The following is a 1153433-nucleotide window of genomic DNA, read 5'->3' as shown; positions in this document are numbered from 1 at the left end:
TGGCTGCCTCCTGTGGCCAAAGGTTTCAGCTCCTGACAGGTAGCCCTCTCCATATAGCCCTTTCTCTCATTGGGTCCTGGTAACAACCCTTCTCTTGCCTCTTGAGCTAGGAGTGGGTAGTGGTGCTCTCTATATTAATACTATTCCTTATGGTTTTCCTATACTACGCCCACACTTCTGTGAGTCATTTAAGAAATGTGTAGTAGCTACTATTCTCAGTGTTCTGCTCATAACCCTTGGTGTTCTGGTTGACTTCTAACTGCCTGTACCTGCATCCTGTGCCTGTGAACTTTTTCCTAGAACCTTGGAAGGCTGCCTCACCCATAATTGTGGCAGGCCAGAAGTGCTGGGGAATTACATTCCTCAACGTTGAGCAGATCTCAACCAATGACTCTCCAGGGTTGGTGAATAAATACCCCAGCTCCCTCATCCCTGGGTGGGATCTTTGTAAAGCATGTGTTTCCTAACATTTTACAGAGTTTTCCTGTGTAATTAAACTACCATCAATTAACTATATCATTGCATCTGTATCACTGTATAAGTTAACCTGCATAGGAAACTACCCTCAGTTACAGAGACTTAAAATAATAACTGTTTGATGTGCTCATGGTTCTGTGGATCAGCAGTTTTCATTGGGCTTAGCTGAGCAGTTCTACTGAGCTCATCTGGGATCACCCTTCTGGCTGTAGTCACTTGGAGAATAAAGTAGTAGCAAGTTTCTCATGGGGCCCCCAGCTGGAATGACTCATTTCTGCTCCACATGATCTCATCCTCCAGGAGGCTGGCGTGGGCTTCTTTACAATGCTTCTTCCTCAGAGCATTTCCAAGAAGGCAAGAGAAGAAATAGCAAGATCTCTTGAGGCCTAGTCCCAACATCACTTCCACTGTGTTCTGTTGGTCAAACCAAGTCGTAAGGCCAGCCCAGATTCAAGGGATGGGGAAATAGACTCCACTTCTTGATCCAGTTGCTCCTAAAAATTTGTGACCGTTTTCAATTTACGATACCCACTAGGATAGTGGCCTTCTCTTCTCTATCATACCCTCATTTCCCTGCTAGTGTCCTCTTCGCCTCCCAAGTAAACATTTGCACTAAAATTCTTGTCTAAGTGAACCCAACCTAAGACAAAACCCTCCTAAAATTATCTTAAGTATTTCATTTATTTATTGCTGATACAGAATGTTATTAAATATCATTATGTAATTTAACTCAAGGCTAAATTAGAATTAGATCCATGACATCACTATCTCACTAATTTTTTTAGATTCAACAATATACCAGGGGCTTGAAAAAGGCACAGAGTGGCCAAAATCCAGAAAACTGACGATAATAAATGCTGAGGAAGATGCGGAGCAACAGGAACTCTCACTGCTGGTAGGAATGCAAAATGACACAGCCACTTTGGAAGACAATTTGGTGGTCTCTTACAAAACCAAACATGCTCTTACCATACAATCCAGTAATTGTGCTTCTTGGTTTATTTACCCAAAGGAGCAGAAAACCTATGTCCACACAAAAATCTGCACATGGATGTTTATAGCAACTTCATTACTGCCAAAACTTGGAAGCGACCAAGATGCCCTTCGGTAGGTGTATGTATAAGTAAATTATGGAATCCAGACAATGGAATATTGTTCAGTGCTAAAAAGAAATGAGCTATCAAACCATGGAAAGACATGGAGGAAGCTTAAATGCATATAGCTAAGTGAAAGAAGCCAATTTGAAAAGGCTACATACATACTGTATGATTCCAACTATATGACATTCTGAAAAAGGCAAAACTATGGAGACAGTAAAAAGATTGGTGGTTGCCAGGAGCTGAGGGGGAAGCAGGGATGAATAGATGGAACGCAGGATTTTTAGGCCAGTGAAAGTACTCTGTATGATACTATAATGGTGGATTCATGTCATTACACATTTATCCAAACCCATAGAATGTACACCACCAAGAATGAACTCTAATGTAAAGTATGGACTTTGGGTGATAATGATGTATCAATGTAGGCTCATCAGTTGTAACAAATGTACCACTCCAAAAGAGGATGTTGATAATGGGGGAGGCTATGCATGTGTGGGGGCAGGCTGTATATGGGAAATCGCTGTACTTTCCACTCAACTTTGCTATAAACCTAAAACTTCTCTAATAAATAAAGTTCATTAAAAGTGAAAAAAAATGAACAGGGTTTTAGAGATTCCCATATAATGCTGTCCCTAAGAGGTGAAAGTGTCTCATTATGAAAAACATTACTAATGCTCACAAATATTTCTTGTTATCCTTCCCTTCCGTTCACACAAGAGTGTGATGCTCCCCGTCCTTGAAGTTGAACGTGGCCATGTGACTTACTTCGGCCAATGAAATATGAGTGGAAGTGGGACAGATTATGTGTGCTTGCCTTGAGAAAGAGAGCACAAAAGGATTTAAAACCCAATACTCTGTAGCTTCTCATTATTTTCCTGGGAACCTAGAAGAGTAAGTACTTGGGCTGCAACTCAGTGGGAGATCCTGAGGGATAACGCTCGTCTTGCGGAAGCCTGGGTGGTTTAGGTGTGGCTGATGTCTTCCTGCTAAAGGAGCTCTTGGGGAATTTGGTACCACAAGTACATTTAAAACTGGAGTGAATCAATAGTCAGGATCAAACGTTCCTGTGAATCTCTCCTGGAGTCGAAACTCAATTGCAAGAACAATGTATTTCAGAACGTATGTGGTGGTTTCTAGGGGCAATCAACCAAATATTGAAATTAGGGCTGTCCAAGAAACTTCTAGATGAAAAACCATCTAGATTAAATGTCTTTTTTATTTCTTTTTTCTTTTTTTTTTTTTTTTTTGGTGAGGAAGATCAGCCCTGAGCTAACATCCGTGCTAATCCTCCTCTTTTTGCTGAGGAAGACCGGCTCTGAGCTAACATCTATTGCTAATCCTCCTCCTTTTTTTTCCCCAAAGCCCCAGTAGATAGCTGTATGTCATAGTTGCACATCCTTCTAGTTGCTGTATGTGGGACGTGGCCTCAGCATGGCCAGAGAAGTGGTGCGTTGGTGCGCACCTGGGATCCGAACCCGGGCCACCAGTAGTGGAGTGCGCGCACTTAACTGCTAAGCCATGGGGCCGGCCCCAGATTAAATGTCTTTTAGTCCAAATTTTTATTAGGTTTGGATTTACTCCTCAAAATTCCTGCAGGCAAGAATTTTATTATATCCCACAAATAGCCCATCTCCACAGTAGGTAGTTCTGAGAGATGAATTCATTTTTATTTTTGCCGTCCTCCTGCCCTCTGGGGGCATACAAAACAAAGGTAGGACTTCTTCACCTAGAGAGACATCTCAATATTTGACGGCAGTGATCACGAACAGCCTCCTCATTACACGTCTTCCTTTCTCACCTCAGGCTTCTCATTGCCTATAAATGTTCATTATGCCCATTAGTTACAAATTATATTATTTTTCCAATGATCAATTTATGTAAATAATACAATAACATATTTTTGTAAAACTTTAAACAATAGAGGCATATCTAGAGTAAAATGCTAAAATTTCCTTTTATAACCTCTACCCCCTACTTCCCATGTTTCTCTTCAGAGGTAAATATTTTTTAACAGTTTGGTGTATATCTCTCCAGATTTTATTCCATACATTTACGTTCTATACGTGCATATACAAACACAGAATGTTGTAGTTTGTTCCTGTTTTTACATAAATGGAATTGTAGTATGGGTTTTATGTTTTAATTCATTGATACATTTCATTCATTGATACATTGAACACGAGTTTTACAGATGTTGCTATAGCAGAACTTATAGAGAAACCTCATCCTATTTAATGGCTGCAAAAGTATTCTGTAGCACGAATACATCATAATTTATTTAACCTTCCCCTCTGGGTAACCAGTTAAGTGCTTTTCGGTTTTTCACCATTGTAAACAATGCAAAAATTAACATCTTTGCATGTACATCTTTGTGCATATGTTCAGATATTTCTTATAAGATAGATTCCTAGTAGTAGAATTGATTATTAGAATGATATAGAAACCTAACTTTTTAGTCTATCTTAGCGTCCTTTTATTATTGCTACAGGCTTTATGCTGTGCTAATTTGCAAACCCGTAAAGAGCACAAACAATCGTCCATTTTCACACGACACCATGTCTTAGCCTAAGGTGACTGATACAGATCATGGTAGTAGGAGCAAGTTGCTACCAGTACAACAGAACATAAGTTATATGGCGTTGGCCTCAAGGCCAGGCAGTGGTGAGTGACGTGCTGGTAACCCACGTCATGCAGCGGGGAAACGTGTCAGACTGCTTCCCTGATAACTTGCAAAGCAGATAATATACCAGATGAGCTGAATGACTTGAGGCGAAGAGACTGGGAAGCAGAATGCTAGTAGCAAGTCTTGGTTGTTATTGGCTGCATTTGACAAGGCACTGGAATAAAGAGATGACGTCTTAAAAGAATTGCCAGCTTGAAGAGATTAGAGGGTCTAGAGTCTAGAAATTCCAGGATTGCAAACTGAAAGATACAACTATTCCTCGTCTCCAATCCTTTGAACAACAAAAAACAATTAATATTTAGCCTCGTCCAGTAGCAATGAGCAACTTAACACCCTGAGGCAAGGCACTAAAAAGGACCCAACATCATTTATGCAGCATTTCTGTAAAAATGCATAAACTGAATGTAACCATGACTAAACAATCAGACAAACCCAGACCGATAAATATTCAACAAAACGACTGACCCATGCTCTTTAAAAATATTAATGTCATTAAAGACAAAGAAAGGACACTAAAGACATATGGCAATTAAGTACAATCTGTGATCCTGGATTAGAAAAATAAAGAGCCTTGTTGGGGTAATTGGATAAATTTAAACATGGAGTGTATATTAGATAAGAATATTATATCAGTGTTAAGCTATCTGAATTTGATTATTATACCATTGTTATGTAAAGTATGTCCTCTTTACGTGCTGTAATAGTTAAGAGTATAACATCATCACTGCGACTTACTCTCTTCAATGGTTCAGCATCAGTGATGCGTGTGTGAATGCGTGTGCTGCGTGTGTCTAAAGCTAGCAGGCAAGGAAGAAAAATCTAAAAGAGAGAGAGAGAATGTGAATGATGCAAAGCATTAATAATTGGTGAATCTTGGGAAAGGATATAAGGGAATTTCTGATATTATTCTTACTACCTCTGTGCAAATCTGAAATTTTTCAAAAGAAAGGTTAAAAAATTACTAAACCTTGGAATAAGGTCACAATATCTTAGACCTGACACTTTGTTAAACCTCTGAATGAGGTAGCACCTGATAAATTATTAGGTTGGGCATAATGACTTAATGATGTGAGAATAAGGGTGTGGTTCTTCCAGAAAAGTTCAGTGCACTTAAGCTATCCATCTCTCAAAAATAATTTGGGGTGTCACTATTGGCATATGGAGCTGACTAGGATCAAATAGACAAAAATCCAACTAAGTTTTTAGTGAGTGTTACTGTCATGGAACCATCAGCCTTGACTAAGAAAAGCTGACTGATCAAAACCTGGAACAACCATCACCACCAACCCTCCATGAGCAGGAAGCAGGTGGAAAAAGATGCTCAGCCTCCAAAGAGGGCTTATTCCTCAATGCTCTCTTCAGCTGTGATCAAGGAGAATAATGGGAAAACAAGGGCCTCCAGAGGACAGAGCTAAGAGGCTTAGAGGACAATGTTTCCCACCCCAGAATAGGAAGTCCTTGCAATCTTTGCACAGTATGATCTCAGAACTGCTATGGAAGACTGACTGCTGTGGGCCTTACTCTTTCTGACTGTGGGTGTTCATGGTGTTTATCCTGTCCTTGTCTCAGCACTGTCTGCTGAGTGTTGGATGCATAGTGTGTCCTATCACTGCACAACTCTCAGTCAAGAGAAACCACTAGAGAAAAAAATACGAGGAGATTCTGAACTTGGAGCCTAATATAGTGATGGCACGGGAGTTTGAGGTTGTTTCTCTCGGGAAAGGGGTGATGAGTGAATTTTGCGTGAGAAGGGGAGAAGATGAGTTTGCTGGGTTGTATTATCTTGAAGATATTTGCAGAGTCTCCTTGCAAGAAAATTATATATCCAGCCTATTGATGTCAGGCTTTGCCATTTGACTTCCTTTGGTAAGTGAAATACGAGCATAAGTGATACATGCTGTTTCTGAATGGAAATTTTAGCAGCCATCATCCACTTTTTCCACTCTCTCTTCCCCCTCCTCTGTAAGACCACAATTTCCAAGGCTGAAGTTGCTCCATCAGTCTGAGCTGAAGTGCATAAAGAAGACATGGGCCATTCCCCAGCCAAATCATGGCAGATACGTAATTTGAGAAAGAAATAAACTTTAGAGATTGTAAAACAGAGATTTTGAGGTTGCTCCTTATCACTGAATAACTTAGCCTAGGCTGATTGATACAGGAATGACGATAGTTAAAGCATGCTAATATCTTCAGCTTATGAATTTTACATATAGATTAATGTTAGACTTTATTAATTATTCATAGTATATTCTTAAGGATAACTGTTAAAAATAGAAGTAAAATATATAACATCCATTGCAGGAAGAAAAGTAAGAAATAAAATCATAATCAAATTAAAAATAAAGGCAAGAAAAAGGGAAAAAATGATAAAATAAAAATATGAGAAATAGAAAGAACAAAGTGGTAGAAAATGTCCAAATATATCAATATAACAATAATAATGATAAATATAATGGACTAAACCCACCATTTAAAAGGCAAAGACTATCAGGCTGGATTAAATTAAATAAAATTCAATGCTGTTTACAAACAGCACACCTAAAAGATAAAGACAGAGAAAATTTGAAAATAAAAGGATAAAAATAGTATACCAGACAATAATAAACCAAAAGAAAGTTGTGGTAATTGCATGTAATACAGACGTTAGTCAGACAAAATAGACTTTAAGCCAAAGGCATTACTGGGGATAGAGAGATTACCTATATAGTGATAAAAGTTTTAATTCACAAGAATACATAACAGTTCTTAACATGTATGTACCTAATAATGTAGCCTCAAAAATAGAAAGCAAAGATTGATAAAAATACACTTCCTAAGTACTCTTGGGTCAAAGAAGAAATAAAAATGGAAACTTAAAAATGCCTAAAACTGAATGACAATTAAAATACTACATATCAATATGTGGAATAGAGTAACAGCTGTGTTTTGAGGCAAATTTATGACCTAAAATGTCAATTTTTGGAAAGAAGAAAGGATAAAAATTAACAAAGCATAAACTTATGAAATCAGGGGAAAAAACTGAATAAATGAAAAGAAAGTAAGTAAAATAGAAAGGATCACCAAAGCCAAAAGTTGGTTCATTGAGAAATCTAATAAAATTAATATAATTCTGGTAATAATGACCAAGAAAACACAGGAAAGGTACAAACAAATAATACTAGGAATAAAAAAAAGTTATGTTCAAAAGATTAAAAAAATGAAATTTGCACCAATAAACTGAAATCTTGGATAAAATGTGCAGATTCTAAAAAAAAAAAAAATTAACTTAAAAAAACTGAAACCAAGAAGAAATAGAAAGACTGGTAGTTCCTAACGCACTACAGAAATACAATTGGTAGTTAACTTACCACAAAGAGAATACCAGACCCAGATGTTTTCCAAGCAAGTCCCAACTTTTTAAGGAAAGATTGTTCCAACTTTATACAAACCATTATAGAGAATTGACAAAGATGGAATATTCCCAATTCATTCTGTGATGTTAGTGTAATACTGTTACCCTGCAAAAAAGAATAGCATTTAAAAGAAGCACTATAAGCAGTTTTATACATAAATATAGATGCAAAAATTCTAAACAAAATACCAGCAAACTGAATTCAGCAACACAGAAAAAGATATAATGAGAGAGTTGGGGTCATTCCAGTAATTTAAGTGATTTCACATTGGAAAAATCTACACATGTAAATGCAGAAAGAATAACACAATTAGAAAACTACCACTGTGCAACTTGTAATGAAGTAATGGGTTTCAGCAATGATCATCGATAGATATGAAAACCATTAGGTGAAAGATTGATGGGAAGCTTATAATGGCAGGATGAGGCTAACACCATCTGGACCCATGATCGATCTTAGCTTGACTTAAAGTGAGACAATAGGATGGAACAGGAGGTTCGTGGCACCACCTGGGGAGTATTCTTTACAAAACTGAGCCTGGACCTAGAACCTTTACCAGTTGACAGAGAGAAAAGTTAGATGACAACACACAGAAGCAATCAGCCAGATCCCTGACCTCGTTTCTACAAGACAGTGACAGAAAGAAAAGAAAGGAATATTTTTATAGAATTAAAAAAAAGCAGCAAAACAAAACAAAAATTTCCTTCATGCACATTCTGAAATATTTATTGGGGAAGCGGCATGACTTCTGCATTAGCATACCTATAGTGTGGGTAGGAATGAATGTTGAGGAGAGGGAATAATTGAAACAAGACTAACAAGATATTGATACTGGTTGTCATTGAATGGTGAATACACGGTGGTTCATTATAGCATACTACTTTCATACATATTTGGAAATTTTCATGATAAAAAGTAAAAGAAAATTAATGTAATTAATTAGAGAAACAGATTAAATAAGGGGAAAAATAAAAATGTGATTACCTCGATAGACACCATAAACATTTACCAAAAGTCAACATCCAAGCATGCTAAAAAAAAATCCTTAGCACACTAGGAATAAAAAGGATACTTTTTACACCTGTTAAAGGATTTCTATTTTAAAAAATAGAACTATACCAAAATATCCTACTTAATGCTAAAATGTTAGTAATCTCCTTTAAATAGGAACAAGATAAGGATCCCCACTATCACCACTTCTATTCAAAGTTTTATTGTATGTCCTAGTTAGGACAAAAGACGTACTGACAACATACATACCCATGTGTACAATCAAACATACAGATGGATAAATGAATAGATTTTAAATTAAGGCATACGTAAGGAATTGGAAAGTAGGAAAGAACACTGTCATTATTTAGAAATCATGATTGTCTACATATAAAATTCCAAATAATCAGTAGATAAATTGTCAGAATTGATACAAGGAAGTTTATCAAAATAACCAAAAGATCAATATATAAAAAGTCATTGCAGACTCTATAGACCACAACAATTTAAAAACGTGATTTTAGGGGCCAGTCTAGTGGTGTAGTGGTCAAGTTCGCACACTCCGCTTCAGTGGCCCAGGGTTCGCAGCTTCAAATCCCAGGCGCAGACCTACAAACAGCTCATCAAGCCATGCTGTGGCAGCGTCCCACATACAAAATAGAGGAAGATGGGCATGGATGTCAGCTCAGCGACAATCTTCCTCAAACAAAAAGAGGAAAATTGGCAACAGATGCTAGCTCAGCATCAATCTTCCTCACACACACACACAAATATACTAAAAAATAAATAAAAGTATGATTTTAAAATATCCCTTGTAGGGGCCAGCCTGGTGGCATAGTGGTTAAGTTTGCACGCTCTGCTCTGGTGGCTGGAGATTCGAAGGTTTGGATCCCGGGCGCAGACCTACGCACTGCTTATCAAGCCATGCTGTGGCAGGCGTCCCACATATAAAATAGAGGAAGATGGGCACAGATGTTAGCCCAAACCAGTCTTCCTCAGCAAAACGAAGAGGATTGGCAGCAGATGTTAGCTCAGGGCTAAACTTCCTCACCAAAAAATAAATAAATACAATATAATCTGTAATAGCAATATATACATATATATCTCCTAGGAATAAATTTAATAAGACATATGCAAGACTTGTATGAATATATTTATTAAATTCTACTGAAAGATATTAAAAACGACCATGTTCCTATCCCATCTTCATGGATACAAAATTTTGAAATAAAAAAGATGTCAATTCTCCCCAAATTAATCTATAGATTTAATGCAATTACAGTCTAAATATCAGTAGCATTCTTTCAGGAACTTGTTAAGCTGATTTTACAAGTATTCAGACCCAGGAATTAACCCTGAGTAAAGAGAATAAAGTAGGGGAAGTTGCCATACCAGATAAAAGACCTATAAAGCTACTGTCATGTGATGCGGGCACAGGGATGCAGAAATTGACCATCAGACATAATAGTGAAACCAGAAACAAAGGCACATCCAGGGTAATTTGATACATATCTGAGGTACATTGCAGATAACCAAGGAAATGATGGAATAGTCAACCAATGGTTCTGGAACAATTGATTATCCGTGGGAAAAAAATGAAGCTGGATTCCAATCTTATCTGATGCACAAAAATCAATTTCCATTGGATTTAAGTCTAAAATGTAAAACACTCAAGAGAAAATAGAGGCAAATATTTTTACGATCTTAGGATAGGGAAGAGCTGTTTAAACAAGAAACTAAAACATAAAAATAGTTTAATATAGTAGTAGTAGTAGTTTAATAGTTTAATAGTTTTAAAATAGCTCATACATTCAACTGCATTAATGTTAAGATATTAATATTTATCAAAAGATATCATAGTCAGAGTTAAAAGTAAGTAACAAAAGGGAAAACTATATTTGCCACATATAAAACCTGAATGCCTAACCAGAACAGAGAATCCTATAAAGGAATTCGAAAAGGATAAATAAACCCAACAGAGAGGGACTTCTCCAACTTGCATGAATGTACAAATCTCTTGGGAACCTGGTTTAACTTGAGCTGACTCTGGGGTGGGGTCTGAGACTCTGCATGTCTAACAAGCTCCCAGGAGGTGCTGATGCAGCTCGTCTGCAGTCAACACTTTCAATGGCAAGGCAATATTTTGGCAGAAGACCTGAACAAGACTTTCATCAAAAAGGAATCACAAGTGGCCAGTTTAAAAAAAAAAAAATGAAATGGTGCTCAATTTCACTAGAATCGGGAGAACGATATTGCAAAAGTTGAAAATTCTGACAATTCTAAGTGTTGATAGGGATATGAATTAACAGAAACTCATACACTGGCAGTAGAAGTTAGTTTTTGTTTAATTAGTAAGGCACTTTGTTTATAGAACTATTAAATTGTTGTATACTCATAGGATATTATACAGCCGTGAAATGAATTACAGGTGCATGGAACAACATGGGTAAATTTTAAAATACAATTTTTAGTGGGAAAAACAAATCACAGAAGACCACAAAATTAGGTAACTTGAAAGAAAAATAAATAATATATTGCTTGGGACGTGTATATATGAGATAATGCTATTTTAGAAAGAAAAGAAATTGTTTATAAAAATTTAGAATTATGGTTAGTTCTAGGGAAGAGGCACAGACAAGATATACAGAAGGAGCATATGGTTCTGGAAATATTCTCATTTTGTATGCTGTTTCATGATTTCACAGATATTCCAGTAATTACTACATTTCATAACATATGCATGTTACATATGTAACTTTGCATGTGTCACATACTTATAATAACAAAATATTTATATAACATTATAAATATAAAGTTTTACTTTATATACAGACACAAAAATATTTACATTTGTATGAGTTGGTGTGTGTGCCCATCTTTAGCAACTATCTAAAATTATTTAAAGTTAAAAGATTTCAAGAAACATATTTACCTAATCTTATAGAGATTTAGATTAAAACACTTTTACATACTCCTAAGAAGATATAGTTACACAATACTACATAGATAAACGTAGAGATTTATTTTCATAAACATTTAGTCCAGAGACCTATATCTTATCCTCAAAGAGTTAGAAACAGAAAAGGAAATTGACATGTGACACTGTATAATTGTATATAGATACTGATATGTTTGCACATTCTTAGAGATAACAGATACTATACATACACAAATACAAATGTATCTACAAATATATATACTAATAAATTTATATAATCCTGAACTAGATACACAGATGCATTTGCATAATTTTAAACAAGTTCCATATTCAGACACATTTGCGTAATCCTAATATATGTATTTATACATAATCCCATACAGATATAGATGGGAGCTCTATTGACATAATACTATAGGAATAGTGACCCACAGACATTTTAATGATCCTTAAAGGAACAGAAGCTAGTACTTTAAATAATACCACAATGAGACAGGTAATTAATGCTAAACATGTAACGTTATAGGTACTAATTGACACACATGATCTTATAAAGATATACTTACATACTCTAAACAGATACAGCTACAGATAGATCAATATTTTTGTAATACTAAGCAAACACCCATACACTCGCTAGTCATGTGTTAGTGTTCTATAGGTCAAGCTACATAATGTGGTATAGATAGATATAAAATTCATTACATAGTTTGGTACAGAATCAGAGACAGAAATATTGGGATCACCCTCTAAAGACATGGATATATTTACATAATCTTAACAAAATACCATTTTTTATAATCTATTTTGTAAACAATCAATTTGAATAATCCTTTATGAAGCTACAGGTATATTTACATAATCTATTATAGGAGTAGACTCATGTATATATGTCTATATATTCCTGTATAGATAGATGTGCATTAACACAAGTCCATACATACAAATCTGTGAATTTCTACGCAGATATATTTACAAACTACTAGATATTAAAATATCTAGAAATGAATTTTCATAATTTTATGATGCAAAAGACAGATACATTTATATACGTACCTATGTATATGTGAATGTATATATATATGTGTTCCTGCACACGTATAGATTTACATAGTTAAATATATACTTAAGCATGATCTTAAGCAAATGTGGAATCAAAATACTATTCTGGTATAGATTAAAAATTCAATTAATAATCTTTTATAGTCAGGAAATCTATATTCAAAAAGTCCATGGAGCTACAGCAATAAAATCTTATATATAATTGTATAGAAAATGGATCATAATCTCATTCAGATCCAGATTTGGATTCAGATTTATGCCCTCAATCCTATCCAGATCCAAGTCCCCTACCTCATACAGAGGTACATCTCTAACACCATTCCCATCTACAACCACAACCAGAACCCCAACCTCAGCTCTTCCCCGACTTTATGTGTGGATCCAATCTCAACTTCATCCACTCACTTGTGTACGTATACACCCAATTATACCCAGAATCTGATCATATATTATTACTCCTATACAAATCAATATCTTCCTATTCCTATATACAGAGATACATGTATGTTTGGTCTTCTATGTACAATACATAAACATACGTGTATTTAATCATATGCATACATATGCCTGTCCTTAATTACAAAAACACACTCACACACACACCATATTCTGAATACAAATACGTACATATACTTAGGCCCATATATACTTAATTTACTATAACAATACTTAAGCCTATCAACTTGCTCAATCCTATATCATGGTTGTGTACATACACATAATTCTATTCATATACACGAACACACATATACAGTCTTTTGTTTGGAGGGAGTTATTGTTTGTTTTGCAATAATTGAATAGCATCATATATTTTCCTGCTTTGTTTTCTTATCTAAAAATACTTTGTGGATAGTTTTCCAACCTACTGGTATGCATTTAATTCATTCTTTTGATGGGCATTACTTTTCTTGCTCATTTTTGCCGCAAGTAACAATGCTGTAAGAAATATCTATGTGTATAGATTCTTATACACTGCTGCTTTTGTTTCTAGAGAAAATTTTCCCAGGAGTGAATTTCTGGGTCAAAAGCTATACGTTACTTTAATAGACGTTGTCAGATTGCTTTCCAAAAAAGATGAACAGTTTACCTTGCCACCAGCAATGTATGAAGGTACCCTTTCCCTAGGTCTCTACCAGCAGCAGTAATTGATCTTTTTATTCCTTTTTACTAATCTATGAGAATGTAGTGCTATTTCATTATGTTAATTTAATGTTCATTTCTCTGACTACCAGTGAATTTGAGCAACTTTTCTTACTTTTCCAGCCATTTGGAGTTGTTGTACTGCGAATTATCGGTGTATACACTTGGTTCACTTTTATTTCGGATTATTCCACACTTTATTCTCAATTTGCAGGAGTACTTTCTATGTAATAAATAGTAACTTTACGTCTGTCATATGGATTCCAATTACTTTACCTAGATCTATAATTTATTTGTTGACTGATGTAAGGTATCTTTTGCCTTATAAAAGTGCTTAATTTTTAGACATTTATGTTCATGTTTAACCCTTGGATGCCCACTCTTGATGAAGACCTCTCCACCCTTAGATTGCATTTGGAATCTCATACATTTTCTTGGAATATTTTTATTGTTTCAACAGTTTTGTTAACTCATCTGTCTGGAATTTACTTTTGAATATGGCATAAGATGGACATCCATTTTCACTTTCTTTCAGATATTTAGCCAATTATTGTACCACCCTTCTGCCTCTTAACTGGTAGGTGAGCTTTGTCATATGTTAAGTTCCCATCCGTATGCTCATCTAATGTGCATTCAGCTTCATTGCACTCTTACTCTTTTACCATATTGATCAGATCATATTGGCTTGAGGGTATGTTTTGAGATGGTGTAAGACTATTTCCCTTTGCTGTTCTTTTTCCTATAATTTTTAGCTCTATTTACACGTTTATTTTTCCATACGAACTTTAAGATCCTTTATTCAATTTAATAAAACTTCCAGTTAGGATTCTAATTATAATTGCATTTTAAGTTACAGACTAAATTTTGGGAAAATTGACATCTTATTATTAAATCTCCCTATCTATGCTCATTTATTTAGATATATTTTTGTTTTTCAATTAATCTATAGTTTCCTTCAGCTAGATCCTCTACCTTTCTTATTAAATTTATTCCTAAGAATTTTGTACTTTGTTACCACTTTACATGGAATATTTCTCTCATTTACATTTCTAGGTGCTTATTACTAAATGAGAGACAAGCTACTTGTCTTACATTCAACCATACAACTTATACAACTTTATCATTCATTCTAATAGTGTTTGCATGCCTTGTATTTTGTAGATCTAATTATATCACCACCAAGAGATAATTTTATCCCTTCTTTTCCAATGTTAAATGCCAATTATTTCATTTTCTGTTATTATTTCATTGGCTAAAATTTTCACAACAATGTCAAATAATAATAGTGACTATGGGCATTGTTGTCTAATTCTCAATTATACTGAAGTTGTTTTAATTTTTTACCATTTAGAAAACATTTCATATTTGTTTTGGGTAAACAGTCTTTATCATATTTAAACAATTTCTTCGATTTCTATTTAACTCAGAATTTTGTTAAGGAGAATAGAGGAAACTAATAAATTTTGTCAAATGTCTTTTCAGTGTCTAATATGATGATCATAAGGGTTATCTCTTTTAAGTTACTAACGTAACAAACAATGTGGATGCGTTTCCTGATATTGAATTACCCTTGCATCCTGTAGTAAACCTCACTTAGTCATAGTGTGTCCTTCTTTTGAGAAATTGCAAAATTCTGTTTGAAAATATTTAATTCAAATTTATGCAACTATTGCTGTGAGAGTGGTCTACAGATTTCGCTTTTTGTACTATTTTTAAAAGTCAGGTTTTAGTATTGAAAGAAAGCAGGCTTGAATAAATGATTTTGGAGTTTTTCCGTGTTTGTGTATAAATTGTGATTCTTAACATTAGCTGCATATCAGCATCACGCAGCGAACTTAAAAAAAAAAATCCTAATGCCCAGGCCACGCCCTAACCCCTTCACAGAACTCTGGAGGCGAGACCCAGGCACCAGCAGTCTTTAAGGCCCCACAGGTAACTCCGATCTGCAGCCAAGCTTGAGAAGCACTGGTCTGTGCTCTGAGAGAGTTTAAATAATATTGGAACAATCTGTCCAGGTAAAACCACGGTAAGATTCAGCTTGGAACCCATACAGTTGTGTGGTCTTTTACAATGGTGAATCTTTAATTGCTTTTCCAGTCTTTTATATGATATATGATGTTTCATACTTCTCTTAGAGTCCATGTTGCTGAATTTGTTTTGCTGAAAAACCATCTATTTCCTCTAGGTTTTAAATTTGTTGCTGAGTCTGATACAGTATTAAAATTACCCTGTTTCTGAGTTCTTGTCTCTTTTTTAATTATTATTTTTAATTGTGATAAAATACACATAACATAAAATCTTCCATTTCATCCATTTTTAGGTGTATAGTTCAGGGGCAGTAAGTGCATTGACATTGTTGTGAAGCATCACCACCATCCGTCTCCAGAATTCTTTTCATTTTGGAAACTGAAAGTCTATACTTATTAAACAATGACTTCTCATTTCTCCCTTCCCCCAGCCCCCAGCAACCACCATTCTATCTCTGTCTTTATGACCTTAACTACTCTCGGTACCTCATGTAAGTGGAATCAGATAGTGTTTGTCTATTTGTGACTGGCTTATTTTGCTCAGCATAAAGTCCTCAAGTTTCATCCCAGTTGTAGCATGTATTGGCATTTCCTTCCTTTTTAAGGCAGAATAATATTCCATTTTATTATTTGTACAACATTTTGTTTACCCATTCATCCATCAATGGACACTTGGGTTGCTTCTACCTTTTGGCTATCTTGAATAAAGCTGCTTTAAACACTTATTTTTTTTTTTTCAGTTCCTTATCTCATCTATATTCTTTTCTCTTTCTTTTTCCCTTGATCCAGCTCACAACAGTCTTTTCAAGGAAAGAATCAAAATCTATTTATCGTATTCTTCTACCTTAATAGTGTCAGATTATATCTTTATTAATCACCACTTTTAATTTTCCTTTATTTGACTTTTAATTAATTTCTTGTGTCATATTTTTAGTTCTTTTGTGTTAATCCCTATAATTTAATAATAGAAATATTAAGGCAATCTCTTGCCCTTCGAGTTCAGCTATGACTACATCTCATAGGTTTCACTATGTTGAGATAGTTTATAATTTCTCTTTTAATTTTTCTTTGACTTAAGTGTTGTTTCAAAATTTGTTTCTTATTAATTATCTCAAACAGTGCCAATCAATGAACACATTTCCAGAATTAGTCCTATGGTCTCATGTATGATCCTAAGTAAGGTTCTGAGTATGATCCTACCCTGTGCCCAGAGGCAGAGCAATGGAAATATCTGTCAGAGAGCACCTGTTGGAGGAGGTCCTCAAGAGGACGTGACCGCCAGTTGACCCGTCAATTGGACCCAGGCAATCAGATGCTCCTTGCCTGTCCTTGGAATGTACGTTCCCCACACTGTTCCCATACTAGGAGACACTTCAAGGATACAGCTTTGAGAGAGCAATGTGTTATTGAGGCCATCTGGACTATGTGACTGAACGGTCAAGGCCTCTGTATAAACTTTTAAGATTTGGTGGGTGAGTATGGAGATCTACTCGTCTTGCAGCTGCCCAAGACAAGCCTCATATGTAAGTTCCCTTGCTTATTAAACCTTCTTCCTACCAATCTGAAGTGGTCTGCCTCTTTCTGTGGTCTCTCCTTGCCCTCCGTGTATTTCACCCAGTTGCAAGCCAATAGCACCAGTGACTACCAAAACATTTTTACTTTTTCTGTCTGCTAGATCTGTCTAAAACGGAGAGATGTCAAAATGTCTAATTAAAATCATATTTTGATGAGGCTTTCTTTGCATTTGAAAGAGATTTTACTTTATGAATTTACTTGCTGTATTATTTGGTGCTATATTGTTTATCTGCTTTTTTGGGGAAGGGAGATTAAGACTAGTAACTTCAAAACTTGTGCTTCATCGTTATTCTATATACCCATTATCTTGTTTAATGCTTTTAGCCTAAGCTCAATCTAGTTTGATGTTATTATTTCAACCTCTACTCTTTTTTTGTTTGTATTTGCCCTGGCATCTCTTTTGCACCCTTTTATTTTAAATCTTTCTTTACAACTTTGTATTAAATGTGTTTCTTAAATATGGCATATAGCTGTAATTTTAAAAATCACAATCTATATCTATTTTAATGAAAGAATTCAACCTGCTCAGATTTATTGCAATTACTGAGCTATTTGGTTTTATTCCTTCTACCTGCCTATATGTTACTCATTTTACATAAGCGTATTTTCCTTTATTCTTTTACTTATATTTGTAGGTTTGATCAAATAACTATTGATTCCAATATTTTTACGTTTTTAATTTGGAACATGTGCCATATTTTCCATTACATTATTCATTATCTTTTCTTTCTCAGCCTTTCATAATCACGTTTATGACTTTACTATTAAAACTGAAGTTTTAAACTTTTTAGAAATGATGGCACTGTATTCGTGGGTTAAAGACAAAATGATATTCATAGATTATTACATGTTCAATATTTATTGAGCACCTACTATGTGCTAGATAATTCTGAGGTGCTGGAGAGACTTTAGTGGACAAGAAAGATAAAAGTTCTGCCCATGCTACTGTTTCCAACTGAATGAAGGTAGTGCCATTCACTGAGAGGGAGGGCAGTGGGGAAGCTCATCAGCACACAAATGATATTTATCAAGTCCAGAACTCAATATTGGTAGTAATAGCTAATATTCATAGAGCACTGAGCTATATTCCATTATTCTAGGGTTTTTTTTATGTATTAACTCAATTCATCTTCACAGCAGTTCTTTGAAGTAGGTACCATTACTATTTCTTTAGAAACTCGAGGCACAGAGAAATGTAAGTGTCTTGTAGTTGCACAGCTGTTAAGTGACAGAGTTGGGGTTCTGTTCAAGGCCCATTAGATCCAGATCCCACACCCAGACCATTGTTCACTCAGACTCTCTGGATCAGGTTGTCAAGAGAGTTTGTGAAGATAGAGGAAAGAGTTCTGCAGACAGACCTCTGGGACACAGCAACATTCAGAGTTGGGAGGAGGTGCAGGAACCAGCTATGGAGGCTGAAAAAACATGTCTATTGAGTAGAAGGAAAATCAGGAAACTAGTATCTGGGAAAGTAAGCAAAGTTAATGTTTCAAGGAGGTGAGGTATAGTCAGACATTAATGTAATATAAATGAACAAAAATCCAAGTAGAATTGATCAATAAAATCAAAGTTTCTAAAAGAGATAAAATAGGCAAATTCTGGTAAATCTGATCTTTTAAAGCTAGAGAAAACACAAGTATGCAACATTAAAAATAAAGAGGATGGGGGCCAGCCCCGTGGCCTGGTGGTTAAGTTCAGCATGCTCTGCTTCAGCAGCCCGAGTTCAGTTCCCGGGCGCGGACCTACACCACTTGTTGCCGGCTGTGCTGTGGTGGTGACCCACAGACAAAACAGAGGAAGATTGGTAATGTTAGCTCAGGGCAAATCTTCCTCAAGCAAAAAGAGGAAGATTGGCAACAGATGTTAGCTCAGGGCGAATCTTCCCCAGCAAAAATAAAAATAAAATAAAGAGGATTATATATCTACTGCCGGCTGTGCTGTGGTGGTGACCCACAGACAAAACAGAGGAAGATTGGTAATGTTAGCTCAGGGCAAATCTTCCTCAAGCAAAAAGAGGAAGATTGGCAACAGATGTTAGCTCAGGGCGAATCTTCCTCAGCAAAAATAAAAATAAAATAAAGAGGATTATATATCTACTGATACCAAGAATATTTAAATATTATATGAGAACATTACCCTCAAACTTATGAAATACATTTGAAAATATAGATAAATTTAACTAATTCCCAGGAATAGATTAATTACCAAAATCAACTCAGGAAGAACTGAAAAACTTAAATAGACCCAAATGGTACAAAAAATTGAAAAGCTACTAACATATCTCTTCCAAAAGCTACCAAAAGATCTACTCAAATCATTTTACAGAAGAATTTTACTAGGTCTTCAGGGAGGAGAAAATTCTGTTTTTAAGAATTTTCTTAATTAAGAATTAATAAATACAAAAAACTTCCCAGTTCATCATATGAAATCAGCTTTACCAGATATGCAAAACAGAACAAGATAGAATCAAAAACTAAAAATAAAATGAGAGACATATGTCATTTTTTGAAAATAGATGCAAATATCACAAATAAAAAATTAATTAGCATTTGAGTCCAGTCATGTATTAAAATGAATACTACTTCACAACCAAGCTTGATTTATCCCAGGAGGGCAAGGGTGTTTCAACTTCAGGAAATATATCGAAGGTTTTATGACATTAACAGATTAAAGGAGAGAAATCATACCTCCATCTCAATAGACAGTGAAGAAAAGTATTTGAACTAGTTTCTGCTTAGAAAAAAAATACCAGCAAAAAAAATCACCTTAGTAAACTAGACATAGTGGAAAACTTCAATAACCTAGTAAGCAATGTTGCAGAAAAGATGTTTTAGGTAAGTGTTAGAAATCTCCAGATCAGCAGCCTTAAACAATAAGGAAGAGGTCTCAAGGTAAAGAGCCTCCGGGCATGGTTAGTCAGGCAGCTTAAGATCATCAAGGATGCAGTTTCTCTCCACAGTTCCCTCCGCTGTCTCATGGTACCGGCATTCTCCTTGCTAGCTCACCTCACAGTCACAACATTATCTGCAAAAGTAGCAATGTGCCCTGGAAAAAAGACTATTTTCTTCTGCTGTCTATAAACAGGGAAGTTTTTCTAGAAGCCCTCCAAAAGACGTTTGTCTCATTAGCCAGAATTTCATCACAAGCTCATTCATGAACTAATCACTGGTAATGGGAGTGAGATTACAAAGAAAACAGGGCCATGTGGAGGAGTACGAGCTACCCAAACAAAATAGAAATTTTATTAAAAAGGAATAAGGATGTTAGGGAACCAGCAGTGTCTGTTAGAGATTTCTATCCAAAACTTGAAATAAATAGCATATTTGATGCATAATTAAATGATGGAAAAGTAGAGGCGCCCCTCTTAAAGTGAGGAAGAAGATGATGATGATTATTATTCAGCACTGTATTAGAGATCCTAACAATTTATTCAATATTATTCAAGTGCCTACTATGCACCCGGTATGGTATCGAGTTTAAGGAATATGATAAGCAAATCTCAGAATTTGCTCTCCAGTAGAAAAGAAAGACGAAAACCAAATAAACACAAAATGACTGCAAGTTATTCTAAAGGTTGTGAGGAAACCAAACAGAAGGCTGAGACAGAGAAGAAGAGGTGCTTCTCAGAGAGATCAGGAAAGTCTTCATTGAAAGACATTTAAGCTGAGACCTAAGCACTAGAAGGATCCTTCCTTCTGTGGAAGAGTGGAGCAAATGTTGCAGGTTGGGGAAAATGCACAAGCAAAGGCCCAGAGGCCATAAAGAGTTGTGGTATTAGAATTGAAAGATTAACGTGGCTGAAACACAGCGAGCAAGGAGATATCAGAGAAATTGGCAAAGACTGAAAGGGACCAGATCACACGTGGCCTATGTGTCTTACCAGAGTTTGGATTCTAAGTGTATTAGACCGTCATTAAAAAACTAAGCAGAGGAATGACATGACACAATCTGCAATTTAGGAAAGTCACTTCTGCCACTCTTTGGAGTTGGGATTGAGGGACACAGTAGACATGGGGATACCAGATGGAGGCAGTTGCAAGTCACTCAGATGAGACAGGAGGGTGGTTGTTACCGGCTGGATTGTGTTCCCTCCCCCTAGATTCACAGGTTGAAGTCCTAAACCCCAGGACCTCAGAACATGACTATATTCAGAGATAGGGTCTTTAAAGAGGTAGTTAAGACAAAATGAGGTCATTAGGGTGAGCCCTAATTCCGTATAACTAGTATACTTACCAGAAGAGGAAATTTAGACAGAGACACACACAGAGGGCAGAGGAAGACACAGGGAGAAGACGGCCGGGAACGAGCCAAGGAGAGAGGCCTGGAACAGATCCCTCCCTACAGCCCTCAGAGGGAAGCACCCCGCTGATACCCTCAGCTCAGACTTCTAGCCTCCAGGACTGTGAGAAAATACTTTTCTGTTGTTTAAGCCCCTAGTCTGTGGTACTTTATTATGGCAGCCCCAGGAAACGAATACAGTGCTCTAGACCAAGACTGAGACAGCAGAAATGTGGAAACAAGCCAAATCCACATACCTTTTGGATGAAGAATCACAGACGTACTGATGGATTATCAGATGCAATCATGTAATAAAATAAGAGGAATAAATATTGAAAAAGAAGAGACGAATGGTCATAGTTGCTGGTACCACAGTTGCTGCCCTAGAGCCTAATCGAGGGCTGTGAGAGAGCCGGGCTTCCGAGAACAGTTACTGTGAGGAATGGCGTTTGACTTTTTTAGCCATCTCAGTTTAATGTTTTCTATTTACCAATTAGAAGACCCAGGATCAGCAGCACAGATGCCTTTAAATACCTACGGGGCTGTCACGGGCATCAGGAATTTGACTTGCTTTATGAGGCTTCAGACGGTGAACAAGGAAAATGGTAGAAATTACAGGGTGGCTCCAAAAAAAAAGTTACAAGGAAAATTACCCAACAAAAGAGCTTCTTTGGTAACAAGCCTCCTGTCCCTGAAAGTATTTAACCAAATGCCGAGGGACACAGCGATGCTGCTTTTTAAAGGGAGAGGGACTCTTCTCTGAAAAGGAGTTGAGACTAGATGATCTCTCAGGTCCCTTCCAGTTCTGATGCAGTGATTCCGGGAAACGCAGTGTTTTGTTATTGTAACTTGGTAGCTTATGTAATACTTTGTGGATTTTAAATGCTGACACAGGAAAACATCTCCTGGGCGTGGCTATCTGTGCCGTGTTGGTGAATGTCATCTAAATACACCTTACTGAAGACACTCCCTAATTACCGAATCTATCAAATCTATTTTCTTGCTATGGTCATTTTCTTGTAGTTGGTTGTGTGCCAAGCACGTAGATCATCTTACTTTATTCTAGGTCAACCAATAGAGAAGCGAAATATCCTTTGAATCATTATTAACATTTATCAAATGTTCAGTTTCTTTCCAGCAACATTCCCCACATATGTTTCCATTTTCTATTTAGACTCAAATTACTCTATGGCTGCTTTGTTCCCAGATTTCATTGCAGAACAAAGTAGTCTCAAAGAGCATGTGAAATTGCTCCACACCTAGCATCCTGTAAAAGTTTGGTATGGGCTGTGGTTCATGAGCTAGTCAACATTTCTAAAATCCTTCCAGACTTGTCTCGCAGTATTTCTTGCCAGGAAATTGCTTGATCACTAGATACCTGATGTTTGTTATTAGTAAAAATAAGCTTTCTTAGAGTTGGAGTGTGTGTGTGTGTTTTCAGTTAAGGTTAGTTTTTTTTTTTTCAGTTTTAAGATATTTACAAAGCATTCTTTACATTGCCCATAAAAATGCAAAATAAAGTTTTCCTCCTGACATTCTGCATAAGCTTGTAAAAGAAATGTTGCAGCCACATGAACAGCTTGCAACTCCATTCTGCAATTATGCTTTGCAATAATTCTGCAAGTCATGGGCCAAGAAAGGATTATGAGCTGATCTTCGATGCTCTGACACTTCAGCTTGGAAAAGCAGTTGCCCAAGTGCCAATTTGCAAAATCCCAACCCAGCTCAAGCCATACAGTGAGCACTTTGAAAGGGAAACAGATTTCAGTGACCATATGTGCAATTATTATTCATCCTCATGATGATGGAATAAAGAATTGTGTTGGCCTGTCTGGACCCTAATGCGCTGAAGCCAGGACAGGCTGATTCCACTTACCCCTCATGCAGAAGCTTGTCCCGCCTGCCCCAGAATCTAGATCCAGAATGACTCTAAGAAGGGAGGGGGTACTATTAGACCTTAGGCCAGGATCACAACGTAAACTTTGTGTCACCCAGTTGGAGACACATGACCATTTACTTGGACAGTGTGGCCTTAGCTCACTTCCTTATTACTCCTTCCACCTGAAACTCTTGGCTTTCATCTGACCACATTTAATCCTGTCTCCTTAAACTTCTGCCACATTCCTCTGTGACAGAATTACATACTACCTGTGTCTCCTAGTTCTTTTCTTGAGACAAGAACCAGATGGAAAGTTCGCATTGGTTTCACACCAGGTGTTTACAATAACATAAACCGATGAACCAAATTAAGGGACTTATGGTTACTCCTGCTTACCAAATCCAGCTAAAAATCATCTCCTCTGCTTTCCTCTTTGTCTAATCTTGGGTTAAAAGACAATAAGGCACCGTAATTCTTCAGTTATCATAGCTCTTCACTCCTGATGACCCAACCATATTCCCAAATTGCCCCCAGATCTCCACAGGCATCCTCCAGTGTGTTGTATAACCACTGAAACATCTCTGATTCTGGTCCACCCACATTTCAGAGTGGACACTTAACAAAGCAAATCCTGGGCAAGATCTGGCTCCAGCTGTAAGCACAGCTGTGTGGTCTTATGCAAATGGGACACTATCCAAACTCAACAAAGTTCAGAATCCCTGATTTGAAGGAAAAAATCAGGTCACACGAACCAAGAAATTCACCCTCCAACCACTTTCCACAGCAGGTAATTTCTTTTTTTTGTTTTTTGTTTTTTTTTTCTTTGTTTTTGTTTCTTTTCTTCTCTTTTTTACTTTTTTTTATTGAGGTAACATTGGTTTATAACATCATGTATATTTCAGGTGTACATCATTGTATTTCAGCTTCTCTATATACACTACACATTGTGTTCACTACCAAAAGTCTAGCTGCCATCTCTCGCCGTACATATGTCCCCCTTTATCCCTTTCCCTTCCGCCCCACCCCCCTTTCCCTCTGGTAACCACTAATCTTTTCTCTGTGTCCGTGTGTTTGTTTGTTGCTGTTATTGTTGTTGTTTTATCTTTCACGTACTAGTGAAATCATAGTGTTTGGCTTTCTTTATCTGACTTATTTTGTTTAACATAAGACCCTCAAGGTCCATCCATGTTGTCACAAGTGGCAAGATTTCATCTTTTTTATAGCAGAGTAGTATTCCATTGTGTATATATACCATTTCTTCTTTATCCATTCATCCATTATTGGGCACTTAAGTTGTTTCCAAATCTTGGCTATTGTGAATAATGCTGCAATGAACATAGGGGTGCATAGATCTTTACAAATTAGTGTTTTCATGTTCTTTAGGTAAATACCCAGAAGTGGAATAGCTGGATCATATGGTAGTTCTATTTTTAATTTTTTGAGGGATCTCCATACTGTCTTCTATAGTGGCTGCACCAGGTTACATTCCCACCAACAGTGTACAAGGGTTCCTTTTTCTCCACATCCTCTCCAACACTTGTTATTTATTGTCTTTTTAATGATAGCCATTCTGATGGGTGTGAGGTGATATCTCATTGTGGTTTTGATTTGCATTTCCGTGGTAATTAGTGATGTTGAACATCTTTTCGTGTGCCTGTCGTCCATCTGTATATCCTCTTTGGAAAAATGACTATTCAGATCCTCTGCCCGTATTTTAATCAGGTTGTTAGTTTTTTTGTTGTTGAGATGTATGAGTTTTTTGTATATTTTGGATATTAACCCCATATCAGATATATGATTTGCAAATATCTTCACCCAATTGGTAGGTTGTCTTTTTGTTTTGTTGATGGCTTTTTTTGCTCTGCAGAAGCTTTTTAGTTCGATATAGTCCCATTTGTTTATTTTTTCTTTTATTTCCCTTGCCTGAGGAGACATATTCAAAAAGATACTATTAAGAAGGATGTCAAAGAGTGTACTACCTATGTTTTCTTCTATGAGCTTTACGGTTTCAGGTCTTACATTCAAGTCTTTAATCCATTTTGAGTTATTTTTTGTGTAAGGTGTAAGATAATGGTCTACTTTCATTCTTTTGCATATGGCTGTCCAGTTTTCCCAAAACCACTTATTGAAGAGACTTTCCTTTCTCCACTGTGTGTTCTTGGCTCGCTTGTTGAAGATTAGCTGTCCACAGATGTGTGGGTTTATTTCTGGACTCTTGATTCTGTTCCATTGATCTGTGTGTCTGTTTTTGTGCCAGTACCATGCTGTTTTGATTACTACAGCTTTGTAGTATACTTTGACATCAGTAGGTAATTTGTTACAATTTTAGAAGCATAGATACCTGTAGCACAGCTGCCATAAATGTCTTCTCTTCCACAATATCTATTTATTTCCCGCTGACTGACATGACCTAACCACTCATTTGTTCATGCATTTGCTCAATCAGCAAACATTTACTGAGCCTGTACCACATCCCAAGCATTGTCCTAAGGAAATACAGATACTAAGATGAAAAGGAGGCAGAGTTTGCCTTGATGCACTATCTGGCTTCCAGGAAGCTTCCAAATTAGCTAATCGTCTATTGGAATCATTTCCAATCACATTCAGTGATCTCCATGCCTCATCTGAATGAGAAGTACAGATTCCCATGGAGGAAAGTTGTGGAAGGTGCTCCTCGAGGGGCGCTGCGGCAGACTGCTGCAGGGAAGGCACAGGAACACACGCTGGCTCCAGAGCAGGTCATTCTCCTCACAGACCTACTGTCACTTAATGAAGGTGTGGGTTTCAGAGATAATGTTCTAAAGCTTTAAAAAGGTCTTCTCAGGAGCTCTGCTACTAGACAGGAGCCCTGGCAAACAGTGGGACCGAGAGGAACGGCGCAGCCTGAGAGTTGAGTCTTTTTCATATCTCAAAACACTGAGAGTAAGAAATGACAACAATGACATATGCATTCATTTTTGTTTAATATAGTTCCTTCTTTTAAATTAGAAATAAAACATTTGCATTCTATTCTATGCTTATAAAATTGAGAGAGATATTTCCGTAAAGGACAAAAATGCTATGAACACTGCAGCGCTAAGATGAATTGCTACCTAAATCTGATGTACTTACCTAACACACTTACTTCTGCCCTTTGCACGACCCCCCACTCCCTTTAGTCTCTCCCTCAATCCTTTCCCCCACCACCATGTCTTGATTTGTTTAACATAGGAATTGGCACAATATGGCCCTGGCCCTATGCCTGGTTTTGCACAGTCTGCAAGCTAAGATCTAAATGGTTGGGTTGGGGGAGGGAGGAAAGAAGACTATTTTGTGATACGTGATAATTACGTGAAATTTAAATTGGAGTGCCATAGATAATAGTCAACAAATGGGTACAGCTGTATTCTGATAAAACTTTATTTATTGGCTGCTTTTGCGCCAGGACGGCTGAGTTGAGTAGCTGTGAAAGAGACCGTGTGGCTCTCACAGCCTAAACTGTGGACTGTCTGGCCCTTTACAGGAAAAGTTTGCTGACTCCTCATTTATCAACTTTATTTTTTGTCTTGTGTTTGATCTCACATGTTGGCTCTGTTTGTGTCTCTAGCCAGGTCTGTTTTACTTATCTGGCCACAAAATGCGTTCATTCAGCACTTTTTCTGCCTCCCTGAGCAGTGAACTTGCACATCCAGCTATACTTTCTTGCAGCCAGTTGGCTGAGCCATGGCACTGCTGGCCCAGCCCTTCCTTGCTTGCCTCACCTACCCAAGCTGTGGGCTTTTTCTTGTCTTGGTGGCTCTCACTGAAGGTATGCTCCATTACTTTATCTTGGCTACACTCTTTTTCCCTCTAGAGCTCTGCTGTATAGTCTTTTCATAGTCTTCTCTGCAAAAGCTTAGTGGGCTTGATCCCAGGGACCCTTGGCTCCCGTGTCCTCTTTTCTCACCTTCCAGGAGGCTCACCCAAATGGAGACACATGGCCATTTCCTTTGACGGTGTGACTTTAACTCATCTCCTCATTGGCCTTCCACCTGAAACTCTTGCCTTCAGCCAGAAATTCTAGGGGCTCCAAACATCTTTTCCTTTCTCTAAATATTTTAACACCACTAGTCAAAACAAAACTGTTTTTAGTTGGTGCAGGTTTTTTCTTACGGTAAACTATTTGGAAGTTTTTGTCACAGTAGTTCTATTAAAGCCACATGGTTAAGACACATCTATGACTAATGTTGTCAACATTCCTCCTGTCCCTCAAATTGGTTTTTGTAAACAATTTTTAATTTTCCATGGAAATGGATGAGACAGGAGGGTGCAGAGGACATGAATCAGAGCAATCTACTGATAATGCTTCCTGCACCTCGTTACGCGGCTCCAGGACTGAGCAAAAGCTTCAACTCTATGCGTTACTTCCTTTTCTCCTTGTGCCTACACACTCTGTATAAACAGAGGTATTAACAAACCGTGAAAGACTCAGGTGCAATTGCAGAAGTAGGAAGAGTAGGAGTGAGAGACCCTGATAATCTTTCAGGAAATACTGAGACTCTGTATTTGAGATGGCGGGATTACAAGAAGTGTGCCACATTCTCAAGAAGGTTTGCTGAGTTGCAATGCTCTTTCTTACTTTTGCAATATTTAAAGAACATGAAACAATTTATTATTTTAACCCTCTTAAAGCCAAATGTGAATATAAATATGGCCCTGAATTATCAAGACCCTCTCTGGTCATTAGACGGTCATTAATTCTAGTCCTAGTTATATCAATAGAAGATTAACATGTTTGGATGTCAGTGTGTTAGGACTGATACTCCTGAATGAACTGGGCAGGACATTCTCCCCTCACAAGAGAGCAATGAGAAACTGAAACCTTAGCAAAGTCAAGGGTAGGGCATGGACAGCCAGACTACAAGAACTTCTCATCTGCGCATGTACCACATGCAAATTCTATTGGAATCCTGCTCTCTTGAATGGTTTGCTGTATTGTCAACTCTGAGAATGCCAGACATACCATCAGTAATTCCTGGGCATTCCTGAGCCTGTGGGATTCTCTTCTGGGAGAAAGATGCCATTGAACTGTGAGAGGTGATGCTGTGACATCTCCGGACACCCCTGGTCCTTGCAGACACCTGTGTCCGTGCACACATTATAGCTTTCACGCAAAAATCTACAACTGGGGACCTGGAAGTCCCCTGGATCCAGCCTTTCCACTGGTTATAAAAACCTAAATTGTGTTCCTTTTCCAAATGACCATCCATACACTGATGGGGATCATTAGCTCTGAAAGAAACTATGAGCTCAGTATAAGGAAAATATGACTAACAGAGCTCTGTATCTACAATCTTCAAATGAATCCAACTCTTCCCCCAAAAGAGGTAAAATGGAGAGAGAATCATTAAAAATTAAGAGAAAGAAAGAGAAAAAAGTCTATGTAATGTCAATCTAGATTGTGTTCAACTGCAAATAATAGTAACTTAACAAATAAGGGTTTATTGTTCTTGCATAATAAGTAGTCCTATTTGGCAATCAATGTCCCGGGCACCGTCTCTCTGTCCACTCCACTACCTTTAGCATGTGCTTTCATTTCTAATGCATTTTGCCTCATGGTCAAAAGAAGGCTGCTCCGACTCCAGCCTCAATACTGTGTTCCAGGCAGGAAAATAAAACAATGAAGAGAACAACAAAAACAAAATGAAAAGAAAAAGAAGAAAACTAAAACATTTACCAGAAACCTTTAGCTGACTCCTGCTTATATCTCATTGTTGAGAATTCTATCACCTCACCATCCCCAGCTTCAATGTAAATTGGAAAAATGAGGTTTTTAGCCAGATGTATCACAAAATTGGCATTCTGTTAGTAAGGAAGAAAGGGAGAGTGGAAATTGGGTAGACAACTAGAGGTGTCTGCCATATATGTATAATTTCCAATGGAGAGCTCACAGACGTGTTTATCTATAGCTATTATGCAGGGATTCTGATCACAGAGTGTCTGTTTCCATGTGACATCAAACATCCAGCTATATTAAAACCATCTGAAGTATATTCACATTCAACAGATGTTTGGCACGTTTGGACCCCAGTCTGCATGTGCTGATTTTAACCCAGCCGTCCTTAAAACAATAGTTCTCCAGGTTACTGAATTAAAATGAAGACAAGGCTTACCATATATTAGAACCAGTGAATTGTGCCAAAACGTGGAAAGAATACACGGAACAATGTGTAAAGTAAAACAAATGATTTTGCTTTATGTGTGATACAGTAAATTGTTCGGAACTAGGCACCAAAGCTGCAATTCCTGCAAGCAGAAGGTTGTTCATTAATTATTTTTGACACCCAGGCTCAGCCACGCTTGCCCACCTCTACACAGCTTGAGATTCTAAACTGCCAACTATTCAGGAAAGGGGTTTAGATCCATATGGAAGCTGACTGAAAATCCAGTTTTCTCCAAGGATAAGATTTGGCTGACTAGATTTGCTGTGCCTTTCAAAAAATTATTTTATTCTTTTACGTCCAGATTTAGTTGAGACCCTGGAATTCTGATTGTATCTGAAGTGCATGCAACTGGCATTCATTTCCAGCTACTGGGTCAAACACCACCACTGCCTGCTACCTTTCCTTCTATGAGAACAGAAGTGAATACATTCAGATGAAATGAAATGTTTTTACGGGCCTGGGAGAAGGAAACCAACTTTTATTGAATACCTACCATGAACTAAACCCTGTGCTAAACTCTGCATATTTGCAAAGTAAAATGATACTTTAGTTTCTGAGCCCTCTGGGAAGGGAAATTTTTCAAGACAAGGTCGGCTCTGCTTAAAAATTCCAAATCAAGCCTGGGAAGTTGAGTTGCACTACAACCCAGCTGAACAGAACTTCTATATTATCTTCTTGATTAAAAGAGGCCAACATCATCCAACAAGCTCTGTGGGCAGCCCAGCTCAGTGTCTTCCCTCTGGGCCTTTCTGTTTCCTCCCTCCTAGTGAATTTCATGAAGCTTCTTCTCCAATTCCTCTACTGATCCAGACTGGAAAGATAGTATATGTTGTCTTGTTGACAGATTACAGTTCCATGTATGTGTGTGGGGGGAAGGGCGTCAACTTAATTCCATTTTTTTAACTGCTTTTATCCATAATTGTGGAATAAAAGCTTTGCCCTCATTTTAAATTCTCGACCCTAAAGGCACCTAGATCAGAAAGTTTGACCAGTAAGTTCTATAAAACTTCCTAGGTACAGAAAACTCCTATGTAATATAAGGTGTTTCAGAGCACATAAAAGAATAGAAAACTCCTCAATTTATTTTACTTGCCTAGCAAAACCCTTATAACAAAACCAGACAAGAATAACCAAAAAGGAAGATTGTAAACCACTTTACTTATGACTACAAACGTTCTAAATAAAATGTTATCAAATCAAATTCAGCAGCAAGCTAAAATAATGTTGCAACCAAATGCATCCCCCAGAATACAGGAATGATTCAGAATTAGGAAATCTAGTAATATAATTTAAATGTAAATTTACACATGAGAATTACGTAATATTTCTTCTCTTTGGAGCAGAAGACAAGAGTAACAGAAAGTTCATTGCCCAGCTGGGAAACTTGAGAAGGGAAGGACAGGATGAAGAAGCCAAGTTGCTGATTTCATTTTTCACCCATGTTGGCAATATTTTAAAAAATCGATACTATCCAACGTCGTCAAGGGTGTGGGAAATGGGTACCTTCGTACTCTAATGAGGAGGGCACATTGGTACAGGCTTCACAAAGGGCAATTTAGCAGCTATCTATCAAAGTGTAAAATATATGTACCCTATTGACCCAGAAATTCAACTGGAGAATCTATCCTAAAAATATATTTGCATATGTGTATAAAGATTCCCCATTTCTGTATTGGGGAAAACTAGAAGAAAACGAAATGTCCAGCAATAAAGAAACTAGGATATAAATATTGATGCATTCATAACATGGAATACTCTACAGACACTAAAAAGAAAGAAGTGGATTTATATGAATTGGCAATGGGACATCTGAGACATTTCATTAAGTGATTCAGAAGTTGCAGAGCGGTAAGTATAAATAATGGTCCCAATTCACTAAATAAAACCTCTCCTTGAGAGTGTGTATACACAGACACACACACCCACGTTAGACTTTACTCATGATGACCTCTGGATACTGCAGTGGGATTCATTGAGAGTGTAGGGTATAAATGGGAACTTTCACATTTTACATCTGTATTGATTGAATTGTATTGCCAAAAGTATGTATTACCACTGCAATGTCAAATAAAACAATACAAATGAGTGCAATACGAATTTCAGGTCAGAGGGAAGGAACTGTTTTTGGAAGTTTTGCCCCTTCGTCTCCACCTCCCCCTAGACAGGCTAACAGAAAGGGGTGTCAGAAACACGTGCTTCAGTGTCACTTGGGGAAGGAGACTCTGCCTTCAGGAAAACCAACCAGAGTCAAAATGTCACAATTAAACCCCTTCTGTTTTCTATAGACAATAATAAATAGTTTAGCTCCTTCTCAGATACCCCAGTAGAAAAAGTGAGTGCGTAGGGAAAGCCCTCTGTTTGAGAAAGAGCACGGAACAGGAGGTTCCCAGAGACCTAATCTTGCCAGAGCCTTGGAGGCCTCCTCCAGAGATGTAGGCTTCCCTCCACCACCTCAGCCCACTGGAAAACGGGCCCTCGACACGAACTGAGTGGCCTTTCCTGAGTCCTTGGCTGCCAAGTTCAGGTGTGTCCTTGAGTGTACCTCGTGACCTTAGCCAATAGATCCAAAGCCAGAAAAAACCATGTGAGTGCCCCAGGGAAACCAGTAATTTGTCACCCTTCAGAAATAACGTTCCTTAAATATTTGTTTGACATCCATATATTTAGAGTCTGAGTCCTGCGGGGGAAGGTGGAGGCGTCTGTGGACGGCTGGCAATAAGCAAGCTTTTCTCGTTCTTCTAGTAATTGCGCTCTGACTGCAAAGCTGCACGGGCCACTCAGCAAAACAGAAGCCCTTCAGTAGCTCAGATTTCTCTCCTTATACGACCATGAATTAACTTGCTTCTGAAGATTCTAACCCCGAATCTAAGTGGCTCATGATACAGTCCTTCCAACCGCACTGTGCTCTCCTTGAGTGAGCTCCGGCAAATACCGTTTTCTCCACCTTTGTCACCTGTTTCCCTGGTTCCATTAGTTTTCCATTGCTGCATAACAAATCACCACAAACTCTGAAGCTTAAAACAACACGCATTTACTAACTCATAGTTTCCTATAGGTTAGAAATCCAGGCACAGTAACCAGATGCTCTTCTTCGAGGCCTCTCCAGGCGGTAAGCCAGGTGTCAGGTGGCACTGGTGTCTCATCAGAGGCTGGACAGGGGAAGATCCCCCTCAAAGCCCCTCAGGTTGTTGGTAGAATTCATCTCATGGTTGTGGGCCTGAGGTCACTGATTTCCCGCTGGCTGTTGGCCGTGGTGTCTCTCGTGTCCTAGAGGCTGCTTGCAGTTCTTTGCCATGTGCCCCTCTCAGCCCTTCTCACAACGTGGCAGCTTACTTATTCAGAGACAGCAATGGAGGGTCGCTCTTGTGTATATGTGCACACACACACACACGCACACACACTGTAGCATGATGAAAGGTATGACATCTTCTCACTTTTACCATATTCTATTGGTTTAAGGCAAGTCACGGGTCCCATCCACACTCAAGGGGAGATGATTATAGACTTGAACATAAACCCTTCAGTAACTGGGCCACCCTAGGGTCTATCTGCCACAGTTGTGTGGTTTGGGTACCCCTTATAGATCAGTGTCCTAGGAACCAATTGATTGGTCTTCTGTTTAATCTAGCTCTGGAGGGGTAACAAAAGTCAGGACTAAATTATTCTCTCTCCCTAAATTCACAACTTCTTCTTTCATTCCTTAGAAGATTAATGTGTTCACTTAAAAACGAGAACGGATTTTCAAGTTTTACATAATTTAAGTGTTTTAGTAAAGACAAGTATTTGAGCATTCTTTCTTGACCTTTGCTTCTGAGCAATCGCTGTCAATATGAATCTAAAAGTCCACTCAGCTCTGCTTTTCCCAGTTTCCATTGAAGGGTGGAACTCATTCACCTCAATGCATCTGATACCATTGTAAATGAAATCTCTGGAAATGCAGCCATTAGGCCTCCACGTAACTTAAAATCACAGGCTGCAAAGTATCAGGCTTCAATTTAAAGAAATAATGGCTACAAAAAACAATCCTGATAGTGATCCCTAGAGAAATGAATGAGTGTGCACCCTTGATATTGGCACCTTCTCAAGAGAAGAATGTTTTTAAATGAGAAGGCAGGATGACTAATGTTTCCATGGTAAAAAGATCATTTCTTTTCATAGAAATAAAAAAGCCACTTGGCTCACACCAAAGATCAGGAGATTGAAATTGAAGAAAACAAAATGAATAAACATGGAAAGGATATCTGGTGTCAAAAAAGAATAAACCTGTTCCCCAAATCACAAATACCCTCAAATATAGAAACATGAGAACTTAAGGGACAAATCTTATTTACCCAAAGGAGATAAAGCCTCAGTAGGGGGAGCTAACAGGAGGCCCATTAACGTAGCATAGCAGAGACCTCATTGCTGTGCCATTTTTCACGTCTTTGGAGTGGTAGCCTAAAACAGGTGGTGGCATTGCTCCCTCCTCTCACTGCGGCATTGGCCTCCATCCCCACCCCTTGGATTCCAGGAGGGAGTGCCACGGTCAATAGCTCTGTTTGCCCACATCAGTCCACTCCCTAAGGTCACTCATGGCATTGACCTTGCCTTAACTGGCTGCCTGAAGCCCTTGCCTCTCCCAGTTCCAAAGAGATTTTTTTGGTAGTTCTGATGGAGACAATTCCACTCCACGTTTGTTGAACTATAGTCTGACTGGAATTTCTTGAAGGATTGGAGGAAGTACCAATTACGAAATTCCTCAAAGTGTCTGTACTGTTGTTGTGGAACTCTTTCCTGTTTTTCAACTTTTATATAGATTTTTCACTCCTTTATACTTTGGTTATTTCAGTGGGAAAATGAGAGGATAGGGAATTAAAGAATAGTTCAAATCACCATCCTGAAGTGGATGCTGCAGATTCTTTTCACATCGACACCCTATTTTTAACTGTTTATTCTCGAATGAGGAAAGGAAAGGTCTATCCTTGACAGCTATTTGCCCAGAAATCATGTAGAAGATACTTAGTGGGTGACTCCACGCTTCCCTGGCTACTGTGAGCATCCCAGATGCTGCAGTCTGAAGCGCGGGCGTGGGCCCTGGCTCAGGGAGGACTTTTGCCTCCAAGGAGCCTCGCTTCAGTGTGTGCTAAAGGGCAGCTTTCTATCCTGGAAAGCTGGCACGTCTGCTCACCCTCACCTCCATGCCAGGAGTGTGGTGTGGTCATGTTGAGTCTCCTTCCCAGGGCCGCTGCTGCCCAGTTGAGTATGTGTCCCGCCATGCTCGAGAGGCAAGGTGTCAGTTCCATCAGCTGGTGGCTCTCGAGGCACAGCACTTACAGTTCTATGCAATGATCCAAAAGACCCCCTACTCCTGTTCCCATATGTGCCAACCCACAAAGAGGGTCCTTCAGGTTGGTAAAGACATGATTCATACTGAAGAGAGAAGACTGTTAAACTTTTTCACAACAATATTGGTTTAAAAATTGAAAAATTGTTAGGAGAAGAAGAAAAAATAGAAACGTAATTATAGTGCATTACTTAAATGTACCAATCTCAGTTTATGGGAACAAGTAGGCAAAAATAAACAAAAAAAAAGAAGTAGGAAGAACTTAAACAATACAATTACTAAAGTAGAATAAATATACAGATAAAAACCTACATTTTTAAAACAGACAACATACATTCTATCATATCCAGGAGGTGCTTAAAGATTTTGTTTTGATCACAAAATATATTTTAATACATTTAAGAAGCAGAAATAATAGATATCGCATTATTTGAAAAAAGTAATAAATAGATGCTGTTAGTGAAAAAAAAATTGGACAAAAAATAACTCTGCAATCATTTGCAAATTGAAAAATTCTATTAAATAGGTATTACCATTTTTTTTCTGATTTCTGGGAACCCATCAGATGTAAGATGAACCACTTGTTTAATAGCATAGTTTTTAGGATTTTTAAGACAAGCTAGCTAACTGTGCTTATTCTCGCATTTTATGTAGATTCGGGTCAGAAATTGATGTTAAATACTTTTTTAAAGTTTACATAAAAACTGACATTCAATTTAAATTGTTGCCAAATACACATAACATAAAATTTACCATTTTAATTATTTTTAAGTGTAGAGTTGGTTGTGTTAAGTACATTTACATTGTTATGCAACCAGTCTCCAGAACCCTTTTTATTCTGCAAAACTGAAAGTCCATACCCATTAAACAATAACTCTCCATTCCCCCCAGTCCCCGGCAATCACCACTCTACTTTCTGTCTAAACAATAGCTCTAGGTACCTCGTATATGTGGAATCATACAATATTTGTCCTTTTTTGATTGGCTTATTTCACTTAGCATACTGTCCTCAAAGTTCATCCACGTGATGTTAAATACATTTTGAGAATGTCTTGCAATGGTTGTTTTTCTTATATTATCTATTATTATAAATTTATTAATATGTTTCCTAACAATCCAACTTCCATTTGTGGATTACTCTCTTCTTGGTCACCACGTTCTTTCAATACTTTCCTAAATTCAGTAAGGCTGTATGGAACACGTATGAACGTTATGAATTTGCTTAGCGATAGGTCTCATTTAGTGGTTATCTTTGGAAGGCAGTTCTGCTCACCTCTATGTCACCAGCCTTTTGGTTGTTGTCTTTGTTAGGTATTGGTGTCAAAGTTTGGTTTGCTTCATAACTGGGCAGATGTCCATAGTTTTTAATATCCTGGAACAGGTAATTCATTTTGTATAATCTCTTCCTAAGACGTGTGTTACCCTTTTCCTGATTTATTTCTAATTTTGTCTCTATTAATTCCTTTATTGTCTTTCCTCATGACTGTTTTATTATTCTTTTGTTTTTCTAGAGTTTATTTTCCTTGCGTTGTGATAGACAATGAAAGCATTTCAGGTTACTTTTTTTTTTTCTGATTATAGATTCAGTACTCTTCCATAGATTTTCATATGGACTGCTCTCATTTTCATAATTGTTTATTAACGTATATTGGATTTCCCCCTTAACTTATCATAACTCCTTGATCTTAAAAGGGCCATTTTCTCATAGTTTAACATTTTCAAAATTGGTTTGTGACTTAAATAAAAAAGACCCAGAGCAAATCTGAAGCAATAAGTTAACATCTGTTCAATCTAACTGGTGGATGCATAGGTTCTGTTAAATAATTCTTTGTGTGTGTTTATATATTCAGAATGTCTTATAATTAAAATAATTTAAGTACATGCTTAAAAAAATAGGCTAAAGTGAGGTATGGAAGAAAGTAGAGAAGGAAGAAAAAAACCCATCTGCTCCAATCTATTCTTTTCACTGATGATGAAACTGAGGTCATTTAGAGGAAATTATTGGTCACAGAGCTTGAGCATTTTCAGCGAGTAACTCTAGGGACAAGCTGTCTGTGGAGCACATCCTCTGAAATGAATGGACACAGAGAGAAGAAAGAGGGTAGGATCTGGGGCTGAGACGAGCCACCAGGTCCAGTGCTCTTCACAGAAGAATAAACACCCCCAGTGTGTTCTTCAAATTGGTACAAAAATCTAAAAATAGCTCCTTAGCAGCCTTCCCATGGTGTCTAGAATACCCACCATTATTCATTTCTTTGTACTAAAACATTGCAAAATTCTAGGGGACTAATCTCCTGGGAAAGTTAACATCTTAACCTGGTATCACTTTTAAAACCTTGGCCTCAGTTTATTCACTGGATATGATTGCCGGTCATCTTTCAGGATCCTGATGAGATAGGACACAGAAAGGTTAACTTTTGAGGGAGTAATAATGGATAGGAAAAGTCCACTGCACGTGAGGCCACACACGCACAAGGTCTGCTCACAGGACTGACTGCCACGTGGGAGGGAAAGACGAGCAGGCCATTCACGCCAGGAATTAGCCATGTCACATGGTTCCCGAGTCTGGGACCAGGCCAGGGTTGAGGGCACACCCCCTCCATGGTCAGATTTCACTGTACACAGTGCATGTGACCAGTCTTGATATGTCTCTAGGCCGTTGTTCCTTTCTCCAAATCTGTACAAAACCCCTGCTGGACAAATGACATTTGTTGACTTTTAAAATATCAGAGCTGGAAGAAGCATTTACAAAGTAAATCTGTCATGAACTGCCTCACTGAAATGATATCTAAATGGCTTTGCTAATTTAATTTCTGCAAATTAATGACAGAGAGACTATAAAATAGTAAACAGTTTTTACTTAAAATTATAATTGTTTTAACTTGCTAAAGTCTTGATTTAATTTTATTGCTTCTTTTGCAACAGTAGAAATGAAAAATAAACATGATCAGAGATGTATATTTCCAAAATGTCAAAATATTAAAATGATGAGTCAATGAAAACTTTATAAAAAGTAGTCTAATGCAGCTGGCATTTTGTTCTGGGTGTTTAGCAGCAGAATTCTTTTATTCAGATGAAGTCTTTTAGGCAAGCTGGTATGTAAAACAGTAAAGGACAGAGCTTCACTAGTTAGAGGTGGAGTTGGGGACCCAGAGGCAGCTCATCTGGGCCCTGTATCAGTCAGCTTTTGCTGCAGTAGTGCTGTATAACAAGCAACCCCACAGTCTTTGTGTTTTACAACCACAAATATCTATTTCTTGCTCACAGGTCTGCGGGATGGCTCTCAGGGCTCTGTTCCAAGTTGAAGGATAGGTTTAGATTTTTTCTCAACGTATGTTCTCATTGCAGGACCAGACTGAAGGAGCACTTCTTACCTAGAACTTGATGTGCTCATGGCAGAGAGCAGGTGCAAGAGGTTAAAGTGGAAATGTGAGATATTTCTTAGAGTCTCTGCTCAGACTGGCACACTGTCACTTCATCACAAATTCCACTGGATAAAGCAAATCATATGGCCATCCCCAACATCAGTGGAGTGAGGAAGTAAACTCCTCCTATGGAAAGAGGGGTAGAGCATTTGCTGAGCTAAAATATTATCTACCTTCTATGGTCTGAATGTTGGTGTCTCCCTAAAATTCATATGCTAGAACCCAACTCCCAACGTGATGGTATTTGGAGGTGGGGCTTTAGGAGGTGATTAGATCATGAGGGTGGAGCCCTCATGAATGGGATTAGTGCCCTTATAAAAGAGGCTCCAAAGAGCTCCCTTGCCCCTTCTGCCATGTAAGGACACAGCTAAAGTCTATAACCCTCAAGAGGGCCCTCACCCAAGCATGCTGGCACCCTGATCTCAGGTTTGCAGCCTCCAGAAATGTAAGAAATCAATTTCTGTTGTTTATTAGCTACCCAATTTGTGGTATTTTGTTATAGCAGCAAAAACAGACTAAGACATCACCATTGACTTCTTTCCCTCTTCCCCACCTGCGGGCCTTCAATCATCCTCATAGGACCCTAAGATACTACAAAGTAGAGTTTGAAAATCAATGCTCAAACCCAACTCTCTTCTTTCACAGACAGGGAGATGAGGTCAGGGACTGTTCAGGCAGAGCGGCAGCACCACAGTCGGTCGTATCTAGAACCAGAACACAGTTTTGCTAACTCGTTATCAATCCACCAGAAGATAGTTCCTCTCCCCTAAATGACAATACTCCAAACTGATTAAATATGTCTTTTACATATTTAAAATTTTGAGACTTTAGGCAAAACTTATAACCACAGAGAATGCAGTGAGACTACTAATTAACTTGTACCTGGAGGAGATTGAGCCCACTAATTCATATCCTCTGATGTCATCAATGTCAAAAGCATCTTGGCACAGGTTTGCTGCCAACCCCAATCACTGGACTTGGTCTAAGGCCCCTGAGGATGGAAGACGGGATAAAATTCGGAGGAAACAGAGGGTTTTGTTGTACTTGTCACTGATTTTTGTTTTGTGTTTTCAAATTTGTTTGTTTGTTTGAATCTAGGACATTTTCCTGATCAACATGAAGAGCCCATCATGTAGCCGCCCTACAAAAACTACATGTAATTCCCAACAAACTCAAGAAGAGCCATAGACAAATACAGTGGAAGGACACAACAGCCAGTTTTGTGTTTTTAAAGATTGCCAAAAAGATGTTTTTCCTTATGCAGTTAGAAAACACTTCCAGAAGATTCCCAAACTTTTCTTTCTACTACTGAAGGTCTTCACACCAGCCTGCGGATTTTAGAGCAATGGGCTTTCTTAAATCCATAGCCCTTTCTTTTAGAAATGGGAGTACTAAAAGATCAGTATTCCTTATAAATTGGCAAAAGACTTAAGCAAGGCTTTCGCCCCTTCCCTGTTAAACAGCAGAGAGCAGCAGTCCCAGACTTGCTTAATTCTTAAGAAATGAGCTTCTGTGTTGGATGGAGAACTTCAGCTGCTGACGACTGATTGTTCTTTAGTGCTTGGGGCCACAGCTGCTGACGACTGATTGTTCTTTAGTGCTTGGGGCCCACGGCCCATCTGAGGATGCTGACACTGGTGCATTCTTCCTTCTCTAGAGGTAGATGGCACCGCCGTCGCCCTCCTGACCTGATGGTCCTGTGGTTGAAGATCTTGCAAGGAGTGAAGAGAGAAGCCTTTGCCAGAGTGGAAGTGTGTATCTCCCTCCGAGAAACTAGAGGGAAGGGAGGGTAGGGAAAAGAGCTGATAGCAAAGGCAGGCCCAGAACCAGCGACTCTCCTGCTGTCTGAAGTCTTCATCCCATCTTCCCAGAATGCGAGATGAACAGGGAAAGAACTTCAACTTCTAGAACGGTGGCCCAACATTCTTCTGAGAAGCTTTCACTGCCATTAAACCAACGCTGACCCACAAGCAATCCAGTTTATGACCTAGCTGAATCTCTGTTCATGAAAAAACAAATCTTAATGATCTGCATCAAGACAACCAAGGAGAACGTTCTAATGCCTGCGTGTTCGTGAACCTTTTACATCCCTTAAATTTCGTGTGCCCAAGAACTGGACTAAACATAAATTATTGAGTGAAACATCAGCTTTGTTTCAGAATTAACTTGGGAACCCCATTTCATCTCTGTGGCTCTTCCAATGGAAAGTTTAATAATTATAATCCAATGTTCCCTTTGAGATCAGACTGTAGTATTGTAGATCTAAAAGTTGATGTAAGAATAGCATAGACTTAGTTTAATGGATAATTGAAATCAAAGACAAAAGAAGTTTTTCTTAGGGTAGGCAGAATTCTGATATGACCCCCAAGATTTCTGCCCCCTGGTGTACGTGCACTGTTTAAGACTCTTCTCTCGAGTGTGGGTGGAACTGTGAATATGATCGATTTCATTTTTGTATTAGGTTATTTAGGAGTTTTTCAGATATCATTAAGATCCCTAGTCAGTTGACTTTAAGTTAATCAAAAGGGAGATTATCCTTGGTGGGCCTGACCTAATCAGGTGAGTCCTTAAAAGAAATGGGAGATTCAAAGCAAGAGAGATTCTCAGACTGGCCTTGAAGAAGTACACTACCATGTTGTAGATAGGGCCACACAGCAGAGAACAGCAGGCTTTCTCAAGGAGCTGAGGGCCTCAGTTCTATAACCACAAGGAAATGAATTTTGCCAACAACCTGAATGAGCCTGGAAGATGAGACTGCAGCCCTGGCCAAGATCTGTGGAGACCCTGAGCAGTGGACCCAGCTAACCCACGACATACTCCTGACCCACAGGCTGTGCAATAATAAATTTGTATTGTTTTCAGCATCCAAGTTTATATTAATTTGTTACTGTGTAGAAAACTAACACACTTAGATGAAACATTGACCCCTGCCAAGGCTGGACCTAGAAAAATCTCTTTATTCACAGTTTAGTTTCCTTCTGGCTATTGCTATGCTGAAAGACCCCAGCTACACTCCAAGAGCACAAGCCAAAATCGGAACTCCCAGGGGAGCTCAGAACCCTTGAGAAGGAGTCCACCAAGCAGAGTCACTACACTCAGCTGAGACGCCCCCAGCCAGACCCAAGAGGGGTTTATAGCTTTATGCTCCTAAGTGCAGGGCAGAAACCACAAGCTGACAGCCCCCGGGGCCCCACACATCCTGCAGGGTGGTTTGCTTAGTGCTTAAGAAAACCTGGAATTTACTACCAATATGTAAAAATTCAAAAGATTTTACAGAGAAACTAGAATATCTGGCTTTTCTTGAGTATTTCGAAGATATGACAGCATTGGGCCCATGGGGGCTGAGCAGCAGTGCCCTTTTCCAATGGGGCAGCCAGGGCAGTCCCCACGGCTCCAAACTGTCCTGCGCCTGGGCCGTTGCACTCAGTAGCTGTAAACCCCACGTCTCGGAAGATGGCTGGTTGGCACCGTGGGGACCATGTCCCTGCAGGGAACGGTTGGCAGCCCAACATGGAGAATGAAGTGAGGGTCTCCGGTACGTGGGCAGGGTCGTCGGCCTCTCTTCCGGCCACGCTGTGGTGTCCTGGCCCCAGCCCCGTCCTGCTCTGGCAGGGGGCACAGCAGAGGAAAAGGAGCAGAAGAGGGGGCGTCGGCGTTTCAGAGCAGGTTATTAAGGCGCAGAAAAATGAGCGGCTGCAGCCGAGCCTGGCTGGGGGCTGAACAAAGAACAAACTGCTGCTGACTCCCGCCCGGGCTCGAGGCTTGCCAGTCGCCGGGGATGAAGAGGGCAGGCTGCGCCCCCCACATCTGCTCCCTTCATTTCCAGCCGGGCAGCTCTCAGCAGCGGCGCCCGGAGCTGCGCGCCAGGCGGAAACCCCGAGGTCCCTGCGAGCCGCCGAGCAGAGCGCGGAGGCAGAGCGGAGAGACAGGCTTCTCCGGTGGGGGCACGCGGCATCCTCCGCACCAGGCGGGGGACAGGCTGCTTTTCCCCGCCGAGCATTCCCGAGCCGGGCAGCCTCTCCGCATCCTGCTCCGCACGGCCGGGAGGAGCTCCTGGGAGCCGGGCTGACCGGCATCCAGGGTGCATTGATAAACAGGCAACCTTTGTTCTTGGCTCACTTGTGCTCACATGCTCCAAATGGCCTTTTCTCGGTCCTCACTGCCCGCGTCAGCGCGGGGAAAGAGGTGGGCATCCGTCCAGCCCCCGGGCGCCGCGGGGTGGAGGCGGAGGCGGCCCCAGAGGCTCCGGCTGGTGCAGGCAGCAGAAACCATCCCGCTCGGCTTCCCGGGAGGGTCAGGTAAGTAAGGAGGAGACGCAGGCCTGGATGCCGCATCGCCTGCTGTCCCGGGAGCCCTTCCCCAAAGCTCACAGCGGCTGGAGAGAGAAGGCCAGCCGGCCCCAGCTCCTAACCCAATCTGGGTCTGCTCACTCCGTCAGCAGCAAATATGTCCTCTATGTTTCACCACGTCATTAGAAGCAATTGATGTTTGGGGGCAGATTAAAAGGGTGTAAGTGGGGGAGAAGTGCCTCCTTGCTAGGCAAAGATGCCCATCCCTGCTCTGAGGAAACAGCCCCCCCAGTGCTACTCATGCAATTAGAGTTAACGATGGCCTTCTGTTCTTACCCTATGGCCTCGCCCTCAGGCGTGTCTGAGAGGCCCCAGTTTGGGTTTATACCCAGGGCAGCTTCATCCTGTAGGCATTTTGGCCCAGAGCCCAGGCCCTCATCTGAAGGGGTGCCCCCAGCTCTGATGTGAACCATCTCTGACTCTGCAGGTCACTTCTCAGAACCTAGCCTCCCCCAGATCGCCAATACAGGCCATACTTTTGGTCTTCTGTCACAGTCTCAGTCACATTCAACAGCCAGCAGTCTCCTAGGTCTTATTAATGTGGGAGGGCACAGAACCAAGCCATTGTCCTAAACCGAAGTAAGTGCCAGAATGGACAGTCCGGCCTGGACATCAGCAAGGAAGAAAGCCTTCCTTTGGGTAAGAAAATGCATATGAAAGCAACGTTTAAACTGTAAAGCGCAATACAAATTCCAAACATAGTAATTAGTAGTATTACTTCTTCAGTGCTGGAACCAAAAATGTAAATTATGCATTCTCCGGCTACTTTGGAGCTTACAGTCATATGTACTTTGCACTCATTTGCATCAGGCTTTTACTGTCTTATTTATGCTTGAGATCAGCTCATTAGAAGACAGTGACATTTGTCTTAGAGTGGCAGAGGGGGCACCAGACACGAGAGAGCAGCTTGCACAGTTTTGCTGCTCGCCTCTGGACATCCAGGAGCAGTATGAGGCTTCTGGTGCCTCCCAGGGGCCAACCTATTTCCTGGACAGCCTTGGACAGGCTCACCCCCTGTGCTGGGAGAGAGGTCCTCTCCTGGGCTTTTTCACTGGCAAGTTCTCTGATTCCCATTCAGAAGCTTTGCCTTTTCAATGTGCACAGCAGCAAAGAGTAATTGACAGAGAAGCACCTTAAATGTGCTCCTCCCTGGCTCAGGGGACTGCAGATGCCGCCACCAGGCCACCTGTCATCCCCATACCTCCTCAGGTGACTGATTTCCTTTCCTAGGTGCCAGTGTGACATAAATCCCTCCACACTATTTCTCTTTTCTGATCCGAGACTCCCTTTGTGATGGCTGAATGGACAGACACAGCTCACATGAACCAGTGGTTGAGAGCTTTACACTTCAGGGGAAAGAAATTCTTTGACAAAACTGCTTTTCTGAAGCTCTCCGAATAGGAGAGTCCAACTTGGAATGGCGGGTCAGGACGTGTGTACAAAGCTCGACAGAGAAGCTGACATTCATTTCTTAAAAATTATCCCCTTTCTCCTGTTTCCTCCTTTAAAATGAAAAGTACTGCCAGAAAAATTTCTTCTCTCGGGGACATACAAAATATCTCTTCACTGAGGCCCACTTCACTCTTGATTCACTCAGCAAACACCTTGATTGATTTCCTTGATTAGGGGTAAGAACTCACTGTGAGTGAGGTACTGCTTTCGTATGCCAGTACAATTGGAAAGCACCATCCAGGGACTGGGTGATCAGCAGGGGAATGAACTGTGGCCGATGCTCAAGTCCACAAGACCTGTGTGACTTGTGATTTGGCACCTCAAATAGTCACATGGTTTGGAATGATTGTTTTTTTCAGTGTTGAACAATAAGATGATTATTTCATGTTATTAAAAGTCAGTTTCAAGTGCTTTTTTTTTTTTTTTAAATAAACAGAGAACCTGGGAAGGAATACAAATTCCTTCCTGGAAAACCTGTATCCCTTCCTGCCCTCCCTCCACCCCTGATAAATAACATGAGCATGCAGCGATTTGCCAACAGCAGCCCAGGCAGGAGGCACAACATCTGATACCGAGACGCTGGAGAGACAGTGGAAAGCAAGTTGGCTGCCTGCCAGCCCTCAGACTCCAGATTTTTGCTGACAAGGCTGTCAATAAATGGGCGGATAGCATCAGCTCTGCTGGCAAAAGAGTTCAGTTAATCCAACACGGGACATTATCTCAAATTCATAGGGCACTGGGCCGAGCCCTTTGTTGGGCCATTAAAATCATTCCTTGATGGAGAAGGGAGAGCGGGACTAGGAAATCAGGAGGCACTGGCTTCATTTAATGAGATTAACTGAGCCTCCCGCAACTGGCAGCCCGAGTAAGATTAGCCCTGTGACCACGGAAGAGATGGGGGAGGGAGGGGCATCTCATTCACACATCGCATTTTATGCCATTTAAACACAAGATCCAATCCTCAGTAGCAGAGCATGACCCTGCAAGGAGAACTTGACCTGAAATAAACACTCACGAGAAAGGATCTGCATATCCCCTTTGCAAGCATATGCCTTTGCTCCCAAGAGCTGTCTGCAAGTAGGTGAGATCAATGCAATGAAAAGCCAATCTGGGCTCCATGTCCTATCAAGCCCAGAAATGGTACCAGGAACCCTCAGAGACGTTCTCTGGCAGTGACTTGGGGACAACACCCTCTCCAGTAGGAGAGGACCATTAAAACCATTTAGAATAGACTCTCGCAGCCGTTGCAACGTAATCTAAAGAGCAGCAGGCTGTGATGGATCTGCAGTGACACCTGAAGCAGGTCATTCAAACAATTTGTTTCCCATCTGTAAGTTGGGAATGGTAACAAAACGCTCAGCTGTTGGAAGTAATAAATGAGATAATGCCACACATCTGCAGAGCATTTTAGAGTGACGAAGTGCTTATGCATGTTTTAAGACAGCAGTCCTCAGTGGGGATGACTGTGCCCTCCAGATGACATCTGGCGATGTCTGGAGACACTGCTGGCATCTAGCGGGCAGAGACCAGGGGTGCTGTGAACATCCCACAAGACAGGCCCCAATAACAAAGACTTATTCAGCCCGAAATGTTAACAGTGCCCAGGTTGAGGAACCCTGCATTAGGATGATGTGAGTGAAAGTCCTTCCTATACCTTGAAAATGGGAAAAAAGAAACAGTGGCTAGCAGGGTGTGGAGAGAGAAACCCCGATATTTGTTCTTAGTGTCTCCAATCGACTTACTTTCAGTGTCACTGTTCCAAATGTTATTTGCTATTTTTAACGCTTCACTAAATGGCCAGTTTCCAGCTATTCTTGTAAATCAGGTTTGAATAACGAAATATCGCATCTCTAAAAGGTTTTTTAGTTTAGTTTCTCATTGTCAGCTGAGAATATACATCTGCCCAATAACAAGGCCTATAAACAGTGTTATAGAAGCAAGCTTTAAAATTGGCAATTGGAGGGGCCGGCCCCGTGGCCCAGCGGTTGAGCTCACGTGCTCCACTTTGGTGGCCTGGGTTCATGGATTTGGTTCCCAGGTGCAGACCTACACCACTCATCGGCCATGCTGTGGTGGCGATCCATATACAAAATAGAGGAAGATTGTCACAGATGTTAGCTCAGGGCTAATCTTCCTCTGCAAAAATAATAAATAAAATAAAATAAAATAAAATAAAATAAAATAAGCAATTGGAATCTGAGATGTAAACAGGATTTGGGGGGTTAAAAGGAAATTAAAGTGATTTCAGAGTTTATGGGGTTGGTGGTTTGGGATGTAGCTATAGATGTGGTGTCTTTGCCGCTTCCCCTCTTGAGTTTAAATTGCTTTGGACAAACAGGAAAGGAAGGATCACCCACCCCCAGTTTTAAAGGTGCAGCTACCACGTTTTAGGCATCAGTCAGGTGACCCTCTGGCCTGCCTGTCTCTCCGTCAGTGAGACAGGCTGGATTGTGTCCCCCCAAATTCACATCTTGAAGTCCTAGTCTCTGAATGTGACCTTATTTGGGAATAGGGTTATTATTAGGGAATTAGGCAATTCGTTAAGATGAGGTCATACTGGAGTAGTTTGTGTCCAAATCCAAGATGACTGGTGTCCTTAATAAAAAGGGGAAATTTAGACACACACAGAGATCAGAGTGATGCATGTACTAGCTAAAGAATGCCAAAGATGGCCAGCAAAATGCCAGAAGCTGGGAAAGAGACATGGAACAGATTCTTTCGCACAGCCCTCGGAAAGAACCAACCCTGCCGACACCTGGAAGGCTTCTAGCTTTCAGAACTATGAGACAATAAATTTCTGTTAAAGCCACCCAATTTGTGATGCTTTGTTATAGCAGCCCTAACAAACTAACACAGTTGGGTAGATTGGGATTGAGGTAATGGCAAGGGAGACGATCGTTCTTACTAGAATCATCCTCCACCCCTCCTGGCCCCACCCAGTTGATCCTAAAGAGTATGTACCTATCTGTTCCACTTGGGCAGCTGAAGCCTCCACTGCCCCAACAGGTAAAAGGAAAGAAGCTAGGCAGCACATCAAAATTTCTCATTTTGCTATGCCCCGGGCAAGGTTTCCAAGAATATCTGCTACAAAACCAAGTGGCAAACTCCTTCGTAAAAATATCACGACATAGTTGGGGGTTGGGGTTTGGCTGCTTACCTTGGTTCCTTCTACTCCATATCTTGGGAGCCTGGGGTTTCTATACGCCTCACAGGTAGGGGTGTTTACCTTTGTGCCCACCCCTGGCTGCACACTAGCTGCATCTGGGAACTTAAAAAAACCACACACGCACACCAGTGTCTGGGGCCCCAACCCAGAATCTCTGGTCAGGAGTGCTCAAGCATTGTGTACAGGTGATCCTAACACACAGCCAGAGTGGAGACCACTGGACCGGAAGGAAGGGCAGGGCGGACTTCAAGGAGACACCTGCTAGACAGGGATGAGGACCAATCACGTGATTCCTGCAGGACTTTGTAGCCATGCATGGAGTAGGCAATGAGGAGACCCTGAAGGATTTTAAGTCAGCGAGGACTGCAGTCAGATTTCCATTTTAGAAAATTATTTTAGCAGTGATAAGGAGGAAGTTTTGGAAAGAGAAGGTAAGGAAGGCATGAAGATCAGTCAGAGACTATTGCAGTGGTCCAGGTGAGCGGTGGCTGGGATCTTAAGGGAAGCAGTGGAAATGAGTTGTTATCAGTGTGGATTTAAAGGATATGTAAGTGATAGCATTGACAGGACTTTTGACAAATTAGATCTGAGCATTGAGAAGGAGGGAGGAGTCAAAAGTGAAGCCCAGTGTTTCTTGCCTGAGAACTGGGTGTATGGTGCTGACATGAATGGAATAGGGAGCCCAGAAGGAGCCCCATGTGAGTACTGTGCCAGACATGCTGGGACTGAGGGGTCCAGGAGGAGGCTGGAACTATTCCGGTCTGGAGCTTGGACGGGCACGGTAGGGTGAGTTGTACTTTTGGAAGTTGTCACTGTTTCTTGAGAATGGATTGAGAAAGAAAAGGCCATGGACAAAACCCTGGGGACCACCAAGATTTAAAGAGAATGACAGTAAGAGGAGGCTAACAGGAGGAAAGGATGTCACACAGGTGACAAGAGAAGAGACAATTTCAAGAAAGAGGGGAGGGTTAACAGTGTCAAAGGCAGCAGAGAACTTAAGTAAGGTAAGTGTGGGAAGAGGCCAGCGGATTTGGAAATTTAGCAAAAGAGTTTCAGTGGATCAGTGGGGAGGAGAAGCCAGGAAAGGAAGGACTGAGGAGCAGCTGGGAGGTGGGGAAGTGCAGATGGGGAAGAACTATTGTTGTAGTTATAACATACCTAATACCTGCATAAAGGGTTCTTTTAAATTGGAGTAACATACACATAAAATTCACCATTTTAACCATCTTAAAGTATACAAATCAGTGGTATTTAGTACATTCACAATGCACGTACTACAACGTACACTGCCATCACCACTAGTTCCAGAACTAAAATAAACTTCCCAACAAACTTGCAGCCCCCAAAATAAACTTCAGATCCATTAAGCAGTTGCTCCCAATCCACCCCCCCGCCCCTGGCCCCTGGCTACACTAATCTGCTTTCTGTTTCTGTGGCTTTGCCTGTTTTTAACATTTCATATCAGTGGACTCATACAATATATGGCCTTTGGTGCCTGACTTCTTTTCCTTAGCATAAGAGCTTCTCGTGTTTTCAATGTTCATCCATGTTGTAACATGGATCCATGCTTCATTCCTTTTTTATGGATGATTAAATTTCCATTTTATGGAAATAATGCATTTTGTTTATGCATTCATAAATTTGTGGGTATTTGGATTGTTTTGCATAAAGTTTTAGGGTTTACAAATCATTATCTCAACCTGGGTTAGTCCAGGTCCTCTGAGAGGCAGACGCCAAAACAGGATTAAATGCACAAGGGTTTTATTAGTTAAACCACCTATAAGAGAAAATGAAGAAGGAACAGGGTAAGGTTGGGAAACCATGATGCAATTCTGACCCAAGTGAAAGAGAGAGGGAGAGAAGGTTGGGTGGAGGTGTCCTAGGCACCAGGCAGTCTAAGGGAGACTTGGCAAGGTCATTAGAGAATCTGCAAGCCAAAGTCAGAAGTTAAAGGAACCCTGAGTCTCCTATGAAGGAGACTCCTATGGCCTGCCTGCAGAGCTCACTCACCAGCTGAGAGCAACCTGTAGGAAGTGAGGCCTGGGCGCAGACACAGCAATGGACTTCCGAGCCCAGCAGGTGAGGCCCTGGGCTGTTCAATTCCCTGTAGTTGATATGCAGTACATTCTATGTCTATGCAGGACATTCTCACAGCTACCACATAATCCTCAGACTATGAAATGAGTGTTATTATTATTACTATCCATAATTTAGAGCTCAAGAAAATTGAATCATAGAGAGTGTCTAGCCCAATAGCAATCAGCCAGTAAGTGGTAGAGCTAGTTATTAAACTTAGATTTTCTAACAAATCTCTGTTTTTCCCAAAACATCTTCAAAACATTTCTAGAATCTGATCCTTCATCTCTATTCTCAATTCAGTTGCCATTTTGAAGTCCTCTTAACTTATCTTCTGGACCATAGCCTCTGAATAATCTCCTACCCTCACTGCTTTCCAAGCTAATCTCTACACTAATACCATCGCTGTTTTTTGAAACTCACAAGTGATCATGCACTTCCCTGCTTAGAACCCTTTGATGGGTCTCTTCTCTTATAAAATAAAACCTAACTCCCTGACAGGACTTGCAAGACTGTCAGGACTCATCCCCTCCTCCCTGTTCTAACACTGTAAACTCATCAGCTGCCTCTCCGTATGCTCCACCATGCTCCTTACCCCTGGCTGCGTGAAACCGCTCTCTGTCCCTTAGATGTCCCTCACTCTCTCAGACCTCTTGCCTTATGCTCTCTCTGCTGCTCATAAGTCCCTTCTCCATCTCTTCCATCTTAGAATTTCTACTCATCCTTCAAGACACAGCTTCTCTGATCTTCAAGTCAGAATTGATACTCCTCTAGAACTTTCCACAAATGTGATGAAGCACCTGTAAAGCTGCGTTGTAATTAATTGGCTAGCTTTTTGTCCCCAAGACTGTGGATTCCTTGAGGGCTGAGACTGAGTCTGATTCACCTTCACTTTCCCTGTGCCAAACACAGCTCCTGGCACACAGTAGCTGCTAAATCAATGTTTATAGTCCACACAATTAAATCAATGAAAACCTTTCACTAATCAAAGCTTTTCAGTGGGGAGAACCGCACTATTTCTTACCTGAACTTGGTGGTGAAAGCCAGTGTACTTAAGCCTGTAATGGGAGAAGGGCGGTGGAGCGCCATGTCATCAAGGGCTAGGCATCTACCAACAGCTTCCCACTTTCCTCTCCAGGAATCATAAGTCTTTACTTGGCTGTTTGGAGTATACGAACAAAGGAAGTATTTTTCTTCAATCACTCATGACACATTTAAAAATGAAAAAGAGCAAGTCCCCCTAATATCTCTTTAATTCCTACTGTAGTAGCCCGAGGGAATGGATGCCTGATTCTGAGTCTTCTTGTACGAAAAGAACAATGCTTAAAACATGCAAATGTCAGAAGAGGACAAGGCTTGTGGCGCTGTTTGATCTCTGGAAAGGAACTATTAACAGGAACAAGTTCTATTAACTTCACATCAAAGTAGACTGCAGTCCTCCTTTTCAACAGCAATTAAAATGGTCATTTCATGGTTTGTTTAGGTGGATAGAGCCCAACTCTATTTTTTAAAAAAAGAAATTTGATCTTACAGAGAATTCTGGCAGGAATATTAAACTCCTCTCCCCACTTCCTTTCCACACTAGAGTAGAAAATACCTTTCATCCCTCTGGTGTGCAGTCTCGAGTCTCCTGTGTGGGTGAAGCCTGCGCAGGTATGCGTGCAGTGCTGGTGCAGTTGGGCGAGGATAAACGTGTGAGTTGGAGAAGCAGTCTATATGTCAGCTCTGACCCGGCCTTGCTTGGAGTAAGCAGTCATGGCGGTGTAACTCTTCTTAAATATCTTACTCCCGACTACAGATGTGCCGTGGATGCCAAGCACAGAGAGGGCAAAGACCGGCTAACCTACGGTCAGAAAGAGAAGGAACTGGGAGTAGGAAGCAGGGCCCAGACTGAGCTTCAGATGGCCCACCACATGCCGGTCCACCTCCTTCCAACCGTTTCCTGTTCTCACAAGTCACAGCCAGAGGAGGATCCTGGACAACCGGAAGGGCCCGCCCCAGGGCACTTCACACGCCTCTGGGACTGGAAAAGCAGAGGTGCCCATTGTGTGGCTTCTCAGGAAAGCCACAGGAAGCCCCTGCAGGACCTCTCGTTGGCTCCCGGCTGTTTCAAACCTCCTGCCCGAGCTGGGGGCTCTGTCCCCGGGCTTTCACTGCTTCACTTCCACTTTTTCCCCTTTAAACAGATATATTGACATCCGCCTCTGGGAGCTGCTTCAGTCCGAGGCAGCACTCCACCAGTGGCGAGCTGCGGGGCCGTGAAGAACCCCGTGGTGACCTTCTGAGGGTTCTCAGCTTCCTCATAAAGTGACACTCAGGGCCCTCGAGGTTGGAGCACTCGAAAGTGCATCTTTACATGGGGAGCAGTAGCCCTGCCACAGGCCCACATGCTCCTCGTGCATCTCATCTCCTCCTTGTGGGGCTCTGCTCCCCCATTCTGGCTGTCACGTTCAAACATGGTTTCCCCTATTTGAGCCTGGACACAGCCCTCTCTCCTTTCTCTTTATCACAGATACCTGGAGTTTCCAAAGGGGCTGTTCAGACACCAAGAGAGAATAAATGAGGACAAACCCGGATGATGCGATAGTAACGACCACTACCACTTATGAGTATGTCGTGCCCACCAGGGGCTCCACCCTCCCTGTGCATTGCCTCATCCATCTGCTCTGCAGCCACTTGGAGCAGATGCCATCCCCATTTTACCCGTGATGGGACTGGGAGATGTTAAGTACTGGACTGGCCAGCAGCCCCTCCTTTCTTCTCAGAACGACATCCACCTTCTTTGGGGCAGCCTCTCTCCCTCTCCCCTCGAGCATGCAGTATGATGTGGCACGGGGTAATGGTTAAAAGCATGACTTTGGATCAGAATTGCCTGGATTCTAATCCCAACTCCACAACTGGCTAACTGTGTGACCTGGGATAAGTCACTTAACCTCTCTGTGCCTTAGTTTTCTTATCCCTAGAATAGTGATGAACTTAAAAAGTACCTACCTCATGGATTACCTTCTAGTGTTGTGAGGAGGAGTAAAGGAGTTAGTTAATATGAGTAAGTGTTGGGGAGATTCACCGCCACAGAGTAAATGCTGTAAGTTTGGTTATTGTTACTCTGGAGGGGCGCCTGTCGCAGCACCTACCTCCTTGGCCACAACTGGACTCATGTGGCTGATTAGGGTCTACCTTTGGGTTTTCCTCGGTGGACCTGGGCAAGGAGACTTGGTTCCTTGCAGCTGGCATCGTTCTGAGGTGTGTGGTGCAGGGGCTTGTTGCCCGCTGGGCTAAGTGGTTTTGACAGAACAAAGCCAAACGGAGGAGAGGAACTTGGAGAAAAGGATTCCCAGCAACCTCAGAGTTTCTACTTCTAGGCGTCCCTGACATCCAGCAGTACCCGGAGCTTCATCCCACCCCACCCCACCCCGTCTCCTCTGGAAGTCTAACACCCATTATCAGTAATGTAAAAAGTAGCATTTTAATGTATTCAGGATGAAAATGGCCCTGTTGTAATAGCTGTTACTCATAGCATAACAAAACCCTGATTCCAGACACTGCCACACAGATATATGATGTGCACATATTTTCTCCTATTCTACAGGTTGCCTTTTCATTTTGGTGATGGTTTCTTTTCCTGTGCAGAAGCTTTTTAGCTTGTTGTAGTCCCGCTTGTTGATTTTTACTTTTGTCGCTTGTGTGTAAGGGGTTAATATCCAAAATATATAAAGAACTCATACAACTCAATAACAAAAACACAAACAATCCAATTAAAAAATGGGCAGAAGAACTGCATAGGCATTTCTCCAAAGAACACATACAAATGGCCCACAAGTATGGAAAGCTGCTCAACATCACTAATCATCAGAGAAATGCAAATTAGAACCACAATGAGATATCTCCTCACACCTGTTAGAATGGGTGTCATCAGGAAGACAAGAGACAACAAATGTTGGCAAGGATGTGGACCTAACACTACAGTGGTAATCATATTGCAGTATGTAGATATATCAGATCAGCATGTTGTACACTTAACACAATATGTCAATTATATCTCAATTTTTTTTTGCTGGAGAGTATTCCAAGCTTTTTCAGTTTTTTTATTTTTATTGTGGTAACATTGTTTATAACAATATATAAATTTTGGGTGCACATCATTGTATTTCAATTTTGGTGTAGATTACATCATGTTAACCATCCAAAGACTAATTACAATCCATCACCAAACACATGTGCGTAATCATCCCTTTCATCCTCCTCTCTCCCCACTTCCCCTCTGGTAACCACCAATCCAATCTCTGCCTCTATGTGTTTGTTTGTTGTTGTTTTTATCATCTGTTTATGAGTGAGATCATATGATATTTGACCTTCTCCCTCTGACTTATTTCACTTTGCATAATACCCTCAATGCCCATCCATGTTGTCACAAATGGCCAGATTTCATCCTTTTTTATGGCTGAGTAGTATTCCATTGTGTATATATACCACAGCTTCTTTATCCATTCATCCATTGATGGGCACTTAGGTTGTTTCCAAGTCTTGGCTATCGTGAATAATGCTGCAATGAACACAGGGGTGCATGTGTCTTTACACATTCCTGTGTTCACATTCTTTAGATAAATACCCAGCAGTGGAATAGCTGGATCATATGGTAGTTCTATCGTTGATTTTTTGAGGAATCTCCATACTGTTTTCCATAGTGGCTGCACCAGTTTGTACTCCCACCAGCAGTATATGAGAGTTCCCTTCTCTCCACATCCTCTCCAACACTTATTATTTCCTGTCTTGTTAATTATAGCCATTCTGACGGGCATGAGGTGATAGCTCATTGTAGTCTTGAATTGCATTTCCCTGATAATTAGTGATGTTGAAAATCTTTTCATGTGCCTGTTGGCCATCTGTATATCTTCTTTGGAGTAATGTCTGTTCAGGTCTTTTGCCCATTTTTTAATCGGGTTGTTATTTATTTTGTTGTTGAGATGTACGAGTTCTTTATATATTTTGGATATTAACTCCTTATCAGACATGTGGTTTGCAAATATCTTCTCCCAATTGTTAGGTTGTCTTTTCGTTTTGTTGATGGTTTCCTTTGCTGTGCAGAAGCTTTTTAGTTTGATATAGTCCCATTTGTTTATTTTTTCTATTGTTTCCCTTGCCCGGTCAGACATGGTGCTTGAAAATATGCTGCTAAGACCAATGTCAAAGAGCATACTGCTTATGTTTTCTTCTAGAAGTTTCACAGTTTCAGATCTTAAATTCAAGTCTTTAATCCATTTTGAGTTCATTTTTGTGTATGGTGTAAGATAATGGTCTACTTTCATTCTTTTGCATGTGGCTGTCCAGTTTTCCCAGCACATTTTTTGAAGAGACTTTCCTTTCTCCATTGTATGTTCTTGGCTCCCTTGTCGAAAAATTAGCTGTGCATAGATGTGTGGATTTATTTCTGGGCTCTCGATTCTATTCCATTGATCTGTGTGTCTGTTTTTGTGCCAGTACCATGCTGTTTTGGTTACTATAGCTTTGTAGTATATTTTGAAATCAGAGAGTGTGATACCTCCAGCTTTGTTCTTTTTTCTCAGAATCCCTTTGGCTATTTGGGGTCTTCTGTTGTTCCATATAAATTTTAGGATTCTTTGTTCTATTTCTGTGAGAAATGTCATTTGAACTTTGATAGGGATTGCATTGAATCTATAGATTGCTTTGGGAAGTAGGGACATTTTAACTATGTTAATTCTTCCAATCCAAGAGCACAGAATATCTTTCCATTTCTTTGTGTCTTCTTCTATTTCTTTCAACAATGTTTTATAGTTTTCAGTGTACAGCTCTTTCACCTCTTTGGTTAAGTTTATTCCTGGGTATTTTGTTCTTTTTGTTGCAATGGTAAATAGGATTGTAATATTAATTTCTCTTTCTACTACTTCATTGTTAATGTATAGAAATGCCACTGATTTTTGTATATTGATTTTGTATCCTGCAATTTTATCTTATTCATTTACTATTTCTAAAAGTTTTCTGGTGGATTCTTTAGGGTTTTCTATATATAAAATCATGTCATCTGCAAATAGTGACCGTTTCACTTCTTCCTTTCCAATTTGGATCCCTTTTATTTCTTTTTCTTGCCTGATTGCTCTGGCTAGGACTTCCAATACTATGTTAAATAAGAGTGGTGAAAGTGGGCATCCTTGTCTGGTTCCTGTTCTTGGAGGGATTGCTTTCAGTTTTTCACCATTGAGAATGGTATTAGCTGTGGGTTTGTCATATATGGCGTTTATTATGTTGAGGTACTTTCCTTCTATCCTCATTTTGTTCAGAGCTTTTATCATAAATGGATGCTGTATCTTGTCAAATGCTTTCTCTGCATCTATTGAGATGATCATGTGATTATTATTCATTTTATTAACGTGGTATATCACGTTGATGGATTTGCGGATGTTGAACCATCCCTGCATCCCTGGAATAAATCCCACCTGATCATGGTGTATGATCTTTTTATAATGTATTGTTGTATTTGATTTGCTAATGTTCTGTTGAGGATTTTTGCATCAATGGTCATCAGTGATATTGGCCTGTAATTTTCTTTTTTTGTGTTGTCCTTGTCTGGTTTTGGTATCATGGTAATGTTGGCTTTGTAGAATGAATTAGGAAGCTTCCCCTCCTCTTCAATTTTTGGAAGAGTTTGAGAAGGATAGGTATTAAGTTTTCTTTGGATGTTTGTTAGAATTCACCAGGGATGCCATCTGGTCCTGGACTGTCATTTTTTGGGAGGTTTTTGATTACTGTTTCGATCTCCTTAGTAGTCATTCGTCCATTCAAATTGTCTATTTTTTCTTGTTTCAGTTTTGGAAGGTTGTATAATTCTAAGAATTTATCCATTTCCTCCAGCAATCTTCTAGATTATCTCTTATAATCTTTTGTATTTCTGAGGTGTCCATTGTAATTTATCCTCTTTCATTTCTGATTTTATTTATTTGAGCCTTTCCTCTTTTTTTCTTGTTGACTCTAGCTAAAGACTTGCCAATTTTGTTTACCTTTTCAAAGAACTAGCTCTTATTTTCATTGATTTTTTCTATTTTTTTTAGTCTCTTTTTCACTTATTTCTGCTCTGATTTTTATTATTTCCTTCCTTCTATTAATTTTGGGCTTTGTTTGTTCTTTTTTTTCCAGTTCCTTTAGGTGCACTGCTATATTTTTTATTTGAGATTTTCCTGTTTGTTGAGGTTGGCCTGTATCGCTATAAACTTTCCTCTTAGAACCTCTTTTGCTGTATCCCATAATTTTGGCATGTTGTATTTTCATTTTCATTTGTCTACAGTTATTTTTTGATTTCTCCATTGGTTTCTTTTTTTTTTTTTTTATAATTTTATTTATTTATTTATTTTTCCCCCAAAGCCCCAGTAGATAGTTGTATGTCATAGTTGCACATCCTTCTAGTTGCTGTATGTGGGACGCAGCCTCAGCTTGGCCGGAGAAGCGGTGCGTCGGTGCACACCCGGGACCCGAACCCGGGCTGCCGGCAGCGGAGCGCGCGCACTTAACCACTAAGCCATGGGGCCGGCCCTCTCCATTGGTTTCTTCATTGACCCAATCATTGTTCAGTAACATTTTGTTTAATCTCCACATATTTGTGGCTTTTCCAATTTTCTTCCTGTCGTGGATTTCTGCTTTCATACCACTGTGGTCCAAAAAGATGTTTGCCATTATTTCCATCTTCTTAAATATTGAGACTTGTTTTGTGGCCTAATATGTGCTCATCCTGGAGAATGCTCCATGAGCATTTGAAGAGAATGTGTATTTTCCGGTTTTTGGATGGAATGTTCTGTATATATCTACGAAGTCCGTCTAGTCTAATGTGTCATCTAAGGCCAATGTTTCCTTATTGATCTTCTGTTTGGATTGGTGTAAGTGGAGTGTTAAAGTCCCCTGCTATTATAGTATTGCTGTCTATTTCTCCTTTTACGTCTGTTAATCACTGCTTTATATATTTAGGTGCTCCTATGTTGCGTGCATAGATATTTACAAGTGTTATATCTTCTTGTTTGATTGTTCTCTTGATCATTATGTAGTGCCCTTCTTTATCTCTTGTTATAGTTTTTGTTTTAAAGTCTATTTTGTCTGATACGAGTATTGCTACCCCAGCTTTCTTTTCATTGCCATTGGCATGGAGTATCTTTTTCCATCCCTTCACTTTCAGTTTTTGAGTGTCTTTAGGTCTGAAGTGTCTTTCTTATATGCAGCATATATATGGGTCTCACTTTTTTATCCAATTGGCCACCCTATGCCTTTTGATTGGAGCATTTAGTCCATTGACATTTAAAGTAGCCACTGATAAGAATGTACTTATTGCCATTTACTTTTTTTCTGGGTGTTTTATTTCTTCTCTGTTCTTTTCTTCTTCTCTTGTTCTTTTCTCCCATGGTTTGATGGCTTTCTTTAGTATTATGGATGGGTTCCTTCTCTTAATTTTTTGTGTTTTTATTATAGGCTCCTGGGTTGTGATTACCATGTGGTTCATATATAATAATGTCCGTATATAGCAATCTATATTAAGTTGATGGTTTCTTTAGTTTGACCTCTTTCTAAAAGCTCTACTCTTTTACTCTCCTCTTCACACCTTTTATGTTTTTGATATCATATCTAACCTCTTTTTTGTGCTTGTTTATCTGTTACCCTCTTATCGTGGAAACAGATAACTTTAGTACTTTTATATTTTGTCCTTCATGTTAGCTCTGTAGGTGGTTGATCTGCTACCTTTGTTGTATATTTGCCTTTGCCAGTGATTTTATTGCTTTTTTTTTTTTTTTTGATAATTTTCTTATTCCTATTTGTGGTCTTCTCTTTTCCACTTCAATAAGTCCCTTTAGCATTTATTGTAAAGTTGGCTTCTTGGTGATAAACTCCTTTAGTTTTTCCTTGTCTGTGAACTCTTTCTCTTTCCTTCCATTCTAAATGATATCCTTGCTGGGTAGAGTATTCTCAGCTGTAGGTTTTTTCCTTTCAGCACTTTAAATATATTGTGCCACTTCCTTCCAGCCTGTAAGGTTTCTGCTGAGAAATCAGCTGATAGTCTTATGGGGTTTCCATTGTATGTAACTTGTTGCCTTTCTCTTGCAGCTTTTAGGATTCTCTCCTTATCTTTAATGGTTGACATTTTAATTATAATGTGTCTTGGTGTGGGCCTCCTTAGGTTTATCTTGTTTGGTGCTCTCTGTGCTTCCTGTACCTGAAAGTCTGTTTCCTTCCTTAGGTTAGGAAAGTTTTCAGCTATTATTTCTTCAAATAGATTCTCTGCCCCTTTGTCTCTCTCTTCTCCTTCTTGGACACCTATAACATGGATGTTAGTGCACTTGATGTTGTCCCAGATGTTCCTTAGACTGTCTTCATTCTTTTTAATTCTCTTTTCTTTTATCTGTTCAGCTTGGGTGATTTCCTCTAGTCTTTTCATCCAGCTCACTGATCTGTTCTTCTGTATCATCTACTCTGCTACCGAGTCCCTCTAGTGAATTTTTCATTTCCAGCATTGTATTCTTCATTTCTGATTGGTTCTTTTTTTATATTTTCCAATTCTTTGTTGACATTCTCACTGAGTTCATCCATTCTTCTCCCAAGATCAGTGAGCATCCTTATGACTCTGTTTGAACCCTCTGTTGGGTAGATTGCTCATTTCTGTTTCATTTAGTTCATTTTCTGGAGTTTTGTCCTGTTCCCTTACTTGGAATGTGTTCCTTTGCCCCCTCATTTTGCCTCTTTCCCTGTGCTTTTGTCTATGTATTAGGTATGTCAGCTGCATCTCCCATTCTTGGAGAGGGGGCCTTATGTAAGAGATGCCATACGAGGCCCAGCAGTGTGCTTCCCTCTCCTCACCAGTTCCAGGAGTGTCCCCTGTGTGGGCTAAATGTGTCCTTTTATGGCAGGGTTGCTCTTGCTGCAGGTGCCAGGGGAGGCTAGGCTGTCCTCCTGGCCGGCTGGTTGTAATGCTCAGCTGTGTGTGGCTGCTATGGTCTTTCAGTCACTTTATCAGGCCTGGGGAGCCCCAGCTTAGTTGGCTGCAAGCTCTAATAGCACATTCCTGTTGCAGTTTTTCTGTTAAGTGAGTAGGCCCCAGCATGGCTGGTTGCTAGGCTCAGGGTGTTACAATTGCTATAGGCCTCCAGCCTGCAATGCTGTTGTCAGCTTTCTCAGGTTTGGAGCTGAATGGGGCTGGCCCCAGGCATGGGAGCACCCAGTTGTTTCAGGCTTTGGAAGATGAGGCCAATCCCCTATGTGGCTGTTTGAGAAACACAAGTCTACTGCAGCTGACAGGCCCCACCGCCCATGGGGCCACACACTCTGTCAACACAGTCCTGCCCCGTGTGCACACCCCGACCCACTGAAGCGGACCCAGTCGCCCCACTGCAGAGGCCCCACAAACTCCACCAATGCAAGCCCATCCCTCACGCACACTCTGCCCCAAAGAGGTGGACCCACTTGCCTGGTTACAGGGGTTCCAGGCACCCAGCCTATGTGGGCCCACAAGTTGCCCAAGGGCTTGCTGTTGTGTGGGGCCAGTCCCTAGGGCAGGCTGCCTGCCCTGGCTGAGCTGGATTAAATCTGTGCTCTAGTGGGTGTGGCAGACCCTAGGCTAACAGGCCAGGGGAAGAACTCCAATGGTGTCTGCCAGAGTCTGTGTCAGCACGCCTGTACTAGGTCACAGTAATGGCTGCTGCCAGTGCATCAGTCCCTGGAGAGGTCTCACCTCTCACTGAGATGCACATACAGCCTATGAGGTGGGTCTCTTTTCACCAAAGGACTGTGCACCTTTCTTTCTGGTGATTTTAGGTTGCTCCCCGAAATGGGTGAATTTGTGTGTGGGCCCTTTAAAAGCAGGCTTTTCTTTCTCCTATATCCGATAGCTTTTCTGGCAGTATTCCCCGTTGTAGTTAATAGCCAGCAAAGCCAGGTATTATGACACTTGTCTCAGTTGTGGTGAGTTCTAAAGCTGCTTATTGTGGTAATGCTCCCCCACTCAGCTCCCCCACTCCTCCAGGGAAGGCTTCTCCAGGAAGACCTTAAGGTTGTTCCTGGCCATGATGCACCACAGCTGGAAGGTGGCTTTTTTCTCTCCATAAAGGAATTTCTGCCTCTTCCACCTCCATCAGCACCATCCCTTTTGGTGGGGGTTCTTTTGTCCAGTTTTCAGTCCTCTCTTAGGGGTAATTGTTCCAAAAGTAGTTGTAAATTTGTTGTGTCCATGGGAGGAGGTGAGTTCAGAGTCTGCCTACACTGCCATCTTGACACCATCCCCTCTCAATTTTTTTAAAGACACTCTAACACAACACTCAGAGGAGTGTTACACACCCAGAGTACCTCAATTCATTCTTTAATGGTATCCCTGAGCCAACACTCCCCAGTTCCAGCACCTGTTTCTCAGAGTCCTCTGTGCTCTAGCTCTATAATGTAGATGGTTTCACTTGGCCATTTGGGCCAGCTATTTGGATGTCACTCTAGACTATTTTATTACTACCAATTCTACAATGTCAACTTCATATCCCAGCCAGTTAGTAATCAGCTGGGTCTCTAACCTTTGTCAGTGACATTCTTAAAGGAAGGGAGGGCAGTGGACCTGGGTAAGGAGGACTAGTGGCATCATGCTTGGTGTTTTTCAGGAAAAACATGGTTGGGGATGTGAAGCTTCATGAAAACTGGTGGACTTCAGTTCCTTGCAAATGCCTGGGATACAACTGAGTCTTTCTTTGGCAAAGAAAATATTAAGCAAGTTCACACTTAACTCATACTTAGTCCTGGGGGAAAAGTCTATAAAACGTTCAGCTCTCAATAGTTACTGTGGAGCCTCTACTACTAGGGAAAAAAAAAGTTAATCCGTCTTTCTCTTTGCATATGGGTTTCTAAATGAGCTAAGATACACAGAAGAATTAGAAAAGCAGCTAAATCCTTGACTCCATAATGGCCTCAGTCATTATACCATGTGCCCTGTCAGTCTCTATGTTTCTGTGCCTCTTGTAGATGTGTTTGTTTATATTAGTCTTGGAATGACGCGTCCTCGCTCTACCACTAAGGGGTAAAGCCCGGGACAAATTCAGGGTTTGGGAACATCATTTAGCCTTTCCTTCTTCTTAGGTCCACAGAGTTCAACCCATGCAGTGGGGAAAGCATGTGATTAGATGTCATGAGACACCATTGCTTCTAACTCAGCTCTGCCTTGTGCTTGCCATGTGACCTTGGACAAATCACTGCCCTCGACCAACCTAGATTTTCTCACCTCCAAAATAGGAATAATAACCCCTGCCCAGCCCGTTGAGTTAGAAGGATCTGGTGGACTAATGTATGCACAAGTACATGTGCATTATGGGTATGGGACACCATCATCATCATCATCATTCTTACTTACTCTTGGCCATGGTGTAGGCTATCCTAGTAAGTGAGATGGATCTAAAGTAAAGTTTCTCAACCTGGGCACTGTTGACATTCTAGGTGTTTTGGGGTCCTGTCCTGTGCATCATACGATGTTTAGCAGCATCCCTGGCCAAAATGCCTATAGCACCTTTTTCCAGTTGTGACAACCAAAAATGTCTCCAGACATTTCCTGACGTCCCTTAGGGGTAACATCACCCCTGATTGAGAACCACTAGTCTAAAGGGCAAGCACTTTCTTTCCATGAGGTGAAAGAGGGAGAGAGGAAAGAGTCGAGCTCTTTGGACAGCATGGTAACTGCTTTCCTCTGAATATATGAATAGACACCAGAAGAGATATCAGTGCCTGAATCTCATTGCTTCCAGAGCATCCTTTTGCTCCTTTTCTCAAACAGTCTTGCTCTGTCTTAGTCATCATCAGCCCAGTAACCTATGACTCCAGGTGTCTCTCACAGGAAGTCCACCTTGTTTAACATCAACCCCACTGCCCTTTGCATAGAGACTGCACCATCCACTTTAACCTCTGGTGATCTTCCCAGCAACCAGAACCAGGAATCTGAGTATATTGTAGAGGGACTTCTGGCTCTTGGCAATGCCTTGGGCAACTCTAGTAACCACTCAGCTGGGAAAGACACAATCCAGAGGGTAATCAGGGAAACCCACCTTCCACCTTCATAATGCCACCAAGTGGTTACCACCCTCCCCCAAAGCCACCTGGGGGAAACCCAAACCTGACCACTGTGAGTGCTCTCTGATATTGTGTCTTGCTTGGTTCTCTTCCAATAGATGGGTGCCCTCTAAAAGACCCCAACCATCTCTTTGCCTCTGAGAGTCTTATCAGTTGTGCTCCATCTGGTCTAGATTCCTAAACGTGATGCTGCAGAGTTGCCCTCCCCACAGCCACCACAACCACCTGGCCCAGGCTGCAGATGCCGAGTGCCTCTTGTTCCAGCCCCAGGAATTTTTGCCTAACCTCCCTCCTGGCCCTGGTCCCGAAGCCCCACACCCTTCCCTATGCCCTTGCCAAGGAGGGGAAATAGGAGCTCTACAACACTTTAAGGAGAACAAAGGATTTGAAAGATTCAGGTACCTAGAGACACAATTGCACCCCTCAACACATCAGCTAGCTTCATTTTTCTGTATTCCCAACTAATCCTTGTCTATGTACAAACGTAGCTTGCATGCTTATTAAGGTATAAATATAATTATTTGTCCTGCTTTTTCATAGTTAATGTCACATCATAAGCATTTTCCATTTTGCTTTAAAAATTACCATTTTAATGACCACTAAGCTTCCATAGAGTAGTCATGAAATTCTTTACTTAACTGTTTTTCTAAGATTTCATCTTTTTCCTTTTTTCCTATTAAAGTTAATTTTGCGGTCAACATTCAACATCTTCCAGAATTCAGAATTTTTTCTTCTAGAATTATTTCTTTGGGATAAACTCCCAGAAATAGGATGAGAGTTCAAGGATATATATGTTAATATGACTTTGATATAGATTGCCAATTGATTACCTAAAGGGTTGTCCCAATGACCCTGACATGAACAATGTTGGTGTAATTTTTTATCACAGCCATGCCATTATTTTTCCTTTTTCAATGGTATCATACTGTTTATCATTGTTTTCACTTGCATCTCTTTGATTACTCTTGAAGACAACATTTTTCCTATGTGACTTTTGCAGTTCTACCAAAGAGAAGGGACAGAGGAAGGGATTTCTGTCCCAAGTTCTACTACAAACCACTCAAAATTCCATACCAAATATGTAACTGTTCTGTCAGAATCCTTCCTTGGCCTCACCGCTATCTGTATATTTTGTGGTGGTTGTTTTGCTGTCTTTCTCTGACCTCATCCTCCCAAGCAACACCAACCTGCTGACATCCCCATTCATCCAGAGAACCTCAAATTCCTCATGATTTTATTATCAGAACAACTCGGCTCTGCCCGAACCCACAAAGGCTCAAACACCCCAAACGCCTTCAGGAATAAGACTCAGCAAACACAGAAGGCAGTTAGCAACAGCATTTGTGGGTCAGCTTACGGACCCCTGGGCTGCACCCTTCACAACTAGGCACCATCACTCATACTTCTGCACTAATAGAGGGCTGTCGAAAGAATGCTGGGGAAGAAAATTTTCTTTATCTCATTGTAAACCTCCAACCACTGAAGATAGTCTGTGTATATCTCTTCCTCATGCACCTAAAGAACCACATGGAGAATCTGTACCATGCTCCTGATAGATTTGATAATGTTTCCCTACTTCTAGATGTAATAAAAATAACAACAATAACAATAATGGCTGACACTTCTATAGCTCATATTATATGTCAGGGACTGCTCTGTTTCATGTTTATTAACTCACTTAATAAACTAGATATACTGTATAATAATATATTGAATAATATAATTGTATTATATAAAATAATATAACATTAAATAATAAAAATATTTATAATAAACTAAATAAACTCACTAAAAGTACATGAGTCAAGTATGATAATTATGCCCAGTTTGCAGGTGAGGAAACTGAGGCACAAAGAGCGCTTGGAGCTGGAGTCTACTGACAGCACTCTGCTGTGTGTTGTGTGAGCCACTGATGCCTCAAAGGCTGGAGAGGGAGGAGCATGTGGGAGCCGAGCAGTCCCTCCCGTTCCTTGTTCCGTCCACACACAGACGCTCTGGTCAGCTCCTCACGCAGGGCTGTTCAGAAAGGACACATGTTCATAACCACGCTGGGCTTGGGCCCTCTCCCATTTTCAGATACAGGTTTGTAGAAACACACTAATGTCCTATTTCTCTGCGTTGGCTAATGTTAAGGTCAGAGCAAATGTGGCTGGATAATGGATCTTAGTCAATACTGCACAGCAGTCACGTTCCTAATGCCTCTTTAAAAATCAATCCCATTGGCATTAATAGAATGTTCTCATTAAAAATATATGAGACCTGCTGAGTAGCATATGAATGGAAAATGAACATTATGAAATGAAGTCAGCAACTGTGCTGAGTCTATCCTTTACTGACTTCTGTTTTTCTCCAAATTCTTCAGGTCCTCACTCTGATTATTGCTAATTAATTACTAATTATTAGTGCAGAACTGGCACATCACTATCTGAATGACAGCACCTTATACAAGAATGGACAGTAGCCTTGGAGCGGAGTCTCAGCTATGCCAACTGGGGCAGGTCCCTTAACATCTCTGAGCCTCATGCCTCTCCTCTATAAGATGCTGGTGATTAAAAATCTCCTAACTGCCACCCCGGTCTCCATGAGACCCAGACGAGGACATGGATGTCCACCCTCCACCTCCACCCTCACTAACTCTGGGATTGTTGCAAGTGACATACCTGTGTGAGCCCTAGTTTCCTTGACAGTCAAATGTGGATGACATTCATGGGGTTGATAAGGAGAAACAGGAAGGGACAGATCCTGATGAACTTCACAAACCAGAGCGTGCAATGCATGCATAACAGATGGCCCCTGCCTCCCAAATTAAAAATAATTACATAAGTAAAAGTTATTTTAATTATTTATAATTAAAATTAAAAATAACATTTTTTACAAATTAAATTTTACGATGAAAATTAAAAATAACTTTTTACAAATTAAAAATAATAACTAAGGAAAGAATGGAGATCCTTTCTGTTCTCATGGTGTATCATTTTTTTTCATCCCAAAGGTGATGTGCCGACAGCCCAAATCATCCTTCCTTCCCCCATAGAGAGACTCTGGCGAGGCCTGCTATTTGCGCCCAAGGTGACACAGAGGAGGAACCACCTCATGAATGTTCAACCACAATGATCAAATATTATTGCAGTTTAATAAACTGCAATGTGAGTGTACTGTACAGGCTTATGTTGGCTTATACATAAACCAGGGCCATCCAAGTGAGGATGAGCCATGACATTTTGCACCCTCCAGAAAGCAGAAATTTATTGGGAGATGGGGGAGGAGTAACACCTGTGAAAGACAATGATCCTGTGAAAGAAGCCAGACTGGGCTGGGAAAGCCCGAGGCTGCCATGCAGATCTGACAAAATCTCTGCCAATCCAATGGGGAGCTCTGGGGCAGATTGCCCAAGGAGCCCTGCATTGGCAGAAATGACCAGGCCTTAGTACCCACGCCATGCTCAGTCATTGGCTAGGGGCTGCCCAGGAAGAGTGTGTTCTTGGCTAGATTGCTGCAGCTGGAGGCCATCAGCAAACTACTCACCTCACAGGAGAACAACAAGTCCTCTCTTGGAGAGTGAATGATGCTCCGCTAACCCCGAAGATGTCCACATCCTGATCCCCAGAATATGTGAATGTATTACCTTACATGGCAAAAGGGACTTTGCAGATCTGAGTTAAGAATCTTGAGTTGGGGAGATTATTCTGATTATCCAAATGGGCCCAACGTAATCACAAGGGTCCTTATAAGAGGACGACAGGAAGGTCAGAGTCAAAGAAGGTGTAATGATGGAAGCAGAGGTCAGAAAGAGAGAGAGAGAGAGAGAGAGAGCTGAAGATGCTATGTTGATGCTGCCTTTGATAATGGAAGAAGAGGCCATGAGCCAAAGAAGGCAGGTGGCCTCTAGAAACTGGAAAGACGGGGAAATGGATTCTCCTCTTAGGCTTCCAGAAGAAGCCCAGCCTTGCAACTGTAAGATAATAAATCTGTGTTGTTTTAAACCACTAAATTGGTGTTAATTTGCTGCAGCAGCCATAGGATACTAAAACAGAGGAATATCCAATAGGGCATCTCCATGGCTGCCATATTGCCTGGGACAGCAGATGCACCTCAGGCTCTGCACGGATACTGGGTGAGGAAGTTGCATAAGAGAAGGAAGCATTAAATGTTCCTCCTCTTGAGGCACAGAAATCAGTCCAACCCTGAACACTGCTGGGTACACACCTCCAAGAATCTGGCAGCTCTATAGACATTAGACAGAACCCATACCCAAAGTTGGTACTGGGCCTTCTTGATGCAGGTATTTTGACAGGCCTGGTGATGGACCTGGTGCTGAGCTGGAGGGCCCACCTTGCACAGACCAGTGCCTGGCACACAGTAGGCATTAATCACTATCCAACAAGGACAGAGGGAGAGAGCAAAGAGATGTTTCTCAGGAATTTTGGTCCTAAAATCCCAGGGACTCTGTGGCCTAAGTTTCCTACTTAAAGTTCTTCCACAGATATTGTCCAAATTCTATTTAATTTCTATTAATTTGGTTCCTGAACTCAACCCCTGAACATATGCCCCAAACCTGAATTCCTTGTGTCCCTTTCCAAAACTTCAACTCTAAATATAGCCCCTAGAGCTTTCCTAGTCACCATACGACTAGTTGGGCCCTTCCATATGGTCCCTCTTTTTGTTTAACTCTCCCTACCTGCTTCTCCCTGTCTGTTTGTTGAACTACCTGTGGGCTCCATGTGGCCTGCCCATGGAAGCCACCTCCCAGCCCTGAGACTGTAATTCCTGGTTAGTGGAGCTAGCAGCTACAAGAAGCTAAAGAGCATTTGAACACAGAGAATCCCATTTCTTCTGACAAAAAGAGCATCATTGTTGACCTTGAAATGATCTGACTCCAGGAATGACTGCTGGATCAGCAAGAATGCAGAAGGATTCAAAGAGGAAGAGGTGAAGGGGGAAATCCGAGGCTGTACATTCATGGAATTAGACAACTGGGTGGAATGATGGCAAGAATGGCTGCTGGAAAGAATGAAGGCCTTTTTTGGGATGGGGACACATGTCAAAGCCTGTTTATGACTGAAAGGGAAAGACCTGGACATAGGGAGCTGAAAAGAGAGAGGAGAGCAGGAGATCATGAGAACTGACTCTGTCACAGGAACAAGAGCTTGAGGAGATGGGAAAGAACGATGGAAAATCTCTCGAGAAGTATGGCAGCCAGGGTTGCTAGGGAGAGTGCCCTGGGGTTTCTCACTTGTCTCTCACAGTGTGAGTGTCATCCCAGGGGGCTGGAGACTTCAGTGAGCTTTAGAAGAGCCCTCTGGTAGTTAATGTCTACTAAAGCTGTGCTTCTCAAACTTTCCTGTTAACCGAGATTCTGATTCATAAATCTGGGGTAGAGCTTGAGATTCGGCATTTCTAACAAACACCCAGATGCTGGTGCTGCTGGATGTGGATTGAGTAAGAAATAATTAGTGTTTCAAATGTGGCTCTGACTGAAAGAGCAAAACCAGGCCCCTCTAGCTAGGCCTAAGGGTACAGATTTAGAAAGTTAATTGTGTATCCTCTTCCTTCCCTGGAACATGCAAGGCCCCTCTTCGTTCATCTGCTCTCATACATAGTTGGGGAGGGTCTCCTTTTTGTTCTTTATCACAAAGGAATAAGAATTCCATGTCTACTTTTCTTCTCGTTTTGTAATAGTTCTGTATCAATGTTTTAGTCAGGGTTCCCCAGAGAAACAGAACCAAGAGGATGTGCATATAAATATATGTATACATATATTTATAGATATATCTACATCTTTCTATATATAGAGAGAGAGAGAGAGTAGAGAGTGTGTGAGAGAGAGATTTATTTAAAAAAATTAGCTCATGAAATTGTGGTGACTGGCAAGTCTGAAATCTACAGTGTAGGCCAGCAGGCTGGAAATTCTAGCAAGAGTTACGTTGCAGTCTTGAGTGCAAACACAGTCTGGAGGCAGAATTCCTTTCTCTTCAGGACACCTAGGTCTTTTCTCTAAAGGCTTCCAACTAATTGAGTGAGGATTACCCACATGGAGGGTTAACTGCTTTACTCAACGTATACCAATTTCAGTGTTAATCATGTCAAAAAAAATGCCTTCACAGCAACGTCTAGACTGGTGCTTGACCAAAGAACTGGGCACCATAACCTAACCAAGTTGACACGTAAAATAAATAATCACAATCAGTAATCCGTTGCTATGTATTAAACCACCCCAAAACTGTGTGGCTTAAAACAATCATTTATTGGCTCACAAGTCTGTGGATCTGCTTTTTGATCTAGATTTAGCAGGACGATACTTCTCATCCTGCCCTGGGCTGACTCATGTGGCTGAAGGCAGCTGGAAGGTTGGCTGGGAACAGATGGTCGCAGGTGAACTCACTCACATGTCTGGTGGTTGGTCAGGACAATGGAAGCAACTGGACCCAGTGTCTCCAGATCTAGCATGCTAACTCAGGATTCTTCAAATGGCAGTGGCATCAAGAGAGGGCAAGCCCCAAAGCACAGCATTTTTTAAGCTTTTGCTGTGTCATAATGGCTAATGTCCCACTGGCCAAAATATGTCAAGGGATGCCCATCTTCAAGGGGTGGAGAGAAGGACTCCACCTCTTAATGAGAGGAACAACACAGTCACAATGCAAAGGGCTGGGGGGAATTTGTGTATATTTTGGAAGCTAACGTGGTTGTCCTTCCTTCCTGTGGATGCATGATTTTTGACCTCCTTCTCGCTCACCATCCAAGATGTCTGCTCCCCTCCTTTCTAACTCCACTAGAAGAATATGTGCATGTCTATTTCCCCACAAACTTACCAACACTGGTTATTAGGATTGTTTTTCATTTCTACTTTGGTAAACAATTGTTTTCATTTTTATTACTAGCAAGGGAATTCTTTCTTTCTTAAGTTTATTGGCCATTAGTGATCTCCTTCCATAGAGTTTTATAGTTTCCTTCTTGTGAGTCTTATACATTTGCCAAGTAAGTTATTATAAAGTGATATTCATGAATAAGATTGGACTCTAGTTGTGTGTGTTTACTTGTGTGTTTGTGTGTGTGTGTGTGTAATTTCCTTGTCAGGATTGGTACCAGAGTAATCTTAGATTTGCAAAATGCATTAATTCATTTATTCATTCGTTCTGTGTGTGTATATGCACACAGGTAAACAAATAGAGCCTATGTTAAATAGGTAAGTGCAATAGATGAAATAAAGCAGGACAGGGCTATGGGAAATGCTGGGAAGGGAATCATTATTTTATGTGGAGTGGTTAAGGAAGTGCTCACTGAGAAGGAGACACAAGCTAAGACCTTCCGGAATGGAAGGTGTACTCTGCGCAGTTATATGGGGGCAGTGCTATAGGCACAGGGGCCCTGAAGTGGGCTTGTGACCCTGGTGTTCGAGGAACAGGAAGATGGCCATTCTGGCTGGAGCAGCGTGAACTAGCAGGAGAGCAGTCAGAGAGGACGCCAGAGACATAGTGAGAGGCCAGATCACGTGGGGCCTGCTGTCCCAGGCAATATGGCAGCCATGGAGATGCCCTATTGGATATTCCTCTTCGGGATCAAGTCAGTAAAATAAATTATGGTGATGCTACTTTCTGATAAGATCAGTGATGATATTAACGAGTGTGATTTTTTGATTTTGTGTAATGAAGTATGTCAACCTTTGGGAGATCTGCATAACTCAATGAATCAGTGTTTTCCAAACTACCAATGTGTGACATTACAAAATTATGGATAAAAGATTTATTCAAAGAAAAAGATACACCAATGATTTTAATGGAACAGGGTACAGAAAGTTCATTGATATGATTTCAAATTCCACATAGCAAACAACCTTTAAGAAATTACCTCTTGCTGAGTTTTGGTATAGTTTCAAAGAAGAATATCCACAACTGCCTGAAAAAGCTATTAAAATACTCCTCCCATTTCCAACTGCCTATCTGTGTGAGGTCAGATTTTCTTCACATACTTGAACCAAGACAACACGTGGCAACAGATGAATGCTGAATGGGATGTAAGCATCAAACAGTCTTCTAACAAGCCAGACATGAAAGAGACTTGCACAAAATGTAAAACAATACCCCTCTCCTTACTAATATTTTGTTTTGGAAAATGTAGCTATTTTTTATAAAAATTATATTATTTATGGTAACATGTAATGGTACATTGTGTTTATTTTGAAATAATTTAGTAAAATATTTTAAAATTGCTCAGTCTTAATTTATAATAGGTAAATATCAATAGTTGTAACACATAAGCAAAATTTCTTTAAAGTCCTCAGTAATGTTCAAAAGTGTAACAGGGTCCTGAAACCAAAAATTTTGAGAAAGGAAGAGTAGAAAAGAGAAATTTTCTCTTTTCAATTTTAAACCACATTATAATATAAAAGCAACAGTGTGTTGGCAGCAATAGAAAACATATTTATTAACATAATTAATAACCACATATTTTTTCTAGACTATGTATACACATGCAGTGAATGATAAAAGTAGCATTTCAAATTGGGGGTAGAGGGAAAGATTATTTAATAAATGGAAAATATAAGATTATATTTCCACATGATTCTATTTTTAAAATATATTTATTTCTCTATATGTTCCCTAACCTCAAAATATAATTTACAGACCGCCTAAATGTTTAATTTTTTTTTAAATGAAAACAATGATCAGCAAATATAGAGAATTTTTTTTACAATCTTGGGATAATCATACCACCAAGATAAATACAATGAAAAAATAATAAATATAGCGTGGGATTTAACATTTTCTTTACAATTAAAAGTCTCATAAAATGTTATAAGACAAATAAAATAATGGGAAAATATTTGTAATATATTTTAGGAAGGATTGATATGCTTAACATATAAGGAGCTGTCACTAATTAATAAGCAAAAAGAAAATCATTCCAAGAGAATAAGGGGCAAATGGTGTAATTCACAAAATAATTTATTCAAAAATCTAAAAAACACATGGAAAAATTTTTTCTCATTAGAGAAAAAGAAACAGAACATTTAAAATAAAATACCATTTTCTGTTGATTGCATTAACAGAGACTCTTAATACCTAGTTCGGAGTATAGTGTGACCACTGCGTATAGTCTAAAGATACTGAAGAGAGATGAAACTGACTTCTCAGAGAAGGCGCGATTCTCCAGTCTCTCCTCCCCTCCCACCACAACCAAGACGGCCATGCGGTCCAGACAGTGTGGTCACAATACTGCGGAGTCTCTGTTAGCTTGGCTCACTGAATGACTGAGTAGAGCAGAGCCCCTGCCAACCTGTGTTGGAAAAGTATAAACTAGGAATAAATCTTTGTTTTATTAAACCACTGAGAATCCAGAGTTAATTTATTGCTGCAGTAAAACTTAGCTAACATGAGTAATATGCTATTTTTTAAATAAAATCAGGAGTGTATGAGAGTGTGTGCGTGCACATGCTATGCATATGTGCTTAGTAAAATATGTGGAAAATTATATTCTAAACTTTAAATTGTGGCCTTCTCTGGGTGATATATTTTCATAATTATAATTTTATTCTGTATTTTTTCCCCAAACTTTCTACAATAAATGTGTATTACTTTCACAATCAGAAATATTGAAGCTGTCTCCATTTTGGAAAATAAAAAGCACATTGATAACGTCTCAGGGGGGAATTATCATGGTCATTTGAGGGTTTATGTCTACTCACATTCAGCTGTTATTAGGGGAAGACAATAATCCTCTAGTCCGAGTTTCTCAGTAAGCAAGCATATCATGTTTGTAAGTGTGTTTTCCTTTCGGACTAGTACTGAGAGGGGCTAGCATGGAAATGAAATATAAGATTGCCAAAGCGGGTGGATGTCAGGTTGGACAGGCCCTTGAATACCAGGCGACAGATGGTACGACCTTGAAGGGGAGAAAGGAGAAGGGCATTGAAGGAAACCTTCAAACCAAGTGACCCAGCATGCCCTGACTTTACTCCAACAGAATATCCCAAGGAAACTAGCATAGCTCCTGGAAAAGACCGTCTAAATCCGTGAAATCAGCCACATAAGTTAGGGTTCTCTTTGTTCACAGACTGTTATTCATTCTGTGATAGAGTTAAAAAAAAAAAAAAGTCATGTGTTTTTCAGGATAGAGAATAAAAGCAGAGCCTCTGAGGCCACTCCGTGGAGAGTACCGCAGCGCGCCCTCGCCTGCGCCTGTGTGCCACTGCCCCTACCTCAGCCTCCACCACCGTCGCTTTGCTCACAGCTACTCAAGGCCAAGGTGGGAAGAGCCGAGGAAGCAAGGTCATGGTAGAACCAGAGCCAGGAGACGTTCCAAGACACAAGACAAAGACTGGGTCTGAGAGAGGGGCTCTGAGATAAGGCTGTGTGCCGTTTTCATCTGACTCTCCCCCATGGACTAATAGTTTCAGATTTTTGGAATCTTCAGAATTTCCCAAAATGTTAACTGTCCATGCTAGCTTCCATTTTCCTATGGACGTAAGCAATCAAATACATATCTGAGGGACTTTGTAGGAGCAAGGGGCTGAGGTGACAATAGCTCACTGTGCCAATTACTAAGTTATCATGCTCAGCTCCAAACCCATCCCTCTGTGCTTGTCTTCATGATGCCAGAGTGAGGACTCTGCAAACCACATTTCTGCTCTGCCAGCTGCGTCCTGTTAGCTCTGGCAGTTGGGATGCTAGAGGGAGACTGGGAGGCAGGAGGAGGGAGCAGAGTTGACAAATAAGATACAGGACAGCCAAATATATTTGAATTTCAGTTAGACAACAGATAATTTTTTAGTGTAAGTGTGTCCCAAATATTGCATGAGATATACTTATACTAAAAAATTACGTTTTGTCAATCTGAGATTTAAATTTAACTGGGCATCCTGAATTTTTATTTTCTGAATCTGACAACCCTCAGGAAGAGAAGTCTGCATTAATCCATGTTCCTGACAATGGCACCCCCGATTCTCTTCTTCACCCCAGTAGCCACAGTTTGTTCTGGGAGAAGCAATGGAATCCAGTGGGCAGTTTGTCCAACATGTGTTCACAGAACCAGCCTCCTTCCACACCCTCAGTGATGCCAGCACCAACTGGCCAACATCCCCTCCTCAGAAGTCTGAGCCCCAGCACCATGGCCCCTCCTCCAAGTTCAGAGACATTGGCCCCAGCCAGACAGTGCCCCCTTCACAGAAATCAAATTTCAACTTCTTCCCTCTGTCTCCTTAGCCTTAGAGATGGTAATTGCTTCCTACAGTTGCTACATTTTAATACATGAGTATTTTCTTTTGGCCTTTTCAGTTCTTTAATAACTAATGAGAAAGGCTTTACATTAAATTTTGTCTGTTAAAATAACTGATGTGATTTTCTTTGGACGGGGCTTGCCTGATATACCCACTCTTGTAGCTAATCCGGGGGCGGGAGTAGAAAGCAGCAGGGGAAAACTGAGCGGTGGCATAGCTGTAAAGTAGAGAAAACAAGTAGGTTGGTTGTCTGTACTCAACAAGGAGTGGGAGGATAGGCTGCAAGAGAACCGGCCCTGGAAGAAATGGGCTCTAGGGGTCAGCGTGCAGCAAGTCCATAGACTTGCCTGAGGAGAGAGTGAGAATGACTATGTGCCAGGGGCTGCTATCAAAGTAAAAAGAAGTTGATACTAGAAAGTAGCAAGGGATTAAACCAAGATGTGGACATGAAAGTGAATGGCAAGAACTAGGAGCACAGAGTGATGGTGCACAAGACCAATGGCCCCGATGTGGCACCGGAGAGCATGTAAGAGTCAGCTCTGCCCCTTTCCTGCAGAAGCCCGGGCAGCCGGCAGGGACGAGATCTCCGTCAGAGCCACCCAGAGGGAGCCGAAGTTCCATGGAAGTGAGAGGGGAGTAGGCACAACTAAGGAAAGCATTCAAGACATGTAGAAGTGTCCCTGCCGTGGGTCAGGGCCCGGGAAGGAGCAGGTGCTAGAGCGGGCAGCATGTGTGCATAATGGAGACCGTGCTGAATCAGACTGGGTGGGCAGGAGGGAGCAGGGAATGAAGGAAGCTCTGGGAGGCCCACGGTAGGGCACACAGGAGAGGAACGGGGACCTCCCAAGTAGAAGGTCTATGTGGTACCTGGCAGTAGAGTGTTGCTGCAGATTCCTTCCCTATGTCTTGGGTTTTCAAAGGCCAATGTCTCCTCCCCCAAAATGTACAGTGGCAACAGGAAAACCAGCTCTGTTACCCCTTACCCCCAGAGTCAGTAAGAGTTACTGCCTCTAACCGTTGGCAAGTGATCATTAGCTCTCCTGCTGGCAGAAGGCAGCACCCTTACAAGGAGCTGTGTTAGTTTCTTATTGCTGCTGTAACAAACTACCACAAATCAGTGGCTTAAGACAAATTTATCGTCTTGTAGTTCTGGACGTCAGAAGTCCAAAATGGCTCTCACTGCTCCAAAATCAAAGTGTCAGCAGGCCTGCATTCCTTCTGGAAGATCTGGGGAACAATCTGCTTTCTTGCCTCTTCCAACTTCTAGAGGCTGCCCCAACTTTGGCTCATGACCTGCGTCACTCTGACCTCTGCTTCTGTCATCATATCTTCTCAGACTCTCCTGCTTCCCTGGTTCACTTACAAGCATGCTTGTGATTTGGGATCTCCCAGATAATCGAGGTTAATCTCCCCATCTCAAGATTTTGTAATCTTAATCACATCTGCAAAGTCCTTTTTGCAACATAAGGGAACATAATCACAGGTTCCAGGAATTAGAATGTGAACAACATTGGGACCATCATTCTGCCCACCATAGGGGCCAGTGTGTACCAGTCCCTTTGACTGTTGAAGTGGATGGGGGTAGTTCACTTGCTCATGGTCCTTATAATGACTCCACAGTGTGAGGCAGCAGTCATCTGTGGGCCATCTTGGGCTCCAGCAGGAGGGACATGAGGAGGAATGTGGAAAAGCTGGCTCAGCTCTCCTTCCCAACATGCTTGGGACAAGTCATATGAACAAGAATGGCATGGGGGTGTCTATCCCCATGCAACAAATTTCCATGACCCACTGTACTGGAAAAGTCCATGTTTAGCCTTTAACCCTAGGGACTCAAGGTGAGTAGCAGATGGAAGGGAAGGTGACAGGCGGCAGGACTAGGGGAGGTGCAGGGAGAGGTGCTGTGTAGAGACCCCTCTCTAGCATTTCACTTCTGCCCAGGGGTGTTGCTGCCGCCAGAGCACTCACCAGATCTCCTGCCCCAAAGGCCAGACCTCATCCCACAGAGAACCAACCAGGACAGGAGTCAACTGGCAATACCATACCCATAGAAGTTTTATTTGTGACTTAGCAGCCAGGACTTCTGTTTCAGAACACCTGCCAAGTTGGCCAGCAAGAGAGGTTTTCTGAATATGCTAGGCTAGAAAAACAACCTCATTTTGCTCACATGACCCCTTGCCTGACAGGTTTAAAGAGCACCAGAAGTTAATTATTTGAACCCTAATTTCCCAACCGACTAATAAAGGAACAGAGACATTAGTTAGCAGTTCCTGTGCAAAGAGGCCTGGAAGACAAACCCCTGCCCAGGCCAAGCATGTCCTGGCCACCATTTCCATCCTCCCAAGGCATGCCACCATATCATCCATGGTGAGCCTTCCAGGCATATGGCTCAGGGGGCATGTAAACAGTTCCATAAGCAAAAAAGTATATAAAATGGCAAAGTTGTTACCTTCTTTCATAACACATCTTTGGCTTCCTGGTAGGTGTCTTTTTTCACTCACAGTAGGCCCTCCCAATATTTCTGTTATCTTTATCTGTTATCATCACTCCCCTAATTTCCAAACGAAGAAGTGGTCTCAAAGGGGTTAAGTGACTCAGTAAACATTTACTGAACTTTATGAGCTGGCCCTGTGTTTGTCTCTGGGAGCGTTGTAAAGATGGACAAGGAGTAGTTCCTGCCCCACGGGACTGACAGCCAGGGAGAATTACGGATGCAAATAGTGACAATATGAAAATGAAAGCATTCCACATGCAAATGGTGACAGCTACAGTTCAGGGGGTTGGGGGAAATATCACTCTCAGACGGGAGTAAAGAGAATGTTTCCTAGAGAAGGTAGAGCCTGTGCTGAGCTCAGAGGAAAGCAGAGATGGAAGGCAGACTGAAGGGGTAGACACAGCATGCAACACGCAACTCATAAGGAGCAGTAGAAAGAAGGAAGGAATCAAACGAAATAGAGCACGTGGCTCTTGCTTTCAGGAGCTTGCAGTCTTAAACGCACATGTATGAAAATAAAGCCATGGAACAGTGGCAGGTGGGAAGTGTTTGGATCTGGGTTTTGAAGGAGGTAAGTGAGGGTTTGTCTTATTTATGGGCAAGTTGGCAGCCTGACCCCAATTCCAGGGAAGTTCCAAAATCTGTGAATGGGCAATGGCTCTAAGACCCAGAAGGCTGGCAGGTGCCTCAGGGCTCCCTTACGATGAAGCTGTCCCACTGACTCAGAGATAAGAAGAGTCGCTAAGTGTCCAACCTCATGTCATCTGATGGACCCAGTGGCAAATGCCATGCTTGGCTTGCTCCACGTTTATTCCAACCCCCTTTGGTGTGTCTTCCCAGACTACGGAGGCTGGAGAGCTGAAACCAATCCCCAGACCCCTTGTAGCCAGAGTTCCACATGTATGTCCCCCTGAGCAGACACACACCAGGGCTAGAGCTGATCTGGAAACCAAACTAAGTAGGAGCAAGAAGGAGGGGTGAGCGGGCAGGAGGAGCAGGGAGGCAGCAGTTCTGCTGATGGGGTTGTAACCAGGAGTCCCAGGGAAGGGGGTCTGGTGGGGCTTTCAGTGAGAGCAGGAACGGCAGCACCCCTGGCAGCCCAGTGCTGCAGTGTGGCTTCAGGACTCTCTCCTGGACATGAGGTCTCGAGTCTGTTCCTTAGGCCCTTCCAATATTCAGTAAACCATATACTACCATGAGATTTAACTCTTTCTGCTTAAACTAGCAAGAGTAGATTCTGCTTTTTGTAACAGAATCCTGACTCATATAGGAGCTAGGACTGTTTCCTATTAGCAAAAGGGCATGCCCAGTGTGGTTACCTGAGATCTCAAAGCAAGGCCCCCAAAGATGTCCACACCCTAATCCTCAGAACCTGCGAATATGCTCCCTTACGTGGCAAAGGGGCATTTGCAGATTAAGTTAAGGATCTTAAAATGGGGAGCTTATCCTGGATTATCCACCAGGGTACCCAGTATAATCACAAGTGTCCTGGTAAGAGGACACAGGAGGGTCAGAATCAGAGAAGGAGATGTGACAACGGAAGCAGAGGTCAGAGTGACGCAGGGGCACACCTCCAGAGGCAGGTGGCCTCTGGAAGATGGAGAAGACAAGGAAATGGATTCTCCCCTGAAGCCTCCAGAAGGCCCCCAGCCCTGCTGACACCTTGATTTTAGCCCCATAAGACTCATGTCAAACCTCACCAGAACGATAAGATAAAAAATTTGTACTGCTTTAAGCCACTACATTTGTGGTAATTTGTTACAGCAGTGACAGGAAAATGATAAAGGTGGCAACAGGGGACTGCCCTGTGGCTCCCAAGAAAAGCCACCATCCCCTGTGTATTCGTTTCCTAGGGCTGCCAAACCCATTACCACAAACTGAGTGGCTTAAAACAATTTGTTCTCGCACAGTTCTGGAGGGCAGACGTTTGAAATCCAGGCGTCGGCAGAGCGGTGCTCCCTTTGGAGGCTCAAGGTGGGGTCTGTTCCCTGTCTCTCCCGGCTTTTGGGGGGCGTCAGCATTCCTTGGTTTATGAGTGCATCCCTCCAATTTCTACCTCTGTGGTCATAGTCCTATCTCCTCTTTTCTGCGTCTTCTCTGCCTCTTCTCTGTGTGTCTGTCTCAAAACTCCCTCTGCCTCTCTTGTAAGGCGGGATACCTTATAGGGATACGTGGGATTACGTTCAGGGCCCACCTGATAACCCAGGATAAGCGCCTCCTCCCAAGATCTTTAATTTAATGACACCTGTTGCCATATAAGGTACTAGTCACAGGTTCCGGGGTTAGGACATGAACACGTCCTTCTGGGGGCCACCACTCCCCCTGGCACAGGGCAGGCTCCCGGGAGCTAGGAGAGGGCAGCTGGTCGACATGGAGGTGGGCCGAGGCCCTGAGAGGCCTGGCTCTGAGGACTGCTTCAAGGACGGCCCCAGCTTCTGGAACCATCTGGAGCTCCTCTCGTTGGTCCTCCAGCCACGCCCCGCTGAGGAAGGGCAGCAGAGTGCAGGAAAGAAAAGTAAGATTTTGGCACAGGATGAGCAGGGCCTGGGGTATCCTGGGCCCGTCTGAAACCTGCGGCTACGTCTCCTCCTGAAATCCTGAGAAATCCTCTTAATTCGTATTCAGGGCCTCTTGGGAATCCAGCAGGGACTCCCCACAGGATGCTCAAGAACTCCTAAGACAGAACAGTCAGCAAAAGACCCAAAAAAACTGGATGGAGGTGAGTAAGTGATGTTTTCTCTCTGAAACCAAATTCTAGGTGCAATAAAAAGACGTTAGCAGATTAGTGGATGCGAGGGTCAAAGAGAAGTGGGGAATGACTGTTTGATGGGTACTGGGTTTCCTTTTGGGCTGATAAAAATGTACTGGAACTAGAAAGTGGTGGTGGTTGCACAGCATTGCGAACGTACTAAATGTCACTAAAATGGACACTTCAAAACGGTTAAAATGATCCATTTTAATTTGTGTGTATTTTATCACAATAAAAGAAAAAAAATACTCTGGGGGCTGGCCCAGTGGCCTAGTGGGTAGGTTCCCGTGCTCCGCTTCCGCAGCCCGGGGTTCACAGGTTTGGATCCCGGGCACAGACCCACGTACCGCTTATCAAGCCATGCTGTGGCAGGTGTCCCACAAATAAGATACAGAAAGATGGCATATGTGTTAGCCCAGGGCCAATTTTCCTCAGGAAAAAGAGGAGGATTGGCAACAGATGTTAGCTCAGGGTTGATCTTCCTCACCAAAAAAAAAAAAGAAAGAAAGAAAAGAAATACTTTGCCCCTTGTGGCTGAGTTGGAGAAATAAAGACAAACCATCTGGACATCCTGCATCCCTCTCGACACCCCTCAGAAGTGAGACTGTGCTTAGCATCCCCTGATCCGTCCCAGAGGGAGGAGCAGCCGCCCTGGCCCAGCCTCAGGCTCGGTGCTGGAATCTGGGGCGGGTGCAGCTGGCTGAGGCTGCCCAGACCTCGCGCTGTCACCAGGGGCTGCCCTTGACAAGGACCCACTGCTCAATTTGAGGGAGCAACACTGAGTCCAAGAGGCTCTTGGACTGTGCATGCTCCCATAATCCCAGCCCACCTCTGTTCACAAGCGTGCGCTGAAAGGAATCAGAAAAGACAGGTAACTGGAGGACAGAGACTGCTGGAGCTCACTCTGGACAAGAGAAGAGAGAACGTGTCTGTGGCTCCCCTTCCCCTACAGAGACGTCTGTGGGTGGGGCGTCCTCCCACAGAGCTGTCCTTCTCTTGCTGGTTCTTTGTGCAACTGAGGGGGTTTCCAGGGCAGACGGCTGTGCCCTGTGGTGCTGGGTCAGCAGGACAAGGTCCACGATGGTCCTCACCGTGACAACTCGGGAGCTTAGGAGGTGCCAGGCTTCCATCCTCAAGTACCTAAGGGCTGTGTCCAGTGTGTCACACACATAGAAAGTTCCAGAATCAGACAGTGTGACTCCAGAGACTGTGCTCTGAACCATTGCAGGACGATAAGATACAGGAAGATAAAATATTTGCACATTATGTTGCCTTTAGGGAAAAAAAGCCTTTGCTCTTTTGTCCTTCACATGGGTTTAGACTATAGAGCTACTGTTTGTCATGGGTAACGCGTATGCAGGTATGAGAGCGCGGCGTGAGGGAACACATCTTCATGTTGCACCAGTGGAGAGCAAACCAGACTTAGAGTGCCAAAGCCCGAGCTGGACTGTCATGCCGAAGTCCCTAGGGTGCTGTTCTGGGATCTAAAATGAACCCCGCTCTGGGCCATGTTAGGCTGTGGAGGATTGTGCTCTGGGGTTTAGTGGAGAAGGGCTGATGGAGGGAGACACCAAGCCTGGGAGATGGGTGGAGGGAGGGGAGAAAGGGGCCTGAGACAGGGAAACTGGTTAGGAACTCGGAGGTGCCCACCAGGGGACTGCCACAAAAAGAATATTTTTCCTTTTTCTTCAGATTCTGGGAACAGTCACTTTTTGAATTTCTTATTAAAGTCTAACATCCTTACAGAAAATCATAAATCACGAATCATATGTGTACATATGCACAAATCATGAGCATGTAGCTCGATGAACTTACATAAACTAAACACATTTATACAGGCAGAGCCCAGCCCAGGATACTGAACACGGCCAGCACTTCAGACCCACCTTCGCGTCCCTTCCCAGTCACTATCCCTCCCACAAAGGGAACCGTTGTCTCGAACTCCACACCGAAGAGCAGTCTGGTCACATTCTGAGCTACACACAAATAGAATCACAGTGTAAATGCTCTTTCGTGTCTGGCTTCTTTGGCTTGACAATATTTTTGTAAGTTTCATCCATATTGTTGCACATGGTTTAGTTTTAGTTTATTTATTCTTGTTACAGTATAGTGTCTATTTCATTCTGTGTATATATCTATCCATTCTACTATTGATGGACATTTGGATATTTTCTACCTTGGGGCTATTATAAAGACTGCTGCTATGAACATTCTTATACAAGTATTTTGGTGAACTTTGCATGTATTTTTAAAAATTGTAGTTTAGTATCTAGTTTTAAGTGTGTTTTTCCTCCAACTACACTTAACTGCCTCATCTCCAAACCTATAGAACAGTCTCTTACACATACATATATATTAAGTTCAAAATCTGAAAACAGAAATGAAATAAAAATAAAATCCCAAATGCCCATCAACAGTAGAACAGATAAGTACATGTTGGCATAGTCACCAAATGCAATACGATATTGTATTACAGGGTGGTGGGGAGTTAAGGGATGGGAAAATAAAGAGAATAAAACTTTATCACCCCTTCATTACTCCTTCCCTGAGATGATCGTGGCTGGGGCCACATCACATTCAGGTCATCTGGTAGGTAGACAGTTGCTGATGGCAGTCTCTGTGTATTGGCGAAGATGATGAAGGTCCCAGTAAGCACAAGAAAATCCAAGTCCAGCATAGAGTCATACAGGGGTCAACCTTGCCTCCCTCAGAGTTGAACTGCCTGCATTCTTTTCTCCTTCATCCTGATTTTGTGTTTTTGTAATGCAATTTTCTCTTCTGATGCAAACTATGACATACGCTGCTGAGGAAATGTTCTCTGAGATAAGTAGAGACCCATTTTCAGGAGTAGAGTTAGAATGAGATAATCATGAGAAAACTTAAGAGAACATATGCATATGAGTGAAGAGGGAGAAGAGAGAGAGACAGAGAAAGAGAGAGACAGAGAGAGAGAGAGAGACTACCCAAATAAATAGTTATCAGATCTTGAAAATGAGATTTCTACAGTTGTCTCCAATTCCATAGGAAAGAGTGATTTGTGTTCCCCATAAGATGTTCTGGGCCTGCCGTCCACTGACCGTATTACTTGAGAGGTTCTGGGAGGAAAACACCTGGTTTGCATTTACCAGCCTCTCCTCTGTTCAGTTTATGAATTAGGGAAACTCATGAGTCTCTTGAAAGAATTCTGCTATATAAATGAGACTTCTGTTTCCAAATCAAAAGCTGGGAGAGAAAGCCTGTAAGGTTTGAAAAGCGAAAGCTGAAAACTGCTCTCTGAGCACCTCTTAGCTCTATGAAAACACACATTAATATTGATGCCTTTTCAATAAACATTTTTGAACAAAAGTCTTTTCCCAAAGGAAGTAAGCCAAATTGCTTCGTTTCAGATAATTTTCCATATTTTCTCTGAAGTTTCCATAACTTGCTTCCATCCATCTTGAGAAGAAAATTTAAAAATTGTTTTCTAGGACTAAGTCTCAACAAACGCTTCCACTTTGAAACAGCTACTGAGACTGTCAGCATGGAGCCTACAGTGAGGTTTCTCCGGGTTTTTACAAAGATCAATTTCGCCTTGCGAGATCCTACACATTCCTCAGGGAGCACTTCTCACCAGGGCTGCTGCTCCTTTTCCTTTCCGGGGAAGACGAATGATTGACTGCAAAAAACTTTCTCCTCTTTGCCACTGGCTGGGTAGGAAGTTCTGAAAGTCAGACTAAATTGATTATTTTCCAATTTAACTGGTGTGTTTTTGTGTGTTTGTTTTTAATCTGTTTCCCAGGCACCTCGCCTGAGATTTTCCCAGCGTGCTCCATTCTATATGAACTTTTGACAGTGAGCTGTGGAGTCTGTCAGAGCCCGGAACAGAGAATGAACAGCCCTGCACGCGGACAGTGGGGCAACAAGCTGGAGCTGCAGAAGCTGCCTGGTCCTTGCTGCCCTGAAGATAAAGTGTGAACACACAAACCAGAAGGAAATAACAGCCCAGGTGTGACTGGAGCCACGTGATGTTAGAAATGGAATAAACATGAATACCACTGCGACATTATAACAGTGTCGTCTAGAATTCACGAGTCTATTGAGTGCAGACCCAAACTGAAAGTTACCATTTGCACCAAAAAGAGTAGGAAAAATAACCTTCTTTCCATCATAATAGCACAGAAAGAATATAGGCAGCTGAGGAAAATATACACAGGCATAGCAAGGATCGAAAACTGCAGGCGCACACATTCGCTCATTGATACAGCAAAAATGTTGAGTGCCTACCCTATGCCAGGCACGGCAGTAAGCACTAGAGATACAGCGGAGAACAAAGGAAATCAAGTCCTGCCCTTGTGGAGCCTACAGGATGGTGGGAAGACACATAATAAGTGTAATGAAAAGCCAAACAAGCAGGTTTGCGGGGGATGCAAGGTTGGATGGAGGAGTCAATGAAGGCCTTTCTGAGGAAGTGATGTTTGAGAGGATCTAAGTGATGCGAGGGCGTGAGGAACTAATTTGGGAGAAGATCATCCCTGACAGGAAACAGCAACCAAAGGCCCCCTGGCAGAAATAAGCAAGATCCAGAATCAGTTTAGGATGTGCACATGAGTACCTGAAAAATACTGAAACAAGAAATTAAAAGAAATTTTGTCCAGACGAAAGGCAAAGTAACTATTTTAGCCACATCTCACTGGATGTTTTAATCAGTTTTTTAGTTGGTAGGAACTGTATGTGGATACTGGAACCCAATCCAGCCAGTGGAACATGCTGACAGGCAGCAGAAGGAGCGGGGCATACCTCATTTAGGGGGACCAACTTTTCTTCACTTAACAGGTGATCAACTCATCCTGATTTTCCTGGGACCCTCCGGGTTTTAAAACTGAAACTCTCGCATCCCAGGAAACCCCTCAGGCCTGAGCAAACCTACTTAAAGAAGAGTATTAGCTCATGAAGTTTACGAAAATATTCTGCAATATAAGGAAAAGACGAAAGCAGTCAAAGGAAGAGAATGATTTTGAAAAATATTTGTAAGAAGAAACAGAATTTCCTTTAGAAAGTATCTGGCTTGCTATTCTTAAAGAATTTTTTTAAAAAGAGAAATACTACATACGAATGTAGAAATTATTCTTAAAACAAAAAATATACTGCAAAAATATTAACTTAAAAACCATAATACAGATTTTAAATCCCAAGTTGTATGAATGAAGACAAAGAATTGGGGTAAGGAATGATTAATTTTGGGATTCAGTATTTTTTTCCAATCAAAATACTGGGTCAGGATTTGTTAGGGGGAGGCAGAGAAACAGCCTTGAGAATTTACTATAAAATTTCTCTGAAAGAAAAACTCCATTTAAAAAGCCAATATTCGGGAGGAGTGACGTCAGCATCATGGCGGAGTGAGCTTTCCCGTGAACTCTTCCCCCGACAAGATACAACAAAAGCAACAGCCACAGACCAACAACGGAATCCCAGACACTGAAAACCAGAGCGGAGGGATCCACACTGGCGCACATCTGAGAGCGGAACATGCTGGGCCCCCGGAGGAAGTGGGGAGGGGTAAGGGGAACTCCGCTCCCTCCCCATCAGATCAGCGATCCCGGTCCGCGCGGCTCCCAGAGAGGGGGGAGGGACGGCCCTCGGCGGGGAAACCGTGGCTCTTCGGACTCTCTCACCCGGTGGGAAACTCCTGCACAGGGGACTCAGAGGAGCCACAGGGCTACCATCAACATCTGAGCACCCCAGAGAGCGGATAAAGAGGGGCAAACGAGAAGCCCCCCACGTCAGGGACCCAGAGGGCAAAAGAGAGAGCTCCCCCCTCCCCGCAACCCAGAGTCTGCAGCTCGACCAGACCAGACCTAGCATTCCGAGGCAGACCTGATCAAATGACTGGACCCGTGGATCACAGCGGGGGGAAAAAAAAACAAAACTGTGGATCGCAGCAGAAAAACCGGGGCAGAGCGCAAGGGGCTTAGACTACACAGCCCTTTACCACCAGACAGTGGCAACAGGTGGAAATTGCAACCAGAGACTTCCAGGATGAGGAAAAACAAAACCAACACAGGAACCACAATGCAAAAATATATGAAATCACCAGACCAGAAACAAAATGACAAGCACCCAGAAATCAACCCCAAAGACACAGAAATCCATAAACTAAATGACAGAGATTTCAAAATAGCTATCATAAAAACACTCAACGAAATACGAGACAACACAGACAAACAATTCAATGAGATTAGGAGTTTCTTCACAAAAGAGATTGAAATCATAAAGAAAAACCAATCAGTGCTGATGGAGATGAAGAACACAATGGAGGAGATAAAGGAGAATCTGGAATCTTTAAAGAACAGAGCTGACAATATGGAGGAAAGAATTAGTACTTTAGAGGATAGGAATACAGATATACTCCAGATGGAAGAAGAGAGAGAACTAAGACTAAAAAGAAATGAAGAAAGACTCTGAGAAATATCTGACTCTATTAGAAAATGTAACATAAGAATTATAGGTATTCCTGAGGGAGAGGCGAGGGAAAGAGGAACAGAGAGCCTATTCAAGGAAATAATAGCTGAAAATTTCCCAAATCTGGGGAAGGAGCAGGAAATACCAGTAAGCGAAGCCAACAGGACACCTATATACATTAACAGACAAAGGCCTTCACCACGACACCTAGTGGTAAGGCTAGCCAGGGTCAACGACAAAGAAACAATATTAAGGGCAGCTAGACAAAAACAAAAAATAACGTACAAAGGAACTCCCATCAGGCTCTCAGCGGATTTCTCAACAGAAACTTTTCAGGCTAGAAGAGACTGGAATGATATATTCAAAATACTGAAAGACAAAAACTTTCAGCCAAGAATACTCTATCCAGCAAAAATATCCTTCAAATATGATGGAGAAATAGTAACTCTCCCAGATAAACAAAAGCTAAGGGAGTTCATGGCCACGAGACCCCCACTACAAGAAATACTCAAGAAGGCCCTCAGGCCTGAAAAAAGAAGAGAAAGGGAACACAAAGCTTGGAGTAAGGAGAAAAGTAGGTAGACAAAATCAGAGAAATAGTAGATCTTTACCGGAATAGGTTAGCAACCACTTAAATACTAAACTCAAAGATCAAAGGAAGAAATTCACCAAAAATAAATTTAACCTCATCACTGTAAACACACAGCCACAACACAAGATAGAATAAGGTATAACAAGAGCAACTTAGAAGGGGAAGAGGAAAGTGACTGAATTGACTTAGTATAAGGAAATAGGAGGCTATCAGATAATGGACTATCTCATACACAAGATTTTTGCCCAAACCTCAAGGTAACCACTAAACAAATAATCAAAGCAAAACCACATATGATAAACAAAGAGAAAACTAGAAGAATCATAAGACAGAACAACCAAACTGAATTGGCAGTCCAAAACAAATGGGACAAGAAACAAAGGAAATGCAAAAGAACCAGAAAATAAGTGACAAAACAGCAACATTAAGCCCTCATATATCAATAATTACCCTAAATGTAAATGGATTGAACTCTCCAATCAAAAGATACAGAGTGGCAGGATGGATTAAAAAGCAAGACCCAACAATATGCTGCCTCCAGGAAACACATCTCAGCTCTAAAGACAAGCACAGGCTCAGAGTGAAAGGATGGAAGATAATACTCCAAGCTAATGGCAAACAAAAGAAAGCAGGTGTTGCCATACTCATATCAGACAAAGTAGACTTCAAGATAAAACAGGTTAAGAAAGACAAAGAAGGGAAATATATAATGATAAAAGGGACACTCCATCAAGAAGACATATCACTTATAAATATATATGCACCCAACATAGGAGCACCAATGTACATAAAGCAACTATTAACAAACCTAAAAGGAGAAATCAACAACAACACAATAATAGTAGGGGATCTTAACACCCCACTTACAGCAATGGATAGATCATCCAGACAAAAAGTTAATAAAGAAATATTAAACTTAAATGAAAAACTGGACGAGATGGACCTAGTAGACATATACAGAGCACTCCATCCAAAAACAGCTGACTACACATTCTTCTCAAGCGCACATGGAACATTCTCTAGGATAGACCATATGTTGGGAAACAAAGCAAGCCTCAATAAATTTAAGAAGATTGAAATCATAACAAGCATCTTTTCAGACCATAAGGCTATGAAACTGGAAATGAACCATGAAAAAAAACTGGGAAAGTGACAAAAATGTGGAGATTAAACAACATGTTACTGAGCAACCAATGGATCGTTGATGAAATTAAAGGAGAAATCAAAAACCATCTGGAAACAAACGAAAATGATAACATGCCATATCAAACGATATGGGATGCAGCAAAAGCGGTCCTGAGAGGGAAACTCATAGCGATACAAGCCCACCTTAACAAACAAGAAAAAGCCCTCATAGGCAACCTTAAATTACACCTAACAGAACTAGAAAACGAAGAACAAACAAAGCCCAAAGCCAGCAGAAGGAGAGAAATAATAAAAATCAGAGCAGAAATAAATGATATTGAGACCAAAAAAACAGTAGAAAGGATTAATGAAACAAAGAGTTGGTTCTTCGAGAAGATAAACAAAATTGACAAACCCTTAGCCAGGCTTACTAAGAAAAAAAGAGAAAAGGCTCAAGTAAATAAAATTAGAAACGAAAGAGGAGAAATTACAACAGATACCATGGAAATACAGAGGCTTATAAGAGAATACTATGAGAAATTATATGCCAACAAATTGGACAATCTCGAAGAAATGGATAAATTCTTAGACTTATACAACCTCCCAAAATTGAACCAAGAAGAAATGGAGAATCTGAATAGACCAATAACAAGTAAAGAGATTGAAATAGTAATCAAAAACCTCCCAAAAAATAAAAGTCCAGGACCAGATGGCTTCTCCAGTGAATTTTACCAAACATTCAAAGAAGATTTAATAACCATCCTCCTCAAACTATTCCAAAAAATAGAGGAAGATGGAACACTTCCTAAATCATTCTATGAGGCCAACATCACCCTGATACCAAAACCAGACAAAGACAATACAAAGAAAGAAAATTACAGGCCAATATCGCTGATGAACATTGATGCAAAAATCCTCAACAAAATATTGGCAAACCGAATACAACAATACATTAAAAAGATCATACACCATGATCAAGTGGGATTTATACCAGAGACGCAGGGATGGTTCAACATCCGCAAATCAATCAACGTGATACATCACATCAACAAAACAAAGAATAAAAACCACATGATCGTCTCAATAGACGCAGAGAAGGCATTTGACAAGATACAACATCCATTTATGATAAAAACTCTCAATAAAATGGGAATAGAAGGAAAGTACCTCAACATAATAAAGGCCATATATGACAAACCCACAGCTAACATCATACTCAACGGGGAAAGACTGAAAGCCATTCCTTTGAGAACAGGAACGAGGCAGGGCTGCCCACTCTCACCACTCCTGTTCAACATAGTACTGGAGGTTTTGGCCAGAGCAATTAGGCAAGAAAAAGGAATAAAAGGAATCCAAATAGGTAACGAAGAAGTGAAACTCTCACTATTTGCAGATGACATGATTGTATATATAGAAAACCCTAAAGAATCTGTTGGAAAACTATTAGAAACAATCAACAACTACAGCAAAGTTGCAGGGTACTAAGTCAATCTACAAAAATCAGTTGCATTTCTGTATGCTAATAATGAACTAACAGAAAGAGAGCTCAAAAAGATAATACCATTTACAATTGCATCAAAAAGAATAAAATACCTAGGAATAAATCTTACCAAGGAGGTGAAGGACCTATACAATGAGAACTACAAGACATTATTGAGGGAAATCCATGATGACATAAAGAAATGGAAAGATATCCCATGCATGTGGATTGGAAGAATAAACATAGTTAAAATGTCTATATTACCTAAAGCAATCTACAGATTCAATGCAATCCCAATCAGAATCCCAATGACATTCTTCACAGAAATAGAAAAAAGAATACTAAAATTTATATGGGGCAACAAAAGACCCCGAATAGCTAAAGAAATCCTAAAGAAAAAGAACAAAGCAGGAGGCATCACAATTCCTGACTTCAAAACATACTACAAAGCAATAGGAATCAAAACAGCATGGTACTGGTACAAAAACAGACACACAGATCAATGGAACAGAATTGAAAGCCCAGAAATAAAACCACACATATACGGACAGCTAATTTTCGACAAAGGTGCTAAGAACATGCAATGGAGAAAGGAAAGTCTCTTCAATAAATGGTGTTGGGAAAACTGGACAGCCACATGCAAAAGAATGAAAGTGGACCATGTGCTATCGCCATTCACAAAAATTAACTCAAAATGGATCAAAGACCTGAAGGTGAGACCTGAAACTATAAAACTCATAGAAGAAAATATAGGCAACACACTATTTGACATTGGTTTTAAAGGAATCTTTTCGGATGACATGCCTACCCAGACTAGGGAAACTAAAGAAAAAATAAACAAGTGGGACTTTATCAGATTAAAGAGCTTTTATAAGACAAATGAAACCATAATCAAGATGAACAAACAATCAACCAGCTGGGAGAGAATATTTGCAAAACATACATCTGACAAGGGGTTGATCTCCATAATATATAAAGAACTCACAGAGTTGAACAACAAAAAAACAAACAACCCGATCAAAAAATGGGCAGAGGAAATGAACAGACGCTTCTCCAAGGAAGATATACAGATGGCCAATAGGCACATGAAAAGATGCTCAACATCACTAATCATCAGGGAAATGCAAACCAAAACAACACTAAGATACCACCTCACGCCCTTTGGAATGGCTATAATCACCAAGACAAAAAACAACAAATGTTGGAGAGGATGTGGAGAAACAGGAACCCTCATACACAGCTGGTGGGAATGCAAATTGGTGCAGCCTCTATGGAAAACGGTATGGAGATTCCTCAAAGAATTAAAAATAGAGATGCCCTATGATCCAGCCATCCCACTACTGGGAATCTATCCAATGCACCTGAAATCAACAATCCAAAGAGGCTCATGCACCCCTATGTTCATTGCAGCATTATTCACCATAGCCAAGAAGTGGAAGCAACCTAAGCGTCCCTCGACTGACGATTGGATTAAGAAAATGTGGTATATATATACAATGGAATACTACTCAGCCATAAAAAAAGACAAAATCGTCCCATTTGCAACAACATGGATGGGCCTGGAGCGTATTATGTTAAGTGAAATAAGCCAGAAAGAGAAAGACAAACACTGTATGATCTCACTCATATGTGGAATATAAACCAACACATGGACAGAGAAAACTGGACTGTGGTTACCAGGGCAGTGGGGGTGGGGGGTGGGCACAAGGGGTGAAGGGAGTCATATATGTGGTGATGGACAAACAAAAATGTACAACCCAAAATTTCACAATGTTAGAAACCATTAAAACATCAATTAAAAAAAAAAAAAGCCAATATTCGGGGGGGAGGGAGTAAAAAAAGGTTGGAACTTGCTTTCCTAAATAACAAAACATACTAAAAGCAATATTGTACTGACTTGATAAAAGCAATGGCATCAAATAAAAGGCTTAGAAATGATTATGAGTAGATATAACAATTTAATATAAAAGTAAATAGATTATTTAATAAAGTGTGGGGGGAAAATTGGCTAAATATGTGGTGAGAGAAGAGAGTTAGATTCCCTATCTCACGCCCTACATGAAATAAAGTTTAAGTCATTCAATACTGAGAAAAATGTAAAAAAATTAAGAGAAAGTGAATATACAAGATAATACAAGCAGACATACATAAGCTCAAACTGAAGGGATGGAAAAAGATATTCCATGCAAATGAAAAACATAAGAGAGCAAAGGTAGGTATAGTTATATCAGAAAATAGACTTTAAGTAAAAAACTACAACAAGAGGGGCCGGCCCGGTGGCTCAGCGGTTAACTGCAGTCGTTCCGCTTTGGTGGCCCGGGGTTCGCAGGTTCAGTTCCCGGGCACACATGGACGCACCACTTGCCAAGCCGTGCTGTGGCAGCATCCCATATAAAGTAGAGGAAGATGGGCACAGATGTTAGCCCAGGGCCACTCTTCCTCAGCAAGAAGAGGAGGATAGGCGTCAGATGTTAGCTCAGGGCTGAACTTCCTCACAAAAACAATAAAAAAAACTACAATAAGAGATAAAGAAGGTCATTATATAATAATAAAGGGGCCAATTCATCAAGAGGATATAACAATTGTATATACATATATATATGTATGTATGCACCCAGCATCAGAGCACCTAAGTATATTAAGCAAATACCGACAGATCTGAAGGGAAAAAAAAACAACCATACAATAATAATTGGACATTTCAATATTCCACTTTTTTTTTTTTTGTGAGGAAGATCAGCCCTGAGCTAACATCCATGCCAATCTTCCTCTTTTTGCTGAGGAAGACTGGCCCTGGGCTAACATCCATGCCCATCTTCCTCTACTTTATATGGGATGCCGCCACAGCATGGCTTGACAAGCGCTGCATTGGTGCACGCCCAGGATCTGAACCTGTGAACCCCAGGCCGCCAAAGCCCAGCGCAGCACTTAACTGCTGTGCCACCGGGCCGGTTGCACAATACTCCACTTTTAACAATGGATAGTTCATCCAAACGAAAAATCAATAAGGAAACATTGGACTTAGGAACTAGACTTTAGACCAAATAGACCCAACAGACATATACAAAACATTCCATCCAACAGCAGCAGAATACACGTTCTTCTCAACCGCACACAGAACATTCTCCAGGATAGATCATATTTTAAGTCATAAAACAAGTGTTAGCAAATTTAAAGAGATTGAAATCATACCAAGTATCTTTTCAAACCACAATGGTATGAAACTAGAAATCAATAACAGGAGGAAAACTGGAAAAGTCACAAATATGTGGAAATTAAACAACATTCTCTTGACCAACCAATGGGTCAAAGAAGAAATAAAAAATATCTTGAAACAAGTGAAAATGGAAACAATATTTCAAAACTTCTGGAATGAAGCAAAAGCAATTCTAAGAGGGAAGTTTATAACAATAAACACCTACATTAGGAAAGAAGAAACATCACAAATAGACAACCTAACTTTACACCCCAAGGAACTAGAAAAAGAAGAACAAAGTCCAAAGTTAGCAGAAGGAAGGAAATAACATATATCGGAGCAGATATAAATGAAATAGAGACCAGAAAAACAATAGAAAATGTCAACAAAACTAAGAGCTGGTTTTTTAAAAAGATAAACAAAATTGGTAAACCCTTAGCTAGACTAACTAAGAAAAAAAGAGAGAAGACTCAAATACATAAAATCAAAATGAAAGAGGAGACATTACAACTGATACAACAGAAATTCAAAGGACCGTAAGAGACCACTGTGAACAATTAAACACCAACAAACTGGGTAAGCTAGAAGAAATGGATAAATTCTTAGAAATATACAACCTACCAGACTGAATCATGGAAAAATAGAAAATTTGAACAGACCAATAATGGGTGAGGAGGTTGAAACAGTAATCAAAACCTCCCAACAAAGAAAAGCCCAGAACCAGATGGCTTCATTGGTGAATTGTATCAAATATTTAAAGAAGAATTAACATCAATCCTTCTCAAACTCTTCCAAAAAACTAAAGAAGAGAGAATATTCCCAAACTCATTTTATGAGGCCAGCATTACCCTGATACCAAGGCCAGATAAGGATACTACAAGAAAAGAAAACTACAGGCCAATATCCCTGATGAACATAGATGCTAAAATTCTCAACAAAATACTAGCAAACCAAATTCGACAGTACACTAAAAGGATCATACATCATGATCAAGTGAGATTTATCCCTGGGATGCAAGGATGGTTCAACATCACAAATCAATGTGTGATATACCACACTAATAAAATGAAAGATAAAAATCATATTATTATATCAATAGATGCAGAAAAAGCATTTGACAAAAATTCAACCTTTTCATGAGAAAAACTCACAACAAGTTGAATATAGAAGGAATGTACCTTAACATAATAAAGGGAATATATGTCAAACCCACAGCTAACATTGTGCTTTAACAGTGAAATGTTGAAAGCTTTCCTGCTAAAATTGGGAACAAAACAAGGGTGCCCACTGTCACCACTCCTATTCAACCCGGTACCAGAAGCCCTAGCTAGAGCAGTCAGGCAAGAAAAAGGAATAAAAGGCATCCAAATCAGAAAGGAAGCAAAATCGTCTCTGTTTGCAGATGATACTATCTTATATAGAGAAAAACTCTAAAGATTCCCCAAAAAACTATTAGAACTAATAACTGAATTCAGTAAAGCTACAGGAAACAAAAATCAACATACAAAAGTCAGTTGTGCTTCTATACACTAAAAATGAAGTATCTGAAAAAGAAATAGAGAAAACAACCCCATTTACAACAGCATGCAAAACATAAAATATTTGGAATAAGTTTAACCAAAGAGGTGAAAGATCTTATACACCAAAAATTATAAGACATTGATGAAAAAGTTGAAGATACAAATAAATGGAAAGATATTCTGTGTTCATGGATTGGAAGAATTAACATTGCTAAAATGTCCATACTATCCAAAACCATCTATAGAATCAGTGCAATCCCTACCAAAATTCCAATGACACTTTTCAGAGAAACAGAAAAAACAGGCCTAAAATTCATATGGAACAAAAAAAAGACCCTGAATAGCCAGAGCAATCCTAAAAAGGAAGAACAAAGCTGGAAGCATCACAATTCCTGATTTAAAACTTTATTAAAAAGCTATAGCTATAGTAATCAAATCAGCAGGACACTGGCATAAAAATAGACATACAGACTAATGGAACAGAATCAAGGCCAAGAAATAAACTCAGGCATATACAGTCTACTAATATTTGACAAGGTAGCCAAGAAGACTCAATGGAGAAAGAATAGCCTTTTCCATAAATGGTACTGGGAAAACTGGATAACCACATGCAAAAGAGTGAAATTGGACTCCCTATCTTACACAACTCACAAAGATTAACTCGAAATGGATGAAAGATTTAAATGTAAGATCCAAAACTGTAAACCTACTAGAAGAAAAGATAGGGGGAAATCTCCTCGACTTTGGTTTTGGCAAAGATTTTATGGATATGACACCAAATGCACAAGTAACAAAAGCAAAAATCACCAAGTGGAACTACATCAAAGTAAAAAAGCCTCTGCATAGCAAAAGAACCAATCAGCAAAATAAAAAGGCAACTTACATAATGGGAGAAAATATTTGCAAGCCATTTATCTGATAAGGGGTTAATATCCAAAATACATGGAGAACTCATACAACTCAATAGCAAAAATACCCCAAACAATCCGATTAAAAACTGGGTGAAGGACTTGAATAGACCTTTTTCCAAAGAACAGACACAGATGGCCAACAGGTACATGAAAAGATGCTCAACATCACTAATCATCAGCGAAATGCAAATCAAAACTATGAGGAGATATCTCCTCATACCTGTTAGAATGGCTATTTTCAAAAAGATAAAAGACAACACGTGTGTCAAGGTTGTAGAGAAAGGGAACCCTTGTGAACTGTTGGTGGAAATGTAACTCAGTATAGCCACAATGGAAAACAACATGGAGGTTCCTCAAAATATTAAACATAGAACTACCTTATGGTCCAGCAATCCCACTTCTGGGTATATATCCAAAGGTAATGAAATCATTCTCTCAAAGAGTATCTTCACCCTCATGTTCACTGCAGCATTGCTCACAGAAGCCAAGACGTGGAAACAACCTAAGTGTCCTCAATAGATGAATGGATAAAGAATATGCAGTATACAGCGGACTATTATTCAGTCATAAAAAAAGAAATCCTGCTATTTGGAACAACATGGATGGACCTTGAGGGCATTATGCTAAGTGAAATAAGTCAGACAGAGAAAGACAAATATTGTATGTTCTCACTTATACGCAGAATCTAAAAAGCCGAACTCATAGAAACAGAGAGTAGAATGGTGATTCCTAGGGGCTGAGGGTGTGAGGGAAATGGGGAGACATTGGTCAAAGGATAGAAACTCCCAACTACAAGATGAATAAGTTCTGGGGATCTAATGGACAGCATGGTGACTATAATTAACAGTACTGTATTATTTTCTTGAAAGTTGTTGAAAGTAGACCTTAAAACTTATCACTACCAAAAAAAAAGAAGAAACGATAATTGTATGAGGGGATGGAAGTGTTAAATAACCTTATTGTAGTGGTCATTTTGCAATATATACATATATCAAATCATCACACTGTACATCTTAAACTTACATGTTGTATATCAATAATATCTTAATAAAGCTGGAAAAGAAAAGAAAATACAAGCCAATACTGACTTGATCTCAGAGTGAGGAAAACCACTGTAAACACGCAAACTACAGAGCAAATCAGAAAGGAGAAGTTGTTCAGATCCAATCTCATTCAAATTCAAATCTTGCTCATCAACATATATCGTTAACACATTGAAAAGTAAGTGAAAAACTGGGGAAAAAGGTTTGCAACTATGTGGCCATAGGTTAATATCTTTAATATATGAGGAACTCTCACTTATCAACTGGAGAATATCAAAACTACAATTAAAAGATTGACAAAAGGGGCCAGCCCAGTGGCGTAGTGGTTAAGTTCGCTCGCTCTGCTTCAGTGGCCCGGGGTTCACAGGTTTGAATCCTGGGCACAGACCGACTGCTCATCAAGCCACGCTGTGGCAACATCCCACATACAAAATAAAGGAAGATGGGCAGAGATGGTAGCTCAGAGCCAATCTTCCTCAGCAAAAAGAGGAAGATTGGCAACAGATGTTAGCTCAGGGTGACTCTGCCTCACCAAAAAAAAAAAAAAAAAAAAGGATTGACAAAGGAGACATGCCGATAATTCATAATAAAACAAAAATGGCCCAAAGCATTTTTAAGTGTCCCACCTTGCTAGCATTCAAATAAATACAAATTAAAACAATAATAAACTATTTTAAGCTACCAAATTAGAATTTTAAAAAATTGTATTCCTCAGTGCTGATAAGGATATAGGAAAATTATCTTTTCCATGTTGCCTTTTTGGCAATATATATCAAGACTCTAGAAGAAAATTGTATCATTTTGTCTCCCAGTTCCACTTTTAGAAACTTAACCTATGAAAATAAAAATATATTGTTACAAAATTTAGTATAAAAGGACATTTGATGTTGCAACATTGATAAAAATAGAAATAACTATATATGCATAGAAAATTGGCTCAATAAGAATATACCAAGTGCCATAATGATTATTTTTGGAAGGTGGGATTGAAGGTGGATTTTTCATTTTGTTCTATTTTATTTTATTCTTTGTTCTGTTATCCGTTTCCCAGTTTTTCTTCTATTAAAGTCTACTATTTATGAAAAAAAAAATCAACAAATATCTTTTCAAAAAAATATTGGCCTGTACTCACACAGTCCAAGTAAGAAACGGGTTTGCACCACCCTGCTCTGAACAAGGCTAGCTGAAAAAGTCTAACTAATCACAAATGACAGGTAGTTTTGTTGACTGGAGGGTGTTCAGTTTGTGGGGAGTTGTAGTAGATAAGGGAAGACGCCCCATTTGGTACATTTGCCATATGGCAGGCATAAATCTCAGGTTGATGGGGATTTTGCAGAGAAGTTATTAAACGAGATGGGAATTTGGAAATAATGGAAAAGGATTTGAAGAATGAAGAGGGATTGGTGCAAGTAAGGAATGCCTCCTAAATATGTCATGAAAACTGTTGCAGAGTAAAGGTCAGAAGAAATATGTGAAGCATCTGGAGCTAAGGAGCTCCAGTCCGGGACCAGAGAGGCTAGCCTAACCAGTCACTGGGATTTCCTCAGCCCCAAGAACAGGTTTGTCTCCCTTGCAAAGAACCATGACTTTTTGTTCATGGGACGAATACTCTGGTGATGTTGAACACTTAGAAACTCCATCTTGGGCCGGCCCCGTGGCTTAGCGGTTAAGTGCGCGCGCTCCGCTGCTGGCGGCCCGGTTCGGATCCCGGGCGCGCACCCACGCACCGCTTCTCCGGCCATGCTGAGGCCGCGTCCCACATACAGCAACTAGAAGGATGTGCAACTATGACATACAACTATCTACTGGGGCTTTGGGGGAAAAAATAAATAAAATAAAGTTATAGAAACTCCATCTTACTTTAAGTTTGATAGTTAATTACTCCAAGGCAAGCAACCTCAACTCCCAATGATAACACAAACAAAGCTCATGGTTTTCACTCAAGGTGAGTGGTAAACAAAGAAAAGATAAATATTTGAACAATTCTTGAAAGGAAAAAAATGGAACAATGAAGAAAATGAAAGGAAAGAAAGGAGGGAAGGAGAGAGGGAGGAAGAAAGGAAGGAGGAAGGAAAAGAGAGAAGGGAGGGAGGAAGATAGGAGAAAGAGAAGAAACATAATACTGTTAATAAAATTTTTAAAAAGCCATTGGAGAGAGGAGAAAGTACTATATTTAGAGTCAATGGAAATGGGCCCAGGCCCTGGTTCCGGCCTTTGTCTGCCCTTAAGGAAAATCCCTTAATCTCTCTGGATCCCGATATCTCCTCCCACAAGACAGGTAGGGTAGCAGGTAGGCTCTATAGGCTGTACTGTAGAGGAAAGCTTTAGAATAAATTGCAACAGGGCTTAATGGTAATGATAATTCCTTATTTTTGTCTCACTGTAAGCAGATCAGTTTCATACACAGGCTTTCATTTGAACGGGAGGTGGACTTGGTAGAAAAATTATACCACAGTCTTCCTCTCTCAACCACACCTTGGTGATGTCACAGCCAAAAAATAGAATTTTAAGTTAGGGAGTGATCATATGTGCCAAATACCACCAAGAGGGCTGGAAATTGCCTATGGCTTTAGCAACAATAATGACATTGATGACCTTGGTAGTGATTGCTTTAGTGGGTGGTGAGAGCAGAAGACACATTTCAGTAGACTCAGGCATAAGTGGGAATTTGGAAATGAAAAAATGAGGACAGAGCGTGTGAGCCACACTTTCCAGCAGTAAAAGTTACAAAACACAGCTGTACGTGTTGGAGTGGTAGCTCCAGGTTCATCTGGAGGTGATTGCCGCTCTCTTGTAATTTGTTTTCAGGTAAGAGGGACTAGCACATGATCATGGACCACAGAGAAGATGGCGGTAGATATGGAGAAATTGAAGGTTAGAAACACGGGAGGGGATGGGGTCCTTGGAAATAGAGAAGTGGCTGGTATATAAGTCACAGATGGAAGGGAAAAGATCACCTCACAGCTGAGCTAGAAGGGAAAGGTGAATGTGGAAGGAGAAGAGAACAGAGAGTGGAGTGGGATCTTGCTGATTGTCTCTCAAGTAGAAGATGAAGCCGTCCACTGCGAGTGCACAAAAAGGAGGGAAACCCAGAGCAGGGTGGTGACGGTTTGCAGCAGCTGCCAGTGGTGATGTGAAAAGGACGTGACCAGGTTTGCATAAAAGTCTCGCAAAGCAGATGCCTATAGGTTTCAGTGATTTTTCTCTATTGTTGCTTAGCTACACATGTGTACAGTTGAGAGGTGGATGATTCAAGACTGAATCAAACAGGATGGATGTTATAGAAGGACAAAGGGCAGCAAGGACTTAGGAGGTGAGCAACAGGGTTTGGAGAATGATGTTCTTCCTGGTTCAGGCTGGCTGGGGAAGGAATGAGGCCAGGAGTGGTATGATATTAAGGGAAGTGAGAAGAAGTGATGAAACAATCATTTTAGTTTGCATGTGGCCAAAGAGCAGATTTTTAGAAACTGTAACTTGCAAAATGAGACTGAAGCATGTGGAAATGAAGAGAAAGAGTGTGGTCAGAGGGGAGGGATGGAATTTTAAGATTCAAACTCTTTGAGTTTCCTGTGGTCATATAATGATAGCAGTAAACAGTCAGGCTAAGTGGGTTAAGTTTCTATTCACAAATCTCTAAACTCATAATAAACTTCCAGTCTATCGCCAGCCCCCAACCATGTGTACCCACAACAAACCACAGTCCATAATAACGGAAGGGCCGTTATCAGAGTGAGAAGCAAGACAATCAACACTTCACCCCACACTGCAGATTATCCTCAGAAGTCTCAACCATTGATCTTGTTGGTTCTTGATAAGCCAATTGGCTCCAACATCAGCATTTTAAATCCTGTTTTTGAGTCAAAGCTCTCCTGACATCTCAGTGCCAGAAGCCAAAGTGCCCTATCCGTAGTCCAACAGTGACGCACACAGCTCACAACAGCATCCATGGATTCTGCTCGGAAATGGGAAGAATAAGACAACAGAACTTAGTGTCTTAAACACAAAAGGGGACTACAAATTGTCCCAAGGTCGAGCACAAAGGTCTAGAGGAGTCACTAGGAATGTAGGCTATTATTGAGCGATACGCCACTAGGCAGGGAAATAGTGGGGGTAAGAAATGCAGACAAAATTGCTCAGATGAGTTTGAAATATCCTTGAAGCAGCATGCTGGGCACACCCCAATTCTATTGAGGACCCACGAACTGAAATTTAGAAATAGAATAATTCTGGATGATCTCAGGGTGCAAAGCAGCCAAGGCTGAGGGTTATTAAGTAAGGAGGTAAAGGTCACTGGAAATGAGAAGGTCGCCGAGCTCTAAAATGTGTAAGTGATGTGTTATCCAGAGGGGTGAGTTTCCCCAGGATTATGACGGGGTTTGGAGTGAATACTAGAATCTTAGATTAATGTTATGGCTAGTAAATAATGGCACCAAGGAATGGTGTGGGCTTCGTGTGAAAATGGATCTTTGCTCAGTATTTGAAAGAAATAGTGGGGCACCGTGACAAAGCAACCTTCTCCACCAGCTCCGCTACTTAGAGTGTGGACAGAAGAGCAGCCCCCATTTGAGAGGCTACCTTGGGTGAGAAAGTAATATTCTTAGTGTGGATCCAAACTTTCTGAAGGCAAAAGATGGAGTAAGCATTTGGTGAGGAAGCTGGAATTTTAGTAGAATATGTCCAGAGGGTGTGAGGTGTATGACTGGAAGGCTCCATAGTGAAAAGTCAAGGCAGGAAGCCCTGAGAAGCAGGAACAGGAGAGGAGGGAAAAGGTGACCCAGGGGGCTCAGATTTTGGATGGTGACCAGGAATGCATGGCATTAGCAAGCCTCATGGTTATGAGAAGATCGGTGATTAAAATTTTACTTTGAAAGGACCTGAACTTCTGTGAACCATTCTCCAGGTGCTCAAAAAGTATTAATTAGGCTAATTTTCTCATCGAGACATTTACAATAGTCTCTTAGCTAATTTTTTTAAATCTCCAGTTGTAACCTCTGCCCAAGTCCAGCCTTCATACTCCGACTAGAATTATCTTTCTAAAATATGGATCAAGGACCTATCACTCCCCTGTTTGGAATACTTCATCAGCTCCCCATCATATTAACGAAAAAGTATGAAAACTTTAAACATATCATTTAAAGCCTGGCACTGTCTAGCCCCATCCTATCTACCAGCCCACCCCTCCTCCATCCCATTCATGCCCATCACACTGGGCTACCTACCACGGGGTGAGGTGGAACATGGATGAGAGTTCAGGCTCCAAGGCCAGTTTTCATGTGTGGGAACCCCAGTTTCATGACATATACTGACTGTGCGACCTTATCTGTTACTTACCCTCTCTTAGCCCTTCCCACATTCTTAAAATGGGATGGTAATGACATCCACCTCTGAAGGTTGTTATGAGGATTACATGAGTTAATACAGGCAAAGCTCTTAGATCACCGTCTTGCACTGAGCATATGCCCAATAAATGTTAGTGATTACAGAACAGTGTTCACACTTCCGTGATGCTACACCCTCATCCCTCCCCTTGAAATGTTCTTTCCACCTTTCACATCTCAAAATCCTTGACTTCTACCAATTATCAGCTCAAACACCACCACTTCTTTGAAGTTTTTACAGCTTTTTCCTTTTCCTATTGTCCAAGTTAAAATTAATCACTGACTTTGTGCTCCCATGAGATTTATCCAGACCCAGTTAGAGCAATAATAGGACTTACTTATATTAACTGCTTAATGTGGCTTTGCCTAGTGCAAACCAAGAGTGGGGTCCCCCTCCAGTAAGGGCCACAGACAAATTCGAGCTCCACAGTCTTTGATACACAAGTAATGAAAAGGAGGTGTACATTCTAAGCGGAAATAAGAAAGTATCATTTACTATGCTTTCAAGGAAAAAAGAAATGTTTTTCTGGCCGTCCCTTGTCCAATTACTATCTTATTCACCTCTACGCCCCAAGTGTTTAAACACAGGGTTAGCACTTAGTGAATGCTCAGTAAGGCCTTCTGGCTCAAGCGGAATGGAATGGAGCAAGAATGGATGGAATTAAATACAGCTACGTTTCAGGGACACAGAGGTATCCACCACCCAGATCCCTCACTTTATCACAAGCTTTAATTATTCTGACGGAAAACTCTAAACTGAATCACTAATAATACAAACAACATGCATTTTAATGAGCAACAGAAAACTTATAATGTCCCACTGCACTAGCCAGCAATATGTCTCTTTCCTTGCCAGTAATAATTTCAATGGGGAAAGTATCCACAAGTATTTCTAGCTCCCTTTAATGTTATTAAAAGTGCTAGTGTAACCTAGCAACCGCCAAGATTCAGATATTAAAACAGACACTTTATAACATATTTCAGTACTTTGCCATCCATTTAGTGTAAACATCTACATTCTAATATTACCCATTTCTTATTTATAAGGATAATTTTAGGCCATTTTCCCCATTATCTTTTTCAGGAGCCCTCTCCCTCCCTTCTCCCTCTGCTCAATGTTTTGACTGATCTACTCAGAAGTGGGGTGAGAGGAAGAACAAGTTAGTTAAAAAAAAACGTAAGCGGCTGGCCTGGTGGCGTAGCGGTTAAGTGCGTTCTGCTGCCGCCACTTGGAGTTTGCAGGTTTGGATCCCGGGCGCGCACCGACGCACCGCTAGTCAAGCCATGCTGTGGCGGCGTCCCATATAAAGTGGAGGAAGATGGGCACGGACGTTAGCGTGGGGCCAATCTTCCTTGGCAAAAAGAGGAGGATTGGCAACGGATGTTAGCTCAGGACTAATCTTCCTCAAAAAAAAAAAAAAGTAAGAAATAAAATCGTGCCTTATGGGACAGAGCAGGTGGTGTGAAAGTATACTTGACCAAGTCCAACAGTACGACTTGGACTTCCTCTTTTTAAACCCAGACAGGCTGCTTTATTAGCAATGGAAAGACATCATTTAGGTTGAAAATCTATTGCATCATTATGTAAAGAGTCGCAGAGGCCCTGGTGATAAATGCCTTAGGTCAATTTATATTTCAGTCTGGGGATCTTTCATCTAACTGAACCATAAGGCCATGAACAACAGAATTCTAGGATTGGAGACTAAGAAGAGTCTTGGGAGTTATCTCCGCCACACTCTCGCATATTTTTGACAAGTGCCCACCCATCCTGATTCAATGCTTTGGCAACATAGACCTCACAGGCAGGGTTTGCTAGACTGAGCTCTACACTGAAGGTGGGTGAGGACCTAGAAGGCCCCATCCCTATGAAAAGCTTGGCTGTGCATGAAAGAAAGGACATTGAGCAGACAGTCAAGGCACAGGGCAAGTCAAACAAGATCCTTCTTAACCCCCCACTCATATGGTAGCATCTGTGGACTTTTATGGTGAACGAAGATGGAAAGATTTCTGGTCCTAAAGAAAGAACACGCATTAAGAGGGTGCAAATCCTGGAAGATGCAAAACAGGAGGGAATATAGTCAACAAGGTTCACATAGGCTGAAAAGAATTTAAAAATCTCTTTCTAGGCATTCAAAGGAAAGGAACATGGCTGTTAGAATTTTATTTATTATAAACTCAGTAAAGTTGCAGGATACAAAATCAATATAAAAAATCAGTTGCATTCCTACATACTAATAATGAACAATCAGAAAGAGAAATTAAGAAAACGATCCCATTTAAAATTCTATCAAAAAGAATAAAATACCTATGAATAAATTTAACCAAGGAGGTGAAAGACCTGTACACTGGAAACTATAAACATTGTTGAAAGAAATTGCAGAAGACACAAATTAATGGAAAGATATTCTATGCTTATGGATTGGAAGAATTAATATTGTTAAAGTGTTCATACTACCCAAAGCGATCTACAGATTCAATGAAATACCTACCAAAATTCCAATGGCACTTTCCACAGAAATAGAACAAATAATCCTAAAATTTGTATGGAACCACAAAAGACCCCGAATAGCCAAAGCAATCTTGAGAGAGAAGAACAAAGTTGGAGGTATCACAATTTCTGATTTCAAACTATATTACAAAGCTATACTAATCCAAACAGTGTGGTACTGGCATAAAAATGACACATAGATCAATAAAACAAAATAGAGATCCCAGAAATAAAGCTACCCATATTTAAAAAAAAAAAAAAAAAAGAAAGGAACATAAAATAATTGGAGATGGAGATACATTTCTAAAAATATATTTTTTCATTTACTTGACTTCGATTAAACTATTCTGCTCTGCCAAGTACCGTCCTAGGCACTGGGGTTAAAACATAATTCCCTGTGTCTAGTAGCAAAGAGAAGTTCAGAAATGAAAAATCACAGTTGCAATGAGAAGATAAACAAGACAATGAAAGCAAGCAATCAGGAGGAGGGAGATGGTTCATCCCTGCCTCTGTCAGGGTGATTTCCAAGGGGAAGTGGCATATAATCCTGATAAGGAGGAAAGATATAGATGTTATCAGTAAATAGGTTTCAGTGTTTTCTAGCCTCAGTTTTTCTTTGCAATTGAGAAGGATAAAACTAAGGACCAACATGTAAACTTAAATAAACGAGTAAGAGCTAAAAGTGTGTTGTGGTCACTAAAGCAATCAGACAGCCTCTCCTGCATCTTCTGCATCAGAATAGAGTAACTTACTCCATTCTGGAGACCATATTTTAAGAGCATATACTGATAAATGATAGATTCCAGAAGAAAATGAGCAGATGGAAGGATTCGAGGACATGTCATGCGAGGAGTGTCTCAAAAGGTATTGGAGAGTTCAGGTTGGAGCAAAGGGGATGGAGATGATCCTTGATCATTGCTAAGTACAGATATGAACTCTTCCCACTGTGGGGGAAGAGGGAGAATCCCCCTCTGCCCTTTCCCTTAAGGTTCTTATGGCTGGCCAAATAATTAACAAGACAGGTTAACAGGAGAAAATAAATCCAAGTTTAATAACATGTATACATGGGAGAAACCAGAGACACTGCATTTCTCAACACAATAGCAGAAATTCTCGTCTTAAATACCATCTTCAGCTAAAGACAAAGGAGGATGTTGGGGGTGGGGGGAGTCAGTTACAGAGATTACCTCTAAAGCACAGTAAACAAGAGTAAGGTTGTTACGCAGATTTAAGGGCTCACTTTCCACATTGATAAGTTTGTAGAAATGAGGTCATCCCCCCTCTTCTCAATACAGAGAGGGAGATACCTTTACAAATGGAGACTTCCCTTATAAATGTAAATGTTCGTCTGGCAACTCCTCGCAGGGCCATCCAGAGAATGTGGCCAGAGAGACAGAACTTCCTATAAGATGGGCTTGTTGGTGCCTTTCCTATTGTAACATCTATTTTACATTATATTACAGCCATCAGATAGAAGATCTGTTCCAGGAAGGAGTTACTATGTCAAATTCTTTAGGCAGGTAATGGGGGAGGTCAAATGTCCTCAGAGAAAACAACCAAGGTAAAGAGATATATTTCAGGGTGGCCAAATCTTGATCTCCCACACCACAAACCATCCAGTGATACATTGGTGTGGAGATGGCAGCATCAATTATCCATCTCCAGGTTTCTTGGCACTGGTTTCCCAAATCAAGTCATGGGACAACTGTCTCTACCACCCCCGCCCCTGCATGAACCTTAGCGCCTGGCCATGGACCAGGTAAAGGTCTCAGAATAAATTCATTTAAATACATTTAAGAGTTCCATGCTTTGCTACCTTCCTCTCACCCCTTTAGTCTGTACCTCCTTCTTCAAACCCTTCATTCTATCCTGATTAGCAGGCTCCGTGTGGTCCTTGGGCTGGAGGAGAAGATGGACAAAGAGCGGGAGGAGCAGCTGGGTTGAAAGCGAGAAGATGGCAGAGAGAGCGTGGTTTCAAGACTACCTCCAGAATGCAGAAAGCCATTTGGCTACCCCCTCACTCTCTTCCCTGCCCCCTGCCTCATGACTAAAAAACAAATGGGACCCTGACTGTTTCCTGAAAAAATGCTGCCTGCCAAGCCTAGCACCATCTGTCATATGCTCCAAGGTTAGTCCCACTCTGCTAACAATATTGGCTCATGTCCTGGGTAGTAGGTGTTGTCTGAATACCTAGGCTATGTGCGAGAGGGCAGTGAGAGGGAGGCAGGACAAAATGGGTTTTCACTGAGGCTAAAGACGGGGTAGATAATTCATATTGGATGCAGCAGAAGCCATCATAAACCAGTGGGGTGGAATAGAGAACGATCTCACATCTGTTGAGGAAACGCAATGGTCGGTCAACAGAGACAGCCAGCAAGGAGGCAGAATTGAGGGCCTAGAGCTTGACAGTAATAGTTGGCACTGAGTTCAGGGAGATTGTGAAGTGACTGTTGCAAAGGCCTGGGAGGGTTTGCAGCTTCTCTTCACAACCTGTGGTGTATCCGCTTCAATTACAGAGCCAGAGGCAGGGCAAGTCATTAGTATGCACCTGAGAAGCCAGGAGTCATTCTCCCTGACATATCACATCACCCCCATTCAACGTCTCCTAACAATATCTTACAGAAAAGATACAGACAATATGTGTAAATGTAAGTCCTCCTGCCACACACTTTTACTGCTGTGGCTGTCACCAGTAGCTGCAAACAGATCAGAGAAATGAATTCTGGAAGGGTTTGAAAAAATTTAGCTGAGGGAGCCTGATCCTCAGCAGAGGATCAACAGCAGTGTTTCCTGTTGGACTTACAAACCAGTGGGTTTATTGTGACCTGTAATATGAAACCCGTTGTAAGTGATGTTGGGGAACTAGGATACATCCAGAAGAGAGCAATTGAAAGGGTGAGGAACATGTGAAGATCCTGGAAATACGAACTTAACCTTCTCTAAACCAGAATTCCCTGGAGCAGTGGTTCTCAAACTATTTGAGCCTGAATCAGAGTAGCCTGAAGAGTTTGTTAAACCACTGATTGCCAACCCCACCCTCAGAGTTTCTGATTGGTTGGCCTAGGGGTGGGTCTGAGAATGAGCATTTCTAATGAGTTACTAGGTGCTGCTGAAGCTGCTGCTCCTAGCATAATCGGCTGGCCTCGAACATCTACTGCACTAGAAATATAGTTTCTCCAGAAGGCAGAGCTGGGACTATCGTAATATGTCACTTTCAGTTCCCCTGAGACAAAGAAAGATAAGTGTGCAAGCAGAGTGGTAGGGGAGTAGGGAAGTGAGACAAGGAAGGGAAGGAACCAATGAAGAGAACACGATGAGGCTGTGACCACCGAGGGTATCTACATCTTCAGCTTGCTGGAGAACTCTGGGAAACAACAGGAAATGCATGCCCCAGCATTACCCCTCTTTGGGAGGGGTCCAGGGAGAGTATTCCGCAGTGACTCCCATCAACCATTAATTGAGGGCTGCTCCTGAGAATGTTATTTCCTCGGCACTTCCATCCTGCCATGTCGGGGTGCTGGCAGACACTGCAAAGGCAAAGTCTGACAGGACACGGGCAAGATGCCGACAGCGTGGGCTACTCTCAGAGCTGGGAGAAGACAGACATAAGCACAATGGACAGGGCTTCTACCGTTTGCACTCTTCCACCATCCCCTGACCTGTGTCAAGAGCCTAAGTGTTCTCTTGAGCAGAAACTGGGTGACCGTTATGTCAACAAGACACTGCGTTGGGTCAAACATCTGGAGGGGATCTGGATTGTATTCTTGGATGATAGATGACTATTAGAGGGTTAAAGGAACACTGAGGCTGTTTTTAGGGAGAGAGGCATCCACAATCGCCCTCCTCCCACTGCCCTCATCCTGTAGAAGTTCCTGCCTAAAACCTCCCCCAAGCTGCTTTTCTACTCCCGTGTTACTGTGTTAGCGTAGACCCTGATCAGTTCTCACCTGTAACTATAGCATCAGCATGCTAACTTCCAGATCGTGTCCCTCTCCTGCTTCGACGACTCCTAGTCTGTCTTGATAAAATCCTTAGCATGATATTTCACATTCCTCTTGATCAAATCACTCTCTCCATCTCCAACCTCACATCATCCTTCACTCCCATAGGAAGCCGAAGCTATAACATGTTGGACTGCTTAACATTCTACAAGTAAAACACCCTTTACACTTAGGAGTCTGCAAATTCTGTTCTCTCCACCTAGAATATCCATCCTCACCTTACCCACCTGCAACTATCTACCCTCCAGGAATTCAAAGGTTCGGAACAACTTGCCTGATATTGCTCTATTTCATAGGCTAAGACCCCAATTTTTAAGCACCTATTATCTTAAGTGCTTAATTGCTTTGCTTTTCACAGGTCTGGTGGCATGGAACACTGTTTTATCGTTCCTTAGTGACATTGCCACCTAGCGACTCTGCTAGGTAAAAACTCTCCCTGGCTGCCAGGCTCCTCTGCCCTGTCACATGAGCTGGTCCAGCTGGTGGTTAACAACTGGCGGCTGCAGCAGCCATATTGGTGACTGCTGACTTCATGCAGACAGCCCAGCTTTCCTTGTTCGCTTCTATTTTTGTTAGTGGAGGAGGGAAAATAGCATCATTGGTGTTTTATAATTGGAAACATGACCTATGTATTCTTGGCTGCCCCAACCTTTCCTAGTAGGGGAAAAAAAGTGAAATTTAATTTCAGAAACAATAGCTTTTCTAATCTGTGTACTCAGCATTAATGCCTCCAGGTTAATTAAGGACAATGAAATGTGGTTGATTGAAAACAATGTGGGAAGAGGCAGAGAAGTTAGATTCCAGAAGTACAAAGCTTCGGAGAGGAAATTAAAGAATAGGATCCATGCCTACAGCAGTCACGGGAGTTTTAAATAGCTGAATCTACTTAACTTGAAATTTAAGTCTTCTGAACACAGCCTTGGGAAAGAGAAGTTTCTGTGGGGCCTGGGAAGCCAACGCAGCCATTCTAATCTGGCCCTGGAGAGATGAAAATCCTAGCCACCGCCTGCTTCAGGCGACCATAAGCAGGTAACAGCGTACAAGCGGGAAGGACCCAGACTTCCAGCTTCTGTATGCCACTGGATTGGAGAAATCAGAGTCCCCAGGTAGGTGAGATCCTTTGACTCCTTGTCCTTCCTCCTCTGTCTTCTGTTCCTATCTTGATGTTATTGTCTCAAAGGTCTCTTGATACCTCATCGTCTCCTCCCATTTGTCTCCAGTGTAGATGCTCAGCCCTACCCAATCCCTGAGCCAGTGACACTCTGGCCCACACCCGAAGATGGAGTTGGACCCAGCCCAGATCGCAGTGCCCCTGGCATGAGCTCCTGCTGCTGGGAATGCACCAAGCCAAAACTTTCCTCCAGGGCCCCTGTGTGCCTGAGTGGGATCAGCCTGCTTCCTGCCATTGTCCCTGGTCAGGCTGGAGCCGGTCCAGAACCAGTCAGATGCACGATCCTCTGCCAGTCTCTGGCTAAGCAAGTCACCGAGGCAGACGGGGCCGGACCTCGCCACCAAGAATACCATGCTGGGAAGGTTCACAGAAGCAGCCACTTAACTCTCTTTGCAACAGCTTCCTTCTGTAATTCTCAGGGGGTCTAGTTCCAGCTCTGTGACGTACTAACTCAGAAACCTCAGAAATGTTTCCGGGTTTGCTCTCTCTTCAGTGAAGTGGACACAAGGACTTCTGCATCTGCCTATACAATTCTCCACTCCGCTGTTCCCCAGCCCACAGGGTGGACGCGTGACCAAGAGCAGGCTTATCATGCGCTGTATTCCTGGACAACATGACCCAAAATAAGCCAATTCAGGACATTTACAAATAGGAGACAATTGGCTAGTTCTTTCTCTTTACCTGTGGATTGAAAATTCTAAGGATTATAGACACATGGCTGTTGATGACCATTTTCTCAGCCACATGGAGAAAGATGAGTGAAGATGAGGGCCAGCTCAAACAAAGCAGAGAAACAGGAGATGGAAAATGATTCTTGATCCCCTCTTTTTCATTTCAAAGACCTATCCATAAACTTCCTAGATACTTCCCAATAAACCCTCTCCCCCACCACCACCATCCAATTTTTTATTTTTGGCTAAGTCAGTTTGAGGTAGATTTTTATTGCTTGAATCTGAAAGTGTCCTGAGTCATAGAATAACTCCTTGCTCATCCTTGCTCCTTCTGTGCCCGCAACCCATGCCTTGATTTCCTTCATGGCACAAGACCTCCATTGTTTGGACTTTCTGCCAGCCTTGATGTGCCTGGGGTTCCTCCAAGTCTTTTAGGTTTCCTTGGCCCTCGTGACAGATGTCAAACACACTCACACTCCCAATATATACAGTCCAGGGGCCGTATCCAGTTGTACTGTCTTTATTTGGGAGCACAGTTTCCAAGCATGCAGGAAAATGGAAGGATGAAGTCACACCAGCCAAGGAAAGGTAAGCCGTAATTGCCAGAGAGAAATGAAGTCACATTTCCAATATGTGCCTCAACCCAACATAGACCTCCAGAAAACAAATGTCCCCTGCTCCAATTCCCTTAGACTAATTAACTTTATCAATCCCAAATAAACTCTGGAAATATTTAGGTGAACTAACCTTCTGTCTGCCCACCCTAAGGAAAGTGGCGGAGGTACATTATGTGCGCGCATTGTTCACACCAGCTATTAAATCCCACGACCTCTGTTTTTTGAAAGCTCCTAATGCCATAGGATATGAGAGGATCATGCAGTTTTAAAACTCTAAATAAAATCTCAAATACAATAATTTCACACCTTAATTATTCCATGAATAACCACATCCAGTTTAAATGTGTTATTTGCCAAATTCACAATGACGAAGGAAAATGCCCCTAGTGAATAATCTTTTATAAAACAGCCCTGGAAAAATCTTAGTGCTTTTTGGAGCACAACGTACAAAATGCAACTTTATTTTTCCATTTTTCCTCAGGTTTCAAGTGGCAGAAGCAATCTGACAGGCTTATAGGCTCAGTATGTAGGTCACTGGCACATTTGTGTGTCCTCGCAAGAATCGTTTTCCATGGGATTCTTGCTCAGGGAGTGAACATATCTAAAATTGAAACTCTCTTTGGTGAGGCTGGGATTCAAGTGGGAAAAAATAGACAGCAGTTCCCAAGCTGCGCTAACAATATTGGTTCCATTTCAAAGTGTGTTTGATGTGATGAAAATTACAGAGATGAACACCTGAGTTCCCAAAGCATCAAACAGACAAAACTGTATTTGGAAAAAAATCGTGGTGTTATTTACAGTTTACATATGCTCTTTCTAGATTTATGCCCAAAGGCATCTTGTCATTTACTGTGGCCAATGCCTCTTGGTGACGTTTTTCTGTAATTATTTCCATGCGTTTTCCCAGAAGCAGCTGCTCTCAGATGGTGACGCCCAAGAAGAGAATTGTAGAGGCTGTATATCCAGAAAGCCATAGAATCTGAGTTTTCAAAATGAGAAGTGACAAAAGCCAAGTTGGGGCATGGAATGATTTTCCCAGTTCTATATTTAGAAATACACTCATCTAAGTCCTGAGGCCGAGACAGAAACTGCGTTTGCATTTGCCTGGATTCTTCCCTCTGCTGCCATCCAACAGAGGGTTAATTAGACGAATTTCACTGCACATCCTCCGAATGAACAGGTTGTCCTAACATAGTCTATGAAGGAGGCTGAGACTGCCCACCTTATGTGCTGTGTGTCTTCAGGCTGGTCTGTATCACTGCCCCTACCTGGGGGGAAGTGACCAGGAACCATGGCAGCGCTAATCTTGAGGAGGAGCTCAAGGCCTTACCTCCCTCCCCTTCACACCCTCGTTATAGAAGAGCAGCCATCAGCGCCAAGGATTCAGTTGTCTCCAGGTACTAACAGTCGGTGAAGCTAAGAATAAAGACATTACGGTCTACCTCTGCAGAGCCATCTCGGTCTGCTCTCCTGATCTGACCACCTCACACACCTCTTCCCCTCTCCCTCTCTGCTGCAAGGCAATGTTTACACAGGACTTGGAATGCACCCCTGCCCCATTATTAGGATCCAGGTGGAGCCTAGAGAGATGGAATCGACGTGGTGACTGAATTCAGTCCTTTGCTTTCCTTTGGACTCCATCTCTAACCTAGTGAGTGGCAAGATGAGAGGAGAGCCTGGGGAAATGCTCACAGGGCATCTTTCTTGTCTCCAGTGTAGGCCCGAAGTTAGAGGAGCACAGGAGAACGTGTGGCTCCCATATGCTTCAGCCCCATTCACCTCAGTAGGTTGAATCCCAGGCGGTTATGATGTGCCATCTTCCGCGCAATCTGTTCCCAGAGGCCTGGCTGGACTACAGATGGTCAGGATCATGCACGTCCGCTTCCCAGGATCTCAACCTCTCTCCCAGTCATGTACTCATTTACTCAACAAAACTTTACTGGGCCCTTTGGCAAGGGCTGGGGAAATAAAGGCTATCAAGCTGCAATTTTGATGCAAGAAAGCACACAGCACGGTGCAGACAGAGTTGTGTGAACACATACTTACCTTCCAGGGTGATCTATGCAAGCCCTATCACAAGACATGCCAAATAATGAGGTAGCCCATGGTCAGCTGTTCCTGGTGACCGAGGAAGACTCTAGGGTGGATCGAGTGGTGAGCTGGAGTGCACAGCATGGGCAAAGCAAGAGAGGAGGTTCCTGGCAGAAGGAGCAGTAAATAAAAATACACTGGGCAGGAAAGAAATAGCAGGGTTTTTTCAGGGAACAGTTTTTGGGTATTTCAGTATGGCTAGAGAACAGGCCTCAGTAGAAGAAAAGAGGAGTAGGTAAAAGAGACAGGCCTGGGCCTTATCGTGGAGGTCCTCATGCTATTCACTCATTCCTCTATTCATTCAACAAGTATCTATTGAACACATTCCCAGTGCCGGCACTCCTCTAGGCACTCGGGATTGAAGAAAGCACACAGCGCCTGATTTCATGCAGCTTACATTCCAGTGAGGAGACACAAGCAAACAAACAAACAAATTAGCAGATAAGATTAGTACTGGGAAAGCCTTAGGGCTGGAGAAGGAAGCAGGAGGAGGTGAAGGATGCTATTTACTCAGGGTGCTCAGGATGGCAGTTGGGCAGAGAGCTGGAGGAGGTGAAAAGGGGGCTGGGGAGCAGGCCTGATTAGCATCATCAGCACTGCAGCTTGCCGTTCACAGATCTCAGCTGAGCCTCAACACCACCGAGCCGTGTCCTCACGGGTCCCTGGTCAGTCGCCTGACCCATGCTCCACAACAGTCCTTCTAGACCTTTCCCAATCTTGTGAGCTCTGTACTGACTGATCTAACCTTGCTTGCAGCAGACGACATTACTTCCTGCAGCATCACAGGGTGATAAGAGGCCACTGGACACAGCTCCACCTTCTGTCCCACAGCCACAAACACGCACGCCTGTGTGCGCCCAGCTCGCAGTCAACTCGCCAAAAGCCAGCGTGTTGAAATTCAGTCACTGATTCACCAATTTGATGAAGACAATGACCAAGTAATCTGCTAAATTTACCACACTCCCTTATTTATCAAAAACGTTCTTAACCAGTTTAACCATGACAATGAATAGCTTCAAGAATGTTCAATCTTTATTATCAATAATGAAATATAATTTTCTAAATATTTCATTATCAGAAACCAAAACTTCCGCATTTGATGTAAGAATTTCTCAGTTAATACTGACGTTTTAGAATCAATTTTGAAATCCTCTTTAATGTCTTCTTGTTGTTGTTTTCACAAATCTGGTAGCATTTTTAGAATTTTTAATCCTTTTTTCACAATTTCACATTTATACCTAATAGATATGAAATTTGAGGTACAGATATACAGTCCACAACAGTAATTTCTTTGAGAATTCTCATTCCCTTTCTCCTGATTTGAATGGCTTTAACATTTCATGTCTAGTTTTTCTGCAAACTATTAACAAGTCAACACATCTAAACTGTTCCTTATTAGAAATGAAAATTTTAACATTTTAGCAATATGTTTTAAGTTAATTCTGATTTCTTTAGCATTCTTTAATTTAGTTTATCTTTATTTTTTATTTTTTTTAAAGATTTTATTTATTTATTTTCCCCCCAAAGCCCCAGTAGATAGTTGTATGTCATAACTGCACATCCTTCTAGTTGCTCTATGTGGGACGTGGCCTCAGCATGGCTGGAGAAGCAGTGTGTCGGTTCATGCCCCGGATCCGAACCTGAGCCGCCAGCAGCAGAGCGCACGCACCTAACCGCTAAGCCATGGGGCCGGCCCGAATTTAGTTTATCTTTAAAAACTTAACTGCCAGAAATATATACAAGGCTTATTTGAGGAATTAACAAAACAATACTTAGGCTGGAAGGCTTTTAAAAATAGAAAACTGCATTCAAAAGTATCAGAAAGAAATCAGAAGTAACAAAGAAGATTTTATCACATTTACAATACAGAAGTTTGAGTTATAGAAAAATAATACTTTATAGAGGAATGTTCATTTATAGTGATTTCTCTTTGGCCAACCTTTTAGAATTTTAGAATTTGCTTGCCGGTTTCTCAGGTGGCAGAACAACTTTAGATTAGTTCATAATTAGAAAATCTTATTATGTAATCAGTAACCCAAAATGAACATTTCTGCCAAAGCTATTAAAACAGTCACATTAAAGCTTTTAAACTGCAAAGCTACAATTGATAAATATGATAAATTTAATGAGTTTGTTATTTGATGAATTGAATTTTGACTTAATTGGGTTTTTGAGAATTAACTTTTGGCCATTTGCCTGATTTTGAAAGAGTCAGTCCCTCTCACCCTGGGGATTGTGTCTCCGCAGACGACCCCATGGGCAGCTGGTCTCCAGGCCGGCTGTGTTCTTACCTGTCTCCTCCTACTAGCACTTCCAAGTAGACCACACATCGTGGCCAAATCCGTGGCCTTCTTTAGGAGCTGTCACTTCAGCCTCCTTCGTGAGATAGGATGTGACTGGGATCACGAGCTGTACCGACACCTTAGCTGCAATGGAGTTCACTCCTGTTAATCCTCCCATGTGTCACTCTGCTAGGATCAGGACCTCTCCTTTCTGTCAGCTTATAATGCAGAAAGGACGCCTCTGGATTTCTATGGAAGCACTGACTTCTATTTTTAAGTGAGTCACAGACCCAGAGGCCGTCCCATTCCTATTGAGTGCCTAATGCTCTTGATACCTAAATCCTAGCATTCTTGCTTTGAGCAAAATTGTTCTCCATTTTACTGTGAGCATGTTATCCAAATTTGGAAAAGGAAAACCTGAGGATTTCCCTCAAATTCTAAAATCTTTCTCTGCCACTAGTCTAGGAGAATGACAACAAAGGATAGAGAAAAAGGCACTAAACTAAGAGTCAGGAGACTGAGCTCCAACCAGGATGCCACTCCCTGGGTGACACCAAGCACAATTTCCCTCTCAGAACCTCACTTCTGGCCACTGTACCATTAGGGGTGGGGGCTAAATGGTCTCTGCAGCCTCTCTTGGTTTAACTCTCTGCAATCCTATTATATGTAGAGCTACTTATAAAGCTATTATACATAGAGTTCACTTTCCTGAACCATTGGCAAACCACTTTTCTTACTTTTTACGCTTCCTGTATTAAGATTTCAGGCTAATTAACAAAGATGTCTATCCCAGAAAAGCCACACTTCCAGAACCGAGATAGCAAAGCCAGAGGAGAAGGTGTCAGCCATCCTGGGTCTAGTAAGGCTCCATCCCAGACTCCTGTCTGTCAAAAAAATCACCCCCTGTGTGCTTTGTCTTCTCCTTTTATAAAACAGCGAAGATTATAGTTATCTTCTGTATTAGAAAAGGAATATATGTTTACCAAGATACTAAAATATTTTAAAGTCGAAGTCGTCATTCTGTCTTTACATAGCAGGGTGTCCCAAACTCAGGACTATGGCATCTGGGGCTGGATAATTCTTTGTTTTGGGGAGCTGTCCTGTGCATTGTGACCTGTTTAGCAGCATCCCTGGTCTATACCAACTAGATGCCAAATAACACCCCTTCTCACCCCCGCAGTTGTGATAACCAAAAATGTTTCCAGATGTTGTCAAATGTCCCCTGGGGGCAAAATCGACCCCACTTGTGAACGATTGTTATATGGTGAATCTACAATACAAATCTAAAATTCAGATAAATGATTTAGTAGATAGTGTTTGTGATTTACATATGTCAATGTCACTTGATGTCTGGAGGTTAAGAATTTTCAGGCCGGAGAACAGCACATGGATGCAGACTGAGAGCAGACTTAGGAAGGAGAAGAAACGCTTTGAATCTTACTTCCCAATGTACCAGCTGAGTGATCTTGGGCAGGCAACATAACTTATCTGAGCTTCCATTTCCTCAACTACAGGATGGAGTTGTTGGGAGAATTCAATGTGATGACTTAGGGACTTAATGAAGCAGGTGTTCCATAATGGTACCTTTTGTTATCACAGCGACATGGATTGACAAAGTTTGATGTTACCACTCAGCTCTGCTAGAACTTTTATTGAATAAAATTCATTGAGCACCTATTGTGTGTACACCAAATACTATGCGGAGTGCCAAAGATACAGAAAGGAACCACACAAATCGCTTTCCTCAAGTTGCTCACCCATTATTGGAGGAGGCCAGGGAGTCAGTAGTTCCAATGCAATAGAGTCAGTGTGATAACAGATACATGTGGAATACTCTGGTCCAGAGACTGAGGAGTATCTAACATTGCCCTGTAAAGATTCAGAGTCTCTTTGGGCGTCACAAATGTGAACACAAGTGATCTATACAGTATGCTTTGTACTGTAGCAGAGATACATCAGGGAGAAGCTAACATTGCCTAGAAGAATCAGAGAATGCTTTTCAGAGGATGTAATATGTGATGTAGTATGGCCTTTAAGAATAACCTGTTTAGAGATTACATTAAAAGTTATTTAGATTCATTGAAAATGTAAAGAAAGATGCGCAAACATGTCCATCAATGACAGAGTTTGATTATTAGACCCCTAGGACTGTGGAGTAGCATGGAGAGTTTCTTGATCACTGCACAGACTTTCTCTGTCCCAGGGTGTCTGGGTCTGAGACGTACTCTGGCATCATAGAGAACTGAGAAGGTGACATAGCACTGTTAGGACAATGATCAGAGCTTAAGTGATCAACCTTTTCAGGGTTCACATAGTATTTAGATGTTCTCAAGAAACAAGATTATATTGCATTGAACTGCCACTTTCCAATATAGAGTACCCATATTGGGCAAAGTTGGTGTCAAGTCACCTCAAAGATAGTTGGTCTTCCTCACGCCCCACCCACTGCCTTTAGCAGTGCACTGATCTCTGGTACAATCAGCTGTGGCCAGCACGACTGGGCTGGTTTCAGTCAAGGCATTAGGCACAAGCCATGGTAATAAATGAAATAAAGATATGCTTCAGGTCACTGTATGGCAGATACTTTGAAGTATAATGGCCTAACTAGCATATAAACCTATATCTGTGTATTAGTTTGTAACACATTACCTGTGTAATAAATTACCACAAAATGGATGGATTAGAAAAACAGAAATTTATTCTCTCACAGTTCCAGAGGTCCAGAATTCCACTATCAAGGTATCAATGGGCCATTTTCTCTCCAATGGCTCTAGGAAAGAACCCTTCTTTGATTCTTCCTAGCTTCTGGTGGCTCCTGGAAACCAGTGGCATTCTTTGGCTACTATAGCTACATCACTCCTAACTCTGCCTCCATCTTCACATTGCCATCTTCCCTGTGTCTCTGTGTGTCTGCGCCTCTTCTTGTAAGAACACTAGCCATTAGCTTTAGGGCCCACTAGAACCCAGTATGATCTCATCTCAATCTTTAAACAAATTATATCTGCAAAGACTCTATTTGCAAATGAGGTCGCATCCTGCAGTTCAGGGTAGATATGAATTTTTGGAGGACACTATTTAACTCACTACAAGCCGTAGAGTTATTAGATTTTGCTCTCCAATTTAAAAAATCAACCTTTGATGCAAGTGTGAATTTATTTTAAAAAGCTGATGATATATTTCAAAAGAAAAAAATTAAATAAGCTGCTTTGATGAGTCAAGGGAGGAAGTCTTCAAAGTCATGTACGTGAATCTGGAAAAGTCACGGTTAATCTCAGCCTTAAGGGCGAGGCAAATTTCCAAAGGGAAATGTAGGTGGAACTAGATCATTTTGCAAAGAGGGAGCCAAATCAGCCAATGGGTAAAAGCAGATTTAGACATCCAGGAAATATGAGATAAGCAAGAAAACCGTACTTGAGAATGGGCCCTTGGCTAGGCAGAAAAGAAAGCTTTCTACATGAGTTTTTTTTTTAAAAAATATTACCATCCTTTGTAGATTTGTACATTACGAATATCTTCTTCAAAGTTGTGAACTGTATTTTAACTTTTATTTTAGTGTCTTCCATTAACATTAAATGTTAATACAGTAGAAAGTTTCAATCTTTTTCTTTATTGTTTGTGCTTTCTTTAGCTTAGTTAAGAAATTCTTTCTAACTCCAATATCAAAAATATTTTTCTGTATTTTATTTTAAAATTTTTTTTATATGCTTAGGTCTTTAATTCGCCCTATAACTGATTCCTTTGCGGCCTGAGGTAGGGACCTAATTTTATTAATTTAGAGACATTGACATTGTAAACATGAATACGGCATGACTCTCTCTTTAAAGTCATCCTTTTTTAGCTTATAGAACAGTTGTATAACAGTTTTTCATCACATGTGGACAAGAAGATATACAAGAATGTTCATTGCAATATTTTTCAGAATAGTAAATGAAATGTCCCTGAAGAAGAAAATGGATAAATAACTTTCAGTGTATTTATAGGCAGTGAAAATAACTGAACTGGAGCCACACATATCAGCAAGGGATATCTGAAAATTATTGTGTTGAGAGAAAATAAAAAGTTCCCGAGTGATATTTTTTGAAACCATTTAATATGAGTAACAGCATAAAATGCACAAAACAATTCCATATGCTTAATATGTAGTAATAGCATAAAAACACTCATGGGAATGATGGACACTTTGTTATGAAGCGATCGCTGGGTAGCAAAAAAAGGCATGGAATCCAGTTGGGGTACAGAGGGGTATCTCGGCATCAGTTCCATGTGCAACGTCTTCATTTCAAAACAAAACCAAACCCTGAGATGATGCGGTGTGACGTTACAGAAATGAGCAGTACAGAACTGGATGGAGCTGGCTGGGACAGAACTGAGTTTGGAGGACTCAGGCATTTGTTCTAGTATTGTCTAAGCAGTGATTTTCAAACTTTTGACTGTGATCCACAGTAAGAAAGAAAATATTTCCGTTGTGTCCCAGAACACACACACGTGCGTGCACACACACGGAGAACTGAAAGCAAAGTTTCCTGATAAACTATTTATGCTTACTAAATTGATGCACTCTGATATTTTCCATTCTGCTTTATTCTATTTCTTTTCTAAACAAATGTTACCTGCAGTTTGAAAACCACTGGTTCATAGTTTTGCGTGGTTGAAATATTTTACAATTAAAAAGATATCAATATTGGCGAATATTTTAACTGGACCAAAGCACTGATGTATCTGGAAGCATTACTGATAACGCAGCCACAAAATTTAAAGCATGCTCGAGTCACAAGAAAACAGTGATGTGCAATGGTTTTCAAACTACATGTAGCCCTGGAATCCTTTTGACAAATTAGATGTTCATCAGATGCAAAGAAAGGGGGAAATATGACAAGCTAAATAACAGCACCAGACTCTTCCTCAGGGAGAGAATTGTTGTTCTTGGAAAACTTCTTTTGATGTTTTTTTGATGCATGCCTAGAGTGAAAGGTGAGCCTCTCGGAGGCCTGGCTCCAAGCTTTGGGGGCAGAGAGAGATGGCCCTGCACAACTGAAGGGAGAGAATTTGGAACTGCCAGGGAAGTCCTGCAAGGATGGAGTGAGGCGCAGGGTTGGGAAGGCGACAAGGAGCTGGCAGAGATGGCAAAGGATTGTAAGTGGAAGATGCATCCCTTCTCCAGAACCATCCTCCAGAAAAGTCGGTTTAGCTCATGGATGTCTGGCATACAGGAACATTTTGTTTTGTAGAAACCAAAGGGACTGTTTCATATCATTGTGACATGGTGTGACAGAGTAGCCCATGAGAACTTCAAAACCCAAGAGACAAAGGAGGCCGAAGGAACTTTGACCTCCCTTGGGTTGAACATAAATCAGGAGGAAGATTTGGATTCTCACCGGGTGTCAGAGTGAGGGATCCAGTACATTTCCGCTAGATCTCCAAGCGCAGGGAAGCTCATGGATGGATACTGGGTCATGACAGCATTTCAGTGCATAAACAGGTCAACACCAGGCTGTCCCAAGGAAGAGGGCAGGCTGAGGGAAATGGGGGGAGTGAGGGAACAGAACAGGGACTGATCAAGTGGAGCTTTGGCCCTCAGCCTCCCTCCAGTCCTCCCCCAGCAAATGAGGGACCTCTGGGAAAAGAAGGGCTCTGGGAAACACAGTGTGCAGCCCATTTTACAGATTAGGAAACAGACTCCCAGAGCAGTAAAGTTCCCCACCCAAGGTGTCCCAGTTAAGACAGCAGTCTGGTCTCCTGGCCACCCAGTTCATACTCTGTCCATGACCGTGCAGCACCCGTTGATGTGAATTGCTTCACCAGATTGATGAGGTAGAACCAATAGGATCAGAGCCTTGAGAGAATTCAAACATAGATAATTTAATTTGGGCGTGGGTATGAGGGAGTTAGAAATGGAAAAAGAGTACGAAATAGGATGTCCTACAGGAAGAAACTGGATGAGATTAGGGACAAGAAAAAAAGACAGGTAGGTAAGTCAGCTTCTTAAGAACTGACATAGCGTTGACACGCCTGCAGGAAAAGGATGGTAGGAACTGCCAGGCCAGGCCCGAGGCCCCTGTAGGGCTTTTGGACAAATCACCTCCTCTCAGCCTCTCTGTGCCTCCTAATGAGCCCATGGGAGGATTTACGGTTGCTAAAGAAACCGCTGGAACAGGTCAAAAGATATATTTGGTGTCAAGACACCAACAATTTGCCTCAGTTTAATTTCTACCCTGTGCCTTCCTGCCTATTTTTATCAGGGCACATGATAAATCCTCTCACGGAGAGAGCGAAGCCGAGACCGTTGCTTCTACGCTCTTCCTTGACTTCTTCCCTCCAAGTGACTAAAATGCGAGCAGGGTGTGGAATTGACAGTCCAGGCAGTACAGTCTTCATTCTGTTCTCTTATTTTGGTTTTTTTCCAAACTCTGGAGCTCCGAAGGTTAAAATGGGCTTCAGTTACCTTGGCTTAAAGAGAAGAGCTGGAAACACCAGCAGGGAAGCTGAGTACAGTGTTTTCATGACAAAGTTTCTCTATTCTTCAAAGAATATGTCTCCCGCTTACTGTTATAGGTGGTAAAAGCCAGACCTGAATCAACATTTTTCTAAAAACAGGGGTCACACTTTCAGAGTCAGGGCCCAAATTCAAATTCAAGGCATCTCTAGATACGAAAGATTTGTCCCGTTTGCCCCATCCACATGACAAAAACATTCTGCCTGTCCTAAGTGCCCACAAGAGTGGCTGGTCCACCTTGCCTCTTTACAGGCAGATCAACTCGGAACAGCATTGAAATGGCCTGTCATTGCGTTCTGAGATCCTCCGCCCTTGGAAACCATTGAAACACATCTTAAGTGTCTGTTAGAATCAGCTGGGGGAGTGAGAAGAATCAGCTGCATCAGTCAAAGGCTCGTCTTCTGAGCCTTTCTGTTGAGAGTGCTCGACAACTCACCAGCTCCTGGTACCCCAGCCTCCATCCAGGATTCTGAGCAGGCAAAGATGTCTACGGAAACACATTTTCTGGGGGAACACTGGTTTCCCACAGAACCTCCATGTCCTCTGTGTGTCTGCCTAAGGTGAGGCACAGTGCCTGAACTGAAAGAACCGAGCTCTTGTTGCTGCTGTTTTCCTTCTCAGGGGTCGGTATTGGTGTGGTAATACTAGCAGTAACCACAGCAGGCTTCCCTACCTTGCTTTTCCTTTCAGGGCTTTTTTTTTTTTATATCTAAAAGCCAACAGAGATTTGTTGCAGCAGAGAGGTATGACACGGAGTTCCCTAGTGACATCTACAAGTCCTGAGGTCTCTGCCCAGCTGCCATCCGTGCTGTGAGCATGGATATGTCGCTCTTCGTCTCTCCATGCTTCCATACCTGATCATGGGATGATCTTGCCTTCCCCTCACATGACAGCATCAAGCAAAACGAAGTGTGTGTGGCTTTCACAGCTCACTACAATGTGTAAGCATCGCTGATTCTCCACATCGTCACAGAAATCCTCCTCTGACCGAAACCAAGGAAAAGGTGCCTGATGGCTCCATTATTAGACAGAGCTGTCCAAATCCTGGATCCTCAGAATCCATGGGTTCAATTAATGGTGCTTATTTCATGCCATTATTTTTGGGTGGTTTGCTATGTGGCAATAGATAATTGGGATACTGACTACATAAAATTATTTTTTAAGTATCCCAAAACTCTGTACACTAAAAAAACACCATGCTAACAACTGGACTTTTTCTCTAGAGAAAAGAGACACAATATATTTTTATTTATTTCCATTTGGTGATTTTTTGGTTTCTATACTTTTTATTGTGCAATCCAATCTTTCTCCAAAATTTGAAGTTATCACCTTTATCGCATAGTAAAATCTTTCACATACGTTTGGATGTATTTCTAGATTTTTTAATTCTTTTTGATTTCTTTGTCATATACTCTTTTGATAGAACCACACTGTCAAATTATTATCTCTTTAAAATATATGTTAATAACTGGTAGAGAAAGTTCTCCATCATTATCCCTTTTCACAATATTTTTTATCTTCTTACTAGTTCATTTTTTCAGATGAACTTTTTAATTGTGTAACAGAATTCACAAAATTTAGCTTTGAGATTTCCATGGGTGATGTGGTGAATTTATGGATTTATCTGGGAGATATTGACATATTTACAGTGTAAAGTCTTCCCAAATGTTCATCATTTCTTCCAATTAATGAGTAATTATTTTATGTTCTTCATTGAAGTTTTATAATTTTCTTTAAATAAATGCAGCATATTTATTGTTAAATTTATTCCTACGTATATTTTTTATTGTTGCTCTTTTGAATGAAAATTTCTGCTTTATATTTTAATACATTTTCAGTTTATTTGCTTGGGTCTTCCCAGAGATAAAAAGTATCATCTACAAATAATAATTTTGCCTTTACCTCTTCAATATCTCTGTCCCTTCTTACTTTTGTACTTCCCTAGCAAAACTATTCATAATAATATTGAATAACAGTGTTGCTAGTGACATTTTTTCACTAGCATTTACGAAATGTCACTATGCTTACTATGTGCTAAACTCTGCGAAGCAGTTTACGTACTGTTATGGACTGAATGTTTGTGTGCCCCCAGAATCATACGCTGAAATCCTAACTCCAATGTGATGGTGTTAGGAAGTGGGATCTTTGGGAGGTGGTTAGGTCATGAGGGTGGAGCCCTAATTAATGAGTCTTAATGTTCTTATAAGAGAGATCCCTGAGAGTTCTCTCACTCCTTCCACCCTGTGGGGACACAGTGAGAAGATGGCCATCCACGAACCAGGAATCAGATTCTCACCAAAATCTGTTGGCATCTTGTTCTTGGACTTTCCAGGCCCCAGAACCATGAGAAATAAATATTTGTTGTTTGAGCCCCTGAATCTATGGTATTTTTGTTATAGCAGCCTGAAGGAGCTAAGACACATACCTTTATTTATCCTTCAAAATAACCTTATGAGGCAGGAGAAGATATTTAACCTCATATTCTCAGTTTCCCCATCTGCAAAATGGGAATAATAGCATACCTACCCCAAAGGGTTTTTGTAGAGATTAAATGTCTATGAGACGGTTCAATTCCTTAACACAGCAAGCTTCTGTTATGATAGCTATTATCTCAACATTATGACTGTTACTATTTTATCATCTTTTTACAGGTGGAAAAAAAACGAGACTTGGAGAAATTGAGGTCCATACAGCTAGTAAGTGCTGGAATTGGGACTTGGGCCCTTATATATTTAATTCCCAAATCTATGTTTCGTCTCTTATTTTTTCTCACTTTGATGGAAATTTTCTAGTGTTTCAGTGTTAAGCATGGTAGGCAAGTTACCTTTCAACTTCTAGTCAATGAAAATATTTTGAGAATTTGTTACCTAATTTTTATCAGTGGCACTTCAGGCTATTAAGATGATCATATAGTTTTTCTCTTCTAATCTACTAACAAAATTAGTTTTATGGATAGATTTCCTAAAGTTGAACCATCCTTGCATTTCTGAAATAAACTCTAGCAGCAATGGTCATGTGATTCTGTTAATATAGTGGTGGAAAACTACATTTAATTCATTCACATTGATTTATTTTCCAACGTGGGACAAGTCCCTCCTCTTCTTATTTTTAGATTTTAAAATACTTTAAGTGTGTCTCTCAGAAACAGCATAGAATTGAATTCCATTTTTTTTTTTTTTTTTTTTGTGAGGAGATCAGCCCTGAGCTAACATCCGCCAATCCTCCTCTTTTTTTTGCTGAGGAAAACGGCCCTGGGCTAACATCTGTGCCCATCTTCCTCCACTTTATATGGGACGCCGCCACAGTATGGCTTGCCAAACAGTGTGTCGGTGCACGCCCGGGATCCGAACCAGCGAACCCCGGGCCGCCGCAGTGGAGCGCACGCACTTAACCGCTTGCGCCACCGGGCCGGCCCCTGAATTTCATTTTTGATTGATTTAAGATACTTTATATTTTAACAGGAGTATTCAACTCAATTACATTTTGTTTCATAACTAATATAGGTGGCCTTACTTCTGTCATCCATATTTTATTACATTGGGCTTGTTGTTTCCTATGCCATATTTTTCACTGAACTTTTCCTCATGTGGCAATTTAGAAATAAGTCCTAAAACTTTACAAGTGCTTATATTTCAGTTTTTTCAATATACTTACTATAGTGTGATATATATTAATTATGACCATGAAAGCTGAAGAAATTAGTACATTTATAATATTTTTCATAATTCCTCACCAAATCTTTCCTGATTCTAAACATTCTAATTGGATTTTTTACCCAGCTTCTTGATGACAAACTGTTTTGCTATATCATAAATCTTTTCTTTGAAAAATTACCTGTGGCATTTATATTCTTTTATAACAAGACTTACAACCATTATTTAGATTTAATTCATCTTTAAAATATTTTCAGGCTTTCATCTTTTCATTTTATGCCATGACTTCTCCATGCTTGAGTTCTTTTTTTGATTTATCACACAATTGCCTGGTGTATATCTTCAAGTAAAGATTTTGGGGAAGTATTCAGGGGCAGTATATTTTCTAAGAGCTGGCAAATGCAAATCTGACAATGTCTTTCTTTTGCCTATACTCATAAACCATAAATTTATCTGTGAATAGAATTTTTGGATCACATTTTAAACTTAGAAGTCTACTGACCTCACCTCTCTGCTTTTTGTCATTGACTTATGCCCCCCTCTCACTTTATCTACATCCTTGCTATAGCATTTCCTACATTGTATGGTGGTGTATCTCTTTGTATAACACCATGCTTCTAGACAATGAGCTCTCAAGGACTGTGATCCTAAGTTATTGATCTTTGATTCACCAAGATGTATCACCATACCCAGCACATGGTAGGTTCTAAACCTAATTAAAGGTTACTTTAATTAAGGAATATGCAAATTAATGAGCTTCACAAATATAATGTTGTGCGTAAATATAAGAGCAAGACCATCATCAAAGGCTCTTCAGTATATATGAAATCATAAAATTATGTTTAAAAGCCTTTCTATTAGAGATAATATTATTTTAATTCTGTTTATTGATTAGTTGATTTTGCAGGTAAGACTATGGCTGAAGCTAAAGGTAGAGTCTAGAACAGGAAACTTCTTCCTCCTAGGGCTTTGTGGGTAAAGGTTGTGACTTCTCAATTAGAGAATCGATAATCAGGAGTGACCATTTAATGCGGATAAATTAATTAGATATGGAAATAGCCCAGAAGAGAAGCAACCATAGGAGAAAGCTGACATCCCATTACAATGTATTCAATCACCAGGCAAGACTCAGATGTCCTAAGCACAGCAGAGGACACGGAGAGCATGTATCAGGGCAGCCATGCGTCTTTTCTAAAACAGCATACGAGCTACAGGCAAGTTCCAGAGTCTGACAAAACTAAGCACAAATGCCGACTAACTAGTGTGGGATTGTAACATGTATCAGGAACTGACCCTCAGTTTCCTCAAATGTAAAACTGTAATAACGCAACCTATCTCTTAGGATAGACTCTTAGGAGTCTTATTAGAATGAACTAGGATAAGATATTCAAAGGAATTAGCACAGTACCTGAAAAATTGTAATTGCACAATTAATCTGAATTCCATTCCCTTTTCACATATGCACGGGTTTTAAATATGGACACAGACTAATGAGGAATTCAAGTTTAGGAATTTGTCCAATAGTCATTATAAGTATATTGCATGGCCATTTATCACTAATACCTATTCAGTGAGTAGCAAGTCATCATGTGTTTAGGACTTGGCAGAGTGCCATAAAATTGTAGATATTTAGTAGAACTACTTTTTAAAATAACATCTTTACTGTTTAGTTTATTAGCTATGTAGGAAGAATTCCTTACATCAGAGTGGCATTTTAAAAGCAGAGGCCCTGGAATCCAAAGACAGAGCTGTGCTTCAAATTCAGTAAAGTCGATTTGAGAACAAACATTCAGCTGCCCCCTTTCCAAACTCATTATTATAACAAGAACAACAACAACAAAATCAGATAAAATGTTCTTTCAGGGTTAGAAAATGTGAAATAAGGGGAGAAACCTTATTTTTATGCAAATAACATCCATATAACTTCCTGAAGGAAAACTAATTATTAAAGAAGTACCCCATCTGACAAAGAAATGTATCAAATAAAGAATGCCAAGGAAGAGAAGTCAAGATGGTGGCATAGGTGGACTCCGAACTCACCTCCTCCCCTGGACACAGCCGATTTACAACTACTCTTGGAAAAACTACCCCTGAGAGAGAACTGAAAACTGGATAAGAGGAACCCCTACAACAAATGACAATCCCAGTGGAAGAGGCAGAAATTCCCTTGTGGAGAGAAAAAAATACCACCTTCACAAGCCGCAGGGCTTCATGGCTGCCCAGGAGCAACCCAAAGGTATGCAGCCTTCACTGGAGGAGTGGGGGACCTGAGCCGGGGAGCAGTCCTGTTGTAGGCATTTTTTGGTCCCAGCACAACCTAGACGAGTGTCATAACATCTGACTTTGCTCGCTACTAACAACATTGGGGAATACCCCCAGAAAAGGTGGTTCACAAAGAAATTAAAGCCAGCTCTTAAAGGGCCCATACACAAATTCACCCATTTTGAAAAGCATCCTAAAATCACCAGAAAGAAAGGTGCACAGTCCTTTGGTGAAAAGAGACTCACCTGATAGGCTCTGTGTGCATCTCAGTGAGAGGTGAGACCTCTCCAGGGACTGGGACATTGGTGGCAGCCATTGTTGTGACCTGATGTGGGTGTGCTGACACAGATGCTGGCAGACGCCATTGGAGTTCTCCCTGTGGCCAGCTAGCTCAGGGTCTGCCCCACCCACTAGAGCACTGATTTAATCCAGCTCAGCCAAGGAAAGCAACCCACCCTAGGCCCTGGCCCCACTCAACAACAAGCCCTCGCGCAACTTTGTGGGCCTGCTAAGCAAGCTGCCTGGATTCTCTTCAGCCTGGCCAGTGGGTACACCTCTGTGGGGCAGGGCATGCACAAGGAGTGGGTGGAGAGTGTGGGGCATTGGTGGACTGAGTGGGGCTCCTGCCTTGGAGCAACTGGGTCCACTTCAGGGGGTTGGGGTGCACACACGGGGCAGAACTGTGTTGACTGTGTGTGTGGCCCTGTGGGCATTGGGGCTTGTCAGCTGCAGAAGACCTGTGCTTCTCAAAGAGCCACATAGAGGATTGGCCCCACCTTCCAAAGCCTGAAGCAATTGGGTGCTCCCGTGCCTGGGGCCAGCCCCATACAGCTGCAATCTTCAGAGAGCTGACAAAAGTCTTATAGGCTGGAAGTTTATAGCAATTGTAAGCCCCTGAGCCTAACAACCAGCCATGCTGGGGGCCTACTCACTTAATAGAAAAACTGCAACAGGAATGTGCTATTACACCTTGCAGCCAACTGTGCTGGGGCTCCCCACACCCAATAAAGTGACTGAAGGGCCCACAACAACTACATGCAGCTGAGCATTACAACCAGCTGACCAGGGGGACAACAGCCTCCCTGGGCACCTACAGCAAGAGCAACCCTGGCACAACAGAAGGACACAGATAGCCCACATAGGGGTCACTCCTGGAAGATTTGGAACTGGTGGTAAGAGGGAAGCATGCTGCTGGACCTCATAAGGCATCACTTATATAAGGTCACCTCTCCAAGATCAGGGGACATACCTGACCTACATAATACATAGACAAAAGCACAGGGAGAGAGGCAAAATGAGGTGGCAAAGGGATACATTCCAAGTAAGGGAACAGGACAAAACCCCAGAAAAGGAACTAAATGAAACAGAAATGAGCAATCTACCCAACAGAGGGTTCAAACAGAGTCATAAGGATGCTCAATGATCTTGGGAGAAGAATGGATGAACTCAGTGAGAAAGTCAACAAAGAAATGGAAGATATAAAAAAGAACCAGTCAGAAATGAAGAATACAATACTGGAAATGAAAAATTCACCAGAGGGACTCAATAGCAGAGTAGAGGATACAGAAGAATGGATCAGCGAGCTGAACGAAAAACTAGAGGAAATCACCCAAGCTGAACAGATAAAAGAAAAAAGAATTTAAAAGACTGAGGACAGTCTAAGGGACCTCTGGGACAACATCAAGCATACATCCATGTTATAGGTGTTCCAGAAGGAGAAGAGAGAGACAAAGGGACAGAGAATCTATTTGAAGAAATAACAGCTGAAAACTTTCCTACCTAAGGAAGGAAACAGAGATCCAGGTACAGGAAGCACAGAGAGCACCAAACAAGATAAACCTAAAGAGGCCCACACCCAGACACATCATAATTAAAATGTCCAGAATTAAAGATAAAGAGAGAATCCTAAAAGCCGCAAGAGAAAGACAACAAGTTACATACAAAGAAAACGTCATAAGGCTATCAGCTGACTTCTCAGGAGAAATCTTACAGGCTAGAAGAGAGTGGCACAATATATATAAAGTGCTGAAAGGAAAAAACCTATAGCGAAGAATACTCTAGCCGGCAAGGATATCATTCAGAATGGAAGGAGAGATAAAGAGTTTCCCGGACAAGCAAAAATTAAAGGAGTTTATCACCAAGAAACCAATCCTACAAGAAATGCCAAAGGAACTTATTTAAGGGGGAAAGAGAAGAAAACAAATAGGAAAAACTATCTACTTCCATGATAAGAGGGTAACGGATACAAAGGCACAAAAAAGAGGTTAGATACGATATCAAAAAACATAAAATGTGGGAGGAAGAGAGTAAAAGAGTAGAGCTTTCAGATAGAGGTCAAACTAAAGAGACCATCAACTTAATATAGAATGCTATATACGTAGGTTACTGTAAATGAACCCCATGGTACTCACAAACCAGAACCCTATAATAAATACATAAAAAACTAAGAGAAAGGAACACAAACATAATGCTAAAGAAAGCCATCCACCACAAGGGAAGAGAACAAGAGAGGAAGAAAGGAACAGAGAACTACTAAAACACCCAGAAAAAAAGTGAAAAATGGCAGTAAGTACATACTTATCAATAGCTACTTTAAACGTCAATGGACTAAATGCTCCAATTAAAAGGCATAGGGTGGCTGATTAGATAAAAAAACAAGACCCATATATATGCTGCATACAAGAGACACACTTCAGACCTAAAGACACTCACAAACTAAAGTGAAGGGATGGAAAAAGATACTCTATGCAAATGGCAATGAAAAGAAAGCTGGGGTAGCAATACTCATATCAGACAAAATAGACTTTAAAAAAAAAACTGCAACAAGAGACAAAGAAGGGCACTACATACCGTTCAAGGGAACAATCCAACAAGAGGATATAACAATCATAAATATCTATGCAGTCAACGTAAGAGCATCTAAATATATAAAGCAATGATTAACAGACATAAAAGGAGAAATAGATAGTAACATAATAATAGTAGGGAACTTTAACACTCCACTTACACCAATGGATAGATCATCCAAACAGAAAATCAATAAGGAAAGATTGGACTTAAATGACACACTAGAAGAGATGGACATAGACATATATAGAACATTCCATCCGAAAACCAAAGAATACACATTCTTTTCAGATGCACATGGAACATTCTCCAGGATTGATCACATATTAGGCCACAAGATAAGTCTCCATAAATTTAAGAAGATTGAAGTAATACCAAGCATCTTTTCTGACCACAACGGTATGAAACTAGAAATCAACTATAGGAAGAAAAACAGAAAGGCCACAAATATGTGGAGATTAAACAAAATGCTACTGAACAACAATTGGGTCAATGAAGAAATCAAAGGAGGAATCAAAAAATACCTGGAGACAAATGAAAATGAAAAGACAACATGCCAGAATTTATGGGATACAGCAAAAGCAGTTCTAAGAGGGAAGTTTATAGCAATGCAGGACTATCTCAACAAACAAGAAAAATATCAAATAAACAATCTAATAGTGCACCTAAAGAAACTGGAAAAAGAAGAACAAAGGCCAAAATCAGTAGAAGAAGGGAAATAATAAAAATCAGGGCAAAAATAAATGAAAAAGAGATGTAAACAAAAATAGAAAAAATTAATGAAACCAAGAGCTGTTTCTTTGAAAGATAAACAAAATTGTCAAGCCTTTAGCTAGACTCACCAAGAAAAAAAGAGAGAAGCCTCAAATAAGTAAAATAAGAAATGAAAGAGGAGAAATTACAACAGACACCTCAGAAATACAAAAGATTATAAGAGAATACTACCAAAAGCTATATGCCAATAAATTGGATAATCTAGAAGAAATGGATAAATTCTTAGACTGATATAACCTTCCAAAACTGAGTCAAGAAGAAATAGAGAATTTGAATGGACCAATCACCAGTAAGGAGATTGAAACAGTAATCAAAAACTTTCCCAAAAATAAAAGTCCAGGACCAGACGGCTTCCCTGGTGAATTCTACCAAACATTCAAAGGAAACTTAATATCTATCCTTCTCAAACTTTTCCAAAAAATTGAAGAGGAGGGGAAGCTTTCTAACTCATTGTACAAAGCCAACATTACCATGATACCAAAACCAGACAAGGACAACACAAAAAGAGAAAATTACAGGCCAATATCACTGATGAACATCGATGCAAAAAACCTCAACAAAATACTTGCAAATCGCATACAATACATTAAAAAGATCATACACCATGATCAGGTGGGATTTATTCCAGAGATGCAGGGATGGTTCAATATCTGCAAATCAATCAATGTGATACACCACATTAATCAAATGAAGAATAAAAATCACACGATCATCTCAATAGATGCGGAGAAAGCATTTGACAAGATACAGCATACACTTATGATAAAAACTCTGAATAAAATGGGTATAGAAGGAAAGCACCTCAACATAATAAAGGCCATATATGACAAACCCACAGCTAATATCATCCTCAATGGCAAAAAGCTGAAAGCTATCCCTCTAAGAAAGGAACCAGACAAGGATGCCCACTTTCACCACTCCTGTTTAACATAGTATTGGAAGTCCTAGCCAGAGCAATCAGGCAACAAAAAGAAATAAAAGGGATCCAAATTGGAAAGGAAGACGTGAAACTGTCACTATTTGCAGATGACACGATTTTATATATAGATAACCCTAAAGAATCCACCAAAAAACTTTTAGAAATAATAAATGAATATGGTAAAGTTGCCGGATACAAACAATCTGTTGCATTTCTATACACTAACAACAAAGCAGCAGGAAAAGAAGTTAAGAATACAATCCCACTTACAATTGCAACAAAAAGAATAAAATATCTAGGAATGAACTTAACCCAAGAGGTGAAAGATCTACACACTGAAAACTATAAAACATTGCTGAAAGAAATTGAAAAAGACACAAAGAAATGGAAAGACATTCCATGCTCTTGGATTGGAAAAATTAACATAGTTAAAATGTCCATTCTTCCTAAAGCAATCTATAGATTCCATGCAATTCCTATCAAAGTTCCAGCAACATTTTTCACAGAAATAGAACAAAGAATCTTAAAATTATATGGAACAACAAAAGACCCTGAATAGCCAAAGGGATCCTGAGAAAACAGAACAAAGCTGGAGGTATCACAGTCCCTGACTTCAAAATATACTACAAAGCTATAGTAAAAAAAACAGCATGGGACTGGCACAAAAACAGACACACAGGTCAATGGAACAGAATCGAGAGCTCAGAAATAAACCCACACATCTATGGATAGCTAATTTTCAACAAAGGAGCAAAGAACATACCATTTGTTGAAAATCACTTCAACAAGTGGTGTTGGGAAAACTGGACAGCCACATGCAAAAGAATGAAAGTAGACCATTATCTTACACCATACACAAAAATTAACTCAAAATGGATTAAAGACTTGAATATAAGACCTGAAACCATGAAACTTCTAGAAGAAAACAGGAAGTACGCTCTCCGACATCAGTCTTAGCAACATATTTCAAGTACCATGTCTGACCGCACAAGAGAAACAATAGAAAAAATAAACAAATGGGAATACATCAAACTAAAGAGCTTCTGCACAGCAAAGGAAACCATCAACAAAATGAAAAGACAACCTAACAATTGGGAGAAGATATTTGCAAACCATATATCTGGTAATGGGCTAATCTCCAAAATATATAAAGAATTCATACATCTCAACAACAAAAAAACTAACAACCCAATTGAAAAATGGGCAAAATACCTGAACAGACATTTCTCCAATGAAGATATACAGATGGCCAACAGCACATGAGAAGATGTTCAAAATCACTATCAGGGAAATGCAAACCAAAACTACAATGAGATATCACCTCATGCCCTTCAGAATGGCTATAATTAACCACACAAAAGAAACAACAAGTGTTGGAGAGGATGTGGAGAGAAGGGAAATCTCATACACTGCTGGTGGGAGTGCAAACTGGTGCAGCCACTATGGAAAACAGTACGGAGATTCCTCAAAAATTGAGAATAGAACTACCATACGATCCAGCTATTCCACTGCTGGGTATTTATCCAAAGAACATGAAAACACCAATGCATAAAGATACACGCACCCCTGTGTTCATTGCAGCGTTATTCACAATAGCCAAGATGTGGAAGCAACCTAGGTGCCCATCAGGGGATGAATGGATGAAGAAGATGTGGTATATATACACAACAAAATACAACTCTGCCATAAGAAATGATGAAATCTTGCCATTTGTGACAACATGGATGGACATTGACGGTATTACGCTAAGCGAAATAAGTCAGAGGGAAAGGTCAAATACCGTATGATCTCACTCATAAGTAGAAGATAAAAACAACAACAAACAAACGCATAGAGACAGAGATTGGATTGGTGGTTACCAGAGGGGAAGGGGGGAGGGAGGAGGGTGTAAGGAATGATTATGCACATGTGTGTGGTGATGGACTGTAATTAGTATTCGGGTGGTGAACATGATGTAATCTATACAGAAATAGAAGTGTAATGATGTACACATGAAATTTATACAATGTTATAAACCAATGTTACCACAAAAGAAAAAAAAAAAAGAAATGCCAAAGTGGAGAGGATATTGTTCACCAGCAATGGTGATGAGCAAATAAGTCAGAAAGACTTAGAGTGATGTCTAAATAATTGATACTATTACTAGAAAACTTAATACAAATGTCAAAGGGCATTCTTAGAAAAAGACTTCATCATGTAAATATCAATAATATTTATTGGATTTATTTAATTATTTAACTTAATATTAATTATAAATATATTGGCTAATAGAAAGTCTTAGATATTTCTGCACAAAAAAACATACAAACAAACAACAGAAAAAAAAAACAGATATGCAAAGGGAAGGGATGAAGTTAAAGCATGATAAGTTTCTCCCCAATAGAGCAATAAATCCTGTTTCATTCTTGCTTTTGGTAGAAAAATACGGTTCAATATATTTTTATCTTTAACTAGAGTAGAATAAAAAAAATAGTATATATATTTTCTAAAATACCAGAAGGAAAAAAGATGAATAAAATTTTAACAAAAGACCAGCGTTATGAGGTAGGGCAAGCAATAATGAAGAAAAAAATCAAGGAAGCAAAAATACAAAGTGTGAAACAATTAAAATTGGGCACATATATTACCACAATAAATACGAAAGTATTAAATGCAATTAAAAAGCCAAAGTCTCTAACATTGAATCAAATAATAAAGTTCAATGTTGGTGTTTGGAAGAGACATGTCTTATTTAAAATAGTGTATTTAAGATAAAAAATGAAAGGATGAGTGAATAGGTACCAAGGAAAATTTAAAAGAATAGCAATATTATCAGACTAAGAAAAGTTCTAAACAAATAACATTTCATTATGATAAAAGTAAATCCACAAAGAATTCATAACAACCAAGAAATTTTATGCTTTGTATAATTATCATGAAAGCCAATGTATTAGAAATAAAAGGAAAAGTTGACAGAACCATGATCACAGTGTAAGAGTTTAATCCACATCTCTTGTGTTTGAAAGATCAAGATGATCAAAATTATACGATGATATAGAATATTCTGATAATAAAATTTTTCAATTTGTTGTTGCTAGTGCCCTCGAGTGGATTCCGACTCCCAGTGACGCTGTGTACCGCAGAGCAGAACCCTGCCCAGTCTTTGTGCACCACCCTCTCACCTTCCAGGGCTATATCAGACAATGCTCTGCTGCTATTCACAGGGTTTTCATGGCTAGTTTTTTCAGAAGTGGGTGGCCAGGTCCTTCCTCCTAGTCCGTCTAGTCTGGAAGCTCCACTGAAAGCTGTCCACCATGGGTGACCCTGCTGGTGTTTGAAATCCCAATGGCATAGCTTTCAGCGTCACAGCAACATGCAGCCATCACAGTATGACAACCCACAGATGCTGGTGTGGTTCCCTGACCCGAAGTGAACCCCAGGCGAGTTGCTAACAGCACTGAATCTTAACCACTAGACCATGAGGGCTGGGAAACTTCTTCAATAGCCACAAAATTTTACATTTTGTAATTCAAACACAGAATACATATTCTTCTCAAATATTTCTATAGTATTTACAAAAATTAATTTCATATCAGAGCACAAACACTCAACAATTTCAAAATTAGAAATTGCATGTTACATTCTTTTGAGACAATTCAAAAAATATCCTTTTGAACAAAAAAAGTTGAGAACAAAAGCTTTTCCAAAGAAATCCAAACACTCGGGAATTTTTAAACACTTTAAAAAATAACATTGATATTAGAGAGGAGATAATGGTCTCCACTCTGAGACAAACTTTTTTATAATCACACAAACACACCTTATGTGCCAGAAGCCCCGGCTGGGACCATCCTGTTTACACACTCTCCCTGGGAAATAGATGGTAGACGCCCTCTCCTCCGAGCACCCCATCACTGCTGGGCTCCCTGAGACCCCCTCCCTGCGTGCCGGGGACTGGGGTCCTGGGGCGAGAAGTCAAAGGACATGTTTTCTTCTCAACACCTGTTGATTTAACTTTGACATTTTCCCCCTCCCCCAATTCACAGTCTATTTATTTTGGAAGCTTGGCTTTTTTTTGTATTCTTTCAAAACTCTTGTTTAGACCCTCCAACCGAAGAGTAACTTTTATTTTCTGTCTTTCCTGTGGTATCCTTTCCTGAGGCTGTGTGCCTTAAATGCCGTAGCCATGGATAGGCTGAATCCAGGAAGGGTGAGGGTAAGAGGAAATTTTAGTGAAAATCTAGACAAAATGACAATATAAAATACAATTTTCATTCTGCAATATGAGTATAATCTTGATTTAAAAAAAAAAACTTGACCCAATATGTCACACACACACGAAAACTAGGGCAATCTCACTTAAGAATATGGATGTAAATTTTTAAATAAAATATCAACAAATAAAATCCAGAAGTCTATTAAAAAATAGCATAAGATTTGCCACAAGCTGGCAAGATGTTGATAATTGTTGAAGCTAGGCATAAGGGTTCACTATATTCTATAGAGAAAAGAGTGCTAACAACAAAAAACCTTTCCCATAGTAAAATGATTTTTTAAACAAACTTGCATACATGTCAAGCTAGAATTTATTCCATTGCATTAAAAAATGGTTCAATATAAAGAACCAATGGTTCATCAAATCAAAGAGAGGAAAAGAAAAGATATTTAATATTATTAAACATCCATTCCTGAAAGAGCTCTTAGTCAACTAGGAGAAACGTGATATTTTGTTGAAATAATAAAAAAATATTTACAACTAGCAGAGAACACCATATTTACAAATAGTGGCAAGAACTTATATAGGATTTATTACACGCCAGTCTCTATTCAAGTACTTTACGTATATGAATGCATTTAATTTTCTCAACAGCTCCATGAGGAACATATTGTTACAAGCCCCACTTTACAGGCGCTGGAACCAAGAACAGAGAGGTTAAGCAACTTGCCCAAGTTCACTCAGCTAATCAGTAGAGGTGCTGGGATTGGAATAGACGTCATTTGGCTCCAGAGTCCATCTCTCCACCACTGCCATGGCACCTCCTGTATTACGCTCATCTCTGGTGAAACTCAAGAGAATTTATCGTTAGCATCAGGACCACGTGTATGTTACCCACAATCATCACAGCTATTTAATATTGACCTGAAATAAATATTGACCTAGTAACTAAATAACGTGAGAAAAAAGAATGAAGAAGAAATGTATAAATATTAGAAAGAATCTGACCAAATTACCATTATTTGAAAATAAAATATAATTTCATTAGGAAATTCAGGATAATCAATTGGAGAATTATTAGAACAAATAAGCAAATATGAAATAAATAGTACATCAAAGAAAGTTTTCCTATATTTCAGAAATACTAGTTAGAAAGCATAATGAAAAATAGATTCCCTTTGGAATAGCAAGAAAAAATCTAAAATGATTAGAAATAAATATAACATATATGCTGTGCATAAATGAAGAAAACCACAGATTTTTATTAAATAACATAAAATAAGACTTGAAAAAGTTGACATATGCCTTATTCCTGGATGTGAAGTTTCCATATTGCAAAGATGTCAATTTCCCAAAATTAATTTATAAAATCAATACAATTCCAATTACAATCTCAATGCTATGGACTAAACCATGTCCTCCCTCAACCTCCAAAATTCATATGTTGAAGCCCTAACCCCAAAGGTGATGGTATTTGGCGACTGGCTTTTAAGACACAATTAAAGTTAAATGAGGTCATGAGGGAGGGGCCCTAATAGGATAGGATTGGTGTCCTTATAAGAAGAGGAGGTTATCTCTCTCTCTGTCTCTCTCTCTCTCGCTTTCTTTTTCTCTGACATGAGAGAACACAGCAAGAAGGCAGTTGTCTGCAAGCCAAGAAGAGGGTCCTTACCAGAACCTACCATGCTGGCACCTTGATCTTGGACTTCTAGCTTCCAGAACTGCGAGAAAATAGATGTCTGTGTTTCAGCCACTCAGTCCATGATATTTTGTTATGGCAGCCTGAGCTAATATACCCAGTAAGATTTTTCATGTAAATATTTAATAAAATTGTTCTAAAGTTCATCCAAAAGACTAAACTCTTAAGACTTATATTCTAGAAAATTATCGTTTGGCAACTCTCATGGTAATAATTGATTCAGGCAAGAGTCATCAATGGATGCTAAAACTAGCGGGTGAAAGTTTGATGAGTAATAGCATATTTATAGAATTTCAAAGGATTTCCCCACATGATACTTATTAATTACAGAGGGAAAATAATAACTTAACAGTGAAGAAACCTGGCAGACACCACCTTCACTAAGTTATCCAAGTTACCATCACTAGTAATAGGACAAATAGATCTGATGTGTCTCCTGACATGATGCACTGAGAAGAATACGTCACTTCTGTGATATTCCTGCCCCAAAACTGCATAATCTGCGTCTAATTGTAAGGAAACATCAGGCAAATCCAAATTGAGAGACCTTCTGCAAAATAACTGGCCTGCATCTTTCAAGAAGTCAAATTCATGAAAGACATGGAAAGATTTAGAAATTATTCAAAAAATAAAGGAAACCAAAGAGATATGACATCTGAATGCAATGCATGATCTGAGATTTTCTTTTGCTACAAAAGACATTATTGGGCAATTGGTAAAGTCTGAACAAGGTCTGTGGATTAGCTACTAGGATTGTATCAGTGTTGCTTTCCTGATTTGGATCATTGTACTGTAGTTACATAAGAGGCTTTCCTTATTTTTAGGAAATACACACTAGCGTACTCAGAGGAAAAGGGACTTCATGCCTGCAACTTACTCTCAAACAGTTAAGAAGAAAAATACGTGTGTGTGTGTGTGTGTGTGTGTGTCTGTGTGTGTGTGAAAGAGAGAGATAATAATAAAGTAAATGTGGTAAAATGTTAAAATTTAGAGAATCTGGTGAAGGATGTATGGGACTTTTTATGCTATTCTTGCATCTTTCTGTAAATCTGAAAATATGTCAAAATGCAAAGTTTAAGATAAGGGTTGCATCCCAAAGATGACTTTAGCTCCAAGTTTTGAGGGGAACACATCACTGTTGTCCTGATCCTCAGATAAAAAACTACTCTTAGAATAAAAAACTTCTGTAAATGCATATGTCCACACATGTCTACAAATTTGGATATATACAAACGTGTAATACCTAAATTATGGACAAAATAAAACAAGCAGAAGAAAATCTAGGATAGGAATTTAGGTTGGTTAAAACCTCCTTCTGTGTTTCCATCCTGGAGGCCAGGGGAGAGAAGCCATCTTCAGTCAACTGGTAGCAGAGTATCCTCTTTGCAAATTTGGTTCTTTGGGGAAGGAAGGGGATTAAGAAATAAGCTTCTTCAAGGATGAAACCTAAATTTTACAACATGGCAGCACATACCATTAAAGATACTGCAGAAGTGATATGACCTTCCTTGTGTCGTCTAGACAGAAATTCTACTTGAGGCTTCGTTAAGTTTCTTCTGAAGATTCTGGTACCTGAAAGGAGACAAAAACACTCCCCCTCCGGGGAAAACTGATGAGGACGTGCTTCCTGTCATCGATGGTTAAAAATTGCCTGCCAGAGCTCCACAGAGCAGGTGACGGGAACTCTGCTCCCTGCTTGAATGTAGTCCCCAAAATGTATGGAGTCCAGGATAGAGCAGGCAGACGTCTTCTAAGCCTTCCCAGAAGCTAAGAAGGAATGCTCACACCCCCAGAAACCCCGCATAGCCAGACACACTCAGTGCTCCTAAATGAGACAAGTAGAAGTGTTCTTTTGTTTGGGTTGAAACCAACGCTGGAAATCATCTTGCATCATACCTATATCTAGGCTCCAATACAGTGAGGGAGACACTACAACACAAACCCAAACAGTTCTAGGTGAGGAGAGGGTAAACCAGGTTGAACTCACTAAAAATCACGCATGGCCCAGCCTAACAGAGACTCCAAGACAAGGACTGAGTCCAGGTGGTATATTTTGAAAATGATCTGGGGAACAAGAGTAGGGGACTGAGGGGCAGCTAATAAGGTAGGAGAAATGCCAACCAAAGGGGCTCATTGAGCTGGTCACTGCTGTGGGCAATAGGGGTGAGTCCCACTGGGACCCTCTGAGGAGCTATACAAATGCCCCTCAGAATCTACTCAAGACATGGAAGAAGGAAGTTTTAATCATGACCATCCATCCCACACTGATCAAAGATTATCTGGAAGGTGTTGACTCCCTCATTCTCCCAGTTTTGTGCATGCATCAGAGAGTTGCGCAGACTCCTGCAGGCACCCAATGACGCTCGGAGCAGAAAGCATGAGCTATGCAGGGCCACTTAGGAGAGAGGCCGCCAGCTACACCTGAATGTGGCTGGTTGCTGCAGCAACACCTGAACAAAATGGCAGGCTGAAGGCTGTGAGAGGGGTTCCAAAAGATGTTCAATAAGATAGAAACTCCGTGCGAGGAAAAATCCCAGACAATGAGGGAGACACAGCAGGAGCACAGAAATAATCTGTTGTTTTAATTATATTTATTTAATTTAAGAAATATTTAATGAGCATTTACTACGTGCAAAACGCTCTGCCATGTCCTTCGAGATAAGCAGGATAATGCTGAGATGAAGACGACAAGAACCTAGCCCTCTGCAATCGCAGTATCCACTAAGAATAATCGTACTTTCTCTCACGAGTCCCACGTTGCTTGAAAAGCATTCTTGAATACCTTGTGCTAAATGGATTACTATAAAGTGGACCTTATTTTTCCACAGAAACCATGTTATAATCCTTCATTTTATCCTGTATAAAGATTTGACTTCAAACACATATCTTTGATCAAAAAAATATGTGAAAGAAGTAAAAATGCAAGAAGACTAAACCTTTAGAACTTGGTTTAAATTATAAAAGTAAACTCTGAGTCCTATAAAATAGGCCTCATTATGTGCTGTGCACCATCTAAATGAGTGTACCGTACAGTACTCTGTGGTGGGACAGCGTGGGCACTGGAATCATCCAGCCAGAATTCCAACCTGGATCTGAAAGTCCATGGACTTAGTAAGTCATTGCCCCTCCATCAATTCTGGCTCAAACTCACATCCTTCTAGAACCTTCCTCTGTACATGACTTTCTACATCCTTTGAACTCTTCCAACATTTACCAGGATTTACCTCTGATTTTTAGCATTTCATGTCTTTCTATCTTGTTCTATTATTTCAAAGTTTCTTGTTGAAGGTTTCTCCTCCAAAAATGAAATAAAATCACCAAGTTTTGAAGATATCTTTAGCCTCAATGAAGTCAGAGGGTCAGACAGATAATGAAAAGTAAGTGTGTGTATGTGTGTGGGTGTGTTTGCCCAAGAAGAAGGCTCAGAAACTAAGATTCGATCCCTGGAATCACAAACCCTCAAGGTATCAGGATTAGAAAGGACTTTAAAACTGACTCATGAATTCTTTTGGTCACGTTCACACCAAGGGGTATTTAGATTATGCCTAAATACATGCACCATGGGGAGCCATTAATAATGAAAATAGATAGAATTCATTAAGCCCTTATGGGCCCTGCGTTGCACTAAGCCCTTTGCACACATTTAACCCTAAAGAGGGAGACACTATGATTTCCCTTTTATAGGAACAGGAAGCAAGGCCAAAGAGGTTAAGAAACTTGTCCAAGATCACATTGCTGGTCAAGTAGAAGATCCAGAGCCTTCTGTATGTTCATTGTATGACAAACTTCACCAAGACTCTCTCTGACCGTTCTTCACAGCTCAGCTCCTTGGGGCTCCACAGGGCACATCATTCGCCAAAGGTCTGCAGACTCCACAGGGGACAGGAGGCTCCTGGACACTGGAGGAGGACAGATTATAGAGGAACTTCAGTTTGGGGGAAATTGAAGCTTTAGATAGATAAAGAAAATCCAAAAAATGTGTATTGAGAACGAAAAGGGCAGTAGGAGAGGGAGATGTGTCAATCTGGGAGTGAGCGTTAAAAGGAGAGGCTCCCCTCTGAGGAGGGTAAGGCTGGTGCCGAGGTAAAGCACCCAGGAATTCTGCAAACAGAGCCAGTAGTGCAAGCACATGTGAATAGTTTTTAAGTCATTGGAATGTGCCTAGGAATCATAGGAAAAAGACCCCAATTTCTCAGAAAATCAAGACTTAGGAGAAAAATGATAATAAACTGGAAGCATGCTATGGTGTGAGAAGCACAAGTGTTGATGTCAGATAGACCCATTTATTGCCTGTGCAAGCTGGGCAAATAATTAACCTCTCTGAACCTCAGTTTCTTCATCTATAAAATGAGAATAACAATAGTTACTGCAGAGCATATAAGGATCAAATAGTTAATATATGTAAAATGTTTAGCACATAGTAGGCACCTAGTATATTAATTCTTTTCCTTCATTCTTCCTAGGAAGAAAGAATAGGATCTCCAAACACCTCAAGGAGGACAGTAAGAGAGGGCCAGTCATCAGAAGGGGAAAGAAATTAGTAAAGTGTAGAGGAAAGCAATTAATTATTTAAACCATGTCAAGTTACCAGGGCAGCAATAGGCCTCCAGCTGGAGCATGTGGCGGGCAAAGGCCACAGGGGCTGACCAAGCATCTAGCCCAGCATCCAAGTCCTCCTCTCCCTGATGAGAGGACCATGGGTTGACCAGTTCTCTCCTCTGCCCGCCCACTCCTGGCCATTTGCTCCTGGAGACCTCCTACTTGCTGCTTGGTTTTGTTCTGCATATTCTTTGTTTTGTTTTCAATCAGATCCCATCTAGCCCAGAACCTTCAGCTACCAATGAAGTCTTGGTTGTGGCTCGTGATCATGGCTATCAGAACTGGAGTGGCCTCATTATTTAGATAGGGAAACTGAGGCCCTGAAAGGAGGAGGGGCTAGCCAGAGGCCATAGAGACAGTGAGGAGCAAAATCAGGAAGAGACACAGACATCTGACTTCCAGTCTCTCCCCAGGACACCAGGTAACTTTGAAGGACAAAGTCCATGCTTCCCATCGATAACAAGAGTAGGAATAGAGAAAAATTATCTAGGAAAATGACAGCAGGATTCCTCTCGCCTAGCCTCTGACTGACACCTGGAGAGAGGCAGACATATATCACACACGCATGTACACGCTCTAAGCTCTCCAATACTATACGCCCATTGGGCAGGGACTCTGTTATTCATCATGGTTCTCTTACAGCCAATACAGCCTCGAGTGTAATGCTGTCAGGTGCTCAGAAAATGTTGGTTGACATATATTGGGCTTCCTGTTTCAGTTTTGGGGAATATGTTCTGGCTCTTTCAGATTAACTTCAAACCAAGAAGTTCCTTCCTCTTTCAAGAGAACAAAGAAAGACACATAAAAAAGATGAACAGCAAACAGAAAAACATATAGAAATTGCAAAGACAACAAGGTGGATACTTTATTCATTAAATATTTGTTCAGCACTCTGCAGTGGAGCAGTGTTACTCGAGGTGTGGTCCACAGACCAGCAGCATCAGCATTTCTGGGAACTTGTTAAAAATGCAAACTTCAGGGCCTCACTACAGACCTCTTGAATCCTAATCTCTCATGAGTAAGCCCGGGAATCTGTACTTTAACAGCTCTCTGAGGGATTCTTATGCATGCCAAAGTTTGAGAGCACTGCAGTGAAGGACATAAAGGAGTATTTGGAAAGAACTCTACCGAAAATCTAGCCAACAGAAGGAAAGGCCCAACTGAGCCAAGAGAATGACTGCGAAAAGGTTGGCTTGGCTCAGATCCTCACCACAATTTTTCTTCTGCGTACTTAGTAGCCTGGGAGGGGTACTGGGCATCCTCTTTCCTGCACCTCTACCCCAATAAAAAGATAAAAACAAAGAGTGGGAATTGTCATGCCTTGAAAATTGCCTCCTATGGCAGGTTTTTTTTAATTAGGTCGGTTATGTCTTGTGAATTCATTTTCTATTATTTTGAAATGAGATTGATCCAACCATTCTGTAAGCAGAATGTTAAATGCAACAAATGTGGATGTTCTGATAAATTGTGGTCAGTGGACCCTGCCTTCTGTGTCTGCATGGTCGTCATAGTACCAAACCACCCCAGCAAATCATCAGCAAATTGCTCAAGTCAGAGGCAAGTACAAGATGCAATGGATGCATCAATATATCATGAGATCTGTTTGTACCAAGTGAGAAACCCAGTCATCACTAAGCCTTTAAAATGGTCTTTAATTCTGCTAAAAGGAATAGGCATGGCTAATAGCATTTCCAATTCAGGTAATTGTTACAATTTGCCAGTTATAAATCACTATCCTAGAGTATAAAAATAGTCATTAAAAAGCTTCCAGGTTTAAAACAAAAACAAGTGCTCTATGTGTGAATGGATGGGATGACTACAAAAGTCAACTCAGAGGCAAAACAAGATTGCATTACTGTGGAAGAAACAAATAGAGGCAGCCTGAACTTGTACTTGTTGTGATAATGGAGGCACATGGTCACTCTTGGTGAAATGATACTTTTGTGTTCCTAGAGTTGGACTTTGCAATGAATTGGGACGGGGTTAAGCAATTTTTTAAAAAGCTTCAATGAAGCCTCTACTATTCTAAGGGGTATAGCAGTTATGAAATTGCGATTGTTGATTATCCTGCAGAAGGCGTATTATTTAGCCTTTCCAGAACAGGGGGTGTGGGAAGGAAACGTGGACGGACGTGAATTACAGACCCTCAGTGCTTGAAGTAGCCTCATCTCACCTGGCTCAACTCTTCACTTTATAAATAAGGTGACTGTGGTGGCTCGCCCAAGGTCGTAAGGTGTGAAAGTGAGAAAGCCATGACTTCCACCCATCCGGGTTTAGACTTTCCCATTAGTATCTCCATAGTGACAGGTTATACACTTGAAATTTTTAATTTCAGGGTCAGAGCACACTGCTGCCTTATATTTTCAGCATCACCAGTTGCCCAAAAGACAATTTTCCACATAAATGAATCTAACCCTTTTCAAGTACCAGACTTCAACACACTTTGGGGATGAAAATATTTCTAAAATAAATTAATCTCCCCCACCACCTTCCAAAACAGAGAATACTGACCATAGATTTCGGTAGGCAGAGCAACGGCCCCCCAAAATTGTCTATATCCTAATGTGTCAATGTTCCCTTATAGGGCAAAAAGGCACTTTGCAGATGTGATTAAATTAAGGATCTTGAGATAGGAGATTATCCTGAATTATCTGAGAGGACCCTAAATATAATCACAAGTGTCCCTATAAGAGGGAAGCAGGAGTGTCTGAGTAAGAGAAGGAGATGGGATGACATGACAACAGAAGTAGAGGATGGAGTGATGTGGGACAGAGTATCTCTACAGGAAATTCTGTTTAAACTGAGACTTAAAAGATGGAGAGAAATTTACTAGGCAAAGAGGAAAGTTGCAGGGAAAATCATTAAAGGCAGAGGAAATAGGATGTGAAAAGGCCCAATCTTTGGAAAGTGTGGGACTAATTCAAGAAACTGAAAGCTGATGCCCAATATGGCTGACCTGGAAAGAAGAGGTCTGCCGAAACAGTGGGGCCAGGGCGTGCACGGCCTTACAGGACAAACCGCGGATGATGCACTTCATTCTAAGGGCAATGGAAAACCAGCGGAGGGGATTAGACCAGAGAGTCTTACTAACAGGTTCGCATGTTGAAGTGGTCAGATTTACTGTGGTAAAGGAGAGAGCGAAGGGAAGACAGGAGTGGAAGTGGGTAATCTATCCAGAAGAGTGATAACGGTGGCTTACTTAAGTAAGGGTGATGACAGTGGGGACGGAAATAAGGGGACAGATTTGAATGATCTTTAGACAACATAATCGACAGAGCTGTGACTGATCAGATGTGGAGAGTGGAAGAGGAAGTGGAATCGAGGAGGCCTCTAAGGCTCCTGGTGTAAACAACTAAACAGAAAGTGGTGCCATTCAAATAAAGAAACACGGCGAGACAAGAAGTTTGGTCCTTTGTGTGTGTGTTTCAGGGGGTACGGTAAGAACAGCTTTGGAAGAACTGCATTTAAAACTTCAACGTCCATCAGAAAGGTAATGGATAAAGAAGTTATGATACAGCTTTACAATGGAATACTCTGCAGCATTTATAAAGAAGGAACTACATGAAAAGATAAGGAATATTCTCCAGCTATATAGTTAAATGAAAAAAGCAAAGTACGGAACAGAGTGTAGAGTGTGCTACCATTTGATTTTTTAAAAATGTGTGTGTGTGTACTTGTTCACTTATATAAGCATAGAAACAGAAGAATATAAAAGAAACTAGTAACAGCGGCTGTATCTAGGGGAGATATTGGAGGATCCAGGTGAGAGGAAGACCTAACTTTTGTGTAATAGTATAATTTTGTGCTACTTGAGTGTTTTAACATGCACATGTATTGCCCATTTATTTAAACTGAATTTCAAATAAGTACCTAAATAGATGTAAAATGTATATATTCCTAAAAGAATGGAAGGCATGAGATGATGCCAGAAAAACAAACAAAAGACAAAGGAGTGACAATATCAGACAAATGAGAATTCCTGGCAAAAACTTTTAACAGGAGAAACCAGGTTATTTTGTGCTGAAGAAAGATGTCATGCAGAATTAATATATAATTATCTTGAACCTTTATGTACCAAATATCATACCATAAGCATATAGAATTTTAAAAAATATGAAGATAAATTGGCAAAACTAAAATCACAAAGGGAGATCTAAATATACTTCTTTTATTCAGATATAGAATAAAACCACAGAAAATAAAGAAATTGAATATTAAAATTTGAAGTTTTATTTATAAAAAATAATAAACTTTGTAAGTTACAGTTTGTGCATCCCTTTCCAATAAATGTGGAACATTTACCAAAAAAATTATCTTCTAGGGCAAAATGAAAACTACAATAAATTCCCCAATGTAGAAACTATACAAGGATTCATTCTCTTCTCATAATGCAGCAAAATTAGCAATTAATATTTGGAAAGCAACCACTTGGAAATTTAAAAACCATCTCTGAGAGAAACCTAAATTGCAATTACATGTTGTTTAGAAAATAACAGCAGTGACACAGTGAAAATATTACATATCAAAACCAGTGGGGTGTGACTAAAGTTGTACGCAGAATATCATAATGCTTTCATTATTTAAAAGAAAGAAATAATAACAAAATGAATAAACCTAGATCAAACTCAAAATGCTAAATGAAAGCAAGAAACTAAGGCAACATTTACCAAATTGTTTTTTATGAAATATGAGTGAATTCCTGTGTTGATATGCAACAAACACACACACACACATACACGTTAAAGAGGGAAGGAGACATTCTATCCTTACATAGTTGGTGAAACTTTTAATAACATACCCTCTGTTGGTTAATCACCAATATACGTTAGCATATTGAAGCTCTGAAAATTTTTACATTTAAACGAGAGACTGTGTAACTTTGTATAACTTCGTTTACTAGCACAATTATGAAGGTATAAATTGGGATAATTTTTATGGAGATAAATTTGTTAATACATATCTAAAGACTTAAAATTTAATTGATGATTTGACTTCTGGGTAAATATTCTAAAGAAATAATCCTGGAGATGTGCAAACACACCTAGCTGAAAGGATTTTCACAAGAATTATTTTAATGGTGGAAATTGGAAAACTTGAAATGTGAAACAACGGGAGATCAACGACTGATTTCTGGAGCAGTCATACTGTAGCAATCTATGTACCCATTTAAATTCACGTTGAGGACACATTTATGGTTAGGTGGGGAAAGCAGCTCATAAACACAATGCATAGAGTTCCATTTTTGTAAAATGCCTTGGCTACTTTAAAAAATAAAATCTCCATGAAAAAGATTCAGAGATTTCCAAGTACAGTCATCTTTGATATTAGGAGAACTAGTTTCCAGTTCTAACTCTATTTAGTTGCATGAATCTAGAAACATTACTTTTCCCTCTGGACCTGTCTTCTCATCTGACAGGGCTGATTTAAATTATCTTTTCCAGGTCTAAAATACTATGATTCTTTTATTCTATGCATTCAAAATGATAAACTCATCTTAGGTCCACAGTGTAAATTCAGATCTATGTACTTATATTTTGTGAGTGACTATTTTGTGCAAATCACTATTGTAGAAACAAGATCAAAGGCTCTGAAGTGATTCTCCTAACTCTAATAAATATTGATAATCAACTTACGGTAAACCAATTTTCATCTTACAGCAAAGGCAGAAAGCAAAGAAGGCTAATCCATTAAACCACCTACGCTTTAAGAAATTTTATTTTGCAGATAAAGCCAAGACAAAACTGGTTATTTCACATCATAGTTTTTTTTTTTTTATTGATGTTTTAATGGTTTCTAACATTGTGAAATTTTGGGTTGTACATTTTTGTTTGTCCATCACCACATATATGACTCCCTTCACCCCTTGTGCCCACCCCCCACCCCCACTGCCCGGGTAACCACAGTCCAGTTTTCTCTGTCCATGTGTTGGTTTATATTCCACATATGAGTGAGATCATACAGTGTTTGTCTTCTCTTTCTGGCTTATTTCACTTAACATAATACGCTCCAGGCCCATCCATGTTGTTGCAAATGGGACGATTTTGTCTTTTTTTATGGCTGAGTAGTATTTCATTGTATATACATACCACATTTTCTTAATCCAAGCGTCAGTCGAGGGACACCTAGGTTGCTTCCACTTCTTGGCTATGGTGAATAATGCTGCGATGAACACAGGGGTGCATAAGCCTCTTTGGATTGTTGATTTCAGTTGCGTTGGATAGATTCCCAGTAGTGGGATGGCTGGATCATAGGGCATCTCTATTTTTAATTCTTTGAGGAATCTCCATACCGTTTTCCATAGAGGCTGCACCAATTTGCATTCCCACCAGCTGTGTATGAGGGTTCCTGTTTCTCCACATCCTCTCCAACATTTGTTGTTTTTTGTCTTGGTGATTATAGCCATTCCAAAGGGCGTGAGGTGGTATCTTAGTGTTGTTTTGGTTTGCATTTCCCTGATGATTAGTGATGTTGAGCATCTTTTCATGTGCCTATTGGCCATCTGTATATCTTCCTTGGAGAAGCGTCTGTTCATTTCCTCTGCCCATTTTTTGATCGGGTTGTTTGTTTTTTTGTTGTTCAACTCTGTGAGTTCTTTATATATTATGGAGATCAACCCCTTGTCAGATGTATGTTTTGCAAATATTCTCTCCCAGCTGGTTGATTGTTTGTTCATCTTGATTATGGTTTCATTTGTCTTATAAAAGCTCTTTAATCTGATAAAGTCCCACTTGTTTATTTTTTCTTTAGTTTCCCTAATCTGGGTAGGCATGTCATCCGAAAAGATTCCTTTAAAACCAATGTCAAATAGTGTGTTGCCTATATTTTCTTCTATGAGTTTTATAGTTTCAGGTCTCACCTTCAGGTCTTTGATCCATTTTGAGTTAATTTTTGTGAATGGCGATAGCACATGGTCCACTTTCATTCTTTTGCATGTGGCTGTCCAGTTTTCCCAACACCATTTATTGAAGAGACTTTCCTTTCTCCATTGCATGTTCTTAGCACCTTTGTCGAAAATTAGCTGTCCGTATATGTGTGGTTTTATTTCTGGGCTTTCAATTCTGTTCCATTGATCTGTGTGTCTGTTTTTGTACCAGTACCATGCTGTTTTGATTCCTATTGCTTTGTAGTATGTTTTGAAGTCAGGAATTGTGATGCCTCCTGCTTTGTTCTTTTTCTTTAGGATTTCTTTAGCTATTCGGGGTCTTTTGTTGCCCCATATAAATTTTAGTATTCTTTTTTCTATTTCTGTGAAGAATGTCATTGGGATTCTGATTGGGATTGCATTGAATCTGTGGATTGCTTTAGGTAATATAGACATTTTAACTATGTTTATTCTTCCAATCCACGTGCATGGGATACCTTTCCATTTCTTTATGTCATCGTGGATTTCCCTCAATAATGTCTTGTAGTTCTCATTGTATAGGTCCTTCACCTCCTTGGTAAGATTTATTCCTAGGTATTTTATTCTTTTTGATGCAATTGTAAATGGTATTATCTTTTTGACCTCTCTTTCTGTTAGTTCATTATTAGCATACAGAAATGCAACTGATTTTTGTAGATTGATTTTGTACCCTGCAACTTTGCTGTAGTTGTTGATTGTTTCTAACAGTTTTCCAACAGATTCTTTAGGGTTTTCTATATATACAATCATGTCATCTGCAAATAGTGAGAGTTTCACTTCTTCGTTACCTATTTGGATTCCTTTTATTCCTTTTTCTTGCCTAATTGCTCTGGCCAGAACCTCCAGTACCATGTTGAACAGGAGTGGTGAGAGTGGGCAGCCCTGCCTCGTTCCTGTTCTCAGAGGAATGGCTTTCAGTCTTTCCCCGTTGAGTATGATGTTAGCTGTGGGTTTGTCATATATGGCCTTTATTATGTTGAGGTACTTTCCTTCTATTCCCATTTTATTGAGAGTTTTTATCATAAATGGATGTTGTATCTTGTCAAATGCCTTCTCTGAGTCTATTGAGACGATCATGTGGTTTTTATTCTTTGTTTTGTTGATGTGATGTATCACGTTGATTGATTTGCGGATGTTGAACCATCCCTGCGTCTCTGGTATAAATCCCACTTGATCATGGTGTATGATCTTTTTAATATATTGTTGTATTTGGTTTGCCAATATTTTGTTGAGGATTTTTGCATCAATGTTCATCAGCGATATTGGCCTGTAATTTTCTTTCTTTGTATTGTCTTTGTCTGGTTTTGGTATCAGGGTGATGTTGGCCTCATAGAATGATTCAGGAAGTGTTCCATCTTCCTCTATTTTTTGGAATAGTTTGAGGAGGATGGGTATTAAATCTTCTTTGAATGTTTGGTAAAATTCACTGGAGAAGCCATCTGGTCCTGGACTTTTATTTTTTGGGAGGTTTTTGATTACTATTTCAATCTCTTTACTTGTTATTGGTCTATTCAGATTCTCCATTTCTTCTTGGTTCAATTTTGGGAGGTTGTATAAGTCTAAGAATTTATCCATTTCTTCGAGATTGTCCAATTTGTTGGCATATAATTTCTCATAGTATTCTCTTATAATCCTCTATATCTCCATGGTATCCGTTGTAATTTCTCCTCTTTCATTTCTAATTTTATTTACTTGAGCCTTTTCTCTTTTTTTCTTAGTAAGCCTGGCTAAGGGTTTGTCTATTTTGTTTATCTTCTCGAAGAACCAACTCTTTGTTTCATTAATCCTTTCTACTGTTTTTTTGGTCTCAATATCATTTATTTCTGCTCTGATTTTTATTATTTCTCTCCTTCTGCTGGCTTTGGGCTTTGTTTGTTCTTCGTTTTCTAGTTCTGTTAGGTGTAATTTAAGGTTGCCTATGAGGGCTTTTTCTTGTTTGTTAAGGTGGGCTTGTATCGCTATGAGTTTCCCTCTCAGGACCGCTTTTGCTGCATCCCATATCGTTTGATATGGCATGTTATCATTTTCGTTTGTTTCCAGATGGTTTTTGATTTCTCCTTTAATTTCATCAACGATCCATTGGTTGCTCAGTAACATGTTGTTTAATCTCCACATTTTTGTCACTTTCCCAGTTTTTTTTCATGGTTCATTTCCAGTTTCATAGCCTTATGGTCTGAAAAGATGCTTGTTATGATTTCAATCTTCTTAAATTTATTGAGGCTTGCTTTGTTTCCCAACATATGGTCTATCCTAGAGAATGTTCCATGTGCGCTTGAGAAGAATGTGTAGTCAGCTGTTTTTGGATGGAGTGCTCTGTATATGTCTACTAGGTCCATCTCGTCCAGTTTTTCATTTAAGTTTAATATTTCTTTATTAACTTTTTGTCTGGATGATCTATCCATTGCTGTAAGTGGGGTGTTAAGATCCCCTACTATTATTGTGTTGTTGTTGATTTCTCCTTTTAGGTTTGTTAATAGTTGCTTTATGTACATTGGTGCTCCTATGTTGGGTGCATATATATTTATAAGTGATATGTCTTCTTGATGGAGTGTCCCTTTTATCATTATATATTTCCCTTCTTTGTCTTTCTTAACCTGTTTTATCTTGAAGTCTACTTTGTCTGATATGAGTATGGCAACACCTGCTTTCTTTTGTTTGCCATTAGCTTGGAGTATTATCTTCCATCCTTTCACTCTGAGCCTGTGCTTGTCTTTAGAGCTGAGATGTGTTTCCTGGAGGCAGCATATTGTTGGGTCTTGCTTTTTAATCCATCCTGCCACTCTGTATCTTTTGATTGGAGAGTTCAATCCATTTACATTTAGGGTAATTATTGATATATGAGGGCTTAATGTTGCTGTTTTGTCACTTATTTTCTGGTTCTTTTGCATTTCCTTTGTTTCTTGTCCCATTTGTTTTGGACTGCCAATTCAGTTTGGTTGTTCTGTCTTATGATTCTTCTAGTTTTCTCTTTGTTTATCATATGTGGTTTTGCTTTGATTATTTGTTTAGTGGTTACCTTGAGGTTTGGGCAAAAATCTTGTGTATGAGATAGTCCATTATCTGATAGCCTCCTATTTCCTTATACTAAGTCAATTCAGTCACTTTCCTCTTCCCCTTCTAAGTTGCTCTTGTTATACCTTATTCTATCTTGTGTTGTGGCTGTGTGTTTACAGTGATGAGGTTAAATTTATTTTTGGTGAATTTCTTCCTTTGATCTTTGAGTTTAGTATTTAAGTGGTTGCTAACCTATTCCGGTAAAGATCTACTATTTCTCTGATTTTGTCTACCTACTTTTCTCCTTACTCCAAGCTTTGTGTTCCCTTTCTCTTCTTTTTCAGGCCTGAGGGCCTTCTTGAGTATTTCTTGTAGTGGGGGTCTCGTGGCCATGAACTCCCTTAGCTTTTGTTTATCTGGGAGAGTTACTATTTCTCCATCATATTTGAAGGATATTTTTGCTGGATAGAGTATTCTTGGCTGAAAGTTTTTGTCTTTCAGTATTTTGAATATATCATTCCAGTCTCTTCTAGCCTGAAAAGTTTCTGTTGAGAAATCCGCTGAGAGCCTGATGGGAGTTCCTTTGTACGTTATTTTTTGTTTTTGTCTAGCTGCCCTTAATATTGTTTCTTTGTCGTTGACCCTGGCTAGCCTTACCACTAGGTGTCGTGGTGAAGGCCTTTGTCTGTTAATGTATATAGGTGTCCTGTTGGCTTCGCTTACTGGTATTTCCTGCTCCTTTCCCAGATTTGGGAAATTTTCAGCTATTATTTCCTTGAATAGGCTCTCTGTTCCTCTTTCCCTCTCTTCTCCCTTAGGAATACCTATAATTCTTATGTTACATTTTCTAATAGAGTCAGATATTTCTCAGAGTCTTTCTTCATTTCTTTTTAGTCTTAGTTCTCTCTCTTCTTCCATCTGGAGTATATCTGTATTCCTATCCTCTAAAGTACTAATTCTTTCCTCCATATTGTCAGCTCTGTTCTTTAAAGATTCCAGATTCTCCTTTATCTCCTCCATTGTGTTCTTCATCTCCATCAGCACTGATTGGTTTTTCTTTATGATTTCAATCTCTTTTGTGAAGAAACTCCTAATCTCATTGAATTGTTTGTCTGTGTTGTCTCGTATTTCGTTGAGTGTTTTTATGATAGCTATTTTGAAATCTCTGTCATTTAGTTTATGGATTTCTGTGTCTTCGGGGTTGATTTCTGGGTGCTTGTCATTTTGTTTCTGGTCTGGTGATTTCATATATTTTTGCATTGTGGTTCCTGTGTTGGTTTTGTTTTTCCTCATCCTGGAAGTCTCTGGTTGCCATTTCCACCTGTTGCCACTGTCTGGTGGTAAAGGGCTGTGTAGTCTAAGCCCCCTGCGCTCTGCCCCAGTTTTTCTGCTGCGATCCGCAGTGTTGTTTTTTCGTTTTTTTCCCCACTGCGATTCACGGGTCCAGTCCAGTTTGTTCAGGTCTGCCTCAGATCGCTAGGTCTGGTCGAGCTGCAGACTCCGGGTTGCGGGGAGGGGGGAGCTCTCTCTTCTGCCCTCTGGGTCCCTGATGTGGGAGGCTTCTCGTTTGCCCCTCTTTATCCGCTCTCTGGGGTGCTCAGATGTTGATGGTAGCCCTGTGGCTCCTCTGAGTCCCCTGTGCGGGAGTTTCCCACTGGCTGAGAGAGTCCGAAGAGCCACGGTTTCCCCGCCGATGGCCGCCCCTCCCCCCTCTCTGGGAGCCGCGCAGACCGGGATGGCTGATCTGATGGGGAGGGAGCGGAGTTCGCCTTACCTCTCCCCACTTCCTCGGGGGCCCAGCACGTTCCGCTCTCAGATGTGCGCCAGTGTGGATCCCTCCGCTCTAGCTTTTCACTGTCTGGGATTCCGTTGTTGGTCTGTGGCTGTTGCTTTTGTTGTATCTTGTGGGGGAAGAATTCACGGGAAAGCTCACTCCGCCATGATGCTGACGTCACTTCAACCTCACATCATAGTTTTAATAGCTCTGTTTGTTCCATTCCTCAACTTTCAGGTTGTTTTAATTCAGCCAACATCTAATTATTGCAGCTTTCCAAGGTACACGGTATGTTAATGTAGTGATCTATGCAGTTATTTTTTCCCTTCAAAGATGATTTCTTATCATTCTCTAATAATAGGCACTTCTAGACTTTTAATTAAAGCTCCTAAGATGCAAAACATATTTTGATCCTTTGCTCTATTTTATTCTATTCCTTTCTTTTTTTTGTTTTTTCCTTACTTCTTAGCTCAAAATTCAATTTTTAGTTTCCAGGTCTCAACCTAACACTCCACAGTGAGTAGATAATTTGCCCTTAACTTTTAAGTGCAAGGTAAACTACACCACCTTTCAGGCAGTGGAGATGTTATTTCCTCCAGGCTGGCCAGCTACTTGTGGGAACTGGAGTCAGGAGGCCTGGGTCCAGCCCCCACCTTCCAGTATGTGACTCTGTACAAGTCACTTCCCATCCCGGGTCTCCAGTTTCTCATTCGTTATATAACACAACAGGGAGGTGGAGAGGGAGGGAGCTTGTTCCAGGGATTGCAAGCTGGAAATGCCTTCAAGAGCCAAGCAGATGACACAGTGAATGAAGTGGCCAGGTGGGCACTGAGGCAAAATAGAACAGTTCATTTCTCATCTTCAGGGAGCAGCCATGACTCAGTTTCAGCCAGAAATCCAATGTTGTGTCTGATTTTTTTCCCAGGAACACTAGAAATGTGGAGTTTTATGTGAAATCTCCCAATTATGAAATGTTGACCATTAAGTCCATATTTTAACATGGTGCAGCCAGACAAAAATGTCTACAGCCCAAATTCATTCTACAGGACAACAGTTTGCCACTTCTAATCTGGAAGAACATAAGGCCCATTCTAGTGAAAAGATTCTATCACTGTGGACTGGTCTACAGTTCATTCATGCACACAGTGGTACACCTTTCATCACCATCAGTAACAAACACGCATGAAGCACCTACTGTGAAGAGAACATACTCTTGTCACTGGAGATGTGACACAAGCATACGCCTCCTTCAAAGCCATAACGGACTTGGATACCAGGGAACATTCGTCTTTTAAGTGCAATTTGCATGTCTCCTCCTTTCTAAAGACTTCTCTGACTCTATCCCCCACCATGACCCAACCCAAAGCAGAAGAAATGCCTCTCTTTTTCTCTTTCAGAACTTATCGTACCTTCTTATAATTATTTATTTCAGTGTCCACCATTCTCAATAGGCTGTGAGCTCACTGAGGGCAAGAACATGCCTTTTTCTTTTAGTACCTCCAGAATCTAATTTAGAGCTGTTACACTCTTTGCAAACAAGTAAACTGGCCCGGTGGGAGTGCAGAACACATGGTCTGGGTTGGGTACCCAATATGTGGAGTTTCCACAGAGAAATGCAGAGTTCAGAGGAAGATCCATCCCTTGAGCTGGAAAAAGAAAGAGTAGTTTTGTGGAAGAGACGGAGCTAAGCAGAGAACACCCCTCATACTGAGTCCGTAAGAGCTGATGAGCGAAGGGAAGAAGGGCTTTCCTCTCCCTGGGTCTGTACTCCCCAGTCAGAGTTTGGCATGACCAATATCATGTGGTAGGTATGACCAAGATACAACCGGAGCCTGCTTTTCCTCAAAATATAGGAACATTGTTATGGAACCTCAAATTCTAAGGCTTATGGAAAATCTAAAACACTCTAAAATACTCCTGTGAAAGCTCAGGGGGCTCCTAGGCTCGGGACTCCCTCCACCTCTGGGTTTTGGCTTCATGTATGCTGTCTGTGTTTGTCACCACATGGACCCAGACATGACACGGGCTGCTCCTCTAATTTCCACACACCCCCACACGTGATCACAGCTGCTTCACACAAGGCCTGAGTCAACGTGGCAAAGGTTACTAAGGATTTGTGAAGGAGACAGATGAAGTGCTCACATGACAGCATCAGGAGCAACTCAGCTTTACCTCCTTCCCTGAAACGTTCTGCTGTCCTGCAGCCAGTCAAGTCCACGTGTACACAAAAGCCATGTCCACCTCCCACGATGTTCCCTGCTGCACAGGTAGTTAGCCCAGCTCCACTCACGGAGCCTCCCTCTCCCCACTTTCTTTATTCTTCTCTCAACACACACCAATCCTCCCCACCCCGCAGAATGAGCATCCAAAAAATTTCAATTCTCTCTTCTTGCCTCTGCTCCCTTTTGTGGTTTGAGCCACTGCCAGCTCCCATGTAGTCTCTCCCCCTCATCCCAGGGGCTCATCACAGACTTTCTAAACAAAGGCAGCTTCCTCTTCAGGAAGAATTCTGCTGCCTGCAGCCCTTCACACTGAGTTACAGAACCCACGGGAAATCTGACTACTGGCCCAGGCAAGAGCCCACCAAGGGTATGGTCAACACAGTCATCTCATGAAGTTCAGGATGTCAAAGTTAGGACTGAGTTTACTGGACAACATGGTAGAGAACTCCAAATTACAGAAATCAAGGTCTTTTTCTTCAGTTTTCCTGAGATATTTGGAAGTGTGACCATGAGGCTATGAAATCATCTCTTTTCTACTTTCTGTTAGTTTTCTTGAGACCAGTTTGAGAGAAGGAGAATGAGGTTTCCTGAGACTGATTCAAAGAAGGGAAGACTTGAGGGAATTTAGAACGAATTTGGCTTTCCTTTTTGCTTTTCTATGAGAATGAAAATAACATCTAAAAATCTCATTATTAGGCATTGGCTGATCAGAAAATCATCCCCTTAGCCTCAGGCCCAAAAATGACCTGAGTGGCAGCCCCAGCAGGGTGGGGGCAGGGGTGAGGGGCCTCACTAAAAGGAATGGTTCCCTTTGCACTTAACAGTGAACAAAGGCTCTTTGCTCTGGGGCCTCCATTTAAACATAAACTTCTGCATTAGCCACTCCAATTTGTTTTTGTTTTAATCCACTTTCTAAGCTAATGTAGTGTTTTCAATATGATTCCACAGTGTCTTGGCACAGGAAAGACCGTGATGTCATATTTGAACTATTCATTATGACTCTAATATGTGAGGGGAAATGGCCAATTCTTTTCTGGCTCCGTGTGTGATGGCAGTATGAACATTATCTATCCAGTTAAGAGTAAATCAAGATGAAAAAGACCTATAATTTCCCAAAGAGGGCTGCAGGAGACAGCCCACATAAATTAGGAGTTGCTTACTTGGAGGATACATAAACTTGGTAATTATTTTTAGGAGTAGATAACTGTGATCAAATTAAAGGGCTCTATTGATAGAAAATAGGGAAAGAGAAAAAAACAATAAGGAAATTGAATACATCTCAGGAATTTTGATTCCCATATTTATTCTCAGAAGTGAGGGAGGAGAGAGGAGAGGAGCCAGAGGAACAGAGAAGCAAGGATATCTTCCAAGGGGCTCTTTCACAAATGGACCTCTAGAGTCACAGACAGTTAGTTCTGGAAGAAACTGAGGCCCAGAGATGGGAGGTGACTTGGCCGAATCTCTCGAGTGAGCTATGCCAGAACGAGGATGAGGAAGCCTGTCTCCTAGTCTTCAGTCTAGTGGTCAACTGTTTACCTTCCACCTGAGTCCTCAGAGCTGTGTGTTTCAGGAGTGCAAACGAGTGGGTTTGCCTGAGTAGTTTTTACTGTAACTCACCTAAGAGTGCTGCCTTTTGGAGACCAGCCTGGGCTTGGGCTTCTTGTCACTATCTAAAAGAGCTCCAGGAGGGAAGTTCCCCTCAGGAGCAGTGAGGGGGTGGGAAGGGTTCTAGGATACAGGATCAGAAGGTCAGGATCCTATCTCAGACCACCCTGCCCTCTGTTCAGAGAGCCATGGTCTCCTTCTCAAGAGGAACGAGCCCGTCACACCTGCCCAGCCCGTCTCACCGAGTTACGTGGGGATCGAGCGAGAGGAGGAAGGGAGAAATGCTCATCAATTGTAAAGTGTAAAATAAATGTGTGGTGTTGACAGTGTTACTATTGTGATAAAAGAGCATGACAGAGAAGGTCTTCCAAAAGAGTATAGGAGTCATTTCCTTAGGCTTTGGGGTCATTTCTGCACGTAATTCGGCAGCCAAGAGAAGGGAGTCCAGAGACCAAATGATTCCTTGGAAGGGAGGCAAATCCAGGAGCATGGATAGATAAGCCTGCTCGGGCAATATTCTGAGATGGGATGCTAGGAACCTCCCTGAGGTGGATGCTGTCTTCTCCATGCCCAGCTTCAGGGCATGTCAAATCCCAGAAACCAGATACACAGTGGAGTCACAACTCAGTTTTAAATCATTACAAAGGGCAAAAGTCACATAGAGTCAACTTTTACTTTCAAGTCCCGACTCAACAGGTCGAACACATCCAATTTATTTTTTTAGTGTTGGAACAGGTTGAGGTCTCCCTAGTTGGGTCCCCGATGAAATGGTTGGCTGGAATTTTGGCTCATTTTGTCCAAAAAGTACACGTCTTTAAAGACCAGAACCACACCCAGAGGGCTGAGATGCTCCACCTCTGAGAGGCCCTGGGGACTAGACAGGCTGAGAGGGCAGACGATTGTGCTTCCCGTCCCACGCAAACTCAGGGGGTGAGCTCATTGAAGAGAAGCTTGGGTAAAGTTCCTCCACCACTTAGCCTGCTCTGTCGCCTCCTCTCCTCTCACATTTAGAATTGAGTCAGCCTGTGTGATGTGCTTTCTCTGAACAAGCACTGGAGGTCTGGGCCAGTCTCACCAGATTGTCCCCTCAACTGTGTTTACTGTTGAAGACCCTCGGGCCGCAGAACGTGCACCACAAGTGGGCTTAGTCAATAGGTTCAGGCCTGGTCAGATGGAGTACCTGACCGGCCTCACTTGGGAGCCTGTTCACCTTTATGGACGGGGGCTCCGGAGAGCCAGCTGGGAGGCTTCTGCCTTCAGACTCTGCAGGAGTCCTGAGGTGAAAGTTGTAATCAAACTCTCGGCAAAGGACCAAGAGAAATGTGTTGGGAATGACTCCAGTTACAGGCCCCTTCTCTTATTTCCTTGGCTCTGTAGACAGGAGCTTTCTAGCCTGGGGAAAATCTTTCCCCTTCCTGGGGCCTGTAAATTGGGAAGATTGGACTAGATGAGCTCTGAGCATCTCCCATCTCTGAGATTCTACCTGGATTGACAATGTGCTGATATAGGCTGTACCAGACAATTTCAAAGGAGATTCAACACGCTGGACGCATCCATCTGTAGCAACACAGTGCTACATCTCCAGAATTTTTTTGAGGCATCAGTGTGGAGCCCCAGATTCAAAAATGTAGGAATAAGACACGGTTGGAAACCAAAGTCTGAAGTGAGGAGTTAGGGGTGCGGCTTCACTATTGAACGCAAGGCCCTTTGTTTATTTTATTTAACAAATATTTATGTAGCACCCACTATTGCCAGACTTTGTTCTAAGTGCTTTACAAATATTAATTCTCTTAGTCTTGGTTACAATCCTGTGATGAAGTCACTATTATTGTGCCTATTTTACTGATGAGAAAATTGAGGCACAAAGAAACTAAGAAACTTGCCTAAGATTGTACTGCTAATAAGTAAAGACTAGTTAACATGTTTGCTGGGACTTTAGTATGACTAACATTCATGTTGATGGGGAGAGGGGTGGGAAGCAAAATCCCCAGGGAGGAGCAGTAAGAAAGCTGGGAAATATGCCCAGATTTTTGACTCTCAAGCCCAAGTTTTATCCACCTCCACAGCATTTCTCATAGGACTTTTTTCCAAAAGACATTAATAGGCATTTTGTCAACATATGAAAAGGAGATATGGGTGGGGCTTAAACCAAGTTTAGCAGATCCCTTTGCTGTGAGACTTTTCAGAGCCTTTATTCCTCCAATAATCATTATAAATCTCTAAGGGAGGTGGTAGAACACAACTTCTCTCAAATATGTTTGACAATGGAACCCTTGTTTTTCAAGGAGTATTTCAAGGGATGAAAGTTCCAACAAACACACCTTGGAGACACGAGCAGGATGCAATGGAAGGTTGGTATATATTCATTAGATCCTCCAAATGTGACAATCAACTCCCTCCCCTTCTGAACTTTTGTATCACCTTATCCTCCCCTTTCTTGAGCATGTCTAACTTGCCACTTTGTGCATAAGTATGAACACACCTGCCTTACCTCCTCTACTAGTGGGTATGCTCCCTCGGACAGAGCACTCTTTGGTTCATCTTTGTAATCATCACAGTAATGAGCACAGTGTCTTGCACATAGTAGACACTCAGATGTGTGTTGGAAGAATAAATAAGCATGTTAAAACCATTTCCATATGAGAACAGCAGAAACCAGTTTCCCAAGAAAACAAAAAAAATAAAATTAAAATTGAGAGCATCCATTTTGGGTTGAATTTCTATGGTGTCGTTGGTATGGAAAACAACAAAGATCCGGAGAAAAGGCTGGTTCTCCCATGAGAGGTAGTTTGTTGGTAACAGAAAGAAGAGAGAGAGAGACACAAACGAAGCTTCACGATTCCCCAACTTTTAAGCCTGGAGGGGACAATGAAGATACACCTGCCTGAGCCCGACATTTATAAGTGGGGAAACCGAGGCCTAGAGATACATAGTGACATCCTCCAGACCAAAACATATCAATTCTCAGACTTTAATAATACTATTAAGGCTTTAAATCCAAAGAATCATTCAAAGCTGACCTCCTGAAATTATTTTTAAGGAAATGCCATTATAGATAGGCAGGAAAAAAATCAATTTCTTATTAGATTCTCCTCTTATTTGGAAATAGCATGGGACTATCTAATTCAGAAGGGCCAGAGGGCGATTTTGCTGTCAGTCCCGAGCTCCCAGCAGGCTCTCCCTCTCACGCCACCCCTCTCCTATCGGGTGACTTTGTCCAAGCTCGGATCCAGGCTGTCTAATAGGAGAGTGACCCATCAAGGCTCAGCCTTGAGTTTCCATGGGTCCACACAAAGCATAAAGCTCAAAGTAGAGAAACTGTAATTTCCATGGCTTGCCCATCAGCCAGCCTGCCCAATGGATCATTGTAAAATAAATCAGCGGCAGCTGACTTCCTCAGCCTCGGCACAAAACGGCCGTCATGAAACATGTAAAAGAACAAAGGCCATTGGGCCAGAATTTGTTATGGTTTCCTATGAAATATCACATTACCTTCCCACGTCCTGAGTTCTCTTAGCACTCCCTGGAAGAAACCTCAGTCTAACATGGACAAGGAGTACAGAGCTGCCACTGAACTTCAGGGCCTCATCTAACTCCTACACGTGAGTGAGCTCAGGGGACAGTTCTCCTAAAGTTCTTCTAAAGTCAAGGGTATTTGTTTGTGGATAGGTGTGTCTGCCGAGAACATGCTACCAAAAAATGGGAGTTCTCACACACTGTTCTTTGGAGAACGTCATGAATGCTGCACCAGCTCTGTCGGATTCAACCAGCTATTCCAACACCTATCAAATAATTTGGTCACACTGTCATTGCTTAACAGAGGGGTGACTTAAGTGTGGAAATTTGGACCAAAATAGAGAGAAGAGACCTGTACACAAGAAAAAACAGTCTAGATCTTTATAGGCAAGAATAAAAGGCAAGTAGAATTTCTAATGTCTCACATATATGAGGGCAATTTGCATTTTATAAAATATTTTTATTCATCTTATCTCATTTGATCCTCACAATGTGAAGCTATTGGTAGAAGTAGCAATACTAATAGCAGTGGTTGCCCAGAGAAGTTCAAGAAACCACCTAAGGTCACCCAGGGGGGCGACAGAGTCAGATTTAGGACAAGACTGGACTCCTTCCTCTGTCCAATTCCCGCAATACTGGGTATATTCTCTTGCAGGTGCATGTCTTCTACACAGTGTTGATTAGGTTCTGCCAGGCTTAGACATGATATTCCAGTGTCCTGCTACAGAGACACAATTACTCAAGGCATGGCTTTAGTTGGCGAGTCCACCCTAAGAGGAGCTCTTCGGGCTTCCAGGCACGCTGCTGCCTGCAGTACGGGAGGGCCGCCAGGTGCACTGGGCTTGCGGGAGGATAAGCGCACAACAGGAGCAGGCCGGCCCTGTGGCACGGCTTTCCTGCAGCACGTGGTTCCACTCAGGTTAATGGTAAACAACTCTACCTTAATAGCAGAGCACAGCTATTATTAACTTCTATTGCTACGTCCCGAAGTGGAATCAAAATTTAGAGAAAAACAGCAACATGCAGTTTAATCCTTTCCATATTAATTTTAAACTATTATCAACCAGCATTTACTCTATCTCTGGCCTTCTCTCACACTCAACTAGAAACAGTCTTCCAGGGCAGCACCTGTCTGCGCACATACAGAGCTCTGGCTCTGGTCCCCGTCGTTGCCTCCTACCACCCCTGCCCAGCTCCACTCCAGGTGTTAGGAGCCTTTGCCCACCCACAGACTCAACACAGCCCGCCTCCTGAGTCAGTCTTGACCAAGTGAGAGGGTGTGTTCAGGGTGCCAGACGCCTCCTTGGATATGGTCTGCCAAGAGTTGGGTTGCTGTAGATCTGTGCACACACACAAACACACATCAATGCACCCACACAAGCACACACTTCAGAGAAGTGGGGCCCAGAATGTATGAAGGATCAACTAGGACACAAAAATGGAACCCATTTCCTCCCCAGGATGAGGGTTGAACTCTGATTGGGAGGAGTGGAGCAATTCCAAAGAGACCTGGGCAGAGGCTGTTCTTCCCTCTACTTCCACGAGGGTGGTAAGCTTTTTGACTGGGAGGTGCCCATGAGGTTATCAAACCACCTTACATAGAATGTAAGACACTATAGCTTGAAATAAATACAATTATTTTATGTATCAGTTTAAGAAAAACAAATCACTTCCAATTAAGCTATGACATGCCTTCAATTGTAAGAGTAACCCCAATTTGAGAAATGTCAAAAAAAATGTCTTAGAAATGATAAAATAGCCTATGTTTATTTTATGGATGGGAGAGGGGGAGGAGGCTCAGAGAGGGTAACTGGTTTGCTCAACGTCACACTGCCAGTATGAACCTAGGACGCAAATCCAGTGTTATCTGAGTCCAAAGTCAAGATTCTTTCTACAAAACACTTCCATGTTCCACCCGTCGAATTCGACTTTCAGACAATAAGGCCTTCCAGAACAAACCAGATCCCCTAGGGCACTGTGCACTAAAGAGCTGACGGCCGCCACAGGGATCTCGACAGAGAGTGGGTGTTGCCTCCTCCTGACTGCCTATTTTGCTGAGGTCTCACTACACCCAGGGCCTGAACCCACCAAATGTGACAACACAGGTCTGTGTGCTAAGGCAGTGACTCCAGAGAGATGTTGGGGGCTTTCGTTTTTATTTTTCTGGCACAATAGACCAGAATTCTCCGTAGACGGGCGCTATTGATATTTGGCACCAGACAATTCTTTGTTGTGGGGGCCCATCCTGTGCATTGCAGGATGTTTAGCAACATCCCTGTCTTCTCCCCACTAGATGCCAGTAGCAGTCCCTGAGTGTGACAAGCAAAAATGTCTCCAGACATTGCTCAACGTCCCCTAGGGAGGATGGGGGCAAGATCACCCCTAGTCGAGAACCTCCACGATAGACCTCTATCAGTCTCTTTTGACTTAAACATTTTTTTCAAGGCATCTCCGTAGCACTCCACACTAGCTTTCGGGGGACCACCCTGCTTCCAGCCCCAACACAAATGGCAAAAAGAAAAGAAGGGGAAATAGATCCCAACTGTGCTATGCGTCCGTGGTGATTGTAGTTTCCAATAAGACAGGACACAGACAGCGTTAAAAGAAGGTCCTTCTCTCTTCCCATCAGGTATTTTGTCAACAGCATGTTACTTGGTAAGTCGATTATATCCCAGTGGTAACCCACGTCTGAAGGAGCGACCTGCAGTTTCACAGCTTGACACTCGCAGCTTCTAATGACAATCTAGCTTTTATTTCTTGAACGTAATCTTCACAAGTGCAATTGAGCACATATAACCGGTTCTTAAAGTGAAAGATGAATATTCTCCAACTAGGTAACATCCAATTATGTGGATCTGAGTTCAAACGTATTTCCTCCTTTCTATTTTCACCTTAGTAACTCAACTAGTCCAAATAACGGCTGAATCTAAATTAAAACTGGAGTCTCAGGGCAGGCCCAGTGGCTTAGCGGTTAAGTTTGTGCACCCCACTTCGGCGGCCCTGGATTCACAGGTTCAGATCCTGGGCGTGGACCTACACACTACCCATCAAGCCATGCTGAGGCGGCGTCCCACATAGAAGAGCTACAACTCTATAACTATGATACACAGCTATGTACTGGGGCCCTGGGGAGAAAAAAGAAAAAGAGGAAGATTGGCCACAGATGTTAGCACAGGGCCAATCATCCTCAAAAAAAAAAAAAAACCCTGCAGTTTAGTAGCTTGATTTAGAGACTAAGGAGTTAATTTTCTTAGGATAGGATTTGAGATATCAGCTGAGTTCTCACTTCCTCCCTTTCAAACAAATATCTGAAGCATGAATTTAGGAATAAGTCTAAACAGTCTTTGGATAATTTTAATGATTATTAGTTTGTGTTATCTTTCTCATCAACTGCCTAGAGACACATGGCCTATTGTTATAACTTTACAGTAAGGCTAAACTAGCCTGTTATCTACTGGAGACGAAGATGTAGCCAGAAAAATAGAACCTTGCCCTGGTCTGCATATATTGTATTTTTTTCCAGGCCTGTGCAAATTACCCCACAAAATTATAAAGAAAGTGCAGCTGAGGTCCAGGAAACTAAGAAAATAAATATGTAGTCATTGGAAGACTGTTTCTATTAAATAGAAAATAAATAAATTCTCCACCAATTTATTCCTTCATCCATTTATTTATTATTCATTATAAAAATATTTATTAAGCCCCTACTTTGGGCCAGATAGGGACAGGGGAGAGAACAGAAGCAATTCAGACGGAACCTCAGAAAACCTATACCAAGCTGGGAAAACAGAAAAATAAGAAGCATGATTGAGTGGAGTGATTACTGTGATGTGAAAAATATTATGTCCAGTATTCTCACCATAAGCTTCTTTGCCACAAGTATTTTTGCTGCAAACATTTTCACCGCATAACTAATTGGCCATAAGGTAATTTTGCTGTAAAGATAAAATCACTGGTTGACAGTTTGATTTCACTCCTACATTGACGCAGTACTCCCATTTTTATATTACATAAATCTTAGCTCCACATTTCCCATAGAACTTGGGAATATCTATCGATGAACATGTGACAACACACCAAGAACAAACAACAGTGTAGAAGGCTTTTCACAACACAACACAAAGCTCAGTGAGAAATACGCATCCCAGGACATGGAAACTGATGCCTCTCTTCATGAAGGAAGAAATTTTGGCAAACAAGAAAAACTATGATGGATGCCAAACGAAGAGACAATCGTCAAGCAAAAGAAAATATGTAATACTGTGAATGAAAGACTTTGAAGACAAGTGCTTAGGAATAACCCACAAAATAAAATCATTTATTTGTGCAGTATTGTCATGAATCTACACACATTTTAAATGTATTCAAATATTTTGCATTTTGCAATAAAGTCTTTTGAAATTTTTTATTTTTTTATTTTTTGGTGAGGATGATTAGCCATGAGCTAACATCTGTGCCCATCTTCCTCTATTTTGTATGTGGGTCGCCACCACAGCCTGGCCACCAATGTGTGGTGTAGGTCTGCACCTGGGATCTGAACCCGTGAACCCGGGCCACCAAAGCAGAGCATGCCAAACTCAATCACTATATCACCAGGCTGGCCCCAAGTCTTTTGAATTTTGTTATTCATTTTTCATGTTTCATTATGTCCTTTTTAATGTCCCTCTTTTATTTTTTATTCTATCTTGTATGGCAAAATCACCTTACTGCCAATTAGTTATGTGGCAAAAATGTTTGCAGCAAAAATGCTTGTGGCAAAGATGCTCATGGAATCGAAAAATATATGCAATATTTGCAATGAGAGGCATTAATCTTGTCCAGATAAAGTGAGGGAAAGGGCAGGAAGATTCCCTGGAGATAGTGATGTTTAGGTTGAAACTGAAAGGGTGAGTATCTCCTACCATCACAGCTAAATGACGAGAAAGGAGTGCAGTGCTCTGGACAGAGAACCTCAAACCACAGATTGTTGGAGATGGACAAGGCCTTGGATGCCTTGTAACATAACGTCTTCATTTTAAATATAGGAAACGTGAGATTTGGAGAGGTTGCCCTGCACACCACTAGCAGAACTAGACCAAAGTACTAAACTCAACTCCTTCAACTCACCCTCCAGGGTTTACACACCAAACTTCCACACAGCCAGAACGACTGGCCAGCTCATTTCTTCTGATTCATGCATTCTTACTTTCACTCAACTATTTATAGATGAACTCTGTGTGTTTCTGATGACAAAAACATGGATCAGTCCTAGACTCTGCCTTCAAGGACCCTGCAGCAAATCATTATAATGAAAGATAGAAACTGCCACGTACGGAAAGAGCAGTTGCACCAAATGCTGGTGAGGCTGGGGAGCAACAGGAACTGGCACTGCTGCTGCTGCGGATGCAACGTGCTGCAGCCTCCTCGCAGGGCAGTCTGGGGGTTTCTTACAAGACTGAACACACTCTTACCATACGACCCAGCAATCACTCTCCTTGGTATTTACCCAAAGAAGTTGAAAACTTCACATCCATACAAACACCTGCACATTGATGTCTACCGCAGCTTTACTCACTGGCCAAAACTTGGAAGCAACCGAGACGTCCTTCACTAAATGAATGGATAAGTAAACTATGGTGCAACCAGAAAACGGAATATTATTCAGCACTAAAAAGACATGAGCTCTCAGGCCGTGAAAAGACGTGGAGGAAACTTAAATGCATATTACGAAGTGAAAGAGGCCAATCTGAAAAGGCTGCATACTGTATGATTCCACCTATAAGATATTCTGGAAAAGACAAAACTATAGAGACAATAAAAAAACTTAGTGGTTGCCAGGGGTTGGGGAGAGGGAAGGATGAATAGGCAGAGCACAGAGGATTTTTAGGGCAGTGACACTACTCTGGGTGATACTCGAATGGTGGATACACGTTATTACACATTTGTTAAAACTCACAGAACGTACAACACCAAGAGTGAACACTCGTGTAAACTACGGAGTTTTGCTGACAATGACGTGCACTGTAAGTTCATCAATTGTGACAAAAGCTCCACTCCGGTGGTGGATGTCGATAGTGGAGGAGATTATGTGTATGTGGGGGTGGAGGGTCTATGGGAAATCTTTACTTTCTGCTTAATTTGTCTGTGAACCTGAAATGGCTCTAAAAAAATAAATCTATTAAAAAAAAGAGAGAGAGAGGGGCCGGCCGGTGGCATAAGCGGTTAAGTGTGGGCACTATGCTGCGGCGGCCTGGGGTTCGCCGGTTCAGATCCCGGGTGCGCATGAACGCACCGCTTGTCAAGCCATGCTGTGGCAGCGTCCCATATAAAGTGGAGGAAGATGGGCACAGGTGTTAGCCCAGGGCCAGTCTTCCTCAGCAAAAAAAGAGGAGGATGGGCAGATGTTAGCACAGGGCTGATCTTCCTCACAAAAAAGAAAAAAAGTGAGAGAGAATGAGGTGCAGATGTGAAGAGCCCAACATTTGAATGGTGTTGAAAGAAGGTATTAGTTAGGCAAAAACAAGCCACTGGGATAAGGAGAGCCCCAAATATCAGTGGCTTAAGGAACAATCAAGTTTAGTTCTCTCTCACGAGACAGTCGGAGATGAGCCCTCCAGGCAGTTCTGCTTCAGTGGCCATGCCTCCCAAGGGGGTTGTCCTCATCCACGTTGTTCAAGAGGGGGACCAGTCCAGGATCCAGCTTCTGTCTTAGTCCCTCCCTCCAGAAGTGAAACATCACCTCCACTCACATTCCATGAGAGAGAACAGAGCACAGTGGCCTCATCTAGCTGCAAGAGGCTCTGGGAAATGCAGTCCTTCCTTAGGCAGCTGTGAGCCCAGCTACACATCTATTACTATGGAAAAAGGGAAAATGGAATTTTGAGGACAGTTTGCAATCTCCAGCACCAAAGGGGACTCAATTATATAAAAAATAAATAAGATAATTCTCTGCTCACCAAGGATCTAATAGTCTTGGATAACCTCAAGTCTAGCCCCAAAGACTTCCCCGTGCACGCATCCACATGTGCACATCACACTCTACCTCCAACAGGAGAATGGAAGTAGGGCCCTAGCACATTACCCCTCGAGGCTGCGTGCACCCAGGACTGGCAAGCCTCCTTCCACTCCTAAGTCCAAATCTTTGTTCTTTCCACAGCTGTTTTCATCACGGGAGTCACTGAACAAAATCCCTGAAAGGTAAGGTCAGCCTGGGCCTGATGGTACCTGAAGCATCGTACCTGACGCTTTACAGCCACTGGACAGTGCAAAGTGAGTGGAGGAAAGGGCAGCACAAATTGCTGCTTCTCACAATACCAAATCAGGATTTCTCTAAGTACCGTCATTCCCTTGATCACTTCAGGAACTTTGTAGTATACTCAACCCTCCACTCTTATTGTTTTTTTTAAGTGCACTGAATTTTTTTTTTACTTAAACAAAATGGATTTAAAAAGAAACTTTATGTCCCTGCTATATGTGGAAACCAATATCATTTATCTTAAATGGAAAGTACATATGAAAATAACTAACCATCAAAATAAAAAGACATTCATGGATGCACTACCTAGAATTGTCTCACACATCATAGTGGAACACACTGAGGGAAACACTGTCCTAAGCCATAGGATGACCCTGGGGTACAAAGAGCTTAATCTGGTGTCCATAGGCATCCCAGGTTTCCTGTTGAGTAGTTTTGGCATAGGGAAGAATGAAAATCAAAGACAGACAAGTGTTAGAATAAATTCAGCTTGAAAAATGTGCGGGGTGACGTGAAAGACTGTGTCCACCTTTGCCAACCTGGAGAAGATTCTGGAGACTGAGTGGCTGTGTCACCGAGGGGTGTACATGACACACATGGCCTGGAAAGCTTACAGATGCCCATTTCTGGGCTATCAGGACTGTGCCAAGGCCCTCTGCAAAGCATGACCTGGGGGCCTGAGTTGTCAGTTCGACATGGGAGACTCCAGGTCCCTAATGCAAGGGCAAGGTCTGAGAGTTCTTCACCTGTTTAATCCTCATGTGCTAAATGAATGGGAAGAAACAAGTGTAACGAAGCGAGAAAAAAGTTTAATTAAAGTAACAGCTGGCTCTAGCATTTCTCTTAGGAAGGTGACTGTGTTCACCTGGGGGAAATACCTTGATAAGTGTTTGGAGTTGAAGGTGATTGGGGGGCCTGAGTGAGAGACAAAGGGAGAAATGCTTCTGGTGATCCAGAGAGGGAAGGAGAAAGGAAGAGAGAGAGGGAGTAGAGCCAGAGAGAGGGAAGGGTGAATGGAACATGAAGAAGCCCCTCCCCATGGTGCGGCAGGCCTGCTCCACGCAACCCAAAGTCACCTGGAGATGGCTATGAACTCGTCACCTTTCAGTCATCGGGCTTTCCTGGCACCCTCCTAGAATGGGGCAGGCAAAAAGCACTCAGGGCGCCTGGCCCTACTGGCTAAGTGACTGCCTAGAACACTCTACTGGAACAATTCTGATGCCTTCCCCAGGCACAGTGAGGCAGTGGTGTCTGCTAAGGCGCAGAGAGGGCGGCTGGCAAATGTGCCACTTTCTTGTCATCTCCATTCCAGCAGAATCATGCTCTATGTTATTTTTCAGACCACTTGCCCATATTCCTTAAGTTCCTTACCTGCCTCACCTATAAAAAGGGTACGATAATAATAATGCTTATTTTACAAGGTTGTCATGAAGATTAAAGGAGCTTAATGTAAGAAAAAATGCTTGGTTCAACAAGTCCCAGTGGTAGCTAAAGTTATGATTATCTTTCTGTTATCTGTTCCATATTGGATAGGAAATGTAGACTATCTAATAAGAACTCCCTTAATTTCTCTCTCCTCGCCCCTCAAGCAACATATTTACTTCCTTCATTTGCTTCCCTCTGTCTCAAGAAAGCGTTGCTCCCCCGCCTGAGGCCAATGCGTTCACCTGTGCTCTGATACCATCTCTCCCTCCCCCTCCTCCTCTTTCCCCTCATCATCACCATCATCATCGTTGCCACCACCATCATTCTCATCTTCCTTCCTTCCCTCTTCTTTCAAGATATGACTCTATCAGTTTCCTCCTTGCTCTTTCTTGTGTCTTTGGCTGACTCGCTCTGCTGGCTCCTTCACTTGCCCTGTAAATACGCTCAGTTACTTCCCATGCCCGGGAAAAGAATACCTTCCTTCAAACTTACCTCCTCTCTGCTCTGCAGCTACACCTCCCCTCCTCCTTCTTTCTGCACTACAAAAATTCTCAAAAGAGTAGCATGCACATACTACATCCGCCTGCTCACCTCTCTTTTCCTGCGCGACTCTCCACACTCCAGGTTCACCCCTGACATTTCCTGATGACTATGTCTAACAATTGCTTATGTCAGCTCTCTGCAGCCTCTCTCAATAATGTTGATGGTAACAGCTGATATTTTTTGAGTGTACACACTGTGCCAATCACTGTGCTAAGTGCCTCACATGCATTCATGTTGATGTTCCCTGAGCTACAAATTTCCAAGCTATGAACTTTCCTTCCGAGCTCTAGACTGGTGCAGTGACAAGCAGCACAAATTCATCCTGGTCAAAACAGAACTCCCTAGCAAAACCCCTCTGCTGGACATGTCCTGCCTGTCCCTCCAGATCCACCTGTGACCCTTCCCACCCTGCTCTGTGCTCCCGGAGGCTGACCTGAGTGGACTGCCTCAGTGGGCTCCCTGGCCCCCAGCTTCCAGCTGTGTTTGGCCAATGGAGCCCTGGCAGAGAACTAGGAAGAGAGAGGAGAGTAAGGGAGAGACATTGATTCCCCACTGGCTTCTGCTGTGGTGGCGTGGGTCAGCTATGTCCACTTGTCTCTGTCCCTCTGCTGGAGGTCACAGCTCCCGTCAGGCAGCCCTCACAGCACAGCTCTCCCTGGATTCCAGTAACTTCTCCCTTCCCCCCCCCTTCAGGCCTGAGGAGGTCACACACCCCCGCTATAGCCCGGGGCAGTGCAGATCGCTGAGCCTTGCCCTGCACCTTTGGATAGCCTCTCTGGTCAAGTCTTCTCACATGACGTAGTTTGAGCCTGTCATCTTTTCTGACCAGAATGATGTCTGATAGAAACCCCCTCCCCATTCTCTATCTCATTTAAAGGACTTGCTACCACGTCACACCGTAAGATGGAAACCGAGACTGACCCTAGACTCCTTACACCCAGTAAGTCCTGGCCATTTTCCTCCAGGGACACAGCCCTAAATCCACTCCCTCCTGGGAGCTCCTGCCCTCCTTTAGCCCATCTCCTCACATCTCAGTTCTCCCTCCTCACTTCAGCACGGTCCTGCTGCTGAAACCATACTCTGACCGTTTCAATCCCTTACGTAAAAAAATCTCCACGGGGGACTGGCCTGGTGGCACAGTGGTTAAGTTTCGCGCACTCCGCTTCGTGGCCTGGGGTTCTCAGGTTCGGATCTGAGGCATGGACTGACGCCCCGCTTGGCAAGCCATGCTGTGGCAGCGTCCCACATAAAGTAGAGGAAGATGGGCACAGATGTTAGCCCAGGGCCAGTCTTCCTCAGCAAAAAGAGGAGGATTGGCAATGGATGTCAGGGCTGATCTTCCTCACCAAAAAAAAAAAAAAAAAAAGTAATATACATCTCCACAGTCTGTGGAATTCAGAGAGAAGTTACAACTGATGCAGGCCTTTGTATAAAGGCAAGTCTATTTGAAACCTATAAACAAATGGTGACTGTGAGACTTAGAGAATTTCTATGTAGCATATATTTACCTTTCCCTACATGCGTATTATGGCAACATACAGTTACGTTTCACTAAATGGCTTGATATCATTGAGCAGTTACTTCATGTCTTTAACATAAGGCCTAAGCAAATATCATCTCTAATACATAACAACAGCAACAAGTTAGATGATTTCATCTTTCTCAGGTCTGTGAGAGAGAATAAATAACAAGTCTAAAATGGAGGGAAAATATTTGCATCCTATCCAACAAATAAAAACACACCTAATTCTCTCCAGCAAGCGACAATTGCCAGGAAGCAATGCAGCAAAGGGTCCAATAATTCTATTTGACTCTGCTTGCTGTGAAGCTTTCATTGTGTAATAATTTTGGTACAACCCTCCCGATGAATAATGGAAGCAGAAAAAAATAACTCCTGAGCCCCAAGTAGATGCCAGCAACCAACAGGCCCTGCAGAGAGGGTGTGAGGCCACACGCTGTGCTTCTCAGTGGGACAGAATGACATCAGCCAGTTAGAAAGAAGGCTCCTGAGCCACTTTGTTCTCAGCAGAGCAAACAGAGCTGAAGGTTTTAATTCCCTGGGAGCCAGAACCTTTCACAAGACAGCCTCTCATAATTTCTTATTTAGGAAAGATTTAAAGAGATTTGTGCCAGAGTACTTAATCCGAAACCCTGGAACTGTCCCAGCAGTGCGTATAGATTAGGGGACAGTTGACTTCTCACATTGATATTCAAAATAGAAAGTCGCTATTCTTCAAAAGTGGCAGGGAGACTGGTGAGTGACAGCATCCAACACCAGCTGTGCGGGGGGCACGGATCTCGCTCTCTCACTACCTTCAGGAGTTTCTGTCGCTATTGGCAAGCTAGCTTCCCATTTCATGGAGGACTCCCCTGAGCCTTTGGATGTCCAGGACCTTGCAAAATCAACCACAGGCCTGACTGCTCTCAAGGAAGTAGTTCTATCATATCTCTCTGTCCCCCTTCTCTCTCTCCCCTACTCTCTCTCAGTTGCCTTTTCTGTTCTATTTCACTGGATTTTCATGCCACGGACTAGGAATGTTTGCACTTGGCAGTGAGCCCACAGTCATAAAACTCAAGAAGCACTGTTTATAAGATTCTGCAGTTAGGGTAAGTTCAATAGAATGTTTCAATTTAACGTAAGCAAGAAGTATGGGGCAATCCATCACTGATCTATATATTCCATTGAGACAACGGCATTTATCACTATCTGCAAATAGCCGCACACTCCCCCTCAGTGTCTGCCAAGTCAAATACCTAGCCAGCGAGTGTCAAACAACCCTGAGAGGAAGTGGATGCATAAATCAAATTTCGGGGTTTTGTAGACAACATGCAGAGAGCTACAGGAGATGCCCACAGAATTTGGAAAGGTGACCTCTGATATCCAAAGTTAGAAGAATTGACTCAGTGCTTACTCTTTAGCCCCACACAGAAGCAATTCACTGCAAGAGGCATTCTGTAAGGTGCAGTGGATGAGACCTAGGAAAGCCCCAGTCCCAGCAGTGATCATGGAGGGTCAGGAGGTAGGGCTGAGGAGTGATTGATGTTGAAGGAGGCTGGCAATGTGCCCTGTCTGTAGGCACACCACATGAACAAAGAGGAGAATAGCAGCACCAAGATGAAAAAGAGGGACCAAAGAACAGCAGGGTGTGGGTTAGTCCAAGAACTCAAGTCCTGGCTTCTAGGTTGGTAGAGCAGTGGATGAGAATCCAGTCACAGAAAACCCACCAAAGTAATGCACCCTATGAGTTCACATCTGGGCAGCCAGGTAGCTCGGTCCCAACCCTTTTTCTTCTCTGTCTCTTCTCTGTGAAGAGTTGATGGCTTCCATTTTTACTCCATAACCTCCACCCACCACCTAATCCTAATCCACCCACCATAAATCCACATTATGTCATCCTAGAGGTATGCCTCACAATGGGTTGGATCATGGCTGAGTACTTACAACAGAATGGAGAAGAAAGGCAGAGGCGTGGCCAAGGTCTAGACTCACCATAGCCCTTGAATAAAATACATGACAATATTAACAGGAGTAATCCCATGCATGACTCTGTTTTCTGTATATTCCAAATATTACTGTGATACTTAGTGAAAAAATAGCAAAGTTTAAAATCATGACAAGCAAAAAGATAATAAAATAACAGTCCAGAAAGCAGTTTAGAAAGGGGCTGGTGTTTAGTGGTACAGGAGAAAAAATCCTATGATGACAGGTGGATAGGGCCCAGAAGCAAGGCAACCCAAAGATATTAGGTAAGTGCAAAATCAAGTATCCAAAGATAGTAAACCTCAGCCAATGGACGTAGGTTTGGGCATAGCCCTAATCCATGGGAGGAAGAATGAAAGTGACAAGGCAAGACTCTAGTTCTAAATAGACATGGGGATACTTGGCAGGAGTCCTGAGTAGGAAACAGAAACACTTGTTGAGACAAAATAATGATAATGAGAACTATGATGTTCAGAAGACAAGGGGAAGAAGAAACTGGGATTCCAAAATGGGATGCCAGGTTCTGCAACGTGATGGAAGGCATATAGTTTGTGTAAGGGAGGAAAAATAATTTTCTTTCTACCCTTCTGAGTTCTTGGTTGAGATCCCTGTAGTAAAAACAGATGAACAAGAGAAACAAAAACAGCAGTTTATTAATATATATACCTCATGTATACATGGGAGACACCCAGGGAAAAATGAGGAACTCAAAGTGGTGGCTTAGAACTCTGGCTTATATGACATCTTCATCAAAGAAAAATAAATTTGCAGAGAAATGACAGGACAAATGAAAGCGGTTTTAGGCTTCCAAGAGCAGAGATAAAGGCTAGCTAATAAAGTTTGTTATGTAGATTCCTCTGGTGCCATCTCCAGGCTGCTACGGTCTAAAGCTGTCTCCAGTGATGAACTTTTATCTTTCCTGGTAGAGAGGGTGGAGGGACGCCTTTGTAACTTTTTGTTCTACTTTAAGGCAAATAGGTAGAGGACAGGGGCTTTTCTTATATCTGCTTCTTCTCAATTGCCTTCAGCTCAAAATAATCCTTATGCCAAAGTGGCATTTTTGGGGTGGCATCTCTGCTACTCCTTACTTGCCTCAGATATTTAGCTAGTTTTATGTAACAAACAACCACAAAACCTCAGTGGCATAGAATAGTATGCATTTATTTAGCTCACACATCTGTGGATCAACAGAAAGTCAACTGATACAGGCTGGTCTCAGCTGTGTGGCTCTCCCAGTTTCAATAAGCTCCCTCACGCAACCGCCGTTCAGCTGGAGATTGACTGATGTAGGCTCGGCTTGGCTGGGGTGTTAGGCTGGAGTTGCTCTGCTCCACTTGCCTGTTATCCTTCTTCTGGGACCAGTGGGATAGCCCAGGCATGTTCTTCTCACCGTAAAAGCAGAAGTGCCAAAGAGCAAGACCAGTTGTAGTAGTGCATTTTAAACTTTCTGCACAGCAGGCCCACTAACATTCCACTGGCTGAGGAAAGGGACAGCCAAGCCCCAAGTCAAAGGGTAGAGGAGTATACTTCACCTATGGAGGTCGGGATGAGGGGGCAGTGATGGGAGGAAGGAATACATATTTCTGAACAACAATCCACTAGCCCTCAGGTTTTAATTCACAGTAAATTCAGAAATTATGAGGAATAAAAGGAAAGATGCAGAAGGCAAGAACAAGGCTAGGTCTGACTCGATTGCCACTTTTGTCATACTAGCCACAAGTTCCTCAACCTCTCCTCCAAAACAACTGGAGACAGAAGTCCAGATTTTGATACTTACATCTTTTCTTCCCACAACTCAGACCACATGACCCCATTTAAACATTTAGCTTGCCCTGCACTCTTGCTGCAGTCAGATTTTAAATGCTTACCTCACTCTCACAACTTGAACATCCATGGAAGTCCTATGACACAAACTGCTCAGCCGTACCATCTGAATGGTTGGCCCATTTCCCAGAAATGATTATTCTTTAAGTGTGGAGTAGGGATACATTTTTTAAACTCAATTAAAGGTCAAGTATGAATAGGAACCAACATAAGGACTTCGGATCAAGATAACATAGTGATTAGTGCTAGAGAAATACTTTAGCACACTTGCTTGGCTCAAAATACTTAATGGTGACAAAGTATAGAAATAGTTAAGCCGAATGACTCAAAATGAAAACTTGAAATGAAACAAAAATCTCCATGGACCAGAAGTGGAACAGAAACCTAAGTAACAAACAGAAATGAAGTGGAAGACCTGCTGGGTTTTGGATCCAAAAGAAGACAGAGGTATCCAGGAACTCAGCTCACGTGAGGGTAACAGGGGTGACAGTTTCCGTAAGAAATGAGATAAGAAAAAGTGAGGTCACTGTGTGAAGTCAAGGGCTCCCATCATGCTTTAAAGGAGGCCGGAAAAAGCTGCAAGTGAATTTTCTCCTAAAGCTACTGTTTCATAGAAGGCAGTGGAGCTGCAGACATCTGGGCACAAGGAATAGAGACAAACTTCCAGTGGCTTTGTGGGTCCATCTGTGATAGCCTCACAATTGAGCTAGGGCCTTGAAGCCACTATAAGACCTGGTTCTACACCAGTAGACTAGAGGTCAGGGGGACAGGAATCACGTAGGGCCCATAGAAATACATCAAGATCATTAGACAAATAGGAGGAAAGCATGAAAAACAAAAATGAAACCAAATTAAAATTAAACTTCCCACTCAAAATAAACCTTCAAAACAAAATTAAAGTGCTAAGGAAGGTATCCACATTAGAGCATGACTTGGTGCAAAGTGTGGGGGCCTGAGTAGAGTGAGGGGGCACCTACATGAGGGGGAGGGGTCAGCCCAGCACAATGTGTTGGGATATGGACAGAGTGGAGAGGCTTGCACACACGGAATATGCAGCAAAAATAACCCCCAGGTAGGGACAAGAGAGAAAACCAAAATGAATCCTGTAATCTTATGTTGGATTAGAATTGAAGGTATAGGTGCAAACTCATGCTTTTCAATATAAAAAATAGGCATAGAAATAAATATAAATGTAAAAGCTTATAGAGATTTTAATATACATATACATGTATGTATGTATGTATGTCTCCTCCATCTGCTCTCTCTATTTAGAGGAACTAAGAACTCCAAAACCCCAATAGCAATGAGCACACAGATCTTGGCTAATAAATACTATTCTCCACTAAAGGGAACCAAGGCTCCTTAAAGAAATGACTGATTCCATGGCTGAGGCAGGAAAATATCAGGAGCCTGAAATATCTTGTTATCCTAGAAAATAAGGAGGTATTCAAAGAACAGTGGAAAGATGTCATAAGGGACAGAGAAGCCAGCTTGAGAGGGTCCCACTGTCCAAATCTGGCAAAATCTGAGCATTGGAATAAATAATGATAATAATGAATTATAACTTACTGAATAAAATAAGAAACCATGAGCCCATATGGATAAAAAGGAATCATTGAATGAATTGAAAATTTGATGAGGAATGAAACACAGCTTCAAAGTATGACTCCTTAGATACTTACTAGTTACAAAGAGTAAAAGAATAACTTGTCAGTCTAAAATTCCAGCAGACATCACCTTAATCAAATGATTAAAGTAAATATAATCAGTAACGGGACAAATTCAAATGGAATGCCACCTGATAGGATACAATGAAATAAACACAGGGTCATTTTTATCACATTTCTATCAAAAATGCATAACCTTGGGAATGCTTTCTTCCTTTCTGGAAAAGGCCTTCTTGGGTTATAATCCTCAGTTTGGCTCAAGTAAAATTCCCCTTATCTCTCCTGTCTACAGAATGGTTATTGGTTATGTGGGGGAAGAGGGAGAAAGCCTCCTCTGCCCTTTCCCTTAAGGTTCTTACGGCTGGCCAAATAATTAACAAGACAGGTTAGCAGGAGAAAATAATACCAAGTTTAATAACATGTATACATGGGAGAAACCAGGCACACTGCATTTCTCATCACAATAGCAGAAATTCTCATCTTAAATACCATCTTCAGCTAAAGACAAAGGAGGATGTTGGGGGTGGGGGGTGTCAGTTACAGGAGATTACCACTAAAGCACTGTAAACAAGGGTAAGGTTATTATGCAGATTTAAGGCCTCACCTTCCACACGGATAAGTTTCTAGAAATGAGGTCATCCCTCCTCTTCCCAATACAGAGAGGGAGATACCTTTACAAATGGAGATTTCCCTTATAAATGCAAATGTTTGTCTGGCAACTCCTTGCCGGGCCATCCAGAGAATGTGGCCAGAGAGACAGAACTTCTGATAAGATGGGCTTGTTGGTGTCTTTTCTATTGTAACATCTATTTGACCTTATATTACAGCCATCAGATAGAAAATCTGTTCCAGGAAGGAGTTACTATGTCAAATTCTTTAGGCAGTTAGTGGGGGAGGTCAAATGTCCTCAGAGAAAACAATCAAGGTAAAGAGATATATTTCAGGGTGGCCAAATCTTGATCTCCCACAGTTATTTTGAGTCAACATTTCTTGGCATAGTGCAGCAGGATTTCAGAGAAACCCATTGGAGACCACCTGGAATCTACTTTGAACTGGCGCTTGGTGCCACAGGGGTCCATTGAGTGCCTCTGGCTTCACGGCACTACCCAGGTGCCTCCGGTGAGTTTCTCCTGAAGCCTGGACCTCCTTATTTAAGTCGTAGGTCCTGACTTTTACTTGAGCTGTTTCACATCTTAAGACTAGGTTTCTTAAGGGAGTACCAGTACATTTCCTAGGTAAGAGAAACCTCAGGGGAATTTCCTAGGCCAGGGGAGCCTAGGGGAACTTTGGAGTGAACAGGGCAGGGTGACCTTTAATTGGGCTTTAAATTGGAAAGAATTGTGTCTATAATGTCTGAAGAAAGTGTTTAATAGAAACTGTTCAGACTTTATAATAAAACGAAACTGAAAGAAAATGGGAAGTCGTGCTTCTAAAAGCTGACCAGTTCCTGAATGGGCAGCTTCCCCCTGGAACTCTGGGTGGCTTCATGTACAATATGTACAGAGTGGATACTTGCAAGTATTTAACAAAATGGGGATAACTGTAAGTGGTTGGATCTTTGGATCAAGATAACCTGGGATAATTTAAAATTATAGTGGTCACTTTGGGGCTCCTTTGAGCCTCCAAAACTTGTACACTGGCCATTAGAAGGACTGTTCCATTTAGATAAGATCATTTAAGAAGTGCACTTATTAAGTCATGGCTTTACAGACACCCCCATAATCTACCTTAGAAGGAGGGCCCAATATGAGTTCCTCTCAAGGTTAACAAGATTCTGAGAGATTTTCTGGGAAACTGCTACCCTTAAACAGTCAAGGGGAAACTAAAATTAAAAAATTAATGGAGCTGTTTAATGCTGCCAGGAATAATTACTGTTTGTCCAGCTGAAACCTGACAAGATATTTGGAAGGGTTTAGTAACATATGGTCAGAAATTTGTCCAAATTGGAAGCTGATATTCAAAGCTTGATAGGAATTTTTTAGGGCTTCTTCCCTAAATTAAGATAAAACTATGTACCCAGAGGGAAAGAAGCAAATTAAGGATAATGTAATTGAATGGGTGTGTCAGTCCTTTGATGAGTAACTAACCTCCTCTGTTGATCTCAAAAAAAAACTTGTTACTTCTCTAGGAGTTATTATCCAGACTTTCTCGGATTCCCAAGACTAAAAGAAAGAAAGAAAAAAAAAAAACAGGAAAAGAAGCTTTCAGAGATGCAGGCTGCTATGAAAGCACCCTTGCCCAAAAATCTAAGGAAAATTTTAAAAATGGAGGCTATAAAATCTTTGTTGCATCTGTCTGTGCATTTATGCGTATCTATATATATGTTATATATGTGACATTTTCTACCTCCAGCTGGTATAATTTCTAAAAGAGCTCTATTTAATTAGCATAAAGTAAGTGCTTATATACATGTAATAGAAACTAACCCAAATGTCTTTCGAGTTAACGTGATAAAAAAATAATCTTTGGTAACCAAAAGCTTATTTAAGTTTGTTGGTTTGGTTGAAATAAGCATGTCTTCAGAGTTACCAGCATTGGATATGATGCACACATGCAACCTTCATTCTACCTGGGGTTATTAATCAAATAAGCTGATGTTATCTCTATTACAAAATTTGTCAGCAAAAATAATAACTTAATAGCTGATTTTGTCTAATGTCTCGTAAAGTTTTCGTGGGTAGTCTAAGCATTATTTTTGGGAGGAAATGATTTAGGTAGATATAAATGAGATAAGAGTTTACAGATAAACTTTTTAGTAATAATTATATTTTATGGCATGTGTACTTAAAATAGCTTCTAAAATCTCTTTGGTAACTGAAAACTTTAGAATTTTCCTAGGCTAAATTAAATGATGGAAAATTCATTGACTATCTAGATGATTTTCAAATAAGATAAAATACCAAACTATTAATTGATAAACAAGTCTAAGTTTACCACTTTTGTCTTCTTATTACAGAGAATGTAAAGATATTTGGATCTATTATTTTAAAAAATGTATAATCAAAGTCTAATGAGGAAACTTTAAATCAATTCACATTTGTCAAGAAAGACCGAGGAACTATTCCAGACGAAACTCAAGAGACATAACAACTAAATGTAAAGCATAATTTTGAACTGAAACACGGGGCATAAACGGGATAACTGATAAAACTATATAGAATCTATATAGTTTCTATCTATAGATAGAATTTCTACCTATAGAAACAATGATTAGACTGTAGTACCATGTCAGTGTAAATTTCCTGATTTTTGTAGCTGTTTTGTGGTATATAGAATGTTCTTGTCTGTAAGGAAATACAAACTACATATAAGAATATAGGAATATTCAGGGGTGATGGGGCATCATGGAAGCTCTGGAAAAGAATCTTTGTAAAGCACTTTCTTCTTTTCTGTAAGCCTGAGATTGCTTCAAAATTTTTAAAAATTATTTTAAAAAGTCAATAAAAATTAGGGTTGACTCATAAAGAAAAGACAAAGTCACAAAACACATGAAGAAATGTAATGCTTACAAGGAGTTAATAAAATAAGCCAAAACAGTAATTCACTTCAGATGGAACACATTTTTAGAAGAGTCTGACAAAAATATTAAAATAATTATGTTTAAGATAATCAAAGAAATTAAAAGGGTTCATTATACACAGATCTTCACTAAGACCAACTAGACAGGAAAAAATAACTAACTAATCAACTCTGGACATTTTAAAATTTTAAATTTTAAAAATTTAAAAATTCAAATTTTTAAAATTGAAATTTAAAAAAAATACTCAGGATATGGTCAACGATAAAATTTGTGGTTTAAAAGAGAATACTGAGGAATTTCCCCAGAATAAGCATAGAAAGACAAAGGTAATTTTTAAAAATCAAATAACATTTAAGAGACATAGAGAATGGAGAATCTCTGAAAAAGGGAATGAAAAGAATAGCATAGAAGCAATAATTAAAGGTATAAGAGCTGAGATTTTTCCAGAATTGAATAAAGTCATAATCTCTACAAATAGAGTGATGCTCACAGTGCTGCACCAAAGGCTTTACCTCATATGGAACAGAAATGCCTGAGGTCCAAGCTGGATTCTGAAAAGGGAGAGACACACGAGATCTAATTGTGATTATTCATTGGCTAGTGGAGTGCTCCAAAGAATTTCAGAAGAAGGTTAGTCTATGTTTTATTGACTATAGTAAAGCCTTTGACTGTGTGCATCGTGAAAAGCTATGGGCTGCTCTGAAAGAAATGGGCGTGCCTCAGCACTTGATTGTCCTGATGCGTGACCTGTATTGTGGACAAGAAGCCACTGTCAGGACAGGATATGGAGAGACAGAATGGTTTCCTACAGGCAAAAGTGTCAGACAAGGGTGCATTTTATCTCCCTATCTGTTTAATCTGTATGCAGAACATATACAAAAAACTGTGCTAGATTCAGATGAAGGAGGAGGGAAATTGGTGGGAGAAACCATCAACAAGCTAAGATATGCAGATGCCACCATCTTACTGGTAGGAAGCAGCAATGACTTGAAACAACTTCCTGATGAAAGTGAAAGAAGAAAGTGCCCAAGCAGGACAGCACTTGAACATCAAGAAGACAAAAATCACGACTACAGGACAACGACACAACTTTAACATAGACAATGAAGACATTGAAATTGTTAAAGATTTTGTTTACCTTGGTTCAGTCATCAATTTAAATGGAGATTGCAGCGAAGAAATCAAGAGAAGACTGAGACTTGGAAGGGGAGCAATGAAAGAATTAGGAAAGATTGAATGTAAGGAAGTGTCGTTAGAGACCAAGCCAATATTATCCACACCCTCGTATTCCCAATTACTATGTATGGGTGCAAAAGCTAGATAGTAAAGAAGGCTGACACCAAAAAAACTGATTCATTTGAAATCTGGTGTTAGAGGAGAGCTCTCTGGATACCCTGGACTGCCAGAAAGACGAACAAGTGGGTCCTAGAGCAAACTAAGCCTGAACTATCACTGGAGGAAAAATGATAAAACTGAAGCTGTCCTACTTTGGGCACATTTTGAGAATGCAGGAATCTTTGGAAAAGACAATAATGCTGGGAAAAGGAGAAGGCAGCAGGAAAAGAGGAAGACCAAATATGAGCTCGATTGACTTCATAAAGGAATCCACAGGCATGAGTCTACAGAAGGTGAGTGGGGCTGTTGAGGACAGGACATTGTGGACATCGCTCATTCATAGGGTCACCAGGAGTCAGAGCCGACTTAACGGCACGTAACAACAACATAATCCCTCAGAACAAAAATGCCTTCTCACTACCAAGAACATAACTCCATTTCATGATATATTTGATGAAACTAAAAGAACATCAATAGTGAAGAGAAAAAGTCATCACTGTTGAGGGGGAAAATCTATCAATTAAATTTCAACCCTGCTACGCTATTACTCAAAAGTGAGGGTAAAAGAAGAAAACATTTTCAGATACATAAAAACTTTTTATCACCCACAGAATTTACTGAAACAATTATTAAAGAAAATTTAGAGGTAAAATACATGTGAACATAACAGTGTACATAGAAAATAACATTTCTTTTTTGAGGAATATTGACCCTGAGCTAACATCTGTTGCCAATCTTCCTCCTTTTTTCCTTTTTTCTCCCCAAAGACCCAGTAGATAGTATGTCATACTTGTACATACTTGTATGTCATAGTTGTACATCCTTCTAGTTGCTCTATATGGGACGCTGCCTCAGCATGGCTTGATGAGCGGTGCATAGGTCTGCGCCCAGGATCCGAACCAGCAAACCCTGGGCCGCAAAGCATGCAAACTTAACTGCCACGCCACCAGACTGGCCCCAGAAAATAACATTTTTAATTAATAAGTTGAGCAAACAATTGAATGTAAAAAAAAAAAGCAATGATAATTTTCATATTAAAAAATAAGTAAGTTAACCTATAAACCCAGACAACAATATCAAGACAGTGGAGGAGGATATTTAATGGGTAAAATGTGTTAAGATATCTGTTATGTTCAGGAGGACGATATTGTTAGAATAATTTATATTTAAGTACACAGATTAAATGTAAGAGTAACCATTAAAATTATGGAAATGTACTCAGTAGTTTTCAATGGCACAGGAAAAAGGGGGATGTGGGAGTTACACAGAGAATTTTATCAGAAAAAGAGAATAAAGGAAAACAAAAAAAGAACCAAAATAAAAGTATTCATACAAAAAGTACAGTAATATGGTAGAAAGTATTACAAACACATCAATAACTCAATAATAATAATGAATTCAAATGTATTAACCTAACAAATTAAAAGACAGAGACAATCATATTGGATTAAAACAAATAAATGAAATCCAGCTACAGATTACGATACAGTAGCTTATAACAAACCAGTGTTCTCACTGAAAATAACATTTTAAAAAATATGTTTGAAAGCATCTAAGAGTGACCTATACAAGCAGAAATTGAGGAGACAGATCTTGAACAGAAGGGAAGTTGATTGAAGTTAGAAACTTTCTGCAATATACTGCTCCCTCCAGACATTTATCAATTCCTGGAAAGGTCAGAGTAGGATAGATAAATATGTGGTAATATAATCATACAATGGAATACTATATAGCAATGAAAATTAATGAATATATGCATCAACGTGGATGAGTCTTAAAAACATAATGATGTGTGAAAGAAGCCAGACACAAAAGTGTATGAACTGTAATGATCCAATATAAATAATGTTCAAAAACAGGTAAGACCAATCTACAGTGACAGAAATCAGGATAATGGATAACTTCAGAGAGGAGTGAAGAAGGTGGTGGCCATTAGGGGACATAAGAGTGATTTCTAGGGTGCTGTTAAAGTTCTACCTCCTGATCTGGGTGGTAGTCACACAGGTATATTCCCTTTGTAAAAATTCATTTACTGTGTACTTATGATTTGTCCCATATAATGTGTGTACACTATGCTTCAACCAAAAAGTCCACCCAAAACTTTTTTTTTAGTTTTGCAAGGATTTTTTATTATTATTATTTTATTGAGGTCATAATAGTTTATAACATTGTGAAATTTTAGGTGTACATTATTATTTGTTAGTCACCATATACTTGTGGCCCTTTACCCCTTATGCCCACCCCCCAACTCCCTTCCCCTCTGGTAACCACTAATCTGTTCCCTTTATCCATGTGTTTGTTTATCTTCAACATATGAGTGAAATCATGTGGTATTTGTCTTTCTCTGTCTGGCTTATTTAGCTTAACATAATACCCTCAAGGTCCATCAATGACGTTGCAAATGGGACGATTTTGTCCTTTATTATGGCTGAGCAGTATTCTATTGTATATATATACCATGTCTTCTTTATCCACTCATCAGTTAATGGGCACTTGGGTTGCTTCCACTTCTTGGCTATTGTGAATAATGCTGCAATAAACATAGGGGTGCATAAGCCTCTTTGAATTGCTGACTTCAAGTTCTTTGGATAAATACCCAGTATTGGGATAGCTGGGTCATATGGTATTTCTATTTTTCATTTTTTCAGAAATCTCCATACTGTTTTCCTTAGTGGCTGCACCAGTTTGCACTCCCACCAGCAGTGTATGAGGGTTCCCATTTCTCCACATCCTCTCCAACATTTGTTATTTTTCATCTTAGTAATTATACCCATTCTAATAGGTATAAGGCGATTCTCATTGCAGTTTTGATTTGCATTTCTCTAATGATTAATGATGTTGAACATCTTTTCATGTGCCTGTTGGCCATCTGCATATCTTCTTTGGAAAAATGTCTGTGCATATCCTCTGCCCATTTTTTAATCCAGTTGTTTGTCTTTTTGTTGTTGAGTTGTATGAGTTCTTTATATATTTTGGAGATTAAACCCTTGTCGGATAGATGATTTACAAATATTTTCTCCCAGTTGGTGGGTTGTCTTTTCATTTTGTTCCTGGTTTCCTTTGCCTTGCAGAAACTCTTTAGTCTGATTAGTTCTATTTGTTTATTTTTTCTTTTGTTTCCCTTGCCTGAGTAGACACGGTATTCGAAAAGATGCTGCTAAGACCAACATCAAAGAGTATACTGCATATATTTTCTTCCTGGAGTTTTATAATTTCAGGTCTTATCTTCAAGTCTTTGATCCATTTTGAGTTAATTTTTATGTACGGCATAAGATAATGGTCTACTTTCATTCTTTTGCATGTGGCTGTCCAGTTTTCCCAGCACCATTTATTGAAGAGACTTTCTTTTCTGCTTTGTATGTTCTTGGCTCCTTTGTTGAAGATCAGCTGTCCGTAGGTGTGTGGTTTTATTTCTGGGCTTTCAATTCTGTTCCAGTGATCTGTGTGTCTGTTTTTGTACCAGTACCATGCTGTTTTAACTATTATAGCTTTGTAGTATATTTTGAAGTCAGGGATTGTGATGTCTCCAGCTTTGTTCTTCTTTCTCAGGATTGCTTTAGCTATTCAGGGTCTTTTGTTGCATCATATGAATTTTAGGATTCTTTGTTCTATTTCTACGAAGAATGTCATTGGGATTCTGATTGGGTTTGCATTCAATCTGTAGATTGCTTTAGGTAGTATGGACATTTTAACCGTGTTTATTCTTCAAACCCATGTGCAGGGAATATCATTCCATTTCTTTATGTCATCATCGATTTCTTTCAATAATGTCTTATAGTTTTCATTGTGTAGGTCTTTCACCTCCTTGGTTAAATTCATTACAAGATATTTTATTCTTTTTGTTGTGATTGTAAATGGGATTGTATTCTTGAGCTCTCTTTCTGTTAGTTCATTATTAGGGTATAGAAACGCAACTGATTTTTGTAAGTTGATTTCGTACCCTGCAACTTTGCTGTAGTTGTTGATTATTTCTAATAGTTTTCTGACAGATTCTTTAGGGTTTTCTATATATAAAATCATGTCATCTGCAAACAGTGAGATTTTCACTTCTTCCTTGCCAATTTGGAATTTGCCAATTCCTTCCTTTTATTTCTTGTTATTGCCCAATTGGTCTTGCCAAAACCTCCAGTACTATGTTGAATAAGAGTGGCGAGAGTGGGCACCCTTGTCTTCCGCCTGTTCTCATAGGGATGGCTTTTAGTTTTTCCCCATTGAGTATGATGTTGGAGGATGTGAATTTGTCATATATGGCCTTTATTATGTTGAGGTACTTTCCTTCTATACCTATTTTATTTAGAGTTTGTATCATAATGGATGTCGGATCTTGTCAAATGTTTTCTCTGCATCTATTGAGATGATCATGTGGTTTTATTCCTCATTTTGTTAATGTGGTGTATTACATTGTTTGATTTGCAGATGTTGAACCATCCCTGCATCTCTTGTATAAATCCCACTTGATCATAGTGTATGATCCTTTTAATGTATTGCTGTATTCAGTTTGCCAATCTTTTGTTGAGGATTTTTGCATCTATGTTCATCAGCAATATTGGCCTGTAATTTTCCTTCTTTGTGTTGTCCTTGTCTGGCTTTGGGATCAGGGTGATGTTGGCCTCGTAGAACGCGTTAGGAAGTGTTCTGTCTTCTTCAATTTTTTGGAATAGTTTGAGAAGGATAGGTATTAAATCTTCTTTGAATGTTTGGTAGAATTCTCGAGAGAAGCCATCTGGTCCTAGACTTTTATTTTTGGAGGAGGTTTTTGATTACTGTTTTGAACTCTTCTGATTGGTCTATTCAGATCCTCTACTTCTTCTTGACTCAGTTTTGGGAGGTTGTATGAGTCTAAGAATTTATCAATTTCTTCTAGATTGTCCAATTTGTGGGCGTATAGTTTTTCATAGTATTCTCTTAAAATCCTTTGTACTTCTGTGGTATCCATTGTAATTTCTCCTCTTTCATTTCTAATTTTATTTATTTAAGCCTTCCCTCTTTTTCTCTTAGTAAGTCTAGCTAAGGGTTTGTCAATTTTGTTTATCTTCTCAAAGAACCAGCTCTTAGTTTCATTAATCCTTTCTACTGTTTTTTTGGTTTCAGTTTCATTTATTTCTGCTCTAATTTTTATTATTTACCTCCTTCTGCTGACTTTGGGCTTTGTTTCTTCTTCTTTTTCTAGTTCTGTTAGGTGTAGTTTAAGATTGCTTATGTGAGGTTTTTCTTGTTTGTTAAGGTGGGCTTGTATTGCTATGAATTTCCCTCTTAGGACCAATTTTGCTGTATCCCATATGAGTTAGTAGGGTGTATTTTCATTTGTCTCTAGATATTTTCTGATTTCTCCATTAATTTCTCCATTGATCCATTGGTTGTTCAGTAGCATGTTGTTTAGTCTCCACATATTTGTCACCTTCCCAGCTTTTTTCTTGTAGTTGATTTCTAGTTTCACAGCATTATGGTCAGAAAAGATGCTTGATATGAATTCAATCTTCTTAAATTTATTGAGGCTTGCCTTGTTTCCCAACATATGGTCTACCTTTGAGAATTTTCCATGTGCACTTGAGAAGAATGTGTATTCTGCTGTTTTGAATGGAGTGTTCTATATATATATATCTATGAAGCACATCTGACCTAGTTTTTCATTTAATTCCACTATTTCCTTGTTGACTTTCTGCCTGGATGATCTATCCATTGATGTTAGGGGAGTGTTAAGGTCCCCTACTATTATTGTGTTGTTGTTAATATCTCCTTTTAGGTCAATTTATAGTTGCTTTATGTACTTTGGTGCTCCTATGTTAGGTTCATATATATTTATAAATATTATGCCCTCTTGGTGGATTGTCTCTTTTATCGTTATATACTGCCCCTCTTCGTCTCTCATTGCCTTTTTTATCTTGACATCTACTTTGTCCGATATAAGTATGGCAACATCTGTTTTCTTTTGTTTGCCATTAGCTTGGAGTATTGTCTTACATCTCTTCACTCTGAGCCTGTGTTTGTCTTTAGAGCTGAGATGTGTTTCCTGGAGGCAGCATATCGTTGGGTCTTGTTTTTTAATCCATCCAGCCCTCTGTGTCTTTTGATTGGAGAATTCAGTCCATTTACATTTAGAGTGATTATTGTTGCATAAGGGCTTAATACTGCCATTTTATCACTTGTTTTTCAGTTGTTCTGTGTCTCCCTTGTTTCTCGTCCCATGTGTTTCTGACTGTGAGTTCAGTTTGGTGATTCTCTATGATGGTTTTCGGAGTTTTCTCTTTATTTATCATTTTTGTCTTTGTTCTGATTTTTTATTTAGTGGTTACCATGAGATTTGTATAAAGGATCTCATAGATGAGATAGTCCATTTTCTAATAGCCTCTTATCTCCTTAGTCTAAGCAGGTTCCTTCCCTTTCCTCTTCCCCATCTAAGTTACTATTTTCACAAATTATTCTGTTTTGTTTTGTGAGTTTGTGATTAAAATGAAGTGATTACAGTTATTTTTGATGCTTTCTCTTTATCTTTAATGTTATAATTAAGTGTTTGCTAACCTGTTCTGATAGAGAGCTGCAATTTTCTGATTTTGTCTGTCTATCTCCTTGCTCAAGGCTTTGTAAACCTTTTCTTTTTTTTCAGGTATGAGGGCCTTCTTGATCATTTCTTGTGGTGGGGGGGGGTCTTGTGGTGACGAACTACCTCAGCTTTTGTTTATCTGGTAAAGTTATTTCTCCATCATATCTGATGGATAGTTTCACTGGATAGAGTATTCTTGGCTGAAAGCTTTTGTCTTTCAGGATTTCTAATATATCATTCCACTCTCTCCTAGCCTGTAAGGCTTCTGCCGAGAAATCTACTGAAAGCCTGTTAGGGGTTCCTTCATAGGTTATTTTCGTCTACATTGCCACCCTTAATATTTTTTCTTTGTCATTGACTTTTGCCAGTTTTACTAATATATGCCTTGGAGAAGTTCTTTTTAAATTGATATACTTAGGAGTTCCATTAGCTTCATTTACACGTAATTCCAGCTCCTTCCCCAGGTTTGGGAAGTTCTTAGCTATTATTTCTTTGAACAAGCTCTCTGCTCCTTTCTCCCTCTGGAATACCTATAATCCTTATGCTGCATTTCCTAGTTGAGTTGGATATTTCCCGGAGAATTTCTTCATTTCTTTTTAGTCTTAGTTCTCTCTCCTCCTCCACCTGAAGCATTCCTATATTTCTGTCCTCTAAATTACTAATTCTATCCTCCATAATATCAGCTCTGTTTTTTAAGGATTCCAGATTTTTTTTATCTCATTCATCGTGTTATTCATCTCCAACATTTCTGATTTTTTTTTATGCTTTCAATCTCTTTTGTGAAGAATTACCTCTGCTCATTAATTTTATTCCTGAGTTCATTGAACTGTCTGTCTGAGTTTTCTTGTAACTAGTAGAGTATATTTATGATAAGTATTTTGAATTCTCTGTCATTTAGGTTGTACATTTCTGTGACTTCAGGATGGGTTTCTGGATACTTGTCATTTTCCTTCTGGTCTGGGTGTTAATATACTTTTTCATTCTGTTTGATGGGGTGGATTTGTGCCATAGTGGTAGTATCTGGTGGCAGATTCCACCTGCCACCACTAGGGGGGCAGGAACTGTGTTTTCTTTGCCTGCCATGACCCCTGACAGTTGTTGCCATCTGTTGGAAGTTGTACCAATAGGAATCTCTACATCTGGCCACCAATGTTTCACACAAACAGGCACAGGCATTCTGGTGGGGATCTCCTGCCCTGGCCAACTGGCTGAGCTGATGTGCCAGGTGGGATGGGAGGCAGGGGACACCTTCTTTCCCACCTGCACTCCCACTCTGCATTCACTGGCTGCCTGCCTGGGCTGTGTGGCTTAGTGAGAGCACCCCCACAGTGGCTTAGCTGCCTACATGTGGAGTGTTCCTGCAGGCTGGAAGACAATTCTGAGAGTTGTGTTCCCATGCGGGCTGCCTTTTCCCCCTTCTCCTCTCAGAGTCACAGGCTGGCTGCCACATGAGGTCCCATGTCCTAGATCGCTGCTGCTGGGGAGGGAGAGGAGATCTGCTTACCTCCTTCCACTGCATCCCAAGGGGTCCAGTACCCCACCTTCAGACTTATGGCTGCATGGATCTCTCTGACGTCTATTGTGTTGTGTGGATGTCCTCTGCTGGTTTATGAATGTCCTTTTCATTTTACCTTATGGGGGAGAGCCTAGGGGAACAGATCTCTCTGCCATGATGCTGACGTCACTCTCCCCAAAATTTTTAAATTGTAACCATTCTGCTTCCAGTAATCATGGACCATGTTATTTCAGACTAACCCATCTGCTGGACATTTTTTTAAAAATCTAAACACATCAGAAAGCTACCAAGGCAGGGGCTAAGATACTGGAGAGACAGAAATGCTGAGTGAGCTCTGGCTGAATTTGGCATTTCTTTCCACTTAAGGTAATTGCCGGTCCTGAAAGCAATAGCTGAGATGCTAAAAAGCTAAGCAGAGCTTTAGGCTGACTCCCCAAGCAGGAGGGACCAAAATTCGAGTTCAGGGCAGGTCAAGCAGGAGGGGTTCTGATGAATATATCATATGTTTAGTTGGAACCCAAAAGGGCTAGTAGTAAATGTGAAGTAGAAATAGCCCAGTTCTCACAGGAACTGATGCCAATCTAAAGTCATTTCAAACTCTAAGTGAAAAAAGGTGATGTTGTATTGCTAATGCCTCTACCCTGTCACAATCAAAAGTAAATTCTCCCTGAAGGAAGATATCATCCAGACCCTCAAGTTATCTCTACAATAGTTTGGTTACAATGTCTAACATCCAGTCAAAATTAACCATGCATACAAAAGACTGAAAATGAAGATAGAAAGAAAAAAATAAAGACAACAAAATCAGTTCTTACAAAATTCAGATAATAGAGTTCACAGATAAGAACTTTAAAAGAATTTTGATTAATATTTTCAAAGAATTAAAAACTAAGATGTAGAATTTTGTCAGAGAACTAAAAACTTTAAAAAATCAAGTTGAAATTCCAAAACTGAAAAACATAACAATTAATTTTAAAAACTTAATGATAGATTTGATAGCAGATGAGAAAGAACTGGAGAAAAAATTTACAAATGAATATGCATCATAAGAAAATATCCTGACAGTGCAGAAGAGAAAGAGAGAGACAAAAGGTTAGAACATACAGCAAAGAGAATAAGAGAAATGTGATACAAAATGAAAAGTTCTAACATAGGTGCAACTAAAAACTGAGGAGGGGAAAGAGAAAATGGACAAAGGCAATATTTTAAGAGAGAATAACTGGGAATTTTCCCAAGCTATTGAAAACATCAAGCCACAGATTCAAAAAACAATATAAATCCCAAGCAGGATTAATTAAAAAACAAAACAAACACCTAGGCACATGATGGTAAAACTGCTGAAATCAAAACAAGAATACATCTTAAAAAGAGCAATAAATCAAAACCTATTATCTTGAAAGAAGCACTAGTAAGACTGACAGTGTTCTAAGGGTATTCTGGTATCACAAAAGCGGTTAAAGTACTAAGTTTTATTATACTTCAATAAGTCAGGATTTCATGCTGTACACTCTAGAGTAACCACAAAAAATCTAATAAATGGATTGAATAGTCCAATCAAAAGACAAAGATTTGAAGACAAAAGTAGAAACAAAAAATAAAGGCAAGAAAGAGAAAACAGTAACAAATATGGTAGACATTAACTCAACTATACTAATAATTGCTTTGAAAGTCAATGGTCTAAATGAACCAATTAAAACACAGAGACTGTCAGAGTGGATCAAAAAACAAGACTCAATTATATGTTCTCTACAAGAAACCTGCTTTAAATATAAAGACACATACAAATTAAAAGTAATTGGAAGGAGAAAGATACACCATGCTAACACTAATCAAAGGAGATCAGAAGTAGCTATATTAATTTCAGACAGAGCAGACTTTACAGCAAGCAATGTTATTATGGATAAAGAAAGGCATTGCATAATGATGAAGGGGTCAATTCTCCAAGAAGACACAACCATCCTTAACATGTATGTGCCAAACAACAGAGCATCAAAATATGTGAGGCAAAGACTGACAGAAATGTAAGGAGAAGTAGGTGAATCATTATAGCTGGAGATGTCAACACACCTTTATTAGAAATGGGTAGATCCAGCAGGTAGAAAATCAATAAGGACAAAGTTGAACTCAACCCCACCATCAATCAACTGGATGTAATGGACATCTACAGACTACTTCATCCAACAACAGCAGATTACACATTCTTCTCAAGCTCACATGGAACATTCACCAAAGTAGACCACATTCTGGGCCATAAAACACACCCCAACACATTTAAAAGAATAGAAACCATACAATGTTTGCTCTCAGATCACAATGGAATTAAACTAGAAATCATTAACAGAAAGATAGCTAGAAAATCTCAAAATACTTGGAGATTAAACAACACACTACTAAATAACACAAAGATCAAAGACGAAATCTCAAGAGAAAGTTAAAAAATAGCTTGAACCAAATGAAAATAAAGCTCTACTTATCAAAATTTGTGGAATGCAGCAAAATCAGTGCTTAGAAGGAAATTTATAGTGTTGAATGCATATATTAGAAAAGAAGAAAGATCTACAATCAATCATCCAAACTCCCACCTTAAGAAATTAGAAAAAGACAAGCAAATTTGATCCAAAGTAAACAGAAGGGAAGAAATAATAAAAATTAGAGCAGAAATCAATGAAATTGAAAATAGGAAATAAATAGAGAAAATCAACCAAACTAAAATTGGTTTTTTGAAAAGATCAGTAAAACAGATAAGCCTCTAGGCAGAAAGAAAAAAGAGAGAGGACATAAATTACTAATATCAGAAATGAAAGAGGGTACAGGAATCTAGATTCTATGGATATTAAAGGGACAATAAAAGAATATTATGAACAATTCTATGCCCACAAATTTGATAACCTAGAAGGAATGGACCAATTCCTTGAAAGATACAATCTGCCAAAATTCATACAAGAAGAAATAAGTGATCTGAATAGGCCTATATTTATTAAAGAAATTCAATCAATGGTTAATAATCTCCCATAACAGAAAGCACCAGGCCCAGATGGGTTCACTGGTGAATTCTACCAAACATTTGAGAAAGAAATTGTACCAATTTTCTACAATCTTTCAGAGGATATAAGCAGAGGGAATATTTTCTAACTCATTTTATGAGTTCAGTATTACCCAAACATCAATACCAGACAAAGACATTACAAGAAAAGAAAATTATAGACCAATATCTCTCATGAATATAGTTGCAAAAATTCTCAACAAAATATTGGCAAATATTTTGTTTTGCCAACAAACCAACAATGTATAAAATGAATTATATACCATGATCAAGTGGGATTTATTCCAGATATACAAGATTGTTCAACATTCAAGAACCAAATAATGTAATCCATCATATCAACATGCCTAAGGAGAAAAATCACATGATCATTTCAATAGACACAGAAAAAGCATTTGACAAAATCCAACACTCATTCATGATAAAATTCTCAGTGAACTAGGAATGGGGGGAATCTTCCTCAACTTGATAAAGAATATCTACAAAAAACATACAGCTAACACTATACTTAATGGTGAGAAACTCAAAGCTTTCCCATTAAGATCACAAACAAGGCAAGGATGTTCCCTGTCACCACTACTTTTCAACATTGTATAAGAAGTACTAGTTAATGCAATAAGACAAGAAAAGGAAATAAAAGATATGCAGATTGGGAAGGAAGACATAAAACTGTGTTTGTTCACAGATGACATGATTGTCTATGTAGAAAAATCCAAAAGATTTGTTAGAAAAACTCCTAGAACTAACAAGCTGTTACAGCAAGGTTGCAGGACACAATGCTAATATGCAAATGTCAATCACTTTCTTATATACTAGCAATGAATACGTGACATGTGAAATTAAAAACACAATACCATTTACACTAGCAACCCCCCAAAAAAATACTCAAGTATAAATCTGACAAAATATGTACAAGCTCTATACAAGGAAAACTACAAAACTCTGATGAAAGAAATAAAAAAACTGAATAAATGGAGAGACATTGCATGTCCATGGATAGGAAGACTCAACATTGTCAAGATGTCAGTTCTTCCCAGCTTGATCTACAGATTCAATGCAATCCCAATCAAAATACCAGCAAGTTATATTTTGGATATCAACAAACTGATTCTAAAGTTTATAGAGAGAGGCAAAAGACCAGAATAACCAATATATTAAAGGTGAAGAACAAAGTCAGAGGATTGAAACTACATGACTTCAAGACTTACTAAAAAGCTACAGTAATCAAAACTGTGTGGTCTTGGTGAAAGAATAGACAGATGGGTGGAACAGAATAGAGAGTCCGGAAATAGACCCACATAAATAGAGTCAACTTATTTTTGACAAAGAAGCAAAGGCAATACAATGGAAAGAAGATAGTCTTTTCAACAAATGGTACTGGAGCAACTAGATATCTACATACAAAAAAAATAAATAAATCCAGACACAGATCTTGTACCCTTCACAAAAACTAACTCAAAATGGATCATAGACAAATGTAAAATACAAAACTATGAAACTGCTAGAAAATAACAGGAGAAAATCTAGATGATCTCAATTTTGGCGATGCTATTTTATATCCAAAGGGCATGATCCATGAAAGAAAGAATTGATAAGCTGGACTTCATTAAAACTAAAAATTTCTGCTCTACAAAGGACACTGTCAAGAGAATGCACAGACTGGGAGAAAGACAAGCCACAGACTGGGAGAAAATCTTTGCAAAAGATACATTTGATAAAGGACTGTATCCAAAATATATAAAGAACTTTTAAAATTCAACAATAAGAAAACAAACAGCCTGATTTAAAAATGAGCCAAAGACTTTAACAGACACTTTACCAAAAAAAATGCAAATGGAATATAAGCATACAAAAAGATGTCCACATCATATGTCATTAGGGAAATGCAAATTAAAACAACAATGAGATACCACTACACACCTATTAGAATGGCTAAAATTCAGAACATTGACAACTCCAAATGTTGATGAGGATGTGGAGGAACAGGAACTCTCATTCATTGCTTGTGGGAATGCAAAATGGTACAACCATTTTGGAAGACAGTTTGGCAGTTTCTTACAACCAAAGAAACTCGTAGGATCCAGCAATCACATTCTTTGATATTTACCCAAAGGAGCTGAAAACAGGTTCGCACAAAAACCTGCACATGGATGTTTATAGCAGCTTTACTCATAATTTCCATAACTTGTTAGCAACCAAGATGTTCTTCAATAGGTAAACAGATAAATAAACTGTGGTACATCCAGACAATGGGACATTACTCAGTACTGAAAAGAAATGAGCAACAATAATGTATTATATATTTGAAAGTTGCTAAAAGAGTAAATCTTAAATGTTCTCATCACAAAAATGAAATGATAATTTCTGAAGTAATGGGGGTGTTATCTAACTCTATAGTGGTAATCATTTCACAATATATAAATGTATCAAATCAACATACTGTACACTTTAACCTTACACAATGTTATATGTCAATTATATCTTAATAAAGCTGGGGGAAAAAGCCAACAATAAAAATAACCAGATGAAATTATAAATAAATAAATAATAAAAATAAAAAACAAAAAGAAATGAGCTATCAAACCATAAAAAGACATAGAGGAAACTTAAATGCATATTGAAGTGAAAGAAGCTAATCTGAAAAGACTACATACTGTATGATTCCACCTACATGACATTCTGGAAAAGGCAAAACTAAGGAGACAATAAAAAGATCAGTGGTTGCCAGGGATTAGAGGGGAGGGAGGGATGAATAGGTGGAGCACAGAGAAGTTTTAGGGTAGTGAAACTATTCAGTTCAATACTGTAATGGTGAATACAGGTCACGATACGTTTGTCCAAATCCACAGAGTGCACAACACTAAAAGTGAACCCTAGTGTAGACTATGGACTTTTAGGTGACAACAATGTGTCAATGTGGGTTCCTCATTGTAACAAATGTACCTCTCTGGTGGGGGATGTTGATAATAGGGGAGACTATGCATGTGTAGGAGCAGGGGTATATGGGAAATGTCTGTACTTTCTGCTTAATTTTGGTGTGAACCTACAACTGCTCTAAAAAATAAAGTCTGTTTTTTTTTAAAGACAAGTATTTCCAGACTAGCTATTTTTTTTTTAAATCCAGACTAGATGTTTTTTTTAAATCCAATTATGTGCTGCTTACAAGAGACCTTAAAAATATACAGGAAAGTTAAAAATAAAAGATGGAAAAAGATTTACCATGAAAATACTAACCCATAAAAGGCTATCATAGCTATGTTAATATCATGCAAAGTAGACTTTAAAGCAGGAAGCATGATTAGAAATAGAGAGGGCATATTTCATGAGAAAAGAATCCACAGGAAAGATTTTACAATTTAAATGCGCCAAGTAACAAAGCTTCAAAATATAGGAAGCAAAAATGAATCATAACCACTAACCTCATTTTTAAGAGTATACCTTTCAAACAAGTAAAGAAAAATTAACAGCAAGAAAATTTGATCAATTAATTAAAGTAATTTTTTCAAGCAGCTCAGCTTTCCAAATTTATTTTGCCTTTGGCAATTTCCTTTGTTTTACTTCTGGCCTAGCAATCTTTAAAGTTATGCTTGCTGTAATTTATGACCATCTAGCTGTATTTCAACAATGGAGGTTTTCAGAATATCTAGTTTACTGCAGTGCTAGAAGCAGAAGCCCCCTTCACAGCCCTTGTCATGTCATTCCTATTGTGATTATTTGATTAATATCTGTGTTTTCCACTATACTGTAAGTTCCATCAGCATTGAGGACCATGTGAGCTTTTACTCACTGGTATCTGTGCCTAGCAGTGATCAGCAATTAATATGAAAAATGTGACCTTTGCCTTCAAGAAGTTTAGCAGAGAAGGCAGTTATTAAACAAATGATAATACAGAATTAAATAAATTTACTTATGCCAAGTGATACAAAGAAGATGGACAGGTTGCTGATAAACACATAAAAGGGGAGCTGACCGGGCCGGCCCCATGGCTTAGCGGTTAAGTGCACGCGCTCCGCTGCTGGCGGCCCGGGTTCGGATCCCGGGCACGCACCGACGCACCGCTTCTCCGGCCATGCTGAGGCCACGTCCCACATACAGCAACTAGAAGGCTGTGCAACTATGACATACAACTATCTACTGGTGCTTTGGGGGAAAATAAATAATAAAAAAATTAAAAAAAAAAAAAAAAAGGGGAGCTGACCTAATCTGGAGGATCAAAATTGGATAGTATCTAAATAGAGGCTGCTGCCAAGTGCTCAATTCATGCCTAAGAGGCTAATGCTCCTACGGACGCACCAAGCACAGACCCCCCTCACTGAGTAAAGCTTCCATTATCTTACCAGGATGGGCTCTCATTGCCTCAAGCTTGGTGAAGCCAAACGTCCAGTACCTGCCCCTCGGCTAGGACTGACCCTGTCCCACAGCCCACGTGTTCAGGGATCAACCGTGCCTTGCCAAAACAGAACTAGTCTACACTTTGGAACCACTTTCCTACAAGCCTAGTCTCACACAGACAGGAGTCTTCCACAAGTTGAAAAGGGCCTTTGGCATTTAAAGCATCATAGTTCTCTGAAAGTCTAGCCACTTGACGCATTATCTACAAGCACAGGTTTTGGAATCTGACCTGGTTTGACTCCCCACTCTACCACTTCCTGTGTAATTTTGGTCAAATTGCTTCACCTTTCTAAGCTTTGGGTTCCTCTATTGAAAAATGGAATAATAATGGCACCTTGGCTTACAAGGACTAAATGAAATAACATGGGTCAAGCACTCAGCAGGGATTATAACTCTCTCGCTCAGCACTGTATCCCAGGCATTCAGCTCAATGCTTAGCACCTGGTAGATGTCAAATAAATGAATAACTTTCAGCTCCAGAGTTCTCCAATAACGTATTCTGAGCTTTGATTCTCTCTACCCTCTCCCCTTAGATATGAAGGAATCTCTTAAACTTATTTTTGGAGTTATATTTTTCAATATTTATCCCTGTAAGCTACAATGGGGTATGACAACGTGCAGTCCTGTCACCATTCAGAGCTTTGTCCACGATGCCTCGGTGTGTGAAGCAGTGAGAGATGGGAGGGGATGTATTCTCCAAGTCCAAGGAGGGAGGATTTGAGTGATTATTTCATTTTGCTTCATAAAGCTCACCCAGGCAACATCATCAGTTGTATTTCACAGATTTGGATTCTCATTTGGGTAGGGAAAAGAAAAGTAGTGACTATAGTTAACAATACTGTATTATATGCTTGAAAGTTGCTAAGAGAGTAGATCTTAAATGTTCTCACTACACAAAAAAAAGTTAATTACATGAGGTGGAGTTGTTAACTAACCTTATTGTGACTCTCATTTCACAATATACACACATATCAAATCATCATGTTGTATATCTTAAGCTTACACAATGTTACATGTCAATTATATCACAATAAAGCTGGAGGGAAACAAGTAGTAGAGACAGGAATATATGTGTATACGTATTAGAATATAATCCTAAACTACTAGCTCGTGGTAGGTCATCATTTATAGAAGGAAGGTAGAAAACACACATAAATGGATGAGTGGATGGATGGATGGATGGATCGATGGATGGAAGGAAAATGTTTACAGATAAAACTAAAATTTTTCCATGTGAAAAATGATGCACTTAGGACTGTCGAGGGGAAGGCTTGCAAGACACATAATGCAAGCTGAGGATTCAAGAGTTTAGAATGTTGAGAATAAAAGATTTGACCACTAGGTTACACTGTCATTGCTTGCCTGTGCTGCAGAACCATTTTTACTGAGCAGTTTGTTGATTTAGTAATAGATAGTTTCTCCAAGCACTAAGGAAAAATGCCCTCTAGAAACATTTCATTGACCCGTGCAAGAAGGACAACTGTGCTTTCTTTCATTCAGAGTGGACCGGGAAAAACATCAGGAGAAATTACTTCAGAGAGTATTACAAAATGAAAACTGACCCTACCTGATCGTGTACCACGGAGGAAGCATAATTCATGACTTCTGCATGTGTGAAATGGAATTCAGTGTGGCACCAGCCATCTCTCTATATAATGAAACAGCATGAATGCTGTGGTATTTCTTATGTAGCAGAGACATTTTCCACACGGACTGCGGCACAGGAGCATCGAGATGCTCTTCCTCTAAAGTCATTTGGGGATCGTGGGCACATCAGGTGCCTGCATGCAGGGCATAGTTTAAAATGTGAAGTTTGGCAATGGGATAAATCCATCAGGACAGGTTCAACAACCACCACAGCCTATTTATCTATCCAAGCTCGAATTATTTTGACACCTTTGTGAAATATCCATACATCTCTTTTCAAAGTGCTTACAATTCTAAACAAGACTAATGTTAAAGAAAGAAAGTGTAGCCCTTGTTTCTCTCCTCTTGCCACCCAGCCCTACTAATGTGGGATTGTAGCCCATGGTGAAATCTACCCACCTCGCCCCCACAAACATCATAAACATATTTGCACACCCAAACATGCTCAGTTAATTTTGAAAGAACCCAGGAAGGTTCTCACACGCCTTTACAAAATATGCCATATGTTACCATGTGCCACCTGCAGTTTTATTCCTCCTACGAAGAAGAAGAACCCTCTCTCTCCCTAACTCCGCTGTGCTCTCATATCTGTTTCTGCACGCACCGTCCTGCAGCACTTTCACACTTTATAGATGGCCCTCCACATTCCACCAGAGCACTCAGTGGAGTGAATCCAGGTGAGGCTGGGCTGGGAAACAAGCCTAAGTAAAAACACAGCAGGATTGACTCAGGATGGCCTTTCCTCATTGATGATTCAGTTTTTGTTACTTGGCCAAGATTATTCTCTTTCTTTAAATCTGACTCTCTTCCATTAGGGTGCGTTTTATGCCGGGGGCTCCTCTATCCCTCGTGCACATCAGCTCCTGCCAGGCCCACCCTGCAGTTCCCCAGACAAACACAGACAGGTCTGACCCCCGGCGACAGGCACCGCGGAGGCTCGGAGTGGAATCCTGCTATCAGTGATCATTGCCATCATCAACCATATTTGTTTTAAAATTAGGCAAAAAAAAAAAACAAACAAAAAATTAATGAATTGTTTAGGGTTGCAATCTTAGTCTTGAAAGCATTTAAAATACCTCTGGTGGGAAGAATGAATGTTTCTAAAACCTAAAATAGACAAATTGCACTGGCCTACTTTACAACAAGTCCTAACAAGGCACTGACAATAAAACTTCCAGTTTTCTTTTGGTCTTAACCAAACTAGGAAAGAGTTGAGGTTTGGTTTGCAATTTTCCACTGGTCAAAAGAGACCACTGTCTTAAATCATAGCCCAGAGGCATTGGCACCTCTGGCGGTCCCATGCTCTGAGTCTCCCCTGACTCCAAAAGAGGAAGGGCTGCAAGTGATCTTTCTGCTTGTGGCTAATAAATTTATCATCCAAAAGAAATGCATCTTTGTGGATAGGATCAATGACTTCCCTAATGAAAAGCACATTTCTATACGTGTTGTTACAAGATCTCATGGAGGGCCTGCGAATGATGAGGCAGCCGAAGCCTGCCCCGCTGTCAAAGCCAACTGCTTCCAGGTGCCCGAGCACCATGCCTCGAGCTCAGCCAGTGCTATTTCCAACCTAATGCCTGAGTGTCTTTGTTCTTGCAAGTGTCAAGTTTCCCTCGTCCCCCTTTTTATGGCCACAGGTTTCTGGGTTGCATAACACCCAACAAGAGAGCACCAAAGGGCTTAGTTTTATTGTTTTGTTGTGTTTTATTGACTACATGTTTTATTCAGCTAATGTGTGCCGGATAGGCAGGCCATAACAGCTCAATTACACCACTCATGTTCTTCCTCTCCTCCAAGAGCCCAGCAACCCAGCACACTTTTATTACATCCACGTGTAGATGTTAAAAAAAGAAGAAAGGAACGAGGGAGGACTGTGAGGCGCTCTGGTTAAAGTGTTAAAGCTGGAACCACTCCTTCCCCAAGTGATCCTTGAAGGCCAAGAGTGTTCCAAAGAATAGCAATCTGTTCCTGCTATGGTCATGGAGTCAGTCACAGGATCTCTTCTTGGGACAGGAATGCTGTTGCTCTTTGGAGAGGAGCCAGAGGCAACTTTCTCCCCCTCTGGAGGACTGGGACCCTGGGATTGTGCCGAGTGCCCAGCAATCCCTGGCCTTGGAATCAATGGCATTTCAGCAAAGGTGGAGGAGCTCACTCACACTCCCTTAGATTTTGCTGTTATTAATTTTCACGATGTTTTAAAGTAATTCATAACAGGTCATGTAACCAAAGCTTGAGAATCAGAGAGACCAGGGTTCAGATCCAGGCACTGCTGCTCTGAGTGCTGTGAATGTGAATAAATTACTTAATATTTCTAAGCTTCAGTTTCTTCAACTATAAAATGGGCATAATGTACTTGCCTCAGGGTTGCTGTGATATTTAATGAGATAATTATGAAGCACAGGGCATATCACCTGAATGCACAGCAATTGGTAGCATGTTATCTTTTTTACATAGTTATAAACAAGTGCACTCATTTTTATAGTTTGCTTGTTGTCACTCGTTGCATTAAAAGTATATCTGTGGTTTTATACATGTTTGTTGACATCTATGTTAACATCATAATGTTCCACTGAGTAGAGGTACCATAATTTTTTAGCTATTTCCACATTGCTAAATATTAAAGATTTCCCCAATACCCATGTAAATGATGCTATTATGTATATCTTTGTGCATAAATTTATCAGCATTAATTACTGTGTCCTTAAAATAGACTAATAGATGAGATTTATAGGGTGAAAAGACAGGAACTTTTTTTTTTTTGCTGAGGAAGATTCACCCTGAGCTAACGTCTGCTGCCAATCTTCCTCTTTTTGTACGTGAGTCACCACCACAGCATGGCCACTGACAGACAAGTGGTGTAGGTCAGCACCTGCAAATTGGGCCCGGGCCACCAAACCGGAGTGCGCTGAACTTAACCACTAGGGCTGGCCCAAGATAGGAAAGTTTTTAAGACTCAATACATATTGCTAAATTATTTTCCAAGAAGGATCCCCTTACATTTTACAACAATGCTAATAACATCTCTTATTGGCTATCAGAAATGGGAAGAAACATCCCAAATTTGACTTCTTTTGTGCAAGATTCATATTTCGGCATAAAATTCACATTCCCTTCTACATAATAAAGGAAATGGAAAATAGCAGTAACTATTCAGCTATCAAGAATTATCAAGAAAATTGAAATAAAATTAAAATTGTGTTGTTTGAATATTTTCTTAATTCTCCACATTGCATTTCCAAACATCATCTCAATAGTGCAAGACTATTTTTTCTACCTTTTAAGGTCCAAATGTTTTTATCCTAAAGTAAAAGAGTTACAAACTAAGACATCCAGCCACTTTATGAAGTCTTTAATTCTCAATAGGTAGAACGTGGGTGCCCAATTAATGAATTCTGAACAATTCGAAGGTTGCATATGACACAGTGTTTTCAACATGACCATTAATCTAAGGTTAACACCACAGTGAGAGAGAGCTTATGGCTGATCTAGCTTAACAGTATCATTTTTGTCAGCGAGCAAACTGAAACCAAGAGAAGTTAAGGGATTTGCCCAGTCACCCAGCTAGGAAGTGGCAGAACTAGGCCCAGCCCACAAGCGGTGCTTGCCCTGTGCTGCCTTTCTGCCCGTGCAGCATCTACATGACCAGCAGTAAGGCAGGCCTAGCGACGGCCCGGTTCCCAACTCCAGTGACCACATAGGGGCACATCCTGACGGGAACTGAGAAACGTACCCTACCTAACAAGGAAAAGCAGGAAACCATTAGTCAACATGTCTGCATGCGAGGATAATACACTGTTCGATTCTGTTTCACCAACAGGAGTAGGCACAAAAGTTGCACGAGTTAGCCAAACACCCACATTCAGGGGCCTGCTCAACACTCCCTTCATCACCCCATGTCAGATACCCTACCACCTCTATGCAGATAAGAGAAGAGGAGGACTGTTTTCCAATGGAGCAGAGACCCCCAGGCCATCCCCGTCAGGCAAATTCTTGTCCCACTAAGCTGGGAAGCACCGGCTCTCCTGTCTTTATTGCTCAGTGGTCTAGCAGGCCCGCAGCCTAATCTAGCCAGCAGCCTGTTTTCATATGGCCTGTGAGCTAAAAATGAAGTTTACATTTTTTAAGGGTTGGGAAAAAAAAAAATAAAACAGAAGATGCAACAGAGACCGCGTAGCCTGCAAAGGCTAAAATATTTACTATCGGGCCCTTCACAGAAAAAGTTTTCCGACCCCACTCTAGACGATAGCTCAGTGCTGATTTATCAAGCATGTTTTCAAGGCTCTGACTATATTTTTACACTTAAAATTCTCCCTTGTCTGCTGGACCACCTATTCTCAAATATTGTAAAGGGTGGTATTTGGAAACAGTATGCCCAGCGGTTAGGGCCATGGCTTTCAGAGTCAAACAGGTCTGAGTTTGACACTCAGTGCCTCCATCATCTGTGGGCTGTCAGACTTTGGACAAATTGCTTGACTTCTTGGAATCATAATTTTCTCACCTATGAAATGGAGGAAATATTAGTAACCACCTGATAGGGTTATAGTGAGGATCCAATGAGACCATATATATGTAAGTTTTTTAATAACCTACAAAGTCCTATACAGACAAAGGTATTTTTACTCATAATATTGGATCTGAAGTGAGATTTTATTTTAAAGCAATAAAGAGCATGATTATTTTCAGATCACCTATAATGACTTATTGTCCTTTGAACTGAAACAACGTAATAAAGGCGAATGTACCAAAGGATGCATATTTTTGCAAAACTCAAAGATATCCCTACAGTGTTGAGCCCACGGACAAACTAAAGATATTTGTGGTAAGGGGAGAAGAGTCAAGAGATAATATGAGATCCCTGCGATAATTACCACTTACTGATTCATCCGCTAGGTAACAAATGAGCTTTGTATCTGATAGAATTAAAGTAGGCTGTAAACAATGACAAGCACAGACGGATTTGTTTTTAACTTTTACCAAAAATTGGCAAGCTACCCAGAAGATGGCTACTCAGGTACCTTCTCTGTCCCAGCTCCGTCACCGGCTGCATCAGGCTTTCATGCTCAGGATCACAGGATGGCTGGCTACTCCATCTCCAGGCATCAGGGTCCTGCAAGGGCAGAGGGCAAAGAGCCAAGTGTCCTAGCTGCAGAGTTTACTCTGTGACCTTAGAATACATCTCTCCAGGAAGTACTTCACCTGATTCCTCCTGCTAAGTACAGCTAAAAACCTTGGACATTGTATTGAAAACAAATAGAGAAGACTCTGAAACATGGAAAGAAGAAGACAGACCAGCCGGGGACCTCAGGACCCAAGGAACAAAACAGTGGTGCGTTCCCTGGATTTTCTTCCGGCCTGATATATCCTAGACTTGGAGCTGAAAAAGCTGGCAACCAGAAGACACCAACAGGCACGGACAAAAAGCCCCATGAAAGCCTGTTCTCTCTTGCCAAAGGTAAGGGGCAGCCTAGAAAAACAGAAATCTTTTGTACAATAACCACTCTGCTCCAGCCAAATACCACAAAAAAGACAGTGCCTCCACTAGGTTATAACGAAGCACCCCAACACACACACACTCACACACACCTCAGATGGGGTCAGAGAAGGCCAAGTGGGGAGCCACAGTTTTCATCACGGCCAGCTGGTCAGGAGTGGCCACACCCCTGTGTGAGAGGAGACCATGTGGGGAGCCGGAACTCCCCTCCCCACCCAGCAGCAAATAGGAGCCCCTCCATGACCCCTGGGTGCCAACAGAGGCTGAAGGGGGAACCTGGACTCCTGTCCTCACCCGACTGTAACAAGGAGTGACCCCTTCCCCTGCCAGAATGGTGTCAGAAGAAGACAGCTGAAACAAATTCAAATAAGACCCGCTTCTTGTAACATAATACAACAATGCCCAGGATTCAGTCAAAAATCATTTGTCATATCAAGAACCAGGAATACCTCAACAAGAATGAAAAAAGTCAATCAACAGAGGCCAACCTTGACATGAAAGAGATGTTAGAATCATCTGACAAAGATTTTAAAGCATGATACAAATGCTTCAGTGAGCAGCTGTGAACACACTTCAAACAGATGAAAAACAGCTTCAGCAAAGAAATAGAAAAACCTCAGCAGAAGACTTCTCCTTGACCAGAATGGGCCACACAGCCATCCCTATCTGCAAGGAAGTCTGGGAAATGTTTTACCCTCACAGCCTCTTGAGGAAGGAAGAAAAGGGAAAACAGGGTCTGTAAGTGGTTTGGGATGACCAATCTATAGTGTTTTCTACAAACCTACTTGCAAAACATTTTTGCAGCCTGCTGCTTTATTTTGATTCATCAAACTGGAGTTAGCGTTTTCTATGTATTATCTGATCCCTCCTGCTGGTGTTTGTTTTGTGTGTGTGTATGTGTATACGGCCCCTAATCTTTTGTGAAAATAACGATAAGTAAATGAATTAGTCCTTCACAGTTGAGCAATGATTGATGGTTATTGATAAATGATCTCTGCAGGAAAAGACTGAAGATTGGAATCCTTTCACTTTTACATTGATATTTTAATTACTGGTTTTAAGTAAGCTATAAAAAGGTTAATGTATCAGGGGAAATATAAAAATGTTTTGTGGAATTGCTGTAATACCAAAGGCTATGTGTTTTCTATGACAGTAGATGCCATAACAAAACCTTTTTTCCAAAATGACTTTGAAACATATGCACTCAAACAAATTAGCGTTCCCTCGAGTAACTCCTCTTGCCAGAAATGATGCCACAAGCCAATCTGGAAAGAGAAGGAGTGGATGGCACAGGAGGGAGGAACTAGAGAGGCACTTTACCACTGTGTAAGACATGCACAATGGCACATCACCGAAAAAAAAGAAAAGCAAAGATGCTCTGCATTACTAATATTTAACCAAAGGAGTGGGGGCTGGGTGGCAAGTGAGAGTATAGCTGAATGTCTCTCAGAACAGAAGGAGCCCTCCGTTCCAGACTGAGGCCCTGGTTTCATGGTGTGACATGCTGTTCCAGGAGCAGAGTGAGGTGGGGCCCAGAGCAAGAAGGCTGCTCATTTTTCAAAAATTTTAACAGTAATAAAGGATGCAATGAAAATATTTCGCTGATTACATATCTTACTGGGTTCTGTGTTAACGCGCCTTAAAAAGTTTTTATTTCGAAAAACATGTATTTCTAATATATGGTGATGTAATACAAGTAGCAGGGGAGGGGTTGCTGCAGAGGGAGAGGTTAATAAAGAATGGAAATCAGGCAAAGGTTTTTCTACGGAAAATAAAACAAAACTAGAAAGACAGGTAGGTGGAGAGAGACTTCTAGAAGGGGAAATACCAGCTGCTGAATGAGGGAGATCATGGTCCGAATCCAGGAGCATTCCCACCTCCCTCTGGTCTTCAGAGTCTCTGGCCTCATGCTTAGAGAGAAGGAGAGCTGGAGGCCTGATTCTGGTTGTGTCACTTTGAGTACAAGTTACAGAAACAGCCTCTAGCAACGGAAGCACTAACGGGACTTCAGTGGAAGGGCCCTCATCTGAATAAATCAGCTCCAGCTATCTTCCTTCAAGACTGAAATGCCCAGAAGAGAACCTAATCAACCTCGTGTGGGTCAGATGGCCACCTGCTCACCAAGGACTCCTGGTCTTGCAATCCCATTAAGATGAAGAACAATTGGAGCAGCGATGGCCAAAGACGGGGTCACTCATGCACGGATGTCCAGGGCACTAGTTGAAGTCTCAGAGGAGTGAGCTAGTTCTGGGAAAGGTAAAATCACAAAGTTTTCAGTCAATGGGGTTAAAAATGAAGAGTAGAGGGGCCAGCCCGGTGGCGCAAGCGGTTAAGTGCGCGCTTTGCTGCGGCAGCCCGGGGTTCGCCGGTTTGGATCCCAGGCGCGCACAGACGCACCGCTTGTCAGGCCATGCTGTGGCGGCGCCCATATAAAGTGGAGGAAGATGGGCACGGATGTTAGCCCAGGGCCAGTCTTCCTCAGCAAAAAATGAGAAGGATTGGCAGATGTTAGCACAGGGCTGATCTGCTCACAAAAAAAAAAAAAAAATGAAGAGTAGAGGAAGCGGGGAATGATCCCCGTTGAGAAAAGGGGGAACGCAGGCAGCCTATGGCCTCACTCTGAGGGCACATGCCAGGCCCCATGCTGAGAAGTTTGTGGGCATTACCTCTTCCATCATTACGACAACCCAGCCAGTGAAGAACTAATATTTATCCCCATGTTACAGATGAGGAAAGTGGTGAGGAAAGTGGGCTTCAAAGCAATAACAGGATTTTCTTAAGATCACACAATGGGCGAAGGAAGGAGGAAGGTAGAGGTCATGGAGCTGACTCTCCCTGGGGCGAGAGTGGCAGAGCTGGCAGGCTGCAGAGGAAAGGCACAAACCCAAGGGTAACCCCACCCCACAGCCTCCCACATCTATCCCACAGACCCGGCCCCAAGCCACTGCATCCTAGGATAGATTTCTTCTCGGAAAGCAAAAGTGGCTCTGCTGCTACATACACAACAAACAAACGTTTTCCAAACCACTCATCTATGTACACAGTATAGAAACTTCCAGATTCAGGCTCGTGAAGAGACGATAGGCATCGCACAAGGAGTCCGTAATGTATTGCTGAAATGTATGGGCAGAAGCATTTCTTTGACAGTAAGCACAATAACCAAAAACCGTTTCAGCAAGTATTTTATGCCACAGTGGCTGGGGAAAAAAATCTGTAATTGTTTAAACTTCTGTGTTAATTTCTTACAATTTGGCCATTGCTATAGTACATGAATCATTGAGCATATTTTAGTTTTCAATCCTAAGCATAGTAATGTATTATATAGTTTAAAGTTGAAGCTTTTAAAGACAGAGTCAAAATTAAAACCATTTTTAATAAAAAGGCTGAAAATTGTTACATGTCATCTTGATGCTTTAAACTATATATTCAATGTTTTAGTTCTTATATCAATTATTGGTATGAAATGTTATTTATTTGGCACTTCTTTTCAACTCAGTGCACCCAAACTATATTCTTTAGTCCTCATATTAATTGGAAATATCCCACTATATCTGATTTTGTGTGCAGGAACTGTACTTTTGTAACAATGACAGTATTCAATTTTAAAAACTCTACTCTATTATTGTATAAGGTATAATTTGCACCCAAAAGCTTTTGTTAATATTTCTACAAACTGTGACTCTTTTATGTGGGTTTCATCATACCATTGCTCTCTAAAAGCTGAAATGCTTGTCCGTGTCTCCCCTGCCTTTACTAAACAATTCAGCTTTCAGAGTTACTATTCCTGAGTCTAATTCAACCAAAGGAAAGCCTCTTCTAGCTGTGACACAGAGTGGCCCACACGCAGCCTCAGAGGAATAGGGAGGGGAACAATAGGTCTGTGCCTCCTGCATTTTCTTTCTGGAGTCTCTATGATCATTTCTAAATGTGTGATGTGGTAGAGAAAACATGACTGAGGGTTTGAGACCCAGATCCCAGAAACCATCTCCAGGGCTAAGCTCTTTGGGCCACAGTCACTTCCTCTGTGAAATGGGGATAATGATTCTTACCTCTCAGCTCTCTGGAGCTCTGTTCTAGCAGAAGATCTAAGGCTTTTGTAATTTTTTTTTTAGGAAAGTGAGTTATGAGAAGAAACTAAAATAAAGTTGAGATGCTACATGGTTAAGAAAAATATTAAAGCACATTTGCATGATGCTTCACAGGTGACAAAGCAATGTCACATGCATGCTGTAATTTGAAGGATTCAATAATCTTGTGTGGTAGAGAGGAGAGGTAGCTAAGAACATGGGTTCATACTCATCCTCCACTGTTAACAGCATCATAACTTTGGGCAAGTTACTTAACTGCTTTGCACCTCAATTTCTGCATCTCTAATGAAGATTATAACAACATACGTGTTTTTGTTGTGAAGATTAAGCGAGTAAAGACATGTGAAAGATGTCAAACAGCACATGGTACATGCTAGGTGCTTAAATAAAAGTCAACCATCATCACCATCATCATCACCATCATGACGAACCCTGCTGTGCTCATAAGGAAGCTGAGGTGCTGAGTGGTGGATTCTGTGGATGGCCTCACTCGATTTCCATTTCAACCTACTTCTGGTATGTCTCCCTGAAGTAATAGTCTGAAAAGCTAAAAACACTTCCCAGATTCCATTAGTCTCGAGTCCTGAGTATGCTTTTGGTTCGACCATCCAAATGAATTTACAAGCAGGGAGAGAGGCAAGGCTCAAGGCTTTCATTTTCCTGGTGCAAAGTTTAGCAGAGGAACGTGATTTTTGGAGTGGGCAGCTGTGGTGGAAACTTTCATATCGGGCAGCTTCGTGATACATAAAGGCAGAAGCTCCTTTGGTGGCTCAGTTCAGTGTATGGTTTTGGGAGTTGTTCCGAGAAGCTCAAGCTAAAATCTGTTTCTTCCACACTCCCTGTGATATTATGAGCTATGTATATTTCTTAATATATCTCACTTTCTTAGACCAGGTAGAGAGGATTCTGTTGTCTGCAACTAAGAGGATTTGTCAATGTGGATGGTACAAGCCACTTTCCCTAAACCATAGGACTAAACCGAAGAAGACCTGGTTAATGACTCCAGTGTTGGTACTCATTTCACTCAGCACAGGAAGGGAAAGGAAAATCAGCCAACTTTATTCTAAATTCATTCGTTAAGTCTATAAAACATGATTCTACGCCCACTATGATCTAGGAACTATGCTACGTACCACGAATGTTTCTGAGTTAACATGTAGCTAAATGACTTGTCCTCAAGAAACTTTTAATCAGTGGAGGAAACAAAACAAAAGCAAATAATAAAAATTATATGTGATGTAAGTGCTTTAATAAAGGCAAATGTTGTACAGGAAGAACATGATGGAGAAAGCAACTATCTCAGGAAGCGATAGTGTGGGTTTCTCGGGCGAGGAGGCCAGAGAGGATGGGTGGGGAAAAAGTAATTTCAGGCAAGGGGAACAGCATGTGGAGGGGCACAGAGGGCATAACCTCTCATGTCATTTTCAGGGTAGTTTTAATATTCAGATAAAAATCAATATGATTTTATTTTAAAGTTGGGTTACTTTAAAATTATTATACTTCAGGGCCGGCCCCGTGGCTTAGCGGTTAAGTGCGCGCGCTCCGCCGCTGGCGGCCCGGGGTTCGGATCCCGGGCACGCTCCGACGTACCGCTTCTCCACCCGTGCTGAGGCCGCATCCCACATACAGCAACTAGAGGGATGTGCAGCTATGACATACAACTATCTACTGGGGCTTTGGGGGAAAAAAATAAACAAATAAAATTATAAAAAGAAAACTTTTAAAATTATTATACTTCATAACTGTTTTGAACCATCTTGGCTAGGGTATTTATCACAGGACATTCAAGCAATCAACATAGAAGCCATAGGCTATGGATGAACCAAATAAATGCATATAGCTATAAAGCACTTTTAATCACATTAATATAAACTGTTCTTCTCTTTGGAGGAACACTAGAGGCCATTGTGCATTATAGTTATGAAGACATTCGATTCAGTCCGCAGTATTCCTAAGCACCTGCATTGCGTCATGTGCTGTGCTAGCCTGAGAACACACAAGACTCTCGTCCTGCAGAAACTGACACTCTGAAATTGAAGAGGAAAGAGCTTTTTCTTTTATTTTGTTTAAAATATCCATTGACCATTAATAAAAAGAAAATAATTTATAATTCCCCCTTCACATTCCTTTGCCTGCATATAACCCTCATATCTTTCCCAACCCCTGGGGTCAACGTTCACCTGCTAACAGGCTTCCCATCCTTCCCTTTCTACCCTCTTCCCTACCTGCCCCCAACCCTTGAGCATCTCTCAAAAGCGTCCTTTGGTTCCTCTGCCCTACTCTTTTATACTCACCTCTTGCTTAAGATCTCAAAGGACTCCGTAGCATGATGTGGTAGAAATAACAAAGAAACGGGAGTCAGGAATTCTGAGTTCTTACATCTATGAGTCCCCGGCAAAGTCATGCCCCTCTCTGGTCCTCCATGCCCCCAACTGTAAAACAAACTCACTGAGATAGATCACCTCCCACGTTCCTGTTCCTCCAGTACCGACAACTTGACTGTTTGTGCCTTTTCAGACGAGGGAAATTTCTTTCAGATGCAGATATAATTGTGTTTGCTCAGGATAATTGAGACAGAACAGGAGTAGCAGAACATTTGTTTTTTAAACTTGTTTATAACCAAATAACATTAAACTAAGTATGGAGCTTCTCCACCTCTGATTTAAGGAATTTAGGGAGAGAAAAACAGACAAATTCTGAAAATTCCCACTATGGAAGCATATGGTGGTCAACTGGATGGAATAAATTATATGTACAATGCCTATAGAATAAATAACTTAAAAAAATGATAACTATTAATAATGAAAGATAAATGTAATTTTATAATTTGGCCAGCTGGCTGTTACAGGCTTCTATCATCATCTTGAGAAACAGAACATTTTTCAAATCTAAAGCTGCATAACAGAGGCTGAAATTAGATTACGAGCGCCGTCTGGACAGCGTGACTTCCAGGGACTGATGAGGACAGGGAAGTAGTCATAAAATCTGCTTCTGCTTCTGGTTCCTGTTGCATCCTTACTTGTTGGGTAATTCCAGGTGAGCCACCCCAAGGTCTTTGACCTCAGGCCAGCCCTAATCACGGGGCTGGTGTGGGGTGCAACAGAGACCATGAAAGTGAGAGCATTTTGCAAGCTGTAAAGCACTGTACATCCTTGGGGAATTCTTGCTGTCTGAGAATCCTGGACATCTACGTTTTCTCTTCTACTTAAAAGGGACCTTACTACATGATCTTCCAGTGTTCCAGATATCGAGCTAAGTGCTTTAAATATGGTTTATTTTCATAACAATCCTCCTATCTCCATTTTACAGATGAGGAAACAGAGATTCAGAAAGATGAAGTAATTTGTCCACGTTTGCACAGCTAGTTAGTAAAAGCAGAACCAAGACTCAAACTCAGATCCGACTGACTCTAGAACAACAAGAAGTTTTATTTATGGAGGTATATCCAATAATGGGGAGGCCTCTTTATCAGAATAAATCATGAGGATTCTTTATCAATTTCCAAGCAATAAAGTAGGCAAGAGCTATTATCTGTCTATAGACGGTCCAATTTTCTGGCATTTTCCAGCCTGCCCATTCCCATCATCTCCTCAACTACAGAAAGTCACTATTACTTCCCCTCAGGTGTCAAGGGTACTACTCTTGCCTGGGTGTCACAAGGAGATTGCAATATGACAGCCTCTTAAGAGTGCCCTCTGGGGCTGGCCCAGTGGCATAGTGGTTAAGTTCGTACACTCTGCTTCAGCTGCCTGGGGTTTGCGAGTTTGGATCCTGGGCATGGACCTACACATCACTCATCAAGCCATGCTGTGGCAGTATCCCACATACAAAATAGAGGGAGGTTGGCACAGTTGTTAGCTCAGTGACAGTCTTCCTCAAGAAAAAAGAGGAGGATTGGCAACAGATGTTAGCTCAGGGCCAATCTTCCTCACCGAAAACAAAAAGAGTGCCCTCCACATGATATCCGCTCAGTACAGGGTTGACATAAGGGAAGCCTTATTGTAGAGGGGAAACCATATTGTAACTTGGACTGATCTATGACTAACTCTAGACTTTATGGCCCCTCCCAGCTGCTATAAATTGATAACTTTGTCCTTTTGAGTTCCTTAGGAATGTGACGTGATGACCCCTGAGCAGAGAGTCTATGCTGATAGCCATCATCAATGACAACTGAAAGATCTGGGTATAGGGCGTTGCTCCTTCTCTGATGCATATCAAGTAAAACAAAAGACTGCCACTAACTAAAACCAGATGGATGCCCCCACCCTGAGACCAGATGCCTCCACCCAGTAATCAGATGGATGCCCCCACCCTGGGACCAGATGCCTCCCCCACTTGTAGACCAGCCCTCTATATAACCGGCCTGCAGTCTTTGTTCTGTAAGATGGTTCTTTGAGACGTTAGTCTACCATCTTCCCCCTCGCTAGCAAGCTGTAATAAACTGCCCTTTCTTTTCCACCATCTTGCCTCTTGACGATTGGCTTTTGTCTCGCGATGAGCAGATCTTGCCCTTTGTGTGGTAACACACATTTCCATGCCTGGTCTACCATATTGGTTTGAGGATCTTCAGCTCCCTGGATTGTTACCACATTAGATATCTCCCACAAGCAAAGACTTGGCAGAGCAGACCTGTTGGTAAATAGTTAGGGAGAGTCAAGTATGCTCCAACTGAGTGAAGAGAAGCTAAGGGAAGCCAAGGGCCAATATAGCCAGGTTTCCCTTTTAGTCATTCAACAATTATTTCCCCAGGCTGTCCCCATATTACGGGCTCTGGGGAGAATGCGAATTACACCCAGCACCAGTCTCTGCCCTCAAGGAGGTTACCCTCAAGTAGTAGAGATAAGACAGATAATCACTCTTCAAAGAATGCAGCAAATTTCTGGGTGGGTAATGCATCTGTTTTTATACAAGTGAAGACCTGCTGTTAAAGGTGTGGTAAGGAAAGTAGAATGGAAGAAGCCATTTGTTTTCTAAGCTGACAGACAGCAGTTTGTCTGGGCCAGGGAGCTGGTCTGACAGTCTTATTTCTGCATGGTTTAAAACCGAACACAAGGATTTACAGCTCTTCCTACAGATTGGAGAACAGTGTATGTCCAACATCACTTCCCATTTGTTTTTTTTTAATAATTTTATTTATTTATTTATTTCCCCCCAAAGCCCCGGTAGATAGTTGTGTGTCATAGCTGCACATCCTTCTAGTTGCTGTATGTGGGACGCGGCCTCAGCATGGCCGGAGAAGCGGTGCGTCGCTGCGCGCCCGGGATCCAAACCCAGACCACCAGCAGCCGAGTGTGCGCACTTAACCGCTAAGCCACGGGGCCAGCCCATCACTTCTCACTTGTACCACGGAAAATAGGAGGCTGTAGCCTCAGGGAATCCAGCATTATAACTTCCACTGCTGGTATTTCTTTCTCAGAATGGTAGGAGTCTTTAAGAGAGAGAGTGGAGAGGAAAAGAAAAGGATAAGAAATCCTGTTTCTAGAATCATAGCGTCCTTCCCTGTTGGAATGTTCGTAAGTAACACTACAGAATGCCTGGTGGCAACTTCTCATTTGGCAAGTGAGGAAACCGAGGCTCTGGGAGAGGGAAGGTCCTGCCAAAATCACACAGCTAAACAGCCAGGACTGGAAAATCCTGTCTATTTGAATTCAGGTGGCCCAAAGTCAGTTTCTGTCAAGCTGAGGAGGAGAAGAAAGAAGGGAAGGAGGGAGAGGAGGAGGGACTGATGGGGGAAGACCGTTTGGCCCTACCATTTTAACAATCACCAGTAGACACCCACATACGGAGAAGATGGGACTTTTGAGGTCTGTATGATTTGCAGTTCCCCATAGATAAGGGGCTTTTATTGGAACTTGTAGCTTGAGGCTCATTTAGCCTAGCTTGCTGTTGTCTTGTTAAAGACTAAATGCAGTCTACCCCCACCCTCTGTGTCCTACTCCTGCCCTAGCCCCTAACCAGTACCACACTTAAACCCAGGAAAGAGGGGCCCCTGCTTAGAGCCCTGACCTTTAGAAAGGCCCTTCCAGCCTTTCTCTAGCCACGCCCCTCCCTATGAGGACAGGAGTCCACAGGACCACAGGGACATGTCCCTATCTCAAAACTCGCACTCCCTGTTCTAGACCATGCGCAGGGTACCCAGGACCACAGAATTCTCTGACCAAGTGTCCCCGAGCCTACATGCCATCAGCGTGCGAATCACCAGGCCCTAGGGGTGGCCAAAGTGGGGCCGTGTCTGGGGTGAACTGAGCTTGGAAGCACAGGTTGGGACGTCCAAACACAGACACATGAAACCGCACAAACCCAATGTGTGGGAGAGCAGAGCTGGCCACAGGGCAGGATCTGGAGACCAAGCTTGACTACCATGTTCCAATGACAAAATCCAGAGAGTCCAGATTCAGTTCAAATCTAAATTCTAACTTGGCCTTCCAGTTCATTATGAAGGTATATTTCCCATGGTAGGAAGAGAGAACACTTTGATTTAATAATGTGTTAGCTGGTCTTATAATGTTTAAAAGTTGAGACATATGCTAAACGGACCTCCATTTGTATTCTTGCCTCGGGCCCCATAAATGAAATTCCAAGTTGTGTTCTACCTGAAAACGCCTTCCCCACTGTGCAGCAAGCGTTGACTTTATGCAAATTCCGGATTTTCTAGCAAGGCTGAAACCAGCCACAGTGGAGGGGAAGGGGTTTGGGGCATGTTTATTCCTACTTGGTGTTTTCTCTCGTGAAGAGAAAGCTCCATTACTGTAATACTCCTAGTCACTCTCTTCCCTTTAAATCAGCACAGCCCAGGGGAGATGGGGTGAGTTCTCTGATAAATTTAGAAAGAATAAACTGTGCATTCTTGACTCACCTCTTCACTTTTCCTATTGGGATCAAATTTCTCAAGAGGAACAGGAGTCCTGCTCTTTCTTCCATACATAAGTCTGTCATCTATGACTGGTAGGTAGGTCTGCTTAATAAACTACAGAGCAATATCTCTTATAAACATAAATACAAAAAAAAAATCAAACAAATTGAATCCAGATGTCAAAAGCAGGATACAGAACCAATGTAAGGTCTATTCTGGAAATGAAAGGATGATTTGATATTGGGAAACATATCAGTTATATTAGTAGGCCAAAGGATAAAAATCACATGATTATCTGGATAGATGGCCATTTGACAAAAATCAAAATTAATAATTGATAAAAGCTCTTAGTAAGCTAGGACAGAATGATACTTCCATAACACGACACAGACTATTTCAAATCAACATTATCCAAAAAGTGAAACACTAGAACAGCGCTTCCAAAGGTAGGCTCTGCTGAGCAAGAGTTCTGTGAGGTGTTGTCCACACACATTCCCACTCCCCACTTCTCCTTCCCCCCAAATTTGGGGGAAACAAGAGTTCCATATAAAAGATAAATTTAGAAAAAATTTGCATACTACATCCTTATTTTTTAGTATGATAATATTCAGAATGATGGAATACAAGATAAAAAGTTTAGAAAATGACTACAATAAATAAAACTTTTAATCTATTTAACCCTAAACTATTTGACCACGTAAGCTCTTAACATTAACATCCCCAGGAATGGAGTACCATTGAACACATTTTGTAAAATAATGTGCAGAATATCATAGCATCAAAAATAAAGCAAATGAGCCCATTATTCTACTGTTATTTATCCACTTCTAAATAAAACAAGAAAGAGTAATAGAAATAAATACTGGAAATTAAGAGACAAATTATTGCTTTTTGGAGATGATGTGATTGTCTATCTGGAAAACCAAGAGAATCAACCAGAAAGACTAACAGGACTAATTAGAATTAATGAGCAAGTTCAGCAAGATGGCCAATTATAGAATTACTATGCAATAATATATATAGTGCTCCTATAAGCCAGCAATAACCAGTAATAGCATAAAATTCTTTTAAACTATATGGCAACAAAAATATATATTAATACCTAAGAATAATTATAACAAAAATAGACTGTATATATAAAAAGTAGAACTATAGACTTTTACTGAAAAAAGCATAGAAGACTTGAAAAAAATTAGAAGATATACTGGATTCCTCTTTGGGAAGAGTCAAAATGTAAAGAGATCAGTTCTTCTCAAATTAACTCATGAATTTAAAATGATTTCAATCTAAATATCTAAGAGATTTTTAAAAATTTGTCCAAAAGCATTCTAATATTTATTTTGAAGAGTAAATAAGACTAAAAATTTTTTAAACATTAAATAAATCAAGGCGATACACTGCTAGATATCAAAATCTAATATAACTGCAATAATTAAAACATTGTGATAGCGGTGCTGAACCAGATGAAGAACAAAGACCAGAAACAGAACAGCAAACACAAAAACAAAACTAAGTATAATTAAGAACTTTATACCACCAAAAGATTTCATTCAAGTAAACAAAACAAAACAAAAAAGGAATATATTCAATTCAGTATAGTGGGGCAACTGACTAATCATTTGGAAAATAAGAAATGCAAATCCTTCTATCTCCTCATACTTTTAAAATAAATTTTCAGTGAATGTAAGATTAAAATACAAAAAATAAAATATACTTATATAAATTTCTAGTAAAATTGATTTTTAAGCAGGATACCAAAAGTAGAGATAATAAGGAAGAAGATAAATCAATGAAGATTTAATTTTCATACAGAATTTATCAACCGTCTACTGAATGTGCACCGTGTGTCAGGCATTGTTCCAGACTCTGGCCTCACCACGTTTGCTCAGTGGGCTACATATAAGTAAAGAGTAATAAGTAAGGAGACTATACTCTCAGCTGCTCTACATCGGGATGGGGCCATGGGACCAGTTTAGACAATCAAATGTGGATGGAAGTGATGAAAGCCATTTCATGTGGCTGGCTCCATTTAAAAACAAGCAAACAACAGCAGCAGACCTCGCAATCTTCCTCTCTCTTCCCTGTTCACAGCAACCTTAGAGGCCACATGTTGATAGTGCTTTGACATGATAGAAGAAGCCTTGATCCTAGAGTCACCACTTGGAGAAGGATCCAGCCAGAAGAGCCTCCTAACCGAGAAAATCCACATGGAACTTGGCTTGAGCAAAGCTGAAACCTTTATTACATTAAGCCACTGAGATCGGCGCTGTTGGTCACACACTTCTCCTTGCCTGACTAATCTGAAAGTTATTATTGAACATGGAACTGGCTGAGCAGGCAGTGGCAGTGAGGAAGCATATGGGGGCTGGAAGGCTGGCTATCCGTGTTATACAGAAGAAAAACATTCGGAAAGAGTGTCATCTGAAGTGACTTGAAAGGCAGACCAGGTGCCTATTGATCCTAGAGAAGAGGATGGAAAATAAAACACTAGCTGTGCTTGTTGGTTGTTCACTGCCAAACGTGGTGAGGTATCACAGGGAAGGGCTGCCCTCGGGAAAGAAGTGGCTGGTTAACAAGCAGAAACAAAAGAGAGCAGCAAGATTTCAGAGATTTGCAACGAGGAGTGGGAAAGCCAACTGCTTCTAGACCCCAAATAGTACAAGACGGGATTTAACAAAGTCTTTGAGTGGCAAAAACCCAGTAAAGCTTCTCAGGGGAATCAAGTGACCCCAGGCGTAAGGCAGTCAGAGTGTACCTTCTCAGGTGCGGCTGTCGATAGACTTGAGGGAGCTGCCTGCATCAAGAGTGTGCATGGGGTGGGGCGGCCAAGAAGCCAAAAAGAAATCAGGGAGGGTTGCTAGCACATAGTGCTGAGTGAAAGCAAAGAAACCAGAAGTCTTGCAAGTTTTAAAGGAAATTATGAATTGCTAAGGAAAGTAAAATTAAAACAAAAAATCAAGATATAAAACTTGGGCTTCACATTGCAGGAACAGGAAGAGGGCAGCAAAAGCTGTGTGGCTCCCCTAGAGGGTGATCGCTTCCTCACTCACTTCCAATATGGTCAAGGAGAACAGAAAAAGAAGTTTCCGGAGAGTGCAGCCAGGGGCCACGGAGAGCAAGTCTCCAGCAGTCTTTTCCAACCGGGTTCCCTTCCAGGACAGAATTAAGCCCGAAAGCCCCAAGGCACACCTTGTAATTAAAGAATTAACTTCTTTCCCGTGTATCTAGAAGGGTTCTAGCTATGTACCAACCCTAGGAGAACTGGGAATAGTCTCTCTAGTCGTTTTCTGTATGGCTTCATTCTCATGTGGAACCCTAATTGAATACAATTCCAGGGAGTCCCTTCTAGAAAGCCAAGCCAGTGTCTAATTAGGAAACTTCCTTCGCTGCCAAGGCAGGAGACTTCAGAATTCCAGCATTGACAGGCACCAGAAACTGCTGTGTGGAAAATGAACACTCCTGAATTATACTGATGGGTGTAAAAATTAAGTCAACATTTTTTTTTTTTGAGGATAATTTAAAAGGCCTTTAAAAATATATATCTTTTTTAACCCAGCAATTCCACTTTTAGGATTGCATCTTAGGAAAGAATCATAGATACATGCAAAGATGTTCACTAAAATGTTAGTCATGGAGCAAATTTCTTACTGCGCAGATTTGAGTAACTTTTAAATCAAAATAGATATAACAGCATCCCTATCTAAACCAGGCAAGTAAGAAATCAGTCTTGGCTCTTTTTGGAGACTCCTCTCTCTCCCCGGAGCCTCTAGTGAAAGGAATCAGGGAGCTTACATCGGGTCCAGTCTTGGACACAGATGGCTTCCTGTTCCAAGCTGCCAGGGCCCCCTGTCGGCGGTGCCCCCTGCTTCTGTGCCTTGCCTGGAGACAGGAATATTCACCAAGGCTGAGAGCCCCCTGCCCAACGCCAGCCCTCAGCAGCCTTTCCCAGTGAGGTCCTGCGGCCCCTGGGGCACTGCCAGGCCCAGTCTCAAGTCCTCCCACCCTCTCCCTCCTTTTGTGACTCCAAAAAACTCGTCTCCCACACAAAGCCACTTTGCCCTTGCTCTTTGCATAATCCCCTCAATAAACTGAGACTTACCCAAACAAAAGCCAGGAAGAAAGACCATCTTCACGCCCCTGCCACAAAGGAGCTCAGAGGCTTTTGGCTCCCTTCTTACAAGGAGGGATAGCGAAAACTGGGGAGAAGGAACACAAAGAACTCCATCCTTTCAGAGTCTCCACAAAGGAAAAATAAAACACAAAATTGTCTTTGTAAATTATTCTGCACCTTTACCGATAGCAAAGCGATTGGAAATAAACTATAAGATATTAAAGTCATTACAGTCTATCTCGTGTAAGGAATACTATGCAGGAATTAAAATATAATGAAATAGAAGATTTAACAACAGAAAAATGTTATCAAAAAACTTTTTAAAAAGGGCAGGAAAGGTGAAAAACGGCTGACAAAAAAGAATTTAAACCTGTCCCACTTCTATAAACTCAAAGTTTATAGTATAAGGGAGTATGTGTGTGCATGTGTGTATAAATGAGACTATACACACAAACATATGGTATACAGAGACACTGCACAATGCCACAATGCACGGGGCAATTACACGTCTTTGGTCTTTTTGCTTGTATGTGTGTAACGCAGTTTTTATAATGACATGCTGTATTTCCACGATCAAGTGAAGGAAGCTGTGCCCCTGCACTGCCACCCTCTCTCTGTCTCTGTCTCTGCTTGGCTTATAGCTCTGGCGGCTGCAGTCAGGCTGCTACTTTGAAAGAGCAGAGCTCAAGTCATGCGAATTATAATTGAAAACAATCTTCAAGTGCATTAAAAGCATTATTGGCTCATCAGTTCGTGCTGAGGATGGGCCTGAGTCTGGGCTTCCTAGGGACTGAAGAGCAGCCAGGGAGCAAGGTTCCAGTCGGATCTGGAGGACCTTGAGAGAAGGGAGGAGAGAAAGGAGGAAGGAAGGGGGAGGGCCAGGCATGATGCTGAGTGTCTCCTTTAAGGAGACATGGGGAAGAGCCTGGGCTTGGACCCTTGTGTGTACATCGCCAATAAGGCCTGGTCTGTAGTGTGGTGATGAGGATTGAACAAGAGGGCGATTTTGGACGTCTGGTATTTACCCTGCTCCAAAAGTCATCTTACTCCACATTAACCTGTGGTTCCTCAAGAGGCATTGGTGAATCCTTATGGCCAAACTAAATTAAAGGTTTCTGAAGTATGGGCTGGGAAAATGAATGTTGGAAGGACACCCTGGGGGCCAAGATGAGCTCTGCCACTCACAAGCCCTGGGGCTCTGGGTAAGACGTGAGACATCTGCAGACCTCCGTCTCCTGACACGAAGAGGCCCAGGCCTGGCCTGACTGGTGCTTGTCGGGGTCAGCTGCGAGAAGCCCTAAATGTGCCAAGACTTCCAGAGACCCCTGAGGGGGGCCACTAGGGTAGGTGTCACCTCTTCACTTGGGCAGCTCCTGCTGGGTTGGCTCGCTCTGTGTGTGTGTGTGAGTGTGTGTGTGTGTGTCTCCTTTTGTAAAAGCTTTCATGTCACTTTTTTTATGTTCTACAGCTGAAAAATGGCTTGGCAACTCTGACACTTGATTGTTGAGTTCCTTTTCTACCGTTTGGTGGTTTCTTTCTTCATCGGTGTAGTAGCAGCAGGGTAATTGAGTATCAGTGCTGGAAGAGCGTCTGTGTTGTCCAACAACACAGCCCAGGCCCCTGTCTGGGGTCAGCCTGTGCTGCTCCTCTGTCTGTCTCCTCAGAGAGGTGGAACCTCCTGTTTGGGTGTCAAACACAGATTCACAAGAAGGAAGGAGAGACATAAAGAAAGAGGGAGACAGAGAGAGGGCGACAGGGAGGAGGGAAGGAGAGAGGGATGCGGAGTGAGCCTGACGTCTTCGGCAGTGATGGAACTCGGGATGGTGCTATGGCTTCCACGGGCCCTGGGCACTTTGGCTCCATGGGCCCCTTCCTCCACAAAATGTTATTAAAACGTATTTTACAACTGCACTGATTTAAAGACAAACATAATCTAGCTTTCATTATATTCATTTTCTTTCTTCTGACTTTAATAGAAATTAAGACATTTCCACGCGCCCCTAAAAGCATCATGGGCACTGGGCACCATGCCAGCTCTTGCCTGACAAGGAGTGGCCCTGAGCCCCCTGCCCCCTGTCTCTGCCCCATATCCACAGTCAGCTCCTTCTGGGATGGGCTTATCCTTACCCTGTCCCCAAGCTGGGTGCAAATGTCCTAAAAGACAGATCTGGTTTTAAAATGTCAGAGATGGAAAGTTCTGAAGGAATTTTTAAGGCCTCTCTGAGACAAAATGATCAATAAATTTGAATTAACAAATTCTCCCTCCCCTTCCCCTCTCAATCCCTTCACCAACATAAAGAGAAAAGTAGGCAAATAAATGAATAAAAGTTTGGAAGAAATGAACAGATCATTATTGCATGATTTTGCTCAGTTTCAGCCAGTAGAGGTTGACATTCTTTCTAGTGTAACAGGCAATTAAGTCCACAGTGGAGACAAGAGGCAGAGGCTCGTTATAGAAATAAAATAAATGTGTGACCCAGCACTGACAGGGAAGAGGTGCAGCTGCCTATTGTCTCAGTGGGGCTTTTTGAAATAACTGGAGCTCCATCCAGGTGTCTAACTCACAAAGTGGGCTAGAGGCCTCCGGAGGGCAGGTTTAAGAACTGGGAGTCAACCATGGAAGATCAAAGGAGAAAGGAACAACACAGCAAGAGGACAGAGAAAGAGAAAGGACGGATGGGGTGAAATCGGGCACTCGGTCACCAGGCTCTGCGTCACCACGCCACAGCGTGGTGCTGTGTGCACCACACAGCGGGTACTGGGTGCACAAGCCCATGCTGGTGTCTCGGAGCAGAGTGCAGCAGAGTGAGGAGCTGCCCGGGGGGCCCGGGGACAGGCGGCTCACAGTACCACCCCGAGGTGACCCTGGCGAGTAAGCGCAGCCCCCTGTGCCTCTGTTTCCTCTCCTGTAGGATGGGGAGGCTGGCGTTCTGCCTCTCAGGTTGTCGTGGAGAGCACGCAAGTGCACCAGGATCAGAATACGGTCTGCCATGGTTGTCATCTTCATCTCCATGGGGTTGTCGTCAGCATTTGCAGACAGCTCCAGGGAGGATTACGGAGACGTGGTGCGGCAGAGTTAATTGTCGGTTGTGAGGGACTCCCACTAGAAAGGTGTGTTTTGAGATTTGAGGGATTGGGGAACAGGATCGGTGAGGACCCATGAAGCTTTAGTGATTGTCCCTCTCCCTTTTCCTCTCCCACAGAGAGTACAGTCAGGAGATACACCTCCTGTACGCTATAGCAACATATAACACCGAATGCCAGCTCTCCCTGCTCTCACACTGGAGCAGGACCAAGGCTTTCCGGGCTGACACCGCCACACCCAGCAGCAGCCCTCCCTGCTCCTCTAGCAGCCGGCTCTGGGCTCTGAGAGCAGGCAAGTCGATGGCTTACGGGAGTGGAGAAATCACCAAAGACCAGGCTCAGCTGAGGGGCGGAGTGGGGCTGGGCAGGGAAGGGATGCTCAGAACGAGTCACAGGACCCCTGCTGACAGGCGGAGGTGTCCTCGAAAGGCAGCCCCGCTAAAGGAGGTGCTGCTGCCCCCCTTCTGCCCCGCTTCAGTCCCCCAGTAGCCGGGAGGAGGTGGAGCGGCTCTCACTGGGTCTCTCTGCCACCGTCCTTGTAGATTTGCCTCCTGAGGGCCGAGCTGTGCGAGTTCATGTCAGTTTGCAGCTCTATGTTTAATTTCTTCTCATAAAATAAAATTAACAATTTCTTGTTTGCTTTGTTTTAAGTTAGCGAACTTTTTATTTTTCCCTTCATCACCTGCCCAGCTCTAGCCTTAATCCTCCTTTTCCACACACTGTTCATTGTGACTCTCACCCTCAAATCGATAGCCACAGTTGATTGCGTGCTCACTGTGTGCTAGGCTGAGCACGTATATGCGTTGTGCTGAGCAATGTATATGCATTGTCTCCATTATGTTTACAAATGATGAGTGAGACTCAGAGAGGTGAAGTTACTTGCACAAAGTCACACCACAGGAATTCGTTTACCCAAAACTCAAGGCTGTCTGACTCCAGAGCCCATACTTGGAGCACCAACCCTCTACTAGTTCATTAGAGGCAACTTAGGAAATGTGGGAATGGGTGCACCATTGATCAGTCCATAATTAAAGCATATGCTAGGGTCATTTAAATAGTTAGTGAGGGTGTATCATGGTAAGTCTGACCTACACACAGGGCTTCCCACAATACAGCCTCAGAGAACCCAGGCAACAACCCCTCAACAGACACCTGTGACAGTGACAGAGGTTGACAGGGTTAACTCTCCCAGCTTAGCTTGATGAAGCAGGAGCAGGGGAAAGCCTTGAGTCTGAAAATAAACAAATGAATCCTCAGCTCTGTAAAGTCCACAGCGTCACACGATGGTCTGTGGGCGGGGTAAAAGCCAGGATGGATACACTTTGAGAATCAGAAGAATCCACTGCACGGGGCTGCACGAGCCCCCGCAGTGAGCTAGAGCCTGGTCTGCGTGAGCCTGGGGGCCACGCGAAGCCCGGAATCCAGCTGAAGCTCAGGGACTGGTGAAGCTGGATAAAACCCAAAGATGACTGGTGTTGGGAGAAGTCGAGACCCCAGTACAACTCCGCTGGCCTCTGTGGGACACAGCTAAAGAACATTCCTGGAGGACCATGATCCCTACCGGCCGTGGGTCTCCACCGTTCCCCCGTCCTGTCTGGCCGGTGGCACCACCTTAAGCTAAGTTCCACCCCCATCCCAGGGGCAGGAACAGACACTCAATTCCTTTGATATCTTCCTCAGAAGGGGACAAGGGGACCCAGTGCTTACATGGGGCCACGCATCTGTCAGCTTTCTCCCAAGACTCCTGAACCCGTCTCAGAGAGGTTTGCTTTGTCCTCTTTCAAGGGCTTGGCTATAAGGAGCCCCTCCCTCGGTTCCCCCAATACCCGATCTTCATAAGGAAGAACTAGCTGACCCCAGCTGACCTCAGGCCTCCTAGCTCCATGACCTGGCACTGTCTCCAAGGTCCTGGCTCAAGCCTCTCCAGCCTTCCAGGCCCTCCTTTTCCCTGAATCTCACAGATTTCCCGTCCTGACTAGACGCGACTTCCCCAAGGTGTCCCAGGACAGCAGAGCAGCTATCCTGGCCAGCATGTCTTTATCTGGTCCCAGAGTGGTTCTGGTCCCCTGGGCCACACTGGGAGTCAGAGAGCCTGGGCTCTGGGCCCTGGCTCTGTCCCAAGGTGAGAATCCCACCCTTGGTCCTCAGTTTCCATCTCTACGGGCAGGGAGTTCGAGGAGATAACACTGCTCAGACTGCTCCACGATCTCCAGGGGCTCCCAGGAGCTCCTTAGGCTGAGTTCACTGTTAGGTTTTTTGTATTGGTTTTTACTGCCTGCAATTTCATTTGAAGAAAGGTCTCCACCATCTAAAAGAGTTTGAATACCACTGGGCCATATGGTCACTCAAGTCCCTTCCAGCTGTGGCTGCCCATCATTCTATGACAACTCCCTTCAACCAGTAATTTCAAGCACCAGGTGTGGGGGGGCCCCTGCAGGCGCAGGCTGGCTCATATTGATTTCCCTCTGGCCCCAGCCAGGAGCTGGCACAGCCTCTGCACAAAAACACTCCAGGGACCAGCCCCAAGGGAAGCTCCGGCTAGCTTTCCAGCTGATGGACAACAGCTGGCCAGATCCTGGCAGCAATTTTATGGCCCTGATGGCGTGTCCTCTCCCATCCCCCATCCGGTCACCCAGGCCACAAAGCTAAGGCCAGCTTCCTCATGGCCTATGGAACCTTGGCAAAGTTAGAGAAGACAGACCCAGTGGAAGGCTTTCTGAGGTGGCCAGAAATAGCCATTCCACCCCAGCGAGGGAGAGGTGAGCCTGGACCAGCAGCCTGCTCACAGCTGGAGCTGCACACAGCTTCACCGCTTCAGGAAACCCTTCAGTATGACCAGCTCACTCCCTGTTGTTCTCAGCTGTTTTCAGGCTGGAAGCCTGGCCGAGCGCAGGAACACCTGCCGGTAGCTCCCGTCCTGGGTGGGAGCAAGGCCAAGGCTCAGAGTCACCCTCAGCCTGCCCACCCGCGTGGCCTCACGCAGGCCTGCATTTGGCTGAGATGCGTTTGACTCTTGGTTCTCTGGCTCACTGGTTAGAGGGCTGGGAGAATTCGTTTAGCCTCCCTGCACTTCAGCTCCCTCATCTGTACGAGGGAGGTAGTTACACCTACCTCGCTGGGTCACGTGACAGTCTCATGAAAAATCGTAAGAGCATTAACGCAATCCTGCACGTTGCATTGGGTTTTTATTATTATTATTATAGTTTCCAATGAGGTGTGTGCATCTAACGCTGTTAAAAATGCAGTCTCTTTCCATGTGCCTGCTTGGGAAGAGTCTACAATTGCGATGCTTATCGCAGAATTCGGGAGAGCTCCCTGCCTGGGCCAGCTCCCGTTCCCTCTCCGCCACTTACGAGCTCAATGACCTTGATCAAATCTCTAAGAAGGTGTTTGACCAGGTCAGTGGTTTTCAAACTTGAGCATGTGTCATCCTTAAAATATAGATTTCTGGGCACTGCCCACAGAGTTTCTAATCCAGAAGGTCTGGGTGGCCTGAGAATCTGCATTTCTAAGAAGTTCTGAGGTTGATGTGGATGCTGCTGGTTGAGGCCACACTTTGAAAACTACTGGCTCTTAAATGTCCTTCCCAGTTCAAAAGTTCTGTATTTTATGTATTATATTTCACAGAATTATATTTTAAATATTTATATTTTATGCTTTTAGGATTTTATATTCTAAGTCTATGTTGACTGGGTGGCCTTCCAGGAAGGCAGCATAATGTAGTGATAAAGAGCTGACAGCTGGAGTTTAGTAGTCAGCACTGGAATCCTGGCTGCTTATAGAAGTGGCTGTGTGCCTGTGTGTGCATGTGTGTGACCTAGGGAAAATTACCATAGTTTTTCTCATCTGTAAAATGGGGATAATAACAGTACCCCACTTTATATAATTTAAGGTGGGGACTGATGGTTGTCCCCCTAAACCCTTACAACAGGATATCGGTTTTGTGCCCAGCCCCAAGATATGGATCATGATTGGTCAAAGCCAGTTACATTTCCCTTTGCCAGAAACCATTTGGGGGGAAAGGCACATGGCACAATTCTATAAAGGCAAAGTCTGCTGAGGTCTTCTACGAAAAATGTTTATCCTTAATCAATGATGAGAACTTCTCAAGGGAAGGTAGTTTTTCCCTGTCCTTTTCCCCACTGTTTTCCTGCTTGGGTTGCTGTCCTGTGGAGATAGAATGCTGGAGCTGCAGCAGCCACTTTGCAACCATGAGGCCATCCACCACTGACTCATTGAGGATGGCAGAATGGAAAGACAAAAAGTACCTGGGTCCTTGAGGGGGTCTTTGAGCTGCTGAGTCAGTCCTAGGTCCATTAACTTCCAGATTCTTGTTCATAAGAGGCCACATTGGTGAGCACTTACTACATTTACTATATGCCAGATATGCTATTATATCAGATGATACATGTGAAACACATTTTTGAACCATGCCTGGGGCACAGTATATATACTCAGTAAATATTAGTTCTGGCAATGATAGAATCCAAATATTTTATTTGGGTAGCATCTTTCATTTTCAATAAAATCTCTGGGTCAAGGAAACATATTTTAAGAGGCAATGTGCACTTACTAAGCGCCCTCTATCTACCATTTTTGCCCTGGAGGGCATTTTACGAGGTGCCTGCACAGTCCTGTCCTTAAGGATATTACAATCTAATGAAGGAGCAAAAACCAACATTTAGGAAAAAATTGAGTCTTAAAAATTATTTACAGCACTAAGAGAAGTGGTGTAGATACTTTTAGTTTTTGATTTATAAATAAAAGTAATACAAATAAATGGCTTAAAAATTTTAATACTATAGAAAGGTATAAAATGAAAAGTAAAGTCTTCTGCTGCTCTTTTTTGCCAAGAGTCACCACTGTTTACAATTTGTCATATATCTCATCAGGAAAAAAATTATCCATGTCCCCGCATTTAAACATATACACATAAATATGTTTTATTGAGGTACAATTTATATACCACACAATTCACCTATATTTAAAATGTACAATTTGAAATAAATTCACAGAGTTGTGCAAGCTATGCTGCAATCAATTTTAGAACATTTTCATCACCCCAAAAAGACACTCCATTACCCATTAGCAGTTACTCCCCATTTCCCCCTCCCCCAGCCCCTGGCAACCACTAATCTACCTTCTTTCTCTGTGAATTTGCCTATCCTGAACATTTCATATAAATGGAATCATACAATGTATGGCCTTTTATGTCTGGTTCGTTCACTGAGCATAATGTTTTCAACACTCATCCACATTATAGAATGTATCAGTATTTCATTCCTTTTTGTTTCCAAATAATATTCCGCTGTATGGATATAGACATTTTATTTATCCATTCATCAGTTGATGGACATTTGGGTTATTTCCATTGGGGGCTATTATGCATAATGTTGTTATGAACATTCAAACACACAAGTTTTTAAAAAATTGCAGAAAGGAGTTCATCCCACTATTCTTCACAGTTCATTTTTCACTTAAAAATCCATTTCGATAAGCCAGAAAGAGAAAGACTAACACTGCATGATCTCACTCATATGTGGAATATAAACCAACACACGGACACAGAAAACTGTACTGTGGTTCCAGGGGCAGTGGGGGTGGGGGGTGGGCACAAGGGGTGAAGGGAGTCATATATATGGTGATGGACAAACAAAAATGCACAACCCAAAATTTCACAATGTTAAAAACCATTAAAATATCAATTAAAAAAAAATCCATTTCGAAGATCTTTACATATTAGCACATTCAGATTGCTGGGTAGAAAAATAAGTACTTTGTAAATTTGACAAATGTAAAGAGGAAAAGGAATTTGTGAGGGGAGAAGCCACCTTTTATTCTGAATGTGGCAAATTTATAGAAAAAGGAAACAGCTAAGACGAGAAGCCTTGCAAGCAGCCAGAAAAGGTATCGATGACATTAAATGCTATCATCACCTACTTTGGCAAAGACAGTAGCTTCTGTTGACATCTTTGGCCTCATTTCTTACAAAAAAAGCACCAATAATTGGTGAATCGTCAGAATTGACAGATTGAATTGACAGATGAAGCTGCTCAGCTCACGTGACCCTGGCCAGACAGGCCCACAGCACACCTTCCCCACCCACCACCTCTCAGTGCTCTCGCATCCTCACCTCTCCCCAGCCCAGCCTCACATCCACCCTCCAATCTCAGCAGGTAGAATGTAAACCCCTGTGTGCCCAATTCTTGACTATCTCCCCTTTGCTTTATGAAGGAGCTCCCAGAGGCACCCTGGGTTGCTGAGAGCAGCGAAAGGATGGCGAGCTGGTAAGGGCAGACTTACGCTTCACATATTTTCCCTTTGTCACCTGTTATTAAGGTAACGAACTGTAGCCTACCCATCTTGAATTGCTGACCCCACCTCAGGCAAACCTCATACAAAATAATGCAGGATCTTCTCATTTCCCACTTTAACACCCCATCACTTTTGTTTTTCTAAGTCAGAATTGGTTGCTATATTTGTAAGAATTCATTACTGAAATATTCCACCTGGCGACCAAATCAGATTGGTAGCAGAGTCAGGCTGATTATACAAAAACCCATCTGTCCTCGTTAATCCAGGTAATGATGTGCAGAACCCCAGCCAGGTACCCTGAAAGTCAGTGCCGAGGGCCTCTTGCAGGCGATGGCAGGCGGTGACAAGGCTGTACACTGCCTCCCTCTTTGATCTGCAGCAGCCACATCAGAGGTGATGACAGCCTGAGGTCTAAACACAGCCGTGGAGACAAATCATTAGCTGGTATCAGGGGAGATGGGACCAGTTTCCTACAAAATTCAAGTTCTGTCCCATCTCCAAATGCACAGGGGACTTAGTTAATCACATCTTCTTTCCCCTGCTCCGCCATCCCCACCCACCACCCCTTCCTAGACTCACAGAAGGAATCTAGCTTTTTAAAAATGTGATTTTATAACATCAGGCATGTCTGGAAGTAAAAAATACAAATTCACGTGCTGCAAACATTATCCTCACCCTCACTGACCAGCTCATATCCAGAATCTAAATCCCGAAATTATCCCATTGGCTGACGTGGTTGGGATCTGGCTGACGTGCACATCTGCCGTGTGCTCCCTCACTGAGACCCCAGCTCCAAGCGAGCTCGGAGCTCCCCCTTCCCAATAGCGAAGATGTTGCCTGCACAGCCCCCTGCACCGCTTTATCTGATACCCTCCCTGTCCAGTATCAACCCAGACTTGATACCACTAGGGGCAAACCCAAGTGCTTTCATATGGAGCAGTAGTTTATCTGAAGTAAGGATTCAGCTTAATCTCCAATTACCCAGATGCCTGCTGGGGTCGCCACTTGAACATCCCGTGGGACATCAATTCCAGCTGTCTAAAATTGAACTCATTCTTTCCCCTTACAAGTTCTCCTCCCAACATTCAAATTTATATTCTGGCACCACCCACCATCCTCTCCTCCACCTTCTGAGACCTGGAGCATCACCTCCTCCCTCTCTAAACCGATGCAGCCCCTGGATCAGCTTCCGGGCTCTGGCCATTTGGCTGCTTCCATTTCTACATCAGTCGCTACCAAGTTCAGCCATTCACTACCTGCCATCAAATTAGTGTGCACACTTCTTAATAAGTGTCCAGTTTCCACTCTCTCCAACCGCCAATACAATAAGACAAAAAAAGAAAGAAGATACTAAAAGATATTTATATTGGAAAGGAAGAGACAAAAGTCATTGTTTTTATATGATATGATTGCTTACTCTAAGTCCAAAACAAGCCATTTAACAGTCATTAAACTAGTAAGAGAGTTCAGTAATACATCAGATACATGATACATAAAGAAAATTCCCTGTGTCCCATACACAAGCAATAATTAAATAGAAAATATAACGAAAAGAGATTGCCTCCTTAAAAGCAACAAAAATGTAAATACTTAGAATCAACACTGAACCAGAAGCATGCAAGACATACGAAAATTACAATACTTTACTGAAGAAACAAAAGAATACTACATTTTCTTGGATAGGAAGAATCATTGTAAAGATGGTAATTCATCCCCCAATTTAATCCATGAATTCAATTCAATCCTAATAAAAACCACCACCAAAATTTACAGAATTTGACAGTTATTTCACAATTCTATAAAATCTGTATAAATCTAAAATTCATAATGAAGAAAAAATATACACAAATAATGAAGAAAGTTTTGAAAATAAGAACAATTTGGCAGAACTGGTTCTATTAGAATTTGAGATGAATTATATAACTATAGTGGGGCCAGCCTGGTGGCATAGTAGGTAAGTACGCATGCTCCACTTCTGCGGCCAGGGGTTCACGAGTTCGGATCCCAGGTGTGGAGCTATGCACTGCTCATCAAGTCATGCTATAGCAGGCGTCCCACATACATAATAGAGGAGGATGGGCACAGATGTGAGCTCAGGGATAATCTTCCTCACACACAAAAAATAAATACATAAATAAATAATATAATAAAATTATAGTAATGTGTGTATTTCTGTCAGCACAAAAAGATAGAGATCAGTGGAACAAAATTTTGACTCCAGAAATGCAGCTATATTGGAGCTTAGTACATGATATTTCATGGAGAGTGAAGGGGTTAAAGAGGGGAGATGAAATAGTCAATAAATGCCATATGGAAAAGTTATCTATTCCTTTGGAAAAACATAAGGATTCAACCTTACCTCACACCATACATAAGACTAAACATAGAGTAATAAGTCAAATGTAAAAATCAAAGCTACGAAAGAAAATATATGAGATTATTTATACAATCTTAGGATGGGGAAGATCTTCTTCAGAAGACAAAAAAGAAAATCCAGAAGCCATAAAGTAGAAGGCTAACTGATTTAGCCATATTAAAAATTAAAACTTGATATTAAAAAGACACGGCTAGCAAAATTAGAAGATAATTTGCATACTGGGAGAAAAAAAAACTGCAACAGAGAATGGAGGTGTGGTATGAAATAAGAGATGAGGCAGACTGTGGAGGACCTCAAAGGCCATGTTGTGGAATTTCATCTTCACCCTGAAAGAGTTGGACAACCACCAAAGGGTTATATACAAGATGACAATGACATGTGTGAGATTTGCATTTAGAAAGATCATTCTGGCTACAGGGTGGAAAGTAGATTTAAAGCTGGGATGAATATAAGCAGACTAATTAGGAGGCCTTATAGCACATTGGTCCAGGCAAGAGATGGTGACCAGGGTTATGACAGAAATGGAGAGAAGAGGACAGATGGGAGAGACAGTGCAGGAGTCAAGTTAATAGCTCACAGTCATGGATGGTCACGGGGCCAGGAGTGAGAAAGAGGAGGGTATCAGGAATTACTGCCAGGTTTGGGATTTGTGTAACTGGACAAGTGGTGGATCTATGCAGTGAGACAGGAAACAATAGAAAAGAAGCTTGAAAAGAAAAGCCAAAGATTCAGTTTTGGACAGGTAAGATTAGGATAGGTTTGAGATCTCATTGCCAGTGTATCTGCATTTCGTGGGTCCTGGTTAACAGGAAAACAGAGCAATAACATAAAGATGTGAAGATGTGGGGGTCCAGGAGTGAAATGATCAGACACTGGTCCTTGACTTCAAGGAGTTGGTCCTCAACGGGGAAGAGAGATGCTCATTCCATGAGCGATAAAGAGCTTGTTCCCCCGTGTGGGATATTTCATTAGACTCTGACTGCGTCTGGGGAAAATCTTAGGACCTAGATGAGTCTGAGGTCAGAACCAGGCTACTAGGGTCCCAGGTTGTGTTATCACAGAAATCATAATAGTGGGATTACAAGTAAACATTATTTTCTTCTCCTTGTTCACAAGTTCTAAACTTTCTCTAATGAACTTATTTTATTAGGAGATTAAAGAATCAGTAGAGATGAATTTTTTTCAATATCCCTTGCAGAGAAAGAAAAACGGAAAACTGAAGATGGTAGATGACTACTTTTCTTTTTGATTTCCTTTAACACTCACAATATTTTGAAGAAGAATAATATTTTGAAGGAAAAAACAGGAGTGGAGGAGGGCCTGGAAGGCCATCAGTGTCTAGGGCACGTTATGACTCCATGGGGGAGGAAAGGCAGGCGGACAAAGAGCCCTAGGAGGGACAGGAGAGGGAAAACCCACCAACAGCCACTTTTAAAGCCAGTGACAAACTACAGGTGGTTTCTCACCTCAAAGTAAATGAGAGTGCCATTTCTAACAAAATTAAAAAAAAAAAAAATATCAGTGATGCTCTTGTTCTGTTCATCAGGATCACCCAATGCAGTTTCCAACTTGAACTCATTAGCACTTAAACTTATCGAAGCCATTGAAATTAAACTTCTTCCTTTCCACTGCCAGTTCCCTCTCTTATTGGTTTTTATTTTAGCCATGCCTAGTAGCATGGATGCTCAAAAAATATTTATTACTGACTAACTGATTCTGATTCCCTGGCCCTGAGGGATTTGGGCAGGAATGTCCTGCCACTTTCTCTAGTGCATCCAGGTGACTTAGGCTGGTGAAGGCTGCCCCAGGCCAGTTCTGCTGAGCACCAACTCCCCTCTGAGGGGGTTTTGTGCTTTCTGCGCCTTCCTGAACCTTCCTTGTCACAGAGATATCCCTCTCAGTGCTGCTCTAAACTGCAGATCAGAATGTGAACAAGCAGATTCTCTGACACCTGCTTCCCGAGTTTGGTGCCTCATTTCCATCTCTAGCAGCCTAAAATTAGAAGACATCACTGGGAAAACATTCATCCCAAGAAAAGCCATCCACCCAGCAACACGGACCCCAACTCTCAAGATACCATTTTTGGAGACAGCGTCCAACTTGGAGGAGGGAGGGGCAAGGATTGCTTTGGGAAACCAACCACATCAGAGGTTCAATGTACCGCCCTTCACCAAAGTGAACTTGGGAACCTGTTACATGGAAGTTCCCTCCTAACACCAGAGAGCTGAAGTCATGTTCAAATTTGGGATTAGAGATCCCAATATTCACAACAGCACAAAACACAAAACCTGGAGCTGCGTTAGCACCTTCTCCTGATTAGAAATTACCGGAAAGCAGCTGGTTGTCATACTATTAGAAACATCCCTTCTCTGACCACATAAACAATACATATAGAATGTTTGTGTATATATGTGTGCAGCCATAGATATAGATGTAAACATATATCAACAGACTAAAGAAACTAAGGAAACTAGTCTCATTTGCTTTTTTCTCTCTAATCAAGATATATTTTTTGGAGTGTGCATTCAATTCCAATTAAGGGATGCTTTATACCTTTTATAGAGGAACGACTATATTTAACACCACCATTCACTCTAAATAGTAATAGGATTTTACAAGGTATGAAGCTTTTAAAGCTACCTTGCATCTCAAAACCTTCTCTCTGCTGCTCATCAGCCAAGTTGGCTGAGCTCCAAGTACAAATGCACTGGCAGGAGCTGCCCAGGCAACAGAGAACCAGCATCACACCTCCACAGGTGGAGAGCAGAACCACACACAGAGGTTTGGCTCATTTTCACATCCAAGGGAGGAAGCAATTCCTTTAAAAAAATAAATAAATAAATAAGTAATTTGAGGGAATTGGCTCACTGGATTTTTTAAGAATTAGGTTTTAAACATGATGACTATAAAGAAGAGGGAGGAGAAACATGCACTCATAAATATGTTATATTCTGTTGGACTATATGTCAGCTAAAAAAAAGAGGACTTTTGCAATGTCCATTGAGATTAATCATAACATCTTTCATCTCAGTCTGCTTCTATTGCAACAAATCAAAATTTCTCCAATGTCACAAAACAATTTTCTGAACAAAATTTCAAATGTCAGACTACAACACCAATTGTCTCAAGAGGATGAGTTAAAAAAAAATAATAATCCTTCAGACATCCTCTTCTAGAATGCATGAGCCTGCCCTTATTACAGCCCAGGCATCTGCTAGCACCCCCACGATTTTCCTTCACATGATGTTAAAGAATTTATGGACAAAAATGCATCAAAACAGGTTTTCTGGATCCTGGGAAAATGGCAGAGCAGGAAGCACCAGGAATCTGTCTCCCCACTTAGACAACAATTGCACTGGCAGAATCTGTCTGATGTAACTATTTTGGAACTCTAGAGTTTATTGAAGGCTTGCAACTCCAAGAGGAAGGCTTGGATGGTAATATGTGGTTAATTTCTAGCAATTTCAGCTCTCAGTTCACCAGTAGTTACCCATCCCCACCCCACCTCCAGGGTAGGCAGCCATGCCCTGTTCCTGGAGCAGTTAACATAAAGTTTGCAGGAGCCAGGGTGGGCAATAAGGACCTTGCCCTCTAAAAATTAGATATCTATGTTCTGATTGCTGCTTCTGATCATGGAGGTGCAGACACAGAAGCACGCAGCCATTGTTACACCTCCCATCATTGTTGCAAGCCCCTCTCCCTCCAGCTGAAGTGACTTCCAGGGGATTTAAAGGGCTGGCATCTTTTCTATCCCATTCATTTTTTTCTTTTTTCCCCTTAAAGAACCAGGCATTAAAGACTAGGTTATTCAAAAGCAACTGATATTCAGAGGAAATTAGAAAGTCACCCTGCTTGCCCAAGGAAAAGTTTAGGCTCAGAAAAGACCTGAGAAGACCATAAGTTTACATATCAAGGTGATTCTTGGCATGGAGACAGACTGCAACAATCAAAAACAAAAAGATAAACAAAACAAACAGCAAATCCTGGGGAAGGGGAGAATCTGACTTCCAGAGTTACCACATTATTATATTCAAATGTCCAATTTTCAATAAAAAATCACAAAGCATACATAGAAAGAGGAAATTATGGCCCATTCAAAGGAAAAAAAATAAACCAACAGAAACTGTCCCAGAGAAAGACCACATGACTCACCAGCTGGACAAAGCTTTAAAACAACTGTCTTAAAAATACTCAAAGAACTAAAGGAAGATGTGTAGAAAGTTAAGAAAATAATGTATGCTGCATACAAGAGACACATTTCAGACCTAAAGACACTCAAAAACTGAAAGTGAAGGGATGGAAAAAGATACTCCATGCCAATGGCAATGAAAAGAAAGGTGGGGTAGCAATATTCATATCAGACAAAATAGACTTTAAAACAAAAACTGTAACAGGAGACAAAGAAGGGCACTACATACCGTTCAAGGGAACAATCCAACAAGAAGATATAACACTTGTAAATATCTATGCACCCAACTTAGGGTGCATCCAATTTAGGAGCACCTAAATATATAAAGCAATTATTAACAGACATAAAAGGAGAAATAGACAGTAACACAATAATAGTAGGGGACTTAACACTCCACTTACACCAATGGATAGATCATCCAAACAGAAGGTCAATAAGGAAACATTGGCCTTAAATGAAAGACTAGAACAGATGGACCTAGTAGATATCTACAGAACATTCCATCCAAAAACTGAAGAATACACATTCTTTTCAAATGCACATAGAACATTCTCCAGGATTGATCACATATTAGGCCACAAAACAAGTCTCCATAAATTTAAGAAGATTGAAGTAATACCAAGCATCTTTTCTGACCACAACAGTATGAAACTAGAAATTGACTATAGGAAGAAAAACAGAAAGGCGACAAATACGTGGAGATTAAACGAAATGCTACTGAACAACAATTGGGTCAATGAAGAAATCAAAGGAGAAATCAAAAAATACCTGGAGACAAATGAAAATGAAAAGACAACATGCCAGAATTTATGGGATACAGCAAAAGCGGTTCTAAGAGGGAAGTTTATAGCAATGCAGGACTATCTCAACAAACAAGAAAAATCTCAAGTAAACAATCTAATAGCACACCTAAAGAAACTGGAAAAAGAAGAACAAACAAAGCCCAAAATCAGAAGAAGGGAAATAATAAAAATCAGAGCAGAAATAATAGAGACTAAAAAGACAATAGAAAAAATTAATAAAACCAAGAGCTGGTTCTTTGAAAAGATAAATAAAATTGACAAGCCTTCAGCTAGCCTCACCAAGAAAAAAGAGAGAAGCCTCAAATAAGTAAAATCAGAAATGAAAGAGGAGAAATTACAACAGACCTCAGAAATACAAAAGATTACAAGAGAATACTATGAAAAGCTATATGCCAACAAATTGGATAATCTGGAAGAAATGGATAAATTCTTAGAATCATACAACCTTCTGAAACTGAATCAAGAAGAAATAGAGAATTTGGATAGACCAATCACCAGTAAGGAGATTGAAACAGTAATCAAAAACCTCCCCAAAAATAAAAGCCTAGGACCAGACCGCCTCCCTGGTGATTCTACCAAACATTCAAAGAAAACTTAGTACCTATCCTTCTCAAGCTCTTCCAAATAATTGAAGAGGAGGGGAGGCTCCCTAACTCATTCTACAAAGCCAACATTACCCTGATACCAAAACCAGACAAGGACAACACAGGAAAAGAAAATTACAGGCCAATATCACTGATGAACATTGATGCAAAAATCCTCAACAAAATACTAGCAAATCACATACAACAACACATTAAAAAGATTATACACCATGATCAGGTGGGATTTATTCCAGTGATACAGGGATAGTTCAACATCTGCAAATCAATCAACATGATACACCACATTAATAAAATGAAAAATAAAAATCACATGATCATCTCAATAGCTGCAGAGAAAGCATTTGACAAAAACAGCATCCATTTATGATAAAAGCTCTGAATAAAATGGGTATAGAAGGAAAGTACCTCAACATAATAAAGACCATATATGAGAAACCCACAGCTAATATCATCCTCAATAGTGAAAAACTGAAAGCTATCCCTCAAAGAAGAGGAGCCAGACAAGGATGCCCACTCTCACCACTCCTGTTTAACATAGTATTGGAAGCCCTAGCCAGAGCAATCAGGCAAGAAAAAGAAATAAAAGGGATCCAAATTGGAAAGGAAGAAGTGAAACTGTCACTATTTGCAGATGACACAATTTTATATATAGATAACCTTAAAGAATCCACCAAAAAACTTTTAGAAATAATAAATGAATATGGTAAAGTTACAGGTTACAAAATCAACATACAAAAATCAGTTGCATTTCTATACACTAACAATGAAGTAGCAGAAAGAAAAATTAAGAATACAATCCTATTGACAATTGCAACAAAAAGAATAAAATACTTAGGAACAAACTTAACCAAAGAAATGAAAGATCTGTACTATAAAACTATAAAACATTGCTGAAAGAAATTAAAGAAGACACAAAGAAACGGAAAGACATTCCATGCTCTTGGATTGGAAGAGTTAACATAGTTAAGATGTCCATACTTCCTAAAGCAATCTCTAGATTCAATGCAATCCCTATCAAAGTTTCAATGATGTTTTTCACAGAAATAGAACAAAGAATTCTAAAATTTACGTGGAACAACAAAAGACCCCAAATAGCCAAAGAGATCCTGAGAAAAAAGAACAAAGCTGGAGGTATCACACTCCCTGACTTCAAAATGTACTACAAAGCTGTAGTAATACAAACAGCATGGGACTGGCACAAAAACAGACACACTGATCAATGGAACAGAATCGAGAGCCCAGAAATAAACCCACACATCTATGGAGCTAATTTTCAACAAAGGAGCCAAGAACATACGATGGAAAAAGGAAAGTCTCTTCAATAAATGGTGCTGGGAAAAGTGGATAGCCACAATGCAAAAGAATGAAAGTAGACCATTATCTTACACCATACACAAAAATTAACTCAAAATGGATTAAAGACTTGAATGTAAGACCTGAAACCGTGAAACTTCTAGAGGAAAACATAGAAGTATGCTCTTCGACATTGGTGTCAGCAACATATTTTCAAGCACCATGTCGGACCAGGCAAGAGAAACAATAGAAAAAATAAACAAATGGGAGTACATCAAACTGAAAAGCTTCTGCACAGCAAAGGAAACCATCAACAAAATGAAAAGACAACCTAACAACTGGGAGAAGATATTTGCAAGCCATATATCTGATAAGGAGTTAATCTCCAAAATATATAAAGAACACATACATCTCAACAACAAAAAAACTAACAACCCAATTAAAATGTGGGCAAAAGACCTGAACAGACATTTCTCCAAAGAAGATATACAGATGGCCAACAGCATATGAAAAGATGTTCAACATCATTAACTAACTATCAGGGAAATGCAAATCAAAACTACAATGAGATATGACCTCACACCCGTCAGAATGGCTATAATTAACAACACAGGAAACAAGTGTTGGAGAGAATGTGGAGAGAAGGGAACTCTCACACATTGCTGGTGGGAGTGCAAACTGGTGCAGCCACTATGGAAAACAGTGTGGAGATTCCTCAAAAAATTAAGAATAGAACTACCATATGATCCAGCTATTCCACTGCTGGATATTTATCCAAAGAACATGGAAACACCAATGCGTAAAATTACAGGCACTCTTGTGTTCATTGCAGCCGTATTCACAATAGCCAAGACTTGGAAGCAACCTAAGCACCCAACAAGGGACAAATGGATGAAGAAGATGTGGTCTATATACACAACGGAATACTACTCAGCCATAAGAAACAATGAAAATCCAACCATTTGTGACAACACGGATGGACATTGAGGGTATTATGCTAAGTGAAATAATCAGAGGGAGACAGTGAAATATACCATGTGATCTCACTCATAAATAGAAGATAGAAACAACAACCAACACACACATAGAGACAGAGATTGGATTGCTGGATACCAGAGGAGGAGGGGAGGGAGGAGGGTGAAAGGGATGATTCAGCACATGTGTGTGGTGACAGATTGTAATTAGTATTTTGGGGGTGAACATGATGTAATCAATGCAGAAATAGAAGTATAAGGATGTATGCCTGAAATTTATACAATGTTACAAACCAATGTTACTGCATAAAAAAAATAATTCAAAGAAAGAAAGAAACTTCTTAGTAGACATTAATTAAAATAAATAACCCAACCATTTATAGCTACAAATTTCTGCATAAGCAAAGACTATGCACAATAAAAACAAACAAACCTCCCCCCCAAAAAAAACAAAGAAAATAATGTATGGACAATATGAAAATATTAATAAAGAGATAGAAAACCTTAAAAGAAACAAAAAAGAAATTCTAGAATGTCTAGAGTTGAAAAGTAAAATAACTGAAATGAAAAATTCACTAGAGAGATTCAAAAGCAGATTTGAGCAGGCAGAAGAAAGAAGCAGCAAACTTAAAGATGGGACAATTGAAATTATTGAGTCTAAGGAACAGAAAGAAAAAAGATTGAAGAAAAGTAAAGAGAGCCTAAGAGACCTGTGGGACACCATCAAGTGGATTAACATATGCATTGTAGGAGTCCCAAAGGAGAAGAGAGAAGGAAAAGAGCAGAGAGATTATTTGAAAAAAATAATGGCTGAAAACTTTTCAAGTTTCATAAAAGACATGAATATAAAATTCAAGAAGCTCAACAAACTCCAAGCAGGATGAATCAAAGAGATCCATGCCAAAGCACATTATAATCAAACTATCAAAAGACAAAGAGAGAATCTTGAAAGCAGCAGGATAGAAGTAACTCATCACATACAACAGATCCTCAATAAGAGTGTCAGCAGATTTCTCACCAGACACTTCGGAGGCCGGAAAGCAGTGAACTGATATATTCAAAGTGCTAAAAGAAAAAAACTGTCAACCAAGAATTCTATATCTGGCAAAACTTTCCTTCAAAAGTGAGGGAGAAATTAAGACAGTCCAAGATGACTCTCAAAAGTTGATGGAGCTGAGAGGGGAGTCAAGATGGCGGCGTAGGCAGACTCGGAACTCACCTCCTCCCGTGGACACAGCCAATTTACAACTACTCGTGGAAAAATTACCCCTGAGACAGAACTGAAAACTGGATAAGAGGAACTCCTGCAACAACGGACAATCCTAACTGGGGTAGAAGAGGCAGAAACTCTCTTCTGGAGAGGAAAAACGCCACCTTCACAAGCCGCCAGCTTCACGGCCGCCGGGAGCAGCTCACAGGTACGCAGCCTCCCTGGAGGCGCGGGGCCCTGAGCCGGGGAGCCCCCCGCTGTGGGCATTTTGTGGACCCAGCACAATTGAGACCAGCAGCATAATATCTGACTTTGCCTGCTACTAAAGCATTGGGTAGCACCCCCAGAAAACCAGGTTCACAAAGAAACTAAAACTGGCTCTTAAAGGGCCCGCGCACAAACTCACCCGTTCCAGAAAGCATCCTAAAATCACCAGAAAGAAAGGTGCACAGTGCTTCGGTGACAAGAGACTCACCTAATAGGCCCTGAGTGCATCTCGGTGAGGGGTGAGACCTCTCCAGGGACTGGGACATTGGCGGCGGCCATTGTTGTGGCCTGGTGTGAGCGTGCTGACACAGACGCCATTGGAGTTCTCCCTGAGACCTGCTAGCCCAGGGTCTGCTCCACCCGCTAGACCACCGATTTAATCCAGCTCAGCCAGGGCAGGCAGCCCACCCTAGAGACTAGCCCCACCCAACAACAAGCCCTCAGGCAACGTGTGGGCCTGCATAGATTGGTGACTGGATTCTCTGCAGCCTGGCAACTGAGCTGACTTGAGCGGGGCAGGGTGTGCACAAGGAGCGGGTGGAGAGTGTGGGGCGGTGGCAGAGTGTGTGGGGCTCCCGCCGTGGAGAGACTGGGTCCACTTGGGGAGGTCGGGCACTCACACGGGGCAGGACTGTGTTGACTGTGTGTGTGGACCTGTGGGCGGCAGGGCTTCTCAGCCACAGAAGACTTGTACTTCTCAAAGACCCACATAGGAGGTTTGCTCCACCTTCCAAAACCTGAAACAATTGGGTGCTCCTGTGCCTGAGGCCAGCCCCACCCAGCTGCAATCCTCAGAGAGCTGACAAGAGACCTAATAGGCTAGAGGCTTACAGCAATTGTAAGGCCCTGAGCCTAACAACCTGCCACGGTGGGGGCCTACTCACTTAAAAGAAATACTGCAACACAAATGTGGTATTAGAACTTGCAGCCAACTGTGCTGGGGCTCCCCACAGCTGATAAAGAGACTGAAGGGCCCACAACAACTACAAGCAGCTGAGCATTACAACAGCTGGCCAGGAGCATAACTCAGCCTCCCTGGGCACCTACAGGGAGAGCAAACAGGCCACAGCAGAAGGATACACGTAGCCCACATAGGGGTCACCCCTGGAACATTGAGAACTGAGGGAAGCACACTGGAAGCCTCCTAAGCCATCACTTACATAAGGTCACCTATACAAGAGCAGGAAACGTAGCTGACCTACCTAATACGTAGACACAAGCACAGGGAAAGAGGCAAAATGAAGAGGCAAAAGAATACATTCCAAGTAAGGGAACAGGACAAAACCCCAGAAAAGGAACTTAGTGAAACAGAAATGAGCAACCTACCCGACAGAGAGTTCAAACTAAGAGTGTTAAGGATGCTCACTGATCTGGGGAGAAGAATAGATGGACTCAGTGAGAATGTCAACAAAGAAATGGAAGATATAACAAAGAACCAATCAGAAATGAAGAATACAATACTGGAAATGAAAAACTCATTAGAGGGACTCAAAAGCAGAGTAGAGGATACAGAAGAACGGATCTGTGAGCTGGAAGAAAGACTAGAAGAAATTACCCAAGGTGAACAGGTAAAAGAGAAAAGAATTAAAAAGAGTGAGGACAGTCTAAGGGACCTCTGGGACAACATCAAGCGCACTAACATCCGTGTTATAGGTGTCCCGGAAGGAGAAGAGCGAGACAAGGGGGCAGAGAATCTATTTCAAGAAATAATAGATGAAAACTTCCCTAACCTAAGGAAGGAAACAGACATCCAGGTACAGGAGGCACAGAGAGCCCCAAACAAGATAAACCCAAAGAGGCCCACACCAAGACACATCATAATCAAAATGTCCAGAATTAAAGATAAAGAGAGAATCCTAAAAGCCGCAAGAGAATGTCAAGTTACATACAAAGGAAACCCCATAAGGCTATCAGCTGACTTCTCAGCAGAAACCTTACAGGCTAGAAGAGAATGGCATGATATATTTAAAGTGCTAAAAGGAAAAAACTTACAGCCAAGAATACTCTACCCAGCAAGGTTATTGTTCAAAATGGAAGGAGAGATCAAAATTTTCCCAGATAAGCAAAAATTAAAGGAGTTTGTCACCAAGAAACCAGTGTTACAAGAAATGTTAAAGGGACTGATTTAAGGGGAAAAGAAGACCACAAATAGGAAAAATTATTTATTTCCACGCTTAGAGCGTACTGGATACAAATGACCAAAAAAGAGGTTGGATATGATATCAAAAACATAAAAGGAGGGAGGAGGGTAGTTAAAGAGTACAGCTTTCAGACAGAGGTCAAACTAAAGTGACCATCAATTCTGTATAGAAGAAGTAAGGAACAGAGAAGGACTACTAAAACACTGAGAAAAAAAAAAAGTTAAAAAATGGCAGTAAGGACATACTTATCAATAGCTACTTTAAATGGCAAAGGACTAAATGCTCCAAATAAAAGGCAAAGGGTGGCTGACTGGATAAAAACAAGACCCCTCTATATGCTGCATACAAGAGACACACTTCAGACCTAAAGACACTCACAAACTGAAAGTGAAGGGATGGAAAAAGATACTCCACGCAAATGGCAATGAAAAGAAAGCTGGGGTAGCAGTACTCATATCAGACAAAATAGACTTTAAAACAAAAACTGTAAAACGAGACAAAGAAGGGCATTACATAATGATCAAGGGAACAATCCAACAAGAGGATATAACACTTGTAAATATCTACGCACCCAATGTAGGTGCACCTAAATATATAAAGCAATTATTAACAGACATAAAAACAGAAATAGACAGTAACACAATAATAGTAGGGGACTTTAACACTCCACTTACACCAACGGATAGATCATCCAAACAGAAGATCAATAAGGAAACATTGGCCTTAAACGACACACTAGAACAGATGGAACTAGTAGATATATACAGAGCATTCCATCCAAAAACCGAAGAATACACGTTCTTTTCAAATGCACATGGAACGTTCTCCAGGATTGATCACATATTAGGCCACAAAACAAGTCTCCATAAATTTAAGAAGATTGAAATAATACCAAGCATCTTTTTCTGACCACAAAGGTATGAAACTAGAAATCAACTATAGGAAGAAAATCAGAAAAGCCACAAATACATGGAGATTAAACAAAATGCTACTGAACAACGACTGGGTTAATGAAGAAATCAAAGAAGAAATCAAAAATACCTGGAGACAAATGAAAATGAAAATACGACATGCCAGAATTTATGGGATACAGCAAAAGCGGTTCTAAGAGGGAAGTTTATAGCAATACAGGCCTATCTCAACAAACAAGAAAAATCTCAAATAAACAATCTAACAATGCACCTAAAGGAACTGGAAAAAGAAGAACAAACAAAGCCCAAAATCAGTAGAAGAAGGGAAATAATAAAAATCAGAGCAGAAATAAATGAAATAGAGACCAAAAAAATAGAAAAATTAATAAAACCAAGAGCTGGTTCTTTGAAAAGATCAACAAAATAGACAAACCTTTAGCTAGACTCACCAAGAAAAAAAAGAGAAGGCACAAATAAGTAAAATCAGAAATGAAAGAGGAGAGGTTACAACAGACACCTCAGAAATACAAAAGATTATAAGAGAATACTATGAAAAACTATATGCCAACCAATTTGACAATCTGGAAGAAATGGATAAATTCTTAGAATCATACAACCTTCCAAAACTGGATCAAGAAGAAGTAGAGAATTTGAATAGACCAATCACCAGTAAGGAGATCAAACAGTAATCAAAAACCTCCCCAAAAATAAAAGTCCAGGACCAGACGGCTTCCCTGGTGAATTCTACCAAACATTCAAAGAAGTCTTAATACCTATCCTTCTCAAACTCTTCCAAAAAATTGAGGAGGGGGAAGCTCCTAACTCATTCTACGAAGCTGACATTACCCTGATACCAAAACCAGACAAGGACAACACAAAAAAAAGAAAAATACAGGCCAATATCACAGATGAACATCGATACGAAAAACCTCAACAAAATACTAGCAAATCGCATACAACAATACGTTAAAAGATTATACACCATGATCAAGTGGGATTTATTCCAGGTATGCAGGGATGGTTTAACATTCGCAAATCAATCAACGTAATACACCACATTAATAAAATGAAGAACAAAAATCACATGATCATCTCAATAGATGCAGAGAAAGCATTTGACAAGATCCAGCATCCATTTATGATAAAAACTCTGAATAAAATGGGTATAGAAGGAAAGTACCTCAACATAATAAAGACCATATATGAGAAACCCACAGCTAATATCATCCTCAATGGTGAAAAACTGAAAGCTATCCCTCTAAGAACAGGAACCAGACAAGGATGCCCACTGTCACCACTCCTATTTAACATAGTATTGGAAGTCCTAGCCAGAGCAATCAGGCAAGAGAAAGAAATAAAAGGGATCCAAATTGGAAAGGAAGAAGTGAAACTGTCACTATTTGCAGATGACATGATTTTATATATAGAAAACCCTAAAGAATCCACCAGAAAACTTTTAGAAGTAATAAACGAATATGGTAAAGTTGCAGGATACAAAATCAACATACAAAAATCAGTTGCATTTCTGTACACTAACAACGATGTAGCAGAAAGAGAAATTAAGAATACCATCCCATTTACAATTGCAACAAAGAGAATAAAATACCTAGGAATAAACTTAACCAAAGAGGTGAAAGATCTGTACACCGAAAACTATAAAACATTTCTGAAAGAAATTGAAGAAGACACAAAGAAATGGAAAGATATTCCGTGCTCTTGGATTGGAAGAATTAACATAGTTAAGATGTCCATACTTCCTAAAGCCATCTATAGATTCAATGCAATCCCTATCAAAGTTCCAACAACATTTTTCACAGAAATAGAACAAAGAATCCTAAAATTTATATGGAACAACAAAAGACCCGAATAGCTAAAGGAATCCTGAGAAAAAGAACAAAGCTGGAGGTATCACACTCCCTGATTTCAAAATATACTACAAAGCTATAGTAACCAAAACAGCATGGTACTGGCACAAAAACAGACACACAGATCAATGGAATAGAATCGAAAGCCCAGAAATAAACCCACACATCTATGGACAGCTAATCTTTGACAAAGGAGCCAAGAACATACAATGGGGAAAAGAAAGTCTCTTCAACAAATGGTGTTGGGAAAACTGGATAGCCATATGCAAAAAAATGAAAGTAGACTCTTACCTTACACCATACACAAAAATTAACTCCAAATGGATTAAAGACTTGAATGTAAGACCTGAAACTGTGAAAGTTCTAGAAGAAAACATAGGCAGTACGCTCTTCGACATCAGTCTTAGCAACATCTTTTCAAACACCACATCTGACCGGGCAAGAGAAACAATAGAAAAAATAAACAAATGGGACTACATCAAACTAAAAAGCTTCTGCACAGCAAAGGAAACCATCAACAAAACGAAAAAGACAACCTAACAATTGGGAGAAGATATTTGCAAACCATACATCTGATAAGGGCTTAATCTCCAAAATATATAAAGAACTCATGCATCTCAACAACAAAAACTACCAACCCAATTAAAAAATGGGCAAAAGACCTGAACAGACATTTCTCCAAAGAAGATATACAGATGGCCAACAGACACATGAAAAGATGTTCAAAATCACTAACTATCAGGGAAATGCAAATCAAAACTACAATGAGATATCACCTCACGCCCGTCAGAATGGCTATAATTAACAAGACAGGAAACAACATGTGTTGGAGAGGTTGTGGAGAGAAGGGAACTCTCATACACTGCTGGTGGGAGTGCAAACTGGTGCAGCCACTATGGAAAACAGTATGGAGATTCCTCAAAAAATCAACGATAGAACTACCATATGATCCAGCTATTCCACTGTTGGGTATTTATCCAAAGAACTTGAAAACACCAATTTGCAAAGGTACATGCACCCCTGTGTTCATTGCAGCCTTATTCACAATAGCCAAGACTTGGAAGCAACCTAAGTGCCCATCAAGGACGAATGGATAAAAAAGCTGTGGTATATATACACAATGGAATACTACTCAGCCATAAGAAATGATGAAATCCAGCCATTTGTGACAACATGGATGGACATTGAGGGCATGATGCAAAGTGAAATAAGTCAGAGGGAGAAGGTCAAATACCGTATGATTTCCTTCATTAAGTAGTAGATAATAACAACAATAAAGAAACACATAGGGACAGAGATTGGATTGGTGGTTACCAGAGGGGAAGGGGGGAGGGAGGAGGGTGAAAGGGATAATTGGGTACATGTGTGTGGTGATGGGTTGTAATTAGTATTTTGGTGGTGAACATGATGTAATCTATGCAGAAATAGAAGTACAATGATGTACACCTGAAATTTTTACAATGTTATAAACCAATGTTACTGCAATAAACAAAAAATTTAAAAAAAAAAAAAAAAAAAGATGACGTGTATAAATGAATGAAGTAAGGAAAGGACCCCCCCAACTGTTCTCTTATCTAAACTCCCCAGCCCTTAGCCCCTAGATGCTACTGCTCCTTTGCCATCCTGTATACACACAGGAAGGGAAGATTTTGAGACAGGAAAGATCGTAGGAATCTGCTTCACCAACAATAAATGCAAAAATACCCATTTTTTTCAAATCTAAACAGCAGTCCCAGGTTTATCTCACCTGCAAAGAGTTCTTCCTCTAAGCTTCACAAAGTTAGCGGTCTTCAGAATTAATTGCAAAACTCAAGTCCAACCAGCAACATCTGCTGCCCTTAAGTAAAAGACTAACAAAGGAACCGAAAGAGAACAGGTCCCAGGGCTCAGCTCCCCTTTTATTAATTTACAAAGCCTGCTTCCTCCTCCTCCCTCAAATGATTTCCACGAAGAGTCAGGCAGGTCTACATTCCTGTGGGATTTTATTCTCTGTCCCACAGGACCATTTTTTGTACAACAGACACCTTTCTGTAGGAAAAAAGAAAATTATTTTCCTTTGACTATAACCCCTCATTCAATTCTGCCTCCACCTTCGACTCCAAGAGCTTTCTTCTCTTACAGCCATTAGGGCCCCGTCCATCCTACCCATTTCCCATTTTAGTGAGCTTATCTACTCTTGGACACCAAACCGCAACTATAAAATTTGTTTATAGACTAAGACCATGCATTAAAAATTTTCAGAACTTTATCATAAGTACAATGAATGTGAAAAAACATGCATATATGAAAAAGCATCCAGACAATAATAAACCAGAAAAATCTCTAAAAAAAAAAAAAAAAAAAAAAAAAAAGTTGAAGGAGCTTATTACCACTAGATATGACCTACAAGAAATACTAAAGGAAACCTTGCAGGGTGAAATAAAAGGACACTAGGCAGTAACTCAAAGCTATATGAAGAAATAAAGATTTCAGTAAAGATAAATATATGGGCAATTACAAAAGCTCGTATTGTTGTAACAATGATTTGTAACTCCACTTTTGGTTTTCTACTTAAGAGACTAGTGCATTAAAAACAATTATTAGTCAGTGTTTTAGGACACACAATGTATAAAGATGTAACATTATGACATCAATAACTGCAAGGGATGGGGACAGAGCTGTAAAGGAGCAGAGTTTTTGTATGTTATTGAAGTTAAGCTGGTATAAATTCATATTAGAGTGTTATAACTTTAGGATGTTAAATGTAATCCCCATTGTAACCACAAAGAAAATAGTTGTAGAATATACACAAAAGGAAATAATAAGAGAATTAAAACGTTTTACTGCAAAAAAAAAATCAACTAAGCACCAAAGAAGACAGAAGTGCAGGAAAAATGGACAAAAAAGCTATAAGACATATAGAAAACAAATAGCAAAATGACAGAAGTCCTTCCTTGTCAATAATTACTTTAAATGTAAATGGATTAAACTCTCCAATCAAAAGACAGAGTCTGGCAGAATGGATTGAAAAAAAAAAAAACATGATCCAACCATATGCTGTCTGCAAGAGACTCATTTTAGGTCCAAAGACACAAATAGATTGAAAATAAAAGAATGGAAAAAGATATTCCATGCAAATGATAACCAAAAGAGAGCAGAGGTTGCTATACTAATACGAGACAAAATAGGCTTCAAATCAAAAAAAGTTACAAGAGACAAAGAAAGACATTATATGTTAATAAAAGTTTTAATACAGCAATACAATATAACAATTATAAACATTTATGCACCTAATAACAGACCATTAAAATATATGAAGCAAAAATGGACAGAATTGAAGGGAGAAACAGACAATTTTACAATAATAGTTGGAGACTTCAATACTCACTCTCCATATGGATAGAACAACCACACAGAAGATAATTAAGGAAATAGAGGACTTGAACAACGTAATAAACCAACTAGATTTAACAGGCTTAGACAGAACTCTCTACTCAACAACAGAATACATACTCTTCTCAAGTGCATATGGGACATTCTCCAGGATTGACCATATGTTGGGCCACAAATTAAGTCTCAATAGAGTTAAAAAGATAAACATTATACAAAGTATCTTCTCCAACCACACAAGATTAAATCAACAACAGAAGGAAAACTGGAAATTTTATAAATTTGTGGAAATTAAACAACACACTCTTAAACAACCAATGGATCAAAAAAGAAAGCACAAGGGAAGCCAGAAACCTCGAAAAGTTAAAAATAGAATTACCAAATGATCTGGTAATTCCATTCCTGAGTATATACCCTAAAGAATTGAAAGCAAGGTCTTGAAGAGATATTTCTATACCTGTGTTCATAGTAGCATTATTCACAATAGCTAAAATGTGAAAGCAACCCAGTGTCCATCAACAAATTAATGGATAAGCAAAATGTGGTATATACGTAAATAGAATACTGTCCACCTTAAAAAGGAAGGAAATTCTGATACACGCTACATGAATAAACCTTGAGGACATTATGCTAAGTGAAATAAGCCAGTCACAAAAAGACAAACACTGTGTGATTTCACTTATATGAGGTACCTAGATAGTCAAGTTCCTAGAGACAGAAAGTAGAATGGTGGTTGCCAAAGGCAGTGGGGAGGGGAGAATGGGGAGTTAGTGTTTAATGGGTACAGAGTTTTAGTTTTACAAGATGAAAAGAGTTCTGGAGTTGATGGTAATGATGGTTGCACAACGATACGAATGTACTTAATTCCACTAAACTGTGCACTTAAAAATGCTTAAGATGGTAAATTTTATGTTACATATATTTTACCACAATAAAAAAAAAATTTAAAAAAAACAGATTTGCTAGTGTTGGGCTAAGCTCAGAGAGCTTACGAACCCGATTCCATGTTCTCCCACAATGCCCTTTTCCCCTCATTCTCTTTGTTTAGTCTTAAGCTGGATTTCATTACCTGGAAGTATTGCAGCTGAAGAACATTTCCCCTCATTCTTCCAAGGTCCATTCTCTGTGGAATACATTGTTCAGGAGCTAAGAGGACTGGCTTGTGGAGCTGGGATGCCTGGGTTTGTATCCCAGCCCTGCAACTTACTAGCTGGGTAACGTTGGGTAACTTATTTATCCCCTCTGTGCCTTCAGTTTTCCTATTTGTAAAATGGAGATGATAATAGTCCTTATTTATCAGAGTTGTTTTAAGGATTAAATGTTAAATTATATATACAGAGCTGATCAGAATTCCCAGCCCATACTAGCTGCTCAACTATTAATGTTACAATCATTTCATTAAAACAAGCATTTTCTAAGAAATTAATCAGGCACCAAAACCTATGGATTCTACATTCTTTTGTTTTCCACTGCAGCCAGCTTAGTTTTCATAGTCTTTTAAATGGTCTCCCTTCCTCCAGTCATGGCCCCTTCCAATCCATTATCCATCTCTAGGCTAAGAGAATCTCTCTGAAAGACGAATATGACCAAGCCTCTCCTCTGCCACTATCTGGCCTCCTGTCGGTTTCTTGAGGCCCGCCTCTTCCTCTTCTCTAAGGCTTCACACACTCCAATGGCACTAGACTGCTTTTGGTTCCCTGAGTCTGCCTTTTTTATTTCACACCTCAGTGTTTTGTCCACACAGCTCCCCCTCCTGGAAACTCCTTCTGTGTTTGCTCCACCTGGCACACCACTCATCTTTGAAAGCACAGCTTTCCAGGCACTGTTCCATGAAGTGTTTCCTGGCCACCTCAGCATCTGATCACAGCAGCCAGAACACTTGAGTAAACTTACTCGTCTCCGTCTTATTCCACTTTATGTTCCTGGTACCCAGCATGACCCTGGCTCAGAATAGACAAATAATGTGGAATTAATGGACCTACTGTGCACCAGCAAACAAGGAGACATAAGTCACAGAGTCTGCTCTCAAGGAACTTGGAATTGAATTAAGGTTAGAGAATAATACCAGCCAATAGTTCAGGAGGGGATACAATCAATGTGCAGTTAAATGTCTCATAAGGGGTGCAGATAAAGTCTCACCTTCAAAACGAGGACATTCTTTGGAGAGATTTTAGAAACATTAAAATAGCAGCCGGATCTATTGAGCACACCTATTGCGTGTCAGGGACCATGCTAATTGTGTTTAAGTCATTATGTCATTTAAGCTTCATTAATTGATTCAAATATCAGTTTGAGAGTATAGAAATCAGACAGTAAGTAATATTGCACATAACTGAGCTTACACCAGGCAGTTCTTAGCTATTCCATTCATTTTCTCCTCATGTGTGCATGTGTCAATTTGTATTTATCGTCTCTGTTACAGAAGGAATGCAAAGAGAAAAAAAAAAACGAGTTATTACAATCTTTGATCCCACAGCAAGATGGTGGTTTTGAAAGCCAAGCTGTAAAGAAATGAAATGGAGGCAGAGGAGAATCTTAACTCCAAACACTTCTTGCTTACTTATCAGAGGCAAGCCCGGCCAACTTGCAGACCTCAGGGCTTTACCATGGAACTCAGATATGAAGCAGAGAACTTTCTGCCACAAGGAAAGGGGGAAATTCCACCCCTTCTAGCCCACGGAATGTGGGAAGGAGCGAGATGGAACAGGAGGCGAGTCAAATATGCCAAGGCACTCACCAACTTTCCTTAGGGTGAAACCTGGGGGATAGAGGGTCAAAATATTTGGATGGGTACAGAGGAATTCAAGAACACTGTGGGTAGTGGTCTATTTCTCTTGGTGTAGCTTGAGGAAGGCTGCAGAATAGGAAAAGCTCTATATTTAGCCTGATAACACATCTAAAATGGCATAAAATGAGAAGATAGCACTGACAGAGGGAGGCTTCAAAGCCTTGAATTCCCAACCATGAAGGGGATCTGGAAGTGCCATGTGCCCTGGAGAAGGCCCCAGAGGGGTTGTGAGGGCAGATAGACAGTAGAGGTCTAGAGGTGGAACAAAAAGGCTGCAGAACATCGGCCTCAGGGTCAAAGGAAAATGACCCATACCACAGTCTTCAGCATTAGGAGCTCATGCAAGGTCCCAGATTACCCCAGGACCCAGCCACATCTGAGTAGACTCTGTGCAGTGACCCATAGCACCCAGCCACATCCAAATGGACACTGTGCAGTGACCCACAGGACGCAGCCACATCCGAGTGGACGCTGTGCAGTGACCCACAGGACCCGGCCACATCCGAGCGGACATGTGCAGTGACCCACAGGACCCGGCCACATCCGAGCGGACACTGTGCAGTGACCCACAGGACCCGGCCACATCCGAGCGGACACTGTGCAGTGACCCACAGGACCCGGCCACATCCGAGCGGACACTGTGCAGTGACCCACAGGACCCGGCCACATCCGAGCGGACACTGTGCAGTGACCCACAGGACCCGGCCACATCCGAGCGGACACTGTGCAGTGACCCACAGGACCCGGCCACATCCGAGCGGACACTGTGCAGTGACCCACAGGACCCGGCCACATCCGAGCGGACACTGTGCAGTGACCCACAGGACCCGGCCACATCCAAGTGGACACTGTGCAGTGATCCAGGTACAGGACCCAGCCTTATTCGAGTGGACACTGTGCAATGACCCACAGGACCCAGCCACATCCGAGTGAACACTGTGCAGTGACCCACAGGACACAGCCTCATCTGAGCGGACACTGTGCAGTGACCCACAGGAGCCAGCCACATCTGAGTGTACACTGTGCAGTGACCCATAGGACCCAGCCACATCTGAGTGGACACTGCAGTGATCCAGGTGCAGGACCAGACCAGCTACCCAGCGGAGAAATCAGTAAGGACATGGAAACCAGCACAAGATCCTTCACTCACACAGATCTAAGATGACCCCTCACTTCCCTAGGGCCATCATATTTGTAATTCCCTCACTGTAGGCCCAAATCATTTGAGGCCAAGCAAGGAGAAAGAGAGAAAATCTGAATGATTGAACATTTATCAAAAGGGATTTATCCATTCATTCCACAAATACTAAGTTCCTAATACATGCAAGACAATGCTGTGGATACTGGGAATACAGCAGTGAACCACATAGGCAAAGAACCCACACTCAGAGAGATCTTGCCTTCTGGTAGATAAGACACATTTACCACAAATAAACAAGAAAATATGTCATATAACAGAAGGCGGTAAGTGCTAAGGAGGGGCATGGGGATGTGGGGGCTTTTTACGTAAAGTGACCAGAAAGACCTCACTGGCAAGGCAGCATAAGAGCTCAGATCTGATAAGATGAGTGGTGAGCCACAGGGATGTCTAGGAGAAGGCAGCTCAGGATAGAGGGACAGCAGGTTCAAAAGTCCTGCACTAGGAGGATGTTCTGGGTGTCCAAGGAAAAGCAAGGAGGCTAGTGTGCCTAGAACAGACAGAGCAAGGGAGAGAATAGTCAGAAAAGAGCAGGAGCCACATCACGTAGGCCTTATAGGCTTTCATAAGAATGTTGGCTTTTATTTTGAGAGAAACGGGAAGCAATAGATTGGTTTTGAGCAGAGGAGTGACATGATCTGACTTTGTATTGTGAACGGATCACCTCTTGACTAAGGAATAGAAAAAGAGGTTATAATTTCATAACTAATTGAGGGGAAGAAATGAAAACAAAAAAGAGAGACACATAGTAAATTTATAATAAAGTGATTGATGTGATTATGTACACACACACATCAGTAATCACAAACAATATAAATGAACTAAACTCCCTAGTTGAAAGACAAATACTGTCAAGAAGCATAAAAAAACTCAGCTACATGTTGTTTATAAGATGTATGTTTTAAACAAAAGGACACAAATTTTGAAAATAAAAGACAAAAGACGAAACTGTTAAGCAAAAGAAGATTGACAAAATTGACTTTAAAACAAAAATCAGCACTAAAGATAAAGAAAATCATAGATGATTAAAAACTCCATTCACCAGCAAGCTATTAACAGCTCTGCTGCTCTTAGTGCCTTGCAGATGAATGAAAGCCTCGCTGGAGGAGGGCACAGCCATGGTAAGCCGTGGGGACCCCACAAATAATGTTTCAAGGGAAATGACCAACACATAGTCAAAAGTAACCAGAAATACAAGGAAAAAAACAATGATTATTGATAAAAACATCACATCCAACTATCTGCTCTTCACGGGAGACAGCTAAAACTGAGGATATAGAAAGACTAAAAGTAAAAAGGTGCCACTTACAATAGCAGCTAAAACTATGAAGAATATAGGACCGAATCTAGCAAAAGATGGGCAAGCCTTCAATGGGATAAATTGCAAGATGTCGTTAGAAGATATTTTTAAAAAGCTTTGTAATTGGAGAAATACATCATATTCTTGGATAGGAAGACTCAATAGTTTAAATATCAGTTCTCCCCCAAATTGTCTATAGATTCAATGTAATCCATAACTCAAATCCAAGCAGATTTTTTATAACTTGACAGCTGATTCTAAAATTTATATGGAAAAGTTACCCATAAAAGAGGCAATGCACTACTGGCAAAGACCAAGCCAAGAGGCATGTATTAAGACGTATTATTAAACTAAGTAAGACAGTAAGGAATCATTCAGAATAGTCAAATAAATTAACCAAAAACTAGAGTCTAGACACAGATCCACACCCATATGAAACTTGCTATAGGACCAAGTTGGCATCGCCAATCAGGAGAAAAAAGGGATGCACTTTTCAATGAATGGTGCAGAGACAACTGGTATCCATATGGGAAATAAAATGAAATTGGATACTTAAACCATATCATATATAAAAATCAGTTCCAAGTGGACTAAAAAAATTCCAAATGGATTATGAAGGGAAAATTATAAAACTTTCAGAAGACAAAACATATGAATATCTTTGTGCCTTGGGGATAAAGGAGGGTTTCTTGAAACATAAAAATCACAAGCTAAAAAGTAAAATATTTAAAATTCAACCACATTAAAATTAAGAACTTCTATTTTTGTATGTGATTGAAATTTTCTTTACTTTTATTTATTTATTTTTACTGTGGTAACATTGGTTTATAACATTATATAAATTTTGGGTGTACATCATTATATTTCAATTTCTCTGTAGATTACACCATGTTCACCACCTAAAGACTAATTACAATCCATCACCACACACATGTGTCTAATCACCCATTTCACCCTTCTCCCTCCCCCCTTCCCCTCTGATAACCACCAATCCAATCTCTGTCTCTATGTGTTTGTTTGTTGTTGTTGTTATCTTCTATTTATGACTGAGATCATACAGTATATTTCACTTTCTCCCTCTGGTTATTTCACTTAGCATAATACACTCAAGGTCCATCCATGTTGTCACAAATGGCCAGATTTCATCCTTTTTATGGCTGAGTAGTATTCCATTGGGTATATATACCACATCTTTATCCATTCATCCCTTGATGGGCACTTAGGTTATTTCCAAGTCTTGGCTATTGTGAATAATGCTGCAATGAACACTGGGGTACCTGTGTCTTTACACATGTGTATTTTCATGTTCTTTGGATAAACACCCAGCAGTAGAATAGCTGGGTCAAACAGAAGTTCTGTTCTTAATTTTTTGAGGAATCTCCATACTGTTTTCCATAGTGGCTGCACCAGTTTGCACTCCCACCAGCAGTGTATGAGAGTTCTTTTTCAGGTGTCTGTTGGCCATCTGTATATCTTCTTTGGATACATGTCTGTTCAGATCTTTTGCCCATTTTTTAATTGGGTTGTTAGTTTCTTTGTTGTTGAGATGTATGTGTTCTTTATATATTTTGGATATTAACTCCTCATTAGATATATGGTTTGCAAATATCTTCTCCCAATTGTTAGGTTGTCTTTTCATCTTGTTGATGGTTTCCTTTGCTATGCAGAAGGTTTTTAGTTCGATATAGTCCCATTTGTTTATTTTTTCTACTATTTCCATTGCCTGGTCAGACATGGTACTTTATAACATGCTGCTAAGACCGATGTCGAAGATCGTACTTCCTATGTTTTCTCCTAGAAGTTTCATGGTTTCAGATCTTACATTCAAGTCTTTAATCCATTTCGAGTTAATTTTTGTGTATGGTGTACAATAATGGTCTACTGTCATTCTTTTGCATGTGGCTGTCCACTTTTCCCAGCACCATTTATTGAAGAGACTTTCCTTTTTCCATTGTATATTCTTGGCTCCTTTGTCGAAAATTAGCTGTCCGTAGATGTGTGGGTTTATTTCTGGGCTCTCGATTCTGTTCCATTGATCTGTGTGTCTGTTTTCGTGCCAGTCCCATGCTGTTTGTATTACTATAGGTTTGTACTATATTTTGAAATCAGGGAGTGTGATACCTCCAGCTTTGTTCTTTTTTCTCATGGTTCCTTTGGCTATTCGGGGTCTTTTGTTGTTCCATATAAATTTTAGGATTCTTTGTTCTATTTCTGTGAAAAACATTGTTGGAACTTTAATAGGGATTACATTGAATCTGTAGATTGCTTTAGGAAGTATGGACATTCTAACTATGTTAATTCTTCCAATCCAAGAGCATGGAATATCTTTCCATTTCTTTGTGTCTTCTACTTCTTTCAACAATGTTTTATAGTTTTCAGTGTACAGATCTTTCACCTCTTTAGTTAAGTTTATTCCTGAGTATTTTATTCTTTTTGTTGCAATTGTCAATGGGATTGTATTCTTAATGTCTCTTTCTGCTACTTCGTTGTTAGTGTATAGAAATGCAACTGATTTTTGTATGTTGATTTTGTATCCTGCAACTTTACCATATTCGTTTATTATTTCTAAAAATCTTTTGGTGAATTCTTAAGGTTTTCTGTATATAAAATCAAGTCACCTGCAAATAGTGACAGTTTCACTTCTTCCTTTCCAATTTGGATCTCTTTTATTACTTTTTCTTGCCTGATTTCTCTGGCTAGGACTTCCAATACTATGTTAAATAAGAGTGGTGAAAGTGGGCATCGTTGCCTGGTTCCTGTTCTTAGAGGGATAGTTTTCAGCTTTTCTCCATTGAGAATTATATTAGCTGTGGGTTTGTCATATATGGCCTTTATTATGTTGAGGTACTTTCCTTCTATACCCATTTTATTTGGAGCTTTGATCATAAATGGATGCTGTATCTTGTCAAATGCTTTCTCTGCATCAATTGAGATGATCTTGTGATTTTTATTCTTCATTTTGTTAATGTAGTGTATCATGTTGATTGGTTGGTGGATGTTGAACCATCCCTGCATCCCTGGAATAAATCCCACTTGATCATGGTGTATGATCTTTTTAATGTATTGTATTTGATTTGCTAATATTTGGTTGAGGAGTCTTGCATTGATGTTCATCAGTGATATTGGCCTGTAATTTCTTTTTTTGTGTTGTCCTTGTCTGGTTTTGGTATCAGGGTGATGTTGGCTTTGTAGAATGAGTTAGGAAGCTTACCCTCCTCTTCAGTTTTTTGGAAGAGTTTGAGAAGGGTCAATATTAAGTCTTCTTTGAATGTTTGGTAAAATTCACCAGGGAAGCCAGCTGGTGGTGGACTTTTATTTATCTGGGAGATTTTTGATTACTGTTTCAATCTCCTTACTGGTGATTGGTCTATTCAAATTGTGTATTTCTTCCTGAGTCAATTTGGAAGGTTGTTTGATTCTAAGAATTTATCCATTTCTTCTGGATTCTCCAATTTGTTGACATATAGCTTTTCATAGTATTCTCTTATAATCTTTTGTATTTCTGAGGTGTATACTGCAACTTCTCCTCTTTCATTTCTGATTTTATTTATTTGAGCCTTCTCTCTTTTTTTTCTTGGTGCTAAAAAGCTTGTCAATTTTGTTTATCTTTTCAAAGAACCAGCTCTTGGTTTCATTGATTTTTTCTTTTTTTTTTTTTTTAGTCTCTATTTCATTTATTTCTGCTCTGATTTTTGTTATTTCCTTCCCTCTACTGATTTGGGACTTTGTTCTTTTTCCTTTAGGTACACTGTTAGATTGTTATTTGATATTTTTCTTGTTTATTAAGGTAGGCCTGTATTGCTATAAACTTGCCTCTTAGAACCGCTTTTGTTGTATCCCATAAATTTTGGCATGTCATATTTTCATTTGTCTCCAGGTATTTTTTCATTTCTCCTCTGATTTCTTCATTGACCTAATCATTGTTCAGTAGCATTTTGTTTAATCTCCACATATTTGTGGCTTTTCCAATTTTCTTCCTGCAGTAGATTTCTAGTTTCATACCATTGTGGTCAGAAAAGATGCTTGGTATTATTTCAAAATTCTTAAATTTATTGAGACTCATTTTGTGGCCTAAATGTGACCTATGCTGGAACATGTTCCATGTGCATTTGAAAAGAATGTGTATTCTGTGGTTTTTGGATGGAATGTTCTGTATGTATCTACTAAGTTCAACTTGTCTAATGTGTCATTTAAGTCCAATGTTTCCTTATTCCTTATCTAGAACTTCTATTTTTCTATGTGATTAAAATTTTCTATAACAAAATATTTTTAATGTAAGAACTATTAATCAAAAAATATAATAAAAATAACAAAAAATAGGCCATAAATTAAATGACATAAATTTATTTTGATGAACTAAATGAAAAAGGATTAATATACAAAATACATAAAAAAGTTCCCTGAATCGATCTGAATTGATCAAGAAAAAGACAAACAACCCAAGAGAAAATGAGTAAAAACAGTAACGTCATAAATAGAAAACACAAATGGACCTTAAGCATAAGTTCAATTTCATTAGTTTCATTAGGCATTAGAGAAATGATTATTAAAGCCACAATGAGAAAACTTTTCATATCCATCCAATGGGTAACAATTGAAAAGTTGGACAATATCAACTTTTGGCAAGGATGTGGTACAACTGTGACTCTATATTCACTGCTGGTAGAAGAGAAAGTTACTTGCAATCATTTGGTAAAGAGTTTGACATCACCTAATAAAGTGAAAATTACATATTCTGTTGCCCAGACACTCCTCTCCCTGAACCACATCCCAAGTAATCCTTACACGTATGCACTGGAAGAGTATTCACAGCAACTTTGTTTATAGGAGGGGTGAGCAAACTTTCTCTGTAAAGGGCCAAATGGTAAATATTTTATTCTTTGCAGGTCATCTAGCAACTATTCAACTCTGCCAGTATAGCAGGAAAGCAGTCATTAGACGATACATAAACAAATGAACATGGCTGTCTTTCAATAGATCTTTCTTATGGACATTAAAATTTTAATTTTATATATTCATGTGCTATGAAATATTATACTTCTTTTTATTTTTTTGTTTACTATTTAAAAATGTAAAACCACATTTACGTTGAAGGCCATACAGAATGAGGGAGATTTTATCTGTAGGACATTGTTTTCCAGCCTCTGATTTATAATGTAAAAAAAAAAGAAAAACAATATAGTTGTCCATCAACAGACAAATAGCTAAATAAGTTATGACATATAAACAACGGATACAATACAGTGGAGAAAATGAATGAAATCCTCACATCAGCATGGATGAAACTCAAAAAGAAAATGTTCAGCAAAAGAAATAAGTCGAAAAAGACTACTATGTTAGTCCGAGTCTTCCAAGAGGCAGATACCAAGATGGAGTTAAATGTACAAGGATTTTTGTTAGGGGAAATGCCTATGTGAAAGAAAGTCTGGAAGAGCCGTCATACTGCAATGAGGGAGAGGGAGAGAAGGTTGGGCGGAAGCATCCTAGACCGTCATGCTGTTTAAGAAAGGTGCTTCAGGGAATCCTTGAGCCACAGTGGGCCCACCAAGCGCCTACCTCCTAGAACAGGTCTACCCGAGCATCCTCACCACAATGAGTCACTGCCAGTGAGCAGCAGGTGGGGGTGGCCTTGGCACTAACACCCATGAATTTCAGAGTTTAGCAGCGAAGCCCTTGGTCAATTATGCTCCCTGGATGAGGAAGTGTGAGGCACATTCTCATGGCCACCACAATAACACATAGTATACATCCCACATATATAAAGTTCTAAAACAGGCAAAACTCAACACTGTTTTGTTTGTTGATTTATATGTAGATGCTGAAACACAAAGATAAGCAAAAAAATGACAAACGTAAACTCAGGATGGGGTTTACTTTGTGGGGAAGGATGGGAAAGTAATTGAGGAATTGCACACCATAGTTCAGCATTAAGGCACCGGCAATGTCTTCTTAAGCGGGATAGAAGGCACATGGGTATACGTGTTATTATTCACTAAGCTGCACAGGGATGTTTTATGTAACTCTTTTGTATGTATGACATATTGCCTAATAATTTTTATTGAAAATATCTTTTGCATATCTAAGTAGTAGTGTGTGTAAATATTCAACCACGCCACAAGTATAAAGGCTTTGTGCTTGGATGTTGTAAACTGCAGAGATTTTGTGTGTAAAGCCACCTAGTTGAAGCTCAATAAATAATAGCCCTTTCTCCTCCTTTCCTTCCTGCAGAAGTCTTCAGCACTAGTCTGCATTTCTTCAAGATCTTCAAGGAAATGGTTCTTCTGTTTTTACTGAAAAAGTCAGTCAATGGAATCAAATCGTTGCTGTTCAAAGGGATCTCAAAGAGCAGCCTCTCCATATTTCTCCTTCCTCTCATCATTGTAGAAGTGGACATTAATGCTGTTCCATTAGTTTCTGCCACCTTCCTGATCAGACTCACAGGAAAGGAATCCGTCAAGAATAGATCAGTCTCCATTGGTAAAATGCTCTGTGTGATTCAGACCTGTTCCAATATTAACTTCTTCTAAAATCCAGAAGCATACGCTGTATTCACACAGCACTTTATATTCCCCACCAGCTTAATTCATCATAATTGTCGCTAAGTGGCTCTTCATTGGACTAGCAGTTAAGACTCTTGGCATGAGAGAGAGAAATTGAGGTGGAAAATTTTAACAAATGCCATTTTTGCTACCACTGAGATTTTTCTTTTGACCTATAGATATGTATTATAGTAAAGTATTTCTAACATCACATCATTATTGCATTCCTGGGATATTGTTAATTTGGTCATGAATTCATCTTCATTTAATAGAATGCTCGTCTGAATTTGCTAGTGTTACATTCAGGACGTTTTGCTTATTTTCATAGCTCAAATTGGACTATGATTTTCTTTGTGTGTAGAGGTAGGGCATCATGTCAATTCTGTTACCAAGGTTATTAATAAATGAATAAGGAAACTTCTCATATATTTCCTTGTTCTGTTTCTTGTACATTTGAATGAACCTAACCGATAATCTCTCTCGGTCCCCACGTCCCTTTTTAAGTGTAAATTTTGGCATCTCTGGAAATCAGTCCTTAGTTTTCAAGATTTTCCACTTATAATGCAAAATTTTTAGATATATTTTCTTTAAAATTAGTCTGCATTTCAAGATGTTCACATTTATTTTCTTAATTACACAGAAAGTTTTCTATAGTCTTTGCTTTGTCGCTTCACCAAAAAAGAATTAGAGAAATTAGGTTAATTTCTGTATAATTTCCATAGTTGATTGTCTTTTAATTGTTAATTTTGGGCTTAATATTATTCTTTCCTCCTGTTTCCATTAGATTTCACTTGCCTTTCCTTTTCTAACTTGGATTGGATCTTTGATGGATTTGATGGATTTCACTCATTTCTCATTCCTACCATTTAGTTTCATTTTTTGAGCCACAGCTCGCTCTTTCATCATGTCTGAGAGGGAGAATTCTCATTTTCACTGTTTTCTTTTCTTTCTTTTTTTTTTTTTGTGAGGAAGATCAGCCCTGAGCTAACATCTGTGCTAATCCTCCTCTTTTTGCTGAGGAAGACCGGCTCTGAGGTAACATCTATTGCCAATCCTCCTCCTTTTTTTCCCCAGGGCCCCAGTAGATAGTTGTATGTCATAGTTGCACATCCTTCTAGTTGCTGTATGTGGGACGCGGCCTCAGCATGGCCAGAGAAGCGGTATGTCGGTGCACGCCGAACCCGGGCTGCCAGTAGCGGAGCACCCGCACTTAACCGCTAAGCCACGGGGCCGGCCCTCACTGTTTTCTAAGATGTTTGAAATCACAAGGGCAAATTAAGCATTTTTTTTTTTTTAGGAGATTTCAATTTTTCCCCATGTGATTGACGTTTGTGATCACAGAAAATGGACTACATAATTTCTCCCATTTGAAATGTATTAAGATTTTCTTTGTGATCTAATTACGTTTTATAGTTGCTCAGTGAACTCTTACCAGGGGGTTTTCAATTGTTTGTAAGGTACGAATTCTAATCTGGTCTATTTAATTAAACTTAGTAATGTCATTATCCAGATTCTCTATAGTCTCAGTTTGAGCTGCTTGATCTTTCAGAGATGTAGGAAAATGTGCTGAAGTCTTGCTCTTCTTCTGGGCTTTAAAACTTTGTCTTCTTGTATACCTTACACAGAAATACTTTGTTGTATATGTCAGTGACATGTTAGTCACTGCATGTGTATTCCTGACGCTTATGTCTGCAGGGGGCCTGGTACTTTTTGTCAAAATAAAATGAGTTCCATCAGTTTTAATGCCTTTATACTTCTAATTCTTCATTATATAATACTAGTATAGGAGTCTTTTATTCAAGATTTTTGCTTTTTTGTTTGTTTGGTCACCTGGACACATTAGCCCAACATTTTGGTTTTAATCTTCTCGTTTTCTTTTTTTTTCTTCTTCTTCCTTCCTTTCTTAGGTAGATAGTCCTTTACAAGTAACATGAGATTCTGCTTGCCTTCTTTTTTATCCCAAACTAAGATTAATTTTCTATTTGAATGTCTTGACCTGTTTATGTTTACTGTCATGAGTAATCTGTTTGTTCCTATTTCTGATCATCTTGTTTCATGCTTTTGAGGTTTGGGAGAGTTTCTTATTGTTGTTTTTCATGTTTTCTTATAGTTTCATACCATGTTTCACTTATTTTGTTTTCTGTGGTGAAATGAAAATTGGTAATTTTTAAAATTTATACTAGCAATTACCCTTAAGTCTTATAAAATCATACTTGAAAATACATTTCTCTAATGATCAAAATCAAAAGTAAAATCTCTTGTACTACTCATCAGTAAGATGACACATTTAGTTCACACTTAGCTCTCTGTGACTCTTATCTATCCTCTTCCTAGTTTTGTTAATAACACTTGGGATGTTTAGAAACCTTGTTATAATGAAATCATAATTTTTACATTATATTTGTTCTGTTTTTTGCACACAGTTTACAGAGTATATATAAAACAATTCTGTTTAACTAGTTTAATTCTCCAAGTCAATACTTCCATACCGTAACAACCCCATTTTTACTTATTTTGACTTATTTCTTGGCCAACTTAACTATTTTATACAATAATATTTCTCAAAGAGAGCTTATAGGTATTTTACATTCTGGAAGCTTTCAGTCTCCCTCCTCCATCCCAAAAAAGAGAAGTAAGGGCTTATGGATGCCCCTCACCTATGAACAATTTTGCTAATATAAAATTTGGAGGCCAAGAGATTTTTCTTTCAAAACAGTAATTTGGAGAAGTCTACTACAAACCTGAATGTAAATAAAATAAACTGCAATTTGCTTTTTAATTCCCTACCTAGATAATTATAGGAATATATATATATACCTTTTAAAGGTACCACAACACATGATGGCCCTCGTCTTTCCTTGTCTTTTCTTTTATTGATTGTACTTAACGCTTACTTATTTGACTTCAGACAAGTTTTCTTCTAGCCTTCATTATTATTTCTTTCTTTTCCTTTGTCTGGTCTCTTCTCCAGGTATTCTCTTATCCACATGTAGCTTCAATACAACATTTTGCTCCATGTCATCTCTCTCGCTATTTTTATTTCTTTGTACTTTTCCTCCAAATTTTGGGAGCCTTTCTCAATTTGATTCAACATCAGCCATTTTCAAATGGTTTTAGCCATGGAAAATAATTTCAAACAAAATCTCAGATGCCCAAATTATAAAGAATTATTTTTATAAAAAAAGATCAGCTGCTCTGATTGAAGTGGGGCTAAGGAGCCCTTGGCTCCACTCCCTAAATTCCTCACCCCCATACCAGCCTCTGAGGCACCCCCTGTGGCTCTAGGGTGCTCAATTTGAAAACCACTGCTCTGCATTTCTCATTAAATTTTCTGCAGTGTTAACTTGCTTCTTAATACTTCTACTGTTGATTTTGATTGAATGATTTCATTTTTAATGCAAAATACTATAATTAGGTTATTAGACTCATTCTAAACTTCCTAAAGCTGTGTACCTAATTCCTCTATACACCTATAACTCTATAAAGCTTAAACTCTACATTTAATTGGCAAAACAGGCCAAAACTCTCAAAAGAACTCAGATTTATTAACAATTGGAGCAGTGTTAACAGCACATTTGGCATTCATTGATGGTAGGTCTCTTTGAAAAGTCAAAATACTAGAAAAGGAACTTAATTTATAGTTTTTTTGCTAAAAAATGCTAAATATACAGTGTAAAAATAAGTTTTGAACTACTAAAAGCATCTGTACAAAGGTGGGAGGGGTGCAGGATGTGGACTCAACACTGGTAACCACATAAATTGAAAAAGAATGCAATATTCTGTGCATTTTTGTAGGTTTTTGCGTCCAGGCCCGTTATCAACCATTAAAAACAGTCATTAAATTTTAGTTTCCTTAAAAGCTTTCCTTATGGCAATAATCTCCCTTCTCATCAAAGTCTATTGTGTTTTCATCTCATCCTTGGCTTCCTGAAGTTTGTTGAGCTCCAGTTAGATATTTTTGAAAATTTTTCTGCTCTTTCCTATCATAAATTTTTTCCAAAGTACTCTGTTCCTCGGCCTCTTATGTCCCATGTTCTCTCTCTTCCACATTCAATCCTTTGATCAGAATCAGTCTTGATATTTGCTCATAAAAAGTGTGTGTGGTTTTGCTTTGGTCCCCATCTCTGTCTCTCTGCCTCCTGTTGAACTTCACGTCTCTGCCCATTCCCAGCCAACTCGCCTGTGATTTGCAGTTTATTTAACCTCAGGAAGGATCTGCCCGGTCAACTTTCTAGTCTGAAGTGGTACCTATTTATATCCTTGTCAAAAACATTGAATGAAAACCAGAGTCTCCTGTTTGCACTAATCCCACAGTTTTTCCAGTTGCCAAATTCTCAATTCTCCGTTAGCATATTGGGAATTTGAGCCCAGGAGTCAGTTAAAGAGAGAGAGATTGAGAGAGGGAGAGAAAGAGAGGGAGAATGAGAGAGAGAGAGCAAGAGACTGCATAATGGGGAAAGAATGTCCTATGACCTCTTTTTCCCTATATGGCCTTACTTTGTCCAGTGGAGCTTCCTCTAAGGTCTATAAAGTAGAAATTCCTCCTGGCTTCTAGTAAGTTATTAAATAATATTTCTGGCTTCAGCTTTGTTGGAAATTTGAATCCCTTTCTATATTTTCATAATTATGTCAGTGGGAAGGTGGGGGAGGGTAAATGAAGCATCTCTGGTTTCCTGTCGTCATAACCCACATACCAGTATGATAATTCAAATATATCAGCCCTCTGGTCAAACCTGCCATCTTCCCTGAAATTTTCTGGAACAACTGGTAGTACTGAGAGTGAAATTAGTCCCTTGAGTATGAAGAAGATGGTGGAGGACTTGTGTGTGTGCGTGTGCATATGTGTGTGCCTATGCATGGAATGTGGACATGCACATATGAATACACAACCTGCAGTGGTAAAATAATCAAGGGGTGGACAAACAAGAAATTTAATAAAATTTAAAATCAGAGAATTTGTATCCTAATCTCTGGAGTGTTCCTCATGGCAACAGTTAAAGCTGATTTATTTTATCTCCCCTCTAGACTTTAATCTACTTGGTGCATGACACTGCAAGGGGATTTTTGGTGTCTAGCGACACAGCATCCATTCACCTCTTCTCCCATCCGACCAGTACCCAATTTTAGTTCAGCTCTTGGACGCCTTTACAAAGCCCTTACACTTTGGGGAAAGTTGACCTACCACTAACACCCAGGGGGATCCTGACTGGTCTAACTCAATCAGGGTCAGACCATCTCCCATTCCACAGGGTTAACTCGGGTAACTGCCCTAAGCCAATCGGTGCCTGGCTTTCCCAGCCTCAGGGACTGCTCTAAAACAAGCAGGGACCCAGTGAGATGTGAGGGAGGTTTGCTGAGGAATTCTGGGAAAGAAAAAGAGAAAACTTACTGAACGAGATGCTTTCTCTTTAGCTATACGATGCACCAATACCAAACCTGGCACTGTGACAATTTTGCTAATGTGAGGGAAGTCGCCCTGAAGCTGAAGCTGACACGGCAAGAAGTTGAACAGGAATGAGAAAAGTGGCTGGGTCCTTGAGAAACTGTCACGTGATTGAAGCAATCCCACCCCGAGGTCACCCTACCTTTGGAATTCCCAGTTTCATGAACCATAAACCATGGCTTTTGTAGTTTAAGCCAGTATGAGTTGTTTTTTCTGTTATCTGCACAGAATCTCAACTAACTCAGGGACCAGGGATCATGCTCACCTCTGTATCCCTTACCTTAGACATGACATCAGCTGTTTCCCTCGATCAGTTTCCAGAGTGGTTAGCCTTAAAGGAAACAAAAGCCCAGGTGGTTCAGAGAAGTCAGCAGTGGAAGTCAATGCCAGGTTATTGGCCAGCTCTACTGGGACTGAACCACGCTGACCACCCCACTCAGAGGACAAAGCTCATGATCGATTAAATCACATTGGGGTTTATTTTGCGACACAAATGGCATCATCGGTTGAGACCATAGTCACTCCCAAAGCAAGAGCACCTGCTTTATCTGTGACAGCTCCCTCCAGACCATCCTTGGTGGGAAATTGGGCCCTCTCACAGAAAAGGAGACGACTGATCCTGTAAGCAAAGACTTTCCCTGATTGGACAAGGGGAACTTCCCATGTGATCCACCTCTGGGTCTCTAGCACTAAACAGAGGGCCTGATTCACAGACTGCACCCCAAATGTTTCGTGAACGATGACACAGGAAACATGGCCTTCTGGAAGATCACTGAACTCTGCCTAACTATGTAAATATCCCTTCTTTCAATGCCCCTAGTTACCTAATAAAAGTTAATAGAATTAATTATCCCCAAAGTGTAGGGTTTATTGCGCAGGTGTTGTAAGAAGAAAGGAACAAGAAACAGCCAACCCAATTAGAAGTAATAAATACTGGTGAAGGGGCTACCAAGGATGGCCTCATGATGGACTGCAGAAGGAGACATGGGTCAGGAAGCCTGGTTCAAGTCATGGTCTTTCCATTTACTAGCTGTGTGATTGTGGATGGTAACAGTTCTAATTCTTCCGACACACACGAGTTTCCAAAGAACCATATGGGATTGTGGATACGGGAGAAAGTTTCAATGGCAGCATGAGTTAGACTCAATTCTAGGCTCTGGGGTCAGACAGGTGAATAAGGCCCTCACAGGAACTCTCAATCAAAAGGAAAGACCATTCAGAAACTTCCCTGCGATATTGAAATTTGAATGAACTGCTCTTTCCTTTTCCATACACCTTGCCCAACCAGATTCCTGTTAAATAACAAACGGAAAATAAATTAAAGGAAATGAATATCTTAACTGTATGGAACAGTAACATCCATAGGTTAGTGTTTCATGATATATCTCTCATAACTACTTGGGAAAACATAAAATTCAATCCTTACCTCAAATTCTTCTTCAGAATAAATTACAGATTTACATTATATAAAATATTTTATAATAAATGAAATCAAACAAATAGGAGAAAAATATAGGCATACATTTTTCAATCTTATGATGAATAAATGCTTCCTAAACATAAGAGAAAATAAAGATTCCATAAGAGAAAAAAAACTGACAAGTGTCACTATGTTTAAAAAGAACTATCATATTTCTTCGGTTACATGATATTTTTTAACAGCTCTAAAATTGGGATTGAGGACATCGTGAAATCATTTTCAGACACGCAGTAGTTCTGAAGTAGTTGTCCTTACTTATACACACCCAAACTCGGTTACAGCTATTCTCGTTGTCTTTGCTTCAAATGAGTCTGTTCATTATTTGTCTTATGTGGCCAAGTAACATAAATGAAAATAGAAAAAGGTTGCCAAATTTTCAAAGCATCGTGAGACTGGCACGACCAATTAACACATCAAGTAGGACTATAGTTATGGTGTTGAACGTTGGAAACCTCCTGCAGACCTTGAATAGAATCTGCTCAACTCTAGAGACATGTGATTCAATTACAGAAAACATGAAGTCATGTGTTAATTCAAATAGAAAAGTGACAACATAAAATCTTACAGATTTGGTGTAGGGGGATAGATAACCCACTTGGAAGAGAATCAGAAAGATAGTCATGGAGTATGTTTTTTAAAACTGCTGCATCACCAACTGGCCTTGATGGTACAGAGGATAACACTGGGTGGAAAAACATAGATATCAACAAAAAGCTTTAGATTCCTTGAAAAAACACAACTTATCAAAACTGCCACTAAGAAGAAATAGAACATTAGAATACACTTGTATCTATGAAAGAAATTGATTCCATAATTTTAAACTCTCCCACAAAGAAAGCTCCAAGCTCAGACAGTTCAACAGTATTCTTCCAAATATTTACAAAAGAGCTACTATCTTACATAAACTTTTCCAGAGAACAGGAAAAAGTGAGAATACCTTCCAACTCTTTAGTCTTTATCCAGTATATCTTTGATTCCAAAACCTTAAAAAAAATTATTCAAAAAGAAAACTATAGTCCAATCTCCCTCATGAACACAAATGTAAAAATCAAAAACAAAATATTAGCAAACCAGGGGCCAGCCTGGTGGTGTGGTGGTTAAGTTTGCGCACTCCACTTCAGCGGCCCAGGGTTCACAGGTTTGGATCCCATGTGCAGACGTACGTACTGCTCATCAAGTCATGCTGTGGCAGTGTCCCACATACAAAATACAGGAAGATTGGCACAGATGTTAGCTCAAGGACAAACCTTCCTCACCAAAAAAAAAAAAAAATTAGCAAACCAAATCCAGTGATATATTAGAAAGAAAATTAAGGGGCTGACCCAGTGGTGTAGTGGTTAAGTTCATGTGCTCTTCTTCAGCAGCCCAGGTTTCGCAGGTTTGGATCCCAGGTGCAGACCTACACAATGCTTATCAAGCCATGCTGTGGCAGGCGTCCCACATATAAAATAGAGGAAGATGGGCACGGATGTTGGCCCAGGGCCAATCTTCCTCAGCTAAAAGAGGAGGATTGGCAACAGATGTTAGCTTAGGGTTAATCTTCCACACCAAAAAAAAAGAAAGAAAGAAAAGAAAATTAAGAAGGATCAACCAAGCTGGGTTTATTCCAAGAATGTAACTTCATTTAACATTTAAAACTTAATCATCAGATTAACATAAAAATGGAGAAAAGCATTTTTCCAAATAAATGAGAAAAAAATACTTCTGAGAAATTAATCACCCATTCATGATAAAAATAAAACTTTTAGCAAATTGGAAGTAAAAGGAAACATCTTTAATCTGATAAAAGGAATCTACAAAATAAATATACATAAATGTAATTAATGGTGAAATATTGAAATTCATCCACCTAAGTATGGAAATGAGACAGATGTCACTACTGCCACTTCTACTCAACATTGTATTGGAGATCCTAGTCAGTATACATAATTAAAGCAAGGAAAAAAAATAAATAAAAGTTCAAAGTATTGGGGAAATTATTGGAAATAATTATCATTATACACACACAATGTAGTAGTGAGAGAACTCTATACATGCAGAAAACAATAGAATGTTACTGAGAGGAATTTTAAAAGACCTAAATAATTGAATGAATACACCATGTCCATGAATTTGAAGACTCAATGCTATAAGGATGTTAGTTTACCCAAATTTATCTACAGATTCAATGGAATCATAATTAAATTCTAGCAGATCTCCTTGTGAAATTGACAAGCTGATTCTAAAATTTATATGGAAATGCAAAAGGGTCAACAACATTCAAAAACAAACTTGAAGACAAAGAACAAGTTTAAATGTACTGGCACAAGACTAGACAAAAGAGCTAATGGAACTGAATTGAGAGTCCAGAAATACATATGTTTCTGTTCACACGAATTATGACAAAGTCAATATTGTATTACAGTGGAGAAAGGACGAGCTTTTTAATAAATGGTGTTGGGTCAATTTTATATCCAGAAAAATAAAAATCTCTGAATCCCTAACTCTTACCATAAACAAAAATTAATTCCACATGGATGGTAGACCCAAACGTACTAGTAAAGCTTCTAGGCTGTAACATAGGAGAACATAGGGTCTTCACAACCTTGGAGTAGGCTAACATTTCTTTTAAAAGACACCCCCTCCCCAAAAAAAGCACAAACATACAGAAAAAGAATGGTAAATTGAACCTCATTAAATTAAGAATTCCTACTTATCAAAAGATACCATTAAGAGAGACAAAGGCAAGTCAATGAGTGGAAGAAGAGGATTTTTACCCAGCATATATAAAGAAGCTTTACTTATCAGTTTAAAAAGAGACAACAAGAACCGGTTCAACCTTAGGCAATAATCTTGAATAAGACCTTCACAAAAGAGCATATCCAAATGGCTAAGGAATATATCAACATTACTAGTCATCAGAAAAATACATATTAAAAACACAATGAGACATCACTATACAGCTGCTAGAACAATTTAAGAAATTTTGTTAATGTTAACTTTACCGATCATTGGCAACAACATGGGACAATTGGAACTCTCATAGACACTTGATACAATCACTTCAGAAAACTGTCAGCATGTACTAAAGCTATAATTTATGCATACCTTATGATCCATTAGTTCTATTCCTATATATATACTCAAAAGAATTGCATACATATGCACAACAATACATTATAAGAATATTCCTAGTACCATTATTTTAACAGCCAAGAACTATTAAACAACCAAAATGTCCATCAATAGTATATCGGATAAATAGAGGTATAATTGTACAACATAATACTATACTATAGTGAAAAATAAACACACAGCAAGATGGATGAATCTAAAAAGCATAATAATAAGCAAAAGAAGGCAGACACAAAAGAGTATATACTGTATGATTCCATTTAAAATAAGTTCAAAAATATGCAAAACAAATGTATGGTGAGAGAAGTCAGAATAGTATTTACCTTGAGGGATATAACGTCTTGGTGAAGACACCAGGAAGGCATCGGGGTGCTGGTAATGTTCTCTTTCTTGATCTGGGTATTGGTTACACAAGGGCTTGCTTGTGTAGGAAGTGGAAGAAGGATTTCAAACAAGTATATCTGACTTCAAAGTCCTGTCAATGACACTATTTTAATCAATGTGTGCATGTGGTGGTGAAGAGTTCTACTTTAAAATGGATGTGAATAGGAAAGTGTTCAAATTACCTCCTCCTCTAATCATCCATTTGGTGACTGAAATCACAGAACCATGCCTAAGAAAACAAGGCCACCTAGTGGCAGCCTACCATAATTGCAGGATCAGACATTCTGAGCATGACTTCAACTTAACAACTGTATCTCTTGCCAATTCAAAACAGCAGGGATGACAGCAAAATTGGTTTGCTCTCCCCACCTACACCCGATGTTTCTTTCTCAAGCAATTATTTACATAAAGCAATCACTTTTCCTTCAGATCACTGCATCCTAGTTTCCTTCGGATCACTTTATCCTATACTCTTAAAGAATGTTACCTACCAATCGTTGAGCAGTTACTACAAGCCAAACATATTAATCTCTTTGCATGGATTATGTCGCTTTCTTGTCATAACAACTCTATGAGGAGTCTACTACTGTTATACCCATTTTAGAAATGAGTAAACTGAGACATGCTGAGATTTCCCAAGACCAACACAGACTACTAAGTGATCATGTTGAGATTTTAATTCAAGTCTGTAGGAGTCTAGATGTCCTGCTCTCCTATTTTGCAAGCATGAAAGTTGGATATTTTCTCCTCCCGGTAGGGAATCCAGAGATGTGAATTGCAGTGCTGGAGGTGCCAAGGACTCACTGTGGAGTGTGAGCAGATCACTTTACTTCTCAGGGCCTCAATTTTCTTATCTGTCAACTGGAAGTGTTGCCCACATGATCTCTCAGGTCCCTTCTCACCCCATCACCTAACAGCTCCTGAGCATAGGAGAAAGGCATTAATCGAAGCCACTTGCAATATGTTTCTGTGGTTTGGTAAAACTATTTTTAGACCACCACAGACTAAGAGCTCATTTCATGGAGCCAGTCACAAATTTCCCACAGTCTTTTGGGGGAAATCCAGGCTTGAGGAATTCTAGTGCTTAATGAGATGATGTAATGCAGGAAAATATATAGCTAGAAGAAAATTTTATTAGTGTGAGTAAATGTACTTTTTCAAGTGAATTACAAGACCTTAAGAAGAAAATGTATATGCCCCACGGGGAAAATCACCTAAGACTTTAAAACAGAGCATGTAGTGTTCATTTTCAGGAATTCTGAGAACCTCTGCAGATGTGAGTAAAAAGGAAAATTGTGCTGGAACTTTAACCCTAAAAAGAAAAACACATGACCTCAGAAAAATATCTTCAATTAAGTAAATTGAGGACACCCTGTGACAGGTACAATTGTCAGATAAAGGGGCTTTATAATGCAACATGACAATATATTCATTCAGCAGAAGTGCACCTATGTAAATCTGAAATCTATAGGATTAGCAACTTTTAAGAATAATGCATAAAACGTGTCTGGCATTCAAATAGTGAAGCATGCACCCTCCAGTCCAACGGGCCTATTTTCCCAAAAAAAAGCATGTTGGCTCATGCAAATACAAGAAGTAACATTCTGGGTCATATAAATTTCTTAAAGTGTTGCTAAGTTGTCACATACCTGTAATACGTTCAACACATGCATCCTAGCAAATTCCAGTTCTGTGATGTCGATTTCAGAATTTACAACAGTGACAGACTGTTAGTGACTGGAAAGTCTGGTTCTTTCTGTTATTATTTCAATAGCTAATCTTAAATGAATAAAATAAGAGAGTTAAGGCATTGCACAATGAGAAAGATGCCCAGAGAGATGCTCTTTAGTCCTGTCTTACCTGTTCTATCTCTGCAGAGGTGCTCCTGGTATTTTACAGTCATTAAACAAGGATTTATTAGTGTGTAAGCTAAGAATAAATTCAGAGACTAGGCATCTTAGGGAATACCACTCACTGGCGATTTCAGAACTAATAGAGGATTGCAAAGAATCAAGGGACCAGAGACTAAAGCAGCTAACGAAGCCCCAATCTGGTTCCCAGCTTGCAAAGAGCCTTGTGGACTCATTCACAGATGAGGAGACGGAAGCATAGTAAGAAAACTGTGCATGCATCCAACAGACCCAAGTGTTTGTGCCTCCAAATGTGGCCTGAGGGTTCCTCTGTAGAATGCTCCTCTGCGCATTTTAGTCTTGCTGCTGCTGTTTACACCCATCCCAATGGCCAACACCCCCTTCCAAGTATCGTCCAGTTCCCCAGTGCTGCTGTGCCTCCTCAGTGCTTGTTCTAACCCTAAAAGGCTTATCTCTCGCTCGTCCAACAGTGATTCATAAATCCATGGATGCTACAGTAAGGATGGAACGTCAAGACATCCAGCTCTCTCTCTTTACATCAATTCCATCCAACAAAAAAGTATGCACCCCTGGTAACTAGCATCATGCCTGACATGTAACAGACACTCAAAATTTATTTATTGGATATAGGATTTTGCAAATTGTTCACATTTACAAGATGAACAAGATCCATTCTTTGCTTTCTCTGAGTTCATAGTCCAGCTGAGGAGAAGGGACATGTTCAAAAGTAACTCTAATGGGAAGAATAAGAAACCACAGCCATTCAGGGAGGCCTGGAGGAGGTGGCATTTGAGGTAGACTCTAAAGGACGAATGGTTAAATTCAACAGACAGATAAGAAAACGTCTCTCTTTTCTCTATAATCTTTCCCTTCTAGTTTCCTTGCTCATTCTTCTGAGAACTTCAGCCACGTGTGCTATGTTTTATCTCTACCCATCAAATAGACAGGCTCATAAACAATCCCCATTGACTGTTTGTGGGTTGGACAGATGGGTGGATGAATGGATAAATGGAAAATGTTCCCTATTTTCAAGTTCTGCAATAACTCGCTATTGTCTACCATATTGGTTTTAAGCTATTCTTGATTGACCTAATTGATCAAATCCAGGTCACAGTTTACCCTTCATTGTGGTCCAGCCAATTTCCTAAACAGCTTGCAGAAATCTGTTATTAGACCCCATCTTTGGATTTGCCTGTAGGGTTCTTCTACTGTAAAATGGCCTATATACCTTCCTAAACTCTCCAACCTCCAAAGCCAAGTTGAAGTTTCATTTCTTGCAGGAAATCCTTTTGACTATAGTAGCCCACAGAGATCTCTCCTTTTTCTGAATTTCTGCAAAATTTGCAATGGGTAGCACAGTTTGTTCCTCAAAAACATAATGCCCAGAATCTCTTCTGACTACTTCAAATGAAATCAGATTGTTCTGCAAGAGGTTGCTCTTCATGCACAAGAAACATTCTGCATTTATGATATGTCCTTTCCTCGACACCTTGCACAGATCTTGACGTACAAGTCGCTCAGCAAGGCATGGAGGGGAGTGGGGGTGAGAACCGATGGAGACTGAGCTGAGTTTGAATTTAAGCTCCCTCACTTTAAAGTCATTAATTTTTCTGAGACACCACTTCCCCATCTAAAAAAGTGGGATCAAGATACCTCTACTGCAAACCTAGTATGACAATAAAATGAGACAATCTATGTAAATGCACTTAGTATGCCATGTAGCAAACTTGAGGCCTTCAATAAATGCTCAATTCCCTCTTCTATTGGAAATTCTAAAATGCAGAGAGGAGAGGAGGGAAGTAAGCTACATAGTCCCCTCCCTCCAAGGGTTAATGCTATCAAATTCTGAAACTAATAGTCTGGTATTTAAATAATTTGTTGGAAGATGACTTTGAAAAAGTCAACCTTTAAATTTGGATCTCTGTTTTGCAGGGTCAGCCCTCATCTATAAAACTCTGTAATCCAGGAAAGAACAGGATGGTGTTGTATGCAGGCAAAAAAATGTGCCATGACTCCACAGAGTCAAGGATTTATCGAAATAATGCAATGCTCTTACGAGCCAAGATCCTTGACAGCTACATTGTGCTCTATAATTATCTATAAAATGCCTGCAGATCATAATAGTGCTTCATTCTTTCCCGTGTCACTGGCAGCCTTTCTCCACCATTTGAGGTCTTGTTGCAGCAGACGCAAGCAGCCAGACAGGACAACGTGCTGAACGTTCAGGGTCCCAAATCCAAGAACTCATGATCATGGCGCCTTTCACTGGCCCTGTTTACAAACTTCCTGTGACAGAAATCTAGATTTGCTTAAGCAAAATAATGTTAATAATAAAGAGTGAGGAGAGGAAATTTTTTCCATTCACACAACTGGGAAAGACGAAGCAGAGAGCAATGACTGCACTTTCTCCCCACTTCTGGATTCTGGTTCTCTCTGTGCACTGACCTCACTTTCTCCTTCTGCTACAGGCTTCCTCCTGGTGCCCCCTCCAGTGCTCATCTGATTTCTTTCTTTTCCTTTGTAGTCAAGTTTCTTGAAAGGGTAGTCTACACAAGATGGCGCCATGTTCCCCTGTCCCACTTTCTCCCGAACTACCTGGAACTCATTGCTGTCCTATCACTTCATTCTGAAACTGCTCTCATTCCAGTCACCAGCAACCTCTGTGTTGCCCCACTTGACAATGCTTTGAAGTCTTTTGCCTGTTGGGCTTTTCTGTTGCATTTACTCCTCTTTGCTCTCTCCCCCTCTTACGTTTCTATGCAGAGTTCTCTCCTGGTCTCTTCCTACCTCCTTGGCTGCCCCTTCTTGGGCTCCTTTACTGGCTCCCCTTCCACTCCCCATCTCTTAAATTTTGTTATTCCCCAAGGTTCCATCCTCAGCTCTTGTCTCTTTTCACTGTGTATGTTTTCTTTGATTGACATATCCTCATTCTGGCTTTAATTGCCACCTCTAAGTGATGACTCTCTATCTCCAACCGAGATCTTCCCATTGAATTCCAGATCTGTAACTGATAACTGTCTCCTTTCCAATGTCCAAAGGCACCTGAATTCAACATACTCAACTCAACTCAGTACCTACCTCATTCCCGTAAAACTTGTTCCCCTTTATTTTCTGAATGGCACTATTCTTCCTTCAGGATCCCAAGCTAGGCATCTGATCAAGTCAATTGATCACTTCCCCAGGTCAATTAATCCCCAGGTCCTATTCATCTCTCGACTACATTCCCATCCCTCCAACACCACTACCACTGCCTTAGTTCAGTGGCATGTCCCATCTGGACTACTGTAAAAACAGTCTCCAAATAGCAGTACTTGTCTTCAGTCTCCCCTTCCCACCTCCTTTGAGTCCAATCTCAAATTTCCTTCAAGTATGCTATTTCTAAAATATAACATAATTGTGATCATGTTACCCACCCACCTCTAGCTTTAAACTCTTTTTTAAGTTTAAACTCTTAGGTTGCTTCCAATTGTCCTCAGAATAAAGTGTTGGGTAAAAATGTCTTTTATTATCTGGCCATGCCTGTTTCACCAGCCTCATCCCCCTCCGTCAGTCCCATGATCTGGCCTTACCAACTCCATATAGTTGTTCCAGTGTGGGTGCTCTTCTCCCACCTCTGCAACGTGGTCTAAGCTATTTCTCTTTACTAGAGTATTTTCCCCCCTTATTCACTTGGAAGGTTTCCACTCCATCCTTCAAGCCTCAACTTAGACATTGTATTAGTTTCCTGGGTCAGCCATAATGAAGTGCTGCTAACTAAATGGCTTAAACAAGAGAAATTTATTGTCTCTCAGTTCTGGAAGTTAGAAGTCCAAAACCAAAGTGTCAGCAGGGATGGTTTCTTCTGAGGGCTGTGAGAGGGGATCTGTTCTATTTCTCTCTCTTAGCTTCTGTTAGCCTCAGATGTTCCTTGGCTTATAGATGGCATGCTCCTTGTGTCTTCACATCGTCTTCCGTTTATGCATGTCTCTCTTTGTGTCCAAATTTCCCCTGATTATAAGGGCACAGTCACTCTGGATCAAGGCCCACCTTAATGACCTTAACTTATCATCTACAAAGATCCTATTTCCAAAGAAGGTCATATTCATATGCCACAGTACTGTGGGTGAAGCCGTCCACATCTTTTGGAGGGATACAATTCAATTATTGTTCACAATAATATCCCAGACCCCTTAGATAAACAGTTCCTCTCAAAGCTTTAGGTACTTCTTCACCCAATAATTGACAGGCCAAAACTGAGAAGAAGACCGGGACCCAGTGGGGTAATCTAGCCTTGCTAGCTATTTGCCCTTCCAAGGAAACTGAACTATTCTTTTGACGGCCCTCTGGGCCAAGGGCAAAGGGACAGAAGTTAAAGCCAAGGGCCACTCAAAGTGAGGAGTCTAACAGAGCCCTTCCACATCCTACATTATGCCATGATGCTGGAAAGCAGCACCCTTGGGGTAAGAGCAAGCCAGAAGTCAAATTGACTCCCTGGTCCCAACTCAGCAGACCAGAGAGAGCTGCTATGGTGCTGAACAGGAAAGGGAGAGAAAAGGAAAGGAATAAAACCTATTCCTGAGAGATAGGAAACTGACGTTCACCCTTACACAGAATTGTAGTCCACATTTGCATCAGCAGGATAGTCTCAATCCCTCCTTCTCTCTCTTCTTTCTCTCATATGAGCCACTAAAGCCGACTGTGACAGTACCTGTGCATCCCAGAAGATGGATGTAGGGACAGAAATGCAATGATTGGTGGAAGACACACCTGGCACCTTTAGAAGAAAAAACAATTTAAATCAAAACCATGTACTATTGATACAAGCACACTGGCTTTTTTTTTTAAGCAAGGAGATTGAGTGGAAAACTCTTTAGGTTTTTATGGCTTGACACTTTAAAAATAGATATTCTAACAGTTTATCATTTTTGTTATTAAAACCATATATAACGAAAATTCTTCATTTCTCTGACATCTGATTAAATTTCTTCACTTCCTTTTACTCTTTATGTCTTTTTTTAAACAACTATTTGATCTTCTTTTGGCAGAAGGTGTTATGACTATTGGAGAAAATTTTATTGCTTGGGATCCAGTGATTGTGAAAACATTAAGAAGCACCAATGTTTTCATAACGTCACAGTCAAAACAATTCTCAGGCAGAGAATTCTCTTCCCACCAAGGAGCCAGGCGCTGCACCCATGGCCTTGGAGAGACTGAAACACCCTCCTCACCTCAACATTATAGTACAATGTCATCCTCTATAAGAAGGCAGGTGTAAGTGAGCTAACAAGATGGCTATCAAACAAAATGAGGCATTTCAGAATTTGAAGGGGCCTTAGAGATCAATTTTCTGTGAAAGCATAAGCAGGTCCTTTTGTAGGACACACACACTAGCAACTGAGCTGTTTGTCACACAACAGAAGCCCAGGTGGATAAAGCCAGGGTGGACAGCTCATAGAACAATTTAGGAAGTTAGAGCGTTGCCTAAAGACTGTGGTCCAGTGCTTGGACAAGTGTTCAGGCAATTCTTAAGCTCTAGGGTCCCTTCATCACTGTTGTTGCAAGTTGAAGTAGAGGGCTTTGCCTCTGGCAGAGAGGTACAAAGGCCAGGGGTAGAAGCCTTTCCTGAGAAGGACAGCCAGGGCAAATATTTTGCAAAGCCCAGGCCGAGAGAGAGAAAAGCATCCCCATCTCCTCAAAATTTCCGACCTACACAGATCTAGAAGCAACATATTAGAAACTAAATAGCTACAGATATAAAAATATAGCTAGTAAAGACTTTGTAAATGAAATTTGGACTATTGCAGGCAAAAAGACTGAAAACTGATTTTAAAACTCAGATATGAGGAAGTGCTTGTTCTGAAACAGATCATGGTGGCACGTGGGAACAGTGAGATGTGCAAGGGAAGGTGTGAATGAGTTGGAACCAGGATGATTCAAATAGATAAGAAACAAAAGAGCCTGGGAGAGAGTCATTTCCTCTGGCCACACCTAGTTAAACTTGCCCACAGTTCCCTAAGGAAGTCCTTAGCTGTTAACATCAGGCCCACTCATGCAAGAAATGAAACTTGTTGAAGATAATTATACTGAGTTAACCGTTAATGAACTGTACAGAGTTATTCCGTAGGATGGGTTCATTCATGCTCCTCCTTAATCATCATTTGTTAAGGAGGCCCTCGGAGACTGTCAGAACAACACGTCTCTGGACTAGTTGGACCCAACTGCCAGGCACAGCCAGTGCTCAGCCAGAGAAGGCAGGCTAGTTAAGCACATCCTTCTCCCGACTAGGCCTATTCCTCCTTGACAGCATAGGGCACTTCCACCTCTCTGGGCCTCAGTCCTCATTTATATAACGAATGGGTTGGGCAACATTATTTGTGTAGTCCCTTCCAGAATCCCAACTGTGTTGGTTTTCCACTGCTGCAGTAACAAATTACCACAAATATAGTGGCTTAAACACAAATGTGTTCCCTTATGGTTCTGTAGGTCAGAAGTCCCAAATGGGTCTCACTGGGCTAACATCTGCTTGTCAGCAGGGTGATGTTCCTTCTGGAGGCTCTAGGGGAGACTCCGTTTCCTTGCCTTTTCCGGCTTCTAGAGGCCACCCACATTCCATACTCTTCTTCATCTTCCAGTAGTGTCAGGCTGAGTCCTTCCCACACTGCCTGCCTCAGACTCTCCTTTCTGATTTCCTTCTCCATTTCTGTGGACCCTTGTGATTACATTGGGCCCGCCCAGATAATCCAGGATGATCGCCTAATTTTAAGGCCATCTGATTCCACTAAGGTCATCTTGATTCCATCTGCAAGCTAAATTCTCCTTTGCCACTTAACCTAACAGAGTCACAGACTCTGGGAATTAGGACATAGACATCTTTGGGAAGAACCATTATTCTGCCTACCACACCAATAACACAAAATTCTGTTTCTATAATAATCAGGTTTCAGGCCCATCACCTAGCCTTAACCTACCTAGGGCCCTAAAGGTTCGTGCCATTGAAATAAGGAATAAATACTTTGACTTTGAACCACTTGATATTGGAAAAGGTGAAACAGGGGAGAGGAAACTGATACTTAATGAGCATCTAACACATCAGCTACTGTGCCACATGCTCCATCTGCAGCATCTCATTTGTTACCATATTCGTAGGAGAAAACTAAGATTCCGGCCATTTAATCAATCAGCCAGTAAGTGGCAGAGTAGGAATTCAAATTTATGTGCATCAGAACGACTTCAGAGTCTTATGTTCTTTTTCATACATTAGTCCTTTCCCAATTGACAGTCCCTTGACCCATGCATGTTCATGATAAATTTTCAAAATGCAAATAAAAGAACAATATGGCTGAATACATTCAACTCAAAAGGCTGTCCTCTATTCTGAGCTTTGTCCTTTCTATTTTTTGGTTTTATAACGATTTTTAGTTTATAGAATGCTGGGATGGAAAACGAGGGTAGTTGGAGTTGAGCAGACCTAGTCTTGAACCTTAGCTTTGCTGCCCGCTGCCTGTGTTAGTGAGCAGCCCTGAGCCTCTGTTTGCTTCACTATAACATGAGGATGATAAGGTCTATCTCATGGAGCTGTTTCAGAGACTGAGATAATGCATAGTGCCTGGCATGGTGCCTAATATTGCTGTTCATGCTGATTCTCTCATTCCACCATCTTTGCAACGCCAACCATATCACTTATATGCAAATGACTCTGTATCCACATTCCCAGGCCCTCCTCTTCCTGGTTCTGATTTTCCCATGGCCTGCTAAGCATCTCCTTCTTGTGCCTTGGCAGTGTCTCAAACTCAGTACATCCAAAGCCAAACGCTCCCCTACCCCAAAGTCTGCTTTTTCTCCCATTGTCTTTGTTTCTATCAATGACACACCCCATTCGCCCAGTCACCCAGGTCACCAGCTTTGGAGTCTTCTTTGATTCCCTTTCCCGTACAACTAAATAGTCCCCACCTCGGTGACCCTCCTTCCACGAGCTTCCTTCTCCCAGTTCTCACCACCACCATATCAGGGGTCATTCTTACATCCCACACATGTACCACTCCCGATGCCCTTCCCCCTCTAGCTTCTCTGCCCTGGGTTACTATTTTAGACGTATCATCACTTCCCTGTCCTAAACCCTTTAGTAGTTTCCTAACAGCTCTAAAATCACATCCAGACCCTTTGGCCTAGTTCTCAAAATCCTTTGCAACCCTGTGCTACCTTCTTTCCAACCACTCCCCCAATACGTCTTAGAGTCCAGCCAGATTATCAAAGACCCGCTTTTTGCCTCACTTTCCCCCACTGTTGCTTAGCTCCATGCTTTTGCATATGCTCCTCCTTCCACAAGATTGCCTCATGTCCTCATAAGACATCCCCTGAGGATCTTCTCCCTGGGCCCTTGTGTCCTCCAGGCAAATGACACCTATGACAAGCCTTCTTTTCTCTTTAGCCAATAGCTAAATGTAGCTCATTTTAGTGGTTGATGTCTATAGGTCTTCAATACAAAGCTGGATAATTATGACACATTGCTTCAAATTTAGTCCTCAAAGCTTTGTTTGAAATATAAGCATATAAATTGGGTTGTAGTTATTCATAAAGAATAGGTGGTCACTTGCGCCTGAGCAACCAAGCCACATAATACCCGGCCATTCTCAATAAGAGTTAGGACTGCACCCACTTACTCTGTAAAACAGGGGGCCCCGTGGCTCTCCCAGTGACAGCTCCTGCTCTGGCACCCACCAAGATCTAGGGATAGAAGCAGGCTGTGGGAACACCACCAGGATCCTTCCCTCTCTCTCCCACCAGGAAGACAGGAGGCAGCAGTAAACCTTTCCTACACTCACATCCCCACCTTGTGAGTCCATTTTCTCTGTAGGGACCCGCTGGTTCAGAGGAAGAAGAAGCAACTTCTAGTTCTACTCCCGAACATAGAAAGCGCGTCCTTAATGCCATGGCCAATTCCTCTCCTTCTCCCACCCACACACACACAAGCTCCACCTCCAGCAGGCACCAGTTCTACGGCCGCAGGGTTTTGAAAACCTTTCCTGCGCCCCATCTCTTAGCTGGCGCTCCTGCTGTCAATTTCCACTGCCCTACATTGCAGCAGTTTCTAGTCCGGATTGTGCCTCAGAATTATCCACGGAGCTTTGCAAACTCTGAAATTCTGCGTCCCACCCCTGACGGACCCAATCATAACCTCTGGGGGCAGGGCCAGGCATCTGTACTTTTCATGTAATTGGGGCTTCCTGATTTCTAGTTAGGCATGAGGAGAATGGTCCCACAACAGTGTCTTGAAATACAATATTAACTCCCACATGTCCCTGGGAGAGGCCTCCCCTCCCCCGCACTTACACTCACACGCCTAGAAATTCTCCACGTGCCCGTCGTTTCCACAGGCCCAGCCCTTTCCTGGAGCTGCCTCACCAGACATTTGAAGGCTCCACTGGTGATTATAGTGCACCGTCAGCTCAGTTCCCTTCCAGCCTGAGGAATTCCAGAATCCTCTTCATGTGGCTTTCTCTGTCTCCTGGTGGGAGTGGGGCAACATCACCATTTCTTACAGTGCTCCCTGAATTAGCAAATGAAATGAACTCTGCTCTAACCTGGGAACTAAGCTGAAAGAGAGAAATTAATTTTTGAAGACAAATTTGATAAACTAAATTCACAAATTAAAAAAAAACCTTTTAGATCCTTTCACTATATTTTTCTCAAGTTATTCTTTTACTACTGTTATTTCAAATTCACAATTCTGAAGCATCTCCTTCACTGCAGATTGATCTGTTCATTTTTTAAAATTCTACCTGCTTCTGTTAAATGCCAGGAATGATGGATCTAAACCAACCTCAGAGATAAATGCATGTTATCCTGTCATTCATTTCTAGGAGGAAATCGCCTATAAATTTAGTTTGCTTCAAACCCCATACCTGGTGCAGTTCAACTGCCACTGATTTTCCTGATGCAAATATTTTGCAAAAAATTAAAACATTCTGAGATCCTTTGCTACTTGATTTTAGTATTAGTAGTATCTTGTCAAAGAATTTCCAATTTTCTTTATGTGATTTTTTTCAACAGTTTCTCTTCATTCTCAAGTGTGATTATATTTTTTCTTGGGAACAAAACATTTCCCAAGGAACATATGCCCCATTGTACACTGTGAGGCCGTGGAAAGCTGTCCTCACATGTAGGTATGTGATTTCCATGGCACGCATCCATCTTAGGGGGACGAAGGCAATGACGAGAAATGGTCGTGGTGGTGGTTCCCCAGTTCTTCTTGCCCTTCTTGCATCCTAAGCACTGGGGAAGAGAAAACCAAATATTTTAGGATTCTGGCTAAGCATCAGCAGGACATTCCTGGGGACCCTGGGGAAGCCTGCTCATTTTGCAGTTCGAGGTGGAGAATAGTCACTTGGTATCATTAAAGCAGGGACAAGCTGCCCATAAAAGCCATGGCAACAGAGAAACGTGGCCAAAAGGGAAGGACTAAAATTCTTCGAGCTCCTGTGATGTGCTGGGCGCATCCTACTTAACCACCAACATCAAGAGAGGAGCAGGAGGCGTGGATACTGCCAGGGTACATTGTGAAGATCCCTCAAAGCAAATTTCAAACTTGCAGTTTACCCAAAAGTTTATTATCGCCAGAGTCTGTGAGAAACCAAACCCCTCACACTCCCCCAGCCCCCATCGGCAGCTTTATCTTCTAAAGTGGGGGTGAGGTGGGGATGTGATGGAGCTGTTTAATTTGCTAGAATCAGTGCAGACTTGGGGTCAGTCCAAGGGCAGTGAGCTTAGCCTGGGCCCGCCAAAAGGCTCATGACCTATAAGGCCTTCCTGATAAGTCGAGAAACAGGACACATTAAGCAATTTGCATATTTGCCCTGTGCAGTAAATTCATATAATTTTGTGTAAGAGATAGCTTTGTCCCTGCAAAGGCTCCCTAACTCCATCTCAGATAAAAATAAGCAAAGCTGCTTTTAGAAGCTTTGTATACTTTTTCCCCTTCTGACAGCCTTCAAGTGGCAGCATATGATTTGGTCCCCGAGACATACAAGTGTTTTAATTAAAGCTTGTCTAAAAATACAGAACGTTTCCACAACCACATCTGCCATTAACTCTTCTGACATTCTGGTGGCATTAAGTCCCAGAAAATTCTTTACATATTAAAAAGAATCCGAGGGTGCCTGAGCGCTGCCGGCTGTTTGCACTGACAAAACCAGACGGTGTGTTTACAACTGTGACCACAACAATTACAGGCGCCGCGGGGCCCACTGCACTTTGTTCTTACAACTGGAGGAACAAGCTCCGAGGTTTTGCGGCACTTTGCTGAATGACTTTATTTAAACATCCTGCGAGGAGATGTAATGACAGAAGTGCCCACTGGACCAATCTGGGGAACTGGCTTTTTGAACCAATTGATTGACAACTATTCCTGTGACCTTGAACAAGTCAATTAACCCCTAGGGGCTTCAGTGTTTTAAATCTATAATAACAACAATCGCTATGGAGCAATGACGATGTGCCCAGGACTGTGCAAGGTGTTCTACATTGATGTTAGTACCTGATCCTTACTTCATCCCAGTGGGCCAGGTCTATTATTATGCCCATTTTATAAGCCTCCTTCACCTTGCTGGTTTCTGCTTCTATGATGGTAAAGAAAGCTTTCGTTTGAGAAGCAATGGAGGGTGGTGGTAAACAGCATATACTCGGAGAGACAGTGCCCAAGTTCAAATGCTGGCTCTGTCATTTACTAGCTGAGTGATCTCAGGCTAACTACTTAACCTCTCTGTGCCTCAGTTTTTCTCATCAGTAAAATGTAGGTAATAATTATACCTACCTTATAGGCTTGTTAATATGAATTAAATAAGTTAATATTTGTAAAGTACTTTGAACCGTGCTTGGTACGTAGTAAGTTTTGTCAAATAATCACAAATCTGGTATGATCTTGGACCAGACCTTTCCTAGACAGAAGAGGTAGACTGAGAAATTAGATCCCTGATGAGCCAGGAGAGACAGAGAAAGTGTGCTCTCATGAGTGAATGGCCTCTGGCCAGACGTGCCTCCAGAGCCTCCCACCGGAGGCAGAAAGGGGAGAAGAGCCTTAGGGCTGACCCCCTGGCCAGGCTGCCTGCAGAACAGAGTGGAGGCTCCCTGCGGTCTCAGCCCACATCTGGAGACACTTCAACAGACGGTAGCCAAGCCCTGTCAGATGCACTGCCACAGGCGCCACGTTCACTGTGGAGCAGCAGTCACAGCATTTCATGCAGAATTCCACGCTGCTGGCACCAGTTAGGCCAGCCATGAGACCCCTTTCCTCTTTCTCCGTAATTCCTACAGCAACCTTGTAAATGATCCATCAAGACCCACGAGCCTAAAGCCAAATTTTGCTCCTGGCCCACAAATGGACAGCAGTCGTACATCAACAAAATGTTTGTTCTTTTCACTCCCCCTTCACCCCAAATATACTTCCCAGCAAATGAGAGGCTGCCATACATATTCCCAAGGCTGCTGTGGGTAGCATAGGAGTTCTGGTCTTTGAAATAATAGGTTGAAGGTCCCCATACACAGGAACCCACTTTACATATCTTTGCAGAGATAACCAAAGATAAATCTTTCATTCACCAGAACTTAGGGGGTGAAGTGAGAAGTGTTGATTCTTGAGAGAAAAGCTGTTCAGATGGAAGATAAGGGGCTTATAGCAGCTGGAGGTTATGAGTAGAAAGTATATCTGCATTGGACAGGGTGCTGTTCAGGAAAATAAAAGGGAGGAGAGCAAGAGAAGAGATAGGATGTCAAGGAGAATTTTGGGCTAAACGTTGTTTTTTGGGAACAGCTGCAGTCCACGTAGAGGATACTCAGAGAGGAGACATGGAAAGAGGATTTTTAAGAACTGTTGCTGTGCATTAAGAATGTCTCCCCTCCTTCCTCCTATCCTCCCCTTGGACATTTTTCAAGAGACTAAGTAAAAACTAGCAGTGTTTTCAATTCTATTATTCTGAGGGAATTTTAATTCTTTTAATTGATACTATAAAAAAATGGGGCCACATGTGGCCCCAGTTATAGTTAGGTTATATAGAAAAGACAAACTGACTTCAATAGAACCTTAACCCTGGGATTCCATAGTTCTAAGAGCACAACATCCAGGCAAATGTTATTTAAGGACCAGTGTTTGTGCCATGCCCCCATTAGAAAAATGTGCCTTTTCACCTTTGGGGCCCCCACAACCAACATTAGGAATGGCTTGGAAGGCGGATTGTACAGAGTAGAAGAACAAGACACACAAGAATCTCCTAGGGACCCCACCCTTGTCAGGAAGTAGTGGCGGTCCAGCAAACCCATGTGGGTCCAGAACCAGTGGGCTCTCTTTGGTTACTGTTATTATAAATCTATACTCCTAGGCTCCTAGTCTGGAAAGACTACTCATCAGAATTCTTAAGCCATAAGACAATGTTGTTTATAGGACACAAGGGCAACCACTAATTTAAAAATAACCAGGAGGAACTGAGCCAGGGAGCATGTATTCTTCTCCCACTAGGGGAGGGATTGAATGAGTTATCTCTCCTCTTCTTCATGGCATTTCCTCATCTTCCCTTCACTCTCAATTCCCTAGAGCTGTTCATGAGCTCATCATTCCAGTGCTGATGTCATTCAGCCCCACGGATATTACTGAGTCCTCATCTAACAAGGCTTCACAGCATCCTTCAGTGCTGGTGACAGTTCTTCACCTGAAACATTTGCCCCCGCCCCTTGGCCTGTGATGTCACCCTGCCTTCAATGGTTGTCCTAATCCTCTGGCTGTGTCGTCCTCACCTCTTTGCAGACTTCCATTCCTCTACATACTCATTTTATTTTTTCTCAAGGACTCAATTCTAGGCTCTCATTTTATTACCCTGCATCCCTTCCCTGAGCAGTCTCATCAATGCACAAGACTTCATTTGCATCCAAAATGTCAGAGCACTTCTCAGAGCTCCAAACAGCCCTGTCTAATTGTATACTTTAAGTCTCCACTTAGATAACTCAAAGGTAATTCATACTCAGTGTGTCCAAAACTGAACATGTTATCTACCCTTAAAACTTGGTTCTCTGCCAATATGCCATCTCTCAGTAAATATCAAAAATAACAAGAAGGAGAGCAAACACACACTGTCTGCTTGCCATGTCGCCAGCACTGTGTGACACGTACTGCAAGAGACTTCTGTAACTCTCTTACTTTGCACAAGAATTCTAAGGGTTGGTACTTTATTAGCACTACTTTACAAATAAAGAAACTAAGGAACTGAGAAGTTACATTATTTTGCTCTATTAGTAAGTGGTAGATCTACTGTCTACAAGGTTGTTGAGCCAGAAACCAGGCAGACATCATCAACATCCTCCTCTTGATAGCCTCCTAACCAGCTCATCACCAAGTGTTGTCCATTTTTGATTCTAAATGGATGTTTATTCTCTCTACTCTCTCTATCTCTATGGCCACCTCTCTTTTCCAGCTTCCATTATTTCTTGCTAATATGCCTGCAGTGGCCTCTCTATCTTCCCATACAACCTCTTGTTCATTTCTAACACATTCCCCACACTGCAGCCAAAACGACAATTTCAAAATGTGAATCTGATCACTTAAGCCTTTGAACATCTTCCCATAGCTTTTAGAATAAAGATCAAAGTCCTAATGATAGCCTACAACACTTCTCAGGGTCAGCCACCCTCAGCCTAAAGCTCTCTATTGTGCCACACACAGCTGTCTTCCCTTCTTGTTCTGGGGGCCCAGTCACACTGTTCTTTCACCTCCTCAAATGCATCTTGCTTCCTCGTTCTTTTACTCAGGATCTTCCCTTTGCCTAGAATGTTCTTTGCCCCCTCACGCTGCCTAGTTAATGCCTACTCATTCTTCAAATCTCAGACCAAATTCACTATTTCAGAGAAAACTCCCAAATGTCCCAAAATGGTGTGTTCTTTTCTTCATGGCACTAATCTCACTCAATAATTTTACAGGCATTTGTTTCACTCTTTGGTATTTGTCTCCCTCACTGGTTGGTAAGTTCCTTGAAGGCACCAACCATGCCTGTTTGGCATTGCATCCTCCTTTAACCAGCACAAAGCCTGTCAAGTAATTGGTACCCATTTGTATCTATCGAATGGATGATGAATGGATAGACAGGTGAATGGATGGATGAATGGATGGATGGAGATTTAATAGAGAAGATTATGGATGAATGGATAGATGGATGGGTGGATGGATGGATGGATGGATGGATGATGGATGTTGGATAGATGGATGGATGATGGATGGATAGATGGATGCATGGATGATGAATGATGGATGGATGGATGGACGGATGGACGGACAGACGGATAGATGATTGAATGAAGAGAGATAATCAGAAGCCCGGCCCACTTGCCCGTTTTTGTCCTCCACATTTATCTAAAAGATGATCTTTTTTCCTCTTTGCACACTCAACCATGTCTTCAGTATTTTGCCAGAAGTCAAGTGATTTCTATAAAGCTAAAAAGAGGCTGGCTTCCAGACTCATGATAGCAATGAATAAAACTGGAGAGGAAAGCAGAGTCTAATTGCAGTAGGAGACAGGGCGGAGAACACTAAACTGCGTCTGGAAACATGCTTCCAGTCACAGCTTTGTCACACTTAGCCATGTGACTCTGGAGAAATCTCTTAGCTTTCTTAGTTTCTCCAAATGCTATTTAAAAAAAAAAAAAAAGCTGAAGATACAATGCTGTCTTCATCTCTCAAAATCCTTACTTGCTTATTAATGAATTTCAGTTTATTTCAATTATAGTAACTAAATTATTCACATAGAGAATTTCACATAGAATAAAAAAGGGAGGTTTAAAATTCATATAAGAAGTAAGTATGGCTTTTAAATTTCATTTGGCATTGTTTCCAGACCAGGTACCAGTGTCTTGCTGCATTTTGAAATAGCAATTTAAATGTTCTGCTCCTTTTATTCACTGTGGTCATTTATTTGCTGCTCTATAGACTGTAAACAAACATAGAGGAAGCCATGGTTATTTCATTATTATAATTATTAATTTCTCTTTATAATAAATGCTGCTGAGTAAAGTCATTTTATGCACTGCAGTTCATGGCTACAGCATATGGTCTGTGTGTCAACCGTCAAAACACATTTTCTTTTTTAAAAAAAGTTAATAAACTATAAGCACCACAAATTGAGCTTCGTCTTCTTCTTATAATTGCCAAATTCTTTTTGTGCACTTTCCAGATATTACCTCTGAAAGGGAAGAAAAGCAAGCCTCAGATTTGAGTTAAGTCTAATTAAGATAAATATAGGGGCCTGCCCCGTGGCGTAGCGGTTAAGTGCGCGTGCTCTGCTGCTGGCGGCCAGATTCGGATCCTGGGTGAGACGGCCGGATTCGGATCCTGGGTGTGCACTGTCTCACCGCTTGTCAGGCCATGCTGTGGCAGGCGTCCCACATAAAGTGGAGGAAGATGGGCACGGATGTTAGCTCAGGGCCGGTCTTCCTCAGCAAAAAGAGAAGGATTGGCATGGATGTTAGCTCAGGGCTGATCTTCCTCACAAAAAAAAAAACATAAGTATAGTGGATGACTTGGAGAAAGACCCATACCACCAGGAAACTTGGGTCCATTTGCCGCCTAAGTGTAAATAAACACATCCGCTTTGCTGTTAATAAAAGCAATGGCAAAGCATAAAAAGCTTGGCTGACATGAATAAAGATGAAGCTATGAATACTTAATGACAAAATGCCCCACTTAAGAAACACAGACCGGGAATATGTTAGTCCAAATGCATGTGAATTTCCACCAGAGGAGGAAGGACCTGTAAGTTTCACAGTAATGCTGAGCTTCAAATGTGTGAGTTCCATAAACTCATTCTCAACCAAGACTTCTAGGTTTATTTTAGATTTGGTATTTTAAACGTAGGAGGGAAGCAACGTTCATGAATGGAGGATTCAGTGTTCCTCGTCAGGGGTTGGGTGAATATGGTTGAAGAGGAGCCGAGTTACAAATTTAAAGAACCACAGTCCTCTTTTATATAAGGATTAACTTCAAAAGTACAATTTTTATAACCTGTTTAAAAGTGTATATCCAAAAAGTAAACAAGGGATTTTATCCAAGGGGAAGGAAAAAAGAGATTCGGGTGGTAACCACATTTTATTTAGAGCTTAGGCAAGCTTGCAGATTGGGGAACATGTTTATAAGCATCTGCTGAGAGATCTTGGGCAAGTCCCTTCCCCACCCTGGACTCAATTTTCCTGGCTGTATGCTTTATTTTAAGATGGAAGTCCTCTAAATTCTCTTTACCTAGAATATTCTAGGATGCTACAAGGTCTTCTTCATAATTTCATGGAAGAATTTTTTTTCTGCCTCTGAGTTTTCATAAATGAAAAATTTGCCTTCTGATTTGCACATGAGCACCCTGGAAGTTTGGTTGCTGAAAGTCATTCCAGATAACTTTATACACTTTACAGCATCCAATGTTTAATTCAACCAACATTTACTAAGTGCCATGTACCTACCCAGCTCAAAACCAAGGCCTAAATGGATGTGCTCATTTGAACTTGGTCCCCAGGGAGGCCATCTCTGTTTGGCAGATGCTCCCTACAACTATCTTTATTTCATTGTTTTCTAACTGTCTTTGTGTTTCCAGCATTAATCTATACAACTAAAGTAAGTTTTATATCTGTCTATGTCTTTTTTTTATGACACCAGACTGACCAGATCTTCAACAAATTTAGAGAGAATGTTGGGAATGGTCAACTGCACAATTTAGAATACATGACACACCTGAAATGTACTTTGTGGCCTACAAGTATGTCTGAGAGGTAGGTGGTCCTCCCCTGAGCCAACTAAACCTGAGGTTCAAGAGGATGTCCTGGTACCTACCAATTAGGAAATAAATACATTAGGGTACTGAGAAAGAGAAAACAAATATTTGTTTAAGTATTAGTTCCAAACCTCGGGAGCTGATTTGCAATGAAGCTGTTTCTCAGTGAGCAGCTCCATATAGCACGATGCAGGTACGTGATAGCAGAGATTTACTTATTTGAAGATAATTGATGATTCTCCCAAGTAACACTGGAGGAGTCAACTAACACAAATATGACTTATTTAACTCCATATGTATTCTGTATTTACATAATTATAAAACAAACATTTATTAGCATGGGTATTATGTACAAGGCAGATGGTTAGCAGTGCACTAAACATGATCCTTACTCTTCAGCATTTCAGTTAATCAGAGAGAGAAGATACTGACATAAATAAGTACTACAGACATCCAGTTTTTAAATGGCAGAGTAATGATAGTCCTGTACCTTTCCTCTCTTTGAATCACCCAAAACAACAAGGAAAACATAAAGATAAATGCAAAGTCCAGAGCTGCAGAAAGAAACCAAAACCTGCAGATTTCAGACAGAGCCATCAAAACATAATCCTCCAAAGTAAACGGCATGGCCGGATGCTCTTATCTGAAATGATGAGAGTGGGGCACAGGGGTTCATGCTAGGAACCTTTCTGGACTTAGGACAAAAGAGAAGCTAAGGAGGCAAGGATGAATTAGTAATCACACACACACACGTGCACACACACATATTTGCAGGAAGTAGTTTATTGTTGAGGGAGAAGGAAGGAAAAATAATCTATAAGCAGCCCCATTTCTGCCAAGCTCTGTTGACCAGGTAAATGTGTGAATTCTGAAAGAGCTCATTCACATGTACAAAAGCCTGAGAATGAGGAACTAAGGAGAATTCCTTCAAGCCTGAAACACAGTCCCAGATCCTCCACCACTGAAATTCTCTGAAAATAGCTGGTAAAGGAAAAAAGTATCATATTCAAAACTAAGTAGGAATTTTTTTTTAACTTATACAAAGATGCCACAAGAAAAAAATTGAGTAAAGTCAGAAGATAAATGAAAAAGAACGTTCATTAGAAGAAATGTTGCCACAAGCAGGTGAAAACTGTGACCAAACGTATTGCCATGAATTTTCAAAACTTAATTGAAATGATCGAACAAGAGCAAAAAGGAGGAACAAAGAGCTGGAAAGCTATGAGAAAATCATGTAAGGAAATGATATACTAACTAGTAGAACTCAGGAAAGAAGTGAAACAGGGAAACCATTACCTAAATTAAGACTACATTGGAAGCAGTTTAAGGGAGAAAAGAAACTGCTAGAAATACAGTAATATACGTAAAGCACAAGAATGAGAAAAATATTCACTCTGAGAAATGAAAACAATCAAAAAGTTAAAAATTGAGTTTAGTTTTAGCTGAAAAATAGACAAAGCACATACTGTATAATTGTCACAGGAGAAGAGAATTGAAAGAAGGGACTACATTAAAAGTATATTTTAAAATATGTAATTCAAGGAAATTATCGAAAAACAGAAGCAGCTTTGAATCTACAAGTTGAGAGACCATATTGTTTCCTAGCAGAGAAGTAGGTGGCCATTAACTGATTCAAAATGAACATCAATACATATTCTAGTAAAATTACCTGGTTTAAGGACAAGTAATTATTTTGCTAGCCTGATAAAAAGATCAAGTCACCTACTAGAGAGAGAAAAAAATCAGATGGCCTCAGATTTCCCCACAGCAATTTTCAACTTAAGAAGAGCCCCAGTAGAACAATGCCTACAAAGTGCTCAAGACATGAAACATGATACAAGAATTTTAAACTCAGCCAAACTGTCATTCGCACATAAAAGTTATAGAGAAACAGATTTCCCATGAGATCTTTCTGAAGAAACTACTAGAAGAGCCAAGAGATGAATGGAGATACTACATTGAAATAATAGGTACTGGACATTTAATCCACTTAATTGTTGGACTACAACTAAAGAAAATATAAAGATTATGGTTCTGTAAACAAATGTAAATAAGACAATACAGAAAAAGATTAAACAATGAGATTGGGAGGGGGAAAGATGACAGGTGGTTATATAATAGGCTAATTTCCTCATCAGTTATAAGCTGGAAAATCAAGAAACTCTAACTGGTAATAGAGTTATAAGTACATATAAAGCTATAAAAGTAAATAGAAAAATAATATAATCCAATAAAACTAAATGGACAAGAGGATGGAAAAGAAAGAGGAAATACACTGATTTCAATATTCCTCATAAAAATAGAGAATTAATTATGGTTGCAAAGTAATCACTAGAACACAAGTATAAAACTTTCAAATTATGAAGGAAAAAAAACAGAACAAGAACAATAACAGCAAAAAATTCACCCACAGAGATTATATGATAAAAGATTTTTTCAAAAAGCCCTAAAAACATAAATTAACATAAAATATGATGACAGAACAAAGTGAAAGTCTATCTGTCTACTTGTCATACTAGTAAATGATTTGGTGAAATGCATGTATTAAAAGATCCAAACAAAGGAGCAGTTGCATAGCAGTTAAAAAGACTATAGCACTATCAAAATCCCAGTTGCCTCTTTTGCAAAAATTGACAAACTGACCCTAAAATTCCTATGGAAATGCAAGGGACCCAGAATAGCCAAAAGAATCTTGAAAAAGTAAAACAAAGTTAAAGTATTCACAGGTCCTGATTTCAAAACTTACTACAAAGCCACAGTAATCAACAGAGTGTGATACTGGCATAAAGATAGAAATATTGATCAGTGAAATATAAGTAAGAGTCCAGAAATAACCCATTACTATATGATCAACTGATTTTTGGCAAGGGTGCCAAGACAATTCAATGAGAAAAGAATAGTCTTTTCAACAAATGGTACTGGGACCAACTGTATATCCACATGCAAATAAATAAAGTTGGACCCCTACCACATACCATAAACAAAAATTAACTCCAAATGGATAATAGACCTAAATGTAAGAGCTAAAACAATAAAACTCTTAGAAGAAAACATAGGAGTATATCTTTATGACTTTGGATTAGGTAATGACTTCTTAGATATAACACCAAAAGCACAAGAAGCAAAGGAAAAATAAATAAATTTGACTTCGCCAAAGTTAAAAACTTTTATGCTTTACAGGACATCATCAAGAAAGTGAAAACACAACCAACAGAATGGGAGAAAGTATTTGCAAATATTTGCAAATACTTGCTGAGGGACTTATATCAAGAATATATAAAGAACTTTTATAGTTGAACAATAAAAAAAAATCCAATTTTTTAAATGGGCAAATGATTTGAGATTTGAATAGATATTTCTTCAAAGAGGATATAAAAATGGCCCATAAGTACATGAAAAGATGCTCTGCATCATTAGTCATTAGGGAAATGCAAATCAAAACCACGAGATACCACTTTATGCCCACTAAGATGGCTCCAATCAAAAAGATGGACCAATAATAAGTGTTGGTGAGGATGCAGAGAAATTGGAACCCTCATACACTGTTGGTGGAAATGTAAAACGGTGCAGCCACTTTGAAAAACAGTTTGGCAGTTCCTCAAAAAGTCAAATATAGAGTTACCATTCGACCCAGCAATTCCACTCCAAGGTATATATTTAACAGAAATAAAAACATATGTCCTACCAAAACTTATACATATTTTGTTCATAGTGGCATTATTCTTAACAGTCAAAAAGTGGAAATAACTCAAATATCCATCAGCTGATGAATAGATAAACAAAATGTGCTATACCCAATAGAATATTATTCAGCCATCATAAGAAATGAAGTCCTGATAGGTACTACAACAGGGATGAACCTTGAAAACATTATGCTAAGTGAAAGAAACCAGACACAAAAGACCACATATTGTATCATTCCGTTTATATGAAATATACAGAATAGGCAAATCCATGGAGACAGAAGGTATATTGGTAGCTACCAGGGCCTTGGAGGGGCAGGAATGGGGAGTGTCTGCTAATGGGTATGGGGTTCTTTTTGGGGTGATGAAAATGTTCTGGCATTAGATAGTGGTGATGGTTGCACAACTCTACAAGAAACCACTGAATTGAACACATTGAAAGAGTGAGCTTTATAGTATGTGAATTATTTCTCAACAAAGCTGTTATTAAAAAAATAAAAAGAAAGCATTTCTACATAATCTCTGAATATATATATAAAATAAAGGAAAGGTATACATATTTTATGTATATATAAAGTAAAAGAAAGAAGCAAGGTAAAGAATAGTATGTAAGTATAGTATCATGTATTATAAACTATATAGATAGATGGATGGATGGATGGATGGATGGATGGATGGATGGATGGATGGATAGATGGATGGATGGACGGATGGACAGACGGACGGATGGACGGATAGATAGATGGATAGATAGATAGATAGATGGATAGATATACTCTTTTATTCTTTTTGTTGTTTGTACTATGTGCAGGTATTATATCTATTAAAATAAGAAGAATTCAAGAACTTACTGGAAGGAAGAGCATGATTACCAGCACATGAGAGACAGAGACAAAAGGCTATCCACAGAAAGATGAACACGTAAACAGGAAGTAGAACATGGGAGGAGGTGAAAGGTGAAAGGGAGACTCAGTATAAGCCGAGAAGGATTTGTTGACTCATTGGTCTAGAGTCAAGGGCACTCTGGACAGAAAGAACTAATAGAGAAAAGGGGTGAGGATAGCCTGGGCTGTATTTGTGGCAGGCTGGAGTGTAGGTGTTTACAGGGGAGGGAAGCTTTTATAAACTGTTAAGCATATCAATCTTCACCTCCAAAAAATTCAATGACATTTATCAGTTGCTCTATCACTCACTCAAATAAAGAAGAAAAGCATAGGCAAAACTCTATGCCAAGCATTATCTCTAATGTATAAGCCTACTAAGTTGAATATCAAAAGTAATGATTATCATTTTTCAATGTTTTCCCTCTATCAGGTGTTACATTTTGGAGAAAAGCTATAAATATGAAACGAGAGCTCTCTGGTTTTCTGCTGATCCCTCCCTTCCTCCTTCTCCACCCTACTTGCCCTCCATACTCTTGATCTACCTGGGGGAAACGTGTAAAAAAGAAAAAGTACTTCCAAAGCCAGTGCATTTGGGAAGGTCCCAGAGCTCGGTCCTGGTCAGGGCCTCAGCAGAGTTCTTGGGCACCGGTGCTGAGGGAGAACAGCACATTCATCCACAGCAGCTGTCTTTATCCTGCAGCAGGTGTAGAAAGAGGTATATGTTCCTCCTAATATTGTTTTCATCATGCATACTATTACACTTGGGAGCACTAAGATTTTCTGCCCAGGGCAGAAATGGGAGCTGAAAGGCCCATTCTTGCATACCCAAATTCAAGACTATACAATTCACATCTTTGAAAATCTGACCCACCATTTCTATTCTAGACACCTATCTTAGAAAAATATTTGTGGCCTGTGCAAAATAATTCATATATGAAGATGTCTATTTCACCATTGTTTGTAATAGTGCAAAAACACTATAACAGAAGAAACTGAATGCCTATTAATATGGAGATGGTTAGCCAAATTATGATGTATCCATATTATGAAATACAACATAGCATTTAAAAAGAATGAGATAAATTATGTATACTCACATGGAACGCTTTCCAAGACATATCAACAAAGGAAGAAAATCAAGGTACAGAAATATAAATACAAAGCCATGTTTATTCAAAACACATGTTTATTCATATAAGACTAAAATGTACTAGAAAAGGACTAGAAGGATTCATAGTGAATTGAAATGGTTGCCAAGGGCAAAGGAATTGGGAAAAGGGTTGAAAATGAAGTATTTGCTTTCTTCTATACTGTTTGGATTTTTTACAACTAAATGTTTTTGTGTAATAAAAAAAATAGTAACCGACTAACTTTGTGAAAATTTTGAAAAATACGAAAACACATAAAGAAAATTAAATTTACTTGTAATCTTCCTGTCCAGAGATATCTACAATTAATATTGGAATGAATTTTCCTTCAGTATTCAGTGGATCTTTTTATTATGAAGTGTTCAAGTATTTTAAAACTTTAAAATCTCCAGTACACAGCATAAAACAACAATGTTGGGCAAGCGTTGTGCCCCTAAGTTACATTTCTATTAAAAATCAGCCCAACATTGCATGTGCACGACAATTACCATAAAGTTTTAAAAGCTCATCTCAAAGAAAATAAGAGAAATGAAATGCCCTGGCGTGCTCCAACAGGTTATGCTGTGGGCTTTTGACTGGTGCAGCCTCTGAACTTTCACCTATTTTTAAATATGCTGCAATTATGTTACGTTGCTTTTATAAACAACAATCTTTATAATAAATCTTTATAATCTTTCAAGTTATTTTAGGAGCAAAATTTTTAAAAATGAAATTTTACTCCTATTTATAATAGTTCTCATCCTCACTATAACTTCTGTAAAGGAACACATAAAATCCCACAACACCAAAAACCAAGGTTTAACAAACATGCCAACGCCAGAATCTGAGAGGGATCTCCAACAACTACGAGGCAGAGGAAGATGAATGGAGAAAACTATCGCATCTCACCTCATAGGAAACCCGGGCTTGATCTCACCAAGTGGCCCAGCCTGAAAAAAACAGTTGTGATGTTTTCTCCCATTGTCTGATTCCAAGAGACAGGGTCTGTACCACACTCGTAATTGGGCAGTGCTATGGATCCCTTTTCATGGTGACCACAGGAGTATAACCCCACCACCACACCCTCTGTTGTAGAGGAGTCCCCAAGAGCAGAGCTTGCTGGGGAGAGACAGAAGACTCCCAGAAGTGCACGCTGGGTGTTGCGTTCTGTCTGTACTCTATTAGCTCAGCATATCAGAAAACAGAGATGTTGTGTTCCAACAAAGGAGAATTGAAACACGCAAATAAAGGGGAAAGAGGTAACATAATTAACAAAAGGAAAAAAAAAAAACATAAAAAGAGTAAATATCTTCCTTGGAGATAGTAAATGCCAAAATTGATGGTGCAGAAAATTGAATCAGTAATGTGGAAAAAAACTAGAGAATCAGTCTCAGGTTTAAAAAACAAGGACTAAAAGATAAAATGATATATAGAAGATAATGGAACAGTGCTCTGACATATACATGATGGAGATTCCTGAATAACATACCGTAACAAATAAGAAAAAAATTATCTACAATATAATAAAAGAAAGCTTCCCTTACGTCAGTAATTCTCAAAATGTGGTCTGCAAACCTTTGAGGGGTCCTGGGACACTTTCAGAGAATCCACAAAGCAAAAACTATTTTCATAATACAATGACATTATTTGCGCTTTATCACTGTGTTGCTATCTGCAGTGACAGCGCAAAAGCGATGGTGGGTAAAACTCTAGTGCTAAGCTTGAATCAAAGGAATGACACCAAACCGCATTCCTAGCCATTATATTCTTCACCTCCATGCACTTGTTTTTTGAAAATGCCAGTTTGATTTAAGAATGTCCTTGCCGAAAGAGTAAAAGTGCTAATTTTATGAAATTTTGGCCCTTGTAAACACATCCTTTTGTATTCTGAGTGATGAGGACATGATGGTACCGAGCCTCCAAGACATCCCCACTGATTCTCATCTCCTAGTATTTACACTCTTGGTCGTCTTCTCCCACACTGAATACGGACGACCTATGTAACCAAAAGGATATTGCAGAAATAACAGCGTGTAGCTTCCAAAGCTAAGTCATAACGATATTCTGCCTTCTTCCTTGCTGTCTTAGGTCACTCCCTCTTGGAAAGCCAGCTGCCATTTCATGAAGACACTCAAGCAGCCTTATGGAGAGGTACCCGTGGAGAGGAATTGAGGTCTATTGCCAATGACAAGCTTTAACATGGCAGGCCATCTTGGAGAGTGAGCTATCTTGGAAGTGGATCTTCGAGTCCCAATCAAGCCTTCAGATGATTAGAGCCCAGCCAACACCATGACTACAACTCCATGAGAGACCCTGAGCCAGAATCACCCAGCTAACTTGATCCCAGATTCCTGACCCACAGAAAGTGCGTGAGATAATAAATGTTCACTTTTGTGTTAAGCTGCTAAATTTGGGGGTAATTTGTTATGCCCCAATAGACAGGCATGAAGCCCTGGGCCACCTAGAGGAGTACAGTGATTACCCCAAGAGAGTTGCTAGCAGAACTAGCCACCTCTTTCATGAAATAGCATTTCTATCAAATGAATAACTGACAAAGTATAGTTATTCAGAAGCGGGCATGAGGCAGACTTTTTCTCAAAAATGAACAAAGTGAACCTGTCACTTCAAGGACAACTGACAGCATTTGTTGCCAATGATAAAATTTGGGCTTTTAAAAGGAAATTTAAATTTTGAAAAATTTTTATCTGCCACTATGAGTCTGACAGTTTTCCAATACATAAAGTCTTTTCTGATGGGATAGTGGTGATATTAACTAATGTGATTTTTAATATATATTAATATATTTAATTATTATTTTATTTTTTATTTATTTTTTTATTCTATTTATATTTTTGTATTTTTATATTTTTATTTTATTTATTTTTAAATAGTTTAAAATTAATTATTTAATATTAATAATTAACAATATATTAATATTAAATATATATAAATAATATAATAATATATAATGATATAATAACATATGTCAACATTTAGTGGATCTATAAAACTTGGGAAATTAATATTTTCCAAATGACCATGCGTGATGTTACAAAAGATCTATTTGAAATGCAAGATAGGCCAGTGGATTTTAAGTAACAGAGGATGAAGAGTTCATTGATATGGTTTCAGAGTCCACATTACAACTCACCTTTAAGAAACTACCACTTGTCGACTTGTGGTGTCATATCAAAGGAAAATACAAGGCTTTAAAAATGCTCCTCTCTTCTCTATGCAACTGTATGGTGCTGGAGTTTCTTCATATACTTCAATCAAAACAACACAATATAGCAAAGTGGATAAAGAAGCAGAGATGAGAATTTAGCTACTTTTTCATTTAGCCCCTCTTAAAGAGATTTGCAAAAAATATAAAGCAATACCACCCTTCTCATTGACTTTTATTTAGTTCTGAAAAAAATAAGTAGTTTTCATAAAAATGTATTATATATCTTAAGATTTAACGTTTACTACTGTATTTTAGACAAATAAATATTTTTTAATTCTCAGTTTTAATTTCTAATATGGCAAATAATAATAAATATATCTCACACAAACAAAAACTTGCAGGGGAAGGTCCTCAAAAATCGTTAAACCTGAGACCAAAAAGTTTGAGAACAACGACCTTAGATGAGGAAAAAGATGTGTGAATGCCTGATACAAGGGCTCACCTACCTGTTACTCAGAAGCGGAGGGGTTATGTGTGGAAACAAATGCCTTCAAAATCACAACGGCTTACAGCAAGAAAGGTTTCTTTCTTGTTCACACTATAGGTTCAGGATGAAACAGCATCTGTTGGGGAAACTTAAGTCATCGTGGTAGAGGGAAAGGAGGGCATGGCAAAGCATGAGTTGGTCTCAAAACTTCCACCAGGAAGTAACATATGTCATTGAGTAAGTAAGTCACAGGAACAAACTAGACCTGAAAAAAGGTAGAGAATTCCTCTGGCCTGAAGGACACCAAATACAATGAATTACAATATTTCAGACAAAAGTCAGTTTAAAGAACCCATGCCATAGATAGAGCTCCAAATGAATGCTAATGACAGGAATAAAGAAAATAATACAAATATGCATGCAGAGAGAGAAAAGTTTACCTAAAAAAAAAAAAACAAAGTCAAGCTGGCTTCAGTCTTCTCTGCAACTTTAAATGCCAAAAGACAACAGCTTAATAGCTACAGAGTTTTAAGGATAAAATGATGTGACTCAAGAATTATATTGGTCAGATTCAAGGCAACAGAAAACCATTAGAGACATTTAAGAGCTCAGAAATACATCAGCTTTGAATACAACCTCAAAGGTATTTTCCAACTGACTGAGAAATGGACAACATTCAAAGCGAAGAAATGGGAAAGCCATGTTATAAATGAAACGGCGGTGAACCCTGAAACCAGTTAAACTGAGGTAAGGCTAAACACTTGTCATAAATCTGGTCATAAAATGGAAGGCAAATAACGAAAATTATCTGGCAGAGGAAATAGTATATAAAAAGTAGTATCAATCAAGATCCAAAATTTCAGATAATAGAAACAAAGATTAAGAAGTGGGACTAGAATGAGGTAAAGTTAACGTTTTTAAATTTCTATTTCTGAGCTCAGACAACATTCCTTCCTTCTTGAATCTGATAATTGGTGAAATATAGGTTAAAAGCTTTTAAAAATTTGAATGTAATCAACAATAGAATTCAAAATTAAAAAAGGAAACAAAAGAAAATTGTAAAAAAAGAGAGCAAAAAAAAAGTAAGGCCAGATATTATCAATTATGATGATGGCTGAAACTAAGCCAAACTCTTTTTTCCAAGTGACAGTGACTCTATAATGGAGAATTAAACATGCTGTTTATAGAAGGCATTCCTAAAATCTGGTGGAAAAGATTAAAAGTGAAATGAGAGGCAAAATTATATCAGCAAAAAGCAAAAACAAATAAAGACAAGATATCACTTACTTTACACAAGGTAAAGTTCAAGAAAATAAAAAAGCATTAAAGAATACAAAGATGGTTGTTTTATCCTGATAAAGAACACAGTTTACAATGAAAAGTAACCATAATGAATCTTTATTTGTTGAATAACCTCTCATCCACTTACCTATAGAAATGTATAAAGTAAAAGGAGATGAATACAAACAGAAATGACTGTAAAACAACTGATAGGGTATGATAGATCAGGAAGGTAAAAACTAATCAGGATATAGAAATATGAATATAATTTTTAAATTAATATATAAAAGAACAAGAGAATTTGATACTTAGACTATATCTTATCTAAAATTCATGAAACATGAAATTGATCATATAATAGCCAGAAAAATAAGCTCAATAAACTCCAAACAGCAGAAAATACATTGGCCAGATTTGCATATAAAGCTTCCATGAAATTAAAAATCAATTTTAAAAAGGGGAAATTTTGATTTAGTGCCATATAAAAAGAATTAATATCAAGGTGTCATTAAAATAAGAAATCAAGAATGGCTTTTATATTAGAAAATCTATTAATACGTATGAAAAGCCCGGGTGAGAGGGTTTCACACAAAGGGAACAATGTGTGCAAAAACCCTGAAATACGAAAGGGTTTGGTTTTGAGGATTCAGAATGAGGTTGTGTGATAGAAGTAGCGTGAGCTGTCGAAGGTGGTGGAGAGCGATTGGAGGCACATGGAAGTTAGATCAGGAAAAGATTGTAGGCCATGGTAAGGAGTTTGGATTTTATTTTGGTAAGGAATATATTTTATCATGGCTGGGTCATTTGGTAAGGATAATATTTTATTTTGATAAGGAGGATAGATTTAAACATGAGGGAGCATGATGAAATTTATTATTTATTAAAATAAACAATTATTTTTATTACTAAAGTTATAGTTTTAAAACAGGCTAGTTGCTGTGTGAAGAATGAATTTTAGGGAGAAAGTAGTAGAAGCACAGAAAAAAAGTTAAATTATTGAAAATATAGGAAAAAGATGATAGTGGCTTGTATAGTAGAGCTGGCAGAGAGAAGGGAGACAAGTAAATGGTGTTATGGGAGAGAAAAAAGTTTTCTGGAACAGACCCAGATATATATACACACATTGAGTACAGGATAAATATAATGTTTCAAATCAATGAAGAAAGAATAAATTATATAATAAATAATGTGGATGTGGTAAACTCTTCATTTGGGTAAAACTTAAGTCATAGCCCTACCTCAACTCTTAAACCAAAATAAACAAAATTGATTGAAAATTTAACTGTGATACATGGCCTTGTAATTGTTTCGGGGGAATTAATTATTATCTGAATTTTAAGCCCTTTAAAATAGGGTTTTGAATTTGTTAAATCACAAAAGAAAGGTTTTGAATCACAAGGTTTTGAATTTGTTAAATCACGAAAGAAAAGAGATCAGATGAGAGAACAAAATTATCATGTTACATGTTGTTGCCATACTTCCTGAGGCTCCTTTGGCTGTAACAATTTCTCAGACTTCCCTTATTTTTGATGACCTAGACAGTTTTGAGGAGTGCTAGCAAGGTATTTTGTAGAACGTCCCTCAATTTAAACTTGTCTGATGTTGTTCTCAAGAATAGATGGGGGGCACATGTTTCAGGGAAGGAAGACCACAGAGGCAAAGTGCCATCGTCATCACATCCTTTCAAGCTATGACATCCTCTCAAATGACTTCTCATGTTGACGCTGTCGCCTGGCTGAGGCAGTGTTTGTCCGGTGTCTCCACTGTAAGGTGACTCTTTCTCCCTGTTTCCATACTGTGCTCTTTGGAAGGAAGTCACCACATGCAGCCTCACTTACGGAGTGGGGAGTTACTTGAGGGCAGAGTTTCCACATAATGTATTTGGAATTCTTCTGCACGGGAGATTTGTCTATTCTCCTCCATTTATTTATTTATTCAATCATTATTTATATAAGTATGGACTCACAGATATTTATTTTATACTTTGGATTATAATCTAAACACCACTTTATTTATTTTGTGGCTCAAATTCTTCTGGCTTTGGCCACTGGGAGCTCTTGAGCTGGTTCCTGTGGCCCCGTGACACACTCTACCACTTTCTGTTTTGAGCCCTTCCTTCCTTACTGGCACTACTAGATGCTCCAGGCTCATCCGATATATTTTTTACCCTAGACCTAGAATCAGTCATTTCTCCAAGGAACCTTGGTTCCTTGACTTGGAGAGTGGTATTAAAAACCAAGATCTGGGCACTAGATGTTAAATCCCTTTTTTAAAAATCTGATATGATTCAATGCTGGCAAGGATATGTTAAAACTGGCATTTTCATCCATTACTGACGAAGGAGTAAATTATACAATTTTTCTGGGAAAGTAAAATTTCAATGTGTATAGAGCCTTAAGACTTTTTATACAAATTTTGATATTGTATTCTCACATCTGACACTTTATCTTAAATGCAAAGATTTTTGCCCTGTTACTTATAATAGCACAATGTTAGAAAAGTGAAACAACATGGAAATGGCTAAATAAAAGAGAAAGAGTCAATAAAAAGTGAGTTTAAGTTTAAGAAATACAAATTATTTCTTGTATAATATGGGGAAATAGATACATAAATGTACGGATGCCATAGGGAAATGGTTTTCATGTGAATGAAGAACAATAACGCATGCATGTGTTTGTATTAAAATATATGTTATCATTTGTTTATGTGGAAACATCTTTAAAAATGGAAGGAAATTTTCTAAAATGTTAATGGTGATGGCCTCTGGATGACAGGATTATGTAATTTTTATTGTTTCTTTATATTTTTTCTGTTTTTCAAATATTCTTTTAAAAGTTGCTACTTACAATCATAAAAAAGTAAACACAAAGTAATATTATCATTTTAAATAGCTATGTAAAGTGGACATGTAAATGATTCTGTTGACCATTGGTATTTTCTGGATGACTAATTTACCTATTCACAGAATGACATCATGATTTCTTGACAGCAGCTCCTTGTCTCCAGTAGAGGAGGGCCTCAACCAGGAGAGGGATCTACTCTCTGAAAACAACACAGCAAATTAGTGGCAATAACTGAACTCGATATGGCGTGTGACACGAGAAAGAACAATGGACTAAAGGCTAGGCAGTCAAAATTTCTCTCAGCTGATCTGCTCTGTCCCTCCTCTTCTCCCGGCCTTGCTAACTCCTCAGAAACAGATGCACCTTCCTGGGTCATAGGGAGGACTAGAGAAAGGCGCAGACAAATCCCAAAGCGCTACAGGGAGCGGAGCATGTTGAAACTACAAACTCAAGCAAACTCGGCTTTCAGATGGCAGCAAGGTGGGTAATTAATTCACGTGGGACTTCGAGTTCTGGATTTGTTTTTCTTTTATGCGAATCTGGGTTTGTTTTGGTGGAGAAGTAATAATTTTGTGTCGTCTTCCCCAGTTACAGAGCTAGGTCACATGACCCAAAGTTTTACCAAAAGCAGCACTTTTATTCTGTAAAGTTGCCAAGGCAACACCAGCTGCTATGACATCATGTGACTGAGGGGACACAGACTGATTTTAGAAGCCTAAAATTATCACTCAATCTGCTCACCAAAATTCTGAAGCAGCCAAGACAGCCCCAAGCCCAAGGAAAAGCTTCATAAATACTGTGCTGTGAAAACGATGATGGTAATGAATTATGTATTGTTCCCTGAAGTCTGGTACCACAGCCTCAAATCACATACTGAAAACACACTCAAGATCAACGTATGCTGGGCATGCAAGACACACCTGCCAATCCGTTCACAAAGTTTTTCCAATACCGTGATGGATAAAAATAATTTTGTTTTTGTTAATGGACTTTAAAAATTAAAATTATTTTTATTTAAGTCAAAATTATATATCAAATTGTTCCAATTCAAGATATAATGAAAATGAAGAATAGGAATGATATTTTTCTATTATAATATACAATTATATAGTAACTGGGCATATATATACGTGCAGTAATTGTTTTGATATTTTTATAATAATAAACAACAGTCCATGGGCCATGGTAAAAGTCTAAATTTTAAGGGGTCCCAGAGAGAATTAATTACATAGGCAGATTTAAGAGAACTATAGCATAATTCTAAATTGATCATTTGTCAGGCATTTAGAAGCAGGGAAACCGGTTTCAACCTTACGTTATCCCCTCTTAGAGAACAAATAAGTTAGAATGGAAAGTAAAACCTGGACTAACTGCAAAATAGAATATTTTATCATATCATGTTGGCCAGGCTTCACTCTTTTTTGTTCTCAAAAATTCATTGTTAAATTAAGATAGTTGCATTGAAATGTATGCATATGCTGACAAAATGAGTAAGATTATTGTCGAAGGAAAATATGCAGAGTCGGAACATTTCTTGTAAACAGAAAGACTTCCCAGCTCTTTATATTTAGCTTTGCAAAGATGGGTAGCTAAGCACCCACTATGTGCAGGACAGCGTGCTAGGTTCTACAGGGACACCAAGAAGAACAAAATGTCGTCCTTTCCTCCAAGGAGATAAGACAAAGGTACAAATTACTAAACAAAGATAAAAATAACCAAAAGCAAAAGCGAAAGGGCCATGGGAGCACAGGATGGGCAAAGGTCCCTGCTGGCTGAAAGGACCAGGGGTGCTTCATGGAAAAAGTGATACTTTGAACTGAGCCTTGAAGGATGAGTAAGACTTGTACAAGTCGAGTGGGGAAGAGCAGGCCAAGGAGGAGACACAGTGTGGACGAGGGCTGAGGAAAGTGTGGGGAGAGCTCAGGTGGGAAGCAAAGAAGCAAAATAGATTCAGGAAGTTGTTTGATAAGAGTGTAAGGATAAAACATAGATGGGCACCAGGTCCTGGAAGAAGCTGAATGGCATTCTGAGGCGCCTGGACTTTATTCTGAGAACAAAAGAAAGTGACTGAAGACTTTTGGCAGAAGAGTGACACTTACTATGAGAAGATTAATTTGGGGAATGTCCACTGAATGAAGGCTAAAACAGAGGTGTAAGAGTCATATCAGGGCTCTGTAGAACTCGCCCAGGTGAGAGGCAGTGGAGGGGGGATCTGGGTAATTGGATGAGCGAGCAGATGGACTTAAGATGTCTATGAGGGGTAATCAGCAAGACATGGTGGCCAGCTGCATGAGTGTGGGCGGAAGGGCGTGTGTAAAGACAACACCAATGTGCATCATATGAAGAAAAACAGCACTCCTATCCCGACGCCAGCTAAAGGATTCTGGCTTCGTCTACTGAACTTCTTCCTTTTCCCTACCTGCCATGGAGGGGCGTGTGTGTGCGTGCATTCATGTGTCTATGTGATTGGAACTGGAAGACAATAAAGAGGAGAAATAGAGTCAACAGGGCTAGAGGAGAAGTTGTCAGGGAATCTAGAGGAGAGGGAGTCCAGGGTGAAGAGCGTAAGGAAACTCAGGACAGCGAGTGAATGCACAGTGAGATGACACCTCTGATCCCTTCCATGCGTGACAGAGCAAAGAATCAGATTCACTTTATGTGATTCTAGATATAGCTGCAAAATTAGCTCTTAGAATCTTTTAATCTGCTCTAAAATGTACATTCAAAAAATTACACCTGCAGAGGTAAGTCCAAGTTTTCCCTCTGTGCTGTGGTGTTCCCAAGACCTACGAACATGGCCAGTAGCGAGGCAAACACGCCTATGTGTTTTCTGAGTACAGAATTGTTTACATGTGTAAATAAAAGTTACATATTTTTATTAAAAAATTACACCTGTATCTAAATCCATATTGTGAAAAAATGTAGTGTTATATAAGTAATCTTATCAAACAATTAAATTGCGTTTTTGAGGCCTGATTAAACCAAAGTTCTCTGAGTAATAATTTAAATTATATGAAGTTTGTTAGGTATGTCTCATGCTAAAGGTAATTCAATTTCATTTTACTTAGGTATGTCTCATTTTAAAGGTAATTCTATTTCATTTTAGATAATTTGAAAAATATGGGAAAATAGAAGAAAGTTATCTTTTGCCTACCACCGAAGTAACAACTGTTTTCATGTTGGTATATTCGCTTTAATTTTTTCTTCTCTGTATACACTTCTTGGTTGCATTATACAGCTTAAATTATATTTTATGTGTAAATTTGTGTCATCTAACATGAATATTTCCAAGTTATTGTAAAATTTCTGTTATTATTATTTTAACAGCTAAATAACGTTCCATCAGGTCAGTATACCATGATTATTTAATTATTCCCTTATCTTGGAAACTTTAGGTATCTGATGTTTTAGCTAATAGAGGAACAACTCATTGCATATTTTTTTATACTTAGGTTTGTTCCCTTGAAATGTGTTCTCAGAAGTAAGATTGCTAATTTAAATGTAATTTGATTTTAATCAAAATATCTTCATCTGATGTACAAATTCAATCTCTCCTATGTCTAATTTTGGGATATTCGGTAGGAAAGAACAAAGAATCGTGGAATTTCATGTAGCAACTTTTTACCATTGCATTATTGTCTCTTTTTCTGTTTCTCTTACCGTCAAGTAGTCAGGGACTAAAAGCAGCAAGGATAAACTGAGACTGGTGTCAGACGGACAGTCCTGCTGGAGAGGTCATTAGACAGTAGAGGGAAGTGTGTGAGGACCACTTGTTTCCCATCCTTTGGCTCTGATTGTGGGTCCCTGGCTTCTCCACCCAGTTCTGATTGATGGTTCCCGACATCTGTCTGAAGCTGCTTCCGCCTCCCCTGTCTGGTGCCCCAGGCCTGTCCCCCAGAGCCCCAGAGTCAGGGAGAAAAGCAATAGCACCTGAACTCTGATTTAATTAACTCAAACTTAGATTGTGTGATATCAATGTGTGTCTCCCCCAAAAAGGCATTCTAGGGTCCACTGAAAGTTAATCGGTTTTCTTGGTTGGAGATTTTCTCAGAGCCTTCATTCGTGGAGCCATCAGACTCTGTGAATTTCCAAAAAGGAAGGTTTATGCAGCAATTAGGAGAGTGGTGATTATGGATTGTTCTCTGGGAGAAGTGATTATGGATTGTTTAGGGAGAGGTGATTATGAAGAGGGGAAAGGGAGAAGTGGATGGATAAAAAATATATTTCAAGTCTTGGCTATTGTTAATAATGCTGCAATGAACACAGGGGTGCATGTATCTTTACGCATTTGTGTTTTCGTGTTCTTTGGACAAATACCCAGCAGTGGGATAGTTGGATTGTATGGTAGTTCTATCCTTAATTTTTTGACGAATCTCTATACTGTTTTCCATAGTGGCTGCACCAGTTTACATTCCCACCAGAAGCGCCCATCAAGGGATGAATGGATGAAGAAGATGTGGTATATATACACAATGGAATACTACTCAGCTATTAAAAAAAGAGGAAATCTTGCCATTTGCGACAACATGGATGGATGTTGAGGATATTATGCTAAGTGAAATAAGTCAGACGGAGAAAGTCAAATACCATATGATCTCACTCATAAGTAGAAGATTAAAAACAACAACAACAAACAAACACACAGATATAGAGATTAGATTGGTAGTTTCTGGAGTGCAGAGAGGAGGGAAAAAGGGGTGACAGGGCACATGTGTATGGTGATGGACGGTAATTAGTCTTTGGGTGGTGAACATGATGTAGTCTACACAGAAATCAAAATATAATGATGTACACCTGAAATTTATATAATGTTATAAACCAATGTTACCTCAATAAAAGTAAAATTAAAAATATATATATTTATATATCCCAAAGGAAGAACCAAAAGAATGTGCTGGTAAATTGAATGTGGGTGATGAGGAGACTAGAGGAACCAGAGAGGACACCTGGGCCTTGGGTCCTGAGTAAACAGTGCGTTGACATGAAGAAGACTGGGGAGGAGTGGCTTTGCAAGGTGGAGAGGGTGAGAAGTCAACAGAGGGAGAATCTATCTGTTTAGGATAAAGTGAAAATATCATGTGAGCAATTAGTTTGCATCTGGAGCTTAGAGAAGGGGACAAGGCTAGGAATATAAATTTGGGAGTCAATAGTGTATAGAAAGTATTGAAATCCATAGGGGTGGATAAGTTCAACAAAACATGTGTTTTAGTGTCAAGATCTGCCCTTTGGCTAGGAGCCACTCAGGTACACAACACTTTAATGAGATTGTTTTGACACATTAGAACAGTTGACTTTTACATCTACCTCATGACCCTTAAAAAAAAATCATTAAACTTTAAGGAACACTTGGAGAAAACAGGGTAGGAATGAAGACTGCAAGAACTTGAGGAATTCATATGGCCCCCAGGGAGGCAACACTAGAACACACTGTCTACAGCAAGGATCAGTAGCCAAAGTTGGAGAAACTCTCCAACAGGCATGGCTGAAGGACTGCCAAGCCAAATTGCCTTGGCAGCAGCAACAATGGCAATGACCAAGGGCCAGAGATGTGGAGCCAGAGGTAAGCCAAGCACATCCCCAGAGCCTCTGCCTTTGCCAGTTTGTTAGTCTAGGGGTATCTGGTCTCCATAGATCTCCTCTACTCAGACCCTTGGGACTTCTCAGCTGCAGAATTTGTTCTCTTCACCCACAGCCAGGTCTGGGAGGCCCCAGCTCAAGAACTCCAGCAAGGGTTCTGGCAACCTCAGCTCCAGCCTTGACCAGGGACTTATGTCAGAATGGGAATGTTTCCTTGGGCCCAAAGGGCATTCTTATCTCTAGACCCCTTCAGTGACCTCTATCTCCGTATCTACCACTCTCCACCGTGGTACTTTGGCCCCAAGGTGGGGCTGACTATCTATATGAGAACCATCACAGCGTGGAGACATATCTGAATTTGTAGAAAAGTCAGTCCACTGAAATGTCCTGCTGATTCCTTAGCCGAACCACTAAAAAACCTAAGACAATAGTATATGTCCATGAAGCTTATGTTGCTACCCAGAACTATAATTCATTTATTTTTATCACTGTAGACCATTGGTCCTCAATCTTTAATATGCATCAGAATCATCTGCAGGGCTTGTTAAAACAGTGCTGAGCCCCACAGCCAGAGTCTCTGATTCACTGGGTCTGAAGCTAGACCCTAGAATTTGCATTCCTGACAAGTTCCCAGGTGATGCTGGTGCTGCTGGTCCATGGTCCATGCTTTGAAAACCACTACTGTAGAATATTCTGTTGTGTGACTGTACCACAACTTATTTATACATTCTGCTGTTGATGGACATCTGGGTTGTTTTCCTTTGGAGGCTATTATAAATAATGATTCTGTGAATATTCTTGTATATATCATTTGTTCACATATGTAACACACTTCTGTTGGGTCCCTGGGAATTGTTGGGTTATGGGATATGTATATGTTCAACTTTAGTAGGTACTGCAAACGTGTTTTCCAAAGTAATTTAACCAATTTACACTCTAAGGAGCAATAAATATTTGAGAGTTTCTGTAACACACAGTATACCCACCAACATTTAGGTTTGTGAAGCTTTTACATTTATGCCAATCTAGTGACTGTGTGTGTGGTTTTCTTGTGGTTTTAATTTTCATTTCCCTGATGACTAATGACGTGGAGGCCTTTTAATATGTTTCTTGGGCATTAGGATTTCTTTTTATATGAAGTGCCTCTTCAAGTTTTTTTGCCATTTTTCTAATTGATTTGAATGAGTTCTTTATACATTTTAGATACTAGGTCTTTGTCAGTTGCATGTGTTGCAAACATTTTCTTCCATGTGAAGCTTGTCTTTTCATCTTTATAGTGCCTTTTGTGAATAGCATTTCTTCATTTTAATGGAGTATATTTCAGTGTTTCTCAAACTATCTGTGGTGAAGGATCTTTTCCTCCCCCCCCCCCCAAATCAGTTGGGACTGATCCTTTTGAAAATATGATAAAATGACCAAATATAAACATGAAAAATTTTAAGAGGCATCCAAAAAAACTTTAAGCATTTCATTATCAAGCAATGTATTCAAGAGACCCCTGCCCCATCCCTAAGCCTCGCCCAGTTTTCTGAGGATATTATACCCAAGAATGAAGTGAAACTCAGGAATCAGAGAAGAGATTTGGACATTTGTACTTATCAATTGACCCTTAAACAAAAGAACGTTCAACTGCCAACAGACCGGAACTGTATGTCCCTAATTATTTGTTAGAACCTGCCTATAAGGCCTCTAGACTTAAGTATTTCTTTGGGGGAAAGTTTTTAACTACTGATTCCTTTCTTTAATAGTTACAGGATAATTTATATTTTCCATTTTTCTTGAGTCAATTTCAATAAATTATATTTCTAGAAATTGGTCCTAAATTTTTAAAAATGAAGCACAAAGTTATTCATAATAGTATCTCATTACATTTTAATCTCTGAAGTATATGCAGTTATGTTGCCTTTTTCTTTCTAATATTACCTCAGCTTTCTTATTTTCTTGATCAATATTGCCAAAGGTTTATTAATATTATTAATGTTTCCAAACACCAAACTTTGACTTTGTTTAATGTCTCTGTTGTCTCTTCACCTTCCAGTTAAATAATTTTTATCTTATCTTCAGTATTTTCTTTTGGGGGGTTTATTTTGTTTTCATTTTTCTAATTTACTTAGAATCACTCAGGTCATTACTTAGGTCATTAATTTTCAGCCTTTCTTCTTTTCTTGTATAAGTATTTAAGGCTTTAAATTTCCCTATACCAAATTTAGCTGCAACCCAAGTTCTGATAGTTCCTTTTTGTTATTGTTCAACTCCAAATACATTTGAGTTTTCATTATGATTTCCTCTTTGACTTCTGAATTATTTAGAAGTGTTCTTAATTTCAAAATAGATGAGATTTTTTAGTTATCTTTTTGAACTTAATTTTTGTTACTGTCAGAGAATGTGATCTCATGGTATGAATCCTTAAAAATGTGCTGAGACTGGCTTTTAGGTTCTAGTACTACATTGCCCAATACAGTAAGCACTAGCCACAATGGCTATTTAAATATAAATTAATTAAAATTAAATAAAATTTAAAATTCTGTTTCTTCATTGCACTAGCCATATTTAAATTGCTCAGTGGTCATATGTAGCTAACGCCTACCAGATTAGCCTGCAGACACAGAACATTTCCCTCGTTGCACAAAGTTCTATTGGACAGCTCTGGTCTAGTACATGGTCAGTTGTCATCAACATGTCATGTGCTTGAACAGAATATGTTTTGTGCAGCTGTTGGATGCAGTGTTCCTCAAGCACAAGTTAGATCAAGCTGGTTAATTCTGTTGTTCAAATCTTCTATTTCCTTACTGAGTTTTAAATTTGTTTTATCTATTACTGAGAGAAATGTGTTAAAATCTCTAACTATGATGGTGAATTTGTTTACTGCTCCATGTAGTTCTGTCAGTTTTTGTTTTACATATTTTGAAGTTACATTATTATGGGCATGCAAGATTAGAATTGTGACATCTTCCTCATGACTTAAACATTTTTATCATTATGTATTGATCCTCTTTGTCTAAAATAATGCCTTTTACCTGAAAATCTGTTTTGTCTGATACGGTTACACCTATACATGGTTTGTCTAATATAGCTATACCTATATGTGGGTAATGTTTACCTGGAATATCTTTTTCCATTCTTTTACTTTCAATTTTATATTTTATTTTAAGCAAACCTGTTAAGCAAAATATCTTTTAGGCAAAATATGGCTGATCGGTTTTTTAAATCCCATGTGATAATATTTACCTTTTAACTCGATGGTTTATTCCATTTAAATTTATTGGGATTAATGATAAAGATTTATTTCTACCATTTTATTTATGCTTTCTACTTTTCTTGCTTTTTAACTTTTTTTGTTTAATTATTTTTTATTATTATTATTCCTTTCTTGCCTTTTTGTGAATTAGCTGAGTTTCTTTTTTATTTTGTTTTTCTCTTTACTAGTTTGAAAGCTTTGCACTCAATTTCTGTTCCTTTGGTGGTCACTCTAGAAGCTGCAATGTACACATGTAACTTATGTCAATCAACATCCACGTCTTGAACAGATTGAGGTATACTTTAACTCTGAGTAATCCCATCCCGACCAACGCTATTCGTGTCCAGTATTTTAGTTTCATCTTGTCTTTGTTTAAATTAGATGTTATTTTAGTTAAATGGTTAATGTTTATTTTGCCCTGATCACTCTTAATTCCTGCATTTTCTTGCCTTTTGTCTTCTAAAGAGTTCTCCTACTTTCTTGGTGATTTAACATTTAAAGGTTTTTATATACCATATATGTATGAGCTGACACTCATTTAATAAAGATCTTTAATTTATTAAAGCTTAGAGACTCAGGATTTGGGGAGCCTTCTTTGTAGCTTGAAAGAAGCATTTCAACTCAAGAGAATATTTACACAGACTGAGTACATACATAGGTTCAAGAAGTTTTAGAGAAATTTCTAGAAAATTCATCACAAACATGTACACAACCCTTTATAATTTACTAAGAGGTTTTCTGTGCATTACTTCCTGAGGAAAGTATAATAATAATCTGCGATATACAGATGAAGAAAATGTGTCTTAGAGTATAGATTATCAAGTCCCCAAAGCATGAGAAGTTGATCTGGAACTTGAATCCAGTTCTAGCTGTTAACTCCCCCACACTGTCCACCACACCCCTACTCACTTATCCGTCATGGGTTGTTAAGAATAGCTAGAGATATTCTGAAATCCATGTTTTTAGATTTTTGGGCCTGGCTTCAAGGACATTCATGATACCGCACTCCTCAAGTTCACTTCCTACCTGCTCATTTTTTGACTCCTTAAGAGAAGCCTTTCTGTTCTGCTCTCTGTGGTAGGCAGAATAATGTCCCCTCAAAGATGTCCATGCCCTAAACCTGTGAATATGTCACCTTATATGGCAAAAGAGAATTAAAGTTACAGATGCCATTAAGGTTGCTAATCAGCTGTCTTTGAGAAGAAGAGATTATTCTGCGTTATCCAGGAGGGCCTAATCTAATCACATGAGTCTTTAAAAGTGGAAAGACAGAAGAGAGAACTGGAAGATGGCGTCATAAAAAGGACTCAACCCACCATTTCTGGCTTTTAAGATAGAGGAAGGAGGCAACGAGTCAAAGAATTCAGGTAGTCTCTAGAAGCTGGAGAAGGCAAGGAAGTGGATTCTCCCTCTGGAGCCCCCAAAAAGGAATGCAGCCCTGCAGACACCTTGATTTTAGCCCAGTGTGGCTAAAAGCCCGGTGTCAGACTTCTGAGCTACAGAACTATAAGGTAATAAATTGATGTTGTTTTAAGCCACTATTGTAATTTGTTATGGCAACCACAGAAAACTAATACACCATCCCTTAATACTGGTGTTCCTGAAGGCTCTCTCTTTGCCCCACTGATCTTCAAATGTTATATTCCCCTGGGGATATTCTCAAGATTTACAAAATATCTACATGCTAACATCTCCCAAATCAGCGTCTTTGGCCCTGACATTCTCCCCAAGCTTCAAATTTCCGTATCCAACTGCTCACTGGCTGTGTCCACCTCCAAGACCCATGTTTCCTCAGACTCAGTGCATCTAAACAGAACTCACCCTTGTACCTCCCAGTCCTGCTCCTCCCCCTATATTTCCCTGCTCTGAATGAGGGTCCATCTACCTAAATACTCATGCCAAAACCCATCTCTCACTGACCCCTTGCTTCTCCCTTTCTCCCAGCACTCAGTCAGCCATCAAGTGCTCTTGATTTGACCTCCTAAGTTTATTTTTCCTCTGCTGTCCATGCCAACCGCTTTCCACCACCCAAGTCCTCACACTCATTATTTTTATCGTGACGATCTCTTCTCTGGTCTCTTTACCTCTCAACTTATCCTCCTGAAATTCACCCTCCACAGAGTTGAAATTAATATACTTAAAATCTAAATCTGACAATAGCACTTTCCTACTTAAAAATGTCCAAAGCCCACACTTCACATGACCTTCATGCAAGACACCTCCTGACCCGGGCTCCAGCTCTCACTTCTGGATCATCTCCTGCTATTCCCTGCTGTCCCTTCCCCACGCGCTTAGCCTCTCTGCTACTTGAAATGCTACATGGCGTGTAGGAGTTCTGAAAGTGACCTTTCAAATAGTATCGCCTTTCTCAAAACAACAAACGAGAGAGGTAGAAAAGACCATCTATCATTATTCTCACTTTACTAATTAAAAAGCTGAAGTTCAAAAAGTTAGCTGATTGCTGAAAGTCATACAGCTGGAAGGAAGTGGAGGAAGACAAGAATCCCCACACCTTTGAACACGTTGGTCCCTGCTTGTTCTGACTGTTTAAAGTTGAGGGCAAAAAGGGAAGATCTCCACCAGTAAGAATATGAAGGCGGGGAGTGAGAGGTGAGTGAATGAAAACAAAACATTGAAGTGTTTTTTTTTTTTTTTTGAAACACTGTAATTATTCCCTTAATGTCTGCTTCTAAATGTTTGTTCTCCCTTCCCTGCTGTCCAAACCTCCAGATAGCTTGAAAGACAGATGCTTCAGCATGTCAAACTAGTGGCCCCTTTAAAACGACAACTTATGGTCCCTGAAACACTCAATTACCAAAAATAATTGTTCTGTACTTAATAAATCTTCAGTGATGCAGTAAGCTCATGGGCAAGGCAGTATGGTCGATGCCGTATGACAAGAATCATTATAACAGATGAGCTACTACCAAGTTCTTCCTGGAATAGCCTCTACTAGAAAAGATACGCTCCTGTTTCCTACTCTTATTCCAAGATAAAAAGTAGAGCACATGAACAAATGGCCTGACATCACAGGAACAAATGTGTATTATATGATTGGCCAAATGCCCCTGTCAGAGTCCCCAAGACAACCCTTGTCCACCCTTGGAATTCCAGACTCTTTTGTACACCACCATGGACTCCTCTTCAAGGCTTCCACTCTTCCTTCCTCCTCTCTCCTGCCACACCAAGAGTCTACAACTTTCACTCTAAAAAGTACAGATTTGGCATCAGATTGACAAATGTTCAACTCTAGAAGTCCTGTCCATCCGTTCATCGGTGTAGCTGTGTGACTTTCCTGAGTCACTTCGCCCATTAAGAGTCACTGACCCTGATACCTCCAGGGCCACCCAGAGCCTCTGACTTTATGCTACAGCAGTGGTTCGTACTTCTTCCTGCCCTCTAAGCCAGCCTCAGCCCCATAGGCCACATGTTCCTATCATACTCCTGAGACCCGGGTAGTCTCCCCTTCCTGGTCTCTTCTAGTTTCGTGGCTCTGCTGTTTTAACCACTGGTAGGACCTCATCTTTCAGCTTCAAATCACAGAGGCACACAAGTATCCCTAAAAGAGCTATTGAAGAAAGTTTAACCATATGCCATCTATGTGTCTACCTGCATCTCTTCCCCAGCAAAGACTCCCTCCATCCAGGGAGGCATTCTCTCCTAGAACCAGCATTGCTCATGGCAGTTCCCAGGTTTAGAAAGACTGAGTCAGCAAGTAGAGATGCCCTGATCCAGCCTTTCCATGAGAAAGTAACAGGTGAGTCTCTTCTGCTCTGACCCATCGTACTCTTCCTTACCCCAGCAGCCTGGATTCAGCTTTGAATCTCTGCCCTCTGGGTTCCTCTGCCTTAGTAACAACGAATGATCATGAATGGAATTGGAAACAAATGATGATCACCATCTCATATTTCTCTGTAAGGGACTCATAAGCACTTTCATGAAAAGGGTGGTTGAATTCTGTAAAAATGCCACTGGAATCTGAAATATGAAATCATCATATTTAACAGGCTTGGTAAAGATCTTATCACAATGAGGTCTTCCAGAATTTACCTCTGAGTACCCCTCACTCATCTCTTCTCTCTTCTTTTACTTACTAAAACCAGGGGTAACTTGAAGCTAGAGATTGTTGACTATGGGAGCCCCTGCCTGGACTGAGGCATAGTTCGGGGAAAGACAAAGTAGAAAAGAAAGCTCTGGCCACAGAGAAGTTGCTCCTGGATGGGTGGTGTGGACTGCTTGATCTCCCCTACAGATTGCTCATTAGCATTCCAGCCTCAGGTTTTGTCCTTAACTCTGGTAGCTTCTCTCTGAGAACCCCATCTCCAATTCCATTAAGAAAATTGCCTCCTTCCACCCAACTGCCAATCACATTATTTCTGCATCCATCCTCCATCTTTACTTTTCAGTTTCATTCTTCCTGTTCACGACTGTTCCCCACGCTTGTGCCTTCGACATCATCCCCTCCACCTCCTTGGGAGCTTTCTTCATCAGTCTTTACCTCTCTGCGCTATATCTGAAATCTCTCCCTCTCTCCTGGCACTTTCCCTTCGGTAAATAAGCATACTTGTCTCTCCCATTCTTTTTTAAAATTCCTACCTTAACCCTGTGTGGTAGACAGAATAATGCCCCCTCTGCCCCAAACATGTCTATATCCTAATCCTGGGAACCTGTGAATACGTTACCTTACATGGCAAAAGGAACTTTGCAGATGTGATTAAGTTAAGGATCTTGAGATGGAGAGATTATCCTAGATTATCTGGATGGGCCCAACGTAATCTCATGGGTCCTTATAAAAGGGAGTCAGGAGGGTCAAAGTCAGAGAAGGAGATATGATAACAGAAACATAGGTCAGAGTGATGCCATTGGTGGAAAGGGGCCATGAGCCAAGGAATACAGATAATCTCTACAAGGTGGAAAAGGCACAGAACAGATTCTCTAGAGCTTTCAAAAGGAACACAGTCCTACTGACACCTTGATTTCAGCCCCATAAAACCCATTTTCAGACTTTGACCTCCATAACTAAAAGATAATACAAAAGCCACTTAGTTTGTGCAATTTGTTATAGCAGCAATAGGAAACTTATACGCGCTGCATTTCCCTTTAGCTGATCTTCAAAGACTCTCCTCTTTTTTTCATTCGAACTCATTTATTATCTCAACTTCTCTTCCCATTAACTCCTTTAATCTCTCCCCAGATTTTACCCAAGGTATTTTCCTACCATTTCCCATTCTGGAACATTCCCATCTCTGGAACTTAGTTTCTTTGTCTCCTTCTCAGAGTATTGCTATAACTTGAGAAGATAATCCATAAGATTTTCTCTAAAACAAAAACTGTTGCCTCTCACCTCAGTTGCCTTAAACCTTGTTTCTTCATGCATAGCAGATCTTCCACTGCTCTTATGAGTCTTCTCTTCTCTGTGGTTGGAAATTATTTGTCTGTGTGTGGATTCTTTGGAAGAAGGGGTAACACGGAAACTCCTGGTAAAAGGTATTTTACCCATTGCTTATACCCCTTCAAACTCCCCCATGCACTCTGTCAGCTCTGGTTCCTCACCCTACACAAAGATTGGTCCCACCACTCTACCACCACCTTCCCCCCACAAAAGATTGCTTTTTCTGAGGCCCTCCTCCAGCCTCCCATTGCCCACTGGAACCCTTCCTCTCTCCCAGTTTGCAGCCTGGCTCCCCTCAGCCTCCCAAGGATTTCAACATGCAGGGGAGGGGCTAGCTCCCCGTCCTTCTCCAGGGCTGATGTGTCCCTCTGAGCCTGTCCTGGTCTCTGAGGTCAGCTGTCCTGTCTTTTTCTCGTGCATGTTCTCCTGGGCCCCACATTGTTGGTGCCATCCAGGTGGATGAGGAAGATGGTGCACTGAAATGTCTTAAACGTCATTGAATGAAGACTGTTACCAAAGAGACCCAAATGCACGCTCAGTCATTTGCTACGTCGGATGGAAGAGTCTGGGTGAGTTCTCCTTAGGCATCTCCCTTCAGCTGAGGAGAACAGGCTGCTTCGTGTCTCCGCCTCAGCAGTGCTGTCCTTGCGTGGCCGACTTTCTTTTCACACATATCTTTTCTGGCATTTCGTTTTCTCAGCTTGGCTGACATTTGATGCTACCACATCTCCAATATTTTTTTTCTTTTTGAGCTCCAAGTTCTGAGACAGAGAGTCTTGACTCTGACTCCTCCTTGAAGAAGACTCAGCAGCTGAAACTGTCCTTCACCCCGTGCCAGTGTGCTCCAGAGTGGCCTCTTGGGTGGGGAGCATGAGCAGCTGGCCACGCGGTGGAAGCCACGCCGTGTGGCTCCAGGGTCTCTGCTCGGGGCCTCTTCCTTACTCCTTCCAGAGAGATGAGCTCACATATTTCAGCCACTACCTCCTCCTCAAAAGGCCTGATGGGATTGACAAAAAACAGCCACCAGCAAACAAGAGCAAGCTTTAGAATACTAAATATATGATTGCCAACGTTTGTTTTTAAATTTTCAATAGAAGGGTGGGAAGATAAAAGTGAGGAGCTCTGCTAGATGTGTGCATCAAATCAAGAAGATCAAACAATTAAAACACAAACTCCAGAAAGATATATTAGGACAAGGAGAATCCTGTTCAAAAATGAAAGCAAATTTCCCCCAGCTAAAGAGAAACATTGATCTTCAAATTAAAAGGCCCCACAAAGTGCTGGGGCAGGACTGAGAAATGACCCGTACCCAGACACATCACTGCAAAGCTTCAGAATGTCCAGAATGAAGCAGACGCTTAAAAAGAGAAAGAAAAGCAGGCCACTTAAAAAGGAATAAGAATTAAACGTAAGATTCTCCTCAGCGACGCTGGATGATAGATGACCGTAGAACAGGCTGTCTTTTGGTGGAGCAGTGCCACCAGAAGTTTAGATCGCTGATTGGTCGGAAGAAACGAGACTGAGGAAACAGTAGCTCCGACCCAGGAGAGCAATGAAGGGATATCCCATTATGACGCTAAAGCAACAGGCCTGGAAAAAAGCTGTGCAGGTTGCAATGGGCTGGCTGAAATAAATTTATGTGATGAATTCAGTGTTCTCACATTCAGTCCACAAATAACCACTGCGTAGCTATCACACGGCAGGCAGGCAGAGGATGCGGTGAGGGGAGAAACAGACTGCCCCTGCGCTGGTGGGGCTTGCAGGCCCGCCCAAGGAAACTGGCCCTGGTGGTCGCAGCCTCTCCTCCAGATACACAGCGTAGCTGTTCTCTGGCTCCAGCCCAGGGCTGCAGCTCCTTGTCAGCCTGGTGAAGCCCTAGGTGACTCAGCTGCTCCCAGCTGGCAATCCAGAGGGAAGAGGAACTCCAGGGTGGCTCTCCTCTTCTGTCCCACAGCCTGTCCTTCTGTGCTCCAAGCCAGGATGTGGCTCCTTGCAGCTGTCCCCACCCCACTGCCTCTCTGGAAGGGAAGAGACAGGCCAGAGATTAGTGCCTTCCTTCAGTCTGGTCCACTCCGGACTGGACAAGGCAGAAATCCCCCCAAAGTGTGGCCTGTGGGTGGCCTCTTCCCCAAGGCAGCTTTTAAAGGATTTTATATCCTTTTTGATTTTCAATCAAAATGGAATGGAGGTGGGGTAAAATGGAGAAAGTACTTCCATATATATGATAAAGTGGCTATTTTACCCAGAATTAGAATGAGCTGAGAGACTAAAGAGAGAAAGAAAGAAAATTGGAAGTTAATCACTACTTAATAGCAGAATAAGGAACTGAGAATGGCTTGCTTTACTTATTATCAGTCCTCCCTGAATTACAAAATAAACAGGATAAAACTTAGTATTTTCTCTATGCAGACTAAAGTGTGACATTAAGAGGTTCTGGTAATTAAATTTAATTGGAACCAGATTTATAAAACAGACTGTGAGCTGCTGAGGATAAGAAGTCTGTGTTGTTCACCTTCCTCTTCAAGTAAATGCTGGCTATTATTGTTGTGGTTATCTAATTATTAAGTGTAACAGAATTTAGAAATAATTGCCTCAAAGAATAATCAAAATGGGATTTTACTTTTTTGATAATAATAAGATTTTTCTAAGTTAAATCGTGGCTAAACGAAAAAAAAAACAAAAAAAAACATGTATCTCTTTGTAAGGGATAGCGTTATACGGCAGGATTTATATTTAAATACTGGGAATATTTTTGTTAAGGATCTTACAAAAATTAGTCATAAAAAAGCTGTTTCTCACCCACGCAGCCAGCGCGCTCCAGGTCTCTGAACGGGGAACTGCACCTCCGTAAACACGCTCACCTGCGCCTGTCTCAGAACGAGCGCCTCCACCGAGGCAGTGAGCGCTGTGTCCGAGAGGCAGAAGCGGGTCCCTGTTGTCAACAGCAGCACTTAGGGGCACAGAGGGAGATGGAATGGCGGCAGGGAAGCACAGGAAGTAAGGAAAGGGACGATCAGGATGACAAAGTGTCAAGGGCGGATGGGAACCACATAGGCAAAAGGAGATGGCAGTTGGGGTAGGGGTGGCAGCTTGGAGAAGAGAAAAGGAAATAAGAGCGAGGGGAAAAAAGAAGCAGAAAACTGAGAGAGAAGCTGTGGGGAGCAGAGCTGGCCAAGGGGACGCCGAGCAGGAGCTCCTCCACGCCGGGGTCAGAGCGAAGGGAGAGACAGAGGGGAAGGTGCTGGGAGTGAAACAGACTCGCCGTCTTCTGTCGCCGGCTCCAAACATTCCTTGAGGCATGGATGGCGTTATATCCATTTTCATCCACGTAGCAGGCACCATGAATGTGCAATATGGGACAGACCAGAACAAGACCGATAATTCTTAAACTAGCACTTACTGAGCAGCAATTACCTGCGGTGCCCTCTAACTAGGCATGTCACACATGTTACTTCATTGAATCTTCATAACTAGCCTGTGAGAGAGAGAGTCTTTATCCCTCTGTTATGGGTGGGAAGAAGAAGTCTGAAGGAGATTAAATAATTTTCCTCACAGTCAAACATAGAGTGATGTTTGTGTCTAAACCATCCTTGTCCTTACCGAGAATAAGACCGAAAGAATTACACAGCGCTTTCAAAGGAAAAAGGAAAAGCCAACACATTTTCCCTAGAGCCACAGTTTCATTAGACAGATAGCCATTAGACAGTTTTGTAAATTATCAAAGGTGACGGTTTTTACCAAATGTTTGCCACTGCATAATATGGGTCTCCATCTTCCTGTCATCTGACAGCAATGTTCTTGCTCCATGATTAATAAGTAGGCCAAGGCCAAATATTTGAGTTTTTGTTCCAGCAGCACCTCACTTCAAGATACCAGGTACTGATTTCTCAGTTAAGTCAGGTAACACCAGCTGTAACATAGCAGATAAACCACAAAATCTCAGGACATAACATAATATTAGTTTATTTCCAGATCAGATGAATCCAAAATAGGTGTTTCTGATCAGCAAGCAGCTCTTCCTCAGTGATAATTCAGGAACCCAGAATCCCGCCCTCTTGCAGCCACCACCTCCAAGGCTGGTGCAGAAGGTCAAGAAGAATGGGTGAGGTCTGAATATTGAGCAGATCCCTGGACCTCACATTTCATTGGCTAGAACTCAATCACATGACTCCATTTATTGCAAAGGAGGCTGGGAAATATAATCTAGCTGTATTCCCAGAAAAAAGAAAAATGTATGTGGTTATCAGCTGGCTCTGCCACATGCATCCAGTTCCCAAATTTTAATTTAGCATTCTGTTCTAGTTTCTAGATATAGAAATAGCCAAAATAATTTGGGGCTGTTTAAAGCAATTTTGCCTCAAACATTTATTGAGCATATATGATATGTAAATGAGTGGGTTAGACAGGATATGAAATCTGCTTGGAACAATGGATGTCAGTGGAAGATCCTCTGTAATCTGTGTTATTTGTTACTGCCTTCTTTCCAAAAGGAGGAAGAAAACACACATACTGTGCCCTGGGCCTTATTTCAGGATAGAAGATGGAAGTGAACGTTTTCATGGAGGCCAACTTCCAGTGAGGAAAAAAGGATGCTCTGGCTAAATGCTCATCAGATGATGTCAGTTTCCTGTGCCCACCCTAGAAATGCCAGGCTCCCTCCCTGTGCTCCCGGGCATCAGGACTCTCCTGCCTGATCCTCAGGGATGTCCAGTCATCTCCCTGTCTTTCCTCCTCTTCTCTCGTGCAGCCATCACTGTCATGACAAGAAGTTCAAACTTGGCAGTAGGCAGATGACTGTTCTGCAGTTTCCCTGTGCCCACTCCTCCTGACCTCATGAGAAACCCAATGCCTTCCAAGATTGCTTCCACTTCAGATTCGATTCCCAAGGCCTGGGTCACAGATGCCGAAAGCTCCAGAGCTTCCTAGCACATATGGCATCTGTAACCTGGCATTCTTTGCCCATCTGCTAGGCTGGAGCCAACTGAAAGGGATACATGTCCCTACCCCTCCCTCTAAGATCCAGATGGTCCCCATGCCCCAGGACCTAGCCAAACTTCCCCTCCCCTGCTCCTTCAGGCACAGCTTGTTTTGTTCTAGACACCACATCTCAGAATTGATCAAGTCATCCCAAATAAAAATAGCAACCTCCCATGTGACTAACTGAATGTCTAAAGCCAGTCACATCCACAAAATGTTCTACATCGTCAATGGTCCTTCCCATCCCAGGAGCTCCTTGGGGGTTCCCTGTGGGGCAGTCCAGGGAAGACCATGTCAAAGCAGAACCTGGAGGGACTGATGACCTCATATGAGGAGACTCCTTTGCTACTGCTCAGCATGCTGTCCCATGGCTTTTCCAGTGACAGGCTGAGCCCATCCGTGGGCCTCTGGATTGAGTCTTGGCCTTTAAGCTCCTCTCCCCTCTGGGGCCACCGTTGCCTCAGTGACAGAGAACAAGCAGAATCAAAGCTGGGAACAAAAGACCATGACCGTCAGCCCCAGCCAGCCCCACGTTTCCTGGTGAGAGGAACCTGCAGCCTCCAGAAGCCAGTGCAGAGACACTGATGGAGCCCAGCAGGGCTCCAATGTGCAAAGAGGCATTCACCCTCTAATTAATTAACTAATTCATCCAATCAATCTGCAAACATATGCTGACGCCTTCTCTCTGCCAGCCCCTGTGCTGGGCAATGGGGACAGGATGACTCACACAGTCTGTCCTCCGAGACCTCATCCCAGGGGATTTTCCTACCAGGAGTCTCTTGGTCCATTCTAGCACAATTCTTTTGCTAAAATATAGTCGGTAGGACCTCGTCACAGTGCATTGAGCACCAGTCAGAGATTAAAATGTTAATGGATTATTCCCCTGGAGGTATGGGTGAGGGACTTAAATAAAAACAATCCCCTTCACGCCAAATAGCCTTGGACTCTGAGCTCACATTTCTTCATGAATCTCCTCAACTCTGTGCATGCATCTCAGGAGAGGGATTCTGCACCCTGCTTGGGGGTTACTGGGAAGAAAGGGGAACATGGTGGTACTTAGATGAAGGGATGTAGACCCATATCTCCTACCCAGTAAGATTTCCACACAGCCTGGTGGCAGTTCTGGCTCTTCACGTTGCAGAGAACTGGGTAAAGGTCAGTCCTCTAAACACACACACACGCGCACACACACACACTGCTGACAATCCTAGAACCTCTCCCATCCACCTGTCGCCCATGGAAATCTCTCTCCCACACAGTGAGCTCCACTCTCGGGTGCTGAACTCTACTCTCCAGACAAGGCCCTGGTTCCACCTCTCTTCTCTTGGGCGTGGGGCCTCCTCCCAGAACACCTGCTCCTGGGGCCAGTCCTGCTAGGCAATCAGGAGTGGGAGATGGGTGGCATATTCAAAGGCCTCTGTTGGGAAGCCTCGAGAGAGAGGACAAAATATCCCACTGCATTGATTCTTCTTCCAAAGTCGAGGAGCCTTACCCTCAGTCCTTAGGCACATTTCCCTCTCATCCTAGGAGCAGGGGCTTACTTTTCTTCCTTCTAAGCTTCCTGTGTTTTTGTGTCCTGCCTAGATGTTTTTCCAGCCTGTGCAGCTGCTGTCTCTGCTCACCCATCTGCTCATGCAGGACTGGACATGTTTCTTTGCCTTCTCCTCTCTCATGGCAGCAGGCCAAGTAACAGAAGGCACCAATAGTAACCAGCTACTCCAGCCAGGACCACTGCCCAGGGCCTTTCCTCCTTCTCTACCTCAGGGACAAGTGTTGCTATATTTCAGATGCTGTCTCATCTTAATGGGTCCCAGTGGAACTGACCAGGGGTTTTGCTTGTGTTAGTTTTGCCTGTTGGAGAACAAATGTGCTCTCTCCTGTGAGCTCAAAGACTTGGTATAGGGAAAGGGGGTCCTCAATGGGTAAAAACATGGTCTCTGCTTCCCATTCAATTGCCTCCTCCTTTAGGATCCTCTACTGCTTCTCTGATGCCCCACAGGTCCAGCTGGTTGGCCTTGAAGGAGATCCCTCCTCAGCTGCCCACTGGGCTTTCCTATGCCTGTTGAGATTCTTTGTTTGGAGGATCCAGCCAAGAATATTTTTCCTCTTCTCCTAGTGAAAGTCCCCTTGAGGTCTCTGGATCCCTTCCTTGTCTATAACCTAAGGCAAATTCTTTGGCGCCCAAGGAACATGTGGCAACATCTGGAGACATTCTTGGTTGTCACACAAGGATGGGGAGATACTACTGGCATCTACTGGGTAGAGACCAAGCACACTGCTAAACATCCCACATTGCAGATGAAAGCCCCCTCAGCAAAGATTACCCATCCTAAAATGTCAATAGTGATGAGACTGAGAAATATTGCCCTAACTGTTTTGGTCTCAAGGGATCCACGAGGTTCTCTCCAGCCTGGAAGTATATGAAATCCCCCTCAGCAAAGATTACCCATCCTAAAATGTCAATGATGATGAGATTGAGAAATATTGCCCTAAGTGTTTTGGTCTCAAGGGATCCACGAGGTTCTCTCCAGCCTGGAAGTATATGAAATCCCATCAGCTTCTTCCCACTCACAGCCCAGAGGCTTTCTCTCTCCTGATTTCAAGTTCTGGGTCCCAAGTACTTGGGGGAATATCCAATCACAGTGTATAATTTCATATAGACTAATAATAGTAATATCTATTACAGTAATAGTAACAGTAATGACAAATTGAATATAGTAATAGTAATGACAAAATGTTATTCATCTTAAAGAAAACATGCTTTGTATATATTGTGGCATATTTTTTGCATTTTGTATTTGTAGAGTACTTATCAGTTAAAATTATTTTTACTTCAACATTCATTTGTCGAATGTTGGATGAAGCTGTCCATTGGGACTTCGAAAAAATCTTTTACTAAACCTTCATAAAGCAGTTTTATCTCAATGAAGGAATATGTGATTTTCCTTAGTAATTTTGTAGAGTAAGTGGAGGAAATATTGACCTTTTTAAAGGTAAGGGATTTTACATCAGCAAATGCATTTAAGGAACGAGAATGAATCTTATCTTTCTGTGAAGGCTTTTACAAGATTTCCTGATACAGAGGTGTTCTCCTTTCCCCTTGACAATGTTATAGCAGATTATCTATAGACCTAAAAGGAATGAAATTGCCTTTCTCTCAACATTTCCTTCTCAAGTCAAAGTTCTTGAATTCTGATTAACCTCTTGAGTGAAGTCAAATAATTGACATCTATCGTGTCTGAAAACTTTCAAGTCAGAAGCCAACTCCTCTTTGGCCCAAAGCAGGGCCCAGGGGACTCAAAGGGAAGACGAGTTTGTGAAAGTGTGCGTGTGTAATTGCAGTGTGCTAGGAGAGCAGGGCTGCGCAGGAAGTGGGGGTATCTATCAGGAAAGGGGAAGGAAGAGGAGAGGAAAGCAGCCAGAAGAGTGAGAGGGCAAGAGACAGACAACAGTCAAAGAGGAGCGTTAGGAGAAGGTACGGGACAGAAAGATGAGAGGATGGAGAAAGGGAAATGGGATAGCAGAGATGAGGGGCCAGGAAAGATGTGCAAAGAGTGAAACATGGCAGGGTACCAGCATACCAGGGTACAAATTCCACATTCTCAAGTTAGTCAAAGTAAAATTTTTCAAATAAGAAAAATATGAATTTCTTTCTTGAATGTTACTTGACCCCTAAGTGCAGGACGGATGGGAAAGACAGAGAAGGGTAGAAAGACTAGGAGCAGGTGGGAGGGCCCGCCCAAGCACATTGTTTGGCCCGCATCCATCCTTGCTGCAGCAGTGTTAGGACCCTGGTCTCCAAAATACAGCAGCGTCAGGGCTCTGGGGTTTATGCACTCTTTCCCCGCCCCACTCCCGTGACCTTCTGGTTTCCTTTTGAACTCACATTGAGATCTGATCCGTTCAGCCTCTAAGCATTTCTTAATACAGGGGTCCAGTGCTGCATCTTGCCCGTTCCCCAGCATATACCCTGACTCTCAGCACCGTTTCACCTGCTTGTTTATCTCAGGCATTTTCTTTGAGACACTCCATCTCTGCCTCCAGCAGCCGTCACAGGACTCTCTTTCCCTCTTAGAGTGGCAGAGGATAGGGCTCCCTAAGCCCTTTACCTGCCAGCTTCTGATTCTTCTTGGTACATTACCTTTAGATGATTCTTCATTGGGCCACAGAATTCATGTCAGAGTAAACCCCTGAGAAGAGGTTCCTGCAGGAGCCCCAGGCAGTTCAGTCAGCCCTGATGGCATTCCTCTTCCTGGACACCCTGGTCCTCCCCACCTTCTCCCTCTTCTCTGCCTGTTTGCTTCCATCCAACTAACCACCACCTCTTTAAAAGCTCCTCTCTGCTCACATTTCCCCATTCCACACTCCTTCGTCCCAGATTTTTTCTCCTTCCCTCCCTTCACCTACAATAAAAAGTTGATGATGAAAAACATAGGTTTTAAAATACTTAACCAGCATAAATTAGGAGAGAAACGTGGCAGATGGTGGCCCCCGCCTGCCATTTGTTGGCAGCCAACTGATCACTGTGCATGGGCAGACTAAATGGGCCACTGAGGAAGTAGTCTGTGCTTATTCTGAATCTTATCTTAGACTCATGGTAAAATTCATTCACGCATTCATGTATTCATTCTTGCATTATTGTTACAGGTATATATTAAGTAACTACTATGTGCTATGCAATGTGCTCTTGCATGGCCATAAAGCAATAAGAAACCTGAAAAAGCCCTCGCAGAACACCTCTTCACCATCCCACTTCAAGTCCGTGCTCCTCCTTCCCCACCCTTTTGGGGACCTAGCCCCTTCCCAGTGCCCTCCTTGGACAGAGTCTCCATCCAAACTCTTACTGATGAACAGTCATGGGACAGCAACACTTCCATGTCCCTTCCAGAGGGTACCTGCTACAAGACGTGTAGATAGCTGATTGTCTCCAGCTGCCACACTTTTGGGATCTACTGCAACATTCCTGCTGAGGACTCCCTCTGCCCAGGCTGCTCCCAGCCAATGTCTAAGCCCAGCAGAGGTACTAAAGCCAAGTTATTCTCGCCCAACATAAGAGTCTTCTAATGCAAAATCTTTGCTGTGGTGCTCTCCATCAGCCCCGTTCCTTCCCTCTCTCCCTTCATAGGTGCCAAGTCAGCATTGTAGTTTGAAGGCCCCCCACTTGCTCCTGCTGCCTCTTCCCTTGATCTTTCACAGGACTTTCCCCCAGTAAATATCTTGCATGTCTAATTCATCTTGGCATCTGCTTCTTAGATGGTCCAAACTAACACAGTGGTTACCAGGAGTGGTCTAAGAAAGCAGGCAATAAGCTGGGGTCTTAGAACTGGTTGACTCATTCCCAGGCTGGCAAGGAAGACCCCATCTCCAGTGGAATGTGGGCATGTTCCCTGGTAAAAGGTGGCTGCCTAATTGCTAAAGATTTCACAGGTGGTAACCTGAGAAAATGTCTCAGTGGAGGGCACTTTTTTGATGCTATGGTGGCTTTCAGAAGCCTGGGGAAAGAGATGGCCAATGCTAAGCAAAGAAGACATGCCTGAGTTACTCTGACAAAACAATAGAGGAAGGGAGAAAAAAAGCTCAGGGCAGCGGGCATTCTGGAATGGATATATCACGTGACTCCCAAAGAATGACCAGAGGATTATGTCCTGTGGGTAGGCCCAGTGGACTCACTGTTCACCAAGGCCACCAGGAATGAGCTGGCGAGAAGGGCACCAACAACGCTAAGCAATTGAGTGGTGGCTCTCTTCTGCAGGCTGGAGCTGACTGCAGGTGAGGCATTCATAAAGCTGGGCTTGTTAAAGGCGACTTGTATGATGAGGCCCTAAAATAATAGAGGCCAGGTAGCAGTGCTTCACTACCAGAAGCCAGAGGCCACAATTACTGCAAACCAGAGGAGCAGCCAAGGGGGCTTGACCCACAGGGAGTTGTGGAGTTGGTTTATAAAGCATGGTGCCCTGAGGAGCAAAACAGACAGGCAGCTAACAAGGGAACTGCTTAACATCTACAATCGTTAAGAAGGAAAGAATGAAAGAGCAGGAAGCCAACGGAGACTACCCCAACAACAAAAAAAAATCATGATTTCTCATTCAGTTCCCAGATCTGAAACAAATTTCAGATCCAGAACCCAATAATTGAGGAATCGGCTAGTTACCCTGGAAAAAGGACCCTGCACCACAGCAGGTATGTACTGTAATGATTCCTTCACCAAAGACCTATGACCAACACTCTAGCGACTCTTCCCTGGGGAAAGGGGAATGCCCAGATGTTTCAAGTATTGCTGGACACAGGATCCGCGTCGTCATTGATGCTTAGAGACCTAAAGCTTTATCACGGCTTCACTGTCAGAGGACGGGCTTCCAGGGACCACGTAATCTAATGGAGTCCTGAATGAAGTCTAGCTTACAGCTGGCTCTCTGGGTCAGTGGGCACTGTGGTGGTCATTTCCCCAGTGTGCATAGCTGGGATTGATACACTTGTCAGTTGGAGTAACCCCCCTATATTAGTTTCCTATTGCTGCTATAACAAACTGCCACCAACAAGCACCTTAAAATGACAAAAAATTATTATTTCACAGTTCTGGAGGTTGGAAGTCCAAAATGGATTTCACTGGGCTAAAATCAAGGTATCAGCAGGGCTGTGTTCCTTCTGAAGGCTCTAGAGAAGATTCTCCCTCCTTGCATTTTTTAGCTTCTAGAGACGATTCTCCCTCCTTGCCTTTTTTAGCTTCTAGAGACCACCCACATTCCTTGGCTTAAGGCTCCCTCCTCCATCTTCAAAGCCAGCAGCTGCATCACTCCAGCCTCTGCTTCTGTCACCACATCTCCTTCTCTGCCTCCCCTGCTTCCCCGTTTCCCTCGTCAGGACCCCTGTGACTCTGTTGGGTCCACCCAGAAAATCTAGGATAATCTCCCCTTCTCAAGGTCCTTAACTTAATCACATCTGCAAAGTCCCTTTTGCCATGTAAGGTAACATATTCAAGGTTCCCAGGATTAGGACATGAACATCTTGAAGGAGCCATCTTTCTGCCTATCACTCCCCCACATTGGGTTCTTAGCCAGTGGAGTAAGAGCCTTCATAGTGGAGAAGGCCAAGGGGAACCCTCTGAAATTGCTCCCCTAGTGATCCATCAAAAATAATATGGCACCCAGGGAAAATGCCAGAGACCAGCGCCATCTTTAAGGATCTCAAAGAGACAGGGGTGGTAGACCTTATCATATATCAGTTTAATTCTCCAGTATGAACACTCCAGAAACCAGATAGATCCTAGAGAATGACTGTAGAGTCTCACAAGCTCGACTAGGTAGTAACCTCAATTGCAGCTGCCCTGCAGAATGCAGTATTATTGCTAGAGCAGATTAATAAGGTCTCTGGTACAAGGTATGCCATCACTGATTTGGCAAATTCATTCTTTTCTATTCCAGTCAGAAAAAAGGATGTGAAACAGTTTGCATTCCCATGTTCAGACTGTTCAGACAACAGTTTTAATGTACAGTTTTGCCTCAGGGCTGTGTTAACTCTGCTGCTCTCTGTCATAACACGGTCTGAAGAGATCTGAAGCACCTGGACATCCCGCAGACCATCACACTGACCCACCACATCGATGATATCATGCTGCCCAGACAGGGTGAACAAAGCTGCTCACGACTCTGGAGGCGTTGGTAAAACACATGGAATCCAGCGGTGGGAAATAAATCCCACAGAGATTCAGGGACCTGTCCCTTTGATAGATTTTTTAGGGGTCAAGAGATCAGGGATATGCTAGGATATCAGCTCCAAAGTAAAAGACAAATTGCTGCCTCTTGTATTGCCGACCCCACAGTAGCAAGGTAGGCCTCTTTGAGTTCCACATCTGGGAATCCTGCTCTGGCCCACATACTGGTTGACACAGAAGGCTGACAGCTTCAAGAGGAGCCCAGAGCATAAAAGAGCTCTGTGCACTCCTACCACATGGGCCAGACGATCTGGCAGACCATATGATGTTGGAGGTGTCTGGGGTGGCAGAAGACACAGTATGAAGTTCATTGCAAAGGCCCGTTGTAAAAATCACAAGCAGGTCTCTGGGGTACTAGAGCAAGGCCACACCATCCACATGCAGAGACTTATATGACTTTCAAGAAATAGCTTTTGATGTGTTATCGGGTCCTGGTAGAGATGGAATGCTTGATTATGGGGCACCAAATCACCATGCATCCGCAACTGTCCGTTATAAGCTGGGTTCTCCAAGTCATCAAGTCAGATGGGCTCAGCAGCAGTCCATCAGAAGATGGAAATGGTAAACCCAAGACTGGGTCTGAAGAGGACCCGGGGGTGTAAGAAAGTTGCATGGATGGGTAGCCAAGATGCCCAAGCCACCCACAATTTTCTCAGCTCATCTAGGCCATATGGGTCCCATATGACCAACTGAAGGAGGAGAAAAAGTCTCAGCTTGGTTTACTGCTAGGTCAGCTTGGTATGTGGGTACAAGCTGAAAACGAACAGCAGCTGCATAATAGCCACATTCAGGGGTGGTCCTGAAAGACAAGTGAGAGGAAAAAGTTCTTCCCAGAGGAAGAGCTATGTACCTGGTAATTTACTTTGTGTGAAAGAGAAGTGGCCAAGAGGAAGACATACAGATTCCTGAGCAAAAGCCAACGGTCCATCCAGCAGGTCAGGGGCCCAAAAGGAAGAGGACTGGAAGGTTGAAGACAAGGAAGTCTGCGGTAGAGGCATGAAGATGAACATGGGAGTGGGCACAATATGTGCTGATTTTTGTATCACACGTTAGCCCACCAGAAAGCATCCACCATGGAAGAGATAAGGGACAACCAACTAGACAGAATGACTTGGCCAGTTGGCTGCAGCCAGCCTTTGTCATTGGCCACCCCAGAACTAGCACAATGGGCACATGAATGGAGAGATGGAGGCTATGCATGGACCCAACAGCATGGACTGCCACTGACCGTGGCCAGTCTAGCCACTGGCACCTCTGAATGTCCAACCTGCATCAACAGAGGTCAGTGCTAAGCCTTGGAAATGGCACTGTTCCTTGAGGAGACCAACAGGCCACAGAGTGGCAAGTTGACTATATTGAACCCTTTCATCCTCTTAAGGGACAACTATTCATCCACTCTTTAGGCTTCAGGTCCCATTCCCTGCCCTAGGCCGCTCCTTGCTCAGCTCAGACAGATCCTAGTAAACTATCTGGCTGAGGACCTCTGCCTTTGGCAAATTCCTGGCCCTTCCAGTCTTAGCTCCTGAAGTGGTTCTACTGTTATTTGTCCAATTTTTGTCCCCCTTTATCCCTTATCTTTGCTAAATAACACAGATTTTATTCGAGATGACACCACGTCCGGCTAAAAATATTTGATTTTCCAACCACATGAATAGTCCTGGCCAATGAGAGGTAGGCCCTGAATGAAAAGGCAAAGGCTCACCAGGAGAGTGCCTCTTTATGTCCCCTTTGTCCTTTCCCTGGGCCTTTCACCCCCTTCTACATGCAGGGACTACAGACAAAAGGCCTGGGGCTGCAGCAGCCATCTTATGACTCTGAGGCACCAAGCACATAACAGATGACAGAGCAGAAAGATGGACAGAGCTATGGTCCCTGGTTGTGTCTCTGAGCCACCAGACCAGCCCCAATCTGCCTACTCTGGCGTTGCCTGTGTGTAAATCCAGTCAAACTCTGCTTAAGCGACTATAGGAAGCGTTATGGGTTGAATTGTGTCCCCTAAAGAAACATGTGTTTTGGTCCTAACCCCCAGTATCTCAGAATGTGACCTTATATGGAGAGAGGGTCTTTACAGAGGTAATCGAGTTAAAATGAGGTCATTAGGGTGGCCCTAACCCAATATGACTGGTGTCCCTATAGAAAAGGGAAATTTGAACATAGAGACAAATACATAGAGGGAAGATGATGTGAAGAGACACAGGGAGAAGAAACAGCCCTCAGAAGAAACCAACCTTGCTGACACCTTGATTTCTCACTTCTAGCCTCCAGAACTGTGAGACAATAAATTTCTGTCGTTTAAGCCACTCAGTGTGTAGTACTTTGTCAGCCCTAGCAAACGGACACAGGAGGGTTTTCTGTTATTTGAGACTGGATGTATTCCTATTGACACGGCCAGGCAGTCTCCCAGCTCCACCCCTCTGCCACACTCACCCTATGTGTGGTCCCAACAATCATCTGATAGAATCCAACATTTGGAAAAATCTCCCTGATTTAAAATCACCTTCAGTGAGTTGTAGGGATAGCCACTAAATTGTATTTAAACTTAATGAGCCATTAAGAACAACTGAACGACCAGGGAGATTCTCAGGCCCTTAGCAAGAGGCAAAGCGTTCATTTACTTACTCCCTCTGACATGGCGCCCATCCCTTTCTTCACAGCATCAACTTACGTACAGGCTGCCATGGCCATAGGGTCCTATCCAGGACTTGATGCAATAAGACAGCACCACACAATGACTTGTTTTTGCCGTCTTACTCTCCTGGGCTCTAAATCCTGCATACTTCCCTATTTTGAGAAGCTTCTAAATTTGATTAATTTTGGAGATTGGTTTGGATGCAGGAGTTTCCGTATTCTAACCATTAAGGAAGGATTAATTGGGTTGCCCTGGAAGGGACTTGATTCTGGTTTCCAAATGAAATATATGGCCTGGTTCCACCCAGAACCTGGAGGCCTGGATTATTCACTCGCTCGTAGTGAGAACTTGGCAGCCCCAACCTTACGAAGCAGAGGGCCAGATATCTAGGCAGTAAATTCAAAATCCTACTCCTTCTACCACTTACTCAGCCCCAAACTTCTCATGAATTTTTGAGTGAAATTCGAGGTGGTTTTTCTTCCCAAATGGGAAATATAGATTGGAAGTTTCATTCATCTTGATCTCTTCCTTGGAGTGGAATTGCTGGACTCTGACTGGCACTTAATCCTAAATGTATATTAATGAATACTGAGCTATTGAAATTAAACTTTTATGACAATAACACATTGATATTATTGTCATTCATACATGCTCATTAAGACAGAAGATTTAAAATACTGCTGCTAATAATAAATGAATCTTCAGAGCTTCTTAGCAACAACTGTTGGTCTTTGATATTTAATTAACATGAGCTGAATCCAGTGTAAGATACTCTGGTTAGCAAATCCTAATAGTTACTAGCAAAATAATAATGCATTTATTTATTCCTATATGTCATTTAAATATAGTTAGCAACTCTTTTTTCTTCTCAGATATAATATTTAGTGAGGCTGGGGGTCAAATATGTTCCCATTATGTGCACAGTACTGCTTACTGTGCTGTTGTATATGTGGTACTGTATATAAATCTGCTTCCAGGTTACACTGTGAGTGTTTCTTGTAATAAAGGGCCTCAGACAGAGGTTTAACTGAAGCTTCTCCAACATGCAGCATTGTGAGATTTTAGTCAATGTGTTGTAATCCTGTTCCCAACATCTTGTCTTCCACTGTTCACAGCTGGAGCCCCTGTTTCCTATTTTCCGCTCTTCCTCGTAATTACTGCTTGTGGATTATTTGCATCTTGTAAGCCTGATTGTTCAATCTGTCTTCCTACATGCACTGATTCTTCTCCTTCCTGGATGTTCTTTGTCCGTCTTTGCTGCTCCATTTGAGATCTCTTCTAAAGTGTTACTATTGATTTTTCTCTGGCTTCCGCAGTTTAGCTACACTTCATAAAAATTTTCAGCAAATTTTTAGAAGCTACACTGCTACATGTCTTAAAAATCTTCAACCTTTGACTGTGTAAATAAATGCTCAGAAATACAAAATTTTTCTAAAACACTTTGCTGTAGTAAATTCAAAGTAGGTAACAGATGTTTAACCTTATATGTTGTAGAATTTCTAAACTTAATTTCAAAAAATATTAAATAAATGAACCCTCAGAAATGTGCTCCTTGATATAAACAGAAATTATGTACCTGTCACCTACTAGTATCAATATGTGTATAAATGAATATTAGAGAGATTAGAGAGATTTTACTCTCTCTCAAAATTAGAGAGATTTTCAGATAATCTCTCTAATTGTATTCTCTTTGGTTAAAACAATTATGTAAAACCATACACTGGAGAAGGCTGGGAAACATTTTTAAGCTACACGTGCACACACACACGCACACACACCACACTTTGAAATAAGCAAGCACATTGGTGCTCCTTCATGATCTTCACTTCTCCTTTTATGCCTGTCTTGTCTTTGCTTCTAAATGCATAATTCGCCTAAGGAGATGGAAATAGACTTTTTAATATACATAATCAAGATAAACCTAAAGCAAATTGTTTCAAGTTGTATACAAACCATTGTCCCCAATCCTCCTATTGAAGAGCAGTTCTTTTCTTATTTGAAGTCATCTTCAACAGATATAGCCATTCCCCGGGGCTGATTTGAGCTCTCAAGTTGAGCCTGTGGGTAGAGGTGGGGACAGCTGGACTTCTCAGGACGGTTAGAATATCACTAGGCATGTGTATGAAAGCTTTTTTGTCCCCCATCAACTTTTTTCCTATCCACATTCCCCTGGTGGGAAGGAAATCTGTGATAAGCAAAAATATAAAAAAAAGAGGGCTATGACTTAGAATAGTCAAATTCATAGAAACAAAAAGTAAAAGGGTGGTTACCAGAAGCTAGAGAAGGGAGGGAATGGGGAATTAGCATTTAACGGGTACAGAGTTGCAGTTTGGGAAGAAGGAAACGTCCTGGAGATTGATGGTGGCTGCACAACAATGTGAATGTATTCAACACTACTGAACTGTACACTTAAAAATGGTTAAAACAGTAAATTTTGTGTTATGTATATGTTACTAGTTTTTTTAAGTTAAACATAATAAAAAAGAGCAACCTGTTAGTAAAATAATATCTAGACATTGTGCTATGAGAAGCTGCCACCATTAGAAAGATTTGATTGTCTTGTAGATGCTCCTCTCCGTAGACTCAGAAAGACTTACACTCTCTCCTACAGTACACAGGACAAATGTGCCTCCCACCAGGAGGGGGATGTTAGAACTTTGAGGACTTTGCATCCCTTCTTTAGGGTAGAGTTGGAACCCTCGTGGGAGGACAACAATATAGAGAATATCAAGAGAATCATGGCAGACAAGGAAGAGAGAGGAAGCTAGAAAAATGGAGGGAAATCTGCACACCCATCTGAGTAGTCTCTGTATGAGTTGAAAGGAGACTCCATGAGAAAAGTCAAGAAGTACTCACAATACCTGCACTCCGATGGTCATTGCAGTATTATTCACAATAACCACGGTATAGAAACAACCTGAGTGTCCATCGACAGATGAATGGACAAAGAAAATGTAGTGTATATATATATGTATACACACACACTGTGTGTATATATATACATGTATGTCATACATGTGTATGTCATATACATACATGTATATGTATATATGTGTACATATATATACATATATGGAATAGAATACCATTCTAAATTCCACAATGGAATATTATTCAGCCTTAAAAAAGAAAGAAATCCTGCCATTTGTGACAACATGGATGGGCCTAGAGGACATTATGCTAAGTGAAACAGCCAGTCGCAAAAGGAAAAATCCTGCATGATTTTACTTATGTGTGCAATCTGAAATAGTCAAACTCATAGAAGCAGAGAGCAGAATAGTGATTATGAGGGACTGGGGGGACAGGGAAATGGCAAGGTGATGATCAAAGGGCACAAAATTTCAGTTATGCAAGATAAGTTCTAGAGATCCACTATATAGCATAGAGCCAATAGCTAACAATATTGTATTGTATGCTTAAAATTTTCTAAGATGGTAGCTCTTATATTATGTGTCATGACCAAAATAATAATAATAATATTAAAGGGGCAGGAGGAAACTTTGGGAGGTGATGAATATGTCTATGGCCTTCATGGGGGTGATGGTTTCAAAGGTATATTCTTATCTCCAAACTCATTGAATACACTAAATCTGTATGTAAAAATGTATGTAAATACATATATTAAATATGTATCACTTTTTATATGTCAACCATACCTCAATAAAGTAGTTTAAACAAAAAAGTGCTCTGCAGCCTCTTCCAGACTTTCAATCTATTTACGGTTTCCAATCCATTCCCCACTCCTCCCCAACAGGTCCTTAGGTGTTTGGGGAAAGAACATGGCCCCTTCAGACAACTTCTCCAGCTGGCCCACAGCCAAACCCCATGATAGAGCCTCTACTTGGAGAGCGGGTCCAGTCCTTACCATCTTCTATATCCAGTTATCTGGCCATACATCTGGCAGCGAGTGTGATGAAGCCTTAATGGCTTGTATCAGGACTGCCTTCAGTGTAGGCCAGCAGTATGACTAGGCCGTCAAGAAAGCGAATGCTTCCTAAGGCCACATGAACGGAAGGAGGGTGCCCCTGCTCTGCTCCCAACAGTCTCCACCTGGAGTACAAGCGTCCAGTCGTGGGCCACTGGAGCTCATGGTGAATGGTGCCCAAACACATCGTTTACAGAAAAGTTAAAGCCCTAAAGCTGGGTAGCATGACAACAAGAAGATTCAGGGTCTCATGGTCAGTGTCTTCAAATCTCTGATGGGCTGTCAGGTAAAAGAGAAATTTGATTTGATCCATAAAATGAAAGCTGTTGGGTGGAGTTTCAGCTTTTGACTCCAGGCAAGGATCAGCTTTCTCATAGTTGGACCTGCCCAAAGGCACAAGGGGATGATGTTCACTGCCCCAAAAGTCTTCAAGAAAATGGTGGACTGAAAAGGGGATTCCAGCACTGGTAGAGGTGCCGTTTACACTTAAGCTCTCTTCTTGCACCAAGAGTCTGCTAAGCCATGAAGTGCCTCATTTCATTCCCTCCTTCCCAACCCAACCGCTGTCTCCCTGGGGCTGGGGTCCTCACCGCCTCAATCTTGGGTCACTGATCTCTTTTGCAAGTAATCAGTCCTGCCTACCACCAGCAACCTCATCTTCCTAAAATATGTTCTTTAGGGTGCCGCTCTGTTCAAAGGCCCCTTCCCAGCCATATTAAATGTAAATGCTTCTCTTTGCCTTTCAAATCTTTGATAATCTCCCTCCACCCCAATGACTTCAGAAACTCTGCTCCAGGTAGACTTTTCTTTTCTCTGTCTCACCAGGATTCCACTTGGATCTTTACTTTTTTAAAAAATCAACACATTTCCTAGGCAGAGAGAATAGTTCAGGCAAAGGCACAAATATATAAAAACACAAGACGTATTCAGGAAACAGTAAGCAAAAGCATTTACTCTAAAATTCCATGGTCTAAAATTCCATGACAGTTCATTTAGTCATCACCTCAAACATCCTCATTCCTCTATTTTTAATAATGGTGACCTAGCCACCGAGACTTAAATCCCCATATTGCCCTGTCCATCCTCACTCCCCAGAGATCCCCTCTGCCACCTCGCACTGTCAAGTCTATTAATTTGAACCATATGAAATTGCTTATTATGAAATTATTATTGTAGGTCAAAATGGTCCAATATCAGCAATTTCACATGATTCAACCTAATACTTTTTCGAGGCCCTTACAACTCTCTCCTCTTCTCCTCTCATCATCCCGGATGCTCTTCTACCTCACGCCTCACCATTTACCTCCCAGATCATGGCCACGGCTGCTCACCAGTGTCTCTACTCCAGCTTGTCCTGGCGTTTTCCCAGCTTATCTGGTTCATGGTTATTAGAAAACAGGGTTCCCCAACGCCTGCAAAACACACCCCAAAACACTTACAGAGCTTTTCAGGCTCTCCACAATCTACATCTGACCTGCTCCAGCAAATTCATCTTCTACTCTTCTGTTCACCTGGAACCCTCACTGAAAGAGGCCTTACACTCACTCAGTCCAGTGGTTCTCAAATCTGGCTTCCCATTAGAGTCTCAGGAGGAGTTTTTTTTAATCAATCAATCAATCAGGACCTACATTCATTCATATAAGTATTTACCATGCCTAACACTTAAAAAAATTGTTCTAATAGATTTTATTTTTTAGAGAAGTTTTAAGTTCACGCTAAAATTGAGCAGAAAATACAGACAGTTCCCACCTACCCCCTCCCTCACACACACACAGCCCTGACATCAATATCCCACATTACTGTGGTGTATTTGTTACAATCAACGAAGCAACACTGACACATCATTATCAACTAAAGAAAAACGTTTTTAGGGGCTGGCCTGGTGCCGTAGCGGTTAAGTTTATGTGTTCGGCTTTAGTGGCCCAGGGTTAACCAGTTTGGATCCTGGGTGCGGACCTACTCACCGCTCATCTAAGCCATGCTGAGGCAGCATCCCCCATAAAAGAATTAGAAGGATATTCAACTATGTACTGGGGTTTTGGGGAGAAAAAAGAAAAAGAGGAAGATTGGCAACAGATGTTAGCTCAGGGCCAATCTTTCTATTGAAAAAAAAAAAAGAATGTTTTTGAATAGGTAACATGTATATATTTTTTAAAAGATCCAAACACTACAAAAGGATATACAGGGAAAAGTAAGTCTCTCTCCAGCCCCTGAGCCCTGACCCCCAATCTCTTTCCCCAGAGGTCTAGTCTATGGATATATAATCATACTTGTATGTATGTCTCCATACGCAATTTTAATACAAATGTAGCATACTATATACACTAAAATTCACCTTCATTTTTCCCCTTAATAATACATTCTGAAGATTGTTTAATATCAATACAAATTAAGCTGATTCATTTTTTTTAACAGCATTTTGCAAAGTTGTCTAAGGTATGTATTTATATCTTTAACTAATCATCCCTGTTGACGGATATAGGGAGTTTTTTAAACTGCAGATTTCCAGGCCTCATCCCAATGTATTGAGTAGGAACCTCAAGGAGTGGACCCAGGAATTTCTGCTTTATGAACCTTCTCCAGGTTACTTTCATGTAGGCATCTCACGGGACTAGTTTACGAAGCAATAAACTAGTCCATCCTTCTAATAGTCCAGGTGAGAAAGCCGAGGATGAAGGATATAAAGTAATTTTCCCAAAGTTGGAGCAAAGATTAACAGTACAGCTGGGTTCTCGGAACAGGAACTGTGGAGGTGCACCATAAAAGTGTGGCTGTGATAAGTAACTGCAAATATCACAGTCCTGTTTATCAAGAGGCTTTAGGTGATAATCTTCTTGCAGTGCAGTTCACTGATGATGCAGTGCTTTCTGAGTCATCACAGGAATATTAAGGCAGCGCCATCACTGTTTTAATGAGAAGTGTGTTTTACTGGACTCTAAATCCATGGGTGATAGGTTTGGATATTTTCAGTAAGAAACCTATAAATTTACTCATAAATTATTTGGTCACTCCTGGCTGTTCTGTAAAAGAAGGAATTTTCTGTATGTCTGCACAGGGCGTGGTTAAAGACGCTAGTTTCCAGAAATCTCTAGTCTCAACTTTACCAGTGACTCCTTGTTGGGCAAAACATTTAAGCCCAGTTTCTCACACAGTAAAATGAGGATGATAATGATACTCTCCACCGTCTCCTGTAGTTGCTGTGAGATAATCTATATGAAATCACTTTAAAAGTATAACGTCTCCCATATAAAATAAAATAATAGGATTGTATCACTTTTAAAGATATGTTGCCCATCAAAATGTTCTATGTAGATTTGGCTCAAGCAAAATTGACTGACACCACTTATGCATCCTACTTTAAATTTTTAAATTTATTTTTGACCTACGAAAGTAATATAATCACATAGTAAAAAAAATCCAAAGGTCATGAGGATATAAAATGAACAAATAATAATAATAGCAAACATATGACATAGATATAGATACATAGCACTTACCATAAGCCATGCATTATCCTAAATACTCCTCAGAGCAACCCTTGGAGGTATGTTATGATTATCATCTCCATTTCATAGATGATAAAACTGAGACACAGAAAAGTATAGTAACTTTCCCAAGTTACACAGCTAGTAAGTAGCAAAGCCAGTTTTCTGTCATCACCCCCAAATACCCGTCTTTTTCTCCAAGGATGACCGCTGTTTAACAGTTAATTGCATATCTGTATTGTTTTCTATTTCTGCATAACAATTGCCCTGAAACTTAGAGGCTTAAAACAACAAGCAGTTATTATCTCACAGTTGCTGTGGGTCAGGAGTCAGGGTTTGGCTTAGCTGGGTGTCTCTGACTCAAGATCCCTTATGAGGTTGTAGTCAAGACGCTGGCCAGGACTGCAATCTCATCTGAAGATTTAACTTGAGGAGGATCTGCTTCCAAGTTCTTTCACATGGTCACTGACAGGTCTCAGTTCCTCATGAACTATTGGACTCAGAATCTCAGTTCCTCATGGCCAGAGAGCTCCCTCAGGTTGTCACCAAATGGACCTCTCCACAGGGCTGCCTCAGGACAGGGCAGCTGGCTCCATCTAGAGTGAGCGATCTGAGAGATCGCACCCAAGACAGAGGCCTGTCTTTTTAAACCTAATTTCAGGAGTAACATCCCATCACTTGTGCCATATTCTGTTCATCGGAACCAAGTCACAAAGTCCAACCCTCACTCAAGGGGAGGGGGTTCCACAAGTGTGAGCACCCGAGGAAGCAAGGATCATCGAGGGCCATCTTAAAGACTGCCTATCATGACAGCCTCTAAAACTTTTCTATGCATATAAAATTTTTTTTTTTTTTTTTTTACAAAAAGCTTATCCTTTGCATTTGCCTTTACAGAAATCAAGGTGATCCCCCGTTTATTACAAAATCTAGAATTCCACTGCGTGGAGGTTAACGTAATTTAATAAACAAGTCTCCTATTGATGGGCATACAGGTTGTTTCAAGTAAACTACCTTTTTCACTAATTTTCCAAGTATGTATTGAGCACCCCTGTGGCCCTGGCTCTGTGTTGGGTTTTGGGCACACAGAGATGGAAAAATGAGACCCCCGGGCTCAAGGCATTCTCGGCCTAGTAGGGAAAAAAGACAAGGAAACAAACAGTTGTGAAAAGCCCTGGCAGGTGCCACTATGGAAGGAGGTACAAACTGCCATGTAAGGCCCCAAAGAGGGACTCAACACGTCTGATAATCCATAAGGAAGTAAACCATCTCTCTTCCCACAGGTGAGCAAAAGTCATCAACCTGCCCTTTGTTTCACCCGCACCTTGCATGAAAACATGTGCTCTAGTTGGAAACCAGCATGAAAGACTCACGGGGTGGGCAGCATCCCTAACACCAGTCTTAGGCCATGCCCAGATCCTACAAGGTCTACTAAATGCCCTAGAAAATGAAGTCAACGGGAGAGGGGAAAAAAAACAAAACAGCCAAACAAAGAGCTTGGCATTCTGGAGACCAAGCAATTGACCACATTTCACTTTTCAGTCCGAGTTTTGGCATCTTTTAGTCACTGTCTAAACTATAAATTAGGTCACATGACATTTTTATGGAGTTTTTTTTTAGAGAGAGAATTCTGTACTCATTTTATCCTCATCAAATGCTTTTTTTAAATCTACCCAGAAAGGAAATATTATAGAATTAGCTTAATATTCATTGTTCCATTGGTCACAGAACATCCAAGAGATGACAAAGCCTTGCAATACATGTCACAGAAATGCCCCTGTACTCGTAAGGTGCTAGTCACGCTTTTGGTTCCCGGCAGCATCAGTGTGTGGCCCAGAGTCATTATAGCAACCAAGCCCTGCTCCATTTTTCAAATCAATTACACTTATCATTGAGAAGGGAACATCATTCCCGTGGTTGACTATCTTGTGACGAATGAGTGCTCGCTTTTTCTGAAAATCCCTCCTATAAAAACCTTTTTTTCTGAAGCGGTAAAGATATGAGCTTTGGATTTAGGTGGACTCAAGTTGGAATCCTAGGTCCAATGCTTATTGACTACATGAACTTAGGTAAGTCATTTTTCTCTCCAACTCAGTTTCCTTACCTTTGAAACGAGTTTATTCATACTTATCTCATTGGGTTGGGTTAATGTGAAACCCTTAGCATAATGCCTGGTTCGGAGTGAGGACTCAATAAACTAGAAACATCGTCACTGACGTTCACTGGGCCAAGGTGAGGGATACTTAACTCTCCCTCACTTCCCCCTTCCTAGAAAGCAGGTTGGCCTTAACTGTGGGGGGAGAGAGACTTTAGCACTGTAAGCATCACTGGGGTGGGGGAGGCAGCAGGGCCAGGTTTAGACTGGGTCAGGGGAGGGAGGAAGGCAAAAGGGAGGCAGGTGGGATTCAGTATTAGAAGGGCCCTTGCTCTCTAGTCAGGGAGGGAAAGATCCTCTTAAGGGGAGAAACAGTGAGTGTAGCCAATACAAATCCCTTCTCCTCCAAGTCACCTTGCCCCCACGAAGCTTTAAGGATGATTACCACCAGCATTGCACTGGCCAGCTCAAAACCCCCATGAGGGGGGAATTTGTTCATATTTCTTGGAAAGATAAGGTGTAAGAGATAAAAGCTCTGGATCACTCTGTGCCTGAAATTTTCTGATGATAACAGGGCTTTTCCCATGGGCCAATTTGAGTAGGATAAGGGGACCCATAAAACAGGGAGAGGAGAAGAGCTGCTGGCACAGATCCATTTATAGAATTTCTCCATAAATTTGTCTCACAGCTACAGGCAGCCTGACAAGGCAGAAAGAGTGCACATGGAGTCAGAAAACCCAGGTTTGAGTCTGGCGGGACTGCATTCTGAATATTCGCATTTTACTACGTACAGGCATAGCAAAATCTCAGTGGTGCCTCCCTCACGGTTGTAGAAAGAATCCCAGGAGAGAACAGAAAAGAAAGTGCTTTGAACACCCCATGTAAGCATTATGTAAGCATTATTGTTATTAATTGGGTACAATCTACCACTCTTTGGTGAATAAAATAGAATTCCTTAATTTTGGCCTTCTATGCTCAGACACGAGCCTTGGCCTCCTTCACAGTATTTCTGGTATCACCAGAGCTGCCCTGGGAATGGGTAACCCCAGAAGACCACTCAGGGCCAACCTTTATGCATCTAAATGTCAGAACACTATCACCAATTTCAAGGCAGTGAATAAACAGCAGGGAAGACATATTTGCTTTGTCTACATCAGGGTTTCTCAACCCTGGACTGGATAATTCTTTGTTGTGCCTTGTAGGATGTTAAGCAGCATCTCTGGCCACTACCCACTAGATGCCAGTAGCACTACCCCAATGGTCATAACCAAAGCTGTCTCCAGAGATTGCCAAATCGGCGGCGGGGGGGGGGGGGTGCAAAATTACCCCCAGTTGAGAAGCACTAGTCTACATGAAGAAAGAAAACATGGAACAAATTAGAGGAGAGGTGTCTGTTAGCTGTGTTTTTATTGCTGCAGAAGACAGATTTCAGGGGCGTGTAGAAGTAGAAAGGGAAGCTGCTGACAGTCACAGGGCATAAATGTGGCAGCTCTCCTCTCTCCAGCTGGAGGACTGTCACCTCCACGGCCAATGGCCACCTCCACAGTTGTCATTTGGGGGACCTGGGGGATGGGAAAAAAGGCTTGCCTGGATCAAAAGCTAATGCCATCTAATACCACATCAGATGTGCCCACATCCTCTGCTGGTGACAAGGACCTCCCTGCCCTGCAGAGGAAACCGACGGTAGAGAGCTCTCCCTCCTCTCAAGAAATCTAGTTTTATTTATATTCCAAAATTTCATGTCAACAAAGGGGGCCTCTCACAGCAAAGAAATACAAGCCAGCCAAGGGTACATCAGCAGCCTCAGAATTGGATCTTTTTTCATTTTCCCAAGCAGCATATGGACCACAAGAAATCTCATGTGTATCAGCCCCTGAGAGACTCAACAAATCAAGGCTTTGATTTTTCCTTGCCTTCTCTGTCATCATTCTGCCAAAGTGGAAAAGCAAAGTTACATTACTAAAGAAGCAAGTGTAAAAAGAACCTTGGTTCTTTTCTAGGCATTTCCAAACAGCTGAAGGAAAGGTGGAATTGGACTTGGTAACGTTGCTCCTTGCCAGGCCTCAGCTATCTCTCAGTCCTTGAGGGAGAAGAGAAGGGGTCAACACTGCCTGGGAACGTCCCAGAGTTGAAGACGACGCCAGAAATTCCCCTAGCAGGGCCATTCCTTTCTCCTCCCACCCCAAATGCCTCTCTCCTGCCTCTACACAGCATCACTCAAACCACACAGAGCAGGAGCTATGACATATGCAGTGACTGGATTTCCGGACAAATAAAAACACAAAGGGGACAAGAGGAGCCACCAATATCCGTGTTAGAGCCCCCTCTTTGGACTCACCTGCTAAGTGTGACCCATCAGCACAGACTGAAAGCCTGCCACATTCCAGGCAGACCGTTCTCCAGGGGCAGCTCAGCCGGGAAGTTTGCTGGAACTTCTGTGGTGTGGTCTGGTCATCCCTAAATACTCTCTAGAAGGCAGAGTTCAGGTCAAGTGAAAGCACTTGGCTCCCTCCCCTGAGAAAGCCCCACAGCCAGCTGGGGAGCAGGTGCAGCCTGCCAAAAGCAAACAAAAACTTTGCTCAAACAACAACAAACAGTTAACACCCGCAGCCTGTCAACACCAATTAGCCTGCCCTAAAAGCAGAAGCCTATTAAAACCAGTGCTCAAATTCAGCAGGTCCTCTGAAAGCAGGAACTGTCCTGGCAGGGCTTCCCCCAAGAAAGTGACCCTGGATGGAAACTCAGGACAGCAAGCACATCTCTTAGGCCCCTACACTTAGGGAACCAGGCTGGGCGGGATTATGACTTTCTTGGGCCCTAGGCGCTTTTGCTTTCACGGGCTCCTTCCTCCATAATAATAATAATAAAATTGATTTTTAACCTAACTTTAAATACTTAATATTTTATTTTCTCAGTGTTTTAGGCAAATTTTAACAGGTTTTTGTGGGCCTGAAAATTAAGATATTTCCTTTGAATGTTTTCATTTCCTTTGGGGTTTTTTCTTCTACTTTTAAAAGAAATGAAACATTTTCCTGGGCCCCTAAAAGTATTATGGGCCCTAGGCACTGTGTCCACTATGTCTGATGGAGAAATAAGCCCTGATTCAGTAGAAACTTGCAAGTTTTTAAAAATACTGTTGCCCATGGCCCATACATCCTGTCAAACCCAGCTCTGGCCTCTTTTGAAAGTCCATTCTATTGATAAAATACTGACATAATATACCCGGAAGTTACATATCTCAACTCATCACTTTAAGAGTGATCCTTACACAGGTAGACTCCAAGACGCTTACAAAAAAATCAAGTCATCACGAAACATAGATTTTCTTCAATATTTTATTTATATAGAAATACTTAAAAAATGAAGTAGCACCATTACTTAAGTTTTACCTTTATTATGTAGAACTTTAAACGTCAGAAAAATAAAACTCTTGATACAATTTCAAATCTTGTCTCAGCAAATATAATATTAGTATTTGACCATGAGGTTAAAGGCCCTTTATCATAAAATAAAATATACTTTGTTTTTTAAACTTTGCTCAGTAAAGTACATTTAAGCTCAAGTAACATCACCTACATATACATAAACAAGTGGTAAACAAATGTATTAAAATAGAAATACTAAAACTATAGTGGTGCAACAGAATTTTTGTAACTTGCACTGAATTCTATTTATACAAATGTTAGAAAGCATCAACAGTTCCTTTTGACATGTTTATACATTTCCACTTTTTTGTAATAATATAGAATAAAATATGCTTTATATCACTGAATAGAAAATATGCTGGGTGAAGCAGATCTAGAAGATTTGTCTGAACCTATAAAATCTCCATCCCAACAGAATACTGTTCAAAACATTACACATTTTATGGTTTGTAATTCCGCCACAATTGTGTGATTATTAAAATAATACAGTGTTCTTTGCCATAAGGCCATACTAAAATAAAAAGATTTAACCCAGCTACAAAAAAGTTCACTGAACTTAAATTAAAATACTTGTAAACATCTTTGCAATATGAAATATAATTTTTCAAGTCAAAAAAGAATAAAATACTTCAATCTGTATTAATGCAATTTATCTTTAAAATTTTTAAATGTTTTTAATATATAAGAGATATGTTACAGTTTCTTTAACTTTAATAAAGCTGCAGTATCCTGGTTTCACAGGAACTCCTGGCCCTTCCACGAACATTCAGAAAGGATCCACTGTGTTCTATAATAAGCATCGTAGGAACCCAGCCACAAAGGGGAACACACTACAACAGTCCACACATCCCATAGCACTATTATTGTCATCTTCATCATAATAATTATTGTTCATTTTTTCCTACTTTAAGAAAATGGAAAACTTGTGGGTTTTTCTTCTTTTGAAAGCTTCCTATTAAGTACAGTGTAAAAACTATCATTACTAGAATGTCGCCGTTCCTATTATTTATAGAGCATGCATTTCAGGCGGTTCACAGGTTTCCCAGGCCACAGTACTCTTGACGCAGATATCCTGGCAAGTTCCTTTGTTTAAAAATTAAATTTTAAAAATTAGCGGATACTACAGCTTTCCAAGCTCCTCTCGGATCTCAGAGTGTGAGCAAGGGCGAAGGAGAACGTGGGGCACCAAGGAGGCGAGGCGGGCGGGCGCTGGGGTGTGAGGATGGAGGGGAGGAGGGTCTCCCCTCCCCGGCGTGGTGCGCGCAGGCGCGCGCTGCCTTCAAGAAAAGATGCGGATGGCCTGAGTGACCGCGGTGTGGCAGACCGGGCACTCCGGCTCGCTCTTCTCGCAGATGCGGTTTGCGCACTCCATGCAGAAGAGGTTGTGGCCGCAGGGCACCAGCGCGGCGATCACTTCGCTCTCAAAGCACACGGAGCAGTCGCGGCTGCCCTTACGGCGCAACCCGGAGGAGGACGATGAAGAGCTGGAGGAGGAGCTGGACGACGACGAGGAGCCGGATGTGTCCGAAGGCTGCAGGCCGGGCAGCTGCGACCCCAGCCCGTTGGCAAAGGCAGCGTAGGCCAGGCCCCCTCCGCCCGGGTCGCTGCGCACCCGGCGAGCCAGGTGGTGCTCGCCCGCCCCCGGGGCCATGTGCAAGGGCGGGGACAAGCGCGGGCAGCTGGTGCCCGGGTGCAGCCGGCGGTGCACCAGCAGCCCCAGGTTGGCGTTGGAGGGCGCGCTGGCGCCGCCCCCGGGAAAGACCACTGAGGAGGACGAAGCGGACGAAGATGCAGAAGACGAGCAGGAAGAGGACACGGGAGCTGCAGGTCCGCCTCCCGGGGACCGCTCGAACTGGGCCCAAAGAAGTGGCGCCCCAGCCGGCGGGGCAGGAGCCGGGTCGAAGGTGGGCTGTAGCTCAGGACAACTGTCGGGGGAAGGCACGGAAGCTTCCCCCGCTGTGTAGGTGTATCCATTGCCATTGTTATTGTTGTTTCCGTTGTGGGCAAAGCTGAGCGCGGGGCTGGGGGGACTGTAGTCCGCCAGGCGCGGGGTGGCGGCTGCGCTGCCGCTGGTCCCCCCGCCGAAGTAAGAGTCTGTGGAGGCGCTGCCAAGCGAGCTGGAGCTGTCGTTGCGGTAGCTAGAAAAGGGCTTGCGGCCTGGAGTGGGCGTGATGCTGGGGGTGGGCTTGCTCCAGAGGCTGCCTGGGCCGGACCCGCCGGACCCATGGTGCAGATCAAAGCCCACATCGGTGCCGTTGGCATGGAAGTCGTTCTCGTCTGTGAGCTCAATGATGCCGCCAGTGCGCAGGGCGATGTGCGCCTCGATCTCCTCGCGAGCTCGGTCCACGTTCTCAGGCATGCCGGTCACCTCGAACACCGGCTCCTTGTCGCGGCTGGGCGTCACGATGTACGTGTGCGTCTGCTGCTGGATGCGCTTGATCGTGGCGCCCTTGGGCCCCACCACGAGCCCTACCACGCGATAGGGCACCCGCACCTGGATAGTGGTCTGCCCGGGCAGGTTGGGCGGCCCGGGCACTGCGCCGTTGAGCGCTGTGTTCTTATTCCGCGAGGCGCGGATCATGGAGAAGTGCTCGGCGGCAGAGATGATCTCCCTCCGAGCCATGGCCACATCCTCCTTCCTGCCTGTCACAACAAAGACAGGCTCCTCCCCGCGAACCGGGGTCTTGATATAAGTGTTGGTCTTCGCCCGCAGCGCTTTGATTTTACAACCTGGGAGTCAGGGTGCAGGGGAGGGAGTGGGAGAGAGAGACAGACACGCCCATTATCCCGGGGTACCCGCAGAGACCTGGGACAGCCCGCGTCCAGGGCAGCGGGACGGCAGGACACGCGATGGGCGGAAAGGGGGCGGCTCCCTCACTGACCCTGGGCCGCGCCAAGGGCTGGGAAGCGGTTCCACCCGCGAGGCGCTCGAGGAACAGCCCATTGGCTGCCCAGCCCTCCCCCAATGACTGCAGTCGTCCCGAGACAAACCCGAGAATCCCAGAAAAAGTCAGCTGGGGAGATGCCGCTGAGATCCAGAGGGGCGCGCCATCCGCCCTGAAGACGCGGCGAAGGGGGTTCAGGGAAGACGGCCGGAGCCGCGATCCCCCAGCACGGGGGGACTGGTGGGAAGGGAGGGCAGTCCCGGGACCCATTGTTCCTCCTCTGGGCTCCATTCCGCTTTGCAGAAATCCAGAATCCTCCTCCCATCCGATGCTCACTCCTCCTCCTCCCCCCTCCCAAAGGACCGATCAAAGGCCCCCTCCCCCAAGCATCTTATATTTAAATTATATTTCCCCCGGTGGGCTGGGTGGGGGACACTAGGGGAAAAGGCAGTGATTTTAGCAGGATAAAGTGCATCCCGCCGTGGCCGCGGCGCGGCTCCGGGAGACAGCCTGCCTGCACTTTCTTTGTCTGGGGCGCCGGCCCATCGCGCGGCTCTTCCTCCCTCCTCAAGGCTCCCCGGCGCCGCTGATCTCGATCCCCCTCGCCCCTTCCCGCGGGGCGGTGGCCCGAGATCCTCTCCCCTTCAGCTCCCCATCCCTGCCGGACCCACCTTGCCGCCCCACGATCTCGGCGACATGCTCGGAACTGGGCACCGGCACGCACTCGGTCATGTTCACGCTCTTCTTGCGCGGCTCGCTGTCGTAGAGAGAGGCGCCCTCGTCACTGTCTAGCCCCAGAAGGGAGAGCTGGTCGAGCGCAAGCTGCAGGGCTCTTTGGTCATCCAGGGTCTCTCCCCCGCCGCCGCCGCCGCTGCCGCCGCCTCCCCCGCCGCTGCCTCCCCCTCCGCCGCCGCTGCCGTTGCGCTCCAGGTCTGCAAACAGCGAGCTGGGCATCGCTCCGCCGTGCGCGCCGCGCCTCCGCCGGCCCTCGGCTCGGCGGCGAGAAGCTGCAGCCACAAAGGCAGCCGGGAAGCGAGTGGTCAGGGGCGGGGAGGCCGGTTGGCTGCAGAGGGCTCCGTTGCTCCTTTCTCGGCGCGGAGAGGAGTGGGTTGCTCCGTGCAGTCCGCGCCGGGCAGTGGCTGCAGGAGCCCCCGCCTGGGTCCCCACCCCAGATCTGCTGGCGGGTGGGGTGGGGGCAGAGCTCGAGCGGCAGCCGCGCGTGCCCCCGAGTGCCCGGCTGGCTGGCCACAATGCCGAGCAAGAAGCGAGCAGGCGAGCGACAGCAGCGTTTCTTTAAGGAGCCCCTCCCCGGCTCCTCCACTCCCTCCCTCCCGCCCGCCCGCCCGCCCGCCCTCACTCAGCGCTTTTTCCTCCTCTCCTCCCCGCCTCTTGACTGAGCCTCTGCAGCCAGACGGCTCCGGAGGGGGACGAGGGAGGCGCAACGTCACCGGCGGGAGCTGACACTACAATGCTACTGACACTATCACTGGGGGAGGCGATTGGCGCGCGTCGGGCCGGGGGCGGGCGGAGGCCGCCGGCTAAGCAAGCGGAGAGCGAGCGCCCTCACCCCCGCGCTCGCCGCAGCCCGCCCCGTCCTCCTCCTGGCCGCGCCCCTCCCCCGCCGCCGCTAACGCCTCTCTTTGTTGTCTAATGCGGGACTGGCAGGCTCGGGACACTTGGACGTACCCATCCACCGAGGACAGGCACTGTCCCCAGGTCTCCTCCCTCGCCTGACTGAGAAAAGGAAACGCGCCCAACTCGGATGCCAGGGGCCCGGCTCTAAGAGAGCGGTCCTTAGAAAGTCCCGTTAGTGTCCCCAGATAAGCCACTCCTGGAGCCAAAGGTGTCACTGGGAGAAGGGTCTATTGTCTGCCCAAAAGGGCGGTCCGAGCCCTCGGACACGAAAAGCAAGACTGGGGGTACTGGTGCGCAGGGCAAAGTGGCTCCCGGCGCGGGCTGCCCACCTGCGCGGGAGCGCACGAGACACAAAGGCACACGTCCGCCCGCATCGCCACTCGCGCGCCCGCGCCCGCAATTCTGTCCCCTTGGGCAGCACTTCACCCAAGTGGGCCTGAAACTGCGGATCGGAAAGCCAGACACCGGCTGCAGCAAGGGCCTGGCCCGCCCAGCTGCCCGCGACCTCTGGAATGCACGGCGCCGGGATCCTACACACACCCCGCGCGCCGGCTGAGCCCCCGCGGGCGCTGACACGCGCGCGAGCGCGGCGCAGCCACGGCGGAGTCGCTGGCCGCAGCTCCAGCGGGAGGCGGGGGCGTGCGCGCCCCCCCACCCCGCTGTCGGGCATGCGCGGTGCGCGCAGGGAGACCGGGGCCCTTTAAGGCGGGCGCGGCGGAGCGCGCAGGCCCCGCCCCGGCCCCGCCCCGCCGAGAGGTGTGCGCTGGCCGCCCGCCGCTCTTTGTGCGTCTCGGGTGGGGGCGGCGGCGGCGGGAGGGCGCGACGGCACCGGCCGGCGGGGCGGCGCGCGGCGCCCCCTCCCGGAGCTCCCGGGGCCGCCTCGGCGCGCGAGAAGAAAGGAGGCTTTGAGGGCGGGCCGGGGCGGGTACAGTGCACCCCCCCCCCGCCCGCCGGCCGCCACCCCGCCCCTCGCCACCCGGGTCCCCTTCGCCGCCGGCCGGGCGGACGCCCCTCGGGCCCGCGCGCTCCGCTCCTTTGTTCCGGGCGCCGCTGCGCAGAGCGGCCGGGGCCGCGGTCGCTGAGACGGCCACTGTCCGCGCGGCGGGCCGCCTGCCGAGGACAATGAGGCCATGTGGCCGCGAGCGCGGAGGGGCTTCCTCGGGGACCTTGCGGTGACGCGGGGCGAGCTCGGGGCTCGAAGGCGGAGGCCCTCGGGTGCTCCCTGCGGGACCCCGGGAAGAGCGAGCGAGCGCCCTGCGCCTCGGCCTCTCCTCCATAAGTGGGGGGAACCATCCCTGCCCTGCCCGCCTCGTGGGTTCTGAGGGTTCTGAGGACTCGGTGTGACAGTAGATAGGAGCGCGCGTGGTCATCGGTAGGCAGTTGCGCGAATGCCCTGACTTGGGAGAACGCGGCTATGTTCCTGCCTCGCTCGCTCACCTGGAGCTGTCTGGGGGCAGAGGTGCTGATTATTTCCTTAGGGAAATGAGGCTTACGAGCCGCTTACAGTGGTTGCTTCCTCAGGATGTTTACGTCAGCTTCCCCGAGCCTGGTGTGTGTTTGTTTTTCTTCAAAGGGAGTGTTCGATTGGGGGGGCGGGGGGATGGCGCTGCGTCCTCCTGGAGAGCCACCACCTAGAGCTCCGAAAGAGAATTTTTTGACTTTTATGGACTCAAGTCCGACTAATTTGAGAATGAGGAGGGAGTGCCCTTGAGGGTTCCTGCCGAGATGGAGGGCTCCGAGAAAAGGGTTCTGCTGGGGAGGGCGTCCTAGAGCCCCTCACTCAGGGCCAGTGAGTACCAAGGCGGACGGGAAGAGCATTCGTAAGGCCTCAGCATTTGCATCTTGCCAGCACAACCGGCTGGTTTCTGGCCTCTCAGCTCTGTTTCTAGGAATTTAATAGCCTCCAGATTGGGCCAACTGAGGGTTTTTTCCCCAAATAACATGATGGGGTAAAGTTGTCCCTCAGCTTCCACGCTGACAAGGCCTGTTCACGGGTAAATGGGGGCCCTCCCACGGGGGGCTGCTTGTTCTGGGGAACAGGCCTGCTGTACATCCTTCCCCTCCCACCTGCAGTGTTCAGATTTCAGACGGGTTAATTCAGAAATCTGTTTAGAGGATTGGATGCTTCAGAGTCCCTGGGTATTGGGGGCCATTCCCAGGTGGGTAAATGCAACCCTTAGTGGAAGTGACACGTTTAATGTCTTTCTTCCCTACTAGGTCATGAAGGCAGGAACGTTACCTGCCAGTAATTACAGATGTTCAATGAAATCACACATCTTAGCCCACGTGAAGGATAAGCTAAAACTGACCAGAGGAATTCACGGGAAGCTGCCAACCCTGAGGTGCCCACGTTTCCTGTAGCTCAGGTCACCCTCCACAGAGCAGAATGCTTCAGTAAAACCTATGCAAAGATCAGCATGGTTTTCTGAAGACATCCATGAAATCCCAGGCCCTCCTGAGAGTCTAGGAGGGTGATGATTCTGGTGGAAAGAGGTATGACATTGGACAGATCTGGTTCTCAGTCCCAGCTCTGCTTCAGTGTTTCCTGTCTGTAAAGAAAGGCTAGTATCCAACTTCCCACCTACCTCCGGGTTGTTTTAGCAGATGGCAATGATGGTGAAAGGTAACTTGCTGTAAATTTCAAAGTCCCAAGCAAATGTAGGGGTACAAATGTGTGCTTTACCCACAGCCACTTCTCATCTTCTCTACTTGAATCCAATACTGACTGGTCGTGGTGTTTTCTGATGCTAGAATGCTGTTGTAAAAGTAACCATCTGGAAATTTTAATTAAGTTTTCAGTAAGCCAAGACATCATAAAACTTGCAAAGTCCAATTCTGTTTTTAAATAGATAATACACCCAACCCTGTAGTTTCTGGTTAGACTTTCCCAGGCTCCTTTAGGACCCCAGAGCTTAACTGCTTTTCCTGATACGAGACATGTTCCCTAAGGACTTCCATGATGTAGCCATATTATTTTTTTATTAGCACAAAAAAGAAGCTTGCAGAGTGTGGTCTGGTAATATTATAGAGAATTTCAGTCGTAAAATACAAAAAGATAAAGTCACGCAAAAACAGCCAAGATTAACAATGAAACCAGCTTTTACTTGTTTCCAGAGGCCTCAAACTATTTTGCACACATCTTGCTTACTTTTGCAAACTAAATAGCTGGCAAAAGAAACTAAAATCCTCATGGGAACACAAGTACACACTTTGTCAACTCATTTAACATTACTGAGCACCTTCATACTGTATCACAGGCACAGAGGAAAGTGCTGATGATACAGAAATGAACAAGGCAGAAGGGTCCTTTCCCTGGAACCCTGGTCACATCCAAACCCCGTTAATACGGCAGGCATGAGTGCCCGGATGTGGCAAATCTGCCTCATCCGGAAGATGTACCAGAGGCAGGACGTTGGAGTCGTCCTTTCCAACAATGAGATGTGAGAATTAGTTGAGACCAGTGCCTAGTGCAGCACATGGCATCTAGCAGGAACTCAATTAATGTTTATTAAATGAGCTACAACCCAGATTGAAAAGGCTTGAGGTGTGATGTTCTTAACATGTACATGAATAACAGTCTCTGAGAAGCAGCTCAGATGACTTCAGCCACAAGGACATGACTTTGAGGAATAATAATCACAGATAATGTTTATTAAGCACTACTTATGTGCCAGGCTGTTTACCAAATGCTTTACAATGCAGTGTCTTGTGTAATCCCTTTAACTACTGGGGTAAATACTTTTATTATCCCCATTTTACAGATGAAGATAAGTAGCTTGCCCAAGCAGAGGCAGATTTGCCTTGAAGCAGGTGATGCCTAAGCTTCAGTGGCCCTCACTTGCACAGGCTGTTCCAGGGCCCTGGGCGGGGTCCCAGCAAGTTATTTACAGGATCACATTTTAGTAAAATTTTCAAGAGCAAGGTTTTTATTCTTTTCTTTAAGGAGGACCCCTAAAATGATAGAACCTTCAGGCCCAACAAATCTTATATCCGCTGTTGTGCCCACGGTCACTCAGCTGGTAAGTGGTACCCAAGTCTGTGATCTTAACTAGCCCCAAGCTGCTTCCCGTCTCTGACCTACGGATCCTCAGCTGGAAGCTGGAAATATTTCCAGCCCTGCTTCTCCCACGGGACTATAGCTATCACGTGTGAAAAGACTTGAGAGTACTTTATTTTTTGATGTCCTGTTTTCTTTGTGTGGTTAACCCGTGTGTGACATATAACACATGGAACACACACATTTTAAGGAATACTTTAATAATGTAGGAAATGCTCTCCTTATGTTGAGTGAACAAAAAAGGAGATGAGTGTGTGTGTGTGTGTTACTAAACACTCCATCAGCATTAGAAAAAGCAAATGAATAGGCTAGAAAAAAATACATCAAAATGTTAACAATGGTTATTCTTTAAGTAGTCAGATCGCAATTTTATTTTCATTTTACTTTTCTGGATATTTCAAGTTCTGAATATACATTTTTTTCGATTAATTTTTGAAAATAATACATGCTTAGTTTAAAAATTAAATAATGCTAAAAGGCTTAATAAAATAAAAAGCACCCATCCCTGCTGTAGATAGAAGGAAAAAAAAACTAAAGCTAATCCTAACACACATTTGTTTTTATTAAAGCTTTTGGAATTCTGAGAGTAGAGAGGGAGAAAATTTCATAAATTTTATTAAACACGCCTTTAAAAGTAGGTTGACTTCTAAAATTTAAACATCACTTAGTTTATAATCAGTAATAACCATTCTGCAATATCAGAAAGGAATAAGAAAAAGAGAAAGTAATTTAAAAATCTCTCAGATACACAGGAATTCAAGGAGCCTGGAAGCCCACCCATCTTCAGGAAGGAGGTACCCTTTCTTCTTTCTGAGCAGAGATGAAATACATCAGTGGAATTCAAGTATTTTTTGCAATTGAATCCGCTTCTTTTTCCCCAAAATCTTCAGTCGAACCCCTATCTATGAAACTGACAAAACCCATAGAAGGTTAGGCTCTCAGCATGTTCGAGAGTGTGAGGTCTGAAACCTTCCTTTGACAGTGAGCAAACTGAAGGCCAAGAACAGGACGAGGCTGACCCGACACCGAATGCTCGTTGACCGTGGAGCTGGGCTGGGAACCCCAAGTGCTGATTTGCAGTGTGAAGTGCTCTGTTCTTTCATTGTTTAAGAAACCTGGTGTTGCCCTTAGTGAACCCCTTCCGTGTTCATGGGTCAGCTTTGGGGCAGTCTCTCAGTCATAATCGCTGGTATCAAACCTAAGAGGAACGCTACAATTGCTCCCCAAATCCTAGATAGCAGAGAATAGGGAAGGGACAGTAATGTGAGCTATCTAAAGAAAGGTAGTCTCCCTCCCCTTCCTCCCCAGTCCTTTCCCTGAACTAAACAGGGCCTCTAGGTGAAGGGACTGTCTCAAGGAGCTGCGTACCCCTGCTTGGGGGAGACGGGGAGGCACCAGCAGCAAAGGCTCCAGTCACAGCAATGCTCTCTGCTCTTGAGGGACTTCCACACCATGGAACTAAATAAAATAACATAAACGTGATGCATTGGCATATGGTACGCGTCAGGCACAATTGCAAACACCTGGATACTTTGTCATCCAAGTCGCACAGCATAAGGTATTATTATCATTTCTATTACGTAAATTGACTTCCCAAGGTCACATTTTTAGGAAAATTTGGAACTAGGATTAGAATCCAGTGACTTTAGAATCCAAATTCCAGCCAACCTTCTCAAATAGAAACGTGTCCAGAAAAAGACAACCAGGATTGTGAAGAGACTCAAAATCTCCATGTAAGAGAACTAACTGAAGGAACTATGACTCTTTTGACAGAGGAAAGTCTTGGGGCTAATATTTATTCTTCAGAGTTGAGAATGACAAACAGATTTAAAAATAATAGAAATGAGGGGCCGGCCCCATGGTCTAGTGGTTAAGTTCCGTGCACTCCACTTTGGCAGCCTGGGTTTGGTTCCCAGGTGCGGACCTACACCAGTCGTTGGCAGCCATGCTGTGGCAGTGACCCACAAACATAATGGAGGAAGATTGGCAAGGGATGTTAGCTCAGGGTGAGTCTTCCTCAGCAAAAAAAAAAAAAAAAAACTAGAAATGAATTAAATAAAATAAAAGTTAAAGTGTGTCACAATTAAGTGCTTGAGAAGTAGAGTTTAAAAAATCAAAAGTGAGAGGGGACAATGAGCAATGGAGGGAATTGATAGTTTTCTGATATTTACAGAACTACTCAACAGGACACTTGTTCTGTGAAACTCCATGGGGGCAGAACAAGGATAGACACTACTGGAAGGCAGATACAGGCCCAGGATAAGAACTTCCTTAAGCTAAGGAAGTTCAGAGCTGCCTGCATGTGGGGTGAGCCATCTTATAGGCAATGCTCACAGACACCTGACGACCACTAGATCAGGAGACTTCTAGGAAGGGTGCACACATGGGTTGGGCAGACAGGTGAATCTGATCAGTGGTGACATTTTGAGTTTTCTTCAGTTGGTCTGTGGACATTCAACTAGTCACCTAGTCTCTGAGCTCTGGTCTTCTCATCAGTAAAATAGGAATATTAGTCCTTACTTGGGCAGGTAACAACTGTGGGCCCTTCTTTGTTGCCAGTGGGATGTAGACATAGTCTAGTGGGATGTAGACGTAGTTTAGTGGATGAGTGTTGTCCTGTTTCCTTGTCAGTCTTCTCAGAAAGTGATAGAATATAGAATGGAAAAAATATTAAAAATTCGTTAGTCTTTTTCAATGCTTTATGTGATCACACATTCTCTGCTCTCATACCCTTAAAAAAAACTAAGAAATACTTTTATAACCTAAAGAATTTTGTGTGTATATTAAACATCACGCCAAAAGTCAAGATGCTAATTAATACAGCTGTCATGTTCTCACAAATAACTGAACTAGTAGCCAGTTTATCCTCATGATAAAATTATTTCTTTCCCTTGCATTTCAGTTCAAACAATAAAAGTTATGCCAACAAGGCTATTGATATTTTAGCTAGTAATAGAATCATTTTTGTTGTCTTAATAAAACAAATCTTCTACAATTTTATTTATTAAAATTCTACAGTTATCATTGTAGTAAAATGTGTATGCAGCCGTAGAAAGAAGATTCACTGACCGTGAAAACCAGAGAAATACAAGTGAGAGAATGCTTTTAAGTGAGCGCAATCGCTAGTAAACCTAACAAAAGAATTAAAATAGAGGCCATGATGTAAATTCCACATCTCAGAAAAAAGAAAGAAAATATAGTCTCTAGCTGGAAAATTTTAAGAAGCATTATAAATGGAAAGTATGATAAGAATAAAACACAAGCATAAAAAGAGATGGATTCTCAGGTTAGATTTCACCTTGTAGAGGTCAAGGTCATGGTCTCTGCAGCTAGACTGCCTGGGTTTGAAAGCTTCTGGCTCTGTCTTGTGTTTGTGACCTTGAGAGCCTGTCTTCTCTTCCTGTGCTCGGTTTCCTCACCTGTAAAACAGGGGTGCTTATAGCCCCTGCCTCCCTGGGCCGGTGCGAGGAGGGACCAGTGACGCTTGCAGAATCAAATGGAGGTGCTCCAGTAACTGGCAAGGACTCTAAACTAGAAGAAGAAGTAGCAGACCTTGCTCTGTATTGTGTTTAACTGTGTTGTGAAGTTGTATAAAAAAATAAAACAGTGTATACTGGCATCAGAAGGGAGCTAGATCATTACAACAGACGTAAATGTTTAGAAACAAACCCAAATGGAAAAGTATTTACTATATAACAAAGGTAGAAATGCAAACGAGTGAGGGAAAAAATAATTGTTCCAAAAATGATGCTGAGATGACTGGCTTTTTAGAAGCACTATAGTAAGTTGGATTTTTTTTTTTTTTTTTTAACCTCATGACATACACCAGAGTAAATTTCAGGTAGATCCAGGAGTTAAGTTTGACAAATGAAATCATAAAAGAACTAAACAGAAACAGGTGACTGTTTCCATAATTTTGGAGCAGGAGAAGGGCTTTCTGGGCATGACCCTAACAATGGAAATCATTTAGGGTAAGCTTTATATGAAGAAACTAAGAAACTGTCCTGCGGGACAGAATTATAGACAGCAAGGCTTCCCCAAGGGTGACGTCCCTGTGCTGACCTCAGGAGGTGCAGAGATGAGCCTGCTGTATTTCCATTACCATATATTCATTTTAATTGTATTGTAAAATCTTATTAGTATGTCAAACCTTCAAATTCACTGATATCAGTGCAAAGAAGAATCTAAAGTTGGTATATATATGTTTTAAAAGGAAGTCTATTTGAACAAAAATATTGGATGACTAATATTACAGTTGGTTCTCAGACATGGTAAAAATATATAATGCAAATGTTATGTGAGTGAACGATGTTTGGAGATGGAAACTATGGATGAGAAGATGTTCTAATTAGGCTAATTCTTTAAAAATTAATTTATAGTTAGAATTTTACATAATCCAATCAAAACACAAGTTTTTGATGGGACGGTCTTTCAGAAGTTCATCTGAAAGAACACAGAAGAACCAAACCATATATCTGATAAGAGATTAATATCCAAATATATAAGGAAACCCTACAACTCAATACAAAAAAAAAAAAAAACACACAAATAACCCAATTGAAAAATGGGTAAAGGACATGAATAAACATTTCTCCCTGTTAATCATTATGCTATCGATACCAGTTGAAGTTTAGAATTTTATACACACACACATACAGATGTGTGCGTCCCTAACATTTGCTCACATATCATATATCTAAACATTTAAAAGTTATAAATCAAGGTATCAACTATTGAATAAAATACGTTCTAACCTCCCACCTAGACAAATAGACCTTCATTAACTAACTTCATTAACTTCTAATCTGGAAGGCAGATTAGACTTTAGAGTTCTCAGCCTCCTTGGGGTTCTGCCCTGGACCCTGATCAGGTCACACAGGGAGGAGTGGCCTTGGGCATGCCCTGTGCCTCCCACCCGCATCCCCTGTCCAGGCTCCATCCCACACCACAAGGGTCTCAGGCATGCATGCGCATGCATATCTGTGCGTGCGTGCGCGTGTGTGTGTGTAGACGCCTCAGATGCAGTCTCTCCCTAGGACATACCCTGGGCCTAGATGTGCACACACCTTGGGTGAAGACCTGGATGGACTATCAGGGGAGAGGTCCACACAGACTCTGCGAGTGGCCAGGGGCCTTCTGGGCAAGGAAGTCCCACTGTGACGTCATACTCTGGGGAGGTGCATGGCCAGAGGACAGTGAGGGTGGGACCCTCTAAAGCATGGGGCCCAGCGCAGGGGCCTCCGTTGTCTGATACATTAGATAGCTTAAAAATTATAAAATAGCAATATGAGTTAATAATTGTGATGAGTACTGTTATCATCTCCGTTTTATACACAGGAAAAGATTACAAGTAAACCTGTATACTACTGGACAGGATGGTTGTAAATATCCTTCCACTTGTAACATTTCTCACCCGCTGCATGCTTCCTTGCTTCCTTCTGTTTTTCTTTCTCCCCCTCCCTTCTTTCCTCTCTTCCTTCCCTCCTTTCCTTCCTTCGTTACACAAATATTTAAAGAGTGCCGGTGTGCCAGGCGCTGCCTGGGCCCCGGGGTTCAAGGATAATCAAGACAAATGCTCTCAGGGAGTTTACAGTCTAATGAGGAGCCTGGCATTGATCACCCACAAATAAATGTGTAATTACAGGCTGGGACAAGTGTGCTGGCAGATAAGCATGGGTTGATTTGTCGGTTGCCTTTGATTTAAGGTTTCCTGCTGAGACAGGGAGGAATGTAAATCTGTTTTTCTCTTAAAGCCAGAGGCCTCACATATTTTCACAAACCTCCAAAATGGATGCATTTCATACAGCTCACCAGAATTGGGTATGCTTCCTACAAGCCTGTAAGCTCATTTCATTAGATCAACTCTACTACTTTATTGCTATAGTAAAACTTTACCAAAAATTTCAGAAGCACAAATTCCTGCAGTGTTACAAAGCCAACTGTCCAATTATAGACAGTGGGGATTTTACTAGAGACCCTGATGCCAGGTTCTTCTGGAAACACAGAAGGGGGTGGTGGGAGAGCATCTCCAAGTGCTTATAGGAAACCCATTTTCCCTCCTAATGTCCGTGCACCGCAAAATAGAAGAGGCAAGATGTGATGAATTACGCCCAGTATTTCGTGACTTTTCTTCCAATTACCCCACTCGAGACAATTTCCAGTAAATGAACGCTCAAGGTGTGGGAACGGGCAGCGGCCACTTCAGAACTAGACAGAAACTCGGTCAGCAGACAGCAGAGGCTTGGCCCCAGCTCCTTACAGCCAAAGCCAGTGTAATGAAACTTGCATACGTGGATGTAGGCAGAGAAGACCTAGAAGCATATTATACTTAAATAGCTTTGTGTCGAGGGAGAGAATCCTAGAAGGAAAATCCACCTGTGCCATTAACACTGGCAATCTGAATTTCTGATTGCTTGTTGATCTTGCATCTTTTCCCTAACGGTTTTCATGGTTTCCAGTAAGGAGTAAATAAATCCCCATGAAATTTACCTCAGAAAAGGAATGATTATATCTTTACCATACTTGAGGGTCGATTAGGCAAACATTCCCTAAGAGGCAAAGGCAGCTTATCTTCCCCTCTCCTCCTCCCCTGCCCTAGACTGAACATTCCAGCTTTTTAAAATTTTTATCCCCTGCAGAGAAAAACCTCATTCTAGAAATTATTTTTTAGTACACACACACACACCACACACACACAAAACACACACACGTTCCTGCGCCTCCCTGCTTCTGGTTGGTGCGGATGCTCCAGGCTGGAGGGCGCCCATGGGAACTGCGCGCCCTGGGGTGGGTTTCCAGCCCCTCTCTAGAGTCCTCTGCTGCCCCACAAGCTCCCGAGACCGCACAGACCCGCCTGGCTCCTATGAAGGAGCGCCCGCACCTCCACCTGAAGGATGGTGGTGTCCACTCCATCCCCTCCTTCCTGCCCTGTGGTATCACCTGTGATGCTTTTCCTCTAAGTTGCCTACAAACTGAGAGGCAAGTATAGGTTGTTTTTTGTGTTTTCTGTTTTTTGTGGGATTTAGAAAAAACATCAAATACTAGAATCAGAGCTGAGAAAAGAACGAGGAAATGGCTGAGGATAGGAGACCATCTTGTCTCCAGAGTATCTTTTATCCTATGAGCCTGCAACTTTTCATCAGCCTCTTAAAGGCCCCCAAGCAGGGAGTGAGTACTAACGAGACACCCAGCATGGGCATGGCTAAGGCAGAGAGGAGAGAAATAAACCTCCTGGGGAGGCCCGTGCTTCGCCCCAGGCTTCCCCGACCACTGCCGTGACTACCGCTCCTCCTGTTAGTCCTCCTACTGTTCCCACTTCTCCTCCTTCCCCTCCCCCGTTATTATCACCACCATTTAGCTATCATCGTGAAGCACTTTCCAAGCTTGCAGGCTTTGCTGCCACAGGAGGTGTGTAACCTTCTGCGGTGCCTCTGTTGACTGATAACATGAGGGCGGTAACGGGCTCACTTCAGCGAGATGCTGCCTTCAGTGAGTCGATACATCTGAAGTCTTCCCTGGCCCAGCACGCGGAGACGGCTCCCTCAGTGCCAGCTGCTGTCACCTCCGCTGCTGCTCAGTGTCTCACCAAGGCCGCCCCACCTTCTCTCCTGACTCCGTCTCGCATGCCCGCTTTCTCTTACTATTTTCCTCACATAACCGTTGTCATCCAAATGCTACCTCCCCAGTGAAGCCTCCCAGACTGACCCCAGAGTCAAAAGTAATCATCTCCCAGCCAAGAGTTAGGGTCCCTCGTGGGCACCCTTTCCTTCAGCCCACTACCAACACTCTTGGTGGATCTTCTCACCTTCTCTGCCAGGCTGCAGGTTTGTTTGGGAAATCTCTGCCTCACTTTTTTCTAACCGTGTTACCTCAGAAACTACTTCACCTTTGCGTCTCAGTCTCCACCTTTGGAAAATGGGGGACGTTAATTGCACTGTGCTCATGGAGTTAGCATAAGAATTAAGTAAAATGCCACATGTGAACACATAACCCGGTCCCTAGCATCGAGAAAGCAGTCTCACGTAGTAGATGCTCAGAAAGCGTCTGTGGAGGAGCCATAATGGCCGCTGACGTAGTTCAATGCTGAGCAGCTGCGTCGGGGTAAGAAGGGCTAACATTGGAGGCACAGTGTCGCCATGGTGAATGGCGTCACAGATGTGAGGGCCACAGAGAGCCGTAACTGTCCCCACTCACAGTGGACGCGTCTGCAGTCACACAGATGCTACTGTCTACACAGCCCTGCTGCCCGGAGGGGGGGGCCTTCCAGCTGCAGGCCCCACTGTTCCTGTGGAGCACATCTGCGGCCGCAGTCCTGCAGCATATGTGCGCCTGCCCCGGCACGTGGCGGTGGCCTCTCGAGGCACAGGGGCCACTGTCCTCGCAGCGCCACATCTGCGGGAAACCCAGGCGCCTCTCACAGAACGGGGCCAGCTGAGCTTCACACGGACCTGAGACGCACAGGGAAAGAAAACCAGCCGTTACAAGTCAGCGCGGGAGCTTTCCCCAACCGCCGGGCTCTCACCAGCCTTCCCAGCCCCTGCCCTGGGTGCTTCCAAGGAAAACGCTCGTTACATCTTCTTCTCTGGCGTGTTAATTTTTTCCAAGGTCAGCAATTTTTTTAAAACTTTTCATTTGGACATAATGTCAAACTTACAGAAAAGTTGCCAAAATGAGAATAGCACAAAGAACACATATATTCTTTACCCAGATTCATCTATTGTTAACGTTTGTCCCACTGGCTTCATCATGTCTCTTTCTCTCTCTCTACACACACACGCACACACACACATGCACACACACGCACACACGCACACACACGCACACACACACGCGCACGCACACACATGCACACGCACACACACACACGCACACACACACGCGCGCGCACACACTTATTTTCTGAAACATTTGAGAGTCAGTGTGTCATCGTGGCCCTTTACCCCTAAATACTTCATCATACATTTCCTAAGAATCGGGATATCCTCTTACAAACCCATACTACAATTACAACTGCAGTAAATTCAACATTGATACGATACTTTGATGAAATCTAATGTCCTACTCCAATGTTGTCAATAAGAATCAGCACTTTTTAAATTCTCTTCAGAATAAAAAAGACGAAAATCTCAAATAGATTGAATAGAGTCATATTTGTTTTAAAATCCTTAGCCTTTGGAGCGAATTTTAAAACACACACACACACACACACACACCTGACGGTGCCCGAAGCAGCTCGCTTGGTTTCCTCAGGTCCTTTTCCATTTCCGTCATGGTTGTGGAAGCCTCCTCAGAGCCCGGCATCGACCGTGTAAGTTCGTGTCACGGGTGTTCTAGTAAGGGAGTCCTGCAGGGAATCAGTGCCCTGGAGAATGACTCACTACGTAGAAGGGCCTGCGAAAGCCTGCAGCCGCAGGTTCAGTCATTCTGTCAACAGTCAGCCGTGGAGCCCCTCCCCTAGGCTGGGCATTCAAGGTACAAATATGAAAGACCATCTCGGGCCCCAGATTGGCTTCTGTGGCCATTAAGAGCACAAACTTAGAAGTAGGACAAACCTGGGTTGTACCTACTTGTTGTGAGACTTGGGCAGATTGTTAAGCTCTGTGCCTCAGTTTCTTGAGCTGGGAAATGGAGGGAATAGCAAAGCTACTTTGTGGGGTTGCTGCGATGACCTAGTGAGATCATCTGGCTGGTGCCTGGTACATGGAAGTATTCAGTAAGCGCCAACTAGTGTGACTGGTGGGGAGACAGGCACATAAACACACAGTTATAATACAATCCACCAGTTGCTATAATGGCAGTCTAGAGTACCCAGAGATCCCCAGAGATGGAGGCCCTGAGTCTTCCAAGTGGAAGCAGAGAGGTCCTCAGAGGAGGCATTTGAACTGAGATTGGAAAGGTGACTTATAAGCTGACTGGAGGGAGTCTGGAGGCTGAAGGGAAGGAAGGAGGAGGGAAGGGAAGGTATTCCATATTCCATGCAGAGGAAATTGCACATGCAAAGCATAGACAACCGAGAGACTACAAATCACTTCATTGTGGCTGGACTCAGAGCCAGAGGGGTAGGTCAGTAGGAGATGAGGCTGGAAAAATACCAGGGACACAATGGTACCAGTGATTTGCAGGTAAAATTCCTGCAAACAATTGCGCACTAATATAATCAACCACACTACCTTTTGTCACTCATGTAGTATCAGGCACAGGCTACCAGATGAGGCGAGAATATAGCAAGCTAAGCTGCCAGGTACAGGGCAGCCAGCCCCTCCCCTTTAATAGCTCAAAATAGCCAGCTGCTTTTTCACAAGAAAAAATTATTTTTCTGATTGGAAAATTAATAATGTTCATTATAGATGATTTTGAACATATTTTTTTAAAAATCTCTTTCCACTTTCAATTAAGAAACTCTCACTCAGTAATAGCTTCGTTATCTGGCATGTCAAGTTAATTAAAAGGCTGGTTAGCTGAGTATTAAGTCATTGAACTCCCTGCCATCTCCCTCTTCCACCTCCCCTCCTATAATCTGCAAATGAGGAGAAAAAAACCACCTCCCTCCAATCGTCAAAGCACCACTTGTCATCTCCTTGTTTTTCTCTTTCCAGGGGGAAGAGTCCTGTTGTGGTATGCAACGTGCTGGTTTCCCCAAATGTGGCCCATTGTAAAAGCAATGGATTTTGCTGAAGGTAAAAACCCAAGCTTTTAAATAAGACACATTAGCCATGGTTCTTAACTGGAAGCTGGCAGCAGAACCCCGGGGGAGCTTTCTCAGCTCGCAGGGCCATCCCTCCCCTCTGTCTGTCCTGCTTCAGGAACGCTGGGTGGAGGGGCTGGGCTGGGTACGGGGTGCAGCTCCCAGGTGATACTGACATGCAACCGTCAGCGGTGTTGATTCATCGCAGGCAGTGGAAAGGAACCCCAGAGGGAACACCCAAGCCGAAAGCTGGAGGACCCTCATTAGAGCTCCACTCACCCCAGTGTTCCTTTGAATAGTACGGTCCCCTGGAGCTTTTAAAACACAGTTTACTTTCAGAAAGTAAGTGCTCACTCCTTCTCTTCCTGTGACAGATTTGCAGGGCTCTGTAATCTGGCCTCACTGTGGCTCTGACAGCAATTAGTGAAAAGAGCACAAAACAGAAACTTGATTCATCCAGATTCCTTGTCCTGTTAACTTTGTTTTTTTAAAAAAAATCATGCTTTTGTTTTTCTGATTTTAAAAATCTTATCTATACAAATGCTAATGAAGGAGTTGTGTTCCACTCCACAAAGAGATTTTAAGAACATTTAAGTGCAGGTTCTCCCATAGCTCTGGAAATCTGATTCAATTTAGAACCACTGGTTTCCCAGAAAATTCTGGGGAAATCTAGCTTATGCATCAGAGAGGTGCAGCTGCCACAGACATAGCCCAGACATCCAAAACTCTCCACACGGGTCCTGGCACAGCTCAGTCCACCTGCTGTCAAAAGTGCAGTTGAGGTGGGAGATGCAGAATAACCAGCAACAGCCTTTCCCGATAGCTCTGTTCTCCACGTCCCCCTCTTCCCCAGCAGAGCTTCTTGTCCCAGACCTTGAGTGCAGCCAGCCCTTGCTGTTACACATACACACGTCCCTGCTCCCTTTTCTCTTTGCTTGTGAAAAACTACGATAAAAATCGAAACACTGTTGAGAAACACTTGACTGAATTCTTAAGAGGAGTTAGGAGAAAAAAAGATCATTCTTTCCCTGCCTTTGTGTTTTTACTATGTTTGGTGTTATCTGTGGTTTGTAGAAGAGCAAGCCATTCAATCCAGCTTTAAGACACACCCACCCCCACCACAGGGAAGCGTGTTGGAAGGACCCAGGCATCTCTGTCAAGGGCAGGAAGTAGACCCTGGCCTTACAAGGGGCTGACGCCACCGGCTGGAGGAGACGGAGCTCACTCCTTCTGTCTCCCTGGGGCTGCCTGGTCCTGGGATTCTCTGCGTTTCTGCTTCATTCTCTCCCAGACTACCTTTCTCTGCTTATCTCCACACAGCTCCTCACTCCAAATACCTAACAGAACTTTCCAAAGTCTCTGAGTCACAGTGTCTAAGTTTATTGTAGGGACAATCTGGTTGGTTCAGCTTGAGTCCAATAAGCTGTAGCAAACGAGGGTGGGCAGATACAGCTGACCCACGACCTGTTCAGCAAGGTTGGGGGGTCGGCCTCCCTAGCACACTTCTCTACTGCATCACCTCTTCCCTGGCTCTGTCCTTCATAAACATCTGTACACTCCCGCTGTCTTTGTCCTTGCAGTCCCCGTGGCAAGCACTGCTGGAGGATCTGTGGTTTTTGCCTACCTCGCATCTATTGTTCCTTCTTCCAACATAGAATCTCCCTTTGCCTTTTGGAAATACCCATTGCCCCACGCTGTCCACATGGTTCAGGTGAGGCTGCCATCTTCCACTCCCCCTACCTGCCTGGCCTGTGGGTCATGGTGATTTGAGTTCAAAGGATGAGTGTGTGACCCAAGCAGGGCCAATGAGACTCTTATCTAGGATTTCTGCTGGGCCTATCAGGAAAGGAGTGTTCTCTTTCTGCTGGAGTTGCCAAATTCAAGCATGGAGCTACTGGTGGCCATCTTGGCTTGCCCCAAAGTGAAGCCAACACAGATAAAAAGCAGAGCCAAGAAATAGAAACAAATTATGGACAACATGGGTTTGAACAACTAAATCTGAACACGTCTGAAGCAAGCGGACCAAAAAAATCTCTTTTCTTGCTTAAGCCAATTTGAGTTGGATTTCTAGCCCTTGTAAACAAAAGGATCCCACCTAAAACACCTGTGTAATGAAATGACTCCCATTCTTCTTTATCGGTTTCAGCCTCAACAGCCAACACTCAAAGAATAAAAGAGTTGGAAGGCCAGCAGAGATCACGGAGCCCAAGACCTCATGGTGCAGAGGAGTTCCAAGCCTTGAGGGCTGGAGAGATTTGCCTGAACCAGGCCAACCCCTAACACGTGTGACCTGGAGCAAGAATACAGGTGGAGGTCCACGTACCACGTGTCTAAATACTTCCAAGTTACCAATCAAGCTAACAGACTATCAAAGACGATACATTCTATCCTTCTACCTTGATATATATACCTTCATTTTTTACCTAGAAGGCCAGATCTAAATTTAGAATTCCCAGGCTCCTTGGCATTCTGCATGGGAGCATGTTGGTATGGGAGAGCCAGCCACCAGCCCCAGGGCAACCTCCCTTCCCATCCCACTCCCTCCAGCTCCATCTTGCACTGCGAAGGGCCTCACACACATAGGTGCACATCTCGGCCCACATGGCCAAGCTCTGCTGGCCCTCCTCCCCACATAGAAAACCACTTCTTCACCACGCAGGCTTCAGCGGGGTCTGCCCCCAGGAGGACAGAGTCCAAAAAGGAGCCTGAGCAGGTCCCAGAAGCAGGCCTCAGAGCATCTGGGCAGAGACTTCCAGCATCCTGGGTACCCAGAGAATGGCATAAAACGGGGAGGCACAGGCCTCAAGCATTACGTTCCTTGGTCCTGTAGACTCCTTCCCTGAGAGGAGGAGGGCACCTACGAGAGAGCTGGGACAGGATCTCTGACGGCGTGGGGCCAGGGCCTCTGCTCCAGGTCTTAGGGCAGTTCCAGGCTGCAGTCACACACAGATGACTCAGTTTGCAGGCCCCAAGCCTCGCACTGGTTTCTACCTTGTTATTGGTGTTTTTGTTTGACTAGAGATTCCATATTCTGAGATTGTAGAGAACGTTTAGGACCCGGCTTACTGTTTGATGAAGCACAGGGCTGCTGGGCTGTAAGGAACGTACTCCGTCAGGGAAAGATGATTGCACAGCACTTCTGATTGTGTCCTGCTGCAAGATGAGATTCAGTGCTCCCACCATCTGAAGACATGTTTGCATTAGAAGTTTGTTTTAATGGAAATGATCCTGACTGGAGGTCCTCCCCGCTCAGCAACCTCTCTTCTGGACAGCACCCTAGCAACCTGTTTAAGTTGGGAAGTTGAAAAGGACCAAATTAACACCAAAGATGAACTACACAAAGATAACCCTAAGGAAATGAGCACCAGCCCCTGGTCTTCCGGGTTCTGAGGGCACTGGGTAGCATTCTTGCCCTGGAAGAACCTCTCAGAGTCGAGAGAGGTTTAGGCCACTTCCAGAGTTTGAGGATTCCAGTACATCCTTTGATACAAGGAGGAAATGCCAACACAGATTTACAAAAATTATCATATAGTAAACGTTTACATCAACCAACTATAATGCAGCATAATTATGCTAGTTCCCAGATAATTTTAGCATTTATTTTAAAAAATACTCATAGTACATCAGAAGCAATACAGTGCAGTCATGATACATAAGCACAAAAGTGTTAAACTTTTTTTTCCAATCCTAGGGGTGTACCTCTGTGACTGTATTTATAACCTCATTTGGAGATAATCCCAAGTCTAAATTTAAGGTTCTTCCTGAATGGGAAGCCAAGTCATACAACCCTCTATCTCCAGCCCGGGCCTAGGTCTTGTCCTGGACTGGTACTGATCCTGGATTTGGGGTAGATGCTCTGACCTCTGACCTGGGCTATCAGCTTCTGGAGACCCACCTGGCCCCTCCAGACCAGGACTGCTGTTCACCCTGGAGGGTTTTCCCACCTCTGTCTGCAGATACCCAGAGGTCACCTTACAGAAACTCTTTTCTGCCCCACTGTGCAGAGTTCAGCAACCGCCCCAGACACTTATAAACTCTCTTCCTGATCCCAGTGTTCTTACTCTTCTGCCAAATCCACGTAAGATTCTCCTTCCTTCAAAACTACAGAGGAATCAGCACTCACTGGGTAATGGAGACACAAAGCTAAGGAGCAGCTCGGTTCTCCAGGAGCTCTCAGCCTAGTGAGGGAGACGCCTTTGTAAAGAGACCATCACCACACAGTCAGATAAGTATGGAACTTTTTCCGGTTTCTTTTTTATTTAATTTTACTGTTCATCTCCCCATCAGACCCTAAGCTCCATGAAGACAGGTGGTGTCTTTTCTGTTCTCTGTCTCTTCACCACCTAGCACTTAGTAGGTGCTCAATAAACATTTGTTGAATTGACAAATACTTCAAAGACTTTCATATCCTGTTATTTAATTCCACATTTTTAGTGCTTAAAATGTCATAAGCAGCTTTCAATATAATGACATTATCTTTGTAACCATCAGCTGTAATGACATCAGGACAGCATTTCATCATATTTCCTCTGTCAATGTTTTCCAAACTCGTCTGCAGATAAGAATCACCTGAAGTACCTTTTTAAAGTAGAGATCCCCAGGACCCATGCAGACCTCCAGAATCAGAATTTCCCAGGGAGAGAGGCTGTAATCTGCATACATAACAAATACCTGGAGTGAGTGTTATCATCAGGGAAACTCCAAATCCTAATGAATTTATCAAGGGTTACTTAACCTACTTCTATTTAGATGATTTCTAAAAAGTTTGCTTTTCAGCTTATGGAATGATTTCTGCAGAATGTATGTCACGAGTATAATTACTGGGCCAAATGCAGAAAATTACTCTCCGACAGGACTGTACCCGTTACCCAGCAGGGAGGAGCCCCCGTGCCACTTCTCCTCCTCCACGACGGCATCAGCACCTTCTACGCCTCGCTCACCTCATCACTATGTGTCTCCTTGCTTTATTCTGCATTGGTCTGAGTCCTACTGAGACTGGACTTTTTACTATGTTTGTATGCTAATTGTATTTTCTCTTCTGAGAATTTTCTGACCCTGTTTCTTGCCTGTTTAATTCTTGGTGCCTTAATGTCTTTCTTGCCTACTTTTTGTGAAGTCTTCACATGTAAGATATCAATTCTTTGTCTGTCATATTTGCTGCAAACATTTTCCCCATCGATGTTGTTTGCTTCTGAGTTTGTGTTCTTTTTTGAACACAGAAGCTACATATACACACACTCGCATACACACACTTCTTCTCTTGTCCTGTGTCCCTCCTCCTATCACTTGCTTTGTTCCCCCGTCACCCTGTGGAGCGTCTGTAAGTGTCACGTGGGCTGGAGGTCAGCTGAAGTTGCAAACAAGGCGGTGGGAGTCGGCAGCAGTAGATGGCATTGGCGGCTGCAGCCTGGATGGTCACATAGGAAGACAGTGTTGGAAGAGGAGAAGTAAGAAACCAAGACCCACAGGTCTCCAGCAGCTAGAGCTCAAGGAAGAGGGGAGCTGGCAAAGGAGGCTGAGAGGGACCGGCCGAGAGGAGGAGGCCAGCAGCACCGGGCATCTGGAAGCCTGGAGGGGAGAGCGCGAGGAAGACGGGAGTTCCGGGAAGAGCTCGTGTCTGAGGGCGGACAGGCCTACACTTTTTCTTCTGCTTGTTCCCTGGTTCGTTTGCTGTGTTTAGTATTTAACTATTTACTCCATGTGTAATTTCTTTAGAGACGTAGTGTGAGGTGAGCCTGGGACTGCATTCAGCCTAGGGATTAAGGAGCCGCTGACAGTTGAGCCTCCTCAGAGCCCCTTTCAATTTCTCCAGCCTCGAAGACAGGGGTGAAGGAGGAAAACAGAATGGGAGTTGTTGTCTCCCTAACTGTAATAAGGATGTGAGCTCTGGAAGATGCCTGGGTGTCTCTCTCCGTCTCTCCCGTTCTGATTAGAAGCTTGAAGTTTACTTGGACGCTTGAAATTGATGCAGAATTGGGGAGAAAAAAAGAATCTTGACCAACCACAATATACTATTTTAAAGTCACTTTCAATTACCCTGTGATACAGGAAGACCAAAGTTATGGCTTTGTATTTATGGATGAGGAAACTGAGTCTGAGAGCAGTCACATGAGTTGCCCCAGATATTTTGAGTAGAAAGAAACGGAATTGAGAGAAAACTCCCTAATCTCGTTGTTCTCCAGTGCACTAGGTGGCCCAGAAGCTGTGGGAACAGGATAGAGGAGCTTCACACTGCTGGGATGGTTGCTTGAAGGGATACCTCTGGTCACGACAAGTCTCGGGGAGACACAGACCTGAGGCCGGAGAGAAGGTCTGATGGGCTGTAAGTAGCAAACACCTTTCTTATTTGGGTATGACTTTGGTTACTTTGGTTCTGAGCTGCTTCTGGATGTATTTGAGAGCCTGCACTTTCCACCGTCCAGTGCCTCTGCCAGAGGCGTCGTCAGCACCCTCCTTGTGCTTCCAGGGTTGCTGATGCCTCACTGCCCACGATGTCACTGCAGTTGCAGGTGTTGCCACTGTGGTCACCAGGTGTGAGCAACTTTGCTGTTTTCAGGGTTGCCTGGGGCTTGTCTTCCCACCCCTTCCGTGTTGTAATTGGCTCTTCCTTACTGAAGACCAGCATCAAATTTCCTCTCACTCTTATAAAATGAAAATTAAGCAGCAATCTGTCTTCACTGTTAGAACCACATGAACGGTGCTCTGTCAAGTGCCCAGAAATGCAATTGTTCATTTATTAACGCCGCCACCACTCTCTCACACTTATGGAAACATCGCTTTGATTCAGCACCCCTGGCCCCGTGGGACACTGGAGGCCATTTGTGGCAGAGATGGGGAGCATTTGCCATTTGGTTTCCGGGTGAATGTGCCCAAATATAACACAGAGGTTCAAAGTCCCGCTTCTCTGCTTCCCGGCTGTGTGATGTCAGAACAGCACCTCACTGTCCAAGCCCGCGATGCTGACACTCCCGCCTCCCCAGAGTGTTGTGAGGATTTGGTGAGATAAGGCACACTCGGTACCCACTGCAGGATAAATGCTTGATAAACGCAGCGGAGATCATCATGAGTCACCAAAGCAAGCAAGGCACCTGCATGCAAGGTTTCTGGTGTGTGCTGGCACCTGGAGGAGGCAAGGAGCAGAGAAGGGCTCAGGGCTGACAGGAATCACGGACATCTCCAACCTGTGCAGAGCCGAGCCGGCAGGATTATATAAAGTGCTTTTTTGGCTTCCATGTGGCAGGTAGCAGGTTCCTATCTCCAAGTATCATGAGTAAAGCGTGCAAAAACACTGATGCAGCCAGACAGCTCTTACCCACCAATGCCCCCAAGTCCCTGCCTCTCTCCAGCCGCAGGAGAGAGACAGTTTGCGGAGGAAGATCCCTCCTAGTCTAGCCTTCCTTTGGGCGGCTGTTCTCCTTTCTGCAGACTGGCTTCCAGGTTTCATAGTGCATGTAGATGTTCACACAGCTGACAGCTGTCATTTAATGTTCTACGTCTACAGCTACGTTATCCCACGTTGCTGCCTGGCTGTCACATTTACCAGTTTAGTGGCAGCGTATTATTTTTCTGAATAGTCATACCATCGTTGTCTTAATGTTTTCCTACTGTTGGGCATTAGGTTAGGTTTTTTTTTCAATGTCATATATAAGGCAATGATGACTATCTTTGTGCCCCTAGCGCTATTATTCTGCTGAATTATTTCCTTTGGAGAGATTCTAAGCAGGGGATCAATGCAGTTCAGATCAATCCACTGTACTTGGATCAGGCAAGAGGTGTCCTTCTGTCCCTCCTCTGACTGCATCCCTCCCCATATGGTAAGAAGTCCCTAGGCCAAAGAAACACGCCCCCTTGAAGCCCACAACCCCCCTTCTGGGTACCTGGGACCCCCAGAAGTTGCTGCCTGCCCCAATGACCCCAAGCTCATCTCCAGACCTGCTCCCTGGATCTCTCCTCCTGAGATCCAGTCTTACCAGCTGTGGGCACAGAGCTGGACCCAAGAAGTAGCCAAGAAGCACTGGGGTAGTGGACAGAGTTTGTGCGTGTGAGCTGGGGTGTCCACACACATCTACAGGAGGTCCCTCCCAATGCCAGACAGACCTAGGAATTGGGAAGGGAATGGGTCTGAGGGCCAGTGACTGGCACTCCCCATGTTGTCACATTCCAACATGTGACTTCAAGGAGTCCGAGAATTTTAAACTTGAACCTGGCCTTCTGGGTGGTTGCGGAAGTGCAGTGGCCAATGTAGGAGGACAGAACACATTCGACAGTTTGTAACCTGACATATAACTCTGAACTGTTTAAGCGTATGGTATGTGAGGCTGCAATTGTACTCTTGTTTGAAACCTTGGAAATTACTAGGAGGAGACCTGGGTTAAAGGCTGTGACCATTTTTATAGCTCTTGCTATGTCTATGTCGCCGTACCGCTTTTCCACATAACCGTACTGGTTTACACCTCGTGAATGTGCTGGTTTCATTACATGCTCGCAGGCACTGGGATTATAGTTGTTGATCCAGCAGGTGTGAGGTGGTCTGTCAACATTGCTTTGCTCTGCATCTCTTTGATCACCTGCAAGAATAATAATAAAAAGCACCATTTACTGAGCTCTTACTGTATGCCAGGCACGGTGATAAAACACTCTGCCTGCATTTTCTCATTTACTCCTCCCCGGAATCCTTTGAAGGATGTGCAATTAGGATTCCTATTTTAGAGACAAGAACAGTGAGCTTAGAAGAGTAAAGGGACTTGCCCAGCATTGCAGTTAGTAATCAGTGGAGCCAGGATTAGAAACCAGGTCCATCTGACGCCGAACTCTATGATTTTGAATTATGTTATACACATCTTGCATGTGTCTGTTTCCTAAATGTATTTCCTCTTTAGTGATTGACTTTCTTATTATTTTAAACTTTTTATTTTGGAGTGGTTTTAGATTTACAGAAGAGTTGCAAAGATGGAAGATAGAGTTCCCACTTACCCTTCACCCAGCTTCCCCTAGTGTTAACATCTTACGTAACCGTGGCATTTGTCAAAACTTAGAAATTAATATTGGTACAATACTATCATCTAAACTACAGAATATATTTAGATGTTGGTGAATAGATTTTTTTAAGCCTTTGCCCTTTAACCATTAAGAATTTCACATTCCTCTTTAGAATTCTTTTTCCCCCCAAAGCCCCAGTAGATAGTTGTATGTCATAGCTGCACATCATTCTAGTTGCTGTGTGTGTGACGCGGCCTCAGCATGGCCGGAGAAGCAGTGCGACGGTGCGCGCCCGGGATCCGAACCCGGGCTGCCAGCAGCGGAGCTCGCGCACTTAACCGCTAAGCCACGGGGCCGGCACCCTCTTTAGAATTTGAATGAGTTCTTTATGTTTTATTTGATAATTACCCAAAACATAAGTCTCTCTGTCCTGTGTCCTCCCCCAAATCTGCTGTTGAATGCATTCTCTCCCCTGACACTCTCTCAGCTCTCCTCCTTCTCAGACTTTTCCTCTGCATCTTCTAGAACACCCAGTCTGTCCTGTAGTCAAACCACTGCACACTCCCTCGTCTTCATCAAATCCACCCTGTAACTGCAGCCTTTCTGCCACCTGCTTCTCCCTTGAGGACGAGACTTGTCCTGAAGCTCCTCAATAGCTCCTCCCTCTCGCTCCACCTAAGAGCCTGGGGGTCAGGAGTCCACGCCGTGTCTACTTCAACCTCTGAAGATGCTGAACCAGCCCTCCTCCACCCTCGTGTCCAAACTCGCTCCACTGAGGTCACATTCAGCTGGCCTTGGTGCCAGATCATAGTTTTTCTTGTGCATTTCCTTCACCATTACTCAGAGAAGATAATGCTGCCTGGACTTCATAGGCATTTAGAAACCACCAGAAGAACTCTTTCAACTTCTCAAAAAACCAACACAAAAGGTGGAGACAGCCCCAGTGTCCATCAACAGTTAAGTGGTTAAACAAATTATGGTATATCCATACACTGGAATATTATTCAGCCATCGTATTGGTTTGCTAGGGCTGCCATAACAAACACCACAGACTGGATGGCTTAAACAACAGAAATTTATTTCCTCACACTTCTGGAGACTAGACATTCAAGATCAAGGAGTTGGCAGGTTTGGTTTCTTCTGAGGCTTCTCTCCTTGGCTTGCAGATGGCTGCCTTCCTGCTGTGTCCTCACATGGTCTTTCCCTGTCTGTTTTGATTGTGTCTTAATCTCCTCTTCTTATAAGGACACCAGTCATATTGGATTAGGGCCCACACATATGACCTCATTTTACTTTAATTATCTCTTTAAAGACCCTATCTCCAAATAGTCACATTCTGAGGCACTGGAGGTTAGGACTTCAACATATGAATCTTGGAGAGACACAATTCAGCCTATAACAGCCATACAAAGGAATGAAGTGCTGAAACATGCTACAACATGGATGAACCTCAAAAACATTATGCTAAGTGACAGAAGCCAGACATAAAAGGTCTCATATTGCACAATTGCATTTATATTATGTCCAGAATAGGCAAATCCATAGAAACAGAAAGCAGATTGGTGGTTATCAGGGACAGGGGAAGGAGGAGGAATGGGGAGCAACTGCTTAACGGGTACAGGGGTTCTTTTTGGGATGATGAAACTGTAGATAGAGGTGGTGGCTGTACAACGCTGTGAATGTACTAAATACCACTGAATTGTTCACTTTAAAATGGCTAATTTCATAAAATTTTATCTCAACAAAACACACACACACACACAATCACTCTCTTTCTTACCCATTTCTGAGAACCATCCTCCTTCTTATCTGAGTTCTAAGCTGGGTTCACCCTCCAGCTCCTGGGGTCCACTCCCAGCCTCTTGGAGTTCACCCCTCAAATCCCAGGGTGCACCCCCTAGCTCCCATTCCCTCAGTGCTGAGGCCCCCCCCTGCACTCAGAGCTCCTGGGAACATTCCTTCCCCTCCCCTGGCCAACTGAAAAGCTGTCTCCTCTCCCAGCAAGTCTGGTTTTCTGTTTTCCTGTATTTTCCCACAAAGTGAAGTTTGATGTTTTTTGTTTGTTTGTTTTGTTTTGTTTTGTTTTTGGTGAGGAAGATTATCCCTGAGCTAACATCTGATGCCAACCCTCCTCTTTTTGCTGAGGAAGACTGGCCCTGGGCTAACGTCTGTGCCCATCTTCCTCTACTTCAGATGGGACGCCACCACAGCATGGCCTGACAAGCGGTGCGTCAGTGCGCGCCCCGGATCCGGGCCTGCGAACCCTGGGCCACTGAAGCGGAGCGCGAGCACTTAACCACTAAGCCACCGGCCGGCCCCTGAAGTTTGATGCTTTTGTCCAGGGCTGTGCCCTGTCCCCAGCACTCATTAAACAACCTTCCCCGAAAAAATTTAAAAACTTGTCTACAGTGATTTCTTCTACCTCTGCCCTGGATCCCTTCCTTTCTGCCTCCGTGGAGATTTCGCTCCATCGTTTATCCTCTCTCTCTCCTGTATCTTCAAATTCTCCCACACTGATGCTTTCTTCCCCTTTCAATGTCAGCATGTCTCTCCTTCTTCATAAAGAATTTCCCTCCCTTTGCTCCACACCTCCTTCTAGTGACTGCCCTCTTTCTCTGCCCATTCATAGCAAGATTCTCGAAAGAACTGTCCCCAGGATCTCCTCCATTCACCCCTGAACTCACAGAGGTAGTCTGGCCTCAGTCTCACCCCTGCACTGAAGGGACTCCTTCTGATAGATTATTCCTACACCTTCAGGTCCCAGCCTAGATTTCTCTTCCTCTAAGAAGCCTCCGCTGACCCCCACATCCGGGATGAGTTCTTCTCCTGGGTGTCCCCAGAGCACCCCACACTTAGATTGGCTAGAGCTGTCGTACTGTCGTAACTGTCATACTGCACTGTTCAGACGCCCATCTCCCCTCAAGATGGTGAACACCTGAAGGGGCACATCTGTATTTAAAAATGCTCCACACACAACACCTGGAAGCACTTGGCATGTTGTACAAAAGGACTTATCCCCTTTTCTAGGCGTCCCAACGACACATCGAACAATCCTTCATTGCTTTCTTGTTCCAAGATATTCAATATTAAATTCTTATATTTAGCCAAGTTTATCTCTGGCTCTTTTATTCTGATTTGTTTTGAACTTTCACAAGCATATTTTAAATATTAAATTGTTAGTAATTTTATTGTAAATATTTCCTGTTTTTTTTTTTTAATAAATTTTGGAATCCTTTGTATATTCCAGTAAAAAGCCTGTTGGCTTTTTTATTCTGATTGCATTGTCTAAAAAATGCTTCATAAAGAAAAAAATCATCTTTCAATAAAATTTTGCCTTTCCATATGAGGCATAGTATATTTATTTATTCAAATCTTTATTTATATCTTTCAATAATATTTTATATATTGTTTTCTTTCTAGAGATTCTATATTTCTTAAACCAGGTTTTGTGTGTTCCTTTCATTATTTTGCTTTATAACTTCTTTATATTATATATAACTTCTTATATTATATATATATATTCAATTATGTGTATAAAATATTTCATAACAAAAAATAAAAAGATCCTACTCATCTCTCGATTATTTTATCCTCTGGTAATGAAATACTTTTATGAAATTTGTAAGAGTTATTTCCTTTTTAATAATTTCTTTCAAGTTTCTTCATTGCAATGTAGTCAAGAAACCTTCTTTAGATGTATCATTCTGGCATCTAATAAGGTATCATATCATGCCCTCTGAAGATGATGACATCCTTGTCTCTCTTTCCAATATTGTACTTCTTTTATTTATTTTTCACATCCAATCACATTTTCTCGTCTTTGTATTGCTTCAAACGCTCAGTCTGTAGATATAGGAAGAGAAAATCAGGGGCTCTGATGGGTGTGTGATCTAAGCTTAGTCAAAGGTACAAAGGCAGTTGAGATTCCGTGGAATCTTTTATTGATGATGATGCAAAGGAGGAGTGTTCCCAGATGGAGGTTAGGGAGTTCAGAAAGAAGCCTTTCTTCCATTTTAACTGATACTGACATTAGGATGTGCAAAGAGTTCCTGGACCCAGTTTCAACATGCGCGTGCGTGTGTATGTGTGTGTGTGTGTGTGTGTGTGTGTGTGGAGGGTTCCCCATATCAACAAGCAGTTATCGGATGCCAGCAGGGTGTCTGAGAATTCAACTCAATTCTAACACTATCTACCGGGAATTAGCATTAGATTTCCCAGGTAAAAGGTAGTCCCACAAGACTGCCCTCCACTTCAGATGCCAGTCGCAAGCTCCAAACTGGAGGTTCCAGTGACCACCCCCCCACCCCACCCCCCGCAACTCAAGAAGCCAATCGCAAGTCCAGGTTGTTACCCGTACTTCTAACCAGGTAGCTATAAATCAGAGGTTCCAACAACCCCTCCTCAGGTTTGATTCCTTTGCTAGAATGGCTCCCAGGACTCAGGGTCACACTTATGTTTACCAGTTTAGTAAAGGATATGATAAAAGATACAGATGAACATCCAGATGGAAGAGATGCATAGGGCAAGGTATGAGGGAAGGAGCATGGAGCTCCCATGCCCTCTCCAGGGCGCCACTCTCCCAGCACCTCCATGTGTTTACCAACTCAGAAGCTTTCCAAAAAAGGCCTAATGAGCTGTCCTTTTGGGTTTTTATGGAGGCTTCATTACCTTAGTCATGACTGACTACGTCATTGGCCCTTCGTGATTCAACCCCTCGCTCCCCAGAAATCAGGGGGTGGCACTGAAAGTTCCAATCCTCTGATCATGTGGCTGGTTCTTGGGGCAACCAGCCCCCACCCTTGGGTGGGGTCCAAAAGTCACCTTCATTAACATAAACAAGACACATTTAGCACTCTCAACACTTAAGATATTCAAGAGTTTTAGGAGCTGTGAGCCAGAAACTGTGGATGAAGACCAAATATATCTAAGAACTATATTTCGGCCATCTGAATGACCAAATATATATATTTCTTATAAATCACCATGTGACAGGATGTTAAATCCACATTCAGTTTTGACAAGAATGTTAGTCATCCTTAGGAATCAGAACATCGGGCAGTACACAAATGTGATTCTAAATTTCACTTTGATACAAACTGTTCTTCAATCTTGATGGCCAAAAAATGTTTGTTTTTTACGTTATCATGTTTTTGATTAATTTCTAAATTAAGAAGGATAGACAAGAGTTGTCTTCAGGCAATCGATGTCTCCTGTCTGTTTGGCAGCCCCACCCATCCCACCCCTGAGGGTACCTCGGCTGCACTGTCCCCTAAATTGTTTTGCTCTCTGAGCCTTAGTTTCCTTATCGATTAAAATGTCATTGGATTAGACGATAGTCGTGGACTTGTGGGAATGCTGGTCTATGTTGAAAGTGCATTTCCTATCAGGATTAGCTGGCTGATTAATGCATTTGTTCATGATACCAAAAGAGAGAAACGTGTTTCTATGGGTGTGGCTGCCAGGAGTTGATGAAAAACCACATTCGAAGGTAAAATTGAGGCTTGGCTAGAGCTGGAGCTTCCAGGTTCCTTCTAAAAACAAGTGCCAAGGTCCAGGATTTCAGAAAGAATTATTTGAACACATCATTCAACATCACCTGTTCTGTGAAGTCTTTCCTAAATGCCCTCCAGACACAGAACTCCACATGCCTGCCTGAGCTCTGCTTCATACACATCTCTGTTCCCGCACTTCCACACAGCAGCAGAATCATCTCTTGACTTGTCCTTTGCCCTCATGAGATGGTAAGCTCTCTACAGTGTGGGGCTGGGCTCTGACCTCTGCAAGGCTGTTGAATAAGCGGGTGAGACAGTGAGTAGGTGAGTAAATGAAGTGAAACTACAGCTCTGTGGTGTAGAGCACTGTCCAGTACAGTAGCCACATGTGGCCACTTAAATTAAAATTCATGAAAATTAAATACAATAAAAACTCAGTTCCTCCGTCACACTGGCCATATCTCAAATGTTCCATAGCCACATGTGGCTGGTGGCTGCTGTATTGGACAGCACAGATTACAGACCATTCTCATCGTCACAGAAAGTGCTTTTGGACAGTGCTGGTGCAAACTCTTATCTTTATTTCACACACACATGGAATTACAGGGACTCTCCAGTGGAGTTACAAGGAGGGTCATGTCACTCCAACAGCTTTCGCTGAGTCACTATGAGACATGTAGGGCACCACTGCTCTTGGTGGGGGAAAGAAAAGGTTCTAGGAAGTTAAAGGGGATAACTTTGTTCCTAGACACCTTCCACTCCTTACTTCAAACTCTCTGAGAGAACAAAGTGCATGGGGAGAGTCCACTGCCGTGATGTTAGACAGGATTGCCCTCCCTTCCCAAACGATACGCCTTCCATTACATTCCCATCACTCTATACTCTCCATTTCTGAAGGGAAAGTCCCACGTCTCACATGATAAACCATCTTTATTTAAGGCTGGGAAGGGGACAGAAGCAAACCATCAGTGAACACCCTGCCTGGAGAGCCTCGCAGAGCACACACGTTCCCTCCCAGTCCCAAGCACTCTTCGATGGGCAATGTTTGCTCAGACATCTTCAAGTGCGCTGTGTTTTTGTCACTGGAGCTTGACCTTCAGCTCTGCTCATCTGTCACCTGCTGAAGGTCTGTCCCTTGAGGGAGATGCCTGACCGCAGAGATGATAGCCCCCTTCAGCCAGTTAGGGCTGTGCTCGGACACCGCCAGACTCTCCCATTCCCTTTTTGGAAATAACAAGCAATGGTTACCATGTGGGATGGAGAAATCTCTGGGGCAATCACTGGATTCTGAATAAAAATTCAAAACTGCCCAGAATCTTCCAGGAAGCAGCTTCTATGAATGGAAGATTTTACATGAAAAGGTTCTCGGAATTTTATTCAGCAACAAATGCCACAGAAGCCAGGAATGGTCACAATCTTAGGCGGACAAATAGAAGGGAACATTCACATCAAGAGAGCAAATGTCCCACTGTGCTTGGCAATGGGAGAACACATCAGTCCAGGGGCGGGGGCAACACTTGGGGGGTGTCTAGAGGGGAGCATCGGTCCCAAGGAAAGTGGCAAAGGTGGTGAGGAATGCAAACCAGATTAGCTGACGTTTCTCTGGGCAGGAGAATTCAAAATAAGCCATGAGGCTGAAATTATGACGAGGTGGATCTCAAGCAATAAGGAAGGACTCTGGTAGCAAAAAATTTATCTGGTGCCAAAAAATTTATTTGTAAAAGTAAATGCCTAAGAGTTTCAGATAACCACAAGCTCGTTACAAGGCAACAACATGATTAGAATATTAAAAATAAACATGTAAATGCTCATTAATGATATGGAGTGAGGGAGTGGCTGACAGTGCCCCCTCAACCTGAGCTCATCAGCAACATCCAGAGAACATGGAGGACCAGCGCCCACTCCCGAGGGCTGCCTTAAGAAAGGGGTTCAGGGGAGCGTGATCAGGATGGTGGTGCTGGGAGTGTTGAGTCTGGAGAAAGAGAATTAGGAGAGCTGACAGGTCTCTGCAGATCTCTTAAGGGTCACCTTGAGGGGAGAGAGTAGACAGACAACTTGACCTATATAGTTCATTGTTGTGAATGGAGAGCTGAGCAGAGGAAAGAGATATTCTCAGTTTTCTCTGTACTAGCGGCACCACCCCAGGGGCGTGACTTCATTTAGTCCTTAGTTTAACTCCAGCAGGTAGGTGTTATCTTCATCTATCCATTAGAAAGCTGAGATTTAAGAGCTGGGATTCAAACCCGCACCTACTTGACTCCTGAGTCCTCTTCCTCCAGGAAGTCTCCCCTGACTTTGCCAGGAGCCCTTTGACCTCTGACCTCTCTCTCCCAGGTGTCACCTTTCCTCCCCAACTGCTCCTCCTTCTCTCTCCACTCACTCCCTGTGGTTCTGACCTCTTCTCCTCCCCACTCCACAGAAGCCACAGACTCACAAGGTTTCAACTTTCATCTCTCCCTGTTGGTGAATCCCAACATCATCTCCTTAGCTGACCCGCTTGCCAAGCCCCATCGCCACATCTCTACCCCCTAGTGTGGCTTTATTACTGGTTGGTGCTCAAGTTCCGAGGAATGACTGAACAGATCAATCGGGATTGCCTGAAGATCTACTAGGCTCTGGGTGGCCAGCAGGTGTTCAGAAAACAACCAACACGAACAAAAACATACCTGGAAATCATCATCTGACTGTTAAACAGTATGCTCTATGCACGACTGACTACTATTCAGTCCCTGACGTCCAGGAACTCCCTACCTCCTGGGAGAAAAAAGACCAAGACAAGCTAACAATTAACGTCAGATATTGAGGAGCAATGCACTGGGAGCACAGAGAGGGAGGAGCAAGGGTCTGCGGAGACGTCAAGGACAGAGTTCTGGAGGAGTCTGGGCGCAGACAGCGTGGGCAGGGCATTCCAGACAAAGTTACATTGAAAATAGAGGGTGTGGAGCCCTAGACACGGGGCCTGCACTTCTCAGAGATGTCAACACTGGTGGGGTGATTTTTGGGTGCTGATCATGAAGGTCAAACTGTCAGCTAACAACGAGCACAGGTGAGGCAGAGGGACGCGCATCTGCACAGGACTTAGGCCCTCAGCCTTGTTATGCATTAAGCTTCTTTAGTGGAATGAGAGCGCGGAGACTTTTGGGAGGGAATTTTGACAGTGCTGTTGATCAACTATAGATGTGATACCCTCTGATCCAGCAACTCCACTCTAGGACTACTTCTTACAGAAATGCCCACTGCTCATCTCAGCATTTTTTTTTTTCGTAATAGTGGAACACTGGAAACAATGCAAATGCTTTTTGATAAAGAATTACTTGACAAATTATAAAATATCTATACAATGGAATATGATGCAGTTGATTAAAAGGAATGAGTTAAATATATGTGTATCAACATGGAAAGACAACCATGATATATTGGGTATTTTATAAGTTATAGATTAAAAAGTATATGTGTCGTATAATCTCATGGTGCCTGTGTGTGTGTTCGTCCAGGAAACCATCTGAAAGCATATGTCTCACACTGCACAGAAAAGCTGACTCGATTCCTGGGGGAAGAGAAGTGGAGGGGAAGGAGAAGGCTTGTGCTTTTTACTGGCTTGCTTAAAACAACAGGTAAACAACAAACATGTAAAGCTTTTGTAATTTAAAAAAATTTTGAATTAAACAAACACAAAGAAGACACTGGTCTGTAATTCACTTCAGTAAAATGTCGGCGCCCTTCCTTCTCCGCTGGGCTCCAGCCCGCTGGGTCCGTCCGGACTGCGCCTCCGCCGCTGGACCGTGGCCGCAGAGCACAGTCTCGCAGCCCCAGCGGGAGGAGCCCCGCCGGAGGAAGACGGCCCGCGCCCAGAGATCGCGCTTTCCCACTTAGGAACCGGCGCGTCTGAGCCTCTCCTCGCTTCACCCGCCAGCCGCCACGTCACTGCCTGTCCTCTCACCCCGGCCCGCCTGCTCCGCAGACATCTCCTTCCGGCCGGCGTCACTCTCGGGGCCTGGCCGCTTCCTGTGCTGGAAGCCTCTGTTCTAACACTGCTCGAGTACGCAGAGAACATCGGCATCTAGAACTGCAGCACCAGTGAACTGTAGAAACACGCGAGCAAATGACACGTGCGCCAGAGCAACGCCCAAGGACGCACGTCGCCGAGCAGCTGCACACGTCTCACACACACCCGGCATCCGTCACTGCTCTCCTTGGCTCTGTAAGAAAAACTGAGGCTTCTCTCAACAGTGCCTTACGTGCAGCCTCTTTGAAGACGCCCAAGGGCCTCCTTAGCGTTGGCCTGGGGATTGCCCTGGCCGGGTCTGCGTAGGAGAGCCTGCTGTCGTCGTGGTCCTTTCTCTCCTCACTCCCAAGCCCAGGGCTTTCTTATGGGAATCCTTATGGCTAAATTACAAATGAAGGGGTCAGTGGAAGCATGAAAAACACTTGACGCCACACACTGGCACTTCTAATTAGGAAATATTCCTTCTAGTCTTCGTATCTCTGCTTCCTTCAGTCTTAACTATACTCCTCCTGTGTCAATACCTCCTTTCCATATCATGGCCACTTTCTAGATTCCTCTATGCGCTTGCCTTTTTTGTTAAAGACTGACTCAGTCATACCTTTTTAAAGGAGACAAAGAGAAAGGGCCTCAAAATCCTCGCTGATGTAAGTCACTCCGTCCTGTTAGAACTGAAATCTAGCTCCAGAGTCATCAGCAGATGGGTGCTCAGAGCCTCACTGATTACCCATTGGTTCCTGATGTTGACCCCAGAAAGCTGATCTACAGACCTCCTCCTCAGAACTCGCCTTGGCCTCCTGGGTGACCATCACAAAGCTCAGCTTCTCGAGTAGGAGACATGCACCAATGCCCCCTGCCTTGGGACTTTGTGGAAACAGTGTTCCCACCGTCTCACTGGGTGAGCACAGAAAATGGAACGTCAGAGCCAAAAGGCAGGAACCAACCAGAAAGAACCCGGACATGTGGAAAGACCATAAATCTAGTGTATTTCCTACTTCAGTGTCCAGCAGCAGTGATGGCCTGAACCCCTGATATCACGCTCACCTCCCCGGGCCTGGGCTCAGAAGCTGGAGGTGTAGCTCTCATAATCTCACCTATTTAAAGCGAGCTCTGCAGCAAACCAGCTTTGTTTAAAATGTGGCCAAAACTGGAAGTGAGTAAAAAGGCTTCTGAGCAAAATAAATGGAATAGGGGCTGGCCCATGGCATAGTGGTTAAGTTTGCACACTCCGCTTCAGTGGCCCAGGGTTTTCGGGTTCAGATCCCGGGCACAGACCTACGCACTGCTCATCAAGCCATGCTGTGGCGGCATCCCACATGCAAAATAGAGAAAGAAGGGCGACGGATGTTAGCTCAGGGCCAATCTTCCTCACAAAAAAAAAAAAATTTTTTTTTTTAAAAATAAATAAATGGAATAGAGTTCCTCCACTGAGGCTTATCACCCCTCCACATTCAAAGACAAGCCTCTCAGAGCCTCACTCCAAGCCCCTGTGCTCTCACTTAACACCCAATCCTAACAAGCTCAGATGCCGGGTTTCTAAACTAACAGCAGATCAGAAGCAACAAACTAGAAATGGATAGAGGAGCATACCAGCAGCAATAGAAAGTGACACCTGACAGCCTGAAGGGTTCTAAAGGGAAAGACAGGAAACAAGAAGTCGGTGTAGAAATCTGGGCCAGTACGTGGGAAGACAAATAGCCTGCACACCTCAAGGTCTCGAGGGCTTATTACAAGACCACACCGTGAATTCCTCCAGTCTCTCACCAAGTCCCTACTCTATGCCAGGCTCTTTGCGAGCATATTAGTTAGCTATTGCTTTTGGCTGCTAGCTATAGGGCCCTCAAATAACTGTGGTTTAAACAAGCTGTAGGGGATGTTTTTCTCTCACATAACAGGAAACCCAGAGGCACGGCGTCCAAGACTGGTATGGCAGCTTCCTGAATTCATTAGTAACCTGTCTTTCTGCTTCACCATCCTTAGCATGTGGTGTCCAGCCTCAAAGTCACTTCATGATCACAAGATGGCTGCTACAATTCCAGTCATCACATCTAAATTCCACTCAGCAGGGGAGAGGAAAAGGAAATGGCAAAAAAAAAGAAAAAAAAGCATACTTTCCATCTGAATCAACCCGTTTCAAACAGCTTAAATGGAAGCTTTGCCCAATTTTGCTTATATCTCATTGACCATCTCCAGGTGCAAGGAGAATGGGAAGTGTAGGTTTTTACTACAGCTCCCAACAATACAGAGGTTCTGTTAGCAAGGAAGAAAAGACAAAGAGATATTGGGAAACAACTATTACAGCTGGGAACCATGGGTGATGCAGAGATTAAGACACAGCTCTGCCTTCAAGGAGCATAGGCTTCAGGGAGAATAATTTCCCTCCAACATGGTTGAAACAATAATTATGTCTTGAGACATAAACTTTCATCTAGATGAAGAGACTCCATAATTTGGGGCAGCACTTTCCCAGAAGATTCTAGACTGCTGAGAATTTTGCTGAGTTTGTTTGTTTTGATTCCTTAAGAATTACATTTTTGACTATGAAATCTACCTGGGCCCTGCTCCTGTCCACCAGCATTTACACTCCTCGTAACTCTGTGGGAGGAAATGGGAGAATTTTTTGCTAATAGCACATATCCACAGAATTTCTCAGGCCAGTTTCCTTGAAAGACAAACAGATGACAAGTACACAGAAGGCATCATATTCCTGTCTGTCCCCTCCTCACTCCTTAGGATTATCCCAATCTTGTTTAGGTTGTGAGTGTCCAGCGAAGGCTGCGGCTCGTCCTTTGCGGCAGCTTCACGAAGAGAGGAATCCTCTACAAGGGAGTAAACTCTCTGACCATGCATCATGGGGCTGTATCTCCAGACACAGGAGAGAGGCATTTTCCCTCTATTTCATTTTGAGCAAATCTGGTGTTTTCGTAGTTGAAATGAATGTAGTGGACACTGATGGTTTCTGTCTCAGGGGAGAGGAGTGGGTTTTGAGCTGGTTTCTTCCATTTCTACTTTGGCCAGAGGTGGGGACTTCCCCTAAGCTGGTGACAGAGGGAACCACTGCGACTCCTCCCGGAGCCAGAACCGAGGGGCAGCACTCCACTGCGGGCACTTCCACCTCTGCCCTTCACCTGCCCCACTTGCCCTCTAACTGCGCAGGGACCCGGAGGCTCCGCGGTAGGTGGGAGCATGGTGAGGGTGGCCCTGAGAGAGAGGGTGGAGCGCTACAGACAGCCTTGGGGACCACGGAGAGGTGGGGGTGGGGGCATAGGAGGAGCATGAACAGGGTCCTAGGAGATGCCCAAACAACCTGCAGAACAAGCCACACGTCAGTGCAGCGCGTCTGACCCAGTGGTCATTCACTCGGCATTTACTGAGAGCATTCCTTCTGCTGGGCGCTGGCACTGAGTCCGTGCCTGCGGAGTGGGGAAGGAAAAGGCACAAGGAGGGCCCTGCGGGAGCTCAAGGAGAAGTCCCCCATTGGGCTTATGGGCAAAGAGGCTTCCTGGAAGAGGCTCCCCTGAACTGAGCTCCAAAGGCTGCATCAGGCAAGCCAAGACAGAGTAAGGCTGGTGCCGGGCTCTCGGAGCTCAGCCGTGCGCTGCCTGCCGGTGAGGCTGGACAGGACCAGCCAGGAAAGGTGGCAGGACCATGCTAACGGGGCTACCCTGTAAGGAGGGGGATGCTTGAGCCCTGATGGACTTTGAGCAAGGAAGGGCCAAAGACCTGCGTGGCCGGGTGGAGGACAGCCTGACAGGCAATGGGCTAGGAAAGCGCAGGAAGGAGAGCCTGAGCTCAGACTTGTCGGGCACTGGAGACGAGAGGGCACGTGCACGGGCTGCGAAGAGAGGAAATCGATGACTGTGGGTGAATGAGGGGACGTTGGAGGGAAGTAAGGAGCCATGGAGGCGCACAGCAGGTCTGGGCACTTGGTGAGGGTGTCCCAGCCTCGTGTCCTGTTCAGGGGAAAGACAGTTCAGAGTCTTACTGAGTGGGAGGCTTTATGGGTCAGCTAGTGGAGCCCTCCCTCTGGTCAGCTCTGGGAATGCAGATCCGGGAGTCAGGAGAGAGTTGGGGAAATGCAGCAGACCCCACCTCTTCTGCTGTGTCCTGTGGGTCCAACAACAAAATGTGGCTGTCCCTGCAGTAAATACATATAAGGTTCCCCTCGTGAGCATGAGGTGCTGTAAGAAAGAATGCTAAGCCCCAAAGAGGGGGGATTATTATGGAGGTTCTTGCTTCACTTGCAACAGGGAACACATCATTTTCATATATATTCAGAAAACCCTGATAGGTAAGTACTAGAATTAGCTCCATTTGACTCATAATGAATCAGAGGATTAGGGATGGAGAGTGACTTACTCAAGGTGACCCAGCCAATTAGTAACAAACGTGCAGTCAGGCTCTAGGTCTTCTGATTTCTGGGTCGGACCCAGGGAGGGAGTTTAACCCAGTGGTTAGTGCATGGACTTCAGAGTTAGTCAGGTGGAGGCTTGAATCCCAACTCTACCACTCACTAACCTCTCTGGGCCTCCGCTGTGTCATCTGCGAATCAAGGATAATGAGTCCACCTTCTCACAGGGATGCTGTGCGGCCTGAGTGAGATAACGCACACCTGTGATGCCTGGCACACGGAGCCTCGCCTTGTTGTTGGTACTTAATAAGGCACCTGGAGTGGGCCTTGCTCCACGGTTAATCTGAGAGCACAACGTGAGGCCTGGAAGTCAGAGGAAGCCAGTCAACGGAACGTGGATTTCTACTGGGTGGTTTTTCCTACTCCCCAGCATCAAACAAGCTGAGTTCATCCTCTCTCCAAAGCCAAATGCAAGCCAGGGTCTAGCCCACAATTGGGGTTTAAGGGACAATTTAAAACCTACCCTCCTGGTGGGCCTGACCGGCATCTGCGGCAGCATATGACACTCTGGGCAGACACAAGCCAGGTTCCTTCGTGGACCTGCTGGGCTCAGCAAATCTGCCCACCTTTCTCGGCTGGGCTCTTCCTTCTCCCCTTCTGCACAGTGCTCCCCTCCAGGAGTCAGACTCTATGGAGTTGGGCCCAGGAGTAGGGCGGCCCTTAGCATGGATCACAGCCCTGGCCTGAGGCATGAGGGGGCCCAGCGAGGGTAGGGGAGGCGTGTCTCTGGGCTCTGCCTTCTGCAGAGCCAGTGCCAGGGCAAGCAGAAGATCTGACTCAGCCCAGCCTCTTCATCTGGGCCCCTAATCACATGCTTGTGGTCGGGACCACAGGCCCCAGTGACGGCGGCGTTTAGCCATGAGGAGGCAGCCGACAGCCCCTCTGTTCCATTTCTGGTAGGGCCCTGTGGGATTTCTTGAAATCTTGTTCATGCGGTTGCTATGGACCAGACACTCTCTTAGTTCTAAAGTTCAAATGTAGCCTTTTCTTTTCAAAAAAAAAAAAAAAAAAAATCTGCCACAATTCAAAGTGAATTTTGTTTCTATAAAAAGGGAAAAAATGGTACTTTTTCAAAAACCATAGCCCAAACTGGAACATTTAAACATGAGACTGATATATAAATACACATATCCTCTCATAAAAATAGAGTGGTTTAGGTTTATCTTATTTTTTTCCCTTCATTTGTTGACTGGCATTGAAAATCCACCAAAGCCATCCTGTGGTGCGTGGACTCGACTCAACACTGGTTGGGGCTCTCCCCCTCTTACAGCAGACGATTTTCAGTACAGGGAGTGGATCTTAGAGCTGCTTATAGGCGCAGGGTTTGTTGTTGCAAAAATCATCCGCAGTTACCCGTTTCCATGATCTAGCAGGGAGGCGCATTTCCAAACCCCCAAATAGAGCTGGAGGATGGACGGCGGCCTGAAAGAGATGGTGCAAAGGGTCCACAGGGAGGGTTCACTCGAGGGGACCGTGGGGAAGACTTGGAGGTCTATCTCCTCCTCAAAGAGGCGCTGCGACTGCGCTTGCTCCAAGGAGAGGCTCCGGAAGCATCTCCTCTAAGGTTAGGCAACCACATTGTGTAGGGGAAGACCTGGGTTCGAGTTCTGCTCCTCTGTGTGGTTCTGACCCAATTCTTTCCCATCCCTGAGTGCCTCTAAAATGAGCACGATGACGTCTACTCAAAGGCGTGCTGCAGCAACTGGATGAAAACCCGCTCGAGCACCCAGAAAGACACTGGGCCGTCCCGGGGTCAGCCACGGGAAGGGCTGCAGACACTCGGCCCTGCGGCAGTTGAGGCGTTTATTTTATTTCATGAAAACAAAGAACTGAGAAGAGGACCAAGAGGGGCCAAGAGCAGGGATGAAAAGAAGAGAGCACCGTGTCGTGTCACAAAGTAAGAAAGTGCTTAAATGCACACATGCACATGTACAGATAGGGACGTGTCAAAGGGCCCCAGGACCAATTGGAAAGGCCCCCCACGGCCAAAACCAGAACAATTTGAGCAACAAAATAAATGAAGTCATATTGGATTATAACCCAGAGCATAAAATAAATATCCATGAGTCCATACTAATATAAATAAAGGACTGAGTAAATCAATCAATGGGAGGGAAGAGACAAATCTCCCATGTGGAAGAATTCCAAGTAATTTATGTGGATTCTCCACCCTCGAGGAGGTGGAGTGCAACTCCCCACCCCTTAAGTGTGGGCTGTGCACTGTGGCTTCCTTCAAAAGAGTACAGAATGGAAAGAGGGGCAAAAAAGAGTAACTTCACAGTGGAGACACCTGGCAAACACTGCCTCAGCCAGGGGACCACGGCCAACACAGCAGCCACAAATCATGGGGACAATGTGTACTGCGGATGGTGATGGGACACGATGAGAATGCACTTCATCCCTGCGATCTTCCTCTCAAAACCTATAATCCCAGTCTAATCATGAGTAACACACCAGATAAATTCCAAAAGAGGGCCTCCTACAAAATACCTGACCAGAAGTCCCCAAAACCATCAAAGTCATCAAAAACAAGGAGAGTCTGAGAAACTGTTGCAGCCAACAGGATCCTAATGAGACACTATGACTAAACGTAATATGGGATCCTGGATGGATCCCGGAACAGAAGAAGGACATTAGGCAAAAACTAAGGAAATCTCAATAAACTGTGGTCTTGAGTTAATAATAGTGTAGCAACATTGTTCTATTAATTCTAACAATGGTATATAAGATGATAACAACAGGAGAAACTTTGTGGGGGGCAAGAGGAAGGTATACGGGAACTCTCCATACTATCCACTCGATTTTCCTGTAATTCTAACACTGTTCTGTTCTAAAAAATGGAGTCCATTAATTTAAAAAAAGAAGAAGATAATTCTTTGCACATGCGTCTGTAAAGGGCTGACCTGAGGGAGGACATGGTCAGCTCACAGGGTGAGGAGGGCCCAGATGAGGGGAAGATGGGGTATCCTCCTACCGTCCAAAGATGTGGGGAGGTGGGCAGACCTCTGAGGGAGAAGGGAGAGGAGCCTATGTCATGATCCAAGTCCATAAGCTGGCCATGCACCTGGGATTCCACATCAACACTCGCGGTGGGGAATTCTGGTTCATTAAACTTGATTCTGTAAAGCAAGGAAATTTCTTTGTAGTTTATAATCACAATAACCTTCTAAGGAAGGGGATCCCTGTCCTATTAAGATCCTTTGGTTCTGCCAAGCTCCTCTATGGCTTCAGCTGTGTTTGGAGCTGAGTTTGGAAGGGGATGGTAGGGAGAGAGAGGAAGAGAAGAGACAGAGAACAATCAGCAAAATGGCAGAGGCTGAGGGCTCCACGGGGTGAAGGGGTCAGTGAGAGTGAGTGCATAGTTGGCCAAAAGGACTTTGATAACAGGACTGTCAGAGGTGAGGTGTCAAGTTGATTGCACTCAGCCCCACCGCGTGAACTTCCTCGGTGACCCAAAACTCACCTGTATTATTTCTGCTAAAGTGCTGGCCCAGGACATTCCCGCTTGCTTTACTGGGAGAGAAACAAGGTGAAGAGTTTATTTGGGTGACTACTTGAGTGGAGAGAAAGAAGCAACTGTGGGGCATGGCGCAGGAAACAGTAATTCAGTAGATGCGGGAAGCTGGATATGGGGGGGACTGTGGGAATGGAGGCCCCCGGGGGATCTCAGGCACCTTGGAGAGAGTTGAGACTTCTATGCATCCTTCCTACGAGGATCTGCCCGGAATAGGGATGGGAGCCAGTATCTCCTAGACTCCCAGGGGCCAGGAGATGCCAGCTGATATCTGCTGCAGTACTCGAACTCAGGGCAGCAGGGCTTGCAAGGGCGACTGGTCCATGTGGTCAGCAGGCCGGGTGCACCATGTCCGGGGGGTGGTGTGCCCAGGGCCTTCCTGGAGAAGACAGGCACCCAGACCTGGCAAATACTCAGCTTTCAACTCAGGACCCTGCACCTGGTAGGTCCTCAGCACACCCTAGTTCCTCATCCAGCATAGCTCTGCTTGAAGAACATGCCCCGGCTGGGCCGGAAGGACACAGTGCGATGCTGCTCCATCTATCTGGTTGTGTCTGCTCTGTTGCTGACAGCCCTCTCTCACAGGTAACGACGAGCACACGACTCACTAATCAGCGCCCCCGGAAAACATCTGCATCTCTTCTTTCTGGTTGATATTTGGAAATAGAAATCACGGAGTAGCTAAACTGGTTGTGTGTGTTGGTGGGGTGGGAAGTGGGAGAGCAGGGAGGCCGCCAAGAGCAGCTCGATTTCAGATCCCCCACACACACCCGCATCGCACTGCCCGGCACAGAGTGACTGGCCTAGGGTAGGTTTTCAGGACGTGGTGGCTGTGGTTGTTACTGTCATTAGGAGCCATTGAAGGGCTGGGATGGGAGAGGAAGTGTTTGTCAACACTGACGCTTCCATGTTTCGAGGTTTCTGTGGTGGAAGAGTGAAGGATGGCAGAGGATTCTGGGAAGGAAGGAGCCTTAGGGTATCACCTTTGATGCTGGCCACAGGGCAAGGAGGAAGCCAAAGAGGATCCAGGGCAGATGTAGGTGGAAAGGAGCCCTCAGGGTGAGGTGGAAATGAAAGAGGGTAGGGATTAGGGGAGAGGGCGAGGATGCTGAGAAAGGGAGTGTTTGTGGGCCGGGGCCAGGCAGGAAGCCCAGGGGTGGTCTCACCAGCCCAGAAACAGCCCACAGGCCAGCATTTGAGTGACACGTCTTGCTGTTGGAAGCCCTCTCTTCTCCTTTTCTAGAGAACACTTCCCCTGGCTCCCTCTCTGTCCCTAATGACTTTTCACACGTGCAGCTGGCTGCTTAGCCAGGGTTCCTGTTCTGGCAGCGATGCAGTTGCATTCAGACCCATCCAGACATTTTCTAGATCCTAATTCTGTCATCCAATATCTCATCCAGCCCTCAGGGAATCTGTGCACTCTCTTCACTGAGAGTCAAAGAGAAGCTCAATCACTAAAATGAGTCCTTAAAAAAGTCCCCCAACTTCCAACTCCCGTGCGAAGAAGAGCCCTGCTCCTCCAGGCTTGGGTGACTGCTGCTCCCGGGACTGCACGTTGCTGTTGTCAGTTACTGGTGCACTGTCCACCTGGTCCCCCACTCACAGCAATCCTGTCCCCGCCCATCGCCTGCACGCACAGCAACTCCTCCCAGCTCCCCGGCTGGACTCTGGCCCAGAGGGTCTCCACCAACCCAACAACTCAAACCCTTGTTTCTCTTCCCAGGCCCAGGGTTGAAGCCACTTCCTTGCCTTTCCCTCCTAAAGACACAAAGCCCTAAAGGATCTCAGAAATTTGATAGCTAGAGTCTTGCTTCCCCATTGCCCGAAGGGAAAAAAACCAGTTAACCTTTGGGTTTGGGTTGGCAGTAAAGGAAGGCTCAGGCACCATGAAGATGATTGCTAGTCTCCTCCTGACAGCGATGTATATGTGGTGTGCAATAACATAAAATATAATATATATAGCAAAACATACACAATACATGATGTATAATGCATAACACAACATGTAAGTGTGTATGTGTTCTAGGAACTGGCATATACTAGGCTTTCAACAAATAGTAATGGGTATTAATACTATTACTTTTAATTCAATCAAACATATTATACGACTAGTCTTTGCAATAAAAATATTTCTGTAACAAAAGGAATGCCAGCTTCCTGTCAGACCCATTACCATGTGCTCTGTTCACTGTAAGGAAGTCCTAAAGTTGTCATCCAGGTAAGGATGACACCCTTTACAGTTTACCCACCTAGCTCTCAGCTACTTCCCAGCGTCAAGTCTGCATCACGTAAACCGTCAACGGCCGCCCAGAGGAAGAAATGACACCCAAAGCTCAATGAGTCCGGCCAGCCAAGGTCTGCTTTGTCATAGTCCACACCTCCCCCAGTGGAAAGGAATGCCAGTGGGGTCCAACCCACAGCCCACCACACCGGTCCCGCTCTTTGTCCCAAGCATCAGTCTCATGTCCCTACTACCCTCCGCACTTTTCCAGAACCACCACCACCTGAAGCTCAACGAGTCCTAGAAATTCTCTAACACTGAGCAGTGAGGCACTGGATATTGCCAATTTCCTGAGAGTTCAAAGAAAAATTTCAGGACATGCTCAGACGCAAAAAAAATGGGGGCAGGGGGATAGATGTGATTCCAATTCTATGGTTAGAAAAATTACTAATGCGATAAGAACATAAGGATAAAATTCTGACCATTGACTGTCCTTCAATTCTAGCAAGAAGGAACAAAGTGGAAGTGTCACAGTGCACAGACTCCCAGGAGTGCCCCCCAAGGGGCCGAGCCCAGACATCCAGTCCAAGATGCTGTTCTAAGCCCGAAGACTCCAGGCCCTCCCTCCCCCAGTACTCAAACGTCCACAGGGATGTAATAGCAGAGATTCCATATTAGTGCTGGGAACTACTAGGGAAAAGCATCCCCATTTCCCCAAAAACCCAAGGAGTGTCAGTGGAAAGGGAACCAGAGAGAGCTGAGGAGAAAGACACCCTACCCAGCTACCATTCTGCACTTGTGGAGGCCAATACGGCCCGCGGAGAAGCACGAGGACCCAGTAGAACCTTCTGCTGCCCTTGACTCGAAATAAATGGGAGCCCAGAGCTGAGGGTGGGTAGCAAATCCTAACCCCACGGAGCTTCCCACTGGTGTCTTGTAACCTGCTTTCTGTAGTATATGCTACAAAGAATAGCTATGTCCATAAATGTACATTTACGGCATAATTTTTAATGGCACTCTATTGTACGAATGTGCAATATTTTATTTAATCAATCCCCAAATACTAGATACTTTGGGATTTTTCCCTAATTTTTCACTGCTATATTCAGTGCCGCCCAGACTCTAATAAAAATATCTTTGCCTATTTGTCTGATTATTTCCTTAGAACAAACTCCAAATGGAAATGCTAGATAGTCACTGAGAAGGCACAATTGTAATGAGTGCGTTGTTAAATTCGTCTCCAGAAAAGGGGCAACAACTTTCATCCTCACCAGTGACATACACAGGAGAATGCCTATTTCTCCCCACTCTCATCAAATGGTATTCATCGTTAAAAAATGCTCGCCAGAGGCGCCAGCCCGCTGGCAGAGTGATAAAGTTCGTGTGCCCCACTTCAGTGGCCCAGGGTTTGTGGGTTTGGATCCCAGGTGTGGGCCCACACACCACTCATCAAGCAATGCTGTGGCGGCGTCCCACATACAAAGTAAGGGAAGACTGGCACAGATGTTCGCTCAGGGCCAATCTTCCTCACCAAAAAAAGAAAAAATGCTTGCCACAGGTTTTCAAAAGTTTATATGCATATATCCTTTGATATACTAATTCCTCTTTTCAGAAACTACCCTAAGGAAACATTCACACATGTTCATGTGTGTACAAAGCTATATGAACAAAGACGTGTACAAGGATACGTGAAGAAAAGCATGCAAGGAAACAGTGTGAATAACTAACCAGCATGTGCTGCGGAGCCCTTTAGCTGCTGGCTAAAGGGTTTCCCAACTCCGTCTTGTCACCTGTCCCTATCAAGGACAGGCCTAGACTTCCCACCTCCTCGTGTGAGTACCTTTACGATCATTATTATCCGTATGAGTATCTTAAGTCTCTTCTCCTCCCTCCAAGCAGCAGCATTTCCATTGGAGTGCCATTGGTATTCCTCGCGCAGCTCTGCATTTCTGGACAACTACCCTCAGGGCTTTTGCCCCTAGGCTCCCTTATCCCAGTCAATCAGGCAGGATCCCTGGCAAATCAGTTGTTCCTAAAACAGCTTCTATCTAACACATCACACCTTGGCTCACAGCCTTTAGAGATTCCCTATTTCTCACTATCTGAAGTCGCTTTCCAGGCTACACATCATCAGGCTCTTCCTCACCTCCCTAACTCTTATCCCAGCCCCCCTTCCCCTGTCCCCAAGACCAGCAACTGTCAGGGGAGCATGCAACTCATTGACAAACAGACCCACTTGTGAACAGCCTCCGCCCTTCCTCTCCCCACCCACCACCGAGACCCTGCTGCCCCCACCGACTGGGGAAAAGACCTGGAACATTTAGAGAATCTGAGGACCTGAAGTGGAGGAAGGGAAGACACCATGAAGAGCAGAAGTCCTTCTCTGGGTGGGGCTGACCTCTCTTTCCTGGGTGCCAGAAATGATCTTCATCCGCTCAGCCTGGTGTCAAATTGCATTTTCTTACTCTGTCTGACATTCCACCAGTTAGGAACTCATGTAGATGGATCACAAAAGCTCTTTTTAAATGCAGATACTTCCCAGAGGGTTAAGGTGCCTGAGAAGGAAATCGTTCCTTCACTCAGCTTTCCTTACTTCAGACACTCAGCTGCCTTCACCTGCACGTGGGAGCTGACGAGAGTGTGAGGGGAGATGGGCGAGGGTCAGTGTGTGGGGCCGGGAAGGCTTAGGGGACATGATAGGGTGCGGGTGGGATAATGTTAAGCCCCTGGGACAGAGGAAAGGAGCCCCAGAAAGAAAGAGGAGCACAGACAGGGAAGCAAAAAGATGTCAAAACTCGTTTTGCTTATATCAAAATTTCACCTTATGGGCTAAAAAAGGAATCCAGGAAAGGAAAAGGAAAATCTCTTCCTTTTCCTCTTTTCTTTCTTCTCTGCCCCCACCCCACGTCTTTCTTTTTTTCCAGCTTTATTGAGATATAATTGACATATAACTTTGTGTAAGTTTAAGGTGCACAATATGATGATTTGATACACGTATATATTGTGAAACGTTTACCAAAATAAGGTTAGTTAACGCATCCTTCACTTCACATAATTACCCTTTTGTTGTTGTTATGGTGAGAGTATTTAAGATCTACTCTCTCAGCAACTTTCAAGTATACAATTCAGTATTGTTAACTGCAGTCACCAATCGGTACATCAGATCCCCAGAACTTATTCATCTCATAACTGGGAGTTTGTACCCTTTGACCAACATCTCATTTGCCATCCTCCCATCCTGGGGCAACCACCAATCTACTCTCTGCTTCTGTGAGTTCAGCTTTTTAGATTCCACATACAAGTGATATCATATAGTATTTGTCTTTCTCTGTCTGATTTATTTCACTTAACATAATGTCCTCGAGGTCTGTCCATATTGTTGCAAATGGCAGGACTTCCTTCTTTTTATGTATAAATAATATCCCATTTTATATATATATATACCACATTTTCCTTATCCATTCGTCCATCAATGGACACGTAGGTTGTTTCCATGTCTTGGCTATTGTGAATAATGCTGCAGTGAACATACGAGTGCAGTATCTCTTTGAGACAGTGATTTCATTTCCTTTGGATATATATCCAGATGTAGGATTGCTGCATCATTTGGTGGTTCTATTTTTAATTTTTTGAGGAGCCTCCTTGCTGTTTTCCATAGTGGCTGCATCAGTTTACGTTCCCCCCAGCAGTGCACAAAGGTTCCCTTTTCTCCACATCTTCACCAACACTTGTCATCTCTTGTCTTCTTGATGATAGCCATCCTAACAGGCATGAGGGGGTATCTCACTGTGGTTTTGATTTGCATTTCCCTGATGATTAGTGATGCTGAGCACCTTTTCATGTGTCTGTTGGCCATCTGTGTGTCTTCTTTGGAAAAATGTCCATTCAGGTCCTTTGCCCATTTTTTAATCAGATTTTTGTTTTTTTGCTATTGAGTTGTAGGAGTTCCTTATAAATTTTGGAAATTAACCTCTTATCAGATAGATGATTTGCAAATATTTTTTCTCCTGTTCCATAGGTTGTCTTTTTATTTTGTTGATTGTTCCTTTTGCTGTGCAGAAGCTTTTTAGTTTGATGTAGTCCCACTTATTTATTTTTGCTTTTGTTACTTGTGCTTTTGGTGTCGTTTCCAAAAAATACTTGCCAAGACCAATGTAAAGGAGCTTTTTCCCTATGTTTTCTTCCAGGAGTTTTACAGTTTCAGGTCTTAGATTTAAGTCCTTAATCCATTCTGAGTTAATTTTTATGAGTCATGTAAAATACACCACATTAATAGAATGAAAGATGAAAATCATATGCTCATTTCAATAGATACAGAAAAAGCATTTGACAAAATTCAACACCCTTTCATGATAAAAACTCTCAATGAAGTGGGTATAGAAGCAACATACCTCAACATAAGAAAGGCCATATATGACAAGCCCACAGCTGACGTCATACTCAATGGTGAAAGGTTGAAAGCCCTTCTGCTAAGATCAGGAACAAGACAAAGATGCCCCTCTCACCACTCCTATTCAACACAGTACTGGAAGCCCTAGCTAGAGCAATCAGGCAAGAAAAAGAAATAAAAGGCATCCAAATAGAAAAGGAAGAAGGAAAATTGTTTGTTGACAACGTGATCTCGTATACAGAAAATCCTAAAGACTCCATCAAAAAACTGTTGGAACTAATAAACAAATTCAGTAAAGTTTCAGGATGCAAAATCAACATGCAAAAATCAGTTGCATTTCAATACACTAACAATGAACTTCTGAAAAAGAAATAAGGAAAACAATCCCATTTATAATAACATCAAAAACAATAAAATACTTAGCAATAAATTTAACCAAGGAAGTGAAGGGTCTATATATTGAACACTATAAGACACCGTTGAAAGAAATTGAAGAAGACACAAATAAATGGAAAGATATCTTGTGTTCATGGATCAGAAGAGTTAATATTGTTGAAATGTCCATATTTCCCAAAGCTATCTATAGATTCAATGCAATCCCTATCAAAATTCCAATGGCATTTCTGGAATCACAGAAATAGAACAAACAATTCTAAAATTCATATGGAACCACAAAAAATCCTGAATAAGCACAGCAATCTTGAGAAAGAACAAAGCTGGAGGCATCACACTTTCTGATTTCAAACTATATTGCAAAGCTATAGTAAGCAAAACAGTGTGGTATAGGCATAAAAACAGACACATAGACCAACGGAACAGAATTCAGAGCCCAGAAATAAATTCACACGTATATGGTATTTATTTTTAACAAGGGAGCCAAGAATCCTCAGTGGGGAGAACACAGTCTTTCCAATAAATGGTGTCGGGAAACTGGATATTCGTGCGCTGACGAGTAAAACTGGACCCCCCCGGCCTTCTGACTGGGCCTCCCTGGTGCCGGAGCAGTGCAGCACAGGACAGCTCCAGTGAGCGGGCCACGCCCTCGCCTGCCCTCTTCCTCACCCAGGTGGCAGCAGCACCAATGCAGTCGCACAGAACGCTCTTGAGACAAGCCAAGGAATTTTCCAACCCACGAATAAGTGCTCTTTTCCCAAGTGTGGGGGAGAAAAGTTATATGATGCTTCATGAAGTGGATCCTCAAGTTGAAAAAAAAAATTTTGTTTTTAACCACCATCTGTTTTTGCCCTTGCAGGTGCAAAAAGGGCCAGAGTCATTTGAATTCAGTTCTAAGGCTGCTTTTCTGGAAGGAAAACAGAAAAATAATCCAGTTAGAAATCCCAGTTTATTTCAGAAGAGGAATCTGAGGTTCAAAGAGTTGGAGTAACCTTCCACAGGCTGCACGGCTAGGAGGAGACAAAGCCTGGACTGGATCCCAAGCCTGTTTGGCTCTGGAGCCCATGGTCCAAGCACTGCTGAGCCCCATACTGATTCCAGAATCGCCCCGAGAACAGGAAACATGCTGAGGCTGATGTCACTGTCCTCCATTCCAGCCTCTGACCAGAAAAGCCAGATTTACCAGGAAGCTAAGAAACTCAGCTGCAGCACCCCCATCCCCAACCCCCAACAAACACACTTGCCCAGGCCCTTCCCAGGGCTCTGCAATCTGAATGTGTAAATTTGCATTCGCTTTCTTAAAGAGGATCCTTCAACTGTATGAGCTTCAGACCTCATCACACCTCAATCCATCTCTGCTGACCAGTAACCACTTAGAGGGAGCTGAATCTTAGGAGGAGGAACTCCAAAAACATCTCCCAAACCCCCTCTGTGTGACTCTCTTTGGGACAGGAGACAGGGGACAGAGGACCCAGGGCAGATGGACAGGCCCTTGGGGATTAAGGGACCTTCCCAGAGCTGCTCAGATGACTCCTGGTGCCTGAGCTTTGAGCATCTAGTTCAAAAACACATCCTAAATGGCATCCTTCCTTACATAACTGCAGTGAGAGCTTTCCCATCTTCATTTAGGACTTTCCATAGACTCAGAATCCCATCTGATAACCCATGCCCATTGATGACCTCCTCCCATCCAATCCATTCTCATGTGGGACCACAAACTTCAGAGGAGTCAACCAGGCCAAGGAAAGAGGGCCACGGTACTGGGGAGGGACATTACAGGAGGAGAGGAAGATGTGTCTAGAGATCTGGAGGTTGGAGATCACAGCATGTTGTGGACACTGGGACTAACTGGGTGTGACTGAAAGAAGCTTATTCTAAAAATAAGTTTGAAAAACTATTGGTTTGGAGAAACATTCAGAAATAGACTAGACAAGACATGATGATTGTGGAGAATGGATGAGGGAGGGGAGGTGGAAAGAATGACTTGGGTGGAAGGTGGTACCATCCACTGCGGTGGGAACTGCTGGAAGAGGGTCTAGTTTGGTGGGGTTGGAGGAGGGAGACGTGGAGTCAGTTTTGGAAGTTTTGACTCTGTGGGACCTTCAGTAGGTGTTGGGATGTACTGCCTGCTGGGCGAGGGGACCAGAGCAGCGAAAGGTGTGGAGTGACACTGTGGACGAGAGCCATAGGGCACCTCCCATGCTGGGGGACGTGTAGGGGGGAAGCCCCCTTCAAGGCCTCCTGAAGAACTCACACCGATGGCCCACGAGAGAAGTAGCTATCAGGCTCCGGCTCCCGGAAGGAGTCCCAGCCAACAGGGAAACTTCAGCAGCATCAGGTAAGCGAAAGGACATGAGCTCCCTCTGCCCTCCAAACCTGGAGAGCAGAAGTGGAGGGTGAGCAGAGGAGGAAGAGACGGAGGGAAAAGAGCAGAGCACGCCATTGCCACCTCCTGTTCCCTTCTCCTTCAGGCCAAGGGTAAGGCAGGAGGATGAGCAACCAGCTGGATATGAAATAGACGCTTCAATCTGGACGAGACTTTTTAATACTTACAGGGGACTGGGAAGTTTCTAGATCTTCCAAGATGACATCAAAGCACTGAGAAGAACCGCACAGTGCAGCTGGGATTTTTTTTTAAAGGCAGTTCCATGCCTGTACCCCTGAGTTCAGACTGTTCAATGAGCGAGTTATATCCTTACAGATGTTTATTGTGGACAATTTCAGAAAACACTTGTCTGCAGAAAGATGGAAATCAAAACAAAGCGTGATCCCACCACTGAAAGAAACGTACCATTGACATTTTTGTGAAAAACTTTCCAGTTTTTAACGTCGTTTTTTGATAACTTTATTTTAATGTAATTTCAAACTTGCAGCAAAGCTGCGAGAAGAGCACAAGGAGCTCCCGACCCCCTCACCTAGAGCCGCCCGTTGTCCAGTGTGTCCCGCTCGCTGTCTTCTTCTCCCTTTATTCTCTCTCTCTCTCTCCCCATGTATATATATAATTATTTTATAATGTTAAATATATTTTATATTTTATGATATATTAAATGTTACTGTGAATATTAAAATCATAAATTTTAACATACTCAGATATTACAGACAGATATTTATTTTCTGAACCACTTGAGATTAAGTTGGAGACATCATGCCCCTTTGTCCCTAAATAATTCAAAGTCTATTCCCTAAGGATAATGTAGGTCTCTTACATAACCACAGGTTGTTGTTAGTGCCATCGAGTGAATTCCCACTCCTAGAGACACTGTGGACAGCAGAGGGAACACTGCCCGGTCCTTTTTGTGCCCTCCTTTCATCTTCCGGCACTATATCTATCAGACAATGCTCCGCTGCCATTCACAGGGTTTTCACGGCCAGTTTTTTCAGAAGCAGGTGGCCAGGTCCTTCCTCCTAGTCCATCCCCCGTCTAGTCTGGAAGCTCCGCTGAAACCTGCCCACCATGGGTGACCCTGCTGGTGTTTGAAATCCCGGTGGCATAGCTTTCAGTGTCACACATAACCACAGTACCAGGATCAAAATCAGGAAATTTAGCATTGACACTATTATCTAATCCACAATCTTTATTCGGATGACATCAATTGTCCTAGTAATGTGCTTTAGAGCAATTTTTTTCCCTGGCTCAGCAGCCAATCCAGAACGCCACATCGCACTTTATCTTCATGTCTCTTTAGTCCCCCTTACTCTGTAAGAGGTTCTCGGTCTTTCTCTTCCACGACCTGGGCATTTTCACAGATTGCAGGTTAGTCAGTTTATAGGATGTCCCTCAGTGGGGAGTCATCTGATGTTTCCTCATCATTCCATTCCAGTTATGCACTTTGTGGACAAATACCCCGGCAGTGATGTGCATTCTCAGTGCATCCTGTCAGGATGCCCACGAAGTGGGTTATCTCGCTGTCGGTGATGCTGGCATCCACCACCTGGGGAAGGTCAGCTATTGTGAAAACTGGGATCCCACTGGGCGTGCTGCTTATAAACTGCCGTTTCACTTGGCAATCTATTGTAAATGTTTGGTGTGTTTTAAATATTCTTATACAGCATCACTTTAACAGATGCATAGTTTTCCATTGTATGCACATCATATTTACTTATTATAACTCCTGCTGTTTTGTCAAATTACCACATTTTGCCTGCAGGAAAGTGCCCATTTCACCATCTGCCTCCTCACATCCTCCCCAACATAGGGTTTTGTCATTTTCCAAGATTTTTTGTTGCTTTAATTTGTAATCCTTTAGTTAGAAAATTTGATTTTTTTCATATATTTTGGACAATTTATGTAACTTCTTATCTTTAGTTTCCTATTCAAATCCTCTGCTAGTTTTTCTGTTGAGTTTGCATGGACTGTTATAATATATAGTTCTCATTGTTACTATTGTATGAACCATTTGTAAATTCAGTTTTGAGATCTTTCCTGCTTTTTTCCTTTGTGTGTGTGTTTGTTTAATTTCCAAATTGCATTTCCTTTACTTGATTTGTAACTAGAGTACATTTGTACTTGTATTTGTGAATTTTTTTCACACACTTGTAAATGTAGTTGTAAATAATTGCTCTACTTGTAATTAAATTTTGGTGTTATGTCTCTGGTTAAAGAGGGCGACCTGGAAGCAGTACAGTTCAGGGGTGAAGAGGACAGGCTTTGGGGTTAGGCCGACCTGGAGTTGAGTGCTGGCTCCCTGGGTGCCTTTGGGTGGGTCAACCTCACGGGGCCTCGATTTTCTCATCTATAAAATAGGAGATCATTATAGGGTCGTGGTGGAGACTAAATGAGACACTGTGTGTACAGCGCCAGCTATTTGGCTCTCGGGACACGTAGGTCATCAAGCTTGTTTTGTTATTGTAACTCAGTCTCCTGAGGACCACATGCAATGAGACTGATTCGCAAGGACGAGTATAAAAGAGGCTGGAATAGCACACACGGTGTCCAAAGTGACTGCGAGGAAGAGAAGCAGAGCTTTTAGAGACGCTCAAGAGAGGCCGGGCGGGAGGCTGCTCTAATGCTCCTCCAGGCGCCAGGCACAGGACCAATGCTGCGCTCCTCGCCCTCCTAACTCTTCTGCACAGGAAGGTGGGGTGGCTGAGTGAATAAGCGGGTGTCATTTTGATGGTTCACTTCTCTATGCTGCACAGGCATCTTTCCCTTGGTGACATTCAACAGCTCCTTAAGGTCCCTAGATGTATATCTGCAGGCTGCTGGCTCAGAGTTTCAACCTCAGTCAAAGAGGACTTCTGACTCTCTAACTAAGTGAAGAACGAACCCAGAAAACACTGAGCCCAGTGCTCAGCACACAGTAGTGCTCGTCCCCCAGCCCCCCACCCTCACCCCATTCCTCACGGACAGTGAATGATCTGAAAGGAGCAGGAGCCAGCAACCCAGTCCCAGCTGTGGTCCTGCTGATTACCCTCTGGATGATACTGGGCAAGTTGGATGCTCTTGGAACTTCTCTTTTCTCCTCTACACAGTCACGTTTGGGGGGACAACTTACACTCAAAGGACCCTTCCAACTCTAACATTCTATAATTTTATCATATAGGATTTCGCTTAACTGTTTATCCAGGAAAGCTCACACTCTTGAGATATTTGTACACATATGGGAAACAAAACATGAGGCAGGAGACGCAAACTGCCCAGAGAAGGAATGCCCAAGGGCATTCCGAAGGGCCTCCAACCTTTTACCTCTGGTCATCTGACCTGCTTTCCAGGCGCTCGCTCCTGGCTAAGTGCCCTGTAGAAGCTCCAATCTGCCCACGCCCCCTGGAAGCCAGGCTTCTGATGGGCTCTACCAGCTACCTTCTCGACAGACCCCAACTACGCAGATACTGGTGAGAAGGGCTGAATTCTTTCCAGCCTCATGATGGAAATTTAAAGAAAATCATGTGAGATTTTCATGGATAACTGCACATTCACCACCACAAATGGCACCAGCATGAAGACAAATACGAAACATTTTAGAACTTGGGAAAACGGCCCGGGAGTGACACAATAAGAATGGGAGGCATTTGGCCGATACACGGCTGTTCTGTGGTCCAGCAGAGGAAAAAAATGAAGTTTCTAATTAGCCAGCCACAATCCTGTATTTTGATGTAAAAGAGAGGAAATAGCTGAGCTCCCTTCTAGTCACAGACGTACCAAGGAGCCAAGAGGAAAGCCTTCAGCTCAGACCATGCCGTGCCCACAGCCGGCCAGTGGCCCAGGCTGCCCCAGCAATGCTCCTCAGATGAACCCTCCAGAAGCCAACAGCGGCCCCACTTCATCCCCTGCCCGTTTTGCAGGGGCATCAGCAGCAATTTCCTCCTCAAACTTCTTCACCCTCTTTGGTGTCCTTTCTCACACAAATCTGTGGGGGGGGGGGGAGGAACTGAGGTCAGGGAGATCAAGTAATGACCCTTGTTTACTCAGAAATAAAATTACAGGTCATCCACATGGGGGCATTTCTGATCTGGTCCCCCATTTCTCCTCCTCTCTGTGGTTTCTGAACCTCGGACACACCGTTTATCTCCTCTGCAGGTCACCTGTGGCCACGAGGTCCACCAAGATCCCCTCTACTATTGGGCTGCAACAGTAGCAGAGTCAAGCTTCAACCCGAAGATCTTTAGGGCACAGCTAATATCCCCCCTCAAGAATCTGTCAGAAGCCTCAGCACAGTCTGGCACGAAAGGATGCTTACTTCCGAAGAACGGCATTTCTGCTTGGGAAACGCTTCACTGTGCCTCAGTTTCCCTCAGGTGCTGCAGGTGCTGGAGGCTGAGGACTTCTGCACTGCCCAGAGGGCAATCTTTATGGGACTTCCTGTCGCAGAGGGTAGGAGCACCCAGGGCAGCTCGCAGGAACACACGCCCCTGGGCCAGCCTGTCCGGTGTCACTGGTCACTCGGTTTATTCTCAGGATGTAGAGGCAGGAGAGGGAAACAGACTGCAGGGCACGGGTGAAGAGAGAAGGCGAAGACGTTCAGCAAGGAGGAAGGAGGGACCCTCTGGTGCTGACCTTGACGTACCATTGGTTTGATTTTTCTCCTAGCTCAACAACAACAAATCACAAACAATCGGTTTATCAGAAAACATAAAAAGAAAAACATTAACACGTGTGGTTGTGATATTCCCCCGCCCTCCGCCTCACGGGGCACACTGGCTCTCCGGCCGCGGCGGGTTGCCCTCGCCCTCCTGTCCTGCGGGGGGGCGTCCCGGGTCGGCCCCCTCGGCTCCTGAGCCTCTCTTCCCACAGGACGCAGTTACGTGTTGAAGAGGCTAAACAACCGCAAGAGGGCAAACCGATTTACTTAATTGATTTGCACAAGGGTAGGAAAAGTGCTTTCAGGGAAAAAGAAGAGATGGACAGAGGGGGAGGAGGGGTGAGGGAGTCACTGGCAACCAGCGTCGGATTCAGGGACGGCTTTCCTTAGGTGCTGAGGTGAGGAGTTGAGAGAGAAACAGAGGTACCTCGGGGAAGCTTTGGGATATGAGAGCTGTAAAGAGCAAAGGGAAAGGGACGGAGGATTTGTGAGTTGTGAGGTTCTCCTCTGACAATCTTTGAGGGACCCCAGTAAGATCTGGAAAGAGATTTGGAAACTCCATCCCTGCCCCAATGGTGCTCCTGTTTATTCTTCAAGACTCTCATCAAAGCTACCTCCAGAAGTCTTTAAAATGACCTTCTAGTGACCTCCCCTGTCTCTGAATTCCTAGAAGGTAAGTCTATCTCAGTCCCCAGAGTCCAGTAATCTCTTTGAAGTGACCCCTTATTTTGTGCCATTGGACTGAGGTGGAGTGGCTGAAGGAGGCTGTCTTAGTCCATTCAGACTGCTGTAACAGAATACCGTAGACTGGGTGGCTTATAAACAACAGGAATTCCTCACCATTCCGGAGGCTGGAAGTCCAAGATCAAGGTGCCAGCAGATTTGGTGAGGGCTAGCTTCCTGGTTGATAGACAGCCATCTTTTCTCTGTGTCCTCACACAGCAGGAGGGGCAAGAGAGCTCTCTGGGGTCTCTCTTAAAAGGCACTAATTCCATTTATGAAGGCTCCATCCTCATGACCTAATCACCTCCCAAAGGCCCCACCTCCTCACCATCATATTGGAGGTTAGGTGTCAACATACGAATTGTCGGGGGGGGGGGGGGGGGGGGGGAGGCACAAACGTTCAGTCTATAGCACACACCTTGCTTCCCTACATATTCTGGGTGAACAAGTCATGCCAGGGGACTTGAGCCTCCAGTAAGTTTCCCCTCTGTGCTTTGGAACCATAGACTGTTAGGGAGGAAGGAACAATAACAACGTGGTAATAATAACGGGCACTTACGATGTGCTGGGCACTGGGCTAAAGCCTTTACTTACCTCATCTCATTTAGTCTTAGGAAAGCCCCTGAGGCAAGGATATTAACTCCATTCTACAGATGAGGAAATGAGGGCTCAGAGAGGTTGAGTGAGTTGTCCAAGTTCATCCAGCTTGTGAGTGGCGACATCAGGATTCAAATGCTGACCTCTCTGACTCCAGTGTCCAATCCCTGAATCACTTTGACCTAACACACTCGCCGCGTATCCATTTCTTTGTGTGACAGATGAGCAGGCCCACGTTTACCGCGATGAAATCGGCGATTAAACCACAAGGTTACACCACCCGTGGTTGGTGGAGCGCGGAGTTGAGCCCCTGCCTCCGGTCTTCCTATTGGCTGCTTTATCACCGCATTTCCCCCACCTTCCAGCCCCTCCCTGAGAGGCGGCCTAAGGCTTGAGAGCTTTGATTGGTTGCCAGGGAAGGGGGCGGGGCTGTGGAGCAGGACACCGCCCACCTGGAAGAGCTGGGGGCGCAGGGCGCGGTGGCGTTCCAAGGGTGTGCCTGGAGGGGATGCGGGCACGCCCGACCTGTCTTGGTTTGTCCCGGGCTTTCCCAGTTTTAGCTCTAGAAGTCCTGCCTCCCGGGAACTCCTCAGTCCTGGGCAAACCAGTACCATTGGTCACCTACCCGGGCTGAGCTGACAGCAGCTTCCTAGACTTGGGGCCGGGACTGAGGATGAGGCTTCAGATATCCGAGGAGGCTTTGGAGCCCCAAGACCTGCCCCCATCCTGACTTGGGACCACCCAGTGCAAAACCGTGAGGCGGCCCAGGGCCTGACTCTGCAGGCCTACATCAGCCTGGAGGGGTCAGCCGTCCAGGTCAGACCACAGGGCCAAGGATCTTCAGGGCTGGAGGGCATATCCTGATGTCCTGAAACCTCTCCTGGGCCCCTGCAGCACATGAAGGGCAGAGTTGAACTGGGTCACCTGAGCTAAATTCTCCACTTCTCCTAACACAGCACGTGGGTCTTAATTTCATCATGTTTGGTAAGGCAGTGATTCTAAGGGAATTTGTTAGAAATGCAGATCCCCTGGCCCCACCCGAGATCACTGAATCAGAAACTCTGGGGTGGGGCCCACAACTGTGTTTTAACAAGTCTTGCAGGTAATTCTGATGCACAGTCAAGTTTAAGAATCACTGTTTCTAGGGCATGGATTTTCCAAACACTGAACTCCTTGAAGGCAGTACTATGACCTTTCACTCTTCTTTCCAGGTCAGCAGGGGACTGGGCAGTGGCAGTAATGGGCTATGGCCCTGGTGCCCAGAGCATCCAGAGGGAGGGGCCCAGCTGGAGGGAGTGGGGTAGGGGGCTCATTCTTCAAAAGGGACATCTATTTAATATTGCCCTTTATGATAAAGTGGAGAGTATTAGGACAACACTGAGACGATGTTCGGGGACCTGGCTGAAACTACATGGAGAGGTGGGTGGAGAAAGCAGGCAGAGAGTGGGGCCTGTTTTAAGTGATCGCATCCCACCACACCAGCCTCCCCCGCCTGGTTCACTCCCTTTATTCGAGTTCCAGAAGCACCATCTTCAGGAATTGTGTCCCCTGAACAAATTGACCACCGGAGAAAATTCCTGGAATCAGTTTACCCAAACAGATCAATATTTAATTTCTAATGAGCAATTTTCAATTAGATCCTCAGTTTGACTGCTGTCTGCTTATTCACCTGTAACCACTACAGGCCTTTTGCTCCAGGCAGCGGCTGAGAGCAGCTGATTTTACAGCCAATGATAACTGGGGCTCAGTTCCACTCCCAAGACCAAAACAGAGGCCTTAGGGCAGTGGTTCCTAACTGGGGCGATTTTACCCCAGGGCACATCTGACAATGTCTGGAAGCATTTTTGCTTGGCACAACTGAAGGATCTACTGGCGTCTAGCGGGGAGAGACTGGGGTACTGCTTAACATCCTATAATACACAGGACAGACAGCCCACCACAAAGAGTTACCTGGCCCGAAATTCCATTGTGCTGAGGTTGAGAGACTCTGCCTTAGGGTCTCCTCTCCTGGGCAATCAGTCACCTCCCTGATGGTCTCTCTGCCTCCCGTCTCACTCTGAAAAGCATCTTTGCTCAGGCTACACCTGTGTACATGCACACACACATACAGACACAGGCCCCTTCCCAGCACCCGTCACCCACAGTGCAAACTCTGGCAGCTGCCGCAGGCTTTGCATACGTGGGCCCGTTGCCCGTCCACTTCTGCTTCTCCACCTCATTCCAGTCTCTGGCCTGCAACCCCTGTTCCAGTGACTCTCAAACTTGACTCTGCATCAGAATCTCCTGGAGGACTCGCTAAAACACAGGTTCCTGGGCTCGGTCCCCAGAGTTCTGGACTCAGTAGGTCTGGGGCTGCAGACTTTGCATTTCTTTTGGGGGCTGCTGCTGCTGCTGCTGGTCTGGGGACCGTACTTTGAGAACCACTATCCTACACCAACTTCTCTTCACCTCTGATCCGGTCCCCAAGCTGCTGCTTCTTTCCGGGATGCCCTTGTTCTCTGTCCTTCTACACACCCGAGTTCTACCCTCAAGGTCCGGCTCAAATGCCACCTTCTCCACCAAGGTGTCTCTGACACCCGCGTGGAAGCACTGTCTTGGCTGCTGCCCCCTAGCAGCACTGGGCCCGTCTCCGTGGCCGCTTGTTTCTTCTTTCATTGACAGTTACTGAAATACATGCTTACCAGACAGGCACACCCAAGAGGAGAAGAAAGTTAATCCAAGGGACTGTTTACAAAGACACGGGCAGGATTAAGGGAAACTGACAAGGATAGTGGAGCACCTCAGAGCTAGCAGTTGCTGGAAGCCGTGACTCTTCCTAGGGGCAAGGCAGGCAGTGGTTACTGGAATCAGGAGAGGGTCGCCTGGCAGGAGCTGTGGCCTTGGGCAGAGGAACAGAGACACTGCCAGAGGGCGGCCTGGCTGGGAGAGAGCTGGGAGAATAAACACGCTGGCGTCTCTCTCCTGCGCCCTCTGATGTCCCACCGGCTGTACCTACCAAGAGAACAGAGGGCAACGGGACGTGTGGATGCAGCCAAGAGGTCAGCCTCCCAGGGCTGGGAGCAGGTGGAGAAGGTGGACTTAGTGGGGCAGACAGGGGCCCTCCAGCTCACGGCTTCTCTCCCTGCTGGGAGATCCCAGAGCATAGAATCTATGTCAGAATCGCCCCCTGGATCCAGGACAAGGCCAGGCCTCGCAAAATAGGGAAGGTTATTAATATTTGGTGAATGAACCTTTCGTCATTAGCTGGTGAGCAGGTCTGGCGATTAATTTTTAGACATTTTATGGACTTGGACCACTTGAAGAAGTTTCTCAGAATACTCTAAGAATGTTCATAGCTCCACAGGAAAACCTGCCAGCTGGGGCTCCCATGACAGCGCTGGGAAACCAGCTCATCGTATTTCCCAGCACCATCCACCAATTTCTCACTTATATGTCACTTTATCTTTCAAAGCAAAGAATATAAAGGAGGGATTATCAGACGTGTGGAGGGATGACGATTTTCTCAGGTTTCAAGTAGTCAAAGTAAACAGAAAGAAATGGAATCAATAACAGTGATACCAATCTTTTATAGGTGAAATATAACCAAACTAAAATGAAAGGGAGAAAATTGACTGCAAAACACATTTGCATTACAAGTGATCATGGATTCAAATTTATGTAATTCTTGTAAATACTTAAGGGAAACAACAAGAGCTTAAGAGAGAAGTGGCTTCTACTCTAGCACTGCTGGCTCCATTTATTGATCACCTACTGTGTGCTGGGGACTGTGCTAAGTGCTTTATGTATGTTATCTCATTTCATCCTCACAACTAGCATTGGAGCTACGAACCATTATGATCTGCATTTTTACAGATGTCAAACTGAAGTACTGAGAGTAAATTTCCCTGGTTCTCATAGGTAATAAAAGGCGGAGTTGGAACTTAAATCCAGATTTGCCTAATTAAATCCAATTCTCACTAGAAAATAAAGTCGAAACATTAATCACCATAAAAATTCAGTTCAATGACTCTGAGCACCATTTTACACCTACTAAATTGGTTAAACACTTTTTAAAAATTATTATTATTTAGTTCCATTGCTGATGAGGCATTGGTAAAAAGGTGCACTCACATAGCTGGGGCCACGATTGGTGAAAATAGTCTTTGGGGAAAACAACACAGCAGAGCCTGTCAGAAACTATACCTACATTCGCAGCGTCCCTTCTGTGATCAGGAGGCTGGCTCACTGTCTGGGAACCAGGATTCCGCACGAGGGGCCAGGTCATGATGTCAGGGCATTGGCTGTGCACTCTTGGGCCAGGAGGAAGATGGTGTCATCATATATGGGACCAACTGTGCTTCCTACACATGACCCAGCAGCTTCCAGCAGCTTCCTCCAAAGGACAGGGGTGGGGCTGGGGGGCGGCGCTGGTCAGCCAACTGGGTTGGATCAGGGACAGGATATGGTCCTACTGAAGCTCTGGGATGGTATGACTCAGGGACTAGGACCCAGACAGTTGGGCACAGCTGTGTTCAGAGCTGTGCTCTTCCCAGAAGACTCTGTGTTTGTTCCCAAGCCAGGCTCTCACTGACCTGGCCATGGCTGGTCCCAGAGGTGACAGGTGTGGATTTCCGGATGCTGAGCAGGTGGAGAGAGGTGGCGAGTGGAGGAGCGGGCATAACATCCCTTCCTGAGCTGGAGGAGAGTGTTCTCCCTGCTGCCCCTGCTGGGAACTCTGGGAACTACAAAGGGCTTTCTGCCTTCCCCGTCTGGATTTCTGGAAGCGAAGCAGGAGTGGAGGATTCTGCTCCCTCCCTGTCATCTCTGCCTGCCGCTCCCTCTGTACTTGAGTGGGAGCAGCGCGCTGTGGTCCTGTGTTTGAATCCCCGCTCTGCCGCGCACACGCTGTTCTGTCTCAGACAAGCTACAAACTCTTGTTCCCTGCTCTGTGGACACTAGTGCCCGCCTCACAACCCTGTCAGGAAACGACATATGCAAAGTGTTTACTAAGGGCCTGGCACATAACAGGGACTCAACAAATATTCGTTTCTCCCCCTTTCCTTATTTTTAGCCTTCCAATAAATTAGAGGGGAAACACCTCTGTATGGTCTTCATTTTGTACCGTAAGGCCCACGTCACTTGGGGCTTTATTCTCCTTCATGGTTTTCCTCCCCTGTTTCCAGCTCAAGAAGCCGGCAGGCCGGCGGGGCAGTATGGCAGGGCTCCACCAGAGGGGAGCAGAGAGCCGGGATCGGGGCTCAGCTGGACCGGATCTGCACAGGGGGACTCAAGAGCAGGGAGGAGACCTGGGTGGCACCAGAGGCTCTGGGAGACCCTTCCAGGTTCTGTCACTAGAGGCTGAAGGTTGAGGGGATATGAGCTGGTGTCACCAAACTGAAGACCCTAGAGGCCGAGAGACCTAGGTGAGGATGAGCCCAGCGTGGCTCTTAGCTTGAAGAGGAAGCAGTTCTGCAGAGTCCAACAGAAACCTTCTCAGACAGGGAAATAGTTATAATAATAATAGCTGCTATTCATTGAATGTGCTGATGTAGTAAGGATATTATTTGGAGGATCTTAAACCAATATATTTTTATCTGCGGTAATGTCTTGTGCCAAACCCGTAGAGTCAGGCCCTAGAGTCTGTTCTGGAATGTAGAGAAATGCTCCCAGTAGTCATGGGGTTTAGGACCTAGGGAGGGAGGAGGGCGTTGTGTACAAGGAGACTCTTCCAGACGAGAGGAGGAAATGGAACTCCCGCTATTTCCTCTTGATAGGCTGTGGAAGGAAGAGACAGGGGAGGAGAAGCAATGGGTCAGACACACGTGTCATGGCTTCCCCTCCAGCCCAAATCCCCGGATGTGCTGGGGTGGATGCCACGTTGGGTTGAGGGAACAGTGGAGGAGGCTAGTGCCCTGCATCCGAGTCAGGACCCTGGGAAGAGACTTCCTTGCAAGGAGCCCTTCACCTTTACAGGGAGCAGCCACACAGAGTGACAATGGAGACCCAGTGGGGTACGGCAGAGAGAAGGCCTGAGTCAGAGCTCCACAGCCCTCCCTTGGCCTGGAGGGGACCAGAAGAGCCAGTGGAGGAGAAGCCATGGGTTGAGACCCAGGGACCTGCCACGGTAAGGGGTGAGGTGACAGCACCACAAAGGCCAGATCACACCATTTAGTAGAGGTCAGATGGAGGGTGTGTCTGAGACTCGGAAGGCTGTGAGCACCACGCAGAGCGGGGCCAGGGCCAAGTCAGTAAGGGAGAGCAACTGGGCCCCAACCAAAACAAGAAAACAAACTTCAGGCTACTCTCCATATCCTGGGAGACAAAAGCCAAAGTAGCCCACAGAGCAGGGATGTCTGCCTCTCCTTCTACCTTCCTCTCCAGTTCCAGCCACTCCCACACTCCCTTCACAGCAGCCACATTGGCCATCCTCAGGCCCTCAGGACTGCCATGCTTCCTCCAGCCACAGGGCCTTTGCACATCCCTTGTCACCTCCTCTCAAATTCAGCTCCCTAGATCTTCCTGGCTTGGTCATTTCTCTCTCTCCCATACTTCTTTTATAACACTTGTCATTTTATTTGGTTGTAATTTTACATTCATCTTTGTGGTTCTTTGATTAACACCTTCCGCATTCCCCCACCCCCCGCCCAAGATTATAAGCTCCACGGGGCAGAGACTGTGTCTGTTTTCACTCATCGTGTGTGCCCAGAAACCGGCAGACACTGGCAAATTATAGACCCTTGATCAGTATTTGAATGACTGGATAAACGGACAACTAAATAAATGAGTGAATGAATGGTCTGTCACAGTCTCTCTGTGTGGCAACAACTTCTTTTCCATTTTCAGAAGAAGCAACTGAGGCAAGAAGTGAGCTGCGTCCAGCACAGAAGGTGGGGGACCGGGACGGTGGGGTGCGGGCCCTGCCCTCCTGCGGGCCGGCCTCTGTCTATAGCACACTTGCTTGTCCTTTACCTTGAAGTTGGAGCAACGTTTTCTTTTTTAGATGAGGAACCTGAGAATCTGTAGGGTCTTTTGGTTTTGTTTTTACTTTTCATTGTGAAGATTTTTAGTAGACAAGAAAAGTTGGGAGGGTAGTGCAGTATCCTTTGGAGAGGAAGTGTTTTGAAATAAATTACAGATACCATGCAAATTTAGAGTCAAATATATCAATTTGCTTCTCTAAAAAAATAAGGACAGTTCCCTACTTAACCAAAATACTGTTATCACATCTAACAAAATGAACCATCACTTCTATCATCGTCTAAGACTCAGGCCAGATTCAGATTTCCCCAGTGGTCTCCAAAATGTCTCCTGCACTCGGGTTCCTGGATCCAGGATGCAGTGAAAGTCCTCACACAGAGCAGCGTGTTTTGAAAACCATCTCGAATGTCATAATTCAGCCCATATGTTTACCAGCGTGGAACACAGAGAACCAGACGGCTCCCATTTACATCGGCAACCTCAGTCCTTTTTCAAAACTGCTTTACCCTGGACGCGTGCAAGTCCAGGCATGAAATGCTGCAGAGACCAGGCTGCGCGGATGCGGGCTCTGCGGGCATTCCAGAAGCCTAAGGCGGCCACACCAAGAGGCGACACGCAAGCCGCACTTCGGAGGAGCAGAGAGATGATCCACAAGGAAAATATTTTCTTTGTCCAAACGTTGCCAAGCCCGCCTGGGAAATCTTGCCACCACTCGGCTGCCACTGCCCCCAGGCAGGTCTCGGAAAGCCATTGTGAGGTCAACCCTTGAAAAGCCATCCACTTGGGCAACAAAGTCCTTTCTCCGGTTCAGAGCCCTAGAGACCTGAGGCCAGCAGAGAGGCTGCAACCAGGCACAGGTCATTACAGTGTTTTAGGGTAGGGCTGGGAGTGTACGCATGACTTGGTTGTGCCAGTAAGATTTTTTTTTTTTTTTTTTTGATGGGAATTTTGGGGTTATCACACTGATGTGGGACAAATAGGACCCTGGTTCATAGTCCCCAAGCATGCAGCTACTGAACCATACTGCAGATGGTTCTCCTGGGTGTCTTAAGGTTAAATCTCTTCCCTTGGATGGCAGGGGAAGCCCAGCTTTTCCTCACCCCCCCGCCCCCCACCTCCCGCCTTGACTTCCTTGCCTCCACGATGAGGGAAAGATGCTGGGAAATTCCACCCCAAGTAGAGGTTCCCCTAACCTTCCCCTGGTGACAGTGGGGTTTGGACAGACATGGGACTGTTCCCGGTCCCTCTCTGGGCTCCAGAGAAGCTGGAGGCAAACTAGAAACACCTGAATGCTTGTAGGAGAGTGCAGACACGGTCATTCCCAAGGCCACGATCACACCTTTGCCTTCGAGCTGCAGCCTGGGCCCTGGCACCAGCCGGTGCGTTCCCCCACCTCCCTCCATGCCCATCAGGACAGGGTGCTGGTCCCAGACAGGGGGCTGTGGGACTCAAACAGGATGGAAAAACCTCCATGCGCTCCTGCACCCACCGCATTTGGGTCCAGAATCCTTTGCTGTGGGGCCTCTCCTGTGAGCTGTAGGTTGTTAGCAGTACCCCGACCTCTACCCATGAGATGCCAGCAGTGTCTCCAGACGTTGCCCAATGTTTCCTGGGGGCCAAAATCATCCCCAGCTGAGAACCCCTGTTCTAGGTCTTAAACAAGGGACTTATTTAAAAAGCCAGGAAAGCTCCAGAACTGTGTACACCAGCTAAGAGTTTCACAGTGTTGGGAGAACCTCACACCTGGCGTTTTAGTGGGCTTCAGGAGCCTCTGTTCTCCTGGAAGGGAGACGCAAAGCTGCCCCAGGCTGGCCCCTCCGCGTCCCTCCCTTTATGCTGGGGAAGCTGTACCAGGGTCTCGGCGTATGATCCGTAGGTAACAACACGGTCACTGAGAGGCAGTTAATGGGGCATTTCCTCCTGGAAGTGCTGATCCGTGAACCGTTTCCACTAGCGCACTCCCACTCCCTCCGTTCTTCCTCCCTTCTGTCTCACACACTCAGCCCCCAAGCGAGGTCTCGGCCTCCAACCCCATCAACTCCTGAGCCTGCCCTCGTGCTGGACAGCTTCTCTAGCCACAGCTAGAGTGGCCATGGCTTGCGCCCACTGGCTCCACACCACCCTGACTGCTGTCACCTCCTTTCCTTCATGTCCCCAGAGGGGCTGCAACACAGATGGCGGCATTAGAGCCCTGGAATCTGCAGGGCCTGGCTCTGAGTCTGGACTTTGTCCATCACTGGGCAGCTGGTCATCTCAGCTGTGGAAATAGGAAGTTCAGGTGATGCGTGTAAACCCTCCTCACAGCGCCCGGCCCATGTGGGTGCTCCTCTGTGTCAGGGTGGGGTTGTCTCCTTCCTCCTCCACTAGCCAAGCTAGTGAGGGAGGGATCCATGGAGGGATCCAGAAGAAGCAGAGGCCTGACAACCAATCAAAGGAAGAAGGGATGGGAATCAGAGGAGGAAGGTCGAGGGGACCAGGGAAAGGACTCAGGAGGTCAAGGGAAGCAGTTCCCTGACATTCCCTGCTGGGGGAGCGGGAAGAACTGGCAGCCTTGAGAGTGGAGGTCTGAGGTCCGAGGGGGAGCACCCGGGAGAGGAGAAGCCTCTGGAACGGGACTGAGGGGCCATCCCCAGCTCCCTCCACGGACTCTGATGCAATGGACGAGACTGCGTGAACTCATTGAACTCGTTGAACCATTTTATACCCTCTTCCCACCGCCCCGTGGGTGCCTGAGGCCCCGTGGTAAGAAGTGTGGGACACAGACCCCTCCCCCTGCTCCTTCCGCAGGAGGTCTTAGTGTTGGGCTCGTCCACACATGGGTGGCGGTTTACTGCTATTCCCACTGAGGCGAGATGGGCAAGGATCTCCCAGAGGTCAACGCCCTCGAAGTCCGGGCGATCCGGGTCTGTCTCTCCCAGGCCTCTGCTGCCAGACCCGCCTTCCCACCTCGCCGAGAATCCTGCTCGTCGGCCTCTTGGTTCTCTGTGTCTCTAGGCCCCTCTGGCTTCCATCCCCAACAGCCTGGACCTCTCCGTCAGTCACACCTCCCAGCAACCTAAACGCACGCGCCCCCGCCGGCTCCTCACTGGGCTGCCCTGCCTGCCCTGCTCATCTCCGTCCATGGCCTGGTGCCGCCTGGGAGGGCCAAAGAGGAGAATGGCACAAACTTGCTGATGGCCGCTGCTGCAAACAGAGTCACCAGGCCCTCCCAGCTGCCCCACCATCCTTCTGCGGGTCCTCCCCTGCCCCTCTCCCATTTGCCACCACACCTGCTAAACCCCGCAGGGCACCAATCCCGTCTCCAGCCCTGCCTTTTCACCAGGGATCTGTCTGCCTCCTTTTACAAGAGAACAAAACCAAATGAAGCTTGGACCGCCAAAGGACTCGCTGCGTCTCAAATATAACCTTCCCCCTGTCTTCACTGCTGCCACCCCAGGTCAAGCCACAGTCACCTCCTGCCTGCAGTACCTCAGTAGTCTCCCATCTGGCCACCTCAGAGCAGCCAGAGTGACCAGCTGAAAGCAAGCCAACTCATGTCATCCCTATCTAGAACTGTTCAAGATGTCCATTCCTCCTAGGAAAAAGATCAAATTCCTCAAACGGCCTTCCAGGCCTCGCCTGGTCTGGCACCTTCACAGTTCGGGCCAGGCCTGGCACAACTCTCCCCCAGGCTCTCCCTGCTCTGGCCTGTGAAGCTCAGTTCCTAAGTTCCTCAGACCTGTGAAGCTTCTCTCTGCCACAGGGCCTTTGAACATGCCGTTCTTCTTTCTGGAGCTTGATTTCTTCTCCTATCCTGGCCTAGATATGCTCAAGGGTCACTTTCTCAATAGAAGCTTTTCTGATACCCCAGTAAGTCAGTTCCTTTGGTAGACATTCTTTCCTTCAAAGGCACTTACCTTAGACAATTGGAATGTCTTCCTCTCCAGCTAAGGACACTCTGTTTTGCTCACCAATATCCCCTGAGTGCCTGGCATGGTACCGGGCACATAGCTGGAACTCCATCAATGTTTCTTTGTTGAACAAATCTCACCTCCAATCCTTCATTCTCAGTGGGCTGTCTCGCCTTCTCTCTCCCTCTCTGCCCACATCCCACCCCCCACACCTAAGAGTCCATCAGAGGCGAGCTTTTCCCACCTCTGTCCCCTTCACCACGTGCCCAGCCAGGCTCTCGCATTGGAAACGCGCATTTGTGCCTCCACAGTCACTCGAGGCCAGACCACGAGAACTCAGGGGCAGACTCCATAGCCGTTGTCAAAAGTTTTTCCAAAAAGCCCGGAAGTCTTTCCATTGGAAACTAGATTGGGTGGCTTTCCTGGAAACAACGTGCTTCTCACGAAGGAGATTGAGTTCAGCGTTTCTCAGCGCTTCTTCTTGGCCTGGCTGGACGCGCCTCGCTCGCCGTGCTCTTCTGCTTCTCTGGCTCTCGTTTTCATCGCAGGAACAGCACGCCAAGCCCGGAGAGATGGCCTGAGTCTGAGACTCTGTCCCACCACTTTCTAGCTGTGTGATGCTTGGGAGTTTATCTAAGTCTTTGAACCCTAGACCAGCGTCTGTAAGTGGAGCTAGAGCCAGCACACAGCTTACTCAGTCAGGAGGCAGCCTTGCAGAGTGTTTGGGAGCATGCAATCCAGCACCTGGGTTCAAACCCACTCTGCTGCTTGCTAGCTGCGGACCTGGGGCAACTTAACTTCACCTCTCTGCATCTAGTTCCGTCGTCTGTAAGATGAGTGCCTACCTCAGATGATTGTCATGAGGCATTAGAATGCCCAGCCTACAGTAAATTATTAATGGTTCTGGAAGATTAATTGTAAAGTGCTTGGCACAGTGCCCAGCTCCTAAGGGCCCAATGCATGGCAGCTGCTATTATTTCAATGAGTTCCCTCTTTCCACAAGCTAGGGCACCCAGGGCTTCCTGAGTTAGCCTGTTTGTGGACACATGACCTATGGGGAAGACTCTCCCAAGAAGACCCAAGAGAGGATTACAAACTTGTGCCATGGCTAGTAGAATGTTGGTCCTACCCAACCCCATCTCTGCCTCCTCAACCCCTTGATCTGGCTGTCTCAGCCACAGATGCAGCCAAAATCTGAGACAGCCCAATTGAAAACAGAACAAACTAAAGCAGGAATAGTTACTTTCTACTCCAATTTTAAAAGTCTAACTTTATAGACGGAGATAAACAGAGAAAAACTAATAGTCAATCAATAATGCTGGCCTCTCCTCGGTTCCAAGTGTGAGTGTATTTTCCAGTTGACAGTAAGAAGTTGTAAGTGTAGGCGGGTTTGGCCAAACATTTTCCTATTTGTTGAAAGATGACAGCCCTAAAGTCAGGAGCCACAGGGAGACAAGGTCCCAGGCCAGGTTGTACACGGCTGAGGCCTTTCGGGACCACTCTGGATCCTGGCCTTCATGCCACCTTCCCTCTCACATCACATGCATGTTTTGGAACACCAGGAGAGTAGAGGCCAACGGAGAACTGGGACCAGGCACCCAAGATGCTCACAAGGGCCTTCCTTGATAGAAAAGCATAACTGATGAGATGTCAGGGCTCTTCAATAATTTGACTATAAGCTGATATCTGCGTAACGTTGAGCACATTCTTTAGTCAGTCTGTGCCTCAGTTTGCTCATCTATCAGAATGGTTGTTTGGGAGCTACGGTGATGTTTAATGGAGGTAATCCATATTCAGTGCTTAGAATGGAGTCTGGCACATGGTAGGAGCTCAAAGGCATATTTGTTATCATTGTTACTGGTATCGTTATAAAAATGCTGAATCATCACGTGGAGGAATAAGTACATTTAGTATGAGATGGGGACCTGTCTCAGAAAGAACCTCTTAAGTAACATCAGCGTGCTCTTTTCCTCTTTGCTTCCACCAAAACTGTATGAGGGCATCTGCACTCTAAGAAATGTATTTCTTGTACATAAATAATGTTAGAACCCAGAGGGAAGGTGATCAAGGGTCACTCCATTTGATGAAAGAATTAGTAACCTGTGTGTGTGTGTGTGTGTGTGTGTGTGTCCCAGGAGCCTGTAAGGTTTGGAAAATGTAATGTTTACATACAAGCAGAACTTCTCCAGGCCACATCATCATGGGGCGACAGATGGAGTCCCATCCCTCTGGCTCCTGTCCATCTGTCATTGCATGATATTTGGGCCTCAGGTCTCAGAGTATCTCCAAGGTGGGGCACTGGAGGTATGAAACCTCTCTAGAGCCCACAGTGTGTTGAGACTAAGCTGTGTTCTGGGCAGAAGTGGGAGAGGTGTCTTGGCTCTCTCCTAGGCTGCCCTTTATACTAGGAGGAAGGAAACGGTCTTGTCTCTCAGAAGGCAGCTTTTTCAGTGTTTACTCACTGCCTGCAATGGGTTTACAAGAGGTTGGTCCAGGAGACAAATCTGAAGAGCAGATCCTAGATGAACTCAGAATCGCTCTTCCCTCTTTTCCTGGTCACTGTCTGGAGCAGTGTTCTCAAACATTTGAGTGCATGAAAATCAGCTAGAAAGATGATGGGACCCATCCCCACTTTCTGATGCAGTAGGTCTGAGGTGAGGCTTAGAATTTGCATTTCTGGGCATCTCACAGGTTATGTTGACGCTGCTGGTCTGGGGACCACTCTTTGAGAACCACTGATGTAGGTCTTCATTATTGAGTCAAAGTGCCTGCCCAAGTCCTCTTTCTGGAGTAGGATTCTTGGGAGCTAGGACATGAGCCTGTAAGTCACCTAAATTTTTCCCATCCTTGCAGACGCGGAGAACTTAGTGAGGAGTCAGCAGCCAGCTGAACTGGGTGCCTACAGCTGGTGACGACGGACTGGATATGGTATGTGTGCAATTCTGGGAACCCAGCAAAGGGGATGGGTGTGCAAGGGGGACATTGAGGGTGTTACCTGAGCAGGATCCATAGCTGTTGATTTTCAGATGTGCTCCCCAGACCCCTAGGGGTTCCTCGGACTCGGCCAGGAGCAGCTGCCTGCTCTTGGGGCCAGGTTTGAGGCTCCTCTTCCTCCCCTTCCCCTGCCCTTCCACTCCTGCCTGCAGCAGGGCAATTCCATTTTGATTCTTTTCACGTGAGAACTTCCATATTCGATTTCTTCTGGAGAGAGCACTCCATGGCTAAAAGTCAGTCAGAGGACTCCGGGACTCGGTGCATCTACGTGCGCCCATTTTAAGATGAGCAGCCATCACCGGGTCTCCCTGTGGAGCAGAGGTGGACACAGAAAGGACAGGGTCTCAGCTGTGCGGCCACACCTCCTGGGAACCTTGTGAAGGAGAGCGACCAGGCCCCAGGACCGGGCGTGCGGCATGGCCAGGTTACTGGGGGGCAGAGCTGACATGTGTTTAGGGTCCAAGGAGGCCAGAGGCCCCGGAGCAGGAGTTGAGCACAGGGCATTAGTCTGGTGACTTCACAATCCTCTCCACTTCCCCCTACTTCTCCGAGGAGGCTCTTCTCCTTTCTCCTCCATGTCCTCTTCCAACTGGCTTACTGTCTCCAGGGTTCTCCATTCAAATTCCCGAGAGACCCCGCCTCAGTTTTCCTTGGTCTTTTAGCCTGTGGGTGTAACCATGTGGTTCAGAACATGCCCACTCCTGGGCCAGGAGCATCCTGGGGCCCTGCCCCCCAACAGAGGCTGCAGGGGGCAGCGGATTCCCTGGAAGGGCGGTGGGTGGTGCTGGCACCTGGGTTGCCCTGTCTGTGGTAGTTACCAGGCTTCGGACTAGCCTGCCTAAAGTCATGGCCAGCATTGTGCTGGCCCATCTAGCGCACTTGACTCTGCTCACCAGGCTTCCTCCTCTCAACAGAGTTCCAACAAGGTCCCCACCTGATACCGTCAAATTATTCACGTGCAGACGCCAACACTTTCAAGCTCTCAGCAACCAGATGGCAGGACCATGAGTGATGGTGCAGGAACACTTTATTATTTATTTCATGTCATGTAATTATTTTTTTCTGATTGTCAAAGTAATACACGTTGGATATGCAAAAGAAAAACTTTATAGAAAAACAATGTTGAAAGAAAACACTGCTCTGAATTAAACCCATAGAGATAATAAATTTAACAGGTTTGTACATGTGTCTTCATATTTTTTCTGAGCATTTACTAACAACGTATATACACTTTATAAATACTTAATAAAAATGGATTCAAAGTGTAGTTTTGTAGCTTGCTGTTTTTTTTTTTTTTTTTTTTTACATTCCAATATATCTTGGGTTTCTATGTCATTAAGTAAAGATCTTCAAACTTTCTAAAGGCTGTTAGTGATCCACTGTTCAAATACACCGTAGTTTCTTTAAGCAATTCTTCATTGATGGATATTGGGATTTTTCCTTCTAGGGGCTGTTACTCACAGTCTTGTTTGGATGGATATCTTTGTGCACTTGTGTGAATGTTTCTGTGGGAGACATTTCTAGAAAGATGTCTAGGTTAAAGTGTATGACCATTTTGCATTATAACACAAATGTCAAATTGGGCAGGGTCACTTCTCAAAGCTACTGGTCCGTGTCAGAGTCAACAGCTACCAGAGGACGTCCATTTCCCCTCTAGCTCTACGGGGCTCATGTCCAGTCATCGTCTCACTCTACTACAATCTATGGATGGACTCAGTGGAAATGCAGCCACCGCTACCAGCATATTATTAAAAAATAACGGCAGTGGGGATCTCCTTAGAAGGAGCTATGGGTATGGCAAGGAGCTAGACTGAGCAAATTGTAAGGGATTCTATTTGTAGGGGATTCTGAGGAAATTTTGGGGAGAAAAAACATACTTAAAAAGAAGGCAACAAACACAGCAGTTGAGGGAGTAACAGAAGGGGGTAATAATTTTGAGTACAGCTAGTGACAGCTATTTGAATCCATCCCAAGCTGGGCCCCAGGGATACTTGTCTGGTCCTCCAGAGAGCAGGGTGCCAAGGAGCTGATTCACTCAATACTCAGTAAAACCCCAGGACACAAGGGTCCATTGCTTTGAAACCTTTCCGACAAAACAACACAGAGGAAGAGACAAAAACAATCCACCTCCACAGCTTTGGCAGGAGCCTGGCTCAGCGAGCAGTGGCAGCAGCTGGCAGGGGCTGGGCTGCAGGTCAGAGGTAGCAGAGAAGCGACAGCTACAGAGAGGGAGCTGTGGTGCCCCTAGCACAGCGCCCAGAGCAAGTAGATCTGCTCAGGGCCTGTATGAGGCCCCCAGGAGCCTGCCACAGTGTGTGGGAGAGGCAGGAAGCAGCTGGAGGTCCTATATGAATAGGGCCACTGGCTCAGTGATCCTTCCAGCTGGGTGAAGTCAGGGTATGTGAGTAAGGCTCCTTGCACATTACTTAAGAAACATTAACCTTTTCTGGAGAAGGAAATTAGCTCTCAAAGAGAGAAGCCCAAGGAGGTCTCAGATTTGAGGGTACTTCTGCCTTTTTCAGAGAAATATTTGACCAGTAAGCACCGCTTTTTCTGTACCAAACTCCACTTCAAATGCTAAATCCTACTTATTTTGAAGGATTGGGGGGGCGGTGCTGGTGGTGGTGGTGGTGGCAATTTAAAAACACTTCAAAGCCAGAGAAAACAGCCAGATGAATTCACCTTTAATTGACATTCTCAAAAGTGAAGTTGTTTTAATAAAAGACAATGTCCTTGGACAGGGTAGCATATAAAGTGAAGAGTGTGTATTTTCAATGATCTCATGTGATATGCGTAACAGAAAAATTCTCCCAGCTCTGATTTTTCTAGACACTCTTTAAGAAAAAGATAAAAGGGGAGTAAACATTCATAACCATTTCATAAGGTCACTTTTTTTTGAATTAGGGCAAATAAAAAAAGAAACATCTAAACCTGACGTTCAAACAACCCTTTCCGGTTTGATCCAGTCCTCTCTCCTTAAAAGCACATTTCTAAGCGTTCCAGATCTTGGAGCTGGTGAAGACACACTGTCCCTCCTTTCTTTGCCCCTACTGAGTTTGAAAGGCAAAGAACTTCTTCCTCCGCCCGTCAATGTTCTGTCCAGAATGAACACTATACAGATGCTCTTTTTCAAGTTAAATAAACTTTTCGCCTTTGACCCTTAGTTTCCCAATCCTAAAATAACAGTGTACACTTTTGGAAGACTTAAGAATTTCTATATTTACTGTAAGATGAAAGAACGTTAATTATCCAAATGAGGCCTTGGAAATTTTACTTAAATTCAGACTGAAGATGAACAGTGTGCATCCTCACTTGTAAATCAAGAAGCAGGTAAAAAGTGAAAAGCATGATGTTAAATAAATTCCCATTAAAATCTCTATGGTAATGTTTCTCACACTTGAGTGCCACCAGAATCCCCTGGAGGGCTTGTTAACACAGCCTGCTGGGCCCAGAGTGAGACTCAGGAGGTCTGAGGGGGTGTCGAGAAGTTGCATTTCCCACAAGCTTCCAGGTGATGCTGATGTTGCTGGTCTGGGGACAGCATTTTGAGAACCACTGCGCTGTAACGTGTCCCCTCTACTGGAACTTCTCTCTCATGAAACAGGAAGTGTGGCATTCCAGAGGCATTGGAAAGAGAGCCGGGAGACCTGTGTTCTCAGCGTAGTTCTGCCTGACCAAATGTATACTCTTAGGCTAATCAATGCACTTCCACTAGGATTTGCTGAGCATCTACTGTGTGTAAGGCACAGAAGAGTATGAAAAATCTTTACCTTCAAGAAGCTTCCAAATCGGTAAATGGGGCAGGATCTATACACGAACCACTACCACACTTACCAGAACATCCTGAGTACCACAAAAGAGATGTAGTGTTATGGGCCTCAGAAAAAGTTAAGCTTATTTGCCTGGTAGTAAGGAAGGTGACATCCTAATAGACAGCACTGGACACAGGCTCTGAGAGATGGAGAGTAGACACGACAAAGGTGGGGGCAGTGAGGAAGCACCAGACGCTTCTGAGCAGGAGGGTGGCATGAGGAAAGGTGTTGTGTTGGCCAGGACTCCTCATTACTTGTGATTTAAATTCAACTCAAATTGATTTCAGCACAAAAAAGGGAACTTACTGCCTCATATAACTGAAAAGTCCAGGGTGGCTTTGGTTTAAGGTATAGAATCCAGATGCTCCAAGCAGTGTTCAGAAGTTCTCATCATCTCTCAGCTCTGCTTTCACGTACTAGCTTAACTCCCTGGCAGGGTCTAGCCATGTGGAGACAAAGATGGCCAACAGCAGCCCCACATGTATATTCTACCAGTAACAGCAACCCTGGTCAAAGACAGTGTCTCTTTCCCAATATTGCCTCTTTATCAAAAGCCCTGTGGTTGACACTCATTGGACCCTGTTGGGTCACATGTTCATTCCAATGAGGCCAAGGGACTTGAATATACTTATTTGTCCTAGCGTGGGTCATATGCAGGTGTGGTGAGGTCAAACCTACTCAAACCTCATGGACTGAGTAGAAATGAGGTGGTTTCCCCCAAAAGAAAAGCAGAGTGCTGTATCCAGAAGGCTTTTGCTTCCTGGATATTGTGCAGGAAAAAACAACTAAGAACTACCATACACACGAATAGCCCAAAGTTGGGCTCCAGGAGGTGACTATCAGAGGGGAGCCAAGTTAACAAGATGGCCCCACTCACCTTTCAGGTCCTTTGCCAATGGACTTGGTGCAACCTGGCTTCCATCCTCAGAGTCTGTTCCAGGGCAGCACGCTGGTCCTCTGTCCCCTCTGCCTACAGCCTTTCTTCTCTACAGCAGCAGGAACCCTACAAGGGAACTGTTCGGCTTGGGAGGGTGGGGTGGACAATTGCAGTGGTGGTCCCTCTAGACCCACCCACTGGCCTTGAAAGCCAGTCTCCGGCATATTTGTCTCCAAATGTCTAATCAAGGTAGGGCCGGCTCAGCCACTGTGCAGACATCTCCCACAGCCCTGAAGTCCACTGTCACTTTCCCAGACGGCTCTGGGCCTTCCCTGTCCCTTGTGGAGGCTGCCTAGCACTTACTGGTCAGGGCAGGAGCCACTGCTGCTCATCAAATTCCTCCTGCAGCACCCAAGTCCCCTGGACACCAGGCTGCCTGTGCTGCGCCACGCGGTGGCCTCCCCTGGGAGCCTGTCCCTGAGTGACTGCAGCACCAGCACTGCTTTCCCAAGGCTCTCTTGGTCCTCTTGCTCTTTGAAAAGGGGAAGGAGTGGGCCACGGTGGCAGAGGCTTTGGAGCAGTCACAGAGGGCTGGCGGGGAGTAAGCCTTGGCTCTGGCGGTGAAGACATCACCAACAGCCTTGATGAAAGCAGGTCAGCACAGGCATGATTGTGTTTGGTGGAGGTGGCTGGATGGAGAAGGAAGAAAATCAGTGAAAGTGTTTGGAGTGACTAGTGTTGCTCCAGGCTGGGGAGCAAAGAAAGTAAAGCCAAAAGTGGGTACAGAAAGTGGGAGAAACTGGTGGGCTGGCAGAGCTGTGGTAAGAGTTACAGCTTGCCAGGGTGGGGAAGACAGAAGGCTGTGGCGGACGCAGGGCACAGTGGAGTTTCAACTTTCCAGGTGCACAGTGCAGGCCTGCGGCAAGGTCCACAGCAGCCGCACGTAAACGGACGGGAGGGAAAGGGAGTTGGCCCAGCGGAGTTCAGGAACTGGGAACGCTGGAGAAGGCTTCCACGAAGAAACAGGAAGCTGGCACCTCAGCTGACCAGCCACACAGCGCTGCTGAGCACCTTCTAGCGGTGGCCCTTACAGCTGCACCGAGGGGCTGCTGTGCATTCCCCAGGGATGAACGAAGGGCAGCCGCAGGCCTGGGGCAGGCTCCTCTGCTCTGTCTTGAGGAGTTACATGCTTTGCTCCAGATCCCACTGCTATTCTGTACAGTATCAGTGCTCTGTGGTTCAACAGCCATGTTTTTTGTTTTTCAAAAAGACAACAGAAAACTACTTTTTGGAAAATATTCTACAAATGGTCATTCAAAAATTAATAAATAAAAATTCTTCAAGATCATTGATTTTGCAAAAAGGTAAGTTGCAGCTGTGGTAAAAAGGTCTTCCCATTTCGTCACTGAAGGCTGTTTCTATTGGAGAGATCACAATGAAATCGGGGACCGCAGAATCAGAGCCGTTATACCTTTTGCCATGAACCCGAATCATACAAAATCATCTCAGCCAGACCCAAAGACCTGGCCAAGCCGTGCAAAACCCAGAGGCTAATGAAGTAATCCACCAAACCAAAACACTCCCGGCCCTGTGAGCCTGAGGTCAGCCAGGGGAGGGACCCGCGGGGTGGGACACGGCTGCCTGGCCCTCTGGAATTTCCTCAGGAGTGCCAGAAGGCCCCAAGGAAGGGGACCCATGGGCTAGAAGAAACCGCCTCCCCACTACTCCAGATCAAGCCTCTAGCCCTCTAGCCCAGGGCCAGGAACGCCAAGCAGGAGGGCCCCAGCCCGTCATTTCAGCCCTTCTAGGGAACTCGTTCTTCTGCTCTGCCCCCTCACTCCCTCCTGCCCTGCTTCTCTGGAAGGAGCCACTTGCCTCCGTGAAGTCTGCTGCATATGGCTCTGCTCCCAACCTGCAGGGGAGATAGGCCAGAGGGTTAGAAACTCTCCCACTCCTCACTCCTAAGTCCCTAGAAGACGCCCTCCGTGCCGCGGGGTCCGTCTATGAAACAACTGAGTCAAGAGAAGTCTTAGCACCGCCAGAGTCTGGCTGGTTTGTTTAGGTTGACATCCATAATCTTCTGTTTTTAGAATCTGATCTAAATTCTTGGCTTTTATTATCAAATTATTTCTAGCTTAGAAAGTTTAAAAATGCTCTTTCCCTTAAAAAGAAGACTAGTTTGACTACTTCACAATGGAACACCTTCTAATTCCCAGATTTAATATCTATTCACCTGGAGGGCTCTGCCTCCCGGGATAAGCTGTCCATGGCTCTGAGCCTTATTTGGCTGTTGTAAGTCAGGAGAGAAGGGCTATTTCATATCCAGGGCCCTATTCTCAGTTCTAAGTACACAGGTTAAGCCAAGTTCTGAAATCAATTATTTTTCTAAACTTTCCAGTCATAAACGTGAGCCAGTATAGGTAACGATTCTGAACCCTGGACATGGGTAGCGTTACCTAAGTTTGAGGCAGAGAAGAGAAGTATCAGCTGCCCCAAGTCCTCCCCGTCTTCCTCTGCCAGAGTGAAGATTCTGCTTCTATTCATGACTTACCTGGTCTTAACACAAAGCAGGCAACAATCCCTGGAATCCTCTTGTGATGCACTCAGAGCAGGGCTCACCAAGAGCAACTGAATAAAGAATGGGACCATGGGCTGTGCACTTAACTTTATCAGGTCCTAGATGCCTATTCCATATCCCCAGGATCACAACAGATGGGTATTTCCCCTCAGGTCGATGGAAACTGACCCAAGAAACAGGCCAACCTCCCAGCACCCCCTCCCCCGGCCCACCTGTGCTCCCCGGTTGGCTGGGAAGAGGCATTATGTTGATGTTGCCTATGCCTGTCCCCTGAGCAGCCTCTGGACCTCAATGCAAAGACTGCTCCAGGAGTGTGAGCGTCCTAGTTCCGTGGCTTCCTCAACCCAGCCTTCCTCATTACTCCTGAGGCCTGTCTATAAATGACTGCAAGAAACCAACCCCACTGTAACAACAGGAACACCCCCACTCCCACTTTGGGACTGAGAACCTCTTGGTTCATTCCATTGCATTCAACACCGAGGCTGAGGCTGGGCACAGCCCTGGGACACCGAGTCAAGACACAGCCCTACTATGCTGCTGCAGATGGGCAGGGTTTCAATGACTGGGGTCCCGTCAGGAATTACACAACAGGCGAGATTACTCACACGGCAGATCAGCTATATCCCTGGGCCTGCCTCTTTGCGGTCACGTGACTGCTCATTATTATCCTCCCCAAACATGGAGAAGGAACAGCAGTAATCTATCACCTTGACATGTCACTTCCCCACACCGGCACCTCTGGCAGGGCCCAGCAGGACGGCAGAAAGAGCTCCAGCACTTGCTGGGTGAGGCATCTTTTCTCTACTAAATGCAGCAATTGCTGATAAAGTGCAGAGTCTAAGAATACTTTTTAGAGCACATCTGGCAGTTTGAATGATGTTATTTACAAATGCTATAAATCCATGTGCTAGCTTTTCCTATGTTATCAAAGTTTTCAGATAAACCAGTACGAATATCACTCTCTCAAATTAATTCAGATATCAGTATCTGTTAAACTCAGACAGTGAATTATCTATCCACACTTTCCCCAAAGTCTGGGTCAATCAGACTTGACCAGCTATGTCAGGGCTTTAAAGATTAAAGATAAATGTCTACAACTAGTATCAAGAAGGACCTAGTTTATTGAAAAAAAAACATTAAAAGCATTTCAAAAACAAAGTGTGGTCTGATAACTTTGTGTGTTTTAAAAAAGAATCCTTCTTCTAAGTGGCTTTAAAAATTATTCATGTTAACATCAAAAATTACAAAATCTATTTTTGACTGAATTGCATTTGTTCCTTATATGGGGATCTCTGAATGAGGCAATTGAGGAGATTTCAGAAAAATATTTACAATAAAGGCAATAATCTCATGCACATTAGCTAATATCCCTTTGGTAAGGCTAAAAGGAAATAGCCAAGAAAACTCCAGAAATTTACCTTTTTTTAAGAGAAAAAGGATTAGATCATAACTTTCATTAACATTTATTTAAATGAGTGATACAAATTATGAGGGAGTTGTAAAAACACAAAGTGTAAAGACTGACAATCGAACATTACATTGTCTTGCTAGAAAATAAAACATTAAATGGATCAGCCATAGCAGCAACTTAGTTTAAAGAACTAAAAGGGAGCTGGTCTCTCAAGTATGTGTTCTCTCCAAATGATATTAAAGGCTGCGATTCAATGATTCAATATGAAATATGTGTAAGTGGAGGATGTAATCAGAGGTGTGACACTGTGAAGACAGGCAGAGGCGTGCCTGCTCAGTGTAGAGGACACTGCCCACTGTGGGGTCTGCGCATGGTGCCTGCCCCCAGCACTGAACAGGCCGCCCGTACCACGGCCCACATCTTACCATCGGGGGTTATATATGGGATAGTAATAAGTCATCACTGCAACATTTATGATAACTTCTTGCCTTGTACCAGAATCAATTAAAACAACACTTTGGAAACATGTTCTCTAACGCCCTCTTTAAAATATTTATATGGATCAACTTTATTGAAAGTGAATGCACAGAGATAATGCAGCATAAAGAAATTTTCCCAGTATCAAGCCCTGGGTGATACTTGTTAATTTATTATAAAGAAAAGAATCCGCCAGTAGTAGTAGCTACTTATTTTTGCTGAGGGTTCTCTGCTTTTCGGCGTGCTCCACAATCTTTTCCTCCACATATAGCCCCTTCCGCTTCCGCACCGCATTCATGTACTTCCGGGCCTGGTTCTCAGAGTCAGCCTTCTCCCCAAAGTGCAGGTATTCCTCCTCAGTGGTTGGCACCCAGAAGGGGTCGCTGGGAAGGACCTTGTAAAAAGAGGTGACAGAATGTGCTAGATTAGGCAAATATCCTTTCATTTCAAACCCCAATTCAGACAGTCTTAGACAAAGAAAACAAGTTAAGCAATGAACAGTCAAGCTTGCTATCAATGGTAAACAAATATGAAGAACCATGGGAGGCGAGAACAAACGGAAGCAGAGTCAACAAAACTTATATATATTATTCTTTGCTCATAGAGCCATTACATAACACTAAGGAAGAAAGAAAACTATTAATTTTGAATAATTTAATAAACAGGCTCTCCCTTTCACTAGGAAGTATCTGGGAGTTGGTGTCTTTTCTTAGTTTTGCCCTTGTCCACAGCAGAGATCAACACATGTAAGCACATTCTTGATGACTCTGGGCTTTTGCTCCAGATTTCAATAGAGTGCCCTGGGGAGCTAGACCTGGTGGACCAAAGGTTCCTCCCAGGCCAGAGGCAGACACGAGCACCCTCCTTCCCTCTTTTCTCTGGGCCCACGCCCACTTACTATTATGGCAAGGAAGACGAGCCCAGGGGACGCCACGCTGAGGATAGTTTCTCTCTGAGGCTACTCCTTGAGGGGACAGGAAAGAAGCCGAGAAAGGGTTAGCCTGGATGCCAGACTGGGCAGAGTGGCTCGGCTCCCCTGCAGCCAAGTCATGATGACTAACGAGGCAGCGAACTTGGACATGGACTCTCCTCAGGTCCAGATACAAGGGACTGACTTCCAGAACAGGACAGAGAATGTGCATATGCTGAACACTCCCCACTTCTGCTACGGGAGCAACACTCCTCCGATGGGCTCCTTCACGCAGAGAGAGCTCCACAAGCCTAATACTCCTGCCTCTCTTCGCCTCCTCACCCACGGTTCCCCGTGAGAATCAGACTGCTATGTGCGAGAGGAGAAAACAGAGTTGGGGAGCCTGGCCTCTTCTTTTTCCTCTTCTACTGGAAGCAAGCTGTCCGCAGGAAGTCTATAATCTGCCCTGTTCCTCCATGCTGTTTCCAGAAGCCGACTGACCCTGCAGCAGGAACCCTGCCAGGCCTGCCTGTCTAACTCTGGAGGCAGTACTGGGAGTCCAGTATTGCCTACAGATAAAGACCACACTCTCTAAGATTAAGCTTTATCAGTAATAAATGTAAGAGTCTGACCTTTATATGCCTTACTCTTTTTGTAGTTGTTTCTTATTTCTCAATTAGAGGGAAAGGGGTAGTATTTATTGGGTGCCCTCAAATCCCCACACTTTCGATTTAAAACATAGAAATTAAAGAAAAATATAGTTTAAAATAGTCACTCTTCAACACAAGAAAGGGGAATTTCTGTGGACCAGGAAGGGAGAGGTTTTTGGAGGGAGAGAGGGGAGGCCACAGTAGTAAAGGGGGGCAAAGGCCCCATCCATATTCCACAAGGGGCCAAGACAGATGTGAGCCAGGAGGCCCAAAGCCACACACTCCAGGCATGTGGGGTCCAGAACCACCTGCTCTTCTGCTCTTCTCGGGGGCAGGAAGAACCGTGTCTGCCCAGGGCTGTGGCTAGAAGTGAGTCGCAGACCATGAATTAGAAGCAGTCGCCCTCTGGAGACCAGACTTGGCCTGTGCTGAGTTCGCTGTCCTGTGCATCCTTACTTGAAGGTCTGAACGGAACAGAAAGGCTGAGTAAGGGAACTTCACCTGCTTGACTGCATGAACGGGGACACTGGTCCTCTCCTGCCTTCAGACTGAAACTACACCATCGGCTCAGGCCTCTGGACTTGGACTGGAACCACACCATTGGCTCTGCTGGGTCTCTAGCTTGCCAGAAGTCCACCTTGGGACTTCTCAGCCTCAATACCCTCGTGAGTCACTCCTTACAGTACATCTCTTTATATACCTCCTATTGGTTCTGCTTCTCTGGAGAACACTAATACAGAGTTTTACTTTGGAGTGAGGGAAATGTTTTGGAACCAGATAGGGGTAGTGGATGCATAATATTGTGAATATACTAAATGCAACAAAATTGTTTACTTTAAAATGGTGAATTTTATATTATGTGAATTTCACCTCAATAAATTATTTTTTAAAAAAGAGACTTACAGTAATTTTCCAGAATAGAGCAGAGAGATAGAGATTAAAAAAAATATGAAAGAAAAGTTAAGAGCCATAAAATATGTGTAGGTTATGTCTAACAGGAGTTCTAGAGTCAGAGAACAGAGAACAGGAGGACACGAGTCTTCAGACTGAAATCCCTCAGAGTCCTGAGGAAGATGGTAAAACAATCCGCCCTCCGTGACAGCGGGGAGGGCGGCATACCTGTGAGCACCTGTGCCCCAAGGCCCAACTCTGACCCACCCGACACTACGGACCAGGAGGTGAGGGCTAGGATGACTGTGCCACCTGCCCCCGAACAGAGGCTGGAAACAAAGCAGCTGCCCGTGTCCCGGCGCCGAGGCAGACACAGAGAGAATCAGACACACGCCGGTCGCCTCCAGAAGAACCCACACCAGACCCGTGGCTTCGCACCAGCAACAACAGACGCCAGAACACAACAGCGCTTCCAGTGCCGGGGAACCTCAGGGTGAACCTAAAATTCTTTACCTAGTTAAACTATTATCGATGAACAAAAAAAAAAGCCTTTTTCAGACAGACTCTAAACATGTACTACATCTCACAGATTCTCCACAAAAGAACTAAACAAATACCCTTTAGCAAAAAGATAACAATCCCTGAAGAAGGAAGAAGTAAAATTCTCAGTCTTTGTAAGAAACCAAGCATACAAGCTGCTTTAGGAACCGGTTACTCTGCTTTGCTGATGGGACGGGGTGAGAGTGGTGGTGCCTGCTCCTTATGCAACAAAACAGGCAAAGAAAATGCAAGGAGTGGGAAGAGCCAGAGAAGTCTGTGTGTAAACTCAGATCCAGAGAGAGTTCCACACGTCACCAAATCCAGAGCGGGCACCAGGCCAGAGCGAACGCTGCACAGGGATTACCAGTGCTGGCTCTGGACCAGCCAGGTGTCCTAGTGCAGCACCAGCTCCCAAATGCTTAACTGTGTGATCTTAGGCAAGTCAGTTCAAACCCTCTTGTGCTTCAGTCTCTCATTCGTAAGGATGCAATATCAAAGTCCCAATCTCATATGACTGCATGAGGATTCAATGAGATCACTGATTTAGGTAGCGCCATGCCTGGGATGTAGCAAAGCATCTAACCACCCTCTCCATCACACCGCTAGGTCAGGAATCAGGACCAGCGTCACAAGGGCAAGCACACCGGAATGGAAGCGGAAAGGGGAAGCCCAAAAGTGGGCAGTGTCTCCGTGTGCTTTCATGAAACCATCAGGCTGGAACGACCGGAGAAACAGACTGACCCAAAGAGCTGCTGTGCATTCTGGGCCGGCAGATGAAGCCCTCTGCTTCCACAGTCACCTATGGGCCCTGTGCTGCCCTCCTCCCATGCCACAATCACACGGGTGCGTAAGAGCACGGACCAGTGCCCTCAGAGTGAAGGGAGATGAGGCTGGATGTGAGGACCCAAGTGCCATCAGGGTATATGTCTACGGAGTGATCAGCAAAGTCCCCAAGGGTGCCATCAACAAGGTACTGGCAGGTTGCTGGGGCCCTCCAAATCCAAATGGTGTGACGTATACTGCACTGGGGGCTCCTCTGCAGTCTTATATAGCAAAATGCTCATGTCCAGAGGAGGAGAATACCAGAAACCGCACTTAGAAATGAGCCAGCAGATAGTAGGGGAGTTGGGAGGGAGCAAAAAGCCCATAAAGTAAGGGTTCCCACATCTGGGATCTGTGGTCTTTGAGGAGGAAGGACACCCCGGCCCAACACGCCAGGTACATATATACAGGCACTTCTCGTCTGAATGTAAAGAACAGCTCACTGATCACCTGGCCCTGTCACTACTAGCTGTGCAGCCTTGAGCAAGTCACATAAGCTTTCTGAGCCTCTACCCTCTACTGAAGTGGCAAACTGACCGAGGCCCTCTTAATTCAAGGACCGTCCTCAGAGCTTTCACACATCACCTCGTTTCCTCTGCAGCTAGGTCCAGGTCTGGGAGGTCAACTTGCCCAATGAACCCCAGCTGGTAAGTGGTGCCGATTCACCTGTCAAGTGAGGCCTGCCTATGGACTCTCTGCCGGGCTCTTCAGCTCTCTTCTCTTCCCACCACGAACCTTTGCTTCAAGAAGATACAAATGACTATTTTTCTTTGCAGGTAGGCACCCTTAGTGTATGCCTGATGAATGTATACTGATTGAATGAATTGCTGCATACCTGCCTTGACTATTATACAACATGGGTAATTTCTCCTCTTCTTCACTGAATACCTGTACAAGCAGACGGAGAGACCATAAGCCTCTCAGAAAAATCTGACAAGGTACCAGAGTAGTTAAGTGGTACTGCTGATCCCGAAGTCTCCACACACTGGTGAGTGCATGTGGGGGTCCTGAGGGGCTGACAGAAGCCTGGGGGCAGGACAAGGCAGTGGTGGGTGGGGATTTTGTGGCTGGAGACAACTGGTTGGTATGAGAGATTCCTGAAATTGGCTGGTGCCACCACACTGGCCCTAGTGGCCAGACAGGACTGGACCAGACAAAGACCAGTGAGGACATAAGGGCACTGTGTGGAGCTGAGGCCCATTTTTCTCTCCCCATCATGCGGTCACAGAAGGCCTGTCCTTCTTAGAGAGGGGAAGGGAAACAAAGTCAGGAAAACGGAACATTGCCCGGGGCGCTCATCCACCAGACTACCCTATCAGAGACTGTGATGTCACTAGTTTCAAGCTGGTTACTGGTGCCCTCCCCTAACTAGCTGGACGATAAACCCATCACAGAATATAAAGAAGCTACATGTTCTTAGCAGGTCTGAGTCGTGGTGAATAAATTTTTAATCCAGTTAAAAAAGTGACAAATTTTATAGAGAGAAATAAATGAGGTGCCAGTTGAGAGACACCAGACTCAGACTGGCCAATTTAAGACCAGGGTTCCTGTTTCAAAAATATGAGATCCAGACGTTTCAGAAAGGGTCCAACTTTGTCTGAGCCTCTGGCATATACGTCTGGCATATACGTTTGCTCAGTGTGTTTCCCAAGATGCCAGGACTTTCTGCACTCACTTCCGTCTGCCCAGGGGACTCCTCTGCAGACTCGCTCCAGCCAGCCCTCCCTGTGGGCTCCGCTGCCCATGCTTCCTCTGTGTAAGCTGGGCAGATGCAGTGTCCACCCTCACCTCCTGCCCCTCACCACTCCTGCCTCTGGGCGGGCATCTTGAGGCCTCTTCCTCAAAATGCCTAACCAAGTCTCAGAGCAGGGGAGATGGAGCAACACCTGACCCGTTAGGCTCGTCTGGACTTTCCTTAGGGCGGCAGCAACAAGGCGACCCCTAAGGGTGTCCAGGTCGTGCTCTACAGAAAGACCCCTCGAGGCCAGCAGCTTGGAGGAAAAGGTGCTCCTCCAGGATTCACCTGCTGACAGTGAGGATGGTTTCTGCCACCCCGCAGCCTGAAAGGGATGCCATTTTCTAATTCACAGGAAGGCACTCAACTGCTAGTTGTTGGCCAAAGAAGTCTAGAAGGAAAAGCTTTGGGAGCTTCATTTCGATTTTTTGCCCAGTTTTCACTATGATTCTGGCTGGCAGGGGGGAAACACCACATCCCAAATAACCTTCCTCAGGACTATTGTAACCACTTCTCCCTCACCCTGTACGAACTTTGGCCCACCCCGCATGGGCATCTCAACGCTAAATGGCGAGTCTTGGTTACGCTGACATACATGTAGAACAGCGCTAGTTGGTAATATTTTTCTTTCTGTGCCTGTTATTAGCTCCTTTTCTTCCTTTTTCATAGAAGGGTAAAACATAGAAAGAGAAATTATGAGATTGCTGACTTCAAAGGTTTCCTCATGGAAAATGCCTGTAATTTTATTTTCTCTATTTTTTGAAGCACTTTCTCTCAAAAGCTCTTGATTGTAAATTATATGGTATGGTACAATACAAATGAAAAAAAGTGCCTTGGAGTGAGAAGCCAGATCTCAACAACTGCGTTATTTCTAAACCTAACTATGGGGGAAGAACCAAGAGCCAAAAAATTTCAGATCAATGACATTTAATTATAACATAGTTCTCAAGACTTTCCAAACATTTGTAGCTTTGGGGAATAGGACCATGACGGGCGGCAAGGAGACAACAGGAAGATGACACACAACTGGAGCAAAGAGCAAACTGTTCTTGACTACACTTTCCTCTCGAGTTATTCATGAAGAGACTGAGTTTAATAACAAGTGGTCACTAAGCCAGAAACTAATTGTTTTAAAAACTACTAAGTACGTAAGATTAATTTTCAGCTTTTTTTTTTTAAATTTTGAGAGAGAAAAGAGACTGAAAAACCATGATTTTCATGGTAACAAAAACTGCCTATTTGGTAAAAACTTGCTGTTTTTATACTAGTTGTTTCCAAATATCCATCCTCCCCTTTTTCTTTGGTGATAGGTATTTGAGGTGGGCATACAGGCCCCCTAGGTCCTGGGGAGGTAGGCATACTTTTTCTATAAAGAGCCAGATAGTAAATATCTTAGTCTGCAGGCCATATGGTCTCCGTCGCAACTACTCAGCTCTGCTTAGAAAATATGTGAATGAATGAGTATGGCTATATTCCAGTACGTTTTATTCATCAAAACAGGAAATGGGCCACAGTTTGCTGACTCCTGATCTAGTTCAAGACTACATTTCCCAGCCTCCTTGTTAGGTGGGGCCTTCTTAGATGTGGTTCTGGGCATGGGATGAGGTGGAGTGACTTGCGCGACACTCAGTTCATGTCCTTAAAGGGAAGGAGGATGCCCTGCTCTTCCCAGTCCCTGTCCTTAGTGGCTGGAATGCAGATGTGATGGTGGGAGGGGAACAGCCACTTCGGACTATCAGTGGAAGCCAAGTGTTAAGAAAGGCAGCAAACCAGAAGGAGCCTGGGCTCCTACCACAGCGAGCCACACACCAGCCCTGGACTGCCTCCATAGACTCAAGAGAGACTCTTCTGTCTTACAGAGCAGTCTTACATGTTTCCTAACCAATATATTTGTCAATTAGGAAATGATCAGAACTTTATTTTATAGATTTTTTTTAATGTGCTTTATAAAATCACTTTCAAGAGTAAGAATGACTGTAAAATGATGAGGTATTTTTAACAATAGAATATATGAATTTGAATATATAATTCTTCCAATAATGATGCCATTATAACAGCTTTAAATACCTGTTTTGGATGCGTATTTACAGACAATCCCAGGGATTACTTAACTTACACTCTTTGTTCTGATCAAACATACTATAACCCAGTTTTTGCACCAATGTTGATCAAGGCCATCTTCATGAGACGGACGACTTGTCGTCTCTAAGACATTCAGAAGCACTGAGTTGTAAGTTCTGAAGGCAGTTTTCAGCAATGGCAGCACCAGTGAAGAAAGTGTTTTGCCTCTCGAGGTCATTAATTTGAAGTGGAATAAATCTCTCTTCGGTTCTAAATATCATTTAGCCGCACTGCCCTGTAATCACGTCTGGTCACTAAAACCCATGGCAGAGGAATGTAATGAGGTTTTCCATTAGGAACATCAGTTAACATATTTACAGCACAGACATTGTTCTTACTCTGCAGAAGTTGCCTTTGTAAATCCATTCCTTCTATTTCTTACTGGTTTGTGTTCTTATGTAAAAGTTGAGTGCCAAAAAAAAAAAAAAAACTACAAAGCCACAAGTTCGGATAAGTGGGAAATTACTATCCATAAGCTTGGGTATTAACAAATGACTTAAATGTTGTAGTGCTATTGTTTTCTACATAATGAAATACAGCAATGATACCAATCAGATACAAGCCAATAAAACCATCAAAACATCGATTAGTTTCTGGACAAAGATACAAAACGCAAGAAAAATTTCATAGCAAATCACTGTTAAAATGTAGCTTGTACTGACAAAAAAAGATAACCTGAACTGGAACAACATTAACTTTGGTTCTATCAAGCATTAAAAATGTGACTTTTGGGCCAGCCCCATGACTTAGCAGTTAAGTGCGCGAGCTCCGCTACTGGCGGCCCGGGTTCGGATCCCGGGCGCACACCGACGCACCGCTGCTCCGGCCATGCTGAGGCCGCGTCCCACATACGGCAACTAGAAGCATGTGCAACTATGACGTACAACTATCTACTGGGGCTTTGGGGAAAAAAAGGAGGATTGGCAATAGATGTTAGCTCAGAGCTGGTCTTCCTCAGCAAAAAGAGGAGGATTAGGACGGATGTTAGCTCAGGGCTGATCTTCCTCACAAAACAAAACAAAACAAAACAAAACAAACAAACAAACAAAAAAAGCATGTGACATTTTTTTAAGGAGGAGCAGACACAATTGAGTGTTTTGGACTAACAACTCCACTCGTATCAATTTAGATATGAAGTTGCCCATTAAAATTAAGTTTGCCCTACCCAAAGTAAATTTTTCTGAACTGTCATCTTTACTTTGCCAATTCACTTGACTAAAAATTCATTTTAAAAAGAAAGTTCTCCCTCAATTATTCCCATTCTCCTTTATTATCTAAATTTAAACTATTCATTTAGAGTGTTCTAGAGAAAGGGACCCATCTGCCTAAAGAAAGTGATAGAAATAAGAGCAGCTTAGCATTGAACCTAAACCATGAGTTTGGTTTAAACAGAATTTAGGGAAAAACCCTGGACTATCTGCGTGAAGCTGAGCACAATGCTGCACTGCTGAGAACAGACCAAAATGAATGTGGCATCGACTCTGAGAATGACACCAAGGAAACCATCCTCACGCTAGGGAGGGCCCACCAGCGTCAGGCACCAGGCTAGATATTCCACATACTTTACTTCAAGGGCGAAACAAACTCAGGGAGGTGCCACAGTTTGTCCACATAAGTGGCAGAATTAATATTTCAAACCAGGATTCCCCAACACCGAAGTCAATGCTCCTTCCATCAAACTACAAACCTCATGGTAAAAGTGAATAACATGAAGTTATTTAGATTCCCTGTAAACAGTGACGACAAAAACTGCTCTTTTTTTGTTTTTTATTTATTTATTTATTTATTTTTCTCCCCAAAGCCCCAGTAGATAGTTGTATGCCATAGCTGCACATCCTTCTAGTTGCTGTATGTGGGACATGGCCTCAGCATGGCCAGAGAAGCGGTGTGTCAGCACGCACTCGGGATCTGAACCCGGGCCGCCAGCAGCAGAGTGCGCGCACTTAACCGCTAAGCCATGGGGCCGGCCCAAAAACTGCTCTCTTAAAACAAGCTTTCTACTCACATTCGATAATTTAACAATCCTACTCCTGATCTTAGGCATTGCCTGGAAACATAACAGACTGTCTTCTGCACAGGTTTTCCTTCACCTGCCTTTTCTCACGTGGCCCCTCCAACTGAGAGGGGCCAACCTCTCCTCTCTAGCTGGCTACCTTTCCTTTAAGGCTCTGTTCAGGATGCTCTGACCTCTCCAGCCCCTCTTCTTCTTATGTTTCCCCCAAAATTAAAAAACAGTGTGTTCACAACCTTTTCTTCTCTCTTCAGCCATGTGGATCTGTTCAGTTTTCATTTTTGATTACCAGAAGGTTTGCCTTTTCACTACCTTTACCTACACTGACAAGGAAAGGTTCTGATGAGCCATTTCATTCCACAACACTTGAAAGCCATAGAAACCTTGAATCTCCGTAGCAAGGACTGAAGAACACGTACAACATAATAATTGAAAGCTGTCCCCTGCAAGAAGCATAACTGTTCTCCTCTAAGTACTAGAAATGCTTTTTCCCCCAAAAGAAAAGTTCCTTCAAGTTTCACTTTCAAAATGTGTTATTTTCTTTTAAAAATCTAAAATATACCTTTAGAGTGGAAAAAGAGGATTAAACGTTCTGCGTCTTAAATCTCACATCAAATGAAGAGAGAGAATGAATATGTGTATGTGTACATTATCAACCACATCTAATCTAAGGATCGTTTAATCTGGATGGAAAGAAAGCCCTCTGCTCTCTCCTGTCCATGTGACAGAGTGGAGACGCAGGCAGGCCAGGCAGCCTGGGAAGTTCCGTTTGCTACTCTTGGCGGCATCTAGAGGAAGCACAGCCATAGATGAAAGGAAGGAATGGGGATTTGGGTTTTTACCTCCCAGTGGCTGAATACCAGTTGCGGGCTGGCCAGGCCACTCGTCCTCTTCCTGATTTCATCGGCAAAGCCAAAGCTTTCAGCAACAGGCAGCACAGCCTTGATGATGAACATGTCCGTCCCTTCTTTCATTTCTTCCTGAAGCACTCGACCTTCTCTCTTTGACAAGACAGCATAGACCCGACCTGCAAAGCCATATAGCTTTTAAATTCATTGACCGCTTATATGTGTTGACCCACACAAAGATGTGATTACTTACATACCCTGTAACAATCCACTAATGAGTAATTTTGTTACCAATAATTGTAGTTTACAAAAGCATGGAAACTTTTTTTTTGTTTGTTTATTTAAAAAGTAAAGCATGGGGCTGGCCTGGTGGCATAGCAGTTAAGTTCACGTGCTCCGCTTCGGCAGCCCAGGGTTCACAGGTTCAGATCCCAGGCGTGGACCTACGCACCGCTTACCAAAGCCATGCTGTGTCAGCGTCCCACATAAACTAGAGGAAGATGGGCATGGATATTAGCCCTGGGCCAATCTTCCTCAGCAAAAAAAAAAAAAAAAGAAGAAAGAAAAAGAGGAGGATTGGCAACAGATGTTAGCTCAGGACTAATCATCCTCAAAAAAAAAAAAAGTAAAGCATGACAATTATAGAAAAATTAGAGATAAAAGATAACAAAAAGTGAAATCACCTCAAATAGCATCACCCAAAGGCAATCCCCTCAACACAGCATGAGGAACAGGAGACTTTTTCTTTTTTTGGGTGAGGAAGATCAGCCCTGAGCTAACATTCATTGCCAATCTTCCTCTTTTTTTTTGTGAGGACGATTAGCCCTGACCTAACATCTGTCACCAATCTTCCTCTTTTTGCTGAGGAAGACTGGCCCTGTGGTAACATCTGTGCCCATCTTCCTCCACTTTATATGGGACGCCGCCACAGCACGGCTTGACAAGAGGTGCATCGGTGCGCTCCCGGGCTCTGAACCCTGGGCCGCCACGGTGGAGTGCCCGCACTTAACCGCTACGCCACTGGGCCAGCCCTGCCAATCTTCCTCTTTTTGCTGAACAAGATTGCCCCTGAGCTAGTATCTGTGCCCATCTTGCTCTATTTTGTGTATGTGATGCTACCACAGCACGGCTTGATGAGCGGTGCATAGGTCTGCGCCCGGGATCTGAATCTGTGAACCCTGGTCCCCCGAACTTGAGTGGAGCGCACAAACTTAACCACTACGCCACTGGGCTGGCCCCAAACAGGAGACTTTTAAAAGGACATTTTGATATGATTTTACCTATGAGCTGTCTTTGGGTATGAAATCCAATGAGATGAGTGTCACCAGGCTTTGTAAATATTAAAATATTTTAATAATTCTGATATATTATTATTGTGATGATGATAATTAAGATGACGACATAGGCTATTTGGGCCTAGTCAGCAAGCAATTGGCACAATGACATTTTTATACTAAAAATCAAAACCACACATATTTAAATGCTTGCTTATATTTTTTTAAACTGATAATATTTAAGTGCCGTAAGTATAAGAGTTTTATTCCCCTGAAAACTGATATTGGGATCTTTAATGTCTGGTAACAATTTCTATTGCCACATCACAAGAATTCTAGCAAATTCTCTTGGCTAACACTTTTACTTCGTCTTTAGGCACAATTCTGCCTTACACTCAGGAGGGAGATGTCCCTCCTCTGACTGGCTTCTGTATGAGTCCCTCTGGGTACTCAGAGTATCCTTTCAACTAGTAAGCAGAACAGACTGCAAAGAACAGAGATGAACTGAAAACCACAGACAATTGTGAGGAACTTGCTATAGCTAGCAGATACTCTCATTAAAGCCACTTCTTTCACCTACCACTTAGAAAAAATAGTTTTAATCAGATAAGTGATCTATGAATATATTATCCTTAAAAACTGACAATATTGCAGTTAAGCAGAGTGTACATCTCCTCACTGAGTCCACCACATTGAGCCCTGGCCTCTGTTCCTAAGTAACTGGGTGATCATCTGGTGTGTCTGCACCCACCTTTATTTACTCGTTTATTTTTTGGACTAGGAACTCAGGACACACAGAAAAACTGTGAGACTCCCAGCCTTCTCTCTCTGACCAGATTTCCCCCTGGTGGTGGTGATGAGGAAGGATAAAGGGAAACAAAGGGCAGGAAGCACATTGTGTCACAAGGTCTTAGGAATAAAAAAACCCTAAAAATTCTAATGGGCCTTCCTCATCTCTAGGTTTAGCTTAAAAACAAACAAATCGAAAATTCTATTAGTGATGCGAGGCACCACCTTTCCTCTTCTCTGCCCCCCCAGCTAGCTGCCACACTTTCTCCTTCCTTTCTTCCCCACAATGCCCACGTAGGTAGCTTCTCATTTCTTCACCACGTGCTCTTTCTTCAACACTCAGGCTCTATCGGTTGCCCTGGGATCTATTAAAACTGCTTCCTTGAAATTCCACACTAATTTTCATATTGTAAACGGTTTTTTCTCAATGCTCATTCTCCATGCCTTCTCCGGTTTCTGAAGCTGCCGATCAACACCTCCTCTGACAACTCTCTCCAATCCTAGGAATGACCCTCCTTAGACCCCTGGCCCTCTGACCATCATGCTACTGTTTACTTCAATAACTATTAAAGGTATGACTTCTTAGAGTAGTCTTCTTAGAGTAGTCTTTGAGGCTCCATACTCCTCTCTGAACAAACTCTTCCCTCAGAGAGCCAATTCATTTATCATTTATGTGGTTTAAACTACTAATTTTACGCCTGCGGCTCCTGAGACTCTATTCTAAGCCAGGCCTCTCACTTGACCTCCAATCCCACACTTACAATGACTGCCAGGGCATTTCCACTGTGCAGCCTGACTTCCTTTTAAATTCAACACATCTAAGATAAAATATATTCCCTATTGCAAAAGGCAACTCCACTCTCCCAATTCTACACTGTCATTTCCCCTGTCATTCATTCCGTTCAATCACAGAACAGTGGGTTAGAAGGGAACTAAGGGGTCAACAGTTCTGCCATAGTAGTCATTTAAATTCTGCTACATACTTCGGAAACTCACTTCCTCCCAGGGTAGCCCATTCCATTTTTGGAATGCCCTAACTGGTAGATAATTCTTGAGCCCCAAATCTGCTCCCCTGAAGTTTCTAACCATTAGTCCTAGTTTTTGTCATATGAGACTAGTTTAATCCCTCTTCCATACGTCAGCCTTTAAGTTACTTGAAGACAGCTATCCAGCCTTCTTTGTTCCAGTCTAAACACCTCCAATCTTTCTATGACATGACCTTTCTTTCCTATTCCATCCTGACAACTTTCCTTTTTGAAATACTACGATTTATTAACATCTCTCTTGCAACGTGGTACCCAGAACTGAAAACAATAATGTAGGTATAGTCTGAAAAGCTCTGAGAAGAGCAGAACAATTATTATCTTTATTAGTGATCTCCTTTAGGCTATATATTATTTGCTTGAGATTCATACGAGGGAAAAAAAACTTACTATAATAGCTAACGTGTGAACTAGTAATCTTTATTTACTCTGCTACCTCATTCTAAGAAAAGTTTTAAGGTGGTTTACGGAAGTAAATACCAAACAATGGGGTGGGGAGGGAGGAAGAATAAGTAGATTGGGGCACACAGGCCCTGACAGGGTGGTTCATGGGTACAAGCCGCCTGACTGCTGCTGCTGCACAGGCCAGCAGCTGGCCCTTCCTTCACGGGTCATGCCAGCAGGCTTGGATCAATAATTGTAACTGAAACTGAATATAATTAATCATGTAACTTTAAGCCATTCAATTTTAATTCCACTAAAATTAAATCCTAAAACTAGGGCACAGTGACGGATCACTGAACAAAGGAAAACAGCTATAATACAACCTTCCAAATGCACTTGGCCTTCACGACAGGTGCGTCCAATGCTTGGATGCATTCAGAGACCCTGCCACCGTCTCCTTGAGAAATTAATGTGCCACATCAACGAGGATTTCTGAGCACGTGGCTACTGACTGTAAACACTTTGGTAGCCCTTTAACCAGGTGTCTGTTCCATCACACCTCAGTCATTTGTTCAGTCATGCAAAGAAAGACAGCCGTGTGCCTTACTGTGTGCAAGGCACCAGGGAAGAGGCATCCATCAGGAAAGAAATGTTAATTGATTGACACAATTTTGTCAGGGATCGACTTTTTTGTGTGTGTGTGAGGAAGATCAGCCCTGAGCTAATATCCATGCCAATCCTCCTCTTTTTTTGCTGAGGGAGACTGGCCCTGGGCTAACATCTTCCTTATCTTCCTCCACTTTATATGGGACGCCGCCACAGCACAGCCTGACAAGCAGTGCGTTGGTGCACGCCTAACCGCTACGCCACAGGGCCGGCCCCAGGGATTGACTTTTAATGACTACACTATGAACGTCTCAGGCTGGACTCAAGGCCCTGTGTGATCTGGCAGTAAACCACTGCCTCAGCTCCTGTAACTGCCAGACCCTGGAGTACACAGAGCACAGACTCCACGCTCTGAGCCAAGGTAAAGCTCTCATTGCCCACAGCACACAACTGAGGTTTTTCCACTCTGAGCTCAGCTTCCTCACCCTAGAATACTCTTGCCCAACTCTACAGTCAAACCTCCTGCATCATTCAAAGCCCATTTTAAAAAACAAGTTGCTCCACCAAGTCTTCTGTGATATCCCAAGACCAAAATAATCTCGTCACCATTTGGTCTTCATTGAACCTAATCTGTTATTTCATGGCATTATAGATTCTTGTATATTTTCCTCTTCCATAATAGGCAGTAAGATTGGTCTATAGATTCTACAATCTTTAGAGCTAGAAGTTTGGCAATCAAAGGTATGTTGTGTTTTTCAGAATTCAGGAAGAAGCAGCTGTTCACAGCACTGTTTTCTCTAATAGTAAATAAACAGGAAACAATAGGAATTCCAATTTGGGGATGATGGGAGGTAAATTATAGCATATCAAATTGACAGGATCTTATGCAGAGCTCAAAGTGAAAATTAAGAATACTAAGTAGCCAAATGGAAGCATGCTTATAAAATAAACAATAAACGTAAAAAGGAAAATATTAAACTGCTTTTACCATAACGTTATAGCTATACAAAATGTCCTAGTATGGACAAAGACTGTAAAAGAAAGTGGAAAACGAGAGGGTGATTTCCAAGGAGGAAGATTTTTCTCTCATCCTGTAGTTTCTGCTATTGTTGGTAACATTTGCGGTATAACTTCAATTAAAAACACAATCCAAAAGAAATTGGTGGGCACTTCTTATTCTTATAAACCAGGACACACTAACCTCCTTTTCTTTTGTCACAGAGCAACCAGACTGCTAAATCAAGGAAATGTGGTTGACAGGATGCAGATGGGCTGCCACCAAGTATGAGATAAAGTACGCTGTGGACATAAACGGGAATGGCGGCTGGCTGCTATTATATAGATGCATTCAGCTAAAAGTTTATAGGAAGTGGATGTTAACAAGTCACCCCCACCCTGGAAGGATGTCCTTAGTGAAATGTCAGTGCTCTGCTCACAGTTCTGTGTCCTTACTATGATAAGCAGCAACTTAAAGATTCGGAAGGCATGATGATCATAAATCCAAAGTTGACATAAAGCTGGTAGGGTAATAAATACTTTGACAGAATCAGGATAACTAAGTAAGCACCCAAATTTAACAATACACAAGTTAGCATGGGTAAACACAAGGTTTTACAGCGGGGTTCAACAACCAAGTGTCCAGGATTAGAAAGATAATGCTGAACAGCAATTCCTATAAAACCAACTAGGAATGAGTTTACCTAAAGTAGTCTTCAGTGTTGTGGTACAAAGAAAGCCAATTTAATACTTAGTTGCTGAACTGAAAATTATTCCATCAAAGCCCATTCCATCCATCAAAGCCCATTTTAAAGTACTATCACTTTCAAAAGATTTACCCTGTTTTATATTTTGCTAATCCATATTTCTCATAAAATATCATCACTGGAAAACCATATTTATTCAGTGAATTTAAATGTATTTTACTTTCTAACTGTTTTACATAATTAAGCTTTGTCACCTTAATTCATCTCTCAAAGCTGGAATCACACTAAACATAGTGTTGGCATATGCAGCTCAATAAATTTTGGTTAAATTGAATTAAGAAATGCTGGTGAAACGCAAAAAGAACCCCAAGTGTAGAATAAGAAAAGGTTTTCAATGTAAACAGTGACACTTATTTAAGAATGTTTCTAATACACTAAAGCACACATATTCTAACAATGTAAGCGTTCATCCCTGTATGTAAAAACAGAAGGAAGAACCACAATAATAGTAGCTGTGACTAAGACAGAAAAAGTTACTTTTTATATGTGAAGTTACTTCCAGAGATAAAAACTATGAAGAGTAAGTATAAAAATAGTTAACAGGTTAGAAGAAGAAATATGAAAAGAGACAATTTACTGGTCACATGACAATTAAAACGCAAACCAATTCTGATGTCCATTCAAGCCTATTAAAGGCAATTCATGGGTCAAAAATGATAACAGAACCACACCTTTGGAAAGTAGATTTTACAAGTAAAGAAGGTCATTTTCTTTGGGTTATTTCCCCAGATAAAATGATTTTGAGATGATTATTTTTCTACAAAATTTCCCATCTTGACCATTAGCAATCCTATCCATTTATAGAATGATTTCTGGTAACAATTTGTGTAGAAAGAACTAAGTTTTAAAAAGAGACTAAGGAAACATTTTGCTAAATAAAAATGACCTGAACTTGTCTTTTCACTTGTGCCAATTCTTCGAGAATTAAAGCAACTATCAGCAAAGTCTGAAGTCTTCTTGGAAGATCTCTATCCAAGCAGGAAGCAAAAGGCCTTAGGAATATATAGGTCTTCTCATTTCTTTTTCCAGTTGAAAGCGGTGACTTAGAAAGAAAAAGGAAAACACAAGAAGTGACTAGCTTCCATCCTGATACACCTTGGATACTAGAGATTGGCAATCATTACCAAAGACTCCCTCAAAAGCAATGAGAAAACAAGCTTAGGAGGAGATTCTCTAGTCTAAGAAGAGGGTTTCAAAGCAATTCAGGAAAAAAAAAAAATTCCAAATCAAATCTAAACACAGATTCTTTGTAAGGCAGTGGTTGTGGTAGCCATTTGGTGTCTGAGAAACGTATTAAGATGGCTGACCAGCGACAATGGTACAGAGACTGTATCCTAACCAATCCACATACACACAGATGCCACTTCACAGGGGTCAATGAGGCCTAGCACAGTGGGATTTGTACCTGGAAAAGGCAAGGCAAAGACATCTTGCTCCTAAGAGAGAAGACGGCAAATAACCCTAAGGATTAAGATACGCATCTCTTCCTAGAAAGTGCCAGAACTGAGTCTGATGGCCATGTGAAGAGGGCCAGGATGAAAAGAAAAGGATAGGATGACAAGAGATATTTCGAGGAACTGTCCTAAGGCTGCCTGGTCACATGCAGGGTCCTGGTGGTGATTTAATAGAAATGAGAAAATGGGCACATCAGGGTGACACAACAGAAGTGACTCAACAGTCTGCTGGGAATTTCAGTCTGATAAACGCCCAGAACTGATCCTGGCTTCATGTGTTGTGCTGAAAATTTGTCTTCTCAGAGAGCAAAAGACAAATGCCACCCCAAATGCATAATGCAGAAGAGACAGCACTTTTGGGAGGAAATATGTGTTTCCATTATGCTGGGATTCCAAAGGAAGGAAAGGATAGGCATAGACATAGATGGACCCTAGACTTTAGGAGGGATCATTTCAAACACATACAGGAAAAGAAAAAAAAAAAATCCCAGGTTTTAGGATAACAAACCCTAAGATAAAATTCCTTTGGGGAGTAATAAGAGTCTGAAATATCAATCATGAATGATCCCAATGAAAGAAAAAGGAGGAGAGATCTCCCCCCACCAAAGTACAGCAGTAGCCCTAGAATAAATCTGCTGGGTGATGGAAGGTACTCTGTTGTGTCTTCTAACTCCTATTTTAAGAGGACATGCACAGCTGATAGAAGAAGGGGATCCACCCAACTAAGGGTGGATCAATAGCATGTCCAGGATGTTAAAAACGACAAGAAGCTGAGCCTACCAAAATAACAGAGCTAAAGACAACAAAAAGAATCTCTTCCATTCCTTTCAAAATAAGGATGTGACATATCTACTGAAACTTGGAGAAGCCAGTGTAATGTCAATAGAGAACAGCAAGAGAGCAGGGGTTGGTTCTCAATATCTAGGGTACCTCCATCTCTTCAGTAAGGAGAATCATGAACAAACTGTAGCAGGTAGAACAAACACAGTAGAGAGAACTCTGAAGTTCAAAAATAGATGATGAACGAGGAGCTGATGAACGAGGAGCTGGCCGTCTTAAACGAACTCAAGCCTCCAGGACGAGAATTATATCCCACGGTCCTAAAGAAATTTGCCCTTTTGAGAAATTACGGGTAGCACGGTAGCTGCCAAACTACAGGTAAAAGATAAATGATAAATGAACTTTTTGAGGATGAAAACACTGGATTCCATAAACTGCAGACTAGAAAGCCATTTGCTAATTTCCTGCAGAATTTTAAGAAAACATTACAAAGATTGTACATATTTATACAAGCATGAGGTAAACCTTTGGAGCTGACATGGACTTTCTCAGACAAAATCACATCAACCTAAGCTTATTTTTTCTTCTAATACGGTTGTTAAGTTGATAATCAGGGGAATGCTATATATATATATATATATATATATATATATATATATATATATATAAAAGACCTTAACTTCTTCAAAACATTTGATTCACTGCTTCAGTGGTCCTTCATTCATCCTTTTCATTGTCACCAGACAAGAAAAGGACACATGAAAAAAGGAATCAATGTGTTAAGATTATGGTGTTGGGACTTCTTGGCATTAAAAAAAACAAACTTCCTTCATTATTGCTGTAATGTTTATTACGTTTATATATATATATATATATATATATATATATTTATAAACTAAGAAAAAGGTTTATTGTATAGGTTCCGCTTACTCATATGTAAATACAGTTCTGGTGGGACTACATAATTTCACTCACTGAAATTTGGATTTGGCTTTTTGGGGAACAAAATGAGAAGGTATAACTTTTTTTTTTTAAAAGAAGAAATGAGGCAGGGTCTGCCCCGTGGCATAGTGGTTAAGTGCATGTGCTCTGCTGCTGGCGGCCTGGGTTCAGATCCCGGGCGCACACCAACACACCGCTTGTCAGGCCATGCCGCGGCGGCCTCCCATATAAAGTGGAGGAAGATGGGCACAGATGTTGGCCCAGGGCCAGCCTTCCTCAACAAAAAGAAGATTGGCATGGATGTTAGCTCAGGGCTGATCTTCCTCACAAAAAAAAAAAAAAGAAATGAGGCTGATCCTGACTTTTCACAAGTTAATGACAAGATGCCATTGCTAAATTGCATTAAAGAAGAATGCTGTATCACATGGGGAGGTAACTGTGTCTGTGTTCTGTACTGTCAGATGACATATTAGGTGCTGTGTTGAAATATGGTTGCTTTATTTAAGAGGGAGGCTGACCAAATAAAGTACATCCAAAGGATGGCAATTGGAATGGTGAAAGAATACAAAAAAAGTCATATCATGAAAAATAGTTGAAGAACCTGGAGAGTCTTCTCCTGGACAGAAAACTAGAAAACTAATGCTCTCCTCAAATATATAAAGTGCTACTGCATGTAAGAGGGACAGATGGTGGTACAAATGGTTGGAAACCAGCAGGAGACAAGACTTTTTGCTCAATATAGGAAAGACATGGTCTAATCATGGAACTGGCTGTGAGCTGTCCATCAACAGAAGTATTCAAATAGAGTAAGCATCTGTCAGGGTAGGAGAAGAGCTCTGAGGTCTTCTTCAAGGATTTGAAGGAATCAAGATTCCTTGATTCTAATTCTACCTCTGCCTTCTTAAATTAAGAAGGCTCTCAATGGAAATGAACAACATCTGGGAATGGTCTAGATTGGCGTTCCTCAAACTAACATATGAATTCCATGAGATGTTAATAGGTATGCTATATTCAAATAAGGCTGAGAAACACTGCATATTATATTTGCAGATCTGACTCACAATACACACTGGCTTTAAGCAGTAACCAAATCTATGTAACTTTCTTTAACCTAGCTGTTTTTGAAATGCTGCTATGGATGCTCAATTCGTCTCATAGAAACCTTACTCTGATGCAAATCTAAATTTCTTTTGGAAAGAAAAAAACCCCAACAATTTAGATTTCTGCTTTCAGGAATTTATCAGCAAAAGAACCTTACTCAAAAAAATGTAAAATAACCACATATTGACTTATAGGACCTCAGAGTGAAAGAAAACCTAACAATTTGGTCCACTCTCTCATCCAGTGCTCAACTCCCCTTTCTAACCTCCTCACCACTGAAACAGTTCCATGATCTCAAGAGGGTAAAAGAACTACTGTGCGCCAGGCACTGTTCTAGGCCCTCTATTGTGTTCTCATGTTAATCTTTGACAACCTCCAATGAATTATCTTCTTTTTTATAGGTGAAAAAAATAAGTCTCAGTGAAGTAATATCTGTCAAAAGTCAAAATAGCTGCTAAGTGCCAGGGCTCCACGTCTCCTGAGATCCCCAAGGATCTTCTCCTAAAGACAGAAAAATTGGGAGTAGGATTTGATATAATTATATATTATATATATATTATATATAATTGATATATTATATCAAATATAGATTTGATATAACATAATAGTATAAATCCCAAATAATTTTCTTCTTCAGAAGGGACCCAGAGTTCACAGAAGCCCTTTTGTGTACTCCTTTAGGAGTACAACAATGTCGCCTCATTCTTTGATCATTTTCAGAATCACTCTGGTTACCCAGACTGGTATGGTTATTCACTTGAGAAAAAAATGCTGCACAGGTTTGGATGGTAACATAAACAGGCAGTTAAACAAACGAGTCTTTCTATTTGTAGAAAGAAAAGATCTTTAGTAGTCAAATTCTCCCCCTCCAGATTTTAATACCTAAGGCCTCTGGCTTTCAAAGATCTTAGTTCCTTAGTATATTAGATGATGTAGCTTCTGCAGAAAAATATTAAACAAGTTTAAGTTTTCTGATCTAGGAGACTTCACCGTTATTCAGGGCATTTCTCACTATCTTTACCTTTCTTTCCTTACCAAGAACATCACCGGTGGCCATGATGTCGCACGTGTACATAGCTGCCATCAGACGCTGAGGTTTCACCTGCAGTGCATAGCGACACGCTTCTTTCATGGTAGCAATCAGCTGTCCCGAAAAGGGTCCATAGCAGTCAGTGAGTGAAGATTCTCCTTTCGGAGAAGCCCTCTTCTCAAAGGGCTCAGAGGAGCCATCGTGTAGCTCTTGATTTTCACCTCCACCAGGACACGTTTCACCTTCCCCCTGTCCCTCTGTCACCAGATCACTTTGCTCTCGATTCTGTTTATCACTTGCTCCGTGTTCCTCAAATTTACTTAGGTCCCATTTTTCCAGAACAAAGCAGACACCCATGAGAGGCTCCTCACACATGGGGCCAGAGAGGGTTGCTAGCTGGAAGCCACTCACGATGCTATTGCCCAAATCTCGGTATCTATTGGCTTCTTTTGAAGCTTTGCCAGCTGGGCCTGTCCATACTGAGTTCTGAAAATCTTCACTTTTATTTACTAACATGTTGGGCCCACATTTTCTTGGGCCAAATGACCAGATTTGGTCAACAGTGTTCCTCCATTTTCTCCCTGTTAGATGTTGCTCTAGTTTTCCTTTGAATTCCCAAATTTTCTCTTGGGTCTTCTGGTGAATCATCTGAGTATTTTTGCCCTCATTCAAAGAGGATGTCAACTGCTCCATAGACCGAATCAAATCACTATTTCCTTCCAGGATCTGCGTGACTTCTTCTGGAAGGGGCACGGCCCGAACACTGAGCGTGGCCAGTTTATTGGGAGTTGCCATGGTGACCAGTCCATCAGAGTCGACCTGGATTCCTTCCGGGATTTTGCTTTGATCTTCTTTTGTTTGGTGTATGACTGCAACTTTCTGTTGTTTGCCTATTTCTTCATTGACCATGTCAACTTTTGGGGGTTTTGTGATTGTTTCTCTGAATGGAATGATGGGTTCAGATACACTGATTTGAATCTTTGCAAACCTACAGACAAATTCAAGAGAAATAACAGAAGGTTATAATCAAAATGGCATCAAAACTCCCATGTAGAAATATTACACAACAAAGATTCTGCAAAAACACAGAAACATAAAAATTATTTCACTGTGAAAGATCAGTGATTTACATTATATCAGAATTCAAAAACCGCTTTCATTTCAGATTTAAAAGACTATTTCTAATGGGAACATACCTTCAGGGAGTTCTTTGCATGTATTAGAATGTCACTGCTTTGTTCATTCTCAAAGTAAATAAACCATTTATTTAGATAAGAATGTTTTGAGTGGAAAATAAATGTTTTAGTAAAATTTGACATATGAATTCTTTAAAATAATATTTGCCAACTTAAAAGACTGGAGAAGAAAAGCTCAATGATTATAACTCTAAGCAGACAAAGAATCACAGAATTTCAGGACATCTAATCAAATCCTGACAGCGTATTTGGCTTTGATAACGAGGCTCACGCCAGGCTAGCACGACCCAGGAGTTTGTCCAGAGCAGCACCTTCCAAAAGAATTTTCTGCAATTATGAAAATGATCATACCAAATGTGATTACTGAGCGCGTGAAATGTGGCTAGCACCACTGGGGTAAGAAATTTTTAAATTTTATTTAATTTCAATTAAATTTAAATGGCTATACATAGCTCCCTGAACATTCGAAATGTCGCCAGTGTGATTAAGGAACTAAATTTTTAATTTTATTTAATTTCAACTAGCCACAAGTGGCTAGTGGCTACTGTAGAAGACAACACAGGTCTTGAACCTCAGTCTGGCACCAAGTTCAGAGAACCCCTTTTTCACAGGCTATCCAGTTTAGTTTCATGCTGCATTTTCTTCCAACTGAGTTATAAGCTCACAAAGGGCAGATTCTGGAAACTGGCATGGATGCATTCTGATGACAATCAAACCATGCAATCTTTCTTTTTCTCTTACTTTCTGTCTACCTCATTCCCAGGTATTACTAAAGCTTGGTCTGGTCTATGTCTGCTATTGGCAGTGTGGTTGGATATATGTATAAATGTATGTATGTACACACATATACTGTATGTATGTGTGTACCTGTATATATTATATGAAATTTTGGGATCTTGGAATAATTCTTTTCCCTGGGAAATGTTATTCAACAGGGGAACTGAATACTAAAAGTAAAAGTTTTTGAAATACTTACATTTAATGCTAGATTTTTTTCTGCTTTCTACATTTTGTGGGTGTGGGGTAGGTATCTGGTTTATCTGATTTTATACTTTTTGATAAATGTAAAAACTCAATAAATGGCTGGTTTTCTAAAAATAAAGTTGCCAAAATTGATCTTAAAATATAGAAACTGAACAGTTCATAATGTGTGGAAGAAGACAAAAATGTGGGAAAAAAATTACTTCCAAGAATGGTTTTGGGGGGCCGGCCCGGTGGCATAGAGGTTAAGTTTGCACACTCCGCTGCAGTGGCCCAGGGTTCACAGGTTCGGATCCCGTGCCCAGACCAATGCACCGCTTGTCAAGCCATGCTGTGGCGGCATCCCATATAAAGTAGAGGAAGATGGGCACGGATGTTAGCCCAGGGCCAATCTTTCTCAGCAAAAAGAAGAGGATTGGCAACAGATGTTAGCTCAGGGCTAATCTTCCTCACCAAAACAAAAAAAAAAAAGAAAGAAAAGAAAAGTTTTAGTTTTGCCAGTGAGTTTGTTCACTTTCAAAGATTAGCTCATTTCAATGCTATATATATTGTTGCAGAATATATAATAAGATGGATGTCTACCTGACATTTTATAATTTACAATTACTTTGATACCTGAACCTGACAAAAACAGCATACATGGACAAAACTGTAATTCAATCTTACCCAAGAATTCAGATATAAAATTTAAGACAAAACAATGAAAAAAAATAATGTATATATGTGTGTGGTTTTTTTTACTAATCACTTATTATGTGCTAAGTGTTTTACACATATTATTTCTTCAGTAGGTATATTATTATCCCCATTTTGTAGAGGAGAAAATCAGGTAAAAAAGATCAAGTAACTTCTCCAAAGTCACATAGCTAGTAAGTAGAGAAGCTAGGATTCAAATCTAGGTCTGACCTCAGAATCTATGCTTTTACTCATTATCCTACACTGAAAAATCAAGTTAAACAGCATATTAAAGGAATAATTTACCACAACACTAAGTAGTTTTTTCACAGGTTATAAAAATTGATTCATATTAGGAGATATGTTAAAACAATATATCACATTTAAGAATGTCAAACAGGGTACTCCATGTTATCATCTTTAAAAATGCTAAATTGACATAAAACTAAACATCCATTTCTGATTTTTAAAAAAGAAAAGCACTTAGAAATTGCAGGAATAGGAAAATATTTTTTAAATTATCATTATTCAGAAAAAATATGTTCATATACTTAGAACATTCAAGAAAACCAACTGCACAGCTATTGAAACCATGAAAGTGAACACCTCCATAACACTATCCTCTTTTCCTTATATTTTAAGGTCAAAAGGGCTGTGAGTCTTATTAGTCCTTCACATTTCTGAGGTTCCCAAGAAGTCTCCTACAGTAGTCACTTAAAAGATTAATTAAACCACTCCACACCATGGAAGTGCGCATGGTTGTCACACCCACCAAGCGCCTCAGGGCCCAAGTTTCTTTAACTTCTGGCAGTGTAGAGCTTGTCATGACCTCAAGAAGACGTGCAGACTGCACTGGTGATGTCTTGTGGCTTCCTGACATCTCTGATCATGACTACCTTGAGATCTGGATGCCAAAAACTCGGACAGTTTCTCTGGCCTGCTCTCCCACTCCTGTACATAATACATTCCTGAAAATGTGTGTAAAAGTTGAAAAAGAACTTATATATTAGAAGGCAGGTTCTATCCCATGAGAGCTAAAAAAAACTCTAGAATTTTATGCATGTTCTTAATGTAAGTATAATTGTAAAATTTATAGAACAGTACACAAAACAAAAATCCACTGATCTATGATTTTATCACAAAGTAAACACCCATGTAAACTACCACTCGAGCCAAGAAACAGAACATTACTAGCCTTCAGAAGAACCTGTCATGCCTTCTCCCAACCTCATGAAGGTAACCACTACCCTGACTTTTATTGTAATCCCCCTTTTTAAATTCTTTTTACCACCTAAACGTGTAATCTCTATACTCTAGAGTTAATTTTGGTCTGCTGTTTGGACTTTATATAAATAGAATCAAACAATTTTTTTTCAATTGGCTTCTTCTGCTCAACATTATGTTGTAAGATTCACCCATGTTTGCACAGCAAGCTTGTTCACTGAAATAATTCTATAGAAGTCCATGGTATGAACGTATCATGATTTATTTATTTATACATTTTATTGTTTGAGTTGTTTCCAGCTTTTGGCTACTAAAATTTTTGTCACTATGAATATTCTTGATGTACATTTGTCCAGCTTTGTGTTAAGTATATATAGAGTAGAAATGGCAGAAGATTTGCCAAGCCACAGTGAGTGCCTGTCTCCTACCTTGTAGATAACACCAAACAATATTCCACAGTAGTCGTACCAGTTCAAATTCCCAGCAGTTGTGTGGGCGAATTCTTATTGCTCCACATCTGGGCCACCATTTTATATTGTCACTTTTAAAAATTTTAGCCACTCTGATGGGTATGCAGAGATATCTCACTTTAGTTTTAATTTGCATTTCATTAATTACTAATAAGTTCAATATCTTTTCATATGTTTATTGGTCTTTAGACTTCTCTTTTGTGAAGACCTGTTCAAGTCTTTGTCCCATTTTCTAGGAGACTGTTACCTTTCTCATTTACTTGTAGGCATTCTTTATATATTGGGGCTATATGCCCCTTGTCTACTGTATGCATTACACTGGTTTATTTATTCATTTTGGTGAGGAAGATTGGCCCTGAGCTAACTTCTGTTGCCAATCTTTCTCTGTTTGCTTGAGGAAGATTGTTCCCGAGCTAACATCTGTGCCCATCTTCCTCTATTTTGTATATGGGACACCTGCCACAGCATGGCCTGATGAGCGGTGTAGGTCCATGCCTGGGATCCGAACTCACAAACCCTGGGCCACCAAAGTGGAGCGTGCAAACTTAACCATTACGCCACCAGGCCAGCCCCTAGTGTATGTATTACAAATGTCTTCTCTAATCCTGCAGCTTGCTTTCTTACTCTTTTAATAGCCTCTTTCGATGATCAAACCTTTTCTTTGTCATTGGTGCTTTTAATGTCCTATCTTAAGAAGCTTTTCCCTATCCTGAGGTCTTGAAGATATTCTCCTATATTATCTTTTAGGTACTTTATAGTTTTGCCTTTCACATTTTAATCTACAATACACCTGGATTTGTATGGTATGAGGTAGAGGTCAAGTTTCATTTTTTTCTATATGGATATTCAACTTGCCAGCACCATTTATTGACAAGTCTGTCCTTACTTCATTACTCTACAGTGCCACTTATTTCTGAACTCTCTATTCTAGTTTATTAAGCTATTTGCCTATCCTTGTGTTAACATCACATAGTCAATTATTGTAGCTTTAAATAAGTTTTGATTTCCATTACAGTAAGAACTTCCATCTTGTTTTTAAAAAAACTTTAAAAAGTTTTGGCTATTATTGGCCCTTTGCATTTCCACACAAATTTTAGAATCAACGTGTCAAGTTCCAAAAACAGATAAACATAAAATTAATGAGATTTTTTTCTGGGATTGTTTTGAATGTACAATCAGTTTGGGGAAAACTGACATCATTATAATAATGAATTTTTCAAACCATGAAGATGGTATATACTTTCTTTTATATTTTATAGTTTTTGCATCGAGTGCCAATAAAATGCAAATAAATATGAATGCACTTTTACTCCTAGGTATTTGATATTTTTGTTGTTACCATAAACGGTAACCTTAAAATAATTTTCATTTTCTGTTTATAATTGGTCTATTGAAATACAATAGATTTTGCATATTAATCTTGAACATAGCAACTTCACTGAATTTACTTACTAATCCTAATAGTTTCTAGAGCTTATTTTGGATTATTAGTTACACAACCATACCATCTGCAAATGACGACAGTTTTAATTTTCCCTTCTCAGTTCTCGTTATCATTTATTTTTTATTCTTTATAACACCACCCAAGATCTACAGTACAATGTTAAATAAAACTTGTAACAGTGGGTAACCTTGTCCTATTTCTGATCTCAAAGGAAAGCTTTAAAAAATTTTACCAGTAAGTACATGTTTTCTATAGATATTCTGAAGATACTCTTTATCCGTTTAAGGAAATTCCCTTCTATTCCTAGCTTGCTAAGAGTTTTGATCATCCATTTTATCAAATGCTTTTTCCTTTGTCTATTGAAATGATTTCTCTCCTTTTTTCTATTAATCTGGTAAATTTACATTGATATTTTTAATGTTTTCTATTGCTTTTTAAATCAGATTTTTCTAGGAATTTGTTCATTTCCTTTAAAATTTATTGGTATAAAACTGTTGATAATATTGTCTTTGTTTCTTGGCCCGGGATAAGCTGTCTAGTACCCAATTCATTAAGGTGCCCTGAACTCCCACCTGACAGTGGGGTACTGGAGGATGCAACGGCCTTTGTCAATACCACCTGATTCGGCTTCCTCAGGGTTCCAAAACAGCACTTGACATAGAGCACTGTATGACTGGGTTCCCTATGGATCTATCAACTGTCCTCTCCCACACTCGGTCCAGCTGACTTTCCCGCTAACCACCCTCATAAGTGGAAAAGCGAGGCTTCTGCCTACTTGGGCTCCAGGTCCCCTCTCTGAGTCCTGACAGAGAACACCGAGCTTGAGCTGAGGTTATTTCTCCATCATACCAGGCCAAAATGCAAAGGAAATTGTTGTTTTGTTTTAGTTTGTTTTTGGAGGGAGGTGTCATCATTTTCAGAAATTGGAATTTTTAGGAAAAGCAGTTAACAAACACCTCAGAATTTGTAAAGTATCTTATTAAGGCAGTATAAATTTTTTGAAAAGCAGATCTGTTATTGCTTTTATTATCCTCATTCAGTGTATGTCTAAATTATTTTTAGGTATTTGGATATGGACACTTTCTAAAAAAATTTACAAGGGCCGGCCTGGTGGCGTAGTGGTTAAGTTCACGCACTCTGCTTCAGCGGCCCAGGGTTCGCAGGTTCAGATCCCAGGCGTGGACCTACAGACCACTCATCAAGCCACGCTGTGGCAGGCGTCCCACATATAAAGTAGAGAAAGATGGGCAAGGATGTTAGCCCAGGGCCAATCTTCCTCAGCAAAAAGAGGAGGATTGGCGGGCCGGCTCCGTGGCTTAGCGGTTAAGTGCGCGCGCTCTGATGCTGGCGGCCCGGGTTCGGATCCCGGGAGCGCCCGGAGGCACCACTTCTCCGTCCAACGTGAGGCCGAGTCCCACGTACAGCAACTAGAAGGATGTGAACCTATGACATACAGCTATCTACTGGGGCTTTGGGGGGAAAAAAACTGAATAAATAAAAAAAAATCTTTAAAAAAAAAAAAAAAAAAAAAGAGGAGGATTGGCAACAGATGTTAGCTCAGGGCTAATCCTCCTTACCAAAAAAAAAAGGTTTACATAGAATGGTTTCCAGAATAAACTGATTTATTAAAATATTTTAATGCCATATTAAGGACATATTTCTAGAAAACTAATTTCTCTTATTATAAAGTATAGTTTTTTTTTCTCCTGAGATTAAAAAGTACCAATAAAAACCATGGGATAAAATGAAAAAAGATACAGATAAACAAAGATACAGATAAGTAATCCAATTAAAATCAGTTTTTAGGTTTAAAGGGGAATATTACTTGAAATGTAATTCTAAGTACCAAAAAGCATTATTTTAAAAGAGGAGTTAATTGCCTGAGAAATGTAAGGTTATTTAACATGGATTTTAATTTGGTAGCAAAGTGTGTGAAAAGAGAGAAAGTAATTTAGCTCAAAGACCTCAAATATAACATAACATTTCAATAGTTTTTTAAAAAAACTCTCTGAGAATTAAGTTATTATTTTAAAATACATTATGTCTTATGATTTATCCAATTATCATTACTCTCTAAGAAATATCAGAATCTTCAGAAATTCCTAGAAAATGGTAACAAACATGAAAGACACAGAAGACCTACCTTCCAATTTTGTACTAATTATGGGCTATAATAACATTTAGAGGAGGAAAAAGCCACAGCACCATTTTAAACTGAAGAACAGAAATGAAAACCTTCCTGATTCGGCAAGAGTGTCTACAAAATCCCAGACAGAGGTGCAGTGGCAGCTCTTCTCACGCCGCACTAGCAGTGGTCGTGGCAGTCATAACTGTGGCAGTCCTGTTACTACGACCACTACCAACTCCACTGGGTTGTGAGAAGGAGTAAATGAGACAACTAGTGTTTAACACAGTGACTGGCACGTAATGTTTGGTATATAATTATGTTATTTATAATTATTATTTTAGCTATGATTATTATGATTATTATAGTCCCAGGAAATTTAAAAATAAAAGGAAGAAAGGCCACTACAGGGCAGTTTATCAAAGAAGAAAAGCACAAGGCCAATAAACACATAAAAGGAGTTTCAATATCATCAGTAAGTACAGAAAATGTATATTAACAATGAACACCTTTTGTCTTCCAGATTGGTGAAGTTTTTAAAAAACGATAATATACAGCATTGGCAAAAGTTTGGGGAAAGAGACACTTTCAAACACTTTTTGCTAGTTATAGTATAAACTGGAATAGCCTTTCTTATGCCAGCAATATATGCCACCTTTTGAGGTAGCAATAATACTTCTAGAAGTTTATCTTAACCAATTACGCACAGCTGTGTATATGGATCTCTGCACATCTGAATATGCATAGAAGAGACTAGGGGTTTATGAATCCGGATGTAATGGTGGTTATCTCTGCACGGTAACTGAATGATTCTTTTTATTCTTCTGTTTTTTCCTAATTGCTATAATAAACATACATTGCCTTTGAAATAAAGAGGAAAAATGTTATTTATAAAAAGTGATTTGGGATGCCTATTTTATGACACTTACATATCACCATGATAGAGAAATATAAACATTTCTGGAAGGTTTACACTGAAGAGACGACATCAATCAGGAAAGAAGTCTGTTCTAATCATAGCCTAGGTTTACAAAATGTGATTTTATTTTGTTGTCCTGATATGCTGTGTGTATGTGTATATGCTTAAAGTAAAACACAGATATATGAAGATATTTTATGACTCAAGCTAAAAATGCAAAATTATTCAAATAGAAGTGAATTCTTTTTGTCAGTTATTAAAAATTAAATCTATGATCCAATAACACAATAACAGTTCATGTTTGAGTTGAGAGCATTTCATTTTTCTACAAAAAAAAACCACATTCTAAGTTCAACTGGTTTAGGAAACACTAAAACATCCCATTGATTTTGGAGCTATCATTTCTCCATCTCTATCATCACCTAACCTTTCTTTCAAGTCATCCAGGCATCGCTGAAGGTGGACTTCCCCTGCTGTGACTAAAACATGCTCTCCCGTTTCCTGAATTAAAATCTGGACACAGGGATCAGCTTGGTTTAACAGCTTCATTCCTTTGACGAGCTGAGGCATTTCACCTAGGTTAACAAAATGAAATACTGATTAAATACAATCTAAAGACAATGTCTGTGGCCACTGAAGGGAAAAGTACAATGAAATGAACTCTTAAAATAATGGTTTATTTTTCTCCCAAATAATTCAGTGATGTGAAGAAAACTACCTTCTAGTAATTTATTTGTACAGATAGCTAACATGAGACGCTCACAAGCTTACCATGGAGACTCCCAAAGTTGATCTATACCACTTCTTCAAATACTCAACAAATATAAACTACCATCATTATACTTGTGAATCCACCTAAACCTTATTACAAACATACTTATTACATACCTAAAAATGTAACAGAACTCGTCCCCAAACAGTACCTATAAAATTAACAAATAAGCAAGAGAAGCATTTAATATGATACTCAATTCAAGAAATTGAAGCAGAGGGCCGGCCCCGTGGCTTAGCGGTTAAGTGCGCACGCTCCGCTACCGGTGGCCCAGGTTCAGATCCCGGGCGTGCACCAACACACTGCTTCTCCGGCCATGCTGAGGCCGCGTCCCACATACAGCAACTAGAAGGATGTGCAGCTATGACATACAACTATCTACTGGGGCTTTGGGGGAAAAATAAAGAAAGAAAGAAAGAAAGAAAGAAATTGAACCAGAGCCTCCTATTTAACATAATTATGAAACTGGTGATGGAACTGTGGACTTGAGAACAAAGCTGCCCTCTGGGTGACAGCTGTGATACACTGACCAGCCACTCCACCCAGGGAGCTACGGCACCTTCTGCATTCCATTCTGCAGGTGCTCTTGGTCTATAACTGTTTTTTCCCTACAGTTCATGGGAGTTGAGGGCATGGATGGGTTTCACTGCTTTTTCACCCCTTTCCATGTGCTCTGCTGCTACCATTCACTCCGGGCAGGTCAAAGCAATTCTCTTGTGACTACTTCAGCAGAGACCTTGGCTTTGCAGGCATTTTTATGCAGTGTTGCTTCACTTCCACATCTGAAGGAAGGACTCAGCAATTCCTCCACGCCTGGTTTTCAACACGCCAAACAAACAAACCACAGGAGCTTTCTGCAATCAGTGGTTCTCAATATATGTTATAAAAGTTGATTATCCATATCTATTCCACGGGTATTTACTTTTCTATAGCTATTTATTTTTGAAATGAAGCTTTTCTAATGATAACTAACACTTTACAGTGCTAAAAATATGCCAGACAAGCACTTTACACGTATGAACTCAGTAACTACGAGACAGGGATGATTACTGTTCTCATTTATAGATGAGGAAACAGCTATAGAGAAGCTGAGGAACTTGTGCTCATGGTCACAGAGTCACTGGGTGGAAGCCTGCAGGCAGACAGCCACAGAGCCCACGCTCTGTGATGGATGCCAGCACCTCACAGGTCAGGCAGGCGGGAGCCTCACACAGGATGCATGGAAGCCCGAGGGAAGACAGGGAGTGGGATTTCACTGTTGGTGGCGTTGACAGAAGCACCCTCATTTGTTCCTTTTCAGCATACCGTAGTTTCCTTTGCCTAATTAAGTGGTTTTACAGATATTACCTAGTGTTAACCAACTTAACTTCAAACCAACTTAACTTGGCTTAAAAAGATTCCAGCAAAAAGACCACTGATAAAATAACACAAGCCCGAGGGAACAATAAAAAAAAAAATGACAAAGGTTTTTGTCAGCTCTCCATCAGCCAAATCACAAAGTAAAAACAATGGCTGTTACCAGTATGAGAACCTAACAAATTCTTAAAAAACCCACACACTTATATCTGACTCATGGTAAAGGTGACAGTTTAATAAGAAGAAGAAACTTTTTCAAAAGAAATTTAGAATATGGAAACATTTGAAATTAGATATTTGAAAATGTTTACATTGACAGTCATTTTGTTGCCAAAAACAACATGAACATCTCATCTATAAAACCTCTTAAAATGTGGAAGCTGATTTTCCTAACCTGTTTAAAAATCTTCCAAATAGTTTGTTAAAGACATAAAACTCGACATATTCTAATAAGTATAAGAAAAACTGACTGAGATCAGGAAAAATAGTTACTGTCTGTATTTAATGAAAACCTCTGTATAACTAGTAAATGGGATTTTAAAATACATACTACGACTTAGCAAAGGCACCCAATGATGTATTTCTTCCATTTGGACTATGGAACTTAGTAAGGTGCCTTTTCCAGTGATAACAGCCATTAAAATCAAGTGTTGCAATAAATGGAACCTAGAAGCAGACCTTTGCACAGCTATATCACAGTGTTAAGATAAGATTTTCAAAAATAAGTAAGCACTATTGTGGTGGCCACCCTCCAAAATGGCCCCAATCATCCTTGCCTCATGATAGTCACACTCCTGTTCAGTCCCTCCCACAGGGAATCAAATCAAAGCTGGCTTGTGTGACCAATAGAATATTGCAGAAGTGATGTGTGATTCCCAAGACTGGAGACCAGGTCACAAAAGGCATTGTAGCTTCTGCCTTGTCCCTCAGACTGCTGGCGACGCCAGCCACCATCCCACGCTCCAAGATCCCCAAGCAGCCGTGTGGAGGGGCCCCTGTGACGAGGCACTGAGGTCCCCAGCCAGCACCAACCTGTGACCCATGTGACTGAACTACCTCAAAAGTCCAGTTAAACCTTCAGACAGCTGCAGCCCAAGGTGGTATGTGACTGCAAGTGCATGAGAGACCCTCAAGCTGAGCCCTTCCAAATTACTGACCAAAGGAACTGTGAAAAACGATAAATTATTGTTGTTCCAAGCCACTAGATTTTCGAGTAATGTGTTAGGCAGTATTAGATAACTAATACAATTATAAACCCCAATCATAAATAAATAATATATATACACTTATATATACGTACTGTGTATAGATCCATCAAATACAAATAAAATTATTTTAAAGTCGTTTCATTTTCATCTCATTTTTAAAATAATTTCTATTTTTGTGTGTATTTCATAATGTGCATGAAACATTAGCACAAAAGTTCATATAACTATATAAACATATATAAAGGGGGCTTTTTTTAAAACTGATATGGATAAAGGATGAAAGAATTCTAGAAACCAGTGACTGATCTCAGGTGAATAAGATTTCTTGGATTCCTAAAGGTGAAGATCCAGAATGGTCCCTGAGGCAGGTGTTTGAATCCTGACTCCACCACTTACTGCTAACTTGTAAGGCCTCGGGCAAGTTAAATAACTTCTCTAAGCCTCAGTTTACCTCATGTAAAGATGAGGATAGAAAACAGCATAGGGCCATTGAGAGGAGTAAATGAGATAATCAATGTAAAATCCTTAGTTTGTGCATATAGTAAGCATCAATGATGACAATGAAAATAATAATGGCGTGGGGACATTTGTAGTTCTCCGTGTTTGGGTGTTGGATTTTGAGTAGATGTGGTGGAGATGGAGCAGAGGGGTGGCCACCACGACATTTTGACCTCAGCTTGGGAAATAAGAGAAAAGTGGAAGAACAAATGCTCATAAATGACTTCACACCAAATGAAAAGTAAAAGATTGTCTTCTAGATTAGTCAACCCAGTTTGTTGTTAAGAAAAAGAAAAGAGGGCCTGGGGACACATGTTCTGTTCAGAAATAAACAATGCATCTGCCCAGTGCTCCTCAGGGGCAGTATTACTGGGAAGTCTAGGTATAGGGGGGTGGGACATCCCAATAGTCATTAGACACATAATCCATGGAGAGAGGAGCTACAGGCCCAAACTAAGGATGGGCATAAGAAACCAGGGCAAAAGAGTAGGCAGACAATAAATATCCCCTGAGGGCTCACAGGAATGAGGAGAGCATTAAGAGACGTATTCCCAGATATTCTACCTGCAAAACAAGATGTTGACATTGTAATAACACCAAGAAGACAGAACAATGAGCATAAAATTCAGACCCAGAAATATAGAATGTGGTACTTTAGTAACACAATTGAGAATATGCATGGTAAATTCAGCAAAAACAATATACTTGATGGGAAAAAGTAGCAACACTTCATTCAAAATTATGATGAAAACTGACTGCCCCTTCTAATCATTTTAGTTTATTTTTTACAAAGTTCAGACAAATCTAATGAAACACATATGAGGAAACAAACATTGGCATCCAGATGAATAATCCTAAATAATTCCATTTATTAGATTACCTTGTTTACGGAAAGGAAGTTAACTTCACTGAGAGTCTGCTATGGCACAGGAAGTGATCTAGGTATCAGCACCCTTCACCTCGTGCGGCCAAGGCTGTGCAGAAGCCGGTTCTGCTGCCCTTTAGGACTGGGCTCTACTTGGCTTGGATAATAGTACAGAATAGCAACACAGCCATCAACTACACTTCAAAAAATTACAAATTCATAGTAAAACCTTATGGCTTACACTGTCAATTATTTCTTTAATCTCTATTTAAAACATTTAGATCCAAATGGAATAGAGAAGAATTAAGATATAAATAAATACCAGAAACACCTAAGAATAAACCATGGTTGCCAGACTCAGACGTCACAACTTAAATAAAACTGAGCTTTCTTGTGTTGTATGTGCTTCTTAGGGTTGGATGCGGTTGACAATGGCCAGAGCCAGCCCAGCAAGTAGAAGAAAAGAACAAACCATGAGGGGCCAGGATCTGGACTAGCCCACAAAGAGGAAGCAGGCATTACACAGAATGGGATAAATCCATGCAGCAACCAAGGCACTGTAAGTCTATAATGACAGCCCAGAAAGAATGTCTCTGAGGCCCAAGGCAGACAGATGGTTGTCTGCTAAGACTGAGCCCAAAGGTCAGAGATGCAGTTCTCCAAGTATCTGTTCTAGGGTCCCAGGGATTCTCAATGGCTAAGAACATGTCTTAGAACTTGAGGCAGAGATGAGCTTTCAGAAGACTCCGCCCTGGAGAGAGCAGGGCTATACAGATGCAGGGGCAACGAGGCCATTATCTACCTCAACAGAAAACTACCATTTTACCCATTGGTTCTCTGGTTCCCTTAAAGCCCAGTCTGGGAATTCTTTGCTGTTCCCAATGCTTAGTGGCAGTCAGTGAAGTCACAGGGAATAAGAGGTTAACAACAGTCATGGGAAGCGAAATACAAGAGTTAATGAGGATTGGCCAGGCAAATGGTATAAACCAAAGATCAGGGATTAGTTATTATATGGTCTGGGATATGTGGGTGTTGCATAGCCAAGGGGAAAGGGGAAGAAGTGCTTTCTAAACAGAAAGGAAATGCTCAGTGTCCAAATAATCTAGTAAACCTAGAGGGATGAGGCTGATGATGGATTCTGAACCAAGGAGCTTCGGATAAGATTCTAGGAACCAGTCACATAAAACATGAGCTTTGCTGAGGTACCACTTTGTGCCAGGGTTGTATGGGATGCAGAGATGACCTTGTCTCTGCCACAAAGAAGAATACAGATTCCCTGGAGATCAAAGGCACCATGTTCCTAAGACAAAGCTTAGATTCCCTTTGAAGAGCTGGTTATTGGTATGGCTTCAAGGCTGGAAAGATTACTATTCTACACCTGCATGAAAATCCACAGTATACTGCCGAAACAAATCGTGAGGAATCAAGTATTAAATGCACGCATTTAAATAGTGTAATGAACATCATATGCTTTTAAAAAAAGGTCATCTTACTCGGGTGTTTCGGTTCAACAGCAACCCTCACAATAGGGGTGGCTTCAAAGTTGAGTGGTATAAATGGCGGGCAGGATGGCAAGCTACACAGCGTTGCAGATTTCAGCACAAAGTCTTGAAGGCCTCCTATTCCTGCAAGGAAGAAAAGATCCATGGGGTCAATAAAGGATGATACATTCTGAATTTACATTAGAAAAATAGTAATATCAACCCAACATATATGTGACAGAAGAAAAACACTTAAAAATGTTATGGTTTTTGTACTCCTGGATACTACTTAATTACTGTTAAAAATACAGACATTCTGCTAGTTTTTGTTTTCCAAATGTACGAATCCTGTTAGAACAAACTGGGCTAACATATACCTACTTTGACCACAGAAATAATCATGTCCAGACACACCACATGTGTGAAAATACTAATTATTTCTAACTAGAACTTTAAAGTATATTAATTTGATGAAGATGAGTCTCTACTGAAATAATCCCAAATCCACTTGCATCTGGATAAGGGGAATTTAGAGACTTCAAATTTGAAGCTGCTATCAAGTACCTGACCCTAAGCCACCCTCCATACTACCCCAATTTTAGAAGAAAATATCAGTCACCCCGCTGCCCCTGCCCCTCTCTCTACTTCAGGCTCCTGGCTAATGGTTGCATAACTCTAAAGGGTGCACATTTATCTTTGAGCAGATGGGAACAGAGAGAATGTCCCAAAAAGAGAGATGGAGGGGTCACACTGAACCTCACATGCAGAGTAAGAGCAGACAATCCTCATTTTAGAACAAATTAAGACACACACATGATGGCCATTTTTGTGCTTTTGGCTTAAGGTAAAGATTGAGGAGGGCACTGAAGGGGAGGTTACCTGTTCTGGGAGAAGGGCACTGATAGTTAATCAGCATTCTACTTTTGCATCTGAGTTTAGAAACAACTATGGAACGGAAACAACTTTACTGCCTTCAGTTGATGAACCAACGTAAAGGTACAGGGCAATGGGATGCCACACAAGGAACATTCAGCTGGTGGAGGGGAACTAAGCAGAGGCTTCTGCTACACAAGCTTGGAAGGCAGTTTAGAGGTTTCTGTTAGTCCGACCACACAGTGTGGCAACTCCCTGTAACATCCCCACCTGAGTGCATCCAGAATTCACCTTCTCACTACATTCAGGGATAGCTCCAACCATAAGAAAATCTTCCTTACATTCCACTAAAACCTCTTCCTCGACCTCTACACAGTTCAGTTCTCCAAAGGTCCACAGAAAACACACTTCTACTTTTACCAACTACCCTTTGGATTTTCAAGGTATTTGTCAGATCCTTTTAACCTTTTTCTGCCTTACATTAAACATCATTAGCTCCTTTAACTGTTCAGCTCATGACACGATTTCTAGACCCTCCACGTGCAGGGGACCTTCTTCAGATTGAAGTTTCCAAGGTGCTAAATTCAGTCCCTGTGCCTCCAGTGTGTTTACTTGGTTAAGGTCTAAATTCCTTATTACTGTACCTCTTGGCCCAGCACACAGAGGTCTACACCTGGCCATAGCTTCTTGTTAACTTCCCCAACTGGTACCAGGATCTAACAGTTCTGGGCCTGCCCAAGTTTCTACCAAGCCTACTAGAAATAACATCACCTCCCATGAGGCCAAGGGTTTCGGAAAACCTCACAGTAAATATTCCCTTTCAAACCTCATCCATTCTGCTTCTAACCTCTGACCAGCATGCATTTCCTTCCTGTACACACAGCACGTGGTTTCAATGAAAAGATAAACGCTGGTCTCTCCTCTGTGTCACCAGGAATGCAGGCTGCAGATGGTCAGTATATTTTGAGCACTGTCTCTTCGAACTTCTGGTTCACATTTTGCTGTTCAAATTACCAAATCTACTCTTGCTATTCAGATATGCCCAGATTTGTGAATATGATTATAATTCTCCCAAAAACAAAAAGAAAACAGTCAATACCACAGTATTCCTAGACAAGATTAAGATTTTTATGAAAAAAGAAATGCTCCAAAGATAGTTAAAAACTCACTACCTGTACTGTATGTCACCCTTTTTACTCATTCTTAAATATAATTTTAAAATCTAGGAAAAGAACCATTAAGATTATTTGGCTGGGGGCCGGCCCAGTGGCACAGTAGTTAAGTGCACGCGCTCTGCTTTGGAGGCCCGGGGTTCAGATCCCGGGCGCACACTGAGGCACCACTTGTCAAGCCATGCTGTGGCGGCGCCCCATACAAAGTAGAGGAAGATGGGCACGGATGTTAGCCCAGGGCCAATCTTCCTCACCAAAAAGGAAAGGATTGGCATTGGATGTTAGCTCAGGGCTGATCTTCACCAAAAAGAAAAACAAAAAAAAGGTTATTTGGCTGAATCTCAATAAAATGATTTAAAAATCACTTTGAGAATTTTTTGATATACTATCAGATAATTGTTAAGGGTATAATGTGGTATTTATACAAAACATACTTTAAAACAAGTTTTTGGGTTTAAACATAATATCATCAAGAATAATTTTGAAAAAAGAACAATGTATCCACAATCATACCATTCTAACATTGTCACTATTTTCATTTTGATATATCTTTTTTTTCCTCTTCTCTTGTCACACACAATTTATACTATTATAATGTCCATATAATTTTGTATCCTTTTTTCTGCTTAAATCATGTGATTTTTCACTTCAGTTGCTTTAATCACAATTATAACAATTAAGGAGAAATAATTCCCTCACATAAAGTACATTTGCTAAAGCATTTTCAACTGGGATTGGCAGTGAAGGATGTGTTTCCTTCGTGGAATCATGTCAGAATTTCTGGGATAGGAGAAGTGATAATTCAGGAAAAAAAATTCAAAATCAGCGTGGCATTGATTTGTTCTAAGGATTAAAGAGGGTGCAAGTTTTTTTCATGTATATCTGAAAAAGGGCATATCATTTAAATAAAAGAGAGAGAGAAAACAGGCTGAGGAATATGGAGCAAAAGCAATTTACTAAACACTAAAAACTCTAGCTTGTTTTTACACAAACCCAGTAACTTTTGTCTGATTGAAGATAAATGATCCAAGTCTTCTCTGGTCCTGATTCTTCTCTGCACAAGTAAAATTAGATATATGTGTGAACACTAGCTCACAGAGTACAGTGACAGATAACACCCAAGTAAACACCGAGTTCTTCCATGGGTACACAGGCCCCTGCCAGGCTGTACACCATACCCTTCAAATTCTTCTTAATCAAAACTCAGCATTTTGCAAACACTGTCAGGCTAAAATTTTTTCCAGTGTCTCTAATGTTCCCTTTTAAAAGCATTCCAAAAACAAACAATATTAAGGAACATCTTTCACAACTCATCTTTTACAACATGAGACTGAAAATATTGTGTGGAGCCTGAGAGATGGATTGGCCTTCTGTTGACAACTGTTTTTCTGTTCTTAACAACCCCTTATTGCACGGGTTGGATCAATCTAGGATGAGGTCACATTGGCAGGGAGGAAGATGGTGAAATCATTTCTGAATTCTAACACTGTTTCCTGGAGATGAGCCTATTACCTGTCTGGACAGAGAACAGCATTACTATCTTTAGGAAAGTCTGGATGCATAAAGTGCGCTTTCATTGTGGGTATAAAAAATATTACTGAAATTAAAAAAAAAATTGTGGGAAAATACGTTAATACCCCAGTTAGAATATGGTCTTCTAGTTACCAAAGTTTTATTTCAAGCCAACTTTAAAATTACTACACCCAAGAAGCAGCAACCTGTTCCTCTTAATCTGTTTAATAAGCCTGAGTTAATGGAGTCCTTTAAATCTTTGCAGTAAATCCAAGTTATCTATCATGGACGTCTGCAGAGCCTCAGAGAGCTGTGAGAGCAATGTGAAAGCAACGAACACTACTTCAGAAGGGACATGAGGATTCAGATGGGTATAAAAAAATTTGTGTGTGTGTGTGAGGAAGACCAGCCCTGAGCTAACATCCAATGCCAATCCTCCTCTTTTTTGCTGAGGAAGACTGGCCCTGGGCTAATATCCGTGCCCATCTTCCTCTACTTTATATGGGACGCCACCACAGCATGGCTTAACAAGTGGAGCGTCGGTGCGCACCCAGGATCCGAAGTGGCGAACCCCGGGCCGCCGAAGCGGAGTGCGCACACTTAACTGCTTGCGCCACCGGGCCGGCCCCTAAAAAATTTTTTTAAAGTACAGGTTTCCAGGGTGGTGGAATCTAGAGGACTATTCTTTTTGGAAGACCACCTTCTGCTCTAGGTCCTTCTGTCTTTGGATACCAAAGAAGCCCATATCCTCTGCCTCCAATTTTATGCCCTTATTCTGTATCATTCAGAAAAACTCAGACTCTGCTCTCCTTGACTCAGCTACAAAAGGTTTTAGGAGGTCCCGCACTTTACAACTCGTGTCATAGAGGGAGGCAGGCAGATAGGTACATAAATATAAAACGGGCCTTTTTGAAGCCTACTTGGCTAGCATCTCCAAAGTAGACCAGTATTGTTTAGCTAAAGTTTTCAGAGGATTGGTCAAGTTTGTCCAGTATGCTAAACAAGTCCATTAAATCAACTGCCCTTTGGCTTCTTGGTGTTATAGGAGGCCTTAGGGAAAAATCTTGCAACGATGACATCACCATGTCAGATTTTTTCTTCATAGGGAGAGATGAAACTTATAAGCAGCTAATAATAGTTCTTAAGCAAGTTACATCAAGATCTGGGGCCCTTTTCTCAGAAGTGAGACTACAGTAAATGAGAAAATATTTAAAGAATTTAAAAAAAACTTTTTTTAGAGATGTGTAGGTTTGCTATCTTGGTCTAAATACAAGAATAGGTAGAAACTTGCTCCTCAGTGTCCCAAACCAGGTAAGAAAGTTATAACTGAGTGTCACTATGGGGTCTCAATTTATTCCCCAAGAAAGGATCATGAGGGAGCCAGACCACCTCCATTCCTGCAGGAGTAGACTGACCCAATACAGCCTGGCTCTCACCAAGGAAATTAAACCATAGGTATAGTTTAGGATTAAAATAGTGGAAGAAATGCCATCTTGGCCCTGGAGGTAGAGCAGAGCACCTGAACGCTGCCTAATACTGTATCTCAAAGCAAATAAAAGGGCAGTCAGTAAAAAAACCCTTCTGGTTGTCTCTTGGTGTGTCATATCAGGACAAAAAGGATCTACAGAGGCTAGCAAATAATTAATTAATTAAAATATTTAAAAATAATGCTTTCTATTAAAACAGAAATAAATGTGAAAGACTGATAAGAATAAGTTACGTAATGGTGGGGAAGGGAATTCCAGGCCAGGGACAGAACATATATAGCCCTGAAGTATTCTGGGAACCCAAAGTAGCTCAGAATACCCAGGGCATAGAGTACAAGCGAGGGGCTGGCAAAACATGAGGCTGGAGGGAACACAAATAGTATCGAGGGACTTGAATACAATCGTGCTAAGGTTAGACTTTACTCGGAAGGCTGTGGATATGGAGGGATGTAGCTGAATCAGAGAGAACTGAGGTAGAGCTGTCAAGTCTTGGTGGTTACTTAGGAGTTGGGAAAAAGGGACAAGGAGGAAACAAGAATAAAATCCAGATTTCTGACTTGGAAAACTAAGCAGATGATTACTTGATTCAAAGCATTTCTCCACTCTTCTTTGAGGTTCAAAAATTTTTCCTATTATTTTATTAGTTCTTTGTGTAATAAACATTTTAACGCTTACATATTCTTTTCCTCCAGATTATAGTTTCTCTTTTTAGTTTACTTCTATTTTTTCTCTCTAGTACCTTTTTGTGCTTTTTCTATTTGGTTTCTAAGCTTTAGAGTTTAGAAAGTTGTGCTTTCAAAGACTGATAAATATTTATTCAACTTTCTGTTAGTTTTTCAATGATTTAGTTTTAAGGACAGAGGCACAAATAGGCACTTCATAAAGTTTCCCCATGAACAAATGAACATGAGCACAGTTCCTGTCCTCAGAGCTTAAAATCTGGAGGGGGACAGTGGCAGATAAACGGACAATTACAATATAATGTAATAAATGTTATAATGGGAAAAGTACAAGGTTTGTTTATGTGAAGAGAGAAACTGAAAAGTTATAGACTTCCCAGAGAAGTTGACACACAGAAGCACTGAGATAACTATGCAGACGTTGCGGGAGGAGAGTATTGGGCTGGGGAAACAGCACCATTGGAGGCCCAGTGAGAAACCAAAGTGATCACCTACAGCTGCAGTGTGGAGCATACGGCAAGACTGAAGAGACATTTCCATTCCATTCATTTCCACTTCTCTGGAATCTTGCAACTGCTGGCATTCTTTTCTTCAGTCAACATGCATTCTTGTTATGTTTGATTTGGAATCAGAGGGACTTGAATTTAATTAAAGCTCAAACCTTATGTCAGCTACCTAATCTCCCCCAAGTTTTAGTTTCCACATATCTATCATGCAAATAACACATGTGATACTTTCATAGGGTTACTGTGAGCATTAAGTAAGATAATCAAAGAGTTAAAGTCCCAGGCACGGAGTAAGCACTCAATAAATGGAGGTGGTGGCAGTGGTGGTTATAATGGTCAGAGCAGTAAGAGCAGTTGTCTTATTAACAGATTTATTAACAAATTTAGATTTTTTTGGCGTATGGTATGAATTGCACATTTAATTTTTCATATACATTATTAACTAGTTAACTGTAAAGAAGGTTTAATAACTTCTCTATGAGGCACAAATTCATATTCATAATCAGGTCCATTTATGAGCACTGTTTCCTGTCTCGCTGATCTAAATTTATATTTTATATAGTAACACGTGATTTTAAGTGATGCTCCTTCCAGATGTGCATTCCAATTCTAATGATTTAAATAAATGGGGAAAACATGTAATGTTCAGCACGTAAGTAGCATAACATGCCTAGTATAGCTTAAAACAACACTGGAAATTTGTTTTAGGATTAAAAAAAAGAAAAGAAAAGAGACATGGCTTTATACAACCAGGAAATTATAACCAGATTTCTTCTACTTTTAAAATTGAAATATTTCCAATTAAAAACAGAAAGCAGAGTTACTTCGATGAAATGGCAACTTCATCACAAGTACACAAAAGATTCTGATTGAAATGATCAAAGAAAGAAAACTAAGAAAAACCTGAATGAATAGTCAAACTAGAAAAGAGCACTTCAAACTGTGAATTATTTCTGTTAGCTGTGGATCAGATTAAAGAAAAATAGCAAGGCCAGTTCATAACTCCTTTCTTCAGAAAGGAACACAACTTAACTAATGCAAATCAACGAAACGACAGGCGACCCAATAGGAATACTGGGCAAAGAATATAAGCAGTTCCAAGAAAAGACACTAAAAGAAAAGAAAGCCCTAAGCAGTCAAAAAAATACATTAAAAAGCATCTTAATCTCATTAATAATAAGGTAAATGTAAACTAAAACAATGAGATACTATTTCACACCAATACAACTGGTCTAAGTCTGAAGAAATCATGTGTTGGCAAGTATGTGCCGAAAAAGTAGGTCTCACGCACTGGAGATGGGAACAAAATTGTTACGATTATGTGGAGAACAATTCTGCAATGTTCAGCAAAGTGCACAGATTGTGCAACTCACCAGCTTGATTTCTAGTGGTATATCCCAAAACAGTGCCAGTAACACAGTGTATCAACAGTCTGCCACAAGCAGTGGTACAATCTAGCGGTACAAATCTAGGTGATCTGGTAACTGGAGGGGGTATTTCTGGTTGGGACCTACTACTGGCATCTAATGGGCAGGGCCAGGGAACAGTGCCTTGCAATGCATGGAAGTGTCCCACACGAAGAATCTTCCCCAGCTGTACAGTTTTTGAGTATTCTGCTGGACAAACCTGTTTATAATGATCTAAGCTTAAATCTAACTCCATTTTAATAATAAAGTATTTTTTTGCACTGTTTAATATACATTGAATTTTCAAGAATTTTGTTCTGAAATGAGCTGTTCACCATTTTACCAACAGCTACTCATGTAAGTACCTGACTTGACTGTGCCATCTAGTATAGTCAAACCAGAACATTTACATACTGCAATGTGCTTTTTTTTATTGTAAATTATTTCCTTTATATTCACCCTTTACATCAAAATTAAGGTATAGTGTTGATGTTTTTGAAATTCGGTAGGCAGGCAGATTATTTAATCTCTGAATTTCATTTCTAGGTGGATGTTCATTATATTATATATACTATTTTTATGATTATAAAAAATTATTTTTTAAATCAGAAGTAAAAAACAGCCTTTTTGTTGCGTCTGTGCCTTGAATGCTTGCATTGTTTGAATTACCACACAACAGTAAACCCTAGGATCATGCTGTAAATGCGTTACATTTGTATTAATTTAGGCCCCAGAAACTGAAACGGCTTTCACCTCTGGACTGCCAGACTTGGATTTCCCGGTGCCTGGTGCCTGCAGAGGGAGTCTCGGATTCCTATCTGATAGGGAGCTGGAGTGTTTCTTGAGGTTAATCAAGGTCCTGAGAGTGAGGAGTCTGATAGCCTTAGACTGAAGCCCATGCTCAATCTTAGTTCCATGGAAAGACCCTAACCTCCTGATGTGTGCCTGCGTCACCTGACGCCACCCCTGTGTCCTTTACCATTTGTAATAATCACTTTTCCAATGGGTAACATTTTCCTCAAAGTCAATTCAGGAATTACAGAATTTAGGGGGCCTATAGAACCGTACAGTCTAATATATCGTGATTTATTTGAGAGTAGGGCTCAAAATAGTTGGTGAAAGACACATTATATAATTCCCCAGCTTTTTAGATTTATGTCACCAAATATCTACTGACCATTTACGTCTACAGGTCTGTGCTGAGCACCACGGAGGAGACGGAGATGAATTAGACCAAGATCCCACATTTAATTTTCTCGCATTGTGTACCTGTAAGTGCTCCTAAAGCATTCCTAAAACTCAGTCACATTATTGCTGAGAGTTTATCCCAATCCCTGAGCCTTGGTGCTTGAGATTTTTGAGACTATTGCCATGTGCCTGCATCTTGATGTGGCATAGTTACTATGGCACAGATACAGCATACTCATAGAACCCACCAAAGAAAAGTCATTCGTAAGGGGAAAAAGTAACAAAATTAGAATGCTAACTAAATTTTAAGCAAACATAGATCATTTTAATTCAAGCCAATACTTTTTCCAGTGCATGCATTACTTCCCGGTGAGAAGAGGTAGCTTTTAAAGCAGTTCTGTTATTGTGGACTGGTCACTTTATAGATCAATGAAATAAGAATTACGGGTTGAATTTTTTATGTTAATATCATTCCAAATATTAGTGAGGTTTTTACATCATAGTAGTTATGAGTTTTAATTTTATAATATTATGGAAGCACGGTTGGTTAGTACTGGCATTGTAAAGCAGTCAAACCCCTTTATAAAGGACAAAGGGATCTGTACCGGAGGGCTGGATTAATGGATATTCAGTCAAAAAAGAGATGAAAATAACTAAAGATGGGGCTCCAAATTGATACATCCATTCTCATTTGCTACCCTCTTGTAAAATCACAATCAATAAATTTCTACAAGGTAACAGGTGTCATCACTAAGAACATCCTAAATGCCTAGCAATAGAGGATTGGCTAACAAAATATGCTATCCCTGTCAATAAGATACCATATAGCCACCAATAAACTGAATTTTGAAGACTAAATAGACACAGATAAGGCAGAATATAAAAATCTGTGTAGATAGGATTATATAAATAAAAATTAACAGAAATATAACAAAAAATAAAAATTGTAGTTAGTGTTGAGATTATGAATGATCATTTTAGAATAAAAAATCTTGTAATTTTTTACCATGAAAAGTTATTAGACACAAGCTACAAGAACTTTTGAGTTTTTCTTAAGAGCTGCCATCAACAGAATCAAATAAATGCAAAACATATAAACTGATATATAGCAAAGGTGACACGACAGTGCAGTGGAGATTTGATAATGATTTTAAGTCAACGGCATACGCACATTGGAAGAAACAGTCTGCCACCTCACACCATTTACAAAACCAATTTCAGATGGATTATAGGTCTAAATCTCATAAGTAAAACAAAAGTTTATAGAACAACAACACAGAACTTCTCATGACTTTGGAGTAAGCAGATTTTTTTCAACAGGACACAAAAAGAACTAATCATAAAAAATGGTAACTAGACTATATTAAAATGAAGAACTGCTGTTCATCAAAAGATACCACGAGAGAGCAAAAAGGTAACTCACAGAGTGGGAGACAATATCTGCAATAAATATATCCAAACAGGGACTTTTACACAGAATATATAAAAAATGCCCTAAAAATGAATACAAAAAAGGCAGATAATCTAAAAAAGGGGAAGGTGAGATAAAGACTTAACAGGCATTTCATAAATGAGTAAAAATCAATGAATAAATGAAAAGGAGGTTAACTTCACTAGTCATCAGGGAAATCAACATCAGATACTACTCCATACATACCAGAATGGCTCAAATGAAAATAAAAACAAGTGTTGGCAAAGATATGGAGCAACTAGAACTTTCAGATGCTCCTGGTGGAAGCATAGACCAGTACAGTCACTAAGCTTAAAGATATACCTACCCTATGACACAGCAATTTCTCTTCCAACAGAAATGTGTACACATATTGAGCAAAAGACATGTACAAGAATATTCAAAGCAACAATATTCATAATAGCCAAATACTGGAAATAAACTAAATGTCCACTAACAAAAGAATGGATAAATTGTGGCAGTGGCATAACAGAGCAATGAGAATGAACAAATCATAATCATGTGCAGTGACATGGGTGAATCTCACAACCAGGACGCTGAACAAAAGAAGCCTGACACAAGAGTATATTCTCTGTGATGCTGCTTATACAAAGCTTAAAAACAGGTAAAATTAATCTATGATGTTAGAAGCCAGGAGAGTTGCTACTCGCAGGGGTGGACGGCGCAGGAAGCAGTCACAGGAAAGGCATGTGGCTTCTGGGATCCTGGTAATGTTCTGTTTCTGGATCAGGATGCTAGTAACACTGGCTATGTTTAGTGCATGAAAATCTATCAAGCTGTGGTTTAAGATCTGCATACTTTTCTATATGCCTATTATAAAAGTTTACTTAAAAATGTTATTTGACTCAAATTACATGGGTATTTAAAGTGCTTCTGAGTCATTTAGAGATGCCATTAACTGCAACTAATAAACCATTTCAGAGCCTTTAAAAAAGAACTGGCAGCAAGAGAAAGAGCGTGTAGTTTATCTCCTTGTATCTCTTCCCTCCACATCATACAATGACTAAAGAAATGTGTCTTTCACTGCAGAATCCTTACACGAACTCCCGAGCATGTCTGTTCTTCAGCAAAGCACTTCCTTATTCAAATAAGCACAGCCGGCCTCCCCCTGGCTGCACGCTTCGGTCTGCCCGCTGGTTCCTGACACTCTGTGGTTCAGTCAGAGGTTGGTCCTTTTTTGTTTTTGTTTCTAGTGAGGAAGACAGGCCCTGAGCTGACATCTGTGCCCATCTTCCTCTATTTTCTATGTGGGACGCCGCCACAGCATGGCTTGATGAGCAGTGCGTAGGTCCGCGCCCAGGATCTGCACCGGCAAACCCTCGGCCGCTGCAGCAGATCACGTGAACTTAACCACTATGCCACCAGGTCGGCCCCAGAGGTTGGTCCTTTTAAACTCCCACTGGAAGATGCTCAAAATGGTTTAGAAAATTATTCTTTGGTTTTAGTGTGTTTCATTTTTCAGGAAAACAAAACAATCCCCAGCAAACATCATATAATTCTCTACTGCTGCCTTTATTTATTTATAAAAAACATCCAACACATTACCCAAAGAATTTCCAAGTGTCTCCTTCCATTCTTACCAGCTACCACTGGTGAAATCTAACCATCATTAGAGTAAAATAATCTCAGCTCACATCATGAGAAACATTCCTTTGGCTCTAAGAAAAACAGAGAAAAAGTGCTGTAAAAAGTAGGTCAGTAAAATAACGTGAAAGTCATTTCAAACTGATTATTTCCATAATATGGTGCACAGTGGCCTTGTATATGCGCGTCTCTGGGCAAAGACTCTAGAAATATTGTGAGGTAAGATTATCATTTCTAACTGGCCCAAACAGGAGAACCTCCTTTACTCTACAAGGGCACCTGAGTGTGTTTTCTCAAACAACCACAAGTGTCCTTCCAATTTATTAACAAGCTCTGTCCCTAGTGAAATCCGTGGCAAACTAAAGAATTCCACTGTAACACAATGCAGAAATGATGGGGCATCTGTGGAGAAGCCTTCATAAGACAGACTAATGCAAACCATTTTCTTGAGGCTCCCCAACTTACGCCTACTAGTAGAGCTAGAATAACCATAACCAAATCCCACCAGCTCCCTGTCCCCACCAGTTCATATAGGGCCTTATTTGGAACCTGTCCATCAACTTCTCTGGGGCTGCTCTTCATAAGCCCATGAGCTCACACTTGCCACAGATACTTAGGCACTGGTGTTGTCATGGTGCCAAAACTCTGCAGGGGTCTTTGAAGTAGCAGAAATGCTTCTTCCATATGCCATATTACTTAGAGGGTGTAAGACATTGCTTGCGAGCCAAAGTCTAACAGAGGTCAACTCTTCCAGGTTTTACTCTTGCTTTCCAAAGGTCTCAGTCATGGGAGCAAGAGGGCTGGACAAAAGGCAAATCAAGAGACAGGTTGCACACCATTTCCCCCTCTGGAGACTAAGGCTTAGCTATTGGATTACTCTGTCAAAGAAACCATGTCAAGAAACCATGTCTGGTTTCTTGTTCCTTAGGAGGAGTTTCTTTCCAGGAGGTACCTCAATCACCTTCAACGGCCTGTTCTACCAATTATCTAGATATGTCCCACATCTGAATCCCAGAAAATAATGCAGTCCATGCTGAAGTTGATCCCTGGACTTAACTCTCTGAGTTACTACTCTACATTAAGAAAATGGCTCCTAGTGTTTAGTGCAGGTGGCAGAAGAGGAGGGTGCAGCAATACTACTGAGAACACTCAGGTAGTAGGAAGAGCCTTCAGGGAGCTATGGGAGCAGCCGGGTTTCCAGATCCAACACCATACCAGGTTGGTAAATGCCTTAACTTGAAAACAAAACCATCTCTAAAACAGTCTCTGTTTTAGTTAACCTGAAGGAATTTCTTTAAAGCTTTGCAAACAACTTTTATAGCTTGCTTGTAAAATAACACTGTCCCTGATTTAGAGAGAGAAACATAAAAGGTAAACTCCAGCGAGTCCTCAGAGCTCATCCATTTCACAGGTGAGAAGTCTGAGGGGCACAGTGGAGAAAGGCTGATCCCAGACCACAGGACCTGGCAGTTGTGGAGAAAGTTCCGTTTTCCTGATTCCCAGGCCAAGGCTTTTTCCTCTATGCCATGTTTCCTCAATGTATTCCAGATGAGTTATATTTTTCCAAGGCTAATAAATAGTCATAATATTCCTGCTCCTTTCCAGAATCATTCAAATCTCATTCACATGCCTTTCCTCCACTGAAGGAAAAGTAAAAAATGCCAAATCTGATAGAGAAGGAGAAGACAGCAGGAAGGACTGGAGGGGACAAAGAGGCAGTGGGTCACCCTGTCTCCTGCAGAGCTGGTTAGCACACAGAACAGGGTACACCAGGGTGGAGAGGAGGAAGCAATAATTCCTAAAGACTCCAGTGTCTATGCCCAGGATCCTCCTTAGAGAAGGGGTGGGCAAGGAAATCTTGGGTGCCCTGTCTACAAGTATCTACATACAGGTGAAACTGGCTTAACTTTAACATCAACTGAATCCTGCAAGGGACAAATGAAGGGAAAAGCGCCTTGACAACATATATACAATCAGTAAGGAAACTGGGAGAGAGCACCAGCTGTATTTACCCCAGCTTCCGCCCTGCCAGGGCAACACTGAGAATCTCAGGTGTCAGTGAACACCATTTGGCGTGCTATCCTCTTGTCTCTAGTCTCTTACCTCCTCCTCCCCATCCCCACTCCTACTCACTACGGCCTTCCTGCCCCTCCACTCAGATGATCACCAGAATAGCTACACCTGGCATGTGGTACGCCCTTGATAGACACTTGCTGAAAGAATATCATTTGTTACAAGTTGATCAAAATGAAGCAGTAACTGCGATTACACTGGCAAAGAAAAGAGAGCCACTACAACACAAACACAATAATGGTCACTATAGCACCGTCTGAAACAGGAAGAACCACCACAACAGCAGACCAATTACCCATTAGGAAAGGACTGGTTTAAAAAACTTGTGGTACATTCATAAAAAGTAGTTAGCTATGAAAAAGAATATAGTAAATTCGAATGTGATAACATACTCTAAGATACAGTACTAATAAAATATTCTAAGATATATTACGATAGAAAAGCAAAGTAGAGTAAAACAACATTAATAATGAGATCCCCCTCCCTTTTTAATATAAGGAGATACATGTGGAATATGCTGGTAAACTTGGTATGAAGATATACATGGTACATAGTAAACTTGACTAACTCTCAAGAATAGCAGCTAGATTCTTAAAGTAGGCCCTTCCCAAAGAACACTGAATGGATACTCTAAGTTCCTTTATGCTTTAAAGGGTCTTATGATTCCATCAGCAAGTTTCCCTTTGATTCAAATATGGCACACTCTACAAAAACTCAATATATTATTTTATCCTGAATTTAACTGACTGTGATAAAATGATCTCCAGATGACCATTAAGACTTGAATTAATATGCACTTCTGCATTTTGCATACAAGTCCTGGAAAACAATTTTTTTTTGGTGAGGAAGATGGTCCCTGAGCTAACATCTGTGCCAATCTTCCTCCACTTTGTATATAGGATGTCACTACAGCATGGCTTGATGAGCGGGTGTGTAGGTCTATGCCTGGGATCCGAACCCGTGAACCCCAGGCCACTGAAGCGGAGCGTGCAAACCTAACCGCTACGCTATCAGGCCAGCTCCCAGGAAAACAATTTTTAAAGCCTCTGAATATCATTTAAGATATACTCTGTGACTAGAACATGGGAAAGAAAAAAAATATCAGTTACTTGATACATATCAGATTTATTATCCTCATTGACAACACAGAAAATCACAATTAATGAAGTAAACACAGAGCCGCAGAAATGGAAGAACCTTGATAGCCTATTTGCTTTAAAACAACCTGTTGCAATATGGAATCTCACTCATAATATCCCTAAGAGAAGATGGTCACAGTAGCCCACTTCTCTAATGAAGAGCATGAATTCTAATTCGTGTGTGTGCGTGTGGGGTATGAACTCACTTATTCACCATGAACATTTACTACATGACAAGCTTTTTGGTAGGCAAATGAATATGACACTGCCTCTACTCTCAGGTTCTTCCTGGCTTTCCTGTGTTGTATTCAAATCACATTCCTTGTTATAAAACCACTGCCTCCAATTTTACTTCTGGAATAACACAGACCTTCAAATACTTGAAAAGAAGCTATCACATCTTCCCCAACACTTCTGTTTTCATAAATGCCTCTAAAAACTTCCAATTACCTCTGTGCTCCATGTACAAATTTAACGGAGTAAAGTATTACATTTAGGTCAAAAAATCATTGCACACACAGGTACATTTCTAGGCAGTCATTGGTGTGAAAAAGGTCTTCAGTTTGTGGTTGACAATAGGTTTGCTGCAAGCTAACTGTCTGAGGTAGCTGCTAACTCAATCTTATGTTTTCTTTCGTGAAGCACAGGAACCAGTTCATAAAGTAACAGGTTCCTACAACAGTCACCCATATTTGAAGTATTATTCTGTTAGGAAGGGCAAGGACAAACTTGAGTCCATCCAGAAGTGGCAGAAGAAGATGGCAAGCTGCCTGTAAATCATATTTTACAGGTTTGAAGGACAAGGAGCCAAAATGTGGTATGAAGTCAGGTTTAATTATCAGAGCAGTCAGCCAGTGAAGGCACCAGCAGGCAAACATGCAGGAGGAAAAATTGGGCATCCAACCTTAAGTCAAGGCAGGAGCCTCTCTGGCCCGGGGCATTTTTAACAATGGGGTCTGCAGGTGAAAAGGATCACCCAGCAGGAAAGAGAACTTGGTGGCGACAGCCCACTGCTGACCCAGGTTTGGGGGGAAATGGCAAAACTGAGTGAGGCCCTGTCAGGGGAACTTTACTACACAAGCCCTTTGGGTACAGATTAAGTAAATAGCCTAAAGTATCAATTTTCCAAATGTGGGGTAAAAGAAAAGTTGAAAATCACATTTTATAATAATTTTGTCCTTTGTTTTCTTTAGTAACTCAAATAAAGCATTGCATATGCCAGGGTATATGCCTAATTCTTCAAGCACGTGGGCTAAAAATAAATTTGGCAGTCAAGTTTGTTTTTTTAGCATGCAGCTCTCTCACTCACTTCTTTGGTAAGTTAAATCACATTATTTGGGGGAGGGGGAGAAACACCTGCCTCCTTAGGATGTGGTGTCACAGCACCACTTACGGCACCTGTTGTTAGTAGCAGTCACTGGCCCTCTTGCCCACGCTCTGCCGAATATGTCACACTACCACTCCACAGACGGCAGCAGAGGCCCGCTGAGGAGAACACGTTTGCTGATCAATTGCACCCACCTTCCCTAAATCTGATGGAAGGAGCTGGAAGAAATGTAACAATAACAAAGGTTCTAAGGATGGTCCAGGAAAATTTATTCTGTAGCTCTGAGGCACTGAATATTTAGCCATTTTGAGTATTATCACTGGGTTTACAATAGGTCCTTGTGTTCTTCGTTTGTGCATAGGGTCAGCTGGGAGCTGGTTCAATTTCTTACGGAGTTACTGCAGCCAACATTAAAACAAAACCAAGCACAGGATTCCCTAAAAAGTGCAAAGCACTGGGAAGTCTGCCCAGAAGAACAATGTCAGGTTATCTTACGCGTCCAAGAGCAGAACACTCAAGCAGGACATATTATGAACGCAGGGCTCACCTTTCAAGGGTGGCTAGAGCCAGTCAGGCTTTCATCTCACGGTTTTGGTTTACTTTCTATGAGGCTGTGGCGCTCTGGGACCTCAGAGGTGAGAAGTGAAGCAGGCTAGAACAGTGACTAAGAAAAGCGACAATCTTGCAGCTCTCATTATAATCAGTGGTTAATAATTCTTTTTAATCTAAATATTTCACCTTTGATACTGATAGAAAAGTCATCATTATGTCTGTCTTGGAAAGGTCTGAATGCTATGTTACTATGCAAAAGGTCTGCAGTTGAAATAGATAGGATTCTGAACAGTAAACAACGCTCCTGGTCCCTGCAGGACACAGCAGAAGCATCAGGAAAGTGCAAACCATGACTGGTAACACACACTCACAGCAACCTCAGAGAGTGATGTAGGAGCATTAATTAGCTTCAAAAAGGTTATTCTAACAATGGAAAAGACACAACCCTGCGACTGGGCTGACTTGTGAACCACTGAGCTCAGTTTCCTGGAGGTGGGGGCTAGTTACCACAACAAGCCTTCCCCCTGAGAAGGAACCTGGCCCTCCTACTGCTCCACAAGTCACACTTTACTTCAAATCAGGGCTCAGCTAGACCCTCCCGGTAGGACCAACCATAAAGATAAACTAAACCCATACTGTAAGATGGGATGGACAATAAACTGCCCAAGTTAGCGTGGACAGACACCCTGCAGTGCTCTCTCACGCCCTTCTTTGTTTTTTTTGTGAGGAAGATCAGCCCTGAGCTAACATCCATGCCAATCCTCCTCTTTTTGCTGAGCAAGACTGGCCCTGGGCTAACATCTGTGCCCATCTTCCTCCACTTTACATGGGACGCCGCCATAGCATGGCCTGACAAGCGGTGCGTCGGTGCACCCCTGGGATCCAAACCTGGGCCGCCAGCAGTGGAGCATGCGCACTTAACTGCTACGCCACGGAGCCCGCCCCTCTCTCATGCCCTTTTAAACTGTTTCTCCAGCATTTCACGTCTTTTATGTTACTTTGGAAATTTTTTTCCACATTTGGAAAAAAATGGAAGCTGAGTAGATTGTAAGGAAGAGAATGAAAATTTCTAACTCCCAAATTCCTCAGAGGTTGACAGATAAGGGGTTATTGGATAAACTGAGGTGAAACAATCCACTCTACAGCCAAAATATATGTAATCATAAAAACAAAAAAATGTAGTTTTCTCATCTGAGGACTTTAGGATGAGAACAACTTAAAGAGTGGAGTGAATAATATGCCCACCGTTCAGCTGAAAAATTAGGAGACCTTCATTTCTCCAGACTATGTTAACACGAAGCAAATGCTTCCTTTTCAAAGAAAAAGGAAAAGAAACCTGTCTTTAGAGCCCCCGCCACAATGTCTTCCCAGAGACAAGCTAGTTTGGTCCTGCTGACTATACAAACAAACTCGTAACATGTATATTACCCCCTACCAGAAGACATTCAATTCTTAGCAATGGTGTGTCTGTGTGTTTCTGTGTATGCCCCACTCCTCACCCCTTCCCAGAGTGAGGACATTAGATCACTCATTTTCAAACATTAAGAATTAAATTTAAAATTACCTCTCTACCTCATACAGTAAGCCAAGATAAAAATCCAGATGGATCAAAAAGTGACATATGTATGCATTTTTGTTTGTATAAGCAATACACACTAAACGCTAGTAAAAGGAGTGTTTATCAGGAGAATGGACAAGACTGTTAACTTTTCTCTATGTACCACTCTTGCTTAATTCATTGTAATGCATATCTTTTTAAAAGAGAAAAAAATGAAGTAAAAAGAGTTAAAGAACAAAAAAAATTTCCACTTCTAAATACTATATAAATTTAAGAAAAAATTACATCTTTGCTCATACATTTTTTAAACTTCTCTATGGCAAAAATAATAAAGATAAAAAGCAAATCAAAAACTGAAAAATTATTTAAAGCATATATCGGAACAAAGATGAATAGCCTCAACACATAAAAAGCTTTTTACCAATAAACGAGAAAATGAACAAAATACAGCCAAATTAAAAAATGCAGCCAAAGACAAACAATTCAAAAGAAGAAATACAAGCGGCCAACTTATACTTAAATATAAAGTAGTGTTCAACCTCATTAATAATAAAATAAAGGCAAATTTAAGTTAAAACTCAATACCATTAGTTACTGACATATTCAAGACTCTCTATTCTCTAACCATCCTTAGCCTCAAAGGGTGTACAGTATTCTCTTACAATTTAAAAATCTCTATGTATGTTACTTTATTCCCACTCAGCCCTAATGTATGTTTTCCCCTTTCCTGAATGAGAAATTTATTTCTTTTACTGATCTTTTCAAACATATCTGCTATCTATTTATCAATTCCAGTGTATTAATATCTTCCTATTTTCCTTTTATTTATTTATTTATTTTTGGTGGTGGTTCTTTCTCTGATTTCCTCAGTGGAACGATTCACTGATTTTCTTTTTCTTATTTAATAATAAAAGCAAAAGCTAGTTTTTTATACTCAGAGTTATGGAACCACATCTACAGGCTCTGATATCTTACTTTTGTTGATTGCGAAATCCATGTGGGCACCCTCCTTTCCATCTTTAATTAACATCTGTAAAACGCAGGGCACTAGGCAAAGGCAGTGGGGGAAAGGCCAGGACATAAAATCTTCCAGCCTCCACTACTGCATTGTCTGGCTCTCCAGCAAAGCCCAGCCTCAAAGTACACAAAGAGGCAAAGGGAGCAGATGCTTTAGCAGTTGAACACTCTCAGGATGAACCGAACCATTTTCAAATATTAGGTGGTCCAGTTTCACTGCGTTTTGCTATTGCCAGAAGCACCAGGCACTTATTTCTGGGTCCATTTTTGAGTATTTATCACTTTTATTTTGATATAATTAGCTGAATTATAAATTATATAATTTAATTTTTAATAATGGCCAAGTTTAACAACTGGTTAGCAAAATTCCTGAAAATTTAACAACTGGCCCTTTTAGGCCGACAGTTTCCCTTTTCCATGTCCTGCAGGGCCTATTACAGATTTTCCAGCCCTGAGCTTTCTATTCCAACTTTTTGGAGGTTCCAGAACACATGAATTGGTTTTGTTCTTGTTTCTGTAGGAACAGTCTACAACCTTCATGGTACATGAGTCCTCTTGATGACCAAGGCTCACTTTGCTCTTAAGTGCATGCCCTCCTGCAACTGACACCCCATGAGGTTGTGCCACTAACTCCGGTAACTCAAGGCTTGCTTAGGTAGTCTTTCGAGCACCCCCTCACTGGAACCTCAGCCTGAAATGATTTTAGCTAATTTCTAGAGCTATGCTATCTATCATTTCCTTGAACTCTGAATTTCCTTGATCACCATACTCCTTGGATTTTTGTTTTACCTTCTTATGTAGGCTCTTTTTGATCTCTTTTTAAGAGTGATTTCACAAATGTTCTTTATGATACGTCACCTTACAAAGGCCGTTAGCTGGGGGATGACAAGCACCGCTACTGTGGTGCTTTCCCAGAGAGGAGGCACCTGTCAACGAGCAGAGGAGCAAGCAAACACTGTGACAGGCACTTGGAGTTCAGTTTCGCTTTTTATTTCTAATGGTGAAAAAAATATTGTAAAATGGGTGTAACTTCTACTATGGATGTTTGGTCAAAATGAAATACAAATGTTTTAAATCAAGGGGTTACTATATCCTGTAGTTGCAAATATAGTTTTTACTTTGCTCTAAAAGTGACTTAAGAGATTGTATTTTAATATCAAACTGATGAGAATTATTTTGAATGAGATTTTATTATTAATTTTTAGTTTATTTTATTATATAATAGCTCGTGCAATTTATATTTTGGGCACTTGATTGAGATTTTACTTGTGACCTAGAATCTAATTTTTAAATTTAATTTATACAAAGAGTACAGTATTCTAGATGCACCTATTATACCAAGCTTACATTTGAATGAGGGAAATATTCAAGCCCAGAAGGTTAGAGAATTCGTGAATCACATTTTTCCCCCTCTCAAAATTCTGGGGACAGGACGAGAAGCCTGACACTGACCTTACTGACTTTTTTTAGTGGGCATCCTGCTTTAAACTATTTGGATGTTCTGGAGTATTTTCTTTATTCTTGAAATTCAGACTTTTGTCTGGAATATTTCTAGGACACCTCCCTCTCCCACCCTTGTCCCCTCCCCCCAACTATGCCTATTACTTATAGTGTCGTTTCAATATGAGGTCCCAAGTCCACGGAAAGTTTTCTCAAACTCTTTCCGGTGTAAACACACATACACCTTAGTATACATATTTATTTATATTGAATTCTCTGTGTCTATTTTCCATGTTTCCAATCTTTTCACTCAGAATTTTCATTTTTTTTCTTTTGAGTTCTATTATAATTTCTTTAACTTTCTTTTCTTCACTGATTCAGGTTTCTTCAGTATTCTCCAGTATTAAATCTGTTCCTTACTGCTTTTTGTTTTAAAATCCAGTTTTTAATTTCCAATAATTTTTTCTGTTCTCAGTTCATTTGTTTTTCTTGACTATCTACTCTGGTTTTATCAATGCAGTACCTTCCTAATCTTACTTTGGATAATAATTTATTTTTCTAAGTTTTCTCTGGTTTCTTACAAGAAGTATGCTTCAAACAGTCCTATCACTTTTGTTGTTCAAATTGGTCTTTTTCTTTTGAAATGCTGTATCTTTCTATATGTCCATTGAGTCTTCTAAGTTCACTCCAAGAGAGGGAAGTGTCCATGTTTGTTTTACAAGTGATGAGGAGCTGTGCCAGAGAGTACACAGGTTTCTGTTCAAATCTTTACTCCTCACAAAAAGAGGAAAAAAGATTGTGGACTTATTGTAAACTTCTTTGCCATCCTGATGGTGCAATCATCTGCCTGGTATAAAGGATCGGCAAGTAGAATCCGATCGGGGGGGTTTTACTTTTGTCTCAAATAGTATCTTTTTCGTGTTTTGAGTAACGTAAGCAATGATACTAATTTAGTAGGTATATATGTGTTTGTGCGTGCGTGTGCAAATTATCTTTAATGTCTGTGGGACATTTTAAAAAGGGATACTACATTACAAGTAAAATCTCAAAAGAGTCCCCAAAATATATACAGCACAACTATTATCTTATTTTCTGATTCTCCTTGATTTTTTACATCCTAATTTGCATCCATCCTGTGATCAAAAAAAGAGGAATTTTCTGTGATGAAAATTATTTAAAATTAATTTCCACCACCTTAGATATTTAAGGAAAACTGACAGTTTTCTTTGCCCCATCTTTTCTCCTTGGCTACACCCACAGCTTTCCCCACACATATTATTCATTATCCACATCTCAGTAAATTGTATATATTCATTATAAAAAAGAACAACAACAAAAGAACTGAACTCTTTGGGGTTGCTAATTTCTAAGAAGATTACTTCGAGCAGTAAAGTTTTCTTTTATAGAAAAGAAAGTTTCAAGTTTCATCATTCAAATGTAGCCTATCTAAAACACCTGGAAATAATTTCAAAGTTTTCAAAGTCACTATTCTAATAGGTATTACTTCCAACCTAACCGTTACTGGCCTTTGAAATATAGGAGCTAAAAGCAGACTGGACAGATCAAATACTATAGATAAAGGCATTTTGAAAAGCATACAGTGCTATAAAAACATAAGGTGGTAGTATTAAAAATGGATTTGGACATGAAATCCCAAACTCATTCATTTCAATGATTCCCTTAAATCTTGGATGAGGGCAGAAAGCAGTGAGACTTTAATCCAGGTCCATTTCTGCATCTTACTGGGATCATTTCAGCCCAGTCGACTTTAATCAAATTACACTCCATCCCTACATGATTAGAAACAAACTGAGAGGTTTTGGTCAAATGCCAATTTGACCAAAGTCATAGCTTTTCACTCAAAAGCCATCATGCTCACTTTCTTGGAGGACATTTGGAAATTCTGTGATCAAATTTGAAAGTAACTTTTCAAGAGTTGCGTGTGGTCTTACTGACAAAGAGCTTTATATTTGTGGCAAAGTTAAAATCTCTGGCTGTAACTAATTAGTAGGTGATAAAATAATCACAACAACAGTGGACACGGAATACAAATCCATAAGAAATCTTAGACTCCAACACATGTTAACTGAATGAAATTTACAGTTTCACTCTCATCCATCCAAGGAATATATAGCCAAGATCTAGTGAAGAATATGGAAGAAAAGAATTGCTAAAGATACAACTAATGGGATTTTTTCTTTTAACATCTGTTGAGGCAAAGAACGTTAAGCACACTGCATCTAAAAGTAACAAATACAATAAGTAAAACCAGGTGTGGAAATGTATGGAACTTAATTAAAATATAAGCTGATGTACCATTCTGTCCTTTAGGAATTACAAAAACTAGAATTATTCATAAATAATTATTAGTAATCATCATCATCATATCTTACTGCTTTATGCTTAACTAAGTGCTTTAACAAACATTACCTAATTTGGGTTTCCCAACATCATGAGGCGGAACGCCCTCGTGTGAACTGATAAACGGATTAACGATAGTAATGAATTTGAGAATGTGTCAGAAGAGAATGCGATAAGTTGCCCAAGGGCAGAGATCACACACTCATAGTACACAGCGCCTCCTGACGCCTGTGAGAGCAAGAGCTCAATATACAGCTACTGAACTGTGGTAAACTAATAACATATTCAATACCAACTTTATAAAAGAGACAAAAGAAAGAGGCAAAAAGTGTGTGTGTGTGCGCGTTGTATAAGGAAAACCTACGGAAGGATACATGGTGATTTGTCATCAATGGTTTTATCAGAGAAGTGGTTGCAGAGACGAGACTATTAATTTCTGACATTTCTGTATTGTTTGGATTTTTCCTAGAAGCATGTATTACTTTTGAAATCCAAATGAGTAAAATAAAAATATACCAGCTAAATTTGCCAACAAAGAATGAGTATTACTTTTAAAACCGAAAACAATTCAAATTATATATTTACATATACACATATATATATACCTATACATCTATATATTTTTTTAAATAAAAGAAAACACCCTAGGATTATACCATGGTTTGCGACTATTAGATCCTAAAAATGGAATAGTGAACTTAATAATCAAATATACTTGTTGGAGGACAAAAAACACAGATTCAACTACTATTTATTGAGCATCAATCATCATATGCTAAGCAGTTACCTAATAACTTAGGGCTTAGAGAATATTTGTACTCAATGTATCCAGAGCCTTCCTTATTAACACCCAATTACATCCCCTTCCAGCTCTGTAGATAAGCAACCCTTTCACTTTGAACACAAAGTCAAAGATTATCATACTTTCTCATTATCAGAGGTTTTTATTCATGAGAGTCTACAGCATCATTACATGTAAGAACAGTTAAGTTGTCCATATTCTGCCTAAATCTGGAGGCACTTAGCTAAAGTAAAATTTGGCAAAGCCTTTAAAAAGACTAATTTTTTCTGGCTTTGTAAACTGCCTATCAAAGTACAGGGCAAATTTTGCAACTTAAATTCTAAAAAAGGGCATTCTTCTCTCTGGCTCATAACTGATTAACGGTTACCGAATATGCCTAGCTTTCATTAAGAAGCCAAACCTATTCTTTAGAAATACACATGGTTCAATCAACTGAATATACTCACAAAAACCTTTGGCCTCTTCCATGAACTCCTTGCATAGCTCTGCAACTATTGTCCCACTTGGTCTCTCCCATCCATCTTGGAACCCCAGCTCTTCTAGTTCTAGACACAGTGCTGTCACCAACACTGTTGGTGGCCACAGTGGACAAATCAAGCTACTGTCTGTCTCTCTCTGCCTGGGCACTGGAAAATGGGTTTGCCTTTATATTTAGCAGCAGTGCAATCTTTGAGAAAGAACTGTAATTGAAAAAGAGTTTGCTGAAAACTTATTTGGGAGTCCCTAGGTAACAAAACAAGATAACTGGAAGCTCTTCCAAAATTAGGTTTGGTCAGTGGTGCTGTGGGGCTGACTGGATCCTCAGCCCCAGCTCAATCCCAGCTCCTTTACCTGGAGGACCTTACATTACTCTCATACTAGACTGAATTTCATCCTTCACTCTCTAAGCCCAAACCGTTTCCTAAGATTCATTCCATAAACATTTCTTGAGCATTTACTTGGTTCAAAGCATATTACTAGACACTGTCAGAGATACAAAGATGAATCAAGTACCATCCTGAAAGAATTTATAGAGTCTAAGTCTTACATTGGTAGGATACATAGGATAACATTTCAGTGTTGACTCTTATGTTTAAAAAATAATTTGAAGAACATAAAAGACAGCCATTAACAGAATTAAAAATAGGATATGCATTCCAAAACATCAGAGAATCTAAAAATACATAAAAGTATAGTAAGAAATGGACTAAAGAGGGGCTGGCCCTGTGACCAAGTGGTTCAAGTTGTGCGTGCTCCACTTTAGCAGCCCAGGTTCGTGGGTTTGGATCCCAGGCACAGACCTACACCACTCATCAAGCCATGGTGTGGCGGCGTCCCACATACAAAACAGAGGAAGACTGGCACAGATGTTAGCTCAGGGCTAATCTTCCTCAAGCAAAAAAAGAAAGAGGAAGATTGGCAATGGATGTTAGCTTAGGGCAAATCTTCTTCAGCAAAAAAAAAAAGGACTAAAGAAGCATTAAAATCCAAGCATAAAATAAAATAATCAAAGACAAATATATTCGTCATAACTAGAGTGACCACAGAATTCATCATCCAAGCTAGCATTTTCAAGAGAGAAAGGGGGCACTATTAACAACTTCTCCAAGACAACAGGCATAAACCAGGATGTCTTAAGCAAGCCAGGTTGTGGGGTCTCCTTAGTTATAAAAATAAATAGCTTGCTTTACTAAGAAAGGGAGATGGAGTTTAATGGGTTCAACTGCTCATCTTCCTCTCCATTTCCCACAGTCATGTTTTCAGAATCTAAAAATCAATGAGGCATATCAAAGAAAATGGAAAACAAAATAGGATACACAAAAAATATTCTATGAAGTATGCAAAGAGCAAAGCTACAGACTTGTTACATTTTAAAATAAATATAAATTTTGTCATGATCTTGTGAGTTTGGGGATTATTTTCATATCATTTAGAGTTTAAATCAATAAATCAAAATTATCTATAATTATACCAGTAAACTAACACCTGCTACTTCTTGGGTTTCTTTCCAGACAATTTTATATTTTAACATAGGTTTAACACACCTGGTTTCAGTTATAAACTTGTCTAACCTCATAAAGGGAACTGTTTTTCAAATTTAGTATCCAAAAAACTATGGATATATTAGACTTATGTAGAAAATCAGATTTTTATGGACCAAACAAATCCAGAGAACACAGTGTTACTCAAAAAATGAAGATATTTTGAAAGATCTGAGTAAGATCTATGTTATATTACTTGCAAACTCTTACAGCTATAAGATTTCAGGCTGTGAATAGCCCTAAGATATCTCACATCTGGACAGATTAACATATCTACATATGAAAGACACACAGCCACACATGCACACATGCACCCAGCCTAGTTATCTACTCCAGGTTCTACACCTCTAAATTAATGCAGGCCCTTGGAAGAAATTAACTCCTGGTGAACACACTGAGCATCAGAAGCAACAAAGAAGCAAACCAGAAGCACACGACTGGTGGTCATGGGCTAGAGATTCAAGCTCCTGGTATGCTGGGCCTCCATTCTCCCCTTCTGATCTGTAGTCCCTCAATTTTCCTGTATAAAATCTAGAAGCCAAACATCATCAAACTAATGAATAACTGTGATAATATCTCCTAGAACTTGCATAGACTCTTTTCCTCCTACTCAAAATTCCATTCCATCTCTGTGCTCAGAAGCAGCACTTGGGAGAGTAGCATATAGTCATTCATCATTCACTCACACCCACACCGGAACGTGTGTCCTAGTAACGTGTACCCACTGTGTAACAGTCCTGGGCTCAGCATCAGAGGTATGCTCAAAGAATGCCAATCCTTGCCCCAGGAGCGTAGAGACACCAAGTGAAAAACATAAACAATGTAATAGAATCAATGTTCTAAGAGAAATGTATTACAAAAGGTATACGAAGTCAAAGAAAGGAGCAAGATGTATCTGCCTAGAGCAGTTGGGGAAGGCTGCAGAGAGGTGACCTTTGAGCTGGGTTTTGAGTCTGAGTTTACCAGGCAATACCGGGAAAACCTGAAGAGAAGAGACAGCATGCGCTGAAACACAGAGATATGAAAGTCCTGATGTATTCACTGTTGGTGGGAATGTAAATTGGTTCAGCCACTACAGAAAACAGTATGGAGATTCCACAAAAAATTAAAAACAGAACTACCACATGATCCAGCAACTCCACTTCTGGGTATATATCCAAAAGAAATCAAAACAGGATCTCAAAGAGATATCTGCACTCCCATGTTCACTGCAGCATTATTCACAATAGCCAAGATACGGAAACAACCTAAGTGTCTAACAACGGATAAATGGATAAAGAAGGTGTAAAATATACATGCACACACAAACACACAGGAATATTATTCAGCCATGAGAAAGAAGGAAATTCTGCCATTTGGGACAACACAGACGGACTCTGAGGGCATTATGCTAAGTGAGATAGAGAAAGACAAATACTGTATGATCTCACTTATATGTGGAATCTAAAAAGCTGAACTCATAGAAACAGAGAGTAGAATGGTGGTTACCAGGGGCTGGGGGGTGGAGGAATTGGGGAGATGTTGTTTAAGGGTACAAACCTGCAACTAGCAGATAAATAAGTCCTGGAGATCTAATGCACAACATAGTGATTACAGAAAACAACACTGAATTATAAACTTCAAATTTGCCAAGAGACTAGATCTTAATTGTTTCTACCACAAAAAGAAACAATAATTATGTGACCAGATAGAGATGTTAGCTAATGGTACAGTGGTAATGATATTGCAATATATAAATGTATCAAATCAACATGTTGCACACCTTAAACTTACACAATGTTTTATGTCAATTATAAGGCAATAAAAATAAATTTTTAAAAATCCTGATGTATTCAAGAGTGGTGAGAAGTGAAGCAGGGGGTTTGATGTGGAGAGAAGCAGACAGACAGTGAAGGGTCTATGAGGTCCGCACACAAAGCAAGCCTAGGCTCCTAGGTGTGCAACATCAGCAGTGAGGAGTATAAGGGGCCAGCGGAGAATACTTCTCCTTGGGGATGGATGGGGGCTCTCACTGTCTCACCTCTATATAGTGTCTCTCTCCAAACTGGGTAAAACTGACAAATTCTCATTGTTCAGCTTCTCTCTTCTCCCTTTTGAGAAGAGCCACGCTATTTCTCCTTCTGACCTTCCCAATAGTTTTTTCCCTTATGAAAGGAAAGACCTGGGTTCTAGTTTCAACTCTCACTACCCAAGCTTAGAGAAGACCCAGTCTCTCTCCGAGTCTCAGATTCTCTTTTTATAGGAGGAAGAGACTGGACTACACAAACTATGGAATTCAAGGACTCTATAAGTAGAACGTCAAGAGTCATAGCATATTTTCATTTTAACAATCATAGAAAGTGAGGAGAATCAGTGACGGAAGTATTTAAAATAATCTCAGCTATACAATTGTACAGAAAACAAGATCTAGCTAATAAGGGATGGCTGGGATAGTGTAATTTGTTGTGCAAGTAAAAACCTCAGTCTCAGTTTTCTTGGGGCCGGGCCCCTGGCATAGTAGTTAAGTGCGCGCTCCACCGCTGCCGGCCCTGGGTTCAGAGCGCGGGAGCGCACCGATGCACTGCTTGTCAAGCCATGCTGTGGCGGCGTCCCATATAAAGTAGAGAAAGATGGGCACAGATGTTAGCCCCGGGCCAATCTTTCTCAGCAAAAAGAGGAGGATTGGCATGGATGTTAGCTCAGGACTGATATTCCTCACACACACAAAAAAATCAGTCTCAGTTTTCTCATCTGCAAGATGAAGATAATAAATTTATTACTCAAGTTTGTTGTAAGGCTTAAATAAGAAACCATAAACAAAAGTGACTCACTGAACACTTGGCATGAAATAGGTGCTAAGTAAATGTTGATTAAATCTGGTTTGATATATCTTTAAAGTCGTTTAATAGTGGCATCTCTATTAGCATCAGTTAACAAAAGATATGCAAACATAATGACTGATTATGTAAACTGTTAGAAAGCAAAATTTTACAATTGTCATTTTAGAAAAATTGAAGACCTGTGGCTTTGAAGAAAAGCAACCATTATACAATAAATCTACTAACTGCTGCTTCTGTAGAGACCCAAAAGAAAATGTTCCTCTCTCTCCCACCCCCAGGGGAAAAAGGCTTTGCCTTTGATTTTCAAAGCATATCTGATTTCTTCCAGACATTACAGTCAAATAAGACGACAGATTTAGATACAATAGGGAAGGAATAACAACTCTTCAATTCTGCACTTGAACCAACAGACTCAAATCCCTTGAAATATGATCATCAATGCAATTATGTGCTGAACTGCTGTAAATTAACAGTCATCTGGGAAACATAAAACAAAACTAGTGACAATGTGCTTCTAATGGCATGGGAGATCAGGATATTAGCAATATTTTATATCCTGCTTCGTTGCCCACTAAGCAGCATATATTTTCATAATAATGCTTTTTCCAAGTAGAAACAACCCAGTCATAACTCAATTTCCAAGATGAAGAGGAAACCAACTGAAACAATGCCTTTAGCATTCGGAAGAGAGGGAGGAGGGGCAGGAGAAAGAAAGAAAGCGCCAAAATAAATTTAAATGACTGCTTTGAATTCGTTCTTCAGGTTTGAACAGCAAGCTAAACTAATCTCATCTTCTCTATTTTAATAATTCAGACATCTCCAAACCTCCGATAATAACCTGCCTGTCATGTGCAGGACGCTAGGCTGGGCAAGCACCTACACAGAAGAATCCCAGTTGTGTTAACAAACTCCAGCCCAGCAAAGCACAAAACCTACTCAGCACTCATCTGCCCTTCACCCAACAGCTTAATACCCTCCATAAACACCGAGTTAAAGGTTACCAACTCCACACGTGGGCTCTGGCGCAGAGCACAGGCTCCTGCACGCGCGCACACAGACACTCTAGTCTTTGTCCCTGTTTTCAGATGTGATGAAAATCGTGGGAAAGGCTGCCCCCTTATGTTTATCTCAGTGCAGCTGTGGCCCTGGCTAGAGATGGAGAAACTGGCTGCAGATGCCTTTCATCCTCCCATGACGGCTTCAGAGAGCAGACTTAGTTCACTCAACCTCTGCCCAGAAACCCAGGCTAGTGTAAATGAGGATCACCGCTTGGGCTTCCAGAGAAAGTGTCAACGCTTCTGAGTTGGCTCAAGCCCGAGAAAGGAGGCACAGCCACACGGAGCTGTCCTTGTGCATCCAATCAGTATGAGAATTCCTTTTCTAAAGCTCCTGGTTATGAGAAGCGATCTCTAGAGGGATGGAATTCCTATCTGTCAAATGGCCTCTGGACCTCTGACTTTCTGAACGTCACCTAGGTCACCCAGAGCAGTCCACAGATAGAGGCGAGGGCAAAGAGCTACTGCGAACAGCAGAGCAACTAAAAGAGACAGGAAATCCCAAGTCATGGGCAGTGGGGAAGGTTCCTGGAAAACCAACTAAGAGAGAAAAGGCTGTAAGAAACCACCTGACCCAGCCTTATTTTATACGGATATAGATTCAGGGCTGGAAGTTCCCACAAAAGTGGCCAACTCGTGAGAAGTCTCAACTGGCAAACCCAGTGCTGTTTCTCATATACAAGGTTACTGGCTAGTTTGGGATCAAAACTGTGACGGGCCTATAAATAATTTGGAAGATTAAATTTAAGCACCCAGCCTGAGAAAGCTAACCTAGTGGGTGGTACAGAACCAAACACAGAGTAAGCAGGAATACATGTATATGAGAGAATGATCAGGTGATAAAATGAAGCAGACAAAGGTTTGTCTTTTCAGAGCAAACAACAGTTCAGCACATGTAAAAAAAAAAGTGCATCTTTTTTTTTTCGTTTTAAGATACTTTGGATCCTTAGAAAGGAAGGCTTATCAAAGACCCTGATATCCCTTCTTCCCTTCCCCAAATCCCTCCACACCCAAATCTCAAGTGAAATGTCCAAAGAAAGGTAAAAATTAGGGAAAGGCTATGTCAATACAGGAAAAGGTCTCATTCAAATACTAGAAACTTTGAGGGCCGGCCCCATGGCTTGGCAGTTGGGTGCACATGCTCCGCTGCTGGCGGCCTGGGTTCGGATCCTGGGGGCACACCAACGCACCGCTTCTCCAGCCACGCTGAGGCTGCATCCCATATACAGCAACTAGAAGGATGTGCAACTGTGACATACAACTATCTACTGGAGCTTGGGGCGGGGGGGGAAAGGAGGAGGATTGGCAATAGATGTTAGCTCAGAGCCGGTCCTCCTCAGCAAAAAGAGGAGGATTAGCACGGATGTTAGCTCAGGCCTGATATTCCTCACACACACACACACACACACAAAAACAAATACTAGAAACTTTGAAAAATGGAACCAGATTAAAGGTCACCCAGGCATACCAGAATTAATTTATGCCACTAAGAGAGCAGCTGGTTTCTCCAGAAGTTAAACTAAGAGATCCTGGACCTCACAAATACCCCAGAGTAAGAAGGCCAAGGGCAGAAGTCTTTGTCTCAGGGAAAACCCTGGGGCAGAAGAAGAAATTCTGGCTGCTCCCAGCTGGCTCAATTTGAGACAGCTAGGCCTGGGGCCCACAACGAAAGACCTGGAATGAAAATGAGAAGGGCTTCTCCCCAAAAAAGACTAGTACTGGTATAAAGGTAATTGTTCAAAACGACCAGGTAGGAAGTCTCCAACAAAGTCAGGAGACCAGAACAACTCTGTGCTGGGTTTAAGTCGCAGCTCCGCCTTAGCTCCCTATCACTGGAAATGGCTCAATATGGTAAAGACGTCGATTCTTCCCAAACGAACTTATAACTTCACACAAATAAAATTATTTCTTACTACAGGAACCTGTGTATATATGAATGTGTGTTTATGCATGGATAGAAGTTTGGGAGAATACACAACTACACTGGTAACACCTATAGTACTTACCCCTAAGAAGGTAACTTACCTAGTTTTTTCCATATTACTAAGCTTTATAGTAAAAGAAGGTGATCATGATTTACTTCTGTATGTAAAATAAAATGTCTTAATATAGATATTTAATGTACTGGAATGAGATAAAATGATCTCAAGTTCATAGGGAAGAATATATGTCCAAGAACAGCCAAAAAATAATTGAAGCAATAGTGATAAACCAGATTTTAAAAATTATTGAAACCATCAAAACCAAACAATATAGACTGACAAATACATCAGAATAGAAAACAGAGCCCAGAACAGACTATAGTATTTGTGGATATTTAACAATGATGAAATAGGAGTAAAACTCAGGCGTGGGGGGGAAGGTTTATGTGATAAACTGTGCTGCAAAACAGCAACACATCTGGAAAAAAAATAAACCTGAATATTTATCTTAAAGGTAACCTCGTCCACGCCCTAAAGGAGCACAGATGAGCACACGAGATTTATGTAACATAAAACATTCAAAGACCGATGCAAGAAGCAGTCCAACTGCCAAAGTATGTGGTAGACAATAAGGAGAAACAAGAGGGCAAGTATCAGTGGAGCTGAAGTCCCTATACACCACACCTCTGAGAATACTATACAAAACAACAACTAGGGCAGACAAGCTCTCTAGATCATGAGGCAACTGAGCTCTGCCTTCCCTTGGGAGCACCCTCAGCTCAGGTGACTGGAAAGGGACTTTAAATGGCTCTTGGGGGCAATTGTGGCCGTACGAAGCTTAGGATAACGCTCTCCTCTTGAGTGGACCAAGGCAAACAGAAAAGAGCTGAGACTCAGAATAACTTTGCTTCTCTAACATCAAACAGCCCAGGATGTACCTGTGAGCCTCCCAGAACACCTGGGACACAATGAGGGGAGGAAGAAGCAATTAGTTTGTGTACTATGTGAGCTAAACAAAGAATTTCCAGTGATAACATCACCTTGGCTCTGGGGTCCTGGACAATCTCATCACATTAAAACATCACTATCCTGATATCCTTTAATGAAAAACGTTCAGACCAAGAAAGGATTTTGCTCTCACCTACAAAATTCCAGAATATTTATAATGAAAGGCAAATGTGTTCACTTCTAAAGAAATATTTTCCACACTTTCTAACTTCCTTTTGTCCCTGAGAATATTTTGAACTTTGAAGAAACAAATGATGAACACTAAGTAGCTCTGGCTGCTCATATTTCCCCCACCTAAGCTCAGTGATCTTATTCATCGATTCATTCATGCAACCAATACTCACTGAACACTCAAGAGATCTTCCCCAGGAGCAACCAAGTGTAAAGACTTATGAGGCCCAGTCCTAAAGGAATTTGCAGTCAGTCTCCCTCCCCAAATCAGCCTGTGTGAAATGTTAGGATGCTATGAGCTAAGTATCCGCCTACAAAGGAGAGAGGGACTTCCTCCCCTAGTAAAAGGGGAACTGACTCTCCTCCTCCACCTATAAAACTGGAAAAAGCCAAGTGCTTTTTAAAAGGCCACAATATATTTTATTCCCGGGCAGAACCTAGGTGCTTGTAGCTCCTACTGCTCTTAATGCCTAGAGGTTCAACTAAAGATTTCCCTTGCAAATGACAGCTTAAAAAAAAAAAATCAATCAATATACTTCCTTTTACTTTAAGAAACAAATTATATTGCAATTTTGTGGTGTGCTTTATATTTACGAATCACTATTTTTTCAGAATATCATTTTAGAAGAATATATACCCATTTTCATAGTTAATAACTTCTTGCAAAAACAAATTCAAACCTTAACTCTGAGTCTACATCACACAGCTCATGGCTTCATCAAGCAGGCACGTGGCCTGGCCTCTCACTGAAGAAGCCGGGACAATACTACCATCTGCTTCCTTCTTCACTTTGTGTTCAAGCTTATACACAGGCTTCTCAGTAGGAAATTCTCTTCCTCCTCCAACTTCCAGGCCACAGCCTTCTGCCTCAGCCACTCCCCCGTCTCCAAAAGGTCTACTTCCAGAGTCAAGTTCCAGCCCAAAACGTGGAGAGGAGCTCTCATGTCAATGCTGACAATTCAGGAGCTTCAAGGACTCAACCCTTCCGCCTTGCTTCTCTGGTTAACTAATACCTTCTATCATCTCTGCTATCTCAAGCTTTCTCCTGAAGAAGCTACCAAAAGTTTTGCTTCTTTGTAACTTTAAATAACGAGGAAAGAGAGGGAGAGTCAGAGAAAGAGTTTCCGTAACAGCTAGAGCACATGATTTCTTTTCTACAGACATTGTCAAAGGACGTTTTTCAGATGGACTTCACTAGAACAGAGTACTTTCCTCCAAAATGTTTATGGTGGTCTTCTGAATTTTTTAATGAGAAAACAAGAACTGTATTTAAAAAAATGACATTTAAGTCAGAAAAGTGTTCTTTAATCTTCAAAATTAAGTGCTTCACTAATGATTAATTTTCTTTATATAGTGTGACTTTTGGCAGTCTATTAATTAATGATAATATTTCCCATGGAAATCAATGGTAATAACCACGTTACTTAATTAACATTTTGTCTTTTGATATTTTTGGAAACAAAATAAGAGGCATCATCCCACTGCCTTCTATTATCCTCATATGCAAGATGAAACTAAGGATCAGAGAGGTTAAGTACCTTTCCCAAGGCTGCAAAGCTAAAATATGGCTCAGCTGCACTTTTAACCCAGAGTATCCTGTCTCCAATCCACACACCTTCCACTTCTCCAATCGATTCTATGGGATAAATTCTAAAAGACAGCACCAACAACGTCAAGGAAAGATGTTAACACTGCCTTCCCTTCTAACCTTTAAAAAAGTATATTAGATGATATTTAAAATATAAGAAAAGCAAAAAGAAAAATAAAACAGACAACATAGGCCCACTGCTCATCTGAAGAAAGAGAACATGACTAATATTTGTGTACCCCTTCCCAATCATAACCTCTCTCAAGAGAACTAGTATCTTGAACTTGCTATTTATCTTTTCATGAATTTCTTTTTTTTATTACATATGTATCTGTTCCTAAACAATATACAGTTTTTACATGTTTTTAACCTTTATATAAATGGTTGGCAACTTGCTTGTTTTTTAAATTCATTGTATTTGTGAGACTGACCTAAGTTGATATATATAGTGCAGTTCATTTTCACTCATATATAATATTCCACTTTATGAATGCATCATAATTTACTTATCCATTCTTCTGTCAATGGATATTTAGGTTTCCTTTTTTGCTTTGTTTTTTTTTTTTTTGCTATCATAAACAGTACTACTATGAACATTCTTGTACATGTTTCGTTGTTTGAGTAGACTTAAAAGTTTCTCTAAGATATACACCTAGAAGTGGAATTGTTGCATCTTGGGGTCACATATTCTTCAAAGTGGTTGTACCAATTTACATCAACAATTTATAAATATTTCCACTGATCCATATCTACAACACAGGATATTGCCAGATTTTAAGATTTCTGTCATTCTAATGATTATGAAATGATGTCTTGTGATTTTAAAATGTATTTCCTTGATTACTTGCACATCTCATGGGTCTGCCACATTTTAGGTTATACTAGAAACATGTTTCTCCCTCTATCATCACCTTCCTCTAAACCATACACAGACTTCATCTTTTCTGAAAAGACCAAAAGAGATGTCGAGCCTTCAAAATTACTGCCACCACTCAAAAATCCATAGTTCTGCTATCATTCAAAATCAGCCTCCCTCAAACTATCCTCATAGTCTTTGAAGAAATACCTTTCTTTTTGAAAACTTCAAAAAAATATTCTATTTAACCATTTACCCTCTCCCCCAAAACTATAACAAATATCCTCATAGCCAAATCTTTGTGCACAATGTTAATTATTTCCTCTGAATCATTCCTAAAGGTAGCACCTTTGGGTCAAAGGATATAATTATTTTTCAAGATATAATTATATTTAAAACTCTTGATATACAGTGCCAAACTGCACTCCAAATGTACAGTATCAATTTAGGGGTACAAGAGTATATTTCTTGACCTTCTTGACAATCAGTTGGTTGTTGCTGGGAAAAAATCAAATTTGACCTTGCCCACAACAAGACTATTGTGTGAATCATCAAGGATATCTTCCCAACCTTCATGAAACCATTTACAAAAGGCAAATTATTTCCCCACTCTGTCATGCATTAAAAATATTAAGAACAGAGGTCAAATGTCTCACCATCAGTTTCTTGAACTTGACCTTTGTTTGACCTATTACCACCCACTCTTTCCTGCTTCCTATATCTGACATTTGACCAGCTAGTGTCTTATCAGTTTAGCTAAATTCCAGGATCTGGCCTCCCAGGCCTGCCCAGGGTTGGCATGACAACTATGCAGATAATAACTCACAAGTATGTTTCCAATATCATTTGAAATGGAATACGACCTGTAGTACATTCATTATGTGTAATTTCTAAATACAACTGTTCACTTTTTCAACTACTATACCTGCGATAGGTTTAGTAGGGCCGAAAACACAAATGGAAACGAAGAAATTGCAACAAGCCTATCAGCTGAGTTTACAGAAGGTAGCCCTATGGCAGGCAAGCCTGGCCCCTCCCTGCTATCCAGAGGGCATGAGGACCTAACACTTGTAGAGAAGATGGTCTCAGCGGTATTTCCTCCAAGCTTACACCTGACACAGCTCCAAACTGTCTAAGAATAGCCTGCAGTACCTTCCTGACTGGTATTCTACTCGGGCCAATCTTATATTTCCATGTCTGAGCAATACTCGCTGGACTTCCTGTCTCCACTTCTTCTCAGGGCCTCACTGCAATTTCATTTAGTCAAGGTATAATCTCATGATTTGCCAGCAAATGTTTACTGTGGCTTCTCCGTGCGTTTATCACATGCTTCAAAATCTCATTCCTTCCCAAACCTTCCTACTCTCATCAGACAGTCATGTTTTCCACACTGCTGTGTTGGGAGAGGCTATATACCTTACACCACTAATCATTTCAATTTTTCACTGCCTCCTTCATCTTTCCTCTTTCACGACCTTTTTCACTCTGAAAAACAAGTATAACTTAACTTCATTAAACATACACATACTCTCCCTCACTCGCCTCTTCCTCTCTTTCTTTCTCTTGATCCAACCATTCCTTCAAACTGTTATCCCATTTTGCTCCTTTCTTTAACTGACAAGCTTCAGCAAAAACTATTTCAATTATCTCTTGCTTCCATCTCCTCTGACAATCTGGTCTCTATCTTGTAAGTGCCATTTAAGAGTAAAAATGAATACATTTTTTGGAGATGGAGGGGAAGAAAATTCCCATCAAATAATCCTTGTTCTCATATAATGTCTAGAGAGGCAATGAGCTTATTAATAGAAAATTCTTAAGTTATAAAGCTGTATTAATCTACCTATTCAAAAGAAGTTATGTAGTTATAGCCAGTTACTTCAGTTAGTGAAAATGAGGATTAACAGACACATTTTAACCTACAGAATAAGCATTTTACCAAACCATATGTTAACAATTCGATCTGAGGTAAGAGCCAGGGGACTCCAGCCATCTCATCATAACCTGCTCGGCTGCTATAAGGGCTAAAAGGATCAACAGCTTGTCGAATTTGTAAAGTGCAACTGCAGTCCACTGGTTGGAAAGTATTGAATTAGAGTACACATAAAAATGTAATGATAAAGAGAATAATGCATATAAAACTAAAGAAATCCAGTTAAAGTTATACTAAGATTCAGGCCATAAATACTTTCATTTGAAAAAGAAAGAAAAAAACTGAACCAATTCTTCTAAATAAAAAAAGCAATGTAAAACAATATACCATAAGCAAGAGGTAAGATTTAATAAAGATGCTAAATAAATTAATGTACCAAAAAAAACTATAATACATGAGGAATTGATTCTTTAAGGGTATAAGGAAAGACACAATATAACAAACCACCAAATAAGACTGATCAAGAGAAAAGGGGGAAAAAAAAAAAAACCAATTAATATAGACACAAAAAAGGTTACATAACTACAGATACAGAAACAGATAAAAATCCTAGCTTTCTATATATATTATTACATGACCTTGGAAAGTTACTTAATCTTTATAAGTCTCAATTTTCCCATCTGTAAAAATGTATTTATCTCATTTGGCAAGGATTAAACAAGATAACCACTCCTGAATATATAGTAGTTTCTGGCACAGAGTAAGCCCTAATAGATGTTAATTTTTGATGTCATTATTATAATCAATATTAATACCAGTCTCCATGCAAATGAACTGGATAATCAATCGGAAATACGATTACCTATGAGAGCCCAAAGTACCAAAATCAACATAAGGAACAGTAAAAAGAACCTGAAAGGGACAACTGATAACATCATCAAATCACAACCTTGACAACCATCCAGGTATAGGTGGTTTCATGGGTGTTAATATCAAATTTTTTAAGGCCCAGAATATTCCTGTGCCACTAAACTGTTTCACAGAATAAAAAACAATGAAAATCAGCCCCCAATTCGTAATTTGTTTCACACAGCTGGTATAATGCTGACATCTAAACTCCACAAATATAAAATAAATACATACAGAAAACTACAGATCAGGCAAACTTACAAACATAAATATTTTACATAACAAAACTAGAAACAAATTGAATTCACTGTTCTATTAACAAATACACTCATCAAATAGTTTACTCCAGGAATACAAAACTGGCTTGATATTAGGAAATGTGTTAATGCGATTCACAGGGTAAGTGGGTCAAGAGAGGAAAACATGTATCACCTGAAAGATGTGGAAAAGACCACTGGATAAATCTCAACGTCTATCCACATTTAAAAAATTTATCTAGTAAATAGAAACAAGAGGATACTTTATTTTCATTGTAAAGATTATCCAGATCAAATCTCATGGTAACACACTGTAATGTATACAGGAATTCCTATAATGTAAGGAATAAGACACCACTATTGCACCACTATTTAACACTGTTCTGGGAGTTATAGCAAATGCACTTAAACAAAAGCTATAAGTATTGAGAGAAGAGGTTATCTCTAAGAGAAAAATATACAGGTTATAAAACATTATAGAAAGTATGACTTTTTGTATTAAAAATATACTACTGCTGAACTGTACACTTAAAAATGGTTAAGACGGCAAATTTTATGTTATTTTATTTTTATCACAATGTAAAAAAAATATGTATACACAAGGATATAAAAAGACTGGTGGTTATCCCTATGGTATGAGATAACTCTTAGTTTATCTGCATTTTTCAAATAGACCTCTACTATGGCCTACACTATATTGAAAAGTATCTTTTAAAAAGAACTTAAAAACATAACCTTTAGAATTCATACATAAGTGAAATTACATGAAATAAAACAGACGAATTTATATAATAAAGAAATAAAGCAAGAAAACACAAACACAGAATTGGTAATGAGAAAGACAGTATACCGGATTAAAAGAATTAAACATTTTATGTATCTAGACAAGATGATTTTACACATGAACTATTTGAAAACTTTCAAAGAAAAGATAATTATCAGATTCTATAGGAGTTTCTCTAGAGTAGCACTGTCCAATATGGTAGCCACTAGCCACACATGGTCACTGAGCACTTGAAATGTGACCAGTTCATCTGATGAAGTAAACTCTTCATGCTTTTTGATTCCAATCTATTTAAATTTAAATAACCGCACGTGGCTAGTGGCTACCAACTGGACAGCGCAGCTCTAGAGGGTGGGAAAGACGAAAGCTTCTCATTTTGGAATTGCCATGATACCACGAAAATAATGGCCAATTGTATTCATTATACAAGAAAAATCTGGATAAACCACTACTAAATTGAAACTAATGGTGTATGAAGGGAATATGCAATGATCAAGTGCTGTGTTTTTTCTCTAGGAATGCAAGGACATCTTAATCAGAAAATAAATATAATTCATGACATCAACTATAGCAAGGAGAAAAGCTCTATAACTTTGTCTTCAGATACTGAGAATGCATCAATAAAATCCACTATCTGTTCCTGATTTTAAAAAAAGAAAATACTTTCTTAGCATGATAAATAAGAGATATGAATCAACAGGCATCAGCAAACCTGAATCTAAAATACCCGGGGTATATTCTTTAAAGTCAGGAAAGAATTACACAGAAAAGCAGCTAAAGCTATTATTATCTATTATATTTTTACAGGCAATGTAAAAATAAAAAGAATTAAGACATAACTATTAGGAAACAGGAGAATAAAATCCAATTATCGTCTGTAAAAGAAAAATTATTAAAATCATTTGAAATTATGAATACTAAGAAGTGACTAGTAAGGCTGCTGGTTATTTACTGATTAAAATAGATTCTTTCCAAATGGAAATGTTGATAATAAAGTATACTTAAAAGAAATTCACTAGTAAGTGAATTTAAAGTATTATAAAAGTATCACAAAGGCTTAAAAGTCACAAACTGTTGGGATTTCCTTTGAAATAAATGAAATCAAATCTGCTAGTAAAACCCTTCAAAGGCTTCTGACTCCTCAGTTACCGCACATGACTAAGGATTTACACACACACACACTTTATTCAATCCACACTGACTTCCTATCAACCCAGCAACCAACCATGGCAGAACTAAAACCAGTTCTGGAAAAGGCTAATTAATATTTATTATTTTCCTCATGTTGTGAAAAGAGGAATATCTTGTTTTCTCTTAGAATATGCCCCTGAAATTTTAAAGATTTAACCACATGGAAGAGATCTCAAAGTGTCTAAGAAAAGGCTAAAGATTTGGAATTCTAATTTAATTTCCCCTCACATTTTAATAGGAGCCTGTTGCAAACATTTATTTTTAGAGATATTCTCGGTAGGGAACTGAACAAAAGACTATTGTGTGTTAAACATGTGTTAAACTCTGGTCCCATCTATATCAACTTTTCAAACATCAGGTTGAAATTAAATGATCCTAAACTTTGAATCAACTATTTCCAGACCACAAAATCTATTCCACACTTATCAGTCAGTTTAAGTTTTCCAAGCAAGTTACAGCTGAGTTCAAATGTGAAATCTGCAATTTTCAAGTGCCAATAAAAAACTTTCCTTTAGACTTTGCTATATACACTGACCTGTTCAAGAATGCCACATAATGTCTTCATTTCCTTCTCCAACATAAGTTTTCATCTGCAGTTGATAAACCTGACTCAGTATCATTTCTGGTGAAATGCATATAGCTATCAGTCATACCACTCTCTACTATTCTCTTATTAAATAACAATTACAACTTTTTCTCTAAGTTAACAAGAGTAAAAAAGACGGAGTTTACAGGGCTGCTGCCCTAATCACTATAAACACTGCTGTATTCATTTATAATATGTGTCCTGTCATGGGCCTGCTAAAATATAAAAGGAAACAAGAAATTATCTATGATTAGTGGTGTGGTCGTTTTAAAACATGTCCACAAATTCTTTGACATGTCTCCCATCAAAAGGTGGAGTTGGTTCCCTCCCTTTGAATGTCGGCCAGTCGTAGTGGCTAACTTCTAATAAAAAGAATGTGGCAGAAGTGAGGCCGAAGACTTTGGAGGCCAGGTCATAAAAGCTGATATAACTTCCTCCTGGCTCTTCCTCTTGAGAGGCTCACCTGCAGACTTCACCCCCATGCTGTGAGACAGCCAAGCAGCCCTACGGAAAGGTCACATGTCCCAGCCCAAGTCCCACTCCCAGCCAAGGTCCTAGCCAACAACCGGTGTGAACCGCCAGACATATGAGTGAAGAGAACCTATAATTCCAGCATCCAGGTTTTGAGCTCCTCAACCGACACCATGCGCAACAGAGACAAGTTGTCCCACCAAAGCATGCCCAAATCAAAGATTCCTGAAAAAAATGAAAGCTATCTTTGTTTTAAGCCACTAGGCTTTGGGTGGTTTATTATGTGGCAAAAGAAAATTGGAACACATAGATTAGTTCAATCAAATTCAGCCATCTAACTTATTCTTTTCATTTCAACCCCCACCAAGAAGACAAACTTGTTTCAAGTTAAAAAAAAAAAACTTGTGCTGACATACCTGGTCTTAGTCAACTCACTCTAGCAACCTGATGGCTGGAATCCCAGCATTCACGACCCTTGGCCGCCAGCTAGCTTCCTCTTGGACTGTGTGCTTCTCACCTCTTAACATACCAGAATCCCTGGCCTTCCCTTCTGTCCTGCCTTAAATTTGCTCCTAACTTTGAAAAGTTGCTTTTATTAAACACCTGGCTTATGAAATTGCTGCTACTGTTACATATGCTCCAGTTTTTCAATCAATGAACAAATGAAATTTGCCTAAAAAGGTAATTCTGACTCTAAGGCCGGTAACTAGTTCAAGATGTTCTGATGGAACCATTCAAATGGGTTATCAACCCAATGAAGTAACCATATCAAAAATTTACTGTTCCTCCTAATGAACAATAAGAAAGGAAATATCCTAATTACTGAAATAAGATTTTTCTCTAAGAAACACAAGGCTGAAAAGTTAAAGCTAGAAGGGACTTTGGAGATAATCTAGTTTATGATTTTTTTCAACCAGAGGGATACTGACATAATCCAGGGAAGATTTTCATGACATAAGCACTAAGAATTTTTACCTCATTCTATTCTCACTGAAATGTCAACCCGCCATAATATAATGGCAGTTTTAAACTTCAATTTTGTTTGTATTTTATAAACCAAAATGTACAAAATGCAATTCTGTTTATATTGTATATCTACAGCAATAAAATGTCCTCCATACAATGCCATTTAGTGTTCTGTCCTTAAAGTTTAGGATGTATGATAAATATAAGAGTATACGATAAATACAATAAAAGCAGCCCTGGGAATCTATAAATAGTCTTCTTAGAAAAAAACTCAAAATGCTGTTCTATATTTACCATAAGAAATGTTAGTAATCACTGCTTTAGTCCAAATAATTTGGGAAAACTGCAGTCCAGAAAGGTTATGCAATTGGCCTGAGGCCATATAACTAGTTAGTAGCAAAACCGTGACCAGAATTTTGGTATACTCATGTTTTCTAGTCATGCATGATTAGATTTGGATTAATAGAAAACAATTACTATGTGTTTCGATTCAAAAGGCAAGTCAAAGTGGTTGGCTGGATTCCACTTCCTTCAATGCTACAATCATAATCCTTCCGGTGGACTATCTTCCTCCTCAATGTAAAGAAACAGAACCTTAATGGAGGGCCTCAGGCAGCACCAGGCAAATGCGGGGGAAGGTGGCTCATAGCGTAGACTGGCTATTCAAAAGCCATTCACAACCCCAATATCCTTTGCCTTAACTGTAGAGGCTGTAAGAATAAAATACTCAGTCCCCAGGCTCCAGTGTAGCCAGGGGTGACCATACGACAAAATTACAACAAATGAGAATGTATACACAAGTCCCTAAGAGGCCATTTCTTCCCAAATAAAAACATTAGTGCTGTGAGAAGGCTTTTGGCTCTTGTGTTCTCTTCCTGCCAGGAATGTGGATGTGATTCTTGGAGATACAGGAGCCACCTTGGTTCCATGGGGTCAAAAGCCACATGCTAAGGACTGCAAACAGGCCGACAGAAGGAAGCTGGCTCTCCGATGACATGGGAAATCTATCACACCAGCCCTGAATTGTCTATGCTCAGGCTTCCTATCGACTGAAGTTTAAGACTACTTAGTTGGTTTTTTGGTTACCTGCAGCTAAACATAACCCTAACTCTTATATGAAATAAATCGGGCTTTTCCCCTCAATCCATTTTGTCCCAAAGTGGTGCATCCATCTGTTTTATAGCTAAATTTGGTAAACAAGTATTTAGTCACCTTCACCATCACCCCAGCTCCTACCAGCACCCCACAATTATTTTAAAAGATCAGTAAAAGAAAATGAGGTATATCTCTTTTCTCCAAGAGAAAGAAAGTTTTTAGTTTGTAGTAGGTCTCCTGTAGCAGATGGCAGAGTCAAGGCTGCCTTGGGAGGCAGATGAAAGAGACATGGTTTCCCTCCTTATAAACAACCTAACCTCAGTCCTGGACAGCATATGGAAATCAAGAAACAGAAAGAAGAAACCAGAAACTATTGCATGTCAAGTTCCCAACCTACTGGGGAAAGAGCACAAATACTGGGCCTTAATTGGAGGAGATATTACAAAATCCATTCATTCAACAAATACCTTCTCTTTCACTTGAGTATTGTATTGGAAATCCTCCACCTCACCTTCCATTTAAGAAACAAACTGGATTCAGTCTGAGCAAAACAGTAATTCCAAGGAAGGCTTATAAACAAAAATTGAATATTTTCCATTCTTCTTCCCATGTCCTTCCTGATAAAGTATTTTGTTGGCTGTGGGAGCTCAAAGAGTTATATTAATTGTTAAGGATCAAAGGCATTTTCCAAAGGGATAGAAAAGAAGGGGTAACTGATGAGAAGCTAGGAATTCTACTAATTTCATGCCCCCCACCAAAGGAATTAAAAAATAAAGAAAAAAATTTATCTCTGTGAGGGAGTGGCAAAATGCCTTGGCAAATTTCTTGGACTAAAGTTCAGAAACTCCAGATAAATCTTTAGCTGTCCTGGACCAGTAGTCTAGACCATTTCTCTAAAACATAAAAAGAATTCTCAGCCCAAGCAATCACCCAGTAAAAACCTCTACAGCTCACAAGAACTAAGGGTTCAGAATCCAGCAGTAAAATGGGATACAGCATTCCATACACACTCAGGTTGCTGTGATAATCCAAGAGAAATTCCTTAATCTAAGACTTTAGGGTTCTACTAAGGACACAAGGAGCAGAAGCCAAGCACATAATAAACACAAAGGAGAGGAGGAACAATATTTATAGATACAAATTGATAACTACTGTTAGTAAAGCAACATTCAATGGATAAAAATTATTGGAAGAAAAGCAATGAGTTAAATAGACCTTTACATAAGAATAGTTTCCAATAATTTAGTACCAGAAGTATCTTAGTTTTGATGACTAAGTCATCATCAAGACTGACTTTTGAGTGAGCAGGAATTCTCCTTCTCGCTCCCAAACAAATGTAACCCCAGCTTAGGATAAATATTCACAGATTACTCAAGCAGTACTTTTTTCAAATAGAACTACCATAATTCACAGCAAGTTACTGATCTATATGCTAATTACTCAAATGCACTATGTTAACGTCTAAGGACACCAGAAAAAAATAATCAAACTAAAAAAGAGATCAAAGTCATTTCCTTCAAAGATGTCACTGAATTTGTGTGATATGTTAGGTAATCTCTTAGAATAGAATATAGATACAATACACAGAACCACCCTACCTAGCACATTTCCTGGAGGTACTTCCTCCAGATCTTCCAGTTCCCTTCCCATCAGAAGATACAGGTTTTCCAGAGTACAGCACACCATGTGGGGGACTGGGGGAAGGTCATCTAGTGGAGCTGAGAAGCCTAATGGCACCTGGGCAAAGAAAAATGATTGAAGATAAGTTAGGAGGCATTAAATGAAAATATTAGTTAATATCTACAAAACTATTTTTATTCATAAGAAATGATGCACTCACATTTCACATAAACCTGAAACATGCAAATTTGAAATGGTATGATATAAAAATAAGTCTCAATTTATGAATAAAATCTGAAAAAATGAAACCTCTCAAATATTTGAAATTGTCAAAAATTCCACATAATCATAAGCCTTATGGCTAAATAATAATTCTATGTGACATGGTAGCACCACATTAGTTAATAAAAAAAATCTCCTAGCCCCTTGCTAGTATTTATATGAACCAAGTCATACACCATTTCTGGTGACTACTATGCTATTATTTCAACACAGTAATATTTCATGATTAATCACTTAAAATTGTTTTAATCTTATTATAATGTCCTTTAAGCATTCAACAAGGGCTGGTGATACAGCTGAGTAACACACAAAAATGAATAACTTTGGAAGAGTAGTTAGATGTAATAAAAATGCCCCAAAAATGGCCAAACAACTGCTATTATATGCTATGTTGTTAATCTGGAGAGAGCACAGTGAAATAATGGGGACACTGATGAGAAGACAGAGCACACACACAGCAAAAATATGCTACAGGATAATAGATTTATGAGTTTCCCCTACATCATACTTATTCTTATGGAGATATTAATTCAAATTATTCAAGTTTTGTCAAGAATTACTCAATATCTTGAACAGTATTCAAGATATTGTCTTGAATTATTTGGTAACCTCCGTATAAATGCAAGTAGCCTGAAAACATTTCAATCGACCAACTTATCTTTGGTACCCACAGGCCCAAGGCACTGTGCTAGTGTTATGAAGAGAAAACAGAAAACAATGTTAAGATATAACATGTACAAAGATAGATAACATCACAAACAGAGTGAGTGACAAAAAAGCAGTACAGGCAAATGAATTCATCAAAGCTCAGAGGAGGGAGAAGCTATTATGTTAGGGTAGACTCAGAAACTTCAGGAAAATGATGGCCCTTCAGGGACATGCGACATTTGAATGTACATGTTCTAATTCAATGACAACTCTGCAGGGTAGCTCTAAAGACAGGTTGGAAAGAAATAAAAAACAGAAGGATTAAATAGGAAGAAACAGAATTATCCATAGACAATGATCATCCACTTAACCTATAGATAAATTATAATTGGTAAGACAGTTTCATAAGGTGGCTAGACACAAATCAATAAGCAAAAGTTAACTGTATGCCTATAGATTAGCAAGAGAAAAAAATTTTTTTAAAAAACAGCAATTTTTAGAATAGCCACAAAATATAAGATAGCTAGGAACAAGTCTAACAAAAGTGATTAAAGATCTTTATGGAGAAAATTATAAAACTTCAATGAAAAATATTTAAAATAACCTAAATAAATGGATAAATATACCTAATACATTCATGGATAGAAAGATTCTGTATTGCAAAATGTTGATTCATGCCAAAGACATGTACTGATTTAAAGCAATACCAATCAGAGGCTCAACAAGGCTTCTCAAAGAACCTGACAAACTGACTGTAAACTTTATATGGAAGAGTAAAAGAGTTAGGAATAAACAAGACACAAACAAAAACAAGTTAGAAGGACTGGCTTTTAGATGTTAAAACATTTAGAAATGAAGACAGCACTGAACAGAGACAGTAACAAACAGAAAAAAAGAAGTCTAATAGTCCAGAAACAGAACAATGGACATATGAAATGTGACTTAAGACAGAGCTGGCAAAGCAGATTAGTGGGTAGAGATGAGACTATTTAATGAATGGTGTTGGAACAACTGGTTATTTGTATGGGGACAAAACTGAAATTGGATCCCTTCTTCATATCATCTACAAACACTGAATTAAACCTCTAAACATGAAAGGCAAAACATTAAACTTCAGAAGGAAACATAGGAGAAAATTTTGTCTTCAGTGTAGTCATAATTTTAATTTTCTTAAACAAGATACAAAAAGCAAAACCCATATAGGAAAAGACTGATGAATTCAGCTACATTAAAATTAAGAACTTCCATACATTAAAAGAATCTAAATAGAAAATGTGACCAGTTCTAAAACTGGAGAAGAAATTTGTAAAACTTAAAACTAAAAAGGAATTAGTATCCAAAATTTACAAAGGACATCTAAAAACCACCATTAAAAAATATATATAGCACAATAGAAAAATAGGCAAATGACCCAAAGAGAGATCTTCACAGGAAAAAATATGAATGACCAACAAACATACTAAAAGAATAACAAGGAAAATGCAAATTAAAACCACATCAAAAGACCATACCATACCCATCAGATTGGCAAAAATTAAAAGTCTGACAATAGCAAATTTTGGTGAGGATGTAGACCAACTGGAACTATTAAACACTCCTGCTGGGGGTGTAAATCAGAACTACTTTGGAGGGCAATTTGGAGTTAATTAGTTAAGCTAAAGATATCCATACTCTATTACCCAGACAATGCCACTACGGTGTATTACCTAGAATTTCTTGCAAATGTGCACAAGGAAATATGTACAAAGATATTCAAGGCAGCACTGTTTAGATCAGCAAAAAATGAAAGCAGCCCAAACATGTAGTGACAGGAAAATGGATAAAATGTTTATTTATATAATGGAATATTGTGCAGCAGTGAACAATGAATGAACTACAGGAATAGGCATCAACATAGATTAATCTCACAGTGTTAAGTAAAAAAAGCAAGTTGTATAGGAAGAACTACGTTAAATTCCATTTATACAAAGTTCAAAAACAATATATTCTTTTGTAATGCATATATATGTTGTAAAACTATAAAGAAAAGCAACAGAAGGATGTAGCAGACAGACTAAAGGTGGTCCCCCATGATCCCTGCCTCCTGGTGTTCACGCCTTTGTGTAATCCCCTCCTCCTGAGTGTGAGAGAGGCCTGTAACCTGCTTCTCACCCATGGAATATGGCAAAGGCAATGGGACGTCACTCTCATGATTATGTAACATCACACAAGACTCTGTCTTGCTAGTAAATTCATTCTAGAGTCTCCTCGCTGGCCTGAAGGAGTAAGCAGCCAATTTGGGAAAGTCCACAAGACAAGAAACTGCAGGCAGCCTTTAGGAGCTGAGGGTAGCCAAAAGCCAGAAAGAATCTGGAGCCCTTAGCCCTGTAGGGACAGGGACATGAATTCTGCCAACAACCTAAGTAAACCTGGAGGCAGATCCTTTCCCAGCCAAGCCTCCAGATGAAAACAAACCTAGTCACAAAGTTGCAGCTTTGTGAAACACTAAGCAGGACCAACTAAGCCATGCTTGAACTCCAAACGCAGAAACTGGGAGACAACAAAACGTGTATTGTTTTAAGCTGCTCAATTTGTGGGAATCGGTAATATGCAGCAATAGAAATATAATACAAAGGATAAACACAAAAGTTCAGGTAGGGTTTACTTCTGGAGTAAGCTGGAAATATTTCACAGTTTTTTAAAAAAAGTAGGTTGGAGTTAGATTTCATGGGGCTCTGATTACTGAAATAAGGAGTCATTTGTGCTGTCAAATCATTTCATTACTGCTCCGCGAGTCATTTGACACATGAGCAGTTGATTTCAACCTCTGGCCCCACAAGAGCAAAGATACTCTATGCAGAGAAGATGAACAGGAGTGCTCATGGAATTTATAATGCCCAATAAATCAGTGTTCTACTAAGTAACAATTTCTTACTCAGCTTGACAGTTTAAAGAGTAAAAAAAGAAAAAAAATTAACCAATACTTGACCCTTACTGATAAATAACAAACTATCGACTACGCCTAAACCAAAATGTTAAGATTATCACAAATGGGTTTTTATGCACGCCATGACAGCACTTTCAGCCTACCATAAAATATAACCCTAAACACATGAATTGCTGTGCTCCTTCTTGCTAAATCAGAATACACCACAGCCCAGCAAGGCCTGCTTAGCCACCACTTAGCCCTGTAATCTCCAAGGACTAAATTGCTAAAACTGATGGAATAAGCATTCAAGGCAAGGAAAGTTGATGGCAGAGACTTCCTTCAACTGTCACCTCCTCTCTCTCACTTAAGCCAAGTACATTAGCTTCCCTGGTTTACCGCCAGGAGAGGAGCATGTGCTTTTCTGCTCGTGATGCCACATATCTTACAAGGTCTTACTGCTTCTTGCTGATCCTGACTGGCTCCCTGGACCTCTGGCATCTTCATCATCTTATGACCTTTATTACTTAATTACTATGTATATACCTTCCAATGTACAAAACTGTTTTAAGAAGCTCTGGCCTGTGGTTTCTTTTTTGCCCTTTGGCTCAGGTGTATTTAGATGCTGACTGTTCACCTGCGTAGAGACCCTCCTGATCAATTTCTGGCGGCTGCCTACTATGCAACTGCTGTCTGTCACCTGCTCACTGCCTAGGCCTTAGGCCTGCGGCACCTAGTTTTTGGATCTCCATATTTCTTGAAGATGTGCCATTGCCCTGGCTGCAGCATGACATCTGTTCTTACCAGTTCTTTCCTCTAGCTTTGAAGAGAAAAGCCTTATAATTAATTAAATAAGGCCTGAAAACTTGGTTCATACACTGGTTTAGTTTCCTAAATGCTACTAAGTGAGACAAGTTTACCAAATTTTACCAAAGCAACACAAGAGGAGATACATGGATTCATCCAAATGTGCCTTTCTCCAGACAAAAATAAATCTACTAAGGAGGCAGTTACCAATCTCAGCCAATCTGAAAAGATATCAGAACCCTGAAACAATATACTAACATTTTACTTCCAATTCTTACCCGCTGCAAAAACTCAACTGGACTGTATTTGGGCCCCAAGACAAAAATTTTCTTTCCTCTTCGAGCCACACCACTGAACACTCGAGCAAATGCAATAAAAGACTCTTGGCTGTCTCCTTCCTGGGGCACAGGTTTAGGGGTCATATCCTCTACCTGCTGCTCATCACCTGCCAGAAACAAAAGAATAATGAGTGCCAAGAACACTCTCTGCAACCCAGAAACTGCCTAGAAACACAGAGGGAACAGTGAATATGACTTATTTGGCCCAGTTTCAGGAAAGAAACACCAAGAAAGAAAGAATATTGATAAAAGCTACAATTAAAGCTAAAAGCTCAAGAATTAAAGGATGAGTGTCCCAAGTTAAGTAAAAACTACTTTGCACCAAGGCCTATTTAGGAAAGCCATACCTCTGGGCTCTTCTCCCTTTGGACTTGTTTCAAGGGCACTCCCATGTTGGCTGGGCCCCGAGGATGCCTGTCCCTGCGCTGCTGCAAGCTTCTCTGCGTGCCTTTGTCTTGCACGCTCACGTCTCTGAGCAATTTCTTCCTGAGTGAGAGGTCTATAGGATATCACAAATATGTTAACATCTGGCAACATCAAGCACCTCTCAGTCCATTCAAGCAGGGAAACAGCAAGTATTAACGTGGCTGGATAAGAGGATGATGGGTTCCAGGTCCCTTCCAGGCAGAAGGTTTCTCCAAGTTCTCTCTCTAGCTGTAGCAATAGGAGAGAAGGCCTATCAGGCTTTCTCTGAGAATGCTGTGTCCCCAGCTATTCTGAGCTTATGAACTGACATGAAAGAGCCCATGTTCCCACATAGAGCCATGCAGAATAGCATGGAACCTTTCTCAGATACCCATATTCCTTCTGGATGAGGCAAAGAACAGCGAAAGGAAGGGAACGAATAACAGATACCAGGGCACAGAACATCTCTGCAGAGAAACAAGCTTAAGACCTCAATAGGAAATTGAGGTTTCCTCCACAAGTACAAAAATATATCTTCATGGAGAACTGGGGTCCAAGAGGAAGAGTTCAAGGTCAGGCTGAATGCTGGCAATTCAGCAGGACAAAAAGGACAAATTGTGATTATCAGCTATCATTAGACCCAAGAACCACCATAGGAAAGGCAGTGTGTGGATGTGTCTGTGTGTCTGTTGGGGTTAGTCCGGGCTGGGGCTAGGGAGGGGATAATTAAGGTATTTTTCCTAAAGAATTATCCTCATGTCTGACAAGCCACAAAGAGGGCACTTAGAGCTTTAATAACAAAAAAAAATCTTTACAAAAGGGGAGCACTAGGTTGAACAAAAATGGGCATTCTGTCTGAGAGTTTAGATTTGGAAGGTAGAAACCAAGTAGGTACACTAATCCCCAGGATTTGGCTTTTTTTCCATGTGTGGGTCTTCCTGCACCAACCTGCATACTCAGTCCTAACACAAGAGCAAGACCATCTCCTGCCCTAAAGTTGGCAAAAGTGGAGCATCTTTAGCCCTGTCTCTTGGACTGAGCATTGAGACACTCATGCTAATGCTCTGGTCCTAACTTTATGCTCTAGCTCTGGAAGCTGGGCCACTTTGCCTGGTCCTATCACTTTGTGCCTCCCTCCCCTGTTGTCCTTCCCCTTTGGCATTATGATTCCAGCTTTACTCTCTGCTCTCTGACTTGACACCTGACTGACAATCTCATCCTCTGCCTTGCCATGCCCCTTTCCTCTTCTCTCTCCTTAAGCAATAGAATCCTTATGGATGGCCATTCTGAACATGCACTGTCCACGTGCATTCTAAATGGCCACATACCCTTGGAGCTCCTGATGCCAAGTGCCCTAAAACCTCTTCCTCCTTTTTACTTCATGTGGTACACCCTGGAAGGTGACTGTTTGAATCACTCCCTGTCCACTGCTGTACTCTTCAGATACCTACTTGCTAGATAAGACCTCCCACCAGGACTGGACACTAGTTCTACCTCCCTTAGACCCTGCCCCTCAAAATGGACGAGTTCAGTTCTAGGAGTTGGTCCCTTCCACTCAGACCCATCCCACTGTAGGTGACAGGGCTGTGCCATAGGATACAAAAATATGAGAGACCAATCTTCGAGAATGGCTTGGTCAGGTGTCGTTAGGCAATAAAACTGCCGGCACTGGAGGCATTGACTTGAACTGCAAGAGGTAAGCTCTTCTTCACTGGAAGCTCTAAATGTTAGAAGGCCTTTCAAGTATAGGACGGAATCGCCTTCCTCATAATTTCTATCCATGGCTGTTGTCCTGTCCTCTGGAACAACATCGAACAAACCTACCTCCCTCCACTTTCCTTTCAATCACCTGTACTCATGCCCTTCTCCTCACCCTTCTCTTCTCTAGGCTAAACACTCCAGCTGTGCCTTCAATCAATCCTTAGATAACTTAGCTTGTTTCTAGACTTTTGCTAAAATATTTCATAAGAGTATCTGAAAAGTATGAATTAAAATATAAATGCAGAAGACAAGATTATCATTAGAACAGGGAGGACAAACACCTGAGGCACCTGTTAGCATCTGAAGAGAAACGGTCTCTTCTCACGGGCTGATCACTGCAATCTAGACATTGTGTCAATCATCTGACATAGATTATAGCACATATTTATCACAACAATTAAATGAAATAGATATTATTATCCCTATTTTACAGATGGGAAAGCGGAGGCTTAGGAAATTTAAGTAATTTGACCCAAAGTCACACAGACAATAAATGGAAGAGCCATAATTCAAATCCAGATCTGACTCCAAATTATGCTTATTATCACCAGGCTGTCTTCCAATCGGCAGGAATTAAAGATGATAAAATCATCATCACATTAAGTAAATGTGGTTTTATTTTAGCCTTGGTTAAGAAAGAAGCAGAGTCATTCACATATATTAAGTCCTCATTCTGCCTGAGTTCATGACATGATCTGAAATAAATTAGCATTTCTATTCATTAAGTTAGCATCAAATGTGTAGAGGCTTGCTGTCCATCTATGTATTTATCCATCCACCCAGTTAACGCCCACTATGTGCCAGGCATTGCTGTGGGCATTGGGAGTGATGGTAGAGGGAAACAGAGCAGACAGAGGAGAAATCAGCAAGGATGTATATGAAGTACCCATTGTGCATCTGTATTATTTGTGCATTGTGTATCTGTAGTATTTATTGAGAATAAAGCAGAATTTATTTGCGAGAAAACAGAGCTCTACTAGTTAAGGAAAAGCTGTGGGTGGTGAGTTATTTAGGCTGTAGCTGAGCTAACCACGGACAACAGTTGCTGAAGTGACAGTAGTTACCAACAGTAGAGATGAAAGAGACCAGATGTGAGAATGTTGACTGGAGATTCAAACGGCAGGTTGTGGAGGTGAATTTGGAGGGGAAAGGAAAAGAGACAAGAACACAAAACCATCTATCCTCAGGATTCCAAGCAGAATGTTCATGCTCTGGCCTCTGTGTAGCTGGTCCAGGGGTGGGCTGCGACAGTGTCAGAGAAAGGGTTGGTAGCCTGGCTGCAGTTGGTACTACAGGTAACCACACTACCAGGTAGCTGAGATGATGGCAAGCAAGAGACCAAGAAAAGTGGCTTCTGTCTGAAGATAGCATCTTATTATTATTAGAAGTTAGTTCTCAAGAAGGAAGCAAAAGCAATACGAAGGCTCAGGGATTTGCGGGTTGAGAAACTGCCTGAAAAACTCCTAACAGAATGTTATCTAACAGGTACTTATCAGCAAGTAAGTATTCAGTAAGAATTTCTGATAGATTACAGCTGAAAACAGCAAAAGCAATGCCCAGAATTAAAAAGGACAGGTAGGTTGGAAGGCTGCCCGCCTGCCTGGATTCAGAAGTGGAGGTTAAAAAGTCACATAGGATGACTAAGGTCAGATTCCACATAGCAAAGTGGAAGACCATAGGCATTAAAACTGGACAGACCTAGATTCAAATACTGTTTTGGCCTCCTTCTAGCTATATGACCTTGAGCACACTACTTAATCATTTTAAAGATCCTTAATTTCCTCACAAGTAAAACTGAAATACTAAATACTTCTGTGGCAGAATTGTTAGATCTAAATGGCATAATCAATGGCAAGGCATGAATATTATAAGAGCTTAATAAATTGCAGCCAATTATTAGTGTTATTATCATTATTATTTATAAGACAGAGGAGTAAGACTTAAGATGCTGCCTGAGGTACCAGAAACTTTTTAAGAAGTAGTATTTACATTCTTTCTCTCAGATTACTCGAAAGATTCCTTCACAGAATGCCCAGAGTAGATATGGGCAGTATAGAAGAGGAGCTTCCAAGCACCCACATCAAGGGAATCTTTTCATTCCAGACACCAAAACCATACTGAAGGAAAGACAGCAAATGGATTGGCAGAGCTAGAGACTGGGGCAGGGGAACCAGCTAGGAGGTTGCTGCAATAGTTCTCACAAGAAATGATCAGGATATAAGCTAGTGGGGAAGGCAGTGGAGCTGGGAAGAAGGGGAATACATAAGAAAAACCCAGATGAAGTAGAATAGATTCTCAAAGACTCTGGAAACTTGAGAAATAATCCATCTCCCAGAGCCGCCTCCTGCCACCACCCCGTTCCCCACCACACACACACAATACACACATAGATCAGCAGAGATACGCACTCATAAATCTCCAGAGAGGTAGCCCCCACCGAGATCAGCAGTAGAGATGCTCATGCACTCATCAATCTCCACGGAGGCAGACGAGGCAGGCTTAGATAAGACCTTGCCCGATGTTCAATAAGTTCACTGTGGCTACTGCTACCATCACTACTACTCTGCTTCAAATTTACATCACTTCAGATCAATTGTCCCAGAGCTGATTTCAACAACTGTCTCCTAGAGAGGTATCACAGAAAGATACAGTACTGTGCACATTTTATGTTACCACGGGGGTTGCTCAATATGGTTTCTGGGTTGAGGAGGAAAAGTAGTCTCTGCACACTCCCACCCACACCCCACTGTACCCCAACATACACCACCTTCCTGGCCCAGCCCAACTTCTCCTTCTCCTTACCTTGGCTTATTCTGAGGCAAAGCCTTAGCATCAACTGCAAACATTTTGGAAACAAAGATAATAACTGGAGCAGTCTCTTCGCTTCCACATTTCATAAAAGCTAAACAAACAGGAAGTAAAAACGTCACTATTTTTTCCCATTATTAAATTCCTGGAAAACAAATAAAATGTTTAGAATATGGCACCATCTAAATATGTAAGCAGCCTATAATCTCTTACAACTACAATAAAAATTCCATTTTAGAAAAGTGTAAAATTACTCGAAAAGAACAGTAGAGCAAGAGCAAGTAGAATTGACAGACATGAGGAAAGAAAAGCAACATTACCCGGGAGCGGGGAGGACTGGGGGAACTCCTATATAGAGCTGCAGCTAGGGAAGGGGTTAACCACCCACTACAAGCCCTAATAAACTCTTCCAGTGGAGAAGGGATAGAATAGAGAAATGTTACCAAAAGGCAACACTCAACAAGGCAGCTTGTTAATAAAATACGTAAAAATCAATAGCTTTTCTAATCTCCTACGATAACAAGTTAGAAAATAAAATGGACAAAAATATCTTATCATGATAGTAACAAAAAAAACTTAAGAAATAAATTAAGATTCAATACTATAACAATGTCAATTTTCCCTAAATCTATAAATTTTAACAAATTTCCTATCAACATATTGACATTTTTCTTACCCTACATTGAAGGTATAAAACCTCTGGTTAGTAATTTTTTTAAAAAATCACATCAAAATAATTTACATATAAAGAATTCAACAGTGAAATTCAAAGAAGAAAAATAGTCTAGGAAGCAAAAATTAAACATCTATCAGAAGTCTTGCCTGGGAAACCTGTGAAAGGTTTTGAGGAACAGAACGACATGCCCCGACTCACATTCCCTCTTTTAACAGGATGCCTCTGGTTGAGGTGTTGAGAAAACACTAAAGAGAATCAAGAGCAGAAGCAGGGACATCAGTTGGAAAGCTATTACAACCACCAGGGGAGTGATCGTGGTTGCTTGCCCAGGGGGCAGAAGTGGAAATGCTGGGAAGTAGTTGAGTTCTGGATATATTTCAAAGGAAGAATAAACAGATTTGCAGATGGATTGGATGCAGAGGCATGAATTAAATATAAAAGCCATGGGTGACTCCAAAGTTTTTTGGACTGAGCAAATGAAAGGATGGAGGTTCTTATAACTGACGTGGGAATAACTAGGAGAAGCAGGTTGGGGGATCAGATAAGAAGCCCAGTTTGGGATATGTTAAATTTAAGATGCTTCTTAGACAGCCAAGAGGAGAGAGGGGGTGTGCAGCTGGAGATATGAGCCTGGAGTTCAGGGAACAGATCTGCACTTGAGATACAGACGTGGGAATTACGAGCATATCATTGTCATGTCAAGCCTTGAGACTGGACGAGATCACAAGGAGAGTAAATGCAGGTAGAAAATAGATGAGGTCCAAAGACTGAGCCTTGCTTGGGATACCCTACAGTTAAAAAGTCAGGGAGAAGGAGAGGAACCAGAAAAAGAGATTAAGAATAAATAGCCAGGGAGTCAGGGAGAAAAGTGGAAGCATGTGGAAGTCTGGAAGTCAAGGGAACAAAGTCTCTCAAGGAGAAAGGAGTGACCTACTGTGTCAAATTCTGTTGACAGGTCTAGTCAGATGAGGATTGAGAACTGGCCGTTAGATTTAACACAGGAAAGCCACCAGTGGCCCTGAGAATAACAGCGGGGTGATTGAACAACAGTAGAATGCGAGGCAAAGAACAGGGGAGAGTGAGTACATACAGATGGATTTCACGGAGCCTTACAGAGCCTGGAATGGGAGGCTTCCCTCTCATGGGGAAACGTGAGTATAGGGCTTCTAATGAGCAGCACTGCCCCTGGAACCACTTTTCCACAGTCCCTAGGGACAGAGAAATGGCAGTGATGCAGCAGTTCAGGAGTACATCTTGACTATTTAGGAGGATGGAATACAGCGTGATTATGACATGTGATCAGGGCAGAAGAGAGGAGTCTTAGAGTCTCTAGGCTCCCACACCACTGGCAGAGCAAAATAGCTGTAGCAAAACTGAAATGCTGGAGGGGGAAAAAACTGGTGAAATAGTGATTTGTGAAATTATTTGTGGAACTGGCCATTTAGCCATTTAGCAAACTAGCATTCAGCAAATTGGTCTAAAGCAGCCTTGATTTTAGGACAATCAAAACCATGGTACATGCCATGTTCATCTTTACCTCACCTGCTTTCAGTGCCTGGGTTTCCAGTGGAAGAGAGTCAAACGTTTGTGATCCTGTGCACATCAGTTTCTCCACTCTCTCAGCTGTAATATCAAGTGGACTAGGAAGTTTCTGACATACCATAGCTGAAGTCTGCGGTTAAGGACTCAAAACCTTGAGCGAATGCCCTCCACCAAGGCACAGCTTCACAGTATGCACTAAATATTGAGGTAACAATGTGTGTCTATACAATGCCTGGGCTGTAAGCCAGCATTACTCTATGCATCACATCTCACGATATGGATACAATTGCAGGGAGTTCACAGACTCTCCAAAGCCCAGCAAGGATCCTCATGACAGACATTCTAATACTGATGGCCCATGGAATACATGAGGACAACAGAGCTTAGCAGCTCGGCTACTTGTGACCTCGAAATTTTTCATATGGTTTAAAACAACCATGAGCCACTAGCTGTGATACAAGAAGGTCCTCTACCAAAGCCAGTGTCACTGTAGGGGTATGTGTCCCTCACAGCTCTGGGCTGTGGTCCACTGCTGGTCCACTCCCAGGATGCTGCCCCCCTAGCCCACCACATGGGTACGGCTTCGTACACACAGATCAATGAAAAGAACATAGTAAATTCATCCACACAATTACTTTAAGTTAATGTAAGCCATTTAAAATTGAGTCTTCTTGGAATCACTAACATGATAGAAAATACCAACAAGCTAGGGAAAATATGATACTAAAATGAAACAGTGATCTAACACAAACATCTAAATTAACTACTTACATGTTAAATCTTAGTCCAAAAGTTTTTACTTTTACATATTGCTAAACAAAAGTCTTTTTAAGAGAACATTTATTCAGACTGGTATTAGTACTATTACTAATTAGTATTGTTATATTTGTTTTTAAAGTATTAAATACAGTTTCATGGTAGAACACTAAATAACCACAGAAGACTTACTCTGGATTGGAACGCATTATTTCCAGAGGATTTCCTGGTAGTCAATAACACATTGTTTTTTCTTGTTTTGTCAAATATATGATTTCATAAAAAACCATTAAAATAAAGGATACCAAGAACAGCACTGGATATGGGTAGCCATTGACTGCAAATGGCATTGATTTGAACTTTAGGATCTGAATGCCGTGCCTCCCGGGCTCCAACTTTTAATCCTAAAGAAGTCACGATTTTATCAATTTTTTCTTTGTCCCTATAGTAAACATACAAGATTGCGGGGAAAAAGGTCACATAAAGATGTGAAGGAGCAGTGAGAAAAAGGAACTCAACATTATTTTACATATTTATTCCTAATATATTGCTTTTTCTACGAAAAACTAAAAATGCTTGGAAGGGGTCCTGCTACAGTAGAGGACTGCTCAACCTCTACTCTCATACTTTCAAATGAACTTCTCTTCAAAACTTCCCATGAAGCACCATTCCACAATCTCCTTAAGCACACTTGGTCAACTGATAAAGCAGTTTTGCAAATAAATGCTAAAAAATCATTATTCTACATCTAGAATAACTTACAAAGTAAATTTACTAAAGCAAACTTTCTTTTCCATTTGTATCAGGTAAGTTATTTCCCAAGTTCCCCATTAATGATCCTAGATATCAAGCACCTTTTCTACTACAATTACTATTTTATTTTAAATCAGGTTTGTAAAAACAAAGGTCCAATGTTTCCTTCTGTCCTTTTATCTCTTCACCTCAGCACTCTATAAAATATTGCTGTTCTATCCCTCCTGTCGCTCTTTACTTGGGTTACACATACTCCTTTAAATTGTTTCCAGCTCTGTAATCAACTCATCTGTAAAGGCTCTGTTCACTTTCTCAGTCTATCTCAGCTTTCTGAAGTGACTCATCAAACTGGAAAGTGAGGCAAAGTATACCACCCAAAGATAAACTATTTTATAACAGTCTTACTTTTTCAAGACAGCATCATACAAACTCCATATATTTTCCAGGATCAACTGTACAAATAAAGGTTTCTTTCCTTTTGCCTGTAAAAAGAATACATGGGCTTAAATTTCTGAATATTTAATAGTATCTTACATATTCATTCTTGACATGTTTTATTATCAGTATGTCGCACTTCTACTTGAAAATATTTATTCAACAGTAAAGTAGATGAAAGTAGTGATAAGAATGGTCTTTGTTGTTAGTGCCCTTGAGTCAATTTCGACTCTAGCGACCCGGTACACAGCAGAGCAGAACCCTACCCGGTCTTGTTGTGCCGTCCTCTCATCTTCCAGCGCTCTATCAGACATCTCATCTTCCAGCGCTCTATCAGACATCTCATCTTCCAGCGCTCTATCAGACATCTCATCTTCCAGCGCTCTATCAGACATCTCATCTTCCAGCGCTCTATCAGACATCTCATCTTCCAGCGCTCTATCAGACATCTCATCTTCCAGCGCTCTATCAGACAGTGCTCTGCTGCTTTTCACAGGGTTTCCATGGCCAATTATTTCAGAAGTGGGTGGCCAGGTCCTTCCTCCTAGTCTTAGTCTGAAAGCTCTGCTGAAGCCTGTCCACCATGAGTGACCTTGCTAGTATTTGAAATACCAGTGGCATAGCTTTCAGCATCACAGCAACACACAGCCACCACAGTATGACAACCGACAGATATGTGGGATGGTTCCCTGACCGGGAAACAAACCTGGGCTACAGCTCTAAACAGTCAAGAATCTGCAACCAACAATAACCCACTGTTCTCTTCCTCCGGGAGCCACAGACTTCACGAACAATGAGACCATTTAGGGGACATATCACTGCAGGTGCCCCTCCACTGCCATCAAAGGAATACACAGTACCCAAGTGGGGAGCTACAACTGCACGCTATACGTGTAGGCCTTTCCATGGACTTCCCTGAAGAATGTTCCTAAACATAAACAATGTTCAACATCAGGGAAGAGGATATTAAAAAAACAAGAAAAACTACCATTTCTCTTACCAAACTGTGCCAAGTAGCAAGAGCACCTTGAGATGGATACTCTCACATATACATGAGACAGAATATAAACTGATACCCCCTTTCTGAAGAGTTATTGGCAAGGTAGTAGGAAATTAAGACATTACCTTTGAATGCTTGGATAAATGTCATCGTGAAGACATAAAAATTTACGCACAAAGATGTCCATCGTAGCTTTATTCATAATATCAAAACGTTTGAAAAACAGAAATAAAAACTATGTCCAATCTTAGGGGTATGATTACATAAATGACAATGCACCCAGAAAATAAAATGAGGTACTTATTATGTGACAGGAACTGTTCTAAACACTTTTCCTGGATTATTTCATATAATCATCACAACCAATCTATGAGGTAAGTACTACTATCTCCATTTTGCAGTTGAAACAAGTGAGACAAAGGTCACAGAGCTAGGAAGTGCTGGAGCTGAGATTCAAACAGAGTCAGATCCTCAAGCTATGCTCCTTCCCACTTCACTACACTGGCTCCTTTTTAAATATACTGTTTACAGAAAGCTTTTAATGGCAAGGGAAAATGTTCACGATACGATGTCAAGCAAGAACGCAGCCATGCTGTATAAACAGCATAATTCTCCACTGAGGGATGTATGCATCTATCCAGAAAGCAGGACAGAAATTAAAACCATAGCATTAGCGGTGTGGCTTTCAAGTTTTTTCTTTCCTGTGGCTTTATATATATGAGTACTTTCTAAAGGCCATATATATGCTCTTCAATGAGAATAAATTTATAAAATCCTGAATTCTACATAAAAAACAAGCTTCAAAAAAAGCATCCTTTGAGGCTGTGACTCAGCAGTCCTGCAGCACCTCTATGCACAGAAGGAAGGTTCCAGGGAGCACTGCCTCTCCCATCAGCACTGCACAGTTAATGGCATTCAGTGAGAGACCTCGGCTGAGACTAGGAATACAGTGTGGGCCATACAGTGATGTCTGTAAGTGATGTCTCTTTGTGGTGAAGAGGACACACAAATGCACGGTGGAAAATATGTGTCTTCAAGTGCCCAGGATCTGAGACTTGGGATCCTCTAAAAAAACAAAGCAATCCTTTGTTCTCTATATTTAAAGAACTCAAAGCAATACTTGAATATAAGACTCATAAGCTTTAACCAAATACGTACAGTAAAAAATCCCTCATGAACAGACCGGCATAAACCACAAACCAAAGCCAAATTACATCTCTTAAAGGTGTTACAGTACAGGTTTTCACAGGGCAAGAACGTGACCAACAACTGAAAGGGACATATGCCACACTACCTGGTCAACCTTCATAATCTTCTTAGCCTTCATATTTATATAGTAATCTCCCCACAAGGTTTTCAAAAGAACTTCCTTTTTGACGCCAATTTTTTGACTGTAGATGTTGGCAAAGTGCTCAATTCTGAAAGGAAAGCAAGTGTTCATGTTATTAACAACAACCATAATAAGTATGAGTACAGCTAACCCCTGAGTGTTTCTGTGCCAGGTACTGTTCAAAGTGCTTTAAATGTACTACTAAACATAATCATTTCAACTGTCCTAAGAGGTAGATACTAATTATCTCCCTCATTTTGAAGAAAAGGATAATGAAGCACAGGGTGTTACATGGGTAATAAGTGAAGTTGGGATTCAAAGCCAAGCAATGCGGCTCCAGGGCCCGCGCTCTTGTCCAACCCTCTCTACGTTCACATGAACTAGGATTCACTCTATAGTTCCCTTTCTTAATTCTCCATGCACAGAACAAGGTAAGAGGAACAACAGCTAAAGAAATATAGGCTCCAGCTGCCCATCACAACTATACCAACAATAAACTTTGTTTTAGCCCTTCACTCTATAGGTGCCTGTTGCTCACAAAGAAAACAAACTCCAGGGCCAGAACCCGTCAAAAGAGGCTTATTACCATCCTGGATTAAACGTGAAACATCACACACTTACTTAACTCTCCTCAGCCCTCAGAGAAACGTGTTAGCACCAGGTCTGCTCTACTGTAAACCCCAGCCATGTGAGAGCAGTCACTCGACAAATAAGGATGCTGTACATAGCGTATGCATCGCCTGGATAAAGGTCCTAGAAAAAATATCTTTTCTGCAGGGAAGTTTAATCTAAGGTTTGAATCCAACTCTCAAACTACCAGCACCTTAACAGATGCCTGCTATTTTCTCCACTGCACAAGGAATCAAAAGTTAACACACTCGAGACAATTCTTTACACGTCAGCCAGCAACCGTGGTATTGCTGGAATCCAGGGATTAACTACAACCAAGTCCAATTAGCTGATATTCTCTCACAATAATGGAAGCCTGGAGGGAGCAATAAGAAGCTGCAGGAGTGGAAGTTAATAATTATGGTCGGAACCAGAGATGTGAAGAGCATCAGGCAGTAGCTTAGAAGCAAAAACAGACAATACAGAAACTGCTAAAGGTAAATATCCAGAGTCCCCTCTCACTGAGAACCAAGGGAGAGAAAAATACTCAACCAGGAATAAAAATTTAAATTATACAGTTACAGACTGCTGACATTCTGGAGCTGGCCTCAAGGGTCTACTGCTTTCAAAGTAATTTGCTATCGTAAACTTTATTTCCCATTTGATCCAACAATTATTTATTTAGTATTTTTTTTTTAATTTTCCAAAATTTTAGTTTCTATTATATTATTTCTATATTATTAATTTATAACTTTTTTTTTATCTTTTCGAAGGAGGGAACCCTTCTTCTCTCCACAAATTCTCACCTCACTCCACAGACCTACAGCTTTCCTAGTATGGAGGGCTGAGAGGAGCCCTCTTGGTGTCTCTCCTGCAGGAGCTGCCACTCTACAAGTGAGGAGGAGGTCCACAGCCCATGTGCACTGGGTGGAGTTCTTATGCCTCAAAAAGCAGACAGGCTCTGCCTTACTGCCTACTCTAGGGATAGTAAAAAGCGCCAGGCCTTCTCCCTGGCTTCCTGTGGTTAATGCACCTACAGCAGGGCACAGAACCTTTCTTCCAGATGCAAGTCAGTAGACCCGTATCTCCCTGCAGTTTCCATTTGTCAACACTTGATTTTGCCAGGTAGGCTGTACTCCCCAAGGCAGATTTGCAGATCCGCTCCAGGACCTACACAAGGGAAACAAGAGGAAGCAACCACTGAGGCCTGACGGCCCAAGCACCTTCACCAACCTAGCTTTACCAGGGAGCACTGTTCTCTAGAGTGATGCTCCTTGGGCTCTCGAGGAATAAAGCCAACACTTTGATCTCCATGTTGGCAACTTGGGTCTAGTCTTAGATGGTTAAAACTAGAGATAATGACTGAGTGATTAGCACAACAAACTTCCAAAATTTTCATATTTTTTGAACTTGCATTGTATTTTTTTTTTGCCTGATATAGGAGCAATTTTTCTATATCCTTCACTGACACTTAAAACAAATTCTGACTTTAATTATTATACTATTCATATGGTTTATGTTTCTGTTTACTTGACCTATTAACAGTCTGACCGTGACTCAGTAAAATCTCCCCAAACCACATGCCTGTAGATTTCTACTTATACTTCCATTGTTGTCTCATGCACTTGTTATGATTGTTGACACAGAGTTAAATCCTTCACTACTGTGGGCCAGCCCCCTGGCTTAGCGGTTAAGTGCGCGTGCTCCACTACTGGCCGCCCGGGTTCGGATCCCGGGTGCACACCGACGCACCGCTTCTCTGGCCACGCTGAGGCTGCGTCCCACATACAGCAACTAGACGGATGTGCAGCTATGACATACAACTATCTACTTGGGCTTTGGGGAAAAAAAAGGAGGAGGATTGGCAATAGATGTTAGCTTAGAGCCAGTCTTCCTCAGCAAAAAAAAAAAAAAAGGAGGACCGGCATGGATGTTAGCTCAGGGCTGATCTTCCTCACAAAAAAAAAAAGAAAGAAATTAAAACAAAAAAAAACCCTTCACTACTGAAATGTGTCAATTATCCATTATGTCACAATACATTTGCCATAAATTCTGCTACGTTTATCATTAATATTGCCAAACATACTTTTTTTGTTCACATTTGATTGACATATTGAGCCAAAGTTTTGGTGTTTACCCCCTGTCCATTATGTTTTATGTTTACCTATTTTACGTAGCAAACCTGGATTTTTTTTTTTTTAATGAAATTTCCTTCTTGTAAAAACTTTATCTCCTCAATGGGGGATTTCATACACTTACTGTCATAATTCTTATTTTTTTTGAGGAAGATTGGCCCTGAGCTAACATCTGTTGCAAATCTTCCTCTTTTTTCTTTTTTCTCCCCAAAGCCCCAGTACATAGTTGTGCATCACAGTTGTAGAGTTGTAGCTCTTCTACATGGGATGCTGCCTCAGCATGGCTTGATGAGCAGTGAGTAGGTCTGTGCCCAGGATCCAAACCGGCGAACCCCAGGCCGCTGAAGCAGAATGCGTGAACGTAACCGCTACGCCACTGGGCCGGCCCCTGTCATAGCTCTTCTGATCAGGTGGATTTCTAGTATGATTTCTGCTCACGTTTCTAGGATTTTTTTTTAAATGTTGACTTGTGCTACCCAGACTGTTATATTTTCTTTTATGTTTTACAACAATGTGTCAGATATATGTCCCATTTTTAATTTGAGAAGTGGTAAACTGAAAGATTTTCACAAACAGTCTAAAACCTCTATCAAAATCATAAATTATAGTAAGAAATTTGTCCATTTGCTTAGGCCACTGTCCTCAAACCCTTTTCTAGTCCATCATTTATTTACACATGCATAGATATAAAGGTACATAAATCTTTCACAATCTTGTTTTATCCTTTTCATTCTTTTTCATCCCATAGTTACCACAAAATTTTCTTATTAACATCAACACTTTCCCTCTTATTGCTTAGGGCTTTTATTCATTTATCTGTCATTAGTTAGTTATAATTTTAAAACACTGACAGTGTCTAGCACAACTTCTCCATTTTTTAATTCTATTTTAATTCATTTCCTCTACAAAGTAACTTCAAATAAGAGTCTCAGAAAAGAGCTGCAGAACATTTTCCAAGACTTTACAGACCAGTCTATCTTTCGCCTATTCTCCTGAATGACAACTCGGCTAAGCATGAAATTACTGGGCCACATACTCTTTTGCATACAAGCTACCCAATGGATTGCTAATTGCAGGATTCTAAGACACTAGTGGACAAAGACAAAACTATTAGGAAGGGCTTTCCATTGTCTCTTTTTTCCTGTCCCTGTTTTATGGGGTTGGGCCTCAGTTCTACTTACCTAAAACAGGAACTAGATTCTTGCTGCCACCTACCCAAGTCAACGTGTTTCTGCTTTTTCAGAGCAGATTCTGCTGGATTAACATCTATTACCAAGGCAGATTTACACCAAAGACCTAGGTTCTGCCACTAGTCACACTTCTGGAGCCTGTCCCACTGTAGAAGAGTTTATAGCACCATCTTCCAAGTTCTGAAACGTGCTCATTTCCCACTTTTGTGATAGATGAAGTCACCAACTTTTCCTATTCGCTGACATTTTAGAAGAAAATTAGAAGGAAAGGGTCTGCAGTGCTTCCATTTCCACCACCATTTCCCATAAATCAACAGGCACTAGCAGATCTCTAAATACGACCTTGTCTAATACAGGGGAATTCACTTATTAACTGAAAGTAGGTAAAATGTCCAAAGTTGTGCAGGATACAGAAGTTACCCTTACTCTATCTGTTCAAGCCTCTCCCCATTCCTTCTTCCACAACAAACTTCTCTCTATTTGTGAGATTTAGAGTAAAATTCACAAAAACATTAAACTATTTAAGAAAATCATTACAAGAAAAGGAGAAGCCTCTCACCTTGTGTCTCATAGCAAAATGCTTACAAATCAGGAAATCATCAAGTCTGACCCTGTTATATGACTGAATAAATCACTGTACTTTTTTAGCTCAAAGAAATTCTTAGAAATCACCTTAGCCCCATATTCTCATTTTCCAGAAGAAGAAACTAAGGCCCACAAAGGTGATAATGGCAAGTCATCAACCACATATGAAAAGTGCACATTTTCAGCAGGTTTGTAATTTCCATTTTCATTACATACCCATTATCTGAATCTAAGTCTTGTATGACCTTTATACGAACCAAGTGGACTAAGGTATCTATAATTTATCACAAACTAACACAGAAAAATCATGGTATTATAACTTATTGTACGGCCCAAGGCAAAATGTGTTCAGTAAAAGGAAGAGGAAGAGCAAGTTCCTGTGAAAACGAGGACAAGAAACAGCCAAGACTGGTTAGCCTACTCCCAAGCTGCGCATTCGGGTCAACTTCTGATCTTTCTGCTTTCCCATTTCCAGCTCATACTGACATATGTTTCATGAATAGGTTTTGTTTTCACCTGATGCATTATTTCTGGTTCTATTATCCCTGTAAATTATATGCAAGATTAATCCCACGACTAAAGTAAAGTTCATTACAGTCTCACAACTGTTTATCTAAGCTGAAGACATTTTTGTCAAAGTAATAATTCTTTAATTATATGTGAATTTTCTGATTCCACAAGTCAGTAATGGTTGTAGTTAAGAAATGTAATCAACTACCTACCTCATTCTAAAAACTGGTATCACTAAGGCCCCAGCCATAAGTACATATCTAGAAGGGGCAGTAAGAAGAAACAAGGGTCCCTACATTCTATAGCGAAGAACCTGTAGAAGCACCATGGTAAGAAAGCATGACTGCAGTGTCAGGCAGACTTTAAACTTAATACCAGCTCAGCCACTTAGTAGCTGAGGGATGTTAAACAAATTGCTCAGTGTCTTTGAGCCTTAGATAAAAAATATTAATATCTATTTAAAAGGACTATTCTAAGAATTCAATGAAATATTTAAGTGACTAACTCAATGCCTAGAATATGTACATCCTCAATAAAGTTAGTTTCTTTCCATACTAACTTCTGCTAGTATAGATAAATAAAAGCTAAGTGAGATAAGTCAGACAAAGACAAATACCACGTGATCTCACTTATACGTGTAATCTAAGGGAAAAAAAACCCCACCAAACTCACAGACGCAGAGAACAGACTGGCAGTTGCCAGAGGCAGGGTGAAGGGGGTCAAAAGGTACAATAAAATAAATAACTCATGGGGATGTAATGTACAGCATGGTGATTATAGTTAATATAACTGTACTCCGTATTTGAAAGTTGCTAAGTGAGTACATCTTAAAAGTTCTCATGACAAGAAAAAAACTTTTCGTAACTATGTATGAAGGATGTTACCTAGACTTATTGTGATCATTCTGTAATATATACAAATATCAAATCATTAGGTTGTACACTTGAAACTAATATTATGTCAATAATACCTCAAAAAAAAAAAATAAAGACAGACAAGGAGCAAAGGACATGAAGAGATATTTCACCCAAAAGAATAGACAGATGACACATCAGCACATGAAAAGATGTTCAACATCACTACTAGGAAAATGCAAATTAAAACCACAATAACACATCAGTACACACCTATGAGAATGGCTTAAAAAAACAGCAACAAAACACCAAATGGTGGTGAAGATGTAGAAAAACTGGATCACTCACACATTGCTGGTGGAAATGAAAAATGGTACATCCCCTCTGGAAACAGTTTGATAGTTTCTTTAAAAACTAAACATACAACTACCAGATGACCCAGTAAATGCACTCCCGGGCATTCATCCCAGAGAAATAAAAACTTATGTTCACATAAAAACCTAACATAAGTGCTTATAGCAGCTTTACTCAGCCAAAAACTGGAAAAAACCCAGATGTCGTTCTGGGTGAATAAACAAACTGTGACATATCCATACCATGGAATACTACTAACCAATAAAAAGGAACCAACTATTGATACATGCAACAACTTAGATTAAGTCTCTAGAGAATTACGCAGCCAATCTAGAAAAGGTTAGATACCGTTTGATTCCACTTCTATAACATTCTTGAAATAACAAAGTATAGACATGGAGAACAGTTAGTGGTTGCCAGGGGTTAAGGAGGGGTTGGGGGAAGAAAGTAGGTGTGGCTAAATTAGGGCAACATAAAGGATCTTTGTGGTGATGGACTGTATCAATTCAATGTCAATGTCAATATGACATTGTACTACAGTTTGCAACATGAATCTACTTGGGGATACTGGGTAAAGGGTACAAGAGAACTCTCTGTATTCTTTCTTACAACTGAATGTGCATCTTCAATTATCTCAAAATAAAAAGTTTAATTTTAAAAAATCAATTGTATATAAAATCCACAAAGAGATTTAGTTAAATTCAAACAGACTTACCCAAAGCCCCAGCCATCTATTGCACTTGTAAACACCACGTTCCCCTGATCTGGAGAGAAGTACAGGTGAGAATCATCCGTGTCCTCCAAGCCGGTGCTCCAGTCATACACTTGCTCTCCTGGTTCAGAATGTGGATTCACTTGGGATTCAGCCTCTCTCTCTGCTCTTTCTTCTAGGACTTTAGAAGTAAAAAGAGTTCCTGTGAGTGCATTAATCTAGGAGAGATGGTGAAATGGCAGAATGTCATTCAGATGCTCAGCACGCCCACAGGAGGAGACACCCTGTCCAACCCTTGTTAACCCTAGAATCATCGGTCACAGTTTGGGCTCATGTTAAGCACACACGGATGGAGTTGACATTTACAACAATAAATAACTTAAATGTTATCAACCCACTCTTTCTACACCCAGCAAAACTAAATTGTAAGCCTTCTGAAAGGTCATTTTTGTAATTATCAGTTTAATGCAAACACTAGCATGTCATATCTTTAACTTGTTTTTCAGTACCAGGGCCTGATGTCACTAGGAATTCATAGCTTCCAACTCCCACATCCTAGTTTGTAACTTTAGTCAACTCCCTCGTCAATTCTCAGATCAGCTGTTTGAACTTTTCACCTCTCCACGCCCTCTTCCCAACCTCTAACCCTCAACTATTTTCACCCCCAAGTAAGTAATCTTATTTCCTACCTCAGAGAGAAAATGAAACCTACTGTTCAGAAACCCTGGAAGCTCCACATACTCCAAACTATAACTCCACCCCACGTATATCTGCCAATACCACTGGCCCTTCTCCTTCCACTGCAGGGCAGGAGGATTTCACCTGTGCCATTCCTATGTGTCTCTAAAGGGAACTAGATCCACTGATCCATTCCCTTTCACTGCTCCATCTTTATCATTTCCTCCTTTCAGTAAATAAGTATTCTCAAGTTGGTCTCATCAGTGCTGCTCCATTGTCTTGAAGAGGAAAATTCAAACCTCCATGCATGGCATACAAGGTTCACCGTAATCTAAACTCTGTAATTCTTTCTACTCTCACCTCTTGGCACTGCTTAACATGATCTAATTTTTCAGCTATAACAAATAATTTGCAGTTCTTTGAATGAAACATTGTACTATGCTTTTTCTTGCCTTTATGATTTTGTACATCTTATTCCTTCTCTCTTGAATGCCCCTGCCATAATACTTTACCTGGCAAACATGACCTTTATTCCATCTCAGGGCTTCTGTTGAGACTTTTCCTAACTCTGTCTTCCCTCTTGACCCAGTCTGGGTGAGGAGGCCACAGTTTATGCTCTCAAATCACACCCAGGGCTTATCTCATTGTTCTCCAAATATCTCTTTTAACTATTTGTCTCTCCCATCACACTGTGAGAGCTTTGAAAATAGGGACTCCGACCTGTCTGTCTTTATATTCACAATCCCTAGCATACACTGGCCATCCAAGAATTCATTTATTCAACACATAGCTATGTAAATGTTTGCTGAATAAATAAATGAATGAATGCTTGGGTAAAACTTCATCTAAAAACAGGTAATAAAAAAACCAAAGAGCTTCCTAATATTGCTTCACTTTGGAATGAAACTACAAGATTTTAAACAAGAGAGCATTAAAACCTTTGTCCAAGCTTTATACTCAAGGATGCTTCCAGGAGATGGAGGGTACTCCTGAGAGGATGCTTGTCCTGTTGCCTCTCTTGTAGTATGACAACACCAACACATATGAATCTTCAGTGGAAAAGTTATAAATAAATTTTCTGTAGCAATGCCTCATAATCAACTCAGCAACTTCCTTACAACTCTTCTTTGAGCCCTAATTTTTAAAATACTGAAGTCAAGGATAAAATACCTGTTCTAAAATATTCTTGAGGTGAGAATAGGCCTCCTGTGGGGTGAATTTCAGTTCCACTATCAAGCGATCTATCTTATTAATCACCAAAACTGGACGGATGTTTTCAAGCCAGGCTTGTCGCAGAACTGCCTGTGTCTAATTAAAACAGAAAGGAAAGTGTAAAAGTCATGATTTAAAATCATTCAAGCACATTAGAAAATCTTGGTTAATAATCAGCTCATTTCCATACTACTTTATCACAACTCAGTTTTGACATGATGCCAGTCAAACACAGGTGTTCACTCGACATTCACAAAGCAGATAACACAGAAGCAAAGAACTACAGACAAGAAACCACCCTTCCCTTTATGGAACTGACACTTTATTTAAGAAGGATAAAAAAACTGTGTAAAAGACAGAAAAAAGTTTGGTGGAATTATACACACACATACACACACACAGAGTTTAATAAACAATCAGAAAACAAACACTCATGTTGCCAACACACAGATCAAAAAATAGACCATTCCCCCAGAAGTCCCCTGTGTAAACCTTCTTGATCATAACCCCGCCTCTTGGAGTTAACCGTTAACCACTATCCCACTACTCTGAAGTTAGGTGTTAATTTCACTTATCTTGTCAGGATGCCTGCAACACTACACAGACTAAGGCTGTGCTTCTCAAGTTGGGGTTCCTGTGCCCTTAGGGGAAATCAGATGGGAAGCTACAGGATAATTATGGCACATCTTGGAATTATCAAATTTCCTCCATTTGAGTTAACTTAAATCTTTTACTATTCTTTTTAAAAAACATTAAAACAAGGGTATATTAAGAAGTAGGATATAAAGGTGACAACAATTTTTAAAGATAAAACATAAGGTTTCAAAAAAAAAATTATTAAAAGAACTGAGCTTAAGGCCGGCCCCGTGGCTTAGCGGTTAAGTGCGCGTGCTCTGCTGCTGGCAGCCCGGGTTGGCATCCTGGGCACACACCAACGCACTGCTTCTCCGGCCATGCTGAGGCCGCGTCCCATATACAAGAACTAGAAGGATGTGCAGCTATGACATACAACTATCTACTGGGGCTTTGGGGGAAAAAAATAAATAAAATAAAATAAAAAAAAAAAAAAAAAAAAAGAACTGAGCTTCGAGAGCCCTCTGAGCTCCACGACCCCAGAGCTCTATGTTCACTCTGGCCTGGGGGGCAACTTTTCCAGCTTTGGTGGGAAAGATGAGAAACACTAGAACAAGGATATGGAAGAGTAAGAGAGGGAAGGAAGGAGGGAGAGGGAGTGTGTGTAGGTAAGCAGAGGCGTAAGTGTAGACAAAAAGGTCAACAGAAGAGAACTTCTCTTATCTAGGGGAGAACTAGCTCAGTATCTAGCTATCAACAATCTCTCAGGTCAGAAACCTTCTCCACTGGAATAAAATTTCCAGATCCTCCCAAAATTCAGCACTTCTCCCATTGTTGCTGAGTCCCTCTCTAAGAGGATATCACATACACTTCTGAGTATCTAAACTTAAAGCCATCCTCTTTAAGATCCCTTCAAAACCCGGGTGATTTAACTCCATTACAGACTGGAACATCAGCGAATATGAAATGTAAAACCAACTTTCTGATTGTCAGTGAAATGTCTGAAGTGACACAATAATCAACAGTCAGTTCCTCCTCTTTCCCCACTTCCACTAACCAGTTAAATATTTTCACACAACCATCCACTACCTGCGGACAGACTCCTTCCACAGCATCGACCACAATGATGCACCCATCACAAATGCGAACAGCTGTGGAGACTTCTGAGGAGAAATCCACGTGTCCTGGAGAGTCTATCAGGTTAATCAGGTACTCCTCACGGCCTGAAATGAGATGTGAAAACACACCCTTTCAGTTGTGCAGGTACACAGCACTCTTGCTCAGGCATTCTGGAATAAGAAACCTTCTAAGAAATGACTGAATAAAGCTTAAGAAGCCAAATGCTCAATTGACAGCTATCACTCCAACTTAGGAATTCTCATGGAGGGAACTATTGATTCCAAATAGCATCTATATAAAACGTTGAAGGACTTTATTATTCTAACAGTTACCACTTAAAAAGTGCTTACTCTGAGCCAGGCACCGTACCAGTCACACATCACTGACCCCCCCCGACACAATCCCAAGGAGACAAATATTACTACACCCATTTTACAGAGTAGGAGGTTGAGACTAAGGGAAGCCAGTGCCCGAGAGTGAAAGCTGTTCAGAGGGGCCAGAGCAGGAAATGCCAATTCAAAGACACCAAGCAGCTCACCCACTACTTCCCTACAGCTCCTCAACAGGCAGTGTGTGAATCTGCTCAATCGAGATTCAGATTCACTTCTGCACAAATTTAAGGAGTCGTTACTATGTGCCAAGCAGTGTGCTGTGTGCTCTCACATATATTACCTCCTTTAATCTTCACAACAAACAAAGCATTAAGCTTGTAGTAGGGTGACAACTCAGGCTGATCTGCTCAGTTTCAGCACTGAGTCTCACATCCCATCAAACCCCAAAGTCAGTCCCACATCCCATTAACCCCTAAGCCAGAACAACTGCCACTCCAGGTTAGAGACTTCACATTAAAACATAATTAAGTAAACCATGTAGAAAAACAGTAATTCATTAGAATTCTCCACTTTCCCCATTTACTGCTAAATTTGATATAATTCTCTTCTAAAGGCAAGATAATTATTTGAATGCTCAACACCTGCATATATACTTTACTTTTGCTCCTCCTCTCAACTCAGTGTCTTTCAACTTCTGTGTGCTCCAGAACCACTACAGGGCTGAGTATTATAATTTATAGGCCATTTAAAGGATTTTCCCCAATATAATTTCAACACCTTGACGACTTGACTTGTGCCCTAGGTGATACTGATAATGATAAAACAGCAACAACACAACAATAACCACAGCCATGGCTCACCTTTGTGGACAGCCTATTTGTGCCTGGCACTGCTCTAAGCATTTTACAGACATTATCTAATGTTTACCTACAACAAGCCTCTGCGGTACTTACTACCATCGGCCCAATTTTACAGAGCAGGAAACTATGGCACAGAAAAGTTAAATATCTTTCTCAAGGACATCCAGCTGGAACACGACTTTGAGGTAAACTGCCTAAGATCAAACAACTCAAAATGGTAAGAGTGGAAGTTCAAGCCCTCTAACTCCAAAGACACACCTTTCACCACTACACTCAAGTTGGCTTAAGTTTCATCTCACTTGCCAAGATGCCACTGGTAGTGAATTTCTGAACACTGGGTTAAGGATTCCCAAACACACTGGGGCTCAGTGGGAAAGACTGCCATCAATTAGCAACAGATCGCCTTCTTAAATACCATCCTCCTCCTGCTTCCTGGTCTTTTCATGCAAACTGCTTTACATGGAACCTGGCTCTGCTGCACCCACCAGGGAAGGCTCCAACCAGAGAAGACTGGACATCTCCAAAGAAAATCAAGTTAGCCAAAGAACCAGGGGCCCAGAATAATGGCCCACTGTGCCTTAATGGAGCCTCTTACTATCAGGTCTCATTGCACCACTCTCACAGCCACCCTTCCTGATAAGCACCACAGTCGCAACTAAACAAACCAGAGAAAAATTAGCAACACAAGCAGGTCCAGGGTCCTATCAACTCCCATCACAGAAAACAAAAGCCTCTTGAAATCACTCAGCATTTCCTTAGGCCATACCCTTCAGTTCATAGATAGACACGCTCAAGCCCCCAAAGGAGAGCTTTACTCAAGGTCACAAAACGAGTAGCAAGCAAGAAACACACCCAGGTCTATCTAACGAGCTCAGTCACTTCCTATAAAGGCCTTAGACTCCTTTATACTTTGCAGCTGGGGAAACAACACTTGCTTGTTCCTTTGGCTAAACTCCAGACTCCAGGGTGGGAGAAGGACAAGCACTTTCCGACCCTGACTATACCTGGACCTGATACAGAAGTTTCAGAGACTGGGTCTGCTGTTAGGTTCTTTACAGGATCTAAAAGTGCACTCATACAGAAACCTCGGGCTTTCTATACAACAGCACTCTTGTCTTTTATTGGGGTTACAGACTTTTTCGAAAACACCCAGAAAAACAAACATCTATCCATACCTATCCATCCATCCATCCACCCACCCACCCACCCACCCATCTATCCACCCCCAAATTATGCATCCAATTCAGACCTCTTGAAATTCATTCAGGGACAGCAGGTTCAGATCTAGAAGGGAACAGAAAGCTAGTGATATATCAAGTGTCTCCACCTAAAAATATGCAAAAAATTAAGTGTGTGTGATCAAATAAATTTGGAAAATTCAGCTGGCCCCTGGGGGAAGACGGGCGAGACTCACAACACACATATATATTAAAGACTCAAAGCAGCTCAAGGAAGCCTGTCCAACTTTGTTTAACGAAGTTTCCCAAACGTATTTGATCTTGAGAAAGGAGAAGAGCCGTGGTCAGGCACACAGCTGACAAACACAGAGCTCAGCACAGAACCAGGACTTTTGGCTCCTCCTTCAATGACCTTTTCATCTTACCTCTTTCCAAATAATTTCAAACTAAATTTCAAACGGAGGGGAAAAGAAGTCCAATTTTCTTTAGAGAAAAAAAAGGCTGTAAGCACCACTCCTTTGCTGTGACTTTAGCCACATTATGCGTCTTGAAGACTTTTTTTAATTTTTTGTTTATTGCAGTAACATTGATTTATAACATTGTAAAAATTTCAGGTGTACATCATTATACTTCTATTTCTACATAGATTACATCATGTTCACCACCAAAATACTAATTACAACCCATCACCACACACATGTACCGAATTATCCCTTTCACCCTCCTCCCTCCCCCCTAGACTTTTCTTCTAATGCCACTTTTTGTGTGTGAGGATCAAACAAAAAAACATACATAAAAACAGTTGGAGGGATTATCATGTTAGATAATATTACTACTGCTAATGGAAATTATAATTTTTCAGGCATGTTAAATGATCATTCCGACCTGTAACACAATCCTGAAACTGTGTATCGGACTAATTCCTGCTATAACATTAAGGGACAGCAACTTCTGCTGCCTTATTTCCCAGGCATCCCAAAACAAATCTCATTTCAGGGGACTGATCTAAACAGCTGAGCACCAATCCATTTTTTTTTTTTTTATGTTCCAGGCAACTTGAAAAAAAAAACTTGGAAGACCCAAAGTTAATTATGCGAGACATATTCCAGACAATTTCTACTGCTGATAGGGAGTAATGGGAAAAGAGTCTCTCCCTTGCCCATCGAGTCCTCTCGTTTTAAAGATTTTATTTATTTATTTTTTCCCTCCAAAGCCCCAGTAGATAGTTGTAGGTCACAGCCGCACATCCTTCTAGCCGCTGCACGTGGGACGCGGCCCCAGCATGGCCGGAGAAGCGGTGCGTCGGTGCGCGCCCGGGATCCGAACCCGGGCCGCCAGCAGCGGAGCACGCGCACTCAACCGCTAAGCCACGGGGCCGGCCCATCGAGTCCTCTGGTTTTAAAATGCCATGGATAACTGTTTCACTGAAGGCACACATTTGTCACCAGAGCCTGCCAAAATATTTCCTCTGTGAACAGTAAAATTTCATGTAAGGAGGTCAGGGTCCAATTTCCAAAACACTGGAGATGTTCACTAAAGCACACATAGAAAGCTGACGAGAGAAAACTTTCCTTAAAACAAAAGAAGGGAGAGAGAAACACTCAAGTTATGGATGAAGATCTGCACCTCATGCAAGTGCCCTTTACGTTTCAGCGTATTAGTAGAAGACTATCGTATCTAACAACAAAAATATCAGGAACAGAGGCAGAACCCGAGCCACCTGAGGACGTGTTCCTGAATACTTTATTTAATAACACACATGGACATAAATTATACCCCCACTATAATCACAAGTTTCCATAGGAAATACCACTACTGTCCCTTATATATTTTAAATCAATACATAAAACATAAGTTGAAAATCAATATAGTTTATTGTTTAACAGAATTATACAACCCATTCTATCTCCTATTTGTTGACATAGGTAACAGGGTATGGCAGGGTGAGTTGTGTCTTCATGAGAAGGCTGCCACAACAAGAGGCTGTGGGTGGTTGACTCTGACGGTGTAAATGTCAAAAGTGAGGTGGTTAGGGAGGAATGAGGGAACGATGATTTAGAAACAACTATGAATAAGAAACAAATTAAGTTTTCTTGCTGCATAAACCCATCCCAAAGTTCTCTCCAGACCTTCCTCCAACACGAAACAAACTAGACCATGTACGGGCCACTTCTGATTATCGTTTATCTCACTTGCTTTTGGTTTTTCTCAGTATCACACCAATTTACGTCAGCCACCTAGTACTACGTCCACACTCTGAACTTTGACATCACTGAGAACTTTATCTTTGAAATCCTCCTGTGTAGCTAGTAAATCTAGTAATTACACATCCACATCTTTTTTTTTTTTAATTTTTATTTATTTTTCCCCCCAAAGCCCCAGTAGACAGTTGTATGTCATAGCTGCACATCCTTCTAGTTGCTGTATGTGGGACGCGGCCTCAGCATGGCCAGAGAAGAGGTGCGTCGGTGCGCGCCCGGGATCCGAACCCGGGCCGCCAAGAGCAGAGCATGCGCACCCAACCGCTAAGCCACGGGGCGGCCCTACATCCACATCTTCTTGATTTTTCTGCTCATTGGCATTTTTGCTTGGAAGGATATAAGAATAAGAACCAGAATAAGAAAGCTTGGAATAAAAAAAGGTCGATGTTCACTTCTTGGAACACACATAAGGGTTCCAAACCTTTGCAACCTGGAGGGAAAGTCAGAGATCAAAGCTCAAGTCTCTTTCACTCAATTTCACATTGCTAATATGTGCCATTACTATAAAGCGCAGGTCCTATTGTCAGAGCAATTAAAAGAGTAATTGCACCTTACACTAAGACCCTGCAGAGGGGCATGGAGCTAAAAGACTCAACCATGCTTAAAAAGCTGATGGTGAGGCATCAAGACAAAGGGAAGGGAGAGGTTGAAGATAACAGGAGAAAAGATAATCAATAGGAGGTAAGTCCAGAGCACAGGTCTTTCACAATGACAGGGGGCAAGCAAAGATACTAATACCATTATGTTTTCAGGTGTGGTGGCAAGCAGTTGAGAGAATCCTTCCATTTTCTGTGAAACAGAAGGTAAGGATGCCACTGAGATTGAGGGGGAAGAGATGAGAGGTGGGCTGGAAGAGACTAGAAGGTTTAGAGAGCCATTGGCAAGAATGAGCAAGACCCAACAGAAGAGATATGAGAAGTCTGCAGTCCTGAGGACCAGTCAATAACCCAGCCCCAGTATAAGGAGGAAGAAGTATAGAGTTAGCTCTGTCAAGGGTTAGAGTTTTGCTAGGAGGAGTATAACAGAAGGCCAAGGAAGCAAACAAACTGAGGACCTTGGCAAGACTATCCGTGAAATGACAAATCTGGACTATATACGGCAGGAAGTAATGAAGGATGCTGATGGGGTTCAAGAGACTGGAGAGCTTTATGAAGACAAAGAATGGGTACTTCACTACATAGGTGAGAAAGCTGGGAGAATCGAAGATTGTGGAGAAGGGAGAATTTAAATTTGAAATGCCAAAGATGGACAGTTCCACATGATGTTAAAATCCAGAAAGTAGCCTTGACAGTGGGTGAGTGGAGATTTAAACATCACTGTTGTTGAGAGGCCATGCTCATTCTCAGGGATGGTAAAAGCTACCCTGGCAGATTTGGGTAAAATGAAAAATTATGAGCCAGGTGACAAAGACAATAATGAATGGGGACCGTAACTAGGAGCTGACAGTGATAAGAAAGAGTAAAGGAGAATAACTGGACACTATGAGTCTCAAAAGAGATGGAGTTTTAAAACAGAGTGGAAGAATTAAGCTTTGAACCAGAAGTAGAGAACAAGAATAGCAATCCCATGTCTTAACCCAAGGATAGATGGAGCATGCAAGAATGAGTGGCAATCACTTGAAACAAGTACAAGGAACGCAGTGTCCTCGGAAAACAGCCAGGGAGGAGGAGGGAACAACAACAAAAAGATGTTAAGGAAGTTTGTTTAGCTTGAAATGTTTTCAGAGTAAATTTTGGGAAGGAAGGGAATAGTGGCAGGTTGAGGGAGGGTGTTAGAATCACAGAGAAACATGGGGAAGAGAGTACTAGAGAGGCCAGATCACATGGCTTCCATCTTGGGCAGTGATGAAAGACAACAGAAATGTGGGTAATGCCGGCCACAAGATGTCCGTAGGTAGTCTCAGCAATCCCTGGTGGACAAGAGGGACTCACACTTCAGGAGGAATCAGCCATGGCCTGGACTGACTAACTTCCAAGAGACTCCTGGGCCAAATGAACAGGCTGGAAGTGTACTTACTTGGTTCCCAGGACTATGACCTACTAACTACTCTGTCCTTGGGAATGTTTCGTAACCTCTGTGAACTCCATTTTGCACACATATAAAATGAGGATAATATCCATCTCACAGGGTTGCTATGAGGATTAAACAAAATCATGCAAATGAGGTAACTAGCTCAGAATCAAACTAACATGTACCCATTTTCTTAGACCTGGCATCAACTGAATGCTTCACAAAGCAAGGCATTCATTATCTAAGGAGGAAAAAATCTGACCTTCAGTCAAAGAAGGGACAACGGAACCCTTCCCTCCTAGCCTCAGTCCTAAAGGAATACGACAATAATCAGGACCACGGGTTAATGTTCACATATCCGGAAGGAAAGGGAAGCTACTGCCTCTCAATAAGACAGATGACTTTCCAGTACATGCTGGCGTTGTGAATCTGGATGGCATGGGTCAGTTTCCTCGTGGCCTGAGGAAATCTCCTTTGGAGATTAAGACCAGAGAGCAAGAGCTGAAACCAACAGCAGCGAAAATCCCCCACCTGCCCATGACTACTAACCCCTATAGAGGTGTTTACAAAGAGGTGAACTTGCATTTGGATCTTTCTGCAGAAAGCCATGCCATATCCTTGGTCTCCACATTTGGAGTACATCCAAGCTACACGTGGCTGCCACTTGGGTGAATCCTGAGTGTCCCCTTGAACCAGGGTGCTAGGTGGGCTATATCCTGAAGTTACAAACTGAAAGTCTATAAGTTAAAGCCTGCTGCAATTTGTTCTACGTGATATTTAACAATTTTTAAATAAGTTGCCAATACTTTAAAAACTGGAAGATTTCACCAAAAATCTCAATGCTAACTTTTCTTGAAAAAACAGATTCCCACAAGGCATCAGTCAGCTGGAGCTGAATGGCACTTGCCCCCACCTGGAGGGGAGGAGCGACTGTTTCATGGGTGGGCACAATTCACTTTCCAGCCCTTAACAGTCCCACCCAGACTGCCTCACTCACTCAGAGGTCAACACCAACACCACATCAAGAAGTCATAATATAGCACTTGATCATCACATGTGACTGGTGTTGGAATAAGCAGTTAACCATTTGGGGGGGATATTAAGTTATATATCTACTTCACAGCTTGCGTGCACGTATGGGCACACATGCACACAGTAACTGCTGGATTAAATGTAAAAACTGACAACAAAATAACAGGCAGTAAAACTAGGAGTGACTTTTATTTCATTGTGTTTTACTGTATATTCTATAACATACTGAATTTTCTATAATGTAAATTTAAAATTTTTAAAAAGACAAATTAGAATGAAAAGTTCATTTCAGAAGTTCTGCAATAGCAATACTTGCTCACAGATATAAAGAATGGCTACGAATAGAAATGACAGCAATCTGCCTTTTGAGACTATTCAAAGAACAGTCCATGAATTTAAAATTATTTAACCCATTTGAGTACATTTCTCCCATCTGTATCTGCATTCTAGGCTAAAGGATTCAAAGGTATTATATCCCCTTAGGATTTTTTATAGAATGTGTATTGTTGGGAGTATCTCCTAACTCTTGAAATAACCAGATAGATGTATGGTATTCTTGTGGGAGGGGCACAAAGACAGGTGGGTAAGAAACAGGAAAATAACGAGGTTTAACAATATGGTCCCAACATTTGTACACTGTACAAATGTACACTGTACATTTTGGTAACAAATGTCAAGATGAGAGAGGCTGCATTCTCAAGGAAGAACTAGGTCCCTGGAAAATGCTAAGATAGAGTAGTCACATCGATAGTTTTCAACATCATTTCTATAATTATGCTTGGTTTTTGTAAGCTTGTTTACTTTAAACTAGAAAAATATCTTCTTTCAATGCTAATAAGGATTTAAAAAATTTTTGAAAGCCAGTTAAGAGTCACAACTAGAAAGGACTTAACCTTTAATATAGAGATTCTCAACTAAGAGAGCATTTGGAAAGAGGTGGGAAGGAGGGGAAGACATGGTAAATAAAAATCACCCATGAAGTTTCTTCAGCCATCAGGTTTCCCTCCTCCAGAAGGGTGCTCCCCTTCAGATTGTCCCACCTTCATAGGAGAAAAGACCCCATTCCGCACAATCAGTGCTGAGATACAAATAAGAATGTACCTCATCTCTCAGGTGTTCTGAGAGCATATGGCTCAGTCAACATCCCCAACTTCTATCCCCATTTTGCAGATGTAGAAAACAAGGCTCCGCACTAATTGTCAAGTGCAGTGACGGCCTAACCCAAAGCACCTTCTAGGCAGTCATGCTCACAGAGAAACATGTTTGATACTTTATGACTCCACTCCCATCACCACTGATCAGACTAGGAGGTGACCGTCCAACCCAGGGGTTGCCAATCCATAAGTGCAACCTCTGCCATAGTGTGGCCTAAAAAGATAAGCTGGGCCACAACCTGCTCTTGAGAATGTGTGCTCAGAAATACAAGAGAAAGAAGCAGGAAGCAATAGAAATAGGGCAAAAAAACAAGAGGTGAGATGAGGGGTCAGGGCAAGTTGAGTTTATGAGGGTGAAGACACTAAGAATACACAAAAGCTATGAGACAAAGAAAAGACTTACAGAGTAATAACAGAGACAAAAACAGAGAACTAAACCCAAAGAGTTTACAAACAGTGGAGTTCCAGAGGGAAGATCCATTAACTTTTACTGATGGTCTCTAAGGCGCTTTTGGATCCAGAATCAACAGGATTTCAGCTTCTATGAGATGTTACTCCAATAACGCTTCTGTTTTTCGACTTTCATGAATATTGCTTCCAGTTTGAAAGTTTCACACATATTCTTTCAATAAGCCACCCCAACCCAAGCTAGCTTAAGTCTCTGTTCTGTGCAATCAAGAAAGCCTGTTTAGGGCCGGCTCCGTGGCTTGGCGGTTAAGTGTGCGCGCTCTGATGCTGGCGGCCCGGGTTCGGATCCCGGGAGCGCCCCGAGGCACCACTTCTCCGTCCAACGTGAGGCCGAGTCCCACGTACAGCAACTAGAAGGTTGTGAACCTATGACATACAACTATCTACTGGGGCTTTGGGGGGAAAAAACTGAATAAATAAAATCTTTAAAAAAAAAAAAAAAAAAGAAAGCCTGTTTAAAACAAACAGATCGAGTTGCCCAAGGTCATAGAGTTCAACAAAATAGAGGTTAGACCATTCAACTCCCAAAGTCCTACAGCCATTCTCTTACAGTACCATATCAGAAAGACAGAAGTGAATTGGAATGGGTGAATGTTAGCTAAATAAGACTCCCCTCAAAGAGAATAGTCATGCCCCACACAGTACGTCCCTTGGTGTCAGTGCCAGAGATATGATACTATGAAGGATGAACCACAGGTCAGTCCATTAGGGAAATGAAAAATATCTTTATTATTTTCTTCTAATTATAAAAAGACACATTTTGTGTAAAATTTCCAAACAGTACAAAAATAAATATTTTGAAAAGTGCAAGTTTTGCATAATCCAGCCCTGGAGATAACTACTGTCAAGATTTTGGTTATGTATCCTTCCAGACATCTTTATCTACATACATAATAAATTTTTATTACCAAAACACATTCATATCTTACAAGAATTTACTCTGCAACTTGCTTTTTGTCTCTTAACATGCTTTTTCTATATAATTACATATAGATCAAACAGTTGCTTTAACAGCTGCATAGCATTTCATAACATGGATGTATCTGTTTACCTAACCATTTTCCAAAGACAGGCATTAAGGTTGTTGGCGTTTTTTTCACTGATACAAACTTTTTGGTAAATATCAATGAACATATATCTCACAGGTACGACTTTGTATGACACCTGTATGACTATTTCTGTCAGATAAATTCCTCGAAGTGTTATTGTCAAAATGACCTCCTGATTTGGGGATAGTGAGCTGTAATGATCATGGCAACCCACAGTGAAGTAAGACTCGAAATCCAATACACAGGCCATAGGATAGAATAAGGATCCAGCCAGGAAATGGAACACTAAGGCTGAACCAGCAAGGTCCTAAGACTCCTGACTTTCCTTATGAAAAAATCCATACAATCACCTGGGTGGATAGGGGGCAGGTGTGAACTGCCAGTTCTTCTGCTCTCAGGCCAGTCAGATGTCCCCATCTGCATCCAAGTCTGGACAGCCTGACTCTGACAATAAATCATTTGGAGAGGCCAAAATGAAATTTGCAGAACATAAAGCAAAGAAACGGAGGCATGCAATTAATTCAGGAAAAGAAAGGAGGACACAGAAGATACAAAACTATTTTTCTTTAAAACACAGACTCATTTACCTTCTGTATAATGTAGTGAAATGGCACTGGATTTCATAGTGATCCCTCGGATCTGCTCATCTTCTCTGCTGTCCATGTATCTTAACTGTAAAAATGCAACATATGCATTCTTACTTCCCAATGAATTAAAATATAACATTAAAATGGAATGATTTGGACTTTTGCTTTAAATACTTAAATTTTAAACTAAAAAGCCTTTTGTATTTTTTTTAAAGGGAGTGGAGCTGCAGAAGGGAAGCTGTTGGGGAAGAGAAACAGACAACTTGAAAGATATAATCACTTTCCAAATGTATTCAAACACTGCATACCCTCCCGAGTGTTGCTCATTCAAATTTCAGCCATGAATGACTAGGTAGTCCACCAGCAATTCAGAGAAAGTAAAGTATTTGGGGAAATTCCTTCTATTCATCAAGAACACAGCCATTCTTTTCCTATTCATAGGCTGTTCAACAAAGTCTGAGCAGAACCTGAAATAGAAGGTCTCTAGAGGCGTGAGAAGTCTTCACTCCTTTTCCCAAATTAGCAAATTTTAAACACATTTTTTAAAAAACAATGATACAGTAGAAGATATTTATAACATCACCATTTGGCTGATGGCTTTCATAAAGCATTAATGCCCACAAACATCTCATTCTCTAGGCTTTGCAGTGCATCAGTAGTGATAGTGGCTTCGAATAACTGAAGAACCCATCCCTTTCCAACTCCTCAGCCCTAAGGCACCTCACTAATCTCCTTCCTCCCTCTCCCGAAAGATCTTTTCCCTGCCCTGCCTTATTTCTCTCCACTGTCAAACTTTTGAAAAATTCTTAACCTTTGCATTTATTCATTTCTTCTACTCAAAAGCCTTGAGACTAACTTATTGATATGAGATTGCCAAATTTATTCACCCATGTTAATTCTTTAATTTTCAGAGAGGGTTCCATTCCCACAGCTCTGGCAAAACCAAACTCCTAAAAGCTACCAATGACCTCTGGCAAAACACAACCATCCTTTTCAATTCTCACTCTTCTTGATTTCAGTGTGGCATTAGACAGACATAGCTAATAACCTTCTGTGTGCGTGTGTGCTCACACCACACACATGAATTTCTTCCAGGAGTTTGAAATCTCCTAGTTTTCTTCCCATCTCTCCTTGAATCGCACTGCTGGATCCCCTTCACCTCTCCAACCTCTCAGGTCTTCCTCCCAAAAATCTCAGTCCCTTGTTATTCTTCTATATGTGTGTTTCTAAGCAGTGAGTTGATACAAAACATGTATAAGGCAGAAAGAATAACAATACATTGAACACCTGTGTATGCACCATCCTATTTAAGAAAGAAAAAAAAGGTTTGTTACTTTTGAAGTCCCCTGTGCCCCTGGCTCAGAGGTAACCACTATCCTGAATTTTATCTTGTTCATTAGCTTGCTTTCTTTATAATTTTAAAAAATATGAGTATCACTAAGCAACATATCACTTAGAGTTGCAGGTTCTGGGCCTTATACAAATGGAGTATATATATATATATATATAAACATTTATTTTTCTGTCACTTTGTCTTTCTTTGCTCAATATTATATTCCTGAGATTCATACATATTGATGGAGGTAGTTATAGTTCATTAATTCTCATTACTGTAGGATTCCACTACACAAATCCACCACACCTTATTCATCCACTCATCCATCCGTTAGTGACGGACACGTAGATTGAGTCTGGTTTTTTCTAACTATAACTGAGCTGCTATTAACAGTCGGGTGTATGTCTCTTGGTACACTATCTAGGAGTGGAATTTCTGAGTTATTAAATGTGCACATCTCCAACCTTACCAGATATTTCCAAATTGTTTTCTAAAGTAGTTGGACTGTTCTACACTCTGAACAGTGGAACAGTGCTTCTGTTGCTCTGCAACCTCAGCAACACTTGAAGTTATCAGACTTTATTTTTTAAATCAGATGGATGATAAATAATATTTTGTGGTTTTAAATTACATTTCTCCAATTATTAATGGGATTGAGTATCTTTTTGTAAGTTTATTGTACTACCATTTGGTATTCCTCTTCTGTGAGTTTCTTATTCAAGATTTTTCTCCATCTTTTTTTTGGTTGTATTACAGGTCTATTTTCTTTTGGATAGGAGTTATTTATAGTCTCTGAATATTAGACCTTTGTCAAATATATGTGTGTTATTAATATTTTCCCCCCGTTACCAGGCTTGTCTTTTCACTTTCTTTATGGCATCTTCTGATAAATAGATGTGCTTAGTTTTAATGTAGCTGAGTCAATCAAACTTTTACATAATGGTGTGCACTTTTTTGTCTTATATAAGAAATCTTCCCTTAAAGTCACAAAAGTATTGTCCTATATTATTTTCTAAAAGTTTTACAGTTTTGCCTTTCACATCTAAGTATTTTTAACCAAGTGCGATTGATTTTTACACATGCTGTTAAGGAAAGGTCCAGTTCTCTTTTTTTTCCACGTAGATATCCACTGTCCAAGGACAACATATTGAGAGGTTCAGCTTTTCCCTACAGGTCTGAAATGCCAGCTCTGTGATAAATGAGACTCCCTGCTTCTAGGCCTGCTATCCCGGGCCATCAGTCAATTTTATCCCTCGGCTGATTGCAAACCACAGCTTACAATAGATTCACAATAAGTCTTGCTATCTGGTAAGACATATTCCACACCCTACTCTTCTTAGATGTCTTGGCTATTACTGGCCCTTTGCTCTTCTGTATGGATTTTAGAATCAGCATATCAAGTTCAAAAAAAAAAAAAGGTTGGAATTTTTACTGGGACTGCCAAATCTACAGATCAATAGGAAAAATCCTGTCATTTTAAAAATACTGAGTCTGCCAATCCACGAGCATGGTATACCTCTCCATTTATTTAAGTTTTCTCCAATATCATCTCACAGGTACATTTTTAATGCTATTTAAGTGGTATATTTTTTAAATTATATTTTCTATTTATTGCTCATGTATAAATTCTCTTTTCAATGACTTTTGTATCCTGAAATCTGCTAAATTCTTATTAACATCCTAGCAATTTATCTGTATACTCTCTCAGTTTTCCACAAAGTCATATCATCTATTAATAATGCAGCTGTTTCTTCCTTTCCAAAACTCATACTTTTTATTTTTTTTTCTTGCCTTGTTGTTGCAGCTAGAACATCTAGTGTAATGTAAAATAGAAGCTGTAATACAATGAACAAAAGGGTCCAAAGCCACCCTTGCCTTATCCCTAAATATAAATAGAAGAGTTTCAACACTTCATCATTAAGTTCAATCTTCACTGCAGGTTTTTTTGTAGATACTCCATATCAGATTATGGAAACTCCCTTCTAAACCTACTTTGCTAAGAAGTTTTATCATACAGGAGACTGAATTTTATTGAATGTCTTCTGAGTCTACTGAAATGATCATGATTTTCTTCCTTTAATCTGTTAACATGCTGAAATTACATCAAACCAATCTTGAATTCTTTGGGATAAACTCTATTTGGTTATGAAGAACTAACTTTCTATATAATTCCAGACTCTGTTTTATAATAATGATAATTTTGTATCTACAATCATAAGGTTATCATGTAATGTTCCTGTCTTGTATTTTCCTTAACAGACTTTTTGTCATCAAGGTTATGCCATCGTCCCATGATCTGGAGAGTAGTCCCTGCTCTTTCCCCCACTATACTTTGGAATGGTTCATTAATGTTTTGGTAAAACTAGAGAGTTGAACCATGTGACTTCTTTGTTGAAATATTTTTGCCAACCAATTCAATTTCTTAAATTTACAGTCATGTTTTCTATTTCTTCTTGATTCTATTTTGGTAAGTTATAGTGCTCCAGACATTTTTCCATTTCTCCATTTTTAAGCTTATTGCCATGAAGTTGTTCATTATATCCAATTACCTCTTTAACCTCTGCAGCATTTTTCTTCCCTAGTATCACATATTCCTTCCTCCTTTCTTTTTTTCTTGATCAATTTTGCTAGATAGTTATCAGTTGAATTACAAGATGATCATAAATTGTCTATATTGCCAGTAATTTTTTTAAATTAATAGACTTTATCTTTTTAGAGCAATTTTAAGTTTACAGAAAAATTGATTGGAAAGTATAGAGGTTCCCAAATATCTCCTCCGCGACTACACACGCAGTTTCCCCTATTATTTACATCTTGTATTAGTGTGGTACACGTTACAATTAATGAACCAATATCAACACAGTATTATTAAATAAAGTCCATAGTTTAATTAGGGGTCATTCTTTAAATGTATAATGACACGTCCATCATTATCATATCATACTTGTTAGCTGTATTAATCTTTTCCAAAAACAAAGTTTGGCTTCACTGGTCTTTTCTATGAAATGTTTGTTTTCTACTTCATTAATTTGTGCTTTATTATTTCCTTTTATCTACTTATTTTAGAGTTATTGTACTTGTTCTAACTTCTCAAGTGGGAAAAACACAAGCACTTTATTATTTCACTCAACCTAGTTTTTTTCAGCTTCCTCTAGACAGTGTCTTGGGCCAGTTCTCCATTCAACTTGCCTCATATGTCCTATTCTTCCTTCAGTCTCCTAGGCCTGCTTTTTTGATTCAATTTTGCTTCTCTATCTCCTCTTCTCTCTACGCCCAGTCACCTGATAAATCCTGCTGATTAGATCTTAAATTCATTAGGGAGAGGAATATCTCCATTTTTCTACAGCAAATAAATTCCAAGTCCTCTCAACTCACAGCTAGAAACAAAGATCTCTTTAATTTCATTTTCTAAAATACTATTTTCATCACAACTCTCACACTTCAGAAGTCTTCCTTTGATAGCCTTCGAGGTCTTCTATAATCTGATACATTCTCTCTACAGTAGTCTCCACAGTAGCATTTTCCCTCTCAGTAGTCTCTAGGCAAATGTTCCACTCAAATCAAGCACAAAACACAAATTAGCCTTTACCCACTTTATCCATGTTATTTCCCCCTACTTGATGGTTTCTCTGCCTTCTCCTTAAACCACCCAACTCATCCACTGTGAAAAATCTCCTCAGTTGAAATCTTCCACAGTCATGCCAGGCTATCACTTGACTTGCAGCAAAAACTCATTTTTGTATGTATAAAATATTAACATAAAGTAATATAAGGCACTATAGAAATACCTTTTTCTCAACATCTATTTTATCTTGCTAAATAGATTGGCAGCTTCTTAGATGCATGAACTATGCTTTATACTTTTTTGGGATCTCTAAGAACACAGCAAATGGCTCATCACATTGTAGATAGCTGATACTTACTGAAATGCAAAAAGTATTTACCAAATATAACAACATACCTTGCCTGCTAGGCGGCTGGAGATGATTCCATTACTAGATATAAGACAGTCAGCCAAAGTAGTTTTTCCTGTTAAAATAACAATATTAATTCAAATCTATTTTTTTTTTCCAAAAGAGGGAGATGGATTGTATCTACAGATTTAACATCTGACCGTAAGAATTGGTTTAGCAAAGAATCCCTATTTATCTATACTGAGGAAAGCAAGACATAATAAGCATTTTAAGGAGTTTAATAATTAGACTTTTAAATAGAGTAGCATCCGGAAGGACACAGATTCCGGCACTCTACAGTGCCATAATCTGTTAACTCCAACCCTGTGGACTTCATCGACCTCATCTGATAAGTTGTTCAAGCAACTTTTTTTTAAGCACAGAGCTTTTTTTAAAATTGAGGCATAATTTACAGAGTAAAATGTACAGACTCTTAAGTGATGAGACAAACCACTGTGCCAATCAAAATACAGAACATTGGACAACTTGTACAGTTACTAAAATCTGTCCTACAAGAATTTGATCAAGTTTATTGTAATTATTATATCAATCTTCCAATATCTATAACAGTGACCATGCCTATAAACTTAAAGATAGCTCAGAACAACAAAAGGATAACACAGCAATCATTTTTGTCTCGGAATGGTATACTGGGTAAAACATCACCAAGAAACAACAGAACATAATCTTCTGCCATATTTCCCCGTATGGCCTTAGCTGGCATTTGCCAGTCAAACTGTCTTAAGAAAAATATTTCTTTAGCAAAGAAATTCAGGAGATTTACCAGTATCTCCTACTGTTTGTAAGCCTGTGGAGGGCATCAGCTACACTGTAGCTACCGATGCTACCTAGTATCCAAACAAAGACCTAGGAATCTACTTTATAACAAAAGAAACTCTTCGTATATTCAAGTACACACTTATGGCTACCTTTATTAACTCTACACAATTTCAAGTAGTACAAACAGGTAACTTTGTTTAAAGAACGCTGCCCGTATATATAATTACTGCAGCTGGGCTGGAGTAACAAAAGGAGGGTTTTTTCTTCAAAACAAACAAGTCTCTACTGCACCTGAGGAATTTAGCAAAGCTATGGAATCTGTGTGAAATAGAGACCAATCAACAGGAGCACTGAAGACCTTTAATACTGTGTTACCTGTCTGCCATGTAAATATTATGTGTTAGCATATAATCCTAGAACATCACCTTCCTGCTATCCAATGGAGTAGGATTCATTCCAAGCATGGCGAGCACATATCCCCTACAATGTAGTGCCAAGAAAGCAGCGACTTGGCTTTATTCGTGGCTATATCCCTGGGACCAGAACGATGCTTGGCATATAAGAAACATTCAATGAATATTTCTTGAATGAACAAATGAATTACAGGTTTCCTAGGACGGTACTATTTTAACATAATTTTAAAGAGTAAATTTAAAAGTAATTTGTTATATACACACATGCCACTCACTTGCCACATGATTTAACTCACAAAGCAAAAAAATACTTTTGTCAAACCTCACGTCCTCAAAATGTGAGCAGTGTAATTATAAAAACTCATGGCGGCAGGGTTAGTCACTGGATCTGTATATAAAACTCATTCTCAGTCGGCTTCACCTATAAAGTGATCCATTACTTCCCCTTTCAGTTGCCATACTACTTCACTTCAGCTATTCTGTCAATGGCAATAGCGACCTGACCTCTTTTCTGCCTTTCAATTCATCCTAAACACTTCCACCAGACTAATCTTTATAATGTACTACTTGATTACAACACCCCTGCTTTATTTTGTTCTCCCAATGGCTCCCCAGTACCTAATAATAAACGTTAATGATCATCATCATGATAAAGCATGTACCTGCCAAGGGCTTCTTATTACATTTAATCCTCACAACCCTATGAGGTAGGTGCAGTTTTCATCCCCGTTTACAGATATGCTATACTGAAGCTCAAAAAGCAAAGTAACTTGAAATGGAGTTCTGAACTCAGGATGTCTAACTGCAGAGCTGGAGCACTTAACCCTTATCCCAGTGCCTCACTGGCATCAAGGGCTCCATGCAATACGGCCCAGCCTGCCTCTTCACTTTCATCTATTATTTCCTCACCTTCAGGATAGTAAGTAGGTTTTATTTCACATACCCATTCCCGTCACTTTGCTGTGGCTACCTGAACTAAGAAGTTTGAAACTAAGAGCAGTCTTAGCAGGAAGCAATGTTTTGGTGTAACAGCAACGCCAGTCAGAAGCATACACACCACGCCTTAGCTATCCCTGCCCTTCCACGTCCTGGGCTTCAGTCACATACACTTCCTTTTCCCCTTGCTGACACTATTCCCACTTGGAATGTGTGTCTCCATCTGCCATCCTGAATCCCCCTTCAAGGGTCATCTCTAATACTAACTATGTTGTGAAGCCCTTTTCTTAACCCATTCCTAGCTTCCCAAACCTCTAGTTCTCCCAACCCTGATAGTCTACTTTTTGCCTGTCTCATTTTGCACTGCCTCAACCCCCAAATTGCCCCTAGACCTGGGCTGGTGCCCTATTCATAAACCTCTACCTTCTGACATACCTAGCAAAATACCTTGAACCTAGTAGACGTTCAATAAATATCTGAGGAGTTAAAAAGAATCACAAAACACAGGTTCTGAGGATATTATGTCAAGACCGTAAACTTTTTATATTACTAAGCCATTTCAAAACTTCTTCACGTTTCAACAAAAACTCAACTTCGCATTTAAAAAACAATGCAATAAACTATATAGAAGAATGCTAATCACTAGTTAGTTGTGTTCATTTCAAATGCTGTACAGCATGCTTCTCTAACATCATTTTAGAGGAAATAAGACTTGCTTCTTCGCAAGTATCACTCTCGACTGCCCACAGCGTCACTCCACTGACACACGTGGAGACACAATCCCTTAATTATGGAAAATAAGCCATTTAAAAAGGATTCTTACCATGGTCAACATGAGCCAAAACACAGATATTCCTGATGTTGGCAGTGTTTTTCTGGAGTTGAATCATCTTATCCAAACTATTGAGCACCATGGTCACTTATTTCCTGCGACTAAAAATTAAATATGTATTACAAATGGCACATGGGCCAAAGGTCACAGCATAAATTTTTTTTTGTTAATGCAGGGAGCTGACCAGACTTCTCAAGTCCCTTAAACTAAGAACCCAATGACATAGATTACTGACGGACTATACCCACCCAGGCCGAAGTCCAACCTGAGCACGTAAGCAAACGCCGTATCACGACCCGACTCGCGGAGCTCGCTCTTCCTGCCGGCTGGGCCGCGGTGAATCACGCAGCCCGTGGGTGGGGGCTGGGAGCACAGGGGCAGCAGTGGCCGCCTCCGGTCAGCGACCACGCGGAGGAAGGGCCGCACGCAGGAGCGGAGAGGACGCCGATCTCTCCCTCCCCCGCTCGGCGTCCCTCCAGGCCCCCCGTCCTATCGTCCTCGCTCGCCTTCACCGGAAGTGAGACACCGGCTCCACCACTGCTTATGAGCCCCAAGAAAGTTCCGGGCCACGTGCCGACTAACCACGCAGCTGCACTCAGCGTCTTCCTTCCATCCTTCGGGAACGAGGAGAACGCTGACTCCACGTTCCCTTCGTCTCCGTGGGGCCCCGCATTCGCTCTCCTCGAGGACCCCGGGTCCACAGAGAGGAGCGGCCGCCCGCCCCGCCGCCGCTACCCGGTCCCCACCGCGGCCCGAGGAGGACGCCGGACCCCGCGCGCACCCACCGGCTCCGGCCGTCCCACAGCTCCGCCCGGACCCCCGCGCCGGCCACACCACCCACGTCGGCGGCGCCAACAGCGCCGCTGGTCCCCAACGCCCACGCCGGGGGAGGAGCCGGCCGGCGCACGACCTTTGACCCGCGTGCGTCTCCGGCGCCGCCGGAAGCGGCGCCGCGCCGGTCGCCCGGAAGCCGCAGTTGCCTTGACGACGGCGGGCGCGGAGGAGCCGCGGAGCAGAGCCGGCGGCAGGGGGCATGAGGACCTGGTGTCTGTGTCAGATCTGCACCTGCGGGTAGGATGCGGCCCGTGCGGCGGGGGCCGGGCCTGGGGCCCGGGCTGGGGTCGGGAACGGGTGCCGCCCTCGGGGACGGAGGGCGCGGGCGCGGCGACGTCCCTGCCGCTCCGGGTCACTAGTGCTCGCCTCGCACCCGCCAGCCAGCGGGGTTAACCATTTCTGCCTTGTAGACGCCCTAAGCAGAGTGCAGACGGAACTCCACCGGCCAGGCGGGTAATGTGTGTGTAGCCCGGCCGGGTGTAAGGCTGGTCCGACTGGGAGAGTGCGTGCATCGCAAAATTAAATTAAAAAAAGAAAAAGGAAAAGGGACAGAACAGCGTGCAAGTCCATGAGTTTTCAACCCGTGTTACGCCTTCTTCCTTCAGCTTTCCGTCCAAGCCTGACCGCATTCCTATTCCCATCCAGGCAGCGCTCCTTTGGGATCTGACTGCATGAAGAGGGAGTAGTCTCCACCCTGAAACCCTGAATTGATCTGTGAGCCCTGCCTAACAACCTTCCAACCCCTGTAAACACAGTCTTCTCCTTGCTCAGCTTCGCCGTTGACCCAGAGATCAGATCACTATTTGCTAAAGAAATATTATGAATGCGTTAATCCTTTCATATTGTAATCCTCTCCAAAGGAAAAACACTTGCATGTTGATGGAAAGCAGTTTTCCCCCAGTTGCATGATAAACGTGGTTTATAATTAATAATTAGATGTAGACTAAAAGATAATTTAACATTTCAAGTATGAATCCAAAAACTCTGATGTGCAACAAAATTGATTAGTTTTTTTCTAATCTTTAAATTAATTTATATCCAATCCAAGTTCTTTTCCCATCCAGCTGTCAGGATATTCAGTCTTCTTTAATGTTGGAGGCTCCCTTTTCTTCAAGCAATAGAATAGGGAGCTGAGGCATTGCCAATGCGAGAGGAGTCCCCTCTGGGCTGTGAACACTGGTAATACTTCCCACTGAAACGTCTCTTGCTGAAGTTCACATAACCTCTTCAAGAGTGGGGCCTCCCCCGCCCCTCCCCCCCCCCTCGATTTCAGGTTAATGTTTGAGGTACAAGAATCTTTGGCAAAGCTGGAACTGCTATTGGGTTCCACTTAGCCAACTCGTGAAATCTGGCCACTGCCTGGGATGCTGATACAGAGTGAGGCAAAGATCCCCCAGTCTTCTAAGAATTCCTTCCTGCTCATCTTTTACCTCCTTCTTCTCTCTGGGGGAATCTTTTCCTCTTTTTCAGTCCAAGACCATCTCTTTCCTCTTGGGACCCTAAAAGACAACTATCTTTCATCTCCAGAGGAACACCTAATTTCATCTCTTCTATGAATTGTTTTTTAAAAAGACGAAAATGTGTTGACTTCAGGCATCTTCTATTTTCTGCCCTGCCAAAACCCCTGAAACAAGGAAATACAAAGGCCCTGACTACCTCTTGAAATGAAGGAGAGGGAAAAACAAGGAGGACAAACTGATTAATATTTTGATACATTGCCTCTCTCTCTAGGAGGATCAGGATTGTGGAGAGACCTCTTCAGGGAAATTTTGACCTGCTTTTGCTACATTTTCCTTCTTGCTGTTTGAATCTTTTTTTCATACTATGTAACTCTTTTTAAATATCTGTTTCTTTCACTATATCAGTCAAAGCAACTATCCATCTCATAACATAACATATTTTTCTCTGCAGTATGTATTTACAATTGTAATGTGAGTTAAACTGTGATAGAGTTGTTTTATATTGGAAAACAAAGTTGGGGGATGCTAGGAAAACTTGAGACTTGGTAACAACCAACTTTCTTTGCAAACCTGGTCTGAATGGTTGAGTGAGATTTGGGGGAGGGAGGAGAACAAGGATGATGTTTAAAAGAATAGGAAATCATTTGACTTGTCTTTGCCTCAAGTTCCTGATGGCAGATAAAAAGAGCATATTTCTTCATTCCTTTCCTAGGATCTACTGAAATAAAATTATAGAAACTAAGGTAGAAATAAACTCATGTTACTAAAGAGAATGGGCAGAGAATTAACAGATGAAATTTCAACAAATTTTTGGAATATAGGAAGATGAAGGGACACTGACAGATCAATCAAAACAGATATATTGAAGTAAATATTCTGAAGTAGCCGTGGGAACCTGTCTGCCAAACAGGGCCTGAGGCAGCCTCGGCTCTAAGTACACAGGTTGAGTTGAGGATGGAAGGGTAGGGTGTCGGCAGAAAGAAGAATTTGAGGTCTAAATCCAAAACACCTGTATTGCTTGGTCTTCCCATCTCCTTGTCTGCCCCCACCAAATAAAGCACAGGCAGATGACACTCATCCCTAAGGGCAGGGGGAACAATGCTTCTTTACAAAATTAAATTGCTTGTCTGGGAAAAGTTAGGAGTCCAGCTGTGGAAAGCTGCCTTGAAGAAAGGGGACTCAGTAGAACAGATGGTACAATAGAGAGAGTGAAAATCTTCAGTGCATGTGAAATGCAAAGAATATAAGAGGAATTAAAGGTACTAGAAACTTCAGGAAAATTAAAAGCTATACAATAAAATTATGGTTCGAAATGAAGTAAAGTAAAATTTAGAATGACTTTTAAGTATTAATAATTGATAGCATGAAAGAAAAGATAGCTTACTTAATCTTGAGGCTAGGAACCTGTTACTGTGAGTGCTCTTCAGGACATGGTGTTGAACCCATGGGGTAGAAAAGATACTCCCTGCACTCACTGAGTGGCCTGCACTGGACAGTATATCATAGTCCCTGCCATGTAAACCTAGTACACTAAGTTCACAGCTTTGCAAAAAAACCTGGGTACAAAGCATGGCAGCTTGGTTGTGTTGAAGGACAAAATCTAATCTACTTAAAATTCGTAATATAAAATAAAAAAGTATACCTGGCAGAAAGTCAGATGTGAAAGGGAGGTGAAAAATTGGAGAAAAATAATTAGGAGCTAACACTTTTCTCTGTCGTTTTACGAAGTGTGAAAGTCAAAGAAAAGTATTTAGGAGCTAATATCCTCATCTCGCAAAGTGGGATGTCCAGAAATGCTGTCTAAAGTTGATGGAATAAAAAAAGAGGGTTAAGTGTATTATTTAAAGATACAAATGTAATCAATGTATATGTAACGAAAGATCCTTTTCATTCAGATCTTTGCTCAAATGTAATGAAAGATCCTCTCATTCAGATCTTTGCTCAAATGTCATAGTCTAAAATTGCAACCTTCCTGCCCCACCCCACACCCTCTATCCCACTTACTCGCTTCATTTTACTCCATTGCGCTTAACCGTTATGTGATATACTGTGTATTTTTCTGATTTGTTTGTTCATTGGGTCTCCCTTCCCCCACTACTAGGATATTAGCTCAAGGAGGGAAGGGAATTTTTTGTCCTTTCTTTCTTATTACTAAGGGTCTCCCCAATACCTTTGCATAGTTGTTGCTCATTAAATATTTGTTGAATGAATGAATAAATGAATGAATGACCGTACAACAGTAGGAAGTCAGTGGAGTGGTATAAATTAAATCTTTATCTTTTATGTTAGAATTTGAAAGTTAGTCACTTAAGCTGATAAATCAAGATGTTTAGAGCTCATAAACAAGTGTTATAGATGTAGCCTCCAGAAAAACTAGAAAGCAGAGCTAGAGAGAAGTTGCTTCTAGGGATTAGAAATGTTGCAACAGGGGACTTTTGCTTTCTTTTATAAGCTCTTCAGCACTGTTCAGTTTGTCACAATGTGAATGTATTTCTTTGATGGAAAATAAAACAAACACAATGAGAGATTCCAAAGCTTTGACTTGATTCTTGTAGCTCAGTGCAGCTGCATTAGAACCTCAGTACATGACCTGTGTAGCCGAGACCACATATGGTACTAAATCACTTCAGCCCTTTCCCAAAGCCTCCCTTTTCAGCTGATATTCCTGAATCTCTCAACTCCCCTGACTGAATTTTCTTGGATAGCCTATGACACCACCTCTTCCCTCTTCCCTGCGCTGCAGTTCTTCGTGCTGTCCAGCAGCCTCCAAGCACAGCAGCTGATTTCCCTTATGTTCTTCCTGGGGGTTCATTGAGTCCAGATATCTTAGTTGGTTCTGATTCACCTACAGAGCGTATGCATTTTCTTCAGCTCCAGCTTTACCTGGGCTTGTATTATCAGCCTTTACCACATAGCCTGGGGTCCCCAGATGATACCAGACCTGAGAAACTGACCTTATATTTCAGAATTGTGGGATTTTACTTTTTTTGGTTTGTTTTGTTAAGAGCTTTATCTTTGTTTTCTGATTATAAAATAAATATACATGAAGCATAGTATAAAAATTCAAGTAAAAAAATCTATAATATAGTGAAAATCCCTCATAATCCTATTCCCCACAGATAACAAATGTTCTTTAAGACTTGTTTTACATCCACAATCTTTAAAAAGAGAGAGAGAGACCATACTACACATACTATTCTACAACCCATGTTTTCACTGTTTATAATCTCTCCATCTTCCAGTGGCCATACATAAAGATCAACCTCATTCTCTTTAATATTTGTATGCTACTGGCTTATATGATGTGTTGGTCAGGGTTCTTAGTTATGGACAATATAATCTACTCTGGCTAGTTTAGGCATAAAGGAGTTTATTAAGGAGTATATATAGCTCACAGAATTGTTGGAAAAAACAAAGAAACAGTTTCAAAATAAGCTTTCTGGAAAAATTCCCAAAAATTTCAGCACAGAACCGGGGCTGCCAAGGAAGCCAGCACCTCTGCCACAGTCAGGAAACTGCTGCAGAGCCCTAGGCTTCAGAAGCGCGCATGGCTGCCAAGGGCAGGAAGCTGCCAAGTCAGGGAGCCACCCTGTAAACCGGGGCGCTGCCTAGCAGCTGCTGGCTCCAGACGCTGCGACTCGCCCACAGTCCCTGCAAGCAGAATGGCTGTGTCCTGCCTCTCTCCCCAGGTGGCGCTCTCTGAGTCAGAGTCCTGTGAGTACATCCAGTAGATGAACCTGCCTGCAGGAGCCTGGGAGATTTGCTTCTTAGCTTTCCATGTTCTGTAGTATAAGAGGACACAGTGAATTATTGTCAGAGCAAAACCAGAGTTTCTACCACATGAGGATACACCATGATTTATTCATTGTCTTTGTAAACACCACTGCAGAGTAAACAGAAGTTTTGTTGTTTTTGTTTTTTAGTTAAGCTGCTCTTAAATTTAGAGATTCTGAATTTATTGAAGGTCTTTGATTAAAATGCAAGTATCACTCAAAATGCTTTTGGAGGTGAAAAGAATCTTTCTGTTTATTTATGTTTCACAGGCGACATCATTGTCCACATGGAACCACAAGGATTTATGAAAATTCTGGCGTGTCTTGCCCCACAACTGAATATTTGGAAAAATATCCTGTGTATGGCAATATTCTTCCGCCTCAAAGTCTTAAACCCAAGCAAGAATTTCGAGCATGCCGTGGTAAAATGGAAGGAATAACAACATTTAAGTAAATATTGAGAAACTCTTGCTTTACTTATTTTTCTCCCAACTCTTCTGGTCTTAATAAAGTTTTTGTTTTTTTTTTAACTCTTTAAATTGAACTATTTAGTTGATATAAGCTGAACCAGTCCAAGAAGCAAGAAACTAATTGAGTCACAAATTGAGAGAAATAGAAAGATGAGAATTGAGTTCGAATGACAAAAAGTGAAAAGGAATAAGGGAAATTAAAAGTTCTGATTTTTTTACCTCCTAAAATCTTTTGTATTTATCTGCTTTTCCACTGTCACCACTACTTAGAGGAATGCAGTGGCTTCCTAATTGTTATATCTTTATCTACTCTAGTTTTTGCATCTCTGATCAGTTTTCTATACTTTTGACTTTGCTGAGATAATCTTTTTAAAATGTAGATCTAATGCTATTGCCTTCCTGCTTAAAATATTCTTATACTTTCACATTGTGTTTAATAGACACCAAAATCCCTTCATGGTTTGGTCCCTCTGTGCTTCTCTAATTTATTTTCACTGCAGTGCCTTTTGCACTCTTTTATGCTTACGTCTCGTAGGACATTTTTCATTTCTTGAAAGTACCGGGTTTCCCTTGCCACAGAGCCTTCCAAGATACTATTTTGCCTGCCTAGAATTTTCCCTTCCTCTTACGCTAGTTAATGCCCTTTCAACCTGTAGATCTCGACTCAATTATGACTCTGAAAAGCCTTCTCTGACCCATCACCCAGTTTTCAGGCCAGGTAAAGTCCCCTGTGTAAGCTCTTAAAGCATTGTCCTATTATTTATCATTAGATGAGTCTCAGTGTTCCACGACAGAAGGAACTATGTCTGTTCTTATCTCGGCCTTCTACTTCCAGTAGAAGGAACCTGGTATGCTGCCTATGAGCACATAGCAGAAACTCAATATTTGTTCAGTGAGTGATAGACAAAAAGTTCTCCTAAGCCTAAACTCTTCATTTGGACTTAGCTTTTTTGATCTCTTTGTATCTTTGTCAATTCAATGGGTTAATTCTTTTCTGTATTCTGTTAGTGTGCACACTGTTCAAGGCACAATCTTAGGCGTTACGTATAAAAAGATCAGTAAATAGAAGTTCCTGCTTTCAAGGAACTCATACATCATACTTCTATAATTTGGGGTTTTAAAAATGCTCTGTAACAACTTATTTAGTGTTACCCATTTTCGTTTCATTTCAGATAGAGCTCGTTCTACCTACATAGCAAAGGTGGAGACCTTCAAACTTTTAGTCCGCTACTTCTACCTTTAACACTTCAGGCAACTCTGGCAGTAATAGTCCTTTGGTGATTCCAGTTACTTCTGTAGGTGTGTGACTCTTCCACAAATTTGAAGACTTTCCATATTCCTCAGACTTTGGTGTGCTTTAGAATCATCTAGAAGGGTTAAAATTGCAGACTCAAGAGCTCCACCTAAATTAGTCAGTAGATAATGGAATGGATCCCAGGAATCTGCATTTTTAACCAGCATTGCTGGTGATTCTGTTGCCATATACTCAATACAATAGGTCAGATACTGGACAGTTCACTGGGTATGACATGGAACATAAAGAAGGGTTTTGCGCTGCTGCTGTTTATAGTCTTGTGGGGATGGTAATCCAAGGACAAATATGAGGTAAATAAACAAGGTAATTATCGACTGTAGTAAAAGAGATGAAGAACTTGAACAACTGGCTGAGATAGAGCAAATGGGAATAGTTGCTCTTTTTACTTCACTTTAACTCCTTTCTTCCTTCATACCTTAATGATTCATAAGGAGAGTTGAAATAAATTTCACAGTATTTGTATTTATTGAATAAAGATTTTGTGTTTAACCAGTTCTAAGTGTTAAAATTAAGAAAGTGTAACCTGCCATATTTTTCTTTAAAAATGCAGTTGCTTTCCAATTCTGGGTTTTCTCAGTTGACTTGCTCAAGTAGCCTTTAATAGTTTAAAAAAAAAAAAAAAAAGGGAAAGGAATATCCCAACTCCCAAAAGCTCCAAATATGCCAATAAAACTAAAATTTCCATTTCTTAAATCATCATCTCTCCACTTAATAAAATGCTGGATCTTCTCTTTGTGTTTTGACTGGGGAGCAACAGTGTTTCCTAGAGCCGTTTCCTAGGGATTTGGAGCCCCTGCTTGACTCCCTCGTGTTGACTGTGTTGACCAGGCAGCAGAAAGCTGGTTTATCTGTACAAACAAGGAATAAGGTGTCATTCTGTACTTTTCTATAATATAGGAAGAGACTGTGTAAAGAGCACATGTCTGGACTTGTACAAGACTTGATCCTTTATAGCATTCCAGTCACAATACAGTTAGACAACTGCCAGATTTGGTAGAAGTCTGCCCGGAAAGTATGATTCTGGACATGTCAAATGTTTTGGGATATATCAGATGAGTAAGAGTGCATTTACTCTTTACTACTTCTCCATAGAAAGTTGCTTTGGGTTTGGAGGTATACTTTCCAACACTTAACTAATCTAACTAGAGAAACTAAGACTTCTGAGCTTTCTCTCTGTCTTCCCTGATTCCTCCACTCCCTGATTGCATTTTAGCCTGTTCCTCTCTAGCTGGTATTTGGGAAGAGCAAAGAACAACTCAGATGTCTTGAGAAGCAGAGGTATGTAATTTCCACTCCTATTCATCCACTAAATAATATTTATTAAGTATTTGTTAAGTATCAGGCAGTCTGCTAGGCACCTGGTATAGAGTAGTGAGCAAAAACAATCTTGATCTCTATGCTCACAGACGTTGCAGTCTAGTGAAGGTGGCAATCAAAAACATCTCTTGGGGGGGCTGGCCCAGTGGTGCATTGGTTAAGTTTGTGCACTCCGCTTCCACGGCCTGGAGTTTGTGGGTTCAGATCCCGGGTGCAGACCTACACACTGTTTACTGGGCCACACTGTGGCAGCATCCCACATACAAAGTGGAGGAGGATTGGCACAGATGTTGGCTCAGGGCCAGTCTTCCTCAAACAAAAAGGGGAAGATTGGCAGTGGATGTTAGCACAGGGCCAATCTTCCTCATCCAAAAAAAAAAAAAATCACTCAAAATAAGTATAAAGTTATAATAGTGATAAAATCTATGAAGGATAGGCACAAGGTAACTTGAGAGCCAGAATAAGAGGTGTGACTTTATCAGGGAAATGAGAAGAATGAGCCAAAACGTGAAGGATGTGAAGCAATTAACTGGATTGAGTGGGTGAGGTAGTGCACTCCAGGCAAAGAGAGCAGCATGTAGCAGGAAGGAGCCTGGAAAGAGGGCGATTCTTAAAGTCAGCTGGAGGAGAGGAAGCACAGCGTAAATTAAGGTGACTGAAGGAGGCCGTGCAGGGCCTTTGGGCCAGGTTCAGTTTTTTCCTGTATCCTTAGAGCAGTAAGAAGCCACTGAAGATTTCTTGCTTGTTTTGTTTGTTTTTTGAGGGGTGTGTAAAGGAGAAGCTAAAGAGATGAGGACAAGAATGACCTGATCAAATTTACATGTGAAAGGATTACTTTGGGTCCAGTGTGAGAAAAGGACTAGAGAAAAGGAGAGAGGACTAGAGTGGATACAGATATATGAGTTTAGTAAACTATTGAACTGATTTGAATGAGCTTATTATGAAAGCTTAGAATATTATGGTGTGATGAGATGGAGAAAAGCAGTTAGATTTGAGAGAGACTTAGGAGGCAAAATTGACAACAGTTGATGATGAACTAGTTACAGGAGGAGGTGAGGTATGAAAGGTGAGTCCTAGGTTTCTGACTGTGCAGCCAAAGAGATGGTGATGCCAATCACTAAAATAGGGAACAAGCAAAAAGGACTGGATAGTTCAGGGAAAATACTGAATTTGAATAGAGGCATATTAAGTTTTAAAGTGCCGTTGAATATCCGAGAGGCCATTGTAAATACTGGTATGGAGCTCAGAGAAGAGGTCTGAGCTGAGATATAAATTTGAGAGACATTTCTATATAGGTAGTAATTGAAGCTATGGGGGTAGAGAAGTTGTCCTCAGGAGTGAACACTGGATGAGAAGAGGAGAGTGTGTGGGCTCAAGTGTTGAGGAACTCCAACATTTAATGGCTGAGTAAAGGAGGATGAAGCTGCATAGGAGACTGAGAAGAAATAATCAGGAAGGCAGGAAGAGAGAATTTGCTAGAAATAATGTTGAGAGGTCAAGCAGGATGAGGACTAAAAATGCCTGATGGATTAATCACATAGAAGTCAGAGTGAACCTTCGAGCTGTGTTAGAGAAGTGACAGCGCTAGACTCGAGGTTGAACAGGTGGGTTGAAGTGAATTGATGGGGTGAGGAAATGGAGTCAACGAGTCTAAGAAGTTATGTTGTGAATAGCAGAAGGGATGCAGTGAGTTATTTTGTTTTTTTGGAGCTTGTGGACATATATGGAAGCTATTAATACAAGATATTTTAAACAAATCATTGAATGAGTAAGAGTCAACCGAGTCCAGAAGAAAAAAAGCAGGTTAACTAAGTTGTCCAAGGTCATGCATCTAGTGAATGACAGAGTCGGGATTTGGACCCAGGCAGTCTGATCAGTCTGAGTCTGTGGTCTTCTCCACCCCACCAGACAACCTCAGTGTCTGCAGGGTGACCTCTGCCACCTATTATGTAATACCCAGCAGGGCTGGATTGCCATGTGGCTCCCATCTATGGCAAGGGCTTCTGGGGGTTCCAAAGATGAGTAAGACTCACATCCATACTATGAATGTGCTTTGTGTCTAGAGGCCAGAGTTTAGATGTAAATTATATACTTAATTGATTATTTAATGATGAGCAGGAAGACAGCATGACTTAAGTAAGAAAAAAGCATGCCCAAATAGTTTACTAGAGTCTTTAAGTAGGATGAATAAGGATTTTGACAAAGTGAACCCAGGGAATTTAAAATTTCTTTCAGATTCATTAAATCTTTTACCTGAGATTTCCTTTCGGGTTAGAAAAGAATTTAATTACTTGAAGATTTTATTTATGTAAGATCCAGTTAACAGGGGATCTATTGTAATGATGTTTTGAAAACTAAGATTTTTGACATACTTATTTTTCTTAAGATATTTAGTCACTGGATGGGACATAAAGGAATTCAGTTATTTCTTTCAAGTAGTTTATCAACTATCACCATTTTAATATCATCTTAGACTTTTCAAGTGGAAAAAAAACCTTGAAAATTTCAATACTGCATTGAAATAGTTAGAAATAAAAGAACTTGTGAGGCTATGTTTCAAATTTATGTATTTCAGGTCGGATTATCGTCCTTATGATATAGCCAAACAGCCTCACCGTGTACCAGAAGAATGGAAACCAAAACAGGGGGACATTGATCTTGGCACTACCTACAAACGTGATTTTAATTCTTATAAAGTGCAGCCTGTGGCAATAGTCCGGCCTTTGGAGAAACAACAAGTTAAAAAAGGAAAGTTGGACACTGTCCCAACCTATAAAGGTAACTTGCCATTTCAGAAATGAAGGAGCCAAAAAACTAAAACTCACTTCCAGCTTTGACATCTAATATAAAAACGCAATTATGATGTGTTGCCAAACCTAGCCTTCATGGCTTAGGAAAAAACATTTTTCTCTTTGGTCCAAATAGTATTGTATAGTGAAAAAAAGACCATTTGCCTGATTGAGAGTTAAGAGACCTGGATTTCTATCCAAATTCAGCCACTTAATTTCTCAAACATCTCAAAACATATAAAATATCTCAAATTTTCTCAAATCTCATTCTCAAATATCTCAAAACATATAAAAACACAGGATGCCATTGAACAAGCACTATGCCATATTTGTCACATTATGCCACATTTAGTTGGTACTGTTCTTTTCCTTCCATCCCAGAATGAGTTGAAACTCTACCAAGCATACAGGAGTCTTTGAGAAGGTCAAATAAATAGCAACTCTCTTCACCATTCAAGTTCTGAACCAGCTGCTACAACACAAGAGTTAGCAGATGGAGAATCAAAATATTCCCTTTATAATGATAAAGGCTAAGGTGGAGAATAAATGTTACGTCTGTAAGCAGATGGTTCCTGATACTGAACCTCAGAATAAAATAGGCTTATCCACCCAGCAGCAGGCAGTGTTGGACCACCACATAGGGAATCAGCTCCTCTAAGACTTCCAGCGTGGAGGAATTGTGAGAATACCTTCTTCCTGCTGGCAGCTGACTAAGAAGAGTGAGGGGCTGGACAATGTATGACCAGGTTCTTTTTAAAACTCAATATGATTTTAAATTATTCTGCTGCTTTTGAGGAATGGGGTCTTTATTTTTTAAAAATGGGCTCTCTTATTAGTACATATTATTTCTATGTTATTTTTTGTTGAAAATGCAATTACATATTTCGGCTTATAGCCTTTTCATTAGTTATGTGATATAGCTGAATGAGTATGTCCTAATATCAAAACCCTTTTGTAAGAGTGATGCCATCCACAATAACAGTAATGATTTATACTTTAAATAGGTCATAGCTGAATGCATACTTTTTCTTTAAATATCACCCTTACCAGTTCAATGAGTGAGTAAAGTGCATGGTGTCAATATACTGTGTTCTATCAGCCTGCCCAGTAGGAGGTCAGGAACAGTGTTCTTTCTGTTTTTAAAGGTAGGAGCACATAAGGTGCTACACAAGGAACACATTTTTAAGACAATATGTATGCTGAACAAGTATATTGTTATAATCCAATATAGCATATAGTAATTGCTAAGATATATGTTTTTGGTATGTAGAGAAGATAATGTGTTGCATAATAATTTGACATAAAAGATAATTGATGAAAATGACTGTACTGGGTCTTTTAAACAATCATAGTAAGATTTTCTTATCTTTTTTTCCTATAAGATCTATTAAAAAATATCAATAATATTGATATTCCCTGATGCTGTGACCATTTACATGTAACACACACACATACACACCAACACTAGTTCTGGCTTGTCATTACCTGGATTTGCTGTAGATTCCCATACTTCCACTCCCATCATCCAGTGTTAAAGATTCCTGGGTTCCCTGTAGGCTTCTCACTCCTGATCTTTCCCAGCAAGGAAAGGTTATCCTTATATTTCCAGGTTTTCGGGCATGAGACAACAAACACTAAGGGCCAAGGCAGTTCATCATTCTGTGTGTTGATTGTGCTGCAGGTTCTGTAGATACCTACGTAAGGACAGGTCTGTAACTAAAGAGACATCACAATGGGAAGAGACTCTCTCGCTATTCACTGAGAATTAGAGGACAGAGGAAAGGCAGAAATGGGATATGATAAAGAAAAAAATCCTGCCAGATGGTAAGAAGGGTGACATCTAGATTCTGGAGATATGGTTCTATGAAACTGGTGACTCTTAGAACTATATCTGCCCCCACAGCCTCAGTTTAGAAATTCATTCATATTAAAATGTAGATGCTGAAAATAGGTCTGTATTTGATTTGATAAATATGTTTTTGGGAGTACTCTGCTCTGTGCTAGGCACTGTAGGGAATAATGAGATCTGAATTGAGCATGATTGTTGACATTTAGAAACTTTACAGTTGAGTTGAGGAAAAAAGAACAATAATAGCATGAAAAATTAAATAGCCATACTAGAAATAAATAATATATCACAAGTGGGGGAAATAATTTACCAGAAAACTAATGGAACAATTAGTGCTTCAAAAATTAGACTGAGCAACATCACTTCAGGCTAACCTAGGAATGAGTCAGAGACTAGTAAATATTGTTATATAGAAAGAAGAGGGACATACCAAAAGCTAGGATGAAATGAGCAAAAAAGCATAGAGCAAGAAAAATAAAAAGGTTGTGTAGTGAACATGGTGGAAACCAGAGGATTTCAGGATCTGAGAGATTGGGATATAATTCTATAAATGTAGGTTGAGATCAGATTGTGAAGCTTTGATTGCCAGACTGAGGCGCTTAACCTTTTTCTTGTAGCCATTAAAAATTTTTGAGTTCTTCTGCCAAGTAGGATATAGCAGACAGCAGAAAGTCATTACTCCCACTGCAACTACTAAAAAATTATATAAATTTTTAAAACATCTTCTTTTTAATGGCATCGGATGGCTGTAGAAGCAAAGAACTAAAATTGCACAGATGGACGAGCCCTTCTTAGGTGAGCTGAGATGGCCAACTGTTTACTTCCCTGGGAGCATTTGTCAAGTCTAGGCCTGGGCTGAAGACTGGTCTTCAGAGGACATAGCAGAGGGACTCTAGCAGGGGGAAGGGAAACCAGTGGAGTACCTGACCTGGACTGGCACGACAAATTGGAATCTATAAGTCCCAGAGGCATGGCCAATTTTCTTTGAGGGATGTTTGATGAGTGTTTAGGGGCATGGTGGGTTAGGAGACTGGACCAGAGAGATCCCACAGGCATATCCTACAGTCTCACTTGGGAGTAGGTGCTTAGGAGACAAAGTCCCACTAGAATGAGGGCTCTGCCACAAACACACTACAGTTCTTGTCCTTGAGACAGTTATAACTAGAGGAAGACTATGTCTAACTAAAGGTGCCACTGAGCGCCAACCCAGCTCAATTTATGATTGGATTGAGGTGATCTGCCCCATGTCCTATTTGCCTAACACAGGAAAGAGCAAACTGTCTCCTTTTGAAAATAACAGTGATTTTAGTTTCTGTGGTTTTCTTACACATGACATCCAGCATATGTAAAACATTATGAGACCTATGAAGAATCAGGAAATATTTGAAGAAATGTTGGTCAAGAAATTTCCTAAATTGATGAAGGAATCAGGCCACAGATTGAAGAAGCTCAACAAACCACAAAATAGATAAAAACACAAAGAAAACTACACCTAGGCAATTGTTGTCCAACTTCTGAAAACCAAGTAAAGACAAATTCTTCGAAGTAGTAAGAGAAAGCTACACGTTATTTACAAAAAGAAAAATTAGAAATAAACCTAACTTTTCATCAGAAAATATGGGAACCAGAAGATAATGGAATAACATCTTTAAAGTGCTGAAAGGAAAAAAAAATCTCAAATTTTAAACTCAATGAATCCTAGAATTTTATATCTAGTGAAAATATCCTTCAAAAAATAAGGCAAAATAAAGATGTTTTCAGAAAAAAATAACAGAATATGTTGGTAGCAGATCCATACTACAAACAGTACTAAAGAAAGTTCTTCAGGTTGAAGGAAAATGATTCTAGAGAGAAGCATGCAATGCAGGAAGGAAGGAAGCACACAGAAAGGGTAAATATAAAAGAATATTGACGTCTTAAAGTCACAATAATAATTGTGTATTTTTGTACAACTATAGAAGTAAAATATAACAATAGCACAAAAGGCAGAAGGGTATAAATGGGATTAAACTGTTGAAAGTTTCTTCTATTGTTCTAGAAGTGATAAAAACATCCACTTAAATTTGAATAGGCCAAAAAGATCCCCTAATAAGTCAAAAATGCATTTTTATTTTAAAAATACAAAAAGTTACAGTTAAAATGCTAATAGACAAAATGGAATAATAAAAATGCCCTTTATTAATCCAAAAGAAGGCAGGAAATAAGGGATAAGGGAACAAAGACCGTATGGGACCAACCAAAAGCAAATAGCAATATAGTCAAACTCAACTAGATCACTCATTACACTAAATGTAAATGAAATAAATATTGCAATTAAAACTCAAAGATTGATTATTCATACATTAAAAAAGTAAGAAGATATTATGAATATTTATGCCAATAATTGTTATAAAATGGACAAACTCCTTGAAAAATGCAATTTGCCAAACTAACTCAAGAAGAAAAAAATCAGAATAGCCTTATATCTGTTAAAGAAATTGAATATGTAGAATCTAAGGTGTAGTTTAAAACTCTACCATAAGGAAAACTCCAGGATTTCCAGTTTCAGAGTAGGATGTAGATGACTTGAAAGAGTGTTCCCAACCTAACAAGAAATCTACAAAATCACAAATTTTTGTGAGTCCTTTGGAAAGCTGAGATCATAAGGGAAATGAAAAGATGAAACAACAGCAAACCTCTAACCAGAAGGAGGAACGGGAAATTGCCCTGGGCTCAATAGAGATCTACTACATCATGAGAAGGGACAGAAACACAGAGAGAGCCCCATCTCTGAGACCCAGGGACACAGGGCTTGTGTAAGACTGAGGTTAGGCCAGGACAACAGAGAAACTATCCCCCTTATGTGCGCGCACACACACACACACTGACACTCTCACACCAGATTACTGAGCACTGAATAACAAGCAACAGCAATCTACAATTGGAGAGAAGCAAGATTAGAGAGAGAGACATTCTTTGAGGTGCAGGTGCAAAGAAAAGGCCTAAAGCTGAGGATGGAGCAGAAATTGGGAAAACCAGCCCCCGACCTATACAGAAGATAATGCCAAAGGAATTTAAAGCAAATGGTGCACTGAAGGTAAACAACAACAACAAAAAGAACCAAACCTAGCTCAACTACCGATTGAACTGACTTGGCCCCACTCACTAATGGCCTGGAAGATGAAGAGGTATATTCATTTCTGGACATAAATACTATTCATATCAGTCTCTACTGTGCTACACACAATATCCAGCTTTCAAATACAAATTATAAATTGCACAAAAAAATAAAGAAAAAGAGAAGGAAAGAAAGAAACAATTGTCAAGAGACCAAATCAAAACCAAGTTCAGAAATGACCCAGATGTTGGAACTATCAGGAAATTTGTTTTAACTATGATTATGTTAAACAATGATTAATATTTAACTATGATTAATATTAGCTATGATTAATATTAAAAGCTGTAGTGGAAAAGGTGGAAAACATACATGAACAGATGGAGAATTACAGCAAAAAGATGGACACTACAAAAAAATAAAATGAAAATGCTAGAAATAAACCCATAAAAATTGAGATGATGAATGCCTTTGATATCAGTAGACTCAACACAGCTAAGAGGGAAAAAAATCTGTAAATTTGAGATAAGTCAATAGAAATTATCTAAAACACAAGGGAAAGAAAAATGAAAAAAATAAAACCAGTACCGAGCATCCAAAGCTGTGAGACACTTTTAAATGAGTCATATATATGTATGTGTATTAGAATCCCAGAAGAGAAAAAAACAAGATAGAAGAATTATCTGAAGACATAATGGAAAAGAATTCCAAAAACAGTGAGCGTGACATCAAACTACAAATCCAAGAAGCCCAAAGAACTCCAAGCAGAATAATTCTTTTAGAAAAGAAAGAAAGATAGAAACGTATCTTTAAACATTCTCAGACTACACAAAGTGAAAGATAGGAAAATATTTAAAGCAGCCAGAGTTAAAAAGACACAGTATGTATAAAGGAACAAAGCATACAGGGACTTTTTGTTAGAGACTATGCAAGTCAGAAGATAATGGAGTTTCATCTTTAAAATGCTGGGAGTGAGGGAGCAGGGGCAACCTGTCAACCCAGATTCAATCCCCAGTGAAAATATCTGTCAGATAACTAAATAAAGACTTTTTTCAGAGAAGTAAAAACTGAAAGAATTATCAGTAGACCTTCACTAAAGAGACTTTAAAGAAAGTTCTTTAAGAAAAAAGAATATGAAACCAGACAGGAACTTATTCTACATAAAGAAATGAAGATCCCCAGAAATAGTTAAAAAGAAGGTTAATGTAAAAGAAAACTTTTTTCTGCAGCAAAAATAACAATGTATTGTGGATCTGTACCACATGTAAAAGTTAAAAGTATAGCAAAATAGTACAAAACATAAAAGGTAGAAATGGGAAGTATACTGTTAGAAGGTTCTTAGATTGTAAGTGAATCAGTATAATATTACTTGGAAAGTAGACTGTGATTAATTAAAAATATGTCTTATAAACTTTAGGGCAAGTATCAGCAAACTATGGCCAATGGACCAAATCTGACCCACTGTCTTTTTTTGTTAAGTAAAGCTTTATTGAAACACAGCTGTGACCATTCATTTATGTATTATCTATGGCTGCTTTCATGCTATAATGTCAGAGCTGAGTAGTTGCAACACAGACCATATGGCCCAAAAGCCTAAAATATTTCCTATCTGGCTCTTTATAGTAAAGGTTTGCCAACATCTCTTTTGTGGCAACCACTAAATAAATGTTACTGAAGTATGAAATCTAAAAAAAAAATACCCAGTAAACCCAAAAGCAGGCCAAAAAGGAGGAAGAAAGGAAGAAAGAACTGATTGAACAAATAGGAAACAAACAAAATCAACAAGAGTGTAGATTTTAATTCAACCATATCGATAATTACATTAAATGTAAATAATCTAGCCATGCCAATTAAAATACAAAGATTGTCATAGTACGTGAAGAAGAAAAAGAACAAACTACGTGCTGTCTACATCAAACCTACTTTAAATACATAGATATAGATAGGTTAAAAGTAAAAGGATGGAAAAATGTATACCATGAAAACTCTAGCTAAAAGAAAGCTTAAGGACTGGCTACCTAAACATCGGAAAAGAGCCTTCAGAACAAGGGATATTACCAGAGATAAAAAGGGACATTAGCTAAGGATAAAAAGAACAATTCACACACACAGAAATCCTAAATGTGTATGCCCCTAAAACTTGGATTTCAAAACTCATGAAGAAAAAACTTACAGTACTGAAATATTTGCAATTATAGTTGAAAACTTAAACACCCCTCTTTAAGTAATCTATAGAACACATGGACAGAAAACCAGTAAGGATATAAAGACCTAAACAACACTATCAAAAACTTTGATCTAACTGACATTTATGAAGCACTGCTGTCAACAGTAACAGAACACATGTCATTTTCAAGTGTATGTGGAATGTTTCGTCCAGATAGACAATGCTTTGAACCATAAAACAAACCTTAACAAATATAAAATCATTGAAGTCATACAAAGTATGTTTTTTGACCATAACAGAATTAAAGTGGATGTCAATAACAGAACTAAGTCTGGAAAATCCCCAAATATTTGGAAAAAAAGTTAAACATTTCTAAATAACCAATGGTTTAAAGCAGAAGTAACAAAGGAAATTAGGAAATATTAATTTAATGAAAGTGAGAAAATACAATATTAAAATCTATGAGATGTATCTAAAGCAGTGCCTAGAGGGAAATTTATAGCATTTAATGTTCATATTAGAAAAAAAGAACGTCTTAAATCGATAGCTTAAGCCTCCATCTTATGAAACTAGAAAAATAAGAGCAAATGAAACCCAAAGTAAAGTGGAGGAAAAGAGACAATGAAGAGCAGCAATCAATGAATTTGAAAACAGAAAAACAATAGAGAAAATTGATGAAACCAAAAGCTGAATCTGTACAACTCTAACCAGACTGACCAAGAAAAAAAAAAGACACTAATTACAAGTATAAGAAGGAAAAACAAGATATCACTATAGACCCTAAAGAACCTTATTTTACCTTGTTGTTTCTTCTTTTTCCTTTCTCTTATTTTTCATATGATTTCATCAGGTTGCTATTCATTCCATGTTTGCCTCAAAGAAAAAAAAATTAAAATTTAGGAAGTAAAATTAACAGGATATGAAATCTGCTTAAAATGGGAAAAGGGGAGTGAGAGAAAGTCGATTGGGTGGAAGCTTTATCTGAGATGCCAAATTCATAATAGACATTGTTTTGTTGATAATGGGTTATTTGGGTGGGGGAACATGAGTCTGAGAAAGATGGTGAATTCTGGTTGGGGCACACTAAGTTTCGGTTTACCTCTTGGACATCCAAATAGAGGATGTAGGAAGTTGGAAATGTGGGTTTGGTGTTTGAAGGGAGGTCTGGAGTGGAGGTTCAGGTTTGGGAGTCGTCAGCTTACATGTAGTATTAAAACTGTAGGAGTAGTTTGATAATGTGTAGATTGAGACAGAAAGGCCCACAGTGGAGCCCCCTGACTTTATAGAAGTTGTATCTAATTCCTTGATGCCATAAGAGATAACAGGGAACCCAGTCCCAAGTACAAGAAAAAGGACTAGTATATGCAACTCAGGACTTTTGTCCTCAAAAGGAACCTAGAATAACTCACTATATAATGATGGGGATGGAGCTAGGCATACAAATGTTCATGGTGAGCAAATGCATGCAGGCACTTCATGGACTTAAAGCTGTTCAGAAGAGAGCAAACTTGCTAACGAGATTTTAGTGGCTAGAAATCAAAAGAATGAGCTGAGGAAACTGAATTGCCCTTAACTAACAAGGGTAATAGTGTAGTTGCCAAATGACCAGACTGCATTGTTAGATGTGGATGGCGTTATGTTTGTTTTTTTCCATAAGAGTCATAAGACACTAAAAACAGATGATATTAATAAAAACTATGATGTTTTTAAGGTATTGCTAGGATGTTAGTAAGTATTCCAGGACAAATAATATTCCAGGCATATGAGCATAGGCATATTTATAAGAGGAAAATCAATTTTCTGCAGTTATCTGGAATTCATATTCATGGTAATGTATGCTGTCAAACCTTGTCTTTCAGTCTCCGAATTCTTCCTTTTTGAAAACCAAATCTAGTTTTGTAAGGGAGAAATATTCTATTTAGTTTCTCTTATGAAGTTAACATCTTTTTCTGTTAGTCATTTTGGCAGCAAGGGTGTGGAACTACAGACTTTCAGTAATATCCTATGACTTCCCTTTAGTTACTGAAAAATAGGGTTATAATTTTATACTTTAGATTGTAAACAACAGAGATTCCTTCATGGTGCCTCGAGGAAAAGAGAGTTTGTGGTAAAGCTGCTTGTGAACTAGAAGTGGAGAGTTATCAAGCACAGGGGAAGCTTGAGGGAAGAGCTACTCCCTCCATCTCTGCCATGAGCTACATGGTTTCTCTCACAGCATCTTCACTTCCCTTTACACACCTGCTCTGATTGCCACTCTACTATCTGGCCTCCTCTGCGTATTTATCATGTCTATTTCTCTACAAGTCTATTTTGCAGTCTTCAGCTTACCATACCTCTCCAATTCTACTTTATGGCATCCTTTTAGATTCTTCTCCCACTTTTATCTGGCTATGTATTTTCAAATTTAGGTTCACAAGAACAAGAAGTGTGCTTGACCCAGCTCATCTTTTCTTGCCAGCTTCTTTCCTGGGTCTCTGCCAGCCGAAAGATTGCCTGCTCTTGGGTCAGGTATCCACTCTCATCCAAACATCCGTAGCTTGAGGTGGAAGTAATCATTTGGTCCAAAACTTGGCCATCTTGGCAGAAATGTCTAAGGATGAGGAATTTTTCTCTTCAAAGGAAGTATCCACATAATAAGCATTTGAGTTTTGGCCTTTCCAATAAACATTGTGTGGACTTTAGTCTAGATTCCACTACTTTATCTTGTATAACTTCTGTCTTTTATAAATTGATTTTTGTTATTTAGAAATATATATTTTTGGGTGAAGTCAATTCTATAGTATTTCTCAGCTTTCTACCTTTCTCGTGTAGAAATAGAAAAACCTAAATAACCCTCAGTTGAAATATAAGCGCTTCAGTTTTCCATGCATGGTCTAGTAAGCTGCAAGAAGCAGAGTTATGGTATTTAACACTAAATCTCAGACTTAGCCCTGATGTTCACTTCTAAATTCTACATACAATTTCTAACACTTTTGAAAGCGCTCAGTTCAAGTTCCTGGCCTCTAGATGGCCCTCTATCTTTTAGGAATGCTTTGAACCCATTTCCTGAGGAGGAAAAGTTGGAGCCAGTGATCTTTCTGGAATAGTGCAAGTTGCCCTGTCCTGTAGGCTTCCTAGAGTATAATGGAGCTGAAATTCTCTATCCTTTGAGGAGTCCCTCCAAAGCAAGGAGTAATACCTACATCACTTTTGCCCACACATCAGGGCCCTTGACTTTATGTTAATCCCTAGATTTTATGGTTTACTTAGCATTTTATGAGTTATAGTGAAAATCTCAACCAGTTTTTGGGAACACAACCATAATCTCCTAAACTCTGTGTTCACCCAAAACACAGCATTTTTGGCTTTCAAAAACTATCGACAATCAATCTTAGATGTTCCATTCCCTTGTTGTGTAATCAGATGAATCTGGAATTGCAAAGTTGTATCTATTAAAGTGGGGAGATAGTAAGAGGAAGGTGGAATGAAGAAAAAAGGGCAGATCTAGATCTGAGGGGAATTGGAGAAACTTCGTACTTGGTTAGCGTTCAGATTTCTAAAGGAAATGGAAGGGTATTTGGCAAGGAGAGAAGTCAGTCATGATTTTTAGAAGATGGTGGTTTTCTTCAGTATTTAAAAATGCTCTTTTTTTAATTTTCAAGATGATTATAGGGCTTGGGACATTCAGAAAAGTGAACTTCATAAACCAGAACAAGCTTACTACCCCCCTACTGTGAAATTTGGAAATTCAACTATATTTCAGGATGACTACGTTGCGCAGGAGGTAAAGCCTAGGCAAAGCTTTAAACCCAGCCCTGTGGTCCAGCGTCCCACAGACCCTTTTAGTGGTGACACAAGTCATCGCCTTGATTATGTCCCTTATCAGCTAGAAGTCAAGTCTGCAAGGCCAAAAGAAGTTTACAAACCAACCAACCAACCCTTTGAAGATCTCACAACTCACCGATATGACTTTCAGGGTCTGGTTGGTGAAACTGCAAAAATCTGCAGACCTGCATATACCAGAGTGACCCAAAAAGCTCAATTTGAAGGAAGCACTGAATTCCGTGAAAGTTTTCGACCATGGGAAATCCCACCACCTGAAGTCAAGAAAGTACAGGAGTATGTCCCTCCTACAGGTGCCATGCAGTTAAACAGCACAAGCCATCTCGACTATGTTCCATATCAGGCCAAACGTATTCTTCCCATCAGGCCAGTTTCCCATAGAAGAAATAACAATTATCCTTTCCAAGGAAAAAGCACCATGAAGGAAGATTTTCCAGTGTGGGAAAGTTGTCGTCAGGGTCTTATTAAGAAGCAGCAGCAGATTCCTAACCCATCTGGAAAATTTGATGGTTTGAGCACTTTCAGATCTCACTATGTGCCTCATGAATTGATTCCAACGGAGAGTTGCAAACCTTTAAATGTTCCTTTTAAGAGTTCTATTCCATTTGATGACGTAACCGTGTACTCTATAGAGTATGCACCAAAGAAACAGGAAATCTGCCCTGCTAGCTATCCCTCTCCTCCAGGTTATATCTTTGAAAATACAAATTCCCGAGGTCACAAATTTTTCCGCAAGATCATTCCCATAGTGAAGGCCTTCTAATCATCAAATCATGTTTAAAAGGAAGCTAACAAACAGGGGGTTGGTTTTCCAAGGGCAAAACCAATTTTTGATAGTAGAAAAAAATTATGAGAGTTAAAAAAAATCCTTTTTTAAATTTTTAAACAAAATTGGCAAATTTATTATATGAAATCAGGATCTTAAAATCCATTTTGTATTGATAGTTTTACCAAGATTTTTCTTTAATATGCATTTCTGAAAGTTGAATAAGGTACATTCCCATCTAAATTATTTTAATCCACAACATACTGTTTGGTAGCTTGTCTCCAATCTATTATCATTTATACTTGTGTTTATAGTTATGGCAATTATATGGTTATTCACATACCAGTTATCCCTTTTCAAGGCATTAGGACTATCTAGCACACCATTGAAAATGGTACTTAGATTCCTCTTCCAAGACAAGAATATTCATTTCCTCAGACTTTAAGGCATCTGCTTCATGTACACTGAGTCCTGTTTTGGTGGGTGGTGTTGCACTGCTCCTCACTGTGTTCAAGGTAGTAAGACGAGGAAAGGCTCTGTGGCTGGGAATCTGAGGACCTGAGTTCAAGTTCTGATGACATTGGTTTGTATTTGTGCTACCCTAGGCAAGTGACTCATGTCTTTGAGCCTCAGTGTTTTCATTTGTAAAAGGATATCTGCTCTGCCTGCCTCGCAAAACTTTTGTTTTGAGCATCAGATCATATGATACATTGTAATCCATAAAGTAAAAGTGCTCAGCAAAGGTCAGGGATTGTTAATGAGCCACTAAGTCTCTCTTTGTACCTGTTTTCTCCTTTTTCAAATTAGGATAATTGCCTACTCAATACTCACTTTCTGGCCTGTAGCAAGGATTGTAAAATAACCTAACTTGCTTCCAGTTTAGGAGCAGTATGACTTCTGAGAAGAGTCTTGCCGTCTAAAGCTTCCCGAGCTCCTGAGTTGTTGCAGAGAATGGAGAGCTTGGATTGGGGGGAATAACATGGTTTGAATGACAGTATTTCCAGAAAGGAAAAAGCATTTGCCAGAATACTTTTAAGAATGACTGACAGCTCTGAAGAAATCTTCAGGGTAACCTTAGTTAATTGTGCACCTAATTGCCATGCCCAGAGTCAGGGTTCAGAAGAGGAACCAGGCTCAGCATGGGGCGTAATTATGTCCTCCTCCTCCCCCAGTGTGAATATACATGCTCAGAAGGGAGGGGAGAAATGCCAGTAATGAAGTAGAAGGAACATATTGCACTTATAAATGCTGAAAATTTCCTAATGAATTGGACTCTTTGGGTGTTTTTTTCCTTTGAAAGATGATTGCATTATGGTAGAATATGATTTATTTATCTTAAAGTTTTGTCTTTTGTATCTTTAGAATTATTTATATACTTAATTGAGAATAAATCCATCAACATTTGGTTAAAGTATTTTTAATTATTTGAAAGTAGTTTGTTTTTATTTACATTTGTATTTATTAGTGAAAATTATGATATATAGAATTTTATATCTCTGCAGCATTAATAAAGCATCAATAAAAGGAATGTATTTTCATGAAATCGTTTCTGCATCAAATTTTCTCTGGAAAAGAGAGCTTTTTAATAAAGTCTTGTCTAGGTTAACCTGTACATAATTAGATATTCTTACCTTTTTAACAGAAAACATTATGTACTCAAAATGAAAAATGAGGGAATACTACAGCGCTCTCATCCTGGCCCATTTTCTGATGCTGGATATTCAAATCCCTCTGTAATCTCATGGGGGTGGTCTCCTCCCGTGACAAAGGTCACCCATAATAAGACATCTACGAGGGTTTCCTGGGGCAGTTTGCCTTGGGCTGAGGACACAAAGATGGATAATGGTGTCTCCCCTAAGCTAACACTCAATATAATAGGTGGGAACATAGAGATTGGAACAGAGTGTATATGGGACATTCAGCCTGGGAGTACAGGAAAGGCTTCATTAAGGAGAAGACAGCAGAGCTGAGTCTTGAAACCTAAGTAGGAACTTGCCAGATCAAGAAAAGTGGGAAGGTGAGAACAGAGTGAGCGCAGGAACAGAGGGATCTACATCTCTGTGCCAGAGTTAGTCTTCCAAGATACAGCGGTGGAAAGCTAGCAGCCCCTGATTCATCATCTCTTTAGGTCTCTTTGAAATACTATTCAGGAACGCACACACACACACAACGTTTTGACAGCATTGGAAACTGGTACTATTTCTTAACAGCCTGCCAGATTATAGAAGGAATTTCCACTAAGCCAAACTTGGATGAATCTGATGAAGAAAGGAGGACAATTCAGAGAGAAAAGGCGATAGGAAATTTCCACCCCCACCCCATCCCATCACTACCGTGTCTCCATACATATCCTTGTTGTGTAAAATAATACCACAGACTCAGAAATTAGAAAGAAAGGCTTTGTGATTTCTAAAAACCGCCCGGACAATGCTGAGTGAACCCCAGTAAACTACGGACTTCGGGTGATGATGATGTGTAGGTGTAGGTTCAGGGATTGTAACACAGGTACCCTCTGGTGTGGGCTGTTGATAGGGTGGGAAGCTGTGCATGTGCGGGGGCAGGGGGTATAGGGCAGCTCTGTACTTTTCACTCAATTTTGCTGTGAACCTAAAACTACTCTAAAAAATAAAGACTATTAAAAACAAAAACTGCATGGCAGGAAGAAAGGAGAGGAGTGTTCACCAGTCAGAGATTGGGAACCCCACACCCCAACTTCCTCAGATTTACAGACTTCCTTTTATATAAAACTGCTATCTACGGCCCTCTCTGAGAATAGCTGTGTGAGAGAAGCAGCCTCGTAACACAAAGGGAAGAGGAGACCTCTCAACCTTCATCAGGAAAAGGGAAGGTGGGCCTTGTAATCACAAGTCAGCAAACTTCAAAAAGACTGGGTAAAAAGAGTGCTGATTATATACTTCTGAAGTGTCCAATCAAATATCAGGACTCTTTCCTTTTGTTAAGGCTTTAGCTTTCTCACTCTCTGCACTCGATGCTGTTTTACGTGGATATGCAGATCTTCACCCTATGTCACAGACAGGACTTTCAGCAATGTCACCCCTCCCCAACATACCCAGGAACACAGTGCACAGTTTGATCCTGCTCTCTAAGGTTCCCAGGGCTATTTCATCAGCAGCTCCAATAGCTCCATTAATACTTCTTTATTTGTAGCCATTATGGAACATAATGGCTAACTAGGAAATGTGGCTAGGAGATGCTCATTGCCAGCAGGCATTTCAAGATGCTGAGACGGGAAGAGCAGTGGGAACTCATCTTCTTGCATGGACGGAATAGCATATGTGATCTTGTACAAATTACTTTCCCTCTCTGAGCCCTGTTTCTTCATCTGTAAAATAGACTTCAAAGGATATGTATCCAGAATAAAGAACTTTTAAAACGCAACAATAGGAAAAACAATGAGGAAAAGATCTAAACAGATACTTCACCAAAGAATATATACAGATAGTGTATTAGTTTGCTAAGGCTGCTGTAACAAAGGACCACAAACTGGATGGCTTAAACAACAGAAATTTACCGTGTCCCAGTTCTGGAGGCTAGAAGTCCAAGATGAATGTGTTGGCAGAATTAGTTCCTTCTGAGGGCTGTGAGGGAAAAATCTGTCCTATTCATCTCTCCTAGCTTCTGGAGTTTTGCTAGCCATCTTTGGTGTCCCTTGGCTTGTAGATCTCTGCCTTCATCTTCACATGGCATTCTCTCTATGTGCATGCATCTGTGTCCAAATTCCCCCTTTTCTAAGAATACCAGCCATATTGGTCTTCACAGACATGGGACTCTCACCAATATCATCCACCCTAATGAACTTGATCATCTGCCAAGACCCAATTTCCAAATAAAGTTACATTCTGGGAGTCAGAAATTTTGGGGGACAAAATTCAACATAAAAGATGGCAAATAAGCATATGAAAAGATACTCAATATCATTAGTCACTAGGGAAATTCAAATTAAAACTACAATGAGGTACCACTACACACCTATTAGAATGGCTACCAAAAAATTAACACGCACAAAAACCTGACAATACCAAGTATTGGCAAGGATTCAGATCACCTGAATTGTTAGTTCATCTATTGTTAGTGGGAACACAAAATGGTACAGCCACTTTATTCATAATCACCCAAACTGGAAACAACCCAGATGTCTTTTAACTGGAAGAATGATACACATCTATAGCATATCCATACAAAGCCCATTCAAGGAACAAACTATCGATTTGCCCAACGTCCTGCATGAATCTTCTTAAATGTGTTTTGGTAAGTGAAATAAGCTAGACCTCAAAGGCCACGTATTGTATGATCCCACTTATATGAAATTCTGGAAAAGGTAAAATTATAGGGACAGAAAATAGGTCAGTGATTGTCAGAGTGGAGAGGGGTACCACAAAGAAGTGGGCAGGAGAATTTTGGGGGTGAGGGAACTGTTATGTAAGAAACTGTGGTGGTAGATAAACAACTCTCTGAATTTGTCAGAACGATTAGAACTGAAAACCACAGAGTCAGTTTTACTGCAGGTAAAATTACAAAAACCATCACCCAAGATGTGGGGAGATCCCAAAAAGGAATGCAGACTGTGACACACACCTGTACTGCAAACAAATCACGTAACCACTCTGCAGGGGTTGGGAAGAAAGGAGACAACCTCAGTAACCTTGGAAAAGAGTGTTTTGACTGGACATTATAAGGCTATAGACAAAAAGAATTCTATACAAACATTGTACTCTAGTTGGTAAATTTTTTTTTCTCTCACAGAGAGAAAAATGTGTCAGCAATTTTGAAATTACTTTATGTGTATATTAAGGTCAAACCAAGAAAATATATTGTAGATAATGACAGCCAAGCTTCTCACTGTCCAAGAAAGAAGTTACAAATAAGAAAAAAGTGTAGACTATAATAATGACCTGTGGTGCTGAATGGGCATCTGAGGTTTCAGTATGAATTCACAGATACAGAAAAAAAAAATAGGGGTGTGTGTGTGTGTGTGCGTGCGCACTTTCATGGGTTAGTATATATACAATCAACCTAAAAAAACTCCCAATAGCCAAAGCTGGGGTGAATTGAGCAATGAAATTATGATAGTGTTGGATTTTAACCCAAACAAAAATATATATCCTGAAGTCCATATTGACATAAATAAGTCAATAAATAAATAAGTACAGGAAAAGAGACAACTCTTTCTTACAGGATTCCAATTAGTTAAAGTAAAAGGAATGAAGAAAATGGAAAGTCACCATTAGAACATCACCATCATAATTGTTGTAGGCACAATCCATAGTGGATGCTAAAATTAGGGGACAACACTTCAAGGGGAAGTAGAATATTTGCACAGTTTCAAAGTACTGCCTCTAATGTATTTATTAATTACAAACAGAAAAATAGTAACTTGATAGAGAAGAAACCTGGCAGAAACCACCTCTACCAAGGAACAAGGTAAACATCACCCGTAACTGGACATATTGACCTCATGTTCCCCCTGATACTGTGCACTGAGAAGGGCAATAGTGCATAACCTCACTCTAATCATGAGACATCAGATAACCCCAAACTGAGGGACATTCCACAAAATCTCTAGCCAGTGTCATTGGTCAAAAGTGTCATAGTCATGAAAGACAAGAAAAGGCTGAGGAACTGCCACAGATCTGAGGAGGCTAAAGAAGGGTGGCCACTAAACACAATACGGGATCCTGGATTAGAACCGGGGGCAGGAAAATGGACAACAGTGGAAAAATGGTGAAATCCCAATAAAGTCTGTAGTTTAGTTAATAGTATTATACCAATGTCAATGCCTTGATCATTATAGTTATGGAAGATGATGTTAACATTAAAGGAATTTAGGTGAATGGTACATGGGAATTCTCTGTACTGCTTTTCTAACACTTCTGTAAGTCTTAAATTACCTTGTATAAAAAGTTTAAAAAATAGATAGACTTGTTCTGCCTGGTTCACAAGGTTTATCTTTTCAACTCCCTAGCCATCCATCCATCTATCAATTTACTTAGAAATTTTGAGGTCATTCTACACACTTGACAATATTTTAGATGCTAGGGACTAGAAATAAGACCAGAAATAATCTCCGTCCTGGCAGAGCTCACAGTTCAGTGAAGAGCTGTGAGATGTTCGGCGAAGCTTAAAAAGGGAATAATCCTGACTCGAGGAGCTATACTAGAATCTCTGTAAAATTAGTAGGGCTGTGGACTCAAGTCTGCCCTGGTTAAACCTTTTCTCTCTTTGCACTTCAGAATTAAGGCTCGTTGCAACCTTCTCCTGTCCTTTGTTTATTACATAGAAATGCTTGGGGATAATCTTTCCTATATTTCCTTAGAATGATTCTTTCACTTTTTTCCTAGTTGATATATAAGAGATAGAAAATTTGGGTATTTACGTCATCACAGTGTACATGAGAGAGGATCAAAGCTTTACATCAATGCTTAGATTGTTAAATCTGGATTTTTCAGTGTCCTTGCATAGTTACTAAAAATTACAAAATATTTAAAACTGCCAAGAAAATAGAGGGATTTCCTAGAAAAATTTCTCTGAGTTGGAAATGAAGTTGCTAACTTTTCCTCTCTCTTCTGATAATGCTCTCCACTCCTTGTAAACTATGTAGGCCTTGGTAAAAAAAAAAAAAAAAAAAAAAAAAGAAAAGAGAAAGGAAGGAAAGAAGGGAGGGAGGGAGGAGGCAGGAAGGAAGGAGGGAGGGAGGCAGGAAGGAAGGAGGGAGGGAAGGAAGGAGGGAAGGAGGGAAGAAGGGAGGGAGGGAAGGAGGGAGGGAGGGAGGGAAGTATACTTTTGAGACAGTTGAGGTATCCCATGGCTTATCTCCTGTGTGGCTCTGCCTCATGAGGTTAACAGTCTCACAAGTTACTGTAAAATGATTGATTTTTGTCTTCAGTAAATGACCTTGGAGACTCTAAGGAGGCAGCCAAGGTGACGACAGCCAAGGCTACCAAAAACATAACACAAATAAGCCACCTACATTTATAAGGATGCCACTGAATAATCAAAGTAAATTTATTTCTGAATTACTTAAGGTTCATGAAAGAGAAACATTAACTCATGTTATAGAAACAGTAGTAAAATACAGTACACAGGAATGTCATTTGAATAATAACAAGGCAAAAGTACAATAGCAAATGAAAAATAGCCACTTTTTAACTATAAATACAAAGGTAAAGCAATTTAATAAGAAATTTTGTTAATAAGAAAAATATATGTCCCATGTCTTTATTACATACTGTACAAAATAAAATATTGCACCTTTAAGTCATATAATAAATATATACAAAGAGTATTTTACAAATGATCTTTCTTTCAATTTAAAAACCTTCAACAATCAATTGTGATTGATGACTTAACAACTCACGGGCTGGTGTGTGCTCTTCATGCCCCCACATCCATCCCAACCACCAAACCCTCTACATACAGTAGTGCTCATCCCAGTGTCAGTGAGGCTGAAGCCAGAACAAGAGACCTGGTGCTCAGAAGATGGTAGAGACTCAGCAAGCTTGTCCACAGACAAATCCAAAGCCAAATGCGCTGCTCACTTCCTAGTGACCAGCGACGAGGTCCAGCACCACTGCCTCGGGAGCTTAGCTGCCGACAGACTGTAGACAGCATGCGTACCAGCAGCTGGGGCGCACAATAGAGAAGCATGGCCACTTGCTGGTGTTGTGTGCCATCTAAAGCTGGAACTGGTAGAAGGTAAGGGAAACAGCCCCATCACCAAATTGGCTTTAGAATTTACAATTTAATGCTAGCCCCACAAGACTTCAGCAGCAACATTTACCCCAAACTTAACCTCCACTCTGACACTAACACCAGCATTGGCCCCAATCTAAACCCAGCCCAACTCTGACCTAACCTGGCCCTAACCCTAACCCTAACCTCTAAAGCCAACTCTAGCCCTAATCCTAACTTAACTTCCATTCTCACCTAATGCTAATCCTAAACTTATTCACTAAATTCTCTCATCCCTAGTCCTAACTGTAACTTCCAGCCTAACCCTAATTCACTTTGGATTTACTGAAAAATCAGTCCAAATTCAAACAATTATTTACTATAAACAGTTCTTTTCACCTACCATGTTTCATATTTAGATTACTTTCTTATAATTTTTCCAAAATAAAAATCCTTAGGAATACTATTTTATGCATAAATTAGGTCTAAGAAGGCTTTAATTTTCTGTTTGTGTGCAAGAGAATAGTGCTTAGAAAAGTTTCCTTCACAGCTCTTAAAAGAAAGCTTCGAACAGACTTCAAAATCAGTAGAAAAGGTTAACTCTCCCTCTCCTTTGATTTCCAAGACGCCTCATTTGGTCACAGGTCAATTTCCGTAGTTGTGAAAATGGCAGCGACATTTACTCTGTGTTTTCTCCCACGGGTTCTCTAAGAGCAAGGACAAGGTGCCACCCCCGTTATCCTGGATCAGTCAGTGTTACAAGCCTGTCCAGAGGGATTGTCTCTTTTTCACAGACTAAACTTAAGGATCCATAAAAATGCCATTAGTGCCAACATCTTAACAACTACTGGCCAGAGCTTCTGAAATGTAAATGCCTTATAAACCTATTGAAACCCTAAACCTCGAGAGAAAAGGAAGTCACCAGTCACTGTGTTCCCCAGGTCTTCAGGATGTCCTACTCTACACTAGTCTACAAATCACAGGAAGAGGCAGCCTCCTGTGAGAATGCAGCGGTGATCTTGGTGATTTCCTGATGAGGAGCACGCGATGCAGTCCTCTGTGCAGAGGCACACCTGGACGGGATTTCTGTCAGTCCTCCAATGCATCAGGTAAAAGAGCTGGAATTGACAACTGGCCGTGGGAAAATGACACTACAAAATCCGACAGTGGTGATTTTGCATCCACCTCTGATTGCAGAATCTAGAGTTTTTGAAGAAATACATGTTTTTGAACATGGGGAAAAGAGCTTTTACACTTTTATTTTATCTTCACAGCAGCGTTAGGACCCCCTCCAAAGGTTTATCCTTCTTGACATGACTGGCAGCACCTTTGTTTGTAGAGGTCTAGTGAACACAAATTAAGATGCTTTACAAACATACAGTAGTGAGTTGTGTCTGCACAGTCTCCTGCAAAAAAAAAAATATACATATATATATCTCTCTCTCTCTCCACTTAACACATAAGTCATTAGAGACTTAAGATAAAAAAATCATTTGATTTTATGAAAAGCATAAATTGAGATCACAGAGTGAAGGGAAGAAACCAGGCTTGGATGAGGGCCACGGCCTTGCACCCCAGTCACAGGGCACCGGACTCACTTCTCAGCTGGCCCGATGGCCTCACACTGCTCCCAGGACCTCACGGCCCTCTGCCCATGCTGCTCCTCTCGGTGCTCAGAGAAGCAGTGCTTAGCTTTTGGAGGGTCATGGACCGCTTGGGAAACTTAAGAAAGCTGTGGCCCTGCTCCCTAGAAAAATACATTTATGATGAAATTTTACATGTAACTTCAGGACATTGGCATACCTGCGCAGTCCCACCCACAGAATCTCTGTCTTCGCGGATGAGACTCCCAGGCAGAAGGGGAGTCTGTGGGGAGGCGGCCAGTGCTTGTTAGAAGGCAGTAACTGAGGCCACTTGCCATCCCACTACTTCAGCTGTTTTTTCTCTAAAGAACACTGAGTTGCACCCACATCCAAGTAGCTAATCTCCTAATGTCCTGAGATACCACATCCATTCTGAATGTCCCCTCAGACGCAACACCAGCAAGGTGGGCGCCAGGAGGGTCTGGTTTGGACAAGGCTTCAGGGGCGGTCGCGATACCTGTGAGGGGTACGTACTATCACAGGAAGGCCCAAGACAGTGCCGCCAGGAAGTGGGTTTCTTTTTCTGCACACAGTGTCTCTCAGCCACTGGTCTGCAGCTCCTTGTGTGGACGCAGTCGACTTTCCGAGACTGGAAGCCCCTGCCACAGGCTGCCGTACAGGGCCTCCAAGGGCCTGTGCGCCAGCACACGTCACACGCCCCTGACGAGCAGTTCCTCCTGAAGGTGGGCCTGAAATGAAAAAGACAAAAAACCAAAAAACAGAAAAGAAGTGGGGTGTCACTTCTTGCAGGGGATCAAGGCTTTTACTGACCATCTTTTCCATATATTAAAGGTTTGACAATCAGGACCCTATTCATCAGGAAACTGATTGACATTGTTCACGGTTGACTAAGCAAAGTGGTGGTGCAATCACCACCATAGTAGAGGCAAGCGAACCACGAGTTCCCCCAACTCCCAGCACCAAGTCAAGGCACACCCCTCCAGAGAGATGCTGTCCTGAGAAGCTGCAGCAGATCAGTTTAGGCAAAGGAGAGAAGAAGGACTCACAATAAACCACTTTGAATTTGTGAACAAACTTTAAGTTTTGTTAATATACACAGTTGAAACATATTGTGGCATGAGCGTGAATCAGTACATGAGCAGTCCCGTCTGCTGAGAGAAGGGCTCTTACGTCTTCATTTAGGCCACACCGTGAGTTGTAGTCAGAGCTAACAAAGACCATTTCAGGTGAGGGATCTATCTCTGGTTTCCTTACCCTATAAAACAGATCAGAAAGTTAATGCCCTCTGATTTTTGAAAAGATATTTACCCTGAAGGGTAGAGCCACCTTATTGGACCCACTTTGGAGTATCTGCCATTGTTCCCTGGGGCAAGGCTCCTGGAAGCTATATTTGTACTACACAAGAATGTCTCCCCAACCCCCAAAGATGACTGGAAGAGGGCCCTAACTGAGCTGGTTCAATAATTGTCTTCCTCCCAGGAATTTGGAGCTTGCTGGAACAAGACACATAAACCTGAAGGCTGGAGTAGTAGTGGCCATATTCTGCTATACAGGCCAGAGAAGTAGAAAAAATAATACTTAGGAAGAAAAAAGAATGTAGCAGAAACACACAGAGCTGAGGGGAGGAAAAAATCCCAATGACTTCTGATTTCTTGGTTACAGTCCTCCCTGAGGTCTGACAGCATTCTCACTTTGGATTCTTGAAACAATTTTGTATTCCTATAAAAGGCTCCTTATAAGGGACATAATCTGTAAGGAGTGTTGAGACACCACCGGAAATGTAATAAGATGAGGAAAATTGTGATAACCTGAACTTCTTTAAGGGAGAGTATTACACACAGTTGGAAGCAATACTTTGATTAGCCAGTAGGGGGAGACTCCATCAAAGGGTTTACTTACTGTCACACCAAACTGTTTATAAGATTTATAAGGAGTCGGGGGATGGTGTCCTGTTAACTTCAGGGCTGCTGTTTTTCCCAATGGGTATGCATTTTAGGGGCTAAAAGTTGAATGGCTCTGGACAACAGGGCAGAGACTGAGTAATCCTGAGCCATCCCCATATGCAGAGATCAGCTTTTCCACCGAAAAAGTTTGAGTATTCAAAGAATACTCAAAGAATATATTTAAAAGGATACCAAATTGTTATGCACAGATGTTGAGTGGTCCTGTCTTATTAATAAATCTCCTGCCCTCTTGGCATAAATCATTCTAAGTTGACTTCTGTTGTTTCTGGCCCAAAGGACCTTAACTAATACAGTCCCTTCTGTTTCGATAGAAGGCAGAGCCAGTGGGAAGTCAGAAGGAACCACTGAGTTTCCTAAATATAAAAGATGAGACTAAGGAGCTAGAGACCAACATAGAAGCTGAAGCCCAAGACAGCTCAAAGGCTGATCATTGAGGACCTGGCAAAACAAACACAAGGTCAGTCCAGCAGAGGGCATCACTTCCTCTTGGCCAGGGATGGGACTGGGGATGAGGACGCCGGAGCCAGAGGGACACAGTCTGTGCACCAGCAGTATACACACCACTGGGGCTCATGCGTTTTTCTACATGAAAGTAGATTTGGCAGCAGAAATCCTAAAGTAACCTTGTTTCTACTAGTCTTGCTCCCTTTCTCATTCCTGTTCAGTCTGGCTCCAGTCCCACCTCAAATAACCCATTTCACCGTCAGCCAGATGGAACTACTGATGCTGCAGGGCAGCAGACTCCAAGCTGGCTGGTTATCAGAAGTACGTGGGCAGCTTTAAAAAGATGCAGATTGCCAGCCTCCACTCCTGAAGATTCTGATTCATTAAGTCTGAGTTGAGGCCAAAGAATCTTTCTTTTAAAGAAATTTCCCAGGTAATTCTGACTCTTAGCTAAGGTTAGGAATAACTGCCTTGAGGAACAAATTCTCTGTGTCCTCAAGCATTTCCTCAGGTCCCCATGTTGTCTTCTTGCTATAAGTGTAGGCTAGCTCTACCCTGATAATTGTCACTCCCTCTGTAACTCCTTTCAACGGAGGACACGCCCCCCAAACCCTTCCCAGGGCCTACAGAAGAGGCTAGCAGACAGCCTGCTCACCTCTGCTCCTCTAACCATGGCCATTAATAATGTGCTTCCCTATAAAACAGCCTCTAACATTGAATTAGGCCCTACTATGGCAATGGGGCTGGACAGGGGTCTCCAGCCTGTCATTGCTCCCTCTCTATGCACTGTACAGGGAGACTGAAGACCTCACCCACTGTTAGCGAGCCGACAGGCAGCACGCCTGGTCAGCAGAATTGGTCTGTGGCAAAAACAGGACCAAACTACTGCCAAAGAAACCCACAGTAACTCTCTAAACAAACTCAGTCCTTCCTCCATAAACCACCAGACACTTGAGGAAACTAACAGTATGGAAGAAAAGCACTGGATATAAAGATGGAACAGCCATCCCTGGCGGGAACAGAAATAATGGGGAAAATGAAAGGCAACTAGATTCTTTTTTCCTCTCAGCTCTAGGAATTTTTCTTCTATTATTTCTTTGGAAAATTTCCACCCTTTCATTCATTTCCATATCTCTTTTTCTAAAACCACATTTAATCAGATATTGAACCTCTTGATAGATCCTTCCATGTCTTCTATCTTCTCTATTTTATTTCTGTCTCTTGTTTTTGCTGCTTTTAGTAGGATGCATGGCATATCCAAGGAACTGAAAAAAGGACGATGTGGCTGGAACATGAGGCGTGAGAGAGAGTGAGGTGTTGGATGAGGCTGTGAAGGGAGGTAGGACCTGACTGTGCAATGTTCTATAGGCCACATTATGGATTTTGGTCACTATTCTTCCTAAGACCAAGTGAAGCCTCTAAAGTGATTTTAATCTAGCAGGGAGACAGGGTGTGGTGGTGGTATGATCAATCTGCATTTTGGAAAAAATTACTCCGGTTATAGTGTGGAGACTGGGTTGGAAAGGAGCACAGATGGATGGCAGGAGACTAGTTGGATGGCTTGGCCAAGGGTAATGGTAGTAGAGATGGAAAAAAGTGGATGGGTTCAGGAAAAAATACAAAGAGGCAAAAGGCATATAAAAAGTAATCAGAAAAGTACAAATTACAATAAGATATAATTTTTCATCCATCAGATTGCCAAAATTTTTAAGACTGAAAACCTATATAATGTTGATGCAAAAAAGGGAACTCTCATATGTTGTTGGTTTCGACATTTTGACGGTAATTTAGTAGTACCAAAATAAACATGCCTGTCAATTCAATTCCATATCTAAAATCTATCCTATAAGAATAATACCTTTTGTGCATAGAGATATATGTCCCAGAGTGTTTACTGCAGCATTTGTTGCTAACAGCAAAAAACGTGAAACAATCAAATGTCCATCAGCAAGATGAGGAATATTAATGTAACAATTAACAAGAATAAAGCAAACCTTATGTACTAAGATGGGAAAAAGTCTATAATATATTGATAAGTAGAAAAAGTAAGTTTCAGAAAAATACTTCTGGTATGTTAAAAAGAAAGCTCACTCCACGTATGTGTCTGTGTTGTAAATGTATCTTTGAGAATGCAGAGTAAAACAGCTGGGTTGATGCGTGTCCATCTGTGTGTGGTCTCTATCTTCTCAGCAAAATAGGAACCTAGGTTGTCTGTTGAGAATGAGGGCAGCTGTGCCAAACATCCTCCATTTGAGGAGAACGGTTCTGGCTTGAACTGTGTTGTGGGGAATAGGAAATGCAGCTGATAGTCCACTGCCAAACCTCACTGAAGGCTCAAAACGGCAACTGAGCCAACTGCCAAGGTCATCTCGTTTTCTCTAGAGGACTCAGGATGTGGAGGAGGGAGAAGGAGCCATATATGGAGCGTCTTCTGTGACCCAAGTTAGCTTCACACTAAGCTAAGCAATCAACTTCCCACCTATAATTTCACACGGACACGTGGATAATAGCCCATTTTGCAGATTGGGAGGTTAGGGGGTCCAAAGTCACACAATCAGAGAGTGGCAGAACTCCAGAGCCCCTCCCCAGTGTGCCCTCTGGGCCCTCTCCCCAATCTGCTGGCTGGGGCACGCCCCCCTGGGATGGTGGAGCCTCCAGATGGGAGGAGTCTGGTCTCTGGGAGAGCCCATGGAACAAGGCTCTTCTACCCCCAAACCATCGACCAGCTCAGACTCTGATACAAGAGAAAAGCAGACTCCTTCCTTGTTTCAGCCCCTTACCAAAATAAAAGTTTATTTTATTCTCTGCTAAACTACTGTGTCAATATCCTCATCAAAAGTTTCTAAACAGAGGAATAAAGTAGTTCATTGAAAACTTTAGGGAGATTTAATCTGTAAACCTAAATGAAATATTATTACGCTTGATCAACTTTGTATACAGAGGGAAAAATATCTGTCTATTCTCAGTACTACCCTTTTTTCTCTTTGGGGTGCCTCTCTCTATGTGTTTAACATCCAAATAATCTGTAATTATAAATAGTACATATTAATTAGTATTTCAGTATAAGGTACACTATTGAGGATTGCACTATAAGAAACCATAATTTCATAGGAATTGGCAGTTATGAGAGGTGGTAGCCAGGTAGAATAATTCCATTTCCAGGCAGTCATGGTCACTGACGAGATAGGAGAGCTTGTGTGCTGCCCTAGGGGGGCCAGTACCTGCTGTCATCACAGCCAGAGCGGTTGTGGTGCTGACAAACGACGTGATGCTGCTGCTTCCTCACAGGGTGACCCAGGCAACGTCCAGGACACTGGAACAGAAGCACAACATGGTGTAAACAACCCTGTGAGCTCACGCCTGCTGTGGTACCAAGAGCACGTACTGAGGGGGAGTGTGAAAGACCAGCTACAGGGGACCGGCTGTCTCCAGGGGAAGTTAGAGTGGATGGGAGCACAGTTCTGAGGACTAGACAGCTCTCCTTCAGGGCTAGGAAGATACCTAAGTTTCTCCTCCCCCTCTTTTCCCCCAGAAACTTAGAACACCTTTAAGGAGAAGGGAAAAGGACAGGGCCAATCTGTAATTGACTGGGCTTAGGTCTAGAAATGACTACACTTAAAACCATAAGCGACCACCAAGTTTGGGTTTTCCTGCTCTGAGCAAAAATGGAGGCTTGTGAGTTACGGTGAGTTCAATTGTAGAAAAAAAATGTTTTTTGAAGTGCAGTTCTTAAATTTTCATATAGTCATTATACTCATTAATTTTTCCTTATACTTTGTTTTATGCTTGAAAAGGTCTTTCCTATCATGATAGTTCTACTTCAGTTTAATTACTTTTACAGCAAGTGATTTAATCAAGGCAGAATTTACTTTGGTGTATGCTTTGAGTCTGGGCTCTGATTGTACGTATTTTTCTTACACTTGTTAACCAATTTCCCTGAGACTATTTTTTTTTTGCTAACAATTTTATTGAGATATAATTCACTCACTATACAATTTGCCGTTTAATGTATACAATTCAGTGATCTTGAGAGTTGTGCAACCATCGCCACAATCAACTTTAGAACATTATCATCATCCCATAAAGAAACCCCATACCCTTGAGCAGTTACTCTCAATTCCTCCCACTGCCTCTCCCCACAGGCCTAGACAACCACTGACCTACTTTTTGTCTCTGTAGATTTATCTCTTCCAGACACTTCACATCCATGGCATCCTACAGCATGTGGTCTTCTGTGTCTGTCTTCCCTCACTTACCATAATGTCTTCAAGGTTCATCCACACTGTAATACATATCAGTACTTCATTCCTTTTAATGGCCAGATAATATTCCGTTGTGCAAACATGTTGTTTACCTATTCATCAGTTGTTTCCACTTTTTGGTTATTATGAATAATGCTGCTATGAAAATTCATGTACAAGTTTTTGTGTGGATACATGTTCTCATTTCTCTTGGGTATATACCTCGGAGTGGAATTGCTGGGTCATATGGTAACCATATTTTTAACTTTTTGAGGAACTGCCAGACTGTTTTCCAAAGTGGCTATACCATTTTACATTCCCCTTAGCAATGTATGAAGGTTCCAATTTCTCCATATCCTCACCAACACTTGTTACCATCTGTTTTTGATGAATAGCATGCTAGGGGATGTGAAGTGGTATCTCACTGTGGTTTTGATTTGCATTTCCCTAATGACTAATGATGTTGAGTATCTTTTCATGTGCTTATTGGCTATTTGTATATCTTTACTGGAGAAATGTCTACTCAGATCCTTTGTCAACATTTTAATTGGGTTATTTGTGTTTTTATTATTGTGACTGTTCTTTATATATTATAGATACAAGTTCCTTTTCACAATGATTTTTAATTATTTTCTCCCATTCTATGTGTTGTCTCTTCACTTTCTTGATCATGTCCATTGTAGCACAAAAGGTTTTAATTTTGATGTTGTCCAATTTATCTCTTTTTGTTGTTGTTGTAGCTTATGTTTTTGGTGTCATATCTATGAAACCATTTCCTAATCCAAGGCATGAAGATTTATGTCTATGTTTTCTTCCAAGAGTTTTATAGTTTTAGCTCTTCGATTTAGGTCTTTGATCCATTTTGAGTTAAATTTTTGTATGTGGTGTGGGCTAGAGGTCCAACTGCATTCTTTTGTATGTGGATGTACAGTTGTCCTACACCATTTGTTGAGGAGATTACTCTTTCCTCATTGAATGGTCTAGTCACCCTTGTACAAAATCAGTTCACATAGACATATGGATTTATCTCTGGACTCTCAATGCTGTCTCATCAATCCACATGTCTATCCTATGCCAGTACCACGCTGTCTTGATTACTGTAGCTTTGTAGTAAGTTTTGAAACCAGGAAGTCTGAGCCCTCCAACTTTGTTCTTTTTCAGGATTATTTTGGCTGTTCTTGGTCCTTTATATTTCCATATGAATTTTAGGATCAGCTTGTCAATTTCAGCAAAGAAGCCAGCTGGGATTTTGACAGGGATTGTGTTGAATTTGTAGATCAGTTTGGGGAGTGTTGTCATCTTAGCAATATTAAGTCTTCTGATTCATAAATATGGGATGTTTTTCCATTTATTTAGATCTTCTTTAATTTCCTTTAAAAACCTTTTGTAGTTTTACACTGCCTATTTTTAAACCATTCTTCCCTCTATGATTAAATGCCTTTGAACTTTAAACCCATTTAGCATGGGTCTGTTTCTGTGCTCTAATTATACTCCATGACTCATGTCTATTCCTGCACCAATGCTGCACTATTTTACTTACAACAGCTTTGCAGTATGCTTTGATATCAGATAATGAAAGTCCCTCCACACCTCTAATGATTTGTTTTTCTAAAAATTTCCTGTCCTCATTTATTCTCTCATATGAATGTCAGAACTATCTTAAATTTCAAAAAAGAATTCTACTGTAATCTTAATTGGAATTCTACGACATGTTTCAGTTCATTTAAGGGCATGGACATCTTTACATTACTGAGAGTACCTTTAGTTGTCCAACTTTTCCTTTATGTGTTTCAACAATGTGTTATATATTTCTTTATGGGTTCTAAGATGGTTAATTTTATATGTCAACTTGACTGGGCCATGATGTTCCCAGATATTTTGTCAAGCGTTATTCTACACGTTTCTGTAAGGATGTTTGTGGATGAGATTAACATTTAAATCAATAGGTTGAGGAAAGCAGATTGCTCTCCCTAATGTGAGTGGGCCTCATCTAATCAGTTGAAGGGCTGGATAGAACAAAAAGGCTGACCCTTCCCCACGTAAGAGAGGATTCCTCCATGCCTGACTGAACTAGGACATTGGCTTTTTCCTGCCTTTGGACTTGAACTGAAACACTGGCTTTTCTTGGGTCCTGAGCCTGCTGGCCTTTTGGGCTGGAACTATATCATTAGTGCTCCTGGATCTCTAGTTTACTGACTCATCCTGTAACTCTTAGACTTGTCAACCTCCATAACTGCAAGAGCTAATTCCTTATAATAACTCTGTCTATATATAAAGACATTTATTATACACACACACACATGCACACATATACATACATTCTATTGGTTCTGTTTCTCTGGAGGACCCTGACTAATAAAGATACACAGATTTCGGTACTGAGAAGTAGGTGCTGCTGTAACAAATACCTAAAAATGTGGAAGTGGCTTTGGAACTGGGTGATGGGTGGAGGCCAGAAGAGTTTTGAGCTGCATGCCAGAAAAAGCCTAGACTGCCTTGAAGGAAATGGTAGTGGAAATATGAACATTAAAGGTGATTCTGGTGAGGTTTTGGATGAAAATAAGGAACATGCAATTGGAAACTGGAGGACAGGTCGTCCTCATAAAGGGGCAAAAAACTTGGCTGAATTGTGTTCTAGAGTTTTGTGGACAGTAGAACTTGCAAGTGATGAAAGTGGATATTTCACTGAGGGGATATCTAAGCAAAGTGTTCAAGGTGCAACCTGGCTTTTCCTGACTGCTCATAGTAAAATACAAGAAGACAGAGAGAAATTGAAGGAATTGTAAAGCAAAAAGGAACCAGAACTTGAAGATTTGGAAAATTCTCAGTCCATCTGTATTTTGAAAAATGAGAAAGTATGTTTTGGAAAGAAAATGAAGGGTGGGGCTGGGCAATCACTCCATGAGGAGATCACCCACGGAGTCGATCAGCCATCTCAGCAGAAGCCAGGAATAGAGACAGGATTATACCAGCAGAGACACTGCCAGTTTGGACCAAACAGAACAGAGATGGGACACAGAAAGGAAGGCTCTCGAACTTCTGGGATTCTACAGGATGGGATGATAATGATTTGTCCTTCAAGAAAAGGGAAGGAGGACCCTGAAGATGATTCTGAGATCCCCAGGGCTGCCACTCCCACTGCAGGCCCAGGGAACAAGGCTGTTTCCTCCTCAGTCACAGAGGGTAGGGCCCCTCCTCAATTTCAGTGGGCCGAGCTGCCCCTGCCCACCGCTTCAGGGGCAGGGCCACTCCAAAGAGCCACGTGGGTGAGGCCACTGCCTAGGGCCACGGGTCAATGCGGATACCCCAGTGGGTCTGGAGGGTGGAGCATCAAGCCAAAGAGGATTATTCTTGAGCCTTAAGATCTAATGGAATCGGCCGTGCTGAGTTTGGGACTTGATTAGGACCCAGTGCCCCTTTCTTCTTTCTCCCTTTTGGAATGGCAATGTCTATCCTATGGCTGTCCCACAGTTGTATTTTGGATGTACACACTGTCTGGTTGCACAGGTTCACAGCTGGAGAGGAGTCTTCCTCAGGATGACTCATTGCTCACACTCCCTGACCTAGGTGACATTTAGTGAGACTTTGGACTTGGACTTGATGCCGGAATGGGTTAAGACTTCTGGGGATAATGGGATGGGGTGGATGTATTTTGCATGTGAGAAGGACATGAATTTTGGGTGGCCAGAGATGAAATGTTATGGACCAGATTGTGTCCCCTCAAAATTTATATGCTGAAGCCCTAAACCAGCAAGGTGACTGTATTTGGAGACAGGGTCTATGAGGAGGTATTCAAGGTTAAATGAGGCCATGAGGATGGGGCATTAATCTGACAGGAATAGTGTCCGTACGAGAAGTGGAAGAGACACCAGAAATCTCTCTGTTTCAGTGTATGCACAGAGAAGAGGCCATGTGAGGACTTAATGAGAAGGCAGCTGTCTACGGCCAGAGAGAGGGGTCTCACCAAAACCAAGGCTGACAGCACCATGCTCTTGGACTTCCAGTCTTCAGAACTGAGAAAATAAACTTCTGCTGTTTACGGCTCCCAGTGTGTCGTGTTTTGTTATGGCAGCCCTAGCTGACTAACACAGGTTCCTACACATTTCTCTAAATTTTTTTCCCAAATACTTATTATAATATTATTCAAGGTGGCCTTTAGGATGTGGGTTCTGAGACTTTTGCACACATATTACTCAAGTTCCTCTGCTCTTCTCTTGAAGCCTGCTCTTGTTCCTCCCGCCCCAACCAGTCTATCTTGGAGCTTCTGTTGCTGAGCTGCTGCATTCAGAGGCCCCAACCTTGTTTTAGCTCTGTATTGGAAGACAGAGACACCATGATTTCCTAATGTAACCCTTAAGGTCAGGCACAGACCTGCATTTTAGAGGCCAATCAGGTTTTTTTCCCAAAATTAAAAAAAAAATGTATTAGAAGCAAAGTGATGATTATTGTGCCATCAAAACATTAGATCTGTGGGCTTTACCTGGCCCCCTGCTTCAATGACCCACTGAACACACGGATGACTGGTGCATGGTCTTCTCCCCAGAGGCCTGTCTCTGGGGGCGCATGCTCTTGGAGACATCACCTGCACAGTTCCGTCGGCTCTTGTGCGCTTGCACGTCACTTGCCGACTGCGAGATCCTTCACCGCAAGACACAGAGCACTTGGACCATGTGCTAGTGAACCACCTACGAACAAAAACTACAGGCGCTTAGTAAGGACTGGCATGTCAGACCCTACAGGCGTGTCTTCAAAACACAAAATTGATCCTAACGTTGTGACTGTTTCTAGGCCGTCACATGTCTCCATGAAGGGCGGCAGCATAGATAACTCCCAGCCCTATTCTCAGATTTTCTCTTACTCAGGGGAGCAGCAGAATCACCAGGTAGAGACAACCAAGACAGAGGTTGTGTAGACCTGTCTTCAAGTATGTAAGAGCTGGCACTTGTGTGGCCCCAGAGAGTAGAGCTAGGGCAAAATTAGGTGGAAATTTCAAAAAGGTGGATTTCAACTCATTGAAACCAAAGGGAAGCAAATATTTTTAAAGCAGCTATGTGCTGTTTGCTCTGCGAGATGTTGACATGTTATTTTACTGAATTCTCATGTTATTCCCATTCTTGTAGGGAAGAAACCAATGTCTAAGGGGTTCAATAACTTGGCTATGGTCACATAACTGACATGCCAGCAGAGCTGGAAATGGAGTCTAGATTTATCTGACCCTGAAGTTCACACTTTATAGCAGACTGAACTGGTAAGTGGACACCTCTGAGATATTAAGCGCTCTGTCACTGAAGATGTTCGAGCTGCTGCTGGAATACAGCAAAGCAAGGGTTCTTAACCTGAGGTCCATGGCTCTCCAAGGGCACCGTGGACTTGGATGGGAAAAGAATTGCATCTTCATTGTCACTAAGCTCTAACTGAAATTTAGTATTTCCTTCAATTATACAATTGTAGGCCACAAAATATAGGTCGTAGTATTAGCACTACCTGTGATTTTGTTACCAATAGAAATCATGGGTATTTTCACACGACATTACAATTGTGGCAGGCATCTCAAAATATAATTTATATAAATCACCATTTCAAAATTAATATATTACTAGATCTTTTTATTTAGTGTGTTAATAGAGAAGCAAATCTATTACTATATCACACATTTTAAAATATTCAGTAACTGTATTTGAATATAATTGGCTTCCTTTCTAATCAAATGTATTTTATTTTACAGATTTAAAACCCTGTTCTGGGAAGGGCTCCACAGGCTTCACCAGACTACCAGAGGGGTCCAAGGCACAGAAACGTGCAGGACCCCCAAAGCAGAGGGATCTAGATTAGACGACCTGTATTGTCTCTTCTAGGTATGAAAGTGTATGACTCTGTTTATTCTAGAGATGTGCAAAAGTTTGAAAATATTTGGTAAATGAGACTGCTGATAATGTTCCCAATGTGGATTCTTTCCATTTTGTGAGAATCAAGAATCGACACAAAGCAGCTTTCTTGGATTGAGCTCCTCTAGTTATTGTAGTGTGAGTGTGCTGCCCCCGAGGGACAGATGACTCAGCAGGAGACCTTCCTTTGAAGAACACAATGGGTACTGCACACATGTCGATCAGCGCACCTGCAACACCCATGGCCCTTCTAAGAACATGCTCCAAGGTATCTCTTTTGTTTTACAGTGTGACCCTGCCTCCCACCCTCTTCCAAGGCACAGGTAATTTTCTCTCAGTAAAATGGGGTTGAGAATAGTATCTGGCTCATAGGTTTATGCTTGATAAATGCTATTATTATTTGTTAAATTTTTTTGCTGTGGATTTTGGTGCATCTGGTCAGTTATCCGCTAGGGTCTATGCTATTCAATCATTAATTCCTTCATTACACAGATATTTCTAGAGGGTGCGTAATGCGGCAGACATTGTGTTAAGTGCTGGGAATAAAGTGTTCAGCAAAACAGCCATGGATTTACTCTCATAGAACTGAGTGTCTAGTGGGAGAGCAAGATAGACAGGTTGTGGGAAGAGCTATTAAAAAGGATGATAAGGAAATACAAAAAGAAAATGTATAGCACAGGGGCCTGTTCTTGTTTGGAGGGCTAAGGTCAGGGAAGGTTTCCCTGAAACTAAATAAGTAAGAATAACTAAACGAAGAGAGAGGGAACAGTGTTCTAGGTGGAGGGAGCAGTATGGGCAAAGGCTCTGAGTCAGGAGAGAGAATGGCACATCTAAGGGACTAAAGAGGACCAGCGTAGATGGAGATCAGACAACCAAGGTGGGAGAGACCAGCGATGAGACAGGACGGCAGCATGGAGGGACTGCTATTCCTTCACTCGTTCATTCAGATGGACAGCAAATATTTACTGAGCATCCATCATGTGCTGGGCTCTGTTTTAAACACTGCGGTAAAAAATGAACAAGAGAGACACAACCCCAGTGCTAAGAATTTGGGCCTTTGTCCTAAGAACAATGAGAAGTCATTGAGGGGTTTTAAACAGAGGACCATCATGATGACTTTGTGTTTTAAAAGATGGCTCTGCTTACAGAGTGGAAAAAGCACTGTAGGGAGAGAGACAAGAAACAGGAGGCCCCTGGAGTGGTCCACATGAGAAACGAGGATGGCTTGGACTCTGGTGGTAACAGCAGAAACTGACAAGAACGGATGGAGGTGAGAGATGATGTGAGTCTAGGATGCAGTCACTGAGATCTGGAACACTGGGGATGGGTCAGGCTCAGTGGAGATCATGAATCTGATTTTGGACTTTTTAAATTATTGATTTGTATCATCTATTACATAGAAAGGTTATTAATGGTTTCACCTCCAGGGGTGGAGTCTAGGGAACTGTGTTTGTAACTAGTGCCTCCTGTGATTCTGGCCCAGTGCATCGCCTCCTGGGTAAACCCAGGAAGTCAGCTTCGCCATGCTTGTGAGGAACAAAGAGCACCGTGAATGCAGGAAGCAGAGCTGGAGAGATTAAGAGCAGAGGCTCTGAAATCAGACGATCTCAATTTGAACTCTGGCCCTTGTAACTGTGTGGCCTAGCGGAGTTTTTCCATCTGTAAAATAGGAAACTAACATCTACTTCATGGGCAACTGTGAAGGGATCCACATACAGCACTTAGCAGAATGCCTGGTACAAAGTACACGCTAAATAAATCTCAGCGATGGAATTATTAAGTCCACATTACTGTGCCTTCTAAAACAAGCAAATGTACTTATGTGATCAGAAGAGTGACTACACGTACCTCGAGGGGCAGTCCCGGATGTTACAGGGCTGAAACCCGGCCAGCGGCTTCTGGAGGTGATCACAAAGGGCCTCACTCACTTCCTGCCCATTGGCCATCACACACTGGGGTCTCTGAACACGGGATCCCAAGTGGCCACAGGTGGCAGAACACTGTGTCCAGTTGCCAAGCTCCCAGAAAGGCTCTGCAGAAGGGAAATAAAATGTCACGGCAGCCCTGAGTGAGAAATGATGATGGGCTGGAGAGGACATGGCCGAAGACCACCATGAGCAGTTTTCTGGTTAGCTGCCTGTCTGGTTCACAAAGTAGCGCACAGAGAGAAAGGATCACATAGCGCAAGGGCGCACTTTAAATCTCATTTTCCCTCAACTAACTTACTGTAATGGCGGCCAGAATCAGGCCCTTGGACCACAGCCGGGGAGAGGGGCTATTGTAGGCAAGCTGGATCTGCCAAAAAAATCCCAGAGAGAGGGAGGAGGTACTCAAGTAGTGGGCTGCCTCCTCAGCATTCTCCAAGCAGAGCCAAGAGCACAAGAGAGGAGGGCCTCTCCAGGGGATGCTCTGAAGGGTTCTATTTCTCAAAAGTGGATCAGGCAGAGAAACGAAAGATGATTTAGCAGGGACCAGGGATTAAGCAGTAAGGTTAAAGATGCATTTCAATTCCATTCTTATTTTTCCATTAATTCTAATCTAAACTTCAGATTAGTCCTGAAACTGCATAAATAATTTGTCATAGAGACATCTGGAAAGGTAAAAATAGGAGTTTCCTTTACAAAAGTTGAAGCTGATCACCTCCAGTAATCATAGCTTTTTTATTTTAGTCCCCATTCCAAACAGCCTTTTCCTTCCCTTTTGACACTTGGTAAAAAGATGAGGTAGGACACGATGATGACAGATTTGTGTATGATCACAGAAGGTGCCAGATTTTCCTGTAATAATCACAAGTAACTGATAGCTACCAGCTGTGTCCACAGGCTCCCTCACATAGCAGAGTGATTTCTTTAACTTATTGTTTTCCAGTTCTTCCTTCTGAGTTTTGAATTTTTGTCTGAAGTTGCATATGGCATCATTTACAAAGGAGAACAGTACGTATTTTTAGTTGGGCCCCCAGGATTACAGTTTATTTAAAATAATTTTTTAAAATAGCTAAATTTATTGAGAACCTCCCAGGTGACAGGTACTGAGTTAGACACTTGAACATAAATTTTTCATTTAATCCTTACGGTCACCTTGTGAATTAGATTATTTTTATTTGCTGAGATGGAAACTGAAAAAAACTTAATGACTTGCCCAAGGTCCTTCATCAGTCAGCTAGATTGAACCCAAGTGTGTCTGAGCCCAGATCTAACTCTCTCTACTCTGCCACATTTCACAAAGACAACTTGACAGTTCAAGGCAGGACACACAAGCATTTCTTAAAAAACGTGTTTTTTTATTGAGGTATAATTCATATACAATAAAATGCTCAGATATAAGGTATGCAGTTTTACAAGTTTTCACAATTGTGTGTACTCATGTAACCATGATCCAAAGCAAAGTATGAAACATTTCATCTCTCCAAAACGTTTCCTCTTAACCTTTTAATCAATTCCCCTCCCCTCCCAAGTAACTACTTGTCCATTTCTATCAGTATACCTTAGTTTTATCTGTTCTTGGACTTTATACAATATGTTTTCTTTTGCATTTGGCTTCTTTTGCTTAATATAATGTTTTTGAGATTCACCCATATTGCTGTGCATGTCAGTAGTTCATTCTCTTTTATTGCGGAATAATATTCAATTGTGTGAATATACCACAGTTTGTTTATCAATTCTCCTGGTGATGGCCATTATGAACTGAAGGTTGCCATGAACATTCTTGTGCAAATTTTTTTGTTAACATGTTTCATTTTTCTTGGGTAAATACCTGTGAATGGCACTGCTGGGTCAACAGTAGGTGTATGCTTAACTTTATTAGAAAATGCCATATAGTTTTCCAAAGTTGCTGGACCATTTTACACACTTATCAGCAGTGCGTGAGAATTCCAGATGCCTCACACCCTTGCCCAAATTTGGCATTGTCAGTACTTTTGTTTTCACTATTCTAGTAGATGGTTTTCATTTTCATTTCCTTGATGCCATCTGTAGATCTTTTATGAACTCTCTTTTGCCCATTGTCTTTTTTGGGGAGGGGAGAGTATATCATTAACTTCTAGGAGTTCTTCATATATTCTGTTAGTTCATTATTAGAGTATGGAAATGCAACTGATATTTTTGTTGTTGGTGGTGGTGAGGAAGATTAGCCCTGAGCTAACATCTGTTGCCAATCCTCCTCTTTTTTGCTGAGGAAGACTGGCCCTGGGCTAACACCCGTGCCCATCTTCCTCTATTTTCTATGCGGGACGCCTGCCACAGCATGGCTTGACAAGTAGTGTGTAGATTAACACCCAGGATCCGAACCTGCGAACCCCGGGCCACCGAAGTGGAGTGCACTAACTTAACCACTACGCCTCTGAGCCAGCCCCTGAAAGGCAACTGATTTTTGTAAGTTGATTTTGTACCCTGGAACTTTGTTGTAATTGTTGATTATTTCTAATAGTTTTCCAATGGATCTTTAGGATTTTCTATATATAAAATAATACCATCTACAAACAGCAAGAGTTTCACTTCTTCCTTGCCAATTTGGATACCTTTTATTTCTTTTTCTTGCCTAATTGCTCTGGCCAAAACCTCCAGTACTACGTTGAATAAGAGTGGTGAGAGTGGGCACCCTTGTCTTGTTCCTGATCTCAGAGGGATGGCTTTCAGTTTTTCCCTGTTGAGTATGATGTTTGCTGTGGGTTTGTCATGTACAGCCTTTATTATGTTGAGGTACTTCCCTTCTGAATCCCATTTTATTGAGAGTTTTTATCATAAATGGATGTTGGATCTTGTCAAATGCTTCCTCAGCATCTACTGAGATGATCATGTGGGTTTTTATTCCTTATTTTTTTAACATGGTGTATCAAATTGATTGATTTGCAGATGTTGAACCATCCCTGCATCCCTGGTATAAATTTCACTTGATCATGGTGTATGATTCTTTTGATGTATTACTGTACTCAGTTTGGCAATATTTTGTTGAGGATTTTTGCATGTATGTTCATCAGTAATGTTGGCCTGTAGTATTCCTTCCTTGTATTGTCCTTGTCTGGCTTTGGGATCAGGGTGATGTTGGCCTCGTAAAATGTGTTAGGAAGTCTTCTTTCTTCTTCAATTTTTTGGAATAGTTTGAGGAGGATAGGTACTAAATCTTCTTTGAATGTTTGGTAGAATTCTCCAGAGAAGCTATCTGGTCCTGGACTTTTAGTTTTGGGGAGGTTTTTTATTACTGTTTCAATCTCTTTACTTGTGATTGGTCTATTCAGAGTCTCTATTTCTTCTTGGTTCAGTTTTGGGAGGTTGTATAAGTCTAAGAATTTATCAATTTCTTCTAGATTGTCCAATTTGTTGGCATATAGTTTTTCATAGTAGTCTCTTATAATCTTTGTATTTCTGTGATATCCATTGTGATTTCTCCTCTTTCATTTCTAATTTTATTTATTTGAGCCTTCTCTCCATTTTCCTTAGTGAGTCTGGCTAAGGGTTGGTCAATTTTGTTTATCATCTCAAAGAACCAGCTCTTAGTTTCATTGATCCTTTCTACTGTTTTTTTGGTTTCAATTTCATTTATTTCTGCTCTAACTTTTATTATTTACCTCCTTCTGCTGACTTTGGGCTTTGTTTGTTCTTCTTTTTCTAGTTCTGTTAGGTGTAGTTTAAGATTGCTTATTTGGGCTTTTTCTTGTTTGTTAAGGTGAGCCTGTATTGCTATGAATTTCCCTCTTAGGACCGCTTTTTCTGTATCCCATATGAGATGGTATGGTGTATTTTCATTTGCCTCCAGATAGTCTTTGATTTCTCTTTTAATTTCTTCAATGATCCATTGGTTGTTCAGTAGCATGTTGTTTAGTCTCCAGATGTTTGTCACTTTCCCAGCTTTTTTCTTGTACTTGATTTCTAGTTTCATAGCATTATGTTTGGAGAAGATGCTTGTTATGATTTCAATCTTTTTAAATTTATTGAGGCTTGCCTTGTTTCCCAACATATGGTATATCTTTGAGAATGTTCCATGTGCACTTGACAAGAATGTGTATTCTGCTGATTTTGGATGGAGTGTTCTATATATATCTATTAAGTCCATCTAGTCTAGTTTTTTTTTTAGTTCCACTATTTCCTTGTTGACTTTCTGTCTGGATGATCTATCCATTGATGTTAGTGGAGTGTTAAGGTCCCCTAGTATTATTGTGTTGCTGTTAATGTCTCTTCTTAGGTCAATTAATAGTTGCTTTATGTACTTTGGTGCTCCTGTGTTAGGTGCATATATAAGTGTCATGTCCTCTTGGTGGAGTGTCCCTTTTATCGTTATATACTGCCCCTCTTTGTCTCTCATTGTATTTTTTATCTTGAAGTCTACTTTGTCTGACATAAGTCTGGGAACACTTGCTTTCTCTTGTTTGCCATTAGCTTGGAGTATCATCTTCCATCCCTTCACTCTAAGTCTGTGTTTGTCTTTAGAGATATGTTTCCTGGAGGCAGCAAATTGTTGGGTCTTATTTTTTAATCCATCCAGCCCTCTGTGTCTTTTTTGTGTGTGTGAGGAAGATTGACCCTGAGCTAACATCCATTGCCAATCCTCCTCTTTTTTTTGCTGAGGAAGATTAGCCCTGAGCTAACATCTGTGCCCATCTTCCTCTATTTTGTACATGGGATGCCACCACAACATGGCTTGATGAGCAGTGTGTAGGTCCACACCCTGGATCTGAACCTGCAAACCCCAGGCTGCTGAAGCAGAGCATGTGAACTTAACCACTACGCCACTGGGCCGGCCCCCACTCTGTGTCTTTTGATTGGGGGATTCAATCCACTTACGTTTAGAGTGATTATTTATATATGAGGGCTTAATGTTGCCATTTTATCACCTGTTTTTCAGTTGTTATGTATTTCCCTTGTTTCTTGTCCCATGTATTTCAGACTGCCATTTCAGTTTGGTGGCTCTCTATGATGGTTTTCTCAGTTTTCTTTTCATTTATCATTTGTGTCTTTGTTCTGATTTTTTGTTTAGTGGTTATTGTGAGGTTTGTATAAAAGATCTTGTAGATGAGATAGTCCATTCTCTGATAGACTCTTATTCCCTTAGTCTAAGCAGGTTTCATCCCTTTCCTCTTCCCCTTCTAAGTTGTTGTTGTTACAACTTATTACATTATGTGTTGTGAATTTGTGGTTAAAATGAAGTGACTATATTTATTTTTGATGTTTTCCTTACTGTTATCTTTAGAGTCAAAATTAAGTGTTTGCTCCTCTGTTCTGATAGAGAGTTGCAATTTTATGATTTTGTCTGCCTATTTATCTCCTTGCTCAAGGCTTTGTAAACCCGTTTATTTTTGTTTTTTCAGGTATGAGAGCCTTCTTGATCAAATCTTGTAGGGGGGGTCTTGTGGCAATGAACTCCCTCAGCTTTTGTTTATCTGGGAACGTTTTTATTTCTCCATCATATCTGAAGGATATTTTCACTGGATATAGTATTCTTGGCTGAAAGTTTTTGTCTTTCAGAATTTTGAATATAGCATTCCACTCTCTCCTAGCATGTAAGGTTTCTGCTGAGAAATCTGCTGAAAGCCTGATAGAGGTTCCCTTGTAGGTTATTTTCTTCTGCCGTGCCGTCCTTAATATTTTTTCTTTGTCATTGACTTTTGCCAGCTTTACTAATATATGCCTTGGAGAAGGTCTTTTTATATTGATGTAGTTATGAGTTCTGTTGGCTTCATTTACATGTAATTCCAGCTCCTTCTCCAGGTTTGGAAAGTTCTCAGTTATTATTTCCTTGAACAAGCTCTCTGCTCCTTTCTCCCTCTCGTCTCCCTCTGGAACACCTATAATCCTTATGTTGCATTTCCTAACTGAGTCGGGTATTTCTCAGAGAATTTCTTCATTTCTTTTTAGTCTTAGTTCTCTCTCCTCCTCCATCTGAAGCAATTCTATATTCATATCCTCTAGATTGCTAATTCTATCCTCCATAATGTCAGCCCTGTTATTTAAGGACTCTAGATTTTTCTTTATCTCATCTATTGTGTTTTTCATCTCCAACATTTCTGATTGGTTTTTCTTTATAGTTTCTATCTCTTTTGTGAAAAATTCCCTGTGTTCATTAATTTGGTTTCTGATTTCATTGAATTGCCTTTCTGAATTCTCCTGTAACTCACTGAGGTTTTTGTATGATGGCTCTTTTGAATTTTCTGTCATTTACATTGTAGATTTCTGTGCCTTCCAGATTGATTTCTGGGTGTTTGTCTTTTTCCTCCTGGTCTGAAGTATTAATATATTTCTTTATATCATTTGATGGAGTGGATTTGTGCCAGCACATAGTGATAGTATCTGGTCACAGGTTCCACCTGCTGGCACTTGGGGATGGGGCAGGAGCTGTGTCATCTGAGCCTGCTGCCTCAATCCCTGTCAGCTGTGCCTGTCTGAGCCTGGGCCACTCCTTGAGATTACAGCAGACCTCTGAACTGGAAAGCAGTCAAGCGGGGGCTCAGGGTTGCTGCCGCCTACCCTGCCCAGTCCTGCTGAGACACGCTTCCCCCTTTGGGGCCGCAGTGGTATTATGGGCATTCACGGCAGCCAGGAGCTCACTCAGTTTGCCTGGACTCACAACTCAGCCACTGTCTGCTCCCAGGTCGCACTAGCCATTGTACTTGGTGAGTGGGACCTCCCCACTGGGTCCAAGCCAAAGCCACTCCCTGGGACCATGGCGGGGCTGTGGACTCTCCCACCGGGTGAGAGAGTGATCAGGTGGGGGCTCAGGGGTACTGCAACCTGCTCCTACAGTCCTGCCAAGTCGCACTCCTCCCTTTGGGGCTGCAGTGGTACTATGGGCATTTGTGGCAGCTAGGAGCTTGTTAGCCTGGGCTGCAGCTCAGCCGCCCTCTGCTCCTAGGTCACACCAGCCTTTGTGCTTAGTGGGCAGGGCCTCCCCACTGGATCTGAGTGAGCCTAAGCTGCTCCCTGTGGGCCACACGGCACTGAGGACTCTCTCACCAGATGGGGAAACAATCACATGGGGGCTCAGGACTGCTGTCACCTGTTTCCACAGTCCCCCTGAGGCACGCTCCCACCCTTGGGGCCACAGCAGTGCTATGAACGCTCCAGCTGGGAAAGTAGTTGCACACGTGCGCTGGGCTGCCGGGGGGGCCAGAGGGTGCTCATCTATCTCCACCACCTCCCCAGGGGATAGTCCATCCACCTTCAGATGTGTAGCTGTGTGGGGCTCTCAGGCGTGCTGATGTGCTGTGTGGGTATCCTCTGCTGATTAATGAATGTCCTTTCAGTTGTAGTTCGAAGGGGGAGAGCCAAAGCAAACAGCTCACTCTGCCATGTTGCTGACGTCACTCTCCTCTTCATATACTCTAGACATACGTTCTTCGTCAGACATATGTTCTGCCAATCTTTTTCCCAGTCTAGGGCTTACCTATTCATATTCTTAATGGTGTCTTTGATGAGCAGATTTTTAAATTTTTTTTTTTTTTAATTTTTTGTTTATTGCAGTAACATTGGTTTATAACATTGTAAAAATTTCAGGTGTACATCATTGTACTTCTATTTCTGCGTGGACTACATCATGTTCACCACCAAAATACTAATTACAACCCATCACCACACACATGTACCGAATTATCCCTTTCACCCTCCTCCCTCCCCCCTTCCCCTCTGGTAACCACCAATCCAATCTCTGTCCCTATGTGTTTGTTTATTGTTGTTATTATCTACTACTTAATGAAGGAAATCATACGGTATTTGACCTTCTCCCTCTGACTTATTTCACTTTGCATTATACCCTCAATGTCCATCCATGTTGTCACAAATGGCTGGATTTCATCGTTTCTTATGGCTGAGTAGTATTCCATTGTGTATATATACCACAGCTTCTTTATCCATTCGTCCCTTGATGGGCACTTAGGTTGCTTCCAAGTCTTGGCTATTGTGAATAACGCTGCAGTGAACACAGGGGTGCATGTACCTTTGCAAATTGGTGTTTTCAAGTTCTTTGGATAAATACCCAACAGTGGAATAGCTGGATCATATGGTAGTTCTATCGTTGATTTTTTGAGGAATCTCCATACTGTTTTCCATAGTGGCTGCACCAGTTTGCACTCCCACCAGCAGTGTATGAGAGTTCCCTTCTCTCCACATCCTCTCCAACACATGTTGTTTCCTGTCTTGTTAATTATAGCCATTCTGACGGGCGTGAGGTGATATCTCATTGTAGTTTTGATTTGCATTTCCCTGATAGTTAGTGATTTTGAACAACTTTTCATGTGTCTATTGGCCATCTGTATATCTTCTTTGGAGAAATGTCTGTTCAGGTCTTTTGCCCATTTTTTAATTGGGTTGGTAGTTTTTTTGTTGTTGAGATGCATGAGTTCTTTATATATTTTGGAGATTAAGCCCTTATCAGATGTATGGTTTGCAAATATCTTCTCCCAATTGTTAGGTTGTCTTTTCGTTTTGTTGATGGTTTCCTTTGCTGTGCAGAAGCTTTTTAGTTTGATGTAGTCCCATTTGTTTATTTTTTCTATTGTTTCTCTTGCCCGGTCAGATGTGGTGTTTGAAAAGATGCTGCTAAGACCGATGTCGAAGAGCGTACTGCCTATGTTTTCTTCTAGAACTTTCACAGTTTCAGGTCTTACGTTCAAGTCTTTAATCCATTTGGAGTTAATTTTTGTGTATGGTGTAAGGTAAGGATCTACTTTCATTTTTTTGCATATGGCTATCCAGTTTTCCCAACACCATTTGTTGAAGAGACTTTCTTTTCCCCATTGTATGTTCTTGGCTCCTTTGTCAAAGATTAGCTGTCCATAGATGTGTGGGTTTATTTCTGGGCTTTCGATTCTATTCCATTGATCTGTGTGTCTGTTTTTGTGCCAGTACCATGATGTTTTGGTTACTATAGCTTTGTAGTATATTTTGAAATCAGGGAGTGTGATACCCCCAGCTTTGTTCTTTTTTCTCAGGATTCCTTTAGCTATTCGGGTCTTTTGTTGTTCCATATAAATTTTAGGATTCTTTGTTCTATTTCTGTGAAAAATGTTGTTGGAACTTTGATAGGGATTGCATTGAATCTATAGATGGCTTTAGGAAGTATGGACATCTTAACTATGTTAATTCTGCCAATCCAAGAGCACGGAATATCTTTCCATTTCTTTGTGTCTTCTTCAATTTCTTTCAGAAATGTTTTATAGTATTCAGTGTACAGATCTTTCACCTCTCTGGTTAAGTTTATTCCTAGGTATTTTATTCTTTTTGTTGCAATTGTAAATGGGATGGTATTCTTAATTTCTCTTTCTGCTACTTCGTTGTTAGTGTACAGAAATGCAACTGATTTTTGTATGTTGATTTTGTATCCTGCAACTTTACCATATTCATTTATTACTTCTAAAAGTTTTCTGGTGGATTCTTTAGGGTTTTCTATATATAAAATCATGTCTTCTGCAAATAGTGACAGTTTCACTTCTTCCTTTCCAATTTGGATCCCTTTTATTTCTTTCTCTTGCCTGATTGCTCTGGCTAGGACTTCCAATACTATGTTAAATAGGAGTGGTGACAGTGGGCATCCTTGTCTGGTTCCTGTTCTTAGAGGGATAGCTTTCAGTTTTTCACCATTGAGGATGATATTAGCTGTGGGTTTCTCATATATGGTCTTTATTATGTTGAGGTACTTTCCTTCTATACGCATTTTATTCAGAGTTTTTTATCATAAATGGATGTTGGATCTTGTCAAATGCTTTCTCTGCATCTATTGAGATGATCATGTGATTTTTATTCTTCATTTTATTAATGTGGTGTATTACGTTGATTGATTTGCGAATGTTAAACCATCCCTGCATACCTGGAATAAATCCCACTTGATCATGGTGTATAATCTTTTTAACGTATTGTTGTATGCGATTTGCTAGTATTTTGTTGAGGATTTTTGCATCGATGTTCATCAGTGATATTGGCCTGTAATTTTCTTTTTTTGTGTTGTCCTTGTCTGGTTTTGGTATCAGGGTAATGTCAGCTTCGTAGAATGAGTTAGGGAGCTTCCCCCCCTCCTCAATTTTTTGGAAGAGTTTGAGAAGGATAGGTATTAAGTCTTCTTTGAATGTTTGGTAGAATTCACCAGGGAAGCCGTCTGGTCCTGGACTTTTATTTTTGGGGAGGTTTTTGATTACTGTTTCGATCTCCTTACTGGTGACTGGTCTATTCAAATTCTCTACTTCTTGATCCAGTTTTGGAAGGTTGTATGATTCTAAGAATTTATCCATTTCTTCCAGATTGTCGAATTGGTTGGCATATAGTTTTTCATAGTATTCTCTTATAATCTTTTGTATTTCTGAGGTGTCTGTTGTAACCTCTCCTCTTTCATTTCTGATTTTACTTATTTGTGCCTTCTCTCTTTTTTTCTTGGTGAGTCTAGCTAAAGGTTTGTCTATTTTGTTGATCTTTTCAAAGAACCAGCTCTTGGTTTTATTAATTTTTCTATTTTTTTGGTCTCTATTTCATTTATTTCTGCTCTGATTTTTATTATTTCCCTTCTTCTACCGATTTTGGGCTTTGTTTGTTCTTCTTTTTCCAGTTCCTTTAGGTGCATTGTTAGATTGTTTATTTGAGATTTTTCTTGTTTGTTGAGATAGGCCTGTATTGCTATAAACTTCCCTCTTAGAACCGCTTTTGCTGTATCCCATAAATTCTGGCATGTCGTATTTTCATTTTCATTTGTCTCCAGGTATTTTTTGATTTCTTCTTTGATTTCTTCGTTAACCCAGTCGTTGTTCAGTAGCATTTTGTTTAATCTCCATGTATTTGTGGCTTTTCTGATTTTCTTCCTATAGTTGATTTCTAGTTTCATACCGTTGTGGTCAGAAAAGATGCTTGGTATTATTTCAATCTTCTTAAATTTATGGAGACTTGTTTTGTGGCCTAATATGTGATCAATCCTGGAGAATGTTCCATGTGCATTTGAAAAGAACGTGTATTCTTCGGTTTTTGGATGGAATGCTCTGTATATATCTACTAGATCCATCTGTTCTAGTGTGTCGTTTAAGGCCAATGTTTCCTTATTGATCTTCTGTTTGGATGATCTATCCGTTGGTGTAAGTGGAGTGTTAAAGTCCCCTACTATTATTGTGTTACTGTCTATTTCTGTTTTTATGTCTGTTAATAATTGCTTTATATATTTAGGTGCACCTACATTGGGTGCGTAGATATTTACAAGTGTTATATCCTCTTGTTGGATTGTTCCCTTGATCATTATGTAATGCCCTTCTTTGTCTCTTTTTACAGTTTTTGTTTTAAAGTCTATTTTGTCTGATATGAGTACTGCTACCCCAGCTTTCTTTTCATTGCCATTTGCGTGGAGTATCTTTTTCCATCCCTTCACTTTCAGTTTGTGAGTGTCTTTAGGTCTGAAGTGTGTCTCTTGTATGCAGCATATATATGGGTCTTGTTTTTATCCAGTCAGCCACCCTATGCCTTTTAATTGGAGCATTTAGTCCATTGACGTTTAAAGTAGCTATTGTTAAGTTTGTACTTACTTCCATTTTTAACTTTTTTTTTTTTCCTCAGTGTTTTAGTAGTCCTTCTCTGTTCCTTACTTCTTCTATACAGAATTGATGGTCACTTTAGTTTGACCTCTGTCTGAAAGCTGTACTCTTTAACTACCCTCCTCCCTCCTTTTATGTTTTTTAAATCATATCTAACCTCTTTTTGTGCATTTGTATCCATTACGTTCTAATCGTGGAAATAGATAATTTTTCCTATTTGTGGTCTTCTCTTTTCCCCTTAAATCAGTCCCTTTAACATTTCTTGTAACACTGGTTTCTTGGTGACAAACTCCTTTAGTTTTTGCTTATCTGGGAAAATTTTGATCTCTCCTTCCATTTTGAACGATAACCTTGCTGGGTAGAGTATTCTTGGCTGGAAGGTTTTTCCTTTTAGCACTTTAAATATATCGTGCCATTCTCTTCTAGCCTGTAAGGTTTCTGCTGAGAAGTCAGCTGATAGCCTTATGGGGTTTCCTTTGTATGTAACTTGACATTCTCTTGCGGCTTTTAGGATTCTCTCTTTATCTTTAATTCTGGACATTTTAATTATGATGTGTCTTGGTGTGGGCCTCTTTGGGTTTATCTTGTTTGGGGCTCTCTGTGCCTCCTGTACCTGGATGTCTGTTTCCTTCCTTAGGTTAGGGAAGTTTTCATCTATTATTTCTTGAAATAGATTCTCTGCCCCCTTGTCTCGCTCTTCTCCTTCCGGGACACCTATAACACGGATGTTAGTGCGCTTGATGTTGTCCCAGAGGTCCCTTAGACTGTCCTCACTCTTTTTAATTCTTTTCTCTTTTACCTGTTCACCTTGGGTAATTTCTTCTAGTCTTTCTTCCAGCTCACAGATCCGAGATTTTTAAATTTTTGATGAGGTTCAATTTGATAATTTTTGCTTTGATGGTTAGTGATTTTTGACACAAATGCATTTGAAAAGTAGAGCATATTCACTCTCATATAAGACTCCTCAATGGCTTCCCATGTTTTAGGAATAAACTCTAGTCTTTACCTTTACCCTAAAAGCCCTCAACGACTTGGTCCTCAGCAACTCTCCAACGTCATCTCATATCCCTCTCCCTCTCCCGCTCTGTGCCCCCAGCACATGCATCTTCTCTCTATTCCTCAACCACATTAAGCTTGTTCCCACTTTACGGTCTTTGCACTTACTATTCCCTCTGCTGAAATGCTCCTTCCTCATCTCTCTGTATGGATGGCTCTATCCCATCCTTTAGGTCTGGGCTCAGATATTGCCTCCTCAGAAGTCTGGTCCTGACTATCTTCACTAAAGTAGCTATGCCCAATCACCGGTATACATCTCATTACCCTATTTTGTTTTCCTCATAGCACTTACCACAGAGAAATAGCTTACATATTTATTTGTTTTCTTGTTTATTGTCCATCTCTCCTATTGGAATGCCAAGTCCATGAGGGTGGGGATCTCTTTTGTCCTGTTCACCACTAGGATGGGGCAGGTTATATATTAGGTACTCAACTGTATTTGTTAAATTAATAAATGAGTCTCTTTGAAATGCTAAAGTAAGGATCCATTGAAGAGCTGGCATATTCCACAATATCTACGTGTGTGTGTGTGTGTGTGTGTGTGTGTGTGTGTGTGTGTGTAGGAGGTGGTAGAACCATCTAGGTAGTTCTGATAAACAAATTTTTAAATATTCCAAAGGTTTCACCTTAACCAGATTTTTAATTGATTTGAGGGCGTTCTTTGGATCTACATGTTTCATGCTGCATGGAACATCTGTCTGCCTTTGCACATCTTGGTTTCTCTGCCTGGAATGTTCTCTTCCTCTTCCCAGAACAAGCATCATGACCTATATGAAAACTTGGTTGACTTCTCCAGAGAGAGTTAGGGCTCCTTCCTCAGTGCTACCATCATACTTTGGTCATCCTTCTATTACAGCACTTGTCATGCTGCTTCAAAATATCTGTTTATATGACTGTCTCCATCTTTAGACTGTGAGCTTCTCAAGGGCTGGGTCATCTCTGTATCTCTAACTCTGGCAAGAGTAAGCAGTGGGCAAATATTTGTTGAATGTTGCTGTAGACTGAAAGTTTGTGTCTCCCCAAAATTCATATGTCAAATGCTAACATCCAATGTGATGGTCTTAGGAGGTGGGACTTTTGGGAAGTGACTAGGTCATGAGGGTTGGAGCCGTTATCAATGGGATTAGTCCCTTATGAAAGAGGCCCCAGGGAGCTCCTTCATTCCTTCCACCATGTGAGAGCACAGCAAAAAGACAGCTGTCTACGAACCAGGAAGCAGGCTCTCACCAGACACAGGATCTGCTGGGGCCTTCATCGTGGGCTTCCCAGCCTTAAGAACTGTGAGAAATAAATGCCTGTTGTTTATAACCCATCCAGACTGTGGTATTTTGTTACAGCAGCCCAAACAGACTAAGATAAATGTTGAATGAAGGGATAATAGTGCATGTAATAATGGTAGTATTATGTCTGAAAGAGAGGAAAAAATACATCATATAAATACACCTAGATAATGCTGTCATAAATAATATGAGCTGGATTGTTGATTGGCAGCTTAACACTATTTCCCCCTTCTATGCTTTCCCTACATCTCAGGACGTGGAAGACTAGGAACTACATTTCTAGGATCCTTATCTGCAGAGTTATATTCTATAGGATATATTCTGCAAATGAGAGGCACTTGCTCAAGATTTAAAAGGTTGAAATGATGTAGCCATTATTGTTCCTGTATAGCAGATATAATAAAGCATGAGGTCTAATAGTAGCTTCTGTGTGTCCTTCTGTGATTTAGCCATTTTTGAGCTACAAGAAGCTGAGATCATCAGTACTGATGTCCTGAGATTCTAGCATTTCTAATTTTCTTAACTCTACCTCTCTCCCTTGGCCTCCTAAAGAGTTTTGCAAGCTTTAAATACTTAGATTAGGTTTTCCTGACCAAGCACTGATACATAACAGAGTTAGTATGTGTGGAAAAAAAATTTGTGAAAGAAAAAAATGAAAGAATTGATTCCAGAATTCAGCAAACCTTCCCTCTATTAATATTTACCAAGTTGGCAATAGTTTTGAAACTGGAAAACCAATACCCGTATTATCACAAATAATGATGTACAGTTGGGATATGATCTCTGTGGGCTTTCTCAGGAGTGAATGTTTTTTCAAAAATGTTTCAATATGGAAGGAACAAGTTGAACCACAGAAGACTGAAGGGCAAGGGAAAAGCTGGCCAAATGCCTAGGAATAATTTTACTTATTGCAAAGTGCAAAACATGGAGGGTCTTTTAGCTAAATCCTTTTCATTGCACATGCCTCCCTAATAGCAAATCTCCAGAAAGTCAAAATCCCAGACCTGGAGGTAGGGGTTCTCCTGTTGGGTCATTGCTGTTGGTTCCAGTGAGGGATGCCTGGAGCATATGCATTTTACGGTCGTTGGGAAACACAATTTTACTGTCTGATGGTCTTTGTTCTGAGAAAAAAAAAAAAAAAGAAACACTTGTTTATCAATTACAAATTATCTAAATTTTTACAGCTTAGGTGTTCTTAAAAAAGACAACCACTAGGAAGTTAGCCCTTTCTAACAGAATGTTCCGCTCCTGGATGCTCAGGCTCACTCAGGTTTGGGAGCCGTGTGTGGACTGGGTGTGTGGGGTGCCATAGGGGTTTATACAGAGTTATTAACTGTGCTAACACATGGCATCTCTGCATGTTTTCAAGGTTTATGGCTTAACTAACAAGATGGAAAAAATGTATTCACCAGAATTCCAAAAGGGACTGAAGGAAGCAGCGGAGCCAATGGAGCCTTGGGAGCAGGAGAATGGGCAATGTTTTACAGGGAACCTCACAGGGTGAGGAGTGCGGGCTTTTAGGAAGGCTGGGAAGCTTGAGCACCAGAACAGAAGGATGGTGGAGGAATGCTGTGTATTGTGTGATGTAAGACATTCCTGATTCCTCAGACAAGTTACCAAAGTCATGAGCTGCTTGGCTGGAGGGACTTCTGAGAGAGGAGGTGTGCAGGGCAGAACTGAGACAGCCGTGCAGATTCATGAATGGAGAGAGGGAGAAGCAAGGAATAATAGTTGGGACTTCTCAGAGAGTGGGGGGAAGGCATTCAAGAGTCAGAGAGGTTTGGCCTAGCCCATCTGTTGAAAATCTTCCATTCCATGGAGAGCCTAGGAGATCACAGAGGCTCATTGGGAAGGGCCACATGGAGGTACACTAGTGCCTTTCTGACCAGCACTGAGAGTCCATGAGGGGTAGTGTGAAGAACACTGGAAGAGAAGACTACATAGTTAGGCTCTAGTACAAACTAACTGTGAGTCTCAGGTTTCCTCATTTACACAAGATTAAAAATTACTGCCCACAACACTGTGATATTGTAAATATGAAAAGAATTAATGAACAGCAAAGTGCTTTGTGCACAACAACTATTCCAACTCCCTGCATTGGCATCTCCCACCTATTTATGTTTCTGGACTCCTCTAACTGCCAACAAGAAACGCCATGGAGAAAGCTCTTTTCCATCATCCTCTTGGTTCAGCAGTGGATTCTATAATCTCACACCAGTTCTGCCAATGATTCAATTTCATTCATTTATGAAACACTTACTTAACACTCACACCTGTGTTAGGTGCTGGAGATACAAAAGGGAATAATAAATGATCTCTAATGTCCATCTGACTGACTTCTATGATTAACTCTCAATTGGTTCCAAACCCTGGTGGGAAAGAAGAGTATTATTTATTGAGTCCTAAAACCCCAGCAACTTACAGCCAGTTTTGGTGACAAGAGCTTGGTGAGCTCCAGACATTATCCCTAGCAGATAGCACAAGAAGCAGCCAGCTTATCATCCTGTGCCAGGGGCCACATTGTAATGACCTTCTCCAAATTACAACACTGACCCAAGTGTAAGGTGCCTTACGACTCAATTGAGTAGTATTTATTGAGCACCTACTATGTGCCTCATACTGTATTATATCCTTAGGACTGCAAAAGAAACATCAGACATGGTCTCTACCATTAAGGGGCCCACAATTTAGTTGAGGAAACATGAATAAAAGAGGAAACAATTGGAGATCAACATGTGTCAGGACTTAATCAGGTATCAAGCGGTGAGACCAGAGAAAGGAGAGGTCAAACAAAATGAGAGCAGGATTTACACGGTAGATAGGAATTCAGTTGGCCCTACAGGATGGAAGGTAATGGGGCAATATGAGAAAGACAGTGAAGGACACTTCTTCCTGGGAGAACAGTATGCCTGGAAGCCATACTTCCAGGGAAATAGCATGGTGTGTGTGTGTGTGTGTGTGTGTGTTTGTGTGTGTTGGATCATAGGGCGGGAAACCACATTGACTAGAACAGAGCTCAGTGCTAGCCTAGAATGGGGCTCAGGGTTAGGAGCTGAGCAGATGTAGAGGCAGAACATGAAGAGTCTTGATTGTGGGCAGAAAAGTTCATATCCCATTGTAGGTTCTTAGGCAGAAAGTAGCAGCAAAAAAGTCACATCCTTCTAAAAGAAGAACTGGTAAGACAGAGTATTAGATTTAGTGTTCCTTTGTAGGTAGGCAGTGGCAGCAATAGTTAAAACCACATAATGTCCATCTTGTTTACTCCTTGATTCCAGAATCAACAAAACTGGGTCCTACTTTGTACGTATTACAGGAAGCATTTGAAGAACAACAAGAATTTGACACTTACCTAGTAAGTGGAGTATAGAGGTTGCCATTGCCTTTCCAAGAGCATTGGTGGCTGTGCAGACATAGGTTCCTTCATTTTCAAGGGAAACGTTCTGCAACAACAGGGATCCATTGAAAAGCAAGGAAATATTGTCACTCAGAGATCCTCCTCTCTTCAACCAAGTTATATTAGGCTGAGGGACACCTTTGGAATAAAAACAAATATGACAAAGGCAAATTCCTTTAAGAATAGGGCCATAGAACCATATGACAGATACCATTCAGCATTTTGACCACATCAGCAAATGGGTTTAATCACATATAATAGGAAAAATGGCTATTTCTATTTCTCTAGCTCCTCTGTGTCAGGTGGGAGATCTGTTAAAGCACAGGGCTTTGGTCTACTAAGGACCTCATTGATTTAAGGATATAAGTCAAAGAATAGGGAGCCAAAGAGGGTGGGATTGCTCTGTACCAAGAAGGGAAAGAAATTTGAAGTTGAGTGGGGGTAGTGGGAGAATGGTTGGAAAAGAGAAACTGGTGAAGTTAGGTGAATGTGGAGGCAGAGACAGAGAGAGAAATGCCCAGTGGTGGGTTGTCACAAAGAAGTCTTTGGAAAACAAAAATATCTCTAATATGGGTCTTTAAGTTGTTCACTGTGCACATGCAATGAAACGTTCCTCCTTCAGGAGGAATATAAAGTCTTCAGGGAAACAGATTTTGTTCATTAATACTTTTGTAAAATTTCAGGATACAAAAAAAGGTGTTAATTTCAGGGAATAAAAAAAGGTGTTGAGTTTCAAGTCTGGGTTGACGTAGTGCGGTGCAGAGACCGCAAGCAACATCTCTGGACACAGAGGGGAGCATGAGGAATTAAAAGAATTTCTTCCCCCAAATCTTGAGAAGTCTTAGCATTTTGCTGGGCTGTGGAATGAGAAATTCAGGGGAATCTCATTTGGCTCTTAAGAGCTAGGGCAGCCTCTGAATGATGCCTGAGATCAAGCTAGGTAACTGGTTGAGGACGTCCTCCGCTCCTGCAGTGCCCTGGATGGAGAGACTGTGGCAGACACAGCAAGGCTTTCTGACAAAAAAGAGATGTCCCCACTATTATCATGACATTTGCAATGCTCCCCACTGTAGGCAAACGCATGCTCCATGAGGCACTGATTCTCGCAGTCATTCCCACGCCCTGGGAAACAGTCACTGTTAGCTCCATCTTACAGTTGAGGAAGGTGGTCAAGTCAAAACTAGGCCGGAACCTAAACACCCAGAGAAGTGCTAATCACACGTGCACGTATCTTTTCAGTTGTTTTTTCTACAAATATACACACACAGACATGTTAAGCTTTCCTAAGGTCCCCAGCTAGTAAACACTGGAGCTGGGAGTCATACCACGCAGTTTACTCCAGAACTGATCTCTTAGCCACAGTGTAGGTAGGACTTGTGTATTTCTTGATAAATTTATTCCTAGGCATCTTATAATTTTTAATGCCATAGTAAGCAGGCTCTTTAAAAATATATTTTATAGTTGTTTATTGCTTAGGACAATTAGAAAAGCTATGAACACTTGCATATTTATCTTGTATCCAGTCATCTTACTGAACTTTACTATTTTGAATAGTTTTCAATTGATTTTCTTGTTTTTTTAAGGTAAACAGTCATATCATCTGCACATAATGACAATTTTATCTCCTCTTTTCCAAGATTATACCTATAATTTCTATTCACTATTGCATTGTATTAACTAATGTCTCTAGAAGAATACTGAATAATAACAGTTACAGCAAGTATATTTGTCTTGTTTCCAACTTTAAAGGAACTATTACTAATGTTTAATCCTTAAGCGTGATGTTTGCTTTTGGTTTCTGATAGTTGTTATCAGATCAAAGAAATTTCCTTCTATTTCTAGCTTACATGGAAATTCCTAAGTCTTTGAGTTAATTTTTAGTTTAATTTGCTTATTTTAAATTAAAATATTTAAAGCTATTAATTTTCTTTTGAGTACAGCTTTGGCTATATATCTTAGATTTTGAAATGCAATACAACGATTTGCCATTATTTCATTCATTCAAAAAATGTTTATCAAGTGAGACTGTACATGAGGCTCTATGCTGGTGCTAAGAATATGATGGTGACCTAAGTTCCTCAAGAAATTTAATTTTACAAGGGAGCTTTGGAGGGAAACAGGTGACTGTAATAAAAGGAGATAAGGGCTTATGATAAAGGTAAACACTGGATGCCACTGGCACCTAGCAGCTGTAGTTCATGCAGACTGGAGAGATGGGGAAGATTCCCACATGAAGGAACATTTAAGCTAATACTTTAGGACAAGTAGGAACACATCAAGTGAAGGAGCTGGGGGTAGCGGGGAGATTGTTTTAGGTAGAAGGAACAGCATGCATAAAGGCCTAGACACAAAGGACAATATAGTGCATTTGGAGAATCATAAATTGTTTATTATGACTAGAGCTTAAAGTACATGGGGAAGGAGTGAGGACAGATGAAACTAAAGAGGTGAGCAGGTGCCCATAAAATAAAAATTTATTATCCACAGTAAGGAGTGTGGTTGAATTTATTCTAAGGGAAATAGGAAACAATTTAATTATTTTAATCCGATGAAAATATCAGACTGGTGCTTTAGAAATATCAGTTTGGATATGATGTAAGATGGGGAAGAGGGAGACAGGGTCAGGAGGACTGGTTAGGTGGTTACTGAAGCAATGGACGTGAGAGAAAGGGTGTGAAGACAAAGCTGGGGACAGTGGATCTAGAGAGAAATAGATTAACTTAGTAAATATTAGACAGGAAAAACCAACAGGACTTGGTGATTGATTTTATACGGGGGAGTAGAGGAGAAAAAGGATTTAAGGACAACATGCAGATAGAGGGTAGTGCCATTAATTGAAACAGGGAAAATGAGAGGAAGAGCAGATTTGCATGGAGTACATGATAAATTATTGTAAGCATGTTGAGACTGAGGTAGCTAAATAATATCCAGAAGCAGCTGACTCTGGATTTGGAACTCAGAAGTGTCTGGACTGGAGATATAAGTGTTAACATACAAATGATTACTGAAATCATGAAATTAAACGAAGTGATTAGCGGAGAAAGCATAGTATGAGTGCAGAAGAGGGTTCAGGATAGAACTCTGAGGAGCAGAATGATTTCCTGAGTCGCTGGGAATTGCATCTGATTTTCACTTTGACTCACATGTTACTTAGAAAGGAATTTTAAAATTTCCAAGTAGTTGGCATTTTATTCACTCAACATTTTGTAAAGGAGTTGTACCTTTAGTGCCTTGTGATCAGAAAATGTAGTCTGTACAATTTCTGTTTCTTGAAATTTCTAAGGTGTATATACAATCTTTTTTGGTAAATGTTCTATAGATACTTGAAAAGAAGGTACACTATTTCTTTTTAGGGTGTAAAGTTCAAATACATACAACAATTAAATCTTATATTCTTTTAGTATGTCTTCTTATTTATTTGTTTCTCCTTGAGCTTTCATGTCCAGAAAAAGTGCTCAAATCTATGTTTATAACAATTTTTCCTATTTTTGTTTTCATATATTATACTGTATCCAGCGCATGACAGTTCACGGTGACTATACTTTTCTGCATATTTTATTTTTTTAAATGAACATCTTTTTATCTTGTTTTTGGTCTTGAATCCTATCTTGTCTGATTTTACTATTGTGGCTGCTGATGGTTCTGTTTCTGTTTCCTTCTGCTTAATATGCTTTTGTCCAATCTTTAAAACTTTCTGTATAGTTCTATTTTGGAAATGTCTCTTGTAATAGTATATCATTAGGTTTTATTTAGAAACCCAATCTGAGAGCTTTTGCTTTTAACAGCAGTGTTGAACCTCCTTAATATTTATGGTGATTACACATGAGTTTGGGTTTACTTTTGTCATTGTTTTAGGCTTTCTGATTTTACCAGCCTTTCAATTATCCTTTCTGTGTTCCCTTTTCTCTTACAATGTGGAAACTGAATGTTGTATTTTAAGTTCCAATAATGTTACAACTTGCTTAAAAAATAAACTAGTTGACAGCAATTTGGCAAAACCTACCAAAATTACAATTGCATTTATTCTTTAATCCTTTTCTAGGAATTAATGCTACCAGTATACCTGCATACAAAATGCTCTATGCAGTTATATAAAAGCAAAAGATTGGAAACAATTTACATATCCCATAATAGGGAACCATTAACTAACTTATGGTACATCTATGCAATAAAATATCATAAGCCACTATATAAAAGAATACAAAAATTTCCTATATATTCATATATAAATATTTCTAAGAAATATTGTTCTTGATGATATATTTAAAGGACTGAAAGAAAAATACTGCCAACCAATAATATACCTAGCAAAACTGTCCTTTAGAAATGAAGGAGAAATAAAGACTTTCCCAGACAAACAAAAGCTGAGACAGTTCATCATCACTAGACCTGCCTTACAAGAAATGCTAAAGGGAATTCCTCAAGTTGAAAAGAAAGGACACAAAACAAAAACACGAAAGCACATGAAAGTATAAAACTCACTGGTAAAGGTAAACACATACATACACAGAATACTATAATATTGTAATGAGAGTGTATAAATCACTTTTAACTCTAGTATAAAAGTTAAAAAACAAAAGTAGTAAGAATAACTATACATACAAAAATTTGTTAATGAATATACAATATAAAAAGATGTAAAGTGTGACATCAATAACATAAAGTGGGAGGACGGAGAGGTAAAAGTGTAGAGTGTTTGTATATGATTGAAGTTATTCTATTATCACCTTAAAATAGACAACTATAAAATGTTTTATGTAAGCCCCATAGTAACCACCAAAAATACCTATAGTAGATACACAAAAGAAAAAGAAACAGAAATCAAAGCATATCACTATTTTAAAAAAATCAATGAATCAAAAAGGAAGACAGAAAAAGAGGAAAAGAAGGACAAAAGAACCACAAATCATACAGAAAAAAATTAACAAAATGACAATAGTAAGTCCTTACGTATCAATGATTACTTTAAACATAAATGGATTAAACTCTTCAATCAAAAGGCACAGAGTGGCTGAATTGATTAAAAGAAAAACAAGATCCAAGTACATGCTGCCCACAAGACAATCTCTTTAGAATTAAAGACACACATAGGCTGAAAGTGAAAGTATGGAAAAAAGATATTCTATGCAAATAGTAACCAAATGAGAGCAGGGTACTTATATCAGACAACATAAGTCAAAAACGGTTACAAGGTCATTGTACAAAGGTCATTATATATTGCTAACAGGGCAAATTCATCAGGAAGATACAGCAATTATGAATATACATGCACTCAACATCAGAGCATCTAAATATATAAAGCAAACATTGATAGCAATACAATAATAGCAGGAGACTTTAAGACCCCACTTTCAACAATGGATAGAACATCCAGACAGAAAATCAATCAGGAAAAGTGGACTTGAACTACACTATTGACCAAATGAACCTAACAGACATACATAGAACATTTGACCCAACAACAGCATAATACATGTTCTTCTCAAGAGCACATGAAACATTCTCCAGGCTAGGTCACATATTAGGCCACAAAACAAGTCTCAATGAATTTAAGAAGAGTGAAATCATACCAAGTATCTTTTCTAACCACAATGGAATAAAACTAGAATCAATAAATGAAGGAAAACTGGAAAATTCACAAATATGTGGAAATTAACCAACACACTATTGAGCAACTATTGGGTCAAATAAAAAGTCAAAAGGGAAATTAGAAAATATTTAATACAAATGAAAATGAAAATACAACATACCAAAACCTATGGGAGGCAGCAAAAGCAATACTAAGAGGGAAGTTTATAGCAATAAATGCCTACATCACAAAAGAAGAAAGATCTCAAGTAAACAACATAACTTTATAACTCAAGAAATTAGGAAAAGAACAAACTAAACCCAAAGTTAGAAGAAAGAAGGAAAAAGCAAAGATTAGAGAAGAAGTAAACAAAATAGAGAATAGAAAAACAATAGAAAATAGTAACAAAACTAAGAGTTGGTTTTTTGAAAAGATATACAAAACTGACAAACCCTTAGCTAGATTTACTGAAAATAGAAAGAAGACCCAAATAAAATCAGAAATGAAATAAGTGACATTATGACTGATGACACAGAACCAAAAGGATCATAAGAGACTACTATGAATAATTATACACCAAATTGGATAACCTAGAAGAAATTTATACATTCCTAGAAACATACAAACCACCAAGACTGGATCATGAAGAAATAGAAAACTTAAACAGACTTGAATCATGAATAAGGAAATTGAATCAGTAATCAAAAACCTCCCAACAAACAAAAGTCTAGGACAAGACTGCTTCACTGGTGAATTCTACCACAACTTTCAACAAGAATTAACACAATCCTTCCTAAACTCTTCCAAAAATTTAAGAAGAGGGAACACTTCCAAGCTCATTTTATGAGGCCAGCATTAGTCTAATACCAAAGCCAGACAAAAACATTACAAGAAAAGAAGACTACAGGCCAATATCCCTAATGAACACAGATGGAAAATCCTCAACCAAAATACTAGGAAATCCAATTTAACAACACATTAAAAGGATCACACACCACAAGTGGGATCTATCCCTGGGACACATGCAAATTAATTAATGTGACACACCACATTAACAGAATGAAAGATAAAAACTACATAATAACTTCAATAGATGCAGAAAAAGCATTTGACAAAATTCAACAGTCTTTCATGATAAAACAAACCAGATATAGAAGGAACTTACCTCAACATAATAAAGTCCATATATGACAACCCACAGCTAACATTATATTCCAAGGTGAATAACTGAAAGTTTTTCCTCTAAGATCAGGAACAAGACAAGTATGCCCACTCTTGCCACTTCTATTCAATATAGTACTGGAAGTCCTAGTCAGAGCATTTAGGCAAGAAAAAGAAATAAAAGGAATTGGAAAGGAAGAAGGTAAAATTATGTCTGCTTGCAGATGACATTATCTTTTACGTAGAAAATCCTAAAGAGTCCACAAAAAACCTGTTAGAACTAATAAACAAATTCAGTAGAGTTGCAGGATACAAAATCAACATACAAAAATAAGTTGCATTTCTACACACTAACAACGAACTATCTGAAAAGGAAATTAAGAAAACAATCCCATTTACAATAGCATCAAAAAGAATAAAATATGGGCTGGCCTGGTGGCATAGCGGTTAAGTTCGCATGTTCCACTTCGGTGCCCCAGGGTTCGCTGGTTCAGATCCTGGGTGCAGACCTACTCACTGCTCATCAAGCCATGCTGAGGTGGTGTCCCACATAGAAGAATTAGAATGACCTACAACTAGGATATACAACTACATACTGGGGCTTTGGGGAGAAAAAAGTAAAAAGAGGATGATTGGCGATAGATGTTAGCTCAGGGCCAATCTTCCTCAGAAAAAATAGCAGGGGCTGGCCCGGTGGTGCAGCGGTTAAGTGCGCATGCTCCACTGCGGCGGCCCGAGGGTTTGCAGGTTCGGATCCTGGGCGCGCACTGACGCACCACTCGTCAATGCATGCTGTGGTGGCATCCCATATAAAGTAGAGGAAGATCAGCACAGATGTTAGCTCAGGGCCAATCTTCCTTGGCAAAAAGAGGAGGATTGGCATCAGATGTTAGCTCAGCACTGATCTTCATCACAAAAAAAAAAAAGCAGATTATATTTGGAGAGTATCAGTTAAAAATTTATGGTTCAGAATATTAAAAAAAAAGAGTAAAATACTCAGAAATAAACTTAACCAAGGGGGTGAAAAACTTGCACACAGAAAAGTACAAAATATTGATGAAAGAAATTAAAGAAGACAGAAATAAATGGAAAAGCATACCATGTTCATGGATTGGAAGACTTAATATTGTTAAAAGGTCCATACTACCCAAAGCTATCTACAAATTCATTGCCATCCGCATCAAAATCCCAATGGCATTTTTTTAACAGAAATAGAAAAAACAATCCTAAAATTCATATGGAACCACAGAAGACACTGAATAGCCAAAGAAATCTTGAGAAAGAAGAACAAAGCTAGAGGCATCACACTTCCAGATTTCAAAATATCTTATGAAGCTACAGTCACTAAAACATTATAGTACTGGCATAAAGACAGACAAATAGACCAATGGAACAGAAAAGAGAACCCAGAATTAAATCCATGCATATACAGTCAACTGATCTTTGACAAGGGTGCCAAGAATACACAAAGGTGAAAAGACAGTCTCTTCAACAAATGGTGTTTGGAAAATTGCAAAAGATTGAAATTGGACTCATACACAAAAATAAACCAAAAGAAATAATAAAATGGATTAAAGACAAACATAAGACCTGAAACTGTAAAACTCAGAAGAAAACATAGGAGAAAAGCTTCTTGACATTGGTCTGGCAATGATATCTTGGATCACCAAAAGCACAGGCAACAAAAGCAAAAATAGACAAGTGGGACTACATCAAACTATAAAGTTTCTGTACAGCAAAGGAAACAAAATGAAAAGGCAACCTGGAGAATGGAAGAAAATATTTGCAAGCCATCTATCTGATAAGGGGTTAATATCCGAAATATAGAAGGAACTCATACAGCTCAATAGCAAAAAACCAAATAACCCAATTTAAAAATGGGCAAAGGACTTGAAAAGACATTTCTCCAAAGAAGACATACAAATGGCCAACAAGTATATGAAAATATGCTCAAGGTTGCCAATCATCAGGGAAATGTAAATCAAAAGCACAATGGGATATCACCACATAACTGTTAAGATGGCTATTATCAAAAAAACAAAAGATAATGAGTGTTAGCAAGATTGTGGAGAAATTAGAACACTTCTACCCTGTTGGTGGAAATGTAAAATGGGACAGCTGTTATGGAAAGTAGTATGGAGGTTCCTCAAAAAATTTAAAAAATAGAACTACCATATGATCCAGCAATCCCATTTCAGAGTATAGTATATATCCAAAAGAATTGAAATTAGCATCTCAGATATCTGCACTCCCATGTTCACTGCAGCATTATTCACAATAGCCAAGATATGGAAACAACCCAGATGTGTATCAACAGATGAATGGATCAAGAAAATGTGGTATATACATATAATGGAATATTATTCAGCCTTAAAAAAGAATAAAATTCTGCCATTTGTGACAATATGGATGAACCTGGAGGACATTATAGCTAAAAGTCACAAGCAGGTCACAGAAGAACAAATACTACATGATTCCGCTTCTATGAGCTTGACTAAAATAGTCAAGCTCATAGAAGCAGAGAATAGAATGGTGGTTACCAGGGGCTGAGGGGAGGGAGAAATGGGGAGTTGTGGTTCAATTGGTATTAAGTTTCAGTTATGCAAGATGAATTCGTTCTAGAGGTTTGCTGTACGGCATAGTGCTTATTGTCAACAATACTGTATGATGCACTTAAACATTTGTTAAGAGGGTAGATCTCGTGTTAAATGTTGTTACCACAAAAAATGGGGGACCCAAGGAAAGTTTTGGAGGTGATAGATATCTTTATTACCTTGATTGTGATGATGGTTTATACAGATGTCTAAACTCATCAAATTTTATACATTAAGTATGTGCAATTTTTTGTATTTCAATTATACCTCAGTAACACTGCTTTCTAAAACAAAGAAATATTGTTCTCAACTGAAAAATGCAACGGATAGGACTGTGTGTTGAGTATACTTACTTTACATAAGAAAGAGGAAAAAATAATAAGTATTCATGTTTGCATAGAGAATCTCTGCAGGGATACATAAGAATCGAATGTGTTGACTGGGCGTGTAGGGTACAGGTGTGGGAGAAAGGGTGGAAGAGGGGGCGATGGGAACACGAGCAGGAGCAAGACTTTTCATTCTATGATATCTTTTGACTGAATGTCTTACCTATCCCCAAAGTTTACAAAGCTAGTTAAAAAACTTAAACATTTCTGATTATCAATGTTATGAATAAAACTATATCTCCTAGCTCCCCAATTCTTCTTCTGGGTTGAGAAAATGTGAAGCTTTTTCTTCCAACTTCTATCTCCCTTTTTTTTTTTTTTAAATTTGCTGATATAACATGATATTTGAAATTCAGATCATCTTATATCATTATTTTTCATTCTATATTTTCTTTTAAAGATTCTTTTTTGAGACTTACAATCTATTTTTAAGCCACTAAAACAAACTTTTAAATTCTATATTTAAGTTGTTTTAATGTTTTATTATGATTCCTTTTATATTGCAATGTCTCCAAGAACATAATTAAGATTCACTTCTTGGTTGACAGTGGCCCATCTTGGAATATCTTTCCCACAAAGGTAAGTCAGCGAGTAGGATAGATTATGAATCCTCGAATGTCTAGGAATGTTTTCTCTTCTCCTCACTAAGAAACAGCTTAGCAGGCCACAGAGTGTTGTCACTTTTTTCCTCAACAATTTGCTCATGCCATCCACTGCCATGTGGACTTCAATGTTTTGAAGAAGTCTGAGGCAAGACTATTTATTATTCTCTTTTAAGTAATCTATTATTGTTGTTTATTTCCTTTTTTCCTTTCTGGATACCTGTAGGATTCTTTTTATGATCTAAAATTTTCAAAAATTTTGCCAGGACACTATCAGGAGATAGTATTAATTTCTCATTAATTTTGCCTGGAACACTCTGGGGCATTCAATTTGCAAACTACAGTCTTTTTTTCCACTCAGTAAAACTTTCTTCCCTTATCCTCCCTCCCTCCCTCCCTCCCTCTCACCTTCCTCCCTCCTTCTCTCCTCCCTTCCTCCCTCCCTTCCTCCCTCCCTCCTTCTCTTCCCTCCCTCCTTCTCTTCCCTCCCTCCCTCCCTTCCTTCCTCCCTCCCTCCCTCCTTCTCTCCTCCCTCCCTCCCTCCTTCCTTCTCTCCTCCCTCCCTCCCTTCCTCCCTCCTTCTCTCCTCCCTCCTTCCCTCCCCCTCCCTCCCTCCCTCCTTCTCTCCTCCCTCCCTCCTTTCCTTCCTCCCTCCCTCCCTCCTTCCTCCTTCTCTTCCCTGCCTCCCTCCCTCCCTCCCTCCTTCCTCCTTCTCTTCCCTGCCTCCCTCCCTCCCTCCCTTCCTTCTCTTCCCTCCCTCCCTCCTTCTCTTCCCTCCCTCCCTCCCTTCTCTTCCCTCCCTCCTTCTCTTCCCTCCCTCCCTCCCTCCCTCCCTTCCTTCTCTTCCCTCCCTCCTCTTCCCTCCCTCCCTCCCTTCTTCTCTCTTCCCTCCCTCCCTCCTTCTCTTCCCTCCTTCTCTCCTTCTCTTCCCTCCCTCCCTCCCTTCCTTCCCCCCTCCCTCCCTCCCTTCCCTCTCTAAATTCTGTGTCCGCTCCTTTTGCTCCATTCTCTTGCTCAGGAACACCAATTATGTGATTGTTAATCTCTCTTCCTCATGTTCATTACCCTATACATCACTGGGTTTTTTTCTCTGCATTTTGCAAGAAATTCTCAAGCTTGCTCCTATTTCACTCTTTTCATTTTATGTAGAGTGTTTGGTTTACTGCTAATGTTGATTTTATTTCTGTGATTGATTTTTAAAACTCTTTCCAGCTCTATTTTTATTTCTGCCTCTCTTTCAGCCAGATTTTTCCCCAGCTTTACTGAGATATAATTGACATATAACATTGTGTAAGTTTAAGGTGTACAATATATTGATTTGATACACAGATATATTGCAAAATGAATACCATCATAGTGTTAGCTAACACCTGCATCACATCACATAATTACTATTTCTTTTTTGTGGTGAGAACGTTTAAGATCTACTCTCTTAGCAACTTTCAACAGTTTTATTTTTTTTTTAATTTCTCTTTGTTTTCATCTTGCTTTTCTAGATTTTACTGGGAACACAACACATATACACCATAAGATTTACTTTTTTGATATAGTGGATGGTCTTCACGTGCCTCTTGAATGCTAGTTCAATGTCTTTTTTTTTTTTTTGGGCAATCTTCCTCTTTTTTTTGCTTGAGGAAGATTAGCCCTGAGGTAACATCTGTGCCCATCTTCCTCTATTTTTTGCCTCCATAGCATGGCTGATGAGTGGTGTAGGTCCACGTCTGGGATCCAAACCTGCAAACCCGGGTGGCTGAAGTGGATGTGCAGAACTTGAACCACTCGTCCACGAGGCTGGTCCCTTAATGTCATTTTTGCTGCATAACCTCAGTGTTCTGACTCAGAGCTCTAACGAGCAGAAATTCCTTTCGGTCTTACATTGGTCCAGAGTAGCATTTCTGTTCCCAGTGCTGTCGATACTTGGTATCTCTTTTATACACTTACTATTATTTCAAATGGTAACATTACGAAGGGCAAATTAGCCATCCCTATTTTCTGCCTAAAGACGACAGAAGTGAATTTGTGGTTTTCTGAAGGTCTCAGACATATTTCTCAAAAATAACAAGAGTGAAGGCAAGAGACTGTGTTAAATTTTCTCTTGGGATCCCTTTCAGCTCTAAGATACGTGTGAGATATATTCATTCATTCATCCATCCTTCTATATATTTATTCACCTCATTTTGATTATGTGCCTTCTTTGACCAGCACTCTTTTATAGCATCATTACTGCATTAACCTTGGGTCTCCCCAGTAGATTGTGAGGCTAGTGCCTGGCAAAGAGTAGACACATGAATATTTGCTGACTGCATAAGTGAATGAACTATGGACTAGATCTACTAGAAGAAAATTATTATATCCCAAAGATACATCAGTGTGATTTTTTGGTTATTCATTCCAATGTTTTCTTTCAAACAGCAAAAATAATAAAATATTGACTCTATGGTAAAATCCTCATAAATTCAGACACTATTATTTTGGAATCCATGATAATTTAGAGAAGTGCTGTATTAGCAGGAAGAAAATAATTGCCTTAAATATTTCGAGTGAAAAAGTGCACATCATTTCAGAAATCCCTTCAAACACTTCACTAGCCTCCATATATGTAAATTTAAATTGTTGTTTATTAATTGAAGGAGATTCCTTTAGGACCCCTACTTAGTAATTCTCTCTTAAGTGACTGAACACTTTTGAAAGCAACATATAAGTTTGAAAACATTTTACAATTCAAAGATCTTCATTAATTCAGACTAACCACCTACAATTAGTCCAGATTAATGGGTTTTTTCTCAAGTTATAGAACCTCTTACAGTGAGAGACCCTGAAGCATTTCAGATGCATTGGCTCCTTCATTATGTGTCCATGATAAGAAGCATATAAGCAACAGTGTTGTCAATTCTAAATTGAAAAGAGGTTTCCAAAGGCTTTCAGCCAGGCTAAACAAGCCACATGGAGGTCTCAGGAGAGAGTATTCCAGGCAGAGGGAGCAGCATGCGTCTCGGCCCTGAAGTAGGGTTCTTAACATGGAGTCCATGAACCTGACGTGGGTCCACAGATGGACTTCAGGGGTCTGTGACCTTTTCACTAAACCCTAGCTGAGATCTAGCATTTCCATCAACTATGAACATAAGCAACAAATCAAGGCAGCAGTATCTTTGACTTTGCTACCAATGGAAATCGCAGATACTTTGGTATCACATTACAATTGTTACAGATATCTCAAAATATGTTTTATACCATCACTACTTCAAAATTATGGTAATTATTGGACCTAATGTTAGATTTTGAATTGAATGCATTAGTAAAGAAGCACATATATTATTAGATCACACATTTGATTTATTAATACTTTATCTGTATTTTGATAATTGGTTTTCTTTATAATATGATGTATTTTATTTTCTGCATTTAAAAATATTATTCTGAGAAGCAGACCCATAGGCTTCATCAGACTGGAGTCTAGAGCACATTCCTCCTATTTTGGAGGACTATGAAAGAACACTGCAGCTGCAGGGATGTGAGCAAGGGAGGTGAGGAGGAGACAAGGTCAGAGGAGTGGCAGGTGGGAGGGGCTCAGATCACAGAGAGCCTGACAGGTGACTGGAAGGCTGTGGCTTTTATTCTAAAGGCTTTGAGGAGTGACAGGCTCTGACTCATACTTTTAGAGGATTGTTCTGACTGCTGCGTTGAGAAGAGATTGTAGGGTGCAAGGGCAGACGTAGGGAGACCAGTGAGGAGGCAGTTCTAACAATCCAGCCTAGAGACGACCGTGCCTCGGACCAGTGTGGTAGCAACAGGAGTGGTGAGAAACGGTCAGATTCTGGATATATTTTGAAGGTGGATATATTTTGAAGGATTTGACTGGGGGATGGGGAGTTGCCAGAGAGAGGGGTGTGTGAGAGAGAAAAGCAGGTCAAAAATGATACCAAGCTTTTTGGCTCAAGCAACTGAAATAACAGCATTGCCACTCTCTGAGATAAGAAACTCTGTGAACGAAGCAAGTCTGGGAGCAAAACTCAGGAGTTCAGTTTCGAGTATGTGAGGTTTGAAACACCTGATATTCCCACGGAGATGCCGAGCAGGCACTTGGATCTTGGTTCACCTGGAGCTTAGAGGAAAGGTCTCGGCTGGATATACAAATTTAGGAGTTGTCAGCATATAGATGACATTCGAATCCTTGAGCGTGGATACGACCGATAACGGAGTGAGTACAGCTAGAGAACGGAACAAGTCTGAGGACAAGTCCTGGGGTATTTCAACTTAGAGATCAGAGACAAGAGGCGAAACCAGCAGAGGGGGCTGAAAAGGAGCAGGTGATCCGGTGGGAGCAGAGCTGAGAGAGTGGTTTCCCAGAAGTCAAGAAGAACGTATTTCAAGAAGGGGGAGTAAACAATGGTCAAATGCAATCATTGTCGAATGGCAAAGTAAAAGGTCTGAGAATTGCCCACTGAATTTAGCAGTGCACACACTTACACGGTGGGCCTGTTGGTAATCTTGACCACAGCTATAGAGGTGGAGTGGTGCGGACAATGCTTGGCTGGAGTGAGTTCAAGAGAGAACAAGGAGATGAAACTGGAGATGCTATAGACTGCCCTTGAGGTGTTTTGCTACGAATGGAAACTGAGAAATGAGGCAGTAGCTGGAGGGGGATGTGGAGTCAGGGCAGGGTGTTTAAAGATGGCTTCACTCACCTGGAATCTGCCAAGTCTTCCTAACTGGTCTCCCTGTTTCCACCCATGCCCTCCTTTCACTCTTTGATTTCCTACAGTGGATTTTCAACACAATAGCTGGAGTGTTTCTTTTAAAATGTAAGTCAGATCATGTCATTTTTCTGCTCAGAATCCTCCAACGGCTTCCATCTCACTCAGAATAAAAAACAAAGTGCTTATGATGGCTTATGTGACACTCTGTGATCTGTTCCTACTCCCCCAAACGACCACAAAATACAGAAATAAAGAGCAAAGAGCCAGAGAGAGACAGATTCTTGATGAAATTATTTATGTTCCGGGATACAGATATGTCCAAAGTCAGCTGCACCCTTGGACTTTTCAGTTTCATGAGCCAGTAATTTCTCCATTTTTCTTAAGCCAGTTCAAGGTGGTTCTCTGACCCTTGTAACCATGGGAGTCTGAACTAAAAACTTAGGTATGAAAACAACTCACATGGCCAAATGGCCACCCCAGCATGTGCTTCTCGGAACAAACTGACACAATTACGTTCCAAAAGAAAATCTTGGAAATGGGAAGTTCGCAATGAAGAGAGTGGAAGCACACTGCGGTATGGACCAAGTTCTTTCTTCTCACTCTACACTGACCTGGGCAATTTCATCTGCTCTTAGGAATACAGTGATAATTCTCGTGCTGAAAACTCCCACATCTACCTATCCAATCTTAACTTCTCCCTTGAGTTCAAAACTAACGGTCTCCTGGACATCTCCCTTCAGCCTGTCCCACGGGCGCCTCAAATTCACTAAGTCCCACAGCAAATTCCATCTCCCTCTCCTCTCACCTCCTCACGTGCTTGCTCCCTCTCCTCATTACAGTGTCCCATCAATCCAATCACTCCACCTCGGACCCCCAGAGCCTTTCCTGCCTCTCACCTTTTCATCCTCTATGTTTAATTTGCTACTAAGTTTTTAAAAAAGCAATTCTAACTTAGAACTCTCTTGGATCAGTCTGCTGGAGCTTAGGCTATAGTTCTTGCTTTAATTACTGAGATAACCTTTTAGCTGGCTTCCCTACCTCCAAACAATTCTTCATGCAAGGTCAGAGGGAGCAAAGTGTTGCACCCTGACTGCCCACAGAAGCATGTGGCCCGGGCATCGTCAGTTCTGCATCACATAGCTCTAACCGCACTCCTAGCTTCACCTCCTAGCCCTCCTGCCCTGTCCCTCCCGCCACAGACTTCACAATGTAGGCAATTCAGTGTCCTGTCAACAAGCTTGCCCTTGTCTGTCATCTGTTCTTGCTCATGCTTTTTACCGTGTCTGGAATGTTCCTACCTTCTCGTCTTGGCACACTCCTCTTCATGGCCCTGTTCACATCTCATGGGAAGCCCTCAGAGACCTCTGACACAGAGCTGCTTGTATACCCCTCCCAGTTCCTACAGAGTTTTGTTCATATTGATGCGGTTGCATTTACATTATGTCAGGGTCAGTATTGTATCTTTCTGGGAGTTCCTGGTTGTCAGCTGGGCATGTAGGAGATGCTCAGTAAGAGTTTGCCGAATTGAAAGTGTTCACAACTCTTGTCACAGACTGGATGTTTATGTCCCCCTGCCCCCAACAAATTCATATGTTGAACCCATAACCCCCCAGTATGATGGTATTTGAAGATGGGGCTTTTGGAAGATAATTAGGTTTAGATGAGGTCATGAGGGTAGGGGCCCCATGATAGGATTATAGCCCTTATAAAAAGAGGGAGGGACCAAAGTTTGCTCTCTCTTTCTCTCTCTCTTCATCATGTGAGGAAACAGCGAGAAGACAGCTGTCTGTAAGCCAAGAAGGGGGTCTTACCAGACGCTGAGTCTGCTGGCACCTTGATCTTGGACTTCCCAGCCTCCAGAACTGTGAGAAGTAAATGTCTGCTGTTTAAGCGCCCCTGTCTGTGGTATTTTGGTAACAGCAGCCCGAGCTGACTGAGATGGCCCTAGAGGAGTGTTTGACTTTGGGGATGCTGCCTGTCACTGGCTCACCTGTCCTCAAGGCCTCATGACACATGTTCTGCTGCACTTACGCCCCTGGCTAGGTGAGGTGTTGTGATGCATCAGAGGGAGACTTCAAGAGAAGGATGTCACCTTAGAGCATCTAGTGGGCACAGCCCCGATTCCTGCAGTGCTGCCCTGCTCTGGCTGCCCAGCCCAGAGTGACCTGGCTCTGCTCACCACCCTGGGCTCCTGACAGGCTTCCAAAGCCCTGTGCAACTCAGCTAACTGGCCGTCTAAGCCGCAGGGCATTCCATAAGGGGAATTAGCTCCCGTATCAGGTGCTCCCTAGAGACACTCCCACCTCAGCAGCTCTGAAATGCAGAGCCAGGCTACTGAGGATGGTGGTGTGAACACTGCGCTTGGGAAGCCTGCAGTTCATCTCAGCAGAACTTACTGCTCAGCAGAAATTTTAAAAAAAAGAAAAGAAAAACTCCCCAATGTGATTTTTTTGAGTCCACTTTGGTCACTAGTTATTCTCATGCTCTATTACATCCCAGTTGCTTTAAGTCCCTCAAGCCTTTGCTTTTGTCATTCAGTGTAGGGGACAACATAAATGACCCCGACTCCCCTACATCTCTAAGTAATCAAGAATTCATCCATCCAATGGAATATTCTGTAAGTGCCTACTGTGCGCGAGCATTCTTCGAGGTGCTGGCATCATAGCTTCGTTGGAATGTTGAACGTCAGCTTCTCCCACCTTCAGGCTCTCAGGAGCATAACGCAAGGTAAGACTCCTCTCAGGAGTCTGCTTCTTCCTTCAGCAATCTAATAAGACATACTCTGAAAGCCTCTGACTTAGCATGAGGCCACAGGCAAAAATCAGCCAGCAAGCTTCTTCAGTGCTGGGACATGCAGATTCGCCCCAGGAGCTCCAGAGCAGTGCCTTACACACAGCAGGCTTGGTGAAGTAAAGTGAAGAGAACAAACTACCAGTCAGAGAAATTGTTTTGCTCTATATAACTCCAGCTGGTTTCTAAAGAGAATGGATGCTTTTCCTTCAGAACATCTTGGAAGGTTTAGACACGAGCATTTGTAGATAAGAGCTGCAGAACAGGGAGAGAAGAATTTAGAGTTCCTATGGCAATCCAAGGAGGTTGGGGTGAGGAAAGGAAGGATGGGAGTGAGGGAGAACAGGGAGTAGAAGGGCTTGGTGATGGGATGACTTTGCCATGATCCCCAAATCTTTGGCCCTGCGTAAAAAAATCTGCCAAATGCTTGGTATCGATGGATGTCTTGCTATGAGTAGAGACCAGTCAAGGAACTGAGTTTTGCATTCTGGTTGATGGAGGGCGAAAGAGAGACCATACCCGGTCAGTGCAAGAAGGAGCCAGAGGTAGAGGGCCCAGGCCAGTGTGAGTCCCCAAGAACTGTCAGAAGTCAGGTCCAGAAGGCTTTGGAATTTCCAAACCCTGGAACTGACAGGGGTCAGAGACAATTACACTTAAACCTAAACCTCAGAATGCCAAGAGCATGATACTGAGTTTACACAGATAGTGATATTATACATACACAGGAATTTCAGGAACAAAGCAAAACTTCGCAAGTTTTTAGATGTAAAAGGAGAGACAAAGGTCTCCAGTGCTGAGGAAAGAAGCTGACCCTGGGACTCAGCACCTAGGGCGTTGTTACACGTGGGAACATTTTCAGAGAACTAAAGATGCCAAAGGAAATTCAGAGGGGATTCTTCATACCACTGCTCTGTAAGGTCTTTCAAAACTACAAATGTTTGCTCTGTTGAAATAGCTATAAAATGTCAGAAACAGTTTAAACTTATTTATGTAACCTCAAAGACAGGCTATTTCCCCCAAGACTTACAGCTCTGAAATATTCAATGTTTTGTTTCCACAATGCTGAAATCGTTTTTGGAAGGCAAATGTTGTGGAAAGAAGTTCAGATCTGGAGGGGCTGTGAAACACGTGCTGCAGAAAGTCTGCACCTCTGGGGTGTCTTTAACATAGTCACTGTTTAAAAACAAACTTCCTTCATTCCTGCAAGGCCCATGAAATATTCCACACTATACAATCCTTGGCCTATTCAGACTATAGTGCTAGATTTTTATATCAATGTATCACATATATTATACCTGTATGTTTTTGTTCATTTGTTTGCTTCCTCCAGCTACTCAACACTCATGCAATATTCTGTATTTTTTTCACATATGACAACTGAAGGTTTAAGCTATCATTAGTTACCTCCAGGGAATATGAAGAAATGATGTTGCCAATTTGTAAGATAAGAGGCAAATTGAACACAATGTAGCCAAACCACAAAGGGAGTCATTACTAATAAATGAAACATAAACAAGAATTCACAGCTTCAGTGTCAAGAGAAAATATCTCAAAGCTACTAGTATAAAGAGTGGACTCTTCTTGACTGCAGCGTCAATCTGCACAACACAGCAAATTTTGTAAGGAATTTTCCTCTTTTGAGTTAACGGTATACCCTTGTGTTCTTTTTGGCAACATGTAATCTATGCTTTTTGGATATAATGGACTATCCATCAATGACTCCACATCAAGAACTTCCTCCAAATATAAGGCTATGGCTCTTGCCATTCACAGAATTCTCTTGAATAGCTGTTGAAGTACTTTCTCTTCTCTAGTCAAATGACGTTAACAGATTGGCATAATCAGGTCCTCAAGCAATTTGATCTGAAGACTTAGAAACAATCTGAGTCATAGCTTCTATCCCCAGTTCCATAATCAAGAGTCTCTCCCCAAAGGCTTTTAAAATATGTTTCCTCTGACATGGAGGAAGGGTGTCAACAAGTCCTCTTCCTGGTGGGGTCATCCCTGACCTCTCAGAAATCCTGGACTTCTCCTTTGCTTAGGACTGGGCAGTTCTCTTTAACTCCACCAGTCCTACCTCATGAGTGCCACACAGCTCACTGCTGGATATTGTCCTCCAGGGTCTCATTTATAGGCTAGAAAGAGCCCATGAGAGTTATTCCACATATTGTCTCAAAACTAAAAACATCCAGTAGTTCCTTGAAGAATAAGACTCAAAGCCAAAGCTGGTGCAAATCAGGCATCATGATACATGCTGGAGCTACACAAGTGTGAAAAACACTGATTTCAGCACAGAGAATTCCTAAATGATAGCTCAAATGGGAAGAACCTTGGACTTTCTGGAGGCCCTTCCTGATAAACAGCAATTCTGGTAAATGTAACATGGGGACGGGGATGAACAAATAGCCATGATGTGTTCCTTAAAAGCTACATTAAAAGTATCGCTTATTAGGAAGTCATGCACCATGATCTTCAAGTTGGTCCTTCTGCTGTCACCACCAAACCCTGAAGAATGACATGAGGGCTACTGTCAGTGGAGCTCCTGGGTGTGACTCCTCCCTCAAGCCCTTGACTCTTCTCTTGTTTTTCTGAGATGCCCCCCATTTACTCTATTTCTGGGGGTTCCTTTCTCCTCAGACTCAGTTTTCCTAGCTCCATAGCTGTTACTTCCCTTGAAAGAGAAAAGCACAAATGCCCTTTCAGTTTATGGGACCACTGCTAATAAGAGCTCATCCTCCAGCCCAGGTGTGTTCTACAAACACACCTCACTGTGTGTCATGCTAAGATTTTCTATGTACTGTTCTCTTCACTAGGATTATTCCCTATTTTCTTCTACCACTTGGAAAATTTCTGCTCATTCTTAAAGATTCATCACAAGCCCTCTCTTCCATGACCCTCTCTGACACTGAAGCTGATTCCTCCTCTGTGGACCTTAGAACACTGACTCCACCTTCAGAAGGAGCCCAGAGCCTGGACCGGGGCCTGGAATCTATTTCACTCCTCATCACCTACTGTTTCCCAAGGAAGAGCCTCTCATTTTGAAATAACATTTGAAATAAGTCCCAGGAGACTCTTTGGCCCCACTTACTGGCTAGAGCAGTGGTTCTTGAGCTTGGCTGCACATGAGGATCATCTTAGGACCTTTAAAAAACCCTGATTCTCAGGCTATACTGCGGACAAATTAAATCAGACTCTCTCGGGACAGAGTGGGGTGGGGCAGGAGGTGATGTCCAGGCCGGAACTGACACTATCCATGATAATAAAATGACTTTAGTATATTACGTGTCAGTCATGAAAATGAATACATGGGTGTTGAATTATCAAATACATAACTAGGAGGAATAAATGAATGAAGAGATAATTTGAAAAAACAAGGAGCACCTAAATTGGGATGTTACTAGAAGTGCTGAAATTCTATTCGGGTCCTGTGGTGCTGTCCCCATGATGAGTGTTTTTCTTCCATCGATAGGTCCTGAAAGCAGACTGTCCTGAGACACCTTCATGCTTTTTTTTATTTCTGGGGGTTGAATTCCAACAAATTTCCTCTCCTTCAGCCCCTACCCTGTATGAGTCCTGTGGGCCCTGCTCTCTTGCTAGGAAGGCACAGTTGGGGCAAAGGAGGGAGAGTGAACGCATGGGTCACTCAAGAGCTTTAGATGGTTCCAGGTTTCACACAACAGGTATTCCTCCAGACTCCACAGCTATCCTGTGCTCTCAGCTGCTGTTGGCATGTCTCACAGCATCAAAAGCTAAAAGTTGAGACTCTTGGGGGACAGAGAGCAACTGAGGGCCTTTCTTATAGGATAAGCAGATGTCACTGGTTTGAGATATTGGTTCTTACTGCCTTTTTTTGTGTGTGTGAGGAACATCAGCCCTGAGCTAACATCCATGCTAATCCTCCTCTTTTTGTTGAGGAAGACTGGCTCTGAGCTAACATCCACTGCCAATCCTCCTCCTTTTTTTCCCCAAAGCCCCAGTAGATTGTTGTATGTCACAGTTGCACACCCTTCTAGTTGCTGTATGTGGGACGCAGCCTCAGCATGGCCGGAGAAGCAGTGCGTCGGTGTGCGCCCGGGATCCGAACCCGGGCCACCAGTAGCAGAGCGCGCGCACTTAACCGCTAAGCCACGGGGCCGGCCCTCTTACTGCCTTTTAAGAAAAGTCTCCCAACTGTTTACTAGCAAATCGCACACAGGTCTGGGAAACTCTGCACTAACCACTTTGGCTCCTGATCTGACAGCTCTGAGGAGCCAAGAGAACAGGGCCAACCCAGGGGTACCACTCAGAGACTCAGGGAACTGAAGTGACTTGTTTCTTTAGAAACCTGAGCTTCAGAAGATCCACAAGAGAAGACCTGAAGTCCAAAAGCAAAGAGGAGGAACCCAGTTCCTGCCTCCGTAGAACACAGTTCAGCAGGCTTGAACAGGATCAAGTGAGGGCCACTTAACATTCAAATTGAGGTGGGCTTAATGAGTCTTCATATCAGAAATGTGGTAATGCAAAAACCACGGGAGTGAAAGTTATTTTAAATCTGGTGTAAGTATCATTGTGGAGAGATTATATGTTATTTTGGGAGCAGGAACCTGTCATGGGTTACAGGCTCTACTCCAGGGTTCCAACCAGTGGCTTTCAAACATTACTAGTAGCAGAATCAATTCTTTAAAAAAAGTTGGTTTTTTTTTTTGGTATAAGGAAGTCTAATTCATAAAACCGCAAAACACAGAGGTCTTTCAGTTGAACTGTATTTGGGCAAGAGGGTAGGTAGGGCTGAAAGGAAAGACTGGGATGGCTGACAAGGCTCCATGGAACCTACAGATTGAAAACCATTGGTTTATCCCCTGGTGTATTGACAGCATACTGAAGAAAGGGACCTGGTTATCTGGAGGAAAGGGAGTGAATGGGCACACAACGTGAAATTACAGCACAAAAGGCCTTATGGGTCAGTCTGTTTTTACAGCGTGAAGGGGTAAAAGTTAGCTGAGGGATGGGTGTCTGAAGTTTTCAGGACAGACAAACATGCTGGTGGGACTGAAGACAGACGCGGGGTGTGGATATTTGGGGATGAAAGCAGTGCTGTTGACGACAGGACTGAACCACAACAGCCGTGGTCTGAACGCTGTAAGAGACGGTGTGACTCGTGTATGCAGACACATAAGCCCAAGCACAAGGCTTTTTGCAAGACACATGAAGTTTGATAGGTGCTCGAATAGCCCTTTCTGCTTTTCATTTTGCATATCTAGCTCCCTTATTCTAGTATTTCTTTCTACGTCTTGGTTGTATCAAGACTCATGTTTTCTCTAAATGGGAAATCGAGATTGATAAAAGATGAGAAGAAAATCATCTCTCAAGGAGCATTTAGACTAGAACTTCAGCAGATCGTCAAAGAACAGGCTATTCTTTTAAAAATGAGTCTTTTTAATTTGATAAATCAATAATCTAAAAATGAGTACAAAGAGGTTTGAGGCAAGTACATTAAGGGTTAGGTGAGGGAACGGGGAGTCATTACCAGATGGTACACAATTTGCCATGTTCCTTTCCTGCTGTTGCACTGATGGTGGAAGCACGTGTCACCGCAGGCCCTCCTTCAGCCCGGGAACTGAGTGAGCTGTGAGTGGGCACACCCAGGCAGACCTTTAGCTCAACACTGGCTGCCATCCTGCAGGCCAGCAAGAAGCCAGCCTCTCAGTGTACACTACCTGGATTCTGCATCTCTCACCATGGGGTGTTCTCCAGGTGAGGTCGGGTCCTGGGTGTTGCCTACACCTGAGCCTCTGATACCTTGTTCCCAAGCTGTGGCACTTCCTAAGTCCTGCCTCACACCTCTGCTTTGACACTCTTCTCTCTGGTTAGACCTCCTGGGTTCCCATTCTGCTGTGTCAAGTCTGGAGTCTCCTTCTCATCCACTCCTTTTGGATTCACACAGGCTTGCGATTAACCCTTAGCTCACGTACTCATTAGGTATATAGACACGGGCAAGTAACTGCAAGTATCTGAGCCTGTTTACTCATCAGCAAAACAAAGACAATAATAATATCCACCTCATAGGCTGTCCAAACTGCCACATACTGGCTACTCAAGTTATTGTTATTTTTGATGATGAGTTTTGATGGTTTTTCAATATGTTCTTTACGGAGATGCTGCCTGTCAGCATATACTCCTTACCTCTTTGAAATGGAATTTCTCTCCTAGTTTGACTTAGCCTCTATGTGCCAACACCCCAGCCCTAGCCTGGGGACAACTATATCCCCGATCCTCAATTAATGACACATCCATTGCTAAATGCCAGATATGCCTGCTCTCTCTCTTAGATAAAGCAGAGACATGGAATCTTAATTTAATATCTTGAGTGACTGGCCCAACAATCCAATCAATGACAACTGATGCAATTTGACTGAGTTCAATTTATGGCATTCTGCAGTTTCTTTCCTCTCTAACTTTTCATCCACACTGTAGGCAGAATGCCGTCTCTAAAATACAGACTGGCTCACACCATTACTCTGCTTAAAACTTTTCTCATCTCCCCACAGCCAAGAAAATGAAGTCCAGGGGTTTTAGCATGACATTAAAAGCCTTTCACAATCTGGTCCCAACTTATACTTCCAAACCCACCTCTCCCCACTCCCCCTCACACCCTCTGTTTTAAGTCACACGGATCTGCCTGTGGTTTTGCAAATAAGCCAGGAGCTCTCGCGTGTCTCTGCTTTTGCATATATGCTGTTTCTTTTGCTTCAAATGGCCTTCCTTTTTGTTCCAAGTGGCCTACTTGTAATGTCATCTCTTCTGTAAACTTTCCCTAATCCTTTAGAAGCATTAACTATTCTCTCCTCTATGTGTCTGATGCACTTCATAAAAACTTATATTTTTGCATTTGTTATATCATAGTTTCCTTGTCTGTATAGCTGCAGAAACCAGATCTTATTCATATCTGTACACTAGGAACTAGACTGGGCTTAGTAGATGCTTAGTGAATGCTTGCTAAATGGATGGAGAGATGGATGGAATTTCCAACCACCGATGACTGATTGACTGACTATAGGGTTAAGAGAGGAGGATGGTGGGAAGATTTCTGTATCATAGGCAGAAGTAGGAAAAACAAGGGGGAGTAGCCTTTTTGAGTGGGAGAAAAGGTTTTAAATATACTTAAAAAAATAATTTTAGCCATTTCAAGATTGTATATAGTTTAAAAAAGAGACAAACATGGTAGAGAAGAGGGGATACATTTCAAAAACCACAGATCAAGAAAAATAAATTAGCTTTAATTTAAAATATGGTTGAAAGAATGTTCAGTTCAGAAAACAGGGGCAAGCAGATAATCCTCAGGTATTCTTTTTAAGTATTCTGAAAATTATATACAAAATTTTGTGGGTAAACGTATTTTTCTAGAAAGATGGTTCTTTTTTGTGGGGAGGGTGGTCAAAGGGATTTGTGACTTAAAGATGTTAAATCACTACCATTAAGTTCCACACCATATAATATAAACCAATAGTTGATGGGGAAAGTAATTGTCAGAGAGATGAGGCTGTGTTTAGGAATTTAAGTACATAATCTTGCTGCACCACAAAAATTTCTCAAAATCCTCCCCTGTAAGGGAAATTGTTAAACCCCACAAAGAAAGCTAATAATTCAGTTAGACATCAATAAAACTCGAGGCATATTTCGCAGCATTTTAACCCTGAAAAAAATCCCCTGATTAAGAAAATACTTTTATATTTATGTAATATGTATCTTCTGAAACTGACCACCATCTCTTAGATATGAAAGGTTTTCCTTCCTCCACTCATCTTATGGAACACCAAGCAACCTGCTTCTACCTGGTCAGATTGGTGTGTCCCACCATCTGCTTAGACACACACTATGTGGGATTAATGCTGTACCTTCCACCTACTTTTTTCTCCTGTCCTTTCCTATCAATGGGCAGCAAAAAAAGTGAGAGGGGTGTAGGGCTTACACCTATACCACTGATAGATTTAGACTTTCTAGAAGGTAATTTGGTGATTTGTATTTACAGGTATAGAAATTTTAATGCCCTGTGAAGTTATAGAAGTGTTGAATGCCCTGTGACCTAGTAATTCCAATCCTGTTAATCTGTTTTTAAAAATTAACCCTGAAGACACAAAAAAGTTATAGGCACAAAAATGTTCCTTATACTGCCATACATCCCTGTAAAGAAGTATAAGAAGCCTAAGTTTCCCAAAATAAGGGAATGGTTTAATTATGCTACATTTATACAATCTGTGTAGCAATTAAGTGATACTCATGGTTTTTTTAATATCATGAGAAAATTCTTTGACTTTTAGGGTTACAGAAATATAACAAAATAGAAATGATAGTTGTGTGTTTGTGATGGGATTAAGGGAATTTCTTTGCTTCATAATACTTTGCTATGCTTTCTAAATATTTTATATAATGAGATGCACTACTTTTTATTATGAGACAAGAAAACACAGAAAGGGGAGGCAATCAGAGCAGAAGGAGCATGAGCTCCAGAAGCAGTGACTGGGTTCTGATCTTGGCCCCGAGACCGACGAAGTTCACTACTCCGGCCAGGTCTCTCCTCTCTGTGCCTTGTTGTCAAAATGTCAGGGCTGAACTCATGGATTTCTAAGCTTCCTCTATATTTAACACCCAAGACTTTATTTCAATCAGATCTTACCTCACTATCTCAGGGAAAATCTCTTCCCCTGTTTTCTCTTTTTGGAGGTGAGATGCGGCGGGATCAAGGCTGGTAAACACAGGGCTGGTTGACATCCAGACATCTAGAAAGAGCTGTGCATTCTGAGGTCACGAAGACACGACCAAGACCTGAACGGTTTCCACCCAAGTCACCTCAGATCACACTCTGAACTTATTTTCCTCCACTGAACTTGGTTTGCCTTAAATATCAGCTTTTAAATAAATGAAAGACTTTTTCAAATTATCAAATTCTGGTCTCATCAAATTACAGACTCTTACATTATTTGATTCCTTTCTTTTCATTACAACTATAGTTTTCGAGTCATAATATAGGTAAATGGGTTTTTCACGGACTGGTATTCCAGCTCAAGTAACTCCTTGGTAAAGGACATTGTATCTATCTCTATTGAAAGAGGCTTTCTTTCCAGGTTCCCTCACCAGACTTCCCAGCATTGGGTGACGATGCTTGTTGGCACTCAGTTCTAAGCCCTGACTGGGCAGGTATCTTAGTTCAAGGATTTTTCTAGTTTTACTTCCATTTGTTCCAGATTCCTGCAAAAGACCAAGGGTTCAGGATAGAATTTTAGGACTGAAAGGAGTCTTGCTAGTCATCTATCCTAATCCCTCTTCTATAACAGAAAACCATGGGCCAAGGCAAGTGTGTGATAGGCCCAACGTCTCAGAGCAACATAGAGGCAGGGCTAGGAGGAGAATCACAAAAACAACATAACAGATGACCACACGTCCATTATCCGAAATTAATGAACATTAATATTTGGCTATATTTGCTTTAGCTATTGTTTAAGTGATAGAGCATTACAGCTACAGCCAAAGATCTATCCCCAAACTTTTCCTTCTTTTCTCTCACAGGAGTACCAACAATCCAGACACTGGTATATGTCCTTCTCATGAATGTTTGTATATTTTTGTCACGTACGTATCCATTCATAAATAATATATATGATTGTGCTATAGGTTTTGAAACTTTGCATGTATTGTCATATTGAGGGTATTATGATTATGATTTTAATGAGATATAATTTATATACTACAAAATCCACCCTTTCAAAGAGTACAATTCAGTGATTTCTTTTTTTAGCATATTCAAATATTTGTACAACCATCACTACTATCTAATTCCAGAACATTTTCATCACCCCCCAAAAAAACCCGTGCCCGTCAGTCATTAATCTCCATCCTCCTCCATTTTCTTCTCCTCTTAGCCACTGGCAGCCTCTAATCTGTCTCTATGAATTTGCCTATTCTAGTCATTTTATGGAAATGTAATCACACAATATGTGATCTTTTGTGTCTGGCTTCTTTCACTTACCATAATTTTTCAAGGTTCATCCATGTTTTAGCATGTATCAGCACTTCATTCCTTTTTATGACCAAATAAAACTTCTTTGTATGGATATATTACATTTTGTTTATTCATCCATTAGTTGATGGATATTTAAGTTGTTTCCACTTTTTGGCTATTATGCATAAGGCTGCTATGAGCATTCATGTACAAGCTTTTGTGTGAACACATGTTTTTATTTGTCTTGGGTATATACCTAGGAGTGCAAATGCCGAAGCACATGGTTAACTACGGTGGAATCGCCAAACTGTTCCCCAAAGCAGCTGCATGATCGTAAACTCCCACTAGCAGTGCATGAGCGTTCCAATCTCTCCACATTCTCATCAACACTTTTATTATCTGTTTTTTTGATTATAGCCATCCTAGTGTGTGAAATGGCATCTCATTGTCGTTTTGATTTACATCTCCCTGATGACTAATGATGTTGAGCATCTTTTCATGTGCATATGGGTCATTTGTAAATCTTTTTCTGAGAAATGTCTATTCAGATCATTTGCCCATGTTAAATTGGGTTATTTGTTGTTTTATTGCTGAGTTGTAAGGGTTCTTTTTATATTCTGGATACTCCCTTGTCAAATATATGATTTGTAGATCTTTTCACTCATTCTGTGGGTTGTCTTACCACTTTCTTGACAGTGTCCTTTGCAGCACAAAAGTTTTTAAGTTTGAAGAAGCACAATTTATCTATTTGTTTCTTTTGTTGACACTTTTGGTGTCATAGCTAAGAAATTATTGACTCTAAGGTCACAAAGACTTATGCCTGTTCTCTTCTAAGAATTCTTCTAAGAATTTCATAGCTTTAGTTCTTAAATTTAATTCATTTTGAGTTAATTTTTGTATATGGTATGAGGGAGGGGTTCAACTTCATTCTTTTGCAAGTGGATCTCCAGTGGTCCCAGCACCATTTACTGAAAAGATTATGCTTTCCCCTTTGAGTTTTGTTAGCACCCTTTTTGAGAGATTATATTTTAAAGATTTACCCACGTTGATACCTGTAGCTCTAATTTATTCGTTTTACTACTATATAGTTCCAGGAAATAAACATGCACCTTTTCTTCCTGCTGATAGAGATTTAGGTTGTTTCCTCTACTTCTTTTTCCTTTTCTTTCTCTTTTAATCTATCTCTCTCTCTCCCCAAGCCCCTCTCTGCTACTATAAACACAGCTGCTACGCACATTCTAGTAACTCTCTTTGCCTTGAAACAAGGGCTGTATCCACAAGTGGAACTGCTGGTTTTCAGCATCTTTGACTGGATCACATTTTACTAAATTGTTCTCTAAAGTGGTTCTTCCAATATACACTCTGACCAGCAGTGCAAGAGATCCTATTTATCCACGTTTTTGCCAGCCCTTGAGACTGTCAAACTCATTAAGTTTTGCCAGTATAATAGCATGAAATGGAAACTTCTATTTTAATTTCTTTGATTACTGGTGAGAATGAGAACATTTTCACATGCTTGTTAGGGTTTTACTTTAAGAGAACCGCCTGTTCATATCCTTTGCTATTTTTTTTTTTTTAAAGATTTTTCATTTATTCAGTTTTTTCCCCCCAAAGCCCCAGTAGATAGTTGTATGTCATAGGTTCACATCCTTCTAGTTGCTGTACGTGGGACTCGGCCTCACGTTGGACGGAGAAGTGGTGCCTCGGGGTGCTCCCGGGATCCGAACCCGGGCCGCCAGCATCAGAGCGCGCGCACTTAACCGCTAAGCCATGGAGCCGGCCCTCCTTTGCTATTTTTATATTGGGTTATTTGTATTGATTCATAGAAGTTATTTATATATTCTGGGTCCTGTATAACAAATATTTTCTCCCATAAATGTGGCTTGACTTTTACATTTGTTGATACTGTCTTGCAGGGGTCAGAAGTTTTAAATTTTAATATAGAAAATTTATAAATATTTTTTATAACAGCTTATTGAAATATAATTTACATATCATAAAATTCACTCTTTTAAAGTGTATGAATCAGTAGGTCTAGTATATTCAGAGTTGTGCAACCATCAACACTATCCATTAGATCTTTTATTTTATAGCTTGTACTTTTAGTATCTTCCCCATTCTGAAGTCATAAAGATACTGCTTATGTTTTATTATAAAAGTTTTATGCTTTTCATATTTCAGGCATTTAACCCAATTAGAATTTATTTTGGTAGAGATTTTTTTTTAACATCTATTTATCAAAACTAATTATCCTATCACCATTGCTTAGTATTATGTCCTTTATTGACTTTTAATTTTCCTGCTATTAAATACTATTTTCATATATGCTTAAATCTGCTGTGGGCTCTATATTCCATTTATTTGTCTATATCTATGCCAATACCACACTGTTGTAATTATACCAGCTTTATGATAAGTCTTTATAGCTGATAGAGCAAATCTCAACTACCTTGTTATTCTTGAAACATGTTTGGGCTATTCTTGGTCACTTGCTCTTCCTTATTAATGATAGGATCAGTTTGTCAAGTTCCAGCAATCCTGCAGGGCTTTTCTTTTAAAAAAAAATCGGCATTACACTGAATTTACAGATCTGAAACTTTGCCCATTTTCTCAGATTTTCCATGTAGATAATTATCTTGTCTATAAATAAGAAGAACTTTTTCTAATCATTATACTTCATTTTCCTTTTAAATATTTTTATCTTATTGCATTGGCTAGTGCCTTTAAAGCAGTATTGAACAGATGCAGTAATAAAAGTATCTTATATTTTTCCTGACTTTAATGGGAAGGTTTTAGAGTATCACCATTTAAATGAGTATGATGTTTGCCATAGGTTTTTGATAGGTCCTTTAAAAAAAACATGAGCAGGGTAAGGATGATCCCTTCCATTACTGGTTTGCTGAGAGGTTTAAACATCATTTTGTATTGAAATTTATCAAATGCTTTTCCTACATCTATAAGATGATCACAAATGTTATCTCCTTAAATCTCTGTGGTAGACATGGAGATGCTCCACCTGGATGCCCCCTCATGGAAGGCCTTGGTATCCAGCTGCTGTTAGCCTCCACTTGTCAGCTCCTTAACAGTTTGCCTCAGCTCACGCAAGAGCACATCCCTTCTGGAGAGGCCCACAACCAGTGACTGATGGAGGCAGGTGTATGAAGGCCTGGTCCTTGTGGGTCAGAGTTGGGCAACCCTGTTGAGTCATAGATGCTTCAAAGCTCCCCTGTGCTTGGCCAGGCTTTGTGGGCTTACAGCACAGCTCTCCTTCATTCTCTGTCCAACCCTGTTGCTCCCTCCCTTCCACAGGTATTGACAACTAATAGATCTCCTGCACACCACACTCCATCCCAGTATCTGCTTTCAGAGGACCCAACTTGAGACAGCTTCTTTAAAGTAGATATATTTAAATGTTAAAAAAACCTTTGCATTCCTGGGAAAAGTTCTGCTTAGTCTTATACATTTCTGGATTCAGTTTGCTAATATCTTAAAATTTTATTTATTTATTGGCCTCTATGTTCATTGTTAATGTGCCTTTTCTATATGCTACATGGTTCATGTAGCATATACAAAACCTGGTGGGAAGCCAGGTGCAGTCCACAATTGCAGAACTTTCCCTCCTAAAGTAGGTGTATACCTATGTTCTACAACCAGCATTACAAGACATTTTTGTTCTTTATCTTAGTTTTAAGTTTTAGGCATCTCCAATTCTTCCAGACAATTTTACTTTGCTCTAAGGAGTAGTTGTCCAGCACATTTTCTGTTTAAGAGATTTTCTACTCCTGGGGCTGGGCCACTGATGGGGTCTCCAACGCCCATCCTTTTGGGAACCACCATCTTCCTAGTTCAACCGTATTCCAATCTGTGGGCCAAGAGAGCTTCTTGGAGACTAAAGAGGAGCCTGACACACAACAAGAACACCTTAGAGCAGAGACCCAGATTAGCTGCCTGTCTAATGAGCTGAAGGAATAAAAAAAGCAAGCAACACAGAAACCACACCTAACGGAAAACTATAGGATTAATAATGTTCTTACTAAGCACTAACATGAGAAAAAATAAAAGCAGCTATTGATATTGACTGGTCATTTTCCTGAGATGAGCTTTCCTTTCTTACCAGAAGGTGGCAAAGAAGGTGCAGTTTAAACGTTTTTCCCCCATTTTTAGAAGAAAAAAATTTTTTTAAAAGAGCAAGGCAAATAACTCTTGCAACTTAGAACTTTTAACCTCTAGAAATGCAGATTTTCAGGTTCTATTATTTAATATAGTTATTAGAGATATCATCTAAGAGTGACTAGAGACAGTCACTATTGATATCTATCCCACATGGGTTAAATACAACATGTTGGGCTATAACAAAGAATGATGAGTCTGTCTAAAAGGTATGAGTACATCAGCTCGTTATAATTAGTGGAAAATGTTTTAAAGGCAACTGGAAAATAAAAGAAAAATTTACATATGCCACTGATTTACAGAAATAATCTCAATTTGCAATATGGAAATGTAATTTCATAAAGCAGTATTCAGGTTTGTAAATGTTACCATGCCCTCATCTATAAAGTGAAGGACTGGATTAGATGATAACCAAAGTCCCTCCCTCTAGTAACATAGTATATTTCCTATTTTACAGATGAGAGTAGGAAGGACAGATGACTCATGGACCAGCAAGTGACAGAACTGTCTGTAAAACCCAAGTTTTCTGACCCTTCGTCAACTTCACCATCTGTCTTTAAAAAGATGAATCTCCATAAAAGCTAAGTTAGCTATGGCTTCTGCCCATAAGGAAACACAATAAGTTCACTGCAGGTTTATTTAAAATGGCACATAACTCAAAATGAGGCGGGTTTGTTTTGAAAAGGAAAGGACTCCCGATGAGTTCCTGGGGTCTGGTCCATAGGGGATGACGGCCAGGTAGAGAAAGACCAAATGGCTTCATTCCTAGTAAGAGCTGAACGTGGAGGGAGGGAGGAGGGAGAGGAGCACTCCCAACACTGAGCTTCAACAAGGTCCCAAGGGTGCTCAGCACACTGCAGAAGGGGCGACCAGGGTCAGGGAGAGGTCAGAGATGGCCCGCACGCTGACCGGGCCTGGCCAAGAGAATAAAACCCAGACCAGCTGAACAGTCTTTGCTGGAGGCTTCAGTGACAGAAACAGTTTCCACTGAATCCAGTCCCTTACTTACCATAGCAAATAATACACTACCATCCTTTCAAGGGGTCATCCCTCTGAGAGCCTGATTTTAAACTATTGTGGAAGTAAGAAATTTAGAAATAATGTTAAAAGTTGAGGTTTCTCTTAATAGAAGTCAGATTTATTTTGCAGAATCCTCTGCAGGTGTAGGGCTGTAGAAACTCGAGACATTTGTGGCTTGGCAACTGCAAAGTTCCGTTCTGCTTTTCTCCTCGTGGAGGCCAGAGACTGCCGGCCCATTCTGTAATGGTGGGTGCATTTTGCCAGAAAACTCACATACTTGTGGGTGGAGTCAGGTGGGAGGCTGGAGGGATTTTTCAAAAGTCTGTGTAGGACAAACACCACAGGGACTTCCAAGGGGTGAAAAATAATACCTTGGGGTTTAGCAAATTTCCACTGTTTGTAGAGCTCTGGAAACATGGCAAGTAACTGCCCATCACAGGGCAGGGAGAGCCTGAAGGCTGCATGAGCGTGTTCTGGGATGCTTTCATTCCACGCACCTTCACTGTGGTACCCAGAACAGCAGCGAGGGCTCCTCCCATTACCCTGCACTCTCTGGGTCACGGCCTGGGCAAGATTCATCTTAAGTGGCTGCAACCACAGGCACCCTGTTAGAACTTGGAAATCAGGGAAATACAGTTCTCCAGAGAGTTAAATGAATGCACAGTAAGTCACAGGCATATGCAAAGTCACCTTAAAATAGTAGATCTTAATTTTGAGGAGTTCACAAGGCTCTCTGAGGAACTGATCAAAGCTATTCACACAGCCCCCCTGGTTTCCATAAAATGTGCACATGTGCAGCATATAACACTGATCACAGTTTGGGGATGCATGGGCTCAGGTTAAGACTTAAGAATCCATGGCTGAAGGAGGCAGAACAGCTCCAGATTAAGGCAAGGTCAGACTGAAAATGTTATTAAAGAAAGAATGATTCTGTCAGAAAGGAGGTTTATCTGCTGTTGTAAACAAAGCAGAAAGGGCCACTGAAGCAGAGACTGGTGATGCTCACCCAAGGACAGTGCAGGACAGAGGGAGTCTAGGCCAGCGGACCTAGACCTTCCCGCTCCCTGACCTGGCTTTGCCTAGTGCAGGCTTTGTCTAGCTGGAGGATACAACAAACAATTTCAACAAATCCCCTCATCTGACTCTACACTCACCAAGCAACCACCTGACTAGAAGTTGGCCTCTCGTGCAGATCTGCCCACAGGGACACAGTGTTCTGGTCCTGCTAATATGAATATGCCCGTGTACAGGGCAGGTCCTGTACATAGTCCTTGTGGTCCCCACTGGAAATGAATAAACTGGCATTCTGTTTTACACAGCGGTCTCAAGAGCTGGTGTGAGCTCACCCTTGGGAGAGAGATCCACTGTCAGCGTGCTGGAAAATCAGATTCTTAAGCTTGTCAGATTGAGGTCTAAGATGCCAAAATGCCAGCTGGCATCTCCCAGAAACACTGGGCTGGCCTCATGCCCTCCCACTGGAAATGACCACCTTACCTTTTACAGGACATTGGATTGTCACGTTGGCTCGCAGGGCTGCCTCCACGATGCCTCCAACCACAATGGACAGATGGTTGTGCTCGGGTCTGGTAATATTTCTTTCAATAGACAAGATGACAGGCGCCTCTTAATTCAAAGGGAGCAGGAAACTATGTTAGTTCAGGCTTTTGCCCTTGGTAAACGATGCTGCATTTGGTAAACTTGGCTGAGCTCTTTGAGAGCAGGGGCAGAGTCCGGGCTCTCTCTGTACCCCTCGTGGTGCTCCACGGGGACTTGCACATACACAGCCTGCAGGTGCTCAAGGGATGGATGGACAGACAGATGGATGTAACCAAAGAGACATCTACAAAGATGCATTGCAACAACCACATACAGACTATGAGGATATATCGGTTTTATAACCAAAATTGAGGATAAAGTCCTCTTTGATAATTTGAAAAGAAGGAATTCGGAAGTTCATAGGAAGCAAAAAAGGCATGGCAGGGCAGGAACAACATCTCTGCAGTGCAGTCTTGGATGAGTTAAAGCAGGACCAAAACACACCAGGGCTTGGGACCACCTGACTCTTTTTCTGGAAGGAATACTTGAAATAAACCTGCATAAAATTTGCATGGAAAAAACAATAATAAAAACAAGGTCACAAAGAATCAGGAACCCATTCAAAGACTTTTATTTTCCTGGATTTTGTGACCCAGGTACTTTTTTTTTTTTGGTGGTGAGGAAGATTAGCCATGAGGTAACATCTGTTGCCAATTCTCCTCTTTTTTGCCGAGGAAGATTTGGCACTGGGCTAACATCTGTGCCCACCTTCCTCTACTTTATATGGGACGCCACCACAGCATGGCTTGATAAGTGGTGCTTAGGTCCACACCTAGGATCCGAACCTGGGAACCCTGGGCCGCCAAAGCAAAGCGCGGGAACTTAACCACTATGCCACAGGGCCAGCCCCAGAGAACCATGTCCTTTTAACAGATTCATTCATTAACTCACTCAGGAAATACACTCTGAGCTGACCAATGGGAACACAGAGCTGGAAAACAGCCATTCTTCCCCTCAAGTAATTCATAGACTGGTGGGAGACACCATTACCATACAGGGGGATGGGTGTTGAGATAGAGAAAGGTACTGGTTGCCCAGGGGTCTCTCAATAGCATGTGGGGGTCAGAGAAGGCAACATCCTAGACAGCATGTTGACAGAGCATTCCTCTACTGTAGAACTACTGCCATGGTTGGTTTCCCTGCTCCACCACTAGCATGTGAGCTCCTAGAGGGAGAGGCCACATTTTCTTAACCTATTTTACCACCTAAGCATAGAACATGAAAGAATAACAACATTTTAGCTAGCTCCTTGGTAACCATGAATTCTGGGGAAGAGAATTTAGGAACAATAAAGCTTGGGTGACCAAGTGTTGCATTCTCTCCTGGAAGGCCTGGGGCAGTGGAAAGCTATCCTGAGATGTGAAAAGATAGGAATCCTTGGGCTGGGAGAGGACTATAGTTGTCACAGCATGTCCTCTGGCCCCTGAGGACCTTGCACCAGCTCCCCCAGGAATATGGATTGTTCTGGGAGGGACTTAAGGGGAGACTTGTGAGCTGCAAGGGGGACTTCTATTCCCCCCAGGAATTCCAGAGCCTCGGAACTGATGTTTTCTGGAAAGGAGCTGATGCTCACAGTAGAGAACCATCCAGGAAGATCAATGTACAAAAGATCAAGGCCTGAAGGCCCTGTGTTGGGAATGAAGCCAGGGTAGGGACTTAGAGAATCAAGCCATACCGATTCAAAGAGCTTTTAAAATCAACTGGTCCAAACTCCTCAATTTATAGATGCGAGGTACCTGCTACAAAGCTCAATGCTTAGTTGTCTAAAAGCTGGATTCTAATTCCTGATATTGTCCCTCTCCTCATCTTAGTCCATTTGAGCCACAGATCCCAGAAACCACAGAGCAGGGAGCTGGAGGACAGCTCCCTTGTTTTATTTTTTAATCCCAGAACATGAGCTTGCACAAGGAAGCACTGCTCACAACTTGACCACCTAAAAATGTTCTTTCATAATAAAAGCACATTTTAATACTAAAATGACATTGTCTACCTCCTGGGAAGATATACTGTACACTAATTTGTAGTCACAACTTCCTGAAAGTGTTTCTAAGGATCAGTAGGTATGCCATTGGGAGATATGCAGCAACCTTTAAGGGATAATCTCTTTTGTTGGCTGGTGGCACTTTAAAAATGAAAAGTTGATAGTATTATCAACACTGCCAATTAAACCCTGCCTCATTAATTCCTAATTCTTAGAAAGCGAGCTAGATCTAGAGCAGCCATTTTCAAAGTGTGGTCCTCGGGCCAGCAGCATTGGCATAACCCGGGAACATGTTAAAAATGCAGATTCTCAGATTCCATCCCAAATCTTCTGAGTCAGAACCTCTGAGAATGGGGTCTAGAAATCTGTGTTTTAACAAACTCCCCAGGTGATTCTGCTGCACGCTAAAGTTTGAGAACTGCTGCTCTAGAGTTTAATGTTAAAAACAAAAACAAAACAAAAACCAGGCATTCCAGGTTTCAACAACGGGCATTACCTGCATACAGCACAGGAGAACTTTCCACATCTGAACCAAGATGATTAGCCACAGAGCATTCATATACACCTTCCTCTTTCTTTGTAGGTTTCTGTATCTGTATTTTCCCCATTCCATCCAAAATTATTCTGTAGAACAGTTAGAAAGAGGATGCATTCATGTAACACATTTCACTGCTCTAGGACCACAGTAAGTCAGTGAGTCACAGAGAAAGAAGATGGCAAAATTATAGACTTTGGGCTGGCAAGGATCCCAGAAGATGATTTTGTTAAGCATCCTGCCTATAAGCAGAAAACTGAATAGACTGGAGGGTGGAAAAGTCTTTCTTCTTGGTTTAAACTCATAGAAATGGCAGAGATGGATGGTGTTTGGAGATTCAGTCTTCCTATTTCACTTTGCCTGAGAATAGACTTTTCTAGATGGACTTCATCCACCACATTTAAAAAAAGACAAACTAGCAAACCTTAGTTTGCTGGATGTTAAACCCTCATTTTCTGCCCAAATCCTTCCTAACGAACTGCAGGTGTGATTTTTCAGTTTGGGTTTTCACACTGGCAGTGAGTGGACCTTCCGTTAACGCTGCCTGGCGACGGTTATTGTCTCAGCGTCCTGGTGAAGATGTAGGTTGAGGAAACAAAGCTAAGGCTGCATTGTATGTGTAGGATTTTGACCGTGCTATTAAGAATCTGGATTAAACTGTATAGTTCCTTATGGTTTCCCAATTATTGATATTCATAAATACTTGCATGTAAATACCACTTCGAGAATCAGAGTTGGTCAGGGGTGTCCTAACAGATGAACTAATTAGGGAGTGGGAAAGAGTACTTGTTCTGCTTTTATTTTAATTTTTCTTAATGATTTGAAGCTGCTTCTAGATCATCTGGGTCAGAGGTCCCTATATTATTTTTTTCTCTGCCTGCCTCCCACTTTATAGATCTCAGCCTCTGTAAAGAGGACTGTTCTGACTGCTAAATACTATGTTTCTTCATGAATTGAGCCAGGCCACTTCTTCATTTCCTGTCACTTCACGTTGCTCACCCTATGCTGCAGCCATAATGAACTTCTAACAGTTTCCAGAACATTCCAGGATCTTTCATCACCCTGAGCTTTTGCATATGTTGTTCACTTTATTTCGAATGCCCTTCTCCCCTTCTGGCAAACTCCAAGTTACTCACTGAGTTCTGGATCAAATGTAATTTCCCCTGTAAAGCTTTCCCCAATACTCCTAGAGTTATCTTCTGCCCCCTCTGGGCTCCTTCTGCTCTGTTTCCTATATTTATTTGATGAAATATCTATTTCTTTCCACTAGATTGTGGTCTTTTCAAGAGCAGAGACCAAATCTTATTCACAGCTGTGCATTCTCAGTGCTTAGCACAGTGACTTTTATAGAGCGAAGTTCTCAAAAACCTTTGATGACTAAACGCATGAATGATCAGAATAGAATAGAATAATGGCACAGAGTAAACGTACTAGGAGGATGCAAGCCCTCCACAACACACATGTGAAATACGCAAACATAGGTGGAAATCAAAACAGTTGAACTGCCCAGAACAAAAACAGGAGTATGGCAGACCTAGCTATTAGTAGGGCTAGAATTTCACTGTCAAATCCCTATGAAGGAATGGTTGATTCAGAACAAAAGTATAACTATAACTACACTTGAAAAATAAGTATGCTAAAATGTTTTCTTAAACTATTTCATATACATGTTTGCATGATTTAGCAATCCTGTAGGCCTCTACTGAACAGCACGGTGAGAAATCATGGAGATTAGAAATGGCTGAGTGGGGGCCGGCCCCGTGGCTTAGTGGTTAAGTGCGTGCACTCTGCTACTGGCGACCCGGGTTCGGATCCCGGGCGTGCACCGATGCACCGCTTCTCCGGCCATGCTGAGGCCGCATCCCACATACAGCAACTAGAAGTATGTGCAGCTATGACATACAACTATCTACTGGGGCTTTGGGGGAAAAATAAATAAATAAAAAGTTAAAAAAAAAAAAAAAAGAAATGGCTGAGTACACATGAACCTTACTGCCAGGTGGAGCCGTCCGGGTATCCAGCCTGGCTCAGTCCCTGAGCTGGAGAACCAGCAGGGAGAGTTCCTGAAGGGATCTGACCTTGGCCTCTGCTGCACAATCTTTTTATTTATTTATTCATTTATTTGTGAGGAAGATTAGCCCTGAGCTAACATCCGATGCCAATCCTCCTCTTTTTGCTGAGGAAGACTGGCCCTGGGCTAACATCCATGCCCATCTTCCTCTACTTTATATGGGATGCCGCCACAGCATGGCTTGACAAGCGGTGCGCTGGTGCGCACCCGGTATTCGAACCTGCGAACCCCAGGCCGCCGAAGTGGAGCGCTCACACTTAACCGCTACGCCACCAGGCCGGCCCTCTGCACGATCTTATTCTTAACTTGAAGCCATAACAAAGCTGATCTTCCAGCGGCATCATCCCCAGTGAATCACCCACAGCTTTCCCTTTTGAGCTGAGATTTCTCACTCAGCTGGCATCCAAAGCTACTCCATGCCCACACGGCATCCTCTCATTGGACAGAGGCTCTCAGAAACACAATTCCATTTCTGAATTGCTTCCATTGAAAACTTTGTGAGATTCAGAAACATATATGTAAAGGTGAGAACCTTTGTTACCTAAAGGAAATTAAACATAAGTTGAACAAATTAATTATGTAGGGTTGAGGAAAAAATGGAAATAAAAATAGTTCTTATTCTTTTATTCTCTTAAAAAATTAAAAACAAAAGCTTTTAATAGCCATAAGGAATTTCTTCAATATCAAGTGGTTGATCCTTAAAGTATGGAGAAACACTTTTGGGTAGGATGTACCATGTCAAAACCGCTTCTTTATATGACCTCCAGACGTCTTAGCCTCAGAAACTCATGTTAATTTCATTTGCTCAAGTCAAATTATTTAAACTCAGTTCAATTCAACAAACATGTACTTAAACTGACCATGCTCTACTACATCCCCGTAGTACATATATGGCCATAGGTCAAGTGATCACTTCAACTTTCTCAGCCTTTGTTTCCTTACAATTTATAAAGTCAAGTCCTTGAGCTGTCCTCAAAGGGTGGTTCATGGACCCCAAGGGTCTGTGAGATCAAAACTATTTTCATAATAATACTAAGGCGTTATTTGCCTTTTTCACTGTGTTAACATTTGCACTGATAGTGAAAGCAGTGGTGGGTGAAACTGCTGGCACCTTCACAGGAACCGCGGCAGTGGCACCAAAGTCACATATTCTTGACTACCACACGTTTGCAGTAACAACAAAAATGCCAGTTTCCCTTAAGAATGTCCTTAATGAAGCAGTAAAACTTATTAATTTCACTAAATCTCGACCCTTGAGTACATATGTTTTTAATATTCTGTATGACAAAGCGGGAAGTCCACACATGGCATTTCTGCTGCGTGCCAAAGGACATCGGCACGACTGAATTGCTAGCTGAACTAGTTGCTTTCTTCATTTTTACTTGAAAGAATTGACTGATAGACAAACTATGATTATTCTGACTTGGGTATTTGGAAGATGTTTTTTTAAACGAACAAAGATGAGCTGGCCAAGTCAAAGGAAACAACGGACGGTATTCATTGCCAATGATAAAATTCGAGCTGTCAAGTGAAAATTAGAATTTTGGAAACTTAGTATCCTCCCTTGTGAGCTTGACAGGTTCCTAAAGCTCAAAGACTTTCTGATGAGATGGGTAGCGATATTAAACAATATGTATATTTTTTACATTGTATAATGAAATGTGTCACCATTTGGAAGATCTGTATAATTCAGTGAACCAATGTTTTCCAAATGACCAATATACGACCTTTTAAAATCTTGTGTAGGTAAAAAATCCATTCAAAATGTAAGATAAACCAAGAGATTTCATTGTAACAGAATATCATTGTAACAGAATATCAAAATTTCATTAATACGGTTTTAGATTCCACATTCCAGCTAACCTTTAAGAAACTACCTCTTGTCCAGTTTTAGTGTAATATTAAAGAAGAATAGCCACAATTATCTGAAAAGGCAATTAAAATTTTCTTCTTTTTCCAACTAACCTATTTGTATAAGGCCAAATTTTCTCTATCAACTTCAATTAAAAGAACATATCATGACAGATGGAATGTAGAAGCATTTAGGAGAATCTAGCTATATTTTATTAAGCCAGACATTAAAGAGATTTGAAAAGATGTAAAACAATGCCATTGTTATCAGTAAATTTTTTTAAATATTGCTTTTCAAAAGTTATATTATTTATGTGAACGTGTAATGAGCTTATTATTATTTCTAAATGGATTAATAAACAGATATTTTAAATGTTTCTCGGTTTTAACTTCTAATATGATAAACATCAATAGCTATAACTCACATTAACAAAAGTTCTTTGACCTTCTCAATCATTTCTTAAGTTTAAAGGGGTCTTAAGACCAGAAGATTTGAGAACTGCTAAGCTAGTTGATCTGGAAAGTTTATTCGACTTCTAAAACTTCATTACACTCTTGTGTTCAGAGTTCCAGGGCAAAAAACAAAAAAAATTAGATTTGTTCTACGTTTTCATTCTAAAACATAGCCTACTAATTTATTATTAAAAATTGACTTTTACCTAGATTTTTTCTGACATTTCACATATTACGCTCAATGCACAAAAGACATGATACAAATACAACTCGCATTTTTAAAGTACCTTATGGTCTGCAAAACAATTTAACATCTGCTGTTTTGTTTGTGTCTCTTAACAATCCCCGGAGGCAGGTAAGGTGCATCTCAAGCTCTTAAATGCAAATTTTAAAAAAGCAAAATGTCTACAGTCCTCTGTGTACAGATAGCAAGATCTGGAGACAGTAGAGAGTGCAAAAGCAAATTAATACTTCTGTTATCCTCTGTTATTTTATGTAAAATGAATGAAATGTGATATTTTTGCGCTGACACAGATCCCAATAAAATAATAAATGACTTAATATTGTGTTTTGAACACCTTAAAAAACTTTGATCCTTATTATCCTATTTTTGGATTTTATGACATAAAAAATTGCACGATATAGAAAATTATTTCAGGTCCCCAGTCTCTCTACCAAGGCTATTATTTCTGTGATATTCAAACATCACTGGCAGTGTTCAGGAGATAGGATCCCTGGTTCTGACTGTCCATGAATTAGTCATGGGATTTTGTTTCTCAACGACCTCAGTGGAAAATTATTAACCCCTGACCTACCAAACTCACAGGGCTGATGTGAACTCAACTGAGAGACCGAATCTCTTAGACAAGGGAGGACACTGTAAATTCCGATTCGCAGTTCCTACATAATGTAGGATTACTGCAAGTATGTTTACTTTCTTAATGGCCTTATATTGCTTTTATTCTTAACTGTGAAGTGTTCTGAAAAGAGAGAGTCTATATACGCTTAAACTCAGTCTTACTTTATCCAGAGTCGTGTCACACCTACACAATAGTGAGTGGGATAGGATGGTTTAATTTTTAAAATTCCAATGCATATGTGAAAAACACGTCCTAACATTTTTGAGTTTCTTTCCTAAAGAATCCTGTTGGAAACACATTCTCAGGAGAAGGAATTTGAAAATATTTTCAAGAAAACTGGAATAACCATTAAGAAGGTATCACAAAGTGAACACTGTATTCTGATTTGACTTACTTTCCTGAGGGTTGTAACAATGCTCCATTCTTGGTCCATGTGTATGTGGCCTCACTGGGGGTAACAAGCTCACACAGTATATTGACGACCTCTGTCCTTTTCGTAATATATACTGTATTTCCAATCCTTGAATTTACTGTTTTATTAAATGAAATTGGGGTGGGTTGGCTTTGCCTCACGAGAATGGGTCCCTTTGGCTTGAATGTCAGCTTGCCCGAGTTTTTCGACTTTGAGCTTTGCAGCACGCTTCCTGTTTCCCCCCTTAGCTGAGCTGCAGGAGGCACCTCTTCCTGGATGCCCCTCCACTGCGTGTGTGCCAGCTGTGCCTTAGCTAACTCGGCCACCAGCTGATAGATCACCTGGGACGCAAGGTCGTCACTGACCTCTCCGGTTTCCATGAGTTGACTCATGTTTCTGATCAGTTCATCAAACTGGGCAGTATCCATGCTGTATGCTCCCTGTTTAACAGCTGCTTCGAACTGCTTATTCTTAAACTCCCAGAAGTTGGTGTTTCCTGCAGAATTGCTGCAGGGGCCCAGCAGAGCTCTCAAGAAAGGCTGGTTATTAACTTGCCTGTCATCCAGATAAAGCTCATTTTTGTTACTCCACATTTGCCTCATTTTATGCCATGTGGCTCCCAAACTATTGGCTTCGTTGTGGTCCATCCCAGGGTGTTCCCTCAGGTGCTCTCTGAGGGCTGGGGGTGCAAGGAGACGGTTGTCAGTGCCAATGAGCTTGAGAACAACTGTTTCTTGTGCAGGGCCTGCGATGCACCGGTACATGCCAATGTCCGGGGTTGCAAGACTGTGGATTTTCAGGGAGCCTGACTTGGTGATGCCAAGTCGCTTGGAGTTCTGCAGACAACGGCCATCCTTCTCCCACTGGATCAGAGATTTCTGGAATCGTCGCACTGGGCATTTAATAATCACGGATGTGTTGGGCAGCAAATAGGCTCTGCTACCGACGGTCAGGTTAATGCGCTTCTCTTCCCGCGTCTGGATGTAGACTCTCTGGACACCAAGAATCTGAGGACCCTGCTCACCGAGCTTCGTCTTCACCTCTGGTTTCATCTCTGCAGGAAAAAAATAAATAAAAGAAAGAAACAAATATCTCAATAATAAAAAAACTTTTGACAGTAATCTTCCAAGGCTGATATAAGTCAACAAATGTATCCTTTTTCCTCTTTTAAAACATTTGAGAATTAAAACATGAATAACAGTATACATCCATAGATTGGGGTAAATTTCACAACTGTCTAGTAATTTAGCAGCAAAGAATGCAGGTTTGCATGAATTGCATGAAAGCGTGTAAATTATTTTACAAAGCCCTGGTTTGGGGAGGCATGAGGTTAAAAGGTCAATGTTTCTATGTTGGGCCTCTACCCTCTGGCAGGGAGGCCCTTGGGGAGCTAGTATGGCTTGGCCATGGATACACCAAACCTGAGGGAGGAAGTGAGAGTGGAGATGTGAGTGAGTGCATTTGAAGGATCTGAAAAGGAGGATGAGGTTGGCCAACTGCAGCAGACAACCCAAGCCAGTCGGTTTAACTAGTATGGGGGCCTGAAGAAGCAAGTGACCAAAGAAGAAAAGGTAGAACAGGCACTTTGAAGCCAGACAATCTGAGTCTGAATCTTAGCTCTGCCACTTGGACAAGTCATTTCATCTCTCTGAGCCTATAAAATGTGCGTAATGTTAGAATCTTCATCAGAGGAGTGTGAAAGTCAGGCTGGAGCGTTTATATCAAGTGCACAGCATGGGAGCAGGCACATAATAAGCTCCCATACATGATGGCTGTCAGCTGACAAAGGCAGGTCCAGCCAGCAAGGAACACGGCAATATGAGAGGGAATCAGAGTCGGGGCTGGCTCTAACTTATTCCTGGGCATCAGCTCCAGTTACTGGGCTAGGGCCAAAGAGGATACTCCTCAGATCCCGTCCCTAAGAGGAGTAGTTCTCTCCCTTGTTCACCTGTGAGAAGGCCTCAATGTGTTCTGTGGTGATTCTGAAGTGAGGGGGATGTGATGTGGGTGGAAGTCTGGTTCCTCTTTGAAGAAGGACTTAGGTCCAGGGGCAGATCATGGGGTGTGGGTGGACGGCCTGGAAGCCCCAAGGAGTGGTAGAAGAGAGACAACTCCCATTAAAGGGACTGCGGAATTCAGGTCATGAGGTTGGTGGCCTTGTCACCTTGGAGGACCCCAGTTGCGGACCCTCCTGGCTGTAGCACTGGCAGGGAGAGGCTGGAAGAAGAACAACATTGAGACTCCACTTAGATGGCCTTCCCAGGCCCTAGGCACTAGCTCGAGTGTGTTCACTGGTACTCTGGTTTGCCAGAATAACTCCTGGAGACCTCTTGAGTGGTTCATGATCCCTTTAGGTTCTGGCTGCCTGCTGGGTGTGGTGACGCCAGTAGGTTCAGGAAAACAGTAAGGGTGGACCCATAATTACTGTGGTAGAGAATGTTCTTGGTGGAGGACATATAATGAGTTTGCATGTAAATTCCATAGAGATGCAATTAGCAGGCCAGGCCTATTATCCAGGGTTCTGTGCATGGATGCTCCCTGAGCTCATCTCTATCCCTGTTGGATAGAGGACGCCAAGCTCACCCCAGCCGGTTAAGGCATATAGATTTTCTTTTGGTTGGCAGAATAGAGTTTTGAACTTATTGTTGTTCAACAGTAATCAAAAGCAGAAAACAAATGTATGGGGGATTCCCTGGCAAATTTATAGTTCATCCACCCTAACTGGCAAAGATGGTATTCAGAACACTAACTGCACACAGCAGGGGCATGGTCACCCAGAACAGATGCTGGCTTTAGCACCGGAGCAGGATCCTGCTGCTCCAAATATGCCCCCACAGTTGTTAGATTATGGGGAGGTCGGACGGCTCCTGGATGAGGGCCCAAGCAGCTGGGAGACAGTAATGGAGGTCAGGCAGAGGCTATTTACTAACCATTTGGGAAGTATTTCCATATTTTAACAAGCAGTATGGACATACCAGTGTGTAGAGGTTCAATATCAACTCTAAGTACAGGTATTCTAAAGCAGTGGCTCTCAAACTTTGCTGCTCATCAGAAGTTCCTGTTATTATTATTATTTGTTAATCTCAGTGCCCTGCGTCCCCTCCCCAGAAATTCTGATTTATGGGATGCAGCCTGGGCATCAGAATTTTTAACAGCTTCCTAGGTGACTGAAATGTGAGAACCACTGCCCCAGTGAGTACCACTGGATTAAACCAGAGCAGCAGAGAAAGGCATTTCTGACCCAGTATCTTTTACTCAGAGACAGTATGATGGGGTGCTGCTGGGCAAGAGGGAAGGGAGAGTAAGAAACAGCATCTGTGTTTTCTGTGCAAATCCCGCCAAAGTCTTTACAACACGCAGTGTCCTCTGTAAGAAGATTGCAGGAGGGTTTCTTTCTGGTCTTAGCAGCAGGAATCGTTCTACTTTACTCTGAGTAATTAGTTCATTTCTTATCTAATGATCACTGAACTGTGTAATGGACCAGGTTGCCCTTTTTAAGATAGCTGTTACGTTGGCAAGTTTAGAGCCAAATCTGCGCCAACACATAGCAGGAGTGTAAAATTCAAGACATGATCATGTATTAGCCTTGTTTGTTTTCCTTTTTCAATACCTGCCTCCAATTTTACTTAACTGGTTGCATTTTATGAATACTTATAAGTGGCTTACTGTTGTCACAAGGCAGGGTGTGATTGTATCTATATACAAAAGCATACATAAATATAATATCTCCATATATGTATATATCTATCTATACAGATCTCCTATGATTACTATTTAAAAGGATTCAGTTCGACACCCTGTCTGGTCATTGGTCCCTTGGTGGGGGATAATGGAAAAGATAGATGTGCACATGGATGGCTTTGAAACTCATTCTTCCAAATCAGAATACAAATTGGGTCAAAGTCAGACGTGAATTCATGCAACTGAGGAATGTGTGGAGACAGACTGCTTTAGGGTAGCCCTGGCTGCTAAGGCTGAGATTGTAGCTTGGATGTTCCTGCTCTCGCTGGGCTGGTGCAGAAGCCCACGAGGGGAATGAAGCACACTTGTCTAGCTGAATGGTTCAGGCTGGGTATGATCTGAGGCTGGTATAAGCCCACACAGCATCCTGATGCCCTGGGACCAACCATGGATATGGGTTCTAATTATCTTCAGGCCCACTGGTAGCCAGATGTCCCTCAGCTGAGCCTGGGGCTTAAAGTAGATGGGAACCTGACTCCTTCCAAGGCAGGCTGGGAAGCATGCAGGTGGGAGGCAAGGTTCAGCCTTGGTGAAGAAGCTGCCCAAGTGGCTGGGTGAGCCCCATGAGAAGCCCAGCTGCTCCCTCTGGCTGCACACCTATTTGCTGAAGGTGGGCCCTGTGGCCCCAGCTGGCTCCATTCCCAACCCTGCTTTAGCAATTGCTCACGCTGGGTACAGAGCAGTTCAGTTAGCAGGTGTGCCTGGGGAATGGTCTGGGAGTCAGGCTCTGCTAGGCGGCCAGGTTGCATAGCTTCAGCCAGCTTCTCTCTTGGGACTCCTGTAAGTTCCTTCAGAGCAGTGCCTGGGGCATGGCGTCATCGGACACAGTTCTTGGGCAAGAAACTGGTCTGGTTTTGGGTGACTGCCTCTTCTTGCATCTAGATATGCCCCCAAACTGCAACACTGGCCAAATCTGATTAGGCGGGGGGTCATCGACTCTGCAGAGAGTGGCCAGGTACTTATGGCATCCTCCTTGAGGCTGTGGGGCTGTGCAAGGGGCCAACCCATCCCTCTACCTCTCACACTGTGCTGGATGTGAGAAATGCCACATCTTTTGGCTTTTCTAGAAAATAAAAAGATATTTCTTCTGGATGTTCTCCTTCTGGGCCTCCGTGCCAGTCTGCCATACCCAATAAAGGCCAGCTCTAGGTGCCCAAGGCTGTTTACAGCAATTGTCTTGGCTCCTTGCTTGCTAGTGTCCTGCCTTAACTCCAGTCATATCCCTGCCATGATTCGAAGTCTTGATGCCACACCAGTTTTCTGCCCCAAGGCAACTGGGCTGGATATTTACTCTTGGTCTCACCAGCATTTGACTCTTGCCACTCCCAAATGGGCTTTGGCTGGGGACACAGCCTATAAGCCTTCCTATTACCCTGCTAGAACCCTGGCCTCCTCAGGATCCAGCCCTGAATGTGGCTGCTTGGCCAGCGCTGGTTCCCATTCCTTCCACTAGCAGTGAAGATCTGCCAAGCTCACTTGGAACTCTATCAAGAACCTGGGCAGTTTTTCTGGATTCTCTTCTGGCTTCTCCAAGGATAGGAACACAGGCAGCTGAGAGGAGGCCGTAAGGGATGCTGTGGGCGGGACTTGCTAAATGAGCTGTGAAGGCCCCTGAGGCCCCAAGAAAGACTGCCACACCAGCCTGAAAGAATGGCTTCCACTTGCTTCTAATGCACTTTTCAACCAAATGCAGTCTGGCTTCAGCTCATAGCACTGCACTAGAAGCTCTCTGGGAAAGGTCACCAATGGTCCCTTAGTGACAAATACAATGTCCTCCCTTCAGTATTCTTACTTCACCAATCTAGGACATTTGGCACCCTTAATCTCTCACATGAATAAGTCTCTCCCAAGTTCTTCTAACCCTTCTCTTGGTCCTTTCCAACCAAGTTCATGGCCAGTACCCTGCTGGCTGTTGCTACCCCTTCAGGGTCAGTGCTTGGCCACCTTCTCTCTTTCTCTTCTTGCTCTAAAGTTTTCCTTGAACGATCTTGTAGTTTTAACTAACAACTCTAGGTTGATGTCTCCCAAGGTTATCTGTCTAGCCTAGACCTCTCTCTGGAGCTCCAGACCTCATTGTCCACTGCTTACTAGAAATCTCTTCCTGGTACCTCAAATTTAAATATTATAATTTAAACACAGTATCTCTGCCCCTCCGCATCCCATCCAAACTATCCGCCTCTTCCTATATTCCCTAAGTTGATGGCATCACGTTCCACCAGTTTCCTCAAGCCAGAAACCAGAGAGTCATCCTCCCTGTCCAGTGGTCTGCTGGCCCTGTCTCTCACTGACTCACAGGTCAGTGAGATCGTTAGCATCTATTCTCAACTCTGCATTCAGTGGTGTCACATTGGTAGCCACAAATTGACCGTGATGGGAATATTTACACCACAGAAAGCAGCAAAGACAACAAATGACAGCTACTATCCCTCCTCACCACCCCCCTCGCCCCAGAGCTGGTTGTTAAACTTTACAAGCACACCACTGTCCCGTCCTTCAGCTCCCAACTCGAGTCGGGCACTGCGCTTAGACATCTGCATCATTCATCTTCACTGCTTCTACCCTGACGCTCTCTCACTTGGATATCGCCATATTCCCATAACCAGACTCCCTGTCTGCACTCTCATATCTATTCACTGTATCTATATAGCTGTCAGAGGAAACAAACCCAAATAAACTCTGACCCTGTCATTTCCTTCTTGGATAAAATCTAAACTCCTTAGCATGGAGTTCATGATTCGCTACAGCTGACTTCTCAAGCATTCTCTTTTGTCACAACCCATCTTGAAACTATGTTCTAATCCAAGGAATTGCTTTCAGTTGCTCCAAACATACCACTCATTTGACACTCCCGACCTTTATCCATGCTGCTCTCTTTTCCCAGAATCTCCTGTATCCTCCTCCATGTGGGCCTGATGAACCACCACATCTTTCAGAACTCTGCGTAAAGATTCCTCCTTTGTGAAACTTTTCCTCAGCTCTCCCAGCAGCATTGACCACTGCCTTCTGCATCCTAGGATGGCACTCATGGCCCTTGACTGTTCTCATTGTTTATATATATATTTCTGCCCAACTGGACCATGCGCTCTTAGAGACCAGAGAACCTATCTTTTTCCTTTTGTATCATAACATCTAGAACACAGCAGCACTTGGTGAATGATTGCTGAAAGAACTAATAGAGAAACGGCTGTCGTCTGACACTGAACACGTCGCATGCCCAGGCAGAAAGATCATCTCTGGCCTCAGAGCATGGCGTAGTGAGGGTACATAGTAAACTCTTACTGTGTATTGAATGAATAAATGAATCAATTACTGAATGAGTAAAAGAAAAAGTAACACGTATGCCCTTGAATGCTGCAGAGGCAACACAAGCCCAAGAGGGGTGCTGGCGAGGTGGGCCTGTGCTTGGGTTACCCAGGGCTGCTGCTGTGTCAGGCAGGGATGGGTGGGACTGGAAGTCGAGGAGGCTACAGGAAGAGTGGAAGCAAGGGCGGCCATATTCTATTATAAAGTACAAGGTGTGAGTAGGAGGCTGAGAGAGCTAATGAGGCAGATCCCAGGCTGGTACAAGGAGGGAGACCAAGAGTTGGAGAGAAGCAAGTGGGATGGAGATCACCCTGTGAAGGGGACAAGGCACGCTTTTCTTGACATTCCAATCACATAGCGCTGCCTCTCCTCCCTCAACCAGCTTGATCTCAGTGGTTGGCAAAAAACAAAAATTCTTCACCAAAACTTGAGAACCCTAAAAAACAAGAGCCATAATTTTAAAAATCTAAAATCAAACATGACATTTCTGTTATCCTTTCTTTTCTTCAGATGCCTGATTGGGAACCAAGACAGGTAGACTTCTAATAGCAATTTGAGGATGATCCTAGTCTGACATATTTAAAAAGTATGTCTATGGGTATAATTCATTATGATAAGCACTTTGGGGGGCCTATATGGAGAAAAAGTCCAGAGCTACTGTGTACCTACCTCACACAAGCTCATACCCTAAGGGCCAGAGGACACAACACAAGTTACTCTTTTGCATTTTATCCTGTCTTAAAGCTATAACAGGAATTAGAGGGAGGTGGTGATGACATTAAAAATAAGGGGCTGGCCCAGTGGCGTAGTGGTTGAGTTCAAGCGCTCTGCTTCAGCGGCCCCGGGGTTTGTGGTTTGGATCCCAGGTGTGGACCTACGCACCGCTCATCAAGCCATGCTGTGGCAGGTGGCCCACATATAAAGTAGAGGAAGATGGGCACGGATGTTAGCCCAAGGACAATCTTCCTCAGCAAAAAGAGGAGGATTGGCAACAGATGTTAGCTCAGGACTAATCTTCCTCACAAAAAAACCCAAAAAACCAACTAACGTTTTCGAGCTGTTAGTATGTGCCTGGCACTGTTTCTAAGCACGTTATACGTATGAACTCTCAGAAGAATTCTCTGAGTTAGCTACAATGACTATTTCCGTATTATAGATGAGAAAACTGAGACTTGCGGGGATTAAATAACTTGCCCAATGTCACATGATAAGGAACGGGAAGAACTGGGATATGAACTCAAGTGAGTTAGTTTAGCTACAATATCATATTACCTTTCAGAGATTAAGTGCAACTGAGAAAGATTATTGGGGAAGGTAGGGTTTGTGCTGGTCCTTCAAGAAGGGGAAGAATGTCAGTTGCTAGCTATGGCGGAAGAAAGCATTTAGGCAGGCAGTAAAAGCCCGAGGTGGGAGAATGCAGGAATATTTGGGGAGAAGCTGGCGGCGGGTGTACTTGGACTGTATGGTGCACCACTGGCCTCTAGTGGGAGCTTGAGACACCTCTCCCAGCTGCACCCGACCCCACTGACCTCACTGCCCCCCTGGACACCAAAATGAAGATAAGGAAACTTCTTCCAAAGAGGATGAGTTTTACCTAAACCCAAAGCACCGATTAGGACACATTTCTAGAAGGGGAGCCTTGACAGAGAATAAAGGTCACAGCACAATCAGCCTTGGTTTGTCTTGTCTTTGGATTCCCTTCCATAACGGAGAAGTTAGGTCTATAAAGAAGACCACACATTTCCAGTTCAGGGAGCAGAGGGGGAGATTTGAAGTGAAGGATAGAGGAAAGTCAGAAGGACATTGCACCATAGAACTCTGATATTCCTAGTGGAATAAAAGCTCATCGACAGAGAAATGGGATCTCTGGGTCAGTGCAGTAGTTAGGAAATAGCTACTATGGTCAATTTCTAGTGAATTCTTAGAAACTAGGGAAAAAACACACTATTGCCCAGCTAAGTTCAGATAGCATCAACATGAAGTATGTCTAATCAGCATGGTGATATTATTTCCTTTAGCAAATCCAAGAAGCTCTTCCAGGGAACCAAAAAACAAACAAAAATCACCTGAAAAGTCATACCACGGTTGAAGAAGAGCAGTGTGATCAAGACGGTGGGTTAAGAAAGGGCATAAGATCTGGCTATAGCATTGGTTAAGTGGGTGACTAGGGAATGCCAGCTCAGAGGACTGGTTTGTAGTGCAAGAGCAGAGAGCTTGGGGACAGTGGGATGGAAGAACCAGAGGTCACCGTGAGGCATTCACTAAATGGGCAGGAGCAAGACGGGGGGGGGGGGGAGAGCAGGAAGCCACTTCTGAGCGCCAAGTACTGAGGAAGTCTAAGGCCTCACCACACCAGGGGGCATGGGGGTCAGTGAAATTGACCATGTCGGGAAACTGGGATATCAGGGCGTCAGAAAGGTCATCAACATATATGTTGGTTGTCCCGGATGTTGGCAAATGTTGGAGAGGAAGAATGGACCTGGTGGTGGCATGTCCTGGAGAAAGGCAGAAAGTGTCCTGTAGGTCTGCACGATGCCTTTGAAGGTATGAGGAGGGCAGCATAGTGCTAAGTGTGTGACAACAGTGGGAAAAAGGTGTAGAGACAGCAGGGGTAGGGAGGATGGATGAATGCCAAGCTCATCACTTGGCTCTGTGATTTGGTGGTGGGGAGAAGAGGATGCCATATGAGAGTGCAGAGGGAGAAGCCAAATTTCAGCAAGCAAGGGCCATGGATCACAGGTGACGGCATGAGGCCAGGCTACAGCTGAAGTGGGGGCCCAGCCTGGGGGGATTTGGCTGTGCTGGGAGCATGCATTCCTGTCTCTTGTCTGCTTCCATGACCTACATGTTTGGCAAGCTATGGAACGGAGTGGAGTAAAGAAGAAATATTACTTTTTTCTTGTTTTTTTTCCTTTGTTCCTAAAATTTATAATTTTACTCTGCTCTTCACTGTATGCCATAATAATTTATAATTTCATCTTGTACCACATTGCATGCCCTAATAACCATGATGTATTCCCACATGTTATTATTTTAGACAAAGCTGCCATTACTTTAATTTCATTCTCCTCTAAGGCAGTTTACGATCCAGCCACATTGCTATGCAACCATGCACAATTAATAAAAATCAGATAGGTAAGCAGCTTGAAGCATGACGCTGCACCATATGCCACAGGCATTCTTGGACCCTGGACACTATAAAACTGGAAATCTCAAATTTTTAGAATCTCAAGATTTTAAAAATTTGTTCTCAAAGAATTCCTAGGGGAAAAAAGTTAACGTTGCCCATGAATCAGCACAGAGAGGTGGCTAAGAGCGTGGGCTCAGGAATCAGACAGACTCGTGGTCAAATAGGCCAAGGGGTCCAACTGGCAACCACGGGGACATGGGCAAGTCTCATGTTTTCTCCAAGTCTTGGATTCCTCGTTTCTAAATGGGGATAATAGCTGTCTCACAATGCCATTGGGGACTAAGTGAGATCATGCATGCAAGAGACTCCATATAGTAAGTGCTCAATAAATGCTAATACTTTATTTTAAAGAAAACTTATTGCTGTTTTTCTTTTGTTTTGTGAGTTTCTCTGGGAAAGTTGCTGGTAAACAGATTACGAACTTAGATATATATATATATATTTTTTTTCCTAAGAAGCATTAAAATAATAGTTACTTGCTGATATTTTTTCTTGCTATAAGCTCAGTACCTCAGGTAATTATTGTTATTTTTCAGGTGAATAATTAAAGACGGTGAAAAACAAAGCAGGAAACAGATCCAGAAGCTGTGCTTTTCCAGTGAGCTTATTCCCCACCTCCCCATCCCACCTCTCACCACCACTCTGCTGCCTTATTTTCAACTGCTGTAGGGACAGCCCCCAGCTCATCTGTTGTCACCCTCCTACATGAAACACACATATGCACGTGTAAACACATGTTTTCTCACATACACTGAAAATACGGATGAATGCGACATGCGTATTAGCTTTTGATCCAGTGAAATCATGATATTAACTCTTTATACTAAGCTTAGTATTTATAATTAATTGAAGAAGTGTCCAAACTGCCATTTTTTAAAACCAAAGGTATTTCATGTTGTCATCCTTGCTGGTTTTAGATTATACACAAGAAAAGATACTTGAATACTTAAAAATAATTAGCTTTTCTACTTTTAATAGAAGGAATCCAAATATATTATTAGTAAAGTAAACCAGAAAGTATTTCAGCTTAACTTCTACAAGGGACACTCATGAAATCTAAGTGGAAGAAACCACGGTAAAGTGAAGGATATAAGGAAGCATAAACGCAAGTGAGGAAACCTAAAAGATGCATTTGTTAAGTGGTGGATATTTCTTAAAACTGACTTAAAACTACATCTTGGTCTTCAACATTATACTGTTTGCTGCTTAAAACAATTCTGAGTTCTACTTGATTTGCTTTACCTACAGATTAGAAATATGTTGCTCTATGGAAAATGAAGCCATTGGGACAAGATGAACAGAATCAGCATGTCTGGTGAAGCGTGGACTTTGCATACTTACTGCTGCACACAGGCATCTGGCAAGATCTGACGAGAGGGGGCCCTGGAAGATCCCTGCACATCCTGTCACTGAGAGGAATGCGCTGGCCCTTGGCTGTCAGCCTTTGACACACCTGCTTTCTTCGCTGGGTTCCAACACCACAAGTGACAGAACACTGCAATGAGAATTGTGCAACAGAGTCAAATGGGGCGTGAGCCGACAAACGCAGCCAACAACGGCAGTCTCAGGTGGCGAAATGAGAGGGAACTGTTTGTGTGGGTGTGCCAGTAAGTAAGCCACTTCCTAGGCTCAAACGTCTTTTATGATATGGAGAGTGTCTTTCTCCTCTCTGCTCCCCTCCACTCCCTCCCTTCCTCCTTTTCCCTTCTTTTTCCCTCTTTTCCTTTTCCTTCCTTCCTCCCTCCCTCCCTTCCTTCTTCCCTCTCCTTCTTTCTTTTTGACGTAGTAATTAATTTTCAGTAATTGATTGTCATGGGAGTTTTTTTTGCCCTTGTAATTGATGTCTTATTTTTCAGCTATTTATTTATATAGTAATATGACTTTGCTTTTTAAAAAAACAATACATACTGATGACCAAGAATTCAAGAAATAGAAAAGTATAAAAGGAAAGTTTCTAAAAAATCACCCAAACTGCTATACATAAAATAACATTAAAATTTGATAATAATTGTGTACATAACATTGACTTTTTTTTTTTTTTTGGTGAGGAAGCTCAGCCCTGAGCTAACATCCATGCAAATCCACCTCTTTTTTTTTTTTTTTTTTTTTTTGCTGAGGAAGACTGGCCCTGGGTTAACATTCGTGTCCATCTTCCTCCACTTTATATGGGACGCTGCCACAGCATGGCCTGACAAGCGGTGTATCAGTGCACGCCCAGGATCTGAACCCGGGCCGCCAGCAGCAGAGCGCGTGCACTTAACTGCTACGCCATGGGGCCAGCCCCCAACATTGACATTTGATTATCATAATTACATGTGTACATGCATTTTTAATGTAAAATTTTAATGCAGTTTTATTAGGTATATTAAAAAAAAATCTAAAGTAAAATTAAAAGTGTTGCTGAACGTCTGATTTTTTTTTTTCACCGTGACTGATTAATTCCCAAAAGAACCCTTTAAAGTTAAGAAAGAAGATGAAAGAAACCAACAAGAGATTCCGGTATTTTTAAGGACAAATTTTGACTTACGACAGTATCTATTGACTTGCTGCTGAGAAGGAAGAGGAAATAAGCACATTTACATTTCCTCCCACCTCTCCTCTCCAAACTTCCACTTAGTTTTCATTATAATATTTAGGTAATGTTAAGATTTCTGATGTTTATGTTCTGTTCTGAAATGCAATTGCTGGTTGATGAGTCTTATTTCTATACTGAAATGAATCCATTCCTCATCTTCCATCTTGTTTTCATCGGGGCCTGCACTTTCCTGGACTCTTTATTCTGAGTCATCTCGGTGTTCCATCGTGGCCCTGTGGGTTTTTCCAGAAGGGCTGATGGGAACACGTTCTCTGACTGCCTCTCTGTTGCCTTTCTACAAGACGAACGACCCAGACGAGGAGAAAATACATGGGTGATACTTTCTTTCCCTTCAACTTGTGCAGACCCTGTCCCTCTGTCTTTGTGCACTGAACGCTGCTGTGAAGATCCATGAAGCGAAATAGGGAATTTCTGTCATTTATTTGTTTGTCTTGTCTGCTCAGAGGCGTATGGGTTCTTTCGTCCTTTATCCCTGAGGTTCAGCACATTAAGCTTAGTGGGTCATATTTTCTTGGCGTATGCTGTACCATTATGACCTGCCGGTTACAGCTTTTATTAAAGAAAAGTAATACACCTTTATAATCTCTGAATAGTTTTCTGTTCCATTTGTTTTGTTCTTCTCACAATTACCAATTATGCCTATGTTTGATCTCCTTTTGTTTGCCTTTCATATCCATCATTGCCTCTAAAAACCAATTTTACATCTTTACTTCTTTCCATATGTTTTAAATGAGATATTCCACCTTGTAGACCATATCTCTCTGTTTTCAATCATTTTCTTTAATTGTTTTTGCTGCTTGTAACGTAGTTTTATGTCTGCTATTTTTTATTTTTCTCTTCCATTTTTTTCCCTGGCTATTTTAGTTATATTTTCATCTCCTTCTGTTGACATGTTATCTTTTTGTGAATTCAAACCTCATTTTTAAGCCACTTTTACCCCAAACATCCTGACTATAATTTCCGCAGGAACATGGAGCCTATTTGTTTGAGCTTCTCTCTGGGTAATATCTTTGTGATGTTATGTTGTTCCTGTGACTCTTGCTTTCTGTTCCTTTCCCCTCACCCTGATTTCCTCCTTCCTCTTCAATTTTTTTTGTGTGTGTGTGAGGAAGATCAGCCCTGAGCTAACATCTGCCAATCCTCCTCTTTTTACTGAGGAAGACTGGCCCTGGGCTAACATCAGTGCCCCTCTTCCTCCACTTCATATGGGACGCGGCCTCAGCACGGCCTGACAAGCGGTGCGTCGGTGCACGCCCAGGATCCGAACCTGGGCTGCCAGTAGCGGAGCACGCGCACTTAACCGCTACGCGACGGGGCCGGCCCCTCCTTCCCCTTCAATTTTCTTCCCCCAGTTTTGATGAACAGATTTTATGCTGGAGCTTTGAAAGCAGCTGGCTGTTTGTGAATAACATGGGGCAAGGAGGGTGAGCTGGGGTAGTTTCCATCAGCTTGTTGTCTTCAACACTCTGGCACCAAATCTGATTTCCTTTTCCCACATCTCTCTGCAGATGTTGGCATTCAAATGGCTGGTGTGACTCAGAGAAGAGCCTCTTAAATAGCTGGCTCACTGTGGAATAACCCAGCAATTGCTGCCCCCTCCCTTCATACTATTTCATCTCCGGCAGCCTTCCTGGGCGAGGAGGCCTGCAAGTGTGGTTTCTCCTTCAGCTCTGTCTCCTGCGGTTCTGCAGGGACATATCAGTGTTTTCAGGGGCGGCTCACGGTCCTCGATCTAGTCTCTGTAGTCAAAGAACTGTTGAACAGGCCTTCCAGGACTGTCAGCTCACTCCCAGGGAATCTACATCCCACGTGGCGCCTGAGGAAACACTTGTCAGCTCTCAGCCTTCCCTCTCAGTTTGGTCCAGATTTTACCGTCTTTGGCAGGTGTGTTTCGTAATTTATAGTTTGGGATTGCGGCCATTTCATTGTTCATTGAAGACAGAGTGTTCTCTCTCTTTCATTCTCTTTGTGGGTTTTTCACTGGGTTTTAAAGGAGAGGAATGGAATTTTTCTAAATACCTTTATTGTCATCTTTAACAGAAAGCCCTAATTATTAATTTTTTTCAGTACAGAGAAAAGCTTTGTGTAGGCCTTTAAATAACTAATTTAAAATTACCATTTACCAAATTATGATTTATTTTTTTAACAAGTCAATTCATCATCTAGGAGTTTCCCATATAATAAAAATTAATGTCAACTTTTTATTAAACTACCATTGTTAGCCATTTTTGTCCATATAACACAGTGGTTAAATAATTGCCAATCACCGCTCATAAGCCATTTCTAGTGATAAATATTTTTTTCCACATTATGAATGGGAGGATCATCTGTAAACCCCTTTTCTGGGTAGAGGTCTTCTGTTAGCTTGTGTCTGCTAGTTAGAGGGCCATTAGAAGACGTTCACAACTCAGAGAGAGAGGGGATGACAGAATCAGTGCCATTAATTACAATGCGCAAAGCAGCAACCTCATGCTAAATCTTCTACCATTTATTCTATAGAAATCTGGTAGATTCCTCTGGAAGAGCTCATGGGAACAATACACCCTGAGTTCTGGCATCTTTGTAACTATTTGTCTGAGGCCTTTAAACTTGAAGGTCAGTTTGGCAGGATATAAAATCCTTGGCTCACATTTTCTTTCTTTTAGCATATTAAATACGATGCTCCATTGTTTTCTAGTATGAAGTGGTATTGTTGACAAGTCTGATGCTAATCTGATTTTTCTTTCCCTAATAAATGACTTCGTCCTTTTGCCTGAATAAACTCAGGCGTTTTTCTTTTTCTTTAAAATCCAGCAGTTTTAGTAGAATATGTCTCGATATTGACCATTCCAGGTCAATTTTCCCAGGAATGTGATGTGTCCTTTCAATATGCTGATTTCAGTCTTTTATTATAGTTTTGTTCTATTATGTTGTTTTGGTTTTCTTTTCCTAGGACTCTAATAATATGTGTGTGCATGTGTGTGTATATATACACACACACATATATGTGTGTGTATATGTGTATGTCAGATTTTCTTTCTCTGTCTTTTATATTTATCATTTTTGCTTGAATACTTTTAATTTCTCTTCGATTATTTTCATTTCCCTCCTTTATTTTATTTCTGTTATTACACTTCCTGTGTCTAGTCATTCTTGTGTTCCTTCTAATGCAGTCTACATTTCTGAAATTTTTCCCTTAGTTCTCTAATTCTTTCCTGAATCTCTCAGCTATTTTTTCACATCCCCCTGTTATTTCCGCATCTCATGTCTGAGATTTTCTATTTCTGACTTGTTTCTGTTAATTTCTTAGTTTCTTTTAGCTCAGTTTGTAATAGTAAGTCCTATTTTCATCTGCCTCAAGGCCAACTTTTCATTACATTGCTATGTTATCGATACTTTTATCTTACAGTATCTTTGTATGGGGTTTGGTGATGACCCTATTTAAATGAAATCAAAATTTTTTTTCTGTACTTTTAGGAGAGTATAAGGAGGTGGGAGTGTTTCAGAGTAGTTATCTTCACTGTTAAGGGTTCCCTCCTCTGGTGTTAAAAAAAGAAGTATTCAACAATTTGGCCACAATGCTGAGATTTGTGCCTTCTGGACCCTTCCACTCCCAAGGATCTGAACATTCCCTTTCTTTTACCCCTTGTGTTCCTTCTCAGCTTGGATTAGAACCCTGGCAGTTTTTGTTGGGTATTTCTTCAGTCCTTACAGATGTGAGTTCCTCTCGTGCTCTTCAATCTTCTTAAGGCCCCTGACAGGATCTGCATCATCTTTCTTGCACTCAATCACACACTGAGACCGGGAGTCTTCTCTCAGGTTTCCAGATTGGTCTCAGATCTACTTGCTGAGGGTTCTGTTCAGATTAGGACTATTTCCTTGGGTGGTATTTATTGTTGATTTCTGTGTTCCATGGCTCTTGGCCCTGTCTCTTCTCTTTATTTCTCTCTAGCTGCAAAACTTGCGGTTTCGGCACAGTTTCTGCTATTGTGTATGGTTTGGCCTCATCTACTTACATCACTTTTGTTAAAGTTGTTATCTGTGTTTTTCTTTCCTTTGGCAACCCTAATTTTTCTGTTTTTGTTTTAAATGAGAGATTTGTGGATATTAAACAACTATGCTGCCATCATGATTTTGCTTCACTGGAAGCCTCCTAACAATTTCTAAAGGAACTACTATTAACAATATACTCTTAGATATCATGGTATTCATTTTTCCGTAGCTTCAACTTCCACTTAAATGCTGATCATTCCCCAAATTATAACTTTAGTGTAGATTTCTCCTAAGCTACAGTTCTTTATTGATATCTTTATAGACCCAAACTACATGCATTTCAAAAATAAACCCATTTTCTCTCCCTTTCAATTCACCTTCCAAATATGTTTTTCCTTCTCTTATTAATTTTAAAATTAATGCCATCTCTATCCATTAACTATCCTAGACAGAAATCTGGGATATCCTTTTCTTTTTCACCCTTTTCTTTTCAATTCAATTACCAAATCTGTCAGTTTCATCTGCTAAATATCATTCAAAACCATCTACTATTCTCTACCCCAACTGCTTCATCATCTCTCATTGGTTTTATTCTAATCTCCATCTAACGAGGTCTCTCAAGCTCTGATTCCTTCTTCCTCTAACACATTGTTCACACTGAAGCCAGAATTATATGTCTAGAAACCCTGTATTTTACTTCGTTATTCAAACACCTTCCACCATGCCCTCAATGACTATAGGGATAAATCCAAACACCCAAGGTTCTTCACAGTTTGGCTGCAACCTCTCCTTTACATCTCACCTTCTTCCACTTCTTTAATGCATCCTATTCTCAAGCCACAGGAGACTGATAACCTCACAACCTGTGCCTTTGTATGTACTCTTGTCACTGCCTAGAACACCCTTTTGTCTCATTCTCCACACAGTTTGCACTCATCCTTTATGACCCAACTCTAAAGCTGAATCTTCTACAATACTTTCCTGGGACCTAGGCAAACTTAGATGTTTCCACTCAATTTTCACATAGTTCTGCAAACAGGACACCTTCATTGGGCTTTTTACAGTTTTTCATCTGTCTGCCTCATTAAATGGTTAGTTCGTTGAAGGCTATATTCTTGGTTGTCTCTAATTCCCGGCACCTGGGCCATCAATACAGCTGTGTGCAGTCAATGTCTGCTGATTCAGCGACTGTGAGTGTGTAGGGCTGTGGTCAGAGGCATATTCAGTTTAGAAGAAACTTCTCCAAGTCTCTTTATTTCAGTCAACAAGTGTTTACCACACACCAAGTGGGATACAAACATGTGCAGAGATGGTCCTCCCCCCCGCCCCCGGCAACTACAATCTAGTCAGAAAAATAAGGCGTATTCAGGTGTAGGTGTGTGTGTGTGTGTGATTTAAAATAAGTGGAACAGGCGGAAGTGCATGGACTTGAATGCAGTGGGTATATTTTGAATGTCAAAATATAACAGCAAACCGTCAGATTGAGTCTAAAAAGACATTATCATTCAATTAGAAGGGTGGTTATCTACATAATGATTAATAATAAGAAACTCATAATTAATACTACTTTAAAAAGAGAATAAAAGGAAGGTTTTAGAATAATCCTTGAGAGCCGGAATATTCTTTTATTCACAGAAGGAATGCCTGAACCAAGAGTTAATGCATTTGGATCAAAGACCTTGGATCAAGACCAAACTAACTCTGCAGGATGATTGATAGAATGGAGCTTCATCCAGAGATCTGCTATTTTCTAGCACCACCAAACACCAATTATAAAGATACAGATTATAAAATGTATTGCAGAAGCCCAACCAAGGTTTTTAGATTTTGTAAAAAAGAGTTCAGAGATTGAAACTTCTTGAGGGCATTTCTACCCTAAGCATCATCAATAAGCTGAAATCGTAAATAGGATTGTTTTTGTGTGTGTGTGCGCACGCGCGTGTGTGTGTTGAAAACCCTTTTATGCAGCTGAGTGCTAGTAAACGTTTCACAACAGGTTACTGGGGAAAAGAGCCCTGATTGTAACATTTGCCAATTTCTGTGGTCCCATCACCGCTGATTTCAAGCTGACAACCTGATGTCACTGACACAAGGTGGGAAGAGTTCACAATTGCTATCCCAAGCTGGTGTAAACTGGCTCCAACACACTACTGCTTTCATGAGTCATAACTAATAAATCTATTGAATACTGGAATGCCATATTTGGAAATCCATGTGTCCTGGACATTCTTTGAGCTGTTCTTTGTAAAATTTCTCATTTATAGAGATCTTTTCCTTTTTTCTTAGCATTTGCATGTATTTCAAGAACTGAAAGTTGGCAGATATAGGTAACTGAATAAAGGAGGTGAAGAAGTCAGAGATGATCATAGGTGCTGGAAAGGTGGTGGAGCACTGACAGAAACAGGAGGGAAGATGGTGGAGCTGATTGGGAACGAGATGAAGAGGTGGTCCCTTTGCTTTCCTATGATGAGGACATATCCTATTTGGAGAGCTGGGGATGCAGTATTGAACAGAAGGTTAGAGACTGTTCCTGGAGATAGAGAATCACTTGTAGAAGTTACAGACAAGGTCAGGACACAGAATCAACTAGGGAGGAAAAATGTAGTGATGGAAATCAAAGAATCAAATATTTACCCTTTTGGAGATTTGGAAGAAAGCAAATCAATAGAAAAGATGCAGTTGGGGAAGTAGAAAAAATAAAAAACACCAAGAAACACCACGAAGGTAGACAAAATGGTCAAATGCTCCACAAACTATAGAGAATAAAGAATGAGGAGAGGCTATTGGATTTTCAGTCAAGGGACAGAGACACCAAACAAGCTTCAGGGAGTGTATGGGTCACAGAAATCCACCATTTGGGAAGATTGCCCCACATATGAGTCAATGCTCCTTTCTTATAACTTGACAGGCAGTGTAAGAATTGAATTTCTGCCTAAAACTTGATTCAGGTCTAAGGAATCAAGGAAAACTAACAAGCCAAACAAAAAAAAAAAACAAAAGCCAACCATGCCACGAATAGAGCTAGTGTTGGGGAGAGAGGACTATTCCAGCTGCAGGCCAAGAGGCCTGGCTTGGTGAAAAATGGAATTCTGGCATGGTTTCTCAGCCTTTCTGGATCCAGGGTGAGTGGCCAGTTTCAATGTGGAAGATCCAGAACCAGTTTCAAGGTGGTTCTCATCCAGAACCACAAGATGGATGGCTGCCCCCAAGTGAGCCATCCCATGGCAGAGGGACTAGTCTGGCAGAAATCTTTAGGGAGGGTGGCAATTTGGTGTCAGAGTCTCTGCCAAAACAAAGCAACTCTGAAACGAGAGGAAATTTCAACAAACAGGAGAAAAGCTGAACCCAGGAGGAAGCCCAAACTGCTGGGCAACATGTGTGCCTGACTGGCCCCAAGTCTGAACGTCAGATTTGGTTCCAAAGGCCAAGGCTCGCTCTGCCTTCCTGCACATGTGTGCACACCTGCTCCTCCTCCCAGAGGGAGGTTTCCTAGAGATGTGGTCTTGGCTGGGAGCGGGAAAATGTCTTGACTGTGCTTGAGCCGACCTCCTGGAGTACGCACAAGCTTGCTCTTGCCCTGATGAATGGCTGCCCAGGATACCTGCCTCAGGTCCAACCCAGCTCACGTGGGTAACCTTCTTTTTTTGTCTCCTCTTGTTTTTGCCAGCAAAAACTCTTCCAATGAATGATTTGCTTCTCCTGTGTTAGCAGGCCTGGGCTTTTCTGAAGATCACCACTTCAACACCACTCTGCATTTCCCCTGACTTTGCAAAGACTCTTGAGGAAGAGTATTTACCAGCTCAGAGGTCTGTAGGGCCCAAGGACCTGTCAGTGATCTCATAGCCATTTGCCTCAAGGACACTATAAGCCAGACGGGAAGACCATATGAATGCTCAGGAAGTAGCTACCCATTGAAACACAATAAAAATTCAGGTCACTGTAAGTTAAAACTGGGAAATGCTGCATGATTTTAGGGAGTAGAAGACTTCACAGAGGAAGGAAGCTTAGAGCTGGATCCAGGATTTGGGAGCAATGACAAGAGCAAAAACACAAAGGTAAGCACGAGTCAACACGGCGACGGGTGGTGCTTTAGTGATACATAACCAGCAACTGCAAATTCAGTGATTCACAGAAAGAAAGGACAGCGGAGGAAAGCAATGACGTCACCACCAGTCTCTACTCTAAAAGGCCAGTGGGAAGAGTGTGTTCCAGAAGACAGGATGCAACAGTGAAGGCCTGTTTGTTCTTAGAGACAAGAAGAAAAGAGAGAAGCAGAAAGCAGTATTGTAGAGCACGGCAGGGATTCTAGGTGCTCCCTGGTTGCATCCAGAAACCAGGTGCCTGGTCTCTCCACCACCCCTGCTTACTCCCTGTCCTTCCCTTTTCCGGCCTCTTCCCCTTGGGTTACGGTAGCACTTGCTCACAGAAGTCATTTCCCAGAGCCATCCCTACCTTGGACACACTTAAGGGCTAAGCAACCATCACAGGATGAGGGGCAGGCAGGGAAATGCTTCTCAAACTGTAATGTGCCTTACAACACCTGGGGATCTTGTTGAAATGCAGATTCTGATTTCTTAGGTCTGCGAGGGACGTGAGAGTCCTCATTTCTCATGAGCTCCCAGCTTCTAAAAAGATGCCCATTTGGCTGGTCCCTGTGTCACACTTAGCGTAGCAGGGCGATAAGTATTCACAATGCCAAGAGTTCTCTCCACAAATGCATGGTCCTTCCCTCCCTGCAGCTCTGTCCCTAACCTTGTAGAGACAGTAACTGGATCCTTCCCCTCCTCTGACAATGGGGAGTGTCAAGACTTCACTTCTGGGGGCTTATCTGGGTGGCTGGGATAAATACTGCCTCCCCACTAGCCTACCCAAGTGCCCTCCAGTCTAACACCTTTGTCCATTTCCCCTTGTCTGACCCAGTCCCAAAGGAATGCTTCTGCCTTGAGACCTCTACTGTTCCATGTGTACATAGGAGGGGAAATAAAGCAAACCAGCTTGCACACAAGGCTCCCCAGGGCAGAGTTCTACCTGTCCTTCCCCATCCCTAGCCTAGGTAGGATGTCTCACCTGGGGAGGCAAAATCTCTTAGTCCAGGCCCTGACTGTAAGAGGAAACAGTTCTCCTGTCCCTCAGTCACTGACCTGTAGTGTGGCAACTTACTGGGGAGAGTCTTGGCCACCAGCACTGGCTCTAGCTCCTTGTGAGTTGGACAGAGGGAGTGGAGCATGGTGGATGGATCCTGGGGGCTCTGCAGACCCTGGAGAGATGGGTTCATTTCTTTTCTTGAGTATTTTCTGAGGGTTTGGGGAAACATTTATGTAGACCCTAGTGGTCTGGATGAGGAGCATGACCTGTGGCTTGTCAGTTAAGACGGTTTTCAAATACTAGCACATAATTGAGCTAGACAAACAGTTAAACTAGGAAAAATATAAAGCTGGAGAACATCCAGCAGGAGTACTATCAATCCAACCTACGCCAGGAGAATGTGGACTTTCCCTCAGCTGTTTCCAGACTGATATCTCACATTATCCCCACAACAACCACTGCATTAAAAGAAAGGAAAATGGGGGCTCAGACAGGTTAAGTATATTGAACAAGGTCACTCAGCTTGCAGGCATTACAGCTGGGATTCCAGCAAGGGTCTGTTCGGCTCAAAAGCCCTTGCTCTTGCATGAAAGACATGAGCGTACACTCTTTATACTAAACTTGGGTCACACAGACTTGGGTTTGAATCCTAGCTCTACCCTTGGGAAAGTTACTGAATCTGAATGCACCTCTGTTTTCTCATCTGTAGAAATGGAGACAACATCCACTTCCAGGGCTGTTGTAGGATGAGATGAGAGCAATAGGTTCTGACTGTGCCCAGCACTGAACTTAGGACTCAGAAAAGTTCATTAACATCAGTTATTGCTCTTTCTTATTTCTGACGTTAGATTGTTAGACTGCCTCTCTACCCGCAAAAGATACCCACTTGGAGGCAGTGATTGGAGGTTCTGGGTCTCTGATCACATGCCTCAACTACCTGCTTCAGAATCTATGCTAAGACCTCAGCCTGTAAAAGTTAAGGATGCAGCAAGACTGGAGAAAAGGGCTGGCATATGAGTACCATCAGTTTGAGGAAGCCCCTGCAAGAAACTCTGGGGAACAATAAGACCTATAGGAGATCCTGAGCAAGCAGGTGACTTTATGGACCAGTGATGGAAATACTGCGGGATATTAGGTGGTTTGGAGATGGGAGAGTGATACAGAGGCAGGGAATCACGTGGGCAGTGCAATATAACAGAGAGAACCCTTGGAATAAAGTCAAAAGGCCTGGATTCTGCTCCTACGTTGCCAGCTGTGGGAGCTTAGGCAGCTTATTTCAGCTATTTGGGTTTAATTTTCCCCATCTGAAAAATAAGACATTCCTACTAGACTGTGTTAAGTCCTGCCAGCACTAAAATGATACATTAGAATTCTGCTTATTGCAATTAATTTGACCTTGAGATGATAAAGGGTAAAATTAGCAGTAGTATCAATAGAATGTAGAGCAAGTAAAGGTATGGAAGATGTTCAGAAAGTTGAAATGACAGGGTTTAATAAATAATCTCAAATGCGGAGACATAGGGAAGAGAAGAACCAAACTGATTTTGAGTTTATCCTGGGATGCGATGACTTTGATAGTTCCAAAAGAAGGGGAGAAATGGGATTTGGTCTAGGAGAAAGGTGATGAGCACAGTTTCAATGATACTGAGTCAAAACTGAAAACGAACCAAGCGTGGGCCTGGACCAGGGCACTTGCACAGCCCGAGAGGGAACCAGCGCCTCCCGGAATTTGGCGCCCGAGGCAATTGACTCACCTCACACTAGTCCCAGCTCTAATCTTGTGGAGGAAATATTTAGAGGCTGACACAAAGGAGGGCAAAAAGAAGGGACTGCAAGGATGGGAATGGCCCTTACCTTTGACCAGTCTCCCACAGTCAAATGTGGAGGACAGTCTGTTCTGGCACAGGACTTATGAGAAGATGCCTTGGGTCCTTGGCACAATTCATCTGAGAGATTCAAAAAGCTGCCATCTGTTAACAGCTGCCGACAGGTGACTCTTCGATTCTGAGTTCCCCCACCACATGTCCTGGAACACTAAGAAGAGGGAAGGAAGCGAGTCAACGGGTTTGGCCTGCTTCGTATTAGTGCAACGCAGGGCTCTTACAATCACAAGCATGGTGGGCTGAGGAGTCATCAGTCTGCCATACCTGCTGCCATTCTTCAATGTGCCAGCTGGGAGGACAATCAAACTGACTGCATGCTTGTAAGGCATGGGGTTTTCCCTCTCTGCATTCCTCAGGAGGGGAGGGCGATTCCCCGGGGTGCAGGCAGTACACATCTCGGGTCTGGATTCCAACACCACAGGTAGCTGAGCAGGGCCCCCAAGAGCCCGTGTGCCACCTGTACCAAAAAACAAATGGGAAAGTTGAACTGTCCAAGGAAACTGCGAGCCACAGTCAGAGCATGGGTAATTTTAAGTTTTTCTCTGGACTTCCAGACTTCACACTCCAGATATAGATCCTAGAGCTGCAGTCTCTCCCTCAATATATACAATTAAAACACAGAAATATAATGTTTAAAGGCAAGAAATGTCAGGAAAATGTTTAAAGATTTTACCCATTTGGGAAAGTCCACAGTAAAAAAGAAGCAGATTTCTCCCCATCCTAAACCCACCATCACATATCAATAATAAAATCTTGGTTTTGTTTTGAATAGAGCCCCAAGGCAAGGATGATTTATATAGGTGTCAAAATAAATTTTAAAATGCTTAAAAGCACACTTCAGGAAATTTTCAGGGCACCTGGATTCGCTATTTGGAATATCCCTAAGAAAATTCTTTTATGTTAGGATTGGATTTACAACACATATATATAATGTGATTCATTGCCAATAAGATCTTGGAAAAATCAGGTTTTTTCATGAAACATCTGTAAAAATGAAAAACCAGGGCAGCTGCTTTTGATACATATTTCCAAGTTCCCTTCAAGGAAGATTCTCTCAATTCGCACTCCCACTGGAAGCCTATGAGAGTGGCTAGTTTCCTACGCCCATACCAACACTGGACAATATCATTTTAAAAAGTATTTGCCCATCTGATGGGGGGAAAATTGTGTATTATGATTATTTTAATTTGTGGATATTTATTAGTTAACATGAATTTTTAACTAGGTACTGTAGAGATATACCATGAAGAAGCAATTTTAAAATGCTTAAAATGTACACAAAAGATGTTTCTCCAAGGTAGTTTGTAATAGCAAAAAAAAAATTTTAATTATATTTTACAAAATGGAAGGAGGCAATCTAAATGTTTAACAATAAAAGGCAAAATAAATACTTGTCTATTCATACAGCACAATGCTAGCAGCCATTAAAATAATAAAGTAGGTATATAGTTATTGATAAAGATATATGTTCAAGATATACTTTTATTAGAAAACAGGTGATAAAATATCTCATCGAGTATAATCATATAGTTTTATGCATTTATAAATGCATGCAGAAAAATGTCTGGATAATTGTATATCGAAATCTTAACAGTGGATGATCTCTAAGTTATAGGATTTTTATTTTCTTTATTCTTGCCAGTATTTTTTTCTAATTTTCTCTTAATAAACATTAATTATCAGAAAAAACAAGTTAGTTCTTTGAAAAAAAATAGTGTTTGTCTGAAGGTGATTTTCAGTTCTAATTTCTCGTTTTCCATAATAAACATGTTTTACTTCTGTAAATAAGAGGAAAAATGAAAAAAAAAAAGAATATTCAAGACAAATATAACAGGACAAAAGAGTAAAATTTTTATTTATGAAGGCAAAAGTTCACAATGAAAATATAATAATCATACAAGTACGGAGAGTGAATAAAAAGGATAAATATATAGAAAGCACAAGCTATTAGATATAAGAAAAATGGAAGGATATATAATAAAACATTTTAAAAGTTGTAAAATAGTTCTCTAAGCCCCTGGCATATCACAAAGACAAACTTTAATACAAATGAAGAGAATTTAATATTACATTTGAAAATCTTGACGAAATAGATAACATTTTACAAAACTATAAAAAGTTCTATTTGAGAAAGGGACTAGATGCTGCTAATTTTGTGGTTGAGTTCCTACAAATTTTCAAGAAACAAGTGAATTCCCATGTTATTTAAAATGTTCCAACGTGAAAAAGAGGATTAAGATATTTTAATGCATATTCGGAAGCAAGGAAAAACCTGAGCACAAAATCTGACAAATATATAGAAAAAAATTTTTTTACATATGATTATATATTCTAAATCCTAAATAAAAGAGAAGTATAAATCCTAAATAAAATAGAAGCAAGTTAATCAAAGGATTAAAATAACACACAGTACAGGCTGTGGACTGAATGGTCACATCCTTCCCTGAATTCATATGTTGAAGATCTCATGGTCACTGTGATGGTATTTGGAGATTAGGTATTTGGAAGGGAATTAGGGTTAGATGAGGTCATAAGGGTGGAGCCCTCATGATGGGATTAGTGCCCTTATAAGAAGAGAATCCAGAGAGCTTGCTCTCTTTCTCTCTCTCCACCATAAGAGGACACAGCAAGAAGGCAACTTTCTGTAAGCCAGGAAAAGAGCTCTCATTAGGAACTGACCCCTGCCAGCACCTTGATCTTCAACTTTCCAACCTCTAGAACTGTGAGAAAAACAAATTCGTTGTTTAAGCCACCCAGTCTATGGTATGCTGTTATCACAGCCTGAGCTGACTAATGCAGTATGTTTTCTGACCACAGTGGAGCTATATTAGATAATCCCTAAACATTCAGAAATTATGCAATAATCTTCTAAATTACTCATGGGTCAAAGAAGAAATCATAATGGAAATTAGATAGTATTTTTAAATGCATGTTAATAAAAATATGAAATGTCAAAATCAGTGGAAGGCAGCTAAAGCTTTAAATGCATATATTAAAAAGAAAGGACTGGTGTCAAGATGGCAGCATAGGCGGACTCTGAACTCACCTCCTCCCACGGACACAACAGACTTACAACTAATCTTGGAAGAATTACCCCTGAGAGAGAACTGAAAACCGGATAAGAGGAACCCCTGCAACACATGACAGTCCTGACTGAGGTGGAATAGACAGAAATTCCCTTCTGGAGAGAATAAAAGCCACCTTCACAAGCCACAGTGCCTCACAGCCACCCAGGAGCAATCCAAAGGTACATAACCTTCCCTGGAGAAGTGGGGGACTGAGGGGGGGGACTGTTGCCGCTAAAAGCATTTTTTGGACCCAGCACAACTGAGATGAGTGTCATAATATCTGGCTTTGCTGGTGACTAACAACAATGAGGAATACCCCCAGAAAAGCTATTGGACATAAGAAAAAAAATTAAGCAAGCTCTTAAAGGGCCCACCCATAAATTGACCCATTTCGGAAAGCTACCTAAAATCACCAGAAAGAAAGGTGCACAGTCCTTTGGTGAAAAGAGACTCACCTGATAGGCTCCAGGTGCATCTTGGTGAGAAGTGAGACCTCTCCAGGACTGAGACGTTGGCAGCAGCCATTGTTGTGACCTAGAGCAGGCGTGCTGACACAGTCGTTGGCAGACACCATTGGAGTTCTCCCTCTGGGCTCTCCACCCAGGGTCTGCCCCACCCACTAGAGCACCAATTTAATACAGCTCATCCAGGGCAAGTGGCCCACCCTAGGGACTGGCCCCACCCAACAACAATCCTCGGGCAACTTGTGGGCCTGCATAGGATAGGTGCCTGGATTCTCTGCAGCCTGGCAAGTGGGTCCACCTATGTGTGGCAGGGCATGGGTGAGGAGCAGGTGGAGTGTGTGGGGTATGGGGGGAGTGTGTGGGGCCTCTGTCATGGGGAAACTCGGTCCACTTGAGGGGGTCTGGGCGTGTGCACAGGGCAGGACTGTGTCGATGGTGTGTGTGGCCCAGTGGGCGGTGGGGTTTGTCACCTGCAGAAGACTTGTGTTTCTCAAACAGCCACATAGGGGATCGGCCCCACCTTCCAAAGCCTGAAACAATTGAGTGCTCCCCTGCCTGGGGCCAGCCCCTACCAGCTGCAATCCTGAGAGCTGACAAGAGCCTTATAAACCGGAGGCCTACAGCAATTGTAAGCACCTGAGCCTAACATCCAGCCACAATGGGAGCAGCCTACTCACTTAACAGAAAAACTGCAACAGGAATGTGCTATTGGACCTTGCAGCCAACTGTGCTGTGGCTCCCCACACCCGATAAAGAGACTGAAGGGACCACAACACGTACATGCAGATGAGCCTTACAATCAATGGGCCAGGAGCACAGCTCAGCTCCCTGGACACCTATGGCAACAGCAACCCCGCCACAACAGAAGGACATATGTAGCTGATACAAGGGTCACTCCTGGAACATTTGAGATTGGTGACAAGAGGGAAGCACACTGCTGGGCCTCATAAGGCATCACTTATATAAGGTCACGTCTCCAAGATCAGGAGATGTAGGTAATCTATCTAATACACAGACACAAGCACAGGGAAAGAGGCAAAACAAGGAAGCAAAGGAATACATTCCAAGTACGAGAACAGCACAAAACCCCAGAAAAATAACTAAATGAAACAGAAATGAGCAATCTACTGTAAAGAGTTCAAACAAAGAATCATAAGGATGCTCACTGATCTTGGGAGAAGAATGGATGAACTCAGTGAGAATGTCAACAAAGAAATGGAAAATATGAAAAATAACTGATCAGAAATGAAGAATACAGTACTGGAAATGAAAAATTCACTAGAAGGACTCAAAAGCAGAGTAGAGGATACAGAAGAATGGATCAGCGAGCTGGACAAAAGGCTAGAGGAAATCATGCAAGCTGAACAGGTAAAAGAAAAAAGAATTAAAAGGAGTGAGGACAGTCCAAGAGACCTCTGGGACAACATCAAGTGCACTAACATCCATATGATAGGTGTCCCAGAATGAGAAAACCAAGGGGCAGAGAATCTATTTGAAGAAATAACAGCTGAAAGCTTTCCTAACGTAAGGAAGGAAACAGACATCCAAGCACAGGAAACAAAGAGAGCACCAAAAAAGATAAACATAAAGAGGCCCACACCAAGACACATAATAATTAAAATGACTAGAATTAAAGATAAAGAGAGAATCCTAAAAGCTGCAAGAGAAAGGCAACAAGTTACATACAACAGAAACCCCATAAGGCTATCAGCTGACTTCTCAGCAGTAACCTTACAGGCTAGAAGTGAGTGACACAATATATTTAAAATGCTGGAAGGAAAAAATCTATAGCCAAGGATACTCTACCCAGCAAGGTTATCATTCAAAATGGAAGGAGAGATAGAGATTTCCAGACAAGCAAAAATTAAAAGATTTTATCACCAAGAAACCACTCCTACAAGAAATACTAAAGGAACTTATTTAAGGGGGAAAGAGAAGACCACAAATAGGAAAAATTTATCTATTTCCATGATAACAGGGTAATAGATATAAACGCACAAAGATGAGGTTAGATATGATATCCAAAACATAAAATGTGGGAGGAGGGGAGTAAGAGAGTAGAGCTTTTAGAAAGATGTCAAACTAAAGAGACCATCAACTTAATATAGATCGCTATATACATAGGTTATTATATATGAACCTCATGGTAATCACAAAACTGAAACCTATAATAAATACACAAAAAATTAAGAGAAAGGAACCCAAACATAATACTAAAGAAAGCCATCAAACCACAAGGGAAGAGAGCAAGAGAAGAAGAAAGGAACAGAGAAGAACTACTAAAACACCAAGAAAAAAAAGTTTAAAAAATGGCAGTAAGTACATACTTACAAATAGCTACTTTAAATGTCAATGGACTAAATGCTCCAATTAAAAGGCACAAGGTGAAAAAAAAAAAAAGGCATAAGGTGGCTGATTGGATAAAAAAACAAGACCCATATATATATGCTGCATCCAAGAGACACACTTTAGACCTAAAGACACTCATAAACTGAAAGTGAAGGGATGGAAAAAGATACTCCATGTGTATGGCAATGAAAAGAAAGCTGGGGTAGCAATACTCATATTAGACAAAATAGACATTAAAACAAAAACTATAACAAGAGACAAAGAAGGACACTACATAATGATAAGGGAACAATCCAACAAGAGGATATAACACCTGTAAATATCTATGCACCCAACATTGGAGCACCTAAATATAGAAAGCAATTATTAACAGAAATAAAAGGGGTAACAGACAGCAACACAATAATAGTAGGGGATTTTGACACTCTACTTACACCAATGGATAGATCATCCAAACAGAAGATCAATGAGGAAACACTGGCCTTAAATGACACACTAGACAAGACAGACTTAGTAGATGTATACACAACATTCAATCCAAAAAGCAAAGAATATACATTCTTTTCAAATGCACATGGAACATTCTCCAAGATTGATCACATTTTAGGCCACAAACCAAGTCTTCATAAATTTCAGAAGATTGAAATAATACCAAGCATCTTTTCTGACCACAACGGTATGAAACTAGAAATCAACTACAGGAAGAAAATCAGAAAAGCCACAGATATGTGGAGATTAAACAAAATGCTACTGAACAACAACTGTGTCAATGAAGAAATCAAAGGAGAAATCAAAAAATACCTGGAGGCAAATGAAAATATGACATGCCAGAATTTATGGAATACAGCAAAAGCAGTTCTAAGAGGGCAGTTTATAGCAATACAAGTCTACTACCTCAACAAACAAGAAGAATCTCAAATAAACAATCTAACAGTGCACCTAAAGGAAATGGAAAAAAAAGAACAAACAAAGCCCAAATCAGTAGAAGGAGGGAAATAATAAAAGTCAGAGCAGAAATTAATGAAATAGAGACTAAAAAAAAAAATAGAAAAAAATCAATGAAACCAAGAGCTGGTTCTTTGAAAAGATAAACAAAATTGACAAACCTTTAGCTAGACTCACCAAGAAAAAATGACAGAAGGCTCAAATAAATAAAATCAGAAATGAAAGAGGAGAAATTATAATGGACACCTCAGAAATACAAAAGATTATTTAAAAAAGCTATATGCCAACAAATTGGATAATCTAGAAGAAATGGATAAATTCTTAGAATCATACAACCTTCCAAAACTGAATCAAGAAGAAATAGAGAATTTGAATAGACAAATCACCAGTAAGGAGATCGAAACAATAATCAGAAACCTCCCCCAAAATAAAAGTCCAGGACCAGACGGCTTCCCTGGTGAATTCTACCAAACATTCAAAGAAGACTTAATACCTATCCTTCTCAAACTCTTTCAAAAAATTGAATAGGAGGGGAAGTTTCCTAACTCATTCTACAAAGCCAACATTACCCTGACACCAAAACTAGACAAGGACAATACAAAAAAGAAAATTACAGGCCAATATCACTGATGAATATCAATGCAACTATCCTCAACAAAATACTAGCAAATTGAATACAAGAATACATTAACAAGATCCTACACCATGATCAAGTGGGATTTATTCCAGTGATGCAGAGATGGTTCAACATCCACAAAACAATCAACCTGATACACCACATTAGAAAATGAAGAATAAAAATCACATGATCATCTCAATAGACGCAGAGAAAGCATTTGACAAGATACAGCATCCATTTATGATAAAAACTCTGAATAAAAAGGGGGTATAAGGAAAGTACCTCAACATAATAAAGGCCATATATGACAAATCCACAGCTAATATCATCCTCAATGGCGAAAAACTGAAAGCTATCCCTCTAAGAACAGGAACCAGACAAGGATGCCCACTTTCACCACTCCCATTTAATATAGTATTGGAAATCCTAGCCAGAGGAATCAGGTAAGAAAAAGAAATAAAAGGGATCCAAATTGGAAAGGAAGAAGCAAAACTGTCACTATTTTCAGATGACATGATTTTATATATAGAAAACCCTAAAGACTCCACCAGAAAACTTTTAGAAGTAATAAATAAATATGGTAAAGTTGCAGGATACAAAATCAATACACAAAAATCAGTTGCGTTTCTATACACTAACAAGAAGTAGCAGAAAGAGAAATTAAGAAGACAGTCCGATTTACAATTGCAACAAAATGAATAAAATACCTAGGAATAAATTAACCAAAGTGGTGAAAGACCTGTACACCAAAAACTATAAAACATTGTTGTAAGAAATTGAAGAAGACACAAAGAAATGGAAAGGTATTCCATGCTCTTGGATTAGAAGAATTAAATAATTAAAATGTCCATACTTCCCAGAGCAATCTATAGATTCAACGCAATCCCTATCCAAAGTTCCAGCAACATTTTTCACTAAAATAGAACAAAGAATCCTAAAATTTATATGGAACAACAAAAGACCCCAAATAGCCAAAAGAATCCTGAGAAAAAACAACAAAGCTGGAGGTATCACACTCCCTGATTTCAAAATATATTACAAAGCTATAGTAACCAAAACAGCATGGTACTGACACAAAAACAGACACCAAGATCAACTGAACAGAATCAAGAGGCCAGAAATAACCCCACACATCTATGGACAGCTAATTTTCAACAAGGAAGCCAAGAACATACAACAGAGAAAGGAAAGTCTCTTCAATAAATGGTGTTGGGAAAACTATTCAGCCACATGCAAAAAAATGAAAGTAAACCATTATCCTACACCATACACAAAAACTAACTCAAAATGGATTAAAGACTGCTGTAAGACCTGAAACCACAAAACACCTAGAAGAAAACATAGACAGTACGCTCTTTGACATCAGTCTTAGCAACATATTTTCAAGTACCATGTCTGACCACGCAAAGGAAACAATACAAAAGATAAACAAATGGGACTATTTCAAACTAAAATTCTTCTGCACAACAAAGGAAACCATCAACAAAATGGAAAGACAACCTAACAATTGGGAGAAGATATTTGCAAACCATATATCTGATAAGGGGTTAATCTCCAAAATATATAAAGAACTCATACGTGTCAACAACAAAAAAACTAATAACCCAATCAAAAACTGGGCAAAAGACCTGAACAGACATTCCTCCAAAGAAGATATACAGATGGCCAACAGGCACATGAAAAGATGTTCAACATCATTAACTATCAGGGAAATGCAAATCACAACTACAATGAGATATCACCTCACTCCCGTCAGAATGGCTATAATTAACAAGACAAGAAACAACAAGTGTTGGAGAGGATGCAGTGAGAAGGAAACTCTCATACACGGCTGGTGGCAGTGAAAACTGGTGCAGCCATTATGGAAAACAGTATGGAGATACCTCAAAAAATTAAGAATAGAACTACCATACAATCCAGCTATTCCACTGCTGGGTATTTATCCAAAGAACTTGAAAACACCAATGCGTAAAGATACATGCACCCCTATGTTCATTGCAGCATTATTCACAATAGCCAAGACTTGGAAGCAACCTAGGTGCCTATCAAGGAATGAATGGATAAAGAAGATGTGGTATATATTCACAATGCAATACTATTCAGCCATAAGAAATGATAAAATCCAGCCATTTGTGACAACATGGATGGACACTGAGGGTATTATGCTAAGCGAAATAAGTCAGAGAGAGAAAGTCGAATACCATATGATCTCACTCATAAGTAGAACATAAAAACAACAACAAACAATCATATAGAGACAGAGACTGGATTGGTGATTACCAGAGGGGAAGGGGGTTCGGAGGAGGGAAAAAGGGACGATTAGGCACATGTGAGTGGTGATGGATTGTAATTAGTCTTTGGGTGGTGAACATGATGTAATCTATACAGAAATTGAAATCTAATGATGTACACCTGAAATTTATATAATGTTATAAACCCACGTTACTGCAATAGAAAAAGAAAACTGTTTTGTTTTTTTGTTTTTTTTTTAATTGATGTTTTAATGGTTTTTAACATTGTGAAATTTTGGGTAGTGCATTTTTGTTTGTCCATCACCATATATATGACTCCCTTCACCCCTTGTGCCCACCCCCCACCCCCACTGCCCCTGGTAACCACAGTACAGTTTTCTCTGTTCATGTGTTGGTTTATATTCCACATATGAGTGAGATCATACAGTGTTTGTCTTTCTCTTAAAGAAAACTGTTTTGAAAATAAAAAAATAAATAAAAAGAAAGAAAGGCTGAAAATAATAATCCAAGTATCCATTTCAAGAAATTTAAAAAAGTACAGTAAATTAAACCAAATACAGCAGAAGAGACGAGAACAGACATGAATGAACTAGGAAACAAAATGAAGGTTGGCTCTTCAAAAGACTAATAAAATTGATAAATTCATGGTGAAATTTGAAGAACAAAAAAGAAAAGTCATAAATTATCAACATTAAGAATGTAAGGGGGCGGGGGAGCTGGCCTGGTGGGGTAGCAGTTAAGTGTACGCGCTCCGCTTCGGCGGCCTGGGGTTTGCAGGTTCAGATCCCGGATGCGTACCGACGCACTGCTTGTCAAGCCATGCTGTGGTGGCATCCCATATAAAGTGGAGGAAGATGGGCATGGATGTTATCCCAGGGCTAGTCTTCCTCAGCAAAAAGAGGAGGATTGGCGACAGATGTTAGCTCAGGGCTAATCTTCCTCACAAAATAAAAAAAAGAATTTAAGGGGGAATCTCAAAGCATTAAAAATTATAATAAGAGTATAATAAGTGTACAATAAAACTATTATGTCAACAAATTTAAAATTTACATAGACTGAAAGTATTCATACAAAAACAAACATCAAAACTAACACAAAGGGCCGGCTCCGTGGCTTAGCGGTTAGGTGCGCGCGCTCTGATGCTGGCGGCCCGGGTTCGGATCCCGGGCACGCCCCAAGGCACCACTTCTCCGTCCAACCCGAGGCCGAGTCCCACGTACAGCAACTAGAAGGATGTGAACCTACGACATACAACTATCTACTGGGGCTTTGGGGGGAAAAAATGAATAAATAAAATCTTTAAAAAAAAAAAAAAAAAAAAACTAACACAAAAATGGAGAGAAATCTGAATAGTCCTATACTATTAAATTAAATTTATAATTTAAAGTATTAAAAAAAATAAACTCCAGGCTTACATGGTGCTTTTGGTAAAATTTAAAATTCTACTAAACATTTAAGGCCTAAATAATTCCAACGTAACACACACTCTCCAGAAAACATTAAAAGGTGGAAAACTTCCCAGCTCATTTAGGCCAACATCTCTCATAAACACAGAGGTAGAAATCCTAAACAAAATATTAGCAATCAAGTGATATACAAAAAGAATGTTACATCACGACCAAGTTGGGTCTATTCTGGGAAGGTAAAGTTGGTTCAATCTCAGAAAATCAATCAGTGTTTATGACACTAACAAAATATATGAGAAAAATTATGTGATCATTTCAATAGAGGCAGAAAAAGATTTGATACATTTCATCAGATATTCATGATAAAAATTTTCTTAATCTGAATAAGTGAATCCAAAAATCAAGTGGTGGGGTGGGGGTGGGAGAGCAGGAGAAAAGAGTGAGATAGCTGACTGAGTTCCCCTCTGTCCCCAAAAATAGCAATAATGGTTAAAGAAAGACATAAGGGTGAATACATTCTCTCACACAAAATAAACATCTCAGTAGACCAGAAATCAAATGGAGACACAGTGGTAAAGTAGACTGAAGTTCTCCAGGCTTACTGGATGCCAGGATTGGAAACTTGCAATGGCAGCTGAGACTCCAGTTTCTACATGGAATTTAAACAAATAGCACCACAGTGAGGTGGGTGACTGCAACTAGGCTTGCCTCTAGAAACAATGGAGTAGGGGGAGACTCCCTGACCCATAACGGAAGGCTAGAACAAAGATTCAGCTGTAGCCTGTGTGTATGGCTGGTACTGAGCAGGTGCCTGGGATGACATGAAAGAATGGACATACTATTGATAAGTCAAGCTATCACATAATTTTGGGAGGGGTTCTGCAACATTTCTCCTGGAATGAGAACCCAAAGGAAGCAATATGAGATCTGGTTCTGATCTTCAGATATTGGGAAGAGGTATTCATTCAGATAACCACAAAACCTCCAGATAGGAACACATAACTCCCATTCAATGTGAGCTTGCAAACAAAAAGGTCCAATGAGAGAAAAAAAATTGATGACATGCAAGATAGCAAACACACTCAACAGATGAGAGAATTCTCCCCTAAAGAAACAGAAATAACAATAGCAATACTTGTATAGCACTATTTCCCATACTTGCTTTTAAGAGCTTTATGTATATTATACTCACTTGACGTTCAGAGTATGAAAAAGACTTTAACATAAGTATGCGTGTGTTTGGTTTTTTATTCTTAGGGGCTGATAGCGATCCAGGAATTAGCAGATTGATCACATGTGCTCACTTCTGTTCTCTCCACTCATACCCAGAAAAATACCTACTAAAAAGACAATAAAGGGATAAAATGGGATTAAACAAATGCAAAAATGCATATATCCACAAAGACAAAGAGACTGTGAGAGACGAAGCCGAAACATTTTGTAAGTTGAAGAAAAGAAGGAAAAGTGATTAACTTAGCAGCCTGGAGAAATCTGAAAACTAAGGTGGTAGTTGGGGAAGTCTGGTAGCAAGAAGCCATAAAAGGGTCAGACACAAGATACTTCTAGAAGTAAGGTATAGTTGATGCTAAAAAGATTTGTGGGAAGTCTGTATACAAATCTGAACTCTTTTTGCCTGTCCTAGGCATGCAGGAGATTTATTCTCCCACACTCAGCAGAAGACTGGGGGTTACTTAAGGACTTGAGGAATAGCTAAAAGTGGATGACTGTACTGAAAATAAGGATTAAGTGAAGGTCTACATATCCTCAGGTGAGACTGCCAGACCGCTCCCCTGACTTGGCTCAGAGAAAACACTGTCAGCCAGGCTTCTACCCCTTCCCCACTCTCAGACGAAAGATTAGAGAAATCCTCACAGGAAATTTTAACTAGCTTGAGAGCAAAGAACAAAGTTGGAAGGCTTCGCCATGAAACAGACCTCCCCATCCAGATCACTCTAAGCGAAGGCTACCACTCAACAAATTCTGTCCATATACACCAAGCTTCCAATCTGCTTTTTTGGCGTATAATCCTTAAATATGAATGCATGGTCAAGGAACATAAAATATTTGATGAAAACCTCTAAGAAAAAAGAAACAAAAACAGACATGCATAAGAAAACAGATACAATGCAGAGTACAGAAGAAAAATAAACTAAACTAAAATAAAACATAATTAATATTCTCAAGAAACAAAAGATATTGTATCCATGAAATCAAAACAGATTGCAATTAAAAAAGGAACCTACAGAGAACCTTAAAAGACTCTTGGAAATTAAAACAAATAAATAAATAAATAATTTTAGAGATCAGGCGAAAAATAGAAGTAAAGAAAACTCTCAAAAAGTAGGAAGAAAAGAAATGCAAAATAAGGTCGGCTTAGGAAGTCCAAAATCCTACAACAGGAGATTCAGAAAAAAAGAATACCTCAAGAAAATTTCTCAAAATGGAAAAAAGTATCCGTATTTTAAGGGTCTTCCCAAATTTCCAGCACAATAGATAAAAATGAACTATACCAAAGCACATAACATTGTCCCATTGTCTTCAGAAGGAATAAAACAGGTCAAGCACAAAGCATGGGTAATCTAAGCGGCAAAATACTTCTCAACAGCAGCACTGGATGTTTGAATTCAATGAATGGAGCGACGCTTTAAAAACACTGTGTGTGGGAAAATGATTTGCAACCTTGATATCTATACTCAGCCAAAGTATTAAAGTAAAATAAGACATTTTCAGATATTCAAGAGCAAAAAATTTAATTCCTAGCTTTCTTGGGAAGCTCCTAGACTTATGCGCTCCAACAAAAAATAGTGAGTAATCTAAGAGAGAGGAATACACAGGACATGAAATGAGGAAAACAAAGAATCCAATGTAAGAAAGATACAAGGAACCCTCAAGATGAGAGTGAAGGAAGGCAAAAGCTGTTCAGCAAGTCTGGAGAGCAACCAGTCCAATTTGGAGCAGGACGATGGAAGGCTCAAATAGGGATATCCCCAAGAAAAGGATGAAACAGAATATGTGATGTGTGAGAATGTACTGAGAGGATATTTAAACTCTGGTAGATATTTTGAGAATAAATTAATGATACGATCATAGAAACTAAGCAAACAAAAAAATTAAGGCAATTATCAACTCCAGAGAAAACAAAAACGAAAATGCCATAGTAAACTATTAACTGCCTCAGGAGTGCAATGTTCCCTTTTTTTATACAAGTTTATTGAGATATAGTTTACATACCATAAAAATTAACCTTTTATAGCATAGCAAAGCTCCTTTTAAGAAATAGCTGCTGCCTAGTTCTGGACCTTTTTAGATACTAAAGGCCTGACTATGGTGGAAAATCTGACCATGATCCAACTGATGAGCAGGTGACTTAAGCTGTCCATCATAAAATGGACATTATCTGATACACAAAGTCATAAAGTCAGATGTGACCAGAAATGGACCACCACTGAGTGGAAGTGGTATATGGGACCAGGCTTTGGTGGGAAAATCATCGTAAAATGTCTAGTGATGGTAATGGCCCAGCAATATCTAACCAGACACGACCTCTGATCTGACCTTAGTTGTGTTTTCCTTCAGTCTGACCTCCCTTGGTTCATGCCACTTTTATTATGAACCTCGTTCTCTAGCCTTTCTGTTATTACTGTGGGCTGCCAAATATCTTTCTAATAAAATTATTTTCAGCTTAAGTTACCTAGAATTAGTTTATACAGCTTGCATCAAAGAGCCCTGATTAATATAAGGAGAAGTAAGTTTTGGATTATTATTTTTGTCTGTGCGTGAGAAAGATTAGCCCTGAGCTAACATCTGCTGCCAATCTTCCTCTTTTTGCTGAGGAAGATTGGCTCTGAGCTAACTTCTGTGCCCATCTTCCTTTATTTTATACGTGGGATGCTGCCACAGCACGGCTTGATGAGCAGTGCATAAGTCCACACCTGGGATCTGAATGTGCGTACCCAGGGCCACCAAAGCAGAGCGTGTGAACTTAACCACTATGCCACCGGGCCAGCCCTGGACTATTTTTTAACTCTAGAAATTTTACAAATTCAATTAAAATGCAAAAAAGACGAAAATATAAATTAGTATTTATATTCACTTAGCACTTACCCTTAAATTTTAACATACATCACTATAAATTTTAACATATATCACTATAAATGATAACAAAGTCTAAAGTTATTTGCTATCTCCATCTTTATCTTGATTAAGATGAAAGGACTTCTTAGCAATCTTGAAATACTCTCATCCGTTATTGTTGTCTAGAATTCTGTTTTTCTTGACTTTTCCATACTTCTTATTTTAATTATTTCCTGAAGATTTTTGTGGGGATTGGTTGAGTTTGTTTGTTATATTTTTTATTCTATTTTCTCCTCTGCCATCTTTCATTCTTAGAGTTACCCTTGGAATTTTAAAGGGCCTATTTAATTTAACAACTCTAGCATTAATAAAAATCATTTCTATCTTCAGAAATAGTACAAGGGACTTAAAGCACTTTAACTCCATTCAAGGCCCCTCACCCGAGTTTTACAAGGCTTTGTCCAATGTTTGTTTCTTTTTCAAATCCATAAATCAGATATTATTATTGATTTGAACAGTCAGTGACTTTTTTTTTAGATTAACTACTTTACAATGTACTTTGCTCCTCTTTCATTCTTGTATCTCAGAACTTCCTTAGAGGATCAATTTCCTGCTTAATGAATACATCCTATAAAATTATCTTCAGTGCAAGTTTGCTGATAGTAAAATCTCCTGGTTTTGTTCACTTAGAATATCTAATAAAATAGTAGTTCATATTTATTGATCACTTACTATGTGCCAAGCTCTTTTTTAAGTACTTTTCATGTATTAACTCATCTAATCCTCACATAAACTATAGGGCTGCAGTTTGCTGACCCCTTCTGTATAAGGAGATACTTTTACAACCTGAAATTATCTTTATTTCGTCCTCGAAATACTGTATCACTAAGTATGCAATTTCAGGCTGACAGTTATTTTCTCTAAGCCATTTGAAGAGAATATTCCATTATTGCTGATGAGAAGAAAACTGTCAGTTTTTGTTGTTATTGTTCCTCCTGTAGATCTTTTCTCTCTGGTTGCTTTTGAGACAACTTCTTTGCCTTTGGAGTTGGAAGGCTTAACAACCATATGTCTAGGTGTGTATTTCTTTTTATTCTTCCTGCTTGAGATTTGCCATGACTCCAGATTCATAATTTTCATTAATTCTGAAATATTCTCAGCCATTAAATCTTTGAATATTAACTCTGTTGTTTTTTTTCTGTAGCTCCATTTAGATATATGCTATACCTTCTCAACATTTCCTTTGTATCTCCTACCTCTAGTGCATATTTTACATACCCATTTGCTCTCTCTGCTTTATTCTGGGAAATTTCTTCAGATTTCTCTTCTATTTTACCTGTTTACTCTGGTCTATGACTTTTAAATTTCAATGATTATATTTTTAACTTCTAGATAATGTATTAGGTTGAATCATATGAAATTGCCAACATTTGACCATTTTTGATGGATAAAATTGGAAATTTCATATGGTTAGACCTAATATTTGGTTCTTAAAAAATAATATTCCAAGTATTTTTGATAGTTTGTTGTTTCTACCTTAGGTTTTCATTTCCTGTTTTATACCTTTAAATATTTTAAACAAACATTTTATATTTTGTATCTGATAATTCCAATATCTGATGCTCTGTGTATCTGGTTCCCCACTGATTCCCATACATTATTTCCTCATGAGTTTTTTGATTTTTGATTACAAGCTAATGCCCACTAGGTCTTTGTGGGAATTTTAAGTTCTGGGTAAAAGATACATGCCTCCACACATGATTTGCATTACCTCTGTCAAGACCAATGAGAATTAACTTTTCAGATTACACAGTCAGAGTGAATATAAAACCCATTCCTATATAAAGGGCTACTTGTGGCTTTGAAATTCTCAGTGGTGGCTTTGGAAAAAAACTGCTTGGGGCTCGCCCAGTGGTATAGCGGTTAAGTGCTCATGCTCCACTTCAGCGGCCTGGGGCTCGAGGGTTCAGATCCCGGGCGCGCACTGAGGCATCGCTTGTCAAGCCATGCTGTGGCGACATCCCACATAAAGTAGAGGAAGATGGGCACAGATGTTAGCCCAGGGCCAATCTTCCTCAGCAAAAAGAGGAGGATTAGCAACAGATGTTAGCTCAGGGCTAATCTTCCTCACACACACACAAAAACTTGCTTTATTGTGGTATGATTGACATGTAAAAAGTTGTACATATCTAACACATACAACTTGATGAGTTTGGGGATAAGTATACACCCATGAAACCATTACCACCATCAAGGCCACAGACAAATCCATCACCTCCCAAATTTTCCTTCCATTCACTTTATTATTATTATTATTATCATTATCATTATTTTGCATGTGGTAAGAACACTTAACATGAGATCTACTCTCTTACCAAATTTTAAGTATATAATACAGCATTGTTAGCTATAGGCACTATGCTCTACAGTAGAACTCCATTATTTATTTACCTTGTGTAACTGTAACTTTGTACCCTTTGACTATCACCTCCCCATTTTCCCTTCCTTCCAGCCCCTGGCCACCATCATTTTACTCTCTCTTCTGTGAGTTTGACTATCTTAGATTCCACGCATAAGTGAGATCATACATATTTGTCTTTCTATGTCTGGCTTCTTTCACTTAGTATAACGCAGGGGAGACTTTCTTGATTCCTTCCACTCAGAGGCAAAGCCAAGACAGATCATTTTCCTTGCTGATCATCTCTCTTTCTGGGGTGGATATTTTTTTTCTAATTTGCTTTTTCACTGAGGTAGACCCTGGCTTTATATGGGGATCTACATTCTACTTCTTATTTTCTGCAAGGCCAACGACTTATCTGGTGCCAGGCAAAAACTGTTTAAGCCAAAAGGTCTAAATGACTGAGATTGGCAGCTGTCCCCAAGAGGCACTTACTTTATTACTGGGTTACCATTCTAGATTCATGCTTCAGCTAGTTTTTGGCTTCCGAGGATTTCCTGTACTTTCTTAGAAGCTTAGTTCTACATTTCAAGTTATTTTTACATATTTTCCTCAGTATTTTAGAAGCTTTTAGCAGAAGGGCATTCAGGATATCTAGTCCATCACACAGCTAAAAATGGATGTCACCTTCACATACTTGAAATAATAGGTTAGCGAGTTTAGTTCTACGTTGATCATGATTTCCCCTCAGTACTCTGAAGATATTATTCCTTTGTTTTCTGGAAACTCCAGTTGTTGATAAGTTCTTTGTGGTTAATCTGTCTTTCACGTCTGGTAGCTTTTAAGATTTTCTTGTCATCCTTCATTTTCTGCAGTTTCACTATTACATATCTAAGTGGGGATCTATTTTCATCTATTTCTTTTGATATTAGGAGTGGATAATTTTCTTAAGTTTTAGTAAACAGTTTATTTAATATTTTGCTTCTCTGCCATTACCTCCATATTTCTTAACTTCCTTCTCTTTTCCCCAAATCTTCAGCTTTGGTCCATTTGACTTTCTCAGCACTATCTTCAAGTAACCAATTCTTTCTTCAATTGTCTATGGTTTATTCTTTAATTTCATTGACTTTTTTCATTTCTAGGCTATCTAATTTGTTGTTTTTAATACTCACCTATTCTTACAACATTTCTGCCTATTTCTATTTCTTCTTTATATGGACATTATTTATTAATTTATATCTCCAAGGATCCTAATAACACTTAGCTTATAGTCTTTCTTAGATTGTCTTTGTGTTTTAATTTCATCTGGAGTGAATTCATCTTTCAACTGGTGACTCTGTTGACTAACTTCATTAGAATTAGATTTATTCATGTGCTTTGGAATTTCAATTTGCAGGCTCAATGTGAAGGGGGTTTTCTCTCTCTCCACCTCCCTTTATCCTTTTCTCTGTGTCTTAACCCTCCGGGTCTACAGTTTCATTTGCCTCCATCTAGCCCTCCAGGGTCTCCAGTCTAGAACCAGGTCTTATATGGACAATGTGGCACAGAAGCATGGTAAAGACACTGAAGATCCAACCACTGAGCCAACAGGTAATTTAGGATTGTATCTGGTTAAAGGCTCTATTTGTGTCTGTCTTCCACCTCCCTGGGTAAGCAGGCTCAGATAAACAATGGCTTCAGGTTGTGAGCAGCTTTTTCTCTCCTTTCTTTCACAAAGCAGCAGAGAATCTGGGTCTTTCTCATGAATCAAAAGGAAGATGTTCAGTCCCTACTATCCACAGGAACTGAACTCTCATTTACCCCAACTGCTCTGGGGCCTCAAGCCCAGAAGAACCTCAGGTCCAGTTCCTCTCACACTTCACACCTCCATTCCTTTCCTAGTCCCAGCAGTTGCTTTCATGATTTTGCCCTGGGTATGTGGTTTTAATTTCCCCCTTATATCTGTATCTATCATTGATCTGTATTTGGAGTATAATCTGAAATTAAATACCATCTTAATTGGAAGCCTATTAATTAGTTAGACTATGCTTGATTATATCTAAATTTTCAGTAGCTTTAGAGGCGAGAGAAATCACCACCACTAGACATATAGGTCACATTTTGATGACAATCAGACTACAAGGCTAAATAATTAGAAGGCTTTTGTTTCACTGTTAAAACAATTTAGCTTAAATATGTAACTTATTTGGGGTGACTCAGGATGATCATCTTTCAAAAAAGATGAAGAATCAATTAGATGCACAAGGGACTGAAAATGGAACCATTATTATTCAAGAAATGGATAACAATTTCTTATTAACAGACAATAGACTAAATACAGATCTTTTTAAAATTCAAGAACTGGGTAACAAGTTGGCACAGAAACCATCACTCTTGTCTCTTGCTTTCCTATTCCCTCCCTAGCAGTGTTGAGTCCTGTCAGAGAAGGCGGCGCTCCTCAGACTAGTGGGACCATTATGTAACCCTGCATGTTTCTACTAGCTCCTGGTACTCTCCTGGAAAAAGCAAACTCCATAAATAGCACTCAGCAGTTGTAGGAAAGACCAGGGGAAGTAACCTCATAAGTGCAAATAAACACACAACACCCCACCTTGGAGAGTCCAGGCTAACACATCAAATACATTTGCCTTTGGGTAAATAAAGATCGGCTGACTGTCCAACCCAATCTCAGTGGTAAGTTTCACCCTGGGGTGATATTTTACTGCTATTGCTCTTGGCGTCAGTAAATATTTGTATGGAAAGTATTATGCAACACCCTGTTCCTGTTACTCCTACACCACCAGTTTCTAGAACAGAAAACATTTTTGTAAACTTACCTTTATTTTGGCATCAACCCTTTGTCTCTGCTGGTTTTTTCCCAATGTAACTCTCAACCTTCGAAAAGTTTATTAAATTTGCAACTTTGAAATGAGGAATAGTATTTCCCTTCACATAAAAACAGACTCTTAATTTTTCAAAGTGGCCAAGACATATTGTGTGCTCTATTATTCCTAGCTTGGAAGCTCTGTGGGCAAGCCATTGCTGAAGAAGATGATGTGCAAAAACTCTTGCTGAGGCCCAGCGATGGGGGAAGGGGCTACTGCACATGGGCTGGTGCGTGAATAAACCAGCATGCTTCCTGCAGCAACCTTAAGAAATAGTTTCCAGACTTGTTGTGAAATCTCACTCTGGTTTGGTGAGCAAAGGAAGGACAGAACTGTAAACCAAATTCAACCCTGCCTTGACCTCCTGGGCAGGGCAAGCAAAGGATGTTGTTCTTAGAAATAAAACAAACTACTCATGAGTAGACAGGAGGATAATTGCAAAAAGACTAGCCACAGTTCTGAAGATGCAAGGGAAACATGTTGAGTAAAACTCAACAATGAAAGATTGGAGATGAAAGGGACCCTGGTGACCATAAAGTCTAACGCCTTTTGTCATTCAGATTCGGACCCTAGGCCCAGAGAGCTAGGGGACTTGTCTGAACTGGGGTTCTACCTTGTGTCCTTGACTCATTCTCCATTCTCTTGATTCTTAAGAGTTCCTCTCTATCAGGTGTCTCAGGTTAGGCTCCTATTTCACATTCCGTTGGACTTCATTATACCAGTGAGAAGTGAGCCAATGATTACTCTTATGGGAGAGAATTAACTTATTTCAAAGTAGAGAAGAGCTCCAGGCAGAGGGTGTGGTATTTGCAAAGGCACAGAAGGCATGAATGAGCATGAGATGGGTCCTAGGGAATAATTTAGTGTGGCTGCTGTACAAGTTCCTCAGGGTAAGTGTGTGTGTGTGTGTGTGTACGTGTGTGTGTGTGTACGTGTGTGTGGTGAGGGTGGTAGTGACAGGAGACATGGTTCAAGAACCCAAAACCAGGGTCACAAAGGATTTTATATGCTGTTACAGGTTGAATTGTTTCCCTCAAAAAGATGTTGAGGTCCTGACTCCTAGTCTCCGTAAATGTGACCTTATTTGGAAACAGACTCTTTGCAGATGATCAAGTTAGGATGAGGTCATTAGAGTGGGCCCTAATCCAATATGAGCAGTGTCCTTATTAAAAGGGAAAATTTGGACAAAGAGATATACAGAAGGAGGATAATATGAGAGCACAGGGAAAACACCATCCGCAAGCCAAGGAACACCTGAGGCTACCAGAAGTTAGGAGAGAGGCGTGGAACAGATTTTCCCTCAGCGCCCTCAGAAGGAACCAACCCTGCCAATACCTTGATTATGGACTTCTAGTCTCCAGAACTGTGAGACAATAAATTTCTGTTGTTTAAGCCACTAGTTTGTGGTACTTTGTTATGGTAGCCCAAGGAAGCTAATTCATACGCCAAAGTAAAGAACGTGGATTTTAATCTATAGGTAAAGGAAAGTCATTGAAGGGTTTTATGTGGGAGGTTCACATGGTCACTCTGCAATTTAGAAAGATCTTTCATAGTCATATATGTGCATATGGATCAGAGCAGGAAACACGAGAGGCAGGAATTTATTCAGAAACTATTGAAATAGTTCAAGTAAAACACATCTGAATTAAGGCAGTGGCCGTTAGGAATGGATAGGGCAGATTTACAAAATACTGTGCAGAAAGTTGTCAAGAATGCCATGCCCATGTTACTGGAGGAGAATTGAAACCATAAAAAGCCACTTAATGTGAATCCACTCTAAATAAGGGACTCAAATTTTATGATAAATGGTGGGAAAAATGTTTGATTTCGACTCAGTCTTGAAAAATTAAACTAAAAATCATGAAATCAAGTTATCTTATATTGAACATAATTTAGGTTGTAATTGCAACTGTGTGCACTAATTCTTAGAATGAAGAGACAATGAATTGTTTTGTATTTCCTTTTTTTTTCTGAAAAAATTATGATGATACATTACGGCTGTTTCACTTTCAGTGCTAGATCATGACAGGGTGATTTTTACATAAACAAAATTGAGTTTCATCGATGTTCTCAGCCCCTCTTAATCCTGTGATATGCAAATCACTCTCACCAGAAGTGCCTTTTATGCTGTCATCTGTTTCCATTTTCTATTTTAGTTGTCATCTGGTCTACTTTTGCCCATATCCTCATTTGTCATTGGTTTGGATTAGAAATAGAAGACAGAACTGTGGTGAAGACTAGCTTTATGTTGATATGGAATAAGATTTGAATCTAGAAATAAAATATATCCCCAAATTTTGTGTATTATTTTCTTTCTTTTACTCTTCTTTGTTCGTGGCTATGAGAATTTCATGCTTAGCCAAATTGCAGCCACTATTTAAAGTTTGTGCAAATTCCAAATCATTTCTTTTACAGTTACCTTTCCAGAAAGAGAGTGCTGGCTAGTGTAGAGAAAGGGGATGTAGTACATGATTCTAATTTCACAGGAAAATATGTTGAGATGGTAAACTATGTTTTTTTCTCCTCCCTATATTTTCCGGTTCAGACAGGTAGTCATCTATTTCCATCTACACAGCCTCAGGGGAGGGATGTGGCAGGGAAAGAAAATAGAAACACTGGTTTTTCCAAAAATATCTGAGTCAGTGGTTCCAATATTAGAATAAGAAAAAACTGAGAAACTTAGATAAGTAATTTGGATTACTAAGGTTTATACACTTCGCATAAATACCATCTATCTAAAGATAAAAGGGACGTTCCGAGTAGATATATACTCAGCACTACTCCCACATACTGATGTTCTTGGAAAGCTCTGGACACACTTGACAAAGTGGGTGTCCTGACTCTGACTTAGCTCAAACCTTCCTAAAACCTACCTGTACCGTCTCTTCTGCACTCTTCTGCTAGTATTCTAGCGTGGATTGCTCTGGAATGCAATAAGCTTGGGGGTAGGGGTGGGAGTGGGAGGTATAGGGAAGCAGATTTTCCTACACTGTCTCTGAGCCTTGCTCACCAAAGTAAAGGTCTTTACTGCATCGTCTCAGCTAAGCACACCAAGAAGTCTCTGACACAAGTCAAGAAGTTCCTGGTATTTCCTTAGCCTACAACTGAAGTATGAAATATTGTAATGGATATAAAACCCTGTGCCTGGCTCACTGCCAGTGTGGTCTCACCAAGGATGAAGCACACATTGGAGCTGGCCTCCTCCCAAGACTGTGCAGGTTAGAGACCAAGACTCACAAGGAAAGGGTCCATCTCCAGGAATGTGGAGGGCTGGATTTCTAGGGTGGTCTGACTTACTTGATCCCCACCCTCACCACCCTCAGGCCATCAATGCAGGCATTTCTACATCACAGCCAACACATTTCATGGAATCAAAATCGGAAGGGTCAAGAGAATTCCAGAAGCACAGCTTATTTCCTGAATAAACACAAAATACACTATCCTTACTCCAGTATGGCAGGAAGAGACAATAACCTTCCTCAATTACTTAGAGGCCTAGACATAGCAAAACTCCCTTAGCAAATAAAGGTACCTCATTGGACGGGCGATACAATTACCAAGAGGCAGGAAAGAGAATCTGGCAAAGAGAGAGGGGAGGTGACTGAGAATGAGCTCTCGGTTTTTGGCAAGTGATTCTTATCACAGAAGGGTGGTCAAGGGAGTAAAGGTAAAGGGGAGAGGAAGGAAACAGTTGGGGGTTGGATTCTGGAAGGTCTTATGTGAGAAACCAGTGATGCTGAGTTATAATTCTCTGTAGCCAGCAACACTCGGGGATAGAGGAACATGGGGAAAACCTACCCTCCCTTCCGATAAAATTCCTCGGGATCTTATAAGGACTTAAGAAAGGAAGCAGATTAACTCTCTTTTTTTGTCCCCCAGGTGAAGATTCACCCTAAGCTAACATCTGTTGCCAATCTTCCTCCTTTTTCCTTCCTTTTTTTCCCCTCCTCAAGGCCCCATTACATAGTTGTGTATAGTTGTAAGTTCTTCTGGTTCTTCTGTGTGAGCCACTGCCACAGCACGGCTACTCACAGACAAGTTGTGTGGTTCCATGCCGGGGAACTTAACCCGGCCTGCCGAAGTGGAGCACGCCGAACTTGAACTGCTAGGCCATCAGAGCCGGCTCAAGATTAACTTTTAAGGTCAAACTTTCAAACCAAGGAGACCAATAAGAAGTCATCCTCACCTATTCTTTGGGGCCTGTAACATTACACCGTACAACCTGAGATCCAAGGCAGGTCAACGGGAAGGGTACTAACACATCACTGAGAGTTCTAGGTAACAAATAGGAGATCACTCAGTTATTCAACAAATATGGACTGAGCACCTACTGTGTACCAGCGCTAACTCTACCTCAGATCCTGTGCTGTCTGACGTGGCATTAAGTGAAGAAGTGCACTTAAAGAGACAGAGAGGAGAAAGAGAATAAACCTGTTGCCCTCATGGTTTTGCCAGCAGCAGGCTACTTTATGTTCATCCATGTTTGACGCAAACAAAAGTCAGGCTACAGGGGATTCCTGCTCAACATGGCGGTATCTGTGCATCTATGCAAGAATCCGGCTGAAGCATAACTTGGGCAGAGAACAGAGAGCTCCGAAGCAGGCTCAGCTGATCCACCTTGAGTGAACCTGGGAGTCTCCTGCGCTTCCCTGCAGGAGCAGGCACACCATCCAGACACAGTGTGTCCTGGAGCATAAGACAGCACATACCTGGGCGGGCAGGGCTCTGTGTTACAAGCCTGGCTCATTGCTGGCGGACGGTGGACCATATCGCACAAGGTGTCATTGACGGTCTGCTGGGTCTGGATGTGTAAGCACACTGCTATTGCTTCTTGATGGCCTGGAGGTTGGAAAGAGAAAAAAATGCAAATGACTGAGAATAATTTCTGGTGGGAAAAAAGAAAATAGGGTCTTGGGACTTCTCGTTCCTAAGCCTTTGCCCTTTTGACTATATTGCATGGCTGCAGGCTGCATTTCAGGATACAGGTGGGAGGAAGCAACTTTGCATTTTCTGAAGTCTCCCAGTCTCTGATATTCCCTCGGTCACCTTTTAAGCTCAGCCCCCTTTTTCCTCTTCCCCAAATATACTCACCTTGAAACATTAAGGAGCATCCCCAACTCCCAATCTGGTTTCAAACTTACCTGCATTCTAAATGTACTCAAAGCTAGGAGTTCCCTCAAATGAATCATCAAGCTGTTCCTTCCAAAGACACACAACAGTTTTCCTGAGAGGAATTTTCATATCAGCTGCTAAAGAATAACATTTTCTGTATGTCATTGCATATGTGCCAAATTTGACATATAATCCTTATTAAAATTTTCATTATGGTTTGAGTTCCTGTTCACTATTACTCTAATTAGTAATATTTCCATTTCTGGTAAAAACAGCAATACCTCCCATTGGAAAAGCACTGTGGGGTGTAAAAGTACTTTCAAATATATTATTTGAGCCCATAATAATCTTCTGAGGTGAAAAGAATGGTATGGTATCACTATCTCCATTTTATTAATTTAATAATAAGGAAACTGAGGTGTAGAGAGAAATTAAGACAGCAAAAAAAGTGGTTGATTCAAAACTAAAAATTAGATTTCCTCCCTCCTAATTCAGTGCTATTTCTTTTGTCCTCTGGAAATTCCAAAATGCAATACAGCCAATCGGCTTCCCAAAGCAATGACCACTCCTTGTTCAAATATGAAATTTCACAGGCATCTTTTTTCCTTTGAGGCCAGACAGGTCTGTCTGACCCCAAAGCCCATGTCTCGATGACTATTCTTTGTCTGCTGAGACAAAAAGAATTATTGGGAAATGACAACTGAACAAAATAGAAATAAAACTTTTGATGAAAAAAATCAAATAATAACTATAAGAGCAACTGACTATGCTATTTGAAATATGCAAATGTATTTAGTTTCACGCAAGAATGTGTGTTCCATTATGCTATAAGAGTGTGGTTCTTTTTCCAAATGTCGTGTTTCAATTCAACCATTTTATAGTATTTTACAGAATGCAATATGGGCCAAAAATACATATAAAATATATACTTGTGATGTTCAGTTCTTTCCATTAAATTTTCTCCTTCTTTCTTCAGTTGTAATTTTATGTTCCCGGCCATAGCAGGATGCAGTCTTAAATCTCTATGCATCTTCCACGAAGTATTTTTAATAAACATAGGCTACCTTGAGACATAAGGAGACACTGCTACAACTTAAGAACTCTGGTTCTCGTTTGCAAATGTCAAACTTCCTTAGTGAGTTTACAGGGACATAGATGTTCATTTTCTAGCAGATTTTATTTACTTTTAATCTGAGAAAAATCCAGTTATCTTTCACATATATTTTAATTTGTAGTCAAAATTTTTTAGAAAATATACTCAGAGACTATTTTGGAATGTTTTCTGGAGCTGGAGTGGGTGGGCCTTAAACCAACAAAGTTATCTCATTTTAACTATTTTGGATGGAATTTTAGTACACTCATGACAAACTTTTCTGTCCTAAAGCAAGTTTACTGAAAAGAATTTAAAAGTTTAATAGATGATTAAGGACACTTATCGAGGTAGAATGTATTTTCCAAAGACAGCCACAAGAAGATCTCCCAACCCACATACTGGATTTACAGTGTGACTTTAACACTTTTCACTTCAAGAGGTTTGATCAAAACTTTATCTTCAAAAGTAAAAATTATAAAAATAAGTTTACTTTATCGTATACTTAACAAAATTTGGGTAATAATTGCAAATATGCATTTAGAAGATATAAAATAAATCAAGTATTGAAATTTTGGTGTAATTTTTCTAATAAAATCTAATAAATTCCTTGTAGCATGAGGTAACATCCTTCAATTCACATTTGACTTCTGCAATGTCATAATAAGAGGGTCATTTTTTGGCAAAAAAAATACTCAAAGCCTTCATCAAGAAATGAATTAATGGTTAAAGGGTAAAAACACAGACTCTAAGAGGGGAAGCAGAGCCAATAAATGAGCTAATACATTCCCTTTTGTTGGTTTAAGGTTAGTTTGAGTTGGGTTTCTTGCAAACAAGTCTTGACTAATTCAACATGCCAAATAACATAACACACACACACACACACACACACACACACACACACAGAGTAAGAAATACCTGGAACAATGAAGAAAATCTACAGTCAGAGCCTTTAAGGTGCCACCCAGTATTTAATACATCAAGTTGCAAAATAAATATGGAAAAATGATTTGAACATGAAAATTATGTCGGTTTAATAACCAAATAGCTGTGGGCCTTAGAAATAGATGTGATGTGCTCTTTTTAAGCACCAATGGAACATTAACAAAAATTGATCCAATATTAGTCTATAAAGAAAACTGCAATAAGTTCCAAAAGCCAGAAATTATGTAGGTAACTTTCTTTGACCATAATAGAGTCCAACTATAAATGAAGAGTAAACAATTAACCCCCTCAAATCCAACCACTAGAATTTTTAAAAAGTTGTTCCCTATAAAACTTGTAGGCCAAAAAGAGTGAATAGATTACACATTATTTGTGGCAAGAAAAAAGAGAAGAGGGAGGCTTAAAGCAACTTGAAACTAGATGAACAACTCTTGATAATAATTGTAATATCTTCATGAAATGGATGACTTTTTTCCAAGAAAATCTAAATTATGGAGTTTACTTAAAAATTAAGCACTTGAATTGACTATAACAATAAGCAGAGGGGAACTTGAAAATAAGGTTAAAGATCAGGCCATAGATGTTCCCCCACAAGCCTGCCCCCAAGAGGGAAAAAAAGAACTGGATTTAGACAGCTGTAGGAACCAGTTCTTTCAAACTTCTTAAACAGATATAAACTATTTAAGATTATTGAAGGTATGGAAAACTCCAAATCATCTTACACAACTACTATAACCCAGATGACAAAAATCTATAAAAGAAAAAAAAATAGATCTACTGCATAGAGTTGCCTTGTGCAATGCTATTTTACAAATGATGATGCTCTTTATTTCAGAAAAACACACACACACACACACACACACACATATACAAATTATACAGATAAATGTCCAGGGCCATAGTGAAAAGAATAGTTAATATATATTTTTCTCTCTGTTGATTAGCCAGTATGATAGAGTGGGCACTACTATAAACTCCCAGATAACGAAAAAAGGGGGAAGCATAATATGGATGGACCCAGCAAAGTGCCAAAGAACAGTATCATCCTTAGTGTTAAAATGCAAGTTTTATAGCACTCCAAATAGGTGAGTTCTTTTTAAGAACCAGTTGAGGAGACAGCTGGTAAGGATTAAGGATTGTTGAAAGCCATTCGGCCTTATAAAGGGCATCATAAACATCACTGGAGCCTGAGAGGAAGTGACCGGTTATATGAAGAGTAGCTGGGAGAAACTACAGCTAGAGGCCTGTCATGATTTGAAGAGATTCGAAGAGAACAAAACATCGATTGCTAATGTACCATGTCAGGAACACATCTCCATAAGGAGTATGCTAAAGTGAGCCCATAGTGGGCCAATTCAGTTTTCATTCCCATTTTCCCATTTGTGGGAAGTCATTCTTGTACTCCACCATGCATCAATATCATTCACGTATATATATGTGCACAATCCTAAATTAATTACTAGCACGTATAGTCAGCAGTAAAATAGAAGACAACATCACGACCTGAAACATTTGTCCATTCACCTACCAGATCACTCACACACAAATATTCACACACACACAACTAAAAAGAACCAGATAGGAACTTCCTGCTATCAAGCACATAAAACCTACCTGCTCTCATATCCATCCTAGCCTTTTCCCTGACTATTTCAACTAGGAGCTGCCCCTCCAACTATTTAAGACTGATCTCCACAATTCTGCTTTGGATTTTGTCCCCTTTCATCTTCTCAGAAAATGTGTTGATTACTTTGCCTTTCATTTTCATTCTGGAACTTTCTCACTGCCTATTAAATGTACTCAAGACTCTCTGTCATTAAATAATGTTACACACAAAGAGTTCTCCTTCAACCCACAATGCCTTCTAGTCTTCTCCCTCTCTCTGTCTTCCTTATCACAGACAAATTTTGCTACAAAAATCTATTCATCTTCATTCCATCACCTATCATTTTTTCCTCCTTCCTTCCAAATCTGACTTCCATCTCTACCACTCCACTGACCTGATCCTTTCTTAAGTCACAATGGCCTCCCATTGCTGGACCCAGTGCCAATTCTCAGTCCTCATCTCACGTCACCTCTCAGTGGCCACAACACAGCTGACTTTGGTTTCCACCACACTACACCATCGCGGTTTTCCTCCTATCTCACTGACCTCTCTTTTTTTTTTTTTTGGTGAGGAGGACTAGCCCTGAGCTAACATCTGATGCCAATCCTCCCCCTTTTTCTTGAGGAAGAGTGGCCCTGAGCTAACATCCATGCCCATCTTCCTCTACTTTATATGGGACGCCGCCACAGCATGGCCTACCAAGCAGTGCATCGGTGCGCGCCCGGGATCCAAACCTGTGAACCCCGGGCTGCCGAAGCAGAGCGCGCGCACCTAACCGCTTGCGCCACCACGCCAGCCCCTGACCTCTTTTTTTAATTGACCTTTGCAGCTCAGTGTTGTCCATCCAGCCATTAAATGTCAATGGCCCCGTGGTGTAGTGGTTAAGTCCAGAGTGCTCCACTTCGGTGGCCCAGTTTCTCAGGTTTGGATCCTGGGCATGGACATACACCACTCACCAGCCATGCTGTGGTGGCGACCCACATACAAGATAGAAGAAGATTGGCACAGATGTTAGCTCAGGGCTAATCTTCCTCAAGCAAAAAAAAAAAAGAAAGATTGGTGACAGACATTAGCTCAGGGCGAATCTTCATCACTAAAAAAAAAAATAAAGTTTAATTTCCTCATAGCTCAGTCTTAGACCCTTGCCATTCCTCATAGGTATTCTTTTCCTTAAGATTCTCATCCATACCCCTGGCTTCAATTCTCTCCATAAACAGTGGACTCATAAATGTATATTTCCAGTCTAGATCTTGCCACTTTGCTTCAGAATCACACATTCAACTGCCTACTTTCATTTGGAAGTCTAAAGGTGCCTCAAAATCATTATGTCCACAACTGGATGCATGTTTTCCTTTTGCCAAACTGGACCCCCTTCAGGACTCATCATCTCAGAAAAGAATCCTAAGACTCAGACTTGCCACCTCACTCCCACTTACCCACTCCATTGACAGATTTTTACCTCCTAAACATCTCTTAGAGTCATCCACTGCACTCATCTCCACCGTCGTCACCACTCCAGTCCAAGCTCGTGCTCTGGACTAGGTAATAGCTTCCTAGACGGCCTCCCTTACATCCGTTCTTATCCCTTCTACTCCCTTTTTTACAATACAACTGGACTAACCTTTTGAAATAAAAATTTGATCATGTAACTCCCACTGTAATTACTTGAATGGCTTGCAACTGATCTTGGGATAAAGACCCAAATTAACACGGCCTGTAAGGCCTTAATTGTCTGGCCCTGGCCTCCTCTCTTGCATCACCTCACACTAAACCCCATCTTTCTCAGTACTCCAGCTGCACCTGACTTCTCCAGTCCCTGGAATGTTCCCTGCACCCTCTCGCCACCCATAGCCTTTGCACATACACTTCCATCCACTGGGAATTCTCTCCGTGCCACCCTCTCCCACTCCTCTGTTGCTTAATTAATTCCTCATCTTTTGGATGTAAGTTAAAGTGTAATTGTTTTTAGGGAAGCTTTCCCTTACTTCCCTAATTAGGTCAAGTTCCTCCTATTATATGTTTTCATGGCACCATATACTTCCTTTGTAGCTGCTGTAACCAGCTGTAATTTTACACGTAGGTGTGTGATTATGTGATTAACAAATTTCCCTCTCTCCAGATTTGGATTCCAAGGTAGGAACTACTGAGTCACGACTACCCAGCCCAGTGCCTGGCAGAAAAAAAACATGCAATAAATATTTGTAGGATGCTGTTTTTGAATGAAACAATGGAGAGATTCCTGCTACCATCAGGACCAAGGCAAGGCTGGCATTACCCACATTATTTACTATTGTTTGTGAAATTCTAGACAACGCAATAAGATATAAAACTTAAATAAGATAAATAACTATTGGAAAGGGAAAGATAAAATCATCATCAATTACAGATGATTACTTAGAAAATTCGTAAGAACGAACTCGAAAAATATTAGATGAATTTTTGGTGTTAGTGCTGTCAATTCCGACTCCTACTGACCCTGTGTAGAGCAGAGCAGAACCCTGCCCGGTCTTTTTATGCCATCCTCTCACCTTCGGTGCTATATTAGACAATGCTTCCCTGCTGTTCATAGGGTTTTCATGGCCCGTTTTTTCAGAAGTGGGTGGCCAGGTCCTTCTTCCTAATCTGTCTAGTCTGGAAGCTCCGCTGAAACCTGTCCACCATGAGTGACCCTGCTGGTATTTGAAATACGCGTGGCATAGCTTTCGGCATTGCAGCAACACGCAGCTGCCTCAGTATGACAACTGATAGACAGGTGGTGTGGTTCCCTGACTGGAAACCAACCCAGGCCTGGGTGGTGAGCACGCTAAATCTTAACCACAAGACACCAGAGCTGGCTATTAGATGCATCAAGGGGTTCATTAATTTATTCAGATTTTTTAAAAGAGAAAAAAACCCCAGCATTCTAGTATAAGAGGAATACCCTATTATTATTATATTATAAAATAATTATCCCACTAACATTTATTACATATCATGTGCCAGGCACTGGGATTAACCACTTCTCCAACATCACCTTGTTTAATAACCACATTTAATCCTTTCACTAATCCTAATGAGGTAGGTATGGCTCTTCTCATTTTACAAAAATAGAACTCTACAAACTTAAATAACTTGCCCAAAGAGAGTGGCAGAGCTAGGGTTCAAAATGGGGTCAGGCCTCAAAGTCCATGCATATTCTACTAGCCAGTGCTGTTAGAAAATACAAAGGTAAAACTGAAAGGTCATAAATGCAATACATAATATAAAATACAAAAGAAAAGCTTTGGTAAGGAATGTTTATGATGTAGTAAATTACAAACTCTTGCCAGAGCGTATTAAAAAGGTAAATCTATCTTCCAGGATGGATATGTGTGTATGCACACGACACACACACACACACACACACAATGCTGCATACATACATACACACATATACACTCTGGAAGCTGGAAATTGAATATGTCTGGATTCTTCATGCTTTTGGGAATTAAAAAAGATTTCTCTGTAGCCACCCAAGTATGAAAGCAGACTTATGAAAGGTTCTAAAGCACCAGTAACTACAACAAATGGAATTAGTTTTTATTTCCTGTATGATGTGAAGATAAGTTAGAAAATACAAGTACACAGTATCAGGATACGGCCAAAGTTGATCTTTTCGGAAATCTGTAATTTGCATACATTATTTTTCTACCAGAAACAAGAATGTTGAAGAAATAACTATATGCCTGTGGAAATTCTATTTTCCTGTGGTTTTCAGTCATTGCAGACTTACCCTCTCCACTATCCAGGGGGAGGGTTAAAAACCCACATTCATAACCACACATAAGTGCACTTGTAGAGGCTGAGCCTCTGAAACCAGATTAAAATGGACACAGAGGGGCAAGCACCACTGCCAAAAAGGAGTGCAGTCAAGACAGTAAAACCAAAACAACAAAGGCTGTGTGCCATTAGGACAAGGACTGAGTCTTACTCATTTTATATCCCAATATTGAGCACAGAATCCACGCAGAGCCATGGAGCCTAGCACAGAGCATGGGTCCAGTTCCCTGCATTTATAGAGGATTTTGCTTTCATGCCTAAGCTCTTCAGTTTTATAGAATTTAGTTATCTATTTAAAAGGAAATTTTAAGCTTGAACCCAAGAAATTAAAAACCTTACTTTTTGCAAAGTTAGGAAGCTTATTATATGCATTTATAGTTAACCAACTCTCTCTAAAGGATGACAATTAAGTTGTTTGTTTTCTGTTTTGGACTGTCTGAAGGCCTCTAAGCCTTAGTCTCCCCAACCGTAAAATTTGGGTTAGTGAGGATCCATGGTTCATTTTAATGATCCTATCCTAGGATTATACAATACAACACCCCCTCACAAGGTTACACTGCTGTTTAACTGATCGTTGAAAGATTACCAAGTTGAGCTCTGTTAAAACTTGTAAAATGTGTTGCAGATACAAAAGAGGATGTCAGAAAGCAAATGGGCACCTTCACAGCAACCATCAGAAAATGGAATTGCATTCCTGCATGTGCATTTCTCTTCTCATAGCAGGCGAAAAGGTCCACAGAGCCAATAAGGATAAACTCAATTAGTCAAGTTTCACAAAACTGGAATATTTTAAATGGATTTAAAGGTCATCTACTACTCCTAAGTATATACCCAAGAGAAACAAAAACATATGTCCATACAAAAATGTGTACAGAACGTTCAGAGCATTTTCATAATACCCAAGATGTGAATAATCCAAATTTCTAACTGATGAATGGATAAATTAAACGTAGTGTAGCCATACAATGGAATAGTATTCAGTCATAAAAAGAAATGAAGTACTGATTCACGCTACAACATGGATAAACCCCGAAAACATTATACTAAGTGGAAGAAGGCAGTCACAAAGGACCACATATCATACAATTCCACTTATACAAAACGTCCAGAATAGAAAGACAGTAGATTAGTGGTTGCCAGAGGCTGCCACTGGCAGGGAAAATGGGAGTTTGAGGGAAAATGGAAAGAGATTGCCTACAGGTACATGGTCCTTTTGGGAGTAAAGTGTTCTAAAATTGATTGTGATGATGGTTACACAACTTTATGAATATATTAAAACCCACCAAATTGTATACTTTAAATACATAAATTGTATGGTATGTGAATTATATCTTAATAAAGCTGTTACCAAAAAAAAAACCAAATCATTCCAGTGGGTTCAGCCATCCTGGAGGTGGAGCCTGGGGCCATCTTAGTGAGTGCTGGGAACACAGCAGCAGATCCGAACATTTTGGCCTCAGGCTGTAAAGACGAGGTCTAATAGACTCTCCCAACTGGATCAGAATTCACCTGGTTATCTTCCCTTGGGCAATTTCAACTGGTAGGGTGAGTTCCAAGGACCCAACACGCCATGCTTTCCCAACTAGAGGGGGGCTTCCTAGTCAGGAAAAGAACGGAAATCGAGGATGACAGAGTACTAGATGAAATAGCGATTCTATCAACGGAAACATTTAAAAGCTTGAGATTAATAACGTAGATTTGGGGGTGTGCAAGCAACAGCAGGGCTCGTTTCTGCTCTCATAACAAAAGACAAAGGCCCAGGTCTCTGATAAAACTGCAGCAACGTAGTGGCTGAGAAGTAGTAGAGATAGCTGGCATGTTGTAGCAATGTAGTAGAAAGTTCCAGACATCTATAATTGCAGTTGAATAGGGGATCGTTTTTGCATCTCAGCGACTATCTCTAGAGGGTTTCCCCAGACTCAAGAAAGTACCAGTTCTCAGATTGCCAAGGAAATATCAGTGTTAAGGTTTCCCAGATATAACAAAAGAGGTGTCCAGGATCCTTAACACAGAGGGAGCAGGAGTTAAGTTTTGGGCAGCAACAGACATGAGGCCATGTGGAGGAAAACTGAGCCTGTGTGCACTGGAGGGGAGACACAGAGACACTTAGGGTCCAAGTAAACCAGAAAGCTAAATTCCTAGCTATCTGGGATGGGCTTCTAGGAACCAGGGAGAAGTAAGTAAGAAAGGGAGAGAAAACCTGGAGGCAGCTAACGGTTCTTTTCCTAAATTCCACCTGTGTAACTCCTTATGAAAGGCAGTCTTAGCAGAAGCCTGGGGGTAAAGCACATGCCACTTCATCTAGGTTTATTACCAAGCCGGCAAAGTTAGAGAACAGGTGTCTAGGATAGGTGGGTTTTCAGGTTGAATTAGATGGGGAAGGAGAAGGATACCATCAAGTCATGGTGACTGGATGGCAAGGATTGAGAATGTATTCAAGAGCCTCGGGGACAAAGGGTGAGGGGCTCAGGCACAATGACCGGGCCAAGAGCGCTAAGACTGAGAAGGAGTTTCAACAAATGTTTTGGGGCCACCAGGAGGAGTGGAGCATGCTCTTGGGCCAACTGCCTCCTAAGGCAGCAGGTCCTTGTATTTTTCCCACCATTGGCTGGTACCGAACTCAGAACACGTTTAGCCACCAAGTTTAGGCCTGACAGCTGGCTGGAAGGCACAGTCAGGAGTCAAGGAGTAGGGTGTCCAGGGCCCTGGGCTCCTGATGAGATGAGTCTCCTTCACGTTAGTAGAACACCTAGCTTTCCTATTGATTATTTCTATCTCGGCTTTGAACAGACAGAGCTCTCTGGAGAATGATTATCCAGACTCCTGCTCCCTGCCCATCCACTGCCTTTTGGATCCTGAAATGCTTGCATAATCTTGGGGCCAACTTCCACTCTAATGAGGTCACCTGACTATATTACCACTTCCTAATCCTAATAGGGTCTCCAGGCTATGTATGTTACCCATACGTACACACACATAATTCATGGCGATAGTGTGTTCTGCACTGGTTTCTGGCCCAACGTGCCAGTAGGTACCTAAATATTTTCTGAGGATGACTTCTGACTGAAAGTTGCATCAGACATGGCAATCCTAGGCTGCCTCAATCTGTAACACTGATTTATACACAAGATTGCCTCACTTTATCAATTCTGCATTTCCCTATTTATTCCATATTAATCAGTGGCCTCTCTCCCCATCTCAGTTATGCAGATGCTTAGGCCAAAGGAACATAATATGTTTTTGGTCAGAATATAGTCCCCCAACCCTTTATCCTTCTAGAATAATCACAATGAAAAATAAGAGAAAGAAAGGGCATAGTTTTAGTTATTTGAATGACTTAATCTCCTTTAGACTTTTGCTAATTTGCCTATTTGGCTTAACCGATTTTGTAAGTTCTCAAACCATGAGCAACACAAGACAGAACTGTTCCTTAAGCAAAGAATCAAATACCTCCCAAACATGTCGCTGTGCAAGGGGTAAACCCAGCGTACTCCCAGTCATAAATCATCTCACTGTCCTTCTCGGGAAGAGAGACGTCCAGCTCGCGGGAGGCGGGGCTCTCCTCGCACGCTTCGAGGAGGCAAGGCCGCTCAGTGGGCAGCGTGGGCCCTTCACACTCTTCCTCTGGCAGCTCAGTCTCCGTCTGCGTGAACGTCAGGAGCACACGGCACTTCACCTCTCGGACCTGGACGCCTGGCCCACACGTGGTACTGCAGGCTGACCAGGGCTCTGGGATGAACCTGCGGAAAAGCAGGGAGCCAGAGGACACCGGCAGTCGTTACGGATAGGCCGCAAAAGAGGAGCGACAAAGACTCTAGGAAGGCAACAAACGACTTCCTTCAGAAGAAATTCAATACGTTTGGAATGCTATACTTTTGTTGAGGCTCAATTATGTAGTTAACAAATTTTCAAATCTTATTAGCGACACGAAGAATTTTTCACTAGAGATACGCTGAACCTTTGCATCCATTTTATAATTCCAATTCTGTGCTATGTCCTTTGCACACCATTAAAAGGTTTTCTTTAAGATTTGGTCATAGATAAACTATTATGTAGAGAGAATTTCTAATCTGATTTCTTTTACAATATGGAGATTTTCACCAATATTCACTCAACAAATCTTTATCGAGTTTATCCTTTGCTAACAGGCAGAGTTTTATTAAACTGTTTCAACATTTAGGAGCTAAATTGTAGAATAACAAATGCTTTCTCTAGAGTAGATGAAGTTTTAATATTCTTTTCTATTTAATATATAAATACACTAAACTTCTGAGTCCTCTTAAACATACCAAAACTATTGCACAATCTGGCTGAATACAGCATTTATTTCTTATCCTGAATTACTATCCACTAAATCCAAGGTTGTCAACCTATGGCCTACAAGTCAAATCCAGCCCACTTGTTTCTGTACAGCCCACCAGCTAAGAATGATTTTTACATTTTTAAATGGTTTGTGGGAGGAAAAAAAAGAAAAGAGTAATAATATTGTGTCATGTGAAAATTACATAAAATTCAATATGTGTCCATAATTAAAGATTTATTGGAATATAGCCACAGTCATCTGTTCACCTACTGTTTATGGCTGCTTTTGTGCTACACAGCAGAACTGAGTATTTGCAAAGAGAATGTTCAGGCTGCAAAGCCTAAAATATTTACTATCTGGCCCTTTACAGAAAATGTTTACTGACTCCTTGCACTGAATTTAAAAAATAGATTCAGTAGGGACATATATATTTAAGATACTGTGAAGCAACACTTGCATCATGAAACATTAGCAAGTAATAGGCGGGAAAGAGTTCAGTGATAGAATAAGTTTGGAAAACTCTGGGTTCAATAACGTTCAACAGATTTATTTACTGCAAAACTTTTCCAAAGACTATGATATATGAATGCATACTATAAATACTTAAGAGGGGAATATGGTATGCATAATTTCATAAACTTAAGTGAATACAGACCTCTATTCACGGGATAAGGTGGTACTAAATAACTTCAGAAAATGCTGCTGAGATGTTTGCTTAACATGCAGGTCCAAGGCTTAATGTTTAAAACCTCAGAAAGATACGGTTGTAAGGGTCTCACGGAAGTCATCCAACCTTCCTTCCCAGACAAGACTTCATCACTGTTGTCCACAAGAGCACATCCCAATCAGCAGAATGAAACACATGTGCTACATATGAGCCCAATAAAGAATATCAATAAACCCCCCAAAATTTATTATGTTGAAAGTTGTTAGTGGGGAATTCTATTCTCTGATCTTCACATTCCATGAGAGGGTTGCTTGACATCCCAGGATGGGGTAGGACTGGAGTAATATTTGCAACGTTTCGTCTTTTCTCTCTTTGCTGCTCTCCCTGATAGAACTGGAAACGAGGCTGACAAAATTTAAGATGAGGTATCCATACAATGTAATAGTATGAGGTCGTTTAAGAGTAGGAGGTGGGTCTATATGAATTGATCAGGAATAGTCTCCTCCTGGAGGTTGTTAAATGAAATAAGTATGGAGTAGTTCATAGACTGTGATCTCTTTTGTCTAAATACACAAAAAGGGTATATATATGCATATACAGTACATACTGTATGTACATACTGTACATATGTACATATTGTATATATATTTATAGCATATATGTCTACATATGCCGATTGTTGTATAATTTTTCTTTTCTGGAGGCAATTGCCAGTATCAGGGACTGGAGTGTATAAAGAGAGAGGCTTTTACTTTTTGTTTTGTAGCTTTAAAAGGTTTGAATTTTCTAACCATGTGCATACTGCACTTTTATGGACATTAATTTTTTTCTCTTTTCTCCTTAGTGATAAAAACTTAAAATTTGGGATTTTGTTTTATTTTTATTCGAATTGGACTCCTGTGTCTTGGTGATTCAGACTCCTAAGAGAAGATGGGGAAGTGAGAAGGCTCACCTCCACTCCCAACAGGGCAAATGATGGTCATACCCAACGTTTTCCTGGGTGTCCTGGATGTTTCAAGTTGGTTTTCAAAGGTCCTTTAGGAGTCCTCTTAACAAATAGGTGTCAGAGCTGTCCAAATTAGCCATGAGTGACTGAAGGGGGTGGGATGGCAACTCAAAAACCTTACACATAACCTGGCATGATTTTCTTCTATGTATTATTTTTTTATTTAAACAAAAGATACTATGGTGTTCACACAGTTCTGAATCTTGTTTTGTTTTTCCCCCACAGTAATTTGTTTTGAAAAGAAAAGAACGGAACACAGCTGCATGAAAATATCTGAAGAGCCATGTCAGGGCAAAACACAAGCAGAGAGACAGAGCATGTTCCTTAGTCTTTGCACAACAGAAGAACTTGAGAAGAGCAATTCACTAATGTGAGAGCTTAGACATGAAATGATAAAACAACAGAATAAAATGGAAAACTACAGAGCTGAGGAAACAAACTGTGAAATATAACGTTATTACAAATATAACAAGTAATTCAGAACCAGGAGAAAAACAGAAGACACACAGCTGAAGATCAAATTAATGACAAAGAGGCAAGACTTGGAAGTGAATGCAGTGTTGAGAGAGAGAAAGAGAAGCAATTGTGGGGGAGGGAGGGATGGGCTGCAAAGAAAGCTTTTAGGGGTGACGAAGATGTTCTGTATCATGAGTGGGGCTGGGGTTTTATGGCTGTATACATCTATTAAAACTCATCACTTTAAATAGACAGTTTATTGTATGTAAATTATACCTCTCTAAAACTGATTTTCTTAAATGCAGTTTTTTAGAGACAAAATGAGAGAGAACCTAAATAATTCAATATTGAAGATAAGGATCCTTCAAGTAGAGGTTCCAACACATGAAACACACAAAGTGTTCAGAAATAAAATATGTAAAAATGTGCCTAAAATACAGCTTGGAAAGGTACACTGTCTTCAGGAAAAAGTGATAAAAAATGATTAACATAAAAACTAGAGTTTTAGGCAGAATAACGGCCCTCCCAAAGATGCCCACACTCTAAGCCCTAGAATTTATGAATATGTTACATTACATGGCAAAACGGATTTTATAGATGTGATTAAGATTACGGATCACAAGAAAGGGAGATTATGCTAGTGGGCCTAATCTAATCACATGAGTCCTTAAAAACAGAAATTTCTCTGGCTAGAGTCAGAGATGCAGCAGAACAAGAGACAAGAGAGATTCGAAGCATGAGAGAACTCAACCTGTGGTTGCTGGCTCAAAGATGGAAGGGGCCAGGAGCCGAGGAATGCAGGCGGCTTCCGGAAGTTGAGAACAACTCCTGGTCAACAGCCAACTAGAAAATGGAGCTTCGGTTCTACCACTACATGGAACTACCTGAATGAGGCTGGAAGCAGATTTTACCTGAGGGCCTCCAGAGAAGAGCTCAGGCTGACAGACACCTTGATTCTGGCCTACTGAGACCCAGAGCAGAGAAACCAGTTGAATCTACTGGGCTTCTGACCTATGGAACTGTGAGATAGTAAATTTGTGTTGGTTTAAACCACTAAGTTTGTGGTGATTTCTTACAGCAGTCATAGAAAACAATTATAGCTGACTAAAAAATTAAAACTTTGAGGATGAAGAAAGAATTGTACAGGCATCTAGGCACAAAACACAAGCCTCGTATAAGAATAGAAAGTCAGGTGGACCTCAGACTCACACAACATTCAAAACCAGAAAAAATGGGGCAAAAGTTTTGAGAGAGAATCAGGGTCCCAAGAATATTATGTCCAATAAAATTATTATTCAAGTACAATGGCAATAATTTTTTATAGAATAGGAACAGTAATAGTACCAACCTAACAGGGTTTAGGAGAGGATTAAAGGAGAGGATTAAATGAGTTGATGCCAGAGTGAAAAGCTCAATGAGTACAATAAAATAAAAATGGCCACTACTGACATTCATTGCACTGTTAATTGTGTGAGGTACTGTTCTATTCACTTCACACACATTTTATCATTTACTCATAACAATCCTATCAGGAAATATTATCATCATTCCCATTTAGCAGATGAGGAAACTAAGGTATAGAGAGTAATTTTTCAAAGATTACACAGTAGCTGCTGGCATTATTTTACACTGCCTCATCAGTATCATTTTAAGATCATCCAAGATGACAGTAAAAGAATCCAAGGAAAATTTGAAAATATTGTTTGGGGGCATTTTTTTTTTATTTCAAAAATGAATAAACAGGACCAGCCCCGTGGCGTAGTGGTTAAGTTTGGCATGCTCTGCCTTGGCAACCTGGGTTCGCAGGTTTGGATCCCGGGCATGGACCTACACCACTCATCATTCATGCTGTGGTGGTGAACCACATATAAAAAAGAGGAAGATGGGCACAGATGTTATCTCAGGGACAATCTTCCTAAAAAAAAATGAATAAACAAATAAAACACCAATATCCAATTGATAAAATAATTCTTCAGCATAAAAGAAGAAGAATCTAACATGTATTAGTGAAAGAAAAGCATATTTGGGGAAAATATTTATTATCAGAAACAGAAGGAAATGCATCTACTTAAAATTTAATAACAATAAAATTCAAGGAAACATCTCTAAAACAAAAGATAAAACTGTGATTAAAAAGTCAAAATATGGCTGAAGAAACCTCTGGTTTAGCTGAGAAAAGCTAGAAAAGCACTAAAATAAATAATGCAAAGTTTGCTTCTGTAACAGAAGAAAATTCAAATGAACAGAATGAAAATATATTCAGCGATGAGGAGGGCAAGTGCTTTTGTTTGAAGGGAAGGTGTGCTTCCAAGACACAGAAGAAAAAGACAAAGATGCGGGGGGAAAATCAGATGTTAAAAATTGAGAAGAGATTCAATATAGATAGTTAGTGAACCTTTAGAATAAATAAGAAAGATAATAGAAAAGGAGGCACAAATATAACAGAAGAAAACTTTCATGCATCCAAGAAAGATCTGAGTCTATGTCCTAAAAGCCCTCACTGTTTACCAAAATTACTGAAAAGAAAATAATACCTAGACTTATTCTAGAGGAATACACTAATTTTAAGTATATGGGGAAACAAATCTCATATCTAAGCAGAAAAAGTAATTGACAGCTAAAGGAGAAAAGGCAGTTTAAGCTCAAATATTTCCTCTTCAATATTAAAAGATAGAGAACTCCAGAGCCACATGTTCACAGTTTTAAGAAAAAAAAGAAAACCTATTAATCAAAAGTTCATGCTTCTGCTCATCTGAAATAGTATAAGAAAGACATTCTTAAATACAGAGGGTCTTAGAGATTATGCCATCTCTATAATCTCCCAGAAAAAAAATGCCCGATGATTGACTCCAATTCAAAGAGAATTTAATTTTAAAAAGGAATTAAAATAATATGATGTAAGGACTTGCAGTGACAATTAAAATACTTTAAACATATAATTAATTATAAATAACTATAGAAAATATGATTATAGGACCCAATTAAATGTTGTAAATAGTTTTTTCAAAAGCAAAATGCATAGAATAAACACAATTTGCTACTAATTATCTTGGCTCCAAACCTCAAAGTTTAATAACAAAAAAATCAAGAGCTTTGAGGAAACAGGTTGGTAATAAAGAAACTATGTCAATTTACTCATTTTAAAAATGGATAAGTCAATAAAAATGGCATCATTCATGATGTTTATGATAAAAAAACAGAGACTTGAGTGTATTTTTTAAAAATGAAATTACAAATTATAAATCTCCTGCTATTGGAGAAAATAAATCAAGAAAAAATAGATCATATAGAAAATCATCAGAAACAAGGAAACACTTAAAATGGAGGCCAGAACTACCAGTAATGATAATAAATGTAAATGAATTAAATTCTCCAATTAAAATATAAAGACTCTAATCTAATTTAAAAACCTAGAGAAGATAAACATGAAATGACTTCAAAAATGTAAAAAGTGTAAGGAGTAACGAAATGAGATAAGAAAATACAAATGAAAATAAAGTGGAAAGGCAAAAAGAGAGTATAAATATTAGGAAAGAATGACAGAATAGACAAAATTATCATTATTTGAGGATGATTTGGTAACTATGAAAAACACTAAAGTTATTTGAAAATATTTGGAAAAAAATAAAAGAGTTCAATAAAATAGTCCCTCCCTTTCTCTCTCTCTCTCTTGCCCCTAAAATTACCTGGCTTTCAGAACTCAGCTAACACTCACTGTTCGTGTGAGCTGCCAGGCACTGTGCTAAGATTATTATGTGTCCTATTTAACATAATTTTCACAACAATCTTTGAACAAGTACTGTTATTTTCCTGATTTTACAGATGAGAAAACTGAGGCTTAAAAAGTGTAGGAAAATTGCCCAAGTTACGAGGGCTTGTAAATAAAAACTTTATAAGAAATGTGCGGGGCTGATATGATTAAAATTACAAAATACTGAGGGGATTCCAGCCCCAAAGATCTGAAGAAATGGGGAGAACATCACAAGCCTCTGAATGGGAACATTCAAAATTATAAAGATGCTCGTTCTCCTTTAATTAATTCAGAGAACTAATACAGTTCCGATCCAAACCTCTTAGGCAATTTTTTGGGAGGTTGGAAACAGACAAGACAACTCTAAAGTTTTAGGAAGGTGAGGTGAGCATACTCAAGAATATTTTTAAAAGGAATAACAATTACAGAGCACTTGCACAGCCTGATAGAAAAAAACTACTAAAATGTTACAGTAATTCAAATAATATGGTACTGGAAATGGAGAATTCAGTTTACACCATGATGATTTTAAAATCAAAGTGGGTAGTTCAAATTATTCAATAAATAGTGCTGGGATAATTGATTAATGGAAGAAAATTCAGTTATATTGACATTACATATCACATGTCAAAGTAAATTCCCCACGGATCAAAGTTAAGCATAAAAAGTGAAAACATAAAAAGTACTAGAAAATAGCAGTTTTTAAGAAAGGTCATTTTCTCATGTTGATGAAAGTGTAGGAAAGAAGGTGGACTCAAGTACTGCTGTTGACAGGCAAATAAGTACTGACTTTCTGAAAGGAAATTTGACAGTAGAAATTAAATGCCTTCCATGTACCTATCTTCTGGCCCAGAAATTCCACCCCAGCAAATGTGTCCTAAGGAGACAATCAGAAATGTGCACTTTGAGATTTGCTGCAGTTTTATTTATCACGGTGAATAATTAGAAACAAGCTGCAGACAGCCAGAAAGATCTTTCTGAAATGTAATCATGATTACATCACTTGTTAAAATCTTGAAATGGCTCCCACTGTCTCCAGATGAAGTCCAATTCCTTAACGAACCATGGAAACCCTCCAAGACTTGCTTACTTTTCCAGCTGCATCCTTGCTGCCATTCCCACCTCCCCATCCTCCAGGCCCCTCTCTACACTCAGCACCTCAATATCCAGGTGTTCCCCACGTGGGCCAGTTGGCCTGCATGCAACCCCAAATACCTGATGTGCTGTTCTTCCGACACCTACGCACATCTGAGGACCTTAGTTCATGTACCATCTCTCCCAGGAAGCCATCTCTGACCCCAAAACCTCACAATACCATAAAATAATCACTAATTTCTCCGTCTACCCTCTTAGACCAACCTCAGGATGGGTGAGACTTGAATTCAGGTCACCTAACATAAAACTGCAGCTCTTCCTAGTACCAGACGCCAGAGAATCGCCATCCGCCACTTCATAGCTCTGAAACATTGGACAATTCCTTAATCTTTCTGGGCCTTAGTTTCTTCATCCCTAAAATGAGGGTAATAATAATGCCTCCTCATGGGGCCATCATGAGAATTAAATTAGTTAATCCACATAGAACACTTAGAACACAGTCTGGCACAAAGAGTCCTCAATACTGGTTATTACTGTTGTTGTGAGAAAAACAGATGCCTGGAATAGAACCTAATTTGAGCTTGGCAAATACGACGTCCACAAATGGAGAAGCTAAAATAGCAGAGAAGAAAACATACAAAATGTTCTAAATCTGTCCTATTTCCTTGGTTTTCATATATGAAAACACAGGAGAAAGGGCAACGCAACTGCAGAAGTGTGGCGAATCCCATAGAAAGCAGGAAGGCTACAGGGAAGAACTTTCAAGACAACGACGAACCATATCAACTGTCAACACATTCCACAGCTGACAGCTAAGAGGGTCAAAACTGCAGTTCCCTTGGCTTAGCTTTATAAGCTATAATTTTTATTTTCCTAATTAAAAAAAAAAAAGCCTTTTGAATGTCCACTCCTTATGTAAATTCAGAGCTCGGGCCACGGTAAACCACAGAGGCAGAAATATTTATCTTCTCCAGGCGAGTTTGGCAGGCTTTACTAGAGGGATCTGAAATATGGCTATGTTCATCTTCTCGTTCATTGTCAACAAGTAAGCATCCCCAAACCACAAAAGACAGTGGTAATAAAAGGATGAATTGGAAGCTGAGATGTGTTGCGGTTTTGTTTGGAAGTCGAGGTAATGAATAGAGTCAGAAGTGGTGGGAGGAAACTATCAACTTCACGCTAGACAGTCAGAACAGGCCAGAAACTGCCAGCAGTGTGAATGATAAAGGAAAACTGCACAGAGACCACAAAGGGAGAGAAGGTGGAAGGTGGAGAGGAGGCAGCCTCTCGGGCTGGGGAACAGGTGCTGGGGGCTCAGTGTTCCATGCTGGGGAGAAAGGAGTGGTGTCCCACAGGAAGAAAGGGCATATTAGCTTTGCTCAGTGAATAAAGAGAGGAAGAAACCACCAGCAAAGTCAGTTGGGGCTGACAGAAAATGCAGGCTTGGGATGAATATGGGGCCTGAACCCACTGTAGCTTACATGATATCACCCTTTTCCAATTCAATAAAATGAATAGTATTTTCAGACCTTGAAAGGGACCCTAGGGACTATCTGATCCAGTGGTTCCCAAACTTGGATGCATCCCCCAAAGTCACCTGGAGTGCTCGCTAAAAATGCTGGTGACAAATTCATAGAGACAGAAAGCAGAATAGAGTTCGCCAGGGGCTGTGGGGAGGGATGGGGGGATGGGGAGTTAGTGTTTAATGGGTATAGAGTTTATGTTGGGGATGATGAAAAAATGCTGGAGATGGATGGTGGTGATGGTTACACAACGTCAATGTACTTAATGTCACTGAACTGTATACTTAAAATGGTTAACATGGTAAATTTTATGTTATATATATTTTACCACAATTAAAAAAAGTACCGAGCAGAGCCAAAAGAAAAATAATGCTGGTGACTGGGCTCCACTCCCAGAGTGTCTGACTTGGTGGGCTCCACTCCCAGAAATCTGCATTTTAAATAGCACCACAGCTGCTTCCAAAGGAAATGATTTGAGAACCAAACTTTAAAAAATGGTATTGTGGTTATCAAAGAAAAAAAAAAAATCTTTCTTTTTTTAGAGATACATACTGAAATATTTACGAATGAAATGACCTGCTGCCTGGGTTTGCTTCTATAATGATCCCGTGGGGTGGAGTAAGTGTTGGTGGTATAGATGAAACAAGAGTAGCCCTGAGTTGATAATTGATGCTGTTGGATGACGGACACAGGGGCGTTCATTATACTGTTCTCTTTTCTATAGGTTTGAAATTTTCTATAATAAAACAAAGCTTTTTAAAAAGACTTAACCAGGTGGTGGCCATTCCCAACAGAGAGGAGAGCATGACTAAACGGATGGAGATAAGTAGCAGCTTGTTGTGGGGAAGGAACAACCAACAGTTCAGTGGGTCTGGAGCATCCCATTCAAGGTAAAGCAAGGAAGTCATCAGAGGCGAGGCTGGGAGCCAGGAAGGGTAACACTCTGCTAAGTTTTGTTGGCCTTGTGAACGAGCGTAAATCTTTGGGTGATGGGGAAACATTGGGATAGTCATTGGAAAGAAAGAATCAGATGTGTGCCTTAGCTAGACTACTCTGAGTAGCTGTATAGAGGGTGGATTTGAGGGGATCGAGTGAGGAGCAAATTAGAAGGCTGTTGTAGCTGTCCTGGTAAGCGATTTCAGGACCTGGGCAAGGATAATAGTAGGAATGGAGAGAAGGAACTAGAACTAAGCAAGATATGAGTAGATATAATTGGCATAACTCAGTACTTAATTACAAAAAAAGGAAAGAATAAGAAAGTGGCAAAAATGACTTCAGGCTTCTAGTTCGGATAACTGGACAGCAATCCCTTTCACCAAGAGAGGACATACAGAAGGATTAGCAATTGTTATCCAGTTGTGTTTTGAGAACATAAGATCCTGGTAGGATGCATAATTCTAGACTGGAACTCTATGACCTTCCTTGCATGACAACTACACACTCCCTTGCAGGTATCTCTAATCCCTTTCTTTCTATAGGTTCCTTCCCTTACAGAAACATAAGACATTAGAGCTGGGAGAAGGTTCCAGTAGCATTTAGCCTAACATCCCCCTTGTACAGTTGGGAGGTCTAGAGATATCAGCTGACTTGTCTAAAACCTTTTTATCTTTTTAATATGTTTAAGGCTGTCCTAACTTCAAATAAAAAACAATAAAAATCAAACACATATCACCTCTCTTTTCTATCAACTCGACTACCAATCTTCACTCCTTCTTTATATTCAAATATCCATCCCCCCATTTCCTTCTAATTCAGAATTCATTTCCTAAATCTCTGCAATGTTTACCTCTTTACCCTTTGAATGATACTACTCTAAATTAATTGAAAAAGACTTGCTTGTCAAACAAAACAGCCTTTTCTCAGTCCTCACAGTTTTTCCCTGGCTTTCTATGAGATTTGAATATTATTTGCTGCACCCCACCTTAAAACCTTTTCTCCTTTGGTCTTTATAACAGCAAGCTTTCCTTGGGTCTACTCCTTCCTCTGTTCACTACTTCTACTCCTCCATCATCCACTTCTTCTGATTCCCCTTCTTCCTCTAGATCTCCAAGCTTCTGTCATGAGCCCAATACTCTTCTCGCTTCAGTCAGTTACTCTGGGGTCATTCACCTCACAGAGTCCACAATCTCTTCTAGGTTCATATCCAGGCCTGATAGTAGTCCATGTAGAAAAGTTCTGTGCATGTCCTAAGTGTGATGTGCCAATTCTGTTGGCCTCCATCACTGGAGGCATGGTGCCTTCTCAAAGAGAAGTAATCCACGTTCCCCTGGGAGGGGGATCTCACTGCTGAGCTGGACCACAGTTAAAAGGGATAGTGATAAATGAGAGTGTGTTCTGATAAAAGCAATGAGGTTGGTAAGGAATCTAAAAACAACAACACACGAAAACCGCTGAAAAGGCTGAGAATGATGAGCTTGGGAAAGACAATGCTCTTGGGATCCAGCTTTCTTCAAATTCGTGAAAACTTGCACAGCGGATGGGGCACAGATGTGTTTTTTCTGTTTCAGAAAGAAGAAATTTGAAGAATGTGTATTTTGGCTCAATAGGAGAAAAATCTTGCAAATAACTCAGGTTGTTCAACACAAGCATGAGCTGTCTCTCAATGCAGTGAACTCTGCCTGTTGCTGAAGGTGTTGAAGAAGAAATGTCTCCTCTGAGAGGGAGATTGGCCATACTACCTCTGAGATCCCCTTTCCTCTAACACTCTGCGAATTGCTCTCTTGTTAGATAGCCTGTCAGCATCACAGACTTCACATGTCTGATATGGACTCAGTTGTCTTGGCCAATTACTTGAGTCAATCATTGGTGCTGCTGTTCTTCTAGACTCCTGGACTAGAAATGTCAGAGCATCTTTGATTCCTTACTCTCTTTAGATTCCCATACTTTTGCCTCCAGAATGTATCTTTGATTTGCTCAATTCTTAATTTCCACTGATAGCATTACAATCCAGACTTCCCAAATCACATGTGGATAGAAGTCACTGGATTTTTGAGTTGGAATGGACCTCGGAGAGTTTAAGCCCAATCTGCTCATTTTATAGGTAAGGAGAATGAGACCAGAAAAATTAAAGACTTGTCTAAGGTCACACAATTAAAAGTCATGGTGCTAGGCTCCAAGATTCGTAGCACTATATTCTTTCCATTGCCCCATACCACAGCAGCTCTGGGATTTCTCTTTATAATCACTCAGGCCACCCTGATACATTTCATCTTAATTGGTTTTATAGAGATGGGCCATGAGTTAACCATGGAATGATTGGTTTATTTGTATGATACTAGGATGGTCCTTAGTCAAATCATATGTGTTAATCTAGATCTAGGAATTATCCCCAATCTCTTAATTGTAACAGGCCACTGGGTCTGCTTTGAGTTAAATAACACTGTTCTTTTCTGTGCTTCTCACAGATACTGCCAAAGTAGGACTGAATTGCGAAATAAAGAAGACTTCTAGCCAGCTCAAGCTCTCTAGAGTCTGCAAATCCAGGTCATTTGGATTTGAAAAGTATCACTGTACTCCAACGAGTACAAAAATTACATATATCATGTTAACTGGCTATGCCCTGATTACTCCCATAAAAGGTCCTGGACTCACGTTGGTTCTTCTGTTGCTATTCTGGTCTCTTCTAGTTCTTGTGCTTGTTTCAGCCAAGGTAATTTAGCTTCCACTGGGTTTTTTTCTAAGAAAAAGGGCACATAAACAACAAGCTGAATTATTGTTAATCATTAAGGATTTGTATACATGATTGTTAATTTGCTGAAGATTTCATCAATAAAGAGGTCAGGCTTTTCAAATGCAAGTTGAATCCTCTAGCACAGTACATTAATTGGCTTCTGGATTGAACCAAAAATTTCTGTCATATATTTTTTTATGTAAGAGGTAACCAAACAATCCCATGGCACAGTTGAATACATTCTCCAAGTTAACATAAAAATGCCTTTTGTAAATGAATACCAATCTCTGTTGTTTACATATCAAAGCTCTTACTTCAACCATATCAGCTTGCTTTCTTTTGCCACAAATTCTTTTTGCCCAATGAATGAAGAAATTAACAGAGAAAAGCAAATAACATAAGGGTTAAGAAAATTGGGAGGAGGAGAGTCTGTGCTATGGTTTACTCAAACTTTTATTGTTATTATTATTGTTGTAGTTTTGAAAAAGATGATTAACAATTACAACTGGCATGCGGGAGCAAGCTGGTGCCCCTTTCTGTCTTTTGAAGCCTCCTAAGACATAAAGAAAGAAACAATCTGATTATGAAATGAGAAAGGAAATAATTTTGGACTGCTTCAGAGACATCATAGACAATAAGAAAGTGGCTAATGAAAATACCATCGAGTGCTGAAGGAAGGAGAAAAGACTTCACTGATGAAGTTATATAATCAGTAGTTGTACCTTGCATGGCAACCAGTGATTTTTCCGGAAGATAGATATAGTCAAATAAATATTTGTTGGATGATTAATTATGAGACCATTTGTACAGATAATGAACCCAGAAATAATGAAAGAGAATTTTACCCTCCTCTCTAAAGTACTAAGGAAGACTCCTTGGCACTAACCGTTGGGAATAATCCTTTTTCCATTCCCAGAAAGGAAATCCTTTTTCCATTCCCAGAAAGGAAATAAGGGTTGGTAATACCTTACTAAAGTATATGGAAATAATCATGTATAGAGAGGACCATATATCCGAGAGATGATGCCAAGATTTCCTACCGTGGATGCTATCCATTTCTGCTAATTCATGTGGAACAAATGGGAACCACAAAAGAAATTCTAAATGCATCTATAGATCCAGATTGGGAACTGAAAGACTTCATTCATTCCATGGTAGGCAATAGGACACATAATGAAGAAGTCATAGTTCTGCCCTCAAGAAACTAACATCCCAGTGGAAGGCATGTATAAAGCACCGTGGGAACAAAGAAGGAGAACCTCGGGGGAATTTTTCTGCTTCTCTTTCTCTTCATCCTTCTTCTCCTTTTCCTTCCTTCCTTTTTTCTTTCCCCCCTTATCCTCCTTCTCCCTTTTCTTCAAAGCAGGGACTGCATCAAATTATTTTATGTCCTCCAAGAAATGTTAGTATAAGCCTAGATAGACAGGAGCCCCTTTAATTGTACTCAACAACGAGCTTAGTTTTCTCTCCAGATCAATTAATCACACAGGTCTAACTTCTTCTAGGTGGACAGGTCTATTGTAATCTGTCAGTAAAACAATTTTTGTAAGAAAGTTAGTAAGTTGAAAAGTAAATGCTGCAATATTAGATTGAGAGCTGGAAAACACCACTTGATTTAACTTTAAAATGCACCACAAACTTACCTTTTGGTTTATAACACGGGATGGGAATGATACATTCTTCTTTGATGTGTAACTTGAGTTGTGGATTGCAGCCGCCAACATGCTGTCCACGATGGTTGATACACAGAACAACCCGGTAGCGTAACCCTCGGCCACAAGTCACTGTGCACTTCAAAGAAGAAAAGAGAAGCCAATGAAGTTCTTGTTCATGAAGAGATCCACAAAGGTATTAATGTCTCATACAAAGAAGAGCCACTGCTGTACATGAATCTTAAACCTAAGAGAACATTAGATAAAAATTATGTAAGGAAGGGGGCAGAGGCTGACTTTCTGTGATTCTTATGCTTCAGGTCCCTTCCCTTGAAAGGCCTCCTTCCAACACTCAATTCAAAAAGTATTCAGATGAGGTCACAGCGCAAGACAAACTGAAATGCCTGAAATCTTTCTGCTCAAATATGAAAGAAAGTTGATACCAGTTTTCTTAAATTTGATTAAAAATTTACATGACATTATCCAAAACCATTTGTGAAGATGAAAGAAACTTTTCTAAACTAGCAATGAAAAAAAGTCAAATTTTGATCAACTACGCTAAAGGATTATCTTTCTATTTTGTCTATATAAACTGATCTTGCAAACCTGTTGTCATAGGAAGAGGCCATCAGAGAGTATTCAGCCAAAAAGTTTAGGAAAAAATACTACAGACGTATCAGGCAGTGAAAATTAATAAAAAACATGCCATTTTTTCTGAATTTTTATGAAGTTTGTGGTATCAGTATTTTTTTCTTGAATTATTTATTTATGATTTGGAAGGTACTCTTGCCTATGAATGGAATATTTTCATGTCGTGAAAATTTAGGATATCCTTTCAATTTATGTACGTATGTTGGTGAGTATATATGTGTGTATGTATGTAGTTTTTTTTTTAATCGAGACTTTACATGTTAGGACCATTTTAGGTTCACAGAAAAATTGAGTAGATAGTACAGAGAGTTCCCATATGCCCCCTCTTCCCTGCACACAGTTTCCCCTATTATTAATATCTTGCATTAGTGTGGTACAGTTGTTACAATTGATAAACCCATACTGATACATTATCACTAACTAAAGTCCAGAGTTCACATTAGAGTTTTTGTCAGCTTTTAAAAATTTGTAATTTCTTGCAATTTCTTTTCTTGTTCTAAATAAACATTCACTTAGATATTCAATATTTGTGTTTTGTATTCTTTCTTCCTAAAGAGTCACGTCCAAACTGTGTAAACTTAGGCCCCATCCACCCCGGATCCGCCCTGGGAGGGGCTGACAGTCCTCGGGCATCTGCTACAGAATAGGCACCGTCCTCCACATGTCATCTCACTAATCCTGGCGTACCTGCAAGCTAATAGCTTCATTCCCATTTAACAGATGAGCAAACAAACAGCCCATCACCTGTGACTTTGCCCAAGGTCACACAGTTCCTAAGAGGCAGAGTGGAACTTCATCCCAGAGCCTCCTGTTGCCAAAACCACGACTTCGCCACAGCTTCCTAAGCTTGAGCATTCTTTCCTGAGTCAGTGGATGCCTTCTGAATCGTCACAGACAAGTCTCAGAGGACATGGAGGCCTTTTTCAGCACACACACGTCTCCAGGAACAGCAGAATATTTCAGGAAACTTCTCTTATTTCATCATGCCACTCATGACCACTGAACAAATACTGTCATGAATTGAGTGAGGTTTGAGACTAGACCCTATTTCTAGGAAACTGACTACCCCCACATTTATCAATTTGAAATACATATGATCCTGAGAGGCTGTTTTATATTGGCCGAAAAAGAAAAAATAATTGCCCAAAGAGAAAGAAAACAATATGGTTATAAGGTACAAATATCCTAGAACTGGTCAATCAAAGGAGTATTGTCTCCTAAGTAGCCCCTCTGGGAAGCTGGACACTCACCCCAATGATGCTCAGTGTTCACAACATTTCCAGAACATATCCTTAATGATAGCAAATTCTCATCACTGAGAATGTATTTGATTTTTTCTAAAAATGAAAAGTATGAAGAGCCAAGAAAGGTAAATGAAATGAGTCAGTTAACAATCCTTTGTCTTGATATTATAAGTGATGATAAAGTCATGATATTGATGGGTATGGGGTGGTGGTACAAGAGCTCTAAAGCCGACATAAAACATATGGATAAGATTTATAAGAGCTGAAAACAAGCTGCAGATGTAGAAGTAATGTTGATTTTTGATGATAGATCATGATGTGATTTTTGACACACAACTCAGGAGTTCAAAGAACTGAATGACCTTGCTATAGTAAAATCTTCCATCTCAGTCTGCTTATTTCTGTGAACAAGCTTCCCCAGGGTGTACGTGCCAAACAAAACAATCAAGACATCAATAGTAAAAATTAAGAATAAAATTATTGCTGACCCATGTCTCATTCTGGCAATGGACTATTTTTCTCAGCCCCACTCATCTTCTAGAAAGACTGATTTCAAATGAAAATTTACTTTTTATGTGTAACAATTATTCACCAAAAATTGAAATATATTTATATTGTTTTGATTGTATACTAAAATTAAATTTAATAATAACTTAATTCAGGGGAACATTTCTAATACTTAAAGCCTTATGGCTACAGGCAATTAATATAAATTAATTTCAATTACTATACATATTTTCTCAGAGAAAAGTAGAATAGTGTAACCAACAAAAGACTTTAAAGCATAAAAGTACATGACATTAAGATAAAATTTCTGTTGGGACAGGGGATTGAAAATGTGAGTTCAAGGGGAAAAAAATGCAAAATATCCAAACTGTTCAAGAAGAGCTTGTTCTATGTTTTTCTTAAATGAAAGATGGCAAGGATAGAAATCATCACGGCATTTACACTTTCCTGGACATAGTTTTAAAAATGCTTTTATTTTAAAATGTCAGCAGGGGCTGGCCCGGTGGGGTAGCGGTTAAGTTCATGCACTCCACTTTCACAGCCTGGGGTTGGCGGGTTTGGATCCCAGTGGAGACCTACGCACTGCTTATCAAGCCATGCTGTGGTGGGGTCCCATATAAAGTAGAGGAAGATGGGCACGGATGTTAGCCCAGGGCCAATCTTCCTCAAAAAAAGAAAAAAGTCAGCATTCACAACATGTTGGAAATGACATTCTTTGATATTTTTTATTTAAACTTGTGATAAAAAATTTTAGATGTCAACCTAAATATGTGTGAAGGGGTATGTAATTTTCCAAACTTCTTTCAGGGGGTATGTGAACAAAAAAGCATCTATAACCACTGCCCTAACAAGTACAAACGAAGCTGTGGAGGGTAATGATGTCGAGCCCTGGACACAGGAGAAAGGACTCAGGTGGTGGTGGTGTCCGAAAACCGGGGCTGGAAGTGGGTCTTCCTCACTTGGCAAACTCACTTATCATCATTCTTCAAGTTTCAGTTCAAGTGCTACCTCCTTGCTGAAGCCTTCTCTGATACCTGCAAGGTGGAGCGAATCACCCTGCCTCTGCACACCTGCAGTACAGACGCGTGACACCCCTCACCACAGTACTACCCTGCATCCCAACCGTTGTTTGCATGCTTGTTTCTGTAACTGGGTTCTGAGCTTTTTGGGGGTAGGAGCAAGTTTTATTTACTTCCTCAGATGGTACTGACACCCTGAATGAATAAATAGATGAATAAATAGATGAATGCAAGTATATGTTGAAATAAATATATAGAGATCACTCAAAAGAGGTAGAGAAACTCGAGTCAATTATGTCTCACTCTCTGGAAAATTAAAAGATTAAGATTAAAATATTAAATATGAACGTCTGCATTTTCATATTTGACTAATTCAACTGCACTGTATTCCTTCTGGAGGTTTACTTGGTCATCCCCCTAGAAAGTGGAAACGAAGCTAACCCGCCACGAAGTCTTGTCACATCTCTGGGATGTCTCCCTTCTCTTTTCTCTTTTCCCACCACTTGACACCTCAGTGATTTCCAACAGGCTGCCTGCCTCTGGTCTTGCCCAGCGTTAGTCTATCTTGCCTCAATTACTTAAAATACAATGTATTATCTTCTTCAACAAAAGTTGTGAAGCTTCTTAGTAACTACTAGATAAAGAACATACTTCTCCTGTCAGTTTTAGCATTTCCATCTTAATCTTCTACTTCTTAGTAACCTGCGTTCTCTCTTCAATCTAGAGGAATTAGGGTCTTTTTCAAACTCTAGTTAGTCATTCCATGTCATTTCTGCCTTTGCTCAGCCACCTCAGCCGGGCCATAACCCATAGTGAGGTCTTCTCTAGGCTCTTGCTTGTCTAAATTCTACATATCTTCAAAGAGGGGTTAAGCACTACAAAGGCACAAAGACGTTCTGATTGACTCTGCTCCAATATCTGTTCCCTCCAGATGTACCATGGTCCCTAATTCATTCTTCTTCCCTATATTGATGACTGTGGTCTCTCTCACATTGTCCTTCAACCATCTTCCCAAGCTCTTTGGGAGTAGGGACCGTGTTATGCAACTTTTGCATCCCTCACGCTGCCCAGTACAGTGTTGGGCACATAGCAAATAATCATTAAAATCTGAGATTTAATTAAAGGTGGCATCAAAGCTCTCAAATCTTACCTGAGACCACTCCATGGCGACCCACTTCGGGCAATCAAATAGATTGCAGGTTTGCATGACCTTGGGCTTGGGCGCGTACATGCACTTCCACTCTTCCACCTGCAGTGTCTCTCCATGCATGGACTCCTCCACACACACGAAGCTCCGCCTCTGAATCCCGCCTCCACAGGACACAGAACACGCGGTCCAAGGATTATGTTCCCAGCTCAAAAGCAAACAAAGAAAAACACATTATTTAATTTGTTGCTTGTTTCAAGTTTGCAAAGATGGTTGCAAAAAGCATGGTCTCAGGATACCAGTTGTGGTTTGGTTGAAAGAGCACGGGACTTGGACTCTTAAGACTTTAATCTTAACTGCTACACACAATCTGGAGTCACCAAGTACTTAACTCCTTTGACCCTAAGGTTATTGTCAAGTGGAAATAATACACTTTCCCTGGTTACCCTTCATAGGGCCATTGTGAGAATCAAATAATTAAAATACAGACTGTGAAAGCATCTTTAAACTGTCTCTACACTATAAAATACTAATGGACAATATAACTAGAGAATCATAGAAATTCCAAGTCAGAAAGGACCATACTAGTCATCCAGGTATAAAAGGGGATTCAAATTTCTAATAAATCGCAATGTTTGAGCTCCCTCTATAACACCCAGTTATCCAAGACATGCTTGCCATCTCCAGTGACGGGAAACATCACCTTTTGAGGCAGCCTATTCCACCTAATTCTTAGAAAGACCTTCCTTATTACTGAGTTGAAGTTTGTTTTCCCTTAGCTCTCCGTAAAATATCTAATAGCTATTCTTCTTACATTTTAGACTATTGCTACAGATACTGCAGCTCTTTGCAAACTACTTAGAGTAAATTACAAAACAGAAAAGGGAACGTGTAACTCACCGAGGGAGAGGTTGAAAGTGGTCATAGGGCATGATCTCCTTAAATCCATCACTACAAATGAAATCATTGTGAGAATATCATTTCTAAATCAATTAACACATTTACTAATTTGACTAATATAGATTTGACATCTTGAAAGACAGAGGTCTTTCGAACTGAAAACTAAATATGCAAAGTGTTATTACGTATTCCCCAAAATTCAGCCATCATCTCCTTAATTTTCAGGAACACCTCTGACACATATCTTCCCCAGTTCTACATGAAAATGCAGAAAATGGAACTAGGGCTATGTATTAATTAAAGGAAAGAGTCTCTTTTAATTAAGATAAATCTATTTATTCTTTTTTATCATCTAAAGAGGTTATCTGATAAAATATATTAAGGATATTAACACACTGTCATATTAGTAGGATCTTCAGAAAACCATTTTATTTCACAGAATTTGTCCTTTGAAAAGGTCTCTATAAATATGTTCACCTGGGATTACAGGAAATGCACAGCTTAGGGACAGGAAATGAGATCCACTGAGAGCGCTTCCTTTCCCACTTGTACACTTCTGCCTTAGCCAGCTGGCAGATATCTGGGGGCTTTTGGGACTTGATATCGTGCTGCTATTTTAAGATACTGTAGTAAAGCTAGGAAACTTCCCCAGGCAATCCAAGTCGGCAGGTACTAAATTATGCAGCAGGATATGCATAGCTTTTCTGCTTTGGCATTAAAACTTTTTACTTCCTTACACAATACATTATTTATACTGAATTTAATGTGAACATTTCAAAAGTCAGAACATGGTAATGGTGACCCAGTTTAAAGCTAAAAAGGTGAGTGAAAGATATTTTTGACTAGCAGATGGACTAGACACTACTTGGATGAAGAGATCTTTCATACTATACATGCAGGAGATGCTCAGAGGTTCATTATAAAGAGTGAAATATCACAGCACATGGACACATAGCCCACAAGAGAGAGCTAGACTGAGTGAGCTGATGGGCCTAATTCCTATTGACCACGGTTATGAATGTGAGTGCAGGCACATGCCACCAGTGTATGCTCAAAGGCAGGCAATGGAACTATGTCACCCTGTGAGGATTGATCAGTCTCAGCCGCAGTTGATTTGTCTCTTTTTAAAGGAAAAAGAGTATGGGCAATTATGCGAACCTTGATGGGCAAGGATCCATGCTGCATTCCTTCAGTTTGGGTTTTGGTTTGACATTTTCAGGGTAGTAATGGCAATAATGGTCAGGCACCACCCTCTTCAAGCGGATATCCACACATTCAGCAGAATTGAGCTGATAACCTAAAGCAGCAGAAAAGGAAAGTCTGAATATTGCATCCGTTTCGTTTTCACATGGCAAAGTTATCACTTGCCACACACTTCTTTTTCCCCTTTAAGAAACTTAACTCAGTGGTTCTCAACTCTGGCTGTATAACAGAACCATCTGGGAGCTTTTAATACACACCAATGTCCAGGTCGCTTCACGGTCCAATTAAGTCAGAAACACTGTGGCTAGGTCTAGGAAATCAGTATTTTTTTTTAAAAAAAAAGATTCTCAGGTTCTAAGATAACTAAAATGTGTGAGCAAGGTTGAGAACTACTTGAATGGATTGTGGTAGTTCTAGCGCTTATAACTAAAAAGTTACAATAGACTCCTTTAAAAAGTGTTTGGACCTTGGGTGCAGAAGGTGAGTTATTCATCGTCACTTCTTCTCACTGTCATCATGGCACTGCACAAGGCCCTTTGCTTGTCTCTCTGTATTTCTTCTCTTCCCTGTCACCACTCCCACTCCAATTCCCCAAGAGCCACCCATTTATTGTGTATATGTCCTTAAATATACATCTGTCTTAGGTAATGTTGTTTTGTATCTGTTTTAACTAAATAAACAATACTGTGTTTAAAATCTGTTTTCGACTTTTCTCATTCAACATTACACTTTTGAGAGCTATCCTGTGTGGGTTGTTGCTTCTTTCTACTGCATAATATGCCACTGCTTGCATATGCCACATGTTACTCTTTTGCTGTCTTGGGGTACCTGGGGTACCTCTGATGACATTAAACTTTCTAACCAGGGAATTAAGCATTGTCTACACAGGGAGGAACAAAATCTTTCCCCCTACATCTCCCCTTGCCTCACAAGCCTTCAAAGGAAAAGGAATGAAGACTTATTCTTGATTCTATTAACTTCGATTTGTATAGTCTCTGAGGAAAGTGAACATTCTGAACGGATGAGTGCTGTAAATTTAAAACACAACTCACAAAATGATGCTTCCATTTCCTGAAAGATCTGATTCCAGGTTTCCTGTCACTACATAAATGTCACATTAAGTTTAAAAAAAAAAAGATAATATTTCAAAACCAGAATAAGCTCTTCAGGGGAAAAAAAACCCCTCAGTTAGGATCTCAGCCTCAGCCAATGGGTCTAAAAGTCTAAAAATACATTTAAAGCCCTGATGGCTGAGAGGAATCCGATTTTATAAACCACTAGACAGCTTCCTACAAGTCATGGGTTGGACGTACGCTGAGTGTAGAAGGACAGATTGGTATGCATTATAAAAATCAAGGTCAAAACCACAAGAACGAAAATCCAAATGGAATCAATAAAATGTTACTTGGGTGCCAGTATCTACCAGAAAGTCTACAATATCAGATGGCAGTGGCGATCTTGGTACTTTCTTCAGAATAATCTTAAGTGTCCCACATAGATGATTATAGACAAAACCAGGAAAGCCCATCAAAGTATCTTAGAGACCAATGAACTAATTTTCCTGATTATCCAAAAAACTCTGATATGCCATTTACACAAATCATGTAGATTTGATTACTAATATAATTAAATTTTGGTAATGCTTTCCGTGTGGGTTTTATGTGTGTGTTTTTATTTACCCCAAAACAAGAACAGAATTTGCTTACAGCTCCTTGAATCAAAAAAAAAAAAAAGTATATTTTGTTATAAATGGAAACATACTTCTAAAAGGAGACAGGGAGCATACAGTTGTTTATAATTTGGGGAGAGGCAATTAATTTTCCTCTTTAATTTTACGGCAGTACAGAGATAACTAAAAGGGAAAGAAATAAGGCAGATTGCCTTCCTATATTATGAACAAACGTATGGAAATTCTGCCAGTGTGCAGAAAATGGCAAGCTGCAGGGAGACCCCAAAAGTAGCCTAAACTTTCCCTTCTGTTTTTACAACCACTGTTATTTTTGGCAGACGATCTGACTGCTGGGTGCTCCCATGCCACTCAGTTCCAGCAGGACTGAGTGCGTCTTTCCTGAGGCACCCAAATATTAGAAACATCTATTCTCCTCCCAAGGATTTAACCAACTGAACTAAGCTGAATCCCATGCTAACTGTCCCTCCCAGAGTGGGAAGCTTCTCTTTTATTTTACGTGTCCAAATGGAAACGCCTCTCTGAATATTTGTGTATGAGAGCTAGGGAATAAATTAAAAAGAAAGAGAGGTTTGTTTTTCCGCTGAGTAAGAATAAAAAGCCCCACCATCTCTTTGCTTTTATTTTGGGGTCCATGAGAGACTCTTCTCTTCCCTGGAGCCATGGCCCCGCTGACTTTAAGGTGGTGGGATTCTGCATCCAGATATCAGATATACATGTAAGGATGAATAGGTATGTCCCACTCACTCTGAGAGCTTTCCACCGTGACCACTGAGTGATGTATGTATCGCATAACTCATCGCCTGAGAATGCCGGGGGGGGGGATGGCCAAAGATTATGCAGAGGCATTTTTGAAAATTCAGGTTTAGATTCTGACATAACAGATATTTCCTGAGTGCCCACTAATTGCCAGGCATCATACTGTGCTCCTTGCCATATATCATCTCATTTTGTCCCCCAACAATGCTACAAGGAGGATCATCCTATTTTACACATGAGAAGACTGAGGCTCACAGATGTCTCAGAGCTAATTAGTGGCAAAGCCAAGAAGTGAATCCAGACCTCAAACTCCAACTCTAATGCTTATTCCACTGTGCTATACTAATTCTTGATGTAAATTTTGGCATGCAATGTTTTTTTTTTTTTTTGGTGAGGAAGATTGTTGCTGAGCTAACATCTGTACCAATCTTCTTCTAGTTTGTATGTGGGACGCTGCCACAGCATAGCTTGATGAGCAGTGTGTAGGTCCGCACCTGGGATCCGAACCCGAGACCCCTGGGCCGTGTGAACTTAACCGCTACACCACCAGGCCAGCCCCTGGCATGCAATTTTTAAAGAACAGGATTGGCCAAAAAGTTTATCGGGCCCAGGTTTAGAGAGATTCATTGGGTTTACCCAACTCACGGTCTCAATTCCAAACAGTGTTTTATCTCAATCAGCTTTACAAGAGGTCAAATGTTTTTTTGTTTTTTGGGGTTTTTTTGTGAGGAAGATTAACCCTGAGCTAACATCTGTTGCCAATCCTCCTCTTTTTTTTGCTTGAGGAAGATTAGCCCTGAGCTAACATCTGTGCCAATCTTCCTCTATTTTGTATGTGGGATGCTGCCACAGCATGGCTTGATGAGTGGAGTAGGCCCACGCCCGGGAGGCAAACCCGTGAACTCGGGCCACGGAAGTGGAGCACGTGAACTTAACCACTCAGCCACAGGGCCGGCCCTGAGAGGTCAAATGTTTTTAAGAATTTCCCTTAGAGCCTCCTGGAAAGTCAGTGACTCAAAGACCTAAAGGAGTTTTTCCTCAGAACAATGCTTCTAATGGTCAATAAAATACCATTAAAATACCATTTTCATTTTTTAGAGGAATTGAGAATAAACTGAGAGAATGTGAGAGCTGGCAAGGACTTGAAGATTATCTACCCCACTGTTTTGTTTTCATTGTATTTATTTTTGTGATTGTGTTCTATTTACAGCAAGAGATAATAGTTTCCCACTTAAGGTAGTAATATTAAATTCTTTTTGTAAATATGTATATTTAAATATTTTAAAAAGGTCCATTAAAAAAAAAAACCTTAAGCAAATGATAGTGCAGGGGTAACAGGGCAAAAATAGTGACGTTAATATGGCTACAGCTGATCTCCAAAGACATCGCCCTACAGGACAGTGGTTCTTAAACTCGAGTGCATCACAATCTCCTGGGGGGCCTGTGAGACGGATCGCTGAGCCCCACTCCCAGAGTTTCTGATTCAGTAGGTCCAGGGTGTGGCCCAAGAATTTTCACTTCTAACAAGTTCCCAGGACATGCTGATGCTGCTGGTGCAGGGGCCCCACTTTAAGAACCGCTGCTATAGGATCATCATCAAGTGGTCTATTGCACATGCCTGGCCTAAGAAGAACTTAATTAAAAACTGGGAAGATTCACTTTTAACTTTCTTTTTAGGGCCACATTCAACCCTCAGATTGTTTCTCTTCCATTCCACAAGCTCTTCTGGGGCCTGAGCTGCGCAGAGCTGCCTCCTGGTTTCATAGGGAGTCTGAAGCCCAGCAGAGAGAGACCTGACCTGCATATTCACGGGAACCTGACATTGGCTGAGGAGCCCTCCTTGATACACCTGTGGTTTAAAGGCAAGAGGCCAGAACCCCAGCTCAGTTTCTAGCTCTGGGGTAAGTTGATCTTCTCTAGCCCTCGAGGGAGGAAGTGGTTTGGGGCTGGGCTGAGTTGGGCTAGGCTGAAGAAGGAGGATTTCTTCTAGTTCTTCAAAGAGAACCACACCTGAGCCTGTGCACCCTGATCTAGTCTCAGGTGTGGTAGATTGTTCAGGGGAGACACGGGGCAAAGTCATTTAGAGCACGGCTCTGGCATCAGACAGACCTGGAGCCAGATCCCAGCTGTGCTGTTTACTAGCTGAGCAACCTTGAGTACATTCTTTATCTTTTTAAGCTTCAGTTTGCTCACATATGAAACAGTCATGAAAATAGACCTTTCTTGGGGTTGTTTGGAAGAATACATGTGACGATGAGTACCCCAGCACATGGCTTGACACGTGACAGATGCCCAGTACTGCTGCCTGGTACTCTTAGGGGAAGCATCAGCATAGCCCCTCTAGCAATTCCAGTAACTAGTTCCTGGGTTCTCACTAGTTTAGAACCATTTACTCTTTGATTTAAAGGTTCAGTTCAGAAAAAGAGAATATCTTCACGTGGCTCTGATCACCCCCTCGTCTGCTCCAAGGAGGCACTGTTTCTCCATGCTAAATAAACGATTACCCTCCACATAAGCCTGCGACGACGTGTAGCATGTGTGTGGAACCCTGGATTACACTCGGCCCAGAACCTCCCTCAACTGTCTATAAACACCTTGAACCAAACAAACAGTAAGCAGGACTTTCCCCTTACCACTTAGTAAAGACCCTTTCTCTTTTTACTAAGTTTATACCCTGGGCCCTGAGTATAGGTGGAATATAGGGTGGAAATCTAAGTGTTAGAACCAACATCCATTAGCCTGATCAGACTGGGCAAATCACTTGGTCTCTCTATTTCTCAGGTTTTCCAAAGAAAATTAAAAATAATACATGCTTTAAGGACGATCAAGAAGAGAAATGCAAGAATGCGTGCAAATGTGTTTCCAGCTTTTTGCCAAAAGTAGAGCGCTTTCCAAATCCAGCTTTTCCCCTATTTTAAAGACGAAAGACAAACGCACATTGATTAACAGCGCTGCCTTCCAGGCTGCTAAGATGCTGTGCGATTACACATCTCCAATTACCACACCAATTTTAAAGTCAGCTTCAAAAATGAAAACATGTAATTTCTAACTCTGAGCTCTAAATATTCATGAACAAAGCCTGTGCCTCACCTCCTCCACACGTCACAGTGCATGGAAAGAAGTCAGTTTGTCTCCACTGATGACTGACCGGCTGGTAAAAGAAGAACTGGACCACGCTGTCCTTGGCCACAGGGTACCTGGTCTGGACAGAGAAAACTGTGATAACGTATTTGCATACAATGAGCTGGTACTTTCCACACCTTTCAAAATGAGGTGAATATACTTCACCTATGTAGACACCCACAGATCTATCACAACGGACTATGGTCCATTAAGATTCCAAGACTTTTAAGATGTGATAACATTTCAATTAGATTTGTCATAAATGGGGGCTCAGAAGATCTTTAACCAATCCCCTTAGAGTCATTTTTCCAGATAATTCCATACATGTGAATGAGTTCACAAAAATGTAGGTGACTTTTTTGTTTATTTGTTTAACATTTTTTTTCTTCCTGATGCATTTGATTTCCATTTCCACGAGAGCAGGGACTGAGACTTAATCTGTGTTTGCTTACAACATGGCACATAATTGGGATTCTTACATTTTTAATAGCAACATCTTGAAGCATCTTTACGGAGATCCTTCTAAAAAATCCTTCTGAAAGCACAACCACAGAAACACCAATGTGCACAAATACATGGTGTTTGCATCTGAGCATTCCAGTCCCTAACTGAAAGGGAGAAGGGGTCCTGCTGAGAGTGAGCAAGCAATTACAGAGGTAAGTTCACTTTCAGGAGACTGTACTCAAGTTCTCTCCGTACTTTTTTCTTTTCTTCCCTACTGATTGAACAAATGAGTGAACCAAGGAAAAGTCTCAGAATGCAACACAAAGAGGAAAAAAGAGGGAAAAAAGAAGTTAAGCTCATGGAAGATGGATCCAGAAATGCCAGCATCCTATAGGGTTCAAGATGGAGACAGAAAGAGAATAACGAAGAGGCAATATTTGATTATATAATTGCTGAGAATTTCCTAACCTTAAGAAAGACAGGAGTACTCAGTTTAAAAATATTCCTCAAGTTCTGAGCAGACATTTAAAGAAATAAAACAAGGATAAATTAAAACCCTGTAAGTTATAAGAAAGAAAAAAAATGATTACCTACAAAGGAGTGAGAATCAGATTTCTCACAGGCAATATTAGATGCAAGAAAACAAAATCATTACCTTCAAAGTGATGAGGGACAACAATGTCTGTATCTAGAATTCTATAACCAAATTATTCATCACTAGTCAATTATCAATTGTCATTTTATAAACAATCTATGATTAAATTATCAATCAGTAATGAGTGAAATAAAGATATTCTCAGACCACAAAAATGACTGAAACTTTACCACTCAGAGACCCTCACTAGAAAAAAGAAAGAAAAAATTACCAAAAGATATACTGAACAAGAACTAATATAAATGCAGAAGAAAGTAACAAGATGCAAGAAGCATAACAATGAAATAAATCAGTAAAGCTCACTAGTAAATCTAAATAAGAGTTGACTGAAAAATAATAGCTTGATATATTTAATTGTAAAATGGTATAAAAATTCCAGACATGAGATGTGTGGGGAGGGAGGGAGGGCAGGGTTATGGTGATGGGTGAGGATAGCACAGTGGTTACAGAGGCAGAAAACACTTCTAAGGAGTTTTGCTTCTGGCCATGGCAGAATGGCTTGTTTCTCATGAACCCTCCTGGGGAGAATAAGGAAAGATTCTGCATAAAATATTTTTAAAAATATATTTGAAGGCATCAGAAAACTACTATATTAGTGAGGATTTGAGGGCCGAGATTCCAGACACAAAAAAAGCCCAGAAAGGTGAGGACAACATCCGGCACCACCTTTCTGCTCAAGGCATTTTCCATTTTGCAAGTGGTGACTGAGCAGCTGAGAAGCTGAGCAGACCTGTCATCAGACTCACGTGGCTGAGGGAGTACAGACTGGAGTTCCAGGCCTGCCAAGGTGAGGAGCGTTGGTAAACACCCCAGGCTCCCAGCTGGGACCCCGGAAAGCTCCATCCTAGGAATAACAGTGACCTGGATATAGACCAGTTTTCAAAGGTAATGAAGCTGGGTTCAAATATTTCAAATCCGTGTTGGATGAAGGATACTGGCTGCTAACCTGTCTTCCAGAAGCAAAAATTAATCCAGTCTCAAATTATACCTATAATCTTTCATCTGCTATATACAGCAAAACTTAAAAATAACTAGGTATACAAAAAAGATAAAATATAACAACCACCAAAAAAGTGGAAAAATAGACATTATAAACAGAATTACAGGAAACCTAGATACGGGCATTAACTGACAGAAACTTAAAAACTTAAGCATATTGCTACCACTCCCTGCAACTCAGACCTTGGCTTCACATCTTGTTTCCCTGCTTGAGGGGCCTAGCAACACCTCATTCTATTCCCATGGTCATAAAACATCAGTGTTAGCACATGGCTTTTGCCTCAGGCTCTGTTTTTTAGAGAACCTAGACTGAGATACTATGGCTAAAATGTTCAAAAAATTAAATAACAAGATGGAGAATTTCACTAGAAACAAAGAAACTATATTAAAAATAAAATGTAATTCTAAAAATAAAAAGCACAATAATTTAAATCAGTATTTCAATGGATAGACTTAACAGTAGATTAGACTGGGGTTCAGCAAACTATTTTCTTAAAGAACCAGATAGTAAACGTTATAGTTTTCAGGCCTTATTGTCTCAGTTGTAATTATCCAACTCTGCTAGTGTAGCGCAAAAGCAACCACAGACAATACATAAACAAATGGGGCTAGCTGTATTCCAGTAAAACTCCATTTACAGGCACACCTCAGAGATATTGCAGGTTTGGTTCCAGACCACCACAACAAAGCAAACATTGCAACAAAGTGAGTCACAAAAGTTTTTTGGTTTACCAGTGTATATAAAAGTTATATTTATACTATACCGTAGTCTATTAAGTGTGCAATTGCATTATGTCTAAAAACAAGGTACATATCTTAATTAAAAAATACTTTATTGCTAAAAAATGCCAACCATCATCTGAGCCATCAACAAGTTATAATCTTTTTGCTGGTGGAGGGTCTTGTAAAAAACACAATATCTGCAAAGCACAATAAAGCAAAGTGCAATAAAATGAGGTACACCTGTACAAAAACAGGTGGTCAGCTTGCTGGCCATAATCTGCTGACTCCTGGATTACACACACCTGAACAGAGAATTAGTAAACTGACAGATAAAAAGAAAGTGGAAATTAGACATGTGGGATAAAGGTATAACTATAGTCCCAGAAAAAGAGAATACAGAGAATGGGATAGAAGCTGTATCTGGAGAGGTAATAAATGAGAATCTTCCAAAACTGATGACAGATTTCAAGCCACAGATTCATGAAGCACCATGGACCTCAAGCAAAAGAAAGCCACTAATTACGTCATAGTCAAATTGATGAAAACCAAAAACAAAAAGAAAACACTTAAAAGCAGACAAAGAAAAAAGACACATTACCTTCAAAGGAAGAAAAATAAGACTGACAGCTGACTTCTCAACAAAATAAACAGAAGCCAGAAGACAATGGAGAAATATCTTCAAAGCACTGAAAGGAAATAGTTTCATAATGATAAAAAGGCCAGGTCACTAGAAGAGGTCACGATTCAAAATGTGAATGTACCTAACAACCTAGCCTCAAAATATGTAATTCAAAAATTGACTAGAATAGGAAAAAATTAGACAAATGCATAGTCGTAGTGGTAGTTTTACCATATCTCTTATGGTAACTAATAGAATAAGCAGACAAAAATCAGTAAGACTATAATCTAGAATAAAACCATTAATAAACACGACCTAACTGATATACATAGAACACTGTGTCCAAGGACAGGAAACTATACATCATACTCTTCCAAAATTTGCTATTCTGAGCCACAAATTAAGTTTTAACAAATTTCAAAACACTGAAATAAATAGAGTATATTCTTTGACTACAGTAGAATTAACTATAAAATAATAATGAGATAACTGGAATATTCCTGCATACCTGGATGTTACACTTCTAAGTATTCCATAAGTCACAGAAGATACCACTATGAAAATTACAATACAATTTAACTGAATGATGAAGGAAAAGATTTCATATCAAAATTTGTGGAATGAAATAAAAGCCATGCTTTGAGAGAAATTTAAATGACTTAAATGCATATGTTATGAAAAAAAGAATAAAAATCAATGATCTAAACATCCATTTCAAAAAATGAGAAAAAGAATAGCATACTGAATCCAGAGAAAGTAGAAGGATGGAAAAATAAAGATAAGAGCAGACATTAATGATATGGAAAGGGAACTACATTAAAGTGGGTTCTAAAGCCAAAACGTGTTTCTGTGAAAAGTCTAATAAAATTGATAGCCCTCCAACATGACTGATCAAGGAAAAAGAGAGTAGGACAAATAATCAATATCAAGAATGAGAAAGAGGACTATAGATCCTCTGCACAATGAAGAAATAATAAGAGGATACTATGAAAAAAATCTATGCCAACAACTTTTAAAAAGTTAGTTGAAATAGACAAATTCCTTGAAACAAAACTGATATAAAAAATAAAATACCTGAATAGCTCTGTATCTTTTAAAAACATTGAATGCATAATCCTAAAAACTTCCTGCTGAATATTTCCAAATATTTAAAGAAGAAATAACACCAATCTTACACAAACAATTGCAGAGAATAAGAACAGAAATACTTCTCAACTTGTTTTATAAAGTCAGTATAAAATTAATACCAAGACCAAACACATTACAAGAAAAAAAAAAAAAGAAAATAAAGAACAACCTTTCCTGGAAATAGATACCAAAAAAAAAATCATAAATAAAATAATTTAAAATCATATCCAGTGATACATAAAAGGATAATCCTTTTAATTAATAATAAAATAATAAATACTAACAAGTAAATACTACTAATAAATTCTAATAAAAAAGGATAATGATCAAGTGAAATTTATTACAGGAAGGTAAGATTGGTTTAACATTTGAAAATCAATGTAATTCACTAAATTAAAGGGAAAAATGGAAAAAAAATATGATCACTTCAAAAGATGCAGAAAAAGCATTTGATAAAATCCCACACATATATGATAATGGAGAAAAGTAGAAAAAGATTTCTTTCACCAGATAAAATATCTAGAAAAATTTCTACAGCAAACATCATACATGATGGGGGAATTATAGTGATCTTTGCCCCCAAACTGAGAAGCATGACAAGCACAGCTGCTGTCACTACTTCTATCCAACACTGTACTAGAAGTCCTAAGTACTGCAATATAGCTAGAAAAATAAATAAAACATGCAATGATTGAAAAAGAAGAAACAACTCATCATTTGCAGGTGTCATAATTGTGTATGTACATAATCTAAAAGAATTTACAAACTATTAGTATTAATAAGTGAATATAGTAAGAATATAATGTCAATATACAAAAATCAATTAGATTTCCATACTCCAGCAACAAATAAATAGAAAATGAAAAAAATACCATTTACAATATCATCAAAATAACAGTCAAACACGTAGGAATTAATCTAATAAAAGATATATGCAAGGGGGCCAGCCCAGTGGCACAGCAGTTAAGTTCACGCATTCTGCTTTGGCAGCCTGGGGTTTGCTGGTTCAAATCCCGGGTGTGGACCTACTCACCGCTCATCAAGCCATGCTGAGGTGGCGTCCCACATAGAAGAGCTACAACTATACAACTATGATACACAACTATGTACTGGGGGTTTGGGAAGAAAAAAAAAAAAGTAAGAAAAAGAGGAAGATTGGTAACAGATGTTAGCATAGGGCCAATCTTCCTCAAAAAAAAAAAAAAAGATATGCAAGACATATACATTGAAAATTAGAAACATTATTGAGAGGAATTTAAAAAGAACTAAGTAAAGGGATGAATATATGATATTTATGGATTGGAAAGCTTGGTATTGGAAAGTTGTCAATTTTCTCCAAATTGACCTATACATTCAATACAATTCCAATCAAAATCCAGCAGAATTTTATAAAAATTGATAAGTATATTTCAAAATTGATCTCGAAATGCAAAGAGTAAAGAATAGCAAAGATAATCTTTAAGAGCAAAAATGAAGAACTTACACTACCAGATATCAAGACTTGTTTTAATGCTATAGTAATTAAGTCACAATGGTACTGGCACAAACAGACACACAGGTCATGACACAGAACAGAGACCAGAAATTGACCCACACATATATAGTTTTAGATTTAAGACAAAGAGGGGAAGGATGTTCTTTTCACCTAATGATTCTGGGTTAATTGAATACTCACGTGGAAAAGGATATTGGTTTTACATCACACCATACACAAAAGTCAATTCTAGGTAGATTGTAGCTCTTAATATGAAAAGTAAAACAATAAGGCTTCCAGAAGAAAACATAGAAGAATATCTTCATGATCCTGGATGACAAAAAGATTCTCTAACCAGAATATAAACAGCCTAAGCATAAAGTTAAAAATTGATAACCTACACTACAACAAAATAATAAAATTAAGAACTTCTGTATGGGGAAACTGAGAGCCCTAAATACATTTAATGGAGAACAAAAGGTTGAAAATAAAACGAATTAAGAATTTAGATCTAGAGAGAAGTCAAGATGGTGGTGTAGGCTGACTCTGAACTCACCTCCTCCCACGGACACAGCAGAGTTACAACTACTCTTGGAAAAATTACCCCAGAGAGAGACCTGAAAACTGGATAAGAGGAACCCCTGCAACAAACAACATTCCTAATTGAGATGTAAGAGACAGAAATTCCCTTCTGGAGAGAAAAAAATGCCACCTTCACAAGCTGTAACGCTTCACGGCCGTCCGGGAGCAATCCAAAGGTACGCAGCCCTCCCTGGGGGAGTGGGGGACCTGAACTGGGAAGCCTTCCTGCTATAAGCATTTTCTGGACCCAGCACAACCTAGACAAGTGTCATAATATCTGACTTTGCTGGCGACTAACAACAATGGGGAATACCCCCAGCAAAGCTGGGACATAAATAAATTAAAGCCAGCTCTTGAAGGGCCCATGCACAAATTCACCCATTTCGGTAAGCAACCTAAAATCACCAGAAAGAAAGGTGCACAGTCCTTTAGTGAAAAGAGACTCACCTGAGAGGCTCTGGGTGCATCTCAGTGAAAGATGAGACCTCTCGAGGGACTGAGACATTGGCAGCGGCCATTATTGTGACCTGGTGTGGACATGTTGACACAGATGCTGGCAGACGCCATTGGAGTTCTCCTGGTGGCCTGCTAGCCCAGGCTCTGCCCCACCCACTAGAGCACTGATTTAATCCAGCTCAGCCAAGGCAAGCAGCCCACCCTAGGGATTGGCCTCACCCAACAACAATTCCTCAGGCAACTTGTGGGCCTGCTAAGCGAGCTGCCTGGATTCTCTGCAGGCTGGTGAGTGGGTCCACTTCTGTGGGGCAGGGCCTGTACGAGGAACAGGTGGAGAGTGTGGGATGTTGGTGGAGTGTGTGGGGCTCCTGCCTTGGAGCAACTGGGTCTACCTCAGAGAGTTGGGGTACACGCACAGGGCGACTGTGTGTGTGGACCTGTGGACACTGGGGCTTGTCAGCTGCAGAAGACTTGTGCTTCTCAAACAGCCACATAGGGGATTGGCCCCACCTTCCAAAGCCTGCAACAATTGGGTGCTCCTGTGCCTGGGGACAGCCCCACCCAACTGCAATCCTCAGAGAACTGACAAGAGCCTTATAGGCCAGAGGCCTACAGCAATTGTAAGCCCCTGAGCCTAACAACCAGCCATGCTGGGGGCCTACTCACTTAACAGAAAAACTGCAACAGGAATGTGCTATTAGACCTTGCAGCCAACTGTGCTGGGGCTCTCCATACCCAATAAAGAAACTGAAGGGCCCACGACAACTATACGCAGCTGAGCATTACAACCAGCCAGCCAAGGGGACAGCTCAGCCTCCCTGGACACCTATGATAAGAGCAAACATGCCACAACAGAAGGACACACATAGCCCACATGGGGGTCACTCTTGAATATCTGGAACTGGTGATGAGAGGGAAGCACACTGCTGGGCCTCATAAGGCATCACTTATATAAGGTCACCTCTCTAAGATCAGGAGACATAGCTGACCTACCTAATACACAGACACAAGCACAGGGAAAGAGGCAAAATGAGGCAGCAAAGGAATATGTTCCAAGTAAGGGAACAGGACAAAACCCCAGAAAAGGAACTAAATGAAACAGAAATGAACAATCTACCTGACAGAGAGTTCAAACAAAGAGTCATAAGGATGCTCACTGATCTTGGGAGAAGAACAGATGAACTCAGTGAGAACTTCAACAAAGAAATGCAAGATATAAAAAAGAACCAATCAGAAATGAAGAATACAATACTGGAAATGAAAAATTCATGAGAGGGACTTAAAAGCAGAGCAGAAGATACAGAAGAATGGATCATCAAGCTGGACAAAAGACTAGAGGAAATCATGCAAGCTGAACAGATAAAAGAAAAAAGAATTAAAAAGAGTGAGGACAGTCTAGGGGACCTCTGGGACAAATCAAGCACACTAACATCCATGTTATAGGTGTCCCAGAGGGAGAACAGAGAGACAAAGGGGCAGAGAATCTATTCGAAGAAATAATAGCTGAAAACTTCCCTAACCTAAGGAAGGAAACAGACATCCAGGTACAGGAAACACAGAGAGCCCCAAAAAAGATAAACCCAAAAGGCCCATACCCAGACATAGCATAATTAAAATGTCCAGAATTAAAGATAAAGAGAGAATCCAAAAAGCTGCAAGAGAAAGACAACAAGTTACATTCAAAGGAATCAAAGGAATCCCCATAAAGCTATCAGCTGACTTCTCAGCAGAAAGCTTACAGGCTAGAAGAGAGTGGCACAATATATTTAAAGTGCTGAAAGTAAAAAAGCTACAGCCAAGGATACTCTACCTGGCAAGGTTATCATTCAGAATGGAAGGAGAGATAAAGAGTTTCCCAGACAAGCAAAAATTAAAGGAGTTTATCACCAAGAAACCAGTCCTACAAAAAATGCCAAAGGGACTTATTTAAGGGGGAAACAGAAGACCACAAACAGGAAAAACTTATCTATTTCCATGATAAGAGGATAATGGATACAAATGCACAAAAAAGAGGTTAGATATGATATCCAAAACATAAAATGTGCGAGGAGGCGAGTAAAAGAGTAGAGCTTTTATAAAGAGATCAAACTAAAGAAACCATAAACTTAATAAAGATTGCTATATACGTAGGTTAATATATAAGAACCTCGTGGTAATCACAAAACAGAAACCTATAATAAATAAACAAAAAACTAAGAGAAAGGAACCCCAACATAATACTAAAGGGAGCCAACAAACGACAAGGGAAGAGAGCAAGAGAAGAAGAAAGGAACTAAGAAGAACTACTAAAACACCAAGAAAAAAAAGTAAAAAAATGGCAATAAGTACATACTTATCAATAGCTACTTTAAATGTCAATGGACTAAATGCTCCAATTAAAAGGCATAGGGTGGCTGATTGGATAAAAAAACAAGACCCATATATATGCTGCATACAAGAGACATTTTAGACCTAAAGACACTCACAAACTGAAAGTGAAGGGTTAGAAAAAGATACTCCATGCCAATGACAATGAAAAGAAAGCTGCGATAGCAATACTCATATTAGACAAAATAGACTTTAAAATAAAAACTATAACAAGAGACAAAGAGGGGCACTACATAATGATCAAGGGAACAATCCAACAAGAGGATATAACATTTGTAAATACCTATGCACCCAACATAGGAGCACCTAAATATATAAAGCAATTATTAACAGACATAAAAGGAGAAACAGACAGTAACACAATAATAGTAGGGGATTTTAACACTCCACTTACACCAATGGATAGATCATCCAAACAGAAGATCAATAAGGAAACATTGGCCTTAAACGACACACTAGACCAGATGGACTTTCCATCAAAAAACTGAAGAATACACATTCTTTTCAAATGCACATGGAACATTCTCCAGGATTGATCACATATTAGGCCACAAACCAAGTCTCCATAAATTTAAGAAGATTGAAATAATACCAAGCATCTTTTCTGATCACAACGGTATGAAACTAGAAATCAACTACAGGAAGAAAATCAGAAAAGCCACCAATACGTGCAGATTAAACAAAATGCTACTGAACAATGATTGGGTCAATGAAGAAACCAAAGGAGAAATAAAAAAATACCTGGAGACAAATGAAAATGAAAATATGACATGCCAGAATTGATGGGATACAGCAAAAGTGGTTATAAGAGAAAAGTTTATAGCAATACAGGCCTATCTCAACAAACAAGAAAAATTTCAAATAAACAATCTAACAGTGCACCTAAAGGAAATGGAAAAAGAACAAACAAAGCCCAAAATCAGTAGAGGGAAGGAAATAATAAAAATCAGAGCAGAAATAAATGAAATAGAGCCTAAAAAACAGTAGAAAAATTAATGAAACCAAGAGCTGGTTCTTTGAAAAGATAAACAAAATTGACAAACTTTTAGCTAGACTCACCAAGAAAAAAAGAGAGAAGGCACAAATAAGTAAACTCAGAAATGAAAAAGGAGAAATTACAACAGACACCTCAGAAATACAAAAGATTATAAGAGAATACTACAAAAAGCTGTATGCCAACAAATTGGATATTATAGAAGAAATGGATAAATTCTTAGAATCATACAACCTTCCAAAACTGGATCAAGAAGAAATAGAGAATTTGAATAGACCAATCACCAGTAAGGAGATCAAAACAGTAATCAAAAACCTCCCCAAAAATAAAAGTCCAGGACCAGACGGCTTCCCTGGTGAATTCTACCAAACATTCAAAGAAGACTTAATACCTATCCTTCTCAAATTCTTCCAAAAAATCAAAGAGGAGGGGAAGCTTCCTAACTCATTGTATGAAGCCAACATTACCCTGACACCAAAACTAGACAAGGACAATACAAAAAAGAAAATTACAGGCCAATATCACTGATGAATATTGATGCAACTATCCTCAACAAAATACTAGCAAATCGAATACAATCGAATACAATTGAATACAAATTGATACATTAAAAAGACCCTACACCATGATCAAGGGGGATTTATTCCAGCAATGCAGGGATAGTTCAACATCCACAAAACAATAAACGTGATGCACCACATTAGAAAATGAAGACTAAAAATCACATGATCATCTCAATGGATGCAGAGAAAGCATTTGACAAAATACAGCATCTATTTACAATAAAAACTCTGAATAAAATGGGGATAGAAGGAAAGTACCTCAACAAATAAAGGCCATATATGACAAACCCACAGCTAATATCATCCTCAGTGGTGAAAAACTGAAAGCTATCCCTCTAAGAATAGGAACCAGACAAGGAAACCCACTTTCACCACTCCTATTTAACATAGTATTGGAAGTCTTAGCCAGAGGAATCAGTCAAGAAAAAGAAATAGGGCCGGCCCCGTGGCTTAGCGGTTAAGTGCGCGCGCTCCGCTGCTGGCGGCCCGGGTTCGATCCTGGGCGCGCACCAACGCACCGCTTCTCTGGCCATGCTGAGGCCGCGTCCCACATACAGCAACTAGAAGGACATGCAACTATGACATACAACTATCTACTGGGGCTTTGGGGGAAAAAATAAATAAATAAAATTATAAAAAAAAAAAAAAGAAATAAAAGGGATCCAAATTGGAAAGGAAGAAGTGAAACTGTCACTATTTGCAGATGACATGACTTTATATATAAAAAACCCTAAAGAATCCACCAAAAAACTTTTAGAAATAATAAATGAATATGGTAAAGTTGCAGGATACAAAATTAACATACAAAAATCAGTTGCTTTTCTATACACTAACAACGAAATAGCAGAAAGAGAAATTAAGAATACAATCCCATTTACAATAGCAACAAAAAGAATAAAATACCTAGGTATAAACTTAACCAAAGAGGTGAAAGATCTGTACATTGAAAACTATAAAACATTGCTGAAAGAAATTGACGAAGACAGAAAGGAATGGAAAGACATTCCATGCTCTTGGATTGGAAGAATTAACATAGTTAAGATGTCCATACTTCCTAAAGCAATCTATAGATTCAATGCAATCCCTATCAAAGTTCCAACAACATTTTTCACAGAAATAGAGCAAAGAATCCTAAAATTTATATGGAACAACAAAAGACCCCAAATAGCCAAAAGAATCCTGAGAAAAAACAACAACGCTGGAGGTATCACACTCCCTGATTTCAAAATATACTACAAAGCTCTAGTAACCAAAACAGCATTGTACTGGCACAAAAACAGACACACAGATCAATGGAATAGAATTAAGAGCCTAGAAATAAACCCACACATCTACGGACAGCTAATTTTCAACAAGGGAGCCAAGAACATACAATGGAGAAAGGGAAGTCTCTTCAATAAACAGTGTTGGGAAAACTGGATAGCCACGTGCAAACAAATGAAAGTAGACCATTATCTTACACCATACAGAAAATTAACTGAAAATGGATTAAAGACTTGAACGTAAGACCTGAAACCATGAAACTTCTAGAAGAAAACATCGGTAGTATGCTCTTTGACATGGGTCTTAGCAACATGTTTTCAAATACCATGTCTGACTGGGCAAGAGAAACAATAGAAAAAATAAACAAATGGGACTACATCGAACTAAAAAGCTTCTGCACAGCTAAGGAAACCATTAACAAAATGGAGAGACAACCTAACAATTGGGAGAAGATATTTGCAAACCATATATCTGATAAGGGGTTAATCTCCAAAATATATAAAGAACTCATACATCTCAACAACAAAAAAACTAACAACCCAATTAAAAACTGGGCAAAAGACCTGAACAGACATTTCTGAAAAAAAGATGTACAGATGGCCAACAGGCACATGAAAAGATGTTCGACATCATTAACTATCAGGGAAATGCAAATCACAACTACAATGAGATATCACCTCACGCCCGTCAGAATGGCTACAATTAAGAACACAGGAAACAACAAGTGTTGGAGAGGACGTGGAGAGAAGGGAACTCTCATACACTGCTGGTGGGAGCGCAAGCTGATGCAGCCACTATGGCAAACAGTATGGAGATTCCTCAAAAAATCAAGGATAGAACTACCATATGATCCAGCTATTCCACTGCTGGGTATTTATCCAAAGAACATGAAAACACGAATGCATAGAGATACATGCACCCCAGTGTTCATTGCAGTGTTATTCACAATAGCCAAGACTTGGAAGCAACCTAAGTGCCCATCAAGGGACAAATGGATAAAGAAGATGTGGTACATCTACACAACGGAATACTACTCAGCCATAAGAAATGATGAAACCCAGCCATTTGTGACAACATGGATGGACATTGAGGGTATTATACTAAGCGAAATAAGTCAGAGGGAGAAGGTCAAATACCGTAGGATCACACTCATAAGTAGAAGATAAAAACAACAACAAACACATACAAACAGAAATTGGATTGGTGGTTACCAGAGGGGAAGGTGGAAGGGAGGAGGGCAAAAGGGATGATTAGGCTCGTGTGTGTGGTGATGGATTGTAATTAGTATTTGGGTGGTGAACATGATGTAATCTATGCAGAAATAGAAGTATAATGATGTACATCTGAAATTTATATAATGGTATAAACCAATGTTACTGCAATAAAACAAAACAAAAAAAAGAATTTAGCTCTAAGAGTTAAAATTTAATACCAAAATAAATCCATGTCAAGAGAAAGGTAAGAAACAAAAATACCACACCTTCTTTATCCATTCTTCCATTGATGGACACTTAGGTTGTTTCCATGCCTTGGCTATTGTCAATAATGCTGCAATGAACATGGGGGTGTAGATAGCTTTTCAACATAGTGATTTCATTTCCTTCAGATATATACCCAGAAGTGGAATTGCTGAATTATATGGTAGTTCTATTTTTAATTTTTTGAGGAAGCTCCATACTGTTTTCCATAGCGGCTGCACCAATTTACATTCCCACCAATAGTGCACAAGGGTCCCCTTTTCTTCACATCCTCACTAGCACTTGTTATCTCATGTCTTTTTGATAATAGCCATTCTAATAGGTGTGAGGTGATATCTCATTGTGGGTTTGATTTGCCTGATGACTGGTGATGTTGAGCACCTTTTCATGTACCTGTTGGCCATTTGCATGTCTTCTTTGGAAAAATGTCTATTCAGTTCCTCTGCCCATTTTTTTTGGTAATAACATAATTCTGAAAAAAAAAATCAATCTAGCCATATATTTTCCTCAAGCTACACACTACCTGTAGCTTGAATTTATAATATTAATGAAATTTTATTCAATTGTAGTTCTCCACATTGTCACTTTAAAAGGCAATGTAATTGTTTAGAGGTTTATTAATATAAAAATATCTTCAAGTGTCATTAAAATATGATGCAGTGTTATTCTTCCTTGGAAAAAGTCCCTGTTATCACCATTGAGAATAACTGAGTATTTTAAGAGAATTTTAATCCCAAGAAGGAGCTTATATTTGGATATTTGTTCTTCAGATTCCAAGAACACTAGCATTATATTGTATTCTTTCAGAGAGCAAAATAGGCAAAATAGGAGATAAAAGATTGTGTCTTTAAAATAAATGAAAATTACTAACTAAATATATCATGCTCTTTCCTCCAATACTAAAAACTTTAGAAAAATAAAGTTACTTCAATCTGCAGGGATCTTTTTCTCCCCAAAGGTTTTCTTTTTGCCTTTGTGTTTTGTGACTAAGCAGCAGAGCTGTGACCAGCGCTCCCTCTGTAGCAGATGATGGCGCAGGTGCAGTTCCTTCTTTCCCTGGAATGCTCTGACCTACCTCACAGGCCCCCTCCTGACCAGGCAGGGAGGGGCGACCTGAACGGAGTCAGTCCTATGCACTCAGGCTGGTTCAGTGAGTGAAGGCTCTCTCGTTCGGGGCTACAGTCTCCGGTGGGCAGATGTCCAGGCTTCAGCTGTCCTCTCCTTCAGTCTCATCTTCTCTACGGCCGTTTTCGGCCTAGGACCTCACAGAGGAGGGAAAGGAAGGAGGGCGTGGATCCATGGGTGAAGGTCCTCCTCCTGTCCTTGGGCCCGCAGCCGCGTCCCCTGCCCCTCTGGTGACTGGGGGGCCCGCAGGGAGCTTCAATGCCAGGGAACTCGGCTGTGTTCTTTCCTGGCCGGGGGCTAGCAGACTCCTTTGGTGCTGCAGCTTCTCTGTGGTGTGGCCAGGACTCCTCTCCGAGCCCTGGCCTGGCTTCCAGTCCCTGACCTAGGGAGACCTGGTGCTTTATTGTCCAAGCCAGGACGCTTCTGAGAGGGAAAGGAGGAGCTGCTAATAACTAAGCCAGGGCCCCAGGCATAAACTGGGTCCTTTCTGAACAAACCAGGATGTAGGGTCACTGCTCTTTATCCCTCAGCTACACAGTCATTTTGCCCCCACCACGTCCACCCCTCTAAGGTTGACCAGCCAAGAATACATGGAATTTTCTAGGTGCCTTCCATGCCACATGGGAGCTGAGGGAGATTCCGCGGGCTAAGCTCAGACTCAATCTGTGACTAAACATTTCATGACACCAATGCCAACTTCATTCCGAGGTAGCTTCCCCAGGTTGCTGTGGATGGAGATGGGCACCCTATGAGGCATTTTCCTCTTACAGATCTAAGTGAAAAGTGGAGCTTTTGGCTTTGAAACCTCCTTAATATGCTTTTCTGCTCTGGAGAGTGCCTGCATCAATATAACGTCTCATTGCCTTGCTTCCTCCACCTTGTCTCCTCTTTCCTTCTTTTACCCACAATCCCCCAAGGCAGAGGGAGCAGACTCTCCACATCCTCTCTGGACTTTCGTTACAGTGTAACTCCTCCTGAGGGTAGAATGCTGAGGACACTAACCCCACGGCTCAGCCTCACTGGCAGAAGGGGTATCCCCTCTATACTGCAGAAGAAATGCTTTGATTTAGTCCCCCAAGCTTGTCCCTTGAAATGTTATGGGAACTAAATCAATTTATAAAAAGTCTTCTCTCTCTCCATAAGCCTGACTTTCAAGACAAAGTCTAAACTAAAAAAAAAAATTTTTTAAACTTACCTAGATAATGAAAAGTTGACTGTTAATGCTCGCTCTCTGTGTTCGTGCTAACAACAGCACAGTCACCAACCACTACCTTCAACTCCCCAGGGAGGCAGGGGAGGTGGTCACGGACACATAACGGCCAAAGGAAAACATACGTTAATGTTTACAAAAGTATATCACTCTGTTGGATGAGGAAAATGACTTTACAACAACGAAAAGAAAAAGAATTCAAATTCAACTACCTTACTTGGCCACTTCAAAACAATTTCTAAAATTTATGTAATAGAGTTTTATATAAAACTCTGCTTTTGTTATACATGTGTATACATTAACACATATAATTTAGCTGTGATTTCTAGTAATGACTAGAGCAGTATTTGAATTGCTTTAACCAAGAAATTCCCCTCAACAGACCATAACACACTAAAATATCGTGTGATATTTGAAAAGCTTCTACCTTTGTGGTGAGTGGCAAACACTGAGGATGAGATGGGATTCTGACTGTGAGGCAGGACGAAATAGGTAAATTTTCTTTTCTGTTGGCACTGTTATGGGTTAGATTGTGTTCCTCCCCCAAAATATGTTCAAGTCCTAACCCACAGTACCTCAGAATGCGATCTTATTTGGAAATAGGGTCTTTGCAGATCTAGTCAAATTAAGATGAGGTCACTAGGGTGGGCCTAATCGAATACGACTATGTCCTTGTAAAAAGGGGAACGTGGACACAGAGGCAGGCATGCACAGACGGAAGACAGTGTGAAGACAAAAGAAGACTGCTTGAGGACACAAGAAGCGAGGAGAGGGGCATGAAACAGATTCTTCCTCACAGCATTCAGAAGGAACCAACCCTGCCCACACCTTGATTTTGGACTTTTAGTCTCCAGAACTGTGAGACAATAAATGCTCTATACTTAAACTTAAACAAATGCTTGTTGTTTAAGTCACCCAGTTTGTGGTACTTTGTTACAGGAGCCCCAGGAAACTAACACAAGCACTGACTCTAAAAACTGTCTTGCTGTGTTTGAAACACCTGTGAATCTATAAATTTAGCCACTGCCTGCATCACATTGCAAGGCTATAACCTGTTCTTTGAGAGAAAGGAAAACAAGCAGTTTCAGATCCTCTCATCTCTGAACAAGTTAGATGTACCACAATATCTCCCCAGAATGAAGAGAGACTCTGTAGGTGGAGAACATTGACTATATCTAGAGCTGAGCTTGGAGGAAACTGAAGACAGAGGCTCACACAGCTGAAAACTAGGAAAAGCAATCAGAAGACATTTTCCTAGAGTAACACAAAATGTCTGAATGAAAGCAAGATGATAGACAACTGGCATAAAAAGGAAGCTTTCAAACCATGATGAAGAGGAACTCTTTTTCCCCCTGAAGACGGATGTATGTTTTAAAAGAGGGGAAAAGCCACCAGCAATCATTAAAAATAGTTAATCATGGAAAGAGATGTCTTTATCAAAACCATTTAATTTTACTTTATTAGATTATTCTCATAGGCATAGACTTAAAATTGATAGTCACAAATATCTACGCACAGATGCAAATGTTCAGTAAATCTTCACTGAAAGGATAGTGCCTGTCTTGCCGTCCAATCAACAAGGCACACAGCATCCACTGGATCGACTCTCTACTGCTCCCTGGTGGCAACATGCACACATTGAAGAAGCAAAATAAGAATACTTAGGGGCTCTAATGCCAAGTACACGTGACTCAGTAGTGCTGCGACAAGGGTCATCCATGAGAAACAGATCATTCAGGAAAACAAGACTATATAGTGAGGAATCCATTGGGAAGAAGAAAAAGTGCCATTTTCAAGAATGGTCCAATCATGAAAATATAGCTTCTTTAAGAGTAGATAAAAGCAGTTTTTGTCTCACTGGTGCAGGGTACAGTAGTTTTCAACAGGCCACTTATTTAAAGTCCATGGAATAAGGTCTGTTCTATGAACTATATGAAGGAGTGTGCCTCTCTTTATCTCGGCTCACCCACAACTGTGGGAAATTAGCACTGAGGGGGCAGAGCTGGTCTTCACTCCCTCATTCTCTCTCAGGTTGAAGCAGCTCTTCCCCTGTTAGACCAGCTGCTTTTGGTAGATTGGGATGAAAGAGATACAGTGAAACACACAGCTGACCACCATCAAAGACGTCATACAGCCTTTTAACCTCCCACTCAAAGTACAGCCATTACTTGATTGCCTGATGGCTTGGGATGAGATGAATGGAAGAAAAGACTTCCTTATCTTACCAGCGATGCAGAGTGGGCAATACTAGTGTCCCAAGCAAAAAAAAAAAAAAAAAATGAACCAATGGAAAAGAATATTTCCTAGAAACCCACATTATTTGGACAAGCTTGTAAGTCAGGGAAAAACAACATCAGAGTCATTCTTGCTTCACCACAGTGTCTCCAATTTGCCAAATTCTCACCCCCTAAGCACACCACATCCAGGAAAGAAAATGGCTGTAGGCGTTAAGACAAGGATCTATTTATGCATGAGTCAGACAGTCGTGTGTAACATTCTCTTTGATGAATATATATTTTAAAAAACCTTTTCAGTCAAGAGAGATCAAAGCTTTCCAGAAGTTGAAGTCAAAGCCCAGAATTGTCTATTAAATCTGAGAAAACCAGAACTCAGAGACAAGAAAATAGAAGACTGAGTACTAATTCAGACAGTGTCATCATGCTGCTAAAATGTATTCTATGAAGAGGTGAATACATAATTTGGGCAAGAAGGTGTAAAATAATTTTTAATTACACAAGTGATACATAACTGTATTCTTCTTTTTAAGAATTACTTTAAGTACTAGAATATTATAAGTAAAACTAAGATCACTTCCCCAAAACACATACCCCCTCTAAAGTAACCACTGTGTTTTCAGTTTGGAGTGTATCCTTCCAAATTTTAAAAAACAAAAAATGTACATACACATATACATATTTATATGTATGTGTGTGTATACACACACACTTGTAGAAATATATAGTTTATGTGTATATGTGTTTTTGAGCATGGTATCAATAAACAGTAGATATACTGCAACCAACAATATCTTGAAATGTTAACTTTGGCTATTTCTCCCATCCCATCATTGTACTAATGTCTCCTACTACGTCCGAGGTCTCCAAATAGACTCGAGAAAAATACAGATTCTCTGAGTAGGAATGAAAAGAGAATTTAAAAAAACAGTTTAGTGTGTGTGTGTGTGTGTGTGTGTGTGTGTGTGTAAATTCTTACTACTTGAGAATCAAATGGGAAAATCCTAAGGGGAGTGAGACAAGCACAGAATTTATGCATAACAAGAGCCCAGAAAAAGAGAATAGAAGGAAAGACAGATGACAATCATGGCTTCCCAAAAGCCTTCACAATGCTGCTGTCAAAAAACATTGGGTCGATGCTTTAAGGGTCTGAAAGAAGTCACTTAAACATCTATGCATAGCAAGTGATGTCTATGAATGGCAACTTAAATGTCTACTAATGGCAACAAACACTTACCATGCCTTTAATATTTGGGACACAATAGGGAGTGGTGTGGACCATGGCAAACTAGAGAGAGTACCCTGATGACAGGGTAGCTGTTACACACCTGCAGCCAATTATTGCTATGGCAAAGTGCAACCTAGTTGTCAGATCTTCTCATTTTTAAAGAGAAGCAGAAATAACCTGGTATTTTTATCAAAAAATCTTTTGATTTTTAAATGTTGACCATTTAAAATCCAAAGTTTCAAAACAACAACAACATGATGCAGGCTAACTCTTGGCTGGTCATACTGCAGGCTGAATTGGGACCACATGGTATCAGTTTGCAACACTCATCTAACTCCATACATATTTCTCTGCTGGCACAACCCACATCTCAATGAAACATTCTTTGACAAATTAATATATGGTACACAGAGAGTTCTTTTGAAGGTACTGGGTCTTTTCATAGGTAAAGATATCCTTGGCAATTAGGACTATTTTCTTTCTTCCATTTCTATTTTGGAATAAGTTTCTGAAAAGGGATAGGACAAATCTACCTGTTGAAATACCTTTTTCTTCTCATTTCTTAGGATTTTCAATTTTATCAGAATTTCACATTGTGTCACCTTGGAAATATATTGGCCATTACATTTCACATTCTCTGAGTTAGGGAAGATGCCCCAGATTTACCCAGAGAGGGGACACAGGCTCATGGTTACAAGGAAGAAGAATTCTTCTGAGGGTACCAAGGGTACCTTGTGACAGGTGCCCAGACAAGTGTCCATTATGAGACATTATCTGGGGAAACAAAAAAGGAGGGTAAGGAATAAGCCTCTGTGTTCTCTGCTCTCCTCCCCAAAGAGAACACGTATGACAGCACGGTGCTGGTTCAGGACATGGAGCATTTAACCACTGATCATTCTCACCAAACTCTATCTAGAGCTTTAACATTGAACACAGTAACTAGAGGTTATAAATACAAAAACAATATTTCCCCCATAGACATGAAGTTTGTTTCTTAACTATTGGAGTTTAGGAGCAGAAACTTGAGAGAGAAGAACAATTCTTAGGAGTCAACTCCAAGATGAAAATACTAATGATGCATGCTGTGTGTAAAAACAATCATTGGTGACATCCTGCTGAACAAACTTATTGTTTTTAAAATTCAAGAAATTCTGGGCTTCGGATGCATGATGATTGTGAAGAGGATCATCCTACCTTGAAGATGAAATCAGCCATCAGAGGTCCTGGAATCTTGAAGGTTTGCCGCTCTGAGCCCCTCTGAAATTCAACTGTTGTGTTTTCTACAACAAAAACTCCAGGGCTGTTAAAGCTGTGTTCTCCTTTGTTTCCTTGAAGTGTTTTTGATTCAATAACTAAAATTAAAAAATAAAATTTAAACGAGAGAACTACCGTTTTTTGAGATATAATTGACATATATTAGTTTCAGGTGTACAACATGAGTCAATATTTGTATATACTGCAAAATGATCATCATAATAAGTCTAGTTAACATCAAGCACCACATATAGTCACAAATATTTTTTTCTTGTGGTGAGAACTTTGAAGATCTAATCTCTCAGCAACTTTCAAATATACAATACAGTTTTATTAACTATAGTTTCCATGCTGTACATTACATGCCCATGACTTATTTATTTTATAACTGGAAGTTTCTGCCTTTTGACTCCCTTCACCCATTTCACCCACCCCCCCACCTCCTGCCTCTGGCAACCACCACTCTGTTCTAAACGAGAGAACTACCTTAAAAGTACTGTATTTCAGAAAGACATTTTACTACATATAATAGCATGTGATATCAACACAATATCAATACATCCACTCAGTTTACAAACATTGATTCGTATTGATGGAATAAATATGTAAGCTTTTTAGTTGCCCATATAAAGGAGATAACAAGGGTGCTAGGTCGAATTAAGTCTACTCAATTCTTTGAAGCCATTTCTACCATAAGGGGAAGGAGAAAATGTCGCTTTCTTTATATTTTTTCATGATGTAGCTATGGTACTCATTTTATTACCTATACAGAGATCTTAAACCTAGTCTTTTATTTAGACAAAACCACAATGAATCTTGAATTTGCTTTTTTTTTAAAAAAAAAAACACTTTATTTTGAAATAATTATAGATTCACAGGAAGTTGCAAAAATAGTAGAGAGGTCCTGGGTACATTTCATCCAGTTTTACCCAATGGTTACATCTTATATAACTATAGTACAATATCAAAACCAGGAAATTGACATTGGTACAACGTGCACATATAATCCTATGCCATTTTATCACACATCACCACAATCAAAACACAGAACTTGTCCATCACCACAAAGAGCTCCCTCGTGCATGCGACCCCTTTATTCACATTTGCTGTTATAGGAAAAGAAGTGCTTTCAGAGGTTCTACAGAAAAATGACTGCTGACAGTTTAACCAAAATAGCATTTCTACTTTAAGTGATTTCTTTCTTTCCCCATTTTTTTTCTTTTATTTCACAAATGTCACCATACTTAGTGAACCTGGTCTCAGGCTGAGAGAGGCAATAATAGAAACAAAATACACAGCAGGAGGCTGGGGCGCCTGCATTTCTGGCCCGAGCTCTATCCCTAACTCACTGTCTTGGGGTTTCATTGCCTCATTTCCAAAATGAGGAGTCAGAGCAGACAATCTCCAGTGTCCTCCTCTACTCTGAAACCTATACTTGACTCATTGGTACTCAACGGTTCTTTAACCATCTGGAACAAAGGACACGCTAGAACTCGAACCCCATTCAGACTCAAACTTAAAAATGTACAGCTGGTGGGCCGGCCCCGTGGCTTAGCGGTTAAGTGCGGGCACTCCGATGCTGGCGGCCCAGGTTCGGATCCAGGGCGCGCACTGACGGACGCGCACTGACGCACCGCTTCTCTGGCCATGCTGAGGCCGTGTCCCACATACAGCAACTAGAAGGATGTGCAACTATGACATACAACTATCTACTGGGGCTTTGGGGGAAAAATAAATAAATAAAATTATTTAAAAAAAAAAAATGTACAGCTGGTAAAACACAACAAGATGGCCCAGCATCAGGGGCTGCAATCCACATGCTGCTGTGCTGCGGCTGTTTCCTTTGCTGGGTTTCTCTCTGCCTCTGGAGCGGCTGCAGGAATTCAAGCGCTCTGGACAGACTGCATAACAGGCACTAGGAGACATCCCTGATTATCCCTGACAGGCAGGCTGGGAACTTTTCTGGGAAAATTCAAAGGCTGGACAGGAGCTACTTGATCTGCAGGAGTCATTAGCAGTTGAAGAATAATGCTGGCTACTCTCAGGCACACAAAACCCCAACCACTTTGGCCCTGATCTTCATGACCGCAGTAGATTTTTGGAAAGTGTGAGATTAAATTCATTTCCTAGTTCCAATGAAGATATAAAACTGAGTGTTATACAGCAAGTTGTCAGTAAAAGTGAGATGGGAAACTGGAGAGAGTAAGAAGGCCCTACACTGGATGAATTAGCCCTCTAAAGGAACGGAGGAAAAACAGTGAGCACTCAGGCAATATCAAAACACAAAATGAAGTTGGATGAAATCATCCTCATAGAAGGCATGCAAAATACCGAGTTTCTAGACTGAGATTTAGCCTGCAATTACTTGATTAAATTCGAATAGTGTGCAATGGATTCCGCGGCTGTGTTAGGGTAGTAATTGCTTTACCACTGCGCGAACCTTCTGGATCACAGCTTTCCAAGTTTCACCGGGATGCAGAGTTATGGCAGGGGGTGTCAGAATCTGGGAACGCGATCTGGGAGGAAGGGACGACCAACATGACATCCATCCTCTAAAGCAAAGGCCAGCGTTTCTATTAGTTTTGTTTTGGTGTTTTGTTTTTTAGTGTTGAGTCTATTCCATTACTTCGACAGTGTCCAAAATCTTAAGCGACAAAGATAAGAGAACGCAAGGAGCAAAACCACCTTTCGACTGCATGTGAATTACCCAAACCATGCTTCTCCTCCACTGAACCATACGCTTATCATAAAATATCTTTACTCCAATTATCTCAAAAGGCTTCCAGCTCTCTAGGTAACAAACACTGGCTGCATACATAGAAGGTAGAAAGCAGATGTTCTGAGTTCAATTGTATGAATGAGTCAAAAGTGGGTAAATAGAGACAGGGGAAGTGATGTGTTGAAGGTGGCGTTTACAAATGCTAACGATTCTGATAATCCAGATTGACAAAGCCACTGTGATGAATCCACAGGGAGGCGGAAGTTGTCATTTTTATGTCAACCTGCTTCTCCTTAGTGTCCGTGCCTCTTAAAATAAATGACAGAAAAGAAGTTTGTGAAAATCAACAATGTGGATGACGTGTTGACTTACGGATATGTTTATTAAGTTTTTATTGATTTCTAGCATTCCTATATATTCATTGCAGCCCCATGTTGTGATAATGTGCGATTCATGGCTCCTGAGAACTGCATACACAAGCCCTTTGGTTCTCAAAGTTCTTGCTAACCCCTCTGTAGTTTCCGCAGCAAGATGGCTAGTGGTGCTGGGTGGAGACCCCCAGGAAGCCTATAAGCATCCCACCACTATGAAGGTCAGAGGGTAGGAGCCTCCTTTCCTACTGCCCACTGCTGACATCTTTCTCCTCTCCAGGCTTAATATGGTGGGGAGCTTGCAGAGAAGGGTTGAGGAAGAGATGATATGTAGCCTCAAACAGATAAAAATAGAATCAGAAATCAAGACCCTCTTAAATCCCCAAATCTTCACAACTCAAGTCTATAATGATGCCTTTAAACATTTTGATCCATACTAGTTATTTTTAAAAGAAATGATGACTAGAAAGATGATGAATGCTTCTAATTGCTTCTAGTTGAAGGGCTTGCACTGAGAAGTATCAGTCCAGGCTTCTTTCAAAAGAGGCAGGGTCATGCTAGTCATCCCCAAGAGGTCTCCTTAAATTCCAAGAAGGCCACGAAAGTATTGTTAAGGTAAACATGTCATGAGTGGGTAGCTCAGCTAACTTAGTTATGAACACATCACACTTATACTTAGAGTAGAGTTGTATTTTACAGGGTGTGCACACTTGATGCAGCATCCATTTCTTTTGATTGGTCATTATGTACAAAGTCTATGTTTATATTTATACATCTCTATAAATAGTCATCAAACGGGATTTAGAGGACAAAACAAACACACAAACTATTCTTCCAATTGATAATGGAGGTTTTCAGTTTATGGCATTTTGGCTTCTCAAGTTTATTGCTAGTCAAACACATTTAATGCTGCAATTTTGCTACAATAAAATCTCTTTTGTAGGAATCCTCTTATTGCTTACATTTTTGAAGGGATGCACTATTGGGAAATTTGGAGCTGTGTACTTGCTATAATGCTGGGGCCAGGCCTGGGACAGGACTGGAAATTCAGGATCGAAACACCTGTAGGCAGCACGTTAAGATGGACAGTCTGCAATTACATTCCATTCCACAGCAAAGAGATTGACATTAACGTTACTGGATGTTCTCAGTGCTTAATAATGCAGGCTTTTGGAGGGTTGCAGTTAATACGGATCTTAAAAGAATGATATATCTTTGTTAAAAATAAAAATTAAGAAAACAGTTATATAAATCAAGAAAATAAAACCGCTTCTATATTTAGATGTTCAGAAATGTTAACTAAGTCCTCTGTAAACGAAGCCAGTTCTATTCATCAGCAGAGAAGGATAACTTTCAGAAACACTTCTATAGCCAAATGGGAGATTGTTCAGAAGCAGAAATATTCCAAGCAACAGACCTTTCACCTTTGGAGAAATCAGAACTTTTTTTTTTTTTTATGAGGAAGATCAGCCCTGAGCTAACATCTGTGCTAATCCTCCTCTTTTTGCTGAGGAAGACCGGCTCTGAGCTAACATCTATTGCCAATCCTCCTCCCTTTTTTTCCCCAAAGCCCCAGTAGATAGTTGTATGTCATAGTTGCACATCCTTCTAGTTGCTGTATGTGGGAAGCGGCCTCAGCATGGCCGGAGAAGCGGTGCGTTGGTGCGCGCCTGGGATCCGAACTCTGGCTGCCAGTAGCGGAGCGCGTGCACTTAACCGCCAAGCCACGGGGCCCCGAAATCAGAACGTTTTTGAGCCCTGTTCTTGGAACACTTCCAGTTTTGAGTATAAAGTTATATTTAATATGCCAGAACATATATGCATGTACATGAACATTTTGCCTCAAAGTATTCAGCTTTACTTATTCTGTTTACTGTCTACTTATCCTGTTTTTAGAACTTATAAAACTATTTTCAGAGCTGAATTTTTGGGAACTGCCTTTAGTATCATGAGAAAATCAGGCCCAGACACTGCATATTTTTTGTTTTTTAAAACATGTTTTTGATATGGCATAAAATTCACATACCATAAAATTTGGCCATGTAAAATGTAGTATAAGGGCCGGCCCTGTGGCTTAGCGGTTAAGTGCACGTGTTCTGCTTCTGGCGACCCGGGTTCGGATCCCGGGCACACACCCACGCACCACTTGTCCAGCCATGCTGAGGCAGCGTCCCACGTACAGCAACTAGAAGGATGTGCAACTATAACATACAACTACCTACTGGAGCTTTCGGGAGAAAAAAGGCAAAAAAAAAGGAGGAGGATTGGCAATAGATGTTAGCTCACGGCTGGTCTTCCTCACAAAAAAAAAAAAAAAAAATGTAGTATAATGGTTTCAGTATATTCACAGAGTTGTGCAACCATCACCATTTCCTAAGTTTAGAACATTTTTGTCGTCCCAGTAAGAAATCTCACACCCAGTAGCAGTCACTCCCCTCATTGCCCCCAAGTCCAACCTACCCCAGCCCTAGGCAACCAGCAGTCCACTTTCCGTCTCCATAGATCCGCCAACTCTGGACATGTCATACAAACGGAATCACAGAATGTGTGGCCTTTCGCAACTGGCTTCTTTCACTAAGCATGATGTTTTCAAGGATCAGCTGTGTTGCGGCATGTGTCAGTACTTCACTCTTTGTTATAGCTAAACAATATTACACACATGCCACATTTTATTTATCCTTGCATCGGCTGATGGATATTACGGCTATTATGATTTATGCTGCTATGAATATTCAGCACTTCATATTTTTTCATTCAAAATGGTATTTAACAATGTAATTACTCAAATGATTCACAAAATTTAGATCTGAATGATTTTTAACTGTTTTCAAAAATCAAGTTTGCATTTACAAGGATGAAGATTTACTCTCATCAAGAGCTGTGGGCTTTAAGCCATTTAAAAAAGAAGCTTGAAAATGTTTTGTCTCCCACAACCACTTTAAGTGTAAAAAATGCAGTGGCAATACAAAGTTTGTAGCCTTTCCAATAAAGGTTTATTAAACAAAAAAAAATGTTTTGATGTTTCATTACAGAGAAAGCCTTGAAAGAAGTAACCATTATGTGGCTTTATTTCTTTAAACTAAAATACTAAAATATTAGTATTTTAAATACTAAATATTTAAACTAAATATTTAAATACTAAATAAATATTTAAATACTAAAATATTTAAACTAAAATACTAAAATATTAAAGAAATCAGTCACACTCTTCTAGTCATAATTCCTACAATAAAGTTAAGGGTAAAAAAAATAGTGGTTAAGTTCAGCGCACTCTGCTTCGGCAGCCCAGGCTTGTGGGTTCCTGGATCCCGGGCGTGGACCTACGCCACACATCAGCCATGCTGTGGTGGCGACTAACATACAAGATAGAGGAAGACTGGTTAGCTCAGGGCTAATCTTCCTCAAGCAGAAAGAGGAAGATTGGGAACAGATGTTAGCTCAGGGGAGTCTTCCTCAGGAAAAAAAAAGGCTTTGCAATAACTGTGCACCCCCACTATCACAAAGATATCCTCTTGCTTCCCTAATTTAGGTCACAACGTACTACAGAATCTCTTGTTTTTCAAAATTTTAATCTACATCATTGGTGACCTTAAACATTTTTATTTAAACATTTTGATATAAACTTTTCTCAAAGGACATTTCTGGTTGGAATATTAGCTCTGGGTCCAAAATATACAAACACACACACACTTGTGCACACAGACACACATGCACACACACACAAACACACACACCTAAAAGCTACCAAAAATGTAGGATGCTTCTGGCCCTGAGAAATTTTAATGATTTAAAATCTAAGATGGTGGCTCAGGAAAAAAAAATGGCAAAATATGTAGCACTTTAACCCAGTGGACCTTGATTTTTATGGCTTTAAAATAGTTATAAATAGTGTTTTGTATTTTTTATGGAAAGAAAGAGCTGAATACAGTAAGCTTCTTCAAGGCCAGGGGGCCAGTCTTGGCAGAAATCCATTTTTTATTGAAAAAGATTAAGAAAGTCCTGCCTGTGGCCACCTTGGGGTGACTTTGGGAGAGAAGGAGACAAACTTTGGTATTTCCAGTTTCTTTAGGTCCTAGGAGACCAGAAAAACTAAAACAGGGGATGCCATCCGACTTTGGCCAAAGGAACAATACAATTGTAATCCTCTATTGTTTCAAACTCTCAGTATTCTGGGAAACCAGAGTTTTCTTTCAGGGCCCCCTAGACCTGAAGGTGTGATGTGCTGGCAAGAAAGCTTATACTTGTCAGCTATGTTCACTGATAGGGTTCTGTGTTTTAAATTTTGTTTTATTTTGTTTTGTTTTTTGTATCAAACTGCTGAAATCTCCAGAAGACTCTTGAATCCTAGATTACTCTCCACATAAAAATAGTTTATTTCACACACTACTTGATTTCCTCTCCCATAAGAGGATAAGTCCCAAACTGGTATATTACCCCATGGGGCCTGAGAACAGAAACATTCATGGTATAGATCATTCCCCTACTGATAGAGATCACTTCAAAGTGGTGGGCAAAATCCTTGAGATGATTAACACAAAGAAAGATGTTTTTTGGTTAAATAAATTTTCAGGAAATAAAAAAATGTTAAGATTGAATTCTACTTACAGAGATGTGCAGGTCCTTTCACTGTAATTCTCACACTTCGACTTCCCAAAGGAACAGCAATTACATTTTCTTCCCCTAGTAAAGAACACAAGACAAATATAGTAAAATAGGTGCACTAAAGGCCCATAAAATAAGCAAATCAATCAAAACTGGGGACATTTGCAAAGTGTTCTTAACTATATTTCATTTCCATCTTATAGTCAAGAAGTCTTTGGAAAGCACCTACTATGTATAAGGCATATTAATACCACTCACATAATTTTATTTAAATAACTTTTTAAATAACATTAAAGGAAAGTTTAAAACAAATGCACTGGCCTACCACCTCAACTGCCTTCGTTCCCCAGGCCTCATTCATGTGCTTTGATGGAGGTGGGGGGTGGGGCAGGGGGTCCACAGACTAGGCCTTCAGGCCAAATCTGGCCACATCCATCCATTTAAGTCTGCTTTTGCCCTACAAAGGCAGAGTTGAGTAGTTGTAAGAAACAATATGGCTCTCATAAAGCCTAATATATTTACTATCTGGCCCTTCACAGAAAAAAGTTTGATCATCTCTGGCCTAGATAATTACTGATAAATAAATGACAAACAATAGGATATATTGGAGCATATGAGGAAGCCATTTGGTGTAAAACTAATTCGGCCTGACCTTGTTTTTCCAAAAGGACCTGACTTGGCCTGGCTGTTGGGCAAGCATTGGATATCTGCTTTAAGCATTTGCTATGTCCCAAAGACAAGAACAAATGCCCTTAAGATAAAGTAACTTCCCCCACATTGGCATTTCCTTAAGGATAAGCATCTCTCTCTCTCTAGGCTAGGGAGGGACTGATTGCTGACCTGCTGTGACCACCCAGCTCAAGACCACAGACCTGCTACCTGCTGTGTTCATCAATTGCCGTGTAAATCGCTGGGCCAGCTAGGCAATCTCGTGACTGTTGTAAAAGGGACATTCCAATCACACATGATACATGCTCTTTGATGGCATATAACCCACTTCTTTCGTGCCCTTCCTTCCTTGAGGAAGGAAGGCCCCGGGCTAGTCCTCAGATCTGGCTCATAATAAACTCACCCCAATTTTGATTTATAGATTGGTTATGGATTATTTGCATCAACATTACCCAGGGGAAATCCCAGTCCTTGTGGAAGTCTTTTTCATGTTGTTGCATACTCTGAAATTAATTTTCATGATCACAAAATCATCTAAACTCGGATATGAAATTTTATCCCACTAGTCCCCTATTTGAACATTACTTCTATTATTAAATGATACTAGTACATTATCAATGATATATATTACTTCCAGCAGATGTTGTTTTTCATTTGTTTAGCTATCGAGAACAATTTTTTTGGATAAACTCTGGGGTGAAATTGATCAAAAGATGTCACTATATTTATTGACTAGTTTGTTAGTTTTTATTAAATAAAAATAGTTGATATTGAAAATTAGATAATGCAGGCAAAAAAGGCAAAATAAAACTATTTCCCATCCTACTGCCCAGAGATCATCACTTCTAACACTTCGATAAATACGCTTTCCAGATTTTTTGTTGTTTGTTCTTAATATACATACATGTAAAGGGAAACAATGAACACTACCTAAATGTACCCTATTATGGGAGAGGGTAAATAAACAGCAGTATATCCATACTAAGGAATACTCTACAACCGATAAAAGTAATGATAAGAAGCTATATGACTTGATGTGGAAAGAAGGCCAACATATATATTGATGAATAAAAAAATCAAGTTAAAAAACAATATATATAGTCAGTGATTTCTTGGATGGGACACCAAAAGCACAGGCAAAAAATGAAAAAAATAAATTGGAGTACATCAAGTTAAACTTTTGTGCATTAAAAGACACTATTAAAACAGTAAAAAGGCAACCCACAGAATGGGAGAAAATATTTGCAAATCACATATTGTATAAAGGGTTAATATCCAGAATATATAAAGAACTCCTACAACTCAACAACAACAACAGCAAAAACCCAATTTAAAAATGAGCAAAGGACTCCAACAGACATTTCTCCAAAAAGGACATACAAATGGCCAATAAGCACATAAAGACACGCTCAACATCACTAACCAACAGGGAAATGAAAATCAAAACCACAATGAGACACCACCTCACACATTAGGATGGCCACTATCACAAACACAGAAAGTAACAAGTGTTGGCCAGGATGTGGAGAATGTGGAACCCTTGTGGACCGCTGGCGGGGTATAAAATGTTCAACCACTATGGAAAATAATTCCTCAAAATATTAAATATAGAATTACCACATGATTCAGCAATTCCATACCTGGGTATATACTCAAAAGAACTGAAATCAGGGATCCAAACAGATATTTGTATACCCGTGTGCACAGCAGCATTATTCACAATAGTTAAAAGGTGGAAGCAACCCAAGTGTCTATCCACAGATGAGTGGATAGATATCTCGTGGTAAATACATACAATGGAATATTATTCAGCCTTAAAAGGAAGGAAATTCTGACACATGCTACATAACACGGATAAACTGTGAAGACATTATACTAGGTGAAATAAGCCAGCTACCAAAGGATAAATAAGTATGATTCCACTTATATGAGATACCTAGAGTAGTTAAATTCATAGAGACAAAGCAGAATGGTGGTTGCCAGGGGCTGTGGGGAGGTGGGGAATGAGGAGTTAATGTTTAATGGGTACAGAGTTTCAGTTTGGGAAGGTGAAAAAGGTCTGGAGAGAGATCATGGTAAGGGTTGCACAACAATGTGAACATACTTAATGCTACCGAACTGTACACTTAAAAATGGTTAAAATTGTAAGTTGTATGTATATTTTACCACAATAAAAAAAACAATGCATATGGCATAAACCCACTATAGAAGTATTGCATTTTCAGGTATACATAATTTATAGAATTATATACATGTATTATATCACATTATATCGTGTGTAAATGCATAGAATGAGATTGTACATGCACAGTAACATGTAAATGCACAGTACTGTGCAATTGCATATTAGTAAATAACAGAGTGGGATCTTAAGTCTTTAATCTTTTAAATTCATTGAAGACTTTTCACCAAACCGTTGACAGTAGTTACCTCTGAGAGTAGGAACGAGAGTGGTAGGAGTGAGTGAAGAGGAACAGAGTTACAGATTTTTTGAGTTTTCTATAATAAAAATGTACTGATGAGTTATTTTTCAAATACAATTTTAAAAAGCTAAAAATATTTTCTACAAATGAAGAAAAAAGAAAATAAAGGACCAGGGCCAAAAAGTTTTACCGGATGAGTTTTGCAAAACCTTAAGCAAACAGGTAAGCTGCAGATAATAGGAAGACTGGAAGGTTGCCAGTTAGTGATATACAGCTAACATAACCCAGATACCCATACCAAACACAGAGAGCACAAAAAGAAATATATGAACCAAATGTTAATTATGACTATGGGTATAAAAATAAATAAAATGAAGCAAATTAATTCCAGAACTCTATCAAGAGAATTACACATCATGACTTAATAGAATATATTCTAAAAATGAATGATTGAGTCAACATTAGGAAAATCATTAATATAATTGGTTATACTAACAGATAAAAAAAGTTTTAAACCTTATGATAATTTTAATAAATATAAAAAGGTATCTGATTAAATTCAGCACATGTTATGATAAGATTCCTTATAATTTGATAAAGAATCAGAAGCCATGAACAGACTAGAGAAACACTGGAATTACTCCCACCACAGTTAGGAACAAAACAAGGATTATCACAACCATTTTTTTCCACACTCTTCTGGAGATCCTATCTTTGTCAATGTAATTAGAAAATAATTTAGACGAATATATATTGAAGAGAAAAAATTAAAAATACCACTACTTGTAGGTTATACGACTACTTAAAAATTCAAGATAAAAACTATTACAAAAAAAAGTTCAGAAAGTATTCTGACATTAAATAAACAAACTACTGTCCTGAATTTTAATTAATATTTAATTATATATTTAATGTTATATATTATATAAATATATGTTAATATATTATATTAATATACATTATCTATCTATCTATCTATTACCTGGTCTGTCTGCTGGAAATACAAAAAACATTAACCAACTCAGTAGCAATGAACATCCTTGCACTCATACTGTGCCTGCAAATACCGTCTCCCGCTAAAAAGAACCAGAGCTTCTTACAGAAATGGTTCCATCCAGGTCCGGGTCAGAAAACGAACAAGATAATCCTAGAACCTCATGGCATAACAAAAGCAAGAGAACTCTCAAAAACGACTGCAGTCATGTCAAAAAGACTCCAGAGTCAACACGAAGAGTCTCCAACTGGGCAAAAATGTGACAATTTGAACATAAACAGGAATAATAACTGCAATGGAGTGAATCACATGAAATATGTTTAAATCCATAAATTCATAATAACACCTGAAAAAAAATCATTGGCTACATTTTGAGGATGCTCGGAACCAGCTCATTGTTTTGAAAACTGGGAAATAAAGAAAAAAGAATAATGCACTTACCATGCCTTTCTATACAAATTGTACTTTAGGAGAACTAAATAGTTGATAAGGGAAAATTTCTCTTTATAGAAGTATTCAAGCTCATAAATGAAGGACTGATAAAATATCATCATTTAGAAATTGATTATCAGTGGCTACAGCATCACAGAAAGACAGAAAACCATATATTATGTGCCTCCTAATATGATGCAATATAAAGTACATAACACCAAATCTAAAATATTTTTTCCAAAACAAACAAATCTGAATATGACCAAGCCTTTAGATCTAACTACCTACTTACAGGAAATGCAGGGTACAAAGGCACATGCTAAACCACATCATCAGGATATAATGAGAAAAATATAGACTATGGGAAAATCCATAGGACAAATGAACATTTTCCTCAACAAATCAATTTCAAAGAAAAAAAAAGAGGAGGAGTTATTTATACATTAAAAAAAGAATTAAGAGATATACCATCCAAATGCAACCTATAGAACTTATAAGAGACTAATCCGAACAAGCAAGAAAAAATGATAGAGCAAGGAACTCTGAAAACCTCTCCTCCATAAAAAGCAATGAAAACACTAGCACAAATAGTCAGAATCAACATTTTCAAAATTCTGGAAATTACCAAAGGCTTGAAGCAATCTGGGCAGCATTTACTCAAGAAAAATACCCAGTAAGAACAGCAGGCTCTGCAGCATTTTAACTTGCCTAGTCCCATACCCCCCATCCTCAGCCTCCGGGGTAACCTTGAAAACCAACAGCCCATAATCACAGTGAAAACCAGCAGCATAGAAAATGCTGCAGTGGCAGAATAGGGTCAGACCTCCTTCAAAGCCACAATTCCCAACTGTCATTATTTGACCTGCAGGGCGGTTCCCTGGAAGACCCCACTCACAAATCTGTCTTTATTCTACCTAGCTGGGAGCTTTCCCAGTGCAAACAATCTTTTCCCCAGGGGCATTTGTCCAAAACAATCAGAGGCAATTGATTAACACTGAGGCTGCCCAAGGTGGTAAATAACAGTTGAGGAGAACAATAAGCTAACCAAAAAGCTTGAAAGGAAAAGCTGGAAAATGAGATGTCCACAAGCTGCTTTGAAAAGCTCTGACATGTTCCTGGGAATCTAGAAGGCCACACATACGTAGAGGGCTGTGCTCGTGCACAGGGCTGTGTGCACACTCAGAAAAGACCTCAGAAGGCCCTAAGCTCTTACCTCCGGCTGACCTCGAGGCTCTGTGCGAAGCTAGGACAGAATCATCAATTGCCTGGCTGAGTGTTCAACTCTGCTCTAACACATATTCAGAGCCCCTCAGCAAAGACTGGGAGACTTATTTATTTTAGACATTTAAAAAAAATCTCTGTCCAATCATTAGATGACCACTAAACCAAGTGAGCAAAGATTTCAGTAGCCACACATGACCAAGAACACAGACTTTATAGAACTGATTCAGAAAAGTCACTAAACAAACAGTAACAAACTCTGGTGGAGGTAGAATTTGATTTCCAGATATGCCACGTTATATTATTTAAAATGCCCAGCTTTAAACAAAAAATTATGAGACCTGAAAAGGAACAAGAAAGTATGGCCCACACACAGGAAAAAAATAAAAGCAACCAAGAGAAACTTTCTCTGGGGAAGCCCAGAGTTGAAATTAATAGACAAAGACTTTCAATATGTTCAAAGAACTAAAGAAAATCATACCTAATCTGAACAAGCAAACTATAAAACAATGTTTATGGCACATCTGGGAAAAATGAACATAGACTGAATATTTGATGATATTAAGGAATTATTGTTAATTTTTAGATGGGATAATGACTTTGTGGTTATGTTTTAAGAAAGAGTCTTAATTTGGAAGAATAAAGGTCTAAGATATAAACTTAATATTCTAGGCAAATATTTTCAAAAACAAAACAGAAGTCATGACATGGTTGTCAGGCAAAGTTTAACTTAAGCAAAAATATATTAAACATTTAAAAGAATATCACTTTATAATAATCCAGGGAATAATTCATTAATGAAGATTTTGCTATCATGTCCTTTACATATGCATTAGATAAATGGTACTGAAATACATGAAGCAAAATCTGTAGGAAACATAAGGAAAAATAGAAGAAAATGCCTATTAATAGGGAGACAATAATACACATTTTTAAATTCCTGATGGATACAATACATGAAAAAGCATTTCACAGAAAAGGAATTACAGATAGCTCATAAACATATGAAAATGCTCAAAGTTATGGAAAATTAATACAATAAAATCAATACCGAAAAAGTTTTAATCTATCCTTTTAGCAAATTACAAAAACTGATGACACTCCACATCGGCAAACCTGGAGAAAGCAGACATTGGAAAAACTGTGAATGGGAGTGTAATGGGCAACGTGTTTTTGACCAGCATTTGACCACATCAATCAAAGTTTCTAACATGTGCTCCACTGGACTCAGCAATTGCCTTTTTAGGAACTTTTCCTACAGAAACACTCTTAAAATTGTGCAAAGATACATGTTTTACATACTTTACTTACATAAAATTACAACTTTTTACAATGTTCACTGTAGCATTTTTGTAACAATACTGGATATTGGAACCACATGTTTAAGTATGGAGAATTTGTTAAATAAATAATGATATATTCATTAAAAACTGAGGCAGTTTACATACACCAGCATAGAAACAGGCCTACGACACATTGTGAGATGACAAAGGCTATTTAGAACGACATGTATGACATGTACAGCCACATGCACATACACCATCATGTCACTAGTGGTTCTCTGGGGTTAGGAATATGAATGATTTTTATGTTCTTCTTTATGCTTTTTCTGTATCTTCCAAATTTTATATAATAAAAATGTATTAATTTTATTCTATTTTAGTATTTTTTATTCTTATTTTTTGTGTGTGAGGAAGATCAGCCCTGAGCTAACATCTGCCAATCCTCCTCTTTTTGCTGAGGAAGATCGGCCCTGAGCTAACATCCATGCCCATCTTCCTCCACTTTATATGGGACGCTGCCACAGCATGGCTTGACAAGCAGTGCATCGGTCCACACCCAGGATCCAAACCCGCAAACCTCAGGCCGCCGAAGCGGAGCACTTGAACTTAACCACTACACCCCTGGGTCAGCCCCCTAAAATACTATTTTTATAAAGTACTCAGGAAACTGTCCAGTGGTTTCAGATTTTAAGATGGCATCTACAATATTAGAAGGGTGACGAGGATCTTCAGGTAGAGTCAAAGTGGCTACAATTCTTAATAGGCTGGAGGCTGGCCAAGATGCTAAGGACAATAACGAAAAATACATACTTCATTCGTGTTATTATTTAAGGTAGAAGAGTCGATAATATAATATTGATGAATGACACAGAGTACAGACAACTTTTCAACTTTTTATTTGCTCTGACTTCTCTGTCAAGAAATACCTCTATTTAAAAATGAGAAAAATAAAGAAACTATAAAATGAACTTTAAATAGGCCTATAGGTAGGAGATCTCCATTTTTTCTGCAGCTTGTATTTTCAAAGTTGTCTGTAATGGAAAGTGCCTGGAAGCAAGAAGCAATCGCCCATGTCTTGGGTTCTAACACTATTCCCCACAAAAAACAACCAAGGCTCCATGAAAAAACAGGTGATTCTAGATTTGGAGGAGGGAAAATTCAAAGTAAGCCTAGAACACCTTGTTTTAGAAACCAAGGCAGTATTTAAGATCTAATGGAATTATGTCAAAAGGAGTCAGCTTGAAGTGCTTCCACTGGCCATATTTTGGACAATTTGAGGCCCCCAAAGATTATTGTCTGTAATATTATAAAACACTGAATAATTAAAAATCTCTAAATACAGACTGAGAAATGACAAAAAGGAGGGAGGATCTTCTTTACAGAAGAATGTCTGCAAGTGAATGTAGAAGCAATGACAGAATTATAAAATCAGCATTTGTAACCAACCCCCAGTGTAAGTACTTTTCCAAGCAAGGATCAACAATGGATGCTAAATCCATGGTGTGAGGGATTGTTGCAAAAAGAATATTTACACCTTTTCAAGATAACGCCCTGCAGAATTCTTACAGGGAAACATGGATCTACGTAACAGAGTGATCCATATGTCACCACCTTAGACAAGTGACCAAACAGCATCACTAAGAGTGTCGGGACAGGCTGACATCACGGGCTTCCAGATGTGATACAACATAAAGCATGAAGTGTCACTGCTGACGTGTTCCTGACTGAACAAACGTTCAGTCCACCTCTAATCAAGCCTCAGACCTCACTGCTCAGTTTACAAGAAAGACATGAGGGAGATCAACGAATTAAGTGACAATAGAGAAAACAACCAGATAACTCCAGAATATGGGACATTCTGTAAGACAACTGAGATGAACTCTTTCAAAAGTCAGTATCATGAAAAAATAAGTGGCCTAAATAAAAGACACTAAAGAGACAGAACAACTAAATACAATAAGTGAACTCTGACTGGATCAAGGGGCAAAACAGCAATAAAAGATATTTCTGTGACGGGGCCGGCCTGGTGGCGCAAGCGGTTAAGTGCGCGCCCTCTGCTGCGGCGGCCTGGGGTTCGCCGGTTCGGATCCCGGGCATGCACCCACGCACTGCTTGGCAAGCCCTGCTGTGGCGGTGTCCCATATAAAGTGGAGGAAGATGGGCATGGATGTTAGCCCAGGGCCAGCCTTCCTCAGCAAAAAGAGGAGGATTGGCAGATGTTAGCTCAGGGCTGATCTTCCTCACCAAAAAAAAAGATATTCCTGCGACAATAAGAGAAATTTGAATATGGATTGGATAGCAGATAATATTTATAAATTGTAATTATTTTTTAGATGTGATAATGAAATGGTGTTATAAAAAAGATCTTTATTTTTTAGCAGAGTTACACTAAAGTGTTCATAAGTAAATATTGAGATGTCGGTAACTAACTTTCATTAGGCTCACCTAGCTAATTGGATAGATGGATAGTTAGATTGCTAGACAGAACAAATGTAGCAAAATGTATATAATTGAATCTAGGTGGAGGATGTACAGTAGTTAATTATGTTATTTTTTCAACTTCTATATATATGCTTGAAAATTTTCCTAACACAAATTTGGGGGAAAAACACATTCCAATATTACTAATGTCCATTCAATACCAAACTTCTAAATAAAATATCTGAAAAGTGAATATAATAGTAAATTTAAATAGTTATGAACTATGTCCAAATGGAGTTCACCCAAGAAATGCTAGTGTGACTCAAAATTAGGAAATCTATAAATGTAATTTACTATATTAATAGACCAAAGTAGAAAAATTATATCACACCTCAATAGGTTTCCAGCTTTGGGTAAAATTCAGTAACTATTCCTGATAAAAACTCTCTGTAAACATAATTAAAGAAATGTTTGTAATATGATTTACAAATTCCAGTATCATGATTAATATGCTTAATGCTTACATATTAGAAACACTGCTATTTAATTAGGGAAATGGTGGGATACCAGTTACCACCATGTAATTTAAGAGTTTTAGGGAGACTAGCCAAAATAACTGGTCCAGAAAAAAATAGTCTAAGCACTAGAAATCGGGAAGAAACTAGTATTAAAAAATCAATATCTTTCAGAAGTACCAACAATAATCAGTCAGAAAATATAATGGAAGAACATATCCCATTTACAATGGCGATAAAAAAAGATGGAATACCTTGGAATAAACTTTTTAAAAATGGCCATGACCTACAAGAAGAACATTTTAAATCTCTCTCTAGAGACATAAAAATGCCTTGAGAAAATGGAAAGAAAAAGATTGTCACTTGACACAAAAATTAAACATAAACAAAATTAAATGTCAAAGAAAAATTACAATTGTTTGTACAAAGACAAAAAATTGTTTCCTTCATATACAAAGAGTGCTTAAAAATGAGTAAGAAAAAACAAACACAAATTAAGAAAATTGGCCAAATGCTTGAAAAAATAGTTCACAGGAAAAAAAATGTAATGGCAGGAAGCTTATGAAAAGATGCTTAACTTACTCATAATTCTAGAAATGCAAACTGAAAACAAGATACCATTTTACTTATTAGTAAAAATGAAATACTTTAATAGGTTTTAATCCATTTGTGAGGATGAGGATAAATCTTATTGGAGGAAAAATGAGCAGTACCTTTGAAAATTAGAAGCACATAAACAAAGATACACTTGTACAAATGACTGTGAAAAAGTATAGCGAAACCAAGAAAAAACCTAAATGCTCATTAACATGGGTCTGGTTAAATAAGTTATGGTATGTCCTACCATGTCACCACTTAGAAAGAAGAAAGCAGACTTATGACTGACAGGCAGAAGAGCTCAGTGATAAAAGGAAGTTGTAAAAAATTTATACGTAATGATCAATCCTAGATAGCTCGCAAAAGCATAAACATTTGTATGGAAGATCTGTAATACATTGCATGTGTGCACGCATACATGCACACATAAAAAATACATGCACACATACATACATAGCAAATACCTAAAACACAAGCAACTGGTAACAAGGTTTATACGTCTAAAGAATGAAATTGGTTAGTAGTTTGTGGGGTAGTAGAGGGTGACTTGTGCCTCCCACTTTATATCCTTTTGTGACCTTTGACATTTTCATAAAAAGTATTTCTTAATTTTACAATATATTATTATCATATGCATACTCAACCACTTCACCCCCACCCCAGGAAGGATATGTACTAATATGATAACGTGTAATCTTGGCAGCGTCACTTATTACGTGACATGTTTATCAGTGTCTTTTTCTTTGTCTGGATATTCTGAATTTTCTACAATAAACAAATAGCAAGTTATACATGTAATAAAAATTGATTTGAAAATATATATAAATTAGAAAGCTTTCCTGAGCTCAAGAAAACCCATTGGGCAGATCAGTTCAGTTTAGCACTTAGGCTGTAGTGTCTTTGAGAAGCATCTGTCCTGTGTGACTGTGCATGTGTGTGTGAATTCCAACCATCACCCATGGACAATTACACACTCAAGTGAAACCCCTCAGACCAGAATCCCTGGTGTTTTATGTTAGCCAGAATGGCTCAAACTTGGGAAAAATGTTCTGCTGTATAGAGGGCAATGACTCCCCAGTTGCTCACAATATTACCCCGGAGAGAAACGCACATTGTAGGGCAGCTGGGCAGTTAAAACACCGATTCCTGCCCCACTCACAGAAATCCTGACCCAGAAGTTTAGAGTGGAGCCCAAGAATCTGCCTGTTGACTCCGATCCTGCACAAGTTTGTGAGCCTTGTTTTGAGTGGCGCCGATGCAGGGCACAGTGAGGGAAAACTCCAGGTCATGAGGACAGGGAGGACTGTCCCATGGTCACAAACTCGCCAGCATCTCTGCATCGTTCTACAGGAAATGGCCCAGATCCAGCTCTGACCAGAAATGGAGTGGGAAGCCTGGTTAGGTAGAGGAGCGCAAGGAGGGAGGGGCCCGTAGTACCAAATGCTCTACAGAGGAGGGCTTACAGGTGCTTTCTGAGTGAAGCAGTAAAATGGCTGTTAAACGGCTTTGTAAAAGCAGTTTCAATTAAGTACAGGTACAGGAGGCTGTGGTTTGAGGAATAAATGATGATGATTATAAAGTAGAGACAGGAAGTAGAAACAGTTTTTCCAAAACTTGTCAGTAAGGGTTGGTGACAGATTAGGGTGGTAGCTGGAGATGCGGAGAGTTAAAAAGATACATATATACACACCCACACCCACCCACATACATATACATACATTTGTGTACACACATTTTTTAAATTGTACTTTTATTTAAGACGGAAGAGATCTGGTCATGTTTAATCCTGATGGGAGAGAGGGAGAGAGGAAGAGGAATACAGGAGAGAGAGGATGATGGGTGGAGTGAGATCTCTGAGGAAGCAGAGGGGGATGGAATCCAGAACACAGATGGAGAGATTAATTAGCCTTGGAAAGGAAGACAGACACTTGTGCCTCTGTAAGGAGGGAGCAAGGAATGGATGGGTGCAGCTGCAGGGCGTGGTCTCTTCTGGCATTTTCTGTTTTACTGAGTCTTTTTTTGCAATCTTCTTTGTAGTCTAGCATAGAATCAGTTTTCGTGAATGGTCCATAAATGCTCAAAAAGGCAGTATATTCCCTCAAAATGCAATGCTCAACACATACCTGTTAATGTAACATTAATAACTATATCGTTCAGATCCTACACGTAATTTTTACTGACTGAAGTGTGTTCAAGTCTCTCGTAGTAGTTTTACTTCTTGCAATTTCTTCTTATATACCTATAGGATTTTCATGCTTTCTTTATCTTGCTTGTTACAATATGCCACTTTTAAATCCCAGACAAATGGCCTCCTGGTAAATTCCCCCTCAGTCTGGAGCTAGCCCCAGAGCCGGAGACCACAATGGAGGGGGGAATCAATTGCAAATATAGTAGGAGCAGGCTGTCTCTTGTGCTTCAGGACAAGCTAAGTATCGATCACCTAAAACGCCCTATCACAAATTTCCATATGGGACTGCCAAGGAGATCTGATTCTGAGGCTGCTTTAAAATACTATGCTTTCTAATGGTGTAGAATCCAATGGCTGAGAACATATTAGATGGAGAAAAGGCTTCTTCTCTATCCCATCCACAATGTGGATGACAGCAGGTCCGTGTCTGGAAACACCCAGATGTGGTGGCGGTGGCGGTGGCAGTGGTGGTGGAAACCGGTTCCCGCTGAACACTTTCATTGTTTGGAATCATTCCGAAACTTTTTAATTGAAACTTGGGGTAAGAGATCCTTGACACTACTACTCACTGTGCCATCTTCCACGGCGCCTTCTCATCACTCTTCAAATGTCACTTGCATTATTTTTAGTCTATAAGCTATTGAGAGGCAATATGGAATAGTAGTTAAGATCAGTGATTAAGAGCCATTAAATTAAGTGGCTCCTTAACTTAATCTGGAGCCAGACAATCTGAGTTGGAATACCAGCGCTGCCACTTTAAATCGCTGTGTGACCTTGGGCACGTTTATTACCTTCTCTGTGCCTCAGTTACATATGTAAAACGAGGATAACAAGAATATTTGTTTCAAACAGTTGTTGTGAGGGTTCAATGAGGAAGTATATGCAAAGGGCTTAGAAGAGAATTTAACCACACGATAGGCCAGAGTAAGTGTAAGTTACTAAAACCACACTGAGCAGTTACTATGCCCCCGGGCACGATGCTAAGTAACTTGAGATAAATTACCTCATTCATTCTAATAAAAACTCATTTCTCCAATTAAGAAAACAAGTTCTGCAAGTTTAAGTGACTTGCCCAAGATCACAGAGTTCCAATCAGTAGAGCTGGAGTCAGAACCCCAAACTATACTCTTAACCCTTCTACTCTGAGATCAAGTTGACTGCATAAACCCAGACTCACACATCACAAGTAGGCTCATTACAGACTTTCCCTGTATGGGTTTCACTTGTTAGATTTTGCAACCACTGGGCTGACCTAAGGACCCATTAAGTTTGCTTCCACTGACTTCCCTCCCACACATAAATGCTCAAGTCCAGCTGTTCTGTCATATTTTTTCTATGTCTCATTTCCTGCCGTAGATCACAGCTTTGCTAAGTAGCAAGAAGTACAGGAAATAAATTGTCCACACGATATTAACTAATCAATAAACATCAGTTTCGGCCCAGAAGGACTGTAATTTATATCAGATCATTTATTTTCACTATGAAGTCCAACTAGAACTACACCAACCTAAACATATACATTCCATGGTAATACAACAAAAGTGATGTCTTAGTTACTCTCACTTCGACAGCCTCATTCCCACTTTTCTATTCCTGGTTTTTGTTTGTGGATTTTTAAAGTTTGGTTGGTTGTTTTTTGTTTTTTCGGGTTTTTTTGCTGAATAAACTTTCCGTCAAGCATTTTTCATGTTACTTTTCTTGACCCTACATTTATTTTCTCTTTCTGCTATTTAGGTTCAAACACACACACCCTCTCCCCCCACTCCCCGTTCCCAAGGAATGAAGGAGTTTTTAAAAAAGGAAGAAGGGTATCTGAATAAACGCTAATGCTAATAATAATAATAACTCTATGGGAAAAATTGCAAATAACACTTATTTTCCTTTAAAGCGAGAGAATAGATGTGAAAGCATTTTTTAAACTGAAAACTAACGGTGTTTGTTAATGCTGTCACACACCCATAACCATTCAGCATCATTTAGACTAAAATGAGTTAGTTTGTGTGACATTGTGCAGAACAAGGGCTGGCAACTTTTCAAAAGTAGGGTAGTCGAGTCTGATCCATCGGTCAGCCTGTGGGGGCAGAGGAGGATTGTGGAAGGGGAAAGGAGGGGAATCAATGTCTGAAGACACTGATTCTACACCTGGAGGACTGTCCATACGCTGCCTTTTGCAAATGGAGGTGGGATAAACGAAATATGCCCACGAGCAAAGATAGAAAAAGTAAAAATCAGAAATTAACAACCATTTTTTAAAAAGTAGAGAAGGAACGCGTCAAGGATTTGACCGGGTGAGAGCAACCAGCTGCAAACTGAAAACTGATTCCCGCCCCTCCGGCTGCCCTGCTATGACATCCCCAGTTCTGCCCTAAGCTGTAATGCTGCATCACACAAGTCTCTCATTGTTGAATCTGCAGACGAGTGCCCTCAGCCTTCAGCCCTGCGTCTATGTGGGAACATCTGTTCCCATCATGGAGGTATGCTAATGTACTGGCTTAAAATGCCTTTACCTGAAAAGAGTGTGGTAACAGGCCAAGTGCCTAGTAATGGACGCTTTCCTGCTCATTTCCAGGACCAGCTTTTGAACAGCACACGGTAGAGGGAGCTAAGTCACACTCAGCATCTAACAACCACCTCTGTCAAGATGTTCTCCAGCATCCTGGCGTAACTCTTCTTTCCTGCCCTTTATACTGCATCGAAGAAACCAAGAGCCTGGTGAGGATTAAATGGCCATTGTCTTCTAAATCTGTACTGGATGTAGGAGTTCAGAACATGCCGCCCCAAAACATGCTACTTTGGCATATTGATTATTTTGAATTAAAGGTACTTGAGAAACAGCCAGTGCAAGAAGGACACTCTGACCCTCCTTTGTCCCTCTGAAAGCAGGAGATAAATCTCCCATGTGAAAGGTACCCTCCCTGTACCAGGAGGGTAGAAGGCATCCTTATCACCAGAGACAGGGAATTGAGGGCCAAGAAGGCTGTATAAGCAAACCTTGTTACTCGTTTACCATCTTACTACCCCTAGCCTGAACCCCATTGTCTTGTCAGTGCCTCACAAATTTATTGTTTGTCTAAAAGGAATAAAAGCTTCCTGCTTTGACAACTTATTTGAGTCTCGTATCTTTGTGGGGCTCCCATACATACATACGATGTAATTAAACTTGTTTTTCTCCTGTTAATCTGTCTTTTTATTACCAGGGGGGTCTCAGCCAAGAACCTAGACTGATAGAGGGAAAATTATTTTTCTTCCCCTACAGGGACAGCAGAGGCTGAAAAGCAGAGATGTTAACCAAAAGCACATATCAGAGTCACCTGAGAAATCTGGCGACATATAATTGCCCAGATTTACCCCCCAAAATTCTAGGGTAGGGCCTGAGGATTAGAATGTGGAACAAGTTCCTCGGGTGGTCCCGATGTGCACACTGGATTAGGAACCACAGGCAGGTGAGTTGAGGCAGCCTTTGCTCCTCTTCTGGCTCCATGTTCATGCTACCTTTGTCTATCCCCCACCACTCTAGGCCTTGGTGCACATTTCACCTCTTGCTCATCTGGCTACCCTTGGAAGACAGCTCAGGAGGGTGGTGAAACACACGGACTCTGAAGTCAGAACCAGCTTGGCCACTTACTAATTCTAAGACTTCAAACAAAGTGCTTCATTTCACTGAGCCGATTTCCACATTTGTCAAATGGGAGGTTATAATTAATAATTAAAATACCTACTTTGTAGGGTATGGTGAGGAATAAATCAGATCACGCATGAAAAATACTTAGCACAGTGCCCGGCACATTATAAGCACACAACCTGTGGAGGCCGCTGTCATTATTATTTTCCAGATAACTATTATTGTTAATAATCCCAGAGCACTCATCTGGTTAGTGGATGTCAAGTCTCCTGGGTGACTCCAGGCATAGCAGGGCTTGGCTGACAATAGGATGCTTCTGCTCTTAACTCACAGTGAACTCAAGGACTGCTGCCGTGGGCAGCTGGTCTAAGCGGGCTTTTCAGCTCTGTTCCAGTCAAGTCAATACACCTTTACTGAGAACATACTGGGTACCAGGTATTGGGCCAAGTGTGAAAGGCCCTTTATGAGCTCACACACCAATGAGGGGGTCAGCGCACAAACAAAACCCTCCCGTGCAGGTAGTGATAGTAGCATGTAAAAAGGTACCCAGGTAGTGGTTTAAGCGAGATAAGAGGAGACTTCACACCAGCTCCCTTTTGTTGCATAAATAAAATTTCCTGGGCCCTTTAAGAATACAGACAAGCCATCTCTGTCAAATCTTTTCATTAAAACTTTGAAAAATGTCTTCATATAAGATCCTGGGTCTTATTTCTCTGACCTCCGTTCAATTCCAAAAACTGTGTTTTCAAAAGCAAGGAATAAATTATGGATATACCTAATAGACTTTCAGAGCTAGAAGAGGTCTTAGGAATCATCTGTGCTAACACTCTTAGTACATAGATGAAAAAGCCAAGGTCCCAGTTAAGTTAAGCATCTTGCCTAAGATCACAGATAGTTATCGGCCAAGCTGAGGTTATTACCCCAGTCTTTGGCTTCCAGTCCAGTCCTGTTGCACAACATTATTTAGTCCCACTGAAATCATAATGGGAAGCAGAATCATCTCCGGCAAAGAGCCTGCATTCATTCGTTCAACATTTACTGAACTCCTGTGACGTGCTCAGTACTGTACAAGCACTAGGAATAAAATGGTGAAAATGATGGAAATGGTGTCTGCTCTTGCAACAACTTACCAGTGGGAGAAACAAATCAAACAAATAAATGAAATAATTCCTTCTTGCAGTAAAAGCTAAGCAGGAAATAAACAGAAAAGAGAAGGGCCACCTTTAGGCAGAGTGGTCAAAGAAAGCCTCTCTGAGGAGGGGACCCTTGAGCTCAGGATGAGAAAGAGGCAGCCGTGGTGAGAGCTGGGAAAAGCATGTTTCAGGTCCAGGGATTGGTCAATGCAATGCAGTGATAGCATATAAAAAGGTACCCAGGTAGTAGGCACCTTTTCCATGAGGGGAAAGGGCACTTGGCATTCTAGAATCTTCCAGAAAGTCAGTATGACTGAAGCCTAGTGAATGAGGGGCAGAATGGCAGCATATGACATAATGAAGGAGCCAGATGATGCAAGACTTTGAAGGTCCTGGAGAGAGGTGTGGATTTTATCATAAGTGTAAAGGCCATTCACGAAGAGGTTTTAAGCTGGGGAGTTCACTCTCAGCCTTGCTAGTCTGTGAAAAACAGAATCTATGACATTCCTTCTCAACAAAGTCGGCATGTCTTTTTTCTCATTTCTCTTCATGCAGAGGACGTAGGAGACACACAACATGGGAAAGGGCAGGCAAGAGCGAGAACACAGGGCTCTAGGTTTTCAGTCAAAGGTTCTTTCTTCCATGCCATGCTCTCTCGTTGAATTAAATGGGGGAAATATCCCATTAAAATTAATAGGATCTTTGGTTTGAATATTCCTTTACCACCCACATTTCTAGAATAAGAGTACTATTGGTCAGAATCTTGCCCTAGAAAGATGAATGGGGAGGCAGAAAGAGATGATGCGAGAAGAAACAGACTGTGAAAACCAATCTGCGTACCATGTTAGCAAACCCTTTATAGTTGATACAGTCTTCCTTGTTATGGGATAAGTTAAACTTATAGACTATTTTTGGAAGTGACAGTCAAAGGAGAAACAAACAGTGTATGAGGAGGAAATGGCATAAGAATTACCTTGTAAGGCAGCCCCCCAGTCCGCCTAGCCCAGGATTCTATTTTTGTCAGGAGTACCAAGAGATGCTTTATAAGAAGGTGTGGTTATCTTCATAATGTGAAAGGTTGAGTGAAGTGCTGGTATTCCAGGTCCGCCTGGACATCACTCTGTCGACAGGCCAAGGTGCCTACTGGTAGAGTGCACATATGTCCACATAAAGATGTACAAAGAGCCCCGACTGGACAGGCCGAGCTTACTTAACGCCTCATATGTGTGTGTGCTTATGTGGTCATGACCAAAAAAAAGACAAACCTGGAAATACAACTGAGTCCCTAAGTGCCAAGTCAAGACTCTCCAAATAGATGTGTTTGCTTCTTTGTTGCTGTTTTTAGAATTTTCTCTCTTTAGAACCGGACTGGCCTCTAGTTCCCTGTTCTATCGTCCAAAGCTATTCATGCCAGTTATTATTCAGTCTCTCTCCTTCTCCCTCTGAACAGGAAATTTGTGTGTTGTATCTGGATTAATTTCTGATTTTCCTCATAGCAAAAGTTTTGGCTGCAGGCTCATATATCTTGAATCTGCATGATGGAAACGATAGCCTGTGAGCAACCTTGCGCACTTTCTCCAGAGTTGGGCTGTGCCAATAGCATCTCATTGCCATGTCCTCACTCAGTGTGAGTCCCAGGGAAGACAGGAGTGATTGTTTGGCAAGGTGAGGACGTAGGAGCTTCGTGGACTCTGCAGGCCCGGTGATGCACACTCAGGGAGAGACAAGGCTTCATTTCCCACATTTCTTTCACACAAAGCATGATTATAGGGAAGTGCTTCCATATGGCCCATAGAAGATCCCAGCCAAAAACAGCTTCAGCTGGCTAGTTTCAGAGCAGTAACAGCCTTGAAGGGGCTGTAATGAAAATTAAGGACGGGAAGCACCGTTTCGACGCAGGCAGGAATCTCTGCGAACTTGAGCCTCGGCCCGAGCACATACACACACAACCTGATGACACGCCAGCAGCCTGCGGGACGCCCCCAGCTCTCACCGTGCTTCTTCACCCACGGCGGTCAGAATCTGTCTGTGCGCTCCAGGTGCCCTTTCTTTGTAGAAATTAATCAGAAATATTCCATCTTTAGGGGCTCTTAACCTGGAATGTCCTAAACCAGCATCGGGGAACTGAGAGCCCCCTCAAAAAAATGAGAATGGCAAATTTGAGGCTTATGGGTACATATGCATTTTCCTGGAGAGAAAATGCATAACTTTCAATACACTCTCAAAAGGATCTCTAATCCAAAAACTAAAAATCAGTGAGAGAGAGAGATTATGAACTACCTCACCATGAGGGAGGAACTATGAAGTACAAACAGGTAGGCCAACACGGCCAACACAGCACTCCATCCCATCACTTCCCATTGCAGGGCCTCCTCCGCACCCTTCTCTAAAAAGACTGGTTTCTTGACCCAATTTCACTCAGCTTCTACCCTGCTTCAATTAGAATTATCTCAGTTTCTAATATCTCTTGGACCCTGACAAGACAATGTCTTTTCTGATGAGATTTCCACACTTTTTATAGCCAACGCTAACTCTAGGCACTTCCCCAAGACCCAAGCTGGCTATTATTTTCCCATTCAGTCCACTCACCCAGAAACCATCGTGAATTAACTCTTCACAGTACAGTCTGGCTCCTCACTGTCTTCCCAGAGCTGAGACTCTCCTCTAACTCTGGTTTCTCCTACAAGTCACTCTTTTTTGACACTTTTGACAAGGTTTTCCTCCATGTCCATCAGTAGCTCTCTTAAAAACAATACCCAGATTGACCGATTGTTGATTTAGAAATCTGTTTATAAACATCCACATTTACATTTAATGTATGTAAGAGGTACCCAAATGAGTAACATTTCTAATAAAAATACAGCTAGCATTTACTGAGCACTCTCTAAGTGCCAGATACTATTTGGAATGCTCGGCATGACTGATTTATTTAATCCTGACAGTAACCTTACAAAGGCAGTACTATTGCTGTTCCCAGTTTTAAAAAGAGAAAACCAAGATACACATGGAAGTTAAAAATACTTACTCTGCTTATATAGCTGCTTAAACAGCTAGTAAGCAACAGACCCAGGATTTAAACCCAGGCAGTCTAACCCCAGACCCCAATATCCTAACCACTTCCCTATATTGCCTTTGATAATTAATTATGAGAGATGTTCCTTAACACCTCTGGTCCTTAGTTTCCTCATCTGTAAAACGGGTTTGACAATATCAAAACCACAATGAGAAATTTCTAGTAGAATTAAATGATATGATATGCCTGAAGAGAACTTAGGGAATTATAAAGCATTATATCAACACTGGTAATAACAAAATGGATGGAATGCTATACACTTGGTTTCCCAGCTCCTTAGAAGCCCAAGTGTCACATGCCACAGTTCTGGTCAATGAGGCAAATTCCCTGGGGAGGACTTCCCTTCCTAAATAAAGAACACAGTATCAAAAGAATACCTTTTTCACTACCTTCTTCTTTATCATCTGGGATGTGGATGTGGAGTCTGAATGTTCAATAGTGACTTTGCAACCGGAGATGAAAGCCACACTCTAAGGATGAGGAAGGAGAGAGAAAGGAGCTTGGTTCCTTAAAGACACAGTAAAACAGCTTTCCCAGCCTTGACTGTCTACTCAGACTTCTTGTTAAAAGAGATACATAAACTCCTATTCTTACGAATTGAGTTTTCTGTCATTTACAGTAGAATGCATTCCTCATTGATACATCACCATTCAAAGAGCTCTCTCATGAAGTCCACGGGTGGGAACCTACACAAAGTCATGGTTTCCAATCTCAGCTAGGCCCTTACAGCTACTCCTCTACCTTTTTACTGTCTTTGATGAGTTCTTTGTCCCCCTTTCCTCGATGGGAACACTCTCAAGTCTCTGAGAGCCCCACTCTTAGCAGCCAACTCTACCCCCTAATGAATAGAGTGAAAAAAAGCCAATAGGCTAGAACCCAGTTAATTTCTCACCATGTTCTCCAACTGTATCTGTATAGTTATCCAGATCTTGACATGGTGTGGGTATGGACCCTCCTCTTTTCCTGGGTAAATCCTTCCCTCTATACATTCTCGCCGTCTATTCACTCCTCAACCCATTGCAGTCAGGCTTTGGTTTCAGCCTGAAACTCACTGAAACCACTCTTGCTAAGGTCACAAATGATCTTCAAATTGCCAAAGAGAAATTGTGGGGCCCTTACTCCAGTTGACCTTACAACTGCATTTAACATGGCTGACCATCACTTCCTTTTTGGAATTACTCGTTACTTTGGCTTCCATGATACTGCTCTTGCTGAGTTCTGCATTTACCCACCTGCTCTTTTCACTCCTCAGTGGAATTCCCTTAAACTGCTTCCCTAGCTAAATGTCTTGACTTCAGATGTTCCTCAGGATGCAATTCTTGGCTTCCTGATGTATTCTACATACTCATTTTGGGTAGACTCACCCAATTTATAATTAAATACTACCAAGAAGGGGATTTTGCCACCAGAAACAATGGACTGGTATGTTTCAGATCAACCTTTCAACCACAAACAAAATATAATCAACATCTGTTTGAAGGCATCAGAAAGGTACCAAGGTATTGAATACTTACAGGGCCAAAATTCTGGAGAGAAGGAAAATCTGGGGAGATGAGCTGTTACCTTTGATATGTGTCTCCTCTTCATGAATTTCTTACCCAAATCAACAGCAAGCATATTCACCTAACTGCTCAAACTGGAAAATTTGCATCATCTTGGCTTCTTCTTTTCCCTTATAGTCTTCATTCAAAGAATTATCAACTCTGCTGATTCTGTCTCCTAAATATCTCTCCAATCTGTTCCTTCCTCTACCTCTCCTACCATGCTACCCTGGACCAAGGCCTCATTATTTCAAACACCCTTGAGTATTTAATAAAAGCTTCCCATTCAGACTCCTTGCTTCTAGGCTCACCTCACAGGTAATCCAGCCTCCTTATGCCGCCAGAATTATTTTAGTAAAACACAAACCTAACCGTGTCACTCCACTGCTTCATTTGCTTTAATGACTTCACTTAACCTGAAACGTGAAGCACAACAATAGTGGCCTTTATGGTCGCCTCCTGAATGCCATTCTGTCTTATCTTCCACCCCATCCAATGTGCACTCAGGCATGAGCAATATATTAGTAGTTCCTCAAGAAAGCCCAGGCTTTCCTCTAGTGTCACGCCATGAACTTCGTGTTTCCTCTGCCTGGAGAACCATCCCCACCCTCTGCCCCTGGTATAACGTTCTTCCCATCGGAAGGAATAAGTAAGATCCCTATTTCATAAGTTACATCCAAATAAATTCAAATGAATACAAGATTTTAAAGTAGGAACACAAAACCATAAAAGTACTGGCAGAACACATACATGAATAGTTTTTTCCCTTTATGGCAGGGGTCAGCAAACCACAACCTGAGGGTCAAATTCATCCTGCAGCCTATTTTTGCAAGCGAAGTTTTCACTGGAGCGCAGCTATGCCCATTTGTTCATGAGTTGTCTGTGGGCGCCTTTGCTGCAGCAGCGCTGAGTAGCTGAGACAGAGACCATACGCCTCGCAAAGCCCCAACGTCTTTATTACCCGGCCTTTATAGAAAAAGTTTACTGAGCCCCAAATTAAAGGATTTTTTAAAAGGCAGATATTACTGAAATGAAAAGGTGGAAATTTCTGAATATATAAAACTTAGAAACTATTGATTCTACAAACATCAATGATATTGAAAATCAAATGACAAACCAAGAAGAGTATTTGAAATAGGTGTAACAAATGGTTAGTATTCATGATATAGTGAAAGCTCACAATAGTGAGGAAACGATCAACATCCAAATAGAAAATGAGTAAATGACTTCAGTAGCTAATTGAAAGATGAAAAAGTAAAAATGGGCAATAAATACATGATAATATTTCCTACCTTGTTAGCAATCAAAGGGAGGCAAACAAAAGAAATTGTTACTCATGGTTTACCTAAAAAATTAGCAAATATTAAAAAAAATAGTCATTCTCTGTAATGGCAAAGGTTCAAAGAAACAGGTAGTCTTAGAAGAGGGAATGGGAACAAAAATTTGATATACACAATTGGACTTTTAGAAAACCGGTCAAAAGTTCTTTCCAACTAAAAAGCTTAGCATTAGGAAAACGTTATTCCAGTCACAGACGGTCTAGACCACATGTTTCATGGTAACATTGTGTTGGGTTTAAAACCTACTTTTTTCAGGAGAAACGTGTGACTTCGATTGTCCCCGCACGAGCCTGCAGGTGGAGCCGTCGCCAGCACAGACACCACAGTTGTCCTCCTTGGCGTTACTTCCCAGCTGCCGGTTGCAGCCCACTGCCTGTGGACAGAAGCGTGGCGGTCAGGGGTGAGGGGGAACACAGGGAGGAGGAACTCTACGTCACGAACCATATTTATGGTTTTACCCTTCTTAGATTTATGAGTTGGCTTTCTTTTATGAGAACATAGTTGTCAAAATATGAATAATATAAAGCTTCAAGTATACTGTCATTTATATGATTCTTATGCAAGGACCAAATAATTAAAAGAGAAGAGCTGAAGCTACCCCTCCACACTCCCACTCTTAGTCTTTTATCTGTTACTTTTACGTATATAAATGAATGGAACAGATAATGTTTCCTCTCTACTCTCTCCCTACTTCTTCCCTCGCTTCCTGCCCTGCAGTACTCCTATTCTCTCATTTCCTCCCCAACACGACCACTCTCCTGAAGTCCATGTATATCCTTCTGGTGCATAGTTTTACTTGAAATATTTTTTTTTCTCTGTTTTTATCTTGATCTCCACATACCTATATCTCAACACCTGTATACCCATATCTCTCTATATTCCATATCTGCATCATTATTCCTTCTCTTTATCCTTATCTATACCCATACCTACATATCTCTACCTCTGTCATTGTATCTATATATTTATGTTTATAAACAATTCTGAAATGTAAGAAAGGAATTAATGAGAGAAATGTCTCATATAGAATATGCTTATATTGCTATCTTTCAGTCTCTTGTGGGTTACTACTTTTACGAGTTACGTGTGTGCGTGTGTATTTGCTAGATTATGAGCTTCCTTATATGAAAAAAAGGGCTATGTCTTATATTTCTTTTTATTTCACAAATATGTCTTTTACATAATGTGTGCCCAATAAAATTAACTAATGTGATAGTTTATATCTCTCCCTCCCATACTCATTCACTGTATTTGTATTCATATACCTGGTGTTCAAGTGCAAGGACTTTGGAAGCAGACAGCCCACTTATAAAACCTGACCTGCCCTACCACCCCTTTCAAGCTGCAGGATGTTGAACAATCCAAACTCTCAGGGACTCATTTTTCTCAAGAGTAAAATAGAAATAATAAGACATACTTCACCTAGGGGTTTAGTGAGGATTAAATGAGAAAATAGACGTAAAACTCTTAGTATAGTGATGAGAACACTATAAAGGGCTCAATAAAGCAGGTTCCATTTTCTTATCTCGCTCTGTCTTTCATGTTGTTTTGATTCCTGGGTAGATCCCCTATATGCTTCAGCTTGGGGAGTTGCTGAATCAGACTCTATGTCCAAGGTGTTGAAGAGAAAATAAAACTGGAGGAAGTTGAAACCACATCTACATACTATTCTTTCCAAAATGTTGGTGTTGAAGGGAAGGAGAAAGATTAAATGAAAGTTTCAGGGAAAGGTAGGGAGAGTTTCAAGAAAGTTTAAGGAAAAGCCTGTGATTAGAGATATTTTCAAATTCACAAAGGGCTGTCATGAGGAAAGGGTTTACGTTTGTTCGGTGTATTTCCAAATATTTAAAGCTACAGGTTTAAGCATAATTTAGTTCAATATGAGAAAGTTTGAAAAGTCAGAGTTATCCAACAATAAGTATTCAACCATGGGCTAGATCAGAAACATCCTGGAGGGAAAACTGGAGAGGGGATTAAATTATTTGATGAGTAGCTGAATCCGACGGCTTTTGAGATCCTTTCATCCCGATTATATGATTTTAAAAGAGAGTAATAAAATACTAACAATAATAGTTAACTTTTATTGAATGCTTGGCTGGCATTATGCCAAGGACTTTAGAAAAATTATTTCATTTAATCTTCACAGCAACTTTATGATATAGTTGATACCTTTATCTCTATTTTACAAATAAGGCATCTGACTGTTCCTGAGGTTAAATGACTCCCCAACGTTACACAGCTATTATACAGTGTCAGTAATGGTTTTAAACCCCAGGTCATCTGACACTGGAATCTTAACACTATGCTACACCTTCCTCACCTTTAGTATCAGCAGATGGACAATAAAGAACGCAGTTACATAGGCCATTATATTAATATTTACAAGTACATATGGAACAACTTAAGAGTGATTGATTTTGGAAACATACTTGCGTGGTTGGGATTCAATCAATGAGTAACTTGTGTTCATGCAACTTTCTCCAAGGGGAGTAATTCTACCGTCAAATTATAGAAACGCTGTTCCTGGGCCAAGCTCTGTCCTCACACATTCATGTCCCTGAGCACTCTGCATTTCATGAGAATGAGAATCAGCCTCTATCTGGTCATCCAGGAAGGGTGTGGGGTTGAGGAGCTAGGATGGGCTTGTTTTGAAGAGTGTTTACGGCCTTGCAAGATCTTGGGCAATCAAATACCTCCCTGAGCACTTATATTTGTTTCATAATTTTTTTAAAGTTACAGTTCATCCAAATCTTACAGCCAAAAAAGGCATGTGAAAACACCACAGAAAAATAATATCTGAAAAGAAGGTCTGGTTGCCTTGTGATTCAGATGGTATAAGCCAGAACTGCCCTTGAAATTGAGAGACTACTGAATTTTGGCTCTCAGATCTCATCACAATCAACAATAAGCAACTTTAAAAAATTTCTTGCAGTGTTTTCAACTTCTGTGACATCTCCTGAAGTCAAGATCTCTAATTGTAATGATCTAAAAACCACTAATTGATAATTGTATCAATGAAATTTATTAACTTCTATTAAATAACCAATTTCTATAGAGCCAGGCACTACAGAGTATAAATTAATAAGCCAAGATTCATATCCTACAGTGTAGTTAACAAGACAAATTACACAAGATAGGGGATAACATAAACAAACATTTAAAATATATAAGCAGTGCATTTAGGAATAAATACTCATATATAAATCATCACTTCAGCTAAGGATTATTTCACAGTTCTTCCATATGGTTTCCTAATCAGCTAAAACAAGATAGTGTTTAAATGAGTGGCATTACTCCATATTAAGCGCAACACGAATTTTCCAGATAAATCAAATTTAATCCTTCAAGAACCAAACAATTTTTTGAGTCAACCTCTGAGATCTCTGAAAACTGTGTTCTACCTTAGAAAAAATCCTAACATTCTTGCCTTAAAAATCAGAGTATATGGAGCTGTGGTAGTCATTAGGGACATTCATAAAGTTGAGCTGCTCCTTTCAGCCCATGGGAAGACTATACTTCTCCTCCCTCTTACAAGTTAAGTGTGGTCACTGACTATCTTTGGCCAATGAAATATGAGTCTAAGTGTCTGTGTCACTTCTGTAAGAAGCTTTAAGGGTCATCCTGTGAGTCACACGTTCCCCCTCTCACTACTGTAGTTATTACGCAAAACACGTGTTCAAATAAAGCCTCCCTCAGTCTCCCTCTGAGACACTCAAAGAGCAGAGACCCTTGCTGACCTATCTTGGACAAGTGGCATTATCTAGAAGTAATATTTAATTGTTTTAAGCCACTGAGCTTTGGGAGATGTTGGTTACTGCAGGAAAACCTAGCCTGCATTATACAGTAGTACAATTTCACCATTAATGGATAAAGCAGGGTCATTAACAGCAAGCAAGGTGTTGTTCTAAATTGGACATTTCACATTAAAATCCAGACTTCTGGCTTCTGTTGACAAATAAAAACTCTGACATGTTTATATATAGTTGCCCCCTTCACGACAGGCATGTATGTGTTCTCCAGGTCATGAGAGCTCTCATCACTCACCACAACTACACCTGAGCAGCAGCCCTCCCTGAGTGGTGTGTAGATACTTGAGTTTCGACCTCTATACTAAGCTGTCTACGCATGACTCAACTACTGGACAGGCTGTCCTTTACCAGAACCACATCTTATTTCCAGTTACAAACTTCAGCTACATGTGTAGCAACACAAAAAGTATGAGAGCACCATCAGTAAACTGCAAGCGTTAAGAAAACAGATTCCAGAATTAGGTTGCCTGGACTCAAATTCCAGCTCTAGCATTTTCTAGCTCTGCAACCTGGGCAAATTACTTAGCTTCCTCCAATTCCAGTTTCCTTATAAGCAAAGTGGGGATAACGCCTGTACCTACTTCATAGTGTCTGATGAGCTAACAAAGTGCTGAGACAATGTCTGACACCTGGCAAGCACCCAGTAAGCACTAGTTGATATTATTTTTACTACAAACACAAAGTGGTTTCCTCATGTACCCAGCCATCAGGGAAGTCAGTGAACATGAATGATAAGTCACACTTGTTCTGTGGACCTGGTTCCACCCAGGTTCTGTTTCTGATAAAAATCAGACCTCCAAAGAACAAGCAAATTTCCCCCCGTGAGTGCAGTTGTCTCATGCTGCCTGCTGTGCTCAAGCTCTTGGAAAGTTGTTCCCAGGAGCACTGTGACAGGTTCATTTAAATAAGCAAACTGTAAACATACTTGCAAAAATTATCTGAAGTCTGTCCCAAGTAAACATCAGGGCTCAGTTCACTGATCCCGAGGCAAGCAGTGAGAATCACACAGTTTACTTTCTCTCACCCTAAGGACTGCTGATGGCCACAGCCACACTGTAGCGAAAGGGAATTTACGTGACATTATCTTGTTGAAGGCAGGATACTGAATTCAGCTGAGAAGTGTCTGAGTCACTTCTGAGGAAGTGCATACAATCCTTTTTACCTGAATCGCCTTGCCAAAAGAGCACTTAGCTTTCAGCAACCAGGGGATCACCTGTTACTGCCCAAAGAATCTGCTCACCCATTAGAATGACAAAAACATGATAGGCAGCACACATTTTAAATGAACTAATTCAGCATTGAAAACCACCTTTATCCTGCAAGCCCCTTCAAACCTTGGAAACTACTGGAGCAAACTATGCACCTTAGACAATGACTAAGACGAGGGGGTCAGTGTGGTCAGTGAGCACAAGGAGAAGCCAGAGAAAGGGAACCAGCGTTGCCTGCAAGCCTCCTGTGTGACAGTTACTGTGCTGGGCTTGTGCAATGTTGTTCGTGAAAGAAGGAGTTTAATATAGGACCTACAAGGAGGATAATATCTCCCTTTTACATACCAAGGCTCAGAGATGGCAAGCAGCCATAGGAAACTAATATATCTTGCCACCAACCAGTATCTACTCCAACCATGTCACTGAGACTGCTCAAGCTAGGTCACCGGTGATGTTTGTTTGGTCTAAATGAAGCAGGCATATTTCAGTTCTTATCCCTCTTGACTTCTCTGAAGTATTTGATACTGCTAACTTTCCTTCTTAAACCCTCGTCCTCCCATATCTTGTTTTTTCCCAGTTTTCTATTATACAGAATACTATTCTATTCAGTCCCCATGGTGGGCACCTCTTCCAAAGCTTGTCCCTTAAATGAGGGGGCCGGGACTCTGTCCTTGGAAATCTGCTCTTCTTATTCCATCCCCAAGGACATACATTAGCTGTAACCAGTGACAACTGGTTGGTGACAACCCCCAGATCTATGATTCTAGTCTAGAATTCTCTCATAAGCTCTAAATTCATATGTTAACTTGGATATCCACAGGTACACCAGGCTCATCATCTTTTCCCCATACACTTGGTCCTCACTCAACATTTTCTGTCTTGGTGAATGGCCTCATCGTTTCCTTAGCCATCATGTCAGAAATCCAGACATCAGCCTAAACTTCTCTCTCTCACTTCCCATATCCAATCAAACATCCAGTCCTAAAATATCTACTTCTTTAATCTCCAGAATTTGTCTCCCCTTCTTCATTCATCCTACCTCTGCCTTACTCTAAGTTCTTGTTACCCCACACTTGACCTTCTGTTGGTTGCCCAGACGCTATCCTCTCCAAACAACCTGCCATGTTGCCACTCGAGTGACCTTTCTAAAGACAATCCCAACTGAGCTATTCCTTATAAAATTCTTGAATGGCTCCTCTTATAACTTGCAGAATATGTCAGTGATTGGTTTCCACCTACACCTGGAGCCTCAACTTCTAGCATTATCTCACAGGTGTTTTTCACCTCAACTCTACAGAATGAGTCGTACATCCTTAAACACACCTACTGTTACATCTCTTCACTAGTGCTATTCCTCCTGCTTGTGATTCCTTTCCTCATCTCAGTTTATGTAACTCTTACTCAAATTTTCAAAACCTCAAAGTCAAAACATTACCTTGTCCAGAGTGTTCTTCTTCAGCCTAGACTAAATTGCTTTCAATAACAATTCTTTTTAATTATAAAAGCAATACATGCTTATTGTCAAAAACTCAGTAAACAAAAAAACATAATTCCGTTGACAAATGACAGCTATTATTATCATTTAGCAGAAGAGCCCAAAAGTGAACTGGTGGTTATAAAGGGAAACCATTGACAGCATATGAAATAGAAGAATGAAGCAGTGAGCTCTGACCTTTGAGAAGGTTAGTCAACAGCAAGTACCAAATAAGACAGTTCAAGAGTAGGAGAGAAAGGAAGAGAGATTAGCGAGGCTGCTAAGAGAGACTGGCTAGTCTAGTCTTGGGGTAAAAAGGTGAAGGTGAGAGGAAAAATAAGAGTAAAACGTGAGAGATTTGATAGAGGTCCAAGGACACAGAGGACATGTGAGCAAAAACACTCAGTGACCACAATATGAATTCAGGAAGGTAACACCGAGAATTGTGTTGCCATAAACAGAAATGAATAGAAATAGCAGTTAGAAGAACTAGCTGATCTAGGAAGAACAATACTAGTTTATCTGGGAGGAGGGGGACATGCTGAATTGGAGGAATCTGTGGAATCTCCCAGAATGGACATCAAGCTTGAGCTAGAAAATTCAAGATTGGAGGTTGAGAGAGAAATGAAAGAGAGACCAAGGTATCTGAATAGCCTCTGAATTTATAAGTAGATAAGACTCCTTTGTTTAATTAGTTTTTACTGAGGACCCTCTATGGGGCCAGACATTGTGGAAGTTCTGGGGTATGGCAGTGAGCAACACACATATGATTCCTATCTTCAAAGGACTTACATTCTGCTGTGGGAGACTGTCATAATCAAATAATCACACAAATAAATATGTAATTATAAAATATTATAACTACGATTAAAAGGTATTATAATAGAACCAGGAGAACTAATTTAGGTAACCACAGCAGGCCTCTTAAGGAAGCGATATTCAGTGATATTCAGCTGATACCATAGAGACGAGTAACAGCAGCCAGCAGCATAATTAGAAGGCAGTAAGGGGCCGGCCCCGTGGCTTAGCGGTTAAGTGCACGCACTCTGCTGCTGGCGGCCCGGGTTCGGATCCCGGGCGCGCACCGACACACCGCGTCTCCGGCCATGCTGAGGCCGCGTCCCACATACAGCAACTAGAAGGATGGGCAGCTATGACGTACAACTATCTACTGGGGCTTTGGGGGAAAAAAATAAATAAACAAAATCTTTAAAAAAAAAAAAAAAAGAAGGCAGTAAGGAACAGCATGTACAAGGGCTTTCTGGCATTTTGGCAGAATTGTAAAAGCAGCACGAAAGGGAGAAGAATAGAACCTCTGAGCTAGAGGATATGTCAATAGAAACTTCCCAAACAGAAAAGCAAAGAGAAAAAAGACTGAAAAAAAAAAAAAAGAACAGAACATCCAAGAACTGTGGGACAAATACAAAATGTGTAACATACGTGTAATGGGAATATCAGAAAGAGAGAAAGGAACAGAAGAAATATTTGAAGCAATAATGACTGAGAATTTCCCCCAAATTAATATCAGACACAAAACCACAGGTCCAGGAGCTCAAAGAACACAAGCAAGATAAATGCCAAAAAAACTACACTTAGGCATATCATATTCAAACTGCAGAAAATCAAAGATAAAGAAAAAATCTTGAAAGAAGCCAGAGGAATAAAACATCTTACCTATAGAGGAGCATAGGTAAGAATCACATCTGACTTCTCCTTAGAAACCATGCAAGCAAGAAGAGAGTAGACGGAAATATTTAAAGTGTTGAGAGAAAGAAAACAACCTAGAATTCTGTACCCTGTGAAGTTACCCTTCAAAAGTAAAGGAAAAATAAAGACTTTCTCAGGCAAACAAAAATTGAGGGAATTTGTTGCTAGTAGACCTAGTTCTTCAGAGAGTAGGAAAATGATATAGGTCAGAAACTCAGATCTATATAAAGAAAGGAAGAGTACTGAAGAATGAATAAATGAAGGTAAAATAAAAACTTTTAGTTTTCTTATTACTAATTGATCTAAAACATAATAGTTTATTCACAATAATAATAGCAATGTGTTCAACTATGTATGCTTATACATGTACATATGTGTGCATGTATATATATATGTGTGTGTATATATATGTGTATATATATACACATGCTTACATATAAGTGAAATGAATGATTGAAAGAACATAAGAGATGCAGGGAAGAATTAAGATTTTTTACTATTACTTTGTCATGGGTATTTTCACTATATTCATGAAGCGGTATAGTGTTATCTGAAAGTGAACTTGGATGAGTTGTAAATGTATATTACAAACTATAGGGCAACTACTTAAAAAAAAGCAAAAAAAAGAAGTATAACTGATATACTAAGTAAGGAGAGAAAATGGAATCATATAAAATGTTTAAAATCACAAACAGCAGAAAAAGAGTGACTAAAAATAGGAATATAGAACAAGAGTAACAAACAGAAAACAGTAATGAATACAGTAGATATTAACCCAACTATATCAACAATCACTTTAAACATCACTGGTCTAAATGTACCAACTAAAAGCAGAGATTGTCCGAGTAGATTAAAAAAACAAGATCCAACTATCTGTCATCTACAAGAAACCCAATTTAAATATAAAGACACATATAGATTAAAAGAAAAAGGATGGAGAAAGATATAGCATACTAACATTAATCAAGATAAAGCAGGAGCAGGTATATTAGTTTCAGACAGAGCAGACTTTAGAGCAAGGGACGTTATCAGATTTAAGAGGGGCATTTATGCAATGATAAAGGGCCAACACTACAAGAAGACATAACAATGCTCAATGTGTATGCTCCTCACAATAGAATGTCAAAATATGTGAGGCAAAAACTGACAGAACTGCAAGGAAAAATAAATAAATCCACGATTATAGTTGGACTCTTCAACATCCCTCTCTCAGAAACAGACAGATCCAGCAGGTAGAAAATCAGTAAGAACATAGTTGAACTCAACAGTGTCATCAATCAACTAAATATAACTAATATCTCTTGACTGCTTCATCCAAGAGCAGCAGAATGCACATTCTTCTCAAGGTCACATGGAGCATTCACCATGACAGATCACCTTCCAGGCCATAAAACACACCTTAACAAATCTAAAAGAATAAGAATCATATACTGTCTGCTCCCAGACCACAATGGAATTAAACTAGAAATCATTAACAGAAATATAGCTGGAAATTTTCAAAATACTTGGATATTAAACAACATACTTCTAAAGAACACATGAGTCAAAGAAGACATCTCAAAAGAAATTTCAAAATATTTTGAAGAAAATGAAAACAGATTTTGTCAAAATATGTGGGATGCAGTGAAAGCGGTGCTTAAAGGGAAACTTACAGCATTGAATGCATATGTAAGAAAAGAAGAAAGATCTACAATCAATAGTCTAAGCTTTCACCTTAGGAAACTAGAAAAAAAAGAGCAAATTAAATCCAAAGTAAGCAGAAGAAAAGAAATAATAAAAATTAGAGCAGAAATCAATGAAATTGAAAATAGAAAATCAATAAATAAAATCAATAAAACCAAAAGCTAGTTTTTGAAAAGAACAATAAAATCAATGTCTCTAATCAGGTTAAGAAAAAAATAGAAGATACAAATTACTAAATTACTAATATCAAAAATGAAAGAGGGGACATCACTACAGATCCCACAGACATTGAAAGGATAATAAAGGAATATTATGAACAACTCTATGCCTACATATCATTTATAATAACCTAGATGAAATGGACCAATTCCTTGAAAGACACAATCTGCCAAAACTCACACAAGAAGAAATGGACAATCTGAATAGGCCTATATCTATTACAGGAATTGAAGCAATAATTAATAACCTTCCAAAACAGAAAGCATCATGCCCAGATGGGTTGACTGGTGAATTCTACCAAATTATTATTTAAGGAAGAAATCATACCAATGCTCTACAATCTCTTCCAGAAGATAGAAAAAGAGAGACTACTTCTTAACTCATTCTATGAGGCCAGCATTACCCTGAATGCCAAACCTGGACAAAGATGTTACAAGAAAACTACAGACCATTTTTTCTCATGAAGATAGAAACAACTGTCTAACAAAAATTTTGTACAAGAATTATATGAAGAAAACCGCAAAACTCTGATGAAAATAAATAAATGGAGAGATAGTCCATGTTTGTGGAGAAGAGGACTCAATATTGTCAGGATGTTAGTTCTTCCCAACTTGATTCCAGGAAGTTATTTTGTGGATATTAACAAACTGATCCTAAAGTTTATATATAGAGAGGGAAAAGATCCAGAATAGTCAATACAATAATGAAGGCAAACAGTGTCAGGGGACTAACACTACCCAACCTCAAGACTTACCATAAAGCTAAAGTAATCAAGACAAGTGTAGTATTGGCAAAAGAACAGACAAATGGATCCATGGAACAGAATAGGGAGCACAGAAATAGACCCACATTAATATAGTGAAGCGATCTTTGACAAAGGAGCAAAGGCAAAACAATGGAGAAAATATCGTCTTTTCAACAAATGGTAGTGGAACAACTGCACATTCACGTTAAAAAAAAAAAAGAAATGAATTTAGACACAGACTTACATTCTTCAAAAAAATTAACTTAAAATGGATCATAGACCTAAATGTAAAACACAAAACTCTAAAACTCCTAGAAGATAACTTAGGAGAAAATATAGGTGACCTTGGGTATGGTGATGACTTTTTAGATACAGTACCAAGGCATGATCCCTGGAAGAAATAACTGATAAGCTGGACTTCATTAAAATGAAAATCTTCTGCTCTGCAAAAGACACTGTCAAGAGAATGAGAAGTCGAGTCACAGTGGAAGAAAATATTTGCAAAAGACACATCTGATAAAAGACTGTTACCCAAAATATACAAAGAACTCTTAATAAGAAAATGAACGACCCAATTAAAAAATGGGCAAAAGAGTTCAGATACCTCATCAAAAAAGATATTTAGATGGCAAATAAGCATATGAAAAGATGCCCAACATCATATGTCATTAGGGAATTGCAAGTTAAAACAACAATGAGATACCACTACACACCTATTAGAATGGCCAAAATCTGGAACGATGATAACACCAAATGCTGACAATAATGTGGAACAACAGGAACTCTCATTCATTGCTGGTAGGAGTGCAAGATGGCAGTCACTTTGGAAGACAGTTTGGCACTTTCTTACAAAACTAAACATACTCTTACCATGATACAGCAATTGCTCTCCTTGGTATTTACCCAAATGTGTTGAAAACTTGTGTCTATATAAAAACCTGCACATGGCTGTTTATAGCAGCTTTATTCATAATTGCCAAAACTTGGAAGCAATCAAGATGTCCTTCAGTAGGTAAATGGATAAAAAACTGTGGCTCATCAGATAACGGAATATTATTCAGTGCTAAAATGAAATGAGCTATCAAGTCATGAAAACACATGAGGAAACAAATGCGTATTACTAAGCGAAAGAAGTCAATCTGAAAAGCCTACATACTGTGTGATTCCAACTATATGACATTCTGGAAAAGGCAAAACTGTGGAGACAGTAAAAAGATCAGTGATTGCCAGGGGTTAGGGAGGTAGACAGGGATGAATAGGCAGAGCACAGGAGACTTTTAGGGCAGTGAAACTACTCTGTAAGATACTCTAATGGTGGATACATGTCATTAAATATTTGTCAAAAACCATAGAATGTACAACAGCAAGAGTGAACACTACTGTCAACATGGACTTTGGGTGATAATGACGTGTCAATGTAGGTTCATAGAGTGTAACAAATGTACCTCCATGGAGTGGGAGTTAGATATGGGGGAGACTGTGTATACAGGGGCAGGGGATATATGGGAAATCTCAGTACCTTCCACTCAATTTTGCTGTGAACCTAAAAAATTAAGTCTATTTAAAAAAAGGGTCGGGAGGGAGAGAGAAGAGTTCAGGGAGAGCCTGGAAAGGCAAGCAAGAACCCTGGATTGCATCACCAATGCAATGACAAGCCATTGAGGGATTTTGGTGGAGGGAGCGACAAACTGATTTACATTTTAAGACAGTCACTTTGGCTGCTGTGTGGAGAATGGATCTGAGGGAGACAACGATGGAAGTTGGGAGATCAGAACAGGAAGCTATTAATGTAGTTTAGGTCAGAGTTGATGGAGGCTTAGACTAAGAAAGAAGTCAGCGGCGGCAGAAAGGAATGGTGGATTCAAAACAGACTTCGGAAGTAGAATTCACAGGAGCTGGCGATGGATTAGATGTGCGGGTTGAAAGAGAAGAATCAAGAATGACTTCAAAGTTTTGTATTGAGCAACTGGGGGCCATTTTCTAGATGAAGGGATGGAGGAAGGAGAAGCTAGTGTGAGGAGCAAGATCAAGGTTCGGCTCTGAGCGTGTGAAGTCTGAGACCAGGGTAGTGCCTGACACTCAGTAAGTGGTCAGGTTGCTCATTTGCTGTTGTTACCACTGTTTTTGTTATGAAAATTAGAGGATAAATGGCATACTAGACATTCATTATTATGTAAATTTTTTCCAGAGATCAAAAGAATGGGGGTGGAATCCTCTCCTTTCCTGCCTTCTCCGCAGTGTCTCAGCAACCCTGTCTCAGTACCCTGAATCCTCACACCTTTACAAGCCATGGTGCACTATGCCTCAGTCACAGCTCTGCAAAGTCCACTCTGAAAAATCTGCTGGAATGCATTCTTGCTAATTTTTCAATAAATAAGTCATTGCTCCCAAAGACCCAAAACAATGAATTAATTTTAATAAGAGAGCTCAGGGAACCTACCAATATTACCCTTCCAAAGCAGCGTTTCTCAAAATGAGGCCCTGGACCAGTGGCATCAGCGTCTCCTGGGAACTTGTTAGAAATGCAAATTCTCGGGCCCCACCCCAGACCTACTGGATCAGAAACTCTGGGGTTGGGGGCCAGCACGCTGTGTTTAACAAGTCCTTCAGGCGATTCTGATGGACTTTCAAGCTGCAGAACCACTGACCTAGAGGAATCACAAGAGGTCATATATTGCAATCTTTTGATTCTAGATGGGGAAAATTAGCACCGTTTTAAACAAATAAAACATAATTTAAAGGTGAGTAATACTCTCTAAAATATTTTCTACATTAAAATTATCAAGAACAATATTTCATCTGTGTGAAAAAAAGTACAAAAGAAAAGGATTCTCTTTATTGGGAGCGGGCATGGCACATCCTTGAACGAAGGGCATGGGGAGCAGGTGTGGCTTACCTGACAAATGCCATTGATACACATGTCCAGGGAGTCAGCGTTGCAACGAGTTCCATCCAGTACCTTGGGGGCCAGCTCCACTACCAAGTTTTGACCCCGTGCATGACACTTGAGCGCGCAGGGGGCCGCAGGATCATTATATCGTGGAAGCCATTCATAATAACGCCCCTGATACTGGACGTCATTGTAGGCTGAGCACTGCTGGGCTCGGAAGTCCTCTGCATCCGGAGGGCAGTCCTGGAGGTGGAGAACAAGGGCCACATGTACATCACCCAGTGAGATGAGACAATGGAAGCCGAACAAGTTTATCAGAGTCCCGGGAGTCCAGACCCCACTTGCTTCTTTCCTGGGAGTGACCTCATTCCTTCATTTTTTTAAAAATTTAAAACTGAATCTATAGCTGTGAAATTCTACTGGGACCTCTGCAATAACCATCTATAGAGGGGATCACCTTATTTATTCTGATCATGCTTCCACCCAGGTATTTTTTGCCAGATTATTAAAGCTTACTATATTTAGATGCCAAATTTTGCTCTATTTTAACCATCTTGGATATAAATTTTCAAATGCATTACACAGTCTCCTTTTCGAAACAAGAGAAACGGAATGCTTTTAATTTTTCCAGGTGACTCAAGGTCTTCATAGGGAATATTAATTATCATCCATGCCTTCAAGAGCCATTTCAATGTGAAAGATTATTTGCTCCTATGTTAACCGGCCCCAAACTGCTGCGCTTTTGTGAGTACTGGTGCTTGTTTCTTTGTTTCTGTTTTGTTATTGTTGCTGATTTCACCTACTTTCCTCCCTAGTTGCCACGCCCCCAGGCAACCCTCTTCACCTGTACCAAGCGCCTGCCTTCCACTGGCTGCAGGATGGGAAAGAGACACCGGAGCTTGTTCAAATTCTGTCTACAACAAAAGCAAATAAATTCTAGGTTCACACCCCAGGGAGCTCTTGCAATAACAGTAAAAAGTGTTTGTACAAGTCCTGATGACTCAGGGCTATTTTTACTAAATTTACAAATTACTGATCCCTTCCATCAGATATTTCCAAAGCAAGATGCTGGACGACAAAAAGTGTTACTTTACTCTTCAAAATCAACTTTTGGTATACAAACTTCCCAATTAAAGAAAATAGATACAGAAAAGACAATATATTATTTTATATTTTTCTCATTATAAAACTAATAAATATTCATTGTAAAACTTTGGGAAATCATTTCTATTCAAAAAAGAATAAATAACAAAGATTATTGTACCTAAATCTTTACTCAATTCCTCGATTATTTCCCAAGGACAAATTTCTGGAAATAAAATTTCTGAGAAAAAGGGTAAGTGTGTTTCATGGGTTTTTCAAAATATTCCAAGTTGCCTGCCAGAAAGGTATTATTATTATCATCAGGCTATATGAGTTCACTTTTCTCAATACCTCTTCTCAGTTTGCATATTACAGTTTTCTAAAATTTTTCCAATCATAAGTGTTAAATAGAATGTTATTGTTTTAATTTGCCTTTCCTTTTTATTATTTAGGTTTAACATATTTTCATGTATATTTGCTTTTTATATTAATTCTTCAAAAATTTCTTGTTTTCTATCCTTCATTTATTTATTGGAACGTTTGTCTTTTTATTATTATTTTGTTTTGTTTTGTTTTTTTGTGAGGAAGATCAGCCCTGAGCTAACATCCATGCCAAGCCTCCTCTTTTTGCTGAGGAAGACCTACCCTGAGTTAACATCTATTGCCAATCCTCTTCCTTTTTTCCCTTTCTCTCCCCAAAGCTCCAGTAGATAGTTGTATGTCATAGTTGTACATCCTTCTAGTTGCTGTATGTGGGACGCCGCCTCAGCATGGCCAGACAAGTGATGCATCGGTGCGCGCCCGGGATCCGAACCTGGGCCGCCAGTAGCGGAGTGGGGCACTTAACCGCTATGCCAAGGGGCTGGTCCCCGTCTTTTTATTATTTTTAACACACAAAACTATTAAACTTCATAGTGAAGTTATCAGCTGTTTGTCATTTGTATTGAAAATATTTTCCCCATTTAATTTTGTTTTTGGTGCTTTGTGAAGTCAAGTTTTAAATTTTTATGTAGTCAGCTCTATTATTTCCTTTTAAGGTTTCTTTATAAATGAGCCTAGAAATGCTTTTCCCACCCTGCCCTAAGAACAGATAAAAACTTAAGTGTATTTTTCTAGCTCCTTTATAGTTTAGCAATTATATTTAACTCTTGGTTACATCTGGAATTTATTTTGATGTATAGGATAAGGCAGAAAACTAACTTTATTTTTTCTGCAAATTGTTATTAATAAATTATCAGCCAGAAATTTAAAATATAATTTCTTCCATTTCTCCCCTTTTTACCACTTGACTTTTGTATTTCACTGTGTTTATACTTTCAGCCTTTATAAATTGCCTCAGATCCTTTTTGCAAGTATGTAGGGAATAAATAAAATATAATTAATAAATAAAGTTTCCCCTGGGATGAGTTGTATTACTTTGCTGTGAATCATTCCAACATCCTATATTGTGTCCACATTTTTCTTGTTTTAGCAAGATTAAACCTTAACCCAGGTCACACGTATGGAAGAAAGAGTCAAACTGAAGAAAACTGAAATTGGACGACCTTTCTCTCTTATGAGGACTGTGTCTTCCATCTGACCAGAAGGAAGATCATCAGTGATAAAATTATATGGCCTCCTCTTCCTTCAACCATGGCCAGTTTTCTCTATATCTCACGCTTTGAAGCCCAAACCCAAGAGCATAAGACAGCAGGGTGAAAACAACTTTCCTTGTGTTAGGCTCACCCAGTGTCCCTCAGCATGCTCTAAGGATGAAAGTGCTGGCTGTCTGGCCCTTGACTGCCTTGAACTCCATAAACCAAGGAAGTTTCATAAAATAAACAAGGGTTAATTAGCAGAAGACAGCGCAGGATGCCAGCCTAAACTTAGTCTTTGCTAAAAGGGTGGCCAAGTTTGTGCATGTGACCAGCCTCCTCGCCACAGCCAACTGATTTCATCAGAGGCAAACATCTGGTCCACGCCATGGCAATCTTTCCCAGAAATTTGGAAGAGCAACAAAAGAGCCAGAGCTGAGAATTCACATCAATCTGGGGCTGGGCCAGTCATTTCTTTTATGAGATGCATGTTGAAGCAAAGCAAGTCAGTTCCCACAGCAAAGAATGAGCTAGACATAAAAGAAGGAAAGATGATAAAGCATGTGTTTCAATAGAAGGAGTAAGGAACCTGGGTTCCTCACTTTCTGGTTCCTGGGTCCAGGCCTGCAATGTGTGCTTATGCCTAAGTTCCATTAATCTATCCAGTGAATCCCATTTTTCTTGAGCTAATTTAAGTGGGCTTCTGTTCTTAGCAAACGATGATCCCTGATTAAGACAGCCCTGCATCTGGATAATGCTTTCTAGTTTACCAGGGATTATTACCGACATTTTTTTCTTCATCACCACTCTTTGAGCTAGGCAGGTCAGGATTATCATTACCCTTGTTTTTATAAATGGAGAAAACTGTGATCTAGAAAGTCTTTAGTCACTATCCCAAAGACACACAACTAGAATATGATAGAGCCAAGACTGATTTCCAAAGTAACAAGCATTCCATTATATAATACTGCTTTCTAGTAATCTTGGGGGACATTGACCACTTACATTAAATGCTTTCATTTACTTGGCATTCTTCCAATGTCAACAGTATGACTGTGTAGTCTGGTTCAGCTGGGTCCCATGCCCTGGCTCAAGACAATCTAGGGATTCTTGTGTCTTAAATAGTTCAGCTGACATTTAGGAAGTTTGAATGCCAAACATTCTTCTGCTTTCCTTTCCCTGAGCAGCATTTCTTCATATCAGTTAAGTTCAAGACAACACTTATTGATTAAATATACTTTATGGGCCTTGCTTAGGTTACATGCTGTGGAGAACACGGAAGTAGAACATAATCCACCACTGCCACTTGGTGAGCTTGTTATCTTATTGGAGATGTAGCATCTACATGTATGAAATACATTGAAAAAGTAGGTTATTATTGGTATTTGTAGACTTACTGTAGGACTTTGCAATGAAGGAAATAAAATTGTCATCCAAGAGTTAAATTAAAATTGACTAAATGGAGTTAAAAAGGAAAGAGTAGATCTAATAAGGAAAGAATAAATCCTAGATCAGAAAGACTTGACTCAGTCAGGAGGGGGTAGCCAGCCTGGGAAGCATAGAAAAGAAGAAGTAGAAGAAGAAGAAAGAGGAGAGGGATTAGGAGGAGGAGACGAAGGAAAGGAGGGAGGAGGAGGAGGACAGCAGATAACAACCAGCACCCATTCAAGGACCATCCTGAAGACAGGGTTCTCCGTTCCCTCCTAAGGCCATGAGGATACATAAACCATTCTCATGGATAACTTAGGGAGAGAAGCCAAGACAGGGAGATTATCTAATAAACTGAGTATTTTTATGCAAGAGAGACAGACCATTACCTAAGAGATAATTTATATAATAGGATTGGACCAAGCTTTAACTTGGATTAGATATTTAGTTAATTTTCCTCCACATAACCAGTAAGTAGGAGAAATACGATTTTCACATAAGCAAATTCTAACATTTTACTTTATCTTCATATCCAAATTGCAGCATGAGTTAAATCTCATGATCCTCTTATATAACGAATGCCAAAATTTCTAGCACAAAAATAAATTGTTGTAGGTGACCACTATAAGCTAGAGTAAGCAAACAATGCATCATGGAAAAGGGACATTTCAGACTGGATTTAAAAGATGGTGTGACGTGACTAGAGATATGAGATATGAGAAACAACATAAGCAAAAGAGAAACAGCAGAAACAAATGTAGTCTCTATGAGGCACAGCCTTGTCCAGCAAGGGTGAAAGCTCTGAGCTGAATAAGAGAGAAATCTAACCAACTTCTGGAAGTCCTTGAATGCAAGTGAGGAGAATTAAAAGTAATAAGGATCCACAGAGGGGAGTGACATCGAAAAGGTGGCATTTGAGGACCAGTGTGATGGCAGGACGGATGAAGTTCTTGAGACAGATATGAGAGGAAGTGGCTCTTGCCCAAAGTAGGAGCAATGGCGACGGGAAGAAAAGAACCCTCTAAGAGAAAACCGTCAGAAATCAGCCATTCAAAGGATCCATAGTATAAAGGATCTTTCAAGGGTCACATCAAATGTCACCTCTTCTGGAAAGCTGTCAGGGAGCCCAGGGACCCCACAGTGCAGAATCAACCATGCCTCCCTCTGTGCTCATATAAAAATGTGTTCATGCTACAAAATGCTGTTACCAAATTATGACACACTAATTTTAAAGATATTTTCCCTTTGCCCTCTTCCAGCATTGCCTTTAATTTCATAAGCTCAGGTGTGAAAAAATATGAGTAGTCAGTGAATTCAGTATTAGATCACCTTGCTGATACCTGTGACTGCCCTTGGAAATTCTCCATTTGCTCTGATATACCACTGATAACAATAATTCTTTAGTGAGGCCCCCGGAGCCAGGCCCTGGCTGTGAGGGTCTATGCTGAGTGCTGATCAGGTTATGTCTGAAGAGGCAGCTCCCTAGGAGCCCCAGCACTGCACACAGGCATGCTCTGTTCCCCTCATCTTTCAGAGCCTTCAGCCCGAAGCCCCATCTCCCCTGACAGGATGAACCCGGGGACAGCAACTGAACTACAGCCTGATGCCTCAGGCAGGGGAGCGCGCTCCTCCATTCCTGGCAGTGCCTCCCGCTCCTGCCCTGTGAAGCAGGGGTTCCCAGACACCGGGGGTAGCATTTCTTCCTCTAGGGGCTCTGCATGCGAATGCATGTCCCTATCACATCCAGACTTCATAACAAAAGGACACTCAATCTTTCCTTGAGTGCCTGCCCCCCGCCCGGTGTCTTCTGCTGAGGTGACACAGCTGTCAGGGTCTGTCCTTAAGCCAGTTCCTCCCTATGCTGGGGATCCCCCCTGGGCTGCTGGGAGAGAAGACCCTGGGCAGCGGGGACTTCATTTCTGCGACTTCCCTCAGTTGCCTCTCCTTCAGCTCCTTCCTGCTCTTCCCTGACCTTCGTCCCTCGCCAACTATGACTATGCAGAAGGTCCTGCCTACTGTTCCTGGGATTGGAGTTTCTACAACGGTGTCCGAAAGGTCAAAGTCCTTCCAATTCCCTCTGCAGTTCACGCACTCGTGGGTTGTTAAAAGCGACCATGTTTTAGTTGCCATTGTCTGTAGTGTCATTTCATTATCTAACAGAGCTGGAGACCTTTTCATACTCCTTTCTAAGAGGCATTGTGATGCAGTCGAGTGGTCATGAGCACACACACATGGGTTAAATTCAGCTCTGTGACCTTGGGCAGTTTGCCTAAATTTCCCTCTGCAAAAGTGGGGATAAAAATAACACGTACATTGTAGGGATATTATGACGATTAAATTATTCATGAAAAGGCACTTAGAACAATGCCTAGCATGTAGGAAGTAGTTAATAAGTGTGAGCTATTATTATTATTATTATTGATTTTGGATAGGAGTTAGACAGCTGACACACATACAACAAATTCCATGGTCCCGAGGCTGATAGCCTGAGCCTTCAGATAACCCATGGAGGAACAGAGCTATCAGCAATCTCTGGCACAGAAGTGACCGTGTGGTCTCCGGGGCTCACCGGCCGTGACTTCTGCTCCTCCACACAGCAGGCCTCCCTGATAGACAGTTTGGCCATTGATGGTGACATCCCTTGGATGGGAATGGAAGATCTTGCAGTCCCATCAGATGGGGCACTCAGGCCCCCAGATGTACAGATGTGCGCATTTTTGAATCACGAAGCAAGTTTCCCTCAAAAGAGTGCCTCGTCTGGGAATCACTAGAGGCAGCTTCCTTCAAAAGAGTGGGTACATTCCCAGGAATATACTTGCGTAATCTCTCCTCTATAGGAACAGACTTCTTACAGACCATCAACCTTGCCGCTGGGGATGCATTTGTCCACCTCTGGTCTGCAATAGGGTTTGAGTATACACAGCTGCAGACACTTGGCACACGGAGATGGAGGGGTGCCCTGCACACTACAGCTGTCGAAGACCAACTCGCCCTTATTTCCCTACAAGGAATTTTGTTGGAAACTGAGTTTGCAATGGCAAGCATAGAAACTAATGCCATATTCTTATGAAATCTTTCTAAGGACTCCCTAAGGACTCCCACTCTGAGAACTAGAAAAGGGCAACAGTTATATTGCTGTCCTCTCTCCAACTCCCACCTCCTAAGCTTCCATTTCTCACTAGCCTAGAGCTGGTAAAGGTTTCTGTAGTATCCTCCCAGAGGGATCATCAGTTAGCGACCACAGGTCCTCCCAAGACCCACAGAGCCTCAGGGGCATTAGTTCTTCACTCAAGCACACCAAAATCCTAACTATTGCACCTAATATGCACCAATTTTGGTAGATTACATTTTATGTCTACACTGTATGACACAATACTCCTAGACCCTTGTAACACCTGTGTTGAAAAAGATGCCTTTTTGGAATTAGCTAGAGCAGAGTGATACAGACACATAGAAACCATAGAATGGAATCTCTTGATCTGGGCATTTTAAATGAATTCCCCTAGATAGCCTCACAGAGTATTGCTGGATAAGATAGTGTTGTGAAATTTATTCTTGAAGGACTGCAAGGAACTTGCCAGACCAATTTGCCTGAGAAGACAAGCTGTCCCATTGTGCTAATGAGAATAATGCACCCTCTCCCTCTCCTCAAAGATGTTCACGACCTAATCCCTAGAACCTGTGAATATCTTACCTTACATGGCAAAAGAGACTTTTCATGAAGCATCTTCTAACTAAAGTTAAGGACCATGAGATGGGAAGGTTATCCTGGATTATCCAGGTGGGTGAACCTTGCCCAGCAGTAGTCACAGGCAGGTGTGACTACAGAAAAATGGTCAGAGAGATGCAATATTGCTGGCTTTGGAGATGGAAGAAGGGGCACAAGCCAAGGAATGTGGGCAACCTCTAGAAGTGGGAAAAGACAAGGAAACGGATTCTTCCCTAGAGCCTCCAGAAGGAATGCAGCCCTGCCGACCCCTTAATTTTAGTCCCATGTCGGACTTCTGACTTCCAGAACTGTAAGATAATAAATTTGTGTTGTTTTAAGCCACTAAATTAGTGGTAATTTGTTACAGCAGCAATTAAAAAAAAAATGCACTCAGGCAAAAGATAGTAGGTCTACAAGTCTGGTGGATAAACACCTCAGGATGCTAATGCATTCACGTGCTTGTTTAAGAAGGAATGCTAGACAACGTTTGCACCTAAATGCCTGCCTTTGTCTGAGCTCAGGTCAATCTCTCTCCCTCCTTCATCCCCCACCTGGACTTCCAGCTCATTACATTAAGCACTCAACGCACACACGTGTCTCTCAATTCCTCTGACTTCCATCCTGTCATAGGACATCTGAATTCCTCCCAGCACATGGTGGGCTGGCTGCCTCACGGCTGGGTGATACTGCAGTTTGAGTGCCCAATAAATAAGCCCCTATTTTTCCCACCCGAGTTTGAAAGATAAAGAGAAACATTTCTGCTTCAAAGCTGATTAAAACAGACCAAAAACATGGCTTGAGCTCTGCAGTCAAAAGGCCTTGCTAACACTGCCTGCTCTCCCCCCTAGTCTAGAGCTTGGGGTTGCCCACCAAGGAAAGTTTGGGTCTATGGAACAGAAACGCTCACTCAGGACTGCGGTCTCCCACTGGCCCAGGACACAGAAGGCAGAGAGGAGGACAAAGCCTCAGGAAGGGAAACTTTTAAAATAAATCAGTTACAACCAATTGAGAAAAGTGGATTAAAAAAAAAATCTCACCTAGATCTCCAGATTTTCGGAATTTCTTTTTAATTCTGTCATTTTGACTTGGGTACATATCACTAACAAGAGAAATGTTTTGTGTGGAAAATAGGACTGGTTCTTTCTGATATTTATTTTGCATTTCAAATTTGCAAAGCAAAATATCTGAATTTTGTTTTTTATTGCTGATCAGTGTAGAACAAGAGCAAGGTTCATAAGCCTTCCTAGCGTGTGACTTTCTTGATCACCTGCAGCACTCCTGAACACATCGTGCCGTGGGCAGGACGGGGGTGCTCAGAGCAGGAGAAAGCACCAGAGCAGTTCAGTCTGTGCGCTCCTACGTGGCCTTTGGAAAAGAACTCCACCTCCCTCAGCCCTAGGCCTCTCATTCACAAAAGAGACATAACCACCCCTCGTGTGCCTACATCTGAGAGGCGGTGTGAGGGTCGCTGAGATACTGCACATAAAAGCACCTTGAACTCTGAAGGCTTTATAGTTATTATGTGTTGTTTCTGTGAATTCAGAAATTATTAAATACTTACCAAATTAGATCATAAGTGTGAAATGTCCTAAAAAGGTAGTATAAATGGAAGGTATGAGATATACAAAACTGTTGTCAATTAAACAACTATTCAGATTTTCCACAAAGGGTACCAAGAGGCCATTAGCTTTACAGTACACATTATAACTTAACACACGAACATATTTTATTGGATTGTATATTTTTATTACATAACTTACATGATTGCTGCATGTCTTGTATCGAATATTCTGCCCTTCACAATTCCTGAGGGGAAAAAAAGAGAATAATGATTTCATAGAAGTGGTAAACAAGGCCCTGGTAAAACTTTTATTAGTGCACATTACCTCAAAGATTCAAAGTTTAAATTCTAAAAAATAACTTTCAAGAATCAGGAGGCCAAAATGTCTCATGGAAGTGTGACTTTAAATAGAAAGTTGAATTAATGTAATATTACTTACACGAAGTTTTTACCCCGGGGGTCCATATAACCACTGAAATTAATATATAATGTGTGTGTATGCATGTGTGTGTGTGTGTGTGTGTGTGTGTGTGTGTATAACGTGTGCATACGTGTATTTTCTTCCATGAGGAAGAAGGGAAAGCTACAGGCAGAAGCATCTGTGTAGCATGTCCCCGTGGGGGAATTTCTCTTCCTCTTACTCAGGAACCCCAAGTTAGCTGGGCACTCACGTCCTTCTCTAACGGATACAACTGTCTCTGTTAGTAATATGCATGAGGCAATGCTTCTATTTTTTATTTCAACCATTGGCTTTACTAAACAGACGCTACGAAATAGTGTTGGGGTGGCTTTCTTGGGATACTGACACTGGAAGGGTCTGAAGTCATACAAAGATTTGAGAACCCTGCGAGGACGACCGCCACATACCCTTTCCTCCCCTCCAGCCACTTGGTCTGGGACCCTGCCACTCATTTTCCAGGCAGATGTTCCCATTGGATGTTTGAAATTCCATCTGGGAGGTGCTTTCCTCAGGCAGTGCCTGCTGCTCTGTACTTTACATAAATTCCTTAAAGATATCTGATCTATTCATGGTATGTTTCCCAATTTTTCAATGGAGTTACATATTTTTACCTTTTATGTTTCCCTGGCCAATTCAATGGCAAATTTGGAGCGAGGAAAGCTAAACAGAGGCTTAACTCATCATCTTGCATTAAAAGTCAGTCGATACTATTTCAATTGTTTTAAAATATTTACTCCTAGAAGAACAGAAATTCTTTTTCTTTTTTTGTGAGGGAGATTAGCCCTGAGCTAACATCCGTTGCCAATCCTCCTCTTTTTGCTGACGAATATTAGTCCTGGGGTAACAACCGTGCCCATCTTCCTCTGCTTTATATGGGACACCGCCACAGCATGGCTTGACAAGCGGCGTGTGGGTGCATGCCCGGGATCCGAACCTGCGAACCCCGGGCCACCGAAGCGGAGCACGCGCACTTAACTGCTACGCCACGTGGCCAGCCCAGAACAGAAATTTTTAAGAAGTGGACCTGAGGAGATCATTTTTTTCCCAGTATGATTTAAGTATGAACTTATATGAAATGATTGATGGAGGCTATTGTGTAATATATAACTCTTTGCACACACTTTCTGATGATTCTATTTTTATTTATCACAAAAGGAGTAAGTGAAAACTAATAAAGTGACAGGAAGTATAGAGGAGGAAAATCAGTCATTCAAAATCCCATCACCAGGACCTTTACTCTTAATATTTTGGCATTTAATCTTCCAATGTTTCTGCCATGATTTATTTACAGATGTAAAATCATACTGCTAATTCAACTTTGTATTTTTTTTTAATCTAATATAACAAGCATTTTCCCATTTTATTAATAGTTCTTTGGAAAAATTGTTTTAATGACTACATAATAGTTCATTATACAAACATTATTTTTTTGTAGTTTTGAATTAAAAAATTTCTTTTAATTGTGGTAAAATACACATAAAATTTACCATCTTAATCAGTTTTAAGTATACTGTTCAGCATTATAAGTATATTCACATTATTATACAGACATTACCTTTTTTTTTTTTTTGGTGAGGAAGATTAGCCCTGAGCTAACATCTGTTGCCAATCCTCCTCTTGTTGCTGAGGAAGATTGGTCCTGTGCTAACATCTATGCCCATCTTCCTCTACTTTATATGGGACACTGCCACAGCATGGCTTGACAAGCGGTGCGTAGGTCTGCACCTGGGATCCAAACCTGCGAACCCTGGGCCGCTGAAGCAGAGTGTGCAAGCTTAACCACTATACCACTGGGCCGGCCCCCAGACATTACCTTTTGTGGTTATTTATGCTGCCTCTTCTTTTTCCCTACTTTTAAAATTTACATACAGTAAAATTCACTTTTTTGGAGTGTATAATTTGATGAGTTTTAACAAACCCATACAGTTGTGTAAGCACTACCATAATCAATATGTAGAACAGTTCCATCACTGCATAAATGCCCCCATGTTGCCCCCTTAGAGTCAACTTCTCCCCACTCTCAGCCACAGGCAACCACTGATTTGTCTTCTGTCCCATTAATTTTGCCTTTTCCATAATGTCATATAAATGGAATCATACAGCATGTAGCTTTTTGAGACTGACTCTTTCACTTAACATAATACATCTGAAATCCATCCATGTTGTTGCATGTATCAGTTTTCTCCTTTTTAATTGCTGAGTAATATTCCACTATATGTATGTACAACAGTTTGTTTATCCATTCACCAGCTAGATATTTGGGCTGTTTCCAGTTTCTAGCAACTATGAACAAAACTGCTGTAAACATTAACATACGGGTTTTGTCTGAGTGTAACTTTTCATTTCTTTTGGATAAAAACTAAGAAATGGGAATAGTGAGTCTGCTTATTTTTATAAAATATAATAATGCTTTGCTAAACATCTTTATATTTTCATTTTTGTTCATATTTAGAATACATATCTAGAAGTGAATAACAAATGCCAGTCCATTTATAATATGACTTTTCCATGTACGAGTTTTTAACTCTTGGTTGGCTAAGTAGTATGTGATTGGTTGTTTTTCTAAGAAGGGTATATGGATGGCATATTATTAAACCTTTGTATGTCACACAGGAAAGGCAATGCAGCAAGATATATTACTTTTTTCATGATCTTCCTCAAAACTGTAGACACTCTTCATTGACCTTTGACATTTAGACTTGCAGAGGAGAAGTCTGATTTTTATTCTTTTGTACATGTCTGGAAGCTTACAATTGTTTTGTTTTGTTGGCATTTGAAGTAAAAATTGCAGTCAAAATATATCTAGTTGTGTGTTTATTTTTATCAATTTTGACTGAAAATGGTGAGCCCTTTTGATTGGAGTGCTCAAGGTCTTTATTTGCAGTGCTGCAGACTATTCTCAGATTATGATTTTGATTACCGCTCTTGTTCCAAGAATGCCTGTAATTCTTAAGTTAGAGTTCTCTCTCTCTGCTCCTCTTATTTCCTTATTGATCTATCTATGATGTTCTCTTATATACATCTCATTTCTTTGACCTTCTCTTATGCTTCCAAGAAATCTCCTACGGATGTTCCTCCACATGACTGATTTTCTTTTTCTGTAGTGATTATTGTGTATTTTATTTCTGATAAACTTTTTGATACTGATTTTCACTTTTTCTTTCTTTGTGATCCTTCTCGAACTCACCCTTCTCCATCGACATCTCATACCATCCTAACCTCACTCTCTATTCCAACTGCAGCATGTACCCCTAGTCTCCTCACATCTGTATTCTGGGAGGTGCAATCCCTAATGGGATTTAGAAGGCATATGAGAGAAAGAAGTTTTGGAACAGAACAGCATTATAGCTGCCTCCAAAAGTGTTACCTAAATGACAGTTAAATTTCTGTACTTGAAAACAGACAAGGTATCCAATTAGTTGCCCTTTTTAATATAATTCCCTTGACTTGTGGATTAGAACATCTTCCCAGATTATTGCAATAGGTTGACCCAGTCTTAGTATTTTGTAACATTGTGTGTTTCCATCTCTGTCACTTGTCATAGGTACACAACTTCAAAATTTAATATTAAACTCTCGATGAGGTTACATCAAATTTTAAGGATTCAAGAAGCACCAAACTGGGAGGCTCACGGGAAAACCAGAGAGAAATGACTCCATCCTCCTGGGAAACAACAGCTATGCCTAAGTCATTTACTTATGTGACTTATTTCATTATGCTTTCTACATGTGGATAAAAGAAGAAAAGAAATTACAGAAAAAGTGAAAGGGTAACTTAAAATACTCTGCTTAATTTAGAAAAGCCCCCATTGAGGAAAGCAGCTAACAGATTAGGGAAGTGATAACCAAAAGCTTTTTGTATCATTCTGAGTTATAACCTTAAAAAGCTTTGATTCAATTTCAAGTGGACAGGCAAATTACAGAGACATAGTTTAAGAAAGTATTTGAATTGATCTAAATACTGGAATGCAAAAACTGTTGAAACTTACAAAGAATGACATTTTCTTTAAAAGTGTATTAGAACTTCAGGAATAATTTTTCAGATGCATTTTTAGTAATTGTTTCATTTTAGCTATTTAAATGAGAAATAAAACTACTTTTATAAAAAGAAATTTAAAACTAAAAGGAAAAAACCTATCAGTTGAAGGGAGCTTATGGTTGTGACTCACGCCTGCTGTGTAGACCACATAGTCATGGTCTACACCCCACTGCCATCTGCTGTGTCCTAATTGTAAGCCCAGTATCCAGGAGGCACTAACTTGCATCTTGATGTTGAGCTTGCAAAATCTAAACCTAAAATATAAGTATATCTCCATTTCAAATCCCACTACAGCTGCAGCAAAGCAATATGGAAAACAGAGCATTTTATTTCACGAATTCTCAAAATATAAAATACCATTTGGGACTTATTCCTTCTCCAACTACCTCTTATGGTGAACCTACTATGTACTAGGATGAGGATATAAAGATGCAGGGAGATTCTCTCTCAATTCCCTTAACAAGTCAGTAGGAAGAGCTTTTTTTAACCCAACCCTCTGGCCAACATTTTTATCATTCTACTTCATTTTGTCCAACCTAACACACACGAAGCCCACTGACTGGCCTCTATTGATATCACATGCTTTGGTTACAATTTAATATGAAAATGAATGACCACTTTATGAAACAGGCATAAAATGAAATGCAAGTTATTTTAAAGTTAAGGACACTGGAGTCCTAATTCCCCAAGCAGGAACCTGCCAGCTTATTCTGGAAATAATTCCTTTGGCTCAAAGCAACTGAACTGCAGAAATATTACTTCCAAGTCTATAATTTCATTCTAATTATTACATGCAAGAGCTAATGGTTATCAGGAGTATATGAAAATTCAAGAACACCATTTCACAATTATGTATTTTCTATCCACTACAACACTCATAACACCCTGAAACTGAAGATTTTTGAAGCCATAAATTTTTGAATATATAAAAAACATATGTTGATTCCACATGAGGATACGTTAGAAACATTAATAAAATTTCCCTGGAGTTTATAGCACTATAATTTATTACATTCATTTGATGATATATTGACTCAAATACTAGTGTCTTAAAAACTGAGAAGCATGTGTTTCGAAGAATAAAAATATATTAATTTTTTAAAATAGTTAACTTAAACCTGTGTCTCCCACGGTTGGCACTCGATTAGAATATTAAGTTACAAATTTCTGCAGGAGAAAGACACATTCTGGCGGGCGTATGGTTTGCAGTGCAAAAGAACTGACTGTGTATTTAAATGTAATCAAAGTCTGCAATAACTTTATCTACAAAGAAATAAATGCACAAAATAGCTACATTCATCCCTTTCCCTAGATCGTGAATTTAAAGGAGCACTCTGATAAAATGAGAAGGCACTGAAATGCTTTCTAAAGCTTTGGGATAGCTTTTTATTTGGTTTTACGTATAACTACCTCCATATTCTTCTTCCAAGAAAAATCGACCACAAGAGCTCAATATTTATGAAGATTTAATAAGTTTCTAAAGCTGTTCAAGGATAGAGACCTGATAAGCTTTCCAAGGGAAGTAGGTTTCCTTCATAATAATCTCAGAGTGCTTCCAAAATTACAGTGAAAGTTCTTAATATGGGAGTGGGTATATAAGGTGTGGGGCTGCCAAAAAGGTGGGGAGCAGGAATGAATAAATTATTAACAAAGCTGCTGCCCTTCTTTTGAATTAATCTAATTTTTATGCAGAGAAATGATGTTACTGTCCCTGTTTCTTATCAGAGACATGGAACGCGTGGGAGCACCACAAGCTTGGCCCCAGGCCAGGACCCAAGCTGGAAGAAGGACATATATCGCCACACACTTACCCTACTGTACATACCACAGAACATACTATGCTCTCATCTATTCTTTTAATATTTGGTTTAGGATCTTTTCTAGCCTCAGATATTTGTTCAAATTAGATCAGCTCAGGGAGCGAGCAAATTTGGAGAATCTCAGGCTTAACAGCAAATTTCAGAATATACGTTAAGATTTGTACATACATAGACTAAAAAACACTACATAAGTCCTAAAAAAATGAAAAAGTTAAGTGAGTACTACTTCAGGAACAGAGACTCAAAATATAGTAGCAATATTTAGGATAGAATTGTTTTTGTGTTCCAACAATTATTTTATTACGCAATGTTTTAAGTCCACCAAAAAGTAAGGAGAATGATACAAACTCACGGACACACTAGAAAGCTTCATCAATTCTTAAAAGTTTTCTTTGGATTTATTTTTAAGAAATATATCATTACAAATATGGTGGAAGCTCCCTGCTAAACAGCCTCAATCCTACTCCCCTCCTCCCTCCTCAGAGGTAACTAAGTACATGGCATCACAGTGTGCACAACCCTCCATAGCCTGATTCTTTTGTCTCAACACTATGTTTTGAGACTATCCATGTTGATAGATGCAACTCTAATTCATTTATTTTTATGGCTCTAGAGTAATCCAATTTATTAATATACCACAATTTATTTATCGATTCCTTTTATTTTTTATTGATCAATTTTCCTAAAGGTTTACGAAGATTTAGGTCGGTTCTGCAATGAGAAATCTCACACTCTCACGTTAGGCACATCTGCACACATTTCTCCGGGATATATACCTGAGAGGGACTGCTCTGTGGTGGGCATTTACAGCTCCACTATCACCAAATATTGGCAAATTACCTTCTAAAGTGGGAAAACCAATTTTCCCTCGTACTAGTCACACAGGAAGGTTCTTTATTTCACACATCTAAGTCAATATTTGACATTTTAAAACTTTGAAATTCTTCCCAATCTGAAGAATATGAAATATCTCACTTTGTATTTTTGTGCATTTTTTTGTTAGTGAGGTTAATATTTTCATTTGTTTTTGACTATGAAGGTTCCCTTTCTGTGAATTTCCTGTTCGTATCCTTTGCCCATTTTCTACTAGCTTTTTTTTGCTTTTGTTTTATTGGTATGTAAAAGTTATTTATATATTTCAGATACTAATCCTTTATTGGCTATATTCATTGTCAAGAGTCTCCCATTCTCATCTTTTGTTTTGGTTTATAGTATATTTTATGATACAAAAGTGTTTGTTTAGTGTGCTTGAATGTATCGATATTTTCCTTTGTAACTTACATTCTTTGTATCTTAGTTAAAGACTAATTCACTACCCAGAAATCATAAAGACATTCTCCTATATTTTCTTCTAAATATTTTCAAGTTTTGCTTTTCATGAGTAGACTTTAATCCACCTGGAATGTATTCTTCATACAGATTGGCATTTTCTAATATTTTTCCTTTGGATATCAATAATCATATCTGAGCCCCATGTACTGAATATCCACCCTTTCTCCACAAAACTTTAATGCCACCTTCAATACACATCAAACCCCATCATACACACATTTCCACCTCTGGGCTCTCCATTTTGCTCTCCTGGTCTGTTTGTGCTTACGCTGCTACTGTAGCTCAATTTTAAAACAATCAGTGTCTAGGCAAGTCTCCCATTTTGTTCTTCTCCAAATTGTTTTCATTATCTTTGCACTTCCATATGATTCTTAGAATTGGAATTATGCTTAAAGATTAATTTAGGGGAAATTGGCATTTTTATGATATTGAGACTTCCTATTTAGGAACATCTCTCTCCATTTACTTAGGCGAGCTTTTAAATATTTCATAAAGGTCTTATACATATTTTATTGAGTTTATTACAAGGTACCTTATATTTTGTTAGCAGTATAAATAGTATCTTTTTGAAATTGTGCTTTCTCATTAATTTTTGCTACTGTATAAGAATATAGTTATTTGTGCATTAATTTTGTTTCCAATAATCTTAACGAACTCTTTTGTTAGTCCTATTATTTTAGGTGTAGATACTCTTGGATAGTCTATCTAGACAATCAGGTCAGCTCCGAATAATGAGAGTTTTGCTTTTTCCTATCTAATCTTTATATTTTGTATTTTTTTCTTGCCTTATTACACTGACTATGACCTCAAGTACAATTGTGAACATAAACAATGATAGCAGGCATTCTTATTGCATACCTAATGTTAAAGAAAACACAGTAACATTTTACTACGAAGGATGATATCTACTGTAGATTAAGAGTGTACACTTCTATTCCGAGATTGCTGAGATTTTTCTTTCCAACTATGAAAAAGTGTTCATTTTATCAAATGCATTTTTGCATCGATTTAGATAACTGTATGACTTTTCCCCCTTAAATCTTCAATGCTGTGCCTGCTGGTGCTTACTCATGTCAAATATTTCCTCGTGCATTACGTATTTTAGGATTGCGAGTTTATTATAAGCAGGGCTGTATTGATGGGATTAGGAATCCCTATACAGCCTGGCTTGGTGACCCATCTCTCTATATCTTTTACTACTACCAGTAACCTCAGGGCTGTCATAGGTTACAAGACCTCTTTTCATATTAATTTCTTACCTCAAAGCTTCCACAACCACATAGGATATATACATTCAACTCAATATATACAATATATATAGATCAATATACATGCACCTCAAACTCTTGGCAGAACAGGTCCATTGCTCCAAAGTGGAAATTTTTTTCCATTCAGTGTTGAGATCAAGATATTTAAATTTCCTATGCTGGCATATGACTTTCCTTCTCTAGTCCATCTGTTCAGTACATATATGGACTTTAATGGTTCTGCCTTTATATCAGAGTTGGAGTTCCTATGCTGTGCCTCACATACACTCAAGACTTGATATCTTGTGATTATGAAGGAATTAAAACTCAACAGCGTGAGTTCTAGAGACCAGAAAATCCCATCTCCATCCCTGGAGTAGGCACAGAATCAGTTATGCACTTACTGGGCTGGCCTTCAGTTTCCTCTTTGTTTTTTGGTTCTGTGGTTTCCTTTTAATTTCTTGTAGGTTCAGCTTTACTTTTTTTTTTTTTTAATTAAGACTTTACTTTTTCAGAGTAGTTTTAGGTTCACTGCATAACTGAAGGGAAAATACAGAGATTTCCCATATATCCCCTGACCCTACATATGCATGGCTTCCCCCATTATCAACATACCCCACCAAACAGTACATTTGTTACAAGTGATGAACCTACATTGATACATCATAATCACCCAAAGTCCACTGTTTACATTAGGGTTCACTCGTGGTATTGTACATTCCATGGGTTTGGATAAATGTATAATGACATGTATTCATAATTATGGTATCATACAGAGTATTTTCGATGCTTTAAAAATCCTCTGTGCTCTACCTATGCACCCCTTTCATTGATCTTTTTACTGTCTCCAGTAAACTCTGGGTTTTACTTTCCCAGAATGTCATATAGTTGGAATCATACAGCGTTTGGCCTTTCAAATTGGCTTCTTTCATGTAGTAATATGCATTTAAGATTCCTCCATATCTTTTCATGGCTTGATAGCTCTTTTTATTTTAGCACTAAATAATATTCCATTGTCTGGATGTACCACAGTTTCTTTATCGATTCACCTAATAAAGCACATCTTGATTGCTTCCAAGGTTTCGCAATTATGAATGAAGCTGCTATAAACATCCATGTGCAGGTTTTTGGGTGGACATAAGTTTTCGACTCCTTTGGATACATACCAAGGAGCACAAATGCTGGATCATATGGTAAAGTATGTTTAGTTTTCTAAGAAACTGCCAAACTGTCTTCCATAGTGACTGTACCATTTTGCATTCCCATCAACAATGTATGAGTTCCCGTTGTTTCACATCCTCATCAGCATTTGGTGCTGCCAGTGTTCCAGATTTTGGCCATGCTAATAGGGGTGTAGTGGTAGTTCATTGTTGTTTTAATTTACATTTCCCCAATGGCATATGATGTGGAGCATCTTTTCATTTGCTTATTTGCCATTTATATATCTTCTTTGGCAAGGTGTCTGTTAAGGTCTTTACCCCATTTTTTTGTTTTGTTTGGTTTTTGTTTTTCTTTTTTTGTGAGGAGGATCAGCCCTGAGCTAACATCTGCCAATCTTCCTCTTTTTTTTTTTTTTCGCTGAGGAAGATTGGCCCTGGGCTAACATCCGTGCCCATCTTCCTCCACTTTATACGGGATGCCACCACAGCATGGCTTGGCAAGTGGTGCGTTGGTGCGTGCGCGGGATCGGAAACGGTGAACCCGGGGCCACCACAGCGGAGCGCGCGCACTTAACCGCTTGCACCACCAGGCCGACCCCTTTACCCCATTTTTTAATTGAGTTGTTTTCTTATTGTTGAGCTTTAAGAGTTTTTTTATATTTTAGATAACAGTCCTTTACCAGGTGTGTCTTTTGAATTTATTTTCTCTCAGTCTGTGGCTTGTCTTCTCATTCTCTTGACGTTGTTTTTTGCAGAGCAGAAGCTTTTAATTTTAATAAAGTCCAGCTTATCAATTATTTCTTTCATGGATTGTGCCTGTGTTGGTGTTGTACTTAAAAAGTCATTGCCATACCCAAGGTCATCTAGGTTTTCTCCTATGTTATCTTTTAGAAGTTTTGTAGTTTTGTGTTTTACACTTAGGCCTGTGATCTATTTTGAGTTACTTTTTGTGAAGGATGTAAGGTCTCTGTCTAGATTCATTTTTCTTGCACATGGATATCCAGTTGTTCCAGCACCATTTCTCGAAAAAAACTGTCTTTGCTTCATTGCATTGCCTTTTCTCCTTTGTCAAAGATCAGTTGACTGTATTTATGGAGGTCTATTTCCAGTCTCTCTACCTGTTCCATTGATCTAGTTGTCTATTCTTTCACCAGTACCACACTCTCTTGATTACTGTAGCTTTTTAGTAAGTCTTGAAGTCAGGTAGTGTCAATCTTCCAACTTTATTCTTCTCCTTCAATATTGTATTGGCTGTTCTGGATCTTTTCCCTCTCTGTATAAACTTTAGAATCAGTTTTTCAATATCCACAAAATAACTTACTGGGATTTTGATTGGGATTGCATTGAATCTATAAATCAAGTTGGGAACAACTGATCTTGACAATATGGAGTCTTTCCATCCATGAACATGGAATATCTCTTTATTCAGCTTTATTTTTAAAAAGATTTATGTCCTGGGCCCAGCCTGGTGGCGTAGCAGTTAAGTTCGTGCGCTCCGCTTCGGCAGCCCGGGATTCACAGTTTCGGATCCTGGGCCGTGGACTGACACACCGCTCATCAAGCCATGCTGTGGTGGCATCTCATATAAAGTAGAGGAAGATGGACACAGATGTTAGCCCAGGGCCAATCTTCCTCAGCAAAGAGAGGAGGATTGGCAACGGATGTTAGCTCAGGGCTAATCTCCCTCACAAAAAAAAAAAAAAAATTATGTCCTATTTTACCCGGCATTTCTAGGTATTTTTTAAATTAAATTAACTCTTTTATTCTAAAATAACTGTAAATCACATGCACTTGTAAGAAATAATGAAAAGAGATCCCATGTATCCTTAAGCCTGTTTCCCCCAATGGTAGCATCTTGTAAAACTATAGTACAATAACACAATCAGGATACTGATATTAATACAGTCAAAATATAGAACATTTCTATCACCACAGGATCCTTCAAGTTGCGTTTTATAGTTGTACCTTCGCCCCTCCCACCCTCACCTCCTCAATACCTGTCAATTACTAATCTGTTTTCCATTTCTATAATTTTTGTCATTCCAAGAATATTATATAAATGGATTCATATAGTATGTAGCCTTTGGATAATGGCTTTTTTTACCTCAGCATAATTCCCTGGAGATTCGTCCAGGTCATTGCATGTATCAGTGGTTCATTTTTTTTTTACTGCTGTGTAGTATTCATTGGACAGTATGGATGTAGTATAGTTTTTTTTAACTCTTCACCCCTGAAGGGCATCTGGGTTGTTTCCACCATTCGGATATTATGAGTAAAGCTGCTATGAACATTAATGTACAAGTTTTCATGTGGACTCAAGTCTTCATTTCTCTGGGATAAGTGCCCAGGAGTACAACTACTGGGTTGTATGGTAGTTGCAGGTTTATTTTTTTAAGAAACTGCTTAACAGTTTTCCAGAGTGGCTGTACTATTTTACATTCCCACCACCAATGTATGAGTGATCTAGTTTCTCTGCATCCTTGCCAGCATTTTGTGTTGTCACTATTATTTTTTTTTTAGCTATTCTGATAGTGTGTAATGATATCTCATTGTGGTTTTAATTTGCATTTCCCTAATAGCTAGTGATGTTAAGCATCTTTCCTTGTGCTTATTTGCCATCTGTGTATCCTCTTTGGTGAAATATCTGTTCATATCTTTCATTCATTTTCTAATTGGATTGTTTGTTTTTTTAATTGTTGATTTTTAAGAGTTCTTAATATAGATACTAGGCCTCTGTCAGATACATGTTTGCAAATATTCTCTCCCATTGATCTATGTGCTTATCCCTCTTCCAACACCATGGTTTTGATTACTGTAGCTATATAATAAGTCTTGCTATCAGGTAGACTGATTCCTCCTACTCTATCATTTCGGGTTTTTTTTTCGAAATTGTTTTAGCTATTTTAGGGATTATGCCTTTCCATATAAATTTTAGAATAATTTTGTTTATATCTACAAAAAAAAAGCTGGAATTTTGAGTGAAAATGGGTTAAACCTGTAAATCAATTTGGGAGAACTGCTATCTTTACTACTTTAACTCTTTCAATCCATGAACACAGTCTCTCCATTTATTTAGATCTACGATTTCTTTCATCAGCATTTTACAGTATTCAGCATACAAGTCCTGCATATGTTCTGTTAGGTTTACACCTAAGTATTTAATCTTTTTGAGTGAATGTAAATGGTATTGTATTTTTTTTTTCTCCTGAGGAAGATTCACCCTGAGCTAACATCTGTTGCCAGTCTTCCCCTATTTTGTATATGGGTCACCGCCACAGCATGGCTGATGAGTGGTGTAGGTCCACACTGGGGATCCAAACCTGTGCACCTTGGCTGCCAAAGTGGGGCATGCTGAACTTAACCACTACGCCATGGGGCTGATCCCAATGGTATTGTATTTTTAATTTTAGTGTCTATGCATTCATTGCTATTCAGAGAAATAAAATAGATTTTTGTATGTTTATTTTACATCCTGTGACCTTGGCAAATTCATTTTTTAGTTCTAGGAGTTATTTTGTAGATTCTTGAGATTTTCTACAGAGACAAAAATGTCATCTGCAGTAAGGTCAGTTTCATTTCTTCTTTTTGATCTGTATATCTTTTATTTTATTTTCTTGTCTTATTGCACTAGGTTGAACAAAAGTTTCCCCTTTGCCTGTTCTTAGGGGAAAAGCTTTCAGTCTTTCATCATTAAGTATAACATATAATGGTAGCTATAGCTTTTTAGATATTCTTTATCAAATTGAGGATTTCCCCTCTATTCCTGTTTTTCTGAGAGTTCCTTATCATGATCGGTGTTGACTTTGTCAAATGCTTTTTCTACATCAATTGATATGATCCTGTGAATTTTTTCTTCCTTGGTTTATTAACTGGCTAAATTACATTGATTGACTTTCAAATATTGAACCAGCCTTACATCCCTGAAATCAACCCCACTTGGTCATGGTGTATAATTCTTTTCATACATTTTTGAATACTATTTCATAGTATTTTATTGATAATTTTTCTATCTATATCCATGTGGGGTATTGTCTGTAGTTTGGGGGTTAGTCTTTGACTGTTTTTGGTATGAGAGTAATACTAGATTCATAAAATGAATTGGGAAGTGTTCCTTCTTCTATTTTCTGAAAGAGATTGTGTGGAATTGGTATAAATTCTTTTTTAAAAGCTTGGTAGAATTTTCCAGTGAAACAATCTGGGCCTGGAGATTGGGGGTAAAAAGGTTTTTTTTATTACAATTTCAATTTCCATCATAGTTATGGAACTACCTATCTACTTAGTACTAAGGATATCTTTGGACTTCGTAGACCAAAGAAAGGTAAGTCCTAAGACAGCTGTAAGGAATTCCTAGAAGTAACTCAATTTGCTCTACAGAACTCACAAAAGGCTCCAGAAGTGGCACATCAGATACTTCTGAAAGTGGGATAAACTGGTTGAAAGTCTGCTTAAGAAGCAGTTAGACTCCAAGATCCCCTTCCTTACTTTGGCAAAACTCTGTGTGTTATTGTCTAAAGAGGGTAAAACAGAAAGTTGCTGGACTAAGAGATAACTGGGTACAATTAAGGGCAAAGGTACCATACTGAAAAAAAGGATTGAATAATAATGAATGTACTTAATGCTGAGACCCCAGCTTTCCGCCCCACTCAGTTTCTAGAATATTGAAATCAGAAGGCCCTTGTCTGAGAAATCAGAGCAGCCCAAAATAAAATACCTAAAGACATCATCAAGCAATGAGATAGATCAGCCACTTCTCCCCACAATTAAGCTCACAAGTCCTTTCCTTAAATATGAACAAGCAAATAAGGATCACCAGAAATCTTAGAAAAGGCTCTAACATGAAATGTAGTGACAAAAACAAACAAACAAACAAACAAAAACCAGAAGCCAGTAATTTGGAAGGAACTGAGACTATGCAAGAAGAAGAAAACTTCCCCCCAAAAGCCTATTCATATCCTCATAGACAAAAGAGAAGATACTGCACCTGGGAATCAGGGACTGCACCTGGGAATCAGGGACAGAATGCTATTTAAAAATAAATTTAAGGAACAAAAAAAAAAGCCTCAGAAAAAAATAGAGAGAGAAAGAAAGAGATATAAAATACCTAGTAAGAGAGCTGGAAAATAAGTTAGGTAAATCTCCCAGAAAGTAGGGCAAATGGACAAAGAGAGGAAAATAGGAAGTCTAATACCTGAATAATAGGAGTTTCAACAAAAGAGAACAGAGAAAAATGAAGAGAAAAAATCATCAAAGAAATAATTTGAGACCAAAAGGAATAAATATTCATAGTGAAAGGGTCCAATCTGTGTCCAACACAATGGATGAAAATAGACCAACGCCAAGACATAGCAAGACATAGCATTATGAAATATCAGAACACCTGGAGCAGACAAATGCTTCTAAATGCTTCCAGAGAGGAGAAAAAAAAAGTAGGAAAGCAGAATGCCTTCAGATTTCTTAACACACCATTTATTATTAGAAGATGAGGGAGCAATGCCTTCAAGTTTCTGAGGGAAAATAATTTCTATATAACTCTATACCTGGAAAGCCATCATTCAAGTTTGAGGGTAAAATAAAGATATTTTCAGATATCCAGGAAGTTCCTGAACAATGTACTCCATAAAAACGAGAAGGTAATTAAGAAAAAGGAAGAGAGGTGATGAGGAAACAGGAGCACTAACGCAGGAGAGAGGTCAGTGACGGATCCAGGACGACAGTAAGATGAGGTTCCAGGACGCCTCCTGAGTTCCTAGCTAGAGAGCAACTGATTCAGCATAAGGCCATTACGAATTCTCCAGGAAAGAAGTCTAAAAGAAGATGAACGAGAATGAAAATTAGAAGAGTGAGTGAAAATTAGAATGACTAATTTTTCTGAATTAGCAATAAACGTAGAAAACTAAAAAAAGAAGCAAACAAAAGACAAGGCAATCATTGACTCTAGAGAACAGAAAAAATACTCAGGAAAGGAAAAATAATTACAGTATATCACATGACTCAGCTGTGCATAGTATAGAGACACAGTCATAACAATTTAAACATGAGTATTGGTCTAGACAAAGTCACATATAACCCTGAACGAGGGACTGGAGGGGAAAGAGGGAGAGAGCAGGTGTGCACGCACGAGCACAGGCACTAAGGGAACAAGAGGTGTGAAAGACTGCCAAATCCTCTTGTTCCAAAGTATGAATCTAAGAGATAAGGCCTACAACTGAACAACCATGAAGTTGCAATTTAGCGTGTTATTTAGAAATTTAGAATAAATATAAAAATAATCAAAGAAAAGAGTTAATAGTAGTTGCCCCTGGAGAATGAGAAAATGGGAGGAAGGGGATCAGGAGATTGTTGTTTTTCACCTCAAGCCTAATTGAGCTTTTTGGCTCTCTAAACTATATATATGTACCTATATGGAAAAAAAATAAATAAATAAAATAAAGTAAAATCTTTTTAAAAATCTCACTGTAATAAGTCCGTATTCTCCAACATAGTTTTCAATATTCTTTACCTATCCCACAGACCCATACTATAGTCAAGCAGGCTTTTTTTTTTTTAATCAACCCTGGAATTTATTAATGCATTTATCTACTTATTTATGGAATAAAATTTACTAAATTTCCACTATATGTCAGTAATAATGTTGGACACAGGATAAAGAGATAAAAGACACCATCTACGCCACCTAAAATTTTGTTTCAATTGTGGAAATAGAAATATAAAACAACACAATGAAATAGAACTCTGATAAAAGTATTCACGAGATCCTAAGGAGACACAGAAGAGTTGCATGTAACCGAGTAAAGGGTAGGAACTGCCAACAAATGCATACAGGAAGAAATGGGGATTCGAAGGAGTTTTCAAGGTCACCTATGCGTCAACCAGAAAAAGGAGAAAAGGATGCTTTAGGCAGAAGGAAGAGTATTGACAAAACATGTGAGGTGATAGTATGAATTCACTTATTTACTCTTTCAATTCACATTATTTGGGTCCCAATCACATGTTAGATACTGTTAGACCTTGGAGTGGCAGTCATTGTCCCTTCCCTAAAAGGAGTCCTATTTTGCCAACAATATGAAGCACAAAAGAGGAACGTCAAAGTTAGACCAATGTGTCAAGACAGGCTTGCTAAACGAGGATGACCTTGAAGAATAAGTAAGAATTAGCCTGATATCACACTAAAAAAAGAAACAAAAGTATACATGATAAGATGCAGATGATTACAACAATAGACACAAAAAGGGCCAGGTTTAATGGGAAGGAAAGAATATAAGGTAACAAATATGCCATAGCAGCATTTTAAAACTTCATTAGAAGTTAACACATCAGAAAAAAAAAATTCAAGTGGGAAGGATCTTGAAAATCACTCTCAAATACACAGGAAAAGAAAAAGAGATGAAAGTGATTAGAGACAACATAGTCAAAGCGGAAGAGAGACAGAAATAACTGGCATTCATGAAGAAGAGGCCAGAACAAATGGGCAAGAACCAACAGTGAATGATATAAGAGAAGAAAATTTCTCCTACAATAAAAAAGAATCTAAATCTGTATGACAAAGGTGGCCACCATGTGCCAAGGAAAAATAAATAAAAACAGACTGACAGCTAGACACAACCTTGTAAAACTCTTGACTTGAGGAAAAAATAAAGACTTCTATAGGTAGCCAGAGAGAACTAACAGGTTATCTACAAAAGAAGAACAAAAGTCAAGCTGGGCCAACAGTTCTATGAGCAACACTGTATACCAAACTTTATGGAAAAAGAACTTCTGAGTCTTGAGAGGGAAAAGCTGTGTCTCAGGAATTTTATACCTAAATAAGCCATTCACTGTTTATGTGTGAAGGCAAGAGAAAGACGTTTTCAGATATATGAGGACTCATAAAGTATAAGACTGACAACTTTTTCCTGAAATTAAAAAGGCTATAAAGGCTTGCTGCTTGAAGTGTGGTCCATGGACAAGCAGCATTGATGTCACCTGGGAATTTGTTAGAAATGAAAGCTCCTGGGCCCCACTCCAGACCTACTGAATCAAAGTTTATATTTTAACAAGATCCCTAGGTGATTCATATGTGCACTAAAATTCCAGAAGCACAGCTCAAAACATATCCCTGCCAACAAAGTGATGATTCAAAATGAAGAACTGAAAAGACTGACAATAAGCACTGAAATAATGGACGCACACATACACAATTAAGCTTCAACATGGTTTGAAATATGATTATGAAAGAAAAGATATAAAGGGGAAAAACAATGCCAATAAATTGAGTATAAAATCCCATATTATACTAATGAAACCCAGGAAGTGGAATGAAGAAGAAAAGCATAAAATATTTATCAGCTTACATAGAGAGAAATCAAAAGAAACTATTTGGTTATTGGCATTGATAGTTATAAAGTAATTATTAAAACATGGTTTTCAAACACCTTAAATTCAATTATCAATAAAATAAAAACAGGATATGTGTGTCTGTGTGTGTGTGTGTGTGTGTGTGTGTGTGTGTGTGTGTGTGCGCGTATAATTTCCAAATTACCAGAGGCAAAATTTCAGGAAAAAACATGAAAGAAAGATTTTAAATAGAGATGGTAATCTGAGCACATATATTCAACTCCTTCTCCTTAAAAATGCCTACTGAAATGACCAACAGAGTACATTAATAAGTTAACATCCCTACGTCACATCTGGAAATTCATAGAGGCTATATACAAGCCAGAAACGTCAATGTATAGTGTAAGCAAGACTGAATTAAACGAGAATGCATAAATATACTATTCACTGTACACAAAAAAGAAGACTGCTTTTGAATTCTGTGGCAGAGATCCACAGGAGACCCCCCCAATACTCACTAAATCGAAGTGACAGATGATGCAGCCAGAATTCCCGGCAATCAATGGCATGGGGGTGGCTAGTAGAAGACAAAAATGTAGAGGCAGGTAAGATTCCACTGGATGGGGGGCCCTATGAAACACTCAGTGCCTATATGGACTGGGGTACTCTGGAGGGTTAAGTGAAGTGTGAGTCTCTGCAGTACTATCTCCAAATAAAGAAAAGCCACAAAAATCACAGAAAAAGAAATTCATTAGCAGAAAGGCAATGTTCCTTCCCACAAATGCCTTCAACTGTGGCTTCCTGTTCACTCTCCGTACTGACACAAAGCTGCAATAGATCTAAAGCAGTGATTCTTACCCAGACAGAAGAAGGGCATTTTTCCCACGGAGAGTCAGAACTGAATCAACAAGGGATTTGATCAAACTCTGACTCTAATGCAGCTCCCTGATACTTGGAGGGACTTGGAGATACACACACACACATACATACATATACATATGTATACATATATACATATATGCAGATTTTCTAAATATGCTCTTATTTCTTAAATGGAAGCTTAGACCATTGATTGCTTTCAGCCAATTCTTTTCTAATATGTGCATGTGGGGCTATAAAATTCCCTATGAGGATGGATTTAGGTACATCCTCCAAGTTTTGATATATTGTATTTTCACGATCCCTCTTTATTTCTGATAATATTTCTTTCCTTAGTTTTCACTTTGTCTGATATTAGTATAGCTTGAACAATTTTCTTTTAATTAGTGTCACACATTATAGCTTTTTTGTATGCTTTTGTTTTCAGTGTTTTGGTGACCTTATATCTAAGGTTTGTCTCTAGTGAACAGTACCTAATTTTTGTTTTACAGTCTAACAACCTTTATCTTTTAACTGGAGTACTTAGTCCATTTACATCTAATGTAAAAACTGATATATTGGGGGGTTCAAATTTACCATATTACCAGTTGTTTTCTATTTGTCACACTTGCTCTATGTTCTTTTTTCTCTCCTTTCTTGAGTTCTTTGGAACCAATCAAATATTTTATCATTATTCTATTTCTCTCTATGATAGTTGGTTAGGTACATAATTCTTTTATATGCTTTTAATGGTAACCCTAGAAGCTGCAACATGCATCCTTGACTTTGAAAAGTCAAATGTAAATTAGTTACTTTTACAATTTTCTGGGCAATTCAAAGACATTAGAACACCTTAACTCCATTTAATCCCTTCCCAAATTTTACGTTGTGGTTTCCCTGTTTTTTTAAATTCTACATATATTTAAACCCCCACAAAACATTACTGTTATTGCTTTAAACAGTTAACATTCATTTGTATTTATGTTCTCAATTGCACTTCATTTCTTCCTGCATTTCTGTCCTCTGTATGGGATCATTTTCCTTCTACCTAAGGAACTCCCTTTGGCACTTCTTTTAACACAAGCCAGATAGTAAAGAATTCTCTCAGTTTTTGTTTGTCTGAAAATATATTTATTTCACCTTCACATTCGAAGGATATTTTTGCTAAGTAGAGAATTCTATTATAATAGTTATTTTCTACTCCAATTAAAAGGCATAGGGTGGCTGATTGGATAAAACAACAAGACCCATATATAGGCTGCATACAAGAGACACACTTCAGACCTAAAGACACTCACAAACTGAAAGTGAAGGGATGGAAAAAGATACTCCACGCAAATGGCAATAAAAAGAAAGCTGGGGTAGCAGTACTCATATCAGACAAAATAGACTTTAAAACAAAAACTGTAAAAAGAGACAAAGAAGGGCATTACATAATGATCAAGGGAACAATCCAACAAGAGGAAATAACACTTGTAAATATCTACACACCCAATGTAGGTGCACCTAAATATAAAAAGCAATTATTAACAGACATAAAAACAGAAATAGACAGTAACACAATAATAGTAGGGGACTTTAACACTCCACTTACACCAATGGATAGATCATCCAAACAGAAGATCAATAAGGAAACACTGGGGGGGCTGGCCCGGTGGCACAAGCGGTTAAGTGTGCGCGCTCCGCTGCGGCGGCCCGGGGTTCGCCGGTTCGGATCCCGGGCACACACCGACGCACTGCTTGGTCAAGCTATACTGTCGACGCACTGCTTGGTCAAGCTATACTGTGGCGGCGTCCCATATAAAGTGGAGGAAGATGGGCACGGATGTTAGCCCAGGGCCAGTCTTCCTCAGTAAAAAAAGAGGAGGATTGGCAGATGTTAGCACAGGGCTGATCTCCTCACAAAAAAATAAACAAATAAGGAAACATTGGCCTTAAATGACACACTAGAACAGATGGACCTAGTAGATATATACAGAGCGTTCCATCCAAAAACCGAAGAATACACGTTCTTTTCAAATGCACATGGAACATTCTCCAGGATTGATCACATATTAGGCCACAAAACAAGTCTCCATCAATTTAAGAAGATTGAAATGATACCAAGCATCTTTTCTGACCACAACGGGATGAAACTGGAAATCAACTATAGGAAGAAAATCAGAAAAGCCACAAATATGTGGAGATTAAACAAAATGCTACTGAACAACGACTGGGTCAATGAAGAAATCAAAGAAGAAATCAAAAAATACCTGGAGACAAATGAAAATGAAAATACGACCTTTCAGAATTTATTGGATACAGCGAAAGCGGTTCTGAGAGGGAAGTTTATAGCAATACAGGCCTATCTCAACAAACAAGAAAAATCTCAAATAAACAATCTAAGAATGCACCTAAAGGAACTGGGAAAAGAAGAACAAACCAAGCCAAAAATCAGTAGAAGAAGGGAAATAATAAAAATCAGAGCAGAAATAAATGAAATAGAGACTAAAAAAATAATAGAAAAAAATTAATAAAACCAAGAGCTGGTTCTTTGAAAAGATAAACAAAATTGACAAACCTTTAGCTAGACTCACCAAGAAAAAAAGAGAGAAGGCACAAATAAGTAAAATCAGAAATGAAAGAGGAGAAGTTACAACAGACACCTCAGAGATACAAAAGATTATAAGAGAATACTATGAAAAGCTATATGCCAACCAATTCGACAATCTGGAAGAAATGGATAAGGTCTTAGAATCATACAACCTTCCAAAACTGGATCAAGAAGAAATAGAGAATTTGAATAGACCAATCACCAGTAAGGAGATCGAAACAGTAATCAAAAACCTCCCCAAAAATAAAAGTCCAGGACCACACGGCTTCCCTGGTGAATTCTACCAAACATTCAAAGAAGACTTAATACCTATCCTTCTCAAACTCTTCCAAAAAATTAAGGAGGGGGCGAAGCTCCCTAACTCATTCTACGAAGCCAACATTACCCTGATACCAAAACCAGACAAGGACAACACAAAAAAAGAAAATTACAGGCCAATATCACTGATGAACATCAATGCAAAAATCCTCAACAAAATACTAGCAAATTGCATGCAGCAATACATTAAAAAGATTATACACCATGATCAAGTGGGATTTATTCCAGGTATGCAGGGATGGTTCAACATTCGCAAATCAACAACGTAATACACCACATTAATAAAATGAAGAATAAAAATCACATGATCATCTCAATAGATGCAGAGAAAGCATTTGACAAGATACAGCATCCATTTATGATAAAAACTCTGAGGGCCGGCCCCATGGCTTAGCGGTTAGGTGCGCACGATCTGCTGCTGGCGGCCCGGGTTCAATCCCAGGCACACACCGACACACCGCTTCTCCGGCCATGCTGAGGCCGTGTCCCACATACAGCAACTAGAAGGATGTGCAGCTATGACTTACAACTATCTGCTGGGGCTTTGGGGGAAAAAATAAATTAATTAAAAAAATTAAAAAAAAAAAACTCTGAATAAAATGGGTATAGAAGGAAAGTACCTCAACGTAATAAAGGCCATATATGAGAAATCCACAGCTAATATCATCCTCAATGGTGAAAAACTGAAACCCATCCCTCTAAGAACAGGGACCAGACAAGGATGCCCACTATCACCACTCCTATTTAACATAGTACTGGAAGTCCTAGCCAGAGCAATCAGGCAAGAGAAAGAAATAAAAGGGATCCAAATTGGAAAGGAAGAAGTGAAACTGTCACTATTTGCAGATGACATGATTTTATATATAGAAAACCCTAAAGAATCCACCAGAAAACTTTTAGAAGTAATAAACAAATATGGTAAAGTTGCAGGATACAAAATCAACATACAAAAATCAGTTGCATTTCTATACACTAACAATGAAGTAGCAGAAAGAGAAATTAAGAATACAATCCCATTTACAATTGCAACAAAAAGAATAAAATACCTAGGAATAAACTTAACCAAAGAGGTGAAAGAGCTGTACATAGAAAACTATAAAACATTTCTGAAAGAAATTGAAGAAGACACAAAGAAATGGAAAGATATTCCGTGCTCTTGGATTGGAAGAATTAACATAGTTAAGATGTCCATACTTCCTAAAGCAATCTATAGATTCAATGCAATCCCTATCAAAGTTCCAACAACATTTTTCACAGAAATAGAACAAAGAATCCTAAAATTTATATGCAACAACAAAAGACCCCGAATAGCTAAAGGAATCCTGATAAAAAAGAACAAAGCTGGAGGTATCACGCTCCCTGATTTCAAAATATACTACAAAGCTATAGTAACCAAAACAGCATGGCACTGTCACAAAAACAAACACACAGATCAATGGAATAGAATCGAAAGCCCAGAAATAAACCCACACATCTGTGGACAGCTAACCTTCGACAAAGGAGCCAAGAACATACAATGGAGAAAAGAAAGTCTCTTCAACAAATGGTGTTGGGAAAACTGGACAGCCACATGCAAAGCACATGAAAGCAGACCATTATCTTGCACCATACACAAAAATTAACTGAAAATGGATTAAAGACTTGAATGTAAGACCTGAAACTACGAAACTTCTAGAAGAAAACATAGGCAGTACGCTCTTCGACGTCGGTCTTAGCAACATATTTTCAAGCACCATGTCTGACCAGGCAAGAGAAACAATAGAAAAAATAAACAAATGGGACCACATCAAACTAAAAAGCTTCTGCACAGCAAAGGAAACCTTCAACAAAACGAAAAGACAACCTAACAGTTGGGAGAAGATTTTTGCAAACCATACATCTGATAAGGGCTTAATCTCCAAAATATATAAAGAACTCATGCATCTCGACAACAAAAAAACTACCAACCCAATTAAAAAATGGGCAAAAGACCTGAACAGACATTTTTCCAAAGAAGATATACAGATGGCCAATAGACACATGAAAAGATGTTCAAAATCACTAACTATCGGGGAAATGCAAATCAAAACTACAATGAGATATCACCTCACGCCCGTCAGAATGGCTTTAATTAACAAGACAGGAAACAACATGTGTTGGAGAGGATGTGGAGAGAAGGGAACTCTCATACACTGCTGGTGGGAGTGCAAACTGGTGCAGCCACTATGGAAAACAGTATGGAGATACCTCAAAAAATCAAGGATAGAACTACCACATGATCCAGCTGTTCCACTGCTGGGTATTTATCCAAAGAACTTGAAAACACCAATGCATAAAGGTACGTGCACCCCTGTGTTCATTGCAGCATTATTCACGATAGCCGAGACTTGGAAGCAACCTAAGTGCCCATCAAGGGACGAATGGATAAAGAAGATGTGGTATATATACACAATGGAATACTACTCAGCCATAAGGAACGATGAAATCCAGCCATTTGTGACAACATGGATGGACATTGAGGGTATCATGCAAAGTGAAATAAGTCAGAGGGAGAAGGTCAAATACCGTATGATTTCCTTCATTAAGTGGTAGATAATAACAACAATAAACAAACACATAGAGACAGAGATTGGATTGGTGGTTACCAGAGGGGAAGAGGGGAGGGAGGAGGGTGAAAGGGATAATTTGGCACATGCGTGTGGTGATGGGTTGTAATTAGTATTTGGGTGGCGAACATGATGTAATCTATGCAGAAATAGAAGTATAATGATGTACACCTGAAATTTATACAATGTTATAAACCAATGTTACTGCAATAAACAAAAAATTAAAAAAAAAATAAAAAAAATATAAGTTATTTTCTGTCAAGATGTTAAACAGGTAATTTCATTATCTTCTAATGAGAAGTGAGCAGTTGACCTCATTTTTGCTCCTTTGAAGGTAACGTGTCTTTTCCCTCTGGCTCCTTTTAAGATTTTACTGTGATGTGTTTATGCAATTTATTATGTTTGCGTTTTGTAGAGTTTCTTGAATTTGTGGCTTAATATCTTTATAACTTTTGAAAATTTTGGAAAATTCTTGGTTACTATCTCTTCAAATAGTGCTTCTACCCTACTCTCCAGCTCTCTTTTCCCTTTAGGACCCCAATTACACATGTTTTAGACCTTTTCACCTTGTTCCATAGATTCCTTTTCTATTTTCTGTGTTTTTCCCCCTCCATAATTTAGCCTGGATATTTCCACAAACCTACACTCTCTTTTGCTGTTTCTAATCTGCTACTAAGGCCATCTATTTAGTTTATAATTTTAGATAGCATATGTTTCTGTTCTCAAATTTCCATTTCATTCTATTTTATGGATTCCAGTTCTCTGGTGAAATCCTGTATTTTGTGATCTATTTTTGTAAACATATTTATTATGGGGATTTTGTTTTGTTTGTTTTTTTGTTCATTTGTTTTTTAACACACAGCTCTAATAACTACAGTACCTGTTTCTATTGCCTGTTTTTTTCCTCTCGATCTTGTCTCATGGCAAGACTGGTAATGTTTTACCAAATTATGTACATGATCTATCAAAACTTGTATGACCTCTGGTTGATGTCATCTTCCTCCAGGGTCTTTTTCAAAACACCAGCTTTTTTCAAAAACTTCTTGGAGACAGTTGGAATAGCAACAGATTTTATTATTCAAATTTGGGTTGAGCTAGTTCGAGACTGGGTTTCAGTCTTAGTATTATGCCGTCTATTTAGGACTGATTTTCCCTTTCTCCCAGGGTAGAGCGCTTCAGGGACACCCGCTGGGCACCTGAAGTGTTTAGCAGGGCTTTGAATCCCGGTTTTTATGTCCCGGGACCGTGAGACTGCCAACAGACCTGCCAGCTTCTCCGCCTCGTGGCAGCTGCTGTCTGTTTGGCTTCTCCGCCTCTTACTGCTTAAGAACTGGTGAACGCCTGGAGGAAACATACGGCTCAGACAAAGTCACTTTTCTGCACATCACTTCCTTCAGAGATCTTGGAACCTCAAGTTTTAGGTCCCTTACTACATTTTACTTCTCAATTTCTGGTTCCCAATTTCCCATCATTGGACAGTTAATATCTGTCATAGTTTTTATTGGTCCAAAGTGAAGTGAGACAAATAAGGACAAAACAGTGGATTTTCATAAAGCTAAATGAATTCAATTTAAAGGTAGGTCTTTTAATCTAAGATTATGCCCTACTTTTTGATGTTAAAATGAAAAGATTCTGATTGTAATTCTTTTTTGAAAAGTCTGTGATGGTAGCCCATTGTTGAGTTTTGTTGGTTTGTTTTTATTTTTGTCCTTATTTGACCAAATAAAAAATTGACAACCTATGTCAGTTCCAAATACAGTTTTATTTGAAACTTTACTAGTATTTGAAATTCAAAAGTCTGAGAAGCAGATTCTTTACCCTGGCCTACCTTTCTACCCTCTTCAACATTGGCCCATTCTGCTTTCTCCCTTGTCTATTGTTTTCCAGACATAAAAGCCTCTTTTCATTTCCTGCTCCAACACCTTTACACACGCTGCTCCCACTATCTGAATTTCATGTCCCATAACCCTCCCCTTTCACATAACTGACTTCCCCTCAGCAGTCAGGGCTCAGCACAGACCCTTAGCACAGAGGACTTCCCTAGATAGGGGTTATCTATCCCCTTGACACAATTTTTAATTATATGTAATTTGATTACATACTTGTTTACTGTATGTCCCCCTAGACCATAAGAACCATGAGAGCAGGCTCTGTGTTAGTTTAATTCACAGTTGTTAAACTCCTTACACACACCAAGGTATAAAAAAGGTCTGGAGGGACCAGCCTGGTGGCACAGCAGTTGGGTTCATGTGTTCCCTTTCGGCTGCCCAGGGTTCGCCAGTTCGGATCCTGGGTGTGAACCTACTCACCACTCATCAAGCCATGCTGAGGTGGCGTCCCACATAGAGTAACTAAAAGGACCTACAACTAGGATATGCAACTATCTACTGGGGGCTTTGGAGAGAAAAAAGAAAAAAAAAGAGGAAGATTGGCAACAGATGTTAGCTCAGGGCCAATCTTCCTCAGGAAAAAAAAAAAAAGTCGAGCTGGAGACTTAGATAGTGGAAGGACTTCTGAAGATTTCTTTGAGAAATCTATGCTATGATCCCAACTCGCATTCTGCCCCACCAAGAAAGAGAAGGGTTGAGGGCTTCAATCTGCTAACACCAAATCAAGAGGAAGAAATTTTAGGGACACCTCTTGGAGCGTTCAATATGTATCTCCTGCAGTTGGTTGGTGTCTAATCCACACCTGAGAAATTTAAGGGCTAAGCGATCAGCTGCAGTGACCTGTGTAAGCAGAGTAGGTGTTGCTGCACTAACTCCTGGAACTTCAAGGGTTTGTTTAGCAAAGTTCACATGAGGGTTTCCAGTGAATGAGATGTGGACCACATGCAAGAGAGCCAGAATGGGGTTGTCTTAGGAACCAACCCAGACGGCCACTGAGGAGGGAGCAGACATAAACAGGGAGAGGCTGAAAGTATACCTAGCTGTCCCAGAGCTGAGGAAAGAACAGAATTACTAAGACATAGGCTTATGAATAGCACAACTCAAGGGAATTGCAGGCAAGAGATCCCAAGGGATTGGAGGGAGAAGGGGAGATAGTGTCTCAGAAAAATCCATCCAAGTGCTCATAATAGAAGGACCCCACTGTAAACACTTGCCAAACCAGAGAGCACCAACACCTGCTCACTAAAGTCAAGGCAGAACTTTCCTCTACCTCCTCCTCTCCTCTTGCCCAAATCTCCTTTTCTGAATGGGTAGAGGAAAGACAGAAGAAGCTGATCATCTGCCCTTCCTTACCCGAAGCCTTTTCATTAGCAGCTGACCCCAGTTAGGAAAGAGGCGATGCAAATTCACTCACACATTGAGGTAGATCACTCGGCAAAATTATATTCCAGGTAAAATCAAAGAAATCTTAAAAAGTAATTAAATAATAAATATGTAAGCATTTGGGTTGCAGGAAAATAGGATAAAAGTGGTCATTCATGGTCCTTAATATATTCCTCTAATTCTTTTTAACAAATGCAAGTATATACTATTAAAAAAAAGACAAACACAAGTAAATCCCACTCCTTTCCCACCCAAACCCTACCATTAATTGCAAATTATTTAGACTCAGATTTGGAGGCCACAGAGAGGTGCAAAAGCCTAACCTTCTCGACTCCAGTTTCCGTGCTAGAGACTCCATCAAGTGACTTACCAGCAGTGGGAAAGAACTTATCCCTTACATAAGAAGCCCCTCCCTGCCCCTCGCCCACAAGAGTGTGGCCCTTCTATTGCAGGTCTCACCAGAATAAATATATCCCAGTACAACACAATATCCTACCATTCTTCCATGCTGCTTGACACACCTAGAGTAATAGGGCCTTTATTTCCTCGCCAAGGTAATAGCATAGGGGTAGAAGGTATACCACTTTGTCTTTACAAGACTAATCCCTGGATTCAGTTCTGCAACCATTTACTTAGAGTTCAGTGCTCTGAGTCAGAACTCACCCTGGGGTAATGATACCAACCAACAGTGTCTCCAGCAGCCTTCCCATGCCTTCCTGGAGTGGACCAAGAGTCCTCCTTCCCAAAGGCCACGTCTACAGTCTCTCATCTGCCCTGCTCTGCACTCAAGAACAGTAGGAGGTACTTGGTCACTATTTAATATATCATAAAACAGTAACCTCGATGAAATCCAAACTTGAGCCAAAAAATGTTCTCCCTGTGTTTCTGTTCTACATCCTAACGCTATTCAGGGAAAGTCAATTTACTCATTCACCTGACAACATCCCAAATCTGAAAATGGCTGCCATGATCCTGGAGTCTTCTTTTGTCCAGGAGCAGCAAATCAGGTTCCCTCAACCTGGGGCTCTGTCTTTCCTGAGAGCTGAGGTAAAATCCTTGGCTAGAATTTAAATGGCCCTGTGAAGAATTACCTCAAATTGTCTCAAAAGCAATGATAAATGTGGGCTTATTACAAATTTATGTTTTTTTTAAGAAGCTGATCTTACATTTTAACAAATATTTAATATAAATATATCTAAGATGTGAAAACAGAACTTGCATTACCTTCTTAATCAATGGGTTGCTCAGAGAAAGTGAACAAGAAATGAATTAAAATGGTAACAACTCAAGGGCAGAACCCAGACGATGTAACCTCCTACCCCAAGTGTTGACAACTTTGGGCCAGTGACTTAACATGCCAGGCCTTCCCTCCCTCAAAGCTCAAAGTGTCTATTACCCCTGGCTTCTATGAGTTGGGAGCCTCATGTGGATAGAGTATGGCCACACTCATGAAAATGGGACCATTATTATTTAAATATGGTAACTTGAGGTTGACCAAAATTTAGACATAGCAGATGTTACACCACCATCATAGTACGTTCCAAGGCAAGAAGGCAAGCTGCCCCCTCCCCCACCCCATCCCACAGAGAAGAGCAAGTAAAGCCACCACTTACCTCCCAGTCAAACATCTCCGCAGAGAATATGATGCTCCTCCTCCGCAAGTCCGGGAGCAGTCACTCCAGTCCCCCCAAGCGTCCCAGTTGCCATCTTTCTCTTCATCTGAACGAGTGTTTCTTGAGGTCTAGAATGTGAAAAAACACAATAAATTATAGAAAATGTGGTAGAACTCTCCTAAATCTTCCCCACTTTTTCCAGAGTCTTATCCTAAGCTGTTCACAGAGACCAGAGTTGCTTTAAAATGCTTTGCTTTGGAATGGCTACATTAAAAAAGACCATACAAGATAGGTTTATGTGGAAACTAGTGGCATATGAGTAATATTCTCCACCTTAAGAATGTTTTGTACAGATGGCTTCTAAGCTCAATTTTAAATTGGAAATTTTATCATTCTGCAATTTAAATAAATTGTCTAAATATCAATAACTTTTTACTATGATTATGATTATTATGTTTTTATAACTTACATAGCAGGGTCCCAGCTTGTACCTAAGTTCTCACCCCCGAAATTCTGACTTGCCTGTCTGTCAGACATATCAGTGCTAATTTCAAGGAAATCTTTTTGCACGAGGATTTGGGGAACCTCATGAGAGAGGCTCCATCCCAAGAAAACAAAGTAAGTAAAGCTTTAGGGGTCCAAGAAAATAGGGAAAGGTCAATTATGAATATAGTTTGGTTTAATTTGTCTTCTGGACTTGCCGCCATTGACTTATGCCAGGATATACCAGAGAAAAGAGAAGAGGGGGAGTTACAAGTTGAAAATATATAAATAGATGTAGATTTAGATTTTTTAAAAATGATGTGTATTACTTAAATAAAGTTACAAAACTTTACTAAGGGGCCTAAAGTAACTTGAATCAATGAAGAAACATACCATAGTCCTAAATGAGTAGACTCAATACTGTAAAAATGTTATTCTCTCCAAATTAATCTATAAATTTATAGCAACTCCAATCAAAATCCCAATGGGAATCTTTTTGGAACCTAACAAATTATTCTAAAGTTCATCTGGTAGAGTAAATGTCTACATGAGCCAAAAAAAAAAAACACCTGTACAAGAAGGGAAATGAGAGGGAAATTGCCTCAATTAAAAGAGTATAGAATTGGCATAGCGATAGCAGTCAGATCTATGAAATTTTTAAAAAGAAGAGTCCAGAAATGGACCCAAGTAGAAGGATATAGTATGGGACCACAAGTCAACGTGATGAATGATTAAAAAAAAAAAAATAGATAACTTCTTCACAAAATACACCAAAATGAATTCCAGATATACTAGAAATTTATATTAAAATACTGAAACTATAGCGGGGCTGGCCTGGGGGCACAGTGGTTAAGTTTGCGCGCTCCACTTCTGTGGCCCGGGGTTGGCAGGTTCGGATCCCAGGCACAGACCTATGCACTGCTTATCAAGCCATGCTGTGGCAGGCATCCCACATATAAAGTAGAGGAAGATGGGCACAGATGTTAGCCCAGGGCCAATCTTCCTCAGCAAAAAGAGGAGGATTGGCAATGGATGTTAGCTCGGGGCTAATCTTCCTCACCAGAAAAAATATATATATATATATATATACATATATATATATAAAATACTGAAACCATAAAATCCTAGAAAAATTATAGATTAATAGTCATATAGACTTGATATAGGAAAGCCTGTCCTAGATATGTCAACAAAGGTAGAAACTATAAAGGAAAAGACTGATAGATTTAATTACATTAAAATAAAAACACATTTGGCATTTCTATCTCTTCACCTATAGATAAACATATAGGTGTATGAATATACACACAAAAATGTAGTAGCAAAAGTACAAATATATGAGCTGGATGAAAACCCACCAAATTGCCTCTAAGAATGGAGGATGCAGACTAGGAGTGAATGTTGCTGGAGAAAGAGACAAAAGGGATGCCAACCGAATATTCTATTTCCTACCCCCTCCCATGAAATATCTGGAGCAAATATGACAGAATGTTAAATTTGATGAAGACAGTTAGTGCTATAAACGGATGTTAGTTTTATCTGATTTTGTATGGGCTTTGAAATTTCTTTTTTAAAAAATATTTTGGGGGTAAAAGGTAATCCTTAGAGAACAACATCAGCCTCTATCGTTTTCACTACAGATAAACGTGTACACGGATAGAGAGAGGAGTGTGTGGTTCATTAAATTGTTAGCAGTGCCCACCTCTGGGTGATTTTAACTTCTCTTGTTTTTGTTTCTCTGCATTTTGTAAAAAAATTTTTCTATAGCAAACGCTTTCATGCTTTAATTAAAAACAAGCAAGCAAACAAACAAACGAAAACCACCTCCTGTTGACACACAGAAAAGTCAAGTCAGACAGAATTTAATAGGTAAGTTCTAAGTTGGGAACAGCAGAGTTTATGAAGGAAACCCTGAGCTACTAATAAACGGCACCATGCGACTGAACTGGATATTGCACAGGTCCCCTTAAGCCCTTAGGCCAAGTGACCTCATCCAACCAAAAGAAATTAAATTAAGAGACAGATCTGTAGAAAGGACCTTCAGAAGCGAAATGAGGAAATAATGACTGGAAGCAAGGAGGGGAGGGGGTTTTCCAATAACTTTCCCCCAGCTCTCACCGGCCAGTAGGTTTCATGGCTCCCTGCCAAGCTGCCTATTTATAGCCCAGTACACAGCCCTACTAGAAGCAATATTTCAGAAACAGTCAAGTGAAAGGAAAGGATAAATATCTGGCAACTGATCAAATCTGTCATTGGGAATAAGGGCTAATTAAACCCATACTATTTACTGTTCTAATTAGACCACTGTTCAGTTCAATTTTCTACACTAAACGTCACCAAATATAACTGTGTCCCGTCTGTACCATAACATAAAATAAAGTTTTAATTCATAAAAAATACAATAAGCAGTTTAATACATTCATCTAGACTTTTAGGTTGGTAAGTCCAAATCATTTAGGTAAACGTTTAAAATATACACAGCTGAAATTGATTTTTCATTTTGTCACTCGATATACTGATAGGCTGAATGTGAAAAGCTGAAAAACATCATCGTATATATTATAAAATGAAAGTTGAGAGTTCTTTGCAATATTGTTTTAATTTGTTTTTATTCCCACTATCCCATCTGTTGAGTTTATAGTTAGAGTCAGGTTTCTTTCCATAACTTCTCCACCTTTACTTACAAAAAAAACAAAAAAGAATCTTGATTCTAAAATAACTAAAATAGGCATGCTATAAATGCAAACATTTGGTTTCTCTGGTTGGATCGGTTAAGATATTTTCCCCCTAAGAAAACAGAGAAAAACGACATCTCAAGAGGGGTGCTCAAGTTTTTCTCCTCTTCTTGGCTATGAAGATGGTCAGATTTTGTTTTGAAACCCCAATGCTATTTCCTACCAGCCAGTACCCCTGCCCTTCTCATGTATTCTTCATTATTCAAAGGGTAACAATAATATCCCAGATTTCTATCCCGTTTTCATCTCTTCCCTCGGATGCCAGAAGCATGATGACAACACAAACATTCAGAAAAAAGCCCCATTGGAACAGACTACTGCACCAGCAGGGTCATTTCTGAACATCCATGTTTGTGTGTTCTTCCTTGTAGGGTAACAGAACCTGCTTCCCTGGAACTGACATCCTTCCAGAGCAGTGGACGGTGAGTCTCCGTCCTCTTCTACAGAAAAACCCTTCTCAAGCTTTCTCAGATGATCTGGTGCCTTCAGTTGTCCCAGCTCTTTTACAAATATTGTCTCTCTCTGCACACACTTAAGTTTGCACATTTTTAATCTTCAAATGTAGTGTCCAGAATATAACACTGTATCTGAGAATAACAAAGACCCCACATTGCCCCTAGGATCCAGGTTTCTTTTGATGGAATCTAAGCTTCCTTCTTTCTTTCTTCTCTCCCTCCCTCCCTTCCTCTCTCCGTCCTTCCTTCCCTGCCTTGCTTCCTTCCTTCCTTCCTTCCTTTTTCAGTCCCACCATATATTGGATCTCATCATGGAAGCAGTATCACATAATGGTTAAAAGCTGTGTGGCTCTGGATAAGTTTCTTAACCTTTCTAAAACTCATTTATAAAACAGAGATGATCATCTTTACCCCAACAGGATTTAAATAAAATAACACATATAAAGCAAATCACGCGGCATCTCAACAAACGTAACAAGGGAATGTCTCAATAAGCATAAGCGATTGTTGTTCTTCAAAATGATGTCTTTCTCAAAACAATGACAGTAGAGCCAGCTCTCTCCCATTTTTACTTATGTAAGACTTAACATTAATCATTACTGAATTTCCTCTTGTTGGTTTTGGCCCAGAATCTGGCCTGCTGAGATCTGTTTGAACCCTGATCCTGTCACTCCATCTATGAGCCACTTTGCTCAGCTTTGTGGCTTCCATGCTCCACCCAAGTCCGATAAACGTGCTGGACATAGCTCCCTAATCTTACAGAATTCCATGAATGCATATTTCTGCTCTTTTAAAATAGTAAGCAGACCATAATGCCAAGTAAGCAGCCAACTAATCAGACTTGGAATCTGTGAACACAGTTTAATGTTACAATAAAAATATGAAATAATGCCGTTCACCATCATCAAATGGTAGGAGGCAGAAGGAGCTGTGGGGAGGAAAGAAAACAGCCATTAGGAGGAGCTGGATCAGACACAGCAGGGTCTGTATTCTTGGGCTGTCTGGTGGTGGTGAGCCTCCTGAGAGAAGAGGTATTTAGCAGCCCCACTTTGGCCAGCCCAGCTCTTAAATCTAGTGATAATAAAATATGGCTGACTGATATCAGCTTGATGGCTGGCCTGATGGTAACCCTGAAGAGGCAACTTCTGTGTTTGTCAGTTGGGTACTACTGTTCCCAATTCCCTCTTTTCAAACATCTCCAAAGGCTGTCTTAATTAATTACTTAAATTCCATGCTATTAATACTTTGTAAGATAAGTTGTTATCTGAACACTATCTATAGATTTTTTTCCCCCAAGTCTGAGTCAACCCACGTCATGTCACTCTGTGACTCTGCCTTTGCCCAGACTCAGAAGTACAGCATGGAGGAAGATCTGAAGAATGTAGTCCTGCATAAACCAGCTACTATATATGCAGAGGGTGAGCACTGCTTGCCAGTACTTTTTCTACATTCTTTCTAACCTTCTCAACAAATCCTTGAGGTGGATATTACCATCCCCAATATACAGGTGAACAACTATGGCTTCGAGAAGCACGTGCCCAGGGTTTGGAGGGGCCCGGGCAGAACCCCACTCTTTCTGACCCCAGACAAAGCCTGCATTTTCCTCCTTGATGCTCCACCGCAATTCGTGACCGGAAATCCAGTCAAGTACAGCAGCCGATCTATCATCATTCACAGTCAGCATTTCGCATCTTGGATCAAATACATCTGCTACTGTGATTCGCTTGACCACAACATTCTTTTGATATCTCAATGAAGTCTTTTACTTTTTTCCTCTATATTGCAAGTAGAGCTATACTTCTGTTTTTCCAAAGTATTTGATTTTATCTAGGTTATTTCATGAGGAATACACATTCTTGACTGACATTCACAGACCCAGATGCATCTGTTAATTTTCTCAAACAAACATATACTAAGGGCTTGCAGAGTTCAAGGCTCAGTGCCCTGGGAGGACAAGCATGGATCGAGCCCTCAAAGAGAGTGAGCAGCAGGTGAGAGAGGCTGAAGGGACGCAGTGAGGCAGAATCAGCCCTTAGTCGTTGAGAGCAACAGACACAAGGGACCCAGGGCAAGGAGACAGAAGCAATTTCTACCTTGGTTAGGAGAGCTGGGGCACATACTTTCCACAGAACACACCAATTCTGCTGGAAGCACGGACAGAGCCTCACATGTCCTTATCAACTTCTCTCATGTAATGGGATTGCAAATGAGTTCTTATTTTTGGCTTATTTCTATTTTCTAACTGTGATGGAATTACAACACTTTTCTATTTTATTCTTTTTGATTATCTATGTTTCCCAATTTTATACTATGAACATGTATAGTTTACACAATAAAACATCCAATAAAAGTTTTTTTTTTTAAAGGGGGAAAAAAACACTGAAGGGAAACCTATGAAAACACATCCAGAGAAGCAAAATGCACTTTGTGCTGTTTGGTTAGAACTATCAGGCTTAATGATCTCTTAGGAAATCATATTTTCCTAAGGAAAGTTCAAGCTAGGGAATATTTTGGAGGAAAAATTCAAAAAAGATATTGTTTACTCATTATATAATAGAACTGGTAAAAGCCAAGAATATGGTAGGAATAAGTGTGTTCACAGTTTCATAAAGACTCAAGGTCTTCTTGGCTTTCTTGGATCTCCATACATAAATCAAATCATAAAATATTTTCCTGACAAGTTCTTAATCTGTGACTTATAATGAATAGTATAGTTCTACTAGTCTTGCAAAAACGTTAGTAATTAAACACAGATTTCACATATAAGGTCACTTATTGGAAATGCTATATTAACAGCTCCATATTAAAAACAACCCAAAATAAAATAAGTTCCACTAGGATAGTACTTCCCAGACATCAAATAAATGTTCATTCCAAGGTTACCACAAAGGTTATTTAAGGAGATCACAAATGACCCAGATTTTGTTAACAGTAAACACATTCTTTTAGGTTAATAACTACCTTAAGGTCTTTAACAACAAAAATTTTTAAAAATATGGATTGGGAAAATGACATAAAAATGTCACTCAAGCTGTCGCACAGACTCAACAATTCAGTTCAACCAGAACTAAAGCTGTGTGTTAGGCACTGCTGAGAAACGCTCCATACCCCTGTATCTCACCTCTCCCTTCTTCAGTCCATTCTACCCTCTACAGAAAAGTGTATATATATAAAATCTCCACAACTCATTGCCCTGATGGCCAATCACTTCCAGGACTTGGTCTACCCTTTCCTAGCCAATGTGTTCCTGATTATTTTGCCATGTTCTTAAAGCCGTTCACTAATTCCTCAGGACACATCCATCCCTCCAGGCTCTCCACGACCTGCTCTGCCTCATTCTCCAGCTCCATTTCTTGCAGCTCCTGCTGAAACCACATCCTATGCTCCAAACACACCATATTTCTCATTCTTCCCCAAACACAAACACATTTCCAAGTCCTGCTTCCCATGATAAACTCCAAAACAACACTAAGACCCTCTCCTACCAGGTTCCCATCACTTGTCCCTAAAATAATTCTGACCAAGAAAGCAGCTCTATTTGCAGGTGACCAGTAAATGGAGAGGCAGAACCAGCCCTGCTTCCCTGAGCCTGAGGTCAGGATAGTCTGGGAGAGCTTCTGAGAAAGCATCTTGCTCCCTGGGTTTTTCCTGCCAGCTCCACTACCTGGGAGGCTGGCCCCAGCCCTGTGATCCCTCACCTCATTTAGTTCCCTCCCCTCATTTAGTTCCCTCCCCTAGTTAGCCTGGCATGAACTGATCTGGTTATGTACTATTCTGTCTCCTCATCAACACACACCAGTCGCCCTCACTCTCAAACTCCTGGATTGAAGGCTCGTTGGACCTCTTGTTCCAGTAAAAAAAAACTCCCACAAATGCTAGGAAGAGTTTCCAAATCATGGCGACCAAAGCTTCTCCAAGTCAAGATGAAGAACACCCACCAAACATTTCCAGACTTCTGAGAGGGAGGCAGGCCTTCTGTACACGGCAATCCAGTCCATTGTCCTCAGTGGGAGAACTACGTCCCAGTGGGAAACAGAAGGCAGATTCAGATGGGGATAATTTGAGGAGCACTTTTAAAACACGCTGTTTACTAAGACGTGGTCAGGGTACAGAGAAATCACAAGGGCTGGTGCAGCACCCTGGGGCTGGCACTAGGCAGGCTCTGTGAATCTGATGATTCACTTTATCTGGGCCCTGCAGGCAAGATGGGGCTAGGGCAGGCAGAGCCTTGTGTAAAGGGCTGCCTGACAAGAGATAAGGCCTCTGGTCAAGAATCACAGCCCACAGTAACCCCAAAAGATTAGAGCTGGGAAATAAAAACACTTCTCTCCTCCCTCTCTCCAATCCCCTGCAGTGCTCACCATTGGCTGAACCCAACCAGAAGCCAGAGGACAAAGGAGACCAGTGATGAAGTCCATACAGGTCAGCCTCCTGGGTGGGTGCAGCACAGGGTGGGGAGCAGTGGAGAGGGGATCCGGAGGGCGAAAGGAAGCTTTCCAGCACAGTAATTTATTGACTCACAGGAATATTTTTAAGCAGAGGAACAACTTTGGCAAATTGTATTTTGGAAAAGTTACTCTGGCAGGAGTGTGGGGAAGGACTGAGGGAGGAGAGCCACACATAATAGCACAGCTGGAAGGCCACTGCCTAGAGCAGGCAAGAGACAAGAGCCCAGGCTAGATACGACCAGTGTCTGGAAGAGGGGGCAGAGACGTGGCTGTTGTAGTTTTTTGTTTGCTTGTTTTTTCATTTATTTTTATTGAAATATAATTGATATATAACATTATATTAGCTTCAGGTGTACAACACGACGACTCAATATTTGTATATATTGCAAAATGATCACCATAATAAGTCTAGTTAACATCCATCACCATATATAGTTACAAATTTATTTTTCTTGTGATAAGGACTTTTAAGATTTACTCCCTTAGACGTGAAGTTTTTTGTTTTTTGTTTTTTGTGAGGAAGATCAGCCCTGAGCTACCATCCCTGCTAATCCTCTTCTTTTTTGCTGAGGAAGACGAGCTCTGAGCTAACATCTATTGCCAATCCTCCTCCTTTTTTTCCCCAAAGCCCCAGTAGACAGTTGTATGTCATAGTTGCACATCCTTCAGTTGCTGTATGTGGGATGCGGCCTCAGCATGGCCGGAGAAGCGGTGCATCGGTGCGCACCCGGGATCCGAACCCGGGCCGCCAGTAGAGGAGCGTGCGCACTCAACCGCTAAGCCACCGGGCTGGCCCCAGATGTGAAGTTTTAAGGAGCTAGAATCAATAGGACCTGCAGCTGACAGAGGCAAGAGAAAGAAGGTGCTAGAATGACTCTTGGGCTTCTGTATTAAGTGCCTTGTGGCAGATGCTTATCTCATTCAGGCATCAGAACCATCCTCAACTCAACCCTCGAGGTGAGATTCTGAGTGTACAGAATGTGAGCAGGGCCCGAGATAATGGCTATGATAAAAAGAACTAACTAACTGGTGGTCTGCAGGAGGAATCTGGCCTGTGGGTCAGATTTATTTAACTGTGGTTGAATATTTTACCAAAAAAAAAGGAATTATTTGCTATGTTTAAAAATATGGAGATTCCATATAAAAATCTAGATTTTTTTACTTCTCAGGAAAAGGGGAAATCAATACAGGACCCACATCCCAGCATGGCAATATTTAAAACTAAGTGTGGCCATTTGAATTTTAAGGGGCATGTGCCCTCCAATTTGCACAGTCCCCATCAGCCACTAAGAGGATTCACATTATCTGCCTGGCCCCTGAATGACCAATGAATGACCATTGGTTTGAAAGTAATGAATAGGCATGTATATTTATAACTGATGTCCGATTCTTCATAGTCTTGCTGGAGAACAGCATTATGTTTCAGCAAGTAAGAAATATACACACAACATGTAGCTTAAAAATAAAATAAAACAAAGTGCACTTTGTTGTCTTCACTGGACACTGAGTTCAGAATGTGCATGCAGAAGCAGTGTATAAGAAGTCATTTCGTGGTGCCAGTGTCTAAACTCTATTCCCTTTGCACCCATGGACTTTGTCTCTGGGCTATTTTAGACATAAGATATTAGACTATTTAATAAGCTAAAATAAAAATTCCCAGGATAGACAAATCATGTTCTGGAACATACCTATGCCAGCACTAGCACATAGGACAGCATAGGCCCAGAGGAGCCCACTCCAGGGATCACATGGCCACCTCTCCATAACAACCCACACACAACCCTGTGTCATGTATGAGAACATCTAGGTTATTTTTTCCCCATGAATGCAATCTTCATAGCTACTAGACAAGTTAGAAAAGAACCATAACCAGGTCCTCTCTGATCATAGCAAAAGGACACAAAAACGCCCAAATACAATGAGGGTTTTGTTTTGTTTTGACTTTATTTTTTGTTAAAAATAAACTCCTAAACATAAAGATACTTACGTGAAATAAGATTTAACAGGATATTATCTATGATACTTGGGTAAGACATCATGAAGCATGTATAACACAATATCAAGTAAGATTAAATAGAAAAGAAAACTAAATGTTGCCAAATTTGAAAGTCTGATGGAGAATAATGGTGGGCTAGGTACTAGGGATCAACCATCCCACTGAGGACAACTAGAAAAGCAAAAATATCCTCCATGAATGGAAGAAAAATAAAGATATTTTCAGACAAACAAAAATAGGGAGAATTCATGATTAGCAGACCAGTCTTTTTTTTTTTCAGGGGAAGATTTGCCCTGAGCTAACATCTGTTGCCAATCTTCCTCTTTTTTTTTTTTTCTCCCCAAAGCCCCAATGAATGGTTGTATATCCTAGGTGTAAGTTCTTCTAGTTCTTCTATGTGAGCCACTGCCACAGCATGGCAACTGACAAACGGGTGGTACGGTTCCGTGATCGGGAAACGAACCCAGGCCGCCGAAGCCATGAGAGCACCGAACTTTAACCGCTAGGTCAGCAGTCTTAAAGAAAATATTAAAAGGTATTTTTAGGGTTAAAGAAAGCTTGGAGATGCAGGAAAAAATGAAGAGCAAAAATAAGAATGGTAGGGGCCAGCCCTAGGGCGTAGTGGTTAACGTTTGTCTTGCTCCACTTCGGCAGCCTGGGTTCACAGATTTGGATCCCGGGCGTGGACCTATGCCACTTGTCAGCATGCTGTGGCAGTGACCCACACCCAAGATAGAGCAACAGATGTTAGCTCAAGGCTAATCTTCCTCAAGCAAAAAAAAAGAGGAAGATTGGCAACAGATGTTAGCTCAGAGCAAATCTTCCTTAACAACAACAAAGAAATAAGAATAGTAAACATATGGGTAAATCTAAATGAAGAATGACTGTATAAAACAGCAATTATAATGGCGTGTGGGGTTTAAAATATTTATATGGAATTAAGATACGTGACAACGAGTCAGAAGAGCGATAAGTGGCATTAAAGTATCCCAAGATCTTTGCATCACCTAGGAAGAGGATAATAGGACTAATTAATATCTGACTTTGATAAGTCAAGGATGCATTTTTTGATCTGTAGTGTTACTACCAAAAGAACAGAAAAGAGTGTATGACTTCCAAATTAATAGATGGGAAAAGTATAATAAGGAAACATATTCAATCATTCCAAAACAAAGCAAAAATGAAGAAAAAAGAACATAGAAAGATGGATAAATTTTAAAAGCACACAGTAAAATGAAAAATTTAAATGGAAATACATCAGTCATTGCATTAAACCCAAACAGAATAAACATGCCAATTAAAAAACAAAGATTATCAGGATGAATTTAGAAAATTCAATTATGTTCTATTTAAAAGAGATATTCCTTAAATATAATTACCACAAAGATTGAACATATAAGATTGAAAAAAAAATACCATAAGACTAGGTAACCAAAATAAATCTAGTTTAGTTACACTAATCAGACCAAGTAGACTTGAAGATGAAGACACAAAGAGAGATGCTTCATGATGTTGGAAGTTTGAATTTACCAGGATAGAACAAAAATTCTAAAAGTGAATGTACCTCATAACATAACGTCGAAATATATAAAGCAAAAACTGACAGAACTATAAGAGGAAATAATAGAAGAATCCACAATCATAACGGGAGATTTTAAAACAACTCTCTTATGAACTTCCAAACAGATGACAAATCAATGGTATAGGACACTGAAACAAGTCAATTTCAAATTCAATGACTATACATATGTAGAAAGCTATAACCAACCACTACAGAACATACATTCTTTGTATTTATAAAATGTTTATAAAAATTGATCATAAGCTGAGCCATATAGCAAATCTCAAGAATCTGAAGGACTGAAATTATACAACTATTTTCTCTGCCAAAAAATCAAACTAAACATTCATAAAAAAGAAAACTAAAAGATTCTCAAACACTCGGAAATTAAGAGATATTCTTTTAAATAACCCATGAGTCAAAAAAGAAATCACCATGAAAAACAGAAAATATTCTTAACAAATGAAGATGAATATATTACATATCAAAACTCGGGGGAAGTAGCTAAAGCTATGCTTAGAAAGAAATTCGTAGTTCTAAATATACATACTTGAAAAGAAGAAAGTTGAAAAAATCAATGAGCTTATTTCAAGACATTAGAAAAATAGCAGTAAATGAAACCCAAAGTAGAAGGGAAACAATAAAGATGAAAATAGCAATTATGAAGTAGAAAAGAAAAATATAAGAAAGAGGATCAACAAATCCAAAATCTGGTTCATTATAAAGACTAATTAAATTGGTAAATTCTTTCACCTGACTATTGAAGAAAAACGAGAGAGAAAAGTCACTAAAAATGAATTCCCAGGATGAAATATGGAGCATCATTACAGATTCTGCAGGCACCAAAATGATAACAGGATGGAAGATAATATCTTTGTGCTAATATGTTTCAAAATTTAGAGGCAGGCCTAGCTCCCTTGCCTTGAGACAGCATAAACTGCAGAGTAATTGACCCTCCAGATCTCCCCACAGGATGAGGCAGAGGCTGGGACTTCACCTGAAATCCCGCCTTGACTGCACTCCTTCCCCTTTCTGCTTCCCTATCTTGCTTCTCCCACTCCTGTATTGGGGTTCCACTGGAAGTCCTTCCTGAATAAATCACTTGGACATGAAGCCTCACCTCAGCTCTCCCCCTCAGAACCCAACCCAAGAAACTTCTTAAACTATTTGCATGTAAAATACTGAGAAAAAAATACTGTGACCCAAATATGACAAAATACTAGCATTAGTTAATTCTGGGTGGTGGGTACGCATGAGTCGGTTATACTAGTCTCTGCATTTTTCTTTTTAATTTTTTTTCTAATTAAAACAAAAAGAGGAAGGCACTCCTTGGAAGAAGTGGATAGGGGGAATTCTTGAGGCCTTCAAGCAGTCACCTGCAAGTCATCTGCAAGGGGAAAAGTCTGCCTTCTCCACAGCATCGTCTAACACCAGAAGACAGGGACGCCCAACACCGACAAAATCCTAGAAGAAAGGATCATCTCAAGATATTATATTACACCCAGCCAAGACCTGCTCAAAAATAAAGGCATTTCATCAAAATTTAAAATTTTGTGCATTGAAGGACACTTTAACACAGTGAAAAGGTAATCCACAGAAAAGGAGGAAATATTTACAAATCATATATAAGGGATTAATATCCAGAATATATAAAGAAGAATTCAACAAACAAAAAGGAAACAGCCCAATTAAAAATTGGGCGAAGAACTTAAATACACGTCTCCAAAGGAGACATTCAGATGGCCAACAAGCACATGAAAAGATGCTTAACAACACTCATCATTAGTGAAATGCAAATGAAAACCACAAGATAATACTTCACACCCATTAGGATGACTATAGAAAAACAAAGAAAAACAAGTGTTGGGGAGGATGTGTGGAGAGACTGGAACATTTGTGCACTGCTGGTGGGAATGCAAAATGGTGCAACCACTGTGGAAAACAGTCTGGCAGTTCCTCAAAAAATTAAACATAATTACCACATGATCCATCAATTCCATTTCTGGTATGTACCCAAAAGAAAGGAAAGCAGGAACTTGAACAGGTATTTGTACACTCATGTTCATAGCAACAGTATTCAAAATAGCCAAAAGGTGGAAATAACCTAAATGTCCATCAACAGATGAATGGATAAACAAAATGTGGTGTACATATATACAATGGAATATTATTCAGCCTTCAAAAGAAATGACATTCTGACACATGCTATGCTACAACATGGATAAGCCTTGAAGACCACTATACTTAGTGAAATAAGCCCAACAAAGAAAAGGCAAATACTTTATGATTCTATTTACAAAGTACCTAGAGTAGCCAAATTTATAGAGACAGAAAGTAGAACAGTGGCTGCCAGGGGCTATGGGGAAAGGGGAGTGGGGAGCTACCGTTTGATGGATACAAAGTTTTAGTTTTGCAAGATGAAAAAAGTTCTGGAAATGGATGGTTGTGATGGTTGTACAACAATGCCAATGTACTTAATGCCACTGAACTGTACACTTAAAAACGGATAAAATGGGGCCGGCTCAGTAGCGTAGTGGTTAAGTTCATGCACTCCGCTTCGGCAGCCCGGGGTTTGCAGGTTCGGATCCTGGGCACCGACCTATGCACCACTTATCAAGCCATGCTGTGGCAGGCATCTCACATATAAAGTAGAGGAAGATGGGCACGGATGTTAGCCCAGGGCCAATCTTCCTCAGCAAAAAAAAAAAAAAAAAAAGGACAAAATGGTAAATTTTATGTCACATAAATTTTACCACAATAAAATTAAAAGAATAAAGGCAACCCCAAACATTTTCAAATGTGAAAAAAACCTCAGGAAATGGAGTCTTTCTTTAAAAAGTCAATGAGGAAATCAAACTAACTAGGAGATGATTCAAAATTTAAAAATCAGGATTGTAGAAGTCATATAAAAGCAATGGTGCTGAGCTTTTAATTCATTTAAATTCTGAACCATAAATAAACAATAGGAAAATTGAGATTGTAGAACAGAACATGTACTATATTAACTTTGTATATATAACAATATAATAAATATTAGGAGGAGGTGAATGGAGGAAAGTTGTAAGGAAGTCAAGTAATATTGACTAAAATTTAAACATAAAATTTTAAAACATAATAACTCCAACCCCCTAATATTTTTTATTATCTTTTATCATATTCTTAGAGATATCTTTGAAGAAATAATTTATTTTTCTGTGAAGGAACATTCATCCCAAGTTTAGCAAGCACTTTAGTTTTCACTTCCTTTTTATCGTCATCTATTAAATTCACAAAACATTACATACTTTTAACTTAAAATGGCATGCATTTTTATAGAATATGTCAATTTATTTATCCTATCCAAAATCACATTTGTATATGTGTGTAAAAATGTCCAGAAATCCTATTTACCAAATACAAACACTAGTTATTTCTAGAAAGTGGAATATGGGAATGATTTGTAGTTTTCTTCGAAATTTTCTATTCTGTTAGATTTTTTAAATAACAAGTATAAAATTTTCTTAAATGTTAATTATTCTGAAAAATAAATCCAACCTGTGTCCAAAGAAGTCCCTCTACTGCAGCTTCAAAACCCAAGGCAGTGCAGGGTCTCTCTGGTGAATGCTTGCCAAGAAGCCTGTGTTGGTGGCTGCCATTCATGTAAGCTCAAGGCACCTCCAGACTGATCTAACAAGACCTGTAGTCAGATGCTGCAGATTATTAACTTCCAGCCCCAAACATTTCAACCAATATTCTAGAACGATGCTTCTTAATTGGTCGGTTTTGTCCCCTGGAAACATTTGGCAATGTCTGGAGACATTTTTAGTTGGTGCAACTGGGACAAGGGAGTTGCTACTGGCATCCAATGGGTAGAGGCCAAGGATGCTGCTGAACATCCTACAGTGCCCAGGACAGCCCTCCACAACAAAGGATTATCTGACCCAAAATTGTCAACAGTGGCGAGGTTGAGAAATTCATTCTAGAAGGATGCATGTCCACACAATCAAGATTCTTTACTCTCATAATGACTTATACTGGTTAAAGTGAAAAAAAATTCTTTTCTAAACCAATATAACAACTAAGCACCATTAAAATCCTCAACCTTCAGATAGTCTTAACAATGCAAATTGCTTTACTTTCACCCATCACATTGGAGCAAAACAGTACCCTACATATGTATAATGCTGCTTACCTTTTTAAAGCAGGTTCATGTAGATTACTTTATATACTTTCTTGCCCTACATTAAGAACCACAAAATAGTCAAGAAGCTCTTAATTTCAACATACCTCAAACCATATTCAAAGCATACACATTTGACAATCCACAGTGGACTTTTCTTTCCAAGGTAAAAAATAAGCATATATTTTTCAAGTTTAATGATATCAAGTTTTTAAAAAATTTTCTTGACTTTTCTTAGTGATTTACTTCCATCCATGGTTAGCTATTTCACATAGAAAAACACAGGTTTTGTGCCAACAGCTCATCAAGAATATTACCCAGACCACACTTTAGAGGCATAGGCTTTAAACAAACGCCCACAAGAAATATTCCTTGACATCTATGAAAGTAAGTAATGAAAGAAGCCAGTGTGTTGTTTTTATCTCATGGCTCTCCTTCTGGGATTGGTTGGCGGTCTGCATGCCCTGGGCCACCCGTGGGTGGCGTGTCACCCCAGGTGAAGAGAGAAAATCAGGAAATTCTGCACATCTGAGGCTGTGTGGCACTAAGACGGGAAGAGCTGACAGCGAAACCCTAACTCTTCGACTAAAAACGGTAGGAGGGTCTCCCTGGGTGGATAACAATGGCCCTGTGTCGGTCACTGCTCAATGGTTGGGGCTCAGATCCATTGGGTTTTTATGAGAGTTAGCCAGGGCTTTTGCAGGTTTGGCAGAATTAAAATTCACTTACTCATGCAACCACATTCACCAAGGCCAGTTTAGTCACTAATCTCAAGAAGATTAATCTAGTTGGAAGATAAAGGAAATACACGATTGTAAGGAGGTAGTAAGTGCTCAAAGAACAAGGAAGGATCATTACTCCACAGCCTGGGAAGTCAGGGGTGTTTCCTGGCAAGGTGTCACTTGAGCTGAATCTTGAGGGAGGAGCAGGGGTTTAGGAAACCTCAACAGTGGGCATGTGAGCAAACAGTTTCTATAATTTGCGGGGAAGGGAGGAAATATTTGTATAATTTCTAGGGCTGTATATAGAGTAATCAAAGGAGTATGGTACCTTCTAGAGATGGCCATCAAATAAGTTAGATTTTTATCTACCTCCATAATATGACCTTAAACTCACACTAGCCACATTCTTAAGCACTTGCTATGCACATATGTGGCTAGTGACTACTGTATTAGACCGTACAAATATAGAAAATTTCCATAATTATAGAAAATTCTGTTAGACATCAATGGTATAAATAACGGTTGGAAATATGGTCACAAAATTGAAAGCAAAACTAAAAATTTTCTTGGAAAAGAAAGTTTACATGTGTGTAAATATGTGTACGAACACACACATACATATAGATGTATAATACAACTATACAGTAAATAATTTATTTGATTTAACCCTGCATTTGATTAATTTTAAAATACCCAGTGGGAATTTTTAATAATATAATTTAAACTTTCAAAATCACCAGAGACAATGAATTCAAGCAAAATATGGTCTGAACAGTAAAATACCAAAAATAAAGAAATGTACGAAAAATATTTGGCTGTAGCAAAAAATATGAAAATGATAAAGGAGTAAACCAAAAATAACAGAAATGAGAGTAAGTATAAACAAAACAGGGCATCTGCTGTTCAGCATTTTTATTTCTTTGTATTCCATGTCATCGATTCCATTTTCTCCATGTCAATTTTGCTCTTCATTGCTTCTAGTGCTATCTAAATCCTGCTACTGCATCATTTGTGTACATCCTTTCCTTAACTTTTAAATCTCTTTTTCATCTCCTTTTGTTGTTTCCATATACTCAATGTTGTCTTCAATTTCATCAATAGCCAAAGCAAATGTCATTTAACACGTATTTGTTTCCTGCAATGAATTACCTTCTAAATATTCCTTCTTTACCTCTTTAGGATGTAGTTTTACGTTACGACGCAGAATCTTTCCACATTTCTCATGTTATTATTGTCAATTTTTACTCCTTGCACAAGGAGTGATCCATTCTAGGCTGGCATTTGCCCCCAAATATGAAGCGTATTCTCTTGGGATAGATAGATTCTCACTTCTCACCTGGACACTGCGGGCAAATTCCTTACTCCTGGGGTTAGGTCACAAATGAGGAGTAGGTAGTGAATCAACACTGAGAGTAATCCCAAAGTGATATCATCACCTCTGCAGTTTGTCCTCTCCATTTATTAAGGATGCTGCATCAAAGAGTGAGGTTTCCATATGTGGTTTTCTGTTCATACCAGTCTCCATACCATATCCAGTGAATCTCCTAGCACAGCTGCTCACCTTCTTAGAAAGGACCCCAACATGTTGGGGAAAATCTACATCAGAGAAAAGCACAAACACCCACAGGTTTATGTTTGGTGTGGCCCCCTCACATGCAGCAGCCAACAAGGTTCCTCCAAGCAGAATCATGTCCCTCTCCCTGTCATTTGAGACTTAATTTCATGGTCACTATAAATTTGGCTCTGCTTCTAACCTAGTGGATGACCTCTAACAGTTGATTAAGTCAGTGTGTTAGTTTTTCCTTTTGTCTACAATACTATGAAATGCCAAAATTTTAATGACTTTGAAATTATGTTCATCAGTGTCTTTTTTTTTTTTATTTTTTTCCCCCCAAAGCCCCAGTAGATAGTTGTATGTCATAGCTGCACGTCCTTCTAGTTGCTGTATGTGGGACGCGGCCTCGGCATGGCCGGAGAAGCAGTACGCCGGGCCCGGGCCGCCAGCAGCGGAGCACGCACACTTAACCACTAAGCCACGGGGCCGGCCCCTCATCAGTGTCTTAAAGCTACAACCCAACCTCACTTAGTTAACTTAGTCCACTGAGTTTTTAGCGTGCAGTCCTCAGCTCAACTGTCACTTCCTCAGAGGAAACCTCACCTGACTTCAGTCTGTAATTACACAGCAACCATGTGACTGACTATCTGGTCAACGTTTGGATTGACTAGACTATAAGTTCCATAAGATTTGGAATTTGATCTGGTTTTATCTGCCAGTGTATCTCCAGCACTTAGCATGGTACCTGACATACAAGAGGCACTTAATGAAAATATTTACTAAATGAATGTATGAATTAATAATATAGTTAATGAACAAATAAATGGATAGAGTTAATGCTTTCAATAATAAACATATTTAGAGAAAAAGATCATGTTTTGAGACAATGAATCAAGAAATTAAAATTCCTCCAATACAGAAAAATTTTTCTATGAACCATTTTGAAAGACAAGGGGGCCAGAATGTTGATTGGCGAGTTTATCTCTTTGGTTTATTGTCTTACATTTGTTCTTCCCTAAATTAGCCATTCATTCTGGTCATGACACCAAGCTATGCCACAGATTCCACAAGGAAGAAAGAAACATATCTTACCCAGTCCTCGACGAGGATGGGCTCAAACTGGCTCATTTCTTTATTGCCAGTGTTAATCCTCTTTTCATTACTATTTAAGCAGAAGCTTAGGTGAAGACATTCTATCTCTGTGCCACAAGGAAAGTAAATTCTGTCTTCTGTGGAGCTGGGTTGAGTTACCGGATATGTTGTAATTGATTAAGAAAAAAAACCCTCAGGCTTGTAATAGCCGATATATGATTCTGGTTCAGCTTGAATCCATAATCCACTGGCTTCAAAATTTGTGTGGAAATATGGGGCTTTGAAAGGCCGTTAGTGTGGAGCAACCAATTAACATACAAATATCCAAACCAAAGCTTCCAGAAGTCTGGTTTCACACTAAACTAACCTTCAACATCTTCCCCAAGGACACAGTTAAGGAACCCAAATGAACAGAAAACTTCAACATAGAATCACAAGCTGTTAGAGCTGGAAATGGACTTTCAGGTAAAACAAGAAGCCCAAGAGGAAAAGCTACACAATCAATTTGGTGACAGAGCGCTTGGCTGAGAACTCAGTTATTTCTACTTACAACCCAGGACTCTTCACTAATCACAATATTCACTTTCATGAATTCCTAGTCTACAGCCATTTCCTGCCTTTCACCTTTTGCCACTATTCATCCTATACTTCTAAGCGAGATATGTCCCTTTAAAATATCATTTCCCATCTGTCACACCCACCCACTGCTCAAACTATTTAGTATATTCCTAACGTTCACGGGACAAAGTTCTCAATGTCTTTAGCTTGGCAGTCAAGACTCTCCACCTTCTGCCTCCTACCAGCACATCCAGCGTACCTCCTGCTACGCTTCCGCACGTAACAGCTACTACAGTTCAACTGTTCTGGTCATCACCGATCATCATGCTGGCTATGCATACATTTGCTCAGGCCATTCTTTCTATGGTGACTCAATGGCTGGCCAGAATCCCATCAATGAAGCTCTTGTGGCCTCAGCTGCAGAAGTGTGTTATCAAACAGCCTTCAGTTATCAGCCTTTTCAGGCATCTCTCTTAGGGTCATGGCCCTGTCAAGGGGCAGCCCAGAGCAGTGGCTAATTGAAGAAGAGGTATAAAGGCCTGGCCATCTCAATCCAACTTGGGTCAACTCTGAAGGCTTTACTTGCTCCAGAGTCCCTTGTGGGGTGGGTTGAGGCTGTGTTTGGGTCTGCATTATAGCTCGACTCCTCCCTCTGCCCATCCTGCTTCCTTCTCTCCCTTCCATGGATGTCAAACCCAAAAGAACTCCCAAATAAACATATTGTATGCTAAACTCCTCTCAGAGTCTGCTCCCAGGAAAACCCAACACGCAACGCTCCTACCCAAAAATGCCTTCCTCCGTTCTCTCTCAAGGTCTACTCCCCAGGCCACTCCTCTTCAGAAGTTCCGTGGCACATATAGATCATTGCACTTATTTTCCATTACTATGAACCACTCCATAGCATTAATTATTTCCTAGGCGTATGAAGTCAAAAGTATCCACTATGTTTTATACCTGTTTGTATCCCCAACAACTAGTACCACGCCATGTGCACAGCGAGTGATCAATGCACCATGACAACGTTGATGATCATGAAGACGTAACAAATCTTGAACTGACAATTCTTCTTCCCATCCTTCTTCTTCTCCTACTAGACTATAGTTTCCTGAGAGCAGAGTACTGTTATCCTCACAGGTCCCTTACAGCAAGCACTGAATAAATGACAAGCACATCTTTATGCACTACCCCCTTTAGAAGGAAGGAGAATAAGTTTGCTTTCGTATTCTCAGACATAGGAGAGGATGTGAGGAAAGAAAGGGAAGCAGACGAAATGTTTTGTTTAAGGGGAATGTCATATAAGAAATGTTGTATAAGATCTTTCTTCCATGTGTAGAAGACTCCAGAAGACGCTGAGCAGACACTTGCTGAGAGCTGCCACTCTGGTGCCAGAGAGTCTGGGTCTGCCAGATCTGATGGCCGCCCCACCGCAAGCTGCCCTCATCCATCTAGAATGACCCATGTTCTGAAATAGGAGCCACTTCTCCATCCTTAAACAGCCAAGCAAAACTATTCCTTTTGTTTCGTTCTCGTGGGGAACAATGGTTGCTTGGGAGACATGGGTTCGCCTTAATTAAAACAAAACCGGATCACAATAACTCTTACAAAGCAGACAAAAAGTACAAAATCCCACCATGAGCAGTTAGAGCCAAAGCTTGAATTTTGTGACGTGTGAGCATGTTCTGAAAAGGAACGAGAAATCTCCCATTCCCCAGGGGATATCTTAAAAGCCAACCTCAGATAATGTCCTCCAGCAAGGGTCCTTCCACTACTGCTCTAAAATGCTAAGACGCACAGCATCCAGCCCTTCTCTTACATGTGTGGACACATCTGGCCGGGTACCTGACAGGAAATCGAACGAATGGGAAATGGAAAAACTTACCGAAACCATTTCTCCTGCCATGGCAGAAACAGTCCGAAGTGCGGACACTACTACTGCCCCGAGATGCCAAATAATGAAATGTTTCAACACTCTTTCCAAGTGAGGAAAGAAGAAGTGAAAGATGAACAGCAGAGGAAAGCAAAACAGAAACAGGATGCAAGGGGAGGATGAGGGAAGCAGAAAACCTCAGGAACGGCCAGAACTGGCTTGAGCTGACAGGGATTTCAGGCGCTCGCAGCAAGAGGGCAGCCCAACACTTCCGCATATGACTGAATTTCCCAGTTACACCTAGACCACACTATCTGGGCAGCTTCCTTTGAAACCCAGTCTAGCCTGTCACTTCTGTCAGCTTTGGGCATTTTCTTGGTGTCCAACCAGAGATAAATTATAAGAAAGTTCCAGTCCTTTTCTTTCCCTCCAGGAAATCCATGACAAAGCTTTGCCTTACATTATTGGAAATTATTTATTCCATCAGGATGTTAAGTAAGGAAACTTCCTGTTCTACCACACTTTATAAAAAGTGAGAAACTACTTCAAACCTGAAGTGTACTGTTTTCACCTAAGCCTAGCTTCTTCATGCAACTCATCATAAATATTCACATTACTCAACCCCCTTCAGAAAATGACCCTGTTTTACTGCATAGTAGTCAGGAGCATGGGCTGCTGGTACAACCTCCATCTAACTAAATTTTTTCTTCCTCTTGTACATGTGATAGCTGAAAAAAATCATACCATGGGAGTAACAATGGGTCAAAATTTACAAAACAAAGTACTGTTTCGGTGTGGGAGTTGTCATGAGGCTGTAGTAAAGTGAATTTTCTATGTGGGATATTGAGTAATGGTTGAAATGGATTTGTTCAGACATTTACATTAATGAGCATTTAAGTGCAACAAATATCATTTCAGGTGACTTAACATGAATGAATGAAAGTCAATGCTATTGGGAAAAAAAAAAGAGAAGGTCTAGTGAAATAGACGTCGGTTGATATACTAACTCTGTCAGCCAAGAGATGGTGATTTTGGTCCAGTTATTTAGTCTTTTCTTTAGAAAAGTCTCAATCTGAACTTTTTCATAGGTACAATGAATATACTATTTGTGACTGACACTAATACTTGACCCCCCCCCCAACAACCACACCCTCCATCTTTTTGACTAGGAGAATCCCAGATGGTGAATCATAATTCAGCATGACAATCTTGTTCCCACCTTCCTAGCCTCCCTTGCATTCTGGGTGGCCACGTGACCCAGTTCTGGTCAACGACATGTAAGGGGACATCTGCTTTGGATGTTCTGGGCAAACACTGCTTTCTTGATTAATGGGACATAGGTGATTCCATCCCTCTTCTCTCCTTCTTTCTTCCTTGGACCTCAGTGTGGTACCTGAAGCTGCAATAGCCATCTTGCAATGATGAGAGGAAAAGCCATCACGCTGAGTACAGAGAACAAAAGAAAGGGAGCCCGGATCTTTGACAATGTCACTGAGCTACTGTACCAGTAGCTATTTGCTTAAGCAACTATTGGGATGGCGCTATGTTCTTGCAGCTGAAAACACTCATAACTGATATAGGGTTGTTGTGAAGATTAAAGATGATATTGTATGATATTAAATAACCAAGTCACTTGGTAAAGCACCTAGCACATCTAGGTTTGTCTGGATCCATAGCCAGCCCTCTTTCCCTGACAGTAGGCTGCAGTGAAAACTGCATTTATCCATAATATATATTGTCAATGGCACTAGATAAACCAAGTGTCACTCTATGTACTTTTGGTTTCATTTATTAATGAAAATAATTTCAAATAATAAGCAAACACACCCTTTGACATTACACAGATGGCTCCTCTAGAAGGGCATATGCAGGAAATCCCAAGCACTAAAATCCCGCTGACAAACATTGATTGAAAACTAATGCTCAGAGACAACGTTTACTTGACTGTCCATGAGAAAAGCATATGGGAATTCTTGCTTATCGTATCTAATGGAAGTAGAAAGAAATCTACTTTACACAGGGTGAGAATGGAGAAAATCAGGGAATCTGAAGTATTCTGAAGTATGTAAATTTGAACAAAAACATATTTGGTGTCCTTGGCAAATATTAAGTCATGAATGTGGTTTAATCTATATATGGCAATGCTCTGATTTTCTAGGACGATTAGAATTAACTGTGCTACATAAATGAAATTTCCACATGAAAAAAATTTGGCCCCTTAGTTATTTTTTGGATTAAAGAAATCTTATTAAATCCATTATTGTTATAAACACCAACTATTACACTAGATTGAAATACAGCATTTTTAATAACCCCATCCTATCTCCTCACACTATTATAAAATTGTATGTTATATTTTCAGGCACAGTGTTAGACTCACAGCCACCTTTTAGTTAGTTTCCCTTCTCTCCCCCAAGCAGAGAAATTAGATAGTTGTAAATGTCATGTAGATACTTTTGTCTAGGAAAAACAAGAGTATACCACTCAAAAGGCAAGGGAAAGCACACTTCTTAAAAATGTACTAAAATCAAAGGAAATAAATGTTAGACAGATTCCTGTTTTTACTCATTTGAAGTCAAGACAAATTGACACAGTAGTAGAAGAGATAAAAATGGAATGAACTCTTACCAAAAGAAAGCTGATATAGGTAAAGTTAGGATGTAAGTACAGTTACAATACCACCAGACAGTTAAAAAACTAAATAAAGGAGCCAGCCTGGTGGCATAGTGGTTAAGTTCGGCACACTCTGCTTCGGTAGCCCAGGTTCGTGGGTTTGGATCCTGGGTGCGGACCTACACCACTCATCAAGCCATGCTGTAGGGGCAACCCACATACAAAATAGAGGGAGATGGGCACAGATGTCAGCTCAGGACCACTCTTGTTCAAGCAAAAAGAGGAAGATTGGCAACAGGTGTTAGCTCAGGGCCCATCTTCCTCAACAACAACAACAAAACTAAATATAAGCAGTAACAAACACAACAGAAAATTCATAAATAAAAATCCCATTAAGGAGCAGGCAAATATTAAAACTTCTCCCAGAATGCTGATAAAAAGGATAAGGAAATTAAAGCAACAAGAGAGAAAATAACACATGTGGAAATCAAAGAACAGTGTTCTAACACATAACTAGTGTTTTTAATTATAATGGAAACTTTTCTGAGCTGAAGTCAGATCTCCACACCCAGACTACAGGGGTTCATTTCAAGGCAAAATCATTGAAAAGAACTCCTCACATAAATACATCCAGGCAAAATTTCTGAAATACAGAGTTAGAACTAAGCCTACAAGTTCCAGACAGGAAAAACATATGTGATTACAAACTAAGAAAAGTCATACTGGCCAAGAATTGCTTTATTATTTTTTATTACTATTATTATTATTATTATTACTATTATTATTATTATTATTATTTTGCTGAGGATGATTTGCCCTGAGCTAATATTTGTGTCAATCTTTCCTCTATTTTGTATGTGGGTCACTGCCACAGCATGACTGGCCCAATGAGGTCCACACCCAGCACCTGAATCCGCAAACCAGGGCCGCCGAAGCAGAGCATGCCAAACTTAACCACTACGCCACGGGGCCAGCCTCCAAGAATTATTTTATTATTTTTATCTGTTATCCCATTTTGTTATTCCTAATTTTGTATTATTCCTCATTTCTTTCTTGCTAAGACTAACTAGAGGTTTATTCATTTTATTGCTGCTTTTTCCCAAATAACTAGGTTTAAATTTAGCCTCTCAAATGTTTTTAACTCTTCTAATTAATTAAATTCTGCTTTCACTTATATTAACTTTTTTCTTCTAAATTCCTTAGGTATATTTTGCTTTTCTAATGTCATAAGTTGAATGTTTAGTTCATTTCTACTCATTCTTTCTTACAAAGTTTTCTCTAATTACACCCTAGGCTATAGTCAGCTTAGGCTGTAGGTTTTAACATAAAGCTTTTTTTTTTTTTTTTCATTTTAATTATTTTCCAGATAACTTACAATCACCGATTTTATTTCATCTTTGATCCAATAATTATCAGCTTAGGAGAGAGGCTTATTTCAATTCACAAATGGCTGGATTTATTTAACTTTTACTTTTGTTACACATTTCCAGTTTTATTGTATTATGCTAAAAAATGTAGTGTATATCTCTAATATGAGAAATTAACTGACTTTCCTTTGTGAGCTAATATATGGTAATATTTTGGGTTCCCCTGGGTTTTTTGAAAAGAAGATTTGTTTTTCCATGTGGAAAGCATAGAGTTCAATATACATCTATTAGATTAACTGTGTTGAACATATTTCAATTTGTATCTGCCTTGCTGATTTCACCTTTTAGTTCCAATATTTTTTGAGTTGATTTTCTTAAATTCTTACATTTATCATAATTTCATCAACTAATTATAGCTTTGTCTCTTCCTTTACAGTCTTTATACCACTTACTTTTCTTTTCTTATTGCATTAGCTAGGTATTGCAGTTTAATACTTAATATTATATGATTCTATTATCTCTTTCCTCATTTTAATAAGATGTTTTAACACTAAGTATGATGCTGGTTGATAATATCATGAAGAAATTTTCTTTACAGTACTAATGTGCTGAAAACATTTTATTAGTATTCTATGTTGAATTTTATTACATGCCTTCACAACAGCTATTATTCTACAATTCAGTTAATACTAATTTTTTTTATTGCAGTAACATGGGTTTATAACATTACATAAATTTCAGGTGTACATCATTATACTTCTATTTCTGCATAGATTACATCATGTACACCATCCAAAGACTATTTACAATCCATCACCACACACATGTGCCTAATCATCCCTTTCACCCTCCTCGCTCTCCCCTTCCCCTCTGGTAACCACCAATCTAATCTCTGTCTCTATGTGTGTGTTTGTTGTTGTTTTTATCGTCTACTTATTAGTGAGATCATATGGTATTTGACCTTCTCCCTCTGAATTTTTAATCTGATAATGACTGAAGTTTGAACTATTCTTTCATCCCTAGGAAAAACCACACTTGGTCATGATGTATTAACCTAAAAAAGAAAAGAAAAGAAAAAATATGCGGGATTCCATTTATTAATATTTTATTTAAGACTTCAGCCTTTGGTTCATGAGATTGAAGTATAATTTTCCTTCTCTGTGCTATCTTTGATGGTTTGGTATAAGTATTATACTAGACTTTTAGAAAGCTTTCTATCTCTTTCTACACTCTAGAACAGTTCATATTACATAGGAAATACATGTTCCCTTGAATGGTTGTTAGAATTCAAATAGAAAAATACTTTGGCCTGATGTTTTTCTAAGTAATAGATAGCTGGCTGCTTTCTCAACTTTTTCTATGGATACCGGGTCTATCTGTGTTTTCTATTATTTATTTTAGGAATTTGGGCTTTATTTTAAAATTATCCATTGTATCTAATTTTTCAATTTTATTATAAAATTATACAGAGTTACTGCTCATAAATGTTTTATATCTGTGATTCTGTCCAATGTGTTTCTGATATTTATTTGTGTCTTCTTTATTTCTTAATCAGACTTGTATTAAGTGTATTTTATTGGTTTTCTCAAAGGAAGAGCTTTTAGCTATATTGATGAGGTATATTGTTTTATAGATGTTACTCTTCTGTTTCATCATTTTTGCTCTTATCTTTACATCTCTTTGTGTTATTTTGATATCTTTTTATGCTTTTTGAGTTGAACATGTGTTCACTTATTTTTATTTCAATCTTCCACGCTTTTAAGGCCATAAAGCTTTCTCTCAGTACTGCTTTCACAAAATCCTGTAAAGTTTTGATATGTAGTCCTCTCAAATCTTTCATTTCCAAGTAATTGGTAATTTCAGTTTCGATTCTTCTTCAACCCAAATAGGGTTCTAAAATTTTAAAATTCCAACTGGATAGATTTGGTGTGGTTTTTGCTACTTTTTTTGCAATAAATTTATAATTTTATTGCACTGAGGTCAGAGAAAATAAATCACATGATTTCTGATTTTTGGAATTTATTGAGTTTTTGTGTGTGTACTAATACCTAATAAATTTTTGTAAGTCTTCCATGAGTATTTAAAAAGAACATGAGTTATCTTTTGGGTACAAAACATTGTATATAGCCATTAGGTCTAGGTTTTAATTATATTAATCAAATCTTGCATATCCTTACTTGTATTTTATCAATTTTATCTGCAGATTTTTGGAAAAGCTATAGGTTAAAGGCTCCTTATTATAACTGTAATTGTACCAGTTTATCTTTGTATTTCTGTTTCTCTCTATACATTCCACAACTATGTTGTTAAGTACATACAAGTTCATGGTTATTTTTTTGATAATACTATCAATGCAAAATATCTTTTTTCCAGTTTCATATCTATTAATATTGCCATATCATCTTCATTTCAGTTGACATTTGTGTAATCCACGTTTTACCATCCATTTATTTTCAATCATCTGTGTGTTATTATTTGCATGATTCCCTTATAAAAAGCATTTAGCTACTGTTTTTCAAACATATCCCAGAATCTACATCTTTTTATAAAGGCATTTTACTCATATACATTTAATGTAATTTTTGATATTCAGATTTTTCTGCCATCTTATTTTGTTCTCCATCCACCATGCTTTTGTACTGTTTCTTACTTTTCCTATCCCGCCTTTCATTGGAATGATCACATTTTCTTTACTTCATTTTATTTTATTTTCTCTAGGGACTGAAAGTAATAGTTCTTATTTCATTCTTATAACATACATATTTAAACACATTTTACAATTAAACAAATTAAGCTATTTAAACAAATTAGAAATTTCTTCTCTATATCCAGAGTAATTAGTGTCTACATCCTTACCCCAAACAAACATAAGAAACAGAACCTTAACAAAACTTGACTTCATATGTTCATTAAAAAAAAAAAAAAGAGGGCTGGCCCCGTGGCTTAGCAGTTAAGTGTGTGCGCTCAGCTGCTGGAGGTCCAGGTTCGGATCCCGGGCGCGCACCGAGGCACCACCTCTCCGGCCATGCTGAGGCCACGTCCCACATACAGCAACTAGAAGGATGTGCGACTATGACATACAACTATCTACTGGGGCTTTGGGGGGAAAAAAAGGAGGAGGATTGGCAAAAGATGTTAGCTCAGAGCCAGTCTTCCTCAGCAAAAAGAGGAGGATTACCATGGATGTTAGCTGAGGGCTGATCTTCCTCACACACACAAAAAAAGAGAATATTAGAAGGTTCAAAATACTGCACATGGTATGCTACTATCTAGTCTAAAAAGTGAAGTGGCATACATGCACACAGACACAAATTTGCTTGTATAGGCATAAAATATCTCTAAAAGGAGACCCAAGAACTAATAACATTGGCTCCCTCTGAGGAGAGCATCTGCTGATTGGGGGAAGGCGGTGAGAAAGATTTATTATTATTAAATAGTCCTTTCTACATTTTGAATTTTAAACTATGTGACTTTTTACCTGGCCAAATTTTTTTTAATTTAAAATTAGACAACTCCAAGTCTTACTAGTTTCCTTGCTTATCCCTATTTCTTGGGTCTCATGTTTCCTTCTTTGTGGAATCTTATTGGTTATTATTATTGCTTTGCTAGTCTAGGTACACCCTGGATTAATTATTTCAGGAAGGGTCTTGGGTAGTAATCTTGTTGTACCTGAACAGGTATTTCTATTTTTCTCTCACATTTGAAAAATTCAGCCAGTTTAGATGAGCTCAGTATTCCAGACTAAAAGTCATTTTTCTCAGGTCCTTACACTGTCACTGTCTTCTAATGCCTAGTATTAATAACGGAAAGTCTGATGCCAATCCCACTGTCATATCCAAAGGAGGGTAATTGTATTCATTTTCTTTTTCATTATGGATGTTTTCTGGATTTTTCCCCTTAATCCTTGCAGTTCTTAAATTTTAACACAATGTGTCTGCGTGTGTAATGTGTTTGCCAGTTTCATCCCAATTGATACTCTGTGGACTCTTTTCATCTGAATATTTGTGTCTTTCTCCAGGTCTGGGAAGGTTTTCTTCAATTCTTTATTTGACTGTAGTCTTCCTTCCATTCTTTTTGCTCTACTCATGGATGTATCTTAGAACTTTCTGTCTCTTTTCTCCCCCATACTTTCTATTCCTAAGTCCTTTCACAATGTATTCTGAATCACTTAGTTGAATTGTTTAGTTCACAAACATGACCTATGGATATTTCCATCCTGCTCCTCAGTCAATTTATTTTTTAATCAAATTTTTAATGTTCAAAAATCTGTTTCCTTTCCATAATATACCAGTTTCCTTAACATTACCTAAGGATAGTCATTAACTATCCTTTAAAAACATCCTTCTGTTTCCCTTATTAGTTCCGTTTCCCTAGATGTTAATTCTTCTGTTGTGTTTAGTACTCCTCTTCCGTGATGGCGGATCTTAATTGTCTGCTTCTCTTTCTACTTGAGAATTTCTATCCATTCATCAGTGGATGCTGGCACTGTTTCCTATAGTCTGCCTCTAGTGGTTGTGGGGAGAGGGAGGATTGGTGTGGTCTGGGGAACGTGCTGGTAGTTTATCTTCTAGACTGGGGAGTCCCTGTCTCTCCTAGAGGTCACTGGCTTCCTGGAGCAGGAGCCTGATTCTCTGGCCTCAGAGTTCCACTTGCAGCTACCCAGGAGAAAATACTATTGCCTTGTACTGCTCAGCTCAAATAGGCCCAAATCCCACTCTCCTTCCGCCTCCTTTTTATCCACTGATTCTAGCCTTAGGACTTCCTCAGAATGGCTCCCACCACAGAATTTCTCCTGAATATATTTCTGAAATTCTACAGTTTACTACAGTCCTATTTCTCCACATATATGAACTGCTTACTTTTTATTTTAGAAATTTCCCAGAATTTCTAGTTTGTCGGTACAAATTTTTCTTCTTTTCCAAGGGTAGCACTGAGTTCTTGTTCTTCACACATCTTTGAGGTCATTTCATAAGATTTGTAATATGCGATGAAGCCATTATCTTGAGCTAAAGTGTCATATCTGGTCTTAAATTTCTTGTAAAAATGCCTAATATTTTTTTGACATGGGGTGTAATTTTTAAAATATGATTATCTAATCATTAGGTATTCTACATACTCCATGGTGCAGCTAATCATTTTGGAGGACCTAAATGCCAGGAATGATAGAAAATCCAATGTAATCCTAGCAAGACTGCTAAGAAATGGAAGGACACTTTCCTCTATTTATGAACACTGGCTTATTACAGAGGATGGCATGTTGGATAAACCGGAGGCAAACTTTTGCCAATATTGCTAATTTGTGCCAAGTATTAAGTTTGGTCAATGTTTCTTCCTCCTGTCTTAGGATGGCTGTTGCAGAGCAAGTCAAAAGAGATTATTTCTTCCTTGTTTTCACTATATGCATCACTTCCCCCAATCCCTTCTGCCAGGTAATTAGATCAAAGTAAGAGGAACTGAGGTACTTTCAAACTATTGGTAACCTCTTCGTAGGCAGAAACTCCTTCAAATTCAACTGTATGTTTCTTAAAGGTGAGGCTTTCCCTCCTGTCATCAGCGGATTATGGATAACCCAAACCTGGTTTAATTTACTAAGTGTCCCTTGGTAGCTGGTTTGACAAACATTGCTCAGCAGCAAAAAACAAACAAAAAACCAAAACAAACAAACTTTTAGGTTTTTGAGATGCCACAAAAACATACATATTTTTTAGTTTATTAAAAATCTCCCGGGGCCGGCCCCGTGGCTTAGCGGTTAAGTGCGCGCGCTCCGCTGCTGGTGGCCCGGGTTCGGATCCCGGGCGCCCACCGATGCACCGCTTCTCTGGCCATGCTGAGGCCGTGTCCCACATACAGCAACTAGAAGGATGTGCAACTATGACATACAACTATCTACTGGGGCTTTGGGGGAAAAATAAATAAATAAAATTATTAAAAATCTCCCACTGATCCCAAAAATGTCCTAATACTGCGAAGAAGCTTCTTAATGGGAGAAGCTTCTGGAACATAATTATTCAAGCTACGAATCTGGTAAGCAATGTTAAAGAAGCCCAACATTGAAACGTTTCTTTTTCAACGTCAAATATCCTGTCTTTGTGGACTAAAGGCTTATAAAATCAGTAGTTTTTTCAATCTCAAAATAAGGAATAGTTGCTTTTGCTCCTGAGAAACACGGCTAGTTTATTATCTTATAGACCCTGTGAATTATGGAACTGATTGAGTCTCTTTCCGAGTTGGCTGCTAGAAAGCTCAGCACCAAGTCTGTGCCCCTCCCACCCTGCAGTGAGCATGTGGAGCTCTGGGGTGTGCATTTTTATCTCAGTCTTCTTCCTGGCTTTATCATATGCCTTCATCCTCGTCTTTTCTTTGTCACTCCCTTCTGGTTTATTTCATATCAGATTTTCTATCTCTTTATAGGCTGGCTGGTTTAAAATTAGATATAATTTTTTAAAAAATGAAAACTCTTTTTCTATCATGTTTGCATAGTGAGGTTGCCTGACAGAGTTTTACTGTCCATTAGATGGACTAATACAACTAAAGGCGGAGCTCAGCAAATAGCATAATGAGATCAGAAAACCAGGACTGGAAGCACAGGCTCCTCACCTTCTGGAGGCATTCAAAGAGAAGCTGGGTGACCTCATATCAGAGAAGCAATATCAAACATGACACCTCTTGCCCTTGCCACTAGGAGGAGGAGCCAGAGAAAAGATGCTTCCACTGTCTGCAGCCATCATTCTCAAGGTGAGATGGAAATGACCTGGGGGCAGGCTGAGCCTGATGCTCTCTGGGGTCTGAAAAGGAGACTCATTTCTCCTTAGCTCCAACAGTCACTTGTGCTTGCATGGTCTGGAGGAGAAATGTTCCAATTCTTTTATGCCTTAGTGTTCATATCTATAAACCAGAAGACAATTTGCTGAGCATCTCCCCCTCCAAGAAATGGCTACACCTGTACTGACCTGGCAGTTGTGAGTGAGCAGAGGCAGCTCATCACAAAACAGGTGCACAGGTGCCGCGACGCTGAATGGTTACAGCCATTTGGTCAAGAAACTCCTACATGAACCGTTCTAGAGACAGGGAACCTGGACTCCCATCCCTGGCTTTCCTAGCTCTGCCTTGGTTATGCGCATACCAACTTAGTGACAGCTTAAGGACAAAATATTTTTTAAAAATTAGCAGAATATTATTGTTTTAGATTATGATTCTTGCCAGTGTCATTAACTATGGAATAATGTCTACAAATCCAGATTAGCATAATAGATGACTCAATAAAATCCTTACAATTGTTGTACTCACTCAGATCTCAAAAACTCAAGAGAGAATTTTTTGTGCAAACTGCAAAATATATATCGAAGACTTTTTCCCCTTTAAAGGACCCACACAGATGCATCATAAATTGTTGCCATAAAAATTACTATCTGGATCTAATGTCGTTATGAGTTCATAGTCTATATTTTATAGTTAAACTGTTTCAAGCTGTAAAGCATTATTATAAAACAAAAAGAGTAATGATTTTCAGAGACTCACTATTCCCTTTACGTTGGAAGGCTCACCACACTTCCCTCCAGTCTGAACACCAACCCTTAATTAAATGTCCGCCTGCAATGACTATTCCTCATATACCATTCCAGATGTCCATCTAGCGGGAAGGGGTCCCTGGGCCCTTCTGTGGTTGATGTCCGAGTCACTTCTCTGCTTTTACTGGGCACTAAGCCAAATAAATGATCTAAAGCATTCAAAATAGATGTCAAAATTAATAAATTTTTACTCATATGAAATTCAGGATCATGCACCCTGTTTTAGGAAGTATGAGTGGTGTCAACAAGCTAGAGGAGATTTTTAAATAAAGTCTTCCCCCTGCAAATTTAATCGACACCATTTTCTCCAGACGGTGAGATAGCTCCCATCAGACAAAGCTTAGCGAGTATGGCACACTCGTTTGAAAGATTTGCACTTAAATGCAGCATATTGCAGAGCAAGTTGTTTTCCAAACCTCTAGACGCACAAAATTTGTTTGGTGAGTTAAAAATGACATTAAATCCCACCCCTATAACGTATGCAGCCCACAAAAATGCCAAAGGACAATGAACTTAGCCCCAGCCCCGGAACTCCAATCACACTTGGAAGCTGTGGCTCAGGGTCTCCCCACCGAGGTCCCTATTGTAGACACCCATGCCTAAGACCCTCCCTCAGGACGAGAGCCTTCCTCTCTCCTTCTCTACTCTCCATCAACACCTCCACCAGGACATCACATTAGGGTTAGTTTTGTCCATTCGTTTCCCCGGCTGGGCTGTGACCTAGTTGAAACTGTCTTGTGGCTCATTTTATTCCTGCGAGTCGGTGCATGGTAGGTACTCAACTTGCTTGATGGAATGAAAGATTCAGTTCATTTTTGTTTAGGAGGGTTTAAGGAGACATTTTACATTACATTTCCCATTTCACTCTTGTGATTACACCCAGACGGTAAACTTAATGAAACAGAAAATGAAAATGATGTGGCAGGTTGTAATAAATACCAGCTCAAAAATTCCTTAAAAGTGTGTTTCCCCAATACAATGCAGTATTGTGCTCTTTCCAAGGGCCATAATTTATCCAGCCCATTTTGACAGATTCTAATGAACCAAATGTCACTTATGACATTATCCATTACCTGTGCTCACTGCAGTCTGACAGGAATCACATTCAGAGTGACACCGTATCCTAAGCTGGCAGTTTCTAAAGAAACATGCCCCTTTAACACAAAGAAAGATAAACAGGCATATGTGATGTTCTGATGAAAACCCAACCCTATATAAGAAGTAGAAAGATAATCTAGCACAAACAAGGAAAATGCAATAAATTCCATGAAATGTCAATGGAATAAAAATAATGGTTTTATGGAATAATCAACTGGTTAAAACAGAGCTAAACATTGTTTATATAGCTTCTAATACAATTCTAGAGTATTTCTTGTAATCCAAACTCATTAATAAATGTAAAAGCAATAGCCCTGGTATATATTACTACCCATTATTATTCAAACAGAATAGAATTTTCTGGGAAAATTCATTTGTAAGGAATAACATTGATCCCAACCTGTTCCTTTAAATCTCGGCTTGACTCATGTATGTTTTTATCTGACAAAGGAAGCATCTGTTAGACAGGACAAAATATACAGTGATGACTCATTTACCTGACTCCAGGAGGGAAATAAGTTATTTTCCAGGTAATGAAGGGTGTACCGCCAGGCTATCATTTTTAGTTTAACTCTTTTTACATGGAAAGCATATATTACAGCTTTAAACAAGGGACCTAGAAAATAATGTAACACCTTCTTGGTGCTCAGCATCATTTTGGGGAACACCCACTACTATAAAAGCAATGAGTCAGTTTGTTGTGATTGTAAATGCTCCCAACCACTAACCTTGAGTCCTCGAGTCTGGTTTTTGCCTTGCTGGAAACTGTTACCTCAGTCTCCATCCCAGCTTCTGACTCCTTTTCTCCCTTCCTTCCCCCGTGCCACACAGAGTGAGCTGGTGCCACTCTGAGGAGGATCCTCCTGCCTCAGGCCTTCTCAGTTCACCAACCCAGGCTTTGGACGTCGTTTCAGATTCAACTGCAGGCTTTATTGCTGGAGTTCTCGCCTGTAGAATCCATTGGTTTGGCACGTTCTAGGTGACAAATACTCCTGGCCTTATCAGCTGGCACCTCCTCTGGGCAGTCAGTATTCATAAGTGACTCAGTACCTTTTATAATGTTCTATGTTGTTTTTAAACAACAGATTTTTAATTTCAGTTTTCAGATGTTATCCATCTCTCAAAGAAAAAAATTAAGACCTGCAGGTCAGATACCACTCCACTAGGTTACCTGCTCTGTGACGATTCTGTCTTTCAGAGATTAAAGCAAAAACCAGAGTCCTGGGTGGTCTTTTTCAAATTAAGATCCATAGAGGGACAGAATTTATTTCCAGTGAATTTTTTAATGCAGAGTTTTCATTTCAGAAATAATCTGGAAAATTAATCTAAGCATATTATGGCTCATCTGAGGGTGGGACACCTCATGTCAAGTGATGTCCCTGTTCCCTTTTATATTTGTGTTGATGATTGTTTTCAAGTTGATTGATGACCCAAAGTAACTGGGTTTTATTTTCAGTGCAATATTTCTCAAACTAGGGTGCAAGTTCTCAGGTTTGAGTGTTATTGCAGGGGGATATTTCCAGGGGGTTCTCTGCCCAAGTCAAACATATCCAACCTCAATTTTTTAATACCTTTTTTAATCACAAAAATATTCTATTAAATGATTTAACATGAGCAACTTTAAATGAGTGAGGCAAATTATAGTTTCAAACCTACTCCTTGTTGATTAGTGTTTGTATTGATAGAGTGCTATGCATATTAACCTTATACTATGAATTTCACCCAAATGTAGAAGGAGGGGAATGGATGTGCGTGGGTTTGTGCAGGTGAAATTGAACACCTGAACACATGCACCTCCTGAGGCTGAATCCTGTAGACTTATCTGCTCTGAAAAATGACAGAAGGAAAAAGTTTCCATAGGAAAACAAAGTTTCTCTATAGAAGAAAAGTGGAAGGGTAAGGTCTTCTGTCTCTTAGTGAAGTTCTTCAAAGAAAAACAAGAAAGGAAATCACCACCAGTCATAGAAAAAGGTAGGTGCTACTAAATAAGTGTTGAGTTCTTGGATATCCATTCCCCAATCCTTTCTAGTTATTAAAATTGCCCCCAGCCTTCAGAGTATCCCAGTGTTGTTAGACACTCTCCCTGAGTGCCTCTCCATCACTATTTAGAAAGAATATTTGTCATGTTTTAATGATCAAAGTATATTATATGCTTATTTGTAGAAAACCTGGAAAATACATTTAAAAGAAAATTTAAAACATCCATAATTCCACAATCCAAAGATAACCACTGCTAACATTTTGGGGTATTAATCTTTTTCTTTTTGTCCACATACGAATAAAACTGGAGACTTGTATGATTTTGTGACTTGGTCTTTTAACTTATGGATATAATATTAACATTTCCCATGTTATTTCAAAAGTGTAAATATAATAAAAATTTGTAATATTCCATCTTAGAAATTTCATAATTTACTCAGCTATTTCCTTATGGTTCAATATTTAGATTATTTCTGGTTTTCATATATTATAAATAATGATGAGATCAATGTATTTTTGCCTAAAGCTTTTTTTTTTTACTTAGAATATTCCCTTGAGAAATTTCCAGAAAAGGCATTTGCTGGGTCAAAAAGTAAAATATTTTTGAGATTCTTGATACATGTTAAAAAACTTCTTATCAAAAGCATTGCACTTATTATTCCTCAACAGCACCCTGTAAACCTAATCTCTCCCATCACAGTCACCAGAACCGGGTTTTCATCCTTTTTCTTTTTTTAAGTAATGCCAAAGGAAAAAATGTTCTTTGGTCATTGCTTGGATTTACATTTTATTGATTACAAAGAAAGTTGGATCTTTCCGTATAATTGTTAACCGATCACTCACTTTCCTTTTAGAAGAATAAGTTATTTTCCTTTACCTTTTCATCTGTTGTCTTTAATTTCTCTTGTCTATTTGCAAAGTCTTTTATATAAGAAGTATTTTAACTTAATTTGTATTATATGTTATTTTCCTTTAACTTTCCATTTGAATGTTTTTCAATGAATATATATTTTAAGCCTTCTAAGGAGTCAAACCCATCAATGCCTTTCATTTTCCATTCATTGCAAGCTTCTCCAACAGAAATTTGAGAAATCTCTACTTTTATAGTCTTTATATTTTTATGGCTTAATTTTTGTTTAACTCTTCTATCCATCTGGTATTTATTTTGGCAAATGGTAAAGATTTAAATTAACTTTCTCTAAATAGTTAACCAATTGTTCCAATACCATTTGTTGAATATATCAAATGTTTACATTTACTGAAAGTATTTGAGGTTATAGGCTTACCTCTCAATACAGATGGTAGCTACATTATAACTTTTGAGATATTCTTATTTCTGTTATTCCCTACAGAGTGTGTAATTAAATTTTTTCATTTCTTCTTTGATCAATAATTGCTTTAGGAAAATATTTTTAAGTTTCTAAGTGTTGACAGTTTTTTGCTTAAACATCTTTTCCTAATGTTTATTTGGATTACTTAGACTCACAGAACGCGATCTATATTAGTTTCCACATCTTAATTTTTTCTATTTCTGCATTTTCTGAATTCTAAGATGCTGCTTTCCCTTTGTTTGGAATGAGAGTGCAATCCACGTGTACATTCAGCGATATTTTTGGATTCTTCCCCAAACGCTTTTGGTGCCTCAGCGACGTCTTACAGCCCCTCTCTGACTTCTTCTCTCCCATCTGACCTCTGCTCCTCCGCGAGGACACAGCTTGGCTGGCTGAGATCCGTACAACATGGCTGCAAGCTCCTTTCATTCATTCATTTCTCTGTCCTTGCCCTCTATTACTGAACCTTTGAGATTTATCTTCACTGATCCAATGTTCTGCTGAATCCAGAATGCTTGATACCTCTTCGATCTTGATTGCATTGGCAACTATGCCTTTTGTTTCCTTTAGTCTTTGCTCATCTCAGCCTGCCCTGCCTCCCGACGGTCTAAGCTAGTTTCATAGAGGCAGTGTCCTCTGAAAACAAACCAGTTAGTGTCCTATGTTTCTTAGGTTTCTTGTTATACATTTATTTCTGAGGGAGGCAACATCTAAGAGTGTTTAGAGAATTAGAGGTCCCCTTCTCTCAAACTGCAGAACATTTCATAGGTTCTGTGATATCCCTTGTTTATACTTCTTTAAAGAGGTTAATCTATCTAGAATTGGATATAATCAAGCAGGAGTTGAATAGAGGTCTCTACAAGACCCTTGGGGAAAGACACCTTATTCACCCAAACCCTTTACTAATGGATCTCTGAGTCTGAACAGCCAGTGTGTGCTTATGGGACAACATGACCATAGGGTCCAACACCAAGTGCTCATGAACGATAAGGCAAGCCAGGTTTTAATGATATTGCTGATCAGACAAACTCTGGAAGTCTTGGTTAAAACAAGACCTCCTGTGCCGTGTAGCAAGACTCAGGCCTAACAGGTATAGAGCACAGCCACAAGAGCCCACATAGCAGACACAATGGGACTTCAAGGCAACCTGCAACAGCTCTGTCAAACCACTCCAACCCCTGCAGGGCCAACCTGGTGAACTCAAAAAGTATATATGCTGCTTCTAAATAAATTATAACCTTAAAAAATAAAAATATAAAAATAGCTAACTAAGCTGTACAGAAAAAAGTTTTCCTATACTCATCATCTGAACCTAGGAAAGAACAAAATGTTTTTTACATTTATTTTTCAGGCTTCTTATTCAAATATTCCACAATAAAATTTGACAAGTTGAATGAAGTATTTTTTTAACTTAAAAACTATGAGTGGAATACATTAAGGTTTAAAATAAGAAAAAATAGGCTTTTAAAAACTTTTTAGCTAAAGGTTTACACCAACTTTGTGGCATTATAAATCCACGTGTTAAAATGGGTTGAATCTGGGACACTTATTTTATATTATAAGAGCACTATCCAGTAATGGGACAGGAAATTAAGCTGCTTCAAGTTAGAACACAAAATAGACTCCACTTGTAAAATACGCTAATGGTAACACAGTTTCACTGCCAATAGCAGGGCATACTTTCTGTCCTTAAAATATTTTAGTGCTTAACATAGCTATTCAGATTGTAATGCCCACTGACACATTCTAACCTTTGTAAATGCTGAAAATCCAAAATACTTTTTGTCACCAACCTCTACATCAAAACTTTTCAAACACGTTCTAGTATCAGAATGTGTGACACATCATGGGATGCTTTCACAAAGCCCAGGGAATACTAGTAAATGAAACTTTAATTTGTACATATAGTTTTGGACTAAATCAAAAACTATTTTATATCACATTTTAGGGTGGCAAAGAGGTCAGGGACCAAACAGTTTAGAAATATCTATAGAAGAAACATGTAATTGTAAAATGTTTTTCTCCTAAATAATTTTTTTCTTGTGAATTTGATGTTTTAAATTGCGTTATTTAATTTTAGGTATGCAGTCCAGCAGAGTTAAAAGTGAGCACGTTTTCCCTTGAGAAAGACCTACATTTGGTGAGGTCATTAACTCTTCCAAACTGCACCTTCCATATTAATAACAGAATGGCACTGTCTGCCTCACCAGGATGCTGGGTTTTGTTTTGTTTTTGTTTTGTAGTTGTTACTTTTTTACTTTTTATGATGGGAAATTTCAAGTATACATAAAGGTAGACTAATAATAGGTATAATAAAGGTAGAATAATAGAATGAACCCCGTGTCCCTCCCCCAGCCCGACAATCAGCAACCCAAAGCCAACCTTGAACCACCCATTACCCCCCTCCCCCATTATTTTGAAGCCAATGCAAAACATCACATCATTTCATCAGGAAATATTTTCATGTGCACCTACAAAAGATACTTACTCTTTTTTAACATAATCACAATACTGTTTTCACATCTTAAAAGTTAACAATTGATAAACTATTAATTTTCCAATTGTTAATGTCATAAATAGTACTGTAGTTGGGTTTTTGTTTTTGTTTAAATCAGGATCCAAGTAAGGTCCACATATTGAAATTGGTAGATACATCTTTTAAGTCTCATTTAATCTTTTTGGATCCCCATGTAGTCTTTTGTGTTTTCCTTTACATTTTATTTCTTGAAGAAACTGGGTTGTTTGTCCTGTAAAGTTTCTCACTGTCTGGATTTTGGTGGTTGCAGACCCATAGTTTAGTTTAACACGTTTCTCTGTACCCTGTATTCCTTGTAAATGGGTAGTTGGATCTAGAGGCTTGATTTGGGGGGGGGTGGAGGGGTCGGCGAGCAACGAGGACTAGAATACTTCATAGGTGGTATTGTACTCTTCCATCAAGAGACACACAACATTTGGTTTTCTCTCTTTTTGTGATATTAGCAGCTGTTGATCTCCAGTGCCTAGAACCATCAGCATTAGGGGTTGCAAAATGATGGTATTCTCCTTCTATCATGCCTTCCTTATTTATTAGCTGGAGTATTTCTGCAAAGACCAAATTTCCTCATCTACTATTTGGTCACCCAGTGGTACAATTCACATAGAGAAGGCAGGATAAACGTTTAGGGTTTTTTTCTCTTATTTGTTTTCAACGTCATGCATTGACTCCCTAGCACCCACCAACACTGACTAATACATCCTAGTCTCATTATTAATCTAGGGATCTAAACACAGTTGATATATTTAAATTCTTTGCTGTTTTTATTCTCATTGATACTCAAATTGTCCCAATTGAAGCTCATAAGAGTCTCTGAAAGTTGGCTCCTGATTCCTTTTGATGAGACTCTAGTAATCTTGACAGTGTCCTTGCTACCTGTTAATTAAATGATGTTTCAGGCTAATTTTGTATATTTCCACCCCCAAACCTGGAATAAGCCATTTTTCCATAGAGTCCTGGTTCCTTTTAAGTGGGAAATGGTATTTAGAGATCATAATTTGGGCTCTAGCAGTGCTCATTGCTACTAAGTTGGCCATTTGGTTATTGTTTTTAGGCCTTTTCAGACAGTGGAACTAAAAAATATGCCCTATTTTTTTTGTTTGTTTGTTTAAGATAAAACACCTCAGGAGTTTTTACAGATACTTACAGTTTGACTTTAGAACTATAGGGTTTTTCCTTAATTTATTCTCTCTCACATGTCTATCTCCTTTCTCACATACCAAGAATCTGGATTCTCAAGAATGCCAGAAATAAAAAATTAGATTATCCCTTGTGCATTGTTCGTATGCTTTCTCCCACATTACCAGCACAGCGGTCTCAGAATAGCATTGCCAACACCATCAACAATATTATTACTGTAGAAAGTTTTATAATTTTATTTTTAGTTCTCTGCTCTTGGATATACCCACCTACAGTCAAATTAATATGTGTTCAAGTCACTCAGAATGATTCTTCTCTGCGTGGTTAATGCCACCAAGTGAAAACATAGATTTTTTGTTTTTGTTATTTTCAATTTTTTAGGGATTGTACTTTTAAATCTAATTCTGTTTTAAAATTTTGTAAAATATTTGCATGATTCCACAGTCAAATGTATAAGACAGATGTATACAAAGGAGCTTAGCTTCCATCTCTCTCCCCTACACCTATTCTCCCTCCCCTTATAATGGCCCTTTTTTTCCAACTCTTCACAAATTTCATCTCACCTTGTACAGGGGCCATGCTAATCCTCTCTGTATTGTTAATTTTAGTATATTCACTGTAATCGTAATGCCCATGTAATATCTGATTCAGGTCCTGCCCATGGATGTTGCTTAATAAAGAGCAGCTATAACCGTAGCCTTATTTTAAAAAGAAAAATCCTCCTCTTTCCTACTTTTCAAGATTGGAGTTGCAGGAGTTACTTTGGATACAAGACTATTTCACATCACTACATCGCATGCCCAGCATAATCCTGGCACACTGTAGAGATTCCATCAATATTTATTGAGGGAATGACTGACTGAGTGCCTGAATGAATGGCTGCTCCTTAAACCTACTGCTGCCACCAGCACGGATGTCAAACACAAAACGCCTCAGTTCGTGGCATTATAATCTTTCAAGAGAACAGCATGTTCAGGAATAGGATTTTAAATAGAGCATAGTTGTATTTAATGCATATATTTAATAATTCATATATATTTTAATGTAGCATAAACCTAACACAAAAGCAAAATTTTGAGTCAAAAATCTTGCCTTTTCCTAGTTAGGAAAATTTGCTCAACTATTTTGAACTTCGCAGAATTAAAAACCTGTCAGCATGAAATCCCAGAGGGGAAGGATTAAGAGAAGGATTCATCCAAATGTAGTAGGAGGACTGTCCTTGTTGGTGGTCTGCCACATGGAAGGAGTTGAGAATTGGAAGCAGAGCAACCAGTATCCAAAAACAGAGAACAATCTAATTCTCCAACCAAGCCTTTGGACTAACAGTGTTTGGAAGAAAGAACAGTATTTCCTCACAGTTGCAGGTAGAGAGTAAAAAATGGAAATGCATACACACAAGAAAGAAATCAGGATAGACTCTGTTACAATAAATGATAATTAACCGTGTTGAAGAATTAACTTTATTCCTTAAAGAAAACTCAGAAATAAAGATATAATTAGAACTTTTTCAAGTCTTGTCACTTCTGGAAGTAGACCTTCTAACCACTCTGTGTCCATGGGAGATGCAGAGAAGTCACACAGGCTTGTTCTAATTGCTCTGATTCCAGCAGAAGAGATAAGACATCCATGTAAATAATGACAACCCCAGCTGAAGCCTTGGGGCCATAAACAAGGATGAACCACTGTTCTCCAAAGAGCAGGAAGAAACCACTTTACACTGAGGGGCTCCCTGAGAGCTACCTGGAGGAGCTGCCACCTAAGCTGGGCATTGCAGGAAACACAGGCGTTCTGTGAAGAGGTTGGCATGCCGGGGGCCTGGCACAAGCAAAGGTCAGAGAGAGCATGAAGTCCAGTCTGGTCAGACCACAGGGCACACAAAAGAAATGGGGGGATAGGGGAACACAGGCAACTGGGGCCGAGCTACGTGGGGACTTGAATGCCAGTCAGGGGTTGAGCTACTGCAGAGGAGGAAACACATGAGACCCACTTAAGCTTCTTGACAAGGGATATAACCTTCAACTAACAAATGTTCATTGTACATTTACTACGTGCCAGGCCATAGAGTAAGATCTGAGACCATGGTGATGACAAGACATAGTCCCTGCCTCTAAGGGAGGGGCAGAGAGCCTATGGAAGAGTCAGAGGAGGAAATAACCACTGTGCTGGGAGCAGAGGAGAGGGAATTAACGTGAGAACCTCAAAGGGGATGAGGGAAGACTTGATGGAGAAAGTACTTCCTTAGTTAAATCCAGCTCTGGGAAGAGAGGTTATATGTTATGTTACGTACATTAATTTCCACATAACTACAATGTATTCATGTAAGCAGCCACATATTATTAACTTTTGGAAGTGGAAACCTGTCCAAAACAAGTGTGCATTTGTGCCTGTGCAGAATAATGAACGTAACTGAAACGGTTTCTGGCAAGAGGCAATATTAAAGGCCATTAGTCATTGTCCTAGGCTATCACTGCCAACCCTGGGGACATGAGGCTCAACAGAAAGTGCTCCAAACCTCAGATCCTGGATTGTGTTCTCTTGAAATGGTTCATGATGCAGCATCCCCACAGGGTTTGCTGTTTGGATAAATAAGTCACCCAGACTAACACTAGAAATTCAAACTGACCAAGTGTACCCTCTCACCACACCCACCTTCTCCTCTTTCCTCACTCCCTCCCCTAGCCACCCATGAAGGTTACAGTCTGCTTAGGAGGCAGAAAATACTCTAAGAAAAAAATAACCAGGATGCTAAAAGAAGGAAGCAAGCAAGCAGACCTAATCTCACCTGGGTGGAAAGTGAAGGTGAGGATGATATCAGGGGACATCCCTGAGGAAGTAACAGCTGAAGGATGAACAAGGGTTTGACAGAGATAGCAGGGGAGGGGAAGAGGGTATACGAAGCAAAGGGGGATGCTCCAAGCAACTGGGACAATATGTGCAAAGGCTGTAGTTGGAGAAGAGCCACGTGAAAGGACACATGGCTTCATTAATAAAACCACATCTGGAATTCACTGGAAGACAATGCTGAAAAAATGTCCAAGTATCCACATTGTCCCCCACTTGCCCTTGGAACAAGCACAGTAGCCAGCAGCACCCCCACCTCAGGGCTACTGGTCTCATTTGGTAACTCCAGCCAAGGGTGGACAGTAAAATCCAGGCTGGAAAGTTGGGTGGCCAACCGTCCCAGCTTGCCTGGACTATCTCAGTCCCAAGAAAACTGGGACAGTTGGCCACCCTACAAAAGTTTTCATGAGAGTCATATTAAGAGTATTATAAAAGATAAGCAAATATAGAGAATAACACAATAGACACTTTCAAGATACTTCTCCACCTGGCCCCAGGCATCCACATGGCAGAGCCATTTTCCCAACATCTGGAAGAGCCCTGGAGAATGCCTCAGCTACCCAAAGTCCAGACCCAAGAAAATACAGTCCAGAGCAATAAAGCCCCAAGGATGAGCAGACCAAAGTGTCCATGGAATGGCTGGAACCTCACACTGCCTTAACCCATCAGGAACCTCTTTGCAAGCCATGCCTGCACTTCAGTGATGCAGGCCAGAATGGCCCAACAAAAGGAAATATTTCCAAACTCCAAATAAGCCAATCAAAACACAATGCTTAAAAATCCCTCATGATAGGGAATAAATTCCATCATTGCCTCTACAGCTAGCCCTTCCAATTTTGGCTTGGAGAGAATTAGCAAAGTCTTTTCTTGCCTGACATGGCTCTCTCTTGCCTGGCCAGCAAATCAACTCACCTTTGTTTGGTAGCTCTCTTGATCTCTGTTTGACTCCTTGACAAGAGAAAGAAGATGCTTCCATGCAGCCCTCCACCTGCCATTACACCCCATCCTCATAGCAAGCCTGCAAGTCCAGTGTCCTGTCCCAAGCCCTGCATTTTCCTAAGAGAGCAGACCCACTCCCTTTGCTATGCCTACAGAGGATAGATCACAACAAAATACAAGCCCTGGCCTTCATTTAAGAGAAACACATATTCAGTAGCAGAGAAGAGAGGAGATGGTTGAGAGGAGAGCCACTTGCTTTCTTTCATCCAAGGATTAAGGATGACACGGTAGAGTTGCTCAAGTGACCTAGTTGCAAAGTGCTTAAAGACTTTGAGCATCTCTGAGCAGAGACTGGCCTAATCTCAGAGAGAAGGGATGTCTGGGCACAGGCAGCAAGGGCCTAGTCAGAATGGGCCCTGTCTGTCTGCAGTCTTGACTGCAGGGAGGGACTTGTAGAGGAAGCTGCATTTGGGACTGTCTTGAACTTCACTACCCTCAACCCACCATTTAACCCAACTGGTGAAAGTGACAAAAAAAAAATTCATGCAGTACCCCAAACATGAGGCTAGGAAGACAGCGTTAAGAAGAGGAAAATGTCTGCATAGTTCAAAAACTGGATATTGAATCTCCATTAACAAACCCAATTCTTTTATGCTTGAGAAAAAGCTGATTTGCAAAAAGCTCAATGATAATGAAATTCAGAGCGCACGTGTGCCAAAGTCGATCAGAACAGCACGTCCTACTGCATGTGCAATGTTCACGTATGCATTATGTGCCTGAACTAGGACTAGACGACAAGTTATTCCAGTTAACATGTTCTTGTCTTCTCCTGACTGTCTATGAGCCCACTTTCTCATTAGATCACTAAATCTTTGGAATATCTAAGGAGCATAACTACATTTGACCAAGATTACTCACTAACAAAGGAATGAACTATTCAAACTCAAATGGCTTGCTGCTTAAAAACATTATACACACAGGCCAGAAACAACACAGAAACTCTCCTATGCAGAGAATATGTGAGCAGCTCATTTTGATCAGTGAAGAAGATGACGAGACCCTATAGATCCAGGGGCTATGTCCATCTTCCTTCACTAGAAATTTCAGAAGTTGGTATATACTTCCCAAGTTAAAAACTATTACATAAATAACTTAGAAACATCAAGTAATATTTCTGAGGCCTGCCAACAGTTTAACCACAATGAAGTTCCCAGCCAAGGTATTCATAAAAAGTTCGGAAGAAGTTACTTTGAGAAAGATGTACTCACGGCAAACAGATTTCTTCTCCTTAGAAAGAATGCATAAATCAATAGTTAAAAAAGGAAAAGGAAAATTAGGTTTGTCATAACAGTATAAGAAAAAAGACATTTAAAAGAAGTTTAGAAATAAGACTACACAAAGACTTCATTATTAATATGTTATTGTTACTATTAGCATTAAAAATTCATTCAAATGTTTCTCTCATACTTTTCCTTCCCGCAGATTAGATGTAAAAATGTCTTAACTGAGCTTAAGGGCAAAGAACAGCACTTGGCTTTGCGACTGCCTGGCTGTGTGATCTTGGGTAAGACACTGTTCCTCTCTGGGGCTCAGATTCCTCACCTGAAAAAACAGAATCCCTAAGTTTCCTTCCAACTCTGACATGCTACAATTCCAGGCGTCCGTCAGGGCCACACATCCAGCCCTCTGCCTCCCCGGCAATGGGAACACTAAAGAAAATACAACTTGGAGAGGCATTCTGAAACGAGAAACCACACAAATAGGCAACAAGGCAAGAAGGAGAAGAGTCAACTCCGACTCCATCGATGATGTCCTAATGCCTTAGGATTTTACAAACACAGAATTTTACAAATATAGAATGAGTCACACTAGAATCTGGATTTGACTTCAGGCAAGTAACTGAAATTCTTAAAAAGGATGCCTGTCGAAGGCAAGGAGGGTGTGGGGGGAGAAGACATTAGAAGTCAGAATTTTAAGAGTTAACATGAGTAGGAAAAGCAGCAGGAGACAGTAAGCATTTGCAAATCAAGTAGTCCCTGAAAACAGTGGTAGATCAGAGTATAGGTAACAGCATTTTTAATTTGAAAAAATTCTTGAATCCACTTAAATATGGTCAGAAAGAGGCAAAACAAATGTCCAATTTGTCGGGGGCTCCTTACCTGGAATCTACAGGGCAGAGAGAAGGTTACAGGGGAGAAGGAATGGTGGGTATAACAGCTATAAAAGGGCCTGCATGACGTGAAATCAAGGTGGTTCTCTTCTAAATGGCTGCAAGCTTACATTAGAATTCACCCCGGGTTAATTTTAGGGGCATCAGAACCCACCACTGGCCCAACACCCAGCCTTGTCCCGCATGCCTGGAATCCACATTATTAACATTTTTCTCTGTCTTTTGGTGCCTCGTAGCCTAAGGTAGCAAGGTAGACATTACATCACCATGTACATAGACCAAGACAATCCATGGACCATAGAAAAATGTACGGTGGCACTAATTTCTAAGTGTGCTTAGCTTCCTTCATCCCACCGTGGCTGCCAGTGAGGAGGAAGTATTTTACAGCAAATCCACAAAGTCTGGGAAGACATACCTTCCATATTTCCCTGCACCTGACAAATGCTAAAAAATAAAACACAAAAATAAAAGAATATTGTGCAAAACAAAGAGTTTCCCTAACTTTTTAAAAAAAGAAATGACTTCCAACTGAGAAACACTAAGCCTGGGACAGACTTTTAAATCAGTCCCCATAATAACTTATGAGGCGCCAAGTTCAAAGCTTCAGTGAGTTGAAGGTAAGGATGGAAAGACTCAGAAAGAGACCAAGGCAGAGAGTGACCGAGCAGCTCTCAGTACTGCCTTCATCAGCAGTGGGAAAACAAACTGCAGAATTCAAGACTGCTTCCTAGAACCGACTGACAGTCAGCTGTTTGCCTATGAACAGGTTCTCTGTGGGACAAAACTCCAAACCACCATGAGGAATAACACAAAAATCTACCCCAGCGGCTGGCTGGCTCACAAGTCTTTCAGCCACAAGCTCCTTAGGAAGTCGTCCCAAACTAACACATTTTAACTACCTCTACGACTGATGCAACCATACGTCAGAGAGCGTTCCTTCCAAGGGTGTGCTCACTCGCTGCGAAGTCAGCCATCTTCATTTCCGCTGCCATCCTTCACCCAGACTTTGAAAAAACTGTCATTCCTGTTGTGATAATCATTATGCTTATAAATGCTATCAGCATAGCTAATTACAAATTCCTGAAGGCGTTAAGAATGAGCTGATGAAGCAACCTATTAATATTAAATCATGCCCTTTGGTCTACTAAGGTCGCCAAAGCTCTATTGACTACAACAGTGGAATCAGGATTTTTTAGGAAGGGAGACAATTTTCTAAGCAATGCTTCTGAAAGAAGCAGCTAGACAGAGTGGGAGAGCCTGAGGTGTGGAGTGTAACTGTCTTAGGTTTTTCAAATAACCATCTGGGCATCCTTGAGTAAGTCATTTGCACAGAGTCTCTGTCTGCTTGACTTGTAAAATGACGCATTTGAGCCAAAGTCTCCACCAGCTGTAAAATTTTCTGATTCTCTAAGTAACAGTTTACTGCATTGCTGGCAAGACTGCCTTGATAATCAGAATGATCCAATTAACACTCTGCACTGTAGAATATTCTATTTGTAGTTTTGAAAAATAGACTATTTTAGAGGGGCAGAAGTTCAGATCATGAAATCCAGTCACTTTGTTTTTCAAAACAAAAATGAAGAATTGGAGGTCTAAAGATGTTGAATAACTTTGTTAAATTAGAAGCTAATTAGTGGCAGAAACCAGACAAACGTTGCCTCACTAGTCCTGTTGGCACCAACTGCATGGTAACCCCGCTGGCTTCAGAACTGCTTTCTTCACTGGAAGCGGCTTCAGCTCCCTACAGAATCCATAGCATGTCTTTTACGCGACTCATTGAATGCAGCCTGCATCACAGCTGTGCTTCACTGGCCTCTGGGTTATTAGTTTTCCAGACACCTAATCCAGCAGACATTTGAAGAGTGACCTAAAGGTCTTCATGAAAATATGCCAGGATAAAATACTTTAAAAAGTCCTACAAGGGTTGTGGAAAAGAGCAAATATCTACACACCATCTGCTGGCTTCCAATTTTATCAAACGAGTATTTTACAGGTGGGAAAATCCTACTGAACCCAGTCCTGACCCCACAACTTCAGTAACTGACTGCAGCCTCGAGAGCATAAGCACTTTGTCACACTGGCTTCAGGCCTCTGTGACAGCAGGACAACACATCTGGCCTATGTCTGCAAACTCCACAGGTAGGTACTTGTGCACGGGATAGCACAGAACTGCCCTAGGTGGCAACTCACACAGACCTGCACCTACTTCTGGCCACAGAAAGCCAGCAGCTGCTGGGGTGTAACAAGGCTGCCCCGGAAAGCTGCCTGCAGCACTCCCCAGGTATGGAATGTTTGGAGGGACTGCCCTGAAAACCTTTCAGGGACGATTTCTGTGCAGGAGCAATGAATGCTGCATACCACACAATATGTCCCAATATGCAATTTGTCCCAATATTGAGACAATTTGTTCTGGAGAGTACAAGTGACAGACATTAAACCCAAAATTATGTTGGATCCAACAACTTGGTTGAATCTCTCAGACATAATGATGTATGAAACACTCCAGACACAAACGACTGGGTGCTGTATGATTCCATTTATGTAAAATTAAAAATAAAAAACAAAACTAAAGTATAACAGTGATAGAAGTCAGAGTGGTATTACTTCTTGGGTGGAGGATATTGACTGGTGGGGGGAGCACAAGGAGCTTGCTAGGGTGTTGAAAATGTTCAATTTCTTGATCTGTGTGGTGGTTACACAGGTATAAAGATATTTAAAAATTCAACAAGCTCTGCGCTTCAGATACGTGTGTACTTTACCATATGCATGTTATACCTCAAAAAATTAATTTAAAATATTGTGCAAGGTACCCTGATATAAATGGAGAATATGCATCTTCCTTTCCTTTAGCATAAGGATATCTGAGATTCTCTGAACTGAGTCTCTGCCAATGACATTTTTAGTAATAACAATAGCTACAGTAAATGCTTATGTAAGCATTTATATAAGAATGAGGCCATGTGCAGCGAGACTGATATGAATAATCTCCTTTAATCCTTAAAACATCTCCACGGGGTAGACACCATCCATATCTCATATATCCATTTTACAGATGAGGAAACCGAGGCACAGAGAAGTGAAGTAATGTGTCCAAAGTCACACAGCAAGTAAAGTGTCAGAACTGAGATTTGAACTCAAAGCAGTCTGACTCCAGAGCCTATGTTCTCAATTGGTCGAAACATCTTATTGTACGCTGCAGGACAAGGGGATTTGTCAAGCTGGGTGATATTTGGTTCATTCTATCTTTCCCCCGCGCCTGAGAAGCTCCCTGATATTACAATGCAGTCTGCACGCTCAGCATCACGAGGAAAGAGAATCAGGCCTTGGCGTGACGGGTCAACAGTCTCCAGCTGATTCCATTCTGGAGGCTCATTCAAGAGATACACCTAGTTGGGTACAAAGGCCTGTTTTCTTTGCCTTTAGCAGCACAGGGTGGGTGCTGTTATTGGCTTATTATCACTCGACCTTATGCATTTCCCTTAAAGGAAACACACTGTGGGGGCAACAGAATGTTTTCATAGGCTGCTCACTGGGGCTTTCTGGAACACTGCGTCCCAGGACAAAATGTCCACAGAATGCCACATACTTTTAAGATCTGCTTTAGGCCTTTTGAAAAGACTAAAGGGGCTTATTTTCCTCTTTTTCTAGCTTTTATATTGTTATTACATTAAATAGAATGTATCTGTAGAACCTGGAAAAGGCATTAACTACTCTCTAATTAAAAACTACATTCCTCATGATCTCCAGACACACTCTTTTACCCTTCACTGCTTTCTCAATTAGTTTCTCTGAAGTCTTCATATGAAAATCTGTTACATCATTGATTTGTCGATTAAAAGGAGCCATAAATTAGAGGCCCTCTAAAAATCCACTGGGGAGAAGGGTAGAAAGCGACTCAACGATGGTTTAGGCCCTATTGGCAACCAGGTCCAGATGCCCGTCCAAAGTACTAACTGGGCTCCATAATGTGAAGACAGAATTATCTCCCACCCCACCCACTTTTTCAATTAACTTGAAAAAGTGATAGAATGTTGAAATTTTTTTTTTTTTAAATTGGCCTCATCCCACCCCTGCCCCTAACTACCTGGGTAGCTCTTGCCCACAGCTGGGTCCGCTGGTTCACAGCCTGCCCCTCATCCCAACCTCAGCTCCAGAGCTAAATGCACCAAGCGCAGGTCCCTTAGCAGCAGCCTGGATGATCAAAATTAACGGCACCTCCCCCTGAGCTAAGATACAGAGTACAGGGCAACAGATGTCTCCACCTGCCCTTTATGCTCCATTCTCCATCCCTCATCTGCCTGTTATCCTGCCTAAAACGTTAATCCTCCTCCCAGACTAATCTCCAGCACTCTGCCTAGCTTCAGCCAGCCCTAGAGCTGGGTCCCACTCCCTGTTGTCACATCTTACATACACCCATGATGGCAGACTGACTTTCCCAGAGCTGCTCCTTCTGAGTAATATCTTTCACCCATACCTAGCCCGCCTAAATCCAGCCAGAACTTGCTGGCCTTAACTACAGTGATGAGGACACCAGAGCGGACCTCGGTCACTGGGCCATCTTCCTCTACCCATCACGTGCCGTGAGAAGATATTCTTGCCCCACTCCCCATCCGCACTCAGTGCTGTAGGTGCCAAGGTCCTCCAGATCCATCAAAGTCCCTCATCTGAAATCCCATCCCAGTTTGCTCCACTGCCCCATGAATTCAGGCCCTTCAGCTAGAAACCTCTGCATTTGGCAAAGTTGACATTCTCTGTTTCAAATGAGTTGTGAGTGATTTTCAAAGACGTACATAACGCTTAACGCTGTTAAGGCATCAATGTGAATTGAGAACGGAAGGGAATCACAGTCCAGAGGGCCCGGTTTCCGCATCTCAGCCCAGCACAGCCTTGTTCTCTAGATAGCCTTAATGAAGTAATTCAAACACATACACATACACGCAAGTGCACACAAGTGTGCGCATACACACAGAGGTGTACCTACTTTGTTCCTTTCTGGAAAAGGTGCTTGGAAAAAAAACAATTTTGGTGCTGGTGAAGTAAAAGCTAAGAAGGCGAAGAAAGGAATGCTTAATAAGAAAAGAGTACTTTTGGATAATTTCAGAATTGAATAATAAATTTGGTGACAGCTAAAATGAACAAATCCATCATATATTTCTGGTGAAAATAAGAAAAAGTGACTCTCAAGTCAATGTCCCAACCAGAGCAAGAACCACACATTGTGTATGAAATTGTATGCAAGCGTGGGCAACCCGGGGGTCTTGGGATCCTTCCAGGGTGTCCAGGGTCTATTATACAAGTTGTGCCCAAGGGAAAATATAATTATTTTGGAATTATTTTTGAGTAACTGTTTCCTGCCCATTGGCAAATGGCAAAGCCAAAGGTAGGCTCTTCAAAGAGGTTCTTACCTGGTCGTCATAGCGATAGGTGAGAAACTGCTCCCCTGTTGTATCTTCCAGAAAACTTCCCTGAGGGGAGAGTGCAAACTCAGGAAGGAAATAGGCTCCAGGAGACTTCTCTGCTGTGATCTGAAAAGCAAGATGGCTTGGTTACAATAGTAAGAACCCCCTGACAGGCCGTCTCTGCAAAGGGTGAGTCCAACAGAATCCACCCACTAAAGGCTGCACCAAGAAAAGGGCAGTGCCCTCTCCTGAGGAACTGTCAGGCCAGGGTATCTCACTGGTCCACCTCAAACCAGCACACGCAGTATTTATTCTGATACCAGCCTCCCCCTCCCCACAACCTGCCAGCGATTCAGCCACAGTGTAGTTAACTTCCTTAAGTTTTGTTGCAAATCCATTGTTTCTAGGGTTCTCTTTCCTTCTTTTTCTTTCTTTCTGTTTTTGTTTGTTTGCCTGGTGAAAAAGTGAGAAACAAACTTATTTTCTCCATACCACAACAGAAAAGCATGTTCATTATAGAAAATTTTCTAGAAGATAAAGATGAGCACAAAAGAAAATAAAAATCACCCATAATCCCTTCACCCTGTAACAACCACTTTTAATTGTTTTGGTGTATTTCCTTTGAGACTTTTTTCTCATAATATTTTGTATGTTTATATAAAAATCCAAGGTTAAATGAACATGGATTTTACAGAAAGACTCCATTTGGTTCAAGGAAAGCTCATACCCTGGCATCTGAATCATTAGACGTGAGACCTAATTGTTGAGGTCAAGGAGTGTCAGGAAGAAGGACACCATCTACTGGAGAATCTGGCTTGGACATGATGGCCCAATGGACTTGCTGCCATCACTTGCCACCACCCCCAGCCTGGGGAGCCCAGCCAAGGGAAATTGGAGCATTCAGAGCATTTACCAGGATCACTGCCTTGACTGGGTCAAGGAGGGAAGAGATAAAAGAGATGGAACCCCCAGTGCTCAGCCCCACCTGATCAGAAAAGATGGATCACTGATTACGCCCCCAACAGGGTACCTTGCTCCCCGTGATTGGGAAGGAGCACACAATAAACAGAGTGAGAGGCACAGGTGTTACTCTGAGGAAATCGCTCTCCGCAAACAGGAGAGGGGAATAAATGTATCCCTCTCATACCTCTGCTCCCTCCATGGTCACATTCACAGACTGCAGCAGGGACTTTGGTTAAAGTAAAAACATCCATTTAAATAATGCACTTTAACAAGAGAACTCAATACATGATAGCTTTGTCAAGGCACAGAAAAGACAACTCCACGTTTTGGTTAGCACCAGAGTGTTCAAAAAATTCCAAGATTTCCTTATTAAATTTCCTTCACACGAGTGACTGGAATCTTCCCAGCCACACAGCCCCAGCTCTCCTTTGCCCTCCTTCAGCATGGCTTCCTTGAGGCCAGGTTACTCTTATCTGAAAATGGGGAAAATAGGAAAATCGCTTGTAAAAGTTCTATCTGTTAAGAGTGAAGCCACCCTTGACACGGGCCTGTCACCTCAGAGTTCAGACCACCACGGTGTTCTGTGGAGGTTTCTCTGTTATGCCACCTTCCTGTGGGGGAGGCTCTGCTCCAGAAGTTAGCAGGGTCACCCTCGGTCTGTAGCAGAGCTAGGGTGTCAAGAGCCTGGCAGGGAAGTCTGATCAGGCCGGTCAAGGGCGCAGACTGTGTCTGTCAGATCTGGCCAGCCAGCTCTCTGACGACTGCTGAGATTGTTTCTAAGTGACCTGGGAAGAAAAAGCAAGGGGAGCTAATGCCACAGACCGCACAGAGACAACAAGACTCTCACATGTTTTAACACCATTCCATAGATCTCAATGGAAATACCAGAAAAAGCAAAAAATCTTCCCAGTTTCAATGCTTGTCACTCCTCAGTATTCATTAGTGTGGGAAAAAAATAGCAGATACTTATGGGTTCATTATAACTATAGCTGATTACCTTCTGCTTTGTGACCTGTTGTTCCAATCTTTAAATTGTATTCACCAGGATTTAAAAGAGTGAGACAGGAATAAAAACTTCCATGTGAAAATAAGAGGTGAATTTGATGGTAAAATTTATTTCTGTGTATGTTTCCTAGAAAGTTTGAGTAGGTGTAAAAGTTCCATTATTCTCACCAAAGAAAAACACATCTAGGTAAACCTCAAGGGCAAATCTAATAAAACTGCAAGAAAATGATGGATTTTATCATAAGATAATTCATGTAAACTGATTACCAAAATGCCTAGCAAATAGTCATTGAGAGTTAGCTGTTGTCGTTGTCACTTGCCTCTGTTGGCTTCAGAGTCCATAGAATCACAATTTTAAATGCCTAAAGAGACCACAGAAGTCATCCAGATCAAACTCCTCATTTTACAAATGAGTAAACTAAGGCTCTGAGAGTTAAGAGACTTGCCAAGCACCACAGAGCAGGAGCCAGGGCTGGAACCCGTGAGTGGCCGTGTGCGAAGACCTAGATCTATTTACCAAAGAGTGGAGGCTGGGAACAGCGCAGGATCACCACCCTAAAACACCTCCCTGAACATACAGTGCCTCCCAATAACGATGCTTACATTTAGTTGGCCATAGATTCTACACATTTCTTGAGCACCTACTATACATCTGAAATCATTCTAAGCTCTACGGATACAATGAAGAACAAGAAAGATAAGGTCCCTGTATTCCTGGAGATTACATTCCAGTAGGAAGAGATACATAATAAAATAAGTAAACAAATTCGTAAATAAGAAAATTAAAGTTCTAAGTGCTATAAAGGAAATAAATAGGGTTATATGAGCATAAAGTTGGGGAGGGTTGTTTCATTTTAGATAAGATGGTCAGCAAAGACATCCCTGAGAAGGTAAGATTTAAGCAAATACCTAAGGAGGTAAGAAGGAGCCAGTCATGCAAAGAGCCAAGGATGAGCATTCCCAGCCAAAAGAAGAGCGAGTACAAAAGCCGAAAGGTGGAAAGGAGGTCTGTGGGTTTGCGGAACGAAGAGAGGTCAGTGCAGCTGGATCCAGTGTGGACACGAAAGAGCCTGGCAGGAAATGGGGATAAGAAAGATAGCAAGAGTCAGGACATTCAAAGCATTGTGGGCCACAGCAAGGGGTTGGAGAACCACAGAAGAGTATTTCAATAACACTGACTCCTTTGTGGAGGTTGGGTTAGGAGAGGGCAAAAATGGAATCATAATGGCCAGTTAGAAGGCTGCTGCACTAATCCAGGCGAGACAGGATGATCCCTTGGACTGGGATGATGGCAGTGGAGAAAGGGAGAGATGAATGGACTAGAAGCAGAACTGACAAGACTTGCTGATAGGTGAGAAAAAGGGAGAATCAAGGGTGACTTCTGGGTTTTTGGCTTGAGCAACAGGCCATAAAGGAATGCAATGAATGCATAGCCCCGAGGCAGGAATATATTTGTTGGGGAGGGGCAGAGAATTGACAGTGAAGTTTGAGATGTCTACGAGACATCCATGTGGAAAGCAAGTCTGGAGCTCAGAAGGAAGACCTAAGGCTGAAGATAGAGATTTGGAAGCCATCATTTACTTTTATGTATAAATACATTCATTTACAAACATGGTACCTGAAAGGACCCTCCCTAGAGAAAGAGAATGGCAGACAGGGCTTTACTGGAGTCCTGAATAATGCCAATATTGGAAAATAAGTAAAAGAGGAGGAGCAAGCCAAGGAGACTAAAGATGACAGTCAATTAGAGTAGAATAAAGAAAGAAAGACAAATATTGGGTCACGGAAGGATTCAGCATCAGAGGGGTCCACTGTCTTGAATACTGCTACAAGACTGAGTAAGATGAGCCCTGAGAAGTGTCCATTGGACCTGGCAACAAGAAGGTCATTGCTGACCTTGACAAGAGTAGTTATAGTTAAGTGCCAGGGACAATGGTAATGGTTTGAGGAGTGAATGGAAGAAGAGGAAGTAGAGACCGTGAAGGGGGACTCAGAATGGGCAATAGCTAGAGGGGAATGTGGAACTGCGGGTAGAATTTTTAAAGAAAGGAGATACCGGAGCATGTTTGTCTGGTTATGGGAATCATCTAGAGTGCGAGAGACAACGCTGGAGACAGAAGAGATAACTACAGGAGTAAGCCCTTGAGAAGGAAGAGGAATGGGATCCAAATGCCAGGCGGAGGCTCTGACTTTTGTCAAGAAGAGGGCCCCTGGCCCATGTGAGTCTACATCAGGCCATGCTCCCTGGCAGATCCCTAACTTTTGGCCTCATCTGCCCCCTGCTTACTCCTTGGACACTCTTCTACTGGGTCCTAGGGATGCCTGGTCCCAAGATCATCCATCTGTCTCTATCCCCCAGCCCATTCAGCTTTCTTACCTCCAAGCTGGCTCTCTTTCCTGGGCCCCTCTGCAACTGCCCTTCTGCAGAAAGAGGACACTGCCTGCATTTCCTCCCAAACAGCTGCCTTCAGTGGCCAGGAGGGACTGTCCTCAGCCTGGTGTATGTAAAATCTGCTAAAGTCTCCTTTGGTAACACTGCAACACTTCTCTGTAATCAGGGTATTTGTCCACTGTGTTTCTATACAATTAAAAACAACTACAAACATCTCTAAGCCCCAGTGAGCCTTTTTTCTCTGCTTAAATTCAGATTGGGTAAAATGTTGAATGTTTGCCCTACATTTTATTCCTATCTCAGGCTTCTGCCTCTCCTCCATGGCCCATTTTGGTGCTGCAGTTTGGAGACAGTTCCATAAGGCTGAGGACAGTGTCTCCATCATGTCTGCATTCCCCAGAGTAGGCGCCTACTCCAGTGCCTGGTGTGTGGGCGGTGGGAATGACAGATTGCTGGATCGCACCACCTGAGCCATGCAGTGAAGGGCCTGCTTTCCGCGGCAAGCCTGACTCTTCTGTGGGAATTCAGCATTACAAGTCCCTGGGCTAGACCAGATTCTCTCCATGCCCACATCACACTCCTCGTTACTGATACAATGAAGATTTTACACTCATCTCTCTTTATTAAAATCCTTACTTCCAAGTAAATTTTTAGTCATTCGGAAGTTGATTCTAAAGCCAGGTGCAATCCAAGTCCTTTCCCTCCACAGTAGCGAGCGTGCGCCCAGGTCACCATGCACCACCATGGTTCTCTGAAGTTTGAAGAGCTCTACTGTGGCATCCCATGATTATGAAAGCCCAGCACTGGAAGGGACCTCCTCGGTCATCTAATCCAGCCTATCTACCTCAGCAATCTTGCCAGATGGCCTGCAGCCTCTACTTGAATACTTTTCATGATAGGGAGCTCACTCACTCCCAAGGCAACAGGGGTCTGTCAGAATCCAAGGTGATAGATACCAAACTAGTCTGAGGTGGTCCACTGCTCCCCAGTTGAGGTATGGGGTACCCTGGGCAACAGCACCTTTCCCCCGTCATCCTCTCCCACATCCTCCCCCAGCCTCCCTCTCCCCACAAACACACACATACTAAGTTGAATTCTAGAGTCTGAACAAAGTAAACATCTGAGTCCCAGAACTGTAGAACGGAAGGAACTTCAGAGACAGTGTAATCCCAAACCCTCTCCTGGAGCAGGAATTTCTCCTGTAGTATCTCCAATAGTCAGACACAACAGACTCAACAGAGGCCCTTTGAAGGGAAAGCAGGGAAAGAAGGAAACTCAAGTTTACCGAGCATGTACTGTGAGCTAGGATCTGTGGAAACTGCCTCATTTTTGTCCTCACAACTACCCTGGGAGGTGGGTGTCATTAGCCTCATCTCACACATGAAGAAACCAAGACACAGGAGGTCAGGTAATTTTACCAGAGACACACTAACGCCCACCTGCTGAGTGGAAGTTCACCTCCGTTCCATTTTCCTACCTCCCTCAGGGGAAAACAGTCTAGGAAAGACTGGGCCTTCCTTTGGGAGAAACGGCTGGGTTCACACGTGGCTTCAGAAAGCATCATGCTGATAATGGGTAGCAAAGAACACGCATCTGAGATTCTCACCCAGATGGGAGCGGACTTCCTAAGTGTCGGGGGACTCGGCAGGAGGCAGCTCCCCACAGGAGGGGTGACCGAAGAGGTTACGGCCCTGAAGCAGCAAGAGCTGAAGGGAAGGCACGAGGAGGACGGTCGGACCAGGAAGTGTGCAGTCGTCCCAGGGCACAGATCCAGGCCTAGGGGAGAAGCTGCCAAAATGCCTCATCCCACCAGCCACTGTCCACAGCTGCCAAGTCACCAAGGACAGGGTCAGGAGGAAACCAGATGGCCCCTCCAAGGACTGTGAATCTGAGACTTGGGGATGCAGCTATGTCTCCACCTCCCTCTCCATCTGAAGGCTTTGACGTTGGCAGAAGGAAGTAAATATGGGATTCAAGGAAGTAAATATAGTGATTCAAGGACAAGATTTCAGTGTCCTAGGCCTTGATCTACATCCTGTAAAGGACAGAGAATACCCATCAAGACTAGGCAGAAGGTTTGGCAGACATAATGGAAGGAGAGAGAAGTAGGGGAGAAGTAGGTACTCCTATAGTAGAAAATGGGACCCAGTGTGCCTCAAAAGTCGGCCAGTCACCAGTTAAAACAAATACAATGTGATTTCCATTGAAATGCAAAAGGCCAGTTTAAACACTTCTGGCTTGGTCTGAGCACTACAGGTGGGACATTCATCTCTCTCCAGAGCATGAACACAGACAGACACCACACCACTAAAGCCTTGTAGTCAATGAAGGCCGCTAAGTCTCTTCCCCACAGGTGGCTGTTAAGGCCCGTCTCTGCACTCTGGACCAGGAGCTAGATCGCACCATTCCCCACCACTCATGCTGGCTTTAGATTTCGCTCATCATTCCAAGCCTGTCAAGACTCTTTCTAGATCCTGACTCCATCACCCTCTATATGTATTGTTCTCTCCATGCTTCAGGTCAGCCCACACTCTAGCACCATGTTCTCTATCAGCATCCTTGTCACTGCGGCAAACACTGAGTGGGAGCAGGGCTGAGACCTGGGCCCTTTTCCAGGCCAAGAAAAGCTGGCTCCAGGCCGACGGTGAATCTACCCAACTCCACTCTCCTCATTTCAGGAGTCCCCATGTTGGCCACTAGGGATGAGAAACACCTTGTCAGAGACCTCAAACCTGCAGTGACGCAGACAACAAATGGAAGTAAGATGCTAGATGGAAGGACTGAGGTTCCGACAGATCTTAATAGGTTGGGACAAAAGCTAAACGCTAAGAAGGCAACGCCCCGAGCAACTATTACAGGACTCTTCCCCCTAAACTCAGGGCTTACCAGAGGACTTTTAAGGTCACTGTCAGGAATACTGATGCATAAGAATTCAGTCTCTATTAATGACAACCAAGATCTTCAGGGAAGAGTTCAGCATCTGGATGGGAGGCTGGGACCACTCCTACAGGTCGCAAGTCCCTTTAAGTGATAATATTCAGTGAGTCTGGGAGTGTGTCTCCCAGGTGGAGCAGGCTCTGGGGACAGTCTGTAAGGAATACATTCTCTGGAGGGTCTCTAGGGGTTGTTCCTCCCAGCCTGGACGGCACATAACACTTGACAGTTTGTACCTTCCAAAGCCCACAAGGGAAAATCAAGTTAACCATTATTATTTAAATTCAGCATGCAAAGTACATTTTTGTTCCAAAAAGCATGATGTGCATTTTGTTTTCTGAACCTGAAACGAAGGTTAAAAAAGAAACCTTCTGGATCGTTTTCATTTTTCACATAGGATGTCATCATTCCAAGACTTTTCAAAGTTTTATGTGCCCCAAAACTTCTTGATTAAATATAAAATACATTTACATTGGCAGCGTTAGAAGGGTGGGCTGAAAGAAAATGAGTTTTCACATTTTTTCTGAGTTTTTAAAAATGAATTCTAGGGATTTAAGATTCGTCTTCTCTATTTACCATCAACTAATTAATACATTCTCTTGATATTGTTGGGTTGAAAGACTTAACATTTGAAGAAACGTCTGAGTACACTGCAGCCAAACTACCATGTAGTTTCAGACTTCTGCTTCACTTTGAGGCACACTTTCAAAAGAAATATGAGCAGTAGACCCTTCTTGATCCTTCCTAGAGCTGCAAGGTGGAATGCGTCTTGTGGGTGCACATATTCAGAACGAGCTGTCACACAGAGAAGGTCTTTTCTCGAATTTAAATATATCACATTAAGACTCTCTGTAGTGAACTGGAATTTGGATCTAATAAATGTCATTCATGGTACTCCTCCTGCATCTACCATTAAACACATATTTTCTCTCACATTTTCTCTCTTTCTCTCTCTTTCCATCCCCTTCCCCTTCCTTACACACGCACACACATACACACATATACTCACACACACACTCACACACACTGATGCACACATCTTTAATCAGCACTGGCAAGCAGGGCCAAGAGTAATCAGCGCAAAGATCCTGCTGGAACAAGGTTCACCTTTCTGTTCCCTGAAAGGAAAAAACCTGAAAATGGAGTCACAATACTTCTCTGCATCTTGGAACCTTCTTTAGCGCTCAGCACCAGGCTTTGTGCGCAGAAGACATTCAACAATTAATTTTCTTTCCTAGAAAATCCAACACAGGTTTCCCCCTCCACCCCCCAGAGCCCTGCATGAGTGGTATCTGGACACTCTCTCCACACAGAAAGACCAGAACGCTCTGGCTGAATCACATGCTGGCATTTCACAAGGGGTTATTTAAAGACTTGACTATTACTCTGAACAGGGAGAGGAAAGAAAGCTTCCCCTGCCAATATACACAATACAGATCCTCTCTCTGGAGCCCACCCCCAAAAATTTTATTTAAGAGTCCATTTTTCAAGAACTTGAAGTAAGCCAACCCATTGGAAACAGCCTCAATTAGCAAAACATCACATGGAAATAACTCTACCCTAAAACACCTAGGGAGAAAAACATTGAAAATTGTAATCCACAAACAGGGCCTTATCGGCAAAGAAAAAAACTAGACGGATGCTTGTCTCAAATCTTAATAAATTGTAAACTCCCTACCCCACTCTTTTCTTCTCCATCCACTCCCCTCCTCCTGTCTAGTCTCACTGGAGGGGTAGCACTGTTCCCGCCAAAACAGTCGCCAGAGAAAGGAAGGACCATTTATCTGAAGAACATGAGCAACCATTGTTGGTGAGAGGACCTGACTGGGAGAACTCCCTGGAAAAAGTGCCGTGGAGAAGTGAGGGGTTTCCTGGTGGATCTTTTTAATTCTCCCCCCGCGTCACTTCCATTCCCTGACAGGAATTCAGTGTTTAAGGAGGACACTCTCTCAGGACCCAGTGTGGGCACTGGAATCTGCACTCTGATCCTAAAGTGAAATATGTATTTTCCCACAGCCTCTACCACTAACACTCATGATTATCTCTCTGGCAGTACAAATAAGTATTTTATTTTACCAAAGTAGTAGAGGGGGCATCTCAAAGGCACGGTGTGTCCAAGTACTTCTTGGGGTTCATAGAGTCTATTCAAGTCACTCAGTCAACATATGTTTATTAAGGACCTACACTATGCACCAAGGCTGTTTTCAACACGGAGAAATCAGTAGTCGATAAATCAGACAGGAATCACTTTTCCCAAGGAGCTTACAGTCTAATTAGGGGAAGCAGAAAACGAACATAATAGATAAGTAATTGCATACTATGTCATACCGAAAAAGGAGACGGGATAGGCCAAGGTAGGTCAGAGGTCCTCAGGGAATCACTTCTTTTATTCTGATTTTCTAAACTGACTCGTTGGAACCTGCCATTTTCCTTGGAGGTTTCAAAATGTCTACACTCTCTAGGAACCTGGCTGGGACCTGCAAGGCTCTGCAGTCATCTGCTTCCTCCTACAGCAGCGGTGTGACCTTTTGCTCCTTGGCCCCAAGTGCCACTCTGCCTCCGCAGCCTGCCAACTCCAGCCAGGCCGGGCCCGAGCGCTCCACCCTGCTCATTCCAACGGCTCCGGCTCCCAGGAAGCCACAGCCTGACCCTGCCCAGGCCCTAACAACACAAGCATGGAGTAAGTACGCAAAGAACACCATTTCTTGACAAGCTGATTAATTATGCGGGCACGGTGTCTTTGTTGCCAACTTCAGAGACTGGTAGGGAAATCTGCGTATATCCCTTGTGCATGAATTTATATTAACTCAGTAGCAAAAAAAAAAAAAAAAAGCATTACCAGCTCTTCCCAATTTGGCAATGAGACACCACCCAACCTGACACAGTCCAGAAACATGTCGGGGATATATTCATGTTTATTCAAGGTCTTTCTCACCCCCACAGCTTTATTTCTTTCAGGAAACAGCTCGTCTGTGTGGCTGAAATCATGCAGGCTTTCAAAATGCAGCCTTCCAAGAGAAGAAAAAGACAGAAATGTGCACATACTCCGAAAAACATTTATATTCATCATAAGCTGGTTTGTTTCTCTAAGCTTAGCGGGACAGGAAGTCTTCAGTGCGAACACATCAGCAGAGCTGCCAGATTGCTGTTTAGATGCTTATGCCTTTCAGAATTCTTAAAAAAGCAAGACGATAGGAAGATAGTGATTTAGAGTCAGGGCATCTTTGCTCCATGTGTATAAAACGGCATCACTCTAATTTCCATAAACTATGAAAAAAAATGGGGGGTTAGCATAAAACGTTAAGGACTTGTTGAAAACAAAAAGTGATGCTTTTATAAAATTAAGATGTTAACATCAACCTCTGCAATTCAACAGTAACAAAGTCATACTGGAACCATAAATCAGCAGAAGAAATTATTACAAACATACTACCTTTTGTTTAAAAAAAAAAAAAACAAAGAGGAATGTAAACTATAGTCTTTGATCCAAGCGGTGTGTTGGGCATGATACAGGTTTATGGATTTAAGTGGATAAAGTTTTAAGGTATAATTTTAATTTCATAATAATATACAGAATGATAAGTAATCTTCTTTTGAATGCTTAAAACACCATCATACCATTCCATATTTGTTTGACATGAAAATGTCACTTAGTTTTAAGTCCTGAATAAACATAGGATTATTTTTACTAACGGTACCGGATACATGGAAAATCACATTCATAAACCAGACAAACTTGGAGACACTGGACACCTGTTATAATTGGTGATGGATGCTCAAGTTTAGAAAGGGAGCCAGATTTGCAGTTGGGAGCCTGGGGGTCCAGCCCACCTCTGCAAGAAACCGTTTGCTCTCAGCACGTCCTTTCGCGTCTCCAGGTCTTACGCACCACATTGTTAAACTGGGATACCGGGCCAGATGAGCTCCAAAATTCCCTATGGCAGGAGGAAAACCAGGGAAAAAGATGAAGGGGCAGTAATTTTGCTTCTTTACTGTATTTTTTATATTACCAAAGTCATACTGTTGGTATGAGTTTAGAAAAAGTCTCCAGAGCAGAAAAATACCCAGCAGTCAAAAAGTACAACTCTGGTGTCCTTTGTAATGAGAGTCACTGCATTCCTTAAACCAAAAGCAGGCCCAGGAGAGAACTGCATACTAACCCCCTCATTGACTCAAAGGGCCCTCAGATACAGCCATCCAAAGCTCAATGTTAAAGGAAAAACACAGAATGACTTCAGAATAAAAGAGTCAATATGGAGGACATGAACTTGTTTCTTCCCCCGACTGCCACCACAGAGAGGGAAGAGGGGTGTGGCTCACGAGAGAGGGAACTCGTGTGTTTTGACAAGGTATATTTGTGCTCTCAAAGCCTCAGTTTCCCCACTCGTAAAATGGAGCTAAAAACATTATACCCCCCCAAATTGCTGTGACTATTTAAAAAAATAATGCATATGGCAGTGCTCTTTAAATGTAAGAAGCTGTATCAATGGATGATACTATGACTGTTGTTATCACAAAGTTCCACAAACAAGTTCTTAATTTAAGCATTTATACAAGCCCGTATTGAGTACCTCCCATATGCGGGTGCTGTGCTCGCCACCAGAGACCAAACAAGACACAGCCCACGCTCTCAGGGGGCTCACTGTCTAGGGCTGGGTGTGGACTGAGAGGCAGACAAGCACGCAGGCAATTCAAAGCCATGTGACAAGGGCTCTCCAAGAGAGGGAAGAATAGGATGCTGCCGGAGCATATGAGAGGGACATGCACAAGGCAGGGGAGGGTGGAGTAAGGGTCACAGAGTGTAACACGGAGACAATGGCCACCAAGCTGAGATGTAATGAACAAGTAGGAATTACTCAGGAAAATGGGGAGAAGGATGGAGGAACAGAGCCTTCTAGAATAACATGGGCATAATGAACAGCATGGACAAAGATTAGGAGACTGGAGAGAACAGGGCAAGTTGGATGAATGGTGTGCAGCTCTGTACAGCTGCAGCATAGAATGTAAGAGAAGTGGCGAGTCGCAGACATGGGCTGGATCTTGAAGCAGGTCTGGTAAGGCAATCAAGAAGCGAGTGGTTTATCCTTAGGAAGCACTGGAGGGATATTAAGTAGAGAAGTGCAACTACTACTATAGAGGACGGACCGCAGGAGAGTGAGGCAGTCAGCAGGGAGACTAGTTAGGCTACTATAATATTCCAGGAGAGATATGATGGTGGCAATGAGGATAGACAGAGGAAAACAAACCATAACAAAACACCATATCTCAGAACTTAAGAAAAAATTATGCCAGTATCTTTGAAATACTGGGAGAAATGAAAACGTTTTAGAAAAAATTCTAAATAATCAAAACTGACTTAAAAAAAAGGAAAATCTCAATGGTCCTTTAACCATTAAAGAAATAGAATCAGTATTTAACATTCTTCCCATGAGGAAAACAACAGATCCAGAAGGTTTTAGAGGTGAGCTCTACAGAACATTCAAAGTGTAAATAATTCCAATCTTAAAAAAACTCTTTCAGAGAATAGAAAAAAACGAACAGCCAATAATTCATTTTATGAGATTATAACCTTGATAAGAAAAACAGGCAAGTACAAGAAAGAAATTACATATCAACCTCACTCTTAAAATGAATGCAAAATTCCTAAATAAAATATAAGCAAAATAAATCTAACACTGTACAAAAAGAAACCATCAAGAGGAGAATAGATCAATAAATTGTGGTATATTTATCCCCTGGAACACAATAGAGCAGTGAAAATGAATGATCTCAGCTTCTCACATCAACAGAGATGAAATTTTAAGCCATTACACTGAGCAGAATAGACACAGTATGATGATTTCATTCATGTAAAATTCAGACAAGGCTAACATCACATAATATATTATTTTGGGATACACACTCAAGCAGTTAAAGGAAGTATAGACACAAAATTCACCTTTTGTTGTGGTGATTTCTGAGCAGAGAGGAGGATGCAATAAGGAAGGGACACACCAGAAGTTCCAGGGGTATTAATAATGTTCCATTTCATAAGCTCCATGGTGGGTACCCAGGGGTTCATTATATCATTATTCCTGGGCCATCTCATGTACGGTTGTGCAAGATGAGCACTACACTCTGCATATGGCTGTCTTCCTTTAAACGCCATGTTATATAAATATGTGTCTATACATATCCACACAAAACAATTATAACAACAAAATAATATACAATAATAAAATAAGCTTTAAGTCAAACCTGTAAGGATATGCATGTTTATATTTAACACTAGGTAAAAATAGCCTTTTATATCAATGGGAAAGTGGTGGATTATTCAATAAATTCTTCAAGATAACAGGTAAATTAGGAGGAAAAAGGGCAAACTCAGATCCCCCCACAATCAATGCATCAAAATCAATTCCATATAGATAAAAAAATGTAAACATTAAAATATATATGTATGTGTATAAATGCAGTCACGTGCTGTATAATGATGTTTCAGTCAACGATGGACCGTATATATGACAGTAATCCCATAAGATTAGTACTGTATAGCCTCGGTGTGTAGTTGGCTATCCAGGTTTGTGTAAGTACACACTATGATGTTCACACAACGACAAAATTGCCTAACGATGCATTTCTCAGAATGTATCCCCATCATTAAGCAACACATAACAGTATGTGGGTGTGTGTGTATATGTGTATATATACATATAATTCCACCATTTTCTGGAATCAAGAATTGTGAAAGAAAAGTTTGATATTAATCTGATTGTTTTCCTATTGTAAGTTACTTTTCTTTCTTCTGGAATTTTTTAACATGTTCATAATAGCTAATTTAAAGAATTTGCTTAAGAAGTTTAACATTTGGCTTCCCAAAAGTTTCTATTGACCCCTCTCTTTTCATGTGTGTGGGCCACACTTTCCTGTTTCTTTGTGTGTCTCAAATTTTTATTGAAAACTGGACATTTTAAATAACATAATGTGGCAACTCTAGACATCTTTTAATCTTCCCCCCAAGAAGTCAGACACTTTACCAGAATATGTGCCTGTCTCAGTTTGTGTCTTTTTTCATCAGTCCTGACTATAATCCAGGAGCCCTTTCAGACTCAAGTTTTCCTTCATTCAAGGAAACTTTCTACTAATAGTTGTTTCATTCTTGCCTCTTCTCCATCCATTCCTTTTCCTCCTTCTGCTGTTTCTGTCATTTGAATACTAGGTCTCCTACATCTGTTCTCCAAGTCTCTCATCTTTTCCCTCATGATTTTATTTAAAATTTTAAAACCACTTTGTGGTTCTCCACTGTGTTGGATGGTATTTCCTCCACTTGGATTTCCTTCAACTCATCCACTGAATTTTTGCTTTGAAAATCTCATTTATCTTTAGTTGAAGAAAGCCATTTGGGGCTGTAGTGGAATCTCCTTACGTACTCTTAGTTTGTGGTGCTTCCAGCTTCCTTCTGTCTCCTCCAGCACTTCTATTACAATAGGAGATGTCTGATCTGAACGGGCTGCTTGTCATTCCTCTTTCTGGCTGCTGAGCCTCTCAGAAGTGCTGCTTTTATACTCTTTTGCATACACTTTGGCGCTCAAATCAGCTAGAACAAAACAGTTACCATCTCAATCATGGTGGGGAGGAGGCACAATCAACACTCTGAAGGCCCTCAGAGAACCGGCTGGCTAGGGAGCAGTCTCCTAGTAAGGCATCAGAAGAAAACTTCTCTGCTTCCAAACCCTCTTCTCTTCCCAGAGGGAGAAGAGCTCGGAGCCACCTTTCACAATCTGCATTAGGAGCTGGTAGAACCTTTGTATTCTCTCTCCAGACCAGCCTGCTGCCAGCCCTGGATCCAACTCTGCCAGAGGGGCAGTTGGCTTTAGACAGTCTTAGAGGGGAGGGTAGCATGAACCAATTCAATCTGACATTGCCATACGATGACATGACCCTAAATTATTCTGATATAGCAACCATACAGAAGGAAATATATTTACATGCATATCAGATCTTGATGTGGGGGAAATCTTTAGAAGCATAACATCAAAGGCAGAAACTATATACATATTTATAGAGTTAATATCAAAATTGAAATTTTAAATAAAACTTAAAAGTGAATAATCAAACATGAAAATACTGTAAACATATATAACAGACAAAAGATTATTAACTTTGATATATAAAAATAGCTCTTAAAAATCAATAAGATGAGGAATAGATTAATAGGAAAATGGGCAAAAGACATAAAAGAAACTCATAAAAGAAGAAATGAACACCGCCAATAAACTTATGAATATCACTAGCAATAAAAAAGAAATTTAAAACACTTATCAGATTGGCAAAGATTTTAAAAAATATACTGCTGGCAAGGGTCAGGTCTGAAACACATTTTAGCAAACTGGACTGTCAAATGTTTAAATTCAAATAAAAAACAAATTGCAATCTTTTTTACATGAAAATTGCTGCATCCCAAATAAAATCTCAGAACAAACCTGCACGCAAAAGCTGAAATGGCTAAAACTACAATACAAATAGAACACTGGGGATATAAAGCACAACTGGGCTTCATTTTCCTTAGCACATTCATTCATTTATTCACTCATTCAGTATTTTTGAGCACCAGCTCCAAGCCAGGCCATGTGAGTGGCAACAAGGACACAGTGGTAAAAGAGACACATAGTCCTACCCTCAAGGAGCTTATATTCTAAACAAATTACCATGAGAGCATTTCAGACAAATGTTGCTACATTGTAAAATATGCAAATTATATGGTTATTTAACCTCCCAATTTAAAAACTAATATCAAGGGATATGTTGAAACAATACTCAAAGTTATTTATATACCAAGATTAACTTCCCTGAACACATTTAAATCATAAGTAGTTTATTAGTATGGTAAGAGGAAGAGGGACAGAGCTTCACCCGCCCCAGGCTATATGAAGATTCAACTCCACATTGGTTATCTCCCTGCAAGGAGAAGAGAACAGAGGAAAGGAGCTGGTTGTGATCTAAGTGAGGGATGAAAGAGGGGGCAAGGTATGCTGATTCACCTCTTCTCAAGAAGTCCTATAGAGCTGCACTGTCCGATACGGTAGCCACCAGGTAATGTGGCTAGTGAGCGTTTGAAATGTGAGCAGTTTGAGTTGAGATGGGCTGTAAGTGTAAAATAAACACCTGATTTCTTTTTTTTTTTTTTTATAAGAGAATATTTATTGATAAATGGTTTCTTGCTTATTTCAACATTCTGAGTATATTTGTTTCACCAACAGTCTTTTTTTTTTTTTTTTTTTTAAATTTTTTGTTTATTGCAGTAACATTGGTTTATAACATTGTAAAAATTTCAGGTGTACATCATTGTACTTCTATTTCTGCATAGATTACATCATGTTCACCACCAAAATACTAATTACAACCCATCACCACACACATGTACCCAATTATCCCTTTCACCCTCCTCCCTCCCCCCTTCCCCTCTGGTAACCACCAATCCAATCTCTGTCCCTATGTGTTTGTTTATTGTTGTTATTATCTACTACTTAATGAAGGAAATCATACGGAAACACCTGATTTCAAAGTAAGAAAAAAAGCAAGGTAACGTATCTCATTAAGAATTTTTATATTGATTATATATTGAAATGGTAATATTTGGGTATTTGGATAAAATAAAATATATTACAAAAATTAATTTTTGCTTGTTTCTTTTAACTTATTTTAATGTGGTTACTAGAAAACCAAAAGTTACATACGTGGCTTACCTTACATTTCTATTGAAAAATGACACTATATGTGATTCTAGAGTAATTCTTATTTCCCTGAAAGTTGTGAGGAGAAGGAACCCCACTGATCTATTGATAGGTGGGTGTTTCCAATACTCCTTACTCACCAAGATCCAGTCTTGGGTTCAAGACTAAGCAGATGATACCTAGAGGGTCTTCAAAAAGGAATAGTCAAGAACTCATAACATTGCAAACTCCATGCCTAAGAAGGGGTCTCCACCCCCATCCACCTCAATTATTGGCTCTGATGAGAATGGCCACCAACCTCAAACCAGTGTGAACCACATAACTGCAAGAACACACCTAAAAAACCCCACATTCCAATGCCACAGTGAAGTCAAACAACGAAATTCAACTTGATTCTTAAACAAGAAACCATAAAACAGCACAAATGTTCTAACCATGCTGTTGTGTGTAACCCAAGACATGAAACGCCTTCCGTGTCTTCCATTTTTAGCAGATGCAATTCAAATATAATTCAAACAGTATGACTACATCTATTTCTTATACTTGGTTGATGCCCAACTGTTAACCACAAATCTGTTTGCCCCCCTCCACAGCAAGTCGATGCTAATAGTAAAGAATTGACCAATGTCATTGGTTGTGTTTAGGGATAACTGAAATGCAAATGAATCACAAACCTTTTCTGTGTGGAAACCAGTCTATACCCTTGTTTAAAAACAGTTCTGTTCTGATGAATAGTGTCTTTAAGTGTGCAGAAGGAAAAATGATGTAGCAGTTCGAAGGCTTGCCTGCATCTACTCAGGGATTTGTGACAGGCTGTAAAAGAGAAGCGTCTGCTACTTGGCTTAGGGCAGAAACCCAGGCTGTGGAGAAGAGGCCAGACCAGGAGGAAGGAGGAGGGAGGATGAGCCAGCTGCCAGAAAGGGGCTGGAAAGAGCCCATCATGGGGTTTCTACGTGTCCACCAGGATGTCTCAGGGAAAGACGGTTTCATATTCCCGAGGCCTTGCTCTTGCTTTGCTGTCCTCAGTGAAGACACAGAGAAGGAGGCAACAGCCACATTACTCAATGCCCATTATATGCCAGGCATGTACTAGATGCTTGGCATAGTTTATCTAAATTAATCTCACATCATCCCTGCAAGACAGTTAATGTCATCCCCCTCTTTCAAATAAGGGGAAAACATTGAGGTTCTTGAGGTAGAGAGAGCTGTGTAATATTACAGTTAGTAAGTAGCAGAGCCTGTTGGAAAACTCATTCATTTCCTCTTCACGGAGCCATACAGGATATAAAATCATTTTTCTTTGGGCAAAAAGTATATGAGGCTAAACATTGAGAGGAAACTATCAGAGGATATCTGTGTGACATCAAGGTAAGAAAGGATTTCTTTAAAAAGACACCAAAAAGGCAAACTATAAATGATAAGATGAATGAATATCTATTTATTCATTTATCCAATAAACATTTCTGAACATCTGCCATCCACCATATGCTGCCCTAGGCACTTGGGATACAAAAGCAACCAAAATCCCCACTCTCCAGGAACTTATATGCTAGGGAGAAACTGCATTAAAATTCAAATAAACATTTTTGCTCACCATAAAAGGTAAAAATATAGGCTACAGACTGAGAAAAGATATATAACCAAGAAAGGATTAGAGTCTAGAATATATAAATAATGTTTACAAATAAATGAGAAGAAGACAAAAAAAGAAAAACTCAATGGCAAAAAGTTGATAAGCACTTTACAGAAGTGGAGACCCAAATGCCATTAAATACGAAAAGATGGGTATTTCACTAGTAATCAAGAAAATACAAATTATAACATGAAATGATACCATTTCACAGCTATGAAACTAACAAAAATGAAAAAACCTGGCAATATCAAGTATTGGAGATAATGTGGTACAACAAGGGTTCCTAGAAATTTGGTTAGACTATAAGTTGGTACTGTGACTTTGGATAATAATTTTGCAACAGCTAATAAAGTTGAAGATGGGTCTATCACTTTACCCAACAATTCCACTCCTAGGCTTAGACCTTAGGGAAATTAATGTGCAAAAAGAAGATGTACGGAATTGTCCATAAAAACAAAATTGGAAAAAACAATTAAATGTCCAACAGGAGAATGACTAAAGATTTTATGTCTTTATACAATGGAATACTACAAAGTAACAAAAATAAATGAATTAAAGCTACATTTAACAACATAGATGAATCTCACTAGCAGAATGCTGAGGGGAAAAAAACATTGTAGAATACTCACAATATAATTCCATTTATATAAACTTTAAAAAGTGCAAAACAACACTGCATATTTTGTTGAGGAATATGTAGTAAAAGTATAAAGAAAAGGAAAGGAATTATAAACTCAAAATTCAGAATAGTCATTACCGGGCCGGCCCGTGGCTTAGCGGTTAAGTGCACGCGCTCCGCTACTGGCAGCCCGGGTTCGGATCCCAGGCGCGCACTGAGGCACGGCTTCTCCGGCCATGCTGAGGCCGCGTCCCACATACAGCAACTAGAAGGACGTGCAACTATGATGTACAACTATCTACTGGGGCTTTTGGGGAGGGGGAAGGAGGAGGATTGGCAATAGATGTTAGCTCAGAGCCGGTCTTCCTCAGCAAAAAGAGGAGGATTAGCATGGATGTTAGCTCAGGGCTGATCTTCCTCACACACACACACAAAAAAAACCTGGACAGTTCCCCAAACATTGAATTGGTATGTACACATGATTTAAAAAAGAAAAAAAAAAAAAAAAACAGAATAGTCATTACCTATGGGGACAAAAGAGAAAGGAAAAGAGGAAAATGTACCCAGGTCTTTGTACTGACAATGGTTGATTTCTTAAGCTGGAATATCAGTGGTATATCAGTATACACTGTATTATTATTTAATCCTTTCTAATTCTTAATTATTACATAATAAAAATGTTTTAGCAAACTAAGTATAAATCTCAAAAAAATAGAAGAGTTATGGGAAATAAGCAAGGATTCTCAAAGATAAATTAATGCTGTTCTTGCTAAGTTGTAAACAGGTAATCTTTGCTTTTGATTTCAAATCTCCTAGGAAGCCCTAAGGTTGGAGTATCAGCATGAAGTGTGCAGCCAGGGACATAAAGTGCTGTAATGTGAGGGAGAAACCTTAAATGTTTTTCCTAAAAGCAGAATGAGAAAACAACAAAATAGTTAGGTTAAATGGTGTCAGGCTGTCCAAAGGCTAAGCCAGGCCTTCAAGATGTCTCAAGGCAAAGGCTGTCCCGTATGAGAGGCCCGGGTTTTGAAAATATGGGGCAAGTGCGGAAAAGGCCAGGAATGGTCAGTGGAAAGAGACACTACTGAACTTAGAGCATGAAGGTGTGGGAGAAGCACAGGGTACAGGACTGGATGGATGTGGGGCATGGCTGGATCAGAGACCCAGCAAGGCTACATCACCATTCTATGTTTCTCATGTTATCTACTTGTCTCCCCAACTCAATATGAACTTCTTCCAAGGCAGAGAGCATGTCCTCAAATGAGACCTCACGATGTCCAGGGATCTGTGCTAGCCTGTGAGGGGCCCAAAGTAAGGGAGACACAGACCTCAAGGAAAGAAAAGCCAAATGTGAAGTCCAGTGGGGGAGAAAAGACATGTATAAAATAACTCAATTACAAAGTAGAACACAATAAGGGAGAAATGCAGGGTAGTGAGAGGACTGGGAAAGACTCTGTGAATGTCTTGAATCTTGAAAGATAGCTAGGATTAAGAACAGAGGGGCAAGTGGAGAAAGAACTGAGAGGAGGTGAGAATACGTAGAGGAAAGCATGAGGCAGCCGAAGTTGAGTTTGACTAAAGCGTGGGTACGCGATCAACACCACCATGTGGAGGAAACAGTAAGCCACACACAAGGGCAGAGTAAGAACTCAACAACGCCTACAGCAATGATCACAAATGGAAGGTCTGACCAAGTATCTACTTTCATTCTTCCCTCTAACACTAGTTTCATTTTGGCTCAAAGGAATGACCAGTTTTATTGAGCCAATACCTTAAACTGAATTTGTGGCCCAAGTCCAAATATTTCCAAGTGAATTTCCTTGTACTCCTAAACTCTAATAAAGATCAGGGAAGCTTTGAAGGCCTGCCTGGGCTGTCCTCCTCCACCACTATATAATGAGGGCAGTTTGGTCCACCTGACAACTGCCTGGCTCATGACCTAGTGAGAAATGTGGATGTGAAGCAAATCAGAATAGATTCATATTTCTTTACAAGTTATAAACAACACATTTTTATAACTGAAGAAATAAACATAGCTCACTTCTAAGAAAGCAAACGTTTGTAGGAAAGTTATTAGATGACATCTGCTCTCTAATGGAAAATTTAAGGAAAAAGCATGATTCAGGCAAAGCCAAAGGAAAGACCAATTAGTATTATTTAGACTACAGTACTATCATGCTTCCTTGTACAATAAACAAGCACTGAATCTCTCTACCCTTCAACACCAGCATTCTCCAACTAGACACCAAATGCTTTCTTCTTTCAATACATCAGTCAGTAATCTTTTCAATACTTGGTGCCAACAGCAAGGATGAACAACACTGGTAGGCTCCTTTGGCAGACCTAACATATATTGGGGAAGAGGGTAAAAAGGGATGGAATATAAGAGTGAAAAAGTGAGAAAAGAAAGAAAAGAAGTACAAGAAGATGTGCCTAAGGTAGGGACAAGTAGAATGACTCAGCCACTAGCTACTGGCACTGACGCCACAGGTTGTCCAGAGCAAGACATCAAGTGAACAAGAGGAGTGGGTCCAGCCTTATCTCTGACCCTCACTTGTCCTGCGACCCTAGTTAGATCTGTTTTGGGCTCCATGATCTTTGGTGTTCTGTTTATCGTACCCTTGCGTTTTTAAACACAACTGGTCTACCACATATTACGCCATAGAGGATGCAGAGAAGCCTGCTATGATCATAAGCCCATTCCAAGACTCACAGCATCAACATGTCAGCATTCAGGTAACTGAGGTAACCAAGTCCCCAGACCCAGAAACTGTCCAAAATGACCAAAAAACCCCAATACAGAACATGGGAATATCAATAGTTTTAAATAAGAGTTTTGAAATGATGCCAACCATATGGTGCAAATTCTAAGGATTTTTTTTTCTTTTTTTTTTTTTTTTTTTTGCTAGATTAAGTACGGGCAGGACCAGATAAAGAAAAAGTCACTAGGGCAGATTTTAATATGTCCATTCTTAAGAAAGTGGTGCACAGCAGTAAGTAAATGAAATTCTAGAAGAACTTCTGGATGTGAGAGTTGACAGCTGGAGACAACGACACAGCACAGGAAGACAAGAACAACTTCACTTGAAGTCTCTCTCTTACATGGACCAAGAGCAGTCTAAGGCAGCTGGGAAAGCAAGGGGCCACACCTAAATGAGTCCATAGTTGGGAGCCATGACCCCAGCTCCCACAATCAGCCCCTTAGGGTGCTGGATGAATAAAGTTGCAATAAACAAAACTATATGATCAAGAATGGTATTTAAAGTATTTGACAACTGCTAAGGCACAGGCACTGACCAATCAGACAGATGTCAGCTGTAACCATCAATATGGCCAGGCTGGCAGGTACTTCCTTAACCAAGCCCGGATCCATCCTGACAGTCTTTAAGATGGATTTCTATGGTACAAAGGCAAACAATGGGGGAAGCTTTGGTAGCCATTAGCGCTGTTCCCCAAATACTTCTCCTCTTGGATCCACGGTGGGAGTGCATGTTCCCACTCCTTTGAAGTTAGGTGTGGCCATATGAATTGCTTTGGCTAACAAAATGTGAGTGATATGTGTCACTTCTATTCAGAAGCTTTAAAGAACCAGTGTCCAACTTGCCACACTTTCTATTTTCCTCTGCCGTGGCAAACAGCAATGTCTCAGATGACAACAGCACTGAGCAGAAATGTGATAGATATGCAAATGAACGAGAAAAATTCTTCTGTGTGTTATGCCACTGAGATTTTTTGAATGTTCCTGTAGCATGATCTAGCCTATCCTGACTGATACCAGGAAACAAGTGCTTCACTAGTCTTTGGAATAATGCAAATGGTGATAAGGTAATTGCAAATGCTCATTCAAGGACAAGTCAACAGAGTAAAACTAACTTGGAAACTACAAGCATCTGCAGCATTAAAAAAAATAACACAACATGCAAGAGATAAATTTTTGGAAAAAAATTTTACTCTAGGAAACTAAATAGCATTTGCTTTGAATGCTTAAGGAAATTAAAGTAAACATGGACTCTGAAAAACAAGAAAGATGAGTTGATAAGGCAACCGTTTTAAATGAAAAAGGAGCTGGCATAAGAAAACAATGTAAGGAAATAATGTCTTAAAGCATTAGAAGGAGTAAAGAGCAGAAATTACATTATAGAAAATTAAGAGTCAGTGAAGTAGCAGACAAGCATGAGAATTAGGAATGAAAAGGAAAATTCAAGAATTACAAGAGAAGATGACAGACAAGGAGAACAGACAATGAGATCTCACATGGATAATTCATGTTCTTATAGAAGAGAACAGAAAATCAGGAAGAGAAAAAAAATACTTAAAGATATACTAAAAGAAAACATCCCCAATCCAAAGAAAATGGCTAAAACGTGCAGATCAAAATCAGAACCTGGTCATTCCCTAGTGAAAGCATTGAATTTCTCAAAGATAAAAAAAAAAGAATGCAGGATTATGAACAAAATGGTGTAGACTCATGTCTCCCTACTCTCCCCAGCTAAGAACAACTAAAAACCCTGGACATAATGCAGCAAACAACCATAAGAAGACTCAGAAAGAAGGAAAGAAGAGGCCAGACTGGCTAGGGACCTTGGGACTTGAGGAACAAGACAGTGGTGGGTTCCCTGGGTTTTCCTCTTATATTTCATATATTCTGGACTGGGCGCTAGAAAACTGCAACACAGAAATGCCAACAAGCAGAGACAAAAAAAAAAAAAAGCCTGCTTTCTGTAGCCAAAAGACCAAGTGACAGCCCAGCAGGACAGAAATAGTTTTTGACAATAACCACCTTACCCTAACCAAACAGCATGAATGCCCCACCACCAACAGCAGCAGCGCCAGTGGAGAATGAGTGGAGAGCCTGGACTTTCACTCCCCAATGAGTGGTAATGGACAGTCTGGAACACGCTACCCTCCCCTAGCTGATGGCTTGATGTCAGCAAAGACCACGTGAGAATCCTGGATCCCCACCGCTACCCACAATGATAGTGGGTAGACCAGTGTGATATTTCCCCACTGCTGCACAATCTCTGCTGAGACCAAGTGGGTAGCCTAGACTCCCACCCCCACCTAGCAGTGGCAGGTGGCACTCTTTCCCCTCCCAAGTAGAAGAGCGGGGTGGGGCAGAGCTTGGAGGGGAGGGAGTTGGAGAAAGGGCATCTTTAGACCTGCTTATAAAGTTCTAAGCAAATTCCTAACCAACCCACATATGCAACTGACTAGAATTAACAGTGTAAAAGGTTTGGGAACTGAACTACAGTGTGGAATACCACTGCACACAAACGAAGCAGACCAGAATACCACTGCAAAAGTTCAAAAAATTAAATTGTCATTATAATTATGGCCCACAAAAGCAGTCAAGGACCTGTACACTAATCTAAACAGGGTGACTGTCTGCTAAAATAGAAGAGAGATTTAAGTAGGATCCAGAGTCTCATAACATAATACCCAAAATATTTAGAATACAATAAAAAAATCATTTGTTATACCAAGAAAAAGGAAAATTACAACTTAAATGAGAAAAGACAATCAACACTGAGATGACTCAGATGTTCAAATTATCTGACAAGGATTTTGAAGCAGCCATCATAAAAATGCTTCAATGACCAATTATGAATACTGTTGAAACAAATGAAAAAATAGAAAATCTCAGAAAAGAAATAGAAGATACAAAAAAGAAACACATAGAAATTACAGAATTAAAAATACAATAAAAATTTTTAATTTTTTTTTTAAATTCAATATTTTAAAAACTCACTAGCGAGCCAGCCCTGATGGCTTAGTGGTTAAAGTTCAGTGCACTCCGCTTCGGCGGCCTGTGTTCAGTTTCTGGGCGCAGAACCACAGCACTCATCTGTCAGCAGCCATGCTGTGGCAGCAGCTCACAGTGAAGAACTAGAAGGACTTATAACTAGAATATACAACTCTCTACTGGGGCTTCGGGGAGGGAAAACAAAAAAAGAGGAAGATTGGCAACAGATGCTAGCTCAGGGCAAATCTATCCCAGCAAAAAAAAAAAAAAATGCACACACAAAAAAATTCACTGGATATAGTTTCTTAGTATATTGAGATGACAGATCAGGAAACTTGAAGAAAGAGAAAGAGCAACTACTCAGTCTGAACAAGAGAGGGAAAATAGTCTGAAAATAAAATTAACAGAGCATCAGGGATTTATGCCAGAATAACAAAAGATGTGACATTTGTGTCATCGGAGTACAAAAAGGAGAAGAGAAATAGTGTAGGGTTGAAAAAAATATTTGAAGAAATAATGGTTGAAAATTTCCCAATTTGGGGAAGAGCATAAAACCAAAGATTCAAGACTCTGAATCCCCAAACAGAATAACCCCAAAGAAATACACAACTAGACATATCATAATCAAACACATGAAATCTAAAAACAAACAAAAGTCTACAAACCAGCTAGAGAGAAATGAAGGACAGCGGATTTCTCATCTGAAACCATAGGTGCCAGAAAGAAGTAGCATATGTTTCAAGGGCTGAAATAAAAGAACATTTAGACCAGAATTCTATACTTAGCAAAGATACCCTTCAGGAGTAAAGGGGAAATCAAGACATTCTCAGATGAAAGAAAACTAAGAATTTGTTACCAGAAGACCCACTCTAAAGAAGACCTACCCTTAAAGAAAGGATAAAAGAATTGTTCCAAAAAGAAAGGAAATGATAGCAGAAGGAGGCTTGGCACTTCAAGAAGGAAGAAAGAAAAGTATAATGGGTAAAAATAGGGGTAAAGATAATAGAATATCCTTCTCTTAATGAGTTTTTTTTTTTTAAATATGTTTGACAGTTGAAACAAAAATTATATCATCTGATGTGGTGTTCAGTGTATGACAAGAACATATTTAAGATAGTTACCATAATAAAAAGGGGGAAGGGTAAAAGAACTTAAATGGAGGTCAGGTTTCTACATTTTACTCAAAGTGACTGTGATAAGACAGCACAATCACAAGGGCAAGACAGAGAGATTCAAAAACTCTATAGATAAATAAACACGTAATTCTAAAAAATGTTCAAGTAACCCACAGGAAGGCAATAAAAGAAAAACAGAGAAAACAGAAAGAGAAAAAAAATTTTAAGTGGCAAGCTAAAGCCCTACATATTATAACATATAATTTTAACAATCATAACATATAATTATAACATCTCAATAATGTTGACCATTAACTTTAAATGTTAATGGTTGAAATACACCAAATACACCACACCGAGACTGGCAGAATGGATTTAAAAAACCACAACTCAACTATATGTTCTCTATAAAAACTCACTTCAGATATAATGATATATGCAGGTGGAAAGTAAAATATTAAAGTAAGAGAAAAATATATATTATGCTAAAAATATATTTAATAGTAATTTTTAAAAGGAGTGGCTACATTAAAGCAGACAAAGTAAACTTTGGAGCAAAAAAAATTACCAGGGACATAGAGGAACATTCTACCAAGAAAACATAGGAATACTAATGTATCATATGCACCAGACAACAGAGCTTCAAAATATTTGAAGCAAAAACTGACAAAATTGTAAGGAAAAATAGACAAATCTACTATTATGGTTGGGGATTTCAACACTCCTCTTTGTGATTGATAACTAGATAGAAAATCAGCAAAGATATAAAAGAACTAAAAACATCATCAACCAACAAAATCTAATTGACATTTAAAGAGCACACCACTCAACTACAGCAGAATACACATTGTTTTCAAGTTCCCATGGTACATTTACCAAGATAGACCATATTTTTGGACATAAAACAAACCACAACAAATATAACAGAACTGAAATCATACAGAGTGTGTTCTCTGACCATAACGGAATCAAACTAGAAATTAGTAACAGAAAGGTAACAGGAAATTCTCCAAACAGAAGCTAAATAACATATTTCTAAATAATTCATGGGTCAAAGAGAACTGCTCAAAGGAAATTAAAAAATCCAAAGAAATGAATGAACATGAAAGTAAAACATTTGAAATTTTGTGGAATATGGCAAAACAAGCTACAGAAAGAGAAATTTATAACACTAAATGCTTACATTAGAAAAAAGGAGGGCTGGCCCGGTGGCGCAGCAGTTAAGTGTGCACACTCCGCTGCGGCGGCCTGGGGTTCACAGGTTCAGACCCCAGGCGTGCACCGATACACCACTTATTAAGCTACGCTGTGGCGGCATCCCATATAAAGTGGAGGAAGATGGGCACAGATGTTAGCCCAGGGCCAATCTTCCTCAAGGAAAAAAAAGGGGGGGGGTAGGATTAGCATCGGATGTTAGCTCAGGGCTAGTCCTCCCCACAAGAAAAAAAAAAAGAAAGAAAAAAGGAAAAGATCTCAAATTGATAATCTGATTCCACCCCAAGAAAATAGAAAATAAAGAGAAAAAAAACAGCAACCAGAAGGATGAAAATAATAAAGAGCAGAAATCATTGAAATAGAAAAGTAATAAAGGAAATCAATGACAGAAAAAGCTGATTCTTTGAAAAGATCAACAAAACAATAAACCAACAGAAAAAAAGCAAGTAAGACTGACGAAGAATAAAAAAGAGATGATACAAACTACCAACATTGGGAATGAAACAGGATGTCATTTCAGATACTGTAGTCATTAAAAGGATAATAAGAGAATACAACAAACAACTCTACATGCATAAATTCAACAATTTAAATGAAATAGACCAATTCCTTGAAAAACAGAAACTACCAAAAGTCACCCAATATAAAAAAGATAATCTTAATAATGCTACAACTATTAAGGAAATTGGGTTCATAGTTTAAAACCTGTCAAATAAGAAAGTTCCAGGATCACATGGTTTCACTGGAGAATTCTACCAAACATTTAAAGAATTAACAGCAATTCTACACAAACTGTTCCAGAAAACAGAAGAGGAGAGAACACTCCTCAACTCATTTTATGAAAACAGTATTACCTTGATATCAAAATCAGACACAGACAGTACAAAAAAGAAAACTGCAGATGAATATCTCTCATGAATTTAGATGCAAAAATCCTCAACAAAATATTAGCAAATAATATTCTGCAATTATAAAAAGAACGATATATCATCACCAAGTGGGGTTTATTCTAGGGATGCAAGGCCATTTCGTTATTTGAAAATCAATCAGTGTACTATGTCAAATCAACAGGGTAAAGAAGATAAATCACAAGATCTTATCAATTGATGTAGAAAAAAAGCATTTGACAAAATTAAACACTCATTCATGATAAAAATTCCTAGCAAACTAGGCATAGAGGGGAACTTCCTCAACTTGATGAAGCACAATGATCTACAGGCAATGTCATACTTAACAGTGAAAGGCCAAACATTTTCTCCCTGAGATCAGGAATAAGGCAAGGATGTCCACTCTCATCACTTTTATTCAACACAGTACTATAAGTGATAGTCAGCACAATAAGGCAACAAAAGAAAACAAAAGCATACAGATTGAAAAGGAAGAAATAAAATTGTCCTTATTTGTAGATGACATGATTATCTGTTTCATCACCTCCTGGTCACACCATTCATGAGGAAGGGATTGGCCAGACACATGACACCTGACACTGGCAATGAGACAGACAACAGTTTATTAGTCACATATACTCACAACCCTGGGAAGAGGATGCCACATGCCATGCAGGGCCACACGGGGTTGCACTCAGGGACAGAGTAAACAAGCAGGGACAAGGGAGGCTGGTTTTGTAGTATCAGGATGGTAAGGTGACCTCTGGGTCCTTCAGGAGGATGTGAGTGACTTGTTGAGTAAGTCTGCAGGCTGCAGGGGACTGAAACCCACCACTCAGGCATAAGCAGGAACTTTGCCTGGCCCCCTCAACAAGGAAGGCTGTTTGTCTAGGGGACAATATCCCCTAGAGTGCGGAGGGAAACTTGCAGTTAGGCCAGTCAAGGTCCTAGTCAAGCCAACACATAACACCAGGCCTTAATTTTAGGCCTTACACCATATTGTCCATGTAGAGAATCCCAAGGCATCTACCAAAAAACTCCTACAACTAATATGAGAGTTTAGAAGGTTGCAGGGTACAAGAGCAATACACAAAAATCAATTGTATTTCTGTGTATTAGTAGCTAACATATGAATAATGAAATGAAAAACCCAATACCATTTACAACCAGTCCAAAAAATACACAATATTTAGATACAAATCTAACAAGATGTTCAGAATTTTACAAAACACTTATGTAAGAAGCCAAAATAGATCTAAATAATAAAGAGACAGACCATGTTCATGGATTGGAAGACTCAACATAGTAAAGATGTTAATCCTCCCCTAAATCGATCAATATATTTAACACAATTCCTATCAAAATTCCAGCAAGACTTTTTGTATATCTAGACAAGCTTATTCAAAAATTTATATAAAAATGCAAAGGAAAGAGAATAGCTAAACTAATTTTGATAAAGAATAAAGTGGGAGGAACCACTGTACTCAGTTTTAATACTTGCTACACAGCTACAGTAACAAAGTCAGTGTGGTATTGGAGGAGGGACAAACACATAGATCAATGGAACAAAAGAGAGAGTCTGGAAACAGACCCACAGAAATGCTCCCAACTGATTTTTGACAAAGGAGCAACAGTAATTCAATGGAGGAAGGATAGTCTTTTCAACAAATGATGCTGAGGAATTGGACAGCCACAGGCAAAAGTGAGTCTTGACCTTAACTTCACACCTTATACAAAAATCAATTCAAAACGGATCACAAATTTAAATATAAAAATGTAAAACTTTTAAAAGAAAACACAGGAGAAAATCTTCAGGACCTAGGCAAAGAGTTCTCAGCCATGACACCAAAAACCACAATCCACAAATGAAAAAAATTGATAAACTGGACTTCATCAAAATTTAAAACTTTTCCTCTACAAAAGACCCTGGTAAGAGGATTAAAAAAACAAGTTATAGATCAGGAGAAAATATCTGCAAACCACATATCCCATAAAGGGAATTCTAACACACCAAAGAAGCTAAAACTCCTGTACACACACATGCCTTACCATCACAGAGAAAGGAGGCAAGAATCTATGAATTCCAAATGCTGAACACAGAGTAGGACTCCATTTGCACTTTTAGTGCCAACTCTAGTCCTGCATTAATTTTCATGAAGAACACTTTCTTTCCTGACCTCATCAGGGATTGCCAGTCAATGGATTTGTTAATTGTATCTCAGAATTATGTGCTAATCCCACAGTCTTATATTACAAAACAGAGCTCTGAGCTCAGTGAGTACTTCCACACGACAGCTTAAAAAAGATGCCTATGTCCTGTGCACCATGTGTCTTTTGAAGGAGAAGCTTCCCTTGGTTATTCCTAGAGTGGAAAAAACTGTTAGCATCTATCCAGGACACCACCCAAGGGCTGGCCGAGGAAGAGCCTCAGGAGCCAAGGCTTACTGGAATGCCTTGTGTCCTGGGGTGGGCATCAAAGAGGATCAGCAGACACCAGAGAAAAAATTAGCAATGAAGCCAAGAAGGACAGAGACACTCGGCCTGTCACACTCAAGGGATTCACCAGTGCCCCGCTGGGAGTCGTAGCAGCACAGCATCTGTGTTGCTGTCTGTGCACACACATGTGTATGTCCTATCTATTAGTTTTATCAATTAGCTATGTCATAAATTGTAGCTAGATCATTCCATAGCATGGGTTGGGCTCTTCCCCGCCCCACAACTCAAATCTCTCAGTGGTCTTTTAAAGTGTCTGGTTGCTAAGTACATTGCTAAGGATCCACCAAGCATCAGCCAGGTGCACAGCCGGCAACACCCAGGTAAACGGCCTCCTCACGTCAGGGCCTGAACAGAGCCCGCAGAGCAGGGCCGCCTGCCGCTCCACGCGTTCCTTCCCTGCTCTGTGCACCAAATGCTTTCCTGGCTCTAACAATGGAAGCTGCTAATGCATCCCAGAAAGTGTTTACAGAGTGTACAGCACAAGTGCTCCACCCCGAAGCTGTAAACAACGATGCCTGCCACACGCAGGACCTCCCAAGGATGGAACGGACGGAGGGCTCGAAGGTCAGCTCAAAGCCACTGTGCTACCTCCATGACGCAAGGCCACAAAGCCTGTCCTGAGGAGTGACAGAAAGGCCTGACCAGGGTCTGGAAGAGTCTGCTTCCATCAGAGGGCCATCAGGAGAGGGAGTATTCATTGCTCTTGTTCCACTGACCACTGCTCCACGGAAAGGAGGCTCCGCATTCTAAGTGTGAAGTGTTTGCACTGAAAGAAATTTGGTTTGAGCAGCCACAGGACATTGGACCTGCTTTACTCTGCCCATCCCACACATTCCCCTTCTCTTCTCTCTCAACTTGAGCAAAGGAGGACCACAACTGATTGCCAACAGCTACGCAACCCTTCCTCCAGAGGGACAGTCATGCCCCTCACATTCAGGCTGGCTTCTTTCCACCACTGGCTTCAGTCTTCAGTCCCAGCAAGTGGGAAGATCCTCCAGCCTCACCGAGAACCAAATCAAGCAGGTCTTCACAGTCCCTGCCTTCACCCCAGCAAAAGACCCTGAAAGTGCTTTCTCCTTTCCAAACTCACCCCGGGTCCTGTCTCCCAGGTCCCACTGAGCACCAGCAAGTTTTGCTTATAATTATATCCACCAGACCACCCCCACCCCCACTTACTGGTACCTTATTTTTGGACTTTAACATGTAGGAGTCTCTCTTTTCATGAACTACAGACTCACCATTTATCCATTTTATAACACAGCTTAAAACGTACCCCTAAATGAGCCATTCCCACCCCTAGAATTCCCTGCTCTGATAACCAGAGTGGTCAGTTCTATCTGGGTTTAAAATGTCTGGACTGCCATCAAACTGACAACATTTTTAATGATATCAAATGCTGGTGCACATATGGTGAGAGGGGCCCTCTCTCAGTCTACTAACAGGAGTGTGAACTGGCACAACTTGGTAATAAAGCAAAATACTTGTGTACAAAGATGTTGAAGATTTCATTATTGATAATATTGGAAAAACTAAAAAACAACCCAGAGGCAAGATCAGCAAATGGGGAAGCAGAATTCAATCTTAGCCAACACGGGGCCCTCTATTCCCCTTAAGGAGAGAACCACCTCTGTTCACAAAGACAGCTGGACAAGCACTGGGGGGAAAGAGAGCTCCTGAGAACAAGGATCAGTAGGAGACAAGAAGAAAAGAGATAAACTGTTCCCTGCCAGGACTAAATAGGTATTTGAGTGGGAGTGAGGAAAGAGTGGACAGAAAGAACCAGGGAAGGAAGAGAGGAGACAATAACACAACATTCCCTAATACAGAGAACAGGATTTGTCAGCCATCCGTGGAAACTTAGAGAAATGTCAAACTGTCAAATATCCTTGCAACATTCATGAAATTGAGCACTTCAAAACTTAAAACTTCAAAAGCTGCATTCTCTGAAGAAAAAATAAATCAGAAGTTAAAGTAAAATAATAAAAAAAAATTTTTTTAATTACAAAATACTCCCCTTTGCTCTGTCCTGCAAAATTTTTAAATTTTGATGAAATAGAAGGTTTCTAGGAAAAGGTAAATTACTAAACTTGATTAAAGAAGCAGGAGAAAACCTGAATAATTCAACAATCATATAAAAAGTAAAAAAAGCTGTCAAAAAACTACTCCCCCAAAAAAGTTCCACACTACATTTATTTTACTATCAAGTTCTTTCAAACCTTCAAGGAACAAGTTATTCCTGTGATATTTAAACTGATCCAGACAAGGAAAAATGACAGAAAATGTTCCAATCCATTTTATGAAGTTAACAAAAAGCTTGATATAGAAACCTGAAAAATATAGTACTAACCAACATTACTTATGAATACAGATGTAGGACTTTTCAACAAAATATCTGCAAACCAAATCCAGCTGAATATTAAAAAAACAATATATCATGGCCAAGTACAGTTAACGCCAGGAACACAAGGATGATTCAATATCAGGAAACTTATTAATATGACTCATCATGTTAGTAGTCAGACGAGTAAAAGAATACAAACCTCTAGATAGCTTTGAAGAACCGTGATAACCAAGCATGCTGGGAATTATAGCTTTACGTGTTCACCACTGGCAACGGTTGGTTTGGTAGGGGAACACACCGCCCCAGGAGAGCAGAGCTACACTAGGTGACGGCCAACCAGAATCTGAGAGTTGTGCGAGGAGTCTCATTGACCAACCCCCTCCCTCCAGCCAAATATCAGAGAAGGAAAATCAATACACACGAAAGCAGACAGAGAATAGGGTTTAGTAACTAAGGCAGTGTTTTTTCAAACTATAAATACAGCCCATTAGTGGGTCATGAAATGAATTTATTAGATCTTAACCAGCCATTTTTATGGAATCAATTGGAATGGAATGGATAAAAAACGAAATATCACAGTGAATCACTCATAGGAAGGATAAGCCTTGTTTCTGGAAACTTTTGTTCCAGGATTATAAATACATGTATATGTGCATGCATAGAGTCATGATATAAAATGTATTTCTTCCTGTGGATCACAGTCAAAAAGTTTAAGTAACACTGAACTAGGAGGTTGAAAGGAATCAATTTCTAGATTTCTACTTGCTACAGATTAATGTTTAGGGTTAGAAGTAAAATTATGAGTAAGGTAGTAAGGAAGGTATCACAGCCTCCCTATCTTACATGAACATATATCTCATGAAGTAAAGCTGGCTTTACATCATGAAGTGAGGCTTGGCTGCAATTCATCATTAGTGTTGACTTTCCCAATTCAGTAATACTAGTTTATGATGATGGTGTGAGTGTAGTGATAAAAGCATGCTCTCCAGAGTTATACTGCCTCAATGAAAAGCCTGGCTTTGCCAGATTAGATGAGACTATTATTCGAAAATATTCACTCACCCCTCCTCACCCCCCCAACACATACATACACATACTCTCGATGGGAGGAGCATACTTGCCTACCTCAATGATCGGGGGCTTGGCCATATAACTTGCTTCGGCCTCATAACAGGTGAGGGTACTTCTTACCCTCTGACTGTGGCTTCAGCTATGTGAGTTGCTTTGGCCAATGGCATGTTAGCAGAAATGACACAAGCAGAAGGCACAAGAAAGACTCTTGCACATTTGGACTTGCTCTCACATGTCTCTGTCAACACCAAGAAAAGAACATGCCCTGGGTAGCCTGCTGGTCTAACCAAGGAGGATTAGAGACACATGGAGCAGAGCACCATTAAAAAAAGAATCCCTATCAGAACAGAATTCTCACAAGATTGATGCATACACATTTTTAAAAATAGAAAGAAACATAAGCAAATGTAGTCAACAAATGTATCACTAAATAAATTATTCAAAAAAACAGTCACAAATAAATTATAGACAACCTGATATCTCTTTTAAAAAGCTTGGGTAGAAACACAAGAGTTCAAAGAAAACATTTTAAGACAACAGAAAAAGTGAGCTTAGGAAAAGAATAAATAAGAGCAAAAATAAAAACATTACAGATTTGAAGACCAGATTAAAAAACCTTTCCTGAAACACATACACACTAGCACTTGTGAAGATAAAAAATTATTTACATAAAAATTATTTACATCATGTCCAGGCAACAATATGGACTTCAGAATAAAGAAGAAATCATGTAGGTATCATGGCAGACAAAGCCAGGCACATACAAGAGAAAAAATCAGATTAGCAACAGAGTTCTCTTCAGTAACACTCAATGCCAAAAGTTACAGAATCAATATTTACAAAAACCTGAGGAAAAAGAGTGAGAAAAGTTTTCTTTAAATATATTGTTGAATTTTTTCTGTTCTTTTCAAGAATTATTAATTACACATATATTTGCTCTCCTGTTATCATTTTGCTATAATCATTTGTTTCTTTTTTTATATTTCATCTTGTAGACTACCCATTCTGTCTAGCATGTCCCCAGTGTTTATTCCACTGTGTTTATTTTTGCTGTTTCTAAGGGGTCAGCTGTTTGCTGAAGAAGAGCATGAAGAGGACATGAGGTACGAGACGGAATGAACTAGAGTGACTAGTCCATTGCTTCAGTTCTGCTTTGTTGTCTGGCTAAATATGCTCTTTCCTTTTCTCTAGGGTCACATCTTCCTTTTATTTTCAACATTCAAAAGTCAGTGAGGTTCTCATGAAACTCCCTTCAACCACAGGTCTTTGTTCTGGAAAGTGTGCTCCGTCCCCCACCTTAGCCCATTTCAGCAGGCTCCCTCTGTGGGAGGTTATGCTGTACACCTAGTCAACAAAAACTCTGTGTCAACAATTTTCCCTTCAACTTAGCCCTTGCCATTTTTGGTGTCAAAGTAGGCCTCTATGGGGACAACGCCCACTTCTTTCAAGTCCCCTCAGAGCCCCCAATTTCACAATTCTTACCAAAAGTTTATTAAATAGGTACAATTTGTGACAGTCATCCTTAGCGAAATCTCTGCCCTGCTCACAATCCAAGGAGACACATACCAGCCTTCAGGATTCTCTCTCACTCAGAAAAGTACTTCAGAATTTGCCTTGGGGGCTGGTGCCAGTACCTTGTTTCTTTGGAGATAAACTTTGTTCTTTTTGTTGTTGTTTGTTTGTTTTGAGAGAAGGAACTGTTGTTACTTCTGCATTATGCCATGTGCACTTAAAACGACAGGACTTTTGTTCTTGGAACTTGACCAAATAATTTTAACGACCTTCTGGACTAGTCAAAACTATAGTAATGAAGAGAGGTCTTGCCTTAGTAGATACTAAACACATTACAAAGCTACAGTAACATTAAAATCATGGTATTAGCACAGGAAGAGACTGACAGATTAATTGACTAAATATATTCTAAAATAAAAATTCTAGAAATACAACACTAGAAGAAAACATAGATATACATATATTTTCTCTCAGTATGAGGTTATTTCCAAGCATGATGCAAAGGCAAAGAATTCTTAAACTAAGAGACTCCTAGAGTAGACTACTTGAAAATTTTAAACGTCAGTATATCAAAAACATAAATAAGAATAAAATATTAATGACAAAATGGAAAAATTATTTGCAACATATTAAGACAAAAGGTTATTATTCTTTATATATAAAGAGCACTTACAAAGTAATAAGAAATTATCAATAGAAAAATATGCAAAAATATGAAGATAAAATCTGTTATTCTATTTCAAATGTCTTAAGGAGACCAAAAACATAAGCAGTAATATAAATGGCCCAAAAGTGTTTTTAAGAATCTCTCACTAGTAAGATTTCCTTAAATCTTATATTGCCAACTATTGCAAAGTAAGAGTATACAGTGATAGAAATTTTCTGAAAGGCAATTTGATACTATAAATCAAAGGTCTTAAAACTGCACATAGCTTTTGACCCCAAAATTATGCCTCAACAAATACATTTTTCTAGAAATGTATTCAAAGAAAATAATCACAAATGTGAGCAAAGATGGATCTGCAAGCATATTTACAGCAGCATCATTTGCAATAGCAAAAAACTGATCAACCTAAATGTTCAGCACTAAAGAATTAGGTAATAAAATATAGCATGTCCAAAGGATGCAATACTATGAAGACATTAAATATTATTATAAAAAAAATTTAATGATATAGAAATATTCCTCACATTGTTAAATCTTTAAAACTTCATAACCAAAAATGTAATCACTTTTTCAAAGATATATATTGATATTAATATTCTAAGAAGAATATTAGAAATATATACAACAAAATCCTAAAAATTGGTAGAATTAAAGGTGATTTTATTCATCTTTGTCCTTTCCTGTCTTTTCCACATTTTCTATAATAAATATGTTTTATGTTTTTAAATCAGGAAAAAAAACACAATGGAAATTTCAAGACAGAGTGAAGAGATTTTAAAGCGTCTTTAGCATAAATGAGCATTAATAAAATAGTGTTATTCTTCCTTTTTTAAAATTATTTTCAAAATAAAATCCTATTATATTTATAAGTGAAAGCTTGGAGAACAAATGTATTTCTGAGTATTTGACCACAATAATTTATAGCATACATTGGCTGGAGCTGTTCAGTGCTGACAAATTCCAGAAAGTAATTGCATAAAATACTTGGAGAGGAAATTGCTTTATGCTTCCATGCTATTTATGGAAATTAGCATCTTTGTAAAAATAAACTGAGAGCAATCACAATCATAAACCTTGAAATGTGGTTTCCATAAGATGTTAGCTTTGGTACTTTAAGACCCATTAGCAATGCAGTGGGGGAACACTGACTACTTTTTTTCTGTTATGAAACAATTATACATAATTGGTTTTTTCCTCTTGTATCTTTAATCCATCCCTCTCTCCTGGCTGCTTCCCTTTGGAGTACATATATACTGCAGTGTTCGCCTTGCTCAGAAAAACCTTTCTAATGATGCTGTTTCCCTCTCAAAGAGTATTATACATTTCCTTTATTCAGTGCCTTACCTTCTGCATCTTCCTCTGAAACTACTCCTTCAAACATAACCAACCATTTCACAAGATCAGAGTGAATTTTCACCTTCATGTGTCCCTAAAACTTGTTTAAAACCTGAAAAAATCTTCAATTCTTCCCTCTCTCTCTCAATCCCACGTAATCACTTGTCAAGTTGTATCCCTTCAGGTTCTACAATGGTTTCCATAGTCATATCCTGTTGTCCACGACTAACTCCCCACCCAAGCACTCGTGTGAACCGAGTTGAAGGTCTCAGCATTACCAACCTGGACTAGTACCAGTGACCTCCCAAGTATCCTTTGCTCAAATGTGTCCCCAGTGGTCCAATGGAGTCTTACTGGTGCCTCCCATCACCTCCAGATCAACGCCCACAGGACTCCACGCTGGCCGCTGAATAAAGTCCTCTTTATTATTTATTTATTTAGCATGCTCATCAAGTTCCTCCCCAGTGTAGCCACAAATTGTCTTTGTTCATTGTTATTTCATACCTCATGCTGCCATGTACCCTACTCTTCAAACATATTGTGGCAACGGAAACAGAGAGGAGGAATCAGATTTAAGAGACATTTCTGAGATGGAACAAATGGAAGTTAGTAGCTGAATGGGTCCAGGGCAGGAGCAACAGAGAAGAAGGCATCTAGAATGATCACAGGATTCTGGATGGAATGACTAGATGATGGAGAATCCAGGTAGTGAGACAGAGCTGGGTAGGTGGTGAGGACTTCCGTTTAAGAAGTATTGTGTTTGAGGCCCCCAAGGGATATCCTGGAGGTGGGTAGTAGCTCATGGATATATGGATCTGCAGCTCATGGAAGACGCAGATAGAAGCCTCTCAGAGATGCTGGGCCTCTTCCATTTTGGAGAGGTCTTCAAGTTAAAAAAGAAAGAAAGAAAGAAAGAAAAACCAAAACAGAGTTATCAAAATTGTGTTTTATTTTCAATGTTTACGTTTAACAGTTAATGTAAAATAATGGACTTTTTGTCTTTTCAGTGTGTGTCTATATATACATATAATCCTATTTGAAGAGAACATCGAAAAAGCCCAAATTTGAAAGCCTGAACCAGTATGAGACGTGGGTCCCCTGTGATAAACCCCAGGCAGAGGCCCCTGGAGAGAGTGACTAAGGCTGCCTGAGGGAGGCATATGGAGAGAGGAAGAAGAGGGCAAAGGGCAGAATCCTGGAATTGAGGAGCTTTTAAAAAGAGCCCAAGATGAGCTACAGAAAGAGCCTGAGACGGCGTTCCCTCTCCAGAGAGGTAGAAAGAGCGCAGGTATGGTAGACAGACAAGGAGAGAGCTCTGGTCTCCTCCACCCGGATTGTCGCTGGGTCTACCAGTGCCTCCTTCCTGAAGTTGCAGGCCTTGGGGGCAACCTGGTAATAAGCTGGAGTCTGCCTCCAGGAGAAGCTTAGGTCTTTCTGCTCCGACCACCATCAGTGTCCACACAGCTTGGAATACGCATGCAAAATCACTGCAGAGGATGAGGTCACACAGGAAGTACATTTATGACATACAACCAAGTGCTGGAAAAACTCCACTCGGAATAAAACAGGGTGAAGAGGAGGTGGGCCACAATGTGTATCAAGTGTGTAGCAGAGCACATTCCACTAAGAAAAAATTATTCTAAGGAAATATTCAAATAAGCAAGCAAAGATGTGAGCATAAGATGTTCATTCCAGGTGGCTGACAGCAGACATAAGTGAACAAACCATCCTGGAAACAACCCAAACGTCCAATAAAGAAATAATGTGTATAAGCAAATTACGGTATTGTGGTATATCCATAAGTACAATGGACACAGCCATTACAAATGAAAATGCAGTCACATATGTACTGACATGGAAAGATGTTCATGATATATTGATTGAAAAAAATGACGTATAAAATAGTATATTTAGCAGGATCCCATTTATTAAAATATATATGTATATTTAAGTCATATTTATGCATAGAAAAAGTCTGGAAGATTACACATGAAAATGTTAATAGTTGTTATCTGGATGATAGTATTAAGGCAAATTTTTTATTTTGATTTTCCTTTCATTTATCTGTACCTTCTATTTTTCTAAAATCTAAATGTTTTATTTGCATAATTTATCTGCTAGTGATCAGCACCTCTAGACACAGCATGTCAAGCTATGGCAATGAGCTCAATCAACTGACTGTCATTCTCTTAAACCTCCTCCTGGATAGGGAACAGCAGGAAAAGTGCCACAGAACTTGGCTGGGGAGTTCTGAGGAAGGATGATCAGAAGATATGGAGATCATGCATATGAGAGCAAAGAGAGACACAGATGAAAAGGATGAAAAAACAAAAGATCCTACCACAAATTAATTGGTATCATAAGAAACTATTGTAAAGGGTGAACATGAGTGTCTGTGGATCTCTAACCATTGCTCATGTAGGACCTAATTCACATGCTGCCACCTCGGACTGAGTCTGCCACCCTCCTTCTCCTGGGTCAGAAGAGAGTTTTGGAGGAGGTGGGCAATTTCTATACCTCACAACAACCACTTGAGCTTGGATTCTGCCTCCTGATTTAAAGGAGATGGAGTGAAAGCTAAAGGCTGGGATTAACATTTGTGGTGTCAGAGGGGAGAACTGCCCCAAGGCCAGAGCCAACATCAAGACAAGAACTACTGACACCGGAGCCTCCAGCAAGCTGACAGCCACAGAGACAAAAACGCCGTCAAGACCAGAACCACCAAAATAGCCCCAATCATTTAGACCAGAACCACTCTCAACACCAGAACTGATGAAACCAGACTGATTAAGACCAGAAACAACACCAAGACCAAACACAACACCAGAGAGAACCACTAAGACCAGAACCACCAAGAATCACCTAAAACAACAATACTTAAAACATCAGACCAGAACTACTGAAATCAGAATCACTGAGACCAGAACTACCACCAAGACTAGCATTACCCTAGGACTAGAGCCAACATGTCTAATTTTAGTATCAAGATATTCAATGGGACCTTTCCCAATGCCAAAACATTGGAATATAGGGGCCAAAGCTGATGACCAAGGGGAGCTAATTACCCCACATTCTAAAGAGAGCTACCAATGTAAGGCGGACATCGCCCTTTAAGCTCACTAAGAAGGGGCATAATAAGTCCTATTATCACCAGCCACTACCTCACTCCCTCCCAGTTCTCCAAGAAGGACTGAGATGCATTGAAGAAAACGAGAATCACTCATAGAGACTGGGGTGCCTGCAAGGAGAGACTGGCACTCCACTCCCCAGATGGACATCTGCTTAGACTGGATCTGCTGATTTGCCCCTGGGCCTACCAGAGCAAGGGATGAGGAACTGAAGGGAGTTGGCAGGACAGAGAAAAGAGGCAGCGTTGGAGAATCCTATACCCCTACTGTCTGCACAGCAAGGATGCGTGCATTTCCTATGGATCAAGCGGACAACACCAAAGGGAGCTAGGTTTAAACCATCCTGCCAGCACTCCACTCAACAGGGCTGCCTGCTAGGCAAGATGACCCCAGCAGCACGAGGCAAGCCAGAGCTGGACCTCCCGCTTTAGGAAGGGTAGGTCCTGCAGAGCCCTCTGAAGAACTCACACACACTGCCCAGAGGGCAGAAGAGTCAGTGAGAGCCGTCGAGGCAGCGGCAGCGACCAGAGAGAGGCATCTGGTTAAGCAAAGAGCTATTTGCCCTCCTCCCCGTCCCCTCTGCATGTTTCCAGCCCCAGGAAAGCTGGACCCAGAATAATCAAAAGGAAGAAGTATCCCAGAACCAGTCCTCACCACTGGCCGAGGTGAGAAGAGGACAGACCACAGCACGACCCCACTTCAGGGACTGGGAGCCACGTGTCAAGCCTAGACTAGACAGAAGGAAGATGAGATTTAAATCAAGCGGGGAATCAAAATTTGAAATTGGACTGGACTTTTAATAAATGAAAGTGAATCTGCCCAAGATTTCATTAAGGGATGGAAGCAGAATGAATCTGACAAAGCACGGTTGGAGCGGTGACTGGCTCCATATTTATACTGCACTGAGTGGAGACTTGTCGATGAAGAAGCTGGAAGAGACAGCTGGAGCAGTAGCAGCTGTTCCCTGACCAGGGAAGATCAGGGTCCCTAAGGAGAGGGCCCAGAGCAGCAGGAAGCTTCCAGGGCCTGTGAGACAGGAAGACTAGAGGCCTTTCCAGCTGTCTGGGTGAGCTCCTCCAGAAATGGTCAAGAACGAGTTAGAAAAACACAAGTGTGCCGACCTCGTGGCTTGCTCTGCAATCTATCACAATTACTTGTGGTCAGTGAATGTGCGAGTTTCAGTTTTAGCTGATTTAATAAAGAAAATCTAGTTTTTATTAAATTAGTTGGCACATCGCATGTTCCCTGTGGCTCAGCCTCACACGGCTATTAATTCTCCACTAGCCACTTGGTGGCAGCACTTACAAGGCAAGGGGAGAGACTCAAGAACACCTTAAGGCCCCCCAAACACCAAAATCCCAAGATACCTCAGAGGGGTAGCTTTGAATCAAACCCAGGATGACCCTAGGGAGATAACCAAGTGTCCAACCCATGGGCAGGGCCCCAGGACTGACCCACCCTTCACTAGAATAGTCTCCCAGGGCCTATGGTATGACTGCCCTGGCCAATCCCGCTGACACCTGCAGTAACCTCCACGGAGAGGATCAGCCCCACCTTCTTCCAGTCTCTGCAGCATCTTCTCTCCTCAGCTGATGCCTCCTGAGTGCCCCCTACAGTTCCACAGCAGAAATTACAGGCACCACGCTTGTTTCAAACCGTTAATACTAATAAGCAACAGCAAGAACAGAGAGCTAACATTTACTGTACAGTTATGTGTCAGACACTGCTTTTGTTTGTTACTTTCTCCACTTCACAATGGATTCAGTCCTACAAACAACTCTAGGAGGTAGAGGCCCCCGCTCTACAGATGTGGAAACTGAGAGGCAGAGATGTTGTGTGACAGGTAATGAAGTGGTGGAGCTGGGATTCAAACAGCGGATGGTGTGGATGATGAAGACCGCTGGCCTGAGATCTCCTTTTACAACCTTGTATGCGCCCTGCCCCATACAGGGAAACAACACTGCCAGAGGCACAAAGATATAGAAAAATCCAAAAGAGGTCAGTAAGTCATTCAAGCTGGGCAAACACTGCCTTTGGCCAAAGGTCAACAGACTGTCCCAAAGCACATTTACATGCCCCATTTGACCAGGAACAAATCTCTGAGGCTCTCACAGCCTGTTTCAGATCTACTGATGGGATGGAAAAGCAAGTCTCCACCCTTTTACCACAACACTACACCTTGCTGACCAGAAAAAAACTAAAATCACCCTGAAAATACTTAACTTTTGTTCTAACAAAAGATATCTATTAAAATGTGATTATGGGGCAGCATCAATAAAATGGGTAATGGGGGAGAAGATGTACCTCACTAACTAGTTCTGCATGAGTTACAAAAATCATGGGGCATTGGAGCTGAAAGAGGCCTTTGGAACACTAAGTCCAGGAGAGTGAAATGAGGGACAGAGCGGTCTGGTTAATCTACCCCAGGGCATATCTCTTTATTCACGTGTGTATGCTCATTCAGCAGATGGCAGAGCCCTCACTGAGTGTCAGGACCTTTGCTAGACCCTGAGAGCACACTGGCCACCAAGCCAAGGGCTGGAGAAGTTATACCTGCAGGAAGAGGTTGTCTTGTTCTAAATCACACAAGATACCATGTGGGCTAGCCTGTTCTAATTCACACAAGGTACTGTATGGGCTAGCAGCAGCCCTCAGGATACAATACTGACTAAGGTGTGCTCTGCACCTTTAGATCTGGGACTACAAACTGCTTGGCTGAATCCAGGCTACAAACATATTTGTCTGGCTTTCAGTGCTTCAAAAACAGAGAGATTTCATAGGAAATCTGAATGATCCAGCTATCTTGGAAAATAGGAAGATCTAGCAATCCTGGGCCTGCATTCTCACTAGGCAATGATCAGCTGGAGTTGGGTAGAGGCTGCTCTTAATAGACGGAGCATGTACCATCCTCTTTGCCACTGTCTCCACCATTCCCTATGGTCTTTCAGGCAATGCTAGCTTCACTCCTTTGCTGTAGTCTGCCCTGTAGGCAAATGAGGATGCAATGCATGAGCTGCCCCCACCCCCCACCCAGGCTCATGGGAAGGACAGGAGTCTAAAGAAAGAACTGCAAAATAGTGTGATATGTGTTGATAGATGTAAACTCAAAATACTTATTTAGCGGCCGAGCAAAGGGCAGAACCTGGGCTCTGCCCATTCACCGTGCCCTGGCCTCTTGGAGTCCAGTCTCTACAGGCACATGCAGACAGCCGTTCTAGACCAAAAAGGCAGGGCCCACCACAGCCCCCTCATCACTGGTGCATAGTCTCCACAGTGGTATCAAGGCCCTGCTCAGGACTCAGAGAGGACCAAGGGACTGGGCCATTCTTACAGCTAAAGCAACCAGAAATACCATGTGCTGGAGGGAAGAGAGAAGACTGGATTCTCTTTGGTATAGGATTAACTGTAATCATACCATGTCTTAGGTGATCTAGAATAATGCTCCTAAGTAAACAGACGTATGCCTACCATTCTTCCTCCCCTCTCTGTTACCTGCAGGAGGGCAGGGAGCATGAAGACAATCCACATGAGCAGCCACCAGGGGCTCTTCCAGGAAGCCATGGGGTCCTGTATCCTGGGGGGTCTCACCTGTAGCCTACAAAAGAGGAAAGAGTTGGTTTCCAACCAGCTCTGACTCCAGTGGCAGCACCCATGACTTAATAGACCAATCAGAGGGAGGGACCCTGAACCCCACACAACAACTTTGAAAGGTCTACACCGGGGCTACCTACTCCAGGAGAGAGGCTGTCTGGAGCTCTCTTTAGGATGAGTCCACATCAAGCTCAGGAAGGCAGCTAGACTTGCCTCCAGTGTGCAGCCCACACCTCTAGCCCTCCAGAAGCTGTGACGGCTCTGCACCAGCCACTTCCCAGCCCATGTGTCAGCAGCAGGGTGTGTCTATTGGCATCTGACTCAGGAAGCCAGCATGGAGCCAAGGGTTAGGGCACCTGCCAGCTTCTGCTACTTCAGGCCTAAATGAGTCTAAGACCAACGAAGCCAGCCCAGAGACGGGACGGGAACTGCCTAAGGTCACACAGCAAGATAGTGACCATTCTAGGACTGGAATGCAGGTCCTCTGATAGTTCAAAGCTTTCCCCACCAGATGACACCGTTCGCCCTCGGAGCCCCAGACCTGCAGCCAGAGAGGCCTGAGAGCTGAGTTAAGGGAAGTTCGGAGGGCACAGCCTCAGAGCCAGCAAAGCACCATCTCCTAAAAGTAGGTGAGGGCGAACCGGCAGAGGCCTTCCGAGACCAGGAGGGCAGCGGGGGGTTCTTCGGAGTTCTCCTGACAATCTACAGGGAAATCAGTGTGAGTCGAGACTGGAAAAGCCGAGGTCACACTCGCCTCTCGCTTCGCCTCGCGGGCGCCTTGGCGGAGTCGGTGTCCGGGGGCGGGTCGGTGGCTTCTCTCCATCTGGAGAAAGCATTAAGGGCCTGGCCTAATGCGATCCGCAAATGTGCTGCTGTTTCCGACCTGAGGCGGCGACTCTGGGTTGCAGGGAGGCGGCCAGTGCGGGGCCCCGGGACCGCGCGCCCCTCGCTCGCGGCACCAGCGGTCTTGGCGCACGCTCCTCCGACCACCCGCTGCCTGGAGGTCCTCCCCCAGCGTCCGCGCCGCGTCCAGTCCCCGCGCGCCCACTTTACACGGCGGGCGCGTCGCCTCGGCCCTTGGCGCTCTCGGCGCTCGCGACCCACTTGCCAACCTGCCAGCCCTCTCGACGCTCAAGGCTACTAGCGGCCGTCAGCCCGTTTTCTTCCTAGAAACCCCCAAACCTGAAACCCCCCCCCATGATGTTGCCCCACAATCGAGAGCGTCCCTCGGCCCGCGCAGAGCCCGGAATTTCTCTCCCGAATTCTCGAGGACCTCACGGAGCGTGCCGCCCCGAGGTCTCCAAACCGTGGCGAGCGCCCCAGTCCTGGAGCCCCCCGGGGTCCGCCTAGTCCCCTCCTCCCGATCGGAGTCCCTCAACCTTGCTTAGGAGCCCCTGCTCCGAATCTCACTCCCTGGGGGAGAGCCTTCCCTCGCCCCCCGCGCCAAGCCCAGAGCACCCACCTTGCGCCGCAGGAGTATCTGGGACGTGCCGTCCGGGCCGCGCGGCCTCGGCGCGCGCTGGGGAGAGCCGGCAGGAGCTGCCGCGTCCACACCTCGTGAGGAATCCGCGACCACGACCTTCCCCGACGCCGGCCTCCAGCCCGCGGCGCCGCTGCCGCCGCCGCGAAGTTAAATGGGGCTGGGATGGGGGCCGCCCCGCCTCTCCGCCCCTCCGGGCGCGCGGAGCGCAGCGCTGGCGGGGGCCCAGCGGCGGAGGGCGCGCGCCGCCACCTGCACCGCCCGGCAAGTGCACGGCGCGCCCGGGCGCCCGCCCGCCCTCGCGCCCGCCCCGCGCCCTCGGCCCGAGCGGGGGCCGCCGGGGGTGCAAGGAGACCGGTGAAGGGCCGCGCCCGGGCCGCTCGGAGCGCGCGGGGCCGCGGCGACGGCGAGACTCGGCTGGAACGCTCCTCCGCCCGCTTCCTGGAAGCCACTCCTCGCGCTGGGCCGGCCGCCAGGCGTGGTGCCAAGAGCCGGGATTGCCGACGCCGCCACCGCCGGCGGGCGCGCTGCAGAGCGGCGGCCCGGGCGCCCCGCCTCAGCCGGAGCCGCGAGTAAGGATGCCGTCGCCCCCCCACACACCCGACCCCCCCGAGCCTCCCCCCACCCGGCCCGGGTCCGGGCGCCGACTCGGCTAAGTCAGGCCCAGCGGCCACACGGAGGTTTGCCCGGAACCGCTGGCTCGTGCCTGAGAGCCTCAGGCGCTCCCGGCCAGGCGTGACCAAGTCGGAGACGGGCGGGCCGCTCCTGGCCCCCGGCGGCGCCAGGCGCGGACCCCGCACAGGGGCCGCGGGACTCCGGTGGGCTCGCTCATCGCCCGAACATTTGGCTGCCAGGGACCACGAGCGACCCAGTAGGGGCACCTCTTAGCCCGGTACCTGGTGCCACTTCGCATAAGCCGGGCTTGGGTAACAGAGAGCTCCGCAGTTCCTAAATAATGAGGTGCCCAGGCCTGGGATTTGGGATGGGGTGGCGGTGTCAGGGACCGGGAAGTGGGGTGAATTTCCCTGTGGACTTCTGGAGGCGAAGAGAGCTTGGCCTTGGCCCAAGCTCAGCGATATACAAGCCAAGGGCCGGGGGATTGCTTGGAAAGTCTGCTCTGTGCGCCTGCTGAAGTACCGCCACAGCCATCATTTCTTTGGGTGCCTAGTGTGTGCCAGCCACTGTGCCAAGCTCTTTACGTGCAGCTCATTTTCACAGTGGTCTGGTGGCGTCAGTTAGTAGCATTATTCCCATTTCACGGATGAGGAAGCTGAGGCTCAGGGGCTAAATTACTTACACATAGTGAGTTGCAAAGCCAGGACTGGAGCCCGTGTCTCTGCTCTCTAAAGCCTCAATTGTTCATCCCTGAAGTTGCTCTCCTGCCTGTTCTGCGGTTGGTACATTCCAGATAGTGGAAGAGCTTTCCCAAGAGGAGCTAGCCCTGCCTGCCTTCCTCGCCCATCTTCCCTTCCTTACTCTGGTGACTTCCTCTGGAAATCTGGAGGAGGATCTCCAAAACCGTCTCTCTGCTCCATGTTTACATGACCCCATCTTGTGGGAAGTGAGCAGAAGACATTCAGTGTGAAGGAGGCAGAGGAGCAGGAGGCAGGAGGAAACTAGTCAGTAAGGGGCAGGGAGGGCTGGCTAAGCCAGAGAGAGTGCACCTAGGTACAGTCCATCTCCTTATTCGCCATGGTTATATTCTTAGAAAGGTAAAGGAACAATAAATTTGAGAACACTGAGCCACTGCTCCTAGGGGAAGTACAGGGTTAGGTTCCTGCCAGCCTCTGGTCACATTTTTGTCAGCCAATCAACGACCTTATTTTATGTGTGTTTCTCTTTAAATATATTTTATTTAACCTGTATTGTTGATTCATTAACATTGAACCCACAGCGACCAGCACTACATCTGATGCCTGAATGAAGCTTATCAAACACAAGTATCTTATCTAACATAAAGATTTTCTCCACAGGGCACATCACAGCGTTTTTCTGCTTAGGAACACTAGACAGCACTTCAGCACTTCTCTTGGGTGCCATTTTAAACAGCGAAATCACAAACAAAAAAAGACAGAAATGTGAAAAGTGGCACTAGAGACCATAAAAGGACGCTCATTTACAGCATGAAATCTGGAACAAGATGGTGGAGTGTTGCCCTGTTTGACCTTACCCGGGAGTGCATATCAGGTGACTAAAAATGTTCACCCCTCCTCAAATGACCACGGCAAAGTGCTGCCAGTATTGATTTGGGGTTGCAAATAAATTTTAGCAAGTAAGTAAATTCACAAATACAGAATCTGCAAATAATGGAGATCTGCTGTGTGTGCTTCTCACATGGGGGTGTCTATCAGTAGAGGAACAATGATGTTACATTTCAGAACACTCACAATGCCCCGGGCGCTGTGCCAAGCACTTCAATTGTGTAAACTCAGTCACCACACCAGCCTGTGGGGTAGGTGTTAGTGTTATTCCGTTTTACAAATGAGACTGCAGTAGAAAGGTTTAACACCGCATGTGCTTAGCATCTAGACTACACCGCTTCTCACATCATTCAGATTCTAAAACCAGCCCTGATGTGTCATGGGGTCTATTGCAAAAATCACATGAATATTCAAGATGAAATGGAGAGTTCAAAGAGCTATTATGCTTGCGCAGTGGCAGCTGTGTTGAGCTGAGCTCCCGGTGCCTGCAATCCAGGAAGGCACTGAGAAGGCCTCTGGGGTGGGGGACTTGTTGGGAACATCTGAGCTGCTCCGCTCTAAGGTATTAATGGCTCAGCAGGACTTCCCTGTCACATTTTCCCTTGGGCACTTTTGATTCCTGAGCCAACCTCTAGAGAGGCCCCACATTAAGTGTGGAGGCCGGGGCTGAGGTTTCTCTCCCCAGGGTTCCTTTTAGTGTCAGGCCAGCCCCTCAAGGAACAGCTGGCCAGGAGTGAAAAGCAGAAAGCATGGCCAACGCTCCAGTGAAAGTTCTGCCTCCCATTGTACCTTAGAAGGTCAAGCAATCCTACGTTTATGGCCAGGGTGCTGTGAGGGAGGATGACAAGGACTCCGCTTGGGGAGGGCTGGCTGGACCCCACAGGTCCTGTCCCCGGACTCACCACCTAACTACCCCATTAGAACTCTCCTTCATCACTCTGTGCAAGTGTAGATGCAGAGCTTTCCCTCAGTCACCCACCCGCTCTCCCCTCCCACCCTTCACCCCCTCCCCTGAGGCCTGGCCAAAATGTTTAAACATTTTGACATTGCCAAAGGCATGGAGGTGGGGGAAGATTGAGGAGTGGGAAGAACAGAAAAGAATGAACCCCAAAAAAGCCAATCTGGCTAATCAGGCTACTGGGTACAGCTACCCACCCAGTCTACCTTGGGCAAGTTCAGGGCCCTCCCTGCCTAGCTCCTGGACTGCCCCCCTCCGTAAGAACCCCCATCAGCTGGGGACAAGGGCAGTGCCTTTCAACTCGGAGAGGTCTATGAAACCAGTTCTGTTTCCTCCCTAAGATGCATCTTCTTGAGTTCCCAGTTTCCATTATCTGTCTTAGGATCAGCTTCTTCCCTGGATGAGTTTCCGAGATCCCTACCCCTCGTTCCATCATTGCCTACTGACCCCACCAGACAAGCACCACAAGGCACAATTTGTGAGAGAGCGAGCGGACCAGGGAAGTTACTATTGGTGGTGCTGGTGTTGGGGGGTGTGTGTTTTACCCTAAGAGAGAGGGGGCCATCGCTTCAGGGCATTAGCCTGAGTTTATTCTTGATGCAGACGTACTCGTTCTGGTTACGGGACTCGTGAGGTGGACCTGGGAAGCACACCAAGGAGAATGTGCTAGAGGCTTGGAGAAATGGAGCACTTGGAGGCCAGACCTGTGTAAGTTACAGTTGACTCGCTGTAGCAGGCACGGAGGACACGCTTTCAGCAGAGTCCACCAGATGACGACAGGTGGGGACATTAGGGGAGCATGGTGTCTTAGGGGTGTGAGATTCTGAGGGCGTGTTCTCACAGGAAGAAGCTGTAAGGGAGTAAAGGAAGCGGGATAGGGTAGGGGCAACAGCAGAGCAAGCCTGTACCCCAGGGAAGATCTAGCCTTTGTCTGATCCTCTGGGACCCTGGAGCAGAAGCCACACCATAGAGTTGCCCTGTCTTGAGGCAACAGGACTGGGTTGTTGTACCCACTGCCAGTCAGCCATTGCTGCCCCTGGAGCTGGGTGGTGCTGTGACTTCCTTGGTGGCTCCGATAAGCCAGAGACAGTGCTCTGGAGAAGGGCTTAGGTGCAAGCCCTCGGCTGCCACAGTTGCGTAAGCTGAGGGATGGGTGTATCTGCCAATAACGAGTCGGGACGGGGCAGCCACACCAACAGCATCCACCACATGTCTTCGCAGGTGTCCCCAGCCCCACACGGGGAGCGTGCTCAGCTGGTGGTGGTGGCTTTTTGCCTGTCCAGAGTGGGGTCCTTCTTTGGAACAGAAATTTGCTTTATAAAACGTGTTCAAGTCTTCATCTGGCTGCTCTTCTGCCTCATAAGCAAAAACAGCCCTTGGGAAGAAGTATGACAGGAGGTGGTTCTTCATTGTGAGGGCTCTGTATGCTTTGGCACACCCTGTTCTTGGTTTTTCCTCTCCTCTTGCACTGAGATCCCCAAGGAGTATCTCAGGGTGCCAGATCCATGATTTCATGACTTCTTAGAGGTGCCAGATCCATGATTTCAGGTCAGGAGTTTAGGAATTAGGACTACTACAGCTCTGGAGGACTGAGCCAATCAAAATCTCCGTCAGGCGGGTGGGGGTGGTGTTGGACAGACTCTTTCTAGAAAGTTCCAAATCTTTGAGGGTGAGGCAGGGGAGGGCTAGAGTCCCCTAAAGTGCTGCAAAGAAATAGATGTTGGGATCTGGTGACCTTTCCCACGGCCAGCAGACTCTCCAGCCCCAAACCAAGCCTGATTCCCATCTGGTCTCCAGAGCTGGGCAGGAGCTCATCTGACTCAGTGTTATGTGTATCTCATACCTTGATAATCCTGCACATATCACATACCTGTGTCCACAGAGACTCCACTGTGGAGCATGAGCAAAACATAGATACCCTAGGAAGAGTGGATTTGCCAGTGCTTTTGAACTCATCTCACTCTGCCCTTGACAAGACCCTTATCTTCTTCTCCTCAGAGGCAGAAGGTGAGTGTAGAGAACACTGGAGCTCTAGTCAGAAAATCCACTACTGGTCCAGGCTTGGCCACAAATTGGGGGATTCTGGGTAAATCACCTGGCTTCTCTGAGCATCAACTTTCTCCATTATATTGTGAAAGTGTGAAAACTATAAAATTCCAATAGGTTCTTCCAATATACCTTCTGAGATTGGTTTTATACTTTGCTTGTATACTATAGCAACGCCTCGCTAATCTAGAACTCAGCTCCAGCAGTCTCTTCTAGTCTCACCACAACCAGAACAGAAACGGCCTCTGAGCATCCAGCTGACATCACAGATTTAATCATAGTGCACATAAGCAAACACTTAGGTCTCACTGAAGGCTACTGTTTCTTACTTTGTGCATAGTTCTAACATGTTGGTTCATCTAGTCTTCAGGAGTAAATTAGAAGCTGTAAGTTAGAAAGAGACAGAATGCCTGCTAAGAAAAGGCATACTGATAGCATAAGGTGCTATGGAAAAACTGTAAAAGGCACAAAAGAAGTAAAAAATACCATAGTCAGCTACAGTTTTGTTCACCTCAGTGGGGCCTGGGAAGATCACTACATCATTGCACAGTACTGGGTTGATGTTCGTGAATCCAGGTCATCTATGAGCACATTTGTTCTTTAGATTCTGTTTATGGATTTATGGAAGTACATACTTTAGAAAAATATTCACCAACAGAAGGATTAAATTTAAGAAAAAGAAAACAAAACCAAGCAATGTGTATTCCTTTAACTATTCATCCTTAGCTTTCTGAAACATTCACATCTAGAACATCATCTCTGACAACTCCAAGAGACCAAGGTTTTATTCCAGAATTCATTGATTTGAACAAAAAGAACAGAGTGCAGAGTAAGAAATCGTATTACTCTAAAGACTGTACACTTTATTGTTTAAAAATGTGATGTCAGTTTTCTTACAAATTGTCAAGATGAGTTGTGCACAAAAGTGTGTTCCCCAGTGCTGCACTGCGTGTCACTCACCCTGCACCACAAAACGAGACCCGCCTGTTTAGTCTGCTCCCCTACATGCTCCTTACTCTGTCGGCTTGGCAATATTTGGGTTGGAAACACCACAAAGGAATACTTGAAAAGTCTTTTTTCAAATATAAGTTCAATAAAAACATTGCTATGTATTAAATTCTGCAAAATACACTTAACTTTGGGAGGGTTTTGATAGCCAATTAAGCCTTTACAAGACTTAGGCAAAAATATTCTATGGATAAGTGTGAAGAACTAGTTTCCTTCAGATCCTACCATCCACATCCGGTCAGCTTTAGGTCCAAAGGACAGTTCAGTTCAATGCAGTGAAATGCAATATATATTAATCAAAAATCTACTTGACGCCAATCACGTGCTAGGTCCTGGGAACACAATGGCATGATAAGATATAGCCCCTTCCTGAAGGAGCAAATGCGATACAGTGTGATAAATGTTCCTAGAGGTGTAAGAACAGGGAACTATAAAAGCATTGGGTAGGATGGCAACTAATTCAGTCATGGGAATGTTGGAGATTTCTTAGAAGTGATATTTCAGTTGAGGACTAAAGTTTAAGTACAAGCACAGGATCTTATTGTAAAAATAATAATAATAATAACAATAAGTCTACTCTCCTTCTGTGGTTTTTATCCAATAAAAAACAATCTACTATCCCAAAACAATCTACTATTTAAAATAATATTAATGGCTGCAAGGTAGATCTAAGAAAGAATGAATAAATTTATCACATGCTCTAGAACACATCCTATCTGACCACTTCCATCAAGTACACACATGTGTATGTGTGCATACACCTTCAGCCTAATAAGGAATTGAGGGAAAATTGTAGGATATTTGTGGTGGACAGATTCTGACAGGGCCCCCAATGATCCCTGTCTCTTGGTATTCATGCCATTGTGTAATCCCCTCCCCTTGGGTGTAGATAGGACTTGTGACTTATTTCTAGCAATTGAATATGGCAAAGGTGATAGGACATCACTTCTTTGACTATGTTATATAACATTGTAACTTCCCTCTTGCTAGGAGACACTCTCCCTTGCTAGACTTGATGAAGTAAGCCTCTGTAATAGACATATGTGGCAAGGAGCTGAGGACCTCTAGCTGACAACCAGCAAAAAACTCAACTCTGCCAACAACCACATGAGCTTGAAAGTACATCCTTCCCCAGTCAAGCCTCCCATGAGACCTCAGCCCTGGCTGACACCTTAACTGCAGTCTTGTGAAAGACCCGGAAACAGAAGATCCAAGTAAGCCGTGCCTAGATTCCTGAACTACAGAAACTGTGGGATGGTAAATGTGTGTTCTTTTAAGCCACTAAGTTTGTGATACTTTGTTACATAACAACAAATAATTAATACAGTGTCTATGACTTTGTTACATTAAAAAAAAATTAAGAAAATTAATCTGTTACTTGTTCATCTCCTTTCTCTTTCCCAGTATGTTCTCAGTGGTATCAGCTGTGAAATGGACTGGATGACACATCGGATCCAGAACTAAGGTGATGGTTGCTTATTGACTTAAAACCAACCATCTAAACATATGTCTTTATGTTACATAGGGAAATGTGAAAATCTATATAAATAAATGTTTTTATTTGATTTGAAAATCAAATTTAGAGAGACATAATTTATATCTCATTTCATGGGTGACAGTTAAAAGCCAGTTTCTAGGATACTGCTCCAGCTTTCATAATCCTGAGAAAGAGGTTCTAGCCTGGCATTCCCATGCATTCCTTCACAAAAATAGTTCTGGGCAGGAATTATTCATGAGAAAGTTTGGGTGTGAAGTAAGAATTCCAGCCAAAAAGGTAAACGTGTGAGGGCCTAAAGACGAAAGTTCCAATTCAACAACCATGTGTTTTTAAATGTTTGGTGTGGCAGAGACAATGCTATATATTTGCCAGATCTCTTCTAAGATGCCTCCTTCCTGGATCCTCCTGGAGGGCTACAATTCCCAGCCTTCTTGCAGTTAGGCAGAGCCATGTGACTTATTCTGGCCAATGAAATAAAGTGGAAGTGCTGTGTATCCCTTCCCAGTTGAGGCAATGAAAAGCTCCTGTGGCTTTTCCAGTTTTTCTCTTCCCCTTGGGCAGTTGACATAGAGGCTGTGTGTTGACATGGCAGAGCCACAAAATCAAAAGATCCTGGATTGCTGAACCACACCATAAAGGACAGCTGACGCAGAGAGTCATCCAACTTATGCTAGAATTTATATGAACAAGAAATTATCTGTTAAACCTCTGAAATTTTTGAGTTATTGGTTACTAGTCTATGGTGACTACTACATTTGGGGCACAAAGTGAAAACAGAATTGGCAAAAGTAAGTGGACAGAAGTAGGTAGGGCTCAAGTTGTGAAGGTCTCATGTGCCATGCTATGGGGTTTTGGACTTTATCCTAAGCACAGTGGCTTACTTACTATAATATTTGGCAGAGAAATGATATGATAAGATGGGATTTTAGGAATGATTACTCTGGCTGTATTTTTAATAATCCAAATAAGAGCTCATGATGGCCTAACCTGGTACAACACTACAAGGAATGGAGATAGAAGACAATACATGGATTTGAGAGTTATTAGAGAGGTAGGATTGATAAGACTTAGTGAATGACTTAAAAAGTAGGGTACCTAGGAGAGATGCATCAAGGCTAGCACCTTAATTTCTGACACAAGCCATGGGTGGTGGCAGTGTCGTTCGCTGATATTGGGAACATAAGAGGAAAAGGAGCATATTAAGTGGGAAAAGGTGGTGCAGAGATGATGGCTTCACCTGGAACGTTTTGAGCTGGAAATGCCTGTGGATCTAGACTCAGGAAGACAGCCTGGGCTGGAGATTTAGATTTGTGACCCGTCAGCATATGGGTGAGACTTGAAGCTACGGAAGTTGATGGTGTGGGTGAAAACAGCTAGTGACCTATTCATCCACTGTCTATCCATATGTCTGTTTATCGGGAAAGGAATTTCTAAATGTTCTCTAATGTGCATGTAATATGGGTATAATTTCCCATAAACAGTGAAAATATCAAAAGTTTATTTCTTTTTCTCAAAAAACAAAACCAAGAAACAATCATTATGAGCCACTTTTGACTTCTGCCTTTGTCTTCAGCATTTGCATATATGGTTCAGTGGCTCTCGCTTGAAGGATGTTTCCTCAGCTCTGTTCTTTCGCTCTTCCATTGTGAACTTCAGCCTGAAAGACTCACCCAGCAGCCCCTGAATCCTCCAAAGCAAGTTTGACATTCACTGCTAGTCTGGGTCTCTGGTTTACCATCAAAGAAAGAGTGGGACTTACACGGCATTTCCCATGAAATTGCTAAATGCTATTTCACTAAATATGTGCCAGAGCGGTGTATTTTTATTGTTGTTTTTGAAAACTAAGAAAGAAACCAAAAGACTTCATGAAACAAGTATCCCCAAATTCATGTATGGGGTCAGGAAAATTGAGAACAAAATGTCCAGTGTTCTGCAAAGCGTAAATAAGGAAAATGGAAAACAAATTTTAAAAAACTGATATTGACATGAAATTTCAGGTCATATAGAGACTTCTGATCCAAGAAGATAATTTGAGCTCAAATGTTTTACTCAAACCACCCATTCCCCACTGGAATCACTAAATGGATATGATAGAAAATTCTATATTAATGCTGGAAACTGGGGAAGGGAATCATCCCCATAGCTGAGACTCAGAGAGGTGACAAGATACAGCTCTGGCAACAATTGCCCCCATGATGAGGGAAAAGAGCTATGCACTGTGAATGTCCTCATTTGACCCTGCCAGGAAGGTAAGGAGACCACTCTGGAAATAAATAGTGTGACAAGTATAAAAGAAAAAGGAGTAACTGATACGGGTTGGCAACATTGCTTTCCCCCTCTGCCTTCAAAGATAGAGTGATTCTTTAGTGCTCAGTCAGCTATGAGGCATCTCTTGGGCTTGGAGGGAATAAGAAGAATTTCTACTAAAAAATTGTATGGAGTGACCTAGGGAAGAAAAGATCCAAGAGAAAGGAAAAGAGTGAAAAGAGAAATAGCCAGGTAGCTGAGAGCAGTTTGTGGAGTTTGAGATATCAGGAGAAGATGAGAGGAAAAGTTGCTGTGGTGACTGGTACTTCCGGAAGGAGGAAAAACAATTTTAAGAAGACTGGGTGCATGTTGTAGGACAAACTTCTGGATGTGAAACCATGCTGATGGAAAGCTTTAAGGTAGGAGCACACAATCCAGTTTTCTTTCCCACAGTTGGTTGGAAGCAGATTGGTGTAAACCCAATGTCCAGAGCCAGGCTAATGATGCTCTCTGCTGGCCTTCTCCCTGCTTATCTCATGGGAGATTCCCCATCACCTGATTCTTCACCACGTCTGGCCTATGATATCACAGGGGCAGTCCCTCTGTGAGGGGGTTTCCCCTGTGTGGTACCCTCCTAGCTGCTTCTTGCCAGCCTCCTCCTTTAGCTTCCTCCTGGCTATGTAAACCAGACACCGTGGTTTTTAAAATATTCTGTTTAAGGTAAACAAAATGTGTCATCTTCCCAGCAAAGGTTTTGGAGAGCACTAATCCCTCCATCCTCAGAGTCTCACAAGTCACAAGGGCCTATGGAAAATGGTCATTTTCTGAGTTGCAGATGCATTGGGAGAGCCAAGAGGCTGAGGCAGTGACAGCTGAGAGCAAGATAGCCCTTGTCCTCTTGTGTCCTCTCAGCTGTGATCATTCCTGTGGCTTCACACCAACAATTATAAATATATACATATAGATTGAATAAATATATGTAGACTGAAATAGGATAAAATGGTAGGATAATAAATAATAAACATCAGCTAGCTTAAAGCCTGAAATGAAAAATATGGTAAGTGTTGGTGTTCAAGGGGAACCAAAGAACAACACTCCTGAGACAAATGAAAATGAAAATACAACATGCCAGAATTTATGGGATATAGCAAAAGTAGTTCTAAGAGGGAAATTTATAGCAATGCAGGCCTATCTCAACAAACAAGAAAAATCTCAAATAAACAATCTAAAAGTGCACCTGAAGGAATTGGAAAAAGAAGAACAAACAAAGCCCAAAATCAGTGGAAGACGGGAAATTATAAAATCAGAGCAGAAATAAATGAAATAGAGACTAAAAAAACAACAGAAAAAATTAATCAAACCAAGAGCTAGTTCTTTGAAAAGATAAACAAAATTGACAAACCTTTAGCTAGACTCACCAAGAAAAAAAGAGAGAAGGCTCAAATAAATAAAATCAGAAATGGAGGAGGAGAAATTACAATGGACACCTCAGAAATACAAAAGATTATAACAGAATACTTTGAAAAGCTATATGCCAACAGATTGGATAATCTAGAAGAAATGGATAAGGTCTTAGAATCATACAACCTTCCAAAACTGAATCAAGAAAAAACAGAGAATTTGAATAGACCAATCACCAGTAAGGAGATCAAAACAGTAATCAAAAACCTCCCCAAAAATAAAAGTCCAGGACCAGACGGCTTCCCTGCTGAATTCTACCAAACATTCGAAGAAGACATAGTACCTATCCTTCTCAAACTCTTCCAAAAAATTGAAGAGGAGGGGAAGCTCCCTAAGTCATTCTACAAAGCCAACATTACCCTGATACCAAAACCAGACAAGGACAACACAAAAAAGGAAAATTACAGGCCAATATCACTGATGAACATCGATGCAAAAATCCTCAACAAAATACTAGCAAATCGCATACAACAATACATTAAAAAGATCATACACCATGACCAGGTGGGATTTATTCCAGGTATGCAGGGATGGTTCAACATCCGCAAATCAATCAACGTGATACTCCACATTAATAAAATGAAGAATAAAAATCACATGATCATCTCAATAGACGCATTTGACAAGATACAGCATCCATTTATGATAAAAACTCTGAATAAAATGGGTAAAGAAGGAAAGTACTTCAACATAATAAAGGCCATATATGACAAACCCACAGCTAATATCATCCTCAATGGTGAAAAACTGAAAGCTATCCCTCTAAGAACAGGAACCAGACAAGCATGTCCACTATCACCACTCCTATTTAATATAGTATTGGAAGTCCTAGCCAGAGGAATCAGGCAAGAGAAAGAAATAGAAGGGATCCAAATTGGAAAGGAAGAAGCTAAACTGTCACTATTTGCAGATGACATGATTTTATAATAGAAAACCCTACAGAATCCACCAAAAAACTTTTAGAAGTAATAAATAAATATGGTAAAGTTGCAGGATACAAAATCAACATACAAAAATCAGTTGTGTTTCTATACACTAACAACGAAGCAGCAGAAAGAGAAATTAAGAATACAATCCGATTTACAATTGCAACAAAAAGAATAAAATATCTAGGAATAAACTTAACCAGAGAGGTGAAAGATCTGTTCCCTGAAAACTATAAAACATTGCTGAAAGAAATTGAAGAAGACACAAAGAAATGGAAAGATATTCTGTGCTCTTGGATTGGAAGAATTAACATAGTTAAGATGTACATACTTCCTAGAGCAATCTATAGATTCAATGCAATCCCTATCAAAGTTCCAACAACATTTTTCACAGAAATAGAACAAAGAATCCTAAAATTTATATGGAACAACAAAAGACCCTGAATCGCCAAAGGAATCCTGAGAAAAAAGAACAAAGCTAAAGGTATCACACTACCTGATTTCAAAATATGCTACAAAGCTATAGTAACCAAAACAGCATGGTACTGGCACAAAAACAGACACACAGATCAATGGAATAGAATCGAAAGCCCAGAAATAAACCCACACATCTATGGACAGCTAATCTTTGACAAAGGAGCCAAGAACATACAATGGAGAAAAGAAAGTCTCTTCAACAAATGGTGTTGGGAAAACTGGATAGCCACATGCAAAAAAATGAAAGTAGATCCTTACCTTACACCATACTCAAAAATTAACTCAAAATGGATTAAAGACTTGAATGTAATACCTGAAACCACAAAACTTCAAGAAGAAAACATAGGCAGTATGCTCTTCGACATCGGTCTTAGCAACATATTTTCAAGCACCATGTCTGACCAGGCAAGAGAAACAATAGAAAAAATAAGCAAATGGGACTACATCAAACTAAAACCTTCTGCACAGGAAAGGAAACCATCAACAAAACGAAAACACAACCTAACAATTGGGAGAAGATATTTGCAAGCCATATATCTGATAAGGAGTTAATCTCCAAAATATATAAAAAACACATACATCTCAACAACAAAAAAACTAATTACCCAATTAAAAAATGGGCAGAAGACCTGAACAGACATTTCTCCAAAGAAGATAGATATATAGGTAACCAACAGGCACATGAAAAGATATTCACATCATCAACTATCAGGGAAATGCAAATCAAAACTACAATGAGATATCACCTCCCGCCCATCAGAATGGCTATAATTAACAAGACAGGAAACAACATGTGTTGGAGAGGATGTGGAGAGAAGGGAACTCTCATACACTGCTGGTGGGAGTGCAAACTGGTGCAGCCACTATGGAAAACAGTATGGAGATTCCTCAGAAAATTAAGGATAGAACTACCATATGATCCAGCTAGTTCACTGCTGGATATTTATCCAAAGAACATGAAAACACCAATGCGTAAAGATACATACACCCCAGTGTTCATTGCAGCACTATTCACAATAGCCAAGACTTGGAAGCAACCTAAGTGCCCATTTAGGGACGAATGGATGAAGAAGATGTGGTATATATACACAATGGAATACTACTCAGCCATAACAAATGATGAAATCCAGCCATTTGTGACAACATGGATGGACATTGAGGGTATTATGCAAAGTGAAATAAGTCAGAGGGAGAAGATCAAATACCGTATGATCTCATTCATAAGTAGAAGATAAAAACAACAACAAACAAACACATAGAGACAGAGACTGGATTGGTGGTTACCAGAGGGGAAGGGGGGAGGGAGGAGGGCAAAAGGGATGATTAGGCACACGTGTGTGGTGATGGATTGTAATTAGTATTCGGGTGGTGAACATGATGTAATCTATGCTGAAATAGAAGAATAATGATGTACACCTGAGATTTATACAATCTTATAAACCAATGTTACTGCAATAAAAAAAAAAAAAGAAAAGCGCTTCTTTCTCTAAATCTCCAACCAACAGAGCAATAAGACAGAAAGGTAAAGCATAGAAAGACCACAACATCACCTTGATTCCTGACCTATCTGTGTGCTCTCTGCAGATGAGCAGCTCCCAAGGAGCTGGGGGGCGGGGCGGGGGGGGTGTTGGTGGTGGGTGTTGGTGGGGGGAGAGACTCAGCTACATTTGTCCAGTTCCTCTTTCTAAACTCACCAGTCAGGTTAAGTTCCCCTCTGGACTAGGGCTCATGAGCTAGAGGGTGTAAAGAGGGTAAGAAAGTCATACTAACAGAGCTGCTTCTTTTTGTGTGTGTGTGTGTGTGTGTGTGAGGAAGATCAGCCCTGAGCTAACATCCGTGCTAATCCCCCTCTTTTTGCTGAGGACGACCTGCTCTGAGCTAACATCCATTGCCTAATCCTCCTCCTTTTCTTCCCCCAAAGCCCCCCAGTAGATAGTTGTATGTCATAGTTGCACATCCTTCTAGTTGCTGTATGTGGGACGCTGCCTCTGCATGGCCGGAGAAGTGGTGCGTCAGTGCGCGCCCGGGATCCGAACCCGGGCCGCCAGCAGTGGAGCGCGCGCACTTAACAGCCAAGCCACGGGGCCGGCCCCCAGAGCTGCTTCTACAAGGAGGAAATATCACGAGTGAAGAAGTATCTGCCACTAACAACCCCACACATACCCCAGCATTCCTTGGGGTTTTTCCTGTTAATCTCTTGGGCTTAGTCATTAAGCTTATGGTCATTTAGAGAAAGCCATTTCCCCTCTTCATGAGGCTACTTCTGCAGTACCAACTACTAATTTTTTGGGTGTCCTCATGACAGGGTGGATTTTACCCCTGTAAGGCTCTGAAATTAGTTGAAACTGTACAATTAAAGTAACTCAAGGCCACCGTATTCATTTCCTAGGGCTGTAGTACCAAATTACCACAACTGGATGGCTTAAAGCAACAGATTTATTCTCTCACTGTTCTGGAGGCCATAAGTCTGAAACCAAAGTGTTGGCAAGTCCATGCTCCATCTGAAGGCTCTAGGAGAGAATCCTTCCTCATCTCTCCCAGCTTCTGGTGGCTCCAAGTCTTCCTTGGCTTCTGGCAGCATCACTCCAATCTCTCTCTGCCTCTGTCTTCACATGCTCTTCACATGACCTTCTCCCTGGGTCTGTCTGTGTGAAAAATCTCCCTTTCCTTTCTCTAAGAAGGACACCAGTCATTGGATTTAGGGCCCACCCTAAATTCAGGATGATCTCATCTTAAGATCCTCAACTTGATTACATCTGCTAAGACTCTATTTCCAAACAAGGTCACATTCTCAGGTACTGGGAGTTAAGACTTGGACATATCTGTTGGAGGGCCATTATTCAATCCACTACAGCCACCAAGATCTCAAGTTTACTCTGTATTCTATCTCCTAACTGAAATTATATCCAACCATATTGTCCGACATAGCTTATCAGAGGTTCTACAACTGAAACCAAACAATACTTAGATACTCTAATAATAATATGCTGATATAAATATTCCCCAAATCTGGAAATAAAATTTCTTCCATTACTAAATTCTCAAAAGAAAATGAACGTATTGTGCTTGGGCCCTAACTCCAAGCAAAATAGCTGCTTCTTCATCAATAATGTGGCTGCCTTGAGCCAAAGGTCTTTGCTTAGTGAGATCTCAAATATTAAGCACTAGACTCTGTCTTTGTACTAACCAAGAATATGAAGATACCCCACCATTGCTGGTGACTCACCTCAAGTCCATCGGTGGCTCTGAAAATGTTAGTCACCATTGCAAGAGTTGTGTTGCTCCCCTGAATACACAGTCAGCATCAATGACAATAATTATGGCCAATTCCCCTTTCTCTCTAATAATGCAGATGCAAGGTAGTCAGCTCGGCCTTCTGGGCTGATTTCCAGGGTCTGAGATTGGCATCTACTCTTGACCATGTCCTTCCGTATTTTACCTGCCCCATTTCCTGAAATCCCAACATTCCCATCAAATTTTGAACTTCTCTCAGTATATCGTGCTGTATATCTCTTTCAATCTAGCTGAGTTGCCCCGATTAACAGTTCAGTTACAAGCTATTGTTTGCCTACAAGACAGACAATTATGTGATGTGTCCATAATATTCTCCTGCTTATAAGATCTTGTAGCTCTTTCCAAGAAACCTATGGAGAATCCAAGGAAAAGAATTCATCAGACAAAGTGGTTGCCACTGACCTGCCTTTGTAAAACTCACCCCCTGGAAGTGGTTGGAGGGATTTGCGGCATGAGCAGATCTGGGTATTCTGCTCCTTAAATCGAGCACCAATTTCTAAGTGCCCACCCATCCACAACAAAAAGGACTTTTCATACCACTCATCGTTAACCTGTAGACAGAAGAATAACAATAGGTAAATGCTGCAGGTCTTTCCTCTCTTCAGTATGTTTCGGTTAGGCCAATAGTGGAATACTAGGATTTTATTGGGAGGTCAAAAGTATAGCCAACATTTGGTGAGGCCAAAGCTGGTGTTTCATCTCATGCAGTGGCACAAATTCACGATAGATCCCTGAAAGCCCTGATCCACTTACCTTGGACCCATCCTGATCTGCCATCTTCCTTCTAGGAGAGAAGTGAACTCCCATATAGGACACCGTGAACTAATCCAGGAGTGCCTTTTCCCCATTTCCTTTCAACTCTACCTTTCTTAATATTCCAAATACATGTCTGGTCAATTTCTGATCTTGCTCCAATGATGTGGACATTAGCAGGAGGTCTTCAACATTCTGGACTACTCTGTCACTCAGCATATCTTTGATGGCTTCCTTCTTATGTCTATGGACGATATAAGAAAACTTGGACAGATATCTAGAAGCCTTGGGACACAACAGTCCATGCCCATTGCCTACTTTCTCATATGTATGCAGTTCTAAATCAATGTTTCTTTTTCAGTAGTGATAACTAGAACCCATTTGCTACAAATTAGGTTGTAAATGACTTAATCCAAGGTCCCATCTTTGTTAATGTCTCTGGGAATGTGGCACCCTGGAAACCAGAAGATATCTTATTTAGTACTCTATAATTCTAAGCCTCCTTGGTGCCACCCATTGGCCAGTCCCTGATGATGACTAACCATGTTGAGCACATTTTCATGTGCTTATTGGGCATTTGTTTATCTTCTTTTGTGAAGTGTCTCTTCACATATTTTGACCATTTTTAATTGCCCATTATTGACTTGTGAGGATTCTTATAGATTGTGTATAGAGGTCTATTGTCAGAGATAGGTACAGGAATATTTTCTTCCAGTCTATAGTTTGCCTCTTCATTTTTTTAAATGGTGTCTTTAGATGAGCAGAAATTTTTAATTTTAATGAAGTCCAATTTACCAATTTTGTCTTTTGGGTTAGTGACTTTTGGGTCCTAAGAAATTATGCCCATTTCAAGGTTTTGAAGATATTTTCCTATGTTTTCTTCTAAAAACTTTAAGGTCTTAGCTTTTATGTTCAGGTCTATGATCCATTTTAAATTAATTTTTATGTATGGTGTGAGGTAAGGGTCAAGCTTTATTTTTATTTTGTTGTAAAGACCTTTCCTTTTCCCAATAAATTACCTTGACACCTTTATTGAAAATAAATTGACCATGCATTTACATGTGAGTCTATTTCTAGACTCTGTTCTCTGCCATTGACCTATTTATCTAACCTTATGCTAATTCCACACTGTTTTCATTACTGTATCTTTATAGTAAGTCTTAAAATCAGACAGTGTAAATCCTCTAATTTTGTTTTTCTCTTTGTTTCGGCTATTCTAAGACTTTTGCACTTCCATATAATTTTAGAATCAGCTAGTCAATTTCAACAAAAAGGCCCATTGGGATTTTGATTAGAATTGTATTGAATTTACACACAATTTGGGGAGAAAAGGCATTTTAACAATATTGAGCATATCTAACCATTTATTTAGATCTTCTTTAATTTTTATATGTGATGTTTTGTAGTTTTCAGTGTCAAAGTCTTGCCTATCTTTTGTTCCAATACTTTCTAACTATTTTATGCTTTCTGATGCTATTATAAATGGCATTGCTTTTCATTATTTTAATATTAAATTTAATATTTAATAACTGTTGGCAGTATTATAAACATAACTAATTTTTGTATATTGACTTTCTATCCCATGACCTTGATAAATTTTCATGTTAGTTCTAGTAGATTTTTTGTAGATTCCTTAGAATTATCTACATATTCAATCTTGTTTTCTGCAAATAAAGACTGTTTTATTTCTTGGTTTTCGGTCTTTAGACCATTTTTTTTTTCTTTTTCTTGCCCTATTGCATTGGTATAAACTCATTTTGAAAAGCAGTTATAAAGGATATATCTTTGACATATTCCATTTTCCCTTTCATTTAGGCCTGTTTTGGCCTCTGAAAACTTTTTTGTTTGAGGTATGTTTCTCATCTTCATTCCCCACAGTTAGAAAGGAATACCTTTTCCCCATTCTTCCAGTTTCTATGAGGAGGGGTTTTCTCTAAAAAGTCCTGGCTAGTTGAGTTACCTGACTTGTGAGTTTGGGTTAGGAACTGGGCCTGAGTATCATAGCCCCTACCTCACTTGGAAGCTGGCCTGCCCACAGGAAATGTGTGTTCTTGATGCCGGCAGCCATACAGTAAGCTCAATGGTCAAGTCTCCGTCCTTGGAAGAAGAGGTAATTGTAGTCCAGCTCCTTTTGGACCAGGTGCATATGTCTGATTACTGCGGGGCTCAGTGAACAGACCCTTTGGCTCTCATCCTAAGCTACATACTCTGACTTAGCCTTTTACAACACAGGTTATGTATGGGCTCTCATCTGTTTTAACCCTTGTCTAATGCCCCAGTTTATTTAGAACTCAGATGGGAATGAGGGGTGCCATTTACTGGAACCTCACAAGACCCCCCACAGTCAGTACTTCCTTAGTTTATCTCCCACTGTTGCCTAAGGCACTGTCCTCTGTTCGTCTAAAGCATTGTCTCAGTCTTGACTGAACCTTAGAATCATTTGAGGGGCTTTTTAAAAACCTCAAGACCCAGGCCTACCCCCAATAACTTAAATCAAAAGGTAGGGGTGAGGACCAGACATCTATATTTTTTAAAGTGGTCCAGAGTCTAGTGCAGAGGAAGAGCTGAGAACCATTTATCTACACCATCTAAACTACCCTGCAACACACCATCTCTGCTCTAGGTTCTCACAGTTTTGGGGCCAGATTAATTCCCGAGACTAAGATATATGAGATAGTTTTTTTTCCAATGAAACAGAAGCTTCCTTTTCTTTTTATCTGATAAAAAAGTCTGCCACATTTCTATAGAAAAAGCTGCAATCTGGATCTCTAAGACTGATAAACCTAACTAGCATGTGTGGGGAGGAAGGCCACAGAGGGAACGTTAATGCAGAAACATCCTGGTATTTCTGGGTCAACCTGCCCTGGACCTGGATGGAAAATCAATGCTTATCATCCTGGCGGGGGGTGGGTAATATCCTGATGGATGATAGGCCTAACTGACAAAACACAATTGAGGGAGTAAAACTGTTCAACTGATGCAAGGTCTGGAGAGCTGAGCACAGAGGCCATTCCAAAGTGGGCCTTACTAGAAACTATGCCACGCTGTCACAGAGACACAAGTGCCCACACAGTAACGTCCAAAGACACGTGCCCTGGCCCCACTGTGAGCCTCTCCCATGTGCTGCTTTAATCGCTGAATGCCCTCCTGCCTCATTCTCAAGGTTCTTGCACAAATATGTCAGATGTTGGCATTTGAAGAGGCCTGATTAAGAACCAATCGAGAAGTAAGACAAAAGATGGAAACCAAAATATCATCTTATTACCGGAGAAGCCAATATTGAACAATGCGGCTCAGATCTCTGGGCAAGAGGGCTTCCTCATTCTGAACCTCACAATCAGGCAGACTTACCCATCAGGCACAGAAGACTCTGGACTACCTTGGACCTCGCCCACAGTGCAGGGTATTTATCACTCAGCGCACAGCACGGCCAAGAGTGCTTCGGAGCACGTGCTCGCTGCAGACAGACCAATACCAAAGCGGAGGAGGAATGGAAGGGACTGGTTGACACACACTCCTCTCTGCACACTCATGGATCAGATCGTCACTTCTGCTGTGGGGTGAAAGTAGTGGGGATGGGGAGAGGCAGTAGAGTGGTACTCATGGAGCTCCTCAGAAGGACAATTCAAGGCCCTCTAACACTAAGGAAAAATGAAAGTGACATAATGTTTAAAAATAAAATACTTAAATTTAATAGAAGTAACTCTGAAAATATAAAACAAATAACTTGTGTGTGTGTGTGTGTGTGTGTGTGTGTGTGTGTGTGAGGAAGATCGGCCCTGAGCTAACATCTGCCAATCCTCCTCTTTTTTTTTTGCTGAGGAAGCTTGGTCCTGGGCTAACATCCATGCCCATCTTCCCCCACTTTATATGGGACGCTGCCACAGCATGGCCTGACAATCGGTGTGTCAGTGCGCACCCGGGATCTGAATTGGGGAACCCCGGGCCACCGCAGCGGAGCGTGCGCACTTAACCCTTGCACCACTGGGCCGGCCCCTAAAACAAATAACTTTTAAGTGATTGAAATAAAGGCTAAAACTAGCCATTATAAATTCCAAATGCACCTAAAAAGGAGAAAAAAAATTTTTGGATAAAATCCCAATAAAATGAATTAAAAGATGATAAACTGTAAAATAAAAATACAAAGTTTGAAGTTTAGATAGATAAGTAAATGAGAAAAGAGAAGAAATAGTTAGAGCCAAATGTGGAATGAGTGTCTATAACACCAAAAGCATTTGGAAAATTCCAAATTCCCAGGGAAGAGACTGATGGGCCTTCTCTGGTTTGCATGCATATCCCTGGTCCAGTTAACTGTGGCCAGTGGGGTCGGGTCACAATGTATAGTGGTGGGTGGGGTCCATCCACAGTGGGTAAAGTAGAAGTTACACATGGGGCAGACACTATGAAAGGTGAGTATGACAGAGTGATACAGAAATAGCCCAGCCTTTAGGGCTGAGCTCTGTGATATTCAGCAAGTCACTTATCTTCTCTAAGCCTCAATTTCTTCACCTGCAAATAGGAACACTGCAACTTGCCTTAGTGTTATTATGAAGATTAAACAAGAAAATGCGTGTAAAGCAAATGACACAGCTGGCCCAGGAAGGTGTTTTCGCCTCCACCTCCACAGGGGTGAACATAACCGATTCTTTCTGCATGTGGGGTGGGAGATAAAAAGTAGCTTCTAAGGGGAACACTTCAGGCCTGAGTTACTCCAAGTCCAAAGGAAGTTCCCCAGGAACCTGTGGCCCCAAGACAACCCCAGAAGTGGGAACAACTTTCCCTAAAAGAGCCATAACATCCATTTTGACTTCTAGCCCCATCCCCATGGCTTACTTCTGAAACAAAGAATCATGATGTCAAAGAACTTGGCCCAAGTTTGGAGCCTCTTCCAGGCGGATAATTCAGCATGTATAAACACTGGTGCATCTTTATACTGGATACACTTCATTGAGACTTGTCCTCGAATAGTCCCCTGACTCTGTGCTCTGACACTCGTCTGATGCTCCTGTTTCTGTCCTCTGGACTTGGCCCTGAGGTTAGTATCTGATCTCCTTAGCTGATCTCTCGTTATTTCTTACAGACATGGCTTTTTATTCCCCCTTTCTGCTCTTTGTACTTTTGCCTAGATTGAGTAGGATCACACTCCCCCTGTTAGCCACTTGAGACCAACCCTTGGTGCCACCCATGGGCCAGATCTCTAGCTGGCCCTGCTCGGTACCTCAGGGGGAAATTTGAACAAAACCCACTATCCATTGGGGCCAAGACAATGCACACGGCCATGTATGGTCTCATAAGGACGGATACTAGGTGAGCATACTGGGACCAGATCCATTTGCCTCTATAGCAAAATTAGAGAAGGGAGTAGAGAAGGCGAAGGTGAGGATGGGATCCCAGCTTGAAGCCAAGCAGTGTCCATGCTTAGGGTCAAACACATCTGGCAATATCTATTGAATTGGAAGATGTGCCTAACAGGAGTCTATTGTTTGAGGGATGGAGAAATCGCAGAAGAAAAGAACATATCCTCGAGGAAGAGAAAGCCAGGTAGACAAACTTGATCCATTTAAGAATAGCTAATACCCATTCACATTTAGAACTGTGGTAGATTAGTGTCCCTCCTGCTTTACTCTTTGCCATATAAGCTGAAAACCTCTCCACTCTGCCACTGGGCCCAGCCTTCTGACTTGTTTGGCCTGTGGGATGGTAGCAGGCTGGATATAAACAGAGACTTGAAAAAGCACTTCAGCCTTTCCACCCATGCTCTTGCACCCCTGCCTTCACCATGAGAACATGCCTGGGCTAGCCTACTGGAGGGAGATACGTGGAGAACTGAGTCACCCTAGCCAACCTCCAGACCTGTAAGGTCCCGCCAACCGCCAGCTATCTCCCAGTCCCATGAGTGAGCACAGCTGAGACTTGAAGAACTGCCCAGCCTAGATCACCAACCTGCAGACTTGTGAGCTAAGTAAGTATGTATCATGCTAAGGCACTGATTTTCGAGGTAGCTTGTTACGCAGCATTATGTGGCAATAGATAACTGATGCAATAATAATACAATCTTATCATCAGAAAAAGGTTAAGGTTTGGTGATATCTACCACTCATATTCATCTTCTGATATAGCTCCCATCTTGACTCACCCTTGAAACCTATGGAGAGGACAGTTTTAAAGCAGCACTGATGGAACTGTTTAATTAATCTTGGTAAAAGAGTGGAGGATAAGCAACCTTGTTTGGGGACTCCACCAACAGGAAGCAACACAGGTAGGGGACGTGGCCTTCTTCTGTCTTTCCCAACAGAATGCAGTGTGTCAAAGGCTCCCCGCCTCAGGAGTGATGCTCAGTGGGAGCTGGCAGTCAGTACCCAGCAGAAGGGGTAAGGAGGCCCCGTAGGAGAGGTGATGCCCAGAAGTGGTGAGCTGCCTAGAGGACACAATGGAATTCGGCGTAGAAGAGTGGGTTGAAGAAAAGAAGGTGGCTGGTGCCCATTACAACTGACCAGCTTTGTCCATGCACATGAGAGACCATCTGAGTGAGGACTCTCTGCAGACGGGATCCTACACTACAGCTGAGGCCACAAGTTAGGGAAAGACAGACACATTGTAACTACCCACCCATCCAGCTAACTGCCAGGTAAAGAGCACTGAGCCTCTTCTTCGGCAGCCGTCTGTCCCCTGACACGAGTCCCATTTCAATTCCTTTAAAGCAATCTAATGTAAATTGCTTAACATGTTTATTGTTATTGTTGTCACTAAAGTCTAGTCTCTAGCTCTCAGTTAACTGTTTATTTCCCAAATGAGATACCAAAGCCTGTTACAGTCACTGAGAATGGATTTCCCATTCCCTTTGATAAATTTCAAATGTGGCAGCTGGAGGATAAAAGCTGATAGGGTATAAAAAACAGCTGCTTTGCGAATATACGTGGACAAACGCATCTGACGAGACACAGTATAGGAGAGCGTGAGGAACCCACGGTGGGAGGGAGACAATTTGGGCTAGGATCCGTCTCTGCCATTTAATAACTGTGCCTACAGACAGGTCACTTCACCTTTACTGAGTCTCAGTTCCCTTATCTGAAAAATGGGCATTATAAGATCTATCTGAAGAAAATGAACTGTTAACGAAGATTCAACGAATTTATTTATGTACAATGCTTAGAATAGCACCTAGCACATAGTAAGCACTCAATAATGGTTAGCCATTATTACTATTTTATTATAGACACTATATATACAACTGTTTTGGAGAAGAGGGAGGGGTGTGTGTGTGTGTGTGTGTGTGTCTATGCCTGGAGGGAAAGGACAGGAGAGGGAAAATGCCCAGTTGTGTTGTTGTGACTTTACTGATGTACCAAGGACTCAGGAGACTGGGAAACTGTTTTAGGTCACCTTAACAAACCAATCTGGCTTCTGTAGAGTTGTTACAAATGTTTCACTGAAAAGCAATGCACTCCAAGTAACGAGTGCTGAAGTGGGCAGTGGAGTGCAGTGAGCAATCTGAGTGCAAACTCCGGCTCTGACACTGCCTGCCTGTTGATCCTGGGCAAGCCACTCGATGGCGCTCCTTCTCTACAAAAGGGGAAATGATACCTGCCCCCTCCCAACAGGATTGCTATGGGCTTCACTGGGTCAAAGTACACGATGAGTGCATACTCTGAGTGAGGCCAGGGGCTGGTTCACCGAACCTAAGCGATCACGTTATTGGGCACTCAACCCGATCCTTGACCATGCTGTTTCCTGAGCATCCATAACAGGACTTGCTTGAAAACCTAGCCAGGACTTGGCAGCATAAGAAGCTTGCGTTAGGCTCTTTTATAAACAAACTTTAAGTACATGGAAGGGTTTTCTATCCCCCAACTGGGAGAAGAGTGTGCCGTGTTTGAGTCAGGTGGAAATTGAAGCCCACTCTCAGACCTGCTGACTTGACCAGGAGCAAGCATGTAAGCATCCTTGCTGCGACCACCTGGTCACCCATGGAGCACAGTGGGACTCTGCAGCTGGAAGACTGCACTTGCAAATCAATTTACCATTAAGAATAACCAAGGCCTTTTGCCAACACGGTGTGTCATATTTATTGGGCTATTCACAGGTCAGCTAAAACATGATGAAGGGAAAAGACTGGATGCGATCAGTAATGTCAGGAAATAAAATACTTAGAATGTCTTAGTTTCAAATTTTGCATTCCACTGTGGCTGAGGAATATGAACAATTCATGGACATAACTGCAATAGTGCATTTATTTTTAGCAACAGGAAGCACATACATTTATTTAACCAATGACTAAGTTAACCAATAACATTTAAAGAACAATAAGCCAAAAAGAAAACTGTATTTTCAGGTAGCTAAGACAAGAAAATCATTTATACAAATTAAATTGATACAAAATACATTATAAAGAGAACACACCTACAAAAGTCATTAAGTTGGTCAAAGAGCAAGGATGTCACAGAACACCACACTGGGAGAACACTGGTGTGAATTCATTTCAGTTACGAAAGTATGTCCAAAGTGTGAGTTACACATTTACTGAGGTAAAGGCACGATCACTTCAACATAATTAATGGGGAAGAATCCAGATTCCCCATGTAGCATTCCTTCATACCAGTTTTCATCTATTTGATTGGTTAATGTAATGATGTCCCCTTCTTTAAATCCTAGTTCTCCTTGGTTTTCTGGCTCAAAGTCATAGAGACCACGACAGCAGGGTTGGTCCATGGGAACGTTAGAACCTGTCCGCATCATATGGAGATAAAAAGTACACGTTAACATGACAAATCATCCACGGAAAACTGGAAAGGTGGAGAGTTGGAGAAACCATGAACAGCAGGCCCCTGCCTTCCTTCCCTTGACAAGGCCGGCTTGACCCAGCTCACTGTGCTGTGCTTGTGGTCTCTGCCCTCCCAGCTGCCCCTCAGCAGGTGACGCCCTAGGTGACCTCCTAGGCCCATGGCTTTTCTCATCAGCACTCCCAGCCAAAGAATTCAGGCCCAGCCCATCTCCTTGAAGCATGTACTCAGCTTGAAGCATCTCCTACTCAGCTCTGTCTAGAGCCCAAGGGAGGTGCAGAATTACAAGGCCCAACTCCCCTCAGGGAGCTTAGAGTTTCCTTGTGGAGACTGGACAACTCATGTGAAACATTTAAAGAACAGAGATGAGGTGATGTATCACTCATAGCTCAGAAGCTCAGAGGAGAAGGAAGCAGGAAAGGCCTGGGTGGTTGGCGACATCTTCCTAGAGCTGGTGATCAGAAGCTGGAACATGGCAGAGTGTGAGACTGGAGAGGGATGAGCAGAATATTTACAGACCAGCCTGACATCTTGGGGTTACTGTACCAAGAAGTTCTCAGAATGACATTTTTTAAATAATTATTTTTTAATTTCAAAATTAAAACATGGCAATGGTAAAAAAAAAAAGAGAGAGAGAGAAAAGACAAGACTTATGCAGAACTGAGAAAAGTCAGCTGTAACCTACTAACCTGGAGATAACCAATGTTAAATTAACATTTTAGCATAGAAGCTTCCAGATACCTTTATGAATATATTTGTGTATGTATTTACATATAGCTGTTTTCACAAAAGAATCTTCCTATATATATGTTATTGTGAACATCTTTTCCGACTACTTTTAATTACCGACCGGTTGTCAACTATATCAATACATAAAACATAATTTCTTTTACAAATCTCCTGTTATTGGATAAGATCCTTCCTTCCTCTTTCTCTCTCTTCCTTTCCTCATTTCTTCCCTGTCATAGATAACTCTTTGAAAAATATCCTAATACACATGTATTTACAAATGTGCACGATTAACTCCTGAGTGTAAACTTCTAAAGCGAACTTGCTGTTCACAGAACGTAAATTTTCCCAATACTTTTAACATTTACTGTCAATTTATTTTTTTATCTTTCTTTGTCTTAAAAGTTTTAGGGGCCTATACACTATAAATATTAACCCTTTATCTGCCATGTTTGATACAAGTATTCTCAGCTTATCATCTGGTTTTTTCATTTTGCTTTTGGAGTATGTACTGGCAATGGGGCAGGGAAGGAGGTTTCTGTTTTGTTTTGGCATAAGTACAGAAATTTTAAACAGTATAAGCAGCCAAATTGATCAAACTTTTCATTCATGGTTTCTTTATTTACATATAAATATTCAACTAAATTTATCCCAGTAATTTTTTAATTTAATTTTTTCATGTGAAAATTTTTACTTTTAATCCATTTGCATTTTGGCAAATAGAGGTATTATTTATTTTTAATAATGCTTAAGCAGTTATCTCAACATGATTGATTAAGTAATGCGTTCTTTCTCCACTGATTTAAAATATTACTTTTATCTTTATCATGTATTTAATTACCATGTGCACTTGGATCTATTTTAGGATTTTCTATTTTGTTGCACTGATCCATTTAGGTAACTGTACCATATGACTTTAAATGTTGTAGCTTTAAAATAAATGTTAATAACTAGTAAAGAAGTTCCTCATCATTATTCTTCTATTTCAAAATTTCCTATTCTCATGAAATCATTCAACCAGTATTAATGTATCAATTAGTATCAGTGTATCAAGCTCCCCCAACAAAATCTCATTTTGATTCTAACTGGATCATATTTTTTAGTATTCATAAAATTAATTTCAAAAGTTTTAAATGAATGACCATTACATGGTTTGAAGAAACTGCACTTATTTATGTGTTACACTTTTATTCTATGGCTAGACTGAGTTTGCTACTATTTAAGATTTTTCCATCTATATTTAAAAGTGACATTACTTCCTTTTTATATTCGGGTCAGGTTTTGGTATCAGAGTATGTTAACTTCATAAAATAAACTTTTTTTCTATTTTCTAAAATATTCAAACTTGAAGATTTGAAAAAAATGGCCCCAAATTACCTAGTCCTATGGATTTCTGAACATGGAATGCTCTCTAGCATGGCTTACGATAGTGACTTAGCTTGTCTGGGAAGGAGATGTGGTCACCTCACTCCAGTTCACCATAGCCGCTGAAGGGGACATGAGGTCTCAGTGGTTCCCGTGGTTCCATGTAGAGAAGCTGAAGGTGAGAGGATGAGCAGGAGCTGAGGGGCTACCCTGGCCAAGTGAGGTAATGCCCCCCACCCCCCGAAGGGTGGTGGGCAGGAACTACTGGTGAGCTCAGAGGGAGATGTGACATCCCGTGAAGATGGGGCTGGAAGGAGGCTAAAGCCCATCCCAGGAAAACCACACATCCCATCTACTTGGAGACCACACACCCCATCTACATGAAGACCACACACCCCATCTACTTGGAGACCACACACCCCATCTACATGAAGACCACACACCCCATCGATGTGGAGACCACACACCCCATGTACATGGAGACCACACACCCCATGTACATGGAGACCACACACCCCATCTACTTGGAGACCACACACCCCCTCGATGTGGAGACCACCACATGGACAGAGGCCACCACCAACAGATGAACGGGGATCCCAAAGGAGACCGGGGAAGCATCCACACACTCAACAGCTCCTCATGTCCTCATCACATCACACCAGAAGAGTGGGGTCAAAAGGCAGGGGCAGTGTCCCAGAGCAAGACCATGCCAGTTTCACAGTTCTTGTCCTTTGAGAAGAGAATTTAATCCTTTCATGTGATTGAGATATCTGTCTATATGTTACCTCAATTCTGCCATTCTATTTAATGCTTTCCATTTTTATTTCATTTTTCTATTATTATTACACTTTCTTTCTTTCTTTCTCTCTTGACTTCAACTGAGAGTTGAAACAAGTTCTGCTAGAGATTATGTTCCTTCCTCACTAAATCTTTCACATCCGAGTGAAGAGAATAGATACACTTGGGTATTTCTGTGGTGGGTCAAATGAGAAGCCCCTTTGTCCTGGGGAGAGGTAGGGAGTGGCAGCAAATTCACCTAGTGACAGGGCAGTCCTCCTCAGTGCCATCCCCACTCCTAAATTCTTCAGCACTTTGTCCACGCCCAGGTGGGGTGAGAGCCAAGCCCCCCCTCACTTGAGGAGTGTTTATCAGTGAGGCTCCCCCTTGTCTTCCCGTGGCCGTGGTTCTCAACCTGGAGGCACATTAAAAAGCCCACTGCGCAGGCTGAACCCCAGACCAATTAAATCAGAAGCTCTGGCAATGCGACCTGGGCATCAGGATTTTAAAAATTTCTCAGGTGCTTCCAGTGTCCAAAAGAGGTTGAGAAGCCCCAGCTTAATGGTATCCCTTTCCTCCATTGTCTTTGACCAGAGCTTGAGAGTGTCAAGGAGTTTCAGTTGGTAGGAAAAGGGGGGGCTCTTCTTCCTCTCCAGGTAGGAAGCCCCTTGCCACGTGGTGACTTAATGGAAGGTCAGCCTTTTAAAATCTGGCCCTATAATCTCTAGAATCTACTTGATGTTTCTAGCATTTGGAGGGCTCCTTCCAAGACAGACTCCATTCCACCCTAAGTCTGTATATTCCTTTCATCATAAGGATGGGAGTTGGGGAGTGGAAGGATTTAAGTACTGGTACCCAGTTCATCATCTTGAATTTGAACAGAATAACAGTCAATGGTTTCAAAGCATTGGGGAAATGACTTTACAATGCAGAACTTTTCATTTTCCTTTGGGAATACAGTGTATATCTGGGTGGGCAGGTGGGTGGGTGGGGGCTGGGCACTGAAAACCTATGACAATTTGAGCTGTTGAGTCAAAGTCAATTTTATTAATGAATAACTTTTATGTGTTTTAATGTGGTCCATAAAAATGATTAGCTTACTATTCTGTTAGCATTTCTCCCACTACTCGTTTTTAATAGAGAAGGAGTCAGGTGCCAACCACATGATAGTCTTGAGAAGCATTTCCTTGAACACAAAATGTTAATGCTAGATGGATATTGGTGGTCTTCCATGAATCCTCTTCTTGAAGAGGAGGCAGCAATGCCTCCAAGACGTCACAACAGCCTGTTCTCAGGGCTGACGGCAACTCCAAAATGAGACTCCAGGGCTCCAGACCCCAGCCCGTGATCTAACCTCCTGAAGTCAACTCCTACATGATCCATGACACTGCTAAGGGCTGCCAGGACATTTTGCGGGCTATCACACTGACTATAGGGCTAATTATATATTTTCTTTTCCTCCCATTTACTCTGTGAGCTTTCTGCAATGACTGAAATAAATACCCAATGGTGGGCATGCACTTTTCCCAGCCACCACCTATGTGTGCATATGTGTGTACTCCCTGCATACACACTCAACAAACCAGGGAAAAGACACATTACTCACTTCTCACTTCATTTATTCTGAGCAAGGGACCACTGTCACGCTGCCCACTTTGATTTCCCAACAGCTGGAAAGCGACCAACACTCACATCACACTCTGTCAGCAAATGAACCCAAAACACAGCATCTCTCCTAAGACCACTATGTGGAGAGACTCCTGGGCAAGAGTTCCCTGACTCAGGGAAGGCTCAAGCACCTGGCACTCCAGCCACCTCTGAGCTTCCCCCAGCACTGAGCACAGCTCTCCACAGCGTGGGCAGTGGAGAAACCTGCACGTACCCGAGCTCGGGCTGCTGTCCTGAATTACACACGCAGTGGGGTGATATGCTGAAATATCATCCAGTGCATTTGTCCTGCTGGGTCATTTCTGCCGTCTGGGACTCTAACACAAGCAGCTGTGGCCCCCCTTACTTTAGGGGGAGGGTGGAACCTGCACATGAACAAAGCCGCCAATGTTTAGCTTATAAGTTCCAAAATAACGCTATTTCAGTTGCGAAATATGAAAGCAAGGCTTTCCGCTTTCGTGCCAGGCTTCTATGAGATCTGAGAGGCAGAGAGAGAGAGAGAGAGAGAGGGAGAGAGACTGACCTCTGGGTTCCAAGGAACCAGAGCTTGAGGAACTCAAGAGATTCTATTACCAGCTGTGGAGAGGGGAGGGCTGTTTCTTGCCACCCGGAGAAGAGATACAAGCTCTTCCTGGAGGCAGGAAAGGGGCCTGGAGAGGCAAGAGGGTGGGCAAGAAGGTTGAAATGCTCCCTGGATTCCACCCTGAGGTACGGGGCTCTGAGGCCCCACTTCCCCCTGGAACTCTGGGAGACGGCAGGCTCCCAAAGTGCTCTAGACCAACACAGGGTACTGTGCACAGTGGAAATGGCAGGTGGAGTAACTAAACAGAGAGGGAGCCTGAGGGCGCCACCCCTAGCTCCGCATGAACTGTGAACAAATCTCAGGTCCCAGCAGGAAGTGAGAATGTGCTGAGGAGGCAGCTGGACCAGAGATGGCCGGCGGTGGGTACACAGGCTCAGGATGCAGAGATCTGGCAACCCAGAGACAGAGGCTTGGGCCACAGACCCGGGCCCAGGCTTGGGGTGACCAGCTATCTCAGCTGTGGAAGCAGTTAAGACCCAGCCAAGCCCCCTCACCTGCCACCATGATGTTCCATAAACTCCCCCTCACAGCCAGGCAACATCCTGGGGTGGGAGTGGGGAAACCTTTGAGAAAACCCAAAAGCCCTGACAGGGAATTTCAGCTGAATTGACTGGGTTTAAATCCTGAATTAACAAAGTAATAAATGGATAGTCTACGCTTTCTATTGGAAGAGACTGAGTTACCCTGAAATGGCAAGATTATGGTTTTTTCCACCATTAGAAGAAATGGAAAAAAGATTTAAAAAAAATTTTTTTTTGGCCAAAAGTAGAAATGGAAAAAAGATTAAGTTGCTTCCGCCATTGGTCTAAATGGAGGCTCATAACCAAGTTCAGTTCAGCCAAAGAGAAACCAAGTTTCTGCCCACCTAAGTGACAGGGCGTGAATTTTCCTTCTCCACAAAAGTCAGTCAGTGTCACCACGGATGGAACCCAGAAGCTCTGCAGAATAGGCTGTACGTCCTTGGGGGATCCTTCCAACTGGACTCGACACTAATGTCTACAAGGTGACTGAACGCCCGGCTGCTCACAATCAGAAGCCGCCACCTCTCTGGAAATCTGCCCTAAAGAATAGATGGGTCCTACCCAGCGCCCCATCTTTGTTGGCCACCCACTCCTTTTCCCCCTGGGGTCTTGCAGCTATTGCTCCTCGACCACCTCCACCCGCATCCTTTCCTCGTTCAGTGGTTGGCACCTGGAACCATGGCAAATAAGAGCACACGGGCTCCTCGCTGGCTGACGTGGACGTGAGTGCCCGAGACGGCACGGAAATCCCAACCCCATGCTGTGCTGTCCGCGAGGAGGCTGCCTCCTCCTGCCTGGCTGGGCAGCCCGTGTTTATTTTCTCTTACTCCTGAGACCTGGCTTAACGTAACATGAGAGCAGAGGTGGGAAAAACACAGTCTTCCTTGTTAAAGCACTGAAACAAAGATTATTTTAACAGAGAAAAGGGAATGTCCCTGTTAAATATTTATTACTCAAGCTCTGTTACACACCATTAGGGGGAAAAAAAAGGAGACCCTCACACAAGAGTTTTAAGGTGGCCGGTGAGTCAGCACCAGCAACACACACAGGTAGGGAAATCACGTTCTCCCTAAAATAAATTTCCCTTCCCTCTTGGCAATAATATGGTCCAGTTTCTAACAATATTGGGTCCCCTCTTATTTTAACAGCAGGAACATTCTTGGGAGTGCCCTCCCCACCACCCCACCTTTTGTTTCCCCAAGTCCCTGCCACACAGGGCTACTCGCATGTACAGAAATGCTGAGCACATCTTGTTCTGATAGCGGCAGCCCCACCATTCTTCCGCCCCAATCGGCTATAGGGATGAAATAATCACCCTCAGTTTTTAATGTTTACCATGTGCCAGGACAATATTCTAAGTGCCTCAGAGATATCAGTGGATTCAATTCTCAGAGAAGCGCTCTGATTAGGTGCCATTATTTCCCCCAATTTGATGGATGGAGAAACTGAGGCATACAGAAGTTCAAAGCAATTAAACAGCAGTGCTGAGATTTGACCTATGCCATGTCTCCCCACTGAAAACTGTTAGCTTGCAAGTTTATCCTCACTCTATTTCTGGGCCAACCCCAGCCTAGGGGGTGGTCCATCCACCAGGCTTGGAATGAGCCTGTGGGTCCTCAGCTCAGTCTGCCCTGGGGAGCTCCCAGGCCTTGGAATGCTCTCTAGGACTGTTCTCCACCTAAATCCTTCCCTGATCCTGGAAGGTCTGCCCATCCCACCTGGCCTTGCGAGTCACGCTTGGGAGCTGTCCCTCAGGTACTTACTCTCTGTCCTGCTTTCCTCAGCCCAAGCTCCTGCTTCAAAGCAAGCAGCTCAAGGCTTCAATTAAAAAAACAAGCAAACAAAACAAAACAAAAACTCCAGGTGGTGGACGAGACAGCAGAGTGGAGACTGGCCTTTCGGGCTGTCTCTCTTCCTCCCTCTGTCTCTGCCACACACCAGGACCTGGAAGCCTGTTCTCAGGGCTGCTCTCAGGCTTGCTCACCCTGACTTCGAGGAGGTGGAGGTGGAGGGAGTGGTCAGCGGGGCACGGGGCACCCATCTCTCTGCAGCACTGAACATCACCACTCTTCCCCTGTATTGAACTTGGGTTATTTTCAGACCTCCAAAGGAGCCCACTGCTCTCTCTTCTCCTCAGCTCGCCCTGACTTTGGGGATTTCATTACCTGGAAGCATTCGGCCAGAGCATCCCCACCGAAAGGCAAACTATGACTCCCCACTCCTATTTTTTAGGGGGGAAAGAGGATGGAGAGAGAAGTAATTCACACAACTGCTGTCAACAGGAGGCCCTATCAGAGTACAAGGCATGGAGTCTCCCGGAAGCTACTGACCTGAGGAGGGCTCTTTGTCTCTTAGTAAATGCCCCAGACTGCTGGGCCTTTTGAGTTTTTGTTCCTGCTTTTTACAGCTTTTCTCTTGCCTCCCTTGTAGTCAGGCTGCGACCTGTCACTTTTTCCTGCTGTCAGTGGGCCGTCCAGAAGTGGTCCCTCAGGCCTTTCTAATCTGCCGCCTCCAGTCTGCTGTAGGCTGGGAAATCAGATAACCAATTATGTAACATTAACAGCCACCATATTGTGGGCTCTTACTCCGTAGCAAGTACCATGTGTGCGTGCCCAGCACCTCAAATTTACATGATCTAATTTAATCCTTAGAACAACCCTGTGCAGTCGGGATGATAATTCCTGTTCTTTTGAGAATGAAATTGAGACCCAGAGGTATGGAGTGAGAGCCAGGATTGGGCCTCCCTCTGACTCCAAAGTCCACTTAACAGTGAGGACTGCAGGTGACACCCATCTTGGCTGAGTGGGCTCATTTTCTGCTCACTTCCTGAATTCTGGAGGTTCAGAAGGGATTCCTTATGACTTCTGCCACCTATGGGGCAGCTAGGGAGCAGAGAGGAAGTTTCCTGTTAAGGGGTGGAATCCGCGGCCCAGAGAGGAAGGAGACCCAAGTCTCCTTCTGCAGCTTTGGCTGTACAACCCCAAGACGAGACTGTGCCGGCACCAGCTGACTAGAGAGTTCATCTCTTACCACGTTGGGGCAAAAAACTGACTTGGAATTTCAAGTTTATTTCTGGTTCACACTCATTCTCAAACACTCAGTGAGTGTGTACTCTGGGCCAGCCACCAAGCTCAACCTATTAGATATCGTCTCTTTTGAATTAGAATGAGCATATCTGATTCAAGCTTCCTTCAAAAGTTGTAATTTCTTTTTTCCAATCTAAAATCTCATGCTCTTGTAGCATAATTTTTTTGAAGCTAACACTTTCCCTTTAGCTGACTCAGACAGGGCACTGGTGCATAATTCTGATAAATACCACAAAAACCATGTTGTTCAACATCTCTAAAACACTATTTTTGTCTACTGGCAAGAACACATTGGACAGAAACTTCAGATCCCTGGGTTCTAGCTCTGGGTTAGGTCACCTCTGGGCCCTGATTTCCTTATCTGCAAATTTTAAGCCTTAATCTATGGTTAATGCTATGGACCGAATGTTTGTATCCCTCCCCAAATTCACATGTTGAAGCCCTAACCGCTGGTGTAATGGTATGTGGAGGTGGGGCCCTTGGGAGGTGATTAGGTCAGGAGGGTGGAGCTTTCATGAATCGTATAGTGACACCATGTGAGGACACAATGAGAAGACAGAAGCCAGAAAGCGGGCCCTCACCGGACACCGAATCTATCAGCACCTTGATCTTGAACATTCCAGCCTCCAAAACGGTGAGAAATAAGTGTTGGTTGTTTAAACCACTCAGTCTCTGGTATTCTGTTACAGCAGCGCAAGCCAACTAAGACAATTAAGTACTAAACTACTAAGTAAAGTATAGTGAAAGTCTATGAACTGTCTTTCCAGAAGTAAGAACCCTGTATTTAGCCATAGGAGATAGGACTTATTAAAATTACTTGTCAACGGAACTCAAGCTTAATCATCATAATCTATAAAAATAAGCATGTGTAAGTTGTTTTAACCTGAACACCAATCCTCCACAACTTACACAGGTCATATTAGACGAGTTAACAGTAAGTGTGTGCCCCCCACTTTACAAAGCCTTGACTTATCTACTGAGATGACTTTTGCAGAAATCTCAGAAGCTGTGGTCCATTTATTTTTCAAAGCCTCCTGAGGTGACCCCTCCACTACAACCAGGCCCAGGGTTCGTGGGCTGCCTTGGCCACTCTGAGTGAAGGGAAAGGGGAGGACAAATCAGAGGTGGCTTCCGGGCCGCTGGCCCAGGCCTCAGCTTGCAGACAGTGTTCTATTTGGCCTGCTTCTTGCCTTGTACAATGTAGATTAGTTACCAATATTTAAAAATCAAGAGATTGCACATAAATATATGATTTCTGGCTTCTCTTGAAAAATCAGAAAGGCTGCTATCCTGGGCCCACACTCTCAGGCAACAAGCAGCTGCCGTGGACGACGGGCCGCCCCCTTGGACAGGGCGAGTGTCTCTAGTTGGCTACAGACTCACCTCTTGTTGTGCTCCTGACTCACAGGCCTGGTGTCAGCCATTTATCATCGGCCTGGCACTGTTTTCTTACACTTTCCCTGTGTCCCTCATTCCCATAATCTGGCATTAGTGTGTGCACCTGAGGCCACACCCACTGGACAACTCCTGAGCGTGTCATTCGTGTGGATTCAAGCAGAAAGCCCTCCGGAACTCTGCAACACAGCTGCCCTATGTGTTATTCCTGGAAACAATTGACTTTACGCTATTTTTAAAAAACATAAGCACGCATGTTAATATTTAGATGATAGTATTTTAAATTTTATCCTAAAGACCAAATGTATCATTGCAGAATAGGCATGAAGATCCTAAAATATGCAGCATTTGAGATAATATAATCATATAACCATTTCAGAGAAGTAGTGTTAAAATCCCCACAACTAAGATAGAAGTTATGTCTTACAGGCTTTTCAAAAACTCGTTTTACAGATGATTTAGAAGAATTACAGGAAGCCATTCCCTGCAGTGAGAAAATCTTTCCCTCTAAAGCTTCCTTCCGACTGAAAAACAAGAGAAGGGCTTCTCCCCTTTCTCAAATCAATGGCTACTGATCAACAATAATCATAGTTCACATTTCAATTTTTTAAAATATTTTTTAAAATGTAGAAAATGTTCAACCTGTGCACTTTTCAAATTTATAAGAATGCTAAGTACTCATAAAAGATAAATATTGCAGCCACAGAATTAAATCTGGAAAAGAACCTTGGACTGTCTTAAGATCAGTCATTTCATTTAGGGGCAAGTTCAAATCAGTCCAGAGACGTTAAGAAACTCACCCAAAGTCACACAGCTAACAAGTGCCAGAATCTGGGCTACAGTGTGGGGCTCCTGTTTCCTGGTTCATTTCTGTCTCGTCAATAACTCTGACTCTGAGCCACCACTGAAAACACGTAGAAATGGATGTGGTGGGAGGGGGCCAGAGGCAGGACAGAAAAAAAAAAAACAGAAGAAAAGAGTGGGAGGGAATAAAGAGAAAAGTGAGAAATAGCCTGCTGACTGAGCAATCATCATTGTCACTGCTGTGTGAAATTTTAATTTCCTCTTCGGAAATTTAGGTAAAAAATGCATATATTTCTATCTGCAAAGTGCTCGTCTTCTTTAATTTTCAAACTTCACACTTTACCTTTGAACAAATGTTTATTTTCTAATGTAATCCTAGAGATTTTGCCCCAGTGAGGGGAATGACTTGGGCTCTAGACATTATTTCCGAGCCCCCACAGAAGTGTCAAGAAACTTATAAAAGTCTCGTTTATACCTAAAGGGAGTTAGAATGTCTTAATATAAGCCATTGGAGAGATTTATTTGGCCTCGCTCTGAAATGCCTGTAGCACACATTTGGAACCCACATTTGTTCTCTAATCTCAGCCTTCCACATTTTTAAAGTTGATCCCAGTTTGGAGCACATTAACCCTTAGTTGTGATTATATAAAGTGGTAGCCTCTTTAAGAACTTCAGTGAAAAAAAAAAAACCTTATAAATAAACGAGTTGATAAAAAATGTAAAATATACTTGGTCCTCTAATCTTTAAACTTATAATTCAGTAAGTGACAATTTGGAGTCTGAAAAAAATTACCCTTGGGTAGGAAAGACACTTGAGCATAGGTCACAAGTTCCTTCACTATTTTCTTCAAAACCAGTGGTTTTCTGGGAACAACCCAGGCACACGTTTCAGTTCGAGGACTTTCCTTGGCCTCCTTTCCTCCTTGGGGACCCAGGGGCAGCATATCCTGATGAAGCGTCATGACCCCAGACTCACGGGCTTGGACAGGCCGTGGTTTCTCCTAGCCAGGGCCTAAACTTGGATTTTGTCTGTAATCCATCATTTCAAGATGTGATTTCCACACCCGCCCCCCTTCTCCATTTTTGGCTTACTTTATTCATTCTCTTAAGTACCTAGAAATGATATTATCAAAGATTCCATCTCAGTCCCCTGATGGATTCTGCCTAATTGACCTACGTCCTTTCATCTCCCATTTTTTTTTTCTTTAGAAAGAAGAAATGATGAAGAAAATGTTCTTGGAATTCATTTCTGGCAGTCCTGTGAGCTTTGCTTTAAATTGTTAGTGAAATGCTTGACATTTTTCCTTCACTTTATAAACATTATGTGCAAATCATTCAGAATCCTAATGGAAAGTCATTTCCCATTAATGCAGGCTATAAAATGCCATTTTCTTTTGAAACTGTGCCTTAGAAACAAACCGTACAGGACCTCTTTACACTTGCAAATTCCACCCACAAATCAACGAAGCCCGAGGTTGGAGTTGGGGACTGAAGCTATGGCCAAGGGAAACTTAGAGGAGGCAGCTTGGGAGGGGCTCAGGCACACACGTCAAACAGTGGCACACGGAGGGCTCTGCAGCAGCGGAGAATCCAGTCATTGGACAGTGAGCCTTCTTTAAAGCCATCTTTTGCACATCCGTGATCTCTGGCTGGCCACCACCCTTCTAACAACTTATCTGCCTAGGGACTGAGCTCTGGCCAAGAAGGAGGGCACAAAAGCGCCAGCATGCGGTCTGGAGGAGGAACCTGAAGAACGCACTGTCGTATCAATGTTTTCTTCTTCCAAGTCAGATGCATACCACACACTGCCTTTGCGACCACCTGTTGGTTACAGATTCCCTCTGATCAAAAATCTTGGAAATAAATCATTCCTGATGCTCTTGAACATTTTATAATATTCCCCAGTATTCCTTCTTAATGATATCAAATGAAATATCTATAAGGTAAAGTGCCCCACTCTGCTACTTACTGGCTCTGCAACCTTGAGAAAAATCTCACTTAATCTCTCTGAGCCTCCAGTTACTCATCTGTAAAATGGGGATAATAATAGTTCTAGAAATGTGTATGAAGTATGTAGTACATTACCTGACCCATAGCAAGTACTCAACAAGTGTAACTTCTATGTTGTTATAGTATTATTTATTACTGTTTTATTTTTTATTATGATCACTTCCTTGTAATATTGTTATGAGGATGAAATGAGCTATGTATATAGAACATCAAATAATAATACCTGGCATATTTTCAGCACTCAAACGCCATGCCCTTATGCCCTTAAGTGATACTTTGGTTAAAGCACTTTTCCATTTTTAGAGAGTACAACACTCTCCACATTGTCAGTCTGAGAGGTCACATTTAGCATCCCTCTGGTAGATAGAGGCACCTTCACAAAGGAAAGCTGACTGCTCTCTCATGGCAGACGAGAGCAGGGTGTCCTGGGAGCTTGACTCAAAGTCCTGCCTCCAAGATCTACCCCGTGCTTGGACGCAGGCTGGAAGGGTAATGATGATGGGGTAGGGATTGAGCCCTGGGGTCTTGGGTTCTGTTTGTTCTGCTTCATTCAGATACAATATACTGGGGGTGGGGGGTGGGGTTGGACTCATTTTCAAAGTTTTTAGTCAGTTTGTTTATATCCAGCTCTCTCTAAACAGAAATGGTCTTTTTTTTGAAGCGGCTTACAATAATATATGTATTTAGAATAAAGTTTTTCCAGACCAGAAATAGAAAAGAAAAGCCATAAAAAGTAGAGAAACAATAAATTTTCATTCAAATAAGAGAACTTTGAGAGTAAAAGGCAAACTATGGCCTGTGGGCCAAATAACGTTTCAATGGAACATAGCCAGGTCCACTCATTCACATATTATCTATGGCTGCTTTCACGCTACAATGAAGAGTCGACTCCTTGCAGCAGAGACCACATAGCCCACAAAGCCTCAAATATTCACTATTTGGCCCTCTACAGAAAGTTTGCCAACCCCCAGGTTATCCTAATGTTCATTCCCACAAGCAGTGTGGGAACGTACATGGTACCACATTCTAATACTCTAGAAATGAATTATGTGGGACCCCATAGAGATGTCAGTGAGTGACAGAACAGACATTTTCTTCCACAATAAATCTGGAGTAGATATATGTGGTAGAAACTGCAAGCCGGCCACCAAAACCTACTTGTCCCTTCTCCCACTGTAATTATAGTACAATATACTATATCCTACACTATAATATAATATGATGATTATAGTATAATCACAGGTAGGGTGTGGCTCTCCAGCTCACCTCTCCCCTAACCTTTGCAGCTAGACATGGTCGTGTGACTCAGCTCTCGCCAGTGGGATGGGAGGGGACGTGATGTGAGTCACTTTTGGCCCATTTTCTTGAGAGAAAAATCTCTGGCCCTGGACTTCCATTCTTAATTTCTATCTGGTTTGAACCACTGTTTTCTTGAGTCTCTGTGGAACAGTAGCTACTATTACCCTAACTAATAGAGAAACTGGTATCAAAAGTGGAGTGTTGCCATAATAAAACCTAAAATTCATGGCACTGACTCTGTGGCAAGGCAGTGATGAAGAAGAAACAGCAATAACAGGCCTGAAAGCCGGTGACCCTTGTTAAGTTACGTCAAAACATTTGGTAAAATTTTTGTCTATGATAACTTTGTAAGCATACTATCTACCAGAAGCTCTAAAGAAAGAAGTTGGATAAACAGAATGTTAGTGTATGTTAGCTACTCCTTGATGCATCTAGAAAGTTATTATATGAAAGACAAGAATTGCCCAGTTTGCAAGCAAAAATAAAAGGGAAGAGAGAAAAATCAAAGGTTGGGTCCCAGCGCATTAGAAAAGCTAATGCTTGTGTACCCCAAAGAACAGAAGATAAGCAGATTGTTATTCCAAATCATTCTCAGAGACCTCTCTAAAACAAAGGAAGGCACTCAGTTCTGTGGCAAAGATTAAATTAAAGATATTGCCTTCCCACTCAAGTCTGTTGTTTCAGATGGCTTCAAGGTAGACTACACAAGTTAAGAGAGGGAAGCATAGGTGAGTCAAGAAAGGAACAGTCTTAAGTGCTATACCTAAGAAAGAACCTTGGATGTGACACCAGCACCTGGAAGATGGAGATATAGATCAGAAGCTCACTAAGTTTTTAAAGGCACTGAATTGTGAGAGGAAGTGTAAGCCTGACCTGAACACATCTGCATCTACTGAACACTGAGGAACCCTCAAGGCCCCTAAGTAGCAGTAAGCACAGTTACCACAGAAGGCAGCTTTCCAAAAGTCCACTTCAGATGTGGCCTTGGAAGATATGAAAGATTTCTGAGGAAGCCAATCTAGGGGCCCATAGGATAAAGGACAAGAGGTTCCCCCCACCTTCCAGAGAGCAGAACCAGGGTCTAGTCAAGGAACTTCTTTCACTGCCACAATAGAGTCCTTGCAATGCAATTCCTGTCCAGCAGAATTCCATCACTGTTATGGACTAGAGCTTGCTGTGTATTTCCCATAGTAACTGGGTGTGGCTGCCCTGCTAGAGACTGCATCTCCCACCTGCTGTGCCACTACATGTGGCCCTTTGATGGAGCACTCATCCCTGGAACATGAGTGTATCATTTCTGTCTCACTGGCTCACATGGTAATGTCTAGCACAGACTTTTGTTCTTTCCTCCCTTCCTGCTGGCTGGAGTGCCAACAACTAGGACAACTTGGAAGCCACATGATGAAGATGGCAGAGCAGCCATCAGCCTAGGCCCCTGAGTGACTCCATGGATGAGAACCACTCATCCTCTTGTAATATTCCCCCTGGATTGCTGCAAGAGTGAGAAAATCCTATTTTGTTGAGCATTGGTTGCACTTTGGGGTCTTTTTTTTTTTTAAACAGAAACTAGTGCTACCAGAGAACTATGCCTGAATACCCACTTGATAGTATTTTAATGAAATCAATTTTATTCAAATAACTTTAAATGAAACACTACATAAAAAATGAAAATTGAAAATTAGTACCACAAAGAGACTGTAACCATGAGAATAATTATGATGGAAAACAGACAATTTTATTAAATTCTAGCTAGGTACTCTGGCCTGCAAAAAGCTTTTAGTCTGAGGCTTATCTTCTCTGTTAAAATTAAACATTAAAAATATTACAGCACAGGGCCAGCCTGGTGGTGTAGCGGCGAAGTTCGTGTGTTCTGCTTCAGTGGCCCAGGTTTTGCTGGTTCAGATCCTGGGCGCAGACCCACTCACCGCTCATCCAGACATGCTGAGGCGGAGTCCCACATAGAAGAGCTACAACTCTACAACTATGTACCGGGGCTTTGGGGAGAAAAAAGAGGAAGATTGGCAACAGATGTTAGTGCAGGGCCAATCTTCCTCAAAAAAAACCCCAAAAAACAAAAACAAAACAAAAGAAAACAAAATATTCCAGCAGAAAACTGTGGTTTTATCTCCTTGAAATAAGCATGACTAAAAGAGAATTGAAAAAAAAAATACTTTTCTTATGATGTGATTCAAAGTTCTTTAAGTCTACATCCAGTTAGCACCTAAAGTCATCTCGGGTAACAGCAGAGAAATGCATCCGGTTGGACATATCATATTGAATGACTTAGGGGAAGTTTGTCTTAATAGGGAAGATTGAGTACAAGACTTCAGCCTTCCTGTCATGTATTGAATCACTATCAATTATAAAATAGGTATTTTTTAAGTTCCAAATAATTTTGGAAAACAAGAAAAAACACTGCTGGAAGACCAGAAATCATGAGGAATACAAGATATACCTGAAAGATGGAAAGCAGCAGATGGAGGAAATGAAGTTCAAAATGGTTCCCAAAGAGGAATGCAACAAAAACGGATTCTGAGGATGCCCAAAGCTCAGAGTAAGTGGATACTGGAAGCTGGATGACTAGTTGGCATTCTGGGAAAAGAGCAGCCAAGTGAGTCCTCCCATCCTGGGTTTGTACCAAATACCCAGGAGCCTAGGCATCTGTGTCCAGAAAGGGGTATTGAGTGTGGGGATCTGAAGTAGAAAGCTGGGGCAGTGCCATGAGGGCACAAACACACAGAAAACAAGAAACCAGTACACCTCACTCAGCAGAGTAGCCCTTATTTCCTCTTAACCACAAGAGGTAGTCAGCAGTAACAGACACAGCACTATAGGCAAACTAACATGGACTCTCAAATAAAAAGTACACAGAGCCGAGAATCATCAACAATGGATGAGAAACGACTTCATAAAATAGACACCAGGTCTCAACGAACACGAAAGGAGATAAGAAATAGAGACATCAAATGAAGACTTTTTACAAAGTATAATTAACATTCTCAGAGGGAGATGAAGGATCTAACTACTTGTAAAATTAAAATTAAAAACTTGAATATTAGTATGGTAGGCAGAATAATAGCCCCCCAAAGATGTCCACGTCCTAATTCCTGGAACCTGTGAGTATGTTACCTTCCTTACAAGGCAAAAGGGAATTTGCAGATGTGATTAAACTATGGATCTTGAGACGGGGAGATTACTCTGGATTACGTGGGTGGGCCCAGTGTAATCACAAGGATCCTTATAAAAGGCAAGCAGGAGGATCAGAGTCAAAGAAGGGGAATTGACAATGGAAGTAGAGGTCAGACAGAGATTTCAAGATGTTATGCTACTGGCTTTGAACATAGAACAAGGGGTTACAAGCCAAGGAATGCAGGCAGCCTCTAGAAGGTAGAAAGGGCAAGAAAATGGGTTCTCTCCCAGAGCCCCCAGAAGGAACACCAGCATCTTGATTTTAGGACTTCTGACCTCCAGAACACTTGGATAATAAACCTGTGTTATTTTAAGCCACACAGTTTGCGGTAATTTGTTACAGTATCAATAGGAAGCTAACATGATTAGAATAAAAAATTCAACATATAGGCTAAGTAAATAAATGGGTCCAGTCAAAGAAAAAATAATAATGAGGTAAAATTTCCTCAGAGCGCAGAGTCAAAGAACAGAGACATGGAAACCAAGAAGGAAAAGATGAGACATAAAGGAGGAGCCAAAAGTTTCAACATCTAATAGGATCTTAAAAAGGAAAAAACAGAGACAATAGAGAAGAAGGATATTTAAAGCAGTAAGAAAAAAATTTTCCATGATTAAAAACAATATGAGTAATCAGATTAAAAGGGTCAGTGAGAAGGAAGGGAGAGGAAGGGAATATAACCAATCTTCCCATACTTCTGACAGAACTGCCAGAAGAAATAGACAACTCCACAATTACAAGCAAAGATTTCAATACCCTTACCCAAAAACTAACAAAAAAGAAATAGATAAAATATGAGTAAGGATACAGATTTGAACTACACTATCAAACAATTTGACCTAATTGACATTTATAAAACACTCCACCCAACAAGAATAGAATACACATTCTTTTCAAGTGCACAAAGAACATTTACTAAAATAGATCATATTCTTGGCCTTAAAGCAAGTCTCAAAAAATTTTAAAGGATACAATTCATACAAAGCATGTTATCTGATCAAAACAGAATTAACTAGAAATCTAAAACAGAAAGATATCTGGAAATAAACAAACATACAGAAACTAACACCTCAAAATAAACCATGGGTTAAATAGGATATCAAAAGGGAAATTAGAAACTATGTTGACGAGGATGAAGATGAAAACACAACATATCAAGATCTTTGAGACGCTGCCAAAGGAGTACTTAGAGGGAAATTTATAGCACTAAACACATGTATTATAAAGGAAGAAAGGACTCAATGACCTCAGCTTCTAGCTTAAGAAACTAGACAAAGAAGAGCAAATGAAATCAAAAATAAGCAGAAGAAATGAAATCATAAATATCAAAGTGGAAATCAATGAACTAGAAAACAGTAAACAATAGAGAAATCAATGAAATAGAAAACTGGTTCTTTGAGAAGATCAATAAAACTGATACACCTATAGCCAGAATGATCAAGAAAAAAAGAGAGAAGATACAAATTACCAATCAGTAATGAATGAGAAAGATGACATCACTACGAAATCTATATATCTTATAAGGATAATAGGGGAATATTATGAACAACTTTATGCGAATAAATTTGGCAGCTCAGATGAAATGGAAAAATTCCTTGAAAGACACAAACTACCAAAGCTCTCTCAAGAACAAACAGATAACCTCAATAGCCTCACAGCTATAAAAAAATTGAATTTGTAGTTAAAAACCTCTGCACAGGGAAAACTTTTTAAAAAGAGTAACTTTACAGAGGAGGCAGCTGACAAACACTGCCTCAGCCAGGTGATCAAGATTAACATCAACATGTTATGTTGTCATGTTGATGGGATGTACCCTTGAAATGATGTGTTGACAATGGCACTTTACCTCTGTGGTCTTCCTGTCCAAATCCATAACCTCAGTCTCATGACGAAAAAAAAATCAGACAAATCTCAATTGTGGGTCATTCTATAAAATACCTGAACAGTGCTCTCTGAAACTACCAAGCTCATTAAAAACAAAGAAAGTCTTAGAAACTGTCATAGCCAAGAGGAGCCTATGGAGACATGATGACTAAATGTATAATGTGGCATCCTGGATAGGATCTTGGAAAAGAAAAAGGATGTTAGGTAAAAATTAAGGAAATCTGAATAAAGTATGGACTTTAGTTAATATTAATGTACCAATGTAGGTTCATTAATTAAAATAAATGTACTAAACTAATAAGATGTTAATAACAGGGAAAACAGTTTGGGGTATATGGGAATGCTCTGTACTATCTTCACAACTTTCCTGTAAATCTAAACCTATTCTAAAATTAAATTTATTTTTAAAAAAACCTTTCCCACAAAGGGTTTATCCCAGGAATGCAAGTTCGATTTAATTAATTTAAAGTAATTCACCATATTAACAAACTAAAACTAAAAAAATTATGATCATCTCAATGGAAGCCAAGAAAGCATTTGACAAAATCCAAAATCTGCTCCTGATAAAAACTCTCAGTGAAATATAACTAGAAGGGAACTTTCTCAATCTGATAAAAGACATCTATGAAGGGGCCGGCCCGGTGGCGTAGTGGTTAAGTTCGCTTGCTCCGCTTCGGCAGCCCAGGGTTTGCAGGTTCAGATCCTGGGCGCGGACCTAGGCACCACTTACCAAGCCATGCTGTGGTAGGCGTTCTGCATATAAAGTAGAGGAAGATGGGCATGGATGTTAGCCCAGGGCCAATACTCCTCAGCAAAAAGAGGAGGACTGGCAACAGATGTTAGCTCAGGGCTGATCTTCCTCACCAAAAAAAAAACATCTATGAAAAACCTACAGCTAACATCATACCTAATTATGAAATACTAAATGCTACTCTCCTAACATCAAGGACAAGGCAAGCATGTCCACTCTACCCATTCTATTCAATATTATAATGGAAGTTCTAGCAACTGCAAAAAGGCAAGAAAAACAAATAAAAGGTACCCAGACATCCACTAAAAGTGTCTTTATTTATAGATGACATGATAATCTATATAGGACAATTATAGAAACTATAAAAAAAGCTACTATAACTAATAAGTGAATTTAACAAGATGCAGGATATAAGACTGACATACAAAAATCAACTGTATTTCTATACACTAGCAATGAAAAAAATTGGGAACAAATTTTATTAAGATGCTATTTACAATCATATCAGAAATATGAAATATCGAGAGACTGATTTAAAAATGTACAAGACCTATATACCAAAAGCAGCAAAACATTTCTGAGAGAAATTAAAGAAGACCTAAATAAATGAAAAATAAAATAGATTGTGCTCAAGATTGAAAACTCAATATTGTTAAGCTGTCAATTCCCCCTAAACTGATTTATAGATTCAACCCAATCCAAATCAAAATCTGAGCATGGTTTTTTTTGTAGAAATTGAAAAGCTGATCCAAAAATTCATAGGGAAATGCAAAGTACTGGAATAGCCCAAATAACTTTGAAAAAGGAGACCAAAGTTAGAGGACTAACACTATGTGACTTCAAGACTACAGTCATCAAGACAACAAAAAGCCGTATAAGAATGGAAATGTAATGATAGTAGACTATGTGATACCACAGTAAATATTAATTTTATGCTCATAACATTGTAAATAATTGTCACAGGATATAAAAATGGAAGTTATGGCTAAGGCCCCAGAACAGTTTTAAAAAAAATTGATGTGCAGAAGATGACCACGTAGAACTTGCAAACAAACAAACCAAACCAGAAGAGGTGGAAGGAACCAGTTTTATGACTCTTAATCCCAACTCACATCAATGCCATAGACAGGTCAGGAGATGTAGACTAGAAAGAATTTTTAGAGAAATCTTTGGAGAGAGTATGGAGGAGGGGAATGTGTTCTGTTCTTCCTATTTCATGTCAAATCAAAAAGAGAGACTTTTAATACCCCTCAGAGAGCTTGAAATATGTTCTCTGGAGCTTTAAGAACAGAAGTGGTAGTGGTAACCACTTCACAATATATACATATAACAAATCATTGTGTTGTACACCTTAAACTAACACAATGTTATATATCAATTCCATCTCAAAAAAAAACTGGAAAAAAAAAAAAAAAGAAGTGGTAGATGGAGAAAGAGAAAAAGCCCAACACAGCCCCTCCCCTGACAACTACAACAGGCTAGACTTGAGGAGAGAAGCCCAACTTCAAATCAAGATGGAGCTTTGACTACTGCATCAGTCTTAGCATTCTGACTACCGCATGAACCTGCAGTTACACACTCAAGTGACTGGAGAACTTATATCATCCAAGAGGAACCAGAAAAGTCACCAGGCCTGCCCATGTCATCATCCAGAGGTAGAGGCAACTGCATTTAAAATAACAGCAGTCGGTGGAGAAAAGGCATTTTAAGAGTCCTGCGTGATCAAAGTGATGGCTACACAGTGAACGTTTTTTAACAAAAATAGTGATCAGAAGTAAATTGGAAGGGTGGGGGAAGGAGATATGGGAAACTGAAGGATAGGAAGCTAAATCCTCATCTTCCATATCAGGAAATCAATAGATATTATCCAAAACCGAAAAATCAAGAAATAGCAATATAAGTATACTATTTAGAACAATGGAGCTAAATACTAAACAAACGACTGACAGAGCTAGAGGTGGTTTCCTCTGAGAGGAGGAAACAGAGGTTGGGAGAGGAGTGCAAGGGGAGACTGCTATTTTTCATGGAAAACTTTGTAGGACCATTTTCTTTTTAAAACTACAAATACATATTACTCCAATCATTTTTATTTTTAATGGAAACAAAAACAACCTTAAAGGATAGCGGTAGCACTGGAAGGAAGCTCAGACTCTGCAGCTTCTATGGGCAGTGTGTGTTATGGAGAGCGCTTTAAAGTTCATGGGCAAAATAAGTGAACTTTGACCTAAGTCTCACATTTATACAAAAATTAACTCAAAATGGATCACGAAAAAGTGTAAAACTTTTAGGAGAAAATCTTCAGGATCTAGGGCTAGGTAAAGAATTCCCAGACTTCACATCAAAAGTGTGAAAAGGAAAACTGATAAACTGGACTTCATCAAAATTAAAAACTTTTGATCTTTCAAAAACCCTAAGTGAATAAAAAGAAGCTACAGAGTGAAAGGTTACATTTGCAAGCCACATATATGTCAAAGGATTTGTATTTAGAATGTATAAAGAGCTCTAAACACTCAATAAATTGAGGGAAAAACTATTAAATCCTCATATGTAAAGAATTCTTATGAATCAATAAGACAAAGTAAATTACCCAAAGGAAAAATGAATAAATTACATGAACAGACAATTCAACATGAGAAAATATAAATGGCAAATAAAAATATAGAAAAAAATGCTCAACCTCGTTAGTGATCACAGAAAGGCAAATTAAGATTGAACACCATTTTTACCCATGAATGCTTAGCAAAAACTAAAGTCTAATGACCTGGGTATGGGGAAAGCAGGTATTCCTACATTCATAGTAGTGTAGCCATTTTGAAGGGTAATTTGGCAATACCTACTATCACTGAAAACTTGCATTCAATCTAACTCAGCAATTTCTTTTCCAACAAAGACTTGCCCATCAGCATGTGGAGGCAGATGAAGGGTAATCCGTTTAGCAAATAACTGGAAATAGCCTTAATGCCCATTAATAGGGAAATGGTATACATAATGAAAAACTGTGAAGCCGTTAAAAACAGTGGGATAGACTTATATGCATGACATGGAAAAAAACTCCAACAAATAGGGACACATTTACAAAAGCAAGCTGTGGAACAGTAAAACTGCGTGTACACAGCGTACATATATATGCACATAAATAGATATGACAGTGTTCATACCAGATTGTTAACAGTGGCTCCGTCTAGGGAGGGGACTGGGATGGACTGTATGATCACAGGAAACTACAGCAGGATTTATACTATTTGCATGTTGTTTTTCTCAGCTTGATTATTTTTTTCAAGAATATATTTGTGTCAGTTGTCTAATTAAAAATAATGATTTAGCACTTGAGACAGTGACTAGCACACAGCAGGTACTCAACAAACGCTAACTCAAACTGTAAAAAAAAAAATCAGTAAACTATTTTGAAAGAGTTAAAAACTTAAATATAAAGGATAACGTAGCGCGCTGGTTCTACAGCCAACGTTTAACACACGAGAAGGCAATAAGCAAAGTGATGGAATTCTTCCTGGTGCTGGTTTTCAAAAACTGATATAAGTACCTGAAACCCAGGGCAGGAAAAGGGGCATTATTGGAGGAAAAAAGGGATTCATCAAACAATCAAAGAAAGAAATTCAGGGTTTCCCAAGAATAGTGCATTCACAGAGAACACAGCAACGAGCAGTAAGCAGATGCTTCCAGAAGTTCCTGACAGAATGGCACCCTCAGCACACACAGAATGGTCATCTCACCTGTTGTCTTTGTTGAAGACGTGTTGGAAACCCCATTGAGCTCACTAGGACTCCTCTTTATGGGCCGTGGCTTGTATTCTCGTTTGGGGACATTGGAAGCAGCCGCTATTCTGTAACACACATTTCAAGAGGAGTCAGACATCCGAGGAAGAAAGTAAAGCCTCCAGACACGCATTTGCTCTGCCTTGGTGAGCCTACAACCTTAGGTGGTAGGTGGTGGTTCATGAAGGGGATGGTTTTCACACTGGTTCTTGAGTAGCCCAAAATGATAGATGTGCTACCCCAAGTGCAGTTTTTCAACTACCTACTTCAAAAGCCAGTGGTGCACTGGGCACTCAACAATGCCAGCTGCTCTTTCTCCCTCTCCTCTTGTAGAGACAGGATTATTACATACGCTCACGTGAGCTCTAGAAGAACCAGCCACCTCCAGAAGTGGATGCTTCAGAGACCGGACACACCTTTGTCTTCCCTCTATAATTACGGCATTCATGTAAGCAAAAATCCCTCCAAATGTATTCATTATCATAATTCTGTGTCAAACAATTTTCTATCATCAAACCTGGTCAAAAAATAGGGTAGTCTTTTTAACCCAATATTTTAATTAATAGGGTTATCGCGCATACTATATATGATATCACTAATTTTCAGAAAAGTATAGAATATATTATCATGAAAGTCGTAAGGAACACAGCAATCTTTCTCTGATCACTCAGAAGGTATTTTTCACTCTTTCAATATCTCTCTGAGTCAGTATTATGAACACGGCCTCACAGTTGTACTGGTGAAGTTAAAACACATCTTCTTCCAGATATTTGCACACTTTCTGAATATCATTTCACTCTTCTCCCCATCCTCAGACGGTGGGGAGGAGGGGATATGCCGTCGCCACCCTCAGCTTGTAAATGGAGAACTAAAAGCTCATCAAGGCAGCGGTGAAGCCAGGTCGGCTCTGTAGGGGCTAGACTCCAGGCGGGTGAGCAACCTTGTCCGGTTGCCCTAAACACAGGTCACAAAAAAGGGCTCTAGTGCAAAGAAAAAGGAGAAAAGCTGCCAGATCCCTTTTCCCAGTTCTGTCCTACTGGCCAAAGCCACGTATTTAGTGTCTCAGTGCTATCCCACACCCAACCGTGAAAGCCAGCTAAAGAAAATTCAAAACAGAGTGGGGCGGTGGGAAGGGGGAGACGGAGAGACAGAGAGACTGATCTGATTGATTTTAATTCGCAACCGTGGACTTGCAGTGAACGAGAAGGCTCTTACCGCATCTGTAGTTTCCTCTGCAGCTCCTGCAGAATCTCTGTGGACTGTCTGTGATAGTCTAACGCTGCCTCTATAAACACGGCCAGCTGGCTAACTTGTTCTACCTGCAGCAGAAGTGGAAAATTACTCCACGGAGGCCAGAACCTATGTAATGCTCACACAGAGGAGACCAGCAACAAAGACCCAGCTTCGCAGGGAAGCCCCATGTCTGCCTCGGCTCCGGCCCATTGCATTTAATTTCATCTCGGAGCCCCGCGTAATAATCACGCAGGTTATGGTATAGAGCTATATATGCTGGAAAAACATGTTCAAATTTACTTGTGATTATGAATTTTATTTGACGTAATAAAATGCCTGTTTTTCTAATTAGATGGACTCCCTCAGGAGCTTTTTATGCTATAAAGTTCATGGATCTGAAAACGAAGAGATAAAGTTTTTCCAATTACAAGTGAAGCCAACATTTAGTAAATGAACTGCTTCCTTAGTGAAGTGTCTCTATGGGCACTTTCTAGCTAAGTCAAATCAAGAGACTAAGTAAATTAAGCTATTCTCAGATAAGAAGGGAAGCCAGGGCAAAGACTTGCCAGCCCCCTATAAGTTTTTGTTGCTATCGGCACAAAATCATTTCCCTGAAGCATAGGGCTGAAAGGAATGAACTATAAAGACTCTGGCATCTCTCTTTCCCATGAATCAAGACATTCATGAAATTTGTGACCAAATTACAATGGATGTGAAAAAATAAAATATAAAAGCTATGTCACATAAGAAAGCCTGGGAGACCTGGGGAAGCGTAACGTGCGAAAGAGAAGTCCCCAGTAGGGCGTGAGCACCTCCCTGCTTCCCCGTGTGTCTGAGAGGCTTGAGGTGATGGGGCCCCCCAGCACGAAGGCCATCACTCCAGATGCAGACAGAGACACAAATCAAAATCAACCCCCTTTTCCCAAGCTTCCCTGAGACTTACGCATCATTTCCTCACTTCTTTTACTAATCAGCCTGAGGGCAAACTGTGCCCTGCTTATCCACCCACACATACTCACCCTGCAAAACCCACCACGGACTGGTTTGTCTTCAAAGATCCAAGCTGTTTCCATTTGTTGCTACAAACCATTCTTCAGCCGCCTATATTTTCATTTTCCTTACCCACTTATAGCATTTTAAACATGCGTTCATTATGCATTTAAGATATACATGGAATTCTACTTGTACCATCCTGGGATCGGCATCTGAACAATGAAGTCCCATTGTATTACGTTTCTTTGCCACGCTCTGTGGCTGGAAAAGCACAGGCCTAGCCTTAAATTTCCAAAAACCCAACAAACAAAACAAAGACAGCCTGGCCCCTACAAAATCCTAAGGATTTCTTAAGTTTCACCTCTTTGGCTTTTCCACATACTTTTAAACAAGTCCAGTGCCACGGACTAACATGATCACAGCAGAATCTGCTCCAGAAAGGAATTTCTTCCTTAGAGCGCTAGAGCTGTGTGCTGGCTAAAACCCGTGCCACATCTCCCTGTCTTTAGTACAGTTAATTTCCATTTTAATACCTACTTTGAAAAATGCTTGGCATTTTATAATTTTTAAAGGAACAGTGAAAGATAGCTAAATGAATATTCCTGGAAACATATGAGGGGTTGTTAGCATAGAGGGGAAGATCACCAGCTATCCTTTCTGATGTGGCTTAAATACAAGGGTATGTAATCTAGAGATGCATTTGTAACTATTCATTTGATGGCTGACTTTGGGAAGGAAATGGACTCCAAGGCCCCTTGAAACTTGGGAGACAACAGCAGCTACACAGACCACGTACATAGTAGGAGCTCAATGCCACTACTGAAGAGGTGGTTACTGAGCTGTAGGTCTCTTGCTGACACTGAAGCCATGTGGTGCAAGACAACGGAGGCTTCCAGCTGTCCCAGCATGTCCTGGGCCATGAGCAGCGCACTATGGGCAGGTGGCCTCTGCTTCCCAAACCACAATTTGAATTAAACACCTGGACAGGCAGAGCCAAGGTGGCGATAAATCCAGGCCTTGCAAGAGCCAAAACTTGTTCAGAAGGTAAAGCATTTCTTCTACCGGCCACACCACTCAATTTGGCAAATCCACCTCTTGAATCAGGGACGGTCACCTGGGATGAGAAGAAAGGCTTAATTCTACTTCTGGCTGAGACCTGGGCTGCCACTTTGTTGGTGCCATCTTGAGAGTAAAGTGCGACCTTGCCCTAGGGGAAGGTTCACATGACATACACAGAGGAACAGAATTACCAAAGAATTAGCTCCCTCTCTGAAAGTAAAGCACACAGCTGTTTCAGATGAGTCACACACACCCCAGATGTCTGAAGTGAGAAACTCATACTGCAAACAGACTTACCCATAGACGAGAGGTGAAGTAGGCTGAGGCCAGACACAGGCAATGGGGGGTGACAAATGGGTGGGGTGCCGACCATGAAGCTACTTGGGAGATTCACAGAACCATAAAACGAGAAGGAGCTTGTGGTAGACAGAAGATGGCCCCTAAAGATGTCCAAGTCCTATTTCTCCAAATCTGTGAATATGTTACCTTACAGGGTAAAAGAGACTTTGCAGATGTGTTTAAATTAAGGATCTTGAAATAGGAGACTATCTGGATTATCTAGGTGGGCCCAATATAATGACAGGGTCCTTCAAGAGGAAGGCAAAAGGATGAAAGTCAGAGAAGGAGATGAATCAATGGAAGCAGAGTCAGAGCGAGAGATCTGAAAATGCCTCTCTGCTGGCTCTGAAGACGGAGGAAGAGGCTATGAGCCAAGGAATGCAGGCAGCCTCTAGAAGCTGGAAAAGGCAAAGAAATGGGTTCTTCCCTTACAGCCTCCAGGAGGAATGTAGCCCTGCCAATGCCTTGATTTTAGGACTTCTGACCTCCAGCCTGTAAGATAATAAATGTGTGTTGTTTTAAGCCACACCATTTGTGGTCATTTGTTACAGCAGCAGTAGGAAACTGCTATTTCAGAGTTGCTTGAGTCTATTCTCAAATGAAGCAAAATCTAACAATGGGACTAGCTCTGGTCAGGGTCCCCTGTTTATGGGGGATGGGAGTTGTTGCCTTGAGACTCAGGAACCAAACTCATGAGGATAATGAACTCACTGTGGCTGGGCCTGGGCACTTCATTGCTGACTTGGCCCTACCCCATGGTCCCTTGCTCTCTTTCTAGGGGACAACACGATAACAGGGATGGACTCAATGTATCTCCCGTGGTAGACTACTCACACTGCACAACAGCCTGTGTGTCACCTGTGGGTGCATTCTAATTCCAAACCCTCTCTTTAGCTGCAAACCAATGGATGATCACAAGCATATGAGGCTGTTGGGAGTACTTTAGCAGTGGGGATGGAGGCAGAGCATAGATGTCCCCATACTACTGTAGACTAAGAGTACAAGAAGTTCCCAGGAGTTGTGGAAACCCCAGGAACACTCGAGTGGTATCTGAGCCATTGGGGTGGCCTGTGGACTGGCTGCAAAGGATCTGGGCTGTACCCAAAGGAAGAATGGCTCAAAGGACTACGTATCATAGTAAGGGCCCTCTAAAATCAACTCTCTGCAAGAGGGGTATAGAAACGGGCGGCCAAGAAGGAGCAGGGCTGTGAATTTTCTTCCTCAGACCCTTCAGCAGTTACCAAGAGACTGGTTAGCCGCCAGGTAAGTGGGCAGAGAGAGGCACAGTCTGAAGACCATGTTGAAAAGACAGAGATAACTGTGATGTAAATAGGTAATGCCTGGCCCAGATCCCTGGGATCTGCATTGTGCCTGGTACGCGTGAATAAGGAAATGGCACATCTTCTGGAACATGACAAGCCATCCCCTTTCACAACTGAAATGACACATTTCCATGGATGCCATCTTCTATTTTAATTGAGATAATCCAAGTGATTTCTTGCTCTATCATATCAAAGACCTCCACTCTTTTTGGATTCCTTGGAGAAGCTAGAGGAAAATTTCTCATAGATTTTCAGTCTGGTCATAACAGATGCATTTTCCAATAGTGCAAAAGCCTTTAATCAGAGTTTCTGAGAAAGTCTGAGTGTGGCAATTAAATTAATATTAAATTAATAACATGGATAATAATCCTTTATACTTTTATTCTCCACTTTATACTTCTAAGGAATTTCTCACACGCAGTTGTTCATCCGCCTGACACTTCTGAGGAAAAAGTGACTTTCTGGGGGCATACAGCTGAGCAGAAGCCAAACCAGAGCCAGATATCAGGTCTTTCCCTCCTTGTTGGGTATGCTCTCTTTCTACTAGTCCCATACTTCCTAACATATCTTGTTCCACACATCACTAGTCCTTGAAATGTCAATAATATAATAATAATGACAAATAATAATGGTATGGAAGAGTTCTTTGAAGTTTGAGAATAAGTTTGAGAAACTGCCTAGTGTATCCTTTCTTAGGAATCTCTTAGAGATTAATTTTTCATATTATCATACAAAAACTCTGAAAAGTCTTGTGATAAAGAAAACCTGTTTAGTTTCACTTAATCCAAGGTTTCCAGAACTTATTTGACCATAGAGATATTATTAATGCAACACACATGACATTCTGTGGAATGAATTTTGGAAAATTCCACTCTAGACCAATGGAAAGAACTCAGGAATCTGGAATCTAGTAACTTCACTTGCCCTGGGAGCCCCTAGATGGAGGAAGAATCCCCAGGCTGGGGATTCGTGCCAAGAGAGCCAGAGAGTAGTGCAGGTGCCTGGCTTCACCTGACTGAAACAGCATCTTCTATGTGATAGCTCTGGCTCTCGCCAATGTCAAAGACCTACATTCTATAACGTCAAGTTGTGAAGAATAAACTTCTCTGCAAGGACAGAAGAGGAGAGCATCAACAAGCCTATGAATGACTTGCCATTCCCAAGAAACGGCGGTGGAGGCTGGGAACCAACCTGCTGAATTTTCTGCACCTTGACCTCACAGCTAATTGTGGTGGGCACAGGGGCCCTTCTCTTGAGGGGAGAGCTGCCCTGGGTGCCTCTGGCAGCCCCACCAGTCCCAGCCTGGCACGGAAGAAGGAATGAGCCACAGGCCTGCCTCTCTGGGCTCCTGGGAAAGCTGGTGGACCAAAACACCTCCTGGCTTGCATCTGTGTATAGAATAATGAAGCTACTCAGCCAGCCTCGAGCAAGAAGTGAAGTGATTCTCAAAGTCTCCAATCCTGCCTTTACTGACAACAACCAAGGACTATAGTGTGGGGCCAAAAGAGAGTCTTCTCTTTGATTCTCCCATTCCTAACTCTGCGAAAAATAGATAAGAAAATGGATGCCGGCTTTCCTTAGGAATGTTGGAGGGAACAACTCAGGTCCCTCGCACCACCCTTTCCTTCTTTCCACACCCCAGGTGGAGGAGTGCTCTATCTGACTGATGATGTCTACGGCCATACCACCCTGAATGCGCCCGATCTCGTCTGACTGATGAGATCAGGGGTCCTAACAAGCAGGGTATCTGGACTCTGCACTGAAAAGGCCATAGGGGTCTGGCTCTGGGGCCTGTGTTCTCTAAGAAAGTGGGTTTGTGAAGTGGCCAAAAGATCAGGCGTGCATCTGGTTTTCTGCTCTGCCCACCTCACTCTTCCTGTGGGTGGCTCCAAGGCCTAGACTTCAGGCCTGGGGTAGGTAGTCAGAGTCCCACTGTGAACCCAGGCCCAAGCTGCCCCTGCCCACATGGTTTTCCAGAGAGCCCTGTCACCCTTGTTTGGCTGCCCCCATTGTTCTCAGTTGGGAGAATGCAGATGTGGGGACAGATGAGCAACCACACCCTGGGAAACCCTACAAATGGCCTGTTGGCCAGAAAATCCTAGGAAGAGTTGCATAGTCTGCATTTGGAGACCCAGGAAAGTCCAAGTCTGTCATTTCCAGTCTCCTCCAATCAGGCAGATCTTTGGCAAACAATCTCTCATCCATTATCTGGTGGAGCTTTCACTGTGTCTTACCCAGGGCTATAGGACATGAAGGCTGGAGAAGACACCACCTGTTCCCTGGAGAGTAAGACTTGGGGGTTTCAATTGTTAGTGCCAGACAGGATGGGCAAGTGGCACCAGACACACCACCCCAATGGTCTCCCTTCATTCACACTACTATGCTCATTCACTTTCTTTTTGGAGTGGGCACTTCCAAGCCTTCTCTCCAGCCCCTCTTCACTCCTCCTCCAGTGGGTGAGATTGGAGAAGGTTTCTTAATTAGTAAGATAGGTTACTCTGCCTCAAAAACTGGCTCCACGTGGCCTGGGGCCACTTGTCTCAGATTGTGTCTGGGTGGGTGAGTCAGGCTGGTTCACGCTGGAGTGGCTTTCATCAACTGAGGGTGCAAGGAGTAGAAAGCGCTATCTGGACATGAGTAGGCTCATGCTGCAAACTCCAACACAGTTGACCAGAAGGGCTGTATTTTACAACTACAGGGTTTTCTCATCAGTTAAAAGATGTCAATCTGGCATCTGTGTCAATTTCTCAATTAGTCAGAACCCAAAGGGTGAACAGCTATGACTGATACCCCCAAACCTCTAACCCACAATAGTATAGCATCTCCCACTTGTGTCTGGAGGAAGTACCAGGGCCTCTGCTGCCTGCCAAGTGCCCCCCTGAGGCCATATGTTTGACAGAGTCTGTCTGTCCTCAAGAAGCAGCAGGCGCCCGTTTTCCAGCAGGTGCCAGGTCAGGTGGGAGCACTTTCCAATCCATAAGGCAAAGGCAGGGCCTGTAGATCCACCGGGTTTAACTTGGGAATTGGAGAGATCCCAGCCATCTTTAGTTCCAGGATCAGTTCCTGGAAGAAAACCCAGCCATCACCAGCCATCCTGAAGCACAGCTTCTCATTCAGAGCTTCCTCACCACGAAAGAAAGCAGGCGTGGATACAAGAGGCTGAGTAACAAATGTTGGACATAAGGTTGGTAACCCAGATGGGGCAGGAAGTCAGGGTCCTGTGGGCTGCAGAGCCACTGGGCCTGGCCTGGTCATTGGAGAAGAGCCAAGGACAGGGCTGAGGGTTCAATGTATGCCCCACCCCTCCGTGTACTGGTATTTTGTTTCTCCCCCAAAAAATCACACCTACTGTTTATCCCCAAGCACCGGGCAATCTCAGCATTAGCATGACCGGTCCAAGGGGTGAACTGGAGAAGATTTTGAATACCTTGCCTCGTCAACAGGGCTGGCAGACCACCTGGATAGGGCCCAGGCACATTGACATGGGAAAGGACAAGGTGGTCCCCTTCTAGATCTAACTGCTGTTGTCCCAAGAAGAGAGTAAAGGCAGTCTTCTGGAACTGGCGCAATAACTTGTGAGTCTCCTCCACCATAAACCTGGGAAGGGGAAAAGGTCAAAGTGATATGCCATGACGGAGGGGCCACCACCAGCACCCCCTCAGCCTCTCTATCAATGGTAGCTCGGGTCACTGTCGTCATCATCACCAATCTCTTCAGCACCACTGCCGTCATTATCGCAAGAATCAGTAGCCACAGTGCACAGGGTGACAGCCACTGCGGCTCAAGCCGGCACCAGGAGAGGAGGGAAGAGACAGGGAAGGAGCCTAGTGGCAAGGCAGCCTGCAAAGGCCTTCACTGGTTCATTATTTGGGTCCCCTCCCGTCTCAGTGGCAAGTTTCCAGGGGCATGTGTCAAAGAATCGGGCAGAAGCAGCAAGGCCATCCCGATACCAGCCAGAGCAGCCTGTGGTGGAGGTGTGGACCCAGGCCCTGGACTGAGGGAGTAGCCCCGTTCCCCAGAGCTGAATAGGGGTAGCCACCCACCCCAGGAGACCTTAGGAGAATCACTGCAATTCACACCTCTGCAGGGACCGCCAGGAGCCCGTGGGGCTTGAGTTAAGAACTAGCTCTTACTTCTGTCAGGGTGGGATGGGAGGGGGTTAACTCATCTGTGACGAGCACAATACTGTCAACAAATAGACAAATGACTGAGTTTTTATAAGGAAGGGCTCATTTTTGACTTTTGACTGATACTGAGTGGAAAATAGAGGTCTCTTGGGTCAACTGCCAAGGCCGGAGCAACTGAGACAGGCCTCCTAACGGAGTCTTTGCAAAAACTCATCACTGCAGTTCGTGAACAAAGGTAATGATTGAGGCACAGGGGTTGGGCAGCACGTTGGACACACAAGATTCAACCTCAGGTTCAAACCCACTGTTAACAGGCATGGGGCTGGGTGGGCACCGCTACAGCCTGATAAGGAAGACACATGTCTGATACAGGTCATACTTCAAAAACGCTTTCTAAATACTGCAAAAAATTAAATATGGCAAACTGAGACAAAACAAAACCGTAAGTGTCTATTGCTTGGGGCCAATTTCAAGAGGAAATTTATATTTTTAAGGGAAAACAAACAAGAAAAATAGAGCACACTGTTATACCTCTTCCCATTTCCCATAAAACGTAAAAGACCTGATAAAATACTTAAAAGGAGAAACAGAATGAGTGTACTTTTCAGTACTCAGGTTTAATGGACATGGGAATTTTCAAATCGGTTTCTCCAGGATTAATGTCTTGTCAATAGTGGACATAATTCCCCCCCACATCACCATGGCAAACAAAAGATCTTCAGCACACTGTGTCTGACTCGACTCAAAAGATGCAAGACCTCGATGTACCTTCTAATAAACTATTATAAGTAGAACATGGTTTTGCAGACAAATCCCCCAACTTGCCCTCACAGGTTTGGAAGTTCAACAGATAGGCCCACAGCAAGATGAGAGAGCTCACGCCATCACCGAGGCCGGGACTACGGCAGGGACTCCGCAGGCAGCAGGGTGGCCAGAGGCTCTTCCACCCAGGCAGTGACAAACACCAGAGCACTCCTCAGCACACAGCAAAGAAGAGGGCCTCAGCCTGCATGCTGCCCAGTTGGGGGCTACCACCCCCTTTAGTTCTATTTAGTCTGACTTCACATGGACAAATAAAATAAAAGCTGGCGGCGAGAATCACAGTATAACAGAATATTAGCATTTCCGAGGGATACATCCCCAGACCTTCACACTCCTCGAGTTCACAGGCACCACTATGGTACAGCTGAAAAAACTAGGTCACGCTTTTATGTCCTGAGTGTTCACTGTGACAAGTAAAGGCATCAGAGAGCTGGGTGAGGAGGGAGGCTCTCCCACTAGCCAAGTGAGCTGCTCCCCCTCAAACATCTGCCTCAAAGAGCGCTTTTCACAGTCTTAGCAAAACTGCCAATTACTACGTGATATGGACTTTCCATTCTCCTGCAAAACTATAAATGCTGTGGCCTCTGTACAAATCGCTGGTCTACTGTGCAGTCCCCCTCCCTGGGCCAACTCGAACACACCTCTGAAGCAATGCTGGGATAAACAGGACTTCCCCAGATTTGAGATTTGAGTTGGGAGCTCATGAGTACCTGAAGCTATCTCTGAGGCAGGAGATAACGGTTACAGAAAATTCTGGAAACTTTTGTAACAACTAAGGCTCTGGAGCTTCTCAACATACTGATCCTAGTCATATATTCAATGTTTTTAGTCACATAAAAGTCTCCGGTTTGGTTTAAATACTTACATCATTTTCTAAAAAATTAAACATGCTTCTTTCAGCCAACTCCTTTGACTCTTCAAATTTTTCTACCGCTTGTCTGACTTCTTCGTCTGGTATCTTACCTACTCGCTTCTTTTTATAATCGTAATCCAGGCGGCGGCCTTCCAGCTTTTTCAGGTGGTGCTGAAAGAGACAAAGGTGTCCTTCAGAGAACCGCCACACTCAACACACAGCACAAAGAAGCCTTCGCTATTCCCACGAAAATAGGCACTGCTTTCTATCGGCCTCAATTCTAGGGGCAGAAACCCATCTTACATTTTTTTCGTGCACACTCAGCGTCTATTAGAGGCTCCCTTCACTGCAAGTCTTCGAGGAATATTTGTGGAATGAATGGATGGATGGATTACAGAATGAATGAGTGTCTATAGGGAGCATAAGGTCACAGGATCAGTACTCAGATTCCATTTTCCAAAGTTCTTTACTGAACCCCTCACTTCGGCTCTATTAATGTCCAGATAATTTCCAACCAAATTAACTATACCAAAAATAGGGACATTTCTTTTGGCACTGTTGTCAACTCCACACTAAGCAGATCATATAATTTATCAATTATAAATATTATAATTAACAATTATAAATATAAATATTAGAGCTGTCCATTCATGGAACGGGCTGCCACGTGTGGTAGTAAGTTCCCCATCACAATTTGTGTTCAAGTAAAGAGATTCCATGTCAGAAATACCACGGAGGGGATAACTGTACAGGGCAAAGGAGGGACCTCTAAGAGTCTATGATTGTAATCCTTGGAAAAGATATTTGATATAGAAAATGCATATGAAAGCTCGTCCCACTGAACTATGCAGGTAACTTCACTACTCATTTTAGTGGGAAGCACTGATGCTAATTTCCATAATGATTAGGTGAAAAGGGCATATGGAACAGAAGGTCAGGAGCATCTCTTTTATATGTTCTGTGACTCTGGGCAAGTCTCTAAATCCCTCTGTGCAGTTGTAACATGGGGACAAGAATGGCTAGCCTGGCTGCTTATGGGTGAAGAAATGTTTGTGAAAGCCCTCTGAATCCATAAGACCCTTTACAGATATGAGTCAGTAGTGTCTTAAATGGACAGGCTCTCCACTCCTATGTCCCAGGTACACAGAGCATCACTGAGACTGTGAAAGGCCTTCTGAATGTCAGACTCAACTCTTCATCATTACAGTCATGTGTCGCTTAACAACAGGGATACGTTCTGACAAACGTCGTTAGGCAATTTCGTCGTTGTGCGAACATCATAGAGTGTACTTACGCAAACCTAGGTAGTATAGCCTACTAACACCTAGGCTGTATGGTACTAATCTGATGGGACCACTATCACATATGTGGTCTGTCGTTGACTGAAACATCATTATGCGGTGCATGACTGTATATGATTTAAGTTTAGATTTATAAGTTTCTATATCAAATGGCAGCTGAATAACAAGAGATGCCATTTAGAAAATTATTTTGTTGCATAGGGAATTGCAACATTTAAGTATACGTGTATTTTGCACATTTCTCCCATCACTGCTCAGGATCCACAATTGTGTCCTCGGCTACCCTACTGAACCAAGTCAAGTAGAAGTGCAATGTCGCCCAGTGGACTCTTTGTGTGGCTTTCTTCACGGACAACAGCCCAAGAAGAAATGGCATATTATGTAATTCAGCAAAGCAGGTATGTGGTTTTAAGGCTCCACATTTGGAGAAGATGTTTTGGCATCCCCACAACCCAGAACATCACTTCTCTAGAATCATTCTTCCAATCATAATTTGTGAGCACAAACCACAGGCTGGGCATCCTGGCTACAAAAGTTAACAAAGCATGATTCCTTCCCCCAAGGCACTTACAGCTCAACAACAGAAAAAGAGAAGCAATGATGCTCACAGCACAGGGGAGCACAGACGGCGCACCTGATTAAGTTGGGGAGAGAACAAGAGCTTCCGGAAGGAAAGAATGTCTGAGCTGACAGCTGAGAGCTGAGATGACGTAGCCAGGAGAAGGGGGGAAGGGAGAAAGACAACAAACAGAGAGACAGCACAAAGCAACACGGCCCCTGGGACTGCAAGTAATTCAGTGAGGCTGGGCAGAGAGTTCACATGGGGAAGGGCTGAGCCATCAGGCCTAGAGGGAAGGAGGGGCCAGGGAATTAAGGGCTGCGGTATTGGATCTCTATCCCACTGTCAGTGGGCAGCTACCGAGGGTTTGTATCTTAGGAAGATTGCTCTGGCTGTGGTGTGCAGAATAGACTGGAGTCAAGGGCTGCTGTGTTAATGTGTTTAAATGTTAACAGGAAGAAGCCAGTAGATAGAAAGGGGAAGAATGGAGATACGGGGGAGAGGATGGCAGATGTGGCAAAGGCCCTGAGGAGGTGAGGGGTGATGGACCCTGGGGCCCAGCCGAGGCCTGGCCTGAGGGAGCAGGAGGAACACAGCTTTCCCTGGGATGGAAGGGAAAGAAGGCAACAAGGGTGAGGCGGTTGAAGGGAGTACGGGGAGAGGGGGAAGCATGATGTTCAGGGAGTTCCTGAATGGTGGCTTTCATGTTTAATTCAATCTTCCTGAATTCTCCTTCATACCCTTTGGTTTCAGTGTAAATTCTAAATGCCTATACAGGCATCCAGGACTTTCCATCTGGGAGGTCTAGAATAGCGCCCAAGAATTTGCATTTCTAACATGTGATGCTGATGCTGCTGGTCCAGGGACCACACTGCAAGAATCACTGCATCTGAAGAAAGGAAAAGCGGACATCCTCAAGGTTCAAATGACTTCTGAGCTGCCCAAAGAAGGTCTCAACGCAGGCTGTCCCTCCAGAGCCAAAGTCCCTGAGGGGGCAGAAGTTTCCAGGCTGTTTTTGCATATCTCCAAAAACACCACCAAGCAAGTGGCATGTGATTACCTACAGGTCCCTGAAAGTTCCCATCTGTGCTTTGGAAGGCCATTTTTAACAGTTTTCCAAATATAAGACGTTGATTCCTAGATACTGATTTCCTTGAGAAGTAACAGAAAATAATGACCACTAGCGCAAAATATCAAAAGATGCAACTAATACGGTATGATTTTGATTATCAAAAAATCCACTACAAAGTTATAGAATCATTTTGCTATGTGAGAAATGGCTGTGGAAATATATATCTTTAGCTTGGTTTCTAGCTGGCTTCAGTAAGATGCAGAATGAAAGGGTAATTGATCCTGGTATTCCTTCCCAGTGAGCCAGATAAACATAACTGAGTTATTTCACTGCCCACAATAAGAGGATGCTTTCACTGAGTCCCTAAAGAAATGTCCTAATGATTTTAAATAGAAACATCATTTTAAGTAGCAACAGGTAGATTTATAGCCTAGCAAACTTACCCAAATCTCTTTTAAATCTTTGTCTTGTAGTAACTGAAGTGGATCAATAAAAGTTTGTTTTACATTAATATCAAGAGAGTCCTTCACCTCGGCCATTAGCTTCATGGATTCACCAACTTCTATCAGTGCATTGCCTTGAATAGAAAATATAAATTAAAAAGGTTCTTTAGCAGAGTACTCTAGGTTAACAGTGATATTCATCTAATTCTTTCCTGAAAGTTTGAGGATGATCAATGGCGTGTAACAAGGTCCTTGTTCTGGGACCTTTGAATCTTGACTCAGAAAAAAACAAACGCAGAACGTCTTTCTGTTTTCCACATTTTCCTCTCTACATTCTGCACTTTCCCACGACATAAAAGAAAACTCTGAGGCGAAGACAAACCAAGGCACTTACCAAACTGGCCACTAGATGGGGGTAAAGTTCCTTTTTTTAAAACGGTACTTTTGTGAACTGGTACCAAAGGTTCCTTAGAAGCTCAAAAACAAGATCCCTCTTTGTAAACAATAAAAGGACTCGTTCATCAGGGGCTAAGTATTGACCAATAAATATTACAATAGAAATAAATGAACAAAACCTCATCTCAGCTTGCTAGATCTTCTTGAGGTTACTCCTTGTATATCCTTTCTGATGTCAAAGAAAGCTTGGCAGTGTCACAAAGGACAGCCTTTCAGCAAGGTGGGCAGGGTCTGCTCTTGCCATGAGGCCTGGGGCAGCCATGCTGGGTGTGGGCAGCCATGGGCAGCTTTGCTGGATCACACCTTGGTATCTTGGTGCCAGCTAATCCATCATAATTTGCAAGCGGGGGTCCTGGTAGCTGTGCACAGTGAGGGTTGCAGGTTCTCTAGAAGCCATCTCTGGGAAATGCTGTACTGGCCTGAACTATTTTTCCTGTACCTGGCATCTTCCAAATTGATCTTGATAAGGTAGAGCTTGGGGTCTCTGAATCTCAGGCTTGAAGACCTGAGAGCCAAGCCCAAGAATCTACCTTTCTAACAAATTCTGACCTTCAAGTTTTTTCACCCTCGAGTCAAGGGCATGCACAGTAAAACATTTATTCACCAGTAAAACAGGGATAGTTGTTATCACCCCACTTCACTTTTTTTTTAAAGAAGTAAACTAGATAGGGTATGTTATAGGACGTTGTAAAATATAAGTGGAAACTATTACTCTAAACCACAGCTGGCCCCATGGGACTCCCTTTTGGCCCACTGGTAGCTTCATCCCCCCTAGAAGGCTGTTCCTTAACTAACTCCCCAGAATCTGGTTATAAATCGTTCTGAGATGGAGATGGGGCATCCTTTCCTAGCCTGGAGATTCTTTCCTGCACAACTGGTCAGAAAAGGAGGGTGTTACTTCTGATCCCACCACTTACTCTGCCCACGCCCCAGAATGTCAATTAATTCAGCTTTGACAGAAACATTTCCAAGCACATCTCTTTGAAGACGCCAAAGATGACATTCTGAATAGTAGCCGTCACCTCCACGGACTTGACATTCCCTCTCCTTGCCCAGGACGAACGCTTCCAGTTCCACGAGGAGTGGGGCTCAGCCTCCACCCACTGAGGTCTCTGCACTTCAGGAAGCTTCCACCATGTAGCCCCCAGAGGAAAGCATCCTACAGTACAGCCTCTTCCTCGGAACAGCGAGTGACCCACATGTTCCTGATGCCCTCCTGATGCCAGCTCTCTTCCTTAACACAAGGTCCCTTAAGTTGCTGGGCAACTAGGAAGCAGCCAAATTGTCTGCCCATCAAAGCCCCTGCCCGGGCACCGTCACCAGGCACACTGCAGGACCATCCTTGGACGTCAGGGCCTGCCTGGCAGTCTCACCTGTTCCTTCAACCTGTCTGCCTTCAGGATAAGACACAGGCCATCTTGTCCCCCTTCGCCCATGGAATAAAATAAAATTCTCATTACACTGCTCTGAAGGATACTGTCACCCTCTGTGACTAATTAATGTTTTAACAATTGGGATTTTTCTTTTTAAGTTTTCAGAAGATTTTCCCCCCAATTTCCTTAATGAATTACTATGGCCAAATATCTGAATTATCAATTTCCATAACCTGCCTTGGTACCTCTACATGAATAGCACACATGCCAAATTCTCCTAGAAGACTTAACATATCAAATTCAATTTACTTCCAATTTAATTTATTAATTTAAAGTAATCTCAATCAAAATTTGATGAGTTTTTTTGGTTTTTAATAGAAGGGACTTCAAATGACTCCAAGTTTCATCTGGAAAAATAAAACAGGCAAGTATGTCCAAGAAATTTTTACAGTATCTAGGGGAAATTTTAGTTAAATATATGCAAATATATTTTTAAATGACAATACTTACAACATGACACTTGACCAAAACAGGGTCCAGGTCAAGAAAACAGAAGAGAAAGACCAGAAACAAACGTGAAATATAAAAATATTATAACAGAAAGGTTATCTCAAATCAGCAGAGAAAGGATGAACTTTTCAATAAAGTGTTAGGACAACTAGCTGTTTATTTGTGAGAAAATTAGAACCCTATTCACAATATTCACCCATTAAACTTAGCAGCTTGGAAATTTAAAGTTAAGAAAAGAAAACATGTACCAAAAGAAAGTATAAATAAACATTTACACAGTTAGTGGGGGTTGGTGGGGTGGTGGGGGGCATAAGTTTTTCAAAACATGATGCCAAACTCATAAACCTGAAGGAAGACTGATGAGCTTAAAAATCAAAAATCTTTCTCCATTACAATGACCTCCATCTAAGAGGTCAGAAAGTAAACGCCTATGTGGGGCAAAACTTCAATATATAAGGCAGACAAAGAGCAAATATCCTGACCATTGAAAGAGTTCATAAAGTAATAAGCTCATGAATAGTAAGTAAGGAAAAAGAATGGAGACCTTAATGGGAAAATAGGCAAAGGACTCTAACATACAAATCACAAAAATGATGACAAACATAAAAAAACTACCTCACATATAATCCAAAAAGTGAAGTTAAAACACTACTGAGATACCATTTTTCATATGCTACATATCAAATTATCAGTTGTTTAAAAGTAAACTAAAAAGATAATTCCCAGAGTTAGTAATTGTGCTGGAAAATATACTCTCATACACTCCTGGCAGGATTGTCAAATTGGTATAACCTTCCTGGAGGGCCATTTGGAAATATGTTGCAAAAACCTGAAAAATAGGCATACAGTGACTCAGCAATTTCACTAGTAGGAATTTCATGTAAGTACATAATCTTGGATATCTCCAAAGATTTACTGATGAGAATGGTTATTATAAATGCTATGTTAAATATTTTTACATAAAGAAAAAAATCTAAATATCCAGTAAATGAAATTGGTTGAACAAACTATGATACATGGAATATCATGCAGCCTTTAAAAACAATACTGTAGAAGATTTATTATTTTATGTCATGGATCATGATATAGTAAGTGGGAATACACAGATTATAAAAGGGTATAAGGGTATATATACTATAACTCCATTTTAATTTTTTAAAAGTGTATGTGAATGTATACAAGAATAAACAAAAGGTATGAAGGATATACAACAAACAGTATTTGGGCCCATCACTGGGTACATGATTATGGGTGATGTTGGCATTTTCCTTTATTTCACTTGCTTATGTTTTCTAAACTCCCTGCAATGAACATGTATGACTTTGGTAATATGAAAAAATAATAATGGTTGTGAAAATGAAGGTTTTGTACATAATCTAAAAGCAAGAGAGGAGGCATTCTCAGCTCTCCAGGTGATTTGTGAACTCACCAAAGGTGGAGCCTTCCCCCAGCTCCTTCCCGTATTTCAGCATACAGTCGCCCAGCAAGCCTTCCGTCTGCGGGTATCCAGTGGTTTTCACCTGTCCTCGGATCTTCGACACAGTGTTCAGCATTCCTAGTTTAGCTCTGTATGCTTAAAAACATTGTCATTTGTAATTCCTTAAAGTGACAAGGTGGAGTGACAGGTACACAGCACTTAACAAACACGGCTGGCGAAATGGAGATCACCCTGGACAAAATGCGGGAGATCTGAGGCATAAAAGGACCATGTGAGACCTATTTCATTTCTCATATGATTTTCTAGATTCTTTACCAAAATGGGTGCTAAGCGCACTGTTTGCACAGCCATGATGGAAAACAGAAATTACGCACATGCTCCATTATATGACTCCAAATGATAGTAACCGGGGCTATCACAACCCCACCCACAGAGTGAGACACTTTAGAAGGCCCGCAAGGCTAACACGCTGAGTCAGACACTGACACCTGGGCAGACGATTTTTCTTGCGGACCAACTGTAAACTAAGAATAGATTTGCTGAGGTGGATGTTTCAAACTACCAACTGGTCATTAACACCCTCCCTGCCCCCCAGGATTTATTCAGACCGATTATATTCAATATTCTGATGGAGGGCTGCTGCACACTCCTGTTGGGAAGCAGAACCAACGGGAGGGGACAGATCCCCTCACAGTGAACACGAGTCTATGCTGCTGGTCCCTCAAGCGCTGCCCATCACTTCCCTGGTCCCTAGGGAAGTGATGGGCAGCCACTGCTTCTGACCTTCTTTTCTCTAATTTAGGCAATAAGTGTTTACTAATCCTGGCTCTTTGTGACATACCACACTAATTACTGGCACTCCAGAGAGACCTAAGACAGCACCTGCCCTCCAGAAGCCCACAGTCTAGTTACTGGAAGGCAGAATACACAAGATATAATTATGCAAATAAAGTTTGGTGTGGTGCAGGGAAAGGAAGATATAACAATACGCTGAATAAAGATGGAAAGATGCCCCTAAAAAGTGCAGAAATAGTGTCAGTAAGGTGTAGAAGATGGAATGCTTATGGTATATAACCAACAGATAAAGAGCAGGCTGGTTTGATCCAAGAAGAAATTAACACAGGACAAATCAGGAGATATCTATGGGAAAACATGACTATGAATGGAACACCAAGCTAGGGATTTGGGATTTCATTCCACAGGCTATAGAGTGAATCATTTACTTAGTTCGTGCTATTTGAGATAAGTTTAGGTAGGAAAGGGATAAACTTTTATTTTCTTTTACTTTAATAATTGCATATTTATTTTAATGAACTCTAGACCAATGCTTCTCAAACTGTAATGTTCATGCAAATCATCCAAGGATCCTCTTAAGATGTCGAGTTTGATTCAGTCAGTCTAGGATGAGCCCAAGATTCTGCATTTCCCACAGTCTCTCAGAGGATGCTCATCCTGCTAGTCCGTGGACCACACTTTGAGTAGCGAGGCTTTAGACACTCATAGTGCCAGCCTTTTTGAATCTTGCCCACTTCAGCCTCAAAGCACTTATCCTCCTGGTCCCCAGACATACAGTCTTCACTCCCTCACCACACACACACACATACACTCACATGAACACACACACACTCTCTCCTCTTTCAGGAGTGTGATGTGAGATGCAGCAGGCCTATGAGTGAGGGCCTTTAAAGTGGATTAGAGGCTGCTATGCCTCACTTCCTCTTCTCCAGGAATAACCAGAGGCCTCTGACCAGTTGGACACTTTCATTGTTGGCCAACACCTCCCTACCCCATTCCAATGTCAGCTCTCTGAAGACGGGGTCTCAGTTCAACTTACAGTATATCCCCGACCCAGGAAAGCCCCTGGCCTAGAGGAAGCACTTGCTGAATGAGTGTTGACTGATTTATCAGGAAAAGGAACTTGTGTGGTCCATCTCAATCACTGAGGAGGCCAGAGAAGAGATATACTATTATGGTTTTTGAAACTATAATCATCTATACAATTCTACAGAATTCTACACCGACCATCCTCCCTTGAGATAATATTTTGCAAATTTTATGTTTTTCAATTTTTGCTTTCTAGATTTGCTTTCTAGATTTTGTGATTCTGTGCTGATTCCTACAGCCAAGGGACTCACAGTAACAAACCGCAAATAATAAATTCCTAAAAAATAAAGGCAGTTTTGGAAATCTACAGAATTCAAGGCTTGGACGCCCTCTATTGGTTTCTATAATTTACAACCAAGGAACACCTCGTCGAGGGATGCTGCTTCCATCCTGGGAATTAAAGACCTCCTCCCGAGAGGCTGACGCAACCCTGGACCTTCTCATGTTGTTTTTCATATATTCATCATGCCTCATTTCTTCAGCATTTGAGCCATGAAGTGAAAGCCATTTCAAATTAATATACACCTTTAGAACAGGACGGCAGAAATTTAAAAAATTTTAAAAAGAGGAAATGATTGAATAAGCAAATATCTACGAAATGTTTAGTAGGTTTCTGAAGCATCTCATAACAAACATCTGTGCTTAGCAGTACTGTGCTGCTCAGAGCAAGACTCCACCCAAAGGACGTCACCACAGCTCACAGGAGTGTCTGCCCTGTTTCTCCTCAGCTAGGGTTCACTGGGACTACCCTTAGTTGCTGGAGACTCTACTTTAGGGAACTGAATTTTCATTATCTGGACAAGAACACATTGTTTCTAGACCATGTCAACCATATGCCAACCAAACATGGGTTATTAGAGTCAGTGACAGCAAATGAACAATAGAATATTTCATGACATTTTCTAACTTTACCTGGATTTGGCTGAAGATATTCTGTGGCTTTTGAAAGAATTTCTGCAACAGCTTTATTGGTCACATCTATTTTCTTAAAAAAAAAAAAACACACATAAAAATCTTGGTAAATGACCAACTCAATGAATTCACAGAAAAACAGAGAAGTAATTTTCATTAACTTAATACCTATAACACCATTATAATGATTTTAATTCAACTGAATGTTTTCAACAATATTTGTTTTCAGGCAATATTTTCTCACTTTTTGGGACATTACCTCCTCCCAATGATGTTGGAGAACACGAATTTCCTTTTCCTCTTAACATTAAAATGAATATTAATATTTCGAAAATTTGGAAAAGTTATTATGGGATATCCTTGAAGGTCTCTCAAAACCAAGACTAGACACTTCTGAGCCAAACTTTCCTTATCTGCTGGGTAAACTTGAATTTCTGTACTTATATAAGGATGCTGTAATAATGATTCATATGAGAAACTACCTCAGTAAATCAACACTAAAAGAATCATCATCACTAGTATTATAACTAAAATAAACATTCATTTGTTGTGTGGGCAGGAGATGTTAACACCAAAGATTTCCTTGCCAGGTTAGGACTGAATCTTTCCTTCCACAAAACCATTCCTGGATGCTCGGGCTGTTGGTTAACCAGAGAATGAATTGAGAAATATACAATGAAGTTAAATATGCACACTTCAATAGCTTTATTTTATACCATCAATAGCCCAAAAGAAAACGTAAAGGAACAGGAGATCCCATTCACAAGGGCAATAAGAAAATATGTAATAATAAGGAATAAATACTATGAGAAATGCACAATACCTATTTGCAAAGCCACACTCCTAGATGGGAAAATTCAATTTGGAAAGATGTAAATCCTCCCCAAATTAACATGTCAAATTAATTCAAACCTCATCACAATGTTAATTTTCTTGTTAAAATTTGGCAAATCAATAATAAAGTTAGATTCTTATTTCACACCACAGAGATTAAAAATATGGACCTAAAAACAAACTGCAAAAGTACTAAATTATACAGGAGAATATTTTAAAATACTGGGCTGGGAAAGATTTTCCAAGCATGACCCAAAACCCAAACATCATAAATGAAAAGACCAAAAATCTGACTCCATTAAATTAAAAGCTGAATAGTAGGAAGGCACAATACATGATGTTTGACAAAAGTGGCAGACAGACAGAAAAATGTCTAAAAGACAAAGGGCTAGTATCCATAATATTTAGAACTCCCATTAAAAACAAACAAAAAAAAGGCAACCCAACTAGAAGGAAGGCCAAGAACACAAACTGGCAGTCCACAAAAGAGCAGAAATGCAAGTTGCCTACAAACATTTGGCAAAATATTCAGAAAAATTGTAAATTAAAAGGAGATACTTTCCACTTACCAGATTAACAAAACGTTTTTTAATTGATTATACCCAATATTAGGTATTATACGGGTGTGGAATAATGGGCTTTTCATATACAACAGGAGTGCAAAATGACACAACGTTTTGGAAATTGAGGTGGAAGTACCTATTAACGGGAATATTAACGTCCCAGCTGTCATACTTCTAGGGATTTATCACCTAGAAACACACCAGCAAATTGCAGTGATGTAAAAAGATGTTTGTTAGATCCTGTCATTTAGTATTAAAAATGGAAAACAACCTAAATTACAATCAATAGGAGACTGACAATAAAACTGTGAAACATGCAAATAAAGGAATACTCTTTAGTCACAAGGAAAAAAAATAAAGAAGATCTATATGTACTGGGAAGATGCCCACAGTGCAATGCTAAGGAAAAAATCAAGCTGCAGACTGATTTATAATACAAAACATTTCATTTTTGTAATTTAAAAAACTATGATCTGGTCAGTCAGAAGCTTTCACCAAGCCTGAAATTGCATTTGTTCCCCTTAGCTGAATGTCTAAATTCGGGGCCCCAGGAAGTTTACAAAGACAGTACATAAATGACAAAGAAATGAATCAAACCTATGCTACTGATGCAGGTGTGCTGGCTGTGTGCGTGAGTGCGGGTGTGTGGATGTGCATTTGGCCTACAAACAAGTTTTGTAAACTTTGAACTCTCCTCAATACGTGCAGTCGTTTATGAAGATCTTTGAAATGTTTAAGAGAATTTGATAACAAATGTTTATGCTTTATTAGACTTACAAGAAATGTAAGTGCTTAGGAAAATCCTGTTTTATTTTATTTATTGTCATTTCATTTTTGCTATTTTTATTATTATTAAAGGTTATAACACATTATGGTATGAGACTTGGCAATAACTAACTATTACCCAGGATGAATTGAGTTAGAGTTATAACAGATGCTATAAGAGAAGCGTAATGCTGACTGAGGGACGGAGAAAGAAGCTTGCAAGAAGACTTGTTGTTAGGGTGAAGAGTGCCCTCGGTTAAGAATAAGACGAATGGATTTGAGTCCTGAGTCTGCAACTGCCAGTCTGGTTGACTTGGCTACAGCACTTTCAACTCTTCGAGCCTCATTTTTTCCCTTAGTAAAAAGGAGGTCATATCCTCACCATGCTCCACTCTTCGTGCTGCTGTGAGGCTTGCCTGGGACAGCACTGGTGGAATTGCTGGGCTCCCTATTCACTTCCCTGGACTCTTCTGGAGGCAGAGCCCCATAGGCTGGCTCCTGTCAACTCTGATGAAAATCCTGTTTTAGATTTGATGTGAAGTTAAGGGGAATCCTATTTTATAATGATAGCTTGAAAAGTCTAAGGCAATTTCCTTGCTTATGTAACCGGTGGTAAAAATTTTAGGATTTCATCTGTTAAGCTTATGACTTAATGGAACCTAAAATGAAGATTAACTAACTAAAAATGATCATCATTTTTATAAGAAAATTAATAAATTTATAAACAAGATCCATAAGGTCAACTTAAAGCTTAAGAACAACTAGGTTTTAGATTTATGACTTTAATAAATTCAATATTAATTAAAACATAACTCAGAATGTTCCATTCCAAGTATACAAACTTCTTTGGACACAAAAAGCCACCAGGAAGCCAGGAGTCATCTCTGAAGGGTGACGATGACAGGAGGTGGAGGAGGGGATACTTTCTACTTAGACCCTTCTATATCTTTTGGGGAAAAAAAGCCAAGAAACAAAAGCCAAAACTCACAGGGCCTGATGTGCACACTGGAGCTGCTTCCAGAACAGCCCAGGAACCAAAACTGGGAACAAACTCTTTACAAGTTAAAGAGGATGCCCACTAAACATGTTGGCAAAAATGGGCAGTCAAGATGCATATTGAAAAAATAACTCATGTAGTTTAAAAACAAAACCTCCCTCCTAGAATAACAGGGGATATTGTGAGGTAAGTGTGTGTGTGTGTGTGTGTGTGTGTGTATGTTTGTGTGTCAAGTTAACAAAAGCTATGCAAATATCTGGGCAAACCATCAGGAAAAATAGAGGAAAGTAGGGAGGTGAGAATTACTTTTGTAATGTCTAGCTGGTATGACAGCATCTTTGTCAGTTGACTAAATCTGGGATTTCCATCCAGTGTTGGCACTCTACCCCTCAGGTGCCCCAAAGCAGGACCTCAGCCCCTGAGCTGGAGATCTGCTGGCAGCCCTGGTTTCTGATGGTTGTCTACAGTATTCTCTTTAAAAAAATTTTTTTAAACAAATCCATATCTCTCATTATATCTTTCTTATTCCTCATGTAACTTATTGGTGTTTTCCCTTTTCTCTTTCTTCGTCACACTTGGTAGAAGTGGCTTTTCGAAAAAACAGCGCCTGGTTTTATTTATTGATTCTACCTTTTTGTTGTTATTGTTTTCTATTTTATTAACCTCTCATTTATCTGTATTGATTTCTTCCTTCCACCTCGAGTGATTCAATTTGTTGTTATTTTCCTAGCTTCTTGGCTTGAATGATTTATTCATTTTCTTTCCATATTTATTTTCTATTAAGTGCATTTAAGATTTAACCATATCTCTCAGGTTTTGACATACAAAATTCTCTCTCATGATTAAACGATCTTTAATTTTACTTTTCATTTCCTCTTTCAACTAAGAATTAATTTGACATGTTTTTAAATTTCCAAACACCAAAATTTGGAAGCTATACTTTCCCTGTAATCTTTGTGTTCTATGACTTTACCTTGGGAAATATATTGAGTTTTTTCTATAGCCTAGTATATGACTGATTGTTGTAATTGTTCTAAAAGAATTCAAAAAGAATATGAATTCTCACTTTGAGGAATGCAGATGTCTATATATACTTATAACCAAAGTCATTAATTATATTTCATGCAAATCCTCCATGAGCCTATCTGTCATTGCCAATTTAGTCTGCTATTTTATGAAAGACGTATGTGAAATTTCTACTCTGATTTTTGTCAGTTCTCCGTGTATTTCTGACAGCTTTTACCTCACATATTTAGATGCCTTGTTATGTGGTGCATAATGGTTCATAACTTGCAATTTCCTGATATGCTACATGACTGTATCTTTCTATAATTTTTTTAAATCGTCTTTTTCCATTTAGTGTTTTTTTTGCATCAGATTTTACTTTGACGTCACTATTGCTTCTCCACCTTTGTGTGGTTAGCATTTGTCATGCAGGATCTTTCTGCATTCCTCTGTCATTTCTGTGTCAGGGTTTAGGTGGGTCGATACCATCTAATTCAGCTCTTCCAGAAAGTTCTTAAAACTTCTTGTCACATATTAAATATTTCCACGCTTTTCATTGCTGTAATGAAACAGATAATAGATCTTATTTTTATATTTCTTCTGTCACTCACTGGGATTTTTGGGGGGAAAGGAAGTAAATAAGAGGGATCTCAGTCCATCAACTGAAACTAAAATTCCTGAAAAGTGCTTTTAAATTTAACATTTCAACTGAGTCGTTTTGTTAGTAAGAAAGTTACACGTAATATCTTTATATATCAAGAGATTTTTAAAAGTAATTTCAGGTATGCCAATCATGTTAAAATGTTTCTATGTTTACAGAAATTAACTTTTTTCAAAAGCAAAACAAAATAAGCTTTCCCATCAAGGCATTAGCATTTCTAAAAACCTAACAGCTCTGATCCAGAAACCAGAGTGCTCCCTGGAGGATAGTGTGGCCAGGGCCAGATTATCCTAAAGAGAGTAACTCCCCAAGGCACAGCCTGGGGCTGGACCTTGCCCAGCATCTGCTGACAGCCCTACTACCTGCTATATCCTGTATCCTCAAGGGTACACCTGAGGGTAGATGCTTTGCTTTCTCTCTGCCCTCTCTCAGCTGGGGAGTCTATTAAAACGAGGCTACGTTTAAAGGGCTCAAGACAAAGGGAAGGAAACTGAGAAAGCTGTTAATTACTGGTGGGCCCAGTTCTGCTTCCACCTAAGGCAGTCCATGTATCTGACCAGGAGACATACGGGACGGAGAATCTACAATCTTCCTTTGGAATGTTTTAACAATCATTTCTATAACAAGCTCAGCATATTTTTCTAAATGCTTCCATACATATTAGTTTTCTGCATAATTCTCACAACATTCATGTGAGGCAAGCAGGCCACACGTTATCATCCTTGTGTCACAGGTCAGAAAAGATGAAATAGATGATCCAAGTTCACACAGCTGGTTCTAGTGGCAGAACCAGGATAAAAGTTACTTGTTGTGCAGCTGCTGCAGCACATGGGAGCAGAGTCAGAGTCTTCCACACAGTGAATCAATATTTATATATTGAAGGGTCTCGTCCCAGAAACACATTTTGACTCTCCAAGATATATAATCACAATTATTTGGCCTTTATAACTGTTTGCTGAGATGGACCATCTTTTGAGCATTTCTGACTTTTTCCCACTAGAGGGAACCAGTTAGCCACATCCCATCTTCATGATCAAGAGTCTTGAACCAGGCTTGGAAGTGTGAAAGAATTGCCTTTTGGATTCCATAATCCACGTCCGTATGCAAACATCCTGGATCCCCACTCTAATATCCTTCACAATATCCGTATATCTCACATCACAACAAAAGTCAGTTTGTAATACAATTTACATTAAAATGCTCTCTTACCCTCTCCATGTCAAGAAATTCGTCATCTAGTTTCGTTCCTTCAACACCACTTATTTTTTCACTAAATAGCTGCAGAAATAAACACAAGTAATTACATTGTACAATGATTTGTTATCACAGTTTGTGACCTAAATTATTACAAACAAAACAAAAAAAGCTTGGATTTGGCTTGTTGGATTTTTTTGGACTAAGTCCTTTAAGAAAATTGTTGGAAGGAGTAACCCTATCTACGGACATAGGAAGAGGTACATTTCTCACTCACTCAACAGATACTTATTATGCACCTACTATATATAAAGCATATGGTAGGTGCTGTAGGAGAAACGAAGATAAATGAGATAGGGTCCTTGTCATCCAGGAAAGCAGAGTTCAGCAAAAGAGTTAATACACAAACAGTCAACTAAAATGCAAGGGAAGTACAATAAGAACAATAAAACATAATAGTACTGGATACAAATTATTGTAAACATACTAAGTGATGGGCATCTCAGTGATTCACAGAAAGGATTCTGTGAGCCTACAGTGTCGGGGGTAGGGGTGGGGATCATGCAGGATCTGTTTCCTAGAAGGCTTGGCATTTGAGCTGGGTTTTTAAGGACAGAGAACATTTCAACAGCCAGCACTGAAGGAAAGGCCTTCCAGCATGAGGCAGCATGAAAAAAGACGCAGAGACAACCCCAACGTATGTAGGGCAGGGCCTCTCCACCTTGGCACTTGGATATTTAGATCAGATAATTCTTTGTTGTGAGGGGCCGTCCTGTGCACTGTAGGATGTTTAACAGCATCCCTGGCTCTACCCAGTGGCACAGACACCCACATTGTGACAACCAAAAATGTCTCCAGACAGTTAAGAACCACTGCTGTAGGGCAAATGTGCTCAAGAAACAGCAAGAAACTTGGTTTGACTGTGATGAATAGTGCTTGAGGGAGAAGGGAGGAAAACAAAAGCTGAAAGGAAGGCGGAGGCCAAATCACAGAGACTCTCAAATGCCAAAGTAAAGAGTGTGATGGAGAAGTCCCTAAAGATTCTTCAGCAAACGCAGGGCAGTGGGACAAGCTTTCAGACAAGCAGCTCAGGCTCCAGTGTGGGTTCGATTAGAGAATAAGGAGAATGGACTGGAACTAGAAAATACATTAAATCACTTTCTTTAGAAAAGCACATCAGTACAATTTCTTTATAGCTTTAAAATATTTCCATGAATATAAAAATCAGTAGTAAAGGGGGGTGGGTACCATCAGTTTACGGTAAAATGATTGCAGGCTATTTTAAATGTAAGTGTGGTTTTCTGCTACTATTTACACTACTATTGTTACACACACAGTATTAATATATAGTAGGAGGAATATAAATCAGACAGCATTTAACTTAAATTTGAGGTGTGAGAAGGAATTACTTGGAGACAGAAGACAGGAAAGATTACAGAACTGGCCACGATTCTCCGTCTCCCCTATGGAGTCCCTATCTACGTCTCTGCAGTCCCTCCTGGCCAGAGTTGGAGTCTATATCCCCCCGAGTGAATCTGGGCTGGGCTTGTGACTTGTTTTGATCCACTGAAACAAGCCTAGGCCTTAAGAGATCTTGCGTGCTTTCATTCTCTTGAAACTCTGCTGCCACCATGTGAACAAGCAGAGGCTAATTTGCTGGGTGGTGGGAGACAAGTGGCCCAAACATCCCCGTCAGGACGACCAGCCCACCCCCAGAATCAGAGCCCCTGGCTGACCTGCAGCTGACTGCAGACACAGAAGAGCCCAGCTAAGGTCAGCCTCATCTGCTGACCCAGGGAAACGAGGCAAATCAATGGTGGCTGTTTCAGACCACTAAATGTCAGAGTGCTTTCTTACTCAAGAGATGCTAACTGATACACTAGACAGCAGCTCCTGTTTTTCAAGCTCAGTATAGAAGTCAGATACACAGATATGCAACACAGCACCTAAGAACAACAGCAACAATAAATGTCAGAGAGGACTATCCTAATGCAAACAAATGTATCCATTATGTCCCCCAAATACCTTTTTGTTCAGTAGTGGAATCACTTAAAATATTGGTTCTTAACTTTGGAGTTAATATTCTGGGACTCTAATAAAAGTTACACAACCACTCCCCAGGAAAAACACATATTGTTGCAGAGTAGATTGCAAAAATGGCCACAATACTTTGCAGCTCCTCCCATTAAGAAGAGATGTCTCTTTCTCCACCCTGACTCACTTTGGTCAACAGAATAGAAATGTAAGCAACACCATGTGAATACTGAGTTTAATTTATAGCTATAAAGAGGCTTTGTAAATAATTTTGCTCACTCTCTGAGGTCCACTGTAACCATCTCGCCATGAATAAGCCTGAGCTAGCTTGTTGGAGAATGAAAAACCACTCGGAGCAGAGATAACCCTTGGCAGCTGACCATCAACTGGTGAGTGAGCCTGAGCCCAGCTGAACTCAGCCAGACCAAGAGTCCCACCCAGTAGATCCCAGGTCACAGAACTGTGAATTAAATAAATGGCTTTTGTTTTAAGTCACTATGTTTTGGGGTAGTCTGTTATAGAGCAAAAGCTGACTGATACAGTTGCCTGGAACTTCAGAAGACTTCTAGAACCACAGAAGCCCATGCATAAATCTCTATTTTAAAATATCCATTTGAAAATCCCTTTAGCACTGAGAATCGGACCTAAAATCTCCTTAATCTGAATCAGTTTTCACTGGTTCAAGTTACACTCAGAAAGTAGGAGGAGGAGTGTTCCCATTTTCAAGAGCAGAAACTAGTGAGATTAATTCCTTCCTTGTCTGAAAAGAGACAACAACATGGAATCGTTTTCACAGGTAAGAATCATGATCATTCTTCTGCTTTTCCTGAATTCCCAGGTGGGGAATGTTCAGCTGTTTTGCGACAGTAAGTATAAATATACATGTGGCATTAGCTCTTTAGACCACTTGATGATATTTGTTGAGCATCTACTATGCGCAGCGTACCGTGAAGGGTACGTGGGACATAAAGATGAAACAGATAGATATGATCCCTACAGGGCTCCCAACCTCATTCCAGAGTTACAGAAAGTGCAGCCCCACTTCTTTTCAGTGTTGGAAACTGTATGTAAATACTCAAGCTTCTATTGCTGGTCAAAATGACTAGGTAAATTCAACTCTAACACACTCCCTATGCTCTGAATACATAGCAATGACAGATTAACAACAACAACAACAACAAATAGAAAGATAAGCAATGCTTAAAAACAGAATGAACGGTTTTTTCTGGAACAGAAACAACGTGGTGAGCAGGGTTGAAGCCTCGGTCTTGCTGGGCTTCTTGTCTGTCGCAGGCTCTGGCAGGAGCAGTCTAGTTCCCATTGGGTAAAAAGGGATCAGAAAGTGCCCCATGAGACAAGAGCCTGGAATCAAGCTCTGCTTAAAGCCAGGATATTGGAAGAAAACGGAGGCTGGAAAAAATATCCAGATGCAAACCACTGTCTAAGGTTAGCATGTTTGGCAATCTGCAAGCCCAGGGAGACCAGAGGGCAAAGAACCATTCAAGTTACCTCCCAGCTCTGTGGCTAGATCAAGATATCCCCAATATCAGCACGGGAGAGAAACTACCATTCAGCACTGGAGCCTTGGGAAGCCAAGTGGAAAAAAATCACAACCACTAGATAGAAGTGAGCACAGAGGGGTTAAAAGTGACAAGAAGACACCCTCCCCAATGAAAATTAAGCCTAGAAATCTAAATTCTAAGGCACATGAATAAATATAACACCAAGAAAGATAGCCAACAAAATCACAGATCACAACATGAATTCACTTCTGGTAAAAATACACAATCAGGGAAAGAACTAGTAAACTAGAAAATATTACTAAGGAACTTACCCAAAGAACAAAAATCTAAAAGGACAAAGAGTTTTATTTTTAAAAAATATGAAATATCAGATAATCAATATGGAAGATAAGTGAGGCTCCAAGATATACCTGGATAGGTACTCCAGAAAGGACAGAATATAGGAGAGTCAATAGCTCTTTTTTTCCTACAATTGAAGGAAGGTAGGAGTCCACAGTTCGGAAGTACACTCAAATACTAAGCAAGATAAATATTAATTCACACCTAGACACATCAAGATGTCAAGAATAAAAAATTCTAAGACCACCATGGGGGGGAACAACCAAAGCAACAATAAGACTGACAGCAGATTTCTCTTCAGCAACAGCATATACCAGGAGACAATGAAGGATCAGCTTCAACGTGCTGAGAAGAAATAAGTGAAAATCTAAATTTCATGTCTTCCTAAACTGTTGTTTAAGAAAGAGAACAAAATAAAGACACATTCAGACCATCATAGTTGCTAATAAAGTAATGCTAAAGTACTTCATCAAGGAAATAAAAATAGAACCAAGATGGAAGATATGGATCACAAGAAACAGTAGGATAGAAATTGATAAACTATGATGGTAAATTTAACTATTGACTAAAAACAAACAAGCAAAAACAAATATGTAAGTTTATAAAAAGGTAAAACTAAAACTGTAAACAATAATAAGATAGGGAGCATGATGGGTGTTCAGTGGATATTTTGAGCCACTAAGGTTCTTCTGTATTCAGGAGGAGGTGGGAAATGGGCATAACTGTAGACATTTTTCAAATAATGTTTAAGAAGTATCTGTTCTGTATAATTAGTGGTAACCATGAAAAGCATAAATCAATAATATACATATAGTACAATGTAGGCTATATAACACAGTATCCATACCAGCACATTACTGGAAAATCAATGTTTCCCAATCCAAAAGAAAACAAGGAAAAAGGATGTGGGGAGAACATACTGGATGACAAATGGAAACCACAAAATAAAATAGGAATAATAAGTCCAAATAGATCAGTAATCATTATCTATGCAAATGGATTAAATTCAATACATTAAAGGATAAATTAATAGGGTGGATTTTTAAAATCCAGCTATATACAGCTTCTTAGAGACAAACCTAAAATGAAACACACAGAAAGACTGAAAATAGATAAACTATACCTACTAGGAAAATACTAATCAAAATAAAGCCAGTAACGATAATATCAGACAAAAAAGACTTTAAGGTAAAGCATAACAGGAATAAAGATGTGATGTAATAATAGAAGGAGCAATCAACTAAAATTGTTATAATATGATCCATGTAACAACATAACTTCACAAAAAACCACAAGGCAAAAACTGGAAAAAAATAACTGAAACTGACAAATCCACAACCATAGAGGGGATTTTAACACAACTCTATCAGAAAAATGATAGATCAAACATGATTAAAAAAAAAAAACTTTGAAGGGATATAGATAATTTGAATGACCAAATTAATAACCTTAATCAAATATTCACATATGCATATATCCCCCCAGCCAATAAATAGAAAATGTATATTTGCAAGTACAGACAGAACATTAGGAAAACTGACCATTTATGAGGTCATAAAATCAATCACTACCATATAGAACATTTTTTTTTACCATAATGCAATTAATTTAGAAATCAACAATAAAAATAAATATGTAGGTATACAATTTTAGAATTTGGTCCTAGATAACAATGAGTTCAAAAGAAAGCCCTAAAGGAAATTACAAAAATTTTTTAATTTAACAACAAAAAAAATACTATACATCAAAACCTGTGGGAGGCAACAAAAGTTGTATTTAGAAATCAATGTATTACCTTAAATTCATTTAAAAAAAATACTTCAACTTAAGGTTTCAAACTGACACAAGGTCATTCAATCTAATTCAACAAACATCTGAAAGTCTACCAACGAGGTCAATATGCTAGAGAGCCAAAGACCAATCACTCTACATTCCAGCCGCTCACAGGCCCACTGAGAAGCAGAAGCAAAAGGCCATAACACAATAAAACAAGTACTTTTCCATAATAGAGAGATGCAGAATTTGCTATTAACATCCAGATGGAAGAAAGCAAATTATATGGATGAGAAGGTGCTAAGGAAGTTCCAGAACAGAGCCGAGAAGGCTATATGGAGTGCACTAAGGAGACTAGAGTGGAAATGGCATTTCTGGCAGAGAGAATAGCATAAACAAATGCATAACTTATGAAGAAAGTGTGTATATATATATACGTGTATATATATACACGTATATATATATATATAGGGGGTGTTCAGGAAAAAGCCTAACAATTCAATAAGGGTAACTGACATGAAAGACTGACCCCAAATGAAAATGAGCATACAAGCAGGGGCCAGATCATGAGGCTGAACTGAACCCTGTGGGCAATGGAGACTGTTAAACAGGTGACTGATAGGATAAGGTCTCCACTTCAGGAAGCTCCCTCGAGCGGCCCCCGGAGGATGCACTGGAGGGGACCCAGAAGGTGGACAAGGACATTAGTTAGGAGATGAAAAGGGACACACACTACACGAAGAGGTGCACTAGGAAAGAGTGCCAAAACTTCACTCTCAAATTCTACCTACCTTCTTCAACTTCAAACACAAGCTGCCCTCACCTGTTCAGCTTCCTCTTCACAAACACTGCATCTGACCTGGGCTTGCTGGATGGAAGTTGCGGATCTAAAATACCAACACGTGGCTCAGTCAGTGTGGCTCATGTGATATTCCCCCAGTGAAAAAGAGGATTCTGATGCAATTAGACCTATCTCAGGATTTTATAGTCAGAGATCAAGTCCTCATTCACCATCTACTTCTCAGCAGGCTCCAATTTCATCAATAATAGGAAAATAAAAACCAATCCCAAGGACTACAACAGAGCAGTGATGTAAAAGAAATTAATTTGGGAAACATAAAGCCTTTGCATTTGGCTTTTCATCTAGATGTTTTGGGAGTTTAGTGGTAAATGTTAACACAGCCTTGGCTTTCTTCTTGTGCAAATATCTGTTTTCAAAGAAACCTTGGCTTCTCCATCCTCTTCCCTTTTATGAAGCAAGAAATTAAATGGCAAGAAAGCCAGAACCTGGGAGAAAATGTAAAAAAGCAAAATTTATACTTCAGGATTTTAGAAAGTGCTCCAGAACAGTATTTTCCAATATGTGTGCCACAAAACACTAGCTGCGTGAGATGTGAGTAAAGGTCAGGCAAAAGAACAACTCCTTGACCATGTCAGTTTGGAAACACTGCGATGAACAAAATTAAGCAGATTTCTTTACTAAAACACTTTTCAGAGACTTTAAAATGGAAATGGGTATTGTGGATTTCCAGAGGGGGTGCATATAAGATGTAGCATTTCTCATCCTTATCTGGTCAAGGGACATGTCTCATATGAGGAATAATTTCAGAGGAGCAGTGTTCTGAGGAATACACTTTGAAGCCCTGCACCAAAAATTTCACCCTCTCTACTTCCTCCTTTGTATTTTCTTTCAACCAGTTAGCAGTCATGCTCTGCTTTTATCAGCCTGGAAAACATGGCAATATGCAATTATAGAAACAAATAATTATGGCTATTTGTAAGTTGTTAACATTAGGGGAAGATGAGTGAATGGTAAATGTGAGCTGTCTGTACTAGTTTTGCAACTTTCTTGTAAGTTTAAAATTACTTCAAACTCAAAAAATTTTTAAATCTCTGAAGGCACCAGAGAGCAACCAAGGCAGTCAGGATCTAAGGGACGAAAATCACGAAGAAGGGAAATGCACTGAGAAGAGCCATACGTTCACAGCTGCTCTTTCCGTTTGGGGAAATTTCTGCCTGCAACACGGGACATAAAGGCTGAGCAGAAAGCATCAGCCTGGAAGTTGCAGCGGTCTCACTGGGCTAGGGAGATGAAAATTAGAGTGCACTGTAACCTAGGAAACCAGGATATAAGAGGCCAAAATTCCAGGAAGAAAAAGAAACATAAAGAAGTAAACCTGACAGGCTATGTGCAATTTCCTTTCAACGCTTTTGACAATTCCTAAGCTGTGTATACCTAAGGCAAGATGCTAAAAAACCAGCACAAAGAGACTGCCAAAAGGCTAAACATCTAAGCAGAGATTTTTGCAGTATTACAGTAATCAAGAGACAAAATCGGAGTTCAAAACTGCCCGATAAAGAGATACCTCAGTAAACACCCTGTTTTAGTTCAATCCCTGAAGGCCTAAGGCCTAGGAGTAACAGTAAGCTAGAAAGAGATACGTCCTGACAAAGCCTAAAATGCAAACTTGAATCATTTAAATCCCTGTTTGTATCAAAGTTATCAGCCTTTACCCTCGTTATCTGCCAGAATAAAACTAGATCCTCTCTGGAGGAAGATAACAGCACCCAGAACTGCTACAAGTCTTCACATACAGTATCTGCCATTAAAATAAAAAATCATCTGGCACACCAAAAGACTGAACCAAACAACTGAAAACTAAATTTAAAAAAACAAGGTAATCCAACAAGTAATCCCAATATTGACATCAGAAATTATCTTTAAGATAACTATGATGAATATGTTCAGGAAAATAGATGACAATGTGAATTTCCACCAAAGAACTGTAAAACATAAAAAGAGAGCAAATGAAAAATTCAATAACTGAAATTAAGAATTCATCAGAAGGGTTTAGTAACAAGTAGACACTGTAAAAGAGAGAATATGTGAACTGGAAAATAAATCAGTGAAAAAGATCCAAATTGAAATGTAAAGGGAAAGAGGATTAAAAATATAAAAAAGAACATTATAAACATATTAGACACAGTGGAAAGACCTAACATATGTGTATTTTAGAGTTCCAGAAGGAGGGGACAGAGAAATGAGGAAGAAGCAACATTTGAAAAGAAGATGGCCAAGAATTGTTTAATATAGTCAAAAGACATCAAGCTGCAGATTAAAGCTCTTCTTTGAATCTCAAGCAGGATAAATATGAAGAAAAGCAGACCTAGGTACAAGTCTTTTGCTGAAAACCAAAGACAGAAAAACTTAAAAACAATCAAAGGAAAAAAAAAAAACACACTGCATTCAAAAAAGCAACAAAAAAGATTGTCAACTAACATTGCCGCAGAAATCATGGAAGCTACAAGACAATGAAATCAAAACTTTTAAGTGCTGACAGAAATTATCTGCCAACCTAAAATTCTATTCTTAGTGAATATACCCTTCATAAATGAAAGCAAAATTTTAAAAATATTTAGACAAAAAATGAAAGAATTCTTCACCAGCAAACACACACCAATAGAAACACTAAAGGGAGTTCTTCAAATAAAAGAAGAATATTCCAGATGGTAACAAGGAAATATGGAAAGAAATGAAGAGAACCAAAAAGATAAATCTAAAGGAATACTGACAGCTTAAAACAATAATAATATCTTGCAAGGTTTTAAATATATGTAGAATTTTAAACCATGAAAACAGTAACACAAAAGCCAATACTAAAGAGGTAGAGCTAAATTGTTTTGAGGTCTTCCGTTGCCTGGAAGTAACAAAATACTAATTTAAGGAAGACTCCACCACATAAAAAATGCATGTTGTAATCTCTAGGATTGCTTTTAAAGCAATCATGTAACTAGCAAGCTACTAGAGAAGCAAGATGGAATAATAAAAATGATTAATTCAAAAGAAGGCAAGAAAGGGGCTGGCCCCATGGCCTAGTGGATAAGTTCAGCGTGCTCCGCTTCAGCAGCCTGGGTTCAGTTCCCAGGTGTGGACCTACACCACTCAGTGGTGGCCGTGCTGTGGCAGTGACCCACATACAAAATAGAGGAAGATGGGCACAGATGTTAGCTTAGGGCGAATCTTCCTTAGCAAAAAAAAAAATGAAGGCAAGAAAGAAGAAATAAGAATAAAAATGAGACAAACAGAAAATAATAACATAGATTTAAAAGCAAAACTATCTATTACTTTAAACGTAAATGGACTAAATATTCCAAATAAAAGATAAAAGGCATTGGCCAAGATGATAAAATATCAAACTATACTATATTCTGCCTATAAGGGATACACATTGAATATACTGATATGGGAGGAAAATAAATACATGGAAAAAGATATATCAGACAAACACTAACATTTACAACAAAAAAATCTTGAGAAGCTATGCTAATATACAAAATATACTTTTTGACAAAAAACATTATTAGTAGACTAAAGAAGGACATTTAAAAAATTACAAAAGGTCAATTCAAAAGAAAGATATAACAATCCTAAATCTGTATGCACTTAAAAACACAGCCTCAAAATGTATAAAGGAAAATTTTATAAAACTAAAACTAGAAATAAACAATTCCAAATATTTTGATTTTTTAACATATCTCTCTCAGTAACTGATAAAACAGACAAAAAAACAATAGATTGACTTGACTTGAACAATCAAATTTACATATGTAGAACACTACAGCAAACACGATAGAATAAAGGCTGTTTTCAAGTAGACATGGAGCATTTACCAAAACAGACCATATGCTGAATCATGAAGCACATCTCCAACAATTTCAAAGACTAAAATCATTCGGAATATGTTCTCTGACCACAGTGAAATTAATATATAAATCAATACCTGAAAAATTTTCCAAATATTTGGAAATTAAATATGTCTAAATAACCTGAATTGAAGATGAAATCACTATGAGTATTAGAATATATTTTGAAATGAGTAATACCAAATATATATATATATTTAAGCTTGTGGGATGTAGCTAAAGTTGTTCCTACAGGGGTTTTTATAGCTCTAAATCACCAGCTCTCAAACTCTTTGATTTTAGAATCCCTTTATATTCTTAAAAATATTTAGGACCCCTATCTTATACTATACATCAAAAACAATTCTTCATTGATGTTAAAATAAATGTCAAAGGTAAAACTTTAAAGATTCTAAAAGTTAACATAACCTTGGGATAAGAGATACTTCAACCAGTTCCCAAAATACTACTAACTATAAAGAAAAAGACTGATATGTTGGGCTTTATTAAAAATAAGAGAAGACAGAGTGTGAAAAATCAAGCCATAGATAGGAGATATTTTCAATATAATTATCTGACAAAGAATCACATTCAGACATTAAAAAGAATTCCTACAAGTCATTAAGAGAAAGGCAACAATATTTTAGAATAGGCAAAAGTCTTATGGAGGCAACTTCACAAAAAAGGGATATCCAAAGAGCCAATAAGCATACAAAAATATTTCCATTATTTCATTATTATCATGGAAATACAAATCAAACCACAATGAGATGCCACTACATCACTACCAGAATGGCTAAAATTATTTTAAAACAATATTACAGAATTAATGGAGCAACTGGAACCCTCATACACTGTTGGTGGGAGAATACACTGGTACAACTGCTTTGGAAAACCGTTTGGCAGAATCTACTAAAACTGTATATATAAATAGCCATACCCTATGACTCAGTAATTCCATTCCTAGGTAAATACCCAGCAGAAATTCCTCATATGTACACCAAAATTCATGTATAAGCAGCATTATTCATAACCACCAAAAACTGGTAACAACTCAAAGGTCTATTAATAGTAGAATGAATAACTATCTCATGGCTATTTCAATAATGCAATACTGTATAGCAATGAAAAAAAAGAACTACTCCTGCCACATGCAACAACACGGGTAGATTTCAGACATAACAATGAATGAAAGAAGCTCACACAGTGTGATTCTAATTATATCAAGTCCAAAAATAAAAGAGAACATGCTGTGTTATTCCATTCATATAAAATTTAAAAACAGGAAAAGTGAATCCATGGTGATAAGAGTCAGTGTAGTGGTTACTTTGAGTTAGGGTTACCAGGGAGCCTTCTGGGGTGCCCGCCATCTTCTATATCATGAACTGGATACATGGATTTGTTCATTTTGTTAAAATACATCAAGCTGCATATGTATCTGTCACTTCCCTGTATGTATGTTTTATTTCCATAAAAATGTTTAACCCCCCCATGAACCCTGCATTCAATGTTTTCAATATTTGCATACATCATATTTATCATGATTTATTTGTCTACAAGGAAGTTTAACAAACAATGCCGGCCTGCTTTTTCCTTCTCTGTCTGAAGAAGTAGAAATAATGTTCATGTCCGACTATCCACATCTGGAAGTCTCTGTTCAGTAGAATTGTGACTAAACCATACAGAATCTAATAATCTATATTCAAAAGAACAAAAAGCCTGGTGCTATTACTGGTGACTATGTCCCCTGCACCCTAAATGCTACTTCAAGTTTAATCGTCATAGCAGCAGGATAAAGTAATTAATTAATCTCACTAAGAGAAAGTAAATAGATAAAATGCATATAGAAAATATCACAGACATCGAATCAAGATGGTGGACCAAATGCACACATCTTCCTCTCCGCTGAGCCAAATACCTTTAAATAAACTTGTCAATATATATAGAGAGGCATATGACACATCTATAACAGGGTTGAAAACAAAAACAGTGCCAGCAGCAGATCATAAATGGTGAGAAATTCCTAGAAGATAGAAAGCAGATGGGATCAGAGAGCTGAGGAATAGCAGACCAATATATACACGGTAGAAAACTGCTCCCACGATAAAAGTTAATACAAAGGAATTCCAAGTCTAAACAAAGTGGACATAAAAAAAAAAAAAAAAAAAAACCAGAGTGAGTCCCTGGGGAATGACCAGGAGACTTGACAAAAGAACCGTATAGAAAGCAAAAAGGATCAATGGAAACTCTCCAATCCCATCTCCATGCCCCACCTCTACACCCAAGGGCAGGTTCTGCATTTACATCATCTTGGTTCAAATCCCTGCCCACTGCTAATTAGAGAGGTAGCTCTGGGCAAATTACTGAAGCTCTCTGTGCCTCCAATTCCTTATCTGAAAAATGTGGAGATATAAGTTACTGGGTTATAACTCATATATTAGGGTTAATATATGGAAAGCATTTAGGACCACATCTGACACATGAGCCATTAACATTACCAACTGAGCGAGAGGCAGTGAGGGTGTCTGTCCTGCACCCACACTCTAAAGAGAGTAGACTACTCCAATTGGGTGGGTGCCAAAGTGGGTGTGAAGATCTGAGAGGAGCTAGAGAGCCTTCCAAACATCCCAACAGCCTTCCTGTCTGGTCCCGTGTGGCCACTCACCCTGGAGCCACACCCAGCCCTGCACTAAGTCCCTCCAGCAAGAAGGGAAGACTCTTAGGCAAACAGACAAACCTAAGCCAGCTACCTACAATGCTGGACCTAGCCCTTCATTCTTATTGACTGACAACTAGGAATCACAGAAACCTGAGAAAAACTAGGAGCATGAGAGAAAACATCACAGAGGAAACTTTAAAATTATCCAAAGGACAGAGAGAGAAGGTAGAGGGAGGAACTTCTAAAAGTTCTCATGAATGCCCACAGATACATTTGAGAAGATATTGTATGTATAAAAGGAGAAAAGGCTACAATGAAAACGGAGTAACCAGAAGGGGAAAAAATTCAATCAAAAAGGGTGAGCACGGAATGCACAAAGCTGAAATATGCATTGTTTACTGGGAAGACAGAGTCAAGGAAATGTTCTAAAATCTACAACAAAAAAAACAAGATGGGAAGTAGAAAGCAACTCCCTCTTGGCTGAGTGTGCCCAGGACCACCCACCTTCTTTATGCCCCACCCACTGTATCACGAAGGCCTGCTGTCCTCAGGCCGAGCTTGGCTTCGGGCTTCCTGCAGGAGCTGATTCTAAACCATGGACCCACTAGAGGAGTAGGGGTTCCACCTGGAGTGAATGTTCTCAGTCTACAGAGAGGCTGACCCCTCTCAGCTCTCACACCTGGAAATTAGAGGCTGTTACTGGGGTCTAGTAGAATCTCTTCTACTTACTTTTTGCATGCCCTAGCTTTATCTCAAAAAAGGTATCTATGATTTGGCCAAGGTAGCTTCCTGTAATCTGTATATTGCGCAGAACCTCCTCCATTGGTGGCATGTGCATGGAGGAATTCTCTAACTCCCAGCTCTGATGCCCATTTCCATCCATTTTTATATTTCTTTGGCCATTTTCAATTAGGGATGATGGATGAGGTTGACGTTTCTCCCATAAATTTTTTATGTTTCTTTAAAAGTTTTCCAACATGTATTCAAACCAATGATCATTAGTTGTAGGTCTCTATGAGTCTGACCTTTTTAAAAGATTGATTCTAACTGGTATTTTATGTTTGATCCCTTTCATAGCAAAATGTAGTCTTTCAGAATTTTCTTTGGAGAAGACCCTGTATGGTTAAGGCAGGGTCTTTTGGGAATGTAATTAATCACAAAGATCACTCTCTTTCTGAGAATCTATGTTCTCAGAACCTGCTCCTGCTTGGGGGCAGACCACAGACAGGCCCACGTGGGAACGCAGGGTTTCACTGGGATCTGGGAGGAACCTACTCTTTTCCTTTCTTCCTTTGTGGGATTTGTTCTGTTATGTACCCTTTTCATTGACCTAGGTAGTCAAAGACCTGATAAGGACAGCTGAGTAGCTCTTGAGGTGAGATATAAAAGATCAGATGAGAGAATGAGAGAATAGTTCTATCTAGTTCAATAGTTCAATGAGCTTTGAACCACATGAAATATTTTGGCTGGAAAAATGTATTTCATTCTCCTTAAGCCATGCTGTCCGTCCTAGGAAAATTCCATCACCTTCAAAAGGAGGTAGGAAGCTGATGCTGGGAAGGTTTTATTCCTAACATTCACCAATAAATATCAGTCTAAAGAAAGTTCTAGCACAAGTGATATACCTAGTTTTTTTAATGAATAAGCAGGAACCCCATGTTTTAAATTAAAAAATCATACAACCAAGCCTTGATCTATGATAGCTTTTGTTTTTTTATATAGATGGTATTTTATAAAATCGAAAAAATAATGAAAAAAAATGTAAAATATTACCAAATCTCATTAAAATTTTGACTTATAAGAATTAAGAGGCAATGGTGCCCCTATTGCCTGATATAATCATTGTTGACAGTCTGGGACAATTCTTCCCACCCTTTTCCTAAATTTACACATACACACCAACACATACACACACATTTCTGTTTACAAAAGTGACAATAAGTTGTACATATTTATCTGCAACCTCCCCCAGAGAAGAGACCTTCACATTCTGGCATTCATTTAACGGAAAAATTGAGTATCCTCTGGGCACCAAGCTAAATACAGTATTTGGGTGTCAATTTATTCCCTCCCCAATACCTTGGAGACACTGCAAGTTCACTGTTTGCTGGCATTTCAAGTTGCTGAGAAAACTCTGAGAGAAGGATTTGTAGGTAAGTTTTTTCTGACATTTTTTTTTAGGATTCTTTATCTTAGAAAAAAATTTAATATCTATAAAGTCAAGTGTTTTGTGCTCATTAATTTTTCTTGGTCTGGAATTTTGCATGGAGCCCCTACAAGTTGCAGAATCAGGTCAACGGGTCTGTGAATTTAAAAAGACTGTAGACGGAAGCAAAGGTCCAGAGTCTACCGGCCTAAGCCAACAAAAGGAAAGCAGAGAGAGGAAGAAAGAGATCCCGCTGCATGAGAAGTAACTGTACCCCCGATCTCAGGGAAGATCGCAGGTCAGCAAACCCTGGGACCAGAACTGGGGCCCGAGGCATCAAAGTGACCCTCCCCAAGAGGATCCTAAAAGAGAAGGTTAGTGCCACCAGAAATTGTAGAAGTGCATTCACTGCACAAATCAAGCAAACACCAGCCAGAGAAGCCCGGGAGGAAACGAGGCACCCGTGAGGAAGTCAGCTCTGAACACCTGCCAGGGACCACGAGTCATCTGCACGGTCACCAAACAAGTAGAAACTCCCCTGCCCCGCCTTCCCCTCCTCCCACTGCATCCTCCAAACGCCGAGGGCCAGCAGCTCTGGGGTAGGAGACTCCAAGAGAAAAATACAAGCGCACACCCTCCCAGATAGCATGGCCTGCCCGAGGCCCAGCTGAGGAGGGGAGAACATGAACTCCAGTCACTCACTGCTCAAGTTGTGAGTAGCACGTGGACCAGGGAATTCTAACGGCCGGATTGAAACTATGCCACATGATTTAAGGCAGCAGTCTTTGAACTGGGATCACCTGGAGACTGAGTGTGGACAGTTTTAAGGGAATATATTTCCAGATCCTCAACCAATGTATGTACTCTTTCCTACAAGCAATGTGCCTGAGAAGCTCCGGAATCCACAAGCCCCCTTCTGCCACTTTACAAAAGAGAAGCACAGCCCTCACCCATCCCACATCTCACTGGCGACTGGCCAGGGTGTGAAAACCTCTGATGAATCTTCAACCTCCCCCACCCCCTGGGACCAACATTTACATGGACGCAAGCCTTTCACAGTCTAAAACGTCACCTTCCATTATTTCCCCACATCCCCTGCCGGCTACCTGCTCTAGTCCACACTTCTCAGAACAGCCTCTTAAGGAGCCATATACACAGACGGTCCCCCTTTTCTCACTTCCCCTTCACTTCTCAACCCAGGTAGGACCAGCACTGTTAGCTGCCTGCTCCATACAATCTCCCCTTCCTTGCTAACAGTACCTGGATTTTGTTCAAGATGGCAGTGTGGCCAGCCCAGGCAGTGGGTCACTGTGCCAGAAGGGGCAGTCTCCTTCCATGCTTTCCCAGCATTCCTCACAACTGCAGGCATTCGGGTCACTCATTATGGCCAATGAGATCCAAGTGGAAGTCAGCCAGAGTGCGGATTTCTGGGAAGGGTCATTTCTGAAATGACCATGATGTATAAGACTGTATCAGACTACTTGAGACCATAAGCAAAGGCTTCAAGAATTGCAGAGATACAGGCCCTGACATCATTAAGCTGCAGAACACACACAGGCAGCCTCGCACCTCTGGACTTTGGGTTATAAGAGTAAAATAAGCCCAGATCTGTATGTGGCTATAGTTACTTGCGGCCAAACTCATTCCTAATTGACACACCTTATAATTGATACACCTTAAACAGCTCCATTTAAACTGCTCTCAGGCTGACCCCATGGCTTAGCAGTTAAGTGCTTGCACTCTGCTACTGGCGGCCCGGGTTCGGATCCTGGGCGCGCACCGACGCACCACTTCTCCGGCCATGCTGAGGCCACATCCCACATACAGCAACTAGAAGGATGTGCAACTATGAGGTACAACTATCTACTGGGGCTTTGGGGAAAGAAAAGGAGGAGGATTGGCAATAGATGTTAGCTCAGAGCCAGTCTTCCTCAGCAAAAAGAGGAGGATTAGCATGGATGTTAGCTCAGGGCTGATCTTCCTCACAAAATAAATAAATAAATAAATAAACTGCTCTCACCAATGACCTTCTAATTTCTCAATCCCCAGGATAAATTTCAGCTCTTCGCTCACATGGCCTCTCTGAGGCGTTCTGACTGTACTCACCATTCTCTTCTTCAAAGTACCTCTTTTCGTGGCCTCTGTGGCTTAAGTCTCCTTCTCTTCCCCCTGAACCTCCTCAAATACGTTGTAATTTCTTTTTCTTCAACCAGGGTTACAGCCTTGGCCCTCTATCTTCCTTGCCCTACATAATCTCCCTGGGTGGTTTCACCTATTTCCGTGGATTTATCAATCGTCTATGTATGCTGCTGATATGAAAATGTGTAACTCCAGCCCAAGCTTTTCTCCTAAACTTCAATTATTTTCACACTCCAATTGCCTGCTGGAAATTTTCTTTGGACATTCCAAAGACAAATCAATTGCAAAATTTAACAATTCATCATTCCGTTCCTCAAATCTGCTTTTCTGCCTATATTCCCTTCTCAATCAGTGGGATTACCCCTCACACACAGTTGATAAAGTCTGGAAGCTGAAAGTTGTTCTAGACTTTATAGAAATTCTAAGGGACTCTCAGAAAATGAATGTGTGTGTGTGTGTCATATAAAAATGAGCAACTGCTGAAATGTTATCAATTTGTCTTCCCTCTCACTCATTCCACACACACTACCCCCAAACGCACACTTAATCAGCCACCAAGTACTATCCACCCTACATCCCAAACATCTCTCGATTCCATTGCCTTCTCTCCATTCCCATTAACACATCCTCAGTTCAGGCCACCATCATCTCACCCCTGAACCACTCAAACAGCCTCCTAACTCAGCTCCTCAAATTCTTCCTCCACACCACCGTCAATGAGCAATCCAAAAGGCCAACTGAATGATGTCATTCCCAGGGCTGATTCAGTGGCTCCCTGTTGCCTTCAAAACCCATACTCCCTAACACAGTGTACCATGCCCTCCGTGACCTGGCTGCCTCTTACCTCTCTGCAGCCTCATTCACGGCCACTCCTCATAAGCACCCCACACTCCTCCATTCCTAAACTCTTAGTCACTCAGAAGCATCCTGTTCTTGCCTGCCTGCGAACGTGCTGTTTGCACTGCCTGGAAGGCTTCTCCCACCTACCAAACTCCTACACAACCTTCAAGGCTCAGCTAAGTGTCACTGGGATGTTTGGCCTGACTCCTGAGACCCAGGTGGGGGCTCCTCCTGCGGGTCCCCTTAATACAATAAGTGCTAACACAGCACTTATCACCCTGCACTGCAATTTACAGACATGTCAGCCTCTGCAGTGGCCTGTGAGATCCTTGGGAGCGGGATCCTGTCTATCTTCCTCATCAGGGTGTCCCCAGCACTAGAAGAGTGTACACCAAATAGTAGGCTCCCTGACCAGTGACTGCCCCCCAAAAATGTCCTGAAGAGTCCTGAAATAATCTGTGGGCATGTTAAGGATATTGTTTGAGTTTCTATTAGTGATACTTTTCTCCATAAAAGGCCAGTAAAGTTGGGTCCTGAATGACAGCAAGGAAATAACCAAAATGTGTCTAAACACATGATCTCCTCGCCTGGAGACCTTCAGAGAAGTTAAAAAGATTAAAAAAAAAAAACCCAGGGGCCAACCAGGTGGCACAGCAGTTAAGTGCACATGCTCCACTTCGGCGGCCCGGGGTTCGCAGGTTTGGATCCCAGGCGTGCACCGAGGCACCGCTTGTCAAGCCATGCTGTGGTGGCGTCCCATATAAAGTAGAGGAAGATGGGCACGGATTTTAGCTCAGGGCCAATCTTCCTCAGCAAAAAAAAAAAAGGATGATTGGCATCAGATGTTGGCTCAGAGCTGATCTTCCTCACACACACACACAAAAAAAACAAAAAACTCATCATACAGTTGCTAAACGGTAATAATAGAAAAGAAAAGCATGAAGATTAATTGAAGGAAAGCAAACCTGTTGTTTTAGTAACTTCAAGATAGGAAAAAAGAGCACAAAATTAATAACTTACGATTTTATCTGGATTGCTTTACAAGAGTTATAATGGATGTGATCTCAAAAAGTTTTTTAAAAATTCCTCCTATAAAAATAAAATAGCTGGACAGAAAGTTACAGGTGAAAAGCATAAATCTATATGATTTCTCTTTGGAAATGGGAAGATACATCCTTCACAACAAACAACCAAGAGACTAGAATCTAGATTTTTTTTAAAAAAATAGCCAACAGGTTAGCAACTTGTATGTGTTGAAGCTTTTGGAAGAAAAGGCCGATTCACCCACCATCTCGCAAATCAAAACCTTCGGGGCCACAAACTGCACATGATCCACTGTCGCCCCCTCTCGGGCTGACCTTACTCACTCCCCAGTACTCCAAGATGAGCTGGACTTAAAGAGAGACGTCCAAACAGGCGGAGAAGAAATCATCCTCGTAGCATAATCCCTTGCTCATAATCCCTTCCTCACGTCCTCTGGCCTCTGCTGTTTGGTTACGTTAATGCTGCTGAACAACGAATATGATCTTCCCCCTTCACTCTGCTGGAAGGTTCTGGTGATCTCTGGGATAGTTGCTGCTGTTGCCAGCACACGGCTCTCCTGCCTCAGGGAGGAGAATCTTCTCTGATTTCCCATTCAGTTGTTTTTGGAAATTTGAGGCCACTGAGAGATGAGAAGGATAATGGCAAAAACAAAACAAATTAAACCCACAAGTACCTTGGGTCACATCAGATGCGTAAATTAAGGTTGGGTCTGCATCTAGAGATGAGGGCCAGAATATTTCCAGGATTTCATAAAAGCTCCCACACTCGGGCACAGGGAGCCAAAAGCTGCTAGCGTGAACTAACTCGTAACTCCAAAATCAAGGTCAGAAAGAGCCTCAGCGCTGCTGGGAATGGCCGAGTTCCCCGCTCTGCCCCTCGCCGTCACAGGGCACCCTCATGTAAGAAATGCCGGTCTTGGGTGGGTTCCTGGGTGATGCAATTCAGGACCTTCCCGGTCTCTTCTCCAAAGTTCCTCTGCTCCTCTCCTGGGTGCCCACCCCACACTTCTCTCAGCAAATCCCCCCACACAGAAGTCTGCCCTTCCAAACTCTTCCGAGGGCAGGCATCTTAAAATACTCGTTTGTTTCCTCAGTGTCATTTCGTTCAAGGCTAAAGGACTAAAATCAAGTGAGATGTCATTGATATTGTGGCAAATAAAGAGTAACAATAAAATGTACTGTCGGTCTATTTTAAGACATTGATAAGAGAAAAGAAAAGGTAGAAATGAATACTACATTCTTTTCCTTCCCATGAAAACCTTCATGGCCTCACTCAACACTTTACAACTGTACTTCCTTTCTAGGATGTGTCCCTGAAAAATTATGTGTAAATCTAGTTTTCATCATTCAAAACATATTTTTAAATTCACTTGAGAAGCTTGCTTATTTAAAGGCATCTTCAAAGAATTCTTTGGTAAAAGGAAAGGGTGTTAATGATGCAAAAATCACCCTTATAACTATTTGTCATATAAATTCATATTTGGCCATATCAGATATGCTGAACATGTCCGTGATTTAGGAAAAGAGGTAGTTAGTTAAGCTTTTCAAAAAACAGTTTTTTGGGCCGCCCCAGTGGCATAGTGGTTAAGTTCGCATGTTCCGCTCCAGCGACCTGGGTTCCCAGGTTTGGATCCCAGGTGTGGACCTACACCACTCGTCAAGCCATGTTGTGGCAGCACCCCACGTACAAAATAGTGGAAGATCAGCACAGATGTTACCTCAGGGCTAATCTTCCTCAAGCAAAAAAAGAGGAAGATTGGCAACAGATGTTAGCTCAGAGTGAATCTTCCTCACCAAAAAAAAAAAATAATTTTTCAGTTGTCCTTGCTCTAGCCCAAACAGCCTTTTTCCTACAGTTACATGGGAGGTTTTATTGGATACTGTAATCAGAAAAAGAGCATCCTGTGATCTCAAAGAAGATTTTAGAGCCTGCATATATTTTGCCCCTTTTTTGCCAAACTGAAATTATTGACTCCGAAAATTTAGTGATTTTGCTTTTTAAAAAGCAGCTGTAATGGCAAAGCAAGAAAAGAAAATCAGTGGATCAAAGTCAATTCCAGAGCCAAACTAAGGTGACAACACTCGTGTGACCGTGTAGCATGTGCAATGCCTTGGCCAGGCCCCGCGCTTGCAAAATGAGGTCAGCAGAGGCCTGCGCCCCCGCCAGCCCCGCAGAGAGCCAGAGGCGGAGGCGTGTGCTGCCGCATCACAGCTATGGACCATGTGGCTTCAGGGAGACTGTCCCTAAAAAACAACACTTCAGGATCTGAGCTTTAAACTTACACCGAGGTTGTTGCAGGTGCATCCGTTACTGTGCTCGTGAGTAACACCCAAGATGCAAGTGGCGAGGAAAGAATCTGCTCGAAAGAAGAACTTTCTATTACCATGGTCTCTCTTGCCTCTGCAGGCTCCTCTCGCTTTGAACATGTTGGGGTTCCTCCAAGGTCTGGTTTCAACTTTTCCCTCACCTCTTCTCACTCGCCTGCATTCTCTCCTGGGAAATCACACACACTCTCAAAAGCTTCACTTACCATCAAGCACCAAAATTATTATCTTTAGCCCCAAATCAGTCCCCTGAGTTCAAGATCCACACATCCAGCTGCCTCCTGGATGTCCCAATTCAACATGCCCCCTACAGAACTCATCATTCCCTCTTTCCCTCTGCACCTGCTCCTCCCCTGCCCCCTCGCCCAGAAACCACCAACTTCTCAGGTGATAAGAGGGGCTAGAACAAGACCTCAGATGTTATGACTTCTAGCTTTGACCTCAAAAATGCATAAAAATCCAAAACTAATTCAACTCGACTTTGGAAAATAATCAGACACATAATAAACATCAAACACTGCCCAGGACTCCTTCCATGGTCAGCAACACCGGCCTCCACTAGCCTCAGCCTGGACACAGCCCCTGCTAGGAGCCAGGACATCACAGAGACAGACAGAGAGCCGACTGCCGCTCCAAGCTGACCCATGGGCTGCAGTCCCCAGAAATGGCAAGAAAATGAGCATAACAATTTTTGCATTGTTGTAGGATGTTCTAATCCAAAGTTTGCTGCTCAGAATCTGTGCTGGTTGTTTGCCTATTGTCTCTCAGCCCCATCCCACCCTTCTGCATCTACTCAGTGACGCCAAGGCTGGGACTCTGCAGTAGGCACTTCCATGCCGCTAATTAGGCTCTGACATAAGTGGAAAGAGGGAGGAGGAAAGAAAGGACTCTGTTCCTGCTTTCAGCCTCTGTCAGCATCCTTCCAGCATCAGCAAAAGCTCCAGCTCCCAGTCTCAGCCCTTCTGGCACCGGCGCGAGGCGTCCCCTCAGTGATTCGGTCCCAGCTCTCAGCACCACCGCAGGTCAGAGCACTACCCACGGCAGCCTGTCCTCTGGCCTCCTGGAGTTTGGTACCACCACCTCTTCCTTTTTGTCCCCCAGCACCTAGAGATAGCAGCCACTCCTTGAAGTTACTAATCTCTGGATTACTTCAGCATCCATTGTTGTTCCTCCAGCCTTCCAACCCCTGTGTAGTCAGAAATCGCTATCTGAAAAACTTCCCGTGGTTTCTGTATCCTGACTGGACAGTGAGTTATGATACAGAATCACTTTTGCTCTGTGGTTTGTTTTCTTTTGTTACAGATTTTAATGTTTTGCTCACAAAATATCACTTTCCACAGCAGACGTTTGCTTTCCAGACTGGAAAGGGAAAAACAAATATCAGTAAGAGAAAACTGAAACAGGCCAGCCAGACATGCAGATAATTCTGGGCCCATGATCCACATAACTCAAGTTTCAGATTCCAAAGTCAACTTTACACTGAATATCTAACAGGTTACGAGAAATACAGGCCTATTTTAAATGTCTGGTTTTTTCTCTTTATGGATACAAATACATTTTAAGATCTGATGAAGAAGAATACGCTATTCCTGATGCTCTCCCTCCTTCAGCCCCTTCCCCCACAACCCACCATCTCATGAAGTCCTGTCAATTCCACCTCTAGAGCGTGTAGCACAGCCGGTCAGCGCTCCTCACCTCTGCTGCAGGAACCCCAGTCTAACTCACCAGCACCTGTCCCTTGAAAGCCGGCATTGACCACTCTTCCAGTACAGGATGCCGGGATAACTGGGTATCGGCATAGAAAACGATGAAATGTACTTCTCACCACACACGAATTAATAACAGGTGGGTTACACTGTTGGGAGATAATTCTCCCTAGGTCTCTCATGTTTCTGCAAGTCTTACAAGCAGAGGCTCTGCTCCCTCTGTTCCAGACTATCTTTTCAAGATAGTCTGATACAGTGTCTCTCCAGGGACAGCTTTGTTTACTGTCCAGTATAATACAGACAACATCTCCCTCGGGAGCAAAGGTCAGACAGGCTTACTGCACATTATGAAAGGCTCAGGTTCCCTGAGCTGAGGGTTATTCTCCTGTAACACAATCTGCTGCGTGTACGGGAGTCACCGGGCCCTCTTCATGGCTGCCCTGTAGGAATTTGGACTCGGGGGACTGGCACAAGAAAATTCTAGTACTCTGGCTACTGCTACTGTTGTGACGAAGAAAGTCATCTCTCTCTGACCCAGGAGACTTGTGTCTTTTGCAGCATTCATGAAACTGAACAGTTAGCTTGCAAGGAGGGTAAAATTTCAGACCCTCTACAGTTCCTAACATGCATCACTAAATGTGTAAACAAAAACTATCAAGCTTTAGAAAACGAAATAAAGAAGAGCTTCATACTCTGGAATTGGGAAAGATGTCTTAAACAGAATACATGAAAGCACTTACCATAGAGGAAAAAAATGGATAAATCTGACTAAATTAAAATTAAGAACTTCCATTCAACAGCAGACACTATTAAAAGAGCTGGAGAAGATGTCCACAATAATAATATAATATGACAAAGGCTTAGATCCAGAATGAATATATATCCTATAAATCAGTAAAAAGAAGACAGAAAATCCAATAGAAAAATAGGCAAAATAGTTGAGCAGACCCTTCACAAAAGTGGAAATCCAAACGGCCAATAAACATATGAAAAGGTGCTCAACCTCATTCAAAATCAGGGAAATACAAATCAAAATGAAAACCCCATGGAAAACAGTTTGGCATAATCTAGTAACATACACCATATGAACCAAGAAGTCTACTCCTAGATATATCTTCTAGGAGACATGTCTGAGATAGTTCACAGCAGCATACTTTGTGACAGCCAAAAACTGAAAACAACCCAGAAGTCCACCACCAGGAGAACGGATAAATTATGGTATAGTTATACCGGTATTCTATACTGCAATAAAAATGAATGAACTATAGCTACACAGAACAACATGGGAGGCTCTTAAAACATAAACGTTAAGAGAAAAGAAGTTAAACACGAAAGAAAATATACAACAAGACTTGGTTTTTATAAATTCAAAAAATAGGTAAAAGTAACCCACAGTATTTAGGGATGCATACCTAGGTTGTAAAACTATAAGTAGAAACATTAAGTGATTGCTACAGAAGGGAGGATAGTGGTTACTTTTGGAGAGACAGAGGAGGATGGAACTGTGAAGGGCTACGTGGAGGGCAGGACTCCTGGGGCACTAGCGATGCTCTATGTCTTGTCATTGATGGCGTTACACGACTGCTCAGTTTACAATAAGCCAACAATCCGTACACTTATGTCTTATGCCCTTACAAATTGGCACAGGGAAAAAAGACTGAAGAAACACTGCCCGGGTTATGAAATTGAACACTGCCAGCAAGCCAGAAGCCCTCACGTACCCCTTTCCAACACAACCTCTTCCATCCTATCACTGTCCTGACTTTTACCTCCTAAGTCTATATCATTATATACTATGGTTTACCTCAGTCTGTTTTTGATTTTTACATAAATGAAATCAATTGAATATTTGCAACTGAGTCTGAAAACTGTTCTTGGTAGATCAATTAATTACTGTAATGTATGTATTTCTTTCAACATAATATCTTTGTAGTAACTTAAATATAGTGCAGTTGAAACAAAGACCACGTGCTAGAACTTAGAAGTGTGTGTGAAATCACACTGAGAACACCAATTTAGATTTAGCAAAACATTACCCATGACATTAACTCAGTGGTGTTAATTTGAATTTTATTGGGTTGGTAGATTTATCTGCATTTAATTTGAAATAAGTTTGGAGTTTATAGTTGTCCTAAAGCTATAAGCATAAATTACAGGTATTATGTTTATACATATTTAAGTAACAGTATAATAAAACTAAATTTAAGTCAACACAAGGAGTCTCGCATGAAAAGGGGTGCTTACTTCACACAGGTTTGAGAAACCCTGCCTAGGAATTGGCTCCCCTTCCTCCATCTGCACCACCACCGCCAGCCCCGCCCCGCCCAGGACAAAACCACAACTTGCTACCTACAGCCAGACACTTTAAACACTCCAAATCCCTGTGACATCTCTGTGAAGCACTCTGCCTGTTTGCTCTGGAATTCATTCCGATTCCATGTGTTATCCCGGTGATCAAAGCTGGGGACCAAAATGAGGCACAAGCAATTAAGCAAAGCGTGAAAGCCGTGTATTTGAGCCAGGTGACAGTTCTTTGATATGCTAATGACCATCACCCATGGCTCAGACTTTGGCATCCCTACTGTTTAATCATGAACCCTAGCGTAGAAAGCCTGCACCAGTATATTTATGTCCTATTGATGCCGTAAGAAATTACTAAAAATTTAGCAGCTTAAAACAACATAAATTTATTTCCTTACAGTCCTGGAGGTCAGAAGCCTAAAATCAATCTTTCAGGGCTAACATCAAGGTGTCAGTAGGGCTGGTTCCTTTTGGAGGCTCCGGGGGAGAATCCCTGTCTTTGCCTTTTCTAGCTTCTAGAGGTCACCTGCATCTCTGGGCCCCCACCCCTTCCCCGCACCATTCCAACCTCTTGCTTCCATCTTCACACTGCCTCTTCTGTCCTGCATCTGTCTTCTAAGGGCCCATCCAGGTAATCCAGGCTAATCTCCCCATCTCGAGGTCCTTAACTGATCACATCTGCAAAGCTCCTTTGTCATAAGGTAACACTCACAGGCTCCAGGGATCAGGACATGGACTTCTTGGAGGGCCGTTATTCAACCTACTGCATCCAGGTAGATGTCTGACAGTTGTGAATAAGAATCCATTTCTCCTTTGCTTAAATGTCAAGGGGTCAAGAGGCACACAAACTCCTGCAATTTGTTTTTATGACAAAGGATCCTAAGAAAAAATATTATGGTCTCGGTCCTGGGTTTCTAGAACAGAGCTCCTAAAACCCTGGGAATGTCCTCAGTGATAGGAATATCTTTTGTCATTCATCAGGAGTCTATTGAGCACACTTGAGTTTATGCTAATGAGGTGACTTAGAGTGGGGTCCCTAGATAGCCTCAGGAAGGGGCCAGGCTCCAGAAGACCAAGAGATTAGAGGGTTGGAATTTTCAGTCCCACCTCCCTGACCTCTGGGGTGGGGAGAGAGGCTGAAGGTCGAATCATTTGCCAATGGCCAATGATTTAATCAATTGTGCCTGTGTGATGAAGCCTCCATAAAAACCCAAAAGGACAGGGAGAGCTTCTGGGTTGGGGAACACCTGGGGGTGCCAGGAGAGTGGCGTGCTCAGAAAGCATGGACGCACCACGCCCCTTGCCACACCCTTGCCCTCTGCATCTCTTCCAACTGGCTGTTCCTGAGTTATATCCTCTTATAACAAACCAGTTCTCTAGTAAGTAAAATGTTTCTTTGAGTTCTGAGCCACTCTAGCAAATTAGTCAAACCCAAGGAGGGGGTCATGGGAACCTTTGAGCTATAGCCCATAGGTCAGAAGCACAGGTGACAACCTAAACTTGGGATTGGCGTCTGAAGGAGGGGGTGGGGGCTGTCTTGTAGGACTGAGCCCTTAACCTGTGGCATCCCGGTAGACAGTGTCAGAATTGAGTTAATTGCTTGGTGGTGCTGGAAAAAAGCACAGATCGTAACTACAAAGCACTACTATAGATAGAAAAACAAACTTTTTTGCAGTTGTCTCATTCTTTTTTACGGGACAATAATTCAAAGAACTTTCTTTTGCTTTTTAAAAAACTTTTTATTTTAGAATAACATCTGGCTTAGGGAGAAGTTGCAAGAATATTACAAAGGATTCTCCAGTACTACAAAGAGTTCTCCAACACTCTTCACCAGATTCCTTACATTTGACCTCATTTGCTTTCATCCTTCTCTTTCTCTCTCTTTCTATTCTAAACCATTTTGAAAACACACTGCAGATACGATGCCCCCTGTACCCCTAAATATTTCATTGTGTATTTCCTGTGCACATTAGCTTTTAAAGGAGTCTGGAGGGCTGAAATGTCAGGGGAAAAGTATTCCAAGAGAAATATTCTTCTTTGAGTCCCAAAATTCAAAGCAGATGAGCTGTTGTTCTGGAAAGTGGAGAGTATCATCTCATTTTATCACAAAAAGTTATTTTTCACATAATATTATCCCAAACTCCGGGCATGGAGATTTTTGCCCCTAAGCCTCTTGTGGGCAGGTACGTGGAGTACACAACCTCCACTCACTCTCTGCAAGGAAGCTCAGCAAAGCTGCCTACGGACAACACAGGTGGGAGGAACAGCAGATGGAAAATAGTCCTCAAGGATTGGTTGTTTCACATTATCTTCTCTATCTATGTCCTAATCTAAAGTGAACTGAAATCCCCTCTAGGATCAGAGCTGTGCCACATCTATTAGTGCTCCGCACTTTGTATCTGTCCCATAATCATTCATTTATGAGGATCAGTCATTTATGATGATCTTTCATTTATGATTCCTGCTCTTAGCTGCTCTTAGGGTTAGACGGAAAAATTCCATTGAGCAAAGATTTATTTAGTACCTACCGTGCCCTGGGTTGGGTGGGACGCAGAAATGAACACGGGGTCACGATACAGTAAGAGAGACAGATGTGTCCACCACACAGAGCAAAGCAGTGTGAGGTCAAGTCCACAGTGGAGGACAAGGGAAGTGCTCTGGGCAAGTAGGAAAGATTTAATAAAGGAAGCAGAGTAGGAATTATGCCTTGGAAAATGAGTAGCATTTGGGAGGATATGAGGAGGGGGAAGGGTGTTCTCAGATGAAGGAAAAGCATGAGCCAAGACACCAAAGAATGCAGATGTCGAACATGTCTAGGGACAGAAGGGGACCCATCCAACGTGGCTCAACAGTGGAGGGTTTATGTGGAGCAGGGGCTTGAAAGGGAGATTGAATAAGATGATGAAAGCTCTGACACCATGTCATATTATTCCGTGGTCATGGTAGATCTTTCAGAAAACAAATTTCCTTTTCATTACCAAGTAATTAACATCCCCCAAGTCTAACATTCAAAACTTTGGCCTAGTTCTATCTCAATTAAACAATTTCTCAGAGACCCTTCCAATCTCATGCCTCTGGGCTCCATGCTGTGATTTACGGACCACTAGTGGAAGGTAGGACAAGGAAGACATCGAAAACACCCAGCAGAGAAATACAGAGTCGCAACAAGAAAAGTACGACTTTTGTGCAACTTGGACTCTCACTACCTCATTACGCAGTGGATGAGACCTGTCTGAAAAGAAGGAGTGTCTGGATCCTCCATGAGAACCAATGCTATGTAAATACGTTTTAAAGACATTATTTTCAAATGGCTCTAAAGTTTAGAAGAAAAAAGATATAATCTTTTTAAAAGGTGAGAAGCAGGAAAAATGTTGCTGGTGGTTCCTTCGTGGAGTTAATGAGCACTCTCTCTCTAAGGGTTCTGTGCAGAATAACACCTCATCTGGGGGGAGCTGGTGGGGAGGGAGATGGAGCGAGATGACAGCCAGGCAAAGGCTGATGACACTGTGACTGTGTGTGTGGGGGGTGGGAGACGGGGGCAAATGAAGGTGGGGACGGAGGGGGAGGGAAGGAGAGAGAAGGGGGTGAAGGCCAGGGAGCGACGATGACGGCATATGACAACACTGCTTGGGGCCATTTGTTTGCCTTCCCTCACAGGAGCGGAAGATGAGGAGCTTTCTAACTCTAATCTGCAGGAAAACCAGACCTGAGCAGCTTTCACCAGAACCAGAAGCCGCCTTTCTGACACGCTTTCCTGCTGTGGCTGCTGCTCATAAGCAAATTCTTTGGAATATAAGTACCTAGGATACTTTTGACCCTAGGAGTACTTTCAAAATGAAATCTATCAAGACCTCTGAGAATCCAAGAATTAGATTAATATTAAATAAATGTAAAGCTATTCAGAAAATGAAGATTATTAAACACATTTTACTCAAAGCGTTTTTTAAATCAACTTAAATCTATAGCTCTATCTCTTATGACAATAAGTAGCTGATGTCAATGTACCTGGGTTACAGAAAGGCAACCTCACCCACAGTCCCACCAAGACACTGGCCATAAGAGCTCCTAGATTTTTAAAATTCCAATTAATAGATAGAAGCAGGGATGGGCCAAGTGCTCTGAAGTAGCAGGTGGCATTCATCTCCTTGAAAGGACCTGTCAGGGCCAACCTAGCCCTCTTCTGGTAACCCAGGTCCAAAGACCCCCATGCCATGGGCTCATCCACGTGGAACTCCCACTGCAGTGAGCCTGTAGTGCTGACACTACACAGGAATGCACGAGGAGTCACTGTCCATCCAGGGCCCCGGCTCCCTTCAGGTCCAGTACTCCCCCGAGTGACCAACTCCCCTCTTAGCCCGGCCCCCCGCGAGTTTGCAGCTGGGCAACACTAGGACATGGTGCCATACACGCCCCGTCCGGGGTGGGGTGCTAGGAGGAAATCCCTGAGGAAAGTGTTGACATTTGTGTGGCTTCTCAGGAGCCAAGGAGTGTCGGGTGGGGGAACGAGTACATGCACAGAACCCCGAGAGAGAGCAAAACCGGGCCGTTTCAGCGTGACCCCAGAGACCAGGCAGCTGGTAGGGGTGCTTCCAGCCCAAGAGAATCAGAGCTTCCAGGCTTTGGGATTTTACAGGCAGTAAATACCAATAGTAGTAGTAGCAGTAATAATAATAATAAAATATTATATTTATTTATTATTACGAATTAATTATATATAATTATTAAAATGTTACTGAAAAATAATAAATATAAGTTATATTATTATTTATTATTATTATAAAACAAAGTGTTTCCAACTTTTCATTTTCTTAGAAAAGGATACTTCATTTTTTTCACCATTGCTATTGTTTTACTTTAAAAAAAGACCTTTAAATACTAAAATTATAGGAAGATCTTAATGTCTGTGATGGTGCTCAGGGCAGGCCACCCCAAGATGCACCACTCTGGTATGCGGATTATTTCGAGCTGAAGACAATAAAGACTCAGAAAACTCAGGAAGAACATTTGAGTTTCCCCTCCCAAACTGCCTAAAGAACTTAACATAAAAGATCTGTTTCAGGAAGGAGTTACTATCATGATGCCTGTAACATAATGTAAAATAGATGTTACAATAGGAAAGGCACCAAGCCCCTCTTATCAAAATTCTGTCTCTTCCTGGCCACATTCTCTGGATGGCCCTGCAAAGAGTTGCCAGACAAGCATTTACATTTATAAGGGAAATCTCCATTTGTAAAGGTATCTCCCTCTCTGTGCTGGGAGGAGGGGGGGAAGACCTCATCTCTAAAAGCTTATCAATGTGAAAGGTGAGGCCTTAAATCTGCATAATAACCTTAATCTTGTTTACTGTACTTTTCTGGTAATCTCCCATAACTGACTCCCCCCACCCCCAACATCCTCCTTTGTCTTTGGCTGAAGATGGTATTTAAGACGAGAATCTCTGCTATTGGGTTGAGAAACTCAGTTTCCCTGGTTTTTCCCATGTGTACATGTTATTAAACTTGGTATTATTTTCTTCTGCTAACCTGTTTTTTTAATTATTTGGCCAGCCAGGAGAACATTAAGGGAAAGGGCAGAGGGGGATTCTCCCTCTTCCCCTACAACTGAAATCAAGTAAATTCAGATTTGACATAAACTCACTTTTTTTCCTTATTTGTCCTTATAATTTCTCATTTTGCCAAGAAATAGTGAACACTTCAAAGGAGCCCCACAGTCCCCAAGTGGAGTTGGAGAGCTGCTGTAACTAGACCCCAGGCACTCCTGCCCCATCCTGTGTCTGCTCAGAGTCCTGCAGGTGGCTCTCCAGAGGAGAAGTTTTCCACAAGGAGCAAGACATAAGGCACAGACACTGGGGTGCCAGCATCCACAGCACCCCTTTACTCAATATGCTCTTCTGATTGGCCAATTTTCTTTTAGGAATGCCTGAATGTCACGTCACTGTCTGGTGGTAGACATATTTTAAGTAGTCCTTTGCAGAGCCAGAGAAAGGATTAACTGATTGCTTCCCTCTTTTCACTTTGCCTGCCAGGAAGCTCAACATCAAATCTGAGAATCAACAATAGCAACTCCATGGACATTTTTACATGTATATTTACATGTGGATATATTGCCACAGACCTCTACAAGCCTTGTCTTTACCACAATGTATTTATATTTTCCCTGATCATGATTCATTATTCTTAACATTTTACTTTTTAAATTTCTCATAAGCTGCTTCAACTCCTATGTGGGACAAGAGAATATAAATAAAAATAATTTCTCTAAGTTAAAATTATAAAATTTTGCTAAAGCAATTCACTGATGGGTGATGGCTGAGGCAAATACAATGTCTTTTACATAATAACCAAACTACAGAACAAAAATCATTTATGCCACCAGATTAGGCATCAGGGCCAGAGTTGTATAAGCAAAGCTAATTTTTTCCCTGAAAGATATAATATAGTAGGCCATCAGCTTAATTGAAAACTCACACAGCTTCCAAACAATAAGAGGCACTTTTCTTTTCCATGAACAAAGACGTTTTATTCATATGTGAATAGAGCAAAGATTCTTTCTATTCTATCTACATGAAGCAATTCTGCATTTCTATAAAAAAGGAGGTATTTTGCACCAGGCAGCGTCATATTACAGAATTGCTGTGCATTCTGGATGAAGTTGTCTAATGATTGCACATGCATTAATAACAAAAAGCACTTTGTATTATCAAATAAGAAAAAAAATCCTTAGCCTTCCATAACACTCTCTTCTGTTTTTCCTTCAACACAAGGCGTTGATGGGCAAACCCATACATTAATGTATTCACTTAGAACCTAGCACTGGGCATGCTCCAGATGGATGGAGAAAGTGTGTGGGTCCAAAGGGAAAGGATCAAATTAGAGAAACATGAAACTCCATACCACACTGTTTTTGGTTGAATTTTTTCCAAGAGTGTAATTTAAAATAGGTTTTGTGAAATTGCGGGGTATGGAGGGCGAGGAGGAATCTCCCCAAAGTGACTGCAAACTCCTTCAACACAGCAAACAAGAGTTTCTACTTATTCTAGGGTTAAATCCCTGAATTATTCATATTTCTGGATAATTAGGGAGGCATTATAAAAATAGCACATTCTTTAAAGAACTTTGCTCTCTTTCCTTCTCCAGAAGTTTAAATCATCTTCTTAAAAGTGTAAACATAGTTCTTAAATAGTTCTAAATAGTTCTTATAGTTCTGAGAAACAGGAACTAACCAGCCTGTTAAAATTTAACAGGAACCAACACTTATCACACCAATGAAATTGGATGTGAAATAGGACGTCTTAATATAAAAACAAAGTGCTCCATTACTCCCACTACTGAGCAACAAATTGCCGAGAAGTTCTGGTCTCCTGGGTGAAAAAGCTAGTAAGAAGAGAGATAGGGGGCTGGCACAGCAACATAGCAGTTAAGTTTGCGTGCCCTGCTTCGGCAGCCCAGGGTTCACAGGTTTGGATCCCGGGTACAGACCTATGCACCGTTTATCACGCCATGCTGTGACAGGTGTCCCACATAAAAAGTAGAGAAAGATGGGCATGGATGTTAGCCCAGGGCCAATCTTTCTCAGCAAAAAGAGGAGGATTGGCAACAGATGTTAGCTCAGGGCTAATCTTCCTCACCAAAAAAAAAAAAAAAGAAGAAGAAGAAGTGAGATAGCAGAAAATATAATTTTATTTAAATATAGCCAGAATCTATAGTGATCATTTGGAAGCAAACATGAACTTCATCGTAACAGTCCTGCCATCTTCAGCCCTCGACAGTGTTGGTGGGAGGGATTCCATCCCAAACACCGCCCCCTGGATGCTGATCTCAGTATCCTCAGGGCATGCCTCCCCTTCCCTGGCTGCCAAGGCAGGCCAACCCCCCATCTCCCATCTTCTTCATGCAGGACAAGGCTGGAGCAAAATGGCCTGTTTCACAGACGAGTCCATTGCCCTCACGCTTCGGTCCCAATCCTTTTCCTAAGAAAAATGTGTATTTTTAAATGTGGGGGTTTTTAAAAGGCACACTAAGTGCTCAATGTGGACAAAGAAACATTTGCTCCACAAAGGCCCACCAAGTGCTTAAGCCCCAGTAAGACCCTCAGGGAGACGCCTTTGCAAGAGCCTCTAACCAGTCTCCTGGCCTCTGCCTTGGCCCCTCTAATGTCTGTTCTCAACGGAGCAACCAGAATGATCTTTCTAAAATTTATGCCCACCTTATCCCTCCAACATTCCAGAACCTGCAATGGCTCCTCTTTTCACTCAGAGTAAGAGCCAAAGTCTTCACAGGAAGGGCCCACAGCAACAGCCTCCCATCCTCCCTGACCGTCTTTCTCCCCCTCATTCACTCTGCTCCAGCCACTCTCCTCTCTGGTCCTCAAACTCCTCAGGCACGCTCCTGCCCGAAGGCCTTGGCACAGGCTGTCCCCTCTGCCTAGCATGCACTTCCAGCAGATATCTGCACAGCCAACGTCCTCACCTCCGAGTCTACCCAAATGTCACCTTCTCACTGAGACCCACCCTGACCGCCCTCTTCAAACTGCACCTGCGCCACGCTCCGCCTCCGGCATCTGACTCATCCTCCCTTTGCCCTACATTTTCTTTTTTTCCAGATTCGTTATCACCTTTGAACTTACCATATGATACACTCACTGGTTTTGTTCACAGATACATTCCAAGCACCTAAAAAAGTATCTGGTACGCAGCGGCTACTCAATACACACGTTTCACATGAAGGAATGAATACCTGGAAGATCCAAGACGAGTCACTAAAAAGAAACTAAAACCAATAAAAGATATCGCAAAGGTTATTAGTTCAAAATAAGTATACACAAAAACAGATTTTCAAATTTCAATAATAACCAGTCAGAAAAATTATATATTTTTAAGCAGGAGAATTATTTCTATAAACAAAACCTATTACGGTAAACAGGTGAGAGCAGAGCTGTGATGCCCCCAGCCTCTCAGCTATTCCTCAGAAGCCCTTGATCTCTGAAGGAGAAGAGTTTGAAAAGCAATGCATCAGAAAACTCACGGGAGAAAAGGGCCAATTCACACCAGCACTTAAGAAATATTAAGGACTTCGAATACTTAAGAAGAATTTGCCAGACCTATATTGAAATAAAACCTACAAAATTTTACTGATCGACACAAAAGAATTCAAAAGAAAATGGCAAGACATGGCACATTCATAAGTAGGAAGATTCAAAATTCCAAACAAGTCCGTTTTTCTACCGATAAATCTGTAACACAACCCCAGTAGTAATCCTTATGTTAATATTTTGAGGAAATTGACAAAGGGATCCTAAAAGCCATCTTGAAAATAAAAATGTAAAATGTAAAAAAAGTCAAGAAAGGGCCGGCCCCGTGGGGTAGTGGTTAAGTGAGCGCGCTCTGCTGCTGGCGGCCCGGGTTCGGATCCCGGGCGTGCACCGACACACCGCTTCTCTGGCCATGCTGAGGCCGCGTCCCACATACAGCAACTAGAAGGATGTGCAGCTATGACGTACAACTATCTAGTGGGGCTTTTGGGGAAAAAATAAATAAAAATTATAAAAAAAAAGTCAAGAAAATGCTGAAAAATAAAAGTAATGAACAGGCACACGCCTCATCAGAGACGTGCCGTAGAGCTACAGAAATTTAAAAACAACAGAAAGGCCTGAATCAGCAGGAAGAGCCAGGAACAAAACAGAAAGTTCAGAAATACAGCCAATAAATACAGGATCCAATTTACAACACAGGCAGCAGTTAAGGCCAAGAGGAAGAGGCCAAATTACTCAGGTCGCTCACTAACCATATTCATGACACTGAGGAAACAAAAACATTGCTATAACCATAGCTGCAAAAAAGTTCCTGATAAACTAGTGGTTTAAATGTTTTTTAAAAGAAACTATAAAAACAAAACCATCAAACGTAGGTGAATATTTGTGTAATCTCAGAGTAGGAAGGCCTTTCTAGACACCATTTTGAAATCAGAAACTGTAATAGGAAAGACTAATTAAACTGACCATGAAAAAATAAATCCTAACACATTAAAATAATTTCTTTTTATCAAAAGACACCATTCAGTCTTTAGAGAGAGAAAAGACAAGCCACAGTGTAGGAAAAGGTATATGCACAATATACAACAGCAAAGAACCAGTATCCACAATATATAAACAACTGCCACAAATAAATAAGAAAAAGACACCTAATTTAAAAATGGACGAAATACTTGAACAGGCATGTCACTAAAAAGAAAGTTCAAGTGGCCAATAAACAAATGAAAGAGTGCTTAACCTCTTGGTCTCCAGACGAATGTAAATTAAAAACCCAATGAATTACTACTATATCATGGTCAAAAATCTGCAAGTCGGACAATACCAAGTGTCAGCAAGGATGTGAAACAACCAGAACTCTCATATCCTAAAGGTAGGAGCATAAAGTGGTATAAACTGGTATTATCTGGTAAAGTTAAAGAAACGGTGAAGATACCCACACCCTCTTGCCAAGCTATGGTACCAGTGGGTAAACCTAGGAAAACCTGTTAGATGTGCACCGGGAAACACACCCAGAATGTTCACAGCAGCATTGTTAACAACAGCCGCAAACAGGAAACAACGCAAATGACCATAAACAGAACAGACACCTAAATAAGTGGTGTACTTATACACTGGATTTCTAGACTGCAAAGAAAATAATGATAACTACATGCAACTATACGGATAAACTTATATGTATAATATTGAAACAAGACCCAATTAAAAAGTACAATACAACCCACGCATAAAAGGTAAAAAAAGAATATGCAAACTAAACTATATTGTTTAGAGACACACACATATAGGTGGTAAAACGGTAACTATAAGCAAAGAAACCATTATTATAAAAATCAGGATAGTTGTATTTGTTATCTATTGCTATGCAACAAGTTACTCCAAAACTCAGCAGCTTAAAACAGCAAACATTTATTACCTCACACAGTTTCTGAGGCTCAGGAATCCAGGAGCAGCTTAGCTGGGTGGTTCTGGCTCAGGGTCTCATGAGGTTGCTGTAAAGCTGTCAGCCAGGGCTGCAGTCATGTGAAGCCTGGAAGATCCACTTCCCAGCACGCCCGCATGGTTGTTGGCAGGCCTCAGTTCCTCACTACCTGGGCCTCTACACTAGTCTGCCTGAGTGTCCTCAAGACACGACAACTAGCTTCCCGCAGAGTCATTCAACCATGAGAGAGAGAGCCCAAGATGGAAGCCACAATCTTTTATAACCTGATCTTGGAATCGACATCCCATCCCAATAGAATACCGCCATATTCTGTTGGTCACACAGGCCAATCCTGGAACAATGTGGGTGGCTGTGAATACCAAGAGGAGAGAATCAATGAGGGCCATCTGTGAAGCTCGCTACCACAACAGTGGCTTCTTCTACCGGGTTAGAAGGAGATGATATCAGGAAGGAACACACAGGGGGTTTCTAGGAAGCTAGCAAGATTCTATCGCTTGATCTGGTGGTGAAACAGTTGTTCACTTCATACTTATTTGATAAACTGTACATTTATAATCTATGTACTGTTCTGTATGTTTGTTGTATTTCATAATAAAAATATTTTTTAAAAAACTATTTAAATTTCAAGTGACTAACTAGGGGAAATTATTTGCAACAATTTAACAATCGTAGGTGAAATATATAGTCCTTAGAAATCAATATAAGAGAAAGGACCACAGTGTAAACAGACAGGCAATTCATCAAAGAACTAAAAATGCGAATAAAAATGTAAAAACATTTCATCTCAGAATTAAAGAAATGAAAACTAAAATAATGATGTACTATCTTTGGCTCCCTGTCAATAAAGATGCAAGGAAATGTGCCTTCTCTTATACTGTTTAAAGGAAAAATTTTCTAGAACATAACCTGGCATCGCATAACAAAAGTCTTTAAAATATACAGTACTGACTCAGCAACTTTACTTCCGGGATATTTTTTACCTAAGAAATTGTCAAAGATGGATCAGAGACAGCAATACATAGTCACTGACTATACATTACCCCAGTCAGGAGCACAGACTGCCAAGTCAGACTGCCAGGCCTAGAATCTCAGCTCCAACGCTTCTTTTGTACTTTAGGCATATTATTTTGTGCTTCAGTTTCCTCATCTATAAAACGGAGGATCACAACTACCACTTAACGGCTGTTGAGAGGCTTAGACAAAATACACACATAAACATCACCTGGCACAGTAAACACTCAATAATTTTACCTATTATTATTAGTGAAAAATTGGAAACAACTTTAATATCCAACAATAAGGAACTTTATAGTAGAGGCATCCCTCCATTCCTGCTGCTTCCAGGACCCCCCCAGATACCAAAATCTGCAGATGCTCAAGTCCCTTATATAAAATGACCTAGTATTTGCATATAATGTACACACATCCTCCCGTATACTTTAAATCATCTCTAGATTACTTATGATATCTAATACAATGTAAATGCTATGTAAATATTTGCTATACTATATTGGTTAGGGAATAACAACAAGAAAAAAAGTCTGTACGTGCTCAGAACAGACACAACCATCGTAGGCCTTTCCATCTATGGTTGGTTGATTTGAGGATGTGGAACCCGCGGATACGAACAGCCCACTGTACACCCATATAATGTAGCCACTAAAAATTATGATGTGGATCTATATTTACTAGCAAATAAACACAGTCACAATATATTCTTAGGAGAGAAAAGCAGGTTAGAAACCAGTGCATATGGGCCGGCCCCGTGGCTTAGCGGTTAAGTGCGTGCGCTCCGATGCAGGCGGCCCGGGTTCGGATCCCGGGCGCACACAGACACACTGCTTCTCCGGCCATGCTGAGGCCGCGTCCCACATACAGCAACTAGAAGAATGTGCAACTATGACATACAACTATCGCCTGGGGCTTTAGGGGAAAAATAAATAAAAAAAAAAAAAAAAAAAAAAGAAACCAGTGCATATTATTTTTATATTTTTATAAACATATGTAAATGTAATACAGTCATGCACGGCATAACAACATTTCAGTCAATGACGGACCACATATATGATGGTGGTCCCATAAGGTTAGTACCACAGAGCCTAGGTGTGTAGTGTGCTGTACCATCTAGCTTCGTGTAAGTAAACTCTATAATGTTCACACAACAACAAAATTGCCTAACAACACATTTCTCAGAAAGTGTTCCCATCATTAAGTGGCACATGACTGTAATATTAGATACATACTAGATACTAAAAGTAACACAGTATATGGTAATGAGATGTGGATGACATTTTCTCTTTGTATTTTATCATTTTTCTTCAACGAACATAGATGATGCGTGAAATATATGATTAATTTGATTTTATTTTTTTAAGTTGTTTTTTGTGTGCGTGTGAGGAAGATCAGCCCTGAGCTAACATCCATACCAATCCTCCTCTTTTTACTGAGGAAGACCAGCCCTGAGCTAACATCTATTGCCAATCCCCCTCCTTTTTTTCCCCTTTTCTCCCCAAAGCCCCAGTAGATAGCTGTATGTCGTAGTTGCACATCCTTCTAGTTGCTGTATGTGGGATGCGGCCTCAGCATGGCCGGACCAAGTGGTGCGTCGGTGCGCGCCTGGGATCCAAACCTGGGCCACCAGTAGCGGAGCACACGCACTCAACCGCTAAGCCACGAGGCCGGCCCCTATGATTAATGTTAAAATGAAACAATCCAAAGAATTAAACACAGAAAAATCAAGAGGCATCAGAGTTCTCACCTGTGGGTTTGTGAATTTCGGTGCCCTATCACGCTGTAGAGAGGGTGACATTCTTTTACGTACATGTATTTAACTTAAGCTCCTTGAGTCCAGCCGTTGTATCTCATACAACCTTGGATCCCTCCCAGCCCCGGAAATAAAGACCCAAACAGTCAATTTTCTTTACTCGCAGTAGTTATGTTCTATAAAGTCACCTTGAACCCTTAATTAGTGAATGCTGAACCAATGCTCCTAGGGAAACAGGTTAAGTTCCTGCAAGCCTCTGGTCACACACGTCTCTGATATATATATTGGGAGTTCATCCAATTTTGCTAAAGTGCTAATACTCCTCTGGATGAATAGGCAAAGGTGGTGAACAAGCCATAATAGGAGAAATACAATTAGCAAATAAACCTGTAAGAAAACCTTGGGCCATTCATTCTCTCCCATTCATTCATTCATTCTCTCCCATTCCTTCCTTCATTCATTCATGTATAAGCCACCTCCAATGTGCAGAGCCCCATGCTCTGAGACACACAGACACAAGGCATTGAGCACTATTCCTGAGCCATGGGGAGACAGACGTGCTGGGAACTAGAGCCAACACAAAACTGAATCCAGGAAGTAGGTAGAGTGAGTGCAGAGGCCGTGGTCTCACCTGTCTCCTACTGTGTGTTTTATACCTACACTCACATTCCACCAAACATGGCAGCTGTTACAGACCTCACTCACTCTGGGTACCAGAACTGTCAGAGTTCTGAGGCAGCCCCAGAGATGGCACTAGAGGTTCTGATTGTGATGACCACACTCTGTAGATGCTCTACACCCTTGGCTCTGCGATTCTGGTCCACTTTCCATTTCTGCACACTGGTGAATGGAATGCATCCTACCCAGGAGAAGGTCACTCCTGAACAGGAAATCAGACCTTTAGAGAGAAGGCTGTAATTTAGACACACAGTTGTCCCTTGGTATAAAAACATAACCATATCCTCTGATGACTTTAAATCTTTCTCTGATTAGAAGTTTACATTATTCCTAGAGAAAAACTTGGTCTCTTAGATTTGTCTGAATGTGCAATAACTGCAATTAACAATTATTTATAAAATATCTGCTTTTCTAATGAATGATCAGGTTTCCTCCCTCTTCTACAAAATGTCCAAAAACAGGCTGATAAGTCTAAAATGCAAGATGGATTCTCGTACATCTAGGATGAGTAACAGATCTTGCACCCAAACGAGAAAGTAAATTGACCTTTCAACATCTATTCCCCTTGTAATATCAGTAATCCCACTCTGAATTTCACCTCTAATCTTCCCAAGAATATTAAACAGGACCAAGATTAGCAAAGTGAATTTTTAAAAAAAATCTGTAAATCAGGAGGAGAAAAAATATTGGGGCAAAAAATACTTTTATGATGTACTTTACAAATGTAAAATTAAATTTATCTTAAGATATGAACTATATCCTTCATAACTTGGGTTGCTTGTACCGTTAAGTTTTATAGAATGTAAAAATACAGGGTTTTTTCCAGACAATAATTACAAATTTAATCAATTTATTTTGATAAATTTCATAAAGTTGTTAACTGTGCCATAAACAGGGTTACAAGATGTTGGCTTTCAAAGAATTGCACAGTTCTTGCCTGTTTTTGATAAGCATACAACTTTGGAACATTGACAAAAAATCAGATGCAAACAACAAAAAGGGTAATATTTTCTAGCCATTGAGAGCATAAACCAGTCCCCAAAAGTACTAAGTTTCAGGGATGGGCAGAGAGGAAAGAAAAATATTCCAAAATTCATGACTATAACTTTTACCAAAGGATCTTTCTTAGCCTGTGTCTTCTAGAAAGCAGAGCCTGAGGCAAGGATTACAGTGCTGACAATTTATTTGAGAAGTACAGACCCAGGACTGTGAGAGTGAGGAAAAAGGGAATGAGGCAAGGAAAGATACTAAAGATTATGCAATAAAGTGTGTAATGGCTCTGGCCACCATCAAAATAAGCCAGGAAAAGTCAAGAGGCCACTAAGAAGGTATGTCTACTCCGTACTTGGGACTTTCTCAAAAAGAGATGTAAGAGCAGAGTGACGTCAGTGTCATGGCGGAGTGAGCTTTCCCGTGAACTCTTCCCCGATAAGATACAACAAAAGGAACAGTCACAGACCAACAACGGAATCCCAGACGGTGAAAAGCTAGATCGGAAGGATCCACACTGCTGCACATCTGAGAGTGGAACGTGCTGGGCCCCCAGAGGAAGTGGGGAGAGGTAAGGAGAACTCCTCTCCCTTCCCATCAGATCAGAGATCCCGGTCCACGGAGCTCCCAGGGAGGGGAGAGGGGCGGCCCTCTACAGGGAAACCGTAGCTCTTCCGGCTCTCTAAGCCAGTGGGAAACTCCCACACAGAGGACTCAGAACTGCTATGGGGTACCATCAACATCTGAGCACCCCAGAGAGCAGATAATGAGGGACAAATGAGAAGCCCCCCACGCCAGGGACCCAGAAGGCAAAAGAGAGAGCAGCCGCCACGCCCCACCCCCGCAAAGGGGACCCTGCAGCTCAGCCGACCAGACCAGACCAAGTGATCTGCGGCAGATCACACCAAGCGATCCAACCAGCAATCGCAGCGGAAAAACCGCGGCAGAGCCCAGGGGGCTCAGGTTACACAGTGCTTTACCACCACGCAGTGGTGGCGGGTGGAAATTGCAACCAGAGATTTCCAGGATGAGGAAAAACAAAGCCAACACAGGAACCACAATGCAAAGATACATGAAATCACCAGACCAGAAGGAAAATGACAAACACCCAGAAACCAACCCTGAAGACACAGAAATCCATAACCTAAATGACAGAGATTTCATAATAGCTATCATAAAAACACTCAACAAAATACAAGACAACACAAACAATTCAATGAGATTAGGAGTTTCTTCACAAAAGAGATTGAAATCATAAAGAAAAACCAATCAGTGCTGATGGAGATGAAGAACACAATGGAGGAGATAAAGGAGAATCTGGAATCTTTAAAGAACAGAGCTGACAATATGGAGGAAAGAATTAGCATTTTAGAGGATAGGAATACAGATATGCTCCAGATGGAAGAGGAGAGAGAACTAAGACTAAAAAGAAATGAAGAAAGTCTCCAAGAAATATCTGACTCTATTAGGAAATGTAACATAAGAATTATAGGTATTCCTGAGGGAGAAGAGAGGGAAAGAGGAACAGAGAGCCTATTCAAGGAAATAATAGCTGAGAATTTCCCAAATCTGGGGAAGGAGCAGGAAATACCAGTAAACGAAGCCAACAGGTCACCTAAATATGTCAGTAGGCAAAGGTCCTCTCCACGACACCTAGTGGTAAGGCTAGCCAGAATCAATGACAAAGAAACAATATTAAGGGCAGCTAGACAAACACAAAAAATAACGTACAAAGGAACTCCCATCAGGCAGTCAGTGGATTTCTCAACAGAAACTTTACAGGCTAGGAGAGACTGGAATGATATATTCAAAATACTGAAAGACAAAAACTTTCAGCCAAGAATACTATACCCAGCAAAAATATCCTTCAAATATGATGCAGAAATAGTAAGTCTCTCAGATAAACAAAAGCTAAGGGAGTTCATGGCCACGAGACCCCCACTCCAAGAAATACTCAAGAAGGCCCTCAGGCCTGAAAAAAAGAAGAGAAAGGGAATACAAAGCTTGGAGCAAGGAGAAAAATAGGTAGATAAACTCAGAAAACTAGTAGATCTTTACCGGAATAGGTTAGCAACCACTTCAATACCAAAATCAAAGATCAAAGGAAGGAATTCACCAAAAATAAATTTAACCTCATCACTATAAACACACAGCCACAACACAAGATAGAATAAGGTATAACAAGAACGACTTAGAAGGGGAAGAGGAAAGTGATTGAATTGACTTAGTATAAGGAAATAGGAGGCCATCAGATAATGGACGATAATGGACTATCTCATACACAAGGTTTTTTACACAAACCTCAAGGTAACCACTAAACAAGTAATCAAAACAAAATCACATATGATAAACAAAGAGAAAACTAGAAGAGTCATAAGACAGAACAACCAAACTGAATTGGCAGTCTGAAACAAATGGGACAAGAAACAAAGGAAACGCAAAAGAACCAGAAAATAAGTGACAAAACAGCAACATTAAGCCCTCATATATCAATAATTACCCTAAATGTAAATGGATTGAACTCTCCAATCAAAAGATACAGAGTGGCAGGATGGATTAAAAAGCAAGACCCAACAATATGCTGCCTCTAGGAAACACATCTCAGCACTAAAGACAAGCACGGGCTCAGAGTGAAAGGATGGAAGACAATACTCCAAGCTAATGGCAAACAAAAGAAAGCAGGTGTTGCCATACTCATATCAGACAAAGTAGACTTCAAGATAAAACAGGTTAAGAAAGACAAAGAAGGGAAATATATAATGATAAAAGGGACACTCCACCAAGAAGACATATCACTTATAAATATATGTGCACCCAACATAGGAGCACCAATGTACATAAAGCAACCTAAAAGCAACCTAAAAGGAGACATTAACAACAACACAATAATAGTAGGGGATCTTAATACCCCACTTACACCAATGGATAGATCATCCAGACAAAAAGTCAATAAAGAAATAGTAGACTTAAATGAAAAACTGGATGAGATGGACCTAGTAGACATATACAGAGCACTCCATCCAAAAACAGCTGACTACACATTCTTCTCAAGTGTGCATGGAACATTCTCAAGGATAGACCATATGTTGGGAAACAAAGCAAGCCTCAATAAATTTAAGAAGATTGAAATCATAACAAGCATCTTTTCAGACCATAATGCTATGAAACTGAAAATGAACCATGAAATAAAAACTGGGAAAGTGACAAAAATGTGGAGAATAAACAACATGCTACTGAACAACCAATGGATTGTTGATGAAATTAAAGGAGAAATCAAAAACCATCTGGAAACAAACGAAAATGAAAATGTGCCATATCAAACGACATGGGATGCAGCAAAAGCGGTCCTGAGAGGGAAACTCATAGCAATACAAGCCCACCTTAACAAACAAGAAAAAGCTCAAATAAGCAACCTTAAATTACACCTAACAGGGCCTGCCCCGTGGCTTAGTGGTTGAGTGTGCATGCTCCGCTGCTGGTGGCCTGGGTTCGGATCCTGGGCGCGCACTGCTTCTCCGGCCATGCTGGGGCCGCGTCCCACGTGCAGCGACTGGAGGGATGTGCAGCTATGACATGCAACGATCTGCTGGGGCTTTGGGGGGAAAATACATAAATAAATAAAATCTTTAAAAAAAAAAAAATTACACCTAACAGAACTAAAGAAAGAAGAACAAACAAAGCCCAAAGTCAGCAGAAGGAGAGAAATAATAAAAATCAGAGCAGAAATAAATGAAATTGAGACCAAAAAAACAGTAGAAAGGATTAATGAAACAAAGAGTTGGTTCTTTGAGAAGATAAACAAAATCGACAAACCCTTAGCCAGGCTTACTAAGAAAAAAAGAGAAAAGGCTCAAGTAAATAAAATTAGAAATGAAAGAGGAGAAATTACAATGGATACCATGGAAATACAGAGGATTATAAGAGAATACTATGAGAAATTATATGCCAACAAATTGGACAATCTAGAAGAAATGGATAAATTCTTAGACTCATACAACCTCCCAAAACTGAACCAAGAAGAAATGGAGAATCTGAATAGACCAATCACAAGTAAAGAGATTGAAATAGTAATCAAAAACCTCCCAAAAAAGGGGCCGGCCCGGTGGCGCAAGCGGTTAAGTGCGCGCGCTCCGCTGCGGCGGCCCGGGGTTCGCTGGTTCGGATCCCGGGCGCGCACCGACGCACTGCTGGCAAGCCATGCTGTGGCGGCGTCCCATATAAAGTGGAGGAAGATGGGCACGAATGTTAGCCCAGGGCCGTCTTCCTCAGCAAAAAAAAGAGGAGGATTGGTGGATGTTAGCACAGGGCTGATCTCCTCACAAAAAAAACAAAACAAAACAAAAAAAAACCCAAAAACCTCCCAAAAAATAAAAGTCCAGGACCAGATGGTTTCTCCGGTGAATTTTACCAAACATTCAAAGAAGATTTAATACCCATCCTTCTCAAACTATTCCAAAAAATAGAGGAAGATGGAACATTTCCTAAATCATTCTATGAGGCCAACATCACCCTGATAACAAAGCCAGACAAAGACAATACAAAGAAAGAAAATTACAGGCCAATATCACTGATGAACATTGATGCAAAAATCCTCAACAAAATATTGGCAAACCGAATACAGCAATACATTAAAAAGATCATACACCATGATCAAGTGGGATTTATACCAGGGATGCAGGGATGGTTCAACATCCGCAAATCAATCAACGTGATACATCACATCAACAAAACAAAGAATAAAAACCACATGGTCATCTCAATAGACGCAGAGAAGGCATTTGACAAGATACAACATCCATTTATGATAAAAACTCATAACAAAATGGGAATAGAAGGAAAGTACCTCAATATAATAAAGCCTATTTCTGACAAACCCACAGCCAACATCATACTCAATGGGGAAAGACTGAAAGCCATTCCTCTGAGAACAGGAATGAGGCAGGGCTGCCCACTCTCACCACTCCTGTTCAACATAGTACTGGAGGTTTTGGCCAGAGCAATTAGGCAAGAAAATGAATAAAAGGAATCCAAACAGGTAACAAAGAAGTGAAACTCTCACTATTTGCAGCTGACATGATTTTATATATAGAAAACCCTAAAGAATCCATTGGAAAACTATTAGAAATAATCAACAACTACAGCAAAGTTGCAGGGTACAAAAGCAATCTACAAAAATCAGTTGCATTTCTGTATGCTAATAATGAACTAACAGAAAGAGAGCTCAAAAAGATAATACCATCTACAATTGCATCAAAAAGAATAAAATATCTAGGAATAAATCTTACCAAGGAGGTGAATGACCTATACAATGAGAACCACAAGACATTATTGAAAGAAATTGATGATGACATAAAGAAATGGAAAGATATCCCATGCACGTGGATTGGAAGAATAAACATAGTTAAAATGTCTATATTACCTAAAGCAATCCACAGATTCAGTGCAATCCCAATCAGAATCCCAATGACATTCTTCACGGAAATAGAAAAAAGAATACTAAAATTTATATGGGGCAAGAAAAGACTCCAAATAGCTAAAGCAATCCTAAGAAAAAAGAACAAAGCAAGAGGCATCACAATCCCTGACTTCAAAACATACTACAAAGCAATAGTAATCAAAACAGCATGGTACTGGTACAAAAACAGACACACAGATCAATGGAACAGAACTGAAAGCCCAGAAATAAAACCACACATATACGGACAGCTAATTTTCGACAAAGGTGCTAAGAACATACAATGGAGAAAGGAAAGTCTCTTCAATAAATGGTGTTGGGAAAACTGGACAGCCACATGCAAAAGAAAGAAAGTGGACCATCTGCTATCGCCATTCACAAAAATTAACTCAAAATGGATCAAAGACCTGAAGGTGAGTCCTGAAACTATAAAACTCACAGAAGAAAATATAGGCAACACACTATTTGACATTGGTCATAAAGGAATCTTTTCGGATGACATGCCTACCCAGACTAGGGAAACTAAAGAAAAAATAAACAAATGGGACTTTACCAGATTAAAGAGCTTCTATAAGACAAATGAAACCAGAATCAAGATGAACAGACAACCCACCAGCTGGGAGAGAATATTTGCAAAACATACATCTGACAAGGGGTTGATCTCCATAATACATAAAGAACTCACACAACTGAACAACAAAAAAACAAACAACCCGATCAAAAAATGGGCAGAGGAAATGAACAGACACTTCTCCAAAGAAGATATGCAGATGGCCAATAGGCACATGAAAAGATGTTCAACATCACTAATTATCAGGGAAATGCAAATCAAAACAACACTAAGATATCACCTCACGCCCGTTAGAATGACTATAATCACCAAGACAAAAAACAACAAATGTTGGAGAGTATGTGGAGAAACAGGAACATTCATACACAGCTGGTGGGAATGCAAACTGGTTCAGCCTCTATGGAAAACAGTATGGAGATTCCTCAAAGAATTAGAAATAGAGATGCCCTATGACCCAGCTATCCCACTACTGGGAATCTATCCAACAAACCTGAAATCAACAATCCAAAGAGGCTTATGCACCCCTATGTTCATTGCAGCATTATTCACCATAGCCAAGAAGTGGAAGCAACCTAAGTGTCCCTCGACTGACGATTGGATTAAGAAAATGTGGTATATATATACAATGGAATACTACTCAGCCATAAAAAAAGACAAAATCACCCCATTTGCAACAACATGGATGGGCCTGGAGGGTATTATGTTAAGTGAAGTAAGCCAGAAGGAGAAAGACAAACACTGTATCATCTCACTCATATGTGGAATATAAACCAACACATGGACAGAGAAAACTGTATTGTGGTTACCAGGGGCAATGGGGTGGGGGGTGGACACAAGGGGTGAAGGGAGTCATATATATGGTGATGGACAAACAAAAATGTACAACCCAAAATTTCACAATGTTAAAAACTATGAAAACATCAATAAAAAAAAAAAGAGTTGTAAGAACAAACTACACCTCAGAGTGGTCCACAGAAGGGAGAAAGAAAGGGAAATATATTTGCACATCTCCCCCCATCATCTCCCACTGGTTATGGTTCACCACAGGAGGAACACCCAACACTGGGTTTCACCATTCAGCCCTTGGCAGCTACTCAAGAAGCCAGGCCCTATGCCCTACGGTGTGGTATTTCATCCAAGACCAAAAGTGGAGAGAGATTTGGTACTTGATAGGGTGTGAGGCCTGAAGGCCAGCTTAGCAGCGGTCAACAAAGGTGGCAGTCATGCTCAGCAAGGAGAGGCTCAAAAGGAGGCAGCAGGGCAGAGAATCTGATAAGATGGTCAAGGTTTGGGTTCAATACTGCAACTTTCAAGAAATAAAGCTCTACTCAATTGTTTCAATGTTGTCAGAGATCACAGTCAGTGATTTCTGCCTCATTCATTCACTCACAGGTACATAATGAGTAGCTACCATGATCCAGGTCCAGTGTGTGCTAGGTTCCAACAAAACAATAAGACAATTCCAACCTTCACAGAGATCCAAATCTACTCAAGGAAACATACGTCATTCACTAAACAAATGCTTATTGAGAGCCTAGGCACTGCTCTAGGTCTGGAGACTCAGTGACTAATAGTGAAAAAGTGACCACAGAATGGTAGACAATGAGAACTGTACCAATTATAAACCTGAGTAAATGATTACTAGTGTTTTAACCAGTGTCACTGCAACTTGAGTAAAGTATATGAACTCCCACCAGAATACAGGACTTTGAGAGCAAACAAATATACAACAATTACACAACACAACAGGACCTGGGCACAGAATGGGAGATCTGAATAAAATCCTGGAAAATGGAACTAGAATCCAAGAATCTAGCAAGTCCCGGATATCTTACAAGATGCCTTATTTTAGGAAAAAGTACAAGTCTGCCAAAAAATTGACACATGAAACTGGACAAGACCCCACTGAAAGGAATGGGGTAGAGAAATCCTGTTGGCTATTGATGTGGCAGCCACTTGATACCAGTGAGGGGCCTGCTGAACAGATGCCAGCTCAGACAGAATCATTCTGCAAGGAGGACCTACATTCTCAGTTCAGGTCCCAATCTCCAACCAGTAATATGGAATTTGATTGTATTTTGGTTCCCAATATTTTGTAGGGAACCACAGCTGGCCACAGTCACTTATTTGGGACTATAGGATAAAGAAATAAATCCCTGGTATTAATCCTTCCATATTGGATATAATGATTGTAATAAGGTATAATGATAGTAATAACCTTTGCAAGCATTTTTATATGTGTATGTTTTGTCTATTTTTTATGGAGTTTTAAGCTTATGAGAATCATACACACTGAACTTGAGACTATACTTTAAAATGTTTAAGAGAAATTAATTAATGGAATGTATAAATAGTATTGTTTAAGGGATTTAATTGGTTAAATTTATAAATTGAGCATTATTCAAAGAGCAACTGAAATGAGTGCTTTTCATTTCAACACAAATATTACTAGATTTACAAATGAATTTACAAGGCTCATAAATTGTTTTTAAAAGTTTAAGGTAGAATCAGTTTTTACATTTACAACTTTAATGAATTAAATATTGGATAAAATACTGGTAATCATAAATCTCCCTTTCTGAGCCCTTGGACATTAAAAACCAAGGGACAAGAAAGACAGAGCTCCTGGATCATAAGAGGCCAAGTAGGAACAAAATGCTATAAGAACACTGGAGATGGAGCAACCAACTTTCCTCAGAGGGCAGAGAGCGGGGGAGGGGAGGTCGTGGTGCAGGAAACAGAGACAAAAATTCCTAAAGCAGCAGGTGATATTTCAAGAGAGTCCTGAAGGAAGAGAAGGCAAACACAAGGTGGACAGTGGAGGGAGGCTGAAGAGAAGCACATTTCAGCAGAGAGAGGAGCGTGGCCATGGTCCAAAGGGTAACCCAGAAGGCATGGTGTAGAAGCTGCAGGTGGTTCTGGATGGCTAGAGCTGGGTCAGCAGACACAGGTGGAGGAGGGCCTGGCAGCAATGGGAAGCAATAGAGGTTTACCCTGACGGGCCACTGAAGGATTTTTAGTGGGGCATGACATAATCAGATTTATGTTTTAGTAAGATCCTTCTGGCCTGGCTGGGGAGAAAACACAGGTGGGTATATAAACAATGTAGGTGATAACCACTGAGGCCCTCCCCTGAGGCAGTGATGGTGGATACAGAGAGGGGTTAACAGATCTTAGAGCATTTAGGAGGTAAAATCTACAGAATGTGGGCCCTGGAGAGATAGGAGTGTGGACTGCGTGCCTAGCACAGTGCCAAGTAAATAATGAAGGACACTCAGTAAATGGTGAACAAATGATGACTAGAATAATGGCGACAATAATAAAACGTGGTGTTTAATGGAAGTTACTATGTGCTCAGCCCTTTGCCGAGAGCTTTGTCTTTACTATCCGATTTCATCTTCACATCAACCCTTTAAGGCAGGTTATGTTTATTTTCCTCATTTTGCAAATGAGGAAACCAAGACACAGAAAAATCAGATTACCTGCCCAAGCTCACCCAGCTACTGGGGAGAAAAAGAAAGATTGAACTGGGTAATCAAGCTCCAGAGCTCTCTTCCCAAAGGTAAAGGATGGTTTTACGGTTTCTAGCAATTGGAGTGATGAAAGGTTTGGGTGGAATAGAAACAGACAAACAAAAAGCACAATTTTGGATGCCAATTTGAGATGTGTGTGGGGCTTCCAGGTAGCGATGTCTGGGAAAGCTGTCTACAGCTCAAGAGAAATGTCAGGAGGCAGAAATACAGATCTGGGAATTATCAATACAAGGTCACATAGATCATCATGAACGTGGATGGGATCACTTAGGGAGTATGAACTGAGTGAAAGACAAAGAGGACCAGGAGCAAACTCTTAGTGATGACTGATTTTAAAAAGGTGAGCAAAGAAAGAGATGCCAGAAAATAAAGTAGAGTGGACAGACAGAGAAGAGTTTACCCAGCAGAGTGGTACGGTGGGAACCACAGGAGAAGGTATTTCAGGAAGGAGGTAGTCAAAATGCACAATAAAGCAAAGTGGCCTGCTGGATTCATCATTTAGGAAGGCATTGGCAACCTTAACTGAAGCAGTTCCATAGAGAGAACAGAGAGAAAGCTGGATTACACTGGGTTGAGGGTGATAACGCGACAAGCAAGTGGTGGCAACGGGTAGAGAGATGCTTTGTAAAAGTCTAGCAGTGAAGAAGAGTGAGATGCGAGAGGCTGAGGAAGGCAAGGGAAGGATTTACAGAAGAGGCAAATTTGCTTAAGAGCTAGTAAAGGAGAGGTTGAAGATGAGGGGGGAGGGCTAGGACTGATGCCAGGAGGTCTCAGGGCTATTGTGCATCTGGAAAAGCCACCACAAAGAGTGGAAGAGGAAGCCATTCAGGGACGTAATAAAGGATGAGCGACTTATCCTGAAGCTGAAGCCATCAATCTGTAAATCAGCGCAGTTAGTAGATTTTCTCCAGCAGTTCTTGGCAGCCCTGGTAGGAGAGAAGACATATGCCAGATTGCGCCAGGGCTTGAGATTTGCAGGAAACATGAAAGATGAGGGAGTGAGGAGTTTGCAGAGGTCTGTGAGAAAGGGGCTGCCCTGCATGGAATCTGGGCAGGCAGGAAAGGAAGAGAAGCCATAAAATAATCCAGCTTTGAGGAAAGAGATTTAGGAAATGAGCAGGATCTGTCAACACTCTCGAGCTAGATCAGAACTAACAAGCTGAGTGGAACTTTCCTGTTGATCGGGAATCACGGCTAATGTCCAAAGCTGAAGACCAAAAACTCACAATATTCCACATTCAGAGAGTCACCAACAAGCTTCCAGCCATGAAAAAGCTTCCACCGCACCGCACTTACCAAGAGATGCCAACACTCGTCCTACCCCCACCAACTGCTCTCCCTCCCACCCAAACACTCCCCAAATCAATATAAGGAGAGGACATAAGAGAAAAGGTGGCGGCCAGCCTTTTGGGGAAAAGGACCCTTCAGGGTGACAAGAACATGTAACACCTAAGCCAGACAGGCTGGGTTCAAATCCCAGATCTGTCACTTGTAAGCTGTGTGCCCTAGGGCAATACATACGCACTCTGGTCCTCAGATTCCTTGTCTATAAAATGAGGATAATAATACCTACTCCATATGGTTGTCACAAGGATTAAATCAATTGAAATACTCAACGTGCTTAGAACTGCACTATATATGTATTAGCTATTTTTCTTATTTCTTTCCTTCTCATGGGAAACCAATGGGGGTGCTTTACCTTCCCCAAAGCCAAGTCAGGGGGGACTCCAAGAAAACTACCTACAAAGATTGGAGATGCCTTCAAGGAAGGAATACCACTCCCCACAGCCCTCAGAGGGTCTGAAAGAAGACTCCAGTAGTTCCCCCGACTCAACAAGAAGGTACGAGGTGGGCAGCAGCAGGAGAGGAGCCATGGGGCTTTCCAGGCAGCTTCAGGGGTCAGTAACGGGACACAGCACAGAGAGAAGAGGGAGGGATTGTATACCACTGATGGGGCCAAAGGGAGAAAATACAGCTGTGACTCTGGACGTGGGGTCCTCAACAATCGAGGGACCAGGGCAAAGCTGCTCACCCCAAGTAGAACCAGGGGAACCAAAGCAAGAACAGGGACACCCACACACACCATCCCCAGCGGGGAGACACAAAAGAACTCGGCCTCCCCAGCTGTCCCCCTGCACCCAGCCGCAGGGGAAGGAGCACGTGGCAGGAGGAGAGGGAGGAGGTGCCCTGGAGCCTGACCACAGCCTCTCCTCCACTTCAGCAGCCAGGATCCTGTCTCTAGCCACACTGCAGGGGACCGGCTAAGTCATAATTACAGAAATGAAAAGTGTCTTAAAAATTGAGCATGGCGGGAAAGCTATGGTTCTGATCAAGGTCTCTTCAGGGTCTGACTCCACAGAAGAATTTGCTTCAGCACAGTGGACAACAGTGACTGGAAAATCAAAACCAGGTCCTATGTATGTACAGAGCTGAGACCTCTCAATAAATAAAACAAACATAAAAGACCCTCAGCCTGTAGGTTCTCCATGGCCACCCTCACCCCACCTGCTCCAGTGACAGAGCCCCTCAGAACCCAGCCCCGCTGGGTACCGGCCCCACCTCCTCCAGGGGCTGAGCACTGCCATCGTTCCACTTGCTGCCCAAAGCCTAGAACACCTGTGGGAAGCCTTGGGCAGAAGACCCTGAACCTGCCCCATGTGTTGAGTTTGCAAGATGGGGCTTCTGCCTCAGTTTCCTGATTATGCTCCAATTTCACTCTGGAAAAGTCCAGGCCATTTGGCTGATGCCCTGACAACAACCCTAGTTTTCTCCAACCCTCTCTTCCTAAGGACTGAACTCTTCTCTTACTGGATCCTCCCCTGATTGAGGTTTCCATTCCTCCTCTTAGAACCATGGGGGCACTTCCTCCTTTCTTGCACCCCCACCCCCACTATAAAACCCCTGGAGTACTGCTAAGGCCAAAGTCACCACACCCTCCTGGATACCCTACTAAAGTTACTGACCACCACTCTAAGGGAGAAGCTCCACAACACGGCCTGACGCCCCATCCCCAGGTCCCCCCCTCCCCACCTGCCCATCCCAACAGTTCTGGCACGTAACAGTCAAGACCCTACGGGCTACAGCTGCATGGTGGAGGGTGGGGCTGGGGAGGGCGGGGGGTGCACTACAGACTGGAAAGTACATGCAACAGGACCAGAGGAATAGGTTGGTTTTAGAGCAGCAGCTCACAGGATGGAGTTTCAGATTTCAGGGTGCAGCGGGTCTGAGCGACGCCCGAGTCTCTGGTCTGGCTCTGGGAACCGGTGGAGGCAGTGGGGAATGAAGGCTGCCAGCCTGGAGAAAGGCCAAGAACTGAGATGCTAAGAGCTCATCGGCTGAGCCACCGACCCACCCAAAACAAAGTTGGTGAGTCACAGCGCCAAGACTGGGAAGAGGATAATTTAATCCTAACTCAGAGGAGGAGGGACGAGAAGGGTGTTCACACGCTTCTCTGTGTTTTAACATTTCTTTTGGAAAATTTTGAACATATCACAAAACAGTGGAATGAACCGCCATGTAGCCACTGCCCCGCTTAAACAATTGTTAAAATGTTGCCCTTCTTATTTCACCACTATCCCCCTCCTGGCACTCACCCACCAACCACTGGATTATTTTAAAGCAAATCCCAGACATCATATAATTCCATTTGCAAATACTTCAGCATGCATATCTAAGAGGTAAGCATTCTTTTTTTTTCAACATAACCAGAAACAATTCTCATATCTAAAAAACTTTAACAATAATTCCTTATATCATCTGACATCCAGTCGGTGATCATATTTCCCCAATGGATTCATGCTTTTTTACAGATGGTTTGTTTAAACTGGGATGCAAATAAGGTCTGCATGTTGCATTGGATTGATTCCTCTCTGTCTTACTTTAGTTCCCCTGGAAACAGGCCCTAAGGCAATGACTGAAATGCAAACAGTCTATTTGGGAGGTGATACCAGCAAAACTGGTGGGGAAAATAGAGAAATGAGCTACGGAAGGGAAGAAAGCCAACAAAGGGTGCATACCACTGGGGACCAATGGAGCACAGTTCCTCTGACAACTCTAGGAGACAGTGTGGGGCACGCCTGAGGGGTATCCCAGCACTGGGAGGCAGGGAGGAAGTTGGGGTATTTATCCACCTCCCCTGTCCATCACTGGCTGAGGCTGAGGGTCATTAACTCTCCAGGCCAGTAACTCTCTGGCACTCTGCTCTGCTTGCCATGCATAATCCTGTGGACAGAATAAAAGCCCTCAGGCAGAGGGTCACCAGTGTTCCCAGCAAGCAGCCTCCCTAAACTGTAGGGGTAGAAGTGGAGTGAACATGGGCAGAGGATCAACTGCACCTGCCCCAGTCCCACAGAAGTGTCTTTCATCGACATTTCCCTCCCTGTCTTGTTCTTTGCCATTTATTTATTGAAGAAATGTGTTGTCTATCCTTTAGAATTTCCACACTCTAGACATGGTGGATTGCATCCCTATGGTGTTGTTTAATATGTTCCCCTATCTTCTATATTTACTGTAACCTAAAGAGTTAGAAGATTGATCAGATCCCGATTCTATTTTTTTTTTTTTTTTTTTTTTTTGTGAGGAGATCAGCCCTGTGCTAACATCTGCCAATCCTCCTCGTTTTTTGCTGAGGAAAACTGGCCCTGGGCTAACATCCGTGCCCATCTTCCTCCACTTTATATGGGACGCCGCCACAGCACGGCCTGCCAAGCAGTGCGTCAGTGCGCACCTGGGATCCGAACCTGCAAATCCTGGGCTGCCACAGTGGAGCGCACGCACTTAACCGCTTGCGCCACCGGGCGGGCACCAACCGATTCTATTTTTTGACAAGAATTCCTATAGGTGATGCTGTGTCCTTCCACCTGCACCACATCAGGAAGGGCCTCTAAGGTTGAAAGGTTTGCCCAGCTTGAAAAAGACCTATCTCCTCTTTCACTGGTTGGTTATGTTGCTTAATTCAGCATATTCCCAAGCAGGCTGAATTCTTCCATATGCTGTGGGAACTGGGCAAATACGAAGTGAACAAGTCAGGCTCTGTGTCATCCAAAGGCCTTGCCGGGGAATTAGAGCAAGGTTTCGTTATGACTTGGAATACACACCTGAAGATGTGATTTACTCTCCCCCACTCCTCAGGGCACCTTTCAAATACCAAGCTCCTTTCGAAATCAACTCGCAAACCAGAACAGTGCAAGCACCACATGTATTTCTGTCTTTGAATTTTGGATGTGTGAATCTGTTTACATGTTAGCTTCAACAAATTCCAAAGCGGAGAGATGTTCAGATCCTCTAAATCTTATCTACACCATTTCACAAGAAATGTCTGCCTTACTGCATTGTAATGCACATGAGTGCACGCTAAAGACACAGGCCAAGGCTCTTAAAGGAATGCTAAATTAAATTCAGAGCATGATTTAGTCCAATGCAGTGTTTCATTCAACACTGACAAGTTGAAAATCTTCAGCCACTGATGTTTGGGAAAGAGCTTCGTTGCATTTTGGTTAACTACCCAAGGCATTTCTACTTGCCTCCACACTGGAGTCCATGTCGTCCAATTCGCTCATTTAAGAAACACTTGATGACGATGTGAGCTCAGGAACCATGCTCACGACGGATGGGAGAGAGCTTCTCTTAATCGCCACAAGGATGCCAATTCCTTCAACACCATCCCAGACTAACAATAATCCAGCCTATACATCTTAATGCCATCAGAGACATTGGTCTGTTTTGTTGTTTTTTTTTTTGTGAGGAAGATCAGCCCTGAGCTAACATCCATGCTAATCCTCCTCTTTTTGCTGAGGAAGACCGGCTCTGAGCTAACATCTATTGCCAATCCTCCTCCTTTTTTTCTTTTTCCCCCAAAGCCCCAGTAGATAGTTGTATGTCATAGCTGCACATCCTTCTAGTTGCTGTATGTGGGACGCGGCCTCAGCACGTCCGGAGAAGCGGTGCGTCGGTGCGCACCCAGGGTTTGCCCAGGATCCGAACCCGGGCCGCCAGTAGCGGAGGGCGTGCACTTAACCGCTAAGCCATGGGGCCAGCCCCATTGATCCGTTTTTACTCAAAACACTCTAACACCAAAAGTGTGGGTTTTTTCCTCCACTCAACACTTCTCCAATTCTCCAACACCAACTAAGTGTCCTACAATTCAATTCTGACTCTAGCTACCCGGAGTTAGCATCAGACTCCACAGGTTTAAGGGCTCAGTCCCACAAGACTGCCCTCACTTCAGATGCCAGTCTCAAGTATCGGGTTACCCACACTTCTATCCGACTTGGCTACCAAGTCAGAGGTTCGCACAGACTTCTCAGGTCCGATAATTTGCTAGAACGGCTCACAGAACTCAGGAAGGCATTTTACTATTTCCAACCGAAGAACAGCCAAACGGAAGAGATGCACAGGGCAAGGAAGTAAAGGAGGGCACAGAGCTCCCATGCCCTTTCTGGGCACACCACTCTCCCAGCACCTCGATGCGCTCACCAACCTGGAAGCTCTTCATTTAAGGGTTTTTACGGAAGTTTCATCAGGTAGACATGATTGATTAGGGTGATTTAACTCAGTCTCCAGCCCTCTCCCCTCCCCAAAGTCAGAGGGTAGGGCTGAAAGTTCCAACCCTCCAATCATGCCTTGGTCTTTCTGGCAACCAGCCTGCTTCCTAAAGCAATCTAGGGGCCCCCAGCCCCCAGTCATCTTATTAGCATATAAAAGACACTCAGCACTTAGGAGATTCCAAGGATTTTAGGAACTGTGTGTCAAAAACCAGGGACAAAGACCAGATATTTATTTTTTTATTCTGTCACAAACACTATGTTGCTTACCTTCTAATACAGCATCCAACTAAATTAAGTCATCAAGAAGCTCTGAGATGCAGAACACAGCCCAGTAATACAGGAGCTTGGTTCACCCTGGGCGAGGGCTAGAACCCTTTCCATCCGATCACACAGTACTTCACCCTCACACGAGAACTAGCCACTTCTGCTTCTGTCCCCCGACACAATCACTGGGACCTCTCAAGGGAAAGTAGCATGTCTTGCTTTTCTCTGTCTCCACAGGATCTCAGACGCAGCCCAGCACACAGCAGGTCCTCAGTCAGTTGTCATCCCCGGCTCATGGAGGACGCCCCCTTTCGCCACTAAAGTCTGCAACTATTTCTCAAAGTTTATCGTTCTTCCCCAACACCTCCCTCCAACATTTGTCCATCCATTACTCGTCGGCAGGTTCAGGTAAGACACAGGCAGTTTGCATATTAACCCAGCAAGGATGTCATCAATTCATTCACAGTCTGATTTAAGAGTCCTCAATGCTTATGACACTGCTCCTTGGGAAAATAGTCTTATTAATTTAAAAACTCCTGGCTAATTTGTAATTAAAAGTGAACAAATTCCAGAGGATGATACTGCTCTTGAGAAAGCTTGGTCTGGTTTTCCTGGTGTTCAGGTGCTAGCCTGCCCAGAGAGACACCCAGGGGCAGTTTTATATACAGGGTTCGGTTCCCTTTTATCTATCTGTCTGTCTAAGCTAGTTAACTACCACCTTTATCTCTTCAGACAACTCCTGCTAGACGCCACTGACGACAGGCACAAACCTCCCCCACAGGCTGTTCTGTCTCAAATAAACCTAATTCCTCTGCTTGATTTTACCTGGAAAGGGCATTCCGGTTCAGCCTCTTCATTTTAAATAGCGGTGGAGGCCCAGAGGGGTTAAGTGACTTTCCCAAGATTACACAGCAGTGGTAGATTGAAATCTAAAACTGCTGTACCTCAGAGTTACTGGACCATTAGATATTAAAGGAACCTTGTGTCTGTCGTTATGAAAGAATAATGCAGTTTTCAAACACATAAAGTTGCCCCTGGGCTATCAAACACTGGCTAAGGGCTGGGTAATTGAAAAGCAGTTACTGCAGCGGGACTAGGGAGAGGCCTCACCCCATTCAGAGGAAGCAGTAACCATAGTGGAAAAGTAAAGTGGATGAAGGTGGAAACAGGGATGGAACAGGGATGGAGAAACGGAGGTAACAGGAGTTAACCCTGGAGAAGGGAAATTTCAGGTAGTTTTTACCTTTTTCCTTTAGCTTTGCTGTGCTACTCAAATTTTCTTCACAGGTAGGTATTTATCATTATAATTAGGGAAAGAAGACCAATGAGCCTGATTCCTAGAGTCACACTCAGGAACCAGCCTCATTTCCTGCAAGTCATACAAGAATGCTATCAGAAGAAACAAGGCATTCTATAAGCCACAAAAGAGACCAGCTGTTCACAAGGCACCAGTCTGCTAGCACAGGCTGAGCCGGCACAGCAACGCTGGACTGTCAGGGCCCCTGTTCAACCCTCGTGCACTGCGTTAGAGCTTCAGAATGCGGCAAGGTCTTCATCAAAAAGTCAACGTGGGTGCTGTGTTTCAGCAGAGGCAGGTAACTCACAGTGCCTGGAGAGTTCCCACGAAAACTCATGGAAGTGGGGGAGAGGGGAACAGTGGATCTGAAAGACATAAGAGTCCATATTACCATATTCCAAAATCGGAAGGATCTTCTACTGACGGGAAGGAATTCAAGTGCATAGTCACTGACGAGTGACCATCAGCCAAAAACCCAAAGTGGCTGCGGTGTGCAGCTGAGCACGTGGTGCAGTGACAACGGGGCGGCATGGAAGGGAGCACACCCTTTCCATCACAGACACTGCAGACTCGTGTACTTGCCATACAATTTTCTAGCAAGTGGCAGTCAAATGACCTGCTCCAACAAATCCAGTACAGCAAGATGATGTTCCCACACACGGAAGCGGAGCGTCTGGAGGAACACGCACCTGTTCTAACTCACACAAAGAGCGCCATGTGGGCCACAGGGACCCCACCAGCATCCTAACCCACCGGCTGCTCCTACACAAATCCAAACCTCCTCTTCAATCCAAACCACACAACCAGCCTGACACTGCTGGGAACCCTTTTCTGAGGAGATCGAGTCCCTACGTTTCATCAGTAAGTCTTGTTCTTCATCCAGCCTGAATCCACAGCTCCTAGGGAGCAGCCCAGCATGGTGCAGAGACGACCAGACTAACTGCATTCCAGGTGTGGCTCCTCACCTGGGAAAGCACCTGCAGGCAGGTGTAAGTTTTCATGCCATGAATGATTGATCAGAAATGGCCTCAGGTCCTGCAAGGTCAATATCCACTTTATCACTTGTCAGAAAATGGATGGTGAGGGAAAAAAAGAGAGCCCCAAAAAGCTGCCTGAGATGTGCCAAAGACCGGGACTGTCCCGTTGGAGACAACAGCTCAGCCCCTGGCCTCAGTCAGAGAGGACAGGGAGGGCACTGTGAGCAAGCAGTGTAACACAGCCCTGAACCAACACCAGGCCTATTCAAGGATGAGTAAATAGAAACATGACAGTCTGAGGCCTACGACCAGAATTTGAAGTGTCAGAGAAGAAAAATAGTTCCTCAAGGAATAAGAGCAAAGACCTCCTTGCACATGACTTTATTGCAAGGAAGAGCAGAAACTGCTTTGCGTCCACAACAGGATGAGGGCACATTCCCCCAAAATAGGCCACATACAAAACGGAAGAATGAACTGAGCAAAGAAGAGACTGAAGAGAAAATAAAAACGTTGTGGCCGAATAATAGGAAACAGGGGGCCTAGAGGAACATGCTGAAAACCAGCATGAGGAAACAATTAGACACAGCCAAATGATGGGACAGCTGGCCTGGTCATCACAACAAATTGATGTCATGGGGGGAAAAAGAACAAAAAGAAAAAATCAAGTGAAAGGAACTCATTTAGATTATAAGAGACCTAAGAATAACCCAGCAATTCTACTTGTAGGTATACAGCCCAAAAAACTGAAAACGGTACTCAAATATTTGTACAGAAGTATGGTTGTATCCTGAACGTTTGTGCTCCCACCCCTCAACTTCATATGTTGAAGCACTAACCTCAAATGTGATGGTATTTGGAAGTAGGGCCTTTGGGAGGTAACTACATTTCGATAAGCTCATGAGGGTGGGGCCCCAATGATGGGATCAGTATCCTTATAATGATGAAGAGTCCAGAGCTCTCTCTTTCTCCTCCAGGTAAGGACACAGCGAGATGATGACCATCTACAAGCCAGGAAAAGGGCTTTCACTGGGAACCGAACCTGCCAGCACCATAATGTTGGACTTCCCAGCCTCCAGAACTGTAAGAAAAAAAACTGTCTGTTGTATAAGCCACCCAGTCTATGGTATTTTGTTATGCAACCGGAGCTAACTAATATAAATTTTCATACCAAGAAGTGGAGTGCTGCTGTAACAAATACCTAACAATGTGGAAGTGGCTTTTGAACTGGGTAATGGGTAGAGGCTGGGGGAGTTGTAGGTGCATGCTGGAAACATGGATGTAAGGGTGATTCTGGGGAGAGCTCAGGAAGAAAAGAGGAGACTTGGAGAGAATGCTCCCATCTTCTTACAGAATACATAAATAATTATGAACAGAATGTTGGTAGAAATAGGGAGAGGAAAGGCCATTCTGGTGAGGTCTCAGATGGAAATGAGGAACATGTTATTGGACAATGGAGAAAAGGCAACCTTTGCTATAAAATGGCAAAAAAATGTGGCTGAACTGTGTTCTAGTGCTTTGTGGAAAGTAGCATTCGTAAGCGATGAAACTGGATACCTAGCTGAGGAGATTTCTAAGCAAAATGGTGAAGGAGCAGCTTGGTTCCTCCTGACTACTTATAGTATAATGAGAGAAGAGAGAAATTAACTGAAGAAGGAATTGTTAAGCAAAAAGGAAGCAAAACCTAAAGATTTGGAAAGTTCTCGGTCTATTCATACGGCAAAAAATGAGAAAGCTTGTTCTGAAGATCACTAAGGGTGTGGTTGAACAACCATCTGATAAGGAGATTAGTACAGGTGTGAACCATGCACCTAACCAACCACCCCAGCAGAAACACTGCCAGTGTGAACTGAAGGAGACTAAGACAGGACAAAAGGAAGCAATTTCTTAGATCCTACAAGACTGGACCATAGACTGATTTAGCTGTGAACATGTGCTACTCCTCAAGATAAGGAAAAAATGATCCCAAAGGCAATTCAGAGATGATCAGGGCTGCCTCCTTGGTTTCAAAGTATGTGTGGGGGTGTGCATCGCCTCAGTTTCAACAGGCCAGAGGGCAGTCACCCGGAGCCTTGGGGGCATGACTCCGACTGGTAGAGGCACAGAGATGGAACCACCACCCCAGTGGGTCCTGGCAGGATCCCCCCAGGTGGCTCCCAAAGACAGAGCATCGAACTAAAGAGATTTATTCTTGAGCCTTAAGATCTAATGGTATTTGCTTTGCTAGGTGTTGGATGTGCTTGCGACTCATCGCCCCTTCCTTCCTTCTGATTTCTCCCTTTTGGAATGGGAATGTCTATCCTGTCCCACTACTGTATTTTGGAAGCACATAACTTATCTGGTTTCACAGGTTCACAGACGGAGAGGAATTCTGCCTCAGAATGAATTGTACCTCGAGTCTCACTCATATCTGGTTTAGAGGATATTTAGATGAGATTTTAGACTTGAGAGTTGATGCTAGAGTTAAGATTTTGGGGGCTGTTGGGATGGAATGAATGTATTTTACATGTAAAAAGGGCATGAATTTGGGGGTGGGGGTGGGGCAGGGAGCTGAATATTACAGACTGAATGTGTGTGTTTCCCAAAATTCATATGCTGAAGCCCTACCCCACAATGTGATGCTATTTGGAGGTGGAGCCTTTGGGAGGTGATTAGGTTTAGATGAGGTCATGAGAGTGGGGCCCTCATGATGGGATTGGTGTCCTTATAATAAGAGGAGAAAAGACCAGAGCTCGCTCTCTCCACTGTGTAAGGACACTGGAAGAAGGTGGGCATCTGCAAGCCAGGAAGAGGATTCTCACCAGGAACCAAATATGCTGGCACCTTGATCTTGGACTTTCCAGCCTCCAGAACTATGAGAAATAAATGTTTGTTGTTTAAGCCACCCAGTCTGTGGTATTTTGTTATAGCAGCCCGAGCTGACTAAGAAAAATATTCATAGCAGCACTATTCACAATAGCCAAAAGGTGGAAAAACCCAAATGTCCATCAATGGATAAAAGGATAAACAAATTGAGGTATATATATATATATATATGATAGAATATTATTCAGCCATAAAAAGGAATAAAGTACTGATACATGCTACAACATGGAAGAACTTCAAAAACATAATGCTAAGTAAAAGAAGCAAGACACAAAAGGTCACACATCGTATGGTTCCATTTATAGGAAATATATAGAATAAGGTAAATCCGTAGAGACAGAAAGCAGATTAGTGGTCACCAGGTGCTGGGGCAGGAGAGAATAAAGAATAACTGCTTTAAAGGGTATGGAGTTTTATTGTGGTGTGATGAAAATGTTTTGAAACTAGATAGAGATGTGGTTGCCCAACCTTGTGAATGTACTAAATGCCACTGGATTGTTCACTTTAAAATGGTTAATTTGATGTTATGTGGATTGCACCTCAACTTTTTTATTTTTTATTTTTTATTTTTGATAATTTTATTTATTTTTTCCCCCAAAGCCCCAGTAGATAGTTGTATGTCATAGCTGCACATCCTTCTAGTTGCTGTATGTGGGATGCGGCCTCAGCATGGCCGGACAAGTGGTGCGCCGGTGCGCACCTGGGATCCAAACCCGGGCTGCCAGCAGCGGAGCGCGCGCACGTAACCGCCAAGCCACAGGGCCGGCCCCTCACCTCAACTTTTTTAAAAAGAGAGATTTAAGAGACATAACAACCGAATGCAATGTGTGGTTCTTGATTAAATCCTGGTTTGTACAGGTCAGCTACAAAAGACATCTGGGGACAATTAGGGAAGTGTGAATATGGGCTGGGCGCTGGATGATATAAAGAATCATTGTTAGGTGTGATAACGGTCGCATAGTTAAGTACAAAAATGCCCCTATTTTTCAGATGTGCATACGGAAGTATTTGGGAATGGAATGTTATGATGTCATTTAAAATATTTCAGGGAAGAAAGAAGATGAAGCAAAGGTGGCAAAATGTTAACAGTCATGAGATGTACATGATGGGGTAGGGTATTCATTCTATTTTTCTCTGTTTTCTGTATGCTTGAATTTTTTCATAATAAAAGATTAAAAAAAACTCGCAATAAAAATCCCGGCAAGTTATTTTGCAGATATCAACGAACTGATTCCAAAGTTTTATATGGAGAGGCAAAAGACCTGGACTAGCCAACACAATATGGAAGGAAAAGAACAAAGTTGGAGGACTGACAGTACCTGACCTCAACACTTACTACAAAGTTACAGTAATCAAGACAGTGTGGTATCAGAGAAAGAACAGACAAATAGATCAATGGAACAGAATAGAGAGCCCAGAAATAGACTCCCATAAATATAGTCAACAGATCTTTGACAAAGGTGCAAAGGCAATTCAATGGAGCAAAGTAGTCTCTTCAACAAATGGTGCTGGAACAACTGGAATGACCAAAAGACTATAAAATGGAGAATTGTCTAGATCAGCTTTGAAAATTGGGGCAACTCCCATCCACCTGGCAGCAGCTTTGAGAAATTTCTGAAAGATGTGAAGCAGGCAAGAATGCCTGAGGCAAGGATGGATGAATCCCTCACTCACTGGTCAGACTGGGACAAACAGTGGGATAATAGAGGGCCATGGGGGTGGAAGTCCACAGGTGCCCCTGAAATAGCCCTCGTGGTAGTTACTAACAAAGGGAGAGGGCCCTACCTAACCTTGGGCAGACACACAAAGAGGAAAGGAATCGTTGGCACAGCAATTAAAGAATGCCCTGCCAGAGATTTCCTGTGGCTGCATTCACTGTTTCTGCAAATATTAAGTGTCTACTACGTGACACTGGGCCTGGGAACATAGCAGTAAACAAAACACACAGGGTCCCTAACCTCATGGTGGCTATGCTATCCAATATATACCCACTGGCCACATGTGGCCATTTAAATTTAAATTTTAATTGAGATTAAATAAAATTTTAGAACTCTATTTCAGTTGCACTAGCCACATTTCAAATGCTCAATAGCCATATGTGGCCAGTGGCTATCAAAATAACAAACCAATGTGAGAAATGAAAATAAGTACACCCATAAGAATCAGAAAGCAATGGAAGAAAACGTGAAAACAGCTCACTTATTCCTGTTCCCATGTTGGATTCATGATGACATTGAATCTCTGAAAAAAGGACAACTGAGATCAAGATTTCTATCCATAGAAAAACATAACTGTCAAATTAAAAACAGGATAGCACTGAAAAGCCAGCTTGTATATCAAAGGAAACCAAATCAGAGACTGAGAAGACAAGCTTGAGAAACTTCTCTCAGAACCTAAAAAAAAAGTCAAGAGATTCTTATGTTTGTAGAAAGAAAAGAGATTTGGAGAACAAGCCCTGGGGGGATGGGATAGTCAATACAAAATAACAAGAATTTCATAAGGACAGAAAAAAACAGAATATATAGAAAGGAAAGACTATTGTATGTTCAAAAAAATTGGGGCATAATTTGTAATAAGAATTACAAACGGAAAAACAAGACAAATGTCTAACCACAAAGTATTAGCTAAATAAATCATTCAAAGATACAAGATGATGGATTAATACACTTAATATGTATAAAGATAATTTTGAAAATGGCAATCAAGTAGAAAAAATGGAAAATATTGAAAGGTAATTTACAAAAGGAGACACAAATGGCCAGCACGTATATGAAATCAATATACACAAATCAAAACAATACAACATGTTTTTAAATTTATCACCATGGCAAAATTTAAAAAGAATAACAATACCCAGTATTGACAAGGATATGACAAACGGGCACTGTCAAACACCACTATGTGAGAGGATCAACTCGAATAATCTTTTTGTGGGGTAATAAATTGGAAACGACTGTCCCCTCTTTAATGCCATCTGCTTTTAATAAGAAAATTCACTCTTTTCCCCACAACAGATTTAATGCCCCTCTCGTGGCTTTTTGCAATATTTGTCTCTCAAGTAGAACTGTCTCAGGTGGAAAATATCAAATCCAAGAACACAACCTCTGCAAGGCAGAAATTGCAAGAGTAGCTTTCTTTCAACACAGCCTAAACCACATATTTCTCTGCATAAGTCAAAGGAAGTATTTTCGTCAGAAAAAATGATCAGTCCTTGACTGTCCAGAAACCTTCAGGTGGTGCTGGAGAATGCGCTCTGCCACCATAATGCACTATTGTGCACTCTCACATGCAGGATTAAAGGAAAACACTGCACTGTTTCCTTCTGCCAACCTGAAATTTCAGTTCTTGAAAAATGGGTTTGCCTGGCTTAATGTAACTCAAGTCAAAAACAAATAAATTAAGCCACTTCTGAAGTGAACTACAATACTGAAAGGGCAGTAGGGGTGAGGGGTGGGAGGGAGCCCAAGTCGCTTAAATGCAGCTCCACTTCAGTCAAGCCAAAGGGACAAACTACTGGAAATCCAATGCCCGACTAATATCCCAGTGTCACATCGCTCCCGGCTCCAAAGTCATCCATTGAAAGATAATTTCAGCATGTTTCTATTCTCTGTGGCAGGAATTAGTTCCCTTAATCCACGAAGAACAAACAGGCACCAGGAAAGACACACGTCCCACTGAACATACTTCCAGGCGGATTCCATCTCCCCTGTCATGAGAGGCACCAGCAGAGGGGAGGCCTGAGCTTTGTGATCTTCCCAGGCCCATCCTGGCCCCAGAAAGTACCATCTGTGTGCTTTGATAAGAGCCGCATCATCTCCGTCTGCCTCAGTGTCCTCGTCTGTCAAATAGGGACAGCAGCATCTTCTTCGTAGAGTTGTGAGAACCGTAGGAGACAAGCCTGTAAAGTGTGCCTGGTGCACGGTTGTTACCTTATCACTAGATCAAACAGTGGTAAAAATGGACTTTGTCACTAATTATTAATAACACTGCAGACAGATGAATTTATATTGACAGACTCCAAAGGAACAGAAAGATAAAAATAATAACATAAGGGTGGTAGGATTAAGGGAGATTTTTTTTTTACTTTAAGAAATTTTCATTTGCGATGTAACAGTTTTAAAATAAATAAAAATTGGAGGAATGATTTTGATGCCCAAAGAAACAACTAAAAATTAATTTTCATTCAAAGGACTTCCACCTTACATCACAACGAATACAGTAAATTTAATGACACTGACAAAGCACCTGAAGAAACTCAATGAATATCACATAATAATAAAAGCTAGCATTTATTCGGCAATTACTACATGGCAAGCGTTCTACCAAGCGCCTTACACATATCCATTCAATTAATCCTCATCACAAGCCTAAGAAGGAGGTACTACTACACCTCCATTTCACAGATGAGAAAACGAAGGCACAATAAGTTGCACACCCAAGATCACAGAGCTGGTAGGTGGAGAGGCAGCCTTCCACATGGGGTCAGGGAGCTGATGCTGTCAGTGCCCCGCCCATGGTCCCCAAGGACCCATCTCTAGAAGCTCAAGATTGTTCATTGCAAACACCTGCAACTTTCAGGCTGGGTAATTTTTTTTCCTAGTTTCATGGACAACATCAGCCCAGGGGGCAGGCAAACCGGAAGCTCCAGATAGTTAACACTCCCAGGAGGAGCCCTCAGGCAACGATGACCCAGGCAGGCGGGAGACAAACGCCCCAGCCTCCTGCCTCTGGTTGGGATAACTCTCAGGTGGCTTCCGTGCTGTCTCTGGGAGTTCCCTAGCAGGACTGAGCCCTAGGTGCCCTGAGAGGTAACTAACTTGGTAGCACCCCTTTCACTGGCTTCCTTCTCTTCCCTGTCTCTCTTCCCCCCTGCCCCACTGGTCTTCCTGGGGTCAACTCAAAACCAACAACAACCAAAAAAACTACCTCTCCACAAATTCTTCTTTCAAGGTCTGCTTATAGGGGCCTCCAAACCAAGAAAACAATAGACACAGTCCAGCTACACTATCCCATACCCTCCAAACACTCTAACCACTAGGCTTTACTACCTACAGTATAAATGAAACAACAGGGGATGTTCCTTCAGGACCAATCCTAAATGTGCTCACCTTTGAAGGATCCTGAAAATACACACCTAACCCTTAAATGATAAATTGTTAAGTGCAGACCCTAATGTGTATGCAGTGTGGAAACATGTGGCATTGTGGAGCGGTTGAGAGGAGTTGAGAGACCTAAGTTGTCACCCAAAGAGGCCTTCTGCTCCACCAGGGACTCAGAAGAGGGTTCTTACAGGGCATAAAGAGCTTGTGAGGGTGAAGGTTGGCCAAATTTGCTTTAAGGAGCAGAGTTTGATTGTCCATCCCAAGCAGAAGGCCAGCAGAGAAAGTTAACCCCTAGCGTTCACTGCAAGTCTATCACGCACCAAGCCATGTGTTAAGCACCTCACATGCCTTAGTTCATTTAATCCTCTGAGTCCACCATGTTGGATCTGTCTTTCACCCCATTGCACAGAAGAGGAGACTGAGGCTTACAGAAGGGAAATGACTTGTCTACGGTCACACAGCTACCAAATGGCTGAGCTGGGACTTCAACCAGGTCTCCCTGATTCTGAACCCAAACTTCACCGATAGGTATATAACTCCCTGCTAAATGCTTATTATAATAAAATCACCATTATTGAACCATATATCACGTGCAAAGCACTTTAGACACATAATTTCTCATCTTCACCACAACCTTACAAATTAGAATGGAGCCAGACACTGTAAGCTTCATAAACACATCAGCCCTAGGAAGTATTACCCCCACTTTACACTAAAAAAAGCTGAGGCACTGGGAAACACTTCCCCAGCAAGGGCCAGCACAGAGAGCCGAGCTCTACTCTCCCCACCTGGCTGGGGCTTCCGGCGCCATTACGCTCTTCATGTGACCTGCAGAGAGACCCAGACTGCTCGTCTGCCATCCCTGCGTAGAGTCAATGCTCAGAGGTAAGCATGGCTAATCTCTATCTCCCGCCTGCTCAGAGGAAACCCAACAGTTGTCTTCCCATAGTTCTGCCCCTTCCATAACCTGCAAGTTCTCCCAAGTCTTGTCTGCCCAGAGTGACTGGACCCCAGCCCCTTAGCTTTCAGTTAAATGACTTGGCCCTCACTCTCTGTTCATCCTCTGGGTGCATGCAATTCCACCCACCTCAGTACTCTCACTGCCCAAATGCTCCCAAAGTAAGTGAGCAAATCAACAGCCGTATCAAAGAAAAACGCATATCAGGGATTACACCTTCTTTTACCTCTGTCTATGGGGCTTTTCATTCTCATAAAAGTACATTAAATAAATCCAATAATATTTGCTCCTTAACACTCTACATTGGTCTTCTGATATTACACTCCTTATTTTGATGACAAGCTCCAAAGGATTTTTCAATTATGGCAATTTCAGCTGATTTCCATTCCCAAAGAACCTCCTCTAAGTCTCCCAAGGAGAATAAACACACCATATTTCTTGAAAATATGCATGTCTGGCAACTCAAAAGGGTACCATCTGGTTCACATAATTTCTGCGTGAAGATTCTGAAAAGCCTATAGAACATATATGATTCACTCCTGCTGCAATAGAAGCCAAAACATTCTATCGCTATTGTGCAAATCGACTCAGGCTAACTGAGGCTAAAACCCGCCATGGCCCTTGCAGGGGTATACAATGATCAACCCAGCTCACAAATTAAAATATACATATTTAATCAAAGCAGTGCTAGAAAGGAAAGATGAACAAGAAAATGACATCACCCCCAAGAATCATTTTGAGCCCAGGGAAAAGTAAGTAGAGAACTGGCAAGAAAAGCAAATTGGGACTCTTTCAAAACGAAGCAAAGAAGGCAAAATAAAGTCGGAATAATTAAAACAAGAAGCGAACCATGATGGGTGTGGAGTGAACCCAGCTGGGAGAGCAAGACTGTTTCCCTGGTGAGGAATTACAATGAGGTGCACGGCAGAAGGCCCAACAACCTGTAACCAGAAAACACTTCTTGAGTCCCCTATATCCCCATCCAAGTCAACACACTGCGGCCATTCTTCTCCAGCACTGTAAACTCTGGATGGAGGAGGTTGGTGTGTGACAGCCGGTGAGGTATGTGAGTCTCCTGATTTACAAAGTAAGAACGGATTCCAGAGCAAGGACCTTCCCAGGTCACCAGGATGAATCAGAATTGTTAAGTGATTGGAGATCTTCCAAAAAACGCACAACTCAATTGCAGATGCAGACAAAACATTTTAGTGTTCTGTCCAGGGTTTCAGAAATGTGCATACCAGCATATATAAACTCCCCAGACTTACAGATCAGAGCAGAGGTTGGCAAACTCCTTCTGTAAAAGGCCAGATAATAATATTTCAGGCTTTGCACTCCATGCTGTCTCTTGTCACAACTATTCACCTCTGCCGTTACAGGGCAAAAGTGACCAGAGGCAACACGTATGCAAATGAGCATGGCTGTGTTCCAATAAAACTTTATTTATGGACACTGAAATTCAAATTGCATGTAATTATCATGTGTCACCAAGTATTATGCTTTAGATTTTTTTCAGCCATTCAAAAAATGTAAAAATGATTCCTAGCTCATAGGCTACACAGAAAAATAGGTGGCGGGCTATTTTGGTCCCACAGGCCATAGTGTGCCAACCGCTGGTTTAAAGCTGAGATGTAATACAGAGGCTAAACAGGTGACATCTGGTTCAAGCGAACGATGAAGACACCTTGAATTTATGCGAAGATTAAAAATCATGAGGAAGAGGCTGGAGGATAGCAATGGATTTGTCTCACACAATGGTGATAAGTACTATACTTGTCTTGGAATCACACAGGCCTGTCCTTGAGTCCTCACAAGATCCCTGTATGACCATGAACAAGTTTTACTTAACTTTGCAAGCCTTAATTCCCTCCCTTGTAAAAGGGGGATAAGAACAGTACCTTCTTTTTTCTTTTCTCAGGGTTTTTTTTTTTGAGGTACCATTGGCTTATCACATTATATAGATTTCAGGTGTACATCATTAGATTTCCACTTTGTGTACACTAGATCGTATTCACCACCAAAAGTCTAGTTTCCATCCATCACTGTACACATGTGCCCCTTTACTCCTTTCACCCTCCCCCGACCCCCTTCCCCTCTGATAACCACCAATTTGTTCTCTGTATCCATGTGTTCTGCTTTTGTTGTTTTATCCTCCACATGAGTGAAATCATATGGTTTTTGTCTTTCTTCATCTGATTTATTTCACTTAGCGTAATACCCTCATGGAATACTACTCAGCCATAAAAAAGATGAAAGCTTGCCATTTGCAACACATGGAAGAAGAGCAGCTTCTTGATAGAGTTATTGTGAGGATAAAATGAGATCCTGCCTTAAAATACTTTGCACAGCACCCAGCACTCCTGCAAAACACAGCCAATTAGCATTGTGATAATACTCACGGAATGATTGGCTGGTTGACTACAAACATTTTTCCCAGGTATGAAGATAAAATTTCACTTCTAAAAATTTTTAGAAATCCTGACTCTGAATTTATAAAGCCAAAGCTCAAAACAAGGTAGATGCCAGAGTTAAACACAAAACTAATACAATAAAAGGAAATTTTAATTTTGGTGCAACAACTCAGTTATTCAGCTATTGGGAATCTACAAACCTCAGATTTCTGTAAAAGTTGTGAGCTCGAAGTCACGAAAAAAAGAACGCAAGCATAAACAGTCATTCATCCACTCAACAAGCATTTCTAAAGAATTCTGTGTGAGAAGCAGTTTACAATACCTAGTAGGAGGGCTCAAGAAGTAACCGAAATAATTTTAACACAATAAACATGGCATTATTGATGTGTGTACACCCAGGGCTCAGGGAGCAGTGAGGGGAAGCAACAGCTTTGGAGAAGAAAGAGGAAGAATACAAGGAAGCTGCATGAGCTGGAGTTCTGCAGGCCCAAAGATGGGGGAAATTTTCCAAGCAGAAGTAATAGAACAGGCAAAGGAGTGAATGAGCCCAAGGCTGCTGGAGACTGGAGGTTGAGGGTTGCAGATGGAGCTGGGACAGCAGGAAAGGCCATCATACACGAAGTTAAGGAACTGAGAGTGTACTCTACGCCTCTGGGGATCCCATGGCGAACCCTGGAAGGGAAATGACGAGGTCAGATTTACACTAGTGGTAACTAGGTACAAAGTCCAGCTAGGCAAGAGCCATAATCCCTACGAAGCGTGGGGATGGAGAGGAGCAGATGAATAGGAGGAAGGTTTGGAGGTAGACTCAACACAGGACTTAGTGACTGAATGTTGAGGTTGGGAGGAATAAAAAAGAGAGGAGAAACTAAAATAAGAAGCCACAAATATAGCCAAGAAGGAAGAAATATGATAGATGCCAGGAGAGACGGATGGCATAGTCTGCCAGTCTACAATAATTGCGGGGCGGAGAGGTGATGGATGCCACCTTCAAAGGCAAGCACAGCCAGGGAACAGGGAGAAAAGAAGGCAAGGAGAACACACGCATATCACACACACTCCCAGCATGTGCAGAGAGGGGAGAGAGTGGCCAACAGCCAAAGCAGCAGGTAACATACATCATTGTATCAAACATCCTCAATGTGTCCTCCATGCTCCTTATCTACTTCCTGGAAACTTGGTCCATACAATAAATTGCATGTAAATAAACCTTCAAACATGATACAATATTTCATTTTAACCAGTTATTTTTGATAGTAATTATGGTGGCAAACAAAAATATTGCAAACCTTTTCTATCTCACAGAAGAATTAGTTTATCAGCCTGTGCGTTAATTAATTCATTCTCAAGAAATCACGTTCATTATACAGTAAAGAAGAACAAACAGAGGCCTTCGTCACTGCTGAGTTCAAGCCCTCACTCTGAGACGAGAATGCTTTGTGAACCTGAGAACATCCTTTTACCTCTGGGCCCTCTCTGGGCCCCTCAGTCATTCGATGCACAATGCACGGATTAAACCCCAGGCCAAACACTGGGACACGGGGAGGAATCAGATCCACACACTTTGCAAGGGATGTTTATCTTTTCTCACTTGTCAAAATGGTGAACACAGTAGCTACTACAGCAGGTTGCTGTGAAGATTACATACATGTGTTAAGCACCTACTTATACAATCTGTACAAACAAAAAATGCTCAATAAATGGAAAGTCCCATGAACAACCTCTGATATTGGTCTCGTTGTCCCCATTTAGGGATGAGGAAATCAAACCCCAAGGAGAGTTAAGCCACTCTCCGGAAGTCACACTTCTTGGCAAATGTGGGAAACCTGGTTTTCCCAACTCCAAATTCCACTGGCTTCCCAGTATTCCCTGCTACCTGCCCTGACAATGAGCGTCACTGTCTACACGCCCTTCGGCTCACACCCCCAGATTTAGTCCTCACAGCCAGCTGGTGAGGCTCTGAGCTCCATCATTTTGGCATAACCACTATTCAGAGGCAGCCTCCAGCCTCTGTAGTTCCAAGCTCTTCCCACCAACCTCAACAGAGTTTCAATTACTGAAAGTTTAGCTTCAAAACACTGTAGGGTGGAGCTGAATGAAAGGCACATTTAATATCCTTGATTTAACAATGCCCACTCAGGGTGGAAAAATGACAAGAAAAGAGAAATCCCTTTATTTTCCCAGTTGCTTTCCCTCCTACTTCTACTCCTTCAAAATAAACCGGAGCCTCCATCCACTGTCCCCAAGAAAGGAGTCCACTGCTGAAAAGCAAGAGCAATAAAAGAACTATATTTTTGGCTTTTGAGCTTCCAAGGGCCCAAATCCTTGAAATTTATGGCAAAATTATGGGATTTTAGATATCATTTTCACCCTGAAATTTCTGCATTATATGCTAACTGTATAACATTACTCCTGGTCCAGGATGTCATTCCATCATACTGAGAAATCAACCCTTAAAGAGACATGACCACCTATTGTAGACAATGACTCTGCCTTCTCTTGGAAAAAGCACTTGGTCTAAGACATCAATTTGAATAGTAGGGATCCACGAGAGATAAAATTCAAGGATGTTGGTTAACTTTTTTAAAACAAATTTTACAAGTTATATAAAATTTATTAAAATCTATTTTAAGATACATAACTTTTATTTATGACATGCTAAGGCTCAATGACAGCACCAAAGAAGGGGTTATAGCTGTCTTAGAATATTCCAGACACTATCTATTCTTGCATCCTCTTTTCAAAATATTCCTAAATAGGTCACTACAAGCAAAGCACTAATTCCACCTCATTTCTTGGCAGCGTTTACGCAGTTGTGTGAGGCTGCCCCCTCATTTCAAAGCCTGCCTTCTGCCTCTCTGCCCACTCAGCACTGTCGAATTTGTATCATGACTTGACAGCTCTCTGCCCTTACACCTGACCATTCCACAGTTCCCATGTTATGCTGGCCAACCTCCTTTGAAGAGCCTAGCACATCAGCAAATGCTCAGTTCAGTTACATCCAATCTGCCTTCCAATGAGGTTTCCAAGAACATCCTCAGACAAAAAGGTAAGAGCTTTCTCTGCAGAGACCATAATTAGCTCCTAAGCAAGTCCTGGCAACACCAAGGGCAACCAGGAATCATCCTCCTACCATTCAAACCTGAGAAAAAGTCAACCTGCAGATGAACCATTCAAGCAATATACACTGGTCTAAGACTTTTAAGGAAAAGTTGCTAACCACTTGGCAGTGGACCATATTAATTCATCACACGTGTTTTTCTTTTGGTCTGCACAGCTTTTTAAAATTTTAAATTAATTGCCAATATTTCAAAACTAGGAAATTTTATATAAAATCTGGATTTTGAGCATTCCTCCCCCAAAATCAAGAGAATCTAGGCAAACAATAGGTTGGAGTTAAACAGAAGCAGACCATCCAGGCTCTAATTCACCATCCTCGCTACCTACTGAATGTTCATTCAATAGTAGCAGGTAGTTACTGAGCATCTGCTGTTTGCCCGGCACTGTCTAAAAGGCTTAGGATACCATAGGAGATAACAAGGCCTGGAAATTATCACACAGTCATATCAGCTAAGAAGGGGTTTTAAGTAACACAATGGACTTCTGTTTCAGAGAAGATGGAATAGATACACTTTTCCTTATTTTTACCACTAACTGCAACTAAAACCCCTGGACACTACGTGAAACACAAACATAAGGAGACCCTGAAAGGTAGAGAAAAGAAGGCATACTGGCTAGGAACCTCAGGACCCAAGAAATGACACAGTTGTGTCATTTCCTGAATTATCTTTTCCCCTCACCTATCCAAGACTTGGAGCTGAAGAAGCCAGCAACCCAGAAACACTAACAGGTGCAGGGAAAAAAAGCCGCAATAAAGGCCTGCTCTCTCTAGCCCAAGGACTGGGCAAGGGGCGATGTAGCAAGACAGAATATGTTTAGAAAACCACTCTACTCCAGCTCTACTCCAAACACCACAGGAAAAACTGTGGTCCCATCTACACTAGGAAAGGACAAGTGAGGAGCCTAGACTTCCACCTTACCAGGCTGCAATGAGGTGACCCAACTCCCATCACTTCCTCTGGGGTCATGACAGAGAAGGCCAAGTAGGGAGCTGGGACTTCACCCCCACCAGGCAGTAAAAAACCCCACCTCATTCTCACCTTTGGTGTCAGTGGAGACTATGTAGGGACCTCAAATTCCACTCCCACAAGCAGCAATGAGGTGTCTCTCCTTCCCTGCTGGGGTGGTGTCAGAGGAGGCCTAGTGGAGAGTCAGGACTCCCACCACTGCGCAGCTTAATGAGGCCACCCCCTCCCATGGTGTCAGTTGAGGCCATGTGGGGAGCAGTAACAAGGCACTTCTACCCATCCCAGCCAGAGAAGTATCAGCGGAGGCCCAGTGGGGAGCCAGAACTCCCACTCCCAGCCAGCAGCAAGGAGATGCCCCCACTGTGAGTGTTAACAGTCTGAGTGGGGAACCTGGACATCTACCCCCAGCTGGAAGTAACAGGACAGCACCACTGCCTTCTCCTGACAGAGCAGTGGAAAAGAAAGCCAGTAAACACAGACAAAATCTCATAAAATAATACTTGAAATGCCCAAGTTTCAATAAAAAAATCACCAATATGCCAAGAACCAGGAAGATCTCAAACTGAATGAGAGAAGACAATCAATATAGTCAACAACAAGATGACAGAACCATTAAAATTATCTGACAAAGATTTTAAAGGAGCCAACAAGAAATTATGAACATGCTTGAAACTAATGAAAAAATACAAAGTCTCAGCAAAGAAATAGATGATACAAAGAAGGACTAAATCAAAATTATAGAACTGAAAAATACAATCATCAAAATTTAAAAAGCAACCTGAAACTCAACTGCAAAATGTAGGAGACAGAGAAAAGAATCAGTGAACTGGAAGACAGAACAATAGAAATTACCCAATTTGAACAACAGAGAGGAAATAACCTTAAAAAAAAAAAAAAAAAAGAATAGAGCTCAGGGACATGTGGGACCACAACAAAAGATCTAATATTCATGTCATCAGAATCCCAAAAGGAGAAAAGGAAGAGGGCAGGGCTAAAGAAGCACTAGAAGAAATAACGGCTGAAAACGTCCCAAATTTGGCAAAAGACACAAACCTACAGATTCAAGAAGCTAAGCAAATCCCAAACAGGATAAAGCAAAAGAAATCCACACCAGGACACATCATAGTCAAACTTCTAAAAACTAAAGACAAAGAAAGAATCTGGAAAGCAGTGAGAAAGAAATGACACCTAACTTATAGAGGAAAAACAATTCAAATTATAGTACATTTCTCAACAAAAATCACAGAAGTCTGAAGAAAGTGGTACAATATTCAAGTGCTGAAACAAAAGAACCATCAACCTAGAATCGTATATCCAGGGTAAATATCCTTCAGGGGTGAAGGAGAAATCACGACATTCTCAGACGACGGAAAACTGAGAGACTTTGTACCAGCAGATCTATCCTAAAAGAATGGATAAAGGATGTTCTCTAAACAGAAAGGAAATCATAAAAGAAGTAACTCTGGAACGCTGGGAAAGAAGAAAGAACACAGTAAGCAAAAATGTGGGTAAACAGAATAGACTCCTTCTCCTCTTGAGTTTTCTAAACTGATGTTTTTCTAAATGTATATAGAGGAAATATTTAACACAGTTATAAGTGGGGGAGGATAATGGGACATAAAGGGAGAAAAGTTTTCTACATTTCACTGGAACTGGTAAAATGAAGACACCAGTAGACTGTGATAAGTTATGTATATAGAATGTAATGCCTAGAGCAGCCACCGAAAACGCTATACAAAGAGATACACTCAAAAACACTATATAAAAATCAAAATGGAATTCTAAAAATCTTCAAGTAACACATAGAAAGGTGAGAGAAAAAATACAGAAAATTTAAAACACAGAGAGAACAAACAAAAAGCAAAAAAATTAAATGGTAGCCTTTAGCCTTAACATATAAATTACTAGATTAAATGTAAATGGTCCAAATACACCAAAAATAAAACAAGACCAGCAGAGTAGATTCAAAAGCATGACCTAACTATATGCTGTCTGCAAGAAACTCATTTCAAACATAGCAATACAGGCAAGTTGAAATTAAAAGGAGAAAAAAATTTATATCATGCAAACGTTAATCAAAAGAAAGCAGGATTGTCTATATTAAATTCAGATAAAGTAGACTTCAGAGCAAATAATATTACCAGAGCCAGAACGGGACATTATATAATGATAGTGGATTTAAAAGGGTAAATCCACCAAGTAGATATAGCAACCCTAAATGTGTATGCACCAAACAGCAGAGCTGCAAATTATGCAAAGCAAAAACTGACAGCAGTGAAAGAGAAAATAGACAAATCTATAATTATATTTGGAGACTTCTCCCAACAATTAATAGAACCAGACAAAAAAAATCAATAAGAATATAGAAGAATTTGGGGCTGGCCCCATGGCATGGCAGTTAAGTGTGCGCGCTCCGCTGCTGGCGGCTCACGTTCGGATCCTGGGTGCGCACTGACATACCGCTTGTCAGGCCATGCTGTGGCGGCGTCCCGTATAAAGTGGAGGAAGATGGACACAGACGTTAGCCCAGGGCCAGTGTTCCTCAGCAAAAAGAGGAGGATTGGCATGGATGTTAGCTCAGGGCTGATCTTCCTCACAAAAAAAAAGAATATAGAAGAATTCAACACTATTGACCAACAGGATCTAATCAATATTTATAGAATATACCACTCAACAATAGCAGATACACATTATTTTCAAGTATCCACAGAACATATGCCAAGATAGACCATATCCTGAGCCATAAAGTAAACCTCAACAAATTTTTAAAAATTGAAATTATACAGAGTATGTTCTCTAATGACAATGGAATCAAAATGGAAATCAATAACAGGAGTATAACAGGAAAAATTCCAAACACTTGGAAACTAAAAAGCACAATTCTAAATAATCCATGGATCAAAGAGAAAGTCTCAAGGGAAGTCAAAAAGTACACTGAATTGAATGGAAATTATAATACAACACATCAAAATTAGTGAGACACAACTATAGCAGGGCTGAGAGGGGAATATATAGCACTAATGTACACATTAGAAAAGAGGAAATATCTCAAATCAACAATCTCATTTCCCGCAGGAACACAGAAAAAGAACAAAACAAGCCCAAACAAGCAAGAAAGAAGGAAGCAGAAAGATAAGAGTAGAAATCAATGAAATTTAAAACAACTAACAATGGAGAAAATGAAACACAGCTGGTTCTTTGAAAAGATCAATAAAAATGACAAACCTCTAGCAAGACTGACAAACAAAAAGAAGACACAAATTACCAAAATCAGGAATGAAAGAGGGAAACTGCAGACATCAAAATGATAATAAGAGAATACTATGACTACTCTCCACACACAAATTTGATAACCTAAATGAAACGGACTAATTTCTTAAAAAACACAAACTAACAAAACTCCCAAATGAGAAACCTCCAAGCTCAGATGGCTTCACTAGAAAATTCTACTAAGTGTCTAAAGAAGAATTAACACCAATTCTACACAATCTCCTCCAGGAAGCAGAATAAGAGCAAACACTTCCCAATTCATTTTATTAAGGTAGTATTACCTGATATCAAAACTGCACAAAAACAGTCCAAAAAACAAAAACTAAAGACCAATATCTCTCATGAATATAGACACAAAAATTCCATGTCAAAATATTAGCAAATAGAATTCACATATATTTAAAAAGAAACATACATGATGATGACCAAGTGCATTTTATTCCAAGGATGCAGGGCTGGTTCAATTCTCAAAAATCAATTAATATAATCCACCATATTAACCGGCTAATGAAAAATCATAGGATCACATCAACTGATGTAGAAAAAGCAGTTTAGAAAATTCAACACTCATTCATCATAAAAACACTCAGAAAAATACAAACAGAGGGGAACTTCCTCAATGTGATAAAGAATATCTACAAAAAAACCTATAGCTAACATTACACAGTCATGCATGGCATAACAATGTTTCAGTCAATGATGAATCACATATATGATGGTCGTCCCATAAGATTAGTACCATACAGCCCAGGTGTGTAGTAGGCTATACCATCTAGGTTTGTGTAAGTACATTCTATGATGTTTCCACAACAACAAAATTGCCTAACGACTCATTTCTCAGAACGTATTCCCGTCATTAAGCGATGCATGACTATACTTAATTGTGATAGACTGAAAAGTTTCCCCTAAGATGGGGAGCAGGCAAGGATTCCACTTTCACCTCCCTTATTCAGATAATGCTGAAGTTCTAGCTAGTGCAATAAAGCAAGAAAAGGAAATAAAAGGTATACAGATTGGAAAGGAAGAAATACAACTGTCCCTATTTTCAGATGACATGATCGTTTACACAGAATATCTCAAGGAGTCTAAAAAAACCTTCCTAGAACTAATAAACATACAAAAATAAATTATATTTTTATACTCTAATAATGAACACATATACACCTAAATGGAAAAATACAATACCATTTACAATTGCTTTTAAAAAGCATGAAATACTTAGGTGCAAATTTAACAAAACATGTACAGGACTTGTGTGCTGAAAACTACAAAATGCTGATGAAAGAAATCAAAGAGCATATTACATGGAGAGACATACTGTGTCCACTGATTAGAAGGCTCAACATAGGAAACATGTCAGTGCTCCCCAAATTGAGACACAGGTTTAATGCAATTGCTATCAAAATTCCAGCAAGTTTTTTTGACATATAGGAAAGATTATTCTAAAATTTAGACAAAGGAACTAGAATAGCTTAAAGAATTTTAAAAAAGAAGAACAGTGTGGGAAAAATCAGTCTACTTGAGGGGCCGGCTCCGTGGCTTAGCGGTTAAGTGCGCGCGCTCTGATGCTGGCGGCCCGGGTTCGGATCCCGGGCGCGCCCCGAGGCACCACTTCTCCGTCCAACGCGAGGCCGAGTCCCACGTACAGCAACTAGAAGGATGTGAACCTATGGCATACAACTATCTACTGGGGCTTTGGGGGGAAAAAAATGAATAAATAAAATCTTTAAAAAAAAAAAAAATCAGTCTACTTGATTTCAAGACATCATACAACTACAGTGAGCAAGACTGGATGATGTTGGCCAAGGGATGGACAAATACACACAGATAATGGGACAGAATAAAGAAGACAAGAATGTGTGCACACAAATATGCCCAACTGATTTTGACAAAAGTACAAAAGCAATTCAGTGGATTTTCAACAAATTGTGCTGGAGTAAGTGGATATCCATAGGCAAAAAAGGAGCTTTGACCTAAGTCTCATGCCTTATTTAAGAAATTAACACAAAATGGATCACAGACTTAAATGTAAAACATAAAACAATAAAACTTTTAGAAAAAAGCATAGGAGAAAATCTTCAGAATATAGGGCTAGACACAGTTCTTAGATAGCAAAAGTATGATCCATAAAAGAAGAAATTCTTAAATTGGACTTCATCAAAACTAAAAACTTTTGCTCTGTGAAAGACCAAGTTAAGAGGATGAAAAGTCAAGCTAGAGACTAGAAGAAAACATCTGCAAACTATATATCCAACAAATGACTAGTATCTAGACTATATAAAGAACTCACAACACAACAGTTTTTTAAAAAATCTTATTAAAAACTAGGCTAAAGATATGAACAAACATTTCACCTAAGAGGAGATACAGAAAGCAAATAAGCACATGGAAAGTTGTTCAACATAATTAGCAATTAGAGAAATGCAAATTAAAACCACAATGATATATCACTACACACTTCTCAGGAAATAAAAAATAAATACACTTAAATTAAAAATAAAATAAAATAAAAAATAGTGACAATAAATGCTGGAGAGGATGTGGAAAAATTGGAACCCTCATACATTACTGGTAGGAATGTAAAATGGTACAGCCACTCTGGAAAAGAGTGACAGTTTCTTAAAATACTAAATATGTAATGACCATATGATCCAACAATCACACTCCTGGGCCTTTATCTTAAAAAAATGCAAGGTTGATATTAGCTTAGAGAGAGAAGTCAAGATGGCGACTTGGGCAGACTTTGAACTCACCTCCTCCCATGGACACAGCCAATTTACAACTACTTGTGGAAAAATTACCCTTGAGAGAGAACTGAAAACGGGATAAGAGGAACTCCTGAAACAAATGACAATCCTAATTGAGGTGGAGGAGGCAGGAATTCCCTTCTGGAGAGGAAAAATGCCGCCTTCACAAGCCGCCAGCTTCACAGCAGCTGGGGAGCAGCCGACAGGTCCACAGCCCTCCCTGGAGGAGCAGGGCCCTGAGCCGGGGAGCGCTCCCGCTGTAGGCATTTTGTGGACCCAGCACAATCGAGACAAGTGGCATAATATCTGACTTTGCCTGCTACTAAAACAGTGGGGAGTACCCCCAGAAAAGCTGGTTCACAAATAAATTAAAACCAGCTCTTAAAGGGCCCATGCACAACCTCACCCATTTCAGAAAGCAACGTAAAATCAGCAGAAAAAAAGGTGCACAGTGCTTTGGGGAAAAGAGAGTCACCTGATAGGCTCCGAGTGCATCGCAGTGACAGGTGAGACCTCTCTAGGGACTGGGACATTGGCGGCCGCCATTGTTGTGGCCTGGTGTGGGCGTGCTGACAGAGACACCATTGGAGTTCTCCCTGGGGCCTGCTAGCCCACAGTCTGCCCCACCCACTAGAGCACCGATTTAATCCAGCTCAGCCAGGGCAGGCAGCCCACTCTAGGGACTGGCCCCATCCAACAACAAGCCCTCAGGCAACCTGTGGGCCTGCATAGATTGGTGACTGGATTCTCTGCAGCCTGGTGACTGAGCCCACTTCAGTGGGGCAGGGCATGCACAAGGAGCGGGTGGAGAGTGTGGGGCGGTGGTGGAGTGTGTGGGGCTCCCGCCATGGAGAGACTGGGTCCACTTCAGGAGGTCGGGGCACGCACACGGGGCAGGACTGTGTTGACTGTATGTGGACCTGTGGGTGGCGGGGCTTGTCAGCTGCAGAAGACTTGTGCTTCTCAAAGACCCACATATCAGGTTTGCCCCACCTTCCAAAGCCTGAAACAATTGGGTACTCCCGTACCTGAGGCCAGCCCCACCCAGCTGCAATCCTCAGAGAGATGACAAGAGACCTAAAGGCTGGAGGCTTATAGCAATTGTTAGCCCCTGAGCCTAACAACCTGCCATGCTGGGGGCCTACTCACTTAAAAGAAATACTGCAATACAAATGTGATATTAGAACTTGCAGCCAACTGTGCTGGGGCTCCCCACACCCGATAAAGAGACTGAAGGGCCCACAACAACTACAAGCAGCTGAGCATTACAACAGCTGATGAGGAGCATAACTCAGCCTCCCTGGGTGCCTACAGGGAGAGGAAACACACCACAACAGAGGGACACACGTAGCCCACATAGGGGTCACTCCTGGACCATTGAGAACTGAGGGAAGCACACTGCAGACCTCCTAAGGCATCACTTATATAAGGTCACCTATCCAAGAGCAGGAGATGTACGTGACCTACCTAATACATAGACGCAAGCACAGGGAAAGAGGCAAAATGGGGAGGCAAAGGAATACATTCCAAGTAAGGGAGCAGGACAGAACCCCAGACAAGGAACTAAGTGAAACAGAAATGAGCAACCTACCCGACAGAGAGTTCAAACAAAGAGTGTTAAGGATGCTCACTGATCTGGGGAGAAGAATAGATGAACTCAGTGAGAATGTCAACAAAGAAATGGAAGATATAGAAAAGAACCAATCAGAAATGAAGAATACAATACTGGAAATGAAAAATTCACTAGAGGGACTCAAAAGCAGAGTAGAGGATACAGAAGAACAGATCTGTGAGTTGGACGAAAGACTACAAGAAATCACCCAAGCTGAACAGGTAAAAGAAAAAAGAATTAAAAAGAGTGAGGACAGTCTAAGGGACCTCTGGGACAACATCAAGCGCACTAACATCCGTATTATAGGTGTCCCAGAAGGAGAAGAGCAAGACAAGGGGGCAGAAAATCTAGTTGAAGAAATAATAGATGAAAACTTCCCTAAGCTAAGGAAGGAAACACACATCCAGGTACAGGAAGCACAGAGAGCACCAAATAAGATAAACCCAAAAAGGCCCACACCAAGACACATCATAATCAAAATGTCCAGAATTAAAGATAAAGAGAGAATCCTAACAGTCACAAGAGAAAGACAAGTTACACACAAGGGAAACCCCGTAAGGCTGTCAGCTGACTTCTCAGCAGAAACCCTACAGGCTAGAAGAGAGTAGCACGATATATTTAAAGTGCTAAAAGGAAAAAACTTACAGCCAAGAATACTCTACCCAGCAAGGTTATCATTCAAAATGGAAGGAGAGATAAAAAGTTTCCCAGACAAGCAAAAATTAAAGGAGTTTGTCACCAAGAAATCAGTACTACAAGAAATGTTAAAGGGACTGATTTAAGGGGAAAAGAGAAGACCACAAATAGGAAAAATTATCTATTTCCATGATAAGAGGGTAATGGATACAAACGCACAAAAAAGAGGTTAGATATGATATCAAATAACATAAAATGAGGGAGGAGGGGAGTTAAAGAGTAGAGCTTTCAGACAGAGGTCAAACTAAAGAGACCATCAATTCTGTATAGAAGAAAAAAGGAACAGAGATGGACTACTAAAACACTGAGGGAAAAAAAGTTAAAAATGGCAGTAAATACATACTTATCAATAGCTACTTTAAATGTCAATGGACTAAATGCTCCAATTAAAAGGCACAGGGTGGCTGACTGGATAAAAAAACAAGACCCATATATATGCTGCATACAAGAGACACATTTCAGACCTAAAGACACTCACAAACCTAAAGTGAAGGGGTGGAAAAAGATACTCCACGCCAAAGGCAATGAAAAGAAAGCTGGGGTAGCAATACTCATATTAGACTTTAAAACAAAAACTGTAAAAAGAGACAAAGAAGGGCATTACATAATGATCAAGGGAACAATCCAACAAGAGGGTATAACACTTGTAAATATCTACGCACCCAGCGTAGGAGCACCTAAATATATAAAGCAATTATTAACACACATAAAAAGAGAAATAGACAGTAACACAATAATAATAGGGGACTTTAACACTCCACTTACACCAATGGATAGATCATCCAAACAGACCATCAATAAGGAAACATTGGCCTTAAATGACACACTAGAACAGATGGACCTAGTAGACATATGCAGAACATTCCATCCAAAAACCGAAGAATACACGTTCTTTTCAAATGCACATGGAACATTCTCCAGGATTGATCACATATTAGGCCACAAAACAAGTCTACACAAATTTAAGAAGACTGAAATAATACCAAGCATCTTTTCTGACCACAATGCTTTGAAACTGGAAATCAACTATAGGAAGAAAATCAGAAAAGCCACAAATACGTGGAGATTAAACAAAATGCTACTGAACAACGACTGGGTCAATGAAGAAATCAAAGAAGAAATCAAAAAATACCTGGAGACAAATGAAAATGAAAATACGACCTTTCAGAATTTATTGGATACAGCGAAAGCGGTTCTGAGAGGGAAGTTTATAGCAATACAGGCCTATCTCAACAAACAAGAAAAATCTCAAATAAACAATCTAACAATGCACCTAAAAGAACTGGAAAAAGAAGAACAAACAAATCCCCAAATCAGTAGAAGAAGGGAAATAATAAAAATCAGAGCAAAAATAAATGAAATAGAGACTAAAAAAACAATAGAAAAAATTAATAAAACCAAGAGCTGGTTCTTTGAAAAAATAAACAAAATTGACAAACCTTTAGCTAGACTCACCGAGAAAAAAAGAGAGAAGGCTCAAATAAGTAAAATCAGAAATGAAAGAGGAGAAATTACAACAGACGCCTCAGAAATACAAAAGTTTATAAGACAATACTATGAAAAGCTATATGCCAACAAATTTGACAATCTGGAAGAAATGGATAAATTCTTAGAATGTTAAAACCTTCCAAAACTGGATCAAGAAGAAATAGAGAATTTGAATAGACCAATCACCAGTAAGGAGATCGAAACAGTAATCAAAAACCTCCCCAAAAATGAAAGTCCAGGACCAGACAGCTTCCCTGGTGAATTCTACCAAACATTCAAAGAAGACTTAATACCTATCCTTCTCAAACTCTTCCAAAAATTGAGGATGGGGGGAAGCTCCCTAACTCATTCTACGAAGCCAACATTACCCTGATACCAAAACCAGACAAGGACAACACAAAAAAAGAAAACTACAGGCCAATATCACTGATGAACATCGATGCAAAAATCCTCAGCAAAATACTAGCAAATCGCATACAACAATACATTAAAAAGATTATACACCATGATCAAGTGGGATTTATTCCAGGTATGCAGGGATGGTTCAACATTCGCAAATCAATCAACGTAATACACCACATTAATAAAATGAAGAATAAAAATCACAAGATCACCTCAATAGATGCAGAGAAAGCATTTGACAAGATACAGCATCCATTTATGATAAAAACTCTCAATAAAATGGGGATAGAAGGAAAGTACCTCAACATAATAAAGGCCATATATGACAAACCCACAGCTAATATCATCCTCAGTGGTGAAAAACTGAAAGCTATCCCTCTAAGAATGGGAACCAGACAAGCATGTCTACTGTCACCACTCCTATTTAACATAGTACTGGAAGTCCTAGCCAGACCAATCAGACAAGAAAAAGAAATAGAAGGGATCCAAATTGGAAAGGAAGAAGTGAAACTGTCACTATTTGCAGATGACATGATTTTATATATAGAAAACCCTAAAGAATCCACCAAAAAACTTTTAGAAGTAATAAACGAATACGGTAAAGTTGCAGGATACAAAGTCAACATACAAAACTCAGCTGCATTTCTATACACTAACAATGAAGTAGCAGAAAGAGAAATTAAGAATACAATCCCATTTACAACTGCAACATAAAGAATAAAATACCTAGGAATAAACTTAACCAAAGAGGTGAAAGATCTGTACACCGAAAACTATAAAACTTTGCTGAAAGAAATTGAAGAAGACACAAAGAAATGGAAAGATGTTACTTGTTCTTGGATTGGAAGAATTAACATAGTTAAGATGTCCATACTTCCTAAAGCAATCTGTAGATTCAATGCAATCCCTATCAAAGTTCCAACAACATTTTTCACAGAAATAGAACAAAGAATCCTAAAATTTACATGGAACAAGAAATGACCCCGAATAGCTAAAGGAATCCTGAGAAAAAAGAACAAAGCTGGAGGTATCACACGCCTTGATTTCAAAATATACTACAAAGCTATAGTAACCAAAACAGCATGGTACTGGCACAAAAACAGACACAAAGATCAATGGAATATAATTGAAAGCCCAGAAATAAACCCACACATCTATGGACAGCTAATCTTCGAAAAAGGAGCCAAGGACATACAATGGAGAAAAGAAAGTCTCTTCAACATATGGTGTTGGGAAACCGGACAGCCACATGCAAAAAAATGAAAGTAGACCCTTACCTTACACCATACACAAAAATTAACTCAAAATGGATTAAAGACTTGAATGTAAGACCTGAAACTATGAAACTTCTAGAAGAAAACATAGGCAGTATGCTCTTCGACATCGGTCTTAGCAACATATTTTCAAGCACCATGTCTGACCAGGCAAGGGAAATGACAGAAAAAATAAACAAATGGGACTACTCCAAACTAAAAAGCTTCTGCACAGCAAAGGAAACCATCAACAAAATGAAAAGACAACCTTACAACTGGGAGAAGATATTTGCAAACCATACATCTGATAAGGGCTTAATCTCCAAAATATATAAAGAACTCATGCATCTCAACAACAAAAAATCTAACAACCCAATTAAAAAATGGGCAAAAGACCTGAACAGACATTTGTCCAAAGAAGATATACAGATGGCCAACAGGCATGTGAAAAGATGTTCAACATCATTAACTATCAGGGAAATGCAAATCAAAATTACGATGAGATATCACCTCACACCTGTCAGAATGGCTATAATTAACAAGACAAGAAACAAGTGTTGGAGAGGATGTGGAGAGAAGGGAACTCTCATACACTGCTGGTGGGAGTGCAAACTGGTGCAGCCACTATGGAAGGCGGTATGGAGATTCCTCAAAAAATCAAGGATAGAACTACCATATGATCCAGCTATTCCACTGCTGGGTATTTATCCAAAGAACTTGAAAACACGAATGAGTAAAGATACATGCACCCCTGTGTTCATTGCGGCGTTATTCACAATAGCCAAGACTTGGAAGCAACCTAACCACTCATCAAGGGACGAATGGATAAAGAAGATGTGGTATATATACACAATGGAATACTACTCAGCCATAAGAAACGATGAAATCCAGCCATTTGTGACAACATGGATGGACATTGAGGGTATTAGGCAAAGTCAAATAAGTCAGAAGGAGAAGGTCAAATACCATATGATTTCCTTCATTAAGTAGTAGATAATAACAACAACAAACAAACACGTAGAGACAGACATTGGATTGGTGGTTACCAGAGGGGAAGGGGGGAGAGAGGAGGGCGAAAGGGATGATTAGGCACATGTGTGTGGTGATGGGTTGTAATTAGTATTTGGGTGGTGAACATGATTAATCTACGCAGAAATAGAAGTATAATGATGTACACCTGAAATTTATACAATGTTATAAACCAATGTTACTGCAATAAACAAAAAATATTAAAAAAATAAAAAAAAATTTTAAAAAAGGAAAAAAAATTTTATATTAGCTTAGAAAGCAGAGGAAGAAAGCAAAAAAAAAAAAATGCAAACTTATGTTCACATAAAAACATGTATATAAATATTTACAGCAGCTTTATTTGTAATAGCCCAAAACTGGAAACAATCCTGATGTCCTTCAACAGGTAAATGGTTAAACAAACTGTGACACATCTGTGACCATGGAATACTACTCAGCAATAAAAAGGAACCAACTATTGATACACACAACAACCTGGATGAATCTCTACAGTACTACACTAAAATAAAAATTGAATCTCAAAAGTTACAAACTATATGGTTCCATTTATATAACACTTCTGAAATGACAAAATTAAAGAAAGGAGAACAAATTAACAGTTGCCAGGGGTTAAAAAGGGGGTGGAGGCAGGAGAGAAGTGGGTATAGCCAAAAAGATTCTGCAACACGCAGAATCTCTGTGGTGATGGATCTGTTCTGTACTGTGACTATAGCAATGTCAATATCCTGGTTGTGATATGGTACTCTAGTTTTGCATGATGTTACCATTGGGGGGATCTGGGTAAAGGGTATAAGGGATCTGTATTATTTCTCATAGTTGTTTGTGAATCTGTAATTAGCTCAAAATAAAAAGTTTACTTTAAAAAAATATGGGATCATATGGGGCCGGCCCCAGTGGCATAGCAGTTGAGTTTGTGTGCTCCACTTCAGCAGCCCGGCGTTCACCGGTTCAGATTGTGGGCGTGGACCTACACCGCTCATTGGGTAACTAGTAGGATGTACAACTATGACATACAACTGTCTACTGGGACTTTGGCGAGAAAAAAGGAAAAAAGGAAGAAGATTGACAACAGATGTTAGCTCAGAGCCAATCTTCCTCAAAAAAAAAATGTGATTATAAAGGAAACCAATTATATGGAATACAGTTATCAAAATATTAAAATGTTTGTGATACAGTTTTTTTAAAAGTTGGTTAATATGACAGAGAGGGCATACGTCTATTAGAATTGGTTGGTCAGGGAAGACTTCTCTGACAGGTAACCTGTAATCTGTGCTGTGATCTAAATGACAAGAAGGAAACACCTTGCTAAGATCAAGAGGAAAGGCATGCCAGGCTGAGGGAACAGCAACCACAAAGGGCCCAAGATAAGAAGACCTTAGCACATGAAGGGAACAGAGAGGTCGGTGTGGCTGGACATCACCAGGAAAGGGACGGAGGGGCCTCGTCACGTGCGGTTTCACAAGCCAGAGGAGGAAGTTTGGGTTTTATTCTAAATGCAACTGGAAGCCACTGAAGAATTGAAGAGCTGCAAGCAGAAGGATGACATGGTCTGGATACGTTTTGGAAAAGAGCACCCTGGCCACTGTGGGATTGCAGCTGATAGGAATGAAGGTCTGGAAACTGGTTAGGAGGCTACTGCAGCCACGCGGGCAGGACCAGGATAGTAGTAGCAGAGATAGAGAAAGGTGAATAGATTAGGGATATATTTTGAAAATAGAACCAAGAGGAAGGACTTTCTGATGAACCGGAGATGAGGGAAAGAAAAAACATCAAAGATGAATCCTGGTTTTTGTTTTGTTTTACTTGAGCGTTGGAGCACATGTTGGTGGGGTTTACCGAGAGAGAGAGACCGCCAGCAGAAAAACAAGTTGGGGTGGAGGGTTCAGGTTTGTACATCTTAAGTTTGAGAGCCTTTCAAATATCCAAGGGGAAGGGTGATGGAGGCAGCCAGTGGTAGGAGTTTGTTAGGAGTCTGTATTCAGGAGGAGTGTCTGGGCTAGAAATAGGATTTAAAGGATAATCAATGTGTAGATTGTATGTAAATCCACGAGCCTGGATAAGACACCTTGGCAGACTGGAGGCTAAAAAAAAGAGGAGGTGCCCGAGCCAGAGCCCTGGGGCACTTAAGATTTAGAGTTCAAGGGGCTAAGAAGGAGTCTGTAAAGGAGATCTGAAGGAGCAGCCACTGAGGCTGAGGAAAACCCAGCAAGGGGAGAAGGAGCTGCAAGCCGAGAATGGTCCACTGGGTCACAGGCTGCTGAGAGTGAGACGCGGAAAGGACCGGCAGATCCCTCACGACCTAGAGCGGTGGAAAAGAACGCCAACTGGAATGGGCTGACAGGAGACAGGAGATGAGAAAGTGGGACGCGGCCATCAACAACTTTCTCAGTACATGGTGGTGGCAAGGGGAGAGAGGAAACAGGCCACGGGTGAAGCGGGATCTCAGATCAAGAAAGGATTTTTTCCTTTCTTTTTTCAAGATAGGCGATACCAGAGAGAATGTCTATATGCCGACGGGAACCACCCAGGAACGAAGAAAATGTAGTGCAGAAGAGAGGTGCCACAACAGCAGCAAAACCCCTGAGAGGATGAGAGGAGATGGGTTCGCAGCACAGGGCAGAGACCAGCCAGGGGTGCGCCGCCCCGGTTGCAGCAGGAGAGACAGAGGAGCCCCCACGCGGTAGCCGACGGGTCCCGGGACTTCGGAATTGCGGGCGTGGATGACGAGATAACTCAGGCATCAGGCTCAGTGGGGAGTACCCGAGTCAGCAAGCCTGAAATAGCAGCAGCATCTACCACTGATGGCTGACTTGAGCAGGCAAAGCACCTGGTGGTGTTTGAGAAAGAGTAATCCAAGACTGGGGAAGACACCATCGTCCACTGGGTTAGGAGGACAGTCAGAGGAGAAACAGGCGGCGCAGGAAGGCCGCTGCCGCCGGTGCTGTGGTCGCAACGTGCGGGGACGACAAGGGGAGAGCTCACGGGGAAGGCATCTCACAGAGAACCCCAATAGTTAGAACTGCGACAACGCCTCCCTAATCCCACGCCCGGTGCTTCCCCCAGACCCTTCCCCTAACTCAACACTTCCCCAGGTTTCTATTGAAAAGCAAAATCTAACTAGCCACGTTTTGCTGATGCAGAATCTTCAGAATACATTCACCTAATATTTAGCCAAATAAAGTAGTCTATGTATCAGTTCTGTTTATTGGCAGTTTTATTTTCTGGATAAATCATGCAAATAATAGCTCCCCCAAACACACATGATACACCCCCCCCCACTTAACTTTGGGAAATATAATTTACATTCGATTTGTTAATAAAGCTGAAAAATTAACCTGAAAAAAATGCAAAAAAAAAAAATCCCTACTTTCAAATGCATTTTTAAATCAAATTCCAAATGATACCCTCAGTTACATTTAATTTAGAGAAAAAAAGTCTCCAGAGGCAAGAAATGTTTGGGTTATACTGTGCCCTTCAGATATTAAAAAAATCAAAATCAACTTGGTTTTGAAGGGGAGCAGAATTTGTCACCCAAAATATGCCACTTTGGCATGAGGAGTATTTTGAGCTAAAGGCAATCAAAACCCGGCAGATTCAGGAAAAGCTCTTTACCTCCCCCTCAACTACCTAAATTTACATTGGAAAGGGGGCCTGTACCAGGAGGAGAGCTATTATCAGAGATACCCAAGAAACTTATCTGCATAATAGGGCAACCTTTGTTTTCCAAACATCTCCTCTGCCTTCCTGTGAATGGCCTTCCTCCCCATTGTATCCCCAAATCCCTACTCCTTTCCTTAGCTCAGGACATTATATAAGCTTCAATTACCTGGCTGTCTTTTGAGTCTCATATCTTTGGGGCTCCTGTATGTACAAAATTAAATTCATTTTTCTCCTGTTAATCTGTCTTATATCAATTTAATTATTAGACCAGCCAAAGAACCTAGAAGGGAAGAACAGAAAATCTACCCGCCCCTACAGTTTGAACATCTATTCTAGCAACTTGACTTAAAAAAAAAAAAACCTGCATAGATTTATGGATTAATTTATCAAGCAATCTATGTGGAAAAGAGCAAGAATGTTTTAGCTTGATATATTTTCTGATGCATCTAAGAGAAAAAAATAAATCATTATGGATTTTGCAAAGTGCATTGTTATCCTTCTCTCTAATGAGAAAATGAAACAAGAGACATTCACTGCCCCTCTAGAGAGTCTCATAATTTCCAAAGAATATCCTTCTCTAAAGTATTTACCCATAAATGGCCGGCCTGTGCAGTTAATCAGTACAGGGAAAATGTCTGGGCCCCTTATGACTGCTCATCATTTTTCTAGTTAATGCATTAAAAGAGAAAGGAAGAAGTTACCAAAAAAAGCTGTTACATTCCCACATTCCCTATTGTTGCCAAGTCACATCACAGAGGTTAAAGGGCACTGCTATATACGGGCAAAAAGAAGTAAATTTAACATGAAGCCCACAACTGTCATTACTGTCTAGTGTCATCAATATATGGTTAGTTTTGGGAGGGAAGAAGAAAAAGAGGAACGATGAAACTGCTCCCTAGACTTTCATGGGATGAGGAACAAGGCTCCTGGAAATCCAGAAAGAGAAAGAATATGGCTATTCTCACAGTGTCCAGGTCAGAGCAAGCAGAGCTGTGGCTTAAACGCCCTGCACCAACAATAACTGCCGTCAAGAAAACTACTATGAAATAAGCATAATTAAAACAAATCAATGAATGTTAACACTAATGTAATTATTGTAAGTTATATTTTTATTAGTCAGGTACCACGTTTAACAAGAAGCCACAGTGCCATCTCCAACGACTCAAGCTGCATCCCGACCAGTAGAAGAGCAAACCACTCTATTAAAAAGTCTTTTCAAGAGAAAAAAAAGTATTTAATTATGGACTTGGGATACTTGGGTTCTAGTCTCAAATGCTGAAGTAAAGAATTAATTAAATTTTGTTATTAACTCAATTTGTGCTCTTCTCATTTTAGTTTATTTCTTCCTCCTGGTCTTGGTCTCCATGTGCTGCCAAAATGATGCATAATCCCTGGTTTACAGTTCTTCATTCTCTGTAAAGTAAGGGGATTTTTTTTTTCCTCAGAGATAGGTAAAGTATCAAGAAAGAAGGACCAGTTAATCAGGAGGTTATCAGTTATTTTACCTTGCCTATCACTGAGAAAAATCATCTCAGTTTGTTATGGTCTTGGTTCCTTTATTTGTAAAAGATCTACTTTATTGTCTTTGTCTCTAAAATACTTTAAGTGAATTACTTAAGAATTTCAAAACTGGGAGATATATATCCTCACACACACACACACACACACACACATATATGTACTTTGAGATATAATTCACCCATTAAAGTGTGCAAGTCAATGGTTTTTAGTGTATTCACAGAGTTGTGCAACCATCACCGCAATCAATTTTAGAACAGAGACACAGCTTCTAAATCCTCTAATCTATCATACAGGAGAAAGTTAAGGTCTAGATGGGTTAAGTCACGTTCCCCAGGTCACAGAGCTGGTCAGCGGCAGAGCCAGGCCTGGATCCCGGGGAATTATTAAGACTGACATCATCTAGGACTCTCTTTCCCCTGCCCTGGGAAAGTTCTACATGAATTAAAACCTGCTGTTAAAACGTTGTCTGAGAAGAACAGCTGGCATTTTTTATTATCCTGCTCCCTCTTATATTAAACCCGGGCTAATTTCTCCACCAAATCTATCGCATTGCAAGACTTCTAAAACAGATAAAAATGTTTCTATTTGACCACAAAATGTGGTTTGTAAGCTGAGAGAGAATCTGTGGCGTCTTTCTTTTCAGATAAATGCACAAAAGATTTCAGCTCATGCAAAAAAGGCTAAATTAGACCCTCTGCTCATTTCATTTTTAATGAACTGATTATGGATGGTTAAACTAAATGACCTCATCACTAGCATAATATTTGATTTCAACCGTTCACTCCGGTTAGTGGTCAGAATCAGCTTGAATCATCCAAGGGCTTATGTCTCGGTCATCTCTGAGATTCACTCCTATGAAGTCCATATCCATAGAAGTTAGTTCCCTGCCAGTGCTTAAGGAAGCCAGTGTAACATGCCTAGCCAGCGATTACTCTGGCACTGCCCAGACCACAGTGGACCCAGCCTCCTGGCCGCCCAAGCTGAGGGCAACCTCAGTTCTCAGCTCCCAGCAGCACCTGTCCATTGTTCCCGCCTTTACACGCTCTCCCTCTGGGCTTCCAAGACACTCTGCCCTCTCTTGCACTAGTTCTTTCCCTCCTGTGCTCTTCGACTAGAAAAGTTTCATTTATTCAACAAATATTTATAGAGTGGCCACCGCGTATCAAGTACTGGGCTAGACATTGTCCCTAAATGTGGGTGCTCCCCAGGGTCTGTATTTAGCTCACTGTGCATTTTCTCACTTTCACTTGCACTTATATTTTTAAATTTCCATTTAGGCTGGAAATCCCAAAAAGTCTGTAGCTCCAGTCTTGGCCTCATCCCCTGAGCCCCAGGTCAGGATATGTACCTGACCCCCGACATCGACATCTGAACGGCCCACGGACCCCTCAGAGTGCCCAGGGCCAGCGGCGCATGCACCATCTCCCGGGTCACCCAACTGGCTCCTCCTCCAGGCTCCTCAACACCCTGAATAGCAGCACTGTCCACCAGCGGCCCCAGCTGGAAAACGGCATCACCCAGTCTCTTCACGGAAGGAGTGGGAGTGAGGGGACAGCAGTGACTTTCAGCTTGGGACTGAGGCTAGAAGAAGAGACTCTTCTAATTCCAGCTGCTCCTCAGGGTCCAATTTGTGGGAGAAGTAGGATGAGACCTCCTCACAAGTGTGGATTCTGAATGAAATCTGCCCAGGCTGGTTCTAGCAAAATTGGGGGGCTGGGGGTAGTGAGGGACGGAGCAACAGACCCAGGGCTGCAGGTGTGAGAGAGGTTTTACGATGTGAGCTCTGCCATGGCTAGAAGAGACTGCAATCTTGGGACACAAATTTACCTGTCGCCAACACACACACACACACACACACACACATATCCATTGCATGCTTCCCCACCTGTTTTCCTGTTTCCTCTGCTCAGAAGGCCGTTCCTCCCTTCCTCTCACACCCCAACCACAACTCCTCTTCATACTTAATTCTCAAATGACGCGTATCCTCCTCCTCCGGGAAGCGTTTCCTGACGCCCCCACTGTGTGATCTGCCATCCTCTGTGCGTGGAGGTGTGTCTAACACTGTTTGTTTACGGGTCTGTCTCGGTGTCTCCCCACCACACTGGCAGCTCTGAGAGCAGGAGCCTGGTGCCCAGCCCCGGGCCGACACGGGAAGACGGTGGGGAGACGAAGGACGGCAGCGGAGAGCCCCAGCCTGGGAGCGGGGCGCAGTCCAGCCAGGTCCATTTCGAGGCGCGCGCGGGGAGCGCAGCGGGGCCCAGCCGAGCGCGGGGCACACCGCATCCCTGGATCCGCCCACGCCCGCGGATCCTCGAGGCGGCAGGACGTGCCCCCGGGACCCAACCCAAAGGTAGGGGACTCGAGAGAGGCACTCCCTGTGGTCCTCCTCCCTGTGGTCCTCCTCCCTGTGACACTCCTCTCAGCGGGGGTTGGAGAGAGGCACCGAGCGGAGCCTCCTGGCCTCCGGACGCCCACTCTCTCTCCCGCGCCCGAGACCCCGCGGCCCACCACCTCTGCTCTCTCCCCTGCAGAACCTCGCAGCATCGCAGCGGCTCGGGGTAGAGCGGGGCCGGAGGCTGGGGAGGAGGAGGCGCCAAGGGGCGGAGGAGGGAGCAGGGGCCCCTCCCCACCCCCGCGCCCTCTTAGGCGGGAAGAAATCGAGCCCCAGGGGAGGCCCCGCAGGGCGCCAAAGCCCCCAGGGCCCTGGAGCCTCAGGGGAGCGCAGCTCCCTAGTCCCCCCTCCCTCCCTCCCTCCCTCCTCGAGCCTCCCTACCTGGCTGGCTTTGTGGAACTGCTTCTTCAGCCCCGCCACCGACATCGCGACTGCGCCCCGCCAGGGCTGGGTGTTCTCTGTGCTCGGCCGGGCCACGCGGCTGCGACGCGCTGGGGGAGCGGGCGCCGGGGCCGGTCCCCGCGCGGCTGGGCTCCGCCGGGCCGGCCTCCCACGGCCACGGCCACGGCCACAGCCGCTGTCACACTCGCACACACGCGCGCACGCAGATGGCAACACTGCGCTCCACAGCCCCCGCGCAGCCCATTGGCCGAGCCGGGGCGGTATGCAAATGAAGCCGCTGGGGCCGCCCACGCCTCATTGTTGCGTGGAGACCCGGAGGACTGGAGAGGCTGGGAAGACGGGCCTGGGAAGCTGGGCGTGGCGATGTCCCCGGGTCCGGAGAGCGGAGATACACAGGGCTTCTTGCTGGGTGTAGGATGAGATGCATCTGGCTTTACGATTGCCCATGGGTGGGGAGAGAGGGAGTACCTTTCTATGCTTCTAGGTCTCGGTGGGAAACCTGCTTTGCTCACGGGCAACATCGCCTCCCTCTGGCGCGTTTTCGGCAGATTTACGTTTTAGGAAAGGGACGCTCCGAAATACGCCTAGGGGGAGAGAAATGCAACAGACAGGGGACCTGCGGTAGGGGGAAGTGGTCTGTGGGCGGCGGGGCTGTTTCTTCTTTGCCCACGCGGTGCTCTGGGTACAATCTGCCCAAACGATTTTGGTCCTCGAGGAGCCCAAGAGTTATTAGGTAATTTAGTAATAGATACAGTCCCCGCCTCCGTAGAGCGCGGAGCCCGCTGTCAACTGCATTAAGAGCAACTATCTCCAAGGAGCCGTAAACAGCGCGCTGTACCCCGGGGGGAATTCACCACACGAGGGACCCAGCTCCCTTGGTAACTCCTACCTGTTGTGTCAGTTACAGAGCCTCATTTTGCACAGGGGCCAGAAGTCTAGGGCCCACAGCCGAGATTCAGCCGGGGGCCTGGAGCATCCGGGTGATCCTCGTGTCTGAGCTGCCCCCAGCAGGTCGGCATCATCGCCGAAACATGGCCTCCAAAGTTCCCGAGGGCTCCCAAGCCCTACAACCCACCCTTAGCAACGCGTAACACTGAAAGAAACATACATCTTCCTCCTCCACTGTCCACCTAAAAGAAAGAATCTCCTCTCCTGGGCCCTCAACAGATCCCGTCTGGGATGACCAAGAGCTCCAGTTTGCCCCGGACACTTCCGATTTACGCCTGTTCCCTGGCTTCCGCTCCTGGCATCCTGCATTTCTCCAGGCAAGTCACGCAGCCTCTCCTTTGCCTTTCGCTCCCAACTCCGTTATCCCTGACTCCATCCTAGTGAGTAACTACATCTCCCTGAGCCCCAGTGTCCTCACTTTCCCTTAGAGGCGGTAGACGGGAGTGGACGGCAGCGTTGTTCCTCTGATGTGGGAGAAAATTAATGAACTTGAAGGAGAGAAAGGCTGCCATCCGGAGGGTTAATTAGTTTCACTTGAGTGAGTGCTGTGGGCCTGACTGGTCTAGGTATGGCTGACACCAGCCACAGACAGGTGACTAGAAGGTGTGAGGGTGGTGACAGCTGGGTCAGAATACCACAGCAAGATGGCCTGTCCACACAACAGGCCTGAGCTAACATCCATGCCAATCCTCCTCTTTTGCCCATCTTCTTCCACTTTACATGGGACGCCGCCACAGCATGGCCTGACAAGCGGTGCATCCGTGCCCGCCTGGGATCCAAACCCGGGCTGCCAGCAGCGGAGCATGTGCACTTAATGGCTATGCCACGGGGGCCGGCACCGGGATTGAAATTTTATCCATTAAAAATAACATATTTTTTCCTACTTATATCTTTTTGCTTCTATTTTACTTTGTCACATATCAATTTTTGTATCCCTGCGTTTTTTTGTACGTGCTTCATATGGCCTAATTGGTCCTTTTTTTCTGTCTTTTTTCCCCAGTTTTATTGAGATATACTGGCATATAACGCTATGCAAGTTTAAGGTATACAATGTGATGTGATACTGTTATCTCTACAATAAGGTTAGTTAACACCTCCATTACCTCACTGAATTAGCTGTTCGTGTGTGTGTGGTAAGAACATTTAAGATCTACTCCTAGCAACTTTCAAAGATAGGTCCTTTATTTTTGACCTTTCATTTTGTTTTAGACGTGTGCTCTTACAAAAAGAATAAAATCTAATTTTGTTTTGGGGCCAAAATATGTCTTTGCCTTTCCCTAGAGAGATTTAAAGCATTCACATTTATTATGAAAAGGATATATTTGGTCTTAGTTTTGTCATTTTATGGCATATTATCTGGGGTTTTTTCCCTTTCAAATAGTTCCTTCTACCGCTAGTATCTATTTGTTACAAAGGTTTTCCTTGCTTTTTCTTCCCCTTTGCTTTTGGAAATTATATTCCCAGTTTTTGCTCAACCAGAGTTTGCCATTGTTCTATAAAATATTTGAACTTATATTCTCTGTCAACATCAATAAATCAACATTGTGTGGAAACTGTAGCATGACTAGAATGAGCGATGGCCAGGACACGTGAGCTAGGGTCACCGTGTCACCACCTTTGACTTCGGCCACCTCATGCTCTGGCCCCAGCCGTTTGAGAAGCCTTCGGCAGAGACCAGAGGGTTCCCATTTCCTTTGTCTGAAACAGCAAATGAACCAGTTTAAGACTGGGGTGCAGTGTGTTGGTGTTGGCAGGGAGGCAAAAATGGAGAGAAGACAACTTAAATAGAAATTCTGAGGTAAAAGAATAGTGAAATTATTATAAATTCAAAATAAAGGTTTTCATAAATATATATTTTTCATTATCCAATAACACTTAAAGAAAATTTGGAAACTATTGAAAAGTAAAAAGGAGGAAAAATTACCTTTGGAATCACCATTAAAACAACTGCTCTTAGTGTTTTGGTATATTTTTATTTTGTAGTGTTTTTCCTATGCAAATTTAAACATAGCAGGGTCATGACTGTGCACACTACTTTGTTTTCTTCTTCTTTTTTTTTTTTTTTTGTGAGGGAGATCAGCCCTGAGCTAACATATGTGCTAATCCTCCTCTTTTTGCTGAGGAAGACTGGCTCTGAGCTAACATCTATTGCCAATCCTCCTCCTTTTTTTCTTCCCCAAAGCCCCAATAGATAGTTGTTTGTCATAGTTGCACATCCTTCTAGTTGCTGTATGTGGGACTCGGCCTCAGCACGGCCAGAGAATTGGTGCGTGGGTGCGCGCCAGGTCGGGCCGACAGCAGTGGAGCCCGGGCACTTAACCACTAAGCCACTGGGCCGGCCCTGTTTTCTTCTTTGTTCTCTCAACTACGTGAGCATTTTCTATACTGTTTGAACTTCACACATATCATTTTCATGTCAAAATTATATTTGATCATTTTCCATTATTTCACGTTTAAAGATTTTTTCCCCCAAATTGGTCACGATTTAACTAATTCTGCATTAAACATCTTTTTCCCTATTAGGATCTCCTTCTGTATTTAGGAATAGTTCCTTAGAATGGATTCCCAAATGTAAAATTAGTGTGTCAAAGATTTGAATAGTTCTAAGTGCAAATTGGTATATATGTAGCATAGTCATAATTGCTCCTATGATCTATGGTCATTAGAGAAGAGTCTTGTTAAAAAAAAAAATGAGAAAAAAAGTGCAAAGAAACGTGGATTTGTGGCTTCCATTTGCCTTGAATTCCACATCATTAAACCTGTGGCAGGATACAAGCGCCAGAATGCAGTACTTGGCAGTCCTTGGAGAGCTGAGTTCAAATACTGACATCTTAAATAACCCTAAAATGTTAGTTGAAGCATGACCTTTCAATTTCCAGCTTTGTCTCTCTATTTTTCCTTAAAAAAAGCTTTGAACCATACTCCCTTCTCTGGAGGCATCCTGGGTTACTCACGCATGAAGGGTGGGGCTTGGGCCCACCACGTAGCATTTGTGCAGTATGCCAAATATTTAGATAAACTCCACCTAGAAACATTCTTTCTCTCACTCTAATATCCCCACATACCCAGCTGCAGCAGAAAGTTGAGAGCATGGATACAGTTTTGCTTTCCTTGTAACTTCATAGGCCTTTTATTTTGCACATCTGGGAAAGATGTGTGCCCATCGATGAGGTAACAGAGCAGAAATGATGAATCCCAGATGTTGAACATGGCCATTTGCCTCGAACTTGCAAGATCACAACTGGGGACAAATGTATAGATTTTCTTCACTTATTGTTTTAGATGAAGCTGACAGAAAATCAATTGATCAGTTCAAGAAAGGGCCGGAGAAATCTTTTCATTTCAAAATGTAGAGAAAATAATTGAAGTGTTTTTATTTATTTCAAAACAAGGATTGGGGGAAAGGCTACAATCAACAGTGAAAGCAAATGTAATTAACTCATGAATTAATGCATATCGGAGTTATCTACAATACATGACTCTGTTATTCTGGACTCTATAAACATTCAGTTAGAATTCTGGTCATGCTGTAATTCCAATTAGCCTTTGTTGATTACATAGGTTCCATTCGCATTTTCACGTTTACCCCAGAGGATTTATTTTTCACTTCTAATAAATTGATGCCCAAAATTTATGCTGGGATAAGGAATGAGTGGTGCCAGCCGCTTTTGTAAACCACTGTTGCCACCTTGTGGTGCTAGTGAGACGTGGCAGAGATAAATCTTTAGGAACTGGAAGCATATCAGACAGTGGTTAGTTTCATGTCATTTACTTATATTTCAAAGTTTTTAAAGAGCACCCTAGCACCTTTAGTCTTGTCACAGCAGCTCATCTGAATGGTGTGGAGTGTAAAAATATTGCTACAGTTTGGATACCTTGAGAGTCCCGGTCACATCTGGGACTTGAGTTAATCAGAGGTCCTCTTGTGGTTCTTATTGTGAGAATCTCAAGCAGGGCTGTTCTGTCACTATGGCGTTTAGCCAGGTAGGAGAAGAACAAATAGAGAACGGTGTCCTGGTCCCAAAGGAGGAATTTTGAGAAGAGGGAGTGGGCCTTAGGGCCAATGGTTCCAACAGCAGCCGCTGAGGCCCAGCTCCGTCACTCTCTCTCCCCCTTTTCTCTCACTTTATTTTCCTTCATAGCTCTTTACTTGATCTCCTGCTATTGTCATAATATCTATTTTAAAATTTTCTTATCATCTGTCTCACTACCAAAATGGATAAAAGGCCTACAGCAGCACTTTCTGTGGTGGTGGAGATGTTCTCTCTCTGTGCTGTCCACTACCAAGAACCACGAGCCACCTGCAGCTGTCAATCACTTAAAAGTTGGCAACTGCAGCTCTGGATTTTTAACCTTATTTAATTTTAGTGTATTAAAATGTAAATAGCCACGTGCGGCTGGTGGCTGCTGCGTTGGACAGTGCAGCTCTAGAAGGACCGGAGTGATCCCACTCTGTTTACCACAAAGCTCCCAGTACCAGAAGAGTTCCTAGAGTCTCAGAGCTGCTCAATAAACAGAAATATTCGTGTAATGAAGAAATAAAGGACTGTGAAGAGGGCAGGTGAGGACCTGGCTTAGCAAGAAGTAGGGGGTGATGATGAAGGAGGAGTTGTGTTCAAAGTGGAAGGAGTTGAAGGGCCGAGGAGAGGTGAGGTGTCGTTGTTCATGCTGCACATTCAAGGGGATGGGAGCAACGGCCCTACCAGTACTGACTTCCACGGAATAGTGTGAGCTGGCTCTGCAGCCAGAGGTTGTGCTAAGGGCCAGGAATCCTGCCAGGAATCCTGCCAGGAATCCTGCCAGGATGGTCAGCAGAGTGGGCAGCATAGGAAACATCTGGCAGGTGTCCACAGCAGTGCCATCACGGTAGACAGGGAAGTCCCATCTGGTTACGGCTTTGTCCCTGACTTTTCTAGAGCCCAGCTCCTTGCACGGACTATGAGGTTGGTAACAATGGCCCCACAGGTGTTGTGGGGCCCAAGGAGGCTGTGTTAAATGCATGAGACATTTTCACTGGTACCATGGTTATGCATGGCTTGATTCCTCTTCTAGTCACTGCTCAGGGTTGTATGGGAGACTCTGGTGCTGGACCCCATCAGTCCCAGCTGGCATGTACTCCTCTACCTGTCTCTACCCTCAGCTGCCAACTGGAGCTAATGCTCTGACTGTGCCGATTGTGCTCATTCCTCTTTGGGAAAAAAAAGTCAAAGTCCTTTTATAAGATGTGCTAAATGAATACATTAAAGACACCAATTCTCAGGACTTAGAGGTAATATTGTGGAATTGTGGATCACTGAATTGTTCTAAGAAAACCGAAAAAGAAGACACAGTCATTCAATTTTAAGAAAAAAAATGCTTGCTGGGCTACTAAAAAGTGTACTTTTCTCTATCCATTTTTCTATGAGCCCCATTTTTCTGGGGAAAAATCAAGCCCCAGATTCACTTCATATTTCTCTTTTTACTGCCCTTATGAGAAGAAACTGTGGATCCCTTTAACTGTAGGATTTTGCTGTGTTTACAAATGTAGCAGCAAATGCACTTAGCATCTGGTATTTCAAGAATCTCCCACTTGTCCTATATGTGCCTCTAGTCATACAAGAAGAGTTTATACAGCGTCTATCCCTGGATTGATTTGTATTTTAAAGTTAGTTCATTGCTGTTATGAGTATGGTCTATAGGGGGCAGCGAGGGACCTCAAAGTGAAACAGTAGACCTTTAAAGTCCACACAGTCAAGTGTGTGATTCCATAGCGCTCCAAAGCAGCACTTGCCAATCTGGAATGTGCACATGAATCCCCTGGGAATCTGGTTAGAATGAAGGTTCTGATTCCCTGGGTCTGCAGTAGGTCCCAAGGGCCGAGATTCTGCATTTCTAATAAGCTCCCAGATGATGTCAATGCTGCTGGTCCAGGGACCACACTTTGAGTAGTAGCAAGGATGTAAATGACAAGTCCTCACCAGTCTCACAGAGACTCAGGATGCAGCTATCTTATTTAACACACATTCGTTATATGAATAGTGAACATGCACCCCCAACAGCTCCTGTGTTTGATGAACTGGCTGGATGGAAAACAACTGAGTTCCAGACATGTCCTTCCCTTGGCCACAGGGGCGTCGTTTTCTCTCTTGTGGCTCAGCAATTCTGCTGGTAAACTTTGGAAGCTAATATTATTTGTCATCACCTTGGCCCAAGTGGGTGTAGGATTCTGAGCCTGATTTTGCCAGATTTTGCCCAAAGAGTAGAATGTGCCCTCACTCCTGAAGCATGAAACTGGTGGCCTGCAGTCACCTTCTGAGGCCCAGGCCAGAGGAGGCCCCTGGATATGCAAGGGAAAAGAAGTGCGCATGGGATACGCAGACCCACCGTGCACTCTCAGGGCAACCCTGTGAGATAGGTATGACCTCGGATTCAGCAATGAGGAGACCGAGCTCAGAGAGATTAAGTGTCCCCCAACAAGATGTGATTGACCCACCTCTCAAACTCTGGCCTTGGAAGTCCACCCATCAGCCTGGAGAGAACCAGGACTTGGGTGTATTTGAATCTCCTTTTCTCTAAAGTGCACTGGGGTTCATTCAGCTAATACGCATTCATGGAGCACCTACTATGCACCTGGCTTTGGGCTGAGGGCTGGGCCAGCAGTGATGAATCCGAGGCTGTCCTGTAGGAGCTGATATTTGAAATGTGGGCAGGTTTCCAGGAGAGTCTCACATGGTCTTAGGAAAAGCTGGGTCTAGTGAGCTGGCCGGTCTCTGTCTCCTGCACTGACCCTTCGAGGTGATTTTCCCTGAGCGGGCTTATGCAGGACTACTCATTTGGTATTATTGGTCTGTGTTTGGAGACTGGATTCTCTTGTGCCTGAATGTGACCCTTATTTCACTGTAGTTCGTTGTGGCTTTTTTCTCCTCCCTACCAGACTCTGAGCTGGAAGAAATGGCTCAGTGGGCATCTGTTGGTATAACTGACATGTCCCATCCCTGAGACTTTTCCTGACCCCTGACCCTCATGTGCATGCCTCCTCTGCCCACCCACGCTGGGGAACAAGAGAGCCGACCAGCTCAAGTGATGGAGGATGATCAGGGGTACTGACATGCGCATGCTCGTCACCCGTCCTTCTCCAGGACTGTGAGCTCACCTCCAGCAAGCTTCTGGAAGACGAGGCTTGTCTTGCCCTTCTCTGTACATGTACACACACGCACACACACTGACTAATATGGAACCCAACAAACTCTGTCACCCCACAAAATTTGAGAAGTAAATGAATAACTTAAGATCTTACTAGTGTGTTTGCAGAGCAGGAGTGGATTGACTTTACAGTTCATTTAGTCTCAGGCAAACCTGATCTAAGCTATGAGAAATCAGGTTGCTGTTTACCCCTGGGTAGGGGGAAAGGGGCAATCATGACCGGAAGGGGTCACAGCAAGGTGTCTGGAGGCTGCTAATATTCTTGGTTTTGTTTTTGTGTGTGTGTGAGGAAGATCAGTCCTGAGCTAACATCCAATGCCAATCCTCCTCTTTTTTGCTGAGGAAGATTGGCCCTGGGCTAACATCGTGCTTATCTTCCTCTACTTTATATGGGACACTGCCACAGCATGGCTTGACAAGCAGTGTGTCAGTGTGCGCCCGGGGTCCGAACCTGCAAACCCCAGGCCGCCAAAGCGGAGCGTGCACACTTAGCCGCTGCACCACCAGGCCGGCCCCAACTAATGTTCTACTTCTCTGTCTGGGTGCAGGGTACCTGAGGGGGTTCACTTTGTGAAAACACATTAAGCTGTACTCTTAAAATAGGTGCACTTTTCTAGATGCACAAAGAAATTAAAGTTCATAACTGAAAGATTTTGACTATGTATAGCAGCAATTTTAAAAGCAGGAATTAAATCATAATGCTTACATCAATTGCAATGAACAAATGCCTTGAATTTTCTCTTTTGCAGATCCATCACTTCTGCTTAAAAACGAAACAAATCACCAATTACCTAATCCTGGCCACCCCCATGCAACATATTTAAGGCTAAAAACTTCAAAAATGGCCGTCTCCTCCCTGTTTTCCATTCCGCTTTTGCCCCCCTCCACTGACACTTGTTGGATGGCCTCGCCTGATTTTTATATAGAAAATTGAGTCCATCTGGTGTGAGCTCCCTCCAGCCCCCTCATCTCCACTTGAATATGATCCTGGGAACCCACACCTTCCTCCCGTACTTCCCTCTGATGGTGAGGAGAGGGGCCCAGACTCGTCCTCTCCTCTTTGCAGTGAGCCTCCCCCATCCGGAGTTTGGCCCTGACACACGCCCCCAGGAGGGGGCAGCCCCTCCCCACAGGCAGCAAATGCCGGATGTTCCAGACCCAGCCCCAGCGCCTTTCCAAGGTCTTCAATTTCAGGAAAAGAACTTGAGCCTCTTCCCCACCCCTCGAGGACACTGGCAGGATCCTCCCCTTAGATCTGTGAGTTCACCTTTTATACAGTCTTCACCTTTGGATTTTTGTCTTACATTTCCTTGATTTCCAAACCTATATGGAGCCTAATTTTTTTATTACAATTTTATTGAGGTATATTGGTTTATAACATTGTGTAATTTCAGGTGTTCATTATTATACATCAGTTTCTGTATAGACTGCATCATGCTCACCACCAATAGTGTAGTTTTTATCCATCACCATATTTATGCGTCCCTGTACTGCTTTTGCTCACCCCCAGCCCCCTTCTCCCCTCTGGTGACCACTAGTCTGTTCTCTTTGTCCATGTGTTTATCTCCCACATATGAGTAAAGTCATACAGTGTCTTTCTCTGTCTTATTTCCCTTAACATAGTACCCTCAAGGTCCATCCATGTTGTTGCACATGGGATGATTCTGTGTTCTTATGGCTGAGTAGTATTCCATTGTGTGTGTATATACTACATCTTCTTCATCCATTCGTCAGTTGATGGGCACTTGGCTATGGTGAATAATGCTGCAGTGAACACAGGGGTGCATAGATCTCTTTATATTGTTGATTTCATGTTCTTGGGATAAATATATGGGGTCTAATTTTAAGTGGCTTTGGAAGTTTAGATGTTCAGGCTCTTGCAAATAATTTAATTGAATAGACTGAAATACTTGAGTTTCTCTGAATACCTAGAAGCTTCTTAGCTTTCTAAACAGGGTACTTCAGCTGTGCAGTCTGAGAGTTGGAGATCCAGGCCCTGTCTTTCTGTCCTCCACGAGACTCACAAAGTGTCCAGCAGGCAAGCACCAGGTGCCACCCGATCTGGGTGGCAACCTGCTAGAGGGCCCTGGAGACGTCCAATTTGTCTAAAAGCCAAAGCATCAATTCCCTAATAACGCATTTCCCCAAATTCACAGTTGTATGATCTATTCTGGTTCATATATGATAAAGTAGCCTCTGCTCTCAAGGCTGCCCCCAGCCCTACAGCATCTGTGCATTTCCATGGGCACCTAACCTGGGGAGTGGAGTGTAAGCTTGCTTCCTCAGCTGGACACCTTGTCCAGGGCACAACCTGTACAACTGTCCATGACACCCTTGTTCACTTTTTTGGAGATATTTTGGATAACTTTTCATATCCAAAATATGATATGATTTTTGATCATATGAATGACTGTTTTTAGCCACTCCTTCTAAGGATACTTCAACTTTATTTTCACGTTTCTAGTACATATTTAACAAATTCCCAGAATTTATACCCAAGGTGTCAGATTTATCTCTTTGAAGTATCTTAATTCTACTTTACTGTTTAAAAATGGGTTTTACAGAACTTGGTACACCATAGGGAATTATTAAGCAAATTGTAGCATTCAGAGGGTTTATGCCAAATTAATGAGGCCTGCCCAGATGCTTAGAATGAAAAGAAGCAGGAGCTGTAACATGAGTGTGTTAAGTTCCATTGCCCTTTGTTTTTAATTTTATTTATTTATTTTTTCCTCCAAAGCCTCAGTAGATAGTTGTATGTCATAGCTGCACATCCTTCTAGTTGCTGTATGTGGGACGCGGCCTCAGCATGGCCGGAGAAGTCGTGTGTCGGTGTGCGCCTGGGATCCGAACCCCGGGCCACCAGCAGTGGAGCGCGCGCACTTAACCACTAAGCCACGGGGCCGGCCCATGCCCTTTGTTTTTAAAGCTATATAAATAAGTAAAAGGATTAGGGATCACAAAATACTAATTAATAAATCCAACGTATTTAAAACATTTTTGTGATTTTTCTCTCCTCCTGTGTCTTCCTAGAGCCCATGCCTTCTAAGGCTGAGATAATTGAAAAGGATGCTCATAATATAACCCAAGTCTGGGAAGAAGTCAGACACAATTCAGGATAATAAAATACAGAAGATGTGCCAAAGCACAAGATATCTGATATATTTTAGATAATCCACCTGGAGACCAGATGACCATAATGGCCTTTTTCCATCCCACCAGCAGGATCTGAGGCTCCCTCCACCCTGTCTCCAGCAATGGAGAGAAATCCACCCCATCCCATCCAATCCACTTCAAAAGAGAGAAATCCGCTCCAGAGGCCTGATCCACAGACTGAAGATGCACGCCCAAGGCCATGGCCAAGAGCAGCCATTTTAGGGAGAAGACGAGGGATTAAAGGACTGGGGCTGGGGAGGAAGAGTTCCAGAGGGCACTGTTTCCCTTCATGCACAGAGCAGGATTATTATGGACTGAGGACAAGCACGGAAGAGATACTGAGAAGACAAATGTGACTGACCATAGAGCGTGCCCTAAAACTCGAGGGTGAGGCCTACTACTTCTACACGGCACATGGGTGAACCAGGTGGACTAATCCCTCCCACCCCTTTTCACTCCAAACAGACGGATTCTGTCACTTGAACTGAAAGTTAAGAACTGATTAAAGGAGGTTTTCAGCTAAACAAGGCAGACGTAACACATGCTTATCTCCACTTCTTCCCAAAATTGTATAGGAGCACACTAGAGGAATAAGAAAGAGAACAAGAGAAGAGATGGCAGACTAGAGACGTCAACCAAATTTGCGAAAACTGAAAACAGGCGAATAAATGGTACGGACTTAGCTGAACTGTGATGGTAGAAATCTGGCTGCCTGCAGAGGAAATGGAACCGGGAAAAAACTGCCTCCCGGTCCAGAAGCCCGGGGCGTTTCAAGAATCAGGCACGGGCACCTTCAAAGAGAGAGAGGAGGGCAGGTTCAGCAGTGAGGGCAGAGAGCAGGAGGGGTTTTAAGACTGAATAAGGAGAAGCTGGCCCCCAGATTCCAAGCCCAGCCACTGGAATGGCCCTGCCTCACTTTGAAGAAGACTGACACTTCTTCTCCAGAGAGGCTGGAGCAGAGGAACGCTGGCTGAGAGTGGAGAGGTGCAAGTCAGCCTGCTGCGCAGAGGCCCTCCTTCCCTGGCCCCTCCTGGCTCAGTTCTGAGAACGCGGGCTCCTGGGAGATGTCTCCAGGGAAAACCGTGAACTGATAGCGTAGTTGGCATGTATAAGATGGCATGCATAAGAGTAGCGTTAGAGTTCTGTTAGAATGTTTGGGGCTGAATCAGTGATAACTAATTGCTATAAAACTTAAGTAGGTAAAAAATAAGGGAATTATTAAAACTGGTATAATAAAGGAAATAAAATCATACTACAGTACGTTTTAAAGCTATGAACAACATTTGCATAACCACAAGGATGAAATACAAAATATTAACTTGACAAAAAACTGATATAACTAAATTGGGAAGGTGGGGAGAGAGGATGTCTGGTGGTTTAGAAAACATAATAGGACTTCAATAATATCACGTCAATAGATGACTTCGAAAATTTAAAAACTCATAACTAGTAATATACACATGTTGTGTAGAAATATCAAGGTTTAAAGCATTTCTTCTGAGCGGTGGAGATGAGGAGCAGGAACTGAGGTTCCAGAAGGCCGGGGTAGAGCACAGCATACTTTCCTATAAGTCCTGGAGTATCGTTTGACTTTTAAAATTATGTACATGTATTGCTTTAGTAATAATTAAATTACATTTTAAAAAGGAATGTGTTGGACATTCTTTAGAATTAGGTGTGTGTGTTCTTGGTTGAGAGGGGGTCAGACCGCCCTCTGCTCCCCTGATCACCAGCGGGTGCGAGGATTTCTCCAGGGTGTAGGAGAGGGTTTCGAAGAAGCCACAGCGTGGAGCCAGCCCATCAGCTGAGCAGGAAGAGTACTCTGCTTTATCGGCTGCTCCATCCTTCCCTCCAGTTGAAAGGCCTTAGCTGTCTGGGATTATGGAACTGTGTGCAGTGCCTTACTTGCCAGCTTGAATTCCATAAAACTGAGCCCAGAGGTGCCTACCTTGGCAACTAAACAGAATGGTTTTCAGGGGTCAAAGCAGCCTTAGCATACGTGGTAATGTTGCTTAGAGGGGAAAAGAGATTATGTGGAGGCAGCAATGATATCTGAGCCAGAGCTACTGGAAGGAGACCTGATTTGGGAATGGATATGTCAGCTGAGAACTGGGATCATACTTTATTTTGCAACATAGAAGATGCTCCCCATACAGGCCTCCCAGAGGAGATGCCAGGGGAGGTGGCCCATAGAAACTCGTGGGTACCCTTTCATTATGTGGTGCAACTAGACAGATGGCAAATCTGTGGACAAAACAGAGCTGGTCTTCCACATGTGCTGGTGTTGTAACTAGGCAGGCTTCTGAGTGCTTCATTAGTGTTTGCATGGTATATTTTTTCACCCTTTAGTTTTAATCCATGTATGTCTTTTTTTTGTTTGTTTTTGTGAGGAAGATCAGCCCTGAGCTAACATCCATGCCAATCCTCCTCTTTTCGCTGAGGAAGACTGGCCCTGGGCTAACATCTGTGCCTATCTTCCTCCACTTTATATGGGACACCACCACAGCATGGCCTGACAAGCCATGCCTCGGTGCATGCCCGGGATCCGAACCCCGGGCCACCAACAGCGGAGCACACGCGCTTAACCGCTACACCATGGCGCTGGCCTCCATGTATGTCTTTATTTTAAAATGAGTTTCTTGTAGATAGCATATAGTTTTTTAAATTCAATCTGACAATTTCTGACTTTTAAATGGAGTGCTTAAACCACTACATTTTATGTAATCATTAATATGGTTGGGTTTAAATCTACCATCTGGTTATTTGTTTTCTATTTCTGCCATCTGTTCTTTGTTCTCTTTTTCTCTTTTCCTATCTTCTTTTGTGTTAATTAGGTACTTTTTAGGATTCCATTTTATTTCTACTATTGGCTTATTAACTATAGTTCTTGTATTTTTTAGTAATTGCTTTTGGGTTTACAATATTCATCTCTAACATGACAGTCTACCTACAAATAATATTACCCTACATCACATATTATCTGTGAAGCTTACAATAGTGCACTTCTATTTCCCTCTCCTATCCTTTGTGTATTTTTATCATATTTTTTACTTCTATATGTATTATAAACCCCACAATACATTATTATTATTTTTTTTTTTTAAAGATTTTATTTATTCATTTTTTTCCCCCCAAAGCCCCAGCAGATAGTTGTATGTCATAGGTTCACATCCTTCTAGTTGCTGTACGTGGGACTCGGCCTCGCGCTGGACGGAGAAGTGGTGCCTTGGGGCGCGCCCGGGATCCGGACCCGGGCTGCCAGCATCAGAGCGCGCGCACTTAACCGCTAAGCCACGGAGCCGGCCCCACAATACATTATTATTGTATTTGCTTTGAATAGTCAATTACAGGTCATACCTTGAAGATATTGCAGGTTCTATTCCAGACCACTGCAATAAAGTGAATATCACAATACAGTAAGTCATGAAGTTTTTGGTTTCCCAGTGCATATAAAAGTTATGTTTACACTATACTTAGTCTATTAAGTGTGCAATAGCATTAAGTCTAAAAAAACAATGTACATCCTTAATTAAAAATTACTTTAGGGGCCAGCCCCATGGCCTACTGGTTAAGTTCAGTGTGCTCCACTTCGGCGGCCCCAGTTCAGTTCCCAGGCACAGACCTCTACCACTTGTCGGCCGCCATGCTGTGGTGGTGACCCACATACCACATAGAGGTAGATTGGCACAGATGTTAGCTCAGGGAAAATATCCCTCAGCAAAAAACAAAAAAGCAAAAAAACTTTATTGCTAAAAAACGCTAACATCATGTGAGCCTTCAGCAAGTTGTAATCTTTTTGCAGTGGAAGGTCTTGTAAAAAAAATGCAATATCTGTGAAGTTCAATAAAGCAAAAAGCAATAAAATGAGGTATGCTTGTATCTTTAAAATAAAATTTTAAATAAAAAAATGTATTTCATATTTACCCACATGTTTACCATTTCTAGGGCTCTTCTTTATTTTGTGCAGATCTCAGTACCCATTCAGTGTCATTTTCCTTCTACCTAAAGACTTTCTTCAACATCTTTTGTGGTGCAGATTTACTGGCAATGAATTATTTCAGCTTTTGTGTGTGAAAAAGTTTTGATTCCACATTTATCTTTGAAAGATATTTTTACTAGGTATAAAATTCTAGGTTGATGTTTTCTTTCAATGCTTTAAAGACACCATTCCATTGTCTTCTGGCTTGCATATTTTCTGAACAGTAGTCTGCAGTATTTTTTCTCTTATCTTTGCTCACTTGTATGTAATGTTCCTTTAATTTCTAGCTGTCTTTTGGATTTTTTTCTCTTTATCCCTTGTTTTCAGCAATTTGATTTTGATGTTCCTTGCTGTGGTTTTCTTTGTTTGTCATGCTTGGGGTTTGCTAAGTATACTAGTCAGCTCAGGCTGCTATAACAAAATACCATAGACTAGATGGCTTAAACAACAGACATTTATTTCTCACAGTTCTGGAGGCTGGGAAGTCCAAGATCAAGGTGCTGGCAGATTTAGTTCCTGATGAGTGTCCTCTTCTTGGCTTGCAGGTGGCTGCCATTCTCATACGGCAGAGAGAGGAGAGCTCTGGTCTCTCTTCCTTTTCTTATAATGGCACTAATCCCATCATGGGGACCCCAACTTCATGACCTCATCTAAATATAATTACCTCCCAAAAGTCCCACCTCCATATGCCATGACATTGGGGTTAGGGCTTCGATATATGATTTTGGGGGAGGACACAAATATTTCAGTCAATAACAATGAGTTTCTTGGACCTGTAAGTTTATGTTTTTGAATAAATTTGGAAAATTTCTGGCTATTACTTCTGTAAATATTTTTTATTGCCCTCCTTCTTTCTGGAAATTCAGTTACACAGTCCTCACAGGCTTTTTCTCAATCCAGCTGTCTAAATAATCAGCCATCTAACTGGAGTGATTTTTTTCTTAGAATCATTTACTGAGTTTTCTGCACAATTATTTGTCAATAAGGTGGTGAATTTTCCATTTTTCTTTTTTTCCAAAATATTTTAATGGATTTTTTCAGCTTTATTGAGACATAATTGACAAATAAAATCATAAGATATTTAGTGTATACAGTGTGATGATTTGATATACATGTACATTGTGAAAGGATTCCCCCCATCGAATTAATTAACACATTTATCCATGACCTCACATAGTTCCCTTTTGTGTGTGTGAGTGAGAACAATTAGGTTCTGCTCTCTTAGCAAATTTCATTTATACAATACAGCATTATCAACTATAGTCACCATGACATGCTGTTAGATCCTCAGAGCTTATTCATCTTATAACTGAAAGTTTATACCCTCTTACCAACCTCTCCCTATTTGGCTCACACCCAGCCCATGGCAACCACTTTTCTACTCTCTGTTTCTATGAGTTTAACTTTTTTTTTTTAGATTCCACATACAAGTAACACTATGCAGTATTTGTCTTTCTCTGTCTGGCTTATTTCACTTAGCATAATGACCTCTAGGTTCATCCATGTTGTCACAAATGACAGGATTTCCTTTTTTTAACATACACACTATTAATTCTTCCAATCCATGAACACAGAATATCTTTCCTTTTTTTTTTTTTTTTGCCGTCTTCAACTTCTTTCATCAATGTCTCATAGTTCTCAATGTAGAGAATTAATATTGTTAAAATGTTCATACTACCCAAAATAATCTACAGAATCAATGCAATCCCTCTCAAAATTCCAATGGGATTTTTCACAGAAATAGAAAAAAATAATCCTAAAATTTGTATGGAACCACAAAAGACCCTGAATAGCCAAAGCAATCTTGAGAAAGAAGAACAAAGCTGGAAGCATCACACTTCCTGATTTCAAACTCTATTACAAAGCTGTAGTAATAAAAACCATATGGTATTGCCATCAAAACTGACACACAGATCAATAGAACAAAATAGGGAGCCAGAAATAAACCCATACCTATATGGCCAATTAATTTATGACAAAAGAGCCAAGAATATACAATGGGGAAAGGTTAGTCTCTTCAATAAATGGTGTTGGGAAAATTGGATATCCACATGCAAAAGAATGAAACTGTACCCCTATATTACACCATACACAAAAATCAACTCAAAATGGATTAAAGACTTGAACATAAGATCTGAAACCATAAAACTCCTAGAAAAAAGCATAGCGGGGGGTAAGCTCCTTGACATTGATCTAGGCAATGATTTTTTTGACTTAAAACCAAAAGCAAAGGCAACAAAAGCAAAAGTAAACAAGTAGGGCTACCTCAAACCAAAAAGCTTCTGCAGTGCAAAGGAAACCATCAACAAAATGAAAAGGCAACCTAATGAATGGGAGAAAATATTTGAAAAGCACATATCCTATGATAAAGGGTTAATATCCAAAATATACAAGGAACTCATACACCTCAGTAGTAAAAAAAAAAAACAAATAACCCAATTAAAAAATGGGCAGAGGGACTAAATAGACATTTTTCCAAAGAAGACATCCAATGGCCAACAGGTACATGAAAAGATGCTCGACATCACTAATCATCAGGGGAATGCAAGTCAAAACCACAATTGGGTATCACTGCACACCTGTTCGCATGTCTATTATCAAAAAAACTAGAGATAACAAACACTGGTGAGGATGTAAAGAAAAGGGAACACTTGTTCACTGTTGATGGGAATGTAAATTGGTATAGCCACTATGGGAAACAGTATGGCGGTTCCTCAAAAAATTAAAAATAGAACTTACCATATGATCCAGCAATCCTAATTCCCAGTATATATTCAAAGGAAACGAAATCATTATCTCAAAGAGATAATGTTCGTTGCAGCATTATTCATGATAGCCAAGATATGGAAACACCCTAAGGGTCCATCAATGGATGAATGGCTAAGGAAGATGTGGTAAAAAATATATATATATATATTTATATGATTTATATATTATATTTATATAATATATATATATGATGGAATATTATTCAGCCATGAGAAAGAAAGAAATCCTTCCATTTGAGGCAACATGGATGGACCTTGAGGGCACTATGCAAAGTGAAAAAATCGCACAGAAAAAGACAAACACTGTATGACATCACTTATATGTGGAATCTGAGAAAGCTAAACTCATAGAAACAGAGTAGAAAAGTGGTTGACAGGGGCTGGTGGGTGGAGGAGATGGGGGAGTTGTTGGCCAGTGAGTACAAACTTCCAGTTATAAGATGACTAAGTTCTGGAGAGTCTAATGTACAGTATGGTGATTATAGTTAATAATACTGTGTTGTATACTAAAGTTGCTAAGAGAGTAAATCTTAAATGTTCTCACCACAAAAAAGGAATGGTAATTATGTGATGTGATGGGAGTGTTAGCTAACGATATGGTGGTAATCATTTTGCATTATATATGTGTATCAAGTCAATAGTTTGTCCACCTTAAATTTACACAATGTTATACGTCACTTATATCTCAATAAAGCCTGAAAAAATAAAATAAGAAAAGAAAAAAAAAAGGAAATGGGAAATAGATGAGAGAGAGAAAAAGCTGAAAAGAAGGCTCGGTTTGAGGTGTCTGTAATCCCTCAACCTAGTCAAATTCTAGTCAGTTGCTCATACTAATGCAATTGCATCTGATGTAACCTGATGAGGGTGATTAGGTTCTTTAGTGGGTGCTGCTTAGAAAGGAGATTTAATCCACGGAAAAAGAGTCAGTGAAGTTAAAATTGGGATTAGGCTCTTAATTGAGGAGATGAAAACCTAGATGATCACTGAAACACCATTTGAAGAAAGTCTTCTGGTTAAAATCAGCAGTGGGGGTCCAGCCACCCATATGGTTGGTTGTGTGGGCTCTGCCCTTGGGCTCAGATCACACAGTGCTGTGAGCAGATGACTGTGGGGCAGAGGTACCGGCCCACGGGCCTCTGAGGACCCAAGACTGTGATGTTCCAAATGAAGAGTGAATGGAAGGCAGGCGCTGGTTTAACACTCCTCACTCACATGTGTAACAGTCCCCAGCAGACTCAGAGAAATGGAGCAGATACCCAAATGTTAGGATGGAATGGAAAATCTGGCATCTAGAAACTATGATGATTTTTCTCAGAGATGGCACTATTCTTTCCTCCATATTGTGTCAATTTCCTCTTGCCTCAGGAATTCCTCAAGCCCTACTTTTTCATTTCAAATGTTTTCTGTCATCTTGCTAAGAGTGATTTGGGCAACTAAGACACATAACCAATTGCCTTTCTGTTAAGGATGCTCAAAGTGCACACAAGACATGCTGAAAATACCAAAATTCATGAAACCTAATCAGCATGCTCCCTGAGGAACACATGTGATCACTTGAAGGTTTGGGTAGATTCTTCATTTCCTGCTGCCAGTTTTTCTGCCTCCCTTCTCTGCCCCCAGTAGCTGAGGCCTGTTAATTTCCAGCATAACTTAGAGGAAACTGTTTGGCCTGCACATCTAGAGGAATTTTGTTGACTGCTGTATGACTCTCATACTAAAGACGGCAGCAATGTCCCAACACAAGTTCAAGTTCTCAGAGAGGTAAACTTTCACAAAGACTTTATTAAATAAACCCTCGCCGATATGAAGTTTGCTCTCAACTCCATACTTGTCCCAAATCCTTAACAGTGAACCAGACCCTGTGAGCTGAATGACGAGCCAGAGGTGCTTAATTCACCTCGTTTTCTTCCTTAACATTCCGTGGAAGGTATACCCATCAGAATTCCTACAACCTGATAGCGTCTAGTTAATGCAGATGGGGTAAGGAGGAGTCAGAAAAACCTGATTAAGCTGGGCAGGGAAAAGCCCCTCTGTGAGCAACAACCACTGACTTCCAGAGAGAATACCAGACCTCTCCTGAGAAAGGGAGAGGCCAACTTCAGACATTTACTGTCTTTCAGGTTGTGGTACCTTGTATATTTCACTCCAATTATGAGTATTCCCCTTTTAAGTCCCCTCAAGATACTGCACCAGGTGGATAGTGGTGTCTTAGTTTTGTTTTCATAGTTCTCACCTTCGTGGGAAGCTGGTTAGACAAGAGAGAATATCCATTTTTCCCTTCAAGTATGCCCTCCCCAAATAGAGCTAAGATCTGAGGAACGGAGATTGAAAAGAGGATTCCAGATGGAAATGAGAGCACATGCAAAGGGCCTGTGACAGGAGATGGCAGAGCTGAAAGAAAATCAAGAAGCTGGACCACAAAGTTAGAGGAAGTTGGTGTGAAATGAGGCTGGAGAGTAATTGGGGCCAGACTATACAGGACTTTGTAGGTCCTGTTAAAGATCTGGGTCTGAATCCTAAAAATAGTGAGAAACCGAAATTTGTTAAAGCAGTGAGCAGATGAGCGGCTGATCATTTTGGCTGCATCTGTGGGGGAACTTTGGTGTGGAGAAGAGACTGGAGGGGTGCTGGTGTGGAGGCAGAATTTCAGACACGAGGTGCTGGTGGGTTGAGCCAGGGCGGTTCTGGGAGGCAGACGGGAATGGATTCCGGACACATCCTCAGGTAGAAGGGCCATGATTTGGTGATGGATTGAATGAGGGGAAGGAGGTGCCAGCAATGACCTTCCAGCCTCCAGTGCCGCGAAGACCTCAGCTTCTCCCCTTCTCAAACCGCCTCTTCTGGAATGAGCACACCGCTCTAGGGGAAAGTAGCCTCAACTGCTAAGCTCACATTTTGGGTTTTCTTTTGCCTCCGACATCTTGTCACTGTCATTTTCCACTGATTATTTGGGGTCTCTGATGCCTCAAGAAGACTTTATATTCTGTCCAGTTTCCTAGATGTTCTCTGAGGGAGGCTCGGCCCGTCCTCAGCTGAAGTGGAAGATGCAGTCTACATCTCCCTCAGAGACTTTGAGCTCCCCGCTTCTCCTGCTCCCTCACAGGGTCACTGGGTAGGAGCCAAGAGGCAATCAAGTGACAAGTGGAGCAATGCCAAAATCTAGAAAAATTACTGATACCATCATCATCATCATCGTCATCTTCATCATTATCCATTAGTTGCTCACCACAACCCTATTATACATTTTTCTTGCCCTTTGACTTTGAATGCCTCTTCACATGACACTAATCTTGCAATATTGTTTTCCACAGAGAGAATAGAAAAGTAATTCAGTCTTTCTTCTAGCACGCTAGGTAGAAAGGTATTTTTTTAGTATTCCTAGTTTAAGAAATCATTTCTTTCAGCTTCAAAGCCTCTTGTTAATGCTCCCTCTGTAACTGCACCCCAGTCTCTTCAACAGTGAAGTGAGGGCCTCAAGTGTTACTGGCTGTCAGGTGGGGGACGCGGGGGTGGCCTCATAACAGGGAAGCAGGCTGTCACTGGGGATGAGGCGCATGTAGAGGATGGACCCCGCTCAAGCAGTGCTCTGAGTGGAGCTGAGCTGGGGCAGCTGCTTTCTCCCCTGAGTCCTGGAGGGGAACCTGCGGGTCCTAGGAAGGCACCCCAGCAAGGGAGGGGCTTTGAGGCTTGAGACTCATCACCTACCCATCAGTTCACTTCTGCCACTATGAATAGTAAAACTGACTTCCTCCCCGTCTCTGGAGGCCTTTTGACGGTTTCTGAAATTCTGCTTTACCTTCAGAGGGTACGGACATTATTCAAAGGACATTACTCTTAAGCAGGAATTTTAGAAAAGAGGCAGCCTCTGGGGATAAATGACTAGACCCCTGCCAAGGGACTATTTCAGAGGCAGCAGCAGTCAACAAAACTCCATTTTTTGTGTGTGAGGAATATTAGCCCTGAGCTATCATCTGTTGCCAATCCTCCTCTTTTTGTTGAGGAAGATTGGCCCTGGGCTAACATCCGTGCCCATCTTCCTCTACTTTATATGTGGGACACCTGCCACAGCATGGCTTGGCAATGCATAAGTCCATGCCAGGGATCCGAACCCACCAACCTCGGGCCGCCGAAGTGGAGCTTACAAACTTAACCGCTACGCCACTGGACCAGCCCCACCAAAACTCCATTTTTAAGGACACGGGTTCATGAACACTGTCATATCACGTAGAGATATTTTTGTCCTCTTTTATCGACTATATCACTTCTTTCAAACATGAAATAGCTTTTGAAACAGAGATGGCTGTGGTCAAATCAATATTTCTCCCTGAGTGAGTCTACTGCAGAGAAGAGTGCATCTTGGTCAGTTTTGCTCAGATCTAACAATCCGAGGCAGCATGCAGGAGGGCAACTAATGATTTTCCAGTCTTGGTCCTCCCCCTACACCCCGTACTCCCGACATTGCAGAATCTGTATTCTGGGCCACACTTTCTTGGAGGGAAATTAGAGACGTTTGACATGTTGTTAACTCTATTCTTGTTCATTTCCACCCCCAGATTTTCTACATGTTCCTGAGTAGAATGTAGAGGCACTGGAAAGTTTAGGGCTATTTTTTTTCAAAGGTTATTCTTAGTATGGGCTTAGGGACAGGGAGGTGGGTGGAGAGAACATCTATCTTGTAGGAAGGGAAACTGAGGCCTCAAGAGGCTTACTTGCTTCAGCCATGTCTCTACCCTCCATTTGTTATTCTCAGACCCCAGTGGCACCAATCTCCCTACATTCTCTGCCATCTTATTTATACTTATCTCTATTCCCAAGAGAGAACTCAACTATCACTCAAAATCCAGAAGCAATAATTTTTTAATTATATAGTTTAAAAAATGAGCAAAGTAAAAAGACAAATGACAGACTGGGAAAATATTTGCAACTTGTATCACAAACAATGGACTTCTATACCTAATATAGCAAGACCCTCAAAATTCCTCATACCAACAATATCCAAGGAGAAATATACTAAGAAAAAAAGATACCATTTGTAGCAGTCACTGATCCTTAGGAGTGCCAGAGAAAGGCTGGGCTGTAGGTCCAGGTGGGAGAATCCATGTGCTATGCTTTGTCACTAGGCCCTTGTTATGGGCTGAACTGTGCCCCCAAAATCCATATGTTGAAGTCCTAACCCCCAGCACCTCAGAATGTGACTGTATTTGGAGGTAGGGTCTCTAAAGAGGTAATTAAGTTATAAGGAAATCATAAGGGTGGGCCCTAATCCAATATGACTGGTGTCGTTATAAGAAAAGAAGATTTGGACATAGTCATGCACAGGAGGAAGACCATGTGAAGACACAGGGAGAAGACGGCCATCTACAAAGCAAGGAGAGAGGCCTCAGAAGGAACTAACTCTGCTGACACCTTGATCTTGGACTTCTAGCCTCCAGGAATGTGAGAAAATAAATTTCTGTTGTTTAAGCCCCCAGTCTGTGGTACTTTGTTAGGGCAGCCCTAGCCAACCAATACAGCCCTGGAGCAGCTCAGCTTGTGCCCAGAGAATCACAGCAGATTCTGTCTCACCTTCCATCTTCACAATTCTCCTAATTGTTGGCTTCTTTCTCTCAGCCCAGCTTCCCAAAAGGGCTGGAAATATGGCCACTGGCTGCTTTGGTGCCCCAGAAAAGGGCTCTGACTGGTCCAACATGAGTCAAGTCTTCATCAATAGACCAATAAGTTGAGGCCAGGAGGGTGGTATAGAATGACTGGTTCAGGCAGTGTCAAATGCTCACTCTTGACCAAAGGTGCTGCTTGTCACTGACATTGGTCTTGCTAATTTAAAGAGTTCTCACCTGAAGCTCCCCACTTAACCTTCCAAAATGTCACCCTGAGAAGAGCCACTTGCATGACAGATGAGGCAGACACTGACCAGTGGACTCTGAAAATCCAGAAGAACCCTGGACCCTCTTTTAAAACATACATGTTCCTGGTAGTGCTTATCATTGAATTAATTGTTGTTATGCTATTAATTTCTGAGTTGCTTCCTTTTTTTTTTTCTTTGTAGATGAATTAAGCAGAGAGTCCTAGAGATTGTGGAAAAGTCCAAACAGTAGTTCTGAGAGGAAAGTGAAGGGCAAGAAATGAGTTTCACAAATTTAAAACTTTTGCTGGGGCTGCCTCTGCCTTTGAGTTCTCAGAAAAGAAATCTTCATGTGAAATGCAGACTCAACATAAATACGTGGACCTCTCCTTTAGAAGATACCCAATCTAGGGGTTCTAGATTTATGAAACAAAATTCACAAGTTCTTTGTAATTATCCCCCTCTTGGTACCATAATTTAACTATGTTTTCCAAAAGAGAAAGTCAGAGAAACATCACAACATTTCAGCTTCTATGTTCCACCACCAATTTAAAATTGGATACAAAAACCCTGTCTGCCCTGGATTATTGGCTTTCAGAATTTTCTCAGTTTCAAAGTTTACTTGTAACAAGTAGCAGCCAAACCTCATGTGGTCTAGTCATCCACTAGGATGGAGTCGTGGGAAGAGGGCTAGGAATGGATCAAGACAACAGGATGTCAAATTCCCGGAGAGCAACTAGGGCAGGTGATGGCGAAGTGGGTAGGGGCAGTGGGCAAGGAGCTGGGTCAAAGGAACCAGGTATAAGAATTTGAGGAACAAAGCACAGAGACCCAAACTATGGAATCTGGACCATAAGACTGGGCCAATGTCTAGGCAAGGAGACTGGATAACAGCCTGGAGCATCAGCAACAATTCTGTTTGAGGATCTGGGACTGAGGCGGCTACGCTCGGGACTCCTTTCTGCATGTGGCCCTGGCCAGAGTTGAGTGCCAATGGGATTTGGTAGTGGTTCTAAAAATGTCGTCACGGATCCTCCATCTACCTCTGAATCTCTTGGTTGGCTTGTTAAAAATACAGATTCCTTAGCTCCCCCTCAAACAGAGCCACCTCCCCCAATCAGACCCACTAAATCTAAATCTGTAGGGCCAGTGCTCAAGAAAGAGTATTTTCGGGCCAGCCCCACGGCCAAGTGGCTAAAGGTTCAGCGCACTCCACTTCGGCAGTCCGGGTTCGTGGGTTCGGATCCCAGGCATGGACCTACACCATTCATCAGCCATGCTGTGGCAGCAGCCCACATACAAAAAATAGAGGAAGATTGGCATGGATGTTAGTTCAGGGCTAATCTTCCTCAAGCAAAAAGAGGAAGATTGGCAATAGATATTAGCTCAGAGCCAATCTTCCTCAAAAAAAAAAAAAGAGTATTTTCACAGCTCCACACAATGATTTTTAC

At 41.1% G+C, this 1153433-nt stretch overlaps 5 protein-coding genes, 1 long non-coding RNA gene and 1 pseudogene across 18 annotated transcripts; 1 reads left to right on the top strand and 6 right to left on the bottom strand.

The window, feature by feature from the left end:
• Positions 1–346316: 346316 nt before the first annotated feature.
• On the bottom strand, positions 346317–350592 carry MEX3B (mex-3 RNA binding family member B). Its single transcript, XM_004431999.3, has 2 exons — positions 349981–350592; positions 346317–349154 (listed from the first exon to the last, which is right to left on the bottom strand). Exons 1-2 carry the CDS (start codon positions 350261–350263, stop codon positions 347704–347706), a joined length of 1734 nt encoding a protein of 577 aa, XP_004432056.1. The 5' UTR covers positions 350264–350592; the 3' UTR covers positions 346317–347703.
• A 48826-nt stretch (positions 350593–399418) lies between these two features.
• On the bottom strand, positions 399419–407121 carry LOC147917698 (uncharacterized). Its single transcript, XR_015551754.1, has 3 exons — positions 405766–407121; positions 401642–401823; positions 399419–399995 (listed from the first exon to the last, which is right to left on the bottom strand). It is a non-coding gene; the product is annotated as an uncharacterized LOC147917698 (long non-coding RNA).
• Positions 407122–430489: 23368 nt separating this feature from the next.
• On the bottom strand, positions 430490–559696 carry EFL1 (elongation factor like GTPase 1). 5 transcript variants are annotated; one of them, XM_087429033.1, is made up of 20 exons: positions 559612–559696; positions 558818–558927; positions 555874–555941; positions 550577–550661; positions 539616–539749; positions 537912–538049; positions 536067–536281; positions 529079–529202; positions 526755–526831; positions 525902–526038; positions 524841–524963; positions 522617–522716; positions 517996–518147; positions 517589–517755; positions 512647–512785; positions 467344–467475; positions 461579–461726; positions 452123–453105; positions 440946–441130; positions 430490–430817 (listed from the first exon to the last, which is right to left on the bottom strand). In XM_087429033.1, exons 2-20 carry the CDS (start codon positions 558906–558908, stop codon positions 430629–430631), a joined length of 3387 nt encoding a protein of 1128 aa, XP_087285159.1. In that variant the 5' UTR covers positions 558909–558927; positions 559612–559696; the 3' UTR covers positions 430490–430628. The 5 variants fall into 5 exon arrangements, 4 of the variants coding, with proteins under 4 accessions (XP_087285159.1, XP_004432054.1, XP_087285160.1 ...); XM_004431997.3 differs by lacking the exon at positions 559612–559696 and adding an exon at positions 559092–559241; XM_087429034.1 differs by lacking the exon at positions 559612–559696 and adding an exon at positions 559075–559208.
• Positions 559697–559711: 15 nt separating this feature from the next.
• Positions 559712–583976, top strand: LOC101393466 (stabilizer of axonemal microtubules 2). Its single transcript, XM_014788662.2, has 4 exons — positions 559712–559897; positions 565164–565343; positions 570571–570773; positions 581536–583976. Exons 1-4 carry the CDS (start codon positions 559860–559862, stop codon positions 582477–582479), a joined length of 1365 nt encoding a protein of 454 aa, XP_014644148.1. The 5' UTR covers positions 559712–559859; the 3' UTR covers positions 582480–583976.
• A 5739-nt stretch (positions 583977–589715) lies between these two features.
• On the bottom strand, positions 589716–956496 carry ADAMTSL3 (ADAMTS like 3). The gene is made up of 31 exons (XM_087429032.1): positions 956444–956496; positions 954883–954985; positions 910628–910747; positions 858012–858139; positions 828602–828647; positions 819054–819290; positions 805559–805685; positions 781864–781938; positions 774109–774266; positions 753340–753451; positions 747759–747897; positions 746601–746651; positions 745704–745908; positions 741124–741271; positions 739402–739486; positions 726460–726749; positions 715168–715297; positions 690284–690476; positions 689991–690170; positions 677825–677978; positions 666232–667303; positions 660564–660691; positions 657985–658113; positions 623481–623663; positions 621136–621252; positions 606158–606341; positions 602905–603109; positions 597405–597496; positions 595011–595025; positions 592289–592491; positions 589716–591577 (listed from the first exon to the last, which is right to left on the bottom strand). Exons 2-31 carry the CDS (start codon positions 954949–954951, stop codon positions 591471–591473), a joined length of 5082 nt encoding a protein of 1693 aa, XP_087285158.1. The 5' UTR covers positions 954952–954985; positions 956444–956496; the 3' UTR covers positions 589716–591470.
• LOC147917697 (U6 spliceosomal RNA) lies at positions 899802–899900 on the bottom strand (annotated as a pseudogene).
• A 25047-nt stretch (positions 956497–981543) lies between the features above and the next one.
• On the bottom strand, positions 981544–1128269 carry SH3GL3 (SH3 domain containing GRB2 like 3, endophilin A3). 9 transcript variants are annotated; one of them, XM_087429029.1, is made up of 10 exons: positions 1128087–1128263; positions 1039121–1039216; positions 1032676–1032744; positions 1026642–1026714; positions 1023837–1023980; positions 1020069–1020202; positions 1016706–1016864; positions 1007161–1007264; positions 1005904–1006013; positions 981544–982053 (listed from the first exon to the last, which is right to left on the bottom strand). In XM_087429029.1, exons 3-10 carry the CDS (start codon positions 1032682–1032684, stop codon positions 981848–981850), a joined length of 939 nt encoding a protein of 312 aa, XP_087285155.1. In that variant the 5' UTR covers positions 1032685–1032744; positions 1039121–1039216; positions 1128087–1128263; the 3' UTR covers positions 981544–981847. The 9 variants fall into 9 exon arrangements, 7 of the variants coding, with proteins under 7 accessions (XP_087285155.1, XP_087285154.1, XP_087285153.1 ...); XM_087429028.1 differs by having other exon boundaries at positions 1039153–1039216; XM_087429027.1 differs by lacking the exon at positions 1128087–1128263 and adding an exon at positions 1031210–1031364 and having other exon boundaries at positions 1039121–1039139.
• Between the last annotated feature and the right edge of the window lie 25164 nt (positions 1128270–1153433).

This window comes from Ceratotherium simum, chromosome 3, assembly GCF_057802395.1.
Source record: "Ceratotherium simum simum isolate JZ-2026a chromosome 3, ASM5780239v1, whole genome shotgun sequence".
Classification (NCBI taxonomy): Eukaryota; Metazoa; Chordata; class Mammalia; order Perissodactyla; family Rhinocerotidae; genus Ceratotherium; species Ceratotherium simum.
The sequence above is the reverse complement of the archived record's forward strand: the minus strand, read 5'-3'. Positions and strand labels throughout refer to the sequence as shown.

Coding starts and splice junctions, on each gene's coding strand:
- ADAMTSL3 (XM_087429032.1), bottom strand. CDS start 954,951: ATGGCTTCCTGGAAGAGCCCCTGGTGGCTGCTCATGTGGATTGTCTTC. Junction 690,477..715,167: donor ACAGAGCCCTGCCCGCCCAG/GTATGTGCTGTC, acceptor TTTTTGGTACAG/GTGGCACACGGGCTCTTGGG. Junction 658,114..660,563: donor TTCTCCTGTGCTGTATGCAG/GTAATGCCCGTT, acceptor CTTTGAATTAAG/AGGCGCCTGTCATCTTGTCT.
- EFL1 (XM_087429033.1), bottom strand. CDS start 558,908: ATGGTGCTCAATAGTTTGGATAAGATGATTCAACTCCAGAAAAACACT. Junction 550,662..555,873: donor CCAGCCGCCTAGCAGGCAAG/GTATGTTGTTAT, acceptor GCATTTTTACAG/TTAAGATACATGGACAGCAG. Junction 529,203..536,066: donor ATAGATGGCTGGGGCTTTGG/GTAAGTCTGTTT, acceptor CTTTCCTTTCAG/AATTGAGCACTTTGCCAACA.
- SH3GL3 (XM_004431994.3), bottom strand. CDS start 1,128,131: ATGTCGGTGGCGGGGCTGAAGAAGCAGTTCCACAAAGCCAGCCAG. Junction 1,023,981..1,026,641: donor ATATCTTCAGCCAAATCCAG/GTAAAGTTAGAA, acceptor AATGTTTTTAAG/CATACAGAGCTAAACTAGGA. Junction 1,006,014..1,007,160: donor CAGAGGAAACTACAGATGCG/GTAAGAGCCTTC, acceptor TGTGTGTTACAG/AATAGCGGCTGCTTCCAATG.
- LOC101393466 (XM_014788662.2), top strand. CDS start 559,860: ATGAGGACCTGGTGTCTGTGTCAGATCTGCACCTGCGG. Junction 565,344..570,570: donor GAAGGAATAACAACATTTAA/GTAAATATTGAG, acceptor TATGTATTTCAG/GTCGGATTATCGTCCTTATG. Junction 570,774..581,535: donor CACTGTCCCAACCTATAAAG/GTAACTTGCCAT, acceptor TTAATTTTCAAG/ATGATTATAGGGCTTGGGAC.
- MEX3B (XM_004431999.3), bottom strand. CDS start 350,263: ATGCCCAGCTCGCTGTTTGCAGACCTGGAGCGCAACGGCAGCGGCGGC. Junction 349,155..349,980: donor CGAGATCGTGGGGCGGCAAG/GTGGGTCCGGCA, acceptor CCTGACTCCCAG/GTTGTAAAATCAAAGCGCTG.